Here is a 905328-nt window from a genome sequence, read left to right as displayed (position 1 = left end):
ATATATTTTTACAAAAAATTTTTTTTTTTTTTTTTTTTTTTTTTTTTTTTTTTTTTTTTTTTTTTTTTTTACCAAGAGAAATACTTTAATAACCTGTTGTCACGGTTTAAACCTAGGTGGCCTTCAAGCCCCACACAGCTTCTTGTTTGCTCCACCACCAGTGGGACCAGGGAGACAACAGGAACAGTAAAAGCAAGAGAATTCATGGGTTGAGATAGTTTAATAGGAAAAACAAAAGCCACGTAGGCAAACAAAGCAAAACAAGGAATTTATTTGTCCCACAAAAGCAGGGCTCCATCGTGTGTAACATGGGAAGACAAAATTCCATCACTCCAAATTCTTCCCATTCTTCATTCTTCCCCCTACTTTATGTACTGATCATGATGTGCTATGGTCTGGAACATCCCCATGGTTTGGGCCACCTGTCCTGGCTGTATCTCCTCCCAACCTCCCAAGCACCCCCAGTCTCCACACCAGTGTGGCAGCAAGAAAATCAGAAAAGGTTTTGGCTCTGTGTAACCCCTGCTCAGCAATGACAAAAATATCTCTACATTATCAACACTGTGTTCAGCACAAATAAATCCCATACCAACCATGGTGACAAAACTAAATCTACTCCAGCCAAAACCAGAACATCTTCCTAAATCCAAGAAGTACCTTCTACTTGCCTGCAAGTATCAGGTATCTACAGCTTTCTCTTTCTTGCTTCCAGTGTATTGAAGGGTGTAAGTTATCAGAGACATTTTTTTAAATCACAGTAGAGTAGCAGTCACAAATAAAGAAAATAAACAAAGCCTTTTATGAATGGCAGTGAAATATCCTGCAGCAGCAGTCAAAACAGTGAAGAAGCAGCATTGTCAAAAACATCACTATATGTGCTGATGTCCTTATTCTTGCAGAATCAATGTCTGTCTCCAAAAGAGGACTCTCCCTATTTGTTGGTTAGACCTATAGACAGCTAACACTTCTCCAATATGCTTTGTTCATGCTTTGAACAAAGGACACTGGTCCAGAAACAGGAGAACTGAAGTTCAGTTGCAAGCCTTCTACTCTGAGATCCACTCTTCAGAATTCCACAAAGTTGCATATTTGCTGTTCATTAAACACCAAATTGTTGTTGTTTTTAACACTCACATTGCTTGTGGGATGAAGAGGTTAAGGAGAAGCCAAAATAAATGTGTAGACATTCTCAAATGCATTTTTACGTGGGTGGTTCTCTACCTCTGATGTGTATATTCTCAACTGACACAAACATAGCAGGCTTCAACTTGATTTATTGTTTTGATTTATAGTGAAATTCTCATCTAGTTTTCATCCTGAGCTCCACACACACCCTGGACTGGTCTATGAAGAGACCTTGCACAGTGTTTTCAGCTTTTAAAAAATGTAGTTAATAAAGATATTGTACTGTGCAACTAATTCCCCATTGCAAAAGAGCAGTCCTTATTTATAGTTAACATTATTGTCTGCCACGCTAATAGTTACAAGCAGAGGAGGAATCTTAGGTTTTGGGGGCGTTTGGCAGAAGTTAAGCTAATGGTGTTCAAACTGTATAGCATCTTTGAAATGTAGAGTACATCTCAATTCTCAGTGCCTCAGGTGGCTTTCAGGGATTTAATATACTGTAATGTTAATGATTTCCCTTTATTTCTAATTTTTCCAAGAGTTTTTCTACATGCGTCTTCCTGATGTGGGGATGCTGAACTAAACCAAATAGATTTGCAGTCACTTAACTCTTCCCATCAATAAGTGCTCTTCTAAACAATGGGGATTTTGCTTTCATCAATATCCAAACCAGTCTGGATATTACAAGTACTATTTAATTTCCTTTGCATGCAGTCTTTTATTATAGTCTTCAACTTCACATGATGATGATATCATAGATGTAATCTAAATTCCTCTTTGATCACAGAAATATGTGTTTCTTGAGGGGTGCATGGATGTATACATATATGAATGAGCCTGTGTGTCAGTGTGTCTTTGACCATGTATATGTGTATATTCTCTAACTAAACTAGAATCTAAGTTTTACACTAGAATGTAAGCTTTTGGTCATTCTATCATTCTATCATCAAGGTTTTGAAAGCTGTCTTAAAGTAGTAAGTTTCCTAGTAGAAGGAGTCAGAAAACTGAAGCAAAACTGGTCCATTAAGCACTGTTTGCAGAAGGTAATCAGTTCGCCAAATCATCAATTTCTCATTACAACAATTAGATGCTTTTTGGTCTAATTAGGGCAATAATAAACACTTTGAAACATACTTGCTTATTATGTGATTTTCATTCATTACTAAAGAAAAAAATTGGAATTCCATGACAGATTCAAGCTCATTGCCAATCATTTTTCTATACTAATACTGTCAGAAGTCGAGTAACAGAATTTTGACTATCAAAAAGATCAAGTAATAGTATTAGAGACTCAAAAGTACTCAAGAGATAAACAGAATTATATGAAATATATTTATATCTTAAAAGGCTTGACTAGTCATTACCAAAAACATTTTTCTGTACCCAAAAGAAAATTCTACTGGTAGCATTTAATACTCAGCTTAAATTGCAAAATTAGAATTATATAATCACTTTAACTCATCCGCTGTAGCTGCCAGCAGGGCGTGTTAAAGTAAGCAAAACCCAGGCTTCATACTACTGACATAGGGCTAACCTTTCAAAAGACTGATTAAAGCTTTCAGGTTTTTTTTTGTTTTTTTTTTTTTTTTTTTTTTGGTTTTTTTTTTTTTTTATTGTTCTTGTTTTTTTGGTTTTTTTGGTTTTTTTTTTTTCAGTAAGATTCAAGTACATTAAATTTAAAAAGGAGCTAAGCTAAAATAGAACAAAAAAGGTGTTTCCTATTTAAGTATTAAATAAATAATTAAATTAAATTACCTTAATTAAATAAAAGGTATTTGCTATGTAAAAAATACATCCTTCATCTTCAATTTTTTCTACAGAAAAAAGAATTTCCCAAGGTAACAGATGTGTCTTTCACTATTTTGATTTTGTATGTTTTGGCTTTTTTCGTCCAAATAATATATATTTCAAGCAGTGCAAAACAATTAGTACAGATGATTGGTTTCTTTTACCATTCTCAACTGACAGCTCCAGCAAACTACTGTGAAGACTTTTGTTAAAGGTTTTTTGGTTTTTTTTGTTGGTTTTTTTTTTTTTCACTTAAAGGATTTGATTTCACTTTCTCTCCTTCATAGTTCTTTACACTTCCCTTGTAAGATCACTGAAAAAACCAGCTTTTCCCTTAAGAGAAAAACATACTATTCAAAATTTTCCCCTTCTTATTAGCACTATGTTAACCAGTAACCTTCAGGGCAGGTTCCCCACTGGTCTAGATTCCATCTGAATGGAAAAAACCCATTTGTTGAGCATATTTTTTTTTACTGTAGAGTGTCTACAGAATATCAAATATATCAGACAATGCTTTAATGCAGGAACACTGTATTTCTTTATTTGGCAGCCAAGCAAGGGAAATAATAGTTTTTCCTCATTCATTCATTTTATTTCTCTGGTGGGCTTTTTTGCACAGCATGAGTGATTCCCAGGTTAGATCAAATCTGTCATGCAGTTTTCACTGACCTACATACCTACTTTTACTGAAGTAAATGTTTGACAACAACAATTATAATCATACCTGAAATCATCATTCAGGTGCTGGACAGATTGTTATCCAGCTTCTTTCAGTGAACCTTTGGCATTTTTGAACACTTACTTTCTCATTCTTTGCCACAAAAAACTGGAAATACAGTTGTTCAGCCACAGTAATATTGTGATCATTTTTAGGCATCTCATTCACATAAACATGCATGAAAAACAAAAAAATTTCTTAATTTCCAGTCACCAAAAATTTGTTTTTTAACTCTTCTCTTCATATCTGCAAATGATAATGTAATCTGCCCTGGGTCCTAGATGAAAGGTTTGTATTGGTATACAGAGAAATAGCAATATGGTAATTTGTTTTATTTTCCTTAATGAGGGGCTTTATCTCTTTGCACAATATGCCAAACAAGTTAACTCCCTCTGAAAGAGTCAAAGACTGAGATTATTCCTTGAAGTTTGTACAAAAATGTTCTTTCAAAATGATAGCTGAAGGCTACTATTCTGAAAATCACTATCAATAAAAACGGAGATTTTCGTCACAGATAAATTAGTGTAACAATTAAAATATTACTATTACAGCTATTTTTTTGGCCATTTGTATTTCAGTTTGAAACCATTCAAGTTATTACTTAGATTATAGATTTTTAAGACAGCAACCACCATTAAACTTTCAATTCCTACTACTCCCACATTTAGAACAAAGCTACAACCCTGAATGTTTCAAAACTCATACGTATTACAAAATGGGGATTTCAATCCAAATAATTTCCTTTCAAATCTTTAACTAAAAAGTTTGCTTGAATCAGCACAATGGAGATGTAATAAGGGTGTGCAACAAAGTATTAAGAGTAGCAAACATTCATCAACACTAATCACTTGCTGTAAATTTTTTGTCAACTGTGAGCATGGTCTGAAATATAGTAGCCAGTAGGAACAAAACAAATTGTGACTGCAGGGGTTCGGGGATCTTCTGCACATCAAGTCAGGGAGCCCATCTGCTGGTGGGCTGGTTTGGAACAGCTCTTTGAAGCTGCTGAGAAGCATCCCCGGTTATAACTGCTCTGAGCATTGCAGTGCACGGCTGCAATGGCTGCAGTTCAAAACAGGGCTGGCAGAACAGACACACAGCTCTCCGTTGGGCCCTGCAGCTCCGTGCCACTGGCTTTCTAAATAAAATGCTATAACTGCCAGGCACTATTTTATGATCTTGAGCTCTAGCTATACCTCAATTCTGCTGCAAACTTGACCCTCCTGAAAGACATTTTGGAAATAATTATATAAAGCTAAAAGTTTGAAAAGGCAAAAAATTCTGACTCTTGTGTCAAGCATTTTTTTTCCTTGGTAGGAAACCAAAATGAAACTCAACTATACAGTTCCATGTTGAGATTTTGTAAGTATTCTGTATATGTAAGGAAATGAAAAATATAATTTAGGCTAATTATTCTTGACATTTTGAAATTATGAAAATACTGAACTTCAAAAGAAATTCTGCTTATGCATACACTGTATGGTATTCTTAATGAGGATGAATGTAATTTTACACCACAATAACTTCATAATTATTTTGTAATTAAAAGGTCTACTTCTCTGATGACTTGTACTTACACTTAACACATAATTAGATGTAATATAATTGATTACATAAAATAACAGAAACTGAAAGAAAGATTAATGATGAGAAGTAGATAAAATAAAAAATATGCATTTGGAACTACACTGCTTTTTTAAAAGAATAGTTTCAGTCATTACTCTAAGATTTGCATTGATTTCATGCTGAAGCTTGCTTTTAAAGTATTTTTTTGTACAGTGAGATAATTCCTTCATCACATATGAACTTTCCTTCTTACTAGTAGGTGAAATTAGGATATCCCCTCAGTGACCCCCTTCTCTTTTGCCATACCCTGTCCCACAAAATACCTGAGCTGTCCATCTAAGATGATAGCCTGACTATTACAAGTGCATTTTTTCCCTTTTAAGTGTTGAGAAAAAAAAGGCAGCTGTTGCCCCCAGGCCCCCTAGAGACAGGTATTTCTGATCTCCACATAACTCTCTTGCATGGACATTTTTGTGCTGTGACAGCAAACACTGCTCCTCTATGTGCACTTTTGGACAGTGAGCATGTGTCCATTGAGGAAGGGTTCTGTCCCTAAGGATGCACTATTCTGTATCCCAAAGTGGTGACAGCTGTGGATGTCTGTATGGCAGCAGGGTAGCTGGTGCCTCTGTGGATCTTCTCTAAGACATCTATCTACTCCTACTGCTCCCTCAAATCTAAATTTTCTCACTTCTTTCTTCCTGCACACACTTTTTCCAGAAGTTCCATAGTCACTTTTCTGAAAACAAATGAGGTCTATCTCCTAAGATGTGGGGTACCACTCCCTTCCAGAATAGCCATGCACTTGGGCCTAGCTTGACCTCCTGATTTTCTGTTTTGGGGATGTTTTCCTGACGCAGACAATAGCAGTTCTTCATCCAACTGACCAGAGAGCTACAGAATCTTGTAAACATAGATACATGTGATTCTGTCAACAGTATTAAAATACATTATTTATTTTATTGGTATTGGCTGTATTAGAAAAAGCAATGCAAGCCAAAATATGACACGGCTGGGGTGGGATAATCACCTCTACCAGAGTGTGTTGGTAAACTTTTGCATATATCGTTGTTATGAAGATGAAGAGATTCACACATATTACAGAGTCACTCTGGGACTATATAGGGAATAATAAATTGCTGTTCAAGTGGAAGCACAGTCCCTGGTGAGAGGCAGACTGGCCACACTCAGAGTATGAAAATTTTGGATTAAGAATGGACAAGCTTGGAAAACACTTTGAGGAAATAACTTGGGGATATTTTGTTCCTTTTCAGCTCACTTTTTTGCACAAACAAGGAAGCAGAGACATGGTAGTAGAATTGCTTCAAGCGACAAGAAGATGAGAGAGGTTTTCCTGTTGTGTTTGCATAAGCAGATGGCTGTTCTTGATGTGTTTCAGTGGGAACATAATCAGTGCATTGCAGAGGCATGCAAAGACACAACAAAAGTGACAGAAGAGCAGCTGGGCTTTAGGACTGACATCACTGATGAAACTGGGGTGGCACGGCTTGAGATTTATGTGAAAGTCAAACTGTCAGGAGACTGTGAAGAACAGAGGCATGTAATTAAAAAAGCATGTGCTTTAACAAAGCAGATTTAAATAGGAATTTCATGTTACAGGAGGTTTTCAAACCAGATTTTTTTACCAAATAAAGAAACACATCAAGACGAAAAACCAAAAGACAGAAAAGAGTTGTACAAGAAAAAAATTGTACGATGCTTGACGTACCAAGTATTTCTGGTTAGAGTAAACTTCTTGTAGCATCTTGCTACAACATTGTCTGGCACTTGGATTACGTATTGTTAGATGAAAGGCTACAGCATATATTTTCCCACAAAATTGATTTCCTTTCAATATGGATTGTTGAATTTGTTCATATGGCGGATTAAAATGGGAAGAAACACACAAAATCAAAATATGGGGTTCTTTTTAATTATTATAGCTGAACATTCACAATGAAAGAACAATTAAGATTTTTACATCTTAAAAAACCACCCTGATACTTTGGCATGAGTGTGCTTACCAAAATGTTACCTTTATACTGCCTTATGAAAGCATTTCAGTCAATATGTCAAGAAAAAAATCAAAGTGCTTATACCATCTGCAAACCCTCCTTTACAGCAGGATAACAGTTTGAGCAGACGTAACTATTATGCAAACCAGAAGCAAATAAAAAGAGTCAATTTACTATGGCAAATTAAAATGAGATCACAGAAATTTCATCTCCACACAAAAAATATTTAGATGTCTTCCAATTGACTTACAAAAGTATTCAGAACAATTTGATTTGTAATTCTGTTCTGAAACTACATAAACAAAAGATTAATTTAAACATCCTTTTTAGAAGTGCCTCTCTGAAAAAGTACATTATATTTCTGTTTCCTGTTTAAAAATTCTCATTGAAGGCCCCTTCATAACCTGACATACACTGCATTTTACTACTCCCAAAAACCATATTAGACCCAAATAATATTTAGATTAATTTGTTTGTGTATATTTTTAATTTGTGTCCACTACAGCAGAGTCCATCTTGGGAACATTAATACAAATTTCAAATTACAGACAACAGGAGAAATCCAAGCCAAAACTCTTGGCTCACTTTGCTTTGCTTCATCATACTGCTAGGCAAAAAATTAAGAATTCGACAGTATGTCTATAAAGAGATTGAAAAACTGACATGATGATACTGTCAATTCAGATAACCTTAGTGCTGGGAAAAATATCAGGACACAATAGAGAATCTGAGAACATCAGTCCTTTGCCCGTTTCTCTATTCTCTTCCCATCATCTTAGCTAGAATATAAATACCACAGGAAGATCACATGTTTAAACATGGGCACAATGGGCAAACTTTGGGAGTCATGAATAAAAAAAAAAAGGTGTTTTTTAATTGAAAAATAAATGACAGGCTCAGGATGGGAAGTGCCAGTGAAGTCTGTGTTTGGTGGGGCTCAAGAACATCAAACCATAACCAAGCAGCAGTGCAGCATTAGTGCACCATTCCATCAGGAGGGCAGACACAATCACATCAGCACAGCAGAACAACTTGGTTTTTATTCAGGGCTATTCTCACTCCTGCGATAGCTTGGCTGTACTTCAAAAATGCTCTGATTGATATTTGGTATAGACTACTCCCTGACCAAGAAGGTAAAACTCACAGAGCTCTCTGTTTATGCCTATGCCACAGTATATATTCACTTGTCTGACACCAGACTTGCTCTGAAAATGCTAGAGAACTAACAGCATTTAGCACTTTGCTAAAGAGAAAGGAAAAACATCCACACTTTACATTTTTTCTTAATGCTATGCAGCCCCTGAGTTTTAAGAGCATTAACACTTAATATGTGTCATACTGCTCTAATTGACTTGACTTGCAGCTGTGACTGCTGGGCACTTCTGCAGCCATAATGCTGACATTTCCTAACATTTGAGGATGTGGCCTTCAAGCCTTTCCAGACCCTGTTTACAGGAGTCTAATGCTCTTTTAAAAGTCACTTTTTTTGCTGTATACAAACAAAGGAAAGTAAATGTCACATATGCTTTGTGAAACCATAACGAGCCCTGCACTAAATGTTAGATGCACTGGACATTCAAGCTAATTATCAGTTGCTTTTGCAGGGTACATATATGTTAACAAGTAAATTGGAGCAACAGAACAGGATCAGCTAATCAAAACAGATGGCACTCTGGCCCCTGCAATGATATATCTGGTACAGGAGTTTTATCTCAGATAAGATGAACCCAGTTCCCTGGACTGAGTGCTTGCACCAAGGACATGGAAACCGACTGATCCAAAGGACAGGTCATTGGTAACAGCCCTTGCTCTCCAAAAAGAGGTGGGCTCTATTTGGCTTGCACCTGAGTCAGGCTTTTATGAAGGGGGTATGCTTTCAAGATTTTATTACTTTCCTCTGAAAATACAAACAGCTCTGTGACTCAGCTCTCTGATGTGCAACACATGGGGATGACCTGTGAGCTCTGCCCACAATTTCAGCTCTGCCTCAAAGCGAGCAGTAAACACAGGCACAACCTGACAGAATCAATTGTGCAAGCAGGATGCTATTTTGTCAGTCTGACAGATATTTTGCAGAGGAATATTGTTTATTTCTATGACATTCTGAAAGAAATATGTGACTTTAGACCTCCCTGCTCTCTCCTTTCCTTTTCTCTTATGTTTAACATACTTGAATTTCCCCTTATCATTTTTGCTACTTTAGTCCTGCAAGTTGCCAGTTACCTGACTTCCTCCTTCCACTTCTCCTCCACTTTGTCCCATCATTTGAATGAAGCTTCTACTCCACACTGATCCGGCACCAAGCTAAGGAACAAGAACAGGATAAACCTTCGTTTTCAGGGACTGACTCCAGGGTCCCACAAGTGGGGCAACCCTTGTTCAACCCTGCTGCAGTCAGAGAGGTCTTGTAGTGGTGAAGGATTTGACATTTGCAGTTCAGCTCCCAAGGAGACAATAAAATTAAGAAGGCAACAAAAAAATGTTAGAAGGAATGGAATATTTTCCTACAAGTAGGAAATTGATAAACTAGGGCTCTTCAGCTAGGAAAAGAGATTACTGAGGAAATTGTGAGGCAGATCTGGAAGATGAGAAATAGCAGAGAGAAGAGCAGGGAACTCTTACCAGCAATGTAAATACACATCAGTGTTTTGTTTTGATCTGGAGAGTACTTGAACCAAATATCCTCTTTGGTTCACACTACAGAGGAGCTTCAATCCACATTAAATAGATTCTTTGAAAGGAAAATAAACTGAAAGATGCACTCCATATACTCACCTAAAGTGAGTCAACCACTAACAGGTGTGCATGTAACTAGACTACAGTTAGCTTGATGTAAAATCCCTTCAAATGTATATTGTAGGCTATCAGGTCATCAGCTTCAATAATTTAATTCTACAAATTCACTTTTATTCCACTGTACTACTTGCTAGGGAAGGCATGTCCTATGTTGCAAAAAACCAGAAAGCATCAAGTCAAGCAGTGACTTTAAAAAGCAGATTTTCTGTATTTGGCTCATTGGTACGTTTCATTTGAGTGGAAAATTCTATAAGGGTTCAGGAGTTATTGGACAAATAAGATGTCTGCAAAACATATTGACACAGTTGCAATTTCCTGCTCAGAAAGCACCCAGATTGCAGACTATCAGCAAATCAAACCAGTGGACAGGTCATTCCATGCTTGTCACATTACTGTACCATTTTTGTCAAGCACGTCACAAACTCTTTTTCTCTTTCAAGCTGAGTGCCCTGAATTCAGTTTCAATAGATCTGGGAGATTCAGAATTCCCTAGCTACATGATTTGCTTAATGACCATAACTTGAAAGATGGCTTTCCAGTGGTGCCTAGCAAACATTTCCTAGCATTCTCAAGATGGAGCAAAACACCATCCACCAAGTACAGAGTTTAGCAAGTTTTTCAGTGCTGTTGCATGACTCTACACACAGCTGAACAGCAACTTGAACACAGGCTGACATTTTGGAGTTGCTATGCTTTTATCAACAATCAGGGGACCCTTTTTCTTCTGAAAGAAGAACATTTTTTCCTCAGGTATTTTTGCCTTGTTGAGGTCCTACACATGTTTAATCCCTGGGTGTGCTCCTTTAGCATTTTGGTTTAGACCAGGAAGGAGAATTTTGAAGAGCATATTGCAGTCTCTGCACCTGTGATGCTTTGGTTCACTTCATGTATCAGACAACAGGCACAACTTGCATTTCCTTCCAATTAAACTGAAGCAAGGGAAAAGTTGCACTCCAAGACTTTAGCTTAAATATCTAAGACAAATACGGTCCACAGAACCATTACAGTACAAGTGAAATAAACACCCTGAAAATGCAGATAATGTAGACATCAGATCCTCAGCAGCAGCTATTGCACTCTACAGATCCACTTTTGCTGGACTGCACTTCTTGCTAACCAATAATGAGCTGTTTTGTTTCATTTTGACTTTGATAAAATTAAATGAAAGAAAAAAGAAGAAAAAACAGAAGGCTCAAAATGAAAGCAGTGATGGGAAAGTTAATGATGAATCTTCTCTTGGCTATGCTAGAAGTCACAAATTTAAAAGGCACCACTGACAACCAGGGCCAGCAATTACAAATTACAGACAAGATCCCAAGGGAGCAATTAAGGCATGTGTGAACAAGCTGGTTGCAAGGACCAAACATTTCCTTAACTTAAATGAAAATTTGGTACACAGCTTATGAAAGAATATATTTTATCTACACTAATTCAATTTAATTTTATATTTGTATTTATATTTATATTTGTATTTATATTTATACTTATATTTACACTTATATTTATACTTATATTTATGTTAAGGTTTGGCCTAATCTTTTCATGTTGTTGCACCAGGAACTGAGAAATCAAGCTCTCTACATATTCAAGATTTCACACATTCCAAATTAAAAGGAGATCAGATTATTACTTCTCTGTAGGTGCTCCACAGCCAAACATGCTCCTAATAAAGGTGTGGCAATATTACTTGACTGCCAATGCAGTCAATAAACTGAAATTTGTTCCACATTTTAGCTTCTTTGGCCAATTACACACAGATTTCATTAAAGAAATCTGTTGAAATTTGAGGAAAGAAGACTGGTCACTATTGCTCCATGAGCATTAGAAATTTTACATTGGCTATATGCATTGGTAGGAACGCTGAAGTTTGTTCCTCTTAAATAAATCTTCCAGTCTCGTAATTTACACAGAAACTTGGAGAGATTTTTTAAGCCAGCACAGTCTGAAAGATGCAGATTTATAGTGATTAGGTGCTGCTACACAAACTCTAAGACTAGAAATACAGCATTGTGCTGTGACCAGCAACAGGGGAGGGAGCCTAGCACAGCTTAAACTGCTATGATTTTCAGAAGTTTGTCTTTAATGCCTGGTCCAGAATATAAATTTGCACAGATGAAACACAGATGACTCATAACTGCCCCTTTCTCCCACATTTTTTAGATTCTGTCTCTTTCCAGCCTTTGCATTTCGCTTTGTCTTTGTATTCTCGGATCCTTGGGACTCATTCTTTGTGCATGTCTGCAAAACATCTCCTACCGCTGGAGCTGAAGCTGCACTGACACAGAAGCGAGAGACTAACAGAGGTACAGAGGAGCAAAGATACTGACAATCAAAGGGAACAAAGGAACAGGAAGAAGTTAACCTGATTGCAATGTAAATTCCTCCATGCTGGGAAGAGTTTCCTTTACTGTTCAGTGGAGTGCTGAATATGGTTCCTTCTCAAACAGCAAATGTAATATTCCTTTACAGCTGGAGGATGCAGTGTATTTAGAGCTGGATTCCACCCATGACACAAGATACGTTAATTACACTTGATCAGCCAGTTCAGTTACATGTTAAAGGCTGTTACTGAAAGCTTTAATTCTCCAACATTTGTTTGCTAAGCTCACCTGATCAAACAAAACCTCAGACTTCATCTCCCCTTGACTTACCCATTTAGCCAAAGTAATGCACAGGACATCAACATGATTTACTTTTTAAGTACAAATAAATCATATGCACTTGGGAGTCTGGATCTCAGGCTTCACAATTAGTGTGTGCACCTACTACAGAGAAACTGCAAGTGATGCTCTCAAGATTCTGATTGCTAGTTCTAATTTAGTAGCTTTATCTACTTCTCTTACTGTTTCAGCTCAATTGCTGCTTTTCCATGCATCAGAATCATTAGTGGTCATGCAGAGATACTTGTCTCTGGGTTAAAACGTCTGCAAGCTGTCAAAGTGTTTTAGTGTAAACCTCTGTGACTGAATATCCAGTGGTGCTCTCAGCATACAAGAGATAGGCCTGCCAATATTATTTGCATACGATGATAAATGAGCAACATCACTCATTTTAACCTAAAGTAAAAAGTGATTTTGGGATGCTAAGTAAGAATTTTTTTCCCTATTGCAGTTTTCTATTAAAGTTCTATTTTCTAGTTTTACTTTATTTCTTTTTTTTTTTTTTAATTTTTTCGTATTAATTTTAGGCTTATCGCACATGAAGAAAACCATATGCTTTCTCAAAAAAGTCACTAACCTGAAAAAAGGGATTAAGAGAAAAATACTTTTGGATATTTTAATCTGCAGCAAGAGGAGAGAAATAATTCATGCCAGCAGCAACTGTAGCTCAGGGATTTTTTTTTACCACTTCAGAATATATATTAGAAAGACTTTTGTTCATTGTACTCTATTTTGTTTCTTTTTATCTTATTAAAGATACATAAAATTATGGGTGAAAAAAGAGTTTGATGATGGCTGAAAAAAGTCCCAATTCTTGGAGAAATTTGGAAAAAGATACCCTTTTTAGAAACAATTGTGCTTTAATACTGTATTCCTTACCAAGGATGTTAATGTTAAATTAGAATATTTATTTCCAAGAATTTTTTTGTTTCTCCATCTGCTTCTGTACCTGAACTCTTAATCAGGTTTGTAACAGTGTAATTATTTCCACAGCAACCAGTTCAGGCACCACAAATACAGGATTATGACTTTAGTGTACAAAAGAGCAGCAAAAAGATTAAGTTTTAGAAACAGCCTGGGGGAAGGGTGGTCTTACTTAATTTCCATAGTACTAAAGAATACAGGAAAATAATCAAATACATACAACCATAGAACAGTTTCTGAAGAAAAGTCATGCAAGCACTTTTCATGAAAAGTAGGATTATTTCCAGCCAGTAATAATGATATTATTATGAAGTTTAGAGTGGGATTTAAGTTATACATCAGACACCTAATTTACAGGCTATAGGGGTGGGTGTGTATGTGTGGGTGTGTGGGTGTGTATGAGGGGAAATCAGCTGCCTTAATGTAGGTGCCAGGCTGCATCTGAGACATTTTGTCATGCCTGGGATATCTTCATGAGCTATCAAATAAGAGAGAAGACACAGGGGAGATGTGTGACCTTCTGAATTTGCAGCTGAAGTCAAGCAGAATGTAGTAGGATATTTCAGCTGGTACCAGATACCTGAACAGACACTCAAAGACCAAAGTCCTGTGTTCTGGATTTTGCAGCCTGTATCAGAAAAACCTGAGCATTTATGTTAGGCAGGTGGATTGAGTACCTACAAGGAGGTGCTTGATTCACAGTCTTACTTTAATGACAATTTAGAAATTTAGAGACATGCTTAATTTCAGTGATTGAACTTCAGTAAAAAAAAAAAACAAAAACAAAAACAAAACAAAACCCAATCAACCAAAAATTCCCTAAAAACCAAATAACAACAAAAAAACTCAACAAAATGAAACCAACAACGTTTTATCAGGAACCTGAAGGAAGTTTCTGCCTGCTTTTAGAAGTATTTTTGATGGCTCTCTGGAGGGAGATTAGTCCTATCTGAGCATGAAAAGCATCTGTAAGCAGGGGTTCAGATTTGGATTAAGGAGATACAAGAACACTGAAGATCAGTCTGTATTGATTTCCTAAGTGCCAGCCTATCCCATCGGTACTGGAGAAATCTGAAGGGGTTACTGCACTTACCTGGTACGTATCAGGCAGCTAACATTTTTAACAGAGGGACAAGCAATCAGGTGAGAACAAAGAAAGAACTGAGGAGGGAATATCTGGCTTAACTAGATGTTGCCAAATCAATTGAATCTCAGGAATTTTGCCTCAGAGTACACAAAACACTGACTACCACAATGTCAGAAGCATTTGTAGTTATCTTACAGAATTTTGAGAGAACAATGACATTTCAGAAGATTTAAAACGGTCAAGCACAACCTTAATCTCTAGAAAGTGGCAAAAGGAAGAGAAAAGGAATTATAAGCTAACTACTCAACGTGTGTTCAGTACCTGAAACAATACTGGAAGAAATTAAGAATTTTAGAAACTTGAAAGATAACATGAAGTTGAACAGCAGCCAACACATATTTATCAAGAACAAAACCAATTCAATTTTCCTTCTAAGAATAAGGCCTTATAAAAAAGCAGAAAATACACTAACTTAAAAAATACTTTTGTCATTGCTCCAAGAGACATTTTGCTAAGCAAAGAATGTTACAGACAAAGATATTCTTAGACCCATGCAATATCACTTTCAGAACTGCACTCAGGGAGCCGTTATCAATAGTTCATTGTAGGACTGGAACATATATGACAGTCAACAGATATAGACACAGCACTACATCAACAGTCTTCATACTTAATTGACAACATAGTGACAGAGCAGAGAATATATCTATTGAATTCACAGGCATCAAAATGAAAAAATGTTTTAGAAAACAAAACCAAAGAACTGACAAAGTGGTCTGAATGAAACAGGATGGGATTCATTATGAAAAAAAAAAAAAAATCCCTATGCAATGTTCTCCAGTGAGGCAAAAAAAACCAGTTGCAAAAATACTAGATGGGAAACAAGTGTCAGGGTGGCAGCTGTACAAGATAAAATCTAAGGCGTATAATGAATTCTCAGGTGACAGTAAGCTGTCAATGCCAGCTGAGTGGTAAAAGGCTATCATTCTGAGACATATAAAGAGAAATATTTTTGCAAGCCACATGGAATAATTCTTTTGGATTGGCAAAGCCTGTTATCTCTACAGAGTAGTTTTGGGCCTCACATTAAAAAAAATAAAATTGGCCACTCAGAGAGATCCTACAGGGTAGCACCCAGATGTCTAATAATGATAACCTACAGAAACAACTATATTTGTTGTTCATAGAAGAAAAAACACTGCAGCTGGAATATAAGAATGATCTCCAGTATTAAGAAGCAGTTGTAAAGAGAAAGGAAATAAGCTACTTTCCATGTCCTCAGTGTATAAGAAAAGAAATAATGGTACTACACTTCAGGAAGAAAAATTAAGTTAAGAAATATGAACATTCTTTAAGAGTAAAGCTATTTGAATACAGGAATAGATTGTTTGTGCAAATTGTGAAATCATAAAAGGTTAGATGTGCAGTTTTACAAGTATAGGACTCTGTTGGATCAAAATGGGGAACATGAACCTTTGAAGTTCCTTCTAGGAGGCTGGGGTTTCTGGAGGGGGAGACTCTTTTCATATTTATCTCTTAAGTTCAGCTCTAAAGCAAGGAACTGCACTTTTATCATCTAAGTTCCTTATTTTGAATTTGGGTAGGAATTTTGTCTATTCCAAATTTTATCTAATAGGTCAGTTTATTATTATGTAATTTCTTGCTTATATCATCATTTTGGTACATTCATAAAGCCTTAGAAGAGTGTTTATAGTGCATCACTAAACTTGCATTAGGCTAAATGACCTCTTGGAAACAAACCAGCTGGTATTTTCTGAAACATGGGACAGAGAGGAGATGAGCAGAATTTGATGGAGTTGTACTCACTCAATGAAAACAAGAAGGACACATGAGAATGAGAAGGACACAAACATTGCAGTCCCACTGACAGTTTGAGAAATTTAGATGACAACATGATGTTTATATGCCAAGAATCCTATCATTTTTTCACTGTAAAAGCTTATGTTCTAAAACTTTGCTTTATACCTAAAATGCACTCCAGCACTGGTTTTAAATCCAGCCCCAAATGACACTGGTATTTTCCTGAAATTCCTGGCATAATTATTCTTTCCAGGCACTTCCTCCTTCTTTAACATACAGGCTCCTAAATATCTTTTTCTTGCATATCTCAGGTTTCTTTTGAAAGCCCATATTAAGGTAAGTTTTTACTCTATTTATTAGATCACAGCTTTACAGACTGAGTTTCCATTAGTTATGGCACTATTGCAGTTAACAGGCATAGTGTTACCTTTCTTGTTACTTTGTTACCATTTTACTTCAGTGTTTTCACATTTCCCAGTTTACTGTTATAACTCACATGCTTCATTCAATATTTATTTGTTGCTTCTTATATACTGTCTCCTCTAGAAAATGGAAAAAAACCCAAACCTAGCTGTCTTTCACTCAAATGTCTGTACATTTGTAAAGCTTTGAGTAGAGTGACTCAGCCCATAAATATCCAGAAAGTTTGAAAATCATTGGGCATTTAATAACTACTTATTAAATTGTAAAGGAAGTTTTCCTTGGGGCAAGAAAGAAATCCACCCAATGCTTCTGCAAATGGTCTAGGAAGGGAAACATAGTTACAGACAAAATACTGTCAAAGCAGTTCTTTGCTCCATTTTGGTGTCATCAGCTGTTTAATGATCTGAGAGAGAAGATAATGGCACCAAATATTGACATCTGAACTACTCCACTAGATATTAGTTTTCTGTATGCTATTTTGTTCTTTATCATTCACCTTCCCATACTTATTTTTTATTGTTCTTGCTTACTAGGGTGTAGGACAAATGAAAATGTAGCCAAGGAAAATAGTCCTTGGCTTGGCAACTGAGAACAAAATTAATCGAGATCGAGATTAGCTGGAGAATTGCTATCCTTCTGAACACTCAGTATGAAATGATTTGAGGGAAGAAATGAGGCTGTTACAATATTCTGCAAATGTCAAGACAGGGGACCTGTATTAAGTGACGGTTCCCAGCCTCTCAAGACCCTCTCCAAAACCATCACTGAGGACTGAAGAGTAAGAGATGCAATCAGAAGCAATAAGCTGATGTGTTCCTAGTTTCAAGTGCACCATCCAAAATTAGCCCATTAGGTTTCCTGAACTCGGGGCGTAAAGGTGACTGCATAAAGCACACACAAGACTACAGTATAGGAAGTATATTAATACAATTTCAATGAATAAACCGTAATTATTGATTTTAGTGGCCAAAGCATAGAGCTGTTCCATTGCATATTTCTTCATTAGACATATTCAAATATACTTACAGTCTCTGGATGTACTTCCTTAACAAAAAAAAAAACAACAAAAAAACCAAAAACCCCAAAACAACAAAAAATCCAACAAGAAGCAAACAAAAAGCTGCCAAAAAACCCAACCCAAACCCAAAAAAGAGCCCAAACAAACAAAGCCACCAAAAATACACACTAAAGTAAAAGCAGTCCTTTTTTTCAATAGGGACAAAAGAATATAGTTTCTTTTGATCATCTTTTCAGAATGCAATAAGCTATGGCAAAAATCCCACCCCAAATAAATCACAAATAATATGCCAAACAATGACTTTTTGTGCTCACTTGATTTAGGAAAGCACTGGAACAAATTTAGTTCATTAACACAGAGGGATGCAAGTGATCCAAATGGACATAAGTGTTCAGGTGCCATTTTCTGAAATACCTAGGTTGAAAACTAAACTCCTCAAAATCCAGAGAGCAGTGCTGCCTAACACCAGCAGTACATGACCTCCCCAGGGCTCTGGAGTCCCACAGGTGTGTTTCCAGCTGTGCAGACTCCCATTCTGAGCACACTCAGAGTGCAGGTTCTGAGCAAAGCAAGCAGGCAGATTTCTGGCACAGGGATAACCATTGCTGGGCTCACAAGCTCAGTATTCCTCCCCTTACGTTCCTTAAATGACTAAAGTGAGTATGTGCTTTAAGAAATGCTTCTTTGTCAGTATTTAACTGGATAGTTACTCCAGATGAAAGAGACGTTTAGTTCTCTACCTCTGCCTGAGGGAACCTGATCCAAATTCTTCTAGTACAGAAGAATTATGCATTCTGGATACATCTTGCCTATATTCAGTGGTACAAATATTGTTAATTGTCAGTGCCAACATCTACAACACCAATCTATTTTTGATGGCCACTTTTGGATGGAGTCCTTTAACATAGGCTATTTCTATTTCTTTGCCATCAGCTAAGTCTTTCTATTACCTAAATTGCTGCTGAAATCTTTAATGTCCGTTTATTGCCTAAAGTTTCATGAGTTGAATTCCAGGCAGGATATTTAATGCCAAAGGTTGGTTCTCCATCAGTTTCTCCTTGTAAAACTATATTCTGTGGAATAGCTTGACATATGTAAGACATATGTAAGATATATAAAACATCTTATGTAAGACAGATGATGACAGCATTCAAGCATTTGTGCTGCACCAGAGTTTATAATACACAGGAAATCCTGTGGAGAAAAAGCTAATGATTAGAAAATATTTAGACAATTTTATAAAATGAGAGTTTTTGTTTAAATGAGTGTTTATGGGCAATACTTGTAATTTTCTCTCATGCTGAAAGTATTGTTTTATTTCTCCTACAGGTGCATACAAAAGACTGCTGTGAAACTAATTTCTACTGTTTACACATGAATATTTTTGCATGCTATTTCTGTGCCTACTGAATATCTTTTAAAATAATTGTAAAGCAAAAGAAACATTAACAATAAAGCCACATAACTCATTTTGATATTGCTTTTGAATAAAATGTGTAAAAAGGATTGTTAAACTCTGTACTTTTTCACAATTATTTCTAGCAGCATAATACATACAGCTCATCTGAAGTGATAGCTTAAAAAGTCAAAATTTAGCTGTTTATACAATCTCTCATAATCAATTGCTTCCTTAATGGTTTACCTAAGAAGATAATGAAAGATGAACCTGTAAAGCAGCTGATCTCAGCAGAAAGGTTATAACATACTTATGATACAAATCAGGAGAGATAAGTACATTTATCCCTTAAGACCTCTACTAAGATCTGGATTAGTAGCTTTTGATACTTTTCCCAAAATGAAGAACAGTTCAAGTCTTTATAAGCCATGAGACAAATAAAACTGAATATGAGGATAACACACTTAAAAATCATTAGAATCCTTCAGAATATTTCACTAGAAAACGCACAGTATTTTTTTAGGTGAGGGAGAGGGCCAAAAATCCAGGGATAATTATCTACTTTAACATTAGAGTCAGTACCTGACTTGAAAATTTCCAGGTACTTGTTCAGCCTTTTTGTTTGGTTCCTTGTAGAAAAAACAAAGAGTGCAATGCCTGCACCATTCCTAAGAGAAATTTATTGGTTTCCCCATTATCTACAACATGTATTTAAACAGCTGTGTGTTAGCTTCTGTCTGTGCTTGTGCAGATTTACACAAATTAGTGAAATCAAAGGACCAGTGTTTAGATTTGAGTAAGGTGGATACTAAGTTGCAAGACAATGAAAATAGATTATACACTTTAGTATGAAAATTACTATCATAAGAGAATATAATGAACCCACAAGAAGTTATTTAAAAAGGAAACTCTGCTTGCATTATTTTTCATTATCTTTGGATGTGAATGCAAATAAACACAGGGCAAGTTTGAAAATCAGAACTCAATAATAATGTTTAAAAACATCACTAGTAATTTAGAGTACTGTGAATCTTTCAACTCTGAAGACCAACTGATGACAGATATGCCTATTTATTTCTATTTTTTTGTCATGGCTATGGTTATATGATCACTTTTAATGACAGGGAAAACTTCACCTTTATGCAGAAGAAAAATTATAGATGCTGTGAAATTCTCAATGTTGGCTGCTGCTTTTTCTTTTCCTCTCTTCCAAATGAGAAATTACATCATAGTCTTCTATAATCCAGATACTGTTCCTTCAGGGAGAGTGTGCATAAGATGCAATGCAGTTTGGGATATTAAGGAGGTAATATGGTGCTTTGGAGGATATGTAGCATTCAGGATTATTCTGAGTCCCTCTCTGAAAACAGAACTATTGGTAGCAGACTGAAGGATTATTATGACTTTGTTGTAGAAGAAAATAATGTGGTTTTAAGATAATTAATACTAACTGAATGCCTAAAAAGTCTTCTCTTAAAAATGCATAGTTTTTGAATGGTGGGGTAAATATTCTGCATCAAAACAGTAAAAACATGTACAGCTATAATTACATTAGACTCTCTAAAAAGAAATGGACAACAGATTAGGGGGACGTGTTAGTTGACAGAGAGGTATGAAAGTTAAAATGCTTTTCAACACCCAAGGCATCCAAGGATGGATTTAGACTGGAGATGCTTAGATTTCTTCTTGCGTGTGCTGCTTATAGGCATATGAATAAAGACAAAAAAAACATAATCCATTTAAAAAGACCAAAATGTAAGAATCAAAATTAGTCTTGATGACAAAGTTAATTAATGTCCAACATTGTTAGGGAGCCAAAAGCAATGGCAAATATTTCTTAAAAGGAAATAAATATTCCAATATTATCTTGTTCCCCAATTATCACCCTTTCTAATACCAGCAGTTTTCAGGTGTTACCTTTGCTATTTATGTATCATAAGAGCACTTACTGCTACTACAGTAAGATTTTCATCAGCATGAACACAGATTTCTGTTCCAACAGCTCTTCATATGTGTTTGAACTGGGAAATTAGGTTGCATTTGAGAAAAAAAATTCCTAAAGTATGCCTAAAGAGTTATGTTTGCTGCTTTTTATGAAAGCACTTATAATCTTGGATTAAAGTTGAAAACAACTTGAGGAAGAAAATGAAGAAGGGCTATTAATCTGCATTTATACTTAGGTTATTTTAATGGGTTGCTCTTTATAATACATTTTAAATAAAGAAACTACACAATGAAATGAAGCAGGAACACGCTGATGATTTTCTGAACCCTTCATGCATTGTACAGGGATGGACATATCTTTGAAGCAATATATCTTCCTGTTACATCTTGCAAAACCCATGCAGATCTAACTGAGTATCAAGACCAATATTTTAATAAAAACACTTCTATTTAACCAGTTAGGTTACTTACATAAATTCAATTTTGCATTATAGAGTAAGTGAATCTCTAAAGTTCAAGCTTCAGTTTCACTAGTAATCTGATAAATACACTACTGATTTCCAGTTTCAGCCACAAGGACTTGAAAGTCTCATTCATGCTCAATTTAAAATCCTGGATTTAGGTGCTTTAGGGTGGCTTGCCATGATTACCTATCCTACCAACTACTAGTCTTTTTCTTTCTGAAATGCATTCTCCTCTTGGCTCTCTGCCCAAATACTGTTAAGAAACATTAGCTCCCAAGGCAGGCCTCATCCTTTTCCAGTTAAATAGAGTAAGAAGTGCTGATTCTACTATTTTACTGAAATTCTCACTATATTGCTCTTTATTTTATTACTTGTCTCCACATGCTCCCTGACCTAAGAACTTGCTGTTCATAAAGTGACGTGATTGCTCCTTTCACACAATTATAATAGAACCCAATAACCCTGTTACTTTTACTTCCACTTCACTGTTTGAATGTAAATTTGATAAGCTAGTATTTTGTCAGAAAAGCTAGCAAGATAATATTGTTTTAGCCACAAGGAAATGTTTTGATTTTTTTTTTTCAGGATTTCTTTATATGTGAAAACGGCATCTGAGAACTGTAGTCAAGGCAATTCTCAAACATATTTTCTGTTTATTATCACTTACATGTTATTCTTGATTAATAATTCCAGGAAATAGAAGTGTACATATTTTAATGCCAGGTGAGTTCTTCAAAATCATGTTGTGTCAGCCTCTGATCTAAATGGTGAAACTCATCCTAGTGTACATATTTTAATGCCAGGTGAGTTCTTCAAAATCATGATGTGTCTTAGCCTCTGAACTAAATGGTGAAACTCACCCTGAATTAATTAAGGACAAAATGCTATTGCTGGTATACCTGCACCATTGCCATTTTGCTACCACAGCCATGGGATGCCAAGTAATGTATATAGCTCGGTAAGTGTGGTTCAAGGTCCTGTTAAATTTCAGCTGTTGATCTTCAGTGAGATATCCCAAGCATCCCTACAGATGTGAGATCTGCAATAGAGCAATTCTCTTCACCCCTGTGATCCTGCCTGCCCTGTGAGGGCAGTTAAACCAGTCCTGTCTTGGTACTGGGTGGAGTCACAGTTTGTATCCAGCATCTGAGTAGCTACAAGCACAACACACTACTGTGCTACACTTGCAGGCATCAGTGAGACAAGCTTGACATTCACACACACTCTCTCCGTCCCCTAAACCTCCTCTGGGGTCTGACAAATAGGTGCATCCATCATGCAGGTTTAAAGAAGGTAGAGTAGTTCTCAGTCTTTCGAGGTAAGTGAAAACAAGCCAAATTCCTCAACAGATCTGACTTGTCTGTTGACTGAGAGCAGATTTGCCTCCTCTTGCCGATGCTCACCGGGACAAGCTATCCCACTGATTTCTCCTATCCAATCCCAGCTTTTTTTTTCAGGAAGAAACTTCATAATTCTCTATCTTGCTTTTTTGTGATGGTCTCACTTTTCTATCAAGAAATATCAGTATATTGCACAGTGTCTCATATGACTAGACATCATAAAACTTGTGAGGAAGAGGAAGAAAGACTTATAAGAATGTATATGCCTGGAGGATGAATGTTAAAAAAGTATGGTTTAGAGTAATTTTTGAAAGAAATAATATTTTAAAAGAATAATTGCAAGAAAAAATATTATAAAATTTATGGGTTAAGAATAGATGCCAGACTGGCTTTATATCTAGAAAATAAATTATTTAGAAAATATTAATATATTTTGGAAAATATAGATGGGGTTTTTTTTGACTTCCCTAAGCATTAGATATAACACTTTAAAAATTTTTAGTTTATGTGGACAGATGGAATGTGGGAGAATAGAGATAATGATGAAGGTAATCTAACCCCTAAGGAGTTACAGCTGCGCTAATTATCAAGAATTAGGAACAGGCCTGCCCTTAATAGGCCACAGCTAAGTCCAGTTAGGATGGGTATTATAAAAGAGTAGGTTGGCTGGTAGAGTTTGTTAGCTATCCTGTGACAAAGAAGGAGTCAGTGCTGTGAGGAGCTGCCCATGAGAAATCACCAAGAAGGTATGGAGCTTTTGCAATAAGATGACAACAAGTTTACATAAAAATGTTTAACATTTATTACTACAATAATTGAGATGGAGACAAAATTAATTCAAGGGAGAAAAGCAACATATTTTGCTGGAAGGAAGTTACTCATAAGTTCCTTAAGAATATTTTAAATAGTGGTTTTGGCAATAAGAGCAGAAATATACTAAAGAATGTTTTTCAAGAAACAAGACAGGACAGGAAGATATGAATACCATTGAGTGAGATGTAAATCTTCAGAAATAACAGAATTAGGAAGAAAGGTAACACAATTAGGAAATAATATTACTGAGAGGAATAGCAAAATACATGACTGAAATAATTTTACTTGTGGAAGAGAGGATAACTGAAAAAGGCCAGCATAATGAAGGCTACAGCATGCACATATAAGGTGTCACACTATGTATTTGCAGAATTGAAGGAAAGCATTATTGCAACTTTGTGAAGAATAATATTTAACCTTATCTAGAATACTCCATGCATAATTCATTATTTACAAAAAGAAAAAGATGAATGTAAGCTAGAATGAGTCTGAAGCAGTGCTACCTGGATGAAAGAAGTTTTTAGAAGAGAATTTTTACTTTCATTTACATTTAATCTGAAAATATGAAAGTCTTGTGAAGTTCATGGAACAAGTCCCCACGGATTCATTTCCAAGCACATTAAGGACAACAAGTGACTGTGAACAGCTGTCACAGACCTACAAAGAGCAAACTGCACTTGACCAACCTGATTGCTTTCTGTGAGGAGTTAACAGCCTTGCGGATCATGGAGCTGGTTGGGAGGAAGCACTGGAAAGTTTTTTTTATTTTAGTAGAGCTTTTGACAAAGTCTCTTTGTGGCTAAACTGAGCAAAGATGGGCTGGATTAGTAAACTGCAGGGTGGATGAAAAACTGGCTGTGCAAATTAGAATCAAGTCTAATAGTTCAAAGCCTGACAGGCAACCAATCTGGGGTACTGTTTCTCAAGAGTTGATTCTGAGGCTGACGACTCAGCTGAATGACTCAATGGGTCCTTGTCAGTGATGTGATTGTTCAGAACAAACATCCAGTACATTAACAAATGGCAGGTGGGGGAACAAGTGATTGCTTGAGTTCAGAGATACTATTCAGAAAGAGAGATGGAGAAAAGGCTATCATAAACTTCATTAAATTTGGCAAAGACAAATAACAAGCTCGTTCCTTTTAGGGTGCAACAACAACATGCAACTGCAGCAATTCTGAAGGTGGCTTCAGGGTCCTGGTAGATGACATGTCAACACACCAACGTCTGTTTTACACTGCGTAGCCTAAAAGTGGACACAGTTTTCCTTATGGCTGCAGAGTAGAGGGAATAATTATTTTCCATACCTGATGCCATGCAACCCATATTCTCTATAGTTTACCTGAAGAGACTGTTCTGGCAGGTTACAACGTAGTCCTTGTTATTTCAGACACTCTTAGTAAATAAAAAAAAGCATGCACACAGACACAAAATAAGAGTTGTGTGCTCGGGCCACAGGAGCACCACACGGGGCTGAGAAGAGACTTAGCCAATCTGCTCTGGAAGGACTAGTACAAAAATGGACAGCAACTATGAGCTACTTAGCCTTCAGAGCCTTAGGCCATTAGAGTAAACAGCAGATAACCTGGAGAAGCATAAGAGCAGGGGAAATGTACAGCAATACTTTTCTTCAACAGTTTTCCAACTGTGACAAACGTACTTGTGTTTCTCTCCAACTTTATGCCCAACAATTTAATTGAATGTCAATAACTTTTCCTTGTACAATAAAACATGATGACCCACAATGACCTGGCTATTTTCTCCATCTATTACAGAGATCTCCAGCATCAACTTTGACCTGAATCAATAATTTCCTTTCAATGCTGAATACTCTTACTCTTTTAATAATTCTGGTCACATAGCAGTCTGTATTTCTAATGATCTTTTTCCAAGTACCTTTGCACACTTATGAGACCTTTAAAGGTGTTTTTGGTTTGTTTGTTTTTGGTTTTGTTTTTTTTTTTTGGTTTGGTTTTTTTTTTTTTTTGTGGTTGTTTTGGGCTATTTTGTGGTGTTGAGGTGGCTTGGGGTTTTTTAGGGTTTGTTTTTTTTTAATGTGGCTTGTTTTTTTTTGTGTGTTTTTTTTTTTTTTTCCCCACTTAGATATGAGCAGAATTGAATGAAATGTTCAAGATTAAGGCAAAACATTTGTTTGGATACTAGTATAGTGATGCTTCTTTTTGACTGGCCATTCTTAAAAATCCCATAGGTTTTGTCTTTTTAACAGCTGTTGAGAAGTGAGGTTTAATAACTGTCCTCTAATAAACTCTTTTGTGAAAAGTAATAACTAATCTATAGATCATTGTGCACATTCTTATTCCTACATAATGCTATAAGTAAAATATAGATTAATTAGCTTTATTTTAATTCCATCACCCTTCATTTGATGGGACTGATAATCACTTTAGTTTTATCTGCTTTCTGCTACCTTTTTTTTAATTTATTTTGGTCAATTAGAGAGAGGCTAAAGAGTACAAGTTTCATAAGTTTCAGCCTTTTAAGGTCATGTCTAAACATCAATTTTCCAGTTGCCATCACCCATTACACTGGAACTGGGGAAATGTAAGCAGGAGTGTATACAATTCCTATTAGTTTTTAACCGTCCTTTTTGCTAGCATGTAAAGTTAAGGCAGTTCTTTCTAACTCCATCCAAGAAAACAAAACCAGTAAAATTAAATAAAAAGGAAAGTAATTTAGCTATGAACTGGTGTTCTGGCATCACTCATCTGCAATTCAAATTTTCTCACTTTTGGTTGTATTTTCCTCTGGCATGTTTTTCATAAGTGTGTAGTGAAATATTCCAAATCAGAACCTAACCAGGAAGTAGTAAAACCATAATAGACCAAATTCTAAACAAAAACTTATTAATCTTTTATTTCTTGTTTCATTAATAGAATCATTGAGTGGTTTTGGTTGGGAGAGACCTTGAAGATCATCTTGTTCTAACCTCCTAACCATAGGCAGAGACCCTAGACCAGGTTGCTCAAAGCCCCATCCAATCTGGCCTTGAACACTGCCAGGAATGGGGCACCCAAAATCATTATTTGCTCTTTTTCATCACTTGGGCCTCCTGAAGCTGGTACTGCCTGTTTATCAGTCAGTAGAGATAAATGAGCTTACTGCCCATCAAAGAGTTTGACCATACCCACAGATGAGGCAGGAGCATTGTTCTTGCAGTGACAGAGTAATTGCAAAATTACTTTCTTAGCCTGGAAGACTGATTTATTTACAAAGGAAATTTGAGTCAGCAGTATCTCATCTTACTGATGATGGCCATGTCATCTCTCCTCAATCCCAGCAGAGCACTCTGTTCCACTACATCAACTCCCAGGAACACAGGAGAATAAAGCTGAGTATCTGTTTGCCTACCAGACTCCTTATTCTTTCTAAACAACTACTTACAGTTAAAATTTCTTAAGCCCTGCTGCCCCTGAATACAGCCTCTCAATCTCAAGGCGAAGTTGCTGCATTAACTATACTCAGCTGTTTTCTTGTGATTTTGATGTCATCCCTGCCTTCAGCACTTGTTTTGTAAATATTGTCCATGAGATACTTTCACTTATTTAAACAAAATTCAAACCAAAAAATAATCTTGTTACTGAGGAAGAAAAACATTTCAAAGCACAGATTCTTTTTGATAATATATATTTTTACTGCTGAAAACCTCAACACTGTTAGTACACGTAGCTTTTAAATCAAATCTCTGCTTCAACAGAGTGACATTTGAATGGATTCCTTTCAATGAAATAAGACTTAGAAACATGAAGGAAGTTTATCAGCCCTCTATAGGAACACATGTAGAAATTATCATTTTCAAATGGATAAACATATGAATTATTAACGTTGACATATTAAATTGTGGAATATTAATAACATTCCCCCTCAAATACATAAATATTAAATTCTTCCCCCATCCTCTTACTCTTTGGAAAGGGAAGTACTGCAATTGCTACCTTATCCAAGTAACTTAATTTCTAAATTAAAAGTATACCTGAGCTTATTGCCACAAAACAGTGGTTGCTGGAAAAATATTTCTCAGACATGTCTCAGTCTAAAGGGATGGGAAACATCTTTTCAATACTGAGATTGGTTCACTTGAGGTTGAACAAGTTTGTTTGATTTTTGCTTCCAATTAGAAGTCCTGAACCATAATTACATCTTGTATAGTAACCATCTTATATGTCTGGCTGCCAGACATAGGGGAAGCTTCTGGCAGCTTCTCACAGAACTCACCCCTGTAGAACCCCCCCACCCCCAGAACTGACCATACAAACCCAATAAAGCATCTTTTGGTTCTCTTCTGCCAGATTTATATATATATGTGCATCCATCACTGTCATTTCTCTGTAGTTAATGGGGATAATTTAGTTGCTTTCAGAAGTTCCTGACTGTCTCTCCTACTTACAAAAACATAGCTGACAACTTAGACAAAATGAATAATTTAAATGGATTAGAGATTAGATGAACTGAAGCATAGTGCTCACTTCTAGAAAAGAGAAGAAAAATGTCTTTTTGAACATATGCTAGCGTGCATTTGAATCATTCCTAACTGCTTCAGGCCCAAAGTCAATACTTCCACAGACAGCATGGACCTCTGCTGATCTCAGTCATATTTGAACCAGTGATTTTTCCTATGTAAAACAACAAAATAAAAATTTTGTATTCAATTGCTGTGTAGAAGTTGTTCCCATGTTTATCTCTGCTGCAACATTACCCTGAATTTTCACCAACCTTTCCTGTAGTGACTTAGACTGGGAAGAATCTAGTTTAAAGGATTCAAGAGCCTATTTTTAAGTACAGGCTACCAGGACCAAGGTCTTAAATTGTTTTTTTCCATTGACCTTCCTAATGAAGACTCAATTAACTCAGAATATCAAATTCAAATATTAATGCACTGAATTTAGTTTGGCCTGAAGAATAAAAATAATTATTCTCCATGATGTCACTAGAGCTTAGCAATAACTTTGAATGAACGATTTATTTGATTAATTTAGTCCTTTTCTCTATCCATGAAGGCTTCATACTCTTCTTAAAGTCTGAACTACAACAATCAAGTCTGAGCTACATAAAATTCATAATACATTTTTTGTTGTGTTATGAAAGGTATATGACTGATTTTTATTTTAGTATTTCTGTTTTTAACAGATTTTTACTAGAAATTTACATTATATTTTATAAGTGAAGGAAATACCCTGTGAAAAATTAAAATTGCAGTGTTTCCTTTTCTGGAAATAATGTGTAACATTTGTACACAATTCACAAATTGCATTACACTTCTTTGCAGTTCAGTTGCAGCAATAGTTCAAAATGAGAAATATCTAGTTAGAAAAAATTATTCTGGCTCTGTTTTGGTTTGTTTTTTTTTTTTAAGAAACTTAATAGTTACTACAAATACCATTATGTTTCCAATTATTAACAATATGAAATAAATGTGATAATGGCAAGCAATTACCTTGCTCCTATAACATAAAATGACCTGTTTCCTTTCATTCTTCCAAAGAATACAGAGACCTTTTTTTTCCCCTGGGTAATTAAAAAAGTAGCACAAAGACATGGAAATTCATAATCAGACTTCTGAAAACTATTTCATCATGGAAACTTAGCAATGATTTGTATTTAAAAATAAACAGTATTCAGTGGCAGTATCAAAAAGAACTCTTATTCTACCCCATTCCATTGTACAGAGAACTTAACAGAAGACTAAATTTCATGTAGACTATTCACAGGTTTCTTTGTTTTTTATTATTTGCAGTCTTCGGGAACTCAGTTGCAGACCAAAAAATACCAGCACAATCAGTATCAATATCCAACAAGTGCTGAATCTCAGTAGGCATGTACTGACAAATTTCTGGACAGTTAAATAAAATCATCAAGTATTCATAAAAGATATTGATCAGAAGATGACATGATCACAACGTGCAGGACTTTCTAGCAACTAATAAATTAAAAAAAAAGAAAAAAAAGGAAAACCAAATGTGTATAACAGCTTTCAAAAAAATCATGCAATATCATGAAATGGTAAATATTTTGACAATGTTTTAATAGAGTGCTTTATTTTATGAATAAAAATTTTTTAATTTTCTCACTTTTCTCAAAGTGAAACATTGGCAAATGGAAAACATTTAATATATCTGAAAATAGAAAATAAAAAAATCTCTTAACTCTCTGCACTATTTACTTGTGCTATTGGATTATAATCAATGGCATATATACTGGCAACACTCTAATGCACTCTAGAGTACAAAATCACACTCATATAGGGACACAAACTCTCTATTTTGTGTGTTCCATAAATATAGTACCTAGACGTACAAGGTGTTGACTAATTAGTTGTTGAGTCACCGTTTCACATTACAAATTGAATTACACCTATCTAAATTTCAAATGAATCCCATGGGTAAATCCCTTCTTGACACCTATTTTTCTAGGGCAGGAAAGTCACCTTTCAAGGACATGGAATAGTTACTTCTTGCCACACCAGAAATCTGGTGGCCAGTCAAAACTCGGTTCTTTTATGCACTAATTTTTAGGGCCTGCACTAATTTTCAGGGTCTCTTTTAGCCCACTGAAATCTGTGATATATGTAGAATTGGCCAATATTTATTTTAATATTTGAATAGTCACTAGAATTTACCAACGTAAATATATACAGGTCCATATGCATATACATACATTAATGCACATAAATATACACCCATGTATACACTAACATATTTTGCATAATTTTTTCTTCTAAAGATTTTAGCTGTTTTCAAATAAAGGTACATTTTTCTGGGAAAGTCAAGACCCCATCTGAAGCTGAATCTGAAAACGTGCAGGACAGGCTACAAGGACTTCTAGAGGTCTATCAACAGCAAATGAAAAAGTGTGGGCCCACTGCCAAATGGGAATGGGTACCTCGTGACAGAGCACATGGCAAAGGCTGTGGTGCTCAACACCTTCCTAACCTTGACAAGGTGATCTTGGTAAGACCAGCCTTCATTAATCCCCACCCTATTGGAACAAGAAGATTAAAGGTTGGTGGAGGAGGATCAAGCCAGGGAACATTTAAACTGAATGGACAGAGACAATCTCTGTCTGAATGGGATGCAGCCATGAGTGCAGAGGGAGATGGCTGCCACCACTCAAAACCTCTCTCAAAAATCTTTTTAAAGTTAGGGCAACACAGAGGGGTTTCTGAGGCACAGAAGAATCAAATGTAATTTCTATCTTCAAGACGGGCAAGAAGGAGGATCCAGGGGTCCTCCAGTCTCACCTCAGTATCTGGGCAGGTTACAAAGCAAACAGTCTTGAAAGCCACTTCTAAACATAGGAAGAACAAGAAGGTGACTGGGAGTAGTCAGCATAGATTTATGAAGGGAAAAACATGCTTGATCAAACCAATAACTTTCAACAGTGAAAGTACTAGAACTCTGGATGAAGGAAGAACAGTGATGTATTTTATCTTGACTTCAGCAAAGACATGACCTGGATGAGGGGACAGACTGCACCCTTTAGAAATTTGCAGATTACATGAAGCAAAGAGGATTATCTGGTACACCAGATGGTTGTGCTGCCATCCAGAGGGACTTCAAAAGGATGAAGAAATGGACTAACAGGAACCTCATGAAGTTCATCAAAGGGAAATAAAATCCTGTATATGGGGAAGGATAACCCCACGCACCAGTATGGACTGGGACTGACTGGCCAGAAGCTTTTCAGACAAGGACCTGAAAGACAAGAAGTCAACTAAAAACCAGCAGTGCGCCATTGCAGAGAAAAAGAAAAAAAAAAATCTCAGCAGCTTCCCAGGGCATTATTATGAGTGTTGCCAGCAAGCTGAGGGAAAATGACCTTGCCGTCTGCTCAAGCCTGGTGAGTCCACACCTGGAGTGCTGTGTTGAGTTCTGACTATTCAATACAAGAGGAGCATGGAAACACAAGAGGGAGTACAGCAAATGCCCACAAAGATGATTAAGGGATTGGAGCATCTGTCATATGAGGAGAGGCTGAGAGAGCCACAACTGTTTAATGGGAGAAGAAAGGTTCAGGGTGAGCTTCCCAGTGATTTGACGGGAGTAAAGAAGACTGAGCCAAACACTTTTCAGCAGTGTCCAATTGTAGAACAAGAGGCAAAGAACACAAACTGATACACTTTATTTAAATAGTAAAAAAAACCTTCTACTGAAAGGGTGAGTAGAAGAAGTTGCCCAGAGAGGTTATGGAGACTCCAACCTTGACATTATCCAAAACCCAGCTGGACTCCAACCTTGGCAACTTGCTCTTGTTGACAGTTTTGAAGGAGAGGCATTGGACTAGACACTCTTTAGAGACTCTGTCCAACTTTAGCCATTCTGAAATTCTGTACTATATTGAAGCCATCAGTAATTTAATGCAGGGAATTGCTGCTGCCACCAGAAGTATAGTTTCCCTGGCTTGACTTTTTCGCCAGCAAGAAAAAAACCTTACATCTTGAAACAAAGTCCCTAGCACATGTTTATATGCACAGTAATGAGCATTTTGTTTTTTCCTGTGTGTCAACATGAGTCATCATCTGAATAAAATCTAACAATATTTTTTGTATAAAAGTTTTTAAAAGTTAGTGTTTTTCATGACCTAGGACTATGAGGACTTTAAAAAGTAGTTAACAAAATCATGGTAATTTACAACAGAAATCACTCAAAATTTCATTTTGAAAGGACTTTAAAATATTTTCTGCATCTCTGAATTGTTGTGATTTTTTCAAAGATGCAAAATAATCATTTATTTCATTATAACTCAAGGCTATTTTTTCTCCTTGTTAATCAAATATCCCCTGATCTAAAGCCGCAATCCTAACTAGAACTTTTAAACCTAATTATATTATTTTAATGGGATTCAATATATAGATGCTTCAGTAATTTAGTGTGATTTGCTCAGCTTGGTTAGGAAAAAAGAGAAAGAAACAAAGCTTACTTTTCAATTTCATTATGCTGTCTTGAAAACAAAAAATAAAGAACGATCAAATTTATGTACAGTCTTGTTACAACTGAATATGTTAATTACTTTTTATCAAAACAACTTGATGTTACTAGGAAACAGAGTGACAAAGGCCACAGGTGGTAATGAAAGAAGGATGCTTTATCAGAAGTGACTAATACTGCTTGAGTTGCCAAAGTAACCAGATTGTCTCCTAAAAATGTATGCTTTGACATTCGCTTATCAATGCTACTGAAATGCAGGTCTTATCATGACTGCATAGCAAATTTCATTTCCATATAAGTGATGAATATGCAGATTCTTCCATTATTCGAACATTCCATTTATTTCTTTTTCATGCACAGAAGAAAAGAAATGTTTCTTGTGGGTAGATTTCACCCTGATTTCTCTTTTGAACAGCTTTGCTTTTGGGTCTTGGGTGATTATGCAGTAGTTCTGCTTTGAATTGAGGGGCTTCTCTCAGTTTCTCTTTCCTTAACCAATTTCTTTTTGCTATATTTTCATACATCTCATGGCCTCTTTAAGCCACATATTGCTACCTAGATATGGGAAAACATCATGAATGTACTGTTTCCCAGAGAATCAAAGACTTTTGTTTCTTTATTTTTTATATCTTTATCACCATAACACCTCAGAAAATTGTTTGGATCTGAGTCACTAGAGTCTTTGTTATACCTTCAGTTGCCATTTTCATCTCTGTAGTAAAGACAAATGTACACTTTTCTTAGCTTCCTCCTACAATATTATAGCAAATTATTCATGTTGTATATGTTATATATGTTCTATATGTTATCACAACATCTACACGAGTGCACACAGGGCTCTAAAAAGGGAAACTGACTTTTTGTCAGTCCCTTGAAGCAAAACCAGGCTACAAGAAATGCCCTGGCAGCAGTATGGTACTTTGTAATAATTTATTTCTCTATTGACTCGTTTTGTATCTGCAGCTGGTCAGTAGATCCCTGACCAGGAAGTGCAGCATTTGTGCAGGGACTCATGGAGTAGGAGAGAGACCACGACACCACATGGCAAAAGCACAGATGTAGTGGTAAAGAAGGACAGGAAAATAATCAAAACAGAAGGGCAGGACTCATGCTCAGTGCATGAGATTTGACAGATCTGAGCAGCATAAAGCCAACTATATCGACTTGATAAAGTTCTGTTCTTGGCACACATGTAAATGACTACCAATTGAAAGAGTAGAAAATCAAATCCTGCTTCCTTTGTTGATACAAAACAAAAATATCACTTTCTCATCTTTGGAAATTGGCCATGAAAAATTTTCAGCAACACAGGCATACAATATCATCTTGGGAATAAGAGACTTCCAATAATTCAGAACAGAGAATCAGAATGTTTCTCAGCTGTTGAATACTGCAGGTTGTTCTTAGTACAAGGTATGATTTCATCAGAAATTCAACCAATAAGTAATGGAGCCACCAAGAAACACAGCTGAAATTCCACGTAAGGCTTTTTCTGTTAAATAAATAAATATTTTTCTCTGTGCAGTACAGATTGTCTAAAGGGGTTATATTTTCTCTAATTTCAGACAGACGTCTAGACATTAAATATCCACATTTGGTGTTTGGATACATACAATAATGAAGACAACTAGACTTCTCTGAAGAAAATTTGCTTGACCCTCACAGATACCTGTTTCTGGATGAGATTAATTACTCTATGGAAATACCTCTTCCTTGACTGTAAAGGGAAGGTGGGAGTTCAAGCTTGGACATTAAAATTATATTTGCTTAAATTATGGTGCAAAGTTATGCATGGTGACTGCAAGATACAAGAATGTTCAGACAATGTTCACTTGATGTGAATGTGAAACCACCAAGATGAAACAGTCTATAGTATGTGGCTATCACAGAAAGTAAACATTAATCTTGAGAGAAATTTTATTATATATTAAAAAATTTGAGAGCAATTTGAATTATGAATGGCTGAAACAGTGAGCCTTTTGTACAAAAACATTGTATGAGTACCATCCAAATTTTAAAAGCAATAGCAGAATGTTAGAAAAGAGATATATTTTCCCCTAAGAGATCTGTCAGTTTTTGAAGACTTTAGTCAGAGTATGATCTGAAAACCTTCTTGCTTCATTACCACTTTGATATAGTCCTATTGAATGCAGTGTCAGTGGACCTAGTTTGAGAACACATGACTCCTCAGCCATTGTGTTTTCATTCAATTCAGAAAGGTTAGTTGAAGACTGAAATTGAACTTGCAGGTCAGCCCCTGTCTTCTTCATGAAAAATCGTGAGCAGACTGAAGGTGCAGCAGAAAACTGGACTAGGTGGGATATTAGATCTCCCTGTGCTGACATACTAGCAGTAGTAAATATTCAATCAACCATTAGTAAAGATCTCAGGCTTTCTATTCATCCCCATCCCATGTATCAGTATTACTAATTTTTGGAAAGAAACAAATGAAAATACAATAATTGCAATTTATTCTTCTGGAATTCCTTCTCTTTCCTCCAAATGCTATGTGCTATATAAAAGCCAAGATATTTATATAATTATTTTTATTATAGTTCAGATCTAATTAGAATTCTTTTCACAGAAGGTTAATACAATCTTATAAGCTTTAATATTCTTCTTGAATAGTTAATTCTAATGCTTTACAGTTAAGGTACTGGTCAAGAATGCACCAGAATCCAGAGTATTTTTGATACCTACATGTTGTCCTATCTGAAAATCCTGACTGTGACTCACAATAGGCTCCCAAGAGGGCCACTTATATCAGCAAAACGGATTCAGTTGGAAGCATTAGTCTACTGAAATAATTCAGAAAATCTACTCTACCTGAATATTCTACTGATGGAACTGTTAACTAAAAATTGTCTCAAGGGATTTCAGCCCTTTCATGTGCAGGCAAATTTTCCCTTACAGTGCTTGCAAGTAATGGATCACTGCAAAATTTATGTTTACTATGAATTACAGACTTTAAAACCAATACATTATGAAACTACCACATTAGCATTTCTGATTCAGAACAAAAATGCGTGCAAAATGTAAATATAAACAAGTATGTATAAAATGGTCTGGGGATAATATGTCCACCTTCTTTAAGCTATCATACAATATCCAGTATTAACAGTTAAAGAATTAAGTTTGCATGTCAATTGATATATATAGAGAAAAAGAGTTTTGTAATGCTTTTACAATGCTAGAAGAGATGAAAGATAACAAGACTTGGATTATGTAATAAATAGATGCACACTACTGGAATCAGTATTACAAAAATTCTTATTCAGTTCCTTTTCATTGTTGTTGCTGTGAATAACACTGCAAGTGAAGAATATTAATATTTTAAAGGGAATAAGCAAAAACCAGATTCGGCTGAATAGTACTAGTCTTTCACTGCAAGACCTTATGTTTAGCCAGACTACATGTGTACTGTACCTTACAGCCTTTCCTTTCCTGCCTTACATTGTTTTTGTTATTAAATAATAATAGTTCCCTAAAGTACCCAGTGGAACAAGGGTGGTCATGTTGTTTAACATGCAGTGAGATGCACTCCTTGCACTACTTTCTAAAGAGTTAGCCTAGGCAAAATATTTTACTCTCAGTCAGTGACAAGTCAAGGGCAAAAAAAAAAAAAAAAAAGCAGATCCTTTCAGTCTAATACCCCTTTCTCCCAAGTGATTTAGCTCCACGTTATCACATAGCCTATTTGAAGCCTCTCCGTTTGCTATAATAATGATCATTTATTGGTTAATGTGGAGTGAAAATGTTACTGTACTTGTTCTCAAGCCATCTCACTGTGCTGTCACCAAGACAAACCAAACCACGGGGGAAAAAAAAATCACATATACTTTCACAGTAACAAATGCATTATTCCCATCTGCTTCACATGCCTTATTATGTTGTCTGAAAATTTTCCAGTGCCTTGGGAATTTGCTTAAAACCACATGTGAATAGATAAAAAGTGCATTCATCTCTCCATTTGAATACAAATTCAAAGTCCCATCCAAAAAGCCCACATAGCTACACTACTTAGTTATTAACACATACTTCTACCATGAAACAATCACAGTAAAGTTTAAATATCACTGATTTATGAAGCCAAGGTTTGGGCACTCTAATCAATCCCAAGTCCATCTTGAGGTGAGACTGCAGCTTACTGTCTTTTGCAAGAAGAAGAATGGTATCTGGGGTAGACAAGAAGTGCTCTTTGTGACAATGAATTCTCTCTGAGAACCAAACACATCACTCTCATCCACCTCCTATTTCTCAGTGTCTGTGCCTTCATTGAAAGATTTTTGTCTAATCTGCTCACGAATTCTTACTCCAATGCTTCAATTGCCCTAGTATTAGAAAATTTGTGATTCTGAATGCCTATGCAATTTTTCTTTTGTAAACTTTGAGAACTTATTTGAATTTATTATTTTTTTTTTTAATATTTGAAGACTATTCTCTTAATTGAGAAACATAAGTTTCCCTCACCTTTTCTCACAGGTGTCATAATTCTTATTGCTCCGTATAGTCTATCTCCAATTGCTCTTACTTGGTTGCACTCAAGTCTGGATAAAATGTCCCTGCCTCACAGCACTAGGGAGATATATATATATATATATATATATATATGTATATCTTTCCAAAAGTGCTTCTGTGCATCCATCTCACTATATAACTTGGGATTTGTTTTGGCAATATCATGCCATTTTGACTTTTGCTACTTTTATTATAAAAAAAATCTTTGCCTTTAAAATGCCACGTTTTCATAATCAACATTTCCCTAGCCTGTACTCACACTGCTTTTTCTCCTAGATTTCTTTTTCTTGTTTATATTCCCCCTATTTTCTTCCCAATCATTTCTGCTAACATTTCAGAGTCTTTTCCTTTGATGTTGAAGGCTCAACTTTGTACAGGTTAGTATCTTTGGAAAACTGAATAAGTATTGCTCCTATTGTCTCATCCAAATCAATCCCATTAATATTAAATAACACCAGACATAGTACAGACGCTGCAGAACCCTTCCAACACATTCATATAAACCACTACTGAAGTGCTGATAACAACTCATTGAGAATGACTTTCCAATCAAGGTTATGTATAGCCAGATAACAGAGCTGATAAGCAGTAAATAAACAAAAATAGGATAAAAGCCCAGAATGGACCTCATGTGACTCAGACTGCATTGTAAATTTACAATTGCATGCAGCTTGACAGCACTGTTATATATATATATATATGTTAACAGAACATGAACAGAGAAAGAATCTTTCTTATTCAGAACACTAGTCACTCTTACAGCATGAAAAATTATTTTCCAAGACTCTCTTATTAGCAACATCATGCATTATACAACAGCACTGCTTGCTCAAACTGTTTTTCTGATAAGAAACACTGCATTTTAAAAAGCAACCTCTATTTTAATATTTAATACCACAGCATATCTAGATCTCCAAAAGTAGCAAGCTATTTAGGCAAGTAGAGCACTTCGTGTAATGTTAAAAGCATTTCTGGCATTTTATGTTATCTACTTTTTAATGACTGTATTTTCCTAACATTAAAAATGAATTAATATCTTTCCTTAAGTAGTCTGCTGAATGCTGAAAGAGTAAATCTGACAGGGTTACTCATACCTGCCTGTACTGTAGAGACCTACACATCAGTTTGTTTTTCATACTGTTGAAAGAAAATGGGTTTGCTTCACAACTCAGTATCTCCAAAACTCATCATAGTTCTGCCTGGCGACCAAGGAGAAAAACATGCACTAATTACCTTCAAATTTCTTTAAACTAAAATGTCAAATGCTAAGTCACCACTGCTCTTACTGGCATTCAAATCCAGTGAGGAGTGAGCTGTATCAGTTCGTCAAAATGCATGCGGTCTAAACTTTGCAGAGAAGAAACACTCAGAGCTGTGCAGTGAAGTCCTAGGGAGACTATCAAAACCACCAAAACAAAGATCAAGTGTCTCTTTATTTTATCCTTGTCTCTAACATAAGTGACTTCGTTTTCCGTGTTTCCACTTTCCTTTTCCTGAGGTTTTTGTCTGTCTCTTACAAGCACATTTTTCATTGATTTTAGAACAGAAGCAAAAATGACCATTCATAGAATTCCTAAGGTAAAACAGGAATTCTGGGAGTATAACAAAATATTTTGTACTGTATTTATATGTTTCCTTATTTTTGCATTTCTTCTCCTCATGTGCACTTCAGGTTATGCATTGAGATCTGAAAACTGCCCTTCATTCCAAGCTGCTAATGGCCCTGTATCTTATCAGCCTTTTTATCTTTACACCTTCCAGTAAGAGGTAAAAGAAACTGAAGCCTACATATCTCAAAGGTCCAATTTTGCAGTTTTGTTAGACAAAAGTCAACATTACTCCAACATTCTCTAACAATTAGAAGGATTGAGTCAGACAACTTATCTAAAGCCTAGTCTAAGAAATAGTTCTCAATGACAAGGGATGTGAGAAAAAATATGGGAGACTCTATCAGAGCCAAATCAATAGTAAGAAAGAAATTGCCTGACTTTTTTTTTTTTTTTTTTTTTTTTTACATATTGGGAAGATCATGTTGTTTTCTCATAATTTCTGACTGACTTCCTAATTTTCTTAAGAAACCTATAATCAACTATAGCTGATGTTAGAAAACCACATCAACTTTATATTCTGTTCTGCAAATTATGGCAGTGTTTAAAGGGAAAGAAATGCTCCACTGATACCACTATATTAAGCTATTCCCTAAACTAAAACTGAAACGAGGATAGATGCACTGGCAACAGAAAGCACACAAAATAATTGCAGAACCCTGCCTCAAATCAATACCAAAAGATTCAAACACAGATCTGCTTGTCTTTTCCTCGTCTGAGACCACATGCCTTCACACCAGAGAAAGAAGAGAAAACTTCCCTGACCTTGGTTTGCAACCTGCTAATAACTGTGCTGCAGTTAAGATCTAAGTCAAAAAGCCTGATTGTTCCAATGTTCTGTAACCCACACAATTCAGCTTTCTTCAAAATGCTTAATGCCACAAATTCAGAGTCTAACTCTATTATTCTGCTTATTTCTTAAAATGCATGCACAACAATGGAATTAATTTTTTGTACAGATACAAAGAATTTTCCACTTTCATTTGTATTTACAGACATACAGCTCACTGTGTAAACCCAAAATGTAAGAGACCAAAGGGTTTTATGGTGCCTGAATGGCAAGATCAGTTATAGCACCTATTCTTGGAGTGAATGCATTTTGGAGGCATATTATAGACTCTTTGAAAATGTTGTCCACCATTATACTGAAAAGAGGCTTTATTTTAATGGTTATATATTGATTTTCTTCTAGAAGCAATAAGTTCCTTCACCCACATGATCTGTTATTCTCATGCATGCTGACATTTCTAATGTGGTATATTAAATAAAGTACATCCTACTCACTGGAAATACTTTCTGGAAGCAATGACAAGTACCCCACAGTGTTTCACAAACTTCCTCAAAACCATCCACATCAGCTTCTAAGAAAAGCAGCTATTACTTGCATTTTTCCAGACTTACAAACAGTGCTTCATTATCTTGACCTAGTAGTCTACAGAAACTTTCCCATAAGGGAAAGCTACTATTTCTCATACTAGAAGAATCACTATAATTAGACCCCTACTGAGCTGTCCTTAGCCCAAGGCTCAGTCAAGAAATTATATCTGGAAAACAGCATTTGATTAGGATAAACTTATAAATTCATTATGCAGGTCTCCTAGCTATCATTTAATGTGGATAATTCAAACTCCTTTTCATAAGTTATTTAATGAGACAATAAGTATCCATGGGACAGGTTATTAGAAGTTCCCAGTAATACATTTGAGCTGGTATATGTCATATATATGCCTCGGCTCTGTGCTCAAAAATAGTGTTTGAAGATAGACTAGGAATTAAAAGCCATCAGAGAGCAGAAATATCTATGTAACTGTAGCAACAAGGTTAATTTAAATAATGGAGTGGTACCTGAGTGATTCATGTAAAAATCAAATGTAAAGGACTAAGATTTCCTTCCAAGTATAATCCTTCCATCCTTAAAAATAAAAAGGATGACTTTCTGCCTGTGACAGACTCGCTACCAACGTTCTCGAGAAAATTTAAATTAGCACTAATAAGGAACAAATCTCAAGTGATTCAGAAAACTGTTAAGGCTTAGTTCTGCATCTCAGAAACCGTGAGGCATATCCTGTTGGAGCAATTTCTGAGGCACCATACATGGGCCTGCATTGATTCATCCTTCTGATGTCAAAGAAAAGCAGCAGTGGAGGCTGCTTCACTACCACCTTGGATAGCTCATCCTAGTTATTCAGAATGTAGGTGTGGAAAGGGAAGGATTCATTTTACTCCTTATCAAGGCTGGTTCCCCTCCCACTCTGCAGCAAACTTCTCTCTTACTAGGAACTCCTTCCTGATTTCCATCCCATAGTTCTGATGTGGAGATGGGCACTAGGCAGACATCCCTCTCCAGTGGTCTTGCCACTCAGGTATTTGGCATAGCCATGCCTCTGACAGCAGGGAATTCCCTGCCCACACAATCAGGAGTCCAGTGACTCTTTGAGGACCCATACTGCTTGACTTCTCCTCGATGGTGACATTCCCACCACATTTGTGCTCCTCTAGTAACACATTTGTCAGCCTGAACCCTCGGATGGACTGGAAGGGGGCATTTTTCACAGTGGTGAGGGGCACTCATGCCTGGAAGTCTTGGTTTCAACTTGCTGCACTGCAGCAGCCCCTGTGTGAGAGAGCAGAGCATCTCAGGCAGGTCTGGCAGCTCTGTTTTGAACATTTGTGTTATTCCTACCACTCACTGATAATAGTGCAAGCAGATGGCAAGCCCTATATTGGTAGGTTTCTGCAACTTTATGCAAATTAAGACTAAAAAAATACAGTCTCAGGGTTAGGAGGGTCTTGCTGCCAGGAAAATGTACCTCCTGCCAGGAAGAATGAAGCTCTGTAGAAAGTTTGGGGCACTTGAAGAAAGACTAAAACAGGTAAAAACACAGAAAAAACCCAAAACAGGACAATTATGGACCATTTTCCTTTCTGCAGTGGCATGTATGGAAAAAATGGAGTTAGGAGTGGCACAGAGCAGCCACTGCACCCATGGGCATGTTTTGTGAAGCAACACCTTGATGTAGAGAACTGAATATGTGTGATGGCCCCCCCTGCCAGAGGACAACTCTGGACAGACCTAATTTGTCATCACTTATGTAGCCAGAACATAAAAGAAATAGAAGAACATAGATGAAATAGTTTTTGTTCAAAAATTTGTTTTTCCTTTTGTCCTGGATCATAAATGGAATGAGTGGTTTTATTTTTATGTAGTTCTGACTGAGATTTCATTCTACCTGGAAACACAGCAAAGAGCATGACAAGAAGTTAGTCATACCCTCCCTCGTACAAAAAGGATGAGTGACAACAGCAACACAATCAAAGAAATGATAAAACTCCCTGTCCAAGAGTCAGATCAAGTCTGTCTTCCTCTTACTGATCTTCATTTTCCCAAGTGCTCCAAGAAGCCCTGGTGAAAATGAATTTACTTGGCTTCTCCACCTGCCACTACTACCAGATCACTTTCCTCATGGTCCTCACACACCATGAAAGTGTGAAAAGCTTGCACGGTGCCTTTCACCTCCTCCCACTGTGAGCAACAACATGGCAGCATCCTGAATTTACGAGACAGTGAGAAGTTTTACATATGTAAACAGTCACTTCCCACTTATGTGATATATTATTGTTATTCAGAAAACAGCCAAGGACACTGAATCTGAAAGTAACTATAATTCCACCATGCAAGCACCATAACTTTATACTGTGAAGTTACCTTTAAAAATATGATTGGAGTATTATGTTTCCATGTTATTCTCTTGCTGGAACACAATAAATTCTTGTCAAGCCTGCTAAGATTGGAGGATTTTATTCAGCTAAAGCTTAAATCAGTCTGACTTATGCAAAATTTGAGAGGGATGAGAAAGGTGCCCTTTGCCATATCTCACTGGTACCTCATATACCTTGAGATCAATGTGCCTTTCAATATTCATTGTGTCAGGCTTTATTCTAAACCCCCACAGGTGCAGCAGGCAGTGGGAGTGAGAGCAGGCACAGCACTGTTCCACATACCTTCAGCTTGGAAAATTAAGTTAGAGATGATTTGTCCATTACCATTTGCAGACCTGCAATTGGGGCTATTTTTGGTTCTAAGTATTTCTGTGCTCAGGCAATTGTCTTCCCTTTGCCATTAGCCTTTACTCTGCTTGATCATGCAGCCTGTCATTTGGTACCTTCCCGGCGCTTTCTTGGCCTCACAAGTTTTGATAGGGCAGAAAGATCTCATCATGCCTTCAAAATGTGAAATCCACATCTGCTAACTATTGGGGGAGGGGGGTCCAGACAAAATGGATAGCTGTAATTGCATGGAGAAGCTTTATGCTTTCAAATCACAACTGGATGGCTTCGTGACATGTAGCATGCACAGTCTGCACCTGAAATTTTAATTAACTGTGTAGGGAACAATCTGTCATTAATGCATGTAATGAAATGGTCTCACTTTAAAAAAATGGATTGCAAGTGAAAAATAAGGTTCACTTTTACCATGAATAATCCCTTTCTTTCATCTGGAAACCCTACTTAATGTCTTTCCTGAAAAAAAAAAAAAAATTTAAAAATCATTAAAAACTCAGATGTTCTGTCTGTTTTCTGTATGCTTTACAATTTCTGAAGGATTTTTCCAAGGATGATGAGGGACAAGATCCTTGTTAAAGAACACTTTGAATCTCATCCAACAAAGATGACAATAAATCTTCAAACTATTTCTGACCATATGTCACAACTCCTGAAGGAAAATGAAGGCTTTTACAGCTTTTAAATAATCTTTGGCAATGACAGCTGCTAAGGCACCCTCCTCCCCACTCTTTCTTTCCTCACAAACGGGAAGGAAAAGTTGTGCTTTCATTTACTCTGCTCCCAGAGTCACATGTCATGACCTGGGTTACTGTAAACTAAATATTCAAAACAACACGAAAGGTCTACTTAATGTGTGCAAATTGAGAAACCTGTTATCCACAGAGCACACACAGTTTTCAAAATAAAGATACTGCCTTACATTCCACAACCATGGCACTTTTCAAGGGCAAACTGTATTTACTTTGGTATTTCTAGTACTAAATCAGCCTCAGACACAGAGAAATAAGTAATTTTGTTAACCTCTGTATAGGAAACTTGCAAGGGCTGAATCCTATAAATTACTATATTTACCATACTTAATAGTATGATTTTTGCATCCATTTTCTCCTTGTTGAAAGGCTCAGATTAGTAAATCAGAGTGTAAAACAGGACCTGAATTTTAAGGAAACATAAGTCCTTGCGACCTCAATAGAACATTTGTCTCCATGCAGAGAATCTTGTGAGTTATGCAGATCAGTCTAGCAAGCCTGGGAGAGGGATGCTTTCAAACAGAATGCATTTATCCATGGACACATTTTCTTATATCACACATTTCTAGATAGAAGAAAAAAGCATGCACTGCATTTTAAAATATTTGTAGTGGCAAACAGTGTATATAAGTGTCCCCAGCTGGACTGGTTGGTATTCATTTACTGGAGATGGGTGATTTCTAGAAACTGAAGATTTCATCAGTAGTGAAATGCTATATTTATTGCATTTTACTTATCTAAAACTACACAGGGAATCCAAATACAAAATGCATTCTGTGTCCAATCATAAAACTTAGTTTTTAATATTTCTTGGAGAAGTCTTAGTCTACAAATCAGTTAATTAATTTCATAAACACACACATTTTTTCTCAGTATGTGTAATAATATATGTGACATCCATGACTAATCTAGTAAAAATGTTCTAAATATTCTTTGTCACATTTATCTGTCTCCAACATCAGCTTTAAAAAACCCAGAAAAACTAAAAGCCAAAGCCCACAATCATTTGCTATATTTTTAAAAATCTTAGACACCAGGCTAATTTTTATTATAATATAACAAATATCTACAATTTCCTGCCCTGGATGGATGCACAAGTCAATGCCTTTCACAGTCCTCTGTGTCTTTAGGAGCCAAAGTTCTACAGGTATCAAACAGTGATATCCTCAGCTGACATTTGTTATGTTTGCATCCTCAGCTATACAAAACATGACATTTAAAATAATCTTTGGCACATACATGCTTTCAGAAGTCTAGCCATTGAATTTTGAGTGTTTTAATTTCACAGACTGATGCCAAATTGGTTCAGAGCATGGGTTGTGTGAGTTGGTAGCTACCAATTCTGACCTGGGCTTTCCCACTGGTGAGGACAAAGATTGTGTCTAGGAATAAGGCATCTATTGATTGTTGATTATGACAAGTTAAAAAAAAAAAAAAAAACAAAAGCAGAAGAGAAATGGGATCTAGAGGGGATTTTTGAAGGGTGGGATGAACAACTTGAAATTTCTACAATGACACACAATGATTTTACAAATCTCACTTGAAGCAATTAGTTGATTTCTTGATTTTTTTCAAGAAAAAGAAGCCAAGAAGCATCTGATGAACGCAGTGATAGTTCTCAACTTGGAGTCTACCCCTTAAATGGAAGATCTGGGTCAACACTCTCTTCAGCCAGAAGAATATACCTAAACCTTTTACTTTCCAAGAACATGCCATCATCCATTCTGTGTTTTGGACTGAAGATTTCTGTTCCTTTTGCAAAGCATTGCCTATAGTGGCTAAACTGATAGGAATATGTCACCTTCTGAGGTCTATCTCAGAATAACTAAGCTAAAATAATGCTTTCGGCCTAAAAAATGCGTTATAAACACAGTTGCAAATGAATACATATATTTTATACATCTCTGCAGATATTTTCCTGCAAATTGCAATTACAGCTAATGTGTTTGGTGAAAGAGGTGTCTTTGCTTTCAGGACACAGTGAAACACCAACATACATCAAGTATTTCCTGACCAAACAAGCAGAAGCTGGTGTGCATATACCTATGCACTTTCTATGGTGAACAAAAAGTACACGTGCTGTCAAATCCAGCCAAGTTTCTCTGAGCTGTATTTTATACCCCCATTAATTATATAAGAGAAATGGGAAGATCTGGAACTGGAGCAGTTTTTAAGGACAGAGGCAAATAAATAATTGAATACTGCCTTGCTTTGGATAGCTTCCACATTCTTTTGCCCTAAGATATCTCTTTCAAGCTTCAGGGAATTAATGAATTAGACCAGTGATCCATCTATTACACCTGTTTTGGGGGAAAAGAAAAAAATAATAGAAAAAAATAAGCCCACAAGGTGGAAACATCTTTTATTTTATTCCCTTCTGTGACTGTCTGACATCTTCCCAACTGAGTGAAACAGTAAAAAGCCTGATTAAAGACATGAATTTAAAAGTGGGTTTATTCATTTATTTGATTGGATTATATGAAAATACTAAAAGTATAATGCCAAACATTCTCAGAAAACAGTTTATATCCATAGGCAAATTGCCTTAAATACATATATATGTTTTAGGTAATGCTCAGTTTTTATCTAAGATAAACAATTTTTGATGAGTTATGTTAAATCATAAAAGTTACAGGAAGGAACAGTTTGAAAAATAATGAATCTCTATTCTTGAATTTACGAGAAAATGAAGGTCAATCTAAATTTAGCCAAAATTCATGAACTCTTTTTTCTAATCTGAGCTTTTACTCAGGCTGTGACCTGAGAACATGCACATGCTTCTATCCAGTCCTTCACAGTCTGAAGCCCCCTCTCACATGCAGGGAGATTAAAGTTAAATTTCCTTCTCTTTTAAGGCGAGGCAGGTGAAGGAAGAACTGATAGGACTGTCTTGTAATGTTGGCAATAATTTATTTGTGATGAACAAACACCATAAATTAGTAAAAGACAGTTCCTAGATGAGAAAGCAGAATCTCAAGACTGCCCCTCCCCTCCCCATTACAATCTCCACAGCCAACAAGCTGTCTTCTTGAGCATTTTCTTCAAACTCACATGCTGAAAATTTATACTCATGGCTTCAAACAAACTTTGAAATATGAATTTCTGTAAAGATGTTTAGGCAGCTCTTGCACTGCCCCAGTTTTTTTTAATCCCTAGTCAAGGAAACAGAATGTACCCAAGAAAATACTGTGAAGGAGCTGTCCCTCCCTCATTATAAAACCCACCAAGAAATGCCCTTAAATACCTCTGTGCATTATGGAGAAAGATTTAAACATTACTGTTAAGCTTTCTAATTGTCTAGTTCCAGATTTTGCAGGTTTCTTTCCACTGTTGTCATTTAATTATAAATGCTGAAGCTTTTAGCAGCACAGAATCAGTTATATTTGGTTATGAATGATTAAGTGTGCATGAAGTTTTTACCAGCACATTAATCATCAGGTACAGAAAGAAGCACGACACTAGATAAAAATTCACTTCTTTACTGCCCATGGGAAGTGTAAAGTCTTCACATACAGTCAGAGATTGCTTACCTTTATGACAGAACAAGTGCTGAGTAAGATGCATTGAATTTGCATCCCCCTAAAAAGCACTTCCATTCTGTCAATGAGATTAATTATCCTTGGAGAGTATGAATGGCAGCACCAGAAACAGCAGTGGCAAAATCAGGTTTGGAGTTTTAATTATGCTTTATTTGATGCCTGATGCTGGAACCTAAACTACACACTGCAGAACAAACTAGGAGGGTATCTCTATGCATCCTTGTATTCACCTGCCTAGCTCGGCCCAAATTTTCCACTTCTACTCTCACGTGGTTCAGCCGAAATGGTTTTGTACAGCAGAGCAGCAGCACGCAGAGGCTCAGGGCAAAGTGTGGCCCCTCTGTGGTAAGTTTTGAAAATACACTTAGTAAAGGGCTGTATTTCTATTTTCAACTATCAACAACTGTAAGGACCTTTGCAGTTGGGACATTCATGTGAACTTTCTATTACTTTCACATTAAAAGAACCTTCCCAAATGTCACCTATCTCTGAGTGAGAAAGTCCCTTTCCTGGCTTCTGAGACGCTGATTTTCAGACTGAGACAGACAAGTTATGCCTATGTGTCAAGCCTGAAAATAACTTCTTGAAAAGGTAGGCTACTGTAAAATCTGTCTTCAGCAGTCCAGATTTTGTGTTCAAGCCTTCCCCCTCCCTTAAAATGTATGTGAAGCATTTTGACACACCTCAACATTTTCCTTAACTCAGTTAGAGTAGAATAAAAAAACTCCCAAAACTTTAAAGCAAATGTAAAAGCACAAAACAGTTGCAAATGTTTACAGTAATCTATATTTAAGCTATATGAGTGAACACCCAATCTGACAGATTTCTCTGTATATCTTGTTCCCAGATGCAGTCTCAGGAATCCTGCTGTCCTCCATTCCCACTGTATGTCCTTAATGAGCATCTGTTCCTACTTAAACGTACTGGGTTTATAGACTATTTCTCTGTGTGCTCTCCTGGAGTTATACACACATTCACTTCTTCCCAATTCCCACATTTATTTACCTCTTTGACTTATTGGAGAGATGATTAAGACAGCCCTCCCATCCAAAGGAAGTTTGTCCTGCTGCTGCTGCGGAGATGGAAACACTGCTGTGGCAGAATACTGTCACTTCCTGCACTTGCATGACCCACTACAAGCCTTTTGACTTATGAATAATTCCTTCTCCAGCCTGTGTAAAAATGTCAGAGCAGAAATTTCACTGGCTCTGTTTACATTTATAAAATCAGATGCATTTTTATGGTAGCTCGGAGATTATCAAATATACTTGATACTAATATGAAAACAAGACAAATGTGTTTATTTCACTACATGACCTCATAGATAAATATCAAACTCTTGAATTAACCCTGCTGAGATGGCCACTGTTTTGAAGTGACTGTCCCTTAAACCTATCTTTGGTAGTTAGTAACTTGCAAACTGGAAAATTTAGTAGTGTCACCAGCTAGCTAGGCAAGATGCACCAGAATAACCCAAATACAGCAGCACTAATTTTAAAACTGCTGAAATCCAGACTAGCATTTTGCAAGGTGCATGCCTGTTATGCAGTGGGAAGCACTCTGAAAACTCTGAAAAAAAAGAATATGTATATAAGAATCCATGTAGATTTTCAGTCATATGTCTTCACCTCTTGTTTGTAAGTTGGATATAGAAACAGTTTGTCAAAGATTTTTCATTTTTACGTGGAATGGCTAAACAGGGAAAAACAAAAAATATCCATGGCTATGAACTGCATCAGTTCTTTTCTTGATAGGTTTACTATTGGATAATCATGTTTGAGTTTCTAAAACAGCAGATGAAGCCTGCCCAGTAGAGCTGCAGAATAATATTAACAGAAAACAGGGCAAGTTAAGTAAGCAACAACAATAACGTTATGCGTCTTTACACAAAGAGACTAAACACTCATAAGAAATTATTCACATAAGGTATTAAATAGACTCTTAATAGTAATGCTGATGATTATTCTTCAATTGACAGGTGATGGTATTTGAGGAATCTTTATTCATTTGCTTATTTGGATGAAAACATTTGGTTTTGCATGAAAACATGGTAAAGTATGACTATTGAGCAATTTCAGTAAATGCAACTTTCGTGTTCTACTGCAGTAACCATCTAAAGAACAATATAGTCTAAGAAAGTTTACAGCAGCACAAAATAAATATGGCATATATAATGATGATGCAAATTAAGGCTATCCAGCAGAAACCAGTTACTTTAGCATAAAATTAAAACCCAACTGCGTTTTCTTTCAGCCTCTCCCTGCAGGACCAGCTATACCTCCTTTAAAGTGAACTTTCAAGATAATAAAGCAATGGCATGATGAATATTCTAAAAGGTCAATACTAATTAACTACATTAATGTATTTTAAATAGAAACAGCTGTTTGAGGACACACTGATTTTTTTTTTTTTCACGTGCACCAGCAGAAGTTCCTTCAGCAAGATTTCTGTGATAAAACACTTGAGGAAAGGCAGAGTAGAGGGCTTTATGAACACCACAGCATGTTTGGTGTGCACATGTCTGTTGTATGTGTGTGCATGTGCATATTTACTCATACATATAAATATGTTAAGTTTGCTCAGATCATTAGTTTAACAGTGTCAACATTTGCAGAGAAAACAAACCATATCCCCAAATGTACACCACCAGTATTGAAGGAAATCAACCAGTGGCCCAGATGCTGTGAAGTCAGCTTCTGCACTGACTGAATTGTAACCTGCAAGCTTCATCTGAACACTTTGGACAGTTTTAGTTACAAAGCAGCTGCTACTACAAATGATCCATCACCTGGTCAATTTCTCTCTTAAAAAGATGGGGATTTCCACCTTCAAACGGTCTGTCCGTGAATGACACAGAAAATTAGTTCCTGGGCATATGTGAGTGCATTGTGGACTGTCTTTCACATTAGCAATTCCGTGCACTGCAACAAGGTGTTCTGAAGAGAAATGCACTTTCTGTTGAGTTTTTAGAAGCTTTCACTACACATCTATTCTAGTTCATTCTAGTGGTACACATAGGATATGCAAAAAACATCTGGTTAAGCTTCATCCAAAAATCCTTCACTTTCTACAATCAAGCCCTGTTTCAATTATCCATGCTAGGATCCAAGAAGCAGTTGCTGTATCTTGTTTTCTCTATCTATTTCTGTCCTTCTCTGCTCCTTATTTCTTCTTAAGGTTGGATGGGTCAGAGTTTGCTAAGTCAATGTTTTGTGAAATGCTTTGTTTTGATTGAATGTTTGCTTTAAATTTTGCCAACTTCCTGACCTTCTAAAGTTTGCCAGTAAAGTTTGGTTTTTTAACCTCCTGAGAACTTTGTTGTGTTTCTCCTGTGTGCTCACCTCAGGAAAAAGTAGTACCTTAAGCCCTTTTTAAATAAACACTCTGAGCAAGAACCAGGGCTTTACAAGGCCCTTTAAAGATGCAAGAAGCTATGAACATTTCTCTTGATATGAGTCTTAGACATCTTCATACATGAACCCTTCACAGCTCATTTCAAAACCCAGTACTCCTTGAAAAGGAATTAAGAAATAGCTTGAAAGAGCTTCAAAGATGCCAAGTCTGGGCCCTGCCTTCTTTATGAATTAATAACTTTTCCTTTGCTTCCTCCCAGACACAGAAAGATTCTCTCACCAATTTCACCCTGCCATTCTTTTGGCTTTCCAAGTGACAAAAGTCTGGTTAACAGCACGCAAAGTCTATCAGTACATTAAAACTTAATGAAGATATAGTTTGATTCTTGAAAAAGCAAGCATTTGTAATTTGTCTTACTCCTCTTACAGTAAGCCTTATTGAGTGTCTTTGACTATTACCTGTATATACACCCTCCCAAAAAAACCTAGCAGTTTGAAAGCTGCCAGGTCCAAAAATGGCCACAAAAATGACCAAGGTTTTGGAGCATCTCCTGTGTAAGGAAAGGCTGCAAGAAATGGGACTGTTCAGCCTGAAGAGAAGGGACTGTTAAAGAAGAGAAGGCTCAGGAGGATCTCATCAATCAATGGAAATACTTGAAGGGAGCGTGTAAAGAGGACAGAGCCAGGCTCTGCTCAGTGGTGCTCAATAATGGGACAAAGGGACTGGGCAAAACCTGAAACACAGGAGGTTCTCTCTGAACATTAGGAATGACTTTGTCACTGTAAGGGTGACAAAGCACTGGCACATGCTGCCCAGTGAGTTTGTGGAGTCTCTGTTTTCAAAAAGCCTCAGAATACAACATGAGCTATGTGCTGTAGCTGACCTTGGTTTGAGAAGTGGAGTTGGGGTAGTTGATCTCCAGAGGCATCTTTGAAACTCAAACATTTTGTGATTTCCTAAAGAACCTTCTAGGATTCAAGTGAACTTTGACCTTTTCCTCCATTTCTGTTCTCATGCAAAAGGATGTGAATTTTCCTTCTTCAGCAGAATAAGGCATGTTCTGGCTCAGGAAATTACTTTAATTGATAATTCCTGTTTTCTGTTGAAGTAACTCAGGCCTCACAGTCTCTGCTGTAGGGCAGCCATTCCTGTGGGTTTATAGTATTTAATGTTTTCCTTAGAGCCACTGCAGTCACACCATTACATCCTGCATAATCCCTGCAGTTTTCCTTGAAGAAAAGATTAACCAACTCAGTTGTTACAAAACTTGATACTGTGCATTTTAATTCCCTAAAAAGGAAACATTTCTCTTAATGGTCCAATTTTTTAAAAATTGTTCTAGGTGACTGGTAGTCTGGTTCTGGAGACAGAAACTTAATGCCCAGCTTCACCAACATTGGAACCCTGCAGCTGTTAACTTTTCCACAGAGACCTTAAAAAACTTTCCTGCACACAAGGAACACAAGTTCCATCTGCAAGTAAGTTCATTTACAGCAGTAGCCTTTACCCTTTTAGCATGAGTTTTCTCTCCTTAGCTGGAAAATCTTTCCCTTGTTTTCCTGTCCTAAGGACTACTACAATTGCTATTCTAAAAATATGGTAGCTCAAGCGATAGAATTAGCTTAGCCTGTTATGTGTCTGGAGGCTTTTGTTATTTCCTTACTATTTGCAAGGAACTAGCAAGTTTAAGGGGTGTTTTTGGAGAAGAAAAACAGCAAGAAAACAGCCAATATTAACTCTTGCTATACCATGAGCATATATACAAAGGAAGAATGGATTCTGCCTCTGCAACCCACTGTTTTGGAGGAGGAAGGTCCATCTAAAAAAACCTTTAAAGATAGAAGGAATGAACTATTATTTAAATTAAAGCAATAATTAATTTTCCTTAAATATTGCTTTTTGTCTCCTAATTTTTTTGTACTTCTTCAGTTCACTTCTGGCAATAAATGCAAACAAAACCAAAACGTAGCATCGCAATAGATTGCTCAGAGACTAAATGAGATTCCTCCTTAGACAATCACAATGGGGAGTTTCATATTTTTCAGACATTTAGTTGGCAAAATAACAATCAACCTATTTAGCTCATATATAATATTTAGCACTGTGTTTTAGGCTGACTAGTCAATAAAGCCTCCATTTCATAAAAACTGAAGGAACCATTAAAATGATATAAAGAGTAGAGACTGACATAAAAAAAGCCTAAAAACACTTCTTTTTTTTCCCTTTGAGGGGAGTATATGCCACTGCACTCTTTAAACAGACAGAACATGAATCACTTTCCAGAAAGCTTCTCTTTATTGGATAAAAGTATAAATAATGCCAGTGCCAAATCTTAAGGCAAAAGGAAAGTAAGAGTCACATTCTTCTTCAGAAATAGTACCTTCTTCCTAATGAAAGCTATTGAATTTACCAGCTAAATGTCAAAGAACAGAAAAAGAAGATTTACCATTAAAAATCTCCAGACAAAAAGGACATTTTCATCATTCATTTGAACAAAAGGGCTTTACTGTTTTCTTAAATTCTGGCTGTTCTAGAAGAGAGTACTTTTATTTATATATCACTATAGTGGTCAATATAGTAGAAAAAGGAACAAAAATCAACTGTTCAGTGTCATGAAAATAACTGTTCCATAGTTCTTTTCTGTTCTCAGTAGAGAATAAAAAAAAAGAAAGGAAGACAGAATAAATGGCAACCCACAATATTGTTGAGTAATTCAGTTCAAGAGATGGGTTGAAAGCTACTGAGTAAAAAACTTATACTGAATTTCAGAGTGTAAATAGCCTCATCTTGCTCATTTTTGTGCACTGATGGTGTCCTGAATAATTTTCCTCTTGACTATAATGCTGTCTTTTTTGACAACTCTTCATCTATACACAACTGTATGTATTTACAGGGATTTCCCCCCCCCCCCCAAAAAAAAAAAAAAAATTTAACTCAAGGAACCTTTTCATATCTGTAACTGTCATGAGAACACTTATATGCACAGTATAAATGTGTAGATCTTAGATCTCTTCCTCTTAACTCAAAAAGCTTGGCCATTTATTTCTGTTGATGAGTGAAAACCAGTATAAAGCTTTACCTTCCATAGAAGGATACAGATATTAGGAAATGGAGTCTCCACCACTAAATGTGACATTATAACTGAGACCTGCAGAGTGACAATATCACTTTCACTTCTGGATGTGAAGTTTAAACCCTAAGGAAAAAGGTAAAGGTGAATTTGATGTTGCTCTGGTTGCTTCAAGTTTCACAGACCACAAACTAGCATTCCAATACCCAATCTTTGCCCAAAGCAGCTCAGAAGAGTAGCAGTGGGAACACTCCTAAAGCTGACAGGTAGATCTGAAAAGATCACCTCAAGACTGTCATTTATTAATCTATCAAATTCAGAAGTGTGAAATCCAACCACAACTCTAAACATAAAACCAGAAAAGCCAAAAGTTTTGTGGTGTTCAACCTCATTGTTGGGAGGAAAGGGTTAAAACTGGAAGATTTGGTGAGGAGAAGGGAATAGTCTCACTCAAACTAACCTTGCATTTGGGAATGCTAAAAATTGTATATAAATAAAAATGTCTGCAAGGGAAAGCTCTAATTTTTATGCTTAATATGGTTTATCCTCTGCCTGTTATGAGGAGCAGAATCCTTGCAGAGAGATAACACATTCCCACAGACACATGGAAGCCTTTTGTTATCTTGGGGCAGGCACTGAGGTCTCCCTCTCCCCAGTGCTTGGTGCTGGGATGAACTAAGCCTATGGGAGCCTGTGTCCCCATGTGTCTCTGCTGCCCAGCATTGCCAGCAAGGTAATGAAATAAATCTACTCCTTGCATTTTAGCTCTGGCTTGGTGGTTGCCTTGGCTACCTCTATGTGCTGATTCACACACTCACACTCTTCCCTCATATTATGAAGCCAAAATTATAAAAAGCTGAACAGCGCTGTCATTCTGCTGTCCATCTTTTCAGGTATATTTCTATGGGAAAGCAAGTCAAGGCTTTTTAATGAATCATGAAAGTGCAAAATAAATTCTAGAACCTCTTTTGGTTTTTTTCCCTACAGATTTAAACTAATTATGTTTAAGGCTGAGTTGATTCTTACTCATATTTTGTCAAAAGACACTTTCTCTAAAACTATCTGTTAATCTTTCCTGCTGGTTTTCAGATCTGTCCTAGTTAACATTTTGATATGTCAGATTTTCTAGGAATATTATTAGAAAACTGTAAATTTGCTTGCATTCCCATTTTATCTGGGTTGCATTAAAATTCGCCCAACACAAGAAAGACATGGATTTCTTGAAATGAGTCCAGAGAAGGCCACAAAGATGATCAGAGGGCTGGAACACCTGTCCTATGAAGACAGGCTGGGACAGTTGGTACTGATCATCTAGGAGAAGACTCCCCAGAGACCTTTTAGTGGCCTTCCACTTCCTGAAGGGCCCCTACAGAAAAGCTGGAGAGGGTCTTTTTACAAGGACAAGGGAGAATGGCTTTAAGCTAAAAGAGAGTAGATTCAGATTAGATATTAGGCAGAAATTCTTTGCTGTAAGCGTGGTGAGGCACTGAAGCAGGTTTCCCAGAGAAGCTGTGGATGCCTAATCTCTGGAAGTGATCAACCACCGTTTGGATGGGATCTTGAGCAACCTTACATGCAGCAGAATATGCCACTTCCCGCAGCAGGGAGGCTGGAACTGAAGGATCTTCAAGGTCCCTTCCAATCCATTCTGTGATTCTATGTAAAAAAACTTCCTTTCAGGTGCTGAATACAACAGCTGAACTTATCATGATCTTTGGCCTGACTGTAACACTGAAACCTTGCTGAAAACGTGCTGAATACATTGAGCTAAAAGGCTAAAACCAAACAAAAACCTTCTCTAAGATAAAAAGAACTCCATATTTCAAGTCACCTAGAGTGATAAGACTGAGGAAATCTAAAGTTTGGGTGATTTTTCTCTTTGGTGCATTTCATGCATTCTACAACTCTTCATGAGTTTTGCTGCTAAAAATAAATAACATGTTCTTTTAATACTAGTGGTGCTCTATTAATTGCTTCAGAATCTGTAATTTTGTCCTTAAAGGAAGACTCAGCAACTTGACATACATCCTAGGTATACTGCAGTCACAGATAACTCTGCTGGCCAGGATTTCATCCTTTATCTTTAACAATTACATTTATTTTAGAAAACTAAAGGTAATGCACTTAAGTGACAATTTTGAGAAGCAAAGGGAAAAAAGAAAAATACTAAATCTATTAAGAGCTATCAGAGTTAACAGGCCATATAACCTCTAATTTTGACTGAAGACACAGCAAATCTATACATTTTCATTTGCTGGGTGTCTGTTAGGACACCCAGCAAATGAAAAAACTGTTCCAGCCTTAAGCATGCTACAGGCATTTTGCCACTTGTTATCTCACCTTGAATTTTTATAAAGAAGAACTGTTTCTGAGATATAGTGAATGAGATTTGCTGCTTATTATCACTGGATCATATTTATGTGCCCTCCGGACACAGAATGTTTACCTATTTCCTATATTTGCAAGTCATCACAGTTGAAATCAAGAATGAGGCTGCACTTGTCCAGCTGCAACATTCTACTCCTCTGGCAAGATGAGGATGTCTCAAGAGACAGTAATCATTTATGACACTGTTTACATCTTTCATTTCTAGGGGCTATCTAATCATGCCTTCTAAGTAGAGTCTCATGAGTGACAGGTTTGAGAACTTTCCCAGGTGAGCAGACAAATAACCTCAGTAAGATGCTAGCAAAAAAATGCTGAAAATGCCTCTCCCAGTTAAAGCATGAAATCCAAATATCTTCTCAGTTCATCTGGAACAATCAGGATAGTGTGAAAGGCCTGACACAGATCATGAAAGATATTTTTACTGCTGAGATCCAGGAGACGGTAAACTCTGTCTATATACTTTCCTTTGGCAACAAAGCATCATTATGTCTACATGTGATCTACTCTTGCTATTCTCCCAGGAGAGCTAAATGATGGTTGTCTACAGGCATCCATAGTGTTTTCTGAAGCTTCAAGAAATAATGTAAAAATATAGCATGTGGTGAACTTTTCAGACCTTGTGAGTTACATTTGACAACATTTCAGGCATCTTAGAACTATTCTTCAATGAAAAATATCAGGGGAAAAAATAAAAACAAATTTATGAAAACTCACATTTTTTGCCTACTACACTGCACACAGTTTTCCCATCTTTCACCCTTGTCCTGTCATTCTGAATATTTTTATTTCACTATTAATAGTATACAGAACCATTCTGTGACATTTTTTCCACACATTACATTCCTCTAATGGTAACATCTTAGTGTATTTAGTATAAAATCTCTATAAAACAAAACATTTTAATCATTACATAAAGTCTTTGCATTATTGAATAGACTTACATTTAGAAGGATTCCTGGACCTGTTACTTATATTTTACTCTCTGAAATAACCAGAAATAACTTTGTTTATCAGTAGAATATATTTGGGTTTTTTTTTTAACCATGTCCATGAATACAACAATATAAACAAAGACAACAATCTGAATGATGGTTGGTATCACATTTTGGTGTGTACTGTGAATTCTGGAGTGCTCAAAGAACTGCGCTGTTTAGCTGATTGACTGCTTCTCTGTAATTAAGGTGTGTTCTAAAATGACCTCAAATGGACCATAAATTCCTGACTTTCTCCAATATCTACTACACTTACATTAATTATTAACAGTTCTGTGTTTTAGACCATTTACATTTGCTATGAAATTTTCTGGATGTAGATTCACAAATGGTTTAAATTTTAAGACCCTGAACACAGACTTTTTCTGATTCCTTCCTCTTTTTTTTTTTTTTTTGTCTGACTCTCTTTCATAAAGTGTCATGAAGGGGGAAAGTGGGAAGGGCATTTGGAAAAGATTAAAGACATGAGAATATTTTGGTTTGAGAGGAAATTCTAAAATGTTGCTATTTTTATATGGAGCTCTTTTTAGCTGCCATTCCTGGGACATGTTTTCAATTACTGCTGTGAAAGCAAACTTTCATCATCATAAGAAGGTTATGAACCAATACTGGTGTCCATGAAACACTTGTATGTTCGTTATCCACGTCTGACTGACAGGGAAGACTAAGCACGCACCCCTGGCTGACCTGTGCACAGCTTTTTTTGTAGACATTACAGGAGGCTGACATTTGCATATGCAAACCCCAAATGAATGAGCAAAGGAAACTGGTATACAGAAGGCTAATTGAGGAGCAGCTCCTAGTACACAAAACTTTCCTCCTAGGAGAGTCAATGCTTTCTGTCAAATTTTAACTCAGAATTTATATGAACTTATACACAGTTCCAGATGGCTGAAAACAGAATTGATAGGAAGAGTAAGAATAAAAATATAACTGTATGGTTTGCAGTCCATGATGTAGTTTACAATTTCATTCAGCTCAGGCCATGATGACGACACAAGATGATGCACAGTGCATTATGAAGAGTCCATGTGCTTCTTAGTCAAGTTTTACATCTTGTGCTAAACACTTCATTGCTAAGGACAAGATCAAGATGACCCAAAAGCTTTAAAATTATTCATCATATATTGTCTGCTTTAACATTAACCTAAAATCATACTTCTAATGGAAAAGTTAACATTAGAATTACACTGGAATAGAAAATAAATTTTTAATCCAAAGAGAAAATAAATTTTTAATTTAAAGATGAGGCTCACAGAGCTACCATCTAGCAAGACAGAATTTTTTCCAAATAAACTACAGTCCAGACTGAAATAAAGTAAGTTAAGAAAAAAAATACGACAGACCATCTTGTAGATCTGAGACTGAGAATATCTGTTTATGTAACATTTAATGGAAGATAATGAAATAAATATCCCCTGCTTGATTTGAAAGAAAAAAAAATCAATTTATTTAATACTATGCAGAGTCAACCCATATGTTTTATTACCTTTCTGTAGCAACTTTAACATGCCACTAGCCTGGAGGAACTAGACTAAATAAGTGTGCAGCAGACGTCTTATGCAAATGAGAGAAGAAAAATACTAAAGTAGCAATAAACATTACTACCTTTGATTAACACTTTGTCCCGAAGGCATCAGGGACAAACATGCACATGATGAAGTCTAAAGCAGCTCTCTGCACTTAAGATTTCTTATAATATTTACGACATTTCTGTCTTGGGCTGATTTAATGATAGTGTATTCCCTGATGGTATGCTTTATGTCCAAAAATGGTGGCAGCATCTTTACAGTGGGTGTGGAGGGAGCTTTGGGGCTCTTCAGCTGCCATTTGTCCCTGGCATTTTGGGATGTGTGTGTGACGGTTCTGACAGTTCAATAACTAGCATTTATTTACTTTTCTCCCATGCTATGTGAGTACCCTATTTGTCAATAAACAATCGGGGGGTTTTTTTCACTTTCATCCACTAGTATTCATTCCTTATTGGTGGAAAGGGATTGTTGGACCCCCTTTTTTAGAGGAAACATTCATTCCAGAGTGTTTTTTCTCCTAAACGTTTCTCTAAACTGAGACAATTTCTTATAAGGAAGGAAAAAAATTTATAGAGAATCTAATAATTTGCATTCACACAGTAACTCACATAATTTAAATATCACTTCTATAACTCTTCCTTACCAATACCTGTTTGAACTTTTTTCTGCATGAGCTCAGCTGGCCCATTTTTTGGTACTCAGGAGAAATGAATCACCGTGTAAATCACCATGAGTTCCCTGAGCAGAGAGAAAAAAAGAGGCAGCAATTGTATACTCTAGATCAATTTCAGCATTGTTTGGGATTCTTTTTAATATTTCCATTAATGAGTGGAAGAATCAAAATGCCTCCTAAATCATGATATTGAGGCTGAACATCTCTGTCTCTCAGGTGCTGTGGTTTGTAGAAAAAATGGAAGCAATATTACTGCTTATATAAAAAATTGAGGTTCATCAGGATGAAATAATCTAAACCAGTCATAAATGCTATAGGCCTGAAGTGGGCAACCTGAAAAAATGCACAAGAAATCTCAGTCTTTTTCAAAGCAGTTCTGTCCATCCAATATTTCTGTAACTCAGCTGCCTGGCAATTTTCTTAGTTTCCCCAAACACGATGTAACTGTACTCCTTGTCCTTATCTGCTTAAGTTCTTCCATCATGTCTATCACTGTGAGAAAAACTGTGCTGCAAAAAACCAATATAAATAATTCAAAACACCCCAAAATCAACCAGATGTACCTGTGACCAAGGCAGAAATCCTGACCACAGATCTGTTCCTGGTAAAGACAAATAATGTGTGTCAAAATAATGCCACCTTGGGTGCAATTCAGCTCCACCTTACAAACTACAGTGCTGGATTATCCACTGAAATACAGGCATGTAGTCCTTCTTGAGAGGCCCTGGGGTACCTGAGCCAGCCACAGATACTACAGAGGTACAATGTGAGCACCAAGACTTTCTGGACACCAGCTATGATGTGCCAGGAAACTGAAATACCATTACACTGAATATTTGAATGGCTGACCAACATATTCAGAGGAGACATCTTACACACATACATTGTATATGCGTGTAATTTTATACATATGTTTATGTATACATTTTAAACATATGTACAATTTTATAGTGATACCTAAGTATTTTACCTTTCCTTTCCATTAGTCATTTTATCTACATTAAATAAGCTTGAATGATTTATTTGAATGGAATAAAGGAAAGCAAAAAAAATCAGCAGTTGAAAATAAATACCGTTCAACATTGTCATAAAAAGTTCAATGAATAAAATATTTGCTCCTCTGTTACAGCATGTATGGTAATTTCATTTGGCATATGAACCACTGAGGCATACAAAATATTGAAGGATGATTTTTCAAAGAACTTACTGCATTGGCAGTTCTGTAACAATATTACAAGGCGAGAGGTCTTCAGAAAGTAATATGCTGAGATAGCATTTTTGTGCCAGGGCATTTTAATACAATTACGTTTGTGTAGCTGCTGTGATGTCTTTAGAACCAGACTGTATAGTTTAGAATACTTCTTAATGCCTCTTGATTTCATGCTTGTATTTCTTCTGATCAATCATGTGCAATCTCAAAACATGCCACCTTCCACTTAATGGATTTTACTTCTTGATTTAGGAAAGTATGTCTAAGTGTATATATATATGTAGTGGGCAAGAAATGTGTATAACATGTACATTAGGTATGCGTGTGTACATATTTATACACACACATTTTTAAAGTAGGGAAATTATGTATAAAGATTGAATTCTGATACCATATTGCTTCTTTTTCTTTCTCATGAACAACATGCACTTTGAGAAGGTGATCCACCAATCTGCTGTAACATGAAAGGAAACCCAGGCCTTTGAAGACATTTTCATTCTTTTGAAGGATTTGCATGCTGTGTATCTAGTTATGCTACCCCTTTACAACTTACAAAAGGAATGTGATAATCAGTATTACAGATTTAGTAATTTCAAATATGTAGCACATTTCTTTACTGTGTAGCTGAATTACAGCTGTTGACACAGCTTCAGTGATAATTTGTCTTGAATGTGGTCAGAACTTATCAAAACTCTTTGCTTTATGCCAAGCTTTTCAATAAACTGCCAAGTTGAGACAATGCTGATAATAGCTAGTCCACTGGGATAGATATTATATTTTACCCTTGTCCTCCAAAATAAAATAGAAGCCTGCTTAGATTAGCAGTAGAGATAAAGCTGTAGAACATCTGGACTTGGGCACTAACCACTGGGCTAGTGCAGAAAGGAAACAGTGACTCAGAACCTGGCCCTGCCTCAGAATCACAGTGAGTCCCAAAACCTTGTGTGAGGTCACCTGCTGCATCATTTATCTTACCTAGCTCACTGTACCTGGGCAAAAGTGACAAAACATTTTATTGCTTTTCAAAGATCTATGCTTCAGAGAAAAATACACCAACTTTTCCAAAACCTCTACAAGATGTGTGGAAGTGACAGAACAAATTTCATGAATAGTCAAGCCCTGATAATTAAACAAAAAGCTACAAATCATCTCAGGTCTTTTGAACTCTCTTGGTTATAAAAAACAGTAATTATTTTGCAATCTAATTGAACATTCAAAGACATGATTTTCATTAAATAAGCAAACAATATAGAGTTTACAGAAGAAACACACTTTTAACTGTTATCATTAGCACATTTAGCCTTTCTCTTTGAAAGTCAGTTACTTGTCACTAAGTCACTCCTTCCATTAGCAAAATTTTTGCCCTTCTCTTGTATATTTTATGACTGAAAAAATTAGAATAAAGGAAAATAATTTTCAGAGTATGATCTTTGAGACCATTTAAAAAAATCTTTGTTTTAGAATTGCCAAAACTTCTTCAATCTAACATACTGTGAGCACTGCAGTATATTCTACAATTATTCTGATTTAATGTCTTTCTAGAAATATTGAAGATCATGCTTGTGTTTTTCAGCTTCCAAGCATCAGCAGAGACTCTTTGATAAACTTTTATCATAACCCCTTTTCCACTCCATCATGGGTGTGCCAGTGTCCTTTTTTCCAGAAGCAATCACTGTTACTCAAACAGATGACCCCTAATTTGATTATCTTGCAATTTATGCATTAAACAGACTATGTAATTTTCTATAATTACAGCAAATTTGAGTTGCTGAGGTGTGCTCGTATGGTTTTGTAATGATTTCATTTTCAGATTAATGGTTTTGCATTATACAAACCTCTGATGCTTTCCTAATTAAAACCTTTTCAGGTAAAATATGCCTCATTACGCTTATAACAAACACATTAATCCATCAGGATTACCTGATAGTCCAATGTTCCTCGACAACAAACAATTTATCTAGAGTATTTTTAAAGTATTAATAGGGAACATTACAACCAAGGTTTACAAATTACATTTAAAAGTAGAATATGCAGTAATTGAATCAGTACAATACGAGCTGAAACAATTTTCAGGGGTTATTCTCATAGCTGTTTTGACCAAAAAAAAGCTTATTTGCAGCTGGGCAGTCAACATACACTGACAAGAAGATGCCAGCTGAGATGGCTGAATTGACAACAAGCAGACTAAGCACAACTACTACTAATTCTCTGAAAGAAGAGAAATGAGCACAATGCTTTGGTAAAACATGGAAATACTTTCCAGTTATTTACGACAATGGTCTATGTTTCCACCTTTTGGGAGTGTGCAGCCTAGACAGACAGAAAAGTTATGGGTGGTTTTGAGCCCAGGGATCTCAAAGCATTTCTAACCCACATGACTAGCATCCTTCCTTTACTGAGGAACCAAATACTCACTGAGTTAATACGAGGAATCAACAAGCAAAAGAGAGGAGATTTGAGACCTGCTTTCATGTACTGGAGACTCCTTGGTAACACCCAACTCCCTCTGGGGACCCTGCAGGACCAGAGGCATTTCCAGGGCTCCGGGGTTCCCACAAGAAGAGCAGAGGAATCAGCACATGGAGACAGTCTGGTGTGCTGGCTGCTGAAGTATGTTTGTAAACCTACCCAGCAAGCATGACTTAAGAGATTCCAAGAGCAGAGAAACAGTCTGCAGCTTTCCTTCTGAGACAGGGGAAAAGCTGCCAACCAAATTATAACAAGCTCTTCACCGAGTAAAGCTTGCAAGGGAAGCAGCACTGAATATAAGAATGTCATGCCGCACATCACATATTCAGGTATAATTTTTAGTGTATCTCTCTTTTTTTCCTTTAAAATTTACCTATCATTTACAGATATTTGAAAAATTCATGGTTTGCTGCCATTAATAGTTTGAGCTTGTGAGGCAATCCATGTTTGCTTGTCACTGGAAATCTACTTTGGTTATTATTGACCTCTCTCTTGGCATCAACTGGTACCGTCTGCTATGAAAACACATCACAGCATCTAGCAACTGCTTGGATTAGGCAGGGATGTGCACAGAACAGTCACAATCTCATTTATTCCAGGAAAAAACCAGAGAGGATCACAATATGCAAGCAGTAGGCTACTTTTTTCTTCCTATTAAAATATATATTGCTCTCACAGTCTGAATAATAACTCATCAATTTCTTTGTACCTTCAGATTTGTTAATAATATGTTTAAAACAGAATAATGGAGATAAATATCTTTAATTTTCTACTTCATTTTGCCTTCAGAATACTCAGACAACCTGCAGCTTTCTTCTTTTTGCTACTAATTCACGACACATCATAATCTGAATACAAAACTTGAGTAAGGAAACCATTTACACATTTAGAAAGACCACAAAAACTTAGCAGAAATTTTAAAACTGCACAGATGGGCAATCTTTGAGAGTCAAATTGCACCCAGATTCACCGGCATCACCCTCAGATTCACCCTACCAACTGCACTTTCAGATTAGAAACAACCTTTCATTTTAAGTCACTCTCTAACCCAAGACTGCACTGAAACCTCTGACAGCAATATGAACTTGCATTGGCTAATTCAGTCCTTGTATTCCACAACTGAAATTTGTCCATCTGGTAGTTGTCTTCTGCATATTTTGGGGACCTGCTTTTTCCATCTGTGTTTTTACAGCACCAAATAAAATTGGATCGTGATGCTCAGTTCATGCTATTAAACAGTCTGAAAACATAGATACAAATTTAGTATACAGAATAGTCTTAGAGAATAAGGTCAGGTTTCCCAATGGGTTTTAAAAAAGGAAAAAAGGAAGTTTGGGAGTTCTGTGGGTAATAATTTCCACAAAACAACATTTTTGAACAAGCACATGCTGAACAAGGAAAGAAACTTCCCTACCTACCTTGAAGTACTAAATGCATTTTGACCTAAAATAGCCAATCTGCCAGGATTTCAGAGAGATGAGAACTCCAAAGCAAAAGACGATACCTACACTTTAGGCATTGACACTGAGAGATTTTTTCCATCCCAGCAGACATCTTCCTCCTTCTGAGCCCTTATAAAACAGAGTCTGAACATCATGGTTTGGGAGACACCAAGAGAGGATTTAATGTGATATGAGAACAAATTGACATTACATATATACTAAATTCTATGCATTTGGAAAGCAGGCACTTTCCAAACTCAAGAACATCGGAGTGCTGGAAAGAAGATGCAGAACCAGGGTCTGAATAGTAAGGGTTTTATTGGGCCTTACTAAAGCTGTAATTTATGACACCAGCCTCTAGGATATGAAATGTTTACCTAGCCTTTCCTCCTCTGATGTCAGGGAGAATGTATCTGGATGGATTTTAAATTGTATTACTCAAAATAAAGTAAAATGGAAACATGAAAACAACCTTAGATAAATTGCTTCAATGACCAGTTAAACTTGACAGCATAGCAAATACTTTACAGCCGGATTTGGTTCTCTGACCCAGAGCATCTTTCTTTTTCGCTATTTTCTAAATTACAAATGTACATTTTTGGCTTTTACAGGAAAAAAAATATTAAAAATCTCCTAGCTTGGCACCATTGTTTCCAAAGAGCCTTCCTGACTTATATTTGTATTCTCAGAAACCTGTTTTCCTCCCCTTTTTTTTTATGGTTTCTTATAAATATAAAAGTATAATTATATAAAAATTACATGAAAATCTCTTGTTCTTTATACATCCATGTTTTCCTTTTAAATACACTAATATATGACTATTTCAAAAGCACATTAATTTATTATTTCAGTAAGTCTTCACTATACTTATATTAACTTACCTGAACATTTGCATTAACTGAAGCAAGCTACAGCTACATTATCTCAATATTAAAAGCAAAGCAGCAGCTCATCTTATGAGGCAGCAAATTAAAGTTAGTTCCAGCCGTTCTCAGTTCACGTTTTTAGAGCAGGTACTCTCCCATACAGTCCACTCCATGTTTACTGTGGTGCTCAGGAAACAACACAAATACCTTCATTTGCTGTCTCCTCAATCCATGGCTAATTGCATCTATCCATCTTGCTGTCTGTTGCAATCATCTTCTAGTTTCTAATGAACCAACTTCCTGAGGAACCTTCATTGCATGAAATATGTCTTTAGAATTCTATACTGAAAGTTTCTTTTTCTCATTTTTGTCCATTTTTGAAACATACATCACTTTCCACATACATCACGCCTCCTTTAACTCTCAAGAGTACTTTAGAGTACTTATGATTAAGTTCTCTAATACTTAAGAGCCTTATGATTATTTTGCTGGTCCTGCAGTGACAACTAAAAAAATGTATCTGGATGCCTAACTACTGAGGAAAATTTGAACAAGATTTTTTACCAACCTTTCTGAAATTAGCTGCACATGTCCTCTACTGAAAAATATAAAAAGCAATTATATCCTCAATAAGACACTTGATTTTCATGTGTGCTGAACATATATAGTATTCCCATAGTGTTATGACAAATCATTACTCAGAATATTTCAGAATTCCTGAATATAAGGTACTTTGTCTTATTCTTTTTTCATCTTTTGGGATGGCTTGAAAAAAATACTTTTAAGTATTTGAAAGTATTTAATACTTTAAATATAATGCGGTTTTAATACTTTAAAGGTCTGTGACTGCAAGCTGGCCTTTGCTGTAAACTTATTTCACTTTTGTATTTTAATCAATGCTGAATATTAAATAAAACTTTAAGTATTGCTTAAATCTATGACTGCTACCACAATGAATGTATTTAAAAGTTCATTAACAAATATTTTGAGTTAAAGGATGTCCTGTATTTTCCACATTATAACTGAGGTACTTGATTTATAGCAAAAGACACATAGAGACATCTTTGCTCAAAATTCAGTCCCAAGAAAAGGACTGATAGTTGCTCCATGTTCTGTAAAATTCATGTCCCTTTACCTTTCCTCTTCTTAAAACACATTTCATATCTTCTGGAAAGCAGATTTTCACTTTTGTAGCCCAAGGGCATACCAGAGTTGTTACTGACCAATTGCTGCTTTCCTAGTGTCTGCACCTCATTTAACTACCCACAGGGACATCTCCTTCGACTAATTTAAACACCTCTCTGTTCCCAGAGAAAACTGAGAAATACTGTTTCAAAATTCTGTAGCCTTTTCAGTGCAGCCCTCAGGTCTGCCCTTCTTCCTAAATAATTACTGTGGTATCTTCTTCTGGATCATGTAGATAAGGAGTTCCCTCTTAAACTCAGCAAAAAGCAAACACAGGTAACAAAGGTCTTTTCCACCTGAAGAACCAAAAGACACAGGAGAAAACCGTGACACAGTTGAGCATAGCAATATAAGCCATTTAGCCCTATAAGCTGTTTCCAACAATGTCCAAAATCAAACTGTATGGCTCGGGTAAGCACACAGAGAGACACTCGTGACACTCAGCCAGCCCTTGTGTTTCTGCAGCACACAGGTTTCCCAATTCTGGGGTGACACTCTGCATTTAGAAACTCTTTGTGGAATACATTTCATCAACTTTTTAATGAAATTTCCCCTTGCACTCTTGCACAGTTTTGGTATCCATAATGGCCCATGGCAAGCATTTTTACAATTTATAAGGTAATCCACAAAGAGCAACCTCTTTCTTGGTTTATGCTGATGTTCTCTTTGATTTTTTTTTTTTTTTTTTTAAATCTTTAACTTTCTCACTGAGATCCCCTTTTGTCAGTGAAGTCGATGGGATCTCCCTTTCTCCAGTCCTGGAGGACAGATGACTGGGGTTGTAGATGTGGCTCCTTTGCTCTATCCACTGCACTTTGACATTTTACCACCAGACCTTGAGCCACGGCTCTTCCTAGGACACATCTCAAGACAGGCAATGCAGCACTGACCATTCCACTCAGAAAACAGCACTTTGCTGAGCTGCAATTAGGCCTTCACTTTATTTCAGGGACTTGAAGACACAGCCATGAGGCAGTCATTGCACCTAAGCACACAGGGCACAGACACCACTTCTGCAGCAGCAACACAGTCCTGCTGGTCAAACTCAGGGGGCACACAAAGGCTCCCTGTGCCCCTTGGCTAGAAAACGAAGATCTCTTCCTGATGCAGCCAGCTGTGGAAATTGAGGGATGGCTATGGGGGAACTCAGCGAAAACAAAAACAAGCTGATAAGGGTTTTCCCTTTTACTGATCATGCTGAACTGCTGTGCTGTCTTGTATCACGTTACGGCTATTTCTTGGACAAGGAACCCAAACTATTTCCAGTTTTGACATACAATCACTAAAAAAAAATATATTGACTTTTTTGCTTTCAATATTTCCTTTCACATTACATCATGTAGCTAATTGCATTATGTAGGTGCAAATTTTTACATTAAAAGATTAAATTCCTTTGCTTTATTTTTCAAAACAATGACATCTTTGTAATTTTAAACACCTTCTAATACAATCTGCAAACACACATGAAGATGGTATTGTGAGATTCATAAGCTGGGGAGCAGACCCAAATACTTTTTGAAAAGGTCATGCTACTTCCTCTGGCAAACGCACAGCTGATTATTAGTTTATTGCACCAGGCCCATAACTTACATGATACAAACTATTCCCAATGCATTTGCATAGCTTCACCTTAAAATCATACCAAGACTCATTTCTCTCCACCTATCTGAAAAGAAAACAGAACCTGCTCTCAGATCTTTTAAAAATTACCATGTGAGCCAAGATATTTTTTAGTTTTGTTTTTTACCTTCTTATTTGTGCCAGGGTCATTAGAATGAAGCACAAAATGTTTTGCTTTAGTATATGAAAACCCTTTTGTCAGTGATCATTTGTACTTTTTAGACAAGCCAGTCCATAATCTGTATTCCCTTTGAAGAATTTATCTTCAATGCCTACACACATTCCCCTCTCATTCAGCACTTTCTCAGCTTTCATGGTTTATAAACCACAGAGATCAAGTGACTCCAAAGGAGACATTCTGTTTTTTCACCACGCAGGGTGCTCCATCTATGCTTTGGATTGTGATGACATTGCAGGTAGCACTTCTAAATCTCTTTGCCTCATGATGCCTATGCTTTGAAAAAAATCAAAATACTATTTCAACATTATTTCAATGAATTGATTACTATGCAACTCTTTGAGAACTCTTGCTTTTAATGCTTTGTATTAAAAGATATCAGCACTGACTGACACTTAACAAGACTATTATGTATAACACAACAATGTAACAACAGGAATTTTCCTGCTACTTTTTCAGTAAACAAATATGCAGGTTCTCCATCCATATGTACCTGACAATACAACATGATTGATCAGTCAGCTCTGTTGATTTTTCAGAGCCAACAACATCTCATGTACCATTGCTAAATTTTTAATCAGTCTGAAATAATTTATTTTTCTTTGGTCTGATATGGACCAGTTTCATATGCACTATTAAAAAAAATAAAAAGCATGTTTTCAAGAGAACTGTTAAAAACACATACTAATCATTCAATGTCTGAAGTTCACTTAAAGAACATGACAAAATATCTGCTCATTAATAATTGTGACACAAACAAGCAGACTTCCAAATTCAATTAAAAAGACAGAGAGACTTTTTTTAATCTTCATAAAGCATAAGTGAGCCATCTGACTGCATTTAAGCCATTTTTAATTTTTGAAATATCTGCCATCATGAAAGCATTTATTACCCTTTTGAGGTTAGTCAGTTGAGGAGGTGGGAATACAAAAAAAAAGCAGTTCTACTTCCAAAGAATAAAAGATTAAATTTCCAATATTGAGATCTCATGATCCAATTAAATTGAAATTTACAAGCAACAAAAGAGACTCAGAAATTCTATTAAATCCATAATATCAGAGGGGAAAAAAAATCTAAGAATGCTCTAACAGTAATGTAATAGCAGGACTGATGAAAACTGTTCTATTAGCCTGAGTGTGAAAATCAATCATTGGCATAGTGTATGAAATAAGCTGAATGAACTTCATTTAGTATTCACTTTAATTACAGTTCTCCACCAGATCTTCAGGCTATGAGCTCCCTAATATGTAACTACCTCTTTCACCAATAAAGCTTGCTTTATGAATAGCACAACAGGTAGATTTCCAATAAATGACAGAGGCATAGGCATTTTTTCACTGGCTTTTTACTTCTGTTAAATGACATGAACTGGCTCTCAGAACAATTGTGATATATTTGTGTATGAAGGGTGTTTCATCCCTCACCATGCCACAGTTTTTATTGAATATAAAATATCATTGTGAAAAAAAGACTTTTCCTTTCTTGCTTATTTCGATGTTAGTGTTTTTTTTTTTTTTTTTTTTTACTTGGAGGAAATTTATTTCTGGCCTTACTCTTGATTTCAAATGATCACCTATAGAAGACCTACAGATTGTAACCTATACATTAAAGAGGCTTTCAGTTGACTACCCAGAGAAGCTGTTAAAATTGGCAGATGGCAACAAAAATTGCAATTGAGCAGGGTGTTTTGGTGCTCCCACAATCAATTATGTGGTCAGGAACCTATTGATCTCCCTGAATTGCCCACACCTGAATTAATAAACTTCTGCCACTTTACACTTGAATGGGAGTGCTCTATGCCCATCATATAGTTAACACCCCAGTCGATAGACTCCATATAAATACTGGTGCCAGGTGCACCTCTGTGGTACCTCTGGAAAAACAGCATGAAGAGTAACATGTTGTTGGCAAGCAGTAGGAACTACGGAATATCTATGTTTTTCTCCTTCAGCACAGCAAGCTTTACCTCCTTCTCCATGTCCACTGGTGTGCTGTGGAATGGGCAAAACTGCACATCCAGACACTGTCAGGTTGAATTCTCTCCAATATTGCACCAATGTAATAAATTTTGGGCAATCCCTTATTGTCTACCACTGAATTTCCCCCATATTTGTGAATCTGACTGTGAGATTTCTGCTATGCTTTAAACTCATGTGGAAATTAGCAAGTGGGCTTCAGACACAAGTGTGAAAACTGTGTGACTGCATAAACCTCCTTTCAGAGTTCTCTAAAACCAAGTTATCATCTTAAACCCACCAAGATTTTACAACAGTGAAGCAACAAATGCATCATCAAGTTACATTTTTGAAGGTGGCTGAAGTTTCTAACAGGTACAAAAAATACTGTTGCTACTAATATCCCAAGAGTATTGTGACAGACTTCCTGCCTAGATATTGTTTAGAAATATATATTTTTTTTGTTATTTGTAGTGAAACAAAAGAACATATTAGCTAACTGAGGTGTAATTGCATTAGAGAGTTATTCTGAATAGCTAAATAGTGCAGTCTGGATATTACTTAAAGATATGGCTCTGAAAAAGCTTTAAGAACAAAGGTAAATTACACTTTGAGTGGCTTAAAAGAAAAATAAATATAAGCCATAAACAGATTTTTTCCCATTAGTTTATTTTCCTTAGTCTTCACACATTACCAAAGTCCAGAATATGACAGCAGAGGACATGATTTTATTTTTTTGTACCTCTTATGGCAGCTGGATGAAAGATCTCTACAAACAACATTTATACACAGAAATAAAGTTTTCTTAATTAAACTCTTCTCACAGTAGAACATCATTTCTGTAACTCTGCAGCTATATTTTGTATGTGTTGCACTCTTGGACCCACTTTGCTCTCATGCCTTTGCCAACACTGTGTGCTGAGAGATCTCATAGTCAAGCACAATACCTTCATTACCAGTATGATAAATGATAGCTTTTTTTTGCAAGCTTCAAGCATAATTGATAAATAAGATGAATAATGAGTACAGAAATTAGTACAGAGAGAATGTTCAGCAGTGCAATGTGGTCAGTCAGTTATTTTTACACATGTAACTTCTGATTAGTGCCTTAAAGACTAAATGTCTGGTCACAGACCTTTTTTTTTTTTTTGATGTGCATGCCTTTGCCTGAAGACGCTGACAAAAGAGGTTTTAAAAAGACAAAACATGAGATTTTTTTTTCCCCCTGCTTCTGAGAGTTTGGAAAAAACCTCTGCACAAAATTTGTCCCAGGCAGAAATTGCCTTCAGGAGGTAGACCTAAAGTCTCATTAGAGATTTCCTTGATTTCTTTTGTGTTTTTAGATTTTTTACTTGGGTTATTTTAAGAGGTCTTTGATGGAATTAATGTAATTGCAATTAAATCCTCACTAGATGCATTGAGATCTGCTAATTGAACATTCTGGGTAAGAGCTCAGTGTATTAAGCATTGTGATTCTAAAACTAGGGAAAAACAAGCACTGCTTAATTTTCATTGCAGTATGATGATGGCCTTGTCTTCAATTTCACAACTAAAATCCTTTTCCACATTCTTCATTTCCAATCAACATCTGGTATAACTGATTTCCCTAAAAAGTTTTGTGTAAAGATTTTTAATGAAGTAAATTAGTTAGATTGTTAGCTAGTGGCTAAAAATACTTTGATATGGAACTTCGAGATGTCTTCACAAAATGAGGGGGTTTTAATTTTTTTTATGTCTTGGGGAAAACTGCTCACCAGTTTTGACCCATATTCATGAATTCATTCACTGACCTCAAACTGCCTATTTAAAAAAAAATAAAATTAAGCAGTGCAAAAAGTTTGGCTTAGTTACAGATATTATTATCTACCTGTGATTAAATAGTCTTCTATTTCCATATGTTTTTATGGTATAGCAAAACCCAGAAGCACACCAGAAGAGATTAATATACACATTTTTTTTCACTAATGAATAAAAGATATATTGTTATCACTAAAGTTATGAGAATGCTTACTTGTTAGAATAAAAAAAATAAGCTCAAAATTGTCTGATAAATAACAAGGTGTCTATAATAATTGTCATAATTTGCTAAAATGGGCATGTTACTTTCTGTACTTTTGTAAGAGTGTCCAAACAGCAATGTCATTCACAAATATATCTGTCTTAAATCACTGTATAAACTTTCCTAGAGCAGCAAATAAAATTATTAAAGAATCACATTGCACTTGTACCTTAAACTTCTACCCCACAGTAGTAAAGCCAAATGATCCTGGACAGAGAGTTCTGGCACCATTATGAAAATAAAACTTCTTATAACATTTCCCTTAAAAATTCTCAGTAAAAAGGACTATCAATGTCCAAATTACTTGAAAGCTGAGTATATTTAGATAAAAAAATATTTTAAGCTCTTATCTTGAGTTATGAGAAAGATTTCAGCAAGGTCTATAATATTCAATATAACATCTAGTAGTTTAGAGGGGTTTTTACCCTTGATATTCCCCTATACAATCAATTAACTACTAAACACAGATTTCCATAGCACCATTTTTAAATTTGTTTTTTTAATAGTGATGACAACTACTTATTTCATAACCCACCATTCTCTAGGGATGAGAAAGAATCTCTGAAGACAGCAAGCATGGCATTAAAATGACCCAGCTTATCTTCCTGGCCTCCCGAGATCTCCTGATGGCAATCCCTACAGAGCCCCTCTGTGCACATCTTGGCAGAACTGCTGACACCAGAAATGACCAGGAGTGTGAAACACCTCTGCTCTGTAAATACTTACGTATGAACTATTTGCTTCTGCTGACATTTTACTGCCCTCTTGCACAATGTAGTAGTACCCTTTGTTTCAATTTTTTACAGTTGCAGCATTCTTGCTGCTTTTATTGGCTCAATTATTTGAAGTGATATGAGGTGATTTTTTTTTAGCAGAAATGAGTTTACACTTTATCCACAAGTCAATTACAGATATTAGAAAATTCAGGTGTGTGTTTTTGAAAATATCAATCCACTCTTGACCAAGTTATTGCTCAGCTAAAAAGAAATGAACAGAAGGATACCATTCATCAGGCAGTGATTAATTAACTAAGCATATCTGACTGCTCATATTGGCTGTATTTTCACGATAGGAGCACAGTTCAATTTAAGTTTATTGTCGTTTCCTTCCAGGAAGTTTTTCAGCTGTATGACGGCAATCCTCCTCGAGGCACTTAAAAGAAATAGAGTTAGCAAGCTGTTTATCTGAGATAACTTTCTGCAGCAGCGAGAGGAAACCATTACTGCTGACCAGTGGCACGTCTTGCTTGTGCCTTTCTTGCAGTGCCTGGGTGGGCTTGCCAACAGAGACTGGAAGGACTGTAACATATAATTCTGGTCTCAGTGGAAAAGCACAAACCATTCATTTCAGTATCCCAGCAGAGGGGACAAGAGTGATGTAGAATCCGTACATAATCCCAGAGTCACTAATTTCACTTATGCATAAACATGAGTACTAAAATAAGACAAGCAGGCTTGAAGGACAGTCTCCTCTAGGAATTTAAACTCTATGTTAATACCCAAATCTCGGGAACATCTCAACCCTAGATATTCTGTAATTAGAAACCAGTGCAAAAGCAAAATTTATCTTCTTTATATATAATCCCATGATAATTCAGTTTGGAAGGAAACAGCAAAGATCTGTCCGACCACCAGCCCAAATCAGTGTCAGCCATGAGCTGAACACTCCTGGACCTCAAGGATCATTCTTTTTCCTCAGTATTATGCAAGTTCAGTTCAGTTCACTTCAGTTCAGTTCCTTGCACACATGTGTCTGGTGCATGTCCCAGGAAACCAAACCCTCGAGGACTCTAGCTGCCGACCCCAGAAAGACTGTCTCTTAAATGTCACCAGCAACTTTCCCAAATGCCCAAGTCAAATCTGCAGAACTAAGAAGCGCTGCACACAAACTCCAGTGGCTCTGGGCTGCTTGATGTGCAAGGTGTGTATAGAAACAGCATGCTCAGAGCATCATAACCTGTTGTGCTTCTCTCACCTGAAAGACTAATAAAAAGTGCAAAGAATAAATAAATAGATGAAATGTTTTTTGAGATAAAGACATAAGATCTTTATCATTTTTCTTTTGGTCATATGGTTTGGTCATATGGTTTTTGTTTGGTTTTGTTTTGTTTTTTTTATCAGAAGACTAATTTCCATTTGGCCAGACAAATTCAGTTGCTTCTGAGAAACTCATAATATACCATAAAAATAAATATGTAAATACTTAACTATTAAAAGAGGATACTTAATTATTCTCATCACTTATTCCATTTTACTCCTTCTTTTTTCTTCCTTATTTTAACTATTACTTTTATTACTAATTACATACAATGCATGGTAGTTTCAGTATTGCAGGTCAATGCTTCCTTCACTGATTATAATTGCCTTCCTCATACAAAGGAGCAAACACGCTCACTGAGATTCAACTAAGTAAAGCATTTATTAAAATTGAGCTATTGTCCCAACTCTATAAATTTGCCTTTATCTGCTGGCAGGATATAATCACCACATTTATGTTATAGAACCACAGAAATATATAATCATTTTAGGTTGGAAAAGACCTCCAAGATCATGAAGTCCAACTGCTAACCCAGCACATCCAGGAATATTTGTGCAGTGTTTCCAGTTAAGTATTATCTGTACCTTTTAATCTGGTGATGTTAGCTTTATTTGTAACACTGGAAGCAGATTCACAATATAAACTGCAGTAGGGATAGCAACAGAAGAAAAATCTGTGCCTTTGTTGTCAATGTAACTTGTCATTTAACCAAGCCACGTGCAAGCCTCTACATGTTATCACAGGTGCCATGGACAGAGGTGGCTTTTTCTGAATAAGGATATTTTTGTAATTCTCAGACATCTCTCCAGGGTGGAACTGAGTCTGCTCATGTTTTTGGAAAGGATTGTGAAGAGTCAAGGAAACACTAGAGGAATTTTATAAACCACTGGATGTTTCAAACAACTGTGTCACTAGGAAAAGAGAAGCAGGCTGTGATTGCAGCTGAACAGTCCCTTTGTCTCAACACGATCTCCACAGATTTTTGTCCCCAATTCACATAAACATTTTGTCTGCAGCATGGCCAAATTCTGAGCAGAAGGACCAATCCTCTTGACAAAACGGTTTCACTGTTTTTTCTAAGCACAGACGTGATGGTGGAAAAGGTTGTCTACTCTGGCATTATCCCATGGGACAGCCTGGGAAAGATTAGATGCAAAACAGCAGTTTCTGAATTCTACATATAAATAATCTTTTCTTTTCTTTTCTTTCTTTTCTTTCTTTCTTTCTTTCTTTCTTTCTTTCTTTCTTTCTTTCTTTCTTTCTTTCTTTCTTTCTTTCTTTCTTTCTTTCTTTCTCTTTCAGTCACTAATGTTAAAATTATATGGTTACCCATACCCCAAAGTATAAAACAACCTGAACAAATATCTGACAAATCTTCAAGATTTTCAAAATTTTTCTTAAAAATTCTAAAAAGTGTGGTTGAAAAATGCCTGGGATTCTTGGTTAGAATAATAACTGCTAGAGAGAAGAGAAACATGTTCCTATATTTCATAATTATTTAATAATTTATATTTTTATATATAAAAGTGAAAGAATTAAAGTTAAAGAAGGTTATAAGTGAAAGAATATTTTAATTTCCCAAAGTATGAAAGAATGACCAACTTTTTTTTTTTTTCTCAGTTATTGTTCATAGGTAAATACAGCATTTTCTAATAAACTCATTTGATAAAAATATTTAAAATTGGGAATTTTTTAACCATAACTGGTTAACTTTACACCGTAATTAGCAGCCCTATGTAGAAAAGGAAAACAATTATATTTTTGTCTAAGAATATTTGATTTAAGCAATTTGCGATCTATAACTATTTCCCATTTTTTTCATCTTTCTATAATAGCAACAGGCAAGAATCACTTATAATGTCTGCTTTTTTAAACCTGTGTTGCACTGCATTTTTTCCTAGAACCATAACAATAAAAAGCAGTTAGGAAAATTCACCAGCATTTGTGCATATCTAGAAGGTAGAAGTATTTAATTTCTCACATCATAATAATGCTAACATTTTCAATTTAATTTAATTTAAAGTAAATTATAGTTCATTTCTCTAATGTTATTGTTTCACTTAATGGCCTTAATTCAGGCCTGATGTTCAGATTAGTAGCTTTGATTATTTTGTTTATATCAGCAACTGCTTCAGTTTACATACAAAGGACTTCAGAGCTTGGGGAAATAAAACTCATGATTCACTACACTTATCACATTAGATTATTATAGATAGGGAAATGATGTCATTAGGTTCAAAGCAAATGAACACATATTTATATAGATAGCAGATGGAAAACATAAAGGCTGCAGTTCAAAAATAATTTTCTTTGGAATAACTTTTTAAAGAAAAAATAACTTTAGAAACTTTCTAGTTTCTTGATTTGTGTTCCATCAAACTGCACAAACTTGTGTTATCAGAGTAGAAGCATTTTTTTTTAAGTTTCTTTGTTGGACTACAACATCAAAATGAGAAAACTAACCTGAACATGTTCTAGAAAATGCTTTTCTGTTTCCTTTTTGCCTAGTAGACAAATTTTTATTCATCAACACTCACACACTTCTGTTCATTGTCTTCATTCTTGATAGCTGCTTTACACCAAAACTTCAGGACTAAGCTTGATAAACACTACTAAAAGGTCACAGAGGTCCCTGATTACTAGTAGGAAACTGCAATATGGCCATGGAGGCTCTAAAATGCTACATTAAACATGCCTTGCCATCCACAGAAGATATTTTCCAAGATACTGCTTTAGCAACAATTTTAAGCAGATTTTAGAAAATTTTAGCAGACCAGCTTGTAGCCCACTGCTGCACAGTAGTTGAAAACCTGCTAGTACATCTGTAAAAAATAAACTGTTTCAAAATTAGCTTAGTATTATAATTAATATAATAATTAAAAATACTGATAATGCATGGTAAAAATGAGGGGCAGAAGTAAAGAGCTGGCAGTCAGTCATTTGTAATATCAAACTTCAACATCCTGAGTACTGCTACTCATTTTCTGATACCATTTTAAGCAGGAGTGGTTGCTGCTTTAAGAATCAGTGGCTTTTTTTCCTCTTTGGAGTTGTAACCAAAAATTAGTCCATTTCTCATCAATCTTTGGAGGTTATCAGTCTACCATGTTCCTGTAACAACATCTAATTCCAGTCCCCTAGATAATATTCCACTAACTGTAAATAGTTAAACTGGCATCACCAACCTGAATAGTCAATTGGGACACATAATTTAAGGACTAGTATGTTCTTTTGAAAACTAAATTTGTTTTGACAGAGTATTGAAAGATTCTGTGAGTGTAATGGAATGGGATTATAAAATAATTTAGGAAATGGTATCACAGACTCACAGAATCAATTAGGTTGGAAAGAACTTTGAGGTCATTGAGTCCTATGACCGAACACCACCTAGTCAACTAGACCGTGGTATTAAGTGCCATGTCCAGTCATTTCTTGAATACCTTCAAGGACAATGACTCCACCAGTTCCCTGGCCAGCCCATTCCAATGCCCAATCACCACTTCCGTGAAGAAATTTTTCCTAATGTCCAACATAACCCTCCCCTAGCACGGCTTGAGACTACGTTCTCTTGTCCTGTCACTGATTGCCTGGGAGAAGAAGCCAACCCTCACTCGGCTACAACAAGGCAGTTGTAGAACATGGTAAGGTCTCTCCTGAGCCTCCTTTTTTTTCCAGGCTAGTCACTCCTCATAGGACTTACCCTTCAAACCCTTCACCAGCTTGTTTCCCATCTCTGGACTCATTCCAGCACCTCAACGTCCTTCCTGATTTGAGGGGCCCAGAAATGGACACATAATTTGACATCTATCTAGACATCTGCAGCAGAATCTGTGCTGTACAAGTGAAGGGTTAATTTTCGTGACTGGTATGTATAGCCAAAAATGTACCTGTGTTTTGAAATGTCCATCAGAAGTGTCTCAATAGTTTACAGTGGAATTCAAAGTCATATCTTTTAGTGAAAATGAGAGGTTAAATTTATACTGGGATGGGATATATTAGGAGCTTTCTGAATGGGTGATGCAGTGCCTCTTACAGGAAGAAAAAGCTGAGGCTACAAAGCTGAAATGCCTGTAGTTTGAATACAGAGAAATAAAAAAATCCAGGAAGGTATTTATCTTTAATATGATTGTCTATTTTCTTCCGTCTTGTTTGCTCTTATGTGTTGCTGTATGGTAAAATATGTTTCACAAACCATTTATTTCAACATGGAGCTCCTAATTGTGAAGAAAGTCTAGATGCAAATGTCTATAGGGCACATTTAATGCAGAAAAGCCTTCAAACCTCTCCAAAGCACAGAAGAATTTAAAAAGGTACATTTCTCCTTTGTAAGGTGAGTCAAAAGTGATCAGAGTAGTAGCTTCTCCCAGTATTTTCTTTCAAGGGTGAAGAAATAGTACATAAACAGGAAAAGATTACAGACACAGGAAGAAGTGTTGCCTGGCAGAGCTAAAGGGCAACAGAAAAAAAGCTTCAGTTCAAGTGAGACGTTTCTATTCCTAAAATTCATGTAGAACTCACTGAAGCATGTACAAAATGACAACAGGTTTAATATGTCTGCTACTTGTTAGACTAATAAAGCTGAATTTGAAAAAATTCTGTATGCATACATTTTTTAAAAGGTGTTGCACTATTGATGTAGTAAGAGCAGAAGGACAGTCACCTTCATTAAAACTTGGTTATGTGGTCATCTGCATAGTTCTTGGCTGCAGTGCAATGTGTGTTTTCTGCAAAAAAAGACTTCTGAGAGAGCACGACCTTTCTGAAGAATAGACTGGTATCCTGCAGAGCCAGGATCTGTGGTCGAGAATCAATACAGGCTTCTGGAGGTGTCTCGTTTGGTTTAATGGAGAGCGAGCAAAACAGCGTGATGAGCGGCATAAATCCATAAACACTATTCAAATGTCATTTAAGGTGCCTTCAAGGTTAACAATCATTGCTATCAAATCAGCTGTCAGAATGGCAGGAAGCTTTCATTTGCTGAGAGGTCTAAGGTCTAATGCGGTAATTAAACCCAGAATACAAATAAACTGTTCCCATGCAGTGTACCAGTGAGCTGGAGAATCCTAATGAATAGTCAGCATTGCTGCTGCTAATGGTCACAAAACTTTTACTTCTGCTCCAGCAGCTTTGCCTTTTTAAGCATATGGTGCATTAAGTGCTTTATCATGTTTCCAGGACCGTTCCTTTGCAGTTCTCCAACAAAAATTCACTGAAAGCAATTAATTTTTTGATTAATCACAACCTATACCTGGACAAAGTACATCCACTTTTCAGCCAGCTCAGAGTGATTTAGGGGCTGTAACACTGATAGGAAGAGAAGCAAGTGTTACAGCACAGGTGCCCTCATATGTGTTGTAAGTCTGAGATGGGAGTGTTGGCACACTGTGACTCTACAGGCCTATATAACCTTGAAAACACATTAAGCACCTTCTCGACCCTGGAAATCACACTGGTCATTTATGGAAAGGCTAAAAAATAGCCTAAAAGCTACTACTGCTGTTTCCCCACTAAACTTCCTGGGAAAAAGGAAAATATTAAAAAACAAACAAACAAACACCACAACAAAAAAGCATCTGCTATTATAGATGGCTGTGTGGGGAATATTATGAGTAGGACTGCTTGGCACATTCCCAAATTTACAGCTGCTGGTAATAAAGAAAGATATCTTCTGTAAAGGCAAGTTCAAGCACTCCTGGCTTCCCAACAGCTTCAAAGGAAGCAAGGACTCATTGGTGTCTCCTATGTCCGAAGTGCAACCATCACACTCACTGAAGGGCCAGCAATGGAACAATATGGGATACTACAAAATGTTTTAATGTTTTAAGGGCAAAGTACCAGTGATTAAACCTTTGCTGAGCCTTGTTTTACTGCCTGTCATCTTTACATTAACAAATCAGGCTGAATTTCCAGAGTGTCACAAACCTGGCTGCAACTCTTAGGAGGACCAAGAAGTATCAGAAATTATTTTTCAGAGCTGAGGCAGTGCTATTTAGTGATAGAAGGGGACACCTGAGACTTGGCTTCATAGACTTAAAAATGCCCACTGTATCCAGACACAGTAAGCTTAAAAGCTTTTGTGATTGAATAATTGAGTATATTCATATTGCAAACTACGAGAGGGCAAGGAGAAACCTCAGTCACAGGAACTCTTAACACCCACTTAATTGCTTAATTGTTAGCTCTCTCCTGGCTCTGGTTGCATACAGAGGACTTGATATGAAAATTTGGTTTATTCTCAAGACTGGTGGATATCAGACAACAGTCTAACAAATACCCTGAAAGACAGCACTCCAAGAAAAAAAGAACTTTTGCATTTGTGATCTTTGGCCTAATAAACTGTGTTTGCCTTAGGTCTTAAACCAATTACAGCATTATTTAGTTCCTCAAGAATTTATTAAAAAAAAAAGGAAAAATTATAATATACTGGACTAGACATTATATTTACTCGAAAGAAGCAAAGTCTCAAAGTTGGAAAATGTTAAGCTTTTAGAGAAAATGATTTAATAGTCTCTTAACTGTGGAATACACAGAGCAATAATTCTGACAAAAGGTGACTTATCTTTCTGGGACACCTATCAAATTGATTGTGCAGATTAAATACGTGCTCCAAACTGTATGCATACAGGTACTAAAACCACAAAGTACTGCTGAAAATGTCCAAAATCATCCCTTGTGTAACTCTATTGAAGCCAGGGGAATGACGCCTGGGAGACATTTGTCACGTTTATAGGCAGGTTTCAATCTCAGTGACAGCAGAACAAAGGCCCCTGTCAGCAGGAGCTCTACCAGAAGTTCTCTTAGAGTGAGCAAGTGCAAGGCGTAGGCACAGGATCCCCATTACTGACTAATTCAGGCCCAAAACAAGATTGAACCAGAGCTAGTAGGAAAGGTTCAACCTACTGCCTCTTCCCTGTATATGATACATCCCTGTGGGATCCCAGGTGGGTTTTAAGGTTCCTCTCCTGGAGGAGAAATATTAGTGCCTTAGAAATATTAGTGCAACCTACACTCCTTCCATCGATTCAACACATGCAAATGTCATGACTCAGATCAGATCAGCCATATAGTGGCATGACGTAAAGAAAGAAGTAATTGGTCAAGATATTAAACTGTCCAGTTATTTTTCATACAGTTCCTCCCCTTCATCCATATCAGTCAGGAGACATTAAATAGAAAATGTAAACCAAAGTAAAATGGAGCTCTGAGTGAAATAAATCACACATTAGTTTCATATCATTTGGGTAACAAGCTTGCAATCTAAAGATTGCTTTCTATCTAAAGATTTCTGATGATGCTCAGAAATGGTTTTGAGTGACCATTAGGAAGTCAATGATAACAAACTTCACATAGACCCAGAGTTGCTCCCATCGTAAGAGAAGGTACTGTTCCAATGAGAGGAAATTATATCTGAAATGAACTGATAACTTAAAAAGTGAAAGGTGGAAGGATGATGACAGCAACTACTGCACATGCTTTTTTACCTTACTCTGTTCCTCCCTTAATAAGGAGTTTGCTGCTGAGCACTGACCTCTCTTCCTATTTCCTTCACCTTAAAATCACTGCGCAGACTGAAATTCCTAATGACCCCTGGAGTAGAAAAAGAAAGTAAAACTGTGCAGACATATGGATTTGTCAAGAGCAATGAAGATCACTGAAAATAGATGTCACAGATTACTGCATTTAACAAGACAAACAATAAGACAAAACTAATGGCAAAGTAAGTTTGAGAGTTTTTTAAATACACCTGGGAAAATGCAGTAAGTGACATTCAAATGAAGAAATACTTATCTAAAAGAGATAGTTAATAAGCACAGTGGCTTTTTTTTTTTCCCTGTCAGTCTTCAACAATGGGAGAGGAGTTGTATGCTCTCTTGAAGGTATTTTTCAGGAACTGATCCTTAGAAATGGAAATCCCTAGGGAGAACCTTAAGTGCAGCAAATCACTGAGTGCAGATCATATACTTGGATAGCTCTGTAAAAAGATTATTCACTACAGCCTCATTTCACAGAAGGAATATAAGGGCAACATCATTACAAAGGAGAAGTGTCCATAGCTCCTGAGACAGGCCATTTGAACAAATCAGAGCAGTCCTTGTGCTTACAGCTGCAAAAAAATTAAAATCAAACCAAGCCAAAACTACATTTTTTGACTCATGCAACTATCATGGATTAAGGCCCTATTTCAATGAAAGCCCTTTTTGTCTATCTATTCAGCACAAAAAAAAAAAAAAATTCTTATTCCTCTGCAGTGAATATATACTGTATTATAGATTACAGAGACCACAGTAGAGTGTCTGCTTCTTTTTAGAAAAAGATGCAAACAAACTGTGTCCTAGCATGCAAAAGAGTATTAAAAATCATAATCTTGTGAGACTGTCACTTATCAAGTAAATAAAAAAATAAATTAAAATCCTGTGGTATTTAATAAAGACTGTTCTTCTGAAAGAGATAGTTAATGTCAATATGCTAAGTAGATCTATTCATTAGTGTACTGCAAGAGAAAGTTGACTAAATAGTTGAAGCCTGCAGGTAATCATTTCAGTTGATGAAGTATGGAAGATTGTAAATAACTTCACACAGATTTGAACAGGATAGGAGACTAAATGAGAAACACCAATTTCTGGTAAAGTAAATGATCATTTGCATCAGGAACAAAATGCCTAATACTTCTAGCTTGAAATAGGAACATTTATCCAGAAATTACATTAAACTTATCAGCAAACAACATGCGTAAGTTTAAAAAAAAAGTATATTTTGTAGAATTAAGATGTATTGGTATGACTATTTACAAAACTTCAGTTCAATTTCATATTTCCACAGTTTTTCAAAATGCAAGAGAAGAATTTGAAAGATACAAATTTCATATTGATTTTTGTTTCAATTTCACTGACATTGTTTACAATAGGATTTTTTTGCAATGAAATTTGCATGCTCTGGGGCCCTTTTCTCTGTAGCTTGTTTTGGTTTTTATAAAGCTGCAAGATAACACAAATGGGATTGAAAAGAAACCCCATATATCTTCTGCATTTTATTAGGAAAGTTATTAGGAGAAAAATGTGCATAAAGAAAAACTATTCATTAAGTATGTAAGAGACTGGTAATAAACATCAATATTGTAAATGTAACTCCCAAATATCCAGTGAATTCAATACTATGGAAGCCTCTCCTGTTCCCTGCTTTAAAAAAAAATGGATAAGAACATCACAAATATACTTATATGAGAGTTTAGGTAATTAATTAGATTGTTCATGTTTTACTATCACAACAAATGTAAAAGCCCCATGCTGTTAAAACAGTTATTCATATATTGTGAGTTATTTTACTAATATTCAGAGGGATCCAGCTAGGTCACAAGACTCCTACTTCAGTATCTTTGAGAATTCAAACACACAGATGATCCACCACAGTGAGCCTTAGCATGAGAGGCCCCAGGGCACATGTTTTAATAATGCCTGTTCTAAAACCACTTCTATTCTTCCTCAGCGGTGATAAAGAAAACACAAAATTTAATGTTTACATTTAAGCACAAAATGTCTGTCTGTTAAAAATGCCTGTCTCTGTCAGCTATTACTAAGCAGCCTAGGGCAGATTATCTCCTCATTTGAGAATAGCAAAAATATTCCTAAAGCTAGGTGTGTGTGTGATGAAAAATTCTATTAAGACAACAGATAGAGGAGAGAGCTGAATAAACCAAGTCACACATTTTCAAGGCTTATCTCCAAGTAGCCTGAACCCCAATATCACTGATGGTCTAGGCAGTCTTCCACATCATGTTATCCTGGTGTGTGATCATGAATTTTTGACAGGTAATCCAAGCACTCAGAACCTGTTGCCTGCAAGTCCCAGCATGGCCTGTTTTACAAACACAGCAGTACAGGAAAGTGTGAACTGTATCAGAAAGCAGGGTCTAGAAATTTGCAAGAACGCTTAACATTCAACAAGGAAAAGAAATGAGGGGAGCTAATTCTTCCCCCACTCATGTTTAGACAAAGAGACTCTAACATGGAACTCTTTCTTTGGACTGATAACATCTAACAGTACTTCAGACTGAACAGGCTCTCTCTCCACTTTTAGTGTCAAGAAATTGAAGTTCTGTTCTCTTTTCTAACTAAATGTGTGCATGTGGGTTGCATGCCAGGACAAATTGTGCCCTCAGTCTCTCCCACAGAGACAGAAAAATCCCAGACAGATTGCTCACATCATGCCTTGACATCAATATCATCTCCCCTTCTATCTATACCTTCCCAAAGCCCGCTAGTCCTACTCAAAGCATGACTAAAACCTATTGTTCTCATGCCCATCCATCAAGTGCAGTGAGAGCACAACTGTAACCCTGCAGTGGGCTTTTACAGGAACTGCAGAAAATAAACCCTTAGGTGAAGGTTACAAATAGCTGGGTGGTGGTAAATAGGGTTGGTAAGCAGTAGGTGGTTAAGTGCTCTTACTGCTAAGGGGGCTTCTGCCAGAGAGAGCTCAGCTGGACCACCAGAGCTGGGCCAGAGTCAGTAGGGCTGGCTGGTCTAGAAGTGTAAGATTACTTCATTCCCCAGCTAAGCAAGTTTTAGCTGAAAAATCTGGAAGATACATGAAATATGGAGGTCTATGATGCCATTCTTGCAAAGCCACTGCTGAGGTCAAAATCGTAATTTGAATAATCTGTCCTTTATGTAATTATTATGCAGGTTCTTTTTTACCCTGGTAAACTATTACTCTTTCTCTCTATAATCTGGGATGCTTCATGGAGGGCTGTACCCTCACTATCTCCCTAATGTATCACTGTTTGGACAAAGCATTAAGAAAGAAAACAGTGGGATTCAGGAGCAGGGGGGTTATACCACTGGTTTGATAGACTCAAAAGGTTAATCTTCAGCTACATCTTGTTCATTAGTCTAAATATACATTTAAAACATCAATGTTCTTTAAAGTACTTTGTCAGTACCCATTAAGAATGTGCATTGCATATTTCAGACATCTTGATAGTAATAGGTGCTGAAAAGCAGGCAGTGTTCATCTTTTTAATGAGTGGTTTTCCTTCTGAGTGCACTATGGGACTATGATGCACCATAAAGTGACCTTGTATGCCCTGTGGACATGCAAGAGCAACCCATTCTATGAAAATCAGACAATTAAAAGGCATAATGTGTGAGCGTGACTTCAAAGCAGCTATTCTTTCAGGTCTTGATTGCAAGCCCTACTTCTTCCCACTGATATAAAGGAGGTGAGAAGGTCTAAGAAGATCTTTCTAATACTGGCCACCTACACTGGAATGTGGACAGCTGAAAAAAAGGACTCACTGTAAGGCTATTATTCCCCCTCTAATACATGATACACGTTTTCACATCATGCTGCTAACAGAGCTGCACTGTGAAAGTAAATATCCTGCAGTAGATAGATTAATTGCATCTGCCAGTTAGGGACAAAACTACATCTATTCTGCTAAACATCCCTGTGCCCCAGGCCATCCAGTGAATAAACTTCTTGGTTGGGCTGGAAGTATGACAGCCTGCAGCCCAGTCCCACTTGCTCATGCCATCTTTCTGCCTTTTAGAAATAATTGTTTGGGCTTTAAGATGTTTCAGTTTGAATACCTGAAATAACAGGAAGGCTGTCGTGCAATCTGTCAGCACAGAACGGTGTGTACACAGCGTGCTGCTGAGGGAATGAAGGATATGGCATCAGAACATATGGTGTGTTTCAAAGTACATGGCCTGTTGGGACAGCGTAGAGGACTGTGTAGGGCAGGGGAAACCAAACCTGGCATGGTCCTGGCTGAGGAATGATTTGTCCTCAGGAAGAAGCTTCTCCTGAACTGCACCTGGGTTCACCTTGGAGAGAGGAAACACTTTGATTTGCTTCACCAGAGAGCCTAAGAATCAAGTAACGTAACACCACTTCACAAAGAAGCATTTGATTTATTTGACAATGCCAACACATACAAGGCATCCTTTTCCCCTGAAGCTGCAGGAACCAGTTGTGCAAGTAAAGCATCTGTTCTGCCAGCAGCTCTGTAAAATGTGAGGGTAGGAGCAGAGGGTTTCACAACAAAGGTCAGGGACAGCAGCAGGAGAATGGTGCCACAGTAGGAAAATTGTGGTTTTTGGTAATGATGGCAATGAGCTCCACCAACAGCTCCAACACTGCTCACAGTTACTGGGGATATGCCATCTCCTGCTGCCCTTAATCACACCCTGTGGGAGTGAGTCTATGTAAAGTTTTTAAAGGAGCAGCTGACCTGAGAAATATGAGCGTGATTACCAGCAGCCCACTGCTGTTTGCTTTAAAACATAAGTACCAGGAACACAACTCAGCGCCTCTAGCAGGGGTTATGCACAGTACAGAGTAGCACAGGAGCAACTGGATTCAGCTTTCAACATATGGAACAAGAGGATTGCCAGGCTTTTAGCATGCTGCCTTCTACATGTTGCTATAAAAACATTGTAATGCAAAATAATACTTTAAACTGACAAGAGCTTTTGCCTCCCATGTGCACAATACTTATACACACATGATAAGTGCAATGCTAGCAGGATCATGGGGCACCATGCAGGGCTCAGACAGCCCCACAGCCAAGCACTGTCACACACTATATTATCATTCCCCTTCAGCGGAGCCCAACTGCGATTGGCATGGGCCAGGCCACCTTGCACTCCTCCTCTGAGGAGTGGGGAATGCTGCAGGAACATGTGCATTTACCCTTGCAGATGTTGCCTACAAATGACAACTGCTGATCAAAGGAGTATGTGAAAGGTAAGCTCATGATGACTTGGGAGTGTCAGATAATGCCTGATCATACATTCAGAGGTTTCTCTTTTCTTCTTCCACTACTGATTTTGATCATTTGCCACCAGGTGAGCACACTGCTCACTGAGGAATTGCTCTTCTTCACCAGAACTGAACACAGAGGGTAACAGCTTCATAGATACCTTTAGGCAATTCTTTGCCACAGAGAGTTTGGGATAGAATTAAAAAACACCACAATAACCATTCCATGGTTAGTAAATGACTGTTGCTTGTCCTTTGGAAGACCAAGTAATTTAAATTTTAAAATAGTTATAATTCTACCTTTGACTATCTCCTATTGCTGTTCCATACACTGCCCTCAAGGCTATCAATAACATCACAAGAAACCTCTGCTACTGCCTCTAGAAATTGTTTAAAATCATGAAGATGAAAGAAGAAAGGAAAACTAGAAGAAAAGCAGAATGGAAAGGTATGCCTTAAAAGCCAGTGGTTGAAAGATGTTTTAAATAATGTCTAGGTACTTTAAAAGGAGTAAGTGCATATTAATTCTTTCTTCTTAATAAACCAAATTAAAAAAAAAAAAAAACAAAAAAAAAACCAAAAAAAAAACCCACCAGTGCCAGAATCTTTGTAATTTAATGAACACAGCTGAACATATAAAAAAAATACTTGGGACTGTGTACTTCTGACTGGACTAGAAGATTTTGTATATCAAGCTCATTAAGAGTTCATGTCATAAATATGGAGCATTGCTAGGCAGTAAATATATCTATGAACAAGAATATTTTGTGTATCTGGAAACTTTTATTTCTTAGATTCATGTCAGCAGAGACTTACTCAGCTAGAATTTTTAGAGAATTTAGATTCATTCAGCAATATTTCAACAATGCTACACTTTTCAGGAAAGAAAGCAGTATTTGAATTCTGAGAGTAAATCTTATAGTGAATAAACAAATATTCATTTAAAAATCTCCCTTTTGATAAATTATTTAGAAGGATGGGTTAGTTGCACACAAATGTACTGCAACTGTCAATTTATATTTATTTGAGTAAATAGTATCAATGTCACAATAAGATCCCATGTATTTAGAATATTGAGTGGTAACCAAAGTAAAATCGAGAGAAATACACGACTCAGACCTAAGCCTAGATGACCATTTGAACCCACTGACTTTGTATCTGAAAACTCTTTTTTTTTTTTTTTCCAGATACTTTCATATTCATCTATGGGTTTTAATTTTCTTTCTCTGAGACATTTGCATCAGCATTTGCTGGCAAGGAAATTACATGCCTCTAAAGCAGATCAAAATTCAAGGATTAATTTCACCTAGAATAAATAAAATACATTTCACAAACACTCCTGCAACACAACACATCCACAGGACATGTGAATTACCTAAGAGTACTGGTGACAGGAGTTTTAGAAATTGTGTCTTTACTTAAGAGATATTTTTCACATCCAATATAAACTGTCTCCTAGCAAAGGATATCCCTGTCTCTCTCCCAGGTCTACCTTCAAAACACTGAGCAAAATTCTTGTTTCCACTTTTTTGAGCAGGTTCTTTCAGGATAAATGTCCCCTGCATTCACAATGGGATGAATGCATCAGTCTCTTTTCTAACTTATCATATCTTCCCATGTCTTTTAAGTTCATATAATGCATTGTTCAAAGCAAGGACCAAGCTTTTCTCTTGTGTTCAAGGTGTCTATTACACTTCAGGAAATGCACGAGCAATAACTGCTTCTTACAAAGTCAGAAGATCGCACTGACAAACTGGGATGTAACAACTCATCTAACTAATTGGCTTTTACAAACTTTTATGAGACTTGCTTTGGAGTTAAATCACTGGAAGAGTCTATTTTACCACAACTACCTGTATTTTATAGCAATGAAGGAAAAAATGTCACCAGACCTTTAGCCTCTGAAGAGGTGTGGATTTTCCTGTTTTTTGCAAGTCTCCAGAAATACTCTGTGAGCTGCTAGCATAGTCACTACACAAAATAAGATTGGTTCTCCTGGGCCACACTTCTGTAAATTTTATTCCTGACAAGAGGCGCAAAGGCAACAAAAAACAGTCTAGGGAGATGTACTAGGAAACAATAAACATAGTATTATAAAGCTTGCAAAAGGAGAATTACCCACTTTGAAGCACACAGCCTCTACCCTCCTGCACCCACCTTCTATTCAGAGGCAAATAAATTCTCCATGACAGCTCCTAGTCGTCTCCACAGTTGTTCACTAAACTTGCCCTCAAGTTACAGGGTAATAAAGAGATTACAACCCTTGGCTGACTAAATGAGGAGGTGGGTTCTCTCATCAAAGCCTGTCTTTCATTACTTGCCCTCCTCTTTTGCTCATCCAGTGAAGTAATATTTCACAACTACTAGTAAATCACTAACAATTAATGGCCTAATATATCTTTATTCAGGTTAAATCCCTCTGTGGGGCATCACTGTGGTAATGTTCCAAAACTAGATTATAGTTTGATTAAAAGTCAGCAATGTAATAACAACAACAACCTTTACTTCAACTAAGCATATGGAGGCACTTGGTATTACTATCCCTATAACACCATGTTGTCAGGCTTCTTTTTTGAGACTATTAAAATTTTTACACAACATATAATTGCATATCTGCTGAATGCCACTTTTCCTATTCATCTGTTATTAGCTTGTTAAATTTTGGTCACCCTCACAGAAGGCCACCTACATACATCCTGAAAATTTGAGAATTACATCTGTGAATACATGTTCTGACCTGCTTTCAGCCTGACATCCCCACAAAGAGGAATATAATCTAAATTTATTTGATACAACAGACAAGAATTTGCCCGGATAACCATATTGCTACAGCAAATTTCTGCCAAAAATAACTATTAAATTTAAATTAAATACTATCTTATTCTGTTCTACTTTCATATAAGCAAGCTTCTTTAAAGGACTTTGAGTATAAACTGGGGATCTGATCCTTCTAAATTCTGAAGCCAAAGATGACGTGATCCGTTTTTAAGGGTACTGATGTCTACTGCACTTTGACATCACTTCAAAAAGACTCTAATGCACTGAGCACTAGCCAAAAACTCAAGAGATATTGAAGGCAATCACACAGCCTCTAATCTTACTAGACACAATATTCTTACCACAGCTGTCTTAAAACCAGTTTTACAGAAGTGATGGAACTACTGTTTAAAATGGTTATTACACAAGAGTATGTTGTTATTGCCTTGCACATATAGAAGCTGACTTACTGAAAACCCAAACCAAGCCCAACTTAAGCTAAAGTCAATTGTCAGGGAAGTGAATAAATAGAGGGTTAAAATCATTACAGATTCCTCATATGAAGAAAGGAACCTCCTTAAGCACAGTCCTTGACACAGGAAAATAATGGAGATGCCCAACTTCTTCACTGCAGGCATCCACTAACTGGGATTTCTCTATTTTATATAGTTAACAGCTTGACAGGAAATTTAGGGAAGGAAAACCTACACTGCATGATTTCTAAAATGGCAAACAACCTCAGAAATCCACTTTCACTAAGCCTTGCTGATGTTGATTTTGTTCTCATGTTGATGAAGTCAGCATGTTGATGTTGATTTCATTTACTCATGCAGATCATTGATTTCACCACTTCTTCTGCATATTAATGGAAATGAGATCAATTATAAGTAAGTACACGTTCTATCTAAAACTTTTAGATAGAACATGTTTTCCTCTAATTAGTTAGTATGTATATAAACATATTTTTTAGGCTTTCTGCAATTAGTATTCTATTAACAGTGGTCCCTTTTACAGATAAAAACTAGACCTCTTTATAGTTAAGGATGGGAAGATTTTCACGTATATATGCTTCCTTCCACCTAGACACCTCACCTCAGGGATTTACAAAGGTATTTCATTGAACTGACAGAGAAACCATGTTTTATTTATTCTATTTTGTCAACTATTTGATGTGTGTTATAAAAATAATTATGAGAGCAAGCCCACTCCATTTCCTTTTTCCCTTCCGTTGGGGCTTTTTGTTTTATTTGGTTTTTTGTTGTGTTTTTTTGGTTTTGTGTTTTTTTGGTTTTTTTTTTTTTTTTTTTTTTTTTGGTTGGTTGGTTGGTTGTTTTTATTGTCCTCCTCTTTGAAATACCAGAGTCCTTTTTGCACAAGAGTAACAAGACTTGCTATACCAAGCTTGTAATGAAATTCAAATTTCACAGGATTAATTTTTCTTTTTATTGGTAGATGCTGATCAGCTTTGCCATGGGAGCATAGATATAGCTTTTCTCAATATGTTTTAAAACAGAGTCTCTGACACATTTTATAGCCAGGATAATATGATGGGACATTTGTCTCTATCTTACAGTTCTTTTCTGTTGACTTTGTAACTGTTTATCAAACATGAATGTCTTTAAAACTCCTTGCAATTAAAATACCATTTTCATTCTACTTTCTATCACACAAACTCACATGAACAAAGAAACAACATTGTCCTAAATTTTCCACACTCCAGGAGTAAGTACACTCCCCTTAATGGTGTTAAGGAGTATAGGCTGGATTATGTGTACTGGCTCATCTTGTTTTACTGACTGTAAATCAGTACACTGTAAAATGTACATATGTTGGTTATTAAGATATTTTGACAAGCTCTACATACATCACAAAATTTATTAAAAAACCTGCAAACGAACAAAACCAACAGAAAATATGAGTCATTAGGAGGCAATTTTGAGTCAGTTCTGAGGAAATGCCCATACTGATGATCTGTGTTGCTAGAGGCAGAGTCCTTCATGTCAGATATGGAACTGTGGTCTTGGTTACTTATAATTAGATGGTCCTAGAACACTTTTTTGAGGAATTCAAGGAAATAGAGGCCCAGTATCCTGGCAAGATTCCAGTGCTGGTAATTACATTATATCTCTAATTTTTTTCCTTTAAATGGCAGCTGGGGAAAAAAAATTGCATGCTATTTCTAATGCTGATAGGAAGAAAAACCAAAACCCCACTGTTCTCATGCTGCCAGTTTCTAATTCAAAAGAAGAGTGTATGAAGGACCTGCAATTGCACTTTGGGAAGTGCAGGACAAGTGTGAGGTGCTGCTTTTAATCAAGAAGAGAAAACCTGGGTTTTTTCCTATAACATAGTTATATTACGCATTTACTTTAGAAAAACAGCATCCATATATCATAGCAAAGAAGAAGAAGCAAGTATCTGCAAGATTTTGCAGATTCTTCATAAAAATCATGTACCCATTACAGGTCTGGTAATTTCCACAGAAGAGAGTTAATTTTACTGTATTACTGAAAGTACTTGCCAGGTCTTATAAGAAGATTATTCCTGGGGTTCAGGTCTTCATTGCTTTTAATGTAGTGGAAATACTGTGGATAGTCACTCTAAGAGAGCTAGCAAAACTAAATTTGAGTAGAAGATGGAAATATTCCTTTGTTCAGCTCATTTTAGTCCACTATATCCAGCAGCTTCTTTTCTTTACTGTGTGTGTCATTTCAACACTTCTTCCAAAGCACTTTGTGCTTTCCACTAACCTGGATTTCTGATATAATTCTCCAGGAACTAATGAGAGCTAAGAAGTGAGTGCAATTAAAACATCCCACTTTGACCAGCTGATGCACTTTTCAGGAAAACTTGGGTTGTTTTTCATTGAGGAATATAAAGGAAAAGAAGAATGGAATTGGAAGACAAAGTTATACTATAGCTCTGGATTCAGGGTCAAGGGACATGCCCTGGCCTGAAAGACACTTTAATACTGCTGAAGAAATTATCCACACTGTCCACATGTATAAAGGACCTGGATCAGTTTTCACCCTGGATAAAATTTTGTACCTTCCAGCATTCCAGATGGTATTATTCCAAATCCCAAAAATACAGAGAGATTGTGCATTCCTTCTTTATATACGTGTCAGCAATAAAATACCTCTAGGTTTCTTTGCATCCTCCAAGGGTGGAAGTGTCAGAGTACCAGGGAGAGTCCTACCTTGCTACAAGAGATAATTCCTACTAAAATCAGCAGAAAATCACTGAAAAGCACAAATATACACCGACAGAGTCTTGCTTTGTCACCTCTACTTAGGTATTTCTGTCCTGAATTATTTTTAATGGGTACGACTCCCACCCTTTTGCTTTCTGTGTAGGTCTCTGTATTGTTTGAGGGCTATAAGGACATAAAAGTCATCTGTGTAGTTTCAAGTACTTGAGAAGAGAACAAATGCATTTTTAAAGCAGAAAAATCTGAAGCTCGTTATTCTAGAGGTAAATGGTTAATCTTTTCACTATGTAATGGTCCATGGACTGAAGAAAAGAATAGGATGTGGATCACGGTTCCTTTTATTTTTGTCTCTATTCTTTGGAGATTCAATGCACCTCAGATTAAACTGAAGTTCTTTCTTTGTCATTAAGTTTCCCAAAAATAGATCCTAGGGTTTAAATATCATTTACATAACAGTCAGAAGAATAATCACACAAATAAGAATTTATGAATGATTAATCACAACTGCTGTTATATTAGCACAATACTATTTTTAATTTATGGGGCCCACAATGGCATTTTTACTAACCTGCCAAGGGGCAAGTAGCAATTAAATAAGCACACTGATTAACTGATGAGTCACTGCATAGGCATGCAGAGATGGATTGCTTGATTGATCGATTGATTGATTGATGAGTCCTTCCACTGTGATCATGCCACAGCATACCTGAATGACAAGGAAACTCTTGTGTGACAAACAGTGTCCTCAACAACAAAAAGATTATAAAAGTATCACAAATATAGAGAAGTATTGTTAATGCTATTTTCGCTGAAAGAGAACTATTTTGCTCTCCACAAAAGGGATGAAATCTAGACCCTGTTTCAGCTGCCATAATCTGCTGAGCACTTACAATTCAATGGGGAGAAAAGAGGTGTGTTGAAGTGCTCTGGTAATGATCCTTTTGCCTGAAGAGTAACTGAAACTTTCAAAACACTCAAGATGTGCCCATTTTTACACTCCCAATAGTGAAAGGAAACACAGTGTTTTTCTTCTGAAAATGTCAGATAAGATACGTGCTCTGGTTTTGTACCTCTTCTCTTGTTTCCCTACCCAGATATCTACTAATTCATACAGCTCCATGGAAACAGAACAACTGACTAAAACCAGTTAAAGTCTGGGGAGAAGCTACACAAGGGAATTTGAAGAAGCAGCTTTTGGTTTTGTCTTTCTTTCAGGTAGTAGCATGTGAAACTTATACTCAAAATGTGTAAAAGCAACAAAAGATAAAAGCATGGATGTCCATTTTTCTATGAACAATTAGGCTGGCATTTCAAAGGAAGATATTTCAGATGAAAGCAGTCAGAATTTTCAATCAAAATTCAGTTCTCATTTGGCTTGCAGAACCAAAACTATCCAGAGGGATGAGGTGTTGCTTTTAGCAAAGTTACAATGCCTTGTGAAAGGGTGCAACACATAGATCTATGGCCAGTAAGCAGCTGGTCACAGAGCACATATATGATGTTTGAGACAGGTTGATACTGCTGTACTCCCTGATTCAGACATGCAACTTCATCTTTATATTCTTGTTTTCGTTCCAAAGATATTGGTTATACTCCAGCGCAGTACTGGGAAAAGCTTTGAAATAGCAGAAGTGCCTTAGGAGTGCAAAATTTCTTTCTTCCTTGCTTTGCTTTTAAGACTTAAATATTACCCACAGATATAGAAAAATCCTGAAAATAAGTTTACATAATTTACAATCTGCATTCTATTCTCAAATTATCAAGATAGGGTATTATGATAAAAGAAATTAATATTATGAATGTTCATCTAAACTATATAACTTTATATTCTAAATTGTCTACCAAAGATAGAGCATACTTTATTGTAACATTGTACAGATTATTTAGCATTTGCTTTTTATTTTGTTCCCATACTCAGACCAACTAAGACAATTTCTTAATACCAAAAGATGTGCAGAATACCAGAAGAAGAAAACAAATGAATACAATAAACTTCAGGTATGAAGGAGGGGATGAAGACGTATTTATTTAGTCATCAGACCAGATGAGAATATAAATTAATATAGACAGCTCCTAGGTCCACTGTTTTATAGTGTAATTGGAATTGTTTAAGCATGTCTCTTAAAATCAGATGTCCCTTCAAACTCATGCAGATATACTACTCCAATACCTACATCTATACCTGGATATCAAGGGGGGATTTATACAACCTAAAGGAAGTGCTGACAAGGAGGTAGCTGGGACATTTCCACTGCTGTCAACAAGGAGAAAGGCAGTGTTTTGCTAAGAGCAATTAGATCTTCAGTAGATCACTGTGTAGAGATGTTTATCTGGTTCTACTTTTTATGGGGATAGCTGAGGGCCACATTTCCCACTTCTCTACAGTGCTTGATGACAATCCCAGAATTAGTTAGAGATTGGTTGAGCTTGGAAGGGACCTTTGCAGGTCATCTTGCCCAATCCCAGAAGAGGTTCTCAGGTAGGTTATGCTTTGGTGAAATGATTTGGGAATGGAGAGCTGTTCTCAAAGCTCCATTTCCCTGACAGCTGGGACAGGCCCTGAGCAGATCTTGGGAAGGAGAATACCGAAACAGGAGAGTCAGGGCAGGACAAGCCCAGGCCACTTCCCTGAGCAAAGGCAGGTGCCAGGCAGAGATGGACACGGTTCTTCAACAGCTCTTCTGGATGGTGTGAAGGCCTGTCCATCTCTGAGGCAGAGTGATTAAAAAAATGCAGAGTGAAACAGAGGCAGCAGGCAACAAAGCAGCCAGGTGGAAGAATGGAATCTATGAATAAAAGCACATCTTACATACTGTGCTTCAGGAACAGTACTTTGACACAACCCTATTTATTTCACAAAGGAAGTACAAAGAGAGATTCAACCTTATTGTCATTTTCTCCTCTACAACAAAGGATCCTCAGGACTCTAATTACTAGCTAGCTTCTTGCATCAAGAAAGGGAAATGCTGGTAGGAGACATGGAATTTATTTTTAAAGAAGACAAAACTGTGAGCAGGTTTTTCTGATGAACCACAAAGAGCAGATGCCAGCATGTTCAAAAAACTCCACAACAGACACAGTAATTTTAAATAAGACTACAAGACAAGAGGTGCAAAAGGGGATCAAAGCAGCATCTGGTGATTTCTGAGAAAAAGAGAAGCTGACTTTCAAAACAGCTTTAAACCTTTGTTGGATTAGATGTTATCAAAGGCATCAGTAGAAAAGCATCAGAGGAGCTGATGAAGTGACCAGCAGACTGCCTGTCATAACTTTACAAGCTTTCTGTGAAGTAACCAATGCTAGTCAAACTTTTGTTCTGAATTTGCTAATGGAAGTGACCTATAACTTGAACTTCAAAGCTCAGAAATCATGCTTCATGAATACAGTGTAAGTCAGTCATCTGGACACAAAATTGAGCTTGCCATAGTTCTTTAACAGATTTTATATTTATAAAAGACATCTATTCATAATATACTGACACTCAAAGGAAGAGACATGTGGCTGTTCCAACTGAAACCTTTTTTTTTTTTTTTTTTTTTTTTCTTTTGCCAGAGGAAGAGCTTTCTTTGAATTACAACCAGAAAAAATGGTTGTAGGGATCAGGAATGGGGTTCCTAACAGTCACTCCTAATCAGCTAAACATGTTAGGCCTCTAGGGCACAAGGCGGTCTCCAAAAACTTGCCAATACTATGCAGATCTGGCACAATCCTTGTTAGAGATGCCTCAGTCTAAGCAGTTAATTTGAGTTGGCCAAAGACCAAGCAAGAGAATAAAGCTGCTGTCAGGCAAGAGAAATGAATGCGAAGGCTGTACTGACAAATTCAGCAGGGTATACTCACTACCAGGCCTATGTGCATCCAAAGAACTAAGTGAAGAATCACTGCATGACTTCTTGCTACTTTTAGCCTGGTTAGTAATGCCTAGACAAAGCTTATGTACACTATCTATACTAGAAGCAACATATTTAAAATTTATGTGAGGCAATTTATCCATCTTCAAACTGAATGGAAATAGACCCAGTTTGTTTCAAAGTAGTGATTCACACTGACTTCACCCATACAAAATGAACACTGAGGTGGTAATTTTGTATGAACATGACTAGATTCAGTGATTCCTTGCAGAAATTTTTTACATATTCTAGTCTTACTGGTGTAGATTTGAGTTTGCCATGCTCTCATCAATTTCACCATAGACTGCATGAGAAACCACTTCTGTTATGAGCAGAGAAAATTCATTCCTTAAGAGAACTCTTGCAGGTGCTTCTGTTTCAGCATTCCTGCTTTCAAGACCTTTCTAGAGCTGGAAAAAAAAAATAGAGCACAAGAAAGCAATTATTAGACTTCAGTGTAGATTTTTGTTTTGTTTGGATTTTCTTGTTGTTTTCTGGGGGTTTTTTGTTGGTGTTTTTGTTTTGTTGGTTTCAGATTTTTTTTAGAAAAAAATCCAATACAAGATGATGGTAAGGCTTAATATACTGCTTCACTGCTTTCAGTGTTATCTATGTTGGGAGAAGCTTGGGGCCAGGGTGAGCTCTATTCCCTTTCAAGAGCTCTGTCGACTGAAGAATCTTAGAAGGAACTTAAAAGAAATTTTACAGTGTCGCATGAATTTAACTAAGTAGGATAAGGCTAAAGCTTTCTTTACCCACTGGACAACCACACATAGTACTATAAGTAGAAGAAAAAATAATTCATCATTGCAAGGAACACTTTTGCCTCTGAAAACACAGTTACTTGTCTCCACAACCACAGAACAGAACCTTCTTCCAAAACAAACGCAAGTACACTGCAAAATAGGCATGCAAGAAACAAACAGACCAAACTAAGCAACCAACCAAAACCTCAAAACTCTGATAGATTTGTTAGTAAATATAAAAAAGAAAAAATATAGAAATACTTAGAAATCATAGTGATTTTAACCTACTAGGAGTAACTCAATCAAAATTTCCAACAGGGAAAGAAGAGTGTACTAGGGATCTTTAAATGAACTGCTTAATCCACTCTTAGACTCCCTGAAGTGTCTTGAAATTTGTCTTGCATTGCTATAAAAGGTCTCTATCTGATTTTCTTATGAAGAGCAGTTTTCTGGTTTTCCAGAAGTATTGAGTAAATGCTCAAGACCCTTCCTGGCATAACATACTGAAGATTCAATTTCGCAAAGGCCTTTTCATTTCAAATGCTATGAATTTATTTTCTCTCTCCTACTTTTACAACATCATCAAGACTCATCAGCAAGTTCTTGTAGAAGCAAGAAAAAAGTGGATTGTTAACAGCATAATATTGTCTGTCCTTTTTTAGGGCTTAACATGAGGTAAATTGCAATATTTGGATGAAAAATTTCAATGACTCATGACACATCAGGAGAAAGCTTAAAGCAGAACTAAATATTCAGAAGTCTTATCTAGCAGTGGGTGAGAGGAAAATCTGTTTAGGGCTATGGGTACTGCCACAATCGATGAAAAATGTTTTGAACAAAGAATGTTACGAACTTGTATTATGGTTTAAAAATTTCTGGTGACATAGTCCTTCCAAAAGCCATATTCAGGCTTTAGGAAAAACACATTTTTCTGTCGCATGAAATGCTAACAGAAAGTTGATTATGAAGACACAGACTGCTATCATTAAAGATTTTTCTGCATTCAAAGGTGAGGATTATAAACACTAATTTATACAACAAGCGTTCAGACACCTTTGTCTAGCCTGTCATCCCTATGCTACCTTAAAATCAATAGAGATAAATTAGCTCCTCCAGAGGGTTATTAATTTTATTTTGTCTCAGAAATGTGAGATGACTTAACAGCTTAAGACAGAACTCATGCAAGAAGAGTGATCTAGATCTTTCCACAACATGGCTCACAAGAAAATAAGTGTGAACAGAATTGCTAAATTTTCACAATAAGTGAGAAAAGTAGGAATTTTACAGATGCCATCAAAGGCCTTCTGTGCTTTCAAAATTAGGTCATATCCTGAGTTCTAAGTCCCAGTTGAGTTTAATTCTCAGGAGTGCAATGCACCTGGGCATTCAAATTGGAATTCAGATTCAGATTTAACAACATAAATGAGTTAAAACTTCTTCTCTAAGAACAAAGTAACAGATCCACAGTCTGTTGATGATCTTTGACAGAGGTCAGGTCATTCTTTACCTGCACATATCAGATTAAGGTGTTTAATCAAACTCATCTGTTTTTCAATTAAAACAATCTGCCTAGGTACCTCCTAACAGTCAAACACCTATTGGTGCATCTAAGGTCACAAAGAATTTCAGGGAAATCCTCCTGATTGAAAAAATATTAAAGTTAACAGAAGAATGTATTTCTCTTTACATAAAGAACATTAAAGAAGAGTTTATTTCTGACTTAGATCCTTACTGGTGCTTAATCACAATGTCATTCTCCACTGTGATGCCACTACATCTCAATGAGAAGCTTTGGAAGAAACTGATGTTTCATTGGAGGTCTACATCAGTGTATGTGGTATATTGCAAAGTGAAATGTGCTCTTTTTCATTTAAATGGGCAAGGAGATGAAAACATTAAATTGTGGTTCATTGCAAACAAACATAGGACTGTCCATTTGTTATATTCTCTTCCCCAGACTCAGCTGATGAACAACCAAATCACTAATACAAGCTTGATACCATTTGATAGGTTTGTGCCTTTACCACACTTACAGAAAGATATTGATTTGCATCCTGCAGAGTAACTAATATTCTGTAGCTAATTGTGTGCACTGCCATGACAGAACATCTAAAGAAGGACATTACCACATACATCTCACAGGGAATAGGAAGATACTTCATTTACAGCCACCCATCTGTCTAGTCACAGCAGAATTACATAGAAACACAATGCACAGATCACCGTGTCCTTCAGGAACCACTGTCCCATCACAAAAGCCTGGCTCTCTGCACAACTCAATTCACATCCCAGTTCACTGTGTTGCAAGATTCTGTACGTTGTATGCTTAATGACAGGCAGAGAAATTTGAATTAGGGAATTAGAGGGGAGAAGATAAATGCAAAGGTTAATATAAACATAAAGAGAAACAATTTAACTTTATTGTTTTCCCAGTACATTATTTATCTTGCTGATATCTCCCAGTGGAACACTGTCCTGTGAAAATGAAAAATACTGTGGAGGTCTTGTCAAAATGCAGTTCAGCAAAGATGAATGTTCTGCTGGAGAACAGAAAATAAGTTTCTTTTCAGATTTAGATGACTCAGAGACTTTTAACAGCAATTAACTGTTGAGAATATTGATAACTAATAATTCATCATAAGTATGAAAGTAAAGGGAAGTATTATCACACTGACTTCTCAGTGGCACATTCAATAAACACATCTTTTTTTGGAAGAGTCAGAGAAAGCACTCTAATGTAAAAGCAAGGGACTCCACAGGGCATCCTTCCACCACACTGCAAATCACCGAGGTCCTGAAGCTAATGCTGACCAAGCTCCTGTGTCTGCATGAGGCAGCTCAGCATGGTGCACATGTTCTAACAAAAATGTAACATTACACCTAAAACAGAAGATTTCTCAGCAGGAAAACTGTTTGGATGTAGCATCATACAAATTCAGTTGCATTGCTTTTAAATTACTTAGTTGTATGTTATATCCCATGACTCCAGAGCAGGTGTGAGATGTTGCCAGCTTCAACATTTCTGCAGTGGCTATGATTATGTACTACAGTTGTCCAGTGCAGTCAATGCTAGATTAGATTAGGCTTGGAAAAATGTCTTTATTTTACTTGAGATAATCTGCATTCTGAGCAACTGCCCTACCATCAATTAAAAAACCCAAAGTTTCTTCTATTCTATATGCTGACATATTTGCTTTGGTGTATTTGCAAGTATAGATGTATTTGTGGGAGGCATTTTCATGTTTATGTTTCTGGCAGTAAGTGTCAGATCAATTCCTATCACCCCATATGCATTTCTGCTTTATGCAGTTTTTATCTACTCAGTGTCTTCTTCTGGCTGTTCAATCCAGACCAGATTTCCTCCATTTCTTTATAAAAAACAACTGCAATTTCATTAAAATATTATTTCTCTCATGATGTTATTCAGTGAAAACAGCTTAACCAAAATATACATAGACAGAAAATATAACCCTCATTTTTGCTCATATTTCCAAAATTTTCATGACTTTTAAGAACTTACTTTACAGGTTCATACGTTATACCTCAAATTTTGTGCCTATAATGGGAATATTTTTTATGATCTTTGTATAGAGAAAAAAGTAATGTTCAATAAGGAAAACTGTCTTCGGTAAAACTAGAAGGCACTAACACAGACTTTGGTCTCCCTTTCCCAGTGGAAAAATAGTGGAAGAGTGTCAGAAAAGAATGAGTTGTCCAAAGAAAACCTTTTATCCTTTAGTTGAATGAATCTTGAGAGACTACTCTGCATGGCCACCATCACTAAGGACATGGGTAATGGGAGATTTCCACATGACCCAACTGAGGCAGACTCAGGAATATGTGTCAGGGAAAGCTGTTGTATGGAGGTACATCTGAGTTTTTGGACATCCCAACAGGGGAGCAAAGAAGAACCCTGAAAAGAGGTGGGAAGGTTGAAAATAGAGGGGAGGGGTTTAAACAGCACTGGGGAGAAGGATGCTTACATGGAGCTCCTCACTTTGGTGATGCAATACCAAGGGAGAGAGAGGCGGGAATGGAGGAAGCAGAGACGGGAAATCAGGAGATGCTGCACTTCAGCAGGATAAAGCCTGGTGGTGAGTCGGAGGGCTGACACATGAGGACCCCAATCATATGGAATAGGGGGGGAGGAAGGAAAACATGAGTGCAAGGAGTTCTGGCTACAGGCTGTGAACTTGAAACTGCTTATGAGATGTTATTATCCAAGTTAGGAAATGTGGGACACTGGAAGCATTTTGTATAAAATGTTGCATAACTGGGCCACCAAGATTTAATATTGCTATACCGCCAGTCATTAGAAGTGCCCATACAAAAAAAAAATCAATCATGAAAAAAGCCTCACAGACCACTAAGTATATTCTGCCCTAATTCAAAAGATTTTGGCAATTGAAGGAAGGGTTTGTACCGGTTTTAAAAATGCACAGGAGTATGTCCCTAGTAATAGTGAAGCAGATGTGAGAGGTCCTTTTTTCAAGTACAGAATGTTTTATCTTAGATCATGCTACTTCAGCAACAAAACTAATTAGTGACACAGCAGCAAGACTGGGATCATCTATTCAAAAATATAAAAAAAATTACAAGGAGACTGGTCAGACAAAACAACACAAAGAAAAACAAAATAAAAAATTTACAAAGTTATAGATGCCTTTGGACCAGAAATACACTAATTGCTTAAATATATCACAGGCACACTCTTACAGAGACATACTCTTAATCTAGGCAAACACGTGTGGTAATTCCTATCAACTTATATTCACTGGTACACTTTGTGCTCTTTCTCTGGCATACAAGCTACAGCATTTCCCAGGCATATCAGCCAATTAGGAAGAGGTCAACTTTCCAGGTTATGTTAAACTTAAATTTTGTTCAGATTTTAAAAAAAGCTACTGTGTCAAATAAAATTGTTGACAGGAAGGCATGCACTTAACCAGCATTCCTGTCTGATGATAATTCAGCTGTGGCATGTTACAAGCCTGTTTCTGAAGCTTTGTGTAGTAAATAGGAGCTCACAGTCCCAGAAGAATACAAGGCTTGCAAGATATTTTTTGAGATAACAAATATTCCGTTAAGTGGCATCTTGTCACCAATCTAACCATTAAAGAACCATGATTTTAAGCAGCAAATGGGAATTTGTAGGTTTTCATAAAATCCCAAATAAAACGTGAGCCAAATTTCAGTAGGAAGGCAATTGCCTGAGATAATGTTGTGGGTTAACCCCAGCCAGCAACCAATTCCCATGCTGCCATCATGGCAGGATGGGAGAGGGAATTGCAAGGGTAAAGTTGAGAAAACTCATGGGTTAAGATAAAAGACAGTTAATAGGTAAAGCAAAAGTCATGCAGACAAACAAAGCAAACCAAGGAATTCATTCACCCCTTCCCAAGGGCAGGCAGGTGTTTGGCCATCTCCAGGAAAGCCAGGCTCCAGCACATGGAACAGATTATTAGGATTAGAAAAGGCCATCACTCCAAATGTCTTCCCTTTCCTCCTTCTTTCCCCAGCTTCATATGCCGAGCACGGTGGGTGCCATATGGTAGGGAATATCCCCTGTGTCAGCTGGGGTCAGCTGTCCCAGCTGTGTCCCCTCCCAGCTCCTAGCACACCCCCAGCCTGCTCACTGGTGAGGTGGGGTGAGAGACAGAAAAGGCTTTGGCTCTGTGTAAGTGCTGCTCAGCAACAGCTAAAATACACCACTGGTATTTTGTTGACTTTGTTGTTACACTGTCTTGGTCACAAATCCAAAACACAGACCCATATCTGTGTTACTGTGAAGAAATTTAATTTTACCCCAGCCAATACCAGAATAAAGAATAGGCATTTTATTCCAAAGTTGATTTTCAAGATAAACAAGGAGATGTGCTCTCAGTGATGTAACAGCCCTAAAAGACTTCACTGCTGTTTCTCATACTCACAGTTTTCTGCACCCACTTGGCTGATAACTGGCAAAACTCACTTAATTTAGCAAAAAGAACTTCCAGCCATTATCTAATTAATCCTCTAAACCTGAAGACAGACTTCCAATAATGCCAGTGCAACTCTTAGGAAAGGTGTTCCTTTCCATGACAGGGAGATTGGAACCTGATGATCTTTAAAGTTCCTTTCAACCCTGGCAATTCTACGATTAAGAGCAATCCAGAATTTTCCCTTAACCCAGATGGTCCTGAGGAAAGATTTTGATGGGATATTGAGTCTTTTGACAGTAATAAAAATAGAAACACTGTCACATGAGTGAATAGAATGGAAGAAACCAAAATATTTTAGGTTTGCAGAAGGCCCAGCCATTTGATTGCAGATATTAGGAAACAGTTTGCAGGAGATTTAAAGGAGCAGAAAGCCCTGACTGTTGCATTTCCACGTCCCTTCCTGCTGAGCCACCTTCCCTCTTGCTCCTCGGGGCCACAAGCTATGGAAGTTAAACGCCAAGTATGAAGTTCAAGTTTGCCCACCATTGCACCATTGCAGCTGGATGTCACAGCTGTGCCTTCATTCACACCCAGCAACGAATTCCCTGAGCAACTCAGGACTTCCAAGACCAGTCTTGTACACTGGTGAGCTAATGGACTGGCTGGAGACAAGGGACTGACTTCAAGCTAAGTGACTGACTGATCTTTGAGCCACCTTCTGTCACAATCAATTATGCGACTGAAGAACTGCAGATAAGTGAGCTCTCCATGGAGGAATTTTAAAGGGCTATAGAGATTCCCCCAGGCAGTTCCTTCAGTGCTTTGTTCAATTTGTGAGCTTAAATGTCTTGATTAATGTCCTGAGTATAGTGTCCCAGTTGGATCCTACTGGGGAATTAATCCAATCATCTGTAGGTAAGACACATGAAAACAGACTGTAGAAACTTGCTGCAGAGACCTGCAGGAGAAATGTCCTGGTAGGACAGTCTTTACCACATTCTTCTGCAATGGTTGAAAGATGTTTCTGTGTCATTTGAGACAGCACCTGAAAATGGACCATGCATGCACTGGGGTTGCCAAGTAGTACCACAAGCCAGCAGAACAGTGGTTTGGGGAGTCTTGTCCAAGATGTCCATACCAAAGACTTTTGCAATAAGGAGAGTTAACCATTTCCAACCAGATGTTTTGGGTGATTTCATTCCAAACCTAAGTATTACGGAATGCCACGGTCAAAAGTTTGGTGGGGTTTTTTGTTTTGTTTTGTTTTTTAAGCAAGTATTCGTCCATTATACATGTCACAATACTTAGCATCAAAGCACAGTCATTCAGAGAAGGTGTGGATCTTGGTAAATTCTCCAAAGAGCTGGGGGAAAGTGTTAACATCATTTTTCCCACAGCGCACCCAAGAAGGATGTGTTGTGGTAAGTAATCACAGCAAGACAGGAACTGCGGAATGACTAACTGTTTCTCACCCTCCCATATTTTGTGTTTCCACAGAATCCATAAAACCATAAGATTATATACAGAAAGAGTAGGAAACATTGTATTTAAAATCCAGCTCAAATTTGGAAACTGAGAGCTTAGTAGTATTTGTTTAACAAGATTCAGCACAAAGCTAGGAACTGGGAAATGGCAAATCCTGCATGACATCTGCCAACAAACGTAATCTCCCTAATTCTGCTTTACTCTGTATTGTTAAAAACTCCCAAACCTTAAAATCCATTAAAGTTCTATTTTTTTTAGTCCTTCTACTCTCATTGTTAATTTCCATCTACATTTTCACAGGAACCATCAGACACGTTTCCAAACCATGAAGTCTGAACAATTAAATTAAGTAATAAAGTCCCTGTCAGTAACACCAAGTTTGGAAGCATCACTGTTAATAGCACACCATGTCAGTTAATAAACTTCAGTGTATGTAAGGTAATCCTGCCCAATTTGATACATGCATGTCAAAGGCAAAAGTTAAGGGACTTTGATATTTTTTAAATTTTGAATTATCACAAAGACCACATTTGAATCATAGAAATCTTCTGTGTCTTTTTATCAATCCTATACTTCTAGGAAGAACTATAAAGAGCAGACTTATAGATGTATACACTTACTAAATGAGCACTGCAGTATTGAGTGAACTTCCAGTGAGCAATACCAGCTAATAATGCTTGAGAGAATTCTAAAAGCCAACAGATCTCTTTAATTCAGCTGCTTAAAATATGCAGCTTTGCCTTTTTGAGTTATTAAATTACACCTAACATATTAGTCTTCTCTACGCTTTTCTGTACCTGGAACTACCTAACAGTCAAGGATGCTTCAAGCTGGATGAGAGATAAATGGAGGAGAGAGATATAATAGAGGTCTCTTAAATTCAAAGCATTTGAAGAAGGTGCATACAGACTGTTCATTCTTTTTTCTCATAGAGGGAGTAAGGGAATGACTTACTACCAAAACCAACCACCAAAAACACAACCTCAGAAAAAGCAAGGAAGGAAAACAAACATAACTTGTATCACACAGCAAATTAAGGTGAGAAAGTACTTGTAAATTTTTACAGTGTTTCAAAATTGACAGGAAAAATTAATGGAACAAAAAAAACTTGGTTTGGAATCATTCAATACAAAACTACTGTTATGGCTCAGGAAGCCCTGGAAAAATTTCTGTGAGATGTTACTTCCAGCTTAGACTCTTCCTTAGGTTATCAATACCCTATTACTAATCCATTTTATTCAAAATATGAATTGGCTGAATATTAGGTGTACTCTGATATGAATATGTTCTTATGCCACTGTCTTGTGCTTTGAAATGTCCAAGCATTGTAAAACTACATATCTCCTGGGTTTTGCTATTTTTAAATCATTATCTTTGCCTAATACATATAGGAACAAAATTAAAATGTGAACTTTTTCTATTCCAGAACTCACATGTGAAAATTTCAAAGAGAAAATGGATACATCCTGTAGCTAAACAGATACACTGTACTGAAAAAACCAACCAACCAACCAACCCAAAACAGTCTCAATTATTAGATGCCATCTTTTTAAATATCTATGTCCAGCAGCTGTTGTATCGTCACCAGCTTCTCTCCTCTATGGTCACTGAACAAGAAGCCTTTTCCTGAAAAATACTTTATTGAAAATTACAGAAATATAATAACATAAAAACAAAAGAAGGTTTATTTTTAAGAGCTTCTCTGCAGCCTAAGGAAGCTCTGTTAAATTCCTACATAAGCTACAACAAAGAAGACTCCTATCATTAAAATTGAAGATCCTAATTTGATATCACAAAAATCTGTATTTTGTATTTCTAGCAGTGGACTTACCAATCTACTGCTTCCTTCTTCCTACCTATGATACACTCACCTTCTAAAAACAAAGCACCAAAAAGATATATTCCACTAAGTATTTTTCTTCTTTTTCCTTGTCCTGTTTTTTCATTTGGATTACTTTCTCATTTCTGCTTCTTGATTACATCTCTCTCATATTAAAACCAGCTTTGAAATGAACCATCGGCTTAGCATGGCAATTCTGCAATATCACTCTGAGTACAGCACTTTAATTTGTACTTCACAAACATCCTGACACCTTTATAAGGTTCTTAAAAGAATGAACTTTGAATAAGGCTGCATTCTAAGTAGCAATGTTTAGGAGAGAAAAGATTTACATACACTCAATATAGTGCTTCTTCCAGATGTATTAAAAAAACAAACAAAAAAAATCAAAAAAACAAAACCCACAAATACAATGTGCTCAAGTTAATTGATTAACAACAAACACATGCAACAGATTAATAATAATAATAAGTATACTATGTATTTATGGAAGTATTGTGGCTAGGGAGTAGTAACAGTAGAGAGATACATTAAACATTGCAGATTTGCAAAACTCTGCACAGGAAGTGCTTGTGGGGAGCCAGCCTGTGAAACAATGCTTTAGTAAGAAATTAAACTACACATTTATTCCCATTTGTTAACCTGCACAAGCCAGAGCAGTGCAATTGCATTTCACTGTTGTCTTTATGTATTTATTAGTGTGGTGAAGGCAAAGTATGCACAAAGTGTTTCCATACACATTGAATAAAAAAAAAAAAAAGTGGGAAAACCTTCAATTTGCAATGTCAAATGAGAGACTGATACATCCTGGAGATGCTGAGCCTTTGCACAATTTCTCATCTATGAGCTTCGGAGTAGGTAATCAAAAGCTACACAACTCATTCCTGCACCTATAACCATCCCCGTGGCCCCTCCAAGAAGTCGATTCCACGTACTGGTCTCAACATGATTATTTTATTGACATTGCTCTGCTGAAAGACGTTTGCAAATACCATCCTATTTTCCAGTTCTTTCTAAAAGATCAAAAAGATGCACCTTGCATAGTAGACAGGAATTTACACTGATGAGTGCCTATTGTCTTGAATACAAATGCTGCTCACAGTGTTTGCCCAAAGCTAAATGTGTATGACTGTAATAACTAAATGCAGTTAGGCCCTGAAAGCAGACTTGTATTGGAGATAAAAATATGTTTGTGCTGGAGAATAGCTTTTGCTTGAACAACCCTCAGGCTAAGATCTTCAGGGCCTCCTAATTAGGGAGGATGGCACTGAGCTTGAAACCTGTAATTCCAAATAAAGCAGCTGGAAAAGGCACGTAGCTTCTGGCTGGAAGCAGTAATAAGTGTGCTAGGCTATTGCTGCTGGTAACAGATCCTGCAGGTTGAGATCCATTTCTGGCAGAGATCTGCAGGTAGCAAACCACCCTGGTCCATGGGTTCATTCATGCAGTGGGAGGCAAGTTAATATACTTAAGAATCAGAGCACAACCTGGCCAGGACACTAACTTATATTTTTTCAGATTTTTTTTTTTCAAGTACAGAAGTAAGTTTGTATTGGGCTAAAGCACCCAGATAGTGCCCCTTTCTCAAACACCCTATTGTATAGCCTTTACTGTTTTAGATTTCCACATGAGACAGATTGCTGCTCTTTCACCTAAAAGTTACATATTGAGGTCAGCAATAAAGCTGATTTTATCATGCTACTCACTTCAACAATATGCTTAACAGATGTGAAATGAATTCATAGTATTTCTTCAAAATTGTTCTAAAGAATATATTATTTTTAAGTATCTCTCATAATCTCTCATAGTTTTTGATCACAGAAAGGATTGAATAATTTTGAAATTACTTGCAAAGAAAACTTGTAGGAATTCAATTATCATATGCTCACTAAATGATGTGTATATAAATAAAAAAAAATCAGTTACTTAAAAAACCCCAAAAACTGTATTATGGTTTCTGAGCTGTGTAACACATAGTTGAGATGCCAAGAACAAAAGGGTGCAAAAAAATTCCAACAGGATATGACTAGCAGAAAAGATACTTGAATATTTCAAGTGACAATGCAAATCATGTCCTTCTTGAATACCTTACTGAAAATACCATCTCCTCCACAAGGTATGCACAAAAGTATTAAATGTGCCCTCATGTAGAAATGGATCTTGACAGTGATTTTAAGACTGTGTTATATATGTCAGATGAAAAAGCAGCAATACTGGAAACAACATTTAAGCACATGGCCAACAATGAACCTACAGCGATTCTCACAGCACCACAAACATGAAAATAAATTGTAGGCACCATAATGTTCGGAGGCAATTTTAGAGGTTGGTTTATCTTCATGTCTGGTGTAAATATTTTACACCAGTACTTTTCATTTTGAAACATCTAATTGTACTGAACTGTAAAGCAATTCCCAGAAATATATGTGTTTTAGATATTCAGATAATCTGAATATGTGCAGATACTGTAAAAATATAAGCAGTATTGTAAAAGTAGACTTTTCTCTCAGCACATTCAGAGTAGAATAAAATAACTTATTTTTCTATTCTTGTTATTAAACCATTGCAGAACTATTTTATCATGCAATCCATTGCAGAACTATTTTATTTTTCATTAGAAGTTCTGATTTATTATACTTAAAAGCATCAGTAAAGAAAAAAGAAATCTTTAAAAAATCATACAAGAGGGTATGCCTAAAATATTTTTAAATAGGTATTCTTTCATGGCACTAGGGAAAAAAATGTTAAAGAATTTACCAACTCCTGAATATGCAGAAATCAAATAATCATTCCATTTTCTTGATGGAAATTACAATGCTACGAAGTTACCTTAAAAGATAATTTCACTGCCTTATCTCATGACCGGTATCTGGTTTTTTGGGGTTTTTTTTCAGATCATTGGTTTTAGTAGCACTTGATAGTTTTTACAACTGCAAGACAAATTAATTTAACTTGTCTAGATCCATTTGCAGTGTTTTACGTGCTTCACCCATATATGCCCATATATTTAAGGCACATCCTACAATTTCAAACAGGAACAATAAGGTGGCAGACAATTTTCTCAAAGCTTATCTTCTGTTTGAAGATGGAGATATAAAAATACAAGCAATATCTAGTACTTTCACACCTGAGTGACTCTAATAATGTGATTTTATGCATTTCAGGAAATCTGCAGAAGCAACTGAACTCACCACTTAGAAGACTTTTTTGTATTGAAAAGCGAAGTTTCATTAATGAAAGAAACATAGAACTGCTTATGATAGATGTGATTTTGGTGTAGTAGAGTAGAGAAAGCCTGAGAATTCAGCACCAAAAAGAAGTGTTTCAGGGGGTTAAAAACTAGGACTCAGGCTTGCATAGGGAATGCTTCCAAATGGCATGTGTTGAAATGGCTGAAGCAGGGATCATCCTGGCTGTACACTCCTCTCACAGCTGGAAGTTCACAGGGACCCTTGTGTAAGCAGAAAGGGAAACCTTCCCACTCCCCTGGTCTTCACAGTTAGTATTTTCTAAGCTAAAAGCAACAGCTCTTTACATTAGTAAAGCTGAATGTTAGGTATGGCAGTAAAGGAAAAAAATAAACATTTTTAGTTATGCTGAAAACTATCTGTGAACATGAGCCAGGGACCTTAATACCCTCCTACAGGCCATCACTTTGGCTCCTGCAGGTTAGAAAATAATGCAAAAAGGGCATAACAAAACACAAAATACCCCAGAATGACAGTTTCAGATAATTCCATAAAACTGGAAAGTTGCCTGCCTTGAGGAAACAACTTACATATGTGATAAGAATCTTCAGAGGCTTTGGCAGGTTCTCTACTGCCTATAAGGAGTTTCCAAGTGATTAAGGACTTCCCCAAATTGTAGGTTAACAGTTTTACAGATTCTGTATATAGAAAAGTAAAATAATTGCTTTATATAAGTCAAAAGCCCTCCAAGCAAACAGGCTATAACTGCCATGGTGTTAATAGAACAGCTAGTTATAAATCAAGCATATTCCTTGAATAAAATACAGCCAAATGTTATCAACTTCCTTAAATTAATTTTAAGTGTTGTCTGGCAGCTAACATAAAAATACCCTAAAACAGGCTGAACACAATGAAAATGATTCAGTATCTCCAAAGAATGACCTTAAGAGACATGGAAATAAATGGATCCAAATACCATTTTTCTTGTATGTACAAACATTTACTAGAGGCTCTTCAAGTAACTTATACACGTGGTAGAAACTATCCATCCTTTTTTTGTGACAGCTTCAGGAATTTGCAACGCCTGCTACTTTGCAGCATTGACTTTTATTATTGGCAATGTATTTTTCCAGCTATATAGCTTGTTTTGCATTCAAATGAGTGAAAATCTGGCTGTTGTATTTTTCATGATCACATAAAGAAGGTCACGTTATTCATATAATAATCTTTAGTTCCTATATATTTTCTTAGTCCCAGTATATTTGCTTTCTCCTTACTTCTACAGTTACTGTTTATCAAAAATGAAGATTCTTACACTGAAATTACAAAAGAGGGGTTTTGTTTCTTTAATAATGAATGAATCCCATAGCATTTCAAGCTTTTTCTGTCCTACTACGTTAGTGTCTCTCATTTTGATTCCCAGTAACACATTACAGCTAGCAGTCTCTCCATTGGTGGGAGAGAGGTATTTTTCAAATACATTTTCTGTTCAACATGGTGCTTCCCTGTATCAGCTTACTTAGGCCAAGTGTTGTGGATATAACCAAAAATACATGGATACAACCCAGCTAAAGTTCTATGACCGAATTAGTATTTATGAGTTCATATCAAACCAAACCAAACCAAACCAAACCAGACTTCTGACTGCAATAGCCGTATCAGTTCTTTAAAGCAGTGGGAAAAAAGTCAAAATTGGAAAGTGTATGGCTTCAAAAACATTTTGTTATCAATGTGACCAGATTTATCAATACCGAAGTGAATTCGGTAACTTCACTCAAGTACAGGCCTATCTGCTATCAATGCCATGGATTAGTGCTCTTTCTGTCATCACATCTTGCTTGAAAGAGATTGATTGGTTTTATAGACTTAGCCTCCTTAAATTTAACTCACTACAACATTCACTGACAAAGCATAGGAGATCCTGAGCAATTCTTGAGATACTATGTTAGACTGCCCATATATCCTGACTTGGGGAGCATTGGATACATATTTGTTATGATTCAGCAACGATGGTACAGCAGAGTTCCAAAAGCACACAACACTCTTCACCTCTCCAAGTCTTTACCACATAATACTTCCAATGAAATACACAGAACTACCGTGTAAAAAAAAAAAAAAAAAAAAAAAAGAGATCAACTCCACCAAAATAAGACAGAAGGAAGAATTTGCTGTTATATGATATTCAAGCACCATGTGCTCAGATAGCACATTAGATGCTTCACAGTGTAGAATGTTAGGCTGTAGAATGGACTTGAAAGCCAGTTGGTTTAAGAAACAGTAATGAGTTTGCTTTCAAAAAAACCACTCAGAAAGTCACTCCTGAGAAATGACTCAGCTTAAGCTTTAATGGTTTTTTAAAAAATAAAACTAACTAACTAAAACTAAAGCTACTTAAAATAACACAGTCAAAATCCCTCTTAAAAAATTAAAAAAAAAAAAAAAGCAAGCAGATTCATTCTATTTCCAGACCGGAGCAGCATGAAGTGTCTTACATCCTTCAACTACTTTAAATAGGTTTTAAAGTACGACACTAAAATACTGATTCTTAGACCAAATCCTTGAAATCTGACAAGTATTTAGCTATGTAACCACAGTTATTTAAGTCCGAAACTACAAAGATATAAAAAAATAACATGCATTGACACAATCTTTTCAGTAAGAACTATCTTTTACTTTCTCATCTTTCACAAAACAAAGCCACGACACCCTTATCTTTTGTCACCCTTTGAAATCCTGTTGTCTCTCCTGCCTTTTCTGAACATGGTAAATCACAGTAAGAGAAAAAATAACAGTACTTTATAGACGGAAATCATGCAAAAACAAATGGACTGAGACAGCATCTTTAAAAGAAAGTTCTCTGCTGCAAGGAGAAGTTAGGGAGGACCACAATGAAGTGTATGTCAGATTCTACTTGTAACTATCATTTCCACAAAAAAATGACTGGCTACATCAGGCTATGCCCATCATCAAATTTACTGAAATGTGAAATGCAATGCTGCCTAAATCATAGAATAAATTAATTTAAGAAATATTAATAAAACACTAAAAACAAAACCCTAAGAGCTATAAACTGCCAGAGGCTGGGCAAGTATGCAAACACCACTCTATGCTCCCTAGAACTTCTACTCTTCCTTCAGCAACTGATAGTGGTGGCTCTCAGATGTGCAATATTATAGTAAAATGTCTCTTTAGATTCATCCAATGCTATCACTCATATGTTCTTATTGCCAACACAGTTACTCGTTATTGTTACTATCATCATCATTATTATTACTACTAATAATAGTAGTAGTAGTGTACTTAATAGTGCTCTGGATCCTGGAGGTGCAGTATTTATATGAAGGAACCTAATACTTGCATAAGCTATTTTCCAGTCATTCTCACAGCATTTGAAGACAAAAGACTAATATGGTAACTTCTTTAGGCACTGCCTATCTGTCCAAATGTTCAGTCATTTCAGTTTGATAAAAACTGCAACAGAAACAAATCATAATCAACCACCCACATTCGCTGATGCCAGCACCTTAAATATTTTTGTACAGTTATCTCTGAGTTCTTATTTTTCTCTAATTTCTCTTAGTGTCTCTAGCTTCTCTACTTCAGCATTACTACTGTCCATATATTCCATGGACACAACTTTCTCAGAAAGAATGTTTATGGTTTTTCTTAGCCAAAAGCAAAATCAATGCTTAATTTTCACCCTCCTAATCTTCAAATGCTTCTGGCACAAGTTCTTTTCCTTTAAATACAGTCATGTTATAGTTTTTGGGATCACTCCTTTTGGCCTTTATTCCTACTTCTCTAATTTTGCTTTAGCATAACACCAATACATTTCAAGAAGGTCTTAACTGCTGACTTAAGACAACAATGGCTCAAAGAGAACACTTAACTTCACTTTCTGCCCTGTGAGATCTTTATTTTCTTCTCTCTATATCTGTGAATTATTCCATCCTCAGATATAAAGCCTACAACTTGTCTCAAGTAGTGTTTCTAGTTCCCTATACTCAGGATACATCTTCACCTTTCAGACTATTTCAGACTATTTCATCAAACTTTTTAAGAGATGTAGCCCTTCCCATCCAAGCACACAACTTGCGCATTTCTCAGATTCTGACCCTCTGCCTTCCTTCCTTTTCTTCATCCCTTTTAAGTGCTGCTTCATCTGCTTATTCACCTCTCTATAATATAACTCTTTTCACTGTAAAATCCAAAAATTTATTAAAATAATTACATACACTTTATACTAGGGAATGAAGAGTTTGAACAGTCCATTTTCATGTATCTCGAAGTTCCTTCCACTGAAGTCCTGACGTACATGTATCAATTTGACAGAAGGGCAAGATGTAGCAGAAATGGTCATGAAACAGATTTATTTTTTTTTTAGCTTTAATAATCAATCCATAAAATCCCAAAATACTGTGGAGGGGAAGGGTCCCTGTGAAAACTCTCTGATAAGATATACAACATAAAATCTATCACTCCTGTTTCAGGCAATCAGAATGTTTATAGTCTTCCTTTAAGTACAATTTCATTCCTCTACTTAGAGCATAAAGTGAAAAATACAGATAGAAAGCACTACTGGAATATGACTGACTGACTTCCTAAAGTATGAAATTTAAAAACTTGGGCATCTGATGGCATTCATGAGAATTCAAAGTAACTTTATTAATTTAGTGAACTTTTTCCCCCCTCACATGAGCAGAACTATTCCTTTCTTGCTCCCTTCATGTATAAATATGAAGCAGTCATGTTTCCAACTCATTCTAGGATAGCTCATTCATTTCCCAGCTTTCCTGGCATAGAAAAAAACCCAAAAAAGAATCTTCCCAAACTTGCAGTCAAACACGATCTTTGACAGCAATCCCGACAGGTATTAACCAAATTGTCTGCAGCGAACCCAAATTAAAATCTCACCTGCTACTTAGGAATGGGTACACAAGAGCATTCTTTGAAAAAAAATGTAGTTACATTTACAATCTAACTTTTGAAATAGGATAAATATCCATGGGATGACCTACTCAACACCTGGCCTATGGACACCTGATGTAATGCACATATTCAGAGGGGAGAAATACCTCTAGTAGAGGAGCTAGGTGTGGCTCATTGACAGAGCTTCAAACTAGCTTGGAAGAGGGAAAGGGACTAAACCAGGCTCTCCAGTGCTAAGCAATGATGTGACAAACAAGCACTAATGGGGTCACTTAATCTGCTTCATGAGGTGGGCCCCAGGGCTGCACAGTGCACTACATGGATCCTCATGTTTTACATCTCTGGCTGAGGACAAGGCAAAAAGGCAAGCAGGGACAGTGGAAACAAAAGATGCTGTGATCTCTTTCACTTTCCAGCCGAATCTTACTGCATCTAGTGCTGTCATTCTGCATTACTCTCCTTCATCTGTCTTGTTGAGACAACCATAGCCCTCTTCTTCACTCTCTTAATACTTAAGTTAAACCATGGCTTCATTTCATGTCTAAACATTTGAGACACCTTGAGATTGAATTATGGTTATTCACATATTCCCATTGCAGTTTTCATACTGCAACACTTTGTGTTAACACACATTCAAGTGTCATGAACGTTAGAACTATCTCTTAGATTTTAGATTCATTACTGGGTCACAGAATTCAGAACAGTATATTTAGAAAAGATAGGGTAGAGATCGACAAGGATAGAAATTGCTTGTCCTCTCAAAGTGGATAGCTATCACTGGTCTAGGAGCTATCATGACTCAGTAATGACTACACACATTATTTCCCATACACGTTTGCATCAATTGCATTCTTACTACATAGACCCACAGATGACATAAGTGGACAAAGAAGACATTAAGTCTGTTGGCTGGAGACACTTTTCAGCAGGTCACCAGACAGGAGGGCAGCGCAAGAGCCCATCTCATTCACTCAGAGGTGACGATCAAGCACGGGAATTGCTACCTGACTCATCACAGTTATTTTTGCTCCCTTAAGGAAATGTCCATTTCAGTTGGAGGAAGAGTAAAACTACAAAAGTGGAAGATAATAAGGCAGGAGGAACTAAAGGAGAACAAGTAAATCTATCCAGATGCCTACTCATATTCAGTAGAAACTAACACTTCTGCTAGGAAGCAGTGTCTCTCAAAAGGAATCTGAATGGCATGTAGAAAGTATAATCTGCTATGAAATGTATACAGACATTAAAATCTTTCAGTTTTAATGTTGAAATCAAAAAACAAAGCATTTTTTTTCTTTCACTTACTGATCAGTTTTTAGAAACATTTACAACATGCAAAATAGACAGCATGGGAACCAACTTTTTAAAAAACATTTTTAATTTACACTGATTTGAGCTAGGCGTGCTTGTTAGGATTTTTCATCCAGGACTGCTTAGTAGATTTCTAAGTGGGTATTGTGACATGCTAACAAATGCTTTATCTCTTCCACACAGAGGTGGCTATTTCAGAATATCCACAGTACCGCAAAAAAAGCCTTAAAAAATACCTAGATCAGCTTCAGAGCTTCCAGCAATAGGGTTGGGGGATGAAGATGTGTCTTTCAGTGACTATAAAACACAGCTTTACACTGGGGAATCCAAAGCAGTCCAAGGAGCTGGTTTTGGATCTTTTCTTAACAGATGGATTAAGATCTGCTCACTGCATTTCTATAATCACAGGTTTGATAATCACAGAATCATAGAATGGTTAGGGTTAGAAGGGACCTTAAAGATCATGTAGTTTCAACCACCTTGACGGAGCCAGCCACCTCCCACCAGATCTGGTCATTCAAAGTCCCATCCAAGTGGACAAACTTATTTTGTACCTGAAACAAAATTATATTTATGTGTCAGTATGTTTAGTGAACTGAGTATCATGAATTCATTTCCACAAATCCTTAAAAAAAAAGAATTATTCTCACAAAAAAAAAGTCTTCTCATATTTTATAAATGAGACACAATTGAATCATTAGTTAACATATTTGTAACAGCTTTCTATGTGATCACTGAATTTTTATGTAAAACTGTTTACCTGTGCTATAAGAAGCCTGCAGACATAAACAGTTTTTAGCTGTAGCAGCAAAAGCAAGTTACCAATGACTGTCAATAACACTTCAACAACATATATATATTATTAATGCAACATTTCATCAATGCAAAATGATGTAATTGTTTCAGATGGCTGACCTTGAAAACACTAGATGTGAATGTCTGATTTTAGGCAGCAGTTTCAGAAGCCATGCCGTTGCACAGTTCCACCAAGTTTTTCCAGCATGACCATTGCTAACGATTGCATTCTTATTATTAAATTAATAGATATACTATCACAGCTAAACAGAAGAAAATAGAAAGGGCAAAAGTCTGCTTGAGATCCACAAGGTACAGATTTTGAGTCAGCCATGATAAACAATCCTGAAATGAAAATGAGAAGAAAAGTAGCAGACATTTTGGAACTTACTACTGCAACCACATCCCGAAATGCATTGCAACAGGACAGCATGCCTTTTAACAGCACTAAATTCAACCTTTCAGTGCAAGGCTGGACCTTTAACTTCTCCCTGAAACCTGTTCTGAAATCCTGGACACTTACCTATGAGTAAAACAGCCTTATGTTTCCACTCAATATTTCCAGATGGAAAGAGAAGATCAGAATTTTTATTTTTTTTAACCAGGCAAAGTATGCATGGGACAGGAAGAATTCAGAGGACAATTGAAAGAGAAACTAGTTTTAAACTTTCAAAAAGTGTCAAGTATCTGAAAACACAAGCTCTTATTATAAAAGGTTACCACATCTTTTCCATGTGTCATCACAGACTGTACAGTTTATAGGCCCTAATTCAACTCCCTGCAGTAAAAGCTTCCTTCAGAATTGGATTCAAAGCCTAAAAATTAATGTCAGCATTTTTGAGCGATTCAGCTCTCACACAGGCAGATTCTGTGAAAGTGGAAGTCAAAACAGGAAACTGAATTTCAGACACAATCCTGAGATACCAATTAATACCCATTTTTAAAAACAGGCTCCAAAATAAATCCTCTTCCTTCCTAGCAGACCTCAGCATTACCTTGGTTACGCACATTAAATTGTGCATATATTTTCTTTTAATCACACTGCTGAATTATTTCTCCAAACAATACTAAACGACTGAAGCAGGAAAATAAATGTATATTGTTTCAGCTATCTGCTTCCAAACCATAGGATTTTTGCATATCTCTTTTCTTAGACAGCTACATTGCTTACAGATTAATGCATAAAAGAGCAAAAACCAAAGACTGAGTACAAAGTACTTGAAACTACAATGGGTGCTTTTTTTAATCACTTTTTTAAATTAATGAAGTTTCACCTGCATGCAGTCAAAAAAAATTTAAAAGAGATTTCTTAAGCAATTAGCAGAGCAGACTTCAATAAAGGGATTCAGTCCAGTTCTCCGAAGACAGAGCTCCTACGTTTGTCCATGTTCCCCACGCTTTTGAGATTGCTATTTCATCTGGATTCAAACTCCCTAGCACTACTCTTCTGCAAGGCCACCCTCTGATTCCTACCAAATCCTTCCCTTTTGCAGCCAGCAAGCTGATTTTATTTTTTCAGCTATTAAGAAAGATCATATGAGATCTCCTTGAACAAAAGGAATCTGATGATAATTTTATGAACACAATGCAAATGCCAGTAGAGCATCCCTGCTGTTCTGGAAGGTTTTAATGTACTGGTGCAGGAAGATAAGGGGAGAAATGTTCCAGAGACATTATGCAAACTTAACAAAAAACCCAAGAAAATTCTCCATGTGTAAATATTTTCACTGGTATTAACACTCATTTGCTGTTCCTTTACAGCAAATGCAATCCTCAGTGAAAATGCTTCTGCTTAGCATTTAGAATCTTCTACAAAAATTAAAATCTGCTCAAATTAAGTGTAAATGTTTAGAAGTCCAGAACTTATAACAAGCAAGACTCCAAAGCTTCAGAGTACGGATAAACACATTTTGGAACAGAAGCACAATTATGTGATTATGAACAAAAAGATTTCTGCTTCCAAACTGTTTTATGGTATATTGCAATAGAAACACTTTCTGCATTTTTTTTTTAAATAGTCATGAGGACCAGATGACAAAAATGTTGGTTTCATCCCCACTGGTATGTAAACTTTTTAGAATATACTAACCCTGTACTTTCTATCTGTGTGGTGTACCCATAGGCATTATTTTTTATCATTTGGTTTGGGCCATTTCTCATTTACACCTTCAGGTAAAAAGCTATAAACTAGCAAAAAAAAAAGTATTTTATTTCCAAAAAAAACAAATCAGCTTGGCATTTTGGAAAGTATCTTCCAAACCCTGCCTGTAAAGAGCTAGAAATTAAATTATGTGTGCCAAATTTTTTCTCATGAGCTGCATGAAGTATAGCTAGTTAAACATTCTGATATGTCTATATCAGGAGCATAACCACTGACTCTTGCATAAAATTCTCAGAACTAACACAACTGTGCTAAATCCCACAGTTCGGGGAAACAGGAAACCTTTGGCCCACAAAATAACAAACACTTGATGAAAAAGAACATTGTTATTATGCAGTGACAGCACCCAATTGAACTTGGTCTCCTGATCTAGAGGGCAGTACATTCAACAATCACTGCATTTCGCAGACCTGAAAAGGAAAATCAGGAACAGATTCTTGAAAAATCTTCATCTTATTTTGCAGTACGTAATTAGAATGCATGAAATTTCAGAGTTGTCTCAAATGTTATTTCAGGAACTTGGTAATTTGGACGTGTCTTAAATTAAGTGGGAGTTTCCTGTATGTTTTGCTTTTGATTTCTCCCTCCTCCCATTTTCCCCATGTCTCAACTAATACAGTGCTTCCATTGAGACTTACTGTAGCATGAGCCTGATTTTGATGCAAAATCCTCCCTCTCCAGGATATAGAGGAGGACTGTTTTTCAGGGCACTGCAGAGCACTGCTCTGTCCTCCTTTTGATTCCGTGAGATTTTTCAAGTAAAAAAGAAGACAATCCCCCCCTTTGAGATTCTGTATGTCTTTATATTTTTACTTTTTTTCTTACTCTGAAACCTTATTTCTAGGTCTGCATATCTTGAAAAGCAGGAAGAAATATGGATTTGAAGCCACAGCTGGCATGAGAGAATTATTAATTAATTATTTTTCTTCCTTTTTAGTCACTGTAGTATTCCAACCGTTCCTTCACGCATAAAGAAAAACATAAAGAAAAGCATAAATATATTATATTTAAAAAGTAAGTTTTCCCCATATACTAACTACATGTTGCAGAAAAGCTACAACTTAAGTTTATATTGGAAAACAGAATGAAAAAGTAAAACTCAAGGACAGATCCCTACTTTATTTCAAGGGGGTTTTTGGTTGCTTCTGGATTTCTATGAAAATAGAAGGTTCTATCTGAAGAACCTAGTAACTGTTCCAGCTCAAATCAAGAGATATTGTGAAATTGCTAATTATTTCATGAAAATCAGTTGAAATTAGAATGTCCAGACAACTAATTGTATCATCCTTCCCCTTCACATCCAACTCCATTTGATTTACCTAAAAGCAAAATTCTAACTGTAAGACTTAGAAGCCAAATCACAACACTCAAAAAAAGTATGACACTATGACACTCAAAAAATAATAGGTATTACCCACTGAGTCTACCTGAAGACACTCAGCAAAAGAGGCAGCAGGATAAGTACAGCACAGCTTTGTGCCATGAGGGTTGAAAGGGGTTACCTTGTGATAAATTATGGTTGCAATAAAATAAAACAGGAAGGAAGGTGCCTACAGCAGCACACACCAGCCCATATTCTTCTTCAGTATTTCTTTTTGCCTCTTACTGTCTCTTAACTGCCTATGGAAGCTCTACAAAAATGGAAGGCAGATGGGCAAAGTCTCCTTGACCATTTCTGGAATTTGGAAGATTTTGCAGCACAAAGAATTCATCCGTATTATAACCCCAACTGCTGAAACCATAAAACTGATGTATGTTCCCAAAAAGCCTACGTTTCATTTTTCTCCTGTTAACAAATTTCTTTGGATTGATCTTTTCCTTTCCAGAACACAGAGTAATGCAACAATCCTTTTCCTGAATTTCTTTATGTGACCATTCACCTCACACCAAACCTCTATAAATATCGTGTACCTTCATTTGTCCTGTTTTATGTATGCAATTATCAGTATGCATTCCGTGCAGCTGAAAGTACATACAGGACTATAAATGCCTGTATTATGTCAGCACGTCTGGCCTTTACGAGACGTTTGTCACTCCATCACATTTGATATATGTGGGTTGCTACTATAATAGCAAAGTCTTGTATATTGCAAGAACAACTTGTGACTACTGAGCACAGGGCTGGGCCGCACAATGCAGCCCCTAATGTTTGTATCTGCACCTGAATTTACGGTGAATTTAAGCATAAACACAGGGACTTCCACTTATCACCGGTGTGCTCATACCCGCCTGTTGTTACTGAGAGACCTTCAGTGTCCTCCTGAACTAACAGACTGCTTTGTCAAATAAAATAATCAACGCATGTTTTGATAGAAATCAAACTAATGTTAACACACTACACACCCCAAAAAGATTAATCTTTGCAAGGAAAGAGCGTTGACAACATTTGTCAGTTTAAACACTTCCTGGCAATAGCTCAGCTTGTTAACAGGCAATGAAAGACTGCTCTATTAAGCTCAGGGTGATGTTGAAATGGTTTCGTATGAGACGATAGCAATTTTCCTTACCACCAAGCGAGGCTGCCTGTTGAGAAAGGCCATGGCATGCTGCAGGTCTTTGCTATTCATAGGTATTGATTGTAATGAGGAAGACATTTTATTGCTATCCAACATCATAGTGAATTACACAAACAGTTATGTTTTTATTAAGAGCTAGGAGTCATATAAAAATGACTTAGACTGCTGCTTAATTTAATGACATTTCCTTTTAATTTTAACTGAAGCAATGCTCCATACAAATAATAAAACAGATTATAGAATCCTTTTGTTTTAATTTAAACCCAGACTTTGAAAGCGAGAGGGTTTAATAAATGCTGCCTCTTAGAATTTACCAAACTACCACTTCCATGAATAACATAGTTTTCCTGATCAGAACTAGATTATTTTGTTGCTTAAGTGAAATTCTGAGTGCCTGGAAGTCATCCAAGTGTGTGTGAACCTGGCCTCAGTGTATACTGCAAGACAAACCTATTGAAGCATAAAAGAATTAAAAAAGAACAACAAAAAGGAATGTCCACTAGCAGAGAGGAAAACATAAACCTGCTGAGTGTCCAAAGGTGAAGAGAGAAGAAGCTTTTTGAACTCATTCTGTATTCTGCAGGCTCCAGACATCACACTGCAGAGTAGTATTTTTTATCTGGGTATCAACTTTGCCAGTCTAACACAAACCTCTGCTGAAGGGATGTTTTAGACTCTGCAGTTTAAATATCCTGCTACACAAAACTTGGTAAATTCAGGACATCAGATGAGTTTTACTCTATTTCATAGGGCAGTTGTATTTTAGTGCCTAAATAATCCCCTCTGCTAGAGGTGGGGGATCTCTGGTGAAAGAAAGCCTCAAAAAAGAGGTTCCTGCTGGAAGATTTTAAATACCAGCTCTCCTAGCTGTTGGTTATTATCTGTCCTTTGCATACACATTTCTTGAGAACTTGTCAGGAGTGCTTTAATCCTTTGCATTTTCAATATCACCCTTCTATTATAGTGCAGACTTTTGGTTCTAGAAAGGACTCCACCAAGTCCCCCATGAAAGGAAGCCTTTTCTACAGAAAGTTAGAACATCCGCAGGTACAGAGGATTATGCTAAAAGATAAGACTCTTGGTCACTAAATAATGATGCCTGATCATCTTCATGTTTAATATGAAATTATCTGTTTTAATTAAGTACCTTTGTATGATTGCAAAGGACTGTGTTGGATTGCACCTCTGATGCAGTTTAACTTCAGTGATTCCACTTGATTTAGCAGAATCAGATCAGTGTTGAGGCTGTTGTAATGAGAACATGAAAGAGGGACCAGCGATCTCCATAAATAAAATTAACAAGCTTCAGCATCAGTCTCAGACTTTGTATGGCTGGATGTGCATGCTGGTTTCTCCATTCATTAGTGAGCAAAGAGATACTCTGCCCTCAAGAATACTTGCATAGCTTTCATTAAGTCACCATTGTGTATAAAGACGCATAGTTTTGAAAATAGGATTTCACCTATATATTCTTGTATTCTGTCTTCCTTGTTCCTGTCATCACAGAGGAGAACTTACAGGAAAGAGGTGGAAAAAGCAGAGAATAAAAGTTTCCATACAGAGCCACAGAGTGCAGTCTCCCAAATGTGGCTACAACGACCAACATTTACAAAATCTGGGCCATCTAAGTTTGAATTTTAAAGACCTGAAGTTCCTTCTAGGGCCAGTGAAGATGTATATACAAGTCTTTCTCAAAGCATCTCAGGCTGTGATTCTCTCCTCTAATGGCAGAGAGCTCACAGCAAAGTACCCTTGTAGAGATAGTGACCCAAGCAGGTGCCTTAAGTAAAGCTAAGGATGAGAATGGCCTGTGTTGGTAAGAGTAAAGAGTTCATGTTTCTTTATACATGCAGGTTTGGTACTAAAATTATATTTTAAATATTAATTCATATAGGAAAAGGTGAAACAGTATTTTCCCATGATTAAAGAACAAGACTAAAATACAAATGATATTGATTTACTCGTCAATTTCTATTACTTCAATTACTACTCAATTTACTAATTCATAATTTACTAAATATTAATCTACTATTACTATTAAATAGTAATCCTTATTTACTACTTACTAGAACATATTTTCTTTATTTACTACTCATTATGGGTCCTTTTCTTTTTAAACCCTGCAAAAAATAATGTAGTTCCAGCCTTTATTGGTGACTATATATATATATATATATATATATATATATATTTAACCATGCGGTCTCTTAGACCAGATTGTGGATTTCAAATCCCAAACCCAAACATTTCTGCTCACGAGAGCAGGAGCTGTCCCCATCCAGCTCTGGCCCTATTTCTACCTTGAGCAGAGCTGGGATACAGGGCAGTTTCTCTAAAAGTCCCTTTTCTTCCTTAGTGTATTGTCTCCTCCGGTGAAAAGACTTTTAAAATATCCCTAGTGGCACAAAAGAAGTTCCTCCAAGGCAGTGTATGCTACAGCCCATAGTACTAGACCCCCTCACTGGTATCTCCACCCTCAGCATTACTAGCACTAGAGAATTATCTATACACAGCAATTTTTCTTCCTGCTGTATTATTTCTATTGTATAACACATGCTTGCACAATTGCTTTAATTTGAATCTATGGAAATGCACCCTGCATAGCAGAAGGCAGATCAACCTCTGGTTTTTAATAAATGATCATACTGACAATTAAAATTCCTGGTGACAGGTGAATTACTGTTAAAATCTGTGACTGATTTCTAGCAGAAAAATCTGGAACAGCAGGGAGTAGAGCAGCTAGTAGAAAACCTTATTAAAAATCAAGGTAATAAACCTTCTGCAAATATCAATTTTAATTATTTTTTAAATTACCTTTTCCTCTTCCATCTCTTTCATATGGCCCAATCATGTGAAAAGTTAATCATATTTTATAATAAAAAAAAACATTTACTGTTCTTTTTTTCATCATCTTTAGTGGAGTTTTTCAACAATATGAGCCATTACACTAAAATGGGAATTTCTTCAGCCATCAGTGCACACAGCTGTTTTATAGTTAAACTGTTTCCATCAGTAGAGGTTCTTTGCTCAAGTACTGCAGGTTCCGGAGCATGATTTTGCTACAGGGTTTTTATTTATAAAAACCAATTTTTAATTTCTAATAATAGCTGTACAATGACTGGCCAATACGTTTGCTCTTAATAGGCTTCTTTAACAATCATTTTTGAAATAACTGAAAACAATGAAAGTTTCTAGAACATGTATAAAGAAGTTGTGAAAATTACATTCCCAGCAGAAAGACATGTGAAAAGGAAAATTCTTCTTAGAAAACCAATGTAATTTATTTTCCTCTCCTCCTCTCCCACAGGTTGAAAGGATTTTGTCAAGAAAAGGCTTTCAAGGTCCTTCGTTTTGTGAACTGAGATACAGAGCCCCGCATCTTCATTTTCAGAGGTGAAAGATGTAGCAAATTTTTGCAAGTGATTTGCTTAATGGAAGAAAAAGTGTCCTAAGGGCCACTGAAAAGTGTCACAGAGAAAGGAAACATAAAAACCTCTGTGTGCTTACCGTTTTAAGTTTCAGTCATGTCTCTTTCCTTCCAGAAGTCCTTTTTACTTACACTGTCATAATCTTTAAATGGGTGGTAATGAAGAATAATGTACTCGGGATGACTGGAATTGGTCATCTCTAACTTGTGAGTCACCACGGACAGAGTGTATATTAAACAGTACATCACAGTCAGGGGTTTAATTCCAGCTCCTCTTATTTATTTGCCTAGAGAACATCCTGCTCTTCTTGCAGTTTGGGGAGACTGACCTGCTTAGAGTCAGATAAAGGAGTAACTCCAGACAACAGCTGTATGATTGCTCTGACATTTGCAAGGGCTTAGTGGAAGCACTGAACAGCCTGGTCTTTACACCTTTTTTCCACAGCAAATAATTTTTTTCTAGATGGGACTTGAAGCCAATTGAGTGAATCTTTAACACATATTGAATACATATGTACATGCAACCAGACAGATACAGACCAGTTTCTTCAGAAGAAAGACCACTTAATTTAACAAACAGGGACTTCACATTGTCCAATTAATGCATTTTAAATTCTTACTCTTGACTCAGCTGCTTTGACTTTCACAGTCACATATCTCCTCATCAGGATATGGTGCGTTGTGGCCCCTATCCTGACACAAGATGAAGGCTGCAGCAGCCATCCAGCCATCCAGCACTGGGGCTGTTAGCTCTGATGCCTGTACTGAGTTTATATGCATATATATATATATATATGTGTGTGTGTGTGTGTGTGTAAATGCTGCCCACAGAGCAAATAAGCAGTGAGGGCCCATAATATTAGAGGACATTCAATGGAATGCTACAGCAAGCACGATTCACCTGGACCACAGCATCCTGCTTCCTCATCTCAAGCAGCTCCCAGGAACTGGAGGACTGACTGGTTTGAAGCACTAAATGAAGTGTCTTCACAGAGCTCAAAAACTAATGAACCTGGGCTCACAATCCTGTGCAACACGCTCACAAAGTTCAGCAAAAAACAACTTGAGATTGCATGAGTCAGAAAACCTGCCATTTACAGAATGAGTTTATCAGAACTAATGTTTTTTTCTAGTAAAATCTGTTGTACATATGAGCTCAATTTGATGCTGCATTGTTTAGTGGCAGACAGAGATAATACAAAACATAATGCAATTTAACGCTTCATTTCTTCATAAAGTCTAACCTGAAACATTTATTGCTCCATGTTACAGTAGAGAAGGAGTTTGGCAAAATGAGTAAAGTAGGGAATCTGGAAAACTATAAATAGTGCTCTCTGCTTTCCTAAATAATATTTCACACTATACCAAATCTGACCTGAATTAATTGTCTAAAATTTCTAAACTCAGGTTAGTCACCCTGGATTAGACTTGTATTTATTGTTTAATCTGTTAAAGAAATGGACAGCTCAGTCTGCTCTGCCCATGGACTTCGATAACTGAGAAAATTTTTAAATGCGCAATCTTAAGCTTCTGATTTTGTTTGTAAACACAACATTGCAAGTGCTGAATTTTGCTTGGGTTTCTTCTCAGCTGTCAATCACATAAGATTGACAACTGCACAATTAAAAGCAAAATATTTTAAAACAAAGGAACACTAATGCTTTATGGGTTTTGTCTGCTTTCCAACTTTTTCCAGTTGCGAAAGACAAATTCCATTACTTCAGCCCCAAAACACAGAGCACCACATATATTCTTACTCACATACAAACTGCAGACTGCCGAATAATGAAGGAAAAAAACCACTATAATCTTTCTATTTTCTGGGCAAAACAGCTGATAACCTCTTCTTTTAGCTTCTCTAGTATCCTCCAAAAATCCCCTCAATAACTTGCCAAGCATGAATTTTGGAGTTTACTATTTTTATATTTCCCCCCCACACACCATTTTCAACCTCAGTTCTGGAAGGCACATTTCTTTTTCAATATCTCTGTTACAAATGGTGGCTATTTTAGCTGTTGCAGTTAATATACATTTTGGGATACCAGCTAGTGCCTCTGTAGAGCACTACACTATGACATGTGGTAGATGCAAGTCAGATTAAGGTTAGTATTTTTTGTTCTGTATTCTGTTCCACAGAGTATTTCTACCTTTGGCTAGTCTATAAAAACGGACAGCATTCAGACAATTGCAAACATTCCCCAATTCTCTAGAAATCATAAAAGACAGAAGATGAATAATGACCTTAGAGTAAAAAGTGTCACTTCTTAGGAAGACCTCAAACTTCACTAAAGATTCTCCAAAACAGAAATTGAAAAAATGTATTCACAAAATTTAAATTTGCACAATCCAAGATATGTTTTCAGTAAGATATGAAATGAGATAATCAAAAGAAGGAGGTAGATATAAAAACAAACTGCAACCTTAGAGATAACCACTTGCAGCTACTACCACCACAGTTCCTTTTGATTTCAGATTATCTGAATCTACTGCCCATTGACAGGTGCTCAGTATGAAAGAAGCTGTTCCTGAATCAAAAGGACAATTTTCACAGTTCAAATATCCATATTGACCCTATGTGGCTTAGTTTCAAGGCCAAGTTATTCAAAGCAAAGCAACATTCAAAAGCCCGTGGTTGGTAACTTCTGCAAAATGTAAGCAATTTAACTGTAAATGCCTCACTCCTGCTGGTCAAACTTACCATCTCTTTATGCACAGGCACTCACTGACTTAAATAGATGTACATTAATTGATCCAGCAACTTGAATTAAGTTCCAAAGCAAACCACAAAGGGCATTACACGTGGATTTCAGTTTGCGCAGTAAGGATGTAGAACCATCCCCAGATCTAAATCACACACTCACACCTCTGTAGCTCTACAGCTACCTTACACCAAGTCATTGATGCTCTCATGCTCAAAATTCATGTAGGGACATTTCAATATAATGGTCAATTAACACTAAAATCCTTTAAGTACTTCATCCATATTAATCCCAACTGAGTACTTCATGATTAATTTTATTGAAACGAATTCCAAGGGAATTGCCAATGATTAAGTTCTTATTGTAGAGCAACACCATTATTTTTATGTATTTGTATGGGGGTGCCCGGTCTCTATACTGCACCTTTGAAAGATTTTTTTACAGACAGTGGCCAGCCTGTCTTAAATGAGGTGTGATACCTTCATGTCTAAAACTGGGTGACATAAATCCAGGCCCCAGAATCTAACCTGAATGTCACTAATCTGACAAAATTCTTCTTGACTGTACCAGTGAGCTTTTGGTTTCCCTTCCTGGTTCTCTGCACATCCTGCTCAAAGATTTCTAAAAATGTTCAACTGTCTGCATGTATATACATTCTAGAATAGGAAAGTAAAAGGGAAGCACCTTGATTCACCCTTTTTCCTCTGCCCTGGCTTCATATATGGAGCAATTAGAAGTGAATGCTTTGTCTCCTCTTAAAGAATATGGTGGTATTTAACTAACAAATATGAACCAGAGATAATGTCTCTTTTCTAAATTTATCATTTATTTTGAACAGAGACTACAGAATTCTTATATTGACAATTTTCTTTCAATTTCTAAGCCTCAATAAAATCTAAGAGCACAAACAAATTTTATCACTTGATTTGATGCACCTTTTTCAGTCTAGGTAAGCTTAATATGCAATTTTTACTTTCTCTTTTGTATTTTATATATCTGTTGGAAATACACTTTGCTCAAGCTGGCTATAGTATGAAAACAGGACAAAAAAAAGCAATGATAGTGCATGTGTAGAAGTGGGAAAATGTAAACAATAGCATCTATAACAACCACATATATAGAAATATCATTTTAATATAATTAATACTGATTCAATTAATAAAATACTGTAATGATGTAAAGATTATTACAGTCTTTTACTAATGGTGAAAATTCATGCCCAAAAATCTGGGTTTGCATCTACCAGAGAGAACTTCTAGGGTATCTATTAAGATTTGATAAAAATTCTGGGCCCTTAACATTCCTCAGGAATATATTTCAGAAAACTCTTGACTGAAAAAATTATGATTTTTTCACTTTTTTTTGTTAGTTATTAAAAATATTGTGATGCTGTATTCTGAACTCAACAACTACAGACCAGGCATAATTGTTCAAGAGGAGCACAGGAAAGATTATAAAAATCTAGAAATCAAAATGTTATGAGGGTAGGATGAAAATGTACTGGATGCTAAGTTTGGAAAAAGGCAAAGTATTTTTTCCTAAAATTCAAAAGCTTAAACTCCACTGCTCTTACAGCAACACCTTGTAATAAGATTAAAGTAAGGACACTGGAAGATCTATATGAAATTTTCCCCTATTTACCTTCATAAGGAATCATGTACTGTAAAAGTATTCATTTACATTATTCGAAAAATTTTTAAAAAATGAAATTAAGAGTTATCATTGCAATAATGGAGATAACATTAATGACTGTAAGAGAGAAACCCAGGTCACTGAAAGCTCAACTCTAAACATGTTTGTGTTTGTATTTCTATCAGGATTTTTTTTCACTTAAAATAAGAACTTGCCTTTGTCATCATAGAATTGTGGTGTTTAGTGGTTTGGTGTCTTTCTAAATTTATACATTTTTGAATTCTCATCCACACTGCTGATTCAGCTTATCCTTCTCTCCCACCGATTTTGGCAGAAATTTCATTAGATTAGTCTTTATTTTACTGTCCATACCATTACTAAAAATGTGCAATAGTACAAGATTGAGGGCATATTCCTACAGGACACACATCAGCTTGACAGGGAACAACACACTCTGCACAGCTTCCTTACTAATTATATAATCACATAATAGAATTTATTTTATTTTTTTTTACACCTTCTTATGAAAATGTCATGTGAAATAATGTCAGAAGATTTACTTGTCAAGACAGATGATATCTCCTGGTTCATCACCTTCCTAAGAACTGCTATTCTGTCACAAAAGGATATGGGACTGGAATTACACAATTTCTCCTTGATAAATTCATTTTGGCTGTAACTCATCTCCCCACTATTCTGCAGGTGCTTACAGTTAATTTGATTTATTTGTTCCAGTTGTTTGGGGTTTTTTTATGACATTTAAATTATGCTGATGGGTCTGTAATTCCACAGCTCTTCCTTCCTCTCCTTTATAAAGGCAGGCACTGAGTCAGCTCTTCTTGAATTTTCTGAAACTTTCTTCACAACTGAGAACTGCTAATGGATCTTGAGAAGGCTTCATCTAGTTACTTAAATATTGCACAATAAACTTCATTAAACCTGGATTGTTTTCAAATATGTAATTGTTCTATATATTCATCAGGAAGCTCTTTTAGCATTCCAATCTCACATCTTAGCCCTTTCATAGCCTTAGTAGTTGCATTAATGCACAGTAGCTCCAATTAAGGAAAAGTGAGAAAGAAATGAAACATTTTTTTCATGTTTAATACCATTTTTCAATTTATTTCCTTCACTGTTTGATAGCATATCAACCTTTTTATTTACCTTGCTGTGATTATCATTGCGTTTATAAAATTATTTAGTAATGATGCCTTTTATGGCATAGGTCTTTTATGTCCTTTTTCTTATGTCATGCATAATTTTGTGTCTTGGCCTTTCCAGTTTTGTCACCCTTCCTATTAGTGCCATTTCATCTTCAATAATTTGGTAATTTGACCTAGTTTCCACTTTCTGAGGGCTTTTTTTTTCCTCCTGGGCCTTAGGCCACTGCAGTCAAGGCTTACTTACGGGAGCTACTTCCTAGGCTTCACAAGTATTGAAATGGTTTGTGCTTCTCCCTTAAATATAATTTCTGGGGGGAACTGCCAGTGCTTATAAATGCTTTTCTCTTAGATTTATTTGCAATGAGACCTGACTCATCAGCCCTACTAGTTTGTTCTCTTATAATTTATTGGTTTTATTATGATCTGCACTTTCTGTTTCTTGATGTAATAAATCATTTTATGTCCTCCCTAAGCAGGTTAAAGAAAGTGAGAGCAAACCCCCTTCATATTTTCAACTGCATTTTCTAGAGGCTTCCTGCTAGCTGCCTTCAAAGAACCACAGAGAGATGGAGGCTGGGAGGGACCTCTGGAGGGGATTAGTCCCAAGCTTCTGCTCAAAACAGCACTTAATGGAAAAACTGGATGAGATTGCTCAGGGCTTCAAGTCAGCAGTCTTGAAATTCTCCAGGGAATAGACTGAAGTTGATTTCACTGCCTCCCTGTTCAGTTTTTTTTCTCACTGTAAACCACTTTTTTCCTAAATTATTGCTATTCCTTATACTTGGCTGAAATCTTTTGCACTGCAGTTTGTGACAGCTGCTTTTCATCCTTCCATTACCCACTGCTGAAAGTCTGTTTTCTCTGGAATGTCCTACAGGTAGGGGCAAACTCAGAATCATAGATCATCGAATGCTTGGTGTTGGAAGGCATCTTAAAGATCATCTAGTTCCAGCCCCCTGCCATGGGCAGGGACACCTGAGCAACCTGGGCTAGTGAAAGCCCTCCAAAATGTGGCCATGCCCCCAGCCTGTCAGCTGCCTTTCCTCCACCTGGGTGACATCAGTTGCTGAACAGGGAAAGCAACATTTACTCTTGTGCACAAACACAGAACCTTGAACATTTCAAAGTCAAACTAAAAGGGAAGGTGGGATACTGCAAACCCATCTACTCACAACACTGCATTTTAAAACTCTTCAAAAATTTCCTCCAGGCAATTGCAATACCTGCCAGGGGCTAATATGTTTAGGACTCATAATTAAAATATTCCTGTTATGGCAAAGAGAAACTTAACTTTCTACCTAAACCATGAGTAAAGTAAGTAAGTAAGAAAGAAAACTTTACTATTGAAGTATCTTTGTTATGTTATTGAAGTTATGTTATTGTTATGTTACTATTGAAGTATCTATGTTGCATAACCTCTACGGCATAATACCATAATGCCAATGAAGAATGTAAAACTGAGGCACCCATATCTAAAATGCACAACTACCTTTGCAAAAAAAAAGATTTTTTTTTTTTCTTTGCAAAATTGAATATTTACTGCTGCACTAGAACCAATGTAAAGGTCTGTAAGGTCATGATATAACTGAAGTTTATTTAAGAAGTATTGTATGAAGTTAATTTTTTTCCTCACGCATGTACAACTTCAAGGATTTTGCCAGCCACTGGAAATGAGTAATTAACAGAAGTCAAAACAAATGACAGGTGAGATGGGACACAGGAACCCGAAGACAGCCTGTTATGTTGTTTAACTCTCTGTCTGAGTATGGTGCATCCCAGAGGGCTCTCTGCCCTAACACCACCACCACCAACTGCCAGACTGTGCAATCCACTGTCTCCACAGACAGAATGATTTTTTTGAAACCTCTGAATACAGCAACATTAATCCACTTCATCAGTCATAAGTCACACTTTCCCACTACAGCTCACAGAATACAAATCAGGGCTGGAACCCACCAAGGAAGCCAGAAAATGTCCTTTGAACTACATTTGGTCTCTCTCTTTTTTTTTCCATGAATACTTCCCCTGTACATTGGTAGAAAGGTTTTCAGAATTTGCTAAATGACAACAGCATGTTTTGTTTTCTGTCTCTGGCACAGGTGCTTTAAAAAGTCTGTAAACATTAATTTCTCAGGAGAAACAGTAAAGACACTGCAAGTAAAATTCAGCCATACTTTAGAACATATCAAGAAGCACAGAATGAATTTACCTTCAGATGTCTCTCTGCTTTTTTTTTTTTTTTCTTAGTTTACACGGAGTTTTAACTCTTGAAAGCAAAAGTGATTTGGGAAGGTAAAAATTTCTTTATATGGATGGTAACTCCTGATGTTTGACAAAGATTTCTCAGGTTCAGCAATAGGACCCTATTCAAATATTTAAAAGAATACAACTTCTAAGCCTCAGCAGTAACTACCCAATGTATAGCCAGCTTATTTAATCCCAAACATACTTTAACAACACTGCTCAGTCAGAAGGAAGCAATTTCACCAGAATTAAACTAATGGTTTCCATCAAAAAACAATGGAGAAGGCAGTGAAAATGTAGTAGGAAAAGTACTTTTTTTCTTTTTTGATCTTTGTTTTTTCAAGCTTTATTCAGCTGCATAAGGCCGATGCAATAATAAAGGCTAATTTCCTGCGGCAATCATCGTCAAAGGGATTTAAAATTAATGCATGTATTCTGGAGCCGTACTGATAAAAAAGGTTCAAACAATCCCTATTATTTCAAATAATATTGAAAAAATAAGTGGTTTTCAACTTATTTCTAGCTATTCATTTTGGATTAACATAAAATAAGCTACTTCAAGTTTTACTATCCTTGTGCAATGTATTTATTTCAATATGATTACTATCTTCAGTGAAAGGTTTAATATCAACATACATGTAATTACTGGAAATGTTTCAATTTATATTAAGAAATTAAACTGTAAGATCAGCAACAACTGCCTCAACTAAATCAAAAGGTTCTTCCCACAAGCCACATATAAATTTTCTCATTTATTTAAGTTACATCTCTTTCACAGCAAAAACTGAGCCACTCAGCTTCACTTCTAAAATTATCCTTATCAACTTTGCTGACTGTCTTTACAACACAGGGATTATAGATAGTTTGAAAGAATCTCTTCTGAAAGCACATAATTCTTTTTAAAGAAAAATTAAAGTGAGAAAAATAGAAATTTATCTTGTATTAATAATTTCAATTTTTACTTCTGTGTGACAACTCTGTACATAAGACGTTGCCTTCTAACAATAATTCAGTTAAGTTACTTAAATGTTTTGTGCATAATGATTTTTGTATAGTGATGAGGAAATAAAATACAAAGCATATTTCTAGTATCTAGGCCAAATATTATTTATTTTTAAATAATGTGACTCTAAGAAATTAATGGGGCAATGTAAAATCTTTACCAGCTGATCCTAACAAAACATGTAAGAATAGAAATCTGGAGCAAAGGCTTCTTTATCCTCTTTTTTTGAGGAAAATAAGAAAATGTGCCAAATGTCTCAAATTATACGTATGTATTTTTTGACACTGTGAGAAAACAAAGGTCCACTCATGGCAAATATTATTTGTTTTTAAATAGGATCAGGTATCCCAACTCGCTAAGTCTCCAGAGACAAGACAAGGCTCACAGATATGACACAGACCTACTAGGAGCAGCCTACCCTGCTTGGTCACAAGATCTAGCATTTGGAAGCCAGGTAGAAAACACAGGGTCTCTCAAACAAATCTGATGTCCACATGGTACAAGTGAGTGTAGCCCCAGACCACAATGTGTTCAAAACACATGGAAAAACAACGCAAGAAATGTTTCTGCTGTTTCTTCATTGAGCTGGGACACTGGGCAACCACAACCACCCAAGTCTGCCCTGGACCCAGCTTCATGCAGCAGTGCTGCAGAGGAGACTTGGCTTACAGTGCTCACTGACTCTGGGGAAGGTTCTGCAAGATCATCCAGACAACCAGAACGCTACTTGGACCTGGTGAGCCTAAGAAGTCTACTGCCACAGCCCCAAGTGGGTTACTAAAGAAAAGGGGGTTAGGGGCAGGGTGTCAACTAACAACAAATGATCAAATGGCAACAGTCTGGACGCTCAGCAGAAGGATAGGAAGGGTCTGGGGATTTAAAATGGCTCCCTAAATGTATGAGTCACCACTACCTGTACATGTCACTGCTACAGAACAAAAGCAGGGTCACCTTGGCTTTGTTAACTGACAAGTATCTCATACAACACACTGGAAATATTTACTTTCTTCTGCGTATCATTGGTGGACCTTTTCCAGAGAACTGTCACTGTTTTGGGGCAAGTTAGCCTAGAAGACCAACTGAAAGGGCCCAAATGAAAAGAGGAAGACACTAAAAGACCAAAACATGCAATTTTAATGAAGGAAAGCCAAACGAAGCTCACAAGGTGTAGCCAAGAGGAAGTGGCAGCAGGAAGGAGTAAGGGGAGAGGTGTTTGAGTAGGGTAGGCAGAAGCTGCAGTAGAAAAGAATAATCATCGATTCCTTGTGACCATGGCAGACAACAAGAGATTATCTTAATTTGCAGCAAAGAAGATTTATGTTTGATCTCAGGAAAAGCTTTCTCACTTTAGGAACAGAATATACACCAGCATCTGTCACATATGGATGTACTTGATCCTGCTTTCAGCAGAGGTGATGAATTAGATGATTTCTTCAAGACAGATTGAGCTTTAGATTTCTGTGATTTAATGATCTCAGCTGCCTGAGAAACTTATGAGTTGCAATATGAATATTTGCTTACATACAATAGCTTCTTTGGCAAATTACCTGAAACCCCAAATTATATTATACCAGTAAGAAGTACTAATAACAAAGCATTCCTGAACTACGACTGCAAAGCTTACTGATTTTTATCCCATTTCTAATCCTGTGAGCCATTCCACCTTATGCCCATCTGGATGCATCAAAGCAGGATTTCTGTTGACAAATATTGTAACTACTGTCATCACAGTACTTACATGTAATGTTCAACTCATGATTTAAAAAGTATCATCACTATGAAGTTTATTATGGAAGTTTTATAAACTATTATTCCTGTGTGGATGGGGATAAACTATTATCCCCTTCATTGGAGCTGCACATCACTTCCAATGTGCTTTCTTCCATTTGCTTATTACTGCAGTAAGCTTTTGTCCAAGGTGGAATTTCCACAGAAGTATCTTAAATATTAGAATAGTATCAAATAAAACTCATACATTTTCCTATTCCTCTGAGAGAAAGATGATGGGGGATTTAGAGTACTACAGTTTCGTGAATATAGTGGGAGCAGCGGCTAAGGTTAGTGCCTTGAGAACTCCTAAGAGTTTTTCAGGAGTTACTGGCATAAATTAGATGTCTTTTTAACGGGCATGGTTTTTTTTCTGACAAAAGAGAGTGGACTAGATTCAGAAAAAAAGCGTTAAAAGCTTTTGAAGGCCAAGACTCACAGAGTATAGGCTATATCAGTATTAAGGAAAGTGAATCAGTTTTCATATGTGCCACCGAACTGGAGACCTGCATTGTACCAGAGGCTGGATGCATACATGCCAGCACGTTCTCCTCTCTGTCCTAGGACATATTCTAGTCTCTTTGCAGATTGGTGCCAACTACGTAGACTCTCTTTTATTTTTTCTTCAGGTTGAGTATGTTTTAATTCTTCTTCTCATGCGTGATCTCAGAAGAAAAAAGATAATAATTAAAAAGCCATGCTAAAATCTATTATCTTTCTCTCTGAGAATAAATTTCTGTGTTGCCTGGCCTCTCTTCTCGTGCCAGTGTTTCTGTGCTTCTCAGGTGCTGCTGCTGGCCACCATGCCAGCACTACCACTGACCCTGTTCTGCTGAGGAGCCAACAGTCATTGGTATAGATGACACTCCTCTGCCAGTGGATCAGCACATTTCCTCTGCAATAAGCTAAATTTAATTCTGAAATTCATACTCATATGGAAAGGAGAGTATGTAATAGCCATTTTACTGCCCACTGCCAGCAGCTAATTGCACAAATATACATGCAAAGCATATATACACTCTAGTAAAATCTGTTAAAGGATGTATGCTTTATTGCTATTTCCCAAAACATTTGGAAAATTAGAGTAATAAGTATAAAATAAATGATATATTTTCATCTTATCAGGGAAAATTAAGGTCTGCTTTCTACCATATTTGTCATCTTCTTTCAGGAGGAAGCCTATTCATTTCAGTAAAATGGCCTGAGAATTAAGGCAGTGTTCATCTGAAGCAGCGGAAGTATTCAGCTGTTAATAAAACCAACAAGCTTTTATCAATAAGATCAGATGCTCCTTTCAATCCTTAACCCAATTTATATCAGCGCATCTATGAACAAGATCCATGTTTGAACCTTCACACAAATCAAGTGAAGAAGTGCACAGTTACATGAAAATGATTATTAGGAAGCACATCTGATTCTATGAAAAAATATTTAGCCTTTGACTGATGTTGGGAGAAGGGGTGAGAATGATCCCTAAGTAGGTACATTTTTTATTCAGTAGTCCAGACTGCAGAAGAAAATTTTATTTGTATCCTATTAATTAATGACATGATCAAGACATAAAATTACAAGTAAACATATATTTAATACCCTGTAAATTTGTTCTCCATCAAAGAGCACCAGTTTTTTAATTTCAGTTTCGAAAGAGTTTTTCTCTGGTCTTTTACTTCAATTGAAAACTTCTCTGGGATGCATTATAAATGTTTCCTATGTTAACTGGATCCTAGATATAGGTCTGTCAAAAACCTGCAGCGTCATATTTTATGTGATTTATGTATGTCATTTATGTATGTTATATTTATGTAAAATTGCCAGTTTACAGTACATAATTGTAAATTAAAATAATAGTGGCTTAGAAGATGCTACATCCATCAGCAGTAAGAGCAACATGCAAATAGACGGATGGACAGACAGAGACAGATGCTTGAACACACCTCAAATGAGCAAATCTCTTAGGAGCTGTAGGCAGACATGAGCTAAAGGTACCACTATCAAGGAAGATGCAATGACTGGTTCAAGCCAGGTGAATGGTTTTACCACTAGAGTAAAGTAGAATGATTTTACCACCAGAGTGCTGCAACTGCAACAATCTGCCTGGGGACACCAGTAATGGAGAACTACAGTTTATCAGCTGGGGCACAAAACTGACCCAGTGAAGGCTTCAGGCTGATAGTAGCATGGCCATGTGCTGTACAACATCTGGTACGATGCTACCAACTGGTGTTGGGTCAGGTTCATGTGGAAAATCACCATTCTGAGATTCTGTGACTGTGAAAAGATGCTGCCTCAGAGAGCAGTCTCAGTCTTTTCAACAAGTGGTTGTTAAAAATCAGTCAATGGGAGTGTTTATTGTAAGGATCAGTATTACAGGTCTACAGAGATCAAGTGGAGCAATCTGTGATTCTGCTAAAAACTGGAGCAAATGGTGTTTCAAGGTCCCTTCCAACCTGTGCTGTTGTATTATTCTGTGATTTAAAAGGGACAAAATCAAACATGAACTATTAATGTCAGGTTTGATTTAGAAACCTGAGCTCCTTCCCAATCCAGAAGCTTGTCATATGGCAACCAGAAGGCCAAGAAATGTTTAAATGAAGTAGAGAAGTAAGACTCCGTATTCATCTATTCCTTTTTCCAGAAGCTGACACATGCCAGTCTGATGAGAAAAGCAATGCCTCCATCAGCACTACAACCATTTTGCTTGGCTTGGAAATAGCTCCTGAAAGATGAAAAGCACAGGGTGATTTGGACAGGAAAGCAGGCCATGCTGAAGAAGTAATGCTGCTACTTCTTCTTCTTCATTGCACAGAAAAGCCTCTTGCCATTGGATATGCCTTAATTAAATCATGCAGCTAGTTCTGCTGAGTCAAGAGGCAGTAAGCCAAATCCAAGGTGCTGAGGTACAAGGGAATCTTTCTGGTAACTTGCATGGGTTTTAGCTCATACCTTGTTTATCCTGGACAGCCAGGAAGACCAGGGACAGACAAGCTATGCAGTTTTTTTCCCCTGCAGAAGGGCTTCTGATGGTTCTCGATAGATTAGAAATATTCTGTAAAGGACTCTTAATTATTCATATATGAGGCTTTACCATAGTTTCACACTTAGCCAGAAGACATTTTGAAAATTGCTGCTCTTGGAATTTGTCAACTTGGAAAACAAAATTAAACTCAGCAACTTGTTGAAGAAATTTCAAATTGTTAGACATGTCTGCTAAACTAAACTTTCTTTAAAAACATGACCTTTCTGGTATCTACATGAATGGCTTTGCCAATAACCTTAAGAGCTTTCCTAAAACATATTTGTGGTTCAGAGTCCCTGTTTGAAGAGTATGATTGCTACCTTCCGTAACCACAGAATTCAATTTGTTGCATTTGATTCAAACATTCTAATTTTAAATATTCCATAAAAAACCTCTTCTTTATCTCAAAAAAAGTATGGAAAAAGAAAAGTGATTTAAAATAAAATTTTTAAATTCAAAGCTAAACATGTCATTTTCTCCACATATATTTGACACATGGCCATAAGTTTTCAGAAGATGCAAGTAATATAAACTTTGCTAATTTGTTTACATTCATACTGCATTTAACTTGATGTACACATTCTTAAAAATCAGGAGCTTGTAATCTTTTATGTTTTCTGGAAAAGAGTGTGGATCTTGATTTAGTTCCCTATCCATACTCTGTTGCTTACTACCTAGCGCTTCTGTGTCACTAAAACACTTCCATTTTATTTAATAATAACTTCCTTTTGCATTCCAATCATATTTAAAGTATTTTACAAAGTAGGCTTAGGTTGGAATTAAAATATTACAACTTTATGTTATTTTGTCATTAAATGCAGAATCTGCTCAACTCAATCAATCCTCCCATAAACAAGCTGAAAACTGATTTTCAGAAGCACTCATCCTTAAATAGAATTTCTAGTAAGAAGAAAAATATCTCCTAAATTGCACAAAAATATAGATTATGTATGTCTATTTGCCTCTATTTATGCAAAATATAATTTAGCTTTAATGAAGAGTCATGAAGTTTGGAATGGGAATTTATCTGCCCCAATATCTATGCCATACACATCTACCTTTAAGGAATTACTCAGAGGCACTGTTTCCAGCCACAGAAGAGAAAAAGGCATCCCATCCTAATGATGACCAGATCAGCAGAGATCAACTGGAGCAACCTGGAACTCTGCTAAAAATGAGAGGTGTTTATTTCTTTCCATTACATGTCATTTACAGTTGATCTCTGATGCAGCCATCTAAAGTAAGGTGAGAAGAGTTCTTGGGTTTCTGTTATTTTGCTGCCATTACTGCTTAGCCAACAAAAGCTGAACTTCCGGCAAAGACAGTGTTCATCTGAAGAGTGCTGTATACACTAATTCACTGGGAATATTTTGTGAAGATTTAACCTACTTATCAAATTATAAGAAGACAAAACCAAGGTTTTAACTTACTGTTAGTTCCTAGTAGACTTTCATCCCTGCTAAAAATATTTATATTTTCTAAGAATTTTAGACCTTTTGTTGCGAGCTTTACGATGTAGAACATAAAATAGGTAACAAAAGTATTCACTGAACAACAGTTAATGGACCTAAAATTTTCAGGGAGGGCAAAGGAAAATAGGTAAACCAAGAAGTGCATCACCAATTCAGAAAAATCAAATTCAACAAAGCAGCTCTTTGCTGACAAGGTATTACCCCCACGGGATACAGCCAGAAACCAGATGCTAAGCAATAGTTTCACTGATCTTTTTTTTCTAAAGGGTGTGTAAACAGTGAAAAGCACCATCTGCATTTTTACTGTCCTGCAAACCTCCTTGCATCATAGGGCCTCACAGTGCAGTGCCCTTGGAAAGTCCAAGGATTCTCTGAAGTACTATTTCTTAAAATAGGCCGTAACAATAATTAATTTCAAAATATTGCCTTTGGAGAGCTTCCTGTGAAACATATACAGTACACTGAAGAAAGGGTAGTGAATAAATGGAATGAAATGGTAGTTAACAAGTACACTTTTTCCTCATCTGTGCTTATAAAACATAATTAAACCCATCTTATCTTACAAAACATCATCATTGATAATGCCTCCAATTTTACTTCTGGCAGAAGTTGTCATACTCTAGGCTTTTAGTACACAACAATGACCACATCACTAGATTTTATTACCCTACTTAAAACCCCTGTAACAAAAGCTGAAGACAATCCTTACAAGAAGATTCAGCATTATCATTAAGAGCAAAATTATGTTCAAGAAGTGAGGAGGGATTATAAACAGACAACCTTGTAAAGCTACTGATGGGAAATTCCTGCTTGTGTGAAAAGTAAATGATCAAAGATCTCTGTATTATGTCTTGAGAGAATGGAGAAAATGCCAGCTATCATTTGAGACCATAGGCTGTATCCTGGTATGAATAACTATATTACTGATGCTGAAATACCCTAGTTCAAGATGTAATTGAAAATATTTATTTTAAGGCACAACAAGAAAATATGCTATAGCTGCATTCACATGGTTGGTTTGGGGTTTTTCCCCCTTCAGATTAAAACTGAAGGGTTTTATCCCTTTCCACCCATGTACAAACTATTGTTCTCTCCATCCAACATAGTGCAATAAAGAAGATGATTAAACATGCAAATATTCCAGTATTCAGTATTGCATATATATTCAAGAATCTGAAATTTAAAGTTTTAAATAGATGATTTAAAAAATCCAGATTTGTCTCATTATTTTTTTTTCTCAAAAGATACTTTGTAAATACAAAATCCTTCCACAAACTGCATAAATATAGGAACATGCTTTAAAGAAATACACCTAAATGGCACACAAGCACTTTCAAAAGAGATCATTAATAATAATTCTCCACTGCCATACTGATAAAGCAACATCATACTCTTCTATCAATGTGAACCTGACTTAGGACTCCCCACACAGCTGCGAGGCAGGGCTCAAAATCCAGTATGATAATTGTCATGATGAAGAAGTAGATTTTCAAAAATACTCTGTATCTACGGCCCATCAAAACTGGCCTTGGCTTTCTGGTAATTCTGGCTGAGAAAAACTACAAATATTAAGAAACAAAAAAGAGACTGTTAATGGATAAAAGTTTAGAAATACTATTTGTCTGTAATTTTTTTTCATTCCAGCATCAGTTTCAGCATCTCTTGTGAGAATCATTTCTTGCTCTGTGATTAGAGCAAAGAAACCCAAATTTCCCTTTTTCTTCTAATTGCTAAAAGCAATTGCTTCATGGGATATGGTTATGGCCAGCACAACACAAGAGGAGAGTGAGTCTGGACATGTGGGATGTACCTGTCACAACAATTTCCCTTTCCCTTCCATTCCTGCACATAGTATGTCACCCCTCATCTCACTCAGTAATTTCTTTGTCTCTTTTCTTTAGTTCATCAAACACTACCTACTCACACCACTTCCTCACCTCAAAAGAGGAAGGTCAAAAACTAAGTAGACATAAAAGTGTAAGCAGAAAAAGTATTAATTCTGGCCATCAGAACAATTTTCAAACAACTACAAGGAACAAAGGGAAGAACAGGTATTTCCTGCATCAGCACAAAAAGGAATATACTATTTCTGACTGTACTGGGTATGCTCCCAAGGCTTGTGTAGATGTGAGAGGCTGCAGGGGATGGACTCTGTGGCAAGAGAACAGGGTGGGCATTGGATTTCTGGCTAAAGTTAACCCAACAGCTCATGCACAGTCAGGGTCACCTGATAATGTCACACCTGACCTAAAATATCCTGAAGCCTCTAGAAAAATCAAAGAAAGAATATTTAACAATGTTAACCTCAATTCTGCCCTCTTTAATAATGGGGTCAGAACATTTCCACTACAGATGCTGAAGAATGGTTTAGAAAAAACATGGAGAAAGAAATCACTATGTGAAATCAAGAGGAGTGCATTAGGCACAAGCTAAAAGAAAGCCTTAAGTATGGTTTCCACTCTAAATCTAACACTCATCAAACAGTCCTTGCAAACGTCATCACTTCTCCTTTACTCCAGAATATTTTCCTTAACTGCCTCTATGTTATTGCAGAGATCTCAATCATTCCTATTACTACTTTGTTTTCCTTCCCAATTTACACATGACACCCTAGTTTTATCAGTGATATGGAATCTCAGTACTGTAAGTGAGACATACGTAGTTCTTCAATGATATACATTTAGGTGTCTTCATTGATATATATTTAGGTGCACAAGTTCCCACCATTATAAACAGTTATGGACAGAATTAAACACTTCAATACAAGCACCTAAAATAATTTCAGAAGCTGTGTGGCATGGAGGTGATAAAACACATGCCCGGATATGATAAAACACAGGCTCTGCAAAGACCTGTAAGTTTCATTAGTATTTATTAGATTCCCATCATTGGGATAAACCAGGCTACCTCAACTACAACTCAAGATAAAAATTCTGCACCGGATGTTCCTGAAGACACAGGGGAAAGCATGGGTCCACTACTCCAATCTCCATCTGGGCATTGTCACATTCACTAGCCCTACATTCATGCCTCAGATATGGCAGGACAGCTCAAATAGTATTCAACACCTAAACCGAGGTAACTGAGTCCAGTTCTGCCCTGCTCGTAGAGTTCACTTGTAGACACTCATATTTAGGTGACAATAACTTGAAGCCTCAGGCTTCCACGTTCATTCACAGCACTGACAATCTCCTTCAACCAATCCCCCACTCTTCAGTACATCTGAACTCAATACTGTGAATAGAAGTTGGATAACAAACAAGGCGTATGCTGAACACAACACAAGTAATTCCACTGCTGTTTAGGTGTACTATTGTACAACTATTGCTTTTCCCAGTAACTACCTGTCTATTCAGGAGGGCAGCCTTAGATTATTTTGGGGCATACCTGCAAGTGCTTTTCATAACCTGAAGTCAACATAACTTTAATTCATCATTTTCTGGTGTTATAAAATATACTACTGTATTGTATGAGAGTTTAAAGTAATTGAACACAGGAGCTGAAAATGCCCTTGGCAACCTTAACTCTGGAGCAGACTTTTGGACCGCTAATGTAGACTTGCTAAGAATCACAAATCAACATCACCACTGTAAAAGTGCAATTTTGCCAAAAGGTAGAGGCATGAAGGACAAACTCTCTTGCTGTTTCTATGCTTTTTTTTTTCCCCACTGCTGTCTGTGCACAGTCCTGAATAGCATCTCAGTTGACAACCATACAGCTCACTAGCTCAAAATCCAGAACTTGTTCACACAAAAAACTCAAAAACTATTCATTGCCATAACATCTTAAGACACTCACAGGGTGGTTTTACAAATCAGCCAGCCATCTGGAATCACCTACATTTTTATATAAATTCTGCTTATTCTCTTGCTCATTATCTGGTGGTTTAGTTTTTAGTCAACAGATTTTTGGTCAACATTTAGAGCTGGCTTTGCAGAGAGCAAAATGATAAACACATGCAGAACTATCCAAAAAGCAAGGAGGAAAATGAAGTTTCTGGAAAAAAAAAAAGCTATGGCAAGTGGAAGTGAGGACAGAAGGGGTAAAGTACAGTGAGAACTGGGAGAAAGATAAGACATAGTAGGAAAGGAGACCAATGGAAATGAAAAAAACTGTGAGAGAATTCTGTGACAGCAGAAACTACAAAGTTTGTCAGAAAGTGTGTATTTCACCAGCATAGATGCAGCTATCCTACTCATAGCAGCTGGGTAACTGAAAACACTGTCAGTGGCTAGAGCAGCAGCTAAAAAATGACTGAGAACCCAGTAAATCAAGCTCATCCGAGATTCTTGAAGACAGATGACAACAGCACACAAAAAAGTTATGCGGAAGTACTGGGTGTATGAATGACAAATCAGCGCCAGAAATCTTGACAGAAACTTAGCAAATGCAAAGCAATTCGTTGATCATATCACTGTCTATGAATTACATTTATAGCTCTACTTGTAACAGAAACATTCTGAGAGACGTAAACTACAAAAACAAATGGAGCAGGGATGAAAGATGGAGAGATGAATCCTTCCTACAGGAAGATGTAGGTCCTTTTACTATTGGCCTATGTATTTATTATTTCTCTTCTTGATACGTTTCAAGGTGCAACACCCTGCTATGAATTTACTGATTTTAACCAGCACAGGCACTTCATAATGGAAGCAATAACCCCACACACATCTGGAGAATTAGTCATACAGTCATAGAATAATTTAGGTTGGAAAAGACCTTTAAGGTAGCTGAATCCAAAGGTTAACCCAGTACTGCCAAGCCTATGACTAAACTATCCTTAAGTGCCACATGTACATGTCTTTATTTGGAGCAGGTGGAGCCAAATTAAGGGGTTAAAATTAGGCAGATGTTGAAGTGCTTTGCAGACTGGAGCTTGACTCCTGACACCCTGAACTCTCTTAGTCTTTCAGACTATCTGCACTGAAGTATATTTTTTTGAGTGGTGGTCTTCTTGATTTTCACTTTATTTAAAAAAATAAAAAGAAGTAAAAGTGTCAATGTTTTAGTACCATTTCTTTGTTTAAAGAAACAATTTTATTAATTAAATATATTAAGTAAGTTTTATTTAGGTGGAATAGTTTTGGGTTTTGGGTTTTTTATAAGTGCATTGTTGCAAAGAACTGATACAAAGCACACAGTTAAAAATTAATATGTTAATCATAGATTATAAAGCCACGAAAATCTCAGTGATCCTCTAATCTGACCTTCTGCATAATAAAGGACAGAGGATTATCCTGATTTTATTCTAGTTCTTCATTCATATGCTTCCAAATGCTTTTTTCAGAGCTTAGAAATCCTTTTCTTTCTCAAGCAGAAATTGTTTAGAAGATACTTAAGATAAGTTTTGCTCCCTTCTAAGTATACAGCAGACACTTGTAAAGAAAAAGCATTAAAAATTAAAATAGTATCATTAGTATAAATAGGAACAAACTAACCATGGCTCTTTGTGTCTTACTTTGATATCTGAAGTGCCTTTCCATATAAGATTACATATATATATATATATATATACATACACATACATATCAACATTTAGATACTTATCAACATCTATAGATTAGAGTTTCCAAGCACTCATATTTCAGTTTTCAGATGGAAGCAGAGGAGCTTGGAGTTATTGTGGTAATACTTTGAATGTTATTTAAAGGATATGTAAAGCTTTTCTGGCTACAAAAGGTGTTCTTTCTTAGACAAGAAGGTCAAACTGTGTTGACATACAATACAAAGGTGTTAATGTATTGTCAGTCCTGATGAACCCACTGCACCTGTTTAGCATATAGCCATCCTGAATGAAATAGGAAGTCTTCTCAAAAAAACTGCTTATCTTCATCCTGGGTGTGGGGAAGACAGCCAGCATAGTTGGGATAAGGAGCTCCAGTCCTCTCACTGTACCAGCAACAAGTTTTGCTTTGATAATAAACAAAGACTGAATTATACCAAAGATACTTATGAATTAAGCATCTGCATAATTTATTCTTGGTGGACAGCAGTAGAGGGGTAGAAAGAAATTGTAGGAAATTGCTTTAGTGTTGCTTAAAAACTGTATGCATACTGCAATAGATACTCTACTAGTCATAATGTCTAGAAATTTGTTACCCAACCCTAGGAGTTACTCAGCTGACCAAAAGCAATTGCTTTAGCTGCCTACTCTGGAGTTGTGTTCTAGGGTTTTACAGCAATCCAAACCACTCCAACGCGGCTGACACAGGTAGGACACACATAACCTACTAAACTAGCATCTGGGCATCTCAAATGGGACCACTGCAGCCAACTGAATCATACCCATGGTGTTAACTTTACTGTGGCCCAGTTAGTGCTCCTGGCCATGCTGACTGGTTTGCCTAAAAGTGTGCTTTCTCTACAAGAAGCCTGGACCTCTGGTTCACACTCAGATTTCTGTTCTGAAGCTGAATAAAGCCTTTGTTGAATCTTCAATCCTGTGCTAGGAGGCAGAGCAGAAAACTGAACTGCTGTTGGCAAGGGAAAATGCCATGTGCACCAGTGCATGCAGAATGTACAAGGGTACTACAGAGGCTTGGTACACTCACCAAAGCACTGGGGATTTGTAGCCAATAGTACTCCTTAAAACAAATTGAGAGCTCTCTACTTGTACTCACTACCTATATGCTAGTGGGTTCCTTCCCAGCTCAGTCAGATCCTGCAGGGAAGTACAGGAAAGGTGTTGACTTGACAGGAAAGCTGGGTGTCTTCACACACTGTGAGCCCTCTAGTGGGCTTCACCATCTTCCACAAGCCAAAGCCAGGCCAACTTCAGGGACCAGCTATCAAGACATCATCCCAGTCCTACATTTTGGTGCACCATTTTGCTAAGCATGATGGCTTGAAATCCTGTGCACAAGTCAAATGTCCATTTCAACGAGTGTGTTTCCTTGCAGTTGGGGAAAAAGGAAAACCTGCAACAACTCTAAGCAATTCAAGACAATCAGCGTTTATGTTATTTTTATACAACCAAACCAAACAAGGGGAATTTGAGAGGTTAAAATCCTTCTGTATAGTTCATAGGAACTGAAAATATGAATTCTAACTTCCCTCCAGTTACTGGAAGTAACAGTTGTGCTCTCAACCTTACATCAAACCAACAGAGATGCTGGCAGATCAGTTTGCTGCCTAAGAGCATTAACTGCAACCAACAACTACTGTTATTGTACTACACAATGAAAGTAACCAAACTGAACTTGCAGTTATAGCCTTTTTCAATTGGTCTTGCTAAGGGGCATTTTTGTGCCCTTTTTTTTATTATTATTTTTTTAAGCCATAACACACAAATCATGAAGCAGTGAAAGCTAACAGGAGATATCAGCAGTGTATTTATTTACCCTGCTACCACTTCAGGTAATACAATCCTCCCCCTCCCCCAATGCAATTTCCCCTTAATCATGTTATAAAATCTGTTTTGTGTTGTTCAGGTCAAATTGAGTCTGAGGTAAAAATAAGTAGAAGGGTCACCAAGGGATGGGTCAGCGCAATGGGTCAATACTTTCAGAATAATTGGTTCTCAAAAAATGTAATCTAAATTCCTGGAAAATCAGTAGAATTGCCATTGATATAAATGAACAGAAAGTATCAAAAAAATTTAAATATAAGGCATCAGTCTTGAAACTAGATTTGCTGCATTTTACTTGTTTACCTTTCAGAGATAACATCATTTAAACCAATAACACCTACATAATATCAGGATTGAAATCTTTTTAATAAGTATTTTTTCACCATTGTAATTTACACTTTGAAAAATAATACTTGCACACAATTACCCAAGAAGACTGGAAATCATTCAATTTTTTTTTGCTTAAATTGCAAACAGCAGAGGATTCTGTTTAATTATTTGTTTAAAGTACCTAGTCAATTTGAGTAAATCCAGTAAATCAAATGTAATGAAAATGCAGCAACATACTAATACAATTTCTATAAATAGCAGTATTTATGAAAAAAAAAAAATCCCAGCAAAGTTCAGACCTGCATATAACTAGAGTACATTTTAGGAAGTATGCTATGCCTATGTAAAAACACTCACAGTAATTTGCTGAAACTAAATTCATTACAGTATACCATAAAATAACCAATTCAAAATTTTACCTTGGCTTTTCCTTCTTATATTATCAAAACTGAATGTATTTATTTATTTATTACTATAAAAGTACACATATAAAACAAAGGAGCATTTAATAAAACACTGGCCTTTGGTGCCAACAGATCAAGAGTTCTTTCCTAAACAGATAAAAATATGTTCTTTCTTCCATTATGCCTTATATGCAATAAAAGTTTTAGTAAAATTTCATGATTAGGACATTCTGATTCAAAACTTTTGTTTATATTATTTCGTTCCAATAATCAAAAAAAATACAAAAAATGTAAAAAGAATATATAAGAAAGAGGAAACCATGAAGCGATTAATGTTGCAATGAAAGATTTAACAAATCTTGTAATGAATTTGAAGACAATAATTTGAAGTGCAAAGGATGCTTTAAAGAACAAAAATTTTTTTTCTGATAGATACTGTTCTGAAGGAGCAAACGCATGAGGAAAGAGTACTTCTTCTGAATAAAGGTTAATGCAGCTAGCATTACAGGTGAGTACTGGAAATACAAGAACAAGCATTTGGGTTTGCCAAGATTAATCCCAGATCAGGTATGACATATGACCTGTCCTAGTAATGCTTGTACCTGCCAAGAAGGGGCACAGCCTAAAACAGTGTGGGTGTGGCTATACTGCTGTTCTATACCACCCACTCATCCCTGGGGCATAGCTTCAGGGGGTAAAAAAGGTGAGCACACCCTGGAACTGGTGCCATTTTATTCCATTTTCTTCCGAGGGGAAGTTGCCAGGACCAGCCCTGCAGACTCCATTCGTCTCCCACTGCTGCCCATCCATTCACTTCCCTTGGGAAGAACACAGCTCTAAGTGGCAAACACAGCTGAGCCCAGGGGAGCACTGGGGTGTCAGTGCAGGAAACAGACACGGGCAACAGAGAGAGGTGGAGATAAGCCCAAGCCTGGCAGAGCCCAATCCAAGTGGAGAGGGGGAAAGACAAATACTGCCAACCACAGCCAAGCCCAGTGGTCCAGGATTAGGTGATGCAGCATGGACAAACTGGCTTTTGGGAGGTTTGTTCATCATTATTCTTCATTGTCTCAAGCTCAAGGACGGGGAACACGAGCCATGGAGAGCACCCACCATCTTGTCTTTGTCTTGGTGGCCACACAGAACTAAGTTGAGGAGGTGAACTCCTTTTGTGTGTAAAGCACCTTCTCTTGTAGACATTTGTTATTAATATTATTGCTGATACTGTGTGTTTCTCATCCCATTGCTGTTTGTTTTCAGAAAAAGGTTATCTCAACCTATGGTCTCTCCTTTGTCCCTCTCTCACCAGAGAGGGGTGAGGAGAAGGGGAACAGCTTATTTAAATTTTAATTACCACTTGGTTTTTATAAACCATCACAGACATAATCACAGGATCATATAATTACAGAATTATTAAGGTTGGGAAAGCCCTCCCAGATCTTCAAGTCCAATAACATAGGGCATAACACTGAGAAACATGCGGCCTCCTAGGATTTGTTTCAACAAACTTCTCTGCCATGAATTGAAGAAGGCATCTCAGCAACATTCTCCATGACACGCATATGTAAGTACAAGAAGGGCAGAAGAGCCCTGCACATAAACCTCTGTACTACAGGAACTGTGACCTCCTTCATCAACCACTGCAGCTACACTGAAGCCACTGCTGTTTTGATTACAGGACCAAAAATACCTGCTATATTTAAATCTCACTATAATCTGAAACCATGGATGGCCAGTAAACTACCATATGAAGAAAGAAGAGAACACTCCTTGGACAATTATCTCCACCAACTTTTACATGAATTTTGCATACCAAATAATGAGAATGATATTAGCAAAAGTAATTGCAAAAACTGAAACAAAAACTATTTCAAAATATTTTTTCATGAAGACTGTTAAACTACTTGTGTTCTGCTCCTGCATTCCTCTCTGTTATTATTGATGCAAACCTCAGTACCATGACAGTCCTTGTATCAGTTTATCTCTGCCCAGAGTAGTGAAAGATATATCTGCTTTTTTTAAAGCACATCTGTAAAGCACATCACTCAGTTACTTTGCTCTGGAAGAGTACAGGCCTGCCTGTGGCTGATACAACACTTCTCTTTGTTCATTACTAATAACACAAAAACTTGTCAGCATGCACCTTGAATTCCTTCAGAAAACTTTTAGAGTTCAGTGATGCAACATTCTTCCACAAAAGTAAGGCTGAATGATCCCTACTATTTTATATGTCTCCACATCTCTCAGTTCCATATCACACTTAACAGTAATTTGCCTGCTTGTCCACTTGAAGGAAAGTACAAACAAGCACTCTGCAGCTTCACCAATGTCAGTGCCCAGTGCTTTCCCTTATAAAGTTGTTTCTATACTTTTCTGTATCAATACAGTATCCATTTTTGTTATGTTTTTAAACTGTTTTCAACAGGTCTCTTGAGAATTCTCTCAGTCACCTGGACAGACACCCTGGATTATCCAAAACATGCAATACTTCAGCTTTTTTAAGCAAACAAATTTGTGGTTCTATCTGCATGGCTATATTTACATTTTTCTCTCTAAAAAACCCCCAAAACTAAACACAACTTAAATATTCTTTCTAAACAAACATGCAACATATCTTTATGGAGGCTGTGGCTTCACCCTGGAGGTCAAATGGATTAAAAAAAAAAAAAAAAAACCAAAAAAAACCGCAGATGCAAATGCATGAAGTTATTTTACTGTGCATAATGATGAGTGATGACTGAGTAGCTGATTAATCCAAGTACATGTACTGTCATATTTCCATGAAACAGCAATACAGAATAATATATGTATGGATATGGACACGATCTAAAATAAAACTTATAAAAATAAAAAAGATAACCAGCACATAGAACATACCAGCTCTCTTTTCTAAGCATAAAAATAACTAGGACTTTCAAAAGAAATTTAAAAAAACAAACCCTGGCACAAGCACAGCTTTTTAATTGCACATAGCAAAGGTCAGTTACAACAGAAAATTCTAAATTTGTGTCAAACTTAAAAAAAATAATTTCTCATACAGAAACTGCAGAACAGTTTTTGATCACCTTCTATGAACACCATCTCTCTGCCAACCAAAACAACACTCCCCACTACTATGAAAGACAAGCTGATGACCCATGACTGGGAACAGAACATTTGTACACAGTGCACACTGCTCTCCTTACAATCGGGACAGAAATGCTCACATTACCTTTATTCCAGGTGACCCTGTAGCAATAGTAGTGAAGAAATTATAACCATGAGATCAGCACTGCCAGGAAAGCCCAGAGAGATCCCACTGGCCTCACAAAGCTCACACTGAATCTCATGCCAGCACATTTAACATATAATAAAAAGACTAATGTTTGATGACTTTTTCACTGTTGATTTGTGGGTGGCTTTGTGCAAGGCCAGGAGTTGGACTTTGATGGTCTCTTCCAACTCTTTTCTCTTCCAAGGATATTCTATGAGTGAAGAGCACAAGACACCACATAAAAATGCCTGGCAGCAGATGCTGCCACCTGCAAAGTGATGGAAAGTCAGAAAAAAGTACTTTACTCAGGTGTCACACTTAAAAGCTGAAATTGACACCACCTACTCCAAAGGGGTTTAAGCAAACACCTGAATAATGAAAAAATTACCATATTTTATGGCCATGAGAACATCTCCGGCCCTGTGGCCTTCTTCTGTCCTAGTCCCTACCAGTGCTGTTCACCTAAAGGGCACCTCTTAACAAAGTCATTAGGGCCCTTTAAAAAGCATTGTCTGCCTAATTAGAAAGGTTGAGTACCTCTGGTTTAAGGTTGTGTATTTTACTTCACAAGTGCAGATGACTGTGGCTACAGAGACTTCATGATTTCCCACAGCTCCCTTGACAGGCAAGAGTCATGAAGCTTTGGTGTCTTGATCCCCTGCCATTATCTGGGCATAAGAGATTCAGGAATCCTAGCTACAGATTTTTTTTTAACTATGTGCCTGTCTTCAAGTATTTGCAAACTAGTGGAAAATTAGAATAGTATAGATAAGAGACCATTTTAATGTGGAAATGACAGCATTTGCTTGGTTGAAGGGAAACACCAGCACATAATTCTTTCTTGTTACTGCAAGTTAGATAGGACTTATTTTTGGTTCCTATGTAAGAAATAAGTTTATTCTTGTAAATACTGATTTCTAAAGTTACCTTATCATGAGCTGCTCTAAGGCTAACTGATATTTAAGATGCACTCTTTTGTATGTGTACAACTTTTAGATGACCTAGACATAATATTGCCCAAAAGAATTATATTCTCTATTCAAATCCTAAAGTGCTTACAGTTCTTATCTGCAATATTATATTTCTACAGGAAATTCTTCCTGCATCTAATGAACGCTTCAATATTGAAATAAAAAGTCTTGCTTCTAATATAGCAAATTCTAAAAGAGCAATACTTTAAAATGTCATCATCAAGTACAAAGAAGACTGTTCTATGTATAGAACCTGCAAGGTCATTTCACATCATAATTGGTTATCAATTTAGTATCAGCATTTAATTATCAAGTGCTGATTTTAATTGGGAAGTTAGTTAATCATTTGGCACTGTTTAAACAAGCTGCCAGGCTTATAGAGACAAGAATGAGCTCTCCAAGAGTTTAAAAAAAAAATAAAAATACTAATTTATTTGCAATCTGCCGATGTTAAAACATTATTTTACACAGTCTAACAATTATTTAAGTTTAAAATAGTATATTTTATGTTGGTAATAATATATAAAGCAATAGGGAAAACTCATAAATGTTTCTGTAATGTGAGGCATCAGTAAGGCTGAAAATTTTGTAAAATTGTGAAAACCATCAGATAGGTCTAGATGCAGATTATTTGTATTAAATTCAGCTATTCAGAATGATAGCAGTATTCTATCTTCCCATGTATCCCTTTGCAGGCTGTCATGTTAGGTTAAATCCACCACTTTATCCCAAGACTAATCTTGGAGAGAAACTCTATATACAGAAGAAAATATTTTATTAGAAGTGCGGTGTGCTATTTCAAAATCTGACAGTAATCATGTTTTCAGTAGACTGACACTTAATTCCAGCATTGCTGGTGCCACATGGCCTTGTGAAGAGGGAAGAGAGATGCAAGAATAAAGGCAATGATGCTCTGGCTCTTGCATAACTTTTTTGCTTGGCAGAATACTTCACACAGGTTTATTTATTGCCTTGCACAAGCAAGCTCTCTTTGTGGCCAAGAGAAGCAAGAAAAAGTCTTTGTGTTCAAGTTATCACAGACCATCATACATAACTGATCCAGCTCAGACATCTAAAAGATGTCTAGCCTCAGCTAGTCATGAAGGATTTCTCTGCATTTAGTGAGAGTATCTTTAGCTCATGATTCATACTGAACTAAAACTGAAATCTGAGGTGAGATGAATCATGCACACTAGATGTCCATCTTTTTCTCTCCACTTCAACTACTGTTTTAGAGAGGATGGTCACCTTTTAGGCGACTCATTATGAAATCCAGCCCAGAAGATTAGGAGGTGGCAACATGATCATGAAGCAGAAGGAAAAAAAAATAAAAAAATAAAGGCTGCCAAACAAAAGCTGGGAGTACCTTAGAAGTACCCAGACCAGAAATCAAATTGAAGAGTCTGTACTCTTTCATAATGGATCCTGTTTGGAATACTTCTGTCTGATAGCCACATAGATGTCTTCATTTCAAACAAGGACAGGGTGAGAGGGCATGATGGGGTGGAGCCTGGGGCCCTCTGGGCACAGCCAAGATATTGTGTTATCTGACAGCACCCTGTGACATGGGCAGGAGAAAGGGACTCTCCCACCTCCAAGAAAGAAGATGCATGGCTTGCAACTGATCATATAGGGCCTGTCCACCATCGTTTTTCATTGTCCTGGGCTTGGTGAGCAATTTTGCATGTAAATAACCCTCTCCTTGTATGCTTTTGTTATAATATTGTTGCTATTACAGTTTTCTTATCTCATTGCTGCTTCCAGTAATTTTTTCTTATCTCAACCCATAATCTCTGCCTTTTGTCTCCCACAGGAGGGTGGGAGAGGAGCAGCTTGTGTCTTGGAATGTCAATCCTGAACCACGACAATGGGGTAAGCATGAAGGATAAAAAAAATGTAAGTGGGCAAAATGTGTTCATTATTTTGAACATATGACAGTATATTTACAAAAGGGACCGCAAAAATCTTCCTACTGTGGTAGATTCAGGACATGCTTACTCAGGAGGTAAGACCTAGTAATACAGTGTTTTAACGAATCTCTAAAATTCTCTTTATATACATTCCCTATATTTCTCTGAACAGAAACAAACTATTAACAAAAATGCTTTGAAGGACTGTATTTCCATGCAAAAGCAAGTTTGCATGAGAAAAATGGTGTCTTCACACTAAAGAATTACCAGTTTATTATACTTTTTCATATGAAGCATCACTTTGGGGGGGATAGGTAAAATTTATGGTATTGTTTAGTACTAGTTTTCCAATAAGGTTGTTCAAACCTTCTGCTGTGTTTCTGAACTCCCCGTGGAAAACAGGAGTTTAAAGACAGAGTGGTGGAGATTAATGTAGCTAGAAAATACAGGTTTCCAAAGGATTCAGGGAATTACTAACAACTAAATTAAAATTCTGCAAGGAAACATCTGAGAAAAGCATTTCCATGTTTATTTAAAAACATCTACCCTGTATTATGCTGAATACTTTAAAAAATATATCCCAGATCACACACGTGACTCTCAAATACAAACTGTGCAATAGTAGAGCCACCTGTCTCTCTTACTCTGTCTCTCTCCAGCAATTCCTAGAAACCAAGAAAGATCTTACTAATACAAATTTATATGCGCATATCCACATGTTAAAAGTAAGTTCAAAGAAGCTGGCAAGTGGACTAATCATTAACAGAACCCTTGTAATAATCTTCTTACAGCTGGTAGATATTGTTACTAAGAGTGATTCGGCAGGCAGTGATTTTACAAATGTCTTTAACATGTATGATACAAAAGGGTTTTTTATTGGTATACTACTCTGACACTTTTATAAGGGTATAAACAGAAAATGAAATAACAGCAGTCTGCACAAAGGAAGAAAATTTTTTGTTTCACTTCTCTCTGTTAAATCTTGGTAAACCTATGATAAATATGTCACAGAAAGCAACTAACTACCATGGTAAACATTCTTAAAATTCTACAACTCTAAACCTATAATAATCCTAATCTGAACAGCTAATCACAATGTGAAGCTATTCTAATATGTATCCAATTATAATCAGCACTATGATAATGGCACTGTCATTAATCTTCTGTGTTATTTCTCATTATTTCTAGAGACACTGCCAAAAGCAAATTCATGGAGCTATTTAATGGAGATGGGAAGTTTCAGCCTTTGTATTGCTCAAAATTTTCTATCGCATTCCTTTATTTTCGGGAATTTCAAATTTTGGCAAAAAATTTTCCAGAAAAAAAATCTTTAAACTTATATTTTGTTGATGTCTGTTGTTTAAGTATGCAGCAATTTTTCTGATAATCCATTCCAGACTGAAATCAGACCAGAAAAGGCAGAAAATATTTGCTATGCAATAGCTTTATGAATTTCCTCTCCGGTCTCATCAGATAACTTGTCACTTCACACTCTGGAGCAGTAGCAAACTGAAATGTGTCAAGAAAGCTGCTTTTTGCAGTCCCTAGGAAAAAAAAACCTACTGCCTCTGAACAAAACACAAACTTTTCTGGAAGATTTCTCTCCTGACACGCACTGTGGAAATGGATTTGACAACTAGATGCTCCAAGAAGTCCTTCAGTGCCTAAATGTGCCCTCGTTCAAAGCCACTGTAGTTAATCAGGACATTAGTAGGACCTGTAACAATAGCCCAAGGAGCAAAGGTTTTAATTTACAAGAGAGCTGTTACATAATATATAGAAGAAAAGAAAAAAAAAATTGATAATGAGGTGGTGAAGACTCAAACATGTTACCCAGAGAAGTGGTGGATCCCCCACACCTGGGAACATTCAGGCTATCTACATCCCTACCCAACACATCCACCTTCATCCATAATCATCCTGGACCTCTCCTCAGGCCTGGAGAGAGCTTGGCTCAAAATGGTCATAATTTTCCCTCTCCTCTTTCAGGTGTGGAGAGCCAAGGATAAAGAGGCAAATGAACTTACAATATTAATGAGTTTTCAAAAAGAATAATTGGTGGTAGGGAAAGAACATCACCACAAAAATGCCAGGCTTTTTCTGGTCCTGCAGCTTTCTGTCACAATGGTACTGGCTGCTTCCTCTCCTTTTGCCCTGTATCCAGGCTCTGCTCAGGAGAGGGGATGACTTCTGCTTGGCCTCTGCGGCAGGTCAGGCTGGTAACTTGGACATAGAAAGCACAGGAAGAGGCTGAAATAAACAAAATGGTCCTGTAATAATGGCTGGTATGATGCCTAAGGACAGAAATCTTCCAGTGCCTTGTGGTCCCAAAATCAGTGAGGCATGTATAAAACAAACATTGACAGCCTGGCTCTACATTGCAAGACAGGCCTTCAGAAGGCCTCTCCAAAGAGTTAAATGCAGTCAACTTGGCATTGATTCAATGAGATTTTTTTTAAATGCAAAAAGCAGGTTTCAGGATTGGAACATAATGTAATTGTTCTGAAACCCAGGACTGAAATAGTTAATATATTCTGCATTACAGTCCATCACCCAAAGAAAATAGGTGAGTTGTTGACCTTCATTTATCAACATGAATTTAAACAGTTTTTAATTTGTTATCCACATTACAACTGGCATTTGAGACGAAAACAACAATGTGTCAAAAATATCTACCTGAAACACATTTTTAAAAAAATGTATAAAGATGAGTTATGGAGAAAAATGTCAGGTCGAACTGATAGAAAAAGGTTTGGATAAGGAGATTGAGATCTCCTTAGAAGACAGGGAAAAACAGTGATGGGAAGGGAAGAGAACAAAGAATAAAATACTGTGGTGAAATAATTTTAAAGACAAATAGTGGCAGATATGACATTGACAGTGTTACTACTTGGAGAAATTTCAAGCCTGTGGGCTTGGTGGCTGGTTTTGCTTTGGTTTGTTTTTGTTTTTTTTTTAAATTGTTCTTATTATAACTATTAAGACTGGATAGATACTGATCTTCTAGTTTCTTCTTATTTTTAAGATAAAACACCATCAGCTAAACAAAACTAATCTGTGGTCTTGTTCTTCATGGAATTTGGAACATTTGAATGAACCCATTAGTATGTTGGGACTAACAGACAAGACTTCCTGGGTAGCTGTTGCATGGATAAATGCAGGTTTTAGCTTACACAATACAGCTGAACTGCAATTCTTTTAGCTGTGATTAATTTCACAGGCTGTTTTGCACCCCATAAATTCAAGAAGCAAGATACCAAACCAAGGGAAGGGTTGTTTCAAGACAAGCTCTTAGGAAGTAACACATATCTGCAGTTCTACTGCAATATACTGAAGTTTATGTATTTCAGTTCAGTAGCAATAACTGGCATACCAGCCCATTGGAAACTGCACACCAAGGGAATGCAAACCCGTAAGAGCTGAGTGACATATCTGAAAAATTACATACATATTGATTTGGTAAATGAACACACTTGTTTCTTAATGGATAAATAAGTAAGGGCCTGTGTTACCTTACAATAAAGTTTGAAAAATAATTAAAAATGGCACACAGACAAGTAGATGAATAAAAACATGCATGTGATACTTCTGCACAGAGCTAGTTTTCATGGCTTTGTTTCCCTGGTACTGGAAGCTTCCTGCCTTCAGTTGTCCCCCTAGGAACATCTCCTACCTCTTTAATCACATCTTAAAATAGACTGCTACCTAAACAGCATTGCTTTCCAATCTGCACCTCCCTGGTCTTCAAGCAGTGCACCCCTGACCATACAGAGAGTGACCAGTGGGCACCAGCAAACTCCACAAACACATGCTTAAGTGCACTTACCTTCCTCGGGTGATGGTGGCCAATCATTTCTGGCTGCAAGCCAGCGTGGCATTGCAGCCTCATGTTACTGCACTGCCAGTCCTTCATCAACCACAGATTTACCAGAACGGTTAAAAATTCTAAACATTACTACTCCTGTAGCCTTTAAAATTATGTACTTCTTTCAGATGTTTTGCTTATCTGTATTTTTCCTACTGCACAGTGTCTATACTGTAAAACATGGAAAAAGCTTACATATCATACAGCTCATTAGAAGCTTAAATGAACCAGTTTTAGATGTATGATTTTGACCTCATTACTGTCCTCAATCAATGAAATAAAAATGGTGTCTGTCATAATGTGATCTCTTGGATATGTTACTGTGGGAATCAGCAATCAGAGTCTGCTCCTCAGATGGTAAAACTGCTATTGAATATATTTGCTAGTACTAAGCTTGATTAAATAATAATAGAGGAAAAGGCTTTTTGGAACTCAATAAGCCAATCAAACTATCACTGAGCAACCTGGAGAGGAATATATATCCTACCTGCATCTTGTCATAACCTTGGTCCATTTGCAAAATGCTATAGAAAAGAAAACCCTTACCTGACACAGTTCCTATGCCACTGCCTAAACACATCTTAATGTGCTTGTATGTGACACGGTGCAGATGTCACAGTAAAACTCACCACATGTATGAATTCCAGCTCTGAAGGTGAAACATATGCTTTAAGATCAGTGACAATTTTTTTAAATTCTCCCTGTCTTCAGAATAAGATTATCTCTCTTTTTCACTTTTCCCCACACTCATGCCAGTCACACACTTAGCAAAGGATGAGCCATACTCTGGAGATGCCCCTTTCTCTCCACTGCCTACAGAAGGAGCTGAGGTAACTGCAACTCCCTTGATGCTTGATGCTTAACCCTTAAACAACCAACTGCACTCAGCCCATCCAATACCAATTAGGTGGATTATCTATGGCTGTATTCAATTTAAGAGTGTTTTCACTTATTAGGTAATTTTCAGAACTTTGTATTTCTGAATGTATTACTATATAAACAATCATTATTTGAATTTCTAAAAATGTAGGCATGCTTTCAGTTTACTAAGCTTTTAGTTTGCACGTATTTGTAGGTAGTAAGCTGGTCTATGTACAGCTTGCTTGTTACATGTACTGAACATAAAATGTATACTATTTTTATGAGACCTGAGTGACCAATACTTAGCCCAAAGACTCCATAATTCACTAACAGACCAGAAAAAAGATGTTGTACCCAGGAAAAAACACAGAAGAAATCAACACTAAGACAAGGTTCCAACAAGCCTGCCAAACCAAAAGACTTCAGATTCTGCAGTGTTCAGGTTAAGCTGTTCTAATTTATTGATTTATTTGTATTTGGCAAATAGACTTTGACTGCTTTTTAATTCAGTTTCATTTTTACCATTAAAACAGTGGTAATTTTTTATCCTGAAAATATGACATGAGATGTCTAAAGTCATGTTATTAAACAATTCCACACTGGTTTGTATGTAATAGTATTCTGAGGTCAAACTATTCTTAGAATTTCCTCTTTCCCAAATCACACATCCCTGCAGGATGCTGGGTTTTGATAGATCTTTTAAGATTAGGCAAATATTCCTTCTTTCATTTTGACATATGTATCACATTAAATTCTACAGCCAAGGTTTCTTCTTGCTGCAGTACGAAACTGGAAGGTTGTACCTTTGATTTCTTTCATCATGTACTTCCAATTAGTTTAATAACGTTTCCTGCACACCTGAGAAATGGAGCTTTGAACAGAGGCAGAGTGCAGGCAGAAGAAAAGACGTATCTGTGTCTTCAACAGCAGGTAGGAAAGAAACAATGTTTTACCTTTCTGTAGTCCTCCCTTCCTTCATCTACTTTTCCTCCTCACCGACGCATGTAACAATATGTCAGCCTTCATCCATGGGAAGCAGCATGGAAATATTTGAGCAGGAAAGGCTCTCCACAGCTGGATTACCTACTCCTGGTCAGGTGAAAAGCTTCTTTCTAACAGAAGGTGATGTGTGATAAGGTATACAATAAAACTAATTTACCTTAAAGTAATTAATGACCTCAGTAATCTTAACTAATTTATGATCTACAGCATTCAAATTGGGAGGAGATTTTTTTATAGCAAAAGATAAAGCTGACTTTTTTCAGGCTGTTTTTAGCCTGGTTTCCTATGGAAACAAGACTGAGCAACAATATAACACAGTCTGTGTGTCCTCTCCTTGTAATTTCTGAACTAAGTAGCCTGATTTCAACTCAAATGTGACTGAGGAGATAGAAATCTCAAAGATAGTTACACTCTTATAAATTTTGAAAGCGGCAGCTGCTGGAGAGAAGAGAGACCAGGATCCTTGTATTAACATGCAGGGTGCTAACAATCTTATCAGTCCATTTCTGCTGTCAAGTGTGGCAGCCAGCATACCATCACCAGAATATATGCATACTCAGAGATAAAGGAAGACCTCTATAATTCAATTATTAACCAAGGGACATAAATCCACAAGAAACTGGTCCTCTTCAGTTTTGGGTTTTCTAGGCCTTTTCTCTTTTAACTAGACAGCCAAGATACCAGGCTGACGAGGGCGAAAAATTAAACAAAAAGAAGGAACAGTTTAAATGAAAACCAAAAGCATACAAAATCCATACTGTAGCAAAAGAGAAAAGTAAATTGGTGGAATAGAGAGTTTATAAGTTTCTATATTATAAGGATAGACAGCTTTTAAGGTTATGTCCTACATTTAAATACATTTACAATTTTACCAAGTTCAGAAGTCCTACACATACACACACAGAGACAAACACAGATACAGGAAGGAGATTATGAGCATCACATTTAGATGCAAGTAACTAATGTGTTGAATGATTCAGCTTTTTGATGCAGATAAAAATGACATAAGGCTGAAAATCATTTTCATTTCCTATATTCCACAGCCAAGGAAACACACAATGGTAAAAGAACTGGGACTCCCCCACCAAAAGCATTTTTACAGCTCTTGAGTGATTAGTTTGACATGGTCTAGCATAATTATCTATCCCATAATTTCTCCTTGCCTGTGTGAAAAATGCTTCAAAAAACACCACAAAATACTCACTGAGTAACTGTCAAAATCCATACATTGACTAAAGAAAGTGGTATGAAAAGTTATTTGTTACACAAAGTAGCATAATTGTTCATTATATATCCAATGTTCTGTCAGTGTTTACTATAAATGAGACTGTTCTGTTCCAAGATTTCACAAGAAAAATACAAATTCTGAGCTTTCTGCCAAAAAATTTCAAAATCTAGAAAGTATTTCTCAGCTAGCAGCTCCTGAAATATAGTCAATGTTTGATCACTACATAATAATTATGAAGGGGAAAAAAAATTAAAGAATGGGAAAAAATGACCTTCATTTTCTCTGATTTTTGCAGCAACTTTTTTTTTTTTTTTTGGGTCAGATCTCTATTCCCTTGCATCCCCTCTGCTCATGCTGGGAATCAGGTGTGTGCTGCCAGCAGGATTTGTTAATTCAAGGAGCTGCTGCTGTCCAATTAAGCCTGCTGCCAGATCACAGACAGGCAGACACTAAGGTACCTAATTCTCCTTCCTAGTTCAGCAGTAAATGCAACACCATTAGCGTAGTCTAGGTATTAATTCACTCATTTGTAGGCATGCTTTAAGGTTAATTCATGTCACTCCAAATGGAAAAAAAAAAACTAAAAGAAGTGAAGAAGGATATCAAGCACTGAAATACGGCTCAGTAAAAAACAGAATTGCCTCTAGTCAAGAAAGTAATCCAGAAGGCCTGAACTCAGATGAAAGTTTACTCAAGCAATTGACTTTTACTATTTGAAAGTTCCTATGTGCTTAAAATATCCCTTTAATATATCCACAGATATTTTCCAGGTTTGGGAATGCAAAGAAGCCAGGACTTAGCTAAAATGAAATATAAAAATCAAGTTCATAATCTTCTGCCTACCTTCCACGAAAAACTGAATTCATTAGATATTTTTATGACTGGATCATGATCAAGCACATCTGAAGTACAGTGTTAACCAACACTTAAAATGCAACACAAAGTGCTGGTTCCCCTTTTTTTTTTCAGTAGCTGAATGCAGCTGAGCCTACTTTCAATTTGTAGTCTGCAGGCATTATACAAGAACAGACTGTCTTGGTGTAATCCATAAAAAATAACTAAGAGCATCCCAATCATCAATATAACTTAAGTTTGCTATGGATGGATATAAATCTCAGCCAAAATAGCATTTGAAAAAAAAATTCAGAATCTTTATTCAGTGGATATACTCTGATTCAAGGATATACTCAGGATATTTTCAGACATATCAGTTCAGCTCCTTTCTTTGGCTACTGCAATTCAAGCTCCTGTCTCCTACTACTCTGCAGGTTATGCAAAGCATCAGGCTATGTGACCTGAGAGAGAAATCAGGTATGGGATGCACAACTCCTTACACTGTACACAGTATTATGACAGAAGTAGATACTCAATGCAGGCTGATGGAGGATCCAATTAACCTCAGAGAACTGTGCTGAAGTAGCCCAAAAGTAGCCAGCAATTAGCAAAGGAGACCCATACATATCTTAAGTGCTATCTCTCTCTAGATCACTACAGAGATATAAAAGCAACTTTCCTGAGATGAAGAAACTCCTTCATTTAAAAATGTGCTTGGGATCACTATTTTCCTTCAGGCAGCACCGGTAAAAATCCATCTGATGTTTTCAGGTCCCCTACAAACACTTGTCTAATGGATTCACTGCTTCTCTGACGTGGGAGAACTGAAGCTTCATCTGCAACATCTAATTTCCCTGCAAAGTGTCTTCACAAATGGGCTGTACATTATTCTGGCTGGGAAAGAGCTCCCTCCAGCCTTTCCTTAGTCAAGAGGAGAAAGAAAAAAAGAGCATGATTCTGTAGCTACAAGGGTAGAGCAGCTGTGTGAGAGAGAAGCACGCTCCAGATCCTTCTGCCGTAACTGTTTATGAAATATATTCACTAACTGGTGAGCATAAGGCACTAGACAGATCCGAGAGGCAGGTTTAAAGCCCTCGACTCCATGTTTGCCCCAAGCAGCTCTGCTGTCTTGCACTCAGTTCTCACCCTTGCAGCCTATACTTTCTCGAGGACAAGATAAAGAGCTGCTAACAAAACTTCTAATCTTAACATTTAAATATTAGTCAGTGGCTATGTTCAGCACCTCAGTAGCCAAATCTTCCTTTCATTTGTGGGTCTTTTGGTTTCTTGGGTTTTTTAAATTCTTCTCATGATGGCAAAAGCAACTTTATTTTCAGCCTCCTTAAAAAAGCCATCCAAAGAAATAGATAACATAACAACATTATAAAAGAGACAGAATTAGCAGTCATGAAAAGTACAGAATATATATTTTCTGGGAATAAAAGCAGTGACACTGACAGTGGCACTTGAAAGAGAGATCTGCAGGCAGGGTTTTTACAGACACTGAGGCCTGTAGGATACTGTATTTAACTTGCTGCATACTTGATTTTGCCTTAGAAGGTTAGGATAGCTGAGAAATGGGTGCTGATGTGCAGTCCACAGCTAACATCATTCCCCCATGATTAGACAACAGGTTTACTGAAATCCACTGAACCTCCTCTGCACTTTGTGGATCCCATTTGAGCATTGGAGCCCATGTGTCTAATCCTCAGAGTTAGAGTGTTTTCCTGTCTGGAAAGAGCAAATAATCTATGTCAACTAGCAGAAAGACCAAGAACAATATTAACTAGAAAGCTTATATGTTTATAAAATATTTAAATACTTATCAATATAGTATTTTAAACCAAATATATAATGCAGGAGATAAAATACTTCAGGTAGCATGAGGAGTTAAAAGATAAACAGAAAGCATAGCGTAATGATGACAGACACCACCACTACAAAATCTATATAACAGGTACTGATTGCTCCTTTCATTGTGCGATACATTTATTATCAAGAGTTTGATGAAACCTAGTGTCACTGACCAAAGCTCCAGGCTTTATCAGGCTGGGAGAAAGAGAAACACATTCATGCAGCTTTCATGATGCATATAGAAAATGAGAGACGGCAGTTGGATCCAGCAGTCAGGAAAATGGAATTTAAGCACTGACTAAGAGTTACTGCACTCTAGTAAGTATGTTTCTCTTGATAGTATTTTAATCAAGTGTTCTTGAACTTGGGCAATACATCTGCTCTATTTCCCAAGCTATCATACACAAAGATTCTCAAGCTGCTATAATTTATAAATGGACCTCACACTGTCCTCCCAGATATTATTAAATCCAACCAAAAGTGGCCATTCCACTATGCACTCCACTGTCTCCATAGCAATAACAACATTTCAAGTCAGAAAAAATACTGAGAAATTTAAATAATAAGGGGAAAAAATTACAAATGAGCAAACAAAAACAAACAAAAACAACCAGACCAGAGAAAAGAAATCGTAAATACAGCCCAGGGCTCCCCAAGAGATGAGGCTCAGGAAGAAGGAATGACGGTTTGCAATATTTTGAGGAGGCACAGTGAGCTTTGCGTGATGATGCTAATAATAAATACAAATTTAGAAAAGACCACAATTTCAACTTCTGCCTAGGGCTCTTTTGAATCCCTGTATGCTCCTGAATGTCTAATATGGCAGTGGTTTTATTCTATATGGCTAGTGATCTAGTACCATTTAATTAAAGCAATTACACTAGAAATTCATTTTCATGAAGGAATAACACGCTTTGCTTGTTAGACAGAAGCAGACAACCGAAAACTGAGTTGATTCCACATGAGTTCAATTGCTAATTTTTAATTTTATGACAGTCCTTGGATGATGTGGCAATTTCCATTTCTGCACTGCTTGCAGAATGCAGAAAAGCCCCATGACAGTAAGGGTGTATCAGAAGTGGTCACACAGGCTTTTCTTGGGCAAAAAAACAGCCCAATCACATTCTCCCATGGCACCTGAAAAGCTCACATATTTAGGGCAGATTTTCAGAAGAGAATTACTTTTGTTCCCACAAGTTTTATGGAGGCTCCAAATAAGAGCTTTTGAAAACTCCATCCTGAAAGCACAGCTTTTAGGTCACCAGTAATGGTTCATCAACCATTTCTTTCAAAGCCTCTCAGCACCTGAAAACCTTTTCAAGAAACTTCTTTATATAGAGACATATCTTTTTTTTTTTAGGAACTACACATGTATATGAAGGGACAGAGTTTTTTTCCCATTTAAAAGCAGTGCATTCTACTAACAGCGAACAATCACAGAAAATGCTGTTGAAATTCCATCTATTCTCAAACAGTTTTGAAAGGGATCTAAAGGTAGGTGTAGGGTATGTTTTACCCATCTTGTTGCAAAAACTGCCATTAGATCATCACTTCAATTTTGTGAGAAATCTGTGTTCCTAAATGGTTTTTGTTGGTGGAAAAGGAAGTTTGCTTAGTTTTGCCTTGTTTTAATATTGCTTGTCCGTGGACATTGCCATTTTAAGACCGACTGGCTGAAACTGGAGCATTAAAACAGTCATGCAATCCTTCTCCATCTCCTGCAATCAGCTGAGCTACACCAGCATCTGCCTAACCTAAATAATTATGGAGGCAATGCAAGGTGGGTTTCCCAAGAGGTTTATTATGACTTTCACTAATTTGAGGGACTCGGTGATAAGGGTCTTCCTCTTGTATTCTTGTGATTGTGGACTTGCTGGCTTTGAAGAGTTGCCAGACAAAAATGGGTGAACCTCTGTGACCTAATTTACTGAGCTGCTGCCAAGAAATATACAGAAGCAAAACAGTGGTTGAAGGTGAATATTCCCAGTTGCTAAAATGGTTTATCAATATTCAGAAATAAAATATGGAAAGATACAACACCTGCATTACTGATAGTTAATAAAGATTATTTTTTTCTACATCCATGTACATTTCACAAATTTTTACACCTTCAGACTTTCTTGGTTTTGCCGTTATATTATTTTTTTCCAGTCTGAGATTGTGCACTTGCTTTAACATTTTGTTTTCTAAGGTGCATTAGAGCTAAAGATATATAATCTTAAAGACCTAAAGAAACTCCAAACCCACATATTATGCCATTGCTTAGAACCTCTGTTGAGTCATTATATTTCTTATGCAAAAGAAAAGGCAAAAAATTCACTTTTCTGTGAATGAAAGTCATATTATTAAGTCCATTAATCCCAGGAAAATCCTTACAAATTGTCTTAGCAATGGTTCTGTTATGAATTAAGCACATGTCTCCATCAGGAACTGCTTTGTTCACAACTATGAAGCAAGCAGCCACTGAAGCATTACTCCAAGAACCTTATGAAGAAAGTAAAGTAATCCTTTCACTTCTTCTTCAGTGAGTAAACAGAACATTCTAGCTCAGGACAGCGGTAGCTTTTACTTGGAGACAATTTCTTCCATGTAACCAAACTATCAAGGGTCTGCAGGTAAGCTTCAATTCATAGAGGGAGAATCGGTAGACAAAAAGCAAGAGCAATGAAATCTTCAGAGAGGCTGTAACAGGAAAGAAAGATTGCTCTTATTAAGCACAGTCTTAATTCTGTATATAATTAATGCATCATTCAGTATTTAGGTCCCATTTCTGCAAATTTATATTTTAAAGACATTTTATTTAGCCCTTAAAGTGGAAACACTGGCTGGATGACCTGACAAACCAGAAGAAATTCCTGATGAAGGAACACAGTACACATATACTGAAACACTTAAGAGAGTCCATCCCCACAATGAACAACTTCAAAGGCATCCAGGGAATAAAAAACATATTTTTTTTAGAATGGGATATTTTAAGAATCAGCACAACAAAAAACCGGAAAGAAAGAAGCATTTTCCAACAGTTTCCTGTCAATGGGGAGGAAAATCTCTCCAGCACATTGCACAGAAATACAGAACATACTTAAAAGCTGATCTAGTATATGACAGAGAAAAGATTTAAAACAAGCTAATAAAATTCTGATATGTGTACAACTTCCACTGCCCTCCCTATGCCCCCAAGAATTTGGAATCCTGTCCAGCCTTTTAGCAAGAAACTGGTCTAACTAGATTAAATTTTTCTGATCTCCATTCCATTACCTGACCTCAGACATTTCACTGTTTTTAACTTCACTCTTGTGCAGTCACCAGCTGTAGCATCCATCCTGCTGCTCCAGTGTATGAAACACCATTACACTGAGAACACCACACATCACTGTACTCGCTCTGCTTGCACAGTCCCTATCACAGGTATGCATTTTTGCTGCTCACAAGTTCACTGCAGCTAAAAACCATTTCTTCTCAAAGAATTTATGTACTTGAAAATTGGTAATTTCATTACTAAAGAAGATCCATCCTCCACAGTTAACTTGGTTTCAGTAATGGTCAGTGAAGCACTGCACCTGCGTCCCTTAAAGAAGCTTTGATCCTACAGCAAACCCTTCGCTGGTTTCAGAAATCAGCAAGGAACTCTGCCTGCTAAGAAAACTGCAAGGGACCAGCATCAGAGAAAGAGGCAGAGAAGATTTCTCTGTAAAAAAAGTTTTGTTAGGAGAAGAAAGGAAAGGATGAGGAGTTTCTTAGATGTATTTCCCACCTTTAAAAAAGGGGGTTTAGCATTTATTTTCTCAGCCTGATGAGTGAGGTCCTTCCTAATGTGTCTGATCTGTGGCCAGAGGCATCCCAGGTGAAAACACTATCTTTTGATGTTGTATATATGATAGAAACATAGGAATGATTTGGAGATCCTTAAAGATCCTCCGGCCATGGACCAAGACATCTTCCACAAGACCAGATTGTTCAAAGCTCCATCCAGCATGGTCTTGAACACCCCTAGGGATCGTGCTGCCAAACAAGTTGTATTTCTTTTAAAAGAGAGCCCATGCAGCACTGGGGGAAAATGCTGGGACCTAACCAACGAGAAGGTTTAGTCCATGAAACCCATAGCAGCTAGCAAAGCAACCTGGAAGTGACGTCCATGTGTTACAAATTAGAGCTTAGGACTTGACATGCTTAGGACTTGACATGCTTTACATCCATGTGTTACAAATTAGAGCTTAGGACTTGACATCTCCCCTCCAGATATGGGGAGGAAGCTAACAAAGGAAGAAGGAATGCAACTCTGATAGTGGACACAACGAATGGAGAATTTATGGGCAACAAGGATATTTGGCAGGCCTCCCAAAACAAGGAAGAAATTCATCTGAAATCAGCTCCAGCTGGGTAGAAGGTAATTCTGGCAGTGGAGATCTGCAACCACCAACCCACAGACCACTGATCCAGGAAACTCATCAAGCCAAAAGAAGAGAGAAACTGAGCATGCAAACTAATCAGCATGAGAAGTGAGAGAATTATAAACCAACAGAAGCTAGAAGTAACAAGTGAACTTTTAACTTGAATGTAGTGAATACTAATTCCAGTGAACACTAATTCCTTTGTTTGCCAAAATGTATAAGTAATCAAAACTTCTGACAACTGGTGTACATATTGGGTGGGGCAATCCCCATGTACGTCAGTGCTGAATAATGTCAACTTTCGAACATGGCAGCCTGGTTGGAGAGTCTATTTTCCAGTTTTTGGTTACAACATGACACAGTTTCTCTGAGCAACCATTTCCAGTGTCTTGCTACCTTCAGAGAAATTATTTTCTTCTTCATATATGATCTAAAAAGCCACTCCCCTTGCCCTATCAATACATGCCCTTGTAGGTAATGGAACACTGCTTTAGGGTCTTCCCAGAGCCTTCTCTTCAGGTTGAACAACCCCAATTCGCTCAGCCTGTCCTCATAGAAGAGGGATTCTATGATTCCACACACCAGTTAGATATATAGGTATATGTAGATACACATATATATGTATGTATGTATGTATGTATATATCCATATACAAACTCATAGATATCTATTCCTAAGTTTCAGTGACCAGTTCAGAGCATTTTAGCCACAGAGTTACGTGGTCCTGCTGGCTAGGACTAGGGATAGGATATTTTACTATATCTTATGACATATATATGCATTTAAAAACCCCTGGTAGGTGATGACTAGGTAAAAAGATTACATCTGTCAAATCTGTCAGAATTACTTTGGGAAATACTCTTTAAAAATACTGGGTCTTATGGCACATAATGATAGTCTCCTTGATTCAGATAATATTGTGGTTAAAAGACTAGGAGGTAGAGGATTGAATTTTGCATCTTTTATGTCCTCATCTTGTGGAACTCATAACTTTTTATCAGCACTTCAGATGTGGCCACATAAAAACACACTGAAAGTAGATTACCATTAATGCTGGCTAACAAAATCCCCAGCTTAACATACTGCATTATTGACTAAGATTGGAAGGTGGAAGTCCAGGGGAAAAAATACCATGCATGCAAACCATTTAATAAAAACTTCAACAAAGCAAACACACCACAGTTGGATATTGTCATAAAATTCCCCCAGAAACAGAGAAAGCAGATATATAAGTTTCATACATTTGAAAGTTGCATATGTCTTCTAGTGCCATCATTTCAGGCACTTAAAAAAAATTAAGAGTGATGTAGGTCTATTCAATGGGCCTCACATACCTGTGGAGTTTCTTTAATAAACAGGTTAAAGTATGGAAACCTTAAATCAGAAAAAAAAAACAATGAAATTTCCCTTTCTTAGAAATTCACAAGCCTCTTAAGACTGACACAGATTGGTCCCTACAAGAAGACAAACAAATGACACCATGTCTCACTCCCTCAAGTTTTGCATGGTATCAGCACTTTCACAGCAAAGTTAATTCAATGTTACTAAATAACAAAAGAATTGAGGAAAAAGAAAAATATTTCTACTACTTCAGAACATAAATCTCTATATTTCTACACAGCAATTCTAGAATAGTCTATCTGAGGACTTTTGTTGCTGAAGAAAGGAAATCTCCAAGTAAGCACAGTTATACACTTCTACCTTCCATCACGCTATGGTCCATAAATCAACTGTGGAGCAATTTTTCACAGTTATGAGCTTGGAAAGATTTATCTTGCTTGGAAAGCAAGTTCCTACTCCAGTATGAAAATTTGAAACAAACTTTCTAAATAATATACAATTTCTATTTTCCTCTACCTGGTATGACCAATAGCAGAACAGTAAATTGCTGTACTGGTAGCTGTGTATTCACTCCCGTTGATCTCCAAATAGAAGTCATGACTCCTGTGCCTCAGATTGATAGTGCTGTTACAAAAGCTCTGATGCTTACCTAAAAGGAAGAAAGCTATTTGGATTTACTTTGAAAATGAATGTTAAATTAGTTATAGCAAGTATTCATCTGAATTAATAATGTGATCCCATATTTTTTTGGTGAATGCTTTTAAGCTTCTAAAAAGATGTTTGTTTGAAGACCATGGCCATACTTCTCCAGACAAACGGACCTCCTTTCAGTGGTTTCTCTGGGAAGCTCACTCTGCTCTTCATGGGTCTATAAGAAAAATGTTCCAAGTTTTTCACTTTTCTGGTTTGAAATAAAAGAAGCAACCCTAAGACTAAACTTAGTATTGTCAATTCTAAGAAAAAAGCTTTTCTTTGAATATGCTTGGAAGACAGGGTGGCAATTTCACTTCCTACTCCTGTGCTAAGTCATGTATCTACAACGAGTCCTTCCCACTGGTCTTCTAAAAACTATGTTTCTTTTTATTTGTCATGGTGATTAGTGCACGGTTCTGGCATTTCTAAAAGGAGTTGCACTTCTTATGCCTAATCATGATTAGGATGAGTTCAGCTTCCTGTTTGACATAACTTTGGTCTGAATAAATAATGAGATCTCTGGTAATGCTCGGTCCACAAAACCGTGGTTTCCTAATTCTTCAGACATCTCTGATTCTTTCTTCTGTAACTTGGACTGCACTCCAAACTAGTCTAAGATGTGAAAGCACATAATACAACTGGTTTTGTCAGTAAAATCAAGCTCTGTGTCAAAGTAAGGCTGCAGATGTAGGAGAGGTGGCTTTTTAATCTCCCTCAGAAAAAGGAGTTTAGTGGGGAGGGAGTTTAGAGGGAGTATTTAGCGTTTAATAAACACTACAAGAGGAATCCCAACTTCTGTACAGATATACCAATAAAAGTTTACCCAACGAACCAAATGAACAGAAAATTGTTGATTGAATAAGTCCTGTCTCAAAAGTTACTACTCCTCTGGAAGGGTAAATAAAGTTTGCATATGATGTAACTGATTTGCAAAAAGGAGTTGAATTTCCAAAAGCCTTCTTTCAGATTACATACTTAGAAGAGCCTTAGACCTGAGTATCGTGGGAGGAGAGTCAAGAGTGTCGTCTGGCCTGGCAACTGGCCAGCAGACAGGAAGCACATTAGGAATAAAATGGTCACTATTCACAACAGAGAAGGAAGCATTCCCATCAACTTCTCTCAGGTCTCGTGACACTGAACTTTCTTTTCTACCATCTGAGAAATGAGAATGGTACGCAAAAAGAAAGTCTGATAGTAAAGAATTAACCAGAACAGGTGCAAATGAAAGTGCCTTTGAGGATCTTACAATACTCAATCACTTGGCAAAGAAATTACAGATGAAATTCAAAGTAATTACTTGCAAAGTACTGCATATGCAGGGCAAGAAAGGACAGTTCTAACCACAGACAGTCATGGACTGCTGTAACTTTCACTAGCATCAACAGTCAATTTAAACCCTTTGATTACTGCTCTTCATGCCTAATAGATGTTAAAAACAAAAGAGAATTTTAGGAATTATTAGGCAGCAAGAAACAAGAGCAAAAGAGAAAATTATTTACTATGTAACCTTACAATGCAAAACATCTGCACAATTTCAACAAGATGGTATACTCAGCAAAGACATACAGAATATCACGAGTTAACTTTGTCTTTGAGACGAAGATTAAATAGGTTAAGAAACTTGAATTAAAAGAACAAAAAAACAGATAGCTTTATATTTTATATTAGCAATACTGTCTGCTGTATGCATGTCTTGGACCAAACCATCTAGTTGTGATTTAGTTTTGCCTTTTCAGGATGTCTCTGCCTATATTCAGTTGTTTGTGATTGTAGAGATTAAGGATGGAAGTGAAAGGGAAAAACCTATTAGGGTGTTTTTTTATTTTGTTTTGATCTGTTTGTTTGTTTGCCTTTTTGCCTCTAGTATGCTCCTTGAAATCTACTGGGGCAGCAGCTACTACAATTATGTCAGAAGACAGGGGAGGGAGAAGAGAGAAGATAAAATTTCTTCAGCAGTCAGGGAAGGCACAAATGGAATTAGATGTGGGCAGCACACACATTTTAGAATTATAATTTGAAATTAAGCCTTCAACACCAAAGTTCTGCTTCTGGGAAATCCATCTGAGCTAGCAGATTCTGTGGAGCTAGGTAAAATTATGAAGGAGGAGCATCTGTTGCCAATGAGTGACACCTGTTACTGACAGCACATTGTTGGGTGGTACAAGGTCATGGTACTACAGATAGAAGCTGCATTCCATGCTGCAAACTTCACTAGAATGAAAAATGCTCCCAAGAACACTGAAAACAAAAAGTTAACAAGACGGAAAAAATAATGAGAAAAAAGCTTCTTCAGCAGATATGTGAAATGGGAAAAGTGGTAATCAGTAATACAGGAGAGTTTTGTACTAAGTCAAAGACATTAGGTAAGGGGAATCACAATATGGTATGTCTCCTAAACCTTCCCAAATCTTCATCTCATAGAACTCAATCACAGCTGTAACATCACTAAACAGCAAGGAGAAGGAGATAAGCCAGGCTTTTCTCTCTCGGAATTTTCAAGAAGTTCTGAACTTTGTAGTACAATATCTAAAGCAACCCTCAGAAGGAAACAGAAATAATAATAAACTACTCAATAGTAAACCAAGAGTCTAGTCTACTAAATCGTTCCAAGAGAAACATTTAAAATAAATGAACACTTTAGCTTTCAACTTTGAAGAACTGTTCTCATTTTCATGGAGTGTTTAAAATAAGTCTGTGTCCCATATGAACTTGGCACTTGAATATACTTACAGCAGTGCTTCAGCAGCTGCCACTTCATCTGAACAAACTGTGGTTTTCCCCTCTCTAGAAGAGCTCAGACATAAACCAAACATTCGCTTCTCAACTGTGCCTTGCCGAGTCTTTCTGCTGACAGGTCCACTCCACATGCAAACCCTGTGTTCACATTTGTTGTCTCTCGGGCCTTCAGTGACAACCACTCTTGCAGCAGAATAGGCTTCATGAAGAAGAGGTCCTGCGAGTCAAATCCCAAACCATCCTCTTCATGAATTTATGTAACCTTACAATGCAAACATTGTCCGATGATCAAGAGAATCAAACGCTACACCAGGTGTTTGGGATTTTTTTCCTGTAAATGTGCTTCTAGGGTTCCTCCTAACCTTGCTAGGGCAAGAGAGCCGTAGTGTATCCAGTGGTGCTGTTTTGGGTATCGTTTGAAGCTCCAATCCTATCAACAGTCAAAGTCACAGAATGCTTCAGTGTGCATCTAATCTCACATTTTTCAATGAATGCCATCGTATTTCCTGTCTATATTTATACAGTTCCATTAAGCTGCTACTATATGAATACCAGGAAAGGTCCAAAAAGGAGTTTTTAAAAGGAACCAAGATGTGTATTGGGCAGAACAAAGACTACGGGGAAGCAGATGCAGAGTGAATTTTATACAGAAAGCTGGCATGGCAATAAGAAAGCCTAAATTCAGGCACCTGTACGGTAACTTTGATATGCATCTAAGGAGTCTTGTTTAAACATAATGAAGAAAGTTAGGAAGCATTCATACAAAAAAACCCCCATACCTACTGTCCTGCACATATTTGCATCACAATGGTGGATGGTATAGGTTTAGTGTGAGCAAGATTGGGTAGTGTTCAGTCTGTAGGACAAAAGCTGTTTTATTTTTTTTTGGCAAACTTGAAAAGTGCTCTGTGAATAGAGATGAGAGTTGCAGCTACAAAAATGAGAATCTCATGAGTATCACAGCAAGAGCATTTCCATGGAGAATTGCTTGGTAGCATTCTTCCTCCTATAGGTTCCTGTATCTCAGCCAGACTTTCACAAATGATTCTCCATTTACATTAATCACTTCCTGGTGTCCAAAAACAGACACAATAAAACTTGTTAAGCAGAAGATCTGCTTGGAGACTGCAGCTAAAGCCAGTCATTGATACTCTGGAAATACAAAGTGCTAAGTACTTTTACAACACAAGTTGAGCATCTGAATATTTTTAAATGCATTTCTTTCTCACATGTAAAAGGAGAATAATAGCTCAGGACAGATTATGAAAATAAAAGGATTTAATTAAGTTTCTAGAAATAGTAGTTGTAAGAGAAGAGGCTATAAGAATATTTATAGCTTATCTTCAGAACAGAATTTGAATTAGCTATAGTATACAACAGAGAAAATAATTAATTGTCTAAGTACAATAAGTCATCCTGTATGAGGATTTGTGCATGAGTATACTTCTAGGACTATCTTTACTCACAGGTAGCCAAACAAAGCTCCTGAAACAATCGTAATTATCTAGATTTTTAATTTTTGATGTTACAATTCTAAATTTCTAATAGTATGCTAGCATATTGTCTTTTTATTTTTTCCTTGATCTTAGATATAAGCTAGTATTTTTTGGTGTTTTAAGTAGAAATATATGCTAGAAATGCTGAGAAAATCAGAAAGTAATGGAAAAAGTATATGACTTATGTCTGCACCATTCCATACTTGATTTATTATGGCCTTGACATAAGAAATAGGTATTTATAAAGTATTCTCTGAATGAACTGAGATGTCTCTGCTTTCTGGGAGGGAGAAATAATATCTAAATTAACAGTGAGACAAGATTTACCAAGCAGCTTTTGAGAGAAAATGCTAGAAAAAGGGAGTTAAATGCTGGAAACAATTTAGGAGGTTTACCTAGTAGTCCTAGTACAAGACCAAAGCATTTGTTTTGCACTAGCCTAGTGATTACAAACAGCTGAATACAAGAGTGGGGAAGGGTGTGTTCCAAAACAAAACAAAAAAAACCCCAAGAAAACCAAAAAAAACCAAAAACCAAAACAAAACAAAAACAAAAAAAGAGTATTTTGCCTGTTTTCTATTGTTTCTTTTTTTTTTTTTTTTTTTTTTTTTTTTGTTTTTTTTATCCCCTTTTTTTAAAAAAAAAAATCCTAAAAAGAAAGAGGAAAAAAAAAAAAAAAAAAAAAAAAAAAAAAGTTTTTTTCCTTTTTTTTTTTTTTTTTTTTTTTTTTTTTTTTTTTTTTTTTTGGTACTATTATCACGTCTCTTTAAAACAACAAAGTCAAGAGCTGGATTAGCACAGAGGGGGTGCAATCCCCATCACATCCTGCCCAAGGGAGGATAACTCACCAGAGGGGACTGAAGTAAGAGGTGCTGCACAGCTGCTGCCTGCACTGCCTTGCTCTATTTTATGATATAATCACTATGAACAGTATTTATATCACCTATTTTTAGACAGCTAAAGGAGCTTTCAGTCCCTCAAATTTAGGCATCTTCCTGCAGCAGAGTGATTCTGACTACCTATGCTGAGGACCCAGAACTCACCCTGTAGCTGAAAGAGAGAAAGCTTTGAAGAAATTCATGCTTGCACCTACAGAAGCAAGCAGAGCAGTTCAGTGGAAGCAGCTCCTTAGGGTAATGCATGGCTGATGAGAAACTGACATCCACACTACGCTTATTAAAGGTTTGGATTTATTTTGATCTAGAACTAGGAATTTGATTATCTGGAAATGGTTGGAACACATTGTCTGGTTACCCCCAAAAAAGTCCACCTTGTGTTCTCCAAGACTATTTTATTATGTGAATCCAAGCACAGCAAGTAGAGACAAAGGGGAGCTTTACTTCAAAAGCACGTACCTAATTCATACCAAAATGCTAATTGCAGGTATGTTCCCTGACTGCTTCCAGGGAATGATGTAGAACATCTTAATTAAAAATCTTCCCTTCTCCATTTACTAGAAGTTTACTAGAACAGAAAAGAAAAAAAAAAAAAGACACATATTATCTATTTTCTTCTCATGTACTATAACAAGAAAAAAGAAAACATAAAGACCATAGAAATCTATATATTTCCAAGGGAAACTGCAGGATATCCACACACCAGTATACGAGGCTCATAAACCTGATTAAGCAGATGCCTAAATCCAGCTGGATTCAAAATGACAAACACTTCTTTTTGTGTAATGAACATACACAGGAGAATAGCACTCCTCTCTCATGGCTAACAAGTTGAAGTTTCTGCCTCAAAACAGCCAATACAGCTGCTTGGGGCAGGGGAGCTGCTTTTTATGGTTTTTTTACAGAGATCTTGGGCTTCTTAAAAAGACACTGCCTCAAACTGCTTTCTAAGATTTTAGTATCTAAATCCTTGATAAAATCCTTTTAGAAACTTTTGGAGGTTTGCATATTCATAATTTCTGTATAAGTGTATTACTGGATCTGCATGCAATCAAATACTTGCAATGCAGCCTTCACTTCTGAGTAGAGCAACACCTTTCACTTCACTTGCCCTTTTTTTGCTAGAATCACACATCACTTCATATGCTGAGACCTTCTGATGACATATGTACAGTAAAAAAAATATTGTTTCACAAATGAAAGCAAATTAACAGCTTTGCTTTAATCATCTCTAGATAGATAGATAAATCAAGGGACATATATATATATATATATATAAATATGCACCTCACAAATAAGATACAGACTTCTATCTTTCATAAATCTATTCCAATTTTTTCAAGTATTTGGGTATCTTAATACCTTAAGAAGGTATAAAAAATTCCCTAAACCATACTAAAATGGAAGTATCTTGGAGCCTAGCTCTTTGTTCTTTCTCACATAGTCAAGTTCTTTTCTTAGCTGAAACACATACTGTGAATCAAAACCTTTAAAACTGTCTTTTCATTATGGGATCATGAACAATTTATATTTCACAGTATCAGTCCTTGAGAAATGTACTTGATTGAGAGTGACTAATTATGAAAATCAAAGCAACAGCAGGGAATATTTACTGAAGGAACTAATGACAACTATGAAGTTCAAACACTAGGAATACTGTCAGAAATACTCCAACAACCACTTGTGCCCGGTGGAATTTTGAAAGCAAATAAAATTCTACAGAATTCATGTGCAAAAAATGCAAAAAAAGATTAAAGACGCACATCTGAAGGGAAGCTGCCACATGACATTTCCTTCACCTCCACTTCCCTCCACAAGCTGCTGCACGTTGTTACGGAACACCTCTTCTCCCTCACTCTCCTCTTTATTTCCCATTTACTTTCCTTTTGATCCTATCGCCAATGGGCTTTCATGTACATTTCTTTTTGGATCCATCCCTTTTACTTGTCCCTAGCATCATACAAAAATACAAAGTATCTCTGGTTTTATCAAACCAACATCTCAGCTCCAATTCACAGACTTCTCTCTCCTGGTTTTTCATCCAGCTCCGGTTCTGTTCAAAGTAAAGGTTTTTCTACCACTATCTGCTCATGAGCTATAGTGCAAGAAATAAGTTTTAAGCAACAGTCATCACTTGTTCATTAAGTGTATTTGTTTCATGTATGTCCAGAATCTGCATCACTGGTAACTACCAACTTTCTGTAAAGAATAAGTGAATTTTTCATTTTTAAATAAACAATTTCCTTGCTCTACTGCATGATGCCAAAGAAAAAACTCCAGGATGTTCTGCCTACCTGAGTTACTAAAATAGCTGTATCTTGACCATGTGGGGTTTTTATATCGTGATTATAAATGCAAATTAGTCATGGGTAAAAACAGCGGCAAGGAGTACCATCACTATTTGCATATAGGATCATGAACAATTTATATTTCACGATTTCAGTCCTTGAGTCCTTACCACCATTTAATGTTAACCCCACAATATAACACAAGAATAATTTTGCTGATATAATACTTTTCACATCAGGTTAAAGTCACAATATGCTACTATGTTAAATTACATTTTATTTACACTGTTCAAAAACCTGTTTTGGTGTTTCTTTCCTAATTTTGGATTTATTTGCTTCTACTAAAAGCACAGTTAACATAAAAAATGTAACCAAATAAAGTTTGTACCTGTTGGCCATGTGCAGACCAGTAATGGAGATTAGAGCAGCAGTAAATATATCAGTGAGCCCTGTGGTGCCACACACTATGTGCTTCCTCAGTCCTGATTTAGACGGAAGCTGCATTTACCTCCAGTGTTCCACTCTTTTAGGTAGGAGCAACTTATTCCATGCATTACTCTGAAACCGTACCTTTTCTAAATTTATTTTTTAATCAGAAAAACTTTTTTGTCAAAGCCTGTGAACCTGTTTAAATCAAATTAAAACAATACAAACAAAAAAGCCAAATCTTTTGCAATTTCATATTAATTTTGCATTTAGATTTCATTATGTTGATTCCTTTTCAGTGCTATTTGATAAGATGAAAAAGCTACTGGCAATGGTAAATGTCCCTACTCTAAACTTTGTGGAGTAATTATGAAATAATGACATTAAAAACTGTCATGCTAATGAAAAAAAACTAATTTTCCACTCCCCAAATACAGTATCACAATTTTCATCTTAAGAGTCAGCATCACGGTAAATGGTAGATGAGCAGTGCTTTGCTTGGAGTTAGTGTATATTCACTGCAATTTTGTCAGGTTTCAGTCTAGAAGACTGTCATTTTTCACTCCTGTATTCTGATGTGGATTTTGACTTTCCTGCCTATAGTGGAATGGCAAAGGCAGTGCTTTTTAGCACACCCCGCCACATCTACCTTGCGGCTGCTTTTTTCTTGTTTTGTCCTCTGCCTGTATTCTTCCCAAAGTGCTGATGATTGAGACGCAAAAATACATCTGTACCGCTGTTTGCTATTAATATTTCTCCCTCCTCCAGAAGTGAGGAAGAAAAAGTTCAATAAACCTCTCATTCCTAACATCTTTATCTGAAGTCATGTCCTACACCCAAATCCAAACCAATCCAATACCTTCTTCTACTCCACACAGTATTAAATTACTTCACAAGGCAAAAGGCACTGTCACTCAATGGTCAGGCATCCTGACCCACTGGGGCCACACCACATCATTTGTAGGTGGGCTGCAAGGCACTGGTGCCTGGAGTGATGCCACCTGAGATGCAAAGGGAAGCTCCTTACAGTAATGACTCATATGAAGGACATGGATTTGCTGGAGAATGTCCAGAGGACAGCCATGAAAATAATCACAGGGCTGGAGCACCCCTCCTGTGAAGAAGAGCTGAGAGACTTGGGATTGTTCAGTCTGAAGAAGAGAAGCCTTGGAAAACTTATAGCAGCCTTCCAGTATCTAAAGAGGGCCTATAGAAAAGCTGGAGAGGGACTTTTACAAGGACACGCAGCAATAGGACAAGGGGGGAATAGCTTTGAACTGCTATATCTAATCTAATCTAAAGATTAGATATTAGGAAGACATTCTTCATTGTGAGGGTGGTGAGATGCTGGAACAGGTTGCCCAGAGAAGCTGTGACTGCCCCATCCCTTCAACTGTTCAAGGCCAGTTTAGTTTGGGCTCTGAGCAATATGGTCTACTGGAAGGTGTCCTAGCCCAAGAAAAGGCAGGCTGGAACTAGATGATTTTTATGGTTAAAAAAACCATTCCATGATATTTTTCATTACTCACAGCAGAGCGAGGGGACCACTGTGAAGCTGTTGCGATCTCCTACCTGAAGCTCTCACAGAGATGCCCCATCTGCTGGCTCACAAAGGATGCCTCTGCAGTTCTTGTGAGCCCATGAGAATTCTAGCAAAAAACTCCTGGCACCTCTGCTGTGGCAGGAATATGGATGGACAGCTAATGGTTTTCCTTTTTTTAAAAAGGACTTCCACGGGGTTTAACTTCCACAGTCTAAGAATAAAATACTAATTACAGATGAGCTGTAAAATTAGAGTTTGTAAACAAGATTCTGATACTGTGCAAATTTAAGCAAAATTGCTGTATTAACACATGCAAAAATTATAAAAGATTACTTTAGTTATTATGTATTTTTTTCTAGCAGATATTGAAAAACTCAGCCTGTGTTTCTTTACTTTTACACAGCTCTGCAGAAGCGAAGTTGTGTGCCTCATACTTTTGTTCCCCACTGCTTTGTTTCTTCTCAAAGACTGAACTGACTGGACTCCTCTCCATATCCCCAGGAGTTTCTTACATATGGTTTAACTTTCAAGAAAATGATCTTCCAAAATAAATAGTACAGAAAATAAAATTCTGGGCAAAGAAAGAAGTCCTGGCCCTTCTAAAATCCAACGGTCTTGACAGGCTTTAGTTAGAAAGTGCTCCAAGAAAAGGCTGACAGAAAATTCACTGAAAGGAGGCTAAATCCTAAATATAAGAAGACCACAATAAATTATATCTTCTTTTCAGTAGCTGGCAGATAAAACTACAGTCTGAAGTTGCAGAAGCACAATACTGAGAGCAATTTTTAAAAAAGCAGGAGGGGAAGGGAGAGGGGGGCAGGCAGGGCCAGGACATGGACATACACCAAAAAAATCCAACAAAAAGATCAAGCAACTGGGAAAAAGTAACATGGAGAGAAGCTGTTGGAAATCCACTGTCAGGTTATCTTTATAATAAAGGCAACACAAATTAAATACTAACTGCTGGGAAGGACCAAAGAAACAATAAAGATGAAAGAATTCTAGTAACCTAGTCAGTGAAAACTAGAGGACACTGAGTCAGCTACTCATGAGTGCCCAAGAAGAATGATTTCTTGATGAGCTTGTTGTATCTGATATGAAACAAAAAAAGAAGTCAAAGAAAGAAACTCTTCCCCCAGCATGCTGTGCACATGGAACAGGGTAATTGTGTACAGAGGTGAAGGACTGCTGACAGGATGTCTGCAGAGGCAAGAGCATTTTGAGACAGTATCAAGCTCCTTGAGATGTGCTAAAGGGGGGATGTAGAGATGCTGAGAACCTGGGGAATGCTCAAGAAGGACCAAAGGAAGAGAAAGACAAGACACTAAGGGGAGGGACTTTCAGAAAGACATCACAGAAGACTGCTGCAGTTGTTAATCACCCACAGACACAGAGTCAGATAAGTGATAGAAGTATCACGCTTAGTTTTGAGAGCAGTACTAACTAAGCCCCTATGAAATGACTACAAAATTCTTAGAAAGAGAGTTTTTATCCTGGTTTTATTTTTGGGATTGACGGCAACAAGGAGAGAATTTACACTGAAAGTAAAAAAACCAATCTCAGAAAGCCTTGTAAGTCCACTCATCAGCATTCCACCAAATATCCACCTCCCCTGTCACCGTTATGTCCATGTAACTGCACAATAAATGCTTCCTTAGTTCCTACATCTTCCTACATCAGAGCTCTGAAACAAGCTGAATGCCGAATGCAGATATGCCCCAATTTTCCCAGCCCACTCTGCATCCTCCTTTCTCTCAATATCAAATGTGTTATTAGTTCTGTGTCTTTTATTGCTTTTCTCATTTTGTTGTTACACCGCTCCTCTGAAAATTGCTGTGTAAGTCTTGAATGAATATAATATCCTGAATTAATATAATGTCATAAATGAATGAGAATATAATGGTGTTAATCACAAAGGAAAGCTGTTCTCGTCTATTTTAACTGTTCCCTGAAATAATCTTGCCAAAATGCTTTTGGTCTTGTTAAAGTTTCATTTTAAGTACTTACTTCATATCATATTTATATACTGCTTAAATTGATGTCTGTGTTGTTTTTCACCTGAGAAGACATTTGAAAAGTAGGAAGAACTCACTTGTGAGGGTCAGCATGGTATAATTGATAGATTAATCATGTTATGTATATGGAATTCATCAGAACTTAATTTCCTTAAACTTCATGATATTTGGAACACCTCTTGCATTTTTGATGAGCAGCCCAATTAAAAAATAATGAACCTGTTTTTTTCTAAAACTGACTTATTATCTTGGTGGTTTCCAACAGCAACCTAGAGCTCAGTTTTATATCAAATTATTTTGTGCCTGTTGGCCAGCAATACCTTTGCAACCTTCTAAGGTGCTTCAAAAGTCAAACAATTTCCCCAGGAGAAAGTTTTAAAGCTGCTACTATTCCCAGTACCAAGTTTATATCTAGGCTCATAAAGAAAATAAAACTTGTAGTGGAAACAGACAGAACCCACAGGATGTTCAAGACCTCTCTCTTGTACCTTAACCTTAGTGGAACACCTTAGGAGAACAGCTTCATCTTTAGCAGATAACACCAAGATTTCTGCTGCTGACTCTCCATGGGACATTTTTGTTTGTTTTTACAGAATTACTCCTAAAATATTAATATTCCTAAAAAAATACATATTTGGAGAACACAAAATTTTAAACCCCTCATCAGGGTATCGAAGGAACTGTTCTATACCACCACCCACTCCCACTAACAGGAAAATAAAAACATCTTCCAATAATGTTTTTTGTTTCATGCATATGTTTGAGGAATGATCAAACCATGTTTGGAACTACAGCCTACCCAAAACTCAACTTCAACAATAATCATGTGCACTTCCAATAGTTAACAGCGATGTGCTAAAAAACAGGCACAAAACAAAACATCCTCTCTGTCTCAATGAACACAGAATCAGAGATTCATGGAATTATTTGGGCTGGAAGGGAACCTTGGAAAACTATCCAGTTCCAACCCCCTGCCATGGGGAGGGACACTCTCACTAAATCAGGTTCTTCAAATTCCCATATAGCCTGGCCATGAACACTTCGGGGGATGGAGCATACGTAACTCTCCTGGGCAACATTTTTCTGTGCCTCGCCACCCTCACAGTAAGGAGTTTCTTCCTAATATCTAATCTAAACTACCCTCTTTCACCTTAAAACCACTGCTCCTTGTCCTATCACTGCATGCATATTGTAAAACGTCCCTCTCCACTCTCAGGTTATTTCTTGTTATTATGCGACACTATTTATGCACAGTGGAATTGCTTCAAAAAGAAGCAATCCCTCCAAAAAACAGCCTTGAAGATGTTGTCTCAAAAGGTGGAGGGAGGACTCAACTCTCTCACTCAGCAGCAAGCATCACACACAGGGTTTTTGTCCTACATCACATTCACTGGCTGACTACTCAGTTGTTCTGACTAACTTCTCTCAGGCACTGTATCCTGTAAAAATAGTGGAAGCTCTTTGTGGAAGCAATAAGTATTTCAGCAATGACAAGTAACTTTAAAAACTGAATTATCTGTTATATTTTTTCTTATTTTGAAATGAGGATGTATGTATGTGTCTGTGTAGCGTAAACAAGAAGCGGTGTGGATAGAATGAAAAATAATAATTTAGAAGAGAAAAGTTCCCCGTAAGGAACTGCGAAAATGTTCAGAATATATTCTATAACCCGCCTTTGCAAATTAACTCCTCATGTTGAAAGACATGCCTGCAGCTCACTTGTAAAATTAGATCAACCAAGACACTTTTTCCACAAAAATTTGTTTGAATATTTTGTTCCTGTTATATCTAATGCAACTTGATAAGTTCCTTTGCTCCAAAGGGTTCCAATGATTAGCACTTGCAGATCGCAGCAGGGTGAAATAAAAATGAGACAAATATTTGTGGAATAAATATTGGTAATGTTTACAAATTTGCCTTTCATATGAGCGTGTCAAAAATACAAATATGTATTAATCAGAAAATGTGGCTGCTAGCTGTTAGCATCAACTTCCCAAAATGCTTATTGTTGAAAATTTTAAATGGCTCATATCGTATTCGCCTATTTCAACTGATTAAGATTTTGTATCTCTGTATCTCTATATCTCTATATTGGATTTACATAAAGGTATAGAAACCTTAATATCAATTTTGAGAAGTTTTATTTTGCTATGTCAGCCCTTTTCTTATGACTCATCTGGATAGTCACTGGATGCAACAGGTTGATCGGCTCCAAACATCAGACAAGCCACAGAATGGAACAAAAAGATGAGCACTTAGGTAACAGCCATTAAAATGATGATGATCCTAATTTTCCAATGCCATTACTCTTTCTAGAAAGGTTTATTGTCTGTGCTGTAAAATAAATGTAATAATGATGGTGAAAGAACTATAAAAATAACCTAAAAGTTTATAAATCAATAGCAAAGTGACACACATGATTCTTTAACCCAGCTGAATTTTATGGACTGATATCAGATTTGTTACAGATTACAGAATAAAATTTGGATTAATCCATTCTTAAGTGTAGAATTTGCTTCATCTTGAGTTGGCTTTTTGCTCTTCTTATAGTTGAAATGGACCAGGAACTTCTGTAGCATTTCCTCTTTGGTCAAAATCAGATTTAGCTGGAGGTCTAATAGGCATGGAGGTAATGGCATCAGTGACCATCCTGTCACTGAAAAATAGAAATTACTCTAGAACACTCAAAGAAGAAAAAAACTAACAATGACAGGAAAACGATGTGACTATTAAAAAGACAACTGGACCTCACTTATAATCCAAATTTGTAATCTACTTGTTATCCATAGTGTTACTTATACCTCAGAATGCAATACAATCTCAGCAGACTTTTTGAATGTAAAAAGCTGTTTGGGTACAGGGGTTTATGAGTGTGTGTATATATATATATATATATATTCATTCACTGTGGACATAATACTTCCATGTATTCCTCTAGGCTGAAGAGACAGAATTAGTCTGTTGGGCAGACTGTGAGAGGAGCAATTGAAATATGTTCATCAGATACAAAAAGCTTTACTTCAGCACTGATCTGTATTTATGTGTTTAAGTATTCACCAGCAACCAGATTTTGGTATACAAGGTGGAAAGAGTTTGTGGTTTGGCCAGTTTCTGTACTGAGCATAGACTGTGCTTTAGACAATGATTTACAGTGTCCAGCTGGAGCTGCTTTAAAAAGCAAACTCAAACTCTAAATTACTAATTAACAAGGTAAAAAGATGCATCCACAAATGATCCATCAATTACTGTTGAATCTCACCAGGATACGAAGCTGGCATCTTTTAGAAGGACTACTGAAAAATTAAGCAGAATATTTATTTGTATTATGTTTGAGGTCTATGTAAAAGGGAAAGGTTTAAACAGTATGTACATAACTATGCCATTATGATTTTGTAAGTCATGAAGAAATACTGACATAAATGTAAAATGGAACCTCTTTGGAGATAGGATTGTTTATTCCTTGCCTTTCTTCAGTGCTTCTCACAATTAAATTGCAATTTTAAATTTTGATCATTTACTGCTCTATTTATTTTTGTACAAAAAACCTCTCCAATTAATCCTCAATCAAATTCCTCCATCAACTGCATTCAATGGAGGCAGATAGGCAAAAATCAGATTTGGGGGTGTCTTTAACTCAAAAAACTGAAAACAGAAGCATGCACGTGCCTCAGAGCCAATCTGACTACAATCAATTCACACACAGCTTTTAGTATGCTGTCTCAGTAGTTAAAGAAGAAAGAGGCTTTGGAGTTCTCATTTGAAGAACAGTACAAGACTTCTGAAGATCAGCTTTAAGAACAAGCTAATCACTGTTTCAGCATTCAGTTTCAGGAAGTCCTTTCTGGAAGTCCTTCCACTGCATCAGCCATGCTACATGGCAAAGACAGGTGTTTGTCTTTAATCAGTGAATATTAGCTAAGTTCCAGGTATTCTATCAACAGTGCTTATTGCCAGGCCATAGTCAGCACAAAAACATCTTATAGAATAGAATAGTAATGGTCAAGGAATACTGCTCCTGCTTGTTACCAATTCAATAAATAAACATCCCCTCTTTTAAATACTTTCATTTTTAAATTAGATTTTGATTTTCTGCTCAAAACCACGTAAAATTCTAGGTCAAGCCAACAGAACTTACTTCGCAATTTTGGTTTGCGTCACCTGTCCTCCCTGCTTTATTTTGCAACAGGACTGCTAGGCAAGGATAGTCTACTTCACAAAATAAAAACTGTTTTATTGAGGAAGGTTTTACTGTGAGTAGGCATCAAATTTTTGAAACAGATTTAAATACATGCATGCTATGCAAAGATTGGACCAGATAAGAATACTGTAATTCAAAATTACTCTAACTGGTTAAAGTGAAAATGGCCTGAGTGAGAAACTGTTCAATAGGTATTTTCCATATTTCTCTACAACAAAGATAGTGCTGACAGATTAAATTATATATATCTATTCTCATCCAAGGAGCCTAAATTGCTTATATGCAGTATTAACTTATATGCTAAAGTTGTAAAGCCAAAAGCTAATATCAGAGAACTAAATAGTCATATTTTGTGTTTACTCTGTGAATCAATTCTGTGTAACTAAAGAAGATGAAGCTGCTGTTTGTATTCACAGCTCCTTTCCCTCTGAAACACTACATCAGTTTAAGAGAAAAGACAGAAAACAGATCAGGTTGAGCCACTGGACGCTGCTGTTCACCAGCCCTTGCCTGATTTGTCACTGCATTGTTTACACTTCATAAGGACAAGCACTCATTTAAAAACAAGGTTACTTAGAAACTGGAAGGCATTTAGAAATTGTTTAGCATCTGAAGTCTCATGGCTGACAATTGGATACTTAGGAGCATTTTGCCACTGCTTTTAACCATCTCTATTTCAGTGCTACTGTGAGTACAACTGTAAGGTCAAAGGTGCACAGAGCTGGGAATGGGCACCCTCAGGTGTAGAAAAGATTTGAAACATGAAAACAGCAATAAATAACAGTATACAAACATGAGGTCTAACAACCTGATCCCTTTGCCTCCTAACCACCAAATTCAACATGCCATAAAATCAGCAGACGCCCACTAAACTGACCACATTAACTATCACACACTGACATGGTAACAAATAAGAGTTTCCCTAAGGTAGTAACATCCTCTAAGTACTTTTCCTCATCCCAGGCAAGTGTTCAGCTCCATCAGTTTTGGAGAACAGATGACTTTGCTAGTATGGCTTCTAGAGTTCATGGTGATGCAGTTAGAAAGCCAAGAACAAAAGTGGAGATAATATCCAAGAATGTTCAGCTGCTAATGGTTTCTTCTGAACTATACTGCTAAGAACACTATACTACTGCCACGCTGTGTTTCAGTGACACATGCGAAAAGATGGACAATCTTTCTCTAGCAGTTTCAACAGAATTGTAAGACATCTACCTGAAGGAGACCAAAAGATTGTGAGCCCCATGTTCTCATCATAACTTCAGGTATTCTCACATTCCCACATACCATCTTGAGCAACTTTAAGATGGTTTTTGGTGGATTTGCTGTCAGATCAGTTTCCCAGTTCAAATCAGCATCTCAGAGAAACATTTCCTGAACACGGGAAACCTGAATCCTGAACAGAAAAGAACTTACAGTAAATGTACACAGGCTATGAAAAGAGCCTCCTTGGCCACGTGACCATCAGTCACCACTGTTGTACTTTTGGCAGGATAATACATATCCTTCGTAGGATAATACACTGCACATAAAGATCTGCTCCCCGCTGTTATGCTTCATTTCTTAAAACATAACTCCTGCTAAAGAAAGCCATTTTAGTTTCCTGTATTAATTACTGCTTTCAAAGATAAACTCCAAGGTCGTAAGGGATACTAACAATAACTCAGAAGCCATCCAGAGACATTTGATATGAGAACCATAGTGAGGCATTTACAGACTTTATTTTGTCAGGTCTGGAGTACTTCCACATACCTCCACAGCTCTCCAGCCACAGCAGTATCCACATACGCCCTCCCACTACAGCACATCAAAATCTGATACTGAGATGTACAAAAGCCCCACTCCATGCATAGACTTCCCTCCAAGGCCAACTCATACAAATGCCAAAAAGATGATTCTACATGTTAGAAACTCAACGTGGCTAAAAACATCAGATAAATATGTTGGTACTATTATAAACACATCAAGAGCTGTGCAGACTAGCAAAGAAACTGTTTCTGGCAACAGAGAAGTCTAGCTTTTGACTTACAGGTCAGGTTATAGGACCTACTGCTTAGTCAAGCATCAATCTTGAACTAATTGGACTTCTCAAACAGTAGGATTAGCATGGCTGACTTAGCCTTTGATCTTTCTGACATATATGAAGTGAGTACTGTGTAGTTTTTTATTGTGCCTAATGTTTGCATTCAGGTGTTGGTCAGATGGGCCCATAAAACAAAGTTTCAACTTGGTTTGCAAGCACTTGTTCTGGTAATGTGCAACTTCTCTAGCTCTTTCAGTCCCTAAATGTGACTTTGAAGCTGCTCCAGGTAAAAGCTGTAACTTTACCTCTGCACGCACACACATGCACACACAGAGATACTATGTGTTACTCTGTAAGTAAACTTATTTAATGCCACTCCACAGCACCCGTTAAAAGCAGTCGACACTTCCACTTATTTTGGGGAGATTTGCCCTGATATTTTAAACTCAACAGGTCAGTGAGCAGGTTCAAGGCTCCACTGTGTGTCGAGCATCTGTAGAAATGCTTCTTTCAGGAGGAAAAAAAAATAGCTTGAGATGCTCAGTACCCTTTACATCTGCTGCTCAGCTGGAGACACAGTTAAAAGGCCATTAGAAGCACAAGGTGACAGACCTCACAGGCCAGGTGAGCTGGAGGGCAGTTTGCTGTTTGCATTAGGAGTATCAGCCCTGGCTGCTTCTTTCTGGTGCACTGAAAGCAGATTCTCTACCCAACCCTGAAAATCAGGACCAGAAAGAGTGGCCAGCAGGTCTCCATCCCCTCTCAGAGCTGGAGTTGTGCTGCAGAGCCTCTCCCTGCACATTCAGGTTTCAGAGTGGCTGGAGGGAACAGCGATGCTCCCAGCACGACCCACGACCCCTGACTTTTTCCACAGAGACTGGCTCTGCTGGATGGGTGTCACAGTAGGACACAAATTGCTGTCACCTGTGCAGTCAGAGGGAACCTCTTCCAGCACATTTTTGGCAGCACCTGCCTCCAAATGCCATGTGTCTTCTGTGTTCCACAGTTGCACAACAGAATAAAGTGCTGCTGTTCCCACTTTGCTGCAAGGAAAAGGTCATGTTAGCCAAAAGAAACTCATCGGAGAGAGCTGATGGTCTTTGTGACAGCCTCCTATAACAAGAGCTAGAAATGTTCTTATTAGGGGAGCTCAGTTTTTGTATGTGTGCTGGAGCTCTAGAGCAATAGGCAGTGAAGAACGCAAATCTTGGTTGCAGTAGGTTTTTAGACCTTTTTTACATACAGAGGAATAAAGCGCCATGAATTTTACCAGCATATGCTTTCTTGCCATCTGCAAAACATTTTAAATTCCTTTTGCATCTTATAATGTATTCTCTCTCTTCAGCATAATAACAATTTTGCCTTTAAACACCAACCTTTATATGCTATTCTTAGGAATTTCTGAAGAAGCGTTAATTCTTTTACACATATTTAAACTGCTAAAATAATTATGCCTGGTAGCATGAAGAGTCAAAACCATGGAATGTGGGTTCCCTTCATAGGGAGATAGCACCCATTAACCAGGTACAAAAGGAGGCAAACAGTCATAGTTCACTAGAAAAGTAATTTCATTCTGCTAGTAATGGGAGTGCTGATACTTTGATACCATAATGGTGTTTTAAGCACTAAGCCTGTTATTTCAACTAGAAATTTTAATGTAATTATGGATTTTTACTTTACTAAGCAGAAAGGAAGATTAGTATGCACAGTTTTCTTACATGTATCATGGGGAATAAGGCAGAGATCTCCAAGTGATACTGCAAGATGCTCAAGTCATTCAAAAGAAATGGCAGGTAGTTGTTTTAAAGACAAATTACCCAGAAAAGCTTTTATTGTTGATCGCTTGTTATAAGATTTGCCATTTGCAAGTAATTGTACATTCAGCTGAAACTGACCTTTTATGAGAGCCAAGTGGTAATATAAATGAAATGAATATATTCTTTATTGCAGTAATATAAAAAAGAATGGCCTGAGCTTTTAACATAGTGCTTGACCTCTGGTGTCTGAACACCACCTAATCTCAGGAGTATTTAACAGCATATGATGAAACAAGTACTAATACAGCTTTAGAACAGTTTAACACACTAGCACTTAGACGGGTAGAAAATATTGTACTTTAGGTGTGTTTTTTGATTATAAATCAGACTGACAACAGAAATAAAAGAGGTGATTAGAGACTATACACTGAAGTTCATAATTACATTAATTATTAAAGCATTGCCTTTTCTATTTTAAAGTCCCTCTTTCCAAAATACTCTAGCATAAAGTCATACTGGGAAACTCCAGATGCTGAGATATAAAATTCTCTTTCAAAACTGAATTATTTATAAGCATTCAAAACATGCTATTTCTTCTCAAAGGCCCTGATCTTACAAACATCACCTTTAGGTTTTAGATGTGTATACATAAGTTGTATTCCCTTTAATGGCATCACTCACATACAAACCAATAAAGAGGTACAGAAGTGACTGCAAAGATAGGTCTTAGGAAAGCTGCACTTCCTTCTACCTACATGCACATGCCAATTTATTAGCATGCACCATGCACTCACAACTGGAAAATAAGGGAGGCCATAAAGAGAGGTGACCAGAGAGACTCTTGATGCTGCAATTACTACAACTGCAACAGAGGTGAGAGGGGGTCACACAAAATGTGGAGGATACAACTACAACAGCATTCAAACAATAAGGAAGTTTAAAGTTCACATGAAATTCCGTGTTCATCTTCACTGCCATCATGGAGATCAGAAGTGAATTAATGTATAATGGCCCAAAACAGATTTCACAAATTTGCACTGAATATAGTATTTATTTTAGCAAGGTTATTTCTTTTTTAACACTGCTGAGGCAACCTCACAAGGTGTCTGTCTGTGAATCCCCATCTACCTCCTGGTCTACAGGCACTTTCTTCACACAGCTCTCAGTGAGGGCAGCAGAGAAACAGTAAAAGAAGGCATTAATGAACAAGTACTTGAATACAGACTCAGCCAGGAGGATTTTCCCTATTCTGTATATCTATTACTTCATTTTAGAGTACGAAAGCAAAACATTCAGAAATAACATCTTGGGAACATCTGACATGAAATAATAGCTCCATTTCATAGGTAACTACTGAGGTATGATTATTATTATTATCATTGTTGTTATTATTACAACTTAGGAGCTACAAGCAACTGTGTTATGAACGTTTGCTCGCTTCAGTCAACGCCTCTGTATTATGCCAGTATAAAGCCTATTCATCAAAGCACAATTTCAAGTGACTCCTGACCTTCAAAATGAAGGGTTTGCTTCTGCTTTCATTTCAGTCACTTTGACTATGGTGACTGTGTTGCCAGAATCTCACCTCGTCCATCATCTGTTCAAGGGAACAAAGTTCACATGCTTCTTACACAGCATTTAGAATTCAACATCTTTTCTGCTGGATGCTTTATCAGAACAGTTCTAGTTTTTATCTGAATAAACTATTATTCAGCAAATAGTAAAAGCCCCCCAAACAAAACAAAAAAACCAAATCCCAAGCAAAGCCACAACACACAAAACCGCCACACCCTTCACCTTGGAAGTGGAAAGGCACAAAGCAGACACATCTACTACTTCACACAATCAGACATTCACTTTCATTCAGAAAATTCTGAGGTAAGGGCACAATCCAACTTTAACTTTGACATTTCATTTTCATGGCTTCCTCTAAGACGATGTAAGTTACTGAAGGCATGGCTGGAGTTAAACAAGTACTGCCAAAAGATGTTTTCTATGATTTTGCTCTTGTGTGTTGATTTTCAAATTACAGATTTTCCTACAGTAAAATATTTCCTGCAAAGTCCTCAGGAGTTCCACTAACACTTCTGAATGCTGGGTCATGGCAACCTGAGTCTCACAGTACAACTCTTTTTAACCCACAGGATACTCCACTCAGAGAGCAGCCCTGAGTAGCTTCTCTCAGGGAGGAGCCCATTTCAAGGACAGCCCAGCACACACTGCAAGCTCTGGCTACTCACTCTGCATGTAACTGATGCACAGAATTAAGCCCACAGCAGCATATCAAGTACACTTCAAATTTTCTTCCTCTGCCCCCCATTCCCAGGTAAAGTTCCTTTATTAAGGACTTACTTTGCTAAACTATGTCAGAAAACAACTGTAAGTGCTGTACTCCAGTGAAGGTCACAGCACCAGAATGTGGTTATTAGACAAGACGTCAGAAACAGAAGGATGATTACCAATATGTTCTATACAATCACACAGAACAATTTAGCATTGCTGTAAAAGTACTGTGAACAACTGTAGTCACATTACTGCCAACTTCAACATATTTCACATGCAACAAAATACTGTAGGAAAACTCTTCCTTACAGAGCGAAAACTGACAACTTTTTTCCTCTGTAACTTCTACCATCTCTGTGCAAGATTGAGTGACAGTATAAATAACGTTACAGAAGTTATCTAACAAGTCTCTTGCACTGCAGTTCCATTCAACAGAGATCCCTCTATGTCCACAACCTCTATAATTTAAACAGATTCTTCACAGCTCTTTACATCAGTATGTACACACTTTGCCACAGTACACAGTCTTCAGTTTACCCTTTCAACAGTCGTAGCTAGAAAATAGCTTTTAAACAAACTACAACAAAAAACATAACTACTGATAAATCAAAACACATAAACCATACAGGGTATTACTATTTATTGTCATATTATTAAGACATTGATGCAAAATCTTTTGAAAACACTGTTTGCTCAGAAATAAGACTGTAATGAAGTTCTTTAAACTCCTTAAAACATGAGGCCTTTGACAGACTACACTTCTGTAACACTAAAAAATTGCTTCCTTAACTGAGTCAGAATGATGGAAAAAAGACAGAATGAAAAAAAAAATAAAAAAAGAAGAAAAAAGCTTCTCAAGCCTGTCCATTGATTGCTTTAACTACATTTCCAACATCTCACCAGGGAGCAAATACAGTGCTTTAACATTAACAAGAGCCCAGACTGCATGAACAGCTATTACCCCACCTTGCAGTGCTGCACAAGAACAACACAACTAGAAACACTTTAAAGCAATCCTAGTCTTACAACAACTCACTTAAACAGCTACAAACAGAACTGCTCAAAAGTTGATATACCAACTAGAAAAAAGAAAGATAAACCACAAAAAAACCAAACTCCTTCAACAGGAAGCTCAGAAAAAATAACTCACACACCCATAAATCATGCACTTAATCATAAAAGCAGATTTACTTATGAAACTTAGCCGGAAAACTACTATTAAATATTTAATTACTCTGAGTCTTTCTGTACTGATACATGTCAACAGAAACTTGTAAATGCTAGGCTTACTTAAAAGTTGCATGTCAACTTTGCACTGTACATTCAGAAAATATATGAAACAATGAAACTTCTCAGTTTCACTTGAGCTGAAAGCAACAAGTGTTTATCCAGAGTTATTAGAAGCCTGAAATTTACTATAATTTCTTTTTTTTAATGTAACAGAGGATATCCTACCATTCTGTCTGATAGCAGCTGGTGTAACAGTGAGCAAAGAGAAAGCATGACTGCATATTCAAAGGATCTGTGGCTCACAGGAGAGATTTCATGATTTCATATAACTGATGAGCAACCTGAATATAAATTACAGGAAAAAGGACAGAAAGACCAGACAATCAGTAAGCCTGAGGGATGAAGGTGCAACATGGAACAACCTTCCTTGTATCTTTGTGAACTACAGCCTTGCTGTCCTGAGATTTTCTACATTTATCATTCCTCATGTAAAGTGCTAAATGTTACACAGTGAATAACTGTGGCATTATTTCACCTCAAGGAAGATAAATCTACTGCTTCCAACTTTCAAGAGGAAGCGAGCAAACCGAGGAGCATCTAATTCACTCTACAAATAGCAAGACCTAACAGCAAAGTGCCAGTGGCGAAGCATAAACCTTTTTTGAGGGCTCAAGCAGTCCGATTTAAGCAGCCCCGGCTCATATCTTCACGTATAATATCTCTCTTTGTAGTGCTCTCTGATCGCTAAAAGAATTTCAGCCCCAAACGTATTTTTATTCATTCAGTGTTCAAGATGCAATACTGATAATGTTGTATGGAAAAGTAGAGAAAAAGAATTACAACAAAAAAAACTGTTCCCAACACCTTCGTAGGCGGATTGCGATATAACCTGTTGTAGGCATGTTTCAACAGACGGAAGAGCCAAGTAACAGGCTGCCGGGGCTGCCGGGCGGGAGTGTGTGGATATGTGTGGGTGCCTCTCCCCGGCAGCCGGTGCCTCTGCTCGATCCGTGCTGCGGCGGAGGCGCCCGCCGGCGCCTCCAAGGGGCGACCCGCCCGGCCTGGGTCCGCGGAGGGGAGCGGAGGGGAGCAGGGCTGCCCTCCTCGCCCTCCTCCTCCTCCTCCGCCGCCTCCTTCACGCCCTGTGCCAGCGGGCAGAGGGCAAAGTTTTCTCCTCCGCACAGGGCAGCAGCGGGGACAGCTGCCACTGCGGACCTGCCCGCTGCCTCTCGCCGCCCGGCTGCAACTCTCAAGAAGTTTCAGCCAGCGAACAGAAACGCGGCTGAGCCAGCCTGCATCCCCGTCATTCTCATCCTTTTTTTTTTTTTTTTTTTTTTTTTTTTTTTTTTAAACCCCCCCCCCCCCCACCCCTTTAGTTTCTGTATTTATTTAATCTTTATCTACACGCACACACACGCTCCTCCGGGAAGCCCCCGGGTGCCACCTGGGCCGGCAGAGCCGCTCCGCTCCGCGCACACACCGCCGCGGTCCCCGGCCGCGCTCCGGTGCGGCGTGCGCGCAGCCCGGCGGCGGCAGCAGCGCCGGCCCCGCTCCGCGGCCGCTGCCCGCTCCCCGCCGCGCCCGGCCCCGTCCTTACCTGCGATCTCCTGGTAGGGCACGCTGGCCAGGCTGAAGCCCTTGGCGCTGTACGCCTGCCGCACCTCGCCGCAGCTCCGCGCCTTGCCCTCGGTCCCCGCGGCCGGCAGCACCGGCAGCACCAGCAGCAGCAGCAGCAGCAGGAGCGGCGGCGGCGGCGGCACCGGCAGCAGCGCCGCTCCGCCGCGCCTCCGCCGCGCCCCCCGGCTGCGGGGGCGGCGGCCCGGGAGCCCCCCGGCCGCCCAGGCAAACTTTTGCGAGGCGGGGGGGAGATGGGCGCGCACACACACACATGCGCGCACGGCGGGGGCAGGAGAGCGGTAGCCTTGTCCCTCCGGCTCCTTCTCCAAGCGCAGAGCGCTCGCCCCACGCCAAAAGAAAAAAAAAAAAAAAAAAAAAAAAGGGGGGGGAACCCCAAACCAAAACCACAAGCAGATACCCCACAACCAAAAGAAAAAAGAGAAAAGGTAAAGGAAAAAATAAGGTAAAATCTCTCTGTAGCTTGTGAAGATTGAAACCGCGGGCGCGTTGCTGCGAGCGGAGTCCCGGGGCAGCGTCAGCGCGATCCGCCGCGGAGCTGTGCCTGCCGCCTCTGCCAGGCTGGATGGAGACGGTGGGAAAGCAGCCGGCGTGGGGATGGACTGGACAGCGGCTCGGAGCGTGCCTGTGTGCCTCTGTGTGTGTGTGTGTGTGGTGTGCGTGCGTGTGGTGCACTGGATGCGTGTGCCTGTATTTACGGGAGCCGGGGAAACCTCTGCTCCGCGCAGCGCTGGAGCAGCCTCCGGAGCCAGGCAGGGAGAAATCCTGGAGACAAGACACAGTGAGGGAGAGCCGCACATGCACACACACACACACACACACACACACACACAGAGTCACATACACACACACACAGAGACACAGAAACGTGCTACACATTGCATCGCCGAAATACTCAATACAGGAGCAGAAAGCAAATCCTGGCGTGGATCGCTGTTTGCTGGCAGAAGGAAGGAAAAGCACCCTCAGCCCCGCAAACTTCCTCCTCACCACAAATCCAGCTGCTCCTGGACCCAAAATTACAAATTGCCTGCTAGCGAGACATCAAAAAGGTACTACTCCTCGGCAGTATTGCTCTCTGTAGTACCAGGGTTAGACTGGCCCCCTTAAATACTTTTTCCCCATTATTATTTGTTGCACACATAAACAGCTGAGCTGACAAGCTAGAATGAGGATTAGTCCATCGTCTAAAGGAAAGAGAAAAGGAAAGGTGTTTCTGTGCATCACGCAAAGAATGAGAAAACAAGAAAGATAGTCCTTGACCTGAATAATTCCTGCCAACCTAGGAGAGGTGAACAGGGGAACAAAACCATAAATTTCCTTTCTGTAAATGAGCATCTGCAAAAAACTGAATGGGGAAGTGAAGAAAATTCCTGCAAGGTTAATTGGCCTTGGGTTAGGAAGAGAGAAAAATAATCTGTAAAGTATTTGGTAGCAAAGTCCAAACTTACAGTTTTAAAAGATATTGCAGTGCTTTTTAATGAGTACTGTAGAGAAGTGTGATGGCTTGTCCAAAGTATAGAGGGAGATATGTCAGGTACAGGATGAAGTGAAGAAGGCCCAACAGAAGAAATAAAAGACCATGATCTTGCAGAGTGACTTATCAGTGAGAAGCCACAGAGCAGTATCATGACATATCATAATTCAAGATACTTTCACATTTAGATAGAAAATTTTGGGTGCCAGTACTGCTGTGGTGTCACATTAGCTGCAGTGTTAGTTCTGGGTCACAGCTGGAGGTCTGTGTTCCTCCAGCCTCCCTTCCTGCTTTACCTCTCCCACACTGTCATTCTTCTTCTTCCCTCTCCTTTTCCCTCCCATTCCCCAACAGAATGATGCTGCTCTGACACGGCTTGTGCATACAGCGGGTAAGAAGTATTTGTGTATGTTGTAACAGTGTCAAGTGCTATCACTTCCACCAGAGCACTGGATGCAAGTGAACCCCTCTATAACAACCTACAAATAAGAGAGCTGAGTGTCTTAACCAGCCCACTACAAATAACAAGCTGTTAGTACATGTTAGTGCCCCATATCTGTGACAAGTTAGACATGGTTTGTGTATTTACTGTGCAGAAAAGTTTTGACAGATCTGTATATAAGATCTCAGGGTGTGCAAGATACACGGAAGATGCACTCAGTTCACCCCAAGACAGGATCAGAAGGGTGTTATAAATGTTAAATTTACCTCATTTCTTCTGGATTGCTCCGTCTTCTACGCTGTGGTCAAAGCCAAGCATTATTTTACCACATATTGAGCATGACATACTCCCCCACAATCCAATCTTCAGAATTTCTCCAACCCACAGGAAAGTCAATTGACACAGATTCAAATATGCAAATAAGAAAATCAGCAAACTGTTTTGAAGTGCACAAATCATCGTAAAAGAGCAAAAGAGATCCTGTGATTAATTTAGAGGTGCCTCTAGATAGTTGTTTTGTAAGAAAAATATAAATCTGCCAGAAAAAAAATAGAGCATGTTCACTCCTGCGTTTTTTGCAAATACCGGTTGAATTCATACCATTGTTAGTATAACTAGACTTTTACATAAGGCAATGACAGCATGATATAACCTTTATATAACATGGGAAACTTGTTATGGGAAGGTCAAGCTCTGTTCCACCTTTGAATCCTGCCTCAGATGCAAGTGGCCTAGACAGCCAGTTGTGCTGTAGTCCTAAATGTGGAAGGAATGCCTGACTCTCCCAGGAGCTCATGTTTAAACACAGGTATTTCTTTGGCTTCAACAAATCCCCTACTCATCACATGGGAGAATCATAGTGTGTTCTCAGTATACTTGTAATTAATTTTCTACCAAGTGGAAGAGCTCCAAAGAAAGCCCAGGTCGGAATGCACTCTAAGTCAGTGGCTTTAGCAATCACTTAGAAACACAACACCTTCTGCCAGGCAGAACATAGGCATGAGCTAAAAGCTCTCCTATTTCAGGACTCACAGGAGTCCTGAAAGGAGAGGACTGTTTGAGGTGGCCACACCATACTCATCCTTTTCCAGCTGAATCATATAAATAAAACCATAAAACTGGTGTGTTTCACAACTCATGACAAGATCTCTAACTTTGTTTTAAAGCTTTCCTTCCTTCTTCTGGACATGGTGATTAGTGTCTGCCAACTTAAAGCATTCTCTGGCAGAAATGGACTTGATCTTGAGTTGGTGTGCATTGGTGAGGGAGCTTAGACTGCTGAGTTGTTGTGTAAAATGCTGGTTTTTCCTACATTAATTTTAGGTAGGAACACTTTTCAACAACTCAATTCATTTGCATAAGCATGAAAATAAACCTTATATTTTAGTTGTATGGAATATTTTGATCACCAGGGAAAGTTTCTGTGTCTTTTGTATTTCTCTGGAAAGATAAAATAGCACTTAAAAATAAATTTTTAATAGTTTTCATACTTGACAGTCAGATGAAAATCAATCTCTTACCCTCTTGGAGAGCCCCCTTCATCAAACACATTCAATGTGGTAACATAGATGATTGCTTAGAATGAGGACTTTGCAATGCATCTGCTGGCCATGTTTACCACAAGTGGCCTTTTTTTTTCCCTCAAGTTATTCCAAATAGGTGTTCATTCATTTCAAGTTCTACCAATTGTTTTTTTTTGCTAAGTTTATCCTAAAGATCTGCAAAAAATATAGAAGACATGATTTTTAACCTTTGTTTCCAAACACTCATATAAAAAATGAATTAAAATGAATCATTCACACCCAATCATAATAAAAACGTTAGTTGAAAGTGGAACAGCAGCCAACATTATTTCCTTCATCCACTGGAATACTACACATCACGTGGCTGAGACAGTTTCGTGGCATGCAGTAAAGGACTTATGGAATCTCTAAACAATAAGGAAAAAATAAGTATTGAATTGCTGCATCATTTGCAAAGCAGCCATCATCTTGAGCTCTGAACAATTCAAGGACATGGTGGATAAACACGCTTACAGATCTTAAATATTTTAGTGTGTAGTACATAGGTATGAGATTGAGATTGTACAAAGAATTTTTGCTCCTTTTTTCATGTTTTTGAGTTATTTCCCTTTAGAAACAGGATAAATGATGTTACTTTGATTTATTTTCAGGTGTTATCAAAAAACTCTCCTTGTTGTCATGGGTATTAAGGGGACTGCATAGACAAAAGCATCTTTCACCTGACTTGACAATAAAGCTTTGGCAAATGTCAAAACGCTCCATAACTCAGCATCACAAAAAAGAGAAGCTGACTTCTCGATTAAACCTATGCAATCAGTAGATTTGCAGCTTTCACATAATGGATTTCTAGCATGAATGTTTCACTGGTTGAGGAAATAATCAGTAAGATTCTCAGATGTCTGATAGAATTTCTGTTGGGGAAGTGGCTCTGACATTCCAGCTATTTCTGCGGACAGACGACGGCCTCTGTACACAGCACCAGCCCTGCACCACTGCAGCTGCTCTGGGGGTGGGAGAGCTTTTAGGACCTTACCTTACTTTAAAGGGAAGGTCCATCCACACACAGGTTGCCAAAGTATTTAGGGTACAGAACGCATCCTTGATAGTGAGGACCAAGTCACTCACACTCTAGGCTTTGCACACCAAAAGGGAAATCCGAACATGCTCATTTTACTGCAAAACCATGGAGAGGTATGAAGGCACTTGTTCTTTTTTAGGTCTACAATGTCTGCTCCAGGTGGATGTTGTTCTTTAAAAGTCCAGAAATGGTTAGCTGCATAGTAATGAGGTAACAACTTGATTGAAACTGAGGTTTTATGTCCCAATAAAACTTTCCAAAGAGCAGTTCAATGAAGGCATACATTGCAGCATCAAAAGGTGCCTCTTAACTGATTTTTCGTGTTCTTTCCAGAGCCTTCATAGAAAAACTTTCTCCACGTAGCACAGACTGCTCTTACTTAGCAGTCTGTGCTAGAAGGTGAAACTTTAGGTTTTTTCTTTGTACTGAATGGTATTTGCTGTAAAATTAATGCAAAGCCCAGTTGTTTCCAAAATGTGAGCTCCAGAGGCACAGGTGTGAAAAACTCATCTTTCTCTAGAAGTTGCACTCAAAAATAAAATTGTCAACACAGCTGCTAGGTAAGTCCTCTTAGAAAACATTTTCAGATTCCTGGCCAAGAAAACAGACCTGCTACATACACAGAATAATGAAATATGATCAGCTTTCTTTCTTCTGAAAATTTTCAGAGACAGAAGGCAAAAAATGATCTAAGATTCCATATGCTCAGTTATGCATAATATAGGAGGCTTAGGCTCCCATAAAAAAAGGTTTATAAGTGGTAATCAGTGATGTCATATTAATTACAGGCAATAAGCAGTAGTGGTTGCTCTTGAAATCTGCAGGCTATGCTATTTTGGGAAAATCGCCGCTTTTTATATTAGCTGTTCATTTTATGAAACCTTTTGTGAGCTAATAGTAGAAGTTCATGCACAGAAACTGAATGGGTAAGTCAAAATACCTGGACAGAACCATTGCTCCTTTCAGGTGAGAATCACTGCAAACAATCCAGGGCTGTTGTTCATAGTCAAAATTTTCCAAATTTCTTTTTTCTATCTACTTATTTAAGGTAGTGTCATTTAATCTGCCTAAACCTCGATGTATAAAATACTGAACTACAGAGTACACTGAAGCAAAATCACAGAGTCAAAATATTCAATTTGCAATATCTTATCACTAGAAAAAAATTTAGCTTTATTTAATTTGCAATACCTTATCACTAGAAAAAAAGGTAGCTTTGTTTAGATCATAGTCTTGAGTAATGAAAAAACCCATAGGTATTCATTGGGGACAATTTTCATTCATATTTTATCAATTTGCAGTATCATTTTTTTTTTCTGTTCAGCTGAAATTTAAGGTGATAATTTGCAATAGACAGAATATGGGCATTATTTCTGGTATAAATGTACAGCATAATATATGCATTAAAGCTGTGAATGTAAGGTTTATAGTTTTTGAATTACCATTTCCGAGCAATGTGTTTAAAAGTATATGGTATGTTCTCTGACAAAGATCAAAGGGCTTAATATATTTTGTAAGTTACAGCTATAATGATTGCATTTGCAAAAGCTGTAATTTACTGGTATATTTCCATAATGAATGGGAGCCTAACGAGTCACACAAGCTGATATATTCAGCAAAAATACGGGACATCTTAGACTTGACTTGGAATGTGCATTATGATAATAGCTGCAGTTTTGCTGGAGAGTAAATTTTCTTTTATTTCTTGGCATGCTTACCTTGTCAGTCTTCTTGGGTTTTTCAGTTTTCTAAACCAAAATATATTTTAGGAATATCAGCAAATGAAGGGTGGGAGGAGGTTGCAATGGTGCATTCATTCCCGTAGACACACGTGTTCTGAAAGGCTGTGAGAGAAGAAAAGCCACATTCTTAGGTAAAGGCAGGCAAGAAACCTGAGGATTAAAGGAAGATACACCTCAGGCACAGTAATATAATTTCACTTTCCTTGGTCCTCTAAATGGAATTATGTCATCACCTTGGTGTCATGCAGTGGGCATGACATGCCATAATCAAAATATTGTATAGCATGTAAAAGAATTGCTGCTATAGTTTCTTTCCTGTGGATGTTTAATACAGATTTACATGAGTCCATGGGAGATTAGACAAGGCAATGGAAAAGAAATTATCAAAGAATTGCTAAATACACAGCTGACTTCTGGCTCAGGAATAAGTTCAGCAACGAAATGGCCAAGATGAGAGATTATCTGTAGAACTTTGCCCTTTCCATTGGCATGTGCTTTGGGACACTGTTGGAAAAGAGCAGCCTGTTAGGTCTACCCTCTGGTTAGAGACAATACAACCATCCAAACATTACATTCTTAATTTGATCTTAGGTACCTAGAACAGAAGATAACCTAAAAATAAAGTAAATGCTTATATCTTTGGATCTGGGAAAATTACCAGTTTATAAAATGCCTTCAATGAATGCATTTTCCTCCATCAGGAAGTAGTGCAGAGCTCCACTGGATGTGCATGCCTTGTAAATCCCTCATAAACCTCCAGTTTACTGACTACACCCTGCAAATGTTGCAGAAGTTGTCAAAACCTATCCTTTTTTCCACTTCCCACAGTCAGGGCAGTTCACAGGAATTATCGTATTCTACAAGATCCCTGGCTCAACAGTCACTTCCTTCTAAAAGTATGTTTTGCTTCATGGGAAAGCACAGTTCCTTCCTATCATCCCTCCTTTTCAACTCCCTGTGACTTGTTACTGAGTAGTATTCCATGGAAGGGAAACTTTCCTAAGTCCCAGAAGTACTTTGTAGCTTGATTCAACGCAGCTCATGTCTGTTTGACCTTTAAATGGCAAAACTCAGAAGGTTTTATATAATATGAGTGTGTAAGTCTTAGATTTTTTGGGTTTTTTTCTGTCCTCAGGACACTACATCCCACATATGTAGTTAAATAAAAGAATCGCTTCTCCTAAGGCTCCCAGAAACTCTCTTTTATATTTACCTGCACACTTTTCAGATAAATAACCTTATGTTGCTGTTCAGCAAGCTACAAATCCAATCTTAGAGAGGGGAAAAAAAAATCATGCAAAGTTTGCTCCACTTTCTTCAGAAAACTTTTTGCAGATATTACAAAGAAAAGGTCTGTATTCTTTTAACAATGCTCATGTTCAGGGAGTTCTGTTGATTTACAGTTCTGATACAGAAAAATCAGTTATGGGTATTGATCTGTCCTTATTCAATTTTTTGTTGGTTAATTTAGTGGCAGCTAGCTTTTCCTGTACTGCTTCAACGCTGCTTTGTAGTTCCCAGCATTACCTTTAACTCTTCTGTGAAACTTAGACATTCTATTCAGCCTCCCTCCAATTTTCAGACAGTAGCTGGCTTTAATTATAAAACGTGCATTTGTTAAACAACTCAGATGCTATATTTTTATTTCTAGGCTCACAGGTTTTAGGAGAATGCCTTTTTCTCTGGAGATTATTTTCATTATCCTCACACGAACCCTTCATCAAAATGCTACAGCTTATCTTCCTTTGATAATTTTCACCTCTGTCAGCAAAATTATCATTAGTATAACCATAGCATCACCTTTTTTTTTTTCCTCAGAGCTCAGTGTCTTAATGTTAAGATTTCAAAAAAGTGCTAAGAGAGGGAAGTGCAGGAGTTTATTTGCAGAAAGCAAGAAGGAAAAGGAAAAAAAAAACAAAAAGGAAAAAAAAAAACAAAAAGGGACACTTTGATTTCCCACTTCAGCTTCCTCTGCAGCAAGTACAAAATTGTGACCCTTAAAAATACATCCGTTCCAAAGCAGATAAAACACAGTAGAGAGATTGTGGGAACGCAGCAGATAAAGGGAGGTATATTAGTATAGGAACCATCGATCTACCAACTTCTTATGAATAGTTTGTTCCCCAGTGACACCTAAGGAGCATAAGACCCTGTGGGCACATAAGTAGCATGACAGGTGGCCAGTTGCCTCCAGGCAACCTTTGAAAGACCATTTGCCTAACCTGAGAAGGCACAAATAATTGACTAACACACTTCAGTTATCTGACAAAGTCTTAGGGTTGTGTACTTGTGAAGACAACAGGGTTGCACCCTTTGTTTGCTAGTAAAGAGAAGGTGCTGAAGAGGGAGCCTGGAAATCTGTGGCTCTGGAGTTGCTTTCAGCCTCAAATCTATGAAGATTTGAGCAAGCTTCTCTGCAGTCAGAAAGTCAGGTAGCAATTCCTTAAGAATAAACAGAAAAAAATGTAAAAGAGATTTTTCTGTGTTATCTGCAATTCCAGTGGGAGTTTTGTGTATGAAGATTGATGAATATGCAGAAAGTCATTAAATCTGTTTGTATTGTTTTCCATTATTGTTAGAAAAAAAAATTGGGATTCTTACACTTCAGTATTGCTATTTGTAGAAAGGGGGGCCAGATGACTTTCTGAAGTCCCTCGTAACATATATTATTCTATAACTCCAAGTCCTCAATGTGATATTCTAATTCCTGGGTGAGAAATAAAGTTGTACAAAGAAAAAAAAATCCTGAAAATTTCTGAAAAGTGCTTGGCATTCAGCTCAATATTTCTTTGTTCTTCCATAGGATAGGGGTCACAAGCATGACAGCAGTGGCTCCTTTCTCATGGCTTGTGGAACTGGAGCAATGAAACTGTTTTGGGACGATTGAAACTGGTGCATACTTTTTTGAGGTTGAGCACAAGAGCAGTGCTGCAATGTCTACACCTAGAATCCAGCCTTCTGTATTTTTTTTTTCTTTCTGGACTTTGTTATTGGATCTTATTTTCTTTCAGTGCACATGTGGTGACTGGACTCTTCTCAATTCAAGAAAAAAGCTTTAGCTGATACCCTTCTTATGCTTCCTTAATAAGTGTGCTCTTCTGTCTACCTAGAAAGGTCTCCTGCTGCTTGTTTTCAAGTTAAAATGAGTATAAATACTACCACAATAAATATTTGCAAAATACATAGCTGATAAAACTCACAATTCTTAAGAGTGGCTTTGGAGACCTCCTTAGAAACCACAGGTATCTTAATGTTAGTTTAAGTGAGCCTTGGTATCTTGGCACATACTATGCAGATCCTTTTGTAAATTTTTTATTTCCAGAGAAGTGTTACAGAATTGTCTTATGGTGCTTTTCCTACATCATGTATCTTTTCTTTTTTTTAAATGCAAAGTTAAAAAAAAAAAAAAAAACCAAAACCAAACAAACAAGCAAAGCTTGAAAAATCAAGCAAAACTCTTCCAGAAATCACGAGTTTTAAAAAAAAAGTATATCAAAATACTCTAATCTCAGTAGAACTATGGCAATTGATTTCCTCACAGATACTGTCCCTGCTTGTAATTTACTAGATGTATGCAAATTGCATATGTTCAAATGAATATGCTAAAAGTTGCATAGTTAGCCTGGCCACGTGCAGTAGATGCATTTGGGTGTACGTAAACCATCCACGTGCAGAGTCCTTTGTTTGGATTTCTGTTTAGATTTACCAAGGTCTTATGACTCCAGCTGCTGAAAAATTCCAGATCAATAGCCACAGAAAACTCAGATAACTAATAACAGGCAAAAACATATTACCAAACAATGGATAGTAACAACTAGAACAACTGACATGTATAGAATGGGCTAATGCACCTTCCATATCTAACCAGACAATAGAACAAAATATGTGAATAATAAAAAGGAATGAAAATGCAAAAAGATTCCTTGTTATTGCTAGAATTTGCACATTCCTCTTCCTAATGAGTCTGTGCGTTCTTTCAGCGAAGAAACCAGTGTTCCAAAGAAGTGTTTATTTGAAACCAGTGTTCCAAACCTGTCCAGCCCTTGTTTCTGGTAGGGAAGAAGTGTCATGTCCCTAATCCCCAGGACTACACCCAAGAGCCTTGAGGAGCCCCTGAAGTTGTGTTTGTCCATGTCGTGTCTGAGTCCTAGTAATTCCCCTCTGCGCATCAGCTCAAGGACTACATCTGCATGCAACCTAAAATCTTCATACCATCTTGTCAGAGAAGCTTAGGGCAGAGCTTCGCTGCATTATATCTGTAATCTACAAGTCTGAACATTACTTGAATACCAAACCATGCACATCTTGCAAAAATGCAGGGATTAAGCAAGAGACTTAACAACTTAAGTCAAAACACCGGGGACGTGTAAGGCACATGCAAGTATTTAGCTGAAGAGCACATTTCCACACCCCTTATGCTATCTGTCCACCACATGATCTTCTTTTTTTTTTTTGTTTTTTTTGGGTTTTTTTTGTTGGTAATAAAGTTACACTGGCACTTTGAAATACAGGGTGATTACTGGAGTGAAAATGAGCATGATGAATCCCATGCAGTGTACATTTTCTGCTGTGGTGGATAAGAAAGATTTCACTCACTAACTCCATTGTTATACTGAATTCATCCCTGAAATACATTTGCAGAGCTTCTAGAAATATGTTTATGTGCTCTCATAAAAGTGGCAGATCATCTGAATTTGAAAACCATGATTTCATATTTTTTAAATATATGTGGAAGCAAGCACAGACAACACAAGAAAGAATTTTTCTTTGCACCTGCAGAGATAGTGTCAGGTTTCTGAACATTTAAATATATAGGATATTGTTCTAAAGATAATTAATGGCAAATTATTGAATACTGCCTTGAATACTGCAAATATGCCTGTAACTGTCCTTATAGAAACCATGCTCAAGCCTAAGAAATTTATGCTCAAATTGCTGGCTTACATTATCAATGATAAATTGTTCTCAGAAAAGAATGACAGTTTATCATGAATTTATGAAGCTATAGACATAATTATCATATTTTTGTTCTATTTGATAAAAAAAAGATCAAGAAAATATGTTCCAAATCATCAAGAGAAATGGTGCCATTCCTTGGTTTCAAAGGTGATTTGAATGATAAAATGAGTTCTTTAAAGTGATGCTTTAGGTTGAGAGTTTTCAAACTTGTATTCTATACACTATGCATTAAATTAAATTTGTATATTAGCTTTATATTCTGATCTGAGTTTGAGCATTTTTTACATGGAGAGATTTATTACTAAATTTTTGGTCAATAAAGGAGTCAAACTTAAGACATGTATCCATTTTTCTTTCCCTGAAAATCCTTGACAGTTGCATGCAACTTCTATAAAAAGAAACAAAAGTGTTGTAAGTCAAAATCTCATTTACCACATTTAGTACATGGGAGTTTTATTTGATTTTGTTGTTGTTCTTGTTTGGGATTGGAGTTTCTTTGCTCCAAGACTTAAAAAAAATGAGGGAGGAAAAAGAAATTTTAGACTTAAGAAAACATAGGGAAGTTAGATGATTTTATAAATTGTGGGAAATTGGGGTTTTATATAAGGTTTATGTATAATAACAGGATAAAAATATTTATTAATTGAAAAGCAAAACTTATATGCAATATCTTTGTTAAATGAAAGTAATTGATCACTTTCTAGAAAGGCTTTAAGTTATGTGGCTACCTGAAATCTTAAGTTACAATAAAGTTATAGTGAGGAATGGTGCAAATTTCAAATTAGTGTGCATAACTCATTTGTCTACCAAATGAACCCATGGTAAGAAGCAGAAGAAATACATATAGAAAAAAAAGATACATCAAATAAATAAAAGCAATTTAAAAAAAAAAACCATAGCTTACAGGATCTATTAGGGTTTTTTTCTTTGCAATGTTTATTAATAATTGGCCACTCGGTTCTGCTAGGTAGTGCTACAGGTAAAGAAGATAACAGCCTAAAGTCTTGATGAGAAATAATCACCAGATTTTATCAACAGACTTTTAGTCCCCACCTATATTTCTTCATAGTATCTGCAATTTTATTGATTGCATTTCTCTGTTTATTGCAGAGTCTGTGATTAAAGATCCAGCTGGCAAAGGTGACCAGTGTTAATCAGACCCTATCTCTCCTGACAGTGATCACTGCAAAAATTTTCTCTGTGTAAAATAAGCATCAGCCCTGTACCTGGGAAATATTTATGAAGGTATTAGTTTAGCAGTAGGTGAGATGTTCTGCAGCTAGCAAATCTTGGCTAAAGAATTAGCACTTTTTAACACTTGGGAATTTTACAGAATAGTTATTTTCCAAAGGAACCAGGATATTTAGGCTCAATAGGAGAGGATGATGCTTACATCAAAAGTATCTGAATAGGAAGACACTGACCTCAGTTTAAATCATTGCTTACAAAACTTTAGTGACATATTCTACAACCCCACACTGTGACTCCATATATTTCCACTTCACTTTAAGTCACAAAATACATCTGAATCTCCAAATGGTCAAATATAGAATGTTAGTGATTTTAGCTGATGAGTGAAGCCAGACATTCTCATCTAAATCATCCCACAAAACATAAACAGATAAGTCTTTCATTGTATAAAGCTCCCAGTATCTGTTATCCTATCTTGTGCTTCTGAAGGAAAAGACTGCATATAATGTATGTGGAACTAATATTCCTCCTGGGGGGCCACCCTTCATCAGATCAGAGTTATGTCCTTTTCTGGTTTTCTTATAGATGGTACTCTGTGAATGCCACAAAGCATAAGGTACAGAGTTTAATCATCATCAGCTTAAAAAAAGAAAATTAGTTTTTCTTTTCAGGAAGAAAAAAGTCCTTTTAAAACTAACTGTCTTAAATTCATTCAAGATGCTACTTCTCAGTAAGGAGTATGCTGATGAAATGAAATGTTGACAGACTAATAACAATATTCATTTTACTTTTACAATTGAAAATATATAAAATGAATATTCACAGCAAGAGATCAAAACCTTGGATTACATGAAGAAAATGGAGAAAAAATATTTATTCATCAGAAGTAATACTATAAAGGATGAATCAATCCTTCTCTTTACTAGACCTTCATTAAAAAACAAAGAAGGAGATCATCTTCTTTGGGGGAAAAAACCAAGTGCTTAAGGTAGATGTTCTTTTGATTTAAGTTTTAGCATCCGTGCAATAGAAATGTTCCTGTAACATATTTATTACTAGAATATGTTTTTATCATCTTAATCTCTGTGATCTCTGAGAAAAAACATTCTGTGGGTGGTAGAATAATGTCATTTGAGTCACAGCATATTTCTGCAGATGCTGGAAAAGGACAGTTTTACTGACAAATATTTACCTATTTAAAGCAGCCAACAAAAGTACATAGTATTAAATCATCTCAGTTTTATTACTCATCTGAAATGGTTTAGTACACCAAATTCCAACTTAAAAATCATTCAGAGTTCCAACACAGGAACAAGTGTCAATGATTACATCCCATCTCTGTGATACAGGAGACACAGAATGTAAATTTTACATTGGCAGCACTCTCCCTGCTTTCATTTTTTTTAAGACTTTATTTGCATATAACTGAGCTGTGGCAGAAACTGCCTGTGGTAGTAGTCCTCTTCACAGACAGAAAACAGAATTTCTCATATACATGTGCTCTACCAGGGTGGATGTAAGCCCCTTCTCTCTCCCTGATGCAGTGAAGCCTTCTGACATGCTGACAGCAAGCAGGTGAGAGCATCAGTGACTGAAAACATTACCCCAGCAGCAGAGCACACTTTACATTGTTTTTTGTGCCTGTTCAATCCAGAATGATTGTCATACAAAACAAGGGTTCATTGTCCTTTCTCATACTTTTGCCTGGCAGACATAGTATGGTTTGTTCTGGGAGATGTCCCACTTTTTAAAGTCTTTTACAAGAGGTGGTTTTTGTTTTCTTCATACTGTGTACACTTTAGAGAATTTGGACAAATTCTGCTAGTTACAGCTTTTTAGATATTTAAGTCTTTCTTAAATGTCTCTTTTTCATCCTTCCTGAGGATGTAATTATATATCTCACTCTGCCTCAAGGTGAGGATTAATCAAAGGTGTTTTCATTACTCCTACCCCATTCTCTTTCATGCTCTTTCCACTCTGTGGATCACCAGCATAGGTCGCTCTCCCAACTGATGTCCTTCTGCACTTCCATAATGTCACAAAATAAACCTTGATCATGCTTTGGAAAAAAGAAGCGATGGAAACCCAAAAATGTAAAAACAAGGAAAAGGGCTGCTAAGATAGCAGGTGGGTCTTCATCCTATTTTTCTACCCAGGAAAACTTGAATGAAAATACAGATTCATGGGTGCATATGCCCCACTGAAGCGAATGCATCCTAATTAAAGTAAGCTGGATTTCCACCCACAGCCAGTAAGTCTGAGCTCCTCTTTTGTCAACAAATGCCAAGCAGCAGCAAAACATGATAGCCAGTAACCACTATAATGGGAGAGGGAACAATTCCTCTTCCCACCCAGCTCTGTATCACGTTTTCTTCTCCTCCCCTCAGTGGTGGCAAAGGGAACATCCTCTTGACACAGATCCACTCCCTTCCTAAACTTTTCCCCACAAGCTGATTCAGATAATTTACCATCTGTCCCTGCTGTAACCTCAGTGGCTGCAGCTTGCAGTACCAGGCTCTTATAATGTGTCACATATTAACATGCTAACCTTTTCAGAGTTAAAGGTAATGGTTGAAATAGGTCAAAAGATAGAGTACTTATGCTTTACAAAACAGATTTTATCAGATTAATCAGTTTATGAAATATGATTTTGCAAAGCAATCCAGCAGCTGAAGTGTGATAATCAGTGCATTAAAAATGTATAGAAAAGATTTTTTAGAGACATCAGCAGTCCCAAATCGGAAAACTTGTTATACATCTTTCCACACCTACTCCTTATTATCCTGAATAGCAACACTTCCCTTTTGTCTGCTGAGAAGAGATGACTTGAACCACCTGGTCAGCCTCGGGTTCTCTGATTTTTGCGACAACAATTTTTCCAGGCAATATTCAATACTTTTTGAGGCTGGGATTTCTTTATCCTGTTCTTACAATTTGGGGTTCAAATATGTGGTCAGTACAACAAAACCAACAGAGAGACTATTCACTTACCTGACACAGTCTGACATAATGAAATTTTAACTCTGCACTTGCTATGTTTCAGTCAGTAATAAGAAGATAACAGAAAACAACTCACTGGGCAGTACGTAATGTAAAAATACATTGGTAACATAACACACAAAAGCAAACCCTTGAGAGAAACACCAGTAACTCATTCTTGCTATAACAGAGCAATATTTCAAATCAATTTACTTCATATCCATGTAACTTTTTATCCTTGGCTGTACTGTGAGGTTGTAAAGACTATCACTTATTGACATAAAATACATTGTGGATTCAGTTAAATAGACTGGGGGGATTTAAAAGATATAACCAGGATACTTTGTAATACTTCCTTTTACTGAACATTCAGAGTTCATCTAGTAAATGGGGAGATAGAATTGTTAATCAAGAAACAATGAAAAATATGAGCTGACCTTAATAAAAATCATTAGGTAAAGTTATGAAGTAGTTTAATTAAGAGAAATTTAATATTAGCTGATTCAGATAATTTACCATGTTGAGCATTCAAGCTTATTTCAGTAAGGGAGAGAAAGAATAAAAAAAGGATGCAGTACAGCACAAAACTTTGGCATAATTTCATTATTTTTCCAAACTCCTATAGCAAATCACATATCTTCAAATGAATTTCCATTTTCTGTTCACACAACAGAATTCAAACAGCACAGAAACTTTGAGGTTGCTGGTGACCTACTTGCATAATGCAAATTCTGTAAAAATACACAGGATCTGTAATGAGTAAAACCAAGGACTTGATTTGTCATTGGGACAGATAGAAAACCTGGAAACACCGAGCTATGTTTTTCATGCTTATAATTGCAAACATACATTATTAAATCATCTCTTTACACCAAGTAAAGCCTCTCAAACTTTGTAAATCAAACATACCAATGATTTTTTTTAAGCTCAAGGTTCACTCTGGCTGCCACACTTGCAGCCTCCCCAACACATACCAAGTCCCAGGAAATAACTTGTCAACAAGTTGACAACACGATGTCTGCCTAAATTCCAAGTAAATGCACGTGTACAAGCCACACAGTGAATGCATGAAATTATCTCACTGAAATAAGGAAATAAGGTACTAATGGGTGCCTCATGTTTTTTAGACTAGAAGACTACTCAATTTTTTTTCTTTTGTCTTTTTCTCTTGAAAAAAATACTTAATAGATGTATTTGAAAAACTTACATGTACATTATTTCTCATGATCTAAGCAGCCTTCAAGTTTTATATAATTCATTTCAATTTTCTCACTTGTTTTTTTATTCTTTTGAGCAAATGAAATTAAAAATAAGGCAGTATAAAATATGAAATTAACCCTGTTGTTCTTGCTTTATCAGTTTTGACCATGCTTCTCATTCAAAGAACTTTTTCTGGCTTTCAGACTTATAGTTCCAGCTTCATCCCTAGGGATTTCAGTATCTCAAAGTCTTCTAGAAATTCTCCTTGCAACTGCTGCTCAGGGATGCTCGTGACTCTACTGTCCACACTCAAAAGCAGAGCATTATTTGCTGGCATGACGGATTTGTGCTCTTGAGAGCATTTGCAGCTCAACCAACTTATGACAAATGACAAATTCCCAGGAATGTCTGGCAACATCAGGATTGTCAGGGAGAGTTTTAGAGAACAGACTGAAGTTCTAACCTGCCTTGGTTACTGTGCTGCTATGTACTATCCTGCAGAAACTTAAGGCTCAAAACAGGACAAAACTCAGAAAGCATTATAGTTTAGCATTTAAAAAAAATCCCACCTAAAATGACACAACTAAGACATTCGTAGTTCCTCCAAGGAGTCAAGGGGCTGTGATTTGGTTGGACATTTTCATTGTTTTGGGTTTTTTTCTTGGTTGGTTTGTTGTTTCTTTTTTCAAATAATATTATTTAAAAATCATGACAAATGTAGGGTTCTTCCTTTTGGTGCTTTATTTTAGCATATAATGCTGAAAAGGACCAAAAATTTAAATTTCTGATAAACTAATCCATGACTAAAACCACAGTTAAAAATAACAGGAAAAGATTAATCTTACTGAAGATGAATCTTATTCTGCCCTTATTCTGCCCTGCCCTGTTGTCAAATACTGTATTTGACAATATACTATTCATCTTCTTATTCTGGCTTCAAATGCTTTGGTTTTTTGTCCTTGTAGTCCAGGCTGAAGTTTCACAGAGGTACTTGTGCGTTAGGAATGGCATTCTCCAATTTAGTAGTCCTGCTAAAAAAAAAAACCCACACCACCACTCGCTTTCTCTGCTGCTGGAAACACAAAATGCAAAGATCACGGGTTGAAATTAGAAGAGTTTACTTGAAACAGCAGTAAGATAGGAAAACAAACAGTAATAGCAACGATATTGATAACAAAAGTGTGCAAAAGAAAGAGTGTGGAACTCAACCCCATCACAGCCACAGTACCCAAACCACTCCCTCCAGTCAGGACCAGTGTTACCCCACCACTCTGTTCACCCCATTTGCTTCACCAGGAAGGAAGGCTCTTCTTCGTGGCAGGGAGAGAGAGTGTTGGAACTCAACCCCATCACAGCCACAGTACCCAAACCACTCCCTCCAGTCAGGACCAGTGTTACCCCACCACTCTGTTCACCCCATTTGCTTCACCAGGAAGGAATGGCTCTTCCTGAAGAGAGAGTGTCTTTCCCCAGCTGCTGGCAATGACATGAGGTGATACCAAATAACAGTAGGGTCTCAGTCATTCCCACACAGCTCCGGCCTCTGGCCCCTCACACCTACTTCAAAAAATTCCCTCTGTCCTTGGCTGAAATCAGGAGACTACTTCAGACACAAGACAAGTGGCAGACCAATAAGCAAGCTGAGACAATTCTCCAGAGATAAGTTTTTACACAACAGATGAATGTAAAATATATCTGCTGCATGAAAAGGCATTGCTTATTAATAAAGCCCATCTTAGGACATCTTAAAATCTATGCTGCAATTTTATTCCAATAAAATGATCTCTATTTATTCTAAACCAAAGCAATTTTATCTTTTTTCATTCAATGTTAGACTAAATGAAAAATCATTAGTAAATTACACCAATAAGACAAGATAATTGCTTCTTTATAAACATGGAGCTATTCCACAATTCCACATGGAAAAATTATTAACTAGAAAACCCTTTTATTTGCCACATAATTGCCAAAACCTGATCATTCTTCCATCACGTCCTACCCCTCTGAGTATTAGTCCGTCAGAAACAATGCAGCATACCTATTTATTCAGCGACCTGCTCCTGCTGAAAACTTGCCTCCTCACTTTCCTTCTGAAAAAATGCTACCAAAAGCAAGCAGTCTGGGAAAATCTGGGGCAAGGGAAGAAGAAAAAGGTAGAAGAGTGCAGCACCTCTGAAGGACCAAGACTAAAATGCCATGGTACTATGCATGCTGTTAGAGGGAGCCCACGGAGTTTTCAGGAAATGAACAGGAATTATAAACAGCAGGTTGAAAAAAGCTGTACAGAAAACCACTTTTGGTATATTTAAAGGCAAGAAAAAAGTCAAAGACTAAGATGATTCATGCTTAATTGTCCAGAATGCCATATGAACTAGACTGGGCAAAAAAGTACATTGTCTAAAGAATAAGTTCCCTTTAAGGAAAGATAAGGTGGACATGCATGTTTGCCTGCTTTTCACATCCTTAAAAAACCTTGTTTCTGCTGGCATTAGGAAAGTTGTCTCATCAGACTGCTCCAGTATCCTTGCAGAATCTCAGGGGCCAGCCCCAGCCCATCACAGTAACCACAGGGATGTACAGTACAGCACAAGAGACACTACAGAAGGTCTGACCCAAAAACAACAGAACTGTGAGATAGGCAAAACCACGAGATAGGCAAAACCAGAGACTTCCCACTAAGGGATGTATACCTGGTGCCACTGCAAACAGTGCTGGATTCAGCTTAGCCCTGTGCACCAACTGTTCCATCTCTGCAGCAGGATAAAATTGCTAGTTGCTTCATATCTGTGACATGCAGACATTGCCAAAAATCAGGAAAAGTTACTTATTCAGACCTAGCCTTTCTATTATGCCTGGGAAAGCAGTGAGAGATCCCATAAACCCACAAGACAATATGACCTGTGTATCAATAGAAAAAGGTTGCACCACATGTAACAGAATGATTGAGTTACACTAATATCCACCCACATTTTTAGCTGAAGCAACTACACACAGACAATCGGTAGAAATTCTGTCCTTGTCATTTTCCCTTCAATTTGGATGTCAATAGGAGAATACAGCAAAGTAGGCTGTTATTCCTTTTTGTTATAATGTTGACACATCAAATCCCCTGAAAAAAATCCCTTTGCTGTTTTAATGTTTAATAATTATAAATAATTTATGTACTCCTTTTTATTTTTGTTTTTGTTTTCATGTGTGTTGCCTGAGGACAAAACTCAGGGTTATTATTGCTAGTACTGGGAGAAGCAATCCTTTGGGTATGATCTTTGTTTTCAGTCTCTCTGAAACCCTCCAGCTCACTGATTGCAGTGGTGCTGGATGTGAAGATGGTACCTGCCAATCACCCAGGGATTTAAATCTATCAAACCCTGCTGTTTCATTCCCACAAATTTTAATATAGCCTTGCACTTTCTTTTTGAAAAACATGAACGCAGAGATATCCAGAAGCCCAAAAATAAAATTTTTTAAATAAATAAATAAAAGAGAAAAATCAGTTTTCAAAGGCAAACACAGCAGTGGGGTTAACCTGCTCCACAAATTTCTCATTTATGAGCATGTGAGAATATAAGACCAAAAGGAGGCTGCTTATAGTGCTGAGAGGGCTCAGGACTCCAAGATTTCATTTTCATCTGAATGGGTGCCTCATATTAGTCAATATCCAGGGAATGTAATCACAGAATAATCCATTTTTAAGGAATTGAGCCCTATCTTTGAAAACTTCAAACAACAATGGTTATTAGAACACTATTCTGTAAGGGTACAGTGTGAATCTTTAAAAAAAAGAAAAAGGTTTTTTACTATGGTTAAAAAAAGGGTGGGGGGAAAGAAAATACGCTCAGGTAACTATCTCTATCCTCATGTAAATTGGATTAATTAGTATTTTTGTAATCTTTTGGGAAAAGCTGATAATAGGAGCTACATTGTTTATGCAAATAGTATCCAAATATGCAAAATGGACATCACCAGATTACAAACTGAACTTCAGCAAGCTGATTAGCCTGATTCTATCTTTAGAAAGCAGAAAACATCATTAAAAATATTCACTCTATACTAAAAGAGTGAGATCCTTTTTTTCTAGTAATATGTGGGGACAGTAGATACAGAAAAGTAATCTTAACATGATTTTAACTATTTGCTTTTCTCCTATTTGGAATTGATTTTGAATAACTGGAAATTCTTTGACAATACCCATTTTCCAAAAGATAAGCACAGTTTGCTTTTTCAATAAAATAAACCAAATCTTTACAGCAGCTAGAAGTCATCTGAATTCTGAGTTCAGTATGTTGTAATATCCTTCTTTCCAAAGAAAAACTTGAAAAAATATCTATATTGAAATAATTTTATGATTTAATAAAAACAAACTCATCAGGAAATATACACAAAATTTTGCCAGCTTATTTTCTCATTCATTGTCTTTAGGTGGAAGCAGAGAAAAACTGGAAGATAACATTTTACTCAACTATAATTTTTTGTACATGTGTATTAAATTGTGTAAAGAGTAATGGTCTTGGCTGCTGAATCTTGACCTTCCTATAAACTGACTGTCCTTCTGAAATTACAAAACCAGTACAAAATCTTCATTCCTTTCAAGATTTGAATAAAAACCTCAAAATTAAGATTCATTATTGAAAATTGAAATGACTGTACAATTGACCTTCAAAATCAAACTTACTTTCCTGCTTTCCTATGTCTGTATTTTAGTTTTAGAAATTCTCTATTCATCACAGTTCATAAAATAAAAAAAAAAAGAAATATACAGGAGCAAATACATCACATCATGATTTGAAGGAGCTGGGAAAAAAGTCAGCATGACCAAGTATGTTTAACACAGGGAACAATCAATAAGCCACACAAACTTGTACCAGCAGTGGGCCACAATGAATTGTGAAGTTCAATCTCAGTACCAGTAGCTGCTTTTGGAAAAAATATTGATACTAACTGTGAGACCTGCCAAAACTCTTCAACAAGAAAAGTGAAAAACAGAGCTGGATCCCCTTCATGTCAAATGTGTAATCTCATAGATGTAACCTAAGAATTGTATTTTCATTTTTCTATGACCAAATAGAATGAGTTTTTCACCAAGCTATAAATAGAAGGAATGATAAACCAGTACACCAACAAGAAAGTTGTTCTTTCCTATATCTGACAGTTTTGTATTTCCAAATAGAGCCCTAGTGGTATCAGGGTCCTTTCTTGTCCTAAAAGTTACTTCAAAAAGTACTAATAAAAATTTTTAAAAATGTAGTATACTATAATAATTCTGCAAGCTTCTAAAGTTAGCAGCTTTAATATAGAGTGGAAAAGTTATGCATCTCAGTAAAAAGAAAATATGAAAAAAATTTAAAAACAAATTTGTACCTATGGTAAGCTGCACCTTATTTCAGTTTTCCATTTTTCCTAAACTCTGGAAAACAAATTAGTTCTGAATTTCTGGGGTGTTGCTACTCTCAGTCCAGCATTGATTTTACCCCTAACTAATACTTAAGCAATTTTAGGTTGAGAGTGACTTATTTTTAGTTTGTTAACATAACAAGAATTGAAATAATGTTTTTCTTTATTTTTTTTGTGCAGTCTGCATATGCACATTCTATTTTTAGAACAAGAGTGTTTTATTTAGACATCCATGAAATGTTGCTATTTCAGATGTTTGGGTTTTTTTCATCCTGAACTGCAAAACAATCCCAGACTACCTGCCCAAATCAAATTGGGAGTGGAAGAGATCTTTTCCTACCTAAATATATTTCTTAGAATGATTATGGTACTTAAGAATTTGGAACAGAGGATCAATATTACTGCCATTATATTTACATATGTCTTTGGAAAACATAGCTGCTTTGAAAGACACGATGGGCAAAAAGAGAATAAAGAAGAGAATTAGATCTAAATAGGTTTTGTTTTGTGATTAGGAGATGCAAGCATTAGGAGCTCCTGTTCAATGCTGCTAACCATTTCACTACTGTCTACCAATAAAACAACAAATAGGAGTCAAAAAGGCAACATGGCAAGTAATAATACTACAGCAATTAAAACACTCAGATGTAAGAACATGCAAGTGTTTCTCAACATAAATGCAAGTTATATTTTCAGATTTAGAGCTGGATGACTTGGGATGAGAGTATTTGACTGCCTTGCAACAACTCAAGTACTCTACAGTCATACTGTCCGACTCATAGCATGTAGAAGTATAAACAGGGAAAGCATATCAAAAGCAAAGATTAGCCTCCACTCTGGAAAGACAGCTAAACCAAATAAATTGCAGTTTATAATAAGATCATGTTTATCCATAATATGCAAAACCAGCAAGAATTAATAGCTCCATTATTCTCAGACCTAGAGGCATGGAAATAAATACCAGACCCAGAGTCCAGTGGCAGCTTTCTAAAGTTCAAAGTGTCAAAGTGTCCAAGCACTAGACCAGCTGTATCTAATGTTACTAACTTCAGTTATGTTCCAGGAAAACAAAATAATGTATAAATGCTTACTAATAACTCCCTTACGACACAGCTTTTGGTTCCTTCAGGCAACATTTCTGATCTGCATCTCTCTCCCATTCTGCCCAGTTTAGTATTCTCTATGATTTTTGATAGTGGGCTTTTAGATCATCCTGGGGCTACCTGCCCTGTTTGCCTGCCTGACTTGGTAATGAGTCTCAGTAGCCCTCCGTAAATGTGTACCAGTTGAGGAGAGATTGATTAAAATTGATCTTCTCCTGAGAGGTGCTAAAAGTCTTCTCTTGAGACCCTGAAATTGGTCACAAATCTCTACTGATAGTATCTGAGGACTTCATCCGGGCAGTACAAGGAGAGCTTTCCTTCATGTTGGAGATGGCCAGATTGACTTGGCAAACCCACAAGATCTTTTACATCACTCATGGGAAAGATTGAACCAGCCTCTGTTTCTTAAAACAGGCATTGGCACGTACAAATACAGGATAATCTAACCACTGTGACTTTTAGCGCTTTGGAGGCTCCTCCATGTGCTTTTGTGAGGAGCAATTAATAAGAGAATGACGTACAGATTCCCACAGCCCATCTGTAAGACAGGTAGCTTTTACGGAAGGTTAGGGGCTTTCTGTTTACATTCAGCATCTCAGAGTACAGGGACTTGCATTTTTGGTTGTTGGTTGGATTTTTTTGTTTGTTTTGTTTAATCAGTTTTTTGTAAAGGTCCTAACTAGACTTCTTGTTGGAAGACTGAAAGACTCCAGTGAGCTGATGAAGGGTCAGGAGAACATGGCAGTGACACACTTTCCAATGTTCAAGGCTTTCATTCACAAAATAATTAAACCATTCAACCACAAAATAAAAAGTTTGGAGTCTATTCCCTGCTCAGATAAAATTAAATCAGAGTATCATCTTACAGTGAAGAAACATCTCTTGTTTTCTGGCCCCTGGAACTTTATATTCTTCAACCACCACAGCCTCTGCAACTTTATATTTTATACTGTCACATTCTCATTGTATAGAATGGAAACTAGTTTCTCTCTTGATGCTTAAATAGTAGCTTTAAGATGTGGATTTATCACTCCTTAGTTTGATGGAGGAGACCACCCACATCTGTTTGGTAAGCTAGTGGGTGTATTCATCCTTAGAATTTTTTAAAGGAAATAATTTTCCTTTGGTCTGTGTACAAGATGTGTTTAAAGCACAGCTTTTTCATTGGGCTTGCAGGGATATAAAGTGCTGCTGCTGCAAAGCCAACTTGATGGTGAAACTCTCAGATGTAGACAAAGTAGTGCCCAGCTGCAAGTGCTTGTAGAGATGGCCAACTCTTAATTTTGCACCTGGGCATTTATATTTGCCTTATACTGATTTAAGAAGAATAAGCCTTTCTTCATGCTGGTCCAGATTTGTCTTCTGACTCAACTGTTTCTAGTCCATAATGTCTTTGTCAAAGACAAGCAAATATGGAACAAATAGGTCAGTGCTTTGTTTGACTATCACAAGATCATTTTACAGTACTTCAGACTTGCCAATGGAGCAGTTAAAAAGGAAGATTTTCTCGGCTATGTAAATTCCTTAAAAGCTTACTGGAATTGAGTATAAGATCTAATGAGAATTGTTTCAAATATGCAGAAATAAACAGAGTTAACGTGCTTTAGAAAATTTTACTGTTTCTTTGGGAATAATCTGCATAGAAAGAAGGAATTAAAATCTGCAGAAAACACTCATAATGCAATTGCTAGCTAGTTAAGTCAGAGTAGAGGCAGTGGTGTTAAGAGATGGGTAGTCAGTGATAGTCATTACCTGATAGTCATTTGTTTTTCTCAGTTTCATGACAACTAAGGCACCTAATGGAATAGAAAAGATGCTCAGTCTTTGAGTTTTCAGATTCTGGTGGGATGGTGTTTTCATTTGAAAAGTAACTGCAGAAACATTTATTAATAGCATAAAAAAATACATGTGAAGTTGAAGAAATTATGAAGAGAATTCCTACTAACTCTTAAAAATTTTATTACAAATGAAGTTCCATCTTTGATGAAAGTTGAGGTCAAGTCCAAATTAAGAACTTGTACCTTCCAGTGTTTTTTATTCTATCTGAAATAATTAGTTAACGGACATCAAGAGGAGTGTGTGGTGATCTGGAGCATGTTCTGCCATTGACTAAACCCTTAGCCACAAAGAAAATGTGAACTTCCAGATGTAAGTTGCATGGGTACATGAAATTCATAACTACTGTAAAGTTTTCACATTAAAAAAACCCCAAACATTGTAAATGCAAAAATATTTTTATTTTATTGCAGTACCCTTTCAACTTTTCCTCAAAAGAAACGAAGTAAAGAACCTTCCCAGAGACCTAATTTTACTAGGCTTTATCTAGGTTGTCCATTTCTTGGTAATTACAGATCTCATGGGTCTCATTGAGAGGTCCAGAGGCTCCATTAAGTAAAAGAGAAACAATTGATTATTATACTGTTATAATAAGTTATTATAATATTTAAAAATAAAATCAGAGCCAAGTGATGCAGACTGTCTTGCCTCCAGGCCTCTTGATTATGTCTGTCTCTACAGCAGTTTTGTCTTGAAACAGCTAGCTAGAGCAGTCCATAAAAGACATGAAGGAATGGTTTAAAACATAAGTGCCACAGATGATGAGGGGCTAAGTTCTAAGTTCTGTCCTGACAGTGTTTGTTGGCATTGCCCAGAATTTTGATCAGTGTGATGTTCAGAATGGTGCCAAACTTAAAAGCACCAACTTTGCATCAAAATTTGGACTCTGGACAATGGTAGGGCCTAAACCCAGTAGAAAGTATAGTTAGATGATTTAGCACCTCATTTTCAAGTATCTGGCATATTGAGTGGGATCCACATCCTCCTACCTAAGCTGCCCTTCCCAGAAGCATAACTAAAGGACTCCCAAAGGGCATAGGGCTGCAGAAAGTTTCTGTTCAGCTATCCAGAATTTTAAAAATCTGGTTTGTCCTACTGGACCTTTAATGAAGAAGAGTGATAGTTTTCTGCCTGATACTAGCCATGTGTTGTATCTGTAGATAGCATGAGAACTGGAGAAAATGAGTGTGGCTGTGGCCCTTACCAGGTATATGCATATCTCAGTTTGGTCTTTGACACACTGTCCTAAGGGGTCTTCAGAGTTGAAACTCTCCTCTCTCCCACACACTCCATGTTTTGGTGCTTGCTCAAAGCCTGGATACAAGACTAATTTAAACTTGAGTGCAGGAGGTCACAACAAGAGGATATAAGAACTAGGATGTGTCTTCTTGGTGGATTAGGGCCACACAAATCATGTCTGACACTATTTTTGTCCCTTTTTTTCCTGACCTATTATAGTTATACGGCCAGACAAGCAATTTCTTCAGGCAACTGACTTGGCTTAAAAAATGGTTTTTTTCAGGTTAGCTTTTGACTAACTGTTCACAATCAGATGGCAAGAATCCCAAGGATGAACTTCTTTTCACTGGGACGACTGACAAAAAGAGTATAACTACTCTGTAAAGTGCATGCAGTCCCTGGACAGAAAGATCTGTTTATTGCATTGAACTTTCTTGGAAGCTAATTTTGAGGTAACAGACCTAGGAAAATAAAAGCATCAGTTTTGACATCTGAAGGTAAATTGTTAAAATACCAATATATGGAAGACTATACAGCTAATTAACTTTTACAGCCAATATATAGGCAATTAACTTTTTCACATTTACCATATGTTTATCCTCCTGCAGGGAGTATTTCCAGGAGGAAATCATAATGGGAAATAGCTCTGCTTTTATATGGGAATAAGATCTGTTGATGATAGCTACAAATTCTTACATAGCTCATGGTATCTTCAAGGGAAGGTGCTGTTGAAATCTAAGAAGTGAAACGCAGGAATTCAGCAATTAATTTCATGATTTCACACTGTTCATTTCCATAGGTGGTTAACTATAAATGGTCCTTTGTCTTTTCCTTAGAACAATTCAAAGCAGTCAGTATCGGTGGTACTCAGGAAAGAACAGCACATCAATTTAACAAGACTCTAGCTGAATTAATTGCCGCACAGAGATGCAGTGTGTTTCTAAGTTCCCAGATTGCTCCTCCCAGGAATAACCACATATTACCTGTCTATTATACAGTAAATGTACAGTCCCAGGTCATAGCTAAGCCTTTCTTGTTGTGATGAAGACCTGTACTCAAGCTTTTTTTTTTTAATGTTAGGACTTGTGTCCTAAAATATTGATAAATATCTGTTCTTTCCACACAACCAATTGTGGCAAATATTTCAGTTGTAGATAATTGTTATACTAATGACTAGTGCTCCTGCAGTCCTCCTCTCTTCACTGTGACCAAATGACTGCAGTCATCTTGCAAACATCTGAAACTATTAAATGCAGGAAAACTTTGCGGCCAGTTCATAATGCTGTCTTGAAATTATAAAGCTGAAATGCATAAATTAATGTGCTGACTGCATTGTCTCTGACTGCTTTTGAACTATGTTTAGCTCCCCAGGTCGTTTTGCAGTCCTAGTCTCCCACCAAAAGAACTGTTAGAACTCACTGAAGTCTCCTTTCCTGCACCAGTGACAACTGTAAGGGCCGTGAAGGTGCCCGAGGCTTTCCCAGACGTGCAGCTGGGAGATGTGCTGGGCTCCTGTGTCCCACAGCGGGATTGCCACCTGCACGGCTGTGTCACTGCTCTGACGGGGCTCTGACAGGAGGAGGGAAAAGCTCTGTTGCCATTTGCCAAGGAGCCCTTACTTCTCTAGTGGTGATAGTGGAAGGAGAGGTGTTTGCTTGGGTGTTCAGGCGAGTTCTCAGACCAAAGCAAATGGAACAAAAGGAATGGATGATGAGGAATTAGATACTGCTGTGGTGAATTGGTTGTTGTTTGTCACTATCCCAAATTTAACAGTCAGTCCATAATTAAATAAGACTTGCCACAAAAGGTGCAGCAGTGTTTGCACACTGGGGTGATTTTATGATATTGTTTTTCAATTTATTCCAACAAAATCCCTTATATATTTATTTGACTACTACATTTATTCTGAGGTAGCAGTAGCAGAATATTTACTGGGAGAACAGAGAAGAAGAAAATGAATTATTATCTTAGTTATATCTGCCTTAATGTTTGATCCTAGAATTGAACTGTATTATTACAAATATTATTTAAAATACCTGACATGGTTTCTGTCCAAGTATATAACTGTAAAAATACTAATTTTACAATTACCAGTATTTTAAAAATGTGAATGGAAATTTTCTGATTTCAACACTGTGATGTGACAATGAAAATATAATATGTAAGATAAATAAAGCAGCATTTTTTAAATGTTTGTTTAATACTAGATGTTTATCCAAATAGCTGTGGGAAATACATTTCTCATGCATCAAACTGCTGTGTTTCCTCCCTTTTCTTTTTGAAACGTGTTAACTATGCTAATCTGACTAATCACTATGATAATCTGACTAATCTACACTTTCTTTTTATCATATTAAAACATTAGTTTAATTTTTAAGTTATTGAGCTTTTTCTGGTTTAAATGGAGATAAATATTCAAAAGAAACAGTGCGTCAAAACTCAATTTAAAATATGACATATATTGGTTTGAAGACAGAACAACTCATTCTGAAAATAGATCTTTTAATGTTTTTATTTAAATTAATCTAAATTAGTAAATTATTTTGACTACTCTAAAGTGTCACTCTTGCTGAATTAAGTATTGAGCACTAACATTGATCATATATCACCTTATTAATGTGCTATTTCAGCAAAGTTCTTTTCTATCTCCGTTATTTAGAATATTGTCTAAATATTTCATTTTGGAAAAATAAATTCTCGGTACTAAGGATAGAGGAGAATATATCTTTATCACCTTGGAGTTTCTCAAAGCACACTGTTGGATAAGATTTAAACCCATAATTTTCTTGGTAAACTGCATAATTTGGAAACTGATCCTGAATTCAAAGAGGGAACAGTTCTCCAAATTTTGCATTACTTCACCGAAATAAGAATGCTGGCCTTAGTAGCATTATACAAAAATGTGTTAGGATCGAAGATAAACAACAGTGACTAATGTAATGCATTGCAAAAAATGTAATTATAGTTTTTTATCAGGAAATAAAAATAGGAAAAGTGTCCCAATGGCACAGGATGTACCCCTTTTTGCTTTTTTGGTAGAGTTCCTTTCTGTGTGGTCGAGGCAGAAATGCTTTCACCTTCACTGTAGAGTAGATAAACACCAGGCAGAGAGAGTCCAGAAGGCTGCAGTTGTAATGATCCTTCAGTGAAATGCTCCCGTAATGCAGTGCAAGCATGCTAAGGTACAATTGCGAGTGCTAGATGTGAAGAAAAACATTTTCCATCTGTTTAATACACAGACTGTGTGGGCTTTCATTTTAATTTAAGAGATTTTCTTTACAACATGAAAATGTCCCAATTTAAACACTGAGGAAACTACAGAATCTGCATTTTGGAACTTTTAAAGGAGAAATATTTTGTCAGGGATTATAGGTAGAGTTAATGTAAATCAAGAACAGAACCAGAAATATTTTAGATACTTGTAAGCAAATTTATTGCCACACTTTTTGTCTGTGAATATCTTTTCAAAGGTAGCACATTAATCACATTAACAAAACCAGGCATTTAAAACTGCCTTGAGACACACTGAAAATAATTTTTTGACATTTAAGTATGTGCTTACCCTTTTGTTCCATAACATTTACAATAAGCTTATGGTTTTCTCCTGAAGTTTCATATCTACAGTAACATAAAAGCAAATGCATCTCTTAATTATGCATTCATTATGTGTGTTTGTTAATTAATCTTGCAAATAAAATGGCAAGGAAACTGAAGGTCTGCAATAAAGACATTTGCAAATTGGAATTGGAGCTATCAGAGAGCAACTGCCTATATGACAGTCAAAAGCACTCTTTTTTTCAATTTTCCAAGTTGATTTTAATGGCTGTGTCAGAGTAAAACCTATTCATCTATCAAAAGTGACTGTAAGAGGACTGAATTAGTCTTTTGTCATGAATTTTCTGAATGAGCACTCAGCAGTCATGGATGTTAAGGCCCAGAGAGAAAATACATTACTCGAGTTCCAAGTTCAGGAGTTGACTCTTGTTCATTTGTCACATAACTTGGTGCAATCTTGCTTTAATCCTACACATACTTTTTCATTATGGGATTAACTCTTACAGTTTTCTGATATGGCAATTTGTCTCAAATATTCTTGATGCTTGTTGTCTCAAATAACAATTCAAGACTTTCCACTAATAGAGCAAAATTAAAAAAAAACCAATTTCTACTTGTGCTTAGGCAGAAAAATATTTTGAAAAAATAGGAATATAGCTGCAGATAGCCAGTCTGTTTTATTTTCACTGACATAATAGTCAGTCTTTCAGGACAAAGTCATCTGTTTCATAGAATGTGCAACAAGTGAAGATTCACTTTACATATTTAGCAAATATCCACATTCTTGCTGTCAAAATGTTCTTAATGGACACTAAGCTTCTTGAAATAATTCTTCCACTTCACTTTGAGATTGTCCAGTCCTAGTATTGAGTTGCATCAAGACCTTATTCCTGTGTTCATTTATTTAAAACCAAATAATGATGAAGTACTTTAACTGCTGGCAGCCTTTTTCACTACATTGCTTTAGGAAAAAATGCAGAAAACTGATCACTGAATATGTTTGTTAATCACAAACTGATCACAAATGTGTTTGTTAATAATAATGAAGCACAGTAGGAAAGTGCATCTTTGTCTTCTGTTATGGGGAAGTTACACAAAACGCAGGTACAGCTTCATTCAGGAAAGCAAATGGCTAAGTTAACTTCAGAATAAAATTAAATAGAATCCAAAAAGGTCTTATAATCACCAAGAGTCATAAAATGTGATAATCCACAGGGGAATCCTGATGCTGGATTTCTTTATTGATACATGTTGCTGAAGTACGCATCTATTATGGTTTGTCTTATTCTCATTTGCACTTGGTTTGATAAAACTAAGGTTTTAAGTCTTGTTATATATCCTTTTTTCTTCAATCCACAACATTATAAGATTTGATGACAAAGCTGCCACTCTTCTTTACATTTGTTACTGAAATTTTTCCATTGACATGTCACGCTCTTCTTATGACTTCTGCTGAAAACATTCCTCAAAACCTAATACCTTGATTTAATATTTATTACTTTCTGTTGCCTCATTCACAGAATCACAAAAGCACTGAATTTTTAGGGTTGGGAAGGACCTCTGGAGATGATCTAGACCAATCCCCCTGCCAAGGCAGGGTCACCTAGAGGAGGTTACACAGGAACACGTCCAGGTGGGTTTTGACTCTGTTCAGAGAGGGTCTCTGTGATCCCCCCTTGGCAGCCTGTTCCAGTGCTCTGCCATGCTCAATGTAAACAAGTTCCTCCTCATCTGAGGTGAAACTTGCTGTGTTTTAGTTTATTGCTCCTCATCCTGTCGCTGGGCACTACTGAAAAGAGTCTGGCACCATCCTCTTGGCACACACCTTTGAGATATTCATGTGCATTGATGGGATTCCCTCTCAGTCTTCTCTTCTCTAGACTAAACAGGCCCAGATTCAGCAGTGTCTCCTTGTAAGAGAGATGCTCCAGACCTCTCAGCATCTTTGTGGCATCTTGCTCCAAGAGTTCCTTGTATTTCTTGAGCTTTCATTCCAATGGCTTTGCAGATTGGGAAGGACTAGAGACAAGTGTTTAAAATAGGATAGAGGTGCATAACTTTTGCACTCAGATTTTTTGTTATACTGGGGGCAATTATTGTTTTAAATCTGTGCATACAGTATTTATCAATTTAAATTAAGAACTAATGAACCTAGATGTAGTATATTTAATCCTTTCTTTCATCTTATATTTCTCTCTTTTCCATACTTCATTTTTACTTATTAACATGATCATTGTTTCTATTCTATTACTTTATAGCAGTTCACCACTTAGAGAGCTAATAAATCACAACTTTTTTTTCATATTTAATTTAATGTAACTTTAATGTGGTTATTTATACGCGTAGTATTATTAAAGTTGTGGTGCAATTAGTTCAGATAATTTTGTACCAAATGTTTTTTTTTTTTTAATGTAAAGAAGGCATGTCAGTGTTGTTCTAAAAATAGGTAATGTGCAACAGGAGACAAGTCTTTGGGTTTGATTTTTCTTCTTTTCTATTGTGCACCAGCTTTCCTTTATTTCTGTCATTCATTTTTGAATTAGTTGTATTTCAGCAATAATTAACAGTTATAGGCAGCTTGAAACAAACATTCTTAACAGTGCTAAGAAACAGAGATGTTTTGAACAGTTTAGTGGGGGTTGACTGAATGTACTGATGGTTAGGTATTCAGGATATCACAAAATGCAGTTCAATATACATATATAGTTTCTCTGAAAGACAAATAGTTTATATTTGAGCTAAGAATGGGCAGTCAGATAAGGAACTCAGAAAAGCAGGGAATTTGCAAGAGCACTTATAATTATTATTTTTGGCCAATACTGCCATTTTCAAGGCAAAAAAAAAAAAACAGATCGTTAATGGAAGTTGGAGATGAAAAAAAAATCAAGTTGTTTACTTGTTTTCTTTTGCAGATGGATAAGAAAAGCATCAGCTAAGAAAGATTATGCATAGGAAATCTGTAAGTAATAAAGGCAGCTGTCTATTTATTAGCTGTAACTGACATTATAACCACTTCTCTGGCAAAAGTTGTGTCAGTTATTTCCTGCCATACAACTGTATTGCTTTCTTCCTCTGCATTTTTGTACATTTAGGCTTCATTATTCACTTTTGATCTTTTTATTGACCAAGTGACCTTCAAGGCTCATGGAACTGGCAGAGGCAGTTGGGCTGAAGTGGGAGCTGAAGATGAAATGCCGACAGGGGCAGACCTTGGAGGCACGACTGGAGCCTTAATGGGCCGGTGCCAGGGTGGACTGCGCTGGCTGCATGACAATTGCCGAGGAACCCTGCAGAATGCACAGTCTCAAAATTTTTCTCGAGGTGAACTGGGAAAATCATTTGAAAGCAGCCTGGGAAGACATATGGCTTAGAGTAGAAATGAAGCCTCAATCTGGTCCAGGGCGTGGATTAATGCGAGGAAGAATGCATTGCTTCAAGGCTGACCAGACTGTCCCAGGGATCAAATGCCAGTCAGGGCTGTAGTTAGGCAGCTGAAGCTACATCTACAATGCTCAAGAGAGAGATTAAAGATAAGTAAAGTCTGATTTATGAATTCAGTTAGGGACATGGTTATTTATAATACAACATTCTTGTTTGATGTTCCTGTCTACATTTAATTTTATTTCTGATAGTGATATCTCTTGTTGCTGTTATTCTTCCAAGCCCTGCTCATTTTTCCTTTCCTAGTCATATATAAAATATTTTTGCGAGGTTCTGCTTAGACATAAATATTTTCATTTGGTCCATGTCCATTTTACTTAAAGGAACAGCTACAGAAATGTTCTACAGAGGTAACACTGAAGTGCTGTTGTCTTCTAAAAACTTTTTTTTGATATCATAACAGGAGGTAGTTTAAATAATGCATATTTAAAATATAGTTAGCTTAGCTCTAAATCACATCTTTTTAACAGTTTAGTTTTTTTTGGGAAAATCAAAACTTCTCTGGGTAGCTAATAGATGCCAGTTAAGGATTATTTCAGAGAGAATATCCTTTCAAAATATGATCTGAAAATGGTTTGCATCTTGATTGAGGGACTAAGAGGAAGGTGCCATATATTAGAAATTTTCACATGCAGTAGTGTGGCAGAAAAAAAGAGACTGCATTTATGGGAGAAGAAAGCGAAGCTATAGAGATCAGTATAAAAGATGACTGGCTGACTTGTCTAAATAAATTATAAAAAAATTATAAAAACAATGGGCTATTTAAAGTACGGAGGCTATATACGTTATAGAATGCTTACTGCTGAAGATCCCTTAAGGTACTGAGAGGCAGCAATGAGGTTTCTCTCTCCTTTGCTTCAGGCTGAACAACCATTAACTCTCTCAATCTGTTTTCATGAGAGGTGCTTCATCCTTCTCATCATCTTCATGGCCCTTCCCTGGACCAGCAATAACAGGTCCACATCTTTGTTTTGCTCATGACCCCTGACCTGTACACAGTACAGTGTCACAAGAGCAAGTTAGGGGAAAAATCCCCTTGCTCAACCTGATGCCCTCACTTCTTTTGATGCAGCCCAGGTTGTGATTTGCCTTCCGGGCTGTGAGCGTACACTGTCAGATCATGTTCAGCTTTTCATCCATGACAACCACCAAACCTTCTCCACAGGGAAGAATCAATCACTTATTCTCCCAATCTGTACTCATATCTGGAGCCGTACCAACCCAGATTCAGCATCTTGTACTTAGACACACCAAACTTCATGAGATTCTTGTGGGCTCACATCTCAAGTTTCTCCCTCTAGACAGCATCCTGTCCTTCTGTTGTGTCCTTAAAGACAGCTTCATAAGGTGAAGGAGTCTTAACAGTGTTAGAGAGCACTGCTCTTACCACAATATTCCCCAGTTTAGTGAAATATGTGCAGCATATTTTCATTTTCCTTTTGATTTTCTTTCACTTTGTCATATGGTTTGATTATTTTTCCCAGATAATCATCTTCTTTCCATCAATATAGGTTAAAATAATTTCATGTTTTTAAATCTGGGTAAGCTTTTGTAACTCTCTGGCTGTGATGTTTCAGTGCTGTGCATTAACCTGAAAGTTAGGTGTCATTGGCAAGTTCAGATGCATGAAAAAAGTTCCTACAGTGTAAAACATTAATGAGACAAGGCTAAGCTAGCTAGAGTTACTTCAGCATAAGCTAAGAGCCTCTACACAAGCAGTTACCACAAATCAGGTGAGATGGGTGAAACTGTTGCACCACAACTTGTTCATTTACATCAGCCCTTTACTGTGCCTTGAAATCTACTGTTTTGATATAGTAAGCATCATAGTTTGTAAATGCATAATTAATACACTATTTCCCTGCTATGTTTTACTGTTCAATTTTCTCTGCCTGAACTGCATTACACTACTGTATTTAAAAAAGAAAACACTCATATTCATGGTTGTGTTATGTTGATTCCATTTGAAGTTCTTAACTGATGTATATTATTTTGTTCAGTGTTAGATTACTAATGTGTATGTACAGTGATACATAGCAGTGATATTGAGTATTAATAATGAGGCAGCCTAAAAGTAGTTTATTTAATACTCTTTACATTGTATACAACCCACGTATTCAATTCATACTTTCTTTAGGACACAGCCTGGTAAAGTTTCACATATAAGTTTTATGCAACTAATCACCTGTGGTAGACGGCATTATTCCACAACTCCAAGCTTGCTACCTGAACAAACGTTAGATCTTTAGGATGTGCCTTCTTCACACCGCTCTGATGCTGTTTACTCAGTGTCACTTGTGTGTTTTGTGTTCCCAGGCTGTGTTAGATTTCATGAGAACTTGCTTTGAGCTTGCCAGTTTTACCCAAAGCAGCAGAGGCTCAAAAGCAATTTAGGCTCTTCCACTTCCATCACTGAACTGCAACATAGCTCAAGCAAGACAATTTTCCTTAAGTACAGCATGATTAATTTGTTTTAAATGTCCTGGACATGGTTAGTGTAGAAAGGAAAATAGTAAAAAGGGAAGACTGGACTGCCCTATAAAGTATGGTCCCACAGAGTTTACATACAGTCTACACTGCCCACACCTCTGTTTCCACCAGAAGTGTCTGAATTAGTGTAGGGCTGTGATGCAGCTCACCTGTGGTGTCTTAGTGAGATACTAAAGCTGTTTGCATGCCTTGGGGAAGGGATAATGGCTTTCAGGTGTGCTTGAGACCGCAAGGTGTCCTTGGACTGTGTTGGAGGATTTTAGAGGGGAGGAAAGCAACCCTAGTGTAGATTTGTCCTTATGTATTTGGGAATTTGCTACATCCCTACTCCAGCTCAGGTTTAATCTTGGAAAAAAGTTGGCTGGTACAGTTGAATAGTGAGCTAGTGGGGTGTTCTGGTTATGTGAGGGAGAGCTTGAGTTTGCTCCCCAGCCTCTTGTGCTTTCCAACACAGACAACATGTAGATCCTCTGTAGGATTTAGGTAAAAGAGGTGGCCTGAATCATGCTATTAACCCACTACTTATTTGTAAAAAGGTCTGAACTTTACCTTTTAGGCAAATAAAGTGATTACCTGGTAGCATTGACATGCAGTTTCACACTGTTACAGGGATTATTACATTTCATTCCTGTGAAGGCCTAAGTGAGACACAATGCTGCTGCTATGAACCAAAAAGTAATAGATCCCAAGCAAGAGTAGCCACAGTTTATAATTTGGCAAAACTCTCCAGTGTTTAGGTAAACCGGCTTCAAGGAGCTCAGGATCCTATTCTCCTGCCACAGCTGGTAATGAAAGCAGAAAGCCTCTCTCTTTCTCCTTCTGTTTTTCCTTCTCCTCCTTTTTCTCTGTGAGGTTTCTGGAAGATACTGACAACTGTTAGTTTGCCAAACCCAGGGAAATTTTTCTCCAAACTGCCACACCTGCAAAGAAGCTGGAGGAAGCTGTTCTGTCTAGCTTCAACGAGAATATCTTATCATTAAAATTAGACTGGCATTGTCCTTGTCTACTAAATACAGAACTCACAGCCTGTGGTGTATTACACTGTCTGCTGCTGCCTTCTCCTGTAAAACAGATGGTTTTTAAACACCAAATGAACAAACAGCCTTTCAAAGGCAGATTCCCTTCACAAAGCAATGCTTGTTGCCCTCATTAGCCTCTCTGATATCACTTCACTGAGATACATATATATAACATATTTAAGTTGCAGCAAAAAATTATTTCAAAATTTTAGTTATGAACCATAGGTTATACCAGTAAATTCAGCAGACTCTAGGAACTCTCAGGAGAGGCTGAGGTCAGCTGTAGAGCACAGCATTAGGAAGGATGAATTACTCCTATCTTCCCATTTATCAAGGCTGATACCCATGACAGGCTGAAGGAGAACCAACAGTTGTGGGAGAATATTTAGCCCCCGAATTAAACGAGCATTTTGAATGTTTTCCATTAGTGCTTAAGTTTTCACAAAACTTCCTGTCCCCCAGTCTTTCTTTTGTCAATACTGATAAAGCACCAGCCTAGGTATGTAGCACCAGTCCAAGTTTGTTTTCAGCATTACAAATTTGCTTTCAATTTAGATATTTGAGAATTTTTTATTTACTCTCAGAATTACATGGAAGGTACGTTTGTAAACCTTAAACTTCATAGAGGAGGAGGAAGACTTGAGATTAAATACTGTAATGGAAGGAATTTTGGTTGGTCGTATCCAGTGCAAATAAGACCAAGTGGTCAAATTCTAAAATGCAGTTACACTTGCTCTTGGCAGGACATAGGATTATGGATACTCCTGTTTGTGGAATGCTGCCTGGAACATCTGTAAGCATTCAACTGCTTCGCAAGGAAATACCTTATATCATTAAAACTGTGGAGTCATGGTATGCATGAACCTTTAAAAAATCCACAGAGCAGGAAAAAATATTTCAGATTTGAATTTCTAAATCTTGTTAAAATACAGGCTGGTTTGACTATTATGTAGTTGCAGGTGAGTCAGGCAAGAAGGAAAAAATTAACAGTTTCTTTGTTTCTTTTGACCTCAGCTTTCCTGATGCTGATTAGGGAAGTTTCTTTTAGGGTATCAGGCCAGGAGTTTTCAGCTGAAAAAAATATTATTCACAAACATGGCATAATACTATGTAACCAGTCACACAGTAACATGCCTTCAAAAGAAAATATATTGAAGTATTCATTTACAAGATCTTTTAACAGTCATGTATGATAAATGCCATTTTGATTTGGTCTGGTATACTGTTCTGTCTTGAGACGATCATTCTTTGCAGTTTAATTTTATTAACGTAGCAGGTTAGAAAATGGTGTTCTGGATCCACATAGTGAATTATTCATTGCATTTCAAATATTAAGTTGCGATCAAATGCTTTCTGATCTGCATTACATAAAGTCAGGCTGAATCTCTAATGTCTGGACTGCCTGTGTAATGAAGAACCTCTCAGACAGTGTTCAATCAAAATACACTTGAGAGAAAGCAGACACAGTATTTTGATAAGCATCACTAGTACCCTATAGTGTTATTTTTTTGTGTTTTTTTGTTTCCTAAGCAGGAAGAATCCAGAGATCACCTCATCTCTTCTTAGAACGACTTGCTCAAGCACAAGTCTTGATTTTAAAGCTATTACAATGAATCAGTTTCTAGGGCTGCTGTTAACTGGTAAAGCTATTAAAATAACTATTTCAACATCTCTAATTTTAGCCAACAAAAAACATACCCTCACTATTCTTTGTAAGAAATGCGATAATATGCTCAAAAAGCAAAACATACCTGTAACATGCCCTTAGATTGCAGTCAGGAAGAGGTGCCCTTCGCCACTTTTTGTGTTCTCTGAGAATGTAAAAATGAAAAAAAAAAAACAGAAATCATATGACTAAAATAATGACTTTAAAGAGTTTAAATTATATGGAAATTAAGAAGAAAGTAAACTAAAATGTTTAGGGAGTCTAAGTCAGAAGGGAATGTTTGTTGTTTTTGATATTGACTGAATTTATTCTTTGTTGTTTTAGCAGATATGCTGGTTTTCTTTTTTTGTTGTTGTTGTTATTTTAATGGCTGAATCTACTGATCTCTGTTTTAGTGCTCCACAGCCACAAGTACTGGAAGACAAAAATTTGCATCATTCAGGTACATCGAATGTTTTTGTTTTGCTTCTTTGTCCTTGGGGTTCTGGGGGAGAAGTTGCTCTCGGAGTAAAGCTGTGCTTCATGCTCTGCATTCTGCTGCTTTCATGGCCAGTTTTACATCCTTAAGCATTCAGAAGCATTACGCGGCACGCTGTAATTCTCGGTGTTAGTAGCTTTAAAGCTGTGGTTCGGTGTTAAGTCACTAGGTGGCATGTGGCAATGAAGGAGAAGGAAGATAATACTGGGAAGTTCTGGTGAGTGCAGCTGGCACCGGGCTCCTTGGAACAAACACGCCAGAGTTAATGTATTGCAATCTGCCTCTATCTTATTCACTTGTTGGACAACAGACCACAGTTGTCTATTGCTCAACATGCTTTTACTCATAAATTATACCAAAATCTATTCAAATATTTCCTTTTGATAACTCCATGAAAAACCATTCTGTGTGCCTGTTTGTTGTAGAAGTAGAGTCTTTTCCTCCTCTCCCATCCTCTGCTTAATAAAAGCAGACACAGACTGCATCTTCTTAACAACATAACTGAAGTATCTTAAAAAAAAGCGATACATTAGGAGATACTGTGTGAGAGGGGGAAGGAGTAGAAGGAGATATCAGTACTCTAGTGCATATATAGTCATATTATTCTTTGAAACTTCAAATAAAGCATTAAGCCTACAAAAGAAAAGTTTCTGCCCCATCTGTACATTTGATTGAAGGAAAATGGATCTGCCAGTTATCAGAATTCTCTGTCACAGAAATCAGTGTAAAGGTGATAGTTCTGCAGATGGAGGCAGGGGTAGGATACATCTCCCTATAGAAATAAGCAATAGGAGCAGCAGACAGGTGCAAAAAATTGTATCTATTCTATCTTTCAGCCTTTAAAAGTTTCTACCCATATTGTAGAATGACATAGATTATACACAGATCAGAGACAAAAGGTGAATTTTTGTAAGGTTGCCTTAGTTCACTTTAAAGTGCCAGAGGTTGTGGCGATCTTTGCCAAAATATGTGGGGGAGCTGCGGACTAAAATTTTTGGTCTTGTATGCCATTCCTTGTCTTAAGAAAGACAGCCTTCTTGTTTCTAAATTTTAAGCAGTATCAGTTTGCAGGTAGCCTATGGAAGCCAGTTGTTTAGTGATGATGTCATCCAGTCCTGTGAGGTGTGCTCCCTTCTCCAACTACCTCTGAACACTCTCTATGGAAAGCCTTAAAGACGTGAGAATCACAGGTGGTGTATGGGTGGAAAGACACAAATATCTTTCCTGATTTTTATTTATTCATTTGCTGCCACATCCATTTGCAGATGTAGAAGTTACAAGGCTGTGAGATACACAGGAGATCTGAATTTGGGGAAGTGAAATTTTAAGGTACTGAATGCAGAGTCATGGACAATTCCAAAAACTCCCTGGAAAAAAGAGGCTCAGGGGAGACCTTACTGCTCTTTACAGCAACCTGAAAGGAAGTTATAGTGATATGGATGTCAGTCTCTTCTCCCAAGTCTCAAGTGACAGAATGAGAGGAAACAGCCCCAGGTTGCACCAGGGGAGATGTAGATTGGATATTAGGAGAAAATTCTTCTCTGAAAGGTTTGTCAAGCATTGGAACAGTCTGCTCGGGGAAGTCACCATCCCTGGAGGTATTTAAAATATGTGGAGATGTGGCACTTAAGAGACATGGTTTCAGGGTAAACTTGGCAGTGTTATGTTAACAGTTGGACTCAATCTTGGAGGTCTTTTTCAATGTAAATTATTATATGATCGCACGAATCTATGATCTTGTATCTTCTCTCTGCAGAAGTTCTCATCCTTTGAGCAGGGCTGAGACAGACTAAAAGGCAAAGACCTGCCAACAACCCCCAGCTGATCAGCTGAGAGTTGAATTTCTGGTGCATCCTCTGCGATCCAATTCTTTCCTTTGGGCCATTAGAATCAAGGAGGATACTGTCTGGGCAGCTATGACTTTGAAGTTAGCCCCTACAGCCAGCTCTTATCAACATATTATTAATGCACAAAAGGATTAAGAACAAAGGAAATGTCAGGGTTTGTCCAGTTTCATGGTACACAAATTCTTACCCATCATTTGGTGTTTGCCTTTTAAGCACAAAATAGGGTTCATTAAAAAGTTTTCTTTGGGAGCCACCTGTATGCCAGAGGGAGAGAAATGTCAGATGAATTTGGCATCATTAAAGAAATATATCAGATGATGTCTGAAGACATTTAAAAAAAAAAAAAAAAGTAACCTCCATTAGTCAGAGAGAAAGAAAATACTTGGAATTTAAGCAGTCAACTGAAGTAACTGATTATGTCTCAGTACAAGCCTTGTCATTAGCATAGCAAAAAACCCCATTCCCTCTTATAATGAATTAAATGTTCTTCCTTTCTGGATAATTTAATTGCAGAGCGAAGAGGTCATTTAAAGTTAAGCAAGAGATTCATAAAACATAGTCTCGCTCTGCCTGTGTTGAGACATAAATTACCCCCATGTCTGTGCTTTTTACTTTTACTTGGGCTGTTTGTGTGTAGCTATTTCTGCTTATGCTTGAACTGATGCATTTCATTCTGACCATGACCTTGATGGCTGCCCTGGGTTTTTATTCTATACTATGTCCCAATTTTTGGAGATGGTTAAAATTAAATTTCTCTTTAATAAGGTAATTTGTCTCAGCAGACATTGATTATCTACTTAAGCAAGTATTTAATCACTCTTAATAGGACTGCAAAGTATCTTCATAATATAGTGAGGAATAAGAATTTGTGAGGAGAGGGAAAAAGAAAAGAGAGATGCCTTTGTTTGTCACTGCAAACATTGTATCTGCAATCAGGAAGGCATTTCAAATCCAAATAAGTGAATTAGGATGTCTACATTTGATTATTTGTCCAGACAGTCTTCATAGGCAATGAGTCTGATTCAAGATGCCTATTTATCTCTATTAACTCTTAAGTAAGCATTGCAAACTACTTCAATTGTGGTTGTCTAAACTTAAGTGTGACGTGTCCTACCCACCAGGACAAAATGTTTCACTGCTGAAAAAACTTCCTTGCTGGTAGATACTCAACAAGAGGAACAGCCTAAATAGAAATTGTTTCAAACTCCAACAGGGTGAGATATATACTTCTTAATTTTGGATGTCTAAGTCCAGGTTGAACACTTTTAGGAAGAATTAATCTGGTTTTGACACTTATATAGGATGAGTTGAACCACAGCACAGAGATGAGAATGGAGAGATTTGTGCCATTTTATTGTCTTCCCCTGCAGGAACCTTATTCAATGTGCATTGCAATGGTTGCTTGCAAGGGGTTTATCTTCAGGTGAGCAAGAGTCCTGATTATTTTGACTTCAGTTGCATGAGAATTGATACCCAGCAGCAGTACCAAAGGGAGTATTTTTGATATCGAGCCCCGCAAGATTTGAGCCCCTAAAGATTTGGATCAAACTTTGCAGGTTTTTTTTGTTTTTACTCATTAGTTATAGATGGGCAGTTGTGGTAAAGCAATTGCACTGTGAACACTGTATGCTCAGCTAATCTTTGGTTTTAAGGAGGAGTGAAGACAATCCCAAGATGTCTGGATGAGACACCAGGAGTGTGTGGTGCACTGTAGAGCAGAACTGATTAGTACTGGGGGAAAGGTAAACTTGGAAGGGTGGGTTTGCCGCCACCAACTTATTGACTGCCATCTCAAAATGGATCCCAGACTCAAATGGAAAAAAGAACTGCACATGAAGACTAATTAGCATGGGAAATGAGAGATATAGCTGGCAAATAGGGGTTTTAGTACTCATTAATAACAGTTATGTACCCTGCCACCAATAAATGCCAATATATCTGTTTGTTAAAGTGTATAAATAGTGTAAGGTTTTGATGATAGGTAAGTTAGCCATTTGTTGGTTACCACCCAGCTTTGTGCCAGCTAGAATGAAATCCAGAAATACCTCTCCTTGGTGTATGAATTGGTGCTGCCCACATTTGGGGCAATGTCTCCACCATTGTCACGGGTAGTTCAAAGAGGCTTAAATACGGAGGTAGTTCAGTAGAGACTGAAGTGCTTCTTGTGCATATTTTCAAGTGTTTCCAGCATGCAATGACTTGAATTTGTACTTAGTTCAGTGTAATATTTATTGTATTAACTTAACTTTTACTCATCTCCACTGAGACATGCTCAGGTTTTATTATATTTATTTTCTATTCTGCTGATAAATTCTTAAAAAGTGTGCTTTTTTGCTGCAGTGTAAAGCAAAGATAGTCCAGAAAGAGCTTTGATATATAGTCTTTTTAAATTTTGTTAAAATTTATTATTAAGAAATAAAGTGATCTTCTCTAATATGAATGTTAACATAGGAATTTACAAATGGGACAGACTTACTTTCAATATGTTCATTTTCACAGCTCTTGTTTTGATTTAGGGATATAGCTGATAAAACACCCAAGAATCATACAACACATTATATTTCTCCTTTCCATATACATTACTTCTAACTTTATTGTCTTCTTTTTTTCCCAGTTACACTCATACAAACATATGCAGAGAATTTAGTCCATTGTTTTTCTTTTCATAGTCTAAAAATTCTTTCCTGTATTCAAGTGCTGTTTAATTACTTAGAAACTGACTTGGCATTAGATGTCAGAAGCCACTGAACAAATCAATGCTCATTAATAAACAGAGAAAATGTCATTGTTTCATTTCAATTAATTGATCTTAGTTACTCATGAGCATTATCTATTTAGAGAAAGACTATTTTTTGATATGCAAGCCTTCCCAGTATTATCCACGGTTACACACTCAGATTAACAGATCAACTCCAGTCAAATTGAGACATTAATAAAGTTCACCATACTGTCATATAATGTAAGCATTACTAATAACTGAAATTGTCACTTGAGATTCTTTATAAGAATATGTTTACTGTTGGGCTAAATAACACACACACACACACACACACACACAGACATCATTTAAAGAACTGTGTTAGAACAGAATGTCTGCCTTAATATTCCTGACAAAAAAAAAATCATTTTAAAAACATGATTTTGTTGCTTACAAACATGTTCTCCTACAGGTAAAGGTGCACACATCCTATTATAAACAGATTGAGGAACATAAAGAGCTGCATAATATAAGTCCTACATCAATGAAATAATTGTCATTAACTTTTAGCACCATTAATTATATTCTTTACACATCTTAAGACTGAAGTGTGATTTCCTTGGTATTTTATTAGATGATATCAAAAGGATCATAATTTTGTAATGTATATTATTTCTTGTGCAATTAAGGGTTTAAAAAGGTATAAATGTGTTCTAAATAGAATATAATGTATTTATATTGTAAGAGTTTATTCTGTTGGCACAAAATAACCTTTGTAGAGCTGTGCAAAAATGTGCAATAGGAGCACTTCAGGATGTCAGAATGCAATCTTTTTTCCAGTCAGAAAGAGAAGCTCACTTCTGGGCAGCAGGGAGTCCTAGTTGATGCAGAACCAAGAGCTTAAAGTCCTTGACTGCTGCAGGTTTGACATTTTGCTTCTGCTTCTGCAGGTGGCGGGTAGCCATAGCCTGATGTAGTGGGACACATGATTATAACCTATCTGGTTAGGGTGTCTCTCTGGCAAGCAAAACTTCCCAAATTTTTTCAGTAATGATACAGTTCCACAGTATGGCTATTTTGGTTGGTGAATCATGGATACAGTGACCTGGTGAATTTGTCATGTATTATAGCTTGCCTGCACAAGCATAGATATAACCAAATGCGAACATTTCTATGCAAGTGACCTTGCTGTTAGTGAAATGCTTATTTTTTAAAGTAATTAGTGAGTGTCTTGACAGGACATATTTGCAGGAAAAATATGTATAAAAATCTTTGTATCTGTGTCAGAGACATGGATTATTAAGACTGCTTATAGACATCATACATTCACACCTGTATTTTCATATAAATGCAGAATTGAGTGCCACTGGAGAAAAATCCCTTCCATCTGAAAGCAGCCTTCATTTCTCTATGTGCAATTGAATGCATATTCAGTGCAGTTCCAAATACCTGTATCACTGACTAGAAATGCATCTCATTCCAACTTCCTCAGAAGAAAACAACATCCAAAGCAGAGCTTTTCAATCTTTCCAATCATGAAGGAAAACATTCAATGCAGCTCTAAGTTCATAGAATCATGTTGAACACAAATTTTAGATTATCAGCTGTCTTGAAAATATTTGCCATAAGCATATGCAATTAATTTACATTTGATTGGATCCTCTGGAAGTGGAAGCTGTGTATTTTTTCAGTACAATACTCGTTATTTCGAAAAAATATGTTCGCAGTCCTGTTTCTCTCTACACAACTGGAATAAACAAGCAGAAAGGTTTGACAATGTGAAGCTGTGCTTCTGAATGAGTTGTGTGCTCCAAAGCACTCTGTTCTCATAATTTTGAAATATGCTGCATTTATCCTTTCCTTTCAGTCCAAGATATAGCCTGCTTTTCCCTCTGCCCCTCCCTTTGCAGCTCTGTCCCTAGAACCAGCTGTCACACAGGGCTGCCTGCATTAAAGAGCTACTGAAGAACCATCCCAAGATGTGACATCATCTAGAGTCAAGGTTCAATTAAGTGAAGGGTCTTCTTAAGGATTAATTTGTGCTTAGAGACACTGATCTTTATTTCTTCTTTAATAGTCAATGAAGAGAGACAAAGGCTTCTCGGCTGCTAATTTAGTCTATAAAGTTGGGTTCTTACAGATGGTGATTTGAAGAAGGATCCTGCCTTTCTCTCAATCAATTATACAAGGGACTGGACTTTGTTAGCACTATTGAGATATTCCCTGAAGACTTGCCTTTTAACAAAAGTGAACACATGGTAAAATATGTAAGACTTGTCAAAAACCTTTCCCAGGTTCCAGTCTTTATGTACACTTCAAGCTTTTCTCTCTTCACCTCTTGTTCTGTGAGATATTACCTCCAGGTCCGACAGTAAAAGTTGCTTGTATCATTGCTGTACATATTCATTCTTTTGGTACAAAAAGGTGTCAACTTTTTATTGGAGAGAATCATTCAAAATTTAGGGCAATTGAGAGGAAAAAAATCATTTAAGGGAGGAAAAGAATCAGTTTATACTGGAAAACTATCAACCAGCTTAGCCCACTCCCTTGTCTCTTGTATTGGAGGAAGGATTTTCACGCTAACCAAGTAAGCAAGCTTGTATTACTAAACCATCTTGGGTTCATCTCCTTGTCAAGGTTGTTTATGTTCTTTTTCCTTTTTTAAAACAAATTTTTTGGTCAAGTCTAAAAGCAGAGTACTTAGATACAATTTTTTGTTAAAAATTACTGCAGACTCAAAATCTATGGTTTTAGTTCAAACCAGACGTCAATTCTTTAGCCCTGAAGTACTTTGCCACATTTTTTGGATTTCTTATTTTTCCAATAATCAGAGGAATACAATTTTTTTTTACAAAATTCAGATGTTTATAACATTCTGCCTCTACAATTGATGAAAATACATAACTTTTTTTAATCTAAAAATTAATAGTGCTTTTAAAAGATGAAATTATATTAGATTATTTGTACTTTTTCAGCCTGGTAGTAGCATTTGAATCACTTAGACTAAAAGCTGACACAGTATACACAGTTAAAAATTAAAAATAAAGAGACCTAAAAGCTTTAATTTCAAGGAAACTCATTAGTCACTTGAAAATAAGGCTCAGATTTTTCAGAAGTGATTAACATTTATTTTAAATGTCCATAATGCTTTTTAGAAATAGTTCACCATATTTCAAGGTCAACAGATTCACTTCAGAAAATAAGGATTCTTTCAGAGTTGTTAGCCTGTGCACCTCTCTTGTAACTACCAGTTATGCACAGCATGAAGAAAATGACACTTTTTTATTATGATGTTGTTTTTTCTTAAGATAGCAAGGTGATAAGTTCAAAGGTGCTCTAAGTGAACAGCTAATTGCATATCAACTCCTCTGCCAGCAGAGACTGTGTAAATGGAGATTAAAGGAAAAATAGATTATCTAAAGTTCCTCTAGACAAGTCCATTGAATACTTTTTATCTGACAGAAAGAGGCACACACAATATAGCAGTCTCACTTAACTGGCATGTCACCCAAATACAGATTTTAAACAAGCACCTTATCAATATTATAGTTTAATTAAATTACCAGATTCTTTTGCCTTAAGAAAAAATACTTTCCATCAAAACTGTGAAAGTCATGTAATATAATAATTGTTCATTGGAACAATTTTTTTGGTGGAAATAGAACCAACTCCAAGATTTTGAATCAACCTTTAACCTTCAGTTAATCACCAAATTAAAAAGTAAAGATTAAGCTATTCTGCTTCTGAAAAGGTAACCACCCAAAGGAAATAATCTCCTTGAAAACTCTAGTATAGTCCTGTCACCATCACTGAGTGTCAGTAGAAACTTTAGAAGGGAAATGGGTTAGATAACTTAAAAGACAAAATAGTTACATTTATTTTAGGAGTCATTCATGGTGGGAAAAAATATATGGTAAATGAATGTTAAAAGGGTAAAATTTTAGGATTGAACCAAGGATTTAAGAAGGTTTAAAATCTGAAGGTAAAGAGGATATCTTTCCGACTAAATCCACGATCTTGTCTTTCCCATTTATTTGCTCAGATAAAATGGTTGATTTCTTGGTTAGTAAAGACACAAAACCTTTCAGTTTTCCATAAAAGTGTATTTGCAGATTAAGAAAATAATTATGGGTTTTATTTTTTCTTTTGTTGTGGCTTTATGTGGAGTTTGGTATTATGGGGTTTTTTTGCTGCTTTTGCATAGTTTGTAATATATTTTCAGTAGATGAAGGGGTTACAGCTTATGAATTTTACCTTCTACAGATGGCATCATCTGATTCTTAATTTACTTTGAAAGAAAGAAATCAAGCTACATTTTTTTAAGCATTATGACAAAATGTTAATACAAATGTAAAAGAAAAATAGGAAAAATTAACAAATATCAAATTAATCAGTAAAGGTGAAATCTTTCTCACTAAGTTTTAACCCCCTGAAAATGGGGGTTTATTTATTTTAAGCTGTATATGAAAGCATAACTTCATAAGTGAGGCACAGAGAGATCATCCAAAAAAATCTAGTAATTGAATTAAACTTCCACATTAGTATTATCTTGCCTTTAGGTAATTTCTAGACAAAACCAAGTAAAGTTTAAAATGTATCCCACCTAGTGTATCTGAAAATCATTGAATCAGGAGGATTTTCATGCCGTTATGAATGTATTTGTTCTGCTTTTAATACATGTAAAGGAAGAACAATTTCAGGTGTCTGGATGTCAGGTGCTCACCAAAGCAGCTCTATCACTCCCCTTCTCCACTGGAAAGGGAATGAAAACAACACAGAGCTCATGAATTGAGATAAGGAAAAGGAGACATCACTCACCAGTTACTGTCACAGGCAAAGAAGACTTTACTTGGAGAAATTAGTTTAATTTACTGTCAATTAAATCAGACTATGATAATGAAATGGGCTGCTGGGGCACAGCTGCTTCACCATGGTCTGCACCACAAGCTGTGGGGGAATCAGCTCAGGTACCTGGAGCACCTCCTGGCCTGCCTCTTTATCTGACCTTGGTGTCTGCAGGGCTGTTAGTCTCACATGTTCTCTCTCCCTTGGCTGAATTGCACAGGGTTTTTCCCCCTTCTTAGATCTGTCATCCCAGCATCGCTGATGACATATCAGTGATCAGGTCTGTCTTGGAGCTGGCTGACATTGGTTCTGTCAAACGTAGGGGAAGCTTCAAGCAGCTTCTCATAGAAGATACCCTGCTACCAAAACCCTGCCACAAAACCCAAATACATTCCACCCTTTGCCTCTGCCTTATGTTAAATTCCTCATGTCTCTGTTTGTGAGCCAAAAAGGACTGTGGTGTGTTAATTTTGGCTGGACCACTAACACGTGCTGTCATTGCCTTCCTCATCAGGGCAGGGTGGAGAAGAAAACATGGGGAAAACCTCATGGTTCAAGATAAAGGCAGATAAATAAAGAAAAGAAAAAAAAAAGGCTGTGTGTGGAAGCAAAGCAAACCCAATTTATTCTCTACTACCCAACAGCAGGTAATGTCCAGCCACTTCCCTGGAAGCAGGGCTTCAATGCACATAACATTTGTCCTGTAAGTCAATCATCATAATAGCAAATGCCACCCCCCTGCCTTCCAATTTCTCTTCTTTTAGTTTTTATTTCTGAGAAGACACCATATGGTATAGAATAACTCTTTGGCCAGCTGGGATCAGATATCCTGGCCATGTCCCCTCCTCAGATCTTGCCCACTCCCAGCCTCCTGGAGTAAGAGAGTAAGGTTGGAGATACAGCCTTGATGCTGTGCAAGCTCTGCTCAGCCAAAGCCAAAACACTGGTGTGTGTTGCCAACACCTTTCCATCTTCCACTCCAAAGAACAGCAGGATGTGGGCTGCTATGGGGAAAATTAACTCCATCTTTCAGACCAAATACAACAGGTAAAAAGACAAATTGGAAAAATAGTATTTACATTTTACTGGAGAGTTATCTTGGTGGCTTCTTATAGTCCGTGGCTAACAGAAGGTGGTTTAGACAATTCAAAAGAAGTAAATAACTTCATTTATTTTTAGGGACTAAACATCCACTGTATTTATAGATATTCTATTTTCTGAAATATATTTTCAGCCTTAAAGAGTATCAGTTGTTCTGTTGAGGCTTTTGGTTCAAATATTTCTTAAGTTAATGCAATAAATTTGCACTAATTTCTGTTTTCCAGCCAGATGTCTCCACCAGACTATGGAATCCTTAAAAAGTTTCTCATAGCTGACTTCAAAGCCTGAGGTAATTGCTTTATCACAGTAGGTTAGGAAATCTATGTCTGACACAGAGGTTGAGTCCTGAAAATAGTACAGGCTTATGTTTTATGCATATTTTGAAGACAAATTAGCTTGTTTCAGGAATTTTGATCTCAAAAGATTTAGCTCTTGAAAATATGGATGTTCCTTTATCACTCATTCCAATTGATGCTTCTGTTAAACATTTCATTTTATCAGAAACTCTCTTGCAAGAATCCTACTTGCCTTAGAAGCATCAGTGCACAGAATATGAGAATAGTGGACAATCTTTTGAGGACAAAAGAATAAAAAATAGTGAAGGAAATGTTGCTGTTTTGTTTCGTGAGTCTACTCATGTCCATTGAACCGGATACATCCCAGTCATTTTGAGACACCTTTTGTCTGTCAAAACAACATGTAAAAGCCCTTCACAACTTAGACATTTGGGAAGTCCCACTCCAAAATAATCCTTTGTAACTGGAGGCAGATGTGCCAGGTCTCTAGAACCCTCCTTTCTCATATAAGCCTGAGAGCACAAAAATAAATTAATTAGGTAACGACCCTTGAGCAGTGTATCAGTCCTCAGCTGGAGAACAAGTTCTCTGCTTACCCAGCCACCATTCTTCTTTTACCCATATGATGTTGTCAGATCTCAAAAAACTGTTCTGTGCTGATGGGGATTAAAAATAAAAAACACCATTATGTTAAAGAAAATATTACAAAAGAAACTTTAAAGTAAGAAAATGCAAAAGCAGATAATCCTTTAAGTACTTCCTGGAGGTCCTCAGTGTCTCTTAGCTAATTTAGGAATGTGTGTTGTCTCTCATTTTCTTTCTAACATGTTTAAGCAGAGCATCCAACTTGCTGTTACAAGAATTTGATTACTACTTCTCTGTTATTGGGATTTTGGACAATCCTAATAATTTAAGCTGTGTCTTTTAGCTTTTTTCGCCAGCATATTCTGATTTACATTTTCTGCAGTAGCGTCTGATTTGTTTACAATCTTCTCAAAGGTTTTAGGCTGTTTTCTCACCCTTATCTTTCTAAAGACATGTTTGTGAAACTGTAGAGCTGATGTCTCAAAAACCAGTAATTTTTTAATTACCATAGAAGACTTCAATATTAATTTTTGCTGTAAGTGTTTTATAAAGACCTATCATCATTCAACAGATGGTGAATTGGGAACAGTATCATTACAGAAGTATTTAACTTCCTAAACACAGTGTTGGAGAACAAATGAAACTGATAATGATATTAATATTGAATAGCCTTGGCTATTCAGATTTCTGACAGCTGGCAGATTTCATTGCTAAGTCATTAGAAATCAACAGTGCTAAGTTTATACTGATCTGGATAGCCTCATAAGGATTTAATAGAGAATAACCTTTAAAAAGTAAATTTAAATGAACTATATGAATAAAAAAGGAGTTCTGCAAATGTTACCAAATGTTTTTGGTTTGAAGTGGTCAGATTTCAGTGAATTTAGGGAATTAGTGAGTCTAATGGAGGAACTAAGCATATTGATTCACAGAAATTCTGGGACTCCTTCACATTCAAAAAAATTATCAGAGTCCTGGAAAAATTTTTGTGGAAAGTCATTATGGCCTTTTCTCCCTGAAAAATCAACTGTAAAGCTGTTAGGAGTACATTTGAAAGGAGGAAGAAAGAAAACACTAGTTAGGAAAGAAAAGTAGTACACATAGGTATAAATTTTCTCTGTAAGTCCAAGTCAGACTGCTTCAAATAGAATAACAACAAAACCCCAAGGTCATTTTAGTTTTATAAAGAAACATGAATCAAAAAAAAAAAAACAAACCACCAAACCAAAAAAACCCAACCAAACAAAACCCAACAAAACAGACTTAACCCAGCTTGAAAGACCTACCTCATACACCAGAAGCAGTCCAACTGCCTTAGCACTGCACTCGACCAAAGCCCATGTATTGCCCCCCTGCATTTGCTCTTAGGCAGACAGCATAAAACATGTGCAGAACAGCACATGGAAATGTGACTGTCTATGCACAAAGTCAGAGCCAAAGATGCAAAGTCTACAGTCAGAAACACTTGATCATTTTTGTCATGGGACCCTAATAATCAGGTATCTATAAGATAAACATGTGAGATATTTGCCAACAGAAAACTTACATTGATCTACAGAGTTTGGAGGGGAATTAGTGAAAAAAAAAAATTAAATCGAAAAAAAAAAATAAATTACCCATCCCAAACAATAGCAAACAAACAAGAAAACAAATCAAAAATCCCAAATCCAAACTCCCCACAAAGACCCTCTCCAAGTGCATGCATATTCAATGGACTTATGTAGCATGCAGGAATTAGAGAAGTCTCAATAAAATCATCCAGATGATGATTATTTGCAACAATGAGCATTACTGCATCTGCTGTACATGTTTTGATCTTGGTTGCTACTAATGTTAACTGTTTACCCATCCACTTTTAATGGAAGCAAGATAATTAAAGTGGAAAGATATTGACATATAAAACTTACACCTGAATTTAGACATAAAGATTTTGGAAAGGCACATCTTCTCTGGTAACTAGTAGAAATGAGACAGCTGCTTCTTATTTTATTGTATTCAAACCTTAATAAGAGTGATTTTCAAAGATTTTTGCCTTGACCAGTATATTTAAATAAGATACTTTGTGGATACAGTCCAAACTTGGCATGCATTATACAGAGATTAATGGTTTTCATTTGTATCTACTGTCATCCACTGTTTTTCAAGGAAGTAAATCATTACAGACATTCAGGTAAAAGAAAAGACAGAATTATCCCTAAACTTTTTTTTTTTTATTTTAACAAGGCAACTTCTCTGGAAACAAAAATAAAGAGATCAACGAAAATTGGGAATATTGGTCACACAGATTATATTTTTAAAAGTTACAGCGCCAAAAACTTTCTCATTCATATTTAAATCAGATTGCTCTCATTAGGGCCTAATAACTGCTTGTACTTGTATTAAGGAAAAAAAGAGTTCAAGTATTAATCAAATGAAATAAATATTCCCATCATTTCCCAATTGTACTTCCATATTAGTATTATCTTGCTTTTAGGTAATTCCTAGACAAAACCAAATAGACTTTAAAATAAAGAATAGGAAAAAGTGAAATTATATAAATGAAAACAAAAGATAGCATTTTATATATAACACTGATATTAATATACTTAGGATTATGCAACAGAGAAGCACCCCATGGGTAAGAGGGGCATTGCAGAAATGGGTGTACCAGTGAATAATAATGGGAAGTTCCTCTCTTCTCAGTCTTGTCCCTACTGTTTGTTCACTTGGTGTGGACCCTGTGTGCCCTGAACATTCAAGCCCAGATCTCTCAGAGCACCCCAGGACACTGGAGTAAAATTGCTGCTAAAATAAATATGAGGGAGGAAGAAGTTTCTAGATGCTGTGGAAGACATGTTGTTGACGCTATTAATTTTCCTAGTTCTTTGTGACTGAATGTTTATCTATTTATTTCTTCATAAAACCACAATTAGAACAACATGAACCTATGTGTTAAATGTATGCCTTTATTGTAAAAAAAAAAAAAAAGAATCCAAACCAAACCAACAAAAAGAGAATGAATGCTTTGTTCAGGATACCATGTTCATAATGGATTATAATGGTGTTCACAAAGTTGAGTAATTATATCTAGAATATTTGTCCAAGTTTTAAAATCATTTAATGTGTTCTTTTTATACTGCTCCAGGGAAATAAAACTGATACATTGCACACTTAAAAATGTAATGGAACTTATCTAACATCTAATTTCTCTGTGTATCTTCTCTTGCTTACAGACAGACACTTAAAATGAAACATTTTTGTATGAAGTTCCAGTTTTACACCATTTTTACACATTTGCCTTGACTGGCAGAGCTGCTGCTAACTCATGTTTGAGGTGAGGTTAAAAGCGAAAATAGATTCCCTTGTAACAGCATCGTCAGCTGGTCTACGTAAGTGTTGTCTGCTCAGCTGATTTGGCTTCAAACAATTTCAGAGAAATATGGAATCATTTACAGTATCAACCCTTGTGTGAGCTGACTGCCAGTGCATAGGAGAGACAAGTACTTCAATGAAAACTTTTTTTCATAGAAAATAAAATTAATGTTAACAATATGTCATAGAGGAGATGAGGAAGCATTGTATAATTCTGGGTAAAGGATTTTTCTGAAAAGTTACACCAGCAAAGTCCATGAAACCATTACTCAGTCTCACCAGATTTCATAAAATCAATTATTTTCATTTCCTATGTTCTCACTTCTGTATTACTACCTAAGAATGTGTGCTTCTAACCAAAAAGAGGTAAGAAAACATGAAATTAAAAAATTATCGGATAGAAAAGCTTTAATACATAAATCAAGAGGACTGAAGGCAAAAGCAGAACAGAGCTGCTTTTACTTTGTGATTCAGAATGATTTTTGAATGCCAGAGAATGACAACACCATACCAACAACAGATTGTTTTATCTGGAGATGAGAAAACAAATGCAAAACTTTAATAAAGGGTAAAAAGAAAAAGTAATAGTTCTGGTAAATCATTAAGGAGAGAAACGGTGGTCTGCAGTTTTGAACAATGACTTAGCTACCTGCCAGGTAGTTCACTGAGCACTCCTCATTTCTTTGTTCAGGACTTGTATTTAAGCCCTTGTCCTTCTTCATCTGTGCAAGGAAAACTTCCCAACCCGGGAGAGGAGTGGTGAGAGCAGTAGTGACTCCTCTGAATGTTACTGCCTCTACTCCCTGCTGTGGAGGGATAGAATGTAAGAGAACAGAGATAGTGCAGAAGGCAATCTCACCCCATGGGAGCTGCAGCTGTACCAATTGCCACAGATTAGGAACAGGCCTGCCCCTAATAGGCCACGGCTGTATCCAATAAGGGATGAGTGCTATAAAAGAGTGGGTTAGCTGGCTGGGAGCAGAACTAGAGTTTATTAGCTATGCTGTGAAGAGCTGCCTGTGAAAAATCACTGAGAAGGTATGAAACTTTTGCAGTAATGTAACAACACTGTGCTTTTGTGCCAAATACAAAGAGAGGTGGACAGAGCAGTGGCAATGGCTGGGGAGGAAAGTGCACAGCAGTATGTGAGCAAAAAGAGCAGAGCAGGACCGCTGATCGTTCCCGTGGTCAGATGAGCCCTGCAGTCACTGTGACTGTAGGAGTGCAGGCTGAAGTGCACACGTGCAGCTGAGCCTGCAGGTTTGCTTGGCCATACCTATGGCACAGCTCAGGCAAAGGCCATGACTGTGAGTCTGAGCAGAGGTGCAGCTTCAGTGCTGTGGGGTACAGGCCTCCAGCAAGGCCTCCATGAGCTCTTTCTGCCACCCGCAGTCCTCTCCCAGTGATTTGTTGAAATATTAGGAAGCTGCACCACATCGGCACTGGCTTTGAACACAGCCTGAACTCTAGAAAGGAAGGGAGCTACAGAGCCCCTGTGCAAATTCATCCCTGTGATGCCAACCTTGGCCTTTTCCCAATAAGGCCATTAATGCAACAATGGCTCATGTTTGTGTCAGGGGCAATGAACTCGGGGTAGCATTAAAGCACAGGAAGGGCACTGAACTCCAGTAAGTAGGCAGTACTTCCTTCTGCCCTCATTCTACGAAATCTCTAAGCTAAAAGCCAAATGAAAAACTCAGGGAAAAAAAAACCCACCCAAACAATTTAGATAAAAAATGCTATGACCTTATGCAGAAAGAAAAATTAAATTTTATAATAGAAATTAAACATGTCAAGTAAAAATTTGGGCTCTCTGATATATTCATTTTATCTACAGTTGGATCTACAGGCTGGTTGAGAAATATTATAAATCCTACATGACTACTGAGATACCTCTCAGTATATAAATATAAACCATTCAAAATTATCATTTGCATTGATAAATAAAAGAGCTGAGATAAGGCTAACAAACCAGATATTCAGCTTTGTGTTTAAATTTTAAGTCAGCAGTGTTTATCTAGCTACCTAAGACAAAACCCTTGTCTATTAGGTCTGAATTTGCTATTAGGATCACCTTTGGTAATTAAGTCTACCTTTGATATAAGAAATGTAAAAATACTGCAGTGTTTTTACAGTAAATTCTCAAACAGCTGCTAATTTTTACTGGTCTTCATGTTACACATCAATTAATTTCTAAACCTATTAGTTTACAATTGTTTCCATGTGTTTATTTTATTGTTGATTAATAACTCTTTTTGCTGTTGTAAAGAGTGTTAATTACTCTCCTGAACCTTTCTGTAAGGCAGGTAATAGAGATCATGGAATAGTTTAATTACAGACCATTGTTGCAGGTATAAATGCTTCATTTCAGAAGTGCTAAGTGAACTGTAAATTTATTTCAGTACAGAATTGGGACATCAAGATCAAATACTGAATTTATTGTAGTAAAGAATTTTTTGTTGCTGCTCTGAGGACTTCTAATTGTTGGAAGAAGTTAATTATAATTATTTAATCCATAACACATCTCATCACCTTCCAACATTCACAAGAAACACTTTGTCCTCAGTTGTCCCTGTACAAGTAGAGTTGCACAGGCTTATTTGGTTACTGTTTGATACAGAGTTTTTATCTGTAATTTTCAAAGATGTGTACTTTTTTTTTTCAAATATGTAAATTTTTTGCTTCAGAAATAATCTGTGCGTATTTTTCCATTAAGTGGATAATGCATATAATTACACAAGACACATTGGCCTGCATATTTGAATAAAAGCCAAGGGAAAAAAAAAAAGTGTTAGTGTTAAAATACTCATAAAATTTCTTTGATGATAATGCTTTTCAATGTATGAAATTTTAAAGGATTTAAGCTCTTAAATCTTGTTTTGAAACTACAGTAATTCAAATATTTTAAGTGCATGGCAAAACAACAGCTAGGGATTGCTTCAGGTGCTTTAAGGTATGTAATTTTTTTAATCAGGGAGCATGATGCTCAGCCTGTTTTTGCCACTCCAGAGGAACAGGCCTGCACACATCCCCTACCTTCATATTTGTCTGCCAACTCTGTGCAAATGTTTCACGTAGTCTCAGGTGATAGCAGTTGTCAATGTTCAGGCATATTGAAAGAGATTCAGGTTCATGAAAAATATTAATTTAAAAGTGATACTGGATGGAATTCCAAGAAACAACTAGGAAACTTTTATAAAGGTTTCAGTAGCTGCTAAGCTATTTATTGCATTAAATAATACATGCAAAAATCTATTACATAGGTCATCAGTGTCGCATTTTTAGATTACATGTAGAAATTCCAGTTGCTGGAGCAAAAAGTTATGAACAATGTTTCTAACAGTAGTAGAATGAGAACAATACTCTGTCAGGATGAAAAAAAATCATAACTCCACAGATATGAGAAATGAAATATTTATTTAAGTAATTGTTATAATAAAACTGAGAGTATTGAAAGTGAATTGTTAAATTTTACTGTTGCAATTCAACAAAATACTGACTATACTATCTCACATACAGAGGTTGTAACAAGGACACCATCCAGACAACCATGACCAGAAGATACAAATCAAAACACATGCAAGACTGGCATTGTAACTGGTTGGAACAGACAGATAACGGAGTCTAATAAGGTCTATTAAATATAATATAAAATATGCTGATAGAATGGTGATCTTGTAGCTACATGCACATGAAAAAGAATCTACGTGTTCTTGTGAAATTACTGAAGCATAATTAAAAATCTACTTGATTCTATTCATAGGGAAACAGATTAAGTTTTCTTTTGAAATTCTTGTTGCACAATATGGAAACCACACTTGTACTAACAGTCCTTAATTTTCAAGATTCTCCTTAATGTGGCACATTAGGGAACCAAGAGCAATGTCCATCTACAGAACTGACATTTCTACTTTCTAGGAAGAAATTGCATTCAGGAATACTATCACACTATGGCATAACATTGTCATTGTAGCCAATAGAGGTGTCAAGTATCTCAGATGAATTGACTTCAATCCAAGCTTCCAGGGCTTTAAAGACAAGCTTACAAGAAGTAATACCCAGTGTTATGAACACCTCAGCTAGCTCTAAATGATGCAATGTGACTGCACAGTGCAGTACCATACTCTGAATGCAGATTTATGCTATGTTAGACCTTGAAAGCAATATAAGTACACTAAGGTAACCCCTGGCAGGCATAGGCACAGCACAAAGGTGCCTCCATTTCAGAGCTAGCTGGGACACAGCCTCTGCCTGCCATTGTACTGTTCTGTGCAGTGCAAATATAAATTATGCATTCTCATGTGAGGAGCTCTTCAGGAGGGCGCTTTTGTTCAGCTCTCTTTCTGAGGATGAATAATGTACAGTATATACTCTTTGTGCTCATGAGATTTAAATCTGTAGCAGGAATTTCCACAGATTTCAAACACCAGGAGCAGCTGCCCTATGGACATCCCTTCCCTTTTCCTTTTGTCCCCAGGTTTTAAAATGACTAAGTCAGCCCTTGTTGTCTGTTTATGTAATTTCAAATCTGGACCTGAAAGGCAGGCCAGAGTAACTTAGTGTAAATCCTGGTGCACTTGAGATTTTATTGATGTTAAAATTATTGTTAAACCTAATGAAAAGCACCTATACATCCCTGAAGAAAGATTTGAACTTTGTAAGCATTAAGCCTTTGCTAATTCAAGAGTGTTGATAAGCATTTCATAATTGCATATTAACAATAAAAGCAGTATTATCTAAGCTACTACACTATTTAAGCATAGAGAACTGAAAAAGCCCCATTCTTTGTCTAGAAATACAACATGAAAAAAAGTAAGAGAAGTTACACATTGAATATTTGCAGCAGTAAAATAAAAACTTTACTAAAAACTTCTATGGATTGCATTCAAGACCATACATTTTTTCGTTAAAGGCAATAATTTCTTGACAACAATGTATTAGTTTAACTGGATGAATAGCACAGTTAAGTGCCTCATTAAATGGCAGTCTATTGTATATTCTATCAGCCAAAGGTGAGATTCATTCATTTAACTAGACACATTTATGAGGAGTCTGTCACTAGGTGATGATTTAGACCTCAGAGGTTTGGTATTTAGACTATCATCTTTAGGCCAGGGAAAGATCAGGTAGCTTCCTCTGGAGAATGCTGCAAATCCTCCAGCTGAGCAAGGACCTTCCACACCCAACAGAAAGGACTGGCTTATACCACATTAAGTGTAAGAGTGATGAAGCACGGGAACAGATTGCTCAGAGAAGCTGTGGTTGCCCCATCCCTGACAGTGATCAAGGCCAGCTTGGATGGGGCTTTGAGCAACTTAGTCTAATAGAATGTGTCCCTGACCATGGTAGGGGTGTTAAATTAGAGGAACTTAAGGTTCCTTCCAACCCGATCTGTTCTTCCATTCTAGCTTAGTCTAGTCTAGTCTATTCTCTACTATTCATGCTCTAGAGAATGAGAGTCTGAAATGACTCACAAAGATTCTAAGTTTCCACATTTGGTGTATCACAGTCTCTTCTGTTCCCTCCTAAGGCAGTATCCTAAGTAATAAAGCATTTTGAAGACCCAACTTTCCTGTTCTACCTTTTAAAACCTCTTTACCTCTGTAACCTGCAATATAAGAGATATTGAGCCAGAGATGAGCAGTGAGGAGAGAATAGCTGGTTGTGTGGTCTGAGTATAAAAACAACTTCTTGAACAGGCACCAGAAGCCAGATCTGCATGTGAGTGAACATGTGGCAGTAGTGTCAGAGGACTCTCAAGAGAATAACAATGACTATAACAGCTACTCAGGCAATAAATATGCAGTCTAGAAGAAAATACACAAAGAAGGAAACACTCAAGCCAGAAAATCTATTACTTACTACCTATGTGATACATTCAAGTTCATAAGTTCAATCACCTAATTGCAGTAATTAAGTGTATATGAATTGCAGATAAAACAGCCATGCCAAGTTAAATAAATACAAATAGTTAATACAAAGCACCTCAAGTCAAAGGCAAACATGCAGAAAATTGAAAATCTGAGTGAATGCTATGAATAAAGAAATGCCTTTTTAATAGAACCATTAAATGTGAACTGTAATTGCAGACAATGAGGGCAAAATGCTTGAACTTTGCTAGAATTATTCCAGGGATATGTAAAGACACAGAGCTTAGGTTGAGTAAAAGGTAATTCACCAGGAGTAGATCATGACTGCCAAGCACACAGCCACTGACTTAGAAATCCACCAATTCACAGGAAGAGAAAAATTGAGCGTGGGGATTAATTAGCGATAGAAGTGAGGGAATCATTCAGCCAATAAAATAAGAGAAATGTTTGGACATGAATTCCTTTGTTTTGAAAAATGTATAAATAGTGAGAAGTTTTGAACAACTTTAGGACCACTGCTATCAGGAAGCCCAGGGTGAAGAATGGCTAACCATCTTCTCATGACCTCTCTCTCTCCCCCACCACCCCTCCTACTTTTATATTTCTTTCTATCTCTCTACCTCACATTCAATGCTAGATAAAATCCATACTATTAGCTTCAGCGTGTGGCCTTGTTTACCCCTTAATTTGGGCAGAGGTATCTCTCAATTGCCTCTTAGCGGGATACTTTACAGGTTTAAAATTAAAAGCAGCATATGAGAAGAAGCTGTTGGTGAAGAAATTGTACTCTCTTGAATATATTGGTACAAGGCTGTATGTCTGAGTATAATGGTAATTATAACAAAAACTTCACTAACTGACTTGCGCAAATTTTGTGGCTCGGACCTTAGAGTAGCTCTAGTGGAATCAGAATCTCTCACTTAAGGGAGTAGAACATCAGGGTTTTCCCAGCAAAATTACATTTTATGCTTATCTGAATTAGTCTAAAAATTCACCTAAATCTTAGCATCTTGAGGCATGATGTAGATATATATAAACATACATATATATAGACACATCTTCACATATGCTATATATAATATAGAAGTATACACATTATTTTCCCTTATTGTCATGTACCCAATAAAGTACACCCTTTTGGTAACTTAGAATGGAAAGATATGAAATAGTATAATAATTTATTCTTATTATTCATAGTAAATTCAGTTAATATACAGAGCACTGTTACTGACAGTCTACTTAGAGCAATGGCAACAGGCCCAGCAGTGTCCTATAGAAAGCAATGGAAAAGAGCTTACATTATATGGACAATTTCCTAAAAACAACTTTCCACTATAACGAGGTACAGAAAGGGGTATCTTGATAAACACATCACAGATTAACATCACTACAGTCCCCAAACACTACTTAATTCTCCCCAAAATCCTTGACATCATCTTCAAAAGAAGGTGACACAACCATGTAATTTTACAGCCCCACAAAAAATTAATCTTGATTCTTCTGTGGCTCACAAATCCTGCTCCAGCCGTCTCAGCTTTTTCTCTGGGCAGATGGAAGGGAGGAAGGGTTCTTAGACATTTTAAGGTTGATTTCTTAGTCTTGCGTCTTCATCAAAATAACGCTCAAGATTTTAATCAGTAGAGCTTTCATAGTGGAGGGTGTGGAAAAAATCTCATTCCATACTGACACTGTTATGTTAGAAAAATACCTTGTGCAGAGATATTTGTATGCTGACAGAGTTGTTGTCATGCTTAGTTTACGTCATTGGGAGGATTAGTGAGACTATGATGGCAGAAAAGCACTCTCTGCTGCCATGCTCTGCATGTACACTGAGGGCTCTGCTGACAAAGCACTTGGTGTAACCAAACCAGTGTTTGAAGGCATCAGCTCAGATTTGTTGATATTTCTTCTGTGCTCACATTTGGTGTGTAGTCAGCATCACATAAATTTTAATCTGCTGTGGGTGCTGAAGAGTCTCATGCAGCAAAGGTGAAGCATAGAAACTTACAAGATGAAAAAACTGAGACATAGTCTGAGACTAGTGTGCCATCTCAAATCTTGTTATTTTTCAAGGATCTCTTCATTCTCTTAATCTATGTCCAAGTCTTTGGACAATTTATGCATGATTGTCTCTATATAAAAAGCAAGGAAGATGAAAGAGAAACAAGATACTTCTAGGTCTCTAAAAACATGTTCGTGGTACACATTATTGGAAGTGAAAGTTGTCTTTTTTAATGTATTTTAGTCACTAAGAAAACAATGAATCTGATATCTTTTGTCTAAGGACTGAATTGGCAGAGGCATTATAATACATCCTTAGCAGCACCTGAAACACATTCTAGTTTGATTACTGCCAGAACTTGAGACTAGCACCTTCAGCACCTTCACTTATTTGTGTTGAAAACAAGCTCTCAAAATTCTTGCAGTCACATAATTTAGTTTCAAATTTCTGGCTTCCATCTCCATTTCTGTGATTTTCTTTTTACTTAAATAAAAACTATTAATGGGATTCAATACTTGGGATCTCCAGATCTCTAAGGAAACTATGCTAGTTGTCTACTGCAGTTAAAACACATTATTATTTGCTTTTTACAAAAGAATATAAAACTCTTTCAATAAACTGATTAACTTAAATACTTCCTGCTTGACATATAAGCATCTTCTACATCTCTAACAAAGATACAGTTGAAATGCTTAGGTAAACAGACATTATCTTTCTCTCCAAACTTTCACATGTGTTCTTCCCCAGGAATCTGACCCCATACAATTCTGCACAATTTTTCTTTTATTTTTTTTAGTAGAAAACTTCGAGAAAATCAAATTAATCTATAGATATGACATATTTAATATTATATTTATAAAAAAACTTGATCTCTACAATTCCAAATCACTGTTTGTCCTACATTTATTAAATGAATTTAACTATAACAATTCTTCTGAACGTTCAATTTATGTTTGCATCAAAAAGACTTTCATAGGGGTTATTTAATTGACTGAAATTATGTCCTTTCAAACAAAGTACTAACCATAGATTTGAATCTCTCAGGTACCTAAATCATCTCAAAATAAAGTTAGATGATGAAGCTTGAAGAAAAGCATTCAAAAGACCTCATATAAGAAGAGGACATTTTGGTTCTAAATTGCCAATATGTCCTGCTACTTCTTTTAAACTGGCTTGCAACTAACTCCTCTCTCAGGACAGATGAGCAGTCGAGGTCAGTGAAAGTTCAAGGGAAAGAAATGACCCAGGGAAGTGAGCAAGTGAGCACTGACCAGTACAAAAGCTAGGTAGGTTTCCTTTTATGTACAGCAGCATTTAAGAGCTTGTCCTAGCAGACCATACCTTATATGATCTGAACAAAGTCAACTAAGAACCTCATAGGGAGGTGCCAATAATGGCAGGAAATTTGTGTAGTATGTGGTCATTAGGTGAGGGAAGTTCAGCACACAAATGTATTCTCTTTAGACATCGAGTGGTTTCAATGGCAATATCAGCTCTACATATCCCTTTTGCAGTATTTCATCTCCCAACAGGATGAACATTTTTCAGATCAGTCTATTTCAAGAACCATTTATATTGCTGTGTGTGCAATGGAAACACACCAGTACATGCAGCAAAATGACAAATATAATGCAAATGTGAATTTACAATCTTCTCTATTTCACTGGACACTGGCTTTGAAACCACACACACAATTCTGCTAGTGACAATTTATAATCACTAGCAGGCAAATATAGCTGTTGTTGATGGTAGAGACTGTTTAGCAGAGTTTTTTTTTTTGTTTTCTGTTTTTTACTCTTAACTATCCAGCTTACATCAGATATACATCACAGATACTTTGTGAGGAAACTCACAAAGTACAGTTAAAAACTGTATTTCTTAGGTGCACATATTAAAGGGAAATATGTTTCACAGAGAGTAATCAGTAAACTTATTTTTGAAGCTTTGGGATGTGCTTCTTAGAAGAGATGAGAGGAAGGTTTAGGTTGCAAGCCAGTCATAAAAGCTGTCTGTTTTTGCTAGACAGCAAAGGTAAACACCTGTGAGCCAATTCAATGCACAGATGCAAATCAGACTATATATGAATTTCTCTGTTATGCTGAGTCTCAAAGGGGATCCATTAGAGCTCAATTAAGAAACAGCTTGATGTAAATTTTCTTCTTCCATTTGCTTGCTTATGTTTTTCACATAATCTGCATAGGAGAAAAAGAGGTATCTGTGAATTTTAGAAGCTATGCCAGTCTCCCTTTGACCATAACATTTTATACAGCTATCTGTTTATTTTTCTCTTGCGTATTTTTCTTATAAGTGTGTGCTTTATCTATTAGCTCTTTCTGGCAGTTTGTTAAAGACAAAAAAATCACAACCACCAAATTATTCCTCAACTCAGACTTTGGTGAGGTATGTGTGTATTACATGGTAAGTAAAAATTGTTTGGAGGCTTCTTCAAAGGCACAGCAACAGAAGAATAGAAAGGCTTCTCTCTCTTTTTTTTTTTTTTTTTTGTCTTAATTTTAATGAATGCAAGCATAATTTCAGATAAGAAAAGATTTCCAAAGTGAAGTATAATTTGGATATTTGGGAAGTGTGATCTTTTTCATCATTTATCTTTTGTGACCTCTTAAGAAAGCAGCAACAAAGTGCCTTTAACACAGAGTGGTGAAAACTGGCTGTAATTACTAGTGACAAGTGTTATTTGCTTTACCGTGTCCTGAAGTATTTGAACTGTAGCTTGCAATTAAAGGTACTGAATAGTAATTAACTTTTACCTTGACTGTTGGTGTGAAACCTTAAGTCAATATGCTACAGCAAAAGAGTTTAATAAGGCAACAAAGACCTTTATTATTGCCAAAGCCAAATTAACCTGGGGGAAAAAAAGTCAGAAAAGCTTCTATAAAACAGTAAACTGACAGCTTTGAATATAGTAGTTTCTTTTAATCTTCAAAAATTGTGTTTTTTCTTCAGAGTTAATTTGTATGCACATCAGATGGGATATTATTCAGTGCAAATGTATGAAAATTAAGTTTTGATGAGAGTTTATGCACCTGAAGGGTTAAAGAAAAAGTTTGAGACACAGTTTTGTAGTGGACACAGAACCACCACAACCTTTTTTTCAGAAACAAAACTTTTGGTCTGACTCTGCTGATTTGTCAGAGTTACAGACTGAAGAAGTATTCTAAATGGAAATTTTGAGTTTTACACACAAGCATGTAATGTTAACAAAAGAATGGGTCCTGATATTTGTAGAAAATTAATCTTGTCAAAAAAGGCATAAAAACCTTAATCCAAATCTACCACAAATATGCAATGTAAATAGAGAGTGAATGCACAGATGTACTGTAAGGTGAGTCCAGGAGACCAACATGAGCAGGTAGACCAGCAAAAGCCATATCTCCTGGGCATTCAATTAATCCTGCCTGCTCCATCATTTTCCAGTTCTTATTTAAGCTGCCATAAAAAGCTGAACTTTCCATTAGTGTTGAGGAAGACAGTAGTAATAGAAAGAGATTTATATCCTCAATTTAATATGCTGTACTACTTTCTATAGTCTGTTCATTATTAGAGTGTAGGTAGGTCATCCAATCATTATCACTCAAGCACCCATAACAATTTGAGAGAACCATGTTCAAGTAAGTCTGCTCCTACTGAAGGAAATTACTTAGTTTATTTACTCTTAACTAGACAGTGATGGGAAGATACAGTGCAAGTGGATCAATGGAGTTTAGTATTGTTGTGCAAGATAGTAAACTATGTCTTGTATGTGAAAACAGCATAAAGATGATATGTGCTTTAAAGGAAAAAAATGTTTATATTACAGTCATCATGTTTTGAAATTCCAAGGGCAAATTAAACTTAAACTTAGGTCTTACTTTCTGATTCTGAAGAATTTTTGAAGTGTCCACTTTTCATTAAAGACAAAAGAAGGCTATGAGGAGAAGGGAAAATAATCTCTTTTTTTATGCCCAGTTTCTAATCTACACAACACTAAATAAGGTACTAAAAGCCTGTACTAAGACCAGCCAATGCAGTGGTGTCTGCCAGGGTCCTTACATATTTGGAAGTTGTAGTCTTGAGTTTCAGTGGATTTGTCAGTGAAGTAACAAGCCTGACAGCTCTCAGTAGTCCTGTCACAAGACTTTGCACTCAAGTCTACCCTTCTTTCAACTGTGCATAAGCCCTGAATTAAGCAGGGAACAGTTATTGATATAATTTTCCAGTTGAACAAATTAGTCTTACAGCTCACTTTCCTTGTAATCATTCTCCCTGACTTGCATGTGAGGACCATTGCATAATGTAATTTGTTTTCCTCTGATCCTTACTTTATTTCTTGGATGGGCCCTTGTGATTTGTGTTCAATTAAGCCACAAACTCCTTGAAAGATAAAACGGGCTTTAAAATCACAGATTCATAAGTTATGTACTTGGAAAGGACCTCTGGAGGATATTTTCTCAAAAATCCAACTCGAAGAAGGACCACATTTTCCCAAGTGATAGTAAGATAGTTTTCCCAAGATAGTAAGCTACTTTTTAAAGTAGCTCTTCTCAAATTGATTGTGGCAGCTTCCAGTATAGAATCCTTATTTTGATTTCTCCCTCTGTTAGGTTAGTTCATCTACGGGGTGGGAGGGGGAGGAATAACTGAATTCTCAAGAAACTAAAATTTTTATTAAAATGTTGTTGAAACTACAGAGATACAATTAAGATAAACAATTTTATAGACAGTTGTGTATAAAACTTTTTTTTTAAAAAAGCAGTTTTGAGGACAATATAGTTTTCATCAGCTTTAATTCTCATTACTGATCTACAGCTGACATTCAGACTATTTTTTAAGAAGGCTGTAGAGCAACCTCTCATAATCCAAGTCCCACCTTCCTTCCAAGTGGATAGAGTTGAAGCTGAGTAAGGTAGCTTGGACTAATTTTCCAGTGTTTCAGTGAAAAGGGATAATTTTTTGGTTTATCGTGTGCTTGGAAAAAATCTAGCATGATTCTTATCATCCCGATTCCCAGCTCTTCTCCAAACAAGATGGAAACATCTGTAAGTTTTTTCAAGCTGTGAAATGAAGTCTTAACAATATCAGCATAAGTTCTCTTCAGAGGAGAGGATGTCTGCAGGAGGCACGTACAATGCTAATTTAAAAACTATCAAGCAGGAGTCTTGAAAAATATCAATGCCAAAAAATCTTAACTAACATGAGGGTGTAATACAATGAAACTCTAGGGATTTTATAAGGAGAAAGAAAGAAAGAAAGAAAAAACAAACTGTATCTTCTAAAATGGTCTGTGGTTGGGTTTGGGTTTTTTTGTTTTTTTTTTTTTTTTTTTAATTGGGCCATTGAATCAAGTGCTGTGCACTTGCTAGCAGTAAAAAAAAATCAGATGCTGACTATAAACATCTGCTACAAAACAGCTGCAGGTACTTACTATACTTTAGTTGTTGTGGTGCATATAAAGTGGTGACTATCTAGCATAATGAATAAAAGATTCACTTTCCTATCTACTTCAAATTGAACAAGAAATTCAAAAGATGAGTTGATAAAATAAATTTCACCTTTTGATAATTTAAAATAAAAAAGGAAAGAAATATTATTGCTTTTAATCCAACAGATACAAGATGTCGTTAAGCACAAATGACATGAGATAAAAATAAGGAGTTCTAGGCAAAGTGATTGAGAAGTTTATTGTAATGTAATTGAGAAGACCTCCATGTTTAATGCTTCCTGTAATCTTGGATCTGTAATTAACAGTATCTCAACTTAGACTGCATTACAAGGAAGCTTTTTTTCTGCAAAAGAGATAGTTTTAATAACAGTTTTGATTATATTTTACTTTTCATTCTACTATAATTTTTGTCTTAAGGATAATTTTGTGTAGTGTGAGCTGATGCTCTGATTTCAATTCATAGGGACTTGCTAGCCAATGACTGCTCAAAAGTAACACAAACACTGTGCACTGTAGGCACATTAAATGTAATGTCTTCCATTTTAAAACAGCTGTTTTGTGTTCACCTTTATGGAGAAAATAAGACAACTCCCAATGTGGACATGTTGCAAAAATTTAGACACCTGCATTTAGGTGTCCATTTGCAAACTAGTTTCCAAGATATCACTGTATTTTTTAGAAGATTTTAGTTTTGATTCAGATGCCCATTCAAAATCTCTCACCACCTTTTGGTATGTCAGACACACTGACAAATCTTACACGAGGTCTACAGAAGTCCCATGTCCTTTGCAGGAGTAAAGGATGAATAGAATAAAGTATGGTATTTCAAATGGTGTCAGTCATCAATGTCTTTTCAACTGCTTTACAGCCAGTAGTCTACAGACTGATCCAACTGATGAAATGAAACCAGCTCCCTCTGTAATAGAAAGGCAAGTGCTTAAGTGAACAATAACTTTAGATTAAGATTTGAGTGCCTGTACACAGGCACCAAGGACCATTTTGAATATTCATGTGCTTTTCAGCTATCTAAGAGGGCCAGCTGATATGAGATCTATGGATAGATTTTAAAGTGTCTGTAGACTGGGAGGACTATCCCACAGAAGCTCAAATGACACTTGAAGCCTGTTTGGTGAATTGAATCTGACCCTAAAAATATATGGTTTGCATTTACAGAAAATCTTTCAATACTTGTGTTTTGGAATTAATATCACAGAATTACAGAATCCCTTAGCTGATTGCTAAGGGACCCATAAGGATCATTAAGTCCAACTCCTGGCCCTACACAGGACACCCCAAGTGTCACACTGGAGAGCACTGTCCAAACACTGCTTGAGCTCTGTCAGGCTGGTGCTGTGACCACTGCCCTGGGGAGCCTGTTCCAGTGCCCAACCATCCTCTGGGGGAAGAACCTTTTCCTAATATCCAACCTAAACCTCCCCTGACACAACTCCAGGCCATTCCCTCAGTCCTGTCTCTGGTCATGAGAGAGAAGAGATCAGTGTCTGCCCCTTCTCTTCCCCTCATGAGGAAGCTGTAACTGCAGTCAGGTCTCCCCCCAGTCTCCTCCAGGCTGAACAGACCAAGTGACCTCAGCCGCTCCTCATGTGGCTTCCCCTCTAGGCCCTTCATCCTCATCACCATCCTTTGGACACACTCCAAGACCTTAAGGTCTTCTTTACATTGTGGTGCCCAAAACACTCTTTAAGGTAAGGCTGTCCCAGGGCAGAGTAGATGGGGGACAATCACTTCCTTCAACAGGCTGATGGTGCTGTGCCTGAATATGCTACTGCATTACACAGAATATATTCTTAATATGTTAATACAAATTGATCTTATCTATAATGGTGTTCCATAATGATTAAAGTGAATTAATGTTGATAGGAGATAAAAAATACACTTGAATATAGATATGACTAAGCATAATAAAATGTTCATTCATAGACAAGTGAGTGTAATGCAGTATAATAAACAGAATTTAAAATGAAATCAATAAAAAGCATTTAAAAATAAGCAAAATATTCTTATAGTTTATAATTTATGTCAAAATGTTTTTACCGTTTTTCACATAGCCATTAAGTGCTTTTATATATATATATTTATATATATAAATACATGTATATATACATATATATGTATTTATATAATATACATATAAATATATATAATATATTTATATAAATATATATTTATATAGTATATATTTATAGAAATATATTTATATAGATATATTTATATAAAATATATATGTATTTATATAAATATATTTACTATGAAAATAACTTGAAAAATCGTTATGATAACAGTATGTGAATATATTTGGCCTAATAATCTACTAATATAGATGAAGGCAGATGAGGGTCATGGTTGCCTTCTAAAGATCTTATGAATGGACTGTAAGACTGTTTTTCCTCTCTCCTGCATTGCAGCAATTCAGAATCACTTTATGTAAAAGTCCTCATAAGGGTTTGAAGCAAAGGAATGTGACAGAGAAATTCTGCACTTCATAACCATTTCACTTGTTGAAGAATACTTAAATATTTTGCTGAGGTGAAAACATTTTTTTGTGTCATACCAAACCCCATTTCTTATGGAATTGAAAGGCATCTTCACAATAAGTCCAGCTACATGCCCCAGCTACTCACATTTTTCTGAACAGAGTGAATGACACAAATTTGACTTTCCTCTGAATTGTCCTTACAGTTAACTAAAGAGAAATGATAATAATAAAAAAAATCTATAGTTCATTGACTTGTGTCAAACACAAATGTAGTTAATGTTCTTAACAACAGAATCCCAGAAATACTGAGGTTGCAAGGGGCCTCTGACGGTGATCTTGTGTAACCTCCCTGCTCAATCAGGGTCACTTAGAATCAATTGTCCTAGATTTCATAAGCAAAGTCATGAACAGAAATAAAAATCTTATAAATACTTTTCCCTTACCACCTGAAATCTAGTTCTGTGTTTGGAAAATCCTGTCGGACTTTTATTTTGTTTTTCTTTTTTTCCCCCTCATATTTTGACATTGTGACTTCAGTAAGGATCATGTTTTATAGAATTACCAATTAAAAGTTTCTCTGAAGAGAATATGAAAATCTACTTTCCCCCAAAACATCAGTTCAACTTGAGTTCTATATAACACTACTCTCAGCCCTTCTGCTGTTTTCCAAGTTTTCTCTGGCACCACAAATAAATTTTTAGTGATGACCACTTAACAGAAATGTCAAAATATGATGAAACAAAAACATATTAAAAAGAAGCCCTAAAACATAAAGCCAAATCCCATGTGATATTCACTTTTGTTTTCAGGCTAATTTTTCTTTCTTTTTTCAGAATTGTAATCACTTCATCTGTATAATGAGCTCTATGGGGATTTTAACAGGAAATATTTCCCTCATGTCATGCTATTTCTTGTGCAATTGTTAAAACAGTACAAAAGTCCATCTCATAATATATTGAGTATAGAATGAAATAATTATTAGTTTCCAGTACGTTATGAATTCACATGAATGTCAATCTTTCTGCTAACCCTCCTTACTTTGATATAAGAATACATGAATCTGTAAGAAAAATCACGGATTTCATAGTAATATGATATAGGTGCATTTTACATATTTTAAACCCTTAGCACCTTCAAAGAGACCATTAATATCTTAGGACAAGTGACAAAGAGCACCTATTTAACTGATCAGCTTCCATCAAACCTAAAGAAAAAAATATTGTGAAATACCTGCATGTGTATTTGTGTATCTGTGTGAAGATGAGCAGTATACAATAACAATTTAGCAGAACAGTGCTCTTGGTCCCTTGCTTCATCAGACAGCTTCTAGTAAAAACCAGAATAATTCCTCTAGATTTACTTGTGACACTTCATCTGAGTAGGACTAATCAAAGGAGGTGCAGGAGAAGCCAAATCCAAGGCTATTTCTCAGCTCATAGTCTCTGTATTATCAGTGATCTGTAGGATCCGAGCAAGTGGTTCACTAAACAGTTTGTGTTCACAAACAGACAATGAAACAGTTGAAATGGAAAAATGCAAAAACAAAATTTGAGCATCACATGCTAAATTTATTTTTTTTATATGATGTAGATAAAAACCATTTTTCCAACATTGCACAAGATAAATTTTGTATTTTTAGAACAGAAGTTAGCTTTTTGATTAAAAAAGACTGTGCTTGAGAGGTACTGGTCTAATTGTAGTGTTTCTGTAGTACTATCTTCTAATCTCTTATGACTTTTCTGTTGAGAGAATTACATAATGAAATTTTCATGTTGTGAATCCCTTGATGTACAGCTTTTATAGCTGTACATCCAAGATCCAATGATCTTGGATTTCTGCACCATTTTTACATGTTTAGTTTACTAGGGGCTCCATTTGTTCATAACCTCTGCTCAGAGCATAGCACCTCATTGACAGTTGCATGTTTCTCTGCAGACTCCTACTCTGATTTGTCTATAGGAGTGTAAGTAGCATACTGAATTATTGAAACAGTACAATCTAACACATATGAACAAGCTGAATAAATGGCAAGTGTGCATAGCTTCATTCATTACCTGAGAAACAACAGATGAAAATATGCTGTACACTGTGAAATTACTTTCATCCCATGTTGTGTAAGACAAGGAGAGAGAAAGCATCCAGCAGAATACATATCTTGACTGAGTAGAAAAGAAAACGAGCTAAACAACCAAGGAAAATATAGCTGGAATTTTTAAGTATTATATTACATCCTCTTTCCCATCCCTCTATGCCCTTGTGAATCAAGGTCCTGCAGAATACTAACTAAAATTACTTTATAAAAGTTATAATCATGAGTGCTGAGCTAAGAGGAAAATGAAATGAATTGCATGATGATAACAAAGATTATGACTATCATAAATTATTATTTCAGTAGGACTGGGCCATGTAGGATCCAAGTTTAAAACCTAAAGAACCTATATCGTTATTTAACAACAGTGCCAGAATACTTCACTGCCCCTCTTAATAACTAAAGGCCCCAAAGCGTTATTAAACATCCTAATGGCTACAAACCCAGATGGGAGACACTCCTTTAAACAATGTGTTTTAAAGTTTTTTGTGTGTTTGTGTTTTAAAACACACGAAAAATGTGTGTTTTAAAATCAATGACTTAAATGTAGAGCACAAAACAGGAACAGAATCCAGGGGTCCACAGGCTGGCAAAATGTTTTAAGCACCACACTGTGAACTGAAGATCGCTTTTATGCTGTAAATCTCTTCTTCTTAGCATTTGAATGCTGTATTTTCAACAGGAAGCCTTCTCTATGCTTGCCCCTCCATTACAATCTTTCAAATTGAGTGTAGGGTAGATGAAAGTGGACATTATTTGGGTGAATTTGGTTTTCACAAGAACACAAGAAATCCTCTCTCAAGACAAACCAAAGGTTCTGTTTGCCCTGTGTTTTAATCCAAGAGCAGTAGGAGTTGTCATTTAGAGAGACCATAAAAATCAACCCATTTTTGGCAGCTCTGGGATGCCCTTGAACTTCCTCAGGATTGATCTGTTGTATTGGAGGACACTTCCTTGCCTAAATGCTGCAAAGAGTAGCTGTTGTTGATGAAGGCCACTTTGTTCAGGAGCTCTAGTAACATTCTGACATTACTAAAGCCAGACTGAATTCTGTCTTAGATATGATCTAGCAGACACCTCCGTGGACAGATCCTTCTTTCAAAAATGAAGAACTCTGAAACAGCCACGTAGAGTATTCAGGTAGAACAACTTCAGTGTGACTAGAACTGTATTATGGACCTTCCTATACTTTGCATTATATTCTCCTTTGTTTCCTATTGTTACCTTTTAATATATTGTGAGAGGTAGCAGTGAGTTCCAAAGCATTTTACACTCAGATTATTCAAGCCAGCATAGGCAAGCTAAGGAATGTAAATACTGGAAGAAACCTTTGTCTAAAAAGTCACAATAGAAGCTTAAAAAGACAGAGAAATATAAAGGAGAGGGAAAGGAGAATAGTAAATTCAGGCATGTTTATGTAAATTCAACAACAAAAGCAAAATGTTTCTTCTGCAGCCATTTAAAGTGATTTGCAAGTACATCAAAAACACTTATAAAACAATGAAGACAGTTGAAATAATGAGATATGTACCTTCACCTTGTAACATGTTCTAAAGTGGGCAGATGTATTGTGTCATTGTCATGCAATCATCTCGGGTTTTGTTTCATTTTCAGCATTAATTTCTTTAAGAGATACCCTCCAGTATAGTGTTCCACATGTAGTGAGATGTGAGGAGCAGGGTAGCAGTTCTAACAAAATGTGACACTTCTGCAGGCTGCTCAGCAGAACTTGCTCTGTGAAGACACTTGCCAGTATCCTCTTCTAATAGAGTGTGTCACATTCCTGACAAATCAAGGATGCATTCTGCTAGAAAAGAAGTGTTTGAGTGCTGGAATGTCCTACTACATATGACAAGGCAACTCTGTGGGCGATGTGACTGCTTTCATTTACTAAGTCCCTTGTCTCAAACTGACCTTCAAGTTCTTCAACAAGTTATTTCAGTTCCAGTACATTTTTAGGAGCATTTGTTTGTCATTATAGATATAATGGTGCAGGCTGTCAAGCATTTATCCTTTTATTAAACACAGTCAAGACTTTTTGTTTTTTTTTATTTCTGTCAAACATGTCATAAATGCTAGTAGGCTTGGAACTTTGCTTTTCTGACTGGAAAGGCACTATATTTACAAAATAAGTTTATTTGTTTGGAAATACATGTCTCATTTTTAGTTCTGAACTAGTGAGGATATCTGAATATATCAGTATTGTACAGTTTGCAAAAATGTTAGCCCTACAAAGTTGTGCTGTGCTCTCGGTTGTCCAAAGCTGCTAAAAGCTGAGAGACAGAACTGTGTGCTGGCCTGTGATAGAGATTAAAAACTACATTGTCAAGTTGCAACTCTATGTAAAATGAAGATAAAGATATATTAAGATCGGGGATTTTGGTTACGAGCAATTATTAATTTGAGTGAAACAAATGTGGAAGATGTGTTTCATTTTTTAGTGCGTCATTCACTGGATCTTCTCAAACTGTTCAAGAAAAAAAATTTAAAGTTGCAAAAATTTTTTTTCCAAGGAAAGGGAAGAAAAAAATTAACAAATTCTTAATATTTTGTTCATAGTTTTCATATTTTCTCCGGTTCTGAGGAATTATAATGCTGGTTTCTGCAATTACATTATTCTCCTGAGAGATCTGGTTATTGTGAGGATAACCTTCTAATTCTTTCTGATTGCAGTGGCAGTTGTTTTGCTGATTCAGTACATGTGTGTCCATATCTGTATTTGAGACACATATATATCCAAGAAAGGGTCTGTTTAAAATTAATGTTAGATAAATCCTTAAAAAGATAAGCTACTAGAAAAAAAGTAGGTTTAGAGGTAAAATGAAAACAAGTTTCTGCAGTTAATGTTGTATTTCTGTTTTGTTTTACTTTGCTATGGCTGAAATATGAATACGGTCTCAGGCAGTCTTGATTTGTAGCAAGCATTGATGTAAGCATAAAATATTTTTTTAAACTGTTCCAATTTTAATTTCAGATACTCATAAGGAAAACATTTATGAACTGAGGATGAGAACACAAACCACTAAGCACAAAAAAGCCAGTTTTTTTTTGGTTTTGGGGGTTTTTAATTGATTTAGTGCAAATATTTTTACCTCTTTTTCTTCCTATAAACAACAAAGAAAGGTCCAATAGTTGATTTTCTGGTGTACTGAAATTTTGTATTTAATAGTATCAAATTATGGATAGATATGACATCTAAATTGAGAGCAACACTCTTCAGAATCATTTAGCTTTTCTCCTTAATTCCTGGTGATTTTTCCTCTTACTTTGTAAAGAATAATACTGTGATGTTGAAGTTTCCATTTGCATGTCCTACCCATCAAAACCTGGGATCAGTATAATGAAGTATTTAAAAATAGTCAAACAGTGGAAACATTCTTTTAATTTGATCAGAGTAGAAGTAAGTAATCTTTATGCAAATTCCCTTGCTTATTTAGCATACACTTAAGGAGAGTGGAGCTTTACATTTGGTTTCTGAGAAGAAGCAAACAGAAGTCAGGAGAAGTAGCATAGTTGAATGTGAATGGGTGTTTACATATGTTCATAAAGTAATTTTGTTTACCAGGGCCTCAGAAAGCAGGATTCAGTTTCTTAAATGTAAACTTGCAGAGCTCTTTCAAGTACCCATCTGCTGCTCCTCTCCTTAAATTAGTCTAGCTCCATGTAACTATCTGGAAAAATATTAGAGCATCTATAATGACATTAGTTACCCCCTTTTAAAGAACCAAATTACTTTTTTCTGAGTTGGAAATAAACACTGAATATATGAGAAATATGTCACAATGAAAGTACAAGAAAGAAAAACATCTGTAAAGATTAATCAAAACATTCTGCTTCAGTTATTTCTAAAACATTTCTTCTCAGTTTTGGCTTTTATTTCTCACTTCATAAATTCATTTATGTTTTGATATTAAAAGTATTTTTCTTCTGAAGACTAGAAAATAGATTTTAAAAAGCTATAAAACTTTAACAGTCATAAATTTATTTTTACCCAGAAAATTCAGTGACAATTTTACTAAGAGATTGTTTTAATAAATCATGACTTTCTAAATTGAAAAATTTCACATGAAAGTTTGTGACTAATTCTATTTTGGATATTTCTTTCAGATGTCACAATATACAGTCCTTCTATGAGATGCAAAGAAGGAATTTCTATGTCATTGAGTTGGTATTTGCTATATTAATATAGACAACAGCTGCTTCTCATAAACCTTGTTGTACTTTGTGGGAAATATCCACTGGTAACATTTTTTAATTGAATAGTTATTTTTAATGGAATAGTTATTATTACTTAATTATTTAATTATAATAAAACTCATTTGTTTTTTTGTTTATTTGTTTGGTTTTTTGCCCTAAAACCTGGTGCTTTCTCCTTAGCTCCTGCAGTGCTTTTCTAATTACTTTGGGCAGAGGAACACCCTGATACAATACTTTCCTAAGCAATTTTTTTTGTATTTACCTTCTGTATTTCTCTAGAAAAAGTTGTTTGATCTTTCCTGACAGGAAATACTTTCTTTCAATGTACCAGGAAGTGAGTCATTGAAATAAATCTGTGTGTTCTCAGTACACATCACAATTGTCATAGTTCCTTTGAAAGTCTTGGTGTTTCAAGATTTGTGTTAAAGATTATCTTGCTTCCTATCCTTTCTTTTGCACTAGCTGAGGGAAGAAAAGTAAAATGTGGAGCCCAGCCTTACTATGACTGAAACTTTCTCCCCAAAATATCTCAAAGCTGACCCATATTATTACCTACTCCATGTACAAGAGTGTTCTAAGCTCTTGAATAGAACATTGTAAATTCTCTGTGGAGTGTTCTTCCCAGTTCCAAATCCACTGACATTCTAAGTGGTCATATATATTAAGCAAAACTCCACTGTCTCATGCTGTTTTTCACATGGAAACCAAACATGCAGACAGAGTAGGAGACACAGGACTTAGTGTACCTGCGACCTAAATAGCTTTGATAACCTAGATAAAGAAACACTGTTCACCATTAGAAGCACTTTCTCCTTTTTTTACAGTAGCAGCATAATTTCCAAGTATCTATCAGATATTTTGCATTTTTCAAACCTTTATAGTGCAATATTATTGTTTCCATTTTTCAGACAAAGGGCTGGGGTCAAGAAGAGGTAAATGGCTCCTTCCAGACAGATGGACCAGCTGTGGAAATCTCTGTCACCTTCATCATGTGCCCCAGGAAGCCATCCTCATTCCCTGAGTCCCTTGCTGCAGAGAGCTTTACTTCAGTTCTTTCCCTTTAAGTTCCTTTCTAAAACAAACTAGGCATTTCTTCATGGGAATTGCCCCTACCTCACAGCTGAAGCACCGGCCCTTTCTACTCCCAAGCCTCCCAAGAATATTCCTCAGTACCCTGAGTACCCTGTGCCTCCAATGTGACCAAATAATATTCCAAGCTTTAGAACTTGAATACTGCTGTACCAGCACAGCCATTAAGGCCTGGTGAGGAGTGGAGGAGCAATGGGAACAATGTCAAGCCCAGGACCCCAGTAACTCCATGTGCTCCAGGAGGCTATGCTTGGCCCTGGAGTTGATGAGAGTGGTAGCAGTCCCCATAAGAGTGTGCTGCTGATGTACAACTACCTCGCAAAGTGTCAGAGAAGGATGTGTCAGATGTTCAGAGTACCACATACTGAGCAGAGTCTGAAGGCTGGAAACATCTCATAGGAAGATATGAGATACAGGAAACCTGCAGGCATTAATTTGCCTCTGGTGTCTAACTTGAGATGTTCTGTCTGTGTGAAGTAAGTAAACTTTATTTTCCAAGCTAAAAAATGTGCAGAAGGGAAAACCTACCAGTGGAGTTGCTACAAGACATAACACTTTTGATATCTGAAATACACTGAGATGTATAATCAAACTAAATATTTTTGGCACTTAGATTAATAAAGTGCCAAAAAATCAAATATACAGGTAGAAGACGAAGTTTATATGTAATGCCACTTTCTTAAAAATTAGGTCTATACATGAGTGCATTGCTGAGTTACATATGATTTAAAAAATGTGTTTTCCTTTAATGCATTATGCAGATTCTATATAGAATTTGATAAATTATTGTTACATAAGTATACCCATTTCATTGCAGCTCCTTAGAAAGTAAAAGTATGAAAGAGATTTCTCCTTGATCGCTTAATTCTGGAGGTGAGGAGGTTCTTGAAATGAACTGAGGTATTGACACATCTTCAAATGTCCAAATTGTTACTGATGATTTCATTCCCAAAGTCCATTAGAAAAATACCTTCTCAGATAAGACTATCTTTCCTTACTAATATTTCAATTTTTTTTTTTAATTACGCAAGGCATACAACGAACAGAGCTTAATTGTCTTATGTTCTGATCACCTGTTCCAAAGTTATCTGAAAAGGCTGATTCACAGAACAGAGTGGAACTTTCTGAAACACTGGTTTAGCTTTTGCAGTAGCTCTGAAAATCAGACAAAATGTGTCAGGAATTCCTGCTGTACTGAAACATATAACTACATGGACTAATGATGAAATCAAGAAGTTAATGATGCCCACTGATAAGAATTTTCTCAATTTTAATTCTAGTTCAAACCCGTGTTTGATCTTGAAACATGATGAAAAGGACTTTCTTTTGCATTCTTCCACAAAATGTTTCTGCATAAGAGGTTTTCATCAAGACTAGTATATTGTGTGTATTTAAGACTAGCATGAAACAGAAAAAAGATAGGCTTTTCTTTCTGCTTTATTATCTACTTCAGGAAAAAAGAGAGGGGAAATCAAGTTTTATATTTTATCATTTTTTAGCTTGAAAAAGTTTTTGATAGGACTTTGTTCCTGAATCTGAAATAGCTCCTGAACTTTTAGCAGGTTTTTAAAAAGGAGAAGTTAATTGTATCAGTGCAGTGTTCAATATAAGGGATTGGGGTCTTCCCATATACATTCTCAAATAGCTTAAATATGACCTCTGTGGTTACTGGGTCTTGTAAACCAGAAATACAAACTTGCAAGTCAAGTTTCTGTTTTCCCTCTCTCTTATGGCAACATATGATGTTATGCTGAAAGTTAAATTATTTTACAAAAGGCAATTGGCTGTCACCTTAGCCACTCAGAAGGTTCTCATTCAGGCATTTTCACCTTGTTTGGAGGGGAGTGGTAGGAGGTACAGAGTTTTTACTGGTCTCACCCCTGACAAACAGACCCTTCGGCGTGGTTTGCTCGTGGTTCCTGTCACCTTGTTCTTCATGTGCCTTGCCAAGGTTTCCAGGAGAATTCAGCCCATAGTCTTTCCAGGTTTTGAAGTGAGTGCCTTCTTGTCTGCCCTAAAAAGGAGTGTGAGTGATGTCTGCCTTTTTTTTTTTTTTCCAGACAGGAAAGGCAGACTTCACTGACGCTTCTGCTTTTGAATGCCTTAGATTGTTTTGCTTTTAAAAGATAAATCAATGTCTTAGACTCATCCTGCATGAAACTGCAAGTCTTTTTCTGTAGATGTAACAATGGTAACTTGTAAGAAGGGCAATCATAGTTGTGGTTAAAGGTTCAGATCACTCATTGCCATGAAGGCTGTTTGCAATAACTGAAGAATTGCCAATAATGGAAGAGAAGGAAACACACCAGGAGAGGAAAGGTAACTATAACAATGTCTTCAAATATTTGATTGAATGATAAGTTTTCTTAGATGTTTACAGTATTCAAGATGGGAAAATATATGAAGAACACATAATGATTTATTATGGGTTTTAATATTTCAATAAAATTGATATTTCTGTATTGGCTTCTTGTTTCCTTATCAGCTGTCTCTCAGACAACTTCATGTATGTTTTCTGAAAACAGCTGTAGGAAGGAAATTTCTGAATTACACTTGAATCTGAATTTATGTGTAAAATAAATTGTTCCTGGATATGTTAATTTGCACCTAAGTCACGTGCTGTAAATAGAACAAGTTTTAATCCATAGGACTTGTCTCAACACGTACAGTTGTACATAATCATAAAACTGAGATTAGTATGTGCATTAAAATGGATGAAAGGATGCAGTGTTTTATGAACTCCTTGCATTATTTTAAAGCAAAAAAAATTCTATTAGTGACTCTTCTGCCAAAACCTAGCTACTGAGGCTCAAATTCTTGAAAGGGCCTGTTCAGTTGGAAACTATAGACTAATACTTATTTGAATGAATTAGCCTAGAATTATTTTGAATCAATTTAATTTGAAATCCTGGACTTTGAGATTATGTTCAGTTACAGAGATTTATTTTGCAAGCTTTCAATATTCCAATAAGAGACACTTGCTTAGAGAGCCTCACGCAAAGCCCGAGAAGTGGAAGATAGTGTGTCTATATGATAATTCTGCAAGTTGCCTTCTTGTTCCACTCACAAAAGTGGGATTTTAACCAGTGCTATTTGCAGTCTACAGTAGGCTATCACATGGCAGCAGCTCAAATAAAAGATTTCAGTCCTATTTGTTTTTTCACTCTAAGATTGAGAAATGCAAGAGCAAACACATAGTGTAGTAAGGTAGAATGATCTGAAAAACACAGATATTTATGGAAAAATAAATGGGAATAAAACCCAAACTACTACTGCGTTTGTCTAATTACTTTTTACAAATTACCTTCTTAGTACCAATCTCTCTTGACTTATGTTTTCCCTGAAAATAATAAGATGGCAGTTTCTGCAGAATAAAAAAAGTAATCTAACATTTTATTAAATAAAATTGGCATAGATATTTTACAATCAATTAAACAGTGCATGGAATATTAGTAATTTTAAATGCATTACTTTTCTTTTTACTATTACGTCTCAAAATAACTTGTCCATAAAAGAAAAAACTTTGAAATTCCATGAAATGTCTGATACAGAGTGACAGAGAAAAGGGCACAAAGGGTTTTTAATAAATGAAGCAGTTTTATTAATTGAATGATTTTTTGCTATCCTTTATTTGTAATTAGACATATAAATTATTATTTAATTATTTCAATATTAAATATTCATTATTTAAGCACCTTCATTGCAACAATTATGATAGTTGTAATAGGTATGATATATAGAGCACAATATTTATTTAATTAAATATATGTTCAACCATGAATCATTAACTCAATATTTAGTATTCACCTTCCTCTTTGACTTCAATTAACTAAGGTCTTCAAAGATTAAATATTGAACTTCAGTACTAGTGCAACTAGTTTTAGCTATTTTTCTGGTGGGAGTAGCTGCAATCCCTGTGGAATAGATGCAATACAACATCTCCCTTCTTAATGATCTGTCCTTTCAAAATCTGAGGTGAAGAAACAGGTGATTTAAAAAGTGAAGTTTGCTTCTCTCCAGGGGATTTCTGACTCATGTCTGAGAATTACTGCTTTGAAACTGCTGTATAACTAAACGTTTTCATTATTTATTATACCTTCTTTAATTTCTTGGTCTTGTGAAATAGCAGTTTGTCTTTGAGTGAGAGTTTTTTAATTTTGACCTCAACAACCAGCAGAACATTTGAAGATGCATGATTTTCCTACATGAACTACACTCTTGAAACAATTTTTTGAAGAAAAGTTGAGTTGTCCTTTAATACTGAAGTTCATCAAGATCTTGTGCCAGAACACTAAACTTAGATTATATTTATTTTTCACTTCATATTGGTTTTCTAAAGTAATTTCCTAGAAACTGAACTCTCTTGAGCTGTCCTGGCCAAGCCTTGCCTACAGATTATACCATTGTGCATTTAGTGTTCTAGGCTCCTCCTTTCTGTCCAGAGAGCTGAAGAAGAGCCAAAAGCAGTATTTTATCTTAGTATCAGGTTTGTGTTCCCTTCAGGCGTAGTCTTGGAAAGAACCAACATCAGGCTAAAGAAGGAGCACCTTGAGTATCTGCCCCAAACTAGATGGGATGTTTCTCAGCTTAGCTATCTGAAATGACTGTACAGACATTTCATTTGCACAAAATGACCAAGTTATCACCTTGCAGTTCCTTGAGTTTCTGTCCAGTAAAGAATGTAACATAAGAAAAAAGAAATTTTGCCATTAGAGATTACACAAACCTTGATCAAGTATACAAATCTTTTTTTGGTAGAAATCAGATGTAAAAAATGTCAGCTCTAAATTTTTTCATACTCTCATACTTTGTTTTGTTGATAAAACATTTTGGTTACCTATTACTGAAGAGTAAAACCTTGTACTCTCAACTAATATTAAGATCTAAATCAAACTTTTCAATTTTCTACAGTTGTCTGAGCTCTTTGCAGATCTTCTGATATGATAGATGATATATTTAGTAATACTTAATTCAGAGTCAATACTAAGTAGTTTGCATTATAACCACTGTTCAAATTGGAGTATCATCTGGTATATAGAGCTGCTTGCAGATTTTACCAAAATGTTGGGGATTTTATGTTTTAAAATTTTACTTTAATGGAGGTAACAGTTACAGAGGTAGAGTCTGTTATATAAATAAGACAACAGAAACTGTATAGTAAATTATTATGATTGTGAGTCTAGATATGATTTTAAAAAACATCAATATATTATTTTATAAACCCCTTGATTTCTTGCTGCATTTCTCTGGAGTAATGGATAACTGTGATATTATTTACAGAAAAGTTATACAAAACCTGTAGGAAGACTAGACAATCACACTGATTTTTTAGCTGTGTAAGTATATGGCTCACTTAAGTTGTCACAAGAACAAGAGATCACAGAATGGCCTGGATTAGAAGTGGCCTTAAAGACCATTCTCTTTGCCACTCCTCTACCATGGCCAGGGGCATCTTCCACTAGACCATGTTGTTCAAAGATGTCCCTGCTCATAGCAGGGGGTTTGAAACAGAAAATATTTAAGGTCTCTCCCAACACAAATCGTTCTGTGATTGTATGATTCCATTCTAAAATTTATGGAGTCTTATACCTCATTAAATATACCAAATATTCACAATCCAGAAATCTTACAGAATGGGAATACTCTTGATTTAAAGAAATGTGGCCATTAAAACTAATTCTTATTTGTAAAAGGGACTCTTTTTTTAGTTTTCTGTTTTGCATTCTGTGTAGACTAGTACAAATAATTTGTTTAGCAATAGTTATGATGCTATTAAAAAACCCATTACTTCAGTGTTTAATACTAGAGCTAAATTTAGAAATAATGAAACTAGACTAAGGTATAGCACTTCATTAAACTGTGGCTCCAAGGAGTCTGAGGTATTCTAGCTTACTTGGGCTGAAATTAAAAAAAATCAAATTAAAATTGTTCATATATGTATGTTTTTAGTGAATCATTGATTCTGTTCTATGTAACAATCAGAAGAATAAAAGTATACAATATTCCGAGTATACTCAGACTAATTCAGCCTAATTTGTTCAATATACTTTGTGGGGCAATTTCTTCAAGATTTTCTGTGACATGTGCTTATTGTGAAATAAAAAAGCATGCTTAACCCCTTTTGTATTAGAAGGAGTGGTGAGCAGAATGTCTTCCTGGCAAACAATCCAAGACTTTGATTAAAAGACTGAATATTTTTTTAATTTTAATTAAGAACATACACAGAAGAGGCCAAGACATAAAGGGAAGATATTTTGGAGTGAGATCAGCAGGGAAATACCAAGATTATTGAGGAGGTTGATCCATGCACCATGGGGGGAAATGCTGAAAGAATGGGGAATGTTGATCCTGGAGAAGAGAGGCTAGGGCAGACCTACAAGCACCTGATGCAAGAAAGTAAAGAAGATAGAGTCAAACTTTTCAGCTGCGCAGATGGAAAGCAAGAGAAAACAGACACAAGCTGGAAAATAGCATAAGAAAATGAAATAAAATATTTCTATGTAAGAAAAAATGCCATAAAGATGATCAAGCACTGTGACAGGCTTCCCAGAGAGACCATGGAACATGCATCTTCTGAGATATTTAAAAATCAACTGGACACGGCCTGCTGGATGTGCTCTGAGTGAGAGGCTGGACTACATGACATCTGCAGATCTTTTCTGGCCTCTATGACTGTGATTTCATCTTCCATGTAAGAAGAATCTTTGAGAAACATGGGAGATTGTCATTTCATTCCCTTTCCTGTTGTAGCTGATAAGGAAAACAACCGTAGAAGCATAAGGCCAAAATGAGATATTGTCCACTCTTTTGCTTATGCTTCTATTCTCTCAAAAGGTAAATAAGACAAATCAGATTTCATGTAAATTGCTGAATATCTTAAAAAAGGTTCAGAGCAGCTCCAGATTATCAGAAGAATTCTGAACTGTCGATTGTTTTGCTAACAAATGGATTAATTCCAGTAGGCTAGATCCAGGCAAAATAGTTCTGACTGCACTGAGGTCAGAAGTTGAAGGTTGAAGTTGAAGGTTCAGCCCTAGCTAACAACACAGACTGTCTACCCTTGAGACATAGCCTGGTCTGCTTTAAAATTCTCTCATTGCTGCAGGCATTATAAGAAATGCTCAAGTAAGCTAATGCATGGATTTTTTTAGGTGATGACATGACTAGCAGTCTGTAGACCAAGGGAATTAACAAAGTATCCTTTACATGCCATGCACTGAAGCAGCACACCTATATATCCAACATAGGACTTGAAGTATCAAAAAGGGACCAAGATGAAGGAATAACATGTCCCTCACTGATGCTTTAACTCCTGAGTAATATGAAAGAATCTCTTTTACAACCATAAAGAAGCAAGCACAATTTTTCCCCAAAATATATTATTTCAGTTTGAGATCTAATAACTTCTGGGATTTCTGAATTTTAATTTCTTAGAAGTGTTTGCCCAGATGATTTCATTTGAGTAATCTAATTCAGATTAGTCAAAAAATTCAAACATCAGAGCTACTTTTTCTCCATACTGACTTTATGAAAAACCTAGGCAGAAGAGTTAGATTACCAGAACAGCCATGGTTCACATTAACATCTGCTCTTCAAATATGGTAGTACCTAATTTAGGAACATAAAATGGACGGCAAAAGTTTTCATCACCTTGTCCCATTCTTATAAGCAGAAAAAAAAAGATTCAATAATGAGCATTTTTACCAATGGCCTGCAAAGAAATCTACTGATTCTACTGGACAGAAAAGAGTAAATATGCAAATCAGTTGCAAATCATGTCTTTAAGCCTTGATTTTGAGGTTGAACCCCAAATTTAACTCAGGTAATATTGTGTAAAATCTGAATAAGATAATTTTTCATATTTTTCGTAGTTATTTGGTCATTTTAAGCACTTAGAAAAGATAGCTCCCTCTACTTGTTTTAGAGTTTGGTTTTCCAGTTTGTGCTGAACTAGGACAGTGCTTCTACTGTGTTTTTTTCTGTGTAAGACTTTTCTGCCCATAGCCACATTTCCTTCTGTCTTCACCATTAGTTATTGCAAAACTTCGCAAGACATGGGAACAGTACACCCATTGAATCCATCTTCTTTCAGAAAAGGGAAAAACATTTTTGTGATTTTGAGTAAGTTCAGCTGATTTTGAATCTAATTTTTTGGCTTAAAATGTATCTCTTAGAATGTAACAACTTCATTTCCATTAAAGCTTTTTCAAGAGAAAAATATAAATGAGATTGGTAACATGATTAACAATATAGCCTCAAGTACGCTTTGATGTTTACTTCTGTGTTTCTGAAGTTACTGTTCAATCTCAAATTACCCAGAAGTTTCTGAGCAGGCTAAACTTCTGTAGCGGGGTTTCTTGGGAATGGTGGTTTTGGATCTTTTGTTTGTAAATTATTTCCTTATTTCTAACAAACAATTTCTTTTCCTTCTGTATTTCTGAGCAACATCTGGAGAAAACAAGAGTCTGGGTGACTTCCAATTTTTTTTTTTCCCCATATGTTTCATGGCAAAAGTAAAAGCAAAATCAAAGAAACAAATATTTCTATATTGGGTCAGATACTCAGGCACTGTACATCAACAAAATTTCCAAAAGAGATCATCTCTCTTTTGCCTTTGCCATATTGCCCATTTAAAGGGAACAGTTTCTCTTTGCCCATTTACCATTTTAATACTGTGAATGGCATTTCTGGAAGATAATTTAACATAAAAAGGTTTTATTTATGTTGCACACAAAAAAAAAATGGGTTTTTTAAGTAACATTGATTAGTCTACACAAATTAAATAATCTTGACTACTGTAATTGAAGTAATTTCCAGAAGAAAAGTTAGGAACTCCTCTTTCAGCATCTTGAAATGGACATATTAATGGTTTTAAAGAAAAATTGGGAAAAAAGAGGGAAAGAAGAGTCCTGATGTAAAATAGCACCTGGGATGTCACTTTTATTCTTTACCATTAACAAATTCAGTTCACTTCCTATCTTCCTTATTTCATTCTGCAGTGCATTTCTGAGATACACAAACTTTGTTATGTTTTCCTTCTGTACTGTAACTTTCACTATAAATTGTCTTTAGTGATGTAAATATCTTCCACATGACAACATCTATTTTCACTAATAAATGCATTTTCTAAGTCTGTAATGAATAAAAAGGCATTTGTATATAATTAGTCACCACCTCTACCTTGCTTATCAGAACATTCCATGATTCATAACATAGGATTCAGAATCCTGTATTCATATACAGCTGCTGCAGTATATAGATAACTCCTCAGAAATTAATGTGGAAATAAAGCCTTCAGGTTCAGCTTCTTTCTGTCACTTTCAAATTGCAACTGGCATTCTTAACTTCCCATTTGACTATAATACCTGCAGTTTGAATTATATTGCTAAAATGGTTTTCCACCCATGTTATGCTGTATAGCATCTGCTACAGTTTTCTTAACCTTGAAATGCACCATACAGATGTCTTACTCCTGATTTTCCTCTCTAATGAGGTCAGTGTCTTCTATAGTCTCAAACAGTACATGGAATAACACTATTAGATGCACACAGTAATGTGCAGAATTGGAAACTGAATTAGAAAGCAGAACTAGAAATAATCCTTCCCTTTCCTACTCTTCCCCTTCTTCTTCCCTCTCCCCTCCTCTCCTCCCATGCTACCTCTCCCCTCTCCCTCTCTTCTCTTTCTCTCTTTTCTTGTCCCATCTCACCTCTTGCTTTAGTCATATTCCCAGGGCACAGTTTCTCATTATTTGTTGGTCAATTCCATATTTTAAATGACATTTATTTTTGGGAAATTAAATGTAACATAAAAACTACATTACCAAAGAATAGACAATAGGCAGCCCCATTACCATTTTCTCCTGTGTGTCTCTGTCCCCAGCCCTTTTTCTTTTGATTGCTTTGATATGCACGAGCCTTCTTAAAGGTAACGCAAGTTGTTCTACAAATTGTTGGTTCCATCAATTTTAGCCTCAGGTTCAAAATGCCCTCACAGAATGTGATGGGAAGATGAGATCAGAAATTGATTTGAATTTAATTTAAGCCCCATGACAAGAAATGAATGATGTTTTGAATCAAGTTCATCCAATGTTTATTTTTCTTTTCTATTCTATTAAACTCTCCAAAAAAGACTTTAGATTTCATCTTTATTGGAGGTTAGTAACTTTTTGAGTTTAGAATTTTGTTTGTGCACGTGTGTATTATGTTCAGTATATTGTTCCAAAATGTTTAGGTATAGAGCGCTTGTGACTTTTATCCATTTATGGTTTTGAAGGACTTTATTCTCTGGATTAAAGTCTGGATTTTATCATTCAATTGCTAGCAAAAATAATAAAAACCATGTGCATTTCATCTTCTGACAGGGGTGATCTGCACAGAGCAAATTGTACTTGAGAAGATTAAATTATTTTCTTCCTGTATAATAATGAACCTTACTCTTGAAATAACCCTTTCAGTTGCAAGAAATAGCTTAAGGACTGAACAAAAGATTTGAGACAACCATTTTCCATCACTGTGTATTGTACTTAAGCTAAGTTTATTATTTAAGATGATTCATTGATCAAAACTCTGTGAATGGTAACATAACCCGAAAAGTGGGACTGTATTCTAGGTATCATACAAGCCCAAATATCAGAAAGGCAAAATGCTCAATAACAAGATAACGTGAGTTGCAGCTTATTTCCCATGCCAAGTAACCTGCTACAGATGTGTGAAAGAGTGGCTGCACATTCAGTATCTTGCTACTTCCTCAGTTGTTACTAATCTATGATTTGGAAGTTCTGGGATTTCTGGGTACTATTGCCAGGTGTTTTTACTGCTATTTCATGACTCCCTGTTGGAGTTGTCATGTTCATTTGCTGACACTCATCATCTTGCCCTGCATATTCTTGAAGGCAGAGAACATAACCATCACTGGAAGGCAATTTTCAATATTTTAGACACTCAAATCTGCCACTTCCAGAGTTCATCCTTTCTAAACTGTTTCCCTAATCTATTCCTCCTGCAAAGACAAATTGTCTGTCTGCTTCATTTCAAATAATCTTTGGATTCCAGGAAGAGAAAATCAGTAAACTACCGAAGCAGAAAGACTGTTAGACTGGAAAGATTTTGCAAGTAATGAGACATTGTTTAATTGCAGCTTTGTTATGGCAAATTTGAAACTGCAGACAATACTACTCTGTCTTGTGCTGCTTCTGTCCACAAATTTTTAATATTTGTGTTGAAGAAATCTTGGCTGCATAAAAGGCTGTTTGAGCTGTATTGCCCATTAATAAATCAACTGTAAATGGAAAAGGGTCTTTCAAAGAATACAAACTTTGGTGCTATTAGTAAGGAAATAGTGAAGTCTCTTGCATCATTTTTATAAAACACAAAATCTAATCTTCAAACTCCTTGGTTATATTCTTTTCTTAGTTGACTATAAGATGAGTTATCTGTCCATTTTTCATGTGCTGGTAGTAAAATAGCATTCCCAAATTTGGATGACTTCCCAGAATTGCTTTATACTGAGGCAGTGTAGCTCAGTTTTTATATACTTACATGTTCCAAAATATGGGTTGGTGTGTTGGAAAGCAAAAGTTTATGAATTGGGGTATTAATAATATCGAGTATAATTTTATTATTTCAAAAAGAAGCAAGAATGAAACAGTTTAATTGTGGGGGTTTTTTTTGCTGTAAAAATCATGTCAAGATTATCTAAATAGTTCTACATATGCTAATGACATATTAAAAAAAATCCCCAAGATTATCAGTTATAACAGATAAAAAGGATGTTCTGGTTAGGTTTCCCTAACCAGGTTTGAAGATGGACAAACAAGTTAGTAAGTCTGAAATACTTAGCTACTGGCAGATTATGACAACAGTCCCTATGAATGGTGTACACTCAAAAATTTTATTCTGGTAATGCAGCATTATATTTGTCCCTACTGTGCAGTGATGTGCTGGTGTTGGCCACAAAACTAGTTTGGCTAGAGTTAGTTTTTTTCACAGTAGCTTGTATGGGGCTTTGTTTTGGATTTATATTGAAAAAAGTGTTGATAAGCCAGTTCTGCTCTAGCTACTGCTGAGCAGGGCTTATACAGAGTCATGGCCTTTCCTGTTTCCCATGCAGCCATGCCAGTGAGAAGGCTGGGGGCTCACAAGAAAATGGGAGGGAAAACACCTGGGACAGCTGACCCCAACTGACCCAAGGGATAATCCATAGCATTGGATGTCATTAAATCAAAAGAATATTGGTAGATAAAAGGAAACAGAAGAGTTTTGGCACCTGATATTAAACAGCAGATAAATATTAGGAAAAAAATATGATAGCTGTGCTTCATTGAATAGGGCAAATTTGGGCCTGGACACAATTATTTTTCAACTAATCTCATTGCAGCAAAATTAGGGCTATAGGTATGACATTGATACAGTATGTCCTCTTTTACATATTTTCTTACTTAATAAAAAGCATCTGAATATTTTCCACTTTTGTGCACATGGAAGAGCTTCCCTAGGGAAGTGTGCACTGAAGATGTACCACAGAAATTTTTGAAGCAGTGTAAATCATTCGTTTATTAGTAGGAGACAACCTTTCTTAACTCCATTGTAGCACAGATTGACTTCTGCTCTTTGTTACCCTATATCCATTACTTGTTTGTTTTCAGAGTGAAGGTAATTAAATCTGGAGTTCTGAAGTGCTCCTGCTCTCATTTTCTCTTACAGTAGACTCAAAGTGTGTATGCAGAGAAAAAATAAACTTTTGGCTTTTTTTCAGCACTGGTCGTTGTCTTTAGCTTTCTGCAGCCGTCACCAGCCTCGCTGGTGTTGTTGCATTCCCAAGTTGGTGTCCTGGACAAGCAGGCCTGTACTCCTTCAACAGATGGTGGCTCCTGTGCTCCAAAGGTCCACTCTGGTGTAACTGGGAGTACAGGAGAAGGATTTTACACGCTAATAACTTGTTCTAATATGTGGCTGGGGTATGGCTTCAGTGTTCAGCAAATCACAACAACCAGAGAAAAGATGTCTTTTGCAGTAGTGTAGATGTGGCTTTTGTTTACTTGACAGAGATGGAATTTGGTGATGAACTAAATGAAAAGTTTGTAGATCAAAGCTTTTATCACTATAACATGGGCAGAGATAATTAAGATACAAATAACAAGGGTCATGTGCCAAATGATCTCAACCTTGAATCAGAGAAGCAAATTTTAAAAATATCCCATCATATGGTTTAGCTTTTAGCTTTTCTTTTGTGATTACCATCAATAGTGTTAACTGTGTTTGTTACTTTATAACACATACTTTTTTGGATCCTTAGAAGATCATAATAGATCACGAAGATCACAGCTTCACTAATTCACAAGTGCTTCTTTAGAGTTTTCCCTATTGAATGTCTGCTACAGCCTTCTGCTGTTTCAGTCGAAAAGGAGTACCTTGTGTTATTCCACTCAAGAATTCTTTGTCTTCAGCACATTCTACACAAGACAGACCAATTTGTGTTAAGAAAAATAGTTAATGGATTTAACAAATTAAGGGAAGCAAAGAAGTAAATTTCAGAAGCATTTGATATTGAACAGGAGACACTGATTCATTATATACAGCCTTGTCAAAGTTCTGTGAAACAAAGCAAACACAACTAGAAAAAATTAAGATGCACATATCCAGCAGCAAAATCACAGGTGAACAAAGCCATCTGAAATTATTCTCCATATTATGGCATTGTTGAGTTTTGCTTGTTTGTTTGCTGGTTTCAGTTTTTTGTTTGGTTTGTTTTGGTTTTTTTGTTTTTTTTACTCAATAACTTAGAAGAAATTGAATATTAGTTAGGTGAAGTGACTGGAAAAAAGCCGTACCAGGCGACATTGCACAAACATTTCTACAAAAGAAATTTAAAAAAATAGGGGTTTGTCCTTCACTCTAGGAAAACTCTTTTCACCTTTCTGTCCCCAAATGCAGTTTCACAGGTCATTCTGATCTCTATCATCCTAGATATAATCAGTTTTCAAGGTGATTTACAGAGATCACAAGTATTTATCAATCCTTTTTGCTGTGCAATATAAATTATTGACAGGCTCAAGGCCCACCATGCTGGTTATTTCATTCAGAGTAAATAGGTGACGATGTGCTTATATGTGTAGAGAGCAGATTGACAGAAATGGGAACAAAAGGATGAGGACAGTGAGAGTGTGGTTATAAACATCAAAATAGAAAATGAAATGACAGAGGGAAGACTGTCAGACACAATAAGCAAAAAAAGAAGTATTATTTTTATTTTTTTAAGTCTGTTACAGTTTTGAAAAATAAAACCAAAACTATTTTAAAATTTTCAACTTTAGGTAGTTTCAGTGTGAGAGAATCCCTGTCGGGGCTGGATCCATAAGGATTATGGGGTACCTGACAAAATCTAGCCTGTACATATAAATCTTTATAAGACTTTTCTTTGGCTTTTTCTGGGGTTATTTCTATAGTGACCAAGTTAGGTGCCATTCACTTTGGTTGGTGTACCAGCATTTTCAGCCATTCTGTCTGGTACTAAATAAACTGGGCTATTATAATGACATCTTCTAACGAAAAAAGTCTGTATTTATTTTACTCCTTCCTTTCCCTGTTATTGATATGCAGTAAAACTGAGGAATTTTACTGATGGCAACAGAAAATATCACAAAGCACTATAACCATCTTATTTCAAAAGTAACAAGTTTGAGTGTTCTAATTTTGCATCTTACATGTTTTTAGAGATTGTTTCTCTTCCAATGATTGCCTACCATGACAGATGTTTAAAATGCACATTGGTATTCTTATTTTCCCTTTCATGCCAAAAAAGCTGGTGTGTCTTTAGTGAAACACCATACAAAAAAATACAAAGCTCTATTTTGCAAATACTATGTCATCATAATTCAGCACTTCAGACATTTCTTAGTGCTGCTCATTAAGTTTATTATCACAAATGAAGTTTGTACAATCCCTGTTTTTAATGCTGTGTTGACTCACACATAATAGAGTAAGAAATGTCTAATAGTGATGTAATCCCATGGGGAGCATCCTTTTACTTTTGAAGTAATGCAAATAATATTCTGTGTTGCATTAAATTAGCATGAGGCTGATAAAGGGTAAAACCTATCAGCTGTATCCTTCTCAATTTCGCTGTTCACTGGTAGTGGTAACAGTTGCTGCAGCAAGTTCAGAATGATAAACCTAATGAAAAACTCCTTTAATAGGAGCTCTACATCTAACAATTCATGTCATACAAAAAAAAAAATTCAAAAACTCATTTATGTATTCATCCTGATTATATGAAATATTAAATACAGAAATACTGTCAATCTTTAAACAATATCTGTCATAAGCCATGTGTATCACTGATTAGCCTTTGCAAACTACTTATTTTGTGTATTTCTGCATAGGCTATACAAACTTGCTTTTGTAAATTTTTTGAGGGGGCTTTTTTTTTTGGTTGTGATTGTTGGTTTGTTTTAATTTTTGCTATTTTAAGGAAAGTTGCATGGCATGAGGGATGAGATATACTAAACGACATCCATAGATTAAAAAGATTAATTATGTGTAAAGATCACAACCAGTTGACCATATTGGGTGAAGGAAACATCTATATCCTGATGCCATGATTTAAGATGGCAGGCAGCTAAACCCCACACATTAATTTTCTTAGATCCTGGCCTCAAAGTGGAATAAGGAGAGAATCAGAAAAAAAAAAAGTTAGATTTCTGGGTTGAGATAGACAGTTTAATAGGGCAGAAAATAACTACCACTACTCCTCCTCCTCCAACTAACAACAAACAACAACAAAGGAATTATACGAAAGAAGTGATGAACAGCACAATTGCTCACCACCTGCTGAACAGTTCCCATCCTTACCCTGAGCAACAGCTTCTGACCAACTTTCCCCCTAGTTTAAATGCTGTAATTTCCTGGGGAGTATTCCTTATGCCCATTGGGGCCGGTTGTCTGGGCTATGGATCCTCCCACCTTCTTGTGCCCAGCAGCCTCCTCACTGGCAGGGCAATATAATAAGTTTAAGAGCCCTTCTCTTAGAGTAAGCACTACTTAGTAATGACTAAAATATCAGTGTGTTATTGTTCTCATCTTAATAAACAGCATTGTAAAAGTTACTGGGAGGAAAATTTATTGTATCCATACTGACACCAGGAAACACAGCTAAATAAAATCAGTCAACCAGTTATTCTTGAGTTAACTAGACTAATGATAAACTAGTTGTTCAAGGAGGGTTTTTATTTTTATTTATCTGTCTGGTATGTCTGTCTGGTATAAAGTATCAAGGACTGTTCTTTCCTGTTTTCCCATGTTTTGGGTAAGAATAAATGAGGTTGTACTTTTCTGAACTGCTTAACTACCTTTAAAAAGTGTACCAGCTACACCTTCTAACATTTATAAGGTTGGTTCCTGGCCCCTTTGCACCCATTCCCTGTCAAACTCACACCATCTTCCTCACAGTGGAAACAACAGAACTATTTATTGAATATACTAGACTAAGCCAGGACACATAAAAAAGCCCTTCTTGCCCTAAGTATCCATAAGAAAACATATGCTTACTCCTACAGGCATCCATAAATGCACAAAATAATGTTATTATTGTTAGCAATTTCGTCACTGTGGATAAACAACTGCAGTAGTTTCAGCATGCTTGGCACTTCCTCTCAACTGTTACAGCCATAATCACAGAATCAAAGAATCACAAAGAATGTGCTGAGTCAAAGGGACCCTCTAAGATGTCCAGCTCTTGCCCTGCACAGCAGTATCCCAAAAAACCACACCATGTGCCTCAGACCATTGTCCAAACACTTCTTGAACTCTGTCAGGCTTGTCTTTCAATCCAGGCTTGTCTTTCCACCACTTCAGGAGCCCAGAAATTTTCTCTTAATATCCAAAACCAAATCCTATAATGTGTCAAGTCTGTTTGAAAGTTCTCTAATAAAATAATGGAATGAATTAGAGTTGTTTCCAAACAGCTTTATTTTACTATTTCTCAACTAGTCATTCTGATGATATCAAAATCTTCCATCGGCTTTCCAAACTTGGTGAACAGTTTGGCAGAAAGGATACCTAATTTACCAATACTAGCAATATTTCAAATAAAATTATATGAAATGCCTCTTTTCTTCCATGCGACTTGCAAGATTTAAGAGTTGTCTATTTTTTATTCTCCTATTATTTAATTTTTCCTGCTCATACAGCCTGAAAGTCATTGAGTTATTTATCACTCACTTACTATATCTGTGTTGTGGCAACCAGTCTACCTTTTTTTTGTAACAAAATAGAAAAATGTTTTAGATTAGATAGATGGCAGGCACCTGACTGTGTACAGAATAATTTGATTGTGACTTTATTTGATCTAAATGAAGTGAATATACTTACCTTGATCAATCAGACTGAATAATAATGATGCACTTTACATTGACAAAAATCAGTTTTCCCAGAACAGCACCATGTGGTTTCATCCTCCAAACCAGACTGGAAAAAATGCTCCACTGCTCTGACACCTGACAACTTTATTCTCCCATGCTCAATTTTGCAAAGCTCAAAAGGAATTCTGGAGGTTGTCTGTCTCATAAAACATTAACTAGGTCTCTCTCCAGGAAAATTTTTCCACTGTAATGTTCCAAAAGAGTGCAAAATAAAATGGACAAGGAAAACATAGTTATTTGAATAAACAATCATATTCACTAGAGATTGCTTATAGGCACACAGGGTATAATAAATTTTACTTTACACTCAATTTAAAAAAATGATAGCTGTTGTAAAGGAGGAAGAAACTGTTCTATGATATCAACCTAATGCATAAGCCTGATCTTAAATTGCTCTGAGTTTAAATAGAGTTCACTTTGGGGCTTACTTTAAATTATATTCTGACAAAACACCAAATAAAATCATGTATTCTAGTACGAAATGTTTCAAGGAAGTTTACCAAATGCCAGCTCAAGCCTTGTTAAAATATGCATATGAAAAACAAGAAAACTCAAACCATAAAATTTACCTTTCCCCAAAATACACTTTAAAACTTTTATAAATATTAAAATTGATAATATATGTTAGGAATTGATATGACAGAACCCCATACTTTTTTGACAATTCTAGACAATGTAAGTGGGCATTATTTCAGCTAAAATCATGATGATGATTAAATTACTTATTTCAGTAATTATTTAGTTGTTATTTATTAACATTTTTTATTAACTATTCTTTCCCCTTCCTGTTTCTTTCCCTTTCAGGTTTTTCCTGATGAAAAGACTCTCTTTTTTTATGGGGAACAAGAGCACCTAGAGCAACATTATCAGTGCCAACTCTTAAAATAACAACATTGCTTAATGAACAGCTGAAGAGACTCAACAGTACCAGACAGGTATGTCAATAAGATGCTCACCTTTTGCAGAATGATTTTCTCCTAAAGTGTCCTAAAGTACTGTGGTAAAGTTTTTCGGTGGCCATGTTTTCTAAGAATGCAGCCATTTTTTATATTTTTAAGACTTTTATAAGTGTCCTGTAAGTACATCCGTCTTTAACAGGGTTTCACTCAAAATATGGAGAGAATGTTCCCTTCTTTTTCCTCCTCCCCTGCTGAGATAGCTTACCCTACCACATGGTGCCCAGTGTCTAATAGTACATTGAATGCAAATGTCATATCCAAAAGACAAAGTTGCTGTTCATGGAAAGTAAGCATAAAGCATAAAGTCCTAATTCAAAACTCACTGAAGCACTGAAATCCCTGGAGAGAAAAACAAACAAACAAACAAACAAACAAACAAACCAAAAAACCAAAAAAAAAAACAAAAACCCACAAACACAAAAAACCAAACAAACAAAAAAAACCCCACAAAATCCAAACCAAAACCGATTTCAGTGACCATGGAGAACCATGGAGAAAGCCAAGACATGCAAAAAAATGTACTCATTGTAGTAGTGCTGTATAGAACATTAAGGTGCATTCATTGCAATGAATTCAAGTAATGGACAATGGAAGCCCATAACAATACACTTAGCAGGGAGAACAGTTCTCACAGTGTAAGTGGGGCTGAGGGAGCAATTTGACAAAGGAGAAGGTCACATAGCAGATTATTATCAGCTTGCTCTTGCAACACAGAGTGATATTTAATAGAACATGAATGGTGGATTGTGTCAGGACAAAAATTCTTTGATTTTAACAGAAAGAAATAAAAATGAGAGGTAACAGAGAAGGTGGAGTTATACAGAGTGCTTCAAAAAGGGTGAATGTGAAATTAAATTAGGGTAGTCATCGACCATATTGCAGAAATAGAAAAAAAAATTTGTGAATGACAAAACACAAGATAATTTTACTGTCAGCATGTCAGACTTCCAAAGATGGATGCTGATGGAAAGATCACAGTTCTAAAGACAGAAAACAGGTACACCATTTAGAGCTTTATGTGTGATGAATTTTCCTCCCTGTGGTTTTGAAGGAGGTCTAAAAGAAAACTGTACTACATTCTACTAAGGGACTGATATGATGAATGACAAATGAAACAAATTAGAGATAACACCAAGTTTTTGATTCTTGGAGTAAAATATTCAAATAGGGATTTAAACATTTCCTAAAATGCCTGACATTTAAGACTGCAAATTTTGTTGAGTAGTATTTTCCCTGTGTAATATAAATGAAGACCTCAAATACCACACACTGTGCAAGAAACTGCCTTTTAGCTGAAGACAGGCATTCATCAGAAATCCCAGTGTCCTGTAGGGCTGTATATGTTTGTGTCTGTGCATTTTTATCTCTTCAAGAGCCAGAGATGGTAAGTGAACCATGGGTACCAGTTGACTACAGAGACTGTGATGACAGCTGATGTGTTCACTCTTACTTGGCAATGAAGCAGCTAGAATGATGGATTTCTGAGGACTCCTACATCTACAAACCATGAGGGTCCAATTTCGTGTCCTTTAGGATCTGTGAGTGTCCTCATTAACCTAATTTCTCAAGCTACAACCAACCCCATTCTACGATGGGGATATTGTGTATTTCTAGGTCTGAAGCGCTGCTCCTGCAAGCAGTTGCTGCCAGAGAAAGGGGCACTGAGACTAAAACCAAGTGTCAATTTTTAGCTGGTTGAATTACCAGGGAAACAACAAATTGACATAACTCACTGCTTGCCTAGCCAAAATGCAGGAGTCAGGGGGAATGTGCTGTTGCAGACATGGAGGAGGTTGGCACTTTCAGCAGGACACTGTCCCACATGGCACTCAGGGAGCCTCACTGCCAGCGGGGACAGGAAGAGAGCAGATCACACTTTATCACACTGAGCAAGTATAGAAGGGAAAAAAGAGCAAATTAGGTAAATAGTAAAACTTAAATAAAACAGCAAAGCAAATGCCAGAAGTTGGTGTATTTGAACAACATATTTAGAAAAAAAATGGTGTTATGATTTATTGAAGAGTAACTACATAAGGGAGCACATGTATGAAGGGTAGATATTTACCAGCAACAACTGTTATGGCTGCAAATGGAGTCAAGCACAAAAGATAATGTGACAAAACTTGAAATCTTTCAGTAAGGGAGCCTTGCAGAGAAAAAGGAACAAAAGGAAAAAACAATCTCTTTTCGTTATGTTTATACATCAGGAATCAAGACGTATCTGCAGTAATACATATCTTGCCATATTCTGATAAGTGAATAAAAGGAAAGGCAGAGAAGAGAGATTTCCTTTTACAATGTAACAGAGGGATCCAGAAACACTGTAGGTGAATTGATTAATATGATGATATACCAGTATTTGTACCAGATCCATGAGCTGTTACTACCTGATTCTCTTGTGTCTTACTATTATTTGAAAATCAGTTGTATTTAATTGACTTTGCTTGATTTGTGTCTTCTATTGAAGAGTAAAATCACATTACATTAATTTTTCATATTATATTGATAACATTTATTTTCTACTAAAAAACACCTTATAGTGACAAAGGTGTTAATCTGTAGTTTTTGAATGTAAGATGGACAATATATAACAGCCTTGATGCCATGTAGATTTTTATGAAGCAGGTGTATGTACATATGGGACAAATTGGAAGTCATATTAAAAAAAAAAAAAACAATTTGGTCATATTTTTCAGATGTTATATGGAAGGGGAGCTGTCCTTGAAGTCCTAAATGTGATAGCAGTTTAGTTTTGATGGAAAGCAGTGTACATCCTGTGTAATAACTCATTACTTTGCATTTTTCCACTTCTGTCTTTAAAACAGAATGCAAATTTTCCTTCTAAATGACAATTGAAAGAGAAAATATTTAAAACAAAAGAAGGAAGAAAAGCCCACAAATGCTACATACCTTCATTGTTTGCAAACACCACATTTTGTTTAAATTTCATTTTTTCAGGATCTCATAAACACAGGTATGTATCAGCAGAAATATAGAGTAAGCAGAAAAATAGAGATTAAGAATCTCTCTGCAAAATGTACACTGTAGTTATTGTTAGACCCAAATGTTTTCAGAATCAGGAAGCTGTATTAGAAAACAAACAAATAAGTTGGCAGAAAGGTATCCTTAGATAGATTTGTCTAAGATTTATTAGGAAGATCTCTAATGTGCTCTGTGCTCACTTGTTTCTTCCAAGAAGTGCTGATCTGTGGATGAATGTACTGAAGAGTGCTGAGCAGTGGAAAAACTGGTGCCACCCTGGAGAAAGAGATGCTTTCAGTATTTTTAACCGGTGTCACATGTGATGCATTTCCAGGTATCCCATTTTATCCAGGTATTCTTTCAATCAAATCCGTGATCTCCATTTAGTTTGCTGTTTAGAGAGATCCTTAGACATCTTGGTTACACAAAATGGAGAGCATTTACAGGGTTCACCATGTTATCTACCACAGCTTCCTTGTCTCAATATTTTGTATGCAGGAAACACAAACAAAAGGATTCACAAACGTTTTGAGACCCTTTAATTAAGTCAGCAGAAAACAGGCAAAGCACACACTGCTTAAAATTTTGGACAACTCAACAGCCATTTTCATTTTACTTGAAAAAAATAAAATATAAGGGGTTTTTAACCTATTATCCAAGGATAAATGTTTTTATTGAAGTGAGGGAGCTTCAATAAAATTTCATGAGGGAGCTATAGGATTTTGTGCTTTTTACTGGAGTTTGGATTATGAACTATAATACATATACTAAATTCATCCTCAAAGTATTAAATATAGTCTTACCTGCTCTGTAAAAGATGTTAGACCTTATTTTGTATTATTTGTCTCTTTTATTGCAATATGTTATTTTAGTGCCATGTTACCTGACATCTTGCAACATTAGCTATCCACTGTAGATCCTAAAGGGAAAAATGTAAAAGGTGCCAGTGAATTCTTATTAATAGGCTTATTCTGCCTCTGAAGGCAGCAGGGAAAGAAAAATGGAGGTTGGCTCCCTTCTCTGACAGTGTAAATGTGTGGAGAAAATAAAAGTTACTGTTGCCTATAAAATGTCATTAGCTTTAAAATCAAAGATATAATTGTTTTCATCAAGTGGGGATTGGTCACTCCACCATGTCTCAAGTAAAAGGACAAGAGGAAATGGCATATGTTGCACTAAGGGAGGTTCAGATTAGATATTAGAAAAAAAATCACTGAAAGAGTGTTAGGCATTGTGACAAATTGCCCAGGGACATGACCCAGTCACTGTTTCTGGGAGTGTTCAAGGGGTGTCTGGATGTGGCACTTGGGCATAGAGGTTTAGAGGTGAATAGTGGTGTTGATGGTTGGACTAGATGACCTTTAGAAGGTCTCCTCTAAACTTGTTGAAGTCTATGATTCTGTGAAATGCACTATCAACCAATAGAATACCAGTTGTTCACAATACCACCAAGGCAAAATCTTAACAAAATCCAGAGAGTGGGATGTTTATATGAAAAATATACTGACATAGATGGTCAAGAGAAATCTCTCTCCTCTCCTCTCCTCTCCTCTCCTCTCCTCTCCTCTCCTCTCCTCTCCTCTCCTCTCCTCTCCTCTCCTCTCCTCTCCTCTCCCCCTTCTTCCTTTCGTTCTCTTTACTTTCCTTGCCTTTTCTTGCCTTGCCTCACCTCACCTCCTCTCCTCCCTTCCTTTCACCCACCTCTGCCTTTCCCTCTTTTGTTCTCTGCCCCATCCATCCTCTCAATTTTCCTCTCTCTCCTTCTCTCCCTCCCTTCTATCCTCTCCTTCCCAACCCTCTCCTTCCTGCTGCCACACCTCTCTCATTTGTCAACAGCTCTTAATATGTGTCACAAAAAGATTTCCCTGGAGTTATGGTAACTTTTATGGTAAGGAAGAAAATACGTTGTCAACTGTACTTCTTGGCAGAGACAGGTCTCTAAATTTAGACTTAAAGCAAGCTGTTCCAATAAAAATTGATTGCTTAGTATGTATCATTAAATTCACATTATGTTTGTTATACAAGCTGATCTTGACTGTTTAACAGAGAGAGTTTTTTGGAGATACAACACAGGGTAATGCAAACAACTCTCTTTGCTCATTTCTACTCTGTCCTAATAAAACAGTTGCTTGATACAAAAAAACACTTCCTGCCACTAACTTTTATATTCTTTTTTTTAAGGGGATTATCCTACATTAAGGGTAGCAACAGTTAAAAAAAAAAACAACAAAAAACAAACCGTCTGACAGAAATAAAAGTTTTATTTACCTTTTGAGAATATATTTGTGATAGTGGTGTTTTCAGGAACATTTTTATGTTTGGAGTGGGCAAGCTATTAGCTTTCTTCCTTCTCTTAAGGAATTAAACTAAAAATCACTTCAAAATATTAAAAGCATTTTGGTTTACCATGCAGTCTTCTTTATTCTTAATTTCTATATCCAAGCAAACAGATTTCCTTGACTCAATATTTTGGAAAAGTTTAACTTTTGTATCTTCAATGATAAATATGAATTGGAAATATTAATAATCCTGTCACAAAAGCACTTAGAGTTATGACATTTTTACATGCCATTTTCATAGCAATTGGTATTTCCCTAGAAACAACACTGTTGGAATTTATCAGCTATTGAATGAAGAAAAATAGCCAGCAAATTAGCAGTAATATAGAATTACTGTTAGTTTTGCCACTGGCAAATAGTGTTTTCAGTACAGGCTCATTAGCCTTTGTATAAAGCATCTCCAATACTGAATCATATCCTGGGGCAGCATTAATTTGCAATCTTGCTTCAAGCAGAACTTTACGAGCAAAAACCTTTTATTATTTCTGTTTTGTTTTGTTTGTAGTGGTGGATTTGGTGCTTTTTATATTACAGTTTGGAAAACAAAATGAGACATGTTCAAATCTTCAGATTCTTAGCCAGTCTTACTTGTCAGTAGTAAATAGTGTCTGAAACAAGAAAGAAGCTCATCAATCCTTTGGAAATGGACTGCTAATGTAATATTTAATCCATTACACATTATGGCTTTGTTCATTAATTTCATTACCAAAGATCTAAAATGCACCAACCTTCCCTTTTAGATCCAGACCATCTCCATTAACATCCCTTGGAAATGTCTTTGGGTTTTTTGAAGTTTACACTTAGTAGCAGAAAGCAGAATTTATGTGTGCTCCTGTCAAACTGGGTTTGTAGCAAAGCTAATTGTTGAAAGCTGGAAGACCAGGTCTCTGATCTTTTCTTTTCTTTTCTTTTCTTTTCCTGTTCCAATCATGTCCTCATGAACATAACAAATCCAAAGCCCTGTTCCCAGGTCATTACTGCTGTGTGGCTGATGTAGCTGCAGAGTTGGCTGACTGTAACCAACACATTGGAAAAAACCTGTGGTCATAGATGCAGTTAGGTCAATGTTTTTTATTTAGACTTTAGACATTGGAAAGGCAGCAAAATTTTTAACCCTTACATTTATCATTAATTTAATTTCCTTGCATAACAACAATAATTACCTTTCTAAAAACAATTTTAATAATTATAATTATATTTGGAATTCCTTGTGGTCATTAAGGCAGTGTTACTTCTCTCACTCCTGCTGAACACCTGAAGTAGGGATGAGTCTTTTTATTTACTATCCAAAAACTTCAGTACCTTATGTAATTTAGTCATCTAAATCCTTTCTAGAGAGAGTTGAAGGAGATGTGCATCTCCAGGGGGCAGTTCATTTTTCCTGTCGTATAAGACGGTATTAAAATGTGCTACAAATATTTCACAGACGACTGAGAGAATGTTTGGACAAGCTTGGACCAAATACTTTATTTTCGGAAGAATGAACTTAAGTGAGATGACTTCTATATTTTCTCCAACAAGTTCAATTTATTTTACATTCCCAGCAAGGTCTTTGACAAGGTACTCGTTCAAAGATTTAAAAATACAAGTTTTATTATGGTAGTTTTCTGTGAATAGTATGCTTCCTTTGAACAAGACAAGAACAAGTCCAAATCATTGAAGTTTTGATCTTTGGTGGAAAAGAAATATGAATATTCTTTCTAGAATTGATTTCTTGAAGTCTTTGTTCAAGAACTCAAATTTTTTATCCATTGAATAACTAAAAATTAAGTCTTCTTGACTTCATTATTAGCTAAGCTATTACTCCCTGGTGTAGAACAGACAGGCTGTATGAGGCATGCACCTTGTACATTGGAGGAAGTCCAGTTTAATGGTATCTAGAAAGACTTAGTGTGTATGATCTAGTGGTTTCTAGGCTTGGGAGCCAGAAGCCTTTCAAACTGTTCCTGTTATTCTAAGTTATTTTCAAATTAAGTAGAGGATAAAGTTTCTTAAAACTTACTTTTATTTCTCAAAAACCTTTTGCTTGTAGTTGGGAGTAGGGGAATATTCTGATATTCTAAAACGTTCACCTATTCACAATGCCCAAATATAAATGTAAATTGACATTCAGAGGTAGAGAGAAACCTTAGCATTCTTTCAAAGTTTTAATTAAAACAAGAACTATAAAACATCTTAGGAGGTATGGTAAAAATGCTGAGTACTGACTAAATGTACACTGTGTTAAGGATTAAATATAATCTCACCACAGACAAACAATAAATAACTTCAGTCTTTTCATGGGAGGAACCACCAAGTGCTCCATATTTGTGTTTAAATACTTAAGCAGTTCAGTAAAATCCCAGATCCCACATATGACACCTTCGTAACTTCATACATCTTGAAATTAATAGGACTTCATAGAACACATTGCAAATTATGGGTACAATAATTTTCAATCTGTGGGGAAAAAAATTGCTATAACATTCTTTGTCACCTCCTGGATGCTGGATTGGGGTAATTTCATACATAACTCTTTTCATCCGTGAAATCTGGGCCATGTGCCTGTATGGCATCAAGGAATGAAGATAGCTTCTTCTCTTAGAGGTGCTAAAAGGGAGTTTTAAGGGAATTTTTATCTGCTCAAGGTTGTCAGCACAAGAATATAGTATTGCTTACACTGTGCTATGGAATTTCTTTTTCAAGTTGAGTCTTTTTATGAAAAAGGGTATATAAGATCTCACAATGTACTTACTGCGTCATAAAGGGTAGGGCAACATTAAAAGGAATATTTGAATTTGACAAATTCAATTCTTTTCAGAGACTCACTATTCTGAAGCTTTTTGAAAAAATGAGATACAGCCTGAAGGGAAGAGAAATAAAGGGCAGAGCTAAGTTTGTTTTTAACCTCACAATCTGAGAGAGACTTCATGTACATATATCATATAGCAAAGATATAATTTGGTGAAAAGCCAGTGTTGGGTTTTGATGCAAAGCCATTTCAATACAATGTGCCATGGATCACGGATCCTCAAGAGCATTTTGTTTAAAACATCTAGCAGTGTTTGAGAAATTATAATTACTAACCTTCATGAAATGTAAATTTAATTTTGCCTTATCATTTGATAGCTTTATGGGTCTTTTCAACAAACCATTTTTTTCTGAAATGTGTCAGACTGACAGTTGTAAGGACTTAAAGAATGCAATTGCCTGTCTGAAAACACTGTCCCTATAATATAAGCCACCATAATGGAACTTGGAATAAACACATAATGCACAGCAGGAAAGAGTTAATTCCAGGCCTAATGGAGTTAAAGGCAGGCCTAATGGAGTTAAAGGTTTGGTTAGCATCCAGATAAAAAATTCCCACTGTGGAAAGCTGTTGGGAAAAGAAGAAAGTGCATATGCACATGCCATCTCTAGTTATGGGAATGACATCTTCATCCCATGGATACCCTGTATAAACAGGGCACCTCCAGAAGAATGACTCAGGGATCAGCAGAATGCCACTTGTGGTGGTGATATATTTACTTAACACCTCTCTCTACCCCTCTCTCCCACCCCTTTCCCATTTCTTTCTATGTCTCTATCTCACATTTAAATAGAATTTGCACTGGTGACTTTGGCATATGTTCTTGTTTGCACCTTAATTCACGCAGGGGCGTCTCTTCTATTTGGATCATAACAACAGTGCAAGAATCCAATGGCTTTTATCTAGACACTGAACAAACACCCACAGCAGCACTGCAGGCTTCCTGACATTACCCTGTCAAAGACTTTTCTTCAGCTCCATTCTGAATGAATCAGTGAGAGAGGCTGGTGCAGTTCATCTGGTGCTTGTTCAAACCTCAGCCTCATTGCTGAAATTGCCAATCAAATAGTGCACTAGTCACGGAGTGCCTAAACCTGCACTGTTCTTCAATGTAGTCCAGCAAAAAGTTATCAAATAAAGCAAATGCTGGTGCTCCTTATTCGCTTAAATGTATTAAAGCTGAAATAGCTCTTGATCACCTTATCAGTTCCTTGGATCCTGTGAAAATAGTCCCTGAAAAAGGCTGGCATATCACAGAATTAAATATGTCCTTCTTTTCTAGGGTCTCTGATAGGATATTTGGTATCACCTTAATAAATGAAAGTAGAGTGAAAGTGGAAACGATCACTGTGATGAAGAAGATAGTGTATGGAAACAGAAATGCCAAACATTAATGCTGCAAAAATACGTATGATATGGAGAGTGTAACCTATCTAGCCACTTAGCAATGGATGAAAAGAGGTAATTTTTCTTTTGAGACTGAATAGTGTCTGAACTATTTGAAATTCCACAATGTTACTTGGCTTATCCTCAAGGGTTTTATACCTATTTAACAATGGGTTTTCTAAGCAGTTTTGAGCAATAAATATCCTCTGACAGTCATTGTAGGAGAATCAGAAATTGTAAGTTGGGTGCTGGATCATGGAGTTGGAAAGCAGCTGTGAACTGTTATGACTGGGAAGTACCTCTGATCCATGACATGTAACTCCCTACTAGCTGAGGCAATCCAAATAATTTAATCACTTCCCTAAACATATCCAGGTCTATATGAAAAACATGGTGTTTAGATTTGAAGTTTTAATGTTTTTCCCATTTACCTCATTAGGAAATCTGATGAATAAGTTCAGTTCTCTGAATTTAGATGATTCTTCTAATTTCTCACCTGAAGTCAATTAAAATTAGAAATTGACATTAAATAAAGTATCTGTATGGAAGCAAAGGCTGAATTTTGCATACCAGCAATAACATCCCGTACCCAATGTCATGACAGGCTTTCCCTCATCATAGTAATTTATTAAGCACAAATTTTTCAAGTAGACTCTCCAAGCCTAATAACATTAGGATACCCATTCAGTAGGCCATGAACAAACCTACAAAAAATGGACATCTCTGCAATTCTACAATCAGATTAGAAAAAAATGCTAAAATTGACAATTATATAGAGTAGATAAAATTAGCATGCAAAAAGAGCAATAGGGTGTAATGTGAGAGAGAAAGCAAAATGCTTATGCAGTTGTGGGGATGAACTATGCACATACCAGTTAGTGTTTATACATCTGTGCTTTCATCTGTTTTTCCAGAGAACAGATAGAGTTCATATTTGTGCAGGGATTTAAAAAACATTTACGGTAACATTGTTTTGCATGTTAATTACTACTTTTGCCCACTGTTGTTTAAGTTTTACTGGGAAAAAATAAGAGCAATGGATATTGACAACACTGGATCTTTTTCAGAGTCAGATGATGGTTTTTGAAACCAGATGTTTTCATGCACTGTTAAGCAATGCTTTTTTGTTAAATATTGGTACATGGGCTCCTGACTGAAATAGCTATGAAGTATGCTATTGCTTTAGCAATAAAATGTAAAAGTAAATATTTTTATCATCTTTCTTTCCTGAGTGTTCAATCAGATGTAAATTGCCTATTTTTTTTTTTTCTAAAACAGAAAGATTCTCTCCTAAAATAATTTTATGACTTAAAGATACCATTTGTTAAACAAAAAAAAAAATCCCAAACCCAAAAAAGACTGTGCTTCTGATCATTATCTGCTTGTTGTTTAGGTATACAGGCAATTGTGTATATATATATATATATATATATATATATATATATATATATCTCACACAATTTTACTTTTCTAATTTCATGTGAAAGCAGTGCTTGGCCAGAGTTTCAATGCTGAGAACTCTGATTCCTATTAAAAGAGAGCTTCCACTAGCTCCAGAGAAATTACAGGTTCTTCCATCCTGGAGATCTCTGTGTTTTCAGCAGTGATATGAGTGCTTGTCCGTGCCACAGCAATTTAGCCCCTAATGTGTTTCTGCAAATTGCTAGGCTGTAAGCCGTGGCAACTCGGGAGCAGACATGATACATTCTAGGGGGACAACAATAGCTTTTAGAGCCAATAACAAAAAAGCTTCTCCACCATCCAAACTCAGAGACAGTGAATTTGTTCACAGAGCGTCTGAAATCTTACTGTCCTCTCTGGACTGTGTCAGGATTTTATCTGGGAACAATTGCACCTAAAATGCAGAAACCACTTAGGGAACAGGAAAGAGATTTGTCAGGACATCTATCGCAGATTTCTAAGTATTGGAGTACTGTCATGTTGAAGGATTTTTGTTGTTTTTTGTTGCTGTTGTTTTGGTTTGGTTTGGTTTTGAGTTTGGTTTGGTTTGGTTTTTGGTTATGAATTTGTTGATCAATTAATAAATTTATTGTAAATCAGTAAATTTTACTTCAAGATTTTTCATTACATTAAAATAATACTAAAGATAAAATCTTATTAGGCACAAGCAAATTTCACTTGCTTATGGTACCGAATGGTTTGTTTTCTTTGTTATTACATATCTACATTTGAAACAGAACTGATAATTGCTTAGATAAGCAAGTATGTTCATGGGTTTATAAACTCTTAAATATGATTTGAAATTCCAGTAGTTTTCCAGAAATGTATGGAGAGTACCTTCCCCTGGCTTTCTCACATCAAAAACAAATTATTCCATAATTATTTTTACCTCCATAATTATTTTTACTTAGTTTCAAGTTTTAAACAGTTTTAAGCCCATTCTGCTGTAGAAGGCTATACAGCAGAGCCAGATGGTGCCTTAGTATCAGGGGATGTAGAGGACCAGTCCTGCTAGGGTAAGTATTCAAATTCCCTGTGCAAATAATGAAGAGAGGTAACGCTTAAGAAGTTTTTGTTCTAGAAGGAAAAGGTTGAAGGACTTAACTGTATTGAATCCCATCATAAAAGTAAATTTTTTCTCTTGTAAATTCACATATTAATTTTTAGATATCCCTGAACGGATCTCTTCTTTACCAAAAGAGACACGTGATCCTAGATTCCTTTCTCAGTATGAGAGGAATCACACTTTCAAGGTGACCCTTTGACCCTGACAACTCAGTTGATCTGGCCATGCTGAGGCAGGTATCTCAGACCATTTCTTTATAAATGTGTGGCCTTGGAATATGGCATTGCCATGGCTAAAGTGGCCCTTGTGGCTTTGTATTGAGTTATCAATCCCTCCAGACTGGCATTCCTCAGACTGGCTGTCTGAATGTTTCTTTACTTGCCTGCAGATTTGTTTTGCTCACTTTAGCTATGACAAGAGGGTTTTTTCCTGACTGACCAGATGACTGTGGCAAATTGGGTTTACTTTCATTTATCTTTGCATGGGACAGCAATAGTTTTATATAGATAGCAGTAACAAGCAGCCATTCCATGCAGAATGAGATATTTATGATTCTAAGACAATGTTATAACACAGAGTAATAGAGGCTTAGTGCAAGAGCAGAGAACTGTGGTGTAGAGGAATCACAGACATGGGATGCCAGAGGACAGAGAACAGGGTTGCTACTGGAGAACCCACAGCTATAAACAGACTGCTGGAGCAGGAAAAAAAACTGGTTTTAAGGGTAACAAAGAGAACCAAGAGGTAGCATCTAACACATGTAAATGGCACCACATGTATTAGATTCAGATGTAATCTGGACCAACAGATGAATGAAGGAAGAGCAAAGGTATAAAAGCATGTTAGCAAACAAAGTCAATCCTGAAGTGAGAGAGAATAAAGCACCAATGTAATATTCCTCCCTTCGAAGCACCCCAGATGCTGCCCACCCAACATAACCCCTCTTCTGCAGTCTGAAATTGCCAGTTTTAAGACCCATACAAAGAGTGGAAGGCTGACTATAAAGTTATAAAAAAAGATAAAAACTATGTAATTTCCTCTTTCCCATGACATTTAAATTACTGAAATGCTGAAATTTATCACGAAGTTACATATTTCATGCTTTTTCCAAAGAGTCACAGAGGTAAGGGTTCACAATATTAATCTTTATTTTCTAAATTAATTTTTTATTTGTATGACATATAACCAGGAGAGAGCAGAGAAATACAAATTGCTATTACCTGTAATTTTGTGATGCTTTTCTGAAAACAATTTTATTGTATTAAGTGTATCAATTCAATTTTGCCTGTAGATAATACAAAATCAAAGTATGTTTACTGTTATATCCATGGAATTCAGTAGCATTGCAAATGCCTAAAAGAAGGAGCTGGCCTGTGCACTAATTTCCAGTCTGATATTGTTCTGAAACTAAAAATAACATATTTTTTAAAGCTTGCTAAAGATATACATGACAAGTAACCTTTATGCTTCCGGATGATGTTGCTTTGTACCTTTCTGAAGGCCTGGTTTTTGTTGGTTTTGTTTTTTTTTTTTTTTTTTTCAGTTGATAAACTGTGTTTGTTTGGGTTTTTTAAATACAAATGGTGAAATACATGGGTTTCATGAACACCTCTGTCTGCCAAAAAGCAGGGATGTAAACAGACATGAAAAATATTTTTAACAGCCATCACAGAGGTGTTAGCTATACTTATAAATAAGGTGAACTGAAAGTAAACGGAAAAGTACATTCTATACAATTCTGATCCCCTAAAGACAGATACAGGGGACAAAGAAGAGAAACGACTCATGGTAAGGCACACTGATGTATGTATTGAGGAGTATGTTTTTGCCCATCAGCAAAAGAGATCTGTTATACACTTTCATTTGTGGCATGAATAAAATCAGACTTTACTATGATTTTTTTAATGGCCATATCCTGCTTTACATACTGAAGTATGAATCCTTGTGCATAACACAGTTATAAAAACAACTTTGCCGTATGTTTCTATGTTAAGTGGTTTTTTGTCCCCAATGTTGTGTCCACCTGCTATAAATATGTGGCTAAAATTCCAGGAGCACTATGGCCACACCATCCATTGTACCAGCATCATTGTCTTTGAAGATGCAAGGTGAACTGGATCAAGGAGATCCTTTGAGTCAGAAATACCCTGACCAGTTTCACTGCATGATCCTGTAAACTCTTGTAGCAGCTCAAATGGGAAAGAGAGTGACATTGAGAGGAGCAGGAAAATCAGAAACTGCCGCAGAGAAAGACCTCTGTGGGACTTACATTCAAGAGAATAACAATTGATTTGGACTGCTTGACAAACCTGGAGAGACTCCGTTGTGACACCTAAATTAGGCATGCACAGCAGGCGATCTGAGCACAGCCCTCTGCACTGTGAGGGGTGATGAGATGGCATCGACCGAGTCCTCCCAGCCACAGAAGCTCAGCATGAGCTTCCTCCTCAATGCGAACTGGAAAAGAGCCTCATGGGGTACCAGGTATGTCTGCAGCATTTCACATTAAAAAGTACTAAAATAAATAGATAAAGTTTCTCACTGCCTGAAATGCAAATATTTTCTCCCAAAATTTATTCATATATCACCAGGAAGAAAGAATTAAGAGTTAAAACTTAATTAATGTTGCTGAGATTTTCAAGGAGAAAATCTAGATTTTTCTAGTCATAGCTTTTTTAGTGCAATATAGTTAGAAACAACTTTTATTTTAATTCCTATTATAATCAGTTGTGACTCAGAGCACATAGAAAAGTACACAATTTTCTAAATAAGATTAATGCTTATGCAATTATTTCAGAGAAGAACTGAATATAAAATAAAATAAATAGAGATAGCTTCAATTACATATTTTAATTCATTATCCTGAGAAGATGATATGGAAATAATAAGATTAATCTGAAATTTTCAACAGGTTAATCTAAATCTTGTTATAATCTCAACAAGAATATTATTTTAGCATATAAATATACAGGTATAGAGTAGTAAAGAAGTTATATGCATAGCTACAGAAAGAAATAAAAAGGTAACCTTTTACATAGCTGTAATTATGCATAATCCTTTATTATTCATGAAAGGAACCATGATATTTGCTTTCCAAGGAAACAAGTGCTTCTTTTTTCCTTTCACCAGCTACACAGAGGAGAAGTTGTCACCTTGAAATGTTTATTTAAAGTGCTAGGACATTGGTTGTGAGAATAAGTACTCCAGTCAGTACCATTTCCCCAGGAGATACAAGTACACTTAAAAACACAGGTACATCTACAGAAAATAAAAATTGAAAGTCAAGAATTATAGAATCATTGAGCCTGGAAAAGAGCCTTGAGATCCTTGAGTCTGACTGTTAACCCAGCAGTGCCAAGTCTGCCACTAAACCATGTCCCTAAGTGTCACATCTACAAGTCTTTTAAATATCTCTGGGGATAGTGATTCCACCACCTCACTGGGCAGTCCATTCCAAAGTGTAACAACCCTTTCTATGAAGAAATGACTTCTGATATACAATATAAACCTTTCTTGACACAGCTTGAGGCTGTGTCCCCTCATTCTGTCGCTGGTTTCCTGGGAAGAGAGGCTGATCCCCACCTTCTTACAACCTCTCCTCTGGTATTTGTAGTGTGATAAGATCTCCACTGAGCCTCCTTTCCTCTAGGCTAAACAATCCCAGCTCCCTCAGACACTCCAGACCTGTCACCATCTCCCTTGCACTTCTCTGGACACTCTGTGGCACCTCAGGTTTTTTGATTGACCTTGGGCTTCCTGAAAATCCAGTGACAGCAATGATCTGAGTGCTGTACCCAGGGAGGCAGCAGGCTTCCCTAACAAATGAGTGTGCTGTGTATAGGGCCTCTCTTGCTCTCAGGGTAGAAGAGGAATATTTTGATTTTATCAAATAAAAATATTATGGATTTCTGAAGCATTGTAATTTTTTTTAGAATTATTCCATTCCTGGAATTTTATTGTAAGTAACCAGACTGTCCTCTAAGAAATTATTTCTTACAAGGCTCTCTTATTTTATGGTTTCTATTTATAAAAAAAAATGTACTGAGGCCAGGTGCACAACTCTAATATTGCAATTTTAGTATGATCAGTTTTGAGTGAGTGTCTGTCTGAGAAATAGTGCACTTTGAGTAAAGCATTCCTATTTTAAATCACAACAGTTATAATACATGAAAAGTTTATTTAAAGGAAGGCAAAATAAAGCTAAAATCTTATTTACCAAATGTTCTGGGAAATACAGAGAAGATTCCGACTGTTAAAAATGCCCTAGTATAAGCAAAGGAAACAGAGAAAACAAGAATTACATGTCATTTCTGAGGTCATCTGAGGAGCTCAGAGGCAGCCCAGTGTGGCCTGTGTGACCTCATGTTGGGAAAAGCTTCTGCATGCCCAGGCAATTGACCCAGACTGACTTACATACATACTGAGAACAGTCCATCATTTCATGTGGATGGAGGTGGTTTTATACTCCATTACCACAATCTCCAGCTTAACTTTTTTTTTCCTGTTTCTCATCTTGGCTTCTCTAAAACATTCTTCATGTTTCTCTTCAGTGCTATTCCTCTTTCCATTGTTTGCTTTAGCATAGCACAGCAATGTCGGGGCTTTTTGGTCTTTTTTTTTCCCCCAGCCTTCCAAATGTGGAGTTACACAATATTCTGCAGGTTTCTACAGTTTCATGCAATGGTACCTCCATTGCAAGGTGATCTTGGGACAGATTGTCAAAGAGCCTTGCCTCCCTTCTCCTTGCTCTGATCTCTTTTAATGATTATGTAATAGTTCTTTAAGAAACTAGAATATTTCTTCATGGCATGGTAGATTTAATGAAAAAATCTTGATGCAGCCTGGCAGAAGTATGATTCTGAGCAATGATGTGGAGTGTGTGGTGATGCCTAGAGATGGATGGAATGGGAGGGTGAATGAGGTCTCGTGGCAGAGTAGTGAGTGAGAAATCTCCAGACCTGACACTATTACTCATATTGCTGCTAGTTTGTTCATTTGTGTCTAGGAAGGAGAAACCCAATTTGCCACTCCAAAAGGAATCTTAGAAGTTATTCTCTGTAGGTACAGTGTTGAAGATAATGGGAAAAGGCCAAGTAAACCAAAAGAAAGGAGTATTACAGGCTAGTAGTTCACATATACCTGAAGAGGTCTGAGGACTAATTACTATCAGTATTTGAAAATGAGACTCGTGTTTCCTAGATTCTATAGAAAAAAACTACTATTCCTGGACTATCTGTTTTTGTAAGGTCTTGAACAACACACAAAAGTTAGGAAAGGAAAGAAAGTGCTTCAGGACATTAATAAAATTCTGAGTAATGAGTAATTGTGGAATTTTTTTCTGCATTTCTGTGTCTCCTTTTCAAAGCCTTACTCCATTTTCACTGAAGTGACTGATACTGGCCACTGTTCAAAAAAAGTTGCCAAACTGGATTGATTACTAGTGTGAGTTGACATTACAAAGGAAAAGAACTAATTCATATTTTCTTTCCCTGAATTACCAATGTCATAATTTCAAGTAAACAAGAAAAGTGAATTTGAAAGATTGATTTGCAACATCTGCAAAGGGAAAAAGAGGTCAAGCAAAATGTGCACACTGGCACACATGCCTAATGATGTTATTTATCTGGACATGCAATTGTTCATAGAAATGATCATGTGCTTTTCTAACTTTTATGTCTGTTTACCTATTTATTATACTGGGTGTTGTACTGTGTGTGTTAATGACTAACATATACATTTGGGAATAAAAAATATTTATGTATGTTTCCTTATACTAATCTTATGTAAGAGTAACATTTTTTGTCCAGAAAGTGTTCTAGTTATCATATGAATACATACAATACTGTACTGGTTTGGGTTTTTTTCCTCTTGTAAAATAGTCTACAGGAGAAATAACTACAAAATATTCTTAAATACTTCCTGGTTAAAATGACACAAGAATTAGTCATGGCAGATGAATCAAATTTTTTAACAGTAATAAATTAGTACTGCGGCACATTTTGCTTGCCTCATTTTATGAAGCATAAGACATTGAGCAGGGATTGTTGTGATTCAGGTTTGCATTCATGTGTCACCACTCCAACCGGGTATCTAAGCTACCAGTAATATTGGTGGAGGTTTGGTGTATGATTCATGGGCCCACATGGGAATGTCTAGATCTGTCTGCATTGAGGATGTCCCACTTAGCTGCCAGCTGCCACTCCCCATGGCTCCCATTTAAGGAAGCCTCTGGAACATCTCAGAAGTCCTGCATCACATATGCCAGTCCCATAAGGATGTCTTGGATGTTCCAAGAAATCTTAGGTGGCACCAGTAATTCCTTTTCAGGCAACTGAGTTGCTTTTTTGGGTGTCTGTCTTTATATGACCTGAAAAACGCACTGGGCTTCACTGACTGTGTTGACAAAGGGCTGTGGTCACTTGCCCAGAGAAAGACCTGAGGCCATTCAGAAGAGTAGTGGATACCATGTGGGGTTTTTTGGGCATCACAGTTGGCATTCATTGGTGTTTTAGCAATTGAATCCACTGACTACAGTTACAGCTTAAAAAACACATCTGTAAATATCTGTACGTTGACATATGTGTTAAGATACCTTAATCCAACACTGAATCTTAACATTGATGTTATCCCTAGGTAAAATCAGCTATCATACACATATATAGTATCTAACATGTAGGTTTTTCTCAACTATAAAAAATAATTCTGAATTCAGAAGGACCCTGACAGACTGAAGAATTGGCTTGATGGGAATCTCAGAAATTTCCTGGGGAGGAATAACCCCATACACCTGAACAGGTTGGTGCCTGCTGGTTAAAAAGCAGTTTTGCACAGAAGCACCTTGTGGTCCTAAGGAACACCAAGCTGAAAAAGAGCTCAAACTGTGCCTTCACAGCAAAGACAACCAACTACCTTCTGGGCTGCATCAGGAAAAATATCAGCAGGTCAAAGAAGGTCATCCTTCCCCTCTGCTCTCCACTAGTGAGACACATCTACAATGTTATGTTCAGGTCTGAGCTCTCAAGGACAATGACAAGAGAGGCATGGACATAGTGGATGGATTCCTGCAAAGGGCATGAAGATTTTTAAGGTATGGGAACAAAACTTGTGCAAGGAGTGGCTGAGACAGCTGGGTCTGTTTGGCCTGGAGAAGATGCAGAGTAGGATCTTTTCAAGATGTGTAAATACCTGATAAAGGGAGCAAAGAAGATGGAGCCAAGCTCTTGGTGCTGTGACAGGACTCAGTGGGCAAAATGGGCAAGAGGCACAAACTGAAATATAGTAGCTAAGAAATATCTGCTAGGAGTGTTGAAGCACTAGTGCCATTAGCCCAGGGAGTCAGTAAAGTCTCCCTCCTCGGAGACATTCCAATGTCAACTGAAGTTTGCCTTAAAAAACTTGCAAGAAGTGAGTCTACTATGAACATCAGGGTCTAGATGACCTCCAGAGACAGTTTCAAACTTGGTAATACTCTTTTTTTTAAAAATTGCTTTTGTAAAAGTGAAAGATTATCATAAACAATGTATTTTCAACATAAAAGATTAAAAAAGAAAACATGACTTTTTATGACTATACAGGTGTTAAAATAAGCAAAACCAGGTAAAATATTGCACAAAACTTTTTGTTAATATTCTGCGTGAAGATCACTAGCTGATCTTATGCAAGATACCATAAATATTGCTATATTCACCAGATCCCTTATTCCAGTCTTGTGAGTAGGGATAAATAGATGACAGTGAGATACATATATCAAGCCAGAAATAAGCAGTTACCAAAGACTGAGAAACAGTATTGCCAAACTAATCAACATAAATGTCATATAATCGGCCATTGCTGTACATCCTGCTCCAGTTGTGTCTAAAGTGCTGCCATCGTTGGTTTGATGGATTTGCTTTACGTCACTGAGGTTCGTCTTGTCTGGCATCCCTGCTGAGACAAATAAGAAAATACAGTATGGTGCATGCCTTGTCACTACTGGCAACATATTATAGCTAGAAAAAATTTGAATATCATCAGTGCACAGACTTGCACAGTTTGGTTTCTAATTCTCATGTTACTGCCAAATTCAAATGCTTTATAATTGCATCTAGAAATACGCACTATACTATATGGCTATTCATCGTTGAAAGCATTTCTGAGGTCTGCCAACTCTGAACAAAGTTGTTCTTGTAGAAATATGTCTCAACAAACATTTACAGACTGAAGTGAACAGTTTTGCAAGTCCCAGTAGTACCTAAAAGTCCACTGCTCACATCTTTCTTGGATTTGAAGAAAAAGGAAATAATTTAATGTGAAATTTCTTGTGTCTGGGTCCCAATAATATTGCAAAATAATGTATAACTCATGGAAGGTATGCAGAAAAATATAGTTGTTGCTATATAAAACCTCCATTTTGGCACAATTTAAACAGACTTCACAATATTGTAAGGAAAAGTTCTAAAGCTAACTTTAAACAGGAACCCTTTGACTGAGTTCCCAGCTGAATATTTGTACTTTTTTTTTTTTTTTTCTCCCAGGGTAAATATTTCTCCACCTCAAAACAGTACTCTTATGGAACAAGGATGTAATCACCCCTTATATTTCCTCTGTCTGATTAAACATGGGAAACAGAAGGTCTTAGAGACACACTGAAATTTGGTAGCATTGTCAGCTGCTTGTATCTGCTATGCATGCTTGTAGACTAACTGTCTTATCCCATATAATAACTTGTGGCATGCCACTATCAATCAAAATTAACAAGTCTAAATTCAGTGTTATTACATACAACAAATATTGACATTGTAATTACACTGAGGCTGAAAAAAGCTTCATATAAAGCAAAGTCAATATTTATGTAATTAGGTCAATACATATATAATTCAGAAGGTAAACTCTACTGCTGGAACAGCAGCATTAGAAAAAAGCTCAGCTCTACTGAGCTGATATATTGATTTTACAGTCTGGGTTTCTGCATCAGTATTCATTGTTTAGGTGCTTCTTTCCTTTCTGTATCATTAGGAAAGATGAATAAACTTGTGAATCTTTTTGGTTTTTTTTTTAAATGTGACTATAACACAGTATAAATATTTTAGTCATGGTGTTGTCTTCTTTGTTAAGCTGGTTTAGCAGAAGTTGCAGAGGACAGTCATTCTTTAAAAGAACAATTTTTTTTGGTGCCTGCATTAAAAGTACTTTTTTCTCTAAAAGCAGCTTGAAAGCTGCTTTTTGTGAAATTCTGCTCTATGTACTCAAATATCCTTCCTGCAGCCTTGAAGAAAAGCATTAAGTGAAGAGTCAACTAAAGTCAAACATGCTGTCTGAAAAACCTGCTGGATGCTTTCTGAAAAAAACCTGCCAGAATGAACTAATCTTTGTTGCTGTACTAAGCAATACCCTGATATTTCATGTGGGTTTATCAATCCCATTCTCTTGCCTGGAATTTGTGAAAATTAGCTGTATGAATACAATGCAAATGAACATAGAAGAAGCATGAGTGACAGAACAGATGTTGAGAAGGAGGGAATACAACTTTTCCTCATCAGGTACTTTCAGCAGGCTGTGTAGAAAAACATCAGTCAACCAATGCTTCACTGGAAGTATTTTGGGTGAATCATCGCTATCAAGGTATATCAAGGTTTTTTTTTTTTCGCGGAAGGTTTTTAAGTAGAACAAAAGAAAAAAAATGTTTTCATAATTTCTTCAGAGTTTTAGTGAGGTCTTCTCATATTTAAAAAGGCTAATTTCAGTAAGTGAAAAATTCAACTCTCATCTACAAAACAAAGCAGTTCAGCAAGTGCTATAGGTATAACAAAGTAGATTTTTCCAATATTAACAGATGCACTATCAGAGTAGTGAAAGATTGAGCCTTATGCAGGACATAAATTATAAAAGCTATTTATATAAGCCATATAAAGATGAAAAATATTCTTAGGTCTTGCAGTTGAAGAAATACCCAACTTCCTCTGGATGTGTTTTGAATCTGAAGACAATGTGACTAGATAATAAACAGTGACAGTCAGGTGTAATTTCTAGTGAAAATTTAATTTACAGTATATCAGAAAATAGGGATTTCTTTTGATGGGAATTTTTTTTTCTTTCCAGGGTCAAGCGAACAGACTTTGGAAGTTCCCATGCAAGCAGTGTTATAAAAAAATATTCAAACCTACCTATATGTTTTCCTTTGTTCCATCAAAATGCCCTAAATCATTATGTATAATCTCTGATCTTAAATTAATATGCTGTTAGAACAGTAGTGTAATCATACAGCAAACCTGTCACCTATTCAGCTCCATAAGTCTATGCCACAATTTGACTTTATTGAAATAAGAAGTCCAAAAAATATGTATAGATATCATCTGGTGAAAAAAATCAGTGAAAAGAAAAACACTCCTTTAAAATAACCTATTTGAACAGAGCTGTGCTATGTTACTGGGGTATTTTTTAGTTCTAATAAGTAAATAAGTAAAACTATCAATTTAATTACTAAACCTAGACTATCCATTTTATTTAAATTAGTAGGTTCTGTGGTCCATTATGAATCAGGATTTAAACATATATGCCACCTTTCATATATCTTAATCTGTAAAAGAAGTGATCCTTCCCTGTAAATGAATTTAACTTTCATAGTTCACAGCACATTTGCAATGAGAGATATCCAATCATTTTTAGCAGAACAGACCAGAAATAAAGCAAACTTGTTTGGTTTTAGTCTCCTCATATGTCTGAATCTGGAATTATGTTACAGAAAAGGCATTTAAGTTTCCCAAATATTTAAAATTATCTCTGATAAATGTCTAGTTTACTAATAAAATCATACTAGAATTAATATTTTGACTGGAAAGATGGTAAAATTCAGAAGTCTCATCTGAGTTTCAGGGAGATTTTTTTCTGATGAAATTTATAATTTCAGCAGAGGAGAAGATAAATAGCTTGGGAACTAAATCCAAATACCATGTTTGCATAAGTCTACATAAAGCAAAGCTGACAAGTATCACAGTCATGTCCCCAGCATCAGCTCTGAAACTGTGTAAATAGCTGCAATTTAAAGTATTGTCCTGCTCTGGTTTAGAAAAAATAATCTGCAAAAGAATTTCCACAAACATTGTGATTAATATTACTGCATCAGAACACAAGTTCGTATTTTGGCAGAGCAAAATTTCATCTGTTTGCTGTGTTGTTTAAACAGTTCACTTTGTGTCAGAAATGTTAAGTGTGGCACTGCCCCAAATGCAGCATAAAGTAACATTATGTTGATGCTGAAGTGATGAGCTTAGAAGATTGTAAGATTTGTAAGGGGCAAACAATTCCACTTAGTTCTTGGTATCTGTAGAGTCTACATTTGCACCTTGGGTTCACTTGGTTAAACAGCTGTCTACAGGCATTTTAGGTGTAGGAAAGAGAGGTATTACATTTGGCATACAGCTGCTTGTCCAAAAGTAGCCTGATTCTTATAAAACCCTTTAAGGATTAAAGGATAAAACCTTTTTTAAGATGTCTTGGACATCTTAGAGCATCTCCAGTGACTTTTCACCCTTCTAGGTAGACAACTGAATGAAAGTTAATTACAGCAGCTTGCATTACAGTGAACACAGAGAAATAAGGAAATGCAGAAGAAGAAGGTAGAATACTCAGATGTACATATTTGGTCTGAATTTGAACAGACAAACCCTACACTTAGTTACATAACAGGTTCAACACTGAGTGACCAGGGAGTGTTTCCCAATATGTCCCCTACCATCAAGATTTATATCTTTGATGGAAGACTAAAACTAAATATTGAATCATGTAGCTGTGGCAAATAGATAACATTTTAGAAATTTTAGGTAGAAAAATAAATAATAATAAAAAAGGTGAAATATTGATCAAGTTCATATTCTTTCACCTGTGGTAGTATATTTTCACTTTTATACCTAAACCCTTGCCTTTAGTCAATTTTGGTTTCAGTACCTGGTGTTGAAGGGCAGGACCAAGGGCTGCATATTGCCATGAAAGTAGCAAATATCTGATGTGTGCAAACATTTATGAGAAGCCAGTACTTCATGAAAGTGTTTCCTGTTAAAGCACAGAAAGCGTCATTGCAGCTACATTTACATAGTTAAATATGTGTCTCAGAAGGAGATCCTTCAGGCAAAGTGCTGTTGAGTGCTTATGCCTGCTGTGCTCAGGGACAGCAATACCTAGAAGAAACTGCTAAACAAACCTCCTCTACATGGTACAATGCCTTGCATGTCTTTTAAGCCACACACAGTGATCTCCCAGGCTCAGAGATCCAGTTATCATTTTGTTTGTTTGTTTTAGTTCAAAGTGTCCGAAATAAATATGAAGACTCTGCTGCAACCCACCAGGTGGTGTTTTTATAACATGAAACTGAAGGAACGCATTACAAACTCTGGGATATGATATCCAGGCAAAGGAAAGTGTTTGAAAATAAAAAGCTTGCTGTTGAGGGACTCTGCAGGGCAGAGAAACTCAAGCCCTCAGCCGTCTGGTTTGTGTTGCCTTTTGGAAGCAGGCCTTGGAATGAATTATCCACAGAACTTGAAGTTTACTTTGGAGTGACCAAGATCATTTTCCTTAATGCTCAGCCATGGAGTGTGATGCCTTGTAAAGGCTGGGCTGGAACAGAGACTAGACAGAGCTAAAGAATAAAGTAGCTATTTATTAGGAGGCCTCAATGGTTACACCTTGGGCAGCACAAGAGCTCAGCCAGAGCTACAACCCAGGTGAACCCATAAATGGTCACAAAATGGACCACCAGTCCATTTTGGAACACTTTTATAAGTTCTGGTCCATTAACACAATGAAGTTAATAGTTCAATTATGTCTTTAATCCATGAAGTCCCATCCTTCTTGTTTTTCTCTCTTTAGTCCACTGTTGTTTATGCTCTTGAGCTGAGATTTGAATCATTTGTCCTTGGTCCCCAGCTAGAGAAGGAATTGTTTTGTCTACCTACTCTGTGAAGAGAGCTTAACTATCATCTACTATGAAGCCCAGACCCACACACTAAGGCAGTACAGAATCTGAAAACCATAAAAGCTAAAACCTGAGGCATCAAGTGAACAAACGTCCATGCGATGTGGATAAGCACAGCTGAAGCCAAGAGACAACTCACAAGCTAAGTTACTTGACAATGTAGACATAGCCAATGAAATTACTTAAATTTGGAGTGTTGCTTAGTATCATAGGAGTGTTGCTTACTATCATATAGGTTCTATAATATGATATAAAACCTAGCAGCAAATTTTCACTGTCTTCATAAGTCTCACCTCTGCAATTGGCCAGTCATTTATTTCATTGAAATGTAGTCATTGAGTTTTCATTGCTGCTCCTACGTAGCCCATGCAACCTGTATCAGATCCCAAGGAGAACTCTGAGTACCAAAAAGCTGAACCTGAGCTGTATTCCACAAGGTGATGCGGAACAGAAATGGTGCTCACTTAAAAATCAACCAAACTGCATAAATATTCAAGAAATTTTCTGTAATATTTATTTGAAGGAAATAATTTTATCTAAAATCCTTTTTTAACTTTGTATGTACATTGTAATAATACACAAACCAACACAAAAACCAATTTTAACTGTAGAGGGAATACCAAGATGCAAGTCATCTCACATACAAACAAAGGAATAGTATTACTGTTATTGTTAGAAACCAATTAAGAAATCTACCTAATGGTATTAGCTAAGAAAATTCTGCATAGTTAACAATATACTAGGAAATGAATCCAACATATCATGTTTAACTGTGCATATTTTATGAAACCTGTATACACAAGAAATAGAGTGTAACCCAATGATCTTACCATAAGTCTGGCAAGTCATTTTAACTAAAAGAGCGGCAGACATTAAGTCTCTAGTCCAGTATTTGAAAGTTTTCTTTCAAAGCTGACAGTGGCATTTGTTTCACATTATACATTAATGAACTCAGTATTTCCATTGAGAAAACAAAGCTTTTATGAGTTAATGTAACACAAACAAATGGTGTCATAGACCAAAGCATTTCCATTTGTTTCACATTCTTAAGAACCAAAAAGTGATACCATCATTAGTTGAAATAGCTAACATGTACTTTTTAAACTTGTAGGTCAGTTTTAGCATAAATAACATGTATGTTAAAACTATATTACTAAAATAGCAAGTCTTACATGTCTAAAAGACTTGGGTTTATTTTCCAGACAGAGACCAAAAATAACTATGTCTGAAGTAGAGAAAACCACAGTAACCTTCATTAGATCTATTCCTATTGCTTTCTTTAGCCGTAGTTTCTAAATCTATGTTCATTATAAGACATGTTCATTATAACTTCAAGACTCTAGGGTACTGGAATCAGAATTGTCAATAATGCATGTTTTAAATGAAGAAATCCATCTTTTCAATCCTTTTCACTATTGAAGGAGTTTTAACCTTTATCATTAACCTATGCAAAGGCTTTGTAATCAATACAAAATTAAAATAAGGCCAAACTCCCATATATCAGTCTGTGTAAAAGTAAGCAAATTCTTCATTCTCTGAATTTTCTTCTTATTAGTACTAGTTTCCTTCCTATGAGTCAGATGTCCAGAAGTCCTATATAAATTACTGTCCTTTGAAACGGTTTACCCATTATTCTTTTATTTTTTATTTTCATTTTTCCTGTAGGAGATTTATAATCAACAATTCTTGTTTGTACAAAACTAACCATATAGAAGAATAGAAGAAAGAGATGAATTTGAACTGAAACTCCTGAAGTGAATGTGTGAACTAGGTTTGAGGAAGAATGTTACCAGTTAGGGTCATTAAAAAATAAAGTGTTTTTCAGTTTTCTTTTTAATCCTTCAGATTCCCCTGATTTATGGCACAATTTCATTGTAGCAGTTCATTATTCTACTGTTTGTTTTGTTGCTACTTCTAAAATTAAAGCAGAAAAAAAAAATCACTATTTTCTGGAAAATAAATCTAAACTAAAACATTTTCCATTGTCAAGATGTTCAAGTAACTTGATATTTTTTATCATAACAGTCTACCTAGAATTCCAGCCATTCCAGTCACTCCACTCTCTGATATAAGAAAAATCGTCTGTAGATTAATTTAATCCCCAAAATACTGATAGATTAAGTAGTTGTTAAGTTTTCCTGAAAAGCAGATTTAATGACATATTTCTAGAACTTAGAACTATTTAAGGGAGAAGTTTTTACAGTCATTTCCTTATCATGCCTGAAGATAGGAGATGCTAAAATCACCTGCTGCCATGCAGTGGCACATTTTACACCCCCTCCTTGTGACCTTGTTCTCAAAGGTGAGTGATCAGATCTGTGATTTTTCTTGATGAGTTGGTTTTACTGCCTCTTGAGCTCACTTTTAGAACCACCCCACAGTGGCATCTAGTGCGTGTTGGGAAGAAGAAGAAGAGCCATGCTGTTATAATTTGGAAAAGAATTTAAACTCTCAGCTAATCATAACATTGTAATGCACCCAGAAGCAGACTGAGAAAATGTAAAATCTGCTGTTGATGTCTGACTCATCCCACATCAAATACTAGATTACTGACTCAAAAAGGAAGTGTGAAGCAATAAAGAAAGTAGATGTCCTTGTCTCCATTCCTTCACTGTAAACAAAAGCACAGCTTATCTCCTTACAAATAAAAATGCAACACAGAGATCCTCTTCAGTTGCTGTTTTCTCTTCCTCTCCAGGTTTTCTTTCAGTTCCACAGGTTTTGACTCAGCTACTATGTTGAAAATATATCAAAAGCATGGAATTGAAAAGGATAAATTTTCCAATATTATCTAAGAAATGCATTTTCTAATCAGATTATGAAGTTTAAAAAAACACAGTTTTTCGCAGAAATTCTTCCTCTCTGATTTTCATTTCTGAGACAGTTCTTTCTGGCAGAGCATTTCAATTTCTTTCAGGCAAGATGAATGTCAGTGATAAATTCTATGGTGCTTACTGATGAATATTGATCTGCATCCCTCAGTGTGTTTAGTGTTATGAAATGCCATAGGAAGTCTTGTGTCTCAGTGTATCCTCCAAGTACAAGATCTTTGATTTGAAGTCACTAAACATAGTTAAACATCAAAATATGCATCTTTAAGTTCAGAGATAACCACTGGGCAATTCAAAGAACCAACCTAATCTCTTCAGCAGTTTAACCTCTCCCTAGGAAAGCTGGCCTCACAGAATTCATATAAATATGTAGGTTTCACACAAATATACAGCTCCAATTCAGTAACACATGAATAGTGCTGCTTCTGTTTTGCTCCCAAGCATCCATCCCTGAACAGAAAATAACTGCTGATCACCCTGTGCTCCTACAGCCCAGCAAGGCTGACCCTTGACTTGATTGGCTGTGGTTGACTGACTGGACGAAAGGAGTTACCAGCAAAAGATATCAGTCTCCGGTAGCAGCAATACAAGTCATGTAAAAACAGGTCTAAACATAACATGTCAGAAAGAGGAAAAGAAATATTGAGAGAAAAAGATTTCTTTCCCATACTGGTAGTGTGGACATTTGGGAAATCAAAATAAAAAGAAAATCTATATGACTTCAAGAGTATTTTCTTGAAAGTATGTAAGTTGTGCCTGATCCTTTCTTCTAACTGAGTGCCCATCTATGTTACCTGACTTATTTAACCTAAATATAAACAAACAGAACTGCTATTTCTGGTTAATTTGATCATTTAGACATATTTTCTAAACAGGATTTTAGTCACAACACAGCTCTTCAAAGAGAACAGGAACACAGATGGATGCGAAACAGCTGAACTTTCACAGTTTAAGTTTTTAGCCTGAAGATATTGATCCAAGAGAGAAAGAATTGAGTAAATAATGGATGAGGGCTGAAAAGCGAAGAGAAGAGAGAAAGGTGACCTCTATTTAGAGCTGTTCTCTGTGGATTGTAAGTTAAGGACACTATAGGTTTGCACTGAAGTTGAGCTGTACCATTGTGAGTGAAAAGGTACGTCAAAGTGCAAAAAATGCTTTTTCCCCGCATGGGTGAGTCATGGGAACTGAGAGGAAACACTGCATCAACAGACCAAGACCACCTCCTCCACCTCCTCCTGTTTCCTCTGAGGCATCAGCATGTGGCAAAAGAAGGGGAGATGGTAACAGTGAACCTTGGCAGACAACATATTCACCTTTTTCTTCTTTTAGATGAAGAGAAGGAAGTTTGGATTTAGATCCTACAGAGAGTGCAGCAGAGAAAGTTTTGCGAGAAGCCTCAAACCAAAAGTCTACAAATGTATGCCAGATTACCTGAGAATAATAATTGACATCCCAGAGTTTGTTACCCAGAGGTTTTTATAAGTTGATGTGCTTACCTTAGCTGAAGCATCATTTCTTAGGAATTAGTAGAGAGGGGAATCATTCCAGTGGAGAAAAGCCTGGATATGTGGCACTTTAAAGCACAATAGCTCTTTGCGCCCTGAAACTGCTTTTGATTTTAAATAGTCTTCTTTCAAAAAATGGCAATTGAATAATGAGTTGGCTGCTTTACAGAACACCACAGTTTTGCTTTTCAGTCTGACACCAAGGATTTGTGATTTCATGGAGAGATTAAAGGTCATGGCATAGATTTGGGTGAATGTTCAAAACAGAGAAAACAAAACCTGGTTCAAATTATACCTATTTCTAGCAGTACAGACAGTTCTGAAGAAAGGTATTTTCTCAGGGCAATTGGATCTTTCTCTGTTAAGGGGATCCAAATGGCAGCTCTGAAGAAAATTAGCATATGCGTAAGGTGAAGAATTGTAGTGCCTGGCTCCTAAAGCAAAAAAATATAAACTCAGTCTACAGTGAAAAAAACCTTCATCTTCAAAGAAGTGAATTAATTACCTAGATCTTCTCTTACACACTCAAATGTTAAAATAATTCCTTGTTTACTTTAAAGCATTTGATTTTGGGAAGCTAGGTTTAGCCAAGGTGGGTGTTTTTGTGGGTTTTTTTAATTTTTTTTTTTTTTTTTTACCAATTATATACATGTATATAAAAGATTTTGGCAAATTTGGTCACAACTTAAGGTAACGAAGCAATGGAAACCTTAAGAAAAATAGGCTACTGAAGTGTTATCATCAACACCTACAACCAATGTAAGAAGACCAAGACTAAACTTATACAAACTAGATATTTGGCATGAAAACATGGAAATAATTACATGACTAAAGAGGCAGAATTGGAACAGAATGAATGAATGCATTTAAAAGCTAATGTAAGTTAAACAACAAAGGAAATTCTCCAAAAATAGTTCAGCAGAATAAGCAGATGAGTTAAACTGCTGAAAATGCCGACTGTAGGTTTTTAATAAGTCAATAAAACTAGAAGTCTGGGAATGTCATGTAAGCTTAAGTGGTAATCATGACATCTCCTCCCCTGTGGTATGCTCTCTTCCTAAGAGCCCCCTGTTTTTCCTTCAGTCTCATGGATGAGTTATATCATGTCATGCTTCTCCTCAACACAGGAGAAGTTCCAGGACATGTTCAGCGCACTCCAGTCGTGCTCCAGGGGTTTCCGCAGTCAGCAGGGAATTAGGGAGCAGCAGAGACTCTTAATGTTTACAGCAGGGAGAAAAGTATCAAATTGCAAAACCCTCCCAGGCATCAGATCAAGATGATGTCTCCTCACTTTGTCAGGCAAGATACCAATAAACAACACTGATTTTGGGAGCAGAGCTGCAGAAAGGTGAAAGATGGGATTCATTCTTCCCGAGTTTACTGCTCTGTCTATCTGGGCACTGAGGGTGACCCTAGCACAGGCAACGATGGTGCTTGTGGGGTGCAGTCCTTAGCACTTGAGAAGTCCCGAGTTGGTGACTGAGCCAGTTTCTGAGCACGGCTCAATCATACCAAGGCATATTGAGGTATTGAACAAGACCAAGATCCATCAAGAAATACTAGTCAGGGAATTTCCTAGAGCAGGAAATTGGGCCAGAAACAGGTCTGGAGAAGAGGTTTCCTTCAACATTGGCTTGGGGCCATTCAGGGGACAGGACTAGAAATGATTGTATCTACAGGGTAGGGCAGGGATGGTCTAGGTGCACAGGACAGAGCTGCTGTGGGGCTCTTGGGCCAAGAAGGCAAGGGTGGGACCCACAGGTGAGGCCAGTCAGGACCATCAAGGCTTGGAACAGGGATGATGGTTAAATCTCAGCTGTCTGAAAATAATTCTTAATTTGTGTGATTTCCTCAGCACCCTCATCTTCCAAGGAATACCCTGAGATCTCATCCACATTTCAGAGGACTGCCTGATGCTGAAAAAAGGCTCTTGTTCCACTTGTGCCTCTGAATAGAGCACAGGCAACACAGTTTGGATGAGCAGTTGGTACAGTGCCCCTCACACAGCAGAAGTCTCCCTGCATTCCTCATGGTGCAAGCAGCCATCTCAGCCCTCTCTGCATTGTGGGCTTGAGAAGACAGGCAGGGAGTTATAAAGCAAGACCCAGGGAATTCCTGCTGGCATTGGAAGTGCGTGCCAGTAGCTGGTAGGGCACTCTCTGAGGAGGAACTTACAGAGTCTTACACTGACTTGATGATTCCACCAAATGGGCAAAAGAACACAATCCTGTTGGAAGATGCCGATCCATTAGAGCAAAAGAACTGTAATTCCTCACATTTATGTGTAACAAAAGATTATTTCAGTAGCCTGTTTATTCAAATGCATGCTGATATTGTCACTAAACTGTGCACCTGCCACTTGATCCAATCATCCCTTGCTGTAGTCTTTGCATTCCTCAAGCTTATCTTTAAATGATTCAGTCTAGATCTGACTTGAAGTATGACATATCTTTCATTGAGATTAAAGACAGATGAATGTGTTGTAAATAATATAAAGCCTCTTGCTTGATTACTCCCAGTATTTTCCGTGGGAACCGATTCCATAGTTCAAACCTTACATTTCCTATTAAAAAATAAAGGATTGAGACAAGACTATGCTGGCTTCTGCAGGTAATGTTTTACCACACTAGTACCACACAAAACATAAAGTTGTTGCAAACAAAATAAACAAAAAAAAATCTCAATTTTTAAAAAGCATAATCAAGAATTACATCCCTGTTACAAGTTTTTGTTGGTGGAAAAATATCTTGACAATATTATTATATCGTAAAAAAATAGATAGTAAATGACTTTAAAAAGAGTTTTCCTGGGAATAACTCTGTCTGAAAGATTGGGTATTTTAAACAAATTATGTAAATTTTCTGCATTCTCAGGGATGTTTTTTGCTTTCCATGACACATTAAATATTACAAGTTTAATAATAATGTGGTCAGTTTTCCAGAGCAAAAAAAGAAAGGTGTGGCATTCATAACGTTTGAAAATATTCAGTGGGGTACACAGAGTGAACAAAATTGCTAGATGTTACTGAAAGCAGACAGATATCTTGCTGTTTAAACTTTTTATTGTCACAGTGATCAACTTGCCTGATGCAAACAATTTTTAGTGGCTTTCTCTGCATATGGAAGATGGAAGCATAAATAAAGGAGATTTTCTCCACACAGGTGATCTGATTTATAAATAGATGGTGAATAACTAATATATTTAACATCATATATCAATAAAAATCCAAAGGAAGTATGATGAGTTGTTGTTATAAAATTGTAATTTTAAGGACTGATTTAATTCTAAATGGAAAAAAGCCCATTCTTTTACTTCTATATTTAGTGAACTGTAACCTTGGTATTCTTTTAAAACCCATGAATAAATGACATTTTTTAATTTAATTTGGCACATAAAAACTTCAAGAATAAAGAATTGTAATGGCATTCTATTTGACTGTTATGTTATTTAAAACTGCATTTTGTTTTACACTTAAACTGCACCACCGAAAATAGCTTGATAGAGACAGTGAGTTGGTCTCATTCTGATTTTTGTCTGACTTGAAAAGGAGTTTATAAATGGGAAAATGGAGACAAACAGGCATAAATAATTATGCATTCCCAATATTTCCGTTTTTAAAATTTTTTTTTACATTCCCAATTGTACATTCCCCTCTTTTCTTATGAGACATCAAGATGTCTTGGATACCTTGATATATTAAAATTCAATGGCCTGCACTATGCACAAAATCAGGCTAAATGATCAAAATTGAATCCTTTTAGCTGTAGACCTAATAAGCTATGTGCAGATTGAAATCCTTTTGAACTGGAATTAATACTTATTAACCAGACTTACACATTATCTCTTCAACTAAAAACTCTCTAATTACAGGGAATCAGATATAAATGCTCACAAACAGGATAGCCTTAGCTGGGTGACTTGATTTGACCAGACTGATGAAGTTAATTTTTAATTATTGGATTATTTTGAAATATTTTTCTTTTTTAAAATTGAAAGTAATGCCAACATTTTCAATATGTATTTTTTTACCATAAATTTCTTACATTTATACATTTTACCATATTTTGTTGAACTTTTATAATTTGCAAGTGACAATCATCTTTCAAAGATATATTTTTTATCACAAGAGGCATTTTTGTCGAGCACTTTTGCATCAAAATGAATTCATAACTTCTAAAGAGATAAATTCTTGAAAATAAGGCTTTACTAGCTGAATGCTGACAGACACTTACCTGAAGCACTACACTCAGCACTGACCAAGTCCCCAAGCACCACCTAGGCACTAGAAATTCTGTACCTTCTCTCTTTCCCATGTTTTGTATTCAGATGACATTTTTCGAAGTCTTCCTGTATGCAAATACTTTCCCTGGAAAGCTATTGTACCTCTGGGAGTGCAGGTGATTTTTGCAGGTTCTTTATTGGTGATAAGAACCTGAGAAACAAATTATTAAATACGAGAAGCCTTCCTCCATAACTGTTGTGTCAATGTTCTAGACCTTTCTGCCTATTGTTAAAGGGGTATCTTGAAATAGTTCATGGTCTAAATGTTCAATAACAATATTAAAATTACAGCTAGGCTGTGCTCAGCATTTTTGCCCTGTGGAGTGATTATGAAGGAAGAAAACACAGCTACCCAAATCTGCATCTCCTAAACCACATTTTCAGCTTGTATAACAGAAGGTATGTAATTTATTATTACTTTTAAAGTATCCTTTTCAGTATAATGTGGTCCCAGTGTAACCATGACTTATAACATATCCCAGGTTTTCTGAAACATTTGGCTTAAACTGAAGTGCAACTAGAGGTGGTCATTTGGCTTAAGAAGACTATTTATGCTAATATGTAATTAATTATTTTAGCATTCCCAGACACAATTCCAGATATTTTGAAGGAGAAACTTTCTTTATTAAAAAAAAAAAAAGAAAAAAAAAAGAAAAAAAGGCTATAAAATCAAGGTTAATATTAATATTAAACATGTTATATGTTAAGAAGGTGCAAGGTTAGTATGATAACTGTTTGATCATATTCACATTAATTGGTTTAATTATGGCCACCCCCTACAACACTCTCCCTATAAAGAAGCAGTACAGCTTCTCTATAGGGAGAGTGTTGTAGGGGGTGGCCATAATTAAACCAATTAATGTGAATGTACATGCCCAAACAAGTTTGCATGACTGTCAGGAGACTGAAAACCCAGAAATCCTAGCCCAGTGGTCTCTCTGCATCCACAGAAAGACAAAGAAAACAAAGCAGGTCCCACTAAGTCTGCTCTAAGATGGATTATATCCACTTTTGAGTCTACCAGTGATGGCAAGACTGGATTTACAAGGTCAATGATACACTGGTTATGTCCAAACATTAAATGCGAAAATGCTGAAATTTTAGCAAAGCTTGCTTAGTGAGAAAAGAAAACTTGATTTTTTTCAGAAGAGTCTAAAAAAGAAAAATCTCTATTGTATTTATTTTGTGGTTCCTTGCCAAATTTATTCTTTTTTTGCACAACAACAATAGCTGACGTACAAGAATTATTAACAGATGGATTTGTTTATTTACTTATTTAGAGACTGAGTGTTTGCATTTTGTTTCATATTGAAATCTAAACAAGAGAATTTCCTGAGTATATGATAACTGTTAAATGTAAAAAAAAGCTGGAAAGTTACTTTAAGAAAGCTTTTATTTATATGCACCATTTATGTAATTACTTATGAATGGACAATATTGAAAAAAAGTGTATATAAATAAGAACCACTGCCTTGGATATCTTCTGCTCTTGAAATATTTCCAGTGTCATTAGACTTCTCTCCAAGACTGGAATTCTCTTGTGATCTTTTAAAAACTAAGTGTAGTAAAAGTCAGTAATGTTTGGAGGTTTTCAGATCCACTTAATTATTCAGAGAACAATTGTTTCAAAAATGTTTAGATTTTATCAAGTCTGCACTAATAATATCTAGCTCGAGACAGTACTCTGTCTATCTCTTACTAATGCTATCCAAACCACTAAAGCATCCCAAAGGGAGAAGAACTGGAAGAATTCAAAACTGTCATGAAGCAATTATTGCTGGGCAGACTGCTTCATATCCATGTGTTCAGCACATCTATTTCAATTTGTTTCTGGCAAGAAGGAATACAAAATTAAGGATTCACACAGAGGAAGAAACAGGAATAATATTCAATGAATTCAAAGTAGGCAATAAACCAATTTATCCAACGGTACAACTACAGATACTTTCAACTGAATGTAATTATTTCAGAGCATCTGGAGGAAAATTCTCAGGGCAAGAGGGATTTCTAATATTTAATACAGGTAATTGTTTAAATCTATGTGTAACTTGACTTCTGGGAGTACACATGTACATTAGGAAAATTATATATCTGTCTGAAAAATTAATATATTTGGGTAAAGCTTTTTTCCATTTGTTTCAATTCTGAATGAAAATGGATATAAACCCCACTTCAACTAGAATACAAATGTCGTAGTTTTTCAGCTTAAAAAAGTGCAATATTTTTGTTTGATTTGAGATTGGGCTTTTGGCTGGTTGGTTGTTTTGTTTATGGGGGTTTTCTGTTTGTTTTTTCTTGAGGAAGATCGGATTTCAAATACTTATAGATGAAAACTGATAAGGTAAAAAACCCCTGTGTGCTTGCTGTGGGCTGTTCTGTACAGATGCAATCAGAGTAGGCTGCTGGGGGCTGGCTACCCAGTCAGAGCATGAATAGCCCCAGCCAAGCCTCCTGTCTGTGCCAGGTGTGTAATGGGGACAGGAGTCCATCCACACTACAAAAATTGTACAGATGAGGGGAGGCAGATGAACAATCAAAATGTACAGAGCTTCAGATCTTCAAAATTATCCTGGATGATGGGTTCAATTTTGCCTGAGCATTGAAAGCACCTTTACAATCAGTAATGAAGGTAGTCTGAACAGTAAAGTTGCCTTGGAGCCTTGACTACAGGCCACTGTTTTCAAAGCAATTGCTGAATAAAATACAGGCATTGCAGGCTAAGGTGGACAGATTTCCAAAAGAAGGTCCTGTAACAGAGCAAAAATAAAAAATTGAAGCTTTTCAGCTGGAAGATGTGTTCATCTACAAAAAAACCCAGCATTATGTGCATAATTTCTAGACTCCAACATCCAAAGATCTCTCCCATTACACATGTAATTCCTGCATTTCCAGCACAGCACACCCGACCCAGTACCCTTGAATGTATTGGAAAAGTTTGGTACAGGCTAACTATATTTTAAGTACTAAAGGCTAACTATATTTTAAATACTGTTCAAACAATTTATCAATACTAATCGCAGAATTCTACTGCCCAGTAATGTTCCTGAATACTGTTGACTTGGCTGGTTGTCCAAGAATGTAGATGAGAAAACAGCTTCTTAAAGCATTTCTTCTCAATGCATGAGGGGGCTTTTTATAATCTTTCAGACTTAGAGAGACACTAGGGAAAGATCATGATGGCCAGTCAATGCAATAAGAAGTAATAACATGTTAGCTTATGCAGAAGTCAAGCAAAGTACATCAATGAGAAGAAAATCCTCTTTCAAGTAAACACATTCTTGTGAGCATATCTGGGGCCAAATAAAATGAAATAATAGCTCAGAAAAAGGGAAATGATTGACAACTGAAGCAGGTTTGGGTCAAAAATATTTTAGACTAATAGAATATTCAGAAATTTTAAGTTTTTGCAACCAGTGTGGCTGTTCTTTTATCCTGATGCCAAAGAGTACGATATACTTCTCTGTCAGACTCTCCAGCAGCAGGAGCTTTCAGCTCTTGAAATTACTGAACAAGGATACTAGACTTAGTGCTTTTAAGCAATCGTCTTGGTGATTCATCCATTTGAACCTGAACATGATACATGCTTTACATTTAGACATCTACTCCAGCTCTACTGTTTCCCTGCAATTCATTGCTAGGTGGTTTTGTGGTTGCTTTGGGTTTTTTTTCTTTTTTTTTTCTCCTGGTACACTCACTCTCTGCCATATCATGAGTGAGTATTGATATTTCATAAGCAGTACCTTAATTTTTCCAAGCATCCCGTTGCAGTTAGAAAGAATGACGGTGGAGTTGATGGGACACAGATTCTGAATGGAGCTCAGAACAGAACCAGATTATGCATTTCCACATTATTTGTGTTTTGCAATAGAGGCCTTGATGCAAAGAGACCAGTAAGCTACAGTGGGAGGCCTTTCTTATAGTACTGTAGAAAATTCCTTGCATGTAGAATGACACTTCATGGGAGAAACTAGGATAAGGGATGAATTCCCTTAGGGAATAAACAAGTTCTTAGGCCTTTCTGATATTCGGTGCATCTCAACTGTGAAACCACTTGTCTGGTAGCTTAGCAAAAGCACTCATCTCCTGATTGTGATTCAGTTGCCTGCGTACAATAAATAAGGGCTGTTTCAGGCCCTGCCAGGTATCCTGCTTAGCTGCTTACTGTCAGGTGAGAAGAATGGTAACTTGCTGTGAGATCTGTGTTGTACCTATTGGCCTCCTCTCTTGGATACTCTTGTATACCATGAAAGATGTTATGTACCTATCAGTACAGATGTAGAAGAATCCCACTGTTGCTCTCTTCCACTCTGGTATCAATCAAAATTGGACTGGGTTGTCAACTTGACACTGCATGGTCCACATCTCTGCTTACTAGTATTTAGATGTATCATGGATATTCCTGTTCTTTGACATGATCCATTTATAATTAGGCTTGCTCTTTGCCTGTGGACAAATAAATTTCTTTGAATGACAACTTGAAATTGAAACAAAGCCATGTCTCATCTAGATGAATATCCAAATAAACATTTATCAGAAGCAAAATGTTTCTAAATTTCTTCCAAGTCTATCAGATCCAGTATCTGTCAGGGAGAATGTGCAGTTCTAGTGATTGTCTGACGGCTGCTGTACTTGGCTTTCATAAATGGTAATATAATTGATGTTGATGAAGCCTTTGAAAAGCCATGAAAGAAAATAATATTCTGGTTGTCTGAAAGTATTAAGATGGGTTTCTATTTTTCTTAATTTCTCAGATTGCTCCATAATTTGAAGATACCCACTTGCATTTATATGGAAGTATGTACAAAAAGACAGACTATCTAATGTTTCATACATAACAAAATCATTCTCTTCCACATCTTTTTAGCTCACATTTTCTCATTCTTGGATTGCAATATATGCATATAATTTTTCCATGTCTATATTTTATGATCAGTTGCTATAAATCACACATCACATAGTTACAGTTATTCATGGATATTACTTAGAAACTCAGGTTTTGTTGCCACTTCCTAAGTGGTGTGTGATGATAGAATGAAAAATGACATTATGATGTACATATGTTACTGACATCTGGCTTTATCCCAATACCATTACCTGTTAAATAATATATTTTCTAGACAGCTATATTGTTTCTAGCTAACACAGAAATACATGAAGACATGATTTTAGGCACAAAAATCAGGGACTAATCATTCCATATATAACTGAAATTAATCCTCTCCAAAAAGGCTGAAAAAGAATGAGATATTTGAAAGAAGTCCTTTCATTTTAGTGTTAATCAAAATAAACTGATAATTAACAGAATTAGCACTGACTGTTCCTACCAAAAAGAAATCCAAGAACTGCTAAGACCTGCATCTTGGTCATAATGACCTTCAGTCAAAGTGACTTTCTGTTGCAGAGAACTGGATAATGGATGCTAGTGCATCAGTCCAGCTCTACAATTCCTGCAGCACATTAATGCTACATTCATCTCCTTCTGCAGGTTGTACCTTTTAGAACATAAAAAGAACATTTCTTTTGCAGGTCTTTTCAATCTCCTTGTTTTCATGAGAACGTGTCTAGTTTTAAACCATCCTATTTCATGAAAGTTCAGAACATATGTTGTAATGACAAGACTGTGCTCTTTAATCTACACTTCATTACACATTCTTTGATAGCTTTATTACTCTTTTGAATTTTATACCTGCACAAGAAACATCTGTTTCTCCTTTTCTTTTTTTTTAAGGTACATTGTGATACATCTATTACAGTAACTGATTTACTTCCTGCTTTCTTCCTCTATACTGCATGTAAAAATAAGTTGTGCATCAAGAACAGTGGCTAGTAGGAGTATTAGGAGTAAAGTGAGCATCTTGTTTAATTTCTGCTCCAATTGCTTTTGCATAGAGGTTAAACCTGTGTTTATAGTATTTTCTTCAATATTTCCTGTAAATTTAATCTCTGCAGGGGGTGAAATTTATTTCATTTTCCACTGTCTTGCACAGTATTTTACTAGAATCATGCTGATTTTAAGTGTATATGACATTTCATGATCAACAGAATGCCTTTACTGAGATATTAAAATTCACACATTTATTAAAACTGAGTAAAAGTTTCTTTTTTCAATACTTATCAGCTATGACTGTGTATCCTGAATAATTCCAGAATAGAAATAGATATCTTGAAAGGAGCTTAATATTTTCTGCCATCAGATATTTGCTGGTGTTGGCACTGGTGTCATCTGTAATTAAGGCTTTCTGGACTCATCATTAAAGGTGACAAGATTCCTGCTTGCCAGAATTGGGTTATTTATACTCAAAAATCTCTGAGTATTTACTGTAGAATGAAGTAAAATTCAATTATTTCTTTGTAAATATTCAGACAAAATTATTTGAATATGCATGAAAGAGACACCCATAAAGATACATGTTGATTCCCAAACATTTACACTTTTTTCATTTACATCTTCTCTAGTGGGATCATTAGGCACGTTTGGTTATGAAAGTGTTTCACTAGCTAAAGAAATGGACATTTAATGACTTGCAGTGATATTTTTTTAATTTCCCCGCTGCAATTCTCTAACTATGCCCAGTTACATAGTTTTGAGTGTGTTTATGTACAGGAAAAGTAATTCTCTTCATTAATATTTCTGAAGAAAGCCCTTCTTTGGTTCTCCTTGTTATCATTAAACTCCTCCTGCATCATTACAGTCAGTAACTGACCTTGCTTCCTGTTTAACATGGGCACAAGTTCAAAACTTTCCTCTATATTTTTCCCCAAAATTCCTATTCTTAGAGCACTGTCAAAGAAAACAAGGGTGGCCTTCCCTCTGTGTCAGAGTGGCATCAGACAGCCTAAATTTGTGAAAGAAACAAAATCTGTGGAAATGCAGTGGAAACGCATATCTTGTTGAGGAGGGAATTCACTGGTTGAATTTGCTTACATCAAGACTATGAGACGAGGGAAAGGGAAGGAAGAGCTTAGAACAAGAAAATATAGGGAAAGACTGGAAACTTTGTCTGGAAAAGGGCATTCAGTTCAAAAGAAGAAAGTGGCAAAGGGGATGGTGAGACTGACAGGAAAATCAGGTTTGTGAATGAAGAAATGTGAATGAGCAAACAATGATAGAGTGGAATCTGATGAAAAATAGATTAGTTGGTTGGGCAAATTGACCTTGACATAAAGCTAGAAAGGAAGAGGTGAAAGAATGAGAACAAGATGGAATCTAAAAGAGTAGTACTTTAAAAAATAGTTAATTTTTTAAAACTGCAGGAAACAGTTGACAACAGAGATCAATCAAGATCAATTACCATTGAGTTAAATCAGTACCAAAACCTATACTAGGAAGGAGACATATTTTGGATTTGGAGACACAGTGGAATTGTAGAACAGCTGCTTTAGAGAATTTGTTTATTTCATTCTCATTTTATCTTTTAGTTGAAACAGCTGAGTTTTGGCAGACTCACTTCAAGACTCACTTCAAGACCCATGATTGTCAATGTAACTACCTGTATGAAAAATGAGGGAAAAAACCATCAGTATTTCTTTTTGTTCTGGAGTGCTTTCTTCAACTTTTTTTTTAAGACACAAAAAAAAAAAAAAAAACAAAAAAAAAAAAAAACCCAAAAAAAAAACAAAACCAAAAAAACCCCAAAAAAACCAAAACCAAAAACAAAAAATGCAAAATGCATGAACCAAAAAATGTTAGAGCATTAATATCTGACTGAAAAGTCAACTATTTAAAAAAATTAAAAGTAATAATCAAAGTCACTTCTACTGAATTGATTTGTACTTTTTATTGCAGTTTTATTGCTAATAAAGCACTGTGAGTTAGTGTTTTAGGGTACTGAAAGGAGAAGATTTGTAATTCTGAATTGTCAGAATGGTCTTTGACTAGTGGTGTGTCCAAACCCACTTCCAGTCACAGGCTGTAAGGTATTATGAAGCACAGACATGTAAGCAAATAGTGACTTTGGGTCTGGTCACCCTGTCTTGGAGGGAAAGAGGGCTTAATTTTTTCTGTCCAGTCGGCTTTAGTGCTATTTAAGAACCCCATGCACGTTTAGTTTACAGATATATAAAAATCCTTACAATCTAACCCAAGAGTTTTTTAAGTTCAAATTCACATGCTGCTCTTTTTCTCTCTGCACAAATTCAGTTAAAATTGTCCATTGCAAGGATAAGTAATATTACCAATCCTAAATAAGTAATCGCTTGTATATACAACTCACCACAAAGGTGTTTCTAGAGTTTTCATTGCTAATAAATAATTCAAGTTTATTTTTAATAATGAAACATGCTCAGAAATTAAGGAAAACTGTATTTACATCAGTACTGATCTGACTAGTTTGTCAGTATGCATGCCAAGTATGAAAAATACTAAATACTTAGATGTTGGATCAGATTTGAAATTTGTAAGTTCCTTTATAGCCCTAAAAATAAATCTCCTCCTCTGTTATGTGCCTTCTGTAACAGTTCCTTATGTGCCATTGTAAGGTGACAATTAATGACACTGATCTGCCTGAAAAAAAAGCACCCAGTTTGAATGCTTGTAATAGTGACAGAAAGCATGGATTAGACACTGTCTGCCAACAGCAGAAATTGGACAAGAGCCTTTTTCTAAACTCAGTGAGGAGGAATAATTGCTCATTGCTATCCAACTGAGTCTGTTACTCTAGGAGAAAAGAAATCTAAGAATAGGTTTATAAAATACGCAGTAACCCTCGCCTGCAGACACAACAGATTTAAGGCAACTAAAATGTCTTTAAAAATCTGGCTAAACACTCAAGATGGACAAAAAAAGTAAGTAGGGCACCAGAATACTCTTTTGGTGAAAAGAAAAAAAAAAAAAAAAACGAAGAAAAAAAAATCCAGATTTGATAGCACTCTTTTTTAAAAAAAAAAAAAAACCAAAGAAAAAAAATCCAGATTTATATTTTTTTCTTTACTGTGTTATGAAAATATATAAAGGTTTTGGGGCCAAGGCCAATTGTAAGGGCCGAGGGCTGGGCCCTGCCCCTGAGTCACAACAACCCAATGCAGTGCTACAGGTTTTGGACAGAGAGACTGGGAAGCAGCCCAGCAGGAAAGGACCTGGGGGTGTTGGTTGACAGCCGCTCAACATGAGCCAGTGTGTGTGCCCGGATGGCCAAAAAGGCCAGTGGGATCCTGGCTTGTATGAGAAATAGTGTGGCCAGCAGAACCAGGGCAGTGATTCTTCCCCTGTACTCAGCAATGGTGTGGCCACACCTCAAGTACTCTGTTCAGTTTTGGATCCTCACTTCAAGAAGGTGAGGATTGAGGCGCTGGAGTGTGTCCAAAGAAGGTCAACAGAACTGGTGAAGGGTCTGGAGGGTAATTCCTATAACAAGCACCTGAGGGAGTTGGGGTTACTTAACCTGAAGAAAAGGAGTGATAGGGGAGACCCTATCACTCTCTGCAACTGCCTGAAAACAGGGGGTAGCTAGGCAGGGGTAGTCCTCTTCTCCCAGGTCATGACAGAACAAGAAGACATAAATCTTAAACTGGATCAGGGGAGGTTCAGGTTGAGCATCAGAAGGAATTTCTTCACAAAAAGGGTTATTAAGCATTGGAACAAACTGCCCAGAGTGGGGTAGAATCACCATCCCTGGAGCTGTCCAAGAAAGGTTGGCCATGGCCTTTAATGCTATGGCATTATTGACAAGATGGTGATCAGGCAAAGGCTGGATTTGATGGTCTTAGAGGTCTTTTCCAAACTAAAATTCTGTGATTCTGTGATTACCTAAAATGAAGTTGTAGTGAGACAGAGGTCAGTCTCCCCTCCTTGGTTATAAGTGCTAGGACATGAGAAAATAGTCTCCAGTTGCACCGGGTGCAGATTGGATAGTAGAAAAAAATTTTCCACAGAAAGGGTTGTCAAGCATTGGAACAGGTTGCCTAGGGAAGTGGTTGAGTCAGCATCCCTGGGAGTATTTGAAGGACATGTAGATGTGCTGCCATGAGACATGGTTTCGTGGTGGACTTGGCAGTGCTGGTTTAACTGGACTCAATGAACTTAATAGTCTTCTGCAACATAAATGATTCTATGATTATTTTTCTTTGATTCTATGCTTTTTTTGTTGTTGTTGTTGTTTCCACAAAAATGCAGCAAGGCCATAAATACCAGAACAAATATAAATATGTAGATTATTTGAAAAGAGGTAATGACAAGTTCAATTATCTGCCCTAAGTATAACAGAGACTTGGATATTAGCACCCATCAACCTCTACAGAGCACTAATCTACACAATTTTGTTCCAATTTCTGTTTTCTCTAAACCATTATGAAAACTCCAGTAGTACCATATCTATCATATTTTCAATGATAGCATTTACCATTTATCTTTATCACAACCAAGACAATGTGACAAATCTTAAAACAGTCTTTTCAGAAAGTAATAGGTATGCTAAATTTAGATTTCCCAAAAAATGATCAGAGGTATCATCTTCCATAAGTAAATCACCTAGTTTCTGATATTGATTACAGCTTGAGGAATGCTTAATTTCTGAAGTAACTTTTAAAATATAATTAAATTAAAAGAAATATTTGAATTATAAATTTCAGAAAATTAAATGTTTCATGCCCATTTTAATTGGATTATGGGTTTTACATTGCTCTTCAAAAGTAGTGGTTTGAAACTTGCCTTAACATAGAAAAAGTAAATTCTCTTATGTGAACTATCATTTCCAGTGTCACACTGAGTAATATTTTTCCAGAAAGAGAGTTAATAATTTTTCATCTTCCTAACTGGTTAGCCTGTCCTGTAAACAAGTAATAGGCTGAAATATCAGCACACTTGGAAGAAACTAGAGTATGATTGCACTTCCCTCAGGAACAGAGTGGTAAAACAGTCAACATGAGCAATTCTGTTGCAGCTAAACTTCACAGAGCAACAGATTCCTATGGCCACAACACCTTAACATTCATAAATAAATTACTGGGACTAGTTCTCATAGTCTTGCTATTTCTAAGCAAGTTCATAATCAGAAAAATATCCCAATAAAATGATAAAATTTTAAACAAAGCAGATATTAAATCTAAGTAAAGGAATAAAAACAATTTTAATGCAGAGATTTAAAACAAAAACAACAACAACAAAATAAAACTACAAACTACAGAGCAGCAGTAGATAGGTGTGATGATATTCCCAAGACTAGGCCCTCAACACAAAACTGAGAAACAGGAAAACATCTTTCATTATCAGCCACCAAGGCGAGATAATCAACACAGCATTCTTTTCCATGGCTTTAGAATGATGGAATCATACTTTGTCACATCTCTAATGCTACAGGAATGAAAAAAAGACAAATATTATCCCAGACAGAGAATTGGAAAAAAATAATGCTGCACAAATTTTCTTTTTCCATACCCTAGTCCAGCTCCATGGAACAGTAACAATAAGTGTTCAAAAATAGTGTGATTTGATGTATTACTCTCAGTAATACAACTTCATCTCTTGTGAGAATTAAAGTGCACAGAGCTTCCATGGAAGGAAACATGTTCACTTATAATGAAGGCTTCCCTAAGTTTGTGTGTTTTCTACTCATTTAGTATTCAGAAGATGAAATAAAAGGCTATAGGAGAAAGGAGACTGGAAGAACTCCTAATTTAATCTTTTTACATACACCGTGCCTTAATACTTAGTTAGTGTTTTGGAAAATACGTTATTTTTAAAATCAATCTTTTTTATTCTGAAAGCCTAAAATACTTTTCAATCTGCCCCAGTCATATCCCTTGAATTGAGGGACTTCTGCTATTTATCAAATATTTCAAGCTGCTGCTGCCAACTTTCTCTGCTCGTTTACTGAGGGAATTCTTCAAAAGTATGGCTCATCACAATTCTGTGAAATTGAAGACAAAAATATTCAAAATGGAACTGTTAGGTGTATTATGATAATTCGTGCTGATGTGTCATTAACATATAAAGTGAATCTAGCCCGCACAGAAGATGGGCATTCTCACTGGTAGGAGCGGGAGAACAATGGCCCATGAAGATGTTCATGTCAGATAGACGGGACCATCAAGGACATACATCTGAATGTGGGATTCTGGGAACCGAGGAGCGGATACATACCAGTACCCGGACAGGGTTTTGTCCAGCACAGGACAGAGAATAGAGGCAACATGAATATGAAGAACCCTGAGGAGAGACAAAGAGACTCCGCCGTGGGCAAGAAAAAGAGTATAAGAATGGACTCTGCCAAGCGGCATTAGCGAAATGTGGGGGAATTCGGTGCGAGAGAGGCTGGATCCATGTTCACCCAGCTTTGATCCCAGGGTCTCTGCTGCCCTTGATTGTTGGCAGTCGGGACTGTGTATTGGTCATGAATAAATTTCGTTTTTATTTTTATTAAATTGGCTGAATAAATTTTTACATATATCAGAACTGAAAGCAGGTTTTTATATGCAAGGGTTTTTTTTATATTTTGCAGCTGCAAAGAGTTTCTATGATTTTCTGTTTTATAAATCTTGTCCAAGGCACATGAAAATTACATTTATTCTCAATTTTACTCATCCAGAATAATCAGATTTGCATGTGGAAATTTAAAGCAAAATATTTCCAGTTAAAGTGAACTACATTTTTCCAGGTAAATTCAGACATTTATGTGAAAGAAAAGTGTTTATATTGATTTCAGTGCTACAACAAGCAGAATATTAGGTGGCAAATCTATTCAGCATTGGTCAGGACAATTTTTCATTTCAGACTAAAAGACTTATTCATTTCACTTTGTTGTACATTATTTTCTGAAATGTTTTAATTCAAAATGCCAAACAAGATCCATCTCTAAGGCTGTCTGCCTTTTCATAGGAAAGTGTACTTCTTGTAAAGGGCTCTTTGTATTCTCCAAATTTTTATTCAGCAGAGGAAGGTGAATGAAAAAAATATACAAATTTAATAAAAAGAATCCTATTTGTCTCTCTTAGAACTTTTTTATACTTACCTAGCTACTTTTCTATATGTACATAAATATGTATGTATATATGTACATATGTCCATATATATGTAGCTATGCACATATATCTATATTTATTTCTATATACATATATACATATTTATATACATGGCATTTAATATTTATGTTTAATTTGTTTTTTTTCTTTAGGTGACACAAAGTTACACAATTTTATAAAGTATTTTTCATTTGAAAAATATTTTATTTCTTTTTATGTTTGGTTGGATTTTTTTGGGGTTTATTTTAATCTAAGTACAAGAACATGAATGAAATATCTCTGTGTTCATTGCAACATTTCAGATACTTAGAAAATATGTGCTCTGGCAGCCAAGGTGGAAAACCACATCCTGGGGAGCATCAAACACAGCATGACCAGATGGTCAAAAGAAGTGATCATCCCTCTGTATTCAATATTGATGTGGTCTCACCTGAAGTGCCAGTGCAGGGCCCCACCCTTTAAAGAGAATGTGAAGGTCCTTGAAAGTGTCCAGAGTAAGTCAGCAAAAGTGGTGAAGGGGCTGGAAAGAATGTCCTGTGAGAACTAGCTGAGAAGTTTGGGCTTGTACAGTTTGGACAGAAAGAGGTTGAGGAGTGACTTCATTGCTGTCTACAGCTTCCTGAGGAGGGGAAGTGGAGAAAGAAGTGCTGATGATCCATTTAAGTTCCTTCCAGCTGAAATAGTTTATTCTAAAAATATTTTTTTGAGTTTGAGGTGTAGGCATCCAAAGACAGCATGAATTCTTACTAAATCTGTACAAAACTTGGCAGGAGTGATTTTTCTCAATTTTTAACCTTTCTTTTTCCTCTTCATAAAAGTTTTATGGTTTTAAAGTTCAAATTTTGCTTTGAGTTTAAAACTACTTGAAAACAAATCTTCATGAGCGTGATAAATGCTTTGCCTGAGTTAATTTCACTAAGTTTTTCTCTCCAGAATATTTTTTTTTCATGAGCGTAATGAATGCTTTGCCTGAGTTAATTTCACTAAGTTTTTCTCTCCAGAATATTTTTTTTTTCATGAGCCTGATAAATGCTTTGCCTGAGTTAATTTCACTAAGTTTTGCTCTCCAGAATATTTTTTTTTTCCAGGGAAATCAATCAATTCAAGATGTATGCTTCTTTAAGAGGCAGAACAATGTTTTGCTTAATTTGAACTTCCACCAAAGATACATGGTTTCTAAAGTTTTTATTAACCTATGCCCAATTTTTGAGTCAAACTCAATTTTAATTGATTTTTAGTTTAATTTAAAATATGCTTCTATCTTGAACACTTGTGAATGTAATGAAGTTTTTATTGAAAAAAATACAGCGATAGAACAGAATTGGACAAAGAAAACTTGTTGGTTGAGAAGACTAGGAATTTGGGCATCATTTCAGAAAAGCACTTAAATGTGTGTTTAAAATGAAAGTAGCTTCATTCGAGGCAGACAGTAGACAGTGAATGAGACAATGTAGAAGACTGTCTCAAAAAGTAAAAGATCCCAAGACACTTGGAGTTTGGCAAGACAAGAAAGCCTCAAAAATCAAGCAGCAGGAAATTGACCAAGACTGAATAAGTAGTGTTTGGACAACTAAGTTTATATAGAAAGTTGTAATTCAACTCGCAAGATGTGCTTCAAATTTTATAAAAAAATTCATCTGGGATGTACTAGATGAGGTTATCCTTGTGTAGCCCTACTAGCTGGAGAGATCACTAGACAATAAGGCAATCTAAAAAAATTTTATCAATTGAATAGAAAGCAAAGGGTCAATCTTCCTCCTGAAAAAGAGGTTTTAGATGCAAAACAAAGTAAGAAGAAACAGAAACAGAAACAAAACAAACAAAACAACAACAAAAAAGGAAGTATATCCTCTTACAAAATATACATACCATAGGATGCTGTGGACTTTATGAATTACTTAAGTTCAAAAAGCAGTTGGGTAAAACTGCTGCAGGAAAAACCAGCAATTAAACAATTAAAAAAATTATAAAATTAAAATGAAACAATTTAACAATTAAAAAAAAAAAAAAGCTTCAGCTAATTTCCTTTAAATTCAAAATTAAGTGTTGCTTCAGGTACCCTGGAAATATGCAGTTGGATGTTAAACCTGAAAGACACCTTCCTTTTTTTTTGACCAGAGCTGGTGAGATAAACTTGGGCACTTCAAGTGACACCAGGCATTCATGCTTATGCATCGGATGTTTACTTGAGCATGAACTGACTCTCTCTTGAGGTTCTATTGACTGTCTGGACTAGACAGTTCATTAACTATATTTCAGTGCATTACCTATAATTAAAGCTTAGACATGTAGCTCACAGCTAAGCGGTTGCATGGAGACATCCAAATGAAAGTGTATTAATGTTTTGGTAACTACTGGAAGCAACTGCTTCTGAATCAAGAAAGCCCTGAGCTGCAGACTGACAGGAACAGTGAAATTATTCCAGGAAATGATCAATGACTTTTTAGTCTTCTTGTTATTGTAAATCCTTTTCTTTAAGCAGCTACTATTAGTCAATGGGGACAGATGATAAGTAAAGTAGATGGGGTTGAGGGACCCTGGACTGTCTCAGTACAGCAGCAATATAGATGCCCTTGTGTTGCTCTCTGGGAACACAGTGAGTTGTGTACTGTTAAGGGCAAGTCAGCTTAGCCAAAAAAAAAAAAAAAAAAAAAAAAAAAAATCAAGAAATCCAGTGAAATCCAGGTGAGATGAGTAGAGAGAAAAAGGTTTTAATGTCTGCTGTATGAAACAAACTTTTCCTTATGAAAGGACTGGAGGTTTGCTAAAATAAAGATCTTGCTTGCTTCAGGTAGTACCTTGAATTGAGTAATCTGCTACTTTATATGAAGGCACTAACACATGCCAAATATCAAGGTACTACTAAGTCTAAATAGCTGAAACAGATTATTTGCTGAATTCTGTGCCATTGTTACCCCTATACTAAAAAGTTTTGCATCTTTATCTCACTTCCCATAGCGGATCTGACAATCTTCCTTACTCTCCCACACTTTCTTTGCATGATCACCACAACTTTGTTTGTAGCAGCAATTTACAGAGACCAAAAGTGCAGGTTGATCACTGATACAGCAATCTGTCCTCAGTAATGGCCAGCACACTCCATGGTGTGGTTTCAATCCCCATTTCCAGACAGAACCTAGGAGTCACTTGAATGAGACAATACAATGCAGGCTGTTTGCAACATGAGGGAAGATTAACACCTTTTTATTCTAGGCCTGAAAAGAATGAGGAGTTTGCTCATCTGACTTTACAATTCCTTGATATTTATCTTCTAATCATACCTGTTGAATTAATTTACTAATACAGATGTAACCAAGTGGTTTTTGGGTTTTGGTTTTGGTTTTGGGTTTGATTTGGTTTTGTTTTGGTTTTTTATCCCAGAAATTGTTTATACCATTCCTGCAAAGCTCCAAGCCACCAGAATACCAGAAAATTATCATTTTTTACGGGTTTTATTATCCTCTTCTCTCTTTTCTTTGTGCTTGTTTTCGCACTTATATTTTAACTGCCATCTGTGTCTGACCCTACCATGAGTTTCAGATGGTTAGTGTTCACATAAAACCTTACCATGCTTTCTGCGAAGCAGGTAGTTAAGGCATTGATCCTACAGATTCTGTTACTCTAATCCTCTCCCTGTGCAAACCTAGCCAGTTTTTAGGAACTGCATCACAGTGGAGTACAAAGACAAAATATTTCCTGTAAATAATGCATGGATTTTTAGAAAAGTGTGAACCAAGAAAAGTTATAGCTTTATCTGCAGAAGTATAAAAACCTCAAAAACTTTGGTGAAGCAACATAATTTTATTCTTCTCTCATAAATTCCCTAATCCACTGATGTCCACTGGAATGAAGATGAAATAAATTAATGCAGTTCTGTATTACAATGCCAAAATATACACTGGGTTCTGTGCACTAATATGTATGTTACAGCTATAAATCTGATAATCTGTTAAACAGACTGCCATTGTCTGTGAATACTTACATTTTTGCAATTACCGTTGGCATATTTGATAGTAGCAAAGAAACCTTTACATGTCCTACAAGATTTAAATTGCATATAATAAGTTAAAGTCTTAAAAACCTGACATAATGGAAGTAATTTCTGAACTTGCTACTAATGACACTCATAAGTCACAAGTTGTTCTCTCAAGAACCATGAATTTGTGACTGCAAGTTATAAGACAACTGTATTTAAATCCACACAAAGTAACCTATTGTGTGTTCATTTCATTTTTTAATAAATTTTCCTTCAGAAGTTCTCAAAAACATGCAATAACTTCTATGGCTTTATGTACCCTAAAGAAGAAATTTTAACAGAATCAATCCTTATTTCCTCTGCTTTTGCCAATAGTTATTTAAACTACACTTAGTTTCTAATACAGCAAGGTCTACATGTCCATTAATAAAGTAAACCAAGCAAAGTAAAAATTGAAATCTGAGAAAATTTTAGTGAATTGCAAGTTGAAATTCATTTACACTACCGGAACAATTATTTTCTATAAGAAATTATGTGGTTGGATTAGTGAAGTACATTTTAGATCCACAGGGAGCATGTGTCACTTTAACAGAATCAAATATTTTCAGTGAGGTTTAGTATTTCTTTCTTTGTCAAAGTCATATTACAGAAAAGTAGATTTCAAAAAAAGTGTAGAAAAATAACAAAATGGTATTTCCTCTAGACAATGTCAAGTCCCAAATAAAATAACAGGAAACTTAAATGTATGGAACACTGATCTGAATATTTATTTATATTATTGTCATAGCTGACACGTGGGCAGTACACAATCTTTTTCTACCTACCAAGTCAACAGACCTAAAGTGAGCTGGAGATGAATTTCAAAGGAAATAGAAAGCTGTAATTTATAACAAGGTTTAGCAGAGTATATGTTTTTTTTTCTTTTTTTTTTCTTTTTTTATACTGCAAAATATAAATAGGCAAAATATAGAAAGTTACAGATGAAATTACATTAATGAATCTGTCATCTATTAGTTTACATAGAGATCTGGATGTTAATCAAACAAAAAATACTTTGGAGATTAAAATAATCAGTGAAAAATTCTGGTATGTTTGCATATACCAAATTTACAGAGCGTGATTAACCTATTGTTTTTTTTTATATTCAAAAGAAATATTTAAATGTTATAAATATCCTTAATTTAAAAATAGATTTTTTAAAAACTTTTTAAAGGAGGATAAACCTTATTTGTGAATATACTGCAAATTATTTTTTCTCTGTGCTGTACTGATATCCTATTCAGTATGTGAAATTAGGACATTTTAGAAACAACAACAGTCTGAACCTTCAAACAGAACTGTCTAGAAATATATGAACACAATGGATAAAATATTTAGAAGAGATTAAAATTTAATACCCCTCTGAAAGCTGCAGGAAATTACTACACCTAAAAAAAATTACACATGAAAAACATTGTGTGATTATCATCTCATATCAGATGCATAGAGGGGACTTCTTTCCTACAATTCCCATATATGTGTCAATACTACCTGCAGAATGCACAAAGGTACAGTCATGCCACTAGAAGGAATTCTGGGCTGTACTGTTTCTGCTTCTGCACAAACTTCTTTGGGAGGACATATAAAATTCTTTAGACTTTGTCTCCCATATGAGTGAAAATAAAGAGCTGTTTGCTGAGGAGTTATTGCCTTCTTTTTCTTTTTTGTTAATGAACAATTGTTTCCAGAATACAGTTTTATTCCATGTGTCACTGGTGGAAAGGTTATCATGGTGTTAAGGTAAAGTCCTTCCTTCTGACAAAAGAACAATGATTCAACACACTTATTTTTTATCAAAAGAGGTAAAAATACACAAATATTTACTTCAATGCATTATATATAGTAAAGCATCTTGATCAGAATTCTGAAGATGTGTCCATACGATTGAGTAAAAGGCCTAGTCCCTGACTACTCCTGCTATCTAATTTCTAGCATGGGTTCTGTTAATGGTTTTGGTCTTTGCCAGCTATTGTATCTCCACATGATGCCTGGACATAACTCCAGTGATAACTTATGGCAGGAATATTTCACATGAATTTAGGCACAGCCACCATCTATTTTGGGTATAAGAAGATTTAGCTGTGTGGATGTGAGCCAAGCTGTACCTGTGACTTTATATGTTGCTCTTATTTTGTTGCTCTTATTTTCTTTGAGCCCTGAGAAAAAAAGAACAGCTAAAAGCAAAATATCTCTTGAATTTATTTGAGTAAAGTGATGTGCTGGATCGGGCTGAGATAAAGGTAGCTTACTTCACTATGTTGCTGTGATTTGGATTCATGACCAAAACAGTCTTGTTCACACCCCAGTGCTTTAGATATCGCTGATCAGTGTCTGCACGGGTTGATGTTTTCCCTGTTTCTCACTGTCCCCAGCAATGAGTGGGCTAACAGTGGGCAAGAGGTTGGTAGGGAACACAGCTGGGTCAGCTGACCCCAGCTGACCAAAGGGATGTCCCACAAGTCAGGGAATTGTGTTCACCAATAGAACTCCATGGGTGTAGGGCAGAAACTATTTCTGAAGTAGCTATTGCTCAAGAGACCAAATGGATATCGGTCTGCTGCTGGGAGGTGGTGAATGATTGCCTTTGCATCACTTGCTGTTTTTTGAGGTCCCCCTGACTCCCCCATTTATTTTAATTCCCTTATTAAACGGAAAAGTTACTCTCAGTTTTACCCATCCAACTCTTTCCTCTATTCCACTGCAAGATGAGTGAGTTAGCAATTGTGTGAGGGCTTTAGCTTCCAGCCAGGGTCAACCCATAGCACCTGCATTTCATACCCTGCACTGATAGAGTTGTACAACCTCACTAGCAATCTAGATTAGGGCTGCTTTTTTAGAAAGTTTTGGGATTTTTCCTGATGTTTAGTTTAATTCTTCCTGCTGTAACTGTTGCGGTGCGTTTTGAGGTGGGGCACCCCGGGGATGTCCCCGGAGGGCCCCCTAGGCTGTGAGTTGGCTGGCAGCAGCAGGCAGGCAAGGAGACTCCACACGGCTTCTGATCAGATGAAGGTTTATTTGGGGTCCCAACCCCGGGTACAGCATAGTTACTGAGGGAAAAGGGGGGAAGGGGGAGGGAGGGGGAGCCTCGGGGAGGGAAGGGGCAAGAGGGGGGAAGAGGCTGAGAGAGAGGAAGGGCTAAGAGCCAGACTGATCTCCTAGCACAGCTTAAGAGGGGAATTGAAGTGGGCGCGGAATCACATTGGGCCAATGGGATGACAGATACAGGATGGTTCAGGGCAGGACCACAGGCTTAGAATATACCATACATTTTGGAGGGGTGAGACAGAGCATACCATTTAAATAAAATGGAATACAACATGTAACCTAAAGCCCATCAGTTCTTGCCCTATCCACAGTGAGCATAAATGCAATTTTATTATTACCTGTTGTAAAGATTTTTTGAAGAAAAATCTGGAGGTTGTTATGAGTGAAATATGACTCAAAATATGGGTTTGAAAAAAACCAAAAAACCCTGCACATCAGAGTTGTAAGAGTGGCCTGTATTGATAACAGATGTCTAACCAGTGATGAACCTGCATATACAAGCTCCAGAATGATGCCAACAAGGTTACAGCATACCATATGTATCAGTTCTTTTCCTTTTAGCCCAGCAAAACAACTTGGTGTACCAATAAAGAGAAAATATATAATAGGTGGCAAAGTGGCCTAAGAATTAGGGAAGCTGAGTCAAGCAAGGTACTGAGGAAAATGACCATCTAGCTGTTGACTCCTACAGTGCATGAAAGATCTGTCAAAAAAATGGTTTGTTGCCACCAAATAGAGAAAAACAAAGACAGGACAAGGACTTGTATCCTGTTCTCTTTTGCACACAAGCAATCCTGAACAGACCACTTAGAAAATGACTGCATGTTGAATAAATTAAATTTGTGAAAGCAAAAGTGTGAAAAATAAATCTATTGACATATCTTGGGGGGGGTGGGGTGGGGAGGAGGGAGGTAGTGGGGTGGAAGCCACCTTCATTTTCTAGAAGGCTTTTGAATTTGATTACATTAATTTAGTTACAATTCCTCTGTGGGCAACCATAACACATTGGGAAGGCTGTTATTACAGCAATTTCCAGGCTTTCCTTCTCTGACTCTGCAACCCAAATATTTAATTTTTTTTGCCTTAGGTCCTGTTTTCTAGAGTGTGTTGGTTCCCAGTCTTCCCAAGTCCATCTGGCTTCTGTCCATTCCTAAAATTCCATCTCATTGTGTTCAGAATAGTGAAAATCCAGGTTGATAAGAAAAGTATCTGGATGACTGGACTAAAGGGTCACACCTTACCTGGAGGCTGGTAAGGCAGAGGATCTGAGCAGAATGTTCAACTACAGCTTCCTTCCAATCTGAATTATTCTGTTTCTTTGGATCAGTGCTCAAAGTAAATAATTGGAAGGGAAGTAAAGAAAGTTAAAGCTATTTTGAAAAAGTTTGTGAGGCTTTGTGGATTGTATGTCCCAACAGAGAAGCTATTTCTTCACAATACCACATTAAATGTTGGCTAATGTTCATTTTGTAGTCCATAATAATCCTCTGGTCCTTTTCTGCAAAACATGTTATTTCCTGGTCTGCATTTGTATCACAGGATTTTCCCGCCACCATGCAATCCTTTCCTCCTGCTAACTTATATTTTACTTAAGCACATTACTAACAAAGATAAATTGTGGTTTTTTTTTTAATCTTATCTTCCAATGTATTTGCACACCTAGAGCTTCATAGCATCTGAAAATTTAATAAAGATATTATTTCTTCCACTATCACAAGCAAAAAATATTGTAGAGCCTTGGACACACTTTTGTGATACCACAATAAATATTTTTTCACTCTGACAAAGAGTCACAGTTAATTCTTTCCTAAAAATAGTTTTCCACTAACTTCATATCCATATTGCAGTTGTTTAATCTGGAGAGTATTTCCATTTTTTGTTTATAAAATTATCATGTGATAACTTCCAAAATCCTTCTGAAATAAAGAGCAACACCACTCTCCCTCTATCCACAGAATGCATTAAAATGTAACAGATGTTTAATTGGAGAGTTCCAGTTTCTGTCCATATCTATATTGTTACCAATTACAGAGTGGTAGAGTTCAGTATTTCTGAAAATTCATGCTTTCTCAAGGTATTGAATTGAAGCCTAAATTCCTCTATTATTAGCTATGGTAAAGATTATTAGAAATTACTGCCTGTTTTTTTGAGTTAAAATCAATTTAGCAGTAGAGACTTCTGACACCACTTTAATTCACTTTAACCATCTGAAAATAAATGAAGGCAAATGCAGTGTCATACAACTGATAAGGTGTGCTTTCCTTAAAGTGAAAAATTTTTGGTATGCAGAGCTCTGAGACTAAAGACAACCAATAATTTCTACTGACACTATGTTGATATCAGCACACAGGGATAAACTCCACTTATATTAGAGACACACGAAGAAAAGTAAAAATAGAGAAGATAGACTTCTCACAAAATCATTTAACTGCAGAATTTTTGACTAAAGGTCTGAAACAACTTCCTTGTTAAATCCCAAACTATTTTCTCATGGAGTGCAATGTCATATGTTGTTGGTGGTGAGGCCTTATGTGTCATTTTCCTCAGCTACATTAATATTTCTGAAGATTCAAAGACATCATATGTCATAGCACTTGATGTCCATTAGCTGCAAAGCTTGTTAGTACTCAGAAAGAGCTGGAAGAAAGAGCAGGAAGGAGAGTGCTTTAGGCTTTTACTTAACTATTTTTCCACCACTGGCAGTAGTGACAGAGGAAGGAGAGCTGCTTTGCAATTCATTTTGCTTAAAAATAAACAAAAACAAAAACAAAACAAACAAACAAAAAAAAGCATAATCTTTAAGGAAAACACAAAAGATTCTGTAGAGTTAGGTGGTGACTGAGCAGGGCCACAGGTAGTCAGTAAAACTATATCATTACCAATGCACCTATGCTTCAGGGAGACTGTTGGGGCTTTTTTTCCCCCTGCTCAAACTTGGGCATAGGAAAGGAACAAGGAAGCTATTTGCTGTTGGATTAAAATAAGGGGCATAAAGAATGGAGCCTGATTAGTGCCTGGTGATTATTCCCTTGATTCCCTGGCCTTTTCCATCTCTTTTTGATAGGGATGGAAGGGCATATGAATATATCCTGGCACTACATTCCCAGCTGCAGATACTACAATGAGCTGACCCTGAGCAGTCCCAGTGGTGCATTTTCCCATATCTCCAATCTGCTCAAGTCACCTGCATCTTACCAGAGCTGTGTCCTATCCTATTCTGATAGAGCTTCAAATACTGCACAGACAGGAAAAGGATATTGGCAGGTGAGGTAAAACTCCTTACCTACTGCCTAAGTATATCCAAATGAGAATTTAATACTTTCAAAAAGCTTTCTGAGGAAACCTGCCACAACAAAACAGGATGAAAATGTTGCAGTTTGCAACTGGTGATAACCTGTTTTATCTGATAACACATGATTTCCCACACTTTTAATGGAGGTTAAGCTTTCCTCTGCAGTAATGAAAAATGTGACAAGCTGCATGCTAAACATAAGCAGAATTTTAGAAAAATATTGAGAGCTATGCTGGTAAAAATACCAAAATGATTTTTTTTTTGGACACTTTTGAAAAAAAAAAAACATGTGAGAAGACCAGTTTAATTTTTATTCTTGTTTTCAATCTGTTTCTATTTAAGAGTTGGCAAGCACAGAAATATAGGTTTTTTTTTGTTTGTTTGTTTGGTTTTTTTTTGCTAAAGAACAGAGATACTGCTCTGTTTGTTTCCTTATAAGTAAAACTGATCCCACAAGAAAGGAAAAATGCTCCTTTCACTTAATTTCCAATGAATGGCTTCCTGATGCTTTGCAAGGAATAGTTCAATACCTGCCCCAGGAAGTCCAGTCTCACAGTGGAAGAAACATGAATCTGAACAAAGTGAGTAATAGGGGCAAAGGTACCTGAAAAAATGTATTTTTCTGCTGCTCATGGGATGCATTTTGCAGCTCAGCACTCACACATCATAGGGTGCTGACTCCTACAGGCATTCATTTAATGATGTGGGGATGTTTTTTAATCTCACTGGTAGAGACCAATATATACTCAGTAAGAAATAGAGAATTACTATAAAAATCCTGTTCTTGATTCAAATAAAAAAAATAAGAAAATTAAAATGAACTAGAAATATATATCTACTTTGTACTGTTCAGGTTCCCTGTTAACAAGAAAACGGAGAATACTCTCATTTTATCCTTAGGATTTCACTGATCAGCTGCAACAGCCATAAGCATTTGATAGTATAATTTGGAAATAATCATTGAGAACCACTTAAATTTTTTTCTGAAAAGCTTTTTGAGAAGGTGAGGAGTTTTTCCTAGTGGTTTCTTCTCCCATCCAAGTCCTTGCTCTATTTCTGACACTTCAGAAACTGCAAAATCTCTGAAATCTGTGTAAAGATCTGAAACCATATCCATCCACTCAGTGGTCTGGTACTTCTGTGCATTCCTTCCACAGAAGCCTCATTCTCCTCTAAGGATTACAGGCAAGCCTATTGTCTTCCTGCTCTATAGCTCAGGGAAAACAAGTTCCATAGTAGAAAAACAGTGAAGCTGTGGCACTATATAGCACCACATGGTGGTTTTGGCAACAGTTTTTAAAACCAGGCTTAAATTCTCAAAGCCAGATGGTGCAGCACATTTGTGTTCGGATCATATTTCAAGACAGAGCATTAAACAGTCCACCCCATAATTCAATATCCATACCAAAATAGCTAATTGTGTCACACAAGACACAGGCAGTACAACTGAAGCAAAAGTAATTTTTTTTTTTTAACTTAAATACTAACTGCATCCAGTCCTGGGCTCCCCTGAAGAAGAAAGCCATGGAGCCTTTTGAATGATTTCAGAGAAGGGCCAAACGAAGGAGTCAGAGGTCTGGAATACATCTTCTGTGCAGGCAAGCTGAGACAGTTGGGGGTGTTCAGCCTCAGCTAGAGAAGCCTCCATGGAGACCTTAGAGCAGCCTTCCAAGAGCTAAGAGAAACTGACATGAAAGCTGAAAAGGGACTTTTTGTAAGGGTCCATAGTGGCAGGACAAGAGGATATGAGTTTAATCTGAAAGAGAGTAGATTTAAATTGCACATAAGGATGAGATTTTTTTTTAGGATGAGGATGGTAAAAAGCTGAAGAGGTTGCCCAGAGAAAATGTGGGTGCTCCATCTCTGAAGCATTCAAGGCCACAATGGATGAGGATTTGCGTAACCTTATCACCTGAAAGATGTCCCACTCCATGGCAAGGAAGGGTTGGATTAGGTGATCTTCAAACATTTCTTTCAATTTGAACTACTTGATTCTATGATTCTATAAATATGATGTCATAGACATGCTCCAAGAATGCAGTATAAAATAAGCCTTATACCTCCAGAAGCTGCCAGTCTTTGAAGCTGTACTATTTTCATCCATATAATTTTAAGCTTGCAGGAAATAAAGTGTTTTGAAACAATATCTCATAAGGAAGAAGAATAAAGTGAAGAGTTTGCAGATGATGGTCAATGGGGAAAGACTGGAAAAGATAATAAATGCTATAATTGAACTTGTTAGCTTTCTCTATACATGTAAACACTAAAGAATGCTACTTAGCAAAGTAAATGTAAAGTGCAAAGATACCAGTTTATTGGCAATGAGATGTCTTAATACCATGGTAAAACTTCCTCACTCGAGAAAAGGTGAGAGTAACAGAGCAATGGATGTGGTGTTCCATTTAAAAAGCAGATTAATCTCCTTGTAGGCAGATGTGGCAGAAAAATGCCAGGTGGGTTGTCTCAAGTGTTGCCAGCAGTGAAGATGCTGCACAATTGAGGTTTGATTCCTGCTCCCAATTACACAGAAAAACCTCTCCAGAACAGTTCAAAGCTGCTGTTAGCTGAATTTAGCTGAATCAGCTAAATTCTGAGACTTGATCCATTGTTTCATTGCTAGTTCCCCTACTCTACTAGGATTTTCAGCTTTTTTTTACGTGTGTCTCAAAATCACAGAAAAATTTCGAGATAACACAGAAGTCTATGGGTTAGCACTGTTTAAGGAATTGAAACTTCCTCCCATAAAATAAGGAATAAAACCTTCCAAAGATAGATTTTAGACTGACTTCTAAGAGGAAGTGTTTACCCCTTTGAAATTATTTGTTATTTATCTATTGATTTCTTTGGATTTATGTCCCAGGATATCCCTTTCTCACTAGCAGCACCTTTCAAAGAACTGTTTGGTCAGATTGTATAAAATTATTAATTTGATCTAGGATCATTAATGTAGGATATTGTAAAAGTGAGACCATAGATATATTTTGGAAGCTGTGACTTTCTTTCCGAGATATAGTATTTTTGCTCCAGGAAATTGTTCACAGTGTAATGAGCTTTCCCCAAAGCTTCCAGGGAAGACTGCTTACATACTTTTAAATAACAAATGAACTTTTGGAAAAATTGCCACTTTGTATTTATCATTTAACCATCAAACAGAATCTGAAACACCCTAGAAAGGGCTTTAACCTGTCTAGACAAATGTTTTATAAATTATAGATGTTCTGTTCAATCAAATTGAGCTATCTCTTTTTTTAAACCTTTCATCCTTTACTCTTGTGTCTAGTCTGATGAAAACTGTTTATTTTAAACTAAGCCTTGATGTGATTACTCAGCATTCAGATCAATTACTTTTAGTTTTAAAATCAGTAAAAACCTTTTTTCAGCACCACAAGAAAGTATTTCGCTTCGCTTTCTCCAACACAAAGGCCAAATAAGCTTCTTTCTGCTCTTCTTGGGAACAAAGTACAAGTCCGTGGCAGCAGACCAGGTGTAGAGTTCAAATGAGTGACCAGTGGTGAAGGGTGGCTGAAAGGAATCACACAGATTTTGAGAAGTGTTTGGCCAGGCTGGGAAGCTGCTGTGAAGAGTAAGGATGTTCTTGGCAGTGAAAGAAGGCAGTGAGTCTCTGAGAACACCAAGCCATCCTTGGGACCTCTGTCCATAGGCCAGGGGCTACCAGGGCTCAGTCCTGATCCCTGATGCTTGAGAGTCCAAAACACCCATGAAGACCATTGTGTACCACCCTTGGAAGCAGCAACAGCAAAGTACTATGCCAATGGGAAATGGAGAACAGCTTTTTAGGTGCAGTTCTAAAACATCTGATGTCTGAAGCTTCCAGCAAAACTGAAAAGAATCTTACTTGGGTACAAGATTCCTGCTACTGACAGTGCATGTGTCCTGGATTCAGCTGAATGAATACATTTAGCAGAAAATCAACTTTCCAAAATATTATTGTTTCCAATGTTCATATTTGAAATAGAGGTTGGCAAAGAGTGGTCTCAGAACTTAAAATTAAGAGGTTTAGTGGTGATTCATGTATTTGATGGTAGAACACTTTTATGTATTCTACTTGTTTTCCTGAGGAAAATTCTCTAAAGGCAGAAGATTTAGACCAATGTTCCATATAAAGAGTGTTCTCTTAATCAGTCTTTTGCTGGGACTAAAAGTGAGGGAGTGTGGGTGATGCAGGGAAAAAGAAAATATTGCCTGCTTTAATGCAAAAAGCAAAATTTCTGAAAGCACAAAAAGCAAATATCAATGCAATCAATACTAGGAAAGTGAATCAAGAAATCATGCCCAAAGTCAATGGAGGGAGTTAACTCTTCACAATCTCAAGGTGAATCCACTCAGAGTGTCCTTAATTACACATTGCATCCTAGAGCTGGTAATTCAAAACAAATATATGATGTTGAAGTAGGTATATTTCAAGTAATGCTTTCTGACTTACACAATTGCTTTATACAATGTAGTATTCAAATTGTGCTGATAAAACCAATATTTCTATAAATATACCACTTGTGTAGAAAGATGAATCCTGGGTATAATTTCCTGAGTGTGAGACTTGAAGAGCTGTCCTTGCTATTTGCATTTCCTAACCACTAAGAACAGGGCTAAAAGTTTAGAGCTGAAAATCCCTTGCTAGTTACTTCTGGCATCATGAATGTTCCCTTCATCTTCTTCCTGACTGAAGTTACAAAGGAGATCTTTCTGTTGCTATATTGCTTCTGGTCTTCTCTCAATGTGGACTGCGTGTCCTCTCCAAATTTGTAACTTCTGCTGACTTTGTAATTAAATGAAGTGAACATAGCAAAGATTTCCTTGGATGCTCGGCCACATTCTGCAGCATTTTGATATTTACTTTTCTTTCTCACTTTTTAACGTCAATTCCACCATTTTAATACTTGCTCTGGCATTGCAGTTCTCACTGCATAAAATCACTCTTTTGATACTTTCATCTTACCTTCCTGGCTCCTCTCTTACTCTCAAGCACTTGCCAAGACCTTGTATGACTGCATGGACTGAACTGCTTCTCTGTCTGCTTTTGAGATTCCCGAAAGTGATGTGTAAGTGCTCTATATACATCATGTTCTCAGATGTCTCAAAACATACCACCAGTTCCATGTACTTGACTGCTTTGATCTGATTCATTTCACCTATTTGTGGCATATAACATAAATCCCTAAGGCAGGAATGTGGCCACACATGGCTTCATTTAATAGGAAGTAGCAAAGACCTCAACAGTGCAAATTAGGATGCCATAAAAGAGGTTTTTAGGCAACAGTGCCTTTTCTTTCTTCACTGCTTATCTAAAAACCTAATGTGACTGCAGTCCTAGGTGAAATCCCTGTAGTGCAGTGGTGTGAATGCACTAGTTACTGCTTGATTTGGATTTTCTTTTGATTTATCCTCACACAATGAAGAGAGACTTTTATGTCCCCAGACCTAAGGTACATATTCATGAGGGATGACCATGTCTATTTTGTTGTTAGGAGCTTACTTTCCACATGTCATCACATTACTTTTTCCCACTTGCATTACTATTAGGACTTGTATCCTTATTTGTCTTATCATTAAAATTTTAAAAACTCACAAATATAATAATGGGATTTTTATTTTGCTACAAAATGGGTGAAAAAATCCAAAAGTATACAGCATGGATTTATGTTTTATTTTTGTACCACAAATGTCTTTTAACAGAAGCTGACTCAACCTAAACTATAATATTTTCAGGTACATTATTGCCACATATTAAAGCCACAATAGTTTATACGCTATTATCTGAGAGAATTTACCTGAATATATATTTCCTGAAGCAATCTCACCATATTGCAATATTTTGACCATTCACTCAGATGCTTTTTTCTGAAATATATTTAATAATGTATGACACCATTGTTTTTCAAAATTACAAGGCTGGACAAATGAAAAAGAAAAATGAGCTCCCTTGTTCATATGCACAGTAAGACTTATTTTATATAAATCTACAGAAACCTAGGAATAAATGGATATGTGTGCACACAGGGATACTTTTGGGATCAGTTCCTTTTTTTCAATTCCATTTATGAATTTATATTTTATTTGGCTAAGGCAAGATAGCTGCCCCAAACTGCCAGGCTAAATGCAGAATGTCATCTGACATCTGCTTTGTTTCATTGTCTGACTGACAGTGGATGCCGAAGCCCATCCTCTCTTATCCAAAGCACTGATTTGTATTCAGGAAGTACATGAGTCATTTTAGGCTGCTAGACTTAGGAACGTAGCTCTTCTGTTCTAAATAGATATGTTTAGCAAGTTACAAGCAGCCTAGAAATATCTTCTCAGTGAAAAATATTTGTCAAGGATAAGTTCAAATCCCCAGCCAGAATGTCATTAATGCTGTTCAGTGAGAGTGGCAGAGGCTCACAAAGAAATGAGTGGTCCAGCAAAATATGCAGCCTCTTCAGTTCCTTTTGAATGAGGTGGAAGTTACTCAGCAGATCACTAGAAATATGCAACACATAACAGACGAAGCCGAAATGAAAGCATTTTCAATGATCTGGTAACTCATTTTACTTGTGCTGAGATTGCTAGTTTCTTGGTGCCCTGCAAATGAGGTTCCAAAAAGGCAGAGAACACTCCCAGGATAATTAGTAATCAGAACCACAAAGCTTTTTAGAAAATGTAAAAATGACTACTTGTGATCCTTTTGCCAGTTTATTAATTCTCCAATTAAAAAAAAAAAAGGAAAAAGATAAAAAATAAAGGGGGATGCCTTATTAGAGCTTAAAAGAAGTGAAGAAAAAAACCTCTGCAAAACAAATAAATAAACGAAAACCACCTTGCCTTGAAAATCAAAGACAAAACATGAAAGAACTTTTGTGAAATAACTTTAATGTTCATGAAATATGTTTAAAGTGGAAATTGCTTTGGGAAGTTGGGAAATGTTCACGTAGTGCTGGATGTCACACAGGAGATGCAAGCACAACAAGGTTAAAAAACACTAAATGAGACAAATGCAGAATTAAAATGAGCACAGTAGTAAAAGAGTGTGGAAAAAAAGTCTTAAAAAAGGTCCTGAAAAAGATATATACATAATAACTACAAATCTTTTTCCATTTTCAGTGTTTAGTTGCCAGACCCTTTGACCTTTCTCAAAACAACAACAACAACAAAAACAAAAAAATCATTTAAATCTCATATTACTCATATTTAACTTATGTAATATACAGATGATGTTTGCATATCCAGATTCACTAGGATTCAGTGAAATAACTAGACACCACTGATTGAGGGTAACTTCTGTCTTCTGGATACTTTTCCTCAAGGGTAGCATCTGGCACCGTGATAGTCCCCTACAGCCTTTCTTGCATTTATGTTTATATTACGCCAGCTGAAAAACTGCTATTAGGAAATATTATTATTCCAAGGAAGTTATTCAGATCCTCCATGTTATATGTTATTTAGCCAGCAGAAAGCAACAACACTTGCATAATTTCTTCATCTGAGCATTGCTTTCAGCACTTGAGGCCAAAGGGTGTCTTAGGCTCCCCCAGGGAACACCTGCCCTACCAGTCCCTAGCTGGCTGGATCAGCTCTGTGGTGGAGCTTTGGCCCATGAGATTGGATATCCCTCAGGAATGACTAAGAGGAGGGAAAACTCAAGTTGCCTGCTCCTGACAGCAGGTTGGGTACAGCTGTGTCATAAAAAGCTGTATGGGATGTGATGCACCATTGCACTTAAATGTGATACAGGTGTCATCCAGACACAGGCAAAAGAAGGATGAGTCTAGCTAGGACTAAGGCTGGATGAAGAGCCTCCAAGTTCCTGTAACGATAATAAGAATCCCCTTGCTTCACACCAGGAAATCCATGCTGAATTGATACATGCTGTTTTTGGAATAACAATCTCTCTCATGCGTACAGTACACAGTGCACTGTGAGAACAAGATCTGAAATGTATTTGTAGATGAATACACTGTGCCACCTGGAGTTTTAATAAACCAAACCAAATTATTTTCTCTCCATCTCATATAACCTTATTTATGAATAAAGTATTCAGATTTTGAGCAAGAGTTTACTTCCATGAATCAGGAATTAATGAATAGATTTGCAACTGCTCTGAGAAAGGCTCATGGGCTCATCACAAATCACTACTAACTCCGTAATTTGTCAGTATATTTTGGATACTGGAAAAAGGAGGGAAAAAAAGAGGTAGAGATAGGTGCAAGTGCACTACACAAGTGGGTCTTTCAGAATATTTTCAAGTGCCAGTATTGTGGGTAAGACTCATGAGAACTACCGCTGCAGAGAAATCCATAACAATTGTCATTTGGGGATTTTTCACTCCTTCTCCTCCCTCTCGCTTGTGCCTATCTTAACAGCTATTCTGGCTGTTGCACAGCTTTATTGCATCTTTAGAATTCTGTCTGGATCAAGTAGATTTAAATAGATACACCCAAGGTTGAGGTATTTCTATGTTACTTCTGGTGCAATTGCCTTTCTTTAGAGAACACTTACTCCTTTTTTCCTGACTTTTTATCTGGAGAAAACACTAAGTGTCACCAGAAGAATTCTGTGGTGAAAGTGTGTCTGTAGGTTTTTATTTTATATAGAAAGAGCAAATGTCTACAGCTACAGTTAAAGTACTTGTACTTTAGCTGCAGAGAATGTAGCAAGTACAAAAAGGTGAGAATATAAATCACGTTCCTTTCCTTATAACAAACAGGATATGTCTGCTTTTGTCACCTGAAGAAAGATTCCTACTTTAGCAATATGAACAGCTCTTGAAATTGATAAAGGCTTTTTGAGATAAGAAAGTTTCCAGCTTAAACTGGAAGAAATTCGTCTATTCAGAAAATAATATGGCTTTCAGCTTTGCCTGTCTAGTAAACAAAGAAAAAAAAGAAGAAAGCACTACACAACTTCTGAGGATCTACAAGCATAAGGCAATATATTCTTGCCAAAGCTATAAGAACAACAACAAAAAAATCTCGCTTGAACTGTCAGTCTACATATTCTATTCTTTTTTCTCCTTGTGAAAGCCAAATTACTACTAGTGTCAGTAGATTCAGAAGAAACTTTAAAAATCCCCACTGGCTTGATTTTAATTTTTTCACTACTAGAATAGTAGGTTAATTTACGTGCAATTGTGTGGCTTTACTGACACACGCAAACAATTTGAAGAAGGGAACAAAACTTACCCCTTAACTGCTGTGTGTGAACAAGAGTTTTCAACACAACCTCCTGCTTCCAATATGACCCAGTATTAAATGAGACCATTTAGGCAGCTGTGCAGGTTGCTGGATGGAGTCTCCTGTTTACTGATATGGATATGCTGCATCCGCTATCCAAAAGCCTTTGGGTTTTTCTTTTTATTCAACATTGTGTTAGTCCTTGGCCATGAGTTTGACTCATGTTTCTTGGTCTGTCGTTCTGAACTAATTGGTGTAGCAAGGCATAACTACACCATGGGGTAACTGTTTATGTCCTATGCCAAGTACAGAAGCCTGGAGTTTGGGATTTGAGTACAATTTTCTCCTTACAATGCAACTACATTCTGTTTTCCTAACAGAATTCCTTGCAAGAATGTCTAGATAGAGGACCAAGTAAAGTTTTAAAAAGAAATTAATTTTCAGTAAATGTGATTTTTATTTTTTTTTAATTTATTTTTCTTGAATTGCAACTTAAATGGAGATCATTAACAGAAGAGTAGGCTGCAAATGAGAAGAGTTAGACATAGGCCAGGAGAAATATCCCATGGCTCCTACTGCTGCCTTTGTAGATGAATTATCTGGGAACTGTAAGAACAACAATAAATTCAGGTGTTAAAAATTACCAAAGTGTACCTGGAAGCCTTGAAAGGGTATGAAACATCACAGGTCATCAAGAGGTGAGCATGGATTCAAGATCACTCCTTACAACAATAAAGAAGAGGTGCTGCTTTTCTCCCAGCTATACTGAAGACTTGGTCTCTGATCATATTTTGGACAAATGCTCAGTAATATTACACAGCAGAGAAACTCTGGCTTGCATGAACCTCAATGAAAAAGTGTCATCTACAGGATATGAAGAGAATCCAGTGAGTAGCAAGGATGCCAAGCTATCCTCCACAGGGCACATGCATCTGAAGCAAACCCTGAGGCAGCTAGCACATGTTCCTTCAATCCAAAAAAAAAAAAAAAGATGAACAAGAAGCTAAGGAAGTCAGAACAAAAGTACCAGTTCTGAAATCTTACCTCCCACCGATACAGTGCCAGGCAGCTTGAAGTTGCTTAGGAAGCATTGTACAAGCAGTCCTGAATCAAAAATCCTGTAGACCTTAGCAATTATTTCAGCAATCTCCTGCACATACAGGGGACATTTTCACCAACTGAGGCAGTCATGCCCCAGCCTCGCCTCTTCTAGGCACTGCATCACAAGGCAGACTGAGCAAAAGTCCTTGAAAAACACCAGGATGAAGCCACTGCTGAGGTCATGTGAGTTGATCCAGCTCTGGGACTGAAGACCTACAGTCTGAGGGACAGAGGCCAGGGAAGTCAGCAGTGGTGGCAAGTACACTGTGTGTGCCATTTTTCTTCCACAGCATTAAACTGCTAACTCTGCAGAACAAGCAGAACTCTGACAACCAGTTACAATGAATTCCCACCTTTGATATGTGGCAGGCAATCCAGCGAAGTGCCTAGAAAGCAAAAGTTCAAGGCTGGTCAAATGGCTGGGACCAAATGCCACAAGAGATGAGAGATGATGGATATGTATAGAATTGGACTTTGCTAAAAAGTTGCTGAGGATGAATCTCAGTGGATTTAAGAGGAGACAGCTGAATTCTAGATAGAAGACAGGCTGTTGCTAACAGGTAGCTGTGAAGGAGGTGTTTTGGCATCTGCCAAGATGACATGCAGATGTTTGTTTCATTTTCACATCCCTTTGAAAGGGACAAGGTGAGGAAGAAGGGATACTACATTTTATCTACTTCAAGCATCTTCCAGTGGTCCAGAGCACACTGCATTTTGGAGCCCCACAGTATGGGCTCTGCCTTCTTTTGGTTTCTCCCCTCATTCTTTACTCTTTCGTGTCCAGATCCTGCTGAGTCACCCAGAGCCAGTGGGAAGTGACAGCTCTCAGTTGTGCTCGCGTGGGACCACATGCGCAGCTCAAGGCTGCTGTCTCTGCTGAGATATGGCCCCTCAGTTAGGCTTGGTGAATTTCTGCTACTGTTTTCTAACAGTACTCTGCAAAATAGTCTCCATGTTTTCAAGAAAATATGTGCAATTTTTAAATCTCCACCTGTGGACAAAAATAGGTGGAGCAATCAATTTAATGGTTAGACGTCATGGGTGGAAAATAATTTGTCATCACTGTTACGCAAACCTCTATTTCCTCCTGTCACAAAGCAGCAATAATAATTTTTTCATACAACAGACTTAAATTAACTTTTTCAGCTGAAAAGAAAGTATTGTTTCTGTCAGGTACATTTAACAGAAAATAATGGGTTTGACAACTGGTTAAGCAAGACATTGTATTTTTAAAATTTAAACACCATTTATTACCTGTAGACTTTAGTGGTTTCAGAAAGGAAATCAGAAATGCCATTCTCCTTGCCTCCTGCTATTCGTTTCATGTTATTTTCTCTGGTGTGAGATGGACAAACCATTAAGCAATCAGTGGAAGGCTTGTATTCACTTTAGAACTAAAAACAAGTTCATAGACGTGAAAATATGGGAAATCTCACCCATATTTTATTAAAGAAGTCTTCTTCAGGGATTTTCTGAGTGTGAAAATATACAAATTCCATTACTTATAAAAGCACAAAGGGAATTTGATGCAAACTGAAAAAAAAAAAATAAAGCCTTTCAGAAAATAACAGGCAACTCACTAGGGCATAGCTGACCTATTCCTTTCTCACTTATTAAATGAATCTGAGGACCGTTTCAGGATCGTATTGATCGTGTTTTCAAAATGACAGGTGACCTCCAAATCAGTTCACAGACCAGTGTCTCTTAGTGAAGCACAGAGCTGCTTGTCAATGGTGCCCTCGGAATTGAAATAGACATTGATGGACAAGACCTTCAACTGCCTGTTTAGAACATGCAGATTTCCCTGATTAGACTGGCCTTTTTGGTTGGGTTTTTGTTGTAATTTCTGTTGCTCGGGAGTATTTAATGAGCTTTTATTGATTACATGTTTAGCGTTATAGTGTTAAAGAATGTGTGCAATAGTGTAGTTAGGGATTTGTATTCACCACCTTTGTAATACAAAGGGTTTGCTGCAGTTTTATAAAAATAATGATGCTTTTAGCTATAAATATGTGCTCTAGTAAAAGTACTAAGAGTACAAGCTTGACGCTTATTTCTGTTTTGAAAAAGGCTATGTGAAATTTCTGTAAGTTAAGCAGACTGTTCTTCTAAAATATAATGGGTATTTGCTGCTTGTGACACAACTCAGTGAGATCAGTTTACAAATGTCCATATATTTGTAGTACCTCAAAATTTGTGGAATCTTTTTTAGTGTTAAAAAGGTGGAAACAAATGATGATTTATCTTTTATTTAATATCTAATATGCATGCATGTCTTATTTTAAATGGAGCAACCATGTAAAAGAAATGCTGTCTTTAGAAAAGGTGGGTGTTACATGTATTTTCTCAGAGCCTGATTTTGCTCTTGCAATATCCATTGTTTACATAATACTTCATTATAAGGTCTTATTTAAAAAATGAAGCATTGATCACAATTGCAACAAGTGTTTATTAAATATGAGTGAAGGAAAAAAAGTCAAATTATGTATAATCAGTCCTTCCTCCCTGACTTCCTCTGCAAAGTTTTCCTGGTTTTGATTTTCCTTTAAGAGAGGATGTTATAAATTTGTAATTGAATCTAAGTTCCACCACATTAGCAATTCCTCCAGCTCACCAAGACAACAATTTTATAAAGTTCTTTCATTAAAAGCATTTACCTCAAAAGTATTCGCAATTTCCTCTCCGATTTTTTCCTGTTTGAATTAGATTACTCTCCTCCATGTTTCATCCCCTAAAAATGCTAATTAAAATTCTCCTGGACCAAAAGCAGACTATTCTGTGAGGTCATAGCATCACTTTCTATCTTGACAATTTTAGTGCAACAATAATTCTCCATCTGATTCTGCCTTATGTAAGTTGCACATACCCGGGTTTTCACAGCAAAAGTAAATTTGAACTCTTTCAACAACATTTCCATCATTTTAAAGTTCAACTCTCATGATTTCTGAGTGAAATTATTCACACTATTTGACATTAATCCCATTTATCCTTTCCCAAATCCCATATTCTAAAAGTTTAAGTGAAGACATGGATGCGGTATATTAACTCCCAAAAAGGTAAGAATTCAATCCCAAATCTCTAGAAGTGACATTAAGGGTGTCACATTCTGCCCAAGTGTAGTGCAGGCAGACTTCAGACACATTTGTCTTGGTTAGGATGGACACAAGCCTCTCTCTCTCTGCAATTTGAGCTGAAGAACCATGGCCCAGCTCAGAATTCATAGTTGCATTTATCCTGCCCCTGAGACAACGCTTCTTGCCTCTCAGAAAAGAATATGCTCTCTGTTGCTGTCAGTATGTGTGGAGCATGAACCATACCCAGCTGAAGTTCAACCAGCTTGGAAAAATTTATGTTGCTTAAATAAATTCAGAGCTGCAGGATGCAATTTGGACAACTTATTTTTCAGACATCACCATTAAATATCAATTGTTAGAAGTATCCCTAGGCCAACAGGTTCAGGTGAGCACCCTAGACAGAAAATTGTGTTCTGCTCCACCTTCTCTCAGCTTGGGAGAATTTGTATTCGTGGTCACTGAGAGTGCATTAAACTGCCTGTGCAGAGCCCAAATGCTTGCCTTTTCTTATTCCAGACAGGCATCATTTCAGTCTGAGAGGGGTGGGCTACCATAAATAAGGAGCCTGATTCTGTCACTGGATGATTGAGACACATTATTTACAGGAGGACAGCACCAGATCTTGGCTCATGTGCCATGTACTTTTGTGCATTTTCCTTCACCATTAGCAGGTAAAAGAGATTTTGAGCAAGAATGGGAAACATAACATTCCTTCTCCATATTCTACTAGAAAATACAATCATTTGTGGGTGATCTGAATAGATTATTTTTTAAGTGAGAGAAAATCACAAGAGTATCAGAAAACATACGTTAGTGTAAAGTCAATGATTCAATACCTCAGTATTATTTGCAAAATATTGCCGCATCATTAGCAATCTGTAAAAGTCTTGCTAATCTCATAATGAAAACCTAGAAACAGATTTTGGAAGTTAAAGTGGCTCTGAAATCCAAATTGCCCACAAACTCGGCAACATTAAAAAGGGAAAATGTACAGGAAATGTACAAGAAATCAGGCATCTCAAAATCATTTGAGCAGTATCCAGAGTGCTGGAAAATAATTCTGTGTCATCAGAGTGCCAAAATGCTGGCCCAGCAAAAGTTGTCTGAAAAAGATTTTTAAAAGCCTGTGATTTTTTTCAGTCTTTCTTGTAATGAGAAATTGATGTTTCAGAATTCTAAGGAAAATGACTCCATTAATTTTCAGGTTTCTTTCTGTTATTTTCAGGGCATGGAATAGTTGGAAAATTAACTGGGAAATGAACTTGGAAAATAGGTTTCAATTAAAAAAAAAAAAGATAAACAAAACCAACCTTTCATGACTATGTTTATTTTCACAATATTTCCTATACAGGTTTTGAACTTGTTCTTACATTTTTTTCTTCAGCAAAGAGTTTAATGCAAAATCTTGACAGCGGTTGAGAAATTTATGCTATGTTCTGTTCCATTCTAAGGCAGTGACCAAAGAGTAAAGGCACTTAATTTTTACATGTAAAGGGAAAGTCACAATGGAATTTTGTAAGTAAATTAATTTTAATGGCTAGTCTATTACAAGTTATTCCCACACCAGTTTTACATCTCTGATATTATGCACCTTGGAGTTTTGACTGTTTGGGGGAAGGGGTTGTGCCTTAAATTAAATTCATGCAGTTATTCTCATGAGTGCAAAGTGTTAATCAAAGCTGCTGTTTCTAGTGACATAATGACTTCATTCTAAGTAATCTTTGCAAGTGAAGGGATGCTATCTATTGAAATGGTAAAATGCTCTGTAAAACTACATATTCAGAAAAATTTCTATCAAAGTACAGAGGCTATACAAACATATCTTAGATATATTTATGAGATCACAGTGAAACTAAGGGAAGAGACAAAGACATTTCCTAGTTGCTTTTGTTGTGTGCCTGTGAATAAAATTTTAAAGGGCTTACTAGTCAGGAGTGTTATAATTAAAGCAGGACTTGGGGCAAAAGGCAATCCACAGCAAGGGCAAGTTTTCTGGTAGGTGACTGTGGCTTCACAAGCTGACAGAACAAAAAAGAAAGAATAATCTAAGGCGAAAGTAATAACTGTTCACCTTTTAACTTTAGAAGAAAACCTATTTAAATATCCCGTTCCTTAGGCTACAGTACAGCATCTATGGAAAAACAATGCAAAACTAAGGAGGCTGATCAAAATTTGTAGCTCCTGAGCTAGCATGCTCATACTTTTCGTATAATAATATAACGGCATTGTTGTATGTGGTAGGGTTGTCCTCCTCGGTTGTCCTTCTGATTGTAGCCCTCATATTTATTAATCTGAAGCACGCTCGAAATGAAAATGTATTTCATAAATAAATCAGGTAATTTCCCACAACTAAACCTTTGGGATGAAATTCTAAACCTATATATTCGAAAGGAAAATCTTAATTAATTATAAAGCAGGTAGTATTTTACCCTTTCCCTTCCAAAGCTCTCATGTTATGAAGGCATAATAAGAAGCTGGTTTACTAGTGCCATTAGCAATACAAGCCTCTATCAGAGGCTATTGGTATGCTAATGCCAAGCTTTGTGTTGGCTTCACTCTTGAGGTTTCCTCCAATTTCAGTGAAGTGAAATAGTCTACCTATAACAATATAACATATTCTAATTGCAATGGTGGAAAATGTAACATGCTTCTGTTATTTCAGGGAGCCAACACCTTTGAATTACTCTATAAATACAGTGGGTGTATTATTCAAATGGAGTCTGACTGGATTGAATGGTGCACTAAGCCTTTACATACCACTTCCTGTCTTCAAAGTTTTGAGCTAACACTGACTGACTACAATAGGTATGCTCATAAATTCATTTTAAGTGAAGGAATAGCTTTTCTGTCAAGGAGTAGGAAGGAAAATTGTCATGGTAGTGTAAGCCTGAGAGTCAAAAATGGAGGGTGTAAAAAGAAGGTGGAGAAGTTCACCATAGAAGAGGAAAGAAAAATATCCAGACAAGACAGATTTTTAGATAGACCAAAAAAATGAGTGAAAAAATAAGTGTGAGAGTACTTTCAGCAAACAGGAGAAAAAAAATACTGTCTATAACCTTCAACATTCCTGTTCGTAACAAACCCTGCTAACACATCTGAGTGCATTAATGCAATTCCCTCACTTTTTTTACACTTCTAGCTAATAATGTGTGTTTGTTTACTTTGGTTATTTTTATTTGGCACATCAAATGTTACGGGTCTCATCAGGAAAATCTTCAATCACAGCTGTATTGCAGCTTCATATTGAAAACCTCAAACATTCAAAAATAGACAATGTGGCGCAAAAATCATAACATTTCCTTTAAATAGTCAAGAAGTGATATAAATGAATGTGAGGTCTCTGTGTAGGCTACCATCTCATTTCTGAGTTGTTAAATTACGCTTACTTTATCATCAGGCTGTGTATTTGAAAAATAAAAAAAAAAATAAAAAGAAAAGATTCTTGGACTGCTGTGTCAGCAGCTGCGGTTTGATCAAAATTATTTAACTTTATTAATTTTATTCACACATTAAAATTGTGAGTGTGGATAATATAGATTACTGAAAGAATTATCTTTTCTCCTGGGCATTTCTTTAAGATATTGAAGATTTTTAAAGATCAAGAAATTGTAATGACTTCAGCTAACAGCTGGACAATAATATTTGAAATTACCAAAGTCAACATGTACTGCTAAAAGTATCTTGTCCTGAAGTTACTGTACACCTATAAATAATTACATTCAGGTTATTACTGAATATTATATTCTGAGATAAGTCATTCTAGAACAGAATGCTACAATAATATCTATTATGTTGCAGTTTCAAACTGCCTCTTCCAGGATACAAGGGAATTGGAACAAGCTGTGCTAAGTGATTTAGTGATTTCCCCAACGTCCCAGTGTGTTTTGTTTACAGCTAGGCATTGCAACTGTCAAAGCTTTTGCTTTACATTTTTCTTCCTTGTACAGAACCACTACAAATATTCAGCATTAAAAGAAGATCAGAAGGCATCCTGCAGTCCAGGTTATAAAATTTCTTTATCCATTTCTATTTCATAGAGTCCAATAAAATTGGTTACCGGTTGTAAAATGTAAGTCCTGAATCCTCCTCTTGTGATGGAAACTGTACAGTTATGCAATGCATGGCATTGATCCATAAACATCTGTCTATCTATTCACTTATTTGTTTGTTTAAATAGTCATACACACGGATTCAAGCAACTAGTTATGCAGCCTATGCTAACTAGACTATGCTAGTTAAAAAGTACTTAATGGAAATCTATCTGGAATCTCAGGGTGGTGCATGCTGCAGCAGCCTGGCAGAATTCTGAAGTCCATGAACAACATCAATCAGACAATGGTTTCCTAAGTGTAGCTGAAATTTTTGAGTGTGTTCTGTAAATCCGTAAGGGGCTGGCATTTGCCATTTCACAGCTTTCTCCTTTCTGCTGGTGAAAATGCCAAAGACAGATTAAACAATCACAGGCAAGCTTGTTTATACTTGCTAGAAAAGCATGTTCTGTAAAAAGGACTGGGTCATTTGGAATGTTTCTTAGTACAGTCTGACTTTTTTCCCTAATCAAAACCAAATATAACTTTTGAATTTCAGTTACCGTGCAAGGAACTAAATGTGGGGATTTCAGTTATGAGTGAAACACAAATACCAATTACCAACTATGTTCAAATTCTTGGAAGAAAGACCAACAAAGGAAGGGTTCTCATCTCTTTTTTGTTGCACTCATCTCTTTTATGTTTTTCCTGCTTTAATGTTTTTCCTTCTTTGGCTGAATGTACCAAATGTTTCTGGTAATACTGTGGCAGCACAGATTGAACTTTATAAGCATCTTTTAAGCCTTTTGAATTTAAATATTTACTTTTACAACTTTTACATAACTTCTTATATATTTTAATTTATATTTAATGCATGGTGATAAGCATATCTCTAATTCTGAACAATATCACATTTATTTGCCCACTGTGAGACTTTCATTTTGATAGCAAATGCACTGGAACATTCCACTATAATATACTTCTATTTTCAGCCATTCTTTGAAATACTAGATGGTTATTTAATTTAGCAGCACAGAAGGCAAGTACTGTAAACACCACAATCCATTTATGAAAAGTAAAAATAATTCATGGAGCTTCTAATCCAAGAAAGCAAGCTATGAGTAACCAAATGGAGCTGCAGACTAAGACTTATCTACCATAGGTCAGGTTGTGTTAAAGATTTACTGTAAAAAAATAAAAAAAAAAAAAGAGGTTTAAATATTAGCTACTGGTCTCCTCAAACAATCTTTCTGCCAGGAAATTTGTCTGGGGAAGTTGAACACTTTCCCAGTTAAGCTATATGGGCACAATTCCTATCTTTTGAAATAAATCATCTATGGAAGTGTCTTTGCAGAAAAAATCTTTACTGTGATTAAAATGTAATTGCTCACTGGGAACTTGTTGCATAATTCAGTATCTGTCTCTATAATAGGAACAAACTGTATGGCTTGAGCATGCTTTTAGATGCAGATTGAGCTCTTTTCTATCTCCAAGATGAAAAGAAGTCCTGGACTTTTCTGATAACTGCATTTGATTTGAGAATGAAAGGAGACAGACAAATTGGGAAAGTAAAATTTTAAGATCAAAGCTCCATCACAGAAACTTTTATAAGCCTGAGAAACAGAATACAATGTTTAGGGTGCTTTTATTCAAAGGTGTATCAAAAGTGGATTCTTGATTTTAGAGATGGTTTTTCTTTATTCTTGGACTAGCACAGAGTGGATGCAACCTAGAAGTCAGGAAAACTAGATTAGAGTAGGAAAACAGCTGCATTCAGGAAAACCTTTTGCTTGCCCATTCCTGAGGTCGCTGAAGTAAACTTCAAAGGAAAGTATTCATATCCCTTATACTTTAATATATAAGTCTTGCCTTCATAATTTATCTGCCACGGATTATGAAAAGGCAAAACCCAGCAGCGCTCAAAGTAATTTCATTGAAAAAAACCCCAAACCCTAGCATTTTATTAGTCTTGGTCTTAGTCCAACATCTCTATTTTCTACTCCAAGGCTTTATAAAGGTAAAAAAAGTGAAGGGGAACCCCTTTTCATTTAGTTGATCCATATCATGATTAAATCAGTGTTTAGATCACCTTAACTACTCATTTTTCCTGCTATTATTTCCTTGTTAGGTAGTTCTAGTGAACATAGATAATTTCTTTTGTTCATGTAAAAATCAAATTGAGTAATAAAATTTCAGAGAAAGAAATGGTCAAGATTCCCAGCATATACAGGATCTACACCATATAAGTATGTAGATCACAGCCTCCTGACCCAATAGCCTTGTAAAATTCCCAGCTTCTCAGAAATACTCTCAGACCACTGACACATAGACTAAACGCCATAAATTTGCACCCACAAAGATTATGTCATCACCTTGGCATTATGCACGATCAGTCAGAGTGAGCTCTCAAAAAGCTGACTCACCAGGTGTAGTGTCTCCCCCAGAGCTCTGGGAATTCCTGACTACATAACTCACGTCTTTCATATTTCAGTATTATGGGAAAGCAAAGACACGTGAGAGAACCGGGAGTGTTTGCAGTTGCTGATTCATTTGACGACAGGACGTGTTATAAATTGTGAAGCAGGTGGAGTTTCCCACAGGCTGATGGTTTGATCCCCAGATATGTCGCATTGTCTTAGTCCAGATAGCAAAACACATATGTCTGAGAGCAGGACATAGCCTGCTAGGCTTTGAGCAACTGGATATAAGGCATTCTTATGGCTGCTGAGGTCCCTCAGAGAGCAATCTAGCAGCCCTCCCAACTTAATTAATAGTGGCCACGAAGAACCTGGCTGTAGCTGCAAGAACATCCAAGTATTTTCTGCACTTGTCACATCTGCACTTTTTGCCTTCAGTATTAGCTGCTTGACTTCTTCATCTGGGAGCTGATAACTGTAAGAACTGGATTATTTTGATGGTATTGGGGTTTTTTCTTTGTGAAAAACAGACAAGAGTGTCTGTAGTGGGTGAGGAATGCTCACACTGGAATCCACAGTATTTCACAATACAAACAATGTTAGTTGTTACACAGATCCAGTTTCCAATGGCATGGTTTCTGCTGCCATGGTGTGTGTGTTCGTGTTTCTGAATATAAACTTATGCATGTACAGAGACTCTTTAAGAAGATAAAGAATATATGCTGCGCTTAATGCCTTTTGAACAGAAAAGATTTTAATTTCAGCTTCCAAAGGGAAGTCACTGAGCCTGTGAAATAGGCCTGGAAGAAAGCAAGCAGGGAAATAATTTCCCTTTACCTCCTAGATCATAGATGGGGACGTTTAGCTACAGAATATATAGCCTCAGCACAGGAAACATGATTCAAACAAGCCAGAGGGAAAGGAAAAATATGAGAAATGTGGAACCATAGTGATAGGCATCTCCCAGAGGATTTAGTTTTTCTGCTACATGTTTTCAAGGCAATTGATGGCTAGTTGTTCAAGCCACCTACTGTCAATTTTTTACAGCTCTGAAAAAAACATTCTGATGTAATTATTCAGTGACTTTCCAAATGTCAGTGTTGTAAAGGAAATGCTGGGGCTAGAAGAGCTTCAGAGAAAAAAAAATCATAGCTAGTTTTTGGCTTAATAAACAATTTATTCAGTCAAACAGAACATGTTTTGCACAATGCAGAGTATCTGGCTAACAATAGAAGAAATCAGAGGTGTTTTTTTCCTAAAGCAAAACTTTCAATACTTTTTGAATAAATCTCTGTTTGAAGTGTACTATTTACCCAAATGTCTTCTCTTTTCTGAGTTTTACTCCTTTCCATATAACAATAATGATTTGAGTCACAGCTGCTTCACTGGAAAAACATCCTCCATTTCAATGCAAAGGAGTAAATCTGTTTAAGAAAGCTTCAGTGTTAGCTTAAACTAATCTATTTCACTTTGCACAAAAATGACTGGAAATTAACATGATCAGTTATGGTGTCTCAGCTGCAAGGCTGGTAACAAGCAGCTGTGAAGGATAATTTCATAAACTATTTCATCCAGAAGTGTAAGAGCATTTCTATCTGTGCACTTGAGAAAATTGAGGTGTCCTATGAAGTCTTAGTGCATGGGCTAGTTACAAGGAATATGAGTTTGTTTATGTCTGCTTATGATTAACAAGCAAATCACCATAGACATGTTGTGAATGTGGATTGCACCTTGCAGATGACTCTGGATATTTGGATACTTAAAAGCTTTGGTGCTAAACTACACCAGGACTCAAATAAAGAAAAGTCAAGAAAGAAGAGTGTAAGAGGCAGATTTTTTTTTTTTTTGTAAAAATGCAAAAGCACTATAAACAAAGCAAAACTGTTAGCATAAGCAGAGTGACGGTGTGAAGCAAGAAAAGCAAAACTCAGCGAATGATTTTTTTATCAGCTGTGGAAATCACCATTTGACTGTTGCTTGCCAAACTTGTGGTAAAATGAAGACCTAAAAAGGCATGTCTCAGTTGTTGTGGGATAATTGGTGTCTAACCACAAATGTCTGATGCTTTGTCTTTGATGCCTCAAGATATCCTCACTGGTTTTTCAGCCCTCCTTTCAAAGGGTGCAGATTTCCCGTGACTCATGTAGCTTTTGCCGGGCTTGTGCAGATATCTCAGAAACACTGCAACACCTCAAGTGGGAGGTGACATGTACTTTTAGTCAAATGAATTCATGTATCTGAACAGAATTCCACTCTGTGCTAGGGAATACTAGAAGGAAACTAGGAGAGAAATACAAAGTAAAGGCTTCTGGACTTCTCATTCAAGTAAGGATTTCACTTTGGTAAACATATTATTGAGTGACAACTCAGCCCTCACCAAAATTACTTGAAACAGATTTTGTATTGCCTTATCTGTGGAAACTACTCAGGAATCCACAGTCTATTACTGTGAGCAAATACTGCAAAACATGCAAAACTAAAATGAGTCTATGAATTTCCAGCTGTGTGACAAAACACTTGTTTTTTACTTAATATCTGCAGAGAACAAGATTTTCTAAAAGCTTGGTGTATGCAGTTTTAAACAAATGCTAAAAAAATAAACTTCAAAACAAATAGAAGGTCTGATGATTACAGATAAAAGAAGAAGCAGTGACATGCACATTGTCTACTTTTAACAGGTTACATTGTTTATCTTAAGGTGATAATTTACTTTTAACACAAAAAGTGGAGTTTACTGAGGGAGTGACTAAAAGTTATGTTGGAATCAGAAAAAAAATGAGTTAGTAGGAAATGTAAGTAGTCCTATAGCCAAACTTCTCTCCATATGCTATGCTCAGATATCCTTAAAAAATTTTCCTGGGAGACTTGCCTAATGAGGGAGGCTATACAACCGTCCCAGCCACCTATTCCACTGTTCAAAGATATGTAAGAGCACTACAATTCAAAGATATGTTTAATTGTTTTTCCTAAAATATATTATTTTATGTATTATTTGCTATTTATATGAAAACAGAATATTCCATCCCTCTTATCTTGTTCCCTCCTCCATGAGTTGATGAATTTTTCCCAGTACTGTGGTGTTTATAAGGAAAACATGACTTTATCAAGCACAGGTTACCATTCACTTTGAAGAGAAGTACACTGATTCTGTCTACTCAAATGCAGTCATCTGTTGACTGTAAACACTGAACACATCCCACCACTTCAGACTATGGGACAAATAGTACAAGTACAGAGAAATTAGTAGTAATATTCTCTTAGATGGATGACTAACAACACCTATTAATGGTGTTCAGGAATTATTTTGTCAGTAAGTAAATCATACTTTCAAGCAGTCTTGTATTCATATACTTGTATCAGTGGATCTCTACCTTAAATTCCCTCTTCCATCCTTCAAATTTGATGAGAAAATTTTGAAAAGAAATACCTAGACTTAGATGATAGCTGTATTATTTTAGAAAACATTAGTATTGAAACTGTATTATTTAATATATATATTTTAAACCAGTTGAGACATACTGGATTGAAGCCTTGAGTGCCACATAATTATCAACTGCTGTTCAAAATTTTACCTTGGGAACTGAAGGTTCAGACGTATTGAAATGTTGCAGTAACAGCAGGACACTGCATAGAAAAAACAGCATTATCCCAGAATATAAGGTATTATAAAAATCACAATGAAAATTTTGTTTGAAGAGGGATAAGTCAACAAAGTTTTCCAGAAGGAGGTCTTGCCTAAAAAATCATAGAAACAAATATTAGCATCATATATTTTAGATTTCAGGGTATCCTAAAAAGGATAATAAAGTCCCAAACAAAACAAAGCAGAAAACCAAACCAAACAGAAAACCTCTAATTATATCAGTCACAGCAGATAGAAAAATTTGGAAAAAAACCCATAAAATAAATGGTCTTTTTTTTCCAATAGAATGCAGTCAAATAAGATGCCTCTTTCTCCTAGTATGTGTCGGTCATCATACTCATTAATTATCTGAAAGACAAGGTAAATAGTGAGAATAAATTTTGCTGATAATTTTAAATTATTCAGGATTATAAAAGTAAAAAAATATTGTAATTATATGCAGTAGGATGTCAAAAAATTGACTGACTATGTAATAAAGTGACAAATGAAATTCAGTGTTGATTAGTGCATAGTAGCATGCATGGGAAAACAAACACAATGACTGATTCTAACCAGCTACTGCCACAGAAGGCTGGGAGCTATGATTTACTAAAGATGGTAACATCAACATTTTGATTTCATGTTCATTGTTTAAAAAAAAAGGGAAATTTAAAGAAATATTGGATAATAAACATAAAAACAGATTAAATCACCCTTATAAAATAACATGTTTAATCTTGAATAAATGCTGATTCTGGCTTGTGAAAAGAGTACAGTAGAACTCATAGAGACAGAGAAAATAAACAAGTTTTATTGAAGCTTTCTATACAATAATTTCTGTGCAAAGAAAAATGAAATATACTAGAACTCATTGAAAAAGGGAGCTGGAGAATAATGTGAAATGAAATCTCCTACATGAGAAATTTAATTGGAAGTCCTTATTCAGAGGAGGAAGTGAGGTCAACATGATTTTTGACATGATAGTGGACTTTTATAAATACATGTAAACCTAACTAAACCATTTCACACATCATTACAAACAAGATGTAAACTAATTATTAACCACATGAAAGAATAGCACATTATTGACAATTAAATAGTAATAAACAACATGGGGATGCTTCAGATCATCAAAAGTGCAGACTGTTTCATGCAGGCAAGCATGACTGTACATTCTGATCTTCCTCAGTTGGCAAAATTTTGCATGGGGGACCCTTCTGAGAAATAGTTACTGGAGCAGATGGGCAAGGCTATGAACCGCGTGGTACGCCCTGTAGAAGCTCTTGTGTTCTCACATCTGCATTCAGAAAATAATTCAATGATGGCTATGGTAGGATTGGACCAAAACTCCATCCCACAGAACATTCTTTCTCTGAGAAAGAAGTTTCAGGGGAGGAAAATGATGCTGATGATAAAAAGACCTAGTTTATTTTGTCACAACTCTGGGCAGAACGGCTCCCTGGAAGGCCTGGGAGGAGTGAAAGGCAGCTCTGTTCAGTGCAAATCTCAGCCTCCCTGTTTCATGCTTTTCCTTGCTTGATCACCATCCCTCTTTCATTTTAGGGCACAATTGATTTTAAGCTGCCTTCACATCCCAGCATGCAGAAAAGCACATCTGAGGCCAGCTATAGAGCATTAGGACATTCTCCAGTATCCATGCCAGTGCTGAGACTTGGAGTGTTGCACAGCCTCACATTGCTGGCCACATGTAATGGGAGCAGAGCCCTCAATAAAAAGCTTTACTAGCTTTTTTTTACTAGCTTTCTCTTTATGAACACAGAGAAATACCAAAGTGCTTTCTTTTCAGAAAGTTCTCCTTTTCTGAAAGATACCAGAATGCATGTTAGAGATTGGATGGACCTACTTTGGTGGATGACAGGGTTTGCAGAAAGCAGACAATTAGAGCCTGCCCACTGGAAGCCTCCCAAATTATAGCAGCAATGATTTTGTAGCAAACACAACAGAAAGCATACTGCAAACACAGAGAGAAGCTTCTTGTATTTTCAGTGCTGGTTATTTTAACAAAAAGCTGTTTTTTTTCAGAAAGAATGAGTCCTCTCACATTGTTAGCCAGCAGGTGGTATATATAGGGGCACGGCAGTCCACCAATGGGCAGACTTTCTTTCTTTGTAAAGAAAGTCTTCGTCTTTCTTGCTTTGTAAAAACAACTGATGGATCTTCCTTTATGCATGAATTAAACTGGAAAAACACCCTAATTCAAAATTGCTTTCACTGTACTTATTACAGGCAGAAACCAGAACAGGAAGCTTTGCTTTTGCTTCTGTTTTAAATCTACCAACTAATTCCTCTATTTCACTGGCTCAATTCTGTTATGTTTATTATACAAACACTGTTTTACTTCAACATTAATGATGTTCCATCTCCCTACTTTTCCATTTTAGGTTTTTTTTCTATATATGTTTGATTGTATAAATAAATACACGGATATATAAAATGAAACATAGGGAAAAGAAACTCCAGATAGTGAACCCAGGCTTGTATTTTATAAATGTACTATTTTGGAGTACTTCTTCAACAGGCCTACAGTAGAGAACTAGCCTTGTATTGGATGGACTGAATTTAGAGACTAAATTTTATTATTTGTCTGTTTCACAGATGAAAATTCCTAGGAAAGTACCTTAAAAAATCCCCCCTTTTCGAAACAACTTTTTAAGAAACAACTTACAAAATATGTCTCTTTGGGACAAAGAGTTCCCTAAGGGCAACATCATATAAACTTGCAGTAATTTTGTGCTGAGGCTTGGTGTAACAGTTTCATGTGACATTTTGATTTGGACCAATCTGTTTATAGTCTTACAGGCAAAAGTAGAGAAAGACACTCTGGATTGGAAATATAAAATCAAACTGTTGCTCTGTGAGCCAGATTTCATTGAAATATAAGCTATACATGAAACATACTCACTGACATGTAGTAGGCTGGTGTAGTGCCCAGGTAATATTGGATTCAGTGTATTTACCAGGCAGGGTGCAGCAACAGGCTGGTACAGCCAGCACACATTTAAGGTTCTTGCTGCTAAGTCTACCTTGTAATGCCGAGCCTAATAAATTCAATCAGGTCTGTGTTAGCTTTTGCACTGCACTATGCTATGCACTGCAAGCATGGATGATATTTTTTCCCCAACAAACTAGAATTATGTGTTTTTAAAAGAAAAGGCAATGTACTTTCACATTCTTGGGGTTTTGCACTATCTTGCATTTATGCTTATGTTCCAGCTTTATGTCCTATCATAAAACCTGTTTGTGTTATGGACCTTTTTTACACACCAAATTTCTTTTTTATACATCACTGTTGATGCTCCTCTAATAGGAAAAGATTTATTTTTTTAAGCTCTTTTAAATGTTACAATATGAAACTGGTTCAGATATTCTATACTTTATATACACTTAGTTCAGCTATACATGCAATATTTCTGTAATTGAATCTCCTGTACTGATAGGACAATAACAAATCACAAACACTATGTAAAGTATAAGACAAGAATAATATGTCAAACAAATTGTGTGAAGAAATGTTGTTATCATGTGAAAAAAAAGAGGACCAAAATATTAAGAAGAAAATCAATATACCTTCAACACCAAAAGCCAATTATTTGAAGATGGTGATACTTTATGTAGTTAATCCTTTATCTCTACTCTTCTATAATGTTACAACAGCTTGGGCAATATTACACATTCATGACACAAAACAATTAAGCCCAGAGAAGAGCATAAACTTTTATTCTTTTTGCCTCATATGTTACAAGTACTGTCACTCAGAACATGATCATATATAAACCCTCTTCTAGGGATAGCAAATCTATGCCCAAATATAAAGACCCTGCTATTTGCTATCTCCTTAGGTCTCAAGGTTTTATAATCATGACCATCTCACTTTTCATTACAATAAATGACTGACTTGCATGTGACACAAAGCCTCTTACATCAGAAGGATGTTTGAATGGGAATTTTTTCATGCTAAAGTTTGTGAGAACCTAATCCATGGTTATTGTATACTATATTGTCAGGTTAACAGTTCCTGTATGTTCCCTCTGTTGTCTATTTAGTTTTTTTAGTTTGTCATTAGTCATTAGAGACTAAAGCTACTGCTGTATTTTAATTTGAATACAAGCCCCTGTGCTGATACAGTCTTCGGAAGCCAAACTTTGCCTCAAGAGAAATTTTACAGCTGAGTTGCTTGCAAAGCTCTCATTTGCTTCTGATGAAGTAGCATGGTATGTGCATACCAAAACTTGGAATGACTGAAAGAAAAAAGGGTAATCTTGTAACACTGATAATTTAAATTAATAAAATAAAAACTCCTAGTCCATGAACTACTGTTGCCCCCAAAGGGCAAGATATTCCAGTTTTTTGGAAGCTCCTAAATAATCAGATAGTTATTATTCAAATCTAGGAAAAATAAAAAGTGTAGCACACTTTTCATGTACATTCTCCATCAGAAAGGAACTAAATCCCAGACAATGAGCTTGGTGCTGTTTTTTAGCATTATTTTGAATCAAATAAGGAGTAGGCAGTTACATATATGACTTGTCAAATTCTCTAGCAAAGCTTTTCAAAAGTTTTGAGAAAAAAGTGCCATCCCTTTTTCTCAGAATAATGATAGCTGGAAAATAGAATTTTTAGACAATAATGCCTCAGAAGAACAGCAGATTTCTTGAGCAAGATGTAAATCTATACAGCTGCTCCCTCTTTAAACACTTGGCAGCATGCAGTGGTGCTCTGTACTTGTTATATACCAATAAAAGCAGTGGAGTGTGAATAAAAACACCAGTAAACTTTGTGGCTAATCCTTTCTCAAAGTGGACTGTACCTACTTTTAAAGCACAACTAGTGAATTCCATATACAAATCTTTGGTATTTTCAGTGCTATTGATTTACAGGGAACACTAATTTCTTGAGAAAAACTCTCTGTGACTATCTTACTCTAGCTGACTGTGAACCATTAAAACGCGCTTATCAGAGTTTTATGAGGAATAGCTCTGGAGGTTAACTTCATGTAATGCTCTGATAAGTCCTGAAATTTGGCTTGTCTTTCAACCAAGAATTAAGTAAACTGGGATTAAAAACCAGGATTTAAACTGTTCTATGCCCAAGTCTGATTCATCAATGACCTTACATACAAATGAGCAGCAGAGGGTGAGTAAATAGTATATACACCACTCTGTTTGCTTGCTGCTGCAGCAAACATTTCAAATGGCAGTGCCTTAGTGTGAGGTATTATTCCTTGTTTGCTGAAAGAAAAGAGGATTCTATAAAAGAAGGTAAAAGGAAAAGGCAATTGGCTCATGATGCAGTATTTTCCCTTAGTCCACAGGAGAGGTGCTGAAGGGTGTCAGCCTTCCCAGTGCTCAAGGCATTCCAGCAGAGATCATGGCACACAGACCTGGAAGAACCTGCGCTTATAAACTGTATTCCTTCAATCATGGTGAGATGGCTGACTGTTTTATGTCCCATAAACTGTGACACAATTTCCTGCCTTTACTTCCCAATGTGATAAAAGGTTTTTCATTATGCACCACATAGAGTTGGTGCAGTCTTTACCACTGTGTTCTGTGTTTTGCATCCTAGAATGGACTCTGGGAAATGGAAGCAAAACAAACAAGCAAACAAAACCTCTTTAAATCCTCTGCTCTTCTTCCTTTAATAGAACATAAATGCCACTTTTTATTCAAGCAAAACAAAACAACACTGTCACTAAAGGATGCTGTCTGTTGTAAAGCTCATGGTGTTTTGAGCTGAGCAAAAGGACAATTAAACCCAATAAAGTAGTAAATGAAACCATGGGGAAATTTGACATAAAAGTAAAAGGTGATTCAGAATCCTGAATATCAGATGTGTAATGTACTTCTTTCTCTTCAGGGGAACAAAGTTAGTGATATAAAAAATTCTCACAATATTCCAAAGTTCCTCTCGGTAAAGATACAAGAATTGCAAGTACCTTACTCAGTACAGAAATATCTGAGGCTATCAGAAGTCTCTAAAACTGTGCTTAGCTTTGGCAGCATAATTTCAGAGTTATCATCTATAACTGACACAAAAATAGTCAATGAAAATTTATTATTGATTCCATGATCAGTGCAGACTCCTGTAACAAAAACCCACAAATTCAGCAAAGATGGTCCTTGTTTGAAATCCCTACATGAATCTGTTCTCAGAACTGTCAGGTATTGTACTTGCCATGAAGAATAAAATAGCAACATACAGATTTCTTGAAATAACCTGTGGATGTGATAATAGAAATATACAAGTAATGTGAAGTTGCAGATAGAATTACAGTAAATCAATGAAACATTAAAAACTAAAGAAAAACATCTAAATTTGCAAGATGTAGCTCAGGTAGAAACTACTTAGTGGCAGATTGAAGAGCAAAGCTCCAAGTTCATGGAGATAAATGAGCAAAAGGAGGTGCTGTACCAACAGATTCAGTTGCTTTGCCTAAAAAAAAAATGCCTAGAACTGCTTGGGCCGGCCTGGACAATACTCCTAGATCCCTGTCTGCAACTCCAGAAGGACACAGGCCAATTCTGTGTCATAGCTGCCACCGAGGCGTGGTGTCCAGGGTGCTGTAAGTGATGTCAAATACCACCAGATTCCTCCGTGTGGTCAATTGAAACCTTCATTGTTCAGAATACGTTCTAATATGAGCAGTTTCAGTTTGTATTTCTTAGTCTTTATCCAATACTATAGAAAACTTGAATTTATTACCTCTTGACTGGTTCTAAATTCTTTACCCCAGCCCCTCTTCCTTCTGACTGGCACTACATTAAAGATTAAATAATAAAGGAACAGAAGCATGAAAAACTATCAAATCACTCAACAAAAATATTAATTACATAGGTCAGACCAAAGTTCATGTAGTGTGTTACATGAACCAAAGTTTATTATCTTTCATCTGATAAAGGTTTATAGATGATGTTTAGGAAAAAAATTGAAAGTGTGGTAGTTTTTTTCTGGTTATTTTCCCTGCTTTAAACAATCTGCACTACAGGGACTTCCTGAAGCATAAGTTATATCTTTGTGTTGATACATTTGTCTTTCACAGCTATCAGAGGTCAACCAATCATTTATTCCAAGTGAGTGACCTGATTGTTTGCAAGGAGTTTATTGACAAGAAAGTAAAAGTTGTTGTTGTGGTTGAGAAAGAAGTATTTGGACAGTGCATGTGATTTAATCAGTTTCTGTATAGTTCCTTTAAAGAAAAAAGAAATACATTTTCCTGTTTCTGATCATAATGAGCTTCTACAATGTGACTTGGAATGGGTAATTTCAAATGTCAAGATGCAATGGTAGGAAAATGTGCTTTATATTGGTTTCACAATCAAAAGCAGGATGAGTTTCATTTTATCAAAAGGAACATCAATGTCAATACGAATGACCATATTTGTTCAAATGTGGCCCAGCAGAGAGAAAATTCCAAAAAATAATTTGAAGGTGTTATACAAAGTAGTTGAAAGACAAATTTGTAGTAAGATGTCTTTTTTTCATTGTGTCAGAACTAACTTGCCTGTTTATTAAGGAAAGATATGTCTAAAGAGGATGTAAATCCAGGACCAGTTCTGCCCCACAGAATATCTTGAAACTCACATGGAATGATAATATGTGAAAAACTCTTTATTTTACATATGATCTACAGAATCATCTAGCAAAATGACACTTTTTTTTTCATATATTATGGGGTTTGCTAATTACACACATTTTTTCACATTGAGAATCTTAAATCCTTAAGAACATATATCATAAAAAGATCATAATTTCCATGTAAGCCAGTGAAAAAATCTGTTAGCTCATTTTAGTCGGATCCTGTTGTTCATGCATAAAATCTCACTTTTCCACTTCTTTCCCCAAGGAGAAGCCTAATGTGTAGCTTTTACCAATGTAGCTTCCTCACTGTCATTAAAGCTGAAAGGAAGAATAAGAGGAAGAAAGTACACTGTGCTTTTCCATAATCATGAACCAGTGTATTGTTTCTTCCATATGGCTTAAAGCCCTATCTCAGGAACATGCACATTGAATTGACCTCTGGATGACCTAAGATTAAACTGTTACAGGAAAAAAATAAGTAACAAAGGGCAGCTTAAAGCTAAGTGTGCTCCAGGCAGGGACATAGAGAGCCTGGCTGCACATGCAGTCTAAATAGGCTGGCTGAATAAACCTTCCATGGAGCGAACTGGTGGCACCTTTCCCTCCCGTTGCAGCCAACCACATAAACTTCCCATCATTCCTGTGGATGCTGCACTCATAAGCAAATGAGCTCTTGAAATGTTTCAGGCATTTTACTGACAGAAATTTCTTAGAATATTTATCCAGAGAATATACAGTTGGTTTTAAATGCTCTCAGGGAAAGCAGCACCAAACCCTCTTGGTGTTCGCTCCAGACCTTGCCAGCTTGTTTCCCCTGATGAGTAAGACAGGACAAGTCCTTGAAAGTCTCACCAGAGAACAACAATTACATTTCAGGACCTCTGTGCTTGAAATATTTGTCTTAGAAAGAAAATGAACATGCTTTTACTCTTGGATTTTAGTTTATAAAAATTTGTGTCCCAGCATGTTGTGGAGAACATAGAGTGGTGTCTGAGTGTCTAGATGCCACTCAGAGTTATAGCTTAAGACAAGTAAGAGAATATGCTTGTGGTCTGGGTTTTTATTTTTCCTTTAAAAATTCGATTGTTTCAATATCTGAATTATTTCTTTACTTATATATTAATTTTGAATACTTTCACCTTTTTATTTTTTTTCCTCCTAGATTCCTACTGTCCTTTTATTCTCTCTTGAGTTCTTTTTCTTCTCTTATTCATGATCAAAAGGAACACTAAGTGAAGCTGGTAAAGAAAAACAGAAAAACTATGCTCTGGTTTAAAAAAATGATTGTCTTAATGTTTAATTTTGGGTAATTTTTATTCCTGGGTTACAATGTACCTAATTTTTGTAGCAAGTTACAGTCACTCTTCCATTTTTTTTCTATCTCATATGGTGTGGATATTTGTTGTGCTAGAATGTCTTTGGAAATAGATAAAGTTCTTAAGACTTTCTCTTTCAAAGACCTGAAAGTATACAGGCATAATCTGAATTTATGACCACTGCATGAAATATTATCCTGTAGGCTATAGTAGTTCAGGATCATCTTCCCCTTCTCTTACGAGAACAGCAATCTCTGGGAGATGGGACAGAGAGTAAAGGGAAAAGTTGAGCCAACACTCTCTGTCTGAAATGGAGTGGATGTTGGATCTGTAAATGAAATGCTGACACCATGGAAAAGAATGGCAAAACTCTCTGATTTCAGCAGAGTGGAATTTTGCCACCACTTAAATGAGACAAGTAAATAGAACTAAATGAAACATATTTTTTTTTTAACAAATGCAGGCTTCAGACTCAGTTATCTTTGTTTTATCATCTTAGAATATGTTTCACTGATGGCAGTACTGAAAAGGAGCCTAAAATATTGCGTGGCGCATAAAATGTAAGAGAAAAGTAATATTTTAATTTGAAAAACCCTAATTTTTTAACAAAGTTCTATTCCCACCTTTTTGTCTTATATCTCTGATGATGATAGCAAAGTGTTTATTTTGTGATAGCTTCCTAAGTGGCTGTAAATAAGCAAGAATGACAGTGAGTTTAAGGAATACTCTCCTATGCCGCTTGGTTTTCATATTACAGCAGCAAAGGGATGGTACCAACTCACACAAGATATTTTTCCTTTGTTCATTTTTTTAACAAACTTGCACAGTGTTGTCAGCCTTCATGTTATTGTTATAAATTTTTTTAGTAGCTAATGTTTTACATAAGTATCTACCTCTGGAAAGTGATGATTGTGTAAATAATTTCAGATTTTATTAAAAAGCATGCCTAGTGTCTAGTCTTTAAAGCTCTCAAGACCTAAGTAGCCCCACCTTACAAGGAAGCATTAGAGCATTTTACTAGCTTTCAAATATGATTTTTCAATATTTGGAATCAGGAATTATAAACCTTTGGGCAGTCTTCCCCTATATCATAAATCTTCCCCGGTTTCAGTCAGACTCTGGCTTAATTCTTCATTCCCGTATGCCTTTTTTTCTCTGCTTAATCTTTTTTTCTCTTTTTCCACACTACACCATTCGCTTTCAGTATCACTCTAAAAACTTGATGAGGTGCCAGTATCTACTCCCAGAGAATTATTCGTCTTACATTCATATTGATGTTAGTAAGATATGGATCATGCCACGTGAGGTGACCATTCAGAGAGAATGGGGACACCCAAACTCTTCATCTCTCTCTGTCATATCAGCATATTGGTACTCCAGTCCCATTGCTCAAAGGAGATATTTTTTCTAATTTTCAGGATGTCTTGTACTTCAAATATGATTAGAGCTTCTCTAACAAATAAGCTAATAAGCTAGTTTCGGTTCTTTTAAATTAATGGTCACAGACTTTATTCCCTATAGAAACATACTTAAAATGTACATAGCAAATGAAGATTAATAGGTAAGCCTTTAAAATTAAGGGTTTAAAAAAATTAATAATGTCATCTAAAAAGTTTAAAAAATCTGTTGTACTTTATTTTCAGTTGTCTGTGTGTGTAAATCAACAAAAAGAAAAAAGCAATTCAGTAGGAGGGCAATTCTGTGCAATACACAGTATTACACCAGAATCATCTGACTGTAGATTTTATTGGCAATAAAAAGGAAATAAAACTCACTAAAAAGGAAAATGTGTTAAAAAAATAAAACCTTATGGTTTTTTTTCTGCTTGCTATCTTATCTAGCAACATAAGAATTTTCATTTCTAGACAATTAGAATGAGTAAACAAAACTTCATTTTTTTGTGGGTCAACACTTTTTTTGTCATTATGTTTTTCTGGTTTTATATAATATCTCCTAGACATTTTACTAGGTGGAATATCTAGACTATTAAGTAGAAAAGGCTTCTGTTTTGTAAATATACTTAAGCAAACAAAGAAGCAATCTCTCCTTCTTTATATATATATATACATGCACACACACACACACACACACACACACACACGTATATATATATATGTATATATGCACACAAATGTGTATAAACACAGATTTTTATTTTTTCTCCAATGGCATTTCAAGGCATTGTTCTGGGAAGATTGTTTTCTTTACCCTTGACTTGTGTTAAACATTCCACTCAGGTTATGGAAGATGGTTGTCTGATTTCTTGCCCTATTTTTCTTTGCCAGAACAGATAGACTATGCTTATCTATTAAAAGCACTCCGGAGCTACATTAAGCTTGGATACCTGTGGAGCTTGTCAGCACAGGTTCTCACACAGGTCACTGGTTGCTGGGGCAGCCTCAAGAACAGAATAACAAGCACTATTTGATATGGGAAACATACATCTGTGTCTTTTTCTTATCAGCATACTGATGAGAAATACTTTGGATAATGAAATAGAAAAGCTCTCTAGGTAATTTTGGTGCTTTTTTTTTTTTTAATTTTTCTAACTCTTGTCTCTGGTGCAACTATTTTTTATTATTGAATCACAGAAAGATTTAACACTTTTGTAGTGGTTGGGATACCTATGCATCACTTCCAGTTCTTGGAGAGATGTCTTGGTGCACAAAAGAGCTCACAAAAACAGATAAGTAGTTGACCACCTGAAAAAACAGAAGGCGTGGAAATAGGATCCATTTGAGATTATGTGGCATAAAATTATACTATGACCATGATTTTGGGGACTGTATTCAGTGGAACAGGCAGAGGAGGCAGAGGTGTCCACCAGCTTGGGATATCTGAGGAAGCTGTTTATATATATATATATATATATATATATATATACAAATCTTCAGATGGGAGCCGTAGGAGACCTGCAGTTTTTTGGAGATGGAAACTAGGTGGGACAACTCTCAACACATGAAAATGCACAAGACACTTATATTTAGGAAAATAACTTGCACTCCATTGAGTTTTGATTTTTCTTATTGTACTGCTATTTAATGTCTTAACCCTGGGCTCAGTTCAGGTGCCGATGCAGAGGTGATAGTTAAAAGTGTGGTTCACAGCAACAGCCTGCCCAGCTTTAGATGATCCTCTCATGGGTAGGTTCTCATACAGGTCATGTGCCACGGCTGATAAACCTGTGTTACCTTCCCTGGAGCATCTCATATTTTACCAGATACTTGCATAAGGACAGCTGCTTCAAATCTCTGTGTACTCCTATCTGTAAGCAGTCCATAGAGAAAACACGCATTGTGAAGATACCAGTAAAATTTTTTAATATTTCACAAAGAGATACTCTCTACCATTCTGGACCATTTTTGCTTAATTATAGGTGCCATGTATTGCACTCAATTCCCATTATTCTGGAACTTTCAGATTCCTTTTTAACTAATTCTTTTATTACTCTTTTGTACAAAAAAATCTACCAGGACAGCCAGAACTGCTGTATTATCACGTAAAGACCAGTGCATGTGATGTTTCTCTTTTCAGGATAGGTGGAATACCATAATGTTTTTATTTCATATATGCCTGCTGTTTTAAACCTTTGACCTTTTAAAGGAAAAAAAAAAAAAGCTATAAATTCACCCATTAATGTATTTTCTGGCACTTTCCTTTTAACATAAAACTCTTACTTCCACACTGTTCAATTTTCAGAGTGTACCAGAATTTACTGTAGATAAATATTTATCTGTAAAGTTGTAAACCATAGTGGATGTGCTATCAGTTTATGCTGCATAACCCTGCTCTTACACAATTGTCTAAAACAAATTAAATAACTTGCCAAAGTACGTCATGCAATGCCTGGTTATTGTCTAAATGACATTCCTTCATTTCATGAGTCTGTTTGATTCATTAAAAAATCTTAAGGAAACATTGAACAAACTAGAATTCCATTAAGCAGACAATGAGAAAATTATCATAAAATAGAAGCAAGTAAAATTTAATTATTGTAATTCTGTATTAATTCATTTTTATTTATTTAGTATAACTTTTTTTTTTATTTTAAAGAACTATCCAATTTGACTCTTTTCCTCTCTCCCTTGCAAACTGAGCTTCACTGAAGCTCTAGCACTACTTCTAAATTATGAGTATAAATATATACATGGTATGGCTATACCATATCATTTTAGGGATTACATTTCTTCCATCTTGTTTTAGACACTAAATTAGACCTAGACTGCTTTTGACCTTAGATCTATCTTCAGGCAAGATTCCTCAGTAAATTCTGTGAGTGAGATGAATAGCTGACTGAGATTACCTAGCTTTCAGACTGCTGTTTTCAAGATGCAGCTGAGCTGAGGAATCTGGATAGATTCTGTCTGTCCCACTAATTAGGAAAGGGGGCAGATATGAGTCCTTAAGCTTGCAGTCAAGCACAACAGGCTCGCACATCTACACTAACTTCTACCTAAACTACTTAGACCTATTGTCTTCTACACCAATTTTTTTACTGAAATCTAGGTCAGAGTGGTCCAAACTAAATATAGAGGTAGCTATCAGTTAAGAAGCAAGTTCAATCAAGCATCCAATCCTCGATTTCACTCCCTGGGTCTCTTTACCTAGCAGCATAAGTGAATGCATCCATGAGGAAACTGAAGAAACCATAGATTTGTGTCAATGCTTTAAGCGAATTAAAAAAAAAAAAAAAAAAAAAAAAAATTCTTTACATATACCTCCCCTATTCAGGAATAGATGATGTTTGAGCTTTTTTGTGGAAGTGGTGACTTAAGGGACTTCTTGGTTTCTTTCCTAGTCCTAAAGTGTCTGAAGATAATATTTTAAACTTCAGGTTCACAAGAGTCTCTCTCTATTTTGTATTAAGCAAATATCATGTGCAGGACATGGTATCTGGAAATGCAAAGGAAGAACTCTATCACACTAATATTAGAATTAAAAGCTAGCTAGTAGCTAGTAGGAAAAAAGCTTCAGAGTGAGAGTAATGTGTAGAATAACACAGAGAGAACACAAGTGCCGGTGGGACAGTTCTACTTTCTCCTGGACTAAAGATTCTTGCTGTACTTCATAAAGTTGTTGCTGTATCCTTCTACTCCTCTACAGTTTTTTGTCCTAGCTGGCAGATTTATAGGCCAGCTGGAAGTTAGTCACTTTCGAAACAGTAGGTGAGGCAGCTTCTGTGGAACATTGTTTACTGTGGTGATTTAAGGACATATGATGCTTTTCCTATACACTAATACTATATATCAACTAATATAAGTTTAAAGAAAACTTAAACATTAAGCATTAAAACATGCTTAAGAAACCAAGTTCCATAACTTTGGATAGGAAATTTCAAATGTCAGGCTTTTCAGGTAATGGGATTTTTAAATTCCACTTTTCACACAGTAATTGGACTTTTGCAACAGTCTCTTGATGTGTCTTTTCTTTTTTTATGTTGTGCTGTAGTTGTTTTTTTTTAACTTTTCCTTCCATGCCCACACCTAAATGATTAGTCCAAAAAGTAAGATTTGTGAGACCTGAGTTTATTTGGACAGGCAAAAGAGCTTCTAAAATGTGCAGTATAAAATGTGGCAGCTCATAGAGCAGTCACATGACAATAATTTTTTTATCCAAATAACACCTTCATTAACTGATACCAAACATTTAACTCTGGGGTAATACAGCTACTGTAAGAATGTACAGATATAAAAATCAGCAGCCCAATTAACTATTCTCCCCCAACATAAGCATCTTCAACAAAGGAGAGGCAAAATCCTACCAAACCAGGGCAGTAGGAACAATTGCTCTAGGAATACCCCCAGAAGCAAGAGGTTAGTCTCCTAATTAGCATATGGCAAACAGGCTCTGTTCCTTAACTGCAAACACAATTGAGGAAACTGTTGGGATAGTGGAGAGACATATATTAAGAGATTTCTAACATTATTTTTGAGAGTCTTAATTCTATGCGAGTGAATTTGGTCTGAAACATGTTATTCAAATACGTATATGACGCTATTAACACAGTTAATGTCTTTAGTCGTAAGTTTGTTTTTTCCTCCTGAAGTATATATTCTTGATTCTTTGGGACCTGCATTTTATAAAGGTCAAGTCAGTTTCTGGTATTCTGTTATCAGAAAAGTGTTCACCTTCTATTATACTATTCCAAAGTGCTTAACACTCAGCTAGAACAGTGTTCATATTGAATTCGAGATGATGAATAATTCATAAAATCTGATTTAACTTTTTTTTCCTTGACATTAGATAATAATTTAGCATAGGGTGCAATCAATGGATTCTAAGGTACTGACATTCAAGGTTGTGCTTGGTAACACCTAGAAAATGTACAAAAAACTTGCTTTCACAATTAATTTAACACAGTACCTACTCTTTGTCACTGTTATGATATACAAAATTGTACAATGTGTTTATGGCTTCTCTAGATATTTAGAATGCACTCACTAGTGCTAGCATGGAAATACAAGATGAAAGATTTCTTAATATCCCATCATCAGGTTTTGACAACCTTGGCATTTCTCATTGGCTTTGGGAAGACTTCCAGACCCATAGTTTGCTTTATGTCTATGTACACTACCTTTTCCTTTTTACATAATGATTTTGGATACTATCATTGTCATACACATGCTATCATCGTCATACACAATCTAAAACCAAAACCCAAGACTGAACTGAGGAGATCTATTATGAAATACTAATAGTAATGTTATTAAAGATTGATCTTTGACACTGTTTAAAAATGTGTCAAGATTTCAATCTTTTTTTCTAGATTCTGCCATGGATTTTATACCCAACTTTGGGAAAGCAGCCTGAGGTCAATCTTTCCATATTGGACCTGTAGGTGTGTGCCTATTGCACCTATTTCTCTTGAGTAAAATGTTTATAACTCCTTGTACCCCAGAAGGCAAGAGAACATGGATGTTTTACAATTTTTGACACCAGACTGAACTGGGAAATCAGAAAACATGATGGTTTGTGATGGTACCCTTTCTTTCCAGGAAGCATAAAAGCCTGTAGCAGGGACAAATCCTGATGCAAGTTTGCATAGGATGCTGAGATCACATTTTCATCTGCAGGTTGGCTGTCCCTGCTGCAAGGGCACACTAACTGGATGTCTATGTTCAGCTTGGGTGGCGACTCCTTCAGATTGCCCAGGTTTTTTATTACACTAAATGTATGTCAACCAGGCTGTGCTGCCACTTTTGCCAAATATGAAATAATACTTTTTTTCTTTCTCTTTTTGTTGTTGTTGTTTTGTTTTGCTTTTGTTTTTGTTTTCCGGAATACTTAGAACAGACTTTGCAGAATATACTTGGAAATAACAGATTAAAGTTCTTGCAGAATACTTATTGTCAGCAAGTTCCAACAACCTTGAGATTCAATGACAGCTTTACTCCCACGGTTTTAAACCCGTTGTAGCTATCTGATTTCTGTGCTGCTGTTAATGAATCCCACTGGCAGAGCTAAGAATTGTGCCCTAAAATACACTTCATTATCATTCCCTGAAGCTTTCTGCTATGGGAGGTGGCAGTGGACAGTAAATTTGAAGAACAATACCTTTTGTGTGGTATAGGTCAGAAAACCATATTGGTTTAGGGAGTGTCACTGATACTCATTTTTCCTCTTTCTGAAGACTCATTTATCTTTTAGGAGTCAACAAGTTTCTGACCTAGAATCAACCCATTAGTGATTGTCATCAGAATGCTGCTGAGCTAGCTCAGGTTGGATAACTTTTTGTTTTACAAAATATGATGAATGAAATGTACTTCATGACTGTAAGTCTAATGATTTAGAGCTGGAACTACTTCGGAGGCTTCCAAAATAATTTCTTTGTAAGTTGACCAACACTATTATAAACTATGGAATCCCAAAATTTATTTTGTGACAAATACTGCGGTCTTTATTCTACTCTAATGCAAAATAGTGAAATACCACACTTCTTACTTCTCGAGTAGAGGAAGTAAGGAGTTAATTAGAATAAAATAATCTAGCCCAAGATTAAGTTAGAATAAAACAACTTAGCCAAAGAATCTTGGGCTAATTAGAATAAAATAATTTATATTAGAATGGATTCTAAGAAGACAACAGCTTAAAAATATTGTTGCAGTTTAGATAATAAATGAAATTATGTTATCTTGGGAATCGTAGCTTCTAGCACTACTGTTGACATAGCAGCAGTCTTGTTCAATACTTTCTTTTCTGAAGAAAAAACTAAACATATATGTTGACATAGAAAGAGGTTAGGTCAGATTTCACATTATTCAATAATGTTTTCTTTTCCATCATTTTGAGAATGTCCTTATCCTATCTTACTGTTTAGAGTAAGAATATATTTAAAATGTTGCATTAATCTTTTTTTTTTTTAATCAAACCAACATGAGTCTGAGTGGGAAACAGCAAAATTATCCTTGAAAGATGCATATTTTGATATTTTATGGCAATATTTGTATCCTAATATAGGAGGAAGATGCTTTTTGTGCTAAAACATCTGTTTTGAGAAATCTTTCCTGGTTAGACGTGAGAGAGTCAGTTTCAGTACTCAAAGTACTCATCTCCTAAATTTACTATATTTATAAATATCACAACATGCCTAATTTATGACTTTATTTGCTTTAGCATTCTCACTCTTTTCAGAGTAGAGACACAGGTATTTTGAGTGATTTAGAACTTATTTGGATTATTTCTCTCTATTGGCTGCAGAATAAAATATTACTCCATCAAGTGAAAAGCTTAGTGCTGTAGGTAGGGCTTATATGCACTTTGCAGCTACACTAATACACAGAGAACTACTTGTGGTGCAGTCAAATATATCTTTAGGTTGGTATAGCTACGAAGAAAACAATTTGGATGTTTCAAAAGAGTGGACATCTGGATGAGAACTAAAATAATTTCGTTTATCAAGACTAACAAAACCCCCCATAAGATATATTTGCTGTCTGTAGATGTTTTGGAATTCAAATGAAGAAAAAACTTCAGAGAAGATTTACTTTAGTTGAAGGACATAAGGAAAACTAGACTATGCATAAGATATATTTAAAGAGGAAATCAGTAAAAAAAATTTAACCACTAAAATATTGTGTTTGTGTTACAACTTTCCAGTAAACCTTCTACTGTCTTTCAGATGAGAAATACAGGCAGATATTCCTGTAACTGTGTTTGAAGCTCGTATGCACTATTGTGGCACAGACTCAGTACTATCTGCCCTATAATCCAAAAATCTATAAATTTGGGTTATGCAGGGTATTTAAAAAAACTAATCAATTTTTTCCACTGGCAAATTGATTTGTTACTCAAATGTAGTCTTTAGGCAATATAACTATATTTTATCAGCTCCAGTTTGTATTATGTGTATGATAAATAATTTAAAAAATATAATTTTAAAATGTACTTTTAATATAGTATGTATACTTTTTTTCTGAAATGTTAGAAAACATTTTCTGGATTCTTTTGAGAGCATAGACATATATGTATGTATACACTCATACAGATATATAAGCTTATTTTTTACACAGTCTTTCAACCTTCCTGATTTTAGTTTCCATAATTTTAGATTGCTAGCACAAGAAAAATTATCATCTTTTTTTTCCCTGCTGTTTCCCCTCTTATGCTGCTTAACAAACTATATCAGAACCACTGGAAAAACAGAAAAGAAAACTGATTATTGGAGTGCAGAAGATACTTAACAAGGAGGACCCAGGTAAACGTGCAAGGAATTTTGAAGAAATTCTACTCTTTTTTTCTTTACTGAATCCATGGGAATTTGCTTAAAAAGTAGATAAGTTAAAATGAAGGGCTAAAATTAATTATGTCAAAAGCAAGAGAAATAACTAAAACATTAACCAGCCAAAATAGTTGTTAAAGTTCATGTACACTCTTTAATATTATGTATTTCCAATGACTGGCTAGAAATTCAGACAGATTTGTAGACTTCAGACAGATTTATAAACTTCAGTTTTGGCCCAGCATAACTTTGTTCCCATATAACTGTTGAGGAATTACAATGAAAAAGTCTTCTAAGAGCAGGCTAGAAATTCCTAGGGGTGAATTAATATTAATAAATTTGACCAGAGTTTGTGTTGGGATTCGTTATGTTAAATCACATCAAGTGAAACTAGGTTGACTTACACAAGTGGACAGAGAAGAAAGTTGCTCCTATTTAAAATTGCTTATTCACAAAGTATATAATTATGCCCCTCCTAAATTGCAGGTCAGAAATTCAGTCACACTTTTAAATCAGTGAGGTTTTGATCTCATCATCCTCCTTTACTTCAACAGGATTTGGACTGTCAACCCAATAGACACTGCAGACAGTGGCAAGAGATGTGCTGCGTAGAGAATTTCTCCTTTGTAAACTCCCTGCCTCCTGTACTTCAGCTGAAAGTTAAACAGCATAACTGAAATAGCTCAGTGGGTATCATGAAGAGTATTTCACATGCTGGTGAGCTTCATATATTCCAGAGCCTAATGGAAGGTGTACGAGAGGTGAAAATGTGTTATAGATAAGGAAGTCTGATCAAAATAGAAGCTATGGGTTCATTTTTGTGAGGCATTCTCTGTGCCTACTGCAGAGACTATTTTGAGTTATTCTATACACTTAAAATTACAAAATGCTTTTTACTGCTTTTTTTTTTCCCCATTCACTAGAGGTCTCGAAATACACTCTGTGTGTACAGAGGCTATTCCTGCTGTCCTGGCAACTTCCCAGTATAGCTGCTCTTTTTCCCAGTGGATGGGATAAAAAAGATGTAGGTACAAATACAGCAAGACATCTTGAAGGCATGTCTCATAACAATACAGATTGACAGTGAGAATGGCAAATGACTGAAAAGAATTCCCCAGTCAATTAGAAACCTTCCTAAGCATCCTGCTCTATCTGAATGCAGCTTCTGAATGAAGTCTGCCTAAAATTAATTCTGATGCAACAACAGGAGAAGTGAATTGAAGAAATCTAAGGCTTTGCACTAAGGAGAATATGTCACCCGCCCCATGACATTTAAACTAAATATAGAGACTGTCACTTTAAATGCCTGAGTTGATCTCAACTACTGATATAAAGCCTAGAAGACAGAGCAGGTCTTTAAGATGCTTAGGAGTCAAAAGTTAAAAGGTTTTATGGGCAAAATACCATACCTTGAACTGTACTTGGAAAAAAATCAGAAGACACAGAAAATATTACCAGACTGGTGCAGTAGTTCTCTGCACATAAAACACTACCAGTAGCAGAGCAGGCATAAATGCACTTTCATAAATGCACTTTCTGAGTGGTTTTCAGATGCAGATTTCACTTCAGTTGTATACATCTGTAAGTGGTCCACTGGTGACTCTGGCAGCATTTGTAAATAGAACATCTCCAACACATACTTGCATCAAGACCGTAAGCATTCTGATAGAATGTGATTCAAAGATAGGAGGTACTTCAAGTCATAAGGCAAACTGAGAAAAATTATTCTTTCCTATTCTTTTGTAATTAGATATATGACTTCTCTTTGTTTCTGGGAAAGGCCCAAGGTATTTTTATTACATCTATATAAATCTCATGTCTGTTTCATTTGTATTACTGCAGACATGTTATGAGAATAATAACATACCAGATGCATAAAAACTTTGATATCCAAATATTTAGATAGCAGTTCATTCATTCACCCCTCTAAAAATCCATGACAAATGTCACACATAAAAAACCAAAGCACTTTAAATCCCATAAAAATATTTATTTAAGAAATCAAGCAAAGAGAAGACAAATATATAACTTGTCCTTCAGAACCATTTACATCCTAAATATCATTATAACTTACTGCTGATTTGCTGTAGAAATATCTTGGTTTTAATTATTTCAAATATCCACTTTACTATTAGTGTATGTTCATCTGCCACATTTACTTTTTTTCTAGAGAGACATTTTGACAAAATGTCTAAGACTTAGAAAAAAACCCTAAATAAAACTAGCTCTTATTTTGGTGATCAAATGCAGGTATCAACTAGTGCACTAAAAATAAGAACATTAGAGTTGCTGAATACCTTTCAAGGGTGTACCTTAAAAATTAAACATTTTCCTCTAGAATTCCTCTAGCATGCTAAATAGTGCTCATTTTTCCATATATCACATTCTTCATTAGTATGTGCTTAAAAAACCTGCTTATGAGTGAACATCCTAATTTTTCAGATGAGAAACTTAAAGCACAGGAAAAACTCACATCAAGTGTCCCATTTCATTGGCAGAAAAAGTAAAATAAAAATTCTCACATATATCTTGAATTCTTTTCTCTTAGTCCAAATAAAAAACAATTTTTTTTTCTCCATTGCAAGTACCTCAGTGACTAATAATGATAACCAAAATGAATTAGCAGATTTTTTTTAAACTTCAGTACACTGAAGTAGCAACTTTAAAAGAAATTAATCTGTAAGAATTCTTTTAAAGGTTTTTTTAAAAAATTTCCTGATCTCTTAATGAATGTGTTCAGGTTGTTGATTATCTCTGCTCATTTTACTTAGGTGACAAGAAGTCAGTGCAATGTTTCTTTCCTCAAAAAACAATGTTGTCTCCATAGAGTAATTCATGTTAATTCATGGTCATATGGCCTTTCAATCCATTAATTAAATTAATGAGACTTCACTCCTTTCACCCATGCACCCTTAATTAAAAACCTGAGAATGAGAAACACAAAAAAAGTAGCATATGGCATTATCAGTGTTGTGCCCAAGAGAACTATTTAATAACAGCTCAAGATAATTTATTGTTAATAGAACCTAGTAATTCTCTCAAAATGCATATGATAATGTGGAAAAATCTGTGAATATTCTAACTTATAGAATCTATTCAATTTTCTCTGCATCAGTCTTGGCGACCAATGCTTCATATTTCCAGTAGCAGCAAGGTGGAATATTCAACTGCAAATCTGAATTTGATTGTATCAGAACATATTTGATGAGAAGCTGTAACTGCTCTTCTGCTGATGAGACTTTTGGGTAGCTAAAACTCTGTCAGAGGAGTTTAGCATATTTTCTTGACAGACCTGCCTGAAGTCTATTGAACAAAATATTTACTCAGCATATGATTTACTTTGTTTTTTACTGGATCATTTTCTAAGGCTGTTGATGGAGCCTAGATGAAACACTAAATCTTAGAGACCAAAGGAAAGGGCTAAAACTAAAAACCAGACACTTTTCACTGCCATGCTAACAATAAGCAAGTGAATGTGGCTGGAATAAAACAAATGGTGCCTGGAGATTCCAATAAAGTGAAACTATTGACTTCTCCTAAATTAATACATGCCAATTTTCGTAGTCTTAAGAGGAATTAATTAGGGTTCTGCACAAGCTCTACTTTCTGATATGCACGTCACCATCCTGAATAACTCCTGCTGGGAGTCTACCAGGCTGCTGACATTGAGTCCCTGCCTCTCGTACCCTTCAAGGTGCCTTGAGCACAGCAGCAGGGAAAAGTCAGAAGAGGAGCAGCCCTGAGGTACTGAGATAACCAAAGAAATAGGGATAAAAAAGTGAACAGGTAGAAATGAAACGTCTTTTACTTACAGACATCTAAATAATCTGAGTTTGCTATTGGTTCCCTGCATGCAACTGCAACTAAAGAAATATTTAAATTTTATTCACAAAAACTCTTAATTCTTGCCATCTCAAAGATGTATAGTAGAGTTATAAGTCCTTCCTCTCAAGGACTGCACAATCAATCATTTCTCAGTTGCCCTCATTCACACAGAATCATCTGACTCCGTCTTGGTAGGAGTTCCCAGGTTTCTCCTTTAGGAACCAAATTAATGCTTTGCAGATGGATTTTAGTGGCTGAATTCCAAGCTCTTTGTGTTCATTGGCAATCCACTATATCAGTATATATCCAGAATAACTTAATTCAACTTCATGACTAGTTTCCACTGAATGCTTTAAATACTCAGTGCTGTATTACATTTCTACTAATAAGAAATGTGTGCAAGCTGTTCACATAATATAAATATGTTAATGCATAGGACTGGGAAGACTTATTTTAGTTAAATAAATCTCTAAATGAAAGCAAATAATAACAAGTATAATAATTAATAATCAATTCAATGGTCTCTGTCGTCTAGGATGCTTAAGGTTTTTTTTTCCCAGTGTTTTATTTTTAAAAATGTCTTTATTAATAATATAAAAATAATACTTAATGGCAGTTTTAGAACTGAATGATTCTTCCTAGTTTCAATTCCTCCACCAGTTTTCTAGTTGTGGGAAATATCTAAGTCTTGCTTACTATTTTTCACCTTTTCTATTAATAAAAGTTAATAAAAATGGTGAATAAGCATGGTTATTTTATCACAACCATGTGGGATTTTTCTCCACACCATGTTTACATTTGCTTGTTAAAGTTTAATGTATCCTGCATGATGAGGCTTCCTAAAGACAATATGTGTCAGTAACTAATCTTAGGTGTTTTAAAAAAACTAAACCTTAATTTAATTCATTAGATTCTTCCAAGACGATCTTCTTCCTTCCCAACACTTTATAATTCTGGCCTTTCACTGTGTGTTCTTTTGCCACCCAGAGATTGCCTTTCTTCTGCTTTAGTTCCCTGAAATAACCACAACTAAGGACAAAAGAGTGTCAGAGACTGCAAAGCAGGGTCAGAAATGCAAGAGCAAATACAGGAGGGAAGAAGTGATTGCAGCAGCACCTCTTTAAATCATCTTAAACTTTTGTAGAACTGTACTTTCAGTTGTTACAAATAACTGTATTATATGTATTTTATATGCATTTTTAATTAGCATCTGGAGAAGCTAGACACATAAAGACATTTTATTTCTTTCTTCTGCATTTGTTTCTTTCAAATCTTTAACCAAGTCATGGTTCCTCTTGAAATACCATTTTGTTTTTTTCAGCAACCCCTGATTCCATTACAAATATTTACAATTATGGAATTTCCTGCACAGAAACTTACTCATACATATCCAACCCCTGGCTAATTTGCACAACATTTAAAGCAGGTCTCCTCATCTCTTGTGTGCTTAGGGTGAATTCTTAGAAAAATATTAAGAAAGCAAATGGGAGAAAGAACATTAATTGAATTTGGTCTCCACTACTTTGGATCCAAAAACAGTGTCATATTATGCCAATATTACTCCTGATTTTTTATCTGATCACTTTCCTGAAAAAAAGGATTTTAGTTACACACTTACAACATTTTTGTGAGGATTTTTTTTCATCATCCCTATTAAAATATCTGTTTTGGAATAATATTTATTACTTAATGCAAAACAAAATTAGTGAGAGCCCACAATCAAAGATTTGGTGACACCATCTGCTTTGGACACCTAGTACAGTTGTTTTTGGAAAAAACTCATGCTGCACTGGGAAAACCCAGAATAATTTTTTCTGAAAAATATATAAGGTTCATGCTATGCAATATATGGGTAAGACAGCAGCCATTTCCAGCAAACACACCTTGAGCAAATCAATTGGACAGTATCAGATTCACCTCCTGCTTTACCATGGAAACAAGCCATGGTACTTTGCCATCTCCATTTGCTCTCATTAACATATGCACAAACAGAGCCAGCAGCTCTCTGTCACCCCAACTTCCACTAGCATAACTTATTTGCCAAATAAAATGGAAGATTCTGCCCAAATTCTGGTATCTTGAAACTCTTATTTGGCTGGAGATAAGCTTAGTTTCATGCAGTATGCATGGTGGGGGGGAAAAAATAAAAAAAAAAGAGAAAGAGATTTTATTGTTTCACTGGCAAAGGGCCAAAATACAGGAAGCCATAAGGAAAATAAAGAGTATTAAATACCAAAGTGTTCCCTTTTCTACTGGTAGCTGTCTGAGCTATGAGAAATCCTTGTTGTCTATGCAACAAGTAAACAAAAGCATTTCAAACCAGTTTTCAGCATCTGCTTCAATGCAGCCAGTTGGTCTTCACAATACCTGTGTTCAGCTGGCCTGACTAGTTCAGGTCACTAATGACAGGTCTCTAAGATGTTTTATCAGGTACTAAAGAGGCATAATAAATGTGTCCCCTGAGGGTAGGAAACAAAGAATGAATAGTCATGTTTAGAGCTGATCTACAAGTGGCAAAACCTGCTCTCCAGGTGTTTCTTCCCTTAAGCAGGCTCAAGTACCCTACTCTTTGGTAGGAGGAAGATTCAAATGAGAATATTTTTAAGCCTTTCACTTCAGCTGAAAGGCTGTACAAAAATAAATGCCATATGCACAAATCCAGTGAAATAATAAATAAATGCAGATTTGCCTCTATATCCAAGTTGAAGAAAAAAACCTGTTTTCTGTTCTATGTTCCACAAGCTCTGTTCTATTTGTTAAGGAAAAATAAATACACAAAAAATATTTGCAGCATAGAACAACATGTGAAGAATAAAAATATATTGTAAAGACAGATAAAAAGTTTAATGATGTCAATAAATCCTTTTTCCAATCTGTTTTCTGAGATGTTGAGCAAGACCCCACAAAAAGATTCAGATTTCGTGATTTTTTTAATCTCAGGTGTTCTGAGTGTTCATATCAAAATATACTGCTGTATACATAGATACATTGACAATTTTGGTGTTTAAATATATAAAGGTAAGATTGCATGTCATTTTCTCCTTGTGCCAATCTTAAATTGAGTAATTTGTGTAGTCATTAATTTACTTTTTATAAGGAACTCTTTGGTTTTCAGACAGTTCAGGTGTTAATTTTGCATTTAAAATGTAATTATGATACTATGAATCCCTGATGCATTATTTTCCCTTACCTGAAGTTCATAAAAAGGGGACAGTGGGGGACTGCAGAACTTAATTTTTTTTAAATCAAAAACTTAGCAGGTCACCTTCTAATAGATTTACCTATGCAAAGGGATTTATATATATTCAGTAAAGACATAAAAGTATAGATGGCAATTAAGAACTGTCCTATGGGATATCAGCACATGCAGCCTTCTTTCCCCATCTGTAAAAAGCTAAGTGTTTCCTATCACACGTCAAACACCCTAAGAACCACAGCCAATAGGTATTGAAGGAGAAATCAGTTTTTAATGATGCACAGCTTCATGCAGGATTGAATCCCAGATACGATGAGTAGTCTTAGATTTCAAATTATAATTCTGATCATACAAAGAAAGAAAAGATGTAGATAATTTTATTGTTCCCCTATGTGTGGGCAAAAGCCAGAACTGCTGGTAACCCCACAAAAATTCAGCCCTGGAACATTCCCATCCAGGGAGTTGATTAGAAGGAGAGAACTGATAAAAAAATGTATCTGATCGAGCTAGCCTAGGATAAGTGATTTAGCAAATGAAGATGATCAAAATTCCAAATTTATTTGTTTCTTAAATTAAAAATGGATAACTGTAAAGTAACTGTACAGTTTAAATATGTAACAGTAAAGTACATAAATATGTAAAGTATTAACTGTAAAGTATTAAATATGATGTCCAGGATAGAGCACAGGAATCCATCCCACATCTTGTTAGGACTGTTGGCCGCCTTTCAAATTAGTGCTAGGGGAGGCAAAGTCTTCCTCAGAACAAGGCAGAATTAAAATCCACTTTTATTGTATACTTAGCTTTTTTGAAGCAGTACTTTGATTTGCCCTTTGCAAGTATTTTCCATAATATATCAGAGAGGGAGAGACAAGCAGTGACTTTTCGAACAATGCTTGTTTCAAAAAACATAAATGAAGGTATCCAGTAAAGGAGTACTCCAAGGCTGAGAATTAGTCTGACCTTTATGAAAATTGTAATGGCCAAGCCTTCATTCTTGTAATTACAGAAACAGTTGAAGATTTAGCCCTTATGACAAAAGTCATAATTCCTTTAATCACCAGTACTCAAAATCAACAGTGCTCTTTAGAATTAAGAAGAAAAAAATGTAATTATTGAAATACAGGTTTATTATTAAAATGCTAATGAACTCAAAGTGGTGACAATCACAGGTAATAAAAGTGATTTTGCAATATTATTTATCTTAATTTCCTAGTTTTAGGAGTTGTATTAATTATTAATTTAGGAATATTTAAATACTAGATTTTAATGATATTCGTAACACTGTGTTTGAAGTGTTGGTTGACTCACTGTCTTTCTTTAAAGTACATACATGACAAGTTTCTATGAGGCTTTTTTTTCTCTTTTCACCAGAGCCAGGATACTTTTATTCAAAAAAGCACCTGAACAGTAAATAGTTGTACAGGGAGCTAATAAAGAACTGTGAAGTGCAGCACAGATATAATAAAAGATTATATCACAATAGATAAAAGGTACGGTGGTACTTTTCTCACAGGGATTTTGAAAAAGATTTGAGTTCAATTACAATGTTAGGTACTTTAATCCTCATTCTTTATTTGCTATAAATAAATCAGAATCATATTTATCTAATCAATAGATTAATAACATTCATTATTTTATACATGAACTCCTCAAAGTTCTTCAGGGTAGCAATGATTCACATCAATAAGTCATGCAGAACTGAGGCCATTTCTAAGAGCTTCAGAGCATTATAAAAGGCATCCATGTGCTGGTACACAGAATATTCTCTGTTTATTCCCTTTCTTTGTTCCATATTGCTTTTTTTTAAAATTTAATCTTTTCTACACTAACTACAAAGGATTTTTTTTATTCCTATCTTATCAGATTCACTCTCATTACTTACAGTACTTAGCTAAGGTAATGGTTTTGGGGGTCTAAAGCTGTCTTAGAGTACTCTTGTGGTTGCTGAGAGAGGTAGCAATCTCTAGAATGTCACTTAGAGTGCCTTCCTGCATTTTTCTGTGGAGATACAGATATAGTAATGTCAGTGTCTAGTATGTAAAATAAAGTGAAGAGTTCTGGGCTCCACAGCACAAGGGAGACATGGAGGTCCTGGAGCAGGTCCAGCAGAGGGCTAATGAGTTGGCCCAGGGTCTGGAGAATGTCTCTTACAAGGAAAGGCTGAGGGAGCCAGGTCTGTTTAGCTTTGCAAAGAGGCAACTCAGAGAGGTCCTTTCTCTTAATATCTAAAGCATGGGTGTGAAGAGGATGGAGCCAGGCTCTCTTGGTGGTGCTGAGTAATACAACAAGAAGCAACAGGCAGAAACTGATGCACAGGAAGCTCCACCTGAACATAAGGAAGAGCTTCTTTACTCTGTGAGTGACCATGCACTGGAACAGACCCTCCAGAGAGGTTCTGGAGTCTCCCTCAGTGGAGTTATTCAAGTACTGTTTGGATGCAAGCCTGTGCCATGTGCTCTAGGATGACTCTGCTTGAGCAGGGAAGTTGGACCATTTGACCCAACATGATCACTTCCAACCTGACCCATTCTATGTTTCTGTGAGTCCACCTGACAATGCTTCACATTCGAATTTGTTTTGATTCTTCAAATGCACTTGGCCTCCCCTTCAGCCCCTTGTGACTTGAAGCAGTGAAATCCATAGGTTCTTATTGCTCACAAACATGTCATGTTACCTGTGAGGAAAAAGAAGTCTTAATCCTTCCTTTAAGACCAGTGAGACAAAAACACTTCTCCAGGATTACTGAATGTCAATGACCTGGCCTGAGCAGTAGCTACAATTTTGATCAGTGGCCAAGTGTTTAAAGGTTTTGAATAACAGACTGCTGAGCATATGCAATCAGTGCAATGCATCCAGAACACGTAAAGCATACTGTGTGTGTTCTGGCCATCTGTGCAGCTCATAAGCAATTGCTCAAGTTAATCCCAATGTGTCAGGCTAACTGTGCGTGCCTCGTACATAACATAGACTCAGGTTTCCTGAAAGCAGCACCCAAAAAACAGAAAAAGAAGAGACACATGTCACAGAATGCCTGTGTTGCAATCCCCCTGCCTCAGTTAGATTGCTCCTTATCAGCAATTGTTTTACCACCATCAGAAAGGGGCATGCACCAAAGAATGCCATATGAACCAAAATGTACCTCTGTGTAATATATATGTCTATCCAGTTTTTTTACTTCTCCTAAGTTAAATATTCAAAATGACTTAAACATTTTTCCCTCAGAATCCTTTGTATCTTTCCAAATCTTTTTATAGATTCTTTCTGAAGGCTCACACTCCAAAGAGTTGCAGGAATGTGAATTGTCATGAAATGAGATCTTGTTTTTCAGGACAGGCTACTGTCTTATTCTCAGCAGAGTCATTTGGCTGCAGACTCTGACTACTGGGTAATCCTTTTGGTGGTCTGGCTGTGAAAAGCCTGAGAATAAGAAGACAATACATCACTAATGTATCTTGAGGGTTGCTTTAGTTTCTGGATCGATTCAGAATGAAGCCTTTGGGTGCAATTGGAGCTGATTTGTGTAACAATTCTTCTTCTCTCCTCAGAGAGATTCCCTGCTAGATTCAAATCCAGAGTAGGGCTGTAAAAGTGGTGCATACTTATGGCTACCACAAAGCATGGGAGAGAGGTAAATATTCTCTTGAGACCAAGGTGTAGGTACCCACTGCAGGCACTGCAATCAGCAGTAAGATGTTGGAAGCATATATTCAAATGACAAAATCTAATTTATTGACAGATACCTGAAAACAAGCTCTTTAAAATAGTATGGCATACATGAAAGAGGACTTATTTCTTAGGTCACAACTCTTCTCTCCTCTCTGATTGAAATTTTTTTTTTTCAGCTATGACCTTTTCTAGTCAGCATAATTTAATAAAATAAGGTGGCTTTACCCACAAATACTGCAAAAGAAATTAAAGTAGCTTGCAAAATAAAATTACTCTAAAATTCCATGTTTCTTGCTTACCACGACCTTACTCTCTTCAAGCTCCTTGTGGTTCTCAGCCTAGAGCATTGTTTCCAGTATTGCAGAAATGGAAGTCACATGTGTGGGACTCATGTTTCCATGCTGTTCACTTCTTCTATTTTAAAAAGAAAAAGCAAAAAGAAGACTATCTACCTGTGCCTTTAGGTTTTTTGCTACTGCTCCTCCCTGTCCATGATTCTTCAGAAATAAAATCATAAAACCAAAGAATAACCCTCTTTCTGAAGAGACCTTGGAAGACCATCTGGTCCAACATTCAATGGAAAAAGGGGCTTAGTTGGGTTATTTAGCATCCTCTCTAGTCAAGTTGTGAAAATCTCCATTGATGAGGACTTCATCCTATGGAAGTTGTTCCAGTGATCAATTGCTGTCAGTGTAAAAATTTTCTATATTATATCAAGATGAAACCTCTCTTAATACATCTTGTACCCATGCTCCTTTTCTACTCCCTATGGGTTCTTGCAAAGACAGAGCCTCTGTCATCTTTGTAGCTGCCCTTTAAGTACTTGAAACTGTGATAAGATCTTCCTGGACCTCTTCTTCTCTAGGTTGAAAAGACAACTGGTGTCACATTTAATGACCATAGCAAAACATGCAGCCATGAGGCTCTTGATTGTCACTGGCTTGCAGAGAGTAGGATACCATTTGTCCTTCATGGCTTTGAAAATCTCTTCTACCTTTTAAACAGAAATATTGGGCAGCATCTTGGGCAGCACAGTATCTCAGCTGACTGATTTGCACATCACAGGCAATTTTTCTTGCTAATTACTCATATTACTTCTTTATTGAAGAGAATTTTCGAATAAAAATAACATGGCAGCAATTTTTACTATTTATTTAATTGACTGCACTACTTTATTCTTTTAATAGATCTACTTGCTCCTCAGTAATTCTTTCTCCACTGATGTATTTGTGAAAGACTCTCTCTTTCCCATTGACCTTTATGGTTAGCCTCAACATACTTTGATTTTTTGCTGTCTTTATCTTATCCTCAATACCAATAATGTGCATATTATTACCCTTACATCCAGATAGCATTATTACCATTACCATTACAAGTCAATGAATGCTTTCACCTTAGATAATAGTTTTTACTGGGGAGTAAATTCAAAGTTAAATGTGTTAAGAATGCATAAATTATTTTTCTTGAAGCCTCAGCAGGTACTGAGTCATAACCCATTAATCTTTTCATATACTTCTCAGCACGAACAATTACTATCCCAATATAATGAGTATATAAAATAAGTCTAGTGATGTGAAATATTAAAATTTAAAACAAGCAGATAATCATAATTTTAAAGACTATTCAGAGACTGTTAAGTATTGTTAGATAGAACTAAGATCAGTTCAATACATATACACAGAATCTAACCATTAATAATGGGAGAGAATGCATTTTCAGCTGTGAATACTATCGCATAAGATCTAAATAAAAAATGCAAATATGATTCATGCTTGTGATAAACTAGATATATTATGATATAGCTTCATTTACAGAAACAAGGATATGTCTGCATAAACCTAGAATAATGTACTACTTTTTTGTTCCTTTTACTAGCAATGGATGTAGATATGTAGATAGGAGAACAGCCACTGGTTCACTTGTAGAAAACAGAACAATGGAAAAATCTAACCAGAAAGATGATTTGATGTTACAAAGCATAATGACGACCTTGTAAAACGTCATGACAGCCATTGCTGCACCTTTCATAAAATCAAAGTCTGGCGTGGGTCGACAGACCCTTTTCTATAAAACATTGTTGGATAATTTGGGTTAGCTACTGTTGATGAAATAAATTTCTATACTGTGAAGTATCTATGAATTTACAAACCTTAGTGAACACTTTCTTTAATTATGTCTATAAAAAATCAACCTCTGTCACTATATCAAATTGGAACATAAATCTGTCTACGGTTGGTGTGCAGCAGCAGAACCGTTGGAAAACATGCTCTGGAATTAAAGGTTGGCAGTTACCCTTATGGTATTGAAATATATTAAACTTTTGAAAATCAGGAAATTGGATCTTGTCTTCTCTAATTTTGTCTCTTAATTGAACTCACAGTAAATAGATATTGCATCAACATGAGCAAGGGATTCCAATTGCTTGGAGGCTGACGTGTAACAATTCAAAAATCACGGTTATTTCAGCAACTGAAAGAAGCTCAGTAGTTACAGCACTCAGTTTTCAAAGAGAGCCAGAGATCCTTAAAGAAAAGCTCCATCCCTTTTCCATGAGAAAATGAGCCAATCACTTAAATTTATTTCTTAATGTTCATTAGTTTTTCAATTATAGTAGAAAAGGCTATAACAAATAAAATAGGACTAAACACTAGTAAGGGAAAACAATGCTTTTAGTTAAGATAAATTTCTACTTGAGGCCTTTCATTTTCTTTGTAAGCTCTTGCTGTGCAGGAAAATAGAAGCTGAGTTTCCAGTTCAATGAGTTTTCTTCAATTATGTCTGGATTGTCATTAAACTCATATTAAAAGATTCAATATAGCATCATAAGGCTTTAGATCAAGCCTACATTAAGGAGTGAAAGACTGCTTTTTTTCTCTCACATAATTTGCTGAAGTTTTCTCTCTCCTATGATTTAGAGATGAATATATGTAGCCTTTGGAATATACATTTGTCCTCCCACGTGGCACTCCTGAATGACCCAACTTCTCTATAAGCTTTATGAAAGCCATGCTAGAGGAGCTTTATTTATTGGAGCAGTATGAAAACTGAACTTACATTTGAATATAGATGAACTCCCCTGGAAGAGTGTGCAAGGAAAATAAGTTTATCTCATCTATTGTGGGTTTAGGAAAAGAGAATCAGAGTCACACAAACCATGGGTATTACTCTCCTACTCTTGCAAATTCAAATAACTGAGACCTCATTAAGTTTTTCTGCAGAACAGGGGGGGGAAAGAGTCTTTCATTAGTTTCACAAGAATGCACTTAGACTGCATCTAAAAATCAAATTTAACTGAGTTGTAGAGAAAAGCACAAGGCAATCTAGGTCATCTTGAGAAGTATCCATAAGATAGGTTAAATACATTGGATGCTTTGGAATTGCCCTTTCTGTTAGCTGTAGAAGCTTAGGCAAACTAGACATCTAAAGTTAGGTGAAATGAATCATACAAAAATCAACAGTGTCTGGAAAATTGTAAAATTTGGTTCTTGAAAGCAAAATGTATTTACAGAAAGAAAAAATAGCAAGACATTGTATTAAAAATATATGGTTTGCTAACTTTCTTTTTCCTAACAACGAAATTCTTGTTTTAACAGTCTGTGAACTTATGACTTCAATCAAACGGCATATTAAGTTAGCATAGATGAGTAACTCACAAAGTATATTCAGCAAGTGTCACCATTTTGCTACATGAATCATTTGCAACTTTTTAAAGATATAAATTATCAGAAATCATTGCACACAAAAATATTAGAATATGATTCATTCTATAATTTGTGGGATTTTCAGCAAGTTTCTGAACTTCTGAACAACCTGTTTTGTAAAGGTTAGGTAGGTCTCATGGAATATTTCTGTTCTCTGATGAGATGAATCATGATGAGACCTGATGTATTAACATATCCGAATATGAATTGGAAATGCAATTCTTGCTTGATTTATATGAAAGAGGTAATTGACACAAACATATCTGAAAGCGTTTGTTAAAATAGACATAAAATTCAAAGCACTCCTGCCATTTTTCCTTACATACCTCACAAAAAAGTAGCAAAACCAGAAATAAACTCTGGTCAAGAATAGATATCATAGGAAGACACACAGCTTGGCCTATAAGTGCTGCGGAGTAAATACTCTCTGACCACTGCTCTTATTGTCCCTTTTTGACTCCATACCTTTTAAATACTTGACTGTCCACAGCTAGTTACTGACCAGCTAGTGATTGCAGCATCCCACTGGGAAACTCAAGAACCCAGCTTCCTCTTCCCAAATCAATGCTGTCACCACATCAGTTTGGCATCAGGAGAGGTTTGTGACTTCTCTCTCCATCTTCTCTTCAGAGAAGCTGAAGCCTTGTTACCAGCTGCATGATGGTGGCATAGATGTGTGGCTGCAGGTGTGGTGGAGAGCCTGGGTCAGCCCCATGTCAGATGAGCTCCTGTTCTTACTCTGCTGTTGGTAGACACGTGGTGGCCATACAAAAGTGAACCACTTTTTGGAGGTGCCTTTTTCTCTGCATTAATCATTTGACAAGAGCAGGTTTACATCACTGTGTTCTGCTAGATCTTCCTATTTATGGAGATTATGGTTCTTAAAAGTCACTCCAGCAATCTGACTACATAATCAAAATTACAGATTATGATTATGATGACAGCTTCAGTGATGAAGTTTTAATTTCCGAACTGCAATGGAATACCTTCCTGAGAAGTCACGTCATAAGAGTTTTCAATTAAAAAAAAAAAAAAAGAGAGATAGTCATAAATCAGCAAGACACAAAGAAGGGAGGTACAATACCAAGAATTTGGATGCTCCTCACAAAACTCTCTTTGCCAGGCATTATCTTTCCCTCACTTACAGAATGCCAGACCTCCTTATCTGTGGCAGTCAACCAAAATTAAATTCAATGGAATATTTTTGTCCATTAGAAGTGAGACTATGAGTAATGCACTTTTATTTTCTTATAGCATTTTCTTTGAACAAAAAATCTGAATTCATTTTAAAGTGGAATTTAATTTTGAGATTTAAAAACCCAAAGATTTTATGCTAATGCAAAATAGTACATACTGAATTAAGTAGTGCTGTAATTAATTAATTCTGTATACCACATGGTTAAATGTTGTAAGTTTATTAAGCACAGAAACTGACTGAAAACAGTACATGCATTTTAAGAATTTTTTTACACTCATTTAGCACCTGCCTATTCGTCTGTATTTTAGCTATATTTTCAACATTTATTGCAAGATTTCTTCACTCTTCAGGCAAAACTAAAATTAATATTAGGAGTTGCCTAATGACTGTATACATAGCATAAGCCTCATGAAATAATATAAGGAATGAATATAAAAATCATTTAACAGATATAAGCAAAAACCTTTTTTGCATTAAATCATGCATTTCAGAAATATTTCAGCTGAAAATTGGATAAACAGCTGCTTTAAATATCTACCAACAAAAATACTTTTATTGTTCTGACACTTTAAATTCTCTTCTTATTTGTAACTCACAACAAGGGTACCCAAATAAAGATTACGATATCCCATTGAGCATTTGGTAGAATTTGAATTGGCCTTTGGAAAAAAAAACCCCAGAAATAAAGCTTACAGTTTATAAATCTACTTGTTTCAACATTTTTATATTTTTACCTGTCATTCAGCTGGTAGTCAAATTGAAATAATCTGATTTTCTGAGTGAGCTTTACTTTTAAGGAAATGAGCACCAAGATGCAAAAACTAAACTTTGCATTATACATAGTGACTTCTGTCAAGACAGAACATATTAGACTTCAATTTATGCTAAACAGGAAAGCCCTTTGCCCAGCAAAAAGGGAAACCTGGGGTTTGGTGGTGTTTTTTGCGATTTTTCAGATAATTTTAAGTCACCTCACACTGTTTTCTCATGCAAAATATACATGATATCCATAGGCAGGAAACTATGCAAATTCTAAAAATGCGCAGCTGAAACAGATGTTATAGTCCTCAGCAATGCTCTGTTCATGCATGTTGACAATGCTATGTGGAGCAGAGATCATTGTTGAACTTCTAGAAAGCAGGCAAAGGCACCGGCAGAAAGAAAATTAACAGGCCTGTTTGCTGCTATCAAAAACATTTGTGATAGCAGCAGAGAAACCTGCCTCTGTACTCAGGCCCGTTGCCTGAATAAGGAGGGGAGAAAGCATGATGCTCCACCAGAATCAGACAGTCCTGGGGAAAAGAGAGCCAAAAATACCTGCAGAAAGCCCAGCCACCTCAATGAACACACTGTGCAAAATGGCTGTGATTAGCTGAGGTCGTGAGGAGAGGCTGGAAAATGGTTAATAAAGTGGAAAGCTGTGTCAGTCATACTCACTTGGCTGGTGACAACAGTACTGACACTTTCTGTTCATCATCTTACTCAGGATCCCTTGGATTTCTTCAAGACTACGAGCTGTCCTCCCAAACACTGCTTTCTCAGGTACTGGCACAGCATTCCTAACAATACATCCATACTTCCCAACCTCCTCAAGTGCAGGATGAAGTCACAGGTGCCCTTTTTTTTCTGTGTTGGCTTGCCTTTTAGTCTATTCACATAGATCTTCCTCCAGTTCTGAGTGACATCAAAAATTTTGTATTTTTTCCTCAACTGGGTCTCCATAGCAGCAATAACAGGCTTTTCAATTGCCTGGTGCTGCTCTGGATGCCGGTGGCCCTCATCTAAAACATGTAAATAGATAAACCCTGGGATTAATCCTGGGTAGAAAACCTGCAGAAGGGATAGCACAGAGATGAGGCATTGAAGAAACAAGCAAGAACAAGGATTGTGGGCAAAATGTTTAACCAGAAATATCTCCTGCTAACTTCAGAATGAAGATTCACAGCTCATATGGACTTTTTTTTTTTTTTTTTTTTTTTTTTTTTTTGATAAAAGCTCAAACCGTTTTATCAAAAGGAGAGGAAATGTAAAGAGTTTAATTACTGTCTCCCAGCACAACAGGTAGAAGGTTGGGCCAATGTTTAGGTCTTCTGAATTGCTCTTCACTGGTCACAGTGGATTGCACTAGCAATGCAAAGAAAAGAGATATACACTAATTGGTGCTTTAAAGGAATTTATCCCCAGGAGATAATTTCACTACCTTTAAACTAAGGGTAACAATAACTGCTGCTGAGTTCTGACATATGTAACAGCACTACACTTAAGAGAGATTCATTTGGCTGGTACTATCATGTTAAATGGTGTGTGGTCATTGGTAAACAGATGTAAAATTTCCAGGCTTTCAGTTGTAAAATGAAAATGGAGGAATAAAGATGTAGTTAAGTGAACAGGATATTTAACTCCTGTGCCCTTATTTCTGAAGTGATGTAAATGCAAGATATATTTAAACTTTTCAAATCAGGACATTCCATTAACTGGAAAAAACAATGACTGTGAGGAATCCATTATATAGTGTTATAAAAGTTAGTACCAGACAGCACTTACAGCACAAAAGAAAGAAAGAAAAAAAAACCAAAAACCAAAAACCACTTAACATATGTTCTCAGTGTAAGCTGTGTGACTAAAGGCAAAAAAAAATGGGGACATATGGTAACTGCCTTTTGAATATGGTAAAAGTAAGTGGAAATAACTCAGGACTGAGATGGTGAGAAGTCCCATGAGAAACCAGGAGTTTTAATTCCTTGTTTCACCCTTTTTTTCTTGCCACCACTTTTAACTCAAGTGCACCGTATATGTGAACTCTACTGGAGTTTCTTTAGTAGAAATATAATTTAGTATAATGACTCTAAAGGATGTTTTATATTGTCAAAATAAGTCCAAAATAGGAAAAAGCTGAAAATCTGAGGCTTCCATTGCAAGGAAGCTGCAATTTATAAATACCTTAGTTGAAAGAAGTGTCATGTTAACTCAACAAACAAATTGCCCCAGAAATGCTCTGACTTTGTGGCATCTTCTTTCCCCCAACAGAAATATCCTCAGCAAAGAAGAAACAACTACATCCAACATGTGGACTTCAGATGCTGGAATTTATATATGGACAATATCAGCTTGTTTTCATGACAGAAAATGAAAGCAGAACAAGCCATTGTAAGTGGTATTGTGAGAACAATTGAATGCAAGTGGCATTGGGAGGCCTCTTTGAGGGCTTAGTAGGGTTTCACCAGCTGTACCTGCTTTCTAGTTTTGCAAGAAATGTATGTGAGTGTGTCCCAGCACATGCGGAGGCATCCAAAACATACTCTCTTACATATGGACCAACACTCTAGGAAGAGCAAATAGCCTTTGCCCTGTATGGAACTTTCATTCTCTCTTCTTCACTCCTTGGACGAACAGACATATTTTTAGATCATAATGCCAACTGCTTCCATTGAGGAAAGAAAATTATTAAATTAAAAACCAGACAGCCTATCCATACTTATAATTTTTTCAGTGTTAAGAAATATAGAAGCACTCTACCTTGTCAAGCAGGAACAGTAAAGACAATATGGAAATAAAGCATTCTTCATTATTCCCTTAAAAAGGTTTTGTGAGGAAAGTGAAAATAAGCTGTAAGAAAATAAAGCCAGGTTTGTCTAAAAAAAAAAATGAATGAGAACACAATGATGCCTCCTATGAAAATGTTGCACTTTTCTAACTGTTCTGATCAGTAAAAAACCCAAACCCTCCTATTATTTGCTATTTATATGGTAGTAGAAAAAATGTCTAAGGCATCTGAAGGGTCCATGTCCCAAATCTCTTCCAAATCAAAAAAACTCATGGCCTCATGAAACAAATACTAGAGAAAATGTGTTCTGTGCTGTTGGCTTACACTTCAGGCAGCTGCTTTTGAGTCTGTGGACTGCACAGACTGTAATAAAGATATGACATACATAGCTTATCCACAAAAAACCCGCAACATTTTACTAATCTCCATTAGTGCGATATAAATAGAATCTGTAGTGAAAAAGTCGAGTGCTCACCCCCACATTTAAAAAACACAGCGTATTAGTGAAGCTACTAAATACTTTTTCTTCAGTGTTTATGTTGACATTTTTAGAAAGCAAGATTGACTGTATTGTTGATTTGACTGCTGTAAAATTTCCTTATAACCGGATGCTCTTTTGAGACCAGAATCCTGCTGACTGGCACAAGAAGCATCTGGCCAGCTGTCAGGATTGATTTGGCTCAGTAGAAACTGGCAGCAATAACAGAATGGAGGAAGGCAGCAATTACACTAGACAGTAACCCCTCCAATTCCAATAGATGGGAGCATAACCAAATACCCTTGACATCTGGTAAAAAAAAAAAAGGAGCCGATATAATGTTTGGTTCCTGCATTAGAGGAAAAGATTTCATAGAGTTCCGCCAGCACTGCCTTGTCAGCACCCTAAAAAATACTGCAGGAGTTACAAGTGGAAACCTGAGAAAAAGGATATTGAGAGAGAAAGAAAAACAACCTGTGCTTCCTCCCTAATCCTTTTCACTAGCTCCTTCATGCATAAGCCTTTCTGTGACTACTAATGACTCAGATTTGCAGTGTCTTTGTAAATTCTCTTGTAACTTTTTGGACGTTGCTTAAAGTACTTGAATTCTCACAGGATAGAAACCTCATACTTTAAGGAGAAATAGGCTGGAAGGATTCTTTCTTCTGCCTTCAGTTAGAGCTGGCACCAGCTGCAGTCAGCTGGCACGTGGTGACTGCATGGCAGCAGGTATGTGTCATCTGTTTGTTGTCAGCTCACACTGACATTAACCAGACTGCAAGGTGAGAAGATACAAGGGGAGAGGGGAAAGAAGAATAAATCCACAATCAATACGATTCATCTTCTTCTGTTCATACTTTAAGGCCATTCTATTCTCTGGTATTAAGAACACTTGTATAAATATATGGTTATTTCATCTGTAAAACTGCAAGATGTTAAGAGGATTTTAAATAACAGAGCTCCTGAAGACAGCAGGAATGTAAAATACCACCATATTGTCTTTCAGAAATCTAGGCCCACCACACAAGCTAAAGTGAACTATTTCATACTTAACCAGGTTTCACTCTGTTGCACAGCCAATAGCAGCATGATACCTTCACTGAGAGCATGTACTAAAGTGCAAGAGACTGCAAACTTCCTCTTGTCTTACAGGAAGGGAGTACTACTCTTTCAGTGGAAATAGTACTTTTTTTTTTCCTCAGTAATATAACCTGGAGGTTGTTAAATTCCTTATAGAACAAGCAACCTTAAAACTCACAGAAAACTTAGACTGGGTAAAGATCAAGATTTTCATCTCTAAAGAGCAAATTTACATATTTTTAAAAAATAGACAGCCTTCAAACCATAGATATTTATGGTAGAACCATTTCCCTTCTGCTGTGTATGTGAACTGCTTTACTTTAATAGATGTATCTCTGTTATGCAGACAAGAACACATCCCATACATCTCCAATGAATCCATAAATAGCACATTAGTATTTTTCTTGGCTGTTAATTTAATATTGCTTTTCATTAGAATAGCCTGAACTGTTTTAAACACTCTTTCTTTACACATATAGATGCCTCATTCTTTGACAGTTGTGCTGGAATAACTGCTTAAAAGGTCATCAAGAAAGGCGGTGAACCAGCCTGCATCCCTGAGGTCTTGTTAATGGAGACAGTGTGCTTTTCCAGTTCTACTGCCATTGTCATAAAGACTTGGTGTTTTCCATGGCTAAGCATGAAGGAGGTTAGATACTACTCAAAACCTCATAACTGTTATTTATTGGTACTAAAAAGTCAAAGAAAAATTACACCTGTCTTGCTTAATGTTATCTCTTACTATGCTTGTTTACTTTAGCTGCTAAAATGCTCATGGCAGGAAGCTATCGTTGCATTTCTTTCCAGGGCAGAGCACACTAGAAGTTTGGATTGACTCTGCTATGTATAATAACTCATGTGGAAACCACAAAGGCTTCTCTGGACTGATAAAGATTAGTATTATCTTGAATTAATGGGATCTCTGAGCATTCTAAAAAAAAAAAAAATAAATTATGTGCTCATATTAAAAAAGACTGAATTTTCATTAACTCTTTCTCAGAATTAAAAAAGGTTAAGGTTGGAAGGGACCTCTGCAGGTCATCTGGACCAATCCTTTCCTCAAGCTGGCCACTAAGAGATGGTTGCTCAGGACCATCCCAGGAGGCTTTTGAATATCTCCAAGAATGGAGAATGCACAACCTATGTAGGCAAGCTGTGCAAGCAATTGATCAACCACCCTCATGATGAAAATTCAGAGAGAATCTCCTGTGTTTCTGTTTCTGCTCATTGACTCTGGTCCTGTCACTGGGCACCGCTGAAGAATGCCTGTCTCTGTTCTTTTCACACCCTTTCTTCATGTTTTGTTTACACTGATGACATTTTCCCTGAGCAGTCTAGCTGTCTGTGACTTTCCTCACAAATGAGATGCTCCTGACCTTTAATCACCTTTGTAGCCCTTCAGTGCAAAGTCTCCAGTATGTCCATGTCTTGTGTAACATATAGCCTGTATGAAAAGTTCAGCAGGTTTTTAGTATGCAGTCTTATTTAGAATATTAATATTATTACAAAAATGTTATATAGGAATTTTTAAAATCTGAACAGATTACTTGGAGATTAACAGACAGAGAAACAAATGTCAACCAAAATACATAGCACCTAGATCTTCTGTAATCTACTTTTGGTCTCAGGTTTTAGAGAAAAAAAAAGGTGTAGGACAGAATACTATGTCCTATTTTTTTTCTAGAATGGATTCTATTAAGCAAAGAATAAAAGTGTCTGTTCACACCCTCTTAATGGATTTAAACCATTGGATCAATAGTAAGGGATAAACTAAACCACTTAAGAAGGTATTGCATTAATAAAATCCTTTGCACCTGTCTCTGTAAAAGAGGATAAACAGAGCAGAGTTTCAGGGGGTGATTAAGAGAGCATCAGGTTGCAGTGAAAATCTTAAAGGGGACAAATTAGCCTTTGCTGTACAAGGAGATAAGGCACAGGGCTGCAAGACTGAGCTACACATTACAAGCTTTTACAGGCAGATTAAAAGGTTTCAGGTTTTTTAAAGATGCCAGGAGGATCTCACATGACAAAATATCTTGAGGCTGTTTATATAACTAATAAAAAAGATGGTAAACTACTGTGCTGGAGCTACCCTTAGGGCTGCTTGTTGATCTTATTTATTGCAGCCAGAATTATACTTGATTCATAGCTGTTCTTGTATTCATTCTGTAGAAAGCCTTCTGGGATATGTGGGGAAAATGTGAGGATTCAGTATGATTTTATTGCATTTTAATATTAAACTGTACTAGTTGTAATACTTTTATGAGCTTGTTAGTTTATAAATACAATCTAGTCACAGTCACAGAATTCCCTATGTTCATGCTCTTCACATTCTTCTTCATTCTCAGATGGCAGCTGTCTTCAGAGTTTCACAAAGCTGTGGGCCAAGGAAGATATTTTATCGCCTAGTCTCACTTCTCAGAGGTGAATATACACAGAGTTTTACCCCTATGTTGTCACAACTGACTTTATGGGGTTACAACAAGCAAGTGCTGAAGGAGATCTGGCTCACTATGTGTAACAGAAGTTTATTAGGTAAACTACAGACTAACAGATCTTGGTACATATTTAAAGGTGGTTCAAAAAGAGAATGAGAAAATGGCAGTAAATGGCCGGTTATCACTGTGGATGGAGAACATCAATGATATTCCATAAGACTTTGTGTTGGGCCCATATAATTCAAAACATGCATAAATTACCTAGAAAAGAGGTGAAAAGTAAAGTGAAAATATTGCTATTACTAAGCCATCTGATATAGTGAAGACTGAGGTCAACAATGAAGGATCCAACAAAGCATTTTAGGGGATTAGGGAAGAAAATAGCTAGCAAAATGCAGCCAGTATAGGTAAATATAAAGTGATGTTTGTGGCAAAGAATCACTTTCCCTTTTGAATTTTGAGTCAATTTCTATCAGTTAAAGAAATGGTCCTGAAGTTATACCAGAGAAAATCATTAAGATATTAGGTGAATCTCAGTAACAATAACTACTGAGTTTTTAGAATTGAAGTATAGAATAAAAACAATGGACAACGTTATTATAAAGCTGCATAAAGCATTTCGCCTACTGTCTGTACTCTAAGTGCCCAGAAAACAAAATTATAGAGAGGAACTGGATAAGGTTAAGAGAAGGACAACAAAGAATATGAGAAGTATGAAACACTATCTTTACAAGGAATAAATAAGTAGTCTGGGACTCTTCTGCTTGAAGAAGAAATGACTGAGGGGGAAATGATAGAACATGTAGAAAACTGATCTGTTGTTCTCTGCCCCTTGACAGCAAAGGCAGTAGTAGGCATCAAATGAAGCTGTCAGCTGTCAGGTTCAAAACATGGTTACAGATAGAGTGTGTATCACCTTGACACAAAGTATTGTGGATGATAAAAATGTAAATGGGCTTGTAGGAAGACTAGACAAATTCATGTCAGAAAAATCCATACAAACGTTTTCTGCCTCAGGAAATCTTGTAGGTTTGAAGAAGTACTGCCATATGCTGTTGGGTTTTTAATCTGGGCATTTACTTTTAGTACATGTCAGAAAAAAACTCTTGTGCCAACTTAATCTTTGGTTAATCTTTTTTGATGTCCTAGTATCAATTGCACTGTGATGCTAAAATCTCCAAAATCTAACAAGACAGCTATGAACAAAGAATGAAGACAATAGAGGCATTTATTGAAAACAAAATAATAAAACTTATTTTCCTCTCCCTTTTGAACTATCTTGAGTGAACTGTTTCACTTACAGTTATCTTCAAATCACCTTATACCTATAGGATTGCTTTAGGCATAAAATTTTGTAGTCTAATATAGGTAATCACTCTTACCCAGCCAAATTTTCAGTCAAATGCATTGTATTGTAGGCATTTGAAAAATTAATGATAACCTCGTATTTATGGGACAAAGAAATCAAACATCTTCTGACTTCAACTCTAGGTGACATGAAAGAGTACAATCATAGGGAAATCACTCAGTGGTAAGCAGTGGGCATGAGGTTCAACCTGCCCTACTACTAAGAGTCAGATGTTTACGTGTGAGCTATACATGCCTAAATTACCACTACATTCAACAGAGATCCAAGGAACACCTTCACAAGGAGTAAAGGAATGATCAAATATGTGGGCTATTTAGATACATAAGCCAAAGGATATCATGCCATTTTAAGTACCCAGAGACATCTTCTTAGGTGAGACAGATATTCTGCTAGACCTACAACAGGACTGTGTTTTTCTGGACTCACAGCTGGAGGCTCAGCAGCACATGTGAAAGAACCTCAAATGTTTAAGCAGCTTAAACACATCCTGTGTGTTTCCCCAATGATGACATGGTCAGTCTCTACACTTCATCAGCACTATCAACTGTATTTTCTTTAATTTAGAGTAGCAAGCATAGCCTATAATAGAATAAATGGAATAGTTCCAATTTGGCAGGAAGTTACAACACCCCTTTAATTCAACTACCTGAGCATTTCAGGGCTGACCAAGTTAAAGAATGTTGTTAAGGGCATTGGCCAAATGTCTCCTAATCAGCACCTGACAGACACCTAGACAGTGCCCACCTGTGTAGGATGCCTGTTCCAGGGTTTGACCGTTCCCACACATCCTTTCACATCCCAGGGAGGAGTGGTCAGCTCTTCCCTCTCCACTGCCCCTCCCCAAGAAGGTAGAGAGCAAAGAGATGGTGCTTCAGCCTCCTTTCTCCAAACTAGACAAGCCCAAAGTCCTCAGCCACTCCTCACAGGACACGACTTCCAGACTTTTTAGCAGAACCATTTCTCTCCTCCCAATGCATTGAAGGACTTCAGTATCCTTCTTAAGTTGTGGGGCCCAGCACTGCACACAGCACTCTGGGAGAGGCTGCACCAGTGCTGAATACAGAGGACCTCAAGCCTCTGTTCTCCCAGATTTTACTTTTGCCCATCTTTACTCTGTCCTAGGTACAGAATCCAGCACATGGACTTGTTAAATTTCAAGCCGATGCTCCAATGTATGCAGATCACTCTGCAAGACCTTTTGTCCCTCAAGAGTGTCAACAGCAGCTCCCAGTTTGGTGTTGTCAGAAAACTTCCTAATGGCATGTTCCATTGTCCTGCATCCAGATTGCTGATTGAAGAGTACTGGCCCCAACTGAGCTCTGAGGAATGCCACTGGCAGCTGGTCACCAGCTAGATGTAGCCCCACTCACTACAACCCTTTGGACTCTGCCCTTCAGCCAGTCCTCCACACATCAGTTACAGTATTAGTAACAGGTATACATTTGCACATGGATATAAAAATAGACAAACCCATAAAAACTGTAATTCTAAATATCAACAGTGCATCTACGTTTGACACAAAATCCCAATGTGATAACATAAAATGTATTTCCATATTTCAAAATTCACTGTGAATACTTTGAATATACTTAGAAGCAATGTGTAATGAAAACATTTTCTGAAAGTGAAGTAGAGATAGTTGTGGTAGTTGCTGGCAGGATACAATAAACCTTAACACATTCAAAATGAAATAAAGAGATATAAAAGCCATCTCATAATTCAGTAAGCCATTTATAATGAAATATGCATCTTTAAATAAAGAGAATGCATTAGCAGTAGTTAATATGTTAAAATTATTCCTTTCTCTTAACCTGTTGTAAGTTATGTATGCTTATAATATATTAACTTTTCCTGAATCATTGACAGACAAGCGTTTAATACACTTTCAGATATCTATTTCCGATTTAAGTCTTTTATCTTCTGCAGTTAAATCAAGACTGTTTCTTGTGTAACATTTTAAAATGGCAAAATTAACATTCTAAAATGGTTTGAAATTGATACTCCTTATTTAAAAAATATTAAATATGAAGCTTAGAACACATTTTTTAATTATTTGTAGCAAGGAAGATAGTGCAGCTGTACTTTGAAAATAATTTTTGTCATCATTTTCATGGTATGAGTCCAATTTTCCATTTCTGAAGGATACATATAATGTTAAATTTTGAGATTCTGATGTCAAGATGCTCTGGCATACTTCCTTCTGATTCCTTATAAAAACACATAATGTTTGCAATGTTCTTTGTTTGAACATACAGTCTTCACTTGCCAAAGTAATAAAACTACATTTATAAAGCCGCCTTGAGAAACTTGGAAAATTTTATAGAAATCTGGAATATGTCACTTTTTATTAGGTGACTTTGCTGAATATACCCACAAGTTCATGTCTCTTTTTATGGCACATTATAATTTATGGCTTTTACACTTTGCTATAGATATTGTGTATTACTAGGACTGGAAAAGCCTTTTGTGGATTAAGGTGGATGCAGAATTTCAGGAACTGGATTTCAGGATGATATTTCTGTGATAGGATTGCCTGCCATAGTGGATAGACAGATCTTTGTTCTGCCCAAGCCCTTGAAGTGTTGAGGTGCTGTTTGTGAGGCCCCTCTTACAAGGCTCTGCAGAGACATTTGTCTGACAGGGCAGCTTTTGCCACTGCTTGACAAGAACATGTCAGAATTAAGAGTGAGGAACTTGCAGGAGTACAGAGAGGGGTAAATGCTATAAAATATGTTACTGTGTTTGTTGTATGCAAGACACAACATTAGTGAGTTGGCTTTTCATGTTATTTTCCATCTTAAACTTCCTGTCTAGAGCCTGTTTTATGTGCGCAGCTGGTACTGCAGGATAAAAGGTGCAACAAGGCAAAGAGAAAAAGAAAGGCTTCATTGCATTACTTATAATTTGAGAATAAAAGCCACAGATTTATTTATTAAAAAAAAGAGGTATTGCAAAAATGTAATATGTATTCTTTTTCATAGTGCTGATATTTTCAGCCCTATTACTTGTTAAACAATCCTAGACCTGATCTATTACTGGTTTTAAATATTTAAGTAATTTTTAATAGGAGGAGTTACTTATAGAAAGAGCACCCTTTGTGTTGTTCAATTCTAGTTTCCTTTTATAAATTGCACCTCTGATTTTGCTCATCATATATTAAGTCAAAATTATGTCTTCCTGAATTCATTCTTCTTGCCTCAAAGGCCACTGAAGAAAATTCATGGATTTCATACTTTTCCTGTTGCTAAAAAGTGCACAGGGACAGATATTAGTATTTATCTTCTATATTATATTGAATAATCAGGAAAGTATCTTTCCTCTCACCCTTCCCACAGCAGAAGACTTAAAATTAAAGCAAAGGGATACCCAAACAATTTTGTTACCTGTTTCACCAGCACAATATTTGCATAAGGTCTTAGAATTAATTTTCACTATGATAGGGATTTGGGAAATAATTCCACAATCTTTTATCTCTTTAGACAGCTTGGACTGGCTATGTATCACTAAATTATGAATAATGGGGTTTTTACCTACATTGCTGTTTCTAATGGAATGATACAATAAATGACAAAAATGCACATTTTTCTTATCTAGGTCAGTAGGTATTTGAATCTTAAAGAAGGAAGGAAATTAGTGTTATTTTGTGTGGTCTTAATTATGGCATAATTTCATGCTGAACTGCTGTAACGGCATTACAGTTTTTTTATGGTATCTGTATGGTGAAAGGTGGTAAAAAAGATCAGATACTTCTTTTATTTCAAGTGATTCTGTTTTAGGGGTGGAAGAATTTGAGAAGTACACATTAACTGAACTGCTCTATAAGGCACATGAACAAGAATTTTTTTAAGGATGTGAAGGGTGTTAATCTCTAACAATTGTATATATCATAATGAGAATAAAAGAGTACAAGAAGAAGCTAAGAAAGCAGGGAAGGGTGGGATTAATCTTATTCACCCTCAAAATACATATTCTGTGCATTACATCTACATACAAATTAATTGGTTTGATTCTGCCTATATTCTTTCAAAAAATAACTCCTGATTACAGTTCAGTTATGCTAAGATAATAAAGTCACCTGACAGGGAAGATAATTTGAGTCTCATCCAATCATTCTCATAAAAAATTTTGGTGGTCAGTGTATCTAGTTCTAGAAGAACAAAAATGATTATGGATAATAAGAACATAAAGCTGTAAATAAACAATCTAAATTAATCTCAGGAGCAATCTCTCAGTGTTTTGCCCCAGCATGTGTAGAAGTATGCAAACCTGAACCAAACCTGATGAGGAGCACGTAAATAATTAAGTTTTATGTACAATCACTGGACAGTGTTTGAGCCTGTTCACAGTCCTGATTTGTATAAAGTACAGATGTGTCTAAAGATCCCTCCAGACTAGAGCTGGACTCCAGGGTGTGTCCAAATAAAGTAACAAAAAAAAGAGATTTTAATGTTAGGACGCTGAAAAGATCTGTAACAAACTGCACCTAATACTGATGCGGAGTAACCTGTATCCTATTTTCTGGTTGTGAATGGTTCCCTTACCATACAAAAATTCTTTCACAACATTCCAACAACATGAGTTTTTGTTATGAAGGATGAGAGTTTAACAGATTTCTATACATTTCTGTTACACATAAATTCTTCTTGATAATTTGATAATTTGAGGTAGAGATCAGTGTGATCATAAACCAACATAGGGGAAAACACAATTGCAATATATAGACAGGTTCAATCAGCTCCTGTCTGCCCTGTCCCAAAGGGACTTTTAAGGGATAACAACCTGGGGAAATGCCATCTTTCTGCTTGACTCAGTAAAGCACACCAAATGGCTCTGCACAACCTGGCTCAATATGTGCTAGAGAGAAAAAAAAAAAAAAAAAGGTTTAATTTCATGATACATGTATGTTAATCACTCCTTTTTGTCAAGTTAGGTCTCTTAGTGAAGAGGTATTACCTTTTAGAGATGGACTCACGCTAAATCTAGCTATTTGAATAACAAATCTTAACCCATTCTTTTGGATGCCTCTGATACAAAGATACTCCATTCCATTTCACTGACCTTATTTTGCAATTAGCTTTTTTTTACATGTGCACTCTCATTAAAAAGAAACCAGATACATATTTGTAAAATGTTAATAACCAAATGATATTTCTATTTGCTCAATTCTGAAAAGTAGATAAGGAAGAAATAGAGCTAGAGATAATTACCAAATTTCAATATTTGTAGAAACCAGGCACTTGTAAAGATAATAAGACAATTCTCAATGTGCTTTGATGGTGATGAAGTGCCAGTTTTCTGTAAATATTGAAATAAGGTAATTATCACTTGAACTATTTATTATTTATCTGGTTTCAAATCACAATGAATACAGTTAAATTGCTGTTTTTTCATAGGAATGTGAAGCTAAAAATAAGTAGTATGTTAACCTTTTATATACTTTCTTTTTGGAAGTAGTTTGAAAAGTGTTTTACAAGATGTAATGAGAAAGAATCTCTACATACCTAAGGAGGGACAAATTTTTAAAATTAGTTTTAAAGTTAAGACAGCAGGCTTCCTAAAAATTAACTATCCAACTAGTATTAAATCTCTGATCCCACAAACACTAATAAAAATAAACCTATTTACCATATACATGCACAAGTCTACTAAATAAGAGCAAAGGACGGAGTGCTCTACTAGATAAGAGTAAAGGACTGAGCAAATGTTCTGAGTGGTTGAGTTCTGTACTTTACATGCCTGCAATTACATTAGTCAATCTGAAAAGCATTAAGATTGTTTTTAAACCAACTGCTTTTGTTGTTTCTGCTAATTTTATGTGAAGGATGTTTCAGAACCTACTTTTTTGGAAAGACAAATTTTCATTTATCCTTAAAAATAATCCACAGTACTTGATAAATATTTATTCTCATGCAAGTATTACTAAACACATATGTAGATATTTGCAAGAATAAGTATTGGTATGTACTGTGCAAGGACTATATATTAGCTCTGTTCTTTATACAGCTTTAATTACAAAAATAAATAAATAAAGTGTAGTTTTCATAGATAACAAGATACAACAGCACTCTCTAAATGTATTTATTTTTGGGATTTTTTTATAATGCATTGAGTGACATATAGAACCACCTATAGATAATAATTTTGAAACATAGTAACAAGAGAAGTATTGAAATTCAAATTAGCACACCAAAAAAAATTCACTTATTATAAGATGTTGCCTAAAAATGTTACCCTTTGTGTTATTTTAGTGTCTGAGCATATTTCACTTAGTAATATATTCTATTAAGACCATACAGAGTACATTTATTCAGGTCCAGATCTAAAAATGTATTTTGCCCAAAGATTGGAAGAAAGGTAAATATTACTTCCTTCAAGAAAGGGAAGAAGGAGTGCTCAAGGAACTCAGACTGGTAAACCTCACCTTGTTCCCAGGGAAGATGATGGAGTAGCTAATTCTGGAAACAATTTCCAGGCACGTTAACAAAAGGAAAATCATCAGGAGTGGCCATCATGAATTCCTCAAGTTGAAGTCACACTTGACCAACTTAACAAACTTGTATGATGAAGTGATTGGCCTGGAAGATGAGGGGAGAGTGGTGGATACTACTTGGACTTCAGTTAGGTTTATTTACCTTTAGATCTTACCACAAGATTTGCATAAAGAGGATGTTCATGTACTGGCTGAAAAAGTGGTGTTCACCAGGGGACAATAACGGGTACAGTTTGACATCCTTAGCAATCCAGAAGATGGGTAAGAGTGCATGCTCAGCAAGTTTGCTAATCAGTCTAATCAGACTGGGAGGAGGGGCTAATTTATCAGACACACACTGCCAGCCAGAGGGACTTTGACAGGATGGAGAAATGGGCCAACAGGAACTTCACAGAGTTCAACAAGGGGCCCTGAAAATGGCCCTGCTTGAGCAGCAGGGTTGGTCCAGATGGTCTCCAGAGGTCTGTTCAAACCTCAACCATTCTGCGATTCTGTTTCTGTCATTTTTAAGTAAGTGAACCAGTATTCTGTCATACCAGATAAAATACCAAAATGTTTCCCTCCACTGAAAATCAAACGTGTCTTTGTTTTAAAAAATATGATAATGATCTCTTAAGATATGGTTGTTCAAACTTAAATTTGCAGCAAAAGGAAGGAGTGGCTGAAGGCTGGATGTCTAGGAATGCTCTCTCAGGAGTGGCTGAAGGCTGTCATAGGGCCTGGAGTCCTCAGAGTGCTCAGGTGTTGTGCATCACCAAACTTAGTGAGCTCTTCTGCGCTCAACAATATTTCATTTTTCTCAACAATATGCTATCCCTCCTCAGGTTCTGAAGTACATCATTGTGGGACTCTCCTCTTAATAGAAGTGGGTTCCTTGAAAGTACAGTCAGAGGAGATGTGCCTACAGATGAGGGGTGGACATCAAACAGCCTTGATCTGACATTTAAAGCAAATCTAGCCTTTAAAGCAGTCTAATATGCATAAAGATAACTTGAAGTATTTTTCCTGTTTGTTTTCCGTGAAAGACACAAAACTTTATAAGAGAACCTTTCAGAAATAGAAAAAGACTAATTTGCCAGATAAAAACTTTCAAGTCAATAAGATATTTCACTGAAGAACACTCAGAAGTAAATATAATATGCCTACAAGCTCAGGGCCATAAGATAATTCCTTTTGAAGAAAAACTATGTTTTTGTTAAAATTAGCAAACTGATAGACTCTATAGCTGACTCCTATGAGATTTTTTGGACACATGCTTTTTTAGTTTCTGGCTATACAGGACAAGAGTTTTGAGGACACAAGTGGGATTCATGCATGTAACATAGGCAACATATCCTGCAACATAGGCAGGTAACACCATGGTACTCAAAAAAACCAGCCCAAAGCTGGTTTTACAACAGAGACACACTGTACTCACTCTTTAAAAAATTGAATGAGTTTAAACAATGTACTGGAGACAGAAATAAAATGCTGTGGTTATTATATGCAAGTGGTGGAAGCTTCTTTGAGAAAAAAAAAAAGACCAAACAAAACAAGAATCAGAGTAAAAGAATAACATTTTCACATCTTCAGCACTTAAAAAATGGAGACCTTCAAGCTATTTATCCTAAGCATTACAATAATATTTTTACAATAATTACCAGATTTTTAATGTATACTGAAAGGTAAAAGTTATTTTAAAAGTTAGTTAAGCAATCTGTGGGATGATGTGAAAAATTACATCTACAAAACAGCTTACACTTTTTTTAATCTCCTGTCTTACAGAAGAATTTTTCTAAGGCTATGTGGACTCATAATAGCTTTTTTTTTTTTATGCCTTGTAAATGCAAGTGCCATGGCTCATTGGCACACGTTGCTGTGCATGATGTTACATACAGCTATTTAAATTTTCATGGGGGAAAAAAGAAGCATAAATATGTGTATGTTCAGGTGGGGGTAGCATAACAGTGTTGCAAGGATGGGCACTTTAATTCCAGAAAAAAAGAATGCAGAAGGGGAGTGACTCAATACTGATGAAGGTGTGAGCATACTCATGTAACAGGCAATTGTATATTAACATTAGCTCTGCAATGCTAAAAATAGGAAGCAATTCTTACTCTTGTTTAAATGGTTAAAGTCCTGGTTCCACATAGGCCACCTACAGTTAGTATTTGTGTCAGACCTTACCAACATCAGACAAGGATCACAACTGTTCACAGCATGCTTCTAGCACTATAGCTTACTACAGCATATATATTATTAAAGCACACACATAGAGCATACCATACATCATCCAGAATCAGAATCATTATTTTTACAGAATGTTGCTTTTAAGTACAGTAAGACAAACAGGATAGGTATGAATAATGACAGTAAAGCAGATAGGTAGTGTTCTGTGTTCTTTCATATGCTTCATTGCTAAGAAACTTTGATTAAATGCCTCTGCAATTATTTCAAGGCTTACAGATGTCTATCTGCTTTTCTTTCTTTCTTTCTTTCTTTCTTTCTTTCTTTCTTTCTTTCTTTCTTTCTTTCTTTCTTTCTTTCTTTTTTTTTTTTTCCTATCTGCTTTTCTTTTCAGGTGTCTATCTGCTTAGAAAATTCAAAGCTTAAGAGCCCGTAAAATAGTACCACACTGTGACTTGGGAGTTTCCATAACACTGAGAAGAAAGGATATTTTTTTAACAAAGTATCCCCAAGTTACATATTATTTAGATGGATCCAAGCTGCTGAATTTACATTACTTCCATTTGCCAGATGTATACTTGACCTTTTGTGTTTGTTCATGTGCATATGTTACATCCAAAAATATTAATTTTTCTAAGCATGCACATGAGGCAAGAGTAATAGGCAATATTTCTCTGGGTTCACTCATAGGCATCACAGAAACTTTCTGGCTCAGTTCCCTCCTTTCTACATTAACAAATCTAGACACCACCATGCATATTGGCCTGAGAAGTAGAAAGGCTTCTCTCTTTCCTCTGTTTGTAGGTGAGGAAGTGAGCAGGATAAGGCAGATTCAATGTGCACCATCTGATGGAGCTGACTGAGCAAGCAGTCTTGCTACAGACAGATTTCAGAAGATATATGTACATGATCTGCAAATTAAATTGCTTTAAAAGACTGGTTGTGTCTCTATAGCAACATCAATCTGAAAATTAAAGCAGAAATAGCTATTGATAAGCAAATCTTATATCAAAAATTTCTGCATCCTATTTATTGCAACAGAAATGTTGTAGGTATTGTATCCTGTATTTTTAATATAAAATAAATTATACTTATTGATTTTTCATGGTTATGTTATAATTGTATGGGTTCTTTTTTTAAAGAATAAGTGCATGGTAAGGAATCAGAAATTTTCTCTTTGCTTTCTTCACTGAAAATACATGGATTTGAATTACTTGTGCCGTGGCTTTGTATTTTTTCTGCATAATAATTCAGTGAATCAACAGACCTATGTATCTTTACTAAGAATGAAAAAATTCAGTCCCATTGAATCAGCTGATTATTCCTTGCAACCTTCGCTTTAGCCTATGGACACTGTGACAGTTAGAGGCTGCACTAGCAATTTATCTATTCAGACCATGCTGTCTAAAAAGGGAGTAATACTTCCAAAAAGGAGTATAATTATTTCTGAAAAAGCCACACATATAGTCCAGAACACTTGCAACAAAACTTTAAGCTGACTTAAAAATAATTAGTAAAACCAGAAATGTAATTTGTGGATTCTTACAAGTAATGATATGTACTCGAATACCTACTGAAAAACAAAAATGCAGTTGTTGAGAAAGCTGAAGGAGGCAATAGTAATAAGAGCAAACTGAGTAAATTAAGGCACAGAAGAATGGTACAGTAAAGAGTTCAGGGAGCAGAACCATTTTTGCTGTTCCTCTTACAACCCCTCTAGGGAACCTTCATGCTTTCATTACATGTCTGAAATGACTGTACCCAAATGCGTGCTGCATGGGGAATAAACAAAAAGAACTACAAATCTATGTGAGGCTGAATTGCAGAAACGTGGTGGGATAGCTCATGTGACTGGAATACTGTCATAGATGGCTATGTAGTTTCTAAAAAGGACATGTCAGAGAGGTGAGGTGGTAGAGTTGCTCTCTGTATGAGAGAACAACTAGAATGCGCTACCCAGGCACAGACGAAGGAGATTACAGCATATGAGTAAGAATTAAGGGATATCTAAAGTGGATGACACTGTTGTGGGTTTTCACTGCAGTCCTGATCAGGAGGAGGAGGTTGAATGAGGCTTGCTGTGGACAGCTGGAAATTTCTTTGTGTTCGTGGGCCCTGGTTCTCCTGGGGGACGCCAACCACTCTCATATTTGTTGGGGGAACAACAAGGCTTGACACCCAGCAAATTCTTGCAGATCACTGAAGAAAACTATTTGGTGCAAGTCATGAAGGTGCCACTGAGGAGAGGTGTGTTGCTGGGTCTTATACTAACAAGCCAGGAGGGACTGGTTGAAGATGTGGAGGTTGAGACGATCCTGGCTATTGTGACCATGAGGTGGTGGAACTTAGGATCCTGCTTGGAGGAAGCAAAGCAGTAAGCAGGACTAGAAACCTAAATTTACAGAGAGCTGACTTTGGTCTCTTCAAAGACCTACCTAGAGGAATCCCATGTGCTAGGGCTCTAGAAGAGAGAGGGATCCAAGACAGCTGGTCATTATTTAGGTACCATTTCCTCCAAGCTCAGGACCAGTGTATCCCAATGATCAAGAAATCAGGCAAAGGGGGCAGGAGACCTGCATGAATAAATAGGGAACTTCTAGTAAATCTCAAACAGAAGGAAGAAATTTATGGGATGTGGGAAACGGGAGAGACCATGTGAGAGGACTATTGAGGACTTTCAGAATATGCTGGGATATCATGAGGAAGACCAAGGCCCACTTGGAATGGAGTCTGGCAGAGGACATCAAGGACAGGAAGAAGGACTTCTACAAGAAGATTAGCAGTAAAAGGAAGATTGAGAAAAATGCAGGGTCACTGCTGAATCATGCGAGTGTCCTGGTATTGGAGGATGCAGGAAAACAGAATTACTGAGTACCTTCATTGCTTCAGTCTTTACTGCTGAGCTCAGCCCTCATGAATCTCAGATCTCAGAGGTAAGAGAAGAAGGTTCTTCAGAAGAGAAGAAGGAGAAAGGAATATTGCCTCCTAATTGTAGGGGTTTGTGTTATGGGTTAGCTAGGCAGACTAAACATCCATAAATCCATGGGCCCTGAGAGGATGCACCCACGGCTGCTGAAGGAGATTGCAGATGTTGTTTTTCTGCAGCTCTCCATCATCTTTGAAAAATCATGGAGAATGGGAGAAGTATCCAATGAATAGAGGAAGGCCAATGTTACTCTCATCTCCAAAAAGGGCAAGAAGGAGGATAAAGGAAACTACTGAGAAGACATTGTCACCCCCATTCTTAAAAAATTATCAAGCAGATCATTCTGAAGGTCATCCCCAAGGATGTAGAGGAAAAGAAGGTCATTGGAGTAGTCAGCATGCACTCAGCAAGAGGAAATCATGCTCACCAATCTTATAGCCTTTTATGATGACATGGCAGGATGGGTCAGTGAGGATAGGGCAGTGGATGTTGTCTGCCTTGATTTCAGCAAGGCTTTTGACACTGTCTCCCATAACATCCTCATAGGTAAGCTGAGGAAGTTTGGGTTAGATGGATGGACAATGAGGTGGAGTGAGAAGTGACCACATGGCAGAGACTAGAGGGTTGTGATATCAGTGGTTTAGGATTTGGTTGAAGTCTTGTAGTCACTTGCATTCCCCAGGGATAAATACTGGGGAAGGGTAGGGTCCTGTACCTGGGGAAGAATAACCCCAAGTGCCAGTCCAGGCTGGGGACTGTCTTCTTAGAGAGCAGCTCTGCAGAGAAGGAGCTGGGAGTCCTGGTGGATGACAAGTTAGCAATTAGTTGGCAGTGTGGTCTTCTGGTCAGGAAGGCCAGTGGTATTCTGGGATACATTGGGAAGAGTGTGGCTGGCAGGTCCAGGCAGATGACCCTGCCCCTCTACTCAGCCCTAGTGAGGCCACATCTGGAGGCCTCAGTGTCTAGTGCTGGGATCCTCAGTACAAGAGGGACAAGGCAGTACTAGAGAGGGTCTACTGGAGACCACAAAGATGATGAGAGGTCTGGAGCATCTCTTATGAGGAGAGCCAGAGGGAATTGGGCTGGTTTATTCTAAAGAAGAGAAGACTGAGAGGGGATCTCATCAATGCTCATAAATACCTGAAAGGTGTGTGCCAAGAGGATGGTGCCAGACTCTTTTCAGTGGTGCCCAGCAACAGGATGAGGGCCAATGGCCATGAACTAAAACACAAGAGGTCTCATCTCAAATGAGGAAAAATTTCTTTATATTGAGGGTGGAACAGGCTGCCAAGCCCCTGTAGGTCACCGAGTCTTCCTCTGTGGAGGTATTCAGAACCTCCCTGGATGCATTCCTGTGTCTCCTGCTCTGGGTGACCCTGCCTTGGCAGAGGTTTTGGACTGGATGATCTCCAGAGGTCTCTTCCAATCCTAACAATTATGTGATTCTGTGTTAATATATTAAAATGAAAAACAATAGAGTTCTGTGTGACTCGACAGATTTAATTTTATTACAGAGGTCAAGGCAGCCAAAATCTCATTTGAAAATTTATATATATGGCCAGGAGTTTGTAACCAAAACATTTCCCTTGGATAACTCATGTGTGTGAAGAAAGATCAATGGAGATGTATAGCTCATTTTCTGAGCTGATGCTTACTGTGGTCTGCTTGGCATCTCCTAAAAAATTCTAATTGTAAATCAAATTAATCCAATAGTGAGTTCAGTTGCCTAAGAATAGGTTTTGAGTGCAATTTTAGAGATTCTAGGGTGTCCAAATGACTTCCAGCTGTGTCTCTGGAGGAATATAAAAGAAAGTTCATAGTCACCACAGAGGAAGACTAAAATGGCAACTAGCTATTTTCAAGCTTATTTAGCCCTATTTAACATTTGTGAAAAAGAAACCAAATACCAGGAGCTTCTTAGATATACATAGACATCTCTCATCCTATATTGTGTGGAATATATTCTCTTTCTACATGCCTTGCTTTGATTTACATGAATTTCTGGAATTGTGATGCCCAAACACTAGACCATGTCTAATAACTTGGTAACCTCCTAGTCAGAATTATCCTAGACATCATAGCTGTATTGATAATACAGATAAAGGGTTTGAAACATGGTGTAAAAATAAACCACTTCCTTGAAATTTAGCCTGCTAGTTTTAACAGTTGAATTAGCCAAAAATGTAAATATACTCCTGTTTTCCTCAAGGTAAAATACGATCTATTAGAAAATCTACTTATTCCCATCTGATTTTTATGAAAATTTAAATTAATTTTGTCAATATCATAATGTTTTTACATTTATAATTTGCATACATCTTGAGGACACTTCAGAGAGGTGGAAAAATAGATTCAAATACTATTCCTTACAGTCAATGAAGAAAGACAGGCAATTCTAAAGATTCAGAATAGAAAGCTATTGTAAAACTTATTAACTCTTTCCTCATTAATCAAAAGAGCAGCCTGAAGGATCAGCTCCTTGAGATTAGCCCTAGCCCCTTTACTCATATATAGAAGAGGAAGGAGGAACTTCAAGCAGGGTCTCTGCCAAAGTTCCTGGCTTAGTCCTGGTCCTTCTGATCATGCTTTGGGCAATGCTCAGGCACAGTTCAAGGGAACCTATTTGGCAGACATTACTATCTGTGGGTAAATGTTAATGTCAAAACTGATATCCTGTCATCATTTCCAGTCTTTCAACAGTCTTTGTAACTTCAGCTGTTCCAATGTCTCATGCCATGTCCAGAACACCATCACATGTCTACTCTGCCCTCAGTTTCATGTTGTGAAAAATCTCATTGTGGCGAGCTACAAGAGAGTATTCATATTGCCTTATTAAAAACAGTACACACAAAAGATATCTGTAATTTTTGGAGTCAGAGACAGTCCAGGGCTAGATGTTACGAATGGAGAACACAACAAATATGATTTTCCTCCATCTTCAAGGCCAGAAAAAAAGCTCACGTGCTTTATCCATCAGCAGTATGCTCAAATGCTGTTAATCCCCTCCTTTAGCTTCCAGGCTACTCTATTATTTATAAAGCAGACCATTTATATCATGCTTCTTCTCCTTGTTTATAATGCAAATTAAAATACTTGTGCTGCACTGATTTCAGACCTTGTGAAGGTGTTTGCAGGGCTGTGTCCAAAATTACTACTACCAATTCTTCCCAAAATGCTCATTTGAAGCTACCTTCTACAGAAGGTTTGATTTGGTCGATGAACTATTTTGCTGAAGAACATAATATCTATGTTTTTCCTTCTATGTCTATTCATAAAATCTCAGGTTTCTATTTGGAGAATAAATACATACATGTGTATATTAAAAACTAGTAACAGAAATACTGTATCTTATCATCAAAACTACCTTTAAAAGATAAACAGACATGCAGTTCTTCCCCTTTTGCCTTCATAATATCTCTCTTTCTATTAGTATATTTATTTCTTTAAAAAACTAGAACTTTTGTTGAAGTTTCATATATTTACTGCCAAAATATATCTATGAGGGGACAACACTGTCAACCTTCCTTATTGGATTTTTATGAAAGAGTAAACATACTACACTCACAGAGGTGAGATATAGATTGTGCTCTGAAATTCTTCCAACACCCACTTTATTCCCTTAGTTTAGTCTGAAATCTACTCTTCAGAACACGAGCATATCAATATCAGTAATCCTGTTTAACTGAGAACAGTTCATGCATTACAATCTCCTCATTGTCTCACTTCCTTTTGAGATTTTTTAATCTGAATTAACCTGAAACTTTATTGAAATTCATAATTTAAAAGAATGTTCCCACTTTAATACTCTTCTAATATCAAACACTACTTTTGTCTTTGTTTTTTTTCAAAAAAAAGCCTTTCAATAAACAAAAAATATGAGTTTTTTGTTTGTCTTTTTTTTTTAAGTGAAATGGATGGTGTTTGCTAAATTTTAAAGACAGAATTTTCAGTACTTTATGCATACACAGTCAGGTTTGACTGGCAAAGAATTATTTGAAATAAGGACTTAACAGGATTAAATTATTACTATTGGAGATACAAGTGAAGAAGGGATGAAGAGGTATGCCAATCACTTTTTTTTTTGGTGATCAAAAATCAGATAAATATATATTCATTTGAATTTTTGTGCACTTTGAAGTACTGGAGTTGCTGCTATGTTCTTTTATTGTCACACTGTTGCAGTTTTACAAAAATTTACCAGAGATCCAACTGCTCATTTGTTTTGCAAGACTTTCTGATAAGAGAATGGTTCTGCAGGGTAAGTAACAGCAGGAACTGTATTTTTACTATTTGTGAAGTACCACTTCCTTGCCAGAACAGATTGAACTTCAAAGCCTGACTAAAACCACCATACACAGTTTATTTGTTTGGAAGATATAAAAAATAAAAGTCAGAGCTAGGGTTGCTACAGTGGTATTTCAAATAAATGATAGTGACAGCCAAGTATTTGTCAAAGGCTGAATACTCTTTTTATCAGCCAAACAATTTCTCTGTTGCTGAAGTTAGTAATTGCTAACTTAACTGCTTTATTGATGTTCAAACTGTCACATTGTATCCAGAGCTTCAGAAAAAAAGAATTAATATTTGTGGATCCATTCCCTCTTTTAATTTTTTTTTTTTTAATTCTCAGTGTTTTTAATGGTTGCCTAATCATAAATTCTAGTCAGACTCTTTTAATTGGTTTTTGACCTACATTCTATTATGGGCCTGATTAACAATTCCCTAATCAAAGTTGCAAAACATTCTTCTTTGTGTTCAATAATTTAGATATCCATGTGGGAGTTCTATTGTTGCTCTTAGTCTCACTGTGAATTTAGTTCATTCTGTGCATGTAGTCTTGAGATTCACTTGAACAAAAATAATTTCAAACTCAAAAAAAGACCCCCTAATACATCCAAGAATTCAATGAGTCTCTAAACTGTGCTTTTTCATTGTTAAAGACACCTACAAATTGAATCACTGTGTATTTTGCTAATTAGCAAAATGGTATATTTGTTCTACCAGAAGCTCCCAGGACCAAGTCTTAGGATGATTACTTTTAACCATGTGGCCAGAGTGTTTTTGGAGCTATCAAGATTTTAACAGGCAGGTTTAGTAAGGTTGTTCCCCTTCATGAACAAGGCAGAGAAGATGACATACAATGCCTCCCTTTAGCACCCTTCTTCTCTAGTGCCAGGAAAACAGGAGCTGGATGTGGAAATATTTCCTGGCCATAAAATACTACAGCATTGTGAATAAAGGTTTATAAGGCCAAAGTTCTGCCCAAAACCCACTGACCTGTAAATTATATCACTCCTGTAGCCTCCAGAATACAAGAGAGTGATGTGGACATCTTCAAGAGCAAACAGTCTTTTCCCAGAGGAACAAATGCCCTTTCAGAGAGGTATAGCTTAAAGTACAGGTGAGGACAAAGGAGGAGGTCTGGAAAGCAGCTCATTGGTCTTAACAGGCCTCAGTGACTTCTGCCCTATTGTGTACTTCTTGGTCATCATAGTCTTCCTATATGAGGGACCCTACCATGGCAAGATCCCCCATTTACCATCCAGCCTTTTCCTTTTGTCCTTTATCCATACAGAAAATTGCTGGCTGGTTTCAGAAGTGTTTTATACTTAGGGAACTATTTCAAAACACATCTCAGTTGAGTTGCAGCTTATTCCCTGTTCAAATTAAACACAGACAAGTATTATATATCTGATCACCATTCTCTTGGTGATTAATTCAAACAGCTGGACAAAGACTTTCACAACTTAGTGGGGAAAAAAACGCTCAAAACCCATTGTGGCAGCCTAGACTGTCCCCGAGTATACTGAAAAACAGATTTAGGCTAAACATTTTCTCAAAAGGTGCACAAGGCTAAACCCAGTGTATTTCAACTAATTTGCTGATGACCTTAGCCAGACACCCGGTGAATTAAAGTAATACTGAAACCTTGGAATTACCTAATGAGCATTCTAAGACTAAAGATGAGGGAACAAACTCCCTCGTTGATAAACCTGTAGACATATTCTTCACAGCCAGAGAATTTTATGTATCAGAGTAGGCTTTTTAAGGAATAGAAAATCTACCTTACATGCATATTTACTCTGATACATGATGCTTTGCCAGGCAGTTTTTCCTCAGGGAACTGTGTTGAAATCCATTATAAATATTCAGTTTCTGACATGTCTGCAGATAAATTAATGCAATCCAGTAGGTAGTTCCTTTTTTGCAAGAATCAGACCAAGTAATTTCATCACCAAGAAGACAAGGAAGTGTTTTTAAAATATATGCCTCCTGACTGGTGCGTGAGCAGCAGCACAATGCAACTGAATCTCTTGTAAACAGATACTAGGGATGAACATGAAAGTTTAAGAGATTTGTGTCCTTAATTGCTTTATAGCCTTAATTTTCTGCAAAGCTTAAAAGTGTAATGAGTTTCTTCTAACTGTGTTTTACAAAAACACAAATGTGTATGTTTGTACACAAACATACACTTCTACTATTATGAAAATACATTTGGTCCTTAATGTTATTTCTTGCACTATGAGAGAAGTAAAATCTGTCATATTTTTAACAAAACTAAAACTCATGTTTTACATGACTCCAAGGGTTATAATGTTATTTATAGATTCAATAGGGATATGTAATAAATATAATATGAAATTTAGGGTCAATCTTAAACTCAGCAGAAGGATTACACTAATAAAATTTAGACCCTATCAGGTAGGCATTATCAACACAAAGTTTATCAGGAAGTTGTGTGAATGTTTATACTAAAATCCCCAAATTGAATGCAAATGATAGAAACTGTTAGAGAATACAAGTGAAAAACCCAGCATGACATGTACTTTTATTTCAAGGTTATAAAATCTACCCATTTATTTACCATATTCACTGTGTCTACAATAAATTAGATGCCATAAAATTTAAACTAAAGCACACATTACGGTTTCTGAAGCTAATGAAGGATCTGGGGAAGAAACTTCAGAGGGCACACACAAAAATTGCCAAGAAATCACTGGGGGTCTTAAACTACAGAAGGACGTGAACTGTAATTGCTTAAAATCTTTATCTAAATGTTTAGCTAAGATAAATGATCCAGACTACATTCTCAGAGGACACTCCTGCCTATTGGGTTTAAAGGGAGTCTTAGATGCCAACAGAGCAGGGCATGATCACTTCGGAATAGCAACAGTAATGATACATTCTACAAAATTACATACTGAGAAAACACTTATTCCTATTTTATTTGTCAAGTTTCAGTTTTGCATATGAATGCTATTGAACTCTTCACAATGTAACCTTTCATGGAAGAAGGTTTCAAAATTTTCAAACCCTTGAAACATAAAAAAGGAACAAAAACTATTTACCAACAAGAAAGATGAGCATCTGAATTACACCATAGAATGCAACTTTATGGAATTAAATGTTGGCTATTCTGGGGGAAAGAAACCAAACAACTCCCCACACCAAAACATCAGAAAAAGATATTTATTTCCTTATGATTGTGCTAAAACAATAATTCTCCCATTTTTCTTATGTATTATTTTATGAGGAACTAAATGATAAAACATTCAGAGTTTTAAAAGATTTGTTGCTCTTTGAATGAATACAGAGAATATATCTCTTCATCTGTATTAAAATATATTGTTTATTCATCCTAAATTTCCAGTAAATATTGTAACAAAGTGATGGTAAATTTGTACAGATGCCATGAGTTTTCATGTATTTCTGATTCTGTTTTGGAAGTATATTACTGTTGTTATAGGTGGAGAGATGGCAGAAGAAAAAAAGATAAGGTAGGTATAATATAGCACAGATCATCCTATATTGAGGCATGATTGCCACTTGCAGCACTACCTTTGTGAGCACAGATGGTATCAGTTGATCAATGTTGAAATTACAGACATATTTCATTGTGTTCTCCAAAACCTCAATATCTAATATTATTCCCCTGTCTTACCTGAAAAATGGTGGACTTTGTGGGTAATGGATTCCTTGGTAGTATTTATGTCAGAAATGGTTCAAACTCATTTACAGTTCAGATGTGCTTTCAAACCTGGCTAGTTAGAGACATCATCCCCAGAGCTTCTTAAAAATGACAGCTGAGAGTTCACCCCTTGTAAGTTAGCCAGTGCTGCCTGATATCCCTGGTGGAGACTGTAAGAGACAATCCAAACTTCCATGCTACATCTTCTTCCAGAGTGTGGGCCATTTTACAATGGAAGTATGTCCAGATCACAAAACCATAGAATGATTTGGGCTGGAAGGGACCTTAAAGATCATCTAGTTTCAACCCTCCTGTCACAGGCAGGGAAATCTTCCACTAGTTCAGGTTAATCAAATGCAAGCTGATCCCGAACACTTTCAGTGATAGGGCATTCACCTGTTGCAGTGTCCCACCATCCTTATAATAAAATAATGCCTTACTTTTGTCCATTCTAAACATGCTTTCGTTCAGTTTAAAACCCCTGCCCATTCTCATATCACTATGCTCCATGACACAGAGTTCCTCCCCCTCTTACCCATGTGCCTCCTTAATGTACTGGAAGGTTGCCATCAGGTCTCCTCAGCCCTGTCTCTTCTCTAGGCTGAACAAACCTAAATCCCTCAGTCTGTCTTCATAGGGCAGATCTTCCAACCCCTGATCACCTTTTCTATCATCCCCTGGACCCAGTTGAGCAGGTCCTTGTCTTTCTTATCCTGAGGGCCCTGGAGCTGGATGCAGTACTCCAGGTGGACCGACACAAGGGCAGAGTAGAAGGGGAGAATCCCCTTCCTTGACCTGGTGGCTACTTTCTTTTGATGCGACACAGGATATGACTTGCCTTTTGGGATGTGAGCACACATTTCTGGCTCATGCTCAGTTTTTAATGCCAAGCCCTTCTCCTCTGGGTTGCTGTCAATTTCAGCATCACTCAGCCCTTTTTCATGTTTGTGAATCTCTAAGCCAGGAGCAGCACCTTGCACGTGGCCTTATTGAACCCCATGAGTTTTAAACAGGCTCACCCCTTAAGTCTGTCCAGGTCCCCCTCGATGGCATTTATTTTCTGTATGAGGTCTACTATTGTGATAAAACTTTTACCTTCACTCTTTTCTAAAATTTTATTTTAGAGAGATAGAACATTCTTTACTTTTTCCTTCTGCTCTTCTTCAGGCATTCAAAACCTGTTTGGTATCTTCATTCTTTAAAAAGGGTAATGTTGAAGTCTATTCTAAATGACAGAAATCTAGGTTTATGCATTTGGGAAAGAAAAGTTCATTTAGTATTTATATTAAAACTTACATGACTGGTCTCTGAAAATCAGGGTGTGAAGAGAAATAACATGGAAATGTATTAAAACTAGTGCTTGGAGAAGCAAAAATGCTTTGTTGTTGTTTTGTTTTTAGACTCAATAACTGGACTTTAACAAAAACTGAGGTAACAAAGTATTTACTGCTCAGTCCTGCTATTTCACTTTTGCCCTAGTACTGCAATTCCCATTGATTTAGCAAGAAAAGCTGTCAAATTTCATATAAGTATAGAAATGAAGAACAAAAATCTTCTAGCTTTCAGAAAGATTAAATCATAACTCTGCTTGGACTGGTTTTTAGTTCCACCTATTTGACACTAATGGCTATGATTTCTGAACTCCCAATAGTCCAGATGGGGTACCTCATACCACTGGGAAATTGAAGACTAAGCCTATTTGCAGAAAATTTTTCTGCTTTGGTAGGCACTACATTTTTCACAAATCACACACAGACCATACTGGTTTTTTTTTTTCTTTGCTTCAAATACTTTTTCCATAAAATTTGCATCTCTTGAACTCTAAAAAGAAGACATCAGCATCACATGTTTAAGTGAGATTAAAAAAAGAGATACCATCAAAATTCTGAACTAACAGTCTTAAAGTCTGTTTATAGTTTGATGAAAACGTTATTTGATTTATTATAATGGCACAATGAGAACATTTCCCACTGAAGTGTCACAGTTTATATCATAAAATGAGATCAGAGAGTGCAAATAGGAAAAGAATTGTAATTTACCTTATTTACCTTAATACCTTAATTACATTAACTAATGTGTTATATTTTTATTGCAGATCGAACAGTTGTGAAAAAGCCATTTAAATTAAAAGAATTTGAGTTTCCTGCATAACTAAATTAAATTACTTGTGATTAAAAGAAAATGTATTACACAATTGTTGTTCAGAATTACCAACACTAGCTCTGTGAGCAATTTTATATTTTAAATCTATTTATAAGTTTATATTAGCACACTCGTCTTAATTTTGACAATTATTTAAGTCACTGAAAGATACACTTTCTTATACTGTTTCAGAAAAGGTTATCTTTTTTTGTCTTAGTGTATACAAACTTTTTGAGGTATAAGTCCTCCATGCTAGGTGCCCTATACAGGTAAGTGGAAAAATGTCCAAAGCAATGTCTTGCCTAATTAAAGTTTCTGGTAAGAAGCACCTTTCAAGTCTTGTGGAACTAGTGAAGAAGTATGGGTTATAAAGCTTAATTTTTTAAACATTAAAATAAAAGTTGTTCAATTTCAAATTTTATTGACATTTGATCATAAAGTACTTTAATAGCTGTACTGTTATATAAGTGGGAACATGTCTCTCTGCAATATGCAGTGCTAACTTCAGTAACACATTCGAAAAGAGAAAGCCCTCTGAATGTCAGAAAACAGAGACTTTTTAGTGGACAGATATATTTTACAGCAAATCTTTCCAGTTATTGAGAGAACTGTCTATGTATTTTGGGCAGAAGAGTGGGAACACAACTCAAAGAAAGACATACATATATGTACTTCAGAAAATGAAAAAGTCTTCAAAATTTTTCCTACAGAACAATCTCTCTTCTCCCCTTGTGCCAAGGTAGGTTTCATCAATTTAGTCTAGTTAGCCTAACTGGTAGAATAAAGCAGTGTACCAACTTTTTAATGTAGTAGAAGTAAGCAAAATACAACAATTCATCTATTCCAAACAACAGAATATTTGCTTTGTGAGTTTAACTACATAGAAAGCCAAACTATAAAAGCAACCTGTTGATCATCACGTGCAGACATTTCCTGGAATGTCCAGAGTAAGGGGACAACACTGACAGCAAACTGGGAAAAGAATGCAATTTGATCAGACTAATCATCAATGAGGTATTTTCCATCCAACCCTACAAATGAGGACACTCAAGAATACTCAGAGAAGCCAGAGGAAGACATTCCAGCTGGGACACAGAAAAAGGAGATCATGTGAAACTCTGATGGGATTGCATGACCCTGAAGCATGATTTGGGACCATGACTCCAGAACTTCAGACCTTGTGGCCTAGCCCCAGAAATGCACATCCCATGTCTTTGATTGCTGCACTAACCTGCATGACTTCACAGCTGCATTGTCTCTCCCATGGAGCATGGGCATTGTGTAATTCATAAAGTTGCATGTATCTATGATTAAATTACTTTAGTATCCACAGCCATTTATTATTCACATTGTGATTTGGTCTTAAGCCACAGGAATTAGGTTTCTGTTGCTTTTAGGGTTTTGTTTTTTTTTTTTTTTTCACACTAATGAGAAAATCAGATGGAAGTTTAATAAGTAATGGTTCAAGATTTCCTGCTTCCTTGCTATATTTTGAAACATATATTTTATGCTCTAGAGAGCTGTTTCTCTTAAGACCTTCTTTAGAAGAAGCAAGAAGAAGCAAGACTGAGTAAGATCACAGTACGCAGAGACACTCACAAAAGCACTTTGAATGGTTACAGCTCCTGCACATCTTCTGTGCTACAAGCAGTAGACAGTACACAACCTGTACCTTTCAGAAAGCATCTTGGCATCCTGCTCAGGACCAGGTACTTCTCTATCATCCAGCACTTCTTCTGGGTCTTTTGCAGGCTTCAAAAATAACATATCGGTGTACTTCTCCAAGAGTTGTGTTGCTTTGGGAGCAGTGTGATGAAGCTTGCCAAGCTAGGTTTTACTGCGTGAAATGGAGGATACGAAGGAAACACTGGAGATATGCATGAGGACATACTACGTATTTTGCAGGCCTAGAGGTATTTTTTGAAAGCCAGAGGACATCAGTCATTGCTGTCTTACTCCTTCTTATTGTAAAAGATTCTCAGGAACAAAACATCCTCAAACTGTTTTGGTGCTTTGAATCAGTGAGAAAATTTGCAGTTCTATGCCAAAGATTTTTCTAGGGACCTAGTTATGCAACATATCTAATTTTGTCAGAACAATCTAGAATTTAACAGTCATAATGGCAGTTTATGCTAATCATAAATCCTAGAGATTGTGTCTCTGCAGGCATAGCACATAATTTCACTCTGCTAAAAAGCGTGGCCAATCTCATTCCCACAGAACCATGTCCTAAACACATCTAATAGTATTAAAATCTGGTATGCCTGGTGTGCTTAGAGATGTCTTACAGCAGTCTTGCATGACTACAAGGTTAACATGTTAAATAATCCTTTTTGGATTTGAGAGCAGTGTTAGACATTCAAGGCCACAACTAAACTGTCACTATCCACACTGTTTTGTAGTGTACAGATTATAACTCCCTTTTTCAGATGAAAGAGACAAGTCATATCCTACCTCATTGACAAATCCCTGTTTCCTTTTACAGCAGGCTAATTTTTTTTTAAAGAAGTCCTCTAAAAGTTGAGGAAAATATATCTATTAAAAAAACAAACCAACAAACCTCCCCCCACCCCCCCCCAAAAAAAAAAAAAAGAAAAGAAAACCTTATATTTAATATTAGCTGCTCAGTTATATTGAAAAAGAAATGCCATTCAGTGAATTGAAGGATCACAAGCACCCAAGTACATTGGGAATGTAAATGTGAAGGTAACAATAATTTCTCCAACAGACATGACATTTAAAAATATTATTTAAATGTTATAAGTATCCACAGGAAAGAAATTTGAATATGCCAGAATTATCCCTACTGCATTTGGAAGCACAGTGAAGGAGCCAAAGTTACTGGAACTAGCTATAATCAGATTTCTAGAGGAAACTTTCATTAAATAGATTGTAAAATAAAGGAAGTTGTGAGTTTGGAATTATATTCCATAGATATATATTTTACATCTACTCATGACCATATAATTGTTAAGCAGAAAATAAAACATGCACATTTACCTTAGCTGTAACTTCGCTGACATGGAGCTTCACTGACATAGTAGCACTATGTCAAGGAATTTTGATTGATAGCTACAAAATATCAGTGCTGGAATACAATTATTTGGGATGCTGTAAGTCTTTCTACTTAACCATCAAACTAGATAAAAAAATAAATTACCTTTATGAAAATACATAAAATACAGAAGATTCTATTTCATGGTCTGATCTGCACTTAGTTGCAAAAGTATCCTAAAACAAAAGCCTCAGTTCTTTGAAAGTTAAAAATTAAAACTGTATGTGTTTTTGAAACACCAGTTTCTCTTTCTTAATTTCTAAAATACAATACAAAACTTGCGTAAAATAGAAAACTTCAGCCTGAAGAAACTGCCTTCTCTGAGAACAGAGCTAAATATCTTTTAACCACAAAATTTTGACCTGATTAAACAGGTTGAAAAGCCATTTAAATTTATCTATTAAAATTTGCAAGGGATGCACTCACTAGCAGTGAAGGTGACTTGATTTCTTATTTTTCTATCTGCCTCACACTTCTTACCATCTACGTAGTCAACAAAAAAAAAGGAAATTCAGAACACTGTACAGTGGCCCAGTAAAAATGCAAAGGAAAGCTTATGCGTACTGTGCAAAGACAGTATCCTGACCTTTGAAGAATGTTACCAACTTGTTATGAGAAGTGGCTGTGTGAATTTGAGCTTGATACCAGGTGTCTCTTGTTATGATGTCAAGTTCAAGCATGGGATAATAGCAAGCGCCTTGAAAATGTATTTGAAAACAGAGGACCTAGACCTGCAAACAATCCCCAGACGTCAATTAATTCCTGGTCACTAGAGACGTACAACACTGACGATGGGGAAAAGATTCCTTTCAGCATACTAAAGAAAAGAAGCAGGTAAGCAAAAAAAAAAAAAAAAAAATAGCTGAGCAACAGGATAAGGCACCTGCCTGAGAGAGTAACACCCTCAGTGCACGTTGCAGTCTTGTCAGCAGAAGCTAAATGCTGAAACTGCCAAGAAGCACAAGCACTGTGTAAAATGACAGGATTTGAAATGGGGGTATAGAGGAAGAAGTATTTATGACAGGAATTGTTTCAGCAGAATTGGTGAGTTCATTGGAGTAGTGAGAGAGCTGCTTTCTTTTGCTGCCTGCTACAAGAGTAGCAGCTCTCACTCTCTGCCTGTTGCAAAAGCTCTTCATTCTTTTGATCTGCAGATGTCCAGGACTGTGAGTGGGAGGGTGTGCATATGCATTCATGTGTGTGTGTCTGTCTTTCTTTGCAATTTCTATGCATTTTTTTCCCCAAAACACTCTAACCTGCTAGTTAAGCCTTATTACATATAAACGGTTCTATTGTTACCTCAGCTGCCCTTTACCTTAATCTGTTCTCCTCATGTAGCCTCGTTGTTTGACAGTTCCTAGACTATTTTACAACCCAGACTATATATTTTCTTGAAACCAAGAACTGATAAAAATATTCTGCATGCTGTGTGCTAGGAACATGTTAGGAATGGGTGACTGTATGTATCTCTCAGTCATTTTGCTATTTTCTAGCCAGTGACCTTAGTAATGTGTGTAACTACTATCCTCATCCTTGTCCCTGATCCATTAATCTGAAAAATGAAAACTTGTTTTCTTGCTTATGGAAATTTGTTCGCTCCTTGGGGAATAAGAAAACAATGCCTAATAAAGATGATGACATCTTGATACACTTATTTATCTTAAATCCATTTTCACTGTTTTTAATAAATCTGACTTAAAGAAATACAGTGTTTATGTGGCTATTTCAGCATTTCACTTTCAAAGGCAAGACAGTCTTGAAACTACAAATAAGAAATGCAAAATGAGAGCTAACTGATACAGCCAAAGGTAACAGGTAGGATTTGCCTTTACCTTAGGAAAATGCAATTAAAAATGCAATGGCAGGTTTCTTATCACAGGAAATTAAAATAGTATCATAGAAGGAATGAAATTTCAAGAGGTGTAACATACCTGGTTTTTAGAGAACCCTGTTGCTATCTTCTAGCCAATAAATATTTTTGCTTTTCTTATGTTTTTCCTCTTTCCTATTTCAGAAAATGTGAAATATTTTACTGCGATTGAATAGGGTAAAGAATCCCAATGGTGAAATCTATTACATAGTGACACTGTCTCCAAAGGAAAGTAGTAGCAGCTTTATTGCTCAGTACACTTAAGTCTAGATGAGACAAAGCACTTGAAAATATTCTTTAGGGAACAATCTGGTGACTACATGAAATAGAAAACCAAATAGCTATTTTCAACTCTAATTTCTACCATTAACATCCATGTTATAGTACATATTGAAGGTTATTCAGAGATTAATGTGTGAGCTGCAAGATGAAATTAATAATGTAAAAATCTGCATTTCACAACATTTTGCTCATTACTGTATGTTCCAGGGCTAGTAATTTAACCACACTTAAAACAAAGCATAACAAGCGTAATAACAAGGACTGAGCTGTAACAAAAATAGCCATCTGATTTTAAGTTGCTGCTTTTCACAGAGCAACTAGAAAATCTCACCTCTGATCTGGCTTTTCTTCATAATGATAGATGCAAATAGCATGTCAATGAATACACCTACTGGTGTCCAATGGGTTGAAATGGATAACCAAAACAGATATAAAATGCTTTTGAATAAAACATGCTAATTTATCAAGATAATCCTTTACTGACGTAACTATAATACTAGTCTGTAGTAACTGCATGGGTGGTGATAAAACGATCTGGAAAGACCTCTCTCCGAAAATATATAGTTCTCATCCAGAGGGAACAGTGATTAAAACTTACCTAACAACGGGAACTTTAACATTCTTATCATTTTCAATTTTACCTTCCTTTTTTTACCCTTGTATTTGAGACTGGGAATGAAGTTACTAAAATAATTAATCAGTACTTATAAACAATACTATTTAAATGTAATAAAAGGAAATGTGTGAGAGAACAAAACATTGGAAGTTTGCTAACTTTAATATTCTGATACAGAGAAATATGTCAGATACTACCCCAGTGCTCTCTCACTCCCATTCCTCAATGGGACAGGGAGAGAAAATGTTATGTAAGACAAACAAATGAATATCACTTACCAATGAGCAAAATAGATTCCACTTGAGGAAGAGTCCATGAAAATTATCAGAAGGCTGGAACAGTTCTGCTTTGAAGGAAGACTGAGAGAGTTGGGGTTGCTTAGGTTGGAGAAGAGAAGGCTCCATGGTGACCTTATAGCAACACTCTAGCACTTAAGACTAGACTTATAAGAAAGACGAAGAGAGATTTTTTACGAGTAGTAGCGACAAGGCTGAGTAATTTTAAATCAAAAGAGAATAAACTTAGATTGGACACAACAAAGACATTTTTTGCAATTAGAGTGGTGGAACATTGGAACAGATGGGTGCCCTAACAATGGACATGTTCATAATCAGGTTGAATGAGGATTTGACTAACCTGAACGGAAGCAATTATCCCTGTCCATGGACAATGGGTCAGACTACATGATCTTTAAAGGTCCTTTCCAACCCAAACCATTCTATGATCTAGGCACACTTGCTTTGTGCCAACTCTCTGGAAAAAGATGGAGCACAGCAATACAAGATATTGTATTGTATGTGTATATTACAATCTCAAACAGGCCTGTTGAGTGGGATTGGCTATATTACCTAAGGTGAATTCTCAGCTTATTTTTGAAATTAATGTAATTTATTAACAATAAAAATAGATTTGGATAGTGGGAAGTAAAGGAAAACTTCAAAATACTTTTCCACCATCTATTTCCCAGATCCAACTGCAGTAGTTCAGTCCCAACTCCCATACCTACTCCTGCTTTTTATGTGGCACTGTGAGATGAGGAACAGGGTATCATGGTCAGTCAGCAGCACCTCTCTGCTCATCCTTCTTCCTCACACTTTCTCCCATCCCCTCACCAGTTATAAGGGGTATTCATTCCCAGGGGCTTCAGGAATGTCCATGTGTTCTGGCATAGAGTTGTCCACTAGCCACATTGTGGATATCTGCTCCAGCAGTTCTCCATGGGTTGAGGTAGGACAGCCTTCTTCATTGTGTTCTCCCCCACTGTCTGTGGGGAAATTTCTTCTCTGGTGCCTGGAGCACCCTCTCCTCAGCTCTTTCTCTGACCTTGATATTTTCACTGTTGTTTCTCCCATTTTTACCCCCATCACACTGCTCTTTGTCTGTCATTTTTTCCCTTTCTTAAATGTGTTTGTAGAGACACCACACACTTGGCTGATGGGGTCAGCTGTGTTCTGCAGTGGATTTTTTGTGGAACCAGCTGGACGCAGCTCTGTCTGGCACAGGGTAGCCCCTGCTGTCACAGAGAGACTCTGTAGCCCACCTGCTGCTAAAACCTTGCCACCCACACCCAATACAAAGCTGTACAACATAGGGTACTCAGTCCCAACTGCTGACCAAGCATCTGTTTTAAAGCTCTCTTAAAACCAGTTTTGTTGTCTTTAAGATTACCCTCTACAGGTCAGAGAAGTCACCTTGTGAAGTCCATTGCTTTAAAAGGATACCAGAGTGTTTCAAGGTCTATTGACTTCTCAGAGCTCTGTTTCTCAGAATACGCATTCTTGATGCTGCCTTACGCATGGACAGACAGACAGACAGAGTTGCAAGGAAGGCAAACACTGACATTTGTGATGTTGCCAACACTGTTTGTTTAAATACTGGAAAGGTACATGTATGCGCCTTTTCCTGAAAAGGAAGGACTGGAATACTGAAAGACCTCTACAGATAGAGCTTTGCACCATATTTCTCAATCGCATAATGTACCAGGACCTAAAAACATTCCTGAACTCTTTATGATTCAAGTCCTCAACTTCAGATACCAGAGAGTCTCTCCATTCAATACTCCTACTAGGGATTTTGTGTCCTGTCGAATAGTGTTATGAAGGAAGAGCAGTATGAATATAACTCAGCCAGAAGATTGTAATATTCCTCATCACGTGATTGTGAAAATAAAGTTAATGCAAGTTTTATGTCTCTTCCCCGCCTAAGTACTTTTTTTTCTCTGTTCATATATCTAAAGCTCTTTTGAATTCAGAAAATAACTTATAAAATATCTTATCTCTGAAGACATTTACAAACATGACATCACAAAAAAACCAAACCAAAACAAAAACTATTTTACAGTCCTTGGAATATTTGTAAATATAGATTTAAATATTTTTAGGAATGATAGAAACTATGCTACAAATTCCTCTAATACTAGAGCTATGAATTCATTACCTAATGAAACATGCTTCTGCCTGTGTTTTATGACTTGACCTGATTTAACTCTTCTATTAGAGTTCAGATGTTACTTGTGAAAGACATTAGGCTTTTCCTTCCTGAATTCACATATGCAGAGACATTCCAGACAGACAAATAAACAAAACTATTAACAAAAAGCATTTAAACATAGTATCAGTCACTGTTAAAACAGAGCTCATTTAAATTTAAAAAAAAAAAAAAAAACAACCTCAGAATGAAATCAGACATTAATGAGAAAAACTTCCTGTAGTAGGGGATAAAAAAAACCAAAGGAAAGTTGCAAAAGAAAAATATTATGTAGAAATCACATATTGGGTATTTCCAAATTAAGTAATTTCTCAAATTCTGGGCTACCTAAAATTACTAAGTGAAATGTATATACAATCATACTTATAGTACCATAAGTGCAGGAAGAGTAAAGTACAGCACCACTAATAGCAGGCCATAATTTGTATGTGTGGAAAACATAAGACAGGGTGTGCACAGGGCTTGCCTTGTTCTTTCTTCTTCCAGAAAACTATACCATGTGCCTCTTAAAGCTGGAACATCTATTTGAAATGTGATGTCTGATGGCCACAGACAAACCAGTTCTCTGTGAACTTGTTGAAATATTTTTTGACTTTTTAGAAAGTCTTGTGCTGAGTGAAAAAAATTATTACAGTTGTTTATTTTAAACCTGCTACCTGAGAATTTTTTTTTATCCTTCCACATTCTCATATTGCATTATATAGTCCTTATTCACCTCCATAATTTGTAATGCTCTTATACACCACCCAGGGTCATGCAATGGTTTCTAAAGGATATACAGATGAGAAACACAGTTTAATAGTTGCAAAAGGGAAGCTTTAAACGCCATCAAATTAAGAAGGGAGGCTTTAAAGTCAATTAAATGAAAAAGCTTCACTATATATCTTTTTTAGACTCCCTATTTAAAGAATAAGTTGCAGCAAGCAACACCTTGCCAACATTCTTTACTATTTTGTAATTTTGCAATTGTAGAAATGTCCCTTTAAGAAAGAAACCCAGCCAACCAACCAAAAAACCCAACCAAGCCAAAATCAAATAGCTGTTTAGCATGCAATCTCTACAAATACTTTTAAATTCTTACACTTTTTACCTAGTGTCACTATGTGAGCTTTCAGCTCCTGAGGCCATTTGCCATGTCGTACTCTCTTCAGTGTTAGATAATGCACTTGTGCTTAGAAATCAATCTGTATTTTTCTGATTTATTTGTTCTAGAATCTTTCCCTCATCCTCCAGTATTTTCTCTTCCTTCTCTGTTGTCAGCTTACCACGGGTAAATTGCTATCCACCTGCATTTGTCTTCACTGCAGTTCTGAAATTTTCATCATTACTCCCATGCATTTCAGATACATTCAGAGACCTGTGATTTTCCTCTTGGAACCTTTCCTTGATTTCCCATCAATTTCTTAATTCCTAGTTCCTGGAATTTCCATGTCTTCTGACCTCATCATTTTGCAGAATACCATCTCTCCTTTTTCAAGCACTTTATTTTCTTTAAGGAGAGAGTAATAATACACTCAGATATTTTGAAAACATAATTATTTTATTTTCAAGAGTCAGCTAGAGAGGATGTAAATATTATCCTGTAGTTCATCCTTATAAAAGGCACGTCAAGGGTCTTAACAAAAGGAATGAACAAAGGTATCTAAAGGTATCTATTTCTTATGGCAGGTTTCAGAGTCACCCTTCAATTTCTAATACTAACTGAGTCAATTAATTCTATATATTCAATTTCTCATCATTTCATGTTGTGAGATGGAGTCAATGTAACAGAGCAACATGTTCTTATTCCCTTGTTACAAAAGTTAATTTAAAGTACTGAAGGAAAGCATACAGTTGGAAAATCCAATAATAAATACTAAAATAGAAATTTAGGTTTAGTGGTGTGCCATACTTTGGGGCTTGCTTTGGAAGAATGTTTGAGACATGCTAGTACAACAGACACCAAAAGCTTCTTAAACTGATTTTTCTTTTCAAGCACTTCTCAACTCTTTGGAAGTGTAAGTAGAGCATATTGCAAAGGCACTTTCTCCTTTCTTTACAGCTCTGCACAGAGTGACAAATATTTTGTTTGATTGGTTTGGTTTTGTTTCTTGTCCCTAAAGAAAACTAGAATAAAGAGTTCTTGTTTTGCATATTAATAGCTCCTTGAAATACTTATATGACACACAATAACAGTGCAAAAGTATTCTGTCCCTATCCCTCCCCCTTCTTAGCTATCTACTTAGTCTAAGGTCACCATTTTGAAAACAAGAATTGAATAATTTCTTCAGTTATCACCTATGGAGAAACATATAAATTAAAACTTACAACACCTGTGTTGCAAACTGCATCCATATTTCTCAGTGAAGGAGATAATGGAACAATAGAGTGCTTTATGAGACGCTGTGAATGGTAGAGAGAAACATGAGTTAGAAACAACACCTTGGAATTTTCCTTAAATGGAGACTGATTGAGAAAACAGGAGTTTCTAATTAATTACTTCTACTCTTTATAGTTGTGGCCATAAGAAGAACATCTGGAGCCTTGTGGGTAAAGAATGCCATGCTTTTCGGCTGTGCTTTGAAGCTGGAGACATTTAACCTACTTTTGACTTGCAGAAAAATAGTTTGTATAGGGCAGCTAATTTTCCCGGTCTTTAATGTGTAGGCAAAACACAGCAGAAGGAAAGACAAGAGTAATTACATAGTCCAGAATAAAACATCTTTCATTCAGCACCACAAAAAGGGAAGATAAAATGTTAAGTCATCTAAGAATACATTTTTAATATTTCACCAGCAGGCACAAGTATTTTTGACAATTCAGACATTATCTGCAATTGTCCATATATAAAATTTATTAATTCCTGAAAGCAAGCATGCTATCCTATATCAACTTTCTATATGGAATTTTTGCCAGAGATTTTTCCAGACATCTATTGCTCTCTACACCCACCCCAGTATTAATAAGGCAGTGCTTAGCAGAGAAGTTGTCTATGGTGGAAGAGGATAATTTTTCAAAAGATTGTAAGCAGAAACAAGATCTTTGGAGCCTTCCATCAGCTAGGGACCGAATTACACTTAAGCTGTGTATTGTAATGTGTGTATTGTACAACATTTATGGTAGGGATAAAAAAGAATGTGTGGGTGTTTAACCTGTCTCCCTCAAGAAGATTGGTGAGAACAAGGACTAAGAAGCATTCTAAATATTCTTGAAAAACCAGAAAAAATCTCATTAGATGCCTAATAGGAACTGTTTCTAACACTGTTGAGCATAGAGATTGTATGTTTTTATTGATCAGTAAAGAGTGAAAAAATAAGCCTAAAGACTGGAAATTAGAACTAATTAAAAAAAAAAAAAAGAAAAAAAAGAAAAAAAAAATTTAATCAGAAGGCAGACCTGTTATGAAAGTTTAGACAAAATAGTCCTTAGCATTCCCCAACTGAAGCCCACTGTAGCAGGATGTGCTAAGTATGTAAGAACCCTATGTTCCATTAAAAAAAAATAAAAATTCTCAGGTACCTAGATGCAAATTAGTTACCTAAACACAAATTATTCATTCAAATAATTTATTATAAGAATAATCAATTTATTTTTAAAATAGTATTTCTACTGTTTTAAGGTCTCACTGTGACAATTAATATTGTCAAGAAAGCTACATGCAATGTACATGGTGAATCTTTTTACCACTTAAATGAAAAAGACCTTTGAAGTAAATTTACATTTTCCCATTTCTTTTTTTGCAATTACATTACAATGACAATTACCACTAAAATATGAGCCAGATAAAAGAGATTAAACATATAAAGGAACCTCTCTTTGAATAGGAGTATTACAAAAATTTTACAAAAGTATTACAAAAATTTTAAACATATGTTTTTGCTGAGTTGATTCAATATCCACTACACGCTATCAATTTACCAAGCTGTTTTAATGCCAAATAATTCTAAACTTATCATAGCACTTTTTGTCATGGGAGCTGCTGCTTATCTTTCAGTTTGACAAAATTTGATAAAATTAGATTTTCTTCTAAATTGTCTGAAATAGATAACTTAATAGAAATAAGCCATTGCCGATTAAATAGCTAATGCTAGACCAAAACACTAGGTATTTCTTGATAATGAGGACACCCAAGAGTTCTTCAGGTCATTTGTGGCACAAAGTAATTTTCTTATTGAACAAGCAGGGAATCTGTTTCACTCAAATTGATTGACACTGCTCAAAGGGAAGATATTGACTTTTATTAGCCTCTTTTTAGCTTTTTATTTCACTCTCAAAGTCTTCAAATAAATTGTTTCAATTGACACACACACAAAGAAATAAAACTGCTCTGCCTTGCTACAAAGAGCAACATTCACTGCAGTCTTAGTGCAGAAACTCCAACAGAGGACTAATTCAAACTGAATTATTCTTTTCAAAGTGCCCTGAAAATTAAAAAAAAAAAATACAAACAAAAACTATAGAAAGAAATAGAGAGAAAAGATGCAGTGGCCAAATGGAGCCTTTATTGGATATCTACAGAGTTTTCAATACCATTTCCATTTTCTTCCTAACACAGAAACAAAACAAAACAAATTACTTTTTCTTTTCCCCCCTAAAGCATGTAGTTTAGTGGAAGTGTGTATAAAGGCTAAAGAAGTAAAGAAATTACTTTCAAGTAGCCGCCTTTCTTAATCTGCAGCTGGCTCATGCTTCTGTTATTTTTATGGAGCAGTGTGCATGTGATTGGCAACAACAGCCTGCTTTCTGACCATTTAGAATTACCTCCTTAAGAATGAAAAATCTATAAAACAAGGATAAAATTTGATCCTTTTTTTGTGTGTGTGTGTTAATTAAAGATACTGAGTAGTTTAAGAACAAATGACAGAGGTGTGAGGGCCATATTTTTATATTTACTGATAATGAAAGCCATCCTCAGTGATTTTTTCACTGACACCAATTACCAAGGACAATGCTACTCTATGGAAGAGTGTTAAAAGTTGCTCAAACGAGTTTGTAAATGTGTGCAAAATACCTTTTTTTTTTATAAAGTACACAAAATTTTGAAGGATATTTGAAACAACACTTTTGTTTGTTTCAAGTACATCTGTTTTCTTCATATGCATACTAAACACCACGACCTATGGTTTAATAGCAATGAAACAGAAACCAGGTTTGGTTATCTTTTGTTAATTAAAGCAAGCCAAAAAGATCAGAATGTGACAGGATGATACCTTGGGTAGATATGTAAGAGGAACAGTACGCTGATGTATTTCTTGCTGGATTTTTGTATCAATTTGACTGCTTTCCCTGTTGCTATAAGAGTCTTTGATAAAATTCTGAGAATATGAATGGAGGCAGAAGAGGTGAGCCAGTGGACTGAAGAATCCTGGGCAGAGAGATTACATTCAGCTCTAGTTAACTTGTTTCCCAGCATCTCCTGAAATAAAAAGGTCCCAAATGAAATCTGAAAATATGCATTTGAAAACACAGTAACATTTTAGTCGAAGACTTTGGTAAAATCCCTTTTTTCCTCTCTCTTTTCTCTTGGCTGAAGAAATGGAAGACTTAACACTGGAAATATGTATGCTCTGTAACACGAGAAACAATATTTGCAGATATTCCTATGCTGTCCCTTCAAACATGTCCTTTTGAAAAAAAATGATAATTTCTTTCCAATAGTTGTGACTATTTTCTAATATTTACATGAAGGCCAATTCCTCAGATATGAATCTTTTATAAATTAATGGGCATTACATGTGACACTTAGCAGAAATCCTGTCTGAATTCTGCTGTACTAGACTATGGAACATATGGTTCCATAGTCTAACAAGAGATTGAAGCATATATTAATAAGAACTCAAAAAATGAAACATTTTTGATGGATGGAAGTGTTCTTCCTTGTATCAAAATATTTCATGAAGTTGTCACAAGTCTGTTCTAACTCAATGTAAAAATGTCATGTGTTGCCTTCTTTCCTTTTCTGTATTTTTGCATTGAAAAATCTCCTTTAATCATTTTTGAAGACAGTAACTTCAGTTTTTCATGCCAATTTATGTATAGAATTTAAAGCTATACAACATGGTTTAAAATGTTTGCCAGATGCTGTCATAAATGATAAATTACCATTACTTCTACTTTCTAAATATTTTTTTCAGCATTGGGAAAAGCTAGGGGTTTTTTTTCATTAGATGTTAAAGTCTCCTTCTGGATAAATTCAGCCTGTCATAATCAGAGCAACATAAGGCTCCAAAAATATTATTGTATAACTTCTTTTGTAACATAATAAATACTGTAAAAAGATTATCTTGGAACTTTAAAAGAGATGAAAGTGTTTATATCAGAATAAGTGACCAATATCACTCATAGTGATCACAGAAACCAGCAAAATGTCAGCAAAGGAAATTGTGCAGGCAGAACTTTGCAATTTCAATTAAGAACGTATCTATAGGTAGGTTAGGATTTCTCTAAAACAAATAAAAGTGTTCCCACTACAGGTTAGTTTTATTATGTATTTTTGTAAACCCTTGCCTTGTTTCTTCTTTTCTTTGGTTACAGCTGTCCTAGCTTCATCTTTCATCTTTCATGCAGCTCCTCCTCTGAAATGTTGAAGGTCAGGATTGAGTTCACCTACTGTACTTGTGTAATTTTTCCTTTGTCCTGACTCTTCCCATGAGCTTTAAATCCAATTCAGGACAAAACCCAATTTCACCAAAAATTTACCTCAGTGTTGACCATCATAAAGAGATGTATATTTTAAACATTAGTTAATGGAACAAGTCCAGCTACAAAAAAGAGGAGAAAAAATTAAAAGCAAAGAAATGCAAATTTTTTTGTGTTCTTGTACTGCAAAGAAGATTTTGAATCAGGTTCTAGCCTATGAAATATCTGATTCAACAGAATTTTTTGAGTTTTGGGTTGGGTTATTCTTGGGGTTTTTTTGTTTGTTTTGTTTTGGTTTGTTTGTTTGTTTGTTTCTTTGGTTGGTTTTTTTGGTTAAGATTCTCTGCCCTTATCATCCCATAATTAGAAAAACTGATATTTCAATGAAAAGGAAGCCACAGCTATAATTTTAAAGATGAAACTGTTCTTGGTGACAGCCACAAAACAACAGAAAGATTTTTTGAGTTCAAAATTTTATTTTCTTCTTTTACAGCATTAATTGAAGACCATTCTTATTTAAAACTTTAAAACTAAATTCCCAAATTATGAGTTTCAAAATAAGAAGGTAATATTATCAGGAAAATATGCTTAGTTTTACACATTGTAAAACTGTGTCTGTTCAAGAGATAATAGAGTTTTTTGTGGATGTATAGAGCAGTTGACACAACTGACCTCTTCCAGAGCTGTCACAGCTTGCAATGTAAATATGCATGAGATTCACATTTTTAAGCTGATAAAAGGCAAATTCAACATATTTGAAAAGTAAGGCTCAAAGGTAAGTGCTGAATCAATGAAAAGGCAAAGATCGTCACAAAGCAAAATGAGAACAGAAGAAGCCTAGAATTTGTTCAAGGACGAACTTTTAGGTAAAATGAAGGACATTACAGTGGCTGTGGCTAATTATCAAAAGCCATAAAGAGCACATGTTGCCTCCTAATATTTTTATATTAATGAAATATTCTTTTAGTTGCTCAAAGCCATACTAACACAGAGTTTGAAGTCATGAATAAGTTACCCCAACACTGACAGCCCAACAAGAAAATTACTGTAATCAGAAGAATAAATAGTATTAACCTAATTACTGTTGGTTCCTGCTGAATTTTATGCCTTGTGACATTGCCTTTTCTAAGTGCCATCTGACTAGACTCTCAGTGGCATAGCAGATGGAAGGGGCAGTACAAATGTGGGATTTTTTTTAGTGTGTTTTTTTCTAATACAGGAACTGCAATAAGGGAAGTAAAATTTCAGGGATGTTGTTATAAACATTAGCAGCATCAGCAAACGAACATTCACAGTCTTAAAAACACTTGAGAAAGATAGAGAGATGAAGAATAAGTCTCTCAGCAAAGACTTACATAACCACAACAGCCCAAGAAAAAAGTGAAAATACTTTTTTGTATCTTTGTCTTTATTTTCCTTTATTTGTGAAACAAAACAGAGAAGAGGTAATGGAAGAAAGGGAAAATGCAAAATATGATCAGTTGGTAGAGAAAAGACAAAAAAGAACATAGAATGAGGAAAGGGATTTAGTGACAGAAGGGAAACGATTAAGATGTTAAGAAATGCAATAGCTATATATTCTGATTTTTGCTAATGAAAAATCAATGGTACAAATTTAATAATCATTAAAACAAATACATATAACATAGCAATAAAGAATCATAATATCGGATCAGAGCAAAAATCATTCTTTGTTCAGGTGCAGATTTGTAGATTTAAAAAATATATGACACAGGGCAAGTATAAATTGAACTGTCGCTAGTTAAAGAACAAGTATTCAACAAGAGTTTCATGCAACAACTGTATGCTTGATATCATTGTTGTGCAAGGTGCTGCTGCTTTTGTGATCGCAAACAATAGGGAGAAATTGAGCAGAAAAAGGGATCAAATCTTTTTCTAGCTTTCCTTTCTTCTATACTTTAATTCTAAATCATGAAGCAGAACCAGAAACTGTCTGTGAGAGAATAATCAGAAGTGATGTGCAAGTTTTGCGCTGGCACGGGTGGCCAAGATATGAAAAGAAACGAATGGGCATGGGATCGATTGGTATATTTTACCCAGAGCCTTTGGCCTATTTTTTATGAACCAGTTCTTCAGTCCACTTGCTTAATGAAATATAAATTTTTCCATGTTACTTTTGAGGTACATGATTACATAATTTGCTGAATCCGTGACTACAGGATGATGATTCCTGAATTACTGCCATAGTGAAGAAAAATCAAAGCTGGATTTCACAGAAGCCACAAAATTAAAACTATTTCTATCCATATGTTTTATGATGATTTCCCATGTGAAAATTCGTCATTTTCGTCACTCAATTTTTATTTAGCAATTTAACCTCTTAGAAATCTGCTCCTTATTCTCAAAATACATGTCCTTTATTGCAAAGATAAAAATGTTCATGATATTTGCAGAACCAAAAGATATGGTACATTTTGAGAAAATCCAGAGGAAAAACCCCATAACAGTGACAGAGCTCTAACTTCTATGACTTAGTAAGAGCGTTTTCATAAGAGTTGTAGCCTGAAGAGAAAACTGAAGACATAGCAACTGCCTTAATGCATGTAAAATCTTTTGCCCTCAATGTCCATAGTAGAAAATTCAAAAAGCATCCGACTTAAAACAAAGCAGGAAAACTTTAGGCTAGACTTTGAGAAAGATTTTCTATCAGAAGGACTTCTAAGAACTAAACAAGTTACTGAAGAAAATTGTAGAGACTCAAGATTGGCAATCCTTAAAACCAGATCTGACAAAATCTGTCAGGAATGACCTTCCTGGAGTTGATAAAGATTAACTCAATAAAGTGGAAGGATATTCCTGCAACTGCTGTAATTCCAGTTGTAGATCATTATTTCACCTGGAAGTAGATTTCACATGCCTATTAAGAAACAGGGAAAAATGGTGTTAAGAAAGGCTTGAAAGACATTAATGCTTAAATGCTTTAATTTAGCTTTCACAAAAGAGAATGAATCTATTTACATGAAGATAGGCTTTTTATCTTGTGTGCATTAAAAGAACCCCAGTCTCTTTGAAAAGAAATTGCTATTTGTAAACAGGCTGACCCTCTAGCAAAAATTATGAAATGACGTAATAATTGCAGTATAATAATAAAATTCAGTTACACTTGTGGACTAGCAGTATGTCAGGTCTGTACCTGTGCACATAAGCAGCACATTCAGACTGTTCCTGGAGTGGCCCAGAAAGTCACGTCTACTGTGAACAAAGGTGAGACAAGGAACTGATGTGAGACAAGGTGGCTGACTGAGCTGCTATCCGGTTTCAAAGAATACATTCAACAAATTACCACAGAACCTCTTCAGGTGGGAATTTCATGTAGCCCTGATATTTTTCTGAAAAATCCTTTTGCCAGGATTTTCTTCTGGGGAGCTGAGGAGCCTCAGGAGAGAAATGTAAACAATAATTATCTGCTGCTGTGGAATGCAACAAGTGCATCTGTGATTGGTGCATGTTGGTTGTTTCTAATTAATGTCCAATCACAGTCAGCTGGCTCAGACTCTCGGAGAGTCACGAGCTTTTGTTATCATTCCTCTCCTGTTCTTTCTAGCCTTCTGATGGATCCTTTTCTCTCTATTCTTTTAGTATAGTTTTAGTATAGCATTTTCATATAATATATATCATCATATAATAAAACAGCCTTCTGAAACATGGAGTCAAGATTCTCCTCTCTTCATTTTTTTTGGCACCCACGAACACCACCATAATTTCAGACAGCCCTACCATCATATCCTTACTCTAGGAAGCTCTTTCTGTGCCTACACCAATTGATAGGCACTGTTTGTATGGATAGATGTATTGATAAACACCCTGGGGACCCTGCTGGCAATTACAGAAACTCTCTCAAACAGGTCCTTCTGCTTGTGCTTAAGAGATTTCTAAAGAGTCAGTAGAATCTTTTCTGGCAGATATGGAATTGTTACTTTCACAGAATCAGAGAATGGGTGTGGCTGGAAGGGACCACAGCGGGGTAATTTGGTCCAACATCCATGCTCAAGAAATCTCATCCTAGAGCACAGAGTGCAGATCTGCACCCATGTTGGTTCTGAATATCTCTGGTGAGGGACACTCCACAGCCTCTCTGGGCAGACTGTTCCAGGGCCTCACCACCTTTGCAGTAAAGAATTTCTTCCTGATATTTAACCTGCCCTCTTTTGAGCTTTCTGGTGTGCAAGTTCTGCCCTACCTATTGAAGTGTCTTCACCTCAACCTGTGAGACCCTCACTCTTATTCTTCTGATTCTCTCTTGCATCCCACAGTGGGGCAGTGAGCCCCGCTAAGCCTGTGCAGGGCTTAACAAAAAATCAAAGTAAAAAAAAAGTTTACATTTATGACAGGCATATGTATGGGTGCATTTATGTATATATGACAGCAAACCCTACTTTGACCAAAAGAATTTCGGAGAAACTCTTGGACTTCCTAGACTAACCCCGCTTCTTTGTATGCATTCACTTAGCATATTTATATATAATTTGATTTTTTAAATAGTGAAAAGATGGCTTTTGCACTCTTAAAAAATTATATTATTTTAAAGCATTTCAAATATTGCAGTAACATATTTTACTGGGGCTCTTGTAGTGTAGCTCTTGCAACTGTTCTATTTTGAGCTTTTTAATTTTTTTTTTTTTTATTTAACCGTGTTAGGTTGTAGCAAATCACGGCCTTGTTCTTACACAGAATAGTCACATGCTTAACTTTGAGCACAAGTAACCTCATAAAAACCAATGACTTAAGCAGATGTTTAAAATTAATCATGACAATAAATCTTTGGAGACTAGAAGCCTTTAAATTATATGTACCAAAAGTTGTATAGTAACTTTCAAGGAATGACAAGAATTTTTATCAAAAAAAGTCATTAGCATCAAATTGCCACTTATGTATATATTACTGAGTAATAACTTTGAACATTACCTTTTCCCTTAAAAATCTAAATCCTAGGCCAAACAAAATTGAGTTTGTAATTTCTAGAAAGAAGAGACCTAATTAAGGAGCATATGTGGTGTAGGGAGGAAAGCAAAAGGGAATAGTAATCAGGAGTCATAAATAACTTTAAAATAATTTCTGAGCACAATGTTATTCAGAAGAATTTTAGGGCTATATTCAATATTGTGTTATGATCATGAAGTGCAACTTATGTGAAATTTAACACTAAGAATGTGATCCAGATGCCTTCAACTACATTTTCTTTCAGTTTTTGCAGGTGCTTCAATTCTTACTGTGTCAAATTACTTACATTGATTGCACAAAAGAGTCACAAGATAAAATTCATAACTGGATTAAAACAAACAGTCACAACACAGGACTTTTTCTTGTTCCTGGTATGCCCACAAGGCCTGTCTCCAGTGAAATATTTAGACTTTTTTTTTTTTTTTTTTTTTTTTTTTTTGCTGGATCAGACTTTTGTGTTCTTATTGGCTGTGCAACATGGCCCAGCTTCAACCTGAAGTGTGCATCCAACCCAGCCTGTATTCTGGGTGGAGAAGTAGGATTTGCAGATTTGGGCCAAAGAAGGTATGGGACTTGACCTTTGATCCTTCCTCTGTGTCCACACAGTGAATGTAGAGAACCATCTGTCAGTAGGACAAGGACTATCTGAAGCACATCAGTATGAGCCAAGCTGAGTTAACATGACAGCAGCCCAAACTGGTGGAAGACAAGCTATTTTCAGTCTGCAAATGCCTTGCAGCTGCACTCTTGCAGGTGATAGCCACAATAGTGACTTATTAAGGCCAGTCTGATGGATCTATATGCAGGCATAGGCTTGACATAATGTATATACCTATTTTCGGACTGGATCTATATTATATCCAGTCTCCTCATAGTGTGGGTCAAGACCATAGGTCACGCCTTTGCCTCTCTGTGCCAGCATGTCATGGGGTGCCTGAGTTGCAAAGAGTCTTCCTAGGCAAGGATTTTGAGAAATATATCTGGTTTCATGGATGTCATTTCAGCTTCCTAAACACTATATGTTTACGATATTTCATCACAAATAAACCCCTGGGCTTCATCTTCTTATTACTTAATCAAAAGCATTTTTCCTGATCAGACATAATTAGGAATTTTTGCTGAGGCCACATATATAAGAACAAGTTTTCACTTCTTCATACATTGGAAGTTTTTTTTTTTTTTAAAATAAACCACCTTAGAGAAAACAAATTAGAAAATGTGTCAGTCAAAATTAGAGAAGTGAACAAGTAATGAATTCTTAATGGACTACCAATCCTGGAAAGACAATTTTTATTCTTTAATCTTGGACCACAAAAGCTAGTATAGCAATGACTATAGTACCTTTAAGATTATTTTCTTTTCACTTTGAGGGTGGCAAGTCTTTCTTCTACCCTCCCAGTGCCTCCTTTTATGGCAAAAATCACAGCAACATTGGCCTTAATCCCTCAAATAAATCAACAGGTCAGCCTTTGCTGTTAAGTAGTGTGATGTTAATTCCTACAGTCTGGAGATAAACAGGTTTGGAAAAGAACATTAGGAAAGCAATTTCAAATTCACAGAGTGCTATTTGTTCTTTTCCATTGTCAAGGCAATCCTGATAACTTGAAAATGTTTGCTACTGCCCTGCTAATCTGTTTTTATGAGGAGCTGTCTGTCCTCTAATCTTTCTCAATTTAGTGAAGACATTCTGCTTCTTCACTGCAAGAATTGCATTATACACAGAACTTTTAGGTCAAAACAAAGTTCTTGGCACTTTCCTTCTACCTTTACAGTGATTTCTGGTCATAATTATACCCACATGGTTATACTCCAGTCAAACACTGATTGATTGGGGGCATTAGATTTTACTTGACTAATGAATTTTCCATGTAATTCATATCCAATTTTCTTATTTTGTAAATATATCCTCTTACAGAGACCATACAAAACACCTTGCATAATGTGATGAAAATGAGAGAAATTTCTTGATGTCCAAGTTCTCTTGGCAGAACCCAGAGCCAAGGTTAAGTCTGTCAAGTACTTTAAGCTCTCATCTCCGTGATAAAAAGCGCTCAGGTATTCCAGGCTGTATTATGCATATTTACTTCTGATATCTTACAAGCAGTTCATCTGGCACACTTATTCAAAGTTACTTTTCTAGCTGATCTGCCTAGATCTGGTCACAGACCCAAAATTTTGGGATTGCATAGACCAGAAACTTGTAGTGACCAGACATCACCCAAGACTAAAAGAAAAGATATTGCGTCTCTGATCTAGCGTAGCTAGGCAAGAATATAACCAAGAATGACTTCAGAGGATTGTTATAAAATCCATGGAAGTAAATATGGTAATAAGATGCAGGAAGGAAAACATTTTGGGCTCAGGAAATAGATTTTTTGCTGAAAGCTATGTTGAAGGAAATATCCAGTTAGTTCTGTTTGTTACAGAACTCATCATGAAGCTCTATGCCTCCTAGTAATGGGATACAAAACAGACAAGTCTATACAAAAGAATGTAATGCATGGTATATGCATCATACACGTTTACTCTTTTATTACACTTTCATACAGGTTTTAATGTGAGAGAACACATCCCAGACATGGAACTCAGCAGGAACAAACATGCACACATAAAGGTGAATATAGGTAATATGTTCAGTCAGGAACAAAAATAACAAATGAATCAGAATTCTGAAACAAGCCTTGCATTTTAGAAAAAAGTAATGAGGTCCCAGTTGGTAAAAAGTATTTAAATTCTGAGCCCTGCTTGCTCAGCATTAATCTATTCATCCATGATCTTAGCCCTGAAACAAGCCCTTTCCTATGTCGTTCATGATTTTAAAAGGGGCTGCTTATTTTCAGTATGAGATTTATAGGAACAAAAAGGATCTCTGAAGTAAGAACATGTTCTAATGAAGTACTTTTAGGCATAGAAAATAAGCTGAAAATTAATTAAAAAATATTATTTGCCTAAAAATCATCCTACTCAAATACCACTCTGGATGTTCAGCTGAAAGAAAAATTGGCTGATGTTTCTGACCCATCAGCTAAGTCTTGACACAAAGTGAACAAGACTGGCACAGTGTGCAGGCTGCAATTGGCAAAGAAAAAATTCAGGGCATATTCTGTTTACATTAAAAGTGATGTAAAGCACAAGTACAGTGTTCAAAATCACTCTGTGAAAGGCATAGCATGCACCACAGAATTTCTGAGGGATTCTGGAAGGAAACAGTGGGCACAGTCCTTGTATTTTCCTGCAGGGTAGTATCTTGATCCAAGATCTAAATGATCATAAACTCATAGAATGGCTTGTGTTGGAAGGGGCTGTAAAGACCATTCACAAAACCACAGTGTTAGGCTGGAACAGACACTTGAGATCATCGAGGATCTCTCTTGACCTCATCAAGATCATCAATTGCCTCTCTGGGCAATCTGTTCCAGTACCTCTCCACCCTCACAGTAAAGAATGTCTTCCTACTAAAGAATTTCTTACAATGATGGTGTTGTTTAATTTCTAATCAATCAGGGCAGCAGTGAAGATGTATTTCCTGGAGGCCCCTGAACTTGACTTTCTGGGGATAGTGGAGGAAACAAGAACTCTGTAAGAAGCTGATTCATACATGAATCATGTATGAAAACATACATGATTCACTGAATTGTGACATGCCTACCTCAAAGTGTCTGGCTGAAAAAAAGATGTAAATGGTAGTGGGTCCTATGGCTTCAGAGACTAATATTTCTGCCAATTGCTTAAAAATAGCATACAAGAAACAGATCCCTACTTAAAAAAAAAAAAAAAGGACAAAAACCAGACTGTGATTAAAGCTAAAGTCTTAAATATTAATATTTGGTTTTGATGATATTACTAGCTCTCTATCGGAAATACCTGTCACAGACTTCATTAAAGAAAACTAATTCAGTGACCTCCTTATTCAGTTTTAGAAGGGAAGACAAGTCTACTTAATAATCTATTAATTTTTTAAATTACCATCTGCAGTCAGTTATACCAGTTTATTGCTTGTGTATAGTACTCTCTCGGAAATGCTTCAAGCAGAAATGCCATTCATTTACATGAGTATTATTAGACTCTCTGCCTCTTTCAGGAAGGAAGTACAAAGACTTTGCTCCCCATCTGTTCAGCAAACACAGGTGAAATCTGCTAGCATTCAAGGGATTTTCGGTTGCTTGGGCCCCAGAACGTAGACTGACATACAGATCCAGAGTTGAAAGACATATATTCTGGCATTTTCTATTAGTACCCTTATACACCTATGAAGGCTTATAAAATATTTCTTTTAACCATGATATCAGCAAACTTGAACCAGCAGATCTCAACCAACAAATCTCCTGATTAGCCATTTAAAATACATAATGATAGAAAGCACAAATGCATAGATTCCAAAATTAGTACAGACCATATCAATATTTTAAATTCATAACAACTATACATTTATAAGAATATGTTATAGACTTTTAATTATATGTCTAGAGTAAGTAATCTACTCTGAGTCAATCTAAGAAAGAAAAGCAGAAAATTCAGCTCAGGTTTCAGATAAAATTCAGACTGATTCCTACTTTATATGTGTAAGTTCAGCCAAGCAGAATAAAACCTTCACAAAATGTAAGAGCATGTATAAGCTTACTTTAGTAAGAAGAATATTATTTCTGCTTGTCATCATAATAGAGGAACATCATAAATTTGTTTTCTTCTGGAAGCCTTTGTATATGCATTGCAACCAGATCTCTGGAGGCTTAAGGACAGGATGAACCTCTTAGAGTTACAATATCTGCAATGGCTAAAAGATTTTTAAAACAGTATGTATTTATTCTATTAAATAAATATCTCACATCAACTAAAATCTGTTCCACTTCTGTTAGCTAATTAGAAAATTGCTTATATTAATTATAATAGATAGTTTTCTAGTCTCTCAGAATTAAGTTGCAAGAATTGCTCACAGCCTGAAAAATGTTTTTTATTAAATTGTCATTTCCAAGATATTATACAGCCATCAGTCAACTCTTGTGTTAAGCCATAATACATAAAGTATCTAAGAAAAACTTTTTATTTTCCTTACTGTAACTTTCTTTCAACTACAGAAATTATTTTTTCCCTCTAGAGTGGTCTGCATGAATGACATTTGAGTCTTCACTGTTTGCTTATGTAAAGAGAAATAATAATAGAATATGTTATTCCTCATTCAATTCTTATGTCAAATAACTGTGATTTCTATAACTCCTTCACATAGTCATTATGAAATCCACACTTTAATGTTCTAAATGTACAGGGTAACTTAAGAACACTTAATACAACCATTAATGGAGTGTAAGTAGGTAGTACAAGTAAAATGTTTAAACTGTCTATTTCTTCTTCAAATGGTTATGAGGTGAACTGGTTCCACCATCATAGCAATGTAACTTCCTTGTCAGGACATCCAAAGACCAAACTATTCAGTCCATGTGCATGTTATTCCCTGAAGTAGCTCTCATGTATCTCTAGAAATAGAAGGTTTGAAACCTGGCTCTCAAACTGGCCACTAACTGTGAAGTTAAAGCTGTTGTGAGGTAGGAATATCAAGGTTACTGTTCTCTCATTTTTGATTCTCAGAAGACAGAAGTGTTTCATAACATCATAAATTTCCTGTGAATATTTATATGCCCCTTCTATATGCAGGGAAAACTTGATCCAATGAAGAATTTTTGGTCACCTGGAAAAATTCACCACTAGAGAAACAGAACACAAATTTTAGGAAACCAGGGAAATAAATTGAATGTGTAAGTTTTCTACTCAAATTTTATTAGGTTTATTAGTCAGACTAGTGTTGCACATAGGTAAAGACTTATAAAATAAGGGCCTTGTTATCCTTGTAAAATCATTGCTCAGGCCTGCTAGTTAGGCTAAGTAGAAGGGAACTGTGGGAGAGTGATCCAGCTGGAGTAGGGAGAGGTAGAGATGTGAGAGACGTGAGACACGTGCTGTGTGACTGCTGCGTGTCCACATCGTGGTGCATGGTGGTTGGGTGACTTGGGCTTGTGTTGCCTTAAAACTATGTAAGCTGGTACCTGGCTAACTGCTTGAAAAGGCCTGGGTTTTTGCAATAAAGGGGCTCTCCTTTGCACTGCCTGGGGACTCTGTGTAACTCTGCATCATCAGAGACTGGCCAGGTTATATTAGGCAAATGTACAAAGATGAAATAGTAGTCTCACCACTCAAAGGGGTGTGCTGGGTAAGGATGCATCACACATGATCAAAGTTGTGAACTGATCTGTTGACTACAAACATCTGTAATTAGACATTTAGATTACAGTGCCTTCTGTTTTCTGTCTTTACTTTTCCTACCAGTTGACACCTGTTCCCTGGTAGTATTTCTTTGCCAGCTGATTTTGCTGCACCCAGGGAAGTCTTACACTTGTTTTTCCAACTCTTTGAAAATAATAGAGTATGTGACTGTAGAACCATATTTTCCAGAGAAAAGCCACCTGCAAGACTTCTGAGAAAATTCATGGTCAGGTTAAACACAGCACTCAGACTGTTTTATCTTCTGGAAAGGTCTGTTTCTCACCCCACTGCTAAATTCAGGTACACTAAACTACAGTTACAGCTAGAACTATACAACCACAGTGAAATCATTATTAAAAGAATCAGTATATTAATGGAAGATCTAAATAATGTAAGGCAAAGAAAGTTGCACAGTCAGTATCTTCCAAATTACATTATGCAAATGCATGCACTCTTAAAGACAATCTACAAAATTGTCTTTAAACCTTTACCTTATTGTGTGTTTCAAGAAGACTACGAGATCACAGAGGCTACAATGTGCCTCAAAAGATTATTTTCTGCTTCTCTTTTCCAGAATATTTCTGAAATTGTTGTACACTTCTCCAGATTCTGATGTAGCAACTACTACTTTTATATGCATTTCTATGGAACAGCTGGTCTATACAACTTTTTGCTTCTGTTTTGATATTATATTACGAGCACATCTGCAAAGCCTGTCTATAAACACCACAGTGTTAGAACAAAAGAAGATCTAGTCAAAATATATTAGTTCATTTCACTTAATTGTTCTTATCAAAACGTACTGAAAGTGGTTGATTGAATAAACAAGGTTTTTACCTTCATACAACTTCCAAGAATTTACCGGAAGCAAGTTCTCCAATAGCAACAGACTAGCAGTAGAAATTTAGCATGCAGAAGTTGTGAAAGAAGACTTTGTCAAGATTTTTATCCACAGATCTCTAATACATTAATATATATTTTTTCAGCAATTCCTTGGCTCAGTTCTGCCTCCTCTCATTCCTAACATCAGCCTTCTGACTCTTTCCTTGACTTATAATTGCACACTGCCCTCTCTGTCTTCCAGTCTGTTTACTGACCAACAGTATGTGTTGGCTTTTTGTGGCTTTTGAATAGGATTTGTGAAAATAATAGCAAATATTCCTGCATGAGTGTTGCATAACCAACTATGTGAAGAACTATTTGCATTTACAGGCAGAAAAATTATTTTACTTGTAACCTTTCCAGCTCGCCTATTCTACATATTAATTAAGATCATTAATCATTTCTCCCACCTCTCCTCTTTTTTTAAAGGTCACATTTGGTTTCAAATTGAAAAAGACCCTTTCTTAAATTTATATATGTGTGTGTATATATATAAATATATGTATTTGCATATATAAAATTTGTCAAAATCTGTAACGTTTTATGTCATAAACTTCACTAGCAAAGACCAAGCAGTACTTATTTACCTTTCCTCTGTTACTCAGACCATAAACCTTTTGCAACTGATTTCACAGTCTGTGTGACCCTATTCACAGTCATAATAAATAATGACTGGAAATTCAGTAACACAAATTTTACAAATCAGATTAAAGATTAGGTACATATACAGATACCATTTCAAAAGATTTGGCAGCTTGAAGGATCTCTAAAATATATGCATTATACTTATATTAGGAATTTTTTTTTCCATTAGGGTGAAAAACAATCCAGCTCATGCGTATATTTCCATATACAGTATTAAGACCTTCTCTTAGCTGGTATGTTTTATAATTTTTTTCTTTAAATCACCTTAGCTTGTGTTCAATCTTCTTAACTGAAGAGTCTAATTCACAGTCTTAATTACCAAGGTTTTCCTCCCTTGCCAGTCACCCCTTAAGGGAATAATTTAATAGACCTAAAATCTCTGGAGTGGGTTATCACTTCCAATTAGCTATTGAGGCAGCTGAAAAAAGAAACTTTCCTAAATTACATGTGCTGTACAAGGAGTAGCACCAGTTCATGCCTTCACATTAAAAGGAAAACATGAATCTGTTTGCTCTGCTTGAAAGAGCTTTGTGTTACAATATTCACCTTAAGGTTTCCTTGCCCAATGGAGGTAGGAAGCTTTCTGTTGTCAATAACCTTTCTTTTTATTCTTACTACACTAACTGCTAAAACATTCCTCAGGAGAGTCAGAACAATTCGGGTGACTTAATCTGGACTTCTTCTGGTGGTGTTTTGTTCCTTTCCCATTGGCTGGAGCCTACATTTGCAAATCTTGTGACTGAGCACATGCAGAGGCATTCAACTTCTGACACATAAATTTGAGAGTATTAATACAGTCACTCACTATATTCCTTGCCTTAAAAGAATTTCAATTTTACAGATTGATCTTTGGGAAGAGATCTGCCAGATTTCTAGATGTCAGAGGATGTCTGATATCTAGGTTTCCACTGGAAACAAGGCAAGCAGGTTCCAAACAATCTCTAGTGAAAGAACATGGTGCAGAGATGGAGAAGGAATTTTATGCTATTCAGAGACTCTGACATGTTAGCAAATATGACAGCCAGTTTTGTTACAGAGGTTTATTGTATTGTCATAGCATTGTAGTATATCCTGAACTGGAACAGACAAACAAGAATCATCAAAGTCCAACTCCTGTCCCTGCACAGGACAGCACCAAGAATCATACCATTGTGCCTGAGAGTATTGTCCAAACATTTCTTGGACTCTGTCTGGCTGGTGACCATTTCTCTGGGGAGCCTGTTCTAGTGCCCAACCATCCTCTTGGTGAAAAACTTTTTTCTTGATATCCCACCTAAACCTCCCCTGACACAACTCCAGGCCATTCCCTCAGTCCTGTCACTGTCACCACAGAGAAGAGATCAGTGCCTGCCCCGCCCCTTCCCTCATGAAGAAGTTGCAGACTGCAATGAGGTCTCCCTTCAGTCTCCTATTTTCCAGGCTGAACAGACCAAGTGAGCAGCTCCTCACACAGCTTCTCCTCTAGACTCTTCACCATCTTTGCTGCCTTTCTTTGGGTGCTCTCTAATAGCTTTATATCTTATATTTATTGTGGTTCCCAGAACTGCACTTGGAATGCGGCATGGAGTAGAGCAGGACAGTCACATCCCTTGACCAGTTTGTGATGCTTTTGCAGACAGTGAGTGCCAAAGACGCTGTAGATTTACTGTATTTCCCCTTGCCACTGTTGGGATGACAGAGATGAGTGCTTGTTTGCACAACAAGGTGTCCTTGTCTGTCTTAGAGAGACACATTGTGGAAAGCTGGTTAACCATTAATGTATTTTAGAAGTTTTCACACTGAAAACCCACCTAAAAATTGACATGTTTTTAAACTTAGTGATGTTGTTTCTGAATAGCAACTTATGATTTCAAAATTATTGCATGCTTGTAAGTTTCTTTTAAATTCAAAATCATAAATTAGAATTTGGGATCTTATACAGTAAATTATTCTGGGTTCTGTGCTGGGCTGAGCAAGATAGACAACGTGAGGTAAGAATATCATTCCTGGTAAAAAAAAAAAAATGAACATGATTTTTTTCAAAGTTCTAGAACTCTTTCTAGCTTTTTTCTTTCAGCTTTATGTTACTGCTTTTCTCAATTCTAAGTAGAACTGGAAGCAAGAAGTTGAAGCAAGAAATTTTAGAGCAATGAAAGTTATCATGAAGGTTTTAGGTCAACTGTAAAATTTCAAAAGATTGAATTTTCAAATGTGCTTGGTACCGTCAATGATGCAAAATCTCCAGTGTCCCCCACCCCATAATTTGCTTTGGGTATGAAGTGCATGGAAGCTGAATGAAAACTTTCCAGTCTCAGTTAAGGGAATAAATGGGAAAAATAAGAGAGTTTCTATCTAGGAAAACACATCCAAAGAAGCTTTAAAAAATTGCTACTGTGTTTAAAGTCTGACATATGGGGGTTTTGCAATTTTACGTTAAACATAGTAAAGAGACAGAAGTTAGTTTTTCATATGGCTGGTAAGGGAAAATATTAAAAATTAAGCCAGTGCTAAGAACATGGTTTCTAATGACAGAGCTGGCCATTATCACTTTTTTATCCTTGAGAAATGGCTCATAGATAGTGCTAACTAGAGTCAATTACTACCCAGTATCTTGTGCTGACAGATAGCCATTCTGCTCTGGAGGGCACTTGCAGAGAGCAGAATTATTTTTAGTTGTAGATACTTGGGAGCTTCAAGTCATTTACTATGAATCATGTGATATTATACACCTCCAGCAAGCTGCCACCTCTGACAAACTCTTTACCGTGACCCATGAGTACATGCACAATTAATATCAGACTGTACATCATTAAATTTTACTGTCTGACTGAGTTCTGCCCTACAGGCACAGAAAGAAGAAACAACAATGTTCCTGCTTACCTGCCCAGGAACTGCTAACTTACTTTTGATATTTCTTCCCCCATGACTCATAAAAAGACTGTTAATTACATTGGTGATATGTCATCATACTTTTATCCTAATAGGGATTTCAGTAAAAAATTACAGCTATTTATATCAAATATTACTTCTTCTATCACTGACTTAAATTTATGTAATTTAATTAACTTATGCCTCAGTGATATTTTGAAAATGAAGTAGCTCTGAAGTAGCAATTGAATGAGATTCAATTGATATTCCATCAGAGTATACTGCACCAAAAATCTCATTCTCTCAATAAAATGACACTCTCAATATCAAAAAGGAGGAAAATTGGACCTGTCTACTCAGTATGAAAAGGACCATGCAGTTCAGATACCCTAGCAAAGTAATTGTGCTGAAGAGGAAAGCCTGATGGAAAACTAAAGTTTACTTAAGGGTAGGTGTCTTCCAGAGCAGGAACTCTCATTGACAGTGGAAATGCTGCATATTTTGCATATTCAGTCACTCTCAGAATTGACGGGTGCTACAATTAATTTTCATTATTTTGGGCAGGTGTTCAACACAGCTGGTTTCCTTCTCATACATCTACAGACAGCAGCCAAAATAATATTTTCCGTTTTCATATTTCTTTAAAACTTGCACTTTTATTTATCTAAATGCAGACCTAGCTGTCTAGGCAGCATCTGCACTTTTTCCACTAGCTAGTGATCTAAACTTTCTTTATATTCACCTAGTCATACAGAGCTTTTACCTGAATTTTAAAGCAACTGTATGAGTCTAGATAACAACTTTCAAAATTTATGAAAATTAATGTACTGAAAGTTAACTTTTAAAATTTTATTTTCTTAGATAAAATAACTCCTTATTTACATGAAAACATTTTCTGTAATTTTAAACTGACATTTTTCAGAGAGCTTTTCAAATAAAAAATGAAGTTTTTTATAGCAGGGGAAGAAAATTGCATTATCTTTTGCAAAAGCAATTAAATATTTTCCACATTAAAATATTTTTTAATAATTTTTAATAGTTTCAGAACATAATATGAGATCCTGAATAGACAGACACATATATAAGTGAAGGAAATGTGGTTTTTCCTCCAGTGAAAATAAATACTTCAGGAAAGGAAAAGTATTAGTATCATTATAGGTAAAATTTGTAATTTGAATACAGTGTGTAGTCTTTTCACTTAAAAAAAAAGCCCTTAGCCAATGCATGTTTCTATATTAAAGCTCTGTAGAGTCCCATCAAAGAGATGCAAATTCCACTGAACTTAGTTTTTATGATTTTAAGTGATTATTTTATTGTTTGCTTGAAAACAATACATATCCATGCAGAATCAGCCATTTTGGATGTTACTACAGTATATCAATTCTACTTGACCAACATCAATACGAGATATAAAATAGATAATTTCCTTACAGTGGACTAATACAGTGTGGACTAATGCAGACAAAGACTTCTGCTGCCATGATTCAATCAGGCTATTGCTCCTTCTCTTCATTAAGAAGAAGATATTGCATGGTCAAAATAAAGCAATTGGTCTCCAATTTAAAAAAAAAAAAAAAAGGGGTTGTATTAGGCACTTTCTTGAATCAGGTCTGGTCTCACAGTTTGTGACAGAAGCAGGGTGGTAAAAATGGTAGTTATGATTATTATAACAACTGCAAGTACTGCTGTTTGTACCTCCAGTGAGAATTTTACTGTGGCCTTTTCCATCTAAAAACTATGTAGAAAAATTTGATGCAAGGGGAATCTGTTTTTTTGTCCCCTCCACACCAGGGAGAGAAAATTCAGCTTCCTTTAAGCTTTGTCACAGGAATTTAATGTATTTTTTAAAACACCAATTTTATTGCATATACGGTACAAATGGCTGGATTTTCAGAAGGTGCAGAATACGGCATATGAGGGTTTCCTAGAACCAGGCCTGGACTGGAGATGAGCTTTGTGTGGGCCCAGAGTGGGCCATATGCACCAGATAGGATATCACCTGGTGTGAGCAGGCCTTGATGCTCCCCTGCTTCTTGGCGCCAACTTTATTCCCTGTTGAAGTCATTTCAGTCCACTTGATAAGCAGGAAAGGACAGCTTCCCTTTAGATCAGGAAGCACAGTTAACGAAGTCTGTTGCAAAGGTATCGGAGCCAGCTTGGCCATGGGAGGAAATAAAACATTAAGTCATTTCTGATATGACTCAGTTTATGGGTAATTGGTAGTTACCCTCTAAACTACCTGGCACTCAAAAGATAACATATTCTAAATTTCTGGCAGCCATTAGAATGCTAATGTTTAAGGTTGGCATAAATTAGACTTGCATGAGCCAATCTATTGCTCACTACTCTTACATACTTCAGCTGAATCGCTCATGTTTTTGTTACTGTGGATTGCCTCTTTTTCCTTTATTGCTGTGCTCAGATACAGATGCATTTTGTTTTAATTAAGTCATTACTGCTATCTTGCAGATCTGCTTAGCACTTTCAATGTTCAGCTGTTATCTACATCTGTAATTCTCATCTCTATAATTAATGTTATTTTATGATATTTTAATGTGAAATCACTTTGAGAGAGACAGCCTTTAGCTGCTAATATAAGCTTTAAAGAGATAAAGCTCCAAAGGCTGGAAATGGCTGGGATCTTCAAGTGTTATTAATGACAGCAACACACTTACAGCTATGCTTACATATTCAAATATTTTCATATATTTCAAATTGAGTATCATTGCTGTACACATTTGTCCAAGTGGTTCAAATTTCCAAAAGCTCTCAAAAAACAGGTAACCTTTTGGAATAACATGGACTTAGAGTGGCACATGAGGGATGATGCTGAAGATTCAATAATTTCAAATGACCCTTGTTTCCTGGGTTATTTTAACAAAAAAAACAACAAAAAAAACCAAAAATGGAACAATGGTCAAGCTTAGATTTCAAAACAAAATAGAGGAGGGAGATAAATTTCTGACACAGGATCTGAAAATAAATTGATTTTGAAGAGGAACTTTTGTCTCTATGACCAAAACTACCCTTCATTGCATAACCACCAAATAATTTATTTCTTATTTACACTTACTTTCCAACTATGCAGCTGAAATTTACTGAAAAAGAAAGTATGTACAAAATGGCAAGAAATGGGATGCAAGCTGTGCATATGCTCACTGTCACAAGTATAAATGATGCAAAAACGTGCTTACCTTCTATAGTTAGTTCTTTTGACTCCTTTATGTTGCTTCACAAAAGTAATTTTCACTTTCATTTGCTTAGCCCCATATGTCTAAGGATCTTTTCCACTCTCTCTGAGCTGCTAAAATTTTTTTCTTAAAATATTCCCTGGCTCAGATACCTTTTGATTCTATTAACTGTAAACCAGATTGAGCATTAAAACTGGTATATAACATCAGAAGTCATTATGTATGTTATGCGGAAATGTAATTTCAACTGATTTTATACTGTAGCTGTCCTAGAAACTTTAATCAGATTTTCCCTTTCCATTTCTAATGTAAAGCTGTCTATTAATAAATAAAAGAAGACAAAAATACAGCAACTTAAGATCACATAGAGAAACTCTTTGCAACCAGCCTATTATTTTTGAAACAATAGAAAGGTATCTCATATTACCCAAGACTGCTTTTTCTTTCCTGCTGGCAACTGTTTCAGTTTACATTAAATTGCATCCCCTGGTAAGAAAAAGCCCTTGAAGAGAGAAAAGTAGAGTATTTTCTTCTGAGATTAAAGGAGGCATTTTCTAGGCCACTGCACAACTGATATTAATATACATTAATTTTAAAATGTTACATTTCTGTACAATTTTGCTATCATTCTTTATATGGAAATTTCACTTTGAAATCTAAACATTAAGAATAAATAGACAACATATCAGTGAATGTGAAACAGTTTCAAGTTAAAATGGAAATGAAAGCTTTAAAAAGATGATTGTTGTCTTCCAAGAATTATTAATTGATAGAATTTACAATTTATATTGAAATTAAATTTTCTAGAAATTACTAAAACTTACTTGAAAATAATTTACTGAACTTCAGACACAGAAAGCATTATGAGTTGTATCTTAATAAATGTTTTAAACTGCTTATCTAAATGGGTTATTAAAAATTTTTTTAATGACTATATAAAGGTTAACTGCCTCCTCAGTGGAACACCTTTGCACTACTTAATTTCTCTATTAAGCTTTCAAAGAGCAGCTAAGGAATGCAAAGGCCTTTGCAATTGTTTTCTGTGCAATAACAAAGACATATTATTATTTGTTATTCAAAGAAGTTGTAAAAAATATATTCCTTCTACAAAAAAGAAACCCAAATAACCTGTATTCCTTCATAAGAAATCAAACTGTAATTTAAATTTTACTGAATGTACTATTGAAAGGAACTATTTTTACTATCACAAAAGCAATTTCCCAGCATGAGAGTGTACTTCATTGTATTAATCAGTAATAACCATGTAACTGCTCTGTACTATTACTTAATGGTTTTCATTCTGAGTATTTATAGTAAAAAGTAGTGGGTGTTTTGAAAGTTGGGTGTCTCAGCATGCCTGACAAACATTCAGATGGATAGACCTATTTTAGTCTATCTGAACAGGAAGCCAGGTCACTCAGTAAAGAATGGTCAATAAAAATGGTGAAATAGGTTTTCTCCCAAGGACTGATAGCTGGATAATTTGAGAAAACGATGGAGAAGGATCATGAAATACCTCTGGATCGATGGCTATTAATTTAAGAGCAGCACATTTCCTGGAATGAAACAGTTGATGTTGTTGTGTGGAACAATTACCATTTTCAATTAACTGACATTTCACATAGCTTTGAGACTAGATGAAGACAATAACCCTCAGCACCTAATCTCAGCTCTGCTGTTAGGTGAGCCTTTTGTCAATAGTTCTGTGCTTTTATTTCAAAGGCAAACCCAATACACTGTGAGAAGTTACTTTCTTTGTCCTCGAACAGTAAGAGTTACAGACACAGTTCAGGCACAGTTCAGATGCAATGAGTGCTGAGACAACAACTGTCCACTGCACTAATGTATACCTATATGTGTATATAGCTTTTTATATATAAAACCATATGTGTATGGGTTTGTTTGTGTTTATGGTTTTAAATAAGTTTACATGTGCACTTCTTTTGCTATTGCATTAACATAAGCAGCTCAAAGAGCTTTTATGGTTGTTATGGTGTGTCACCAAAAAAAATGGCAAAATAAATATCAGTGATACAGCAAGCTATCTCCTTTAAATGAAATAAACTAGTCTGCTCATCAACGCTATGTTTTATATCCTGCTATGTAAATCACCACCTAATTTCCTAGGCTAAATTCTTACCACATCTTGGGAGATTCAGATAAGCCTCTATAATGACAGAGTCTTTTTAAACTGACTTTAGATCCCCAAAGAGTCAAAAATTCAAGGGGAGAAAAGAGCAAAGAGAAGAGCAACCAAGAAGAGCCAGATGCAGACTTTGAGTGTATAGCTGCAGCTGTTGTAATTTTGCACTAACCAAAATCTCAAGTATGAATCGATACATCTTTTCTGGGACTCAATTCCGTTATCACTGGTTTCTTCTGAGACCCAAATTATGGTTTTTGTGTCACCAGATACAAGATGGGTAAATGAAGGGTGCAAAAAACCCCAAAGCCAGGTCAAGAAGGGAGGTGGAACACATGAATGAGAGATGCAGCAGAGGATGGGACTGCAGCAGCTAGTGTTTGCATCAGTTTAGGGTGCTGTGGAAACACAGGATTAGTAACATATAATTTAAATAATACATCTAGAAAAAACCCACAGCATTGCACTAAATTCTTTGTGCTTTCAGCTATTTCTGCTTTCTGTCAACTGACTGTTTAGAATGAAAAGGATAAACAGTCCAAAGATCAAGCTGAGAGCACAGAGTGGTTCCTTTTAGTTTCAGCCCTTTGAGAAACACTATATACTTTCATGTTTTTAGACCCAAAAACAGTTAAAATACATCAGAAATTTATTTGGAGTCACAATATGGGAAAAAAAAAATCAAACCCACAAACAAATAATCATGTTACAAAATGATAAAAATCATAAGCTGATTTGAAATATAATTAACTGTATTATAAAACTAAAAAAATGTGTGAACTCATCTTTTTATCTTCCAAATGGAGTCCTGAGGAATGGAGGTATCCACTGATACAAGGTTTTATGACCGAGATAAGCAATTAGTTCTATGACATAACAGAGCAACTTATATGTCCTTTTAATATATTGGGCTGACCTATAACTTGTAAAAACGTTGGTTCTTGGCTCAGTATAGAAACTGCAATTGGTAAAAAATTACATCAGAAAATGAATAAAATAAAAATATTAAAGGATAAAAAGGAATATAAATAAACATACCACTACTTCCCAAACAGATAGAAATGTTTTCAGTTTTGACCTCTTTCACTGAGTAGAATTAAATTAAAATCCTAATCATGGATGTTAGTTTCTTCTCAAAAAAAAAAAAAAAAAAAACAACAAACCAAAAAACACCAAATCCTCAAAGTATTTTAATTTCTTTATACATGTGAAATAAATTTTATAAGTAATGGTTAGATACAGAATTACCAGGAAGTATTGCAAGTATTTATTTAGACTGCATATAGTACTTGGAAGAAATTTTCTGAATATGAAACTAATTTTCATCTAAGTCCATTAAGCAGCATTATCCCAATCTTTAAACATATGGCCATTGATTTGAAAAAATATTTACTGAGCAGTAATAATAAAACTATTTCTTTTTTACAATGTATATATTTTTACTTCATAATTTTTTTTTTTTTTTTTGCATTGGTGTATGTTCAATAGCATTCTAAGTGGTGGTACTAACACCTGTCACAAATGTGTTGTTCACAGTTGTGTTCTCTCATCCTCTCTTCAAGGAGAACACACATGCTGCTTTGTTTTGATTGTTTCCAGTTTCGTTTCTCCTCCAAATGAGCAACAAAAATACACCTTTACATTGGAGAAGTTATGCTGAGCTGCAATGGACTTTCATTTACAGGAAGCAGTAACAGAATTTGTGATGATGGGTAGCTCCAGCAGGATTTAGTACCAGAATGCCTGGAAATTTTATACCCAGAAGAAATTATTTTATTTTTTGAAAGGTTTCTGAGTGTAAGAATTGTGCAAATATCAACCTTCGTTTTCAGCCTGGAATTCTTAGACATCATTGTCTTGGTCCATTGAACAAATCTTGAATATCATTCAATACTTGCAACAGAAAATGGTTACAATATGTAAAAGGTGTGCTAGATATCCTGAAATCCATATAGGGTACACAAACCTTCATAATAAAGTCCTTGGCAGATATTTCTTGCTGCAGTTATTGAAAAAGAATAATGATCTTAAGGTTGTTGGCTTCCCTCACAATGGGTGTAGTGCTGTTCCTGGGAATCTGGTACAATTCATAGACTGTCATAGCAAAATCAAGATGTCAGTTGCCTGAGAATTGGAAGACCTCTCTTCAGAGTTCAAGACAGCATCTGCACTGGGGTTTAATAAATATTGAGCACGAAGCTGAATGACAATTTGTTCCTGCAAGTCAATCTTCAACTCAATATCTCCAAATCCTGTGTTTCATTTCTTCTCTGAATTTGAGAAAGAAAAATAAAGTCTGAAGCAAACTGCTAGAGGACCCTTTGCTTTCAAAAGTTAAGCCAAACATCTCCTTGATTCCACTCTGTTTTCTTAGTAATTGCTGGTTTTCTGTCCCTCCAGATTTGTTGTTATCCAGCCGGCCAATGCAAGAGAAATAGGAGAATTCTCTTTGAGAAGTCTTTGAGTTGTGTAGAAACTCTACTAGATAAAGCTACTTGGAAGTTATTTTTTAAATAACCTTTACTGAAATTACTTGGTAAAATGTCGAAGAAGAATCGCTGACAGATTTTTCAGATTCTTGAATTGGAAATTGTGTTATGTAATTGCAGTAAAATTATTCCTAATTAAAACTAAATTAATATCACAAGTAAATAAAGATATTATTCACAACATTTCAAACACATCAGAATGTTACAAACTTATGTGAAAGGCACTCTGTTTCACCTTTATCCATCTGACTTTCTGCCAGTATTCATGGCTTTGAGGCATTCCCTCTTTCTGCACTAACACTTTTTGAATTAACTATAGATTAGATTTTCTTGCTGAATTGTGGTAACCAATCTCACTTTTAAAATCCTCCAAGGGTCCAGACAAATTTAATCTTTCTACCTGAAACTTTTATTTCCTCCTTATTCAAAAGACAGTTTGCTTATTCTTCTTAATTAAAGTAAGCATCATTTTACTCACTTAGGGATATCTCTTTGTTAGATTAGATAACATCTCCTGTAATTTAGTGACTAATTAATGTTTCCTCAATGAGTTGCAAAAAAAATCTCATTTTCCCTTCTACTTTGGCAATGAATACTGTTTCACAAAACAGGTTGAATAAAAGGCTCTGATTTCATGTGCATAAGATCTAGGCACATGACTTATTGATGACAAAAGAGGAAGTACTGTTCTTTCTTCCTGAACCCAGATCCTTCCTTTTTTCTAGTCTTTGTCCCTCTCTCCCCCATTCAGCTCACTTCCTGTTTTCCTTGTCCTTTTCCATTTTTCCACTTTAGCCACCATATCTGACCTGTTTTGGACTCCTCTGTGCATTTTCTTAGCTCTCTAAATCAATTGAAAACAAAAGTGGAAAATCAAAACTAGATTTTTTTTTTCAGCTGAATTAGTAATTTTGAACAATCCCTGGCAGTGGCTGCACGTACTTGGCATGGAGGAAAAGGTGAAACTGCAAAAGCAGAAGAGAAAGTGGAAGGACACAGGTGCAAGGAAAGAGAGGAGGAACAAGAGTCTCGGCTGCTGATTGACCCATGGAAACAGCTTTATTTTTCCTGTTACAGGAGTGACTTTTGCACTGAATACTGTTTTCTGTATCATCTGAACATTAATGATATTTGTCATATAAACATCTAAGTAGGATAAGCAAGTGCCACACAGATGACTCTTGCTTGAGAACACTCACCGCCAGTTTGAGGTGCTTGTTCTTCATTGTCTGTCTTCTAAGTTTTCTATAACTCTGGTACAACTTGTCTTGCTTTAATTTACAAGTCCACACTGCAGGCACCTGTGTAATAGTGAGCTTATTTCAGCCAATTAATCACAGGTATCTAGTAGGTTGAAGTGATATATTTTTTCTGATTATCACAGGCAGCACAAAAGATGTAAGATCTATGGAAGTCATGCCCATATACCAAGGTGCTAAAAGTGGTACTAGTGACCTACACTAACATAACTAAATCTCATCTGCTACCCCATGATTTGAACACTTTCTTGAAGAGCATAAATCCAACCTTCATTTTAGAAATTCCTATTTTTTAAGCTCATGTAAGTCTTCTATTCCTCGTAAATAGAAGGGATTTAAATAGCAAAGATGAGAAAAAGATGCTTGATTGCCATCATTCTACAATATGCAGGTTTTTTTCAACTAGTTGGGAAAAATTTTAGCTCAGGATATTTATTTATGAACATAAATATACCTACAATATATATTATATGCAAACATCTTGTGCCAAAACTTAACTAAGAGCTAGTCCCACTGCACTCATTCAAGTTTTTATCTGACATACACACATTGGTGTGTTTATATGCAGCATGAGTGGTTATATGCTTGAAGCTAACCATGTGTGTAATATCCTGCAAAATTGAGATCACAATAATCACTACTGTTTCAGAACCTTTTTTGTTGAAATCTAAATTAGGATAATGAATCTAGTAGATTGAACTATATCTCTAAAAAGCAACATTTTATATAAATTTCATGTTCAGTAATGGGGTCAGAGTTCTTCATGATATACTAAAATTTATCTCCTCTTACCATCAAATGCCAGTGCAAATTCCATATGAGACAAAAATAGTCACCTATTCCATTTCTTGATATGAACTTCAATTTCACAGGTGCTTTAATTATATTAAGTAAGCTTAGAAGCTGAAGTATTTTCAAAGTTTCATATATTTTTAAAAAGTGTGAATCAGTTCCTTAGCAAGTCAGACACCTACTCTGAGTTCATTCGTCAGGAGGATCTGATATTCTTTGTAAATCACAATTTCTGTGAAGATGCATAATAATCTTTCTTCCTGTTATGATATTTCAATTCTTCCTTGTTTCTCTAACTAAACATTATAATTGTTTGGATGAATGTTATTTTGAAATGTTTCCTCTTTATTGAGACTCACACTCCAAGTTTTTATGAAATTCCTGGTTAAAGACTATATATATCACCATAATATTATGTCACGGTCCTGATCCTATCAGGAATTCCTCATGGAGTTAACATAGTCACAAATGTTCTGTTATTTAATTGTCTTTTCTCAAATTTATTTTTACAAGAACAGATGTTATTTTTTCAAAGTATACACTTAGGGCTAAACCTTCCATTGGGGCCAAATCAACCAAAAGGTTACTACACAGTGTGAAAGAAAACATTTCCAAGTCACTAAATAACAGTATAGTTAATCTCAACATCAACAGAATTGAATTTTGTATACACAAATGGTTCCAATAAAAATGCGGATACATTTTTATTATCAGAAGCAGTTACACTTAGCTGCATAAACTTCTCTAAGATGATGGATTTGTACTGTTGGAACAGAGCCAAATCTAATGTTACAAATGCACTCCAGGTGTTAGAAGTAAAATTCTGCTCAGGAATTTACCCAGAACTACTAGAAACAAGAGGAGATGGATAATTTCCTGTATTACTTGGACAGATGTTTAGGTCTGGCTGTTCTGGAAACTTGCAATTTTCATTTGTGTCACCACTAAGGCTATATCCTCAAGGGTACACAAGGAATTGACAGTCAACATCTAGGAAAAATTGACTTATCAGGTCAGAGCTCCATACTGAGAATTAAGTGAAAAATGGGTGAATCTAATGTCTAGGCCCCTTTATAGAAGAGATCAGCTACTACAAAGAGCCTCCTCACTGCACTGCAGAATTATTTGGAGAAAAGAAATTGCAAGCATGAAACAAAGACAAGGGGAGTTCAATCTATTATGTTAATACACTTGTGAGTTGTGGAAATGGACTCAGTCCTCACTTTTGTAGGAGAGTGTTGGGCATTTTGGAAAAAAAACGCGCTACTTACGGACTATGATTATGCAAGTCAAGACTTACTTTAGTATTCTGTAGGTTGGAGGTGGCAAAACTCACAGCTAAGTAAATATTAATTGATCATCCGTTGCTCATATTGTCTTACAGGAGTAGCCAACCTGTGGCAACAAACAGCCTCAAACCTACACTGCAGCTGCAGTTCATAAGGCTTGTTGAAATACAATAGACAGAGACAATTTCTATGGTTCAGCTTGTTGTGCAAGCATACATATAAGGCACACCGTCATAGAAACAGACTGGCATGGCAACTGTAATTTATTACAAGTCTTGCTACCCTTACACGCAACTGAGCCTTTGAGGAAACCATCCAAAAGGACCTTATATACAAAAAGTCAGTGTTCCATCATCAAACTCCTGAGGAACTGCCAGAGGAAGAAGATGATATCCTTATTCATGTTTTCAGAGGACAAAACACCCTACTTGATATGATAATAAAATTTATAGTTAAAGCTGTGCTTTATGCGAGCCTCCTGTTTTCACTTGTATGTAATAGTCTCATATTTTTTCCTCAGTGACTGAGACTTTTCATATCACTTTCCTTTTATTGGAAATATAGCCAGTCAAGGACATCAATACCTAAAATCAAGATCTCATATTTTTGGCAGTCAGTCACCTAGAATCCTGCAGTAGTCAGTGAGCTCCTGCTGTATTGCATTGAGAGAGTAAGGCACAGCTAATATAAGCCTTAGTGAGAACTGAGTCCAAAGCTGTATCCAAAACCATTCTCACCAGAAAAACCCTGTATTTGCTATTTCACTGAACTTCCTAAGAAACCTGGAGTTATGTTATGAATATGCCTTGAGCTGTTCCAATTTAAAAATCTCACTATTTGTTTCCCATCTAAATGGATTCCACTGAGATGTAGCAATGGGGAGAGGAATATTGCCTAACTTGTGTGACTTTTGAAGACAATTATTCATTCCTTGCACACTCAGACTAATGGATTCCCTTTAATGCTTCCAGAGGGAGGATTTAGTCCCCTGACTTTGATTTCTAATGTTAGATGAACTGGGTCTTATTTTGCGAATGACATCATCAGATATATATATTTTTTTTTTTTCAGGTGATGAACCATGCCTTAGACCAATATAATTCCTCTTACTGACAGTGAAGACAACTTCAGGTAACTGACTTTGATGAGGATACCAGCTCCATAAATTAGATCAATGAATATCACCTTAGATGATATTCTTCCTCTGTCTCTTCAGAGTGCCTAACACAAATCTGCAACAGTTTCCTGCAGCTGTGGACATTTTTGTTCAAATGGAAAGGTAGAAAAGGTGTTTTACCCTGTCATAATTAGCAATATAAATTGCCATATCTGGAATAAGCTCCCCAATGGCAATATGGAATCTCTTTGGCTACCACAATGTTTCATTATGTATTATATCCTAAAGTGGATGGATGGGGAATGCACCATGATCTGTTGGAGGTCAGGGCATAGTGATAGGAATCAGGAGACCCAACTGCCTACATACTGAAGACCATGCTGAAGCAGAAAGCTTTCTTTTTCTCTTTCCACCTTTATGAAAAAAGAAAAGCAGGAACTGCAACATATTCCGGAACCTGATCGTCTCAATCTGCATTAGCTATCCTCAGCATGAGGAACGTGTGAGGCATTTGAGCAGAAAACCTGATGATTCAGACCCTAAACCTATTTCTTGACATATTCTTGTTCTATGTGAAAGGCTGATGTTTAAATATAGCAATATCTGAGATATCTGTCAGCTTTCAAGATATCCACTGAAGGCTACCAGGTTTTGCTGAGGACGTATGGGCCACTCTTTGACTTTCTTAAGGTCAAGGCTGGAGGTTACTTAAGGTCACCCTAAGGTCTAAGAGGCTACCTCAGGATATCTCAGATGCAATAGGATACCCCAACTGAGGCTACTTCATTAAATTGTAGACTTCCATTAATTTTAACACCTCGTTTGCATGTATACACATAAATCTGGGCATCTTAATCTGACATTCAAAGCATAGAAAAGAATGGTGCTATTTTTAAATTTAGATTTGAAAACATCCATACAAGCTTGCACTGAGATTAATCCTAGATTCTTGTATCTTAAAGCTTTATGTATAATACAGATTGTGTATTGAGTTACATCTTGTGGTCTTTCTACATAATTTGGTCTTTCTATTTAATTCGTTTCAGTACCACACATGATGTGTGAATTCATTAGGGAAACAATGCAAAAGAAGATGGACAGTCACAGACAATTCTGGATGGAGAACTTCCCTTAAAATATATAGCCTCGGCACACTCTTCTTAATCATGGCAACAAAGCATATCATCATATGGGCTTTCTATCAAATCAGTTAGATTTCAATTTATTATACTTTCCCTAACTCAGCTTTTGTACTGACCTTTGAGAGAAGTTAATCCATCACGACCTATGTAAACACATTCCTGTCTTTATCTCAGGGTTAACCCCACTAAAATCTGTTGAGAAGTGGGCTGTGACAATGCATTGCCTAGTCTGTATTCTCATGGGAATTGACAAATTTTTTATTTTTACTTTCTTCCTTTGTGAGGAAAGGGCCTTAATGGTTTTCTGAGCAGAAATAAAATAACGTTCCTGCTTTATACTTTAACTCTTGTTCCCCTAGTAGAAAGAAAAACATTAAAACTGAAAATAGTGTTAAACCACTTTAGTACAATGTTTAATGTGTTAGGCATTTCACTAACTCACTTTCTACTAAAATTAATTAGAATTTGACAATGTGTGTTAGATTAGGAGAATGAAGAACACTTTTCTCATCTCACTTTCAAACTCTGCTGTTATTCCTCCCCTTTATATTCTGCTTTAGAAGAGGTGCACCAAATCCTGGTTGTAGACTCAAGTACTTCCTCAAAACCTTCCTTTGACAGTAATAAAACCTAACTGCATTTACCAGAGAGGATTTAAATATCAGGACTAGAGCCAAACCAGCAGAATTCTTATTTGTTATTCCAGATGCACAGCTTCTCAGAGAGCTGACTCTTTATCTCATTTTGCTTATAAGCATTTACAAGTTTTTATCAGTAATAATTTCTAGAGTTAGAATACAATGGAAAGGAACGCTTATATTTTATTCGATATAATTTCATTTGTCTACCTTCTTGAGAATTCTTGATAAATAAATAAATAAATAAATAAATAAATAAATGTCATAACTGATGAAATACTCCTTTTAGGAAACGATGAACCAGCAGGAAATTTTTGACACATTGGTACATCTCTATGACAAACATATGAGACTTCTATAGTTTCAACAATGTTAACAAGCATGTGCAAGCACTTTATCCATTTTTCATGGAATTGAAATACTTTGGCACTTGTCTTTCCCAGAAGTGTTCACTACAATTTTACTCAGTATTTGATTTAGAAATCACAGCTGTTCTTGTAAATAGACAAATCTGCATCTAAGTAATAAACGTGAAATTGAGTAAATATCCACAATATGCACTCCACCACCCCAGTCAATATCATAAGCATCACTAATTTAAACATAATCAAGTGTTTCTTTTTGTCGTCTTTGTGATACAAAGCCTAAAATCAATTTCATCTATCAATGGAACAGTGAAGAATTTCATTGAACAATTTCACATTAGATGATTTTTTTAAATTTACTTTTTAAAAAAAGTGTAAGTAAAATTTGTCTAAAGACTCAATACTTCCTGCAGGAACTTTCTCTGACACAGATAACTACATACCCATACTTTTCTCAGCCAGTAAGACACCAGCATTTTCATGGTCCATTGTACTCCATTTCTTTGTATTGCTCAGTTGTATGACCAGTTTTCTGGATGGAGCAATATGCAGGTTTTTTTTAGACTTATATTTAAAGTGTTTTACCCTCCAAATTCAGGAATAGTAGAAAAAGGAAGGCAAGTATTTCATCACAATGATATACATTCTGTTTTTTTCACCCAGTTTTGAAGGCTGGTGTCATACAGAAACTAGGCCCATGCAGTTATGCTCTGTTTGTGTGTGTGTGTATGTGTATGTGTGTAAAACCCTTAAGCTGTCCTCAGTAAATTTTTAAGTCCAATTGTGGTGTCAACAAAAAAAAAAGTTGAAAAGGTTTTAAAAAGGTATTGTTTCTGTGTTTTGTAAATGTAGGAAATGGAGAAAGGAGGAAGAGCCTCTCTGAGAGAAAAGCTGAGGCATGCACAAATACCTTCTTCATGAAGGTTCATAGTTAAGATACATCTCAGTTGATCTCTGATGCATACTGGCACATAACCCTGGAATTTTGATTCCCTGCTCATGGGAGCTCTTTGGGATGCAGAAGAAGATTTAATCTGTGTGGATGACAGTGTGAAGAAAGCACACAGCCCTGACAGAGGCAGATGATGAGCCCAGGCCTGCCGTCTTTGAGGCCCTCTTGGCTGCTGGATCAGATGTCATCTAGACACAGACAGAGACACATTATAAATACTTCAGCCAACAATGGAAGCCAATAAACCACACGATACAGAATTATAGAAAATAGGCTTCTGATCCTCACAGACAAGAAAATTGCCTATATTTTTGTTGTGAGAAGTTTGGTATTTTTGCTTGTACAGCAACATGGGGTAATTTCTCTCTGTGTTGTTCAGGCCTTCATCATGTGAAAGGGACAGCTTCACTTGAAATGCATAGCAAGCATCATTTTGTTAGAAGTATGTTTTGCTAAAATATGGCTCAGCTGTACACTTTTTGCATAAAATATTTTCCCCCTCTTAAATTCTCAGTCCTTTACTTCTGTTCACTATCTTTTGTGGCAACAAGCTTAAACAAGTATCCCCTGCAGTTTTATGTATAAAATATGCATAATGTGAAGAAACATTTTAATTCTGTTAAGGATCTTTTGCTTTTGGCTCTTTAAAAAATACCAAGTTTCAATTCCTGTGCTAAAATAATTGGATCAGTTAAGAAACTTGACTGTCAACATCACTGTTATACAAAACAAAGGCAGCTATTTTTTTCTGTAGTAGATAGAACAAATTATTACAATAACTATAATCTGTGATAGCAATATAAAACCAAATGTTTTATATGTAACCATATACCAATGTCTGTCTATGCTGTCTATAATCTTTAGACCACACACAAAACATTTCAAATTTTTTGCTTCCTGGTTTTCATGGAGATATTTATTTTGATTAGAGATGAATCACTTTCTAACAAACTGACATTCTATTTATTACTTTGCATGACCACCATCAATGCATTATTTCCATGTTTCCCAAACATTAGTCCATTTATTGTTACAAAATCCAATGGTGACAGAAAAATATTGTCTCTATTTCTACAGTTGTGGCCAAAGACCACACAGTTAAGGATACATCAGACTCTGGAACTGAACCAAAAACTCAAAGCCCCAGTCCAGCACCTTCCTGGTATGACTAACCTTATAAATTTCCTCGCAGACTGACTTTATGGTTGTCATTTCAAGCAACACTCTACAACATTAAGTGATAATTATGTAACCGTATTTACACTCCATCAAGAGTTACCACAACTTGAAACAGGGAGCAATATTTTGTTTGGTAAAAAGGACACCCATGTCAGATGTTTTTGTCTTCCTTAGAAGTTAAGTAAAAGTATTTTCAGCACTGATGTGTGATACTAATCCAATATAGCTGGCTATCTGGAGTTGTGTATCATGACATGACTTGTAATACAAAGAGAAGAGGGCATTTTAGTGGACGGGCCATTTGATATAGCCACAGGTACTCTTACTTGTCAAAGCTTTTTATACCTATCTTCTTGTTATTGCATTTGATCCAAAGATCTGTGTTGCGAGACTATTAAGACAAGGTTTTTGTTAAGAAAGAACTTAAGGAAGCAATACACCCTTTCATTATTTTCTTTCCTACTTAAAGTTTATATGATTTTTACTGAAATAATTAGATTTTTATCTATTAGGAATTTCCAATAAATTAAATGTTACATATGTATATGCATATGTAGGGGCAGATTAACTCTATCCATATCTATAAAAATATATATGCCTGATCCAAAAGAAATATCCTCATGTTTTCCCACTTCACTGCTATTTTGCAGAATAATATGTATCTTGGTACTGAACAGAAATACCTTTTTTTGAACTATACTGCTTGGTTGCAGAAAAACACTTTATTTTAGAGAAAAAGCAAAGGTACTTTTTAGCTGTTTCAAAATTTTTATACAGTGTGTATGCTGCTTAAATTAATTCTTCTGTTTATAAGTCAAGAACATTCTTTTCATTCAATCCAAAAGATTATAGCACATCACAAGATAACTTTAACAAATATTGTCCTCCAAATTGCATGTATTATATAATGTAGATAATGTCACAGTTATCTATTTCAACAAAACCAAAAAAATATAAACCCATTTAAGAATATCCTTTAGAGAAGACATTAGAGAGAATCACTGTGTTTAAAATTCATTATCCTTCTGTGAGAATAAGAAATATTTTGTAATTCATTACTTGGGTCCATCTGTCAGGCTATACTGAAAGGCAGCTCAGATTGTGGGGACACTTCACCGCATTAAGATGCAAGTTATCCAAGGAGATATGGTTTATACCTGAAAATTGGACTGGAACCCCCTCAAACTTCTCAGTAACTCTTGATAAAAAACGATTTTTAGAATATTATCAACAGCACTGGAGTTGTATTTGTAGTTTAGACAGTGTATCTAAAATTATCAGAGCACTACCAAGGTCATTTAAATAAATGCATTTTATTTGCAAAGCAACAGACTGGTAAGAAACCCACACTTGGCAGCTGTGCTTTCAGGAACATCTAAACAACTAAATTGTTTTAACAAAACTGCAGTAACTTGCCCACAGCCTAAGGTAGGACAGCATGTATGTTAAAATGCAAACAGGAAATTCAATGCTGTCTGGCATTTTTGGGGCATTGACACAGGAATAACCAAATGTCTATGGCAATCCCTTGAGTAATTTATTTTCAGTGGTGTAGAGCAATCAGTACATTGGACTCCCAAAACTGAGAAACATAAACAGAAATTGTCCATCAGTAGTCAGTACCACCTCTTTTACCGTATTCTAGGTCTGTGCAGATACTGAAATACTCCAGTGGGAGAAACAGTAGATAAAAATATAAAGAGAATATTTTTTCTCTCCTGAAGGCAAATCTGACCATAACTGTGACCATAAAAAACATATCCAGTGTTAGGAGCATGATAAGAAGCTGTGGTATTTATTTCACCTTGACACCTCATATTGTAAAACTGATTTGTTTTTATTCTACTACATGTGGCTACAGCGCTGCCTTTCAACAAATAAAAGAAAAATACTTATTTGGGGGGAAAAAAGCTTGACCAAAATTTTGAATGGTCAGCTGGGAGCTGGATATTTTCTTTACCGAGGTATTGCTGGTGTACCTATACTATAAGAAATGCATCTAGTGTCATGTTATATTAGTATTTAGATATGCTGAATTTACATTTTGATCAACTTTCAAGATGTTGTTTTATAGAAAATGTGTGTTGTATTGTATTAGGCACTCTGCATATTTAATAAACTTATGCCAGATTTAAACACTTGGTGTCTGGGTTAGTTATTTTTAATGGCTAAATATATATATATATATATACACATATATATATATATATATATACATATATATATATATATAAACGTAACTATAAAGTGTAATTAATGTTGTTAATTACTTTGACCTTTTTCCTATGACTCACCAGTTTTTAGAAACCAGTAAATAAACAAGCTGCTTCTCAAATACACTTAAAAATAATGCAGTGTGTGATAAAAGCCAGCTATTTCCAGCTATCACCATATATATTATATGTGCCAAGAATGCACACCTCTAAACCTATTTTACAAATGGTATTTGTACCTGTGTTATGCTTTCAGAATATCATTGCCAAGTAAATTATGAGATGAGTTTCTTAAGTTGTGATTAACAGATTCCTAGCTGTTTCGATTAAGATTTATGAGTAAGTATACCAAACCCTTATTTTTTTCATATTATATTCATGTTGACTACAAAAGAAACCCTGAACCAAAACCAACTGAACAAAAAGAACACCCAACTTAATTTACTGCAAATATTTTGAAATCTATGCTTTCAGCTCTAAAGTTTGCATCTTCTAAGACTTATTTTTCAGTTATCTAAACACTATCAAGCAATACGCAGCATCTGCCTTGGTGTACCTGCAGCCTTAATTTTTTATGAAGAAAATGGTAATTCACCAGCTCTCTTAAGCCATTTATGTTAAGGAGCTTTATAGATCTGTTACATTTGGGAGCCACATAACTCTAAGGCAATTCAGCCTTATGTTAAAGTATTTTATCTCTTTGCACTATCTGTCATAAGGCAGAACTCCATAAAGGAAGGTGACTGTGCAATTCCCAGGGATTTCAAGGGCACTTAGGGTTCTAAATAACTTAAGGCATTTGTGTCTTACTTGGTAAAGCGTTTTGGGGTATACTTTAGCACTCTGCTGAGTCAACACCTAACATCTTTTCATTGTTTTGCCACTTAATTGTCAAAAGAAAGAATGAGTAAGGTAATTCCAACTTTAAGCAAGCTTTTTGTCAAACAAGGATAGCACAGGAGACTGGCTCCTGAACCTTAAGCGTCAAAATTTAAGTAGGATAAAGTTTCATGAATGTGAAGCAGTAGGGGTCTGCTGAGTTCATATCTTTAAATAACCCCTTCATCAATAGAAGTAGGCAATTTTGGTTTGACAAAAGCAAGTAAACAACCATGTACTTTCAAATTTTATTTTCATAAAGCTGTCATTTTAAGTAAGGAAGAAAAGAAGCAGCAAAAGACACCATAATGAAAATTTTGAGTTAGCTAATTAGTTAATTATTTTAGTTATTTCTTTCCAGAATAATTTGTTTTCAAGCAGGTTAATATTAGTGGAGTTTTGCTTTGAATACTTTTCTGCTAAGTGATATTTTATTCAACACATTCATTTATCCTCCCCAATTTCATCAGCCTAAAGAGTAATAAATACCAGATTATTTTTCCTCTGCATAGCACACATGTAATGATTTTTCATCCACAGTTTGCTAACAGTATAGGTTTTTAATGCAGCCTCTAAAGAACAACTTTGGCACTTTATCTAGGAAAATCGGTATACATAGCTCATGACAGTAATCTTAGTTATTTTTAAATTAGCCTTTCATTAAAAAGCTTAATTCCTGTAAACAGCATGTATTAAGAACATTTTAGAATAATCTATGTTAATTTAAATGGTGGCAAGGCAAGAGCTGCAGACATACTAAAATGCTATAAAATAAATATTAAGGTTTACTGTCTTCTGAGAATAAGAAATCAGAAAAAGCATTTATAAAAGATTAAAATGGTCATTATTTGGTTCAAAACCTAACATTACACTCAGCAAAGGTTTTATCTTCCAGTATCTGAACTGTGATGAAGTCATTGTGGTACTCAACATCAATATTTATTATGCTACAGAATGAATGAAATATATAAAATTTAATTGAAAGGGGTAATTTTTCTATATGTTTATCATGATCATAGGCTTTTAAATGATTTCACAGATTGCTGAATACAGTTCCTTTGTGTTACAGGTACACCCATCAAATATCTGTCAGGCATTACATGGAAATTAGAATTAGAATTAGATTTCCAGTTGTTTCTGCTTCCATCGCAAGGATATACTGGAATTTTGCTTACACATCCCTGAAATCAACCTCCTAAAATTCCAGACTAAATTTATTCCTGATCAGTGACAAATTCTTGTTCTCATTCAACACCACCCTTCAGTTTAACATCTTCCTCTCTGCCCAGTGCTTATTCCCCTGATGTCTTTGTAATGTAATGTAACTGCCTTGCTTCTCCTAACCTCAGTTTTGGTAGGGTTGGTAAATTAAATTAATTTATTCTCCTTTCATAAAATAAAATTGTCTTCATTTTCCTGTTTTTGTTAAAAGCCATTTCTGCATCTCTTCCTTTTAAAATCAGACTTTTTAAAATAGGGTGAGCAGGAGTACACACAGGACTCTAGACGATATCTTATGAGTAGAACGCCTTGTATTACAGTGTTTAACAGAAATACAAGATTTTAATACAATTATTTCCTCTAATAACCTTCAGATTGCACTTTGCTGTTCTTAAGACTAATCTCCATACCAAATATTTTTATGATTTTTTCATGTCCAGCTGAAAAATTCTTCATTTACAGCAAAGCATGTTCCTTGTAGATATGTCTCAGTCCTGTGTTCAACATCATTAAGTTTCATGACATTGTCACTGCTCCAGTCCTCAAGGAAAGTAATATTCTTATTGTCTTATACATAAATAGTGTTTCCAACTTAGGCAGAAATTTCCTCAGAGTTTTCCTGTATATTGTATTTAAATTCTTACTGTAAAAATTATATAAGTTTTGTTTCAAGGGTAATCTTAAGAAACCCCACTGTAAATGCCACTTTTAACATTTCAGCTCTGTATTTCTCCCGATGGACCAGTTGCTATTACTGTTGTTTTCCACTCTTTACCAATTTCATAATATTTTAATTAATCTGTATTTTTGCACCTTGAGATATGAACTCATGTGGCGCCAGCACATCATATTGCTGAAATCCAGATGATAAAGTTTGCTGCATTTTCTTACTTTAGAGGCTCAGATGAGATAGGTATAGATATATTAGCTATATATATGAGATACATAATGGTATATATATATAAAATTAGATTATTCTGGCATTGTTCATATTTGTAAATCAATGCAGTATTTTACTCTTTTCTTTCTAATGTAATCTAAATCTTATGGAGGATAGCCTAGTGAGATTGCCTAGATTGTTTTTCCTGACTTTTTAAACATTTTCCATTCTTCAGACATTGGATAATATTCCAGATTTTAAAAGTATTCTATTCAAACTTCTTTTCGTTTGAAATGTCACTTGGGTCAGAATAGTCAGTAAGATACAATTCATTTTTCTGGAGAAAACTGAATTTAGTGCATTGCACTTCTTTAGTTTTATTTCTTTTTTCATTATCCTTCTGTGAGAATAAGGATTGCACTGGCAATTTTCATTTCTAAACATTTATTCGTCTTAACTTTATTGCCTTTGTTTCCATATCTAACATCAACTCCTTGGTCGAGAACTGGGACGTATTTCATGTTTGAATACATGGGCACTGATTTCCAGATTGCACAGCATATATCAGATGCAAGCCACACAAGTCATAAGAAAAAGGAAATTGCATAAATGAGACGTGGAGAATCCTGAAGCACATAGGGTACTGACCAAAGGAAGACCATGACAGAAGGAAGAAAGCAGCAGGAAAGAATTAATAAAGAAATACACCTTTAGGAAAAAATAAAATTGGCTGATATGAAGACATTTGTTTGGCTTGCAGAAGGAGGAGAGATTTTCAGACATTAACAATAATCTGGCAAAGACCTATTTCTAGATTTGACCTTGGGTACAGCAAATAGCCTTACAGTAATGAGTACTCACTTTAGATAAGACACTTTAAAAGCAAGGAGCTGAAATACCATCAAACAAATTACTCTGAAAAAAAAGATAATATCCATGTTGTTAGCATCTATCAAAAGTAACACATGTAAATCACTTTCAGATTTTATTTTCTTTAATTGTGAACAATGTTTGACATGTTGCATTCCCTGAAAAAGAGTTTGAGAAATTATTTGTGTTTTAAATATTTACCCTAAGGTGGTTTTATTTCAGAAATTGAATGGTTATCATACACTGCGGGTGTTTTGTTTGCTTGCTTGTTTTTTCTTTGCCTGGCAATAATATTGTGCTTCAAGCATTAGCAAGAAAATTTTGTACAGTATGTGCTTCCTTGCAGTTTACCAGTTATATGTCTTTAAGTCCAATTATCAAATAACAGTCATTTAGCTTTTTGTAGATTTTCAGAAAGGATGTTTGTACCTGAGCTAGTTCCCCACAGAGAATGCAAATTGCATTCTTGAGCTGCACTTTACTGACACATAGCAGGTACCTTGTTCAGGATAAAACAGATTTATTTTTTTTAAATAAACCTTCCATTGCCTATACAGCCAACAGGAGTAATTTGGTCCATATTTTCACCTCCCATTATTAAGTACATATGTGCAAGGTTTTCATGTGAACTATCTCTAATCTTTTTTTAGGATAATTGGATATTTATTCAGGAATACAGTCCCATTGGTGTTGAGATGAAAAAAAATCTAGGCGTTCTTTTTAGAATAAACCAAATAACTTCTACTTTTGCTCATACTTAGGTTGTATTGCATAGGCATTTATAATCTGGAGAAGAAACTAGCCCTAAATGACTGTTGGTCATGTATCTCCAATGATGTGCCTTCATGCAAAATTGCACCATTTTTTGTTTGGTATAATAGTATTGTTCAGTCATTTTCATATCAACTTGTTGCAGAAAGAACAAGATGGAAGAAAAAAATGACACATTATCAGCAGGTTAAAATGTGTGGAGTGCCCACAACAAACACGTAGTGTCAGTGTCAAACCTTAATGTAAAGGTTTGGTTTTTATTTTTATGTCTTGAATAAACCAATAGGAGCTGTATACCTGCTTTGACAGAACTAAAGCCCACAGAATCATGGAATCACAGAATGGTTGATGTTGGAAGAGATCAGCTGGACCAGATGGCCTCTGGAGGTCATCTGGTCCAGCTGCACTTCATGAACAAATAATGGAAAAGGAAGAAGTCTTAGAAAGTTAAATAAAGTTTTCTCTTTTTTTAAGACATGAAAAATGGAACCTCCTACTCGAAGCATTATCTCTTGCCCAACTTCTCCCTCAGCACTGAAGCAGGACACTATTTTAGCAAGAGGCAAAAATCAGCTGTCAATTTTTGTGGCAGTAGGAAAACGTGCTCTGGCAGCAGAAACCTGGGAGGGTGGCAGGATTCTGGGTTGCAGAGCTGATCTCCAACTGCTCAGACATCTAGAGCAGGCAATCTTTATTTTAGTGCTTTTCCTTCTACATTGCTATGACCAGGCTCTGGCCACTGAGTGCAAAAATCCCTCATGGAAATCCAGGCTCAGAGTCTGGAATTACCTTCTATTGTTTTAGGTTTCTTCAGTTTAAAACAAATATGTTCAGTTCTTTCAAGACCATTTTTAGAGCACAATCTCCTCACATATTTGACTCCCATGTTATCAATAATAAAAAGTAGTTCAACAGCAATTGAGTTTTATGTTTGATTGTTACTCATTTGAGATTTATTAATTTGGAATCATTTATTCAAGACCTATCTTCCCACCTAGTATTCTTACTTCTACTCTCCTCCCCATGGATTTCCCATCTAAATCAATATTTTTGTACATTTTAGCCTGATGTAATGTATTAGTTTTAAATCTTTGATTTTGTCTGGACTTCAGAAAAAGGCACTTCCAAGCACTGCGTGCTTGGACATGGATCAGACTATCCTAGCCTAAAGTTATATGTATGATTTTTAAAGACAAATGTAAGGTGAAGGTCCATCATACAAGTAAATAATACTGAAAGATTGGATAAATAATAGCCAAAGCAACACCAGAAGAGCAGAACTGAAGACCCCTGACTTGAAGATGTTTTGGGGTGTGAGGTGGTTGATTGCTTGGTGGTTGCTTTGTTGTGTTTTTTGCAGAGTAGGAAGCATTCAGCTGGATGAAAGGACAAAGTCATAACAGTCAAACACAAATTCCCTTCAAATGCTATGGAATTGTAATCTATATAGGGATTAAATAGGGATTGCCTTTGTACCTGTTTGGATCAGAAATCTTGAGTTTAAATTAATATGAAAATAGATGTTACACTATATGATGCATGAGAGAAACTGAGGGTCTTGGAAGATAAGATTAATAAAATATGTATTTAAGATGTAAAGTATATTATCTGTTTAAAAAAATAATTTATTTTCTATTCTTTGGATTTAAGTGCATTAATTTCTATGAGATGAGAGTATTTTTAAATAATCATGGAGCCTAACATGTGCACTGAAAATAATTTCATTGTTATAGAAAAATAAAATAACTACAAAGTTTCTAGCATCATGACATAACATTTTGCCAGTTTCTTGGGAAGTGAGAAAAAAGGAGAAAACAATTAAATACTTTGTGGTATCAGAAGAGGTATTCTAAAACAGAAGTAAAATACATTTTGGACACATCTGAGGACTTCAAACAAAAATGGCCCCCTTAAACCCCTAGCATAAAAACAACTCCTGAATTGGTGGTCTTTTAGGCCACAGCATATTTTTAGAATATATACATTAGGTTTTTTTCCAGAAGGAGTAATTTGTCAGAAGAACATGTATGAAGAACAGCTGAGTGCACACAGTATCTAAATGACTGGATGACAACTCTAAAACCTTTCATACATTTGCAGAAGGTTTTATTTCTAATAATAATAACAATACTTTACCAGCTTGTATAAAAATGTAAATAATGTATAGATGAAGAAGCTTATAACAGCTAAAGTTCTGCAAGTCTCACATGGACTATCAGGATGTTTCCCTATCAAGGAAAGCTATTGCTCCCCTTGGCTTTGCGTTTGGCTAATACAAGTTTTTCCCTGATAGGAAAAGAAAATTGTCTTCAATTTATTTTAGTAAATACAATTCCCTTGACCTCTAGTGTTTCAGGAGGGAGCAATTGTATCGATTTCAGAAACTGAATTAATGACAACAATTTATATGCATAACTATCCTTTAGTGCATTTCAGCACAACATTGCCATTTTTGTTCGATGTGTTTCAGTGTCCCCTGTCCTTTCTGTTAAGCTTCAGCACAGAATGCATGATACAAGGAATGGCTGAAAAAATATTTAATGTTGCTTGGATAATACTTGCTGTTAAATAGTTGGTTTATTTGGGAGCTCATTCTCAGGATCTTGATTAGAAAATGTAAACATGCTTTCCTTCATCTAGAAGTATATACCAAGCATGTACTCATATATTGATATAGATATTCTGTAGATATATATTCTATATATATTTTCAATAGATATATAAAAATATTTTTCTATTTCTTTATGTAAACCAAACGCACACACACACACACACACACACACACACACACATATATATATGCACAAATATACCAATACATATCAAGTTAACATCTTTCTGCATTTACAAGCATGTTTCTATAATAAAAGATAGATGATAAGGTTTAAAAATGTGTGTTTCTCTCCACAGTAGAACACATCTATATATTTATATGACTAAAAGAATATGAAGAAAAAATTGACATAGCCCGAGGGTATTATGGAGAAAAACAGAAGCTTGCGCATTCTTTAGGTCATCCCACGTTTAAAGCTGAATAAAAAACTATTTCATTTTATCTGACACAAACAATTGCCTTCATATTCAAATAGTTGAATTTAGATTTTGGAGTCCTTCCTTTTCATATTTTTCTCTGACTGAAACAATCCTAAGCATTCACAAAATATGTGACCATTTTCATTACTATATATTGTAATTTATGCTTACTTCTAACTGTTCATTACATAAAATGCTTAGGATTGTTTCAGTCAGAGAAAAATATATGGATCCTCCTCAGAATTTCAATCTTTCTCATTCTTTCCTTTTGCTGGTTCATTGGATACTAACTTGAATGTTCTAATGTTTTTCACCTGGTTTTATAAAGCTAATCATCTCATGTTTGTAAGTCTATGCCCATCAAAATCCCATCAGTATTCCTACTCTTTCCAAAACCTAAGGCCTTCTTATCAGTGCTTGTCCATTTTCCAAAAGGTTTGCAACATAATAGAGGAGGTTTTTCTTCCTACAGAGATTCCTAGCGTCCTTTCTGAGTCCCTTAATCTGTGCCTTTTGACTTAGAAGTGATGCTCAGGTATTCATATCCCTGTAGAAGACATTATTTGTACCAATGATTACTTTTCAAAAGAGACTCAATATTGGTCCCTAAAATCATATTATAACTTAGACCTTTTTGGAGGGAAAGGAGTCAAAAAATTTCTCAGAATCCTTAAAAATTCAGTGCCAAACTGAGATCAAACGCTATACAATGGTCATGAACAGATAGCCCTTCATAAAACAGGCAGCTTCGGAAGAAGCACAAATACTTTGAAATGCTCTCAAAACATTCATATATTTCAGCCTGGCACTGAATTCCACAGAATAAGGATTATATTTCCTAAGGTATCATATCCAGATTAATTCTTCCTAAATCTAGACTTATGACTAAGGTGACTGTTTGCAGAGATACGTTACCTGAACTATGGTTGTTGAGGGATTGGCACACTTTATAAAAAATAAACACCTTCCCAAAGGATTCAAAAGTACAAGGAATGTACAGATATGCATAGATTGTTTCCAAATAGTGCCTCAAGACAAAATGAGGCAGTACTCTAGGGATCACCATGCACAAACACTCTGGGCTTAAAATTCAGAATAATTTTTAACATAGCCTCCAAAAATTACTTTTGTGCTAAAGACAGTCTATTTAAAAGAATGTGCCAATGTCAGCAACAATGCTGTGAAGAAATCAAGTGAAACAGGAATTAGAATGGTGTATAAAAATACAAGATATTCCAGCTCTAAAATGAAGTATTTAAATAGATATTTAATCAGGGCAGTTAACCAGTAATGACACCAATTAATCAAGAAGTGGAAGCACATTCACCTTGCAACCCCTCCCCCACACCAAACCTATTACATTTTGAAAGAGATTGATTGTGTTTATTAAAAAAGTCAACAGTGTAATTTAATTATTATAAGACAATGTCAAACAGCTTGTGAATTCTGTGAGCACCAGGACTATGGCCCTTTCTCAGACAAAAGTCTTGTATAATTTGTAGACATTTTACTGTATAAGAAATAGAGGATTGGGCACTGTATGAAAAGTAGGAGCTGCATATTGGGGTAGAAACTGATAGAAAAATAACATTTTTTTTCTCTCCAAAAGGAAAATATAAAATTTCTGGTCTTAAATGGTCTTTTTCAAGTATTCTAAAAAACACACCTCACAAAACTTAAACTTCTGTACTTGCCCAAACAGTTCTGATCCTGAGACTCATTTTTATACAAATAATCAAAAGAGGCTTTACAACAAAGCAAGAACAAATTTTCTGAGCCAAATATGTTATGAGATGGAGAAAGCTAGAATTAAAAAAAAAAAAGGTTTATTAATGCATGAGTTAGGAAAATAGACATACCTATAAAAATGCAGTTTCACCAAGTCTCTGACAGAAAACATGAAGCTATATTAGTGGTAAGCATAATTTTTACATTCCAGTTTACCACTCCAGTTGGATGACGTTTAATAATCCTTTTTCTCCTCTATACAAGTTAATTAAATCAGGATTACATATTTATTTGCTCATATATTTCTTTGTCACAAAAAAACTGTGATGACTGCTTAGCTCCTTCTGCAGCGTTTAAAGTTTTTTTACAGCCACTCACAGTGTATTCCTGGAACTCCAGAAAGATTAAGACTCATGCAGGATTCTGATAGATAGAAGTATTCAGGAGCAAACAGGAGAGAATACAGTCAGATAACATGAACTTGACATACTGGTATGAGAAAAAGAAAATCAGAGTTCAAAAGAAGGACTGAATTATTTTCTTCTCTCTTTAGAAACTTTTTAATGTTTTATAGCTTGTAGCATTACGGTCACAGAGACACCTGATTAGAAATGCTTTTAGAAAGAGGAAGGATGCAAGCAATCGATACTTACAGCAGAAGTGAAGACCTGCATGCTTCATGAGAGGATCATTGGCTTGAATCTAAACTGTATTTAGCACCTCAAAAAATCCCAGTAATTTCCTCCCTGGTCTGTATGGCTAAACAATTACTGAGGAAGAAAGCCAAAGGTCCGATTGTGTCCTGGGGTTCATCACACACGGCATTGCCAACCAGGCCAGGGAGGAATCGGATTATCCCACTCTGCCCTGTACTAGTGTGGCTTCACCTCAAGTTCTGTGTGCAGTTCTCTCTGACACAGTGTAAGAAGGACAGCAAAGTGTGTCCAGAAGAGGACAAACAAAACGTGAAAGGTCCCTAGGGCAAAAGTTATGAGGACCAGCCAGTTTGTTCATCTTGAAGAAGAAAAGGCTGAAGGATGAACTTATCGCAGCCTATGACTTGCTGTTAAGAGGGCAGCAGAGCAGGAGGTGCTGAGCTCCTCTCTGGTGATCAGGAATGGGACACAAGAAAATGGAATGAAGCTACATCAGGGAAAATTCAAATTGGGCATTAAGAAAAGGTTTTTTATTGAGGGGGTGATTGGTCTCTTGAACAGGATTCTCAGGGAAGTGATCTTGGCACCAAATCTGTCAGAGTTCAAGGAATACCTGGATGATGCTCTTAGTCATATGACTTAATTTTAGGTAGTCCTGCCAGGAGAAGAGAGTTGGATGCAATGATTCTCATGGGTCCCTTCCACCGTGAGATGTTCCATGATTCTACAGCTCAATTTTGGATTCTAATTTTCATGGGGAACAAAAGTTATTTCCTATTCCACCTAGCTGGACAGGTGTCATTGCAAACCACAAAACAAATGGATAAATTGTTTTGAAAATAACTGATAATAATTTTTGTTAAATTATAATTAAGGATGCTGAAGGAGCCCTTTGAATACAGTCTGACATCGAGTAAGCTCTAAAATCAGCCTCAGAAAAATTAGGAGAGACTGAGCAGGTTGAAAGGCTCTTTCAACCCTTTAAACAACTGGACTGTGGCTAAATTTAAGATCATTTGAAGTCTAATAGCTCTTGGCAAGAGGTTTGACATATTCTTCAGCAATTAGAGTAATTTAATTGTAGTTATCTTATAGTATTAAAGTGTACTAGGCAATTTCCTGTAATAAGCTTGATTAAGATACCTCTCAAATATCTTCCGTCAGTTGTAAGTCTGCTTTAGAAGGTGAATCATGCCCCATAGAACCTGTTTCTTTTAATTGCCTGTAAAGAGTGTCCAGATGGTCAGCTCAGAGGTAAAAGACTACTTGGTACAGAGATACTCTTGGCCAGTTGAAAATTATTCTTCACTTGTACAAGAATGGATCTCAGACTTTGAACTAATACTTTGCCTTTCTTCTATGTAAGAAAAATCAGTGTTACACTTTATTATGATTTCCTTAAGTAGGCACTTCTCTATTTACACACACACCACTTCAAGCCTCAGAATCATAAGGTAAAAAGTAGTTTTAAGCCACAAAGAAGGAAGCAAAACGTTGGGGTGTGAGTCACACTTCAAGGGATGATGAATCCACCACTTTCCTGGCATGGATCTTCCAACAAACGTTGGGGTGTGAGTCACACTTCAAGGGATGATGACTCCACCACTTTCCTGGCATGGATCTTCTAATGGTTTAGAACACTTCCTGTAAAGAAATTTTTCTAATATCTAATATACACTTTCCCTGGTGAACTTTATGCCATTTTCTCTCATCCTTTCCCGTGTTACTTGGGAAAAGAGATTGATACCCACCTCACTACAGCCTCTTTTCAGGAGACCTATGAATTCTTCCCTCAGACTTCTTTCCTCTAAGCTAAAAATACCCAGCTCCTTCATTGCTCCTCATAAGACTTGCACTGTAGCCCTTTCACCAGATTTGTTGCTCTTCTCTGGATTCCCTCCAGCACCTCAATGTCTTTTTTATGGTGACAGGCGCAAAACCAAACACAGTACTTGAGATGTGGAAAGTCAGTTTCTGACTGCATTAATTATCAGCTGAACTGCAGTAAAGTTCCAATCTTGAAAATACCAAGGATAATATTTCTCTTTACAAAAGCATTTATGCAGAAATAAATAAAGACAAGTTTCTATGTTCTGCTTACAAATCCCTTTCTCTGCCTATCAAACATAGCTATCAGCTAGAGTCTCTATAGTAGGCAGAATCTCTTTGTTGAGATCATCCTTGAATTTTGTATTGATGCTTTTTTTAGCATTCTGAATTGCAAATCATTAGACAACCTTATTTAGAAATGTCCAGGCTCTCTGTTGTTAAGTTCCTATGATCTTTAAGGTGCTCTTTTTTCATTGATTTAGACTGAATGAAAAAGATGCATATTGAACTCTTGAAAAACGTTTCCTGTATTAAACCAGCTGTGAGTACAAGAAGCAGATTTTTGTAAAGATTCTCTCAGGCTTTAATATCCTTGAGATTGAGGTGAAACTTGACCTTGTCAAAGGTCAGTTTCCTGTCCATCAACGCATTAAGTTACATGGATATTCTTCAAATTCTATTTTGTGTGTTTCTCATGCTGTTACCCATTCTATCAGTTTTCTAAGTGTTGTGGTTTTGTTTCACATTTTCTTTCTGAAGGGATAGTCCTTTGACAAAAGCGTTGATCTCCTTAATAAGTAGAATGGCAATAAAGGCGTGAGGCAAAGGCTGGGCTTGGTAAATAGAACATTTGTACTTTACATTCATGATGACAAAGGATGAACTACTGAAAAGCTGGAAAAACAAACTCTTGCTATTAGAGATATGTAGCATATTAGAAAAAGTGACAGGAAATAATTGATTGGCATTTATAAGCAGCAATTTAAGAACTGATATGGTTCATAAGTACCCATGATAAGTGGCATTGATCTAGTTAGTAATGCTAGTTGCCTCCTTTAGATGTTTAACAGATATGATACAATTGTTCTCTGATAATATTTCAGTCTTCTCTGGAAATAAAATGAGATCTGTTGTAACCCTGAAATCCTTGTGGCTCATCTGCTCCAGGATTATTCTGTTCCAGCATGAAACTGACATAAAATCATAAAAGAAATAAACAAACAAACAAACAAAACATTTCAATAAAACAAATTAATCCTTTTTTTATTCCAGGTATTAAAAGTGGCCCATCAGGTCTTCTGGTATTGGTGCAAATTTGGTCTACCAAGGCTTTGACGGCCTAAAACTATGCGTTATTTGTGCAAATTGTAAGAGCTAGACTGAGACCTCCTCAGAGTTTGCTACAAAATTAAGGAAAATTATCTTTTACAAATGACCTACTTTATTATCTAAAATTAATTTACTTCTTGCATAGCTATATTAGCAAGATTTTTATCTATTACTTGAGTTTTTAAACTGATTGTTTATAGCATGTTTGCATCATGGATAAAAGCATGGATACAAAAGAGCTGAGAAAAGATATTTGAAAAAGAAGCCCAAAACAACTTAACTTTAAGGCAAGCAAGACATATTTTTCCTCTGGGAAATGTTTTGTTTACTATAGATTAGCCACACGTTTCAGTGAAGTGTATTTACTGACGGCACATGAAGAAGACACACCATAGCTTTAATTGTCTAGCAGCCTTTATGAGTCTTATATAGACATTTGCAATGGGAATATGTGGAGTCCTGACTACACTCATCCAGTGGGTTTGCACAAGATCCTTAAGGACATTTCCTGCTTTTTACTCCTTTCACTTCATAATTATTGTCAGTATTTCATTTTCTTTCACGTTCATTCCTACAGGCACTGCTAGTTTCAAAAAGCTGCCAGTGAAAACTTAAGATCTAATTCCTGAGTAATATCACCAGTTATTTAGTACTGTGTAGTTGTTTTGCATATGTCAACCATGAGTATAATTTTTGGTATTAATAAATGTATTCAATACTTATGCTCTTCTTGAAACCTTTTATTAATACTATGAACAGCACGGGATATCTACATCCAGATCCATAACAATTTCCTCATTAGATAAACTAATTGTTTGTTCCCGATGTTTTTTGTTGTTTTCAAAACTTCATCCCTAAACTTTTTACTAGGCTTTAGTAGGGACTTGTCAACTTTTTTTTTTTCATCAAAGAACACTCTCATGGATACTGTGAACCATGGGTTCATTTTACAAAAGCCATTTCAGCTGTTTCTCAATGTATCATGTTAGTCTGTCTGCTACTTAACCCACTCCTCTAAACAGTCTCTACATCTTTCTTAACAAACTCCTCAGGCTTTTTTCCCACTCAGGATTTCTTTTGAAGATCCCTTTATAATTTGGCATTTGCCCCTTTTGTGGCAGTACCTTAGCAACGGCCAGGATCGTTTCAAGCAAAGTGTCTATGTCTATTTTTCAATTAAATGCTTAAAAATGTTAGGTGATTAGCATGTGGTCCTGGTAATTTGCTGCAGTTCATTTGTCAGCCTGTTGTGCAGTGCCTTCCAGTGACATTTTCCAATTTGAAACAAAATCTCTGCTGTTCTTCACATATCATTTGGGACCCCCTCCAAGCTTCTCTGTGTGGATCAAGGAATAAAAACACCAACATTTCTTTTATGCTATGGCCATGGATTGTTTGAGTGCTCCCTCATACTTGCAGGTTGATCTTTAAAAAACCAGAGGTATTTAGAATGGCCAGAAGTTATTTGTCAGTGAATTTTGTAATTCTTTGGTTTAGAAAAGACAAAAAATATATGTAGGATATTGGCATACTGTGATAACATAAATATCTCTATAAGGCATGCTTTGGTTTCACCATGAAGGTTAAAAATTGACCATTTTCTATTAAAATAGAAACTGTATCCAATATCTCACATTGGCAGTCAGCATTGCAGTCCAGTGCACACAAAGTAGCATTTTGTGATTCAAAGAGTTTTGGAGGAGAAGAAGAACAAAATGTGTGTCTACATCTTACATCCATCCCTAAAGAACCTACCAACCAGGGATTGTTTGTCAAAAATGCATAAAAAGCACATTCCAGGAGATGAAAATTCAGCAGAGTATGCAAAGAAAATAAAACATCAGAGCAACCCCTCTCACTTTTTGACCCACCTTTCAGTCCCATCTCATGTAAACAAAACTTGATGTAGGTCAAAACACTGAAAATCCCATTCTGAGTAATCTTCATTTAGGTAAACAGGATTCTTGCCTTGAATACTTCTTTTATTTTTCCCTCATGTAGTATGCTCTCTCAACATGTAAATATGTATTCTTTGGCTTGGTTTTTGGTTGGTTTTTTTTTTTTTTGTTTTTTTTTTTGTTTTTTTTTTGTTGTTGTTGTTTGTTTTTTGTTTTTTTGGGTTTTTTTTTAAGTGATATGTATGTATTCATTTCAGCTAAAAAATGTTCTGGTGTTATTTGAATACTCAGGCTCTTCAAGGTAGTAGTAATATGAACTGTCTTTCTTACACTTATTATTGTAAAAGTGGCTTTTCTAGTCATTCTTCCCCTTCCACAATGTGAGAAAAGCTGAGTCTAGATTCTAGCAACAGAGGTTTCCGCTCCTTTATAGTGCCAGGTAACATAAAAATCTCTGTGCACAAATATGTCAAACATTGTATTTTCAATAATATAATGGGGAAAAAAGAACAAAGAGTCTCCGGTGAACTTGTGTATGCATAAGCCAATTTTCACAAGTGCTAGTCCTAAGAATTGCAGTTTGACAGACCTACTTATCTGAATGAAGTAAATATTTATTTATCAAAGATAAATTGTGAATGTATGATTCCTGACAATGGATGTGTTACAGTTCAAAAACAATTTCCCACAGGATCTTTTTCACTGCATTCAGACTAATAAACTTCTTTGCAGAAGTGTTTTTTTCTACATGTGGCGGAAGAAAAGAAGATGGCAAAAATAGAGCTTGCACTGTATTTGGAAAGTACTATTTGTGACTACATTACAAGACCATCTTTAGTTCACCTATTTATCACACAGATACATGAGCCTTGAAAGATATTACTGAAGTCAATTAATTTAAAACAATTTTCATTAAAATTTGATTGGTTATGGTAGGCAAGTGGAAAGTCAATTTTTTATCTCCATGATTTTTCCTCAGAGACTACAGCAATTCTACCATACATCTTTATAACTTTGAACACCACTGCTGTTTGATGAGATCAAACAGAATGATACAGGATAAACCAGAATACTGTGAGATGCAATGTGGCTCAATAAATCAGCAAAATTTTTAATATAATTTTCAAATTATTTTAAAAGTGAATGGGAAAGCTATCAACCAGTGCTTCAAGTGTTTTTTACAGCAATGACATATTATTCAAGGAAATAAACTTTTTCTTTTATTGTATATAGACCAAAAATTAAATGCTAAATATTTTTTCTAAGATTCCATAGAACTATTGTAGTTTTTACCTTAACAGATGAGTATTTTTAAGGTACTACCTGAATTTAAAGCATGAAAGTAACTCTGAAAGTATTTTAAACCAGTAATTGGTACTGAGACAATATTTGAGGTTCATCTCATCAAATCTTGGACTGTTAACTAATTGGCCTACCTTTGTTTAGTGACTGTAGAGAGACCTGGACCTTTTGCATTCCTCTGCTTTCCTTTTGCATTCCCACGAATGTCAAAGACCTGACCATCTTTGTGAGACATCGGGGCTGGCACTGCTTGGAGCAGGTTGGACTGAAGACTCCAGAGGTTCTTCTAAACGGAACAATTCCATGATTCTGATTAAGGAGTGGTAATCCAAACCACATTATGTGAGGTTCCTTTTTACGCATTGGTATTCATTATGTTTCTGTTTAGATTTTTCACCCTGAAGATGGTCATGTTGCAGCACAGCCATGTGAACAGCAGTATGAAAGGTAGGTCTTTTAAAATTGGTGTTGCTATGGCATCACACCAATGTGTATTAGAAACCAACTCTGAGAGTAAAATGAGAGCAGTTTGGAGTGAAACAGCTTTTAAGCCATCACATACTGGGGCCATGTTGAAAATTATTATAAGCAGAGTCTTTGAGTGCTTTTTCTCATCTACATATTGCACAGTTGTAATTGCCCTGAACTCAGAAAAGTTTTGTTCCTTGGATTCTGAAAACAAGGTAAATATCCTAGAGATTGTTTATGAATTAATCAGAAATACCTAAAAAATATGCAGTTCAATGCTTAGTGATATGATAATCTGGTTTAAAAAAATGTGTAGCTATTTTGATGCTACCTACAAACATGTATCACTCTGCTTCTCAGAAGACACATTAAAATCTTATAATGTCTGTTTAAATTAATGCCTGTGTACAAAACAGTGTGGTGCACCATATGACAAATTTTTCCTCTGCTAGGCAATAATTCATTGTGTCTATTTGCTTTAAACATCTACCTCTGAAGGAAATGAGTGATAAACAATTTATGTGAAGGGGACCTGATAGCTATCATGGTCCTCTGGAAAATATGCTTTAATCACAGCTTTGTTTAACAGTTGCAGTTTATAAGTTCATAAAATGAAAGCAAAGTATTCTAAACCAAAATAAAACACTATTATACAAGCCCATTTTTCTTAAATTCTTCCACTGTGATTCATATCACATTCATATTCACATTTAGTTAACTTTCAAATATTACAATGTGATGCCAGATTTTAACTGGTTTAGACCCACACAAAATTTTTTCTTTTTCAAAATGCAAAATAACATCTTTTTTTTCTTTAACTTATTACTCATTATTTGAAATAATTCAACCATTGTGTTAGTTTCCAGTACAGAGGCTGATTATGTCAGCAACTTATATCATGTACTTTATTTTACTAAAAATTATGACGTTACTCTATTAAGCATTAAATTTAAAGTGTGTTTCCCCTGTCTATGGCCTCCTTTCTGCTTTAGCAAAACAGAAACACTGAAATATAGATACACTATGTCATAGGCACTCTAAAGAACTTTGAAGCACAGGAGACAATCTCCCACAAAGCTGCATTAAGCAATATGGATTGGAGGTTCACTATGGTTAACGGTAAAGGAATATTCAGAAAATTCAAAAATTTATATTTCTTGACATCTGAAAGTTCTCCAACTTTATCCCCAAAATTACAGCGTAAGTTTAGGAGAAAATGCTTTCTTTTGCCATCTAAGCAGAGAAATACACATTCAAACTGTGCCAAAGAGAAACATAACAAATATCTGGGTTTTTCCATTTCCCCCAAAACCTATCTCACACACAGCTGCTTTCCCAATTGTCACAGTGAGACTCTCAGATTGCTTCTCACTCAATCCTTCCTTGACAGAGTAGACACTTAAAATCTGTCTTCTTGCCATAAGACTGAGGAAAAAAAAAAAAAAAAAAAAAAGCCCCCCTTTTTTTTTTTTCTTTAAATGGGTGATGGAGAGAAGTTATATATGAATAAAAGAATTAAAATAGCTCAAAAATAAAGAAACTTAAAATAATAGCTTATGCCTAACCCCTTTAATATCAGTCGTGTAACAAACCACAAATGCCATCAGTGCCATAAATCATTAAGACACACTTATCTGTGCTTGATTTTTGATGGCATTGATAATAGTTTGTGTGAATAGCTGAAATGCTGGATGCTGGTAAAAACAGAACTGTTCACTAGAAGGCTATCAGTCCATTGAGCAGATTGTGGTTACTACTTCTAAATAACTTGTTTTCTGAAACTCCTGTTCTCCACTTCCTCCAGATTTTTAAACAAATAAACAAATAAATCCTGTCTCTGAATTTTATACTGTCACACACAGGACTATCAAGAGGATGAGACAGAGCAGGGGATGACTATAGTGAAAATTTTACAGGTGTTACAGAAATGAGAGTCTATCATGCCAGTTCATTTAAGCTCCATTTATGCTCAAAGTACTTACCAAGAAGCTAAAAGTGAACAAGCCCTGCAGGGCCCATTCAAAAGCATTAGCAATAAACCAGCCCCCACTGTGTCACTTAAAAGTTACAAGTTCTAATTTCATGTGGGAGTTATCTGGAAAGTTTGTCTCTACTATGATTATATCAGCCTGATTTTATTCCCCTCGTCATACAAAGTCTCAATTTTTTTCATGCATAATTGGCACACATCGTGGCTCTGTCTCTAATCTGCACAATTATCTACCTACACCGATTTTCAATTAAAGGATCACAGTGCACATGGCGATAGCATATTCTTGAAAGGCCACAGCCTCTGTATGCAAGCTAAGAGTTTTGCTATCAGAAAAAGGCTATGCACTGGTTTTTACCTGACATTTTGCCTTTGGTACAGCTCAGCGTGTACAAGAAATATGAAAAGCAATCCTCAGTCTCTTTCACTGACAAATATTTAACAGAACAGCAGGGGCTGAGAGTGTTGGTGGCCTTGGCTCTGAATTGAAATGTCAGTAGTAGCACCATAACGCAGCATCTATCTGTTCACACTCTTCAGAGAATGAAATCCAAGTGCTATCCTTATAGCAAGACACTAACATTTACCAGTGCACACACATGGACACAGCAAGGAAACAAATGGCACAAAAATGTTTGAATTATTGCAAGAGGTTTTGTAATATATTTTCAAAGGTCAAAAAGCTCTGAGTACTGAATATGGAATTACAGACCATACAGTACTACAAGTTAGCCAATTAAAATGTTTTTAATAATACATATTTTGTCCTTCCACAAATGAAGTCTCTTTTCTAGAAAGTCAGTTATTGTATTTTGGAGGAAAAAGATAATGAATGCTGCTTAATTTTTCTTCAGGAAAAAATGCTGCTAAAATTTTTGTCTAGCAAAAAGAAGGCATTCCAAACAAGCAGACACTGTTTTAGTGCCATCTTATTTTTGGCTTGTGTCTTCACATTTTTCTCTATGACATCCAGCTCAAGAGTTAATTTCTTTTGATGTCACTTGACTAAAAAAAACCAAGAAAATAGTGTCTTGCCTGCAATCAAGCCTATCAAAGTTCAGTCCGTGAACAGATTCTGTATGAATCCTCAGGGAAGATTGTCTGGAGCCCCATCTATTTAGTCATTTGGATAATAACAGAGATATAAGCACTGTCTTCTGTGCTCTTGCCTCTATTTTAACAACTCATTTACATGGTAATTTGCTTGCCTAATCCACTCTTGTGTACATGCAATTATTAACTTCCTAGGTTTTGATTTTCACTAAAGAAAACCCTTCTGTAATTTCAGTTATCCTGTATATTCTCCTCACAAGCATGTGCTTTGCAGCTTACTTCTGTTTCTGTTGTCCAGTGTATAGTACTTTTTCACTTTTCATCTGAGCCTTAATGTTTTATTTGCTTCACATCACCCATAAAAATCTCTTCCTCCTTCTTTCTGGGTAATCTGAGTAAAAAACACATGCCTTAAAAAAAAAAAAAAAATCATTTTATCTTCTTTGGTGTATTATTTCATGAATTACATACTTGTACCTTAACTAGGTCTGAATACTTTTAGGCCTCAGAAAATTAGAGGGACTCTGGGTTATAACTATCATACTACTCATGTACAGATAGGACTGCTGGGTGAATAAAAATTTTAGGATCCTACTGTCTTGTCTCTATTTGGTTTACTTGTTACGAAGACATGAGTTAATTCTGCCATGACCACCCATGTACACACTTCTTTATTCAGCTGTGTTGCTGTGATCTTTTAATAAATTTGCTTATTTCCTCAGCCTACTCCTTCACATCCTCTCACAAAATCTCCAGGTTTTTTTTTCCTACTTATACATTTAGCATGGACTTTCTCTAGGAAAAAGAGAAGCAGTCCAGTAAATTTTACTTTCCCATTATAACCCCTTCACCTATTACCAATGTCAATGCTTCTCATCTGCCTTTATAAAGAGATTTTATTTTGTTCATCTGAATTAAAGTAAAAGATTTCAATGCACTGTTAAACAAAGGGTAGATACTTTGAATAGTCTTCCATTATGAATCTTAGCAGTAAATTCTAATGTATTAATTTAATATCACTCTGTGGCCCAGAGAACAGTCATAGATTATGTAGATAAAATATGCATAGTTATCATGTCATCCTCTGCAGGTTTTTTCTCCCAATTTATTATGCTGTATATATTGTCATATATCAGCACAATGAAAAAGAGTGCTGTGAGTTTCTTCTTGTAGAGGCCTTAGCAAAGTAGTTTTTAAACCTCATAGTTAATTCTAGCCATTCTCCCCTTAAAACTAATATTAAATAATGAAAAGCTATCCAAATCTAGTTCTTCATCCTGGATGAATGGTGAGTATGTACAAGGTTAGATTCAATTCTGTGCATTCAACATCTAAGTGCCTGGAGGTTGACTATACACTAATTATCTGTGCATCTATCACAGTCAAAGGGCATCTGGGGATCTATTCAATTTCTTTAATAGAGGCACACTGTGTAATTTGCCATGCTTGACTGTCCCCACAGCTTCTTTTTCATATCTGAGGTCTGGCACCGTACCACAGTATCCAGGCTCATTGGCTCTAAGGACCCCAAAGACTCCATGTTCAGGTGACCTATTAAGGGATGAAATGGTAGCTCTCTGAACTGTGCTGTGCACACCTGTTAATATTTTCTAGGGTTCCTCCAAAAAAAAAAAAAAAAAAAAGCCCCAACATCATAAGAGGGGGAATTGATAAGGAAAGCAGGATGTGATAGACATGACAGCAGAGGTACGGCATACTCCTCCAGAGAAGTAAGAGAAGTAGCAGGGTAGCAGGTCCAGGTAAGATACTTAAGGACACCTGGAATGGCAGATTCAGGAAAATAAATCCCACCTGATATTGCTGATCTTCATTGACTGTAGCAGGGTGGGGTGGGTAGACCCTGGCCAGCATCTTGTTCAGTCCTCTTGTCCCAAGGAGGATGGGGAAGAGAATCAGAAGAGCAAAAGCAAGAAAATTGATGGATTATGGCCAGATTGGCACATGGTACCCCACTATTCTCCAAAAAAAAACCACAACACCCAAACACTGGAATTAAAAAGAAGAAAACTACAATCTATTTCTTTTCTTTTGGCTCTAATACCTTGAGCCATAGTACCTTGAGTACTATATTCAGAGAGGAGCACTGTTAAAAAGACCTGTTATAAAAAAAACAACATGTACCTTGAGTACTATATTCAGAGAGGAGCACTGTTAAAAAGACCTGTTATAAAAAAAACACAAGAAAGAAAAATGTTAGGGAAACAACCAATTTATCTAGCAACACCTCTACCCTTGTCTCATTGTGCTTTTTTTGACTCTGGACGTGGGATTTACATTATAATATTCCAAGTTATCTTACTTTTTTTGTCTGGTTAAAGATGAGGGACAAGAGCTTTCTGGGCAAATCTGTGCGGCTCCTTGTCAAGCGGGAATGAGAGGAAAAAATCAACACACACTTTGCAGAGTTTGAGATATTCTAGAGGATTTAAAAACTGAGCAAGAATAATGGGGGAAGGAAAAGTCATTATTTATGTAACTGAGTGATAGGTGAACACATTTACATCTTTCTTATTCTTTAGAATACCTTGTATGTTTCTTATATTTGATAGGACTTACTTCAGATAAATGTAGGTGTCAAAAAAATAAGTGATTATGCTACCATTTTTCTTAGGTTCCTGGTAGATATAGTGGGAAAAGTAGATGTTTCCAACTGAAGGACACTATTCTTAACTCAGCAGGATCCCAGTATAAACAAGTCTGTCTGTAGTATATGCTTGCCTGTATAATTCACCAATTACTGATGTCAGAACATAGCTCACATTTCTGTCCCTTACCTGAACCATTTACATTTGATTCCTTCCTAAATACACCCTCAAAACCCAGGAATTATTTTCAAATAAATATTCTTTATTATTTGTTTTTAAATGTCATGGTTTTGTACCCTAATTTCCCGGTGAAGGTTGCAGTGTGGTTCCAGGTCACCATCTATCTCACATCTTAGTTTTGTGACAAAGCTCTCTCATGTGCATCTATAGAAAATGTGATGAATGATCACTTGACAAAACTATCCGGGTCAGCGAACATGAGTTTTTTCAAAATGTCACTTTTAAATATGACGAAGATATAGTCAATATAACAACATAACTATTTTAATAGTGTATTTTAAAAGTGTCTTTATATAGTTCAAATTTCTCACTTCCACATAAAGAACTGTGGAGATACAATATTCCCATATAAAGTTAAAAGTACAAAAATCCTACAATTCACATGAGACATTGTCCCAAAAGTTATGTGCACAAAAAAAAAAAAAAAGTACTCAAAGGTATACAAATGCAGTAATGAAGAGGCCAGAGTCATAAAACTTGCTATTTTTTACACGCCTCAAGAAAATGGCTGACTATAAATTTTTAGAACTGAGTATAAAACTGTTATGAAAAGCTGAGGAGTTCGAAATCTAAAGGAATCAACTGGTATTGTTATAAGTATCTGTGACACAATAGAAATTGCAACTAAATATAATATTTTTTTTAAGTTTCTGCATCTTAGAAAGAACTTTATAATCAGTTCTTGAATGAAAGATGACTTCATCTTTTCACCTGATGAAGTTGGAAAATCTATGTTTTAATCATCACTAGAACTCTAAAACCAACATGTATTGATAGGTACAAAATTTTTTTCATTTATTGATAGGTATTAATTTTTTTAACATTCACATCTTTTTGCAGAGTATAGTCTGTAGGTTCATTTTGACTTCCAGCTGACATGTGGTGGCCAGAGTAATCTTTCCATCTGCATGTAACAACAAGTTTGCAAACAAATTGTAGATGTAATGACTCTTATCTGGGCTTATTTTACCTCCACTGAAATTGACCCCAAACATATCCAGCTGCTGAAATAATAACCTAATTTAAACCCATTATCAGGCTTTTTAAATGCTATGAAAAGACAGAGATGTACCTTCATCCAATCTGGAGATAAATATCTAAAATAATTGGGAGGAATAATCACCCTCTGAAAGGGTCTATTTTGCCCCTATGCCTGCCAAGGAAACCTATATGACTGTGAAAGGAATGAGACAGTGAAAGCAATGCTACTGATTGGCATCCAAGTGTAAGAGACAACATAACTCAAGGAAGAACACACTGAAATAATTGAGCAGTACAGGATGGTATTTATGTCCAAATATAACTATCTGCTCTAAAATGAACACCTAGGTTTGCTCTAGACAAAGCCACTGCGAGTTTCCATGGCTTACTTCATAGGAGGTGTTTCATGATGTGAAAGTGCTAAAACCAATGACTGTTTCTAAGTAATTTTGAAATATGGATATACAAAATAGTGCTGCTATGGACTTTACACCTAGGGGATTGCTCTGTCTTCCAGATGGCACAGCTGATATTTAACCATGACCAGTGAAATGACTGGAAGAAACAGCATGAAGCTGAGTCAAGGGAGGTTTAGACTGAATATTAGAAAAAGGTTCTTCTCCCAGAAGGTGGTTGGGCACTGCAACAAGCTCCTCAGGGCACTGGTCACAGCATCAAACTGACAGAGTTCAAGAAGTGTTTGGACAATGCTTTTGGACACATGGTGTGACTCTTGGGGATGTTCCATACAGAGCTAAGAGTTGGACTTGATGGTCCTCGTGAGTCCCTTTCAACTCAGGTTATTCTATGTTTCTATGATTCAAAGTACCAACAGTAAAATGCTCTTGGCATAGATTGGTTTTCTTCATTAGTCAGTAACTATCCATGCCTTTCTCCTTCGTTTTTGAGGAAAAGTAAGCAGCACCAGTGGTGCATTACTCCAACAAACATCCATCATTTTGGACTGATGTTACCTTTCAGTCACTAAAGGAACATTAAATTTATTATAATAATTTTATATACACAGATGCAAATGCACTCACTGTCAAGTCCCAGTTTAACAGTATTTTGAACTGAACATTAAGAGGTGCTCCTGAACCTGAATCTGAACATTAAGAGGTGCTCCATGTGAGTACCCTGTGTACTAGATAATTTAGGACAATGATTTTCATTAAAGCACCTTCCATCATTCAGTCTCTAAGAAATTTTAATTATTTTCTTTTGATTCTTCAGAGCACAGCTAAGGAAACCAAAATCAAAGAATCCCAAAATAAAAAATTGTCCAATAAGATAACATAAGAAAGACTAATTCTTTATTTAAATCACATTTGCTAGTCTCATTTCTTCAAACAGCCAGCTGAGTGTAATGCAAAAAGAAATTCCAAAATTGTATACTTTTATATAAAGTGAGTTTTTTATTAATGGAAAATAGTTCTAGTTAATGAAAGATTTATTAACTCTTTATAATTCCAGTCAGTAGAACAAAACATCAAGAGTAAACAGTGCAGCAATTAAATATTAGTCTATTTAGGGGTTTATGTATGAAAAAATTGTTAAAGGAAAATTTGATAACTACAATGAGTATGTGCAGCGCATGAGCAGTTACAACATTAATTGTTTATAACTAAAGCAGACATGTTGTGCCAATAACAAATAAACATCAGCAGCACTTCTAAGGAAATGTCGATAAATTAAGGTTTATGGATTAATGTTTATCCATGGTGCTTCACTGTCAGGGAAGTACCCAGCTTATCCCACAGCAGATCCACCAGGGAAATAATAAAGAAAAATACTTTTATTTGAAAACAGCTTATCCCACAGCAGATCCACCAGGGAAATAATAAAGAAAAATATTATTTGAAAACTGGGGAAAAAAAAGAAACAAAACCAAAACCTTTTGCAATTTAGTTTGAGAAGGTATGTCTTAAGCAAACCTCACAGTAGCAGTAAAACAGAAAGTGTTCATCTTCCTGTGGCAGTTTCATGTGATCTTCTGTGCCGCATCACCAATTATCAATTTCCTAACCCCTATGGCTCCTGGATGAAGAGGCAGACACATTGATCAAAATGTTACTAAAGCATCAGTTGGCAAGATATGTCTGGATACTATTTAAACACTTTGCCCTTTTCATCAGATTCAGAGGGAGGTGGAAAAAGAAAGGAGTTTCCTACCAGACCATAATTTTTCTGAAATAAACAAATGCATTCTTATTCTATCCTTCATATATAAGCCAAAAAGTAGAGCTTGCAAAAACCAAAATCTATCAATTATTTGTAATGTAAAATCTTACAGGAGTTATACAAGAAAGCAAATAATTTAAACAGTGTTTTATACTATTTTGTACTTCAAAAAGTTAAGAACTGCTAGGCACTTTTAAAGATATGAATTGCAGTTGGTTAAACAGCAGGGAAAATGTAAGGTGACTTCTTCCATTGCTGTGACTACAGTGTTAGAAGTCAGGTAGAATATATGACACAGCCTTCTGATAATGCCACTCTGCAGCCTTACAGGGTGCAAATGGAGTCCTCTCATTGCTAGCAGCCTCCAAGACAATTAGAGCTGGCTATTGCTCAAATTGTTTTAGCTTTAGCTTACATTGGTACATACATGCGGTAAAATGTTTTTTGTTTGAACAATTTTGGTATACTTCTGTAACAAACAAATTGTTAAAAAATAGTATTTATTCTTTGTACTTATAATACTGTGAACTGCTAGAGTAGTATGTCAACAACCCCCATTTACAGCTGGGCATATCTGACTTACGGGATTGTACCTCCCATGACACTTTTCCACTTGCATTGCATCTTGTTGTTGGAGGAGAGAAAATAAGGCAAATTTTCTGTCCTGTTTTGATAGGGAACTTCCAAATAGATTGGAAGGACTTTCAGTATCCACTGGAAACAAAGAAGTAACTACTCCCAGTTGTTTGTCAATACAATACAAATGCAACAACCACTACACTGAGGAAAAAAAAAAAGGCTTAGAAATACAGGCTTTAGAGAATTCATTCCCTGGTTTAGAAAAACTGCTCTTAATAGCAATAAGTTCCAACAAATATTTAACTTTCAGGTAATAAAGCATGTCCTCGGTATGCATTTTCTCATTTACCAATATAGTTTTTAAAACTACTGTAGATCACGGATTACCAAAGAACATGATTTTGAAGCTGTTTCTGGTTTTGCAAATGTTACGTAAAATACACATGGAATCAAAATGCAGTTGTTATAAAATAATAGTACTATTCTTTGGGGTTCCAGTGCTTTCCTAAGAGATACAGAAATAATTTTGTGTGTCTTGATTTTATTATCTCACCTGCTTCTTCTTAATTTCATTCTATTTCTTTCCTCTTTTTTATTAGGTATTAGAAAAAAGTAATACTCTTTGTATTATGTGCCCAGAACATTAACAGATGCATTCAGAACTCTTTTTACAGCACCTTAAGGATTAGAGAGTATTTTATTCCTATTTTAAAAACAATTCTTTCAATATCTGGCAGATATTCTGCTGATCAGATTCCAACAAGATGAATACAAATATTCCCTCTGTTGCAATGACTTACAGGTTTTATCTCCTAACTCAGTAAACTCAGAATATATCCTATATGTTACTGAACATCAGTGAGCTGTATGCTATGAAATGTTTTCTCCCAGCTAGTTTTATATTTTCCAGTTTAGAGACATGAAGTGTTCAATTTTACCAACCTGTTGATTTTTACTTTATTGAAACTAAACAGTGTACTTGAGAAGTATAATATTGGAAAATCTGGAGATCTAATTTTAAAGGCTAACAGTAACCTACAAGATTTATAATTAAAATGGGGGAGTGTTGACATACTGAAAATGCTTTCCTATCTTTCTATCTATCTATCTATCTATCTATCTATCTATCTATCTATCTATCCATATTTGTGTTTATCTAAGTCTATCTTGAGATCACTGTATTGTGGATTCTAAACCTAATCACAGAATACTATTTTAATTTCAAATTTAATCTTCCTTAAATATCTGCTTAAGAAGTGATATTTTGTGATTACTCAATATGCTAAATTAGTTTACAAAATGATAGATTTTTCAAGCAGGGATATTTTTAAAATTTAACTGTTTCACTAGATATCTGCATAGGGCGATTAACTTGTTCAGCATTACCTATGAAACACTTGTTTATATTCCTGAGAATAGTAGCACTTAAAAAAAATAATCTGGCAGTTATATAAGAGCCTGGACATCTGGATGCCTCAGCTTCTGTTTTCAATCAAGTCTCTAAGGTTGATTGCTGGGTTCTTGTCCATTGTCCATTATGCAACAGAAAAAAAAATTAAGAAAAAGGTCAAAAAACTCACTAATTTCCTATTTCAGAGAAATCATGTTAGTAAGAATTACAGGTTGGTAAGGCCTACCTTTATCCCTGGAGAGGTAATCAAATCCTGGAAACCAGTCTGACAACCTTCTATGAGAAGTTCTTGGCAGTTAAATGGGTGCAAACTAAAACACAGGATGCTCTCTCTGAACATCAGGAAACACTTTTTCACTGTGGGAGTGATTGAGCACTGGCACACTTTGCCCAGGGGGGTTGTAGAGTCTTCATCCCTAGAGATATTCAAAAGATGTTTGGACATGGTCCTGGACAGCTGATTCTAGGTGGCTCTGCTTCAGCAAGGGGGTTGGTCCAACTGACCTCCATAGGTACCTTCCAGCTTCAACTATTCTGGGACAAAACAGCTCAGTCTAGCAGTAGAAATAAAATCTGTTTGTATTAATTTATTTCTCTCTATCCAGCTGATCTCCTTGTAACAGCCAGCCTTGTTTCAGTCCATTAAGATCTCTGTAAAGATGAATGTGTTTGGAACACAGTGTTTGTACCAAAAAATGCATTTTAAGTCTTCATTTCATTCAGGTCTGTCCATTTTTACAATTAGATTTTGTCAGAAATTGGACAGTTTTCCTAACCCTCCCAGTTAAGGGTTAGCAGAAGAGTTCTGACATCCAGCATATCTGACTAGTTTTTCCTTCTCACTCTTTCACTGTGAGATGAAGGGTGAGATGATATTACAGATATCTGAAAGACATATTACTATTAGCTTTGGGGTGTTTTCAAAGCCCTTTTACTTGACTTCAAGTCAGGATGGAATTGAACTGAAGGAGGCATTCTATTCTATAATAACAACAATTATAACAATAGTAATAATAATAGTAATAATAATAATAATAATAATAATAATAATAATAATAATAGTAATAGATTATGATTGATGATGATGATGATGATGACGATTATGATGATGATGACAAAAACTGAAGCTAGACTGGAGCTAGACTACATTAAAACCCCTCAAATATTTACAATGCTGGTCCTGGAAAGACAGTGTTTTTCTCCACAAATCTCACCAAGCTACACTACTCGCTCAAATACAAAGTAGTGCTTCAAAGGGGTCAAAAGAGTGGTTCCTGTCAGGCCCAAAAGAAAGGTTAGATGGCTCATGACTCTCAATCATCTGTGAATAAAAGGGCAAACTATTCAGTCATTTTGTAAGAGCTCCTAAAGAAGCATCTTTTTATACTACAGTTCTAAAAATGAAGTTAAGACTACATTTTCCTTTCATATGAATTTACACACTTAACCACTGCTGATCTGGACTGGATTTCATGAAGAGCCCTACAGATAGTGGCAGCGTGTTTTCCCATTACTGGCCTCTTGGATCACCCAAGGAGTCTACTTCTCCTAAACCAAAATAGTCCAAAAGACCTCCTAATCCAATTTTAGATGTTCTGTAAATAAATAATTTTTTTTTCTATTGGAAACAGATGAGCAGATTATTATGCATCTGCTTATTTTCACATGTGAAATTCTTAACCATACCTACTACTTGACCGCACACTTGAATTCATCTGTGAAAATACAGCGATGCTATTTACCCAAGACAACCATTTGCTCTAGTCTCCTTTAAAAAAACATTACAGGGAAGATCCCTGGTGTTTTCTTACTGAGAAATTTACCTAATTTATAGCATATGTAGTTTCTATATGATAAGGTACTGCAGGCAAGATGGATCAAAACTGAAATAATAATTAATTATTTTACACCTGAAGATTCAACGACTGCTCAAATGCAAAAAAAAACCCTCCATGATTTGTAGATAAACTGTTTACTTATATGTTTTATTTAGGTGTGTTCAAGTTTACTATTTGATATTAATGTAATCTGTCAATCTATTCTATGACTAGCAATGTAGAAATATACTGTTGATTTTCTACTTTGTTTTAGAAAGATGAGTTTCCTTCAAACTTGCTGTCTGGTGTTACTATGAATTCTGCTTTACTATTTCAGTTTAGAACTAAAAATAGATTGAACAATTCTTTCAAGCAACTTGTTTCATCCCTTTGATTCTGCACCTGGAATAGGACAATCTGTGTGCCACAACCAATGTGGCACACAGCAAACGCTTTTGGCAAATCTCACCAGAAGCTTCCAGAACTAGCTCTAAAAAATTTACAAAAGAATACTACATTAAAAATCACTCTCAATATGCTTTTATTCTTGTAGTTGTTGCACTCCCTTGAAGAAAGACTATTGGTAAAGACAAAGTTTCATCTTTGTATGAAACTAGCAGTAAAGGTCCACTCACATCTTGCTGTGCGTGGTTATCATCTCAGTGATCCTTTTCCCAGCCGTTTGAGTAGCCCTGCATACCTGAGATAAATGCCATTTTTCATGAAGCTTAATAGTGCAGGTTACAAAATATATTTATTCTCCTTCCACAGGCACTAAAAAGTAATCCAAGTGTGTCAATATTTTATATCAAAGAGTGCCCAAAATGTCTGACTGCAGAGAATGGTATGGTTTGATCAATTCCTGTTGCCAAAAAATTCCCCAAACCCACTTCCCAGGAACACTGGAAAAAAGACTTTGGACTGGATTTAGCAGTGGTAATGTACTTCATACTGACAGGAAGAAAGCCCAGTTGGGAAGGATTCATCAGGGGCTGGCAGAATTCCCATTTCCAGTTCCAGAAAGAGGTTAATGGGAGCAGTGAGCTGCACTCTCCTAAAGACTGATTTGTACTTATTCTCATGATTACTCTTAAGAATGTAGGAGTTTTAACGGTTGAATTTGATTATCTTGGAGGTCTTTTACAACCTTGACCATTCTATGGCTGCATGACCTGTGAGAACTTAGCAGGACACTCAGGAGCAGAGGGCATTAAGGACTGTCAGCCAATGAAATGGATGTTATTAGTGGACAAAAGCAGTGTGCACGACGACTGCCTAGCAGAGTTTTCAGCGTTGCCTCTACTGGTGGTGCCTGTAACAGGGACACTAAAGAACAAGGGGATCTGCTACAGGACCAAAGATGAAAGAGATAAATAGACCTGAAGTGTCCCACTCTTCCTTAACATATTTAGCATTATTAACAAGGGATTGCTGCAAAGCTTTCCATCATCTTTGTGGCTACATCCAGCCAGGGATGTACATCAGGTACTTCCACAATAAAAGATATTTTTTTTTTCCCCTGTACAGTTTCACAATCTCAAAATAAGTATTTTCAATTCAATTCAAAATCTTCATTTTAAAAATCAAAATATGGAGTTGATTGGTCCTTTTTAGCCCAAAAGTTTTTTAAATATTCATTGAAGCATAAGTCAAAAGACCCTGCAGTTTCCACAATAAAAAAGAATGACAGAGCAAAGAGAATTCTCCAGAGCAATACTTTCTTCATGTTTACATGTTTCCCTAGTCATTATATTTTGACTGTTAGGACAAGCTGTAGAAGTAAAGTAAGAAGTGTAACTTTGCAAGCTATCTCTAGTTTTAAAGCTTAGAAAATTACTTATTGCCAGTCTCTTTGCACTATTTTTAAGTTGTTAACTCTTTCTTGCTGCTTTTGCTAACATATCACATGTATTTATCCCTTCTGGAGTTCATCTTAAGATTGTACTGCATTGTTGAGCCTAGTATTATGCTGAAGTGTACTGGATATTAATGAGTTATCATAATTCATTCAGACAGAGCTGATATTATTGCAATGCCTAAATTGTTCTATCTTTGCACTATGCTCCTTTTATTTTTTTCCGTTAAAATTCTATTAATCTATGATTATCCAAAAATGTTAAACTGGGATCATGGCCTTAAGCTAACGACTCTGGTTATAAAGGTTTATACACTAATCTCTTCTTTAACATTCAAATTATACAAAATGCACAAAAGAATTGTGGTGAAAACATCAGGACTTTTAGGGCACAGCTAGAACTCTTAATTCCCAGCTGCAGAAATGTGTTGTCTCATGAAACTTTCTCCAGAATATTTTGAATCTGAACTTCCTGTATGCAAAGTTTGGCTTCAGCAGGAAATAAGAGGCAACTCCCATCCCTCCATCCTGACCTAAAGCAGGAGTTTCCAACTGGTTTAGGCTCTTGAAAAACTTCTGTATCTACAGTTACTACACAACATTTTGACAATGTAAGGACCAAAAGGCTGCCTTTTCAATGAAAAACAGATGAGTAAGGGAACATAGCTATCTGAATATAGGAGTTAGTTTCAGAGATTTGCAGTTGAAAATTCAGAGCATAAATCCAAGTGAGCCTCCTTTTCAAGAAAAGTCCTCTCTGCTGTCCCTTGTGCATCCATCTCTGTACCATGAGGGCTCTGATGATACTCCTTGGAACTCCATTTTCCCAGTTACAAGGCAATATGTTGAATGTAAGATTGAAATTTCATTTAACATTTTTCACAACTGGTATCTTACATGGACTGTGATGTTATAAGAGAAAGGGAGTCAGAAGGAGCAGAAAAGGAACGGATGGTCTTGTGAAACAGTTCTAAACATGTGAGGTCTGATTCTCTCAGACATTGAAATGGGGTAAATGGGACTTCAATGATTGAAGTACAGAATTAAGACACACATAAAAGGAATATTATTGTGATCACTGCTCAGCTTTAGAAACTGTTTTGAGGTTCTTCCTTCCAACCAATAAATTTCAAAATTATGTTGAAGACATAATGATTTCTGACTCAAGAGTCACACTGTGTGCTTCACTGATTACTTGATACAGTTATGATAACAGGCTAGACCTCTTAGACTACTTAACATCTGCTCTGGCTTGAAGTTTTCTGTTATCACACACAGGAAAAAAGATCGAAACAGAGTGCAACAGGAAGACAAACTGTGGTGATCAGGCCAAAGTCTTGGCCAGAAAACAGCATCAGTCAGCAGTTTGTTTACATGTACATGGATACCACTATCCCATCTCCTTCCATATTCATTGCCCTCAGTCTATCTTGACCTCTCTTTGCCTTTACCTTGCCTTTGGCCTTTCCCGTAAGCATTCCATTGTAATGTTCTGTTCAATATAGCAAACCCCTTCCCATATCCCAGGACAGGCTTTTATGAGACTGCTTTTCACCAGTCAAAAAGTTGTGGTTGTATATCCTTAAGGCTTTGGTTGATCCTGTAAAGCCTATCAGTCAGTGATCTGAGAGCTCTGGACTTTTCCAGTGACTCTGTTTCATCCTGATACTTAGTTTGTGTATCTGGCTGCTTAATTTATTACTTCATATGTTCTTTATAATGTGAATTAATAAATTCACAAGCTGCCTTGCAAACCAGGTGTTCTTACATTGCCCTTACATACCCTCACACTCTGAGCATGCACGTCTCTCCATCCAGCAGCAGAGACTTCATTGTAACTCAAGTCACTTAACATGGGATGGTGTTCAAAGATAATTCCAATTTAAATAAAGCAGAGCCAAGAGAATTAGTGAAATAAGCAACACTTTTCACAGGCCCAATATCCATACAACATGAAAAACCAACCACAGAAGGGTTCTCAGGAGTGTGTACCAATTAATTCGTTAATATCTAAAAGACTTATACTTTTGGAAAGAAAAGCATTGACTGTTTTGCCAATGACCATTTGGCCAGCAAACCTATGTAACAGTTAATGAATAAAATTTTCCATTTCATCAACAAAGGGAATTATTATTTTTTTAACTTATCCTTTTTACTGCACATTTATTTTTAGTATGTATCATTTTTGTGTTGAACTTTGACAGCAGTCGAAAAAATAGTATTTTTCCATTTAGAAAAAGAAAAAAAGAAATGCCTTTTAAAGGAACAACACTTTTCATGAAACATACCCCTTCTATGAGAGTCTGAAATTTAAATACCTATTTTAAAATGAAATGAGATAATTAACAATAAAGGCACTGCAAAACACAAAAATAGAGTATTACAACCTCAAGACAAAGTTTATATAATATGTGTAAAACTTTCAAAATATAATCTGTCTTTAAATATGCTGACCTTGTGGAATGTGCTGTTTGGTTTTAGCAGCAGTGATTAGGATTTTTCACTAAAGTTGTAAATGCAGAGACATGCTCCTCCACAAGGAGAATTATTTACTAAAGCTGTTTTTCTGTTAAAATAGCATATATCATGTTAGAATTCTATAATCATAGAACCATAGTATTCCGTTTGGATTGGAAGGGACCTTAAAGATCATCTAGCTCCAACCCCCTGCCATGGGCAGGGACACCTTTCACTACACCAGGTTAGTCAATGTCCTGTCCAGCCCAGCCTCAAACATTTCCAGGGATGGGGAAGATGAAGGGTCCACAACTTGTTTGTAGAACTTCTTCCAGTGTCTCATCACCCTTAAAGAATTTCTTCTGAATATCTAATCTAAACGTATCCTCTTTCAGTTTAAAGCTAGTTTTGATTTCAGTCTTTGTGCTTATTCATGCTCTAGCAACTCAAGACTTGGACTCTTCTCATGATGCCTCTGCTGTAATTACTGTAGCAGATATTTTGGTGACCCACTGGGGACCTTCACCTAATCTGGACTAAAAAGGTTCAGGTTACATCTGTGCTCCCTGGTAGTGTTTGAAAGTTGGTTTTCAGGACATTTCTGGGGCATTGAGGCAGATGCCTTCTGGTAGGTGCTTAAAGGGTTGGATACTGCTAGCAAGTAAGTAGAATGAAGTGGTGGCTGGGACCCAAATGGAAATTGAGTTTTCCAACGTACAGGTCATGCAGGATTTGAGGGAACCAGGTTTAGTCCTTCCCTCCCCGATTAACAAGTAGGAAAATCATCCCACAACTTCGATTTTTCACTTCAGCTTCAACACTTGAAATGAGTTTTGGCTGGTTTGGGGCTTGGGGTTGGTATGTGTGCATGTGTGAGTGGCAGCCTCGAGAGAAACTAGAGCACTGGCTTCAAGGGTAATCTGGCTGCTGACCACATACTGTTATTTGGTGGATGACTGGATGAGGAGGCTTTTCCTCTGATTAAAGAAGGATTCAGGACAATGGGGTTTCATGTGTGTCAAAGGTCAACATACAAGAAAAAGCTTCTTACAGCACTCAAGCTGTTACTCATTACAACCCTAACAAAACGCTTGCAAGAGGGAAAAATGTATTCAAGTAAAGGGTACATTTCTACATTCTTTTTCAATAACCAAGCTAACACATGCAGCATGGTTTAGTGGTAATATGGACGAAATTCTAAAGGAGGAATATTATCTAGAGAAACAACATATACAAAATTTACCTGTCTTCCTGAAAGCAGGTCTACAGAGATTAAGGCAAACCAAATGTGCCATATTACAAATAAAATATTTAGAAAATGCTAATATTTAAGTATTTGAATGTTCAATTTATGTATTTGGGTTTTTTTCATCTCTGATAGCACTTCTTCCATTAAAAAATGAACCTGCTAAATTCTTGACTATATTAGAAGGTCTTCAAAGCTCTGTTCCTGATAGCACTTTGGAGAAGGAAAATAACACCATGAGATATCAGCCTTCCCTCATACCTGGAAGCAATTGCTTTTACTCTCAGCAAGAAAAAGTCTAAGTGATTCTGTCTGCAATCCAGGTGTAATCAAGTTCATTTACTCTCTGAAGCCTTGCCTTGGAGAAATACTTTTCTGATGAAGAGTACAGCTAATTACATTGGAATTAAAGCGTAATATTTCTACCTACTAAAGATCTGTAACTCAAATTTAAGTGAGAAAAATTGCCAGATTAAGTAAAATAAACTTGGTGTGGTTCTCTGGGCTGGGCAGCAGAATATTGACAGGCAGCTAGGATCACTTTTTATACACGGTAATTAATTTTAGAAAGGGTAATCCCTAACATCCTATTTTTTAACTAGATATGCTCTGAACATATGAAAGTCATTATTTTAAGGCCAAACAAGCACTATAGATTTATATGTGTTTCTGAGATTTCAAAAACATGGAATAACAAGAAGAAAGTTTAATAGCTGTATTCAGGACACTGATAATTGCTATGACATCTATAAAGATGTGGAAAGAAGGGTACATGAAAAGAGAAACTCATTTGTTTACAATGGCAATTCTGGAGTACTGTTAATGGTTATATTGCAGTTTCATCTGAGGAAATGAGGTCTTTGATTTATTTAGTATGTATTTGGTGTTAACTCACATGGGAACTGCATCTCGTGCAAAGGAAATTGCAATGTAAGAAGTTTGGACATACTTTTCCCTGCACTTAATGTACTATTTCATTATTTGGAACATAAAATAAAAGTCAATTAGACACTAAAAAAGGAGGAAAGGCTTTGAGAAGAGACACTTCTCAGGCATTTAGATGGCAAGCCGAAAATACTTAAGAGTTCAGACTGAATGGGAATTTATGTTCAAAAATATTTTAACATCTTATATTGATGAAACTCCGTACTTCAACTTCTATATGTTTCTTTTATAGGAACTTCTATAGAAAGGAAAATAAAACTGTTTATAAGTGCATCACTGTTCCAGATTTTAACATTTTACTTTGGATTCCCTTTAAACTAGTTTATTTGTACAAACATTATTTAGCTCAGTATGTGCTGTTTATCTCATATAAACACACCTTTTTTTTTTTCTTTGTGTTTGATATTTTTTGTCTTTAAGCTAACAAATGAGAAATGTTCTTTTCTTCCTTGTTCTTCCACAACTGCTCAGTATGAATTTTCTATTTCAACAGCATCCAAAACTTAAGGAATTTTAGTTGAATTTCTGGGACATTATTACAAACTTATTTTTGCTTTTTCTGGCAAGGTAAAGTTATCTACAAGTAGAAGCAAAGAGATTACAAATACCATACCTTGCTAAATTAAGGGTGCTGATGAGAGGAAAGAAAATTATAATAAGGTTGAACAGGTTAAAACAATGGTTAAAAATATTGTCTCAATATAAGAAGAGAATGAAGACAGTTAAGATCTTACATTTTTCAAAGTTAGAACAAGTATTGAAAAAAACCCCCATAAACTGTAGTAAGGCCATATATGAGAAAATACAATATATAGGAATGAAAAATAATACATAATTTGCAATGTGGTATCTCAACAATTGCTTATATTGTGTGAACTATCAAAACCTAGACAGATGAAATTGATTGATCAAGAGGAAAATAAAATACTACCAAATTTTCACTGCTAAATTAAATATTGCCACGTGTCTTCCCTCTCTCCTAATTTTGCAGCCTACATGTACATAGAGGGAGTCAGAAACTAGGTTTAAACCAGTGAAAATAAGACATCATAACAAATCTTTTTCAATATGTTTTTCATGTGCTGAAAAATGATGAAGTTTGGTGAGCAAAGCTTACAGGAAAAAGTCTGCCTAACTAAATTGCTGTAAACCGTATTATTACTGCAGTAACTAAGAAAAAGAAACACCAAAGGTAAAAGTATTAAGAAGTTATTAAATCACGTCTCTTCACACTTAATAAGCTCTAAGTATGGCAGGAAAATTGAGGTTTTATGAAACATTTGCAACTTCAACTCTTAGTAGTAGTGCACTGCTATTTCGTACAGAAAACTAGACAGAGATCAGTATAAGAAGCATTGCAATAATGAACTGGAGGGGAATACCTGGGAAACTTACTTCTAGTTGGAAAATGCTGTGTTTCTTAGTCCTGGGAGCAAAGTCTAGTTAAAACTACCAAAGACAGAATAGGAAGGGCAAAAGAGTAAGGCTAGCACACTGTCTGAGTGTTGGAAGAGGCAGCTTTTGGTCTTTTGGTATCATATCTCCAGCACCTGCCAAGAAAGCAAGAGTGCTTCCAGCACCTTTTGTCTCACTTACTCTTTTGAGGCAGTTTTAAAATAAAATATTACTCTCCTCCTCTGTAAAGGCTCAAATGCTTATACTAAGGCAAGAAATAAGAGTTATATATTATCTGCGAATCAGGTCCCTGGAGAAATGCTGCAAACACTCCTGTCACCATCCTCACAATTTCTAATAAACTCTTCTGCAGTTCACTGCTCTGTGTTGGATATTGTTAATATTATTCTAACAGCTTCCAAAGGCACAGGCAACTCTGCAGCTGCTGCACCCTTCTAGTTTGCATGTGGGAGTGAAAGCAATCTTCCACTCTTTGACCTTGTTGCAGAGTAGGCACATACCATTGAAAAACAGAGGTGTGAGGCCCAGATATAGAGTGAATGATTCTTTCGAAGGCAATTGCTATTGATGGATATTCCCCTGAAGTTTCTGTGGTGGTGATAATGCATTACTAAACTGTGGGAAGGTCCTGATTGGTTAAAACATAAGGATTTAAAATTATTTACTAAAGAATATTCTTAAAGACTAACCACTCAATAGCATAAGAAATTAAAGAAAGCTCTTAACAGTCTTAGACCAAGGTATTCTAAAATGTTCTTGAAGTTATGGGGAAAAAAAAGAATTACCTTACAGAATGCTATAGCAAATGAACAAGTTTTATTTGAATACTTTGTTTTCTCTTGCAACACACTTTTCAATAATCTTCTCATCCACTGGGCAATATCAGTTGCCTATTACAAGCATTTTATGATAAACAGCTGTACATGAAAACTGAGTTGGATTTGAAACCAGAGAATTGGGATTACTGCATTCAGTCTGCAGAAAATAGAAATGAATATTGCCATGTTTTCTGTGGAAAGAGGTTAAGAAAACATAAATTTTTTTATCTAAATCCAGTAAGTGAATACAAACAGCTCAACTCATCTCAGCAAGGACAAATCAGATTTTTCACCCTTCTCAAAACATTTTGCATCTGCTTGCATATGTCCTGGAACACTTATTATGATTAATTATGATTAGTTCAAAATAAGAAATTTAAACAGTAATGGTCATTTTTTAATAGAAGCTTGCAGAAAATTTTATTTAAAGGGTGCCAGCCAAAGGTAACATTGTTGTTATATTCCAGCTTGAAGTTTGTTTCTACCTTTCTGGATTAATTTAATTTGGATTAATTATGATATGGATTAATGAAGGTACTTGAAAGTTAAATTACAAAACATACCACAAAAGCCTGTTGTCATGTTCCTTTTTCTTCTTCTATCACTTAGATGATATCAGACCTAGGGAGAGTCAAACTGTGATGAACCTTGCCTTTTGGAACCTTGAATGCTTTTGACTTGCAATCAGTCTGAAGGCCTAATAAAGGTTTTACTTCTGAAACTGTTCCAAAATGTTAAGAATTTGTAATTGCATCTGTCTGGAAGCATTATTATATTGCCAACTGAACAATGTTGACCTAAGTTAGATTTCAGACCCCTTTTACTTTGGGAAAATCTAGAGATACTAAATATAATTGTTAAAGAATATAATTAAATAAGCACATCATTAGATGTCTCCATAGACTCATTTAATTGAATTTTAAAATTCCATGTTGAAAAAATATGTAAAAGTATCTGCCATGACAGAAATTGCCTCACTATATTGCTGAAATCTTTATGAATTTTATCCATTTAAACTTTTAAGCAGAGAACTGACAAAATTTTGTTATGAATTCACAAATGTGCTCAGTGTTTATATAATGATTCCTCTTCAAAGTTGAAAGAATGAATGGAAAATAAATAAATTGTGACCTTCCTGAAAAACAGCTTTACCTTTAAAGATGGATCATGTAGGGTGATGCTTCACTGCATCCAATATATTAATAGTTATTAAGCTGACAGAAAGTCAATTTCACCATAGCTTGTTCTTTACCAGAAAGCAACAGTAAAATGAAAAAAAAATAAAAGGAGGACATTCAATCCACGCTTCCTGTAAATGTCATTGTACATTTTAATAGGAAAAAAGTCTTCATAGACATTAATGAATAAGCTGTACCTAAAATTTAAAAAACCCAAACCCTATATATATTCCAATCATGTACTGTTTAGGCATTGACTGACTTTGTAGTGCAATGATCCTTTGAAGTCATGCAGGACAAGTGTCTCCAACAGCCAACAGAGCCTGATAGGAGTATGATTTCTGCCACTCCTAAAGCAGTACTGGGAGAACATGAAATCACCTAGTCACCACTACTATACTACAGCTGTTTACAAATAAATTATTATAAAGGACAGCTAATATCATTTGCCATGACAGTAAGTTATTGCATACTAATAAGGGTATATGAAATAAATAACATTTGACACAAAACAAAAGCTTAAGTCTTAAAGACAGCAAAAAAATCTGCAAACTAATATGCTAAAAAGATACCCAGGAAATGTAGAAAACTGGACATTCTGGAAATGAAAAATACGAGGCAGATTTACACAAGGACTGATTTATCTTATTTTTACTGTATTTATTTTGAGTATATACTGAATAAATTTTCAGCATCTCAGTTATTTTAACTGATTGAACAAATGCAGTGCAAAAAGAAACAGGTATATGATGTGGTCATCCAATTATCTAGTGTATTTTTTTTAAGCTACAGTTGCATATTAAGAAGGCACTACAATTAAAAAAGTGATACCATGAATTAGGCACTGAAATTCTGATCCTCCTTTAACTCTGCCTAAAATGATAATGTGAAATGAATCCTCTGTGCCTGACAATGAAATATCAGTGTTTTCACAACTTGGCCATCTCAGAGTTGTTTGCTTTTAATGAGATGAGTAACACAAGCTGTTCACAGAGATTGTAAGAGCTGAGCTTTTCCATATGGAAACTTTAATGTGCAATCTAAATGCACCTTGGTGAACATTGGTGTTGCAGGGGGTCCAGAAATGCCTTACAGAGAAGGGATAGAGAACTATTTACCAATTCAGTATGATTAAGCACTCCATAAATCTTTTTTTTTTTGTTCACAGAGCACTGGCATGTCTAGAGTTGGAGCTAAAGTGATAAACACTGTCCTAAATGTTATTTCATAAGCGTTACTTAAAACTTTACTCTTTCAAGACTGCTTTTTTTGTACAGACTTTAAACTGCTTATGTAGTAGAGAAATATCCTTATTTGGCAACATGCATTAAGCAGAAATTTATTATTTTTTTAGTCAAAAAATACGGGGCAATAGAGTGACTTGCAAACAGAATAACACAGGACATAATAAAGAAGATAAATAACAAGAAGTCCACTGAGACAAATGGCACTTAAAATCCTGCAAAGGCTATGGAAATTGAAAATTCCTCTGGTCTTTATATGACAAAAAGGGCTAAGCAATTATTTTAAACAATCAAGCAAACAGCTTGTTTTCTGTCAAGAGTTATTTATTTCATACACCCTTGTAAATATGCAGTAACTTTCTGCAGAGGACCATACTTCAGAATTATTTTTCTCAAACATTTTGAGTATTGCTGCAGGAGAGGTGATCAAAAGTGGAGGGTCCCATGGAGCTGGGGCAGAGCTGTTTTGAGCAGCTTCCTTCTGTGTTTTGACACTGCTGATCAGCCCCACTCTCCCAAGTAATTTCCCAGAGAAGGGCTGGCTGTGCATGATACACATAACACGTGAAGAGTCTAATTTACATAAGAGGTGTGCACCAGGTTAACTATAAGAGACACAGATTAGAACAATGCTTCCTTGCTGTTTTTAATCTCTGGCATCTCTTTTTTTCTCTCTTCTCCACTCTTTCTCTTTCTTCATCTCATTGTATGCCCCAACTCCAGATCATCCAGGCAGCAGCACCAGTGGAGGATCTAAGGACTGGTGATATTTTTGGGTTTTTGCCTTGCTTTGCCTGAGCAAAGCAGAACTATCATATTCTATTCCATACTCCATGTTAAACTCTGCTGTGGGAGTGCGGAGTACACTGCTTGTGTAATGATGTGTTGTGGCTTGTGAGCCAGACCTGTGAGGAGTTTCTGGTGGCAGTTGAGAACTTATTGAATTGTAGTGGGCAAAACAAAGGGCTTGCTATCTGTCACTTGTGGAAGTCTACTGTACAAATTTGCAGGCTTGTTAGCCAGCACCTTCTCAGTCTAAATAGTGGGCTGGTTGCCAGAGTTTTGGTGACTGTAAAATAAAATAAGGTTTCCCTGACACAAGGTCCGATGTCTTTGTTCAGCCTCATGAGAATTTACAAGGAACACCACAGCCCTTACCTGTGGGTCATGACACTTACTGGGAGGACAAATGATAGTAGCTGCTTTTTATAACAGATTAATTGTTGATAAAATTTTATAGCATTGTATTAGGTATAAGGTTTGCTAGAAGATGAAAGCCTGTAAAGGGACTAGAAAAAAAACCTGTTCTAATAGAGTTTTCAGGAAAATGCCACAAAAGTGAAATTAGTCTAGGAATTCCACATTAATAGGTGCAGTCATCTTACTTAAGGGGACACTTTGGTATGGGGGTCTAATAAGAATCAAAAAGTTAATAAAGCATTTCTAGCATGTAGATTTGAATAAATAGATTTGAAACTTGTTTGATGGGAACCCTGCAAAAGGAAAAGAAATTATTTTCACATTGAAATTGAGTGTAGTTAATATTTCCCCCTTAAACTTAGCAAAAGCACAACACATTTGTGCTAGCAATTAAGCAATGTGTATCTGATTTAGTTCTCCATTACACTTGAGCAGTTGTCAAGAAGACAACTGGGTGCTATAGGTATGCAAATCTTTTCCTACAGGGAATTTTTTGGTTAAGTTTCCCAGCAATCATTCTTATAATTGAAGACATTTAACATTTTTGATTAAATCACCTTGGCACAAAGACCAGGACCATATTCATGAGGTCTGCTGATGACATTCTCGTCATTATGGAGAAGGACTGGAACTTCTCACAGGAATAACTGGATCTTTCTGATGTATGAATAACAGTAATTAGATGAAAACCACCAATGGTATAGACTGACTGAAATACTTAGGAACTGAAGAGAAACAAAAAGAACAGTTTCTTGGGTTGATTAACTGTACAATAACTATGAAACATCAAGATAAGACAATGGTAGAGAACAGCATTGCGCTGGCTTCATCACATAAAGTATTTTTACCATAGTTCTACAGGGTTTCTGTAAAACCACATTTTGAAACATACAAATTATTACCTGAGATTGGACTTCATACAAAGACAAATGAAAAAAAATCTGGTACTTCCAGTCTACCAGTAGAGGTAGTGAATAAATTTGCACTACAAAACCAATGCAATGGAATATAAGGTGGACTTTGACTGCCCCCAGTGTCCCCAGCTGATTCCCTACTTATGAGGAAGTGTGTTTTCCTCAACATTTTGAGGACGCTGTTGGGAAAAAATGTGTGTTTATACAGCCAGTTAATTCAGATCAGCAAAGGCTTTCAGGTAGATAGAAAATCTAGGCTTTTAAAAATAGAGAAAAATTAAACAAAACACATGCTATTCTGACCAATAATGGTATTTTCTTGATTTTTGCTCATGGAATAAATTATTACCAAGAAGAATATTACCTGTGGTAGAGAAAGTAATATTATTAAGCTGACTTTCATAAAAGTGAACGCTAATTATAGCTGCTAATCCAATGAGACACATTTCAGAGGTGTGCATAATCACTACGAATTTCACCTTTCTGTGAATATATAATGAAGCATCAGAGACTTATTTCTAAGCATATCAACTACTGCCAAGAGATTTTCATTACATCAAACATTGATTAAGCTAAACTTAGGTCTACAATGCAAGAGATGGCTTTGAAGTGCAGGTAGGCATCATTTAAAATGTATCTTTGCAGAGACCTCTATTATGGTGTGTGAAAAGGAAAGAAGGGAATATTGTCAACTTGCATAATGTACTTGAAAATTACAAAATAGAAACTTCTGTGATTTTTGTTACTTTAAAATCTGGAGACTGTGGGGAAACAAAGCATAAGCAATGAAGGTTATTATAATTAATGCCTTTGATGGTTGTTGTTCTTACTCATAGAAAGCTTCTGTTAACAAACTGCAAAAAGCTTGTCATGCAATTAGGATCCATGTGGGATCGTGTGTGGAAGCAAGAGCTGATACATACCCTGTATATACAGAAGAACATATACACACTGTACACATACACACTCTGATACAGGGGAATTCTTCCCTGTAAAGAGAAAATCTTCTGTTTTGTGTTACAGACCTACAAATGCTACCCTAGTAATCTGGTCTCATTGAACCCCTGTGCCACAGCATGTGCATTTCTGTCACAGCAAGTTCTGCTTATTCATTCACTGAATAAAGTACATGAATACATGTATTCCAACATGCTGCACTGTATCTTTATCTGGTCCTGCTGAAATGAATTGTAGCACATTCTCAGGACTGCGCCGTGCTATATTTGAAATATTATCTTTCTGTTTTACATAGGCTAGTTTTGGGTAGGACAGAGCTAATTTTCTCCATAGTAACTGGTATGGGGCTGCTTTGGATTTGTGTTGCAAACAGTGTGATAACTCAGGGTTGTTTAAGCTGTTGCTGAGCAGTGCTTGCACAGTCAGGGCCTTTTCTGCTCCTCACCCCAGCCCCACCAGCGAGCCATCTGTGGCTGTGTGGGGACACTGGGAGGGGACACAGCTAGGGCACCTGACCCCAGCTTATGAAAGGAATATCTAACACCATATAATGCCATGCTTAGCATATAAAGATGGTGTAAGAAGAAAAAAGGGAAGGTTTTGAGTGATAGTGTTTGTCTTTCCAAGTCACCATGAAGCGTGATGAAGCTAGGCTTTCCTGGAGATGGCTGAACACCTGCCTGCCCACAGTGAGTAGAGAATGAATTATTCAGTTTACAGTAGATTCTACTGTTGTAGTCAGTATAAGTACCCAAAGAATACAAAAATGGTACTCAATATTTCATTAATGCCCAGAGAGTCTTCTGTCTTCAAAAGCAATAAATCTCTTGAAAGAAAACAGAATAATTCTTCAGTTTGTAGGAGGATCCTGAGGTAAGTTAAGCTCATTTCTCACAGCACTGAGACACCATCTTCTTTCACTATTTCTAATAGCAGTTCAGAATACTATATCTTCCTGGAGCCATTGCTCCAAATTTTATTAAAAGCCTTTTTAACACAGTACTGTTCTCTGAGGAGTCTTATAGCTCTCAGTACAGCCAAGGGAAAACCGAGGTGTTCAAAATAAAGCCTTTAAAGCAGTTACTATCAGAGTGTGGCCTCATGTACTATTTTTCACATTGAATAAGATTACCATTTTCTAGCCCTTTACTATCACTATCCTGCTGAACCACCACATCAACACTTTATAAAACTCCATACACAAGTTTTGAAGTATTTGGTCCTGTTTGGGTTCCTGTTGTAGTCCAGCCCCTGGTGCTCTTATAGTCCTGATCAGCTGTCAGGGAGAAATGTAAAGGTGATTCTGCGGGATACAAGGACTGTAACTGATGAGTTGCATACTCCAGGTTAACTCTAAGTCCAGTAGTGTTAAGGAGGGTCATTTTGCAGCTTCCAAGGGGAATTCATGGAATTAAATACACATCCAAGCTGACTCCAAAGGCTCCTTCCACAGACAATGGAGCAAAGTGGTCTTAACTAGGAAATTATTCACTTTTGTTCCAGGGACTCAGTTAAATTGCCTAAACAAGTCTACTTAAATTTGGGTTAGGATATCCCACATAGTCTTCCACTGATGTGCCAGAAGGGAAAAATTCTGTCTCAGAACCTATAATATTGGGGTTGTGGGTTTTTTGGAAGTGTCAGGAGAGCAGTTTCAAACATCTGCCAAACCCTAAGTTCTGGATTCCTTAAAGTATCTCAGATACCTTCAAAGCCGTCAAATTAGCCCTAGATGTCTATATGAGAATAAGATGTGCCCTAGCAATGCTTATTTCCTTAGCAAAGATATTCAAGGGTAATTAGATCAGATACAGATGACTGGAGACAAGTGAGATGAACACCTCTCTCAGTGGTAATTAGGTACTGCTTTGAAAAACATCAACCACAAAATGTATAGGAGTGCTTTTATTACTCCTCTCCTACCCTGCCTGCAGTAATGCTGTAGCAACTGAAACTGCAGAACTTCCAGGTGTCTATACTGGGGAAATTATGTGGTGACTGAGTACTCTGGATTGGGGGCAATTTGCCTCTGATATGGTGCATTTCATAATAGTCATACTCTAAGTGTCATAAATACCACCCGTACTTATTTCTTAGGGAAAGGTTCTATTAAGCAAATTGTATTTGCAGATAGCAAGAATGGTGTAGACATTTACTAGAAATAACAAGGCTATAAAAAATTCAGTCAGAACTTGCCTTTTTCTTTTTCACTCTATCCTTACCTTTTTAAATTAAACCTTAATTCAGTAGTAAATACAATGCTCTTCACTGCTGCTTTGAATTAGTATTGTAGTTTATTGCAATTCCACTGATCTAACAAGATGGTCTGGCCAGCTGTCAACAAACAGCATAGACAGGAGAAAGAAAGGAAATTGAAATTAAGTCAAACAGACAGAGTTTAAAAGTGCTAATTAGGATGTTTATAGATAATGCTGTATTTTTTTGTTTTCTACTATTTTAAAGATCATATTAAAACAGGCTTTTGGTCTAAGGACGCATTAGAGGGTGACTTGGAGTGGTACATTTATCAGGTCTGTTTGTGCAACTCTGTGAGACAGGAAACCCTGCAGAAACTGAAGTGTGTCAACTAAACACTGTAATGGAGTTCCATGACCTGTATTATGTTTTGGGGATGTAATTTCAGTTTATGAAGTCTAAATGGATGACCAGATTACTGGAGAGGTCATGTCTGCTCCATGAAATGGTGCCAGAGCCAGGAGCCAAAGAGGCTCCTGTTTGGCAGGACAGTTTCCAGCACTCTAGAACTGCTGCACATGATCTTCAAAGGCAAAATCAAGAGACTTTCAAAGGAAATTTCCAAAGAATCTTTATTTCATTGGATTTTTGGAACTGACATACCTATATAAAATACTGTATCTCTAATTTATTTTTTTAATTATGCTCCTAATGTGGGGAGATTACAGTTGTAGCCTTACATGCTACTATTTGTGCATGAAAGTTTTGCTGATGAATTGCTTGCTTATTTCTGTCTTCAGTCCTTTCAAACACAATCTGGAATAAGCATGTACATATTTTTTATTCAAATCTAAAAACATAGTGTAAAATGAAAATTAATCACAAAATTTCCTTCAGTATATCAATTATACACTATTTCACTAGGATTCAAAGTACAATTAGACTGCTGAAGAGGCTACTGAACAGTAAAACAAATTTTTTTCTTTAACTGAGAGCCAATACCTTTGAGGATAATATCCCTCTTAACAAAAAAAGAAAAAAAAAGGAGATAATTAAAATCTTTATAAAGCATCTGTCATCCAGCTATACTCATTAGGGATTGAAAAACCACACAGATTATAAAACATGAGAAAAAAAGTAAATCTGAAGCTCTCCCCAGAATAAAACAGAAATATTAGAGAAAAATAGATAATGGTCAAACCTTTTCATAAGAGCACAGATATATTAAAAAAAAAAAAAAAAAAAAAAAAAAAAAAAAAAAAAAAAAAAAAAAAAAAAAAAAAAAAAAAAAAAAAAAAAAAAAAAAAACCAAAGCCCAAGACTATAACTTTGAGTACGGTTCTGATGTGTAAACAAAACAATCACCATGTAACATTTCCTGAGAAAAAAACCAGAATGATGAGATACAGTGTGGATCACAGATTATTGCACTTTAATTTCTAAATGAGCTTAGACATCTGTGAAATTAAAACCCCAGGGCGGACAATTTATGTGACACTATGTTGAGAAAGGAACAAAGCTTTGAGATGCAAATTCCAGCTTTCCATTGCGTCAGACCAGGTAACCTTGCAAACAACCTTCACACATACCAGTCTTCTCCACTCTGACTGATGTCTCCCATATGTATCTATTTCTCCTCTCCGCTTTCCAATCAAGTTGACAGCAATTCCCAGTCCGTTTTCTAAAGAGACTGATAAAAGCCAGGCTGGACCTGTACCTGTTATTAACCTCTCTTGTGCCATTATTACTTATTTTTTTCCTTTGAGATAAGCAGTTACATTGCACTTGCTGATCTTCGCATGTGATGTGTTATTGCATAAAAACGGTACTGCAAATGTCAGCCTGTAACTGGGTCATTAAAGTCAGGTCATGATATTTGAAAATTTGATGTTCTTAACCTTTTCAGGAATTAACCAACATATATTACGGGTTTATTTATCTTTGTTTGTTGTTTTTGTCATGGTTGTTGTTGCTTACATCAATTATTCAGGAACACAAGGGCATATATTATGTTATAAAAAGCCATGAAGTCTAATTGATTTATTCATATTATTGAAACTATGATTTAATCATTAATAGTGTTTACATATTTATTTTCACTGGCCAGTTTGAGTCTGCTTCATCATTGTGAAGAAATAATTTTGAGCTCTGTATATGCTCAAACAGTTACTCAAATGTCTTCTATACATATACACAATAGCATGAGATAGAGTAAGGTGGAAATGGCCCCAAGCTGCAGCAGGGGAGCTTTACTTAAACACAAGGAAAAATTTCTTCACCAAAATGTTGGAACATTCCCTGGCTGCCCAGGGAAGTGGTAGAGTCACCTCCCCTCGAGGTGTTTAAAAAATGGGTACATATGGCACCTTGTGAGCATGGTTTGGTGGTAGACTTGGCAGTGCTGGGTTAATGGTTGCATTTGATCTCAAATATATTTTCCAGCTTAAATGATTCTATGAATCCATTATTTTGTGATACTCTATTTTTTCTAAGTGAAAAAAAAAGATTTTTTGGCCTATCATTACCATTCCTGAATCTTCTTCAGTTATGTACACCTTCATGTTTGTTACCAAACAAGGCTAAATGAATGATATTTCTCATTTTCAATTGTAAACTAAAATATCTGATAAAATGTGTGCTTGAAAATGGGACACCCTGGTATTTTGCAGATGTGAATGAACTGCAGATCTCAGGTAATTCTTGAAATACATCACAAGATAGGCATTCTAAGATGCCAGAAATTATGACACTTTCTTATGTAACTGCAGCCCCCAAAACCAAAAATCTATGAAGTTCTTTCGTTTTTGCAGGCCCAGAATAATTTTGTGCCAGCTGAGGAAAAAAAAAAAAAAAAAAAAAAAAAAAGATGGTGTTAAAATTCTTCTAAGAAGCCTTTCAGAGCAAAGATATGAACCCAGACTCCATTTTCTACTCACATAGCTTAATTCTCTAAATAAATAAATTCAAGATTTTTTTTCTTGACTTCTCTGAATACCACATGGTTTCTGGAGACAACATATTGTCTTCCTTTAGGGTATTACATTAAAATTATTCTTACATAAACAACATACAAAGAATATTTTTTGCTAAGTGTACACCTAAGAGTTTACTATATATAAATATATTTTAATCCATTTATCCAATATACCTGATGAAAAGATGTCATGTAGAAAGTCTTTTATGAGAACCTTCTTTGATTGCTAGTATAATTTGAGGAAAGCTGCTAAACAGCTCTGTGTAGGTATCTTTTGCTAGACTTTATAGATGCATTTATAGAGCCATAATGCCAATGGCATGCTGGCCATCTGCTGTCCAGCTTTAAGAAGTGAATTGTCATTCTTCAAAACCAAGAAAATATCTTTTTTTCCCTGATATTTCCTTCATGGATAAATAATCTTGACAATTTAAGACAACTGCCAAAGGAACAAATCACTTTTTACAGTGACAATATTTAAATTCATTTAAAACAGGCAGTTTACAACACCATCCTATAGAAGATGATTTGTGTGTCTTTGTCACACTCCTGGGAAACACCACGGAAACAGGGCCATTTTATAAAACATTGTTAAAACAATCAGCAGTTTCCTGATGTTAAAGCAATAACTCTTGTTTAGGAGAAAAATGGCACAAAGATGTCATAACTTGTAATCAAAAAAAGCTACTAAAAATAAAATAAAATCACAGATTAATGATTCTAGCAGTCATGAAGATGTAAGCTCCAGAAGTGATTTATTACCTTTCTGGGGAGGTGAATGGGCAAAGTGTAATAAACTAATTGCAAGTATGAGTATTTTTACGGAAAGTTTTTGCTTCATGTCAGCTCAATATGCTGTTGCTTCAGTTGCTGATGTGACACAACCAACCAGGAGCAGTGAGAGATGCATCAAAAAGCCACTCACAGAGGGAAATATATTATTCTTCCTGGTAGTCCTGGGGTGGAGAAGCTGACTCCAAAATGCTGGCAGTATGGCTCTTCAGAGAAAGTAGAATATGCCTTCACTCATTTTTCTGGGTCATTTTCTACAGTAAGCTTCTTTTGTCTTTTGTTACTGTGTTATTACTACCAATGCAATCAGTGGAATGCTCATTAGAGATATTTTTTTTTTCTTTCATGTTTTTCTTAGACCTATGGACCAAGGCTATATAGTTCATGGGTGGCTTGATCCCATCCATCTACAAAATGTTTTAAACATTTGAATTTCTTTTTAAGACATTCTGTATCTTCACCAGATGAGGACAGGACTGCCTAATTTACCTTTACTTTTGAAATAAATATTTCTCTGGAGTTTTGACCATTTCTTCAGGGAAATATTCCCCAGACACACTTGAGAGATAAATTGTCTAAATGAACTTTTTAATAACTTTTTACACAGAAGCTAATTGTGGAACTAGCCTAGCAGGCAGCCTCAGCAGGTGCATTTCTATCAAAATAATTTCACTGCATTTTCTATATAATTGAATTGACTAAGTTCTGCTGCATCATGATGTTTTCTCTCATTACAATGACAGCTGTGATATATTACAAGTTAGTTCTTGAGCAGAAGAAAAAAGTGAGAAGAAAAAAATATACATTTCAGCCATAATTCTTCAAACCAAGCATCTAAGGGAGAGGGGAAAAAAATCAAGCAACAAATCATTACCCCAATATAGAAAGCAAATAATCTGAAAGGCAATTATTTTTGTTCCAGAAGTACCTAAACTGTTTTTGGAACATTCAGCATATTTAGAGTAAAAAAATTCCTTTAACATTAGTATGTAACCTCAAAATATTATTCTATGGGGTAGAAGGAAAAAAAATACTAATACCTTAGAGAAACTCATGGTGTTCTTCAGTTTCTTAGCAGTGAAATTAGTCCTGAAGTTCTTCCTGGTTGTGTAAATAAGGCTTTCTTTCACTTTTCTCACCAGGAACACCCATTCCAAAACAATAAATATAAGCAGAAAATATATTAATAATCTGAGTGTCATACTGTAACTGCAATTTGCAGTCATTTAGAAAGTGCCCTAATAATAACTAACTCTTTAAAAAGGGAGCTTATTCACAAAAAGGAAAAAAAAAGTAAAATTATTCTTTATTTACATCTGTTTTCAAAAATGTACAAGGAGTAATTTGCTGTCATTGAGAATGGTGATCACAGAATTATAAGTAGCTTTTATACTCCACTGTGTTGAAGAAGTGTGTTCAATTGCCTAATAGTCAGAAATAAAATTACTCAAATAGGAATTATTTTACTACCATAATTGTGACTTCTTAGTCTGAATATTACTTTCTTTTTGTATTTTTAAGCATACATGGCACAACAAATAACAAATTAATAACATTATTGGGATATTGAGTAACTATTTACTTTCTCATTAATAGTTCTCAAAGATTTCACCTATTTCATCTGAACTGAGAAATTGCTATTGTTCCAAGCAGCTTTTTAATGCTTACTGGAAGAAGCATTTATATTATTACTTTATAACCCCTCAAAACATGTTGCCTCTGTCAAAACCCTTTAGATACACTGAACTACTACTTTTCACTACTCAGTGCAGTACTTTTGAAAAGATGATGGAATGAGATGCCAAAGGGAAACATTCAGTTGTGGCAGAAAGGCAGGCCTAAGGAAGAAAATGTAAATTAGTTGTGTTATCTTAGGCAATTAATTTCACTCCTCATAGCGGAATGTGTAGTGTATGTGCTTCTTTCATCGTCCTTCATCTGAATGACTTGCAGACCATATGCACTTCTCAGTGGTCAACAGCCTATTCCCAGCTCTAAAGTGCTCCCCTTTGCCTCTAGTGTCAGCTAAACGTTCAGGTATGAGATAGTGGAATGCAAGAGAGAGCTCTCAGGAAATAGAAAATGCACACTTGTAGGGAGATTGTTGCCCCAAGGGTAATTCCTCAGATTTGCTGCTTGTTCACTGAATTTTTTTTAGGAAAGCTGAAAGCAGGAATGGACTTCAACATTTAGCCTATAGTGTTGCCTTTAGTTGTAAAGCCTTTTCCAGGTTGGAGAGTGGACTAAGCTCTTGATCGCTATTGATTCAGATAGAAGTTTATAAACCTGCCATATACCTTGACAAAAACATCTTTTGAGAAGTTGGGAGTATCCAAAATCTCCCTTGGGGTTGGCATATATTGCAGAAGTCTTGTGAGAGGTTGGTGTACTACTGGACCAGCAGAAGGAGAAGAAAATTGAATCTCAGAATGCATTAAAGACCATACTTACAAAAACCGGACCATGACATAAATGTCTGGAGGTAAGTTAGGTCAGGGGATCCCCAGAACCCAGTTCAGCTGCTCACATGCAGACATTATAGGTGGGCACTACCTGATTATCTTTGCACAAATGAATGAAGGCCCTACATTTGCTTACTTCATTGTAAATGCCTGCAGTCTGGAGCTTTACTTGGGGCACAGCTCAGTCCATCCCTTGACCAACCACTGATCTTTCTTTCATAAAACATGAATTGTGGCTACTGTCGCTTGGAATTTGTTTAAAACAAAATTGGAATACTATAGAAAAGAGGAAGAGCGGTACAGTAAAGGAAATATATTAACAGCATTTTCAAAAATTTTAGGAATTAATTCTTCAAGAAAATATCCATTTATTTCCAAGCATTTATGAAATTTTTCACAAATTTGTGAAAGGATATTGTCTAGGAAGCAGGGCAAATTTTACAGTCATCATTGCTCATTTGTTACAGACATAAATAACTTATAAAATCTGCCTATCAGTGCTTTCTCTAGAGAACCTTAGTGCACACATGAAGCAGAAAAATGCCTTTAAATGAGAACACAAATCTGATTTAACAAAGTTTGGGCATAAACCTTAATATGATACCTAAAATTTACTAAAGTCACATAAAATATAGACTATCTCTATTATTTACTGTTGGACAGTTTATTGATGTAGTAGCTAATTAGCTATGAGAATCTGAAGTTTTTCTGCTATGCACTAGTATTGATGAATTTTGTAAAGGAAACTACTTTTCTTTCATTTTTGTCCTTGTCAATAACACTCTTGTTTCTCTAATTCTATCTATGGCCACAAGGGGATTTTTATAATCTCAGCAAATGATCAGAAAAATTTTGTGTTAATTCATATCAATTTCCTAGCACTTCATGTTGAATAATCTCATTTAAAAATAAATATTTATTTAAAGGCAGGTTTTTTTTTTTTTTATTTCTAGTATCTAAACATCTAATTGTGACTCTTAGATAATAAAGACATTGCCTGAAATTATCTGCTTGTATCAAGTAATTTTGGAGGATATTATCTGAAAACTTGCTTTGTCATTTAACACTTTCCCCAAAGTATTTACATATTCCAGATAGGTCTTTGCCTACATTTCATGCATTTTCCAGTTTCATATATTATGAGGACTTCCAGATTTGAAAAATCACTGTAAAATTTCAATTCCATTGCACATGAAAAGCTGATTTCACTTAAAATTGTTTTACCTGCCCTGAAAACAACTCCAGATCTAAGGAAGTGAAAGGATTAAGGGAATTGATATGGTTCTAGGGGACCTACTTATCATGACCTTAAATTGGACATGTAAAATTACATGGAGTAGGGTCGAAGAGGGTACCTCTTGGACAACAAGTATGTGGTTCAGCTGATCTACAACAAAGGCATCTAATGTGCTTTTATGCACTGCGTTCAGGAGCTTTTGGATGAACAAGACTGTGTTGGGTTTGCATGGCCAGGGTTTGGTAGTGGGGGGACTACAGGGGTGGTTTCTGTGAGGAGCTGCCAGCAGCTTCCCCCATGTCCGGCAGAGCCAGTGGCAGCCGGCTCCAGGACAGCTCTGCTGGCCAAGGCTGGGCCTGTCAGAAATGAGAGTAATGCCTCTGTGATAGCATGGTTAAAAGGAAAAGAAAGTCATTGTGCAGATGAAACTGTGGCCAGAGAAGAGCAGGGTGAGAACAGGTGAGAGGAGCAGCCCTGCAGACACCAAGGTCAGTGCAGAAGGAGGTGCAGGAGGGGGAAGAGTGACCCATGCTGCAGCAGTTTTGGGAGGACTCATGGGATGGAGTCACAGTGCAGAAGTTTGCAGAGAGCTGTTGGAGGGACCCCATGGTGCAGCAGGGGAGGGATTCCTCTCCCTGATCAGCAGGAGAAGCCTTGGGTCATGAACTGGCCGTAACCCCCATCCCCTGTCTCTCTCTGCCACTGGGGAAGGTAGAACTAGGAAGAAGAAAAGGGGAAAGGGTTTTTAAGGTTTATTTTACTTCTCATTATTATGCTCTGATTTTGTTAGTAATAAATTTAATTAATATCTCTAATTTTAGCCCAGTTTGCCCATGATGGTATTTGGTGAGTGACCTCCTCTGTCCTTATCTCAGCTGATGAACTCTTCATTATATTTTATCTCCCCTGTCCAGCTGCATAGGGAAATGATAGAGTGGCTCTGATGAGTGCCTGGCCTCCAGCCAGGGTCAACAGACTAAAAAATCATCATGGGAACAGAAACAAAACCCCAGCTTTTCCATCTCCCCAGGAAGATATTATCCCGCAGATCTACCAGGACTTCTGTTCCTTGATTTCAGTTTTGCCCCATTCACCTCACATTGCACTGTGCAGTGGTGCATCTTTAACAGAAGGACATTGTGCCTTTGTTCTCTGTGCTTGAGAACTCTCAAACTCTCATGAGGATACAAGTCTAAAACCCCTGGGGACAGGAACGAAAAGCTCCAGATATCCCAGTCCTGAAGATCTACTTCACCACTCAGATAACAACTTTTTGTTGAGAAAATTTTGGCATGTCAGCATACACTCTAGTATCTCCTAAAATGCAAACGATGTCATAAAAAGTGAGATGCTGATGAAACTCCCTGAGTGGAGATAGGAACAAGCTGATCTATGTGACCCTATCAATGTATCTTAAAAGCTGATGTGCCATTTCTTTTCACATTTTGCCACAGACCAGATGTGCTTTGATATGCAACATATTTGAACAGCTAATTAATATTTAAAAGTGTCATTCTGGCATAATCTTTATAAACATACATTTGGAATTCACAACATCCTGTCAAATACAATTTTTTTTAAATTGTATTCAGTAAAATGGTTATGAATGCCCATATGGGTTGCATATGACACAAATATTTCTGACTTTATTGAAGAAAACACGGGGTTTTTTTCTGTCATTTTTGCTATTTCTTCCTTCAGAAAATGAGATTCACCTTCAAGTATGTAAGCGCAGGAAAAACATATTTCCAATTAGCAGCATTTTGAAAAATATCCATTTCATCTCTTTTCTTAAAAGTAGTAGGTTTGTACTTCAAAGTCAGAAGTCATTAGCAAAACCTTCCTTAGAATAATTCAATAATTTCAATATTTTAATTCAAATATAAATTTTACAATTAAACCATCTCTCATCAAAAAAAAAGGAATTCAGTAATTATATAGTTTTGTAGAAAAGAGAACCAAAATTATATCTTCACTTCCAAAAGTATGCCTAGTTTGAATATATATTTAATACTTATATAATTGTATTTAGAGTAAACTATAGCTAAATAAAAAATTTACACATTTAAATTCCCAGTGGTACTATTTCCTTAAGAAGTTTTTCTCAGAGGTGTTCTATTTAGTATAGTGCTCAGTGTTTGGTTGCCTTTCTAGCTTTACCAGTTTTTTAACTGTTTTCTTTGAGTTTTAACAACTCTCTGAGTGTAAGAATGTGGATGTTCAAAAACTCCTTAAATTTTATAGCCAACACCTTCAGGAGCTTTTTTGCAACATTGGGTGGGGGTACAACTACAATCAAAGAAGACCAACCACAACATTTCCTTTTTAACCAAATAGTTAACACTTAACATAAGCCGCTTTTAGCCGTGTAACTTTTCTCAGACAGCTATATTCAACATTTCAGAAAACATAATAAATGTATCTGTGAGTGTAAGTGTAATCCCAAATAGCTTTCCTTGCAGTAACTAAGTTGAGAAGATATTTTTTTAATCCAAATGTATCAATAAGTACTAACAGTAAAATAATCCACAAGATAAGGAACCTACTAACTTTTCATTAAATCAGCAAAGTTTGTGGAGCTAAATAACTTCTCTTAATAACAAAATCATACTTTGCTGGAGTATTTAATGCAATGGTGATAATACATAGCACATTTTACAAAAATACTACACAGCAAGCAGTGGTGCTTTACATGATAGCAATTAAGGGTACAAGTAATCTGCCCCACATCATACATGTAGAAAGAAATTTCACATCTTTTCTCCCAAGAGCTGGTTTAAAACTTTGTCTTTCTCATAAGATTTTAAATATGTTGGATGAATAATTCTCTAAAATACTTATTTATGCCTATAGGTTAAAAATAATATAGTTCATTTAAAATATCGATGTTCTATATTGCAGACAATAGGATAGATAAAACAATTATCATCAATTTTCTCAGGTAGTGAGTCTTACATAGTCAAAATTTTCCATTTTTTTTTCTTGGTTGGAGTTAGCTTTGCAATCAGATATTGCCAAAGATCTTGAAATCAAGCATGTCCCCTCCTCAGCAAGACTTCATACTTTCCAAGGCTCTACTTTAAGTAGGTCAACTGGTTTATAGTTGTGTGAAGCCACTGAAAGCTATGCTGTTGTGTGCCCTTTTCCAAGAGTATTTTAAAATCAATTTTTCCTACACAAAATGTAATGCATCTAATTAAATTTGGGTGACATCTATATTTAATAAAGAAGTAGTTATTTATGGCACACAATGGTTAACAGCAACATGTTGATTCATTAGGAATCAAGTTGTATTATCTATATGATAAAATATCAAACACAGGTATTTAATTATTAATATAACCACTGTTTAAATTTTTTTTTATCATGCAATAATTACAACATAGGAGTTGGGGTTTTTTTTAAAATGTCTTTTAAAAATCACAGACTATTTTTGTAAAAAGCCCCATATCCCAGACAACCAAGGGCTTGTTATATGAGCTTCATGTTCTATAATTTGTATATTTCTCATATTTTTCAGTTGAAAAGGAAAGGAAGGGAGGAAACAGCTGACATACCTCAGTGGTGACATACCCCCTATGGGGTTTCTTCATACAATACATCAGCTGGAAAACTTCCAACCAAAAAATGAGGACATTTTTCTCCATGGAGAGAGAAAAAAATAGCTATATTTTCGATATATGCATGCATGAACACATCCAGCCCGAATTATAAATATATAGTTTTATAGATATATGAGTGAAGTAAACAGCATTAGTTAAAAAAAATTCTTTTAAGTGGCACAACTCTATTTTCTTACTGGCTTAAAGAGCTCCAGGTATGATTAGACTCTAAACTATAGATAAATAAATAAATAAAGTGGAATCATGTCTTTTGAAGGAAAAAAGCATGATAAAGGAAGAGATGTTGACATCCAGGAGACTCTTTTCTCTCTGAATCTGCTGTTACAGCAATGTAAATTACAGCATTAGCTCATGAATTGTTTCAAAAGCAGACTTTCAAAGGTGATCTCTTGAGTTTATTAAGGACATTTCCACTGTTCTCAAAATATGTCATTGAAACAACTTTGTTTTCTGTAGTAAACAGTTATGTATTGCTGGATTGCTGTGTTGAAAAGTTTAAACCTTTCATCTTTGATGCACTTGCATTTCAGAGAAACATGAACTCTATTTATTCTATGAAGTATCTAAAGCCCTTCCCTGTGGAAGAGAGACTGTACATAAACATAAGATGCTGCATCACAAAACGGGAGAAACCTTCCTTTATTCATAATTTGTTCACATTTCTGTTCATACTGACTCCTAATGAAGTAAATGGGAATGTTGCCACTGACTTTGTTAGATCTGTAATTTGACTTCTCAAATTTGTTTCCTCTTACCTTCAAGAATCCCAAAGCACTCTGATCCCTTTTTCTCAGACTCCTTCTTTGCTTGTAGATCCTTCCCTCACAAATTGCCCCTCAGGCAGAAAGAAGACAGTGTATCTGCAAACTCATTTTTTGTTTCCATTAAGGTCTAGACCACAAGGTACTTGGTAATGTCTCTGCTTGTCTGTATCACATATAACTCTCAGGTTCCTTCCCTCAGTTACTTACAGCCCTCAGCTAGCATTTGAGTTAAAACCTTTTTCCTTGATTTTATGTCTAAATTGCTCCTTTTGCTCTCTCAATTACGATTAAAAGCTTCCTTAAGTGAAAGAGCATTCTAATTTTTTTTAATGTCATCACTTTGAAAATGCTTAATCTGAGCCACTGTGGCCATATTATATTATCTCTGTGATATATTACATATCTCTGGGATAGTTCTCTAGTGCAGTACATGGACAGTAACAGAGATTGCTGGAGTACAGTTCATTCTTTAATAGATGTCTGAACTGGGTTACATGAGGTAAGAAGTCTGAACCAGACTAGGTAAGGAAAAGGTGAGGAATTGTAGTATAGACTAAAGAGTAGAGAGGGAATGTGGTTTGCCACAGAGCAAGCTACAGACCTGCAAGTAGCTTCTGCAGGAGCTCTAAAGTAACAGGATTGAGCAATCTTAACTATGGTTGTGTCAGTATGGAGAGGATTATAAAAATACCTGGAGTGGGTCACATACACTAACATGACAGCATTACTTTACATTTTACCAAGAGATGTGCAATAGGTAGGCACAGGGCCAAGCCCAGCTGTCCTTTGCATCCTCACTCGTCCAATATGACTGTAGCTACATACAGTATGAAGTCATGATTCATATGAAATTTCAGCCAAGTTCTTGGCCTCTTAAGTTCATGTTCTAAAAAAATGATTAAGATCCAGGAGATGTTAGAACTGACAATTTACAGCATATATCTGGTAACTTGGAAAAGCCCATGAGTGATAGGGGTAGCACTGAAAAGGAAACCATTTGTGTTCCTCAGCCACCAGACTCCTGCTGAATGCCTGGCTTTGGCACCTGGATACTGTGAAGCTGAATTGACAATTAATTCAAAGAACTTTCAGCTCCAAAGAATAAGAAACACTTCAGCTTTTTCCAGCATAAAATAAATTACTTCTGTTGTAAAGCAAAGAACAAATATCTTTTTAATTTTTTGCAGTCAATGAATTCTAACTGCATTATAATCTTTGCCTTTTGGAGCAAGTGCTCCCAATAAACTCCAATATAAGTTGCTGTAATGAAATCCCTGTTAAAAGAAGTAATAGAGAAACTGACTTAGATAAAATGCATTTTTAAAGAAGATCCTGGATAAAATATATGCTTGATATTCTTCCTTCCATTATGCCCTTTACCACATTTTGCAATATCTACAACCTAATAATATAGGAGTAAATCCCTCTCTTCAGTGTGCTATTCAACTATAAAAATAAGAAAACTTAAATTTGTTTTAAAAATATTATAAACCAGACCTGTGACTGTTATAAAGAAATTAATTAGAGCAATTCCTATAAGAGATGTGTTTCTAAAACAAAGACAATTTTTGGAGGGTAAATTGTTTGTAAATTCTACCTATTAACCACTTATTTTCACCCCTTTTTCACTGCCACTTTTCCCTTCTAATAATTCTGTAATTTCCTATATTTTTATCCTAAATATATAAACGTTTAAATACAGATTGCAATCCTGAAATAGAACTAGCCTACCTTATTCATCTGGCCTGCTCCTATGGGTCTAAATATCCACTGGCATCTGGTAACAAGGCCGCCTGAAAGCATAGTAGTGAAGGTATCATTTAATGGTGGCCATATGTACAATCCACCATGCAAGTTTGCTTGTTCTTTAAACAAAATAATCACCATGTCACAGGTGGATGGAAATATGGACCAAGATTTTTGAAGCATTTAGTCTCAGAAGGCCCTTCCAGATTTTACTTATTTAGGTTCTATTTTCCAGTGTTCAAGTCCTAACACATCTCACTAATTTAACTGTTATGTGCAAAAAGATTTTGTGCCATGGAAAATAAATTCTTCGTATTTCAACTTGCATATCATATCTGTTTTATTAATTGGTGAGTAGTTATTAGAAGATACATACTGATCAATTATTCAGGAACATATAAATGTATATGGATCATGAAGAGAGGAAGGGAAATTTTTCCCATTTCCACATTTTCAATATAGATAATATTTTATCAGATTTTATAAATCAAAGCTGCTTCATGTTTTATTTCTTCTCAACTGTTCATCTTTTCCTTGAATTAAGTTTTTATTTATATATGAACCTCATAGCAAGTTTTGTTATCTTACAAAAATAAGGGTTGCCATCTGCTTTCATAAACAGAACTTTTATTTGCTTTTATTAGCTTGCTGCATCAACACAGAGCAGATTGCTTTTGAAACCTGCAGTTTCATACTGCCAAAGAAGATCCAGAAAAAATGCATAATTTTAAAACAAAAGGCCACTTCATGAGGAGCTATTCTTTGAATGAAGTTTGATTATACAGGGCCAACTGCAATGTCAAGACTACAATCTATAAAATGCTGGGGTTCCATCCTGCTTTTTCAAATATTTTTTCAAACCTCAGTATAACTTGAAAAACATGAAATCATTATAGTAATAAACATATTGGAAATTATAGTAGCAAATATACTGAACTACCTTCTCTTTACCTGTTTCCTTTTCTGCTGTTCTACACTTTTATTTGCAATGTTTTAAATACTGATTTCAAGTTCTTTATATTTTAGAAGTTTTATAAGTTGTTCAACACAGCATCAAAATAGATACAAACATATGCATTTGAAATGGATATTTCTAACAACTAGATTCAATTTTCAATGATCTGGCTGACATTTATCTGTTCAGAATGCATAAATTCATAAAAAACCCCACAACTTCAATTCTGTCTGGATTCATAAATATTCTAATCTCATTCTCACAGGTAAATAGTGATAAACTGTTAATGTCATCTAGCATTCTGAACTGATAATTTCAATTTATTTTCCATTATACAGGGCAATGCTTTCTTCATTATTTTTGTTTCTTTGTACAGTGTCATTTCAGTTAATAAGAGCAAAGTAATTCAAACTTGAATGAGAAAGGTAAGATACATCTTATTATCATTCCTCATAATACCTTTTTGTTGACATAAATTTCTATGTTGCTTAAAAATAATTGAAATGCTACTTTTTTTTTTTTTTTTTTTTTAAGTAATCATAAAATTAGAGTACAGGAATTAGAAAGCTGAAAGCTCAGGGGTAATTATATTTATTATGCTGGCTGTATTGGTACAGAAGTCCCATGAAAAATCACAAGCAGTTTTAAAGATTCTCAATGCATGTGAATCAAAAGGAAGCAAGACAATTTAACAGACTATTCAGTAAAGCATTCTCACAGAAAAGGAATCTTCACATCATACCATTATCATGGTGAATAAACTATACACCAGACACTGAAAATTTTAGTGTTGCCATTTAATGAAAAGATAAGAATTAGTGAACCAGATCTTCTTTAATTAAGATAAATTAATTTCAAAATCAATAACGAAAAATAATGTAATAAACTTGAAATGTAGTGGAAAATAGATTCTTCTAACCAGATATTTTATAAATTAGCATTTTCTGAACATTTAACAGAAGAGAGTTTAGGGAGTTCAAAAATGTATATGTAAAACAAAACAAAATGCTGATCTTATTTTAAGAAGACAAAACACTATTTTTTAACTGCTGAAATTAAGCATTAGGCATTGGACCATGTTCAAAGTTAGTGAATAATTAAAAATTTCTGTGAGGAAAAATATCTATTTTTACTGAGCCTCTAGAAGTGATATCAAGATCATTTAGGTATATAATAAATTAGTGCTAATAACAAACACTTAGCATATTATTGGCACATTTTGACTTTACAAAGCTAGGAAATCAGAATTCTCTATCTATACACCAAAAACATAGGTTTACATTCAGTGTTAATTTGAATAACTGCTCCTTACTCTTGTCTGCTGAGCTGGGTGAAGTACCTTGTGTTCACCTGGAAAATTTCTGTGATTGCATAGAAAAAAAAGTATTTAAATGCTTGTAATTTTAGAGAAGTCAGTTTCCCAGTCTTGATTTCTGCACAGCTGCACAAGTGCCCGTGCCAGAGCAGAATGGATGCAGGGGCAGGAAGAGGTAGCTGGGGTGGAACAGAGATTCACGGGATGAAAGAGGCACCAAAAAATAGTTAATGATGAGTTACAGCTGAAATCACATGAAAGCCTCATTAACACTGCAATAAATTCGGGTTGTTAATTTGGATATCTGAGTGAAATACATACAGACATGTAGTGACAGCATTCTTGCTCTTTCCTTCCCGAAGCATATATTTAATGTTGATAAATAAAGTGAAAGCCAAGAAACAATACAGAATTCTCACCATTTGTATGAACTAAGAATTTTACTTTTAAGAAGCACTCCAGAGAAATTAAAGGAATGTTGTTGGTATATCTTCCAGTAGGACTTAAAGAAAAAATGTTTCCTTCCTTTTTTTAGTACCATTTTTAGCAGTGATGCCTTTTTTCCCTCTCCTTTTCAGCCTAATGATGAACCTTATTTTCCCATTTCTTTCTAGAAAGCAGCAAATAAGAATGCAGTAACATTTTTAGCAGTTTGCTGCAATGTTTCTTGGGACACTAACCATGAACCTTGTACTTAGACCCTCACCTCATAGTTCTAGCATGAAAGTTTTTTGTGTTTTGCATGGAGATGCTCTATTACAGAGATGCTTTTTTCTCCATGATGTTTTGAGCTTCTTCTAAGATGCAAACAGTTAAATTGCCATGTTTTTTCTCTAGTCCCTGTACTAAAAGAAAAAGGTACCTGTATGCTAAGCACTGCCAAATACATCATTTAGGTATTCAATTTGTATTTCCAATAAAACAATACTAACTATGCCTATTAAACTAGAAACTCAAAGGGAGAGTAGCAAGGTATAAAAGGAACTATGTGCTCTTACCAAATGCCATAGGTCACAGTTAGTTTGTATCCATATTTTAGGAAAGTAGAGATCATTTAAATGTCAGATCAGAAAATAAGAAACAGGACAAACTGAAGCTTTCTTCTGACTATCTTTCTTCAGTTTCTAGGATAGTCGTTTGGTTAGATGCTGGATGCAATATTGCTGTTATATATGTGAAAGCAATGTGGTCTGTAGGGCAAGATTCTTAAATTACACATAGGAAATGTTTACTATTTTCCTGAAGGAGTAAGGGTTAAGAAATTGTCCTGAAATTCGACATTATAAAAGCTTGTGGTATGGGGTAGTAAGTTCCTACCTTATGAGCATTGCCACAGGATCCTAATACATTTAAGCTCATTCAAGCACATAGGACAAAAATTAAGGTCCACCTCTATTATTCCCTAACTTCCACCTGCTTGACTTTGAATATCTCAGTTAAATTATTTTAATTTGTTTCTGAATATAATGCAGTATAAAGGAAGTAACTGGATCAGGAAGGAGGTAATAACTACAATAAAACATGTTTGCTTCTGGGCACTTTTGCATGTAAAAATTGAAATAGTTTAATTTAATTTTCTTTTCATTATGGCATAAGGGACAGCTCACCCTATTACTGAATGAATACCACTATTAATGAGCAATTTAATTGATTAAGTAATCAAGCCAGCATTATCTTTTTTTACATATCTTCTAATATACAAATAATTATTATTTATCTTAACTCCTCCCAATAACACTTTGAAGCTTTACTCATTTCCACTTTACTTCAAACAAAGCATGATTTTCTTATGTATCCTCTACAGAAGGAGTCAGAAAATTCCCAATCTGTGTGAGATCTGAAATAGAATAAACAACGGCAGTGACTGGCCTAGTCCTCTGGCAGGAATTGTAATGTTCACATGACTTCTGATAGAAGCTGACCCAGCATTAAATAAAATAAAGTCTTCATCAGACTCACATGTTCAGCATGTTGACCTCAGTTTGCTCCTTCAAGTCTGAATCCAAGACTGGCACTCACAGACACTCCAGACAAAACAACTTCCCTGCTAGCATTAAGATGAACCCTATTTTGCCATGGATATTTGAAGAAGGAAGCTTTCTGTCCTCACCAAGCAAGACAGTGCCAATGTCTGGCTATGGATCAACTTCTACAAATCTGAAACTGCTACGCTGGAAACACAGGAGGTCAGAAGTCCGTAGGTTTTATATCAGCCACATGTAAATTAATTCAAAATTTACAAAATAGATGTAATTAATTTATATCTACCTACAATTCTGTCTTTCTTACACCCTTAGGTCATTTATTATCCCTTGTAACAAAACATTTTGTTTTGTTACATTTTTGATTGTTTTGATTGAACTAAGTCTGGGTGACAGCAGTCAAGCAGGTTATTTTCTGAGCCCAAGCAAAGTAATCCAGAAATACTTTTTTTTCTTTTTATTTAATCCAGTTTGATCAACAAGGGTTAATTTTATGTCTCCCTGTGTTTGGGGGTAGGCTGCAGGATCCCCCTGAATTCTGGAGTTCCTGGGAGAGAAAGTAAGACTATGAAATAATCAATCTATGGCCAATGCCAGTTACTCCTTTAAAATATGGGCTACAAGTCATTAATATTTTAAAACCATGTATAATTAAATAAATTTCCTCAAAAGAAGACACATTATTTAATTTAAATTGATTTGATTTAATTTAATGAAAACCTATTTTGAAGGCCTTGTGGCTGAAAAATGATGAAATGGAAAAATACAGTTCATAGTAATGAAAAATACAGATAAAGCCAGCATTTCTGTGCTTTAGCACTCTTTCAAAATAAAAACACAGGACCACTTTTAACTTACTTTTATCCAGTTCTACAGCTAAAAGGTCTTGCCAAGATTTCTCAATTTTGTGGAATGAGAAGGCCAGATTCCAAGCTCCACTCTAGTAATTTGTCACAGGTAGCTATGCTGTTTTTCATGGTTATTTTTAACCTAACTTGCTGTCCTTCCAATTTTTCTTTTCATTCAGCTGCTTTCTCTTCCACTAATGACTTCAGTTGTTATTTGTGTGAGGAAATAATGTAGTATTTGATTCATGGCTAACAAAGCTTTGAGAAGAAAGCCTCTGAAATGAGAGATTATGTTTTGATGGACTAGGTATTCAAGTAAAATTAAAATGAAAGAGCTATTGAAAATGCAAATACCTATTGTTTCCAAGCATGTTTTCTATTTTAGAAGACTCAAAATCTCTGCTCCATGTTTAAGATGGACAGAGATATTAAGTTCTGTGGGGCATCTGGGAAAATATCTTATATATTGGAGTAGTGCGGAACAGAAATGCTTATAGAGGTATAATGTAATTCTGCCCACATGTCCCCTACAGGGAAATACCTCATATTTATCCATCCCTACAGGAACAGATAAATATGAGGTATCATTCACCAGGTGTTCTTGAAGGAAATCACTGCAGCAATTTAAAAGTAATTACACAGTATATTCAGGAAAACTACAAGCAAGGACTCAAGCCTGAAAAAAGAAAGTAGATTGTCTAGGTTTTGGAACCAAAATGTCAGGAGAATTAAATGAGCATTTAACACATTTGTTTCCTCCAGAAAGCCCCCTGGTGAAATAGGGTCATGACTTGAGGATATCTTCTTCTCTGTACATTACAGGTAAATATACTGATGTTCCAAAGCTAGAAATTATAGAAAGCAGAATTTTGTCAATGGTTTTGAAAAGGAATATAATCAACACATCTTCTAAAGTATTCTGAACGAGTATCTTCATTTCAGAAGTAGTGTGGGTAAAAAATGAGAAATGCCTGTGCAACATGTATAAAATAGGAGACTGTATCTTCCCTACCTTGTCAAATGAAGTAAGATCAGCATTTAATGATTAGTAAAAGTGAGAAATGCAAGTATAATTATCTTATCTTGTCTCCTGTTCTGGTCTCCTGCTTCAAATCCAACAAGTATTTCCCCAGAAAAGAAATTGTAAATATTTCTACTCAAGTTGCACCATGCTTTGTGTGGAGAAATAGCATTGCACTTACACACATATTAACAGTACACCAGAAAAATCGTGCTACTGTGTTGAAATTTACTGCTTAGGGACTCAATAGGGTTTTAATAGGTTTAGTATTTCAAATAGGTCAGGTCAGGATGCGTTGACACTCAAAAATTTGCTGATAATCAACACACAACCTTCTTCAAATTGTGGAAATTTTTCACAGACATTTTTTATGGAACAATAAGCAGGAAAAAAATCCCTTATTTTTTCTCTGTTTCGGAAATGGCTGACATTAATTCTTTTTCCTTCAGATTTCCACACAGAAAAATAAACCATAATCAGAGAAGTAAAATGTTTAGCCAATCAATAAGCCAGGAAGAGCAGTGATTTATAAGAGAAATTACTACATCACCCTGATTACCCATGATTTACAAAAGTGAAAACTTTGGAAATTTGTAAATAATCAAAGTTAATAAACTGTCTTCCTCCTCTTCCCACAACACATTTTGAATTAAGAATGCACATTAGAAGTAAAATTATTTTAGAAAGTTAAAAATAGCAATCATAACTTGTTTGTATAGGACATATCTTTCATTTTCACTAGCACCTTTCTCTACAAATCCCTAAAACTATTTCCATGGGATTATGGTGGATTAAATGACTGTTCAGGGAAAACTGGCAGAATTAGGTCCTAGGAGATTTCCTGTGCTATGCTATGATCCCTGAAGAGGAGTAGGAATTACACTACTAAAATTATTAAAGCCAAATGGGATTTATCATTTAACATACCCTTTAAGAAACATTTCTACATTAACATGAGGACAGACAGGACGAAATGGAACTACATATTTTACTTGAGTCTCATTTGTCACTATCAACTTGGTCTTTGACAAAGGTATTGCTATTTAAATTTATTTTTGAATCTGAGAAAGAATAATAATTTCGATTCCTTGAATATATTAAAATTATCAGCTCAGAAAATAAACCCATTTACACAAGGGTTGGGGTTTTTTCATTGCTTGTTTTCACTTGGAGTGTTTGGTTCTTTTTGTTTTCGGGATGGAGAGACAGGAGAATACAAAACTATGGCCTATGGGATGGGAAAAAAGTAGAGACTGAGAAATTATATTGTGATTTATTTTCTCACTGAAAATGAGACATCTGAGATGCTGCAAAAAAATGAATTTGCTTAATACAATGCATCAATTGAGAAATAGCAAATGCAATACTTGATACCCCATCATTGTAAATATTATTCTTTTATCTTATCTTCTTGAGCTGTATATTTTCTTACCAAAATGTTGCAGTATTGAAAAACTATTGAAATTGTTTTCTGTGAGATTTTTTTAGGAGAACAAATGAAGCATAGTAAGTGTGCATCAAAAGGACTCAGGAGGCATTTGAAACTATAAATAATCTACAAAACTATCTGTCATCCTGAATTCATTCATTCACAGAAAGACACACCTTGCAACCTGAGATATCTGCCAATGGCAAGAATCTAAGAGACATAAAGTTCTCTTATTTTTGTCTTCTCTTGCATTTCTTTATGTTATCGCTTTTGTTTTGGTTTGGGATTTTTGTTGTTGCTGTTTAAATTAGCCTATTAATGTTTGAGATTCTTACAGGTCTCTACAGTAGCATGTAAAACATAATCCATAAGAACATACTAGTCCACTTTTAAATATGAGATGGTGTCAAATGGTAGCAATTTTTGGAGCCACTTGGTCCTGTGATGTGACTGGAGAAGTGGAATCTGTACCTGCGAGGAGCAAGGCTACTGTCATGTTTAAGGGCAGGGTCTTCTTCAATAAATATAATGACATTGAAGAAGCACAAAGTTACGTAAGTAGGAAAAGTTAACATCAATTCATGTTTGGTTTTACTTTCCTTAATTCACTTTGGACCTGCTTGGGTTTTTTTGTTTTTTTTTTAAATTATATTTAACTGAAGGAGATTTGTATAACAGAAATATAGAATATAATGTATGAAGTAATTTCTGCTTGCACAAGAAGAAAGGGTTCAGAAATTCCTAAGAATTAGTACATCATCCATCTGTAATACAGGTAAAATATTGCTTATAATCACAAGTGTATGCCACCTGATATGTGTTGAGGACCTGCACTGTTACTGTATGCAAATCAGTCATTGTAAAAGCACAATCTTGAGTTTGCAACTTCCTCATCAGCATGTAGAAACTAGGGTTTCAAACAGACAAAGCTTTTTTTTTTCAAAATGCAAGTGGAATTTTCACACCTGCTTGGATCTCTGACCTTTAGAGACCTGTTCCTTTCTTTTGGTAGCCTTTGCATTTATTAGTTTTATTGTCAGTGCTCATCATTTATGTTCTTTCTCCAGGCCTCTGTCTCTGGTCTTCATTTTAGTCTGGTTCTTTCTCTTGCATGTTTTGCATCTCCTTTCTAAGAGCTCTGCCATTCCATGTAGGTTCTAGTGATTGTTCTTCCTATTTTAGGTTAAGCTTTGCTCAAGACAAATGATATGTCATGTGACCAGGAGAGGTTTCCGAGGTATTAGCCTGGCCCCAGGTTGTGGGAGTTCTTTCCCTGGGCAGTCCTGTTCCCAGGAGTCATTTCACCCCCTCCTGTATCTCCAAGATATGCAATTCTTTCATCTTCTCCCAAGGAACCACTTCATCACAAAAGTCTACTCTTCTCCTCCCAAGCCTGCCCAATAGGTGATGCTGACATTTTCCAGTTCAGTTTCCCATACTGAGGTGCTCAGATGGGGCAGACACAGAGCAAGGTCTTGATTCAAGATGTTCTAGTCAAGCAAATGAGATGGAAAAATTGGCTGTATCAAAAATCTGGTGAAATGATTTATGAAAGTCATACAAGGCTGAGAATCTGTGATCACACAGTAGCATCAACCATTTACCAATCCTCCCATGTGTTTAGCTGTTTATGCAGAAAGTGTGTGACTTTTTGGACCAGAAACACTTTGCTCTCCTTCCTTTGGAGAAAGCCATCAAAATAGGCACAGGATTATCGTTACCTTAATCGTAATCTAGATCCATCTTGCCCCTACAAAATTATTCACAAAATTATTCACATTATGCCTATACATATGGTGGCCCTGATTGCATCAGTAAAAGTTTGCTACACTGGTTAAACAGGTAAATGTTTTTAAGGTAAATTAACCTCCATCTGAAGTAGAAATACAGAGAAGACGATCTCATAGTTATGCCACTGACATGTATGTATTTACTCAGAATAAAACTGTCAGTCTTTCTGAAATCTTTTACTATGCTTTTTCTTTTGCTATTAAGCAAGCTATACCTAAAATGGCTTTGTATAGGTTAACAAACTAAAAATAACAGCAAATTGGGCTAAATTGTATTTTAACATATTAATATGTCAGTAATAAAATTAAAATCCTGGCAAGGGGAAGGATGAGTAAAGGCAAAAGATATCTTTGGAGAAATTATGTAAGTTTGTTGAGAAACACCAAATTTAAAACTTGCGAGAAGAGTGGCTAAGTGGATTTGATTGTATCTTACGTGTACATTTTTCTACATACCTATGTCTCTGTGTTACTTTGATAATCATTGGCTGTACACTGAAATATATTGAGAGAAACAGTAAGGAAGTATTTCTTTGTATCAGTCCTGTAATTGATCACATGTGTCAAAACAAGCTCAAATCATCTGCCAGCAAGGATGTTTCCCAGACCCAATGATTTCAGGAATAAACATATGGAAAAACATAAAGGACATTAGTTCCTATTTTACTTTCAAGACTGATGATCAGGGTATCCAAAATCTCCCACCCATCATGGTTCATTTCTCTTCATTTTCCCTTCCTTTCCCAACTCAAACACCTTACTGACCACGCAGTTCCTTACAGAACTGTTCTGACACTGTTATCATTTTTCTTTCCTCTCTAATTTTAGTTTAATTTGCCTTTAGAATAACTACTTTGGATCAGGACAAATTGATGAACATAATAATGTTCCTATAGTTACTCCAGTTACTATCTCTAAGTTTTTTTTTCATGTCCCATAAAGGCAAGAACCACAGACATACATGTTGTGGTATTCTTACCGAGCAAGCAGATGTAAAGAATTCAAAGAATTCTCACTATATAGAATAAATATTTACTTATGGTCAAAGCATACAAGACAGTTAACGATTAGGAGAAATAATTATCAGGAAAAAATAGAAGGAAGGTCATAGTTTAAATAAAGGTATTGCTGCAGTTTACGAGACCATTAAGTTCATAATCTTGGCCCACAGTCCTCTGTCTGCCACCTTTAGAAATGTCTAAGGAAGTCCTTTAAAGTATTTTCATTGTGAATAAAATAACTATTAAATTGTTCATGGTGCTGTAGTTAACACTGCATCAGCAGTTTTACTGCAGCCCTTGGTTTCACAGGTTCATAACTCTATGGTAAACATGTTCTTCAGTCTGAAGCTCAGCATAGAAGAGAAATCATAGAAAAAGTAATTCAACAATCAAGAAAACTATGTTTATTCAGTGTTGGATTTTGAAAGAAAAAGAGTTTAGATAAGTATGTGGTCTAAAATTATTTTAAACTTTAGAAACTAATAAATAATAAATGTAAAGATTCAGCATGCCTTTTTATGGTTGTCCTCATTTTGAATGAAAATAGATTCATCATGACAGACTGATGTTATTTCAAAATTGTCAGAAGTATTTTAAGTTGTCCATAGTCTTCTAAACATGTCCACAACTTTGTGTCAGCGAATCTGCAGTGACTTTTAGTCTTTAAAAACATGTCCATGTGTACAAAGGGTACTTTTCCAAGGTTAACAATTAGAGCTTTTAGTCCTACCATATCAACCATTTAAAAAAGGAAATTATTGTTGTTATTATTATTATTAATATTATCATTATTTAAAATTTAGAGATCAGAAGTAATGCTTTACAGAAGGAATAATGGTTCTTTTCAGAATAAATACTATTGTTTTGCCTTATTGATCCTCACAGAGCTGCTAAAGCTTCATCCTATATGGCAGAATAACTGTACCATATACCATTATAGAGATGAGAATTCAATATAAATAAAGTGAATAATTACCTTAAAAGGAGTTAAATATGGCTTTAAATACTCAGTGAGTCCATGGAGTGGATGTGGAGTGAGTCCAACCTCACTAGAAGGCTTACATTGGGCAGGAGGGAAGATAAAGCATCTGATCCTATTTTGTACTCTCCTGAAGTCTCTGTTAAGAGATTCTTCTGTTGAAAAGAGCACAACTTGCCAAAGCAAATTGTCCAGTTCCTCTCTGTTGTGAACACTTGTACCAGGGATTTTCTTTCAAAGTGATGCACCTCTGTCCTCCTGTTCATATGAAAGTTCAGTGTGTCTGTGGCTTTTATTTAAACATATGCTACCACAGACCTGTGCCTGCTGCAGGGTTTCCTATCAATTCCAAGGTGTTTTTCCCACAGCTATAAGTCCCATATTCTCTAAGGAGGACACTGATTTCTATTGGGATGTCATATCACAACAATCATGCCATTCTCAACGAGATGTACATTGCACTGTCCCCAAAGAAATATGGGACTTCACAATTATTAACTGGCTCATTTCAGTTTATTTATTCATTTATAAGAGCAAAGAAAATATTCTTTGCAAGCACCTCACAAATATTGAAGAAGAGGTATTGTTTAGAGAAATTTTTATTTTCAGGATATTTTATATGTTTGCATTTGAATTACTGCATTAAACTCATGGTAAAAAAATCAACCAAAAGAAAGGTCACGAGACTCACTTTCTGCTACTAATAAAGCCAAAAAAAAAAAAAAAAAAGAAAAAAAAAAAAGGTTGCAAAATACAAAGTTAAAAGGACACTAGCAGGATAAAAGTAATATTTTTTTTTAGTGGATGTCATTTCCTTAGCTACTAATAACATTAGATTTATAAAACTGAGAGAGGAAAAGGTAATTTAATTTTCAGCATTTGTGTTATATATTATCAAAGGTCAGTCTCTTCACAGCACAGTGTCTACTTGCATCTGATAGTATGTAAATCAATTCACAAACAATTCCAGAGAAGAAAAAATAGCATTAAAAAATAATCTAATGACACAATTTATAAGGGACAGGAGAGATGCAGCTTTTAAAGTGCTGAGCCTTGGAGTGATACAAAGCAATCATACTGAGTACAGGGCACATCTCCACAAGAAACCAGCAGGGCTATGTGTTTGGTATTAACCAAATAAGGGAAATTGCCAATTTTTTCATCTCAGCAGTTTCTGCAGCAAAAGAACAACTCCAGCAAAAGAACTATTCCATTTTCTCACAGCAGCTGGAGGTCTTCAGACAGTTTAGAAATCCTAGATTAATGATCACTACTTCACCCTAAATTATCTCCTCTGATTACAACAAATGCATTTGGGGCTGAAAGAAATCTTATTTCTGTCTGACTACTTATCATTATTAGTGTTACAGTATGTAGATGATAGTAACTAAATGCAATGAAAATAGTTCACTTGCTGTTCAGTACTTAAATAGTAGCCCTGAAAAGAGCCAACAAAATCTATTATATCAACCCTCTGATCTGTACTTTGCCTCAGATCACTGTTCAGAAGTGTCAGGGTACTCTCACATTAAATATTCCCTTCTCTACTGAAGAGGTACAGCAGTCAATACAAGTAGTAGGAAAGATGACAGCACAACAAGACATTTATGAGAGCTCTTGGCAGCAGGTGCACTTGGCTACAAAGTGGAAAGAATGAACAGAGAGAGACCAGTGCTGCTGGAGTGCAGCAAGAGTACGTAAGCACATTAAAGTGGTTCACAATATCACTACAAAGCATAGCTGGATCAAGACAGAATGAGAGGCACCAGAACAGAACTAATCCTAAAAGAGGAATACAGAAGATAATGCATTGCACTAAAGAGACAACAAACTAAAAGTCTGGTGGTCCATATTGTTTCTTCACGTTTCTACAGAGCACTAGTGCTTCTAGGAATAATGGTATCAACTATAGGCCGCTACTGGAAAGAATGGATATTTCAATCCACTTGAACAGACACTTATATTAGAATAATAGAATATCCTGAGTTGGAAAGGACTCAAAAGGGTCATTGAAGTCCAGCTCCTGGCCCAGAACAGAACAGCCCCAAGAATCACACCATGTGCCTGAGAGCACTGACCAAATGCCTCTTGAGCTCTGTCAGGCTGGTGCTGTGACCACTGCCCTGGGGAGCCTGTTCCAGTGCCCAGCCACCCTCTGGGTGAAGAACATTTCCTGATATCCAACCTAAACCTCCCCTAGCACAACTTCAGGCCATTTCCTCAGTCCTGTCACTGGTCACCAGAGAGAAGACACCAGTGCCTACGTCAGCACCTCACTTTTAAACAGAATACTTGAGCAAATTGCCAAGACTTAGACAAATATTTGGTTTATGAAAGAGTGAGTAGCACCCATTCAGAAAGAGACAATGTAGCAAACCTTTGCAAATGCAATAAAGATAAAGCTTCTGTCCAAAAGACCCATTCTGATTCTAAACAGAGTCCAGTTGCTGGTTACAGAGCAAAGGCTGAAGAAATCTGACTAAAATTTAATTTATAGTAATTTTTTTAGCCTCCTAATCTCATAGCATTGTCTGACATTTTGCTCCTAAATACATATTTTAATAGGAAAGAAATTTTAAAAATGAAACATTACATATTGCTGCTTTGCAAAACTTAATGCAAACATTTTTGAGACACTGTAAGTTCATCATGTCTATGTAAGTAGAGAAAAGTTTTCATCAGAGGCTAAGGTTAGTAGTGAACAAAAATTTAGTTTAAAAAACACATGACAGTAAATTAAATACTGCAGAAAAATAAACACATTTTAAGACTTTATTTCTTTCATAGTTAATTAATTCATGTTATTGTTAATATGTCATGTCATAGTTTATGTTATTCATAGAAGGCATGTTTCTTTCCACAGCCTCTATTGGGCATCCTGACTCTTAAGACAAGACAGCTGTTTTCTTTGAGGAACTGTTTTAGACAGTTAAAAGCCTGCAGATAATTGACTGGTCAAATCTGTAGGAGTCCCTTAGAGGTTGTAAAACATTCTTCCACATTTGTAATTTTAATACCTAGTTTATCCTTGCAAAGCAGCAAAAACTATTTCCTGCTTAAGGTAGAAGCTTCTTTTGTAATCAGTTATGTGAGTACTTTGAGTTCTGAGCAAGGACTGGCATTGTCCAGGAGAAAAAATGGAACAGAGTGGATTAGATTTATTAGGTTCTTGTAATAATTGCTCTTACTGGAACAGACAGAAAACATACATGTTTATACTGTGAGACTAGAAATGAAAAATTATACCAAAAGTATGAAGAAAGTTACATGGAGCCATTATTATACTACATTAAACAGTCTTGAGATATTAATAATTTTCCATTTGTTTACTTATGTTCTTAGAATTTTTCCCATGAATGTACTTGAGATTTAGCTCTCCAGTGTGGCTAAGAAAATTTACATAAACACTGAGTTCTCAAAGGATTTCTAAGATGTTACTAATGAAAACTTGGCCAGCATCCCCACTATCAGAGTTTGATAAAGTAAATACAAACATAGTTATTTTTTAAAAAAGGAAGACTGAAATCTTATATGCATAATTATGTAATGCACTGCATGCAAGTTATTATAGTAATTATTTTTTTTAAATGAGAATTTCCTATGGTGGAAAAGCATAGGTTATTATTATCTGTCATCACTGAAACAGTAGACTGCTTTACAAGAAGTTAGTTTCCACCAGCATCAACTTCTTTGACAAAAAAACAGTGCCAAACCAACCAAAAACGATAAGCAAAAAGTAGTCATATGTACTGTTATCACAGTCTAGCTAGCCTCATCACATATTTGGAAGTTCAAATCTCCCAATTCTTTTCTAAAAATGCATTTCTGTTTACTTATCAGTTGAGCTCAGCCCTTTTGCAAGTTAAGGTTTTCTTAATGCCTTTGGTTCATCAGAAATTCAAATATATTATTTCCAGTGTTTTCTACTTTTTTTTACTATACAGTACTTAATAATTCACATAAAAGTTTTCAGAAAGAAATTTGATTCTTTTTTTAAAAAGTAAATCATATGTAGGCACATAATTATCTCTGAGGATGTAGTCTATAAGAATCCCAGTTTCCACGAGGAAAACCAAAATCTTGTGCATTTAGAAATCAAGATGACTTTGTCTAAAATTTCTAAGATATTTTTTGAAAATCAGGTTTATGCATGAAGCTGGATTTTAATGGAAATATATCTCGATATCCTTCAATTTTCTGAGTGATCTAGAGTGTCTCTCTTGTCATCATAAAAAATAGCTACATATGGGGAAAAATTAATCCAGGTTTTATTAATTTCATATATTATGATTAAGAAATCTTTATTTGTAATTATCCAATTTTCCTGACAGAATACAAAGTGAACCTAGAGTACTCTAAATTTAGAAACTAACCTTTAAATTGAGAAAAATCCCATATCACTTATATTCATTGTTTGAATATGAGAATTTTTTCAGAAATCTGTATTTCTCCCATATTTTGTTTTATACTTGAACAGAAAGTTAGTTATATATAAGCTGGCTAACAATAACATCTGGACTCTGCACTTCACTTATATCTTTGAGAAAAGGATTAATAAAAATGCTGATGAGTGTAAAAAAATCAATTTCCTCTGTCCATAAAAACTTAGGACCCTTTATAGTATGATGCATTGCAATTTTGGACATTATTTTTATAACACAGGGAAAAGATCTTTCTTTATATTTTAGGCATTCACAAGAGCATAATAACTTACAGTGGCAACAAAGAGTTAAATTCTAGAGTGATATAACACATGGCTTATTTATTTAGTAAGTGAAATAAAAGCTGCAAGAAAATTATAGCCAAAGACATAGAAAAACACTAGGTATGATCCTGAGTCACTCTTTAATAAGAATAATAATTAATAGTTCATTTATAAAAGGAAAAAAATAATGTAATAATGTGTTTTGGTCACGCAAAACATGTCAGAATTTTTCTTGTGGGACAAGTCACACAGAGATTACATTGAAGAATAAAAAAAAATTAATGGAAATGTCATTGGAATGGGTTTTAGATATTCTCTAGCATTTACAGCTCGTGTGTATAGGTGTAATTATCTGACTATATATGTGGTGGGCTGACCTCAGCAACAGCAAACCCTTTCCAAGACTCTCACTCATCTCCCACAGGACAGAGAGGAAATAGAAGGAAAGCTAGAAGGCTCAGGGTTCAAGGCAATTACAATATATGAAACTGGTTTCTTTAAACATGTTTACACAAGTCGATATGACTATCTAGTCAGAAAAGTGAGTTTTTCTTGTTTCAACTTCTAGGCAACCCACTTGTCAGGAGAAATGACAGCAACTAAAAACTGAGAAAAACATCACTAAGACTATTATAATACAGTGACAAATACTGAAGCACTCAAGAGTCAGAAAACTGTTCTAGGAAGGGTTTTTATTTAATTGAGAAATACTTGTTTTAGTAGATTTTCAAATATATTTACATTATTTTGGTTTCTTTGAAAGTTAATGGCTCTTAAAGATCTGTGTAAATATAATAAAAAAAATGTAACCATTTTGTTGAAAGACAAGGATTTAGAAAAGAATCCTGACAGAGATTAAGCAGCAAATAGAAAATTCTCTGTAATAGAATTTGAGACAATTATAGCACCAGTGACTGAATAACCCATTCATTTCCCCTTTTAAAGGATTGAAAGAAAGAAAGAAAAGAATTTTACAAGCTGAAAGTTTTTAGATATTAAATGTAGCACATTAAATTAAGATCTTCCCTTTCAGCCTGCAAAATGCTTTATAGCAAATGCTCCATCTCATTCATATTTAAATTATATGAGTTCATAGCAACCTTAGAAAAAGTCAGAATTAATTTAGTATTTTTAATGTTTGCAAAATGCAGGTTATATCAAGGTCCTCAAGTCTACTATATTTACAGATCAGCATGGATCCAAGTGACAAGAAAACTATCTATAGCAAACTTTGCAACTGAAAATACAAAATTCTTTCACTGACTTCAATTTGACGTATACTACTGAGCATGCTATTACACAGTCTTTCCTTTTGGATTAGCACCTGTAGCTAATAGACATTATGGCAAACTCATGGCAAAATGGACAAATACAAAAAGTACCATTTCTTAAATAAACTTACAATTTTTTTGTCTTAATCTGTGTCATTGGATTTGAAAATAAATCATTGAGTTATAAACACTTGAACAAAGAGTATTGTCACACTGAGTTTCTATATTCTATAATGCAATCCCCAACACCGTAAAACAGAAGAAAAAACCTAGAAGTTAAAAGATAAAATATCCCCCATTTTTTTTTTTGTTTCTGATAGACAAATACAAAACATACTTAAATTTATATTTATTTGTAGATTTTAATGCACTTGTTTATATATATTATACCAAGATAATTTAATGATTATTTGATTTTTAGTTTTATTCTGATTCAGTTCTTATGTTCAATTAAAAATAGAAAGAAAAATAAATAAAGATTGACTGTATAATGCTCTTCAAGTTATAATGTATAATAAGACTATAAAGTTTGGGTACAGTTTTTAAAATTAAGTATGTTTCTTTACAAATAATGTATTTAATATCCATATAAATATATCTTTTCAGATTATCCATGCCCATGTGGATAAATGTTTCATTCTAAAAATAAGTTTTCATGCTTCTTGATACAGTTGTTAACATATGTGTTTTTTCCCTCTCAAATTTGATACTTTAGAAAAAAGCATGTTAGTGGCACTGTTACACTGAGATTTAATTCAGGACTTCAATTTGTTTGAAACTTCATTTGTTTGAAGATCTTTCTCTGGGATATGGGCAAGTTTAAAAAGTTTTGTAAGGATAGGGCCATGTTGGAATACACAAAAATAAGATAAACTCAGTTACTTTGGAGATTTCTGTTGCCTTAAACTGATCTGTCTGATACAGATCAGATTATACGGATACAGGTTTGGTGATGGACAAGATGATTTTACCATCAAAAATATATGCATTCAATAAGAAATTTTTTAAATATTCAACATATTAATCCGAAATTCTGATATAGGGAAAAAGGTTTATTTACACTCACTTAATATTCATTACCAAATATATTTTGTTGAGGGTCTTCCTGTATTTTGATGGTGCAGCATATCGGCAGGTACAACAATGCTCTATATTAGCTTTTCAGAAATTACAGAAAAAAAATACTGTTACTGAAGTTCACCATATGTTCCTTTAAGAATTGCAAAAATATATAACATTTAATTTATCTAATCACATAAAATTGAAGGCAAGGTGTTTTTTAGCTGTGATTTTATTCCTTTAGATGTTAGTTCTGATTGATTACTAAAGGCTTACTTCCTTCCTATGATTCTCCAAACCTACATGCTTTAGCAAAATAAAAATGTCAGAATGCCAAAAGCACAACAGTCACCATGAACCCAAGACAAAACAAATGGGAACAGAAGTTTTTCAATTGGGTTTAAGAATAAGGGCTATTTTTTTAAGAGTAATCTGGAATACAGGAAAGGATGCTACAGAAAAGGAAGATATAGGAGTAAAAACCTGGAAAACAGAAAGCTATTTATTAAGGATAAGGCAAAGTAAGACAAGTGATGGAAGATTTTGAAACATTTGGTGATTTAAAGGAGTTTAAAATAGGAAATGTGATTTAATAAAATGGGAGTACAGGGTTGCCACTGTTTTACTGTACTTTAAATAAAACAAAGGGGTAACAGAGAAGGAAGTACATTATTTAATTTCTAGTTTGAATGTATCCATGTGCGCATGCAAATTAGTCTCTGAAGAACCAATATCGATTCTGGAGTTAGAGGTGAGATGGTGAGATCCATAAAGTGACTTACTAGAAGAAAAAGCCTGACTGGAATGTTTTTCACAACGTTGAAGCACTTGTACAAGTGAGTTGTTGCACATTCTGTTACATAAATTGACAGAAAAAGCTCAAACAAATAAAACAACAAATAAAACAGGAAAGGGTTTGAGGCCAGATAATGAAAAGTTATTGTTTTCTCTAGAAAAAGCAAGGATTCCTCCTACAAGGTGAGAATTTCTCTTCTTTGGAACCATTCCTTATTGGTAGTAGATCCACCTGGAAGATTTCTTCTTAACTTATAAAAGATGATGTGCCAGAGGAAGGATGTTTCTGAAATTAGTCTATGTTCAAAACAATTTATATTGTCTTGTACCTGGGAAGGTCTTACAGCCTACTCTAAAAAATATCTGCTAAGACTCAGATGTGAAGTGATAATATGTCAAGCTCCAAACTCAGTTATGGCTTATAAATGACACTAAAAGAAAAGATGTATGCTGATTTGGTTTAAAAAAATTCACCACTTAGTAATTTAACATCTTCTGTTTCTGCATTTTCCTTTGTAAACATTTTATTTCAATTATTCACCAAGGATAGATCAGCTCTTTATTTTGTAGTGAATAAATGTTAACACTTTGGAAGGGAAGATTTGAAAATCTCTACAGATATTATCAGAAAAGATAAAAATAAATCTAAGATATATTATTCAAGACTGTATTTCTTTAACAATGTGTGTTGGACAGTGTCATACCACACTGCATTTGAGGGATTTGGTTGGGTTTGGTTTTGGGTAGGAAACTCACCAGCAGGAACAGTCATTTCTCTGAAATAACTTAGTGTGGCCATAGTACTTCCTCATATCCATTTTTCTTATTCTCATTTCTAATGACCTTATCTGAAGGTAGTTTCTTCTCTAATCACTTCTATGCTATGCAGGAGTTTAAAAGTATATTGGTATCTTCTCTTTAGATGTTGAACTGTTAAACTGAACTTTACAGAGTAATGTGAAGAGGTGATGGATAGCAGGCTTAGTATTCCTCAAACTATTTTGTTGTAAGCCCTGCATACATACATTGTGGATAAGTATGATTTTATTTTCAACTGAGAAAACTGCACTAAACACAGTACCATTAAAAAGTTCCCTTCAATGATAGCACAGAACAAAGTTACAAACCCTGCATTCATTCCTATCATTCTTCAAGCTTCAGACTTAATAAATAAATAAATAAATAAATGTAGATAAAGTAAAGAGCTGTGGGAAATAAGCTAAGATCAATATATTCACTTAAGAAATAAAGAGACACATTTTTTTGCAGGTGTGTGGTCTAACCTTGGCCAGCAGACACAGCCCCACAGAGATCCTAGTTCACAACTCCCCAGTGGGAGAACGGAGTAAATCAGAAGGGTAAAAGTGAGAAAACTTGTGGATTAAGAAAAAGACAGTTTAATAGAAAGAGTGAAAGCCATGCACAAATGCAAAGTAAAACAAGGAACTCATTCATGCCTTCCCATGGGCAGGCAGGTGTTCAGCCATCTCCAGGAAAGCAGGATTCCATGTAACAGTGTGAAGACAAACACCATCACTCTGAAAGTCCCCCCCACTTCCTGCTTCTTTCCCTCTCCACAGCTTTCATTGCTCAGCATGGCACCAGAAGGGTGTGGGATATTTGGTCACTTGGTCACAGCTGTTCCAGCTGTGGCTCCTCAGGCCCTGGGGTGATGGGACACTGTGAAAAGCAGGAACTGCCTTGATGCTTGATAGCTAATACATTGCTGTGTTATTAACGTAGGGCTGGTCACAAATCCAAAACACAGCACCTTATAAAGTACTGTGAAGAAAATTTATTCTATCGCAGCCCAAAACAGTACAACAGATAACTTGTTTAATTCTGTGCAGGGGAGAGCTGTTAGAAGAAAATATGCAGTTCTAGTCTGGCCCCTCAGTAGCATCAGTCTTACTGACGTCCGTAGCCAAGCTGGAAAAAGGGCATCAGAAGCACAGCTTCTCAAACTTCAGATGTGAGACACAATTATTTGACCTTGGTTTGAAGAGAATTAAAAATTCTGTTGTACACACGTATTCATCCATGAGGAGAGAAAGGTAAAGCAAACATGATGTGACAGACTATGCCATGTTACTTAAGATTATTGTTGGCCCTCTGATGACAGCCATGATACAGGAACCTGAGTAGAAGCTAAAAGCATAATAAGCCTTCCTTTCAATCAGCTAGTAGAAGAGAATAATCTATTATCTATTTTTTTTCATCATTTTTCTCTTATATAGTTTCATCAGACAGCATATGGCCTTGGATGATTCACATGATTTTAAAGTACAGAAGCGGCCACTCTTACTTGCAGTTTTCTACTGCCTTCTCTTAAAAAATACATTCCTGTTCAGTGTGGATCTAGTTCATGTAAAAAAGGCATTGTCTTACTTTATTATAAGGCATCATGCTGTGTTTTTAACTAAGCTGTACAAAGCAAAAAGGATGCATGTTGTTAGCCAATGTCTGCCATTGCATATATGCTGCAAAACCACTACTATGAATAGGACAATAATTTCAATGTAAAGAACAAAATAATTCCAATACAGTTGATTCAATTAAATCTTTAGTAGTTTATTGATTTTTTTTTTTTTTACTGGTCCTCATAATTAAAGAATAAGAGTCTGGTAGTTGAAATTCATTTAGTGGAGGAATCAATATTTATATTAAATGTGCTAAAAAAATAATTTGATTGCTTTTGTGAAGGAAAGAGTACTCAGCCAACAATTTTCATTCTACATACTGTAGGGCTCAGCTACATACTCTAAGCCTAAAAGCAAAATACAACATCTGATCATTTTTACAAACCAGTCTCCAGCCTCTGAGTACTTTTTCATTCTTCACTGCCTTTAAAAAGTACGAAAACAGGAGCAGAAATCCATTAGCTGTTTCTTCAGTTCTTAAACTACTTAGCAGAAAACTAGTTTTGTGTTTATACAGGTTAAGAGAAGGAAGAGAGCAGATATCTATGTTCTATATTCACTGAATTCAACAATATGATCAATATAACAACTTTTTAGACCAATATTTACTGAAGCTGGAGATGGTGTCTTTGGCTTAGCAATGGGGGTTCTTGCCCACATAGTAATACCACATTATGTAATATCCCCTTTCTCCTTTCTTGCCCTTACCCTCACTGATTTTAAATGTAAACTCAAGAATAGGAATAGGTAAAATAAGGGTTATGACCGGGGTTGTATTTCTCTCTGCTCCCAAAGTCTGTTGAAAGGATTAAGGCAGCTGAAGTTGTGTCAGCTGTCTCAAATGATCAGCTTCTGGATATTTGCTACCCTTGTAAAAGGCAGAGCTTCATGAGTCATGGGGTTACTGGAAGATGGCCTTTAATATATTTTTAGCATTGCTTATTGTTGTGAAAGAAATTTGAAAATTTTAAATTATTATGACAATAAAAGTAGAATAAAAGGAAACAAAATGCATTAAAATACTCAGGAGGAAATTCAAACCTATTGAAAATCCAATTTTTGAGATGTTAATTTTTGCAGTGTATATTCAGTGAAACCTTGTTAAAGCAGCATGAGGGATTACTTGTGCATAACATGCCAGCACTGAGATTATGCCCAGACCAAAGGAGAGCTAGTCGCTCGCTTCAGATAGATGGGTGAAACGGAAATTTTCTGTGCCAGGAACAGTCAGAGAAGAGGAAAGAGAATAAGAAAGCAAAGGATATGGTGAGGAAAATACTGCTAATATACTTCAGAAAAAAGAACCAAGGGATAGAGCACCTTCAAGACAGACGTTCTGAATTATGGATAAAACAAACAAATCTGCTATTTACTTCTTACTGTACTCAGGAAAATAATGAGATGTAGTTCCATAAATTAAAAACAAAAGAGGTTTCTATTCCTTGTGAAAATGTACACAAACCTGAAGAAAGACTCACTAAATGCTTAGATCACAGAAGAAATGGATTGCACATAATAGAAGGAAAATTAACATGTTAATGACTGAAAGTTTTCTCTGACCAAAGATTCATATTTCATTCAAAAAGAGATAATTAGAGAAAATATTTTTCTTTAATCTTTTAATATGAGAACAGCCATTCTCAAGATTGACGATTACATAACCTACTAATTGGTAGTATGCTAAACATAGTATTCATTTAAATAATTGATATTTACAGTTTTAAATATTGACTTAATTACTGGATGATTAAAAAAAAACCTGTATACAATCTAAGAATGCATTTACATGACATCTTTCAATGCAAAGAAAAAAATCCAAGGAAAAAGGCATTCTTGGTAAATGTTGAATTTTTTAAAACAAACAGCCAAAAAAAAAAAGAGAAATATTACAGTCTGAAAAAGCAGCATCCTTCAACACATGATGTCATGAGATATTGCTTCACACAACCTTAACAAAATATGCTATACGACCATACTTCAGTCCTAAACTACTGGTTTAGCTTATTATCAAAATCAGCTCCCAAACACGCTGCAAAATTTGACTAAAAGTACATTCATGTTCTCCTACTTTCTGCTTTGTATTTCTGTTATATTTTAATAAAATATTAGTATATGTTGAATTGTTTATCACCGGGGTTTGGTAGCAGGGGCCTACAGGAGTAAGAATCTGCCAGTAGCCTTCTCCACTATTATCCCTTCACATTATCACAGGGATACTGTGAGCTGGTTCCAAGGCAGCCAAGGCAGAGCCCGTCAGTGAGGGGGCTAGCACCTGTGGGATAATATAATTTAAAAAGGGTGAGAAACCCCACTACAATAGCAGCCAGAGAGAAGAGGGAGAATATCTGAGAGAAACACCCCTGCAGACACCAAAGTCAGGGCAGAAGGGTGGGCAGGAGGTGCTCTGTGTGCTGGAGCAGAGATTCCCCTGCTGCGGCCAATGGTGCGGAGCCTGCGAGCCAGGCTGTGCTCTTGCAGGCTGTGGGAGTCCATGGTGGAACAGCAGATATCCACTGGCAGCACGTGGAAGAGCCTATGGAACAGATGGATACCTAAAGGAGGTGATGCTCCTGGCAGGACCTGTGGCCCCATGGAGAAAGGAGCCCTGTTGGAGAAGGTTTACTGACAGGACTTGTGATCCCCTGGCAGATCCATGCTGGAGCAGTCTGCTCCTGAAGGAATACCCCATGGAAGAGACCCATGCATGGAAGGGAGCAGGGGAAGTCAGTGAGGAGTCCTTCCCCTGGGGAGGAAGGCGTGGCAGAGAAATGTGATGAATTGACACAACCCCCACTTCTGGTCCCCCTGCATGCTTGTGAAAGGAAAGGTAGAGAAAATAAGGAATGAAGTTGAGCCCAGGTGTAAGGAAGGAGTGGTGGGGTGGTGTTTTAAAGGTTGGGTTGATTTCCTATGACCCTATTCTGATTTCATTGGTATTAAATTTTAATAGTATCTCCAAGTCCATTTTGCCCCTGATGGTAATCAGTGAGTGACCTATCCCTGTCCTTATCTCAACCTAAAAGATTTTCCTTTTATTTTCTCTCTCCTATTCTGATGAGGAGAGAAATAGTAGAATGACTTTCGTGGGCACATGACATTCAGGCACAGTCAACTCACTACATGGTGAAATATAGATTTCATAAAAAGGAATATTCAGAAGTAGTCCATCAAAGTCTTTAATTTTAATTACTTTCAACGTTTTATAATAATATTTACCAGTGATGTTTTCCAAAAAGAGATGTGGGCTCAGCTGTGACTAAATGCTTCATCACAAATTATTTTGGATCCATCATACTTTTTTAAAGATGAATTCAATGCAACAAAACAGGAATAAGCAATTAGTTGCTGCAACACTGATGTGCACACTGACATAATATTCACTGCATATATCACTGGCCCTACCTATGAGTCATCAAAAAAATTCTCTATTGCATACTAAATGCCTCAGCCACACGGTGCTTTGTCTCTCACCTAATATTTGGTGCCTCTGCATAATGCATGTGAACATCAGGAAACATGAAACCCAGGGACTGTGATAGAAATTGAGTCAGTTTTTGCTAAAATCAAAATTAGGTTTTATGTGGGTTCTATCTAATTCCAAATATACCTTTATTCACAGTTATTTTTAGTTCCATTTAGGGTAGAATAAATTCTATTTTCCAGATAAAATTGTTGTAATTACTGATGAAAAGACCGTGCATTTGTAACAGATGGGATACACATTTTATATGCTTTACCTTCTTTGCCAAAAATGCACTCTGATGATGCATCTAACATGCACTTTTACCTTTTAATTACACAACTATAAGTTAAAAATACAAATATGCAACTTTAGGGTGTATTTTAGCATTCACAAGACAAAAAGATGCAAAGATGAGTTGCTATGGAGAAGTAATGAAGAAAGTTTTGCAATGATACTAAGCAAAACAAAAAGTCTCAAACTGTAATTACTATATAACATTTTATTGGTGTGTCCAGTAAGAAAAATTATGTTCAGTCCCTAGGACTGACCATTCACTATTATTAGACCAATTTCATAGGTTGTATTCAAGTAATTTTATTGTTTCAACAAAAACTTTTGATAGATGTTTAATCAAAAATAACAATAGGCAGGAATGTGAGTTGTTGTTTTTCCTCATAGAAATTAACTCTTCAATAATGTGTCACTTGACTAAATATCCTTTCTCATTCCTCCCTACATACTTCTTGAGAAATTTGAAAGAAAGGACAGAATGATCAGCTAGTGTTTCATGAAGATAGGTAAGTGTTGTGGTGCACTAGTTTATTTAGTTGTTCTTTTGCACTAGCTGATTGGGAATTTGCACAGAGTAGTTTTTATATTGCACTGTATAGCTTATGTTATATCACGTGGTTTGTTTTCCCTTTCACCCAGGTAAGAAGGCGTAAATTTCAATGTAAAAGATATCCCCAATTTTCCCAACAGCTGGTGGAGCTCCATGTGCCTTTTAAAGCCACAGCACAGAGACGAGGCTTTTAGTCCACATGGAAACCTATGAATTCTGATAACAAATTCTCTCACTAGAGAGATGATTACTAACAGAGGATCTACTGAGTGCACTGAACAGGCTGAATAGATATGCTTGATGTGGAAAAAAACCACTTTTGACCAGTAGCCAAAGGGAAGGCAGTAAACATGGGTATTTGGGATTTAGAAAAGCTTTTGATACTATCTCTCACAGCACATTTATGAATAAAATGTCCAGCATACAGCTAGACATGCACACAACATGATGGGTGAACAACTTGCTGAAGGGTCAGGTTCAAAGACTTGTAGTAAATAAGGCAACACCTCTCTGGTGGCCAGTCACTAGAATTGAAAAATTCTAAATTGTGGATGATAAACCTGCTTGATCTCAAGACATGAGGCCTTTAAATATTAACTGAAAAAAGAGAATCTTGATAATACATGGCATAAAATTTGCATCATGCAGAGCTTGTAATTCTTCCACCTTTTGTGGCAGAAGAACCTGCATAACTTAAATTCCACACCACCATTCTGATTGTCCATCTGATGACACTCACATTTGACAGTGGATTGCAGTGTCCTATTGGAAAGCTTAAGTGCACACACACTTTGCTTGCTTTCTTATGTAGGCACCCTGAGGACAAACAATTAATTAATAGCGAGCTTGTTCAAAGGAAGTGCTTTTAAAGTGCTTTTTCCTATTGTAATTCTTTATAGATTATCAATTTCAACCTTTTTTGACCATCATAGTATTGCACAGTAACCTTCCTTCCTCTTCTTCCCTGTCACCAGCAAGTAGCACAGCTTTCAAGAGGTAAAATGTTTAAATTGTTCCTAAAAGATAAATAAATCAAAATAAAATAAAGCATCCTTTTAGGCAGACCTTTTGGGGAAATATTTTCTGGCTGCCCTGTTTCTTTATCACCTAGGGGAAAACCTAGTTTCTAAAGCTAGTGATGGACTGCCCACTATGAGAATTTTTAAAGTATAAAAAAAAAGACAAAAAAAAGAGAACGAACCATGACACTGAAGTAGATAGATGATCTCAAACCTCTCTGCAATTAACTGGATACAGAAGAAAATGAAATAGCAACATAAGAGCACTATTTTTTCAAAGTGATTTATATGTTATATTAAACAGCAGGAAAATCCATTCTAGAAAAATCCCTTGGAGAAAGAACATGTACTCCTATTAGTGTTTGGTACACTGCTGGACACATAAATATCCAAGGTAGCAAATACACGACTAGGATTGCAGTTTATGAAATTATGCCATAAAATAATGATTGCCTTTAATTTCCAATATGTAGTTGTTTTTATTTATTAACAAACAAACAAACAAACAAACAAAAAACTATTGCAGAATCTCATTCTCTCACCAGATTAAGACAAGGTACTTTTAGGATATTCACAGTAATACCTTCTCAGGTGCAATCAATCAGATGCTGTATCTGATAATATTCGTCCTTCTCCCCTGTCATCAGTCTTTACTGTTTGTAAGCGAGTGCTACAGTGGCATCTTCTGGCACACAGAAGAATTAATTGCCTTCTTGCTGTGAAAGAACACTGCTATTTAAAAAGGTAAGTTAAGAAACAAGACTAAAGAGCTGGAATAAAAAGCACCTGCTGTTCTTCAATTATTCTGTTTAGAGCAATTGAAATAGTAATGAATGGTGAGAAATTAAAATCCACTTCCTTGCTAAGTGGCCGTTTGGACACAAGAGTTTATGTGTGAGGCAACTGCTCCTGAGGCTATTAGTATCTTACATAATGACTTATAATTATGGCAGTTGACATAAAATGACAAATGGTAGTTAATTAGAAAAAAGGAAGGAGCAATAAAAAAGGAAGAAAAAAAGGCAATAGATAGCACTAACTAGAAGAGAAATAAAATCTGATGGTTCTCTTTTTCAATCCATAGCTAAACACTTTCTTTTACATTTTATGACTTACATTTCTTTGAAATTGCTACACAGTAAAATAAATTAATGTTTATGGATTTGGGAATGATGAGAGTTGTTAATGAACTGAATATTACATTTGAAATTTTACTAGAAAACTACTTTATAACTTCATAAAAATGTTACTGAGCTCACAGCTTTTAATCAGAATCTCTTTAATTATATATTATATTTTCTTTTTCTGTGATATATTCTCTGTCATTATGCATCACACATCTTGCTAAGTGCATTCAAATAAGAAGTGAATCTTGAAAAGCAGAAGCAGCAACTTCCTCAGTCCACTCATATGAGCCTGAAGATCACACAGGTTCTGAACACAGGTAATTTTTTTTACTATCTGTTGAATTTTTCTCTTTTTTTGTGGAAGTTGTTAGCACCAGTATCAGGTTATCAATCACAGAGCCATTTTTTCACAATGGAAAGCTACTGGGATTTTGGTAGTCAGTGGCTGTCTCAAAGGACCTAATCCTGAATCTATCAAAATACTTGGTACAGGAGCAGGAGCAGCTGAAGTCCTGAGTGTGCATAAGCAGATCTACAAGCAAACACTTGGTAACTTCTTGCAGAGAGAGCTGTAGAAAAAAGTAACACATCTTGCCCTCAACAGGCCAAACCACTGCATGTGTGTGCAGCAGGGGCTCTCAGCTGAGTCCACAGGACTGGCCAGAGAGCTCATGGCTCATGACCACAGCGAGTGATTAACCTCAGCCTGTCCACTCTGCCCTACTTCCAAAAGTGATTCCCTCTTGGTAAAGAGAGGACTCCCCTGTGTTGTCTGACACAGCAGTGCCCAGTGTGCAGCTGCACTGGGTTTGTGTGCCCCAGTGCTGGCAGTGGGGCTGTAGAGGTGGCATCTGTGAGGAGAGACTGGAATGCCTCATGTGTGACTCAGGCACATGCAGCAGGATTCAGCAGATCCATCCAGGGCACGGCTTAGCTCCACCAGTCAGGACTGTGGTGCCTCAGAGAAAATGTATTTTTAAAAGGGCAAAATTTTGCTTAACACTTAGAAGGAGGAGGTGAGTGTGGTGGAAGTGAGAGAAACTGAGAGAAACTGAGAGAAACTGAGAGAAACACCCTCCTGAACACCAAGGTGAGAGAAGGAGGAGAGGGAAGAGGTGCTCCAGGCACCACAGCAGAGACTCCCCTGCAGCACACAGAGAGGAGCTGATTACTGCACTGCAGCCTAAGGAGGACTTCATGTAGGAGCAGGTGCATGTGCAGCTTTTGGAGAGGACCCATGCTGGCACAGGGAAGAAAATGTGGAGAGAAAAGGCAGCAGAAAGGAGCTGTTACCAACTGGTTGCAATCAATCCCTTTTCCTTGTCACCGCTGCAACACCCAGTGTCAGAAGGAGGCAAAGGAGCTGGGAATTAATCAGTAACATAGATTGAAAAGAAGTGGGTGATGCGGGTGAAGCTGTTTGGTTTTTGCCATCTGACTCTATTTTAATTGGCAAGAAATTAACTTTCTTCAAGTTGAGTCTTTTCATTTTTGGGATGTTAATTGGTAAGTGATCTTTCTGATTTTATCTTGACGCAAGAAAGATTTTGTCTTATCACACTGTTTTTTTATTATTTGTTGAGGACAGGGAGTTAGAGAACAGCTGAGTAGCTATCTGGCAATCAACCAAATCAACCTTGCACATCTATATTAATATATAGCAGAAGCACTTTCAGTTTTCTTAAAGTTTTGGTCTGTATTAAAGAGCATCATTTGTGGTTCAGCTACAGTGGCTAGAAGAGATAGAGCTCCAGAGGATCGGCAAGGTGGGCAGCAGAGACCACCTTCTCAGCTAAATTAATTTGCAAATGGTAGTCTGTATTCTTAGTTTGCCTGTATTTGAGGTGTGTCTGGGTGTCTTATGTGTCTAAATCTTGGAACTACCAGAGATAAGCAAATTGTAACCTGGAAACAAACCTATTCAAGTACCTTATTATCATTCAGTACATTTAAATAGATGAGTAGGCATTTTCAGTTATTGAAAACAAAATCCCTGATATGCACTTTTAATTAGCAAACCCTTAACAAACAATAAATGTTTTAATAAATCTCAAGGTCTTCTGCAAGTCATAACATATCATCAATATTTTTGACTATAACTAGTTTTCTATGAACAATTTTATTAGGAAATACCCGAGTTCCTTCCCCCTTTTTTTTTTCTTTTTTTTTTTTTTTTTTTTTGCTAATGGCTGTGTTTATATATGTAAGACAACCAGACAATATGTAGTAAATTATTATTTTGCAGCTATTTAGCTCATATATAGCTACTTCCTTTTAGAACAACTCCCATATTCTGGTTTTGCTCCCTGACATTTCAGATATAGTTTTTTTTAACAGCTAGCTGTCTCCACTGTAGCAACTGACATATTTTCCAAATGTCACTGTTACAATCTATAAGATTCTCTTAAGAATATTATACTTTCTACATCACTATCAACTGTGCAAGTGCTATAAACTGTGTTTCTCACATCCCAAAGCTGGTCACAGCATCTACTCTTTAGCCTCAGAGATGCAGACCTACATCTATGAGCATTTCTATTTTAGACTGTGAATGCTGGGAAAAAAATGAAAAACGGTGGAAGAGATATGGTAAAGGTAATGTACAAGCACATTTCTGCATTTCTCTCTTACATCCTTCTCTGTTCAGATTTGTTCTCATTCAGATGTCTCAATCAAAAATTTTTTCCTCAAAAAAATCCTCTCTTTGGTAGTTTCTTATTCTTAGACATTTTATTTAATCCTATCCCCGTTCTCAAGGCTACATTTTTGCTTCTCCAGGCTAGGTCTCAGAAACATTTTGGTCCTGAATTAAAATGACATTGATTGATCTATGTCCATAATTCTTAGGGCATTCGTGATAATAAAATAAAAACAAGGGTTTCATGTCCTTTCTAGAAATCTGACCTATCTTTCTGTATGGTCTCTCCATGTTTACAGTAAGCCTAAATCACATGCCTGTATGAGAAACATGGCAGCTACTCAGGAGGCTCTAAATTCAGCTTGTGCTGTAAAAGCATTTACCTGGGGATGACTGCAGGCAGCATGAACTTCAGAAAGGAATCCATATGGGAGAAAAGATCCATGTTTGAGAGATGTAATGGGCTTGACATAAAAATGCTAGTGACTACGTGGTTCCACAAAGGATGCTTTAATGAAGCTTTATCTACTGAGCTGTGGGGTAGCCCTCTCTTTCTGTAACTGAGTATATCACTGAAGCAGGAGATTTTCCCTTCCTTAAGCACATCTTGAAAAGTGGCCTTGAGAAGTGTCTGCTAAATGGGGCTCTAAATAGGGAAAATAACAAAAGTTAAGCACGTCTAACCTCACTGCTACTGGCCAATATCTGGGAAAGTTGTTCTCGTTAGCCAACCTTTGAAAACCCAACAACTGGCAGTTATGTTTAATTTATCTAAAGGTAGGTATCTAGAGTATAAGGTTTAATAAATCTGAGCTAGCTTCTGCTATAGACACTGTAAACAGAGTTCATGCAATCAAAATAAACCAGTGACGACATACAGAAACAGAGTCCTGAAATGATTTGCTAAAATGACAGCGTGTCTAAGCAACAGAGGCCACCTCTCCAATTAGGTATCTGCTATAGCTTTTTGCCTTGCAAAATCTTTTCCATACATTTAATTTCCCTGCCCGAGGGAGTAGAGAAACTCGGACAGCAGCACAGCAATTCTGGAAACTTAAAATCAGTACTAGTACTAGTATTATCAGACTACTTGTGAAAATGAGACATCACAATCCTAAACCAGACTGGAATTATACCTAACCACTTCTCTTCAAAACAACAAAAGAAAAAGAAAAGTCCACTTGCTGTCTTCCAGATACATTATTTTACAGAATACAGGTCATAACTGAGTATTTTGAATAGTTTAGCTTGTTTTTAGGGAACTTTTGTTGATTTATATAAGTGTATATATATATGTAGTCACACAAGTTTTTCAGATTTTAAGATCTAGATCTTTCTTAGGCTTGTATCTCCCTTACATATTGTTTCTTGGGAAAAAAAAAAAAAAGATGGTGCTAAGTTTCTGTAGCAAACAAAAATTAATTGATTCTCTTTTATTTAAAAGTTAGCAAATGGTTTGAGCATGAATTACTGAGAAGCAGATTAGTCAAGGCATTGGAGTTATAATCATTAATAGTGGTAGACACAAATATGAAACTAATCTAATTTAAGTCTCTGCACAGGTTGCAAAGGGAACTCTCAGGAGATCACACACACTTTGATTTTCTAAAAGAATATAATAAAACCTGGAGATGCATGACAGGCCGAAGAGCTACCTTTGACTATAAATCACCTTTGAGTAAATCAAAGTGCGACATTTATCATGGTTGCAGTCTGTTTAAAAAATAGAAAGATAACAGTCTGATATTATTCACAACTTTGAAAAAGGACAGATTCTTTCATAAGTAGATTTAAAAAGTGTTTTAAAATTCCTTTTTGATTCAGTGAAGTAATTTCTTATTCATGTAATGGCTATGAAAGTTTTGTGTTGTTGTATTTTTACATTTATTTTTGTGGTCAAAATCTAACGAGAAACAGGTAAAAAATTTACCAAGACAGCTTGATAATAAAACACATCATGGGATTTACAGACATTCCCAATTCTTTTTTCACCAGTAGCCATTTTCTACATCACAGATGATGGAGACTAGGAATGATCTTTTCTCCCAGCAAACTGGAGTTTTGAGACAACATGAATTCTGTTTTACAGGTGTTATTAGTTGTATTTGCAAGAACCCCCTCTATTGCAAGAAGTCACTAGTGATACTGACAATAAGATTGTGAAGTACATTTCAATATATTTAACCCTTATCTAAAAATAAAAATCAATATTGAATCAGAACCAGAGTGAATGCAAATGAACCTAACTACGGAAGGCATTTTCTAACTAACTTTAGATATCTGCACTTAAGCTACTGAAGCTTGTCCTTTCACAGTCAGTTGAGAGAAATAAGGATTGTAGGGCACAATTCTCATCTTAACAGACATGCTGAATGTAGGCCTAATGAGCTGTGCCCTCATGTGCTTACTCACTTTCAGTGATACACGTTAATTTATTTACAGTGACTATAAAAGAAGTCTAAATTTTTTAGCTCATGAAGAAAAATCCTGTCTCTGTGTCTAGTGTCTATTGTTATTAAAGTAGGATTGCATACTAAGAAAAAAAAAATGAAATACACAGTAGGATATAGCTGTCCTCCAATATTCATGTTTAGATTTTGGATAGTAACAGGTAGCATTCTTACTGTAAACTTGAAGTAGTTAATCTGATCATTCAAAGGAATTGTTACTAGAATATGATAACAGTTTCAAACTACAGAAGTTAGCTTTATATATTCTCTCACACAAAGAGTTAAAACCAATTAATTTCTACAAAAAGGAAAGGAAAAAAAAAAAAAGGGCAACTCATTTTGAGGCTTTTGGTCAGTAGAGTAGAAGTAAACTGGAAGAGTAAAAGAATCATCCAAAATGGATAGTAAAAGCTATAACAGATAGTATGGGATAAGGAACATCAAGAGTGAGATGCTGCTCTTCCCCTCCTTCTGCCAAAAAAAAAAAAAAAAAAAAAAAATTAAAACATGGACAGATTTAAAAAGAACACTTCAAAATTATGAAGAATTTCCTACAAAAAAATCTCCTAGGTACAATAAAATCAGTCATAAGGGTAACTGGAGATGAAAGTGACTATCCAGAAAGTCTGTTCTTTAAAAATGCATTGACTTTTGAGGGCTTATTTGAAGTAAAAACTCTCACATCTTTGAGGATTAGACATGACTACTCAGTAAAAGGGATTGATTTAAAATACAATTAATTAAAAGGAATGTATTTTTGCAGCAAAACACCTGCTCATTTTTGTTTTGTATAAAGGAAAAAATTATAAATTCTCATCCACTGAATTAAAGGAAGTATTTGATAAAACAGTAAAGGTGGTTAGAATACAGAGATCAAGAGTCATAAAAATTTTTCTCTTCATATCCTTAATACATTATCATGAAACACATTTCAATGAACACATTAAGAAATAATGAATATTTATTTATTTATTGAATTATAATCAATTACTAATCAGAAATTATTAAAATATAATAGTGGAATTGGTTCAATTAAATATTACATTTATGCATTATTATAATTATAATTATGCATTAAAATGCTCCAAATTTCTGGCAACTTCAGAAGTAGTGGTATTATTAGAAGGTAATGCCTTTAAAAATGCAATTAGAACTTTTTAACTCCATCTAAACTTATTATGTGGTCTCTCTGGAAAATACAAACTCATATGAAGTCAGTGAAATGATGCTTATTCAGAATAAAGTCAATCAGAACTAATTTTAAATCTAACAAATTAGCCTTATTATTTTAAAATTAACCATATTTTGCATAAAGCAGCAATGTATTTTGACTTGATTTTGCATATATCAGATGCACATGCAAAAATAAATAGTCCATAACCTAATATAGAATAGATAAGGAATTATATTTCCTAGTATGAAAAAAAAAAAAAATAAAAGTTGGTACAGTTATTTTTTTAAGAGTTGTTCCCTTGATGAAATTTTTGAAGTTCTTCTATGTTAACAGGATGAAACTTTAAAAGGTTTTTTTAGGAAAAAAAATTGGTGGCATTGGTGAAGTGGTTGTTCTGATTTTAGTCTTGCCGCTTCTCTTTCCCCGGCTAGCTGATGTTGAGAGTGAGGGGTGGCAGTTTTTCCCCCTCGGGCTCCATTGAATCCCAGTTGTCAGTTGTTTCGGCGCAGTATAAAACACAGGCAGCGCACAAGGGTCCCAGGGAAACTTTATTTGATGACAAATTTCCCCTTTCTCTTCCTGGGCCCCGATTAAGAGGCCAACAAAGACTTATATATCAGGGGAAAGTCAGGGGCAGACCCAACTTCCAACAAATCAGGAGAGTTGGGAGTAAAAACCTAGGCGGGGAATAACAGTAGTGAACCAATAAACTTCCAAGGAAGAAAAACAGTTTTAGGAAATGGGTAAAGTTTGGAGAAATAGAAACTAGAAACTAGCTGACGACATCTCTGGGAAAAGGGTGGAGACAAAAGAAAAACAGCACCAAGGAAAACTACTAAATCACAAATCAAACCATAGACCCACTGATAAAACAAAAAGCATGATACAACAAGCCTGTCTGCCAGCTGAATGTCTTTAACCATAGCTGTAGAGGCTTAGCCTGATTATTATCTCCTACTCTATCCAAATGAATAAACAGTCTTTGCACCAGAGAGAAACATAGTAGGTAAACATAGGAAACAATGTACTTGGGACAGCATGCTGCTTTTTGAAGCCTTAACTGGTTTGCCACTGGCTAATTTGAGGGGATTAGATTAGTAAATAACACAAATTCTATGGTATCACATAAACCATTTGCATTTATAGTCACATTTTATTCTGTGTTTGTGGAATGGATATGGTTAATCATTTCTTGCTTAGCTAGAATAAGTGGCATTTAGTGATTGTTGTTGAGGCATTTTAAAGAATTCAATGTCGGCTTTTTTCAACCTTATTAATCTATCAAGGAAAAGTCTGTTTGTATTCCCCATCTCAAAATTTTGTTTATAGCTGGAGGTTTGTCTTTGAGATATGTCTGAAATATCCCTGTAGAGGAGGAGTGGGAAATGAGGGAACTCACAAAACAATCCACCCCATCTCAAAGGAGGGAATACAGCCTTGCCTTATGTAAGGCAAAAACCTCCACACAGAAGGTGTTTTTACTCTCCACCTTTCTTAACAGTACCATACAGAATTATGTCTTGTAGTCCACAGTAGAAAATCTGACATTCAATGTCCGGTCAATTTGAACAAGGACTGTATCTGTACTTGGCCTTCTTTACCTCTGTAATCGCTTCTGTGCTTTTCTGGCATCAAATTTAGGTGAAATAAGGAAATTGTGTATTAATTATTTGATCATTATGTAACTTGTTGATTGAGAGCCTTGAAATGCTTACCTATCTGAAAGACCTATCTCAAGAATTTGGGGTTTTTTCCCCCCCTCTCTTTATCCAAGGACATAGCCTGAAGGATGTTCATGCTGGTGAAAACTTAGAAGAACATGCATAAATCCATGGGGAGGAGTTAATTGGAGCCCTAGTTCTCCAGGCTGATAATTACTCTTTTATTAATCCATTACCATATAAAGTGTCTATCTTCACAAAGATCGATAGATACCAACTTTATTCTGATGTATACCTACCAGTTCAGATGATACACAACCTGCATGATACCTTGACCACACAATATATTTTTGGGGGTTTTTTTACCCTCTCTTTACAGGAGAATCTAGAGCAGAGAAGGACATGCTGGAGTATATCCTCTGTTTTCAGGTTTGGGAGGCATAAAGCAGTAGGCAGGAAGGGGGTTTTTGGAAGTTTGTAGAAACTAGTAATAAGTAATAAACCAGAATTTATTCAACAGGTGGGTGCTGTACAATAGCACTTTTGTAAGAGTGGCACTGGCTACTTTAAATAATTTAGAACATTCTTTATCCTGATAAGTAGCTATGACACCTATTATCCTATTAATTTTCATCAGGAAATATTATAGAATGGATGAGAAAGCAATGAACATTAGTACTTTTCCAGAAGTTTGTTTCTTTACTGGTAAACGTGAGTGTAAATATTTATACATTCATTCAATTAAATACTTGTAGTAAAAGGCTCAAGATTTCTGGTAACTTCAGAATTAGTGGTATTATTATAAGGCAATTCCCAGCAAAATATAACCCTATGTTATTAATGCAGGTTGTTTGTAATAATTGCACTGCTCTGATGTGCTGTTTTAGATCAGTGAGTGTGATCATTAAACACTATATGATAACTTAAAACCTTTGAAGAGCAATTGTCATAAAAATCTTCACGTCAATGTAACATATTAATAAAATGCAAAAAACACTGTTGAAAAATATGAAATTTTATATTATCTGACTTTATTTCTCTCTCTGTGTTCCCTCAGCAAATTTTACATAACCCTTCCCCTTATTTGTTTTTGAATTAACAATCCAACCTGACAGTACAGTTTCAATCCATTACTCAGGTTAAACTAATCACTCAAAACGTACAAATGTTGACTCATGAGACAATGTGCTAAGAGAGACAGATGATACTCTTTAAATAGAAAACAATCAAAAACGGAAATCTTGTCTTTTACTTTTTTCAAATGCATCATATCATTATGCAGGTCACACCTTTTTGCAAAATACTGCATAAAAAAGTTGTATTGTAACTTTTCTCAAAGTTTTTACAAGGCATTTTAAATGGAATCCTCTTGTTTTTTCTCTCGCTGATTGTATTGGTTCTGGCTGAGCTGGGTTCATTTTCCCATAGCAGCCCTCACAGTGCTGTGCAGTTTGGTGGCACCTGGCACCTGTCAACCCACCACAGTGCTTCATGTCGTACATCCGGCAACTTTATCTGTTCAGACTTCACTGACTGGTGAAAGTCTATATTTAAGAATCCAAAAGTGGTTTAGGGATGTTTTGTTTTTTTTTGGTGGAAATCTTTGGAACCCATTCATACTTTGTTTATGCTTCGCTAATTTATATCATCATGTATTTTTTGTGGCAACACTTGATCATGCACACAGAAAAATCTTTGAATTTCATATTGACAATATGTATCTTCTTGCTTAGTATTTACTAATTCTGGAAATGCAAATTTTTCACGGGATCATATTATATGCAATAAATCTTTTTCTTCAAAAGATTTTCAGCTCCACAAAAGACAAGGGTATGAGAGAAAAGAGCTCAGATTATGATAGTCTTTATGTGAAAAGGAAGGGTGAGATCCCCCAGCCTCTCAACAATAGTCAATGAGAATGTTATTGTTAAAAATTATAATTGCAATATTTAGACCAAATATGGCATTCACAGCAAGAACTTTTATTTTTCTTATTCATTTTTAATAGAACTGAGATGTTCTGAATTGAGTGAACTATGAACAGTGAAGTCATGTAGCCCTTCCAAAGACACCTGAATAACACCTCACATTAACATTTAGGAATTAGGAAGAATACTCTTGTGTGTAAATAAAACCTGAAATCCTATTCAGACATAAGGGATGTCTTACTTTACTGAGGTAACAGAATGTAGATGAGAGTTAAAAAGAATTTAACAGATGGCAAACATCATAATGGAGATTTTATTACCAGCTTTAAGTAGTTTTGGTCCCAGAATATGCCACCAGAACCAGATTTAACAATGAGAAAAGCAGCTATACTGAAGTGGGTGAAGGAGCAGAAAGAGGAGAAAGGACATTTGAGACTTAAGAATGTAGTATAATGTCAGGCAAGAGACATAGACTGGTTTATTTATATAGAGATCGCAACATAAATCCTTTTCCAAGGTATTTTACCTCTCCAGCATGATTTGAAAAAGAAAATAATAAGACATAGATTAAGAAGCCTGAGAAATAAAACATTTAGGAGACTTCCTTCTTCAAAGAGGATGAATATCAGGTGAGATTTAAAAAAAAAAAAAAGTGGGAGATGAGGTTTGCCCATATATATCTTAAGCATAAAGATATCCTCGATATTTCTGCATATTTGAGCCCTGAGATCAGGGAGATCACCGGGAGAGCTCTGGCTGCAGTATAGAAACATGTGTGTTGCATGTTAAAATGAGCAAAGAAGGACGAACAAGTGGTAGAGCACTTTACAATCTATCACTGGTCTTGCTAGAAGTATTGAGAATTTTGATAGATGGTATTGAGAACCTCAGCGGAGTGATATTGGGATTAGCCCCTCCTCACAGAGCTATTTGAAAACAGATTCAAATCAATATGTAGGTGATAAGTATTTGTTGTTATTATTGCTGCATTCCACAGGGGGTTTCAAAGAGGTAATTCATTGTGACGCATGAAATAGTCCTGTGGGAGCTCCCAGGTTAGAGGAGAATAAAACTAGCAAATGAAGTGTCAAGACTTTATACTACTGTTTATTTTATACATTTAAAGTACACTATCCTTTCTAGTACTGTTTCTTCAAATAACTGCACGATTTACTGTATTTTAAAAGCACTTTTGAAAGAGCAAACCAGTCAGCACAATTGTAGCACTTTGAAGCATTAAATATAATGTAGTGATTGGACTGTTTGATAGGAAAAGGTAGATTTTTTCAAAATATAACACATTTTAAGCATTTTTGTAATGCAAGGCCATCATTCTGTATATACAAATACCAGATCTTCACTGGCCTTCTAAAGCCCAAAGGCTGTCACCACACATTTGTCAGTCTTCAGCACCAAATGAAAGAAATTCTTACATCTCTAGCACTGAATGTGGAAACAAGTAATCTTTCACTTCACAAGCTATGTGTACACATAAAATTGGTACAAGTTTGTTTGGCAAAAGTATATCCCCTCCCTTCCTCTCTGTTCCTCCTGGGTCTGAGTATCAAACACGCCCAAAAGGCAATGACATGGCATCAAAAAAAAAGGTGAATGTGTCTTTATACTTCATTTTTATACACAGCAATGTAATAAAAGGGGTGGTTCTGTATCATACCTTAATAGCATTTTAAGATCATTGATTTGTTACCCACAGGATTATCTCCTTGGTGAAAATGTCTGCAGAAGCTGCCAAAAGGGAATCCTGGGCTATGGCTAGGAACTCTAGACTCAACTATGGAAAAAAAAAGTAGCAATCCCCATTTCTTTCCTGGCTGGTTATGAGAGAAAGCAAAGTTGTCCAGAAGTAAAAGAATGCAAAAGGTTTTCTTGATAAGCAAAAATAATACTAACTTTATGACTCCATAGAGAAGCTAATGCTGAAGATCAAACATACTGTGGTCAACTTGTAGGCTTGCCTGAAATTCAGACAAACTTTTTAAGTAGCTGTAAGCAATATCATCATAGTGAATCGAACTCTTCAGTTTAAAAGCAAGGAGTTTAAAATCTTACCTGGCTTTTAATTGATACCAGTCACCCAAAGCTAAGAAAATGACACAAAATTATATACGTTGCATAAATATATGTAAAATATAGATATTAAAACTATAAACCTAAATTCCTATTATGTTTATGTTTTTTTCAACTCTAGTTCTTCACATAAAATCTTAAATCTTGAGAAGATAATTTTGTTTTCTTACTAAAATATATTGGTTTCCACTTTAAATCTAACTTTAAATTCCCAAAGTCCTACTCATATATCACAGTGATGCAATAGAAGAAATTTTCAAACACCTGTTCCATTTATCTTAAACACACACTTTAATATATACTTAAAAACACAAGTTATTTCTGAAAAAAAAAATCTTGATCTATATTGTAATAAAATTCTACAAAATGGAATGTTTTAACTGTTCTGTTGGACAGCCTGTATCTGACACCCCAGAACAAAGTAGGACTCTTTCTGGTACACATTAAAGACAACTTTTAAGTTGAATTCCAACAAGGAAATGCATGCCAGCATAAATTCATGAAATCAAAACAGTTCATGGAAGGTACTAGTAGCTCAAAATTTATGCAAAAGTCAAAATATCGAGACGTATGGATCCATATTTTTGTTCTATAAGATCTTAGAAAAAGTTCAAATGAAACAGAATTGCATGCAAATTTCACTGTGCCTAGCACACAGCTTATAATTCTAGAAATTTAGAAGATGTAGTATAAAGAGGACATGAAGGCTAATTATAATTCTGACATTTTGAAAATATTGCACTAAATATATCCATATTAAGAAAATTCTAATGCGGTAGAAGAGAGGGAAATGAAATATACTGTTCTTGAAATCCTTTTGTCATTTAATACTTTCTTAATAGCTCTAGTCACATTCTAAGACTATTTTACAGTACTTCAATACCACGGTGTGTCATTATGAAATAGATATAAGATATATACAGTATTACAAAGAACATCTGGTTTTAAATATTTCAACTCCTAACTTCTTTCTCCAAAGTTAAACCTCCAAGGGCATGCCAAGGAAGTAAGTGTCCAAACTTTTTTGGATATTGCTCAAATTCCCATCTAGACTTTTAGTAGGAATTGAAAATGTATAGATTAAGTGTCAGTGCAAAAGGATCTTAGGTTGATGCCAAACTGAATTGTTAAAGCATGCCCCAGAATGTTCTGTCGCATTTTTCCAGCAGTTCAAAAAGAAATGGGAAACTGCATGTTCTCTACAGACACATTTTTTAATTCCCTCTTTACTGTCAAGTCAAAAAAGACCTGGGGTTCACATCTAAGCCTGAAAGCATGCAACACCCTCAAATTCAGTGAATATAGATAATGAAAAATGCAGAAAAAACATTCAAAATAGAGAAATAGAGTTTAGATAAAAATATTCATTTATTGCCACCCTCTCTGCCTATATTGCTAAACTGGGAAGAGAAATAAGATATGCTGGAAAATGTCCTGATTCAGAGAAGTAGTAACTTACTTTGCTTATGATTGGAGTTCTATGCCTACCAAGTGCATAGCCACAGGATTTTTAATGAAAATTATTACAAATGTGTTTCAGAGAACAAACAAAACAAAAACACAATGCAACCAAATAAAACCCCAAACTACATAAAAACAAGACTGTAAGAAAACTGGAAAGATGCATAAGAAACAGCAGTGGCATTGTTGTTGAGTGCTTTAGTACATTGGTTCCAATAGTTTTCTATGAAATGCAGCTACCTCTACTAAACCTCATGGGTTGCCGCAGTTCTATCAAAAATTAGTACAGTTTCTCTTTTTAACTGCCTAGTCTCTTATGTTAATGTAAGAATTCAGAGGGACATGCCACTTTGCATCTATTATTCGACAAAAGTACTGTGTTAAGTCTATGTTATGCGAAGTGTATTTTATCATGTGTTAAGATAAAACTGATACTCATTGATACCATGCTCACAGAAATCCTGTAATGGCAGGCCTATTCCTGTAAACCTTGAAGCATTACACAGGTGACTTGACACAAAATTTTCTGAAATAATTCAGTGGCATGTATTAGTGAAAAGCATACCAATTCACTCTTTAAATGCATGAAGGAAACAGAATCATGGACTTACGGTCTGTAATTTTCAGGACTGTTTTGAATTCTCCACTTCCAGATCCTCCACAGCCATCTTCATCATCACAATCACCACTGATTTGTTCATCTACACCTCTGCCACTGCCTGTTTGTTGGAGATCCCATTTGTCATATTTTGGAAATGATTTGCCCTGCAGCAGCTGAAGACAAGATATAGTATGCAAGTTAGCAGTACATATGGAGAGCTTCAGAGAGTATCCAAAATTTCATATATGTCCCTAGTAATTACCTGATTTGAAAAGGAAATTTCAGGATCGACAGAATGAGAATTCTGATTTTTTTTTTTATTTTTTTTTTCAACTCTGACTTTCAGATAGATTTAAAAGAGTGGTATTTGTGGGTGTATAATTTAGTTTTAATTAAAAACCCAAAAAATATCTTTATGACTACACAAGAAAATCAAGCACTGATTCCTTGTCCAGGGGCCAAGTGGAATGGTTAAGTACATGGAATCATAGAAAAGTTTGGGTTGGAAGACACCTTTAAAGGCCATCTAGTCCTAATTCCCCTGCAATGAGCAGAGACATCTTCAACATCAGATCAGATTGCTCAGCACCCCAACCCAACCTGATCTTGAGTATTTCCATGGCTGGGTCATCTACCACTTTCCTGGAAAACTTGTTCCAGCATCTCACCAGGCTCATAACAAAAAAACTTATTCGCTACATGTGGTCAAAATCAAAACTCCTTCAGTTAAAAACCTTTGCCCTTATTTCTACCACAACAGACCTCACTAAAATGCTTGTTGCCCCTTTCTTATAGGCCCACTTAGAGCAGATGGTATCTGTGCTACTTAACAGCTGGTCCTGGATCTTTTAGAGACCCATGTGGTGTCTACAGAGACTTAAGATACATTTTTTTTTAATGTGAATTTTTCACATTTGAAATATCTGAAATAGTATGAGAGCTGTGTTGCAGCTCTATATAGGTGAATCCAAGACACACTTGTCCACTCTGGGTGTGTCATACAGAAATGTGGTAGAAGCTGAAGAAAAAAAAATGTGTTGGGATGATATTAAATGCTTGACCAAGGAACAGCAGACCAAACTAGTACATTCAGAGGCAGGGCTAGGATGGAGGGAGCTATTTCCAAAGGACCTCCAGTCATTACTTCGGTAGAACTAATAAAAGTGAAGTAAAATAAAACAAAGGGATAGCTGGTACTGGCCTAAGCAGTGTCAATGATGTGGTTCCAGTAAATAAGATTGTTCTCTATCTCTTTTTTATTTCTCACTATGGAGACGGCAAATGATATCTGCATGGTTTATAACAGTAGAGATCTGTTTAAAAAATTTCTCCACTCCGTTGAGCAGTGCTGAGCAGTCATCTGAATAATGTTAATCTCTCTCATATATCAAATGAACAAGTGCTGTCATAGAGTTTTTAAATACTAGGTGGTACAACTGTCATATACACACAAACAATGTGCCCTCTTTCCCATTCAGATTCAATTCAATTTACCTGTCAGATAAATATAAACATCATAACCTATAAAAACCCAGTTCTTACAAATGTTAATAATTTTTATACCCTCATCTCATCCAAAATGCCAGTTTGTAGAGGTTTGGGCATTACTCATGCTTCAGTCTAGGAAGATTTCTTTACACTGGCCAAAACCTCACTGTCTCAGATTCTTTAATTTAATAATCAGATAGTACTTTCTCTTTAAAGAAGATACTAATTAGTTAGAAACAGACTCAGTTGTTTTATATGTTCAAAAATCTGTTTGCTTTGTTGTTTAACAAAATAATAGGTTCATATTTTCAACCTATATACTGACTTTATTTTCAGATTATGGAGTCAATTCCCAGATGAGGATCTCTTAAGTGCTGAACAGTGCCCAACAAAAATATTTTAATCACTACTGCAACGAGATCATTCAGATAAATCTCAACGCTTCCATAAAATCCACTTGCTCCTCTGTGTAAGAACAGGAGAATGCCACTCACCACTGAATTAGTAGAGCCAATTTATGCAGCACTTTTAATTCAAAAGTTTTATTAGATATTTATATGCTACCTGAAAGACAAAATACCTAGCTAAGAGGAAAAAAAAGCTCCTCGGTACTGCTGCTCTGCTCCCTACTCATTGTGTAATCCATGCCACACTTCTACAAAATAGTATTTATTGAAACAAAACAGACTGTTTAATGAACTACACTCCGTTAAAGAGCACACTTCTTTTTCACCCCAGTTCATATTGTGACACATTCCCAGGGCCAGTTGTATGATAAGGTACTCTTTAGCTCTGAGATCTGTGGCACAAACAAGGGCAGGAACTTCCAGCAAGACAGTTTTCAAACAAAATGTGTTGCCAAATTTTCTACAACATGCCATATACATATATACCATATATACAATATACATCTGGTGTGTGTATATACATATATATATATATACATATACACCTATCTCTGTGCGTGTGTTTATATATGTTCATATATACACACACACATTTTTTCAGCCAGAGAACATGCATCCTCCTCTATATCTCTGTCTCAGTCTTAGAAATATATTGGCTTAATAAGGTTTTATATTTTGTTTGCCTCTTTAAATTTCAGCACAATTTAGTTATTTCTCTTTCCTCTCTTTTTCTCCCTTTTTTTATTATTATGCATTATTGACTTATGATTAGAAACCTAAAAATACAGATGATCCCACTTAATTGCTTTAAAGGTAGGTTCAGTATAGAAAAAGTACTCTAACTTTTTTCAAACTTTTCACTGAGCTTGAAATAGCAGAGATTAAATAATGATTAAGCTCATTTGTTATTTGGACTTTGTTATTCTCAATTCTGTCTCCTTAATTGTACAAGAAGAAATACTGTCTCCATATAAGTTCACAAGTCTCTGTGCTGATTCTCTACTAAGCAAGACTTGGATCTAGTATAAATTCTTTATTAAACAGAAATCCATGTCCTACTTCAAAGCTAAATTGATTCACATTATAAATAAAGTTGTTTAAAAGAATTATTCTCTTCTGCTGCACTTTTTATAAAGCTATTCTTTAAGAGGAAAATAAGTACATGTTATAACTGGAAAATTTTGTTGTGTATACTTACTGGGTCTTTCAGCTGAATGAGGAGGGTTACTAGCTGTATACTGTCTGTAAAAAAAAGTACAGTGACTGTTTTCCTGGTGTGTTGTAGTGTAAAATAGCCTCTTTTCTTTTTATTTTGTCTAAAAGTTATTCCATTCTATCAAATGGAAACCCCAAACCCCATGAGTTTAATCACACATCGTCTTTCAATTTCAATGAAAGACACAGCAAATATTCTTGGCAACCGTGTTTATTTGAATTAATTATGGCAAGGGATAGTTCACCAGTGTTCTGAGACTGCAGTAGACACACCAATATTCCAGATTTGCTGGTCCTTAATATTGATAGAATTTTATTGAACTAAGACTTTGTTATCAAAAGCATGTCCTCTGCTAGTGGCATTTTATTTCACAGAAAATTTGTGCACCACTACTATGGTATATGTGCATGGGGGAATGATTTGGGTGTAAATCAACAGAAAGGTCCTTGGGAGTCTTCAGCTTCGCAGCTTCACAGCTTCCCTACACAGCTTTGGGAAATTTGGCCTCCTCCTTAGACCTTTTAGTGCTCAGTTGCCAAAATTTAGGCTGATAAGACCTCTCAGGACTTGCACTGATGGCTTAGTGGAATGCTTTCTTTGACCCAAAAGCAATTCTGAACAAGGCTATAATACCAAAAAGTACCATTAATAAATTTTGTGGCATTTCACATTTTAGAATGGAAATATTTGCATTACAGAAGTTACATTGTTGCATTAAAGTACTTGCAGGGCTCTGTAAATACATGACTCTGTTCTGTAACATTTCAGTAAGAAGATGAACTGCTTGCAGCAGCTACAGAGGCACCTTATGAGGATTCTTGAAGCTTCTCAACAAATCTCAGAGTCTAAGCATAATTAGGAAAACTATCACTAAGGATGTATGATTATTGTACAATCCTATAGGGCTTTGTAATCTTTCAAGATTCTTTGAGACTTCTATTGACGATCTGGAAAGCAAAATGAAAAATAAAGTGGTAATGATAAATCTTTTATTGCCATGAGAACTGCAGAACTACTAAATAACAAAAAGAAGTGACAAACTAAGAAAATCTCATCTGGTAAGTGAGGCAATTGAGTGAATTTTAAAACACATACTATAAAAAAATACAGACAAAAGTAAATTTGCAAGTCTAAATATTGTATTATATGCATATTAAAAGACAAAATATTCTATTTCGTAAATTAATTGTGGGTGTTCTGTGTAGCCAGCAGAATATAAATTACTCAGAGCAGTGTTCTAGCCAAAGATTTTAATGGGATATATTTGGGGACAGAAATAGGAATACTAAGTCAGATTAGGGGTATTATATTACTCCTAAATCCCATTCTCATTGTCTTTGTTCAGAAAGGATGGTCCAGAAATGAATTCCATTACAGTGATTAAAATGGAACCAAAAATCCTTTTGTTTTAGTCACGGAGCTCATCCTCTAGCACATTCAAAAAAACCTTGATCTCAAGATTTAACCAGCCTTATAAGCCTTGTAAGTGCTTGTATGGCAAATACAGATTTAACAGATTTGGCAGGCCAAAGCATATGAAAATGGCAAATATTTTTTTTTTAAATTTAAACACTCAAAGTGAATAAAAAATATATATGCTACCAGAATCATACATTTAAAAACATTCAGGTTGGTCTATATAAAAATAAATTTTCAATAATAAATTCAATAATTATCAAGAGTTGGGGTAAGGGGTTTTTTTTTAGTTTGGTTTGATTTGGTTTGGTTTTTTGTTGGTGTGGGTTTTTTGTTGGTTTGGTTTTGGTTTGTTTTTTTTTTTTTTTTTTGTTTGTTTGTTTGTTGGTTTTTTGGTTTGTTTTTTTTTTTTTTTTTTTTTTTTTTTTTTTGGTTTGGGTTTTTTTCTGTTTTTTTCCTTGTTCTAATAGGTTTTGGTCTTAAAGCATTAATTAATTCAGAGGTTCAAGAACATGGTATGTATGAGGTTAAAGTAAAAAAGTAAAATGGTCCCTTCTGCCTCTCAAAAGTGTATCAATTCATATAAGTAAATCTGAAATGGCAAGTGTACTCTGTTTTGCATTTTTCTGCTTGCAGGAAGAGCAAGCAGTGATTTAATCTCTGTTAATCTCTCAGCAGGAACACCAGACAGCCACTCACTCACTCCTCCTCCGTGGGATAAGGGAGAGAATCAGAAAAATGGGAAAACTCATGGGTTGGGATAAAAAGAGTGTAGTAGGACATAAAAGGAATGGTAAATAATAATAGTAAGGATGATGAAAGAATGTGAAAAACAAGCGATGCACAATGCAATTGCTCACCACCCACTGACTGATGACCTGAGAATGCCTATGGCCAACCCTCCTCAGTTTATATTCTTAGTGTGATTTTGTGTGGTATGGGATAGCTCTTGGGTCATTTGGGCTCAGCTGTCACATCTATGTCCCCTCTCATCTTCTTGTATACCTGCAGCCCTGCTCACTGGCAGGGCAGCAAGAGAAGACAAAAAGTCCTTGACAGAGTAAGCACTGCTCAACAACAATTAAAATGTCACAGTATTATCAACATTATTCTTGCCCTCAATCCAAAACACAGCATAATACCAGTTGCTAGGAAGAAAATTAACCCTATCCCTTCTGAAACAATGACAATGTCTAATGAATGATGAACACTGAAAGCCAATAAAATTTATGTTTACATTTATTGAAACTGATGTGATACAAAAATCTAGTATCTTATTCACTTATTCTACATCATAGATCTTAATGGGAAATATGGATTTTCTATAAATTTTATTGTATCGTATTTCAGTTCAGTGTGAACTAAGCTCAGTCATAGTATTTCCTCTCTTTCATTTATGTGCACATCATAAGGACTTTTGGAGGGAATCTTAAAGGAGCTCAGCAGTGAATCCAATTTAGCTAATCAAGTCAAATCCAGAAGAATTATTTCTAGAAGTATTACTTCCTTGAACTCTTTCAAATGAGAGGAATAAACTGCTATATTTTTTACCTCTGCTTAGCATTACATATCCGTATACTTAGAAATCAGCATTTCCTTTGGTAATCTCTAAAAAAAATTATTCATACATCTGTAGGCCAGAATGTCCTGCAGGGTTTCATTTCCTTAAGAAAACTGTGCATTCCAAATTAGAAGTCCAGCTTATATTGGAGACTGGTATTTAGATCACTAGTATGGCAATTCATAGTCCCTAATGAATATTGAGTGCTCCGTAGGGATTTTTTTTAATAAAAAACTGTATTTTTGTATGAAGTACATCACCTCCTTTCTTCTTTTTTTTTTCTTTAAGATATTTTCAAAAAGAGAATGAAATTTCTAATCAGCTATAGCCTTTATACCCTTGAGATGATACACAGTACAAGCAATGTATGCATCGCTATGTCAAACCCACTGTTTCCTGCCTATATCCAGGGCTACAACTCCATGTTTCAAGCTGAAAACTCATTCTTCTCCATAAAATCACCAGTAGCCTGAATTTCTGATGGAAGTAACACAATACTTCTCTTGAGTCTAAGCTAACTCAGCTGAACAAAGAAAGAAATAGACATTCATTCTGCTTACTGAACTGCAAAAATTAGAAAGGTGGCTGAGCACCAGCACTGCACAACACAGCTTCAATCTACTCTTTGTGCTCTCTTGATGTACCTTTATTACCTCAGGATCAAATCAGTTGCTGCCTGAATAGTGAAAATAAGAATCACCCCAGCTTATTATTACACAACTACTTCAAAATCTGTCTCGGTAGTTATTTATGTAGCATTCAAAACCACTTAGTAAGAGAACAAAATTTTTAAAGAAAGCTAATTGCTAAATTAGGTAGCAATGACTAGCAATTTTCATTGAAGGTACAATTCCACACAGTGGGACTATGGGCTCAAACACAAGCACACACTGTACATTTTGTTCCACCCCTAGCATGCTTCCTGGCTATCACAAAGTTGAATTGACCTAACTAGCACTCCCCACAAGAATGCTTGACCCCAATTTGAGCCTTAGCATAGTCTACAGACTGTTCTTAGTAGGCACTCTGGATATAGTTATTCTGCTGTTGAAAGCAGGACACATGCAGTCCATGAACATTTTTATTTAATACAACAGAGGCAATTTTTTTGGGGATGTCTACAGTGCCAAATAAAAGAGAACCAGGCAATAAGGTACAGTGATAGAGACTGAATTCTCAGTCTTTCTAACTTCCCTCTGTTCACCAACCAGTCTTCCCTAAGGTAAATCACTTATTAAGAGGCTATTCGTAAGGACTGGGGATGTGGAGCAGTGTGCTCTCACCCTTTTTCCTCAGTAATACAGATACAGCTCCTAAATGGAATTGTCCATTCACAAATACCCTTCTAATTTGTTATGTATAGAAATCTTGCTTTGTATCTGGGATTGCATTTCACAATTTAAACCCAACTCAGGTTCTCACTTGAGTTCTGTCCTGAGCGATTACTTTTCTTTCCAGTTATTACTGGTTCAGAGTGAATACAGGAGCAAAAGCTTGGATCTTATCCCTTGATGCAATCCCTGCCACCACACTTATGCACACTATCAACTTGATTCGTTTAAAAATATTTACGCATTTCCATCCATAAAAATGCATGTCTTGCTAATATTTCGCTTCAGGTTTAAATCATCTTCCGAAAATTAATAGACATTTCTGAAATAACAAATGAGAGCAAAACTAAACCCCAGAACAAGAGCATGTACCCTTATTTCTGTCTAGTAGTTGAAATAACAGAAAAAAAGTCACATTTTATATCACTAATGTTTAGAGACTAATATTCTTTGCCTGTTTCACCCATCCATGCATATGCTTGTAATTTTTTTTGTCACTGTTCTTTTCTGTTCTTCTGTTTCCTCTTAGTTGTTTGAAGGCAATTGGTTATAACCCCCTCCACTAGATATTACAAATAATTTTACAGATAATTTAAAAATAATTTTATCCTTTACCTTATCCTTATCTGAATTTTTGGACCTTTCTTTCTTGGCAAGGGATGATATAGATAAACATATATGACATACATCAGACAGTTTTCTCTGGTCTAATAGTAGACTGAAATTATGTCTTTCCAGAGCAGAATATGTGAATCACTAGACAGTTTAATATTGAGTGGTTTAATGAATGATTAATGAGATATAAGCAAAAAAAAAAAAAAAAAGAAAAAGTATTTATTTAAATAACATGGCATCCTTTGATCAGATAAAATTCATTTGAACAAACAGAACCAGGATTTTGGATGAGGTTGGTCTTCAGAATCATACACCTAAGTTTAGATGTCAAAAAATTGACATTTTTATGTAAGTGAAGTGTCTAAGGTCCTCAGTAGTTAGAAGTTTGATTCAGTTTTGTGAACATCATTGTCTAGTGCTTTTTGATATGATCTAGAGTATCTGGGGCAGAGAGAGAGGAGTGACGGAGAATTTGCAGAAGACCTTCTAGAGCAACTGCTGGAGGCCAAGGAACATCCAGCAGCTGGAATCATTCCAGGCATCTGAGCACATGCAAGTGGACCATAATCCTAGTTACAGCTGGGAGTTACTCAGCTAAGCAAAGGCTGGAGTCCAAACAGATTTATAGAAAAGAAATTTTTAAAAAGTTTACCAAGAGGATTTTTAATTCTTTTAGCCAGGTTGTGCTATTTTTGTTTGTTTGGTAACAACACAGCTCATAGCACAACAAGGCCAACAGCATAAAAGCACAGTGGGATCCCAAGTATTTATCTAGATGCTATAGATACAAACTATGGACATTACGGACATGAGTAAACAATCATTGACTCATTATCATGCACTGATTTCTACTGATAGTAACACAAATCAGATATTAGTCTGGCTGTTACGTAGAAATAAAAATCATGGCTTTAGCAAAATGTAAATATTCAATTTTATTTTTTAAGAGTAAAGTTTATTCTGTGGTTCAACATGTTTTTATTAAATTGCTACTGATAAAGAAGCTAGAAATGGATTCTACAGCAAATGATCTATACTACATCAGTTTTACACCTGTGTATTTCCAGTCTGTGGCAATTTGGAGATTATGTCTACAAAAGTAAGACATAAGCTTTGTTTTACTTCTTTGACACAGATTTTACTTAAGAGTTAATAATCTGTAAACCCTAGTTTCTTCTCATTATCAGTGGAAACAGAAGTCTGATGTTACAGCTGAAGTAAATTAAACATCATGATAGATAATAAAAACCGCAGACAGGCTATTTCAGGTTTTGATTTCTTCTTATACTTCACAGATCTGTAAGTGAAAGGGCATAATATTAAGCCATTTAGAAGAAGGACCTTCTGGAACACTTTTCACTTTATAAGAATATGCTACTTGACATTTCTTCTGGAGGGCCACTCAGAAGACATTATAGGAAAAGCTGCATTGAAATAATCTGTGATGCCATCATGAACAAAATTGTGACTATACTGTTAGAGGTACATTTCTTTTTCTCCCCTATTGTGAGTGAATAAATTGGTGATTTATCCAGTGAACTGATTTCAGAGAATGGAATTCAGTAGACAGTCAGTGGAGGTGACCCACCAGCAGTGCTGACTGATGCACTGATTTCCCTTATCCACCAGCAGCATGATAAAGCTGCTTTCGTCTTCTACTTGGTGACATTTCTAGCTCTCACTTCAGTGGACTTGTGAGTGAGGAGAAGCAACAGCTGCTGTGTAAAATTCATGAAGATTAAGCTGACAGCAAAGCCAATATTGTGTAACTTCATAAAACTAGTATGCTCCTAGCAACATTTGAAAGCAAATTAAATACAAAAATAAAATAGAAGGAAGCCTTTACTTTTGCATTAGCCATTGCTCTGTAGACAATGCAAGTGAAAAATGGTCCCATATACTCAAAAAATTGAAACATTAAAAAGACATTTCCCTCTCCAGCAGCTGCATACGTTCTTTTTCCTTAAATCAGAGCATTCTAAATTGATCTAGAATATGATATGACAGTAGACACCTATAAAATTGAATGCAGAACTCAGTATGAAACAAAATCCTTCAGTATTCATTTATCTCATAAGGGACCGTGGCAATGGTGTCTATAGAACAGTTTTTGTGGGGAGGGATTCTCCGTGCAAAAATATTGTCATGTCCCATCTCTCCTTCCCCCTCCCCCCACAATAGAAAAGATATTATGCAGAACCTTAATATAATTAATATAACTTATAGCTAGGAATCTCCTTTACATTAGTGAGACCAAGTATCAATCACAGAATCATACCTCCAGTCCTTACCTGTGACTTTGTTTGGCCTCATCCTATAATAAGAGATTGCCACAAAACATACCACAGAAAAAACATGGATCCAGAATCTTCTGCATTATTTATCAAGTTTTTCTTACGGTCCAATATATACTCTTATAATTTTCAGAATATATCCTTCAGACAGAATGCCAGTATAAACTCTAGTATATAATTTATGCCACACTTGAGTCTTACACTGAAAGTTTTCCAGTTTCTGAGATTGTGTGCCAGCTCTCTTCAGAAGACAAGTGAATTCTTAATGAGGTTAAAATAAGGTCTTCCTATCACACAATTTGCCTCTTGTCCCCATTCTTGAGATGTAATTTCTTTTCATGATTTCTGTATAATTCTTTGGTTATATTCATGTAGTAAGGCTGCTTTGCATAAATTGAGATTTATCATATATGAAGGACTGTGTTTTTAAATCCTCTTTGCCTCCAAACAATTCTTAAAATAGCTCCCATTGCCTAGTCTTGTCAAAATTCATCATGCCTGTTTTTCAAAATCTTCAAGAGAATTAAGGCCTCCTTGAAATATGAAAGTGGTGGAGGAGCAGACATGGACATTACTTGAGAACAGGTTTCTTGGTGCATAAAGAAGTGAACCATTTACAATCAGAGTCTTCTCAGAAAGATTTGCTAGAACAATTCTTTAGATCCCATTGGGTCTTTGTATGTGTGCTAAGATTACAACTTTTCTCAGAAAAGCTAGCTTCAAGTTCAAGTAGCTGCCTATGCTATTTCTCTGCAGCATTACTTATTCAGATGCAATCAAGTACCATGGAGAATATTATAAAATAGAAGAAGCCTTTTTTGAAATTCCTGAGAAAGTCTGGCTCATACATTTTGCAGCTGTAATATGTGCGTAAAAGTCTAATTATAGTAATCCTAATCTATGCAGACTATGTTATTAAACGTGACATATATTTTAATTGTTGACAGGTGGCTTTGAACCATGTATAAATATTTATAAAGTCACACATATTCCTATAGCTAGCACACCAAAAGTTCCAGGTATATAAGTCTGTCTTTTCTGAATCCTTTTATATGCACATGCAAACTTAGGATTTCCATTTTAATAACTATTTTATTGTTTAGGTTATCTGAAAACATAAAAGGAACATTTTCTTTGTAAAGTGAAATGAATATTGCATAGATTACAGACAGTTTTGATTACTGTGGAAATCAGAGTACTTTTTCATCAGTACATTGTATTGTGTTAGCACATGTGCTCACAGTTATTAAATATTGCCATTGTGCTGCTTATTCATAATCACCCATCTTCTCTCATCACTACAGGGAAGATATCAATAGAAACCTTAAAATCTCCATGAACAGTGCATAAAAACGGGCTCAATCCAGCATGACTATTCATTAACACGCAAATCTAATGCACCTTCCTTTTATTTAGAACTCAGAAATCCTCATGTAGTTGGTTATTAACAAAACACCCAAAATAAGTAGGAAATGGGTAACATTTACAAGAATGACCATCTAGGAAACACATTATCTGAGCTCTTCACAGATGTCCAAGTGTAGGCTTAAACGAATTAATAAGGTGAAGACTGAGGGATCCTACAAGTCAGAAAAACTGCTTACACATCTTTTCAGCTGTTAGGGTGGGACTCACTTCATGTAGCTTTAGAAATCCAAGCTTAGGCAGCTGTCTCTGCACAAAGACAGGCAAGTCCAGTGGGTAATTCATCTCAGCCTAAAGTTATCTGTAAGATGTTTATTGAAGTAAAAAGTCAGATTCTTTGCTCATATGCGGTTTTGTAAAAAATCCCAACCCACCAACCAACCGGTCTGCCAAACAACTGCAACCAAACCAACAACAAAAAAAACTTAAAAAAGGTTTACTTTTTATTTTCCCTCCACATTATGACATTTCTATTCAACTTAAACACCTCCAGGCTATTTTTAAGTGGCACTAGCTACCTTATAGAGCCACTAGAGCTTTTAGAGTCAATGGAAAGAAACAGGCACCTTCAAAACCTGACCTCATCCTAAAACAAATCGTGCAAGGCTGTATGGCCATATGCATTACTGATTTTGGAAGATATATTCCAAAGAAGGTTAATTTTTTTTTCTGCCTGGATTATTTTACTAAAAGCTCATTGTGGCACAAACTATTTTCCTGCAGAAAATGGAGGGAGGAGGCAGTCATTTAAAACAATGAAGTGAAAATTAGAAACCTTAGCAATTAACTTCAAAAACTGTAGACATTAAGTGATAGGATACTAAGTCCTTTCAAGAGGGTGTGATAATTTCTTCCTTGAAAGTCTGGTGAAGGGATGAATCAGCAAGGAAGGAAAGAAAATAAATGTCAGCCATTTGATGTCAGTCTTCCTACTGTTTCAAAGGTATAGAAAAACTATTTTTAAAATTTTGAGAATAAATTATAAAGCTATTTGTTAAATTCATTTTCTTTACACTTAATACAAATCCTTATGGCAAGTTTTTATGCATTTTTTAGCACAGTGACAGTAAGATTTGAATTCTTTTCTCTGTATTAAAAATATTTCACGCAAAGTATGCCAACCAAACATCAGAAATAGATGAGTCAGCATTCTAAGGAAATGCAAAAATATCTTTAATCCCTTCGAGATGAGCCGTATTATTGTACTTTATTTTGTCTTACACAGAGCATCTAATTGGGGAAATCCTCCAAACTCCAGTATAGTTACACATTTTTCATTTTACTAGAAGTATGAATTTCTACCACTAAAAACTTTCATACAAAATTTTAAAAAATCATCATTCAAGCCAAGCATAAATATCATAGACTCCTTCTAAGGTACTTGGGATGTTCTTCAGTTTCTCATAATCCAATTACATATGTGCATGTCCTAACTTCTTTGGAGATAATATATGGCAGATGGAGTCTGAATTTTGTTTCAAATGCTAGTAAAACTTATATATTGTACTTAGCCTGACACAGATTTCGTTATTGCAATGTGTTCATTTCTGCATAGTTTGGTAATGTAAATTTATGTAGAAATGGGAATCACTAAGAGATCAAGTATTAATGCCAAAAAATATAGAATACCTTTCATAAAATATGAGACACAATATATAAAAATGCTAAGTCTGAGGTTTATTTTCTAGAATTCAGTGTTCCGATTTCTCTTTATATCTTTCGAAAATTGAATGTGTTTACAATCCTAAAAGTTGTTCAGTCAAGAATTTTACATACAATCAACTGGATATGCATAGTATAAATGTTTGTGAAATACAGTTGTGTTTATAATAACAGCTTCAATCCACCACATATAATGAGATTTGGGGTTTTTTTGCTTTAGTGTAGTGTTCCTTTACAGGCAGGGCCAAGCTGTACTGTTCTATGAATTGCAGAGAAAGCAAAGCAGTTCTAATGTGAGCTGGTGCATGACAGTGCAGTACTGGAGACTGCCAGCTTTTGTCTCCAGCCTGGGAGAAAAATTACCCTCCCAATCACAGAATCATAGAATGGTTTGGGCTGGGAGGGACCTTAAAAAAAATCAGTTAATTCCAATCCTCCTGCCATGGGCAGTGATAGCTTTCACCAGAGCAAGTTGCTCAGAACGCTATCCAGCCTGGACTTGAAAACTTCCAGGGATGGGACATCCACCCCAAGAGGCAAATGTCTCCAAGAGGCAAAAATTATTTGTACAAACACAGCCTTAGGAAAGAAGATACAGCTCAGAAATCAAGCATTTACATGCCCCACCCTGTGTTAAAACTCTGTCAACAGAACAGATACCACTTATTTTCTTTCATATAATAACTTATTTATGAAGGTTTTAATTCAAAAAATGAGAGACTCAGGCTGAAACCCACACCCTGTTCACAATGAATCTTATCCATATTACCTAGTATTACCCTAACTTTTATACTATAGTCTAGTTCCATTAAGAAAGACATCTTCTCAATATATTCTTACAAAAAATATATCAGTGAAGAATGAATTCTTAATATTTCATGGACCCAAAGTACTAAAGAGAAATCAGAGATCTGAAACCTCTTAAAGACCTGAAAGTTATATTAACTGAAGAATAAAGTTCTTCTTCCTCAAAGATCCTGTAGTTTTGATGTAGAGACACTCTCTCTGGAACTAGGATTTCTCAACTTGTACTTCAATCATCTAACTACTATATGGGGGGAAAGAAGGAAAAAAAGCAGCAGATTCCTCTTAGATCATTGATTAAAGACTGTACTGTTTAGAACAAGTGATTCAATTATCATTACTTCCAATATGAAGGGCTGCCAGTGGCTAGAGGGAAACCAAAATAAGACAGATAGAGATGAGCCCCTGTCCCAGCCATCACATAAAAGCATTAACCAATGGACTGGGGTTTATTTGTCTTCCAGATTCTAGGGGGAAGGATCTCCATGGATCCCTTCATATACTGAAGGAGTTATTTCCTAGGAAATGTGACACACTTCTAGGATGCAGGGGAAGAGCATTTTGAGATTGTACAAAGCTTAATATGAGATGCTTAGAGGCAGAACCAAAGATGGGAAACATAGAGATCAAGGGGTTCTGAGGAGGAACAAACATGGGAAAATAAAGGGGCAAAGAGATTAAAAGGACCAGCTAATTTTAAACAGAGCCTCATCTGTACGCTTAACTGGCTATGCTGTATATATGACCTGCAGAGCCTGCCCTGTATTCCATTTGGCTCCCTCTCTAAGTGTTATTTGGGGTGAGATAGTGGACAGGTCAAAGGGTCTATGAGCTGGTTAGTAGAAGGGCCAGGAGGCCATTTGCACATTCATGTCAGTGTGTGAGGCCACCAGAGACCAGAGGATCCCAGACTGATGGGTAGATGATGAATGCCATGGGTAGTTACCAAAAGGATCTCCAGTCTGTGTGTCTGCAGGTATGGATGGAATCTGTCCCAGAAGGAGTCAGCCTGTAAGCCTGGAGGTGGGATAACATGCTCAAGGGCCAGCAACTGGGGACATCAAATTTCCAGTTAGTGGACAAAATAGGTGTTCAAAGGCTGATTATTGAAGGAATATTGTGTATGTGTGTATGTATATATACTACATACATATATAATGCATAAATATATATATATTTAAAATATATATATAAATATATATATATATACACAGTACATATATATATATAGACACACAGAGTATATATATATATATATATATATATATATATATATATAAAATATGTGTGTGTGTATATATATATATATTTTTTTCATTAACAGGTTTTCATCCTGACCAGTCAGAAAAGTGAAGAGAATGGTGCAGTTTGTGTCTGCATGAGCACTGTGTTTGCCATCTATGTTGACACGTTGCACATAGCCCTGGTGTGTGTTTACACACATTTTCTTATTGGGAATACGTGTTCAGCCTTGGTACTGACTGAACCTGGGGACATGATGTTGCAGCAGGTTTGACAAGCCCTGACATTAGGCATCTACATTAATGGTTTTTTTTTAAGGATACTGCACTCTTGGTCCATGTGTGTTCAGAAATCTTTGAGAATGATTGCAAAAATGGGCTTTCCAGGACGGCTGCACAGACAGACATCTTATTTTTGTGTCTGTAATAGCAAAACTTTGTGGTTGTCATAAAGTTCTTCTGGGTAAGACAACTTCACACATGCAGAAATTTTCCTTTTGGAAATTTTAATTTAGATTCTCACCTTCTCGGTTTTGGGTTTTTAAATTTTTTTTTTTTTTTTTTTTTTTTTTTTTTTTTCAGGGTTAGAGGAGGTCCATCTACCCTTTATGGAAGATGAACAGAATCCTGAAGAATGTCAGTGATCACAGCAGATACCCCTATCTGGTCCATAGGCCATGCAAGTTCCACGTTCTGTTAGAGCCCTGTGCATATTGGTGAATAAAAGATGGCAGTACAAAGTCAACATAATTTAAAAATTACTGTTCGTGTGAGCCACATGACCTTCCTCCTGGATTGACCTTCATTCCACAGAGCAATTACTTTCAATGCTTGATGCTGAAATCCAAATTCAGACATATTTTTCCTTTTTTTTTTTTTTTTTTCCCCGCACAAGTAAGTAAAGGCTCCAGGCCAGAACCTCAAGCAACCATGCATATACAAAACACTATTTATGAAAAGTTCATGGAAATTGTTAACAATTGCATCACATACCAAAGGCTGTATATCAGCTAGCCTCTGATATGCTTCAGTATACTTCTATTGTTTTAAACCAGTTTTGATATAAACCATCACTGCTGTTCTACTATAGCAAAAATGAATGCTAGATTTCCAATAGCTTCTTTTTATTTCTTTAGAACACACTCTCACAGTTGTGTTCCTACTTCACAAGACTTAACTATGCACTATTTGGTACATATCACTAAATCAACATAAATAAGGGTTACTATCTGGCCAAATAAGATATAGAATTAATAATTAATAATTTATTTGATGTGTAATTTTGAGAAGACCCATTACTTAACTCATTAAAATGTAAATGTTGACAGACTAGATTACATATACTACAAGATCCCAGAGACACATTTGTGCTCCTGCCTACGTTTCACCCTACTTATCTGAAATTAACCTTTTCATAGTTCTTTTTAACCCGAAAAATCATAGATTGAATTGTTTGTTAATGCAAATGTCCTGATTTTCTTCCCTTGACTTGCAAAAAACAGGCACAATTTGAAAGAAAGTAATATTTGCTTTGTCATAGTTTACTGCATTTAAATAAAAAGCCTTTACACTCCAATTTATACTCACAGAACACTGTGAGGACACATGCTGTAAAATACACAAAAAACCCCCCATTCAAATACTCAGCTCCAAGAGGACAATCATATATGTGGCAAAAAATGTAGGTTACAGTAGCTCACCATATTTTGAGATAAAACATATTCTCAGTAATAAACTCCATCTGCTTTCACTCTCTTGCTACTTCTATTATTTCATTGAGTCACTGTCTCTTTTACCAGATCACTTTTCTCTGATTTACAGCTTGCAAGCAGCATTAAGTCAGGGCTTTTGAAATGAGGGTCAGCTATTACAGCAGATAAATATATCCTACCAAGAGAATTCAGAGCAATATACGATCCAAGATAACATAATTTCACCTATATAGTTTGGACACTGAGGCCTAATTTTCAATTATTCATTATTCTGTTTAGTTATAACAGTTTTAAGTATTTTGTGATAACCAGCAAAAACTAATAAGACATAAAACTATAAGACATTAATTTTCAAACACTTAACTACATTGTAGATGCTGATATTAGCAGATTACATGGCATTTTGTTCGGTTGCTTCATTAAATGATTGCTAGAGAATGCTCTAAAAGCAGTAACATTTGCCCACCAATACCTTCAGAGTCCACAGTAGATGCAGACTATTGCAGAAAAGACACAAATTATGTATACTTACTGTCAAGCACACTAGATAGATAAACAACCATTACTTACATTCAGAAAGTTGCAGAGTGATGTCAGAACTGCCTTTTGTCAGCAGGAACTACCAAATACTCCTGGACATCAATGAATTACCAGAAATGGGTCTAGCATATTAGCTCATAATTGTAAACCATCATCACCACAAATAAAACAAAAACACCCCCAAAACCAAAACAAACAAACAAACAAGAAAAAAAAACAAAAACAAAAACAAACAAACAAAAAAAAAGAACCAAAACAAAACAAAACAAAACAAAAAAAAAAAAAACACCAAATCTGAAAAGAACACTAAGCTAGCAAAAAATAAAATCCCAATAGCAGCCAAATACATCAGTGGAATAATTCTTTCAATGGGAACAGTACTTCTTCAAGGCCAAATGCTCCAATATCTGCAAGATTATATATTTTAATTTAATTCTGGTATTTCTATGCAGTTATCTATCTTTAAAGTACCACAAATTTGCTTTGGTAATATCTCTATGGCAAATTACTACGCTGCTATTCAGATTTTTCTTCCTGTAACATGAAGATTATAAAAATTAAGCCAAATATATTAGTATGACATGCTACCGGAACAAAACATATAGAGAACCTTTTCTTAACCCTTGCAAACACTCCACTGAGATACTGTTTATTCCAGGAATCTAATTTAATAGCAGAAAAAGCTATTGAGAAGCAAAACAGAATAAAAACCAGCTGGCTGCATTTCTGCCAGGCACTTTCACAGTTCATAAACCCCCAAAACACAATTGAAATACATTAACATCAAGCAATTCTTAGATTTCAACAAAAATCTTTAACTTCACAGATGAAAAATATAGCATAATCTAATTTTTCCTGGAACTGACTCACACTCTATTGAAAGTCTTTCTGCAAAACAATCAGCATGCTGAGATATTCCACAACAACAAAAAAGTAAGGACAAGACTAATTTGCTTCTTCCAGGAAAAAATAGGAAAATATTAAAGACTGCAGCTTAATTTAGAGCTACTGTATTTTCTCTTCTTTGAAGGCAAGCCATGTAAAGGAATTATTACATTTTTATATGAGGCAGAATGAGAAAGTATAGACAATGACAACATCTATAGAATTCTATGGCAAATTAATATCTCAACACTGATACTAATATTATTTCCCTTTCTAAATTTAAAAGAAAACTCACCCCATATTGACAAAGCTGCATTGTACCAATGGTATATTAAGTAGTCTACACACTGAAGACTCATTTTAATGTTGGCACAAATAATAAGCACAACATTTTCAAAGACAGCCATGGAAAATGTAAAATGCATTTTGCTGAAACAAATAAAACCTGAATGTTTTGTAGGGCCTAGCAAAATATGCTTGGAATATGTGTTGTCTTCATGCTTAATTCACTTTTAAGTCTAGGAATTTTCTCTCAAGTCAGGGTCTTGCAAAGTTTTACTTGTGTCATTTACTTGCATTCTGAAGACCACACAAAGGTGTCATTTAATAAACATCATTTAATAAACAAGTTGTGACCATTGCTGAGTTCTCAGCCGTAATCATCCCTACTTTCCTGAGAATGTTGCAGAATATAATCTAGAATATCCTCTAGGATGTTCTAGATGGCAAGGACTACGACCCCCAAAGAGGAAAATAATATTTAAATTGTAGTTTGTCTAAAGTGAACACTTCAGTTGTCTCCATGCAACTTCCTAGTGTGGATACAGCCATCCGATCTAGCAGGTTGAATACTTTGTGTATTAACATGAATCCTTTATTATAAAAGCAATATTCACAAACAGATGACTGAGATGTTCAGCAGTTATCACATAGCTGTTGAAACCCAGAATTAGACTGCCCAGTTTACAACCTCAAATTCATAGAAAAGGGAACATGTTAAATTTGAACAGCAACTCTACTCTAAATGTTGCTACTCTTTATTACAATAATTAGTCTCACTGAGGTTATATTCCTAAAAAAAAAAAAAAATTAAAAGCAAAGAGCTTAATATAAATCTTTTATTAAATCAATCAGAGGACTTTAATAATACTGAGGCTTGTAAATCACTCCAAAAGCATGAAATAGGTGTTGTCCAAAAAAGTGAAAGTTTAAAGTAGAAGAGCATAATTGTTTTAAAATTATCCTTTGTTAAAACACATGAATGATTTCCTATGCAGAACTCAGACTAGAAGTAATTGTCAGAAGTAAAAATCAATAATACAAGTTTCACAGAAAGACATACACTACATTAAAAACATGTAACAACCTTCACAGATAAAATTTGAAAATTGAGTTATATGAAACTTTTCATGCAAAACACAATGAAATATCAGAGAGTTCACTTTCAAATAAGTGTATTCTCTTTTGAATTCATTGTTTGAATTCATCCAGGTAGGCCACAGCACAACTCAGTTTGGAATTGATGATTCATATTGTTCTCAGTGAAATATTTCCCAATCAGCCATTATTGCCTACGGGCATGAAGAAACAGAAATCAGCATAGTAGAATGTGGTTTTTTATTATTTTTATCAGAGAAGCTAATGCCAGGACCTTTAAACCACCTGCTATATTTAAGGAAAAAGTGGTGATTTTGCTACTGAAAAAATTTAGAGGAGAAACATATGTTCCAATGACAATGTTCCCACGGAGTGCAGAGGGAAAGAGGCAAACAACATGTAAGCTCCATAGTTACTGTTCCAGAGTCCTGCATATTCTGAATTGCATTCCAAGACATTAAGGGTTTTTTTTTCTATACCTGCTGGTGCTCAAAGCAGCACAGGGAACAGAGTAAGCAAACAAATCGTCTTATGATGTATGCACAGTTCAAAATGAACACCCAAGTATTCAAATGCTGATGACTGCACCAGCTATCTGATCACTCAGGCACATTCTGGATAAACACCCTGGAAACTAACCTGGCAGAAAAAAAAATTGGTTTTGTGTAGGTACAAATTTTAAACTTAACCTCTGTCTCTGCTACTTTTACCATTTCCTGGTTCATCTACACTTTAGGAATATCCAGGTAGAAAGATTATATAAGGCTCAAGGCATTAGAAGAGGGCGCAGGGTGATTGTCACAGCTGACAGAATCGTTTTCTTCCCCCATTTGGAACTGACCCATTCTGAAGCACTCCAGTATCATGTAGGAAACTGTGATAGTTTGCCTTGCCAGCATCTCAGCTGCAATTATTTCCCTTCCTCCCCTACGTTAGTGTGACTAAAAAGTCACACCACTTCACCCGAGCTTGTGCTGAATCCTGTCTTTTCACAGGGCACATGAAAAAGCAAACAGAGAATGAAGCTCCCAATTGATTAAAAATTATCTAAGAGACATGTCTATGACCTTGGCAATGCTTATTAGCTGAGGACAAAGAACCAAACCTTTCTGTGAGCTTCATACTGCTTTAAGCAAGCTCTGACTCTAAGGCATAACAACTCTTTCATGGGAGTTTTTTAACATCTGTGTCCAGAATAGCGTGAGGAAGCTGTGCCAGCCCACAGATATGTGGGGTTTATGCATTAAAAAGCAAATACATGGGGCAACTTTTCTGGTTTGGCATGTGATTATGTGGTAGTGCCTGGTGGTGTAAAGCCTGCCTGAGGCACTGCTGAAGGTCCACAGAGACCCAAGGAGCCAAATGTAGCTGAATCACAGAACTACCGAAACAAAGTTCTCCCTAAAGTGAAGCAGTCTTGAATGATGTATTGCAGAAATATTGGGTTTTAAATATGTAAAAAATACATTCATAAAAACAGCATTTACACATACATTTGCTGTGTTTTACAGTCCTCACAGAAAGCATTGATTATAAATCAGGGCAATGCAGTACACATCTGAGTACAAGTCATTTAGAGGCCATCCATGTGAATGGAAGACATCGTGAATAGCTTGTGTAGAGAACACAGCTGTTACTTCTTGTTTAGCAAAACTGACCTGAGATGACTGCACACCCTGTTAGGGTTTACATAGGACATCAGAATTCCCTTACAGTTTCTTGTACTCAACAGGCATCATATGCAGTGCCTAAGGAAAAACATTCTTTAGAAAGGATTTCTGAAGGAAAATTTAATCAGAATTTTCATTGCAAAAATTCTTGTGAAAACTGCTAAGGAATATGGTACTTTCAAAATCATACCCCTCACTACAATTACAATTAATTGGTGACCATAACTTTCCTAAAACCTCACTTCCTGGTCAAACCGTGACAGGGTTGTATACTCTTGCCTGAAATACAAAGCTAGAGACACGTATCTGTAGAAGTGACAGGTGGGAGGTTCTAATGGGTTACATGCCCATATCAAAAGGGAGAGACAGGAATGTCTTCTAAGAATTTTAAGATAACTATTGTGAGTGCAGGCAGAGTACAATAGAAATAGAGCACAGATTATTACCAGGATCACATTCTCCCTAAACAGTATCTCCTAGTGCTACTGCAAGAGCAAGAGTACTGAACTCAGTGGACCACTAATCTAAATGGAAAGGACTTTTCTGGTGCTCTTAATCATTTGACACTGAAGGAATAGCCATTTGGGAGGAGCCAACATAACAGAATACCTTTTATGTAAAATAACTAGTATTAGTTTGTGGTAAAGGAAGAAAAAAAGAATAAAAGAAACTTTAAAAGGTAGATGAACTGCTCTTATCTAGGTTAGAATAAGTATGATGCTATATTTTAATATATTTTTATATTTTGCATTTGTCAGTAAAGATAGCCTATTTCTGACTAACATCACATTCTGTTTTTTAGCCTGGGGATACAAAGAGTCTTACTATACTGTGTTCTTCCAAATACATACAGCATCTGATGACATAGCTATCATTGAGTATAAGCACCTTAGTAAGCTTCAGACATATGAATTATAAGCTCAGGGGGACACAAATACAAGGCAAATATTTGCACAGAAGTGGCTCAGCAGGAACATTTGTATTTGAAATAGCTTTTGAGCATTTGGATTAAGAACCAAAGCTGAGTGGAAGAGATGAAAACAGATTATAGCAGACACAGATGTCTTTCAGTAATATGCCTTGAGATGCATAACCAGAAAATTTGTGAATTTACACTGCAGACTTTACCTGGTGAGAAAACTGAAAGAAAAGATCAGGTCTTGGGGATTACTTCATTTGACTACTTCACAATTGTCTTCATTAATTTGCCCACCTTCAGCTTTTAAACTGAAGTTTTAAAAAAACAATAAATCTTATTGTACAACAGTCACAAGTGCATTAATTACAAGAAATGTTTTCAAGAAAATATTATTCATTTATCTCTTCAGTCACCTACATTACACAAAAAGTCTGAATAAATACTATAAGAAACTGGGAAAGGGTTAAGTTGCTTACAATTTTTAAACAGAGTCAGATCAACTGGTATTATTCTCACAGATTTCTGATTAGTCATACTTAAAAGATAGTTATATTTTATTTTCCACATGCATTATTTAACATAATGCAAAAATGAAGGAAAAAAGAATTCCTGCATTCCCCTGAATTGGGAGGTTCATGATGGTTCATGCACTCATTTCTGCGAACTTCTGGATTATTCAGCTATTTGGCTGCATGACCAAGCACACTACAGATAATTCAGAAGTATATATCCTAATATTTATTATTCCCAAGTATAATGCAGTGCATCCACCTGAGTAAAATCTAGCAAAATAGGTCAAAATATTAAAATCCTGATTTTTGGCATTCTCTGTTTTGCTGTTGGTCACTATCTCGACATACATATGTTAAATACAGTAACTAACAAAACAAAAGCCCATTTGGGTATAAAACCATTGCAGCTGTATATCAACTGTGATAATATCTGTGTGGGATGACCAAAAATTCTGTATAGGATAACCTCTGATACTGGTTGTCATATTAAAAATGCAGACAGAACATGCTGCTAGCATTCAGGCTGAAGGACTGTTTTAAGCTCAAGTCAACCTTCCAAACAGGTCTCCTCCTGGGTGGTGGCTCCTGACATGCAAGAAAGGAAATACAGTTATGCTTTTGTAAAATATGTCTGGCACTTATAAATGAAAATATTTTCACTAACAAATATCTTGTCAGTAACGTTAGAGTGGTAGTTGTCAGAGGGACTAAAAATATGACTGATGGAAAGAAACAGAGAAAAAGAGAGAGTGAAAGAAAGAAGGAAAGAAGGAATTAGGGAAAAAAAGAGAAAGGAAATAAAGGATAAAGAGAGTAAAAAAGCCCCACCTGCCTTTTCCCAAAACAATATGAATGTTAATCCAGATTCCACAACCAAACTTCCATTGCTTTTAATGACATAATGGGGTCCTCAGTCATAGAAAGACAGCCACATTTCTGTGTAACACCAAGAACCCATTTACACTGAGGAAAGAAATGGCCACCTAAAACTACAAGTTTTTCTGCATAATAGCTTTTTATGAAAAAGACATATGACCCAATTTCATTTTGACAGAAACCAAGCAGTGAAATGGCCATCTGAGGTAAAATGCTCCCATTAAAATTCATTTGTGCTGTGAGTTTTAATTCTTAATAGAACTTGGGCCATACAGAATTTAAGTACAAATGCAGTTATTAACTCATGCAGAACTTAGCACAAAAGTTCTACTTACAGTTTGAGTCCTTCACTTAAAGGAAGAAATTGCCTACCATGACATTTGCTGTAGTTACAACATGACTGAAAGGCAAAACCCTTCCAGGCAGGAAAGGGAACAAGTGCAGAAGAAAACAGTAAGTCAGTAGTGTGTTCCAAGATTTTGATTTTAAGCAGGCTGACTACATGCCCTAATATAGCAAAACACCTTTCTACATGCTTAGCTTCTTGAATGAGATAATGCAAGTACTTGCAGGATGAAACAAGTATTTGAACCCTTTATATCACTGAAAAATCAGCTTGATCAAAGAAAAGCCTGAGCATTATGAATCTTATTCTTGGTAACTGCAAATTCCTATTATCCCCTGAGTTTGTTTTAATTCCATAGACTTACAGCCATTGATGATGTAGGTGTATATAAATTGTTTAAATGCATCAACTTCTTGGGAGAGGTGCAACCATTTAATCATTATCTTATCTCTAACAAAGTGGAAAGATAATTTAGAAAGTTATAAATAAGGCTTGATTTACACAGTTACTTGTGATAATATTCCATTCATTTATAGCATTTAAGGTAAATAGCCTATTAAAAGTGAGCTTATAAATTCTGTACATTTTATGATATGAAAGATCAAGAAAAACAGTTAACCTATTCACAAAGAGTCATTTTACAGTTTTTCTCAAAGACCCAAAAGCATTAAAGATATGAAAGATGCTAAAATACAAAAATCAAATAAAAGGGATTTGAAAATTACATTATTTAAGCATTGAAATAAATTGTGTGCAAAGCCACCCCAGAGAATACAATCTATTCTGAATTTATATCTTTCTTATTTCGTGCTTAAATATACGATCTGGCCTCTACTGACATTTTTAAATGCTACTTTTAGAGTCATGTCATGCTTTAAGTAATTCCAGTTTGAAATAATTGATTCATGAGCAGTTTATCTGATTTACTTCCCTACCAGATGGCACAGAAATGTTCTGTCATGAGCTGTGCTACTGGATCTGGCTTAAAGACTGGATTACTTTATTCATTGCACCTGTAGTGCCTTTTAGTAATGAGAGCCCTGTAAATTAGCTCAATAAATGAATTTGACATTTATCTTTCAATAATCACTGATTTTAGACTACAGGAAAAGAAAAATGGTTCTGGATTTGTGTTAGTAGCTATGGTATAAGAAGTTCCCTCCTAGGTATCATGAACATATACCTTGAAGAGTCTCATTTAGTGTGATACAACAGAGAAATGCAAGCAAAACCCTCATTAATGGTTTCACCTATGGGATATGTAAACCCTGAAAAGTGAAAAAATTATTATATAATAAAAATAAATTTTTAAAAAAGCATCTGTCTCAAATTCTGTATTTCAGTGTTCAAACTGAAAGGAAAATAATTCTGGCATCAGTTTTTGGACCATCATAAAGTGCCATGTAAAACCTTCTCTATCAAAATTTACTTCCATTTAATGCAGTAATGCTTTAAAACATTAACTGTATCCAAAACTGTGAACACTTAAACTTTGTATGTTTAAGCATAGAGTTAAATTCTTTCTCTTTCATTGCCTAATGCTACAATTTATGAGATGAATATAGGAAACAGAATCAGGAACTGTAACTTAGAGGAAGCACAGAATCAGGAACTGTAACTTAGGGAGAACATACCACTTTGTCCACTCAAATCATTAAAAAACCACACATGACTGAGCATTTTGCTGGCATCAAGGTAGACACATTAGAATTATGTCACCCAAGTAGGAAAATGATGCTGCAGCCACAGAAGTGCCTCCCTGGAAAGTAGAAGAACAAACTTGTTTGCAAAGTTGATTTATTAAAAAACCCCTGTTGGCGTCTGCCAAAAGAGAATGGCAGCAGCTTTTAAATCCAAACTGTCTCACACAGATAGTGAAAGAAAAAACTGACAAAGTGTTTATGCCCAGAGCTGCCACTATAGTTAAGAGAATATTCTGTCACTTAGAAATATAGCACTATGTAAAGTGGTAAATGAGCTGATAGAAGGTATGCAAAAAATTTTCATATGAAAATTGAGTTCTATAATCATGACAAATATTATCTAAGTCAGGTGTGGTCTGCATTCTGAGCTAGTTGCTATGGGCTTGGATTTGTGGGTTTGGGATTTTTAAAATTTTTAATCTGAAAATAAAGATAGCAGCAACTGCAAAGAAAAATATTTTTTGTTGGCTTGGCTCCTCACCTACAAGTTGAGAGCAGTGGAGTAAGTAAAAAGCTGAGACAAGGGATGAGCATAAAATATGCTAATATAGCAACCCATCACCTGATGCTTCCCAAAAAGGGAACTAAGTAGCAAACAGAGGCTGGAGACAAAGAAAGCAACAGATGGAATTTATTCAGAGAGGAATTACATTGTGAAAACCATATCAGGCATGAAGAATTGATACTTCACCTTTGAGGTTTGGAAATATCAGTCACTCTGTCTCAAATCCAGCAGGTGAATTTCCACTAAGGCAATTTACCCAGTGGTGGAACAGCCAGAGGACAATGTAGGGAACAGGGAGACATGGACACACCATGTTGTAATGCTGGTGACCAGACAATGAAGAAGTGACACATGGACTGAGCCATCTTGTCAGATTCCCTGCTTGGCCATTTTCTGAGGAGGAGCCCTGGCTGGCTCCAGGGACCAATGGTGGCACCATTTTTGACAGATTGCTGAGGAGCTTCTCAACGGTATGGAGGATAGCTGAAGGACTGTCACTCATCACTACGGATGGAAAGCACACACATTTGACATCAAAGAACAGAGAAGTAAAACTCTGTGAAATGGAAGTGTTAAGCACTGGAGAATGCTCTGAGGCATGTCCTCCTCTTGAAACTCCTCTTGAAAGAATGAGCAGTGACAGAAAGCACTGACAAAGTTATGATTATTGAATGACAGCTGCTTAAGAAGGCATTCCAACTAGGTGATTCAGAGCTTGTTTATTTGCAAAGAGGGCAGACTTTCTCCATGTCACATATATGTTTGTCTTTAAGACATATAGCTTGATGTGCTCTCTCAGCAGTTGATATTGTAGATCTTTATTTTTTAATCACTTAGAGAATTTTGACCTATAATTTATCAGATAGGCAAATTGAAGGGAACAAAACTGTTTTGTCTTATCTTATCTTATCTTATCTTATCTTATCTTATCATCTCCTTAACACAGTCTGCAGACTTTTAGGGTATATTAAGGCTATGCAATGTGGGAACGCTTCTGATTTCCTGGACTCAAGCATTAACAGCAGCCATACTGCCTCTCTATCCTTGGGGATGAAAAGGGATGGTATGTGATGTTGACATCATGTTACAGATGAAGGAAAATCTTTTTATCAGATATAAACACAGTCATTGACTTAATTTTATTCTGCTTTTAGACATAGGATTCTGAATCAATGCAGGTGCTGCTGCTGCTGTTTATGCACAGTAACAATACCCTCAGACTTGGTTTCAGTGCTGCACACTTGTGCTTACAGCCTTCCACATGCCATTGAACATGTATTTACTTTAACAACATACATACTTCTTCCTGCTTGAAAGTGCATATATAATCAACTTCAGTAAAGAATAGTTTCCATAGTTCATTGGCAGATTCCAAATTTAATCTTCCTGATATGTGGATTTAGTTTAGGGATCTGCCAAGCAGCCATATATCAGGATTTTATTTCCATATATTAATTCTTTTTTAAGCTTCAAATAATCCCTATGATTAAAAAACTGAACTTCTGACAATATGCCTCTGATTCTACTTGTTCCTTGGGGTTCTTCAATCCTGTGAAGTATAGGTCAATAGAGAGGTTCATATAGTCATGTTGATCACCATTTAAAAGATCACTAAGTCTAATTCTTAAGAAATCTAAAACGATCCATTATCCAGTTGCATAACTTTTCCTGTATCAAACAAAGTAGCTTTTTCTTTCTAAATTATTATTATTTTACTACCAGTACCTTCAAAGACATGGAGGAGCAGATCTGGTCTGTTAATTCACTTTAACTATAAAACTGTCTTGTGCAACAGATAGCACTCCTGTGAATTTTAATTGATTTAGTCTGCTGTACTACCAGAAGAGTAACACCATTATACAGATACTTTGAGCAATCAATCAGCAGTGCTCCAAGGGAGCAGAAGCTGAGCTTTGGAACCTTTCACCAGCAGGAACACAACTTCTGAGCTTCTGAATGAAAAAAAAAGGCTTCTTGCTGCTTCCCTCGAACAAAACTTAAAAAATAAAAATAAAATATAGAATAAAAAATGAAAATCAAACTCCATTCCAGCTGCTGGAAGGAGAGGAGAAAAAGCCAGCAGATTATTCAGTGAGGTTCTCTCACCTATTTTTGCTCTGAACAATGTAATCAATCTCTGCATTACCATATTCACTTTACATTTTCCCATTTGACTGATTTTCAGATGGAATCACTGTCACATAAGAGCACTAGACAGAATTACTGTGTCTTTTCTGCCAGCTACTGCATTGCATTTATAGTTCAATATCTGGTGTTCATTTCCTTTTTCCTTTATAATCCTTATTTTACCTTGTCTCTGACCAGTGTCATCCCTATTCCTAATTACACTCAAGACTTTGGACATACTTGAGAATGGATTTTCATTTTTTATCAGTAGTTTATCTCCTAAGTGCTCATAATGTGCAAGGCAGCCTCACAGTACACTGTATATGAGAATATGCATGTAGGAGTAATAACACTCTTTGAAGTGTTTCCTTCATGCTGTGTTCCAAATCTAACTCCCTATGACATGTTTGCTGCATTAGTCTGTATTCAGGACATGAGATAGATAGGGCTATTATTATCACAGTTTTTGAGAAATTCCTCTTATTTCTTGAATAAGAGTTGAAAGAGTTGGGCTCAGAATGGCATTTATAAAGTAACCAGCCGTTTTTACAATCATTTGACTTATTCTGCTTTGTTAGCAAAACTGAAAAAATGCAAGGATTAAATATCAGCATGTCAAAAATTTCAGATGCCAAACCATGAAGCAATCAGAAAAGCTACAAAAACAAGGCTTGCTAGATTAAATAATTCTAATGCATGTTTCCAAGTTTTTCTGTAAATTATGAGCCTACAGTAAACACTACAGTCTTTCCATATAACACTGGTGCTCACAGCTCAAGGTACCAGGAAATTCAGAGCATATGGATCCCAGAGCAGTTCCTTTTCCCACACATAAGGAACCCATAGCCTTCATGCCCTGCACTCTCCAGCTGCATTACGACCCTAAACAAGACTCCATTTTACAGTCCCCAACTTGGAGTATAACACCATGTCACCACCTTTTGCTACCACTCCTTCTAACTGATACCCTATCCATCCATTTAGCTTCCTGCCACATCCTTGTTACTGATAGCTGTAATCATGTCTGGGAATGTATGTAATCCCACAGCCAGAAGTCAGCACCTCCAGACAGTCAGTTATTACTCCAAGATTGCTGAGTGTCAGAGATTTAGGTTTAAGAACTCCACAGAGGCAATTGTTAATCACTGATATCTCTATTATCTAAGGGATATAGCCTGCAACAAAGGTGAGCTTCTCCACACAGGCAGTGGAATCATATGGATCTGTTTCCCATAGGAACATTTCAAGGTTTATGTACACTAGGAAGTCTGTAGGGTGGCCGAAGCATTAGCTTTTATAAAAGATTTATAAAACAGTGGTGTGGTATGTTTTTGTCATTTCCTAAAATTTCATAATCTAATCAAGATACCTTTCCTGAGAATCAGGAGCTGTCCAATCCAGAATACTGTAACCAACAGTTTGCAAGTGGTTTTTTCAGGAAACTATATTTGCAAATGTCAATTTTTTTTCCCCCAACAACTGGAGCGTTTGAATTTTTTTTGTCCTGGAAGACAGAAAATGAGATTGTGTTGTTTCATTGCCTGTCAAAAAAACCCTAAAATTTTTTAAAAGAATTAGTGAATTCCAAAAAAAATTTCATAGAGGGACTGGCATCTACCATTTCTGTATATATCTTTGGGAATCAATGACTAACAGACATTTCAAAAAAGAAGGGAAAGCTTAGTTGTGTTTGATTAACTAATAAACTGTGGAATTAGCGATCTAAAATCACCGATGTTAGGGGAAGGAAGTGCAATTATCCAGAGATCATGTGTGCACTACACACTAGTAACATGCTTGTGATGGTAGTGGGTTACAACCGTGACTATATTAATGATTATAATTTCATCTGGACCAGATGAGAAATAATCAAAATCTCTAGGCAATCTAATGAACTAGTGTAGTTTATTCCTTCCATGCCTCTAATTTTGAATCTGAATTTACAAATGTTTAGCTCCATTATTTGCTTTAATTTTGCCATTGAATTTAGTGCTTAGTAACTCTGAAACATCTAGAAATGGTGAAGTGAAAGCAAGACTATTACTTGAGATTGGGTTGATCTGCTTTTACAAATCCAGGTGGAGTACAAAGTTTTCTCAAAGAATTTTGTTATTCAAAAAACTTCTAGAATCTTGCAAGAAGAGAAACAAAAATTATGTTGAGAAGCCACAATTCAAGTAAAATGTTTTAATTTTTTAAAATTAGTAATACAGGTTGGCACTGAAATAACATTTTGTCTTAAACGAAATACAAAACCACTCCGACTAGAAAAGGTTCACAGAGCTTTATTAGGCATTGATGCCACCTACTGGAAACCAATAAAGGCAGAAACTCCAAGTCTGAGCAGTGCTCAAATACCCAAAGGAAAATGAGTGAATTGCTGTCACATATAATCCCTAAATACATAACCCTGGTGTCAAACAGGTGGACAAGCTCACTGAAAAAATTAAAATCATGATACTGTACATGTATCTTGTACACAGTAACTAAAGAGAGTGCTTGCAGTTGTGTATACCAAAAAAAAATCCATCCATTCTGAACTTTGAACTCTAAGGAAAAACCCAAAAATGCTTACAGAATTCTGAAGTTTTAAGAGGGTTTTTTGTACAGTCATACAAAATATGTGCCAATATGAGATATTTCTCTATAGCTTTAAGGTAAAGACAATTTCTTTGTTGAGTGTTGAAATAGACCTTCCAATTACATGTGAATACATATTTTTCTGTTATAACTTGGAAAATCATGGATCTGCCAGCTGTAAAATGAAGTTACCACATTATATCACCACCAGAATAAGGAGGGTCTCTAGCCTCTCTCTAAGCAGAAATTAGATCAAAATATAAATCGAATATTATATATTGACTTGAAAGGGAGATAGTATAGCCACCTAATAATATGTTCTAAAGCAAAAAGTTTAACATTTCCACTCAGGAAACTAAAACCTTCTGTTCTTTTCTCCTCTCACAAACACAGAGCATTCTGGGCATATTTATTTTATGTCAGTTCAAAGTTTCTGAGACACCAAGACATTCCAGGCATCCTCACACTATATATTACATTATGATCCTAATATTATAGCCCAGTAATCAGTGCCATTCACAACCCACCTACAAGCATGCAAACAACTTTTAATGACAAAGAAAAGTGTAAAAGTACAAATTATAGTGGAAAAAAATGATCACAGAATCACAGAGTCATAGAATCTTAGAATATGCCGATTTGAAAGGGATCCATCAGGATCATCAAGGCCAATCCTGGCCCTGCACAGGACATCCTGAGTCACACCATGGGCCTGAGAGCAATGTCCAAACATTTCTTGAACTCTGTCAGGCTGGAGCTGAGACCACTTTCCTGAGGATCCTGTTCCAGTGCTTAGTTACCCCCTGGGTGAAGAACCATTTCCTGATATCCAACCTAAATCTCCTCTGACTCAGATTGATGCCATTTCCTTGAATCCTTTTACTGGTCACGCGAGTGAAGAAGTTGGTACTTGTCTTTCCTCTTCCCTCACCAGGAAGTTGGGAGGCTGCAGTGGGGTCCCCCATCAGCCTCCTTCAGGCTGAACAGACCAAGTGACCTCAGTCATTCCTCATAAGCTTCCGCTCAATGCCTTCACCATCTTCGTGGCCCTCCTTTGGACACTCTTAATGCCATTTTTATATTGTAGCATCCAAAACCGCCCCCAGCACTCGAGGTGAGGCCACCCCAGTGCAGAGCAGAGCAGGACAATCCCCTCCCTAGCCCAGCTGGTGATGCTGTCCCTGATGACCCCCAGGACACTTTTGTTCCTCCTGGCTGCCAGGGCACTGCTGACTCACATTTGCTGTGCCATCAACCAGGACCCCCAGGTCCCTTTGCACAGTGCTGCTCTCCAGCCTCTGGTTCCCTGGTCTATACACACAACCAGGGTTGCCCCAGGCCAGGTGCAGAACCCAGCTCTTGCCCATGCTAAACTTCATGTGAAGTTTAGCATGGGCAACTGGTGATTGCTCAGTTCTCTTATTTGTTGAGGTCTCTCTTCAGGGCCTCTCTGCCCTCGAGGTAATCATCAGCTCCTCCTAGTTTAGTGTTACTGGCAAACTTAGAATCTCTTCAAGTCCCACATCCAAGTCAATTATGAAGGTGTTGAAGAGAACTGGGCTGAGGATGGAGCCCTGTGGAACCCCCACCAGTGACTGGATGCCAGCCTGATGTTACTCCATTCCCAAGAACCCTTTGTGCCCAACCTGTGAGACAGTTGTTCACCCACTGTGTGAGCAGCTTATTCATATGAGTGCTGGATATTTTATCCATAAGGATACTGTGAGAGATAGTATCAAAATCTTTGCTGAAGTCCAAAATTATTAGATCTATTGGATTTCCTAAATCAAGTTACCCTGTTGTAGGAGGAAATTATGCTGGACAAGCATAACTCTCCCCTTGTGAAGACATGTGCATCTCGGATATTCTCAAAAGAAATAAATTTGAAGTCATCACTGTTTCTAAAATAATGTTTTCTGGTTTTGTGTATTGCACTGATTTCAACAAAAATAAAACTTAAAAGGTCATCTTGGTTCTTAGTATCTCAACTGCTCTAACTTACAGATATACAAATGCAATACTCTAGACAGAGATAGAAATGGCAGAAACAAGAAAGGGCTTAGATAGTGTGAACTTGCTATATTAACTCAACAGAAATATAGAATTATAAAGACAAAATGTAGTAAAACATGACAAGAAGAAATTCTGCATCAGATACTAAGACAATTAAGAGTTAAAATTGTTTTAATATTGCTCTAGAACTCAAAATTAAATAGAAGAGAGTTCTAGAGCAATATTAAAACAACTCTATACCATTTCCTTGACAGCATACATTCCAACCTCATACAAAGAATTCTTGTCAGACAAAACTTTGTTAATTTGATACATTATATATTTCAAGAAGTAAAAACTTATCCCAAAGAGAACTCTTGTTCCCTTAGCCTCATAAAATTTCAGCATTTTTGCGGTGCCATTGGCAAAGGTAGCAGTAAAATGCAGAGAAAGATTTTAAAATTGATAGTATCCTGCTAGGTTATAAGCATATTTAGTGGTTATGGCACAGGAAAAAAGCCTTATGAAGGGCTGCACAAGACAGATATATGCTGAACACAAAGTGTAAAAACGAGTAAATCTGGTCCTAAAACTATGGAGGATATACTTTACAATTACTAACTGATCTCATATATGCAGTGACTGCATTCTTTTCAACATAAGAGATCCTGTATCAAATTTCCATAATCTCAGCATAGTTATGGCAACTATGAAAGAGCTTTAAGGCAAGTGCAGAGCTAAAGTCCTTTTCTCTCCAATGCTGCTTATTCCACATCAATTCTCACTGATCTCAGAAAGAATTTTAGAAATGAGTACAGAGAAGCCTAGCCCCATGTCTCCTGTTATTTTTTCAAGTAGTACAGATGAGTAGAATAGGTCTGACAAAGTACAGGTGTAAGCGAATGTAGAGAACTTTGAGGCACTAAGATCCCTGCAGTTAGGAAATCCAAGCAGACAAATAGATCTGCAAAAGGAAAAGGGGCAGGAAAATCTAAACAAATAAAAATACGCAACTTTTGGAGCAGAAGAAAAGTTGACCTTGCCTTCAAGCTGAAACCACTATGCTCAAACTTAGATCTCCCCTCCACAAGTCCTTTCATATCCTTGAATTTTATAAACCATATATAAGACTTAATGCCAAAATCATAAAAAATCTTAGCTACTGGGACAAAATCACTACTTAAATAATTAAAAAATAAAGTTATTCAGATTTCACTGTGGAATTTCAAAATTAAACCCTGTGATAGTTAATGAGCTGGTAATTACAGTGTTTAGGTCGAATGTGGACTGAGGTTCCAGATTTCTCTGAGATGAGCAGAGCATAAAAAGGAAGGTGAACAGGGGAATCCCATAAAAGGATTTGTTTTTATTGCAGTACAAAATGAGAAATTTTCATGTTACAAATTAACCTTAGTTATTTTTCACTAAAGTGTAGATTACACTGATAACAACTTTAACTTTCATCTTGGACATTTTTTATTAAATATTTCCACTCCAGTAGGTCTATATTTGCCATAGGACCAGAGTATTTTGACTGACCTTTCCTTTTCAGTCCCCAACAACATCCACAGTGGCTTTTGTTACACCACCCTGCTTTGGTGTTACTTGTATATTGTTTTCATTGAGCTATGCTGTTTGTTCTGACAGTGTGGAATTTCTAAGTCTAGTCTGCTGTCACTCGTTGATGCTCCTGCTCTGAAGAACTAGACATATGTTCAGTTATATTTAGAGCATAATTCAACACAATATTTAACTGCATGTTTAAATTTATTGCTGTGAGTTATGTACTTAGATAACTTAGAAGATATGGGGTTTAAAGTGTTTCTCAGGTTTTATACAGGCAGTATTCTTCACCTTGTATGTGAAATTCTTTTTCTTTTAAATATGTATTTATCAGATCTTGTCCTTTCAGTTAGCACTGTTGAAAAGAAAGTGTGAAGAGGCAATACTAGCTGACATATTGTCAAATCACAGGCAAAACCTGGATTTTTTGATCTCTAAGAAATCAACGCAGAAACACTGAATCACAATTAGCCATATAAAGAAGGGACACATGAATTAATTAAGTCTTAATAATTATTAATTGTATTTTCATCACATCTATAGGCACCATGATTCATCTTTCATTTTGATACATATAATAAGGAAGAAAAGAAGTTGTGTCTGGTCTCAAAATCTTAACAGTTTAAACAGGTTCCTATAAAAAATAATACAAAGCATTTGTGAATTTATAGAAAATAAAATTCTTCTCTATGGGTTCATCTGATTTTTAATAGGAATGGGGCTCTGGAAAAGACACAGAGCCAAATTCAGCAAAGGTCTCTATGCCTCCAGGAGAATTAATGCCAGCTTGGGTAACAGGGCTGTCTACATTGTTCACAATAATAAAGAGGAGTCTTTGATACTAAACATGGAGACATCCATTGGCAGAAACTGCAGCTCATAGTGAAAATGTGCAGAGAAAAACAGCAGTGCGAAATACCATCTTTTCTCCAGAGCTTAAGGATTCCATCAGCAGGAATCAGAACCATTCTTTTGGATAAGTAACCAAAGAACCCACCCACTCTTGGGCTGTGACTGATAACACTTCCCGTGTGTATAGCATTCCTCAGTCTCCCGTTGGAACTGCTTTTACTGCTCAGCAAAGAATTTTATGAACAAAGTGATTAAACAGATGAAAAGGACACTTTGGTAGCCTGGTAATTATGGCTGAGAAGATACTTGGCACGTGCTCTTGCTCTGTGTACCTGCTACAAAGGACGCGTTCTTATGCGGAGGTGTTTAAAATGAGGTTTAATCATTTCTGAAATAAAATGCCAAGTTGAGTTTATGTTATGGTCCTAATGAAATGCCCGTGTGTTAGATTTGACACCTATAATTACAGCCCAATTCATGAATGCCAAGAGAAGTTCACCTTTATTTTGTTCACTGCCTTCAAAATTGAGCAGCCTGGTCTAGTGGGAGATGCCCCTGCCCATGACAGTGAGGTCAAACTAGATGGTCTTTAATGTCCCCTCCAACCCAAGTCACTCTATGATTCCATGATATCACCGCTGTTGTTGCTATAACTATCATATGAATTAAATATCACTGAATTGTCCTGCTAATCATAAAATGATAGCGAAACCTGGTTTGTCACAGACATATATCCACCTTCCCATATGTTTCCTCTGCCTATTTTCATTGACATTAAACATGATCTCACCTCCATCCTATCCTTAAAACAACCCCACAGTAATTCTTCAGCTCTCCTCCAGCAGTTCCCAATTCAACAGTAATGACAGATTCTCCTGACATCCCTATCTCCTGCTTGTCATAATTTAGCAGACTTTCATCACAAAATCCTCCCTAAAATCCCCTCATTTTCCCCTAGCAGCACATTCCTCTAGTAGTACTAACTCCCTTTCTCCATTTTTGGCACATGGAATAAATTAAGTCAAAATCATTGCAATGTCCCACTGCTGAGTGACATCTATTCCTTCATTAAATGTGGATGAAGAAGGGTAAAAGGCACAGAAGTTATCAGGAGCATTGGTAAACACACCACCACTGCACAGGCTTTAGTTTCTTAGGAGGCTGAAAAGATGTTCACATCTGATTAGCAAATCCATCTTACTGGAGGTAACATTTAGATAGTCATATTTCTCTAGGCAAAACCTATTTTGTATTGCAAAGGTAACTGGAATCATGGTACAAATTTATTTATTTAAAATATTTTGCTGCTGTGCTTCTGGGAAAGTGTTGATGAAGTTATATTAAATTAGGTCAATGACGGGCAATGGTCTGTACAGTCGTAAGAAATATCTTTGTTTTTTAATTCCAGCAACAATCTGTTGTATGGAACAATATTTATGTATCTTACATACATGAATGCATGTTGGTAATCTGTACTCAGTACCCACACTGCATGGGATGCACACTACAGACAATTGAGCTTTAAAAGCAAAAAAAATTAACAGATTGGCTCCCTCTTGAATCCAAAGTGGTACTCAGACATGTTAGTCAGGTTAGTAATGATGCCTGCTGTTCAAGTTCATCTTGCAGTGTGGTTTTGTGGAATTTTAAGCCACATCTTTCTCTCATTTGAATAGACAATTTCTTTATCTGGAAATAAATTACTTTTGGAGGTATTTTAGTGAGAGAAAAAAGTTTCCAAGCATTTCTCATACATAAAATATATCAAGTCCATGTGAAATGCCTCAAACAGAACACAGCTTGTAGCAGAGGCTTTCAATTTTGCCTTTTATTCTCTGTAATAGTTACAAGCCATTTCCCCCTTCTTTTCAGTATTTGAATGGCATATTTCATTCACACATCCATTGCTTTCTGCCCAGCACGGTAATTCAGCTGAAGGAAAAAAGCTTAGTATTTGAAAATGTCAGCTGCCCAAAAGATATTTAGAAGTCTGTGAATGTTAACCTTTCTAACATTTGCTTAAAGCCATCTGAAATTAATTTTCCTCTCTGCCTTCACATATCTGAATAAGGAAAAAGAACTACTCTAAGATGCCTATTTAAGCAGAAACTGATACAAGGTGTATGATCTCTGGGGAAAACAGGCTGCCTAATATATGTAAATAACTCACATTCACATTACCATAACTGCAGAGGAACAGATTTTCTCCCAAGATTTTTATTCAGTAAATTAAATTCATGTTCACCTCTCTCAGTTCCTCTTACTTATTCTCATAAAAATTTCTTTTTCTGATGATTGGTGCACACCTTTCTCATCAGTTCACTGTACATAAAATTAAATGAATAGAGATATACAAGTAGCTTTAAATAATCTTAGTACCCAGGATATTTCTTTTAACCATTGATTATCAATTCATCAAGTCAAGATTACTAGCAAACACATAAATCCTGAAGAAAGCTTTGAAAATATTATCAGTTCAAATAAGACTTCACTGCATAACCACAAAACACAGCAGAACTACAGAGTAAAATGCCTCAATTTGCTGGATCATCATTAAAGTGAATGTGACACTGTCTATTATATGTTTGATTGCATCCTCTCAACACAAAGTAAAATGAAACTGCAGATCTGATTAAAAATAACACACCATGTAATCATTTCAAAGCAATACAACAGAGCTAAAATTGTTTCTAAGGAAAAAATAATGATCTTAAAATGATTTATGCTTGAAGCAAGTAACTTTTTGCTATTGATACAGTTTGTTCTCTATATCACAACAAGGTTTTTAAAACTATATTCCCAAAATAAATAGTATATACTTGACATTAATAGGTCCCATTTGGATAAAACAATATGAGTTTACAGAGGCAAATCTGAATTTTTCACTTTTCTTTTTTTCTTCCCTCTGTGTTCTTGAGAAAAGGAAAAGTTATACTCTTTCCTGCTGATGTGTAATCAGAGCCTCCTGCAGAAAAACTACTCTGGGCCACATAAATGGAAAGTGACCATGGCAACCAGAACAAATATTAGATAACGTGAGGCCACAACCAAGACTTATATAAAGACCTACTTTTTACTTTTGAAACACTTAGCTTCTCCTTTTTCTTTTAAAATCACCCCTGAGCTCCATCTAGAATCCACATCATTCATTATTCATCCACAGTATTATCTTCCCTAAACATGCTAGAGCTTGATGTCTAGCATCCCACATCCAGTGTCCTACCACACATTCATCTCCTTAACCCAAGGGGAAATATATCCCAAGCCTGCCCCAAGAGACAGAGAACTTCCCCTTTGCACGGCACACAGTGCACAGCAGAGCACTACCCTCCCTGTCAGGAATTCGCTCTATCCTTGACAGGAGATTTGGCACAAGAGACATCTGTACCTACATGTAAGATCTTGTGCTACTATTCTGAGAAGAACATCAGTTTCAAGGTTTTAAATTAGGAATAGCAGCATCCAAGGCCCTTCCCTAGGAGCCAATACATATTCTTCACCATTCGATGAGCATCTGACTAGCAAGAAAATGCTCCCCACTGTTGCAAACTGTCACGTAAGCTCCTAGTTCAATATGAACCTCGCGGTAATCAAAGTCTAAACAAATTGTTCTTCATGACTCCATACTTCTGTGGTTTGCATGAACCACTTCCACAGTACCAGACAGCTTTGTCCAAGCTGAACTCCTCAACTCTCATTAGGGTACCTATGCACACAATCTACAGCCAGATTCAAGATATCTGATTTTCTCCAGCATTTAGGTCTTCCCAAAGAAATTTGTCTGCTTCCACCTCCCTTAAAAACCATCAGTCCCTGTGTTACTAGACTGTCAGTGTGCACTGTGCATGTTAGTGTCCTGCTATTTTGAGCCATATATCCTTGTCTGGATGCTTGCAATTTTCAGCCACTACTGAACCCTGTGAGGCTAAAGATGGATATATATCTTCAGGCAAATGACTTGATGCTGAAGGACTTTTCAGGACAGTTTAGAAGCCTGCATCCCTGAAGCCATGAGGATTATCATGGTTTATTGCACTTTGCTTTATTTCTGAGGGAAGTCTGGAGAACCACACCGTGTGCAAGAGTTCAAAATACCTAGTTCAACTTAATAAAGACTGGGGCAACTGCTGCCATCTCCCTAGAGCTCAGGAAGGGGAAAAAATTAGTGTCCTATTAGATATATGAATGTTGATCCCTAAGGGCTCACACCTTCCTAGAAGACTGCCCATCCATGCAGAGAAGTGTAACTGCAGGGAGAGAAAGGGATAAGCCACACTATTTTTCAGAGAAGAAAAGACAGCATGGCATATAGAATCCAAATGCAAACTGATTTGCAAAACCATTTTCAAAGGATAGTGTATCTTAAAATGAAGACACTAATTAATCTTTTGTTGATTTGCAGAATCAACCAGTCAGGCTGGAAGAAAATAAAGGGAAGGGAAGGGGAAAGAAGGCACAATCTGCCTACCTGCTGCAGACATGATACATCAGCCTGACTGCCAAAAAGAGGTTATAGTATCTGTCTGTCTTACCTCTGGATGTCCTGTGAAACTTAATTTATATCCAGTTGTTTACAGGCTTTGGTAGGGCTTTGGCAATGATTTTACAGTGAAAGGCCTAACAAAAGTTGATACAGCATATCTACTAGCTATACCAGATGGAAATTTTCAGAGGGTTTTTTCCCCATACCTCTAAATTTCTATAGATTTGGATTGGAATACCTTATCCCTTGGGAAGTGGCCACCAGAGCTGAGCTTTCCAGATGCCAGGAAATAGTCAGGAAGCCTGGGGAAGCATTAGAATTCACCCTGTAGAAACCAGTGCCTTGGTCCTCTCTGGACCTCAGTACTTGCTCCCTGGCAAGGCACTGTTGAGTAGAATTCTCCCCTGTGCCCAAAATGTAGAAATTAAAGAACTAGTCCAGACTGAAGCAAGGGAAGAAAGCAAAATTAATTTTAGGGTGAATGACTTGAGTCTTGTGTCAAAAAGTGAAGCAGAAAATGATCCAACTTAGGTAATTATCCTCAAACCTCTGGGCACTTAACCTGAAAATCTACAGAAAAGGTTGGTGGATAAGCTTCAACTTTAGCTAAGTCTGACCTCACAAAGTCCCTGAGATGCAGGATTTATCAGAAAAAAAAAAAAAAAACCAAAAACCAAAAACCCATAATCTTATGCAGCTTTACCTTTCCTTCACTGCCACCTGTTTTGTTCTCTCCAGTACAGCTAGCTGTTCTGAGCATATTGCTAGCTTTCTTTTTTTCTTTTCTTTTTTTTTTTTTTTTAAAGTGGATTTTCAAATGATGCTGTCAAGGATAAATACTGTAATGCTGTTTCTGGTTATTTGTAAAGCAAATGGTGTTTAATCATTGCCAGAGATGATTTAACATGACATTTTCAAAACTGAGTTATTTTATTTTTTACACTAAAACCTGACCAGTTTTAATCTCAAATATGCAAAAGCCCATGACTGAGATTGTGATTATGATCACTGAGCCTACATATTACAGTCTACTCTGCTTTATGTAATTAGAATTTATCACGCATTTCTCAGAGAAATGACATCCTCAAAGAAGAAGTTTCTCTTCAAAATGCTCTGTATAACCTGTAAGCATTAATTCAGTAAAAGTCTTAAACAGACACAGTATGTAAAAACTCATCCTGTCAAAATGGCTGAAGCTATATATAGCCATGAAATGATAAATCACTTCCTTTATTCTTTTCAAAGGTGACAAAACATTTGCACTGGAACCTAAAAGAGATGTGTTTTTTGCTTGTTTGCATCTAGTGTCTCTAAATATATGTAGTCACAAGTCACATAGAAAGTCAATATTTCAATATAATACAGGTCCAAAATCATCAGTCACGTTTGCTTGAATAAAGACATTGGCCTTTCTATGAAATGAAAACACTGAAGTTTTAAGATAGCTCTTTAAGAGATTTTTATCTGCTCTTTATAGGTATTTGTACTAATTACATCTATTATGATAAGTGACCTTTTAAAACTTAGTTTAGATATGACAGTTGTGATCTCTATTGAGTAGAGAACAAAAGAGAGAGTGAATTTCAGGGTTTATGGCTGTTTTTATACAGCACTGGATGAAGTCTACAAGTTTCAATTGTACATGTGACACTAAGTTTTCCATTTTATAACTAGTATCAGTTTTTCTCTTTCCTCTAAGACTCAAAATAAGAAAGATGCAAGACACATCTGAGCTCTTGGCTTGCTCCAATGAAAGAAGGAATATCTAAAAACCTGTGGTCCCACACCGACTCTTCCTCTCTGCTTTCAGCTCTGTAGTCTACCTTTTTGTTGATTTTGCAGCTCACTGTGTCCCAACACAAATTGATTTGTCTATTCAGTAAAATGCAAGAGGAAAGAAAGTGATACTAGTAGAGGCCCTGCAAATCTTTGTGCTGATACCAGTATCACAAGCACTTCAATCATCATCATCTTACACTGCTACTAAAAATTGCCATCTTGCCTCTGACATGTTTGTGACCTTCCCAATTGTTTTTCACACAGAGCTTGTGCAGCCAGTCAGGGAGCTGAATCTGAAAATTAACTACTGTTAAAAGAAATCATCCAAATATGTCAGATTTGACTTGTGTTAGTTGCCTGATCCTGTTCACCACGTGATCACGTTAACATGACTGCAGGTGTAAAGCATCCAGCTGCGCAGGACAGGGAAGAGGGGAAAAAGCTGTCTCTTGCAGAAGCCATTTCAGTTGATAACAACTTAAAATGTGACAGCCCAATGAAAGGTGGTATAAGAGGTGTACTAGTCATAAATTTTTAAATAGTAATTAGTTAGGCTACATATCCAGGAGGTGTAGGAAAATGTGGTCAGGCTTCAGCACTGTGTCACAAGCCTAAGGAAAAACCTCCTGATAACAGACAATACCAGACAGCTTCCTCCACTGGACTGGGAGGAACCATTCCTCCATGGAAGAGAGCTCCTTTTCCCTGCCCCTGTCAGTGATGTAGGTGGTACAGAATAACCTTTGTGTCCTAACCATACTCCCTTGGGCTACTGAAAAAACTGACCCTGTCCTGGGACAGGACAAAACATCTGTTCTGACTTTCAGTTTTTGTATAATATAATTGGGACACAGAAATTTGTCAAAAGAAATTAAACCAAACTTCTCACAAGAGATTACTTCCTTCCACTTCTCACTTTTTAATTCACCTTTTACCACCACAAAGTCTTAATGTAAAAGTTTAAGAAAACGTTGAACCATGTTTTTTTTCATTATCACCTCTGGAGCAGTGCAAATGAGATTATAAGAGAGCGATGTTAAATTATTTAAGTTGTAACCCAGTTTCAATCTACGTTAGTATGCGAAAATTATTTTTACCATAGACTTTTTCATAACGAAAAAAATATTGCACATATTTCAGTGTGAATAGGCACAGCAATTAAAATATTATAACAGAATCATTGGGGAATAACAGTCTTTCTATTGCAGTAATTACAGGTATTCATATCAGCTACGCTTTATTTGGAAAACACTTTAATTTGATTGTGATATATGAAAATGTATTACAGAAGTTAACTGATACATTTACTTATAATTAAGGTTTTTAGTTAAACCCTGATAATTTAATAGGCAGATTCTCTAGACTCCATTGAGTCTGCACTAAAGGAAATAAAGGGATATAATTGGCATTTACAGGTGTGGTTGCACACCAACACTTAACAGGAAAATTAGGATAAATTGCTAAATAGCATATAGCATTTAATTAGTAACCATTAGTAACGAATTTTTATTACCATTGTTTTAGATAAATTCTATTTTTGTCATGCCAAACTTCAGACCAATATTACAACTTTCTTTTCAACAAGTAGGAAGAAGAAAAAGAAAACCTAGCAATTTAGGATGTTACTGTTCAGGATGAAACCATTTACTTACAGCATAATTTGAACCGATCTCCCATAACCCATAGCCTTCAAATCTGTTCTGCAATATCAGCCTATAAATATGAAAAATGTAAAATTCCTTAATCACTAAGAAGCTAAATGCAGCATGACATTCTAGAGCAGCAATTGGTGTGCTGGGGGCCAGAGAGAAATGCCACAGCTAAGCTTCTAAATTCTTACTCTTGTCTCCTTACTAACTATTTTGTAACTTCACCACAGCTACGCACTTTACTCTTGCAGGCTTCTTAGTGGTTTGAAGTTCAGTTTAGATTATCACATGCTGATACTTGTAATTGCCACAGGCTTCACATCTGTTTTAAGAGGGAAAACAGTCAGAGACCATCATGTGGAAGGCAGTCAAGGTAAAAACCAGCCTGTAGGATATTTCATAGGCCTAAGGAAGCCTCACATTCCAGGTGTATGTTGGAAGAAAACTTTCAGTTATTTCTATTGTAGAATTCTCCTGACTGGTGTCTTGATTCAATTCTCTGTTTGGAACATCAAAGCAAAAAAAAAAAAAAAAAAAGAAAAAAAATCTCAGTTTTCTTGTTAGGTTACAAAACATTTTTTGCTTTCTTTAAATGGCAGCTAACAACAAATAAATCCTAACAAAACATTTCCCTTAAAAACAATTTGGGCAGTGAAGCAGCCATCTACAACAACCCATTAGCTAAAGACAGCTGGGACCCAGTCTCAGGAGTTTTAATTAAACAATTAGCAAACATTGTGTAAAATATATTAAAGAGATATCTCAAAATTAAGAGGATTGCATTTATTTGGAGGCAAAAGCTTCATATTTATCCTTAGTTGTTAGAGAGATTTTTTCAAATTAATACACTAAAGAGACTATAAAAATCTTAGAATATTAAAAAATGCAAGAACTCCTGTGTCCCATCTGCTTGCAGGAGCTTTTTGCACAAATGAAGTCTGCTTATAAGGAAGCAATAAACATAGCATATGGGAGCTTTCAGAATGAGTACAGGAAGAGATCACCAAGTATCCCTGCTAAATTTCAAATACAGAAGTCTCTCCAGAATAAGATATTTTTCAAGATATTTAACTCTGTGAACACTGAAGAAATAACTAGTCCTCACAAAGGGCATGTGCCTTTTGACTAGAGAAAAAAAAATACAAAGAAATGTATTTTTTTTATGTAATGCACAAAAGAGCAGATGAAAATGTTGACAGTCACTAACTGGTTTTTGCCATTTTACTCCAAAATTAATAATTTTTACAAACTTACAAAATCTAGATCTTACATGGATTTTTCAAAATCAGACTGTGGGAGTTTCAGTCCCAGTGAAAGTCAGTGGTGTGCTTTTCAGACATTTAAATTACTTCATGCAAAATCTTCCCTCAGTGTACATATGTATTTCCTGCTATATCTATTCTTTTCTGCAATTACAGAAGAATGGTTTTGGCCATCACTCCATTCAACATGCTGCAGCTTTGGATCACCAGCAAAACTGTGCTTATATTAATTGTTTGAAAGAAAAATTAAACCTTGATTTTATGAATAAAGTGTAGAATTATAGTTTTATTTAAGATTTTCATGCTTTCAATTTACTGAAATTGCCTGAAATAAAACTGAGATAGAGAAATATGCAGTCTTAGTAAAAATAAAATAAATATTTTCAGGATTTGAGCTCAGTATTTTCTGGAAATGAACTAAGGCATGTTGCTGTGAACAGACCTGAAATCACCATTATCATTTCCTGAAGGTAAATGATTCTGGGAAAGGAAGTACTCCCTTCTACCCAAGACCAGAGAGAACAAAGAGTTTTGTTTTTTTGGGGTTTTTTTTTTAATAACATTTATACAATGTGCAAGGTCCCTTTCCTTCTCTCAAAATTGGCAATTGTATTTCTTTTGGTGTAGATTTTTTTTTATGAGTTGTTGTAATCTCTGTAAACTCGAAGACAAAATGATAGCTCTACATATCTATCTCATTGAAATGTCAATGAATCATACCAAATCTTCTAACAATAATAGTTTTGACCTCAGTCTATTCAAGTTTTCTGCAGAGACCTCTTCTACATAGCATGTTTCTTGTAGGGGCCTTGGCATGTAAGTAGAATTTATAGCAGAAGCCTGTTTTTTCCTCTTAAACACTTTTTCTTAAAAGACAAAAATGTAGTAAGTAAAAGGACACACTGAAGATTTGTGCATAACTGAGTGCTGTGCTTCTTTTTATTTAAGTTCCAGCCTAGTAAAAATAACCCCAACCAACAAATAATAACTTCTAAAAAATCAAAACAAACAAATGAGCAAACAACCAACACACATGCACACTTACATCTATGTCCCTTTAGTGGCATTAAAAAGGCTTATTCTACAAAACCACATTGCGTATAATTACTATTTTTGAGACTTACAGATAACTTACAGTCTGTGTAGTAAGTTTGAAGATATTTTCAGGTTCCTTTAATCACAAACTCAATTGCAAGTATAATGCAGAAGCTTCAAGCTACCACTTAGCATTCAATCAATGCAATAAATACCAAAGGTACAATGAGATGAAACAATAAGTCAGATTTTAAATTCAAATGTTTTTTCAAAGGTAGACTTTACATATCAGAACTGGAACTCTCTTATGTTACAGACATAAAAATGAAATCCATACTCTGCAAAAGTCCTGCCTCAAAGAGCATAAAATATGTGCAAGAAAAAAATTATAGGAAAAAACCTCTACTGTCCAGATTTCAGAAATCCTGAATTTATACCTAATGAGATTTTCAGTAACCAGCTAAACATTTACGAGAATAGGATGTGATGGAGTACTCCTATCAGTAAGTACAGTGAAGGATCAATCATCCTCGCCTAAAGGACTGATCCATAAAGAGCCTGAAGCATTGGTGTACTGAATTCCGTGACTTCTTCCTCATCAGGCATTAGACTCTCAGGATACTGAAGAGGCTGGAAATCACCAAAAACCTTCTGTGCCTTAGAAATCAACCACAAAGAAATGTTGAAAATATATCTAAAGTGACATGTTTTTGTGGGGTCTAGGTACTTAAAACATGCCTGTTGCAAGGACTCCTATCAGAATAGCCTGGATTTATGTGTTTAGACTGATCAAAGGTACATTAAGGGTCTTCAGGCCTTTGTCAATGTGAATTTCAGCTTTGGTAATTCATGTTTCCTGAATTCCAAATAAGTAATTCAACCATTACTATACCATTTTACTGTAAAACCTTATCTCTGCAGATAATAGACACACTGATGTTGAGTCTTTGATGCTCATGATTTGTTAAATAGTTGTATAATTTTGTTCTCTATCTATATAAGCATATCTTATTAATAAATTACCTCCCTAGAAGACAAGTTTAGGGTTTTTTCAGGTAAATCCATCATGGAAAGTTTTAAGGAAAAAAGGCCACCCTTGTATCTTGCTGAGACATCTTGTCACTTCATTAATCGAATGGGGTGAGGGAAGGCAGGGAACAAAAGAACAAAAATACCAATGTAACATAAATGCTTATGCTGGTAGTTTTAGTATGGCCATTAACACTTCTTTATAAGAATATTTTCCTCCCCCAGATGTATTCAAAATAACCAGTGAGAGCCATGCCACAGGTCTGTAGGATCACTAAGTGAATTCAACATGATAAATAAGCTTACTATAGAAAATTTGCAGTAGACCACAGAACAGGCACAAAACCCCACAACACCCCAAAACCAAGCACACAATGGAGGTGGCAATACCAGGTGATGGCTTCTATTAAAAAAAAAAATTACCATAAAATTATCGTTTTAACAGCTGCATTGGGCTGAACATGTCTTCATTAGCAATCTTTCATTAGTGGCTGCATATTTTCTTGCTGTACAGGGAAAAATTGAAAGAATTTTTTTCAATTTGTGTAAAAGCACTACTTCATAAAATAAAGTTTAGGGATTATCCAAATTACTCTGTGGGCTGTTTACCTCATTACTTTATCTCTTCCTCTCATAATCTGCTCAGATAACAACTATATCTGAACAAACAAACAAGCAAACATACCCTCCCCCAATTTATTATTCCATAGCATTTCTCTTAAATGCAATTACTGGGAACAAATTTCCTGTGCACTTGGAAGGGAAATAAAAATCAATATGAAGAAATTATTTAATTGTGCTGCTTTTAATTAGATAGTGGCAGATCTCGTCAGCAATTTTGAACTATTACTCGACTATGAAAGGAAAAAAATAAAAAACATCAAACAGAAAACCAGCAGTAATTAATTCTTAATATTCAAAAGTAGAGCAAGTGTGTATTGCCAAGACATCCAAAATTCAGCTGATTGTCTCTTTGTGCCTGGAAGATAAACTGAATTTTTCTTCTTTGAGGTGCAAGGATGTCTGGCCTTTTTAAAATTCAATGTTTACTCCTAAAAGAAGAATAATCTTTATTCAAGATTTGGTTTTAGTTATGGTTAAATTATGCAACTGTTCTTTGGCTGAATATGCATAGGGACAGAAGGCCATTTAGTATTTTTTAGCATTATTATTAATGGTTAAAAATTGTTTTTCTATGTGCAAGTACATTTTCTTTTCAACAACGCATACTAAACGCATAAAAATAATTGTCAGTAAACAGTCAGAAGGGCAATTAATTTTTATAAAATTTAATATAAGATTAGACTATGTGGAATCTTTAAAATTCAAAAATACATAAAATTTTCCTTTAAAAACACAAAGAATATTATCATAGTTTGAAAAATGTATTGAAAATTGGAGTAGATTAATTTGATTAATATAGGAAGGATATTCAACTTTTAAAGTATTATGTGTTTAAGTATATTATGCTAAGAAACGGCAAAATATCAAGTATTAAAATATTCAGTAGTCACTTATTTCTTCAACTCTTCATCAATTAGTCAAGGCCAAGCCAGTTACCATGCAGAATTCCAGATGCATTGAAGATGGTGACAGAGCAGGTGAATTAAATGTCTAAAGTGTCGAAAAATACCAAGCAAAAAATAAAAATAAAAATAAAAGCAAGCTGTTCCTAAGTCACTTGGGATCTATACTAGCTCGTAACACATAGAAAAGTGATAGTAGAGTAATTATGGATTACTGATTCTTGAACTCAAGAAGACAGGATGATGGAATTATAAGGAAATTACTAGGAAAAAAATATTGCTGAAGAATCATAGAATCATTGAATGGTTGTGCTTGAAAGGAAGCACTGGATTTTGACTGGTTCATCTCTCTGCTCAAGCAGGTGACCTAGAATGGGTTTGCCAGGACCACGTTGAGACAAATCTTTAAGGATGGGAACTCTGCCACTTCCTGGGTAACCTGTGCCAGAGCTTGAGCATCCTCACTGCACAAAAGCATCTCCTGATTTTAAGAGGGAAACTCCTATGTCCCCCAGATGGCAGGGATTAAAACTAGAGACAACTAAGAAGTTATATTCACATCATAGCGGAATTTATAATTCTATGGATATTATAGGGTAAAATACAGTTGTTGCTCCCGGGATGGACTGCAGTTGGCTTGCTCCATTATGATCCCCCACACAACCATAAGCACCTGCTAAGGGAAATGGAATGGAGGGCAGAGCAAAGTAGAAACACTGTGGCCAAGGATGTGTTGAAATCCCAGCAGGGATGGGAACTCAAAGGTGCTCTGCAGCAGAGAAACCTCATAGCACCTGTCAGCCAGGGACGATAGGAGATGTCTTGCTGCTGAATCAAAAACTGTGGAGAAATAGTTCTTCTCAGGTAAACTTGGTACATTGTAGCCTAGTTCTAATATTTATTCACACCTTCATCCTAAAGTTACCCACCTCCAAGGTGCAACCACCCTTCACTGGGCATGCCCTCTTTATTAAATTTTGACTTTAAAAGCAAAGCAAGAGAATTTTACATCAATCAGTAACAAATGTATGAATGACTAGAGTAAGTCAAGCTCCACTTAAAACCAAAGAAATAACATAAAAGTAAGTCAAGAATGGGGGAAAAGTTATGTGAGACTGCATCATAACTGCTGGGATCAGTCAATGGGCTGAACCTGTCCTCTCCCCCATAGGGATGCCTACTGGGTAAGAGCCATATTCTGTGTATGCTGAGTGCATTTGTTGAAGTTTAGAGGTTGTCTGCATATTGCTTTGAATATGTCTTTGGGTCAGAGGCTTTCACAGACAATCTTCAAACCTTAACCTGTCACACTTTTATAACAAAGAATGTCATTCTATAAATTTTTAGTGTGAGTCCTTCAAGGGTGCTGGCAGTCACCGTCAGTGGGTGAGATACTTGAATAATAATTGAATAAAATGGGAAGATGTGCTGAGGGGTCATGAAGTGATGTGTGAGGGGGTGTGTGCCACTAAGTCAAACTGCTCTCTGATCCAGAAGAACTGTTCAGTGAAGGACCTCTGACAGACTGGTTGGACACAAGGCTCTTGGCTTTTCTGGAGAGCTGACAGACAAATTGAATAGAGGAAATCTCCCCACGCTAAAGGTTGAGGAGATCTCCCCTTTTTTAACATGAAAACCTTGAGTTCTTTTCACAACTAGTTGCTGTTCATATGGCCTTCCCCCTGCACACACTAATGTGTGGGGATATTCTCTGCCAGGTAAAGGACTATGTCTTTCCCCTTGTTAGGGCTCTGTCAGTCCATTTCTGCAGACAGCTCAGGTTCTCCAGACTGGCAGCACAAACAAGGTGTAAAACTTGAAGTCATCATGCATAGATGATCATGCATAGATCATGCATAGAAATCATCATAGCTGCATAGAAAGAATGACAGAAGGCAAATATGCCATTGGCATAAAGAGTATTCACTGCAGTCTACAAAGCAAACAAATTTTTCTGTTTAGGTATGTGGATTACACTACTCAAATAAAAACAAAGTGAGTTTTGGCCTTATCATCTCTTACACTCTGTGTTTGATTTTATATGATGGTTTTCTAGTGCTAATAACTTTGACAAATGTTAATTCTTCAGACCAAAACTCTCCAGATTGCAACCAATTTTGCCAATGTAAGCGATAAAAAATGCCCAATATCAATCACAGATTGTCACAATTAGTCTTACAAATCACCAGGTATTTTAAAATTTAAATTATGAATACTTAACTACCTTCTAAGTTTCAATTTTTCTGCCAAATAATTTTGCAGGTTCTTCACTGATAAAGAAAATGCTACACTGTTTACATTAGACCTTCTCCTGGCCTTTCTTTAGGCTTCATCAGTTTCCACACCTGGGGATGTTCTCATTTCCCACTGCATAAATGACAGCTTGGTGTGTAAGGACAGAAAAAAGGAAGCTGGCAATGAAAGAACATCATGTATCTGGATCATTTCTCATAAGATGGAAAATTGGAAAACGAAAAGAACCACACTGCTCCATTTCAGCATTTTTACCTCATATTTTTTTTGTCCAAAAAACCTGCATCGTTCCTAAAAGATGAGTTTCACTCTATAGGTTATCTCCTTTTTTCTTATGAAGTGAGGTTAAAATAAATAAAGGATGATTGGATTTCTAAGATCTGCCACGATTTGATGACTGAAGTCATTTGAGGCCCTGATAACGTCTAGGTACAGACTGTCCTGAGTGAAAAGGGAGTGAGAGCATCTGTGGCCTTTGTTTCACTTGATGCAAAGCATTTGTTCCCAGTCCTGCAATGTGCTTACAGCCACTTAGCTGCACAGATTCCTTTTCTCACGCTACTGTTCCAGAGATCTGCTTCCCCTCCATAAATCTCAACTCAAACCAGGATTCCTCTCTGTAACTATTCCTTTCAATAACTATTCCTTTGCTGAACAGCTCACTCATTAACTTTGAAATCATTTAGCAAAACTTAAGTCTTATAAGCATGTGGAGAGGGCCTGCCATCTATTTCCGTCACATATGTAGCTCACTTCATGAGAGGCTAAAAGTAGACATAGAGAATCCAACACTGTTAATCTGAGGTGACTTCAAGGAAATGACAAATGGAGCTGGTTTTGCTTTCTTTTTCAAAAATAACTATTTTGCAAAGCAACTTTGTCAAGAACTGAAAAGGCAAGATAATTCAGGCTTAAGATTGACACCTTAATTGTGAATAGCAGCCATAAAGACAAGTGGTGTCTGCAAATATGGGATTTAACATGTCATTTTGTTTGGATGGAGATTTGTAAAGATTAGAGGTAAAAGTTACACATAATTTCTCCTTGGAAACATGTAGTAGGCAACCTAGTTGAAATCATGTCTTCTTCCTATCTCCCCTGTTATCCATGGGTTGTGCACATTCCAATAACACCTCATGATGCTGATTCTGTGACTAGGTAGTCATCTACATTCTAGATTAATGTTTCCCTACTTCCCAATGTGTCTCTAGTATATATTACACAGTACAGAACTTTTTCCCTGTTAGACAACATTTCAAAATGTCCACAGTAGCATTCAAAACTGATTATTTGTTGCTCACATGGTTTGTGTTTTGTTTTTTTTTTAGAATTAAGATATATAAGCAGGTGATTTTGTGCTGCTTTCATATACATTTATTGAGGACATACATCATCTGTCTGAAAGTCTCCTTCCATTCCTTGAAACACACAGAATGTGCTTTGGAAATGTATCAAATGCTAATACCTAACATCTACCTCAACCACCAAGGACAATTATAATGTATAAAATGCAGGAAGTTGTCACAGACATCGTCAATGAGGAAAGAACACGATAATGAAAAGTGCTCACACAGAGGGCAGAGGAAGAGTTAGTGCTATGGCTGGTTACATTAAACTCTGAACTGTGCTGTAGAAAAGATCACAAAAGAAGCAGCAAAAGGCTATACATGAGACCCTTTAATCCATTAGACCTGAGGTGAAGAAACAGCTCAAGCACACCTTACTCAAGAATGGTTAGTAAACACACTGATAAATCTCCATCAGACACACAGATGTCAAGAAAAACTGGTAGGGAAACCAAATTACTTGGCACTTTTTTATTTGGCTTTGCAGCAATATAACAAAAAAAGGCACTGAAAAGTGATGGATTATTTTTCTTCTCTTTAAACCTAATAAGAATTTGATATTATAATAATTTGTTATTATAATCTGAAGATTATGATATTTGAAAGTAAAAAAAAAAAAATCAATTATGTCTAAGGAAGGTTTGGGGACAGTAAGACTCCACACTGTACAGCATCCATTGAACAATGTGCAGTGATCAATCAGCAGAACAAAAATTTGCTCTCAGTCTTTGGTTCCTGGTATTTTACCTCAACATACTTCAGAGACCATGTCATCTCCGAGAATCTGGGAAACAGGCATTGTTCAAGCCATATCTCTGACTGCTTTTTTGAAAGAAAATGTCACCATTGTACCTTAGCACCTAAATCCAGTATTGGGCATGTGCAACATAATAACCTTTTCCAGATGGGAGACTAATCTCCTAAAACATGCCAAGATCCTTTTGAAGACCTTTTTTAAAGTCAAACCAAACTCATTTTTAAAAATTCAAACCAGATTTTTTTTTTCCATTTTCTATATCTGATTTCAGTATTTCAAGTATTTGCCCAGTGTCAGCGTCTGGACTGTCCCCTATGGCACCTAATTTATGTTTTTGAAAAAAAATGGTGCAATGTTATAAATTTACCCTCTTCTTTCTATAAAAAATTGTACTGAAATTGCTTGTAATATAATTATCTTTTTTCCTCTCACAGCATGTGTTCCCATCCTTATCATTATCACTACTTGTTTCTGAAGGCTATCTTTAAACCCACTAACATTTTATGATCCACTCTTTACATTAATTCCTTCTTTTTCTTCTTTTTATATATTTATACACACAATTCTGCACTTGAACATACAAACAGAGCATTTGAACTCAAACTTCAAAATGCTGCATAGAATAATCATGCCACCAGAAGACAAAACAATAAGCAGTTGTCTATCCCGTTGTGGCTAAGGTGATTGCCAGTGCCACATGGCAATCACACATGTTCATGCACTTCAAACAGACATAAGTTTGATCATGCTAAAAGTTTTATTTTTATTTCTTATTGGCTGAATCAGATTATTTTTTTAGATGAATAAGCTTTCTGACCTGAAAAAAAATGTAATTTCTTGTTACATAATACAGTTTTCTTAAATTAAAACAAATATATCTTTTCTTGATCAATTTTCATTTCATAACTTCAACTTGTGTTTCAGCATCTGAAGATATAAGAGGGTAATCTGTGAAAGCGCCGCACTTCCATGCTGAAAATGCATTTCATGGTTTTCTGTTGATTAAAAAAGCAAATGAAAAATACAAAAGAAAAAAAAATTGTCCACAACCTTCCAACACTCAAAGGAGAAAGATGTAACTGTTTTGATCAACAGGAAAAGTGCTTTTCTGGATGATTCAATGAAGGAAATAAACAGAGAAGATTTATTTTCACTGGAGGCAAGGGTGAGGAATGACACCTTGGCTACATGCTTGCATATATATCCACCTAAGCAACATGCATCCATTTCCTTTCTCTTGGTATATTTGCTTTGTTTTTGCAGGTAAAGGAAACCATGGGGGAGATGTTTAATTGAACTCTGGTGTGGAGAACACACACAGAGAAAGCAGAAAAGTTCCAGCTTTCACTTATAAATTACACAAAATCCTCAGGGATCTTTAACTGGTAGACATTTGGAGGAAATTAAATGCTAATGTGCACAGTTGTACTTTTTACACGCACAGACATCAAACGTACAAAGACACTAGCTTCTCTTCTGTGGCAGCAAATTCATAATAAATGCACAAGGCATAAGGTTAAATCTCATGAAGTAAGGTAAGAGTTCAGTACCAAATCATGCACTTGCAATATAACATGAGCCTAGACATTTTCAGCTTTAAACTGTTTAAATAAATGCCAAACACTTTTTTTTTTTTTTAATGTGCAAAAATATGGCTCTAGTGTAGAATTAGAGAAGGTCCTTGTTGAATCCTGCAATGTGAATCATGCCCAGGAGAATACAGTAAATTATGTTCTGGGATGGCATTAAAGTCTTATGCATAAGCTTTCACTACCTATATTCAGAGAAGAAAAATGCTTTAAATATTTCATTTAAGAGTTCAGCAACCCAGGAGAAAGGGTGTGTACAAGCAAATGCACAGGGTGAGTGCTGGTCATAGTGGACTCATGAAAGCTCATGATGATACTCTTTTCTGTAGGTTATGACAAACTTTGTATGAAGGACAAATTGGGATATTATTATATTTGTTTTGTTACTACCCTAAACTGTCAGAAAGATGGTGTCTTTAGGAGAGAGCAGTGTGTAGTCAACTTAAGAAGTAATTATTTGCAAAAATGGTCAGAGAAAATATCGGATGATCGCATAAATGGACTTTTAGAAATCAGCCAGCAGCTAATATATGAAGAGTTAATGAATTCTATCAAATGTACGCTTTAAAAATATGAGGTGAAACAATGGAATTTAAAAGGGAAAAGATGATTTTGTGGGTTTAGAGGATGCCAAAGAACAAAAAAAATCCAGCTGTTTCCTTAGAAACCTAAATATTTGGTTCTAGATGAACATCTTGTTGAGTTGTTCCTTAAGAATAAAGGGTACCTGAAAATGGGATCTGTGAGGCCTAAATGTTATCTATATCTTAAAAAGGCTCATTTTGTAGTTAGTGAAGAGAAATAGCTATTGTAAAGACAACTTGGATTACTAATATTTAAGTTTCTAATACTAACTGGGATGAATTGTGCCTCAAGTTCTTACCAGCACTAAGGATGGGCATTACTGTACTGCTCGTCACAGTTAACATAAGTTAGACCTAATTGAAACTGTTTGTGGGTGATCTTTAATTGATGATATTTGTAAGATATGACAGCAATACAGAATAGAGAAAGGCTGTGTTTGAGTCTAGAAGAAAACATGGACAGAGATGGGATTTTTTTTGGAGCTGCAAATATAAATTCTGCACAAAATTTATTGCAATTCAAACTAGCTAGTCTTCAACAGATTCTCCTACAGCTGGCTTTAAGTCAGTATACACAGATCTACGGTTTCACTTACAAAGCTGACTCAACAGCTTCCATTCAAGGTGCATATCTTTCCTACTTATATTTCTTACCTATTCATCCTGTACTTTGTAGACCTGCCATCACCAACCTGAAATTTCCAGAAGCAATATGGATAAAGGTTAAGTGTTTTGAAGTTGAAGTTCTTTTTGAATCAAATCTTCTGTAAGCATAAAAAAAAATTCAAAATAGAAATTTATAGCAGTGGCCTTGTCAGAATATTGAAACAGTCTGATAAAATAGTACTTGTAGAGGAAAAAAGTTCCAATAAATGGAACTGTAAAAGAGCATTATCTGAAAAAAAAATCAACCCACAACCCCCCAAAAAACCTCATGAAAAATAAACCCCAAGCCCCTACCATAATAATGAATATAAATCTCCTGTGCTTGTAATGAGTTTCCATACAGGTATACAAATTTTGGTTAACTTTGTCTTTTTCTTCTGATTTACAGGAATGTGAGGATCACATTATGATTCAATTATGATTATCATTATGATTTTGCTCTAATAAAGCAGAAAGGGATTCAGATGGTAATACTTGTATATTTTGTCTGTAATGGAGTAGAGGGAATGTTGTGATTGAGTATATTTATGTTTAGAATTCCTACAATTGTTATGAAGAGGAGAAATTAATTTCAGAAAAAAAGCCAAAAATAATTTTAAAACTTCAAAAGTATGGAGAAGTTTTACTTTTAAAAAACCTTACTGTGTTTAATATTGAAAATATTGTAAAAACTTTAATTTTAACTGGTATCATTTATATCAAAATATTTTTTCATGAGATTTTGATAAAGAGACCAAATATGTTGCCCATATAAACTTATAAAATTGTTTTTACCTCAGCAATCCCTATAGCATAGAAAACACAGAAAAATTCTTACAGTATTTAAAGCATTTTTTTCTCTGCCTCAATGGTAACTTATCAAAGTATGCAAATACCTAATGGGGATGAGTGAAATAATGTTGTCAGGCATTTCTTGGTACCACCCAGTGACAGATGAGGGGCAATAAGCACAAAGTGAAATTCAGTAACTTCTATCTATGTATAAGAAAAAACCATTTAATAGTGACAATGATCAAAGGCTGGAGGAGGTTGCCCAGAAAAGTTCAGTGTACCCATCCTTGCAGACATTTTAAATCCAACTGAACAAAGTTCTGGAGAACCTGTACTAGCTCGTTCAGCTTTGAGGAGGCATGTCAGCTGAGATGACCCCAATGACTCCTTCCAACCTCAGCTACTTGTCATTCTTTGAATAAAATGCAATAAAGCAGTTAAAGTGTTAATCCAGATATTTATTTGAAACAAACAACTCCAAAACAACAGATTACAATCAAGACATGTTCTACTGCTGAAAAGGTTTTCCTAACACAGATGATCAGACTAAACACGGTCTCAGTGGAGCACTTTGCATTGAATCAGAGCAGAAACAAATACAAGTCCAAATTTTTCATTTATGTGCCTACGCGTTGGAAGAATGAAGATTGTACTGACTGTGGTACAAAGAGAGAGAGAGACAATTACAACACTTGTGACTGGGCAAAAATTGCCTTTGCCTTAGCGATGGCACATCTTTCATTCCAGCCTCCCACTCCTGCTGGTGCCAGGCTCAGTTTCTTGCAGGGCCTAGAAACAGAACCCTCAAGGCAGTCATTGTTCTTTTTGGTCTTGTTTACTAATAAAACATTCAATTTCTGGAAGTGTTTTGCTTTGGTTTTTTTGGGTGGTTTTTTTTTGGTTTTTGGGGGGGGGGTTTGTTTGTTTGTTTGGTTGGTTTTGTTTTTGTTTTTTTTTAAGATTGGTTCAGAATTTAGGACTAAAATGCTCTAGGAAAGCATTTCTTAGTTCTAGTACTGGATGTGCTAGCAAAAATGAAGCTTTTTTTTTTTCATTGATGACAGGGAAAAAGGCATGCAAAAATCAAGCACACCAATTGAGAAAGCAAACAGAAAAGCACATATATTTCTTTACCTTGTATTAACATAAATGACCATTTTCCTTAGCAACTGCAAGACTGAGGGGCAATACTCCTCCACTGTATTTCTAGACAATAATTCTGATAATGGTTTCAACAAACCAAGTTAGTAGCAAGATTGAATGCATTGTAAGGTTTTTTAAAAAATACTCTTGATGTTTTCTGCAAATTACCTCTCCCACTGCATTTGGCTAAGCTCCGACCCTCTCCCATCAGGTAGTTTTAATATACTAGGCCACTTTAATAAAATTAGAAGACTCACATTATTTAATATCTAACCCTAGTACACAGTGGGAATACCATCTTTAATGCTCTTTAAGTAATTAGCTCTTCCACAATTATGAACTTGGAAAAAAGTATCCATTTGAAGAACATCAGCGGGATTCCAAAAATCCAAAGGACAACAGAAAGGCTTGGTAAGTTTCTTTGATACCAAAGTGTCTTTTTGTTCACAGAAAGGTATTTGCTTTCTTTAAAGTACCCAAATGTCTCTCCCTGAGCAATATACAAAATATTTAATACTTTAATTACTTTAATTCTTGAGTAGTTATTCTCACACAATCATGCTGAATTGTGCCTTCATGGGAGCTGAGATGCCAGCCAGATGGCTGGAAGCTATCCAATGGCTACTCAGCAGAACACAAACACGATTTATGAAAAACTATTGCTGATAGTACAATGTTTATTCTTGTAAAATGTGAGTGAGTTAACTGGTTATATCAGAAAAGTGATATTGCCATCATATATCACTTATAGTTACAGCCGTGTACTGACATCTGTCATCATTCATTTTCTGGTCAGGCATATATGCATTTACTTTTGTTTAGGGATCTTACTTCCCACACTGCTTTTCAGTTACTGTAGAAAAGTCTAAAAAAATATAAATGCTGAGACATCATGAAGTTTTGGTTGTTCACATACAGTCTAATTACTTTTCAGGAACTTATGATACCAACTTGTTGCAAACATAGCTTGTACTCTTTGTACAGGTACAAAGAGTATTCTCAAGACCCTCCCATTTCAGGATTTTCTCTTTCATGAAATATTCAAAAAACAGAAAAAAAAATCTAGGACTCAAGACCTAGAGAAACTTTGTGAATTATTCTTTAACTGCTAGCTCTGGAAAGAATACTCATTTCTCTGGACAAAAGAATTACTATTTATGACTGTAGAAGCATAGTCACTTTCTTGAGTTTGCACTCCAGAATGTACAAAGATAGGTAAGTCTCTTGAAATGCATAAGATTAAAATGCAGACAGGCTAAATATACCTTTTCATCTTTGCAGGTTGCAATGTGTTTTGTAAACCAGAGGATTAAATAATAACTTTGCCTGCCTTTCCCCACAGGAGACCTCCACAGAGGCTGAATTGTCTTTTACAAGAAAGAAAGGGTCATTTCACTTTCTTGACTTGAAAGGCAGGATAAGCATTGTCTCCAGGGCAGACTTAAAACCCATAAATATGGTTCCCTAGGCTCTGAGAAAGACTAGACTGAAACCACAGCACTGTCAGTGTACATATTCTGCTCTAGGTAGTTAGAGACATTTTAGTCTATGTGCTGCAAATAACAGATCTTATTCTGAGGCACCTAAGTATTCACAGGATATATATTTTGCTGAAAGTACCATGACATAAAATTTAAGAGTTGCAGCATCAGCTCAGAATTCCCCTTCCAAACCACAAGGAAATTAATCTTTGCTTTCAAAATCGTCAGTTTGATATGGCCTGTTTTGTCTGAATCAAGCTCAGTATTATCTGTCTTCAGGAAATATCCCAGTCACAAAGTCATTGAGCTCTCTTTCCTTTCTGTTTGGTATTCACTTCCTCATCAGGAAGGCAGATGTTGATTTTCATGTTGGCTAGGTAAATGATTAAACTTCTGGGCAGCACAACTTTCTCTACTTTTCTGATCCAAAGCATGTGTTTGGGATAGATAAACATAAATTTACTGACTTAATTTCTCTTCATTCATTGCCAGCAAAATTCCTGTTGGAACGAGCTCCTCCAAAATTAAATTTAAATAAATTCATAGACAAAATAAATTTATATATCTAAATAAATTTATAGCCTGAAAAATGTCACCCTGGATCTGTGGCACTTTTTTTAATGTATAAGCTTTGCTGACTAGAGCTACTTTGCATGCTGTTAGCTGTCAGTATAAGGAAGAAAGCTATTACCAACTCTGATTTGGGGATCTAGACTACTACTGCTCACAGGACTTTGCACAGTGCTTTGCTAACAGCTTTATCATCTAACTCAGAGATCTTGGAAAAAAACTCCAGAGATTTTTCTGTTCACTTCAGGAAAAAAAGATGCTCCTCTCAGTCTTTAGAAGTAGAAGCAGAACTGGCCCTGACAAAAGCAGATGAACTATGGCTGAGGAAGGGATATGGGAAACACAGTGAGCAGATTCTGCTTGTGGTACTGACTGGGCAGAAGGCTTTATGTATGGAGTGATGCTGCACAGTAGTTGCGCTGCTATGACTGGGGCTAACAGCTGGAATTTATGGATACAGTTGAAGTAACTTGTGGAGTCAGCAAAATATACTGACATGGAAAAAAATCCTGCGCTAGTTTGTTCTCTGTGTGTGTATATATATGTATTTATATACACACATATGTATATGTACATACACATATTTATATATATAAAACATTTTTATTGCTTTGAATTAAAATACTGTTTTACATTTATCTAAACTACACTGAAAAAGTGTAAATAATAAAATGCATACTTCAAGAAAAGAGTATTTTTCAGCATCTTGGCTAAACTATTCTTCAGCTGTTATAAATGCATGTCTCTCTTGTCCTGGGGAGCCCAGAACTGAACACAGGACTCCAGGGGTGGCCTCGCTTCCGAGCAGGGGGAAAGAATCACATCCCTTGACCTGCTGGTAACACTCACACTAATATGGCCCAGGATATCACTGGATACCAGGATACCATTTTTGCAACTAGGACACATTGCTGGCTTATGTACAATTTGTTGTCCACCAGGACCCACAGGTCCTTTTCTGCTAGGCTTTCTATATGCTTCATATATAATGTCCTCGTCCATTTTCTTGATGACCTTTTTCTTGTTGTTAGAATAAATTATTTTATAAAATATACCTAAAAAGGCATAAAAAAGTAGTACTGTTTGGTCCAGTGGTTTGGGCTCAACTATCTAAATTAAGTATCCCGTACTGTTTAAGAAGTCCCAGGGTATCCAAGACACACGAGCTAAGAAGAAAGTTATGACACAGGTAGAAAATGAAACTTGCAACCTAGTGTAGAATGAGATGGAAGCCAGAAGAAAATCTCAGTTGACACTGGATGTTTTATGCTACATCAACCTGATCAATCCCAATGAAAGATATTGCTGTGCAGAACCTAAGATTTCATTTACAAGAAAATATATTAAAAAATATTTCCTCTCTGATTTATACCCACTGCTATTTCTGGTTTTTCTCTTTTTCCCCCTCTGCTAATGTGCTTCATATTGTCTAAAATGCAGTTGGTAATATTAAAAAAAAATATTTGAAGTTCCTTACTTGTCCCATCCATTTCCCACTTTGTTTGCTAACCTGCTTCAAACTGTTTTGTTCTCCACCATTTACTGTACAACTATGACTTCAACCAGAAAAAACAATAAACACCTAATTCTTGCACAATATAACACTCTCTGATTATTGTACTAATAATATAACAAAAACTCCTGGTATATTACTTGTTAAAAATAGTATGGCTAACCAAATTGCAGGAATACATCACTCAAACACTCAAATAAAGTAGTAATAACTGTTACTGCTATTCTTAACTTCTAGAACTTCTGCTGATTTCTCAAATCATCATGGTAGTCTTCCCTTTATTTCACATTATGCACAAAGGATTAAAATTAATAGACCCTGTTTTTTTTGCTTTTTCTTTCTCCTAATCAGAAATATTGAACAATCAATTAAATTAAATTAAATCATAACTTTAATATCTATGATTCATGTCTACTTACCACATGGACTTAAAATTTTCTTACATATAAAAATATATGCTTGTGTACGTATATACCTAACAACTCCATTGTGTTACATGACAGTTAAATCCAAAAAATTCTTTTAGTATTTTCAGAAGTTTTATGTAAGAGGATTTTAACATCATTTTTCAGAAAAATGTGCAAATCAAAAACAGAAACCAAGACTATGGTATGTGTCATCACAACTGAGTAGAAACCTTCTGTGTACATTTGTCCTTCTTTTTCTTATGGAGTCAAGTGCCATCTGGAAAAAGTAATTTTATCAATTCCCATTAAAACTGTGTGCAGACTGTTACTTGGGAATGTGCACATTTGTCTATATTGGAAATACAATTTATCATTGGTTATGAGATCATGATTAACTTTTGTTTACAGTTTACTATTGATTGCCTAAACTTTCCACAGCCACAACAATTTAAATTTAATAAGTAATAATAGCAATGTCTGATTTTATCTCACCAGTTTCTACCAAAATTATCAGGGCATTACAACTGAAAAGTACAAAAATGTGGAAAAGCAACAGCTGACAAGACTGGTGAAGATGAATTGCTACTGTGCTCTTTGAACACCTACTTTTAACACTGATCCTAAATCCAGCTATTCTGTAGGGCGCTTTGGCATACCAATTACCCATGCATTCCAGTACTCTGCCTTGGTGGATGTCTGGTAAGTGACTTCAAACTATCCATAGAAACAAATATTTGTTCTCCAGAATTTCTGGCGAGAAAACATGACCAGAGAAATGTGCAATGAACACTTTTACAGAAGTTGCATTCTGTTTAGTTTTAATGACAAGGAACCACCAGCAGCATACATCACCAATGGAAAAATGAAGAAGCTGACAGCCATGTGGTATACATTATCAACTGGGAAATACAAGAAATTGCTAAAGGAAACCAAACATATTCATGAAAGCTCTAAGGCCAATATTAAAGCTAATAAGTAGTACACGACACTGGAAAAAAAATAAATTCTAACACAGATATGTGACTTGAATTTGACACAGATGGCCAATTCATCAATCAGTCATAATACAGCATGTCAAAACAGTACAAGAATATTCCTGTATTTTGAGCAAAGGCAGGTGAAATATCTTTCTGTAAGTGAAAACACTTTCTATCACATCAGTAAACAAAACTATTTCAAATAAATAAATATTTTAAATAAATATTTTAATAATATTTTAAACACAGTTTAGATCCTATTTTTAAAATAATAAAATCTAGGGTTTGAATTTCACTATGTTGCAAAATGAATGTGGTAGTAGACAAGTCAGAATATCTATACAAGCTAATGCAAAAACCTTGCAGGGAAGAACATTAAAATTATGGATCAAGGAACAGTCTGGATGACTGGTATTGATACTTCAATAAATGTTAGACTACAGTGCAAAGCCTGGGAATTTGGACCAGCTAATATTCTCCCCAGCATTTTGAAACTGGAATTGGTGGAGCAAGGTAAGTATAGGTGTGTTAGTTCCACATCAATTTCATTTTTAAAAAATCCAAGAACCAATGCAATTCACCAAAAAAAACCCAACCAAAACAAAAAAAAAGAAGAAAAATGTATATGTGATATGATCTACAAATACTTAACAGATGGCAGTGAAATCATTGCAAACTTGGCACAGCTTATATATATATATCTCTATATATATCTCTATATGTCTATATATAGATATATGTCTTCTCAGACAAGAATGGTATATATATGTATTCTAATATCCACTCATGTTTATGTGTGTATGTACGATGATTTAAAAGGGTGTATATATTCATATGCATAATTATCACTCAAGGCAATTAAAATTACTCATAAAATTAGATATCCCTGAAATAAAGCACTCCAGTTTCAGAGGTATTTATTAACCAAGCTAGCTTCTATTTCAGCCTTGCATGGCATAATATTAAAAATCTTACATAAAATAATTTTTTGTCATCTTAAAATATCTGAATCATCTATTCAAACAAAGATATTAAAATTTCTTATGCTGTTATCTCAGAGAGGAAACTGGTTTAGATGTCTGAGAGTCAGGAAAAAATTCCTATATGATAGTAATATGGAGCTTTTTTCCTTTCTTAGGAGAGCAAGGTGTTTTGGGCCTCTGCTTCCTTCTTTTTCCTATTTTCTTTCATAAAAAAATAAAGTGCAAACACGACAAATCCATATTTTCACCATTTGCTGCTAGAAAAACAAAACTTTAAGAGCTTTATAGAAGCCAGACATTGTTTACTTGCTAGAGAGTTAATATAGCAATGGTTTTGGGAATTCCTTGCCCAGGACTAAGTGAAGTAAGAACAGGAAATAAAGGTTGTGCATTCAAGTGAAAACCTTCTTGATTATAAAGAAGCACCAAGATAACCTAGAGTTTGGCTAGAACTATGGGGAGTGTAGACAAAACATTGTTCAGAAATCATCACAAAATAAGGAGAAGGAGTATCAGCTCTAGAGAAATGAATATATGCTGACTATCCAGCAGTGGTTCTCTGAAGCAAAGACTGTGCAGGAGGAAGACTCTAATTTCCGACTCCTTGGGATTCCGCTAAATCCTAAATTAGATTGATATCCTCTTTCAGATAAATGTTGAACTTGTTTCTCCCCCTCACTATATGCCTTCCTGTTGTTTCATTCAAGTACCTACCAAATTTCTCTTTCATTTAGAACAAGTTTGACCAAAAAAGCTTCAGGGGAAAAAGTACAGTCTAAGTAATTTATGTAGAGATCAATTAAGTGACCTTTGCCATCATATGCTTTCTCACAGAGTAAGTTTTGGGTTCAGTTCATTTTCTCTTTTTTTAAAATGAATATTTAGAAATCATAAAGCATTGTTTCATATCTAGAATCTGTGAATTACCTGAGGACAAATGCACTAATATGACATAAACTTGCAAAACCTGCTATCATGTACATTGCAGAAGGTTCTTTTTATTCCTGAAGATCTCATGTAGAATACTGTAATTTGTTTCACAATGAACACATGGTGAAGCATCTTGCATAATGGATCAGCTTGCCTCGAAAGGAAATTGAAACTTTTTTTTAATAGAATTGAGAAACTGATCTGTGAAGGTCCTTTAAGAGAATACATTTACTTATAACAGCAGGACAGATAATCTTTTCAATTTTCCCTTTACCAGCAACAGCTATTTATAAAAGCAGAAAGGCTTGTTCATATTGTCTACATGCAGATGGTTTTCTGGGACTTTTTTCTTATTTTTAGAAAAAATATAGATACAACTTTTACAATCTTTCATAAAATAATTGACAAAACAATATATTACAAAACAATATATCACAAGGCACATCTTTCACAACTTCATACTACTCTTAAATAGAAATGAACTAGTTTTTCATTAGTTTGTATTCTGTCCAATTGATAACATATTCTGGGGGTAAAGAGATTTAATTATGTAGTTAATTTTGGGATTTAACATGTATTACAGAATTATTTTAGCGTTCAAATATTTTGTTCATATTTGCAATTTAAAGCAGCATTCCCAGCACGATCTGACAAGACATTTGTTTTACAAAAAAAAAAAACCCAATCAATTATTTATTGCAAGAGCTGAGCAAAAAAGGAAAGGAGACAACTTCTATGCGAAATCCATACCTCTGGTTGCCATTTTATATGGTGCCATTGACAGTGTGGGCTTTGTATTAATTAGCATCATTACAAAAGTGAAATTTGATATAACATTTGAAGGACTGCTCTATTCAGTGTTGTGTTCATCAGTAACCTGGGTCAAGGAAGAGACCAAAAGTCTCTTCTTAAGAGACCACATTTTGAAGAAACAGATAGGTGGTTCATTGAAGTGTTCTTTTATATCCAATTTATAAAAGGATAATTAAAATACTAGTGACTGTATCAAAGTATTCTAATCTTTTTCCACATAGTCTTATACACAGAGCTATTTGGGAGATTTTCTTTGACAGATATCACTGTAAAAAGGTGATTTACAGCCAGTTTTGGCAATACCAGTTCAACCATACTGTGAATGTTACCAAAACCAAAATAAAATTTCACAGTTTGATGCAGATTTCTGTATCAAAAAAATCGTAATTATACAAAATCCACATAGTAGTTTCTCAAAAACTATATCAATAAAAAAGGCAGTGAAAATTATACATTCAGAAAAAGTCATATTACAGTATTTTGTCACCATCAAACCATCAGACAAGAAATCAAACTTGCAAGTCTTCCTGAAAATATTTTTTCCTTTTTAAAAGCACCAAAACTTTTGCTTATGTATATAAAACAAAATTAAAGGCATTAATAATTAATGTACAATATTTCATTCTTTACACATAAAAAAGCCCAAACCATTATTTTCTTCCCCCCTTTTTTTTTTTTTTTTGCTTGTGCATTTGTTTGTTTGTTTGTTTGGGGTGGTTTTGTTTTTGTTTTGTTTGGTTCTGTTTTGTTCTATTCTTTTGTAAAGCTGTGGGGGAATGCTCAGTAGAACAATGATGGGGAGAAAAAACATCACAGATCCATAAAAATGAGAAATTTAGTAAATTATCCCTACTTGTGGACCATTTATTTTATTGGGTGCAGACAAAGTTGGTCATGCAATTTCAAAGGAAGCCTCATTACCTTTAAGTAGATGGTCAAGATCACTGTGCTACAAGGACATACAAATCTTCATTGGCAGATTAGGAACATTTTCCAGTACTGTTTACTGGAAAAGGGAATATGCAATTTCAATACACAGAATGTGAAAGAATTCGCAAACCTCTATATGTTTTAAGGCAGCTTTTAACTTTTTTTGAAAAGAATGTAAACAAATGTTCAAAAATTAATAGTGGTATTGTACACTATTAATGGGCCAGTTCCTTTCTTGATAAAAGTAAAAAGTCAGCCCAATTAAGCACTGCAATATTTATGTTAAGTAATGTAATATTTTATTCACTGCACATTGTGCTCAACCATTTTATCCAGTAATTTTTCCCTCTTTACTTTTCAATAAGTATTGTATTTTTTAATAATAAAAACTTAATTGTTTCCCTGTAAGGCAAATAGTTATACCTTTCAACTAGGCACTACTTAGTCATGTCATTGCCATTTGATTTTAGGCTCACCTGATTGAGGACTCTCAGATACACTGGGGTGTACAGTGAGTGTTGCTGGGGCTATCTCAGTTTAGGGAAACCAAGACTGATAATTTAAAAGTACCACCCTCTTCATATAGCTTTTCTGGTTTTTAGCAGATTCTCAATAACCTCCAGAAAGTCCATAAATCTGATGGATCTGAAACCATTCAAGCCCACAGGATAAACTTAGCTAACATTATTGAGTTCAAATCAAACTCTGATTAAGAACAGTAAGACCTTTTCCCAAAGTGTTGCTTCTAAATTTAGCAATGTCAAAAATTTTTTTTAAAAAAATAATTAAAACTATTATACAAGCATATAACTATGACAATAAAATTGTTTTTCTTTAAAAAATCTTACAGGAAAATAAAGAGGGTTTTTTGAAAGCATCTTTTTAACCAATGCTTTCACCTCACTGAGTTTCAATATGCTAGACTTTGTTAACAGGTGGCTAGATCTTTTCCCTGTTATAGAAAATCAATAGAAAATGTATCATCGATTTCAGGTAGAAGTGAGCAATAGCAGGGAGTCAAGTCATAAAAGGGCAAAAAAGAGATTTAAACACATTTGTTTTATTGATTACTTTGGCCTATATCTTCAAACCCATAAACAACTCTATTATAAAAGAAGGGGCCTTCATTTTCTCCTTGTGTTGGACTGGAAAACAGAGTGCATGAAAAAAACTGCACAAGCCAGTTACAGAAAGGAAAGTGAGGTGAAATGCTGACAGAACTCGGATGTAGTTGAGAAATTACTATCAGTAAGTGAAACAACTCATGAGAAGATATATTTTCTTTATCAGCATTGCCTAACATACAGCTGGTGTGCATGAAGAATTACTGATAATATCATGGTATTTCAGTTGATTAAGTAATCTAAATATTAAGGAACATAACCAATTTCTCTACAAATACTTGGACCAGTAGAAATAAATGTTTGAAGAGACACATTTTTTTCCAGAGTAGAGTGTGCACGCCTAATTTCAAGACTTCGCCATAAAATATAGGATTCTGTGTTACAAAATGAGCTGCTAAACTTGTTAAGCTCTGGTTTTGCTTAGAAAGGTAAGGCACAGCATCAAATATATCCTTAATGGCAAAAGTTGAGGTTGAAAACCTTATCATTCATAAGCACTTGCTCACTTGCTGTCGTGGTGCCCAATCACCTAAGCACAGCCTAAGCACAGCCACAGTTATACAGCTTATGTTTCTGCTTATGTCTGAGTATATCCTGAACAAATGACACTAGAAAGTGTGAGAATGCAGGAGAGATTTTAAATCCACAATATGCCATAGGAATATCTAGTCTTTCCCTATGCTCCATAAATGACACATAGCAAAAACTAAAGCACAAAAGACCAGAACTTCCAAAATATAGGCACAGGAAGATACTCTGAATATTCCCCCTCTGGACTGTTCTCCTCAATAACTGGGACAACAGGCAGTATTGCTTCACTTGTTTGCTACATTCTAGTCTGCTGCACCCTTGCTTCTATTGTGCCATGATGTAGAGAATGATATGGTAGGGACCAGAAAAGCAAAAGTGACTTATTCCACTTGGCATGGCTGAGGGAATAAATAGGTATAAGGAAGGTTTATGTTCCCATAGATTCTGAGGCTACTTGAAGGCAGCTCTCTCCAGTGCTAACTTGAGCAGTGACAAGTCTTCAGATTTACAGCACCCAGTGATAATTCTCCAAACACTGTTGTAGCTGCTAGAAATTCCCAAAGCACAGCCAGATATTACCTGTATACCTTCTTTTTCTGAGAAAATCAGAGGGATAAGCTGATATGAAACAGCATCACAAAATCACTAACCTAGCCCTAAGCCCAAAAACACCTATTATCATTTCAGCAGTGCTTCCAGTCATTGTGTTTTTGTGTTATTTCACATGACGTTTGCACTGATGAAAAGTTTCATCAGTCTGCCTTTATGCAATACATTTCTAGTCCCCTATCTGAACAGCTCTAAGAGTCACGTGTCAGAGGAAAGAATGAAGCCCGCTGTTGTGCACACATGATGCACACAGAGGCACCTGTGGTGCATGATGAGCATAATTTTGTGACATAGGCTGAACAATGAGGCAATTACAGCAGCCATCCTGCATTTCACAATCACCACTTCAGAAAACATTTTGTATACACAGTCATGCTGCTTGGGAAAGAACTTATTCTCAGAAGAGATAAGAGCTGATTGATTGAATTCTCTACTGAGACTATTTTAACCAAGCATGCTTTATTGCAGCTTAATGCACTTTAGTTCGTGTTTATGAACATGCAGTGCTGAACACGCCTTGATAGACAATGATGATGTCTCTGCCTGACATGACTGTTGTGATACTGTGACTTTATTAGCACATAAATATTATTCCATTAAATTTTTTGGATCATATTCAATTCTGAAGCAACTCAAGTGGTTTCACTAAGCAAAGAGACAAAATAGAGAGTTTTGCTAATGTGATGTCAGTACAAAATTAAGTAAAAAACCTTGAAAATGGGTTGTTTTCTAGTCTTAAATCAATCTACTTGCAAAATGTAACTTGATTTTAAACTTATCTCAATTTTCAAATTCACTTTCAGTTAATTATATTTAAATCCACTTAATATTCTGTAATAAATGTTATCCTTCTAATGGATAGGCTCAGCACATTAAAATAATAATTTTTTTATTAGTGAGATGAGGCCAATTTAAAAGAAAATTAATCTGTGGATGGAATAAGGACTGAATTTCAATAGTCTAATATATCAGACAAAATACACCCTTACCAAGGGCACCTCTATTAGTATGCAGCATATTATTCAGTACAAAGTACACTGACTTGGAGAGCCTTGTATTCTATTACTGTGGTCCCCAAACACTTGTTTTGGCTTTCTATAGAATAATAACTGTCTACATTAATTGATATTTTAACAGAAAAAAACAGAAGACAAAACTGAAATCTCAAACCTGAGAAGTTAATTTTGGAAACAATGGTTTTTAATTTCAAAAAGTTCCACTAGAAAATGGCAGCCATCTCTGAGCCTCCACATAATTTATGTCCACACTTTCAAATAAAGCTTGTGTTTTCTATTATATTTGCAGCACAATGAACACAAAGTTGCAATTTTGTAAGCCAAGACATTTTTGGTTTACAAGACATATTTTTATGCAGGAATTAATACTTGTGTTTTTGGGGTTTTTTTAATGTTAAAATAATTCAATTCATCATTCTTGCTAATTCATTAATTCTCTCAATAACAAGAGATTGCAAAGTTAAATAAATATTCCACATAGAGGAATCTGAAGTTTTACTACCTAGATATTCTCTTGAGCTAGCAGTCAGGCATTCCACCTGTTCTTAGAGTTGGTACTGTAAATAAAATGATATATTATAAACCTTACTTAAATGTTACAGTTGCACAATCAAACAGAATTAAGGCTGCAACACTCATATAATTCAGTTTCTTACTGCTATCATAATCATATATTAAAAATTAAAATAAGAGTCCATGAAATGGCCAAGTAGCCATCTCCTTAATGCAGAATTTCTGTTCTATACTTTCAACACCAAAGAACAATATTTCTTCTGCTGAAACCCTCTGTCTCACTCACTATGGCCTCTTACCCATCAGTCCTGTTGTTGAACAAAGTCATATTCACCAAGTCTCCCAAAAAACACTGTTTTCTTACTGATGAATTTTAACACACATCTGGTTAAGCATTTTATTTTCAAAAGAAAATACTACTTTCATTCAGAGCAAATTGGCAGCACAGGATGACTGCTTGTATGAAAGAGACTATATGGCCCATTTTTATCCTAAATCCACAATTTATGGGAAGAACTTCTTCAAAACATTGGATATGGCCTCTTACCCATCAGTCCTGTTGTTGAACAAAGTCATATTCACCAAGTCTCCCAAAAAACACTGTTTTCTTACTGATGAATTTTAACACACATCTGGTTAAGCATTTTATTTTCAAAAGAAAATACTACTTTCATTCAGAGCAAATTGGCAGCACAGGATGACTGCTTGTATGAAAGAGACTATATGGCCCATTTTTATCCTAAATCCACAATTTATGGGAAGAAGTCCTTCAAAACATTGGAAAACATTGAGTTTTTTCTTTTTTTTTCCATCTTATGGCTTTAAATGCACATTTCTTCTAAGAATGTTTAAGCCTAATAATCAGGTTTAAGTATTTGGGGTGGAAGGGAAAGTACCGATATACTTTACATGTGAATCTCATCCTTCATCCATTAACATACAAACACAAATATGTATTAAGCTAGAAAAAGCAAGATTCTTGTTTCTTACTGATTAACACACTCCAGGGAGGAGTTGTACAGCAGTAATTTCTGAGTTTGTCATTTAAATTAGTTAAAACTAACCACGATTTTTTTAAAATGCTAATTTATTTAATGGTTAAGACTGTATTATTTTTTGCTATATGCTATATGTTATATAAAATATTAACTAATTCCATCCTAATTATTCTCTTTTCCATTCCTCTTCTGCTTTAATCTTACTCATAGGTAAAGCTACCACATAGCCCACATAATGCAATTTATCTACTCACCATAAATAGAAGTATTATGTCATGCATCTTAATTCCCTTACAAATACAAAGGAGAGGAAATTAGGACTCATTTTGAGTTCTCTCCTCTTATATTTAGACAGTAATAGAGCTTAGTTAATAAAACATGACTACTATTAGGGCATTGGACAACTACAAATCATCCCAAACTGATTTAATTCAAGCTTTGTAGAGTCACATAATCACAGTTCTCCAAGTAGAATACAAATGTTGTTTTGACGTGCTTCCTTAGTAGTACTTACTTGGTCATTTAAAATGGGGTTGCTATAAATGCTTCCATTACAGCCAATACATGAGTATTACAAAGAGAATCAAATTACAGAGTACAATGTTCTACCTGTTCATCACTGGGGTTTCTGCCACTTTTCTGACTTTCTTTTTTCTTTGTTCTTACAGTCTTTAAAATGTCAACAAGAGACACATTTCTTTCTATGCCAGAGCAACTACTCTATATTAGAGAGAATATATTACTTGGATAGCAGAAATATAGCTAGAACATGTTTCTAGCTATATTTGTGTTTCTAGCTACACCAGAATTCACTTTAAACCAGATCTTTTATGGTAGGTTATCACCAGTTCTTTTTCTTATTTGATGTGTTTAAGCTGTGTTTAATTAGTAACTGTGTCACAGTTTGTTAGTGCTGATATGTTACAGATCACTTTTATTATTGAAGAACATTGCTGAAAAAATCAATAAAAAATAATCACAAGCTTTAGTTACATATCAAACACCTTCTTATAAAAGGCAAAGTTCTCTTATTTTCACCACTGTTACTCACATACAATTCATGTGGGTATTTTGAGGTCTCTTTCTGAATTGTGGTATTTTTGCTATAGGAAAAGGCAGTGTGCTTTCTGCAAAGTCATAGATCATGTCAGCATGAAAAAGAAAAGGTGAGCAGTAGCTCACTGGGCTCTCTCCTGCAGGTGTGATAGAGGCACCGATATTCTAACCAGATCCCATGACTTAGGAGATGTTTTGGTTAGGGCCGAGTTTAGTGAAGCTCCTTGCAGTCCCTCTGCAAGGCTTCTCAGCCTATGGAAAGTTACCTCCTCCTTACCACAGGCACCAGTCACTGCCAGCAGAAACCTGGATCATATTGAGACCATCTACAGAGCTCTGGGGTGGAAAGATGTGGGCCTAGGTGTTGTTCTCCTTAAACTTCTCACTGAGGCGGGAAAGACTTAAGCAGAGATGGAACACACTAAGTTTTTCTTAGATAAAAAGTATTAAAATTGCCATGAGAATGTTTATGTACTGGCTCAGCATGGAGAGCTTGCGGTATCTCTGTCCTTGCAAGAATCAAGAATCTACTAGATGTTTACTCTGAGCTATCAGGTCTAATGAAACCTGCTGTGAGAAGGCAACTGAATGATCTGACCCCTGGAGAACCCTGCCAACCCAAGTTATGGTTATGTTTTTCAATGTCTTTATGAATACATGCCTTGAAAAGAACATGGGATGAAAGATGAAGGATTGTTCATGTTATAAAGTTACTCAGAGTAATAGAGTCAAGACTCAGCTGTGACAATCTGTGGAAGAACCTTTTGAGTGGTTTGCCAATAAAATCACTCATGGAATTTAATACAATTATAAATTGTTTCATAAGCTGGAAGAAAAAGAATTCTAATATCTAGGACAATAGGATTTGATATGATCATTACTAGTTAAGGACATTGGGCTCATGACAGCTATTTCCACCAAAACACCATACCAATAAATAGAATACCTCAGAAATACATACAAATGGCTAGAAATTATTAAGAATCAATAATAAAGAAAACCACAAAGAGTCTTAGAGAACATTGTTCACTCCATCAAAATTCACAAGTCACACTCAGATTTAGACCTGTGCTCAGTCTGGCTCATTCTTATCTGAAAAAAAAAAAAAAAGAGAATGACCAAAACAACAAAGCATATTTGATGAGAAGTAAGCAAAGAATTTTGTATTATGAGCAACTGATTAAGAGGGCATCTTCAATAAAGAAAATATATCATGTCAGGGGACATGATGCTGTAGAGATTCGAAAGGTGACTGGCTTAGATATGGTAGATTGAAACAGATTATTCTTCGTCTTTTCAAAAGGAAGAAACAAGAACATCAAATAAGGTCACTGAAGCCAGCTTCATAACAAGCAAAGGGTACTTTGTGGAATGAGGCACAGTACTATTAAACTATTTGATATATAGTATTGTGATAAACTATATTTGATATATAGTACATGGATTTCACAGGGAAACATGACCAGTTAATGGAATCTAATGGTTATTGAATATGTAGAAATGACCCTGCCACTGAATGTATTAAGGAAATGCTCTTCTTTAGGCATTTGTTTTAGATAATACTGGATATAGGGACATGGGATTTCACAGATCTTCTAGTCTGACCTAGGATAGCTGTATTGAGTTTTGTGGGACACTTCATCTGCATGTCATAATCATAGAACCATGGAATCATTTGGACTGGAAAAGACCTCAAAGATCTTCTTGTTCCAACTCCCCTGCCATGGGCAGGGACACCTTACACCAGACCAGGTTGCTCAGGGCCTCATTCAGCTTGGCCTTGAAAACCTCCAGAGATGGGGCATCCACAGCTTCTTTGAGAAACCTGTTTCAGCACCTTACCACCCTTACAGTAAAGAATTTCTTCCTAATAGACAACCTAAAATTACCCTCTTTAAGTCAAACCCATCTTGTAAGAACCATCTCCAGGTCCTTCTCCAGATTTCATGTATTTCCCATTTATGTACTGGAAAGCTTAAACCTCCTCTAAGGTGTGCTTTACCCATATGCCACAAGTGAGCCTATCACATAAAATATAAGAAATGAAAGCACATCAGTCAAAAGCAGTTACTGTATTTATTTTTCTTTTTTTTTTTATTGCTACATAGTGAATAAGAAGGGAAAATTTCAGATATGTGTTTTGTGCTGGATCACCAAGGGATGTTTATGACATCACTGTAATTTTAAATAAAGCACTGTGTTACTCTGGTTTGATTTACTTTTAAAAATCCTACTTATTTTACAACTAAAAATTCCCCATGCTTTTAACATGGAAGGGAATAATTTTCCTGTAATACATGCAAGGATAAATAAGAGCTGACAGACAGTATAATATACAATAAAAGTTTCTATTAGGTTCATAATATATATTACACAAACACAGTCCTTATGCTCATATATTCCCAATGGTCTTGGTCGAGGTCTGAGAGAAATCAACAAGACTATTTCCATTAAATCTGCTATATAGCATAAGAAAATTAACTGTTTTCCAGTAATTTCATATTTTTAATAAAAAGGAACAAAAATTTATTGCTTGCCTGGAGTATTGAGATGCATTGATTTTAATAACTTATGATCCCTCTGTGTTTATGTACTGCAGCCTGAAACCACACAATTAAGCTAACTATATACATAGTTAAGACAGAAAGAATATATAAAAGGAATGTAGTAATATCAAAAGAAAATGGTGTTTTCCTTTTAGCTTGACTCTTTGGGCATACATTCACTCCATGATGCCCAGAGGAAACTCAAACTGTGGATCAATAAAAGAACAAAGAAATTAGGTAAAGTCAACCATGACAAAAATAATAAAGAAGACAGGAAAAAAAGTGTGTAGTTTTAGTTTTTGTTAAATGCTCTATCTCTAAGAATATCAATTGCCTAGAGAATTTAACCTATTAGTACTACAGATTCTATTCTTTTGGGGTTCTGCTGTAGCTAGTTAAGTGTAAACTAAATTCGATTAAGCAATGAAAACTTGGAAGATTTTATGCATGACAAAAAGAGATATGAAACTGCCTTTTCTCTTTCTATGTCAAAAGTAACCCTGGCCCCATGAGGATTTATTCTAGCTATAGTCCTGAAAGACAATAAAAACGTTTCTATAAATAGATTAGTAGAGAAGAGAAGGCTAAGGATAATCCCCAGACTTTGCTGAATGTGGGGGGAAACAGTGACAAAGGAGGAAATTGCTGAGGTACCTAATGCCCTTTTTTGCCTCAGTCTTTAATACAAAAACCAATTGCCCTCTGGATACCCAGCCCTCTGACCTGGAAGACAGAGATGAGAGCAGAACGAAGACCCCATAATCCAAGGTAAAATTATCAGCGATCTGCTGCACCATTTAGGCACACACAATTCTAAGGGTCTGAACAGGATTACAGAAATATAGAATCATTATGGTTTGAAGAGATTAAGCCCAACCATTGAACCTTTCATAAACTCAGACAATGTGGGTTTACAAAAGGCAGGTCTTACTTGAATAACCTGGTCCCTCCTATGACAAGATGATGCACTCATGAGTGGATGAGAAAAAGGCTGTGGATATTGTCTTTCTGTACTTAAGTAGTAAACTATGTGACACCATTTCCCACACAATTCTCCTGAAGAAACTGGAGCGATGGTGAATACAGTCACAATCAGCTGGCAGACAGTCACAAGTGATGTTCCCCAGGGCTCAGTACTGGGGACTGTTAATTAGCTTTACCAACAATCCAGACAAGGGGATTGGAAGCACCCTCAGTAAGTTCGCAGACACCGAAGGCTCTGTAGAAGGTTCTCGACAGGCTGGATCTATTGGCTAAGGACAATGGTATGAAGTTCAACAAGGTGAAGTGTTGGGTCTTGCAGCTGGATCACAACAACCTCACGCAGTGCTACAGGCTGGCAGAAGAGTGGTGGAAAAGCTGCCCAGCAGAAGAGGACATGGCGATGCTGATCAACGGACACTGAACTAGAAACAGTGTGTGTCCAGGTGGCCAAGGAGGCCAATGCCACCCTGGCCCGTGTCAGCAATAATGTGGCCAGCAGGACCAGGGCAGTAATCATCCCCATGTACTCAGCACTGGTGATGCTGTGGCTGAGGAAACTGGAGCTGTTTAGCCTGGAAAAATCAAGGTCTAGATGGGACCTCATCACCTTCTACAACTACCCGTCAGGAGGTTGTACTGAGGAAGGGGTCGGTCCCTTCTCTCAGGCAAAATGCAACAGAACAAGAAGAAATCACCTCAAACTGGGTTAGGCCAGGTTTAGATTTGATATTAAAAATACTTTTTTAATGGAAAAGGAGGTAGAGCACTGGAACAACCTGCTCAGGGAAGTGGTTGAGTTATTGTCTCTGGATGTTTTTAAAAGGTACGTAGATGTGACGTACTTAGGGACATGGTTTAGTGGTGCACTTAGCACTGTGGGTTAACACTTGGACTTAATGATTTTAAAGGTCTTTTCTAACTTAAACAAATCTATGATACTATAACTGATAGCTGTGACAGAAAAAGAAAGATTTCTTTAGGATTTTTTTTCAAGAAAATTGTTTTCTTTTGAAAATGAGCCCAGAAACAAAAAAGTAGCTTACCCCAGGGGGAATAAATTTATTGTTGCAAACACCTTTACAGTTTGTTTATATTATAATCATTCAGTTGACATGCTGAATAAATGAGAAACTACAAAAAGCTGCCTTCACAAAGTCTTTGAATGGGTGACAGACACCATAAATAAAGATTTTCCCTTTTATTTATCTCTTTCCTTAGTTGTTGTTGGTTTTTGTTTTTTTTTTTCCAAAAAGCAGGAGAACCATTAGGAAAATGAAATGGTTTGATCTGAGAAGCCTAACAACATGAAACTTCTAACTCTAGAACACAGCCATTGTTTTTGTTGTAGCGTGCAGTTAGCTGTGGATATGAAAAATCTTAATGAAAAACCATTCCCTTGTAGTCAAACAGAATGAACTCCCAAGGGCATCCCTTATATGTCATCCACATTGTGCTTTTTGATCTGATCAAATTTAATTTTTCATGCTTGCTGAATACACAGGTGGTGTCTTATAATGTTGCCTGCTCCTTGGATTTTCCATAGCCGTTTGTAAAATTTGTTTTCATGTTCTCAGTGCCCCCTGGGGCAAACACAGCTACATCTACTTTAAATTATTTTTGAAACTTAAAGTATTTTTATCAGTATCTAACTCTTTTTATGTTTTCTCAACTTTTCTTTTTTTCCCATACATTTTTTCAAATAACCATTTTTGTGCATTTTATAGACTAACAAGAAGAACTTGGGAGGCCAGTAGTTTTGAATGACACTCAATTCCAGCCCACTTATCTGAGCATTAAGTGCAAGCTCATGTAGTACACAGAAGAGAAACTGAGCGTATGACAAAACCGTGATGCCAGAGAGAAGGGAATGTTAGAAAGGTGGGATTTGTCAAAAGTGGTGGTTGAGAGTACATCTTTCCTTTTTTTCACTGCTACACAAAATAGGTGAGTGATTAAAAATACAATAGCTATAAAGTAAGGGAGGAGGAATACTAATTAGTTTTACAATTATTACTTGAAAGTATAATATGTAAAACAGGAAAAGTTTACATATTATGGAAACTATGGACAAAGGAATACTGACTTTGAAATTGCAGAAAGAGATTTATCAAAAAATTTTCAGAGGTTCTGCTAACATTTTGGAAAGTGCTGTGATAGGCTTTCAGAGGGTGGAGGGTGAGGGGGCATAGGGAGGAGTGGTTTATATTTTACATTAAGTATAACAAACAATTATAAAATAGTTTGGGAAGAAAATAACACCAAATTCAGACAGCTCTCTTTCTGATTCCCACTGCTTAGGCTTTTAAATTAACCTTTCAGGAGACCATGCCTTATTAGTTACTGCACTTCGTTTAGAAAGCCCCAGCTCAAGAGTCACAGACCTCAAAATACCTCTTAAAAATTAAGAAATTGAAAGGATTTAGCAATAATGATAGGTCTTGGCTAATGAGCCAACACTGCTGAGAGAACTGAAGTGCAAGGAAAGGAAACTCCAGTAAAACAAAGATGGAGCATATCTCTTTGGATGAGTTATTTCACAACGCATTTTTACAGTTTTAACAACCAATAGTTATAGCATCTAAATGTACAGCTTTGCAGTTAAAAAATTGATTTAACCAGGCTTTTAAGAATCATTCAATTGAGCATGGAATAAATGCACCATGGTGTGACTGAAGCATACAATGCAAAAAGCCATTTAGTCATGACTTCCTGATCACACAGTATGAAGAGTTAATCTTCAGAACATTGCACTGGTGAACCACCTTTACTAGTAAAAATTACTTTCTCTTCAAACATGTCTAACTGCATTCTCTCATCATTATTCCTAATAAATTTCAGATTAAAGCTGAATTTCCAGATTTTCCTTCTGAAAATGATTATAAACCAGGAAAAAAAATTCCCAAACCATCCTCCATTTCTTTGCTTTAAATAGCAGGCTAAAGACGCTTAAATAGCAAGTTCTGACTGAGAGTTTTCTTTTCTAAATATAATAGCTTTTTCTGTATCTTCTGTATGTTTCCACACTCCTTTAAAATATTGACTTCAGGTCTGCATTGTAGTATTGGTCTCCTCAAAGCCATATCTAAACGAAAAATAGTGTTTCCTGTCTCTACTGTACACACTTTTGTTTAACCTTTCAAGGATGGCAATAAACGTGCCTGCACTTACTGTAATCTCAGACTGCTAAACATTTTTCCAGGAGTACCGCTTGCAAAGGCACAGCCACAGTCTCTGTGGGTATGGCCTACCCACAAAACATTATTATATGCACATCTTTTTTTTTCTTTTTTTTTTTTTTTTTTTTGGCAACAAAAAAAGTGAGACACTGATATGTATTTTTAGTTTCTTTAATAGTACTGAAACCAGTTCATATCAGTGCATGGTTTAGCAGTTTTCTACTACTAGCAATGAATAAAACAACCTTAGCTAGTGAAAACACTGCAATTCATTTTCACTCACAGATTATTTGCAGCAGTAATATATAAGGACATAGGTTTAAAGGTTAATGGCCTAATAATTCACCTTTTTGCAGCTTCTTAAGATTAATTTAACTCAGTGCTCTTTGGGAGTGGTAGTTGGATATATTATTGTTTAGGCCACTGCATTATTTTAAAAATAAAGAAACAAACAAAAACCCAAACAAAAAGAAAAAAACTTAGCTGCAAGTTAAAACATAAAAAAATTTCTTTGTGTTTCCTAGGGAAAGTAAAAAGAAGGAGGAGATAGAAGCAAATATTTAACCTACATGTTCCAGCTTCTTGCCACAGAACCATTCACATTCCCAGATCACAAATGAGAGTTTTTTCAAGATGCTTAATTTAAATAAAAAGATTCTGTGTGCCAGAAGCCCTGCTTATGCTACAGGATGAAGCAAAAGTTGAAAACTGTCATGAGAAACCAATGTGTTTCACGGCTAAAACAATATTCTTTCTCACTCCATTTTCTACATGAGAAAATTCACTTATGCAAAGAACCTGATGTAGCCAAAAACATTTGTACCACAGGCACGTATTTATCTCTAAGATAGGAATCTAAACTATCATCACAGTCAGTGAAGATCCACTAAATACAGTCAATAGAGCCTACAGAGCTATTTGTGTCACTCTAAAACCAGACACTGACATTTGATCCACTGGTTCTCTAGACACTATCGGTGCGCTGACAAGAGGCTCAATTCACTTGACCGCAGGTATTGATTTAGTGTCGTCTGAGACAGCAAAGTCTATCCTGCAGGGCCTCCAGCTGCTGCTCCTGTGACACCTGTGGGTCCCATGCCATATTTGCCAGCCACATGCAGGTGTCTGAGACTGCCTAAGATGTTTCAGAGCAGTCTTTGAACAACTGAATAGAGCTTCACCGTCTCATGCATGAACTGCGAAGGAGGTGAATTCCACGGCTGTCAGGACTTAAGGAATGCAGTTAAAATGCCTCAGCTCACTGTCAAAGAAGAAAGTTCCCTTAAGATAAACCACCACAGATGTAAAAAAGGGAGGCATTAATTTCAGGCCTTCACAAAGGTGAAAGGTTTGGAATTAGCACACCAAACAAAATACCACTGTGCAGACTGTGAGAAAAGCACAGGCAGCAACAAAAGGAAGACATGAGCCCTGATGAAGCAGATCTAGGTAACTTATCCAGACAAAAATTCCAACCATGGCAAACTCTGAGAAAAGGAAGCAACTGCTAACACACACACCACCCAAGGTATGGGAATGGCACATAGACCTCATGGATACCTGGGATTTGGACTGTATAAGAGTCCTCAAGCAGAACACTTGGGCACCCACACCACTGAGCAGACCAGGGTAAAGAAGGGCCAGCAGGAAGCTGCAGGAACTTATGTGGTGATTATATATTTTGTTTCATATCTCCCTCTTACCCATCCTCTTTTTCTTCTTCCTTGCTCTCTTCCTGTCTCTACCTCATATTTATTTTTAAATAAAATACATACTAATGGTCTCATTTGAATCTTAATTTGGACAGAGCCATCCTTTAAAAGTTGGACCCTAACATTATTTCAGTGTATCACATTATTTTGGTGTCAAAAGTGGGATCAGAACAACGGCATTGCCCAGACTTCTCCTCACACGTCTCCTCATCATCTAGAGCAAAATAACAGAACACAGTGAAGCTCTTTCATTATTAAGTATCATCATTAAATCAGGGTTTGGGAGGCAAGGAAAAAAACATTTCTTCAGATTACAGTCACAAACAATAGTCTGTGGTATAAACTGTTTAACTAACAGTACTTGATACAGCCTTAGATATCAAGGCCAGTGATACTATTCACACTTAGTCTGAGCATTCTTTTAGCACATTAATAGTGTAATTGTGGTGCAGAAATATCAAATGCAGGCGATTAAGTAGTCGCAGCCATAGACAAGACTGACATGAAAAGTCAGTGCAAAAATTATGCATTTTTATTCCATCAAGTAAATCAGTTATTTTTACTAGTTTTACACTAAATATTTGCAGTGTGATTTGGAACAGACAGAAGTGGGATTTTAGCTATTTGTATTTGGGAATTACATTGTACACACTTCATGAGGCAGCCATTAATCTTTTACAGCTGGGAAACTTCAGTAAATTAAGAACTATGTGATGGGTATAAATTAATATGTAGCAAATTTTATTTAGAGGATTTTAAAAAGGCAATTTTTAATTGTAAATTTTATAACTTTGAATGTCTAAGCTTTAGGTGTACTTTAAGTATTGATTTAAAAACAGAAAAACAGGATTCAATTAGCTTTCCCAACCTCCTTGCAAGACTAGTTTTTCCCAAATAATTTTACTTTCCCAAACACCCATTAAAACTTCCTTATTATAGGAAGATTTAGCAATATCTAATATTTTAAAAGTTATATTTAACACTTAGATTATCAGAATTTCAGAATCATAATTGATTTTTTTCAGAATTAATGTAATTAATTTGTCTTTCACTTATTTATGACAACGAAAACCAAATTAAGTAGCCAATTTAATTTTTTTTTGTATGTTTGAGTCTTTTGATTGCTGCCTTTGTGTTGTCTCACTTTAGGCTGTAAAATGAAATTAGAATGAATAGTCAAAGTATTTGGACTTGTGGGTCCAAAATGATACTTTTTTTCCAATATTTATCTAGAAATTAAAAAAAAAATAGAGCTTAATATGATTTTTCTAATTATTTCCTATTTTGATAATACAAAAGCAGGAGCAGGTTTTACAAAGGATTCAGAAATTCCTTTTTTTTTTTTTAATCTTAAATAGATGTCTTTCTACTCATAGTAAGAAAGTTGCTATCATACTGTAGTATTAATTCTAAAAGGTTTCTGGGTGTTTATTCAGGCAAGATTGTGGTGCTGAGCATTACCAAGATAAAAGAATTATGAATATGTAAAGAATGGGTTGGAGAAAACAGAAGTTTAGCATAAAGACACTATTGACAAGCTATACAGACACATAAATGAATAATCACATATTTTATTTTATTTATGTCATAAATTTTTTTTACTGTTAATTTATGCACTGTTACAATGGAATTTACTGGATAACCATCCAAGGTTTTTAGACACCTTAGTGTATGTGCAAAATTTCATTAATCATTCTTTATGCTGACTAAAAATGGGTGATAGTTTGTGGTCTCTTAATCACTTCTTTCTGCAGTACACATATTTGAACGAGTGTCAGCAACATTTTACACCTTAAAAAAACCCCTTGCTTTTATTTCTTATTTGCCTTTATGAACTAAAGAGGAGTTATTCTGTAAGCACCAAGGTTCCCCCTTTTGGTTCCCTTCTACAATATTTTTTGGAGGGGTGGGGGTTGGCTCTTTGGGAGGTGGGGGAATACAGTGTGAAACTGTCATTAAGCTCTGCTAACTGAGCAGAACTTGTACTTGGAATGATCCTGTCTCTTGTGAAATTCTCTTTAAAATATCAGCCGAATTACTGAATTTTCAGTTCAGTGAACTGCTTATCTTAGCATTTGGACTAATGCCTACTTCCTCTACTCTACAAATTAAATGCATTATTTTCCCTTATCACAATATAAGTGGCTTCTGAATCACCCTCTTGCATATTGACATCAGAGCTGTTATCTGTAACATTCTCAGACATTAGTTTCCATCTCCTTCACTCATCACTGCATTCCTTACTGGTTCACTATGCAACAAAAAATTTTACCACACTCTTAATGTTGTTTTTTTGTTGTTCTTTGTTTGTTTTTACTTTAAGATGTGTATCCATTTTGACTTAGCTGTTCACAGCTAGTAAGTCCCCCCCATTAGTATCAGGTTGCATGAGTTGAGATTTTCCAATTCAGGATTGTTTTTTTTCTAATTGTCATAATTTGGCTAGGCAACTTAAAACTTATGGTTGGATCCAGGTCATATATTCAGAACATGTATGTGGACAAGATATCTTGGTCTGTTTCCTCAGGGTAAACTCCAAAACTAAAACTTGCTTCATGGAACACAAAATTGTCATCTTACCAGTTTTGATTTTTATCATTATAACTTTAAACATTCTATGTTCTCTTTCTCAAAAGTTGTGGAGTTTGGTCAAGTCCTTCTGTTTGCAACTATGAAGATAACAAATTGCCTCAAACAGTAACTCTTACCTATGTATTTGGTCTGACTCAATTTTTCACCCTAAAATGAACTTCCTTGTTGACCTTCACCTCTAGGATTTGCTCTCCTGTTCTCCCAGTGATTTCTCAGTTCTGTAAGTCCCTGACACAGAACAGATATACCAGGAAATATCCTGGTTTCCTGAGGACATTGGTGAAGCAATAAGTGACTAGAATTTTGTAACTGATGCTTCAATGAAGACTTCATCTCTTACTGTAAGTTACCTACTACAAAGCTCCCAGCCAAGTTTTGATTGGACTGATTGGAATAATTTCTCCCTCAGGCTTCATCTATTCTTGTGCAAAAGATTACCATCCCTAAATTACTGGCAATTAAAGATTGTGTGCTGGTTGCTCAGGCATTCAAATTCACAGCCTGGCACATTCATTTCCTATGCCACTGGTTTTACTTTAAATAAAAATAGCAATCTTTTACTTTAAATAAAAATAGCAATCTACCAGCTGGGAGTAGCTGGCACGTACTTGTTTCTGACTACCTTGGTTTCATTTGGAGGGTGACTGTTTACATGAGCATGCAGTGACAGGACAAGGGGAAATGGTTTTAAAAGACAGTAGATTTAGATTAGATATTAAGAAGAAATTCTTTACTGTGAGAGGGATTGAGACACTGGAACAGGTTACCCAGAAACTTGTGGGTGCCTAATCCCTCAAGTGTTTAAGACCAGGTTGGATGGACTCTAGCAACCTAGTGTAGTGGAAAGTGTCCTTGGCCTGAGCAGGGGAATTGAAGATAAATGATCTTTAAGGTCCAAATCAAACCATTCTACAAATCTAGGACTTTATTATTTGGACAACTTCTGAAGAAAAACATGGCAGAAGAGATGAAGGAAATAGTTTTTTTTAATTGCATGAAGAATGAGATTATCTGGAGTTATTTGCCACCTTCTAGAAAAATACACAGACCTTGCTTTAATTCCTTTTGTGAGGCTTTCAGCTGTCTTATTTTACAACTTCTGGGACATATTGATTTTTTCATCCTCCATTTTCTTTTTAAATTTCATTTTTCTTCCCTCATTTTTGTTTAGCAAGGTACAAGCATATGCATTGTCACCATTGAAACAATCTTATGGTTGCCATCAGTACTGTCTTTTTTGGCTACTTGCTTACCCAAACACTGGGGCTGTGTGGAGTCAAACAGTCCCTATGCAAACTAGTTCATTTACAAAGGAAAAAAAAAATCTCTTTAAGGCCACACTTGGTCCACCATTTTTCTTCTCTAGCTTTCGCTTCTCTGTCTTGCAGTCTTGTTGGCTTTTCTCTCTTTTTCTTGTGTCTTTTTTTTTTTTCTTTTTGTGTGTGTGTGTGTTTTGTTTTTTTTTCTTGGCTTTTGTTGGGGTTTTTTGTTGTTGTTGTTGTTTGGTTGGTTGGTTGGGTTTTGTTGGGTATTTTTTGGTTGGTTGGTTTTTTGTGGGGTTTTTTTGTGTGCCCTGCAAATAAACACTCAAAGACAATTTTCTTCCATAAGTGCCTACCTATGTGTTTAATTTTGGAAGTGATACCAAAATATCACTTCCAAAGTGATGGGGTTGAGGGCGAGGCTTCTATTGTTTCAGTTAACTAGCTCTATAGAAGATTTTACAGCTTCTACCAAATCAGGAAGGAGGTTCTTATCCAGCCTCAGTGAGGCTGAATCTGGTCCATAATATTTTCAGTAGTCATGGAATCATACTGATTTCTAAGCCAGTTTGAATGATGACATTGCAAATGTTAAACAAAGTAAGTTTTCTTTTATCTGCCATAAAATTCATATCATTCTCACGACACATCTACTGTAAGAAAAGCTCCTGAGTTTATGCCAGAGTAATAAAATCTTCAGTGAATGGAAACTTAAAAATAATCTTATTCTGGTAGAGCTAAGCAACTTACTTGCTTTGCAGTAATGCACTTAAAATAGAGGACAAGAAAAATTGTGAGAAATCTCCACAGCTTTTCTCTAGACAGAGACAGATGATCACTCTGACAGATTCCATTCTTTTGGTGCTTGGTTTTCTGTTACCAAAGTTTGTAATATCTTATTAAAATTCTCTTAGGGTGTAGAGATGTTTCAAGGAGCTCATTTCTTTCCACTAATATCTAGCTTCTTGATTATCAGTTCATTTATGCTTTCCAAGGAATCATTTATTTTTTTGAGACAGTGTAATTTTTTGTGCAAGCTTGACTGTTATCTCATTTGCTCGCAAAGTGACAATTAATTCTGATCTATTGCCTCTAGTGTACAGCTCGCATCAGCTGCACTATGAAATACTCATTGACTGATCTTGAAATCTGTAGGAAAACATACTAAAATTTGTATAAGGTTTAGAGGGGGATTGTTTGGTTTAGCTTTTTTTCTATAGAAATGAAATTCATGTTGACATGTATGCACACATATTATGTGCTCCAAGGCAGTTTTTTATTAATTGCATTTAAAGCTACACTACTCTGCATCTGATCCTCTTGTTATTTCATTTTCTTTTGAAATTTTCCAGAAGACTGACATTTTAGACATAAAGTCCCTCTGTGTACTTCCTTTAGATGATTGCTATAAAAAAATAGCTAGTGTCTATTGAGAACATGTATTGGAGTTAGAAAATTACTTTCAAGTAAAAAATTAGTCTGAGAATCTTTAAAAATGCGTAGGAAAATTTCCTCAACCACTTAATCACTGATTAACAAAACTATTTAGAATGGACATTTCTAGGAGAGGTTAACAGGACTTTTGCCTTGACATCGGTGAAAACCTTGTTCAGAGAAATCTGGGATCTAAGAGAAAATCAGCTAACACATCGGATGTCTTTAAATGGATGGTGTGACTGATAAACTTTTATGGACTGAAGTGATGTGAAGGGTAAAAAATAATTTTTAGCTGAGGAATGATATTGAGGCAGCAGATGGAGACAGCTTGAAGGAATTTTAGCACAGTACATAGGGTAAAAAGTATGTGAAGATAAGTGGAACACAGGTTTCAATTAAATTTACACATTTGGATCACTGGGGATAGTCCAGATTTGAAAAGACAAAGGAAAGGACATAACACTGTTCTGCAAGCCTGAACAGAACTTTATTCTAATCGCCATACCTGCCTTAGCTTTTCTTCTAATGCTTACACAAGATTTAATTTATTTTGCCTCTAAGTTAGAACAAAGCAACCTACTAAGTATATATATATATATTTAAAATATTTTTCCATTAAAGTAAATAAGGTCTTCATAGTACTAGTATAAGGGGTCCCACTCCATTCCTGCTGAAGTAGCAGTAAATTTCAAAGTGTTTTTAATTAATGCTGCCTACATTAATGAATGTTTAACCAGTGTAATACATCTATCCCCTTATCTGCAATAATGGAGTCCAGTAGAAAAAAGACAAGGAAGAAAAACTATACAGTGTTAAAAGATAAGACAAGAATAACTCCAGAGCTAACATATATTATTTACCAGTTACAGGCTGCAATCCAAAGCTGAGGGGAAGAAAATTTTGATTTGGTATTGCTGAGCTTAGCATGGCTACCACAACACCCTCACTAGATTACAACTGCAAAGATTTACTTGATTCTTTGTCCAAGATTTCTTTCTTTAAATCTCCTAACTGGTTCCATTTTTTACAAAGTTACACTCTCATGGAAAGTACTTGGAACTATGCTTGAAGTTCACAAATCTAAAAATTCAGGACATGAAAATACCCTGCTCTATCAAAACATTTGGCAGAACAAGTTTATCTGTAAGATCTATCAGGCAATTGCATGAGGACATTGTATGAGGACAGTCTTCAAAAAGGGCAAGAAGGACCCTGGTAACTATGTGCCAGTCAGCCTCATCTCTATCCACATGGATAAAGGAGGAGAAGAGGAAGAGTCAGCATGCATCCATCTGAGTATGAGGAAGAACTTCTTTACTGTGTGGGTGACCACACACTGGAATAGATTGTCTGGAGAGGTTGTAGAGTCTCCCTCACTGAAGACGTTCAAGAACAGTCTGGACACAACCTTACGACATGTGCTCTTGAGCAGTGAGGTTGGACCAGATAACCCACAGCTGTGCTTCCAACCTTACCCATTCTGTGACATTAAAAGTCACAGCTGATACCATGAAATGACATGTATATGTATGCATAGTCAGCATGTAAGTAGGAAATTTCTCATCTCTAGATACATGCACACAGTGTAACATTATTCCTTTCTTGCTTTCCTTGCCTCTCTTTTCAGCCAAATTCCCTCCTGTGTTTGTTTCTTTTCTTTCTTTTTTTTATTTCTGGGGCATGTATGGTCTTCCAGTTTTTCCCATGTTTTTTCTTCTTGCTTGTCTTTCTCCATTAAATATTTACTAGTATATATCTCATATTTTGGTTTTTTCCCCCTAGACCAACTGTTGCATTTTGCCACAATTTTCATCTGCCTTTCAGTGAATATTTTCCACTTCTACTCATCTTTACCCTTTTCCAGTTCCTTTGCTTTTTTTTGTTTGTTTCTCCTCCATTCAGCTATTTAGCTGTTAGTATTCAGCTTTCCATCTAGGTCCTACTCTACCTGTATGGCTGCAAACTGCATGCAGCACACACACATAAGTATCGCATTATAGTTTTAGGATGTGTTTCTATGCAAAGCTTAAGTTACATTTTCATTCATTTAAATATGACAGCAATAGATGTGAGTAGGCAGAAAAAAAAAAGTCTGCTTCAGCATATTTAGTGGATGTAGTGAGTGGGATCTATTACTTTAATAAATGATGTATTTCATTCAGTTTTAAACTTGTTTTGAAACAGGCCCCATTGTCATTCTGTTCATACTCTGCCCAATGTAGCACTTCTTGTTGATCTTAAAGACAGTCAATAAGAACTACTGCAGCATTACACAGACCTTCTCTGTCTTTTGTTTTCTGCATAGATATCAATTTGTTAAACAATCTGAATCTTTGATGACTTACAAAACAGTTCAGCTAATGGTCCATGCTTTAATGCATCTTATCAGCAGCAAACATCTGCCTAAAAATGGCTATGCTTTCATGACTGTCAGGCTCTAGGGGAAATGTGAAGATAGATGTCATTTTGCTGATCAGGTTTAAAACAAGGACTGAAAGATAAAAGATTCCTGGTTCTAAGCAGCAATTCCGTGTAAATAATTTATAGTCCAAAAATAATATGCTATTCAACATTTAAAGGAAGGAATCTTCTGTGTCTCGGTTATAATAATTCCTTTAGAATTCTTCCAATTAATATTCAAAGATTACCAACCTTCTATCTATAAATGAGTTGCTTATTAATAATACAGAAGCTGTTCTGCTTTCTTCTAATGAGGTAGAGCACAACATGCTGCAAAGAGTATTGTCAGGAAAATACATGCTTTGGAACTGTTGTGAAACCATTTACCATTCATGAAGTAACTTACAAATAATAGTTGCCTGCTTATGAAAACTCAAATGTCAAGGTTTTAACAGGGCACTGAGATCAAAAAGGATTAGTAACAAATGACCTAGAAAGAACTGAATTCTTTCTTACACAGCTGCATAGAGCAAAGTGTTCAATTTGATTTGCACATGCATGTGCAACACATGCAAGACTTTTTGCTTGCTGGAAAATTCAGCAGAGAAATACGACAAGCAAAAAAACTGTTTGTAAATACCTTATTTACTGGCTATAGATATCAATAAATAACAGGGAGAAGAAAGGATCAGTGTGCCTTTGAAGAAACAGGGGAACTATTCATAAAATCAAAGAATCAAATATGCTGAGTTGGAAGGGACCCATCAGGATTGTTGAGTCCAACTCCTGGCCCTACACAGGACACCCCAAGAGTCACACCATGTGCCTGAAAATGTTGTCCAAGCAATGCCTTAACTCAGTGGATAAAAGCTAAGTAAAGGTTGCCTTCTACATTCAACTTCCATTTATCTAAAGTGTGTACAAATCAAACACAATAACAGTAGAGCAGTGATGTACTGAATGAAACTTCATAACTACATGCCGATCATTTTGACATGTTCAGCTGTTTAATATCATGCCTGACTGCTCCTTTATGGCTGATGATTTTCTTTTGTTAAATATGACAAGTCTAAATAAATTTGAACCCAAGTGAATTAAAACACTGATTTATTTACTTTGGCTAAAATCCCACATGTACAAACTGAATTCATGGTTTTGCTATTACTAATTCAATGATAGAAATGTACAACTATCTAAGAATTCATCTAATTGCTGCATAGTCTGTAATTCTACTGCACAAGCAAGTGTATAGGTCCTTTAAGATCCAAAACAGTCAGACACTATTCCTCACAGGAGGGACCAAAGCCATCATCCAAAACATTTTATTTTTTTTTTAATAAATAGAAAAGCCAAGACTTCGCTGGCTCTTAAAATAAATTGGAAACTGGTTTATAGACAGTAAATGTAGCATTGTATTGATCAAAGAAACTAGTATATTATAAACATTAGAATAATGTTTCCTAAAGGGAAAAAAAGGATTGCACACAACTGAGCAGTCTGCTCAGGCAGCATCACTAAACCATACCAAGATCTAGTTAGTATTGTAAAAACTAAAATTAATCAGCACAGCATTGGGATGGGAAGGAAAATATATATGACAGCATTTTGTGTAATTTATAAAATAAACCTCAGGGATTAGTTTCTTTTTCTTAGGAGATAACTGGTTTATTTTTGTTAGAAGAATCTCTGCTATGGTCCTGCCTTTAAAAAGAACTAGAGTTGAAACAAATTTAATACAGTCCCTCTCTATTTTTCCTTAGATTAAAAGTTTTCCAGAGCAATAGGCAGGCATACAAATAGGAAAAAACCATTGTTCTCAAATGGAGTTCTGCTTTTGCACAATTTTTCTTACATATGTGACATATATGCTTATCTTTTTATAATTTCATCATATCACTTTCTATATTTCCTCTATATGTTGGAAAATGCTGACTGAAAAAATGTAGCAGTCATAATAAACAAGCAGCTGTGAAAGACAAAAATACTAGAGGTACAAAAATTTAGGAGGTAGAATTTGTGTGAAAAAAAAAAGAAAAAACATTCTTTCTTGACAGGCAATTATTACTAAGTTTTCAAAGCTACATCAATATTTGTGCTAAGAGATACACTAAAAAAAAAACAACAAAAAAACAACAACCAAAAAAAAAAAAAAAACCACCAAAATGCTGCCCCACCTCCAAAATAGATGCAAAAAGGAAAAGAAAAAATTATAAATCATTCATGTTTCAATTTACCAAAAAAGAACTGAGCTTCAATTTATATGGAAAATCAGCTTCTTGGTTTTTTTTCTTAGAATTTGTCATGGAAAAGAAAAGGATATCAATAATGTAACTGAAGTCTCTATTTCCTGTTAATTTGTGCCTCTTAGAAACCAAAAGGCCAATTGGAGTCTGATAAGAGTAAATTGCAATGACATTGAATATCTGATAGGAAGTCTTCTAGGAAGATCGGAAGGACCTTATTGTTTGAATTTAAAAGATAGTTTTCAAAAATAACCATGACTAACTGCACTAAATTCTATGCTTTCTATTTAAAAACACAAATTAAAAGATCTTCAAAATGTGAGTCAAGTACTGCCTGAGTTTCTGCTGCCTTGAATATCAATGTGAATGCGATAGGAACATACAGTTTCCTTTCAGTGGAACAGATTTCAGTAAAATACCTTCTGGACAGGGAAGAAAAGCTGCCATCCTCACTGGAGTAATATCACTAGGGACATACACTTGCAAATCTAAAAGTTTAATTTCTGAACACCTGTAGAAAAAGCAGCAGCCATGACCAAGTTTTGTATAGCAGAAGAACCATGTTGATGTGTGCTAAGGAGGCAGCAGAGGATGACAGTAATAAATCCATTCCTGAAGAGCTTATATTCAGTTTCTGCAAGAGTTTGCTCCTTTGGTCACAAGAATTTACCTCTCTTGCCCTGCAAGTGATTCTATCAGAATAAGACTGCTTACTCATAGCTGCCCTTCCCCATCCTCTTGCAATAAAAGTAGATAGTAATGTTTTGTTTAAATTCAATAGAATCCTATGATAGTGATATTTTAATGATTAATACAATAATATAGGCAATGATGTTGGATGTATTTATTTGAAAACAAACTTGGGTTTAGCATGCTGGAAGGAACTTCACTGTCAAAGATCTCAGCTTGTTTGCTAGTTGAAAAGCGTTATCTGATTCATGAGATGGTTCAGATACACATAAGACTCTGTATATAAAAATAAGAAGCCCCAAAGTCTGTACAGCTGCACAAAGTGATTTCTGAAGTTTTGGACAGGTTATTTTATCACATCAGGGTAGTCAGACATAATTTACTTCTGGTAAGACAACTGCAAGATTTTCCCAGGGAATGAGGTAAAGATGAGCCTTGGGCTGACCTTCAGGCTTTTATTTCTTCCCAGTCACCATGTACCTTCCCAGATCTCCATGATGTTCCAAAGATGACAGAGAGCAGCCTTGCAAGGACATCAGCCAACTTGCTTAATTGTCTTGGTTTCTGCCCCAAAGTCTGTGCGCTGCTTCCATCTTTCCTTACTTCATTCAGGATACTGAACTCCCTGATTTTACGGTGATTGCAGCCAAAGCTACTGCCAACTGATATATCTCTAGGAAGTTCCTGAGTATCTGTTCTGTCTGAGAGCCTTCATGTACAGAAGCAATAAAAATACTTTCATAAAATTATGAGCAATTCAGCTACTGAGGTAAATGAAACTAGAAAATGTGGACAAAGTTGAAAAGAAAAAAAAAAAAAAAAAAAAAAAAAACACACCATAAAAAATTACACAGGGTCAAACCCTAAGATTTCACCAACTGTAACAGTTTTTGAAAAATCTCTAGCTTAAGTAAATGGGAACTTTTATTTTGGTAATATATTGCATCTTAAATTCAGTTTTCATTGATTTTGAAAGTAACACTTGCAAGTATGAAGGTAATAGCTTTTTGATTGATTCAGTCAGAATGATTTAGGCTTTGTGAATAAAGGGGAAATTAATCAGTAAGGGTTGATTTAGGGCCTGTTTCATAATATGGATTTCCATTTTTGTGTGTCATTGTTCTGTTGTTAAAAACCTGATGGACTGTTTGCACTGAGGTGAATGATTAAATGTCTGTAACTAGGAGTGAGGCCATCTTTAAAGAATTAAAGTCTTCCTGAAATTAAATGCAACAATCAAATCTAATGTAAGAAAGTCTGCAGGAACCTATAAAGTAAACAAGCAGAAATGAAAACATTTTCCATTTCAGACAGAAAAGCTCAGAAAAGAGAACTATTGCAGAAATTAACTTCTAGCAAGCAAAAAAAATTGGTTAGGAGGCAATAAAGAAATGAATTGAGGTATTTGTGACAGGCATTCAGCAAGTGAAACACTTCCACTGTACACAGGACTAGTTTGACAAGAATCACCACATAACATTTTTCCCGACTGGACTTGGAGTTTCTTTTTTATTTTCCCCCTATGTACATAAATGCAATCTCAGCAAGGGCCAAAACATTATTAGACTTGCTGAGTAAAGCTGTGATTGAAATGGAGGTTATTGGATAGTGAGCCAAACAAGTAGTTTTTCAGCTTTTTCTCTTACTAAAAGTAATTATTCAGGAAATGTTGGACTACAGGAGTAGATACAAATTTTGTGCCAAAATTTCTGTAAACTAATCTACTTTCATGTCATTGGACTGGCACTATTAGAGGACAGAACCACAAATAAAATTCTAAACAATGCTCGTTTCTTTTCCCTTATAGACAAAAGAGGCCCCTGTTATCTGCTACCTTCAACCAAAGGACAATTCCACCATAGCTATTTTTCTCTAGCCATAAAACCAGACAGGTCATATAGGGTATTTCAGTGATTATGCATAAAGATGCTTTCTGTATGTGTGTAAGTGTATACACTTACATAACTTGCTAAAAGGAAGAAAGAAATTGATAAGAAAACCTATACAGAAACAAACATTAGATTTTTTTTTTATGCTTGTATGTATTATCATGTATTTCACCCCATAATTCTCTATAAGACAACTAGTTTAAATGAAAAATAATTTAACAATCATGGAATAGGTTTGCATCATAAGACCTTGCTAATAATAGCACATATTGTAGTGACTCATGAACTTATAGCTTACAAATTGATATTTCATCTGTTTCCTGGAACTGAGTTATCAGATTATTATCAGCTAGCCCCTTTTGGAAATTTTTCTTTTTCAAAGACAACACAATTTTAAAAAAAATGTAAAATATTACTTCAAAATCTTGAGTAGCAATACTGTGACATCAGAGCACTTGAACAGAGAATTTGATCCTGGCAAACAGCCTACACCACACTCAGAAAATAACCAGTGTATGCATAATTTAATATTAAAGTTCAGACACAGAGTAAAGTAAGAAAGACTAATGAATATAATTATTCAGTTGTTTGTAATGAGTGCAACAAAAGCTCTTGCTTTTCTAGATTGTTTTATGGTTACTACAAGTTTTCTCTACTACATTCTGTTATTAAGGCCACAATTAGGCATGGGAGGAAGCCAGTTGCTTATGTTCATTGCTGTGTTCCAGGTCAGGTAGATATATAGGTAATAGTAGAGTCTAGTGAAACAAGATCAATATGCAGTCAGATTCATAACCAAGCACAAACAATGGCATGAGACTTTTCTAGACACTGCTTCTCTGGTTCATGTGTTTCAAAGAGGCAAAAGTCATAAATACCAAGCATAAGAAAACTTAACATAGGAAAACTACAGAAAAGGGCAAAGAGAACCCTGTGTGGTTCTTCACACCCTGGAAGTTCATGTTCCTGCAGGCAATTACACATGCAAAAATGAAAATGGTTCCTTTTTCCCTTGAACGTGGCAGATAAATGCCAAATTCACCATCATTTGTATTTGGGCCATGGATGGCCTGTTTAGAGCAGTTTTGGGTTAAAACAAAAGAATCATTTCCAGATGCTTATAAAAGAAAAGGAAGACAAATAAGAGTCAAGAGTTTACTTTTAAAAAGCTTCACTATATCTGAGTTATACAAGGCAGCACTAAAGACACTACTGTAACAAAACACTATAACTAATGATAGAACATTCTTTTTCTCTAAATGCATTGGAATACAGAGGTATCACCAACAGTGAAATTCTTGCAACTTCTTTCCCAAAAAAACTCCAAGAACTCTATGAAGATCATGGTTTGCTTTATTCTTACACTGTATTTTATACACTGACTTGTTCCAATCAGATAAACTGGTTGGAAAAAACTACATATAGACTGCATTATGGATGGAAATTCAAAAGTTATAGAGCGCAGGTGGGTAAGTCAGAGGAATCAATTAAGAGTCTAACAAAGCTCTTGCAGAGAGCAGACTTCTACTGTTTTGGCAAACTACTAGGAGGCATCAGCTGAGGAAAAATTCTTTCAAAGTCTAAGGCATCTTCCAGACTTTAAATTGAAGAGTATGGCTGCCAAGCTGGCGAAAACTGTTTGGACAGGCATTCCTTTTTCCACCTCTCAATGTTCTCTCACTTCTGTTTCCCAGGACGTTATGCTGTGCAGCACTCTAAAGACAGTAGGCTTACTGGGAACATCATGGCCTTTTCCCTGCAGACTACTCTGCAAGCTGCTGCTGATGCTGATATCTTGGTTAGTTTGGTTACCTCCTCAGTATTCACCACTGCATGGTTTTCCACTAACAACTTGTGTAAAATAAGATGTACATTTTGACTGCTTTCAGAAATATTATCAAGAAACTCAAAAAACAGTGCTAAAATAATAGAAAAATGGCACGACAGGAATCAAATTATCTTCTTTTGTTAAAATAGATGTACATTTTATGAAAATTTGGGAGCATGAAGTACTGAATCAATGACTTTTCAAAATTAATACTTTCAAAGGTCTTTTGGTAATAGCTGCACTTTCTTACTTATTTTCTACTGTTCATTTTACTCAATCTTTTTCTTGCTAATACAGCAACAAACTGCTTGCTGTGGTCACCGTAATAAAGGATTTTTAAAGACAGCAATTTTTTTCATTTGGATATTTCTAGGTGAGAATGGTGCTATAAATACTTACTAATGCATTTTTTTACCACTTCATGTTGGATAGCGTATTGCAGAGACAACTGTTATACTAAACAGTTCTGGAGGACACTTCTCAGTATCTTCTATTACAAGTGCACTGGAAATTGGATATTTTTGTTTTCTTGTACTTGGGAGAGACAGGAGTGTGATGGACTGGAGAGCTGGCATTGCAATTTTTATGAACAGTTTTGGAGTTTAAAAGCTGAAGATTGATCTAAATACCTTTCTCTTTGAAGGCACAGTATCTATATTCACTATTCCCCAAGTATTTTTATATACATTTTGAAAGAGTTACATTTTTGATTTCAAGTATGTGTTGTTTATTGTCCAAGTGCACAGATTAATTTCCAATTATACAGTGCAATTAGACATGTTGCCAAGACATGCCTGCATGAAACCTGTGAATTCACAGCAATATACTGCTCCAAAGTATGAATCAAAGACACAGTCATTAAAAAAACCCAAAAAAAAATTCTGCACCTGGCAAGGAATAACTCCAAGCACAAGCACAGTCTGGGGACCACACAACTGGAAAGCAGCCTGGCAGAAAAGGACCTGAAGGTACAGGTGGACCTCAAGCTGAGCACGAGCCAGTGATGTGCCTCTGTGGCAAAGACCACCAGTAGTCCTCTGGGCTACTTTACAAATGTCGCCAGCACATCAGGGTAGGTGATCCTGGGAGAATCCAGGGAAGGGTCACTAAGGTAATGAAGTGACTGGACTATATTTTGTGCAGGAAGAGGCTAAGAGAGCTGAGACTGTTCAGCCTAAAGAAGGCTTAGGGCATCTCATAAATGTGTCTGAATACCTGAAAGGTGTAAAGAACAGGGAGTCAGGCTCTTTTGGATGGCACCAAGTGGCAGCCCATGGGCACGCTCTGAAACACACGAGGTTCCCTCTCAACACCAGGAAGCACTTTGTCCCTGTGAGGGTGACATACACTGGCACGGGCTGCCTGAAGTGGCTGTGGAGTGTCCATCTTGGAGGCATTCCAAAACTGTTTGGACATGGCCCTGGGCGGCCCTGCCTGAGCAGAGGGGTTGGGCCATACGATCACCAGAGGTCCCGTCCACCCTCAGCCAGTTGTGATTCTGTGATAATTTGTCTTTACGCTCCAGTGCTCACAACCAGAGCTGCTCTTGGATTGTGCATACTGCTGTGCTGTTTCAACACTGCTTGCAGGATGGCTGTGGTATGTAAGAGCCCATTTTTAGCTGTTGGTTTGTAGTTTTCATTTCTCATAACTCTTCTTGAGTCTGATCTACTGCTGTCTAACTAGCACCTATATGCCCACCTTAAATATATAGCAGGGGAGAAAAAGAAAGGATTATCTTTTTTCTAATCAACATTGTCATGACTTCATTTGCTTTATGTTAATGGAGTAACTGTTTTCCAAATTTTAATACCATTTATACCAAAATCCCCAACAGAAATTCAAATTGCAGAAAGACAGAATTCACAACACAAGGAGATTTAACACTCTGAAGAGTACCTCAGAAAAACAAACAAACCAAGGGAAAGAGAAAGATGTGTTAGTGTAAAGTATTTTGCAAACAATTAAGTGCTGGAAATTATCTTAGGACTTCAAGACTTTTTTTTTTTTTTTCCTCAGAGAGCATTTCTACAATGAAAAACAAAAAGGACATTTTTAGAAGTCTTTTTTTACCATATCCAGCTAGAAAAAAAAATAAATATTGGTTTACCTGGACATGGCATAAAAGCAAGATGAAAAAATTAATTTTGTTTTGCTATGACTCATGTTCTTGAAGAGTTTTACAAAAAACATGGTTCAAATTTCACCACTTCTACAGTCTAAAATGTTCACAGCCATCAGGATAGCAAAAGCAAAGAAATGTTCTCAAAACACTTTTTTGATTACAATTATTTCCTATGAAAAGTTCAATGTAAAGAGAAGTTCCTTAAGTTTCACTTTTACCTTTCTTAATTATATAATTGTGAAATTAGATGTAGAAATATCAATAGAACAGAAAATGGTTAAAATGAATCTACAACTATTAAAGAGTCAGCAGATACTCAATGTTAATAAAAATTTTAATATATTTTAGTGAAGTGTGTGGAGTTTGGGAATACTCCGAGCCTTTTAGTTCTACTGAGTTTACTAACAGTAGGATTATTGATCCTGTCAAGGCAATAAACTCTGAAATAAAATCACTTCATCAACTGATGCACTGATGATTAGTGCATCTCAGAAGCATTCAACAGAAAGCACGAGATACTACTTCAGTTACTTTTAAAGTACTGTTGCTTTTCCTCTGCGTCCCCGCAGTGTCTACTTTGTTTCACTAAAAGCTCAACAAAATGACACAACTCATTTTCTAAAAAACACCTGACATTTTTTTACATTGCTAGTACTGAAGAAGCAGGTAAGAAGTTTTTAATCTCTTATTTTCATGAATCAAGGTATCACATCCAGCTTTGGAACAGAACAGTTTAATAGTTATAGATGGTTTGGAAATATTTAGGTATTTAAGCAAAGCAGAAAGAACTGAAAATATAAATTCTCACTACCATCTTTTCTTGTGACAATATGACACACCAAAATCAAATATAGAGTCTGAAAAAAAATTAGGAAATGTTGAATAAAACACCATAGTGCAACTGGATCAATGAAATAAACAGTTCATATATTTATCCAAAGGTTCATCAATCACACTGAAATATACTACTATATTAATACCATTATTCAAGCTTTTATAGAATAAAGCTTAAAAATAAAAATCTACAGAACTAGCATATAGAATTTGTAGAAAAATATCAAATTTCATTTTTATTTAGTTTGTAATTCAAGAAGACTATATAAACTTGAAATAGCTTTTTAAAAACCAAAACGATAAAACCCAGGTACATTCCACCCTTCCCTGAGTGCATATGCCACCGTATTTAAATATTGTATAGAAAATAATTGGGAAGAAGACTAATGTGTGACAAGAATCTGTTTCTGGACCCACAGCTGTGAAAAAAATAAGAGGCCTTCTATGAATCCAAATTACTGGGAAATGTAGGTGGCTCAAATTCATCTTTTGATCAGTTACCAAACTCAGGTGCCCTCATTTGCTTCCAGATGATGTGTTTCAACATCATAGAATTTCTGGATTGCAATGGGAAGCCTGTCCAGCCTCTCATTTCACATTTTCGCATATTATTGTATTTCTATTGTTGTGGGCCCCAATAATTTCTATATTATCTGACTTTTCTTCAGATTTCCAGATCTTGTAATTTCCAAATTTGTAAGACACCACCTTCTTAAGCCAAGATCATTTAATACTGGCTGCAATGCCAACGTACTATTCTAGTAATCTTTCTGCAGTCTAATAACTGCTTTTTAAACATAGATGGTGACACTTTTTCTCTTCCTGATTTTTTTCTTTTTAACTTAATTTCCTAACTACAAACGCTATAATCCTTATTCTTCCAACAGTTCAAACTTAATTCATATAGTATTTTAGCAACCATCTTACTGAATTACAGAAACTTGTCTGTGGTACTCCTTGAAGCAAAGATTCTACAACACAATGTTTGAATGGTATATTGAGAAGATGTTATACTGCTGACGAAATATTCTATTGCTCTGCCACAGGCTCTCTGACAACACATGCTGTCTCTTAGCACATTTTCTGCTTTGTCCTTTCCTCCTCATTTTCTCCTAAATTGATTCATGGTTGTGTGGTCCATCTTTTGCTATTTAGAAGCACAAGTTGAGACTTAAAGTGTTTTACTTGAACTCCATAATCTACCTTTTATTTCCAAAACTTCATTCCCAATCACCACCCTTCAGATTCTGTAATAATTATCATATTTGTTAGTTAAATAGATTAGAAGAAGCTCAGTTCTCTCAAATAGGCTTTTTAGTTTTCTTGCTGAAGGTTTTTGTTACTATTTATTTCACTCTTGCCCATGAATTTAAATCAGCATGGCTTCTGGAAATTCAGTGCAACTCCTGCACTTTCTAATGCCTTTCCATGGAGTTCTTTATTTTCACTAAGACTTTATTTTTTTGCTTATCAATTTTGAATTGGATCCTCACTTTTCTATATTATTTTTCCTCTGTTTTTTTGATACTTTTACTTGAGTTCCTACAATTCAGATACATCTTGTACTCAAAACCATTACCTTTGCAGAGTTGGTCTTATATCCTTAATTTTATACTGCAAACCAATCAGAAAAAAAAGCAATCCTCCAAACCACCCAAACCAGCTATAGAAAACTCTGAAAACAAGAATAAGGAGAAGAGCAAAGAGATGTTTGTCAGATGGGCATCCTGAAGACTGGCATTTCTGCTAAAATTTTGTGTCATGGAAATATATCCTGAATTACTTATGGTCATTCAAATTACTCCCAAGGAATTAGCTTATCAGGGGGTTTTAATGGCATTTACATGTCTGGGGAGCTTCTAATAGGTTTTAGAAACACAGGATTTTTGTGGTGCAGAAAAGCAATCAATCTATTCTTGAAAAACAGCTGCCTTATGAACACATGAACAAATGCAAACAGAATTCAGTGTTGCCCAAAATGAAGCAAATTCCATATCCTTGGCCAAATAGATTTAACAAAGGTACCTCAGTTTGGACTGTGCTTACACTAAAATGCCAAAATAGACAAAATGAGACATTCTAGAGCGTGATTCACACCATCTAAAACCTGAAATGCCTCTAGAGGTGTCTTTGTCCCTTTCCTGCAGGAAAAGCGATGAATTTAGAGTATTTAAAATTTAAATGACTCAAGATTTTATCTCAGGCTACAACTTTGTTTTCAATATCAAAGCAGTGATAGAGATTCATGTTACTCTGCATTCTTCTAAAAATAACAATATCAATATACTATATTCCTATCCCGAAGGAACTTGCATATTTCACAGCATGAACAATGAAACTGTCATATAACTTAGAAAGCAATAAAGGCAAGACTCAAAAATAATCATTGTAGTGCTTGAAACTTATTATTTTAAATGTATTGGCAAACAAAACAGAGAGAGAGTGAGAAGAAGAGGAAAAGAGAAAAACTGAGCAGCATCAAAAATAAAATAATTTTATAAAATTAATTTTTCATCTAAGCCACCCATTCCTATAAAATATAGAAGTACTGAGGAAAAGAGCACAGCCTCAGGGTCCACAGATGACATTCCTCATGTCTTTTGAGCCAAAATGTCTTTTGAAAAATTGGCTTGAAATAATCAAATGAGGGTATGGTTCTCCATATTATGCATTTTTTTTTTTAATTAAAAGCCTTCAATTAAATCTTTTAAAGCTGAATATGGAATCAAAACTTAAAAGAATGACTGAAGGGAAATTTTTTTTAATGGAAACTATTATACAAATATCAAATAAAACTAAAATAGAATTTAAATATTCATAGCTTCTTAATTGTTCCTATATTTTAATTATTAAAATTTTCTGTTATTTTTAGTTTCTGATAAATCATTTTTTTTCTAGGGGTTTTTCCATCACGTTGAAAAACAATTTTAGGAAAAATTAGAAATTTAATTGAATAGGAAACATAAGAAGGAATGAAAAGTATATGATGTTAAAACAATTTTTTCAATTAGAAGTTTCATTTAAAACCAATACTTTTTCTCTTTTAGAACTTCCAAATAAATGTTTCCTCAAAATTCCCCCAAACTATTTTATTACTTGTTATGCTTTCATACACCATTATTTCTTGATAACACTTCTGTCACACAAAAGTTTTGAACTGAAGAGATTTCCTCCTAGATAGGAAGATACACATCTTTCTACTGATGTGCACAAAAACAATTTTCTTAAAACCGATGTTTTATGATGTGACCTCTTCACATATAAGTCCCCAAGATACATCAAGCTGACTATGAGATTTAATTTTACTTACACCAAAAATACAAGTGTCTGTTTGCAACACCTGCAGAGTTTAACTACGGTTATCCAGCAGCAAAATACACTTAAATCTGACCAACCCAGTGGTCTGGGATTGGAAAGGAGAAAAGTCTGTTCCTTGATTATTATGGTATATTCTAAAAAGGATCTAAATGGATATGTCCACACTTCACCAGCTAAATCCTAACTTTACACTCTGCTCTTAGTACATTCCTTATACAAAACTTCTTTAAAAGGGCTGAAAGAAAATCAGACAAGTGTTTTTTTGAAGGATCTGCACAGAATGCCAGTATAAGCAATAAAAGCAGTAACAAATGCACTCTTATTACATGCAGTAACTAAAGAAATCACAGTACCCTACCTGGCTATGGTGAATCCAGTGAGTTGTGTAGATAAGGTATGTAATAACTTCTGGATATGAAAAAATATTAAGGCTACAAGTAGATCTATACAAAACCAATCAAAAAAGCTCTGGAGACAACATTTAAGCTTCTAGGAAGAAAACTGAAGCCCAACCCCACCATAGTAGTGATTACTGACATACTTTCAGAATCCCACATGCCTCCAAAAACAGAAGTAGAGGAACAATATTAATCTAAAACTGAAGAAAAAGTGCAAGGAAAAAGAAATCTGATTAATTAAGAACAGTAGACAGTAGAAATTAAGAGAGCTGTTACAGGAGAAACTAATTGCAGCTGAACTGTAAAGGAGCCAGATGGCTAGCACTTCAAACAAGGCTTCAAATAGGTTGCAAAAGAGTTCTTAAACAGAAGAATGGGGAAGAACTGACAGCTTTGATAAAATATGTACTAGGTATGTAACAATGAACTGTGGCATGGAGGAACAGAGGTTTAGAGGAGGACTTCTAGTGAATGAAATGACAGAACAATAGTCAAACAGAACGTGGAAAAAACCAGATGAAATTTATTAAATTATTACAATAAATAAAAATACTTCCCAAAATGCTTCCATGCAACTACTGAATACCATGCTCCATGATTATGATGCTACCTGATTCTTCAAAATCTGTATGAGACTTACTTGCAAAGCAGATTGTTACCTTTCTGTATATGACAAGGGTGTAAAAATCAGGGAACAAAGAAATAAAGGAATTAATGATGGATAGTTTTATAAACAGTAGCCTTACGGTGATGCAGATCTGATAGAGAAGTTCGCATACTTTTCACAAAAAAAATAATGTTGTTACATTTATTGACATATTATGCTGCAGTTGTCTGCCCAGATCTGTGTGCTTCAATAAATTGAGCATAGACTTGAGTAAATAGTTCTGTTACAAGGCAGAGTTAGGGCAAGGCAGCTGCATTAAGAAGAAAATTACAGTTCAAGGTAACAGAATTGGAATTTTGCAGCCTCTTTCAATCTTATCACTGTGTTTTTATCATAGCCATTCGTTATTTGCGCTTTAAAATGCCTCCCTATCTTTCATCACAATCAAGACAAAAGTTTTCACAGAGGCTATAATACACTTCTCTCCCCCTTTCCTGCATTACTAGTTAGCAGCTAACAGCAAGACCTTAACTCAGATATTTAAAACTATTTTTTTCAGTTATAGTCCTGACTGAATAGGAAACAATATTCTTGCTTTTGAGCTGGGTTGTCATTGTCCCAGACCTGCATACCAATGGGAAACATAGAAGGTCAGATACTGTTAAAAGAAATGTTGAATATGACAGGGAAGCATTTTATGGAACAAGATGAAAACCATGTGATTATTTGAAAGAGGAAGAGGAACTGGGAAGGGTCAGGAAGCAGAAATAAGAAGCTGACAAGGGGAAAGTGGACCTGTCAAAATAATACTTAAAGGATTGTAGGAGGAGGACAGGACAGTTCTGTATTCACTGCAAATATACATCCTATTAACAGGCAGAAAATAAAGGAAAACACTTTTATCTAAAATTAGCTTACAGTACTTCTATCAGAAAAAGCCTTTAGTCCGTACAAAATTTCTTTTCATCATTTGCACAGCCTGTACTATGGGCCAGTGTACCTATGAGATTTATAAGGTAACCACACGTCAAGTAAACCACAGGGGGATAGTGACTCCTTTTAATGATTTTGCTCAACTGAAATGACAAGCAAGTAACAAGAAAAGATGTTTCTAATCAAAACATTATCATACATGAAAAACTGGGCTCTGTATATTTTGTTCAGGAATTTAAAGATACAGCATTGGTTTGGGGTTCTCTTTAGAGATCAAATGAATTGTTCATTGCTTGGGGGTTTTTTATCCTACAATTGCTTATATCAGTGCAGTGAGGCAGTGTGTAGATCAAGCTGAATGACTCACTAAGAGAAAAAATAAAAGTGCAGGGAAAAGAGGAAGCAGAGGCATCCCACCAATGTCCCACTGCCAGAACAGCATTTCACTACAATTATCATCACTTCCAGAGCAGGAATGAGAAAGAGGTGTCTCCATTTTCTCTATAAAGTATGGCCTACAAGGATGCAGCTTTGCAAACAAGTCAGGGTGGGTATTTGGCAGCAGAATGTTTAGATCTTCAAAGCTTTCCTCAGTCTGCTCTTAAGGATGAAGCTTACCAGACACAGACAAGTGTTATAAAGGCCAAAACACTGGTATTGTGTTCCTTAAAACAAAGGAACTGGTAAGTATGCTGGTTTTAAGCCAAGAAATAAGATAATATTACTTTTAAGATGTAAGTTTTTGAAGTCAAAGAAATGAACAGATTAAAGAATTTAAATTAGAGTGCACAATCTGATTAATAAAGTATATTAAGATTGGTTTGGCTTTTTAAGGAAAATTTTAAATTGTTTTTTTCAACGTAATAGCTAACCTGTCTTGTAAAGAAATACACAAATGTCTATTCAGTCAAGTTACTATCAAAGTTATTATTTTTTCTATCTTGCCAAGTTTTCTTCTGTGAATGTCTTTTTTACTATATGCTTGTTTTAGAAGGAAATGAGAATCAGCATATTTACCATGCTTCTTTGGGGGTTGTTTTTTAAATGTATCAGTCAGTTAAATACAGAGCACTGTAATATTTCTGTACTGGAGAAAAGCTAAGAAACCTACCCACAAATCTAGTACATAACCATAGTCTGCCAGGATATATTTGTATTTTTCTGCATTCTCTTTTGAAACAAAAGCTGCTTTAAAAAATGCACAGCACAGCTGCTTTCTGACACTTCCTTTTACTCCATAGTCCTGAACAGCTTTGCTGAGACTTCATACAAATTAAATACTTCACCTTTGGTACTCATTCTTCAACTGCTCGCTGACTTAGTCTCTCAAGACAAAACCAGGGTTGTGCTAAGCAAAACTTGCGACCTTAAACTATATGGTACAGTTTCAAACACAGTTTGTGTTATCCACATGGATTTCAGACCCCTAGTGTTCAAAAGCAGCTGAATGCTCCATACTGTGCTGCTGCTTTCTACAATTCCAAAACTTCCAAAAAGCAGATGAGTTCTTTAGGCAACACACAGCCCTCATAGATAACATAAGATTTCTGTTTACAAGACTTCAGAATAACAGATTGCTTTCCAGACGGATTTTTCTTGTGCCTACAGAAAACATTGCTTATTTTACAAACTGGCAAGGAGAACAAATTATGATGATGCTTGCAGCAAATTACTTGCTCTGTATTGCTCTCCACAGGTCACTGCCTCCGAGGACTTCCCAGGACTGAGACCGAAAGGAAATAGCCTGTCTCAAATAGGAAACATTCAACATGCTCAAAAAGGATGCATTACTTTTCAGGCCAGAAAATCTGTGACCAGCAACTTTTTTCCCTTAACAGTTAACCATTGAAATACTCCTGAAATTTATTTTTTTTTAGGTGTTTTGTGTTGTTGTGGTACCTGTTTTGTTTTAGACGTCACAATTGTGTGTAATGACTGTTGCACATGTCCTATGATCACTGCTGATAAAGAATCCTGTTTCCTTTGTGCTTTCTGTTTTATAATTGCTGACAATATCTTTTCATGTCCATATTATTTATGACAGCTCTTCTCATGTGTATTACCTGGTGTTAATAGCATATGAGTTCACACAGTATAGTCATGGAGTCAACAGAACCATAGAATAGTTCAGCTTGGGAGGGACCTTTAAAGGTCTTCTAGCCCAACCCTCAAAGCCCCAGTAGCATTCTCCTCAGCTGTGACACTTGGACTGACAAAAGGCAATGCATTCCCTTCAATACTTTTGGAACTGCTGCTGTATTTGAACACTCTCTGCTCCTGTAGACAATCCACAGCCAGCAAACCAAGGTGGGACACAGCGCTCAGCCAGACAATGCCCAAATGACACCCAGCACAGGATCCTGCTTATTGCCTTGATAGGTCAGCCTAGAGGAACCCCTCACACAGGAATTTCCATGGCACTGAGACCACTGCAAGACCATGGAAATGGCGCTTACACCTTAATAGTACCTACTGTCCCACTCTTCTTTTTTCTTTTTAATGTATTTGCTTGAATACAAAGTATCTTCTTAATGTAACTGAGACATTGACAGATTACATCTGTCATTAATTACTACTAACAGGAACAGTAAGTGTTCTTTTTTTTTTGCTTCTCAAATTTTTGTTGATACTTTCCATCCTGATGTGATATTATTCTACCTGGTTGCCGAGCCTCTGCTCTTAAGAGGCTATCATTTAAGGGAAGGCTTTGTGATATGTGTCAGATTTCATAAGTTAAAGTGATTTTCACTTCTGACTAGAGAGTTGCTTAACTTAAATCTTTTAAAGCCCTATTTGATACTACTCTACATTTCTCTTCCCTTTTTATGTTGTTCCAAGCATGTCAGTTTGAGAATATTCCTCTATTTTTACTGAAATAAGAAGATTGATTTCAGAAGTACATATTACAACAGTGTACAGGGTGTGGTGGTCTCTATGAGGAGCAGGTGGAGCTACCCCAGCCTCTTCTAAAACCTCAAAACTCTTTTTCCCTTATCATTGTACTTAAAAATGAGAAGGTACAACAGTGGTCCTGTTTTGCTAAAAAACATAACATAAGCAATTTTTACCAGCTATAACAGCAAACAATTTAGGTGCAAAATAGACTTTTATAAATAGGATCTGCATCATAATGAATACTTACTTCAGGTAGTGTCACTATCCACCTAAGTAGCTGGAAAAGGCTGTTTTATTTTCTCTGCCACTGTTCTCTTAAAAAAATGCACATGAACTGACAGTATCTCCCTGCTGTATCAACAAATATGTTTTCTCACTGTGCAAAGCTTTATAAGAAATGAAAGAAGAAAAACAACATAAATCAAATGTTAAGGGTTATCTTTTCTTTTTTAATTAGCCCATTTTTAAGAGTTTTATACAAATTTGAACAACAAACTATTTCGGAAAGCCCTGTGCAATGTATACTCTTTTCATTTCAGCATAAATCCTATTTTAAAAATATATTTCACAAAAAGTAATCATTTGTTCTAAATGAACAGGACTTTGATTAGCCCCTAATAACTCTGGTAATCTAGTTAGTGAAAAACAGAGTAATATAGTGAAAGTATTACTGGTGTTTTAATTAAATTACTGATCAGAAGGACTATGTGGCTGGTGACTGTTTTTCTAAATTTACCTCCTAAGCATCCCAGCAGTGGGAGATGCATCAGCTAAACTGCGTACCCTCCTAATCACTTTTTTGTCTGCCTTATACCTGTAAATCATATGTAGGTTTGAGTTTACACATAATTTTCCAAAACATACAGTCATCTCAGAATGTTCATGTAACTTTTAGTGTTTGACTTACAAATACAGAAAGACCATCTTTGTGAGCAACAAAAAGGGTTTATACCTTTACTATCATCACAGAACCGTGAAGAACACCTTTTCACTCCCAAGAGATAAAAAAGCATCAGCAATCCTGCACTCCTTTGTGTACTTTTGGGGCTGGAAGTTGAAGTACGTTTTAAAGGGAGGATTATGAATCTCAGAAAATAATTTCCCACCTAATCTCTAACTGCTTAATGTGTTTACAGGAATTCTGCCAATATTTTACATGCAGTGGTAATAGTCAAGCACTTAACATATTGTTGGCACCAGCCAGCAGTCAGAGACAGCTCTCCATAGAGGAGATAAAAGACTGGAACAGCTCACACCACAAATATGAAATAGACTTCTCTGTCAAGTAGGAATATCCCAATACCCCTACATCACTGGTACTCTACTATCATACCTTGCCAAAACAAGAATCTTTTCAAGAGTTTGCATTCAAAAAGAGAGCAGCATTGTATTACTTCCAGAAATGAATAATAAAGAAAGGAGCAGTGCCAACAAATCAGTAGGGAAAAAATTAATGCAATCAACATACTGAGCTATTCTTCACCTGCAGATTTGTTCTAACTTTGGATGAAACCCAAAAGTGTAAAAAAAAAAAAAAAAAAAAGCCAGTAAAAACAAAATCTAAGGCAAAATTAACATTTAGATATGCATTTGTAACATGAAATACAAAACAAACTTGTGAGGAAGTCTTTTCTAGTGCAACAAAAAATAAATAGGCAGTTTAGGAGCAAACACAGCTGAAAGCAATTCTAATACCAGTGAATGCTGAATGGCTGCTGCATAAAGTGCACTGAAATTTTGCTTCCCACTTACCTGTTATTGAAAGGAACAAACTGCAGGTTACACTATATCAACAAAAAGCATTTAAGAAGACAAAGGGAAAGAAAAGTTTAGAAAGTGAGTCTCCAAGAGCGTGTTACCGAAGAGTGTGTCAAACTGTATCTGTCTATTGCTGTACTCTTAAGAATTCCTTCATTCCATGAAAAAGAATTGCACTTCAGTCATTAAAAAGCAATCAAAATGTCTAATTTGTGACATATTTCCAGCTATTGGCACTAGTTTTAGAGGCAGGGCGGTTTTAACTATTAGGTGGTTATCGTAACACTACAGTAAGTAGGCACAATTGCAAGTGCCACACCTTGTGTATGAATAATTTCAAAACATGGTTCTTTGTATGAGCAGATGAGCATTCAGGTAATATATTCCATCCCAAATTCCAATTCATACTTGAACAGTTCTTACAAAAAAACATATTAACTTGACTGTGCTGTGGTACATTGATAATAGCTTTAAAAAATGCAGATGGAAAACTTAGTTGTTATCATGCCAAATCAAGGTCAAAACAATGTCTCACCTCACTATTTTTGCAGCCTTTTTGAGACAGGTAAATTGGCAAATGGCAGCATGGTGAAACAGAGCACTCACCATGCAATAATAATGACAAGTAGTAAAGGAAAAATTAGACTGTCACCACCATTTAATGTCATATGAAATAATGGCATTTACTCCTTTAAAGAATGCAAGCATCAATTCCATTAGGGACAGTTTGCAGCCCTTTGTGGAGAAGGTAAATATTATTTTATGCATATCAGCTAGCATTCTAGCGGTATAGCACTGCAAGATGGGATCTTCCCCAAATAAGTTCAGACATGCATTTTACTGCACCTAGAAATTAGAAATAATTTATCCTGAGAGAAGCATTTAAATTTCCAGTATAGTCACTAATCGTAGGTGCCTCTGGAGATCTCCAGAGGGAGATTTGGTCTGCCTAATTTAGACAGGCAGACATAGAATTATCTTCTGCCATGGCAAGATTTCCTAAATGAGGAAGACTTTATTTAACTTGTAAATACAAGCTCCAAGTAATGTCTGTTACTTTCAAAAGCAGTATTTTTTTGAGTTTCTCTTCTGAAAGAAGAAACACACTGGAAAGACCAAGGTCCAATTGCCTGTAATCACACCTCCAAAATCTCATACTTACTTCATAACCTTAGTATTTGTACTTGCAGGAATGATGAATTAATCACTGTTTTAAATTATTGGTGAAGAAAGGCAAATAATTCCCGTTACTCTTTACACCATATGAAACTGACTTTGCTTATCTTGATTACCTATTAGAGTGATAGTAGCCGACTGCAGTACATAAAATGATGTGCACTGAACCCATAATTTGCCTGCCATGAAGATGAATGAATGAAGAGTCCATAATTTAAAACTCCAGAAAATACCAGTCTGTACAAGTTAGTAGTTTTACAGAAGGTGACTTTTCCAAGCCATATTCAGCACTGACTGTTTCCTATCAGTTCCTCTAAGAGCACTTTGTTGTTGTGAATCCAAACCTGCAGAGTCCAGGGCACAGATTATGGGCAGTGGTGTCTAACAGAATCAAAAAGTTTTATTGATTTTTTGGTAAATCCACTATTTACAGAAAAAGGAGAATTACTGTGAGCCTCTCACAAAGGAGAACTGCCCAGAGACCACAGCCTGCTGAAAAGAGGTACTGTCACTTATGCAGCCAGGAGTTAATTTCAGGGTTTTAAAGTTTTTAACAGCCTGGAAAACACAGTTTAAACATTGGATATTTACATATTTTAAAGCAAATTCTTTGCTTGGGATTTTTATGCCTTTGTATAACCAATAGGAAAAATGGAGAAGATACTAAGAAATCTGTCTGTTTCTGTCTGCAGGGCAGAATAGTCTTGATCTTTTTTCCTAAGTCAACATTAAATGTGAGCAGAAAAGGACCTCAAAAATATCTGCCCTTTTGCTATTTTCACCCTAAAGATGAATTAAAGTATATAGTTTGTAAATTTCAGAAATTTTTGGTTTTGAAAAACTTCACCAATATGTTTTACTCCTACTAAATTAGCTATTGAAAATTTTGAAGTTCCATCATACAGCTTGGATTGTGTGTTAGGTTTGAGTATGACTCTGTCTGCCTTTGAGGCATCACCACAATCCATTAAGCTCCCCTTATTTTCTGCCCATTGTAAGCTTAATATGTGATTCATCTTTTTTCATACCACACAGGACAAAAAAGGTGATCTTTTGTATTTGAATCGCTAATTTACACTCATCATCATCTTTTCCCAAGCAATAAATGGTGAAGAGGAAAGCTTTTTGCAGCTTCTTCAGCTGGGGAAAAGCAGTTATATGTCAGCCCATAAGGGTTTTGCTGCTCTCTTTATCCCTTGACCCTATTTTCATACTCAGAGCTACAAGGAAATAAACTACCCCACAGAAAGAAAATATACTGGGAGGTTGGTAAGCATTTCAGCATGTAAATTGTATGCCCTTTTACCCAAGATACACTCAAGTCTTCAGGGACAAGGGCAAGTAAGCTCTCAAAATGAAATACTTTATAATGGAAATATTCTATTCCAGTCTTTTAGGTACTCACTCAAGGAGAAAACAACAACTTCAAGTCTAGAGGCAACCAACACAATAAACTATACAGAGCAGTTTTGATATAAAAGGAGGAAAGCATTCCTGATAGATGGAATTTACCAAGTAACATTTACAAAGTTTATCTTTGTATAGTATTTTGTAGTTATTAATTAAACCATGGCATCTCTTGTGAGGAAAACTGCATTGATTTTTCCCACCACTGTAGATGGCATTTTAATAAAGAAGAGAGACAAAAGCATGATGCTGAAGCTGGAGGGATAAAAAAGATATTTCTTTTAAGAAGGAAAGAATAATGATTGCCTTTGAACTTCAAATCTAGTGCCACTTCTCCCAGAAAACAGCACTACTGATGGAAAATAATTTTTTCTGTTTTTTTTTCTTTTTTCTATTTCAACACTCTGTTTTGTTGTCAGAGGAGAGTTATTGTTCACAATTAGAGATATAAGAACCAAGAGGATTTACCGTAAAGCTATCAGTAATATTTCAAATCCAGAAACCATGTGGGAAACTCTACTTAAAAGCTGTCAAGAAGATGTAAAAACAGAATTAAAGCAAGTCCTTAGATGGATCTAAATGTACCAGGCAAGGAGAAGGCATTTAATATCTCTAATTCTCTTGCTTGGGGAATGGGGTAGAGAAGGCAAGTGGAGACAACAACAGTGAGAAGCTTCATGGCCTCCCTAAGTAGTCTCTCCTTTTACCAGTGCAGAGAAGAGGATACTGGGTTAAATGAGTCACTGACATAAAATGCCTGTAGAACCTTTCTGGTCACTGAGCCTTCAGATCGGAGTGAAAACTTGTATTTTTAAACTGAAATACAGAGCTGTTGGCAAAATAACTGTTGCCTTCAACAGAACTATGTTTTTGTCCTCTAGTTCTGGCTATCTGTGCATATAAATGTGGCATGTAACCAGAGATATCTGTAATCCTGTAAACCTATTGCAATAATATAATTGTACAGAACCATATTGGAATTGACCTCCTTGTAAGCCTTAAATTTAGTAAGTCACAGATATGCACGTCAGGTAACTAATACCAACTCATTTAGCAGGCATGCGATTTTCATTTGAAGTGCCTAGTTTTTCTATCTGCCATCTAAAAAAAAAACCTTGCAGCAATACAAGAAAGAACCTAGATTTAATAAAGGAGGAAGAGGGAAATTGTCTTATTGTTATGTGAACACATGCACCCACTTAATATCCCTAAATCATGCTGTTGGTGCTTCTGTGTGCCCACTGCAATACTGAGCTGTGGTACTTGCAGGTACAGATGGCCCAGCTACCAGAGCCTCCCTTCCTACACTTATCTACCATATGCAAGCCTTTTAACTAAGTCATTTTTAATAACTGAAGTGAGACACAGACCAACTAGTGTTTTGCTGTGGATGTGCACTCAGCAGAAACTTGAATTAACCTTTATGGTGCAGTAAATAAATATTTTCATTACTAGATGGTAGTTAGAACTATACTGTATCCATAGGAAAAAGCACCTTACCTGAGTAACATGTTTCAGCTTGTCGATAATTTGACTTATTACAGGATCTGTTCCCTTCACTTTTACTTCTGGATTTGCAGACTGAGCTTTGATTCCACTGCCAACCACACGGTGTGTATAGCTAGTTTAATACAGAAACACACATAAAAATGGTTTAGTAACTTACTCTACTCCCAGAAAGTCATTTCCTAGTTTGTATTATCTCTCATGGTACCAGCATACCTCTTTAAGGAGATGCATTAATTTTGTGCACGTTTTTCACAAAAAAAATACAACAAAATATAATTACTACATTCCACAAAGTTCTGTTATTTATTAGCATTTTAAGTTTAATTTAAACTTTAATAAGGAATGTTATCTCCATTCTGTAGCATGAAACATTCATCCCTGTGCATGTCTTTTGTGTGTGCGTGCAAAAAGACTGTGCTCCATTTTGATTTTGCTAAATACATGATGACTGCTTTAATGTGTGACATTTCAAGGTCTTAAAACAAACTCTAGATTCCATACACACTGTATGTTCAGAAATAAACCTGAAGATTTTTAGTGTTTTTGTGAGTGCATGCACAGACAGAATATTTATTGAAAGATAACAGCCACATTGTGCATTAATTATTTAGCATTACATAAATTATATAAGTAAGAGTAGGCCAAAATGTACTTGATATATATATAGAAAGAAGTAAAAAACCAGATATAAGCTGATTCAAAAAAGAACCGCTTGAGTAAGTAAAACATTGTTTATAATACATCAAAATTCAAAATACAGTAAATAAACTAACCACCAAGCAGGATTCTGTAGCTTATTAAGAAGCAATTCTTCATTCAACTTACCATATTATATGTAATACTCAAGTTATGCAAGAAAAACTGAATATCTACTTTCTCATCACAGATACTGTACATTATGCAAATACTCCACGTATGCTATATTTTTTCAGTGTACTCTGTAAGAGGATAGCTCTATAGCTCTGTCTCAAAAGTATTTTGCCACCTGTTATGCTGTAAGGAATAAAAAGGAAATAACCTTATCAGAGTAAAGAAATACCTAATTCCTGCCTGTTAGATCCACACATAAGCACAGACAACATAGCATGTTCAAATATTGCAGAATTTGTTCTATGAAAAACATAACATGTCCTCTGAGCTCAGCTGAAAAGCTTGCATATATGCTAAACAATGAATGCAGTTCAGTAAAACAAGGTTGCCACATAATATTTTGTCCTTGATCTTTATTTAAATATCACCCTAAATGAGATTTAGGATATTCCTGAGGAAGTGTACACACTGAAAAAATGAATGGCTCATATTTTTGAAAAGGTGTTACTGTGATTTACAGCAGACAGGTTTTTGGGCTGCCTTGTAGCAATGGAGCCATTTGCCAGCTTGAAGTGGTGGGGAAAAGCTTTGTATATAGGGGTGTACAAAATCCAAAGTCTGCCTGATAGTCTTGGGCCATTGTTTAATTCAGCAATTTGGGCTGAGCCAACAAACCTTCTGGTAATTCTAAGTGCAAAAAAATTAAAGTTTAGCATTAAAACCTCCAAAAAATTTCTTTGGCAGTCATTTGTATCAAACAAAATAGATAAATAAATAAGGAATTAATTCCAGATGAACAACACTGCTGTGACCAGAAAAAACTGGTTTAACTCAACATACTAGTTTAACGCAACACCAGTTTCTCTTCACACCATGAGACTATAAAAATCTTGAAGGTTATGGCTATTATTTTAATCCAGTGGTCTTGCTCTGCTTCACAGCATGTAAAATCTGTGTTTTCACTTTCTGTCACTCAGAATTTTTCAATTAGCACCTTTTTTTCAAATGCTGCAAACCCAACTATTGCACATTTTCCTGTGAACAGCATAACTGTGAAAAAGAATACCCTCTTTTTTTAATTCAGTGATACTCATTTCTCTAACCATGCAAGAAGAAATAAATCATGCAGAAGTTGAAAGTTCCCTAGATTACAATTTTATTAGTTTCACTCACCTAAGAATTATTCGGCAATGTCTCATTCAAGACTGATTATCATTTCTTTTTCACTTATTTCTACAATGAAATCAGAAGTCTTGCAAAGCTGGTACTTGCTTTAGAACTGACTCCTCTCACATGAGTGAAAGTAGCTGGGAAAATAATGCTCTGTTGTGAGTGGACCTGATATTAGGAGTGTCAATCATGTGTCCAACCTCTTCAGAGTCAACATTCTCTAAATTCCTCTTCACTTTTTTCAGTTGAGGGTGGGGAAGGGTAAGAAGATGAAGCAGAGGTGACATGCATTGAAACACTGACAAGTAGCACACTAGTGTTTGATAACACCACAAATTTAAATCTATTTGCATGGAAGAAATATTTGGATCAATAGGTACTAGTAATAACAACCTTGGTATTACTTTTTCCCTAAGCTGTTTAGCGTGTTTCCACCTTCTTTCTCACTACTGATCGGTTACTATCTTGTTACAAAGGTTTCATACCTTTTTGGTGATTTCTCATGAGCAGCTCCTCACAGCACTGACTCCTTCTTCTCCTACCCTGCACAACCAACAAACTCCATCTTCCATCTCAACAAGCCAACCTACTCTTTTACAATACCCCTCCTAACTGGATCCAGCTGTGGCTTATTAAGGGCAGGCTTGTTCTTAATGCTTGATAATTAGCACATCTGTAACCCCCTAGGGGTGAGATTACCTTCATCACTATCTCTATTCTCCTACATTCTATCTATCCACACTGATTTCACCAACAGCTGGCATGATCCTTTCTGAGGTTTACAGGAGGAATTTGTTATTTTCCCTGCTTTCTGCTGCCTGCAGTCTTCCTTATCCTCCATTTTCAAACAGAACCGTACACCTTTCCACCTAAAGCCTTCCCAAATACACTGACTGCTCCCAAACTCTTCAAACCCTGCTCTGTGAAAAGTGACACATTTCATCCCATTCTCCTGACATTTTTGTCTGTTACAGGCTCCAAAGACCTCACTTAACATACAAGTTTACGTCAATAGAGAAAATTCCAATCCTTATATACCAGCTCTTTGAACTCAGTATTGGTATAACCACTACACATTCCAAAGTTTTCTGGTTCATCAAATTTACCAGATATTTACCACATTCCCACCTTGACTCTTAAAGGAGTTGATATTTCTCTCCTTCAAAAAAATCCTTATACTTTTGAAGAGATATGTTGTTATTCAAGCTTTGAAAATATTTTACTCCTTTGAGAGTTTTTAATTTTGTATTCCAAGACTTCAGTCTTGAAATTGATCCTCCAGGTTCTGCATGTGAGTTTTCCCTCACGAACATACCAGAGGTAACCATCATGTATGGAAAATTAAGAGCTGGATTTCAAATATTATGATTCATTTAAATGGAATTTGATTTGGAAGAATATTTTGCCCAAAATATATTTGGTTTTCTTGCCAAAAGCAAAGCCCAGAGGTGGCTGCAGGAGTAGCTTCTGGGACAGGATGCCAGAAGCTTTCCCCAGAGTGGAGCCAATTCCAGCCAGCTCCAAGACGGACCCACTGCTGGCCAAGCCCAAGCACATCAGTGATGGTGGCAGTGACAACAGATGTGACAACAGATTTAAAATGGAGAAAAAACTGCTGAGCAAGAGGAGGTGGATGAGATTAATTGAGAACATGAGAGAAACAGCCCTGCAGACCTACACAGAGAAAAGTCTATGCTGGAGCAGGTTTGCTGGGAGGTGACCTGTGGGAGAACCCACACTGGAGGAGCCTGTTCCTGATGTACTCCACCCTGTGGAAAAGACCCACGCTGGAGCAGTTTGTGAAGAACTGCAGCCTGTAAGAAGGACCCAAGTTAGAGAAGTTCATAGACAACTGACTCCCATGGGGTGGACTCCGTGCTGGAGCAGAGAAAGAGTGTGAGGGGAAAGGAGTGGTAGAGACAGTGTGTAATGAATGCCCAAATGTGAGTACACTCAATGTATTGAAGTAAATGTTTAAGTTTGCATTTTTCTTGTTATTGGGAATACTAACCCGTATTAAATTTGCTTTCACTGCAAGGTGATCCAGCTTTGACCAACTGATCTTAAAAACTCTCATTTAACTTTGAGTTTGTCGTAATTATATGCTCTAACAAGTCATAAGGCAGATGAAAACCTTTTTTCTTTCTTTGGGTGTATAACAAGGCATTGACAAAACCTTATGAAATATTGCTTTATTGATTCTTATTATAAAAGTAAGATTATGAAAGTCAACATATTTTTGTTTAATCTAATCTTTTTCTGCTTGAAGTGGTATCTTCTGCCTACAAAAATTATAAATGACTGATAAGTTGTTTCATACTCCACATAATTGTGTTTAATTAACAAATGTCTATAAATCTAACATCTTCAAGTATTCTAATGTAAATGAAATGATCTGTCAAAGCTAAACAGGCTGTTGGGAATCTGAACATGGTACACAAAACTTCATCCCTGTAGACTCACATTTACATGCAAAATTTGTTTCCCATTGCTTAGGGGTGGGGGAAAATATAAAAATCTCAGACTCTTGGTTTGAGAGACTTCATTCATTTTAAAGTTTTAATATGGCATTAATCACTTTCTGTTTCTCTAACTCCTAATGTACAAGTAATGGGAAAAATATTTTAAGGATCCCCACAGAGGTAGTCTGACTTAAGCAAGTGTTGCTCAGATTTGAATCCTGGGGAAAAAAAATGACAAATTTCTTGCTAGAGAAATAATAGACCCGCCATCTGTGCTCATTTCTGTACAAGCATGGTAATGTATCACATCACTTTAATAGGCAGACTTGGTCCCCAAGTACTATTCATTTTCATCAGCATTAGGAAAAAAACCCAAGAACTAATATATTTGTATTCTATAAACATGTTTTAAAGTGATGAATAACAAGGTGCCCATTTTCTGAGCTCAATATATGAATATTCATATAAATTACCTATTACTCTGTATTGTATTTATGAATACAATTGGTGGGGTTTACTTTTGATTCTCTCAAGACCTCTGAAATCATGCTTTATTTGCTATCACTGATTTCTTGGTACATGCAGTTGGAAAAGCTATTAGAAGTAATAAATACACCAATTCTTGTATGATTCAGCCATTTTGGATGTGGTGCTTCAGGAAGATCTATACATGTATATCCCTCCAGCACAAAATAATCGGTATAATCTTGTGATTACAACTAATACATCATGTTTATCATCAACACTGATTATGATTTTGCTTTTCAAGCTACTTTTAGGCACTTTGACCATATTTCAAGTGGGAGATTAAAGTAATGAAAGGTGTACTGGGACAGAAAAGTTAGTGTCCAGAACATCCCTAAGTACACTGGCAGTCAAGCCTCCCGCAAGAGACCTGGTGATATTCTACACTTTAGCAAGTTTAGCTGGTCACTCCATCCTGATGTATCTCTTTCAACTGCTGCCATCACCACCTGTCACAGCTTTCTTCTGGTCACCAGTGGTGTTCCTCAGGAATCAGGACTGGGGTCCATCCTGTTGAACACCTTTATGGATGCTTTGGAGAAGCAGCTCAAATAAAACCTCAGTCAGTTCACAGGTGACACCAAGTTAGGTGGGAGTGTTGATCTGCTGGAGAGTAGGAAGGCTCCACAGAGAGATCTGGAAAGACTCAAACAATGGGCTGAGGACAATGGCAGGAGGCTCAGCCAGGACAAGTGCTGAGTCCTGCACCTGGTTCACAGCAACCTCATGCAGCACCATAGGCTCAAGGAAGCATGGTTTGAGAGCTGATCAACAGAAAGGAATTTGGGGGTGCTGGTTGATGCACAGCTGAATATGAACCAGTGTGTGCCCAGGTGGCCAAGCACTGATTGTCCCCTCTGTACTCTGCACAGGTGAGGCCCCACCTCAAATCCTATGTTCAGTTTTGGGCAGTCATGTCAAAAAAGACATTGAGGTGCTGGAACATGTCACGAAAAGGGCAACAAAGCTCATGAAGGGTATGGAAAACATGACCTATAAGGAGCTGCTGGGGAAACTGGGCCTGTTTAGGCTGGAGGAGACTTGGAGGGAACTTCATTGCTCTCCACAACTACCTGAAAGGAGGCTGCAGTGAGAGTTTCCGCTGCTATGTCTCAAGTGAAAGAGGAAATGACCTTAAGATGCGACAAGAGAAGTTCAGATTAGATATAAAAAAAGCCCAAATCACTGAAAGAGTGGTTGGGCATTGGAATAAGTTGCCCAGATGGTAGAGTCATCACCTCTGGAATGTTTGAGAGGAGTCTGGGTGATATGGTTTATGGTGATAATGCTGCTAGTTTGATGGTGGGACTAAATGATCTTAGAGGCCTCTTCCAACCTTGATTATGATTCTGTGTGATTCTTGTGCTTTTCACTGCTTGAGTCAATTGCCACTATCAAGAGATACTCAGGAATCTCTGCATTAAGTTGTCAAGTTACAGGGTCATGAAATTGAGACAACTGTTCTGGTTGTGAAAGGCTTACACTGGGCTACATTGCCTTTCCCCTGAAATGCTAGTGTGTGTCAGCTGCAGGACATTCAGTGGGGCCAGAGCTGCTACAGCTGTACAGAGACACTGCCTCACAAAGCTCATTTTGTTAATCTCTTTGTGGCACTAGACTTCCCATCTTCATTTGTGATATTTCATCTCAAATGAGAACTTACTGCATTAGAGTAATCTTCATGACAGTAAACAGAAAACAACCACAAACTCCTCATCTGGTAACAATGGCAGTCTCTCTCCATCCACCTGATTTTCTGCATCTGAAACCAATTTGGTGTAAATGATGCAATGCTGGATTTCATCTGCTTGAAGTAAGCAGTGAAATGCTGGAGAACTCTTTTTAAAGTGTTTGCTTCTACTGGGTTCTTTGGGAAGATCCAGATGATGAGAATATATGCTCAAGAGACCAAACAATGTTAAAAATAGTATATTTATTTATCTTCCCTGTTTTCATCTCCTTTAACTGCCATTGATACAGTAACCAAGCTGCAACTCCTGCAGAATGTTCTCTCCTTCATTAAATGGATTTTCTTATTTGTTTCCTCTAGTTTTTAAAAGTAAGCCTTCATGTACTGGCCTTGTTAAGGGATTTGTTTTGTTCAGCTTCTCACATTAATTGAATTCTAAATTACTTCAGAACTTAGCTTGTTGGCACTTACAAGTTTCAAGCAAGCACCTGTATTTATATAGTTTCACTGTGTTTAAGAATGGTAAAATAGCACAGTGTGTCCACTACATTTTGTTTTATTTCACACATGGGATGATTTTTAATAACTCAGCTTGCTTGCTTTATGATTGCTGATAATTACTGGTTTACACCTGCTATTGTTAGCATCTTCATCATGGCTGGGCATTTCAAAATTCTGGGTAATGTTAATTGAGAAATTAACAATTTCCTGAATACAAGTAAAAAATAAACATGTGCAGCAACAAATGAGTAAGAGTGTTCAGTGGTGTAAATTTTAATTAGCAAAGATGAAGAAATCAAATAATCACTGCAATAATAAAAACTATCTGGAATTTATGCAGATGTGCTGGCTATTTTTTAGTGTTATGTAGTTTTTTAAGAGTAGATATTGCAAAATTAGCTTCAGAAAGTTTGTAAAAAATATCTTACACCTAGCTATCAGAGACAGTACTTGTAGTAATTCTAGGACAGATCCCATTCCCCATTAATTGATAAAAATTTCAGTAAAATAAAATATAAAATAAATTGTATTCAAATTTTTCAATGAGAATTTATTTTCCAACCTGCAATTTAGTATATGTATTAAAAAAAGATTGCATATACACTTGTTAAACATAAAGAGTGGAAAAAAAAAACGAGTAAAGTTGTACTACTATTTGTGCTTCAGAAAAAAATATATGCTCCTATAATTATTTAGGCAAAAACATGTCTTTAACAAGATAGGTATATAGTTTTTTTATCATTGACCAGACCTGCTTTGTTAAAGGAAAACAAAAAATAGCAGATCAGCCTTAAGATTTTTCTGCACTTGAAGACTAAGTGACATGTTTTTGAAATAGTGTTTTTAAAACAGATATTCTATTTTAACATAGTGATTTGAAACTTGGTTCACATGAATAAAACAAATAACACTGACGTATGTAATAAAGCATTATAGAGTCTTTCAGAGTATATATTTCAATGAATTTCCAAGTGTGGCCCAGTCCTTTTTTTGGTATTTTGTGCAGCACAAAATCTTTTATCATCAATAATTTCCATTATGTTCTAATCCTACAAAACATTTTTGCACTCTTCTAAAGCTCATAAACCCCAACATTCCATCCTGGCCTTGTTTGAACACTAAAATTTTTGGGAGGATTCTGTATGTGGTTGGAAGCCAGTTGGTCAAAGTTTTAATGTTGGCCGTGTCTTCTAAAAATTAGTCCTTAATAGGCCTTAAGAAGTGCTAATCGTGTCCTGAAGGCTTCCTTAGGCAGACAGGTCTCCCTCTAGAGACTTTCAAAAGCATCCACTGGTCTCCAGTTGCTATGTATGGAACATGTACTTAGGATTGTTTTATTATGCATCTGAAATACTCTACAGGAGGTGTGTCTGTTAAGCCAGACTATTCTTTTTTGCAATTAATGTAACTTCTATTAAAAGCTACGTTTTCTTCAGAAGAAAAAATGCTCTAACCTACATATTGAAAATTCATTTTTTAAAGCTTTCTTCTAGCACAGCAAACTTTATACTGTTTCAAAAATTCCAGAACTTTTGAAGAATTCTCGCTCGAAAGATACCATCTAAATTTGTCTTCTTTTCAATTAATAGTAATCACTGTAATACTTCTCTATCTGTACCTATCCCTGCAGTATGTTGCTATTTTCTGGACAGAGACACTATTCTCATATGTGATGCAAAATGAATGCCCCAAAAAGCATGACAAAACATGTCTGTAATGCATCTCAAAAAATATATGTGTTCTAGTAATTGCAAGGTCTGTCAAAGAGAAAAGAAGAGCTTTGAGACAGATATTTCATTTAAACTAGGTGCCTTGGGTAAGTCACATGTTTAAATTGAGAATATAAATTCTTATTACATTAGAAAATAACTAAACAGCAGACATATGCAAGTGCACTAAATCTATATAAATGAGGACAACAGTATCTCCTTCTTCTTGTAGCATTCTGGAAATCTTCTAACAACCGTAATAATTCTACTGTACCTTCATTAATGGAACAAGGAAATGAGGGATATTAATTACCATAAACAAGCACATAAATGTTAATAGCAAATAGCTGGCAAAACAAAAGGAATTACCTTGGAAAAACAATTCAAGCAACTTGGAAATACAAAGCTGTCAAGCCTAATTAGTATGAAATTGAGAAGCCTGCTGCCCCTATAGGATACTAAAATATTTCTGCCTGGAAATGACAAAAGGGTCATGCAACTGTGGCATTATGTAGGACACCAAACTCTGAAGACCGAAGTACAACATGCCATATTTTGTCCAACATAATGCTTCAGTGCAGAGACCAAAGGGTCCTCTAGGGACCTGGAATTCACCTGGTAATTTTGGGACTGATACCTGACACAGTCAATATTTATCTCACAGCCTCAAAAGAAGTACACAACTACAAATTATGTCAAAAGTGCACATCTGTTCTTTATTATTGAATGGTTTGGAGGTTTTTCTGAGGTAATTTATGGAAAACTAGCACAAAATGAGGGCAAAGTTCTGGTGAAGGACTATCAAGCAGATAATTAACTTGAATATGATTATTGATAAAAGAAAAAAGGTCATTCAGCAAATAAAGGTCATATGAAGGAATCAACCTAAGTCACTGTGCAATGCTAAGAGTGAAGTGCTACTTCAGCAAATTCACTGACATGAACCACTCAATAGATTTTTTCTTGTTTATTCTAAAGAATTAAATCCCATGTGAAAAAGCTGCTTTATACTGTCCTTCTCTGTTGTCTGAGTACACCCAGAGTTAGCAAAATATTGATGAATTATTAATAAATGGGTGTAAGTGACCAATCCAGCTCTGTGGCTTTGGACTCCTTTTGTCTTCCTAATTTATCTAAATGTGGATGAATGACGACGATGTACACTAGGACTCGATGACTCATATCCAACAGATGACACTTTTTATCTTAAATGTTTTTTGAAACCTATGTGCTTAATAGTAATTGGGAGGGGGGGATGTGGGGATGGGAAGGGGTTCTTTGTTCATTTGATTTTGTTGGTTTGGGTTTTTTTTCCCACAGATAAAACACTTCAGTGTAATCTGTTCCCATTTTCAATACTACCAACTCTTGGAAAATATAACATTTTCCTGAGGAGATTCCAGAGGATGTAATTGCCTCTTCATTCAAACAGTTTTACACTTACTCAAGCACACTTACATCATATACATCTGTATGGAAGAAAAATCAGTCCTCTAGATTACTTCACAGTTTGGATTGGAGAAAATTTTTCTCAGCAACTAGAAGTTTGTTCAGCAGCTAAGCCGTAACTTTTTTTCATTTCACAGCTTTGTTATTCACAGCACCTTTGCTGGAAGCATTTGCACTCCCTGATTTGCACATTATCCACATTGCCTGTTCTCAGAGCACTGTGAATAACTCATATGATGAACAAATACAGAGTTATGTATCAGAAGTTCTACAGCATGCTGTATTTTATTAAATAATGGAAACAAGCATTACACTATAATGCCAGTTATGTGCTAGTGTTACTTAATCTTCATGGGAAATTAAGCATTTTGTACAATGCCGTATTTTATCAATTACAGTAAAGTAACTTTTCATTTCACACTGGTGCTTAACTAACCTTATACCAAAGACAAGTACAGTTGCCTTAACCTTTGATGCTTTTCACCCTCCATGAGAGCCACGATGGATATTTTTAAAAGTATTTCAGGATAGGTCACAAAGACTATGGACTTTAAATAAAGTTGTACTCAAAGACAGTGGCATATGCATGAAGAATACAGTTTCAGAAGACATTAGTAACAGAATAATGAGCTGAACTTCTGTTCCAAGTAACAAACTTCTGGAGAAGGCTGAAGGATATTCTGGGAAGTCACCATGCAGTCACCTGGACTGGCCTATTAAGACTTGTGTCCTTCATTTCCAATTCTGTTAGACAAAATTATATCAGTATCACAAAAGCATTTTTTAGATGTACATTTTTAATATCAAACAGAATAGGAATAATGTAAACACTATACACAAATCATATCATGGCACAGGGAACATGAGCAAGGATAAAAACATGTTCAAGGATCTTCCAGCGTTGCTTAAAACATTTCAGCCCAACAGGTCTTGCATTCATGTGTCATATGGACCCATCTTTAATGTTTCTTTAAGAAAATGAACTCACTCTTTATCTTTTGTGGGCACAATAAATAAACAGATGAGCTAAGAAAGCTGACATCGATAATGTTTAAGTGTTTTAAGACAGGGATTGTACTGGAAGTTTAAGAGCTTTAATAAAATTTTGGGTTTCCCTTTCTTCCCAACCACCCCTTCTCGTGTCTTTTGACAAATTTTACTTATCACATTCAATTATTGCTTTCTTTTAGACAGAAATGAGTGGATGTAAATACATTTATTTTCTCTTCAGTTAAAAAAGACTCTTTTTTATTGACTCTTCAGTGGGAAAAGGTTCATAGGACCCTAGTGAGAAAAATATTTTAACCAAATTTTATGAAGATCATATTTCCAGGTCCTTGGTTCAGTTTTGTTGCCATATGAATTACTGTAATTGTTTTTTGTTTAGCCCCACTGTGAAAAAATTACAATAAATATGTTGCAGTGATTCCCATTCAATCAAATCTTAACAAAATACAGCCTTTAGACAAATAACACAAATTTTTGCCCTGAGAGTGCCCCCCATAAGAAGAAGAAACAAATTATTACAAAATAATGAGCAACTGTATTCCACGTACTTATTTTAGCTATTTAAAAATTAGGCATCCACTGCCTAAGCATCTACTTCTACAGAGTATGGAAAAAGAAAGAAAAAAGAAGGCCCTTCTTCTTTTGGGAAATAAAGCAATAGTGTAGGATGAAATGATGACTTGTCCTCTCCACTGGACATGCCTCCTAGACAACCAGTCTAGACACAATACTGAACTTTTAAATAACTAAACTCAAATTAGATTGCCTTACCCTTGGGGTACTCCTTTTTGAAGTGGTAAGCTTCCTGTAGGAAGCCTATTCTGTTTTTCAGTTTTCCATTCTAAAGTCATTAGAATTCTTACTAACTTGTGTCATGGAAAGCTCTATGAAAAGACAAAAGCTAAACATTATGATATGTCCAGCCATTTCCGTAATTGGAACTGTATACCTGAGCATCAATAAAATGTCAAAGAACTTGGCTTTTTTTTTTCTGGAACACACAGTTCAGTGCATTCGAGAAAACAGGACAGATTATGACAAAATTTATCTTCTCTTTTGTTTCTAAAGAAGCCAAAAGTATTTAATTTACTGAAAAATTCAGCAGAACCAGACAAACTGAAGGACAAAACTTGTAAGAAACTTATATAGATTGTAATGAAATGCTGGAAGCAAGAAAAAGAGGGTTCCACTTTCTTCCTTTGGGATCAAAAGGAGAAGAATTTTATCATCTATTATAAGTTTAGAGGTTCTGTGTGACTGCTTAGTATGCAGTCTGAAGAGGGAATCAATCTAGATAAGGCTATTCTCAGAGATTTGATTTTTAACTTCACTTGTGATATTGCCTTGGTTACAGAAATTAATGTCAAGTAGGCAACAAGGGGTTCAAGGATAATGTAAGTCAAGCAGGCTATCTTCTGTATGGGAAACGCTGTCAAAGGAAGACAAGAAAGGCCAGTCAAAGTGTTGCCAAGAAACATTCTTAATGAAAACAGTACCCTACAGCAAATATTGCATGTCTGAAAATACTAAATGGACCTTGTGTTGCAAAAATATATACAGTTTCTCTGTATAGTTATGTATTTTTATGCATGTATATGTAAGACATCTCATTTCTGCTATGATCTACATATTAAGCCAAACTCAAGTATCCCTGTTCTGTATCATGAAATGGTCAGAATGTTTATGAAAAAATGGCTGGATTTTAAAAGCATTGTAACAGTGAGGAATTTCACTGAGAGATAAAAACATGCTTCAGTATCATGGGACTTGGGAAAGTAAGGTTTCACTTGTGTCTCTATGTATTCCTGATTTAGCAGTGAACAGGCAGCTGGAAACTAGGTCTTCCACACTGGAAGAGTGTTAGAGTGACATTTTAGTCTTAAGTTTTAGGTCGTTGGCTGATGTCAGGAAAACCACAGACTAACTTCTTATGGAAAATCTCTGGAGGGAGAGAGATCAGCTTTAAAAAAGGATTCACAATAACCCTCACAGTCACAGAAAGTAATATGTTTTTTGAGCTAAATATCATTTCAAGTTTATCAATATACACAAATGTCAAGTCACCTTAAAAATATTTCTCTCCAGTGGGTTGCTTTTTATTAATTCTATCAATTCCATGGAGTTTACTTCATTGTCAACTGATAGGATTAAAGATAATGATTCAACTGATTGATGTGCCTCAGATCTATCTCCTGCTGTAATACAAAAAAGAGCTAGTAACAGGAAATTCTCCTCTCTGTTGACAGTGTTAGTCACATCAGAAGGCCATTCACCTATAGACTAATTTGATCAGAGAGAAAAAGGACTGTGGTTTGTTGTAAATAGTTGGGGAGAAAATGAAAGAAGATAAAAGTTCCCATATCTTTACATAAAAGTACATAGTCTTTCTTTTATGGTTCCTGGATAAAATGATGAAATGTGCACGACAGCACAAATGAAGACATCTAATTACTAGCAAGCCATCCTAATCACTAGACAAGAGGCCTGTTCATTCCTGAAATATTTTATTCAGCTCATGAATCTCAAATTACTCCATATGACCTAAAGAAATATAAGTGGGACAGACTAAGAACTGTGTTTGTGATGCCTGCAATGGCCTATATCCCAGTGGATTTTGAGACAAGCAGCAGCCCTGAACCCTCAGTCATCAGAAACTAATCTACTCCCTACCCTGGTAGTATGTTTTTCTAACTGCTGAATTAAAGGAAGCAGAAAACTTTGCCAGTTTTTTTTTGTTTTGTTTTGGTGTTTTGGTTTGGTTTGAGGCTTGGTATTTTCTAATCCATTACATCCTAATCCATTACACATGCTCTGATAACAGTTAACAGATTGCTTATTGCTTATAAAACAGCCAAATCCTTAGAACTGTGAAGCCCAAAGAGGTTGGTGCTTGAGCTGGAATTCAACTGTTCCATACTCTTATCCCTGGAACAGGCATTTAAAAGCCAAGGGTGAAACAAAACTTGGCAAGCAGTTTAAAGAGGAAGTGCCATATAAAGTCAAGCAATAAATATATGGAGCAACATTAATAGCCACACAAACTTCTGATGTGAATGGGGTTGTGTTTCTTTTTATTTTAAATCAGTGCCACTGATAATTGTCTATCCTCTCTGGGATCTAGAACTGTTCTATAAGTGGCCCTTAGTATCAACATCTTAAGTCCATTCTTCAGACTGCAGGATTTCCTCCCCAGATTTTATATTTTCCTTAAGAGACTATAGTCCCGTCAATAAAATAACTGTTGAAACAACAGTACTTTGACCATTAAAAAATATTCATTTACAAATGAAAAAAATATTTTTTCTTTCTTCTTAAGCACCCTCCATATAGCATAAAGCCTGATTTGACTAATTGTACTAAAGATGCTTCACTATGAAGGAGCTAAAACCCTAAAATACAAATTATTAGGGAAAATTTATCATAAGGCCTGTGAAGTGCTGGAATAGGTTTGGAAAAGTTATGGACTTGCCATTTAGGATTTGATGCTGGCAATCCCATACTGTGATGAGTCTGCTGTAAACACTTTGTAACACTCAGATTGGAAACAGCAATTTCACCTGAACTGCTCAGCTCTACACACAATAACGCAAAATTCTAATATGCCCAATATTGTGAATAATATAGGAACATAGTCTATTACTTATACTTTTTTGGCCTCTTCCTACTTAATTTTGAGTGAGCATTAGGATATACTTTTCATTAGAATACATCTTTTCAATCAACATAGATGGAACAAAGTGAAAGTCAAGTCAAGAAAAAAAAACTTGGGTCAAAGTATTCAGAACACATCCCAGAAATACTCATTATTCAGGTCATTGGTCTTACTACTTTATTTTTAGAATAGGACTGAGTCACTGAATTTTTTTTTTTCAACTGGCAGCATTCACAGAGAACAATATTAATGCAACCTATGTTCTCTGACTCAATCAAACCACAATGTTATGCCCTTCATTCAAAGGAATTTTCAATTTAAGGTCCTGAACTTTTAATGAGTCTATTCAAAGAGGTCTCTGTCCAGGCAGGCAGTGAAAATGCAGATCTCAGCTGCAAAATAGATTATATTCTGCACTTGAGATATTTTAATATCACTGTTTTGGACACCTTAGAAAAATATTGAAATAAAAAGGTGTCATGTTTTTTGGGTTTTTTGTTTGTTTGCTTGTTTGTTCGGTTGGTTTGGGTTTTGCTTGTTTTGTTTTTTTTTTTTTTATTTACTGGAGTTCTTTAAAATATGGCAGCAATATTATAAGCCAAAAGACATAACAAGGACTTCCTAAAGAGCCTCCAATATTATCCAATGAGTGTGCTGCTCACCACAACAGGCATGTGAATATGTTGCCCTGGGACCCCAACTTTCTTTTGTCTTAGATGAATTTTGGCAAGTGTCATTCAAGCATATGAATTCAAAACCATTGTTCAGAGTAAGAAACATTTTCTGAGTCCTTTAAACATTCTGCTATAGATCTAACAGCTCAACTGTTTCTAACAGCTTTATCAAGCTTTTAGAGGAGGCAAGGAGGGTGGTTGTTATCAGTGATTTTGAACACTCTAATTCCCTTTGGCAAAGTTTGAAAACTAAACATACCTTTAAAAAAAGATTATTTTGAAGAAAGAGATTGAAAAGGACTCAGAATAAAGCACAGAAGTTAACTCAGATTTCTCAGTTCTCAAGCTGTGACAATTATTCCACTACTACTCTGGAATTACACTGGTTTATTAAAAAAAAAAAAAATTAAAGCTACTGGTTAGTGCACTATGGGAATGAAGTTTAATTTTTTCCTCTGAAGGAACGTAATTGTGTAATTTTAAAACTGATATGAGGTGACAGAAATCTGAATATCAACAGAAGCTTCTTTTTTCTTAGAGAAAAAGAGATTAATTCCATCAATTATTTACCAAATATTCAGGTAAAAATTGGCTCTTCAATAAAATTTAGATTTATGGCCAATTATCAGGCATGGTTATACTAAATTTGCTTTTTCTCTTGGTTTTTACTTTAATTTTGTACATGTAAACAAAATCTATTACCAAGTAATGGAGGCGTCTTACCTTTCTTTCTTTTATCTTCTTTGAGGAACTATACGTGTATTTTTTTATTTTTTTAATGGATGTAATATACTCAAACCCTAGGAAAATAAATTTTTAAAAATTATCTATATTTTTAAATGTTTCTCATCTGTAATATTTCATAGATTTTATATAGCTATTTTTATATAATTTCTAAATATGTTTGAACTAAATTCTGTACTGAATTTCAGGAATAGACAATATATTTTTAATATATAATACATAGCAACATAACATAACATAACATTATATATATATAATTTTTATATATAATTAACCGTAGATTAGGAGGGGGCTGCCAGTTTGCTCCTAAGGATAATATCAGCTTAGTGAATTTAACTTTTTTTTCCTAGTTTGCGCCTCATTCTGATTAATTATTAATCACAGACGTTGATCAATAAATAGTACTTGGAGACATATTTCACTAAATCATCCAAATCACTTAACTCAAGAGCCTTTCATTGTATTTTCTCTCCCCTGTCCAGCTGAGGAGGGGGGTGATAGAGAAACTTTGGTGGGCATCTGGGGTACAGCCAGGAACAGCCCACCACAGATCTGAGCAAAATAAAATCAAGAAGGCATAGAAGAGTTTTGAGATGCTCTCAGCTTCTAAAGTTTCACTTACAGATTTGTCTTGCAAACAGCATGGACCATAAACTTGGCTGCACACTGGGCAAGGGGTTGATTTTCTAAACAGCTGAACTCTTTCTGAAAAGCTTTTAGTTCATTTTACTTAAGTGTTTCCTTTTTCTTTCATTGGACTAGACTTTCACCAACACTGACTATGTCCAGAAGGACCCTTTCTCTCCCTCAGCTGTGTATGTACTGTTTGAGATGCTGTCAGGTACCACAGCTGGCCAACAGCTGCTGCTTCAGACCTGCGCAAATCCCCCACAGTGTGTCTACCTGCTCCAAACAGGTCACTCTAGTTACTCTGGGTATTGCAAAAAAAGCACATTACAAACATTGTACGTTATTAAACAAAATTCAGTATTATAAATCCCTGGACTGCATTGGAAAAACCTAACATGCCTAGCAAGAGTTGTAAACTGATACAAATATTAATATATGCAGTGGTTTCTAACATCCATATTGAATTAGACAGATTTTTTTTACTTATTCTTTAAATCATGACTGCATTGAAATAACAATTGGACATAAATCAGATATAAATTTAGCCCTTGGATTTCTTGCTTTGTTTTTGTTGGGGTTTGAGCTTTTATGGTTTTTTTTAATGTATCTGTTTCATATGAAAACTCCAATTTTCAGAATTTTTCTCAAAACCTCTGGGTTTTGAGACATTCTTTTACCCAAGCTCCAAGCTGGATAGATGCCAGCCAATCCTGACCTGAGGGATGTGAGCTCCAGCTGCTTTAGTAACCCTAACGAGAGCATAGCACGGTGCTAACAAAGATGCAGAGCTTTCAGGCTGGAGCAGGCTGGCCTTCAGCCAGCTCCAAGCACATGTAAAGCAAGTGTACGTTTGTCTGCAAAAGGCCAGGAAGATTTGCTGTGACCCTCAGTACTCCAGATTCCCAGCACTTCATGGAATGATCACACTTTGCACAGCCAGGTGTCAAATGGCAAAATCTCTGAAAGCATCTGTGGCTAATTTTTCAATAAATATGTCATATATCAAGAGACCTTTGTTGGCATGATAAGACTGCCAACTACACAGAAACGCAAGAAGGAAAAAATAAGTCCAAGTGAGATCCAGGAAACTAGAAAGGTCTGCTTGAAAACAGGATTATACATGCAGGGTTTTTGTACCCAGAGAGACAATGTTAACTGGGGATGAGGTACAAAGATAAAAATGGTTATTCATTAGAAGCGTGGATCTAATATTTGGACTATTTCACATGTGGGCACTTTGGAAGACACTAACATTAAAATAATCATGTACTTGTACCAGACAATACCTTCAAATAAATTTGAAAAGCCACCTGTGTAACTAATATGAATACAATTCCATAATTTCATCCTTACATGATTTAAAAATGTTTGGAAAATGAAAATTTTGCAGGGCATAAAATATGATAAAAGTGGTTATGAGAACTTATATTTATACCATCATGACAACTCATTTTGTCAAGCCACATCACTTGAGAAAACAAGATTTTATATATAAGCATAAATAACAGAATATGAGAAGATTTTGTCTGTTGTTGTTTTGTCTGTTTTAGTGGTTTTTATGGAAGATAATAACTTCAAACCAAATAATGTTTACTCATGACTTCATATGTCTGCAATGTGAAATGTGTGACGTTTTACAATAATTTCAGTGACTGATAAAAACATGTATGCAGCAAAAATTTATAGTTCTATTTAACCTAATCAGAATCAGTTAAGGACTTCATCAATATTAATTTTAATGTGCTGCCACTTACAATACATACAAAGAGGTCATTTTCCTGTTGTTATGCTGTTATATACATTTGGATGGAGGAAATGAACAGAACAAGAATTTTTGTTCTTACATAAGCAGGAAGTAAAAATTTCAACATGCACATTTTGCACATACCACATTTTGAAATGTGGTATGATAGAACAATAAACAATCAACAATCTCTTTTCTCCTTATTATAACACTTGTAGATTCTATATTAACAACATCCAGTTGACTAGAGCTCCTTATGTTTGGAGGTTCACACCAACCAGCTTCTTCATACTTAGTAGGCGAACAAAAAGTGCTTGCAGATTTTGACTATTATTTAAGTGAATAATCCAGGAAAAGTACGAAATAAAATATGCATCAATTTCAAAGCAGAGAGAGATGAAAATTCCCCATGCTGCTCACACACTTCTTACAATAGCATAATGTGCAATGCATCTTGTGATGTAATTCTATCATATTTCCATCATCTACCACTCACACAAATTGTTCAGCACCCACACACACAGTGAACATGTCCATACCTGGAGAATGTATATGTATATATGCATGAACAGACATATATGTCTAACAAACTAAAAATACAGCAATCGATGAAATCCCCAAAGTGGGATTTTACACATCATTTCTTGGGATAGCCTGCTATAATGTACTGTTAGCAGAACAAAGTGTGTCATAAAGTGGTCAGAGTGATTGTAATGTAGAGGAAAAAAAGACTTTTGATCCACTTTTAAAAAATGGCTTTAGCAGCTATCAGACAGCTCTCCAGTGGCAGGATATTATCTGGAGGTGCATAGATTGTCCTGGGTTAATTCTGCCTAAGTAATTGTCTAAAAGTGCCAAGACTGCTCAGCTGCTGAGACCCTCTGTAGTCACAGGAGAGACAGGGACAACTTAAAAGGGGGAAATATCCTGTGTAAGTCTGACTCAGCATTTGAAGAGCCTTGGTCTCTCCACTGGTGACAACAAACACACCACCTCAACAGAAGACTGAGAGGAGGCGGGCAAGAAAGATGAGCTAAGGAAAGAAGGAGCTAAGGAGTCACTGCAGAGAAAACTGAACCCATCTCAACATGGCAGGGACAGGAGGGTGACCCTTCTGGCAGATCCTGTTGTACCAGTGTGTCTGCAGGCTGTAAACAGTTCCTCATAATAATTAGGAGACAGCAAGGTTTTCTGAGCTAGCCAGACCACCCCACAATGGATCAACCCAGCAAAAATTATAAAAGTTGCACAGCTAATGAAAGGAACTTGGAGAAATGGCCTTGAGATGGCTTTTACCCACATGCTCCTTCACAGCAACTGGGGACACGTGGTGTCATGACATGTTGGGGAGGATACAGGGATCAGTAATGGGAATCATGTTTGTTTTGTGATTCAGCTGTATATTTCAACCCCTCTGTTACGTTTTGTTGTGATTTCAGACTATTGCAGTATTACTTTCTTATGTCAAAATCACATGTAATGCCAACTATCTTCACACAAGTAAATTTGATGTTAAACATTAAGCACTCCTAGTGTGAAATATCTGAAAAAGCCAATCAGACAGTACTGGACTTTGACACCACTGAGCATAGGAAGCAGTAGGACACACACTCCTTGTTTAGGAGACAGGCAAGTCTTAATTGTGATGTGATGAATTAGGGACAAATGAGATGTTCAGGATTCAGGTCACTGAATTTCAAGAAGCATGGTGCCTAATAGCATTTCAGGGACTACACACAGCTGGGTTTAATCAATACAGGACAGTCATTTAGGAAAGAATACATCATAATTCCATTTTGAGCAGCATTTTTCCAAATGGGTGTGTCCCTTTATACTGGGTACACTGGCATTGTTGGGGAGCTTTGGATGTGCTGTGGATGATTATCTGTCAGTAAGCAGAACAAAAAAAATTAAGTAAGGAAAAAATTCTATTTCACACCTGGGCCTTATCATTTTCCAAGTAATAGACATTTTCCAGTAGTCCTGTGAGCAAATGATGGCCAATGTACATCCTCTAGAATATGTAACTGTATTAATCACATTAAAGAAAATGCAAGTGTTCTGTATGTTATGACAAAAAAGGGAGACAATACTATCAGTACAGGAGTTGCACTTCAGCAATCACTTCTGGCTGTCAAAATAACTGATTCTAATAGGAAGATTCAACAGAGAAGAGAAAGTGCAACCATATATTATGCAAGGAGAAAATTCATCACAGTATCATGTAATTTACAGACCAGTGAATTGATTGGCCCAGGCTCCTGAATTTTTAATTTTTTCTGCTGTCAGTACAATCACTGCAGTTCATGCCAACACCATATGTTACCTCACATAAACGCCACTCCACTTCTGTGCACTTTCAGATAATGAAGATCTAGAACTCTACTCACTTGGCTGAGTCACTTGTGAAGTTTAAAGAAACTTGGCTCTGTATATTCATGTTTCTAAAAACTGCACTTGGTCCACAAACAGGTGTGAGTATTAGGTAGGAAAACAGATATATAAACAAAATATTCTTGCTTAAATAAACCTTTGGGGAAAAAAAAATGTTCAAGGACAGAGAAGTACATGTAAAACTTTTCTATGTAGATTTGTGTTTGCAAATTAAAATATTCATAAAAGTCATTTGAAATGAGAATCATGTAAGTAAAATACTAATGGGGGTATAGAAGATAATTTTATATCTTAAATTTTAAGTTTAGAATGAAATCTAACATATAAACTTTAAGAGCATGGAAGCAAAAGTAATATGTATAAGAGCTCAAAAACCAAAGACAGACATGAAAATGAGAACAGCTATCATTTGAAATGGAAAATGGTATTAAAGGACTTGAAAAAACATGGCATAATTGAGGAAAATTTTAAAAAACTCTTAGCAAAAGTCTACAGAAAACCACCGATATCTGTGGCATTACTTCAAGTCTACAGTTATAGACAATTTAAAAACTTATGTATATATGCTGCCTAGCACATCTTGTAGCAAGTAATTTTCACACTTAAAATCACAGTTACAATTTGTTTCAGCCCATCACTTAAAGCACCTTAAATGATTCAATTCAAACAGAGTCTTTGTTCTCCCATGTACAGCATAAAGCAAAAATACAGCAAGACTGAACTTTGCTTAAAGAATTTACACTAAACTATAGCAGTAAATGGGCATAGCACTGTTTTATTCCCGAACTAGAAACAGGATTTTTTTGCAATGCTGAGCAATGGAACAATTACTTAAAAGAATTAATTAACAGAGCAAGTAGCAGTTACAACCTTCCTTAAAAATAAAACTGGCTATCATTAGAATGTTAGGTGTGGATCTCATCCAGAAAGTGTTTGATAGGTGTGTTGAGAACATGCCTTCAGATAGGGCCTGTAGGGGATTTCGGGAGAAGAAAACCTAATTTAGTGATCAGTGTTTGGATTTGACATGAGATAATCACGTAGCTGCTCCGCCTGAAAATGCCTAAGATAATTCTGCCTACACAGAAGCAGAACTTTTGGTTCACTGTTAAATTTTTTGATGACTGTTGGTGTTGAGGTAGGCATTTTGATGATCACAGCTTCACATGTGCACATAAATTCTGTGGACCAGCGCCAAATTTATTAACCAACTTGTGATGCAGAAAATCTCTGGCAGAGGCAGGCAATGACTTGATTCCTGGAAGCAAAGGCAGTTCATGATTACAGACTTGATCTGGAATTAAGGGAAATGGCTAGTTTAATTCCCTGCCCTGTCACAAGCTTTCTGTGACCTTCAGCAAGTCCTGCTGGATACATCTATTTATATGTGTATCTATCTCCAGATTTTTTCCAAATGAATCAATGTGAACCTCTGAAGCAGCACAATTGCATACATACAGATCTGTGAAGCATGGCACTCTGGAAGCTAATTCACTCAATTTCTCTTCCAGTAATTCCTTATCAGCCAAATTTCAGGACTGAAAATATCTAAAATAATTAAGTTTTAGCAGCTATGAGATTTTTCTTAAAAAAAAAAAAAAAAAAAAAAAAAAAAAAATAGGAAGCTATTCCATCATTACCTTCTTTTCCATTTCTTTCCTGCTCAGCATGAACCAAATATTTATTTAAAGACATTTCCATCATTCTGATACAGACACAATCCAGATGGTATTTCTGGTTATATTTTACTCCTTACAGAGCTGCTATTTAAATATTGTATGTTTAGCAAATGGAGAAAAAACTTCACTGAATCATGTGTACAGAACACTGATTCCACAGACAGCCATGGTTCCCTTATCTTTGGCATTATTGATGAAACTTGAGCTATGAAGTCGAAATTTGTTCTTCAAACACCTTCAATAAAGAAACAAAATAGGATAACTAGAATTTTGGTTTTTTCACTTCTTCGGTTCAAAGTAATGAAAACATTATATTAAATTCCACAGAATTTAACCCAAAAAGGGTTGAAGAGGTTGAATGTGATATTACATATTTCCAGAAGTCAGAAACTACAGTGGAAGTGTCCTTACCAAAGGTATCAAAATCAAAAGTATGGTTACTGTTTGATTTCTATTCCTATTGCAGCACTTGCTGCTGTTTCAGGCTCTGCAAGAGTTTGGTGACAAAGAAACTGCATGAATAAACCTGTCATTCTTTTAAGCTGTGTTTTCAGAAAAAAAAAAATCTTGATAGTGAAATTGGAAGACTTAAAGAAGGCCATTCATGTTACCCAGGAGAATACAAATCAATAAAGTTCATGGCTCAGAGGTTCTCATTGATTGGAACATACTGGTAGCACAGTAATTTCAAAAACCAATGCAGGGTTTGCCAACCACACCACATTTTGTGATTGTAGACAATAAAACTCTATGACCTAGAAATAGCTCTCTGCGGTACAGGCCTCTGAATGACTTAATGTGCTTGACTCCAACATGGATCAGCTAAATACTGACCACTTGAAATGTATTTCAGAAGATTATAATACTCATACAACATAAAATGTTTAATATAAAGAAATCCATAAACTACTGTCAGCTGAAGAGCACAGACATTTTAAAGCATAAAAGAAAACTAATAATTCAAGGAAAATTCTGTCTTATGAAAACATGCTTAAATGCCATAAAATGCCCTTTAAAAATGTACCAAACTAAACTTTTCTATTCATTCATTAGATGTTGAAGGTATTATTGGCTGTCACAATCAATTCATGAGTGCTGCTATGCCAGTAATTAACTTCAAGTGAGCAAGGGGATAAAAAAATTCACTCCCCTTGCTCAGAGACATCTCAGCTAAATTCCCAAGCAAAAATAGCCTTCTCTATCAGTTGTTGCTGTGAAAAAAATGCAGATTATGTCTGAGCTGTATAGTAGACTATTCTGACTCATGGGACATACTGTGAATGCTATATTCACAGTTCCAAACCATGGCAACAAACATGAAACAAATTTCTACACAGTGCATTAACTCCTGCAGAGCCAAGCAGCTGTGCTTGAGTATTTAATTGAAGTATAAACACATAATATAGATCTATATAATTATAGTAATACAACAATCTCCAGTCAGGGTTGCTTGATAAAGAAGCAACCCTAGATCTGAGGCGGGTTGTTTGATAAAGTCTGTATGGTGATCAGGCACTCACACCTCAATGCCTGAGTCAGAAAAAGCTGACCAAGAAGAGCAAGAAGAGCAACAATGCCACGACTTTTTTTTCTTTCTTTTATATGTGTTTTAGTTTCAAACAAAGAAACAGGTTTAGCATGGATTGAATGTTTCCCTGAACACTTTGTCCTTAATAATTTCTGATTTTCACAGTAAAATCTGCATGTTCCTTCCTTTTCCTCCATCACTGGTGCCAAGCCTACAGCCTATATCCACAGCAACTGCTCTGGTCTGCAGCTTACGAAGAATGGCTCCTTGCTTACCTGAGTCTAGAGAGAAGACTTTATCAGAACCTTCAGTGTCTGGGAACAGATTTTATAGGGACTGCTTCTTCTTTCTTCTTTTTTTTTTTTTTTCTAAAGTATATCTTCCAGACTGCTCCAGGTAGTTCATGCTCCACATCTGTCTCTAAAGCCATATATCAGGTGACAGAAATTGCTAGTGTCCAAGCATGGATCTACTGCTGAGTGAATCTGATTCATTTCTCACCTGCTGCCTCTGCATTCCTTGTCAGAAGCATTGGCTGCCAAGAAAGGCAGATACTCCCATGCCTTTCTATCTTACCTTGATTATTTTCTTCTTTATTACTTTCAGATAAATACTCCAGGATAGAAAAAACACATATTTTATGTGTTTGTGGATTTCTGCTTTCTAGTCTCTCTTTTTAAAATTTATTATGTTTGTAATAAATAAATTACATTTACATGTTATCTAAAGGATCATTAAATCCTATCCTCAGTAGTGTGCCAGAAAATTATTTGGCTTCAGGCCATGTGAACAAATATTCTGCCAGCCTTTTCCAGTTAGCTAAGCTGACTGCTTGCTATAGAATTTTTCTTTCAAACACTTGATATGATTTCTCCAACATATGTGGGGTCCTATCCTTTTTTCCTACAGTGTTCAAACAGTCTTCCCATCTTTCTTCTTCACATCTTTTTTCTCCTCCTACTCCTAGCAGTCTCCCCCTTAGCACCTTACACACTCCAGAAGTGGAAGGCTGTATGACACAACCAAATCTGTAAGCATAGCTGAATTTTTCTTAGGAGCACTCAAGGACCAGCAGAGTTTAAGAAGCTCATACATCTTCATTGTTCTGGAGTGCCCCTGAAGCTGCTCTGAGTGGTGTGGTTTTGGGTAGACATCTGGATGAAGTTTAAATTGGGTAAGAATTAATACAGAATGGACACTGCCTTTCACTAAGAAATACAGGCAAAAGCAAGAAAACAGCCTGTACAATATCAGTTACCTATTATCTATGATTATCATCATACTAATTGTTAAAATCCCCAAGTAGGAACAGATTGCTGGCACTACAGATTTTTGCAGTATCCTGGACACTGCAGACAAGATGATTGCATGGTCTGAGCAGTAAAATTCTGACATCAACTTCAGACACAAAATCCTTAGCGATTACACCAATTTTATACCATAAAGAGCCTAGATGACCTTGATGATAATCCAGTTCTTTTTAAAGCAGGTTCTTCTGTGAGGATGACAAATCCAAGCAGAAGTGAACATCACTACAGACACTTGGACACATCTTCACAGCACTCCAAGGTAGCAGTGTCCCCAAAAGTAAGTGCTGAGAACACCTGTCTTCATTATATTTCAGTATACTCCATCAAGGTAGAAATGTCTTGCTACAATTTCCACCTTGTACTGCATTATACTGCTTAAATACAAATGAAGTAAAACAGAGGTTAGGTTAGAAAAAATACCTCCACATGCAAAATCAATGCTACTACTCTGCAAATCACTTTTTTTTTGCTATTAAGCAAAAATAATAGCACATCCTACAAGCAATGAAAACTCATTTTCCAGACTTAATATGCGAAAAAAGTAAATAGAGATTCCTCATGTCGCAAAATTAATCATGAGTGGTTGAGGCTTTTTGCCCCAGATAATTATGACTTCTAACTACAGTAAGGTTTCATTTGCATATATCCCAATCTTATCAAGCTAAGAACAGTTCAGATATGTTGCAAAAAGACATGGCTAAGAACAGGCACCCAAGAGGATCATTATAAAAATATGGTTTTGGATCACCTGTCAATTCAAAACATTTCTACATATGGTAATGGCTTAATGCTTCCCAACACTCTTCTCATGCTCATGTTCTCCTTTCAAGTCCCCGTTGCAATTAGTAGTATGCTGGAGCCAGCAAGCAGGGTGTAAATCACCCCCAAACTGGTGTTTTTACGATCCCTCCTGCTGTTGTTCCTCCTCTTCCAGCTGCTTCTCCTTCTGTTATTTTGCCACTTTACAGAATAAAGGCAATAATCTGAATTTTGCAGACTCATCATTTGACAAACATTTTTGAAAAAGAGTGCCAGCCTTTAAGAATTCTAGTTTCCATAATGCTTGTTTGGTAATTTCCATAATAATTTCCAATCTGGTAGCCAGTTGAGTATTGAAAACTGGATGTATGGAGGCTAAATTGGCATCGGTTTTTGCCACTCTAAAGTCATACAAGTTGCCAATGAGAGTGTGGCAACATTATCTGTAGTTAAACCCCAAACAGGAAACATGGCAGCAAGAACCTCTAGAAATGGTACAGAAATTCAAAATACTTTATTTTAAAATCTTGACTTTTTTGTCCAATTACCATACTGCCATCCAGTATAATTCAAAAGGCCTGTGTTTTGTCTTCACTATGCAAAAGCCACAGCTACTGAACAATCCTCTAGACCCACATTCAAGTTTGGAAGTCTCATTTGGGGAAGAAAAGTTGTCCCAGTATGTCATCTTTTCCTCATAAAGAAACAGCTTCAACAGAACAGTCATCAAGTATTCTTGGCTATTATTTCAACTAATAGAGCTATTTAAGGAGTAGATAATTGGGCACATCATGGATTCATCTGCTTTTCATTTCCCATGCTTGGAAGATTAACAAAATTAATCCAACCGGCAATAAAATTTTTAAGAACTGAAAAAACTATTTGGGGTATTGCCAAAACTAAAGACAGTATCTATATCTAAAAAAGTCTTATTTGCAAATCAACTCTGTAGCATTTCTTTACCCTAACGACACTTACCACATGCTTTCCCTTTAGATACTCAAAAGAAATCATGTGTGCTCTGTTGGTTACGCAGGTATTTGAATTTTGTCTCATCTTTTATTCTGCATTTAGTGATCCAGTAGAAATCAGAAGGGTCATCTGTTTTACAGACAAGACCACCATGAATTGTACCAGCTCAATAATGCAATTTGAAAGATTTTTTTGGGATTTACCTACATTGAAAGAAATTGTCTTGAAATACATTATTTTAAATTACAAAACCCAAATTGTGTTTAAAAGGAAAAACAATGAAAGAAATAGGAACAGGTTAGGTCTATAATCAAATTTTGTGTACTTTGTATTAAGACAAGAAATGAAAATACTTTTTAAAATCAGTTTTTTGTACTATTTTGACCCTAGTTAATAGCATTTTACTTAATGAAATTCCTTAATTGTTAAATAAATAATAGCAGGATATCTGTCTCAGTGGGAATATATTTCATTTCTTACTTTCATTGCCTTTACATTGCTTTCAGTACATTGAAGAAAATATTTTTTATCTTTCAACACAAAAGTTCCCATCCCATCCAATTAGTCAAAACTAAATTGAATTCTCTGTACCCTGGTTATATCTTCTTGATGTCTGAGCATTGAAAAAAAGGATCACAATATCATCACATTATATAAAGAAGGACACAGACTCTTAGGTTCACATTCATATTCTCTTCACATGCATTTTAGAAAATGATTCTACCATGTCAAATTGCAAGGAGATACATAATTAGCCAGGTAGGAAAAGAAACAGAAAAGAGAATATTTGTATCGTGCAGGGTCAAATTGTATTTTGAATTGTACCGTAGCAAGGATTTGGAGTTTGCAATCTTCTCTTTAGCAGACTTACAATTTCCCTCAGTTCTATTCATTTGAAATGCCTGCAGAGACCTTTTTCAGTCTTTGCAGAACAATTGAAACTTTCCATCTTTCATCAGAAGTCTTTCATGGTGCAATGACTACAATGAGGTGCAGAATTGAAAAGGCTTCTTCTGTCCTTTGACCTATTCATTACATGAGATATCACGAGCAGCCTTTGGAACTCCTTCTGAATTTCTGACCACATGGGAAAGAAATATGGTCATAGAGCACAAGAGTTGCTTCCTGCCTAGATGATCCATTTTTAACCCACCCCCTCACATTTTCTTTACATTCCTATTGTTGCTGCATGATCTCCTGAACTTGTATTTTTCCTCATTATATTCTTAAGCCCACATTCTGCTACTGACCTTTGCTTTAAAACTCTTCTGCATTTTTCTGTTGATAAAAAACCACACATTTTTTTCAAGACATTTCAGTCATAATTGTATTATCATAAGTTTTATATGGATGAAAATACCTTCTGTCTAAAATATAACCCTTACAAAGAACAGTCAAAACTGAATAAACACGTGTATATAGGTATCTAAATTAAATGTCATACCAAACAGAATCCCACGCACAAGCTTCCTTATTTAGGGCCATCTGGAAGAGAATAAGTACACTATTGTGTACTAAAAGAATGAAAAATAGATGACAGCAAATCTCAAACCAAGTAATCTAATACATAACTAAAAATTTGTTTAATCAGTTCAACAAAGGATTCCATATTATGCTCATATGTAAATCTCTCATTTTACAGTTGATTAATTAACTTGCCAGTAAGTACAAATATTTCACAGGCTTGAGTAATAACACCTCATGCGTAGCTCATGCTGTTTACCTTGTTAAGCAACAGTTTAACATCTCCCATTTCATCTCCCACATGTATATCCTTCTCCATAAAGTACCACAGGTATCTGGTGGCCACCTCTGTTAAGTTTTTTAACAAAATAGAAATATACTGTTCATTAGCTCAGGGTCAAATGCTAAAGCTCTCTTAAGCTCATCATTAGCATTATTCTGCAGGTCTAGTGCTGCTTGGCTCCCCACTGACAGAAAGAAACCTGGCACTGTCCTGCAGGTTCCACCAGACTCTGTTACACACACTCAGGAGAAGAAATCTCCCAACCCAAGTCCTCTGGGTTACTTTTTGAAGGCTGTCAGAGGCGCTTCACTTTCTGTGAAAATAAACAAGGTGAGCACAGGCTTCTAATTTAGGCAGCATTAAAAACACTGCTTAAGCATCACATCTGTGTTTCAGATGCAGAATTCAAAAGCATTTGGGCAAATGAATTTAATTCCATGACATGTAAAGTAAACCATAACTGTAACTAAACTATAACTGTAACTAAACTATAACTGCATGCATTGAATTTTCCACTTTCATTCCAAAGTCCAATCTGCTAAATAGAACATATTTCTTTTTGTTTACTACATTTACAGTTGCAGAGCCCCATCTTCACTTCTCCTGTTGCACAGCATGGTTATACATTGTTTGCATTAAACTTATGACAAGATTTATTGAATTCTACACCTAATCTGTGATTTTAAAAAAATGGTGGTTTTAAAAACCACATATTTTCCAACCCTGCACTAAGAATCCATTTTTATTATCAAAAGTGTAGAAACAAACCTGTCAGAGAATATCTTAATTAATCTGTTTTTTTGAGAAGCTTCGTCAACATTTTGTTTCAGATTACCTTAATGGATAATTCTATATGCATAACCACATTCCACAAATATAGCATTCCTCCAACATTGAAAAATTAAAATATTTTTCAGTTCTACTGCTGACAGATGAGTCCCTTGTGCCTCATTTTTTTTCTTTGTAAAGTAGCCAGGGTACAAATCAAGTGTTCTTAAAAGAAGCTTGATGTCTGTACCTACTTTTAATACCTGCAGTTATTTAACTCACAGTTGTTGTTGCCTTTGTCTTCAAATGTTTAAAATATTCCCATAAGACCAAAAATTGAAATAAAAAGTGCTCATCAAAATTGACAGAAGGCTTTATTCTGAGAACCAGAAAGAAGACAAAATATGGAATGACCTTTTAATTAAAAAAATAAAATAATCTTATTTGGAATCTGACAGAAAATATTTGTTGAATAAATCTTCAGCTTTTATTTTAGATGCATAGACAGATTGATAAATAGATAGGCAATTATCTAGTAAATACTCAAAATATCATTCATTTTATTGGCATTTTGGAGAAAAATACTGGTATTTCTGAGTATTTCTAACTACTTAACAAGACAGGAAATTCTGAAAAACAACAGCCTATTAAAATATGTGTTTTAAATAATGGGAGATCACTGGAGATTTAACACTGAGTACTTTATTTTCTCTCTGTAATAATAATTAGGACATTTTTATCAGTTAGGCAGTGAACACCCTTGAAAAATTATATTAATATTTCCCATATGATGGTGATAGTGTGTGAAGACCAAGACAACCGAATGGGTATCAGTCATGGTTTTTCTCTGAAGGAGAAAAACTTCTACTTGATCAACTCTTTCAGATCTGTACCTCAAAAAAAGTCTGTGTATTCAGATATGTAATTTGGTTTAACAGAATATATCATTTTTGTCCACAAACACAAATTTTGAATGATGTTTTTTCTTTGTTCATCTGAGAAACTTATGATTTGCAAAATGTGGTACAGAGCATTGTGAATATCCAGTTTTAATCTTCTGAGTCACATAAAATGGAAGAGTTGACAAAACTATAATCTCCTAGGAAATCCATTTAAAATTCTTACCAGTGTAGCATATTCTCATTTATCTAAAACTCAGATAAGAATTTCATGGAACATTTCAGTCTGTTCTAAATTAACATATTTACTCCATTATGATATGTGGACTGCAACTATTAACATGAATTCTGTGACTCAAGAGACACACTCCTTCTCTTCAACTGGTGCAACAAATAAATGCACTTTTAGCAAACCTTGTCCTACACTGAAAAGGCCTCACAATGTAGTCTTTCTTTCAATGATCTTCAAATTCTTATCATTGAAAAAAGAAACAAAACTTTGTGATCCCTAGGACACAAAACTTGGGAAAAGCCATGTTTCAAATTACTTCAATCTTCACAAAACAAAAAAGATGCCTTGTCTCACATTAAAATTTAAAAAACCAAACAACCAAACAAATAAAAAATAAAAATAACTCCTGATAGATTTCAATAACCCCTTGATAGGCTATAAATTAAGTTCTGACTCCATTGTTACATATTAAAATGCAGCACTGTACTACTCAGTTTGGCCTTCTTGGTTCCTAAATAATGCTTTCAGTGTACTATATAGTATATAGGGAGGTTCCTAAAAGAGAAAGACTGTCTTAAAATATTCTTTCTGTAACAATATTGAAAATACTCGTTCTGTAATAATATTAAAATTCATAAATTAAGAGAGAAAAGGAAAGTGAAAAAAGTTATCAGTGCAAGACAGTATTTAAAGGTTATATTTTAAATATCTTAAGTATGTGAAAGTAATACAGCCACTGAACAATTACAGGTTTTGTACTTTTAGTTCCTCACATAAAAATTAAACAAAAAAAAAAAAAAAAAGAAAGAAAGCAAGCAAAGCTTTTGCTTCCTTATGACAAGATCCCATAGTGAGCCTGTTTCTCATTTATACTGAAGGCCATCTACATGTAACTGGCAGGGTTAAGAGGACTTTCAATGAGTTCAAATGTAATTCATGTTCAACCAAAAATGAAGAGTTAATCCCTTTCTCATCTGCAGTTCCATTCTAATGCATAATTTACATATAACAGAATCATTAATGTCAGCTAAAATAATTAATTTTTGAAATCCTACATAAACTTAGTACCAAGCTTCATTTTTAAAGATGTTGCTAGGTGGCCTTTAATTTATATGATGTACAGTAACCTTTTCCGCTGGTAAATGTGCAGTTTGATCTGCCAATTAAATTAAAAAGCTGTTCATGCCAGGGAAGACGTTCAAAGGATGAGCGTATTTCTGATAGGAATACCACAAAGCTTCTTTTCTGTTCCAAATATAACAAGATAACTTTTCATCAGTACCTAGCATTACACAGATTTTATTACACTTGATGCTGTCCTTCAGCAAATATCATACAAGAAAAAAACCCAACAGCTTGGTAATAGATCAACTAACCACATCTAATCCTCTCCACTGCACCTGAGAAACTTTTTTGGATTCTTGCTACTTCATTCTGTTTTATTAAATCAGTTGAGCTCTACATCTGAAGACTGAGAGAAAAAATTAATTTCATTTTGGAAGATGATGCTGAGTATTAAGAATAATCACATGAACTATAGAAGTTATATGAAAAACTACAAACATAAATAAATAAACAAATGCAAATTGTGAAGTCCGTTTTGGTTGCTGACAGGCCTGAAGTCTGGTCTCCTTTCTAATCACAGAACCCATCCATGTGTTTGTGGATATTCCCCATTCCCTAGAGACCTGATCATTGAACGAAGACAGCAAAAGATAGAACATAAAGTTTTGTAAAAACAAAGGTAGAAGACACACAAAACCAAGAGTGACATACAACCCTAACTTCTAGCTTGAAAAGTGAACAGGGATGCCTAAAAGAAGCTGCTTGAAGACCTTTGAAAATTTATACAGTAATAGACTCAGTAGCTCAATAGAAAATTTGCTATTTAAGCCACTTAGATGATTTTATATTTTTCTGCGGCTTTCCATTGGCTCTATTTTCAAAACTGTGGAAAAGCATGAAAGAGCTGAAACATGTGCCATGAGATTGATCCAGATCTTTTTTGTCACTTCTGTCCCAAATGTTTTTTTTCATGGCAACTTGAAGCAGAGGGAAAATCCATTATATAGTACGGATATTGCTGTGCAAACATGTGAAATTTTTCTTTTTTACTAAATCATTGTGACACCATCTGCTCAGCATTATTTCCATACTGCTTGACCTATTTCCATATATCAAAGCAAAACCAGTCAGAAAACAGAAAAAAATGTCACTTGATAGTAAGAGATGAAAAAAATAGGATTTGTCCTGCCGTTGCTATGACAAAACTTTAACCCATCCCAAAGCCTTACTGAGACAACTGCTTAAACACAAAATGTATTTTCTGTATTCCAAGACAGTCTATTCACTGCTAATGACAAAGACTCAAATAGTCACACTACTCACTTTTCAGATCCACTCATAGTTTTTATGAGCCACATACTCATGTCAGCAATACAGCAAAATGCTGGAGACAGAGCTAAAGAAAACAGCCAAATTGCATTGAAGTCAAGATGAATACAGATTTTGAAGCATGAGCAATGAAGACACCAACAACATTTAATGTCATTTTCCCTTGATATCCTCCCAACCAGGATGAGAGTGGACAGAGCAGAACCACTGCAGTTCTAAGCAATGAATGAGATGCATGCTCTCTAAATCCTAATTCAAATGCTCCCTGTTTTCACTCTGACTCATCTCAATCTAACAGTCAAGCTTTCTTAGAGCCCCACAGGTATTACAGGAGGATGTGACACACAAGTGCATTCAGGGCCCTGGCTACTCAGATCACTCAAGCAATTGACTGCAGTGTTGTGCTTACCTGGGTAACATCCCCAGGCTTCCTTTTTGATGGAGTTGGTGCATTGGTTTCTCTCACAGGATTTAATCTGGATATCTGGGTGCAGCACAGAAACTGCCATCAGTGAGGTATTGGCATGGTCACAGAAGAAGACCACCACAGACATATTTACAGATGTTGTATATTTTTTTTTTTTCAAGCAACCTGCCAATTACACTTTATTTAAGTATTTTGGTATTCTGCTGTAAGCAGCATATTCAGTTTTCCAATAAAATTGAACATCAGCGCTAATGAATACAAGCATCATTTGAGATGTGATGGAGTAAGTGGACAAGACATAAAGGTGGAAGACTGATAAAGAGTGACCAAGCCAAAGGATGGTCTAAGAAAATGATCTATGCAGGATGGGTGACTGGGGTGAAATTAGACAAGCCAGTTCATTGAGCCCAGTTAGAGTAGCTATGTTCATAATCTTACTGGGTCACTAGCAGTCTGGAAGTACATTTGAGAGAATTAGGCAGTACTTGGGGCATTCTCCGTGATGTAAACCCACACTCCCACTTTACACCAAACGGGAACCAAGTCCAGTTACAGCAAAATCTCTTTACCTGGCTGTGCAAATTCTTTCTACTTGGTTGTGCTGGTTTGGGCTGAGGTAGTTTTCTTCACCATGGATGTGTTTTGTACAGGGCTATGTTTTGGATTTGTGCTGAACACAGGGTTGTAGAGACGTTTTTCATTATTGCTGACACAGAGACAGCATCTTTTTGTCTGCCATGCTGGCAAGGAAGCTAGGGATGTATGAGAAGATGGGAGGAGACACAGCCAGGACAGGCAACACAAACTGACCAGAGGAACATTCCAAACCATGTGACATCACATTCAGTAAGTATATAAAGCAGGGGGAAGGAGAAGGAAGCAGGGGACATTTGAGGTGATGGTGTTTGTCTTCCCAAGTCACCATTAAAGAGGACCCTGCTCTTCTGGAATGGTTGAACACCACCCCCCCCACCCATGGGAAGCAGTGAATTGATTCCTTGGTTTTGCTTTGCTTGTGTGAGTGGTTTTTGCTCTCCCCATGAAACTCTCTTTACTTCAACCCATGAGTTCTTCAGCTTTTACTCTTCCTATCCTCTCCTCGATCCTGCTGGTGAGAGAGTGAACAAGTGGCTGCATGGGGCATAGATGATGGCTGGGGTTAAACCAAGGCATTAACTAACCCAGCTTGTTGTGTTGAGTGTATTTCATACTCTTTATCAGCAAGGAAAATAAAATCTATTACCTTTGCTACTTTCCTGTGGAAACAGCCCTCCATCTGAGGATACACAGATGAAGTATGTGATTTGAATAAAGCTGTTAAAGAGAAAGCTGAGAAAGTGCTCCATGGAAAATGTGGATGTATTGATAAATCCCCTATGAGCTTTGCAGGCTGGCAGGTGTGACTGAAGGCCTTCTTTCTCTGGAGCAGTGACATTTTCAAAATCCTGAGTGTATTGAAAAAATCAAGTTCCTGGACAACAGTATTTTGTAGTGCAAGCAGGTTAAGACTGTGACAAAATGTAAGAGCAGAATGGAAAAGAAATAAACCCACATTCTGCAATTCTTTTCTTCCAATATTCTGAAACTTTTGACTGGAATACTCTGATGGTTTCCATTATGATAGAGTGTACAGACATCATATGGGGATTTTTTTTCTTTAAGATCGCAGCAATCTCTGTCCTGAAATTGCTTATTACAAATTTATATAAATTAACTGGTGTTCTCTATAAGCCACTGGGCATTTGTTGATACTACACCCAGCAGGTGTGTTTACAGTACTCAAGAAAAATGGTGTAATATTTGTTTTTGAAAATTCTAAAGCATCTTCAAGGTACAGTGGAAAAAACCCACAAAAATAAAGTCTGCACTACCTCAACTCATTGAGCAAATGCTGACTATTTAGAATTAATTTATCCTGTACTGTAAAACTATAGTAATTTATGTTAACTGCCAGGTGAGGCAAAAGGAAGAGTAGAATGAAGTTGCCCTGGATATTCAGACATTTCAGAGTGGTAAAAACTGTATGAAAGTATAAATAGGAAAATCTGGCACTAAACAATGTTGTTCCTGTATAGAAAAAGGCATGGACACAGCCTAGGTCACTTAGAATAGGTAAACCTAGGAAAGGTTATGGCTTTACTACTTGAAGGAACTATTTTAAAAATCACCACCTGAAACAGCAAAAAATGTCACCTTAACCTACTAAGAATGACTGAAGCCACATAAACTAAGTTCATGTTTAGAACTAAGTGATGATACAACATTGAGTATTTATTACTGAAAAGTGATAATGAAGTCCATGTCTGCAAAGGAAATTAATTTACAATAAAAAAAAAAAAAGCTGAGGAAATAAAAGCTGAAGGCACAGGAGATGGCAAAACAAAAAACTATCAGTGTTTCTTATCACTGAAATGTGCATCAGTAATACTGCATTTTCGCATACTTTGATATGCCAAGATATATTCCTGGAAATAACTTGAATGAGGAAATGAAAAAAATAAGCTTTTCAAGAGAGTGAATATATTACACAGCCAAACTACTTACAGCACAAGGATTACTAAACATGCAGGGGTGATTGTGTGATTTTGCTTTTGATAGCAGAGCACAACTGAGGTTCAGCAGACCTCTTCTAAGTCTGTGTAATTATATCTGGCTAGTCGGGGTTTGTTTAAGTTGCCTAAACATAAGACTTCAGCACAATTACAGATATCTACTCTTAGAATTAATCCTAAATATGGCAATGGATTTACTGAATGTCTTCAAAAGATATAGTAAAATACATCCTCTTTATGCAGCTGAGAGCATACAGGGATCCCAGTCATCTTGGCTGTCACAGAATCATGGAAAGATTTGAGTTGGAAGGGACCTTAAAGATTCCCTAGTTCCATCACCCCTGCCGTGGGCAGGGTCACCTTCCACTACACCAGGCTACTCAAAGCCCCATCCAATTTGGCCTTCAACACTTCGATGACAATATTGTGGACCCAGCTCTGAAAATATTACAGGATTGCTTAAGACTTTCCAAATAATCTAATTAATATAAAAAGACTGATTATTTATTCCAGCATTTTGCAGTTTCTGGCCTCTGCTTAAGAAAAACTAGTCTGTCCATCCCATGGTTTCCATACTGTGAGATTTCTTTAAGACAAGCTGCACATTTGTGTATACTTTTTAAAGTCACAGTTTTATAGGTCCTGTGTTCAATGCCCTTAAGAGGTTAAGTGTCATGTTGCAGCCTAGTATAAAGCTTGAAAATCTTTTTTTTTGTTGCACTGCAGGTCAAAAGTGCAGATCTTGACAGGTCACTAGTTCCCACTTGATGGTGAAATACACTCTGTGCTGCTGAGGAGATTTCTCAGCTGCTGCTAAAAAAGATTGATGCCTGGAACCTGCTTAGGGGCAGGCAATATAGGCTTTACCTCAGAATAATCTCTACTGTTAAAAGTTTCATTTAAAAATATTCTTCACTAATATTTTACTTATTGTAAAAAATATTTACTTTTGGGAGGGTAGAAAGAGCACAAACAATTTTTTTCTCTCCTTAGATTCTATGAACATATTTATGTATATCCTAGTTTAGAACATCAAGTCCATCTTCTGCTTTTGTAAATCAGAGTCCAGGAAGAATTTTCCATTATAACCCAACAGGAGAAAAATCAATAAATGTTGAACTTGAATGTTTCTCTGAGTGCCTGCTAGACAATGGTTGTGAAAAATGCTGACTCCAACAATATGGAGAGAGTTTCTGCTTATCTGTAACAAAAGAAAGAATGCACTGTTTTTCCTGTTACCTTGTATTCTATTTCAGAAGATTGCTATCTTGGATGTTAAAGCACTTGCTCAACTGTCCAGGTTGATTACTTGGTAACAGAAGACAGGAAAGAAAGATTTATCATTGCAATTAATTATTTTTGCCTTGCATATAGTACACTGATGCCATCTACAGACATGTGCAAAAGCATTCCTAAATGCATCCAATTCAATCTATGAAGGTTATCTCCTGTATATTAATTAATATGTTTACTTCACTGACTAAGACTGGAATACTAAAAGTTTAACCACTGGAGATGAGTTCCTCTGTGACTGAGATCAAATAAAAGGCTCTCACCAGTTTGGCAGAAACTGAATTAGGCCCTGGAACAGTTTTTCTTTTTCTTATAATACCACCATCACGCCACACACATACACACATGCACACCCCCTCCACACACACCACCTCTTCCTCTGCAAACCAAATTATTTCCTCAAATTTTGCTGCACAAGACAAACTGTTCCCTTGTGCCCAGATGATATATTTTGTTTGATTTGGACAGACTTACCAAAGTCTTATAAGAGGTAAACTGTTCTGCTACAGTTTTTCCTGAGAAATTCCAGGAAAATACTAGAGGTGTAATTCCTACAGTTAGGCACAACCCTGCATTGCTTTTACATTCACAGATCATCCAAACCTTTGGGAGGTTTGTCTTCTACTCACTTTTCTAGATTTGGGATTAAACAAGTGCAGTCCAATGTGATCTGGATTTCAGTTTGTGGCCTTTTGTTCCCCCTTTCTCTTTGCTTTCATTACATCCCCTAGGGAATTCCACTACCTCACCTGTCACTAAAATTTTGTTCAAGATATACTTTGTAGTGCAAAAACTGCAACTCTCTATTTCTGCAAATATCATCCTGAATCCAGAGGTAGTCACTAGTTCATTTCCAACAGCTATGCTCTATTTACATTTCTAGTGGAATTGCCACTGAAAATGTACTGCCTCCTGTACAAGGTCTGATGAGAGAAGAAGGTTCTGAGATTATCAGAAACCTGAAAGGATGAATGTAACTGCGGTGTTCTCCCTGCTCGGAGATTGTATGCTCTTAAATAAACTCATGTAAATAAACTTAACAGTCTTTATCATGCATCATGATGTGCTTTCAAAGATTTTCAAGTTCATTATATTCACAGCCCTTTTTTTCTGAATGGGCAGAAAGAGGAGAAAGGAAAGCAGCCCTGAGAAGAGGCAGCGCAGGTACAGGGAAGGTGAAGTGCCTGACCCTCCTGGGGTCATCACCTGGCATGGCAGCTCTGTGGGTGACGGGAGAACCAGGTCTACAACCTACTTCAGCAAAGACTCTGAAATGGCCTGGCATAATATTCTTATAGCCAAGCTGATGAGATATATTGTGGCTAAATGATCTGTAAAGTAGTTGTAAAATTGGCTGGATCACTAGTTTTAGTGAGTTGGGATCAGTAGAACAACATTTAATTGAAAACCACTTCAATGGAGTCAGAGTTGGAGCTGATGCTGTTTAATGGCTTTATTAATGACCTTTACAAAAGAAGAAAACACACTTTCATCAAGTTGGTGGGTGATGTCAAATTGTGGAAGAGCAATCAACAGGCTGGAACTGGGCTGCAATTCAGAGGCATCCTCTGGAGAAATGGGACAGCAGGAATCCCTTGACATTCAAGGAAGGGAAAGGCAAAGTCCTACTCCTGCTCTTTTAGCTAGGCAGCTCTACAGGACATCTGGTTTCTTGGTACCTACTGAGACAGGCATTACTGTGAGAACCTGTAGCAGGAAAGCACACATTAGGCAGGACTCCAGATTTCTACATCAAATGCTAATACCAGGAGGTTAAAAACTAGAAGAATAAAAAATTTAGAACACTAATCACTTGGACTACCCTGATTTCATTAAATGCTTTGTCTCGTTCTGGGTTGGGTTTAACAGTAAAGGATACAGCTAGCTCCTTCTCAAAGCAGGAATCCACATATACATACTTTGATGCCAGCTTTGTAGCTTACAAAGAAAGGAAAATTCTAGATAAAGACTCTAATTTTTAGACATTTTGCATTGCTGACATATGAAAATATAAAAAAGAAAAAATATCTGTTTAATTAAATTTTTCTTTTACATGAAGAGAATAGTAAGAACAATCAAGAACTGAGCCAATACTTTGACTAGAGGATTTCTACTGAAATTTTAGGAACATCTAAAGCCAGGTTGAACTTTCCATGTCAGATACCTCAAACAGGTAAAAGATAGATCCTGTGTTTGACACCACTACTTGGTGCAACCCTGGTAAGTGTAAAAGCTCAGTCATTGTTTGCCTAGATGCAGAAATTATGTATTTAAACACACTTATGTGTGCTATTAGGAAGAATGATATTAACCAAAATGGAGTTAACATGAAACACAAAAGAAGAAAACCATCACTCCTGTGAAGGAGGTAATAAAGTAAATTTTTAAAAAAAATTAAAAATAGGGAGGAAGCAAAAGAAATAAAGGAGAGAAGGAACAGAGAATACTGAAATTGAAAATATTTTTGGATATAAGGTGTATGAAGCTGAGAACTCATCTGAAAAATAAAATAAAAACCTTAATGCATTAGTTGAGGACAAGATAATTAAACAAGGGGATCACAAAGAAAGAGAAAGAAAAACTGAGTAGAGAGGATGAAAAAATATATAATTATGAAAAGTCTTTGTGTGAAAAAGAAATGTGTACACTGCCAAAGTTTGGAAAGATGAATTCCAGTCACCAGAATGCTGGAGTATAGTCGGAGGATGATGAAGTGAGGATTAATACCACCAGATAGAAATTTACACCAAGAAAGAAATCTCAGTAACAATCTAAGATGAAAGGAATAAATATACTTGCATAAACTATAACAGGATACTACAGTTCTCTCTTTAGAAAAAGAAAATTACTTAAATAAAAAGATAAACTGAATAATGAAAAAAATAAATGAATGCAAATGAAGGTGCTATTAACCATTAGTAAAACACAAACATAAGAAACAGGAATAAGGAGTAATCACCTTTAAATAGAACTTACTAAATTTATGAAAGGAATAATACAGCACAGTTGCTGCTGACAAAAAAGGTTGATCAAAGTCACCGGCTCCAACCCTAGGCTTCTTATGTTGACTTCCCAAAGTGGCTCCAAAGCCAAAGCTCTTTTCTCCAAAAACGCAGAAGGGCCACCTTGACCTAGCTGAGGAGTTAGGATCTTGCTCACAGCAAGTAGAGACCCAAATGGTGACACCATGATGCTGCATCTGTCTGGGGCGTTCACCTGCTAGCCAGAGAAATCACTTTGCATTATCTTGGAGATCTTGCAGATCTGAACTTTAAGCAAAAATTTCAATTTGAACCTCTGTTTAAGTTCCATTACAATAAAAGTGCAAAAGTATATTTGCCTGGAGTTATTTAGATGATGATATATCTCAATACCACCAGGAAAATTCTTATTGCCTAGGTACTATGAACAGATAATTCCAACGCAAAAGTTCCACTGTAACTGCTGTCAAAACAAAAGTCACCCAAAGATTTAACAATTGAAAAACTGAAGCAAAATATGAGCAGCCTATGTCTTTTGGATTTTGAGCAAGAGACTGGAAACAGGTTAGCAAGAATTTAAGGTATTTTGGTGTGTATATTTTGGCTGTTTCAGACTTCTTGTAACACCTGGGTTTCTTCTGTGCTGAAGATCATAACCTAGATATGAAAATAACCATTACACAGCCAGAGGAAGGGCTAACTGTTTGGTCCCCAAAAGACAGATTAGGAGAATTGGTCATCCAGAGGCTGACCAATTTTTGTAACATTTGTAACATTTAATACTGTTTGGAGTAAGGAGCTATTACAAATGCAGATGCAGCAAAAGAAGGAAAAGTCTACCTGGTTATTCCTGGTTATTACATCTCAGCTAGATATAGAGGTCACTGCAGCATAAAGTTTATGGGAAGTTACAAATTATCTGTATAGTCTATTAAATATGGTGAAGAAAGTATTCAGGGGGGAAAAAACCTCAAGGAAACTGAAGTTGAAACTCAATATCAGATTAATGAATAGAACAAGAAATGTAAGGGTCAGCTGTATACATCTATTGCACAGTTTGCACTGAGCACCCATGCATGAGCGACTGAAATGTTAAGGATTAATGGCTCAAACAATCAGCCATTTGCAAAAGCAGAGGGTGCTTTGCAGAGGGCAGGTTTGCACCTCTCAACCAAAGGGAAGAAGAGTTTCTGGGCTGGTGGTAGCAAAACCTCAGATGTGCACAAGAACAGCCCAGGTGCAGAGGGGCTGCCCTCCTGCCACCACAGGACGACCACAGCAAACCAACCTTCATTTTGCAGCAACCTGGGTTTTTAGCCAGATAAGAGAAAAGGTTGGTAAGAAGAAGAAGAAGATAAACAGCCATCATTCATAGGGTCGTTTTACCCTAATCCATCCCAAGGGATCTACCAAGATGAGCCTCACTTACCCTCACCTTTGGGGGTAGATTATAACACCATGGCACACTATATCCAGTAAAGCTGAATTCCAAGGGTGAAAACAAAGAAGTCGGGGATCAAGCATCACAGTTAGACTGGAACTTAGTATTTGGATGGAGGGTGGAGCATTTTGTAATTGGACATGAGAACTGATACACCAGACACACATACAGACCATGTGCATTCCTTTAAACTTTTTTTTTAATTCCAGAAATATGTTGGCAGGTGTATCACAGCTCAATAGTTTCAGAAAAACTTTTTCATTTCTTATTGTTTTTATTTTCCATTTGTTGAGTGCAATAATATTGTCTTTCTCTTATTGAAACTTTGGGAAGCAAATCAATTAATGGATAAATGACCACCTAACAACACTTGACTGACTGCAAAAGCCACCAACACTTGTAAGTTCTCAAGTGTAGTTTGGTACTTGTCTGAATTGCAAATGTTTACAAGGTTAGTGAGACAAAAGGGCACATTGTCGATCCTCTTACTCCCTTGCCTGATCATTCCCAAAGAATGTCCAGGAACCTGCCATAGGATAGCAATCATGGCATTTTCCAGCAAAGTACAGATTTGGACAGTTATGTTGCTTTTATAGATATAGCTCAGAAGGTGAAGAGATGAGTTGAAAATTTCAGAAAAGGAGCTTATTATGTTAAACATGCAACATCAGTTTGTTATCATGCAATTGTATTCCCTGTATCACTAATAAAAAGACAAAAAAGATTTTGAGTTCTCTAATACTGACACCACAGATGCTGTTACCACATGGTGTTGCCACATCTCAGTTTAGAACCTCATTCAGAATGCATCTGTTTAGGTGTATTCAATTTAGGATACACTGTAATCATTTGCTTTAATGAAAAAAATGAGCAAACTGAACCCTTAACTCTCCAGTAAAGACAGTGTGAGTTTGGGAAATGGAAAATTGAAGAAAAAATAATTACTTTGAAGTGGTGAGTGTCCAACACACAGAGAGCCTGAATATTTCAATTCATTCTCTGGTATATGTGATCTATCTGTATTATATTAAATTGACATTTGTGTGCTGTGAACATTTCCTGACACCAAGATAAGCAGGTGTGAAGCAGCCCTTGCCTATGCTTGTGAGATCTCCCAGCTTTCAAAACAGGGCGATTGCAGCATATTGCTTATTGGGAACAGTGCCTAGAACCTTCAAACTCCCAGATTATGCCTGGGAATTGCTTGGGGAAGTGCCAGTTGATATAAATCAAAACACTTCCAGGGACTGTTCTAATAACCTAACAGGACAGATGATATTTTTCCAATGCCCTGATACATTCCTGAGCATTAGTTACATTATACACACATATAAAAAATAAATATGTACATATACACATATAAAAACATATTTAAATGGTTGCTCATGTGACCAGGAGTTCTGATCGGCCAGAGACTCCTTATTTCACAGAAACCCTAGTGAAAAACTTAAAAAAATTGTTTTGCTTAATCCACCTTCTCCTGTCAGACCCCACTGGAAACTGTCAACAGGAAAGCAGAACTTTTGGGAATGGATACAAGCTCAGCTCATTCTAATGGGGAACTTCTATTAATAGAAGTGTCATTTCTGGATGGGGAACTAACTGGTACAGCCCACAACAATAATTTAAACTTGTTTCTGAATTTTAAATAACAAATGAGAAATCACCGTGAATAAATAGAAAAAACTATCAGCAGTCAAAGGACATGCTGGCTTCTATAAGAGTATTTAGACATAAAATATCCAGACTCTTGTCAGAGTATATAATTTTATTTTAGATCTATAAATTCACTAATGTCTTGCAACTCACTTTGCAGACTGTTCTTCTCCTCAATTTAAGCAGCACAGCTACGATGAGTAATGGGTGTAAAAGAATGTATGTAAAAGAAATGGCTGCCAAGGCAGCTTCACACATGTGAATCCTTCCCTTTGAAATGATCCCTTTATTTCTGGATCTAACACGCTCCATAATATTTCATAAAAGCTGCACAGTCTATCTAGTCTACACTGGGTGGAATTTCTATGGTAAAAGAAAGGGATGCAGTGGGAAATTTTTTAAGTTGGTCCACTGCTAATGAGTACCATCTGGCTGGAAGTGAAGCAAAAAGCTGCTGGCTTGATCAAGTTTGGTTTGTACCTGCTTTTTCTTGTGTTTTGAAAAGGGAGATACACAAACCCTGGACTGGCAATTTTTGGGAGAAGACTTTCTAAAGTAAAACTTAAGAAGCTTTAAAAACCAGAAAAATAAAAGTGAACTTACTAGTAGTATCCTTAACTTATTAAGGGTAAGAGTCATTTCCCTGAGTTACCACTGTATATGCCATGTGAAAGGCAATTATTACCAATATCATTATTTCTTACAACATACAGATGAAAGCACTAGGGCTGCACACATCATTCTCTCAGCTCTGCAAGAATGGACAGAGCCTTCCTCAAAACAGTGGCTGTACTCCCCCTGAATGACAAAGTACTCTGAAGCAAGCCATGTTTAATAGCAGTAAGTGGGGGGTGCATCACCTCCATGCGATGCTTTTTAATAAATAACTACCTAAGATAATGGTACCACTTAGTGTAACAACAGACATGTCTACATCTCGTCTGTTCTTGGGTGACTGAAATCCTGACAGGAATTTGGCTGTAGTGGGGGTGTTTTTGCAGCCAGAAGCCTGACTATTCACCCAGGTTCCTGCCAGTCCAATGTGTCCTGGACTCCACACCTAGCTTTAAATCATTTCAGTATGCATGCAAACATATACATTGGACAGTGAGTTGCAGTCATGTCACAGAATCACTGAAAGGTTGGATTTAGAAGGAAAAGCTGGAGATCATCTAGTTCAATCCCCCTGCCAGAGCAGGATCACCTAGAGCAGGTTGCACAGGGTAACATCCTGACAGATTTTGATTATCTCCAGGGAATGGAACTCCAGAACGTTCAATGGGCAGCTGGTTCCAGCTGTCGCCCTTGAAGGAAAGAAATTTTTTGTCATGTTCAGATGAAAGTGTGTTTCAGTTTATGTCTGCTGCCCCTTGTCCTGTTGCTGGGGACCACTGAAAAGAGTCTGGCCCACACTCTTGCCCATCCTTAACATATTTAAGATTGGCAAGATTCCCTCTCAGTCATCTGTTCTTCAGCTGAAACAGTCCTTGCATGTAAGACAGGTATAGACAACAATATTGGTGTTTCTAATTCATCCATTTCAAGAAGGCATTAAATATATATCTGATTCAATGCAACATACAGGGACCATTTTTAGGCGGCAACAGTCCTTCCCTTTTTTCCTTCCTTTCACCTTTGGTTCCAACCTGCTGAAGAAGACCACTAAATCCAGAGGGCTTTGGGGTGGATTTTTTTCTTGGCTAACTCTGTGCCAGCAGTAGGCTGAGTCCTTGCTCTACCAGGCCCCTGTAACCTATCAGAAAGTGAAAATATATCTAAATAATAAGGATGCTGATACCTTTTCTCCATTCTGGAATTTCACTCCCCATAATCTGGAGTCTCTGGGCTGGCAGTACGAGATACTGCTTTTGCATCATAAGACTACAGTGGCAGAAATCTTGGCAGCCAAACAAAAGGTAATGACAATTTCAAAGATACAAGGCTCTTGCAGCTGCAGAAAGTGACAGAGCTGTCAGTGGAATCATAACAGAAGCACCTAAGTAAAAAGAAAAACACCACCAATAACAGCAACAAAACAGAAGGCCTTTTTCTGGAGATAACTGAAAATGAAGGTTAAAAATACTGTGTATGTAATTTAAGAGGAAAAAGTCCTTCCCAATACTCAGGAGGTTGTTTCTATTAAAGGAACTAGCAGAGGAGGGAAAGTTTTTGATTTTTTGGTTTTTTTTTTCCTAAGGACAGAAGAAATACCTCCAACATTTAACATTTAATAATCTGTCAAGACCAAAGAGTAAACATACAAACACAGATGGTATTCTGTGTTTCTGCAGTGTAAATGCCTCTTGAACTGCAAATATTTAGCTGTTCCATAGTCTGGTCTTTAAAAAGAGAGCTATATTTTCAGTCTGCAGACCAAAAGGGAATTATGTACCATACTTGGATATGTACTGTGTTGTACATTTAAAATTTCTTTGTACTGCTCAGAAAAAATATGCTAAAATTATATGAATTTCCATGTACCTGTGGATTGCTTTGTCATGACCATTTTTCAATTATTGAGAGTTTAAAATTTTTTGTATATTAACCTAACAATCATGACAAATATGCGTAAGAAACACACAATGTATTTTACATATTAAGTTTTGTATAGAAAAAGCTATACTCAAACATTAGTCAAGCTTTCTGATATTAGTATCATGTACCAAAAAAGAAAATGACAAATCACAAATAATATAAAATCCAATGCTTTCAATTCTACATATGTATGTATATTTTATACAATATTTACAAAGTTGCAGATACAGGAAAGAATCCAAAGGAGGAAAAAATAATTCCTGCACGGCATTTGCTCTAAAATGTTGCTTCAAGCACGAATCTTTTAGTAACTTCACCTGTAGTGGCATGGGCAAGGCAAGGGTTAGAGGAGAAGCAGACAGAGGATCATTCCAAAGCCCTTTAGGAAATCTCCCCTTCTGATATGTGGCTTAAACAAAAAGCAGAAACCTTCCTGCAGCAGTATCTCTGCAGCACCTGCCAGTGCAGCAAGAGCTCCCCCCTTTGTTTTCACAAATTTTAACCACTTTGCTCACTTCTGATACTTGAAAAAGTAGACGGGGTGGGGGGGAAGGAAAAAAGTAGCTATGAGGCCCTATGAGTGAGGAAAAAACGCCAAGCAAATTTAAAAATCACAAACAAAAAAAAAAAAAAAAAAAAAACACACACAAAAAAAACCCAACCGAAAAAAACCCACAAAAACCAAAACAAAACAAAAAAACAAACAAACAACAACCAAATTCCAAGTTCTTTATTTCAACAGAAAACTTTAGGATCTTTACAAAATCATCCACTTCAAACCAAACTGGACTTGCTTAGCCAACAGGCTATTGTGAAGCAGTCAGACTGGGGAGAAGGGCCTTCTCAAGGGAAACTCTTCAGAAAGTCTGTCTGATAAGTCAGAATCGTTTATTCACCCCCAGATCAAACCCCAGAATCTTCTGAAAACAAACACCTGGCATCTCTCTAAAGACAGGAATTTCTCCAAGCTTTTACCACTTCAGCCAATAATCTGGACACTGAGCTAGGGCCTCTCAGGTTGACTCTTTATTGAAAATTTATTGAAGTTGCTTATTTTATTGAATGTTTATTGAAAGTTGTTTAAAGATCTTCAGTATACACTATGAAAATCAGTAATGCACATACACTGAAAAGCAGTAAAGATAACAAGAAAGGGCAAACAAACCTGGAAGACCATTTAAGACATTATCTACAAAGATTTACTACAACCTCTTAAAAAACATGACTGAATGAGTAAGAACAGTAACTGCAATTTCAGTAACTATAGCAATTAAGACACAGAGTGTTAATTCTCTTTCTCTAGACATATACTGATGGCAATAAGGAACATTTCTTATGGTACTCCATTACTGGTTGCTTATGGTAATGTGCCTTAATTTCGAGCTATAGCTGCACGAACAAGGAGGAAAGTTGAAATGTATCTTATTTTTCCAGAGAATGTTTTATCTCTGTCTTGAAAAAAGTAGAAGCCTTCCTATTAGCATATTATTTTTAAGGGGAAAAAATCAGAATAAAATTAAAATGCATTTGCATACACTGCAGATTAACTAATGCTTTATCTCAATTATATGTTTGATGCTTCAGTGGACCTGGTAGGGTGCTTCAAAGTTTCTGACTCATTTAACTGTAGCTCCACGGTGTGGCTAATGTGAGAATATATTGAAGGACAGAGAACTATCCAGCAATTTTCTAGTTGCTATTTGCCTTCATTCTGTTAGGTATCAACAGCTTTGTCCACAGCCTCCTCTCCCAATAAGAAAGACTACAGGATACTAATGGGTTTGATTTAATTTTTTTTCCCAACATTAATTTCAGGAAGCTTAACACCGTTGTTATATCCCGTAAAATGATGGCTTCCATATAAACATCATAATGAAAAAAAAAGTAAATACTATTTATATAGTATTGACAAAGACGAAAGATACATCTGCCTAATAGAACAGCTTTTCATTTTTTAAGCAAATTCATGCTCTGATAAGACAGAAGCACTGTATATCTGAAACACTGTAGCCACTATTTCTTTTTCTGCTGGAACAATCTACTAAGTGACATAAATACATTACTTTGAATTACATGTCATTGATCATTAAACACACTTACAATAATTTTCTTATGCTGAATTATTTCTTTGAGACTCTTAAACATAAAACCATTCGGGTTATTTCTTGTAGTGGCTGTGTGCACAAGCTTGTTTAATTTAAAGCTGGACCATAGATCCAGGTCTAACATTCCCTGAGGCTGACTGGAGACAATACAGATCTGTTGTTCATTCAATACAAGTACTTATTGAAATGAACTTTTAGAATAAATGAATTAAAAGTTCATTCAGTGTTAACTGCAAAAGTGATGACTATTCTGAGGGTTTAAGAATAATCAATTCTGGGCTACCACTGCCAAACTGATTCATTCTAACAATGAAGATTTTTAACTGGGAAATTACAATACAGTTAAGGTTGCCAGTTTGCATTATTCTATTCCTAGCTAAACCTTTCAGGCATTCATAAATTGACCATAAAGATTTGCTCTGCCCTGGGGCCACTGTGATACATATATTAGGCTGACAATCTGTTCCTTATTCAGCTTGGTATGTCTAGATAAGAAATATCACACGTTATCCTGAGTCTGCTTGCAAAGTCTGACAAGGGTGGATGAAGTTAAGAATCCAATGACAAATTTCATCCTGTCTTTTCTCATATCAATTGACAATGTGCTGTAGAATTTTGCTCACCCAGTTTTGATGATCCTCATGATAACTAACACAGTAATGATAATTTATCAGAATACTTTAAAAGCATGATTTACTTTATATTCATTATTCCCCCATAAGCCCCCATAAGGCTGCTAGGTAAGTGAAGTTACCCTTATGTGGGAAATCAGAAAAAGGCAAAGTGACTTGCAAAAGGCTGTAAAATGATTCAATGCATTCTCATAAGACCAAGACTTTTCTAACCATATATCCTCTCTTCTGGATCCCTGTTCCTGCCACATTTATTGGCCAGCATGGTCTAGTGGGAGGTGTTGCTGCCCATGGCAGTGAGAGCTGGACCTAGATTATCTTTAGTCTCCCTTCCCATCTACACCATTCTATGATTCTGTGATTTTATAATAAAAGTCTTTGATACTAAGGATTATATTTTTACAACATATAAGTGCACTGGTGTTGTGAATATACCTTTTTATTCACATTTAGTTCTGTGATTAAAATCAAATAAAGACTGGTCCTGACTTAGAGTTTCAAATGCCTCTTTTAAAGTCATGCTGGCACCATCAAATAAAAAACCCTTTCAAGTCATCAAGCATCTGAAGTAATTTTATATGAGAGAGATAGTGAGAAATAACACTGTTTTTTTAAAGTAAGTCTGATAGTTCTGGGAAACCTTTAGTATTCTGGGTTTAGCTGTTATTACCAACCCAAAAGCTGCTAGTAGGAGCATTGTAACAAATTGTCATCTCTCCTTCTGCTCTTTCTATGATTGCATTGTGTTGAATACCCAGAAAAACATCCAAGATCTTAAAAATATTAACTCATTATATGTGTCCAAACTTTTTATTTTCGTTTAAAAAATAAAACTGAGAAAATTTCAGTCTTCACAAGTATGTGCTGTATGAAAATAGACATTTCACTTCACTTTATCTGATGCCACAAAGGCCTCCTTGGAGTTAAGCCTTCTTAAGAACTGTTTATCCTCTGCACTGCAGCATGGTCCTTGCTATCTGTGGTCTGACTCCCTCACCACCCTGATTTAAAGGCTACAGTGGTCTCTCACACCTGCCTCATTTCAATTAATTTGCTTCAACACTTTAGGTTTAGAAAGGTTTTCAAGAAATCTAGTATTGTTGAAAGAAAGAATCGCCTTTTTTTTTTTTTTTTTAAGGAGAAGAATGTGAGAGAAGGAGAAATAGTTTTAAAAAGAAATGTATTGGACATTTCTTTAGAAGAAGAAATTCCTGAAAATTATACATCAGTTTTTGTTTTTGTTTCGTTTTTTTATGCAATGCTTGCCAGTATTACATGTAGCCAAGAGAACACACAGCTTTGCTGAGTTTCAAATTATTATTATTATTATTATCTGTGTATCTGAGGATTTATTTATCTACGATCAGCTGCTGAAGTAATTGAAAAGAGTGTCTTAAGTTCCACTGGTAATTGCAGCCATATGCTCTCTACTTGCATGTTTTTGAGAGCATCCTTCAGTGGCAGAGAGTATATAATTTCCTTTTATCTTCCACTGTCATTTCTTGCCTTCAAAGGCTGTGAATATATCCAGTATTATAGTCTGAATAATGAAACATTTGTTTTCATCTGAAAGAATAAAATAATATCAGTTCAGGCTCTGTCTCTATGCTTCAGAGACAAAGGAAAAAAATCCAAGTAACTTTAACTGTATTATAGTAACATACAGTATAGCATGTAAATATATTGTAGGATAAGAACAGCTTCAGAGAAAGGAATCACCTTTAAAGCATTTGGAAACTGTGGCCAAGAATCATACCAATTAAAATAAAGAGAGAAGAGAAAAGAAGGGAAAAAAATAAATCCACATGGCTGAGTATTCTCATTAAACTCAAAGTCTGTCAGTGAGTATTTATCTTTACTCTTCTGCCTGGAAGGAAGGCTGAAGAAAGACTGAGCAAAAACACCTATTTCTGTCAATGAGGCTTAGTAATCAACTCTATCACCAGAAGTCCTCTTACTGCCAGCTGTCATTCAGATGACAGGTTATTTCAATATATCAGCAGAGGGCCAGCTGGCAGGGGGATAGAAATGACAGCCTTGCCTGAGTAGTGAAAAATATTTTCAGCAGAATTAGCAAGGCTGAGATGCCTGTATATGCCTGAGGATACAAGAAAGGCCAAAGCAGGGATGCATTTGAGCAAATAGGCAGATTTATTCTCTCTCTTCTAGTGAACGTAGGGAAGTGGGTTTTTTTTTCCAAATAGCATAAAGTATGTCACTCAGAGGTAAATTAACGTTTGATCTGTTTGACAGGTTACCTTTTCTCCTTTATGTATATTTCCTGGTGTTATTCTCCTGTCTCACACATTTAACTCTTAGGAGTTTCAGCTCAACTCTGTTTTATTGTATGATATACAGTGGTTTCTTTGGACTTCCTGTCATCTTTCTGATCTTTTCCTCCCTTCTTTTAAACATCTTTAGGGACTTACTAAAGACCCTACATTATTTCTTCATTATTCCAGATTCTTCTCAGTCTCTGTAATTTGTTTCCTGCTGTGCACTCATTCAACTTCCAGCCCTCTCAGATGTTTAACTTTAGTTGACTTTAAAATTATCTGCTTAGGGATAAAACTTGTATTTCCAGAAGTTCACCACCAAAATTGGAAGGTCCTGTTTGTAGTGCTACAGTGCAATTAAAAGAAATTTGCACTGACTTTACTGGGAGCTGAAGGTACCAGAAATTGTTGACATTTGATCTCTGATTATGAGTACAGACAGATGAAAACTTGACTTTTCTTCTGCTACCTATTTAGTGCATTTTTTCATTTATCTTCAGATTTCAAAGTCTCTTTTCAGTGTTTCTTTTCAATCCTGGCATTTTTCCATCAAATTGTTCAAAAACTACTGAATTCTCCATTTTCATAGGCAGAATGTGGCTTTAAAGTGAGGGATTGGAAATTAATTTGACTTGGAATTAGCTGGTATTCTATATCCCACTTTCTGTTTTCAATGGCAATATTTTAAATAACTATTTTCACTTTTAAAAATAATTTTGTTAGGGAGGGAGGGACCTTATATAAGGGCAAATCATACAGCTATTTCTCATACTGAGAATTACATTATCTACAGAAGAAAGTATGCCTAAATTAATGTTTCTTATCACATACATGCATGTTTCCATCTGTTTCCTATTAAGTAGATATCATCCTATCAACACAGGTTGGACTGCGAAGAAATAATATAAATTTTTGAACAAAACTCATTTGAGTATCAATAACCATTTTGGCCCCCCAACAAGAATTTAATATGCCATTTATAAATTTTTAGGCTGCCATAAGGCACATTTTGCTACTCCATTTATCTTCGCCTTGTGTAGGTACAGAAAGTACCAGAACAGCTGCCCACAACATTCCAAAGCAGTTTAACATTTTACTAAAAATACCAAGAAGTGTTCTAATGGTATGTTCTAATCTATGTCTTATGGAATGTTTTAATCTTTTTGGTGTAGATTTTCAATTTTCAGATGAGATTTCAATAACAAGAAGACACTTAAAACACAGCACCACCTTTCCATTTTGAGAGTGTTTAACAGACATGCGGTTTAACGTACTTTTTTTCTTTTTCCATAGGTTTCTTTTCCTTTCTATCAGGATAGTGAAACCGCTGCAAGAACACAGGAAAATTGCTCAGTTTTCAGGCATTCCTATAATGAAATTTCCACAAATCTCACTGATGATACCTACCGTCCTTTACTGCGATGCTGACACTGAATGCTCACTAAACAGAGATTTACTTGCCATACTTCTAATGCCATATTTCTAATGCCATACTTCTAATGCCTGATTTTAGAGGATAACATAGCACAAAGCAACTTTTTTAAGAACACTAGTGAGCTCCTTCCCTGGGTAAAGAGAGTGCCTAGAAATCCCAGTGGTCACTAAAAGGCCAGCTGTGTCACATTTTTATCCACAAAATATTCTTTGAGAATGGCCTGACTCTACATTCTTTAACAACCTCAAGCCAGCTTGCATCCCTAAGAGCGATGCTGCTATTTTAAAAAGTGCAAGTAGGCAAACTGCAGACACAACACTTCCCTGTTTCTCATGACAGAAGAAGAGATGAAAGTGCTACTTATACTGTGGCCTAGCAGCATTCAATACTGTTTAGTATTTGGATATCAGAGCAACAGGTGCTGTATCAATCTACAGAATTGCTTGAAGACATATGAAAAGAAAAACTGATCAATGGTAAACCAGTCTTTAAAATGCATGATGCACTGTGTTACTAATAAAGGTGCCTTGGAGGTAATGCTAGTGAAAGCAGAGATGGGTTCTGAGTACCCTCTCCTAATTCTCTTGTGAACTGAGTGCATTATAAGCAGAAAGGGAACAGTGAGATTCTCCTGAGATTGCACACTGGAGAATTCCATAGTGTAGCTTACAGCACATTCATTAGTATGCTCTTTCAGATATAAAAGAAACATTAGAGGATACGGTAGGAAAATGATCATAAATGAGCCACAAGTCATTAAATTAATTTTTTAACCTCTGGAATGAATCAATCCTTTTTCCCTCCTATGATACTTTCCCTGACATCATGAAAGACTGATTTAAATCAGAACAAACCCAGCTTAAGATGTAATGTATTATTCAGGGCTGGAGTCAGACCCAGTTTCACTGGGACAGCTGCACATCATGTGTTCAGCATCCCCATTTCCTGCATCTCCCACACTTGTAGTATCTTACAAAAATTAATATTCATATGGTAGTACCCTTAAGGTTACAAGGAAAAAATAATACAAGGAAAAAAATCAACCAAGCAAAAATTATGACTCTTATAATAAAATTCAAGAATTTATGCTTAGGAAAATACTCCCAGAAAAGACAGGCATACAAGAATTGAATATGTTGTGGAAAGAATTAGGTGTTCTATAACTTTTGGAAAAAAAACATCTCTGCAAAACCATAGAACAATTACATTAACCTAAGATATCTTAAATTACTGTATGGAATGTGTTTTTACTATGTTTATGTAAAATAGTCAGAACCAATAACAATATTTTTTAAATATTCTGACAATATGTATTTTTAAAAGCTGATTGGTCATTTTCAATGATTCATGAAGGTCTAGGGCATAAGTTGATGCTACCAAACAGAGCAGATGGGCACTTTAAATGCTGAGATGACTGTCAAAAGCCTACTTCTGAAAGATGCAAACTGATAAGAAAATTAATAGGACCTAAGTCAGTAAGGAAAGAAACTCCCTCATTTTTCAAGGTAATGCACAGTTCTGCTTACACTGACTTGGCTAAAAAGATTTCATGTATCAAATGAGTGCTTAAATATATACCAGGCCATTTCTTCCTATTTTTTTAGGAATCTTTGAACAGGAAGAAAGAAAACAGTCATTATGAAATATTATCTCATACAAATATTTTAGGAAAAGAGTAAATATTTGTACTTATCGCTGACTGTTTAGTTATGAAAATTGCTCAACAGCCTCTGCATTTCCTGCATTTCTTTTTTCTCTGATACTCCCTGGGAAACAGTGATAGAAAGCTTATGTATATTTAACTCCATGAGATGTTGACAAGTTGAATTAATTACTCAAGAGTTTTCTGTAGTTTTAAAAATATGGATGTGACCCCTTGTTTCAGATGCAGCAGGGTAGTTACAACCATGAAAGGATGCCACATTTAAGACAAACTGGTTTAAAAAATTGTTGCTGCTATGCAATGCTGCCCAACACAGATGCTGACTTTCTGACCTTTATTCAAATTAATTTCCTTTCATTTTCTTCCCCCATTCTATACAGTTAGACCATTTGTCCTTCTAATAATTTGTCTGATGATGGTGTGTCTCATATTTTGTCCCCCTAACTGAGCAGTAGTGAAAAATCTTCATATGTACAATTTTTCCTGCCTACTACAACATGATAATAGTCTCCAGTTCTATTTTTTCTCTAAATGCCACTCTGTAATTTTGACATCCATACAACCTGTGTTCTGCTCAAACTCAAACAGTGACTTTTCCTCAGCACACTTCCATTAAATGACTGGAGCTAAGCTTGACCCAGCTGATTCACAACCAGATCATCAGACACTCAACTGGGCTGATTTAAGAGGCTTGAGCTTTGATCAGGGCATGGCATTCTGTTGAACACATCACCCTACTCCAAGGATTTTGGGAGCCAGTCAGTGGTGTTGGACCATACATACAGATATATATATAAAACCATTCTGGTTCTGCTTGGTCGATCTGATTTGTACCATTTTTTTCCTAAACAAATAGTGTCTGGTAAGTTATTCAGCACAGTTATGGAGAGTTAATTAAGGTTCTTCATGTCAACATCATTTAGATAAACTTAGGTGATGCCACGTCCTGCTGTACTCGCTCCAAAAAACTTCAGTGAGGTGAGCCTGAATTATTATAGGTTGATATAAAAATAGTTCTTGTGACTGCTTCACAACATCAGTAAGTGCGCTGGCGTTTTATGACATTGCCAGGGAGGAACAAAACAGCTGATACGGGAAACTGGGAGGCATTTTTATTAACCTTTTAGATCAATTGATGTGTTTAAACCACAGTTCATAGAAAAATTTATGGGACCCAGTATAGGTCACCACTCTGCATGTTTTACAGTTACAAGCTTAATCATAAATAATATGTAAGTCATTTACATACAGGTATAAATGTGTAAGTAGCAACTTTTATGTACAAATAATTAAATTTATACCCTTTGCTATTTCAGCTCTACATAGGCAAATTTTTCACAAGATTTATAGACATTCCCAATATTCATATACACTTGAATAGAAGAACATTGTAGATAATAATTTGCAGGTATTTTATTTGTTTATTTTCTGCACTTTATTATTTGATATTATAATTAGTATTTTGGGGAAATGGTCAGGAAATATTAGTATGTTTTGAAATTTGTTTTTATCTAGGTAAGGGAATAGATTTCATTGGCAAGATAAATGGAAGGAAGATAAGGAAAATGAGTTTAAGAACTGAATCTCATCACTCAATATTTGCTTGTCTGGCTTTTGTAACTAGTGATTGATAATACCTTCTAGAATGAAGAAAAACCTACAGCTTAAAATTTAAATAATAATAGCAAAATACAAAGAGTAATGTAGTGCCCTATACCCCAAAAAGATCTTAAATTAATAAAAAATAAGGACTAAACAAAGGATTATGAAAATTTTAGAACTTGAAGATTTCAGACAAAAAATGTTTTAATAGGAATATTTTGAGCACATTTTAATATCTCAGACTGGTTTTTTTGTGTAAAAGCTTTTGCCCACAGTTTGACAAATCACCATCTTCAATATTAATATGCCATTTGGGCATAATTTTCCATTGCCAGCAATTTTTCAGATAATACTTTACTTCTCTGTAAAATTTACTCCCTGCAACTACATAGAAAATACTTAGAACCCCTTCAAAATTTTAATTGAATTGTCATAGAAGTTACTGCACTTAGGATTTCTTTCCCAACAAGACTGACATTCAAACTCCATAATTTTTGTGTTTATTTTATCTGCCTTCAAAGATCCTTCATCTTTTAATATTTTTTACAAACAGCAATTTGAAAACTCAAATTATTCATATGTATGTCACCTACCTACTAGTAAAGGTGCTGAGAAAAACTCATGTTGTTTTCTGTAACAGCAAGAGCAAAAAGGACAAGAATTTAACAGAAAGAAACAGACATTGAGCTTCCTACAGAAAAGAATTCTAACTTGTGGATTTATCACTTTAATCACTTTCAAGTCTCCTTCACAGCTTACAAAACATGGAGGTTATGTTTAAAAAAATTAATCTTGATTTTAATTATGACAAGTCTATTAATACAATTAAAAAGGAACTATTCCTCTTGTCAATGAAACGTGTATTGTAACTGAACAACTTTTTGATAATTCAATGGTATTGGAGTCCTGAAATGGATATTTAAGCTAAAAAAAAAAACAAGAATAATCTTTAAAGTGGTCTAAAACTGCTTTGACAAATAGCCAGGTGTATTTTAGATAAACTCAACCAGTTCATGCCACAAAAATATGATCTGATAAGGGAAACGTAAACATTACTTTATTGTAAAGTCTGCCTTCATCATGTGTCTGATATTTGTATCAGAGATTGTCACGGGTGGTTAATACAAGTACAGTAGGAGTCAGAAATTAAGTGACAGAGCTGTGTATCACTATACTTTGTACTGTTTACATTTTTCCCAATATTATGTTTATGTACCTAACAGAAATTCTTTCCCTATCAAGTGTATTTGATCACATAATCGCAGTGAGCTACTTAACACTGCAGCCATGAAAACAGAATCTTCAGATGCAAGAGCGGAACAAACACGGCTATGTGTGACTTAACATTCAGCTACACTGCTGCCAGGGAATGGCACCTCCACACAGTGCAGGGTGGACATGCCAGCTCAGCTAGGAACCTTCTGCAATGCACTCCTTTAAGCAGGTAAGATATGTCCTGGAAGAGTTTCTTTAGTTTAGCAGAACCACACACAGGCTAAGGGAAGATGGTTGTTTCCATACAGACACACTGTTCAAAAGCAGGACTGGACACATAACTGCAATTTAAAAGTCAGGTAGATGGTGGCACCAGAACAGAACACAGACTCAACATCCTGCAAGCTGTGTAGCAATGTCTCAAGCTCACTTCCCAGGAATGACACCTTAAAGACTTCAAAGTACCTTTAAAATATTTTCTGTTATTCTCAAGAGCCCTGCTTAATGGGGGAGAAAGGAAGAAAGAGTACATTCTGGCCAGTTCACAGATCTGCTTAGACAATTGTCATGGGAGATGGTTCTGGGGAAAAAACAGGTCCAAAAAAGATGGTTCATCTTATCCAAGCTCAAGAACAGTCCACTTTCTTGTGGAGGAAATCAAGCAAAGAAGACAGGAGGCCTACATGGATGAACAAGGAACATCTGACTACCCTCACACACAGGACAAAGTCTGTAGGAGGTGGAAGTAGGGTCAAGGCACCAAGGACAAATATAGAGATGGGGTACAAGGATGGAGGCAAGTCAAAACCCACCTGGAGTTAAATCTGGACTCTCTCTCTCTGGAGAGAGTCACAAAGGATAACACGTGAAATTTTTATAGGAGAATCATAAGCAAAAGAAAGACTAAGGAAAATGTAGGACAGAACAGAGCCCTGACAAACCAGCCTTAGGTGACCCTGCCCTCAGCAGCGAGCTAGACTGAATGTTCTCCCTGCAACCATCCTATGACTGTGTGACAACCCCAGCATACTCATCTGCTGTATAATATAACTGCTTACATATAACTGTAAAATCCCTAAACCATGGCTGACTTCAAAGGACTTTTGTGTCCTGTTCATCAGGTTTCATTGACAGTGGAGGATTCCTCCTTGCTTTTTCTTTTCCAAAGGAAATGTGAAGTAATAACTACAATTTTTATCCTAAATCAGATAAAGACTTCTCTGTCCTGTGCAAAAATACAAAATACAGCACTTTGCACCTTTACTGTTATGCATATTATTAGAAAAGACTTCAGCCTTTGCAGAGAGAGAATGCCCTTACCTATTAACACCATTATGGAGACATTTCATTTAATGTGGAGTAAATGGAGTGTTGCCAGAATAAATTAGATGGACTTGAGATATGTGACGCCTCCACAAATCACCAATTATTTTCTCAGACATAACTATCATGATTTACCTCTGAGCAGTGTTATTTCTTTCTCTATCTTTCCCATAGTAATCCTGCCCTGTTTTCTGTTTTATAGCAACACTGGTCAGTATTACGGTGCCAATATCATAATAAAATGACACAAAAAACCTAAAAACTAAACAGACCCCAAACTCTGTGAGTGTGCCACAGCCCAACGTTGCTTTATGAACACTGTGTCACACAGCTCTCAGCAAGAACTTGCTCTTTTCATGCCCTCCTTACCCTTGCTGGCCACGCTATTCTGGCTGACCCTTCCTTTGCCCTGACAGAGTTGAAAATCCACAACTGTTTGGCATGCTGTGATACATGCTCCTTTCCAACAGCACATCTCCCTTGGAATACATCCTGACTGTGATGCACCACAGCTTCTTCACCTTCCCTTGGAGAGTTGCTACCTAATCAGTTCACCCAGTAAGCACACAACATTTTTTCTGTCTATCTACAATTGCTAATTGGAGCTTTCCCTATTGTTTTTTTTTCAGATGTTTTCTATGCTATGCCAAGGTAATTTAAAAATTTTAGTGTTATTCTCCACTCCATGAGCCACTGGGGATCCTACACAAATACCCAAAACCCAGAAACCTCCAATGCTGCATCATCCATTCTATTTCAGGGTGCTATTGGTCTTCCACAGCTTAACCTGCTCTTTCTGTAAGCAGGTATAGTGGAATTACAGATTTAAATGACTTGTACAAAACCTATGCTAATTTTATATTAATAATAGAAAAAACTATTACAGAAAAAGTTATTATTTTATAGAAAAAATTTTCCATTCTTAGAGAAACCCCAGCTCTTACAGCCTGATTGAGTGCTTGACCTTCTTTCTTTCCCTTGAATAGGCCTTTTTATAGCTTGTTTCTAGATAGCTACACTGAAGAAGGGAAGCAAAACCTGCAGTTAATCACCTTCTTCTCTAGAGATCAGAAATGGGTCAAGTGTAACTGTTCAGTATCTGAACAAGTAGTGTTAAATAAAAAGAATTAATGTCTTTATGTTTCTGCATGTTGATGTGAAAATATATTTGGAAATTCTTTTAAAAATCATCCATATCTATGAAATACAGCAGCAGAGTTCTTTCTGTTTATCATAAGAGCCTTTATACAAAAATAAAACTTGTCATCCTTTGGTGAAAAGCACATGTGAAATATTTGAGTGACTATGCCACTTTTAAAGTCTGTCACTCTTTGCAACAGCTTCGGCATAAATACATTTTTATCTAAACACAAACATGAGAAGAAATACTACAGTTATTGATTGCAAAAGTAATGCTGTCTGGTTACTATTTATTGAACAAATAACTCTGCCAAACAGACAGCATATTCCTCAAAAACTTCATTATCTAACACCCCAGCTTCCCAAGTACTTTTTTTGTGTGTGTGGGGCTACACACATAAGTAGTTCCTTTGATTTTAGCAATACTTCTCTGACTGCATTTACCTTCAAAAAAAGCCTTTTTCTTGTCTGAGTTAAGCAGATGACAAAGTCAAGGCAAAGGAAGCCTGAGAGAAAGATGAATCGGAAGGATTTGGGCAAGGCTTCCTATGTTATCATGGGAGGAAGGTGGCTGCTTCTCCAAAAGAGCTGCTTAGAGAAGAAGCTTAACTCAGGGCTTCCCAATCACCTTCTTGCAGTCTGTCCAGCTCTGGCTGCTGTTTAGATTAGCCTATGAAAAAGCCCAAAGTCAGATGCCTAAAGCCCAGGTTAAAACCATGCTCCATTATTCCCAGTGTTTGCAGACCAGGAACTGAAGCACGTAATCCACCATGTTGTGGCAGCAATAAAATATTTTCTTAGGCTCTAAATCCACTTCCCTGACTAGACTAGAAATGTAAAGTAGCAAACACAAAAGCCTCATCCCCAAGTTATTTTAGACAGAAAAAGGTTCAGTTTTCTTTTTCTCCCTAGGCCAGAGATTCCAATTTGAGAAACATTTCCTTTCAGCAAGAAAAATATTTCATAATCTGTATTTGTGGTGATAGTGGTAGTGTTGCATTCAAGCCCTCAAAACACTTCCTACAACTAAGAAGTACTGAAAATCAAACTATGATATAAAAAGTTACAATATTAGACAATTTCAATTATTACATGCTGTAGACTGACAAATGTGCTACTTGGTCCTTAATATGCTAAATCGACACACACAAGGACATATATATGGGATTGACAAACCTATCTAATTAAGGTTTTCTTGGTAAGTATCATCCTAGGTTTCATTTACATACTATGTCACACTGGTTTTAAAATTTTTTTAGTCTGTTTGGAGAATACACTTATGCTTTGACTTTTTTCCTATCCCACATATGTCAGGACACACACACAAAGAATACAGATGCATAAGTCAGGGTCATTACGTTTCTAAAAGAATCTATACTTGTCATTATGCAAAAAATAATAGTTGCCAGTTCTATCATTATTTCTCATGGCTTAAACAATTGCTGTAAACAATTATGTATTTACATTTTTTAACCATTGTGTCATTTTAGCCAATTGCCAATTTGTTTTGCTGAGGAAAATGGATAAAAACTTCCCTAACACACAAAACATGTTTACCCTCAAAATTTCAAAATTTCCAAGAGAGTTAAAAAAGTCTTTTTGAAAACTGTTCACGTCTTTGAAGACTGATAAAGACTTTGCAGAATTTTCTCCTATTTTCAAAATATTTTCAAATACTGACATCTTCCCTTATAAGCACAGGCAGGTTTTACAGTCTTTAAAATTTACATTTCTTTTACCAGGATGCTTGTACTGCACAGGTAAAGAACAAAAATATTAAGGAGAAACTATTTCATCTAGATTAATCCCATTTAAAGTGTTACCTTATAAATAATGGGCTTTGGTAATCAGTTTTTAATCCAAAGAAACAAACAATAATGATGAGTTACATTTTAAATTCTTTCACTAAGCAGTATATATACTTGAAATCTGAACACATCTGTCACTTTACCAAGTCATCCATCTCTTGATGGTGAAATTGAAGTGTCCCAGACTGTGTACAATTTATTCAGTGTTCCAAGACTTCAGGCAATAGGATAAAACCATCCTGCAGTGTGAGGTTTTTTTCCAGCTCTGAAGTAAACACTAGGGAGTTTAATCCACTGTCAGAGACATTTGCCCTTTCAAAGAGCAATGCAATCTCTAAGACTGCAGAAATGCAAAGCAGCTGTTTCAAAACAAGATGAAGTAAGTCTATTAGTTCACGGAATGACTGCTGCACTCAGTAGTTTTCAGTAGTGGAAGAAAATAAAATCTAACCTACCAAGAGCATCTGGGCACCCTCCTGTGAATCCTCTGCATTTCTTCCTTTTCTTTGTCTATCACAGAGTACAGTATCACATTGCTCATTTGTCTCCTTTGGTTTATTTATTAGTGTTGGCCCAAACAACATTTTGATACTGCTGAATGGAATGAGAGGACTAGCCAATACAGTGTCCTCAGACCTCCCCTTTCAAGTTATGTTTCTTCCAAGAGTCAAAAATTTCTGTGTCATTCTGCTGAGATGATCTCTTTGTTCTAGACAATCACATTGGCAGGATTTTGAAACACATCTGCTCCTTAAGTATAATAGAAAAATAATGTAGAAACCCTATAAATCAGTAAGCACCTGTAAGATCTTGAAAATTATATGATTTCACGCCAATAACAACTTTGGTTGCAAAACTTGTAATTTTTTAACCAGTACAGCTATAAAAATTGCTGTTATAGTTCCAGGTATTTCAGAAGAAATGCCTAATACACGAACGTTTTTCCCTTTAAGTTAAAAGGATCCATTCTGCTACAGGCATCTTTACACCCATAATACTGAATCCACACTGAGTGAATAACTGTACCCAGGGAGCAGAACAAGGAAACCTTAATAACAGGCTCAGCAAGAGATCTCGGTCATTTTGATACCCTTTTGTGCAAGACAGCCTGAGAATGCATAAGGAGCAAAAGCTGCAAGTAATTTGTAGCATTTCACAGTTACATTAACACCTCTAATTGTAACTGACAGGGCAATTAAGGCTGAAAAACATCCCAATACACTGCTTTGTACATGATTGTCCCACTGAAACAACAGAGCATGTACTCTGTTTGGAGGAAAAGTGTTTCACTTTATTTTCCTCCATTGAAGTAGATGCCCCAGTTCATCATGCCTCATTAGAGATTTGTGTTGCTATAAACATAATTATTTCAAACAATCACAAGATTGTTTATGTGCTTTATATCAAGCACATAATTTAACAATTCCCTCCTCAATACAAGCGTCAACAAGGTTCTTTTTAAAAAAAGAATGCTAATTGTTATATAATCCATTAAAGTAATGAGTCTTAAAATAATGAACAGGCAATATAGGCTGAATACAAATATATCACATGTTGACCTTCCTTTTTTTTTTTTAAATTGAAATCCAGACTATTCACCTCATGTGCCCAGGTTTACCAGGTTTTGTACATTTCTTTTCCTACCAGTCTCCTTTCCTCCAACACACACGCACAGCTCCCTGGGGTGAGCCATAACAAGCCAAGTTGTGTCCAATATTAGCAAGTAGCTAAATTATGTAACCACTAATTTACAGTTTGTTTTTTGGGTTTTTTTTTTTTTTTTTTTATGTCAGAACTTGATGCTTAGGGCTCAATATCTACACTACAGATATCTGTGGGAGAGAGAATACTTGATTAGATCTATTTTAATCCCAAGAGACTGAATGCCCATTAGTAGTCAGGCTGTGTTAGATGTGATTTTCAGGCACGTCTTACTGTTTAGTTTCATCTAAAAGGAATCCCGTTTATTTGGCCCAAGACTATTTCACAACATGAACTGAAGTAACTAGAGATGACTGAGAGATTTATGTCAAAAGCACACTCCTGATACAAATTAAAATGCTGCTGTATCTGATTCTTCAAGTAAAAAGAAAGTAAAAAGTCCATAATTTAGGAGAAATTAATCCCTCTCCAGTTTCTGCACATATATTCAAGATTTAAAATAGGTGGGATTTTTTTATCTAGTTTGAAAACTCTCCCCAGTCTTAGCTGTTGACTGTTTATTTTTCTATTAATCATTTGTTATATACATCTGTATATCAAACATTAATAATATCTGGCCACAATTTACACACCTTTGATTGTATAGGATACAATCTTAAAGAATATATAAGAATAAAAATAGTCTGAAGGCTGAATAATGATGTAACTAGTTCCAGAAAATAAATAAAATAGAATAACAAAATGATTGATCTTAGAAAAACACTCAAATCTATACCCAAAGTGACAGACGTCATTTTAAGGATGAGCAGTGAATTTCAGAGTGTGTTTTTGTTACCTTGCCCAACCTACACTTAAGACAGAGCATTGAAGGGAAGAAAAAAAGGATATAACACAAACCAAAACTGTAATTGCAAATGTCACAGCTATATATGGGCCTTTATGGACCTGAAAAGAAAAGTGAATCCATTAAGATGACACCAAGATATTAAAAGAATTGGAGAACTTCACATATAAAGAGAGGATGCATGAATTGGGTTTATTCAGCCTGGGAAAGACCAGGTTGAGAGGGGATCTCCCCACACAATTTATAAAAATAACTAATTATAGGTACAGAGAAGGAGGGTATAATCTTTTCATAAGGATGCACAGTGATGGAACAAGAGCTAACGTGCACAAGTTGCTTATGGGAAATGCTATGGAAAGAAATGGAAAGAAAAAGCAGCTAGACATATGGAAAGAAAAAGCAGCTGAACATCGGAATAGGCTGCTACAAAAATTAGTGAAATATCAGCCATTGGAAACATTACTTAGCTTGCCAGTGTCCTGAATATACTAATCTAGGGCCTTGACTTGTTACAGAACTTGTACCAGCAATTCCAGAGGTATTATTCCTTTCCTAATATTCCTACATATTCCTGTCCTAATGCAAGCTTTTCTGTGCTTCTGAGACCAGACTAACAAAAGAAATTCTACACACATGGTGAAAAAATATTATCTTTCTTCTTCCCATCGGAATCCTGAACTGCAGCAGTTTATGCATATTTTTACCTTGAAAATTATAAATAATAGCATATTTTTTGTTATCTTTATTCACACTGCAGACAATGAGAAAAATACAGAGACATAGTTTTTATATTCTCCCAAATTTCTGCCTTATCTGCTACAACCTGGTTTCATGAGTAAAAGACTGATAAAAGGAGAAAGCTAATGTTAAGAGGGCTTTAAAGAAACAGAATATCTCACAAGAAGTTTTAACCCTCCATGAGTGATTTGTGGGCAATATCAGCCCTGCCCTCCTCTCCTTCCCACACTTGAAAAAGTCTTTGGAGGAAGAAACTAAAAATTTGAGATACCAGGTAGCAGACTAGATAAGGAGGGTTCTTTTCAGCTGAAAATATGAGGATCAATTGAAGACATTGAGCTTCTGTTGCTTTTAATCTTTCTAAAGAAAGGAAGCATTCTTTGAGATTGTTTGCTTGGTAACTTGGCTTTTGTCACAGCAACAGCCTACTACAGACTTCCAAAACCAAAGGATTTACCAGATATCTTTCTCCATTTGTAATTGGTCTCCTCTGGACACTGCTGGGGTTGTGGACCAGGGCAAAGTGACAGCTGTTAAGGGATTGCTTCTAACACAGAAGCTATTAGTCACTGTCTTCTATCCATCCATATATCTCTCTTCCTCAGAGTCCACCAGTGCACTTCCTTTTTTTTTTTTTCTGTACTCTAATTCAGCTTTCTCTTCTGTCCTCCTTTTGCTAAACACTCATAGTATTTCCTTATGATACACCACTTAAATACCAGCGGCTGCCAAAACTTCCCTATATTAGCTTTGTACAACAGTTGCAAACACTTCGATGAAATAAGTACAGAATGAGTCAGAAAATTCAGTATTATGAAGTGAAAAACAGGTTTGGAGTTTGGGTGGTTTGTTTTTCTTTCCTCAAAGTTGTGAGCTGCTTGTTTAAACATAGCTAAGGCTAAAAGATGTTTGTATTAAAAGAGATTTTAACAGCACGTGGCATAACTTAAAGGAAGTAGAAAATAAGATAATTTTTTCCAAAAATATGAGGCGCTGTTGTAAATCACAGCTCTGATCCAGTTCACGTTGATCAGTTTTTACATTAATGTAAATGGAAGTACATCATTGTTCCATGTTATGTGGCCTTAGCACACCGGCCAAACTCAGCAAATATGTACAGAGAAGGGGCAAACACCAGAGCAAGTGAAAACAACAAAAGCAATCCATGTTTTCCCAAAAAGACCACCCTCAAGTATTTGCTTGCAGAACAAAGGGCTGCTGTGCAGGGGGTAAGAAGTGGTCACAGCACCAGAGTTCAAGGAGTGTTAGGACAACACTCTTGGGCACACAATGTGATTCTTGGAGTGTCCTGCACAGGACCAGGAGTTGGACTCGATGATCCTTGTGGGTCCCTTCCAACTCAGGACAATCTATGATTCTGTGATAAAGCGTCTCACCTTTGGATTGTGACCAGAAGTTACACTCTTCTCCACTGGGTGGCAACGCAGGATACAGCAACAGACAGAAGAGCTCTCTCCGCAGGACCACCAAAACAAGGGAGTTTTTGCTGTTTCACTTTGCAATGCTGTGAACACGGGGGGGGGAAGGCACCTTTGAACACAGGTAATTGATCATGGGCTAATCAGACTTGGTGCAGTTCAGCAAGTATTAACATAGGCCCCACCCAATTTTTTGTTTCTTTTTGATCGGAATGATGTAATGAAATGTAAACTAAAGTTACCACTAGACATGCTGGAAACTAAAGCTGACTTCTCATAAGTGCTTTTGCATATGCATCATGACTACAGTTCTGCAATTTTTTTATAATGAATTATTTTTAAAGAAATTTGAAGTAGTAGCAAGATAATGTAAGACACAAATAAGATTTAAAAAAACCTAAAAATACTATCTGATTTCTTGAAAATACAGAATGTATTTTCTCTGACAAAATTCCCTACAACATAATTACAGTATGTATCTGTACCTCTTAATTGCCAGAAGACAGGTGAAGGTGATGGAGCATTATTCTCACATCCACACAAGTTTAAATGCATAAGTTCAGAATTATTTCAATCACACATATAAATGAGAAAAATTAACTTCATACACTGCCTACACTACTAGGAGATGTTTTTCTAGGACATGAGTTGTTCTGAGAAAGAGAAAGATTTTGTTCTGTTTCTATGAAATGATAGTCTATTTTATTCAAGGTCTTTTTAATACTTTTGGAAAAAGGAGGGGAAAAAAAGGCTGTGTAAATCCCAAACAGTTAAAATGTTTTGGATTGATGCAATTATTAGAGAAAACTGCTCATCTGAACAACTGTATGATCTTTTTACATATGGCTTCTCTTCATGTATTCCAGTACAATTTGTGTACACAGCTGATACCAGAGTTTTTCTTGTCGTGAGCATCTGCTTGACCCATCGTGTGTGCTGCACCTACCACTGTGAACCATTCCAATGGCACTGCTGAGGCATCTGCCACACAGGCGCTCTCTACAGAGGAATTCAGAGCCCAGAGGAACCTGAAAGGCAGCAGGGAACAGCAAACCAATGAGCTCTAGCTGGAGTCCAGGAAACTTGGGGTATTTTTACCTTCTGATAACATCTAAGGGTGGTGCACAGTGGTGCACTTGTAACTACAGATCCCTGAGGCACAGGTTAGAAGGGACCCATTTCTGTACTTTCCATTTGGTGGCTGTGAAATATGCTCTTAATTGTGGTGGTTTTAACTGGAGTAGAGCTATTTTTCTTCACAGTGGCTGGTATGGGGCCATGTTTTGGATTTGTGCTACACAGGTTTGATAATATAGATGTGTTTGTTATTGCTGTGCAGGGTTCATACAGAGTCAAGGCCTTTTCTGCTTTTTGTACTGCCATGATGGCAAGGAAGTTTGGGGTGCATGGGAAGTTGGCAGGAGATAGCCAGGACAGGGGACCCAAAGGGATATTCCAGACCACAGGACATCATGCTCAGTATGTAGAGTGGGGGGGAAGAAGAAGGAAGGGGGGATGTTTGGAGAGATGAAGTTTTGTCTTCCCAAGTCACTGTTAACATGTGATGGGGCCCTGCTCTCCTGGAGAAGGCTGAACCCCTGCCTGCCCACAAAAAGCAGTGAATTAATTCCTTCTTTTGCTTTGCTCGTGAGTGTGACTTTTGCTTTCTCTACTAAACTGTCTTTATCTCTACCCTTGAGTTTTCTAGCTTTTACCCTTCTGATTCTGTCCCAGTCCTGCTGTTGAGGTGATGAGCAAGTGGCTGCATGGAACTCAGCTGCTGGCTGGGGTTAAACCATGACAATCTTCCCTCAGGGTGCAAATGTTTTACCATCAGCCTTACATGACTTTGAGGACAAGACTCATATGATCTAAGCTATGCAATCACTCCATGCTGCACACTCCCAAGTGATTTCAGAGGTTAGAAACAGCCAGTTCACTAGCACTAAGTAGGATGTGGCTCACTCCACTGACTGCACAGACTCAAGAAGTCCAAATCAGATGCCTATGTTTGCATAGCTATAGATGTCAGTTGAATCTCACCCCAAAAAAATGAAGTTGTACACTTCCTTGTACACTCAAACATGGCATTGTTAACATATGAATACAAAAGAATTAAATATATTGACTGAAACATAAGCTGAAATAATTTTCATTTTAAATTCTTCACAGGTGTCAAGGCAAATAAACAACTTCTGGCTGTTTGATTAAACTCTTTTTCACTATAAATATATTCCTTTACTAAGCAATTAAAATTACAGAGAGAGAGCAGAGCCTAGCTATCAGCTCTTGAACTGATTGGTAAAAAATTCTTGTTTGAAAAACTAATTCTCTCTATATTAAAATATTTATTTGAGATTAAATGATTGCTGTGTATCTCTGCAAATACAGTGTGTGCTGTCAAAAGGCTGAATGGCAGTGTTTCTAATCTGAGATTTTGTTGGGCTTGATCACAGTAAAAACCTTCCTGTACTAGAAATATATGTCATCCAGGGCCAGTTATATTTATTTAGACATTCTTGTTCAAAAACCCTTTACAATGATACCTTTCTCCATTAGCTGCTGTCTAGCCTGCCAGCACCATTCAGTGTTGTTCTTCAACCATTCAGAAATTGCAATGTGTTAACTGACAATGTTTAATACTTTTCACTGCAAGATGAGACATCCTTAAATCAAAAACATTGTTAGGATTTTTAAATTAGTTTTTATTTATTTTAAACATCTTCTGTTCAAGGGTTTCAGGAGGCACTGCTTATATACTTTTCTTCCTTAAGTAGAAAAGAGCAAGTTGTTTTAGTGTTTGTGCTGAATAATATTAGCTGTCTTCCCTGCTTTGTAGATTCCAGAAACACTTAACTAAACAATGAAAAAAATGTATTTTTATGAGATGTAACATAAAACATGTTACTTCATTTATAACTGCTGTACTAATGTGTGATTCAGATGTTTTAAAGACATCAGGGTATGCCAGTGAGGCATATTAAAATAACGATTGCTGGGAACCTATTTTATACAGGAACATAAGCATCTCTCAAATATTGTCATTGTCATATTTTCAAAAATGACATGAACACACAGGTTTTTATAGCACTTTATAAGAAGTACTTTAAGAACTGTTAATAACAGTTTATAATAACTGTTTGTAAGAACTGAACCTTGCCCAGAGAGATTGCAGAGTCTCCCTCACTAGAGATATTCAAGAACTGTCGGGACACAGTCCTGTGCCATGTGCTCTGGGAGGACCCTGCTTGAGCAGGGAGGCTGGACCAGAGGTACCCCTGTGGTGCCATCCAACCTGACCCATTCTGTAATTCTGTGATTCTGTGGATGAAGACTTAAAACTTGGAGTTCTAGATAGCACAATATCACCCACAGTGAAAACAGGCTAAGGAAACAGGGAAAATTAATCTTCTTTTCATAAACACTCTACTTCTCTCCAAATCTGTTCCCAACTTCATCTTACATTTAAACTGAAACTTTGAGAAACTATGTGAAACGCAAGGTTTGGTGCCTTATTCAAGAATATGTTCCATCCTTGACCTATAGTACTGAGGAAGAATTAAACTGATGCTTTTTCTTGTGTAATTAATTTATACAGTTTAGCTCAGTGAGCCTAATACATCACTTAGACCAGAAGATCAGTACTAGCAAAAACAGATCAACAGTATTATATGATATTACATGCAGTATATGGATAAATATGGGTACCTAGTTTTCAAGTGAAATATCACAAACACTTAGACATGGCTGCTCTGGATCAGTTTACCACCTGTAATATTTAGTCTTGAGGTTATTTTGGTTTTTTGTCTCAGCATAGATACTCTGTATTAGCTTGAGTTACTAGGTATTTTAACATTCTATAACATAAATTCTACCAGTACTTTTAGACTGATACCCTTTACAAAGGGGAGAAAAAGTCCTTATAGGAAGTTCTATCCAGCTATTTGGAAGACTAAACTAATTGCATCCTACAAGGGTTCATTTATCTCTTCACTGAAAAAGAGGCCAAGAGGCCCATTCAGACATGCATTTCTTCACACAAATACCCAGAGTGTGTAAGATCAGGAATAACACAAGTTTCAACATGGCAAGCTCTTACTAACGTAAGACACAAATGTGTTTAACATGACAGAGATTCACTCCTCAGACTAAGGAAGAGAAGCTACATCTTATTATACAGCAGTACACTAGAATGCAACCCCTCCAACCAAGGGATTTTCTCAAATATGCATAAAGTTTGAAGGAAGGTCTTGCTGGCAGCAGAGATATCTTGTTTATTCTGAAAGGACGACAACTCATTGTGAGATTGGACTGGCTTTTATGCTTCCTATTTCCTCTCTCTGTCTCATATGTATAAAGCATGTTTTTAGGAAGAATCTGAACAGTCTTCTGTTGCATGACTGTAACAATTTATTTCAGCTGCTTTGATCTGTTATAATAATTTCTGATATCTTAGGTGCTCCATGAGCATGAAAGCCTTTCAGATTTGGATGTGACTATTCACATTAGTGCTTGACTGGATCATTTACTAAGGCTACAGCATGGCATACATGGGTGTACCTGTGTCCTTTTCACTGGGTTTTGCTTCAGTCTTTTTTCACAGAGAGTTGTCACAGAAGCACTCATAGCAGGTAGGCATTAACTGGGCTGCCTCATTAAATTTTTGTGTGGAATACTACACTTCAAAAATTAAAATTTCTTCTGAATTAAGCAGCTTCAGTTTGGGTTATTCAATGAACTGAGAAAAAAAAATGAGCTAACATCCCTGATTTCTAAATTCACAGTTTTCATTAATGCAGCCTAATTTTCCTGAGAGCCCACATGTGGACTGGTGCTAAAAAACTTTGACCCTAGAAACACAGTGTTACATTGGAAATAGAAAAAAAATAGTAATTTTAATGAATATAAGACAATTTGTGCTTCCAATCACATAATTTTAGAGGAATACAAGGAGAAGCTGAGCTGCTAAAGAAGATAAGAAACCATAACTTTTATTAAGAAGGACAAAATTATATTTTGAAGTACATGCTCATAGACTAACAGTTCTAAATGGCAGATTAGTTTTACTTCATTAGAGAGGATCTAATGATTTTTTTGACTACAAAAGCACCAAGAAATGTTTTATAAAACTGGAAAGAATATTTGTTTCTAGAAAAAATAATGAATGAACCAATTTTTGAATGCATTAATTAAACTATATGAGGATCAATTTTTTATTATCTGTATTATATAAATGACACTAAAAATACCAATCTGTACACATAAAAATCTATAGAACATTCATCAAAATAGAACTACAAAATGTAAAATTTTCTTATATAAAGAAAAACTTTCTGCAAAGTGTCACAATTAGACTCATAGGAAAAATTTGTGGTTTTCACATAAGTCTCCTAACCAATTTCCAGACTTTAAAGGCACCCCGCTTGAGTATCTGTGTCATCTGTAAAAATGTAAAAAGCAAAACCCTCAGCACAATCTATGTATCAATAGCACACATTCACAGACAGGGCAGGATGCTCAATGAAAATCTGACCTATAGCTGCCAAGAGAAAAAGTCTTCAGCAGAGGTTGCATAATAACACAAAGGTTGAAAGGAACGTCTGTAAATGCTGCAGTGCTGAACATCATTACACTGAAGTCTCCTCTCTGGACTGGTAAAGTTGCAGAGTTTATAGAAAACTGTTGTGGGTATTACACTGAAAGAAGACCCCATAGACAATATTTCAAAACCCAAAATATTGTTTAAATAACTTATTGAGGGTACTGTATCAAATTGCCATGGCTAGAGGTGATAAATAACTTGGATTTAGAAATATAAAATGTTTCAGAGTATCAGTGTGTGAAATTGTAAAATATCACTACACTTACTATTTAAAAGAGATCTAAGTTGAATTCAGTAAGAGCATATTTCTTTTATAAGAACTTCAACAAGGCACAAACTTTCCATCTAGTATAATCTACTATGACTCATAGTTATTTATTCTATGCAAGGTTTATTTTTGAACTATGCATCAAAGTCTCCAGCATGAGTTTTCCTTGGTTTTAACATGAACCCTTATACAAAAAGAAGGCAACAGATTTTTATTTTTATTGCCTCCATTCTTTCATGTTATAAAGTGTAGTAAAGTAGTCCTGAATTCACCTGGAAAACCTTTAAAAGTCATCAGATCACTAATATTAAATTATGCTTCCTATTTTTCTATGATAGTGTAAAATGAAAAGCCAAAACCTTCCAAAATGAAGTCATGAGGATGCAATAATTCAAACTTGGAATATTCTTTGTTACTGTTCTTTATCATGCCTACCTTTGAGTAGTCTTCTGTGACTTTAAAAATACTACAGTTTATTTAGCATGGTGCTAATCTTGTATTTTAATTTAAAAAGTCAATAAAATTTGTAAATTATTACCAACCTAATAGAGATTAATTCACCCATTGTCACTATTAGAGGCTTTGCTGTGCACGACAAACAAGTGCAATGATTATAGGGCAAACAGTACAGAAAATTATATATTTGCTCAAGCAAACAAAAGGAAAAGTAGAACATTTATTTTGAGATTATCAAATGCAATACACACTTTGCTGATTTTATGTAATTAAATCCATTCCATCCTGAAGCGACATGTGATTTATCTAATCATATAGTGAGAACAGGTATTACCAATATTAAAGCAGGAAGTACTTTTATTGTTACAACTCACAGCAAAATAGGGAACAAACCCCAGAATTATTACAAAGGAAGGGATCTTATGCCAGTTCATGTCTTTTCTGTGTTGACACAGAAATATGTATCATAAGCCCCTCTTAAACTGACTCACTGCTTTGGCATCTGAAAACTTCTGGTTCTCTTGTGGAAAGCTAGTGGTGTGAAGATTTTTGAGTTCATGGGGAGATTGAATGTTCACAGTTCTGAGCCAGGCATCTGCAAATTTGCATATTTTGAGGAAGTACAAGCTTACAGTTGTTTTTTCTCCATGATCTGTCACTGGTCCTTGTTGGCAGCAGCCTATTGGGCAAAGCAGTAAGATCCATAATGGGCTGTTCCTACATTTTATGTTGCTCAGGCACAGCTTTTGCATAGGTGTCAAGTGGTGCTTTAGATGGCAGGTTACATTTTAACTTGTTTTAAAAACTGATGATTAGTTCAAAGAGAAGGAAATTAAAATCAATTTATTAACTTCCCTTATATAACCATTTATCTTCTTTTGTTGGGTAAGAACAAGAACAGGATTGTAGTAGTTTCAGAATATTTAAGAACCAAAAGAGAAAATTTCCCCAGCCTAAGAGCTGTGCTAAAGCTAAGCATTTATTTGATGAGAGATGCTTATTATAATCACTTTTTAACGATTTGCTCAGCAATTAAAATCAATCATGCTGTTTAATTTCTCTTAATTTGGATACTTCAGATATACGCTTTATATGAAATTCTTCCTTCAAAACTTGATTAGCTGTTTTTAATAATCTCCATTACTCCTGAATCTTTCAACACACAAAATATTACTATTTTTTTCACTCACATCTATTTTTATTTCAGTTAAATCGCTGGTCCCAAGATGTACAGTATATATTATGCTCTCCTCTGTGTATTTTTAATTTATCTCTCTTCACATTCTAGCCAGGCTCTCTGGACAACCAAAGCTGCATAAATGTCAGTTAAATCTCTTTATGTTTGTGAAGTGGAACAATCTCAGTCTATTTACACAACTCCCATTATTTTAGTTTTAATGCTAAGATGCCACTGAAATTCCAAACTCATATGCTTTGGTAGTGCATAACTTATTAATTTCAATTCCTCTTTTTCCACTGAATTTAATGAATCCTGTAACACTAAAGTTCAGGTACTTCATCACAACATTCAACTGTGGCTTTGAAAGTGAAGTTTGAATTTCAGTTTCATGCTAGACCACTGCAGTCACACAATTGGGTAAGACAGGCAAGGGGCTGAAGACTCCTCTAAGACGTCTTGTGCCTCATGCTGCAGCGACACAGACCTCATGAGAGGGGTCTTGTTCCCACAAGTCCTGGCCACTACTGATCCTGCCAGGCATGAATGCAGGAATGTGGGAATTCTTGTCTGAAGTTCTGATGAAAGCATGAGCCTGTACTGTGTGAAATGCTAGATCCACAATAATTTCTAGAATTGCAAAATCAAGGGCCACATTTCCATGGTATTGTGATTTGGAGAAAAAAAAAAAAAAAAAAAGAAGAAAAGAAAAGAAGGCTTAAACCAAAAATGGAACAGCTGAAGTGTATGAAATGTAAACTGTTAAGTAAGCTTTCATTTCAATAATACCATTTTTCATTTTGTGACCTTTTTCCACCCAGGCTTGATAATCTTTTGGATAACATTAGAGAAGGCAAAGGTTATAAGATTTAACTGATATCCAATATTGTCAGTGTTAAAATCTTTGAAATGCTTCTTTTAGAAAGACGCACAAAAAATGAAAATGAAAAACTGCAAAGACTTTTTTTTCCTCATTCATCTTTCTTCGGTCTTTGGAGCTTTTTTCTACTGGCAGCTTGAAACACAGATACAGCAAGCAGTCTAAGCAATCTCCTCCGGTCCTGATACACCAGCAATACATAGTTCATTATATTGTTTTCTCATATCAAGCCCAAATTTCAGTCATCAGCAGCTAGCTATGGCACATGTTTTTGAAACAGAAGGCAAAAACAGATGGAAAAGAATGAAGAATCTCAAAACACATAAAATCTATTTGTCTTTAACTTATTTGAACAATGTCGATTTTTCCCCACCAGTGCCAGAAACACTGGTGAGATGCACTGATGAGTTCATCAGTATTGTTATTTATTATTCTATTAGTGGGAAGGCAGGATGAGGAGAGAAAAAAAAGAGTAAATAGAGTGAATGTACAGGTTCTTCAGTATTTAGAGAGAAAAGCAATGATGCCTGCTCAGTCATTATTGCTTCTAAAATGTCACAGTATCCTGGCATCATGACAATAGAAGTTGAGCAACACAGGATTTAGATAATCCTGGTTTCAGAATCATAGAGCTAAAGGAGATTTTAAGAAGTTATCCATTTTATCTCCACATTGCTAAGAAAAATCAGCTTTTGCTGCATCATTTCTCAGTGACTGCCTTGCCTATTCTTAAAGATCCTCCTTTATCTAGATGCTGTACAACAAAACTACTTATTTTTGTCCTTGTCACTAAAAAACTCTTGCTAATGTTTAAGCAGAATATATTTTAAATGCTTGCTATGCATCCCAGCTATTACAAAAGCAGATACTAGCAGATACTAGACACTTCTTCTTAGGTCATCACTTCTGCAATAACAATACTAACAGTAAAAAAAACTCATCTTGGTCAAAGAGCAGGAGAGCTTTCCCCCCTTCAGTTACAAAACAAATATAAACAAATAAAATTGAACAAAGAGCATTTTGACTGAATAAAAAGCGGTGGAAGCGGACAGATCTGAGTGCCTTCATGAAGATGCTGAAACAGGAGATTGTGTACCACAATGTATTTAGTACACAGTCAGAGGTCTTGAGATGTAGGAACTAATCTGCAGGTCTCAGCTCCATTTGATAATCTAGAGCAACTCAGGCTTTCCTGCTCTTCTGGTTTTAATAATCATTCTGTACTTCTATCTACATCTCAGCTCTTTCAGGAAGCTGACACTGACATTTACTGACCAAAAATATAAATATGTTTTATTTAATGCATTATGCATTAAAAATTAAATCTATTTAATGTGTTTATGCATTAATATACATACAATGACAAAATAATTTCGTTAAGAAAATTTTTTCATTACACTCAGTGTTATTCCTTACTTTTAAGACACAGTGCTTTTTTCATCCATTATATCTTTGGCTGGATCCAATATTAAATATATTATATGCACACATATATAAAATAGCATATATATAACATATTATATATAAGCATAAATATTAAATTACTTTTAAAAAATACTACGAAGTTACTACTAGAATACTACTAGAAAATTTAGAGAATGTTTCATTTCTTTATCAGGTCCTTAGTGTCAAATCAAACAGTACAGTATAATAGTATAAACAAAGTAATAGTATAACCATATAACATGATACATACAGTATAATAGTATCATATGACAAAATAAGAAAGGTTTGAAAATATCTAATGTAATAATAGTAAGTATATAAGCAGCCACAAGTAATGATAAAAGAACCTTGTTCTTAGGGAATATGTAATTACAAGACCTTCACTTTATATTGTTACTGAAATATTTGTTAGGAATACTTCAAGTGAACCAGGGAATGGTCAGAAAAACAAAAGCAAGCAGGTAAAGTTGAGAATAAATCTCAAATACAGCTGCCTAAAGAAGGAACATGGCCTCTTCAGAAGATTGTTGAAATCCCTGGGCAAGGCTGGCAGTGAGACTGTCAAGGGAGTCACCCACTCACTGGACTTTGGTGGTGCCAAAGCACGGGACTGCCCGAGAAGATAAAGAAAAGTGGGCCTGTAGCTGTTTGGTAAAAGGATGACCACTAAGTTTCCTCCTGTATCAATTAATAAATGACAGCTCCCACCAAACTTTTTAGAGATACCTAAAGGTGCATATTGCCCACTGCTCTGTTTGCTAGCTCACACTTTACTAACTCTCCTCACAGCCTTCATTGATATGACTTTTGATACCACCTACCAATCCACACCACATTAACATAATGATTTTTATGACAAATAACTGCAACAAACTTTTCAGTATTTTGGTTTCTGTCATCAGCAAGGGAAGGATTTCTTCAAGAAAGAAATACTTGAGAAATACAAGAGAAATACTTGAGAAAAACAAGAGAAATACTTGTTTTGGTGATCAAAGCAATAAAGCAAAAACACAGAGATGAGCTCTCTGAAAATCCTTCTCCATCCAAAAATACTAGTGTTTTATAAGCTGTGTAATATACTGATTCCAGAGACATACATCTAGGACTGTAGCTGTTTATTATCTCTTCTTTGCCACTGCTTAATGATGTCTCCCAAGCTGCTGCATATATAAAAAATAAATGTTTCTCTTTTAAAATGTTTTATCTTCACGTTTAACTTTTAGTTCTCTCATGGGAAACCATATATATTAAGAGATTACTTCATACTTCACAGCAAGAGAAGGTTTTAAGCTTGAGTCTCTTACCACATGCTGCATTAAAAGGAACATTTTATAAAGACCAAGCTCAAACAAAAATCCATATTCTTTTTGTCCAACTGTATTTTGTAAATGCCAATCCAGCTTCTTTTCCAGTGTATGTTTAGGTGCTGCGAATTCGAAGGAAAAATTATGTGAAGAACATTGGAACTCTTTTTTTCTTTTTCTTAAACAGAGATGCAGGGAGATTTTATTTACTGTGTACAGGTGAAGCCCAAGAGAAGGGAACCCACGCTTATTTATTTTTCAAACTAATCTTGACACAGACACAGGGAAACACCATACCTGACTGGAATAGAAGTTATTTTAGAAGAGAAAAAAGACAAAAAGTGAGCCAGAAAGCTACCTTGTTCCAACACCTTCTCCATTCCAGCACGGGAGCCCATCGGCAGCTGCCAGCTCGTTCCCGCACAGCTGATCCGCCAGGCCGCCGTAGAAGGCCTTGTAGAGCCGCAGGTGGCTGAGAAACTCCCTGCACACGGGAACACCAGAAATAATTGTCAGTGTCAACCAACAACACCGAGCTGTCCTGCTGTTGTGCATTTCTGTAAGATAAGGAATGTGTTTATTCCATTACTCTCCACTGGTTCCAGGGATATTTTAAATTGATCTGTCAATAGATGAGTTTGATTCTTTTAGATACGCTTCATTAGTTTACAAAGTTGATACTCCCACTGCTCAAATTAAAAAAAAAAAAAAGCCAAAAAAAGCCTGCTTTACATATGCTCTGGAACAGGAACTATTTCTTTCAACCTGAAATTTTCTTGCATTGTAGTGATACAGTTAGCAATGCTATAGTTGGACAAATAGATGAAAAAATGCTCCAAATAAAAAGCATAGCAAATAAAAAAATAGGTGCAGATGAATAAGTCTCCTGTTTTCCAAAAGTGCTGACAAGAAGTCCCCTACCTATCTTTACAAATACTACAAAAAATGTTTTTTAAAGTTATGCAGTGACTCAAGATTCAGGTAAGATGGGTTTAAGATGTAGGGGTTCAGTATTTAGTAAAGATTAAAATAACCATCTGAAGAATTGCATCATTTCTACCATGTGCTGTGCTGGAAGGTTATAAATTATGTATTGTTATTTTAAATAATTTTAAAGATGCCCAGAGGTAATGATAAGGTTTTGTACTTAATTCAAAACAAATGAATTACTTTTTGGTTGGCATGTTCTTAATAGAATTGTGGTATTTAATATACATTGTTTGTTTATGAATTGAAAATCTCTTTCTGGGAGACCCTTTCCTACTGGGAAAAATTAAGATACTTATTCATTCTGAAATGGAACATGACACATTACTGAGTTATTTATGACCTGCAGGCACACAGAAAAGCCCTGCCAAATGCTGTACTCTGTTACTGCTCTGTAACCCAGCAAGCTCCACTTTACGTTAACTCTTTTTATAGTGTCTGGAGTTGTGAAAAAATGCCAGAAATAGTATATACATTTCCCTATATTTAATTACCATAGGACTATATGCTATAGGGAATTTAATTGTTTAGTATTGTTTACCTCAAATTAAAACAGATAAAACATCAGTGATTTATACAGTCCGTCATTTAAAAAGCCATATATTCTTTCATGTAATAGGGCAAATATTTTACACAAACTACAGTAATTTTATTTTACTATGTCTATTAAATGTGATGTGAGTGCCCTACTAATTCTAAAACTGCAGTTCTGAAAAATCCCATGTAGGGTCAATTTTGACTATGCAACATATATTTGCCTATGTGCATTAGGTTTTAACTATGATTCATCCACACTCTCCTAGCCATGAATAATCATATCTTTTGTTTCTCCACACCCAAAACTGAACCCAGTGTGCACAGTGGCTTTGCAATTTCCCTCCAAATGCCATTGAGTAGATTGACTTTGATTTTGTCTATGGTTTATGTTTACATTCTGGATGAAAAATAGTGTTTAGATAGTCCTCTCAAAGTGAACAGTGGAATTTCTTCTGAAGAAGAAATAAAAGTAAATAAATATAGCTGTCATAATATCTTGTCACAAACTGCATTCTAACAGAAAGGTCATTTGGTTTATTAGTAAATACATCCTCAGGCAAAGATAAATTTAATAGAGAAGTAATAACTGATTTCAGCCCCTGTTGATGTCTGACCAAAGTAGTTAGAAGGGCAAATGGTATGAATGTCAATTTTCACATGATCATCCCCTAGACCAGATAGCATGTAATTACAGGCAGCTGACCACAAATGTGCAATCACAGTCAGTGGAAGTTGAAGATAAAAAATAATTCTGAATAAACAGATAAAAAGTTTGTTGTTGTTTTTTGTTTTTTGGGTTTTTTTTTTTTTACAATTTCATCCTCTGTACTAGAAGCTGTTTACAGTTCTGGAGAAAAAAAGTATTACACACTTCCAAGTTTGTATGTTGCTATGGAAGGGTTTGCTTCGATTTTTTAAAATTCATCTAACAATTTTTTGGCATCAAAAGAAAGGAGAAATTTCTTTTTTTTCTCGTACCAAATAGTACCAGAAAATACCAGCTTAGGTTCAATGGTAAAAATAATTCATGAGAAGTTCAGGCAGCAGCAGCCCAACATGGACTTTAAAATGTAAACTTTCATCTGGACATGCATTTGGAAAACAGAAATACCACAGGAGGTAAATAAGGTGGAGTTAGAGGAGAGCATTTCCTTAAGACCAGGCTGCAAGCACTCACTGAAGTCACACTTCCACGTGAGGTTCTTACAGTTGCTATGGGAATATAAAGTAAAATGTAAAGTGACTGTGCCTGATAAGGAAGGAGGTGATCCAGGAGGCAGCAACTGCAGGTGACAGCAGATAGGAAATTGTTAAACTGGAATCTGCATCAATGGATTTCAAACTTTCTTTGCCTTCCCCTTTTTGGTGCAGTTTGCATGCCATGAAGTGTCTCCAGAATCTCAGACAGAAGGGAAGGGAAGGGAAGGGAAGGGAAGGGAAGGGAAGGGAAAACAATGTTGCTTTGTGTTGCCCCTCTCAGGGGTCTCTCAGGCAATGTCCCTCAGGTCAATAGAGTGTTCTGCTTTGAAACATGGAATAGTCCTGGTTTAAGTGAGATTTTAGAATACGGTATTGTGTTTGCAGAGTGTTAGCAATCAGAAAACATCAAGAACTTGCATGTAACTGAAAAACATGCACCCATGTAATGGTGCTCGCTGAAAAATGTCTGTGCTGGCTAAAGCAAACTTATGGTTTGCATATCTTCCTGTTACCACAATGTTTTCAAAACTCTCTATTTATATTTTGCATTGTTGTTTTTTGTTTCCACTATTTAGTAACTGAAGGTCCTTACACTGAGAAGAATGGTTTGCCTTTGAAGCTCAGAGGCACCTTTTCTTCTCCAGACATCAGGAGTGAGCAATTATTCCCTGCAATTCTCTCACTTCTGTTTCCTTCTGCACTACAAAGTGAAATGAGAGAAAAAAGAGGACAAAGAAAACTTCTCTGTACTTTAGTAAATGCTGTAACATAAATGAAATTTCTGATTTTAACTTGGTACTTTATTTGCATAATGGAGCCTTTAATCTTAACTGCAACATTCCTAATGCCTTAGAGTGCTATTATGGCCATTAAAAATGTGATTAACTTCTCTAAATATAGATTGGCCTTTGAGATTCCTTCAGCTACCTATGATATCTGCAGAAAGCTGGAAGCCACCACAGAATCACAGAATCTGCTGATTTAGAAGGGACTCACAAGGATCTTTGAGTCCAGCTCTTAGCCTTGCACAGGACCACTCTCAAGAGTCCCACCATGTGCCTGAGAGTTATGTTCCAAACACTTCTTCAACCGTGTCAGGCTTGAACTGTATGATACAACTTATAGGACACCTGTGTCCTTCTCAGCAGGAGATCAGCTGGGACACCCCAGGGTATCTCTGAGTGGCACTGGATGCTTACAGACCTGTGGGCAGCTAAAATGACTTCTCCTTTCCGCAGACTGTAATGGCAGCTCAAACACCTACCTCACACAGTTACACAAAGTTCACCCTGTAATGCTGAGCCAGGTTTAAATGAAATCTCCAAGCCTCTGCAGTCACTTCATTTCACTATATACCAGCAAAAGAGCCACAGAAAAAAAAATCAGCAGGTCTTGCTTGAACAAGGCTTTCAAGATTTAGTCCCAAATGCTTAATTGTCTGGCTTTTTACAGCAGAAAGGTATGTAAGAAAAGTCATTCATTTTTTCTGTCTTATCAGCTTGTACAAATAGTTTTCTGTAAAAAGCTACAGTCACTTTTTTCAGATTTAATAATGCCTACTGATATGTAAAGTTAAATTTAATTTTAAAAATTACACATAGAGCTAACACACATATTCTATCAACGTTATCCACCCTCCTAAATAATTTAAACCACACCAAATTACTCTGGTCATATGTCCATTACTTCTGAAAACAAAATCTAGTAATTAAATTGCCGTTTCCAAAATGTAACAGAGTAGACTGTGTTGCTAAAATGTTTCATTCTTTGGAGACTTTATTTGCTAGTAATGCATGCCATTGCATTGAGCATAACCTACTCTGTTGTAAAATTAATGGCTTACTTTAGTCTTTCTTTCTGGCTGTAAAACTAATGTCTTACTTTCTTCTGTTGGTGAGTGTTTGTTCACTGTCTCTGGAGAACATCTTCAACCCTTGATTATCTTTGTTCTGATCAAAGGAGCAACCTGGAGACTGTTTAGGCTTCCTTACAGGAGGACCACATATCTTATTCACCTAAAAGGAAAAAAAGTCACAAGAAGAAGGAAAGAACACATGTAAGCAACAATTGCTATGAGTCTCTCAATTCAGCTTCACTACATTTTAACAAGAAAGATAGACTAAGCTACAAAAAGCATCATTAATTATCACACTATGTAACACTGTATCCATAATGAATGCAGCAAACACATAATTAGTCATTTTATAGTAAAAAAAAATAGTAAAAGCATTCCTTTTTTAGGGATACCAAGTGTATAAGAAAGTCACCATGCATTTTATTGATTGTGGTGCTTTTTTTCCCATAAGGAAGTGTATTTTTATGTAGACGGTATCAGAATCCTCAGAGAATATGATGTGTTGTGAACAACAGCATATTTACATTTGTTCTGTAATGTATCCCAATCACATTTCTAATATGCATTGAACTTTGTGCCTTCTTTCAGGGTCGATGAATATTATGGCATATTCAGCCCAGTTACACAAAGATATAGTGAACAGTTAGCAGGGTGGAAACTTGCATTACAACACTGAAAGACGTTAAGGTAATGACCCAGGATGGAAGTTTAATGATATTGGACCACAGTTGTTGAAAACATCAAGCAGCTTTCTGGTCTAGATGTCAACAGATAAAAATTCACATGAAGTCTCATTTTCTTCTTTGTAAAATGTGATACTGGGCATTTTGTATGACACAGGGTATCACATTCATAGCTCATTACTCAAATGTGATACTGGGCATTTTGTATGACACAGGGTATCACATTCATATCTCATTACCTAGTCATTGAATAAAAAAAAATTAGGAATATACATATATTTATTAAATAAGGGATAGTTATGCTTGTAATCACATCTGACAAGATACATTAAGCAGACTGAACAGCATGCATTTGTGTAAGCTAGCACTGGTAAAAAACTAATACTGAATGTGACTTATGAAAACTTGGTAGTCATTAGGTAGTCAACTTTTAGAGAGAAAAGGGGAGAGAGGAGATCAATGTGGCCTCTAAGGCAGACATCCAACCTTGAAGCAGAAACATATTCAAAATGCTACCATGTGAAGGAAGGAGTGTGTATGCTACACAAAAAGGATTATTGTTTCCTATTTTATATTCCCACATATAAGAACAGAGACAGCAAATAAATCTCATTTTCAAGTTATCATCATGCATTAAAGAGAGAAATGCAAGTCTTACAGACCATCTTTCCAACTAAGAACTCCTGCAGAGCTAGTTAAGAAATAAATTTAAAATATAAAATAGAATAAACACATTTAATTTTAATGAGTTTGTTGGCATGCATGTTGTACATGGTGACAATGAAAGATTCACTGAATGCATTTGCTTAGGTCAGTGAAAAGAAGAAAGAATCAGCATTATTACTACATAAGGACTAGTGTTCACCTTATGATCTGAAGTGGAAGGTAAAGTTAAAAGTGAGTGGTCCTTTTAGGCTGTGGTTCACGTGTCACAACACAGGCAGCCAAGTTATAGTTTAGACCCACTCCAAATGACATGCCTGAATTTACCTGCAAGACAATAATCTCTGGACATATGACTAATGTCCTTTAAGGGATTACACTTTGAACATCACTTGAGGCATTCATGTCACCATTTCTTCTTAGAGGCAGTGTCTCTCTGGACAGCATCTTACTACATTCCTTCTTGTCCTCAAATTCAGTTTCAAACCTCCTTCACTCTATTTCCCCCAATACTTTTTTCTCAGAACACATTAAAGCATATTCCACCGGTTTAATTGGACTCCTCATTTTCCCCCCTTGCAAGTTTCTACACCTTTTCTGTGCTTCATGCACCCTTATGCAAGTCTGCTCCTTCAGTGCCAGCCTCTGCAGCAGCTTATCACATCAGCCCCTCTATGCCAATATAATGGAGATATACCAGAGACACAAAATGTTTCCATCATTTCATTTGTCTCACTTTTATCATATTCTTTTATGCTCACTGAAGTGATACAGGGAGTATTATGCTTATGATCAGCTTCTATGACAAAGCAACTGATTGTTTGAGTTGCCTCAGTTCCAGCTTCCCGTATACTCTTCAGCTATTCTTTGTCTTACCAAAAATAAAAATAAGGTTTAACAGAGAGTGAGAGTCAGATCCAGATGTTTGGGAAGGAGTCATATCCAGATGTTTTGTCTCTTGACATGCCTGGGTCAGGTGTGTAGGGTGTTATAGGTCTCAAGTGACTTGCACATCTGAACAAGGCAGCTTTGCTGTCCAGGCACCCACAGAGCCTGACTGCAGGGTGAGAGCCTGTGGGGAGAGGAGAAACAGGGTGGAGGTGACCTGCTGGCTAATGCAGCCCCTGAGCAGATGAGTAACAGTCCTTCAGGTCAAGGGAAAAAAAAAAAAAAGACAAAAATAAATAAATTAGCTCCACTTATAGTAAACTGAAAAAACCTCATATACATTGACCTTCACTAGGAAAACAAGAGAATCCACAGCTATCTGTGTTTCTTAAATTTACAGTAAAGTCTCATAATATTTTGCTCTGACTAAAATGAACAAAAAAAAAGAAAATCAATAATTTTTACAGTCATAGTGCCTTGGAATATGGATGATACTTGTTTTACATGTGCTTTACATAGTCAGCTTTTTCAAAATACTGTCTTACAGCCTTTCTCTGGTCTCTTTGAGTCAATGTCTCAAGAAATGCATTTGCAATAGTAAGAAATTTGCATTCACTGATACATGTAAATACATACCTTAGTTTCAGATACAAAATCTTTCTTAAAAAGTAATCTTGGGCAAACTTTATATATAAAAATAACATTAAAAACCAGTAATTATCTGAAATGTCTTTTTAAGATTTGATTTTTTTCCCCAGTGCTGGAAAATTCTGAAAATTCTAATAAAAAGCATTTTGCACAGCGCCACATACACCTCTGCCATTCTCACAAAGATATGCATGACAGTAATCATCCTGCTGAGAACTCAGTTCTGTTAATGAGGGCAGCAGCACAAAATTCACTCTTTAGCAGCCACTTACTTATTCAGACAGAGTTTCTGAAGGATGAGCTACTTCAGCATTTACAACGGTGATGTCAGCATCTCTAACCTTTCTCATCTCTGTGATATTTAAACCTCTGGGACCACTGGCTTTTTATGGTCTTGGTTCTTCTCTCTGTGTTTGGTTACACCATGCTCATATTGCCCACCCAGCCGAACCCAGCCTGGGGTTTTTTAACTGTTCAGTAGTGTCTGTCACTTTTATGTCATTAACTTTATGTGCATGACAAATTTACTTTTGCCTCCCTCACTAGCCCAGTCTTCATTATCACCTTGTTTCTGCATTAAACTTGTGCATATGAAAATGTCATGTACTCTTGCCTTGCCTTCAGGTGTCTGTTCTGTCTGTGAGCCAAATAATTTATAACTCAAACATTCCAGTATTTCATTTCTTAGTACAGGGCTGATGACAGTCTAAAAACCAGATAAAAACAGTTCCCATAATAATTTCTGCTTTATATTTATCTTTTAATGCTTTCTTTATATCTACAGGAAGAAATACATGTGATAAGCATAACACCACCTAGTTGTACTTACTGTGTTTTCTGAAGGACTTCAACTATATCCATTAGCTACATTGTTTCCTAATTTTTAGTCTCTGGACTGCAAAATTAACATTCCAATTGAGAAATCATTCAGTGCTTTTTTGCCAGTCTTGAGAGACTGGAATCATAACTTTGAGAGAAGAGCAACGCTTTCACTGCCCTACGGAACTAATAAATTACTATTTTGCAGCAACATCTGATCAGAATCTGTTCTTACTATCTATCTTCCAGTGTAACTGAAATGGGATTTCCTCTGAATGTTTCCATAAACTGAGCATTTTTCTTGGCTTCAAAAACAAGAGAGTGTGAAAAATTATTCTCAAAGGGGATGAAAATAGAAAAGTGAAACCGAAAAATCAACTGAAAAAGAATTCAGTGAGATACCTTTCACTGAATTTCAGGAAGACTTAAAGACTTCCACAAAATTTTAAAACAGGCATGCTTCAGCAACTTGCTAGGATTTTTTCTTTTTTTTTTTTTTTTTTTTTTTTCATTTTTGAAACATTCTTAAATACCACACAATATTTAGGGGCATAAGAAGAAACCTCCAAAAATCATAAAACTCCTGATTTTCACAGTTCAGACAAACCTATTGTCATCATAGTCAGCATGCTGTTATTACACACAATTTGTACGCCACAGTATGATGACTGAGTTAATTAAAAGCTCTTGTAATAACCATGCAGTTAAATTGCAATTAGTGCCACACATGAACTTTATGGCAGTTTGATTTTCCTTAGTAGTGCAATTCCTTAGAATGCCTACATTATGATTACTCACAGTCTGGAAAACTGGAGCATTACAAACCTTTGTATTTAAACAGGACTGCACCATGATGGGAGCATCACAGCAATAATGGTCAGACACTAAGTTCAGACACACGGTATGAGAAATGTGTCATATTCTTTGTTTCGGTTTTGGTTTGTGCCTTTTGCTCTTTTTTCCCACAACACAAATGGTTCTTTCTGACTTCAGCATTTCTACTGAAATTATTTTACATCAAATGACTGAAGCAAACAACACACAGTCCTGTGATACACCTCAAACTAGATTTACCAAGTCTCAGCAGACTCAAGTTTTAAGGCTTGCATGGACTATCGCCACAAAGATGCCTTGAAGGTCTGTGAGACTGGATCAATCTAGTTACCACCTGACACATACTCCATTTACAGGAAATCCTGGAGATATATACATACATGTATGAAAAACATACAGTCCTTGCTAAACTTGCCAAAAAACACCATGAAAGAGTTAAAGGAACTCTTTAAATAAAGGGCAGTTTCCAGACTCCTGATTCTGATACCCAGCCAGATCTGAGTGAAAGACCAAGAGGTTTTGTATCCCGAGAGGTGTCTTCTCCCCTGTTCCGCGATGCACAGCACAGTCTGTGACCAGCTATGCCATAACATGATTTTATTTAATGCATGTTTTAGCTAGTGATTAGTCTGGTGGCTTTCAATTCTAGCTGTCAGATCACAAACTTGCCATATTCCTTACAGTTACATCCCCTCAAACACTCATGAGCAAATGGACAGCTGAAATCTAACAACCCTAAAATAAAGCTAGAATGAAATACCATGCTGGCTGGAAATCCATTTGTCACAAATAAAATTGTGTTTAATTTTATTTTCCTTTCTAGAAATACAAAAGGAATACTTTATTCTAGAAACAGATTCTTGATGAGTTGCCAGCATTTCCAGCACCAGATTACTAATCAAAAATACCAAAGATTTTGATCAACGAAACAATGCATTAAACTATAACAGTTTCTGTGGTTTCTTTTATTTCAACTAAACCACGAGAGGGAGCATCAGTATTTCAGTATTCCCAAGCACTTCAGCAGCCTTCTATTGGTTTGGCGGTTTCAGGGTTGTTTTTTGGGTTTTTTTGTTGGTAGGGGTTTTTTTGTTTCTTTTTTTTTCTTTTTTTTTTTTTTTTGTGGTTTTTTTTTTTTTTGGGGGGGGGGGTTTTTTTTTTTTTTTTTTTTTGGGTTTTTTTTTGGGGTTATTTTTTTTCTTTTTGGGGGGGGGGTTTTGTTTGTTTTTTTTGCTTGGAACAGTTGCTCATTTAATCTCAAACTTCTCTTTCAAAGAAAAATGCATTTTGATATATGAGAGGGTGCACATGGCACGGGAGATTAAAGTATTCCCTATCGAGACAAAATCCAAGGTTTTGAAAACAAGGAGAGCAAGCATGAGGTAATAAACATCTGCTTTTCCTTCAGAACAGAAAGAATGTTAATATGCAACCATTAATGTGAGGAGAGACTGGTGGAGTCCCAGGTTTGCAACGCAGAAAAACCATGAAGAAATTCTGTATTATTTTCTTTGCTTTCTTTTCAGATTTTGTCTTCTTTATCTGTGACTACTTGACTCTAACAATGTGTCTCAGACAAAGGAAAATAAGCAACTTCTGGAGTTACAGTGGCAAATTACAGGATTCATACCTACGCTAGAGCATTTTACAGAATTTGCAGGAGAAGTCCATGACAAGTGAGGAGGAAAACATTATGAACAAAAGCCTAGAGAATTAGACACTTAGAATAATGCCTGCTAAAATTACTAAACAATTTAGAATCCCCTGCAAGACAAATCTCAAATAGATTTGCCAGCTAATGATATTTTTCAAGAAATTTTATAGAAAATTGAAATTGAAATTTCAGGTGATGCACAAAAATGTGCAGCTATAATTTTTCAAGAGAGATAGAGGTGGAAGTGGTTTCAAGCTCAAAAAGGACAAATCTAATTCAAAAAAACCTTGTGAAATATAAGAGTTTATCTCACACCCAAGCAGGTGGTATTGAGAAAAAATAAATGTAAATTCCAGATGTACAAAATGCATACCCACCAGCAAGGCAGTGGTAGCTCCTCAGGGGAAAAAAACTGAAAGGATTACATGTTGGAAATAAAAGTAAAGTAATTTTCTGTGATATATAAATTGGAGATACTAAAATAACAATTCCACTTGGTTTGGCACTATGCAGCACCACTCAATGGGGAAATGCCCCATCCCTGGAAGTATTCAAGGCCAGGCTGGATTGGACCTTGAACCACTGGTCTGGTAGAAAGAGTCCCTGTCCATAGCAGGGGGCTGGAACTAGATGATCTTTAAAGTCCAATTAAATGCAAACCATTATGTGAGTCTACAAAATCTTTAGTGAAGACCAAGGAAAGAGACAAAAATGCAAAGAGTTTGCAAACCAGCTTTTTATAATCAGAATTTTTTCATACGGTTTTGTAAAAGGGTGCTGTTCAAGCTGTTGGATTCTAGGAGTCACAGTCCACGACTTTCACATGACTGAGACTCATATCCTTCTCCTACTACTATATTTATCAAAATCAGTAATCCTGTCCAAGTTCTTGAGAACTCTGTTCTCATATCTTATCAATGTTTAATTATCTTTGCTTTCCTTCATAACTTTGCATGTTGGGGATTGCAAAACAAAATCTAAGAGTCCATTAAATATGAGCTACTTAATATACTTTTAATTTGTGTCTTCTGGTCTTTAATCACTAAAATTGTAAATGGTTTTAATTCTGTTGCTCCATTCATGAGGGACTAACACTCAGCAAGTCTGGCAATAAAAATAGTTTCTCCTCCTGAATGGAGCTGGAAGGGAAGGAAATTATTATATATATATTTTTTTTTACTTTAAATGACTTAATGTCAGGGGAAATCCAAATGTTCTCAGCCAAGTTACCCTGTAGCTAGAACACAGCACTGCTAGTTCAAACTCTTCAAAGGGAGTTCAACAAAAACTGCTTCTTATGAGAAGCTGCCAGCTCTCCCTATCCAAGTCTGCTTCAGTGGATGCCAAGGTGTTCCATTTATGTTCAGTGAAAACACTCTGTGGTTCTCCTCTGAAAAACAATTATACAAAACCAGCAGTAGCCCTTTCCAAATATCAGCTGCTTGTGTGTAGTTTGACTGATTTATGGTTTATGACGATTTTATGATTTTGACTATTTTATGATTTTGACCACGCTTTCTTGTGGTTCAAATATATTTTATTACTCCATATTTCTGTGTGCCCAGCAAATACAGCTCTGACACAGAGGGCTAGCATTGGGCTGTCATGTAGGACACAGGCAGAATTGTTCTTTAAATCTAGGTCTAAAATTATCCAGGGTCACCTGTGTAAACCAAAAGAAATTCAGCAGAAGTGTGATTGTCAATGAAAGCAGCACTAAGGGTCTAAACCTTTATCAGGGACATAACTCACTTAAAACAAAAAATACATTTCAATTTACAATATATAAAGAATTAATGAAAGCAAATCAAGCTGGCTACACCAGCATATCTGCACAACATATTTACACTTTATTGCAGGCTGCAATTTATGTTCCAAAAGTGTGAAGAGCAGAGCAGTTTCGTTAGCAAAATTCCATAACAAAAGTATGTAAGCTAAGAAAATCATGTTCACTTAAATTAACAGTCATAATACATTATTTCATTTAGCACTAGACACTGTCAATAACTCTTTCTATAACTGGAGGGCCACATTTTCATGATAATAAGGATGAAAAAAGTCAGAAAAAAAACAGGGAAAAACCCATTATCTAGTTAGTATTTCAGAGAACCTACGTGTTTCTTCCTCATTCCAAAGTGCAGCTTACAAGATCAATGTTTCTGCCTCCTGTATCTGTATATTAAGTGTTTCAATACCTCCTCACTCTCTTCTTTGCACCTGGGGAAAACAGTTTTCCTTGGAGATCTTTTGTAACGTACAAGACAGTCATTTATTCATACATGTTCATATCAATTCAGGAATCAAAACAGTTCAGAAAGCTCATTTGCTTCAAAATCCCTGGATTTGCCCTGAAAAAAGTTCTTCCCTTACAACAAGTTGGTAGCGTTTTAAAGGCCAACCGAGATACCAGAAGTCTGCTCAGCTCAGTACCTCTCTCTTCACTCTGCTTTACAATGAAAAATGAAGAGCAGAGAAAAAACACAAAACACATACACAGCTTACAGAAAGGATTGTTCATGTTCTTCTTTACTCTTGTTCATGCTTTCTACTCCGCTTTGGGGAAGGAGTGAAAAGTCTCCTTCCTTCTCTTTCTGCAAATATGAAGAATCAGATTGCAGTACTTTCAGCCTCATGGAGAATCTTTCTCACCTTCAGTCCAAGAGCCCAGTAGGCACATTGTGGCAAACCTGCCATTGTGCCAAAGCAAATTTAGATATCTATCATATCACCTAAACTCAGACCATGATGGCAGCCCAGACTGCTTACTCTGCATTTTTTAGGCCTCTGAGTCCCCATGCAGTAAATGGAAAGCAAAAAGCCATTTCAGATCTGTGGACTTTGACCAAATTTTGTCTGAGCTTCTGTTATTAAAAAAAAAAAAAAAAAAAGAAAGATAAAAAAGGGAAGGCATATTAAAGGTCCTACACTTTCCTGACATACCAGCTCTCAAACTTAAAAAAGAAATGCAGAAAAATTGCACAACTTAACATGTTTCAATTAATTTCAAATTGTGAAGTGGGTTAATTCAAAACACATTAAATCCAAATGCATAATGCATGCCATGATACACTCCTACATTACATACTTGGCAGTCTAGATTGAACACATCTCATGTAAACCTGCACTACTCAGCATTGCTTGCCAAAGCCATGTATGTGTGTTGATAACTGTGGTGGGTTGGACTTGGTTAAGAGCCAAAGGCTGACCCAGCTGCTCTCTTACTCCCCTCCCCTAAAGAGTAAGGGGAGAGAAATAAGAAGAAAAAGCTTGTGGGTTGAGATTAAGACAAGGAGATAACTCACCAATTAATGTCATGGCCAAAACAGCCTCAGTTTGGGGAAGACTATATATTGCAAATTAAAAAGATATCACAACAGTGAGAAATAAAGTTCAGACTAGAAACACCTAGTCTATCTTCTCCCTCCTTCATCTCAAGGAAAATCTCACTCCTTCATTTCCATCTCTTCCACTACCCCTCAGTCCCCCAGGTTCTGCAGGGGGCTCAGGGACTGGGGATTGTTGCCAGTCCAACTGCAGCCCATAAAAGTAATTCCACCGTGGGAGATGCAGGGGAGGAATCTGGGCAATTCAGCAAATTAATTTTAAAAAAGCACTTTTCAGAAAATTGTGAGACGTGAAGTTGACACTGGATTTGAACATCTTCTCAACAAAGATGAGAAATATATCCTGTGTCATTTCCAAAAAAAAAAAAAAAAACAAACAAAAAAGAAATTGGAAAAAGAGGCATAGGAAAGTGGGTACCTTGAAAGTGCTACCAAAAGTTGAGATACCATATATTTAAATTCTGAGAAGCTAAGGAACATAGCAACTGATTTTGTTTAGACAGTCGTGGTTTTGTGGTTTCATGGTTTCATGTTATGCTATTATGTTTAAAAAGTTCTTGATGGAAACAAGAGCTTCCAGTATTTGCCACACATCTCCCAGTGTATCTTAAACCTTAAAATAAAAGACAACCAGTATATTACCAAGTGTGTGTCCAGCAATGTGTACATATTTTGACTTTCCAATTTGCCTTTGAGTACAATGCCTGGATATATCGAAGGAGCAGATCATAACCCTAACATCCATTTTCCACAATGTGCAAATAACTATGCATGTATCATTGCCTCTGCCAATATTTTGTGCATGATTTCAAGCCCTGTTTCTACACATTAGAAAAAAGTAGAACTGCACTGTAAAAGGACACCAGTTTTGAGGATAATCCAACATCAGGCATATGACTGCCATTCCAACACACAAAATGCTCTGAGTTGTGGTTGCCATGTTTCTATGTTAAATGTTGTTGCAGGTATCTTCTTGTTATTGGATAAACACTGATTTCAGTCAAAAAAACCACCAGCATAGGGACTTGTAGTAATATGTGGTGTGTGGTATAAATGCCAGAAATAACAGTAATACTCCAGACCTCAGTAAATGCAAGCTACTGAAATATATGGAATGGAAGGTGGGAAGAACTGTCCAATTGCTAAGTATGCTCTGTTAGGAATAAAGCCTACTATTTAATGAAAACAACTTTTCATTAGTTAGAAACAATCTATAACACTTTATTTGGTGATTTTCACTTTGTTTTCAAAGTTCTCCATTCTCCTTTCTGATGAACAAAACCCAGCTTAGCTTCAGAAGAAAACTTGATAGACGCAAGAAGCTTTTCCATGACGAAACAATGGGTAAGTGAAATAAACACTAGAACAATCTGAATTTGATGGAGGTCACAAGTGCAATAGACTTACTTCATGTTACATTTAAAAAAAGACAGATGTATAAAAAATACGCCAAACTGTATCATACAAGCAGTACAGTTTTTAACAACTATGGCTGGATGAATATCTGAATGGAGAGAAAGGGAAGGTGATGATCTTAACTCTGTGTTAGCTGAAGCAGGAATCTTCTTTTCAAACACAATTCTAATCCAATTACTGTTCAGCAGTTTTTACAAATCAGTTTCTATTGATCTTGGGAAGCAATTTAAATTCATCAATGTATCAACTAATTTAAATTCAACAAAGTTATGATGGCACAGTCATATGCCAAAACCATCAGGCAAAATTCCACAATTTTATTCCAAAATCTGCTTTGCTGAAAATGATAGGGGTTTGGGGTTTTTTTGGTCTTTTTTTTTTTAAGTATGAAAGAAATTTATGGCAAGTGGCTCACTTGGGGGTTGTCTTTTACAAATTGGTAATGGGAACACACACTTGCTGAAAGTTAAAGGAGTACAAGGCTAAGTCCATATAGATAGTTTGGTGACAGGAACAATATAATTAATTTTCCCACAACGTCAAATTTGGGTATCCAGTCAGCGAGCATGGCTGAAAATAGATTGACTTTTTCCTCTTCCCTGGCTCATACCATGTATTTATACATATTGATAAGATTCCCCCTGAGCCTCTTCTCCAGGCTCAACAGCTCCATCTCTCTCAGTCTCTCCATATATGGAAGATGTTCCAGTCTCATATTTATCTTTGTGGCTGGCCTCACTTCAGTCACTCCGTAACTTTCTCATAGTGGACAGCCCAGAACTGGACAGGGCACTTCAGATGTGGTCTCAGCAGTGCTGGGAAGGGATGGATCACCTCCCTCAAACTGCTGGCAGCAGTTTTCCTAATGCAACTCTGTTACATTACCTGTACCCTGTTTCCTAATGAAACCCTGAAGGCTGTTAGGCTTCTTTACTGTACAGGTGCATTTCTCACGTTCAGCCTGGTGTCCTCCAGAAGCCTCAAACCCTTTCTTCCAAAGCTGCTTCCCAGTCGGTCAGCCTCCAGCAGCTGTTGATGCATGGGGTTATTCCTCCCCAGGTACAAGACTTTTCCCTTTGCTGAACTTCATCAGATTCCCCTGAGGTCAATTTTTTAGCCCGTTCCTCTGAATGGCACAATAATTTGGTGTATCAGCTGCTCCTCCCAGTTTTGTTCTGTTGGCAAACTTGTTGAGGGTAAACTGTTCCATCACCCTGTCCATTAATGAAGACATTAAAGAGTATCTGCCCCTGGGGGTCAGAGCACTAATCACTTACCTCCAGATGTACTTTGTGCTGACAATCCTTTGGGCCCAGCCCACCCATCCATTTTTCAGTTTTGCTCACTGTGCATTTTGACAGTTTATACTTAAGGATGTTGTAGGAGACAGTCTCAAAGGCTTTGGTAAATTTGTAGACATCATCCATTGCCCTGCCCATATCCTATCAATCTGGCTATTCTATTGAGAATGTCAAGTAGGTTAACCATTACTCCCAATCAACTTTTTCTCCATCTGTCTGGAATATAGCTCCCAGGATTAGTTATTCCATCACCTTTCCAGGCATGGAGCTAAGGCTGACTGACCTGTATTTTCCTGTATCATCCTTCTTACTCTCTTTGAAGATATCACTTTATTATAGCAATTCTGGCTGTCTATAGTCAATTCCAGCAAAAATAACTAGGAAGAAAAATAAGGCTCAAAATAAAGCCTATTAAATTCTTCTTTCTGCTAACATTCTATGCCCCAAGAAAGACCTTGCTTTCTTTCCAGTATTAGACAACTGATTTAAAAAAAAAAAAGACAAAAGTCTCTCTTAATAGGATATAATTATGCCTATTTTTTAGAAGACAAATAACTTAGACATTCTTTTAGGATTAGACTGAGAAGAATGGACTTGAGACCTTCCAAAATATTTGGATATATTTATAGGTTTGTTGTCTCCAGCTGTTTGGAAATTTCTTAGAACACAGCGAAGACATACCACTTTTGAAAATCCCATTCTGAATGTTTGTAGGCTTATACTACATATAAAAAATAGATATAAGAATTTCACCAAAGCTGTAGCACAAATTCCTCACTTTCAAAATAAGGAAATGCCAGAATTTTTGTGATTTTTTTGTGTTTCTGATTCCCACATTTTTATATGCATATGTATCTTTTAGTATCATGGTCACATACTTAATTTTCCTTCAGATCCCAAAACCATCAGTGCTCAGAATAGCCAATGAACAACTAATCAATATTCTTTTTCATCTCTTTTTATTCAATATTAAACTCAGACACCATTAATCTTTGGGAATCAAGAACAAAACTCACATGCAAATTGTGCAGGGAATATTTAACTATAAAGCCCTGCGATTTTTAGCTTTCTCTTTTCTCCTTTTCTTTTCCACTTTTCCTTCATTTTTTGCCTGACCTCAGTCCCATTTCCCCTCCTCTCAGGTCCTCTGTTCATTCCACCCCAGTGAACTCTCCCTTGCGTGGCAGCACAAGGCTTCAAACAGCAAAACGAATCTCTGGCTAAGAGTACAAACACTCCCTTATCCAGCTTGACTTTCAGCTGCCAGGGAAGCAGGCAAGGAGGCAAAGGATGGGAATAGAGAGCTGAGGATGGTGCCAGAGCAGGACTTGGGCAATCCAGGGTGACACCGGCTTGAACTGCTGTTGAATCACACTGGAAGTGACACAGGAGGCTGCTCTTCCATGGCCTGCAGCTGTGACATTAATCCATACATAAAGGCAGTGGGAAAATGTTCTTATGCTGGGGATAGTAGGCTCCATCCATACCAAAACTTTGTAAATCTTGCTGAAATATCTCTTTGTCCTTCTGTCTTAACTAATCTAAATGGTTTCAATAACAGAATCTAAGTGGTTCCAATAACAGAAGGGGGGCAACATGAAACAATTCACTATAACTTGTAAAAAAAATTCCATAGATTGTTCCTTTGCTTGGGTTTTGGCTTGTTGTGGTATTTTGGTTTGGTTTGGGATTTTTTGCATGTATGTAAGGCTTACTTAAATGTGCCATAAAGTTCTTGTGAATTCATCAGGCTGTACACTGCCTTCCACAGAGATTTCTTTGGCTATACACAAGCTCAGAGACCAGAATGTGCCACCTTTGGCCAAGCACAAAAGAAGCACAGGGTAAGTCTGCAAGGTGCTCTGTAACAATGGGCACTTTTAGCTGTTATCCAGAATGTAAGAACTACATAACCTATTATTCAGATTATTCTAATAATACAACTGTTATTGTTTTCTATGGTGCAGCTCTCTTAAACCTCTATTATGCTATATCTGCATGAGCCTTCACACAGATGTTTGCTAAAAAATTTATGTTCCAGCTAAAAAGCATGGGGTACACTATGCACTGAGCAATATATGGATATATACAGACTTCAGGAACAGAAGTGGCATTAAATATATGACAATATGTAGGTGTGAAAATACAGAAATACACGAATAGTTGCACAGCCCACACATCTCTACTAGATTCTGCAGAATAGCATCAAATAAAGCACAGGTATTGAGGTGATAAACAGGTGCTGCACTCATTTGTCAGTCAGCAGAGCTGTGGGAGGCAGAATTAAAGGCGATTTTGAAACAGTAACAAGAAAGGGAAAGACAAATTTCAGATGGACACAGAGTTGGCACTGCTCCGCTGACCCAAGCAGAAAATGGAACAAGCTGTAAATTACTAGAAAAAAAGAGTTTTGTAAAAGGAAGCCATGCTATATAGGCATTAGTGTTCTTTCCACACCACACACAGCTTAGAGTATGAATATACATCAGATTTAAATACTCCTGCGAAGTGTTAGAAAAAATCCTTCACATATGGTTATTTACACAAACATAGCCATGAATGAATAAAAAGACTGCACAACTACATGTATCATTAAGCAGGATACTCTACAGATTCTCCCATTAACATTCCCATATATGATACTTCCAAACATTTAAATTTTTTTTTTCTCCATTCGCTTCTTTAAAACTCACAAAAAGTAATGAAATTCTCTTTTAAAACTGTGGAGACTGCTGTGTGCCTAAGCAAACCATTATTTGCTTGCTCATAATCATCTTTTCCTTGTCTGTTAGAGTCACTGATGCATTAATTGCTTATCAAAACCTGAAACAGTTCATGAGTCACTCTGAAGATAAAATAAATATTAATAAGTCAATTTTCATGAAATTCCTGTCCTCCACCTCTTAAAGCTGAAATACTCTATTTATTACATGTCAGAGTTAAGTCTTGATACCTAATAAATGGGAAAATATGAAATATACTGACTAGACCACCACGTTTCAAGGGATCATTGCATTATAGTCTTATTTGACCAATTTAGTGATCAAAGAGAGAAAGGACTGGTCAATTATAACAGAGAAATTAGGTGAAAGAGATGTCTAGGTCTGGTGCAATTGGAGTCAAAAATTAAGTATGTGGGTATTGAAGCTGGGAAATGTTTCTATATCAGATGATTTTAACGTAGCCTTAGTAAACACATGATTTTCGGACAAGCACATGGCAACAAATATCATTACATAAGAAATTTTAGTATCCCTTACATTGCCTGAAGGATGGGGAGACGGAAGGCATGGAGTTTTCAGGAATATCAAAACAAAGCACTTTATTTTGGATCAATACGGAATTTTCATTAAGCAAAAACACTAAGTGGAGGGCTCTTCATCCATTTAATTTTTTACTAAAATTCAGTGAAATATACTATTTTGGACTCTAAAAACTTTCATTTTGAAAACATGAGTGTGCAAAGAGATTTTTAAGTCTGGACTGACGACAATTCGCTGGTGAAAATCCAAGTCTAAAACTTTTCAAATTAAATTACCCAGGATGAAGTAGGAAAGACAAGTCCTTCTCTTGAACCTTTCCTTGCTTGTTCCTGAAAATGGTAGGCAAAGAAGACCCCACAGAAATCAAAGGAGGAACAGGGTATTTCCCTAAAAGGCAACTGCAGATGTGAAATAACTTGGGAATTACAGAGATATCAGTGAACCACTTTTGAGTCAAAATGTTAGTGAAAAACCCTTTTACAAAAAAATGACAGCTTTTTTCAAGGAAATTGAGCAGCAGGGTATTATGGCTCATGAATCTGGCTGGTATAAAGCAGATATAGCGGGAGATTTGTAGAAATGAACCCAGGAGGGTTCATAAAATGGGTTCTTCATCCCAGCAGGATGAAGAACCCATTTTATCAGACTCTGGGTATTAGTAAGAAATGAAGAAACCTCTACTTATGTTATTAGGCCAAGCTGTTTATTGTCAGAGGCCATGTCAGCTGCTGAGCAGAAGACACTGCTTTAATTTCAGCTAATCACATTTTGAGGCAGTCCTAGAAGTGCTCCTGCACCTCAGCTGATGTCACAGCACAGGGACACCCAGACACTCTCTTTAGGGTATACTACAAAATTAAAGACATCTCCCCAAACCAAGCTATCCAATCCAGTACATAATACAGAATATGCCACTGTCAGTGAAGTCTGCGTGTAAAAATACAGAGAAAAATTGTGGATTAAATACAATACAGGAAAAATTTGGATTTTGGTAGGTACCCTCATAAATTAGCATATATACTAGCCTTTTTCCCTCAAGTGTAGTTAAACAACGAGCACTTTCCATAGCAGTATCCTAAAATTCTTCTCTTCACACATTTACAGCTAACAGAGCTCTCACACAATTTTTTTTTCTCTTAAGTGTAAGAAAGGACTTATTTCATGTTACAAATTAACTGTGCTGCTTCCTCTGAAACATATAAATTTCCAAAATTATGGAAATAATATATGCAAAGTCATAGCTTCCTTAAGGCAGGACAATGGTATCTAAAATAAGGGTTGCTTACATTTATCATAATGTGCACATAAGATAACAATCAAACAATTTTCTTTTGTTCATGAAAAGTATCTTTTGTGCTCCCAGAAACTGCTTAGTCAAATAAAGCTGAACTCAGATACAAATGTGTACCTCACCATAAAAACGGCCAAAATATAACAGCTATCAGTGACAGCTTTCCTACTTTCATGTTTGCCCCGAGAGTGGACAAAACCAGCGTCTTACCTGCTCAGATAACTCCGGCCCGTTGATCCGAGCCTGTACCAGAGCGTCACGGATGAGGGAATGGAAGTTCAGCAGCACGTGCTCGATGCCGTGTGCTCCGCTCAGGGCTCCCGAGAGCTCCTCCAGGGCCTGGATGTACCCCTGCCAGGGGAGATGCACTTCTGCTAGGCCGGCCAGGCAGCCCCGCAGGATGTTGAGGCAGTATCCCAGGCAGGGCTTGCTCAGCGTCAGCCCCTGGCAGTGGGGGCAGTACTGCATTCTCAGCAAAGCTCTGCTGCACTCTCTGGAGAAGTGCAGGTGATCTGTTGTATTGATCACTTCAACCCCCAAATTCAGAGCCTGCAAGAAAGTGCGGCTGGGTAGGAGCGATCTTCGCATTTGTCCTAAGGCCTTATTGGGAATGTTGCCGAAGGGCCTGATGTCTCTTCTCGCCGCTCGGAGGCACTCCGCGTATTCCAGTGAAATGTCAGTCGGACCAGGGTTAATCACATGGTTGTAGACTACTGGAAACAGGGTGTCAAAAAATCTATTCACAAATTCCTCTGTGCTGGCGTCTGTGCCAAATAAGAAGAGCCCAACATCTGTGAAAAACTCCTGCACAGGCGCAGCAGCCTCAGCAGCCATGTTTCTATACGCATTGCAGAAAAGTGTGCTTGTGTAATTCTCAGCCAGTCTGATGAGCATTTCAAAGGTTTCTGCAATAAATCAACCAACCAACCAATCAATCAATCATTATTTTTAAGGTTTAAAAAAAAAGAAACTAGAGTAAGAACATAAAACAATTATGACCTCTTACATATATCCCAAAAGAATTTTTGTGTTAGAATTTTTGAGGAGACAAACTTTTCACAAACTTTGACAACTGTCTTTTCTGTAAGGGCAGCAACTTACAAGTAATGTTACAACATAATTAATAATCCATGTTTTCTTTGCAGGTTACATTAAACAGAACCTAAAAAAATAACAGGAAATAATTGTAAGCTGAGTTACTAAGTTACAAAATACAGCAAAGTCTTATTGTACCTGTCTTTGTACATAAACACATTAGCTCTCTCATCCCACGACTCATTCTGCAAATTGCAATAAACAGCTGAATGCTCTCAGTAATTCCAAGTCATTCCTCTTACCATCCTAAATGGATGGGCAAGAGTAACAATAAACAATATAAACAACTCTTCAATTCTATTAAAACCTAACTTTTAAAGATCAGTTTTTATTTTGTGTCTCCCAGAGGAAGCAGATGTTCCAAACACACATGAGAACATGAATTTAAACAGTGATGTTTGGTCTGGCAGTTGGTATGATCAAGAACTGCTTTCCTCTGAAACTGATGGATAATCCCTTGCTAAGCCTCAAGAAATGCATAATGAAAAAAGCCTGAATGGACAAACTTGCATTTCACATTTTAGGTGGTAATCCTTAAATACACTGAGTAGTGTCTAATAAAGCACTTTAAGTATACTGGAAAAATACCCTCTTCTAACTTGATCTATGATTTGCAGGTAAGAAAAAATGTCTGTTTTCAAAACAGAAAAAGAGTGTTTACATTGAGGAATTCCCTAGATCTGCCTGACAAGGTTGCACTTTAGAGAAGGCAATGAAGCAATATATGAATCAAAAATAAACTTATCTTAGAGTTGAGAATAGAAACACAGAAAGACATATTACAAATATTAACCTATTTTATACACTGAATGGCTACAACTCAGTAACTTTTACTTCAAGTCTTACAAGTCTTCATGCATCTTTTTTCACTTTTATTTTAAAGTAAGACTCTAAAAATAAAGTAAGGAAAAGCATGAAGTACAGTTAATACTGTCTAAGCAGTGATGTTAAATACACATAGAATCAAATAGTGTGAAACCATGTCAAGCAATTTCTGAAGCAATCTGAAGTCTGCTGGTCAGTCACTGACTGAAAGGCATAGTAGAAAAACCACACATTTAAAAAAAGCCTACACACAAGTGCCTTACATTATGATAAAAGTAGGTTCAGTTCAGGTTAGTGAAAGGATTCTTGCTGATTGCAGAGAGTTTGAAATTGCATGCTTTGTGAAAAGATCACATATACTTTGTATTCAGTCTGTCTTTTCTCCAATAAAAAAGGGATACATGCTTCTAAATCACAATCCACAATCATTCCTCTGCTATCTGTAAGTCTTAGCTTCGTATTTCACGCCACTCCTAAATTGTATTTGCTGTTCTCTTTTCTATTCTTCTAGCATTCACACAAGTAAGAAAAAAGTGTTGACAGCTCACAGTAGAGTCAGAAAGTGCATCCCAGTTGTGTGGTTTTTTTATTGCTATGTCACATACATATGTGAACTTCTCCTTAAGTGAATTTCAGTATAATCATTTCTAGATGCCAAACATCATAATGTCAGAGAGATAATGTCAAAAATTAAAGAGATTAATTTGTTTCAAAAGTCATATTCCTACTGTCAGTACCCTTCATGAAGCTGTGTTCCCACCAACGGAGACCTATTCAACATAGAAAAGCTTCTTGGGTTCATCCTGTGAGTTAACATGCAGAAGTGCCAGCTGAGTACGTCTGCAGTTCCCAACACCTCCACCAGCCCCTCACACCTCATCCCTGAGCTACAGGAGACTCATTTCCTTCTGGAGCAGACAATGAGGCACAACAAATCAGACAGGGCAAATTAAATTGGTGATGATGCCCGCTTTAAAGCACCTGAACCAAGGATGAGATCTCCACCAGCAGTTGGAGATCCAACGGTACAGGCAGTTTGGACACCAAGCTCCCAGGGAGGCACAGGTACATGGGAAACTAAATTACAGCCCTAAATTATTAAATATCTAACTATAATACATCTCATTTTTATTGGGGGAAATAAGGAATGCAAAGAACAAGCAGTTGTACTATAGAAACTTTATTTAGTTACTTAAGAGTGTTTGACAGCATTTCTAATGCTAGATGCCATTTTTTATTTGCCTGTCCAAAAGGGCATGTGTGTTCTGCAGGTCTTGTGTCATATCTGTAGGCTCTTTATAAACATTTTGTATTTAAAATGGTACTAGATGGCTGTGCTGAGACTACTGAACTCAATTCTAGCTATTTAGTTATCACAGACTTGATAACCCTCCATATTAAATACTGGAGCAGCCCAGAAGAGCAAAGACAAAAAAATTAAGTAAAACTGATTCTTGGTTTAGATGGCTTAAAATAATAAAATGTGAAGAATATTAAAGCTTTTTTTATTATTACTTTTCCTAGATGGAAACCATAAAGTCTGTGACCTAAATGTCTGTTACAATCCATGGCTGCGGCATCCTACTACCAAGTGCACAAATATTAGTTGAAAGAATAAATCACGCTGCATGTGGACAATCAATAGATTTTACAACATGGTCTAAACAATAACAAATCTTCAAAATTGAACTATATGGCTGGTGCCTCAGCAACCCCCAGATGAATGAGTACAACCATCAACTACATAATTTAATGACTATTTCTGCCTTTCTAAATAGAATGTGATGATACTGGCCACTTGTGTTTACAATTCTGCATCAGGTTGTTTAATTGTCATTTTATGATTTCTTACAGAATTTTCTAATAGTTTTTATTTTCTACTTTATAACCATGGCTATTTCAGAGATTTGTTTTGCTCTCAGCAAATTTGCTGACAGACAGCAAATCACACCTATGTTTACTTTTAATATTGAATAGTTCCTGTGAATACCCTACGATGGCAATCTTTGTAATTTACAAAACAATCTAAAACTTCAGTGACAAGTCAAGTTACACTGGTTCAATACTGCAAACTGTAGCAATGTGTTTATCTTTTAAATCTGGGCTGAGACTAACATAATCAACAATAATTACTCAGCAACATAAAAGAAGTAATGAGTTTTCAGCCAGTATAAATGTAATACATATAAAATACATTTTAAGTATAACTAAGATGACCTAGATAAGCTCTTTCTATTGTTATCAAATTATTTTTTAATCTTCAGGGCCAGTGTCTCTTATCTCCGTAATTTATGAGATCTTCATATTAACTGCTATAAAGTATCCTATAGATACTTTGTGCAGCCCTACTATTAATAATTTCTAGTGTTTCCCACAGATGACATGTCAGTTTTGTTTTTCTTTGGTGGCAATTAAAACGATTGTTTGTACACTCCTAAATCAAATTTCAGGGTGGTCAATATTTTAACTAATTCATTTTTTTAAAGAACAGTAGTATTTCTCTTCCTGATTTTACCAAGAACAAAACACAAGGCTAGGAAATTTGTAGATGAGAACTTGTTGGGTTTTTTTATGTATAGCATTTTTTCAGCTGATACTTAGTACCAGTACATATACACATTATTTTTTTTATAATAGTGTGTTTAACAAAGTGATCACGAAGTGATGTAAAAATAACTATCAAGTCATTGCTTTAAAGGATTTGCTCTCTTCCTTTAGCCTTTCAGTTCCTTAGAGTCATGCGTAGTTCTAAGTTACAAAGAAGTTCCAAGGTATCAATTAGTCCAGTGGATAAATGGGTTTAAAATAAAAATCAGAAGTGTAAACATTTTGTTTACTATAACAAAGAGAACAAGTCTAGTTTTTTTATTCCTGGACATTAATCATATTTAATGGAAATACTGCATAGAATGAAATAGAATTTGGATTAGATTTTAAACCAGCCCTGCAATTCTCATCTGTAATGATTTTGGCAAAGTGTCTTTATACTATAGGTATCATAGAAAATTAATTTGAAATACATTTCTATGGAATCATGATGTTGTAAAACAACTACATTTTCTTAAGTTTACCCTTTCTTTACACAGATATTCTATAAATCTGCTAAATGAGAAAATGCATGGTTCTAAATGCTGAGCACTACCTTTTGAAGCATATATGGTACTTAATGCAGAGATAGTCTAATAAATTAAAAATCCAGTATTAGTAGTGGTCCAACAAGTTGTGAAGTCTTATAATTTTGCAATAATTCACCAGCCTAAATTACATACGATAAATTAATTCACATTTAGGGTAACATATAGTACTCAATAAATTATAACCAGACAGGTTAAAATCCATCCTTGATTTATGACGTATTTAGCAAGACTGCCTTTCACAGGCCAGAGGAGATCCAAAATTGATGAGCCAGGACTATCTGAAGGGTCAGCCCATAATATACAGTAAGCAATAAATAAATCCAAGCAAACCTGGAAAACCTAGCAATGTTATCAATTTATTATGATTTGAAAAAATTCTATGGGAAACTATTGCCAGCTGCCATGATCTTGTAGGTTTTCCTTCCGTTTATGGGTAGCACAAATAAACCAGAAGCATCATACTCCCACTTGTAAAGATTTATAGTACAATCAAATGTACTTTGCATGCATTGTCCTTCTAGAGTCACAATGAATGTCTCAAGTACAAGTTACAGCCAGGTTAGCAAAAGGCATTCAAAAGTTGTGAAAAAAATAGTGGAGAACAATTCATACACACAATATTGCATACATTCTAATTTTTTTTTAAAATACATCAAACAGAGAGCTATGTATAGGTGGGAAATTCAGTGTAGTTATTTCTATTTACCAAGTGACAGATATAATGCAAAATCCCTGAATCATTTATCCTATCAGAAAAATGAGCTGGAAGAATCATGTCTTCAAGACACATAAATGAATTATAAAGAATGAACTCATTAGGGCATTACCTGTGAAGGTTATATTGGGAGAGAGATCAATAGGGTAAGTGCCAGTCAGATAGATTTGGGACTCACTGAAACTGCTCCTAATTAACACGTATTTCAGATTAATCTATTTCATAGACTGCCGGCTCACCAATGAAGTCAGTAAGGAAACAGGTATAACAGACCAAACCTGCAGCATAACCAACTTTGTGTTGCCAAAGGATAGCAATGCACCTCAGGCTTTTATAGCTCAAAGTACTTATAACAGATGTTAAGAGTTTGCCAGGTCTCGTTTGGCCTTGAATTTAATTTAGCTCTCTTTGAAAAAAACATAAATATTCAATAAACTTGAATTTGAATTGGTTGACCATTGCCTAAGTTGTTCTGTGTTCAGTGGCATATTATTTATGTACTTAAGGAGTTTCCTACATATCATGTGATTTGGAGTTTGGTTTAGTTGCGCTGTATTGTATTTTTAGTTGGGGCTTGTTTTGGGGCTTTTCTTTTCAGCATCAGGACACAAGGAAGTTGGCATAGGACAGCTTTAGTTGGAATATTAATAGGAATTAGCAATCATACATAATTGTACACAATTCATGCTATAAGCATTATTTACACAAAAAGAACTGTTGCACTTTGAAATGAAATAGCAAATTGTGTCAAATCCATATGTAAGGTGTGTTCTTCTTTTTTCTCCACAATGAAATTGTGAGGACTCCTAAGAAACTCATCCCTAAGCTGACCACTACACAGAATGTAAAAAATATGTCCCAAAGCCAGGTAAAATGAATTTCACTTGTTTTCATGCTACATCTTTTCACTAGTCTGAATTGCTAAGTGTACTTCTCAATTCTTGTTTTATAAGCAACTCCATATCATCACGCATTGTTAATTTTTGCTGACTAAACCTGACACAAACTATTTTTCTAAGTAGAATTTGCTTTCTAAATCAACAAATTTAGGTGTGTTTTCACCTCCTTCTCCACTTTCTCAGCTATGCATTTGAGAAATGGCCCTACAATGGAAAAGGTCTCCAGTTCCGGTGATTTGACACGATGGTCCAAATCTTGTAATTTGCTTGGGGGTTTTGGTAGGTGTTTGTTTGTTTGTTTGTTTTTGTTGGGGATGTTTGTTTGTTTTTTGTTTTTAGGGGGGTTTTGTTGGTTTGGTTTTTTGGTTTGGTTTTTGTTGTTGTTTTGTTTTTCAATAAAATGTTGGAATAAATTTATTTTTTATCCAGTACTTCAGAATTACACTAATTTTTATTACTTAATAGAAATCATCACAATTGATTCAGAAGATTATTTTCGAACTTTTCAGTGAAACTTCCTCCTGCTGATTTTAAAATATCTAGCCTTTGAATTTGTTCTTTAATATACTCCTAAGTCATAATTGGAATGTAAAGTATTTAATCTTACCTCAACAGATCATATTTTAATATTGAATGTCTGCCATATGAATGAAAGAGTGAAAGAATAATGCAAGGTTATCATTTTATCTAGTTATAAGTAGTGATTCCACTTTTCTCTCAAAACTGTTCTTTTCTTTTCAGTCTGGTGCTACCCTTTTAATAGTGATGGCTATGGAACCATTCATTTTGTCATTTTGGAAGTAACATGAGCAGATTGTTTTCTATGGTGCCAGGAGAAGAAATAACTAGCAATTAACAGAGCTCGACCTCCTCTTGAATTCTGCTTATGTTCTCTCTGATTTTGTATTGCTCTCCAGGCAATACTTTCCCAGAGGAAATATTTCTAAATTCTGAATAGATTGCTTACTGCTGTGGAACAAAATATACTGAGAACTGCAAGCAGAGGACTCAAGGGAATCAGAGCTTTAAAACTGGTATCTTAAAACAAAATTGTTTAAAAATATTTTGACATAAACTGTTGTGCATGATTTACAAAAGGACATTAAATTGATACTGATTTAAGATCACCATTTTTACACATTTGCCGTAATAAATAAGGACAGCTAGTCATCTCAGATGTATGAAAATGGTATTATTCAGAATTTATACCAGGATGATGTTGAGATAGGAGGGCCAGAAAATTAACAGATTAGAAAAATAAATTCATTTCACATAATTTTCAAACTATATTTATGTGAATTAAGAAGAACTTCTAAGGCATGATTCATCTTTCTGACTATTTTAGATGGAGATGAAGTGCTCACTGGAAGTGCTTATTCCTCTCCTTTTTACTACTGAAGCCCTAAGTTTTTTGTAATGAACTAGTATTAAGGGAAGTGTCCTTAAACATAATTCAGTACTGTAATTTATACAAATAAAGAGCTGAGATGATCATGCTTCTATAATGTGGTCTTAATGGTAGATAAAGTACAAACTTCTTATGCATTTAGGCAAATCTTTTTTCCCTCTTCACACCTGTAATCTGCTTTTCTTAGAATTAAATATATAGTTGGTTCCAGGGAGCTGCCAGAGCATTATGTCTATACATGCTACCTTTATGGGAATGAATTATTTGGGAATCACAGAGAAATTACACTTGAAAAGAAAGAACAACCTCAGGAATATTTCCATAAAGCTACTGTGATGACTGACATCAGATGAAGCTTTTGTCTTTCTGCTTAAAAGTTTAAAACCTGACTTTCTATTTATTTTTTCCAATCTTCCCAGTTTTGTGGTGGCAATACTCACTCATCTTCAGTAAGCTGGGGGGTTTTTTTTAATACAAATTAAAGAGAGATGTTAATCAGGTTCTAGCACATGCAACACTACAGATCAACATTTCTTGCACATCAAACAAGTAAATATATTCATTTTTTATCACTGAATATTTAATCTCACAGCTTTTTTCTAAGTGTTGATTGAGATTTGGTGAATTCCTGCATCTGATAGTCTGAGGAATTCCGCACCAAAAATTATCAGACCAGTCAGTCAAAGGAATTTAAGGAGATTGTTTACTTGACATATAGCTACATGTAATCATTTTCAAAGATCCTCAAGAGAGCTTGGTAAGGGATTAGATGCATTTATTATCTTTCAATTCACTTTTCTTAACTTCAAATTTACTGAGGAGAAAAAAAAAAAAGATAAAAAAAACATCATTAAGTCTTCATTTCTTAAACAAACATCGATGTTTTTCATGGAAGATTCAGGAACAATGAATTCTATGACTGCATCTAGACTGCACCAAAGTTAGTTCCATGTTCCTCTGTAAATATTAGATATCAAGAAAAAACTGCATGCCCCTCTGTATAGCTTTGGTATGTTGGTGATAAGTGACCTTATCACCGTTGGTGATTAGTGATTTGTGCAAAAGTCTGCTTAATGCAGGTGATACAAAAAGACATTTTGGTCTATGCCATGTATTTCAGTACCTATTTTGGCACGTGCTATAAAGAAGGATCAAGCATGCACTTCCAAGTTTCAGACAGGTAAGTAAATGTAGTGTTTCTCACTTGACAAGACTCAAAGGAAGTGGATAACCAGGCAGCCAAATGTGCTCTTTCACAATTAGAAGCAGAAAATAGCATCTGTCAAAAATATAAAACTCCAGTTCTCTAAACTGGTTAGGAAAGAACATACAGTTTATCTAAGTTAAGTGAAATTCAGAAGATACTTGTACTCTAGGGAAATCCCAGGAAAGAGTAATTGCTTCTAAAATGACAAATGTATGGAATATTCTGTGCAGCTGCTTTTGATGATAACATCTTAAAATCAAATATTGATATGGATTGGAACAGTTCACTCTCCTTTGATTCATCCTTCCTTATCCAGTATGAATCCTGATTTTAATATAATTGATTTCTACACCAACTAATGACTCATTCTTTAGAAAATAAGGATTGAATAATACATGTTAAATGATCCATAGTTGCTAGCAGCTTTGGCACTTAGAATGAAAGAACAGAAAAATTGTTTAGGTTCCACTGAGACCCCTTCTGTCTCCTGCAGGCCATGGATCTCCATGCCCTCCCACTTCTGAGGCACCAGAAAAAAGGATCCCCCATCTGATTTTTCAGTCCAGCTCTCTGAGCTCATGGCAACAGGGAAGAAATCAAACCCTGGATTTCTTCATTTAGTCTGGATTTCTTTCTATAGTCTACACACATTTTCAAGAAGCAGACTACTCTGAAATTTTTTTACATCCTCTTCTTAAATACCAATATATTTATACATTGTTAGTAAGATTATTATCTCACCTATTATTTTCTGGTTTTGTTTTGCATTATGCCTCTTTATGACTATTAACGTTTAGTCAGAGCTCACTCAATGGATCAGAGAACAACCGATGTTAGATTTAAATGCATACCAATTTCTTACTGTGTAATTGCATAAATATGGGTTGAGTAAGGGCTGAATGCCATTAAATTATTCTCTTAAAATTTATATCTTAATGCTCTTTAGACTTCACCAAGTTCCTTTCAAATACACAAAAGATAATTTTCCTCTTTTAATGATGCTACTCTGTTTCATGTCAGAAAGATTACCTACTTTCACAGTATAGCTTTACTTGCTTTCATCCTGACACTGTTCACAGATGCTCTGCTAAGCCCTGTCCTGCAAGCACTGCTGACTCACACATTCCCAAGGCATGTAATGCTTTCCAGGAAGGAGCCAGAGATATTAGCTGATGGAAATAGGTATCTCTTCCAAACTACAAGCCCACAGTACCTTCTACCGCATGATGTGATTTGCCCCATTGTGCAATGTGACAAGAGGTATGCATTTCCGGCGTCACTTAAAAGTGGATCATTACCTCCCCACTCCCTTTACTATGTAATGTATCCTAGATCACATAGGACTGGAAGAACTATCCCTAAAGAATGAAACCATGTAGAAACAGGGCTAGAAGGCACTTGAGATGTGTTCTAATCCATCCATTAATCCCAGAGCAACTTGATTTAACTTGATTTATGACCTTATATTTTAACGTCTTCATCTAAACTATCCTTAAAATATGCACATTAACAGAGAAGCCACAACCTTCAAGAAAATCATTCCAGTGCTTCACCATACTCTCATCTGCTTTTACCAATGATAATAAATATATATTATTTTCTTCTTCCTCCTCTTCATTATTTCTGATTAGATCCTCTGCAAATGATAGCAGACATCTCTAAAGACCAAACAGATCTCCAAAGCAGATTTGTCCACATCTCAGCTACCAGTAGAGAGGATGATGGCATGATTCATCTGATCTGGTTTAGATGTCCACATGGAAATAAGATGAATCACACTGCTTTTCTCCTCTATTTATACAGAGAAAGAGGGTGATTAGATCAGAGAAACTGGGAGATGAATCTTACTCCTGAAAACTGTTAAAAACCTTTCCTCTTCTTTTTATTAAAAGGATCATCTTCTTTCAGTCATAAGGGGGGTACATTCCACCCCTATGTAGTTGAACTTAATTCTAAATACTACCAAAAGGAAGTCTAAATTGCCCAAATTATGTGTTTAAGTGGACAATCTGGATGTTTAGGAGTTCCAAATTCAGCTCTGCCTGACTAGCTGCTATAAAAATTTTTTGCTAAACTACTTCAGAATTGCATGGTTTCTCTAAGTCATGTTTACTGTGGTAAACACTAAGCTTTATAAATCATTTCAACAGAACAACTGCTGAGCCAGTCCTTCCTCAGTTTTCAACTCAGTGTTATTCCTGTCTCAGTGCAGAATCCACACATGTCCCTATTTTGAATTCTAGCTCTATTTTCCAGCCTATGAAAGAGCTCTTGCTGCCTTCCCTCATTTGGAGCACACTGATTATTTCACCATTCAACACATGGGTGAAAAAGGTGTCTGTACCTGCCTAAGAACCACATCTGAAGTGTCTTTTTCTAGTCTGACTGTGAACACTTGCTAACCAATCAAATTAACATTTATAAAATCTTTAGCATCTGTTTAGTGGTAATTTAATCAAGATCATTCCCAAATTACTTATGTGAATGCCACATTGAAGATCATAAGGAGACTTAGGAAAGCCAGTTGACTTAACACCTGTGCTACATTTTGGATCCATTTCCCCACATGGAAATTAGATTAGTTTAATCCAACTTGTTACCAGTAAATACAGTTTCATTGTTATTGTTTGGTATGTTCTTGTTTTTAGCCTCTAAGTAATTCAGCTTTTTATTCACAATAATTGAAATTAGGCTAAGAAGTCTATTTTCTTCCTTTCCTGTTTAAGAAAAAATAAAACATTTGCCCTTTTCAGTCTTTTGCCACGTCTAGAAATCCAAAGACAAGTACTAGGCCACTCAGAATGTGTATATCGACAAAAGAAACCAATCAATGAAAACCATATGGAAAACAATTCTGAAGTGAACATGCTTACATCTTACAAATGCTGCTCCGTAGCTGTACACAGGGGTCCTTTACCTGATAATAGACTGATCAACATGGGTCACAGATGGGCTTGAACAAAACTAACTGTTTCTAGGGGATCCTGATAGGACATGTGGGAAACATTTTGCCCTTTCCTCCTTTTTTTAATGGCTCTGCAAGAGAATCTGATTTATGCCCCCAGAGTATCATATATTGTGATATCATCTAGTAAAAACCACTTTACCTCTGTAATACAAAGTAAAAAGTTCATTATAGGGCTTTCAATTTTATATTGTCTAGTTCATATGTATCTTTGAACGCATACATGTCAATACTGATGAAAGCAGTTGATATTTACTAAATAATGACAATGCCAAACTCAAAATCCTCAAGACAGCAGATAAAGATCACATCTGTTTATCACACCTGCCACATAAGTATACAGGGTAGTGATTCATCTCAGCTACCACCTCAGCTAAATACTATATTCTGTTTTTCTCAACAGTAGAAACTTATGGGATGTTTAAGATATGATTCATCTGACATATTTCAGATGTTCATGGGAAAATGAATCATGCAAAAATATTTATGTGGGCATGAATCATGCCAAAAAAGTGCCTCTCCATTTTATACTGAGGGAGCTGATGGTGACAAGCTCATCATCCACTATACGATACCAATCATCACTAGCTTTGCTATTTCACACGTACACCTTGGTTATCTCAGTTACAAATTTACTTATAACTTCCAACATATTGTTGTCTTGGAAAAGCTGTATCTGAATTCCTGCTGTAAAAATCAGATCAAATTCTGTTTGCTCCAGAGGTTTGCTTGTCCAGAGATTATTTTCCTGCAAGTAGATGATAAAATATTTTTTATTATGTATTCATCTAACTTCCACTATAATAATAGTGGAAGTTAGATGAATACATAATAAAAAATATTTTATATATTTTATATAATGCAATCTATATAATAGAATAAATTTCTGGTGAAAGCAATGAACTCTTAAAAAAATATGCAACATGTACAGATGATGAAAAATATGCCTCTGCAAGTTGGATGCCACGTTCCACTTCTTTTTGATGTCACTTCGTTTAATGTTGACCTAGTAGTCACATGAAATAAATGTGTATGCATCTTCTTTTATTTATATATATTTACCACTAGACATACGATTAATAGCTTACTCCCAGATTTGTTTCAGATCACTCCTATTAGTTCTTTCAAAGAATGCCTGTGTGGTTCTATAGACAGGCTTATCTAAAAAACAGCATAGCTGAAACTCAGGAAGCTTCAGCACTCTCCACACTCTTTCAACATTGTTCCTTAAAGCTTCCCATTCCCTTTATAATTCTGACACCCCATGGCATACAGCGAAGTACCTTGGGCTTATTTTGGTGGGTGCAGTGCATCCTTCTTATTATTGCAGACTAAAAAAATGCATTAAAAAATATCATGTAAAATCAAGTGTGCACACAGCCAAGCAGTACATGAAAAAGACGTTCCATCCTGCACTAGAAAGAAGTCCTAAGTGGTGTGGACATGAGCCACGCTTATTTGGCCTGAAGTCTGATCTTTCTTGAGACCTGTGCAGTAAGCAATGCTGATGCAGCAAATGTTCAGTTCTAGGCAATCTTCCTCCTGTAATGTTGAGGGCAGTGCTGTAGTGTTTTCTTCCTCTTGTGTGCCTTTCATTTAACTTCTGAATATTGTATGTAGTTTCAGAACTCCTCACAGGGCTCCCTCACCCTCTACTAATAGAGATCAAACAAATAAAAGAGGTACAGGAGACAAAAGCAATACAAATCATGTACTGTCTATTGAAGACTGGAAGCAATATCCCTATTCTCCACTCAATTTGCCATATGCCTTTTAATTCCCTGCCAAATCCAGTTTGACAAGAAGATCAAATATTAAACTATTTTCTGAACTGGCCACTTTCCTAGAAGTGACAAAAAACCACAGATCTTTACCACACTAGTCTATGAAGAATGGGGATGAGAGAAGGAAAACCAAGAGCACCAATCTGCTGTGAACATCCAAAGAGAGAAAATTTTCATTTCAGTTCCCAATGGTATGTTTCCTCTAAAAGAAAGCCATGGAAATTAGTCCTACTTTAATCCTGAGGAATGAGTGATAATCCCAGCTCTTGAACACAGACTGTTACACTGAACACAGGATAGACAGAAGATGTAAAATCTTTCTCCATAACCATGAAAATCATCTGTCTTTAAAGCAACAAAAAACTCACTTCTCAAATCCCATGCATGCAGGAATGATTATATTTCCAAATTAGCAAATAATATACTGTGAAAACAAGAGGAAGGTGAACGGCAGGGAACTTCTCAGTCTCCTGAGACTCTTATAAGTGCCCCACTACTCTCTTCTGCAACCAGAAGTTCATATGGGTAGTTTGTGAATATTTAATATTACAGGACTGTTCTGAGAAGTAATTTCCTTCCTCTCTTTATTAGTGGGTCTTAGTGGGATGATATTTACAGCAGAGACACAGGATCATTCTGTTCTTTCTTGAGACTCTTATGTATTGCTCTCAGTGGTTGAAGAACACTCCTCAAACCATTATGACTGCTGATGGAGGGCTCTCCTTCTTGGAGAAGAGAAATTGCCCTCAGAAACTGGTCATTTGACTCAAAGCAAACAGCAAGGAAGGCATCCTTTTCTCTTCTAGCTGTGTGTGCTTCTGAAGTTTCGATGAGCATTACCTATGTGAAGCGAGAAGAGAAATTGCCCTCAGAAACTGGTCATTTGACTCAAAGCAAACAGCAAGGAAGGCATCCTTTTCTCTTCTAGCTGGCAGATAATGCAAATCAATATACCTTAATATATCTTAATGCTACTCTAAAATAAAGATGCAACTAGTCACATAGTAGGAGGCTCGAAAACAGAGCACGTGTACAAGGAACAGCACTTCAGAAGTGTGCTTCTGAAGTTTTGATGAGCATTACCTATGTGAAGCTGAGTATCAGACCATTTTTAAAATAACTATTTCTTAGATTGTCTGACTTATTCCTATCATGAGGATTTTTAAATTTTTTTTTTTCACCTGAAATTTTGCTGCATGGTTTGGTTCCAGATGCATAAATTAATTGGCTTTCTGCACATGAGCCATAATCATGGGTCATTTAGGAAGCATGAAAAAAAGAAGTAGCACTGTAAAAGTCATTGTGGATCAATTGAAAATATGGGGCTTAGGAAACTTGTATCTACATGAGAAAAGATGACACCCACACATATTTTTGGTGGAAAAACACACCATACTATGAACCATTCCACTGAGCAGACACAGGTCTGTGAGCTGTCATATTACAGTCATATGTCTTTATAGATGGCACACACAAAAAAGGACTCAGAGGAGTAATGAAAAAAGGCAAAAAAAATCTATATAAAAAACTTTTTTTCTATTTCAAGTAGAATGCTCCCTGCTTCTTGGACTTTACTGGTTTTAGCTTCTCTAAGCCCACAATAAATAATAACACAACTCTAAAATTGCAAAGTTCTGGCTTTATTCTGTCTTTTATCTGTTGATACAGTTTATGCATCATTTATAACTTGCTGTTACAATCTCACCAAATCAATAGTTTTCAATAATAAATAAGTAAACAAATAAGCACTACTTTATGGCTTAGTTTATATGGGCAGGTAAGACAACAATGCAGCTGTATTGTTTCTAAACAGTGTACTGGGATGGGAGAAAAATAAAGTGAGTAATATTTTATGTGGCAAATATTGTAATTTGTAGTATCAAAATAATGAGACAATTACTGCAAAAACATCATTTTTTCAAAGTTTAAAGCAGGATTCATTTCATCTAACTTTAGCCATCCAGAAGTTGAACACTTCACCCACCCCATTTATTTAGATAATCAGTAGATAATCAGACAGGCACCTCCTCATATTTCATCCCTGAGGTAAATTTAAGGTTACTGATTAATTAAAAAGATGTTTAAACTGTGCAAGCCATAGTTCCCATTCACACAATTCATTCTGATTATGGCAACCATACACCTTAGGATGGAATAAGTTAAACTCTGGAATTCCTTTCCTTTATGAACTAGCCTAAGCCTAAACAAGGCAATTGAATAGACACTCTTTTATCTACTTTATAGTGACTAAAATTAGAGAAGATTAATCCCACTCTTACAGTCTGCAAATTCAATCGGATTCAGCTCTAGGTGGATTTAGTACTCAGTTTACCCAGCTCATAGGTCTTCAATTGCCACAAAGATAACTTCTATTAATTAATACTCTGGGGGAGGGGAGAGGAAATAAAAAAGGGAACAATATTTTACCAGATTCTTTACTGCTTGTTAACCTTTAGGTGTTAAATATCTTCATATCCACCAGTAATATATTTGCTTTTATTGTCAATAAATGCGTGTTGCTTGACGTACAGATCTGTTATCATCCATTTAAGAATTTAATAACACAAATTTTCCATTCATACAATAAGGATGCAGCACTCTGCTATTACAATACACTTTTTCCTAAAGAATAATCTAACATATTTTTTTATTTATGCCATAGAAATAGACATACTCCCATAGAATAGTTCCCATAGAAAAGCAATACTGCAGTGAAAAGTCAGTACTTGGCTGATTTTAAGATACTTTTACTAGCAAACTAATATTTCCACTGAAGTCCCACTTGAAACAACTTTCTGAACTAAATCTTTATTTCCAAAAAAACACCTAAAATAAAGTATTCTAAATACCTGGATCTCCATACACATTAAGAGTCCAGATTTTTTTTTTCTTGTTCTGCTAATTTCCTGAATTTCGGATAAAATCCAGGTATGCAGCAATTCCCTGTTCCAGAAAATAAATTTTCCTAAGAAGCTCTAAGATCAAAACATCTAGGAGAGCAAGATGTGGAAGTAGGAATCCAGAGATTATTAAGTAATAACATTTCAATTTTTTAAGAATGCTTGTTGAGCCAGCTCTACAGAAAGATTTCTAAGCAGCATCCAAGCATCCTGGAGGTGAATAAAAACCTTTTTGTACACTGACATTCTCTGGTCTTTCTAACTTAGCTAGAATCTGAAGAGAAGTCTGAGTTTTACCAGCACTTGGGCCAGCAGAGACTTCTCCCTTCAGTGGAAGATGGAGAAAACAGCTGACCCTATTCTTCCAAGAATATCCTGTTCTGATATACACATCTATCTCACCTTAGGAAGATTATTTATTCTTTAAAAGCTAAAGTCGTAAAAATATTCTGGAAGTTACTTTTGAGCATCAGTTGAAAACAACATACAACATAATATATTGTTAATGTGTAAGTGGCACAAGGTTGTGTCATCCATCTGTGTCCCCAAGTGTCTTCCAGTAAAGCATGGGACAGAATAAATAGCCTAGTTCCACTAATGCACCACACATAATAGTTTTGAGACCAGAAAAGAAATTACCCAGTAACAGTTTCTACATTCCTCTGAGAAAAACAATGCTGTGTGGGATCACCTATTTCTCTTTTATCACATAATCAGTTGCTGATGTTCAATATCAAAGGCCAGACGGGAGACTGAGCTTAGAATCTCACACTGGTCATAGTGATAAGAAGTCATTGTTTATTAATGTTACTGGCCCTTGATCTTTTTTGCTGTGCTGTACTACATCTGATCCTTGACTGTGAAACACACAGGAAATTCATTCATGTTGTGCAATTATTATGTGAACTCAGTGATTATTTCTTCCCAGGAAGGAAAAATCTGAGCTAGTCAGAGAGATCCTGGATCAAATGCTGACAAAAAAACATACTGCATTTTCAAATAATGTGTTAAGTACACTTATCTGAAGGAAATCAATTATTTGGCTTAATAGCAAGAACAGTTTTGTTCTATTATTTAGAAAGCAGGAAAGAAATCTGCTTTGGAGAAGAAAGAGTGAAAAGTTTTCAAAGCTGCTGGAGTTGCAGCTTACATGTTCATGCAGAATGCATTAAAAATCGTGAAATGAACATATCGAATTCCTTCAGGTAGAAAGCAAATGCAGCTGGATTTTTTTACTCTCTGTACAGTTTTATAGTTTAGTACAAAAAATAAGACTATCAGTTCCTTGGAAGCCTTCAAGAAAAGCCAGGGCTGTTACAGTACTTTTTACAGTATTTTAGTGCTGAGATCTAACATACTCTGTGAGAACCAGGATCCACAAGATTTTGGCATGGGGACCTCTAAATTTTGCATGCCATCACGACAGTTAAGTTAAAAACTGAAACATTAGAAATTTAAGTGTTCCTACGTATTTATGGAAGTACACTTTTTGAGCACCTTTGGGAATTGAGAAACTGCAGCACCTGTAGAGTTAGGTACCAGCTAAATGGCATGTTTTCAGATTACAGTTCTGAAGGTAGACAGTGAAGTTTTCTCCAGCTTCTAGTATTTGCTATCAAAGTTTGTCAATGAGTCATCTAAGAATATTACTGTTCAACAGAATTTGACTTCTTGGCATCACATGAAAGACAGCTGTTAGCTGGACACACAAAGCCTGTTCACTCACTTGTATCAAGAATGTCTGTCAGTTTACAGGTTGATACAGAATATTATGCTTCATCAGTCTGTCACACATCACACTGCAATTTGTGTGTCAAATCTTAATGTGGGAGCCCATTGAGGTTGGTGCTTAACTACCACGTTTGATGTTTAATTGCTTCTTTAGACTTAGTTTCTTGATCTAATGTTTTAAAGATGATTTGCAGACTTAGAAGATTTGCTTTTACTGAGTGTCAAGTGATAAAATCTGAACAAAAATTCCAGCTTTCTTACCGTGCGATAATAAATAATACAGTGTACAAATCACTTGTCAGTCATAGTTACAGCAATAGTGAGCAATTAAATACCACTTTGCAATGGTGTATTTAATTGAGTGAACAGGTTAGACTGCTTATGCTATTTAAAGCTATCCAATCTAAGACCAGATCTGCTAGATTCTTGGATAGGTGCTAACAGCACAGTATTTTGTAAAAGAACTTGACCAGTTTCTACATCATGCAAAAATGCCTCCATTTTCAAGGAAAGGTCTACTTCTGGGCAGAGTGTGTTTCAGTAACAGAAATACTGGCAGACTCCATATAAAACTAATGGGTAATATCATCATACATGCTCATATGATAGGGCATTGTACAGAATCTTTCATACAGTTAAGCTCCAGTGGGAAGCTGTGTTCTGAGATGATAGATTGAAATTTATGTTATTTAGGACTGGGAGCTGAAGATAGGGAAATAGAAGTAAAATAGTTCATGTTTCACACAATAATGTAGGGTAGTTTGCATCACTGAATAGTACTGAGAATCACAAAGACTTAAATTCCAGTATCCCCAAAATTTTGAGATGCTGACTATCTGAGAAGATTTGGGAAGTCCTGTAATTCTGTCTGTTAGAAGACAGCTCTTAGACCAGCAAGTACAAGCATTAACCCAGAACTGCAGTGTCCACCACTAAACCATGCCATACTATTTTGCAATGTTAGGATAACATACTTGTATAGAAGGAGGATTGTTTATTATTTGATCAGCATGTTGATACATCAAGAGACATAAATATTCTATCTACACTTATGACTAAATGAAGACAGGAAATTTGTCTGAAACATCATTAATATTACATCTTTGTTTACATATTCCAAAAATATATAAAAGTATATGACTTGTTATATGTGACTATCCTGTTTTCTATTACTGATTGCTTGTTCTATTATCTTCTATAACAATGAGGAAAGAAAGGTGGGGGCCATTGCACCACTGAAACCAGAAAGACTGAATAGATCGAGATAATTCTTACACACATCTAAGAAACACTGCTTGAAAAATAAAATCAGAGACAATTATGATCTCTAACAAACAAAATAACTTTCAGGAAAGTAATATAGCAAAATGCTACTATTCATCAATCTCTCTGGATGGACTGAAAATTATTTGTTACACGAAACAGAAAGCAAGAAGACATAGACCTCACAAAAGAAGACAGATGGAAGCACACACTGAGAAAAGTGAAGGCACAAAATGTGAAACAACTAGCAAGAAACATGCAAGGTAAACAAACAAAAAGATCAGTATGAACATTAAGTGCAAGGGGAAGATAAAGGAAAGCTGATCCATTACTCAGCAGGAAAAAAAACTATCAAGTCATGGCACTAAGAAAACTTTAATGTTTAGTGTATTTACTGCTTCAGTGTTCACTAACAGAGTTAGATGTAATCAGGCAGATAATGTAAATAACACAAACAACAATGCATTTAAGACAGAAGAAAGGAAGCAGGTTAGGGAACACACCCATTAGATAGCTGGCTTTAAATCATTCAGAAATTATGAAATTCAGGGAGTACAGAGAATTTGCTGAAGCAATTTCAGAGGCACTTCAAAACCTCATGGATGATGAATGGGATTCTGGAAGACTGTGAAAAAAAACAAACAAGCCACCTATCTATCCTTGAAAAATGTTAAGTAGAAAAAGCTGGAAAACTATATGTATCAGTTGGACTAATACTAATTTTTACAAAAAACACTGGAATATATCAGCAAACAAAAAACTGCAAGCGTCAGCAGAAGGGATGATAAGCAAGAGTGAAACAATTTTTTAAGCCAATTTCTGTGGGAGGAAAGGGGCAAAACAAGATTTTGCTTGTTTAATAGAAAAAAAAAGCAAGCTTTAGTGAAGCTTCTGACACATAATGTTCTGTAAGTTCTCATAAGATGACTTAAAATAGTCTAAATTAAGTTACTCTTAATTAGCAAAACCAGTTGACCAGATATATTCAGAGAGACGAAAATGGTTCCCTGTTAAGCAATATACTGAGAGAGATTAAAATAATTCCCTGATAAACAAGAATATACAGATTTGAGATTCCTGGGAATCTACTGTTGGCTGAATCAGTATTTTCCTTAGAAAGCAATTTTGGCATCACTTTAATAAATGTGAAGTTATGAAACACAAAGGCATTACCAAGCTGAAGCTAACAGTAAGCATTTCTGCTCACAGAACTAAAATTCAAAATTACCAGAACATATTAGATACATGTTCTGCAAAAACAGAATTAATTTCCCCAAAGAGAAGTGAAAAATACTTCACTCAGGCAGAAGTAGTCCATGGCACAAATCCAGATTCTAGAATAACTGCCCACAAGAAATAAAACATCTGGAGGATTTTGTGCACATGAAGTCGAACAGGAGTCTTCTATGCCATGTAGAAGAGGAAGAGACTGGACAACTAGTGCATTAAAAAAAAAGAGAACATACCCTGTAAACATGCAAATAATCTCTCTGCTGTAGCTTCCTTCTTTGCTGCCCAGAGTAAATGAAAGTAATTTTGTCAGATGAAAAGTAATTTAGAATCTGGGCATATATGATTATTTTGAAGAAATATTTTACTATATGTATCTATTGAATGATGAGAAACTTCTGTGGTTCTTGAGCTTCGCTACCAAGACAGATTTTTTTTTTACATACTTGGAAAGAAAACAAATGACTAATTTAATAGAAAATGAAAATATAATGGATGAAAATTTCTACTTCATTTAATGTAATATTGTTACTATACTCCCTTTCATTCCTCTCAAACAAACAGCTTTGAAGCAGAACTTTACAACATCTGAACATATTGCTTTATACACACTCAGTGGAAAAAGAGCTTATAACACTTATACACTGAACTGATATACCACCACTCTGATGGGCATATGAAGTCTTATGATGCCTGTGTATATATCCTGGTTATATCAATTCTTTCATTTATATATTACAAATACTGTCCCTGTGTGAAAATTTTCATGTAGTTTTCTTAATGAGACAACATAAAAGCTTGCAATTCTTTTCCTCAGAATAACTTCCCGTTATCTCCAGTTAACAGATGGATCTAACATTCCCTGGGCATTGAGAGGGCAGGTGGTTCTAGAAAGTGTTGCTCTGTTTGGCTTTCTAGATTATTTTGGATTTAAATCCTTCTGTATTTCTCTCTTCTATCTCTTCTCAACCCATCATTCTCTCTTTTAAATAAAAGTGGTGTTTCCTTTGTTTTTCTTTTTCTCTTGGTACTTAGAGGATCATGAACCAGTGCTTAATTCACAAAGACACTGCTTCATACAACAGAGATGGATAAGCACCGTGTATCCTACTGCTCTGCTTCTGAAGTGGGTGGGCAGCCTGATGATTGCAGGCTTAAGTTAGAAATGATGAGAAGATCAGGTATAAAATTCAGTTGGTTGATTTGGCATCTTTTTAGCACCTATCTTATTCTACATTATTTACATTCCATATTGTTATTGTGTATAAACACTTTAGATATCATTCAGCATATGTTCTGGTATCTTTACAATCTGTATGAACTAAATATTTTTAAGTATCCAGCAACTACATGGACATGACAAAAAAAGTGTGACCATTCTGAGCACATTTCACAACACCGTAAAAAATCAGAGTCACTTTTTTACCTCATCTTTTCAAAGTTTACCAGTTATGGTACAATTAATCTAAGGAAAGACAGACCTCTTCAGTGTAGGTGTGTATTTTAGATACAAATTCTAGATTTTGGTTTTACAGAGGCATCCAATACCATTCCAGTGGAGTGAATCTGGACTATGGCTCATTTTTTCCATTGACTATAAAAGGAGTGGGAATACTTATACTATAAACATAAAAGATAAATGAAGAAACTTTAGATTAAGTTCTTGAACATGATTTTTTCTATTGCCTACTGTAATGCAAATTTTCTTGTCAGCACCAGGACACCTGCACTTTAGTGCCTCCAGATGCTGAAGCCTTATAAAATACTTAGTGATGAAATGTGCTACTGTACACAAACTCTAAAACCTTGCCCGAAGTTTCGTTAACTAAAACAAGCCTCATTTTCCAGGGGCTATTATGTGAAGAATAAAATTATTTTAGAGGAATTACAAGTTGAATATAATAAAATAATATAACCCAACATACTGATACATTTAAATCTGCGTAAAATATGCAGAAGCTTAAAAAACAGTTTATGACAATAAAAAAAAATTAATTCATTCCAAATGTTACACTGCAGTAGGTTATATATTTCTGCCAGATGTTTCTCTTTACACAAGTTTTATTGTACCGCAAAGGGCAATTTGTTTTAATATTTTTTGAGAATAATATTTATTTTGGAAAGCAGTATTTCTCTAGCTCTGCATTCTAATGAGAACAATTTCCTTTGATTCATTGGTGTTACCATTCCTATGTTTACTCAGTCAAAACACTAATTAGCTGCACACATGCTGCAAGAGTGAGAAAGCAAGAAAATGCTGATTAGGGTCCCAATCCTGAAAAGTCTTGATTAATACCATTAACTTAGTGGATTTCTTTGCATGAACTCATTGCATTATTAGGAGCTTTAAAGATGCAAAATTATTAAATAATTTGGTCCACTGGGTAGCTAATTTTTTAAATAAAATTGTAAGCACCTCCATTGTTTAGGCTGTGTCATCATTAGCTGGTTGTCTTTCCAGGCTATACTACTGTTTCAGCCCTTTTTCTTCAACATGTATTCAATATGTATTTGTCTCTTATGACTGCTACATATCACTTAGCTAGTGCTTCAGATTTAGAATCTGAATTCTGGTATTGACAAAATTCAAATACACATCTACAAGTGCTCTCATATTTTCACCTATATCTCATTCAAGCTGCTAGCTACCAAAAATATATATAAAAAAAAAAGGTTTTGCTTAAAAGAAATGAAATTATTTAAATTCAGCTTTAGCTTGCAGGGGGTTTTGCATCTTCTAGCTACTTTGGCCAACACAGATTTTCTCATGAAAAAATTAAGTCAGTATTAGATCTGGAAAGACTCAGATGTTTAAGCAAGTAAAAGAAAGCCTAGTTTATCTTTCAGTGCAAAAATGGATCCCTTGAATTTCTATGTGTTTTATGAAGTATCTATCTGAAACTGAGATCACAGGAAATTTATACAGCACATGGATCATGCATAAACTTAGAACTGTCAATTTCTTGAATTAGCAAGGCAAAAAAATGTTTTTTTCCCTGCAGAGCAATTTCCACAGGTAAAGTTCAGTTATAAAATTTCATCTTGGAAATACATTACCTTTCAGTGAGTTCTGTAACTCGTCATGTCAATTTTAACAATTTAATTTCTAAAGATTTGCCTTGTGACGTTGATTGTGAAATTATAGTGTCCTCTGGCCCCACATCTGAATCATAAAAAAATCTGGCAGAGAACAGAATTTAGCGAACTGTGTAAAAGCAGGAATTGAAATGAAACTGAATAGATTCTTCATTTTTTCATTTTAAATTACAACAAGCAACAAATAAAACAAATCTGCTGATTTAATGATGGTTTTTGTACACAGTAGCTCTGACTAATATGTAGTAAGTAAGCTGTAATAAGTTAATGAAGCCTAACGGTTTTATAATAAACTCATTAACATTATTATAAACGAGATTTTTGGTTTCACACTGTAATTGAGAATAGCCATTAATCTGAAACTTTTATTAGTTTTTCTGGCTTATTTTAGAAAAAAAAAATCACTTATGTAGCCCTGAAACAATCAGCTTACTTACTACATAAAAAAATTGAGATCTATTTACCACAAATGACATTTTTTAATTTGATATAATGATTAAGAAATTAAGAAATATGATTAAGTTCATTAAAAAAATGCTTGTTTTCAGGGACCACTGGGATTTACGCATTTTGTTTAGAAGAGAAAAAAAAAATCACAGAATCAAAATTTCATTTGGAAAGGGGCCTTAGGATCTTTGAGTCCAACCATTCACCTAGCACTGGCATGTTCCTGAGTGCCACATCTACAAGTCTTCTAAATATCTACAGGGATGGTGATTCTACCTCTTCCCGGGGCAGTCTCTTCCACTGTTTAGCAACCCTTTCCATGCAGAAATTTTTTCCTGGTATCCAATTTAAACTTCCTCTCATGCAATTTGAAGCCCTTTTCTCTCCTTCTATCATTTCTTACTTGGAAGAGGCCAACACCCACCTGGCTACAGCCTCCTTTTAGATTGTTGTAGAGAGTGATAAAGTCTTCAGGCTGTCTCCTGTTCTTCAGGCTGAACAACTCAACCTCCTTCAGTTGTTCCTCACAGGACTTGGCTTCAGACCCTTCACCACTTCCACTGCCTTTCTCTGAACTTGCACCATGTCTGGGGTGACTTTATGATGCTGAATTGTATCCCCATTCGCCTCTTTAGCCCAGAAATAAGTTTTGCACCTTTAAAACTAGATCTGAGAGTGAAGGGGAGCGGGGAGAAGGAGAAGCGGTGGAATGTCTGAGGTGGTTGTATTCAAAAACATAAAGTTAAGAGCTTCATCTTTCCTTCTCACTGCACTGCAGCATGGACAGCGGGAGAGAGCCATCCTTTGCTTTTAGCTTTTTTTAGCTAGCTGAGGCAGAGAAGCTCTCTGGACTGTGGCTTTTCTTTTCCTTGGAACTGGACTGGGAAAACCCACAACACCGGGAGCTCACACCTGTGGCCCACTGGGGCCTGGGACGCGGCATTTTCCAGCGCAGGAGGGACTGATAAGAGACTGAGTGAGCCAAGCTACAACCAATGACAAGGACTTTCTGAATTTGCCATCTCTTCAGAACGAGAGGTTTTATTGTTTAGTACTGCTTGTTAAAACTTTGCTTGTTAAATAAACAGGTTTTTTCCACTTTTCTCCAAGGAAATCTTTTCCTGAACCAGTAGGAGGAGAGGCCACTTGAATCTGCTTTCCAGAGGGATCCCTTTGGAAATTTCCCTGCTAAACCAGGACATACCAGTACCTCAGTGTCTTTCCTAGAGTGAGGGGCCCAGAACTGAACACAGGTCTGGAGGTGCGGCCTCACCAGTGCTGACGACAAGGGGACAATCACCAGTCTGGTCCTGCTGGCCACACTAATGATGATACAGGCCAGGATGCCATCGGACTTCTTGGCCACCTGGGCACTCACTGGCTCAAGTTCAGCCACTGTCAAAGAGCATCCGCAAGTCCTTTTCTTCTGGACAGCTTTTCAGGCACTCTGCACCCAGCCTGTGGTACTGCCTGGGGTTGTGACCAATGTGCAGGATCTGACACTTCACATTGCTGCACCTCAAGCCATTGGCCTCAGCCCACTGATCCATCCTATCCCCATCCCTTTGCAGAGCCTTCTTAGCCCCAGCAGATGAACACTCCTGTCAAACCTGGTGTCATCTACAAACTGACCAAGGGTGCACTTGCTGCCCTCCTCCACATCACTGATAAAGATATGAAACAGCCCAAATATGGCCCCACTACTGAGCTGTGGGGAATCCCACTAATGAATGTCCATCAGCTGAGTCTAACTCCACTCACCAACACTCTCTAAGCCCAGCTACCTACAAAGATTTTCATTCAGTGAAAACTGCACCCAGCCAAGCCAGGAGCAGCCATGTTTAAAAGCAGCATGGACATCAATTGATATATTCCTTCTCATGTTACTTCTCTGTGCATTTTTAATAACTAATTATCTCACTGCAGAAGTTTAAAAAGTGATTTTAAATACATTAGACACAATTACTATTTATTTTAATTTCTGATGCCTTATGTCTATTTTCATTTTTAAATTACCATGAATACATTTTACTTAAGGTAATGACCCTAAGCCCATTTATAAAATTCAGAAGGAACTATACATGCAGCAAGCTGATAGTAATCAAGAAAGGTAATAGGACCCAAGTGCCAGAAGGGTTTTCAGCCATTTGATACATATGTATAACTGCACCTAGCAAATATATCATGTTGTACTTTGAAGTGAGGTTAAGCTGGGAATATTGATGGCTTTATCAACAAGTGCACTGCTGTCGGTTTTCAAGAGCACTTCCCACAGAACAGAAAGAAGAGAATACCCGGAATATGTTAAAGATGAAACAACTACAGACTGGACAATAGGTATGATTTCTACTTTTGCCTTTGCAATTCAAAGATGAAACAGAAAGAAAATCCCTATGAGTCATGCTGTAGGACTGACCCACAAGTGACTGGCTAGTGACTGTATCTAGTGATTTCCCCACCGTGTCATACACCTGGCTGCCTTAATGAGAAAACTAGCAGTGTATTCTTGTAAAACTTCGCACTTTAAGCATTTCTGGTAAATTCAGACATATGCTTCCATTTCCTGGATATTTATCATTCCTAGAAATAGTCCTCAATATTTGTGAAATCTCTAAGAGATGTCTTTCAGCATTACTTGCTAGAAAATTGGTGTCCGTTTCAATAAATATTTTTCAATGATAATGAGAATATTATAGAAATAAATGCAGATTCAAGCTTTTTAAAGCACCAAACCATCTGATATAACTGTACATATGTTAATGTTGAACAAGAGGCACAATTCCAATAAAACTGTTCTCACTCTTGGCTGTGTTTGAGATTTTATTGTGAAGCTTTTAACAGTTTTATTTTCCTTTTCTTCCAAATTAACCTCCATTGAATCGTTTATAACCTAGCATACTCTTAACTTAAATATTATTAAATATGTAAAATAAAAGTTGTTTAAAATAAACCCATTTGTCTTACCCTGTGCTCTTCCTAGTAGATGAATAGGCTATTTATTACTTATTATTATTCTGTCCCATTCCAACTGTGCAGAATGAGAAATAATTGAAGAGGGAAAAACACCCCACAAAGACATGTACTGATACATGCAGAAAAAGACAAAAACTGCAAATATACAGTACTAATCTATATGCAGATATATTTTAAGTATATCTACATACATGGATGCAAAATTAGCTTGAATCAAGAAAGAATTCCTTTGAGTGGATACAGGGTGAGTGATGCCTTCTGGTTACTTTGTACATTGTAGACTGCTAGGGCTCAGCAGACAATCACCAATATCTGGAATTGCATCCAAAAGGGATAAGGAAATCTACATGTATCAGATCTCTTCCCCTATTCTTTCTTTTTTAATCACTGGCACTAATAACATTCTGGTACTCTGATTAAATAATTAAAATATCATTTTACTTAGTGCACAGCGTTGTTTGGATTTTTTTGCTATACTAACTGCTCCTACACTTTAATTTACTATTTGTTTCAAAGGGTATTCTTCTCATCATTAAAGATTTAATTTAGACTGACAGAACTCATAATGATCATTTCCCTCCTGTCCTGTTCAGTTTTTGAAGATCAGTTCCACCTTCACTTTCTCTCTTAATCCTCCAGTGCCTATGCATTTTTTCTTAATTTTCTTCTTTTTTAGAATAAATTACAGTTGTAATAAACTGTGTTTAAATTCACTGGGTCTATGCATGTTTTTGCAGTTTGCAAATTTCTGTCTAACTTAGCTACTTACTAAGGCCCAGGCCACAATGCAGGCTGTAAGAGAGAAAAGCAGAGTGAGGAGTTTGCCTGACCAACCAAAGCCAGGCATGGAGCAGTCAGCCCTGCAGAGGCAGCGGTGCCTCATCAGCTGCCATTCCTCGCTGCACAGCTGAAATAGTGTGCACTGGCAGATAAACATGGGCATGAGCACGATTTGAACAGAAAAAGTAAGTCACAGTCAGGTGTAGATCTCAGCCTCCCAATGCAATACCTGTTTTTCACCCCGACTGCATAGCTGTGTCTCTTCTAAGACTTGGAACAGATCCTGATGTGCCAACCTGATCATGCTTGCTCATTCCCTTCCTTTTTCTTTTTTTTTTCCCCTCAGGATTGATTTTGGTTTTTGAAAATCACTTAAGCACTTGGCTACTTAGGAGTCATTAATCATTAATTTAATCTACCTTATTTATTAATAAGCTTACTTTCTCTCTAGTCCTCCACTTTCCCTTGATATTCTTGCAAAATGGTATTGACTGTAAATGCTCCAGGTGCCACTAATCTGTTCTTATGTTTTGCTATCCTTACCTTTTCTCTGAATTATAAATGACCTGAAGTCCATTCAAATGTACCCCAAGAAATGGCTTGTAAGTAAGTAAACACCACTTGGTTTCTTTCTTGCACAGTCTCATGTTTACATATTAAATAAAAGGGTGAAAGATTGCATATGCAGTAATTGCTTTACTGCTCATTATCTACTTGGTCACTCCGAAAGGTACTTGTAGAAATGGCTACAGCCTGGGTGGCTGAGAGCAGCAAGTACAGATGATTGAAAAGGCCTGTGAGAAGAGACTGGAACTACAAAAACAGTAACACAGGCTGAAACGTGACACTGAAACACAGAGTTTTGTTCACTTTTGATCAACTGTCAGTTAATGCAGTTTCTTTTTTGATCCAATTAAGGATCCATTCTTCAAGCAAGCTACAAACGAATGAGTAGAATCTTCTAACAAAAAATCACAGAATCACAGTGATTTTTAAAAACCTACTGCTACAATAACATATGTAAGTGATGAAAAGCAACATGAAATTAACGCAGATTTCAACTCTGCAGGTTTAAATGCATGCTGATTACAGGAATTAAGATGTAGTTTACACAACAGTTCTTCTTTGAAGTATATTCTTTAATCTGGAAAACTTTGGGCACTGTACACACCTCTTCACACAAGATACAAAACTTTTTCTTCCATTTTTAAGAGATACTTGCAGCAGCTTGCACGACAATAAAATCATTTTCTCTTTGGAAAAAACCTGCAACATTCAACAGAAAGGGCAGTAAGGAGAAGTTGGCTCTCATTTTGCCCTGATAATTGCACACACCTAATGCAAAAAATGTTTGTATACTGTCATGCAAACCTTAAACAAAATGGCAAAAAATTTACCAAGAGATTTCATGTGCAGAAAAAGGAATATAAATGTTTCACATTCATCTTCAGAAATAACAGCTCTACTAAAACATAATCCCACCAGAAATACCAACTATTTCCTATGAACATGACTATCATAACACCAATGTATAAAATACAATTGATTGTATTTCTCACCTTCTAATTGGTAGATAAAGCCCAACTGATTTACAAACTTAGGGAATGATGCTGGTGTGGCATAAAATCTTGGCCATAAAATTTGGACTAGAAAGTTGACTTCAGAGAATCCAGCATTTCATAGTTAACCTAAGTAGTGACACTTAACAGATAGCCTAGTAACATCTATTCTAAATCCACATTAATACATCAGAACCAGATAAAGTCATTACAAAGTCTCAATGATCCCACAGTATCCACAAGTATATTATGAGACACAGGTCTTTTTTTCAAAAGTAAAATAAAAGGGAAAAAATTTCAGTATATTCATCCACCTAAAGTTAAAACTATAAAACTAATAATGAAAAGAGACAGGCAAGTATTGTCTTTGCTCATAGAACTTAATTATAATATAAAAAAAATAAAATAGATGATTGCTGGCATCAGTGCTAACTCTAGTCTGTGCTTTAAGTAGGAATACTTCCCACTGAGACTGACTGCCTATGCCAATGCAGTAATAATCTCTAAAAGGAAAAACATACTGTCAAAAAAACCTGGTTGACTGATTTGTGATTTTTTTTCTGCTGCACTTAGCTAATTTGCTTAACTCTAGGGCTGATTTTATTTATCATTACAACAAAATATTAATTTAAACCAGTGAGAGATTTGGTACTGTCTGATTCATACAATAATTATCTATACATTTCTTTGGTGTTCTAGTATATAGATGTGAATTACCTGACCCTTTGTTCTTTTAAAAACTAGCTTTATCTGTATTTAATAATCTTATCATCACTCTTACACAGATTATTTCACATGTTGAGCATTAATACCTACACAGACTTTGGAATATTAATATACTTTGTTTCTGCTAGGAATTTAACCTGTAAGAGGTGAGAACTACTGAAATATATATCATTAGTCATGGATATTTCTAGGTGTGCAGAATTATCGTGCTAAATCTGTTCTACTGGGACAGATTAGCCCCAAAGTCAGTAATGCCCTGGAGCTGCAGTGTCCTTGCAAAGGCATGTGAAGATGTGAGGACTCACTGTATTCTGTGTCCTCTTGCTAGGGTTTCAAAGCCGTATTTTATCTTTTGCAAGCATTAAGGTCACCTTTTTGATCATCATTTCTGATATGAAATTTATTTTTTGTTTCATGTGATTTGTTTAAAATTTTCTTCAAAGCCATGAGATAATTTCAGTGGTAAGGTAAAACATAATGTACATAAGAAAAAGAACACCAAAGTAACATCTCTAACCAATAAACAGACTACTGTCTAAGGAATAATAAAACCAGTACAATGCAGCTGTGGGGCAGCAACACAGGACTGACACTGAAAGGATGTATTAAAGATGGCAATTAGACAGGGTTCAAACAGGTGTGAAGATGATACAAACCAGGTAAAACAGACACAGAAATAATAGTATGAGGGCTGAGAGATTTTCTGTGGGTATATGAAAGCATAGACAGAATTAAGAATGTAAACAAGAGATGAGATAGGTAGGTAGAAATCTTACATTACTATTACATATGTGAAGAAAATAAGCCATACTCTTACACTTTTCCTTCATGAACCACACGTACAAACCATCATTCTTTCTGGATAAGCAGATCAAACAAAACCCTCTCAAAATAAAGTGTTTCTAATGGTCTGATTCACTCAAAGTTTGACTCAGGCTGATTTACTCCTGTAACTCCAAGCTAATGCTCTTTCCAGACACGTTATGGCAGAGGGTTTGCCCATACTGCAGGCTGGGCTTGTGCCAGACTGATGGGACCAAGCAGCACATCTGAGTTCAAGGAACTCACACATGCATGTAGCTGCAGCCACTACAGGTCTCTGGACATCACACAATAAACCAAAACTATGACTGATAAATGGCTGATGACAAGTTAACAGCAAAAGAGGGATATTTTGTCACACAAACATCCAAAATGTCACCAGTTACTGAAAACTGATTCCAGTCCTCCTTCTTATGACTATAATGAAAACTCTGTAAAGTTTTATAAATTTTGAAGTTTGTAACTCTCTGAAAGAGCTAACAGCCAACACTCATCTTGTCTGTCAAATGCAAACAGCCTACAACAGTCTAAATCAGTCAGTTACCTTACAATCTAGCTATTTATACCCCATTTAAGAAGGTAAACATCTGTTGTCTCGCAAGTGACAGGACTGGGCACCCATACAGATTCCCCTGCAGTAAAACACTGCTGCATTAGGAGGTAAAAAACATGATAATAAGCTACCTCTTTACAAGTTACTATCATCAACACTTTCAAAGACTTTTTTTTTCTAAAAGACATAGTCACAAATCATTACTGGAAATTCTCACAGTTAACCACAATGATGTGAATTTCACTACTACCCCTGGGTAGACAAAATCTTTGCTTATTCAAGGAATTCCATGCTCAACAGAAAATCTGAAGAACAAAAGAACTAAAAAAACTAGCCCAATTCAGTTCAAAAGGTGCAAAGAAATGCTTAGGGATTCTACAATATTACAAGAATGTCTTTGCTGATCTACATGAAGCATGACAGATATAATCCAAGCTGCGAAAGGAAAGATTAGCATAAATCCAACCACAAAGACATGCAAAACACCAAACTATGCTACTATTAAAACATTGCTTTTTGATATGCACACAACAAAATTTCATAATAAGTAAATGATTCAATATTGCTGGGGAGAACTTGTACTGCATCTCATATTATATCACATCATTCATTAAGAACATGAGGAGTGGAATGGAATAACAATAATACCCTATATGTAATGAAATATAACTACTGGACTCTAGATCGGAATTCAGAAAAAGACTGCCTTTGTTCTTTCATCTGCCGCTGATCACCTGTGGGACTTAAAGGAAATAAATTTGCTACTTTTTCTTTGCTTCTCTTTCTCATTTACTTACACTATGAACTTCTTATGATCGAAACTTTCCTTGTTATGTCTCTGCACAGCACTGGCAGCAAGGGAGACTTGGATAAATATGTACTTCAATGTGATCCAGTAGCAATTTTAGTCATAATATGCTCTTATATTCATTTTCCACCACTGCTTACTCTTAGAGCTTTAGACACTCTTACATACTTTCTCGCTTGTCCTGACAGTTTTCTGGATAGCCATACTTTGATATTCACATATCCTAGGTCAGAAATGTCCTGAGACAAGAACACAGCCAGCTGTTTCCCACTTATTCTCCTAAGTAACCTAAGGTCAAATTAAATTACATCTTCCTCCTGCCTAAAGGTCTGAAAGAACCCTCACTATTGAGTCTTCGCTGCAGCTACCTACATCTCCTGCAAAGTGCTGCTAGTTAGACATAATTTTGCTTTAATGAAACTATTTAACACCAATTTCCTAGCAAGTAAGACAATTCTAATCTAGATGTTCAACTTGATATAGTTTAAACACAAATACTCCATCTCAGGTGGAGGTTCTTTTCAGGGTACATGCAACAACTGCCTGGTCCTTTTGAGAGTTTCTGGCCAAAGAAGCCATAAAGACATGAACAATACATAGTAAGGGCGGTCTTGTTAAGAACAAAGTGTGTCAGTAGCATAACTGATAAGGATATGAGGAGTGTGAGAATATTTTTCCAGTTGGGAGGATAAGGCAAGAAAGGGAGACAAAATACAGAGAGACATAAATCCAGGCCAATTAGCATTAGCAAACAAGAACCAGAAACAAACCAGCTCAGCTGCACTAACTGACAGGTTATCAAAGAACTGTACTTCTCAAGAGATGAGGATGCAAACCTGGGGATCCTCCACTGTGGAAGAGTTTGGTGGGACTGTGTCAAACAGTGGGCAATGAGCAGGAGGAGGGGGAGCAGGAGGAAACAAATACAGGGGTATGCAGAAAGTGGTATAAACAAGACAATTGCATTGCTAATCGGTGTTGGACAGAGGCAGTGGGGGTATTTATCCTACAACCACTGTGAATGGTGTACAAGTAAAAATAAGCTTGAGGTACTGGGGTGAGTGAGGAGCTCAGAGCTGGGGGCTGGATTGGGTCTTGGTCACAGCCCATGTGCCTGGTGTTGGCTGATGGGGTAGTGTGAGTGTTTGTGAAGGGGCCTCAGGTCCTGGCAGAGGTCTCAGACAGGCAGAGTGTCCATGCTGGTATTTAATGTGGGGTATCTGTGGGATGAGATTGTGAGCACTGCATGTTTGCAGCAAGCACCCACCTGCACCAGCAGCCTGTGGGGCAGGTAAGCGGGATCGGGATCCAGGCAGAGGTGCCAGTTGTGTAAAGGTACCCCAGGGTACCCCACAAATGTCCTTGGGCTTATGAACTTGGAGAGTGTTGTATGTGTGTGCTGGTGATGTCCTGAGGCAGCCTGTGTGATCAGCCGTGTCGGTGTCCTTGGCACACACATGTGTCCCCTCACCCGTGTCCCTGAGACAGACTCAGCTTCACCAGTGGCTGAACCTGCAAACCGAACAACCCTTAGCAGCCCTAACACACATCATACTGCTTCTGACAATCCATCAACAGTTCCTTTGCCATTGGAGACAAAGGCAGAAACGCAACAATTCTTGTTCCAACAGAGAGCAAGGAAAAGGATGCCTCACTTTTAGTTTGTTGCAAGGGCAGTAAGAAAGGAGAAAAACTAAAACTCTCACTTACTTTCTATCCAAAGATTCATGTAAAATGCCCAGGCACTCAACAGGTAGAAACTGATGTCTGCCTCTGGCCTTGCAATTTCTTTTCTGAATGCTTGACAAAAAAGCATTTTTCATGTTACCAACACAGTAACTTTTTCCGCTCAGACTGGAATGAAGTCTAGCTATCAGCAATCTGTCTTTAGAATGCTCTTGCTTTTTTTTTTTTTTTTTTTTTTTTTGGCAATAGTTTAAATTTTGAATTTTGCCATTCTCATTTGCAGTTTATATTTATTGTATATTAATTATTTCTCATGAAAATGATGAAATAATTTAGCAAACAAAATCCATTTTAAATTAAAAGTTGCAACAACAAAGTGGGTTTTTACCTGCTTATGATTTGCTGGGAGAAGGGGAAAGAGACATTTATTTTTAGCATAAATTAAATAAATAAAATCATATACACATGCAAAATAAGGTTTCTAACTCAGGTAAATATATATGATGCTCGGCATCTGAACTTCCAGATACTTCAAAAATGTCAGGAGCAAAAGCATGCAAAATATTGCCTAACTGCATTTTTAGAACATCACCATCTGTTTCACCTTGTGTAAGGGACATGAAAGTACATATTATGTACTGTTTATTGCCATAAGCCAATTAAGATAGGTAAACTCATCTTAGACTTAAAAATTCAAATATGAAAATGTGTAATAAATGTTTTTCTTCACAATCTTTAACAATGTTTTTCTCAGTTTCCTCAAAGAGACAATGCTTTAGAAAAGAAAAATGGAGGTTTCTTCATTTCAGCCGCAGGAAAGAAATCACTGAAGGTGTACCATTTATCATCCTGGAAGGTACTGTATGTACCTTCAGATAACCGTGAAAATACCATGTTTTGTTTGATAATGCAGTAACTTTTAATTTGGTTCACTGTGCTTAAGATGGTGACTGGGATAAGGTCAAATAAAAGAACACAGGAAAAAGAGAATTGAGTAAGATATACCATCCTAGAACAGCCCAGGCTTGAAGGGCTCTTGAAAGATCAAGTGGTCCAGCCTTTTGTGGGAAAGGTGCCTAGATCAGATTATCAAGCAACCTGTCCAATTGAATTGTGAAACCCTCCAATGATGGGTACTCATCTCTAAAAATTGCATTTACTCACTGTAAAATCTTTATTTCTTATACTGAAATGAAAGCACTCCAAATGCCACTTGGAGCCATTTCCTCACATCACCTCTATGTGGGCCTTTATGGAGAACCTCTGTCCTCTCTGTAGCTGTCCTTTAAGTACTGCTATGCTGGACTTCAGCTAGGGTTAAAAACCCACCCATTTGATTGACAAGATATAAAAAAAAGTCTCCTTACTTTGTCTTGAACAACTTCACTCAAAAATGATTGAGAGATGCGAGATAAAGGGACTGCAACCATCCCTGCAGTCCTTATGAAGAGCTGAACACTGCCCACACTACGAGCTGCATCTGGAAACCTCCAGTAACTCTGTTCAGGTGCATTAGCTTTACTACCTGTCTTGCTTCCAACAACTCTTACATGACCCTTCTAAGTTCACTGACTTGGCAGGATTAAAATTTCAACACAACTGAGCATTTGAATAGGGCCTTGTGTATATTGCCACTTTGGAATGGATTTAAGGACACAGTTAAATGCTTGGCATGCCATGTCACAATCTCTGCAAACCCCATGAACTATGTAATATCTGTACTACAGCCTCTTCCAAACACTTTCAAAGTCATGTAAGATAACACGCGCTCCTTCATTATGTCTAGTTGTTTAACTGTTGTAACTAAAATATAATTATATAGATATAAAATTTTTTAAGAGTTTTACCTAAGTGTGAGACTGAAGAGCCCTACCAGCAAATGCTCCAAATTTGCAGATCTCAATCACACCGCTCTCCTTGTACAATTTAGACATCCACAAGACTGAGTCTAAAGAGATCCCAATATATAGCCATAAACCCACAGTTTAGTTGTTAATCTCTTCCAAATTTGGTTGGTTGGTTCTTTTTTGTTACTATTACTTAATACGAAGAAATGCCTAAAAAAACTCACACAAATGCTCCCAAACTAGCAACAACTGTAACTCATCTCCATTTACCTCAAGAAACCAAACTTACTGTTTCACCTCTTGCAAAAATTATTGCTGTCCCATTAAACAGAAATCATGAAAAACTTAATCCAGATGTTCCAGGATAGAACTGGGTCCCCATCTTTGCTCTTTGAATGCATGTACCCTGTAAATAATATCATTCCTAGGAACACCTCCCTTTCCAACCAAAATACTGCGTTCACACTGAAAACAGTTTTTTACTTACCTATACGACCCATACTCCCATGTAAAACAGCCAGATGGAAACAGAAAAGAAAAATATATTTTAAGTACTTATCTCCAGAATAATCCAGGCCAGGGATGAGAGACCTTTTCTAGGATGTAAAGAAAGTAAATTGAAACAGCTTAGAGCCTTGACCACAAGACTCTAACTTCTCTTGTTTCTCCAGTTGGAATTGAAATAATTCCTACGTCTCTGCCTTAAACTGGAAAAACAAGCAGTAATGGTGGGACACTTAGTTAAAAATTGCCTCATATCACAGAATCACAGTACAGTTGAGGTTGGAAGGGACCTCTCGAGTTCAGCAGGCCTGATTTGCCCTGCTCAAGCAGGGCCACCAGAGTCAGTTGTCCAAGACCATGTCCAGATGACTTTCATAATCCTTTCTCCAAGGATGGACATTCCACCACCTGTCTGGGCAGCCTCTGTCAATGTTTGGCCACCCAACATGACAAGTGTTTCCTAACTTTCAGAGGGAATCTTCTGTGTTTCAGTATGGGCCCATTGCCTCTGTTCCGGTCACTGGACACCACTGGAAAGAGCCTAACCCCCTCCTCTTCACACCCTCCCTTTGGGTATTTACAGATATTAGTAAGATCCCCCTGGGCCTTTTATTTCCAGGCTGAACGGTCTCAGCTCTCTCAGCCTTTCCTCATACGAAAGACACTCCAGTCTCTTAATTGTCCTTGTGGCACTTTGCTGCAGTATCTCCAATATATCCACGTCTCTCTTGTACTGAAAAGCCTCTACAGGACACTGGACATGGATGAGGTCTGGCCTCATCCATGCTGAGAGGAGCAGCCAGAACAGGATACTGGTCTTATTAGTAAAGAATGAGGAGTAGAAGGAATTTAATACCTCAGCATATTCCATGTCCTTTGCACCATGACCACTGCTCATTCAGCAGCAGGTACAGATTTTCCCCAGTTAGCATTTGGCTGTTTATATATTCATACTCTCCTTTATTGTTGCCTTTGTCATTCTTCCATAGTTTCAACTTCAACTGGGCTTTGACTTCGCTAACTTCATCCCTCTAAGACTGGACAGCAATTCTGTGTTCCTCGTGGGACATGTGTCCATGATTTCACATTCTGGATACTTCTTTCTTAAATCTGACTTTTGCCAGCAAATACTTTTAGCCTCTTTTTCCTATCTTCATGACCAGTGGAATGGACACCTCTTAAACTTGATCCTTGAATATCAACCAGCTTTCTTGGCCCCTCTACGCTCAGGGACCTCATCCCACAGGACTCTTTCAACAAGATCCCTGAAGAGGTCAAAGTCTCCTCTCCTGAAGTCCAGACTTGTAATCTTGCCTTTTGCCCTGCCCAGGATCTTGAATTCCACTACCTCATCATGGTCACTGCAGCCAAAGTTGCCTTGCCACCCCATCCCCAACGAGCCCTTCTTTGTTCCTGAGTATGAGGTCTAGTTCTCTAAACTTCTCGATCACTTGTGTCAGGAACTCGTCATGAGTCCTCTAGCGGAACCTTCTAGATTTCCTATGTCCTGCTGCACTGTCCCTCCAGCAGATACTAGGATGGAAAAATTCCCCATGAGAAGTAAGGCCTGCATGTGTGAGGATGCTTCAGGCTGTCTGCAAAACCTGTCTGTGGAGTAAAGCAGGTGCTTTCCTTTCCCTAGAATAGGCACTTCTTCAGTTACCGACTGAATTTGCACTAACAGCCAAAACCCAAAAGTGCCTAATGAATTTGTCAAGACACAGAATGCTGGAAGAGAGACAGACTGAACTGTTGCCTAGGATTTGGGAATACTGCAGGTACCCAAGACCTAAATAAACAATGTTCAGGTGGACTAGAATTACTGTGAATCTTGAGGAATGTTGTATTTCAGATTCCTACTAGCAAATGTTATTAAAAAAAAAATCTGGTATTGCAGAACTTTCTGTACTGTAGCAGATTAATCTATGTATTTTAAGCAACTTTGAGCATTTATACCAATGCAATCTCTCTCTGCTCCACTAGTACATTGCATTTTAAAGTCATTATCTTATTACATTTTATAACAATCAGGGCTTTTTTCAGTTTTTAAAACAAATGTTAAGACTAATTTTCTGTAAAATGTAAATAATTATGCCTTTTTTTGCTGGTTGAATAAGAGAAATTAAAATGAGAAATTATTCCTTATTGTGAAATTAATGATCATGAAAATACTATAGAATGTGCATCAGTAAACCATTATTCTGTAATAACTGAGAAATTTTATTTTGTTCTGTTGCCATTAAGTTAGCAGGAAAGAGAATTAAATAAGGTATAATACTTTCCTTTTAAAGAACTGTTCATGTAAGAAGAGATATATGAACATAGTGGAAAAGTGCTTGACTTCTTTAACTTTTGACTTACTTTTTCTTATTAAAGCAATTATTCCTGCACCATCTAAATCCTTCTGAAATAATTTCCCACTGGCTGAAGCAAAAGCCACTGCAGGGAGCAAAATCAGCCAATTTTTTTAAAGCTGCCTTCTTTGAAAACTTACACAACATGCCACAGAATTCAAGCAGATAGTTTCAGGTTTTAAGATTAAGGAAACTTTGTATTAATGTCTTCCAGTGGCCTGTTCACAAAAACTGATGCCCTTTAGCTTCACTGGAGCCTGAGGTCAGCAAGAATGTGATATAAAAATATAATGGTTATTAATCACCAACAAGTACATCTATGAGTCTGTAGCAAACTGAGAATAGGATTTGTATTGCAGTCTAATACATTATTTTTTACCAAGCAGCAAACTGAAAGGCTTTTGTCTTCATGGACTTTTGAAGTGCACTTTCTGTAACATAAAAAAAATAAATACTGTGTAATCACATGTTGCATCCTGAAAAATAAAAAGTGATTAGCATCATTAAACAATATATGGATCTGACTGGATACAACAAGAATTATCATCAAAATCTTTTAGAAGTATATATGTGAAAGCCTGCAAGGAACTAAAATTCTTTACAGATCTTTGCAACACAGACATGACTTTTACACTTAGCTTTAGGCAATGAACTGCAGATCAGTCTGAGCAACAAAAAAGAAAAATTGTAGCTCATTCTCATTTTAAGACATCTTTTCATCAGTTTGCTTAATAATAAAATTTGTTTCTAGATGCACTTTCAATATATGGAAAATAAAGGAAATGTGAAGGAAAAGAAAAGGCAGGAAAAAGACTGTGAAGGATATTGTTTTCTATGGTACAGTTGTCTGTGGAAACTAAAAAGTTGTTACTTACTAAAAGGATGGCCATGAATACTAACTATCGCTCACAGCAGCCAAGAGGCCAGTCCTGAAACAGATCACTTATTTTTAAAATTAATTTACTTATTTGACTTTGTGATATAAAATGAATATGGGAACTAGTTTATGTAAATCTCCTTTATGTTTTTACAGGGTTACCAAAAATAATTCAGAGCATAATACGTTCCCCTACTTTCTGAGTCTGCCTAACTTTGTGAGTGCCTATTCATGCAGCATCCTCTTTGCTGTGGAAGGTCATTTGCCATCTAATTACAATACACTGCATTTGCTTATTTCTGAGAGTTTTACACTTTTCTCCTTCTGAGAATGGCATTTCTATACTTCATTAGATAGATGGGCATCGAAATCCCACCTAAAAACCTTAGGGAAGCCCCAGAAACTTGCATCATCTGCAGCAGGCACCTGCAGGGTAACAGGTATTAGCTGAATTTTCTATAATAATTTTATACCAGAAATAGGTGTCAACTCCTCGGCAAACCAAAGGAAAATTACTCTTTCTGGAACTGGAAAAGACAGACTGTGTTCTTTCAGCTGAAGAAAGAATCTAATGTATGCAGATTTAACTGTTTCTCAAAAAGCAAATAAAATATCTTCCATACATCTGAGTCAATTCCTATTCACTCACAACAATCTCAAAAAAATCAGGGAAATATCTTAGAAATTTTGATTTTTATCAAAGTTTAGCAAAACAGCATGTTTAAAATAAAGATTAAAAGCTCCATGACAAACTAGTGCTATCCCAAGGCAATCACTTAAACTAATAAAAAAGATCACTATATAAACAAATACTATTAACTATACTATTATTGTTTTTAATTAAACAAATTTTAAATTCATGCTTGAAATTATCATATTCATAAATAATTTCTCCTAAGCCAAATAAAATATCAAGGAAATTTTGAAGATACAGCTTAATTTAAAATCACAGATCAAGAGAGGCTTTATGACCCAACTGAAGATTAAGCATTTGTACAGCCACTTAAAGTTTTGAGGATCAAAATAATGAAGCACATTTAAACTAATTTCAGCTGTATGTTTCCACCAGATGAGGATTACATCTCCATCTTTCACATCTCTAACATTTTGCTACTTTTGAGTTGAAGCCTTTCTTGTTTTCCTTATTTTCTTCCGTAATCACAATGTATAAAGCAATGAGGAGTAAAAACAATTCCTAGGGGTTTTTTTCCTTCATTTTAGTCATCTGCTATATGCAGAGCTTTTGTTTTATTTGAATTTCCTAAAACTCCCCTCTCAAAAATTAGAAACCATCTGGAACAAAGAAGAAAAAGCTCAGGGGAAGGAAATGAGAGCACTAATATTTATGCAATATTCACTGCTCCTAACTCTCTTTGGATTTTTTGAAAGTGGATCAAAGACCTTCCCACATATTTTGTACAATAAATTCTTCTAACATCAAAGTACTATGTCACTATTTTCCTCCAGTTTTCCTCTAGATGAAAAATCTCATTGGTTTCGAAGTTTGTTTTTGCTGCTCAAGAATGAATTGTAGTCAGGTAAGTGTGACATGAAATAGCACAAATTCCCTTAATTAGTGGATTTTTAATTCATTTGACAACTTTTCTGTACGCTAAATCATTGTATTTTTCTTTCACACTGCACTGAAAAACCTTAATTTATGACATAAATAAGATGACCAACATGAACTAAAAAATAACTTTGTTGAATAATTCTTGCTGAGTGAGAAGCAGACTCAGTGTTACCATCCACATAGATGCACTTCTCAAAGCAAGTTGTTTTTCTAGAGAGCTTCATGAGCCAAGTCCTAAGCCAAAGTTTTACTGTCATTACTGCATTTAAATAGCTGCCAGGAGAAGACAGAGTCCTTAATGTTTCTTAAGATACTGAGCACACAGCAGAGGTCCCTTTAACACCAAGAAGTACAAGAACAGGTATACAGGGTAAATCTTTTCCCTTAGCTTACAGCTGAGAGCAATTACCTTCGTCAGTAACAAGGAATTGATTTACTGTGACCTCAACAATAATTATGCCTACGGGAGTCAATGTTCTGATAAATTACTATTACCTCCTTATGCGAAGCCTAAATAATGTGACCAGTTTTCTGAATAGCACTGACTTTTCACAACAATGTCAAGCATTTGTTTGAAAGTATAAAGATAAGACCACTTACTAGTGTCCTTATCTATTTCTTTATTTGAAGACCTGTTAGTGAGGGACTTTGGAAAACATGAACAGAAGAGACACACAATGATACGAAAGGTGATAATTTTTCATTCTTCAAGTTATCTGCTGAAAAGTTAACCATATGCTATTGCTACACAGTCTCTATTAAGATGATAAAATGAGGTTACAGCTGCCTGAAGTGTGAATTTTTGATTGCTTTCATGATTTCTTAAACTTTCAACTCTAATCCTAATTGACTCCAAAGAGTAAGATTTAAATTCTGGCACAGCAAATTTACTTGAGGGAAGATGCTCAAGAGCAAGCAATCTGTTACACTGTAACTGATGCTTCAAAAATTTACAGTAAGATGCCCTCAGCTTCAAAATTACAATCTTTACCTAAAAAACAGTGTGACGTATTGAAAACTGTGGATTCTTTGACCGCATATCATAAAAATCTAGAAATTACAAACAACTTCTATAGGATGCAAATATCAGTACTAGTTAGTATTTTTTTTTTATCTAGATACAGAGTCACGCATCACTGAAAGGGACCTTAAAGATCATCTAGTTTCATACTCCCTGCCATGTGCAGGGATAACATTCACTAGATCAAGTCACTCAGGGCCACATCCAGTCTGACCCTGAACACTTTCAGAGGTGGAGTATCCACAACTTCTCTGGGCAACCTGATCCAGGTCTGCATCACCCTCTGAGTAAAGATTTTTTTTCCTAAATCTAATTTAAAACTGCACTCTTTTAATTTAAAACCATTGCTCCTTGTTCTGTCCATTGCAGTCAACATATCTCAAGTCTGAATTAAGAAAATTAGTGAACTGAATAGCACTTAAACACACAATGGTGAAATTTCACATCTACTGCATACTTCTATTGTGCTGTTCAGATTTTCCCTCTTCACACTCTAGTACAGAATCTTTCCAAAGTCCTTAGAAGAGTTGATAATTTACATCATATACAATAACAGATTTTGAAAATGTATTTACACGCCAACTTCTGCCTTTATTTTACTTCAGTTGGATTTGATCCTGTCCTATGGAATGGAAAAATGGATCTCTAATAAAGCAGCCCAAGAGGTTATGTTCAGTTCTCTAAAGCACTGGGTGACAACAGAAGCTGTTTTAGGAGTGAATCCCACTTGAGACTGGCAGGTGTGACACTGAAGGTACAGCTAATGGTCAGACAGGGTACTATAGAGGCCTCTAAAATGGCAATTCCTATGTTTTGCTAGCATATCTTATGTTGTATCTGCTAAATCTTCTGACTCTCAGTGCCTTTTCACATACTGCTGGATATGTAAAACTGCGGTTCTCTTCTCTGTGGCAAACATACAATTATCTTTCAACCACAGCAGATTAAAGTTACTTATACAGCTACTTATAATGATGTTCTGACAGCTTCTGCTCCCTCTGATAACTGCTTTTTGAGTATTTTCAAGCAAGAGTGTAAGAAGTAGTATTTGATTACAGGAAAAAAGCAGTCTTCTATCTTAACCATTAGCAAGGAGTATAGTATTCCTTGCAGCTCCATAACATGAGCTACGATAGCAACAGGTGGTTAACTTATTTTTCTCCATTCTGATATACCTCTGGATCTTCATATCTTAGTGCTGTGTGCCACATCTTACCACTAGATCCATTTTAGCTGAACAGAGTTGGATGCTTAGGTTTTCATTCAAGAACCACCTTCATAGCAGGCATTTGAATTAGCCCTGTCTTAAGCAAAAAATACACAAACTGCATCCATCCTTGATGGAAATTAGCTGCACACGATGAGTTTTTAATCTCACTGAGTTTAATATGGTTGTTTTAAATAAAATTGTTTTAATTTAATTAGATTCTACACATTCACTTTCCAAGAAATAAAGACATAAATCCAGAAGACAATTCACTCCTTTCCTAAGCAGGTCATCCAGCAGCCAACTGGATATTGTTTCACTAATCTGATATTGATACAGGCAAAATAATGCTTTCCTGGGAAAGCAAAATGTTCTTAAATCAGAGTAAAATCACAATTAGTTCCAAGAAGTGTGACTTTGTGGAAGATAGGTTTTCTTGGCTAGATTGCTACTTTATAATGAGATCACAAGATCTTTCAGTTCACAAAAGTAAATGAGATGAGAACTTAAAACCTTTGAATTAATAATTAAGACACAAGCACTTGAAGTAAAAATGAAGTAAGTACCCCTCTTGGATCACTAAAATTAACCAGATTCTCTAAGATCCTGTGTTGTGACTAACTGCATTTAATAGAACAAAAGATAAAATCTTTGCTGATACAATTTGCAGATGACGTAAAACTGGAGGGAACACAAATAATGGTGCAGTAAGGCCAATGATACAGCTAAATCTGGCTCTTTCTGTAATATGCAGACATTTGCACAGAGATGAAATATAGCTGCCAAATGCAGAGTTCAAAGGAATATAAGACAGGTAATGCAATATCTTTAAATAATCCGATACTGAGGGACCTAGAAATATTGGCACACAGAGAGCTGAGTTCAAATTGCTTTTATGACAGTGCATTTATAACTCAGTCCTATCATGTCAGAATTGATGCACCCATACATAAACCCAGTGCAACTAGTATTAAAATCCTGTGTCATCTTTTTGAGAAGAATGCAGAAAAGTTAGAAACAACTCAGAAAACAACAACAACATCAAATCAATTATATAATCTACAGCAAGAGCTTTAAGAAGTTCAGCCCAAATTAAGAAGTCAGGTCAATAAATTACATGATGATTAGTAATACATTAACATAGGGTTTTCCATATTTTTAGAGCTTTAGCTGCACATGAGTAGTGACTGCTATGCCTCCTGAAATCCTCAGATACAAGGGTCAAGGACATTTGCACTAAGTTGTCACAGTAACTCATTACAGACCAAGCACACTCATTACCAGTGCAGTAACAACAGTTTATTTCTTCACATATATACACACCTAACGAATGCCAAACCCCTGAAAATGGTGGTAAGAGTACAGAATCTTCAAAAGGGCCTGCAAAAATTTTCCAGGCAAAAGCATGCCCGGGAAATATCTTACCCCAGACTGCATGGGTAAGAGATATTTGCCGGTAAGTGGCTGAAAAGAGGACTGAGTGAATGAAAGCTCACACTAGGCTACATAGTAAGAGAAATAAGGTACACCATTTCTGGGACTGAGTACACTAATTACTGATTCAATGTACCCTAAAAATACCACAAATCCTTTATAATTTGAATCTTTCCATTCAAGACTGGAAATCTCCTTATAAGATATGGTAAAGGTCAAAAAAACCCACGCCAATGCAAAAATTACTAGGTGAAATTTGATGCCAAGTATATTGAAGTTATTTACATTAGATTACCACTGGCTTTTAAAAGCTCCATGTATATCGTCTTTAGATTAATAGATCCTTAAGTAATATCAAAATGTTTCCAATATCTTTTCCATATATCTGAATGCTTATACACTGTTCAAAGAAATGGTATCTCAATGCTCTCAAAGCCAGACAGACGTCTGCCTGCATTTCATAATTTTCATGCTTCTTGTTTTCTGCTTTAATTTGGTGATACATTACAATAAAAAATCGGAATTTCCTAAAAATTATACGAATGAAGCCATAACATGAACTGAAACTATGTTTCTTCGGGGTCAAGATTCTGTGGTGGGTAACCCAAAATGTCATCCATTCCAGCCAGTCCCTAGGGGCAGGTCATCCTGCATGACAGAGCATTTTTTTCCCACACCCAACACAAGCACAGCAGCACCAACACCGGCAGAGTCTGGCAGGCGGCAGGAGCAGGCGGCAGGAGGAGGCAGGGGGCTGGAGGAGGGTCTAATGCCATTCTCCCTGTCTCCCCACACACATTTGTCCATGTTGGATGCCACCTTGGAAAGGGTATTTCCGCCGTTTTGGGTGTCTCTCTGTCCTCAGGCAGATTGTGAGATTTGGAAATTTTGTATCTAGGGATTACTTACTGTTGTTTTCTCCTGTTGAAGTTTCAGTTCTTAGCAAATTATTGTTTGTTTGCTTCTATCTACTCATATTTTGTTTCTCCTTGTTGGTGGAAAGGGATTGGTTAAAACAAAGGGGAGAACTCAGTTTTGAGCGTTCCCCTTTAAGTTGTTTTAAACAATGACAGAGAGAAATGATTCTTTGCAAGAAGACCGTAGGTCAGGGAAAAAGAAATGCCACCAAAACAAACAGAAAAAAAAACAACCAACCTAACAAAAAACACCACAGCAAGCAAAGTGTGACAAAATAACTTCAGAAGTAATCTCTTAGTAATTGCATTTAATATTGATAACCTATGAGAGATTTTATGTGCATATACAAGAATAAACATGTTTTGATGAAATACATACCAATAGGTAACCTCAAACATCAATTCCAGAAATTTAACTGATAATACAAGGAATCACATATATTGGCTGCATCCAAATTTTGATACTAATCACAAAGCTGACAGGTAAATTCAGGGTTCAAGGCTAAGAAGTGAAACATACAATTCTGGTACCCGATAGTCTCTCCTGACAAGTTCCATGTTTTCTCTACAGTGTTTAATAGTGGCAGAAACCTCTGCTTTCAACCACTGTCAAAGACATACAGAAATGAGAGAACAGATCAATTGGGTAGAGATTACTCTGTGCAGATGACAGTAACACATCGTTTCAGCATCTCGAGTACAAAGAAAACAAGCAAGACATTTTAAGTCATCACTCTTTCTGCATGTAGTGTTGACAGCCATTTAAGGACTAGGTGACAGTACCCAATTAAACTGATTTTATTCATACTTTTTTCCTTCAAATCTCCTTTTAAGTTAAAAAAATGCAATACTATTTTCTTTTTTTTAATCACTGGCAAAATTTTATTTCCTTTATGAGCAAAGTTGGGTTCCTTTGACAGTGCGAACATATCTCATTTAAACAATCTTTATGAAAACATCCTCATCACTTTTTTAAACTGTGATAATTAAGATCAATTTATGAGAATAAATATAGCTTTATGAACTTCATCCTGTTTGGTTACTTTTATTCTAGTTGGCTAGACTGTATTTGCTGAGTATATTCAATATTAATTGTGAATGATACTGCAATATTAAAACAAGTGAGTTCTGATAAAGTACTGGGATGCTACAATTATGCAATATTTATATATCAACAACTATTACACAGGACAGTTATAAAGAAGCTAATAAACAGAAAAACCACATGATCGAAACCTTGCAGGCTATAAAAGTACCTAATTATTCTTAAGAAGACCTAAAGTGTATGTTCTTGCTATTATGTACCTGGAGAATCTATTAACATTCCCTTATGTGAGCGCAAATACTTTCAGTTCTATCCTTTTATTTTCCTTTAGAGGTCACATCCTTTAACTATAAACAAAATGTGTAACTTTATCCTACTTGAGTCATGTCCAGTGCTTCAGCTAACTTCGATGGAGAAGAGAAAATGCACAAAAGAAAACTTTACAGATCCTATACGTGCTAAAGTTCAAAAAGCTACTTGTTTTCTTTTTATACACACTGTAGAGGTGATAAAACCAAAGGACTTCTCACAATTCTTTTTCCTCATTCTCAGTGTGATGCAAGTTTTTTATTCTTCCAGCTCTTTGGCACAATCTGCGGGGTAAATTTACCATTACACAGATCCTACGTTCTTAGGAGTCTCAAGAATCACCTAAGTCATCACTGTGTACAGACAAATAATTAGATCATTATAAACAGTTTAATATTTAAATATATGTTAACTGAATAAATAGAATACACCAAGCTTCCAAGAACTTACCAGAAAAAACAAGCTGGTTGTTCCCCTATTTTTCTCAGCCATAGCTGGTTCTTCACTTCTGAAGCAGATATAAAGTAGTGCCATTGCTAATGAACTTCTTTTTCATTAGGATTAAACTTAAGACTTAATCACTTTTATGGTAGGATTCCACTGAAACTACTGAAACTCTGAGCTATGGTTTATCACATGCTATTTCCCTAATCTCTTCTGAACAATGTCAGGCTCACCTTTGGATTGAGGATCGCTTTAAAAGCCTTTATGAAATACAAAGCATATGACTCCCATACTTCAGCAGTGATTCCTTCAAACAATAATGAACTGCTCTGCAAGCAGTTTGCTATTAAATGGCTTTGTGAAACCTTCACATTTGCTCAGCACATTCTTTTGCAAAGTCTAGGAGACTTATTCAATTGACCAACATGTTGCTTGGTAGCAGCTTGATCATTTGATTCTTACTGGGAAGATTAAAACTAGAGCATTTCATCATTGTACTCAATTTCTACCAGAGCGAGTCAAGAAAGCAAAGGCAAAAAAGGTCTTTTACCTAATCTTAAATTTGCATTAACACAATTCCTAATCAGATGCAGCTTCTGATAAAAATCCCACATAAAAGCACTTTGCTTTAGATACCACAGGCAAAAGGAAAGCTCACTTCAGCACAATATTAAAACACAGCTTCAAACCTTTTGTGGCTTAAAAAACCAAAAAAAGAAAAAAGAAAAAAAAAAAAAAAACCCAAAAAAAAAAAAATACCCAAAAGCTAAACTTTCCAAGAATTCTAATTATTATGCGCTGGTAAGAAAATGTTTATTAAAAGCAGGCTATGAAAATACTGATCAAAGAGGCAAAAATGTAATTTTGAGAACTTCAAGACTACAGATATCTGCGACACTTAAGCTTCATCTCTACAAATGAATTAAACATGGCTATGTACTTTGTAATGGAAGATTTGTGTGGAATCCACATCCACTCTGAACCACCAGGCTGGCTTCGAGCAGTAGGTGTTCTTGAACCATAACTACTTTAGAAATCTACACAGGAAGTTTTTGATATTGAGCTGGATGACTAACAAGCAATTTTGTTCTGACCTAACTGTCAATCATAGGAATGGTCAATTCCAGAACACAGGCATTTTCCTGGATACTCTGCTACTAATTAATTAGTAAAAACACAGCTTCTATTTTCATAGACTTAAAGTTCTTAGCTGGAGCTTGACCATTCCACAGGTTAATAGTGACAAGTGGAAAGCCATTAATAAACATACAGTGCTGATGAATGCAGAGAAAATGCTTTAACATCTTTAACTTAGACCAGAAAACATCTGAAAGTTAGGTCCCCCACTTTGGAAAGGTGATTCACAGGAACCGCAGTAAGTGACTTAAGACCCCACACAAATGGGGCTAGGTGTAAACCTCTAAGCTGTACAATGATCTATTAAATATTTATTTAATCTTTTAGTAATAATCTTTTAGATAAGCTCCAGCCAGCTCCGCTGTTCACCCTGCAAGTTATCTTCTGTAAATGCTGCACACAAAATTATTTTGGAGTTCCAATCTTCTGTGGAAATTCTGTGCCTTAGTATGTCTACTTGCCACAACTATTTGCTACTTAACTCTCCATCACCAAAAATCAGATTCTGAAATTCAGAATTCAAGTGATTATGTCTCCAGTGGTGGCTGTAGCAGTGTACAAACCTCCATCTTTCTCAGGGAAGAAGCACTGGAGCATTAACTCCCTGTGCTCTAGAAAGTAATAAATTTAGAGAGTCAAATTCTTAGATTTAATTTTCAAGGAAAATTGTATTTTTTTAATTTATAAAGATATAAAAATTTGTCAGCTGTGGCGAGTGATCAATTTTGATTTTGAAGACAGTGCATCATAGTTTTTAATTCTCATTTCAAACAAATATACAGCTTAAAACTTAGGGATAACCTTAAATAAAATGACAAAAATATACCAAAAGAAAACAGGTCATTACTGACCACTAAGAGAAGTACATGTGTACTCTTACCTAAGAAATTTATATTCATAGGACATACACAGGATATAGTCAGTAGGATGAAATAGAATACCTTTAGTGAATAATACATAAGGAAGTAAGGACAAATATATCAAAGCATGAGATTAGCAATCCAAATGCATTCTAATGTGCCATTTCAGCTTTTTTTTTTTCCATTTGTAAGCATGTATTGACCTGGGACATAATAAAAAGAAGTCATGTTTTGACATATTTTTTTACCGGACAGAATTTTGTTAGTTCACAGTAATATCTGGCTCAACAGTTATGAGCACCTACAACACTGCCAATCAGCATATAAAGGCAAGAGAATATATCATTCACCACAACAGTACTTTGAATGTTTTTAAGTGTACTTCAAAGTACATCTGTGAAAAAACATATTAATATAGGATGTTCTTTGTTAACACACCACACAATGCTCGCAAATAAAAAAAATCTTTTTAACATGATCTATCGCTGCCCTGTTCTGGTTTTAAAATCTTTAGCGAAACATACCAAGTATAAATTTTGGTAAGTGTACAGAGGGTTGACTTCCATGTGATTTCATGAAATAATTTCTTGATGAATACAGCAAATATAAAGAAGAGAAATTTAATTCTAAATTTCTAAAATGTATCCTTCAAAAACTACATACATTTTTAAATCATAAATATTTACCTTATTACGTCCTGTTTTAAACATAGTTTAATCTTAAATTACACTAAACTTTCCCAATTAGCAGATAGCAAACATAATCACACTTGAACAAAAAGAAAATGAAATTTGGTTTTCATCATAACTCTCTCAAGTGTGAAACGTACAGGAAAATATTAATACTTCCTCCCAGAGTAACATAAATGGCAACCTGATTTAATTTAATTTTGTAATACCATGGCTGGCTCCTTTCTTTTTCTAACGTAACTGAAAAGGCTGTGGACAATCTAGTGTACTAAAAAAGTGAACACTTCTGTCTTTCTTTCCTTTTTTGCACATTTGATGATAAAAATCCTAAGACACTGACACAAAGATGTTGTTGCCTTGACTTTATGATCTGGAAAGTGCTCTTTTTACAGAGGAGGGAAAAAACCCCAAACATTTGTCTTAATGCTCCCCTCTCTGGTGGTGTAGATTATTATTCTATTCACATTCTCTGGTGAATAGAATAATCAGACTCTGGTGCTTTGCAAAGGGAAGAATTTTATGAGCATTAGAGGATATTGCTTAGATGACCAAGATGTGCAACGTCAATATCTGGCATGTGATCCTTCCCACAAAGCTCTGCTGACAAAACTGAGCTGTCACCTTAGAATAAATAATCCTTTCCAAGTAACAACCTAATAGGGTTCTTCGCTTATTACGCTCTGTCTTGCAATAAAATATATAATAAAAGTGCAGGCAACATGTTCTTATATGAACTCTTCATACAATTATATAAAACTTTACAACAATTCAAGAACATACTTTCTTCTATTAACTGGAAAAAACTCACAACTAAAAAAAAAATCAAAACCAACAAAAAGAAACCATCCAAAACCCAAGCATCTAGGGAAGCAGTAACATATTAAATTTAGAAATACGGTGCTATGTGCTACACAATATAGTAGCACAGCATTAAGCATTTCTATGAAAATATCCAGGATTCTCTTTACACTTTGATGTGAACTGTTTGTTCCTTGAAAGTGTTCTGCACTGCACTGATAAATCCCTAAACTGTTTGATGCAAGGCTGGCTTTATGAGTTGTCCTTAATGAATTCCCTCAGGGCATCTACAACCTATGCTCCCATATTAAAAGAACAGATTAACTTCTTTTCAAACTAGAAGGTTGAAATCGCAAATCAATCTATAACAAAATGGTATTTTACACTCAGAAACCTAGGACATTTGAAATTTCCATGTTTTCTCCATCTTTTTTATTAACAGACTTTCAAGTTGTAGATTTCTCAGAAAAATCACAGTACTTGAGTCAGTACAAAGGTATGGAAAACTGTTTCTCACATACTATTTTATGTAGCTCTAGAATACATATTAGTACTCGATCACACTTTCATTGAGCGGTAACAGCAGGCAGCTTTATGGAACAAGTGTATCCTGAAAATCACTGAAAACTATTGCAGTGGATGTCCAACAGAAGACTAAGTGTGAACAGAGATATCAACAACAGTTTGCACTTCTTGACTGATTTCCTTGTAGCTCTTCAAACTCTTCTTGATTAAAAGGAAAACAAGGTTCTCCTTTATTCTGATTCAATACCTGAAAATCCTCATCTTTTTTATCAAATTTCATACTACTTACAGCTACAATCTGCCTCCTTCACACCATCCTCATTTCTCTGCAATGTTTTCTGGACAGCTACACTACTTCTCTTTCTATTTGGTCACACTGTCATGAGTGTCAGAAATCCTATCTGTCTAGATTCATTCTCACAGCAACTGGAAAACATTGTAATAAATGTAACTTGTCACACCTAATGGAGTACATTTTGATTAACATGCAGCACCAGTTCTATCTTCTGTTATATATAGGAACTCACATAGTACCTTTTCTAAGGCCTATTAACCTATAAAAAGATAGGGAAAACATGGATGAATTTTGAAGTAACAAGTTCCAATTGCCACTCTTCCATCAGCTTATCTTCAAGTACTGCTTTCTTTGACTATGTAAACTGGACTCAAGAAAAAATATTTTTAAAAATACAATAAAGAATCTGAAAATGGGTTAATTAGTTCTCTGTGGAAACAACTGACATGATCCCCAAGCAATAAAATTTTGAGCTAACAAAATTTAAAGCTTAGTTTAATCACTATGGGCTGAACAGAACAGAAAACAGAAGTCTGCTGAAACACTGAGGGCTCTATCTTAAAGGGAAGATCTAAGGTAAAGAGTTGGGATTTGTGTATATGATAGTAAGAAAACTTTATCAAGAGCCAACACTGTGCAGTCCAAGTAAAAAAAATATATACAGACAGGATATATGTGTACCCAAGTGCAAGTAAGACCTTCTTGCATATACATCCTGTACATATATATCCTGTGTAACATTCAATTATTCTTTCCTCCTGAATGGTTTTAATAATTATTAGCTAATCTCTGAAATTTCTGTTAACTGAGAAATGAACTGAATCTCCATGGACAGCCAAACCACAGCCATTTTGAACATATGTAGTATTTCAGAAGAAAGAAAAAGATGCCAAATGCCAGAGAAATATTTTTTTTACTTGTTAACTAGTGTTCATTAACCTTTGTAAAGATAAATAGTCTATGGTTATGAGTACTTCAAGAATTCTCTCCAGTCACAGAAAGGAAAACACATACATACAAAATTTAAGGTATCATCCTTACAAAACTCTTCTGTGTGTGTGTGTTAACAGGACTCCTGGGGTATAAGCATTTAGGTTACTATAAATAATCTAAAAATTTAGAATAAATTTTAAAAACTCACATATAGACACAAAAAAACCCCAAAAAACTGTGTTACCAGAGATACCAATTAGCTTATGATCCAAACTGTTTCTAAATCATCTTGCATATGACAAACAAATACAGAATATCAAAAACTCCAGAAGGAAATGACCATGAGAATGTTTAAAAGGCAAACATGACTTTGTTTATACAACATTCTCCTTAGAGATTTAAGCTGTCAGAAGATAAAGGGATCTAGCAAGACTGCAATAAAAATAAAAGATCATATTTTCCCAAAGGAATTAGAATACCTTTTAAAATTAATAAATAGAAGATATTAATATGCTCCTACAAAAGAAAGGCTTCTTAATTTACTATAATGTATGAATAAGTGTCTTATTCACACTGTTAAAAGGAAGATGTGCAATAGTTAAGGGCAAAGGCTACACTTTCAGTAAACAAAGTGCAAATGGATGGGAATTAGGTGAATATAACAGATGCAGATAGAATACATTCTTTGGAGAAAAACTAAAAAGGAGTGGTTTTGCATTACTATGCAAGACCAATAGATGCATAATTGTTCACAGTGACATCTTTCAGTCATTGAATACATCAGAATTCAGTGTACTAAATTTGCAGAAGTAAATAATCAATAAATAGACTGTAAACATTAAGAAAGGTCAGTGAGGTATAATGACTAAACACAGGATGCTTCCCTGATCCAATCATACATGACATAAAAGTTTGACTTACAGTATGGTCAGGCCAAGGGGTTTAGTCTCCTGTCCTGCCCTATCTGCTTTGACCTGACAGGTGCTCCTGGCCACCATCCACCACACAGCCTGGATAGCATTCCTTCATTCCTGTGCTTGCCTTTTCACCACTCTTGGGTCTCCTTGCCTCCCCCCAGTCTCCTCTCACACAACCCATCTCCAGCTTTTCCCCTTTGGTGCCTGTTTTTTCCACATTCATACTCAAATTCAGAACATGTGATACCATTACCAAGTAGTTGCAACTCGTATGTACTGCCAGCCTGGCAAGACTCTGCTCCTCTAACCACCTCCAATGCTCCCCTCCCACTACCTGTGACATTCAGCCATTTCTCCTGTAACTCACGCTTAACTACCTAAGAAATCCAGCCATTCCTTACTTGCAGTTTCTGTCATGCACTGTCATTTGTCATGAACATCTATTTCTCATGTCATTTTGACAAGTCTCTAACAACCTGTTTGATTATTCCAACCTCAGAACAGGGAAGAGCCATGTTCCCGCAGCCCCAAGGGCCCATTCTACTTCCCTCCCTGGACTGAAGAAGTAAGGCCACTGTGTTTAACCTCACAAGTTATGTGACTAGAACTGTGAGGAATGTTGAGTGGAAGGACGCTAAGTGATCTAAGCCTGCAGTGATCTGAGCTTGCTTTGCCTACAGACTTGAGCTCACACACATACCACATGACCAGGCTTCTATCTAAAAGTTGCTCAACTGCCTGTGTAGCCTCCCAGTAGGGCAGCCTTTCTCTGCATTCCATATTTGTCCATATTTTGAAATTCTTGGCTAGCAGCTTCATTTCTCCCTCATCTGTATACTCCTCACACAAAAAGCAAAAACCCAACAGTGTTTTTTACCTTTCAGCTGAACATTCCAGGAATATGGAAACCAAAATTTCTTTTATACATCAGAAGTACCAGAATTTGTTGTTACATATTTTCAGCCTAAGAAGTCTTGAAGATTCTCTGTGTTCTTCTCCTCACCTGATGTGGGACATGGAGGCCCTCCTCTTTCCTCACATACACTAAAGAAAAAAAAATATGGGCCCCATTTTTCTGCTAATTCTTTTTCCAAGATGTTGGAAATTATGGGAAAAATCCCAGGAAATTCTCATTCCCTTGGCACTGGAAGAAGACGGCTGTATTGCAAGTAAACTTCTTTTCTCATGTCAGGAAGGGACGATGGGACATATTGCCCCAAATAGCTGTGAAATGATTATCATCCTTTCATTCCATCCTGTATTCATCCTAACAGTACAAGGCTTACAACCAAGCTTTTCCTAAACCCCTAGGTTCTCTGTGTTTTCAGGGGGCTTAATGCTTCTTGGTTATAGAACCAAAAATGTACTTTATTGGACTTGTGATAACTTTATTTGCTTTAACTTAGCTGGGTTGAGTTTTCAACTTTACATCTTTAACTTTTTATTAGTGTCAGCTCTACTTTGTATACAATTTTCACGATCAGAGTAGAGTAACATTATCTTTACACTACGGGTTTTGCTCCTTACAAGTTCTCCAAAAGCTCCACTGAGCAGCAGGTGAAAGCTTTAAGTCTTTAGGACAGTAACACCATGGATGACACTGTGGAGGAAGAAGTGCTCACCACCCCTAATCACACTTGGCTCATCACGGAAGGAAAAGCTGCAGTGTAAGATATGATAACAAATATCATGGGCTGGTTCAGAAAAAATCCCAATACAAATACCTATTATTAATAATGTGGTATAGAGAATATTTAACCTCTGTATACAGTGCTATGGTGATTTGTATACATAACTGATACATAATTTTCATCACTAAAACTATTTCACAATTAGGTAAATTAGGTAAAATGTTTTACAGTAAAGTACTTAGTGGGTTGATTAGCTTAGTGAAACAATTACTGAGAACAATATAATTGCATTCATATGGAGAAAATGCTAGATATTAAAGAACTCTAACAGAAAAGATGTTCACTTGCAGTGTGATTACCTACTGAATCAAATTACCAAAGAAAACAATGGTGGCTCCATATCTTCCTCCTTACAGTTTCAAAACAAAATAAGATACCTCTCTGGAAAATAGTTTTAACTAAATTTCACTTATTAAACTCTAACAGAGATGTAAAAACATGTTTGACTAGATGATCTACTGATACATATTAGTGAGATATTTTGTCTGAGTATGGACAGGACTTCAACTTCAAAAGTAGGCAAATACATTAACAGGTCTGTGGAAGAATAATATACTTTTTTTCTTATGCAGCTGCTGAAAGTGATAGCGATTCTCCCAAACTTACCCCTGCTAATCAGAACGTACAAACCAGCCACACATCACAGAGTTATACATTAATACTGCAGTGGAGCAAGACACCAAGCTGACACAGGAAATAGTATCATGTGTCTTAAAACATCTGGATTTCTGTAGAAAGAGTAGTGAGCACAAGAGGAATACCTCAGTCTTGCAGGCTTGACCTCATTTAGAACATTCATCCTTTCCAATTCACAGTCCAGAACCTGTATGTTAAAACTACAACTGAATTAACACCTGCAGGTGTTACAACAGAAAAAGGAAATTTGCTTTCTTGAGCTTATTACATTTAATCCATCACATACATTTTTAATGTTGCTTTTTTCTTATGTTCATTCATTTGCTAGATATGTATTTTAATGCACAAAAATTTAAAACAACAAGAAGAGGTTCTGTGTATTTTTAACTATTATAGGAATAATTTGTGATTTTAAGGACAGCTTTAAACTCAATTTCTGCAGTGTGAGTGAATTTGCACACTGCACAGACAGAAAAGGTTAGTATTCTGGGTTTGACTTTTTTAATGTGCATTACTAAAAGTCAGCTAATTGACTAGGGAAAAAAAACTTTAACAGATGTAAACAACAGAATGCATCTGTTTAGGTGTGATGGTGAGTAACTGGAAAAGTAAAGCATGCAGTAACTGCAAGAGACCAGATTGTTCTGACCTAACATAAAAATATTTAATGGAACACTTAAAAATACATCAGTTACAAAATGCAGTAAGAAAGAAATGTGTCACGAACTCTATCATACTCATTGCCGTAGTGTATAAGCAATTCTAAGAAAATAGATTCATGGCAAGATACTCTTTCCTCTTCAGCTGATACCTCAAGTACAGGCCTCTTTAAAGAACCAGAAAGCTCTTATACATGATAGACATGAAAAATGTACTAGTATCACTCATTCTTCCACTTTCCATGTATTCTGGAAGCTCTTCATAAAGCTCAGCATGTTCAGATATAAAAATCTCAGAGATTACCTCATAATAAATTGGGGTTAAGTGCCTAAATGAAAACCAAAGCCACTTCAACTCTGTACCAATAAGAGAGACATCCTGGATAATAGGTCAGTGTTGGGTGGTCTGAAGCACCTGTGCACAGGTCTGAAGCACCTGTGCACCTTTGAAGCACAGGGTTGGCCCACCAAGTAGCTGGTGAACCTTATGCCATCAGCACCTAATTTTCAAAAGTGTCTGAAGGTGTGTCACAGTCAGCTGCAGCACCTTTCCACAGCATGTAACAGAACATAATGTGTCATGACAATAATGTCTGAGGCCCACGCAGGATAAATACAGCCAAACGTACTACACTCTCATCCAAATGGCACTTAGGGGTTTGTCTCTGAGATGAACATTTTAGCAAGCACAACATGGCACAAGTCAAACATTATCTGAGAAAACACTAATGCTCAGGCAACATGAATGAATAATAGTTTCAATCTTCCCCCCAGGCAACATGCTATTTATCAGTAGAGATGCAGCTCAAATTAAAGCTAGGAAATATGAATATGAGCCCACGATCTTAGTACTGTCACCCTGTGTGAGCATAACTAGGTGCTGAAGGCATGGCCGTGGTGTGATGTCCCATCTCTGTGACTGTATGTGAGCGAATGTGAGTTCCCCCTCTCTCACATAAGTCTATCCATATACTTACTGAAAGAATTCCTTTTGTTCAAAAGCTTGCTGATTTCCCATTTTACTCCTTTGCTACACTTTGTTTGCAAACTGGTGAGAACTGGTGCATCTGCAAGCAGCAGAGCCTTGGTTAGGACATGACTTCCAGAAGGACCTGCCACATGTGGATCATAAAGAATGTTTATGACCTCAGTTAGTACAAACATTTGCCTCTTTTTTTTTCCTTCACTTCTAAAATCTCTACACTACATTTTTGTAATACTTGCTCCCCAGAAAAAAAAAAGACATCTTTCACACTCCTCATTGATAAGAAACACAATCGTTGGAAAACAATTACAATAAAATCTAGCAGAGTCAGACTGCAACATGACTAAGGAGTATTATGAATCTTCTGAGAGGTAGTCCCACTTGACTAAGAACAACATATTTATGTTTATTTAATGATAAAATGAAAATCTGACTCCTTCAGATCATATTGCAAAAATTGAATATACTTAACATGGATCAGTTCCAAGCTTATTCTGTCCAAAAGTCCCCAGAAAATGTGAAGCAACAGTTGGATGGGAAAGACATGAAAAAAATGTTAAAAGAGAAAGAACTGATGCTATTTGAGCTAATTTCTAAATATTATTTATAGATTAATTCCCCGTTCTAAGATTTTGCTGGTCAGATACAAGAGTAAGGAAATATATTCCTTCTTCTTTTGACTAATAACTGTCTTCTGAATTATTATCACCTTAAATATGAATATTTTGAAGAAACCACATTTCTATTTTAAGCTGAGACAGATGCTAAACTTCAAAACTGTATTTTTTTCAGATGGATGCAACTTCACAGGATAGAGTATTTTAAATTAAATATTATTTATATCTTCCATTGCTGTAACTTCAATGCACCTTAACATTTATTCCCAGATTAAATTCCGCTGAATTTCAGGAGTTCAATTCATAAATTCTACAGTAAATTATTGATCTAATTTGTGTAGTTGTCTCATTTTATACTAGAATTGTTTCTCTCAATTGTCTTGAGAGAAGTTTGTGTTATTTAAATATTACTATATTTTTAGTCTGCATTGTAGAGAACCCATGCAAAAAAATTCCAAAAAAATCTGTATGAAGTAGAACACAGTTCTGATGCATTTATTTGATTATAAATAATCAATAGGAATTATACTATACTATAGACAAACTATGTCAACCTTTTAATTAAATAATGCATTTGCTAAAATGCATTATTAAACAAAGCACTGCATAACTAATAATAATGCATTAGTTATACAAAGCACTGGAAGTTACAAGACTGCCCTACTGCTTTCCTTTCCTGAACTTAAAGTAGCCCATTTGATTTACAGTAAAACAGATGGGGTTAATAACTACATTGGGATGAATGTGAGTACCTACTCTAATAAGAAAGAAAGACTACAAAAACAGAAGTTATGGCAGGCAGACATGTAATCATAGCTGCCTTTTAATTACAAGCACGGGAGGTAGCTCAAAGGCACCATGACTTAGGCTATGGTTTCACAAGTCTCTGGCTGCAGTACCAGACAGACATACTACTGTTTGTGCAGCTGCTCCATGAAGCAGATCAGGGAAAGTATCCAACTTAAACACAGTACAGCAGGAAAAATTACCCAGTTTCCCACTGTACTTCACTAAGAAGCCACAAAAGTGGTTGGGATCCTACAAAGGGCAGAGGATAGCACATACTGTCAAACAGTCAGCAAGGAAGGAACATCAATAACCTAAAAGTTTATACTGAGGCTAAAAATAAATAGAGAAAAATAAGAAAGAGCTCTAGAAATACCCATAATGAAAACTGGCACTTAACTAAGAAATTGCCAGACAAAGGTATCCCATTCTGTTTGAGCAGAATACTATTACTATTCTTTGGCATAAATGCTTCTGACACAAATCAATGAAAATTAAGTGATCTCCAATACACAGCTGGCTCACAAGCCTTGGAATAAATTTTATCCTTCCAGTACCACAGATACTTAAAAGATTAGGAGGTGTGCAAGCATAGAACATTAAAATAAAAGCCATGCTTTAAAAACTCATACTGACTTTAATTCAGGAACCTACATTAAGTAAGGAAATCAGGATTACAGGGTGCCCCACAAATCCAACAGAGAGAAGCAGATTCTTAACTGAATCCACTGAACCTCTCTTTGCACAAGAAGCTTGAACATAGATGCTAGAAAACAAAATACTTAAAGACAATGAGTGTGCTTTTTAATACTCAAATTCATAATGGCAACCCAATTCCTACTGAAACCGATGTGACTTGATACCTCATTTGACATTGTCTAACTTTGGGGAGCAACTGAGGCACTGAGGTGGGAGATGAAGAAGCAGGCTAATTTTCCTCTGCAAGTACCTTTCTCCCACTGTTGACCACAGAAGAACTCAGGAAAGCTAGGCTCCTAACTTAGTTGTTCAAATAACGTGGAAGGAAGATGGATTTTGGTATATTTGTGCATTTAATCGAGCTGCTCAAATGCACTCCACTTAAGTACAGACAGCAAGGAGTCTCATGGCTCTAGGCTTTTTCTCTTGCTAATAGAGAAAGATACCTCCAGGAGTCATGACTGGTACACCTCACCATCCTTTCTCTCCACAGCCTACACTGAGGGCTGAACTGCGTAATTTAGTACAGACCTCTCAGCAGAATTTCTAAAACTTGCAATCGCTAAGTATGAGTGAACAGTAAGAAATAGGTACCTTTCAATGGCAAATTCAGATGCTGTGTCTTGGCAAAGTGTTTCAGCAGATCCTCAACAGATGAATTAATTATCTCACTGACTTCACCACTCAGCTGTCTTAAGTAACTCAATGCCAAATCACCATGCTGTGAAACTGATCTCCCTGAGCTGAGCACTTGCCATCTCTCAGATGAAAAATATAAATCCTGGACTTCAAGGTCTTTATATATTCAATGTATGAATAGGAGGGTAGGAAAAACAATAGGAGGGTAGGAAAAACACCTCTCCTTTTTTTAAGAATATGTAAAAACAGAAAAAAGGATATAACCTGAACACATTAGTGTATGTTGCAAAACCTCCTGCTTCTACTGTACCAGAAAAGACAACATAAATCAAAAATTGATGAATTACTGTGCTTGTAGTTTCTGAGCTACAGTACAGAAAACTCTTTAGTTATGTTTTTTTAAACTACTTTCCTTCAAACTGATACTGCAGTCATTAAATACAAAGAATTTTAACTTTTGAAGCAAATGTAACCACAATGTTTTTCTTTATTCTTCTTGAAAGAGAAATATTAGAGTAACTATATATATAAACCATTACATGCAATCCTTCATGGTTATTCTTAAGAGAGCTTTAAGTGAAAAATTTATAAAGAACAGAACATTGGTTTTCACTTTCATGTATTTATAAGTGTGAAGGAAGGGGTCAAAGGCAAGAGTAGAATGTCTCACAATACTTTCCTTGAGAGGAACAGCTGAGAAGTCTGGAAAGCAAACTAATTGCTTAACTTTCACATTATCAACAAAGCTGTCTTTTGACAGTGCAGTTAAAAGCTCCATCATCTGTTATGTTTGATCAGGTTAGTTTTGACTTAAATGCTCACACTGTCTAATAAGAGAGCTCTTTATTTCTTTAAAGGATTTCAGAGACACCTAAGAAATGGCTGTTTCTTTTTGAATTCTAAGCCTTTCTGGGAAAGGATGCAGACACCGTTAAGTATCACCATCAGAAGAATCTAAACGATGAAACAAATGGTGTCTAATTGGAAAAAAAGTACATTGAAACAATGCAAGTTATCAGGTTATTTTGAGTCTCTGCTACCTTAACACTAAACACTGAAAGAATCACCAAATCCATTAGGTTGGAGAAGACCTCTGAAATCACTGAGTCCATCTTCTAACTGAACACGACTTTGTCAACTAGACCATACCTCCAGTTATTTCTTGAACACCTCCAAGTATGATGACCCCACTATGTCCCTGGGCAGTTCATTCAACATTTAATAATCCTCTCAGTTAAAAAATTCCTTCTGATGAATTCCTTTTGATGTACAACCTGAATCTCCCCAGGTACAGCTTGAGGCCATTTCCTCTTGTCCAGTTGCTAGTTGCCCAGGAGAAAAGACAGGCCCCCACCTTGCTACAGTCTCCTCCCAAGCAGTTGTAGAGAGCAGTAAGGTCACCCCTGAGCCTTCTCTTCTCCAGGCTAAATATCCCTAGCTCCCTCAAAAACAGCCCCAGCTTCCACAGAAAACAGGGAGCATGTTTTACTCCCTGTAGAGATAGATTTTGTTCCCTGTAGAGATAGAGATCCTATCTCTACATGTGGCATATCAAAGAGAATGAATGTTTCAAGTCTTGATCGACATCAATGCATTGTCCAACATTGTCCATTCAACCCCAACAGGATTCGAACCTGGCTCCAAGATATTTTAATAAGCAACAATATCTGAAATAGAAAAAGGAAAATTTCAAAAATATATAACTAGACATTAGCCTATCTGTGTAACTCTACCACTGACATAAATTCTCTCTTTGGAGGAATCAAGATACTCTCATTAGTCATTACTGAGCTGCTGAAAGCTTTACACAGCAAAACAACTGTATAACATCAGTAAAGACCCTAAGAGGATGCAACCGTATAGTGTACCTGGTTCTTCCTTGGAAAGCCAGATTTCTGCTTGCATCCCAGTAAACTTTAGATATATACTAAACTTTTCATGCTTCCTGAGTAAAAAACAGCTTATTCTCCCAGTCTCACTGCACTCAGCTAATTTCTAAACAGCAGTTGTTAAAAATGCTGTTGTCCAGCAGTTCAACTGCTGTCAACACTAATATCAATAAAATCTGCCTAAAATAAAACACATAAATATATAAAAGAACAGTGTCCAAGCAACCCCTACTGTCCATTTCTAGGTAGATGCCTTTTACCTCCCTGAATAGAAAGGGAGGGAAATAAACACAAAGTTTTACAGAAAAGGTAGCATAATTAAAGCGTTAGGAAAGATCCTGGCACCTGTGCTCTCACAAAGTAAATACTTGGAAGCAGTTGCTACATCTAATTTTTGAAAACTCATCAAAGCGACAAGAGAAAAACATAAATCACAAGTAAAAATGCTTTCACTTAATGCACTCCTCAGAGATCCTCCAAGGCATAACTTTACTGGGGTAGCAACAACAAGCAGATTAGAACAGGTCTTGATGTTCAAAGGGCAATTAGATACTGGTGTTGGAATAAATCTGAGAGTGGACAACAGAAAGAACTCTTTAAAAGAAAATTTCCTCAAGTAGAACTCATTGCAGACAACGTGGAGTACAAGAATTTTCTCTTTAGATTAGTTTTCTTACATCTAAAGTAGGCTATGTACTAGTACACTGTTCTTATAACTCTGGTGACCTCACTACACATGTAAGACTAGGATTTGTAGATAGGGATAGTAACTTTTTATGAGTTCAGAAAACATAGCTGAAAGTTTATCCACTCAATACAGATCATAAGAGAAATTATCTCCAGCTACAAACTTCCACTTAACTTATTTTATATAAGAAAATCCAGTAAAAATTAGAATTTTAATGATGATTTATACAAGCCCTATTTTTTTGCCTACCATACATTTACTTCCTTCAGCTAGGAATGTTCTCAATCCTATATACTTACTACAGCAACAGAATCATGAATCAAAAGAGGTGACAGCTGAAAGCAAACCCAAACAACAGTTCAAAACAATATTCAATAAATAACCACAGTAAAAATAACCTGGTTTCACTTAATAAGGCATGTTAAGCTTTAGCCTGCTACAGAATGGAGGCAAAATATTATTTATATAAGGTAAATACTCATTTAGCAATTAATAATAAATCATGGAAGCTTTCTTCCAATGTCATTATTTCCCTGCATAGTGTTACAGATTTAATTTGATAAAGAGAAGATCACTTGGGGGAGGAACAGGCAGAAATTGTTTCTTCATGGTAAAATAGCAGCATTATAAGATGTCAAGATGTTCAAAGTATCTCAGTTTTGTAAAAAATAAAGCAGCTGTCATACACAACCTTTCTCCCTCTGTGATCAAGTAATAAAAGCTCTGAAAAAATCTTTAAAGTCCTGTTTTGTTGTAAAACTTGATAGTTTGAAGTCCCATCAATGGATCTCAGGTTTTACCACTTTCTTAAAAGCCTGAGACAAATTCCATTAGACAGTATTAATCACAGAGAAGAGTGTGAACTAAAAGGAAGAAATTTTGTAATATTTAGACTTTTGTCTAAATAAGAAAACAAAAAACTAATTTTGTGATTCACATACAATGCTAAATCCCGCTTAGCTGCAAAGCTTCTTGGAGAGATTGAATAGCTGAGTGATCTTCCCTTAAAATTCTGCATGAGGAAGAAACATGGGGGGAAGTGTGTGGAGCAGACTGCATTCAGTTTTCTGATTAAATTGACACTATACATCTTTCAAAGAATCACTCCAGTGCCAGACTGCACTACGATGGATGCTTTCCTACATTCACACTCACCATTTTAAAGACTGGAACAAGACTGTAGATCTGACTGCTATAACACCTTGGGCCTGCAATATAATTTTTACGAAACAGGGCAGCGGCTGGCATGTGATTGCAGTGAAGAACTTGAGATGGGGTTGATACTCTATCCCCCCCAAACAGCCTGTTCCAGTGGCTAATCCCCTTGGCTATTAAAATGTATGGCTTATTTCCTACCGGGGTCCATCTGGCCCATGTACATTACCCAGTTGGGGAAGCACTGGCCTAGATACTGCTTACGCCTAGATACTGGAAATGCATCTCAACCAGCTGAGTACCTCCTCACGGCCAGAGATCACCCTGCCTAGAAGATGCATTCACCACTGTGGATTTACTTAGTAGCTCACCAGGTTCATAAGCCAAGTTATTTACTCTGTCAATGTGGACCCAAGGAACCGCAAAAAAACGCTACTAACACCACATCTCCATGTTAAATAGGTAGTGTCAACTTCTGAAGGTTAAATAGTAAAGGAAAAAAATAAAATAGGAAAATAGAGCTGTGGAACAATCCAGCACATTTTTCCCCAGAATCTGTCTATGCCCTAAAACTTTGAGTCAAGAGTAACCAATACCACCTTCTGCTAGATTATTATGGGAACAGAAGTAAGTTAGAAGGTTTTCTTGAGAAACAACTTAAACTTTGAATTAAACTCTACATGCTCTCTTCGGAATACTTTTCTTGCTTCATTTTCCTGGAACATTAAATAGAGCTTTCCTGGTCTTCAGAATTCTCATTTTTAAGTTTTCAGGAAAATGCTGCAATGCTGTTCTCACACTGTATGAGGTTTTACGTTTCCAGGTGTGACAAGTTAAAAACTATCACTTGTTCTGAATTCTCAGCATGAACAGTAAGAAGATGCCGAGGCTGGACTTCTTTCAGTGTCACAAAAGTTACTTTCATGTAAATGAGCCAAGTTAGGGCACTGCTCCTTCTACTGCAGCTGCAGCTTCTAGCTGTCCTGTGTTTCACTGAAACGTAAAGCCAGATAATGCTGAGGAGTCATAGTCTCCTAAATAACACCCAAACTTTTTTCTTTTTTTAGGTTACATGAGGAGAGTAGTGTCCTTATTTGAGAAGCAGAAAAGAGATTTTCTGGATTCTCTGCAAAAAGCAGTTGATTACTTCTTAACACTGCCTTTGATTTTCACCTTCCTTTCTGATACTTACCATCATTTTACGTTGTGATCTTCTCAAGAAAGCTCTGTTGGGTTTAGTTATGCACTGGGCAGGTGAGGGAACTGAGACTGTAAAGTTCTAAAGAAATGAAGAAATTAAAAAGACATACCTATTTTCCCCTTTTCTCTTCTTTCTGCTTAATGTCCCAATTTTATACTTCTCTTATTATTTCTCTGAAGATTGGCTTTTTAGGATTTATTCATCTCAGATTTTTTTTCTTTGGTTTCTTTAATCCATTCCTATGATGAGTGCACAGATATAAGCTAATGCTCAGATATTTTCTGAAGATCTTTGACATAGATAATTTAATTATTTTTGTCACTAGTATAAATGCTCTTGATTGGTTTTATAAGAGGTGTTGAGTTTTAAGAAAATACGCAAAAAAATTGCACTTTTGTGCATCTTACCAAATTTTTTGACAGTATGTTTCTGTTCCAGTTGCATTAGGAACCACAGCAACTGCAGGTTCCCTCCAGGGAGGGAAGCTGAGTATTAAAGAAATATTTCAACTAGTGAAGCAAACCTGTAGTTAGAAGCAAGACCAAACCTCCGATCATGATTTTTTTTTCACCCTGTTACCTTGTCTATTCTGCATCTTAACTCAAAAACTGGGATGCTCCTGAAAAGCAGCAATTTCATTGCTATTTTTTTTTATCTTCTTTCCCTAGGCTCCAGTGACTCTGTAGCAGTGACATTGTCAAGGGCTTCAATATAACTAAGCACCTTACTTTCAGAATATACATATATCTTATACACAGTTAATGTCAGCAAAAACGAGTAATCATTGGAGTTACTTGACTCCATTTAAAGCAGACATATTTGATCTAATTTCCTTTTAACATGATGGGACTAAATGCCCCTACCTCACATGTAGACACTGCATTGTTGACTTCTACATTCTGAGAGAGTGAACTTGAATCTTTTGCCCAGAATACACTTTACTGTTACACTTTACTATTCATTTACTTTTCCCAAGATCTTGCAGGATATCCTCTGTGGGATCAGCACCTTGCTGTAGTGTTTGGCCTGGAAGACAGAAAGGACACCCTAAGACAGCTAAAACAGCATTAGATAGATGCCTGTTATGCAGCTGAATCAAGCCCTGAATCTCATCCCAACAGCCTACTGCTAACACCTTTGCCTCTGGGAGGTTCACAGTGAAATATGCCATTAAACCATTTTGTTCTTAGGCAGTTACCTTCTCTTCATGGTGCCCTTCTAACTTCTCACTGTTTCATCTTCCATGTTCTGGTATAGTTTGTACCACAGTAACAGCACTGAAAGAGGAAGCAAAATCAAATTTCTTTAAACCAAAGGGGTCATTAATCTGCCTCACAGTAAGGACTAAGAGCAGTGAGCGGAGGAAGAGCCATCTTTAAATCCTAAATTATAGTAAGTACTCAAAAAACATTGTCTTTAAAAGAAAACAGCAGGTTTATGATCCCCAGGTGTAAAAGAAAGGGGAAAAAAAGCATAATAAACCATTAAATATCAAATGGGATTATTAAATGAAGAACTTCATCTTTCCCAGGGGAGTAACCACAACAAAATTTCCTTAAATATTAGCTTCTACCTAATAACACAATAAAGAAATAGACCTTACATAAAACAAATTACAGATTTTAATCCTCTACACTGAAGGAAATCCTTAAATTAGATTGCTATTTCAATTTACCGTCAAAACAACAAGAGTAAGTCATGAAGAATCAAGTCTCTCATGGGACTGATCAAAATTGAATTTGCAGTTTCCTGTACTATGCTGACAATCATTTACAATAAAATCAGAATGAGAAAGGGAAATTGTCTGTGGGACCACTGAGCCAGGTAATAGCTTCAGTATAACATGGTCACACAGCTGAAATCAAATTAAAATGTACATAGAATTTTAATATGGTTGAACTAGGTCCTACTTTGCTTATAGGATTCTGGCTTGCAACTTTTAAGTAACAGATCGAGAGTGAAAAAAACTACTCATTGGTTATAGTCAGGAATTTTATGTTACCAGCAATTTGTTTAAAATAACATGACTTTAAAATTGTGTTAAGGAAAACAAAGAAAATTTGCTTGGAAACTCTTTTAGTTTGAAACTTATGACATAATGCAAACACAACGGAAAGCCATTTTATAACTTCAAATTACTGGTCCTTCTCTGTACATCTCTAAACTTTGTAAATTATAACTACATTATCCCATCTTACAAAACTCAAAAGACTTCATAACCACAACATAAAGAGAAAGGAATACTACAAATATTTAATAATTTTCAGACACCTAAAAATAAATAAATATAGTTATACATCCATAATGTGTTTCACACAAATATGGAAAAAATATTGGTATATTTCAGTTTAAAACACTTGATTTGAAACAAATCTTCCCAGCAAGCCTGGCCCTGCATAACATCATTGCACAAGTTTATTTCTACAAGCAGCCAGCCCATGCCTATCACAGTGGTAGCAGTGGAGGGAAATGTCCACTGGAATTTAGATATCTATATCTTTGTTCTTAAGAGAAGTTAGTTAATTGTCCCCCAATCAGCAAAAAATTCCTCTTTTTCAGAAGTCTGGTGACCTTAGAGGATTCATTGAAAAAGGCAACAAAATATATGAGATCTGGACACTGGAAGTATATCCAGCCTGGATCTCCCACATATCTTGAAAAACACTTGTTCTAAAGTGATTCAGGCCTGCAAGTGCAGACTATATTTATAAAGTATACAAATAATTTAAAATATTCACAGGAGCAGTACCCTTCCTCTGTGCTGCACAAGTACCCTAATCACCGAACTACTACAGGGCTAATTTTTCACTTTGCTTCTATCACAGTGGATATTAAGTAGATATAGAGACAAAAAGAGCTGGAATGGGAAAGAATTACACCCTGCAAAATAACCCAGAAAACAGCCAACTCTCCTCAGTAAATTCTACTGCATTTTTAGACACTACAGAAAACCCCTAGATAAATGGCTACTGTACAAGTACTGAATAGCTATGCAGCTGATCTACAGCAGATCTGTAGCATGCTGTATTTTGACCTGAAATGCATATGCATTTCAAATGCACTGAAATAGTGAATACAAAATGTTCTCTTCCAGAACTTGAGGATCAGCAGATTTCTATCATGGCACTCCTCTAGTCCGCACAGACCTAAGTTCAAGCCTTTAATACAAGATGAAATTTGTAGCTTTATTAAAAATGCATATTACTTGTATCAATAGCTCTTTTAAGAATCCAAGTACAGTGCTCACGGTGTTTTATATTAGTAAGTTTGTTTCACTACCACTGTTAAAATTACTATCACCTACTTCGTTACACGACACATACCTTTTCTGCTTAATTCATGAAGAAGAGAAAAAAAAGTAGATATTCACTTCTTATTTTGCATGTAAGCAAATTGCCACATGATAAGCAAAAGAGGGAACAATAGATTTGACAATATGTTTACAGAATCTTGCACATTTCTACCTCTCCAGCAGGAGGGAGGCAGTAAGCCAGGTTTCATTTACATCAGGATAAAAGCAATCACCTCCAAGCAGCTGACAGGCTGGAAACTCAAGCCTGCTTTTGTTCCCAAACTTTATTCACAGCTTGCACTGTCAGACAGGATGGCTGTAAGGTTTCAAAGAGCAGGGAACTCTGAGGGCTTTTACTTTGGTGTGTAGAATAGACTCACTGGGGCACAGCTTCAGACACACCTAAGTGTAGGGATCTAAAAGTGTGAAATCTAGCTAAGTGGCCAAGCTGTCATTACAGTCAATGGTGACACTGGGCTCAGCTCAGTTGTCTAACCTTAGGTTTCCGGTGATATTTGGCAAGTCCTGGGGTCTTCAGTGACAACCTTTGGTTTTTGTTTACACAGGAGCAAAATTCTTCTCCCAGGTTTATGTGTACAGTACCGTCCTTTTAATTCTCTCTTTACTATACTTCATCTACTTCAAGTACTGGTATAACTTTTTTACAGGAAAAGTCAGTGCTTGGTTTTCTGAACTTTGTAATAATGTATTTTAATGTTTTATTCATTCCAGTTTGATGTAATTCTATCCTTCCTCACTTTTCCTTTTTGCTGTTTTGACACAATCGCTTTCTAATTTAAAATGTCACTTAAAATACCATCAGATTTATCCACTCTAGATGTAAACATACCTATCTTTAAAAATTCCATGTAAGACCACATAACGTTAGATTTATGTCTGTTGGGAAACCAAAGTGGTTTTACCTCTCACAAAGCCTTTGAAACTCAGTACATGAATCCACTTCTACACAGTATGTCAAGTTCACCAAGACACAATTTGAAAACCAAAAAAAGGTTTAAAATAAGACTGTCTGTACTGTAAAAACTGCACAATTTTTTTAATTTCCCATGTAGAATATATAGTTCATCTGTTCATCTGTTGAAGTGGCAATGTGATCTATTAGTTCTATACACAACAGTTCCACTATAGAACTAATAATGAAAAAAAAAATCATGTATCAAGTTATGATAACTTATATAACTTATGATAACAAATTTGTGTTCTTTTAATACTGATATATAATATTCTAAATTTAAACCCATTCTTGCAAGAGTCTTCATGACTGAAGCAATCCATCCTATTACATTATAGTAAAGAACTGTGTAATCTTCCTAGAAAGATTAATGAACAAACCCTTTTTGCTGGAGCATAACACCCATAGATTAATCTTAAAACTAGTTAAAACATTCAAATCACTAGGCTTTTCTTTTCAAATCACATTTTAAACCCGTCCTAAGGCCAAGAAAACTCTGTTGAGCAGTCCAGTCTAACCCCTGGCCTGCAAGCAGAATTCATCTTATTTACAACATAATTCATGGCAACTGTTTTCTTGTCCAGATGTTTAATGTTGTCATTGGAAAACACTTGCTAATATCGAACCTGTATTTTCTTCGCTGCAGTGCAACACCAGTTGGGCTTTATCTACTGCAAAGGAGTACAGATAAACACTTTCTTATGTGTAGTTTTTTCTATGTAGATTTCAGAGCATATTTTTTCTCTCTTCTTTCCAATTGGTTCGTGTCTTTCTACCCAAAACTGAACAATGTCCTCCAGTTTACGAATTCAGAACAGAAATTTCAATTCACAGATCTCTTCTGTCTTTCTGTTTAAGAATCTTAAAATAGTTGCCTGTCTGACAACAGTATGAAACTGCTGACTTCGGTCATCTTTTGATCTGTCATTATCCACAGAACTTCTCCTACAGAACAAATCCGTTGCAAGACATCCCCTGTACTATTATGTCTTCCACTGTTCCTCCCCAGCTAAATGGAGCACTTTGCATTTGTTGCCACTGAACAATTTTTTCGCACTTTGTTTCCATCGTGTCAGGACTGTTCTGAGTTCTGCCTTTCAACAAGACTTGACTTGCTGACTTTTTGGGTTTTTACTTTTTCTTAACACAGAATAAAAATACTAAGTGAAAACTTCCATTCATGTTTGAAAATCTTGGAAATCTAAAAGGCCACAGGCAATTCTACCTTGGAAATAATATTAAATATTCATTCAAAACCATCAATTTGATACTACCATCTCTGCTGGAGTTCAGTCCTTCAGACTCCTGCATTTTGTCAGCCATTATCAACTATCAACTTCCCAAAGTTCTCAGAATAAGCAGGAAGCAGGCATCCATGAAAATACGAATTTTCTATGGCCAGTGCTCCCAGGGAATGCTTTAAATTTGTACTTCACTTCTCTTTTCAAATGCATAAGAACTACATAAGGCATAGAAAAATCTAAATTAGCATATGTCTATACTGATCACTGTGTTACACAAACATAAACCAAAACAGCAGTTAGCTGGGTACTAACAAAAATACAAAAAAAAAATCTTAGTACTCACCGAGTATGAGACTGAACAGTGCACCGACATCAGCTTAATTGTAACTCACACTATTTTAACTAGGAGAAATAATTGATGGTAAATGAACAGGCTGAGACTAGAATACAGGAGCACAAGTGCACACTTGAAAAGAACAATTTAAGAAATATATATATATATACACACCCCAGGAGTGCCTACAGGCACAGCACACATATAGGCAAATAAGTATCTAAAGATAAGAATGAGATAGAGTAGAACCAAAGTCCTTCAGAATGATAAAAGACTTGCTTGAAATACAGAAATAAAACTCAGGATTAATAATGAAATTTTAGGTATTAATCTAAATCTCTACATTCCTGCACTTACAGCAGTCCATTAGTGTTGTGTTTGATGTATTTACAGACATACTGGGTCCAAATCTAAGTTATATTAGCATAACGTTTATCCTGCTTTTTTATTATAAAGGACTCAAAATACCATATGAATAGATGATTTCTGAAGTTAATGAAGTCTCTGTAACAACTTTGTTCCTTAGACCTTAGCTCCTTAGTGGGTATAACGATTCTTCTGTGTTATTAAAATTCCCAACTTTTTCAGTCCAGAGGGTAGCATGATCATAGCTGTGGGGAAGGGCTACAGAGCAATCAAGAAAGAGGAATGTAATTATGGTGAACCACAGATATTTTTGAGACTGTCATCCCTCAGTATAACAGAGTGACAAATGGACTCTCTCAACCTGTCCACATTTTTGACTTTTAACAGAATCCCTAAATTTAATTTAATTAAAAGAAGTGTGATTCACCAGTATTTAGATTTAGACTTATTTATACCACACTTAAAATATAAAGTATTATGGAGATGCGAAAGAAGAAAATGTTAAAACATCAAAGCAGTTTGTATTGCAGATGATCTGACAGGCAACATATCATTTGAAACCATGAGAGATACAGCAGCGCTAGCTGTAAGTTTTCTGATCTTCAAATCGTTCTTCAGAAAATTTCACAAGTAGAAAGCAATTGAATTAGTGCCACGGCACATTCAGTTTTACAAAGATGAACAGAAATTCCATTATTTCTTATGGCTTACCAGAGAAAGCAGCTCTGAAGATTTCAACCCATTTTCTAGTTCACACAATTTACTTTAGCTACTGACCAAAACTTCCTATTTGAATGTAATAATTGTACTGTGATCTCAAACAATATGATGCAACAATGTGACTTCATTTAATTCTGCTCTAGAATCAAGTGGAAATTGATCTACTGCATAGCAGTAAGTTAACAGAAAAACATGAAACTGCATCAAGAAAGCCTGATCAATATACTTCAGTAAGAGCCTGAATGAGAGATGCGGGACTCCAGGCGGCTCTTGAAAATGCAGTTTATTACATCCAAAACGTTACAACAGTCCAGGGTCATGGGTGACAGAGCCTGTGCCTACAGCTCTCAGCTCCAGCTGCAGGCAGGCCTGGAGACCCTTAGCTTAGGTTACAAATGCATTTTCTTTGCTGAGCATCTTAATAAAATAGAACCAATCTATACCTTAACTTTTATCTACAGCCTATCATAACTACTACAATTACCATATTCATGTTACTCTTCTCCAATCACTAAAAGTTAGTACATTACAGTTTAAGCTAGAAGTTGTTTTTCAGTTTTCTTGCAGTGGAAAATTCTGAGACCTTTTTTCTGCTTGCAACATCGACAGGCTTGTTTGCCTGTGCTAGTTTTTTGCTTGGTAAAAACATCTTCCTGTTTGAGGTGGGCTTATCTTTGCTCTAAGTCATAAAAACCCCTTCTAACTCACATACCCTTTGCCTCCTTGGTTATCCAGTAAGACTGGCTCAGCAATTATTTTCTTCTCTATCAAAACTTGCTTTTGTTTCTATTCCGTCTTCAGATTCTACATTCAAAAATCTTTCTGCCAAGCATACACATCTGTGAGCCTTTTTTGTCAAACTTTCATCCTTCCCAGCACTTCAGAACTTAAATGGCAAAGGCATTATATTTTTCCTACACAGTGGAAGTGTCAGGTAATGCTCTGTTGAAGAGTGCAGTTTATTACCTATTGCATACAGACACACACTTGCCAAGTCCTCTGTTTCAGTGACAGGCAGCCCCATTCAGAAATGATTGATGCTTCCATATTTATAAAAACTATGCTACAGTACCAGAGTTGCTAAATATAGTAGCACAGAGAAAAGGCCATTTGCTTTAGACTCCACAACTAAATTCTTATCTCTAAACTTCCCTTTCAACCAGACAAGCTGTTACCTTGTTCTATGTCATACATGGCCACTTTTTAAAGGGTTATGAGCTCTCTTGTGGAAAAATAGTGAAGTGACACAAGATATGCTATTCTGTTGCAGAGCACTGCATCCTATGGCAGATCACCAGATTCTTAGATGCCTATTCAATTCCTCTCCAAATTTCAGAAATTGTAGGGATTTCTTTTTTTCTCTACACAAAAACCAGCACTGCAACGTGACTGAACTGTGGCACTTTTGTTAATCTTTCGATTACAGGTATAGACAAAGGTCAGTGTGAACTTTGAGTAACATCTAAAAACTGTACAAAACGAGAGTGTACATATTGAGGTATGTCTATGGCATGAAAATGTAAGGTTTAAAAAGGATTTGGGTTTACAGTCGGAGATCTTATTGCAATTCCTGCACAGCAGCAACAATCTCTTCCTCAAATATTAAGATAAGAAATACTAAAAATCAGAAATGTGCAATAATGTTATGCTATCAAAATTACTGTCTTGAAACAAAATTATCATATAGCTTAAGCTCTCTAGTCACCTTTCCCAAGGGAAAAATGATTTATTGCTCTCCATAATGTATCTTCCACTTACCGGATTAATATCTTATTTAACTTCATTGCCACCCATCCTTCTCTTCCCTTACTATTCCTCAAAGCTATTAAAAAAGAAATAGAAGATTCACAATGAAAAAGAAAACACACATCCTGAAACACCCCAAAACAGAAGGAAAAAACTAACAGCACTCAGTAGGACCCAGTACACAAGTGGTGCAATTTGCACCATGTAGCTTGACATGTCCTAAGATGCATGGAATTTCTGAAATATTTGAAAATTGCCAATAGTAACTGTCAGCACTTACCACAATACAGAACCACAGAATTTTCACAAACATTAGAGGGTGACAAAGATATGTCAATATATACAGATTAATTTACTCTCATATGCACACATGCACACACATAATAAGTTAATAGACAGATGGGCAGACAGCTGCCTCATTTCACCGACACAGTCATCAAAAAGTCCCTGGTAGTTAGACACCCTGAAGACTCAGGATCCCTAGACTGTATTTCATGCTGAATGGAAACACACTTCTGAAGACCTCCAGAGCCAGACACAGATGATTTATTTTAACTGCCTACTTCTCTCTACTGAATATGTAAGACACTGAGACAAAAACATCAGCTTTTGTTCTGTTGGGATCTAGTCCACCCCTTTAAGGCCAACCTCAACATACTTTAAGAAGAGGCAGGCGACAGCAGTGACAAAATCCATGACATCTGCTCCATTCTCTACACAACCCAACAATCCCCTTTCTGCATGACTCCTGAGATGTCTGTCCAGTTGCCAAAGTAGCAGAAGAGATAATCACACTCCTAGCCGCCTAGCCCAGCCTCATCTAAATATAAAAGGAATGCCTAAACATTTGGTGGTGAGATAGGCACTCTGTCATACTGTAATTCAGATTGGAAAGGACCTTAAAGAAGTGTCCGGCCCAAAGTCCTGCACAAAACAGGGTCAAAACTGAATTCAGATCAGATAGAATGTCTTACTATGCACCTAGAATTCCAAGCTGAAAAAACATCAGCAGCATCTTATTGTTTTTGAATCTGTAATCACTCAGCTTTAATTTTAGTTAGCAATGGTTGCAAGTCTTCAAAAATTAGTGGTAAATTCAATAGCATGTTTTTCCACAAATAATTACTTCAAGGTTAAACAAGTGTTTAAATCCAAATAATACCAGAATCCATGCAACATTCTCTCTGTTATACCTCTTTACATAAAAGGAAAATAAAGACAAAACTACTAAAGACTAAAGCATGTACTTCAAAAATATGTGTAAGTGTATAAGTGTGTACGATACATAAAATAGATTTTGCTTTTAAGTATATGCTTTGAAAAGTATTTGTTTAAATGCAAATGATGGACCAAAGACAGCATACCAAATTTAGCATATTGTAATATGTTCCAAACTCTAGGTTAACTCTCATGGTACTAAGAAAAAGATAATAAACAGAATTTGAAAGGAAGAACAAAGGCAGAAAAGAGATTAAAAGATTTCTCTGTACATTTTATCAATGATTCCCTGATTGTAACGTCCTTTGACAGCTGTGTTAGGCAGGCTAAATGGCAAAACTCCCAAAAGGTGGAGAGCAACTCGCAACTCCAGCTTGTTTTTAGCATTAGACAGCCTAAGTTAAAAATAAAAAAGAAGAGGCGGCTTTAGGGCTCCAAAGTCAACTTTGCATTTCAGGACCCCATTCTGCTAATTATTTCAGCAGGTTAAAAACAAGAGAGTTACCAGAAGGACAACTTCCCAAGCCTGTATGAAGTTACCATGTTATCCTTTCCAATGAAGCAGTGATAAAGGTTAATAAGCACATACTAACAGACAAATAACAAGACTTTAGGGCTTTGTCCTCAACACATGTAAACTCTGTGTCTCCTTCCACCACATACAACCTCCTATCTCTATCTTCTCAGCTCCTTAACCAATTTCTGCATTAACTTATGCACAATTAAATCAAAAAGAAACTAATAGTGTCCGAAGAGTAATTGCAAAAAGGAAACCCCACCACCCGTCCAAATAACTATTATTTATCAGGTAACCTCCTGTTGTTTATTAAAACAACTATGGTTCAACATGCAATTTTTTTTTCAATCACATTTACAAACTCAAGAGTCTGAAAAACTAGATCTGAAAAAAGAATCTCAAAATCTCAAAAACAAACTACCCAAGAATACTACTAGAAAAAGACAAAGAATATAGTGGGTGGAAACAGTGGTATAAAAAAAAAATCTCTTTTGTAGCACTCCAGGCATTAATTTTGCATTTTAGTATGGCCTAAGTTAAAGAAGTTAAAAGGAATGTGAAGTTACATGTTTACAATTAAAATCAAAGCATCTCACTAGAATGATTTCTTACTTTTTCTCAAATATAATTTTTTTAAAGGCACAAATTCCAAAAGCAAAGCAGTTTCTAATCACCTGCATGATTCAGTACTCCTTACCTGAAAGTATAAAGCATAGGGAGAAGCTAAAAATTAATAGATAACTTTTATTACATCATAAAGAAACAAAGATATAAATCAAGAAAAGTACGGACAAGTTTGGAAACAAAAAGCAGAAAGCTTTACCTTGAAAAGCAGCTGCATTATGAGATATTAAAAATTTTAATGTAGCACTTGATGTTTGAAGCACTTGCCGTATGTCTTGCTTTGCTGCAATCTGATACCTTTCTTCCATCTTTTTGGTACAGCATGTTGGATTTTCAGAAGTACAAATCTGGAGATCAACACCTAAAGAAAAGGCAGTTACACTGATTAATATAAAACAAAAGTATGCAAAACACAAACACCAAAGAGATTTTTTTTTTTTTACATGGGTATTGACACACAGAAGAAATACCAAAGCTTTAAAAGATTTGGTCTTGATCAACAGAAGGGGACACTAATTACAATTCTGGGAAGAATACACTTATTACAGTTAATTAAAGTCACATAATGTAATTTCCCTGACAATGTAATCTTGTTCCAGCTGTGAATATTGCTAATTAATGTTCGTAAAATATGTTGAATATGCATTGTACATCACGATACAGGTGGTAGATGTCTCACTCCTGGAAACACTCAGGATCTGCTTAGATGGGGCTCTGGGCAGCCTCATGTAGTTGAAGATGTCCCTGCTCATTGTAGACTAGATGACCTTTAGAGGTCCCTTCCAACACAAACTACTCTGTGATTCTATGATCCTCTAGAATACTGAACTGCTGGAGCAGCTCATGGCTGCCACTCCTGTGCTTCTGTGACTCTTGGACTAGAAAAAGCTAACTACTTCCAAACATTACAAACACACCAGTGGAAAGCCCATTCCTGACAGGTGTATAATGAACATGCTAACATTAACTTCTACATGGAGCAGTCCTAACATCCAGTCTAATCTCCCTAACTGTGTCTCTAATGCCAAACATTCCCATGAATCCATGACATCGACTCCCTACTTCCCAAATAGGTTGGGAGACACTTCTACAAATGAGTATTTTTTTTAAATTTTGGGCATACTAAAATCCCAGAGGGAAAATTCAGTACTTTTATAATGTTACAACTGGAGCATAATCAAGCATAAAAAGCATTATTCACCTTCCTCGTTATCATGTGGTTATATTCAAAATCTTTTTCTTTTTTAATACTGTATCTAAACAATGCTTTCTAATATAAAGAACAAACATATCATGAAAGAATAAATACCAGAATTTAAATTATATTAATATAAAACTTAACAGTCCAATCCAAACTGTGGTCTCAAATATGTTCTTTCACTGACTGATACGACAAGATTTCGCAGAAACATAGTGAGAAACTTATTTGCATGACCTTTCAACTTCTACATTTTAGTTATTAACAAATAATACACAAGGTAACTGTTCACATGCAGTTCCCTGTGTACACAGGCACAGACATGGATAATACTTGTCTAATACTAAAATGAAATAACCTAAAAATTAGGTCTATTACCCAAACTCTTCTTAGTATTTTAAATAATCGTTAGGCACTGCTTTGCCACTTGTAAAGCAGAAGTATAGATATACAGATATACTTTTAAAGCAGAAGATACACATCCTACTGCTACAGGAGCTAATTTGAAACTTTATCAAGGCTTTATGGACTTGAGTACAGCTTCAAGACTTTCAGCAAAACCCAAAAATAATAATGAATATTCGTATACGGCTTCAGATGAAACTTCAGTATTATTTTATTTCCTTGATTTTATGAAAAGTATTTTTAAGCAGCATCATTTGAACACGGATCTCATTCCCAACCCTAAGTGAATTTTGTTTCATAGTTTTAAGACTGCTAATCATGTACATATGAAGTACATTTTATTGATCTACTTTTGTTCCAGCTCATTAAACACAGCTGCTTTCACTGGCCAGGAAAAAGTAACCAAATACAACATACAAAGAACTCAACTGACCAAAAACTGAACTGTTGCTCAAAACCCATGGAGTGGTTTTCCATTTGTTTTTTAGAGATCTACCGAACAAGGAACAGCTTACAGATAATGTTTCAGAAGACACATAAACCAGAATGTGAAACAGGTCCTTCCATTTCAATACAAGCAATATTAAAAAACCCACACAATTATTTTCTGAGTTTTCACATCTAAAAAACTTTCCATCTTCCACAAGAACTGTTTTATCAATAACCAATTTTGAAATAGAGGGAGAAAACACTTTCTACTCCAACAAGGCATACTGGCTCTTTTCAGTACCAAATTCTGATGGCTCTACACTGTGATCCACTTTGAAACAAGATCAAGACAGCTAGAAGTGAAATACCTTAGCCTGTAATAAAAATATATTGAAGTAAACAGTTATGGTATAAGAAAGGTTTTAAAACTAAAAATAATTTAGATGAGTCTAGGAAAGACAGTTTGAAGAAGAAAAATGTAATTGTTCTAAGGTGCAAGATTACCTATCTGGAACTGATTTTAAACTTTTATTTGTGGTCTCAGCTGTACAAATCTGTATTTTCAGTACCTTGAAATAAACAAATGCTGACAGGATGAGGACATGAACTGCCAGGAAGGGCAAATGAGAGATCTGTGGTAAATTTCTGTCTATTCAGACTTCCAAGAGACCAGTTCCAGGGTCTGAAAAAACCCAAAACAGACTTAGGATTGTCATGACAGTCTTTGAAAAGCCAGCACTGAAATGCCATATGGCTTGGACACAATTGTCAAATGAGTGGTTTATTTCAAAATGGATTTGGAACCTGTATCAGACCTAAGTCCTTCTCATGCTTATCCTTTAATATTTATAAACTTATTTTTGTTACAAGCACCACTCCAGATTCAGCATTACTTGCTATCACTACAATTGTTGTAAAGTACTTCAGCTTTGCTCAGTAAAAGAGATGGGAATCAGTCTCACGCACCTGGCCCTGACTGTCAACACTGTTGAGCTATCATCTCCCTTTTTTCTGTGGCTCTATTCAGCAGGAGTATTTCTCTCACCTGCACATCAAGAGATGGTGAATTCTATATACTGCTTTCAAACAGCACTGCAGACAATACTGTAGTACAAGTTTGGCTCCTTCCTTATACACTCCAAGCTCATCTTCCTGCCTACTAAGAAGCACTCCAGCAAGGTGAAACCATCCCTTCATACATTCGCGCTACAGATCACAGAACAAAACATGTCATCCTCTCCCAAAAGCCCTCCCATTTTTGAGACTGCTTGAATTTCAGGGCAGGGGACCCCACAGTGTCTTGGCATTACAAAAGCATCGTACTGGTTCCCAGTAAGATTCACGAGAAAATCCCATTAAGAGAGGACAGTCCATTCCTTCTACAGGACACCAGTCTCAAGCAATGTAGACATAACCCTGTCTGCACCACTCAGCATGAGAGTCAGGAGGCAGTTCTTGAGCTGCAACACCTTTCAGGCCAACCCAGCCAGATCAACATCACTGAGTACTGACGACTTCCTAGAGAAGCTGAAAGATTGGACATTGAGATAGGAGAACTGCTATATACCTGAGTCCACTTTTTTGTTGATTTTAATCACAAAATATTGTCAAATTTCTTTTCACAGTGATCATTTTGTGGATCCAGAGGTGAAATGTTCACACACATACAAAATTATGCTGTTGGCAACAGTCCTTACAAAAACAGATGCGATATAATGAACATCGGTAACTGATTTGACAGAGCAATTCACTTTCTGTCTGACTAAATCACACTCCAGAGCTCTGAATGCCCATTAAAAAAATAGAGTAGTTAGAAGTGTCCTACCTCCATACAACAAAAGAAAAAAAAATTAATTTGACTTGAGGTAGAACCAAAATCCAAATTACTGGAATGTAAATTATACTAGAAACCCAAATTAAAATTCAAATATGATCTTGGAATTGCATTAAAGGAACCTGCTGGGTTTTAAACTGACTTCTATAATTACTTTAAGGGGAATTAGCAAGACCATTTTAACCTGAATTAACAATAGCACCACAGACCAACTTTTTTCTGACATTATCTCATCCTTCCAGCATGGTTTTTCTCATTTATTCAACTTCATATTCATTATGGTTCTCTACCAAAAAGCCTTTAGAGTAAAATTTTAAATAATGACAGTCTTCACACTCTTTTATGCTTCTTGTTCTAATAATTGCACACATGATCTTCCAATGTTTGCTGAGAAGAAGCCTAGATTGATCCCTGAAAAAATAAACCAACCCAAAACCAAAAAAGCAAACAAACAGAAACCAACCAAAAACAAACTGCTGAGAAAAAATATCTCCAGCACTTTTTTCACCCCACTTCATTGGAAATTGTTTGATTCTACAGTGACAGTAAATGTAACATTTTTCAATAAACCACAGAATTCAGTTTTATGGTGCAAAGAGAAGCCTGAAAATTTGTTCACTGAAATATCTACTGGAGGCTCTCTGTTAAGAAGGCAGGAGTGAATGGTTTACCAGCCATCCTATTCTGCTGTTACTAAAATCATACCATAGAATGGTCTGGTTTATAGAATATCTAGTTACAACCCTCCACCATGGGCAGGGACATATTTCATTAGACCAGGTTTTTCAAAGCCCCATCAAGCCTGGCCTTGAACACTTCCAGGGACAGGGGATCCACAGCTTCTCTGTTCTAGGTATTCTGAGGGAAAGAAACCAGAGAATAAATATTATTTGCAAGCAAGATAACAAGAAGAGCTCAGAGCTCCCATTCAATCGGTCTGAAAAAAAAAAAAAAATGAACCGCTGAAATTAGCTAAAAACTCTAGATTTACTAGCATATAGGGTAAAAGAGTGTAAATCTTTAAAAGAGTGGAAATCTTCAAAAAAGTTGCTTAGGTTACAATACCAGAAATTATATAAAATACCTTGAACATAGGAAATAAAAATATGTTTAAAAGAATTTTGCAGACAACAACTTCTTTTTCTTTTTTTTTTTTTTTCAAATAATCCAAGTCATATTGATCCACAAAAATAAAAAAAAAATAAACCTCCAGACTGAACCTTTGAGTACTTTTTATATTTATTTCATTCTTCATATAGCAAAAAAAGAGTGGCTTTTTGGATTCTTAATTACTAAGGTTATTCAGTACAGTCCCACCAAAAATGTACTTGTAGCAAAGAACCAGACAGGAAAAACACAAAGTACTTTTGCAACTAACATTTAAAATCAGCATGAATGCAATCAGTGTTCCAATATAGCATGTGATGGGGCTGAGCATAAGTCTGTACTATGGTTCCCAAATCACATTTACAAAAGACCAAGAACAGTTAGTCAAATGTCTTGATTGCTAGGGGTAGCAATAAGTATCTTGGGATTGGTAAATATATCCATTTATCTTGATTATTAGTTGCCATTTGCAACATTATTATATCCTGTCCTAGGTGGATGATAACAGAAACTCAAATTTGTAGTTTCCATATCCTCAAGATCACCTTCATGTACGTATATATGTCATTTCTGCATAGGATGACAGAGGTATTTTTTTCTCCCTTAAAGATACACAACCTTTATACAATAGCTACAAAACTAATTATATAAAATAATGCATCGGTTTTTGAGCTAACATATATTCAAAATGCAGACACATGACAATCTCCAGAACTAGAATTTGCATGATTTACTGATATAAGGCTGCTGGTTTTATTCTTACTAAGAAGAGGAAAGAATGGGAATGGTACAGCCTTTTTTTGTACACGCAACAAAAACAAGGCAAATATAAACCCTATAATTTGATTGACTTCCACTGCATACAAAACCATACATCAACCAGCATTCCTGCTGTTCTTCAGCTGGTGATCATGCTCTACCCCAGACACTCAGCTTAAGACATTTAAATTAAAGTGTTCTTAAGTTATGTCTAAGGTACCACTAAAATAAAGACACAGAGGCAATGCAGTAGAGGCATTTATGCAGCATATTCTGAAGACAACACCAACATTTGATAATGGAGTAGTTCCAAGATGCTGCAGGCTGCACTGGCTGTCCACTGTGGCTGCCCACAAGGAGCACCTAGGATGCCAAAGGTTTACTCACCTCAGCAAATGCAGGGACTGGGACAATGCTGTCTTAGTAAGACAATTTTGGTTAAAGACATAAATCTTGGATACTTGTAAACATCTCAGATGTCTCAGTAAGATAGAATTTTGTTGGAGTCTTCCTGATCTTCAAGACTCCTCCTTAATTTCTAGCTGATCACACTGCGCCACCAGTAAGTTTCCATTACCAGAAAGATGTTAAGTTCCCCAGAGTTATCCAGTTTCCCAGGCATCTGTCAGCCCCACTGGGAACACTATGGAAACCCTAAGAAAACTAAAATGCTGCTAGATGCCCAGATTTCAGCACCAAAATTAAACCTTGCAAAGGCAGCTTGAAAACCTGTTTTTATAAGTGGACACCTACAAGAAATGTGTGCGTTGTATGGGTGCACGTGTGCATCTTATACACAAATACATTTCTTAGTGCCGTCAGAAAAGGTTTAAAATGTTTTTACATCCTGCCTCAAAAGAAGGCTTAATCAAAAGATCAGTAGCAAAAACTGATATTTCTCTTCACATTATGATTTGAGCCTACTACCTTTAATCACATCTAAATCTTCTAAAATACTCATTTAATCCCCATTTTCTTGTCATTGCCACTTCTGGACAGATTTAACAGTTTGCAATTATTTGTTTCATGATACCTCATATCAATGCTACTCAGAACAAGAACTCTGGCTGCCCACAGCAATGTAATTCCTTCAAAGAGTGAAAGGCTGCTGACCATGCAGCTGTACCACCCCTCCTGCTGCCCACTGTTTGTAAGGGCAGCAGCAGAGAAAGGAATTCTTTTATATTCTTACAATTCAAATACAATTCCTTCAAACAGGAAATGCAGAAAAGTCAAAATCAAAATAAAACAGTGAGTGGTGGTATAAAAAATATTATAGGGGAAAGGAGGAAATCGGAAGAGCAGAGCAGAAGAAGCATATATAAGGTAATATAGTTCTTTTCTCCTGAGTCAGCGTATTTCCTCCCTATCCCTAGCACACAGATGAATGGCATAGTAATCAAAAATAATAACAGAGAAAGCATAAAATTGACGCTAGGCTATGGAATGAGAAGAACATAGATAAAGTGATACCATATCATTCATACTGAGATTATTCACACAAATAATCAGGACAAAAAACTAAATCACCGACAGAGCTGTAACTCAGATTTCACTTTCCAGACACCTTCATTTGCACAATACCTGTCTCATCAGGCTTTCCAATTGAAGTGTTTATTTTCTTTTTATCAAAGACAATTACAAAATCTTCAGGTTAGGACAATGCAAGAAGACAACCATGCATGTTGATAAATGTACTGGTAACAAATATAGTACTCCAATTTGTAAACACACACTGCAATATTGACTGTGTTAAGCATTATCAGTCAAATTTAAAGCTAGAGTTATTAAAAGCTCTATTTTGGAGGGATTCCTTTAAAATAAACCTAGTATGCCTTATCTCAACTTGCAGACTTAATAAAAACCACACAAATTATCTTTAAAAAAAAAACAATGAGGTTAGTTATTGATATTTCAAAGTCAGGGGGGCATTAACTCAGCTTTTGCTGCATTTTCTGTCTAAAAAGCACTAACTCACATTTACTAGTTAACTTGTCATCTAAACATGAACACACTTTACAGATGGGTAAAAAAAAAAGTTGCTTTCAAATCTTATATCGCTGATCACTAAAATAGTTTCATTTTAATTCTCTGAGTTCAGCTGAGGTTCTCACAAACCTGGAACCAAAACCTCAAATCTAAAAACCTACACCTTACTACATACGTGCTTTGCAACGTCGTTTAAATTTTTTTTAAAAATCATTTCTGATACAAATGCTAGATATACTCAAAATGCCATGAAGACTGTACTTCCCCGGGAATTTTATTCCATTACGTTCCAGTGACAGGCAGATACCCAGTACGGAAAACGCGCAGCCCGACCACAGGCAGCGGTGTAAGTCATTCCCGTTTCACAGCCCAGCAGCGCCAGACACAGCTCGGTGGCTGTCCCCAGCCTCCAGGACCCCTCCGGCACCGATGTACCTGTGCCTGCCCACGGCCGGCTGGAAGCAGGGCGACCCCAGCTGAAGCCGGCTCGCTCCGCTCTGCGCGGTACGGAGGGGAAGCGGGTGGGCACAGGGGGGTTTCAGGCAGGTGTCGGGGTGCCCCAGTGCCCACAGCCCGAGAAGAGCGCTTTCTCTCTTGAATAAGGGGCCAGCCGCGATGTCGCTACAAAGCGGGGGACCCGATGAGCCCGCGGTGCCCAGCCCGGCCACCAGCACCACCCACCCAGCGCCGCCGGCGGCACCGAATAAAAACCCGGCGGCCCCGGTGCCTCCTGCCCCGCCAGTTCTGCCTCACCTGCCCGCGGGACCTCCGGGACGCCGCCGAGCGGGCCGAGCCGCCGCAGCTGGAAAACTTTCCGGACCGCCTCGCAGCTCGGCGGCGGCTCCGCACCCTCCGAGGCGGCGGCCAGGAGCAGGATGCTGATGGTCAAGACACCGAGGAGGAAGCTCTTTCCCCCCATGGCCCCCGACCGCCGCCCGCTGCCGCAGGGACGCGGCCGAGGCGCCCCGAGCCGCCGCCGCGGGGGGAGGCACCGCCCGCCGCCCCCGCCGGGACCCTCCCCCGGCCCGGCCCGGCCCGGCCCCCGCCCGAGGAGGAGCCCCACGCCCAGGGCAGCAGCGGGAGGGCACTGCCCAGAGCCCGTGGTGGGGCTGGGGACCAGGGGAAACAGCCGTGCGCCTTACCGCGTACACCCGGGGTGCCGGAGTGCGGGCTGCGGAGGAGAAACCCAAAGGCAAAGGAAGCGCTGACATGGTAGAGGAGCAATTTCGACCCAAAAACACGAAAAAAAAAATTACAGCGCTTTGGGGAGCTGCTAGCAGCAGGGTTAACACTGTCAGTAAGGTACGCCGTTCAGTTTGGCTTGAAATGCCAAACTTTTGTTTTTCTGACAAGTTTCCAAGAATTCGGCAGTCTTCAGGGCATCTTCAGAAGTTTCAGTTTCCTGAGGCAAACGTGACACGGGACCAATTTACAAATCTATGTCCTGTCTACAAGCTGAAGTCCGATGGGAACGTATAGCACCAAGGAAGCAGGTGGGAGGCATCAGGTTATCTTTTAGAACAGCCTTCTTGATGCCAAAATCAAGAATAATCTCCGTGCACAAATTTTAGATGTCACACCTTACCCCTTGCAGCCAGAATTTTTTCTTAGCGTCTTCGAAGCTGCAAGTGGTCATTCAGTGTAAGGCTTTCAATTTGAAAGAAATCTTTAATCTGTGCCAGCAATTTCAACACATGACTGCAAAACCGGTTCTAAGTGTGGATTATTCCACACATTTATTTTAATTCAGTTAACAAACCGAAACATAAGTTATTAAAATTTGCACTAGAGATCAACCACTACTGAGCAAGCAATAAAACAATGCCATTTCCAGTCTGCTGAATGAGAACTCATAAGGGGAGAGGACTGGTATTTCTCAATCATCCATACTCCTGGGCTTGGCAACTTCCTTCTGTCAGCAAGCTCCAACAGAGATTATATGAAATGTCCTTTAACAGAATTTGTTGTACCTTTCTTATACATTGATGTATAAAGAGTGAACACAGTTGACAGGTTACAATCTTCTTGATAAAGCACACTACAGCAAAAGACATTTTAGGCCCCCACAAAAAAAAAGAGGGGAGGGAGGGAAGAGAACAGTGAGTCCTACTGCAAATAAAAAGATTTGGTTTAGATTAAAGTAAATAAATAAAAAAATAAATTGCAATGTCTTGTATAGAAGCTGATAGTAGGCAGTGAACCCCTTGCCATTCAAGAAAATAGTCTTTTTAAAGATACTGAAAAATACCACTGGGGAAAACAACCTGAACATGGGAGCCAGAGAACATTCAGCAACTTGAAGATGGTAGAGCAAATTCTGGAAATTATGAAATGCCATCCTCAACACCTAATGCAAGATGTTCAGCACTCACAGTAAACTTATGAAAAAATGAAGTACTACTATTCAGGGAAAAATTCTTGCAAGTTAAGAAAATTTACAGATTTCCTACTTACAGATTTCTCCTTTACCCCACAACCACATGGAAGTTTGCCTACAGCAATAGATGATGCTGGGAAATCTTTAGAACCCCTTTGCTTCAAATGGAACCAGTAATTCCTCATGTCCTCCACAAATAGCAAATCAGAGAAACCTCTATCCTCCAACTCTACAGTTTAGGGGAAGAGGGAGGTTTTTGGTAAGAAATTGAATGTACATGTTTTAACTAGATCTTGCCATATGAGAAAGATTCTAGTTTGTTGGGGAATTTGGAGAGTTGGTCTTTCAATTTTTATTTTTTGTTAATAATTTTAGCATAAGAAGTTGAAGGAAATAATTTTTTGCTCCATTAGAAGACTGAGTTTAATTTCAGGTTATATGCTTCAAAGCTTCCCTGATTTTAGTGTGTATTTTAGCTTAAAATGTGTATTTTATCTTAAAATGTGTATTTTAGCTAACAAGTTTCAAGAATTAATTATTCTGGGATGTACTAGACTGAATGTATATTTGCTAGTGCTGTTTAGCTAGTAATGAGCAGGCTCCTGTCTGTTGCCATAGGGCTTACTTTTGTGACTGTATTTTGAATCTACTGCTTTTTAGTGGGCACATTTTCCTTTTGCTTACTGTATTTGCTTACTGTATTTTGCTTTACCACCTTAGTGTATTGTGCCTGGGAATGCTTTGGTAACAGCCATTCAGATGTGCCTCCAAAGGATGGCATGTGGCCAGAGTGTGGTGGCTGCTGTTCCTGGATAGGCTGGAACTTCAGTCTGAACTTGAGTTGAAAGGTCTGTGACCTGTGAATGAATCCAGGATGGAGAACCCCATGCCAGAGCAGGTGGATGCCTGAAAGAGGATGTGACCCTGTGAGATGTCTGTGATGAAGCAGGTTTGCAGAAAAAAGGAACCCCCCTCATTTTAGTATGAGAATATATATACATAAATATGGAGTTTATGAGAGAACATTAGCGTTGGCTAGACTTGTATCTTCTTGGCCAAATCCTGAACATACACACCTGATGGCTCCTCATGCACGTCTAGCTGTTAGCACGACTTAAGAATACCCCTTCTACAAATTCTCCTTTTGCCTCTTTTCCTTAATAACAAACAATACCCCTCTATTACCTGAAACACTGGTGCAATGCCAGAGGAGGATCTTCAATTTATCCCTCCAAATGACAGGAAGCTAAAGTGAAGCTTTCTATTATTTTTGGAACACAGCTAAGTTTCCTCCTCATCTAAGCAAATGACATTCTCCTTTGGACTGTCATCTTGTAACAAATGAAAACACTTTATATGGCTGTGCCACCTTTCCTGTTTTCATTTCTTCAGAGAGCTACTACAAAAATAACCCTTTCCAACCTGTTGCTTAGACCATGTTCACTTTTCTCATATTCCTTATTGTGTCAAACACAAGTTGCTTGGCTGCGGTTGCATATCCTTCTAAGTGGTCCCCTCTCAGGATGCAAAGGGGAGTTTCTACTTCCCAAGGACTACAGCACCTGTCTCCACATTCTGAAATGATCATATACTTTCATGCTATTTATTCTCATGTATCTGAAAGTAGTTCAAACATCTATTAAGCTGCCTCATAGTAAAAAGATTTGAAAAGTGATTTAGAAGAATAAGTGTTTTGACTATTATTTTTATACATACCACAGTAAAGGAAGGAAATCAATCTTTATTGATTAAGGAGACAGACTAGTGTCTGTGTTGACTGCTATGTTCACATCATCTCTCAGTGTCAAATTCTATTTCTGATCTAATATATGCTCTCTGTAAGTTCTTGGTTTTGATAACATCCTTTTGATTTTTATATATCTTTGAACAGAATAGGGATCCTAGGACTGAAACAGAACTTCTTGAAGTTACAAGAACAGCATGGGGAGGAAAAACAACAAAACAAAAACCACACAACAAATCACCAACTTTTTCTTCAGTAATACAGAGCTATTATAATAATTCTGTAGGTTTATTGAATCCAAAAACCCACAACCAAAAAGACAAAAAAAAAAAAAAAAGCCAAACCCAAACAATTCTCTTATTTTAGGTTGGGATAATAAAGCTAGTGAAGTAGGACTAAAAGGTACACAGCATTTGTATTCATAACAATACCACACTTACCAACGATACCATAAACTTAGTAAGGCCTGTAAAACTTCACGCACAACTCTTAATTCATCTAATCGTTCATTAAAAGTAGAGCTGAAAGAATTTATACTAGTCTTGCAACATTTTTACCTGATTTTGAAATAAATTCTCTATAATGTTGATTGGGATATTTTGATGTTTTTAAAAGAAGGGAAAAATATTAATTTTAATTGAAATTTATTTTGAACTCTTAATGAGAAAACTGTATTATTGTTTCATGCTTCCAACGACAAAGAATTATCAGCTGAAAACTCAGGCAGGGACACACAAGAGAGAGCACTGCGGAAACAGATGCAGACCACATAGGAATACATTACAATCATAGTAAAGTTTGGAAAGGACCTTTAAAGGTCCTCTAAGTCCAATTCCCCTGTGACGAGCAGGGACATCTTCAACAATGACAGACGCCCAGCATTGCTCCTCCCGCCCCCGAGCACGCAGCAGATGCTCTTCTTCCATTAACTTCAGCTGAGGCTTCCCCCGCGCATTACGGTCCCAGCATCCCTTCTGTCCCAGCGCCTGGCCTCTCCATAACGCTTTGCACGCTCTTCATCTCCCAGGTGAAATCAGCCGGCCGCTGTCACCAGGAACAGCCGCTGGCAGGCAGAGCCGAGGCAGTGCTGCACCTGCCGCTGCTCCCGGGGACTGCCCCGCTCCCGCAGGTGCACCCTTGGCTTGGGGACATGGGGATGCGGGGAAAGATCTCCCCGTCATCCACCATCACACCCCCGGCCCCGAGCTCTGCAGTACTGACTTCCCACTTCTATTGAAAAGGGTGCAGAAGTTCAGACCTGGGATCCTGCCTACACCGACACAGCTTCCGTTCTTCACAGTAATTCCAAATTCCAGTACTGACTTCAGAAGGTAATTGCACATCTATTTTCATAAAGGTTTTATTCATTTAATAATTTATACTTCAAACATAGCTCAGCAGTCAGCCCTTTACTCTCAAAAGTACTTCTTACTGCTAGTACACTGTTTCCATGGAGACTTCCTTAGATATTCTGGGGTGAACACTCTTAATCTCTTATTTTCTTTTCATTTCAAAAATTAGGACAGACCTAGGCACTCCTGAAAGGCAGTAAAGGTTTAAGTTTCCATTAGTAACAACTCCCATGCATCTATTTTTACATTACTAGGAGCTACACGCTGCCAATGTTGAATAGGTGACCTACCTCACCATTAGGTCCCCCCCTGAACTGACACACTAAGGTGAAGAATTCATAGCAAGTCTCAAATTTAGAGCAAAACACAGTAACTAAGTATCAAAGAAAATTAATGCAGTCACCTTCATTTTCTTTAATACCATTCATACATTCAAGATTCAAGTGACTAGCTGTCTCTGTCTGCTTGACACAGATCCAAACTTTCCCACCTCCCAAGTGAACATGCAAGATATTAATGTAATTTTTTTTTAAGTGGCAAGGCTACGCAATCAATCTCTGATATTATCTTAACATGCACTGTAGTAGTTGTAGCAGCTGGTCTGGGGAAAACCAGAACACCAGTCTACCAAGTGGGATACCCTTGCTACACATGACCAAGAATTTAATCTAAAAATGCTAGCACTGATTTTTTCCTGCATTATAAACACACAAAATACAGCCACAGTTTTTTATTAAAAGGCTGCTGAACCTCCTGCCAAACCACATCATGAGCTCTTTTTATGGATCAGTCTGTATTTATCAGGACACAACTTCCATCAGTACAAAAACTTTATTAACTTGATAATGAAATTCACAATGCGAAGTCAATTGTAATGATCTCAATTATGGCAGTTGTGTAATGATGTTAATGGCTATATGTCTAATGCATATAGTTATTTGTTAACAAGTATTTCTCTGCTGTTAGAGGTATGAGATATCCAAAATGCCTCAGCTGCAGAAAAAAATCTTCAGGTGGAAATAAAGTGAATACCAAAGCCATCCACCACACAAAGTTTCATGAACACTGTTACCCTTGAACTACTTGTGAAGCATACTTCAAGTTTATTTCTCATTTTGTATTAAACAGCAAAATGAAACCAGTAGCTGGAAAAAGTAAGGCCAGGGTCCTCATTAAAGAAAAAAAAAAAATAGCGTGCTTACGGAGATACACAGATAGCACAAATTTTCCTACCACATTTTACTGCCACACAGAAGACGTATTTTTTTTCTTAAAGACACAAATCCTTTCACAAACTGAAACCAAACTGATCCCCACTAATGAGCTGACTAGTCAGCTCAGAAAATGGGTGTGTTTTTCCCGTTTTCTCAACAGCATTAACACATATTTCATGGAAGCTATATATTACATGTGAGCAGCTTTGGAGTCCACTGTAGGAACAAGAATTAATCAGTGCAGCATGGAAATACTTTGAGATGTTAGTCTGCTGTTGTCCACCGGCTGTTCTGGAGTTCTGTGCAGATAATACAAGCATGTAAGTTCATTCTTAGTACTACCTGGTTTCAATAAAATTTATCAACAATTAATATTAATAGAAATATTATTAAAAATAGGAAAAAGTTATCACAGAGCATACTTGAAAATAATGTTATAGGCTTAGAAGAAAAGCTAGGGGAGTTCTCCAGTAAATACTGTATCTATAACTATATTCCAGCCTTGTCTTCAAGTGCAGCTCTTAGATTACTTGAATATAAAGAAATTAGTTCAAAAATCTTAATTTAAAAAGAAAAATAGAAGTCAGGGTAAGTATTGAACTGATAACTTTTTTTTTGCTTCACCTTGCTAGTATATTGTAAGATGAATGCAATATGATGAAATATTGCTAGGGTAGTATAATGCTATACAGCAATCAAAATGGACATAAAAATTCTGATCAGTAGGGCTAATTTTTGTTCATTTTCTCCAGAAGGAAATAAAAATTAAGGGTCTTGTGTTTGCACATTATAAAGACTCCTCAAATCCTTTCCCCCCTTTTTTCAGCCCCAAACAGAATTTCTTTAGCGTATAACATTCAACCGTACAGAAAGAAAATGCTACGTCCAGACTGCACTTGCATGTAACTTTGGGTCACATATGATTTCATTCACTGTGTCTTCTCATCTGCTCTTTACCTCACTGTGCTTTGGAGGGCCATGCTGTACCTGCAAGGCTGCATTCCCTGTGATTGTCCTGCAGTGCTGCTTCTACCATAAATTACAGAAGTTTCAAGAACAAAACATGGTAATAACAATCCAGATGAAAAACGAGGCAGAATACTGTAACAGAGTACCTACACTAATTCAGGATGGCATAATACAAATATTTAATCAAAAACAGACAGACTGTAGTGAACAGCAGTAGTGAACAACAACAACAAAATCTACATTTTACTTTTCTTTAGAACATGGAAAACCTGTGGAGTCATGTTCCATCTCTCCAGTCATATTTTTGGAAGAGGTCATCAGAGACATTTCTAGTCCCATGTCTACACATTTATCTAAGACTTTCTCCAGACTTCTAGGACTAACATTTTTCACAACCTTTTTCATCCTCTTCAAGTTTTGTTGTTTATTAAATGTTCCTGCAATGACTGAAAAGACAGCTAAAAGTAGCACCTGATCTTCTGTTAGAAGTTGTCATCTTGTTTTATCAAGTACCAGTGGCAACCAAATCCTTTATTTCCACACCCAAACAAAAGAACTTTCCCTTTTAGGTATATAAACACTTGAGCAAGTCTCAATTTAAAGTCTGTCTACATGCTCATCTCTGCCTCTTTTGCAGAAATGGACTGATTATTTTCTCCCTCCTTTTTCTTGGTCAGAATGGCTGTAATTTCTTCTGCCTGTATAATCCAGCAATATGGAGGAGGAATGCTGGCAGCTATGCCGTTTTAATAATATTGCTACTGATTATGAACTGGCATTTTGAAAAGGAGCCCTTTTATAATTTAACTTAAGCTAGACTGCAATAGTGGAGTTTATGCTTATCTAAGAACTAAAAAGGGGATATTTACCTAGTGGCATAAAATTCAAGTTGCAAGTGTTTGGCTATTTACTAGGTTCCTAATTCCAATTTTCCTTTTACACTTCTAACTAGTTTGGTACAGCTAGAACTGAACTAACTTGTTTCAGCAGTATGAATTGTGATAGCTGCAAAGCATTGGAGCCACCAACTGTTCAAACATGGCAACAGCTACCCAACTTCTATTCCAGAATAGTAAATACAAAACACATCATGCTAAGGTTTGGGATCACTGAGTTTCCTTCATTACTTAAGACACAAAATCATATTTATCCCATTAAAATTATGAAAACTTTGTATTTCATAAAAAGGTTACCTATCTCAAATTATTATATTGCCATCTCTAAAGATATGACATTTAGCTAATACCCTATAAGCTCTTCCAGTTCTCCTTTCAATTAGACACCCAAATGAAAGACAGTTACATATAACTAAGCAGATGCATTTCCTCACACACTAGATCATAAGAAGTTCACACAAGCCTTTCATAATGGATTTTATACATTTGCTACTGCAAACCATTATATCCAGAATTTTAAAACACTTAAAGGTAATTATTATATTAAATCAGCAAAATGAATGCAGAGTTACCTCAGTTACTTCAGAGCACACTCTTAAAAGTGTTCTGCTAAAAGAATAACTTGATGTTTTTGAAGTTTATCTTGAACTTTTGTCTTCAAATACACATATGTTTTAATTCCCTCTAATTTCCTTACAGTGCCTACTTTGATTATAAATTTCTGTAATTGAGCCTTACCAACTCAGTTAAGGCAGCCAAATGTCTCAGTTTTCCCAAGCTCTGACATTCTGTGGAGTTGAACACAGTATTTGCAAGATTGCTGATGACACCAAAGTGGGACACTCTAGAGAGTGGTGTTGAGTCTCTAGAGAAACAAGAGACCTTGCAGAAGGATGTTGATAGACTGGAGCATTGGATAATCATCAATGAGATGAAATTTAACAAGTCCAAATACCAAATTCTGCATCCAGGACAAATGGGGAGGAGTGGCTGGAGAGCAGCCCTGTAGAAAAAGGGGTCTGATGTTGCTGGTTGTCAGCAGGACCGGTGTGAGTCAGCCTTGTGTCCTGGCATCCAAGAGGTCAAACCACACCCTGGGGTGCATCAAACGCAGCATGACCTACCTGTCAAGAGAGGGGCTTAAGCCTCTGTATTCAGCAGTGGTGTGGCCTCACCCTGACTGCTGTATGCAGTGCTGGGTCCACAATTTAAGAAGGATATTGAGGTCCTTGTATGTGTCCAGAGGAGAGCATCCAAGCTGGTGAAGGGCTGGAAGGGATGTTCTGTGAGGAGTGACTAAGGATTTTGTTGTTTAGTTTGGAAAGAAGGAGACTGAGGAACAACCACATCATGCTCTACAGCTTCCTGAGGAGAAGTGAAAAGAGAGGTGCTGATCTCTTCTGAGATCAGTCATAGGAGATGTAGGAACAGTTCAGAGCTGCATCAGGGAATAATTTCTTTACTGAGAAAGTGGTCAAACTCTGAAACAGGCTTCCTGAAGAGGTGGTCAATGCTTTGAGCCTGACAATATTTAAGAGGCACCTGGGACAGTGCCCCGCGGAATATGCTTTAATTTTTTGAAGTGGTCAAGGCAGTTGGATTAGATGATTGTTGAAGGTCCCTTCCAACTGAATTATTCCATTTTTACCTGAGTTCAATCAGCACAAGATAAGGAACACCTGAAAATAAGTACAACAAAGTTTGAGAATTTTAACCAGTAGGCAACAATATATAGTGCTAATTTCAGTTTGCAAGGCATCTTGGAACAAGATGAGTTTATATTACACTACTGCAGTCTCCAGGTAGAAGACAGAACAAGAAAGCTACAAGGTAAGTCAACTGCACAACTATGAGTTCAACTATGAGAAACCCAGAACTTAGATCAGTTTTACTTTATCTTAATGCAATGTTGCACTCATTACTACAAAATAATAGCCCAAGCATTTTAAAAAGTATATATACTGAGGCAGACTCCACAGCAACTATCTTACTAAATCAACTAGAAGAAGTTTATTATTATAGGGAAACAAGAAGCAGCTATGAAGAAAGAACAATTCCTCAAGTTTGAAGGAAGTAGAAAAAGCTCCTGGTTTGTCTATAACCCATTTCTTAGGCCCTTCAAGGACAAAGAGGAAATGTCATTTGGGAGCATAGTTACTTTTTTTGACCTTGTATGCTTAAGGAAAGGCTAGCTCTAAAAGCAAGTCAGAGGAAATCAGAAAAATTGCTAATATCTGTAGTTTTACCAAAAGCTTCCCCAAAATGCTCCCTGGAATCCACAATACTTACTAAAATTCTGACTAAAATACAACAAGTTTAAACTAACATAGTCATATTTCTAAACAATTATATAAAAGGTCAATTATCTACATACAAAGATAAACTTTTTTAGAAAACTTTTAAACAAAGTTTAGGAAGAGTGCTGAAAAAGCTGCACTTCAGACTTGGCAGATCTTAAAGGAGCCTGAAAACTCCTAGCAAAAGACAAACATAGCCCTGATACTAGAACTGACCAATCAGATGAATCAATATTATAAATGTCTATAACCTTACCACATATGTGCAATTTCCCACCTATCAATCAGGAGCACACCAGAGATCCAGACACCAAGGAAGTCTGATTTTGTTGGGGCCATAAAAAGCCAATCAGTGAAGATGTTCCAAGTGAGTAAAATAGAGATAAATCTCTAGTTAGTGAAAAGACTAGCGGAGCAGAGAGATGCAGCTCTGACAGGGTGTTAAAATACTGATTAACATACCAGTTCTACAAGTTACAGCTAACACATGAAAGAACACCACTTGCCCTGCCTTGCCAGTCAAACACATGCTGGTGTTGCTGCCCTATGGAAACAGCACTGGTCTCTTGAGCACACTGCACAACAGCTCAAGTTGTAGCATCATGTATTTTATCAAGTGCTGGTAAGAAAACCTCCCACTCTGACTGTTCACAGGCTCCACCAGTCACACTCCCCAAGGCCTGACTTCCACTGCTGGGACTGAAGCCCCTTCCCAGCAGGCGGCTCCAATGACCTGCTGGGAGTCCTGCTTGGCTCCCCGCTCACCCCACTCCCAGTCAGACCAGATTACCCACAGCAAGGTCTCAGATGCAGGAATCTATTTATTCCCAGTGCATTTCCACAGACACAGCCCAAGCTGGTGCCTCTGAGGAAGAACCCCTCACTAAGGAAGCCCTGGGCTTTTATGCCTGCAGTCTCCTCCTGCTCCTGCCCCCTCTCTGTGTTCATCCACCTCATTGGGTTGCCAGTCTTCATCTCCTTCGTTATCCAAACGGTTGGCAACTCCCAGCTCCTGCTGTGTCTTTCAGTGCCCATTCACCTGGCTGGCAGCATCCACCTTCATGCACTTTGTTACCCCAAAGGACGGCAGCTCCTGGCTTCTTGTCCTGGGCTCCCACTCGGAGCTCAACACCCATCTCAATGTGCAGCTTTCAAGCCCAGCTACCTGCACGAGGTGTATTCCTCAGCAGTGCCACCTTCACACCAAAACCAGACATCCACGAACAAGACATTCAAAGCAACTTGGGAGTGCAGGAGATGTAAAAAAGATCTCATGTTCATGCAAGGGACCGATTTTACCACACCACCAAGGACCACTTAATCCCAAGGAATGCTTCTGAGCAGCCAGATGGGCAAGACATACACCTGCATAATTTTATAAAATCTGGATCTAGGTTTTGTTTTGTGCTTTATAAGAACTCCCCAAAAGATCATTAGGAAACTAATTTACCCATTTATTGCTTGGATTCTTCAGCCAAGGCTCCCTTTAGGTTACAAACGGAAGTCTCAGTTTATCACTAGCAGAACTCTGAAATACTTAGTCCATGTTTTATGAATATGGATAATTCCTTTAATTTTTCTTGAATTCTAGACAGTCTTTTTGCTTCTGCTATGTCTGTAAAAACATGCTTACATTCCTGTTGGATCCCCACACTTCTTATAAAATAATATAAGGTAGAATGCAACCTAATTTTAATGTCCTAGACATCAGATTTCTAGAAGTAGGTGATCCCTAACATCCTATAGCTTTCCCCTCCCCAAAGGAGAACAGGCCTACAAATCTGTACACTTTAGACCGAGCTCTTAATTTAGCACTAGAGAGGCACTTAGCAAGTGAACTATATATGCACAGATGGAGCAAATAATTTTCAAGTTAAACTCCACATGGTTGCAGATACCAGAATGTGGCTCCCAGCTGTCAATACTGAATACCTCAGTATGTACAACACTTTTGGCAGCTCCCATAAACTATTTTCTCAGGTAACCACTTGTATGTCAGAGTATGAAGTATGTCTGTCATGGCCAATGATGGTGCTTAAGTTTGGATGGGAATTTTCTCAGTAGATGAAGGATAGAGCTGAAATTACAGGTTAAGTCCAGACAAGCTATTTTGACAACTGCTACATGAAAGTAACCCAGATAAACATGCAATCAGTGCAAGAAGGCTTACTTTTTGATACACTAGGGTATATTGCCAGGAAAAAACTTCATGATTTGAGGAAGAAAAAAAAGTAGTGTTAATACAAGAGTACCATCATCTTCAGACAGAACCCAGGACAGTCTTTGAATACTCCATCACAAAATACTGAAGAAAGGATTCACCAAAGCTCTGATTACTTTTTTAACCACTCTTCATTCTCACAGTGAAAATTTATTAAAAGTTTCTGATTTTCACAAAAAAAGAAAAGCACAATTTGAAAACCACCAGTTTGAAGCAGTGACCTATATTCTACTCTCTGTAATAAAGAAACTCATGTTACAATGAAGAGGAACTCTTCATTTACCCTATTAATGAAATAGCTCAAAATTCTGACACTCCCATATTTTCTCTTATAAATGCAGAAAAAAACCTTCCCCACAAAACTACTAAGCCTCCCTATGTGAAATACATCACCACAGCAGAATGGACTACCTCAACAAAGTCAAAATACTCTTGGGCACACTCAAGAGCTGTGTTAGAATTAAGACAAGAAATGAGAGCAGTCTACCAGTAAAGCGAAGTTCTGCAGGCTTTTTTTTTTTTTAACCACTCTTACCTCTGGAAAGCAAATCAGCCAGCCACCCCAAAAACAAACAAACAAACAAACAAACCTACCACAAAAAAAAACAACCAACCAAACAAAAACAAAACAAAAAACCCCCGCAACACAAAAAAACCCCCACAAACTCCAAAACATCAAACACACCTACCGGACAAAAAGCAGGAAAATGTATTTCACTCTTAGAATGAAAATTAGTTTGCAATAAATACAACTATTGCAGTATTATGAACCCAAGAATAGCAAAACACTATTTATCACTCCAAGCATAGTTTACCTAGACTTTCTAGACTTTCTTGGAGAGATCATAGTTCTAGTCTCCCCAACAGACAAGGTTCTTTTCCAGCAATTATTTTTCTCCCTTTCCTCCCCTAGTCTATCCTTATGTTTTAACCTCCATCCTCCCCAACCTCCCATTTAGAAACACATTAGTCTAATGAAAATATGGTATGTGTTTTCTTTTCCAAATTTCAAGCACAGTAAATATTTCAATTCATAACTGCATCTTTCTACTGACTGTGTGTTTAATTACTGGCTGAATTTAATAAACAAACCTTCAAAAGGGACAAAAATAACTTTGAATAGTAGATACCAACACGTGAACACCTGTTGTCAAAGTGATCTATACAATCTTTGGACGTGAGTTGCTAGGAAATAAAGGTAAAAACAATCATCCTCATTCAGAATACAGCTTCAAACAGGAGCTGACTCAGACCTGGCCAGACAAAGAACATGCTCACTTCCGTTTGCACTGATCTCCGTGGATAACCCATATTACAGACTGCTCATGCCATCTGCCTGAGCAAAACCTTTCACTATACTGGCTAGACTAGCCTCTCAAATGCTGCCTGCTAGGATCTATTCATAACTCAACCATTTTGATTTAAGCTGGGATTGGTGAATTTCTTGAAAACATGTGAATGGGGAGAACTGGAAAGAACTACTTCCTCAGCCACCCAGTAACTAAAGGACAGTGACCAAGCCCAATTTCTTTTTTAGCATCTCTAGTTCTGTTTTTTTCCCAAAGTCTGAGGTATTCCATACTTCTTGGCTGACCATTGAAAATACTCCAAGAACCTATGGTAGGATTGTTAATCAACCACAAAATACTCTATGTTCATTCTCATAACTGTGTAAGTAAGCATCTTTGGGCTTTCCAACACCTAATCAGTTCTTTCAGCATACTCACCTGCACACATATCCAGTCCAATACATCCAGAAGCACCACATATCCGTTAATGCAAGATTAGAGCTAAAACTCTACCAAAAGATGCTGACAATGAGTAAAATTTGGTGCCATACAGAAGATGTAAAACCAGCTGTGGGACCTTCAGATTGGAACTAAATCATGAACTGAGCAGTTCAGAGGCTACAACTTTCTCATGGAAGTGAACCACCCTGCGCAGTATTATACTGCAAAATTTCCCTGTGATGGCTGAAAAGGGAGCACTTCTTAACACAAAATCCTCCACAAACCTTGAGAACATAAGCACAATATAATTTCAAAGATATCTGTGATTTACAGTGCATTATTTTGATACAAAGATGTATAGTAATGATTTGCTTTTATGCTTCATCTGATAACACTGATGCACAAAAGTACATCCCAGAACAATAGTATGTCACGTACTAAATTACATTCTCTCAAAAATTATTTAATATACCACAACTAGACACCTTCACCCCACTTGGAGTAATTCCAATCATAAAATCTAGGTATAATTTACTGTTCAATCAACCAGTTTTCAAAATCTTTTACTAGGTAAGAATTAAGATATTACCTAAATTAACACACTATTAGCAGAGCTTATTGCACATACTGACACTCGTTTTTGCAGGCAAGAAAGTTGCTCCTAAGACATTCTTGTTTCATTATAACACCTTTTATCAAATTCCAAAAAAAATTATCAGCCACCTAGTAGTGCCAAGTTCTCAAGTTTGTCTGGAAAATGAGGTACGTAAAAGAAGTTTTTCAAGACATGTTTTGGTCTTTGAAAAACTACTAGGAAAACTTAAAAAAAAAAATAAAACCAAGTGGAACTCAGTTTTACTTGTGTTTAACACAGGTATCTTTTATTTCCAACTATTACAGTAATATTCAGTGTTATTTCCCACATAAAACATGGGCTTTTGCCAAAGTAGTATGGAGTGAGAAAATAAAATGACATATATATATCTCTCTCTCAAAAAAACTAACTAGTGACTCAGTACTTCCTAAGTGCTTATATTTTACATCTCTGTAGAGGACAGTTAAAGAATGACAGAAGTAACTTGAAAAATGCCAGTCCTCTACAACAGTAGAAGCAGCTTTCTCTCTGCATCAAGTACAATAAGCAGGAACTAGTTAATTTATTCTGCAGCAGGAAAAAGGACTGCCATAAATACAATTAAAAGATATGGGTATCTGGAATCTTTTAAAGATTCTATAGCATGTCACCCAAGGGATTTCTTATTGTTGTGCATCTTACCCATTGTTAAATTCCTGATCATTTCTGTCCCAACTGCTGACATGTCCCACAGCAGGACAGTTGCTCTAACATTCTCGTCGGTCACAGCAGCATACAAAGCATACAAAACAGAGATTAAGCAATCCAAGTCATGCTACTCTTCTGCCTTAACTGAGCTTTCTACTCCTTACCATCCATTCAGGTTTTTCATCTTACCTTCCTTTACTTGCATCCTTTATCACCGTCCACCTCCCAGGGAGTATCACACTATTTCCAAGAGGAAATAGGCCTGCATTTTTCTATTAAAAGTGGGGCATGACCAGCTATCACTTACCTCTAGGTCAGATTCCCCCAAGACACTTCTAAAACACTAGAGATGTATTCTGCACTGACTACAATATAGATTATTTGTATAATAATCTTAAGCATTCACCACAGACTGGTTTTTCTTTTCAACTGCCCCATTCATTCAAGCATTGATAGCCAGGCATTAATTAGCTGGGTCAGTCAACAGTAACCAAAACCAGTCTGAATCCCAGATACTACCAAACACCAATCATCCCAAGCATTTCTTCACTTCGAAGTCTCAGCTTGCTGTTTACAAAACTTGTGTCAAAATTGTTCCATGCAAAGCATGTTGGCTACATGTAAAAGCCATTTTTAAAACTTTTTTTAACTAGGGAAGATTGCTTCCCTCAGCTAAAGTGGATGTCTGAACCTGCTACAAACTTGTAATGCTCAAAGGAATCGGTCCTTCAAGTGCTAATCTCCTTGAGTCATAAAATGCCGCTGAAGGCTACCTAAGTCAAAGTCACAACTATTTGCATTTACAGCTTTGTCTGTAGCTTGTTACCAATGTGAAGAACCTGACTCACTCTCAGAGCCTGAAATTATTTTTTAGTAATAAAGATTTTTGATCAAGCATTTTATGTACGGGCATTGGCATTTAACACTAGAATAATGCACATCATGTCATCCTAAGCAAACTAAGTGTAATAAAGAAACCCCAACATCCCACCCCATACTAATAAAAACACCCAAAACCCAACACCTGACCCCAAATTCATAAAATTGCTCACCCATTTAAAAGGGGAACTGGGCAAAATTTTGTTTAACAGTAAGAATGAAACGCTACAATGGCTTTAGTAGTTTTGTCTTCTTTACAGCAATGAAAAAATCCAGAATAAGAGTAATAAAGCGAAACTCTCAGTCTCTACCTACTAGTCAGTTCTCCCACCAAGAACACAACTGGCTGTAGTATTAAAGTCTTGTATTATTCTATTGGAATGAATGTATGCAGTATTTTTTGTTTGTCCTGTTCCAAACTGCATTCAGTTTCAGAACGTGTAGCATGCAACAATGGCAGGGTGGGAACACATGCATATCAGATTCCAGACTACTCCCATGCACATTAACAGGTACCTGCTTCAACGCTTCTTTTGCTGTATCATTACAGATGCTACACAGATACAAGAGGCACATTCACAGCAGATACCTATCAAAAGAATAGATGTAATAAATGGAGAATTCTAACAGTATGCATTTATTTTCCTCCAGTATTTTTTCCTTTAGAAATCACCGAAAAATAGGAACAGGAAAGGAAATTGCCAGAAACTGGCTCTTCGAGAACTGCAGATTTTATTGCAAGGTTTCTATGAAGAATCATAACATGATGCAGTCCACTCCTTCCTATTCTGGATCTGTGTTTCATATACTCAATGGTATTAGCCTATTCACATGAAGCTAGCAGGACCAAAGAGAGAAAAGGCTTCAGGGAATGAATTCTATGATTGGGGGACAATAGGGAAAAGTGGTATGGAAACAAATTCCAATAATCCCAGATTTAAAGAAAGCTGTCTTAACCAAGACTTTGTACACAAGACTACTTATGAACTACACATATACAAGTGACATACTGTAGAACATTGAGCATTGCATTAATTTTCTATGGTAGAAAGTCAGCTATGCCAGAGAAATCCAACTCTGCAGCACCACAACAGCAGGGGAGACTCCCTTTTAGTCCTATTCATTTAATGTCTTATGAATGAGCTCAAAATGTCTATGCCAGTCATCTCACTAGTCAATTTTGATATTCAAATGTCAGCATAAGAAAGTCAATTCTAAAGAACTGAGCTGTTTTTTTCAGTATCACCCAGTGACAAATTAGGTGAAAAATGTTTCATTTCCCAGCATGCTTTCAGATACAGAGTACACAGAACTTTCTATGGTTAACAGAAAAGGCTTTTCTTATAAGGCCAACTGTGCTATACTAGGACTACAGGAAGTGTTAACACTGCTTGGAATTTTTTTTACTTTTGTTGAGAAAGACAGTGTAAGCTATGCTCTTCCTGCATATACACTCTGAAAAAATAACTCCATTTTAGACAATTCCTAAAAATCCACGCAGGCTTATCTTCATTAGACCGATCTTCCAGAAGTTTGTATGGTTCAGAAATAACTTCTCACACATGTGACATTTTCAACAGAAAAGCTGAATAAATCTGCAGAAAATGCCTCTTTATATTTTTGCAGGATTTTAGAACTGGCACTTGTTTCAGCCATCTAACCACTCCTCTCTAGTCACATCTTCTACATGAATATTGAAGACAAGGATTAACTTAATGCAGTAAAACCAGCTGAACTTAACAGCATTACTTCTCTCTCTAGTCTCCTGTCAACTACTTGTGTCAGCTACACTGAAACAAATATACAGAGCTGATGATTATTTATGAGGAACCATTCAAATGACTGAAAAGTCCCATTTACACAGAACTTAAGGTAACACAGGACTGGATTTACTTATTACATATCAATGAGAACACTAACTTGAAGTGTAAAAGTATAAACAGAGTATTAAGGTGTTTTCCAAAACGAACATATGACTAACTTGAAGCTTTCAAGTTCTAAAACTACTAAGTCAATGCTGTATTGAAGTCATGCAAGTAAGACTAGTATTAGAAAGGCAGTGTCATAACTTGACTAAAGCAGAGCTTACTACATCTTGAAGATGCATAAGTTTCAAAATCATTTCTCATAGCTGCACCATGCCAAAGTATTTTTTTGTTGTCCAAGCATGAATTAATTTAAGACTGGAAGACAAAAAATTTTCACAAAGTGATCATTTTCATGTCAAGGTATTAAAACTAGGTACACTGCAACACACTCAATGGACAAGTCTCCACTGACATAAAACTTCCTTGTGCAAATACTTTATTTTAAAAGGCTTCATTGTCCAGCTAATAAACACCTTCACAGATTTCAAACCTTGATACTTACATGGTGGTATAAACATGATCACATATTAAAACATTTTCATTTTTAAGAATACTGCTTTCACACTTTAAGGAGTTAAACCTTAAATCACCAGATTACTGCAGAAACTGAGCATCCAGAAATCAGGACAAGACACACACCTCATCTGCTGACTCCACATACACAAGCTTCCTCTAATCAGCAAGACTGAGAATTTTAAACTTGGAATAGGGTATTTGGGGCAAGAAACCTATCTGAGCAATTACTTCCTGAATAGATAGACATGAAAAGCAGTGGAAACTGAGCAGCATGCACAAGTCCAAAGTGGTTTGGTTACTTCAGAAAGAAGTAATGATGTCAAAGGCATCTATGTATTTTCAACTTCTTGCTAGAGGACAGAGTAATATGGAAAGACAGCACTGCAATACCCGGTGTTCAACACTTTAGGAACGACCCATTTAGCTTCATATTCCATTTGAATTTGAAGTAAGAAGAGCAAGGGCAGCCTTGACCCATATTTTCCCACCACAAAAGGACTCTATTCTACTTTAAAGTACTATATAGGGCCTGGGAGCTTAAGGCAGCAAAGTAAGTCATTTGAATTTATAGCATTAGTCCCCTGTAAGCTTGTTTGAGAACTAAACCCATCAACATTGGAACTACAAGTGCAGTTTACTACTATGCAGCTCATTTACCAATTCAAGATATGTTGAATGCTCCACATCCAGATTTTAGTGAGTCTTAGAGAGCCAGTTACATCTTTCCCAAACAACCCATCTCAGCTTCTTTGAAGCAGTTATTCGGGTGAGTTTCCTTCAGGTAAGCTCTTCAGGAAGCTCAAGAGATGCTTTATTTCATTGCTGTGTGTCACACAGTAAGTGATTCACTAAGAAGGCTACAAGCTGACCACTGTTACACTCACCAATGTGGACACCCCAAGATAAATGGACACGTATTAAGATTCCATAGGTGATGAATGATTAAAGCTCTGCCTGTAAGCTCATTTGTTGCTCTTATATTTGACAAGTTCTGGATGGAAAAACTTAGGCTAAAAATGCACCCCATTATCATTTAGAAAATGCAGAGTTTCAATATAGTAAGAAGCATTACAAAAGGAAGCTGCTGAATCCTTCATGTAATTTGCATTCTCAAAGCAAGCTTATCCTGAAAAAGTCTGAACTTCCATCCAGATTTTTTGAAACTCAAGATCCATTTCTTCCCAACAAATTAACGAAGAAACTGCAAACAAAAATCCACCTCAGTTTAATAGAAAAGCAATTATATAAACTTTGAAAAAAAAAAAAAACAACAAAACAAACATTCAAAAATTTCAGCAAATACATACTGTCAGTAACAAATCCAATACATACAAACAAGAAGCCAAATACAAAAAAAATCCGTCTGGTTACAGCGAATTACATGACATTTTTTTCAAAAAAAACCCCTTAGAAATTAAAAATTTCATGGATCAGTGAAGGAGAAATTCCTTAAAGCTACAAGGGTGTTTCAGCCTCTATCCCCACCAACCTCAACAGGCCGGGACAAGTGCAATACCACAGACACACACAGCATTGCAACTGATCCCAACCTGTGTAGAAAGGGGTATAATTTTTCCACACTCACTGACTGACTTGTCACTGCCACAGTCAGTTTTGCATGGATTTGCACAGCAGAGTATCATACAGCTGGATGCAAACCTGCAAAACTAACCAGAGAACAGTGTTCAATAAACAACAAATAAATTGTAAGACATACTTAACGTGTAGTTCTACAGCTAGCAGTACTTTAAGTGCTTATAATGCAGTAGATTAGTGAACACTACCTGCACTATAAGCACTTTAGTGCTACAAGAGCTGTCATTCACTAGACTGCTGTTAAAATAAGGAAGGCCACAAAATATCCCATAACCAGCAGAAAGCATTCAAGTCCTTGATGTAGATTATAACAGGCCACCATCAGCTTTGCATAGATTTGCACAACCACTCTCTTCTTGTAGTGCAACTATGCAAAACTAACAGAAGTCTGCAGAGCAGAAAACTACTGGAACATCTACAGTCTTAACCTGAGTGACTGGATGAAGACATAACTTCTTATGCCAGAAGGAGCACTTAGGGCAGTAGATGCTAATCTACTTCACTATCTGCACTAGATGCACCTTAGTACAAAAAGCACTTGACACCACCACACTGTACCTTTCCATTCTCTGAAGTCCTGCAAGATCTCCTGAGGCAGTTGTCAACATAATGCTACAAGTGCCTTCACTGCAGTAGGTTCTATATATCACTACCTGCACTGTAAGCACTTTGACATTACTCTGACGCAAACAGCGTTTTTTCAGTAATTCAAGATATGTTGTCTACCTCGTACCTGCTGAAAGAAAAGAACAAAGTGAGTATTTGATCAGGTTTCAAATTACAAGCTTTGGAACAAATATTCACATTTCTGGGCTAAAGATCTCCCTCAGAGTAAACTGAAGCAACCATCAGACCAATCCAGGACACTCCCACGCAATACTAAGCAGTATCATGAAAATTAAATAAATGCTTCTCTAACAACAATTTGAAGAATTAAAAATACCTGACTTTTCAAAGGCAAACCTGAATTTGGAGATGAGCTCCAGCCAAATCTCTTTAATTAAAGAAGTTTACACCCAAATTCCAGAAAACCAGGAATTTAAAAACTAGATTCAATATATCCTACCACTGGCTTTCTGATGTCCAGAAACCACCTTATGACGTGGCAGGTATTTTTCTAAGTTTTCCAATCACTCATTTTGCTGTCCAGTTAAGAATATTTGCTGCTACTGCCACAGACATCCTGTCTCAAATTACAATTTCTACCATGGCATTTAGATTAGTCTATCTAGCACCAAAAAGCAGGTTCTAATGGCATCTGTAAAATATATTACCACAACAAACTTACAACATATTAGACTTGAGGTTCAGTAATGCAGGACAGTACTATACTCGAAATTTGAGAACATATTTAATTCCTTCTTTAACACGAACATAGACTTGAAGGAACACGTAAATATAATGTCTCACTTACATGATACTTACAGCCAATTTAACATGCTTTAAAACTACAATAAAACTAGCTTCTGTTAGACTGAGTTAAAAAAAAAAATAGGAGCTTAGTTAAAATAAAGAAGCAAAATCAAAGATACCAAATCTAAAGATTTTTTTAACTTTCTCCCTGTCAAACTGCTTTAGTCAAACAAATGATTGCTTGGGAAACTTAAATTATTCTGCTCTAAATGAGTGAAATCATGGACTGCTACACATGCATCCAATCCCAAGGAACTATTTGGAATTTAGTGGTCCTAACTGAAGTCTAAGCCTGAGCCTCAAAATAACTGCTTCTGCCCCATACGTAAAAAAAAAATTATTAAAAAATAAAAACTTACCATCACCCGTTGAAACTAACTTCCTCTGCAAACACACCGCTGCAACATCCACAGAAAGCTTCATTACGTCCAGCTGCATGCGGGGATACTGCGAAAAAAACCACCCAGTTACTTGCATTTTGTGGCTGAGGAATGAACAAAGTCACCGAGGAACTTGCCAAACCCAGCGCTCCCCATCCCCAATCCACCCCTCGCGGGAGGGCGCGAAACGCTCCGTATCCCCTCGGGCGGCCATGAACCGCCCGTGCGACAGACCGCACGCGGGCTCACACTTGTCCCCGGTGAGTGGATCCCCTGTGCGCCCAGGCAGGATCGCGCCCACGCTGCCGGCCGTGCCGTGGGCCCGAGCCGGGCCGGGGCCGGGCCCGCTCCCGCACCGCGCAGCACGTGCTCGCCGAGAACACAGGGCCGGCCGCCAGGGGGCGCCGCCGCCGGCAGCGCGGAGGTCACAGCCCGGCTACAGCGTGACGCCCCCCCCGCGCGCCCGCCCGGGCCCCGCAGCCCGGGCGGACGCGAAAGGGTCGGGCCCGCCCGCGCCCGGGGGCCGCCCGGGCCGGGAAGGGGCCGTGGCGGGGGGAGGGGAAGCGGCTCCCCGGGCCGCCGCTGCCCACACGCGGCTCCGGGCCTAACAGGGAACAATCGGCCTCAGCACGCAGCCGCCGCCATGTCCCCCGCCTCCTCCCCCTTCCCAGCAACATGGCGCCGCCGAGGGCCCGCAGCTGCCGCCGCCGCGCCGATTTCGTAATGAAGCTCGCGGCTCCCGAGCGGCGGCGCGGGGCGCGCCCGCTGTCCCCCGTCCGCCTGCCCGGGACAAGCGGGAGGTCCCACACGCCTCTTTTACCGCCGCTGCCGTTCCCGAGCTGGGCGTGGGCGGCGAGCGGAGCCCCCGCGCCGCCGCCGCGGCCTCTGCCCCACGTGCGGCTTTGTTCTGGCGCCGCCAGCTCCCCCCCGCAGCCGCGCCGGGCACGGCGCAAACTTTCCCGGACGGGCCTTCCCCCCGCGGGCCGCGGGGGCAGAACCCCCGCCCGCGCCCACCCCCGGCCGCCACTGCCATTGTGCCGCGCACGCCGCCCTGCCCTGCCCGTCCCGGGGGCTCGGCCGCTCCCAACGCCCCCCTGGCCCGGCGAGGCGCCCCGGGCCCGGAGCGCGGCG

At 36.2% G+C, this 905328-nt stretch overlaps 3 protein-coding genes across 3 annotated transcripts in view; all 3 read right to left on the bottom strand.

Moving 5' to 3' along the window:
• GPC6 (glypican 6) overlaps nt 1–195349 on the bottom strand; it is a 716537-nt gene extending 521188 nt beyond the window's left edge. Inside the window, 2 exon segments of the mRNA XM_041423396.1 lie at nt 195057–195190; nt 195192–195349. Coding sequence (XP_041279330.1) covers nt 195057–195190; nt 195192–195349 — 292 coding nt within the window.
• A 114629-nt stretch (nt 195350–309978) lies between these two features.
• Nucleotides 309979–882382, bottom strand: GPC5 (glypican 5). Its single transcript, XM_041423410.1, has 9 exons — nt 882217–882382; nt 873942–874103; nt 796979–797673; nt 779991–780124; nt 775757–775869; nt 765351–765363; nt 698027–698147; nt 586385–586547; nt 309979–310136 (listed from the first exon to the last, which is right to left on the bottom strand). Exons 1-9 carry the CDS (start codon nt 882380–882382, stop codon nt 309979–309981), a joined length of 1725 nt encoding a protein of 574 aa, XP_041279344.1.
• Nucleotides 882383–904801: 22419 nt separating this feature from the next.
• Nucleotides 904802–905230, bottom strand: LOC121345993 (spidroin-1-like). The gene has a single exon (XM_041423388.1). It carries the CDS (start codon nt 905228–905230, stop codon nt 904802–904804), a length of 429 nt encoding a protein of 142 aa, XP_041279322.1.
• Between the last annotated feature and the right edge of the window lie 98 nt (nt 905231–905328).

Source organism: Onychostruthus taczanowskii, unplaced genomic scaffold (genome assembly GCF_017590055.1).
Source record: "Onychostruthus taczanowskii isolate IOZ18803 unplaced genomic scaffold, ASM1759005v1 scaffold77, whole genome shotgun sequence".
In the NCBI taxonomy this organism is placed as follows: domain Eukaryota; kingdom Metazoa; phylum Chordata; class Aves; order Passeriformes; family Passeridae; genus Onychostruthus; species Onychostruthus taczanowskii.
Note: the sequence above shows the minus strand (reverse complement) of the source record. Positions and strands in the feature narration are given on the sequence as shown.

Excerpts from the sequence above, each read along its gene's own strand:
- GPC5 (XM_041423410.1), bottom strand. The coding sequence starts at position 882,382 with ATGGGGGGAAAGAGCTTCCTCCTCGGTGTCTTGACCATCAGCATCCTG. Across the intron at positions 797,674-873,941 it reads TAATGCAGCTGCTTTTCAAG|AAACCTTTGAAATGCTCATC; the intron begins GTAAAGCTTTCT and ends GATTTATTGCAG. Across the intron at positions 780,125-796,978 it reads GGCCGGAGTTATCTGAGCAG|GTGAATAAGATATGTGGTCC; the intron begins GTAAGACGCTGG and ends TTTTCCTTTTAG.
- LOC121345993 (XM_041423388.1), bottom strand. The coding sequence starts at position 905,230 with ATGGCAGTGGCGGCCGGGGGTGGGCGCGGGCGGGGGTTCTGCCCCCGC.